General features: G+C 45.1%; 8 protein-coding genes across 11 annotated transcripts; 6 read left to right on the top strand and 2 right to left on the bottom strand.

Moving 5' to 3' along the window:
- The first annotated feature begins 114,520 nt into the window (after positions 1–114,520).
- Positions 114,521–122,910, top strand: SPMIP3 (sperm microtubule inner protein 3). Its single transcript, XM_074988631.1, has 4 exons — positions 114,521–114,582; positions 117,031–117,123; positions 117,571–117,755; positions 120,576–122,910. Exons 1-4 carry the CDS (start codon positions 114,521–114,523, stop codon positions 120,701–120,703), a joined length of 468 nt encoding a protein of 155 aa, XP_074844732.1. The 3' UTR covers positions 120,704–122,910.
- Positions 122,911–123,057: 147 nt separating this feature from the next.
- Positions 123,058–207,436, bottom strand: ADSS2 (adenylosuccinate synthase 2). Of its 2 annotated transcripts, XM_074990072.1 has the most exons (13): positions 207,133–207,436; positions 168,451–168,553; positions 166,482–166,550; positions 164,337–164,387; positions 161,997–162,063; positions 155,682–155,789; positions 155,345–155,426; positions 152,833–152,959; positions 149,639–149,793; positions 142,827–142,951; positions 138,679–138,776; positions 130,541–130,690; positions 123,058–124,614 (listed from the first exon to the last, which is right to left on the bottom strand). In XM_074990072.1, the coding sequence occupies exons 1-13, from the start codon at positions 207,298–207,300 to the stop codon at positions 124,562–124,564; spliced, it is 1,356 nt and encodes a 451-aa protein (XP_074846173.1). In that variant the 5' UTR covers positions 207,301–207,436; the 3' UTR covers positions 123,058–124,561. The 2 variants fall into 2 exon arrangements, with proteins under 2 accessions (XP_074846173.1, XP_074846174.1); XM_074990073.1 differs by lacking the exon at positions 123,058–124,614 and having other exon boundaries at positions 130,553–130,690; positions 138,679–138,735.
- Positions 207,437–241,591: 34,155 nt separating this feature from the next.
- On the top strand, positions 241,592–305,198 carry CATSPERE (catsper channel auxiliary subunit epsilon). The gene is made up of 13 exons (XM_074988413.1): positions 241,592–241,632; positions 246,427–246,457; positions 247,763–247,840; positions 255,146–255,253; positions 257,489–257,745; positions 262,022–262,146; positions 268,838–269,277; positions 280,712–280,764; positions 287,279–287,378; positions 288,990–289,076; positions 301,071–301,228; positions 303,932–303,985; positions 305,012–305,198. The coding sequence occupies exons 1-13, from the start codon at positions 241,592–241,594 to the stop codon at positions 305,196–305,198; spliced, it is 1,719 nt and encodes a 572-aa protein (XP_074844514.1).
- A 12,608-nt stretch (positions 305,199–317,806) lies between these two features.
- Positions 317,807–350,453, top strand: DESI2 (desumoylating isopeptidase 2). 2 transcript variants are annotated; one of them, XM_074990070.1, is made up of 5 exons: positions 317,807–318,110; positions 336,389–336,461; positions 337,562–337,655; positions 344,802–344,943; positions 346,619–350,453. In XM_074990070.1, the coding sequence occupies exons 1-5, from the start codon at positions 318,072–318,074 to the stop codon at positions 346,847–346,849; spliced, it is 579 nt and encodes a 192-aa protein (XP_074846171.1). In that variant the 5' UTR covers positions 317,807–318,071; the 3' UTR covers positions 346,850–350,453. The 2 variants fall into 2 exon arrangements, with proteins under 2 accessions (XP_074846171.1, XP_074846172.1); XM_074990071.1 differs by lacking the exon at positions 317,807–318,110 and adding an exon at positions 334,472–335,069.
- A 40,219-nt stretch (positions 350,454–390,672) lies between these two features.
- Positions 390,673–400,488, top strand: COX20 (cytochrome c oxidase assembly factor COX20). Its single transcript, XM_074990069.1, has 4 exons — positions 390,673–390,819; positions 398,892–399,006; positions 399,141–399,204; positions 399,903–400,488. Exons 1-4 carry the CDS (start codon positions 390,781–390,783, stop codon positions 400,021–400,023), a joined length of 339 nt encoding a protein of 112 aa, XP_074846170.1. The 5' UTR covers positions 390,673–390,780; the 3' UTR covers positions 400,024–400,488.
- A 13,285-nt stretch (positions 400,489–413,773) lies between these two features.
- Positions 413,774–428,896, bottom strand: HNRNPU (heterogeneous nuclear ribonucleoprotein U). Its single transcript, XM_074990068.1, has 14 exons — positions 428,012–428,896; positions 427,009–427,120; positions 426,819–426,892; positions 423,755–423,894; positions 421,724–421,823; positions 420,509–420,621; positions 419,782–420,045; positions 419,330–419,449; positions 418,610–418,738; positions 418,063–418,231; positions 417,285–417,530; positions 416,816–417,018; positions 414,949–415,020; positions 413,774–414,616 (listed from the first exon to the last, which is right to left on the bottom strand). Exons 1-14 carry the CDS (start codon positions 428,724–428,726, stop codon positions 414,563–414,565), a joined length of 2,511 nt encoding a protein of 836 aa, XP_074846169.1. The 5' UTR covers positions 428,727–428,896; the 3' UTR covers positions 413,774–414,562.
- A 67,846-nt stretch (positions 428,897–496,742) lies between these two features.
- On the top strand, positions 496,743–573,343 carry DRC8 (dynein regulatory complex subunit 8). The gene is made up of 7 exons (XM_074988630.1): positions 496,743–497,020; positions 531,480–531,564; positions 544,351–544,423; positions 566,735–566,814; positions 569,764–569,806; positions 569,912–569,978; positions 573,103–573,343. The coding sequence occupies exons 1-7, from the start codon at positions 496,972–496,974 to the stop codon at positions 573,216–573,218; spliced, it is 513 nt and encodes a 170-aa protein (XP_074844731.1). The 5' UTR covers positions 496,743–496,971; the 3' UTR covers positions 573,219–573,343.
- Positions 573,344–597,492: 24,149 nt separating this feature from the next.
- KIF26B (kinesin family member 26B) lies at positions 597,493–1,102,668 on the top strand. Of its 2 annotated transcripts, XM_074990066.1 has the most exons (15): positions 597,493–598,501; positions 598,829–599,230; positions 740,380–740,913; positions 814,768–814,934; positions 925,546–925,729; positions 994,758–994,964; positions 997,608–997,701; positions 1,005,665–1,005,927; positions 1,011,231–1,011,414; positions 1,019,085–1,019,244; positions 1,069,548–1,069,710; positions 1,071,483–1,074,909; positions 1,091,492–1,091,694; positions 1,092,827–1,092,977; positions 1,094,818–1,102,668. In XM_074990066.1, the coding sequence occupies exons 1-15, from the start codon at positions 598,439–598,441 to the stop codon at positions 1,094,964–1,094,966; spliced, it is 6,351 nt and encodes a 2,116-aa protein (XP_074846167.1). In that variant the 5' UTR covers positions 597,493–598,438; the 3' UTR covers positions 1,094,967–1,102,668. The 2 variants fall into 2 exon arrangements, with proteins under 2 accessions (XP_074846167.1, XP_074846168.1); XM_074990067.1 differs by lacking the exons at positions 597,493–598,501; positions 598,829–599,230; positions 814,768–814,934 and having other exon boundaries at positions 740,770–740,913.
- The last annotated feature ends 4,912 nt before the right edge of the window (positions 1,102,669–1,107,580 follow it).

Genomic DNA, 1,107,580 nt, shown 5'->3' with positions numbered 1-1,107,580 from the left:
TTGCAGACCCTGTGCATGCAGCATGGATCCCCAGCTGCAGCAGCAGCAGCCAGAAGCCCTGGGCTAAGGGCTGCTGCACACGATGACCATAGAGCCCCGCAGGGGCTGGAGAGAGAGCGTCTCTCAACCCCTCAGCTGATGGCCGCCATGGCGGACCCCGCTATTTCAATGTTGCGGGACACGCAACGACTACACGGTCCCTACTTTGACGTTGAACATCGAAGTAGGGCGCTATTCCCATCCCCTCATGGGGTTAGCGGCTTCGATGTCTCGCCACCTAAAGTCGATGTTAACATTGAAATAGCGCCCAACACGTGTAGCCGTGATGGGCACTATTTCGAAGTTAGTGCTGCTACTTCGAAGTAGCGTGCACATGTAGACACGGCTTATATTGGTACCAAGTAAATAAATAGTCACAAAAAGGGGAACAGCAAAAAGGGTCCTACAGACTTTTTGAAAAAAACCCTCTGTTTTATGAAGCTCACAACAGGTCTGTTGAAGGGTGCATGGATAATGTGTGAACAGAAAAAAAGTCATACTCTTGTTTAGGTCATCCACACAAGTATTATTATTAGGCGGCCAGTGCAAATAATGAATAGCCAGAACTCCCAGCAAGTGGTTTGCAAACAATCCCTAGGGAACCATGCTGTTTGTTTGTTTTGGTGCGGTTTTTGTTTGTTGGGTGGCTTTTTATTTTGTTTTGTTTTGTTTTTACACAAATTGTTTGTCATATTACTGTGAATAAGGAATCTATCTGTAAACAGTGTAAACTTTGTGTGCGTAGTTCAGTCATAAAAAGAGGATTAAATTTGTCAGATAAGTTATGTGTAATGAATCATCTGACCAGCTCAAATCCAGACTGCACCTTTTTTTCCTTTTTTCCTTTTCTGTTGAAACCTAGAGTGAAATCATCCCTGCAAACATTTTACTGAAGTAGTAAAATCACGTGATAATTTGCTCTTTTAAAATAAACTTCAACAAGTGAGTTCAGTAGGCACATGCAACTCTAGTCTAAGGGCCACCTATTGCCTACATATTGTCCCCAGAAATCAATGCAACAAGGCAGCTACTACAAGTATAAATAAATCTTGGGGTTAGGCTCTTTCTCTACCAGCATGAGTTTGTTTGTGTTCATTAGAGAGAGCTAGATTTAAAAGCCTTCAAAAATATGAAAGTTGCACAAAATGCCCTTGCACATCAACAAGGGGACATTTTTGTATATATCCTTATAAATGCAGGATGCTGCCCGCATACAGGAAGGGGTGTGAACAACTAGTTTGCATTACATATCACTAAAATGTGGACTTTAGAGCTTTGGTCCACAAAGTGTATAGTGTGACTGTATGTAGTAAGGGTATTCTATCATCAAGGGTTTCCAGTGAGAATTTGCAAATGAGCAGAGTGCAGTTTACATGTAACATCAATAGATCTATGTAGCTACAGTACTTAGACAGCACCGACCCTCAGCACTATGCTATCTAGGAGAAGAAACACTAGTGCTACGTCTACACGTGCACGCTACATCGAAATAGTCTATTTCGATGAATAACGTCTACACGTCCTCCAAGGCTGGCAACGTCCACGTTCAACTTCGACGTTGTGCAGCACCACATCGAAATAGGCACTGCGAGGGAACGTCTACACGCCAAAGTAGCACACATCAAAATAAGGGTGCCAGGAACAGCTGCAGACAGGGTCACAGGGCGGACTCAACAGCAAGCAGCTCCCTTAAAGGGCCCCTCCCAGACACAGTTGTACTAAACAACACAAGATCCACAGAGCCGACGAGTGGTTGCAGACCCTGTGCATGCAGCATGGATCCCCAGCTGCAGCAGCAGCAGCCAGAAGCCCTGGGCTAAGGGCTGCTGCACACGGTGACCATAGAGCCCCACAGGGGCTGGAGAGAGAGCGTCTCTCAACCCCTCAGCTGATGGCCGCCATGGCGGACCCCGCTATTTCAATGTTGCGGGACGCGGATCATCTACACGTGCCCTACTTTGACGTTCAATTTCGAAGTAGGGCGCTATTCCCATCTCCTAATGGGGTTAGCGACTTCGACGTCTCGCCGCCTAACGTCGATTTCAACTTTGAAATAGCGCCCAACACGTGTAGCCGTGACGGGTGCTATTTCGAAGTTGGCGCCGCTACTTCGAAGTAGCGTGCACGTGTACACGCGGCCTAGGAGGAACAAAAGTGGGCTTTACTAACATATAGTCCAGGGCACATTATTGAATAAAGTTCAAAATATTAAAAGGTTTGTTTTCACTCTCTTTGTCCTCTTCTTGTGGCTCCTTAAGAGCCTGCATTTCTTGACCTATTCTCCTTTCCCATCTGTCCTTTGTCTTTCTCTCATGTCTGTGTCTTTGCCCTCTCCCCTTTGCCCTTATTTAACCCCTCCCTGCCTTGTTCCTTCTCCTTCCTCCAAGGAGTTTGTAATGTCTTCTGATAGCTTTTGGAAAACAAATATAACTGAAGTACATATGAAGTTATTTTTCTTCTGCTTGACCAATATGTCTAGACAGTAGATGTGAAAGAAAGACTAGCTGATACTATGTGATGCTTTTCCAGTCAGCGCTGCTGTCTGACCAAAGAGTCCCTTCTAGGCCTCTGGGACTTACGGTTAGCACCTTTTGCTCCAATCCTCTTCCCTTTTTCACCAGGAGAGTAAAACAAAATGTTGAAAGTTAAATATATTGAAGATTTACTTCCCTTAATGCCTTGCATATCTTTTATCTCTCACTGCACTCTCTGTCTTTTAGGCTGCCTTTCCTTCTAGCCTGACCTCTCAGCTACCCTGGTCTCTTATTCTCTCACCTTTCCCTGATCTTCTCTCTGTTTACCCTTACCTCTTGTGTCTTTTTCCTCCCTCACATGATTCTGTCTCTACCAGTGTCTCTCATTTTTCAGTATGACCAACCCTCACAATTTTATTGAAATCTCATTGTGATAGTTGATCTTTTTCTCAAAGCCCTAGTTGCTGGAATGAAAAGATTCAAAAATTGCAGCCTACAGCAAACATACCAATGGTTAAAAATGGGCAAACTTCTAAGCAAGTGAAACCAGGATTTCATAATGGAGCCTGCAACTCCAACTATATTAAACTCGGTCCCTGAAGCATGTATATACAGCAACAGTTCTATTCACATTAATAACAGCTTTCTAAACACTGCAGTGCACTGACAAACACTTCATGAGGATATAATTCCTTTTGTTTTTAACCACCTGAAATTTAAAATGCCCCATGGAGCATTAAAAAGGCCAGGAAAATAACCACACAAACATTCCAGCTTGAATAGTGTGTGATTCTCCTTACAACTGCTCCAAAGCCCATTAAAATCAGTGGGAGTCTTTCTGTGTAGTTCAGTTGATTGTGGATCAGGCCACTTCAATGTGCCTTTTAAAATTACAGAGGAAAAATACCTAACAAAAATGTTCTTTGCCAAGTTGCACTTTGCTCCTGTGACTGACAAAGCTGAGATGCTGTCAAATGATCTTTTGTGCTAAGTATTTTAATTTATCATTAAATACTAGTAAAAGAAAACCCAAACTTCAAAAATTTTGCTCCTGTTCACATCCACATAGTACCTGTCACCTGATGGCCTCATATGTTAACAGTATAGTAGTCACAGGGTTGTTAGAGTTGTCAGTTATGCCAACATCCATGTTTATCGCTGTACCATAATAAATAATAATAGCTGTTTTCACTTGAAATATGAAATCCAGATGGCTCTTAGGTTTATCTCTGCATTTACTCTTATATGGTTGCATCTCCTCTATAACTGGGATGTCACGTGTGTAACTGAAGGCAGAACTGGTCATTTTAATTTGAACTGCTGCCTATTCTTAATGAAAAAATGATTTAGTTTATGTTTAAACATGGTTATATTGCATCAGCTAAAGCACTTTAATATAAACTTTTATTACATCCAGAATATGGACAAAGTTTTACCTTCTGTAACACTCCCTTGAGATTACAAGGATGTAGCCAAGAACAGAATGCTGCCCTGTGAGTCTGTTAAAATAAGTTGGAAAATGACAACAAAGCTCAGGTTTCACAGAGAACGACATTGGTACATGAGCAGAGATTTGCCATTGCATGTGAAAAATGTATCTGAATTTAATGGTATCTTCTAGTGAGATGTAAGCAGCTTCGTGTAAAGCATTCTTTTTTTTTTAAACACTGTGAAAATCATCAATAAACATTGCAACAAAACAACTTCAAGAGAATGACAAAAATGGATAGAAAGAAGGAGAAGTACAGTTAAATGTCTTCAAATACTGTTGCACAATGGGGAGCCACCTTATCTGCTTCTATAATGTGCCTTATAATACCTAAGTAATTAGTAGTAGAAGGCAAACAATGTGTTTCCTCCTAAATTGTACATTCCCTTGCAGTGCAAATGAATATGAAAATCCGGTGTGACATGTCTTTATGCTATTTTGTTTTTCTGAAATTTGTATGATTCTTGCTATCCTGAAAACCACTATGATGAGAAGGAAATGGGGTATAAGCAATGGATACTTTTTATGGGTACTTGGAAATATCAAAGATTTGACTGTCAGTCATCCCAGCATTTCTGTGATCCTTTCACCTCTGTCTGAGCTGGCAAAATCTGTGCATATTGCAATGTTGCATTGCAATCTGATGTCTGGACAAAATATGATTCTGTTCTGGCCCTGTGTACTATACAAGTAATGGTGGTGGTTATATTCCATTGTGACTACAGCTGGTAGAACTCTTAGTTGTGAACAATTTAGTCATTGATTTTGGCCCTTTCTTCTGTACATGTGTTATCTGCCAACATATTGTCAGTCTTACAGATTTGTTCATTATTTAGAATGCTTTGATGAACAGTATTTATGCACATAATTGGGCCTATGAATTTTCATAGCAAGTACTCCTTAGGCTATGATTTTCAGTTATGGGTGCCTAAAGTTAGGATCTTGCATCCATGTTTATTTACCTAAGTAAGTGTTCTGATTTTTCCAATGTGCTGCGCTACACACCAGCTCCCTTTATCAGGACCAAACCTGCTCTACTCTTCATCCAATAACTCCAAGTAATAAAACACCTATACAACTCATGACCTGCTTGTGTACCATTCCCCTGGTGTAATGCAAAGGCCATATAGCAGTAAAGGATCAGATGTAGTAGAGCTCTATTCCTATGGCCCCTCCTTCCCTTTTCACTGAGCATTGGTGGTATCCAGCCAACTAGCAGTTAGTCTTACTCAGCAGGACATTTTCCCATAAAGGGGAAATTACCTGCACAAATTAAGTTCACTCTGTGGTGCTTATGGAGTGCAGAGTGATCCTAACAGATCAGATAATTTGGCCATGACTACATACTTGTCTCTAGTTAGCCTCTGAACCCAAAATCTGAGTCTTCAGATTAGTCACAATTTTGGGGAACATGGATCTAAAAATTCACCCCCAGGATTAACTGCACTGAGTTCACTGCCATTGCCTCTGGAATGAGCCAGACCAAATGTGTAAGAGAACATAACTGACCATCAATGACCTAGTTAGGATCTGAGAAGTGTTGCAGCACTTTTGACCTGTGGCCTACGGGGCAGTGAAATGAAAAATAAGTCATATGCCTGCCATATAGATTGTGCACTGGCCTTTTTTAGTTTTGTATAGATAGCCTAGCATCTAGGCTCCCCTTCGTTCAGATGTACCAAACGGAGACGTGAAGCAGTTTGTGTTTCTGCAGTTCTAAACACCTGTCCTCTCTAGCTCCAATGCATGAAGCTAATTTGATGATCTGATTTATTCTTATGTACTATTATTTGCTAATTGCTGACATGGAGTTCAGCACTATACCAAGCACTGAGGTTACTATGACATTGGCCCATTGCTTCACCATCTAAGTGAACACGCAAAGCAATGCAGAAGTAAATGCCTCTGCTTTATGAACACACTTGCCTGTCTTGTGAAAGCCAGGGTCCCAACAGATATCCTGAAATTCTATGTGGGATTTTGTGGACAACTATCTTGTGCCAAAAGTCCTGTAACTTCTGTGTGGACTCTGTTGAGTCTTGTTTACCATCACTGGGAGGTTCCAAGAGAAAGCTGGTAAGTTCTCAGCCATTTGTTGCATGTGACACAACTACAGCTGCACAGCTGGTGTTATCACCTCACTTCTTGACTCACCAGTAGAGGACCAGCCATTCTTTGTTTAAATCCATCTTTACAAGAAATATCCTTTATCAAGCCAGGAGAACCAGAGTTAACACACCTGAGTCAGAAGCGCTATTACTGCTACGTTATGCAAGTCATGGGCAGTTTTTTTTTTCCATTCACCTCCCCCCACTGCCATATTTTGTCCCCTGAAATATAGAGAACAGCTGGGCCTCTCCTGTGAGTACACAAGGGTAGCTTTTTAAATGTTCATTTCCACTTAAGATTCAGTAAGAGTAGAATTCTGCAGAATATCCCACGTAGTACAGATGGTTCTGCTCTCTCTGAATCATCATGGGCAATGATTAGGCAAGAAAGAGAATATTCCTTTTTATCAATTTCCTTGAATTGACTTGTTTCTCCCCTAGGAAGTATTAATACCATCCCATGGTGCTCAGCCTCACAGTTCTAGATATATAACACAAGAGTGATTTCAGTATTGGCATCTGGAACAAACCTCCATGAATTAATATAACAGGCTTAACTCTAGCCCCTGATAAGACGAATGCTGACCACACACTTCTGGAAATCAGCTCTGTGATCCCCTCCCACAATCAGACCCACACAAACTAATTCTGGATTTGTAATAGGAATTTGTGAGTGTGTGAGGCAATGTTAATTGCACAAAGGGATCTAATAAAGCCTGAGAATTAAGTGTGAGAATTTTGCCCAAAATATACTTACTCATCTATATTTCTGTAAGTTAGCTGCATATCTTACCAGAGTCTCCTTCCCAACCACCTGGTTCATACAGATCCCACACTTTACCCCATCCTGGAGAATACTAATTTCCCAGACATGATCTTCAATTCCTCGGCACTGTCATTCTTCATTACAGCACAAGAGGCAACAGAATAAAAGGCCAGAATCAGAGGAGTGGAGCATTCTGCTACAAAAGAAAGTAGCTCTGTTTAGACACAACAGTAGCTCTGTTTAGACACAACATGGGAGGTAGCCGTGTTAGTCTGTTTCAGCAAAAACAACAAGGAGTCCTGTAGCACCTTGAAGACTCACAAATTTAAGCTTATACCCACAGGAGTCCTTATTTTTGAGCAAACGTATGCATTCTGGCAGGGTCAGTCTTGTTCCTGGGCCCCAGGCCCGCTGTTCAGTCCACTGGCCCCACCATAGAAACCCCGTTAGCCTTGCTGGGGCAGAGGAGTGATCTGTGGGGAAGCTGGACCCCACCCACTTGTTCCAGGTTCCAGCCCAGGAACCCTGGATGTCTGCTCCTGGCAAGGGCTGACTCCCTTCGTCCTTGCCCCAGCAGTTCTTCTCCCCGGGCCACTTCCCCAAATGATCCCCCGCACCCCCCACTGGCACCTCCTTCAGCCACTGGCAGCCATAGCAGCAAGTCCCCTTCCTTGATTGGTTCCACCGGCTGACCAGTTCTCCACAGTCTCTGGTTGAGCCTCAGGGTGCCCTGGTCTGGGGGCAGCCCAGCCCCCAGTTACTGAGGCTCTTCTCCTCCTCTACTGCCTCTGTTGTTCCTCTGAGTCTCCCTCCCTCTCCGCACTCACCTCCTAAACCTTCTTCAGTCACCTCTCACACTCCCCGTCCACCCCTCTGCTTGGAGTCTACAGGGACTTCCTGTAGAAAAGAAACAGATGGGGCTCACGCTGCATGTACACTCCACTGCATGGCAGGCGCACCAGGCTCTGAGTATGCAGGCATGGCCCAAGGGACACTGCTCTGCAAGACTTTCTGATCTCCGGCACCAGGATGCACTGAGACTTGACTGGGATTACCTGCTGGGACACACATCTTGGAGAACTGTCATTACTGCACCTGGTGAGTCACTTCTTCTTATTTGGTATTGCCCAACATTTTGATTTAAAAAAATAGAAGTATGTAAAATTAACATGATGTACATTAAATGGATTAAAGGTGGCTAACTGAGTCTAGACAAATTCAAAATGGAAATAAGGTGTACATTTTGTAAGACTGAGGGTAATTAACCATAGCAACAATTAACAAGGCATTGCGGTAGACTACCACTGGAAATCTTTAAATTGTAATGCAGTTGTAAACAAAGAATAATCATCCCGCAGGTATTTCTTGTGGGATACCACAGGAATCAGTTTTTGACCCTACACTCTTTAACCTTTTCAATCTGTGACCTGGAAGAAAACAAAATCATGACTGAAAGTTTGCGGAAGATACAAAAACTAGGGGAGAGGTAAATAATGAAGAGGACAGATCACTGAACTACCTGGATTATTTAGTGATTCCAACGCAAGCAAACCTTATGTATTTTAATATGGCTCACTGTGTACATCTGGGAATGATGAACATACTTACAGGAGAGGGAACTCTATCTTAGGAATCAGTGCCTCTGACAAAGATTTGTCAGGAGTGGTAGGTAATCATCTGAACATGAGCTCTCAATGTGATGCTGTGGCCACTGAGGCTAATGTGATACCTGGGGGCATAAACAGAGGACTCGACTAAAAAGAGAGAGGCTATTTTATCTCTGTATATGGCATGGTGAGATCACTACTGGAATACTCTGTCCAATTCTACTGCCCACAATGCAAGAAGGATGTTGATAAATAGGAGATGGTTCTGAGAAGAGCACAAAAATGATTAAAGGATCAGTGCAGCAGATCTCAAACTTCACTGCTGCATGACCCCATTCTAACAACAAAAATTATCTCATGACCCCAAGGTAGGGAATCCAAGTCTGAGCCTCCTTGGGCCAAAGGAATTCAGCCCGTAGATTATGGGGCTTGGGCAAGTCTAACGCCAGTCTGGGCGACCCCATTAAAACACACCCACTGTTTGAGAACCACTGGATTAGAAAATATGACACAGACTCAAGGAGCCTAATCTATTTAAGAGAATGTTAGGGAATGACTTGATCACAGTCCAAAAGTACCTACGTTGGGAACTAATACTTGATAATGGTCTCTTCAATGAGGCAGAGAAAGGCATAACATGATCTAATGGGTGTAAATTTGAAGCTAGACAAATTCAGATTGGAACAAAGGTGTACATTTAGTGAAGATAATACAGCATTTATGAGATGTGATGGAATCTATCACTGGACAGCTTTAAATGAAGACTGCCTGTTTTCCTAACAGATATACTCTAGGAATTATTTTGGGGACGTGCAAGAGTTTTTGTAATGTAGGAGATCAGATTAAGTGCTCACCAGGGTCCCTTCTAACTTTTGAATCTATGAATCTGTGTATTATATGTTTGTCCATGGTAGTAGCCCGGGAATTCCACCTTAGACTATGACTCAAACTTTTAGTGGCAGACCCAAGTGTAGGAGCTCTGGCCTACAGAATCTCAACAATGGTTAGGCAGCTGGTGTGCTGTGACCACTGCCTTTCACAATGGCTAATATTGCTTCAGTCTTACCTTGTGCTTCCCGCACCTGTTTATCATGTGCACCTGTTGTACTGTCTTATACTTAAACTGTAAACTCTTTGAGGCAAATACTGTAGGCTGTGGCTACACTGGTCTTCACTTTTAGAAGGTGCATGAAAATGCTAACGAGGCATGGATTTAAATATCTCATGCCTTATTAGCATATTCCAACAGAATCTCGCTTTTGAAAGAGGCTCCTTTCGAAATGCAAACAGCTATGTAGCTGGGGTTCCCACAAAAAGAAACCCCAATTTTGAATGGATCCTTCTTCCCAACTTTTGGGGAAGAAGAGTGCTCTCAAAATTGGGGTTTCTTTCCGAGGAACCCCAGCTACACAGTTTTTGCATTTCAAAAGCAGCCCTTTTTGAAAGTGAGATCCCGCTGGAGTATGCTAACAAGGCACAAGTTATTTAAATCTGTGCCTAGTTAACATTTTCAAATGGCTGCTTTTCCATGCCCCTTCCAAAAGGAAAGGGCAGTGTAGACACAGCCATCTCCTCGTTCTATGTTTGTGCACTATTGTCCTATAAATATAGTTCCTTAAATCTAACCCACCTAGAATTTAGCCTTAGGAATGGTTTTCTTTTGAGACAGCTCCCTTACCCCCAACATAAAAAACATTCTGCTGCCAATACTAATAAAAATGTTAAGCCTCCACTATACACATAGCAGAGATTATGCCTGCTTAGTTTTCCAAGCCATTCTGCAGTTTCCTTAGCTACAGAAGTAAAATGGTTAAAAATAGAGGTAAAAAATCCTAAGCAACTGCTGAAGGAAGCACCTGTGGATGAATATGGGATTTTATGGCTTTGGATGTGGCATATTCTAACACTATCCAGTAAGAAAACTTCTGAAGCGATGACTTGGAATGATGGGGAACTAAGGTCGCAAACTTTCTCAGAAGTGAATCTCACAATTGAAAAGGTTGAACCAAGTCACTTTGCCTTGACAGGAGCTCAGAACAGAAACTGGGGATTAAGAAAACCCCAGCAATCAACTTCCTTTTAGTTCATTTGCTTAAAACATTGAGGTGGAGGGCAGTTGAGCAGATAGATGTTTATGAAACAGATAGGAAGACTAAGAGTGGCATAAGGTGTGGACAGTTACTTTTTGTAAAGGGATATGAAGTGGACTAGAAGCAGGTATAAATAAATACTTAATAATAATAAATAAATAAATAAATACTTCAAAGAGCATGTGCTTATCTGACTCTTGGTTTAACTTCCTTCCACAAGCAGAACTTTTGTGGCAAAAAAAAAAAAATCCTCTTGCTCTAAGTGTGCCCAGGTGCAAGTTGTCTGCAACCTTCTCTCTGCTAGAGAATTGGAGGGTGCAATGTAGAAACTGAGCTGGGATAATTAGAGAGAGGCAGAATCAAGAGACCTGGAAGTGTTCTGATTCAGAACATAGGTTCCTTGGGGGAGTGAGCCAGTGTTCCTGGAGGGCTTCCTGTTTCTGTCTGGCCCTCCGCCTGTTCACCCCCAAAAAAACAAGTGTTGTGTCTTAAAGGCACAATCACATCCTAAATAAATGCATTGCAGCTCAGTATTTTGACAGCCAAGATCTGAATGTCATAAAGAAGAATTTGTATAGGAAGATAAGTATAAAGGAGCTAGAGAAGCTTAGAGCTGGGGAAACAGGCCTTATACCAGAGAAGTTCAGACTGGAGAACTCTCTAATATGTTAGTGGAGTAAAGCATTCCTCTGCCTTGGAAAATTAAGTGTATGCAGGGATTAACAGAAGGCTACTATAGAAACTCCTGCATGAACAAAGAAGCCATTCTCTCTTACCTACAGCTATGGCCAATGGCACAAGAATGGGGTGGGAGTTATTGCTACTTTATCATGTAGTAAAAATGACAAAGCCATCCAATTTAAATGGCCCCATTGAGGACCTTCGTTCCACATCACAGCAATAAAACTTCGGGTGGGTGGTCTTCATCACCAGTCATCCTCATTATTGTTTCATTGTATTTATATGGCCTACTGCTCTATGACACTCCCTAGTACTTTTAATCATTTCATTGACTTGGGTGGTTTGACATTCATATTTACATGTCCTTTTTGTATCGTCCTATTCTTGGGATTGAAGCCTTTTGTGAAATGGTGTGAGGAAGATGTGTGTTCCAATCTTGACCCAACGAATTGGTTATTGTAATGAAACAATGGAGAACACTAAGAATTTAAACATTATGGGTCCAATCTTGTTCCCACTGACATGGTAAGTATCATCAGTGTCTTCAAACAGAGCAGGATCAAGGCTCGTATGGTAGATGTTTTTTTATTTTTGCTTTATTTTTTGTTTTTCTTATTTTGCTTTAAGAGATTTTTGTGACTTCCCTGCATAATAAATGTATTTGTTATGGTTTTATTGATGGAAATCATTTTTAAAGAATTAGATCTCAATTATACATTTAGGCTGCATCTACACTATAAAAAGAACTTCAAAGTTGCTTACTTCGAAGTACAACTTGTAAGCAACTTCAAAGTTGAGAGTCTACGCACACTCTACTTTGAAGTTTAACTTCAAAGTAGGGCACTACTGCGTTCCCAGGAATGGTGTAAGGACTATGAAGTTGGGCTCCATTACTTTGAAGTTAACTTCAAAATAAGGGAAAACTCTCTGCTGGCTACTTCAAAGTACTGCTTAACTTCGAAGTTAACTTCAAATTTAGTTCCTAGTGTAAATGCACCCTTATAGAAGTATATGGCAAAGCTCCTATTGATTTCAACAGAAGAGGGATCAAGTCCAAAATATAATTTTCATTAAAGCTGAAAATGCATCACCTTAATATACAATTTTCAAGCAAAATAATATTCTCATGCAACTCAATGACTGTGAAAAAATGAACTTGGAAAATAACAGTACATTCCACTAACCCACAATCTCGGTTGGTAACAAATATAATGGAGATATAACACTTGGTAGAACTATGAAGATGATTGCTATTTGAAATATTATTTTACATTTCTTTATGGTTTTTTTTATGGTCAATGTACCATCTTCCTGGGGCAGAAGGGAAGCTGTTGTTTGTATAGTGCTGCTGTCCTTCAATGGAAGATGAGAAAAACAGACTAATTTAATGCAAATTGAGAAAAGCAAGATTTTGGTCCCTTTGCTTATGTTGAAGAGTGCCTCACTCCACACATCGTTCCATTGACTTCTGTCACTATGCAGATCTCACTGAGATCAGACTACAGAAAATTTCAGTTGCATTTGGCTGAACCAAGCACTGAATAAATTTATAATATTGTGTTTATTTTTAAAATATTAAAAGATAATTAGCTAAAGCTCATTAATGCCAAAGCAATATTAATAATACAGTAAAATCCTATCAGCATTAAATAATCCCGTCAACAAAAACTCAGCCAAGCAACCACAAACAGAAACACTTTTCCCTCACTTTATCATTGTGTGAAGTGTCCTCTCCAAATAACCAGTTAAACAGCCAGGCTTTGCAGCATCCTAGCAGATCACAAAACAAGGAATATTTTGGCTGAAAGGGTAGATCAAGGTCCAGTGTCCTAGTGTCCTCACAGAGAATACTCTGCCATTTTCTTCAATGGCAAAGACTAGGTGACTTCAGAATTTGGTTAAATTAAATTAGAGAATCTCAGAATTTGTATTTTGTATTTGTATTTCTCAGAATTATGACAATTTATTTCAAATTTCAAAAAGGCTGTTTTTTTAAAAAAACACATTTGAAATTTTGCATTCTCACTAAAAATAGGACCCTTTCTGAGTGAAAATGGATTAATTTTCCCTAAAAGGGATCCTACACTGAAGGAAACATTTTCATATTTTAGAAATTACTAAATTCCATTTTGACAAAGATCAATTCCACATCAAAGCAGTTGAGATTTTGAAATTTTGCGTGTTTCACTGCAGTTCTGGCTTTGTCATGGAAATGCTGTGAAATCTGAGGTTACGAAATAGCCAAACTACAAAATGAATTTGAAATTACAAACATATTTTCATGCGTGTTTTCCTCAATTTCATGGATTAGCTTGGTTAACATTTTATAAGCAGAAATAGAAAAACGTTTATTTTATTCAGGGATTCCCACTTTATGTGCTTCTTTTAGGACAGGTTCTCAGAAATTTGAGAAACCAGAAGAACCAACTGCTTCAAGAGAGAAGCTAAAATTCTGAGTTGGTAGCAGCAGAGTTTTTAGAGCCCACAGACTCAGTGGGAATGAGGAAGGTACACCACACCCACCTGCCTACAGATGTGAGCTGCTGGTGGAGCAATGGATACCATCACAAAGTAAGCCTTCTCCTTGGGCTCTAATAACATTTCAGACCAAGTCCTGGCTCTTCCTATGTCCCTTGTACTATGCTTGTTGCCCAGAGGGGCCATAAAGCCCTTAAATACCTTCCTGAGGATTTCCTAGTCTATTTCTTATCTGCAGCCACCCTGTTCTGAGCACATGGTTTAGGAAGGATTCCAAGATGCTGCTGTGCTCTCTGTCTCTCTCATCCCTGGCTGCCAGAATTGCCCTTTAAGGGCTGTTGCACCTACACTTACATTAGAGAGGTTGGACTGGCCCTCAGTCATCCTAGGCACCTGCAAAGATGACAGAAAGCTAGCTTTTTTCCCCATCCTCCCACCCACATCAGATCCTAACCCTAGTGGAACTCAGCCAGACTGGAGAATCTGTCTCCACCGTCTGCTGTACTGACAGGAGGAACAGGGAAAGATATAGTCCTGACACATTCTGTACTGCGTTATACTAGATTGTTCATCACAAGTGTATAGGGGTGCTACCATTTTGTGGGGCCAATACTGTATATACAGAGGTGGCTTGTTCTGAGGCTCTATCCCTGTTCTGGGAACTCTGGGCTGCACTGCTTATTTTTTCCCCAGTTCTCTTCATTCCAGGCACATAAAGGAGCAGCTGCATCTCATGTGCGCATGTGTTCATGTGCCCAGTGAGGAGTTCAGAATCTGTGCTGGCAAAGGGTAAGGGCTTAAAATATACAGGTACAACTCCATGGAAAATAAATGGCAAAAATAAATGAATGAAGTTTTAAAATACATTTGTTTAAACTTTTCTCCCAATCATTGGAGCTGGGAGGGGAAAACACCATTTATGTTAGCACGATTTAGAAAGAGTAATGTAGGATTTTTCCAAATGTTTCTTTGCAAATAAAAAAAATACACTTGGACTAAGAATCAGCATGGTAGAGGTCAGGTTTGCAGAAATTACAAGAATGTGGAATACAAAGACTCCTAAAACAGATTTAGTTTTACGAAGTTTTCACATGAATATAAAACTGGGGAAGAGTGTTAATCTGTCAGGCCACTGGAGAATAATCTCTTTTTATACAGAGAACATGTATAGGACACGTAATGAGACTGTATGCTCCCTACTCTGCTTTAGTGGTATGCCAATACTGACTTTCAGAATCTACCTCTGGTAGTCCAGAGTAGAGCTCAGCCACCGCGCTCATTCAGTCCTGGGCCTCTTTGCTGTGATTGACAACAAAAATGTCCATTAGTGTCAAATGAAATGGTGGGTTTTGGTGGTATGGGCTGTTGCCCACTGACAACTGGACAAAGATACAATTGTAGAGTCGTCATTTTAGCCATAAAAATAATGTCCCCAAAGCATCATTATTGTTTGATAAATGAATACATTGTGTGTATCTTTATGACGCCTCATAGGATTGAAATCATATGCAGGAATGGACCTGATAAAACTTCCATCCAGAGTGACAAACTCTCAAGTCACTTGTATACCGTGCCACCTCAGAAGCTAGTCCAGTGTGCCAGATGGGATCCTGTGTCACAGAAACAGAGTCAGTTAAGCTCTTCTTTTCTGTTTGTGAATAATTGAAGAGCCAACCTAAATTTCTTCTGATACAGTCATTATTATTAGCTCTTTTCTGGATCCAAATAGTTTAGACAGATCATTTTAACCCTATGGTTTATTTGTGAGCTTTTCAGTTTGTCCATTCACTGTTATTCAATATTCATGGTCTGTGACTGGTTAGCTAAGTCACATGGTGTTGGTTCTGCTCCTCAGTTGGACATCTGAAAATTTTGAAACAGGAAAATAACAAATAGAGAACACTTTTTAATGCACAAATGCCCATGTATACACGTGAACATGGGCATTCTTACACTGAATAATCAAATGTTCCCCCATCATAGTCAGGCAAACAAAAACTACTGTCATCTAGCAACTGGCAAGGAGGCACAAGCATGGATGAGCTGAACAGCATTTTGGAATTTAATCAAGTACAGTATTCATCAATCCTGTTTTTGCAGTAGTGGGTTAGCTCAGCTCTGGATCATTGTCCCTACTTTATGGATATTTCCAGTATGAGCATCTTTTGGGGACTATGCCAGCATACATTTTTAATGATATAGAGTAATTTGCTGGTGGAGCTCATAGCATTTAAATTTGGACTTCTAGTGAAGGATGCCTAAAGAGAGAAAAAGTGAATCAGTAATTTGTTTACTATTATTATGAGCAAGATGTGCCATTATCACAGCAGTGAAACAGGTGAATGTTAGGCTGGTATATGCCACAATATGGGACTTGATCCAGCACATCACTTAAGCGCAGAAATAACTTTAAACATTTCCCATTGAGTGCAATTGGATAACTCAATTTTAAAACTGCACATGTGCTCAACTTCTTTGCCAGATTGGGACTAGGGGCACTCCACAATAATAATAGTAATAATAATAATAATAATAATAACAACATGGAAAACAGAATTCCAACCATTTCTCTGTGATCTGACAACTATTTCAGGACTTTCTAGCCATTATATCTGAGTAATTAACATCCTGCCTTGAGTGATACAATACTGCAGGAATATGAGATTGCAAGAAAGATTGTTATAAAGACTCCAAGAAAGAATGATTCTGAAAGGATGAGTGAACAAGAAAGATTGTTACAAATCATGTACAGAGACTACCTATATACTGCAGGGACATGTGAGGGGAAAATCAAATAAACCTTTTCCTTATTACAAGAAAAAAAAAAGAAAGAGAGTTCTGAGCACCAGTATGGCATCACTTTGTTTTGTTTTGGTTCCCTTAGAGAGAGGTTTTTACAGAGTTTGTTATTTCAGCGCATCTCTGAGCTCAATACTGTGTTATGCATAAGGAATAGATACTGACTTTGCACAAAAGGCTCTGGGGAAAACTCCAAGAAGTGTATGAAGAAATGAAAATAAATATTTTAAATACATTATTTCTTTTTATTAATAGCGATGGAACTTTCACTTAAGGATCCCACTTGTGTTAGGAAGTCTTTTACTAGGGTCAATGAGTAAGTGCCTGGCCTGGCTATCAAACAGATCCTGCTCTGTGTTGCACAGACACACTCATTAGGGAAATAAGTTTATGGTGTGCCTTTGCATAGCTATAGGTCAGGATTTCCATGTCACACCCAGGAGTACCGGGGCCTAGTGAATCCAGTAGGACTAGTGAATGTTGTCCTATGCTCTACATCCCCAAGAGGGCTTGGGCTGCCCAACAGCAAGCATGTAGGCAGTCTTTATAACGACCTTTCTTGCAATCTCATACTCTTGCATGACTCAAGACAGAGGCTACGTCTACACGTGCACCCAACTTCGAAATAGCTTATTTCGATGTTGCGACATCGAAATAGGCTATTTCGATGAATAACGTCTACACGTCCTCCAGGGCTGGCAACGTCGATGTTCAACTTCGACGTTGCTCAGCCCAACATCGAAATAGGCACAGCGAGGGAACGTCTACACGGCAAAGTAGCACACATCGAAATAAGGGAGCCAGGCACAGCTGCAGACAGGGTCACGGGGCGGACTCAACAGCAAGTCGCTCCCTTAAAGGGCCCCTCCCAGACACACTTTCATTAAACAGTGCAAGATACACAGAGCCAACAACTAGTTGCAGACCCTGTATATGCAGCACGGACCCCCAGCTGCAGCAGCAGCAGCCAGAAGCCCTGGGCTAAGGGCTGCTGCCCACGGTGACCACAGAGCCCCGCAAGGGCTGGAGAGAGAGTATCTCTCAACCCCCCAGCTGATGGCCACCATGGAGGACCCCGCTATTTCGATGTTGTGGGATGCGGATCGTCTACACGTCCCTACTTCGATGTTGAACGTCGAAGTAGGGCGCTATTCCCATCCCCTCATGGGGTTAGCGACTTCGACGTCTCGCCGCCTAACGTCGATTTCAACTTCGAAATAGCGCCCAACACGTGTAGACGTGACGGGCGCTATTTCGAAGTTACTGCCGCTACTTCGAAGTAGCGTGCACGTGTAGACGCAGCCAGAATGTTAATTAGTCAGGTGTAGTCTCTGGAGAGCCCAGTCTTCCTGGAATAGTTGTCAAATCACAAAGAAATGGTTAGAATTCTGTTTTTCATGTTATTATTATTATTATTATTATTATTGTGAAGTGCCTCTAGTCCGACCCTGACAAAGCAGTCCAGGCCCTCATGCACTTTTTAAATGTGTCACTGTGACCTATGACAAGTTCTCTCCAACATGCACCTGCCTTGGGCTGCCCTAGCCTGTGCCAGCTGCAGACAGTACCATGCAGCCATCACCACATCACTCTCTTTGAGCCAGATCTGCTCCATCAGGTGCAGGAAGACTGCATAGGCAGGGCACTTTACTTATATCAAAAGTAGGCAATAAAGAATAAACCACCTACTACATTCAAAGCATATTTATAATTGTGCCAAGAACTATTAGACTATGGTTAAGCAAACTCCCACATCTTGTAACACAGCAAGCACATTACATCCTAATCCTTAAAATCACCAGAAAGGTTCTAAATCTAAGAACCTGGTGAACAGCCCATCTTTATCTGACAGGGATGTGAGGATGGATGCACTGGTATATCGCATACATAAAGTTTAATTATTAGATGTTAGAAGTTACATTTTGTTTCAAAGGCTTAATTTTATAATTGAAAGGGACACACCAGGCCATCTGTGTGTATCAGCACTTCTTGGAAGGACAGGGGCACTTGGCTTCACCCTGTGCTTCACTAACCACTAACAATAGCCTGAAAATGTATTACTGAAATGTATCCTTACACAGTTGTGCTTTCAGCACATCTAGTCCTACTGGATCAAATTCAACATTAGGTGTATGTGGGTGTATTTCCACTGGCTTCACTTAGACTGATGCCGATGGTGAATTTGTCTGTCTTTTGATACATACCCCAACACCAAGAAATATTTTATTGTCTGCAACAATTATTTCAATTTCTACATAATTCTCACATTTTGAAGATCTTCTCCTAGGCCAAGACAAAGGTTATGGAAGACACTCCAGGGCTTCCAGAAATATTAACAAGAAGCACCTTTGGAGCTTAAATGCTATTGGACTTAAACTCAGCAGTAGAAATTCATTTCTCAGTATTGTTGCCATTAAAAGTACGTAAGCTGAGTATTATAATAGTTAGGTTGGTTTGAAAAATTATTGTTATTTTTGTAACATATTTTAGCCATGATATTACATTTCATCTTGGGAAGAACATTCATGGCTAAATTTTAACCTCCTGATTTATAATGGAAACACTGCTCCAGATCCATTTGCAGATGCTATTTCAGCACTGGGGAAAACAGCCTCTTCATTTTTTATTTTAAATACCAGTACAATTTGGTATTGATTTCATGAGGCATTTGGATAGGCCTTTATTCACAAATGAATAAAAATGAGTGAAGTCCTCGGAATCAAAGGTAAGCCAAAACTGGCACCCAGAAGCACACGGCAACCCAGAGAGCCCATCTGCAGCCAAACCGTGCAGCAGACCCAGACACAGCTTAAAGGCTGGCAACAAGACCGCCTGCAGAATCTGCCAAGGAGCCAGATGCTGTTGCTTCCAAAGCTTGGCATGGGGGTCTCTGACTGCCATCCAACAAAGAGGAAAAAGAGGAATGATATAATGTGGTGGGATAAAGCACATCCCACCTCAACCTTTTTCATTTCTCATTGAAAATTTTGTGGAAGATAGTACTGAAAATGTATCATTGTTTTTGGAAATATATACATTAGCCGTAACAATATCCTTGCCAAATGGGAAAAGGCAGTAGTTATTTAAATACATTTACTATTTATAAATTAAGTCTTCATACTTGATAGTTCTGGTATGTATGTCTTTGTATCTTATGTTAACTGTTACATTGGCAACTACTGACATGGACACAGAATGGCAGAGAGTTCGAGGATTTTTTTCCTAAGTAATTTTTCAAGATTCCCTCCCTCTGTGCAGCTGTCTGGCTCAGCTATATATTACTACTGACTTCTGACTATGACAAGGCAAGGTGCTCAGTAAATTGTATGGAAATAAATGAGAGAATTGTAAATAAATATGTATGCACAATAAAGATGGGTGTGTATAAAGACATTGTAGAGATAAGGTGTGGGGTCTGCTTCTCTAATGTGTTGCACAGTTTTAAGCTCATGTAATCCATTGATGTCATTGGCATTATATCTGAGGAAAACTGGTGTAATACAGTGGAGAATCTGGTAACACATATCCGTGGATGACTGAAGGTATGGTAAAATATTTTAGAGCAAGTGTGGAAGTAAAAGTGCTATGTAGCATAATGTATAGAAAGAAAAGTGTAGCCTGCACACAAAGAAGTAGGAGTATTGTAAAGCGTAGTGTACATAACAGTTGTAAGACACAGTTGATTACGTGAAAAAGTACATGTATAGTAAAACAGAGTGTATGTAATGAAGGCTGTAGTAAAGGAAGATGTACAGCATGTAAAGAGTAAGATTATTGGAAAGTAACGTATATATACTGTAGTAAGAATGTTGCTGATGCACCTCTCATATTGGGTTTTATGGGGATGTTCACAGGATTTTCAGATATATTTGTATTTAGCTGTGGAATCAAAAGTAAACAATTCTATTGGGTGAAATTAGCTATAAGTTGTGAGTCTGTTGCCATTGTGAAATCCTCACCATTTGGAACTGAATATCAGAGTTGTGTGCGAGAAACTGGAATGGTGAAATAGATTCAGAGGTCATATTGGATGCTGTTATTTTCACCTGTTATTTTCACCTATTTTCACCACTAGTTTTGAAACTATTTCTCTTCCACTCTGAACACAGGCATCTAGGTGTAATACTTAGGAAGGGTTATTTTTGAATCACTGCTGTTTATTTTTGGAGTTGCCAATTTTTAGGTAGATATTTGTGATGAGAACATTATTTATTCTAACATATTTGGTTCCTTTTCCTTTCTATATGTCCGTTCTTAGGGCACAGATGAATTTTATAAACAGTATAATTATGATAGCAAGCTGGTAGCAATGCCTGCCATTAAGGTTGCCTAACATTAGGAGAACTTGTTTTATTTTGCGTAAGACTTAGCCAAATTCAGGCTGAAATTTTCGCTGTCAAGTGTCAGCCCCTTACACCAATTTTCTTAAATGTTAAAACACCTCACCCATTCTGAGAATTAAGTTAGGAGAAGTATTATTTTATTCATGTTCAAAAATTCTTAAAATCGTTTCACTGAGATGGTCTGGGGCTTTCCTTCTTTGAAGCCGGTGCTTGATATATGGCAGAAGTGGTGTGCAGGCTTTAGGAATGTGTCTTTTTGCTATTCCTGTGAAAAATTAGCCAAATTAGGTCAAGTTAAAAACAAAGCAAGGGGGCTGAAAAATGGCTGGATGCCCCAGCTGAAAATTTCCTGGGCATGAGGGATTCTAGTTGGTGTGGAACCACATAGCTTGCTCCCACTACAGTCCCCCACCTGGTTCTGGTATCTATAGCAGGTGTATTAGAACTGCAGCATTCTGGCTAGTTTCAGCTGCTGAATGTAGACTGAAGCAGGTTCCATGCTGCTGGTGACTATTGTAAAACTACAGCTGGAGTCAAGGCCCAAGCGAGGGTTGACAAAGAATCAGGGAGCTAGGACCATCTCTTTGTAACCCATTTCTTCCACCAAACCCAGTGGTAAATGAATGCAATAAAGAATCTGTTCTAAGGCCACACCAGATCACTGTGATCACCCAGTCAGGCCTCTGTTATAATGCAGACCACAGAACTTCAGTGAGTTAATGCCTGTTTGAGCTAGAGCATATCACTTAGAAAAACAGCCAGTCTTGATTTTAAAATTCCCAGTGATGAAGAATCCACCATGCCCCTCAGCAGACTGTTCCAGTGATTAATTCATAGCTGTAAATATTTTCACCTTATTTATAGTCCGAATTTGTCTACATATGGGGCTGTTGCCTCTTACTGAAACTTACTTGGCTTTTGTTTATTTGTTTTTTTTAGCCTTTTCCAAATGCCAAGAGAAAGGGGACAGGCCAAAGAGGAGCCAGAATCCTTGGACTGACAGGTCCCCATGGACAAAGGAGAAGGGCCAGAACTCTATGTCAACCAGGCTGATAGGGTTACTAGGCTAATGAAGGACAGGAGAGCCCAGAGCCTGTCCTTCCCCATCAACTGGGGCTGCAAGAGCAGAGTAAGGCAGAGCCAGGGAGCAAGCCACAGCTCAGATCCAGGAGGGCCAGAGCATCTGCCCAGAGCAAGAGCTGGAGCAGTACAGCCCAACCATGCTGCTAGCAAGCCAGGGATGAGCTGTGGCGTGGAGCCTTGCCACAAGTAATACTAAAGTTATGCGTGCTGAGTGGCTGGAGAGCAAGGGCATACCCTGGGCATAGAGGTCCCAGGGTAGGAAGATGTTATCAAACAGTAATGATTTTATGTTTTCTTGGAGATCATTGATAAAAATGTTAGACAGCATAAGGCTATTAACCCATCACTGCTAGACCCCATTAGGAACACAGGCACTGAATTGATTCCCCGTCACTGAGACCCATCAGTTAGCCAGTTTTTCATTCATTTAAAGGAATGCAATGTTAATTTTATAGTTTTCTAGCTTTTTAATCAAAATGTAATGGGGGACCAAGTCAAATACCTTACAGAAGTATAGGTATATTGCATCACCATTATTATCTTAATGAACTAAGCTTATAATCTCATTTAAAAAGACAGCAAGTTCCCTAGATCTGTTTCCTAGAAACGCATGCTGATTGACATTAATTATACTATCCTGCAATGTTCCCTGTAAGTTGAGTGCTTATGCTACCCAGGAGAGATTCAGGTGGTGCCCAGATGATTAGTAGAGCACCCACAGCTGCCCACAGCTGGCAGCATTTGTTTTTACTAGAGGAGCACATCCACATATGCTTTGGCACCCATAACAAAATTTATTCTGCACATGGATGGAAAAAATTAGAGGGAACATTGTTACCCTCTTAATTCTTTATTAATCAAGTCCCTTATCAGACATTCCATTGTTTTGTCCAGAATCCATGTCAAACAGACAAGCCTATAATTAACCTGGGCTGCCCCGTTAGCCCCTTTAAAACAGGGGTACAACATTTACTTCTATATTCGGGCTGTTGGACACACAAAGATGGTAAATCTTCAGGGTTCTGTAGTGCCTCAACTGAAGAACACAACCTATGCTGTCTAAAAACACCACACAGGAACCTCTTACACTACTGTCTTGCACCTTCCTTACCTATTTATGTCATTGCAAAGTGGATATAAAAATATACCAAATGGGACTGGAGCTAGTTTATACCCAGGTCCAACTTCTCCTGACCCTGATTAGGAGTTACACCATAACTTCTTAAAACCGACTCCTTTATTGGAGCCAATGCTACAAGAGGCTGAGCATCTTCACCTTTCAATGATAACAATGGGAATTTGGACCAAGTAAACACAGAGTAAAACATGAGTGAAGACCTCATGGTTCATCCCGATGCGAGATGATGATTCTCAGCATAGAATCATAGAATCATAGAATCATAGGGCTGGAAGGGGCCTCAGGAGGTCATCAAGTCCAGCCCCCTGCTCAAAGCAAGACCAACCCCAACTACATCATCCCAGTCAGGACTATGTCAAGCTGGGACTTAAAAACCTCTAGGGATGGAGATTCTACAACCTCTCTCAGTAACGCATTCCAGTGCTTCACCACTCTCCTGGTGAAATATTTCTTCCTAATGTCCAATCTATACCTCTCCCTCTGTAACTTCAGACCACTGCTCCTTGTTCTGCTATTTGTCACCATTGAGAACAGTTTCTCTCTATCCTCTTTAAAGCCCCCTTTAGGAAGTTGAAGGCTCTTATCAAATCACCTCTTAGTCTTCTCTTCTGCAAGCTAAATAAGCCCAAATCTCTCAGCCTTTCCTCATTGATTATGTGCTCCAAACCTCTAATAAGTTTCATTGCCCTCCACTAAACCCACTACAATACGTCCACATCCTTTCTATACTGGAGGGGCCCAGAACTGGATGCAATACTCCAGATGTGGCCTCACCAGTGCCAAATAGAGGGAAATAATACCTTCTCTAGTTCTCCTGGAAATGCCTCTCCGAAGGCACACCAATATGACATTAGCCTTTTTGGCTACAAAGGCACACTGCTGACTCATATCCAGCCTCTTGTCCACTAGACTCCACAGGTCCTTTTCTGCTGCACTGCTGCTTAGACAGTGGGTCCCCAGCCTGTAACAATGCTTGGGATTCTTCTGTCCCAAGTGCAGGACACTGAACTCCTTGTTGAAGCTCATCAAATTTCTTTTGGCCTAATCCCCCAATTTCTCTAGGTCACTCTAAACCCTATCCCTACCCTCCAGTGTATCTACCTGACCCTCTTGCTTAGTGAAATCTGCAGATGTGCTGAGGGTGCAATCCATCTCCTCATCCAGGTAATTAATAAAGATGTTGAAAAGTCCTGTTCCTAGAACCAGTCCTTGGGACACTCCACTTTAAAGTGACCACCAACCAGACATTGAGCCATTGATCACTACCCGTTGGGCCCACCCATCAAGGCAACTTTCTATCCACCTTACAGTCCATGTGTTCAATCCATACTTCCTTAACTTATGTGCAATATTGTGGGAGACTGTACCAAAAGCTTTGCTAAAATCAAGGTATGTAACATCCATTGACTTCCCTGTGTCCACAGAGTCAGATACCTCCTTAGAGAAGCATCTCTCAGGCTTGATCCAAGTTAAGCTTACAAGGCGCTGAACCATGTAGGTCCTCAGTGACATCCAGGCAACTACTCTGATGGTGTTTTCAGATAGCAAAATTTGGCCACATGTATTTCTTCTAATTTCACAATAATGTCCCTTTCTTTGATCCAAAAACCAGGAAATCTGCCCACTAACAATAATTTGTGTGATTTCTATGAGACATAGGCTTTGTTTTGTATTCATATTGGATCCTTAACCTTTACACTGTTCTGTCTTACTGGAGACTATTAATGACAGAAGGAAAAACAAATAAAAATTGGAGCTTCCACTTTATCGGTGCAGAGCTGATATGGCAATAGCTCACTGGATTAGATCAGATCAGACTTGACAAGCTTATTCCTCTGTTGGGATCACAGCTTGAGTGTGGGCTTGTTGTGTCGGAATGGGCCTACTGTACCCAAACAGCTGATCTTACTCCAGCTCTCAGAGGAACATTTTATACTCATTATACATGCAGCAGAATTTCAAAATATGTCCCTAGCACTAGAAGGCAGGAGGAGGACATTGAAAGTTAGAAAGTGGTGAAGAAGACACAATGGAAATGAGTCATTCAGAGCACCCAAGCCTACCCAGTGTTGACCATTACAAGTTATCACGGAGAGGAGGGCTGATTGATCACAAAGAGAGGGGTTTATGAGTTAAGGTATATTTTAAAAGTGGGTAGAAGCAAACGGGAAGCTTACACAGCCCAGGTCTGAAAATGTTATGATCTAAGCACAGAATTAATCACTGCCACAACTAAGAGATCGTATATTCTGGAATGTCATGAGCCATCCATGATTTGTGTCATTGCAGAGGATGATAAATCACTGCTGAAGACATAACGACCAACATCATCACTGCTATATAATAGATCATGATGCATCAAGATCTTTTCTAAAATATTATTTACAGTTAGCAGGGGTTTGGAATAGCAAAGCAGAAACTGATATTAATCTTCTCTGTAGTATGCCTTTGTGTACACTCAGGGCCTGGTCCTGAGAAAAGCAAGGCATCTATGGTTATATACAGTATATCATTAAGGGCTTAAGTATATGTATTTCCAAGTGGAAAAAGGAGGGGAGAGAGGTTATTAAAACCCCATTAATGAGACAACTGTGAACTCTTTTATTATGATATTCAGAGCCTTTTTGTAATTATAACTATGTGTGATTTGTGTTCCCTATTGCAACTGCAGAGACAGAATTTAATCATACAGAGGGGGGTGGTGGGTGGGAGGGAAACCCAATGCTTTTCAGAGATTTTCTAATGGTTGGGAATATAACTCAGAACTTCTTCAGGTTCTTCCATAGCCACAGGGTATTTCTTTTCACAAACATTGTATCTGTGTTTTGTCACCTTACCTCTCCCCTGAAGATCTACTTATAATCGCTGCAGAAACCTCATCATTTTATCAGAGAGGTAGCCATGTTAGTCTGAAAGCAATGAAAACAACGAGAATTCCTGTGGCACCTTATAGACTAACAGATTTATTGGAGCATAAGCTTTCGTGAGCAAAGACCCGCTTTGTCAGAAGCATGTGATCATTTTATGATTTTTGTCTGACAAAATTAGAATTTTAGGTGAAAACTTTTGTTGAAAACTGAAATTTCTGAAAACTTCTACCAGCTCTATGTGTGAGTCTCTCAAAAAACTTCCCCTTTCTTCATCAGTCTAGAAAAAGGTTTATGAAGCTTAAGAAACACTAAATTATTCCTCGTCTTTTTCTGCAGGTTGTGTCTGATTTGGTTCACATAATTCAACAAGTAGGACTAATAGTTCCATTTGAACAAACCAAAATGGATATAGAAGGCCTCTGAGTAGGAAGAAAAGCTTCCCGCTTTACAGAAATCTCTGTCTCCAGGCACCATTGACCTGGGACAACAAGAAAAGATTAAAAATTTACAACATCCTCAGTCTAAATTATCATTCTACCTTGTCTCTGTGGGAATACTGTCCAGCTACAGGCCATCCAAAATATTTAAGTAAAGTGCCTTTTCAGTTTTATAGTGGTTACTCATCCTCTACATGTCTCATGATGTGGAGTTGGACCCTCCCGTGAATTTTAATTGAGTTAATTCATTGTCAGGCCCCTTCAAGCTTTTGTTAAGTGCCTTCCAATGCATACATTTTTCTGGCTAGGAGAGTGTGTGAGGAAACACTTTCACAGTCACTTACATTTTTCATGAATGTTTTTGCTGCTTAATAATCAGCCAAAAAATTTACTGGCTGCTGATTGGAATCCATACAAGGATTCTCCAGATTTTCTGTCCTCCTCCTTAATTGGATAGTATCCCTCATTAATGATGCTGTCAAGCCTGTAGATTACTAATTGTCTGTAGTTCCTCACTGTTTCCCCCCAAATGACCCGTCTTTTGTTCAAGTTCACACAGTTTAATTTCTGTTCGACTCACAGAAGTGTGGAGAGCATCCAACTTTTTGCTCCATTCTGAGAAGGGCTGAGCACACAGAGTTTAGACTCATCTCGATGATCTGCTTTTTATGGTAAGCTGAAATTCCAAATAATCCTCTCTACTTATTTACCAATCTGCGGCTGCTGGAATCCATTACAACTGTACAAGTTTCTAGAAAGCCTGCAGCACCCACAGACTTTTGAACAGAGTTTCACATCTGACAATAGGTAGCGGTAATCCATAAGAGTTGGTTCAGGGGTTTTTGAATCTTTTGATGAACTGATAAAAGGTTTACATTAGCCATATTTCAGCTCTACTTACCTTTGGGAAGCTTAAATTCTTCTAAAGAAAACCAGTTACAGTAGAACAAAATCCTCAGGAAACAATATCTTAAATTCCTGCTAAATGAGATTGTACCACATAAGTGTTATGCCATTCTACTTATCAACCTGTAGTTTCCATCTCGCCCCACCACTTCAGGTGACATGATTATTTTGCATTCTTGATGGCCTTTGAAAATCCTGGATTTTGGGAGTGGAGGCATTTTCTAATTCATTGCCTTGCCATGATATTTTGGGTCAGTTTTTTTTTTTTTTAATTTAAACTTCAAGGACTCAATTACTAGAGAATTTGGCGATATTCTTATTTTGGGTGTAGTAACTTATTTTGAATGAGGCCTACTTAGTTTCCATTTTAGTATGTTGTTACTACTGTCCCGCTTAGTACCATGATGATGTGAGTTAACTAGGTGGTGCTAAAGGATAACTGCAGTTCATGTAGCTACCATATATGGCTAGAACAGGTTGTATTGCAATCCTTGTTTGTCAGAAGTTCCTATAATAAGGAAACTGTGTACTTTGTGTTACTCTTGCTGTAGCCCAATTATATTACATAACAATTTAGGAACAAGATTGATTGTTTTCGTATCTAGATCTCTTTCTGTATTTCTTTCTTGCTGTGTGCACTAGTAATGCTTTTTAGAAATTGGTCTTGTCATTTGAAAACTGTGGGTGAAATACTGGCTCCATTGAAGTCAATGTTAATTTTGCCATTGATTTTAGTGGAGCCAGCATTTCGTTCTTTATTTTTGCTATCAAAGGAATGACTCCCAGATGCCTGGAATCAGACTTTGCTATTGACACAATTTCTCTTCCTGAAAACTCAGCTGCAGTTACAACTTTAAAGAATTTTTGACGTATACATTAAACGTAATGGCAAAAAGATACAAATTTGTCTAATTTGCAGAGACCAGCATGTTGCTACTTTAGAGAAACTGTCCTATTTTCAGCACTGGCCACAAGATGCCTGGAGACTAGTTTTTGGAGAAAACATAAATACCAGACATAAATTAGTGCTTAATGCTTTTCACCAGAACTAACTGTATAGAAAATGATATTTTATTGTTAGCCAAAATGAATCTGCAATGACAGAAGCTAAAATACTTGCTCAAGGAACTCAGATGAGTAGGTGTGTTGCAGTGCTTCAAAAAGGGCCATATTGTTGGAGTTTAATGTACCCACCTATGCACACTCACATGCTATATCATTTGAAAGCTTATATTGTGTACGTTTAGATGAGGTATGATGTGTAGCTACCAAGTGGTGCTGTAAATCTGTAGGCGAGGTGAAACAATGGTCCCCGAATAAGAAAGTGTCATTTTTTGCAGTTCTAGAAACACTGCAATATGACAATGACTACAGTTTTTACTCTTTCAAGAAATTTCAACACCTCAATGTGGTGTTTATGGATCAAAGCTACTCAACAAAAATGTATTAAAAGATTCATTATGGTTTTGGATGAGCAAGTTTTTTTTTTCCTAATGAATGATGGAGCTGTTTAGCTTGTGGCAAAATTGTGAATATCAAAATTTCACTATATCTGACGATGAAACATTTTCATATCTCATATTCTTAATTGTCAAATTATCTCACAATGATTATAATAGTTTCTATCTTTTACACTTAATGTTTGCTGATGAGATAAGCAGGCCTGGCCTTAAGGCAAAGTAAGCAAGGTGGTTGCCTTGGGCCATGCATCTTCAGGGTCCCACATTCCAATTGACTATAGCAGCCACCGTCCACCAGCTGGGACCGGCTGTTCGTGTGCTGACCTGGGCCCCGCCCACTGGCCAGGCCCTGCCCACTGTCTGGGCCCCATTGTCAGCATGTTGCCTTTGGCTCCACAAATTTTGTGGCTGGACCTGCAAATAGGTCTCATGCTGACGGTTGTGCATCGGTAGCAGTAGTTTGTGTGTCCATAGTTTGTACTAAATATGAGGCTAATTTGGTGGCAGACCTGCAAGAAAACAGACCTGCAAACAGTGACTCCAGCAGTGCAGAGCAGAGGGAAGGCCAAAATCTCTAAAATAACTGCCCCTTAATGTCCATCCATGAGGGAAGGGAGGACCTGTCCAGAAACAGTCAGAGAGGGATGCATTCCTTTCTTCCCCACTTATGGGCCTTGGACTTTTGGTAGTCCCTTTATATTTTCTTGGTTTGGACTATCCTAGCAGGTCTGAGTTGGCCCAGGTTGTGTGGGGGAGTGATAGGAAGTAATCCAGAGCAAACAACATTCATTGCCAGATCGCTGGTAGCCCCATACGGCCTGGGGTTGGAGCCTAGTGGGATGAGAGGGCCTAGAGGAGTGGGAGGGCCCAGGATCCCAGTAGGCCATACTTCCTGACCAACCACTGAGTGAGGACCTTCATGGTCATAAAACACAGCATCTATACTGTCCAGAGTACTACCTTTGAACTAGTCTAGAACCTAGCTTTTTAATTCAGTGATATTTATGCATAGGTCAATATTCCTGTTAGAGATGACACCACACAGCTTCACGCTGAGCTTCAGTCAAAGTGCTCATGAAACAAAAGCGTCAATTTCCATACTGAAATATAGATCTAATTTATATTTAATGTAGCACAAGTTTGTATGCTTATGCAGAATGAAAAGTGGTGATAGTGCTTACAGTATATTTTAGGAATTTTACCTCTACAGAGAAGTTACAGCTTAAGAAGACAGGGAAGACGCAAGCCCTAACAATTACATCAAAGAGCAAATGAGTCTCTATGAACTTTGAAAGACGTGTTATTTGTCAAGAAAATCAAAAGAATGTGAAACTCTCAAAAGCCACTAGTGCTGGACAGAATTCTGTGATGCTGGCAACAGAAGCCAGGAGAGATGAATTGCATTGACGGCTACTGGATGAGATTTCTAGTTCAGATGATGTGCCACCAACAGTCTATCCCAGGGGCTGCTTTCAGAAATACACAAACAAGTCACATTTGGCACATAGCAGAATTGTATTGAAACCAGGAAAGAAAACAGACTGATTCCGATCAGAGACCATCGCATTCACCTGCTTGTAGAGCCAGTGGAGCAAACACATCCTCCAGCAAATTGTCCTGTTGCATTGGTGCATAAGGAAAACTACAGGAAAAAAGAAAAGAAAAGAAAGTGATAAAATAGAAACCAATCTAAGAGAGGCAGCACTTCCATGTGGAGATGACGATGCACAGAATGTCTGTGAAAGACTTGATTGCTAAGAATGTAGTTTGTCAGTCAATGTGCCTTTCTTCCTATTCGAGTAAAATGAATCCAAAAGCAAACCCATCAAATTACACACTAACAATACTGAAGAGGAAGGAGACACAAGGGAGCCTCTGCATGCTGTATGTGTCAGTATGGATTCTGGGTCTCTTGATGCCACAGGAATCAAAGTAATTAGGTCTTCTCATACCAATGTCTTGTTGTTTACTACTTTTCAAAAATGGAACACATGGATTGAAACAGGAACCATGACTACCACAACTGACAAATGTCACCTCATACTAGTGCACATAATTAGTGATACACTCCTGACTTCTGCCCCATACTTCTTGCTGTACAGGCATTAACAGCAGAACAATGCCAAATTGTGTCATACCTACTGGTTTTGAGGAAAAAAAATCTGTGTTTACTGTTGTCCAAACAGAAGAAGCATCCCACTTCAGAGACCTTGCCACATTTGAAGAGAGTGTTGGACAAGCCACAATTTCTGAAGCAAGAAAGTTGGTAGCAGTTCTATATATCCAGAAAAAAGGAGACCCAGAGAGGCCTGAATTACTTGTGCCTTAGTCTAACTATAAAATGGGACAAGTCACCAGCCAAATTCCCACGATGTGCAGACAGTTTTGAAGGACACGTCAAAAAAGCATCTTAACAAAGATTTGAATGTTTTCTCATGTAAGTAAACCAGATATTAGATCAGTTACAATGTGGATGGAAAAATGTGGATGGTGCTTTTGTATCCTGTATTCTTCAAGGGCACAAACCATATCTGAACTTTTATAAGACCTTATTTGTGCCTGTACCAGTAAATGTTGCTTCTCTGTGCTGAGCCACATACATGCAGGGCAATGAAGACAGTAATACCTTGTACATTGTTAACAGAGTCCTTAATGGTGAAAATCATGTTGCCAAGAAATGTCCCCACTGTAATTACATTACTGTAATTACATTTCATGGATACGTGTACAAATTTAGATTTTATTTTGTTGTTAAACTTTGTGACCTCCTTTGAGGTCACAAGAAATCCAATGTTCTGTGGTGAAAGAATACATTATTAAACTAACAAAAATTAATGCAAATATTTCAAAATGGTCATTATGTATTGACTATGTTATTTATCCCTGTTTCTATGATAATAACACCATCTGACAACTCCATGTCCTACCTCTTCTTAAATTACACATAGGCTGTGTCTACACTACAAAAATAACTTTAAAGTTGCTAACTTTGAAGTAAGCAACTACAAAGTGGCGCATGCACACACACCCGACTTCTAAGTTAAACTTTGAAGTAGGGCACTACCCCATTCCTGGGAGTGCAGTAAGGACTTCAAAGTTGAAGCAAGGGAAAATGTGTGTAGACTCTTTGCTGGCTAATTGGAAGTAGTGCCTAACTTTGAAGTTAGTTCATAGTGTAAACACAGCCATAGTAAGTTATTACATGATGTGTGCTGTGCAGGTTTGTGCATGTGGACAGAGGGTACCACATTGGCATTGTCTGCCACTCACTTGTAAATCTAAGCTATTAATTCATTAATAGTTAATTTTTCAGACCAGCACAATGCAAGGTAAACAATGAGCCATACATGCATCCAGTAGGCACCATGTACCCTACTGTCCTCTATTATTTAAAAGTCAAACTTCCTCTATGGTTATCCTGTGTTTAGACACCTTTTGATAACAGTGCCTCTGAACTTAATTGGAAGTGTTCCAGTCAGGAAAGTCCTGTGGGCTGCAGTTCAAGGCTACAACTCTCATGGTGCCTTGGGGAAACAGTGGGAGACTTCAATTTTTTAGTGGGTGAAGGGAAAGCAGGTGACCCACTCCAATTGAGAAGAGTGAGATTGCTGGTGCGGAGCATTGTGCAAACCAGGGCTGCTGCTAGGAAGCTAGAAGATGCTTCTGAGGGCCTCCTGGGGCTTTACTGAGCAAGGAGCTTTAGAAACGGTTGGTGGCCTCTCTGGAGCTAGGGCACAGACTATTGCCCTCGTCATGACAGCAGTTCTTGGAGCTGACTGATGGGCCTGAAGTGAAGATTTTGTGAGTTACTCCCACTCTTGTTTAGAAAGGTATTTCCAAAGGAACGGGCCAAGGCCATCCCTCAGGGTGGAGCCCTGAGGCCCAGGACAACCCCTCCTCCACCCAGTCCCAGTCCCCTGCCCCTGCTCCACCCCCACCCCTCTCCATCCCTTCCCCTAAACTCCCTACCCCTAATGATGCAGCCCAGGTATTAGTAGGGGGAGTGGGGTCAGCCTCCCCACCCCCGGCAATCACCAGCTGGGGTGGTGGGAAATGGCATGACCTGGCCTCAGCCTGTTCCACTCCTTCATCTCACAGCTGTATCACTCCATTTCCCACTGTCAGTGAGGTGGGGGGGGCAGTTCCACCCCCTACTGGGAGCCCCTTCTCCGGGCAATGTGGCTGGGAGCGGACAAAGAGGCGTGGAATGGAGCTGGATCACTGCTACAGCTGGTGAGTACAAGCTCAACCCCTACTGCTGGTACCAAGCCCCCTACTAGTCCTCAGGCTACCCTGGGACCTGTGGAGATGCCCAAAGCATGGAACCTGTGACTATTACCCAAAACCAGCATGGGAACAGCTCTGGCAGGGGCACAGCACAGAGATAGTCTAAATCTGAGGAAAACCACAGTGTTTTCCAGCTGAACCAGGACCCAGAACTGTGGATGTTTGATGGAGCCAACTCCATTCTTCAGAGGAATCGTGCAAATTGTTGCCTTGGCTGGATTGATAACATAACCAACAGAATCCTGTCTATGACTGCAGATCTTCACATGTCCATGCCAGCATCTAGGACTCTGAAACCCAGAGGAGTGCACGTTCCAGGGTGTGGTAAACAGTGTCAGTGTAAATGCCACTTAGATGTTTCATCTACTACTTTGTCCTATATTTGTTAATTGATGCTATTCAACTGTCCCCGTGGATTTAAATTAGTAGTGACATGTCATATTAGTCTCTTATACCATTATTTCTTTAAGTTGTTAAGTAAAGAACTCTGATTCTAATTTAAGTGCATGGAATGTATATTATTTATCAATGGTATTTTTGAGTTATCCCCATGTCATAGATGATGGTGATCTTTATTACTGCTGTTATTATTTATTAGTATTACACTTTAGGGTAGGTTTATCCCTGGAGGTTCCCCAGGCACAGCATGGGATTGCCCAGAAGGAAGCACTGCCAAATTTAATTTCCTTTCAGAGTAAAAGGACTGCAGCAGAGGGGTATATAAAGAATCCAACATCATAACTGGGATTCCCAGAACATCTTTGCATGTCAACAACATCAGACACCCAGGCACACAGGTGTGTATTGCCTGAAGGAAACAGGGTGGGTTACACCTGCTGTGGCAGGGCCAGGGTGGAGGGCCCCCTGAGAGGGAGCCCGAGCAAGCAGAAAGGCCTGCAAAGGACCAGCAGGGCAATCACAGCCTAACTGGGGCCAGCTGACTCCATGACTGGGCTAATAAAGAGGCCTTTAAAAACCCTTCACAGGGGGAAGAGCAGAGAGATGCAAGGAGATGAGAGTAGTGGGAGAGAGCAGGTTTGAGAGGAGCAGATGAGAGCATCAGGAATAGCAGAAACCACAGGGGAGAGTGAGGTGCTTCAGTGGATCAAGAGTGTGGGTGTGTGACTGCTGCAGCCTGGAGAAGGTACTGAGGGAAACATCTGGAGAAATGGCCCAGGGAGAAGAGCTTCTGTGACAAGGGCTAAGGGAGTCTACTCTTTCCACTGGGAGCTGCATAGGGTTCCTGGGCTGGAACCCAGCATGAATGGGCAGGGGCTGGGTTCCCCCCAGACCACCCCTTGCCCCAGTGAGAGCAATGGGGCCCTTAAGTGGCACCAGTGGCCTGAATAGAGGCCGGAGGCCCAGGAATAAGACTGACTTTGTCACACTGCATATAGTCTGCTACCAAAGATTACTTGTAAAAGATGCTAAGTGTCATTGGGATGGAAAAGCATCATACTGTATTTTGCTGAAGTGTGGTGTAGTTATCAATTCAGAGGATGTCACTGTTCTAAACACAGCTCACTTCATCTACTCATTAGATGCTTTGTTATGTTTGCTTTTGCACTTTTTGTAGAGAGTCACACTTGTTTCTTGCACTCTGAGGAATTAAAATTGTGACTCCAGTCCTCAAGAAACTTTCTCTGAACCAAGGTTATTGAACCAGCATCCTAACTTCAATTTTGAGGTATGTTGGATTTACAAATGTTTGTATATAGTTACCATTTTTTGTCAAGTTTCAGGCTGGGACATGGGACTAAGGCAGCCTTTCCAAAAGTCTCATTTTTTAATCATAAGCAATTTGAGAGCAGCATGTGACACTGTATGAAGGTCTTTTTGACATGATCATATGCTTGAAGGGACCATCTAGAGTTGTTTGTTTAGTCCTAAACAGTTTCAGTTTGGATCAACTGGATGACACAAAGTCACTAGGCTATGGCCCCTTACGAAGTCCCCAGGGTTCCATTCTGAACTCATTGTTATTATCTAATATTGTAGCATAAACTAGATCAGAGCTACATGAGTTCTATTGGTTGCTCTATTAGTTGTGAATAAGTAGCAGGCTGTGATAAGTTATTTTTGTGGGATGGTCAATAAGGGAAGACATAATCAATATGCTAAACCAGTGAATTATATCTGGATCTATTCTCTTTCACCATTCCATTGCTCCATTTGTCTCACAATATCTTACTTCCCTTAGGCCTGAACTGTGATTCTGCCACTGAACAGTGTTCCTTGGAATTTGTGCCTCCCCAGTGTATTGCTACTGAACATTTAAGTTAGTAAACCTTTTCAAATAGTGTTTACTCACCCATTCCCACTTTATTGGAGTCCCACATTTGCTACTTCTAAAGGTCTGTTTGCCCAGCTAGCTGATCACCCAAATGGTCACTGTTAGGCTGAACCTACACTTGAACCTCTTTAATCTGGCCGGATTTACAAATGTTTTTGATATGGTTATGTATACCAGATTAAGGAATTTTTCAAGTCATGAAGGACAGGAGTGTGCCTGAGGGGGCTGGGGTGGGACACTTACCTAGTGCCCTGCTCCTGGGGGTACACATGTCTCTGTGCCCCCATCTGCTATGGGAGCAACAGGGAGTAGCCTCCAGAGAAGCACATCGCTGTGCCCCGGATGGAGAGATGGCCCACAGATACACTTCCTTCCCACCCACCCCGGCAGGGTCTATACCATGAATGTTCCCAGATAAGGGACACCCGGAGTACAGAGATTCAAGTGTACTTTGATGGTTTTGGCAATTTGTGATTCAGAATTGAACATTACAAAACTTTCCAAAATGAAATACTTTAAACGCCCCATTCACCTCTGTCACATAATTCATGTGCCAGCAAAGCCCATTGGCCATGTACATTGGACAAACTGGACTGCCTCTATGCAGCAGGATAAATGGACACAAACCACATACAAAAACCAGTTGGAGGACATTTTAACCTCCTGGGATACACCCTTACAAACGTGAAAGTTGCCATCCTCAAGCAACAAAACAGACTGCAACATGAAATGGCTGATCTGGCATTCATAGGTAAATTTGACCCCATCAGGTGCAGTGTGAATAGGAACTGGGAATGGCTTTCTCATTATAGTAAACCACTTTCCACTTTAGGAATTCTGACCTTCTTATCCATATCCAGCCTGATTGAATTAGCTGAGGTAACACTCCCATCCTTGTTTTCCCTATTTTCTGTTTCTTTTTCTTTCATGTCATACATCTAGTGAATTGAGTTGTAACTCACGAAAGCTTATGCCTTAAAGTTAACGAGCAGTCCAGTGGCATGTTAGAAAATAACAACTTCATCAGATGGGATTTTCCAGAAAAGCTTGTGACCTAATGAATCAGTTGGTCGCTAGTGTGCCATAGGGCTGCTTGCTGTTTGTGAAGTTACAGACTAACACAGCTACACCTCTGAGACTTTCTGCCATAATAAAATTGCTAGCCCTTAAGGTGCCTCTGGACTCCTTGTTTCAGCCCTTTCAATGGGATTTCAGAAAGTAAAGTTAACCCAGAGGTTTTTGCTAATTGGAGCACCAGAGTTCATGTATTCTGAGATGCTCAGCTCAATGGAGACCAAATGGCTTTTAGAAACTCTAGCATAATATTTGACCCATTTTTGTCCTCCAAATATAATATCTGTTTTCAGTAATTTTGGTTACTGCTTTATAAATATCACTAGAAAATCACTGCTCTGGTAATTCATGTTCTGCCTACTTTGAAAGTATTATTGCATAATTATTAATCTGTGAGATCAATTATTCAATCTTTACACAAATTAAAACTTCTGCAGAAGGCTATCTTTGGAGGGTACTGTTTAATGGGATTTCCGTGCTGGATCTCACTTGTGCTGAGCTTCCAAAACCTGCTCTGAGAGGAGTGGGTATAAAAATCAAACCACTTTCTCAGGGTAAGGTATTGCCGGAAAAAGTAGAAGCCAGAGGGTAAGAAAATGACTCCAGGTTCAGATAGTTCCTGTACTAAGTTACCAGCTGAAGGGAAACTGGGAAAGGCATCTGTAGCCATCAGGAATGGAGGACTGAAAGGCAGCTGAGCCAGACAAGCTTGATTTGGGAACAGGCCTGGCAAGGGCAGAGTGGAATAGAGTATTCCAACTGAAATTTCTGTGCTGCATAGAGCCTGAAGTTTGTGTTTCACCTTAGCCTTGGCATCTGGAGGTAAGAAGTGGAAATCCCTGCAGTCAAGGGGTAAAGGGGCCATTTGAAATCCTCTGTGGCCAAAGGCTGATGGGAATTTTGTTCGGACTCTTCTTTTTGCCTTGGAAGAAGATGATGACTTTTGGTATAACGTGAGAACTGTCACTCTCCCACCAGATGGATAATGCAAACCAGCTCTGCAAATTTGAGGCAGCACTTCCACCTGATTACAGATAAATAAGCTCTGCCCTCCGTGACCCGTGCCAAACCAGCCACTTTCAGTGCTGTTCTCCAGTTCTTAATTGCTGTATTGGCTACTGTTGGATTCCTAGATCAGTAACTATCACTTGGTTTGTTAAAACGCCATTTTAATGTAATTTAATTTGACCAGACGGCAATTCCAGTGCCAGTGGAACTGGTCTGTTGAAGTCTCCCCTCTATTGGTATAAAACTTCCAGGCTGACTGTGCATCTCATATGAGGAATTTCCTACATATTTAATTTTTTGCGATTGATTCAAAACCGCTAGTACATCCACAGCATATCTGAACAACGTGGATCAAGTGGTATTTTTCACATCCCATCACCCAAGAATACAGCAGCCTTATTGCAGCAAATCCAGGCAGCATCCAGAAAAATGGATAAATATTTGCTCTGAAGGTAGGTAGGCTGCCTTAGTACAGGGACAGGTGTCCTAGATGTACCAGAAACTAGACAGATTGAGGTTGGAGTGGGTGGGCATTGAGGACTGTTGACTCTAGTAAGAACTAAAGGGCTAGGGGTAGCCAGGTCAAACAAAATTATCCATTGTCTGCCATCCACTGTGTACTGAGAGCCTATTTTCAGTGGGTTTTTTTTTTTGGCTTAGTGGTAATGTTAAAGGCAGAGGAAACCTATATAGTGAGATGGTGTCAAACTGTCTCACCTGTTTGAAATCTGGATTTGAAAACCATTGCAGTTTGTGCCTCTGAGCCTCTTAATCCTTCAGAGGGTAAGTATGGCCCAGGAGCAAGGTGCAGTGCAGGATGTTCCCTTTTCTGGGAAATAATGGAGAGGGAAGTAACACTTCATGCAAAAACAAAAACCAGTCTGGTTGCTGGCTGGTCAGCAAGCAGATTTAAAGGAAAAAATACCTGTGTGCCACCACACTGGCTCAGCTACCAATATGAGGCAGCCATTCCATCTGCAAACCACATCTTGCCAGGAGCTTGACTCAGGGTGGACTAGGGAAAAAAGTGTGTGTGTGTGTGTTAGAGAGAGAGAGAAAAAGCATGCAGGCACTGACATCCACAGCATGGAGAGGGGGCATCTCTCCCCTATCACACTAGCTCTCCTCAGGTTTCTGGGTTTGTTTTTTTTCTCCCTCTCTCTCCTCTTGTGTCCATATTGTTGAGTGCTGATGAGACAATAGCTGGTCCCGCTCTAGGCTGTCATTTTTAGGCAGCTTTCTTGGATACTGAACAACACTTGACCTTGTCTTTTTTTGGTGGGGTGCCAAGAAGCTATGCTTCCCAGCATGTATTTTGATGCCACTACCTCTGTTTCTCAGGCAGGTCAGGCTCTTCAATCTTGTATCAGATTTGTCGTTTTATATTAGAAACTTACATACAAGAGAACCTCAAGGTGGAAGGGAGGGAGGGCTGTATTCTACCAGAATTCTGATTCTTCACTGTCAGCCAAGCTGAGGATCCAAAATCCAACAATCAGCTTCCTGCTCCAGCAGAAAAAACATTTATAACCTCTCTGAGCAGAACTCTGGCAGAGTGATATAAACTGCAAGCACCACGAGCTAATGACCTTGAAAGTATCCATTTATCTCAGCCTTTCCCCCAGCATGAGATGCCACCAGAAATGTAAAGGTTGTTTTTGTTTGTTTGTTTTTTGTGGTTTTTTTGCATTTTGTTCTAAGCTGAAAGAATGAATAGTCAGAGGCAGACAACATGGATGCTGTTAACTTTCACCTCACAGACTACTGTCCTGCGCTGGAATCCCAGCGGAAACCAACGGCCAAGAGTAATAGTTCCTCATGCATCAAATCCAGCTACTCTGGGTCTGCTGTCCTGTGGAGAGAGGACATTACAGCTCTGCTTTTATTACCTTACTGTGCTTCACGCTGGCTGCTCCTCCATTAATCTTCATAAATACACAATATGTATACCTAACAAACCTATTCCTTTGAGCCGGTGGTTGACATCATCCACCAAAGGCAGCTCAGAGCTCTGCATGATGTGACAACCCTGAACTAAATTAAAATCCAAGGAAACCAATCAGGGCTGCCCCTTGAACACACAACTCGTACACAGCATACAGTATTTCCTCAGGGACAAGGGTGGCTCTCTGCAGGATTGCATTTTGCTAAATCAGTGTCTGCTATCTATTACCTTTGCCTCTGTTCTATCAACCTTGTGTTTGCACCTGCATAGAAGCCAGTAGTTGTCACAGCAGGATGCTCCCTTTGTTACAGAGTATTCAGTGTGGAGCTATATAGTTCCTTTCTGTTCTCCTCAGCCCTCAATACATTCTGTTTGAAGTGAAAAGCAAATTCATAATCTGTGTAAACAAGATTATTTAGAGGCAGGTGAAAATGCCATTAAAACAGTCATGGCACTGCCAGAATGTTAGGTTGAGCTCTGAACGTTTTAGTCCTCGGTACAGACAGGCTAGAACCAAACCACTACACCTCAGTTCCTCCATATTTTGGGGTCTGACATTTGGAATCTGAATCTCTGTATTGTTGCTGCTGCGCTGCCACTCCACAAATTAGTCCTAACCCCTGGCCTTCATGCACAGCCCTGATTCTTAGGTTATGTGCTGGGACTAGGATTTGGGCCAAATAGAGAATTTACTCAAGGGCGCTGGAACCTTTAGAGGAGGGGGGTGGGAGGAGGACAAGGCCAAAATGTCCTCTCCCTCTCCATGACTGTCTGCTCCAGCAGCGAGCCAGCTGTCCTATCTTCTGGCACTACAGCAGCCTTGCTTCAGTGTGCAAAAGGTGTAAGTGCAGCACCTCCCCTGAAGAATGTCTTATTCTGCTTGGGAGAAGAAAAATAATCTGCACTGGACATGACTGCTGCACTTAATTTCTTTTGTTAAAAGGAAAGGCCTGGCCTTCTGAATGGCCTGCTTCCAGCGCAGGTGCTGTCACCTTCACAGCAGCAGAAATCAGCATCGGCTTGTGTTTCAATTTTCAGAGGATGGGTAATGTGCATCCTTGCTAACTGAACCACAGGACAAAATCCAGCCTAAGGAATTATTGGCTGCATTCCTGGTTTTGATGCATTTGTAAGAGACATGTTTGCACTGAAGTGGTCCATGGTAGTCATCCTTTGATTCATTACCAGCAAGACTGAGAGTCAGACTAGTGACATGAAGACAAAGTTAAAAGAAAGAGAACCTCTACCATCACCACTGCATTCTTTCCACAGCCAAAACATCCCATTGACTTCTAGCTCATGCCATCAGTGCTGGCCTCATTGGATGTTCTGAGTGTGCAAGGACTACAGAGTTGGGATACTATCTATACAAGACCAACATGAATAGGAATTTAGAGTTTTCTCTGACAGTGCCAAGCACCAGAACTTTATTATTTTTGAAGGGGATGTACAAGCCTAATCACCAGTGCAGCATACAGAATGTAATTTTAATAAGTTCCCTAATTATGGAGAAATATACAGCTAAATCGTTAAGGCTGTGTCTACACAACAGGCTAAGCTTAAAATAAGCTACGCTATCTGTAGTTTTGGAACATGATGCTGTCTAAATGGTGCCACATGCCAAAACAAAGCACTATTTTGAGGCATCCTTATACTCCTCCTGCAATGAGTTGTACAAGGATACCTGAATTGCATGCCTGGTATCTTGAAAACTGTTTTGAGACAAGGGATGCATTGCTCAGATGCAGGAGCTATTTTGGAATAGTATCCTGAAATAGTGCCCACCACGCTTAAAAGCCCTGGCATTTCTCCTTATTTGGTAAATCCAGCCCTATATTCTTAGACGTTGCCTGAATTCAATGCTTTGTTTGAATTAGGGAATTCAATCCATTTGAATCCTACAGACCATTGACAATTTTTAGTTAGTGTCACTAGATTTCTGTTGGACTAAACTACAAAGAAGGCTACCCTACAGGAGTAAGAAGAAAAGACCAAATTGTTTGCTGGCATACACTGACATATGTCCATTCCATGAACTTAGGGCTACACTGATTTGCACCAGATGAGGATCTGATTAGGTTCTTCTAAATGCCTTTCAGTGTTTACTAGAGTCTGCTGAGTAGTGAATAAGGCCCTAGTTCAGCAAAGCACTTAGGCATGAATGGTCAAAAGGTGTAAAGTTCCTAAAATTCTTAATTTAGGCACCTACATACCAGTTTCAGCTCCTCTGTGATGCACAAAGGTCCTTCCTAAAACCTATAAGTTCCAAATAGCACTTGGTGCCTAAATCCCCCAAATAGGAATAAGGGGATTGTGAAGTGTGTGGGGCCTTTTCAAAAAGGACCCCATGTGGACGACTCATGCATGATTGAAAGCAGCACTTACAAAGTGCTGTGGCTGCCATTATGCTCATGAGGTGCTGCATATTCATTGTAGCACCTCATTAGCATACCCTGAAGTGTCTCATTAGCATCCCCCTTTCAAAAGGGAGAGGGCTAGTGTAAACATAGCCCCTATTTGCCTATGCTTCTGTCTCTGAGCATGCATAATGCTGTTTTGTTCTAGGGCTGTATCTAGATTGCCGAGAACCATGCACCATTGGGGCTACTCAGCGCTCTTCCAGAGGGTACATTAACTCGGCGTTTCTCAACCTTTTTATGAATAAAATATTGAACTTATTTTACATTCATCTAATTTTCAATTTAACCTTTTTGCACACTCGTAAGTACAATGGCAAGTTTAGTGTGTAGACAATTTCTTCGAACTAATCACATACGATTAAGTTGTTTAAACAAATGTGTTGCAATGGCAGAAAAAATTGTGTGTCTGAATACTGTGGGTCCTGGGGGTACTTATAATTTTTTGTTTGTTTTAAAAGGGGTAGTATATATAAGGTTGAGAAACAGTGCCCTATTCAAATCCTTTCTCCTCCTCCAGCAGAGAGGGAGGAATTCAACCCAGGCTTTAATCACTGGACTGAAAGATATGAGGAGGGAATCACTATCATCAGCTTGTTACAAAAAGACAGAGGTGCCTAACTCCAGAGAGAGGTTTCTGGGAGTGAATAACAAGCAGAAATGGGTGCCTTCTGGGAGCCCAGACTTAGGTGTCTATCTCCAAGAGAAAGACAGGGCTTAGCACATGCTGCACTCATTAGCATCTCTGATGAGCTAACTTAGTTCTGCTACTAGGCTGGCTTTTATGAACCCCTTTCTAAGGTGCCTGTCATTCCCTATTCGTTATATGAAAATACAAGGCACCACACTCAGGATTTATGACTCACTGTGCTGTGCCTCTAATCTTCCAGGCACATGAAAGTCAGGCCTTGTGTCTTAGCACCTAACTTCTGTTGAGTAGTCAGGCCTTAAGCACTTCCTTAAGTATCTGTCCCTATAAAGGTATCAGAAACTGTTCTGATAAAATTACATGAATGATATGTATATATGAGTCTTTCTTTCAAATGAAAAAGCCTTCTCTTTTTTTTAAAAAAAAAAAAAAAAAAAAAGCAAATGTCAGAGTCTTTAAAGTGTTGTCTCACAGTGAGTAATACACCGGAACTGATTTTTATATATACATAGAAATGTATGTTTGTAGGAAAAGCACTTGCAGCATGTTCTAAAAATAAAAGATATTTCAGAGGTTTTTGTGCAAAGAAACCATTGCATATTTTTCTGTTTAATTTCCCTTAAAATTAATAGAACTAAAATCCAAGTCTTTTCTGATGTTCACTCTATGAGGCTATGAATCATAGGATCCCTCATGCACATACCTTTGGTCTAGTTCCTAGACTTCCAAGCTTTGGATTCAGAATGTCATAGTGGACAAGGTAGAGCTGTGTGGAAGTAGTGAACATTTTATTTGTGCAATTCTGTGCTGAAGTTGTCCCTTGTCACCCTTTTGTTTCTGTGATGTCATTTTTGGAGCCATGTCAGGATAACCATTCTTTATCTCATTGACACAGTGTGACAATGTGGAAAGTTGTGTTTCAGATAAGATTTCTTGCTTGCAATATTTCAAGCAAATCTGGAGAAGGGTTAGCAACAAGCTTTGTCATTTACTATTGTGTATTATATGGCCTCTATTCAGCAAAGGCCACCCCCCACCCCTGCCGCTGGAGACCTGACCCTGTCCTACATCCCAACCCCCTGCCACAGCCTGGTGAAAATGAGCAAGTTGATGATGGTAGGGAGAACAAGGGAGGGATAGAACGAGTGGAGGCATAGCCTCAAAGGAGGTGTGGGGCCTAGGTTAGGGCAAATGTGTTTTGTTTTGTGTGAGTAGGAAACTGGCAATCCATGGTGCAAGGGAAAGAGGGGGAAAAAAAGAGACAGAGAAATATGTTCTGCTGTTGGATGCTTCTGCTTCTGATGCATCTTCCTTCCCCAAAGTTAACTCGATTGGCTTCACATAGCAGGTAATCAGTAGCTTAACAATTATTCCTTTTCAAATAGTTCTGTCTCCAAAATCTGACAAGCCTCTATGCTTACCTCATTCAGGTCCATCTGACAAGCCACCTCTGCAGAACAGCTTACAAAAATTAATGTTGTTTTCTCTAGTAAGAATATCACCATCTCTAATAACCCTGCCTCCTGCAATCATTTAAACCAGTAACGCATTGGTATGCCTGAACTGAGTGACCACATACTATTATTTCTGTTAATCACATCCTTCATCATCTCTTTGGGGCTGCATCTATGTGATCAATTCAATCATTTGTAAGTTCCTCATTTACATTTTGGCATCTGCCTTACTTCATGCATTCCAGTAATCTAATTGATTTCATTGCCCTCAATGAACAATGCTTACACATATGCTTAAAGTTAAGTGCATGCTTATGTGCTTTGCTGAATAGGGATCAGTTTAAACATGTGCCTAAGTACTTTATTAACTAAGGGCCTACGAGCTTGCAAGATTAGAACTTTAGACGCTATTTTTTTTCTTCAGTGCACAGATGTATCTTCTGTGATGGTCTCTATTAAATGCCTATTATGCTTGTGAAGCCCCTAAAATAAATAGTAATTATGCTGAGCCTGATTGCCTTCTGAAGCAGAATCATAGAATCACAGAGCTGGAAGAAACCTCAAGAGGTCATTGAGTCCAGCCCCCTGCCCCAAGCAGGATTGACCCCAGCTAAGTCATCCTAGCCATGACTATGTCAAGCTGGTACTTAAACCTCTAGGGATGGTGATTCCACCACCTCCCTAGGTAAAGCATTCCAGTGTTTCACCACCCTCCTGGTAAAGTAGTTTTTTTCCTGATATCCAAGCTACTCCTCTCCTTCTGTAACTTCAGACAATTGCTCCTCGTTCTGCCGTCTGTCACCACTGAACGGTTTCTCTCCATCCCTTTTAGAGCACCTCTTCAGGAAGTTGAAGGCTGCTATTAAATCACCACTCAGTCTTTTTTTCTGCAAACTAAATAAGCGGAAATCCCTCAGCCTCTCCTCATAGGTCATGCACTCCAGCCCCTTACTCATTTTCGTTGCCCTCCGCTGAACCTGCTTCAGCACATCCACATCCTTTCTATACTGGGGGGGGCCCAAAACTGGGCACAATACTGCAGATGTGGCCTCACCAGTGCCAAATAGAGGGGAACAACCTCTCTAGATCTGCTCAGAAAGCTCCTTCTAATGCACCTCAATAGGCCATTGGCCGCCTTGACTAGAAGGCACACTGTTTACTCATATCCAGCCTTTCATCCACTGTACTGCTTAGATCACTTTCCACTGTACTGCTGCTTAGCCAGTCAGTCCCCAGCCTACAACAATGCTTGGATTCTTCCATCCCAGGTGCCGGACTCTACACTTCTCCTTGTTGAACCACATCAGATTTCTTTTGGCCCAATCCTCCAATTTCTCAAGGTCACTCTGGATTCTATCTCTACCCTCCGAGATATCTACCTGTCCCCCTAGCTTGGTGTCATCCAAAAACTTGCTGAGGGTGCAGTCTAGTCTCTCATCCAGGTCATTAATAAAGATGTCTCCAATTCCAGCGAAGTTAAGTAACTGCTTTCAGCCTCTCTCCACAGGTGATACGACGGAGATAATTGGGGCTGATACCTCCCAGGGATTGTATCTGAAAGAGTCCCCATGGTTTAGAAGGCATGGGACGCGCAGTCCTAGGGATGGGAGTTCTCTGACCACCACCCCTAAGAGAAAAAGATGAATGGTGGTGGTCCGGGACTCCCTCCTAAGAGAGACAGAGTCATCCATCTGCTGCCCAGACCTAGAATCCCAGCAAGTTTGCTGCTTGCCTGGAGCTAGAATTCGGGATATTACAGAGTCGCTGCCAAAAATTCTTAAACCTGTAGACTATTACCCCTTCCTACTTCTTCATGTAGGAACCAATGATACAGCCAAGAACAACTTTGACAAGATCATGGCACATTATGTAACCCTCGGGAGAAAGATCAAGGAATATGGAGCACAGGTGGTCTTCTCGTCTATCCTCCCTGTGGAAGGAAGGGGTCTGTGTAGGGATCGTTGAATCACAGAGGTAAATGTGTGGTTGCGTAGGTGGTGTATCAGGGAAGGATTTGGTTTCTTTGACCATGGGATTCTGTTTTGTGCACAGGGATTGCTGAGAAGAGACGGGATCCACCTCACTAAAAGGGGAAAGAGCATCTTTGCAGGCAGGCTTGCAAACCTAGTGAGGAGGCTTTAAACTAGGTTTGTCGGGGGAAGGTGACACAAGCCCGGAGGTAGGTGGGGAAGGAGGAGGGAACAATCAAGTGGGTTTCCTGGGTGAAGAGGAGAAAGTGGGCCAATCGGCCCCTTCTCTAAGATGCTTGTACGCTAATGCCAGAAGCCTAAGGGAACAAACAGGAAGAGTTAGAGGCCCTGGCACAGTCACACAAGTATGAGGTGGTTGGAATAACGGAGACTTGGTGGGACGATTCGCATAACTGGAGCACAGTCATGGAAGGTTATAAATTGTTTAGGAAGGACAGACGGGAGAAAAGGAGGAGGAGTTGTGCTCTGTGTGAGGGAGCCGTATGATTGCTCAGAGCTCCAGTATGAGGAAGGAGAAAATCCAGTCTTTGGGTTAAGCTTAAAGGTGGAAGTAACAGAGGTGGTGATGTAGTTGGTGTCTGTTATAGACCACCAGATCAGGGAGATGAGATAGATGAGGATTTCTTCAGGCAGCTAAGTGAAGCTTCCAAATCACAGGCCCTGGTTCTCATGGGAGACTTTAATCATCTGGACGTTTGTTGGGAGGCCAATACATCAGCACACAGACAATCCAGGAAGTTTTTGGAGAATGCTGGAGATAACTTCTTGGTACAAGTGCTGAAGGAACCGACCAGGGGCCCTGCGCAACTTGACCTGCTGCTCACAAACAGGGAAGAACTAGTAGAAGAAATAGAAGTGGGAGGGAACCTGGGCTGCAGTGACCATGAGATCGTAGATTTCAGGATCCAGACAAAAGTAAGAAAGGTGAGCAGTAACATACAGACCCTTGATTTCAGAGGAGCAGACTTTGACTCCCTGAGAGACCAGATGAGCAGGATCCCTTGGGAAATGAAGATGAAGGGGAAAAGAGTTGAAGAGAACTGGAAGTATTTTAAAGAAGTCTTACTGAAGGCACAGGAACAAACAATCCTGCTGTGTAGTAAGAAATGCAAACATGGTAGGCAACCAGCTTGGCTTAACAGGGAAATCCTTAGTCAGCTTAAATTCAAAAAGGATGCATACAAGAAATGGAAACGTGGACAGTTGACTAAGGAGGAGTATAAACAGACAGCTGGAGAATGCCGGGCAGTAATCAGGAAAGTGAAAGCACAGTTGGAACTGCAGCTGGCAAGGGATGTGAAGAATAACCAGAAGAGTTTCTGCAGGGCATGTGAACAATAAATGGGTTATCAGAGAAGGTGTGGGGCCACTACTGGATGAGGGAGGTAACCTAGTGACAGATAACGCAGGAAAAGCTGAAGTACTCAATGCTTTGTTTTACCTCAGTCTTCACGGACAAAGTCAACTTCCCCATGACGGTCCTAGACGATGCAGTATGGGAAGCCGGAGGGCAGCCATCTGTGGGGAAGGAACAAGTTCTGAGCTATCTAGGAAAAGTAGATGTGCACAAGTCCATAGGTCTGGATTTAATGTACCGCAGGGTACTGAGGGAATTGGCAGAGGTCATTGCTGAACATTTGGCCATTCTCCTTGAAGACTCTTGGAGATCAGGGGAGATACCGGATGACTGGAAGAAGGCAAAAGTAGTGCCCATTGTTAAAAAAGGAAAGAAGGACAATCCAGGGAACTATAGACCCGTCAGCCTTACCTCAATCCCTGGGAAAATAATGGAGGGGATCCTCAAGGAATCCATTTTGGAGCACTTGGAAGAGGGGAAAGTGATCAAAAGTAGCCAACGTGGATTCACCAGGGGCAAGTCCTGCCTGACTAATCTGATTAGCTTCTATGATGAGGTAACAAGCTCTGTGGACATGGGGAAGTCAGTGGATGTGATGTACCTTGACTTCAGCAAGGCTTTTGATTCGGTCTCCCACAACATTCTTGTCCATAAGTTAAGGAAATATGGATTGGATCCTTGGACTATAAGATGGACAGAAAACTGGCTCGATGGTCGGGCCCAGCGGGTAGTGGTCAATGGTTCAATATCTGGATGGCAATCTGTTTCAAGCACAGTGCCACAAGGCTTGGTTCTGGGGCTGGTGTTATTCAACATCTTTATTAATGACCTGGATAAGGTACTGGATTGCACCCTCAGCAAGTTTGCGGATGACACAAAACTAGGGGGAGAGAGAGGTTTGTTGGAGGGTAGAGAGAGAATCCAGAGGGACCTGGATAAATTGGAGGACTGGGCCAAAAGAAGTCTGATATGATTCAACAAGGAGAAGTGTAGAGTCCTGCACCTGGGGCGGAAGAATCCCAAACATTGTTACAGGCTGGGGACCGACTGGCTCAGCAGCAGTACGATGGAAAGGGACTTAGGGGTTATGGTGGATGAAAGGCTGGATATGAGGAAACAGTGTGCTCTTGTAGCCAAGAAGGCTAATGGCATACTAGGGTGCATTAGGAGGAGCATTTTGAGCAGATCTAGAGAAGTAATTATTCCTCTTTATTTGGCACTGGTGAGGCCACATCTGGAATATTGTGTCCAGTTTTGGGCCCTCCAGTATAAAAAGGATGTGGATTTGCTGGAGCAGGTTCAGCAAAGGGCAACAAAAATGATTAAGGGTCTGGAGCACAAGACCTATGAGGGTAGGCTGAGGGATTTGGGCTTGTTTAGTTTACAGAAGAGAAGACTTAGAGGTGATTTAATAGCAGCCTTCAACTTCCTGAAGGGGAGCTCTAAAAAGGAGGGTGAGAAACTGTTCTCAGTGGTGTCAGATGGCAGAACAAGGAGTAATGGTCTGAAGTTGAAGAGGGAGAGGTGTAGGTTAGATATTAGGAAAAACTGCTTCACCAGGCGGGTGGTGAAGCATTGGAATGCGTTGCCTAGAGAGGTGGTAGATTCTCTATCCCTTGAGGTTTTTAAGTCCCGGCTGGACAAGGTCCTGGCTGGGATGACTTAGTGGGGGCTGATCCTGCTTGAAGCAGGGGGCTGGACTAGATGACCTCCTGAGGTCCCTTCCAGCCCTGTGATTCTATGTTGAACAACACTGGCCCAAGATCTGAGCCTTGGGACACTCCACTTGAAACTGACCATCTAGATATAGAGCCATTGACCACCATCCATTGGGCCTAACCCTCAAGCCAGCTGTCTATCCATCTTATAGTCCATGGATCCAATCCATATTTCCTCAACTTATGGGCAAGAATGTTGTGGGAGACTGTATCAGAAGCTTTACTGAAGTCAAAGTATATCACATCCACTGGCTTCCCCATGTCCACAGAGCCAGTTACCTCATCATAGAAGCTAATCAGATTGGTCAGGCAGGACTTGTCCTTGGTGAATCCATGTTAACCACTTTTGATCTCTTTAAATCAGAAGTAAACTTAAAGAAATTAATAGAATTACCTGGTGTAATAAGAGGGTAAATTAGAAAGGAATCAGAAACAGTCTTGACCTTTTCCTAGTTCTAGGAAGAAAATAATATGAACGTGAAACTTGCAGCAATAAAGCAGAAAATAATGACCAGCCATCCACACAGTACAGTGACTACACACAAGCAAATCTATGTCACATCATGCTGGATGTCAGTCTCATGCAGCAAAACTAAAGGTTTTGTATGGATAAGGGAAGCTCAAAGGCTTAGAGTTTGTTCTAAATAAGCACCCAAGAATTCATATATCTAAATAAATGTCAGATACATGATGCCTCCCTTCTTTTATTTGTAGCAACTATAGTTTACTCCAGTCATCTAGATATTTTTCATTAAACTATACTTTCACCTGCAGATCAGTAAAATGTGTATAAACATAGGATGTGCGTATGAATTGTAAGGGTAAAAAAGGGTGGGCTTTACTGAGCAAACATAGATGCTTAGCACCTCTGAGGATCTGGCCCTTGTCACTGTCCTCACAAGATTCTGAATTAAGTCAGTAATGGCTATCACTTTTTTATCCTTAAAACATTTAATTTTCTGGTAGGGATTTGTTCTTTTTTGCAGTTAGATGTAGTGATTGTGATATTTTAACATTGCCTTGGTTTTGTCCTTTGGAAACTTCATTAGAGGAACTGGTTGCACAGCATGTTGATCACTAAATCAAAATGTTCTGGCTAAAAATATACATATTCAGGTTATGGAGTTCTGTGCATATCTTTAAGCACCCGAATTTGAAAAATTCAGCCTTAGACTTGCATCTCCATAGTACTGGGTGTAAAAGGTACTTCCCAAATCCTCCACATAAACTGTGTCGAAAGGTCTTTCCCCACCCTGGCTGACAAATGCCTATGGTCACAGAGCCATGCTGTTTGGTTTAGTTGCTTGTATTTGCCAAGGAATAGTCCAAGACTTATAGAGCATTTTAGCACTGAGGCTCATTCCTCTAGCTGTGTGAGGGAGCTTGCACATTGCCTGACCACATTATATCTGCCTCTAGGCAGTGTTATCACTCCTTCTTTTCCATATGTTTAAACAGAATTTTTACAAAAATAAATGAAATACATATGTACATTATGCAAAGAGTGTTCTTGAGCCTTGCTATATTTGGTTTTGTAGGATATGTATCAAGTATATAGACCAGTGACATGCCGTCTTTAACGATTAGAGTTAAGTGGAGTCAAACTGTGCCACAAAAAATGAAAATATTCAAGGCTTGATTCTCAGTTACAGTAAGGATCCCTTACACCACCTCTGGCACTAAATAGGAGCCATAAAGCAAGAGAGTGTAACTTAAGCCCACCTTAAGGCCCCTTTACATTGCCAGAGGACTGTAAAATGTAGTTAGTCAGTATCCACAAAAGCAATTAGAAGTCCTGTGGTACCTTTATAGACTAACAGATTTTTGGGAGCATAAGCTTTCGTGGGCAAAGACCCACTTCCTCAGATGCATGCATCTGACAAAGCAGGTCTTTGCCCACGAAAGCTTATGCTCCCAAAAATCTGTTAGCCTATAAGGTGCCAATGGACTTGCTTTTGTAAAATAGCCTTAGTGCAAATGAGAATCGGGCTTTTGAACACAAACAGTCATGTGATGATAGGTAAAACATTAGTTAATATCACAGAATACTTCCTACACTAGTTAACAAGACTGTCATATTCCTGCTAATACTACCACGATAATGAGAGCAGCAGAAAGATGGACAGCAGTTCTCCAAAAACTATACAAAGAATATCCCCCACCTTTAAAAATGGGAAATCTATAAAGAGTTAAGGAACATGATCTCCTTGGATTGATATAATTTTTAAACTATAAATATGGCATAGAAGGGTGCCACATTAGGGGCAGGCACATTATAAATTAACATGATACAGAATAGAATCATAGAATTCCAGGGCTGGAAGGGAACCCAGGACGTCATCTAGTCCATTCTCCTGCCCAAAGCAGGACCAACCCCAACTAAACCACCCCAGCCAGGACTATGTCAAGCCAGGACTTAAAAATCTCTAGGGATGGAGATTCCACCACCTCTCTCAGTAACACATTCCAGTTATTCACCACCTCCTGGTGAAATAGCTTTTCCTAATATCCAACCTACACCTCTCCCTCTGTAACTTCAGACCACTGCTCCTTATTCTGCCATCTGTCACCATTGAGAACAGTCTCTCTCCATCCTCTTTAAAGCCCCCTTTCAGGAAGTTGAGGGCTGCTATCAAATCTCCCCTCAGCCTTCTCTTCTGAAGATTAAATAAGCTCACATCTCTCAGCCTCTCCTCATGGGTCATGTGTTCTAGATCCTTAATCATCTTCATTGAAGAGGGCAATGTGTCCACATCCTTTCTATACTGGGGGGGCCCAGACCTGGATGCAGTACTCCAGATGAGGCCTCACCAGTGCCAAGTAGAGCTGAATAACAACTTCTCTAGATTTGCTGCAAATGCTTCTCCGAATGCACCCAAATATGTCGTTAGCCTTCTTGGCTACAAGGCACAGTTAACTCACATCCAGACTCTCATCCACTGTAATCCCCAGGTCCTTTTCTTCTGCACTGCTACTTAGCCAGTCGGTCTCCAGCATGTAACAATGCAGGACTCTGCACTTCTCCTTGCTGAACCTCCTCAGATTTCTTTTACCCCAATCCTCCAATTTGTCTAGGTCATTCTGGACCCTATACCTACCCTCCAACATATCTACCTCTACCCCTAGCTTAGTTTGGACAAGGTTACCTCCCTCATCCAGTAAAATAGGTAAAGTTTCAAAAGGCTGCAATGGATGAGCAGCAGTTTTTACTTACCTGCATTTTCTCCCAGTGAAAACTCATATTTAAACCCTACGTATCCGTGTGCCAGTCTGTCTCTTGGTAGTTTTATTTGCCATATTTTCTTAGGATAACTGATATATCATAGTCAGGACTGTTATAATTTCCCATACAAAAGAGCAATCTGATGCTTTTAGTTTGAATTATATTTGTTACTCCACAAGTAAGAAAGAACAACAGTGAAGAGTTGGGGAAAGAACACAGTGGACCCAGAAAGGAGGGAGAAAACAGTGGTGTCATATTCCCTTGCATGTCATTCTATTCTGGAGCTTTAAAGTGGCTGCTGTGACCTTGGCCCAGGTTAGACTCTCATAGCCACTGGATTTTCTTCCTGTGATCTCAGAGGGCCGGGGGACAAGCTTGTGCTAAGTGACATTCCAAGGGCACAGATGAAGTCATTTTCAGAGCCAGGATGAAATTCTTGGCTTGCAGCCCTTAATACAGACCACTAGTTCATGCCTCACTTACTTTTGTTTAAAAAAATGTATTCTGTGTGTGGTGCAGTGTTCCCTTTAATTTTTCTCATCTATGTGCAGAATAAATTTTGTTATATGCACCAAGGCATGTGGAGATGTGCACCACCAGCAGAAATACCATGTGACAGTGGTCAGCTGTGGACACTCTGCTAATCAGCTGGGCAGCATTTGAATCTCTCACATGCTGCCCACAAACTCAGCTTAGAGGGAGTACTGGTATGGGACATCATTCATCTTGGAGTCTTCAATATTATTTGGTCAGACTATTTTAAACACTGGTGGCTATTGCCCTTATGACAGTCTATATTATGGGGGGAACATCTAGTAACCTTCATATTCTCCATTTACATATAATATTGCTATTGCATGCCATGTGAGGTATCAAAGGAAAGGTTATGATCTGGTACACCCCATTGTTCTGTTTAAATAAGTGTATCATGAATGTATGTAAAATTATAAGAATTGTGTTGTGTATTTTTTCATTAAAATATGCTGTGCATTTGGGAAGCACCCAGACACTAGCTTTCCGGAGACGATGACAAGGTAACTCACCAATGTCCTGGTGGATGCTGAACAGACATCACCAACCATTGTCCAGCAGAGGAGTTGTAATTCAGCATATAGTCACACCAGGGGAAATGCTCAACTTTGCATGGGTACTCAGCAATGACTCCAGACACGCCTGGACTTGTGTTCTCCAAGCACATGGAACAAGGGTCTAAAACAGAAACGCAAGGGCCGTGTCTACACTCCAAAAATAACTTCAAAGTTGCTTACTTCAAAGAAACAGACTTTGAAGTTGAGCATCTACACACACATCCTACTTCGAAGTTAAACGTCAAAGTAGGGCACTATTCCTTTCCCAGGAATGGAATAAGGACTTCAAACTTGGGCTCCCTTACTTCAAAGTAAGGAAAAATGTGTGTAGACTCTCTGCTGGCTACTTTGAAGTAGCTCCTAATGTGTAGATGCACCCAAAGGTGTAAAACACAGACCCAGCATAGGGGCACTTTCTCCTCCCCACCACCCCACCTATGCTGCAAGCAACAAGGACACTGAGAAAACTGAAGAAGCCCTCTCTGTTGACAAAAGGACCCCCGGATATATGCACACCTTTTTTGTTCACAGAAAACTGTTGATAAAGGCATTCTACCTGAATGTGGAGAGGCACAACGCTGCTGGTGGGTGTGCCGGCTTGTTGCCAGTCTGTCAACAAAGCATGTTTTGCGTGTAGACGTTCCTCTGGTTTTTACAACAAAAGGCTGATTTTGCTGGGAAACCCCTCTCATGTAGGTGGAGCCTCTGAGACAGAGTGCCGGAATTTGACCTTTTGTCCTCTATGTATGGTCCAAGTGCCAGTGATCCTTTTTAAAGTCATTAATAGTCCTACTTACAACAGCTGCATTAATAAATGAAGATGGAGAGCTTTACCATTTAGGTGGTGGCTGGTAGCATTAGCTGCTCTTTTGTTAATCCACAGGCAGCATAGCTTTGAGCAAGCTCCAGGCTCCATGGGGGAAGAGGGGCAGGGGTGAGCTCCCACCTCACATGCCAGTCAAAATTGCATGCCCCTCTGTCACCTGTGACAGAGGTTGCTGACCTCTGGATTAGCCTCTGCTTATATCTTATTTTGTTAACTACCCTGACTTTTTTTCCATCAGTTAGAGCCATTTAAAATCTACCTTTTTATAGTCAATATACTTGTTTTATTGTCCATCTTTACCAGTGAGTTTGCCTAAAGTGTTTAGTAAATCTGCTTAGGTTTGCAAAGGCTCGTGTAGATCCATTTTCCATTGATGACCTTGTAAACCAATTAATATATTTGCAGTGCCAGAAGGTAGAGGTAGAAGGCAAAGTGCTGGGAGAGATTGGCTGCACCCTTTCTCTGTGTCATCCATGAGTGGCTATGGGAGCATTCTAGCTGGATGTGGGGATCCCACATGTGGTGTGTTGAGTGATAACCACACCTGCAGGGGTTTGCTGCTTGTCACTACCAAAGCATTGTGAGAGACAACCCAGGCTGGCGACTTCAGGGAGCACAGCAGTCTCACAGTCCCAGACTGCACCTCTGGGATCCTGGCATATCACCAATTCTATTGGACAGCACTTGAGCAGTCTGGAAGCTTGGGTTGAAGAGTAGATTTTTCATGTTGAATATTTCTCTTGAAGAAGCAAAATTCACTGGGAACAAGAAAGAACGAGAGAGACTGATGATACAAGTGGGTGCCAAAAGTCTGAACTCCAGTTGCCAAGCTAACTCCCTTCCAAAATGGAGGGCCCTACATGCTTTGCATGTAACTAGAGATGAATCTTGTTTTGCCTCCTGCACTGAGCTTTGGCAGCCTGCAGCTCTCCATTATTGTGAAGTCTCATTCAGACAGGGTGCCAAGAATCAGACTGCAGTCCTCAAACGCCACACACTAGCTCTTTGGGGTGTATCTTCATTGCAACTGAAACCTGTGGCAGGCCCGTGTCTGTTGACTTGGGTGCACAAGGCTTGGGCTGTGAGGCTTTCTAGCTGAAATGTAGACTTCTGGCGGGGGAAGGCTGCAGCCCAAGCTCTGGGACAGTCTCATTCTGCAGGGTCCTTGAGCCCAGGTCCCAGTTTGTGCCCAGAATCCTACACTGCAATGACACAGCCCTGCAGCCCAAGTCAGTGTAAGTCCAAGTCAACTAGCATGGACAAGAGGCAGGTTTCTAATTGCAGTGGACACATAAGCTAAATGTCTGACTCATCCAGATTTCCTAGGTCACTATTTTTAGCTGGGGCAGGAGGTTCCATGCTTTTGTCAAAAAGTGGCACTGGGGCCAGGCGCGCTCTGTGCTGCTGGACAAGGCCAGTTCTTCCAATGATGCAAATTAGGGCAGCTCCATTGACATCAGTGGATACCTGGTCACTTTTTTCTTCCAGTGTTCAAGCCACAAAGGATATTTGCACCATTGCTGTCGCTACTGCACCATAGCACAACTCTGGAAATTAATCAATGTATTTTAATCCCATTTTGTGTCTCTCTTAAAATTGGATCTAAGAAAATACTTGTCAAACGCCTTTTCTCTACCACCAAACACACACACACACACACACACACGTGCACCTCAAAGAGAAATCAAAATTACGCTGGGATTGAATCCAATCTAATCCCCCCACCACCGAAGAAACATCTGTGAGCCTCCAAAATTCTGCACATGCCAACTGAGTCATAAAGCTCACTCTTCTCATAGATCACATTGCAATATGACTCGAGGAGTTGCAGAGAGCTACCAGTAGATCCATGAGGCACTGCCTCCTTCCTGAGTGCTAGCTGGCAGCAATCGGCTGTGTTCTGCAGTTCCAGTCTGCTCACTGACTCACTGCTGTGTCTGGGAGACGCCGTTACCAGTGTGGTGTCCGGGCATCTGTTCTGTTCCCTGCTGTGCTGATAACCTTTGGCTGCGTGTGTGTGCTCTTTCTGGAATGCAGTGCAGGCTCTGTACAGTCAGCCTACACCACAGACTTCGGAGAGCCCCCAAGAACCACAAATCAGGCAAGGTAGAAAGGAATTTGAACCAGGTTTATTGTCAATAGCCCCACCCTAGAGGCCTCAGTTATACCTCAGCAGTTTACGCTGTGACAATGGATTTGACTTGGTTGATGGAATGGAGGTTCTGTCATCCCCTAGGTCGCTCAGTGCGGCCCGCCTCTGTGTGACAACTTGTTTACACCTGGGCATAAAAGTATATGTCTATGATGTATCCCAGAGGCAACCCCTAATTGTAATAAGTTGATGCCCCTTGACGTAACCAGATACCATCCATTATCTTGTAGATGGTGGGTCAATCAAAACAACACTATCCATCAAGCTGTCATCCTGAACCTGTGCTGAACCTGGGTCAAAATGTCTCCATTATCTCTGGTACCAGCAAGATGTTCTGTTCCCCCTTCCTGGAATGTTCATAAACTTGGTCTGGGCTAGTTGCTAAGCATGTGTTATTCTGCAGTATCAGCAGCCCTTGCCAAATACCTGTGATCAGGAGTCACAGCTTTGCTTTTTGCTTTAGGGTTCCTCTATGTTAGCATGCTCTTCAGGCTTGAGCAATTGCTGTGTTTGGATCCCTCCTAGCTGCAAGTCCAAGGATCCCAGCTTTCTGCTGAAACCCTTCTTTGCCCACTGCACTAATAGGCCTGGTATTTGAAGAAATTGCATTCTGCACCATTGGTAATTAATAACAATTCATGGATTTTTTTTAATCAAAACATTTCTATACTAAAGATGTTTACAGAATTAGAAGGGCAAGTGGAATAAAGTCAGTGTTTTTTTTTTTAGTTACAAAAAAGAGGAGGTGGTACTCAGCCAGCTCCCTGCCCTTCACCCCCAGCCAAGTCCAGCAAGTACTGGCACAAGAAAGGCACTGAGTATAGTACGTGACCTAAAACTTCTGACTCATTTCTGTTTCCTGCTCAGCACCATACCTATATTAGAACCTAGTGGCCTATAAACCCTTTTGGGACTAAGCACATGGGAGGAGCCTCTACCATAGTGTAGACAAGCCCTTCCTACAAGAGGAGGTCTGAAACCTTCTGATTAGAGCTGGTTGGGAATTTTCCATTATTTTTTCCAATTTTTTTTAATTTCTCAATTGACAAAATAGAATTCAAATTTATTTTGTTGAAATGATCCAAAACCATTAGTTTTGCATCAGTTCAACATTAAACTTAATTTCTCTAGAGGAGCACAGTTGTTGTTCCTTTCTTCCATCCACTCCTATAGACTGGGCTTCCAGTAAGACTACACCTCCCATAATGCAACTTGCATTCACATAGAACTAAACTGCATGGTATGTCATGGGAATCACATTACTCTGGATGCATGTGGTAGTCCAGCTAGGAAGCCCAGCCCAGCTCTTCCCTGGCACTGTGCCACAATGGGAAGATGATAATTCTTGGGTCACTCTAACGGATCAAACCAACACATTTTAATTTGGGGAATGTTTCATCTGGATTTCGAACAACAATATGTGATGTTTTACCATTTCCAAATTTAAAATTTTGGCATGCTTTGTTCTGCAAAAAATGTCCGTGTTCCCACTCTTTGTCCTTCTTGTCCTGATTTGGAACCAAATAAAAAAAGTTGACATTTCAGCATTTTCCTCAGGATGGAAATTCTGAAGTTTGCTAAGCTGTAATATCAGTAGCTGCCAGAGGAGAAGCAGGGAGAAAACAGGAGGGGAGAACCAGCTGCACGGGTATGGGCGTCCTGTCCTGTGATATCATTATGGTCCTCCCATTTCTGTTGGCTGCAGGGCCTGGCTCCTGACAGGTATGTTCAGGTAAGGTAGAGGTTTATTGTCTCATTGAATGTTGGGTGGGAGTGCTTTGACATAATAAGGAATTTGGGGGGGGGGTTGTTTTAAAGTGAGGGACCATAGTAATGCATAAGGGTCAGCAGCTAGACAAGTAGTAGCTAGAGTTAGAAGGTGCTGTTAAAAAAAAATGGGAAAATGAACAAAGCATGTACCTAAGGTATTTTTATTACCCATCTAGCACTGTGTGTCTATTTTCTCTTCTGAGACAATAAGCTCTTTGGTGGAAGGACTTCTTTCCTATGGCTATGGTTAAACTAGAGCAGGAATTCCTCACCTATGGGCTGGGACCTGAACATGTGTCATGATTAGATTTGTTAAGGCTCGCCAGCACCTTGGAGCTGCATGTGGCTCTTAAAGAAGCCATTTGCAGCTCCTTAAAGCTGCCACATCCAGCAGTTATTCCTATCAATAGAGAAGCAGTTTCGCATTACAAAGACAGCTTCTCCACATTTGATATTTATAGTCATCCTAGGCAAGCCACTTGGTTGACTCTTTTCCTGCTTTTGCCCCCACTTTCCATTCTATGTAGCTGATTTGTCAGTTTTCATTTTTTGTTTGTATCTTCCCCAAGCCCCTGAATCTGACTCACCCAACCCCTGAGTGTGACCCTCCCAGCTCCCCCAGCACAAGTGTTGGAAGATTTTTTTCTGATGTCTGTAGACAGAGTGAGTCCACACACACAAGCAGAACAAAAGTGTGATCCACTCTATTGAAAGAAAGTGATCAGACACCCTGGCTGCTTTCTCAACAGAACAGGGCCCCAGAAACCAGTCAAACAGGGTCTCATGACTGGCAAGCCCTTCTGGGAGCCACCTTAAAGACTGACCCCCCCGCACAGCCAGTGCCTGCCTATGTTGAGCCTTGTGGACTCCTGCGAGTCACAGACAGGTTGGTGCAGGACTTACATGCTGTCCTCAAGGGACCGAACAGCTCAGAGGAGACATGGACCACAAATAGCCCTTGGCTGGTCTCTCACTGCCCGGCAGTTGCTTCAGGTGCTGTTCACCATAGTGCTGGCCCTCATCCCCCATGTCTAAGGGGACGTGCTGGACACCAAGGATGATGATGCCCCTACTGTTCCAGTGCCCCACCTGCCATCACTGACTGGGTGCCAAGGTGGGTGAGGAGCTACAACACCAGTGTGGACTGGTGGGACCAGCTACTAATGGGAGACTGGGATGACCACCAGTGGGTCCAGAACTTCAGGCTGGGAAGGGAAACCTTCAGGGAGGATCCAGGGAGGCAGGGGGGAGGAGGGAGTGAGGGAAACTCTGTCCTCAGGGGAGCCATGGCATCCCACCCTCAAAGAGACCTTCTGCTGGAGGGAGGGGGTAGCTGCATGGGGGAGCCTTCAGAGAGCCCAGAGTGGATGGGGGATGGGACGGGGCAGCAGAGCCCACAGGCTGCCTCCCAAAGCCCCTCACATGTGCATTCGGTCTCCTCTCCTTCTAGGTAGTGAGGGCTATTAACAGGATCCTGCTCAGAAGGTTCATCCAAGTCACTGGCCTGGAAGCAGATGTGGTTTGCTTCAACATCCTGGGATTCCTGAATTGTTTCGGGGTGATAGATGGGGCCCACATACTGTTCCATGTCGCAGTCCACAGTGTGGCACAGTACATCAATCCCATTCCGTCATCCTGCAGGTCTTGGTGATCCACCATCATTCACTGATGTCTACATTGGGTGGTTGGACCAGGCATATGATGCCAGGGTCTTCCAGAACTCCAGCATGTGCTGGAGAATGGAGGCAGGCATGTACTTCTCCCACCACAACGTAGCCATTGGGGACATCCACATGCCCTTGTGCCTGGTGAGGGATGCAGTGTACCTGCTCATGCTGTGCACTAATATGCCCATACACAGGCCACCTCGACCAGAAAAAGGAGCTCTTCAACACCCATCTCAATGGGCCACATTACCAGGTCAAGTGCATCTTCGGGTGTCTGAAGTTGAGGTTCTGTTGTCTCCTTACCTACCTGGACACAGGAGACCCGCATCCCTGAAGTGGTGGCTGCATGCTGCACTCTCCACAATGTTGTGGGACAGGTGGAGGTCTTCCTTCTGGAAAGGATGGCAGATGCTGACCATGGGTTTGAGCAGCTAGCCATGGCACTGGCCCACCAGGTGGACATGGATGGGGTCTTCATCATGGAGGCCTTATGGGTGAATTTTGCCCCTGGCCCCAAGTAACATTCCCCAGGGCACCCACAGTGTGGTCTTTGGGTCTCCAGCCCCACCCAGTCCCCATGATGACCCCAAGAATGAAGGACATGGGTGTGGTGAAGGATAAAACCTTTAGCTGTGAAAATAGAAAACCTTTGCCAAACAACTTTTGTAAACAAAAACTATTTACAAACTGCAAACTGTAAAGTATGTATGTTTGAGAGGTGGTTGGGACAGAGAGTGGGGAGTCCTCATTCTAGGGAGAGGGTGGAGGGCTGATGGGGCTGGGAGCAAGGGGAGGTACAGAGCTTGTGGACCTGGGGTGGGGACCAGGTTGGCAGGGGGGGCAGGGGGTGCCAGTGGAGCAGTGAGGCAGCCATAGTGAGAGGTTAGAGTGTGGGAGAGCAGTGGAGCAGGGGTGCCAGCCATGGCCATTGCCCTCTGAAGGGCCTGCAGCATGGCCTCGAGCATGGGGACTGTAGGGGTGGGGCAGGGGTGGAGGGGGAACAGGCATGGGGGGCCAGGAAGTGGGACTGGGAGGGAGGAGGCAGGGATTTGAGGGGGAGGCAGGTGTGGGAGGGAAAGCAGGGGCAGTAGGCATATATTCCTGGGCCGGTGTGGCCTTCCAGATGTGCCAGACCTCAGCCATCATCTCTTCCCATGCCTGCTCATGCCGCTTCAGAGCCCTTGCCCAACGCTCCTTGTCCAGCCACATGCACTGCCCCGTTCTGTCTTCTCAGAGCAGCTGCATACAGCCAGAGTTCCTCCTCCTCCATGGCGCCGGCACATCTATCACACATGGGGCCACACCCAGGGTGGTGGGGTGCCAGCTGCAGCAGGTGCCAATCCAGGGCTGGCTGGCTCCAGGTGATGGACAGAGCCCAGCATTTTCTGCACAATGGTGGGTCCATGGACCTATTGGCCTGCTACCCTCAAGGGTCCTGGGAGGTCTCGGGGTGCCTGCCTTTCAGTCTTGGGGCCTTGTTCCTGGCTGTGAGGTGTGCTGGGCAGACAGTGAGCACACTGCTGCTCACATGTTCTCAGCTTCCTGCCATGGGGTTTCTGGGGCTCCCTGCACCTTTAAGAGAGGCCATGGTCACAGCATCCCCACTGGCCAGGACCATTCTGTCTACAAAAGCCCTCTCTCCCCCCATGGTGGAGAGGAAGAATGCTGTCGGCAAAAGTGCTGAGTTTTGTCAACTCACTGGTGACAAAACACGTGTGGACACTCCAAGAGTTTTGTTGACAAAGCTCTGTATTGTAACCGTAGCCATAGCCTATATGTTTGGCTAATGCCTAGTACATTGTGGGCACTAATTCAATGTGAAGAGTAATGAAATAATGTTTCCCATTTCCTTTTTTAACTTTTTCTCTTTCTCTTTCTTTTATGTACCTTTGATGTGTTCTTCTTTTTCACATTATCTGCTTCATGTGTTCCTACTATTTGTCTCCTCTCTCTCTCTCTTCCCCCACGCTCCATTTGCGGGCGGGAGGGGAGTGGAGGGAAAGTGTCATCCTTTCTGGTTTCACTTCCTTCTTCACTGTCTTCTGTCAATCTCTGTACTTTCTCCATGCCTTTCCCTTTCCCTCCCTTTTCTCTGCTTCTCTCCTATGGCTCATCGAATCACAGATGCAGAGCATGCTGTGCCAGCCTGCATCCATAAGGGTTTGCAATGATGAGGCTGAACTGCTGCTCCTTTAAAAGGGGGAGCTTAGGTCAATTTCAGGCTACTTGAAGCCAGATCTGGATTCTCTTTCAGCTACAGCACAGGCTGGTCTATGGAACCAACCAGCCTGTCATGTTCAGAATGCTCCCAGCTCACTTTCTCCACCCTAGCAGGTGCCAAACATGGCTGTCCACTCCAGTTTAAACCACTGCCTTTGTGTAATGAAATGGCCAGATTTAAAATGATAGAATCAAGATTCCCACACATTGTCATTTCTGTGCTTTTCATTTGTCCTCACAGTCATATTTTGAACTGGGAAGGTGATGCCAGGATTACTGGGTTCTAGTCCCACTTGCGACTTGCTATACAGTCCCCATATTTTCTGCTTTTTAGTTTATTATCTGTAAAATGGGGATACATTTCCTGCCAGGTATGGTGTGAAGCTTAAAATATTTGTAAAATGCTTTAGAATCCTAAGCATGGAAAGTGTAGTGATCTTGATTATTAATTGCAACTATAGGCACTGGAGACAGTGAAAAATGTTGCCTTGTCATGTGATGTGGGCATGAGCTTGTTGTCATCCTGACTCATTTTGCCTGCACTCTTGTGATTCCATTAATAAGGTTAATTTAGTTATCAAAATGACTGGTGTTCAGGGACTTCCTTGGGAAGACATCAGTCAGGCTTCAAGAAGCTTCCCTTTTAACATGTGCAATTTTGCACATTTTGTTTTGCAGTCAGAATTATTTGTGGGTGTGATTTTGGCCATTTGGAAGGCTGATTTGTGAGAACAGCCAGGTACTTAAACAGTTTTGTGAGCTAAATTCAGACTTGCAGCAAAAAAAAAAAAGTCATGAAAATCTGGCACTTCTGGTAAGAATAGAGCTGTGTCCTCCTGATGAGGTGTTCTCCCTGCACCAGGCCTGAAAGGATTGAAGTGGCCAGGTGGTCTAATTAACTGCCTAGGCTATACCTGGAGGAGGAGCCAGAGAGCAAGGACTAATGACATATAAAGCTGAGCTGGCCAGGAAGCGGGGGGGCTTGTACAAAGCCCAGGAGCTAGGAGCAGCAGAGAGAGAAACATGCAGCTGGTGGAGAAAAGGAGGTTGGAAGTACGGCATAGACAAAGCAAAGATTTGGCACTGTACAAGACCTCGATTGTTTGCTTAGGATCTACGGGTTGGAATCCGGTGTAAATTCCTGTACCAGCCCTTGGGGAAGTGGCCTTGTTAGGGGGCAGTGAATGGAAAGACTACCAGAGACGGTTCTGAGAAACTTCAATACCCTAGCAGGGGGAGGACTACCATGATCTGGCCAGAGGATGAATCCCTGAAATAGGAGCCATTGAGTCCTGACAGTGATCGAGTGGAACTGCAGGAAGGGACCTGGACCTGGAAGAGCTAATCGCTTGATGCGGCCAGAAGGGGTTACTCCAGTGGTGAATGGAGCGCCTCAGAACTCCAGTTACTCCAGTGGTGAATGGAGTAACTCAGAACTGCTGCTTATCAATATTTCCCTTCTTCACACTGATAAGTAGTGTTGCTGTGCTGTAACCATAGCAGTGTAGGTTGCTCCTGTCCACACACAAAGATGGCTGCGTTTCCTTGGGATTGCAAAGTTCAAAGGCTCATAACTGTTCATACCTTGTTCATTTTACTATAAATCTGTTTCCAATTTCTACAGCACACGCTTTAACCTTCTCTTTCATGTGCTTCTTACATATGCAGCTTCCAATGCAAACAGAGCTTCACTTAGAAAATCTATTGTCTGAGGAAATCTGAACATGGTCAAGACATAACCAAAGTCCTCCATAAACAAATGCAACAAAGGCAGGTCCGAAACAGGAAAATATTTAACCATCCACTAACATCCATCCCTTTTCAGGACCACAGTTAAGCCCATGCATAATTAAAGTATGTGCTTTGGTGGTATCTGAACAAGGTGCTTTCCTAAATCTGGGACTAAGGGATAGATTTAAAGGGGTATTTAGGTGCCTAAACTTTCAGATAAGCGCTGAGTGGGGTTTGAACAACTGAGAGAGAGGCTTCTAAACAGATTTAAGAAGGTGGCCCTAAGCTATCAGAACTGGTCATTAGTCTGAATCTTCTGGGAAAATCTGTACATAGCTTGGTATTTATAACCTTCTACTCCTACACCACACTGCTGTTGCATTGGCTATTCCAGTTTCAGCTCTTCACCACATTGAATCAGAGATCAGCCGTTAATGGCCTTAGTGCAGTGTCATGCAGGGTTTTCCAGGTGCCTCTTCTCTTACTCTTCATACAATCTGTCTCCACCTTCCTTCCCCCCTGCTCCCACAATTAATGCACAGCTAAGGCTCCCTCAGCAGTAGAACTGGACCTGAACGCTGAACAATGTTGAGGACTGAGCTGGTCAGAGTGTAGACCATTGCTGGAAGCACTGTGCTCCCTTCCCACCTGATGGGGAGAAGCATTGTTCAATCACAAACATTCCTTCAGGTCTCCCTAGGGAGATGCACCTCATAGTTTGGGGCCACTGCTTTAGTTTTATTTTCAGAAATTCTTATCCTAGAACTTTGTTAAACTGTTGGTAAAGTGTTTCCTTTCACTTGGCCCTTAGCAAAGGAACATGCCATTTCCTCACAAAGACAGCAAGAACATACAGAGTGCATCACTTTGTTCTGGCCAGTGTGGATGTCATAGAATCATAGAATTCTAGGGCTGGAAGGGACCTCAGGAGATCATCTAGTCCAGGCCCTGCCTAAAGCAGGATCAGCGATATCTAAATCATCCCAGCCTTGACTATGTCAAGCCAGGACTTAAAAATCTCTAGGGATGGAGATTCCACCACCTCTCTCAGTAATGCATTCCGGTGCTTCACCACCCTCCTGGTGAAATAGCTTTTCCTAATATACAACTTACTTGTCTCCCTCTGTAACTTCAGAACGTTGCTCCTTGTTCTGTCATCTATCACCATCAAGAACAGTCTCTCTCCATCCTCTTTAGAGTTGCCTTTCAGAAAGTTGAAGGCTGCTATCAAATTGCCCCTCAGTCTTCTTTTCTGCAAACTAAATAAACCCAAATCTCTCAGCTTCTCCTCATACGTCATGTGCTCCAGCACCCGAATCATTTTTGTTGCCCTCCGCTGAACACTCTCCAATGTCTCCACGTCCTTTCTATACTGGGGGGCCCAGAACTGGATGCAATACTCCAGATGAGACCTTACCAGAGCTGAAAAGAGGGGAATAATAACTTCTCTAGATATGCTGGAAATGCTTCTCCGAAAGTACCCCAATATGCCATTAGCCTTCTTGGCTACAAGGGCACACTGTTGACTCACATCCAGCCTCACCCACTGTAATCCCCAGGTCTTTTCTCCTGCACTGCTACTTAGCCAGTCGGTCCCCAGCCTGTAACAGTGCTTGGAATTCTTCCATCCCAAGTGCAGGACTCTGAACTTCTCCTTGTTGAAGCTCATCAGATTTCTTTTGGCCCAATCCTCCAATTTGTCTAGGTCACTCTGGACCCTGTCCCTACCCTCCAGTGTATCTACCTGACTGCCAGCAAACTTGCTGAGGGTGCAATTCATCCCCTCATCCAGGTCATTAATAAACATGTTGAAAAGTACTGGCCCTAGAACTGATCCTTGGGGCACCCCACTTGAAACCAACGACCAAAATAGTGAAATGATCAATGGCTCAGTGTCTGAAACCGAAATCAGACACTGAGCCATTGATCACTACCCACTGGGCCCATCTGTCTAGCCAATTTTCTATCCATCTTACAGTCCATGTATTCAACCCATACGTCCTTCACTTATGGGCAAGAATGTTGTGGGAGACTGTACCAAAAGGTTTGCTATAGTCAAGGTATATCACATCCACTGACTGCCCCATGTCTACAGAGCCAATTACCACATCATAGAAGCTAATCAGATCGGCCAGGCACGACTTGCCCTTGGTGAATCCATGCTGACTGCTCTTGATCACTTTTCCCTTTTCCAAGTGCTCCAAAATGGATTCCTTGAGGATTCCAGCCATGAGTTTTCCAGGGACTGAGGTGAGGCTGGCCAGTCTATAGTTTCCTGGATTGTCCATCTTTCCTTTTTTAGAGATGAGCACTACATTTACATTTTCCCCATCATCTGGGACCTCACCCGATCTTTACGAGTTTTCAAAGATAATAGTCAAAGGCTCTGCAATGACATCTGCCAATTCCCTCAGTACCCTAGGATGCATTAAATCTGGACGCATGGATTGGTGTCCATCTAGCTTTTCTAAATAACTCTTAACTCATTCTTCCCCTACTGAGGACTGCCCACCTCCTTCCCACACTGCATTGCCTAGTGCTGTAGTTGGGGAGCTGACCTTGTCCATGAAGACTGAGGCATAAAAAGTATTGAGTACTTCAGTCTTTCCCACATCATCTGTCACCAGGTTACCTCCCTCATCCAGTAACAGCCTCTCACACTCCCTCTTATTGTTAACATGCCTGTAGAAGCCCTTTTGTTGCCCTTCACATTCCTTGCTAGCTGCAGTTCCAGTTGTGCTTTGGCTTTTCTGATTACCCCCCAGCATTCTCCAGCCATATATTTATACTCTTCCTTACTCATCTGTCCAAATTTCCACTTCTTATACACATCCTTTTTGAGTTTAAACTCACCATGGATTTCCCTTGTAAGCCAAGCTGGTTTCTACCATATTTGCTTTTCTTACTGTGCATTGGGATGGTTTGTTCTTGTGGCTTGCATAAGACCCCTTTAAAATACTGCCAGCTCTCCTGAACACCTTTCCCCTTAATATTAGCTTCCCAGGGGATCCTGCCCATCCATTCTCTCAGGGAGTCTAAGTCTGCTCTTCTGAAATCAAGGGTCTGTATTTTACCACTCACCTTTCTTCCTTTTGTCAGAATCCTGAAATCTACCATCTTTTGATCACTGCAGTCCAGATTGCCACCCACTTCCATTTCTCCTACAATTTTTTCCCTGTTTGTGAGCAGCAGGTCAAGCTGCACATGGCCCCTGGTTGGTTCCTTCAGCACTTGTACCAGAAAGTTATCCCCAACATTCTCCACAAACTTCCTGGATTGTTTGTGTGCTTCTGTATTGGTCTTCCAACAAATGTCTGGGTGATTAAAGTCTCCAATGAGAAACTGCACCTGTGATTTGGAAGCTTCTCTTAGTTGTCTGAAGAAATTCTCATCTACCTGATCTGGTGGCCTATAGCAGACACCAAAGACTATATTGCCTCTGTTGCTTCTGCTTCTAAGCTTAACCCAGACACTCAACTGTCTCCCTCCATGAACTGGAGCTCTGAACAATCATATTGCTCTCTCACATGAATTGCAACTCCTCTTCCTCTTCTCCCCCGACTATCCTTCCTCCAGGACAGATTATACCCTTCCATGACAGTGCTCCAGTTATGTGTCTCATCCTAGCAAGTCTCCGTTATTCCAATCACTTCATACTTCCTTGACTGTGCCAGGGCCTCTAATTCCTTCTGTTTGTTTCCCAGACTTCTTGCATTCATGTACAAACACCTTAGATAATAAGCTGATAGGCCTACTTTCTTCTTTTGAATAAGTGGTCCTCCTTTGTTATACCTTCTTCCTTCCCCACTTACTTCAGGGCTTGGGTCATTGTTCCCCAATGAACCTAATTTAAAATCTCTTCATTAGGTTTCCAAGCCTGCCCACAAAGATGCTCTCTCATCTCTTCGTTAGGTGGATCCCCTCACTTTCTAGTAATCCTTGCTCTTGAAACAGAATGCCATGGTCAAAAAAAGCAAATCTCTCTCTCTCCGACACCACCTGTGCAACCATGCATTTACTTCCATGATTCATTGATCTCTACCTGTACCCCTTCCTTCAATAGGGAGGATGGATGAGAATACCACTTGTGCTCCATATTCCTTGATCTTCCTTCCCAGAGTTACATAATCTGCAGTGATCTGCTCAAGATCATTCTTTGCTATGTCGTTGGTTCCTACATGGAGAAGTAAGAAGGGGGTAATAATCCACAGGTTTGATGATTTCTGGAAGTTTTTTTTGTCACATCCTGGATTCTAGCTCTTGGTAAGCAGCAAATTTCCCAAGATTCCAGATCTCAATGGCAGATGGATGACTCATTTCCTCTTAAGAGGGAGTCCCTGACCACCACCACCCATTTCCCCCAAAACTACTGTAAGTTAAACTGAATTAAAAATAAACAGAATGTAGCAATTGCTAGGGTCTTACACCACTCCAGGAAGTACCATTGTGGAAAGGCCATAGTCAGGACATAGTTTGAGAACATATGCAATTGCATTAGAAAGTTAACTATGTAAAGATAAGGGAGGTATCATTTCATTTGTAAAAATCTGCTAAATAATACATTTCAATTTATTTATGCAGTGTGGCAGGGACAACTCACTGCCCCCTTTCCCACCCAAACTCCAGCTCCTCTGGTTGGTGGAAATTTTGAAATACATTATTAGAAATTAGCCAAGTTGGATATCACTCAAAACCCCTTTCTCTCTCAAACTCAATGGTATCAGACATGACAACCCCAGAACAATAGTGTAGCTATATATTCAAGAAAATGTTTAAAAATTGATGTTTTTAATTATACTTTAACAAAGACATGCAGCCCTAACAAGTTTAAGTTGTAGCTCTTCACTGACAGTGCTATGTTATCAGCTAATTCTCAGAACATTGTACCCGCTTAATTTTTTAAAATGTTAGATTACTATAACTTGAAAGAGTACTACAAGTTGATTTGCCATCATTGGCAAAAAGGAGTCAGTTCAGTGGTATTGATCATCACCTTTATTGATTATGCCAAGTGTTGTAATGAGGCACTGGTTAAGACATTAGCATGCTCCAGAAATTACAGGAATCCATTTGCAAATGGTATCGCCATAATAATAGAATATTACATGACTTAACATAATTACAATCCCAAAGTTCTTTACTACCTAGTCTTGATCATTTTTAGTAATCAACAGGGAGATGACATGTACCAGCTGGTAACTGAATTGTTGGTGAGCACCACTGTGGAGGACTTTGTTAAACACAACGCTAAGGGGCAGCTGACATGCTGTAAGATGTGCATCAAACTGAATTCGGTCTGACTGGAGAAGACACACCAAGCAGCAAGAAAACGTTGAAGATGCTAGGACAAGTGCCAGCTGTGGGAGAGACAAGCCTCGTACCAGGTCCCCTAACATGTATTTCTAAAAAAATGCTCTTTCTGTGGTAAGCTGGAAACCTTAAGGCATCCCGAAAGCAAGCACAGCTTCAACAAGACAGGTGAGAAACTATATGAAGCCATTAGTCTTAGGCTATGTCCACACTATGAGATAAATTCGAATTTGTGGCAGTTAGCTCGATATCACAATGTGACTGTCTTTACGGTAAATACCATTAGCTCAATTTAGGGAGCACTAATATTAATAATATAACATCATCAAAACCAGCTGGGTGTAGTGTCAAGTTTGAATTTAAAAGCCCGGACAAAGGCCAGTGTGGAAGCACCATGTCTTAAAATCGAATGTATTAGCCTCCAGAAGTGTCCTGTATGTATCACAGTTACCCACTGTGCATGGCCACGTCCATCTCTGCTGCTCTCCAAGTGCTCAGGAAGTAGGTCACCGGAAGCCCACAAATTTGAATATGAAATTGAGTTCATCACCAGCAAGCCTGAAAACCATAAAGGGCATCCAGAATCAAAAATGTTGTTTTCCCCATCGCATTACACTGCGTTGGTAGCCATTGTATCTGCATCAAGAGTCATTGCATGGATAGCCATCTCTTGCAATCGTGCGCACTCAGGGCAAGTAGTGTGCTTAGTTCTCAGGGTCACAAGAAAACTTCAGCATGGAGTCCTCAGGAGATTCTGGATCTCCTTGCTATCTGGGGAGTATAATCAGGAGCGAGCAGGCTTTGAGTGGCCAAGAGAAATGCAGACCTGTTTGAGAAGATGTCATGTGGGATGATCATCAGACATTACTCCCGGGACTCTATGCAATGTTGGGTGAAGGTGAAAGAACTCCAGCAGGCCTATCACAAAGTCCAGGAAGCAAACCAATGGTCTGGGTCATCTCCTAAGACCTGTTGTTATTATGAACAGCTTCACGTGTTTCTTGGTGGGGGGGACCTGACCACGTTGCCCCATCTGAATTTTGACACTTCTGGAGACCCTATTCCAGAGTCCAGGGTGAGGTGAGAGTTGCTGGGTGGCCAGGATGAAGAAGTCAATGGAGAGGAGAATGGGGTCCACTAGCAGAGGCCTACAGATGCTCCTCCTGACAGCCTGGAGCTCTTCACAATACACCTGGAGACAATCCCCACTACACTGGTCCCCTCTATGCTGGTCCCCCATACACAGGCCCCCTCCATGCCAGTTCCCAAGCCCCTGGGGCCCAGCTGTTCTGGTGAGTATATTTTTCTGAACGCTAGAAGTGGGTTGAGGGGGGGTATAGGTATAGGTTTAGGTTTTTTGTGGGTCTGTGACCTGCAGAACAGCATGTTAATATTTCTGGGGATGGAGCACTTATCCTTTTTGGAGATCTCCACAAAGGCCTCATTTAGGCACTCTTGGATTTTTTGCACAAGGTTTTTGGGCAGGCCTAACTTAATGCCACTTCCATGGTAGCACACCTTGCCATGCCAGGCAACCAGATAGTGATCTGCTGTCATGGTGCCACACAGCAATTGGGCAAATTTTCCAGGCTTGTGCTCACACATGATGAGCAGCTCTTCTTTTTTGCTATCTGTTACTCTTAGGAGGGTGATGTCTTCTTTGGAGACCTAAAGAAGCACAGGAATTTGGGTTGGATTTCTTTCCAATGCTCCCTGCCCTTTTACAATTCCCTGGAGTGCATTGCCACACCATGTGGCTGGTGATCACTCTGTTTTCCCCCCATGCATGGCTGGTAGGGTCTCCAGGCTTTCTTCGCTCCAATTTTCCTTCTCCTGTGCCCCCCCCACATTTCTTTTTACTTTACAGGAATTCCCTCCACACCCAGCCATCCACGTGGCTGGAATCAAACCCTTCCCCCAGCCACATGGCTGCCGTGCTGTGCGGACCCTGTTCTCATGCACTGGCAGCCACAGCACAGGTGGGTTTTCCTTGATTTACATGGCCTTTCCTCTTATGAAGGTTGCTCTGAGAACCACTGAGAAACCTTTTTTTGCCAGCATATGGCCGGAAAACTTTTCCCCACATTTCTTTTCACTTTGCAGGGATCTGTCCCCACCCAGCTGTCCATGCAGCTGGACTCAAACCCTTCCGCTTCACTATGCGGCTGCTGGGCTCTGCAGCCTCTGGTCCTGCACACCTGGCATGTCCAGCACAAGAGGGTTTTCCTTGTGGAGGGTTATTCAGGGAATGGCCAAAAAACCTTTTCTTCCTGCTCCAGGACACTGGCCTGCTTTCCCTGCTTTGCACTCCCTCGCTCCGCTTGTAAAGCAGACAATAGCTTACCATGTCCACAATTAAAAGATGTGGTTAAGCAATGGCTTCTGGAATGCACCGTCTGAATCATTGTCATCCTTAAGACACCTTAAGTGGCTTTGCAAAAAGAAAGTTGCACTGAGTGTAAAGACGGAGACCCATTCATTCCATAGGTAAGCCCTTTGCATGAACTGTATCTCAGTTTCAGCTTTCACTTTTCAGCAGGCATCCCCGGTGTGGGAGAAAGGGCAAGGAAGCACAAAAGGTCCAAGCCAGCCCTTATCCTTCAACACGTGGAGTGTTCTCATGCAGGAAACGCAGAGCGCAAAAGGGACACAGCACAGGAGCAGCAGACTGAGCTGGAGCTCCAGACAGAGTAAATGGCACAGCTGAGGAAGGACATGCCGAAGCTCATTGCAGCAATGGGTGACCAAACCAAGGTCCTACACTCTATGCTGGAGCTGCAAAGGGACTCCCTATGAAGCACTGAGGGCTCCACTCTCTACTGCCTGGACTCCCCTGAATACAGGTCACCCAATCCCCGTTGTCATGGTCCCCAAATGCAGGAAGGGAGGGCAAGGCCAGTCTGCCACTCTACCCACAAGAGCCACTGCAAAAGTCTTTTCCATTACCCTTGACACCCCTTCTTTTACCTTCTGCTTGACCCTCTTCCCCACAAATAAACTTATTTTGATGACAACCGTGGTGTCATGTTTGGTACCCATGTGTGGTGGGGTGCACAAATCATTGTGGGAACTCACAGGGGACAGCTGCCTGCTGCTATCGCAGAGTTGATCCTGCTTTGGGCAGGGGCCTAGACCAAATGACCTCCTGAGGTCCCTTCCAGCCCTGGAATTCTGTGATTCTATGATTCTCACAGCAGAGGCACCCAGGTGGGGATGGAGACGGTTGATAGCACAGCTGCCTGCTGCAATGCCAAGGTCTGAGGAGGACTCATGGCAGAGGCTCCCAGGCAGGGGTGGAGAGGGCTGATAGCACAGCTGCCCACCGCAAAACTAAGGTCCACAGAGGACTCACAGCAGAGGGACCCAGGCGGGGGTGAAGAGGGCCGATAGCACAGCTGCCATGGTTTTGTGAAAGTAGCCCTCCCCTTCATATCTATTCATTTGTCTGCAACTTAACCCCCTCCCCCAAAGTAATTCTTTCTGTGCAGCATTGGTCTGATTTATTGGTTCACATTTGGTGGGGAGCTGAAATAATTTTGGGGAGTGGGGGATATTACAACAGTGAAATACAGCACAATCATGGGTCTGGCAGATCATTCATGAAGCTTTGCTTTAAAGCCTCCCGGATTGCTGCTGCATTTGCATGGTTATTGGAGAACGGCTGTGCAGGCAGCTTCAAATAAGCCCTGCTCATGGCATCAGCCTCTGCACTCCAGGAGCTCCTGAAATTCTCATGCCTGGATTCACAAATGTTATGCAAAATCCAGCATGCTATAATCACAATAGGACATTAGTTTCACAAAGGTCCAAACAGGTCAATAGGCATCTGAACCTTGATTTTAAATAGCCAAAGGTTCATTCCGCTCCCATGCTGCATTTGCTGAATCTGTGATTGAAGTTATGGTTGCAGAAGTCCAGGGCACCTGTGTATGGCTTTATGAGGCAAGGAAGCAGAGGGCAAGCACAATCACTCGGTATTACTATAGGCATCTCCACATTGCCAATCTTGAATTTGTAGTCTGGGAAAAAAGTCCCATCCAGGAGCTTTTTGTACAGACCAGAATTTCTGAAGATGCACATATCGTGAACCTTCCCTGGCCATCCCACACTGATGTCGGCTGAAACGACCTTTGTGATCTACCATTGCCTGCAACACCACTGAGAAATATCCCTTTCTGTTTATGTACTCAGAGGCTAGGTAGTCCAGGGCCATGGTGGAGATGTGCCTGGCATCTATTGCTCCACCACAGTTAGGAGCCCCCATGGCAGCAAAGCCATCCACTGTGGCCTGTACATCTCCCAGAGTCACAGTCTTCCTCAGAAGACACCGACAAATTGCACTGGCCACCTGCTTCACCACAGTCCCCACTGTAGAGTTGCCCACGCCGAATTGATTTGCCACTGACCAGTAACTGTTTGGCCTTGCAAACTTCCACAAAGCAATTGCCACGCACTTCTGAACTGTTAAAGCCGTCCTCATACTCATGTTGCGCTTCAGGGCGGGGGCCAGCAAATCACAAAGTTCCATAAAAGTGGACTTCTACATGCAAAAGTTCTGCACCCACTGCTGATCATCCCAGGACTCCACAACAATGTTTTCCCACCAGCGTATGCTGATTTCATGAGTTCAAACCTGCCGCTCCACTCTCAACAATATATCCAGGGCAGCCAGTATGTCTGAGTTCTTGGACCACAGTTGAGCAATTTCCTCTTCAAATACTTCATCATCATCATCATCCTCAACCATCATCTCCCTTTCTAGTCAAAAGGAAAAAGTGCACAACATTCTGTGAAGTTGCTATACCTGAAGCATTTGGGGATCCATGCTGGCCCTAGCATTGTGCTAGAGAAAATGGTGCAGTCTCCCATTTGTTTTTACACACTTAGTGAGTGCCCTGAATTCTGAGACAGTACTTTGCATTCTGGGATAATGACATCAAACACCCACAAGCAACTATGGCCATTTTTCTCCCTACCACTCAGTGGTACAAAACCCTCAGAATGCAACAGGGCTAAGGCACTGTGGGAGAGGTATCCAGAATGCATTGCTCACCCAGATGAACTTGGATGAGGCAATGGAGATGCAGTAAGTTGACATGGAGAAACAGTGAGTCAAATTTCTGGAACGTTTGAGGATGCAAATTTGAATATATAAGAATGAGGTTAAAAAATCGAATTTATTAAGAGTTGATTTTATTTCATAATGTAGACGTAGCCTTAGTGAAAATGTTGCAGGTGTAACCGTTCTGCCAATGGCCTTTACAGCAACAAAGGCCAAGTCCTCTTTTTTTTTTTTAAAAGGACTATCTACAGCTTGCTTAGTTTTGGCTCCAGCCCCACCTGGAAATCTGGGAACTGATAGCCGCTTGGAGCACTTTTGATAGGCACCCACTTGCAAGCACGTTGAACGAGGCTTTTTTAAAACAAGAACTTTACTAAGGAAAAGACGGGTGAATTGGGACATACTGTGCAATGTAAATCTTTCTACTACCTGCAACCTCCTTTACAAACAAGTCAGAGTCCCAAACAATTGGTCCCTGAAGTTGATGCAGTGTTGCCCATTCCTAGTCCCTGTTCCCCATTCGTAGGTCCCAACTTCCCCCTCAGCTGATGGTTCTTGGAAAATCAGGGTCCCTGTTTTTCTGGGGCTTTGTCCCATTATAATGATTGCAGCAGCAATGACTTGAAGGCCTCAACAAAGTCTTTAGGCCAGTGTAGACTAAAAGGCACGTGCTCCCCCCATAATGTGCACAAACGCTATTTTCATGTTGGCGGCTAAGGGTATACCAACTGCTGCTTTGTTCTGCCCACTACTGTATTGTAGGTGTTGCAGGTGAACCCTATTCCACCTTCAATCTACCTGCAGACCTGGTAACCAGAACTACTCTTAGGCCCTGTTTTCTGTTTGCCACAGAACAAGTGACTGGAACTGTAGCTGAGCCAACTGCAGCTTACACTTCAGTTCTTTTAAGTACAAGGGACCTAAGAAATCTGTGAGTATCCCTACCCCAGCAGACAATCAAGGATGTGCAGTGTTCCTCCTCTCACATTCTGATTCTGGGTGGGGCCTCTTTCCCAACCTCAGCAAATGTTAGTTTTCATTAGGGTGACCTCCCAAAATCCAGCCATCGTCCAGACCTTGCCCAGGCAGTTCCCTGCAAGGTAATCACCAAAATATCAGTCCCAAGTACAAAACAAGTACAATACCCAAAACTATCTATAGTTAGTATGTAAATGAAGTGCTGCTTTACTCAGTTGACTCCTCTTCATCTCCAGCAGATGACAGCAAAGAATACAGCTGCTATGTAAATGAGATACTGCGTCACTCAGTCAGCTCCCTTTGCTCTCCAACAGATGCTAAGAGAGAGCTTACTTGGTTGCCTCATTTCTCTGGTAGGCTTCAGGTTGGAGAGCTTACACTTGGCAGTAAAGTCAAGCAAGTGCATTAACCTAAAATATTTGTAAGCATACAACATTGCATATCACATCGAGCGCTATCCCAAGGAATGGAAGCGAGGTATTACATCAAAAAGTAAAAGCAACAGAAACAAATACTGATTTTACTAATGCAAACTGTGTGATCCAGATGGAGTGCATAAATTGCCTTGTAGAGGAACGGGCGGGGAAAGCAGCAGCAATGGCCAAGGCAGAGTCTAAGCACCGAGAAATATGTGCTCTGAACATGGCTGAAGAGGAACAAATGCTTGACAGAAGGGCCCTTACAGCATTTACTGAAGATTAACTGTAGGATATGGATGTAGTTTTAGCAATCCTATCCACAAAAATTAATCATAGCACATATCCTTAAAGGCTGCATAAGATATGGTGCCACCGAAAGCAGAAGAAATTGGTGATATCTCCAGTAATATGAAGACTGTGTGCAGCTGCTACATTTTTATGGAAAAACCATTTGTTTTGAAGTACAAGGGTGCTTCAGGGTTGCACAGGCAATGTCAAGCCTGAAAAATAATATAATGGGACTTGTACTATTACTTTAAGTGGTGCCACTAGTCCAGATGCGATACTGTGTATCATAAGATAAAATCACTGGTTAGTATTTCTGTAGCACCAGGACTACTTCTTATGTAGAGATAATTTACTTACACTAATCTTATTAAAAATAAAAGACTATGATTTTCATATGTTTTATGATGCCTTGGTCTGGAGGACACATATCGAAATAAGCCTGCTAGGGTAACTTACTTTTCTCCTTTCCCCTCAGGGGTGAGAAATAGGGACTTTCCAACTGCAAATATTAAAACACCACCCCTTTCCAAAGAGGCCCAACAAAACACATCTTAATGGGAAAGAGTATGTAATATTCAAAAGGAACAGGTGTTGTCAATAAAACCATCTTTTTCTTGAGCTACTAGTTTTGTTGAAATTACACCATTGAACTGCCTTTGGCATTCAGCATCTAGATTCTCTGGGGAATGGTGGTATAAAAACCTCTAAGAGTAGGTAGATAGACTGAAGGAAATACAGTATTTCTCAGTATACTATTCCTCCCAGACACTGAACAGATGTAGAGGCTATACACAAAACCAAGAGTATTCAGGACTTCAGTACAGTGTGGCTTTGCTAAAGGAAACTCAAAGAGTTCAGCTCTTAGACAAAAATGTTTCACAGGGCTAACTAATTCCTTTTAACAGTTAGAAAACATTTGACCAACATTTTGATTTGCTTAGTAGTTTCTATTTACACCTTATGAAGAACTGAAAAACTTCAGTCACTTCAAACAGGAAAGGAGCAACCAGTAACATTACAATTGAAGGCACGTCTCACAATAAAATATTTGTGGATTTTTTGGTTGTCAGTTGGTCACATGCTAATGAACAAGAGTGACAGAAATGGAATTCCCAAATTTTCAAATTTTCATACAGAAAATGGAACCACTTTTAAAGGGTGGCCTTCATTCAAATAAAGTATTCACACAGCATGATATTCTAGTTTGACTAAGTTCTATCTTATCCAGAGACATCAGCCTTAGAGAAAGATCTCTTCTAAGTTTGTGGAAAGAGTGGATATTGTCCCAGTGAAAAAGATCATGTATATTATTAATATTTGTACTGGGTTAACACCAAGGAGGCTTAGTCAGGGATGAGGATCCCAGTGTAGTAGGCAGTGCAGAAACACAGAACAAAAAATTTCTTCCCCAGGGAGTTTACAATTCCAATAGAAGAGACCACAGTTGGGCGGAGACAGACAAAGGAGAGTAAAAAGAAACAATAAAACAGTATTGGTCAACATAGAAAACAGTGGCCTGAGCACATCAGGGGTTGTTTTAATATGTTTGAAGAGGAGAGTTTTAGAGGGGGACGTTTATGAAATTTGGGAAATATTCAGTGAAAACATGGAAATGGGCAAATTAACTGGGATTCCTCAAGAATAGCAAATGAAGCAGAAGTCCATAGAGGGAGAAGATGGAAAGCCTTAGACTGTCTCACCCATGTCTCAGTCTTTAACAGTCTGATGTTTGGATACTCTGGAACATTTCAAGGTCAAATGTTGCTGCAAACCTGATACTTGGAGAAACTGGACTGCCTGGAACAAGAAGAAATAAGTTCTAAGGTAAGATAAAACTAATAACAGATTGACTCTTTCTTTGAGAAAATCCATGGTTGCAGGCCCGAAGGGTGGGTACAGTCAGGGAGGAAGGTTCTCCATGCAGATTGTCCCTCAAATAATTCTGATGGTTTTGCCCCTTCCTTGGTGAACTGACGAACTGATTTCACAGCAGCACCTGCAGATTCCCCACAATTTGCAGACGTTCCCGGGGATCCACAGGAGGCGTAAAGCTGCATTTATATTTTCAATTATACCATACAGGGCTTGGGGAAGTTACACCTCTTCCTTTGATCCTTTCCCACTGCTTATTTCTGGAACTTCTTCATGTGTATGTCCCTCAGTTCCATCTGCAGAGTCCAGGACCAGGGTTACGGTGCAGTAAAGGACAACCTGCCCCTGCCCCTTCCAGCTCAACTGGGGCAGATCGATGCACTGAGGGTCCCCTTGACACAACAATCTAGGGAGCAGGATTTTCAGTGTGGACATTCCTGATTTTGACTGAGTTTGGGCAGGGCCTGAAGGGAAAAGCTGCCCCTGCCTGTAAATGCAGAGAAAGTTTATTGCCTCCATGCCCTCTCCCTTCACCGCAACTCTGTCTCACATTCTCTCTCTCTCTCTTTCCAAACAAGTGCAAAGATTTTGCTCCCCTCTTGTCCCTTGGCCACAAAATATCTGGCTGCGGCTGGACAGCTGGCAGACACGAAATCGAGCACCTGTGGGCAAGATATGTGCAGCTGCATGGGTGACACATGATCCATCTGCAATGCATATATCACATGCCACTGCCAGTTGCTTTACTCAGGGTGGCTTGGAAAGGGATCCATTAGAAGCAAATAAGGCCACAGCTGAATTTTGAAAGCAGTGCTTTCCTTCTCATTAATATTCTCCTACACCCTTTTCACTTCATGTTTCTTTTCTTCCCACAGCGACAGTGATGATGTTAAAAGCTGATTCGAAGCTTGGGCCAAGTCACACCAGCTTCTGGCAGCATAATCCAAGTATTGACTATCTGACTGACATATTTGTATGCCACTGATTAGGTGAGTTACCTATGTGGAGCTCTCATTTTGGGGAGACCAGTGGCTACCCAGAGGCTCATTACTAGTTGGCAAGGAAACTCTTTCCATATAGCACAATATAGGTCCCTTTTGCTATATCCTTCACTGTATTTCCCCAAAACACTCGAGGAGTTTGCTGCACTCTTGATTTGCCATCCTTTTTTATGTCTGTCAGAATAACTTTGGTGACAAGTGTTTGGTGCTAACACGCAGCACACAAGTTGTCAAGGAAGAACAGCATATTTTACACACATTGGGCCCAATCCTTTTCCCATTGAAAAGAATGGCAAAACTCCCATAGATTTCCAAGGGAGCAGAATGGGGCCCTTTTAAAATTTAAACGGGTTGAGGAGGGGTGGGCGGGGGAGAAACAAAATATAGCTCTTCTGAATTAATTCCTGGAGCCTCTCACCAGCTGGAAATCCAGACCTGCAAGATTTGCAGCATTTTCATGCTTTCCATCCTGACAATATTTCAGCAGTAAGTGCAACAGTATTTGAACACAGTTCTGTTTCCAGAAAGTCAACAGCAAAATGTCTATTTATTTCAATGAGAGTGGGTTCGAGTTATCTAATCTAATCTGTTTTATCTATTAATCGGTCATCTAAACTAGCTATGGAAATATTTATATAGTGTTTATAATCATATTCACTCCATTCCATTTGCACTGCATATTTAAAAATGCTAAAAAGATTTTAGAAGAAAGAGGAAAAAATAAGTTAAAGTTCTGAAAAACATACATTATTGAAAAGCAGATTTTTTAAAAAGCCCACACAAGCATGCAGCAAGGAGTTATTTCTCCCAGGTTGGCTTGGACCCATGCAATCCCAGGGCTTGATCCTGTCAAAGTCATCGAAACTTTCTGCAATGGAACAGAGAAACCTCATTCCAGCAGAAAAAGGGTTACAGAAAGTCTATGGGCCCAAATAGCTCCCCCAGGCACACACCTGCAATCAATGTCAAGCCTTGAGTGGGGAGTGAAGGAGGACACCTGGCTTCATTGGGGGCTGGCCGGTGAAGGAGCAAGAGATGATTTTGCCCCTCTGCATGAGAGGAGCATTGTTGTTAGCCTGATACACAAACAGCTGAAGGAGCAAGAGCACAGAGTCCAGCAGCGAATGACCTTTATTATTTGACTTGAAGGGTGCTTGGGGCCTAGGCCCCTCCAGTCTTTTAAATGAGGCAACAGCAGGGTGCTGCACAAGATCCCCAAGGAGGTGCTATTCCAGGTGAGTGGTTACAGCCTGTCTGTATTATACAGCCCTTGGGGGGATTCTGCAATTTTTATCATCGCTCCAAATGCACTCATTGCAGAATTTCCTCAGGACTGAGTAGGGGCTGGCCTCAGACTGACCAGCCAGGTGTAGGAAGTAGCCAAGGGCGGTGGGTTGAGTTGTCTGCCAATGGGGTGGAGAAAGGGGGCAATTGCTCAGGGGTCTAGCTGATTTAAAAGGGTCTGGGGAAACCTGGGCACTCCAGCAACAACTGGGAATGCTGCTGGGCTCTTTTAAATTGTGCAGCCTAACCACAGGTATGGGAGGTGAGTGGAGCATCTGTGGGCGACTCCCTGGCTCCCCTTCTTTCACACACACACACCCTAGCCATAGCTGTAACACATCCCCTTCTTCAGCTGGGGAATAGCCCTACCTCCCTTTGCCCTCACCACAGCCTAGAGGAGTCCTGGGGTGGCTGCCTCATGACACCTTTGGTCTAGTCTAAAGGAGCTCTGGGCACATCTACTCCCTGGTCTCAGCTGTGCCTCTTCTCCCTTCCCCAGGCCCAGCCTGCTCTGGGGAAAAAGTGTCTCTTCTTCTGATGTGCCCAATGCAGATTTGGAGGTGGCTGAGCAGGCTCTGGGGAAGGAACAGGAGGCATGGCTGGGCTGCAGTTGGCATGGAGCTTCTCTAGGCAGGTTGGGGGTGGAGCTGTGGCCACCCAAGTGTCCTATGGGCAAGTGTGTGGTGAACAGCCTCTTCCAGGTAGGCAGGGGATGGAGCTGCAGTCAGCCTGAGGGTAGGTGGGGGCACAAGGGTATGGCTAGCCAAGGAGTCCTCTAGTCACGATGTGATGGTCTGGGTTTCTCTGGGCAGGGGGCTTGAGGGTGGGAGTCCATTGACTGTGCATCCTGAGGCCCAGAATTCCAATTGGGAGACTTCCTGCTAGGAGGACTCTTGTGGTGTTGCTTCCCATGGGAACCTGGGCTGGGACTGGCTGGAGGGGGGGTGTCTTGGTCTTCCTCCCAGCATACCGCCTTAAGTGCTGAGGCCCACACGTGGATGGGGGCCAGGTGATTCTGGTTTAAGGTGCCTGGTCCCCTAAGGAGGCTATTGTGCTTTCATTAACTTCAATGGGTTAAGATCAGAAGCACTCTGAAGAGCTAAAAGTCTGAAGTCTGTTTATATGGCTTTAACTGAAGACTGAATCTGTCATACTAGACTTGATAGTTGTCTAACATGGGTTTCCAATGAGGGGGTATGTGTACCCCTGAGGGTATGCAGAGGTTTTCCAGGAGGTACATCAATTCATCTAGGTATTTGCTTAGCTTTACAACAGACTAGGCTAAAAAAACACTGAGGAAGTCAATACAACTTGAGATTTCACACCCGCAATGATTTGTTCCTACTGCTTTATATTCTAGACACTGAAATGTGAATACAATATTTCTATTCCAATTGGCTATTTTATAATTTTATGGTAAAAAAGTAAGCCATCTGTCAGTAATAGTTTTGTATCTTTCTGTCTGGTTTTGTAAGCAAGTCATTTTGATATGAGGTCAAACTTGGGGGTACATCAGACTCCTGAAAGAGGTACTCATTGGACTGGTCGAGAGCCAGTGAATTAACTCCGCTGTGGAGTGTGACCTAAGAATTGTGACACCCTGTCACTTGCTATTATTTGATAGGATCTTCTCTGTAGCAGAGGTTTAAAAGCAAACACTCCAGGACCTCCTATTGTTAAGCTCTGAGCTCCAATATTGATGTACATTCATGAACACTCATGCACATCTAGCAACTAGAGGAGGAAACTTTGCAGGAGCTGGTGGGGGGGAGGGGGGAAGAAAAGGGGTGCATGTGTTTACACCTAGGTGCAAATCTTAGTGAGCTACAGAGCACTGCTATCTCAATTACAGTGTTTAACCCTGCTTGGAGCATGTCTAAATAGTAGTTTAAAGATAGTTTACTGCCATAAGTCTGACCCTGCTGCAGCTGCGCTAGTGATAGTACAATGGAAGGGGTTTTTATTAAGAAAAATATTAGCATAGGCACAGCCATTTAGCTACAGCAGAGGAAAATGCAAACCTCCGTCAATGCATGCTCTGGAGCACACACCAAATGCCAGTCTTGAAGAAGAAGTTCATCCTCACTAAGTGTTGCAGAATTGTTCCCTCACACAGCCAGAGTAGTAGATGCAAGTTGCCTCCTTCCATGTATCGCCTCATTGTAGAGTTGCCAATTTTAGTTGGATGTATGCCTGGAGATTTAATCACATGACATAACTTTAATTAAAGATTAATCTTTAATTCCTGGAGATTCCAGGAATTTAACTCTGAAGATTTGGCAACCGTAGAGTCTCTTGTATTTTGTATTTCTAATACAGGAACTTTATTTCTACCCTCTAATCTAAGATTGAACAACTGGTAACATTTTCCTCCTGAAAGTCTTCTATCAGCTGATAGCTTCTTCTCCTGGCTGCTTCTGCTGTAGCTGGATTTATTCATTTTTTTTTTTTTAATCTGTAGCTGAGTCCCAAAAATATTTTCTTCTTTTTAAAATATTTTCCCCATTGTCCCACATTACTTGAACGTCATCTCTGCAGCTCCGACGTTAGTGCTCTGAGTTTGAAGTATTGTTTTCTTTGCTCTCATGCAGAGTGTAATTTTCACCTGCTCTAGAAAATTCAATATGGGAGGGTTTAATTCCATAGATTCTGATTTCCCAATTAAAAAAAAAAAAAAAGTGAAAGAAATGCTGCAGGATTGCTGCAGAAGTGTTGCAGATGAGCCAGTTGCATGAAGGAGGATGGAAGAGGAAGGTTAGATAAAAGGGGAGAAACACAGACCACCCTTAAAGAAAAGTTCTTTAGAAGTCAACAGAGAATTATAGCCTTTCTGTGAGTGTTTTCAACCATCACATAGGATTTAACAGAAAATCTCCTTGGTGTCACTGATTTCTATAGGAAGGCTAAACAGAAGAGGGGTCACTCCCTGATAGTCTACTGGCCAAATCCTTCACTCATGTAAATCAGCATAGCGCCATTTACTTCAGAGCAGTTATGCCAATTTACACAAACTGTGGATCTGGACTCAGAGCCCCAGCAAGGTCACCCTCCACATGCAAAAGTTCTGGAGCTGCTGCTGGTCATCCCACTGCTCCATGACCAGCTGGTCTCGCCAGTCCAAACTGGTGCTGTGCCTCCAGAGCTGCCTTTGCAATGGAGCGGGGGGGGGGCAGGGGGCAGAAGTGCAAGTCCTGCAGCCAGGCTGCCATCCCAGAAGGTGCTCTTGGTGTCGCCCTCTGTGAGGAAGAGGAGGACACCTGTCAATGTTCAGCAGCAGCTCTAGCTGCAAGGTGTCTCTGAGGGGCCATCACCAGTCCAGGGGCAGCTTTGCCAACATAGCACCCAGGGACTGTCTGTGTCGCCCCCCCCCAAAGGCAGGGCAAGCACAGTGGGTGCTTGAAGAGCTCTGCTGTCCCTTGCAGAGGTAAGCAAACCCGCAGCAGGGTGAGAAACTGGCTATCTGGAGGTGTCCCTTTAAGTGCCCGTTTCTGTAGGGCTCTGGCACCCGCTCCCAAAAGGAAGGGGTGACTTTGTTTCAGCTGGTGGTTTTGTTGAGAGAGTGGCTGAGCTGTCTGGCCACTCTGTCGACGGAGCAGATGGCTCATCAAAAGAGCATTGCTGTCCGGATGCAGTCTGTCGACAGAAGTTTTGTCACGAGATATTTTCTGACACAAACTTCTGCCGACAGATCCCTGCAATCTCGATGTAGCCCTATAGAATCCTAGGGCTGGCAGGGACCTTATGCGGTTTCTACCCACCCTTATTAGTTTTATCCCTGCTGAATTCTAGAGGGCTTTTCCATAAGGGTTAACTGAGTTGGTTTAAGAAATGAAGAAAATGGTGTTTTTAAAAAGTCAGCTGATGACTGAAAGTTAAACAGAGGTCTGTTTTCCCTATTATGTCTCAGAAAGTAGTCTACGTTAAACATTGATAGGCTGTTTGCTAGACTCATACTTATCTGGGAAGCTTTGCAGTAAGAGGGCCATTCTTCTAGACCTTATTGGTTGTATTCTGACTCGAATTGCAGGCTGCCCAGACCTTGGCTAGCTTGTCATCTCAACAGAACTGGGAGGAATTTGCAACTTGTAATTACAAGTACATTTTTGGAAATTCATTCATTAATCAAATATGTAAATGAAGGTGACTTCTCCCTATTCTGTCTCTTGTCTTTACCCCCACCTTATATTTCAGGTGTCCACTTCTGTATCTTTTGACGGCAATGTCCCTTCCCTTTCAAGGCCCACCTCAACAGTGGTCTCCAACCACTGTTTAGTAGTTCATAATCATTTATAGTCCAAGTAGTAATGTGCCAATATTTCTATCACTTCTCTTTGCCAGTTATGTTAGAAAACTCTCTCTATAAAAACATGGAAGACTGTAATATTGCCTTTCAGTGGTTTTTGGTCTCATTTGTAACCATTAGTAGGAAGTAGCTTAAATGTTTCTGGTGAGAGCAAACAAACAAGATAGGATTACGCTGAAGTGAACAAAATTTTGCCAGGCTGTATGCTCCTTTGTGTTCCTATTGGTGACAAAATGGTTGCAGGGGACTCTGGTTCAGCAAACACATAAGCCCGAATCCATCACTATGCTGCAAAAGCACTTGCTGAATAAAGTCTCATGTTGAAATACTACTCAAGACAATTAGACTCAAGCAGGTGCCTAAAATTCTTTGTGTTTTTTTCCTAAATAGATACAGACATTATTGTGGATTTAATGCTTACAGTTCCTGTCCTGCTGCTATGTATGTGATGCATGTCTCTTCCTCCTTTCAGTGCTGCTTCTCTCTCTCCCCTTTCCCTTTACCCATTGGAGCTGCTCAGAATGATTTTGCTGGACCCAGCATTTCTCTCCTTTTAATTAGCAGCTCTCAATTCGTATTTTCTGTTAGGAAGGTGACCAGAAACTGAGAATTTAAACATATTTGGCTCTAGATTCTTTATTAAAGAAGTTGATAGAGGCTTAAGGATCAGAAGAACAACATTGTTTAACATCTAAACATGTCTTCCAAAATTCACTTAGAATGCCCATGTCAGATGCCTGGAGTAAGCAGTACCAAAGTGTTTGTTATCTAATACTTTAACCACTCAGTGTGGCTCCCAGCTTAATTAACACTTTCAAAGCGAATCAATAAATTGTTTGGTGGTAATTCATCTTTTGCCCCAGCAGAGAGAGAATACTGGACTAGCAATGAGTCAGCAACCTCAGCTCATAGTCCAGATTCCTTAAGGCCTGTTGAGCATATGTATCCTTCAAAAACAAATTGCAATATCCTATAGCAGAACACTAGGTTTTGACATTTTATCACCAATACAATACCCTTGAATTCAAAGAATAGTATTTCACAAATAAATAGCATCAACTTTCCTGAATTTTCAGGATCTCCAAACTTATTATTCCAGTAGGGTTACTTGCCTTAAAACTAGATCATGGCTTTGACTATAGACCCCAGACTACTGTATTGACATAATGCATTCCACTTTACACATACATTCTGACTTGGCCATTCAAAACAACTTTTATGTAAAAGTTTATTTTACACAAACCAAAATGCCTAGCTTTCAGCTGGTTGAAACCCTAAACAATAAAAATTAAATTTGAAATAAAAAATTCTAGAGCTGCAAGAGACCTCTGGAGGTCTTCAAGTTCAGCCTCCTGCCCAAAACAGGACCAACCCTAACTAAATTATCCCAGCCAGGACTTAACCTCTAGGGATGGAGATTCCACCCCCTCTCTAGGTAACCCACTCCAGCACTTCACCACCCTCCTAGGCTATGTCCACAAAACCAAGGTATTTTGAGATAATAGCTGTTGTTTTGAAATAACTTTGCTGCCACCTACACTAAGCACATGCTATTTCAAAATAAATCTAACACCACAGACCTCTGTCAGGAGATATTTTCCCAACAAAACCCCTGTCGGCAGATCATGGCCGTACATCAAAATAACTCAACAGAACAATCTGCTCTGTTGGCAGAAAGCAGCTAGGGGCTCCAGCCAAGCTTGCCATTAAAGGGCTCCCCTGCCCCTCCCTCCACACATAGCCAGTACCTGCCCATACTGAGCCTCTGAGTGGCCTGCAAGGCACAGGCAGGCTAAGTTGGCATGCTACCCCGAGGGACTAAATGCAGGCCACAGCCAGCGTGGACCATGAGCAGCCCCCAGGCTGGCCCCTTGCTGCCCAGCAGCTGCTGCAGGTCCTGCTCCCTATCCTCCTGGACTACTTTCACCTTGTAGGGGAGGAACTGACACAGACTCCATGGCTGGAGAGGATGCTGGGGCTCCATCTGCCCTTGCCCCCACAGATGCCATGGCAAGTGTGGTGACACAACACCAGTGCTGACTGGTGAGAGCACCCAGTGATGGGGGAATGAGATGACAACCAGTGGCTCCAAAACTTCTCCATGAGAAGGGACACCTTACAGGAGCTGTGCACCTGGCTTGCCCCCACACTATGGCACCAGAACACCTGAATGTGGGTAAGTATCGGAGGGGTAGCCATGTTAGTCTGGATCTGGAACAGCAACAAAGGGTCCTGTGGTACCTTATAGACTAACAGAAAAGTTTTGAGCATGAGCTGTTGTGAGCACAGGGCAGACATCCCAGCAGAGCAGTGAGTGGCCCTCGCTTTGTGAAAACTCGCCACCTTGGACGATTACTGCTCTGTGGTTAGCCAGCTTGGAGTGGGGACATGCACTGTTGGGATCATCCTGATACAGGTAAGTTGCTCCCAGGCTGTGGTCTTGGTATGGTGAGGAAGGATGAGGCCCCATCTGGGTGGAGTCCAGCAGTTGGGGGAGTGGGGGAGATTGGGGAAGCCCCATCCGGGGGGCCAGGCTGTCCCACCCTCATACAGACCTACAGCTGGGGCAAGGGGCTGCCACACAGGCTTGGGAGGGGATTGGTGGGGGCCACTGGGGCCCAGGGGCTCTCTCTCACATGCTCTCATGAGTGTGTTCACTCTCTTCTGCTTCCAGGTGGTGAGAGCTACCAAGAGCACCCTGGTGGGGAGGTTTGTCCAGGGTGGTGGTCTGGATGCAACCATGGCTGGATTCAATGGCCTGGGCTTCCCAAACTGTTCTAGGGCAATTTGATGGAACATGCATACCAATCCATGCCCTGGACTGCAGTGTGACACGCTACATAACCAGGAGGGGTGCCACTCCATCGCCCTGGTGGACCACCACTGTGGGTTTTCTGACATCTACGTAGGGTGGGTGGGCCAGGCACATGATGCCAGGGTCTTCAGGAACTCCAGCTTGCACCATAGGATGACAGCAGCACGTATGACCCCAGTGTGGGGTGGCTGTCAGATGTCCGTGTGCCCTTGTGCATGGTGGGGGGTGCCACATATCCCTCATGTCATGGCTAATGTGGCCATACACCAGCAACCTGGACCAAACAAAGGAGCTCTTCAATGCCCACCTGTACCAGGCACATCTCCCAGTCAAATGCATGGTCAGGCATCTGAAGGCGAGGTTTCGCCGTCTCCTCACCCACCTGGGGATGTGGGAGGACCACATACCCATAGTGGTGGCTACCTCTGCTGTGTCCTCCAGGGTCCAGTGGTAGGGAAAAGGCAGGTCTTCCTCCAGGGTTGGGGGCGGACATGGACCATGCCTACAAGTAGCCAGCCATGGCCCCAACCCTCCAGGTGGACCTGGATAGGGCTCACATCAGGAAGGCCTTATTGGTAACCTTCTCCCAGTGATGCCCTCCAGGCTTTCCCCCGCCCCCCAGTGGGGGCCATGGGCCTGCAACCCCTCCCTTTGATCCCTCACCCCCCCCAACCCACTACAGTAAAGGAGGATACAGGGTTGGTGACAAGAACCTTATATTAACAACAAGACATTTTGTATAAAAAAAAAAAAAAAAGGTCAATAAGACAAACTATTTACAAAGGGCAATCACAGGTAACTATGAATGGGGGAGGAGGGATCTGAAGATGGTTCAGGGGCTTGGTATGGAGATGTGGAGGTGTTTAAAATAAACATCATTAACCCAAACTATGTCCCATGTGAAATTATTAGAAATGATGTGCAAGGAGGGGAGGTGTTGGGATGGGGGATGTTGGGGGCTTCAGTTTGGGAGAGGGTGGAGGGCCATGACCCCAAGGAGGAGCAGGACCTGAGCGGCTTCAGCTATGGGCTCCCCTCCTGCCATGGGGGTTGGGTCCCTGTTGTGGCAGGGAGATGGGGTAGGGTTGGCTGGGAAGTGGGGGCAGGGGCCTGGGGGCAGGGGTACCAGTCATAGCCATTGCCCACTGCTGCAGGTCCTACACCATGGCCTGCGGCAGGGGGACCAGAAGGCCAGGGGCTGGGGAGTGGGGGCAGGGTTGGAGAGAACATAGGGTGGGTGAAGGCTGGGGTTCAAGTGGGGTGTGTGGGTGCATGGGGGGGGGTGGGGACAACACTTGGGTAGGCCCAGGCCAGTGTGTCCTCCCACAGAGTCTGGCTTTTGCAGACCCCTTCCAGCATCTGACCCCATGCCACCACCTGCCACTCAAGGTTGAGTCCAGGTTGGAGTCATCCCCTGGCTGGGGCTCCTCTGGGGCATGTGGCTGGTTCAGATTTGGCTCTGGCTCTGGGTGGCATGGGGTGGCCTTCTGGGCTGTGTCATAGTGCTCGACCATTGGAGTGGCATCATCCCCTCCCCTGCCCTGAGCAACTGGTGGAGCTTGTTGTAACAGGGGCAGGTGGGTGTCCCTGCTGCCACCCCAACTGTCACCTGGAATCCCAGGCCCTCATGTAGCACTGGTGGAGCTCTTGCCTTGGCCCACACCTGCTCCATGGTGTAGGCCAGGTGGCCACACCCTGCCAGGGCTTCAGCCAGGTGAATGTACCCAGGTGTGTTCCTGCACTTGGTGCTGAGGTCCAGGATGAGGGTCTTGTCTCCCCAGAGGGTGAGGAGGTCCTGCAGCTCAGGGCCTGTCCAGGAGGGAGCCCACTTTTTTGACCCCTGGGTTGGTTCCTGGGTCCCTCTGGGCATGTCCTGTGAGGGGCTGGGGGTCTTGGGAGGCCTGGCTCATCTTTCTGGGGCTCAGGAAGTAGCCACCAACATGTGCAGCTGGCAGAGTGTGGGTCTGCTGCTTGCATGGGCAAGCTTCCTGCCATGGGGTATATGGGGCTGTCTCTTTAAAAGCAGCTCGAGGCACTTACCATAGACACCAGAGTGCTGTGGAGAGGGCACACCAGAGGGCTGGTGCCATGGAAGACTGTACTGTCAACAGAACTCTTCCCTCCCCAAGCCCTTTACCCATTTGTTTGATCAACAAGAGCGGTCAAAGAAAGCATTGTGCCTTGTGATGTTGAGACACGATACTGTCAGTGAACATGCTGGGTTTTGTCGACATGCTGTCCTGTTTTGCATGTAAGTGCTCTGTGGGTTTTGTCGACGCAATTGGAGTTTTTGTCAGTAAAACCCACTAGTGTAACTGTGGCTGAAGGTAATATGAATTAATAAAACATTAGCAATGTAAATATATGTACGTGCCTTGCTCCTGCTCTCACTAAAGTATCCAATTAGGCTTTACCGCTGTTCTAATTCTTGGTTTTTATTGAAACTCAACTACTGGCAAATGTTAAAGATGAAAAGACAAAGGGCAACAGACTCTAGATAAGAATTCTTAAGAGGACTAGACGTTTCCCTGAAGATTCTGATTATTCGGTCATTTTTATGTGGCACAGTTCAAGACCAAAATAGTTATTCTAAAATATACCCCGATGAGGGAATTTTCAATTCAGAATTTAAAATGGGGATTACTGGAGGGAAAAATTCTATTCATTACTCCTTAGGAGATTCCTGTGCATGTTTTATGTATTATGTTTTACTTCATTAAGGGAAGCACATTAGCATGATTAGAGGTGCTTTCTTGAGATTTGCACTTTGGAGATAATCATAAAAGTTTAATAGCTTAACTGGCACTCTGCCCAAAGCTCAGGAAAGAATGTCACTGAGGTGTATAACACATTCAGTGGCCTCTGTGGTGTTTGCTGTCAGCATGAGATCTAATCTTCCCCGAATGGATGGCTGTATATACACATGTCCCTTCTGTCGGAAGGGGCATGGTAATGAGCAGCTTGGAAGATGCTAATGAGGCATGGATGTAAATTTCCCATGTTTCATTAGCATGTGGCCATGTGAATTGGAGTCTGGAAGAAGCTCTTCCAGACTCCAAAACAGAAATGTAGCCGCGTGGCCCGTGGGTATCTCCCAGAAAAAAAACCTCCTTCCAGAAGCCCCCTCTTTCTCAAATTTTGGGGTGGGGGTTCCTTCAAGGAGATCCCTGCCAGCCACGCAACTACACATCTATTTTGGAGTCTAGAAGAGCTTTTTCCAGACTATGATTCACGTGGCCATATGCTAATAAGGCATCAGAAATGTACATCTGTGCCTCATTAGCATCTTCTGGGCTGCTTAGTACCACGCCCCTTCAGAAGGGGCATGTGTAGATGCAGCTGATGACTCTCTCGGTAAACTAGTCTAAAGACTAATTGGAACTTGGATGACCCCCAATTCCTGTCCACACACCTGAAATAAGACATTTTTCTTTTGTTGCCCCCAAGCAATGCTGCATCTGCTTTGTGGTGGTGTGGAGCTGCTCTGCCAAATGCTTTGAACAGGTCAGGCGGTGCATACCTGGTGATCTGTTGTTCCTAAACCTAGTTCCATTCAGCTCTAAGCCTTTGGTACTTGCCTACTTCCTGCTCCTTTGCTACAGAGTGCCTGATAACTGTGAGTTTTCTGGGACAATACAGACAAGGGGTATTTCTTTCTCTTCTTCTCCATAGATCCAGTTCTGCCAGGTATTGTACCCCAACTCCCAGTATTGTCAACAGACAAGACATTATTCGGAGTTACACCAGCTGTGGATCTGCTCTGACAGCAGCTGAGAAAATGGGCTACTATAAGCTTTCTGGAGCAGAAAGTAACTTTTTGTTCTGTTTTGTCTAGTGCCCAACGTAATGGGTGTGTGTCATGCAGAGCCTAGCAGAGCAAGATTGGAGGTCGGTGTCATGCACTGGAAAGGGATGCTCCAGATCCCCTCACTAATTGGACATGTTTTTATAACATGCTGAGGCCACATTCTTAGTGCTCTTAATTCTGAATCAAAGTTTTTCATCCATAGGACTGGACACTAACAGAGATTTCTCAGTTGTTGTGTATTTCCATCTTGGGAGAATACCAACATATCCCTGCTTATGTGATCTCTGCAGCAAGGTGCGTATGAATGGTTATGTGCCCTGTTTGCTTTCCTTCTAGGCTAGGGCGAGCTTTCTTTATATGTGGAGCCCAGAAAAATGGCCACCCATAAAGGAGAAGGAGATTGTTATTGTAAGGTGCTTTTGTTGAACTGAAGTCTGGGTGTTGTCCTCCTTTCTTTTTCTCTGCCCTGAGTTCATTGTGCAAATATTTATTTAAAGCCCATCTCTCGATCTCCTCCTCCTTGCAACAGATACCATGCAATGAAGCTTAGACTTGTCATTAAATATTGTTCATATTGAACATTTTAATCCAGATCTTTTCGGTATATTTACCAAATGGATTTGTTTGGAAGCATAAACTGATCTTTTGTACTAGAGTACTCTCTTGACTGCATGGTTTCTAAAATGGAATTATGTTAACATTTTAGACTCCTGGAGTGTCTGTGACCCAACTGTTCAGCAATTTCTGCTCCCAGTCTTTGGCTCGTGATCTAATTCTCTGATTCAGACTTTGCCATTTGGGCCCATCTCTAATGCAGGCAACTTGGTTCAGTCTCATATTTTTCTTTGCTTAGAGCATCCATTACTATTTTGCCCTTGACATACACTATAAATTCTAAGGTGAAATATGTATTGTGTGTGTCAGAGAATAATAAAATGAAGCATAACCTAGTGCAAACCTATTAAACTATTAGGATCAAATTTTTAGCAGATCTCCTATTTATGCACATGCAAAACTTGTCTTCAGAAGTTTGAAGATGGCTGAAAATTTTTTTCCTATATGGTGTGCCATAGAAATAAATGTGTGGGTTTTTTTTCTAACTTATTAATTTGCCAGACTGATCAGAATTTGTGCTGAGCTTATAGGTCGTGATTTTCATTGACTCTTTGCTGGTGACAGTTAATGTGACTGATTCTAAACAGATCAAAGTTGCAGTTCATTCTTCCTTTTAGGTCAATGAGAACTGAATGAAGCCTTTTCCCTGCCTGCCTAAGTTCAAATGCCAGCATGGTTTAGATCTGGAAATGCACCAGATAAAACAAGGAACAAAAGTTCTCTGTGACAGGACTACTCCATGTTCCAAAGTGTGTTGTTATGCTTGTTGGCAAATTGAACTAACACCAGCAACAATACCAACCCTGTTTTCTAGCTACTATAGCTACTTCATCCCATTTGTTCCCGGACTGCACTGGACAGATGAATAATGTAGGCAAGGCGTCTAGACCAAATTCTGACCTTGTGTTCAGAGTGCATATAAGGATTTTACAAGGGTGGTTTGTTTGTCTGAACTTTCAACTTACTTTTTTGTAATTCAGCACAATCTCACTAGCAGAAAGAGAACTTTTCTCATGTATGACTAGAGCCCTCTAGTGATAAAAGAAACAAGGCTGCTCTTTCCATCACTGAGGCTGCTATGCCATCTGGTGATCAAACAGGGCTTACACTTCAGTTTTTCCAAGTTTATCAAGCCAGTGCAAGTTAAACAAGTATTATGTTTTTGAGTTCTAACTTTCTTTATATATTATGTTCTGGCCTGAAGACAGATTTCCTCCTGGTCTCCAATTAACTGTTTGTGCCCAGATTTGCATGACTGTAGCTTTCAGTGTGCTTCACTGGAAAGATGATAGTGTTGCTTATTGAAGAACTATATGTGAATGCAAGTGATTTTTATTTAAAATACAGACTTACAACCCAATCCTGTGAGACACTGAACACTGTTCACTCCTTTTGATATAAGATTGTGAGCTGTTCAATGCAGTCCCTGTGTTTAAGTTTGGATCTGGTACAGCACTAGTACATTGTTGGCAGTGATGACAATTTAAGACATTAAATCATGAAATATCCTGTGGGAAAGGGATCCTCTCTTCTTTAGCCTTGTACAGAGCAATGGGGCCCTGACTTTGACTGGGGGTAGTTAGACCTTCAGTAGAAATAATAATGGTGGTTAAGAGGTGCCAGCACCCGCATGAGGCATTTTGCAAGATCAGACCATTAGCATTCAAGATAATTGACAAGGAAGGCAGACTCTGTTGGTGTACAGTGGCCACTCCAACACAAAGCACACCAATGGACATCAGCTGAGAAGCTGGGCCTCTGTTTTAATAGCTTGCTAGAGGATATGTGTAATTAATATCCAGTTCTGAAAATTCTGATGGCTTTGGTATTTTTCTGCAGCTTCCAAAATACTCCTGTTGAATATATACTTGCACAGCTGTCTGCACTTCAAAAGTTTCAAATCTAATGACTCAGCCAACAGCAGAGAAAAAAATTCATTGTATTACATCCACTCTGTGCAGCTGTCTTGCGGAAATTCTAGAACTTTTTTGGTTAGATTGAGGTTTGTGTGACAAAGGAGGCTCTTAACACTGCTCTCCATTCATTAAATGCCTCAACATCTCTCTCACTGTTATCGTTTGAATGCACCCCCATCTCTGGGTGCAGCTGCTGCCATGGGCTGCTCTACAAAGTAGCAGCAGAGCCAAAGGGAAGAGGTTTCAAGCACACCTGTGGATAGAATATTTACCCTACTCAGACTGTTGTGGACCTTCGACCACGCTCTGCTGCCGCTATAGCTGTTGGTGGGTTTAGAACACACGAAGTATTGCAAAGATGGAAGAAAACACACACGACAGGCAGCTTTTACAGTTTTTTCCCACCTGAAATAGCAGTATAGCATGTATGTTATTGCACAGCCTTTTCTTTTTGAACGGGAATAAATGGTTCTAGCTACCCATCTCTCTAGTGTACCTCTATAAGCCTGAGATACAGCTACCTTAGCACTCTCAAAAGAACAGCAGGAATGTTTTCCCCTTGCTGCTTGCAATCTATCTGTCCTCCCGTCCTGCTCCTCTCGTTCTTTGGGCTTAAAAATTCAGACTGCAATATATGCATGTGGCTTCCACTTAATGTTCTTTTTCAAGCTTTCTTTACTTTATATAAAGGACTATAATAAATTGTGTTTGAGGTTATTTTGGTTGGGCACTTGCTTTTTTACATTAAGAATTAATCTTGTCTGCCTATTTTTTCCTGGAAGACTAGAAGAGTAAGTAGCGAATATGTGGGGCTATTACATCCTAGGAACTAAGCAAGTGAAGTCTAACTGAGAAGTGATTTTCTTTTTTTCAGTTTTGGTTCTTTTTCATGAATTTTGTTTATACCTGTGTAACTCAAACAGTAGATTGACAGAGAGAGAAAAACATTGTTCACAGATTCCAAGGCCAGAAGGGACAATTGTCATCATGTAATCTGACCACCTTTGTAACACAGGACATAAAATTTCCACATTTCCTCCTCCCACCTCCAAAAAAACCCCAAAACAAAACAAAACAAACACACCCACCACCACCACCAACAACAAAAAAAAACCCACTTCCAAAACTTACCTTTTAATAGTCATTGATGGTGAATCTACCACAACCCTTAGTAAACTGTTCCAATGCTTAATTACTCTCAAAGTTGAAAAATGTATGCCTTACTTCCAGTCTGAATTAGCCTAGCTTCATATTCCAACCACTGGATCATGATACACCTTGTTCTGCTAAACTGAAGAGCCCATTAAGTATCTACATGGGAACACACATTTAAAATAAACTGCAATCAAGTCACCCCTTAGCCTTTTCTTTGAACACCTTGAGTCAATTTAGCTTACCACTCTCTGTAAGGAGGCTTTCTAATCCTTTAATCATTCCTACGGTGGCTCTGAACCTTCTGCAATTTATCCACATTCTTCTTGAACTGTGGACACCAGAACTGGACAAACTGTTTCAGCATTCGTCACTAGTACTGAATGCAAAGCTAAAGTAACTGCTCTACTGCTACTTTAGAGTCCTCTGTTTATGCATCCTAAAATTGCATTAGCTCTTTTTAGTCAGTGTCAACTGAAAACACATGGTCAGCTGACTCTGTGCCATGACCCCCAAATCAAGGAAGCAGTGACTGAAATAAAAAAGCTTTTCTCCTTTGTGTATGATGTACATTCTTTGTTCCTAGATGTGCATGTTTACATTTACTTATATTAAAATGCATATTGTCAGCTTGCACTGAATTTACCAAATAATACGGGTAGATCTATATCAGGGACCTGTCCTTTTTATTGTTTAGCACTCCTCAAATTTTTGTGTTATCTGTGAACTTTATCAGCAGTGATCTTATGTTTTCTTCCCGCTCATTGATGAAAATATTAAATAGTACAGGGGACTAACAACGCACCCCTGCTGGACCCAACTGGAAACGTACCTACTCAGTGATCATTCCCTGTTTACAATTTGAGACCCATCGGTTAGCCAGTTCTTAATCCCTTTAATGTGTGCCATGTTAATTTTCAGTTATTATAGATTTTAATTAAAAGGCTTGGCACCATGTCAAACATCTGACAGAAATCGAAGCATATTATGTCAACACTGGTATCTTTGTCAAGCAAATTTGCAATCGCAAAAATCAAAGTTAGTTTAAAGAGGATCTAATTTCCATAAACCAATGATTTTTATGAATTACTCTTTAATTTTGTATTTGTCAAGTCCTGTATCAGCAACTCTCTTATCTTGCCCAGGATGAGAGGTCTATGATTACTTAGATCACTTAACCCCTTTTATTTTTTTTAAATTGGCACAACATTAGCTTTTCTCTGGAACTTCTCCAGCGCTCTGACACTTACTGAAAATCAAATTACCAGTCAAGTAAGCTCCTCATCCAGTTCGTTTAAACAACCTGGATGCAAGTTATCAGGACCTGCTGTTTTTCTGTCTTGAGTAGTTTCTGTTCAACATCCTCGAACAACGCTACTAGAATCAAAAGTGTTATCTCCATATGATGAGACTACCTGTCTTTTCCCTAAATATAGAACACAACTATCCTTTACCCTTCAATCAAGTGCTGTGCAGGCCCACAATCCATGTGTCAGAGACCCCACCAAGTTCTCCAAGACATGACTAAATATTTTGATATTTATAAAGTGAAAAACAAAACAAATGTGGAGGGGGAAACTTTGAAAAATATGTTGAGGAAAAATAAAAAAAAAACTACCCAACCTTCTTTATATCATAAAGAAGCAACCAAGAGCATTGATTTTAGCCATTGTTGATCAAAGCACCCAAAACTGGGATTGCAGAGCAAGCAAGGAGGAGATAAAATGAATCCCCAGCTGCAGTCATCTCTCACTCCCAGGACTCTTGAATCAAAACAGTGCTGGGGAGGGGACCATGCCCTGTAGATTGAAGGATGTAGATGGTGCCTCCCTTCTGCCCTTCCACATAGTTTTTGGAAAAAGATCTAGTGAGGACCTACAGATGTCTTCAAGCTGTGGGGGGGTAAAAGCAGTCAAGTAAGAATCTTTTTGGTCCCTTTGGAATGTTCTACAGTTTTGATTGGACTTTTTCTGCCCTCCACTGATTGGCTGTTTATGCCAGCCCTCCTTTGATCCCTACCCTGGTCTCTTCACCCCAATTTCACTCCAAGCCTGTACCCTTCTGCCTTGCCTTTTCCTCTTGGAAAGAACACAGGACCAAAAACCACAATACACAAAATTGACTGCCTTAAGCTCACACAGAAACAAGAAGTCAATATGCTAAAATTTACCTTTTTCCACCATGCCATTTATTGTCTTTCCAATTGTGTAACACTTCACCCCCTTTCTCTTCAATGTTTCTTTCTATGTAGGTGATCCCTGTAAATAAAACCACCTTACAAAAATCCTCGAGCTAACATATGTGCTGTCATCACACTCTTCATAGGAGCACAGAATCAAAGGACTGGAATTTACTTTGAGAGGTTGTCCAGTCCAGTCCCCTGCACTCAAGGCAGTATAACTAAGTGTTATACAGTTTTGACAGGTGATTGTCCAACCTGCTCTTAAAATCCTCCAGTGACAGAGATTGCACAACCTCTGTAGGCAAGTTATTCCTGTACTGAACAACCCTGATAAGAAGTTTTTCCCTAATGTTCACTCTAAACCTCTCTTACTGCAATCTAAGCCCACTGCTTTTTATCCTATCCTCAGACGTTGAGAACAATTTATTCTCCCTCCTCCTTGTAACAACGTGAATCTAATTGAAAATTATGATGGCCCCTCTCTCTTCTGTTCTTCAGACTAAACCAACCCAGGGTTTTTCCCTCCAATCTTTCCTCTGAGATCATATTTTCTAGACCTTTAATCATTTATGTTGCTCTTCTCTGGACTTTCTCCAGTTTGTTCACATCTTTCCAGAAATGTGGCACAATACTTCATTTGAGGCTGTATCAGCCCAAAGTAAAGCAGCATTGCTTTTCATGTGTTGCTTCCAACAGTCTTGGCAATACATACCAGAAAGATTTTTGGGGCAGTGCAACAATTGATACATGGTTGACTCACATTTAACTTGTGATCCACTTTGACCCTCAAATCCCCTTCTATAGTACTCTTTCATTTCCCTTTTTGTATGTGTGCAACTGATTGTTCCTTCCTATGTAGAATAATTTGCATTTCTCACTATTTACTTCAGCCCATTTCTCCAGCTTGTGCAGATTACTTTGAATTTTAATTGCCTGACCCAAAATACCTGCAACCCCTCCCTGCTCGGTATCACCTAAATTTTATAAATGTACTCTCTGTGCCATTATCTAAATTATTGATGAAGATGTTGAACAGAACAAGGTCCCAGTGTAACTGGACCCAAGCCAAAACACTCTGCTAGTGAGTTCTACCTCTTTCCCCACCCTGCATCACTCTGGCCTACTTCATCCCTGGCCTGGAGAGTTTAGCCTCCTAAGCTACATCTACACTAGAGAGTTTTGTCAACAAAATGCCAGTTTTCTTGACAAAACTTATGGAGCGTCCACACTAAAAATGCATGCTGTCGACAGTAAATCAACAGAACTCAGCACTTTTGTTGACAGCCTTCTGCCTCCCCACCTGCTCCCCGCCTGAGGCAGCATGCCTTTCTCAACACAATCTGTCCACGAAAAACGCCGTGTGGGTGCTCCGGGGGCCCCTCTGTTGACAGCCAAGGCTTCAGGTCCCTGGGCAGGCCTGTCTGCTGTGCTTCCTGTCGGCCGTTCTGTTGAGAGCAGCTGGGCGGTCCAGCCACTCTGTCAACAGAGCAGATCGCTGTTTTGATCCGCTTTGCAGTCTGGCTGCAATCTGCCGACAAAAGCTTTGTCAAAAGGTATCTTCCAACAGAAACTTCTGTGGGCAGATGGCTGTAGTGTAGACATAGTCCTAAACTGCTTGCACAGCACCTAACACAATGAGGGCCTCTTCTTGCTTGGTCCTTAGGCACTACTGTAGTGAACATGGCTAATAAAAAACAATACCATTTTTCCTATTTGAGTGTCCCTTTTAATGTGAAAAAGAAGAGTTGGGATAGGTGAATGAAAAGTAGACTCAGTGCATGTGGGCATTTCAGCTTTCCAGGGAGTGCTCCCGCACGGTAAAATTAATGTCTACAACACCTAAGTGTTGCAGGGAAGAGAATACTTTCGACTATACCTAAACTAGGGAGAAGCACTGGATTCAGTGTTCCTGCACAGCAGTCGGTCATGGGCTGCCTGAAAATAAATTTTCCATGTGAGAAAGCAGGAGTTTTCCTAAGACTGAAAATGGCTGGTATGGTAGCAAGAATGATGTTCTTGCCTGGTCTCGCCTGAAGAAATCACGAATAAAACAGCTCAGGAGGATTATGATGACCTGTGTAGGACTGGCACATGGCAGGCTGATGGCAGGGTATCCCGTACAGGGCAAAGCAGGTAAACTGTACAGAGACCTGTGCCTTTGTGAATTAGCAGTAAAGCTAGCAGGCTCGTCGGACTGAGCCTTGCCCCTTCTGGAGGCCACTGCTCTCAATGTAGACAAGCAGAGGAAACTAGTGCTCCAGAACATGTGGTGGCACTAGGTGTAGCAGCCGTCGGTGGGAGAGATGATGAGGAAACTGTGGCAGCCAAATGTTGGGGAGCGGGGTGAGTAGAGAAGCTGTGGGCTGGGCAGTATGTGCGGGAAAGTGGGGAGTCAGGCAGCGGCAATGGGGAGGATCTAGCAGGGCTGTTTCAGGCGGATGACAGCAGCGGCCGCCTTGGGTGTTGGATCCCTGTGCATCTGCCCCAGCTACCTAGAAGGCTGTCACAGGTGGTTTGTTGTGGCCGCTAGCGTCTCCGCAGGTGTGGATGGGAAGCCTGTGCCTGGCACCCTCACAGCTCTACCTGCTGCAGCTTAGCTGGCTCGGAGCACAGACAGACCAGCTGCACGCAGAAGGCCCAGGGGACACAATGGAAGTGAGCTGGGGAGCTGGCTGGTGGGCAGGGCTCTAAACAGAAAGGGCTGAGAGTGGGCAACTCAGAGAAGAGAAAGGATTGGAGAGGGAACTGGCTTGTTCCCCCAGCCTCTTCTCCCCAAGCTTCATGACCCGTTTTCCAGCTGCAGTAACCCCTCCCCTGGCTCCACTTCAGGAGCAGAAAGAAGCTTGTTCACCCTGAGACGAGTCCAGCTCAGGGCTTTCCCAGCATCTTGGGGGTCATTAGGCCGCTGGTGCTCTGAGTAGCCAGCACACTTGGCTGTTGTCTCCTGTGTTTATGAACATGGGGCCCAAGCTCATTTGGTCTGATTTAAGTGGGGCCACATGGTAGAAAGCTGGTAAACCACTGGTCTAGACGCTGAGATGCATGTGTGAGGGCCAGGCAGCTCAGCCAAGGCAGAAGATGTGAGGTTTAAAAAGATGCTACAACACACACACACACACACACCCCACACACCCACCCCCAATTTGTTTTCTGGGTCCCTTTTTATTTGTAACATTCCTGCAGCAACCAAGCAATCTCTTCATTCAGCGCAAGAATCCCCTCTTAAGCACCTGGAAAACCTCTTGGCTGTATGACATGCAGTAGCCATCTGCAGAGTGTAAATACTCAGGCGATTTCTTTGGGTTACAGTCCTGTAGGCCATTTTAGATTTTTGTATTACAGTCACACTTGGAAACTGCATTGATGGGGGCTCCACTCTGCTATGCACAGTCCCAGCACATAATAAGAAACTGCTCCTGTGCCAAAGAGCTTACAGTTGGGAGAGAAATGAGACGGGGAGAGGGGAAATAGTTTTATCCCCATTTTTATAGCTAAGGAGCTGAGAGAGAGACAGATTAAATGTCTTCCCCAATGTCACATAGACGGTCTGTGGCCCATTCAGCTCTCCCAAGTTCCAGGCTTGTGCTTTAACCATGTGATTAATTGGATAGAAATGAGCAAAAGAAAATCAGGTCTTGGGAACCAACTCCTAGTAGATGAAGTCTTGTTGAGCTCTCGAGAAGTGAGAGTCTCACTATATAAACTCCTATAAAACTGGAATTTACAATCTCTAAGTTCTGCTGTTCAGTCCATGATGCTGAGACAACACGCACAGTGTCTGCTCAACTGGTGATTTCATTGCAGCATTATCCGTGTCTTGTAAGCATTACTAGAGTTTTCCGCTAACATTAATTTTCAAAAATGAGCTTCACCCCAATCCATCATCTGAGTTAGATTGTACAGAGTTATGTGAGCCAAAGCCAGGTTGATATTTTTGGTCTTATTACTTTATACACAATTGCCCACTTGGGGGTGTGGGGGCAGGAGGTATGTCAACAGTGCCTGGAATATGCTTCACCCTGGTGTCCTACCTCCTGCAGCCCTCAGAGCTGCATGGAGTGCACCACACAGTGCTTGGGTGGCAATTTAAAGGGCCCAGGGTTCCAGGTGCTCCTGTTCCCATGGCAACAGCAGCTGTCCGCTCCAGACCCTTTTGACTTGCTGCTGCCCCCTGTAGCCCATTCTCCCCTCTATCAGCACACCTGGTTTTGATATTCACAAAGTCTTCAACGAGTACTCAGGACTTGCTGGGCACGGAAGACTGGTGGTGGTAGCAGTTGGGACAAACACGGAGCATAAAGGAGTTTTGAACAACAAAAATTAAGCTCTTCCCACGTGATCTTCTTTTCGGTAGAGGAAGTGACTAGTACTCATTCCATTTGCTCAGACCTTCCAGTACTACTCACTAAAGAGCTATCTGGGTGAGCTGAAGTGCCACTCTGTGAGTGCTGACAATCTCAGTGAGAGCTCTTATAGTCTAATTTTGAGTGTTTGGGGGTTTTTCTTCTGCTGCTCAATGAAACTGCAGAGCCCCAGTACAATTCATATTTCCAATAGTTCCCCCGTTGGTATCTGTAGCAATTCTTTCTCCTAACAGTCCACCTGCCAAGTGGCCCTTTGAATTTTTCATGGGAATTCAGTGATTGTTTCAAAGTGTATTTGTTTTATTTTGCTAATGCTCCATTTACAGCCAAATTCCTACACATTTTGCAATCTAATGAAAAACACTTCAAGAGGGAGAAGTTCTTGAAAAGATAACTCCCAGCCCCAAACCCTTTATCAAATAAAACTACATATGGATCTCTGAATTGCCTCCAGCTGTAGGATAAAACATGGTAGCATTTTAAGTGTTTACTGTAACACCACATGAGAGCCCAAGACAAGAGGAAGAATAATGCCTTTTGCATTTTAATTACTAGACGAATTTCAGAAGGCAGAATGTAATTACTCAAGTTGAAATTTGGCCAGGACACTGGGGTTAACGTCCTCCTGCAAGAAGTGCCATAGGGTTTTTAAAGGACGCAGGTGGTCATGACCTTGACTGTACACCTCATTTGAAACAGTCCAGTAAAATAAAGGTCTCTGTGTTGTCTCCATTTGGAAATTTTCCTAACCCCAAGGCTCACAATGTAAATCACAGACCATCTGTGCTCTAGGATTGCCCTTTTTGTATTCCTGGATTACAGAGACAAGAGACAATACTTGGTTCTCCAAGCTAAAAGGGCACAGGGTCACATCAGCACTAGTTCTTTAACACAATCATGGGAGAACACAAGAAAAGATTTTATGGACCCTTTTTAAACTGTCAGATAATCACTACTGAGGAAGAATAGCAATTGTGGGGCTCACAGTTAAACAGATGAGGTGTCAAGTCACATTTGACCTATTTCAGATCATGTGTCATTTCTGCTCCAGTTATTTTTGCAAAAGATTTTTCTGGATGCTGGAGAACAAGAGGTAAAAATCACATTCTGCTGATGAGATGTTGAACTGACTGTCCAAAGTTAATGCAATTTTACTGTCCTTTTAATGTTCCTCTCATAAAGAAAAAAATTAGTAACTCACAAAAAACATGGTTGGGAATGTGTTTAAATCGCATGAGTTCTGCACCACTGTCCTGGGTTTGATGCACTTATGGATATGTCAGTGCGTGTCACAGTCACAAGCCAAGACCAAATGTGAATATACCTTCCTTTTTAATCTGGATTCATATTGTGAGTAGGATGAGTGCTGAACCTGATAAGATTCTTATATGTTGAGATACCTACCTTCTGAGTATTGTCCATTTCAGTATGCCAGCTGTTTGTTTATGCAGGTAAAGCGGAGAGCTGAAATACCATATGTGTAGTAACACGTTCTCCTTACCTGTTAAAATATTTCCTTGTTATTGGAGAACAGATGGCAGAAACAGAGGTGGTGAGAAGGGACAGCAGCTTCTTGGCGTTTTAGTATCTTAAAAGTTGTTGTGATGGCACTCCAGTATCCACCACTGTCATGTAATTAAGATACGTGTTGTACAAAGTCTGGCTTGTAAGGTACCTTTCCAAAAGCCTTGATCTGCTAGACAGTAATTTCTCATTGGATTGTATGTGTTACATGAGAAGTTAAGAAGTTCGGCTATGTGTGTGTTACTGAAACGTGTTGTGAGGTTGAAAATACCCACAAACAGTCTTTCAGGTACAATAGTAAAAAGCTCAAACAATGCTAATGGCTTGCTGAGGAAATGCACAAAAGCACAAGGGTTATCCTAGGAACTGTGTACAATAGAACCTCTTAGAGCTAGCACTAAACAGTGGGAACTGTTTGACTTTGTTCATAGGAAACAAGCTTTCCCGAAAGCAGGAAGAACTTATAAACGGAGGACAATGACATTGGGGTGGGGGAGGCTTCATTTTCTTGCAACAACGCATCTGGAAACACCTGAGGGGCAGTGACAGTCCCAGGCGGAAGGATTATTAGTCTGTATTAGTATGAGAACCTGAGACAGCCAAGACAATGTGTATCTCACTCAACCAGCCTGTTTATCAGTCAGGATATACCTTAGCCAATTCTCAAACTCTGGGGAGCAACTTAACGTATGATCTAGACTGCAAGAGGGAAATAGTGACTAGAACAGTGAAAGCAAGAGAGAGTTTGAAGGTGATGGATAAGATCTGGAAAAGCAAAGTAATTAGCTTAGGACTGAAGATGAGCATCTTGAAAACGTGTATGTAACCCACAATGCCCCTTAGTGTTCTGCTCTGGCCAGTGCTCTCCAGATGCACAGGGATTAGGTAACAGGAAGACCTTCATGAATTTCAAATCGGGACCAGGAAGCCTGTGGCTGTGGGGACATGTTTGTATGACAGGCTGAGAAATGTCTTTCTTTCTTCGTTCTTAGCGCTGTGAGCCCGTCTATCCATTACAAATAACCCCTGCACGGAGTTCATGGTTCTGTCTCTACACCGGATGTTTTTTGCTGCACTGCCTGGCATTAGCCGCTGTGCCACCACACCACGTGGCAGCAAGGCTGTTATGGGGGTCATGCTTGCATAACAGGCTGAGAAACTTCTCAGTGGTTTACATTTGTGTATGCCCCAGCCGATGTCCAGTCAAGAAGACACACTTGCTGGTTTTTTATGAAACTCTTGAGAATTCAGTTACAGAAGAAAGAGATTTCTGTTAAATTTGCCATCTCTGTGGATGCCCTACTTTTCCTTCCTTCTGCTGGGAAAAATGAACATCGGCTTACCATGGGAGGGGAATGAGGAAAATGCAATGTCTGAAGATGATGTCAAAGACCAGCGAGCATACCCAGAATGCTATGGGGATGAGGGAACTGTGGGATAGCTTCCCACAGTGCACTACAACAGTCGATGTTTGCCAATTGAGTGTGGCAGCAATAAGTGGACTTTGTGAGGAGCAAGTGAGTAGGTGAGGATAGTCAAAATGGAATTTATAAATTACAGAATTACAAAATTGATATTAATAAATTTGATTTTAACTCATAGTGTAGATGCAGCCTCACTTTCCCCTCAGAAGACCTAGGCTCAAATTCTGAATAGGTCAAATTAATTTGGTGATCTCATTCTAGTTCCTAATGGCCCTTTGGTCACAATTTGACACAATCGTCAGGCTGCTCAGAGTCAGGAGAGATCCAGAATTGGGATAGTATAAATGTTGCATGTCAGAACTGAGGTACATTTACAAAATCATATAGAGAAACTTGAACAGCACCTGCAGTCCTCTAATCCAGTGACTTTTAGCCCCTTATTTTCATTAAATCAAAGAATATTAACACAGAATCCCAAAGGACAAATTTATGGACAAAGGACAAAAGAGACAATTTTATGGAATGGGAATATTAGCACACAGAGTGAAAACTGCTAATGAACTCTGACAAATATTACCTGTTCTCAAGCTCTAATGTCAAAAGAAAATTTTAAGTTGCCTACCAGATATTTGGAATATTAGTTGAACAGAATAATTTAAACAGTAAGATTCTGTTTATCTATGCAGTGACTTAAAGCAGTTTTATAACCAGGAAAGTAAACAATTATTTCTAGGTTGCGCAGAGGAAAAAAGTACCCATAAAGGTGCTGAAAGATCTCACTATATTGTTTTGCTCATGGCACACAATTAAATCTATAGTATAATATAGCCATTTTTAATAAGAAGCCAAAATTATATATACTGGAAATTTTGTAGCAAAACTTTTTTTTAACAATAATTTTCTGAAATTCTCTTATTTTAATTAAGGACATTTACATAACAATAGAGTCTTTGGCCAATATTTTCAAATCTGGACACCTAGCAGCAGGTCTTAAATTCATAGTTACTCTGTAAACGATATCAATGAGAGCTGAAAACGGTCAATACCATTGCAAATTAGGCTGCCTCTTAAGCACTCATTTAGTTTTAATTGCCTGTTACATAAGTTCATCTAATTTCTGCTGAGAAATTTCTCAGAGGGTGGAATTACCAACAAACATTTTTTCATCTGTTTAGTAGTAAATAGCACTGATTCCATTCTAAAGATGGAGAAACTGAACCAGAGCAATTGAAAGCCAGATTCAAAAGGTACATTTCTGCCTCCATGAATTTTCAAAAGCAACTATTTCCCATTATTGCTGGTAGTAAGCCTCACCCTTGCTGACTGAGCTAACCCCTGTTATCCCCACCCTTGCTCTGGCTTATTTATCCCTGGCCCTGAAGATTTCCAAGACCAGCATCTAATGAAGTGAGTCTGTGCTCACGAAAGCTCATGCTCAAAACTTTTCTGTTAGTCTCTAAGGTGCCACAGGACCCTTCGTTGCTGTTACAGATCCAGACTCATGCACAACGCAATGCCATCCACAGCCTCAGAAACAACCCTGACATTATAATCAAAGAGGCAGATAAAGGAGGAGCTACTGTCATCATGAACAGGTCTGACTACCAGAAGGAGGCTTCCAGACAACTCTCCAATACCAAATTTTACAGGCTACTTTCCTCAGATCCCACCGAGGAATACACTAAGAAACTACACCATCTGCTCAGGACACTCCCTACACAAGCACAAGAACAGATTTATACCAACACACCTCTAGAGCCCCGTCCGGGGCTATTCTACCTACTACCCAAGATCCACAAACCTGGAAATCCTGGATGCCCCATCATCTCGGGCATTGGCACTCTCACTGAAGGACTGTCTGGTTATGTGGACTCTTTCCTCAGACCCTATGCCACCAGCACTCCCAGCTATCTCTGAGGCACCACTGACTTCCTGAGAAAACTGCAATACATTGATGACCTACCAGAAAACACTAACCTAGCCACCATGGATGTAGAGGCTCTCTATACCAACATCCCACACAAAGATGGAAATTTATTCCATCTGTCTGGAACAGCATCCCTGGTGATGCTACAGCACATCTGATGGCTGAGCTCTGTAACTTTATCCTCACACACAACTATTTCAGATTTGGCGATGATATATACCTTCAAATCAGCGGCACAGCTATGGGTACCCACATGGCCCCTCAATATACCAATATTTTCATGGCTGACGTGGAACAGCGCTTCCTTAGCTCTCATCCACTAACACCCCCTCTCTACTTATGCTACATTGATGACATCTTCATCATCTGGACCCATGGGAAGGAGACTCTGGAGGAATTCCACCGGGACTTCAACAACTTTCACCCCAACATCAACCTCAGCCTGGAACAGTCCACACAGGAGATCCACTTCCTGGATGCCACGGTGCTAATACATGATGGCCACATCAATACCACCCTGTACCGTAAACCCATTGACCGCTACGCCTACCTTCATGCCTCCAGCTTCCATCCCAGACACACCACACGATCCATTGTCTACAGCCAAGCACTAAGATATAACCGCATTTGCTCCATCCCCTCCAACAGAGACAAACACCTACAGGATCTCTACCAAGCATTCTTGAAACTGCAATACCCACCTGAGGAAGTGAAAAAACAGATCCACAGAGCCAGACGTGTGCCACGAAGCCTCTTACTACAGGACAAGCCCAAGAGAGAAACCAACAGAACACCACTAGCCATCACCTACATTCCTCAGCTAAAACCTCTACAGCGCATCATCACGGATTTACAACTCATCCTGGACAATGATCCCCCACTTTCACAGGCCTTGGGAGGCAGACCAGTCCTTGCCCACCGACAACCTGCCAACCTGAAGCAAATCCTAACCAGCAACTATACACCACACCACAGTCACTCTAACTCAGGGACCCATCCATGCAACAAACCTCGTTGCCAGCTCTGCCCACATATCTACACCAGCAACACCATTGCAGGACCTAACCAGATCAGCCACACCATCGTGGGTTCATTCAGCTGCACATCTACCAATATAATTTATGCCATCATGTGCCAGCAATGCCCCTCTGCTATATACATCAGACAAACTGGACAGTCTTTACGTAAAAGAATAAACGCACACAAATCAGATATCAGAAATGGCAGTATACAAAAACCCATAGGAGAGCACTTCAATCTCCCAGGCCACACAGTAGCAGACTTAAAAGTACCTATCCTACAGCAAAGAAATTTCAGGACCAGACTCCAGAGAGAAATTTTTGAGCTACAATTCATCTGCAAATTTGACGCCCTCAGCTCAGGCTTAAACAAAGACTGTGAATGGCTGGCTAAATACAAAAGCAGCTTCCCCTCCCTTGGTGTTCACACCTCCAGATCAACTGCTGGTAGTAAGCCTCACCCTTGCTGACTGAGCTAACCCTGTTATCCCCACCCTTGCTCTGGCTTATTTATACCTGGCCTTGCAGATTTCCAAGACCAGCATCTGATGAAGTGAGTCTGTGCTCATGAAAGCTCATGCTCAAAACTTTTCTGTTAGTCTATAAGGTGCCACAGGACCCTTCGTTGCTATTTCCCATGTGTGTCATTACACAAGAAATTGAGAATAGAACCCAAGCTTCCTGATTCAGGCCTGTACCTTAGCCATAAGCCCGTTCTTCCTTCCCCAATGTTATTGCAGTTTTTTATTACGGAGGTATCTTTCTGTACAACAGGAGTAATTTATTTAATATTGTATTTGTGATTTTTTTACTGTTTATACCCATTAAAATATCTCACCCATTGTCTTTGCAAACTACTGCATTCAGATGAAGTAGCAGCTGCTATAATTAAGACATAATTAATTACATATCCCCTTAATTGCACTGATACGATTTTGTCAATATAGTAAATAAGAATTGTTAGGTTTCCACAGGCAACTTCAGCCTCAGGACAGTCAGATCCTTATCATGGTCTCCCTTAGCAATGCTCAGTCATACAGATGCTATGGCATAGCCCTAGTAAACTGGAAATTTCAGGAATTATCCTATTCAATTACAGTCAAGCTTGACACCAAGCATCAACAAACAGTTTATGCTCCTCACCAAATAAGCCAACAGGTCACTATGTACAGACGTATGCATCTTCCCGACCTTCCCCCCATACCCGCCACTACCCAAAGAATAATCGACTTGCAAGTTTTCTCCAATGAATCTAGCAAAGTAATTACTGTTTTCTATCTCAGTTCCTGAAAAGACCTGACCTTGTGAGAAATTTAGTAAATAATGCCACACTTCATACTAAATAGGTGGTGTGGTAGAGTGAGCACAGTGCTGTGCTGGGTTAGGAATCAGGAAATACTGCATTTTAATTCCAGCTCGGTTGCTGCCACATTTCCCTCACCCACCGAAACCTTTGCTATATCACTTCTCGTCTGTGAAGTCCTGCATGCATACAACTTTTATATTTGCAAAAATAAGCCGTGGATCACCCCATCCACACCCGCAGATGCGGATATCTGCAGATTTTCAGGGCTTTATCTGTCTGCCTCTTTCTCTAGCTCCCAAAGTGCTATCGAGCTGCAGGTGAGAGCAGCATGCAGAGCCACTTCCATGCTTCTGCCTGGGAGCTGGATGAGCTGCTGGCTGCTTCCAGGGCACAGTGTGGTCTGCAGTGCCAGGACAAGCAGGCAATCTGTCTTAGCTCTTCTGCTGCACTGTTGATTGGGAGCTGCCAGAGGTAAGCCTGTGTCCAAACCCAAAACACCAACCTCCTGACTCCCTCCCCTCCAAATCAGGAGCCCCTCCTGCATTCCAAACACCTCATCCCAGGACCCATCCCCAGAACCTGCACCCCATTCCTCTGCCCCAGCCCAGAAGCCTCTCCAGTCTGGAACTCCCCCGCCCCATACTCCTAGATGGAACCCAAACCCCTCGTTCCTGGCCCTATCCCAGAGCCATAGCTCAGTGGTTTGAGCATTGGCCTGCTAAACCCAGGGTTGTAAGTTTAATCATTGAGAAGGCCAGGTAGGTATCCAAGGCAAATAAATTAATTAAAAAAAAAAAAAGCTGGGGCAAGGGTGCTTGGTCCTGTTTGGAGGCCAGAGGACTGGACACAATGACCTCTGGAGGTCCCTTCAGCTCTATGAGATGTGCCTCCACAGGTGCGTCAAGATAGCGTTATGGTGGGTCATGGAAGTCAACAATTCTCTTTCTAATACCACTGGACTAATTCATGAATTTCTCGAGCAAGGAAGTAAACTACCATTTTTATTTCTTTCACAATTGCATAACTAAGAGGCTAACTCATCGGCTATATGTGATTCATGGGCAAAGGAAGATATTTTCTGCATTTCCTTTCCCCTGCCCCTGTGACCATCTGGCAAATCTGTGCAACTTCTGGCTGAGCTTCTAAAGGTTCTATGTACCTTTACCAAGCTGCTAAGTCATTTTTGAATGTGCAGCCCTGTGCATTTTGTAATCCTTTTGCCTCCATGTTGGACTGCAATTCCAAAGGGTAGTGGCACAGGGATGACACCTCAGGGCACTCCTTTTATTCAAATACAAGCATTCTAGACAGGCTAGCTCCTGGACTGAAAAACCAGGAGAACTGGTTTGTCAAGAGGCCATAAAATCACCTGGCAAATGTCTCTGATCACCAGCAGTAGCTGACAAGGGAGTTATCTGAAAGAGGAGAGGGGCAAGATTATGAAAAAAAAAAGGTCTTCTGTTCAAGCAGCTCAGGCTGGAAAGAGTTGATGCAGGATTCTGATTCTACCAGAAGTCCACTGTATTCCAACATTTCTCAAGAGAAGGAGACCTAGAGTGACTGTCAGTGTGTTCAGAAGGTGTTTTTTCTGTACTACTTGTGCTTAATCATTACGTAAAGAGCTGTGGTGTTTGAGACTCCTGTGTAAAAGGGGGTGTGGTGTGCTGTAGAATTTGTGTGCCCTAAAGAACAAACCCACAAATCCAGACACCACACCAAGATGGCATTCTGGGAAGGGGTGTGCGTAAGGTATAAGGGTATCTGAGCAGTGGAACAGTGGGCTCCCAGCAGTCAACAAGGGATGGTAGACAGACTCTGCACCACATGTGCCTAAGGACCCAGGCAGGAGCAGTGCAAGAACTTTGCTCAGACTTCAAGCACACACGGTTTAGAGTTTGGATCCCCTGATGATAACCTGGTGTGTGTCCAGGAGGGGAAACTTGGACTGTATCTGATGACAGGAACAAATGTTAGAAATTCCAGGCTCAGGTCGGCTTTCAGTTTGCAGTTACAGAAAAACCAGCTCTTTACTATCATTCAGATATGAGCCCTCATCACTCAACTTCAGGAACCATAAATATTCAAACTTCTCTCCCAAAAAAGACTGTTGTATTCATCCTTGAACCCCGTGCTCTTATTGCAGATCTTGTGCTCTATGCAGAATTTTCTTCCTTTTAATTAAGAACAAGAAGTCTTGTGGCGCCTTATAGACTAACATATTTTGGAGCATAAGCTTTCATGGGCAAAGACCCATGTCATCAACTGCATGAGCTGAGGGCATGGGAGGGGGTGGTTCAGAGGAGGATTTAAAGCAGGAGTCTCAGTAAAGGGGACAGCCAGAGCTGACAAGGTTTATTCAGTCAGGATGGATATGGCCCATTATCAGCAGTCAATGTGGAGTTGTGAACATCAAGAGAGGAGAAATCAAGTTAGTACAGTCGGGCAGGGGGAACTTGGCCCATTGTCAGTTGCTGGTCACTCCTTTAAGTTCTCTCCCTTATGAGAAGCTGGGGGCGGGGGGTCAGCTTCAACAATCACATAATTTACACAACTTGGGGTTCAGGAGCAGCTTTTACACAGATGGTGGGGAGAACCTCAAGGTTAGAAAATTAACCTAACACCACCCAAAGTTCAGTGGTGTTCAGCTCCTTGGTTTTAGTTTGGGTCCATTTCCAGTTTCCAATAGAGCTCTTGCTGATAAATTAGATTCTTCTCCACCCAAGCATCCCCAAAGGCTTTTCTTAATGGTAAATATTTCAGCAGTAGTAAACAGTATCATGTGTACATACTGATTGTCTTTGTAAGAATAAAATTGCTGGGATTGTATCAAACCACCCAGGACTGGGTTGTTTATGACACACCACGGGAGTGGAAACATCACAAAACACCCTACAGTGATGTAAACAGCTTGGGCTTGTGAGAAGAAGGAAAAGTCTGCAGTTTTTCTGTGTCTTTCATCACAGGAACTTTACTCAGCTGTTCCTTGTTTTAACTCCCAGCCTCACATTGGCTAAATTTTTTCAGTAATCCCTCTGAAGTGATAGACTGCACTTGTGAGTAAACTTGTATAAGGGTGGTGGTGAAGGTAAGAGCTTATTAGACTGCGGTTATACATAACATTTGTGAACCAGAACTTGCTTTGGTAAAGAGAAATAACTCCTTCAGTGTTAGTTTAATTTAGTTTCAATAACAAGATGTGTAGGAATATTTATGGAGTAATCTGACAAATATTTGCTAATTTAGATTGAGGGTCTAGATTACAGTTTGGATGATAATATCATTAGCCCAAGCCTCAGGAGAGGGGGATTCATTTTATAAGTTTGCTACACAGTTTGAGACCGTTGGGCACCTCACTTTGTATGTGTCTTATTTCCTGATCTGTAGGGAGGCAATGATGCTTCCTTTCTTGTTATGTTTCAGTGTCTCCTCCTCTAATACCATCAATGATGTGTCAGTGCTTGTCTTTCTTTGTGCAGCAACTAGCACAATGAGACCCAGATGGTCCTCCTCAAGTAAAAAAATTTCACCGTGTGGGGCCAATTCTGAATTCCTAGCTCAGAACAAGGAGGGATGCTTTATGGCCAATTTGTAGAGATGAAAACAGCCCCTATAAAACACATCACATATGCATGTAAATGACCAGGCTTACAAAACGTGCTTGCAAGCACCTGTACACACTCATGGAAGATGCCTTTTGAAATGAGGGCTCTTAAAATTATTGCTATATGCACATATTAACAACTTGAAGGCAGGAATGAAGATTTCTAGGTAAAACTATTACTGCCCCTACTGTAGACTCAGTTTATCTAAAATGTTCCCCGTCATTAAGAGGAAATAAACTTCCCTTTTCTCAAAAACACATAAGTCCCTAGCAGCACTACAATTTGTGAGCTAGCAGCATTAGGAGAAAACTCTAGGAAGGCTAAAACTAACAATTGCAAATGGAGAGTTGGGGGGGGGCGGGAGAGGAGATGAAAGCAACATTGGTACTGCTGACAATGAAGACAACAGTTATGTAGAACTGGCTGACAGGGATATGGAAATGTTGGTAAATATAACAGTGAATCTCAACAGCTCATATTGTGTGTGCGTGTTGGAGTTGTCACATTTATATGTTGTACAGCTACATTTTCCAAGATTGACTAAAATTAACTAAGGCTTGAAAACTCCTTTATAGACTAAGCTTGATGGCAGAAACTAGAAGTCCCCATGCTAACTATAGCAGTGGGGATGTAATAACAGCAAAGTAAATGTTAAGAGTGAGGTCATAAGAGTAGCTAGAGTAAGAATCTGGGACTAAGCAGGCTTCTGGGGTATGATTTTTTTTAAAACATCTAATAAACTGCAGGGTTAGTACATCTAGGGAAGTAGGTGCCAGGGCAAGACCAAAATATAATTCCCTGGTGCTGTGGCAAGGAGGGGAAAAAAAAAAAAAAAAAAAAAAAAGTCACAAATCATATACCATCTATTCCTAATACTGGATCTAGGTTACAGGGTTCCCCAGACTTGTATTTCTATATTAGCTCACCAGAGGGGGCAAGTAAGGTAACATGAAGCAGCAGTATTTTACCTCTGTACATCAGTAAGCATGGGTTTTTCCTAGTCAAGTGAATAGAAGAGTTTCCCCACCCTACTACTGTTGTTCTTACCCCATCACACTCCTCATGCCTCTCCCAGTCTAAGCCTTGCCTAGCAGGTAGTAATCCATGAATGCCTGCCTTCCAGTTCCTCTGACATGTGTTAAGAGCTGGGCACTCCAGCCAAACCACACTTACAGAAGGTGTAAAGTTTGCCGCACCCCTCCCTTCAAATACAGCACTGAATTGGTTCCTAGCAAAAATAAACCTTTATTAATAAAAGATAATGCATTAAATCAGAGGTTCTCAAATGGGGAGGCATGCACGATGGTATTCTCTGGCTGCAGGAGATGCTTTAGGAGGAAAAATATTACTACACCCATGCAGATCTGGGCAGATGGAGAGCAGCAGCTAGCAGCTGGGCACCTGAAGGGGTATGGGAGTTAACCACCGGAGACACAAAGATTTAATTTAATCTAGAAAAATATTCTTCAAAGTGATTTTTCTTTACCCCCCAGTCTCTTTTCTAGGTTTTTACAGGCTAACACCCCATTACAGTGATTGTACAATTGTAGAAATGTAGGCCTGGAAAAGACCTCAGTAGGTAGTCCAATTCAGTCCCCTGCAGTAAAGCAGGACAAAGTAACAGACACAATTCCCGACAGGTGTTTGTCTAACCTATTCTTGAACTTCCAGTGGCAAATTCCACCTCTTTAAACAATTTGTTCCATTGCTTAACTACTCTTGACAGGTAAGCATTTCCTAAAATCCAACCTCAATGCACTTGCTGCAATTTGAGCTCATTGCTTCTCTTGTCCTGAAAGGTTAAGGAAAACATTTTTTCCCATCCTTTATTTACAACCCTTTATGTATTTTTAAACTTATCATACTTGCCACCCTCCCACACTTGGTCTCTTTTCAGATTAAACTACCCCTTTTTTCCTGGGTAGATCATGTTTTCTGGACTTTTAATTTGTTTTGCTGCTCTTTGAACTTTCTCCAATTTGTCCACCTATTTCCTGGAATGTGGCACCCAGGACTGAACACAATATTCCAACTGAAACCTTACCAGTGTAGAGTAGACAAGTGATTGTTCTCGCCTAAGCAAAGTACCTTATATTTGTCCTCAGCAGATTTCATCCTGTGTACTTCAGCCCCATTTCTATAGTTTGTCCAGATCATTTTAAATTTTAATCTTTCTTCTAAAGCACTTGCAACACCCTCCATGCTTAGGGCTGTCCACAGCTGTACACTATTTTCATACATGATGTAGATACTGAACCGAACCAGACCCAAGACGGATCCCTATGGGGCCTCACTTGCTATGCCCTTTCAGCTTGACTGTGAACTCCTGATGATTACACTCTAGTTCTGTGGAAATAAGAGAATGTCAAAGTGGGGCACTTATTTCAAAGCTGCTCCCATCTGCACTGTCAATCTGCAGTTTGAAGTCTGCACTTTGAAATTTGCATGGCTGCCATTACGCCAATGAGGCACTGAATATAAACATTAGCACCTCACTACCCTGCTTTGAATTGCCTCATTACCATGCCACCTCCAGCAGGAGGGCGCAAGTGTAGAAGCTGCCAAAGTCTACATTTTACTTTTTCTTCCAATGTAACATTTTCAGTTCTCTCCTAACAAAGAGTGAATTGACCTTAAAAGCAAGTTGTTTTAAAATAGTTCAGAAACTCCTTAACAGTGTAATATTTTATGATTTTCTTCAGGATTTTTCCATGTCGTGCACAGCTATCAGACTACGTCAATTTGTAGATCCAACACCCTACCTCCCTCCAGGGTAAAGTATCTGGATGCAGAAACGTCTCATGTGCAAAACGGCATTAGAATGTTAGTGGTCAACTCTGGGACAAATATTCTGTTTAAGATTACTTGTAGTTTAGGAAAGGGTTTTTATCCAAATGGAAAACCTGCTGAACACACGTAAAAGCCTTGTGTGGGTCTGCAAATTAAAATATTTTATCTGCAGATTTCTAGTTTCAAGCCATTAATTTTAGTATAAGATTCATCTAAGACTTCACAATTAAATTCTATTATATTTTTGCAGGTATGTTTCTAAATAGTCAGTATGGGGAGTACATGATCAAAACCATCCTTATTTACAATTATTCAGTCTTAGATTCATTTGCAATGCAAACTACTGCCACCTCCTTTATATTCTGTTTGGAATTAAACATGAAAGGAATCAACACCAGCTAACAGGGTAGGGCTGAGGAATCAAATCACTGTTATATTTTTTTAAACTACCATGCACTGATTTGGTTTTTTAAATACAAAATGTTGTATGACCCTCCCCCTCCACCCCACATTTATACTTACTTCCCCTCTTAACCATTTTAAGGCTGGGTCTACACTTGCCCCTAACTTCCAAGGTGGGCATGGTAAGCAGGGTGATGGGAGATTATGAATGAAGTGCTGCGGTGAATTTGCAGAACTTCATTAGGCTAATTCTCCCCCACAGCAACTTCCAAGTGTCAAACTTTGAAGTGCCAGCATGCGTGTAGTTACAGGCACTTCAAAATACCTGCATTACTTCGAAGTCCCTTTATTCCTCAAAATTTTGGGGAGTAAACAGACTTTGAAGTAGCACAGACACTTCAAAGTGCCCACGGCTACACACATGCTGGCATTTCGAAGTTTGACGCTTTGAAGTTACTGCAGGGGAGAATTAACCTAATGAAGTGCTGCAAATTCACTGCAGCACTTCATTAGTAATCTCCCATCACCCTGATTAACATGCTCCCTTTGAAGTTGGGGTCAAGTACAGACAAGCCCTAAGTATAACATTTTCAAAAAGCACCCATTGGGTTCACCTTGCCCAGCTATATTAAGGTGAGTACTATATACTCTCTCCACTAGAACTTTATAGTGATAGGTAACTGGTTTAATTATCCTGCTTGGACAGATTAGAGAGAACCATTTACGTTTTTAGGCAGCAAAGATATTTGCAATGTTAGTGCACTCGTGTTAGTCCCAGGTTATTAGAGGCAATACCTTTTATTGGACTAACTTCTGTTGCTGTAAGAGACCACCTTTTGAGTCCCATGGAGCTCTTCTATGGGTCTCAGAAAGATGCTCAATGTATCAGCGACATACAAGGCAAAACAGATTAAGTGAAACATGCCTTTCAAGACTCATGGATCTTACGCTTGCCAATCACAACATGGATGTAGGTGAAACGATACAATTGCTACAGTCTCAAATGAACATGCACATAAGAATTTGTCTAGTAGGGGTGCTGAGCACCTTGTATATGATGGAAACCACTTCAAGCCAAAGGGTGCTGCTGCACTCCAATACCTATGTGCAAACTGAAAAATGGCAAGACAAAAACCATCTGTGGGCGAACATTTTTTTTTGGCCCACACACACTGAGCACTATGTATCTGACCTCTTGGCTACTCATTCTCAAAGGAAATCTCCATAAAAAAAATTACAGAAGATGAGCCCACAGGCTTAAATTGAGAGCTTTGAAAACATTAAAAATTATGGACTCAGAGATACTGGATTTAGGGCTTATTACAACAATCTTCAATCCATTATCCCTCCTTGGTCTTACAACATAATTTGGAACTGTCTCTCACAACTTGCATTAACTCCTTATGCTTAAGAATCTGTTCAACCTTCTGTTTAGCTGTGACACAGCAAACTTGAAGAACTTTCACCAAAAAGTGATTAACAACTGTTGAGGCAAGCGTGCATAATTACTTAGGCACCTTTGAAATGTTACTCTGTCCACACTGCAGCTCACACCCAACTCTGCGCTGATTCTGCTTCCATGTTTCCAGTTGCTCACATAGTGTAAGTCCTGCAATTATTCTACATGCTAGCTTTGTGCTACAAGTGGGATAAACAACAAGAAGTCCTGTGGCACTTTATAGGCTAACATATTTCAGAGCATAAGGTTTCATGGGCAAAGACCTGCTTCGTCAGATGCATCTGGGGAAGTGGGTCTTTGCCTACGAAAAGCTTATGCTCCAAAATATCTGTTAGTCTATAAGGTGCCACAGGACTTCTTTGTGTTTTTGAAAATACAGACTAACTCAACCTCCTCTCCAATTAGTGAGATAAAGCAGTTTGTAAACTAACTGACTGCTCATTTCCTAATACATGGGGCAGAACGTCAGGAATGGGTGCTGGTATCTCAAGTCAAGAAATGGTCTTTATATATTTATCTCTACTTTCTTGTCTGCAACATAACTTATTTTACATGTGTTTCACTTACTAGCACTGTTATTCGTCAAGGAAAGGACATTCAAGGGTTCTACCCTGGGCAGCTAGGACGGGTGCATAAGGCATACCTGCCAGAAACAGCTCCAGGGTAAGAGAATGGCTCATGCAACTTTTCTTAAGAGAACCACATTCTGAAATTCTTATCCTTACAGTACACAGTGGGGAGTGATAGTTACTACTCCAGCACCTTTAATCCTTAGCGTGTCAACTGAGATTACTAAGCATGATACTAAAAGAAAAAATAAGTTGCTTTGTTTACAGAATTAATACAACCAGTTTACACTGGTTAACTGCAGTATTCACAGACCCACTCCCTACTTTCAAAGTGTGGTGAAGCCAATTGAACTATGAAGGTTTTACTGTTTGTTGTCATGCAGTTAATACCTATAAGACTAACAGCATTATACTGAGTTCTTCATTTCAACAAGAGATTAGAAAGAACATTTATTATGTTGGCTAACCTTCTGTTAGCCAGTACTATTTACATACCATGTGTCAGCATGAGATTACAAAACTATGTGTGCCTTTCATCTAGGCCTTTCATAAAACTGTACCCAACTCCAGTGAAGCATGAAGTTGAAATTCAGTGCCAACATGACTTTGACAATTTAACTCTTAAGAACTATGTCCATTTTCAAAGGACAAAGAAGATGACAACTAATGAGTGGCCCAAGCAAAGCACATACAAAGAAGAATTTGCACTGCCGTTTTACCATGTGGGTAAGTAGGCTTTACTAACAATATAAATCTTTGGTTTTTGCTAGGAAGATTCACCTTGTCTGTTTTACATATTCAAATGAATTAACAAAACCCTTACAGCATCCCTGTGAGAAAGTACAGTTAAGCATTAACATTATTTTACCACCACCCCCGCCCTTCAGTTCATGCAGTTTGTCAGTTTTTATTGTAATTTTTTTGGACCTCTGTATTATATATCTGGGTCTGGACTAGATATTTTATAGATCTGAAGAAGTGGGTCTGTCCCACGAAAGCTCATCAGCTAATAAATCATTGTTAGTCTATAAAATGCTACATGACTGTTGTTTTGTTTTGGTCACACATTGTAGCATCATGGCACCTCGGAGCCCTAGTCCTGAATGATGCCCCTGCTATATTAGATGTTGTACAAACCTGGAGCAAAAGGACAGGCCCTGGTCCAAAGAACTTACAATTGAAGTATGAAAGACAAATGCTGGAAACTCATCAGAGCCCTAGGGAGTACAAAGAAACAAGGCAATAGTGATCTGCATGACAGGAGTGGTCTCAGTAGCCTCTCTCTTGGCAAGTTGCTGACAGGTTGTTAGTTTTGTGGCTATTCATAGGAAGCCTTCCGCTATGAAGGGCAACATGGGAAAAAGGTTTCCAGTTCAAGTTGCTTTTTGCCACCCACCTTTATCCATCAAGTGTATTTAATTGGCATAGAACCATGAATAAATAACTAAGCACCAAAGTCAGTACTAGGGGAAATACATTGTCTTCAAGCCAGAAGGATGCTCACTGTTCTCAGAAAGGAGCTATGAGACTAATGGCCTCCTCTTTCAGTCCAGAACAACTTCCATGGGTGATCTTATTAAAGGTCAGCTTCCATGGCCCCTTATTAAAAGGGAAGGAAGATTTTCCAGAAAGAACTTCTAAGACAGTGGTGGGCAACATGTGGCCTGTGGAAACCCTGTCTGTGCCCATCCCCACATGCCTCCCATGCACTTGGGCGCTGGACCCCACTTTTCCTACTTCCTCCTCCTTCCCAACTCTTTCAGAGCACCATGAATACACTGATTGACAGAGCTTGAACAGCAGCATTCCAGCTCTGAGAGAGGAGTAGGGAAGGGAGGGCAAACCAGCAGATTTGTGGTGCTCTGCAAGTGCTGGGAGTGGGAAGTGCAGGGCTCTAGTGTGTGAGAGGCACAAGGGAGTGCAGGCCACACATAGATCCCCTGTGGGCCATGACGACAGGCTGCTCACCACCGATCATGTGGCCTGCCGAGATGAAGCAGGGGCACTTGCATGGCCCACTCAGTATTCTTGGTTGATAGGCATGGGCCAGCAGCTTTGAATTTGACATACCTTTTGTGAAAGCATGTACTGTTTTGCCTTGACAGCCGGTGTCATGGCCTAGTTCTGATTTAGATCATTGTTGTTTTCAACTTGAATTTCATCTGCAGTCATGGGCATAGGAATCATGTAGGACAGAAGATTAAACTACTATCAAAATGAAACCATAAGAGCAGCCAGACAGCGTAGTGCAGCATGAAGCAAGGAGCAGTGTCAATATGGCTGAAACAGGCTGCTGACAAGTGGAAGCAATAATAGCTCAGAATGAGGGCAGACAACAGCTGTTAGCATCCTCACTATGCTATACAAACATCGGAGACATAGGCTCTTCTCTCAAGGCCTTATATTGCACTGGAGTGAAAACAAGTCTGAACATGCTCAACCCTCCCTTCTCTAGTTCAAGGCTCCTCTTTTTCTGAAGAGGAAAATATGGCAGAAGTTGCTGACTTTCTAATCAAGCAGTAGTTTTCATAGTTACGTAATTTAGCTTTATTATAAAATCCCCTACAGTTCCAAGGAACTTTTCTTCAAAATTAAAAACAGCCCAAAAGCTCAATTTGTCTTTTGCACACAACTAGTGGAATTATGCATTTTTTTCTGCACATAATTGGTAAAACTTCCCAGATCAGATTGTCAGGACAGACAATTGCCTCATCTATTCTGGTGCTGTACCTCCCGTAAAGTACCTACTTTCTTTGGCAGAAAGTAAACCCTTTTATACACTACAGTAATATGTTGTCTATTTCCAATGCTTTTGGCAAAGTGTGTTGAGCCAGAATGAGGTGGATGGTGGCGGTTCCCCCCTCCCTTTTTCTTTTTCCTTTGAAAACCATCTTCAAGACTTCTTCTTGTTGCAACTTGCTTACTGTGGACTAACAGATGGTTCAGAAGGACTTCCTAAGTAGCATAGAGCAGTTGAGGGGAGATCTGCATAAACATACCTTTAAAAAAAACACATGGAAGTTGCACGATCCTCCCTGTCCTTAAAAGCATATTACTGCAAATATGCTGCTGTGAGCAATGCAAAAGGAGCAGTTCCTGAAAATTCATTTCCCATATGGGCCCTCATGGTATTCATTAATACAATTAGTCCCAAGAATAGTTTGTACCTACAGAGCTACAAGCACAGAAAGTAACTTGCCAACCAAGCTGTGCAATTCTGCTTTCCAGACATTCAGCTCAGTAGAAAGAAAAAATTCTACATTTGCAAAGTTGACAAAAACACCTGTATCCTAAGCACTATGCACAAAGAGTGGTTAGGAGATTAAATAGAGGTTAAAACATGGAGAACACAGGAGAGGTGGTGGGGGTGGTGGTGGTAACAAACTACTCCAAAAGCTCATATTTGGGGGACAACTCAGGAAAAGAGATTGCAAATCATGAAAGAACAACAAGACAGATTTAAAAGACAGTATATTCCTGGAATCACCAGGACTGAGGAAGGAGATTTTTTTTTTTTTTTTTTTTTTTTTTTTTTTAAAATTCCAGACTGTGATGAGCATAAGTACACACCAAGAACTGATCCTGGACCACTGACAATCTGGAGGAATATTGCTGATCCAAAAAACAAACTGCCCTTGACAGCGGGAGAGGGAAGTATTTCAACTGAGCTTTAATAAAAGCAACCTGTTGAAGTCAATCTCATTTACACACAACCTTCAGAAGTTGTCTTCTGTTATGCTATACTGTATTATTTTACAGCATAGTTTCTGTTGCTGCTGCTTGGAAACTTTAAAATACAGTAAACTCTTTCGTATCAGTCAGCCCCAAGATCGGAAGGTTGCCAGGTATTCAAATATTCTGGATAAGAGAGAGGTATATCCAGAAATGTATAACACTAAAGAAAAACAAGACTAGATATTAAGAAACAAACATATGCAGAGTACTTTATTTACCAACAACAATCACACTGTACATTGTAAATTTATACTGAATTTGCTGTATTTATTTTCATGATACTGTATCTATGGGAAAACAACTAAAATTTACTTATGTTTAAAAAGCAGGTTATTTGAGAGTTCTGGATAATAGAATACTGGATCTGAAAGAGTTTCCTGTATATGGAGATATCCCTGTTAGTGCACTGTAGGAACATAGTTTATCTTATTTAATTACATTTAATGGGAGAATAGGCCATCTATTGCAGAGATAACAGACCACTTCCCGTCACCTCCACTGGTAATAGTGGGAAGCATCCCTACCAGCCCTTTAGCCTAGTGGCTATTACACGCACCTGGGATGTGGGAGACATCCCCCATTCCACACAACCACACCCTGTTCAAAGTCCCACCTCTTTCTGAGAGTGGAAATGTAACTGCCTGACACCTGCTAGCTCTCATGTAACTGCACTAATCATTGGCTATGGACTATACTGATGGGGGAACTCCCTCAAGTAGGAGCGTAGATAAAGTCATTAGAGCTGGGGGCCCAGATCTCCCACAGCCAAAGTGAGTACACCTTGACCACAAGGCTAAAAATTGAGGGAAGTTCTCAAGTCTCTTGCTAAAATGGAGTAAGACACTTATTTCCAAGTAGGGCTCCCACCTGTGAATTGCAAAAATGGGCTCAATCCTGCAGCCTAGACATAAGCTTCTAACAGAGAGGAGCATATCTTACCATAGTTCTTGACTCAGCATCTCCCATTGCGCAGGCAGTATGTGTGGGTGTCTGCTCTTCAGCCTTTACCACTGATTTTCCCAAGGTGCCTCACTCCTTTTGTGCATTCCTTAAAAGTTTTTTAAAAAGTAAAATGGCCCATGTTGCTCATATTGTGAAGTCAACTGCCCTCTCTTGTGAAGTCAGTTATAGTTATTGTCTTCAGAAGGGAGACTGCTGTTTTTTAAGTCTGAGAATGCCTTCTTCAAAATGAAATTCATTTAGATTAAACATCAAAATAAGCATTTCAGTTATGACTATTAACTATTCCAGGATGGTTTAAGTCTACTTGCAGGGCTAAAGTTTGGGAAAAGACTGCATTCGTCTGCATTGCAAAAGTATTTATATTGCCATGAAGTTTATAGAAGTTTGAGGAAAGACTTTTTACTTGCCAAGCGAAATGAGAAGACAAGAGGCCCTTTTACTTCCGGGTACTTGACTCTGGGAAAATAGACAGAATGAGAGAACCTCAATTATGAGACTCAGTCATAAAAACCTGTCTTCTCTCATGCTGTAACTTCTTCCCAAACCCCATATGCACTAATTTTAAATTATTCTATGCTAAACAGCTTAGCAGGAAAAGCTTCATGAATAGCAATGAGACAAGGGCTGGGTCTACTCTACAGGAGATTTGTTGACAGAAGGGGCCCTCTGTCGACATAACTCAGGGAACGTCCATACACTTAAAACAGTCTCTTGACAGAACTCTGCTTTTTCCTCGACAGTATTATCCCTCAGAAATTTGAGGCATAAATCTCTGGACAGAATGCTGTCGACAAAAGTGCAATGTAGACACTTATGTCGACAGAGAGGGCTTCCGGTTGCCGGCAGTGCAGCCTGGCAGTTTTCTGTTGACAGAGCAAGTTGTGTGTAGATGCAATCCATCGACAGAATACTGTCAAGGTTTCCCTGTCGACAGTAACTTCTGTTGACAGATGCTTCTAGTGTAGACATAGCCAAGGACTTTATCTTTCAATCATACCATAATTTCCTCTCAAGTTACTTTGCCCTTGACACACAACCAATCCTTTCTTCTTTAGTATTATTCTTGTAATAGAGATAATCACAAGATTAAATAGTAACAGAGAGGAAGCTGTGCTAGTCTATACACTATCAAAACCAAAAGCAGTCAAGCAGCACTTTAAAGACTAGCAAAATAGCTTATTAGGTGAGCTTTTGTGGGACAGACCCACTTCCTCAGACCACAGCCAGACCAGAACATAAAATCCTTACTACTTACAGCTGTTCTGGTCTGGCTATGGTCTGAGGAAGTGGGTCTGTCCCACGAAAGCTCACCTAATAAGCTATTTTGCTAGTCTTTAAAGTGCTACTTGACTGCTTTTGGTTTTCACAAGATTAAATGTATGCTAACATTTTCATGACCAATTTTGAATATATTTGGCATATTAGGCGAGTTTTTAGGTATTTACAAGTATAATGAATATATTCAATCTTTCAGAAAATTTAACTATCTGGACTATGAAGGCTGTTTTTTGTTATTCTATTTTCAGTTATAAGTTTCCTATATTCACCATGGCAACTTGACCCAACTAATTCATTTACAGCAAAGTCAGTATCTAAATTTGATCAGTTTCTCATATGAAAAACTTTCCACCCCATGAAGGACTACACAAACATCGCAATTAAATTTGTATATATGCCTATAAAAACAGAACATTGTGTTTTATAGGCCAGTTTTTTAAAAAAGGTGGAAGCTTTAAGACTGATATTAGATCAGATAAGTGTTACATAACACTTCACTTGTTTAACTCTTCAAGATAATCCAAGGTCATCTATCCAGGATGTAGTCCAATGCCATTAAACTAGAACATTGCCTTCAATAGGTGTCAAAAGATGAATTCTGATTATTTCCCCATTTTGATTCATATTTACAGGAAACATAAAATCCTTACTATACCTTTGATTTATACAGTTCTTTTCAAAACATGTCTATAGTGCCTTAGCCCAGTAGGGTGAAGTCAAAATAGCTGCAGTTACTGACAAGACATTTAAAATTGGACGTAACTGACCAAAACTTTTAACATATGAATAAACCTGCTTCTTTCTAAGTAAGAAGAGATTTGCTTTACTGTAATATGCACTCAATGCAGAAGTGCAGAAAATTGTGTTTAAATATTTAAAAATTGAAATAAATCAGAACAGTTCAAAACAAAATGAGTTTTATACAGTATAAAATTTAGATTTTTGCACCTTTCTATGAACTTTTGTTTTAAGAGGAATCTGCACACTCCCAACAACTCAAATCACATGTTCTGAATAAAAAAAATCACAGTTTAGACAATGATTAAAGCATTATAAAAATCAGAATCCCTCTTTAATTTACTCACTACAACAGCAGCCATAATGAATACAACAAGTTTAAGAGTACAAATAATGAGAATGTAAAACCATTTGTGCAAAACTGCATTATTTTTACTGTTTAAGATGCCAGGGAAGTAACACCACCAGAAGCACAAATACGACAACCAAGACAAAGTCATGAAAATGCTACCTGCCATTTTCAAACATCAAGGATTATGTTACAGAGTAAATACTAGATGATAAAGAAAAGTCTGGTGGCACCATATATAAACAGTAATGGCAAGTGTCCTGGAGATATTGCCAGTTGGCTAGAGAGCTGATATAGGCAGAGGTCAGAGACTTTCAAGAGTAGTAAACATTTTGAGATACCAACTCTAGTATTTCTTTCCATGCAAGATCTACACTTCCAACATCTTTGCTTTGTAGAGTACTACTAATGCATGTAAAACTAAACAGTCTTTTTTGAGAGTGTGCTTTCTTCCACGCATCAGAAATCTTTAAAACATCTGGATCATTGATTCTCTGGATTTTCCTACTCCAATCCATTTAACTGCAAAAAAGGAAAGGATAACAATAGTTCACACTGTTTTACCATAAATTAATTAAAACTCACAGCATGATATTCTAAAAAGAAAATGTTAACCGATATAGAAGACTATCCTGCACTGATAATATTGATAAGTTGCTATTCGATAATGACACTTAGCATTTCTGTAGCACCACCACATTAACAGATCTTCAGGCACTATGAAGTTCCTGGTCTTATGCCACTGACATCAAAGGGAACAGACCTAAAATAATTATTCTGAACCCCCTTCTGAAATATAAGATTATCAGATTTACAGATTGGGAAACTAAGCATACAGAAATTAAGTGATCTGCTGAAAGGTAACATTCTGTAATAGAAAGAAGAATAAAACTCACATCTCCCAACCATCTTTCCTCAGATTAAATACATTACTAGTATAGGACAATATTCTGCGATCCTTAGGTTTAGTGTCTCTCGTTAGTAAATGCCAATGAAGTCAAGTAAACTCAGACTAAAACAAAGGTAACTAAACAAAAAGTGGCAGAAAAGCCGAATGCAAACTTTTACAAACAGCATTTCTCCTACTGCACAAGAGTTGTTTTTTAAAAAACAAAACAAAAACAAAAACAGGACAGTATGAACTGCCAGTATTTAAAGTCAGTTGGTAAATTATGATAATCCAGCACTGCAAATTTAAACTACACAAAAACACTGAAGAACATTTTAGAGATTGATCCTCCGATTTTTCCACTAGGCTCAAAAGGCAGGAAAAAATATCAAATACAAGTCACTTCAAAACTCAGAATTCTAGCAATCTTGGTGCTCATTAAGGCTGTGACTATACTACGAGATAAATGAAAACATGACTGTCTTCAAACGTAATACTGTTAACTCAATTTATTGAACCATAATGCCAATTACAGAATATTGATATTACAAGATGGCTATTGCATCTATCTCGGATTTAAAATCTCAAATCAAGGCTAGTGTGGAAGCACCACGTCCTTAGTTCATATTTGTTAGCATCCAGAAGTGTCCCAGATGTATCCCACAAAGCTACGTGGTGACGCTCCAAGTATGGCCATTTCATTGTGCACTGCTATCAGGTGTGCAGGAAGAAGGTCAAAGTAAGCCTGCGAAGTCTGGATTGAATCTGAATTTGAATGAAAATTTGAATTGGAATTTAGCAGCCCAGCCCAGCAAATGAAAAGGGCATCCATTATGGAAAAAAAACACCTTTGTCTATCACATTGCACAGGATCGTTAGCCACTGCACTGCATCGGTAGCAATGACCGGTAGCACTGTATTGCAATCATGAGCACTCAGGATAATTATTTCACTAGCACTTCTCAGGCTTGCAAGAAAGCCCCAGTTTGGACCCATAAGTAGGTTCTGGATCTCATTGCCATTTGGGGAAATCAATCGGTGGCAAAGACACTTTGGGTGGCTAAAAGAAACACATGGCCATCTATGATCAGATGGTGCGCGAGATGGCAGCCCAAGGTTATTCCCAGGATGCTATGCAGTGCTGGGCGAAGGTGAAAGAACTCCGGCAGGCCTACCAAAAAGTCTAGGAAGCCAACCAGCAGTCCGAGACAACTCCATGGACCTGCTATTATCAACAGCTGCACATGCTTATGGGGAGCAACCCCACCATGGAGCCTGGACTGAATTACGACACTTGTGGAGGCTCTGGTATGGATTCCGGGTTGAGGACAGAGAAGCAGCATGGCCCGAGGAAGAGGGCAATGGAGAGGAGGAAGGGAGTAACAAGCAGGGGACAGAAGAAGTTGTTCAGACAGCCCTGAGCTCTTCACCATAGGCCTGGAACTGGTACCCTCTACAGCAGTCACCTCCACGCCAGTCCCCAAGCCCTCTGGAGCAAGCGGTTCTGGTGAGACTTTATTCTGCATGCTAGAAGCAGGTTGGGAGTGGGTATAGCTGTAGGGTTTTCAATAGGTACTAGTTTACTAGCTGTGCTTGTGTGCCCCTCAGAACAGCATGTTAATGTTTCTTCAGATGGAGTGCTTCTCCTTTTTGGAGATCTCCTCAGAAGGCCTTATCCAGGCACTCTTGTATTTTTTTCCCACAAGATTCCTGGGGAGGCCTGACTTGTCGCAGCTTCCATGGCAGCACACCTTGCTACACCAGGCAACCAGACAGCAATCTGGTGCCATGGTGCCACACAGCATTTTAGCAAATTTTCCAGGCTTTTGGTCACACAGCAGGAATAGCTGCTCTTTCTCCATATCTGTTAGTTTTAGGAGGGTGATGTCTTCTCTAGCAACCTCGGAAGTATGAGAATTCGCATTTTTTCTTAAAAAAAAACAAAAAAAAAACAAAAAAAAAAAACACAAAAAACATGCTTCCTGCTCCTTTACATTGGTCTGCAGCAGCTGGCAGGCACTCCGTTCCCCACCCCACAACACAGTTTGCAGGCTGGGGGGGGGGGGTGTTCCCTCCCCTACGTCCCTTTCCATCCAGCGTCTCTTCATTTTTCATGTGCCCCCACCTGGTGCCATGCTGCTGCCAGGCTCTCCTGGGCGTTTACCCTCACATGTCACTTACCAAGCACTTGCTCTCAGCAATCCCCCTGTGCTGTGCGGGGATTCCACTGCTGTGCTCTTCCTCTTCTATGTCCCTTTACATCCAGCCTCTCTTTGGGGTTTTGTTTTTTTTTTTTTGTATTTTTACTGTGCATAGAAGCCCCACATACAGCAGTCCATTTGTCACTGCCACAGCACAACTGGCCAGGACACCTGGCAGCTGCCCCGGCTTTGCAGACCCTTCCCATACCCAACAAAAGGCAACAATTGCTTGTATCTTACCCTGTCCACAAAGCAATGTGCTGGAGAAGTGATGGCAAGTGAGGTATTGTGAAATGCACACTTATTGTCCCATCCTTAACCACCATGTATCCTTCTAAAGCATACTTTCACTGAGAGTACACAGAAAGACCCATTCATTACACTTCAAAGCACATTGTGAATTGTATCTCAAATTTGAGCTTCGTTTTCCAGAACCAGTGCCCAGTGTTGCAGAAAAAAAAACCAGGAGATGCAGGAAAGGAAAACAAGATATGATCATGCAGTACATGCAAGCCACTCATGCAGAGTGTAAGAACTAGACAAAAGGACACTGCTCAGTGGTGTCACCGTACAGCTGAATGGCGTCAGAGTCAAGTAAAATTCAATGAAAGAATGCTTGATCTGCAACAGAAGCAACTGTCAAAAATGAATGAGGCCATGGCAAAAGCATACTGAGGTCACAGCAAAGCAGACCAAGGTCGCTGTGAAGCTCGTAACAGCCACTGCTCAGCAGACAAAGATCCTGCGCTTCTTGAGTTGCAGAGGCACTCCCAAGCCAGCAGGGAGTCAGCTGACAGCTGCTGGCCAGAGTCCCCTGAGAAGAGGGTGCCCACACCCTTTTATCATGGGTCCACATGACGAGTCCCCTGAGGGGAAGTCACTCACCCATCATCATCTGGGGAGGGTGGGCAAGGGCCATTGCAAAAAGCTATTCAAGCACCCTTGAGACGACTTCTTTGCCCAGCCACTTAAACATCTTCCAACCCCAAAATAAAATCATTCCTTTGAGTTTGGTGTTTTCTTGTCCTGCAGGAGTGCGGGCAGGGAGGAACAGGGGGAGGGGAGGAACACAAATCAAAATGGACAGGTGTGGGGAGGGTGAGTGCCACTGAAGGCACAGATGGGCAGTGAAACTCTGTGGTCTGCAGCAGAAGGAACCGGGCGGTGGGGAAAAAGGGTAGTAAAACTCCTTTGTCACACCAAAAAAAGAGCATTCATTCATTACGGCACAGTTGATTTACTGGCATTATGGTAGAGACATCCATAGGTACCACGTGCATTACAGATCAGTCAAAGCTATTTTTTAAAAAAAAGCGTCACTTATTGCTGCAGCCTGAGCATGGCTACTGTTGGATGGCATTATAGACAGTTGGAAGTAAGCCCTGCCTATTGCCTCTGCTTCAGAATGCCATACAGACAGGAAACTGTCCCACCTTGATTCGCATATGTTGTGCAAAATAGCGCAGACTGTAACAACGGTGGGGACCTTAGCTTCAGAAACAACCAAATGGGTCAAACACACACCTGAACATCGCTTTCAAACGTCCAAATGTGCATTCCACGATCATTCTGCACTTGCTCAATCTGTAAATAAAGTTTTCCTTGCTGGGGTCCAGGGTTCCTGTGTAGGGTTTCATCAGGCAGGGAAGCAGAGGGTAAGCACAATTGCCCAGTATAACAATGGGCATCTCCCCATTGCCAATCTTGATTTTCCAATCAGGGAAAAAAAGTTCCACCCAGGAGCTTTCAGTAAGTACAGTTTCGAATTTCAGAATGTGTGTTTGTTGTGACCTCCCTGACTAGCCAGCACTGATGTCGGTAAAATGACCTTTGTGATCTACCAACCCCTGCATGATCATGGTGAAGTACCCCTTTTGATTAATATACTACAAATGCCAGGTATGCTGGGAACGTGTGGGCCATCTATTGCCCCACTGCAGTTAGGAAAGCCCTAGGCAGCAAAGCCATCCACTATGGCCTGTACGTCTCTCAGGGTCATGGTCTTTCTGAGAAGATGCCAACAGATTGCATGGGCCATCTCCATCATTGTGGGCCTCACTGTAGATTTGCCCACCCCAAACTGATTTGCCACTGACCAGTAACTGTTGAGGGTTGCAAACTTCCACAGTGCAACTGCCACTTGCTTCTGTACCATTAAAGCTGGCCTCATTTTGGTGTTGCTGTGCTTCAAGGCAGGCGCCAGTGCATCACAAAATTCCATAAAAGGTGGACTTGTGCATGCAGAAATTCTGCACCCACTGCTGGTTGTCCAAGGGCACCTGAACAATGTGATCCCACCAGTGTGTGCTGGTCTCTCGAGTCCAAAAATGCCACTCTACTGTCATCAGTGCAGTCATGGCAGCCACCAGTTGTGTGTTTAGTCCCCAGTTGGCACAACTGCTGTTCCAAAACACCATTCTTATCATCATCAACAGCACGATAGACAAGCACCACTGAGCTTTGGCACTGAAGGACAAACTGCGTGACAGCTGCTGTGGTTGCCAAAACAATCTGTACTATGAGTTGGAGCATTCGTGGATCCATGCTTGCAACAGAATGCTGCAGCAGGAAATGGTATGATCTGCAGTACTTGTTTTTGCGCAGTTACTGATGCAGTGGATTTTGGGTAGTGATTGGAATTCTGGGATTCCAACACCCATAAGCAACCAGGGCTAAGGTACTGTGGGATAGGTACCCACAATGCAACTCATGCTGTCGAACTTGCACAGGGCAATGGGGATGCAGAGATTCGACACGGAGAAAAGGTGGGTCTAATTTCAAGATTTGTGGACACTATTAAAATTCATGAAATCAAGATTAAGTATCCTATTTTATCATATATCGAATTTATCTCGTAGTATAGACACAGACTAAGTCCTTTTCAGCAGCAGAAAGTCAAAGGACTTAAATTTAAGTTATTTGTAACAGAGAGTAAGCCGTGCTAGTCTATACACTATCAAAACAAAAAGCAGTCAAGTAGCTCTTTAAAGACTAGCAAAATAGTTTATTAGGTGAGCTTTCGTGGGACAGACCCACTTCTTCAGACCATAGCCAGACCAGAACAGACTCAATATTTAAGACACAGAGAACCAAAAACAGTAAGCAAGGAGGACAAATCAGAAAAAGATAAATAATTATCTTTTTCTGATTTGTCCTCCTTGCTTACTGTTTTTGGTTCTCTGTGTCTTAAATTTTGAGTCTGTTCTGGTCTGGCTATGGTCTGAAGAAGTGGGTCTGTCCCACGAAAGCTCACCTAATAAACTATTTTGCTAGTCTTTAAAGAGCTACTTGACTGCTTTTTGTTAAGTTATTTGTATTTCAGATGGGTTGCTCAAAGGAGGAAAGTTTACTTACTTACCAGGAACACCAAGTTCCATTTCTATAAAGCGAATATAGTTCTGTGCATTTACAGGCAGTTCATCAAATGTTCTTGCATTTGATATGTCTGTCTTCCATCCTGGAAGCGTCTCGTACTGAACTTCCACTTTATTTAAGACTTCCTGGTTTGCTGAGGAAACAAAATACTTAAATGGTGAATATTAAATTATTCAGAAGATCTGTATATTTTTACAGAACCAGTCATACAACTAAAAATCATTTCATGAAGCATCTTGTTCTATTGATAGTGACCTCACAAAACGGAGCTTGCTAAATATTTCCCAGCTTGTGAAATGAGCTCTCTCCGACATGGAATCAGACACTGGCTTGTTATTTTAAACCACGGGTGTCTATTGTTCAAGAATTCCGAAGAGCTTATTACATAGCAAAGTTCTGTTATGATGGAATCTAACCCATTCTAACAAAATGCAGATTTAATGTGACCGTCTTGTATAAACAAAGTATTTCACAATGGCACAGGTACTAAAGCAGACTTGTAATATTGTTGCAAAATAACGGGACTTATCTTTATTGGTGTGAGGGTCTGCCCAAAGAGCCTCCCTCACTATTCGAGACACACACTAGCACTGAGATCAGCTGAGGTACTCGAACTAATTAAATTAAAAGTGGGTAGGGATAGCTCAGTGGTTTCAACATTGGCCTTCAGATCTAGTGGAGTGGTTGTTCCCCTCTATTCAGCACTGGTGAGGCCACATCTGGAATACGGTGTCCCGTTTTGGGCCCCCCAGTATAAAAATGATGTGAATGTGCTGAAACAGGTTCAGTGGAGCGCAATAAAAATGATTAAGGGGTTGGAGCATTAGACCTACGGAGGACAGGCTGAGGGATTTGGGCTTGTTTAGTTTATGGAAGAGAAGACTTAGGGGTGATTTAATAGCAGCCTTCAACTTCCTGAAGGGGAGCTCTAAAGAGGTGAGTGAGAAACTGTTCGCAGTGGTGTCAGATGGCAGAACAAGGAGTAATGGTCTGAAGTTGAAGAGGGAGAGGTGTAGTTTGGATATTAGGAAAAACTACCTCACCAGGAGGTGTGGTGAAGCATTGGAATGTGTTGCCTAGAGGGGTGGTGGATTCTCCATCCCTAGAGGTTTTTACATCCCGGCTTGACAAGGTCCTGGCTGCGATGACTTAGTGGGGATTGATCCTGCTTGAAGCAGGGGACTGGACTAGATGACCTCTTGAGGTCCCGTCCAGCCCTATGATTCTATGATTCTAATAGCCCTGTGGTTTAAATAGGAAAAGACTGTAGGCAAGACAGACAGTCTCAGTGAAGAGCCCTGATTTCAGAGACTCACTTCCCCTCTGGTGTTCAGAGTACAAATCTGTTAACATTTAGAACAAACTGCAATACTTCTATTTTCTGTAACTGAACCTGGCTTCCCAGGTGCACAAATGTGCAGAGAATTAATGCATGTTGTGGATTCTATGTATTTTTTTTTTATTTTGAAATTTTATAGGGAAGTTCTGGATGTCAGAAAGACTAACTTGAAAGAATTACAGACATGCCTTTTGGAGAAATAAAAGAGATTTTAATGAACTGCTTGTGTATTCCCAGGTTTTAAGAAGAGTTCAATAAGGCCAAGGCTGAGCACTTTTGAAAGCCCTTCAGTGTCTATCTAGCCAGATCTTGACTAGATGGACCAACTGCATTTGTCCTGTCCAATACCAGCTAAACTACTTGTCAATCAATAAGAATGTGCTATGGCAACAGCATTAAAAAAACCCCAAAACCACCCTCTAAATGCCCTCAATATCTCAGTTCTGAATAGGTACATTTTACTAGTAATTCACTAGAAAAGGAACAAAAAACCAATAAATTCCTTCCCACTAGCAATATCTCCCACAATTCTTGTTGGCTGGGCTGCTCTCCTCTCTCTGCAGTTTATGGAGACAGATCAGAAATTTGGACCTGCATGTTGTGGCCATGCTCTCTTAGCTCCCACATGCCTCCAGATGCATTATTCTCAAGCAGCAAAGCTTTCATAACATTATTAAAAGCATTATAGAGATAACAAAAGTACATTACACCAAGGAAGATAGCCTTATGGTAACTATTCTCCTTGATATCAGACTCTTGACTTATGAGTCATCCATGGTAACTAGAATTGTGGTAGAGGCTGCTAGCAGAAAAGAAATTGTTAGTAAGAAATTTATTCTTCTGCCCCCAAGCATCTCCCACAATTCCTGGTGTCCGAGAAGTAGCAAGCAGTGAACAGATATAGGGAGGGTAATAGAAAAAGGTCAGGAAAGGGAAAACGGTATCCCTACCCATCCATAAATATTTGCTCAAAAGGCCAAAATCGTATCTGGGTAGGTACCTGCAGCACTTTCCTGCCACAGAATGTCTGTGCAGAAGATAAGACATGCAGTGCTTGATAATTGTGGCACCACTTGAATGGTGGCAGCCTTACAAATTTCCACTGGGGATTCATTACCTCTTTCTGCCCACCAGCTCATCTGGGTCACATCAGTTGCACCCAGATTCTTTCTAGACCAGAATGTCCAATGACTTGTATGTTTCCACAATGTATAGTCTAACCCACCAAGCAATTGAGGACTTGGAATTTTGGCAAAGCATACAAAACAGGATAGCTGATCTCCTTTTGGATTCCATACATTTGTGGTAAATTTTCAGAGCCTTTTGGACATCTAAAGTGTGTCATATCTCCTCAGTGAGATGCTGTGCCCTTGGACAGAATGGCTACATCTACACTAGCCCCAAACTTCGAAATGGCCACGCAAATGGCCATTTCGAAGTTTACTAATGAAGCGCTGAAATGCATATTCAGCGCTTCATTAGCATGCAGGCAGCCGCGGCACTTCGAAATTGACACGCCTCACCACCGCGTGGCTCGTCCCGACAGGGCTCCTTTTTGAAAGGACCCCGCCTACTTCGAAGTCCCCTTATTCCCATCTGCTCACGGGAATAAGGGGACTTCGAAGTAGGCGGGGTCCTTTCGAAAAGGAGCCCCGTCGGGACGAGCCACGTCAATTTCCAAGTGCCGCAGTAGCCCGCATGCTAACGAAACGCTGAATATGCATTTCAGCGCTTCATTAGTAAACTTCGAAATGGCCATTTGCGTGGCCATTTCGAAGTTTGGGGCTAGTGTAGACATGGCCAATGAGGGCAAAAATCAACCCTTGTGAAGTGTGGAAAAGCCACCTCACCTTCAGGGAAAAATTATTTTGGAGTTCTGCACACCATCTTGTTCTCATGAAATATACAGTAAACATTCCAAGAGGGTGTGCTGACAGTTCCAACATTTGTATGATAGACACAATGTGCACCAGAAAGCACGTTGTGAAAGACAAAATGCTGAGACTAATGTCAGGGGTACCAAGGGAACTGTTTTTGTCAGGGCTCTCAGTATATTTGGCCCACTTGGGGCAGGGGGGTGGAAAGAGATTTAATTGGATAATGGGACCGCCCTACTCAATCTGCCAGAGATATGGGGAATTATGACTGTCGCACAATTAAAGGAAGAAATCTCACATGCAGTGGTGCTATGTTGAAGGACTTCGCCAGAGCCTTGGAGAAAAACCAAGGATTCTGGTTCTCTTATATTTCTTGGGTTTGCTTCATGTGTCTGGCACAGGCTAGAAAAATCAGGTCCCAACAGAGGAGCACGCTTTCAAGTCAATACTCTTCTAGAATAAAAAAGCACTCTCATGTCTTTAGAGGACAGATGATGCCACTATTTCACTTTCAATAACTAGGCTGTTAGATGCTAGCAGTTTGGATACAGATGAAGAGGAGGACATTGTGAGAGGAGGTCTTGTCCCTTTAGCAGCTGTAGTGGTGGTCCCAGTTTGAGCTCCCTCAGGCCCCAAAACCACAAGTCTCCCTAACCACTGGGAGGTTACTAATATTACTACTGCCTGTTCTCATTTTATTTTCTAGATCATCTTCCCTAATAACAAGAAGGGTGAAAATGCATACAGGAGGCTCTGTTGCCATTTTTTTGATTGGGTATCTGTGCCCAGGGATGCAGGGGTCCAAATTCCTAGGGAAGTACTTTAGTCTCTTTACAGTCATGTGGTCTGAATGGGCTGGTTGAGAACAGGCTGCTCAACTGGACAATAAACTTGAAGACTTCCTGATTCATGTAACACTTGGAGTTGTTCACCCTGAGCCAGTCTACTTTCTGATTCAGATCTCCATCTATGTGAAGTGCCTGGAGGGAGAGAAAAGAATGCTCTACCCCCTGCATAATTTTTGTGCTGCCACAGGTAGCACTACCATTCTTATTTCCGTGCTGGTCATACACATGTGTAAGTGTGATGGTGTTGTCTGATCTTATCAGGACAGGTTCTCCTCTAGGTTAGGCTGGTAGAGTTGCAGCACTGGGCCTGACAGGTCTCAGTTCTAGACGGTTGTTGGTCCCTTCCTCCAAGTTCCAGGTGTCTTGAGATGGTTGGGACTCCAGATGTGCTTCTACAGCCCTTCAGTCTGGTATTGGTTTTGAGGATCAGGCAAATTTGGAAGGCATATGAGCAACACTGCAGGCACTGACCAAGGCTGACTACCATCTTGAGGAGTTAATCTCCAGCGCTGGAACCCTCACACTTGACCTTTCATGAATTCTGAGAAGTAATTCCATGTATTTAAAGCTGAAACCTTGAAGGCTCCTGACGTGATTGTACAGAAGGAGCCTCAGTGCAATGGCAGACCTCTTGCAGTTCGTTCTAAAGCAATGTGAGGAAGTCTTCAATCTTTTAGAACCTCTGTAGAGGGTGATGTATCCTTGCAATTAGTCTGTCTACTCCCAAGTATCAAAACAAAAAAGCAGTCAAGTAGCACTTTAAAGACTAACAAAATAATTGATTAGGTGATGAGCTTTCATGGGACAGACAGACTTCTCTGTCACTACTGCCAAGTATGTTGCTTGTATGAACAGATTCAAGAAACTTTCCTTGATGTTGTCAATACAGCCAACAGACTGCAGACTCAAAGTCAGAGATGTAGGTCTGTGTGCAGATGCTGGGGATGGTGCTGCGGTTAAAACCTCATCCAAGAAGTTGGGGGTTGGTGTGGGGTGTTAGCCCATGGATCCCCTGTGACCTGGGTTTGTTTAGATTACTGCAAACATTTTTGTAAAGACCCAGTGCAGGCGAGAACAAGCCAAATCAGCTATATTAATACCTCGTCATAAACAAACCTTACAAAGCTGCAATGGCACTGCCTGACAAGGATGTGGAAGTATGCCTCCACCAAATTCCCTGAAGTCAGAAAGGTCCTCAGGCCTGATAGAGGGTTAGGGTCTCCACCTGGAACTCTGTATTCTTTATGCATGTACTGAGCTTTTAGATATCTAGAATATATTCCGCCATAAACTTCCGCATGAGAGAGAATGTGGAGTAGAACTTTAAGAATCTTTCTTCTGAGGAAATGCTCTCTATTATTCCCACGTCCAGGAGGCAAAAAATCTTATTCTGGATTAAAGTGCATTTTACGGGGTCATTCAAGCTAGGAGAACTTGATCAAAAATGGATGGGGTCGAGCTCATAATTCAGGAGTATTCCTGACTCACTATCTTCCTGACCCATTGATCCATGGTCAAAGCAACCCATTTCTCCAGGGAATGGGAAATTCTGCCCCCAAACTTCAGCTCCAGGCAGAGACCTATGTGCTCTCAGTTAGAGAGAGTCTTCAGGAAAAGTAGGCTCTGTCAGGGTTTGTCTCAAACCATGGTTCCATGCTTTCCCTTTGCGGAAATAACAGCAAAGAGGAAGGCTGAAAGGAATGCCTTTGCCTGATGGCCAGTCTCTCTTTCAAAAGCACGCTGTGGCATCTAAAAGGAGCATTTAGATTTGCAACCTTGTCTGCCATTACTATGTCTAGCTTCTCTCCAAAAAAACAGGGTTCCCATGAATTTGGCAGACCAAAGAACCTGCTTCAAGTGGCTATCCATCTTCCAGGGAGGGAACCATAGGTGGCCCTGGTCCCTGAGCATGTGGACCATTGCTTTGTTCAAGAAAGCGTTGTTCCCAGAAAAGCTCTCCTTAAAATAGAGCCAAAGTCAGGGCCATATCAATACTTTATGGCTCTAAGACCTTCCAGCCAGGAGAAAGATGCCCTCATAACACAAGCAGTTGCCATGAATGCACTCAGATCTCTGAGTCCTTGCCTTCTAGGTCCCATTCCCTCAGGGAACAGGGAGGGAAACCTCTTACACAGAATCCTCCTTGCTAACCTGGGAAGGGCAATGGGCTTCTGTGCTCCATTTCTCTTCCCAGGACACATTAGACCAGTTTTAAAAATGTAGTGAGGCAGGGTGGTGGCAGTGAAGGTGCAAATCTGCTCTCTTCCCTAGGAATCCAGGGGAATACCCTAAGGTGATTTAAAGTTTTTCTCATCCCCTGCTCCGCCTATTGATGCCTGGTCCATTTTTCCCATGTTGGAGCTGCACTGGTCAGGTAGGTAGAGGATAACACATAGCCCTGGGTCCTAACAGAGCTAGAGAAGGAAGGCTAAGAACAATTCACCATCTTAGAAGATTGAAATCCCTCAAATACAGCATCAGTTGGATTTCATGTGTTGCTTTTAGACTGCTCTACCATATCTGAAACGCTACAGAGGAGCCAGTATGGACCACTGCAGCTGATGTTCCAGGATTGTTTTAGTATTTTGCTAAAAAAAGGGGTTGGGAGGAATAGGGGCAGGGAGGAAAACCATTGCTCACTGTTGCCCAAATTTTGACCAAAAAAAAGTGCACATACACCTTTAGGCAGATATGAAGCTGTAAAAATAGCCACCCTTATGTTGCTATAGAGAAACAAAAACTACAAGCAAGCAGGAACAGAGAGAGGGTGGCCTGACCATGACACAAACTCTGATCTGCCTCCATGAACTGCAGAGAGGAGAGAGTATTCCAGATGTCAAGGATTGTTGGGCTGAGAAAACAAAAATCTGAAAACTATACTGGAATAAGACAAAACAATAACTATCCTAAGAAAGTATTTGATACTCATGAGACAAAGCCATCAAGTATAGGTTTTAAGGCTTTTCTTTAAAACATTTTGTACTATCTCTATAAGCCATCACATAGTAGTGATATCCTTATATATGCTTGACGAAACTACATTAGCTCATCTCACCTGCTACCAGATAGTATCTCCCAGTATTACATTAAAATCCTGCAAACAGCTTCAAATATTTTTCAGGTACTATCTTGTGACCCTTTAGTATAGGTTCCACCTCCCTTGTCCAGCCTGGGAGGGACCTGACTGGTCCCAAACAAGAGAATTTGTTTGAAAAGGGAAGGTTCCCTGCCATGGCTCCCAAGGGCCACCCCTCCCTCCCACCACTGGGCTGCTCCCCCACCTTCTGCCCTAGGACTGCCAGGAGAAGCTGGCCTGTCCCCTGCTAGGGATGCAGCTCCAGCAGGACTGTAGGGAAAAGATGGCTCAGGCTCCATGGGTGAAAGCCTGGCTCCAACTCCATGGTGCAACCAGCAGATGCCAGCCCCATCCCTGCACACCTGTGCTCCCACAAGGGTTACGGGGGGGGGGGCACACAAAGACTCTGCTGCAGGACCCCCCAGCCTCTGCCAGGGCTGCTCAAAGGACGTGGATACACACTCCTGCCTAGTGACATCCCATGTCCTGCCAGATGAGGGATGTTTCTGGACCAGAGAATGATGGATTTAGAAGTTTCAATCTGTATTAGAATTATAAACCCACTAGAAAGTGAAGTACAAATGCATCTACCAATATCTGGAGATATTTCATGCAATATTAGTATGCATGGAAAAATACTATTCTGAATAATTTATATTTAAATTTATCAGTTCTAATTTTTCCCTCAGAGACTTGCACAGTTAGATTTATGTAATAAGTCAGGCTGAATTAAAATGTAGCAAAATGACAGTAGCAAGAATAAAAAATAGGCATTTAAGAATAGTGTAAAATTATTTGTCAGATAAGAGCCACAAGATGCACTATAAATGCCTTTTTGGCATTCATTGTGATGGACATGTATGGCTCTGGCACTTGAGCAATCACTGAGGCACAGAAGTTTTATTCACAGGTACAGCCTTTTAAAAGCACTCTGAAACACTTTATGACTCCTCAACACAGTAATTATAAAAACAGACTCACCAGGAAAATAAGGTATGGTTTCACCATCTAGTACGTAAGCAACTCCAACTTTGATTTCTGGAAATACATCCAAGATATCCAATTTGGTAACAGCCAATCTATTTTTCAAAGAAAAAACAAAAAACAAAAAACAAAAACAAAAAATATCCTTTCCTCTGTTAATTCAGAGTTTATGAAATGCTTATCTGCCTAAAACTTAGCTACATTTCTTTCCACTTATTGCACGCGAAATTAAACTCCAAAGAATTACTCAAATCAAGAGTAACTTGTGTGTTTTATAACCAAAGTTGGAATTTCTATTATTTTTTCATATTTTTAAAACAGGGTCCAAACCAATAAAATAAGATACAAAAAAGACAGCTGTTGGACTGATATAAAATCTATTACATCAATGGAGGCTTCTGCAACAGATCCTTAATTAGGCTCTTTTCATAGTTGTGTGAACGAGATCATAAATCAAGAGACAGATTTTCCCCACTCCTGAATGGGGATCCAAATGAATGATCTACAGCTTTAATGGAACAATTACTTAAAATCAAGAAGTCTAAACTGAATAACCTAAGAGTTGCATTAACACCTCTAATTGAAAAGCAGTCTGCGGAACTGTCTTATTGCTCACAGAGCTTCTTTTCACCTTATTCAAAGGAAGCAAAGGCATGTAAAACAATATACCTTATGATATTTCCATATTTTATTTTAAATGTTGGCTGATAAACTGGCAATTAATCTTGTGCGCTAATTTAAACCACAACCACCAAAACCTCTTACCTATTCATCAGACATTTGAACTAAACAAATATTGACAGCATTAACTAGTTTTGCATAAATTCAATTCAAATGAAATAAAACAATCCTGAGGCATGTGTAATGACTGACTTCTAATGTATTTGTTCAGCAAGATGTTATATGAACAGAGCTGAAATTAAGCATTAAGAGCACTGTTCCAACATTAACCAGATGAGCAGGTTACCAAATCTGGGAAACCTTTTAAATGTTACTTGTCCAAAAGTAGGCAAAGAAAAGGAAAAGGAAAAGGAAAAATTTAAATAAAGGTTTACATCTACACTGGTCCATGTGTTAAGCTGGATAGTTTCAGAGCTTTATGTTAAAGTTCCTTAATTTTTTTATTTTAAAACTTCTCAGTGGTAATTTGCAAAGTTTTAAATTGAAAATTTTTGTAATCATTTAAACCTACTCCTTGTCATCCAGTGCCACTAGCTGTCATACACTAAGGCTCTCCAGCTCTGGAATTATGAACTGCCCTTAGATGCTTTTTCATTTGTTTTAAAGAGGAGTGGGGGAGAGAAACGCTAAGTAATGTGAAACAAATGTATGCAGTTCTTGGAATTGTGTGTACAGTGATCACAGTGTACTTTTATTAGCAAAAAGGGTAGGGGAAATGTTATAAAAGTTGTCGATCACTGAAATATTGACAGCTAATAGAGATTCAAAAAAAATTGTGTGGGGGGTCGGGTGCGCATTTTAACCTTACAGTTTTTCCGTGCACGTATTTTATCTGAGCCATTTCTGCTGCTAATTGTGTGTTAAAAGTTCAGTATCATGGACTGTGTCTGCACTAACACAAGCCTTCGAAATGGCCATGCTAATGGCCAAATCAAAGAATACTAATAAGAACATAAGAACGGCCATACTGGGTCAGACCAAAGGTCCATCCAGCCCAGCATCCCATCTGCCGACGGTGGACAATGCCAGGTGCCCCAGAGAAGGAGAACAGAAGACAATGATCAAGTGATTTATCTCCTGCCATCCATCTCCTGCCCTTGTTCTGAAGGCTAGGGCACCATACTTTATCCCTGGCTAATAGCCATTTATGGACCTAACCTGCAAAAATTTATCAAGCTCTTTTTTAAACCCTAATAGAGTCCTGGCCTTCACAGCCTCCTCGGGCAAGGAGTTCCACAGGTTGAGTGCGCTGCGTGAAGAAAAATTTCCTTTTATTAGTTTTGAACCTACTACCCATCAATTTCATTTGGTGTCCCCTAGTTCTTGTATTATGGGAAAAGGTAAATAATTTTTCTATATTCACTTTCTCCACACCATTCATGATTTTATATACCTCTATCATATCGCCCCTCAATCACCTCTTTTCCAAACTGAAAAGTCCCAGTCTCTCTAGCCTCTCCCCATATGGGACCCGTTCCAAGCCCCTAATCATCTTAGTCGCCCTTTTCTGAACCTTTTCTAATGCCAATATATCTTTTTTGAGGTGAGGAGACCACATCTGCACGCAGTACTCAAGATGTGGGCGTACCATAGTTTTATATAGGGGAAGTATGATATCTTGTGTCTTATTATCGATCCCTTTTTTAATAATTCCTAACATCCTATTTGCCTTACTAACTGCCGCTGCACACTGCGTGGATATCTTCAGAGAACTATCCACTATAACTCCAAGATCCCTTTCCTGATCTGTCGTAGCTAAATTTGACCCCATCATGTAGTACGTGTAATTTGGGTTATTTTTTCCTACATGCATTACCTTACACTTACCCACATTAAATTTCATTTGCCATTTTGCTGCCCAATCACTCAGTTTGCTGAGATCTTTTTGTAGTTCTTCACAATCCCTTTTGGTTTTGACTGTCCTGAAGAACTTGGTGTCCTCTGCAAACTTTGCCACCTCACTGCTTACCTCATTTTCTAGATCATTGATGAACAAGTTGAACAGGATCGGTCCCAAGACTGACCCCTGGGGAACACCACTAGTTACCCTCCTCCATTGTGAAAATTTACCATTTATTCCCACCCTTTGTTTTCTGTCTTTTAACCAATTCCCGATCCATGAAAGGATCTTTCCTCCTATCCCATGACCACCTAATTTACATAAAAGCCTTTGGTGTGGGACCGTGTCAAAGGCTTTCTGGAAATCTAGGTATATTATGTCCACTGGGTGCCCCTTGTCCGCATGTTTATTAATATTAATGTTTATTGAATATTCAGCACCTCATTAGCATCAGTGCCGCTTTTGAACGCGCGTGGTTCAGCACGGCTACACGAGGGTCCCTTTCAAAAGGACCCTGCACATTTCAGAATCCCCTTATTCCTCTCAGCTGACAGCCTTAGTGTGAGAGAGCCATAATAAGTTCTTATCTTAAAGAGAGACACATCTGGAAGATGGGGTATAGTACATATAGCTCACAATTCATTATCACTTTACAAGAAATTACAATATGAATAATTGCTAAGCTAACTTTTTAGTGGTTGTTCCCAACCTTTTCAGTAACACAGCACACTTCAATGAGACAAACAATTCTGCGGCACACCCACTTTTTTCAGCTGAATCAATTGCTCATAAACATCACATTTACTTACATTTACTATGGTTACAGTATTCCTAGAGAGGATTGCAACATAATAATAGCGTAAACAACAAGCTAAGTGAGGATCAAATGCATTAAATGTTTCAAATCCACCACAGAATACACCATCTGTGACAGCGAGCACAGATTACGTTTTCAAAATCTGCTCAACTCAACTATTTTTAACTACTCATAGCCCTAAATCTGTTCCACACACACAATTCAGTTCAAGGGTCTCAGTTTTACCTTTTTGTATGTGTAACAATATTTTAAAAAGTATAATGTATTAAATAATTGAACTGGTAAATAACTGAAATTCAATGGATCAGTGCATAACGCAAAGTAAACAGTAATTTACCAGGTTACAGGCAAAACTGGGCCTGCCGGGGTGCAAAAAGGTAGACAAGTGAATACGCACACTGCTAGGGATGTTGAATAATTGAGTAACCACTGACAATTTCAGCGATTACTTGTTTTCTCGTGGAACGGGAGGAGGCTCCAGAGAGCAGGCTACTCTCCCTCCCTCATCACAGCAGTGGGGGCAGAGATGCAGGGAGGAGAATTGACAAATCTTGCACCAGCTGCCATGGACTTGTCAATTTTCCCCCAACAGTACCTCTACAAAGAGCCGTCCTGAGGGAAAACTGACAAAATTTCATGGCACACCAGTTGAAAACCACGTCTTTATAGTGTTCATTTGAATAGTACTATTTTCAACCAATTCTGGTAACAATTTCATGAGTTAATTACTAGGACTGTAATTTGCATGTTCAAGAAAAACATGTTACAGACATGCAAGCTAGCTTGTCAGCACTACAGAATACTCACGCAGTAAATCCATTAATCATATAGGCATATCTGAGTAACACAAGATCCAGCCAGCCACATCTTCTTTTTCTACCTGTGGTCACGCCAACTTCCTTACCTCGTGTCTGCAGCAATTCTCCAATTGCCTGATGGAACATATTTTTGTGTATTAGTACAGTTAACAAAATAGTGCAACAACCGTGAAGTCCGCCATGATGCACAAAAATATCCACCAAGATAGAACTACAAACAAGTACCCTTACTATGGCTAGTGGTTTTTTTTCCCCATACATGTTAAGAATGCTAGTTCTGAAAGCCATTTGCTCAACATTACATTTTCATTTAGCTACGTAATGCATAATCTATTACCTCACAACGATGTTGTAAAGCTTCATGAAGTTTGAAATACCTGGCAATCAGACTACCAGGGTTGCAAATACAGCTGAGGATCAAAAAGACAAGCTATTTTTGGTGCAAAATCTTGAGTCCTGTTGGCCTGACTTTTTGCAACTTGACCTCAGTTACAATTCTGCTGCTAGTGCATGTGAAAAGATGAAATGCATCTTCCTCCCTCACAGCATTAATGGTTCTATGAAATTAAAGGATAAGCAACAACTTTATAAAATAAGCACAAATGAATCACTGTGTCCAGGCAGATTTGTTAACTGAGAAAGAGAAGTTACTCACCTGTAGTAACGATGGTTCTTCGAGATGTGTCCCCATGGGTGCTCCACAATAGGTGTCGGCTCGCCTGGCGCCGCAGATAGGAAATCTTCCAGCAGTTTCTCCTGGATCGCACATGCGCTGGCGCGCGCCGCCCCCTGCACACCCCTGGCCACGTGCATGATCCGCTCCCCGCCAGTTCCTTGACCAACCACCTTGGATGCTCCTGAAAAACACTAGACAGAGATCCGAAGCAGGGAGGATGGGCGGGTGGTGGAGCACCCACGGGGACACATCTCGAAGAACCATTGTTACTACAGGTGAACAACTTCTTTCTTCTTCGAGTTGGTCCCCGTGGGTGCTCCACAATAGGTGACTACCCAGCAGTAACCCAAGTAAGGGAGGTGGGTAATCAGTTTATGTGCAGCTTGCCCCCGAGAGGACTGCTGTCGACAGACGGGTATCCTCTCAGAATACCCAAGGCAGGGCATAATGCTTGGCGAAGGTGTCATAGGACGACCTGGTCGCCGCTCTACAGCTGTCTGTTAACGCGATGCCCTTGAAGAAGGCTGTTGACGCCGACGCCGCCCTGGTGGAGTGAGCCCTGGGCGGGGCCAGCAAAAGAGTCTTTCGAAGTTCGAAGCACATTTTTATACAGGACACAATGTGCTTTGAGATTCTCCGGGAAGAGAGACCTTCTCCTTTTGACCCAGGAGCGAGAGAGACTAGAAGCCTGTCCGTTTTCCAGAAGAACTTAGTTCTGTCTGTGTAGAAGGCCAACACCCTCCTCACATCTAGGAGATGCAGGCGTGCCTCCCTGCCGGAGCTGTGAGGCTTCGGGTAAAAACAAGGGTAAAACTATTGGCTCGTTAAGATTGGACTCCGGAGAGACTTTTGGAACAAAGGCTGGGTGCAGCCTTAAGGTTACCGCCTCCTTTGAGAATACCGTGCAGTGCAGCGTTGCCATCACTGCCGTGAGCTCACCTCACCCTGCGGGCTGACGTAGTTGCAAGGAGGAAGGTTGTTTTTATTGTAAGGAGACGTATGGGAACTGTGGCTAATGGTTGAAAGGGTGGACCCAATAGCGTGCTGAGCACCAAGTCCAAATTCCACGATGGTGGAAGTGGTTTCCGAGGGGGAGGTACAGGTTTACCAACCCCTTCAAAACCTGGTAATGATAGGATGGGCGAATACCGTGGGCCCTTCCTCTGTATGCCGAAAAGGCTGATACAGCAGCAAGGTGGACCTTTAGCGAGGATACAGAAAACCCGCCTCTCTTGAGGTCCAATAAGTATTCTAGTATTACAGGTATAGGAACGTCAAGGGGAGCTGACTGCTTGGCAGAACACCAGGCTGTGAAACGAGTCCATTTGTGCTTGTAAGTCCTCCTGGTGGAGGTCCTTGGGCTACATTCCAGGACTTGTTGTGCTCCCTCCATACATGTGCTCTTTAAGGAGCTGAGCCATGGATTAGCCATGCTTGTGGGTGTAGACCTTAAGGGTGCGGGTGCACTATGGACCCTTGAGCCTGTGGGAGTAAGTCCGGCGCCACCGGTAGAGGGAGCGGTGGGCGGTCCGACATGCACAGAAGCAAGGGAAACCATTGCTGATACTCTATGAGTATCATGCGAGCTCTCCCCCTTCTGGCTTTGTGCAAGACCTTGCGGATAAGCACTGCAGGGGAAACGCGTAAAGTAGGGAGCCCTTCCATGAAAAACATGAATGCGTCCCCCAGGGACCCCCGCCCCACTCCTGCCCGGAGCAGTGCTGGGGACACTTTTTTTTTTTGTTGTACTGGGTGGCAAACAGATCGATCTGGGGGAACCCCCATGTACGAAAAATGCGCTGTAGCACACTGGAGCGGATCTGCCATTCGTGCGTGATTGCGAAGCGCCTGCTCAGCTGCTCTGCATTCATGTTGTGAGCGCCCGGCAAGTACGAGGCTTTCAACGTTATGTTGTTGGTGATGCACCGATTCCACAATCGGAGTGCTTCCGCACATAGGGCACGGGATTGTGCTCCTCCTTATCGATTGATGTAGAACATAGTGGAGGTATTGTCGGTATTGAATCCCGACTACTTTGCCATGTAGGTAATCTCGAAAATGTTTGCAGGCGTTGAACACTGCTCTGAGCTCCAGTATGGATATGTGCAGTGTCTGTTCTGCAGGGGACCATAGCCCTTGCGTTACTTTGTCACCGATGTGCGCTCCCCATCCCATGTGGGAGGCGTCAGTAGTAAGAAAAATAGAAATTTGTAGTTGGTGAAAAGGCACCCCCCAGTAGCAGATTCTCAGGGTTTTCCCACCACGCCAGGGATCTGCGCACCTCTGTTGTGGGCGACACCACCCTGTGGACAGTGCGGGATGATGGTTTGTAAAATGCTCGCCAGCCAATGCTACAGGCTTGACATGCGCAACCTGGCATTCTGTACCACAAACGTCGCTGCCGCCATATGGCCCAGCAGCTGTAGGCACGGTAAGATCGGCACCGTGGGGCTGTATGTAATGACTTGCACCAGCGAACTGATTGTGCGGAAGTGGGCGTCGGGTAGGTACACCCTTGCTGTGATAGAGTTTGTGTGCCCCTATGAACTCTATATGTTGTGTGGGTTCAGACTTTGACTTTGCGAGGTTGATGACTAGGCCCAGCGAAGAAACGTGTCCGCTGTGACACGTATCATGAGTGAGACCTCTGCCTTCGAGGTCCCTTTTAGCAGGCAGTCGCCCAGATATGGGAGAAATAAACACGCCCTGTCTGTGCAGGTGGGCTGACACCATTGCCAGGGTTTTGGTAAAGACTCTGGGGGCCAAGGAGAGGCCAAACGGAAGAACACTGTGCTGGAAGCGCTCCTGGCCGACCGTGAAGCGGAGGAAGCGTCTGTGTGCCGGGTGGATTGTTGTATGAAAGTAAGCATCTCGTAAGTCGAGTGCTGCAACCCAGTCTCCATCGTCCAGTGCCATGAGTATCAAGACAACTGTGATCATCCGAAACCGTTGCTTGCGCAAGTAACGGTTGAGGCCCCGAAGATCTAAGATGGGCCTCCAGTGTGCTGTTTTCTTCTCCAATAGGGAGCAGCATGAATAAAAACCTTCCCCTGGAATTATTCCGGCACTCTTTCCACCGCCCTTGTGAACATAAGGTGAGTCACCTTCAGCTTGAGCCTCGCCTCGTGGCAGCGCCCCGAGGTGACGCCTGGTGGGAGACTTCGTCGGTGGAAGCGACTGGGAGGGGATCGCATAACCCGTGGCTATGATCTCCAGCACCCATGTGTCTGTGGTGATCTTTTGCCATTAGGAGTGGAACGGTCTGAGGCGATGATGGAACATGAGATGAGAGTGGCATTGAGCGAGGGTATAGATAGTGCAGCCCCCGACATACCCATCAAACTTGTTGCCTTTGAGGCCTGACCCGAGGGCATACAGCTTTGTTGAGAACGTCGCCTAGGGTTCTGTACTGTTGCCGCTATTGATAGCGCCCATGGCCGTAGCCCCGTTGATATTGAGCACGCTGTGGTTGTAAACGTAGCATCTTTGCTGAGGATAAAATTTTTCCCTCCTGTATGGGGGAGTATAAATGCCCGAGGTTCTAAGTGTAGCTCTCGAGTCCTTACTGAAGTGAGGGACCGAGTCGGTTCAGTCTGCAAAACAGCTTGTGTGTATCAAAGGGAAGGTCCACGATCTTCGCCTGTAGGTCCCTCAATATACCCAACATCTAGGGCCAGGATTCTCTATGCATGACCACTGCTGTAGCCGTTGAACGTGCCGCCGTGTCCAGGGCAATCTGGACTCCCGTCTGCGATGCTGCGTAGCCCTCTTGAACAATCGCCTTTAACACCGGCTTTTTGTCTTCCGGGAGTGAATCCATGAGGGGAGTAAGCCCAGAGTAATTATCAAAATTATGGTTTGCTAGGTGTGCCCATAATTTGCCACTCTCAATAGAGAGGCCCATAGGAGAGGAACATACCTTCCTGCCAAATAGCTCTAGCTTCTTAGCATCTGTGTCCGATCCCCCGATTTGTACTGAGAAGCCTTTGACCTCTGATGGGACAACCCGACCACCAAAGAATTTGGTTGTGGGTGACTGAAGAGGAACTCCATGCCCTTATCCGGGACGAAGTATTTGTTATCCACTCTTGTTCGTAGACGGAACAGAGGCCGGAGTCTGCCATATAGTAGTGGCTGACTCCAGAATGGCCTCATCCAGCGGAATAGCAATTTTGGATGAAGCCAGGGGTCTCAAATTTTTCAGGAGTTTGTGATGTTTCTCCTGCCCCTCTACCATTTGAATGTCTTGCATGAAAGCCACCCTTCTAAACGGCTCCTGAAAGTGTTTAAGGTCATCGGGGGGAGAGACATCCCCGGGGGCCATGGCCTCATCTGGGGAAGATGAGGAGGAACCACTAAGGTAAACCTCCCTCGAACCCTCGGGTTCCTGCGGTCGATGATACACTTGCTCGCTGGAGGATTGTGAAGGAAAGTCTCGGGGTTCTAAAATTAACTCCCCTTGAGACAACTGTGTTTCCGTCCCCGATCGGGAGTGCCCGCAGGGGTACTGAGCGGCCGGGTGGTGACCTGCCCCTGGGTGTAGGCCTGTGCTTTGTCTGCGTCCAGCATGATAAGGACGACCATGGCAGCATGGGCAAAGGTCCGGGGATGGAGACCTGGACCACTCACGGGGTGTGTACGCCCCCACCCAATGTCTGGGAGAGCGAGACCTCCGCGACGACAGAGATACAGGTGAAACTGGCTTGTGATAGTACGCCAGGGGATCCAATCCCAGAAATGGTGACGGTGGCCCAAGCCATGGTGACATCGGTTGGAGGAACGGAGAAGGAGTTTTTTTTTTTTTTCCCCCGGATGGGCCGGTGGAGAGACAGGCCTTCGGTGCGGCGTGTGAATCTCAGGGGGAGGGCTTGGTGCTAACAGCAGCACAGCCCTGTCCAGAGATGGACTATGGTGCCAGGTTTTTGACATTGCCTTGCCGCTCTGCGGCGGGGCCGGCACCGCCCCCTCCCGTGCCAGGGATCTCAGCCCCGCTGTCAGCGCCGCACTCGGCACCGTTAGCTGCAGTGCTGCGTGGGCATCCCCCTCCGGTGGCTGCAGGCTCCGTGCCTGGCAGCCCTGCACCGCTGGTGCCGCGGGGGTCTGTGCCACCAGTTCCGGCGCTTGCCTGGCTCACGCTCTAGTCGCAGCGTGTGCCGGCTGTTGTATAACCGGAGGCTCAGCCTCTGCCACGTGCGCTGCCGCTTGCCCAAGTATGTGGCTGGTGGCTGTGTGCTCCGCTCGTCCTGCTCGCTGCAAACGCACGGCAAGGATCGAGCCAGGGAGAGTTTCCTCCGTTTCGGCACTGAGGGGGTCAGAGAGCATTTTACGCCTCATCGCTCTGTCCTTCCTGGCCCTGGCTGAGAGCCTAGCACAGTGAGAACGCGTCTGGGTAAGCTGTAATTCCCTCAGGCGTCGGATGCTTTCGCTATGCCCCACGGAGGCCAGTATAGCTTCACGGCTTGACTCCCGCTTTTTAAAACCTGAAGAGGCCATTGCGGTGAGTCCTTTACTGTTAATAGGGTACTTAGCACTTAATCCGTGCCTTTCCACCCCAAATAGCGATCACCGGCATGCAGCAGCGGGCGGCCTAAATGGCCTTCACGTCCCCTCTTCTCTTCTCCGCTCCTCTCTTTTTCCTTTTTTTTGCTGATATTCTCTTTGTCTTTGCCTTCTCTCTCTCTTTTTTTTTTTTAAATAACCAAAAACAACAAATTGCACGTGGAACAAAACCACTAAGTAATCTGACTCTGGCCTTAGCCTGAGTGGATTCTGTCTGCAGCCAATGGCGGTTGAGAAGGAACTGGCGGGGACTGGATCGTGCACGCGGCCGGGGGCGTGCAGGGGGGCGGCACTCGCCGGCGCATGCGCGATCCAGGAGAAACTGCTGGAAGATTTCAGATCTGCGGCGCTGGGCGAGCCCGACACCTATTGTGGAGCACCCACGGGGACCACTCGAAGAAGAAAGTTACTTTTCTGAGCATAGCAGTATTTTAGGGCTAGCAATGCTACTAAATTTGATGATAGGGATAGTTTTAAGGGCCTCAATACGTTCCCTTTAAGGAGTACTATTGTCTAAATATATGAAAGATATTTTCCCACTTGCTGATTGTATGAGTAATGCTTACATTATCTTGCTCTGTAGGAAAGGCACCAATTCCAACTCTAGTTGTATATGCTTTTACAACTCCATATACTTCTCCAACATTCTGAGGTGGCATACCCAAACCTGTACACACACCTCCAACTGTACAATTTGAAGAGGTCACAAAAGGGTACGTTCCTAATCAAAACAAAACACAAACACACACAAGAGAAGAGAAGAGAAACGTGCCAGCACACTTTTAAAGAGGAATACACTGTACCTTAAATTATTTCTAAAGTTAGTTCACCATATAGAGTGATCTTTTGCAAAGAGCTCATAGATGGATAACTACAGTTTGCAATTAAGTTCTTTTACATATTTCATGAATTCCTAATTTTCTTCTGTGCAATGTGCATTCCTGCCCCACTGAAACCGTAACTGGAGATTTACCACAGACATCAACTGGCACAGGATCAAGCCCAGACAGTAAAAGCTACTTTCAAGGGACATGGCAAGCCAAATGTTGTCATGAGTCACAGAAAATATTGTCTGTGTCTCATAGCAAAGCATTTACTCATAGCAAAACTATGAGGATCTTGAAAGGAGACTGAAGGCATGTATATGTTGCACACCACTGGCATCAACATACATGTAACTACAAACTGCAGCGTAAAGTAGGCTGTGTGGTCATGGTAGGTTCTGGTGTGGGGTAGATGGTGAGGAAAGGCTTTAGCACAGAGCTGGGGAGGTAGAAGGGAGGGCACTGCTGCTACCACCCTGCACCTGGTCCTGCCCTGGAAATCCCAGAGGCTGGGTCCCTGGAGGATGGGATGCTATGTGGGGGTGAGGGCAGGGTGGTTGCAGAAAAGGGCAGGGTTTGGGAGATGGTAACTCTCAGCCTCCCTGTGGCCCACTGGTACTCCCCGGCCAGACTGTGCAACTGCTTCAGATGGAGAATACCCATGCAGAGGGAGTTTCAGACCCTTGCTCTAGCAGTTCCCATTGCTGAAAACATTCCTCACCATAGGGAGCTGCTGGAGCCTTCTCAGCCAGAGAGTTTCCCTATGGTGGTGAAGCAGAGACACACTACACTATTATGGGAAGGCACTGCCAGGGTGCATATAGAGCTGAGTAGAACAGTGGTGTCCAATAGGAACTCAAAGAACATCACACTTGTGGTTGTCATCCTTCCATATTTGCCACATGCCATCCCCCAGCAACCCCTGGGCTCTAAATAAATGTCCTCCCTTCCCCTGAGCCAGGCTTCCTCAGCCCTCCCAATCTAGTTTAATTCCAGCAACTCACAGTTGCAGCCACCACCGCTGCCGCCATGCACTTCTCTCACCAAGCAGTGGGGCGCATGCGCAGAATGGGCAGATGGCACTAACCACATGTGGCTCTAGGAGGAGCCATGTTTAAAGGCTCCAAGAGCCACATGCAGCTCCAGAGTCAGATTCGCCACATGAAGCAAGTGGCAAACGTATTTGATGCCACAGGTATAGCATATGTATCCAAAGGGTTCAGGAGCATCTTCAAATCTTCTTGTATAAGAAATGCCTCACTGTCTCCATTACTCTTTATCATGTTTCATTAGAATTTGCAGCGTACGCAACTCTACATTTCGCTCTAAAGAGATACAGCACGGATGTACAATCGGGAAAAAAATACCTAATTTCCAAGAAAATACAGGATTTACAGTCTCAAACGTAGCAGCATTGTACGGAGAAAGTAATTCTCTTATGTAGATAGTTCACAAGACATATAGGCAAAAACCATTATATTTAGCTTTACAACCTCAAAATAGCCTAATATATTGCATATTTTGAAGTATTTTATTAATTTACACTACAAATATCTTGTTATAAGCTGCTTCTATACAGCCCTTCCCTTTCAGAAGGACCATGCAAATGAGACACTGATTTAAATGTCAGCCTCATTTGCATATTCACATGTGATCTGGCTTCTGGAAGAGCCATTTCTGGAAGCCAAAGCAGCTGTGTGGATGGCATTCCTTTGAAAGGAAGCCCTCCTTTCGAAAGCACCCTTCTTCCTATTTTGTTTCAGGAGGGAGGGTACTTTCAAAAGCGGGGGAGGTTTCCTTTTGAAGGAGCCCCATCCACACAGCTGCTCTGGCTTCTGGAAAAGGTTCTTCCAGAAGCCAGATCATGTGGGAATATGCAAACAAGATGCAAGGTATTTAAATCCACTTCTCACTTGCATTTCTGATCTTGCTCATTTGAATGCCCCTTCCGAAAGGGATGGGCTGTGTGTAGACAGCCAAACTGCAAAATCAATGTATACAGAAGGATTACTGCTGCTAGCTAGCTCAGTTCTTTTCATAAAGCATTTTCACAACTCTGCTCCACAACGGAGTTGTGAAATAGGACTTTATAAATGCTAATAAAAGCCCAAAGTAATTTACAAGTTCTCTTTTTCAAAAAGGAATGCAATTTTTTTTTTCTAAATTTCAGTAAAATCTTTTCTCTCCTGAGACCCAAAACTCAGAGTGGTTTAACTGGGTCTCTTCAAAATAGTGTCTTCTAGTAAAGGAACACCTGGAAAATTCAGCAAGGATTTGGCGAGACTCCTAACACAGAGTTAAAATCTGTCTTAAAATAGCAAGTCCAGTGCTTCCTCATAGTACAAAGCACATTTCCCACAAAAGCACTTGGAATCACAGGGTTTGAAGAGACCTCAGGAGTCCATCCAGTCTAACCCTCTGTTAAAAGCAGGGCCAATCCCAACTAAATCATCCAAGCAAGGGCTTTGCCAAGCTAGGACTTATAAAGCTCTACAACCTCCCTAGGTAAGCCATTCCAGTGCTTCACCAGCCTCCTAGTGAACGCACACAGCACAGCCACCAGACATTTCACCTTCATGGCACATTAGGGCGACCATATCTCCCTGTCCCAAATATAGGACAGGGAGACATGGGGGGAGGGGTGGCTCCTACTGGCTCTCTCAAGCCCTGGGGAGCTGGGTAGGAAGCAGCAGCCACCAGCAATCCCCCAGAGCCCTGGAGAAGCAGCAGCTGCTGGCGATCCCCTGAGGCTCAGGAGGAAAAGGTGTGGAATGATGACAAACCATCCCAAATACAAGAAAATTTGTCCCTTTTAAAAAGTAGGTCAGGACACCTTTTTGTCATCCCAAATATGGGACTGTCCCTCAATAGGGGATGGATAGTCACTCTATGGCACATACATGCTTTCATGTTGCTCAGAAAAGAGTTATACCTACCAAAATCGATATCCAGTAATGCTGCATTTGCACCCTCTACTAGTATTTTCTTTGGTGGTCCATGTAGAGCCTCATGTATGAAATAAACACCATCCCTCACCATAGGTTTAATCCTTTCCATGTAGCCCTAAGTAAAACAAAAAGCTTTCTTAAAGATTGGGCTTAATTAGTAAAATTATAAATCTAGAATGATTAGGTATATAATATAATCTAGCTATATGTTTTTCTAGGGTCAAGCCTGCTAGAAACTTCTGGAGTACTACTGTGCTGTAATAGCGACCAGGTTTGATTTTCAGTCCAAGTGGTACAGACAACACACAAACATTCCTTTAGCACAGAGGAAATAAAGAAGTGGGGATACATTCAGAAAAAAACCTTCCCAGACAGTTTTAGAAAGATTCTGGGCTTCCCAGTGTCATGATCAGCACTACAGTTGCATGTGATCAGGATGATGTGAGGAGCACAGTGTGTTAAGCAGGTAGGGACACAGAAACACCTTAGGGTTTACAATACAGTTAGGAACATTTCAGCCCAAAAGGACAAGCAGCAAGGAAAAATGAAAAGTTAATCCAAAAGTTCTTAACAGAACTTTCTGAATACTTTACAAACATTCATATACAAAAAATGTAGTTTAAGAGCACAACAGTCAGCACCTTCTTTGCAGGAATTAAGACCTCCCACAAAAGCTAGTACTCTGGAATCCCATTAATGACACTCTGGAGCCTATAGGTTAATGTCTCTTTATATTTATGCTAACAGGGAGAGGGGATGTCTTAATCTCACCTGCCAGGGATTAAGCACTTTGTAACATGCAGATTAGTACTGAATGCACATCCTGTCCCCCATGAGTATGAACAGATGTTGTCCCATAGTAATGATTTGATTTACTCTTTCAACATCTTTATACACCATTATAAAAAAAGGACAAATATAAATCATTCCCCCACCTCCAGCACCAAAATGTTTTTGTCTCCAGTCCACACAATAAACTGTTGATCTATTGGCTCCTCTCCCTCTGATTAAACTGCACATATAAATACAATAAAAGGATTGCGAAACCTTCAATATATAATGGATTATCCATCAAAAGGGCTCACAAGATTCCAGAGATAAAAAATAAAACAAATTTCACAGTTAACTAGAATGGAAGAATACCAAGTGCTCCACTCTTAACTCATCTGTGTCTGCAAACTGGGTCCAATGATAGTCAATAAACTGCTTAAAGGTTAACTTTTTAGCAAATATTTGGTAATAGAATCTTTGCTGAAGTCTCTTCAGAATTCTAATAATTAAGTGTCAAGTTCAGGCTTATGTAGCTTTCAGTTCTCTCCTTATTCTTCATGATAAAGCTGCTTTCAAAACACCCAACTTTTAATGCTTGGATGGGGTTTTTGGGGAGTGGGAGGGGCTCATATATGAGAAGAAATATGAGGTCATACCTCTGGTCTAGTCAGACAATTTATAATAGTCCTCCTGAACTGAAATGTTCCAAAAGAGTACAAAGACAGACCGACACCCTTCTTAAAGAGCTAGAAATTAGGGTTGTCCAGAGGTTTAAAAAAATTAATCACAATGAATCATGCTGTAAAACAATACTAGAAAACTGTTTAAATATTTTTGATATTTTCTTCATTTTCAAATATTGATTTCAGTTACAACACAATGCAAAGCGTATAATGCTCACTTTATGTTACTATTTTATTACGAATACTTGCACTGTAAAAATTTTGCAGTTCACCTCATACAAATACTATGATGAAATCTCTCATTGTGAAAGCTGAACTTACAAATGTAGAATTATGTACAAAAATAAACTGCATTAAAAATGCAACACTTTAGAGCCTAAAGTCCACATAGTCCTATATTTTCTTCAGCCAGTCACTCAAACAAGTTTGGTTCCAATTTGCTAGAGATAATACTGCCTTTGTCTTGTTTATAATGTCCCCTGAAAGTGAAGCAGGGTTGTAGCCAGTGTTACAAGATATTTGCATGCCAGGTGCTCTAAGAATTCATCTGCCTCTTCATGCTTCAACCACCATTCCAGAGGATGTGTCCATGCTGATGATGGGTTCTGCTCAATAACAAAGTCACAAAAGAGCAAACTGACCCGTTCATTTTCGACATCAGTTTCAGATGTCACCAGAAGGTTGATTTTCTTTTTGGTAATTCAGGTTTTCCGGTTCCAGTGCAAATATTTGTAATGAAAAATAGTAATATGAAGTGAGAATGGTACATTTTGTATTCTGTGTTGTAACAGAAACGAACATTTGAAATAATATAAAAACAAAATATTTAATAAATTGCAATTGGTATTCTACTAACAGTGTAATTAATCACAATTAAATTTTAACCAAGATTAAATAGGAGTTAATTGTGAAAATTAACAGATTAATTTACAGCCCTACTAGAAGTATATTTAAGTGATATGTTACCACCAGATGTATGCATTCTAGGGATTCACAATAATAGTACATGCAATTAAATATTTTGTTGAATACAGAAACAATTTTACCTTGAGTTTTTTCAATTCCCCTTCAAGGTCTATCTCTAAGGTTGGATATATAGTTTTGTACTGGTTAGCTAACACTCTGAACCTGAAATGAGAGGAAAAATATTTTTATTCAACAACATTTTAAGATTAGCTGCCACCCACTTCTGACTTCGTGGTATAAAGTTACCTTGTGATCAAACTCTTCAAGAAAATTGAGAGATACACCTAATTAAAATGTTTGGAATATAAATTAGATCTTTATCTGGAACACAGCAAAATATATTATCATTATAATTAGCATACCGTCCATCTAAAGCTATAATTGAAAGGTTACATTTCAAATATAAACTAGAATTACCTCTCCGAAAATTCATCAAAATTGGAAACAAGATCACACATTCTGAGCCCACTTCGAGCCGCTTTTGAAGAATAGACTGGACCAATCCCTTTTTTGGTAGTTCCCAAACTTAAAAAAAAAAAAAAAAGTCATACAAATTACTCTCAAAATAAGACAAAAAACCCTTATTTTAAAAGCAAACCAATTTTCAACTTTCAACATTTGACTCTGCTGACTATTTCTTCATGCTTATATTTTTGCTATTTTTTTTTTTTTTTTTAAAGAATAAGGAACTCACAGGAGTTTCACAAATTAAATGCTATTCATGAATTTCTTCTAATCTTAAGAAATGAAGCCCTTTTTTATTATTTCAGAGGGGTAGCCGAGCTAGACTGTATTTTCAAAAAACAACAAGAAGTCCTGTGGCACCTTATAGACTAATAGATATTTTGGAGCATAAGCTTTCGTGGACAAAGACATGCTTTGTGCATACACATCTGATGCATCTGACGAAGTGAGTCTTTGGCCACAAAAGCTTATGCTCCAAATTATCTGTTGTCTGTAAGGCGCCACAGGACTTCTTGTTTTCTTATTATCATAATGTGTTCTGAGAGGGGATCCTGGTAGAGAGATGCACGATGGAGAACTTTGAAATGAATAGCACAACCAAAAAATTATGGCTTGCAAAACCCATTTGTCCTGTGTTTTCTACTCTTAATCATCCTGAAAGTGGATGCAATGGCATCAAAGGAGGGAAGAGAAATAGGACGTTGCCACTCATTGATTTTACATTTGAGACACTCAACCAAGCCATCTGAACTGTTACTTGGAGGACCTAGATGGCTGGGAAAATTGCAATTGTAGCAGATGAGGATTTCTTTTTTGAGCAAACTAGTTTCTTGGACAATATTTCAGAGGGTCTGACCACATAGCTGGGCATGATCTTTTAGTAGATCTCAGGGGGCACAATCCCCTCTTAGGCTATGTCTAGACGAGTCACAGAAGTTGACTGCAAGTACATAATTTACATGAGGAGTACAGGGGTCAACGGTGACTCCTGCAAGCGTTGTTTCTTCCATGCACAAAATGAAACCTCAGAAGATCAACAATGAGCAGGTTGATCTTCCGCTGTCATGTGGCTCTAGCCTTATTTACAAGGAATATAGTTTCCAAGGGATCTCAATGTAGTTCTCTTTAAAATGTGTAATGGATACAAAGATCTTATCACTGTCAATGGGGTGGTCTTTAACATTATTTAACCATCTTTTGGAAACCTTGAAGCCTGTCAGCTCTCAGATGGTCTTCTAATGACCATCGCAGTGGACATGGACAATGCTGCAATATTTAAACATCTGCTGTATTTAAGGAGGCCTGGAAAGATGTCTTTGCTAGAAGCTGATCCTCTTGAATAAGATCATTGAGTTGACTGGGATATTCATCTGGCAAACGTTCAAGAACTACGCCTATTGTATTTTAAGTCTGTTGTATTTTAAGCTGCTGTATTTTAGTGGTAAAGAGTGTGGAGGAACATGGATACTCCTCTCTTCCCATGGTGATGTAAAAATGTTGTACATTACAGAAGGCCCATAGATCCCAGCAAGGCCCCTAAGGAGGGAGGGGGGTGGGCCACAAGGCAAACTAAGGTTGCCTCCATCTATTTTTATTCCTTTGTGTTGATGTCTATCTTTCTGTAAAATATCAGTGTAAGAGTAGAAATCAGGGCTCTGTGTGTGTGTGCAGAGGGAAAGGGCCCTGGGGCTGGGTTCTGGAACAATGTAAGCCATTTGGTATAAAAAGAAAATTAAACCTACTAGGCCAATATTACACGCCCCGCCCCCCCTGCCTCCAGTCCATTTACAATTTCACTGAAGTCATTGGATTTACAACAGATAAATTATGGTGCCTGTTTGATTTTGTTAGTCTTTAAAGTGCAACTGGACTGCTTTTTTGTTTTGATAGTATATAGACTAGCACAGCTCTCTCTCTGTTACTATTCAATATTTTTGTGCTCACCCCAGATCCTAGGGTGCCCCACAAAACCTAACAGCCCTGGATACCAGAAGAGTTAACCCAGCCCTACCAGTCTTCCTCTATGTCTCACGTTCCTTGTCCCCTTTTTCCTCTCTCTGCTCCCTCCTGAGCCCTATCACACATTCTTCATGGGACTGCTCCAAACCCATGATTCCCCATCTAACCCCTGGCCTGGGTCAAGCTGCTCTTTACTCCAGAGAATTGCCTGTTTGCTGCCACCTGTGGTCTACCAAGCTAAGTGCAACCCTCCAGCAGCTGTCCCCACTTTTCCCCCAAGTGTCTGCCCTCCACCTTGGTCCTCGGTGGAATCACCAGGGTCAGAGACCTCCTGGACTACGACCGGGGAGACTGGATGGAGACCCCGGCGCATGGGGCTCTCCACCCTACGCTCTCCCCAGAGCGTACCCGAGGGGGTGAAGGCTGCCTTGCCACCCACTGCTCACGTCCACCTATGTCGGGTCCTGCAAGAGGGTGCACCCCACCCCCCTCTCACTCCTGGCCCTCCGTAGGCCCCTGGCTCCATGTGCCTCCCCGCCCCCTCCCCCACATCATCCCAGCGAGCTGCACGCCTTACAGCCGGTCCCCTTTCGAATCTCACCCAGACATCATCTGTACACGCTCGTGCTTCACACGCGCCATTTCCCCACCCTCATGTCCCACCCAAACCACAAGTGGTGAGAACTTCTACCATCTTCGGATGGTGGGGAGCCCCGGTGAGCCAGCCTTTATTCTACCCTGGTCCCGCGGCCGCCGGGGACATTGGCTGGAGAATCCTCCATGGGGCGGTGAGCACGGGCGTGTACCTGGTGAGGTTCACCCCCCCCCTCAGGACATCTGCTTCTTTTGCGGCACAAGGGAGTCCCTGGCGCACATTTACATTGAGTGCACCAGGTCACAGCCCCTTTTCCGGCTCCTCCAGAACCTTCTACTGAAATTCTGGCTGCACTTTTCCCCGCACCTTCTTATCCTGGCACGCCCCATCCATGGCCCCACTAAGTCGCGAGACCTCCTCGTCAGCCTCCTCCTGGCTACGGCCAAGGTGGCCATTTACAACACACGGGAGAGGACGCTGGCCGGGCGGCGCGGCGCGGCCTGCGACTATGGGGCCTCCTTCCGCTCCACTCTCCGCTCACGAATCCAGGCAGAGTTCCTTTGGGCGGCATCCACTGGCTCTCTTGATACCTTCAAGGGGCAGTGGGTGCTGTCCGGGGTTCTCTGCTCTGTCCCCGCTTCTGGTTGCCTCGTTTTAAACCTTTGACCCCCACTCACATCCCTGTTTTCTCTTTAGTTGTCCCCCGCACTTTGTCGGGGCCATGGTCTTTTTAATGGGTTCCCTCTCCCAGTAAGAGGGGCCTTTTAGTTGTGGGCGGGCTGTGCCAGCCCACTCCCTGGTCTTCAAATAGGACCTTTCCCTACCACAGAGATCTGTCTTCACTATCCTCATGCTACTACCTTCAAGCAGTGCTTTTGGGGGGAAATATCTGAGAGACAGCCTACTCTGTCCTTCGCACGCAATGTGAGCCACGCAGCCTGATTCCCTGCTGTTTAAAAGAGCTGCTTCTTTAAAATTCAGCCTGTTTTGCAACATAGGGGACAATTACCCTTTTTTAAAAAAAAGTTGGGATGCTCTTCAGGGAGCTAAAAAAAGGGACAGTCCCAGCTAAAACAGGACAGATGGGCACCAAAGACAAAAAACCAACGATCACTGATCAGGAGGGCCTCTCCTGCCATGAGGTTACTCTTGAATACTGCATTTGTACGACAAAACCAAAAGTGAAAACCCCAAGAAAGGAAAATTCTAACTAAATATATCAAAGATTAAAAGGGTTTTAAAGACAAAAAAAGGAAACATTAAAAAAGTAACTACAAATCATCTAAATGCTGAACACTGCAGACTCTCTCAGGCTAAAGGTATTTGAGAAGAAACTGAGGGAGGTTCACCAATGCAGCCCCAGATAACCTCAGTGTCAAGCACAAGGATGTTTGTGGAGCATGCACAGTCCAGGCACCATCACCAAAAATCTCTGATCAAACATGTAGGCATACCGAGGTGAAGCAGGTGAATACGCAGATAAATGGGAGAGCACACAGAGAGTGAGATAATACTGATCAATATGATAGGCAGGAATCTCAGTAAGCCAGCTACTGCAGAGTTAAAGGTTTTTATAGGTTCGATAACAGAAATGAGCTTTAAAATGGATTTGAGAAAGGACAACTAAGTGGCTTTGCAAATGCTTACATAAAGCTCCTCCCATTTGCCAGGGGCAAAATAGGAGAAAATGCAAACATACTAATTAGAAATTGTAACAAATGAGGGGAAAAAAAGGCTGGCATTATTGGCAGCATGGAGGCAAAAGTCAGTATCATGACAATACAGAAGAGATGATACCATTAGATGGGAACATCTAGCCACAATCACTGAGAGCAGAGAGTGGCCATGCCTACAGATGCTCAGGTAAACAGAGCATCTGGCGGCCATCAGAGTATACAGAGAGAGAAATGAAAAGGTCAGTGTGATGAGTGATTTTTGAAGCCATGTTCTGAATGACTGTAAGGGGAGCAAGACTTAATTTGGAAAGGCCAAGCACAGTCAATTTTAGAGGAAGTCAAGAATTTTCTGATGGAACCAATTTCTGTTTGAAAAGCATTTGTTTGATGCAATCAAAGCATTCCACGGAATGCAGCTAATTCTATCAATACATTTGACGGAAAACAGCTAGGCCAGCTAGCCAGACTGTCAATTTATTTTTCTACCCACCCGGGGGTATCTTGTTGGTTATTACAAATGTAGACACAAAATGTTATTTCCCTATTAGCTTTGAGACTGGATCCCTCAGGGGCAAGTAATATCGTCTTCAGACTCAGGACACAGAAAATCTAAATCCTAAATATATTCTATTTATATTATAGTCTATTTTCTCATTCTTATAACTAAAAGAGTTAGAATTTGACAAAGTTAGTGGTGAATCAAAGCTTAATAGCTTGACACATTGTATAATGGGAATGGAATTTCCACAGCATAATCACCAGAGTGATACAAAATAGGAGTTAAAGACCTTAACACTGAGATTTCTAGATTTTCAATTAAAAAGGAAAATTAAATTAATATGCAGTTTGTATTCTTCACTTATTTGAGTACAGCATAACATGGAAATAATTATATATTGGTTAGGGAACCAGGATCCTCACCACCACTGCTAACCACTGTCTCTTGAGCTGAAAAGGGGCCTTATCAAGGTTAGGGACCATAAGCCACTTTACTGAAATGTTTTGGGTTTGCTATACAGATGGTGTCTCACAGCTAGCTTGGCTCAACAGTGCTTCTTTTTACAAAATGTCATCTTGCAGTGGTTTATAAGTGAGCCATAAAGCAATTTTTCTTACCTAAAAGCTAGCATACAGACATCTGGTCATGAAAAAAAGGATTAATTTCTTCATTTGCTTTTTAATTCTTAATGAACTGAAAATGAGAACTACCTAGCACCACAGAAAAACAAGCATGGAATTTTCAGCCTCCCCAAAAGGTAAAAGTGAATTCTTTTACCATCCAATAATGGCTTATGTGCCAAGAGATTACCTTGGTGCATTTCAAGAAATACTGGTGTCTATTTCATGAAGAAAGTCATGAATAATACCTTTTACTGGCAGACTCAGTAGCAGAAGCAGAGTTAATTACTCATTTGTACATACAGACAAACCTTCCACATATGGGCTGAAATACACTGCCACTTTAGAAAGCCACATGTTTATCTGTACTTTCAGATATACATGTTACATTGTTCATTCAGCCAGCTATTTTCATCTCAGAGATGGCAAGTTACTGAAATATACAAAAGTGCTTTGTGATTAGGTTGTAAGTTTTAAAATTCATATAAAACAGGTATCAGGTGGCATATAACGCACACCATGAACATCTGTGTTTTACGTTTGATTTTGGAAAAAAAACAATATTAGTCAATTGTCACTTCAGCTCTGCCAGTCTTCATAATTTCTCAGAAATTTCAGCCCAGGACACAACAGTAATTGAAGATATGCCTTTCTGTAAAGACCCTTCTGAAGAGCATCAGCTGAGCTGTCCTTTTCTGGACAAAAAAATACTGCTTTAAGAGTGCAAGTCTATTATTTATCATTGATAGAATATTTATGTTAAAATACATCTAAAAAAACCAAGCCCTAGCATAAATACCTCATGCTACTTTGTCATTATTTTATTGTCTTTTGAGTTTGTCAAGCTTTGTACACTGGATTTTTTTTTGTTTTAAGTTTCATACTCCCGTTTTAAAATGCAAAAGAAAAATTACGTACTTCTTTCCTGCTTGCTCTTGTCTTTGTTGCTCTTGAATGCCATCAGCAGCCTGATGAAAATCAAATACTAAAGAAAAGAAAAACCCTTAAAATGCATATTTGCACAAAACTACAGTAGGGTCCCAACATTAGCAACGGTATGATGTTGAGAACCCTCATGAATGTTAAAATTTTCATGAATACTGAATACCTGCTGGGGGTCAGAACGAAACTCGCTGGGCCCACTGCAGGCCCCTACCCTGGGGGTCCCTGGCTCCCAGAGCTGGTCCCAACGCTGCCCAGCATTTCTTTCTCCCCACAGGCACAGGCAGCTGGGGGACTGGAACTTGGTGGGCTTCAGCACCGCAGGTGCTTCTGAGCAGCAGTGGGAGAGCCAGAACCTGGCAGCAGGGCCAGAAGGAGCCAATCAGTGGCCAGGCTGGGGGCTGCCCTGAGTAAAATGGCTGCCATTACAGTGCGGGGTGTGTTGCCACCGTTGGAGCTGCTGTGACTGCCGGAGTGGGACCACCACCTAGCCCCCTTCACACCCGACTTCCAGCATGGGTACCGCAGCCGCATGTGCCAGCCTTGCCCCCACCCTGCTCTGCTCCGCCCACAGCCCTGGGAGGTGCAGGGTCCCTGGCCCAGTAAGTGCATGTGCCCCCACCAAGTCAGTGACCCCACATGGGTTCCTGAATTGGTTACCATGGCTGGCAGGCTGGGAAAAGAGCTGTTCAGAAGCTCACTCTACCCATCCACCGAGCCCAGCATGGGAAAGTGAAACTGACTCCCCCAGCTACTCAGCAGTAATTGAATTCACAATTGTTACGTTCGAAAATGTTGTGACACTCCTGTACATGTGCAGTTTGAAACTCAAATTATAGATCTATATGACTTTTGAGAGAGTGTTGTTCCTTTTTTCCAGATGGAAAATAAAATGGTGAACTCCAAATCAGAGGCATGCCATAAAGTTTAGAGACTTCTTCCTTTCTGTAAGTTACATGCTCTATTTTTTTCCACTATTGGGGAAGAAGACCTCAAGCATCCAATACGAGTTCGAATTGTCCAATACTACACCACAGAGCTGCACATGCTTTAAATAAGACCTTCAGCGTGGAATTAGAATTCATTACAATTTTGTACTGACCTAAAGGGGGAGGTAAAAAACACCGTACAACCCAACAAACCCAGCAAGAGAGACTTAGTGACAAGTCATCTGCGCAAAGAGCAAACGAGTCATTTTAAGCTTCTTGTAACTCATGATGGGGAAAGCTTAAACCCCACAACCTATTTATCAAGAAAACAGATCTTGCTGTTGTGAAATAACTTATTCTGCTCTACTGATAATAGGCAGATTCCCTGTGTAGACAATACTTAGGTGTCAACAACATTTTCTTTTGTATTAGCAAAACTTTTCAGTTATTCTCCAGAGACCCATTGTTCCTGAGTACCAACACAATCAAATTTGCAGAGCAGACACATGGCAGTCTCTACATACATTCACTAACACCATTGTATACACTTAACCTCTAACCATGTGAAGATCATCCATATGCCATAGAAGGAACAAACTGTTGGAGAATCAATAGTTAATCGTCCTTCAGCATGAAAAACCATTTTGGATGGTTAGGAGGGCCATTTACTTTAAATCTGATTTCATTACAGGGACACTATGATTTTAGTATAAGGTCTGTTTCTGAAGACTCTTTGGAACATAACCTGTAATCACTATTTAATTGGTATTCTCCAAAACCCAGTGTGATCCCTCAGAGAAGCAAAATGTAAACCAAGACTTCCTAATGAGGACAGCACAAATGTCATCTATAAATGGGAAATCAAGTCTTCAAACATTCATGTAATTTTTGTAGTGTTTCTAAGAAAACGTGAAACGCATTTGGAATTAGCTTAATGAGCAAAACTAAAATTTGAGTTTACAGTGGCTTCAAATTTTTAAAAATGAAAAAGCTTAGTACAGTAGAGTTACAAATTATTCACGAGCAGCCACTTCTCTGGGTCATGGAGTGCCGGCAGCCACTGCTTTCCCTGGGCAGGAGCACTGGCAGCAGCCACTTCCCCCAGGCAAGAATGCTGGCAGCCAGGGACTGCCATATTCACAAAATTCAACATTCATGAGGGTTCCCAACATGGAACCCTCGCGAATGTTGAGACCCTACTGTATTAAAGAAGCTAAAATGCTTAACATAATTGAGCCCTGATCTCTGACTGGAACCTTTGGCCACTACAAGTGTAATAATATTGATAAAATATTGATAAAATGAAACTGTTGGCTACACAGTGTCTGTGAAAAGTCCAAGGAAATTCTTATGGAAATAAATGAACACACACAGTATGCCATCTTACCTATATGAGCTCTGTCGGAGATTATTAATCTTTTTTCCCAGCCTTCTAGTCCTTAAAAACAAGTAAAAAGGTTTGAACTATGATTTTGTGTACTGGTTCTCTTTTCACGATAGAAAAAGCCAACCTTCTGAAGACTATGCTAGATGTGGAAATGGAAACCATTTAGAGAAGCACCAAGCATCATCCCATGTCACTAAACGACAACACAGTTTTCAATTACAAAGGGATGATTTGAATCTGCAAAGCCAGGAAAGGAGCACTGCTTATTAGAAGTTGAGACTTTAAGGCATTCTTTACACTAGGCAAATTTTTCAGGTTTTTCTATAGTTGCTAAAAACAAGCTCAGCTGTTCTACCACCAATGTGAGATTTCCTTTTGCGTATCTTTCAAGACCATTTTCTTTGAAATGGATACAGGTGTTGGATAAATACATTTTCCATTGGGTTACAATCTAGCATGGCCAGTAATAGTAATAAGTCCATTTCTTGGTATTAACTTAAAATTATTTTAAACTTTAATTTAAAAACTGTATTTTTGAGCTACTGCATTACCAACGATTGCATGGCAGCTCTTTGTATTTAGTATATTTTTCAAATTGCAACATAGGCACAATAAACTGTTTTATCGAGCTTTTGATCAACTGGAACTCTCAAATTACTGGCATAATTCTCAAACCCCAACACATGATGCTGTTTCCCCCTTCTTACTCTGCCAAAGGGCAGAACTGAGCGAGAGCAACTCTCAGGGGTTGACCCACTCATTGTCTACCCTGCACTCCTCTGTGCTGCATGCATGTGCAACCAGCTGGCTCCTCCAATTTCCTGCCCAGTGCCACCGTCCACATGCGGCCATTTGCGAGCCCCCCATACCATCTTCAAGTAGCCCCACACCATCCTCACCAAGGCTGCGTCTACACGTGCACGCTACTTCGAAGTAGCGGCACCAACTTCGAAATAGCGCCCGTCACATCTACACGCGTCGGGCGCTATTTCGAAGTTAACTTCGACGTTAGGCGGCGAGACGTCGAAGCCGCTAACCTCATGAGGAGATAGGAATAGCGCCCTACTTCGACGTTCAACATCGAAGTAGGGACAGTGTAGACGATCCGCGTCCCGCAACGTCGAAATTGCTGGGTCCTCCATGGCGGCCATCAGCTGGGGGGTTGAGAGATGCTCTCTCTCCAGCCCCTGCGGGGCTCTATGGTCACCGTGGGCAGCAGCCCTTAGCCCAGGGCTTCTGGCTGCTTCTGCGGCAGCTGGGGATCTATGCTGCAGGCACAGGGTCTGCAACCAGTTGTCAGCTCTGTGGATCTTGTGTTGTTTAGTGCAACTGTGTCTGGGAGGGGCCCTTTAAGGGAGCGGCTTGCTGTTGAGTCCGCCCTGTGACCCTGTCTGCAGCTGTGCCTGGCATCCCTATTTCGATGTGTGCTACTTTGACGTGTAGACGTTCCCTCGCTGTGCCTATTTCGATGTTGGGCTGAGCAACGTCGAAGTTGAACATCGACGTTGCCGGCCCTGGAGGACGTGTAGACGTTATTCATCGAAATAGCCTATTTCGATGTTGGCTGCACGTGTAGACGTAGCCCAACAGGGCAGAGGCAGTGCTTGAGAGGGAGCCAGTGCTGAGGTGTGGAGGAGCTGAACTTTGTTATTGGGGGTGAGGAGCACAGACCTTCCCCTGGCCTGTCCTCCCCAGCTGCTTTCTATTAACCAGAATAAATGAACATCCAGCAACCTCCCAGTCCTGGGGTTGCCTTGTATGAAAGTTTCCTGTAATTGAATTCTAGTATATATTTTTCAAGTTATAACATATGTATTTGTACTGTAATAGTTATAGGTAGAGTGATTATTACAACTGCATATAAATAGCTTCTTATTTTCAATATATTAAGTCTGTTTTAAAACTGACAAAGAACTTCAGAATGCATCTTTCTAGGAGACTCTGAGGAGACTCCTGATGGGCACGGCAAGGACTGACAGAACTCTGAAAATCCCCACAGGATTGATGCCAGAAATGAGCAGAGAGGCATGCTGATAGAACACAGCCATCTTCTTTTGCATGATCTCTAAACTCACAGTAGCCTTTGCTGGCTTTATGCCTGGGATAAAGACTCCTTTTAAGGTTACGCCTTATAGTTGTTCTCACCTTTTCCTTTTTTCACATTTTTCTCAGCTTCTTCAAACAATCCCGGCAAGTGAATCACCACACCATTTCCTGAGGGAAAAAAATCAGGCACACAGTTTAATGTATGATACCAGACATGAAAAATTAGTATCTTACAAACCCATGATTCATTTTCTGGACAAAGAACACTTGAAGGCATTATTTCAGAAACTGCTCCTTATACTACTGCTTTCATCGTGAGGAATTTAAGGTATAAGAGACTTCCCGACCTGCAGCTACTGAATTTAAGTCACTAGTGGCATGCAGTGAAGCCTTCTAAATGGGAAATTTTACATTCTTATTATATTGGGATAAAAAAATATAACTCAATTCTTGTCTGTCACATTGTAATATTTCTCCTTCATTACCTCCAAAAACTAAATTAGTATCACAGACTTACTTTTCCTAGAGCAGAACAAGCTACTTCAAAAATATTCTTATGGTTTAACAACCCTTGAAAAATTTATTTCTATTTTCCACTAGAGATACTGATATTTTAATGCGTTACTCTCATTTTGTCATGAAAAAGCAAAGCAAGTCAATGATGTCATACTAATAAAAAGAGAAATTCTATCAAGCCTTGAGTTGCTCAGTCAATCTTTCCCATTAACAATTTGGATTACTGCACTTCCTGTTGCCTTAAAAGGCAAATAGCATACAAATGCAACAGTTACTAGGTAGTGCTGGGCTATACTGTTGCGGAACAGCTTTTTCCTGCACAAAAGTGAACAATTTTAGTGTCATGCTAAGCTCAGTAGATCTGACGTTGTTCTTAGACATAGAATGCCTTCAGCACAGTATTATTCTCTGGCAAAACCAAGTTGTAATTAATTTATTTGAATCTCTAAATCTACCAACAAACTGACAATCTATTTACGCTAGTTTAACTAATTCTCTTTCAGTAAGTTTTGATTAAAATAGTTCAACTGTGGCTATGCCTATACTACATATAGAAGTTTACCACCAATATGCAATTTTAGCTACAAGAATTGCGTAGCTTGTATCGACCTATCAGCGGTACATTTTAATTTCTGTCTATATGAAAGATCGACAGAAGCATTTCTCCCATTGACCTTCCTTGATCCTTGCCACTTGTGAGGAGTTCCAGGGTTGACTTTGACCCTGTAAAGCACTATTTCACACATGTGAAGATCGACTGTGAGTGGGTCAATCTTCTGCAATAGTATAGACTTAGCCTAAGTATTTAGACCAGTTAGGGATGCAATGGGAACATTTTAATTACCAAGACATTGATACATTACTTTTATTGTTCCTTCAATTAGTTTTAGATATGTAATGTTCTTTTGAGGGGTACAGAACTAGCGTGACAGCAGGAAAATAGGAATGTTACGAAAGAATGGGGGGAGACGTCTGAAGGAAAAAAATGTAGGTAGGAGTGAGGATAAAGATCAGCAGCGAGGAGGGTGACAGGCCTACTGAGATGGAGCAGACAGGAGAGACCAGGCAAAGTCACTGTCTGTAAGCAAGCCTAGAGTCTGGTAAGCTAACTGACACAGATCCTGACATAACTGAGAAGGAAAATTAGAATTTGAAGATGCTTTGAGTGCTGCAAACCCACTAGTGGCCCTGAGGCTGAAGGACACCACATGACAGTAGGTGTTTCTTTTGGCATCTAGTAGTCCTGAACTCGCTGCCCCTCAATCCAGGAGAAACTGCAGAGCAGGAGGGGAAGGGGGAATCTATTCATTACCATTAAGGGGATTTTTTTTCCCAAAACTGACTCAGGACAATACAGAAAGGCTGCAGGAACTCTCATGGCCCAGTACCCAAGACCTTCTAAACCAGGGAAGAAACAGGGTAAGGAAAAGCCCAAAGTTCCTGACTTACCATGCCCTGAGCTGTAATGGGTGTTGACAACTTCAGTAATAGAACTCAAGAATCTAGACATGCATTGGTGTTAAAACTGAATCTTTTGAAATACCATACTTACCAATGAATGCAATGACTTTTGGATTGATGATCCCACTGGGTAAGAGATGAAAATCATATTCCACAGAATCCACAACAACAGTATGCCCAGCATTGTTGCCTCCCTACCCATCCCAAAAAAGGAAAAAAAAAAAAATTAATAAAAATAAATCAGGCACTGAATGCACTTTTTTTTTTTTTTAAAGTGTTCATAGTGTGCGTCTCTCTCCACCCAATCCCCACATTATCCAAAAAGCTTTTGCATCAGATTTATAAAGGTAGTCTAAACAGTCCACCATGTGCAGGATAGAAGCATAGAAACTCTAGAATTAGTGAGACTACACAACTGACCTCTGCACCTTTGAAATCACATACCAAAAGCTCCATTGAATCCCAAATTTCAACTATAAATACAGCAAAAAGAAAAACATCGAGAGAGCTCTCAGATCTGGAGACCCTCATAAATCATCAATCTTCCACACAAACCACCATATGGCTGGACTTTACTAAAACAAGACAGGAGATTTACAATGCACATTTCTCTTCTCTACAGACGAAAAAGGACTGTAATAAAAAATATGAGCAAGGCTGGGTGGACCTGATAACCTTCTTCAGATATGTGAAGGTTGTTATAAAAAAGGATGGCGAATGGGTGATCAATTGTTCTTTATGTTCACTGAAGGGAGGACAAGTAGTAAAGTCTTAATCTGCAGTCTATTAACATTTCAAATGTTGACAGTGGTAATGAGCACCTAAGAAAAGCCAAGTTATTGTACACAAATTTTAAACTGTCATGTAATTTAATATACTGTGTCACACAGTGACAACTGGTGAGGTGGATCTAGTGGGGACACCAGCCACATGCCCCTCTCCCCCTTCCTCCAGAAGTAGCCCTGACAGTGAGTGTGTGTGGGGGGTGCATGTGACCTCCTGTACAACCCCACATCACCTTGACCCATATATTCTGGTTGGGAAAAAAAAAAAAAAAAGTGATTAGCATGGCTGGCCCTTAACTGAGCTAAGTAATCCATGTGGACATGAACAAAAAACATTCCTGATATCCCATTTTATTACAGATTTGACTTACCTGAAAAATTGTGATTTTGTTTCTTTGCAGTTATTCAGATTACTGAGTAATCTATTTGTGGATGCTGCTAAAGTCCCTCAGTAAGCAACATTTTAAAATATTATTTACCTTTTGATATGGAGGCTGTAATCATTGCAGAAGAGGATTTGGATAGGGTAAAGTAAACTAAGGTATTCTACTTTTTACTCTTTTAAAAGAAAGAAGTGGCATCTCTTTCTGATATTAGCACAAGACCTTTAACCCCAAATTTAGGATGTGGCTGAACCTCTGTAATTTACCTCTCCTTCTGCTTTCTGGCTGTTGCAAGCAAGGGCATTTTTGCAATTCTGTCCCACTGCTGTCCTTCCAGCATTCGTTCAACAACCTCCCTCCCCGCCAGATTCTGATGTCAGAAGTAACCATTCTGACAATCTAGTCTGCCCTCTTGTAGAGCATGAGTCTTCCCCCCAAAATAATTGCTAGAGAATATCCTTTAAAAAAATCCACTCCTATTTATTAACATTCTTCTTGAATTGTGGACACCAGAACATATTTAATACCACTCTCACAAATTCCAAATAAATAACTTCTCTACTGTTATTTGATTATGAACCCAAGGATCATATTAGTCTTTTTAGCTACAGATGAATATGAGCGTAGAGTCCAATGCCGATTATGCTCAATTGCCCCCCAAATCTTTTTTAGTCAGATTCCAAGAAGCGAGTTCCCCATCTCATAAATATGGCCCACATTGTTTTTTCCTAGATGTATGCGTTTAGTCATATTAAAAACGCACTGTTTGCTTGCTCCAATCTTATCAAGGGATCCAGATGGTTCTAAAAATCGATGGCTTGTCCTCTTCATTATTTAGCACTCTACAATTTTTTGATCATCTGCAGATTTCAAGGGTGATTTCATGTTTTCTTCCAAGTCAATAGATTCCTATGCAACTCCACCAGAACATATCCATTCAACTACGTTCTCCACTTACAGTTACATTAGCCACCTGTTAATTCATTTAATGTGTCATGTTAATTCTACATTTTACTAGTTTTTCAAAATCAAAATGTCATGTCACCAAGTCAAATGCCTTACAGAAATCTTAGTGCATTACATCACTATTACCTTTATCAACCAAACTTATAAGTACATAACATTAAGTTTGATAAGATATGTTTTCCATACGTCTGTGCTGACTTGTGTTGCATTAATATCCTTTAATTATTTAGTCCCATATCAAGCATTCTTTTCTGCTGCCTGAGATAGAGGCCAGATTCACAGGACTACAGTTATCTAAGTCACCCTATACAAATACTAATGTAACATCAGCTTTTTTCCACAGCCTTTTGGAACCTCCCTTGTTCCAACTTCTATTGAACATTCACATAACCAGTCCAGTGAGCTCCTCAGACAGTTACTTTAAAACTCTTGGATTCAAGTTATCTGGATCTACTTATTTAAAAATCCCTAACTTTAGTAGCTGCTGTTTAAGAGCTTCCTGCAATGGTACTGGAATGGAAAGAGTTTTATCACCTGACACAGCTACATCATATTCTCCCCCCATCCCCAATATAGAATATTCAGTGAATGTTTCTGCTCTATTACTAATAAGGCTATAATTTCCATCTTATAATGGGCCAATATCAATGTTAAGATTCTTTTCTGCTCCCAATAAAAATAAGCCCTCCTTACTGTCCTTAAATCAGCTGACCATTGATTTCTCCTTGTATCCCTCTGCATTCCTTAACAATGTTGACACTTCTGAGTTCCTGATTTATATTCATTACTAACAATTTCCTTTCTTCCATTCACTCCACTCTAAAACCAGAGTCAGTTTGTTTTTTAAACAAACAGGGCCTTGACTGTGGCTTTTTAAGCACCCAGTGAAGCACTCCTGAACAATACATAATCATCCATATTTTCCTAACTAAACACTTCCTTCCAGCCTTCAATCCTCTCTTCTTAGTTAACAGCTTCAATGCCTATTCCACTGTTGCTCACAGCTTCCAAAAGCCATACCACAATGAAACTGACCAGAATCAGTATCAGTTTTCATAGCCATGTTTCCAGTAGGAGAAACTAACAAAAATCCTGGTTATTTGCACTCTGCTGCATTTTGTGGAACCTGTCTGCACCAATGCAGGCAGTGGAGTTCTGTTTCAAATTTGGAAGAACATTTGTCACCTTAACCACTGTTGATAAATAGCTTCGCAATCATAAGGGCCAGAATGGTTATTAAAAGCTTAGATGCGCAAAAAAAAAGGCAGCCATCCAAGGAAGTTTTCTAATCATCCTGCCAAGTAGACTTTTCAAGCCTTAGCTAGTGGGGGGAGTTGTTTTTGATTCAGAGCGTGCGGACTGCTGCATTACGGGATATCATTTATAGCAGCTCGCAATATCATTTATATGTGGATTTAATTTTTTAGCATGTTCTGAAGAATTTAATGAACAATATTTATGGAGTGTATTTTCTTTAACCCTAAAGTAGGTAACTGAAGCTAGAAAATCAGAGTATTCTTTTCAAGCATTCTGAAAAATATCATTGTAATGTTGACAATGTCATCTATATGCCCTACTTATTCTTTATATAAAATATTTAAGGAGGCTCACAAAATTTAAACATATAAAAAATTAAAAATACAAAACCCCAAACTGACATAAAATCCACTAAAACTGCTCAAGAGGAAGGGGAGACACACAAGCTCTAACACCAATAAAGCAAGAGTAAAAAGGGTGGCTTTAGCTTGACACTGAAACAATGCTAACAGTGGAGCCATGCAAATATCCCAGAGAATAGAATTCCACAACCTGGGAATGAAAGCTGAGAAGGCCTTGCTCTGCTTAGACGTTAATCTTATCTCCCTAAGTGGGGGAACACTGAGCAGAGCCTCCCTAGGGTTCAGACAGGAGAAGACAGTTCTTCAGATACCCTGGACCCAACCCATTTAGGGCTTTACAGGTCATAACTAAGACTTTAAATTGTGCCTGGAAACATACTGGAAGCCAGTGCAGCTGCCAGAGAACTAGCATAACATGCACCGCATAACAAGTATTAGTTAAAATCTGAGCAGCCGCAATCTGAGCCAGTTGAAGTTTCTGAAGGCTCTTTAGAGGCAGTCACACATGAAGCGCATTATAGTAATCCAGTCAGGATGTAACAAGAGCATGGATCGTTATGGCCAAGTCATGCTTATTCAGGAAGGGTTGCAGCTCACAGATCAGACGAAGCTGCGCAAAAGGACTCCTAGCTACAAAAGAAATTTGATTCTGAAATGTTAAAAAAGGATCCAGAAGACTCCCAAGCTGCGTACCTATTATTTCACGGGAAGAACCCCATCTAGAACAGGTACCATGCCACATTCTTGAACACATGGCCTCCTGATCCACAGTACCTCAGTCTTATCTGGATTCAACTTCAGCTTATTTGATTTCACCCAGTCCATCATGGCCTCTAGACATGGGTTTAAATCAGTCACTGCTATACCTGGTTCTGATGTCACAGGGAAATAGAGTTGGGTGTCACCTGCATATTGCTTAGTTGCATCCTCCAAAATTCCTTATGACCCCTTTCAGCAGCTTCATGTAGATGTTAAACAGCATAGGAGACAGGATGGAACCTTGTGGGACCCCATAGCACAATTACCACAGGGTCAAACAGCCCCCTTAGCTCTACCTTCTGAAAACATCCTGTTAGGTAAGACTGGAGCCAGTGCAAAACAGTGACTCCAATACCAAACTCTGCCTGGCATTCCAAAGAGATACCATGGTTGATGGTATCAAACACTGCTGAGAAGTCCAGGAGAATCGAGCAGCATGCGCTCCCTGTCTCTCCCCCAGTGTGGGTCATCCATCAGGGTAAACAAGGTGGTTTCAGTTCCAAAACCCAGCCTAAAGCTAGACTGAAATGGATCTAAATAGTTTGTTTCTTCCAAGAATACCTAGAGTTGCAATGCCACAGACTGCTCAAGGATCTTACCCAAGAATGGAATATTAGCAACTGGGCAATACGTATTCAAATACTGTGGGTGCAGAGAAGGCCTCTTAAATAATCATTTTAACACTGCCTCATTCAAGGTAACAGGAGCCATATCATATCTAAAAGATTCATAAATAATCCTCTGAACCAAACCAACAATCCCTTCCTAGCTAGATTTAACAAGCCATGAAAGATAGGGGTCATGCAAGCATGCGGTCAGTTGCACTCCTCCAAGCACCTTGTCCACTGTCTGCATTATTATTATTAGTTACTCCACCTGAAATACTTTAATCAGAGATAGTAGCTGGAGGTGGTCAGTACTGAAGATAAAAAGGTTATTTCAACTCAATAACTGCACTGGCTTAGCTAGCTACATGAAACACAGTATGATTCAATGTCTAGTTGATAGTCCTGAAATATCCAAATTATTCAACAAGCAAAGCAGTTAAGTACACGAATGCTTGATTAAAAAAATTATAAAGAGGCATACTGGTATTTAGACAAATTAACAGAAAAGTACTACCAGAAAATACAGCAGGGTGGTTAAAAATTGTTAGGTTTTTTTTTTTTTTTTTTTTTTTTTTTTTTAAATTCTCCCCCAGCCCCTCCAATGGGGATGGCCAGTGTGGGACCTGCCCCAGCCCCTCCCCAGGCCAGTGCAGGGCCTGTCCCAGGGACTGCCCAACGGAGCCCTCCCAACACTGTGCCAGCCCCAGCCAGCACAGATCCAGCTCAGATTCCCCTCCCCCCACTACGTCAGCTCCTTCCCCGGCCAGCACGGGGCACAGCCCAGCCCTCCCCAGTGAAGACACCCTGCTTCGCCCTGTAAGCCCCAGACCCTCCCCTGGCCAGTGCAGGGCCTGGCCCATATGCTTTGGATGTCTATTACAACAATTTTCTACCCAAAACTTTCTTCCAGACCAAATTCCGACTGCAAGGGGAGCTGCAACAGGGTCTATATTGCAGTGGTTCCCAAACTTTTCCCAGCCATGGAACACTTGGATATCATGGCACTTGATGCAGAACACTTCATCTTTTTATATCATACTATGAGGAAAATTACTAATGGATAATATTTCATTATATTAATTATAATTATTGTATAGTAAACGCAACTCAATAATAATGAAACCAGACATTAACAAAACAAATAGAGCAGGGATGACAGATAAAGCAAATAAAAATCAGTACACTTAATAAATTTAATGTGATGGATGAACTGGACAGGATGAACAAAGACACCTGATATCAGGTGTGATATCCAACAACTGAATCCACAGTTCATTTTCTGTATCCAGTTTATTTCTGTATTTTGTTTTTGTGGCAATGTACCTTGAAAATCCGGTTTCACAAAGATTGGTGGTAGTGACAGGCAGGATTTTCAGGAACGTTTGCTTAAAGACATCTGGGACTTAATGCTGCACTTTTACCCAGAATTTGAGAAGACTGTCACTAGAAAATTCAGACTTTAAATCCCCATTACACATGAGACCAATATACTGCTCCATGTCTTTACTACTGAAGTCAGTTGTTACGCTGTTAAGTGTGACTGGATTCACAATCCATTTATCAGTTTCAGGAGGAAAATACTCATTAAAAGTGATTAGGAGTCCTTGGATGCTGAACATTATATCTTCCAGTTTTGAGATTCCACTCTGAGAGGAAGCTTTACAGGGTGGGAAAGCAATTAAGATCACCCTTTTCTAAACTTGAACACCAAAATTCAAGCTGAGATTTTGTCTCAAGCAGAGAAAACAGTAGCACCTCTGCCTTGGAGACTCAGGTTTAGTTCATTTGTTTTAATAAACATATCTGCCAAATATGCAAGCTGTTGAAGCCAGATAGTGTCATGCAGTCAATACAATAGTCACAAATGTTAGAAAAAAGGTCTAGCATTCAGAGATCTAGCTTTTATAAAAGTGACTAACACTTAAGCCAATCGTTGAGGCATTTTTTTCAGTCACAAGTTGCTGGTGGCAAATAATACAGTGGGAGCTAGTACACTGTGTTTTTTGTGTGTTTTCCCCACACTATGACTCCCTTAACCAAACCAGTCATGCTTTTGGCTCCATCCATAGACACATCCGAATATTTCTGCCAAGCGATCTCATTTTCATTCAAATATTTATCCAAAACATTAAACATTTCTTCGCCAGTTGTTATGGAGGAGAGGGGCTTACACAAAAGCAAATCCTTCTTAGCTTCACCATCATGTAAATAAGAGAACAAGTGCTAAGAGAACTGCGAGCCCTGCTATGTCTGTTGATTCACAGTGCTGAAGAAAAAAGAAAATCACAACTTCTTCATTGAGAACACAACACTGATTGTGCATCATTTACTGTATCTTCAAGATGGCACTCCACCAGGTTGTTCAACAAAGGAACACTTGATTTTGTTTGCAGCTGCTTCACTCCACTCTACACACACAACATCTGAAATACAGGGCTTTATAAGACTTTCTGCAATGGTGTGAGTTTTGCCTGCCATCATTATTCTTCTGATCACTAGATATGATACTTCCAGTAACTTACTTAATGTAGCTTTCATGTGCATAAATCCTTGCATTTTTTACAGCTTGTTGCACTTAGCAAAGGAGGAAACATCTTTGCCAACCAAATCTGCATGTTTACTCCAAATGTCTCTTTATTTTGGCTGGTACAAGCAAGCTGTTGTGCAAGATTCTCTTGCACATAATGCAAAGGGCATCAGGACAATCCTCAGACCCTGTCCATGTAAAGCCAAAAGAGCAATAGCTTTTGCCATACTTTAACAGATCACCTTCCACCATCTAGCTCTGGCATTTCTGGTGACTTGTTTGGCACTGGCATTTCACTTTCAACACTTATGCTCAGATTATTGCTCACACTGATACTTAAAGATAGGTAATTGTCAGCTCTATACCCTGTTCCCATACTTACAATGGGAATGTCACCATGTGCATTTTCTTGTTGCAAATTGAGGACTCAGAAGTAGGAACACCACGATCTCTTGTAAGCAGTCTGGTTTTCAGCCAACAATCCACTGAATTTGAATAATATTTAATGTAGCTATTCTAACTTTAACAGACAATTTGGTGAAAATTGTTAAATTATTCAAAACAAACAGGTCACACACATCAGCAACAACAACTTTGCGTAAAACCTGCCAAACCCTGCCTCATCTTACATTTAGTGGCTTTATTTACAGGAAATTATATCAGGAATCTGTTACTAGGTAGAGACTGGTATGGATGAAATCAGGTGCTTCTGAGATTTTAATTTAATGTAGGGCCTATTTGATTAAGTACAGTAGTTCCGTGAGTTAAGAGAATTTCGTGTAAATCCGGAGGGACAGACTTTTTCCAGCAGAATGCCATGGAACTGCGTTCTGCCACCTTTTTTTTTTTTTGGAGATGCTGTGATGGTTCTGCGGCCAAAGCAGCAGCAGGAGCACACGGAACTTCTTTTGAAACGCAAGTCCTGGGGTTTCAGGGGAGGGGGCAGTTGGGGAAGGTTAAACCTGGCAGTGGGTTCGGGCATGGGAGAGGGGCAGGGAGGTTGAAACTGGGGTGGGTTAGGGCTGCAGGGGGTGGAGTTGAGCCAGGGCCACAGGACTGAGCTGCGGGCGTGAGGGGCTGGAGGTTGGAGCTGTGGCCACACAGAGCAGGATGTTGAACCACAGTTTACTGTAAGTCTAAACCAGCAGTGACCAAAACTGTAAAACTGAGCATATTGCATCCCAACATTTATTTTTGTCCCCCAAGGATGGGAAGAGACCACCATAAGTCAATTTCACTGGCGGAACACTTTGCAATAGCTCACAAAACAATACTGTTCCACAGGAACATAATTTGGGAACCACTGCTCTAGTATTAGATAACACATGTTCCCTTGTTCCCTGTGAGCTGGCAACCACTCAGCAAAGATTCAGGGGCCTTTGAGCTGATTAGCTATGTGTCCATAATACCAACATCTGGAGGCATGTGTTTCTACTGGTGATATGCATAACAAAATTTATTCTACCCATGGATGGGGAAAAAAACAGCAGGAACCCTGCAGACCATAACACTAATGTCATAAATCTATTCCCTATTTTATTTCAGCATAACTCAGCTTTTCCAAGGGAATCCCATTCCATACTTATTTTCTCAAAAAAAAATAATAATGAGTGCTGAAAAGTCCAATAGACTGCACTTAATTCTAGAGTAAGCCCTAAGAACAGTCAGTCTCAACTTTTTTGGTAACCTGATTTTTAAAAAAATTTTTTGGTAATTTAAATAGTGATTTAAATCACCTTGATTTAAAATTAGTGCACTTTGCAAAACAGTATATTATCAGCTTAGTTAGTGCTATTCTGTTTCTAGAAACTTACCCTTTTAAATGGTTCTCTATGCACCATCAGTATTGGAGTTCTAACAGAAAATTCCTCAAAAGCAGATCCAAAGAACTAGTCTTTTCCCTATTTCATTGTCTGCTTGCTACAAATAGCAGTATAGCCATGAAGATTTTAGTCTAGCTCCCCACTTTGGGCACAAGCAGCACGAACTCTTAAGATTTCCACAACTGAGAAATAACGGACTTTATCTATTACAAACAGTCCCAGAACCTCTTCTGAAAGATACAGTACCCAGCAAAACTGTACAAATAATTCACAGAATGCGCAGAAGATATGAGATAACAGTGCAGGCTAGAGATGTTGAACGTCTGCGGGTATTTTGATAAACATGCTACAGGAACACCCCGTGAACAGAAACCGCCGAAAGGTTCACGCCCTCCAGAATTAAAATTTGCAGTGTGACCATTCTATCAGCAAATTTATTTTTTATTCCAAATAAAGCCCAAGTTTCAACAATTTAGACTAGAAACTCCTTCTGGCAAACAACTCACTCCTCAGTACTGAAAGGTGATTTTTTAAACAAACACAGGAATGGTGTAATTGAAAGATTAAGATACAGGTTGAATCTCTCTTGCCCGGCACCCTCAGGACCTGACCAGTGCCAGACGAGAGAATTTGCTGAACCTTGGAAGGTCAATATTTTCTAGCATATTAACACTTCCACTACTTACTAGGCTCTTAGAAGACATTTGGGGTAAATTACAGCTAAAACAACAGCACAGAACACTGAGAGCCAGGACTAGTGGCTGTAAACAAACTTTATTGGACTGCTGGAATCTTGGCCACACCCATGATTAAGTGGTCATGAGGCCAGCTAAACTGATGAATTACAGATCTTGCCAGATGAGAGAGTTCCAGATTAGAGAGATTCAAGCTGTACCAGCTTTGGAGAGTGTTATGTAAAGACTGGACAAAGTTGGAAAGGATTATTTAATTTTTCAATTTATTTGTATTGACAGGAACTTGTTCCTAGTATGACATGAGCAGTAAAATTATTTATGTTTAATCAAATAAAGCCATGTTACTGGCCTTCAGCCTCATTATTCACTGACTTGAGATACCTTCATTGACTGTCTTGCCTGAAATAGAGTTTTCAAATTAATAATTCTACAACTATTAATATAAACAAATTGAGTATGTAACTGCAACTTTTCTGTTTTTCTGAAATGCTGAATAAATTTGTGTAACAAAAATGTTAAGGAAAATTACTCTTTACAGCACCATTTGACAAGGAGAGGTTATTCTCCCTGTTCAGTACCTGGAGTTCGAGATGATGTCCCCATGGGTGCTCCAGCTTTAGTTGCACCAGCTCTTCTGCACCTACTGGCCGTAGATTTGTAGGTAGCAGTGTCCCTCCCTTGGCTGCCCACGCATATAACACAGCCATAAGATGTCTGTGACACCTACTGAGCATGCCCAGGCAGCCAGCTCCTCAGTTCTTCTGATTTGGAAGCCACGTTGGGATCCAAAGCAGAGAGGAGGAGAGATGGGTGGTAGAGCACCCACGGGGACATCTCAGAAAATTCCAGTTACTGCATAGGGTGAGTAACCTCTCTTTCGAGTGTCCTCGTGGGTGCTCCACCTTTATGTGACTACAAAGCAGTATCACTGTTTAGAGGTGCGTCCTTCAGATGTCGTACAATCAGCTGATAATTCAGATTGGATGAATGCAGTCTGAGAGTCAGCGTAGATGTGTATGGCATAACGCTGAGTGAAAAGTGTGAGCGGACATCATTGCTCTGCAACGGTCATCAGTGGACGCACTACTGAAGAAGGCTATAAGGGCAGCCACTGCATGGGTGGAGTGGGTATGAATGCCCACCAGAAGTTCTTGTTGAACTTATTGTAGTCGAGTCTCGTACAGCCCAAGATTAATTTGGACAGCCTCTGTCTGGAGACAGGCAAGCCACAGGACTGTTCAGCAGGGAGACTTCCAAAATGGCTGTGTTCTCTAGAGGTAGAAGGCCAAGGCCCAATGGATGTTGAGGGTATGCAAGGCTCTGTCCCTATTGTCAATATGTGGTTTAGGGAAGAAAACAGGTAAGTACGCTGGCTTGTTACAGTGGAAAGGAGATAAGTACTTTTGGGTGAGTGTGGAGGACCACTTTGTTCTTGTAAAAGGTTGAACACAGTAGTTTGGACATTCATGCACGGAAGTCTCCCACCCTTCATGCCAAGGCGATTGCCAAAACAAAAGCTACTTTCATGGGCAAGTGCAACAAAGAGCAGGGGGCTATCAGCTCAAAGCATTCACCGGTTAGGGCCCGGAAGACCAAACTGAGGCCCCATTCAGGCATCAATTCTTTGATTGGCGGGAAGGTGTTGTTATGAGAGGCAGACACCGCATTGTGAAAGTGCTGCCATTTTTTTTTTTTGATTAAGTGTTCTTTGTTGCAGGTTGCCTGCTGTTTACAAGAGTCATTCGGACTCGAGGTGGGCAGTACAACTCTGAAACCGCCAGCCGACAAGGAATGACGCACGGTGCTGAAGGCAGTAGACAGCTTGGTGGCAGATGGACCTGTTCTGGTGGGTTCAGAGTGAGAAGACAGGAGGAAGATGATTTGGGGGACACCTGGACAGCTGTAAAGGTTCAGAGGACCAGGTCTGTCTGGGCTATCTGGGTACTAGTAGTATAACCCAGTCCGTCCCGCTATATCTTGACCACGAGCCTTTGAATCAGTGGAGTTGGTGTGGAAGCATACGCTCAAGGTGCATTCCATGTAACGCAGAATGCATCCCCGCCGAACTGCAGCCAAATCCGTGTCTGGCGCAACAGTGGAGGCAGCATGTATTGGCGCTTTTAGCAAATGGAGCCAGGCTGGAAACACCCATCTGCAGAAGGCATGGCCGCTGGTGGATTTGTATATTTCCCACTCGTGATTGGGAAGTAAACTGTGGCTGAGGTTGTCCGCAAGTATGTTGTTTTTGCCTGGTATGTAGGCCACCAACATGTGGATTTGTCCAGAGATACACCACCCCCACAGTTGCACTGCTTCTTGGCAGAGTTGTCTTGAGCATACTCTGCCCTACTGGTTAATGCATTCTTGCTGTATTGTCCATTATTATGAAGACTGTTGGTGGTGATCTGCGAGATAACTGGAAAGGGTCTCTGGAGGGAAACCCCTGTGCATACGCTCTGAGACTGAGGGAGCCCCTGACTGTAGCTGGGACATTCACTGTTTCATTCAGCAGATGGACATAGGCCTGAACCCTACTCAGAACGAGGCCTGCATTGGTCTCATCGGGCGGCGTGCATGGGGTGTGACTGAGGTTGCTGCTGCCATGTGGCCAAGGAGACACAAACATTGTGTGGGAGATACATGGTGACTGACCTGCAGCATAATGAGGTGGTGTTGAATCACCTGTAGTCTGTGTAGAGGCAGCAAGCTTGTGGCTGTCTGGTGAATCAAAAGTGCCCCTATAAACATGTGTGTCAAAGATGGTGTCAGGGTACAATTTGACATGTTTGTGCATAGACCCAGATGGAAGAATGGCATTCTGGTCACAGCTGTTATCTGTTAACTCTGAGCTAAGTGGTGGCCCCTTATTGAGCAGCCATCTCAGTATGAAAAGATGGTTACTCTCTTTGTTCTTAGACATGTGGTGCCCAGCACCAGGACCTTTGAGAAAACCATTAGCACAGCTCGAAAGGCAGCACCCTATATTGGAAGTGTCGTTTTGCTACCACAAATTTGTGCGTTGGGTGGATAGTGACATGGAAATAAGCATCCTGTAGGTCAAAAGTAGACAGCCAATGCCCTTTTCTGCAATGCAGTGATGATCATGGCTAATATTACAGACTTGAATCTTTGACAAAACACACCAGTTTAAATTTCTGAGATATAGTATGGTCTCCAACCCTCTGTTTTCTTCTGTTTGAGGAAGTATCGTGAATAGAAGCCTCTTCTCCAGTGCTCAGAGGGTACCTCATATGGCTCGCAGCTGTTGAAGAAGCTGCATGTCTTGCAGGAGGACAGACTCACAAGAAGGGTCCCTGATAGATAGATATATATCTATCACCAAGACCCACTTGTTGGTGGCTCACCATGGAGAGCAGAATGTTACTAGCCATGAGCCAAAAGGTGCTATGTGGCTCATCCTGGAGCCAGTCAGCTATGGGCCTGTCTGACTATGGACCCAATGTTCAAAACATTTGATGAGGCAGCCTACCCGACCAAATCATCTGTTTTACTTACGTTTTAGAGCAACCATCTGGCTGCTCACAGTATGCAAGGTGACCCGTGAATCTTTGAGGGTGTAAAGCATCAAGTTAGTCTTTTCTGCGAAAGACCAAGGCATTCCAAGGGAATGTCTTCAATGGTGGTTTGGACCACTTTGGGAAAACATGGATGGTTGTCAGCAGGGCACACACTGCATTACCACTGGAGACTCTAGGAGCCCAGTGATAGAGTCTGCTGTATGCAGAGCTGATTGTAAAACTGCTTGTAAGATGAAGGAGCCCTCTTTTGTGTGGGCTTTGTGTTGATTTTTTTTTAATTGTTTCAAAAAAGGTGTGAAGTTGATCAAAGGCATGGTGTGTGTCTTCTGCAAGCAATGCCATGTAATTGGGGATGCAAAACTGTAGGCTGGCTGATGAGTACGACTTTTCCACCCATGGCATCTAGCGTTTTCCTCTCCTTATCTCCTGGGGTAGATCTGGTGTTCTGCTGCCTAGCCCTCTGATTCACAGTCTCTATCAGTAAGTTATAGGGTAGGTGGGAGAAGAGGAATTCAGCACACTTTGAGGCCCCACAGTACTGATCCAGCCTCTTTGACGTGGGTGGAATGGAGGTTGGGGTGTTCCCTAGAAGCCTGGCTGGATCCAGGAGGGCTTCATTAATTGGTATTGCCACTTTGTTCTGGGCAGACAAGTGTAAGGTATTAGCTTGTGGTGCCTCTCTCTTGGGATCGAGAGGGCTATCTTGAGCCTGTCTGAGACCCTCCTGAAGAAGTCCTGAAAAGTCTTAGGGTCATCACCAAAGGGGGTGCATGGTAGTATTGTTGAACCGGTGGAGGACAATGGAGGGAGAGAATTGTGATGGGAGTGGAGAACTGAAGTGATCGTCTCCTCTAATGTAACACCATAGACCTCAACCTCTGAAACTCCAACCTGTCCAGTACCTGAATGAGGTGGTCATGGTCTGTATCTGTAGAAGTTGAGGTAACAACCTGAAGGGGGTGGTGACAAGAAGCCACCCACGGATCCCAGTATGGTCAGCTAAGTGGCGTGGGTGGTGGCACCCATGGCTGTTGGCACTGTTGCAACTGCTCTGGCTCCGATGACAATTTTCTCCCATTTCTTTGAGGGGATTTGTCATCACCTGAGTCAGAGAACTTTGCATGATCAAAGGCTCAAGTACGTGAATGCGAAATCCTTGAGCTGTGTAAAGAGCCTTCGCTAATTAGAGGGGTGCCTGGTGCTGAAGTGGCAGAAAGCTCCCATGCGGTGGTGTATTGCGGTATAAATGGCAGAGGCCCCTGTGCTGTTGGTGCCAGCTGACGGCACCAGTGTACTCTGAGCAGAAACCGGTGCACGTTTTGCCTGTGTTGGCTTGTCAGTACTCACAGCTGAAGTGGGTGCACACTTTGTCATTTCCTTGTCTGAGTCAAAAGCAAGTGAACACAAAAGTCTGGAGCCATATAAAAAGAGCCTTCACTAAGCTGTGCGGGGGGAGGGGGTTGGTACTGAGGTGGCACAGAGACCTCCCTGCTGTGATATAGCACAGCATAAATGGCAGAGGAGGCATCAGTTCTGGGACCCCCTGCACTGCCAATACCAAGAGGCCAGGAGCTATAGGTGCACTCAGCATTTTCCCATGCTTCCTCAGTGCTGGCTGGGCAGTTTCAGTAGTTGCCAGCACTGGTGTACTGCACGCAGAAGCAGTTTGTAGCTTCTTTTTCTGCTTGCTCTGTTGTACCAGGATGGTGGCTGTATCAAAAAGCCATGCTGTCTTGTGAGAGAAGGGGCAAGCCCTCTCCTCTTGCCACCTTTTCGGTGATGTACCAGAAACTGCCCTCTGAACCTGAATGAGGGCAAAAGCGCAGTGTTTCATCATCATCAACTGTGGGCTCAGTGCCCGTTGGTGTCTGATGCCTCTCTATTTCCTTCCATCTTTCCCTATCCAGTGCAGAGCGGCTTAGTTTCTGTAAACTAGCTCCGCACCAATGTACTACATCATCTATCCATTCTCTGTGGGGTCTGCCTCTCCTATTCAAACCATCCATTATGCTGAATACTAGGGTCTTGATTTTTCATTCATCGTTCATTCTGCAAATATGTCCAAATAGTTGTAGCTTCCATTTTATAACCTTTTGCAGAGGTTCTCTTTCGGCTGTATCTTCCTATATAATTCCTCATTGGTGACCTTCTGTATCCATCCTATTCTCAGAATCTTTCTATAACAACTCCTTTCGAATATCAATATTCTTCTTTTCAAATCTTTTGTTATCACCCATGTTTCACATCTGTACAACATGCTGCTGAACACACACATTTTCAAGACGCCCAACTTCATTCTTAAGCTAATTGCTTTGCTTTTCCAGATCTTATCCATCGCCTTCAAACTTGCTCTTGCTTTAGCTATTCTAGTCACTATTTCCTTCTTACAGTCTAGATCATATGATACGTTGCTCCCCAGATAGGTGAACTCGTCTACATTTTCTAGTTCAATACCATCCACACTGATCTTCCTTCCTATTTCCTTAGCTCCAAATACCATTGTTTTTGTTTTAATCGGTGTTCATAAATTGGTCCATACCGCTTCCCTTCTTCTTGGGGCTTGTCAGTTTCACTACTGGGGAACAGACCAGAGGTGAGAGGTGTTTGTTAGCTCCAGGGGCTTTCCCCTTATCTCTAGGGCTTGGCACCATCAAAGTCCTGTCAGGGATCTCAACCTCTTGTGGGCTACGCCTGAGTGGGGAGTCGTTGGGTCCATTGGTGTGACAGCCTGCTCCCTCTGTCAGATGCAGAGCTGTTACCTTCTCCCTCTCCTGGACCTTTTAGTCAGTTTCCTATAGTGAGGGCAGCTGTCTGTTGTGATGCTGACTCAGACACTGTATGTAGGCACAGTGGCCATCAGAGATTGAAACTGAAAGGCCACAAGCAGAGCACTTTTCAAAAACCCCGCAAGCCACGCTTGAGTGAACCTGACTAACCTGGCTTCTCTGTGGAACAGAGATGCTGAGTGTGGCTGGAAGCTAAGTCCTTTACTTCACTATCTTTAGAGAATGGTATAGCTTTGAGTTTGTTTGCCTTGATTTTTCCAGTGTTATTTTCATCATATCAATTGCATCTGGCAAAATCAGTCTTCAGTTCGGTGAGGTTTCTTGGCCTGTGCAGTACAGTAACTCAGATCCAATAAGGCCTTTTGAATAGTCTTTTTCTAGCACTAGAAAAGGGCCATCTCACCTTATTTTTATTCTGTTGCTTGAGAAATGTCATGAGTTTTAGCCTTCAGACTTTCGCTAGATGACAGCATGTGCCATAGCAGGTACTTCTTTCATTTTTGACAAAAACACCAGTGAAGCTATACGCAAAGAGCCTCATATAAGTGGATGTATTTTACTCTTCTTTTTCATCCAAAACAGCATTGTAGACCTCACTGCTGGAGGTCAAAGCTGATTCATGGCATAAAAATTAATCCATTGTGTTTCTCATTTCAAATTTACTGTTAAGTAAATAAGGCTGAGACTCTGGTTATAATAGGGCAGCACAGAGGTAGTGACTCAATGGATTTTTGTATTGAATGCCTCCACCCTCCAAAACAAAACAAAACCACACAGGCCCTGCCTTAAGAAGCTTACAAGGCACTACAGATTCTCATCTCAGAAAAGGCTAGTACAAGCTCCTACAAGCTCAGCTAGAAAGGATGTTCTGATAAGACTGCTGCCCACAGAAAGATTCTTGTACATTCAAGTCACTTAACTAACTGTAGGCTTGCACAAAGAGATGGTACAAATGGTAAAAATGGTGTCTGCACTGCCACCTCTGCACAATGTGTCCAGACTTGCTCCACAAAGGCTGCACCAGGAAACTGCCATTTTGGTCTACCAAATGGTGGCTTCCGCAAAGCACAACCTCAAATGTGCCACATGAGAGATGAAAATGGCAGCCTCTGCACAGTATGTTCACCAAAATGGAGAGAGATCCAGACCTCTCCAGAGGCAGATTGTGTCACCTCACAGACCAAATCAAGCCTGTTGAACCCACAGTATATCCCAAATATAAAAATATCTGTTCAAGATTTGAGAGAACAGTCATTTGGCTACAGGTTATACTTGATATATTTAACTTGTGTAAAGTGCTAGTATTTAAAATTGACTTTATTATGCAGAAACATACATGCTAAAATCTCTGGCTTTGTAAGATGCTGCCCAGAGCATTTTTGCAAGTCTGCAAAAAGTTTCTCATTTGATTTAGACCAGTGTTTGGTAGAGGTGTACATTTTCTAAAGTGTTCTGTATCTAGAACATGGCTAGATTTAAGATAGAGCCATAAAGTGAAGTCATCACCAAATTTACCTTTATTTAAAAAATATTACTTCAGCAATGGTTAATTTCAGATTTGAGAGATTTTGCCATACTTGAAGTTATAAAGAAGTTTTTTGTACATCTGTGTGGCTTCACTTCCCTGGTAAAGTCTGAGAAATCATCTAAATCCTGTGCTGTTGGCTTATGTCCCAGGTATTTTATTATTTCTACATTCAAAGGACGATAGAATGGCCCATGAAGGGAAGGGAAAAAATAACAGCTTCAACAGTACAAATGTAGTGACTTCTACATAAAAGAGAGACATATATGACTGCCATAGCCAGGTTGTGTAATGCAGCTGGAGGAAAAAAAAAAAAACGGTTATCAGAGTGGTTTGGATTCTTGACCAAACCCATCAAAACTGGAGTTTAGACAGTGTTCATGATGATGCAGTCAAGGTAGTAGCATGGTTCTTTTTACAAAAATCTCAGTCTTTAGCCCATGGTTCTGGTGTAATATGGAAAAACGAGGACAGGAGCACACATTAAGATGTGCTAAATTTTCTTGTTTGCAGGTGTGTATGTCTGTGTGTTGTCTTATAGTCCTTTTAGGATATTAATTCAGTCTTCTGTGTAGCCTATGAAGAGTTTGTCACTCTCAAAAGGCACATCTTCCACAGTCGCTTGCACTTAACACAGAAAGCCAAAACAATTCAAGCAAGGAAGCTCATCTCTTTACTAGTAGTAGTAGGCATCCTTCAGTCTGCATAGACTATGGATCGCACCCTTTATAGTTTCAATTGAGGACTTCATTTACAGCGTCTACTGTGACTATGAAGACCCACACGAGTGACAGTCCTTGCTGCATCTCTTGCAGATGTGGTGGGTGTCTGGGAAGCCCTTAGTGTGCTTTCTGCGCGCTCGCTTCTCCTCTGCTAGATGTCTGATCCTCATCTCGCCCTTCTGAAGGCCCTTGTGTAACCCCTGCCTCCATCTGCTGCGGTCGTCTTCTAGTTCTTCCCAGTTGTCCAACTCGATGTCTACCTCTCTGAGGTCTCTCTTGCAGATATCTTTGTAGCGCAACTGGGGGCGTCCGGGAGGTCTTTTGCCAGAGGCTAGCTCACCATACAGGATGTCTTTTGGAATCCTTCCATCATTCATCCTGTGGACGTGGCCAAGCCAGTGGAGCCGACGCTGCCTGAGGAGGGTGTGTGTGTTTGGGATTCCAGCTTGCTCGAGGACAGCAGTGTTGGTCCTTCCATGATATTCCAAGGATGTGCCTGAGGCAGCGCAAGTGGAAGACGTTCAGCCTCTTTTCCTGGCAGGCATACAGGGTCCAAGTCGCGCGGCCATAAAGGAGGGTGCTGAGGATGCAGGTTCTGTAGACTTGCATTTGGTGTGAGCGTAGAGCTTGTTGTTATTCCACACTCTCTTGCTGAGTCTGGACAGAGTTGTGGCCGCTTTTCCGATCCTCCTATTTAGCTCAATCTCGTTACTAATGTGGAGGAAACAGTCCCGGTTGCAACGTCCTCTGCTTTAAGTGGCATCTTAAAGGATATCTTTGCCAAGAGCTGACTTTATATCATGATGCTAACCTGTCTGTGGCTAATGGGCAATAAATGTAACAGTTTTCTTATTGTCTTATTTTGACATCAGTGTCTGGAGGTTAGCTGTCCTAAACTGTAATGTTCCTCAAGAGACTTTTTTTTGCAATCAGAAGGGTTCAGGTTTTCTTGCCCTCAGTATACATGCTATCTTTTTCTGGTATGTTCCCTGACCCTCCCACTGACCGTGGTCCTGAAGAGAGAATCTGATGCTGGATGAGAAGAAAATCTAGAATCCCTAGCATGAATGTACAGTAAACTCTCTCATATCTAGCAGCCACGAGACAGGAAGGTTGCTGGATATTCAAGTTTTCTGGATAATAGACAGGTGTACCTACTAATGCATAACACTAAAGAAAAACAAGATTACATATTAAGAAACAAAAACGTATGCAGAGTACTTTGTTCACCAACAGTAGCATTATACACTATTTGCTGTATTTGTATTTACTTCCACTATACTTCAGTTATGGAAAACATAACTAAAATTTATTTATGGTTAAAATCCTGGTTATTTGAGAGTTTTGGATAATAGAATACAGGCTATGAAACAGTAAGCATCTGAAAAAAGGTGGCTTTGCTTTGTAAGTTGATGTAACCATGGAGAATTTGTTTTTGTGAAATACAGAGAGATGAAGACAGTTCTTGATGTGTTTTGTTTTGTCTCCCTCTTCCTGGGCATAAGGCATCACAAGGAATGTTTGATGTGCTAGATGCACAAAACAAATATCCCATACAATCACACGGTGGGTTTTTGCACAGATTGAATCCCATCAATGGTAGGCCACAAAGCAGGTCCCTGCACCTTGGTAAAGAAACGTTGCAATGTCTGCTACATGACTGCACTGCAAGAGGCAGACAGCAGTTGTTACATAAAGTGCCTAGTCCAGAGCTAGATGGAGGCTTTCAACGAATCTCTTCTATTGTGAACTACATCAAGATTCAGGCTGTGTCTACACTTGCATTTCTCTTTCGAAAGAGGTATGCAAATGATGGAAATTGAAAATGCAAATAAGGTGAGAATTTACATATCTAGTGCCTCATCTGCATATTCTTTTGAAAGAAGAAAAACAGTGTAGACACAGCTCTTTAGAAAGTAAAGCCCATCTTTGAAAGAACCCTTCTTCCCATAAAAAAAGGAAGAATATGCATATGAGGTGCCAGGTGCATAAATCTGTGCCTCATCTGCATTTTCAATTTTCTTCATTTGCATGCCTCTTTCAAAAGAGAAATGCAAGTGCAGACACAGCCTCAGCATTTTCAGGCATATCTACTTGTAAAACTGAAGATGGGATGGAGGTGGTGGGGGTTGGTTCATAGCATCTTGCTCTATACTAAAGCTTGTGGGCTCAAGAGGAAAAGGACTGTGATCATTTATTGAACAGAGAAAAGCTAAGTGCCTATACAATGGACTGCAAAGAAAGTAAATTGTGTTCGTTTTTTGTAAGACCAAGGAGGAGGTGCTTTCTTGTCTACATCAGACATGTTTTAGAAACTGCATGCATGCAGGTCTGCAAGGAAAGGTCATGCGCATATTTCAGTTGAGCGATCAAATCAATTTTCGTCATGAATTCTGTGTTCAATAGATTTTTTTTTTTTTCCCCCCCCCCCCCCAAAAAACACAGAATGATGAATCCTTCCTGAAACTTTGTCAGCCAGGAACTTGTAAAGAAATTATTCAACCTACCACAGTGGGCTGACTCTCTCAGCTACCAAGAATAGTTTGCACCCATTTTCTCCGTGACTGTCATGTTAAAGCAGTGGTGTCCAAACAAAATTTCAAAAGCACCACAGTCCTCCCCTACCCCAAGCCAGGCACTGCCTGCCCCCAAGCCAGGTGTGCATCCCCCCCCAGATTACTCACGAGAGCTGCATCCTACAAGCCACAGGTGGAGCTGCTACCATGCACGCAACACAGCTGCTGGGGCTGGTGGGTCAAAGCCACAGGAGCAGCTGCTGCCACCACACACTTGCCCTATCTAGTGGTAGGGTGAATGCGCGGAATGAGCCGAGGGTGTTCCATTTCACCACACTGCAGTTTCCTGTTCGCCACATGTGACAAACAGGAAGTGTATTGGACACCACGTGTTAAAATATACCGGAGTATAAAACCCCTTTCAGAGCAAGCCTGATTTCATGGATTTGCCAGCATTTGAAATCAAACAACTTACTGTAATTTCCTGAGATGAGTTCCTGAAAGGTACATATGACCAAAATTCTCTCTCAGAATTCTGGTTCACTGTCAAGAATGAATATTCAGCACTCTCATCATGTACCTTGAAAATGATGGTTCATTTCCAAGCACACATTTCTGTGAAGCTGAATTCAGCAAAACTGTGTCTGTTAAGTCAAAATATGGATCCTATTGTTGATGTCACATCAGAGATTAGACGTGCAATTTTTAACATGATGCTGGAATTTCAGAAATAATGTTGCAACACAAGCCCATGTACCATACCACAGAGCATTAAAGATATACTTAAGTCTTAAACTCCTTGGATTCCTTAGTTGCTGTGGTACCTTCTGGGGTCACAGGGAACAGGAAGTCTCAAAATGGAGTTAAGTAGGCAAAACTTTTGGGAACTCCAATTTTAGAGAAACAGTGGATATTTAACATAATTAAATATTCAAGGAAAGCATCTGTTAGCTACCTGAGAACATGTAAACTTGCTGCAGACTGTCAGCATGACATCTTTTTGTGGTGAAGATTTCCTGCAATTCCAGTTGCCCACTTTATATCTTCCCAAATCTCACAAGCAGTCCCATACTGCAGTAGGCTGTCAGAGTGTTGCTATTCTGGGTCTATTTTCCCCCCAAAAAATTATGATTTAGGGAAATTTAATGAGTTACAGCACAATTACCATAAAGTTAATACTAGTTCTGCAAATATCTGTGGTCCCAAAATTCAACTGGTAAAATCTGTCTGACCTATCTGTTTACACCATAGACTATTCTCAGGGAAAAAAGAATCATTAACATGAGTTAAGGGTAAAAGAATTTCATTTCAATAAAACAAACCTGAAGACCACCATTTACCAGGCATTTTAGAAATTAAAGAAAAAGCTCAACTTTTCAAATTTCATCCAAAACATCTGCATACTCCTAAACCCAATCAACATCACCCAATCAAGTTGAAATAACTCTTGCATATCAAATGCAAAGATATATGCCAATGACAGCTGAGGACATAATTTCATACTAAAAACAAAATCTTTACCCAAGAACGTTTCCATCCCATAAATATAGTTTAGCTAGATAGTGATTTGTGTATTAATACATTAAAAACCAACATATTAAGCTAAACAGGGATAAAGTTATGACTTCTGGTATGGTTTAGAACAATAATTCCCAACCTTTTCAGTAACATGACACACTTCAGTGAGACAAAGTTTCACAGAACACCCACTTTTTTCAGCTGAATCAATTGCTCACAAATGTTACATTTACTATGGCTACTGTGTTACTAGAGAGGCTTGCAAAATAGTAGGGCACAACCTAAAACAAGGTCAAATGCATTAAATGTTTTAAATCTATCCAAGAACACACCATCTTCGACAGCAAGCACAGACATTTACAAAATCTGCTCAACTGGAGGGGCTCCAAGCAAACTTCCCTCCATGCCTTCCCAATGGAGGTCAGATGCAGCACTGAAACCCTATACCAGCTCCAAAAGGCTCATCCTCCTGCCTCCTGCATTGCCACAGCAGGGAAGGCAGAGGACTCCCCCTCAGCCCACGAACAAACATATCAGCTGCCTCTCATGGCAAAACAAACTCTTGCAGGGTTGGCTTTTCCCCTTGCAGCAGCTCTGCAAAAAGCCACTGCAAGGGGAAATTGACCAACCCCACACCAGCTGGCATGTGGTCATCAATTCCAGCGCTGCGCCCCCCCCCCCCCCCGCCCTGCCCCACACACAGAGTAGCTCTTCACATGGCCACTGCAAGGGGAAATTAATGAATCCCATGCTAGCTTTGCTGCTTGAGACCCAGCCGACACAGGGTCATCAATTTCTCCTCCATGGTAGCTCTGCAAACAACAACAGTGAGGGCAGATTGCCAAAATTTCATGGCACACCAGTGTTGCAGCACACCAATTGAAAACCACTGGTTTAGCCAGCAAATATATTTATTACCAGCCTTACACACTGAAGTCACATGAGCTATTTGTAATCCATGAACCCTTACTCAAGTTCTACAGCTGTCTGGCACAAACAGATAGCATACAACTTGCACTTAACAGAAAACAAGAGTGCTCTGGGGGCATACCTTAATATGGACTGTAATCCACTACTACAATACATAGCATTTTAACAGTCAATACAGCAAGATTAAAGGAAAATTTTTAAAAACAAAAATTGTAATGAAGTGTAAACCTTAAGTAAGATAGGCAGGAAATTCACGATATGGAAAAATAAATCTGTCCAGTCATTTATACTTATTTGAAGTCTCCAAAGTGTAAGCAATTTTGCATTGTGTTGTGTAAGTTGCACAAAGATTAGATGTCGACAGTAACACTGAAATTCCTCACTTATAAATATTTTTATTGTAGAGGCCCCAATCAGAGATTAAGATCCCAACATGCTAAGCACTGTACGAACAATACAGTAGCTCCTGCAGAGAGTTAATTAGTTTAATGTGGACAAATTAGTAGACTTTAAATCGTTAATGCTTATTTAACAGGAAATACTGCTAGATCAGTGTTCCCTCTTATTTTTTTCCATATAAGGACAGAATAAATTGTGTTATGTGCAAAGGCATGTGTGGATCTGCGCCATCATTACAAATGCATGCTGATTGCTATGGGGGCTCTGCCAATTATGGGCAGCACCTAAATCTCTCCTGAGCAGCCACCCAAGCACTCAGCTTACAGAAAACACTGTTCTAGATCCCGAGAGTCAAAATACCATAATGAAGTCCAATACTCAATCTCAGTTTTAAGTATAAGTTAATATTTTATTTCACAAAGTAAATAATGTAGGTGTTTTGAGGCCTCCATAGACATTGGCCTACAATTTACTGAGCACCTTCACTGTCCAAAGTTAATGAAAAGCTAACATTTGGCACCCATTGATAAGTGCAGAACCTCATGCAGGACTGGCCCCAAATGAGATACAGCTCTACTTGAGATTCATACCAAAAGGAAATGTACTATACAAATTAGGATACTGCAACAAACTAGTGTAAGTAATAGTGAGCTGTTTCTGTACAGTCTCTTTGAATTGTGTTGGACAATTCAGAAGTACCACTAAAAGTCACAAGACATAAAAGATACAAAGAAACCTGGAATGTCTCCAAATACTGATGTGATGGATTTCAGCTCAATATTTGTAACAGACTATCAAACTTGAAACTAAAACTTCAGGCCTATTTCCACAAAAAAGTAAAAACATTAAAATGTGTTTGCATCATCATGCTTAATAGGAAGCAAATCATGACGAAACATATCCATACCTGTATTGCTTGACTCAGGAAAATATTTTAATTTCTATAGTTTGCATGACTTCTTTGTTAGGGATTACTTCATTCCCAATTACACTGTAACAGTATGTTGACCACTGTAGTAAGGTGAGGGCCTGAAATAAATCTATATATCATAGGCCTGCTATGAGGCCTAAACCACAATGAGCGAGACTGTGCTAATGCTAAGCTATGAGAAAGAGGCAGGCTTTGCTGACGGAATCTGGGGCAAACGGTATAAAGCATTAAGTACTAAGTACAGATCATAAACATAGCCCAGCGGGATCGTAAAAGAACACTTTGTTAAGAAACATCTTGGTACCAGCACACTTCCCACAAACAACAGACATACTGAACCAGATTCAAGATAGGGTCTAAAATTACAGCAATAATAGATAGCAAAGTTTTAATTAAACCACCATGTATAAGGTAATGGGTAGATCTAGGTATGTCGGAGGATTGCAACCTGATACATTAGAACAGATGTGTAACTTGTTTATACCTGTATATAAAAGTGTGCTCTAAAAAGTTGTCTTTGTCCACCCTAGGGAGCAGTGTTGCATTTCCCTGACAGTGACTAAGCTGAGTCCATATGGAGTACATATGCGTAATCGTTTAGTAGTGTCTGCTGACAACTACTACTGTTCCTCATTTAACAATAAACCTGGTTCGGGTGCCCTCAATCCTTATCTGCTTCTGTGGTTCCCGAAGGCTCCTTTGGAGTGTACCACATTAGCCATCTGCACGGGGCTGATGTGATATACAGAAGACCCTTGACTTATGCATAGGTTGCATTCCTGGGCAACCACATGTAAGCCAAATTTCACGTAAGTCGGGGCTGGGATGAGGAGGGGCCCTGCCACCTTGAGGTCCCCCAGTCCTGGCTGCACCCAGCTCCCTGCTCCTGTGAGTGGCACTTTTTAAGTGCTGGTTGTTGTGTTGGCAGGCCTACACCCCTCCACCAAGGCCCTTCCGCCAGCCTAGCAAGAGGTCCTACTGCACCCTGACCCAACTAAATACATGGGACAAAGGGACAAATTAGAAAAAAAAATAGGGATGGGTGGTGAGGGTCACAGGTTCAAAACAAGGGAACCAGAAGGGGACACCAAGCAGAGAACCCCGGATGGTGCCCACCGCTCTTCGAAGCTAGCTAAGAAACCAGCAGACGCTGCCTAGGAGAACTCCGCCCAGGAGTATTAGGTAAAGGAGGAACAGAAATACACCCCACAGTTGCAGAGCTCCCCTGTGCCCCCCGACCATGACTGTCAGAGAGCCCAGAGCCAGGTGCAGCAGTGCTGGTCAGTTTCATGGCTCCTGGGAGTGGCAGGGAGCTGGGAACCAGGCAGCCGCCTGGCTCTCCTCCACTTGCAGGAGCCAGGAAACTGACCCAGGCTGCTGCATGGGTCAGGTTCCTGCCTCCCAGGAGTGGTGGGCAGCTGGGAGCCAGACGCAGCAGCGCTGGTCAGTTTCCCAGCTCCCTGCCACTTGCAAGACCTGGAAACTGACCAGCGCTGCTGCGCCTGGCTTTGGGCTGCCCGCCGCTCAGGTGAGCCAAGAAACTGACCCACACAGAAGTGCTGGTCAGTGCAAGTGAAACAGAGCTGTGAGCCAGGCTGTCCCTGGTACCTGGCACCCCACCCCCCAATTTCAACTTCCATTATTGCAAGAAACGTGTAAGTCAAAATTGTGTGAGTTGGGGGTCTACTGTACATCGGTGTGTATCCATATGGCCATATGATTATCATCAGTGATGGAACTGAAGACCTGTCAGGTCACCACACCGGAGTCTTCCAACTACAACCATCTAAAGACATTCTTAGAACGACTACATCTAAGGCATTCTTATTGTAACTTATTTTTTGTCTAAACCTTTTGTTACTCTTTCCTTTGCATTCTTGGATGGCTTTTTCAGGGATTTGGACACATCTAAAAGGAAACAAAAACTATATTAAATTGGAATTTACTTCCTCTTGTATTTGCTTATGGCCATTACTGAGTCATTTCTCATGTACCACCAGTCATCTAACATTACTGTCAGTATTAATTCTTTTACCTCTTTGTTCATTTTTTTCATTTACAAACATGTTAAAGTGGCTGTTCTAACCGAAATCTGGCCAAAGGATGAAAACTAGAACAAAGGAGTGAAGTGTTTTTTTTAAAATGGTTTTATATATCTTATTGCCCTTCTATAAAACCACAGTATGCCCACATCTTGATTACAGTGTACAGTTGTGTTCACCTCAGCTCAAAAAAAGATATATTGACATTAGAAAAGGTTCTGAAAAGGGCAGCTAAAATGATTGGGAGTTTGGAATGGGTTCCATATGAAAAGAGATTAAAGGAGACAAGGACTTTTCAGCTTAGAAAAGAGGAGGCTAAGTCGGGGGGGGGGGGGGGGGGGATCTGATAGAGGTATATAAAATTATGAGTGGTCTGGAGAAAGTGAACAAGGAAAAGTTATTTATTTGTTCCCATATAAGAAGTAGGGGACACCAAATGAAATTAATGGGCAGCAGGTTTAAAACAAATACAAGGAAATTCTTCTTCACACAGCGCACAGTCAACCAGTGGAACTGTTTGCCAGAGGAGGCTGCGAAGGCTAGAACTATAACAGGGTTTAGAAAGAGCTAGATAAACTCATGGAGGTTAGGTTTTTTAATGGCTATTAGCCAGGATGGGTAAGGAATCGTGTCCCCAGCCTCTGTTTGTCGGAAGCTGAAGATGGATGGCAGGAGAAAGATCATTACCTGTTCGGTTCACTCCCTCTGGGGCTCCTGGCATTGGCCACTGTTGGCAGACAGGATACAGGGCTAGATGGACCTTTGGTCTGACCCAATACGGCCATTCTTATGTAATTTTTTTAATCTCATGATACACTGAAGGCAATATTGCCCAAGCTTACTACAAAAGATGGCACAAAAACTTAAGCACAACCTTATGGCCGCCAAATAGATTCTATTTTATTAAGATTTAAAGTCCCCTGTATTGATTTATATTTTAAGTTCAGCTTCCTTTCTATGTATTCCCAAGTTCTAGAAATGTATTTATAAGTGACTTCTTGTTTTTAAATAAAAAAAAAATGGTGGTTTTTATCCCTTCCTTTTCATCTTTCCAATTTTTCACTCACAGACTGAAATTAGATCTTAAATATTCTGGTATGCAAAACTCTTATGTTCAAATAACCGACTCACTTAAGGAGGAAACAATAAATGCACAAATAGAAAAATGGAAATAACTGACTAGGCAGCAGAACTATAGAAGAGGATCTAGGCGTTATGGTGGCTCATAAAGTGAATCCAAGTCAGTGTAACGCTATGGAGAAAAAAGCAAATATTCTGTTTTAAACAGGACTGTCATATGAAATCATGGGAGGTGGTCGGTAATTGTTCTAATTTACTCAACTCAGGTAAGGTCTCATATCGAGTACTCTGGGCATCACTCTTTAAGAAAGATAGGAACAAATCAGAGATCCCTGAACAAAACTGATAAAAGGAGTTAGAAAACTTAACCGGTAAGAAAAGGGTGAAAATATTTAACATGTTTAGTTTAGAGAAGAGAGGCCTAAGGAGGGACTTTATAAAAAGTCTTCTAATATGCAGAAGGTTGTTATAAAGAGGAATGATCGATTATTAACCACATCCACAGAGATAGGTGAAGCAGTAACTGGTTTAGTTTGCAGCAAGGGAGATTAAGGCTGAATTTTATGGAAGTCTTTCTAAGGGTAGTTAAGTGCTCAAACAGGTTCCTGGAGAGATCATCATGGGGAGTCCAGGTTTTTTAGTAAGTTACGCAAAAATCTATCAGATAATTTAGGAAGTATACTTAAACTTTAGGAGGAAGGGAGCAAGATAACCTTTAGATCTCTTCCAGTGTTAACGGAAGTTCAGAGAGTGAAAAATAACTGATTCAGCTCCCCTGAGGTCTTGTTTGTCTGGAAGTTTGTTTCATCACTATTCAACTTCACATTCACCAAACACAGTATTGCAGAACGTCATAAGCAGTGGAATTTGTTTTTAAAAAATGTATTTCCACTGGAAAAAAATTATAAACAAGTTTACACAATGAATCTAGGAGTATCCTTCAAAAAGAATAATTATGGGTTGTGGGGGAGGATCCTTTTAAGGACTCTTATTTACTTTGCCCCAACCTAGAAAAACAATGAAACATTCAAATTAAATAGACAACCAACTTAAAGGAAGCAATAAAAGTAAATGCCTCTTTAAATTTGCAATTTAACTTAAGTTATTCACTGCATAAACTTGCCAATGAAGGTTGAAATACAGTTCTAGTATACTGCATAAAATTATTATTTGTGGATAAATGTTGCATGCATTTTCAGTTAAGCAATCTTTGAGAATTGAACCCACAAAGGCAATAGCTAGATTCAGTACAAAGGAACAGAAGGTCTATGTAGGTAATACACTTCACTATGGTTACGGAATATAAACTGAACTTGTATTTGTTACCACGTTAGCGGATAGCAAGCTGTAACCAAGTTTCTTGATGTGGTTGTATCTATAATGTGGAAATGACGTTTAGCTGATCACCTGATCTCTCAGGCTGTGTCTACACTTGCATTCCTCTTTCGAAAGAGGCATGCAAATGAGGTAAATCAAAACTGCAAACGATGTGCAGATTTGCCTATTAGTTCTTTTTCCCATAAAAAAGGGAAGAAGGATTCTTTCAAAGATGGGGTTTACTTTCAAAAGAGCAGTGTCTACGCTGGTTTTCTTCTTTCAAAAGAAACTATTTTGAAATAATATGCAAATGAGGTGCCACATATGCAAATCTGCACCTCATTTGCATTTTGATTTACCTCATTGCATTCCTCTTTCGAAAGAGGTATGCAAGTGTAGATACAGCCTCAGTGATCAGAGCTTGAAATACTCCTACAAGACAAGAGATTAGCTGCACAAGTTAAAGAAATGCATTGCTACCTAATATGACACCACTGCTTTTAACTTCTAAGAGCTTGATTAGGAAAAGTAGTATTGTGGGAATCTTTGTCCTTTTAAAAATATATTTATATGCCTTCAAGACCTAACTGTTCCTCAACTTCTTTGCTCAAGTCCGCCAACTCACGTGGCAACACATTTAGACAATACCAACAGCACAGTCAGAGGCAGATCTTCAGCTTGTGTAAACCAGTGTTTCTCAACTTTTTTTTTTGTTAAATAAAGTATCCCTTTTTTAAAAATAATATATGTACCTCTAGTACCTACACTTTTCAGACAATTTTTTTTCCTACCATTGAACACATTTGTTTAAACAACTTAACATAACTGGTTGGTTGGAAAAAATTCCCTATAGGCAATAAACCTGCCATTATACTTATGATTGTGCAAAAATGTTAAATAAAAAAGATGAACATAGAAAGTCTAATTTTTTTTACAAATAAAAAAATACAATGTACCCTCTGGAAGAGTGAGGAGTACCCTCAGAGGTACACATACCCGTGGTTGAGAACTAGCTCAACATGTCATAGTTCCATTGACTTCAGTGGTCATGACAATATACATCTAAGAATCTATGCTTTCCCTGCTTTCTATGCTTTTCACAGCCATTGAATATGTAATAGTTGCATTAACTTGTCCCTTCAATTGTAAAATAGTGCTCCAGTGCTCACTGTTTGGATCATTTCTAAACAGACATGGTCTTGTGGACAGGGTATTAGAGAAGTGGTTCTCAACCTTTAGGTCTCAAGACCCATTTATAAATGTTTATGGTCTATTGTAACCCACGGAATAGCACAGGAGTTGAACACCTAGGGTAGTTCTGGTCAGATCATGCCCATGGGGGTGGAAGGGAGACAGACAGTCCCTGTGTCTACATGTGCCCCCTTCCTTTAGAAAGAGGCATGTTAATGAGTGGGTTCGAAAGATGCTAATGAGGCACTGCAATGAATATGCAGTGCCTCATTAGCATAATGGTGGCCGCAGCGATTTGAAAGTGCAGCTTTTTTAATCACGCGCCGCCCGTGGAGATGGGACCTTCCGAAAGGACACCCCCCCCCCCCCCCCAGTTTTCAAAAGCCCTCCTTCTGATCACCAGATAGGAAGAAGGGCTTTTGAAAATTGGGAGGGTCCTTTCAGAAGGTCCCATCTCCATGGGCGGTGAGTGATTCGAAAAGCCGCACTTTTGAATCACCGCGGCCGCCATTATGCTAATGAGGTGCTGCATATTCATTGCAGCACCTCATTAGCATCTTTCAAACCCACTCATTAACATGCCCCTTTCGAAAGGAAAGGGCACATGTAGACCCAGACAGCGAGGCCAGATTTCAATCGCATTAAATTCACTTTAGAACTAGCTCAAAAGGAGCTCAGCCTTTTTAACTGAAACAAAGTTTCAAATGAAGCAGGAAGGAGTACTGGAAGAGCATGTGTTATGGTATTTGAGCACGACAGAAGGTGACATTGCTCTACCTTTCATGGGTCCTACCTATCATTCAGTGCTTCCCTGAGACCCTCTCCCTATGCTGAGGTCAGTAAGCCAGGAGTTAGGCCTGTCACCCTGCCCAGCTAGGCTCTGAACCCCAAGGTGGGGCATGCTCCCTTGCATTTTCCTGCACAGAGCTGAGGCTTTTGCAGCATGGGTCTGGAGGAAATAAGCAGATGCTTTGAGCAAGCTCCTGGCTGTGTGGAGGAGGGGTGGGGCTGAGCTCCCTTGTGTGCCAATGAAAATCAGCTTGCATGCCACTCTGGGCATACGTGGTGGTGGTTGCTGACCCCGATCTAGGCTGACTGACTCCCTACACATTGAAAGGAACAGAACCTCAGCCCACCATGCATGGACTGGAATCTCATTGTACAAACAGAATAAAAAGGTCCCAAAGAGTCCATAATCTAATATAAACAAGTATAAAAGCCATATTTCTTAATATAAATTAATCCTTACAGAAGACAAGTTGATAAGATGTTACAAAAAACTGTAGGTCTAAACTTAATGAGCTTTTGATGCTTTATGTTATACGTCCACGTTGTCTCCCAGGAGCTCTGCAATGATATACCACTTGGTTATGACAGTCTTCCAAACTGGTTCAGCACTTTGTGCACTCTCCCTTAAATTTTCGCACACAGAGCTGAGGCTCATTCAGCAGCCCCCACAACTGGCTTCAAGTTCTCTTCAGCTGCTGCAGCCAGAGATGTGGAGTGAGATTTTTCTGCTGTCTAAAGAGCAGTCTGAGAATGCAGTTCCCTGCTGTGCTTTCATAGGTTACCACTGGCTGTTATCAGGCAGATACAGAAATTTCCTCCCCTTCTCCCATCACCCCTTGGGCAAAAACACTGAAAGGAAAGCTGCCCCCAGAAGTAATAGCTACCCTTGGGAGAGGGGGGTTTCTGGTAAATTTACCTGCTGTAAAGTCTTGGATTGATCAAATGGGGTGGGGAGTCTATCAGGTGCACATGACTAAAGAAAGGGTTTAGTTATCTCAAACCCTGGAGTGTTTAGCATTAAGAGACGATTGCTTCTCTGAGTGCTGCTATGTAAGGTGAATATTTCCGTTTATTTCAATGGAATTAATCTTCTGAGTTAGGACTGTGCTTGTGCAAGGGTTGGCAGGATGAGGCTTGAAACCTGTAATGACTTTTCGTTCTGAGTTTCAGATTATGGGATTTTGTTGGCAATCTAAGACATTTTCTCTCGTGATCACTACCCAGTATTTAAGTTTCACAGCCAACAAGCCAGGTAGCGATGTTCAAAATGCCAGGCCTGCCCTGGATCTAGAACACATATGGCACCGCATTCAGAATGACATGTTTATTAGATGCCATGCTTCCAAATGGCAGACAAAAAGCTTGAACTCTTTTTGCTTGTGGTTCTAATAGCATAACCCAGCACACACAACTGAGCAGTAACCATGATAATGGTCTATCATTTATTCTGCAGCACAAGAGGTTTTCACTTTTTTCATGTGTGTTATTTACAAAGCATAGCCCCGAACAATCTACTGAAGAGACTGAAATAATCAAATTATTTCAGAAAAATAGCAGGCTACTGAGGCACATACACAGTTATTTTCTTACACATGCAGAAACTTTTTTCATATTACCATAACTGACATTTCCATAGGTTTGGATTACATTAGACTGGCTGGGGGCCCTGCTAATCACAGGGATGAAAAGTAGAGCCCAACATAAAAAGTTTGCTCACCACCTGCCACAGGCACTGGAACTAGGGCTGTGGAGAAGGGACACCTGCAGTTTGGTTCAAGGGCTGTCAGCACTCACCACTATAAAAATTGGCTCAAGAGGTACCACCCCTTCACAAACCCTATTCAAGGGTGGCTCCTCCCTTCCCTTTGCTCTCCAACCTTCAGCTGCCCTACCACAGGCTTCCGCCACATGCTCAATGCAGAAATTTTCTTCCAGTCTCATTGTGCCTGGGGAGGACAAGGCTGGCCAGCCAGCTGACTTTGCAGAGATACAGGCACACAGCATTCTCCTGGCCCTGCTTGAGAACATGGGCTGTAGGAACAGGAGGTCCCACAGTGATGATGTGTTTGTAAATCCCTGGGACAGACAGGAAGGATGGTATCCCTTGGGTTCAAAAGACAAATCTCAGCTTACTTTGTAAGAAATGAAAGACCCAAGTCTCCTTCTCAGCCATAGTTCAATCCTGTTAACTGTTCTGCTCTGCCTTCCAAGTTATAATGATGTATTTCCACAGTTTAGCCTTTAAACAGTAAAAGCTCTGCATCTTAATTTATTAATGAAGTTGTTGTAAGTAGGACTATTAGGTGACTGCAAAAAGTATCACCAGCACTAAGACCGTACCTAGAGATCAAAAGGTCAAATTTCAGAACTCTGCCTTGGAAAAGTTGCTGACCCCTGGACTAGATCACAACAGTCCCTTCTGACCTTAAAGTCAATAACAGAAGCTCCTAGGCACTAGAGTGATACAAAATATTAATACACAGTTTGCTTGGCTCCTTACTTCTGCAACAAGGTATGTAAATAAACCTTGGAGTCATTGTCTAAAGGATTTGTAAACAAATTTAATATTTTATGCAGCATACCATGTATATGTAGCAAATAGGTGAGTCTTCCCTGTAAGTGGGATGAGCCAAGAAAGCCACACCTAACATGCAGAAAGCAGATCACAGAATCAGCTAACGCTAGGACTGGAAGGGACCTTGAGAGGTCATTGAATCCAGCCCCTTGCCCTCATAGCAGGACCAAGTACTGTCCAAATCATTCCTGATAGACAGTTATCTAACCTGTTCTTAAACATCTCCAGAGATGGAGATTCCACACCCTCCCTAGGCAATCCATTCCAGTGTTTGACCATCCTGACAGTTAGGAACTTCTTCCTAATGTCCAACCTAAACCTCCCTTCCTGCAGTTTAAGCCCACTGCTTCTTGTTCTATCCTCAAAGGCCAAGAACAAGTTTTCTCCCTCCTCCTCCTGACACCCTTTTAGATACCTGAAAACCACAATCGTGCCCCCCCTCAATCTTCTTTTTTCATAACTAAATAAGCCCACTTCTTTCAGCCTTTCTTCATAGGTCACGTTCTCTAGACTTCTGATCATTCTTGTTGCTCATTTCTGGACTCTTTCCAAATTCTCCACATCTTTCTTGAAACATGGTGCCCAAAACTGGACACAATACCCCAACTGAGGCCTAACCAGCACAGACAGCGAAAGAATGGTTTCTCATGTCTTGTTCACAACACACCTGTTAATGCATCCCAGAATCATGTTTGCTTTTTTTTTTTTTTTTTTTTTTTTTTTTTGCAACAGCATCACACTGTTGACTCATATTTAGCTTGTGGTCCACTATAACCTGTAGACCCCTTTCTACCATACTCCTTCCTAGACAGTCGCTTCCCACTCCATGTGTGTGCGACTGATTGCTCCTTTCTAAGTGGAGCACTTTGCATTTGTCTTTATTAAACTTCATTCTGTTTACCTCAGAGCGGTTCTCTAATTTGTCCAGATTGTTTTGAATTTTGACCCTCTCCTTCACAGCAGCTGCAACCCTTACCAGCTTGCTACCGTGTGCAAACTTAATAAGTGTACTTTCTATGCCAATATCTAAATTGTTGATGATGATATTGAACAGAACCAGCCCCAAAACAGACCCCTGAATAACCCCACATCATACCTTTCCAGCAGGATTGAGATGCATATTAACAACTACTCTATCAGTACAGTTATCCAGCCAGTTTTGCACCCACCTTATAGTAGCCCCATCTAAGCTGTATTTGCCTAGTTTATTGATAAGAATATCATGTGAGACTGTACCAAATGCCCTACTAAAGTCTAGGTACACCATATCCACCACTTCTCTCTTATCCACAAGGCTCGTTAACCTATCAGATTGGTTTGACATGACTTGTTCCTTTACAAATCCATCCTGGCTGTTCCCTATCACTTTACCGCCTTCCAAGCATTTGCAGATGATTTCCTTAATTACTTGTTCCATTATCTTTCCTGGTACAAAAATTAAACTGACAAGTCTGTAGCTTCCTGTGCTGTTCTTATTCCCCTTTTTATAGATGGGCACTATATTTGCCTTTTTCCAGTCTTCTGGAACCTCTCCTGTCTCCCATGATTTTCCAAAGATGATGGCTAACGGCTCAGATACCTCCTCTATCAGCTCCTTGAGTATTCTAGGATGCATTTCATCAGGCCCTGGTGACTTGCAGACAACTTTTCTAAGTGATTTTTAACTTGTTTTCTTTTTATTTTATCTTCTAAACCTACCCCTTTCCCACTAGCATTCACTACATTAGGCATTCCTTTTTTAGGCTTCTCAGCGAAGACTGAAACAAAGAAGTCATTAAACATCTCTGCCATTTCCAAGTTGCCTGTTACTGCTTCTCCCTCCTCACTGAGAAATGGGCCTACCCTATCCTTGGTCTTCCTCTTGCTTCTAATGTATTTATAAGTCTTCTTGTTTCCCTTTATGCCTATTGCTAGTTTGAGCTCATTTTGTGCCTTTGCCTTTCTAATCTTGCCCCTGCATTCTTGTGTTGTTTGCCTATATTCACCCTTTGTAATTTGTCCCAGTTTCCATTTTTCATAGGATTCCTTTTTTATTTTGAGATCATGTAAGATCTCCTGGTCAAGCCAAGATGGTCTTTTGCTGTATTTTCTATCTTTCCTATGCAGTGGAATAGCTTGCTTTTGGGCCCTTAATAATGTCCCTTTGAAAAATGGGCAGATGGGCAGGCCAGGAACAGGAAGTATAAAAAGTGGGCCTTGTGGCTCACTTAGAGGGCAACAACTGCAAGAGGCAGATGCTTCCACTCTGCTACTGGAGTCAGAGCTTTCTGAGGACTTCTGCTGTTCTAAGGGTTGGTTCAAATTGGCTGAGCTACCACACATGCCCAAAGTTGAGGAGTGGTTGGGAATACTCCTTACAGTGCACATTGGGGAGATTGAGAACAACCCAGAGGTTCAACTACTTGCAGAGGAAAAGGGAAGAATTTGACCTCGGACAGCTGGCTACGATCCAACAAGGTCGCTGCTTGAGTGTTGTTCAGTACATTGCAGCTGGATCCTTGCAGATCCAGTGAAAAACCACACCGCCACTCTCAGGGGCTTGGGCTGGGATGTGGTGGAGTTGGTTGGCCAATGTCCCCCCACCATTCCACTGCTGGGGTACCAGCCTCCCCATCTTCAGCCACAAAGATTGTGAGAGTCTACCATCTGCTGAACTAATAGCCTGTACTTGGTGCTTGTCCCAGCCTGAGCCCTATATAGTTGGATGCTTGCCCTAGCCTGAGGGCCGATGCTCTACACCACTGGTACGCTGCCCTGCCCGAGGGCTGGGGTCCTTAGATTATGTGCTGCTCTGCCCTCTGAGGGTTGAAATTATAATATGTTTAGTGCCTTGATTCCCTGTATCACGCGCTATTCTACTAACCAAAGGGATTGCATCCTGAGACTGCTAACTTCCCCTTCATCTTAGGCTGTTGGTCTAGCAGTGTGCCAGCAAAGAGAAAGTTTCTCAGAATGACAGCAAGGGAGCACCATATATGCCTACAGCATGGCTTATACCATCCTCTAGGGTTAGATCTGGCAAAACATTTTCTAAGGTAGAGGTGTTTAACAGTTGTGCTAAGCTTGCAGTCCGGCGTAGACTAAGCCTAACAGAAATACAGCTAATGTGGCTCCACTAAAAAGACAAAACAAAGATTAAACAGTTGATGTCAGCCGGAGAGGGATCATTAAAAACATTAACAGCTTGTTGTAGGATAAAGTATCTTTTAAAGCTAATTCTGTTATAGTACACTAGTTACATCTCTGCCTTCCTGTGGGCTGCCATGCCATTTTTTTACATTCCTACTGATTTGGCTAACAGACTGAAGAATAACTTTCTTCTATTTCCATTCCCAACTCACTGGAAGGAGTACAGAATCTTCTGAATAACTGAAGCATTTCAGAAACTAAGACAGTCACACAAATTTTGAATATCAAGGATAACTAGTACACAATTAAACTAGTAGTAACAGAGAGGAAGCCGTGCTAATCAAAACAAAAAGCAGTCAAGTAGCACTTTAAAGACTAGCAAAATAGTTTATTAGGTGAGCTTTCGTGGGACAGACCCACTTCTTCAGACCATAGCCAGACCAGAACAGACTCAATATTTAAGACACAGAGAACCAAAAACAGTATGCAAGGAGGACAAATCAGAAAAAGATAAATAATTTGCTCACCTTGATTATCTTTTTCTGATTTGTCCTCCTTGCTTACTGTTTTTGGTTCTCTGTGTCTTAAATATTGAGTCTGTTCTGGTCTGGCTATGGTCTGAAGAAGTGGGTCTGTCCCACGAAAGCTCACCAATTAAACTAGTAGCATGACTCAGATCGACATTGCTTAGTTCCACTTACCTCTGAGCCCACATTTGGAGGTCGAGGGGCTCAACAGAAAAAACCCACCCATTCACTCCCCTTACTCATCTCCTAACACTTCAATCAAGTTATTCAACATAACAAGCAGTCCTGTAGCACTTTAAAAACTAAAACATTTATTGGATAATGGGCATTTTTGGTGGATCAAAACCCCCTTCTTCAGATTAAAAGAACAACACACGAGATTAAAAGAACAAATGGAGTGGAACCTGTTTAAACTCAGTTCAGGTCTGATCATTCTAGATTTCACTGCATTACAATTAACCAATGTCAGTTCCACTGAATGAAGTTGCGCTGGGAGATACTGGTCTTCGAACACCTTACAGACAAAAAAGGCAAGGCTGTGAAAACAGATTCCAACCGTGTTTCTGTTCCCTTGATACTGCCCCCGTCATCTTCGCGCCACTAGGAAGACACCTTCTTCCTCCCCGCTCTGAACAGAAAACGCACAAAGGAAGAACTGGCCCCCGCCATTTGTAAAGCGCTGGCTCTGCCTCGGGCGCCCGCCCAGCAAATGAGGAAGCGGCAGAGATAGATACAGCGAGCGCTGCGGAGTCCTCGCGCAGCACCCGGCGGCCGCCAGCCCCGCAGCTCCCTGCTCTGCCGCCGCACAGACTAGCATGTGCGCCGCTTCCGGCGCATGAGGCGGCCTGCTGCCCGCGCTAACAATAGGGCGGACGAGAGGCTGGCGGGAGGCACGAGGCAGGGAGCGGGCTGGGACTGGGGATGGCGGGCCCGGGCAGACAGGGAAAGCGACTCCCGGGACAGGACCGCGTGCGGAGGAGCCGCGCGCCCGCCCGGCCCGGCTGGGCGGCAAGAGGGAGAGGAACTCAAGGTGACATCTTGGGCTGCGAGAGAAAGGGACAGTCGCCCCCCCACCCCCGAGCCCAGCCTCACCTGGCACCTGCAGACGATGTCGGCGTCCTGCGCCAGCAGATCCACCAGCTTGCCCTTGCCCTCGTCTCCCCACTGGGCCCCCAGCACCACAGTCACCTTGTTGCCTGGCGGCCGCGCGACACACCCACCGTTAGGCACGGGGCGGGGGGAGGCGCCATTCTCAGACATGGTTGCCGCCGAAGGCTCCTTTCCTGCTCCCCGGGCAGGGCACACATGAGGCGGCAAGAACGCGCTCAACGCCTCTTCCCCAGACCCCGCCTCCTCCTCCGCCCAGCCGGGAAATGCCGCGGTTGCATCCAGGTGGCGGCCCGACTCCCCCCTCCCTCGCCGGCCTGCGGCCCCGCCCCTCTTAGCGGCAGCTCTCAAATTCACCTCACGGCCGGAACTACATTTCCCGGCATGCAGCACGGACCTACCCCGCCGCGCGCTGCACGGAGCGTGCGCAAAGCGTGATAGGGCGAGTAGTCCCTGGGGGCAGCACCTGTGGGAGCGGTAGAACAAGCGTTACTGCGTGGGGCTGACCTCAGGGAGGGAGTGTGTGTGCTGGAGGGAGCACTGCAGCTGCTGCTGCCTCGCCTCGCCCTTCCCGCGCAGCGGGTGGGAGCGCCAAACAGTTGCCTTTGAACGTCCCATCCTGCCAGATACCCGGTCCGTTGTCACGTGACAGTGTGGGTGGCGGTTTGGGGCTGTTATAAGGCGGGACTATGGCGGGAGCGGCGGAGCTGCGATGGGGCGCTCGAGGGGGGGCGCTGTTGTTGCTGTGGCTGGGTGGATGCTGCAGCTTGTGGAGGTGGGAGCTGGGGGGTGATGGTGAGAAAACGGATGGGGACAGAATGAAAGGGGAGGTGGGCTGCCAGTGCACAGCTCATCATCCCTTCCTCACCCCCGCCCCCAGCGCGCGTGCGCATGCACACGCACACACTTGGGATGGTGCCAGAGAGATAGCCCTGTTAGTCTGTATTCTATCAAAACCAAAAAGCAGTGGTGTAGCACTTCAAAGACTAAGAAAATGACTAATTAGGTGATGAGCTTTCGTGGGACAGACCCACTTCTTCACATCGCAGCCATACCAGAACAGACTCAATATTTAAGGCACAGAGAACCAAAAATTATTGTTAAGGTTGGCAAGTCAAAAGAGCAGAGGGACGGTGGGGAGAAGAGTTAAGAGTTAGATAAAACATCAAAGTTTGTAAAAGAGTCCTTGTAATGGGTCAGGTAATTGCTGTCCCTGTTCAAACCACCTGTTAATGTATTGAATTTGAGTATGAATGTTAATGAGCATTCCCTCTGTAGATGGTTATTAAAGGCCCTTTTCAGTAGAACACAAACTTTCGGGTCTTTCACAGAATGGCCCACTCCATTAAAGTGCTGGCTGACAGGTTTGTGTATTGGAGTTTTTTCTTGTCTGTTCTATGTCCATTCATTCTTTGTCAAAGTGTTTGCAGTCTGTTCTATATACATAGTGTGTGGGCATTGTTGGCACATGATGGCATATATGATGTTAGTTGAACAGAAGAATGTGTCCATGGTCCTGTAATTAACGTGGTTAGATCCAGTGATGGTATCTCCAGAGTAGATGTGTGGACAAAGTTGTTGCAAGGAGCAGTTCCAGTTTTAGTATTATTGTGTTATAGCCTGTGGTTGCTAGTGAGACTCCTCATGAGGTTGGGAGGTTGTCTATAGGAAAGAACTGGCCTGTCACCTAGGGCCTTCTGGAGTGTGGCATAATGATTTACGGTAGGTTGTGGATCTTTAATGATGTTTTGCAGTGGTTTGAGTTGGGGGCTGTAGGTAATGACAAGTGGTATTCTGTTATTGGCTTTTTTAGGCCTATCTTGGAGTAGTTGGTTCCTGGGTATGTGTCTGGCCCTGTCAATTTGTGTTTGTTTTTTTTTAATTTTCTCAGTATGTAATTCAGGTTTATGAATGTTTGGTAGAGTTCTTGTAGTTCTCGGTCTCTGTTAGTAGGATCAGAGCAGGTGGATGGAAGCTAGAAGCATGGAAGTAAGTGTAGGTATGTACAGCCACAAGACATTTTGTTTAATGTTGCCCACGCATGGGGTTGTCAGAGCCTGCTGGTTTCCATTCATATAGATTATTTTTCTCTATGGCTACATCTACACTAGAAGCATCTGTCAATAGAGCTTACTGTCAACAGAGAAACTGCAGCAGAAACTGTTGACAGATAGTAACAGAGAGGAAGCCATGCTAGTCTATACGCTATCAAAACAGAAAGCAGTCAAGTAGCACTTTAAAGACTAGCAAAACAGTTTGTTGACAGATAGCTGTTACACAACTTGCTCTGTCGACAGAGAACTGCCAGATTGCACTGCCCTCTGGTGACAGAAAGCAGAATAAAGCAGCAGTAATGAAGCACTTTTACAGAATCATAGGGCTGGAAGGGACGTCAGGAGGTCATCTAGTCCAGCCCCCTGCTTCAAGCAGGATCAACCCCTCCTAAGTCATCCCAGCTGGGACTTAAAAACCTCAAGGGATGGAGAATCCACCACCTCTCTAGGCAACACATTCCAATGCTTCACCACCTGCCTGGTGAAGTAGTTTTTCCTAATATCTAACCCACACCTTTCCCTCTTCAACTTTTGACCATTACTCCTTGTTCTGCCATCTGACACCACTGAGAACAGTTTCTCACCCTCCTTTTTAGAGCTCCCCTTCAGGAAGTTGAAGGCTGCTATTAAATCACCTCTAAGTCTTCTCTTCTGTAAACTAAACAAGCCCAAATCCTTCAGCCTATCCTCATAGGTCTTGTGCTCCAGACCCTTAATCATTTTTGTTGCCCTTCACTGAACCTGCTCTAGCAAATCCACATCCTTTTTATACTGGGGGGCCCAAAACTGGACACAATTCCAGATGTGGCCTCACCAGTGCCGAATAAAGAGGAATAACTACTTCCCTAGATCTGCTCAAAATGTTCCTCCTAATGCACCCCAGTATGCCGTTAGCTTTCTTGGCTACAAGGGCACACTGTTTACTCATACCCAGCCTTTCATCCACCATAACCCCTAGGTCCCTTTCCATCGTACTGCTGCTGAGCCAGTCGGTCCCCAGCCTGTAACAATGTTTGGGATTCTTCCGCCCCAGGTGCAGGACTCTACACTTCTCCTTGTTGAACCACATCAGATTTCTTTTGGCCCAGTCCTCCGATTTATCCAGGTCCCTCTGGATTCTCTCTCCAACCTCCAACGTATCTACCTCTCCCCCCCAGTTTTGTGTCATCTGCAAACTTGCTGAGGGTGCAACCCAGTCCATCATCCAGGTCATTAATAAAGATGTTGAATAACACCGGCCCCAGAACTGAGCCTTGCGGCACTCCGCTTGAAACAGACCACCATCCAGATATTGAGCCATTGACCACTACCTGTTGGGCCCGACTATCAAGCTAGCTTTCTATCCATCTTATAGTCCAAGGATCCAATCCATATTTCCTTAACTTATGGACAAGAATGTTGTGGGAGACTGTATCAAAAGCCTTGCTGAAGTCAAGGTATATCACATCCACTGACTTCCCCATGTCCACAGAGCTTGTTACCTTGTCATAGAAGCTAATCAGATTGGTCAGGCAGGACTTGCCAACGTGGATTCACCCGGGGCTACTTTTGATCATTTTCCCCTCTTCCAAGTGCTTCAAAATGGATTCCTTGAGGATTCCCTCCATTATTTTCCCAGGGATTGAGGTAAGGCTGATGGGTCTATAGTTCCCTGGATTGTCCTTCTTTCCTTTTTTTAAAGATGGGCACTATGTTTACCTTCTTCTAGTCATCTGGTATCTCCCCCGATCTCCAAGAGTCTTCAAGGATAATGGCCAAATGTTCAGCAAAGACCTCTGCCAATTCCCTCAGTACCCTGGGGTGCATTAAATCCAGACCCATGGATTTGTGCACATCTAGTTTTTCTAGATAGCTCAGAACTTGTTCCTTCGCCACAGATGGCTGCCCTCCACCTTCCCATACTGCATCATCTAGGACCCTCATGGGGAAGTTGACTTTGTCCGTGAAGACTGAGGCAAAAAAAGCCTTGAGTACTTCAGCTTTTCCTGCATCATCTGTCAGTAGGTTACCTCCCTCATCCAGTAATGGCCCCACACCTTCTCTGATAACCCGTTTATTGTTCACATGGCTGTAGAAGCCCTTCTTGTTACTCTTCACATCCCTTGCCAGCTGCAGTTCCAATTGTGCTTTTGCTTTCCTGATTACTGCCCGGCATTCTCCAGCCATATGTTTATACTCCTCCTTAGTCAACTGTCCACGTTTCCATTTCTTGTATGCATCCTTTTTGAATTTAAGCTGACTAAGGTTTTCCCTGTTAAGCCAAGCTGGTTGCCTACCATGTTTGCATTTCTTACTACGCACCGGGATTGTTTTACTACGCACGGGATTGTTTAAAGACTAACAAAGACTTTTGTGAGCTTTTGTGGGACAGACCCAATCTTCAGATCATCACCAAATAAATCATTTTGTTAGTCTTTAAAGTGGTACACTTCTGCTGCTTTGTTTTGTTGGAGTACAGACTAACACTGCTACATCTCTGTTACTAGAAAGCAGAATGTCAGCTCTGCAAACAGGGCTGCCTGGCAACCGGAAACCCTCTCTGTCGACAGAGTGTTAGACCTCAGTTTTTTGAGGGATGACATTGTCGAGGCAAACACAGAGCTCTTTTGAGAGTCTGACAGAACGCTTTATGCGTGTAGAAGCTCCCTGAGTTATGTTGACAGACATCAGACTGTTGACTCCCCACTCTGCCCCTCTCAGATCTGCAGAGGTGCTCCTGTTGAGGATACACACCACTTTAGTAATGACAGTGGTGGCTGTAAGTTGACGTAAGTTTTTAGTGTAGACAACAATACCCTAAGTAAGCCATGATTGCTCTGCCTCCTGGAGGGGCTAAGTATTGGCATGCTTGTTATTAGGTAGAAAGCCCAGGAACCTACAAAGCCACAGGAAGTTTCCAGATGGTTCGGTCATGAGTGTTTTCCTCAGACTCTACTAAACCTACATTTTATTAGGTTGCACTGTTCTGCTATAGGTGATAACTTTCCATCTAACTGCAAAGCTGACATTCTAATGGTCATTACCTATTTAATGGCACTTCCAACAAAGTAGGACTGTCATCCCTGATAAGATATCTTAGCCTAAATCTAATTTGAGTACTTATTGTTCTTACATTTTTTGCTGCAGTTTCAGTTAAATACTATATTCTTCACTTCCTGTCCTAAACAGTTGCATAGTGTTGCTATGTGCTGACATAGGACTCCTGAGAAGTGGTTACATATCATTAATGTGCAAGTAATTCTAGTTTGTTATATACAAATATAATGCAAAATTCAGCCGCCATTTACGTCAGTGTAAATTCAGACTAAGTCTACTGACTTTGAATTTGGTTCATGATTTATGGATTGTAATTTTGTGCTTTCACACAGCCATTTCCTGGGTTCCTGAATAGCTTTGTGATCTCCAGAATATTGTGATAACATTATACTGTTTTACGATGTAATTCTAATGCTGCTCTCTAAAATGTATCATAGAGTCTCTCTGCTTTACATTTTTTTTATTTGAAGAAGAAATTAATTTGACATTTATACCATAGTGCATTTCCTTTGCAGGTATAAAACTAATGTAGAAAACTATGTTCTCTTCACTACCAGAACCACTGTAAGTGTTATTTAATAATGATCAAACCAAATCAATCTTGATTTGTAATACAAGACACTCAGCTTCTATTTGAGTATATTAAGGATGGATATTTGTGTATATTAAGGATCTCAAAGACCCTTTATTTTGTAAAGTCTTACTATTGCAAAGTACAATAGATTTTGCTGTATATAAGATGATTTTTCTGTAAGAATATGTCAGAACCAATTCAGGAAGGCACACGTTACTTCACAGTAGAAAGTTGTCACACCCTCTGCTTAAGGAGAAAAACTACTGCTTACACCAAGTTCTTAGATCCAAGAACCAAGTTTCATTTGCATAGGTACAGAGTCCTACACCCAGTGACCAAATGAGTTGTAGTAGGCAAGTGAACTGGCTATGTCGCAAGAGGAAAGGCAGAGATTCTGGGTTCCAATATGCTCTTTTATACATGTATTTATATATACTTATATTATACTTTAGCAAAACCCCCTTTTCTTAATTTCTTACCCCAAGTCTTTCCTTCCCTACTGGTTAATATTTATTGCTGTACGTTGTGTTCTAAATTGTACAACACATTATTTCTCTTTTTAGCGGTAATATCACTATCATACTACTTGACAGACACTTTTGCTGTTCTAAATTGCACAACACATTATTTCTCTTTTTAGCAGTAATATCACTATCATACTACTTGACAGACACTGTTTGCTGCAAGTCTTATTTTGGTATCAAAGAGAAACAGCCGAGCTGGCTTTTATATTCAAATTCGGCACATTAACACATGGTTTAAACCAGGATGGGTACTTTCTGAGTCACTATAGGGGCTCGTCTGCATACTTAGCTTAATCTAATTCTTGACCTTCTCCCCTCCCCCACTCTCTGATTTGCTCACCTTGATCATTTTTTTCTGATTTGTCCTCCTTGCTTACTGTTTTTGGTTCCCTGTGCCTTAAATATTGAGTCTGTTCTGGTCTGGCTATGGTCTGAAGAAGTGGGTCTGTCCTACGAAAGCTCACCTAATAAACTATTTTGCTAGTCTTTAAAGTGCTACTTGACTGCTTTTTGTTTTGATAGTGTATAGACTAGCACGGCTCCCTCTCTGTTACTATTCATCTCTTAAAAAGTCATACAGAGCTTATAAAAACTAAACTTGAGCATGCAGGCTTAAAAAAAACCTACCCATACATTGTTTATACATCTACTTATAGATTCCTAATAAATTATTCACAAAATAAACATTGGTTCTTTAGCAGGTTATATAGAGTACATTCATGTAAGCCTTAATCTCTTAAATTTTATCACATGGGTTTATTAAATATACCGTTCAATAACATGGCTATGAAACATGTTAAATCTTGACAAAATTTCAAACAATACAGTTGCAGAAACCCATTTTCAAAAGAAAACACATTTTTTAATTTAGAATCTAGACCATGGGTGAGCAAAATCAGGACTGGGGGACAGATCCTGCCCTCCAAGCACTTCTCTGCAGCCCACCCAGCTGACTCGCAGAGTGTGCATACTTTCAGCCAGCAGCATGTGTTCAGCTGACTCTCCCCTGTACCTTGTTCTATCTGACATTGGTGAAATGACCATTATGATCCACCAATGCCTACAGCACTATGGAGAAATACCCCTCACCATTTATTTACTCTGTGGCAAGGTGGTCTGGTTCCAAGATAGGGATGTGCATTCCATCTGTCTCCCAGGTGTAGTTAGGCAGCCACATGGTGTCAAAACCATCCACTACGTTCTGCACGTCTCCCAGAGTCACTCTTTCGTAGCAGAAGTGTACTGATTGCCTTGGCTCTCTGGATCACAGCAGCCCCCACTGTAGATTTGCCCACTCCAAATTGATTGCCCAGTGACTGGTAGTTGTCTGGTATGCAAGCATCCACGCAGCAATTCCCACATGTTTCTGAATTGTCAAATCAGGTCTTATTTTGGTATCACAGCGCTTTAGGGTGGGGGAAAGCAATTTGCAAAGTTCCCTATAGAGGGTCTAATGAATGCAAAAGTTTTGTAGCCACTGTTGATCACTCCATACCTACAGCACAGTGCAGTCCCACCAGTCCGAGCTTGTTTCACAGTGCCAGAATTGGCACTCTACTGTATGCAAAGCATCAAGAACAGCCAGCATCTCCCCATTTCCCTTCCAGTGTTTCACATTGGTATATATGTCCATTTTCTTCCTGATGTCTTTATTGCTGTCATGGCTGCTTAGTCTTTGAGCATATCACAGCAAAATGTGTGAGGTGCTCATAACATTTTCCACATCTTTAAGCTGCACAGGCTCCATGCTAGCCTTGCAATGGCACCTGCACGGACATGTAAAAAGAACACACAAACACTTTTTTCTGCCATTGCTTTCCAACGGGAGAGGGGGGGTGAAGAGCACTATGGGATGCTGATGTCACACAACCACAATCACCCATGGCACACTTTTTCCTATCACACACTGGGACAGAAACCCACAATGCAATGGGGCAGTAGGAACTATGGGATAGGTACCCACAGTGCATTGCTGAAAAAGTCAAACTCTGGCAACTTAATGGGGACACGCTCTGTTGACTTTGTAAGTGTGGACATGCACCCTTGACTTTACAAAATCAGATGCTAGAAAATTGACCTTAACAAATTCAAACTAAATTATTAGTGTAGACATACCCCCAGAAGCTTAGCCAGCAGCAGCCAACAAACAAATATTGTGTGACTGTTGCACATACCGGCTGTGTCTACACTACAGAGATCTTTCGAAAGAAGCCCTTCCAGAAGATTTCTTCCAAAAGAACTTTTGAAAGAGTGCGTGCACACCCAAAAAAGTGGATCGAAAGAGGGATCTGCTCTTTCAAAGGACAGGATCCACACAGCCCCTGCTCTTTCGAGCCAGGGATTGAAAAATCAGGCCCCATGAGGACTGCTATTTCGAATAAAAGGTCCTGCAGAGCATCAACACATGTTTTCTTTCAAAAAGAAGCTTTCAAAAGGAGGGGTTCTTTCTGAAATGGGAAAGGAAGAGTGATTTCTAAAGGAGCTCTGCATTCTTTCGATTTATGTTAGAACACTTTTTGTGCATAGACTCTCCGTGGGATCTTTTGAAAGAGCCCTTCTTTCAAAAAATCTTTCAAAACAACTTGCTAGTGTAGACTCAGCCACTCAATCTGTGTCACACACACACACAGAGTCACTGCAGCACACAATCTGTCGCAAAGTCTGTCTCGCACACAGGCTGCTTCTACACTAGCCCCCTTCTTTCAAAAGGGGCATGGTAATGAGGCAGTTTGGAAGATGCTAATGAGTCCCTGATATGAATATGCAGTGCCTCATTAGCATAATGGCAGCCACACACAATTTGAAAGTGCTGCTTTCGAAAGACACACTGCCCTCATAGCCAGGGGCCTTCCGAAAGGACGCCCTGATTTCAAAAGCCCCTTCTTCATATTTGGTTTTAGGAAATGCAAGGTGGCACTTCAAAGTTTAATACTTCAAAGTTGCCATGGGGGAGAATTAGCTTAATGAAATGCTGCATATGCACCACAGCCCTTCATTTATAATCTCTTGACGTCCTACTTAACATGCCCTTATGTTGCATGTTAATAGCTTTCAATAGTAGCGAACTGTGTTCCCGTGGAGGAAATAGGAATCCTTATGGATGTAATGGACCTATAGGAGAAGAGAAAGATAAAGACTAGTTTATGCTCACTGGCATAGCTTCCTGTGGGTGTCACAAAGATTGTACTTTTCAACAAGATTTAATAATTAAAAACTTGGTAAAAGTTTTTAAAATCTCTATACAGTTAGATATAATGCAAGAGGTTATATATTTGCATATGCTACAAAAGTTCTCTACTTTTTGTTTAGATATATTTAGAGTATGAAGGAACTTCATTTGTGGAATGGGAAATTTCTTCATTATGTATTGTTTCAAATAGAAGGTAAGAATTGAAAAATTGAGTGATAGCACAGTGGTAACTCACATTAGAATAGAATAGAACTGGAAGGAACCTCAAGAGGTTGAATCCAGTTCCCTGCACTCACAGCAGGATCCAGCACCATCTGCATCATCCCTGACAGATGTTTGTTTAACCTACCACTAGGTGCTTGAAAACTGTTGACTTCGTGATAAGCAAAGCTAGATCAATTTTAAGTACTTAAGGAAATTCAATCCAAAGTTTAAGGTGGTCATGTTTGTATACATATCAAATAAGATGGGCTTCTGTTAAATCTGGCAAGGGTTAATTTGGAGATCTTTTGGAAAACAAAGTGATTTTATTTCTCTTAAGAACTGTGAAGAACAGATCCCTTGCTTCATGATGACAGTTGTGGGTTGAGATTTACAGAGGAGAATTTATATGGGCAATGCTCTGTAAAATACATATTCTTTCTATCTCAGAGATGTAAGGGAGCTGTAGTAAGTGCTGAACAGTATTCTCTGTTTTGTTTTTAAATGGGAGCTGTCTGATTCCTCACATTTGGAGCATCTACTGTTTTCAGGAGGAAGACTCTAATTTAGGCATTAAACTGGTCAAAGGTTCCAAGGTGAATAATGTTAAATACAAATCAGCTGTGACTGAGGCTGATGGCATGAAATCTTTTTGCCTTGGTATTCGTATTTGATCATTTAATGGCCAAGGTACCGAATGCATTTGTGAGTTCCAGATTAGACTGCATTAGGAACAAGAAACCCCAAATGCTGTTGTTTTCAAAGTATCTGTGCCACAAATGAATGATTACTTAAGATGTGGTACAACCTTTAAAAGGATTTCAGATTCACAGGTATTACAGCTCTTATGTTCATAGCACTGAGATCCAAAACTGCCTACAGTGGTTTCCACTGCAGCTTTAATTTGCCTCTCTTCTTGTGTGTTTATGTATAATATGTTCTTCAAATTATGGTGTTAATAAGATTATTTGAATGTACAACCAGATATCACATATTTAAATACATTTGAATGATTGCACATTCAGGTATATATACCCATGTGTTAAAGTGAATGTACTATCATTAGATTGCAAAGTAAAATCCAGATGCAAAGTGCAGTTGTTACCTCCAAAATCCAGACTCAAGGCACCCCAGCAATAATTTGCCTCTTTCAATAACTCATTTGTTTGTATTGGTAGGTGAAAGGAGATGGCCTATCTGAGAGGAATTACCAGGGTTTTATTAGGGGCTCTCCAATGACCTTCAGGAAAGTCCCCAGAACAGACTAACTCTGTTTGCTCTTAGGTGGGTATGGATATAGCTTTCATAGAATTATAGGGCTGGAAGAGACTTCAGGAGGTCGTCAAGTCCAACCACCTGCCGAAAGCAGGGCCAACCCCAACTAAATTATCCTAGCCAGGGCCTTCTCAAGCTGGGACAAAAAGCCCTCTAGGGAAGGAAATTCTAACCCCTCCCTAGGTAACACATTCCAGAGTTTCACCACTCTCATAGTGAAACGGTTTTTCCTGGTATCCAACCTAGACCTTTCCCATCGCAATTTGAGACCATTGCTCCTTGTTATGTCATTTGTCACCACTGAGAACAGCCACTCTACATTATTTTGACCCCCGCCCCCACTCTTCAGAAAGTTGAAGGGTGCTATCAAATCGCCCCTCGCTCTTCTCTTTTGTAGATTACATAAACCCAAATAAGCCTGAAGCCTTTCCTCATAACTCTTGTGCACCAACCTCCTAATCATTTTTGTCACCATCCACTGGACTTTCCAGTGCATCCACATCCTTTCTGTAATGGGGGACCCAGAACTGGAAGCAAACTCCAGATGCAGCCTCACCTAAAGATGCCCAATAAAGGGGAATAATCACCTCCCGGGATCTATTGGCAATGCTCCTGCTAATGCAAACCAGTATGCCGTTAGCCTTCTTGGCTACAAGAGCACACTTTTGGCTCATATCCAGCTTCTCATCCACTGTAATCTCCAGGTCCTTTTCTGCAGAACTGCTGCTTAACCAGTCAGTTCCCAGTCTGTAGCAGTGCTTTAGATTATTCTATCCCAAGTGCAGGACTCTGCACTTGTCCTTGTTGAACCTTCCCGAGTCATCTGTCCAAGCTTCCACTTCTTGTAAGTTTCCTTTTTTGCACTTAAGCTCATCGAAGATTTCTCTGTTAAGCCAGGCTGGTTGCTTACCATATTTGCTTTTTACTGCATATTAGGATGGTGCATTCCTGTGCCTTTTATAAAGTTTCTTTTAAATACAGCCAATTTTGCTGGACTCCTTTCCATCTCAAGTTAGCATCCTAGGGGACCCTATCCATCAGTTCTCTGATGTAGTCAAAAGTCTGTTTTTCTGACATCCAAGGTCTGTATTTTGATATTCTCCTTTCTTCCTTTGGTCAGGAGCCTGAAGTCAGCCATCTCATGATTACTACTGCCCAGATTGCCACCCACATCTACTTTCCCTACCAGTTCCTCCCTGTTTGTGAGCAGCAGGTCGAGATGAGAATAGCCCCTGGTTGGTTCCTTCAGCATTTACACTAGGAAGTTGTCCCCAACATTCTCCAAAACTTCCTGGATGGAAGAGTGATTGACATCTTAGCTGCTGGGGGAGACATCCCCATGGCAGCTGCAAAGTCCCCACTATCTTAACCACTGGGGGAGACTTCCGCATGGCAGCAGCAAAGCCCCCCAGTATCTTAACTGCTAGGGGACAATTCCCCACAGCAGCAGCAAAGCTCAGAATATCTTTCCCCCCCTTGGAGCCCTAAATGTGTGACTGGCAGCATGGTCAGCACTGAATGGCAGTCACATCCTTTTATTGGGTTGGGGGCTACCACAAGATGTGGCTGAGGGCAGGAAAGACCCAGACTGTGTGGTGTCTGTGGAGGACGGAAAGGGTTTGCACACAAATGTCAACCGCTGAGAAGAATTTCTCGGTGTGTTATGCAACCACAACCCCAGCACAGCTTTGTTGACATGTGGTACAGTGGGGCAGGGCTGGCACCAGGCAGCGCAGAAAATAATAGCAAGTGTACAGACAGAGCTGCAAACTCCCTACAGGGGCTATTTGAATGGGTAGATGCACTCACAGCACTAATAGCATAGAAATAAAGAAGACATTTCTCAGGCTGTCATACCAACATGAGCCTACAGCTAAAGGCTTGTTGCTCCCGCTTGTACATTGACATGCTTCCTTTTACTGGAGAGCAGCCGCCAGAGAGTAGCAGCGAGAGGGGCTTTGTGGGTTACATACGGGACACCTCTGGAGGCTAATAAATTCGATTTTGAGACATTGTGCTTCCACACTTGCCTTTAATCGAACTTCTGAATTCAAGCTTGACTCTATACCCACCAGGTAACTGTGATTTTGTAATCTCAAGATTAGTGCACCCAGAATTGAAGACATTCATGTGATAAAACTGAGCTAACTGAAAATTCGAGTTTATCTTTTAGTGGAGATACAGTCTATACCTACACATCTACACTATAAGATAACTTTGAATTTAAGGCAGTTAGCTCAATATTACGACGTTACTGTCTTCATTGTAAATACCATTAGCTCAATTTAGGGTGCGGTAATATTGATATGATAACATTGTCGAAGCCAGCTGGGTGTAGCTATCAGTGCCCCAAGATGGAGTTCCTGGTTCTGTCTCTACCTCTGCAAGCTGAGCACTTGGTTTTTTTATGCGCTGGCCAGCCCCTGCCCTGCCACACTATGTGACAGCTAGGTTGTGGAGGGGGTTGTTTTTGTATGAGAGGCTGAGAAACTTCTTTTCTTTACTTTACATTTTTGCAGGGCCCCCCTCCCTTTCCCACAGGCAGCATGGAGTTGGGGTCTTTCCTGCACCCAACCACATCAGGTGGCTAGCCCCTCTTCTGTGGCCAGAAGCAGCCCAGATCCACCCTGCCTCCATTACTGCCCTGCCAGAGCTGCCAACAGCAACAAACAGGCCAGGACAGTGGGAGAGTATGGAGGTGGGGAGAGGAGATGGGAGGGAGGCCCTGGGAAGTTCATGATTGGATGTTCATTTCTCAGATATCCTGAAAAGGCTCCCCAGTTGTTTTGTTCCCTGGCCCCCCAGGCATTGGTGAGCATAGCAAGCAGGCAGGGCAGCCCCCTAGTATCAGTTTAAAACTAGGAGAGTAGAAGCATTACGACCCCATAATGTGGATGGAGTTATACTGGCCTGAAGGTGCTTTATATTGTGAAGTACAGTTTATGGTGTGTCTACACTCTGAGCACTACAGTGACACAGCTACTACAGTAGCATGAACATTTAATACAGTGACAGAGGGGATTTTTGCCTTTACTATAGCAAATCCACCTCTCCAAGAAGCAGTAGTAATGGTGATGGAAGAATTCTTCCATCAGCCTATAGGTATCTACATGGGGCTTAGTTTGACTTAATTATGTTGCAGTTTTACACAGCCCTGAGCAAGGTGGCTAGGGTAACCTAAAGTTTTAGATGTAGACCAGGCTGTTGTCTGTCTCATAAGTGTAAAAACATAGGCTATATTGGTGTAAGGTACTCATACACTAGCTTAACTGGGTTCACACTAGGGATTGTGCTCATTTAACTATTATGGTATGAAAACACCAGTCCTACCTGAAATAGTTACCTGGGTACAAAAACTGTGTAGACTGAGTCTAAGCTGCAAACCTTCTGAGCACATTGATTTTCAACTGAATGTTTTGAGCTGAATCTAATGATAGTACATTCAAAAATGTGGGAGAATAAGAAAGATGAAGGGTTCACTCAGGATGAAAGATGGAGAGGAATTGTGTCCTAGGTCAAAGTTAAGACTGAGTGAACCAGTCAGAAGTGCATATGTCTGGCATTAAGTTGTATTAGATAGCTGCCTGTTTATTTTTAATTACCATAGTTCACCTACAACAACACTGACCTGTCCCGTCCCTGGTATTCACAGGATTAAAGCACAAGTTATAAATGAGGTAAGCTGTCAATAGTAACTAAGAAATTCATGGTGCACTGTGATCACATTTCTATGTTTTTAATGATTATGCAGTATTTGCCAGAGAGTCCTTCCTCTTCAGTGGTTCACAAACTAGATATGAGTAAACAGTATATTTTTTTTTTGTTGGAAAAAAAAGTTTGGGTTGTAAGCAAGATTCTAGCAATAATTCTTCCACTCAGAAGTGATCAGGCCTCAACTGGAGCATTGTGTCCAGTACTGGCTGCCACACTTCAGAAGAGATATAGACAAACTGGAGAAAGTCCAGAAGAGATCAACAAAAATGATTAAAGGTCTAGAAAACATGATTTGTTGGGAAAGATAGATCAAAATGGGTTTGTTTAGTCTAGATAAGAAAACACTGTGGCTGGGTTTACACAGAGCTGCTCTCCCAGCAGCTCCATGCTAATGAGCAGCCTCACAGTTGCAAATGACTGCTCATTAGCATGGTCCCACAGCTCATTAGCATAGCTGCGCGAGCTCTTGCTCTCAGTGGGGGGTGCTGGCGGTAAAGAGGCCATATGGACATGCCCCTGCCAGCAAAAAGACCCTCTGTCACCAGCCCCTTATGCCTGGAAAAGACCTCATGCAGCTATGCTCATAAGCCATGGGACCATGCTAATGAGCAGCGATTTGCAATTGTGAGGCTGCTCATTAGCATGGAGCTGCCAGGAGAGCAGCTCCATATAGACCCAGCCTGCAGGTGGAAACGATAACAGACTTAAAGTATGTAAAAGATTGTTATAAAGAGGAGGGTGATAAATTGTTCTCTTTATCCACTTAGGACAGGACAGGAGGTGATAGGCTGAAATTGCAGCAAAGAAGATTTAGGTTAGACATTAGGAGAAACTTCCTAACAGTACGAATAGTTAAGCCCTGGAACAAATCACCAAGGAAGTTGTAGAATCTCCATTATTGGAGGTTTTTATTAAGAGATTAGGCCAGAGGTGGGCAATAAGTGGCCCATGGGCTGGATATGGTTCTTCAGTGTTAGCCCCTGGAAGGCCACTTGTGCTGTATTTATTTGCATGTCCGCATGTCTGCTTGCAGCTCCCATTGACTGCAGATCGCTGTTCCTGGCAAATGGTAGCTGCAAGAAGTGGCACAGACTAAGAAACCACTTCCCGCAGCTCCTGTTGGCCACGAATGGTGATCCATGGCCAACAGGAATTGCAAGTGGCCATTCCTGTGGATGAGCTGGTAAATATAACACTGATGGCTAAGTCTGGTACTAAGTCTGGCAAACCACTTCCAGCCCACAGACCTCTTAAGCATCCACCCCTGGGTTAGACAAACATCTTAGTCCTGACTCAGTGCAGGGGACTGGACCAGATGATTTATCAAGGTCCCTTCCAATCCCACGTTTTTATGACTAGCTTCATAATAGTGTTCCCGAATCTAATCTCTGTACTCCAAAGGTCCTGAAAGAAGTCTTCCAAATCTCAACTGAGCTGACCAAAGCAGTGACATATTCCTGAGGCTACATCTACACTATGAGATAAATTTGAATTTAAAGCAGTTAGCTCGATATTAAAACGTCACTGCCTTCACTGTAAATACCATTAGCTCAATTTAGGGAGCACTAATATTGATATCATAATATTGTCGGAATTGGCTGGGTGTAGCATCAAGTTCGAATTTAAAAGTTCAAATAACGGCTTGTGTGGAAGCGCCATGTCTGAATAGGATTCATTAGCCTTCAGAGGTGTCCCGTAAATATCCCACAATGCTCCGTTCTGTCCACGTCCATCTCCACTGCTCTCCAGGTGTGCAGGAATTAGGTAACAGGAAGCCCGCGAATTTGAATTTGGCACCAAGAAGCCCATTGCTGTGGTGTTATGCTTGTGTGAGAGGCTGAGAAACATCTTTCTTTCTTTGCTATTAGTTCAGCTCTGGTTTTGTCTTTCTTCCTTTGATATCGGTGCAGTTGTGGAATCATAGAATGCTAGGACTGGAAGGGACCTTGAGAGGTCATCGTGTACAGCCCCCTGCCCTCATGGCAGGACCAAGTACTGTCTAGACCATCCCTGATAGACACTTATCTAACCTGTTCTTAAGTATCTCCAGAGATGGAGATTCCACAACTTCCCTAGGCAATTTATTCCAGTGTTGTATGCTTGTATGAGAGGCTGAGAAACTTTTCCTCCTTTCTTTTTTTCTTTCTTTGCCATTAGTTCAGCTATGGTTCTGTCTCTACCTCTGCAAGCTGAGCACTTGGGGTTTTTTCTGCACTGGCACCAGTCCCTGCTCCACTGCACCACATGGCAGCTAGGCTGTTGAGGGGGTTGTGCTTGTATAAGAGGCCAAGAAATTTCTTTTCTGCAGTGTACATTTTTGCAGCCCTCCCTCTCCACCCAGCTCCCACAGGCAGCACACAGTTGGGGTCTTTCCCACGCCCAGCCACATCATATGGATAGCCCCCAACCCTATAAAAGGACGTGCCTGTTGCTCAATGCTGACCATGCTGCCTGGCAGCACCATATCCTGGCTTGCATGTGGTGAAGACACCAAGGGTGGGAAAGATTTTTGGGGGCTTGCTGCCACCTGGGGGACCTCTTCAACTGGCTCTGCACTCATCCACCCCTCACCCCTCTGCACCCAAAATACATGTTTGGGAGTTTGCTGCCACTGAGGAGAAGTCTCCCCTGCTGCTAAGACTTGTAGGGCCTTACAGGCACCACCAGGACTTCTTCAACTGCCTCTGCACTCAACCACCCACCACATCCAAAATATATATTTGGATGCTTGCTGTTGCTGGGGGGAAATGTCCCCTGATGGCTAAGATTTTTGGGGTGCATGCTGCCTCCTGGAGCTATTCTCTCCTGCTGGCTAAGATTTGCAGGGCCTTGCAGACTGCAGGGACTTCTTCAACTTGCTCTGCAGCCACAGACACCCGCCCCCCCCAAATATATTTTCAGGAGGATACTGCCGCTGGGGAGGAAGTCTCCTCAGCAGCAAAGATTTTTGGGGTGGGGGAACATTTCAACTGGCTCTGCAGCCACAGGTTCCAGTCCCCACCCCCGCCACAAAAAATATTTTGGGGGACTTGGTGCCCATTGCAGACACCTGCTGCTTTTTGCAAAATACTTGATATATGAATTATAAAAACTTTTTTCTAACCTTTTCTGTCATCTTTCTTCATGTTTTGCCCCCCACAAAACACAAGGAAGAGTGGGTGGAGGGCCAGTTGAGATTCCTTTTTCTGTTATAAGCTCAGTGTATGAGATTTCAGTGCCATTATGTTTTGGAAAGACTTAATGTAGTGGAAAGCTAAAAATCTTTTTCCTAACCTTTCCTGTCTTCTTTCTTCATGCTTTGGTCCCCCCAGAAAACACAGGGAACATTGGGTGGAGGGCCAGTTGAGAAGACTACAGAAACCTTGCTGCCCATTGCAGACACATTCTGCTTTTTGTAAAACCTTCGATAATTCAATTTTACATGGAGATATAGCTATGTCATAGAACTGGAAAGGACCTTGAGAGGTCATTGAGTCTAATCCTGAGAAGTCACTGAGTCACACAGAATCACAGGGCTGGAAGGGACCTCAGGAGATCATCTAGTCCAGCCCCCTGCCTCAAGCAGGATCAACCCCCTCTAAGAAATCCCAGCCAGGATGTTGTCGAGCCGGGACTTAAAAACCTCAATGGATGGAGAATCCACCATCTCTCTAGGCAACTCACTCCAATGCTTCACCACCCTCTAACCTACACCTCTCTCTCTTCAACTTCAGACCATTACTCCTTCTTCTGCCATCTGACTCCACTGAGAACAGTTTCTCACCCTCCTCTTTAGAGCTCCCCTTCAGGAAGTTGAAGGCTGCTATTAAATCACCTCTAAATCTTCTGTTCTGTAAACTAAACAAACCCAAATCCCTCAGCCTATCCTCATAGGTCTTGTGCCCCAGCCCCTTAATCATTTTTGTTGCCCTTCGCTGAACCTGCTCCAGCAACCCACATCCTTTTTATACTGGGGCCCCCAAAACTGGACACAATATTCCAGATGTGGCCTCACCAGTGCCAAATAGAAGGGAATAACTACTTCTCTAGATCTGCTCAAAATGCTCCCCCTAATGCACTCTAGCATGCCGTTAGCCTTTTTGGCTACAAGGGCACACTGTTTACTCCATATCCAGCCTTTTATCCGCCATAATCCCTAGGTCCTTTTCCATCGTACTGTTGCTGAGCCAGTCGGTCCCCAGCCTGCAACAATGCTTGGGATTCTTCCGCCCCAGGTGCAGAACTCTACACTTCTCCTTATTGAACCGTATCAGATTTCTTTTGGCCCAATCCATCCAGGTCACTCTGTATTCTCTCTCTACCCTACAACATATCTACCTCCCCCGCTAGTTTTGTGTCATCCGCAAACTTGCTGAGGGTGCATTCCAGTCCCTCATCCAGGTCATCCAGTCCTGTCCCCTGCACTCACAGCAGCACCTTTCACCATCCTGGGTAGATTTTTTTTTTTTTTAAATCTATTCACCCCTGATCCATACACAGCTTTCTCAAGGACTGAGGTCACAGCCCAGGGTTTAGTAGGCCAGTACACAAACCACTGAACTATCTCTCCCCATTGGGTATAAAAAGCAGTTCACTTATAGAATCAAGATATTTCAGTTAATTTGGCGATCTTTGTTGATGCCATACCCTACTTTTCCTTCCTCCTAGAAAAACGAGCTAGACAGACCACTGGTTTGACCAAAAATGGCAATTCTTACATTCCTGTCACAGATTGTGCTGATCTTCCCACAGAATTTTGGTTAAGCTTGCCTTGAAGTTCCTGGGATTTTACTATGATTAGTATTTATTTTATCAAGAACATATACAGGATTGTTGGAGGAGGGAACTCAATGGGATGTGATTATTTTAAAATTTTCTACTAATAATTGAACATTTTATGCAATAAAGAACACTTAAATATGCTCATTCAATCACCGCACCAAGGAGCAGAAATAATTGCTTATCAGTAATTTTGTTTTGGTTCTTCATGGATCCCCACTCTGTTTTATGTCTATACCCTCAGCATGCAAGCTAGAAACTCTCTACTTGGCTGTGTCCAGTGAGGCTGTTCACATATGCTGGCTATCTCCTTTTATGGGATGTTATCACAGAAACCCTAGAGATTAGGCTTCTTTAAGCATGGCATGCACTTGGTTGCCGATCAAAGCCTTAACATCAACCATCATGGGAGTTCTGAGAAGAGCATTGTAATAGGTGGAGGGGTGGGGGAGGGAATGGGAGGAGGCTTGGAGGGCCAATCAGCCTGGTGGTTTGACTACTCACCTTTCTGTCCCTGTTTCTCTAATCAGGGATCTTCAGCCTCAGATGGGGGATTTAGGACCTCCCATTTCACCAAGACTCTGTGTAAATCATTCTTGAGGTAGAGAACGTCCTGACTTCCTACCATTGCCCTTTTAATTTGGGGCATGTAGCCCTATGGTCCATGTTCCCATAGTGTCCCCTCATGGACCCCGGATAGCACCTTCCTGCCCTCTCCTTTGCTAGGATGGCACTGCTTGGTCTCTGGTGACTGTCTCAGCTGACAAGCTAGTGTCTCTTCCCTAAGGAGGAGACTGATGTAATTCCCACCTTTTCACTGGTCAGCCCCAAACTGAGCCAGTCTCCTTTTTCTCTCCCACCAGGGCTGGCGCTGGCTGTGGGAATTATAGGATGAGACTAGTTGGGCCCATAGGCTTTCCTTAACCCCTTCTGTGCTGACAGGTGGTGTCTCTGCTTCACCACAAGTATCTTGGAAACTATCTTCACCCGATTGCATTTGGGGCAGTTTTCTCAAGCTGCAAGCATATAGAACATTCATGACTATGCTTCTCCCTGAGGCTGAACAAGCACCATGTGTCCTCAATGTAAGGAGATGATTTGAAGTCAGTAAATTTGCCCTATAGCATCTCATAGATGACAACAGAAGAGATCCCAAATGCTTGGAGAAAGAGGCTGCTAGTGAAACTCCCTAAATTCAGAGATCTGTCGCTGTGTGCAAAGTAGAGGGGGATCACTCTCCTGTTCATTCCAAGCAAAGTACTAACCAGTCATCCTGGAATGAATGAATGAAAGATACCATAGACAACAAACAATGAGGACAGGCATTTTTTAGGAGAGAGCAATCTTGCACATATCAGATATCAACACTTTGGATCATCATAGAACAAAGCATCAAATGACAAGCACCACTCTACATCAATTTCATAGACTTCATGAAAGCCTTCAACAGTGTGGACAGGCAGTCCGTCTGGACTGTCATGCAGCGTTACGGAGTCCCAGGTAAGCTGATTACCATCATCAAGAAACTTTATGAAGAATAATCATGTCAACTTATCCGTGATGGAAAATTGTAAGAAACATTCCAGATCACAACAGGCGTACCCCAAACCTGCCTTCTTTCTCCATTACTCTTCCTGATTGTCCTAGATTGGATCACAGAAACAGCATATGCTGACTCAGGAAGGGGACTCCAATGAACCCAAAACAGGAAACCTGAGCTACGTCTACACGTGTATGCGACATCGAAATAGCTCATTTCGATGAATAGCGTCTACACGTCCTCCAGGGCTGGTGCCGTCGACATTCAACGTTGACGTTGGGCAGCACCACATCGAAGTAGGTGCTTCAGGGGAGCGTCTACATGCCAAAGCGGCACACATCGAAATAAGGGTGACAGGAGCAGCTGCAGACAGGGTCACAGGGTGGACTAGCACTTCCGGGCAACAGCTAGCCGCTCCCTTAAAGGGCCCCTCCCAGACACACGCAGCCTGCACAGCACGCGGTCTGCAGAGCCACAGGCACACACACCCGTCGAAGCAGTATGGACCCCCAGCACAAGCAGCAGCAGCAGCAGCAGCAGCCAGAGGTCCACCCACCCGCCCCTGCAGGAGCAGTGCTTGCCCTGCTCAATGCTATGCAGGAGGCAGCTGACCACCTTTTATTCACAGAAGAGGAGCTGCCTCCAGGGGAGGAGGAAGCAGCCCCAGACCTTGCTGCCCTCCACCCCCTTCTCCCTGCCATACACGCCGCCGGCTGTGGAGCTACCCCACGAGCACCGACTGGTGGGAGTGGCTGGTGCTCAGTGAGTGGGACAACAAGCGCTGGCTCCAGAACTGTCGCATGAGCCGGCAGACGTTCCTGGAGCTCTGCCAGTGGCTCACCCCCGCACTGAGGCACCAGGACACCTCCATGCGGTGTGTCCTCACGGTCGAGAAACAGGTTGGCATTGCTGTTTGGAAGCTGGCCACTCCACACAGCTACCAATCCGGGGGGCAGCAGTTTGGCGTGGGCAAGGCCACCGTCGGGGCTGTCCTCATGGAGGTAAGAGGACCCGGGAGAGGGCAGCCCTGGGGTGGAGGGAGCCCTGGGGGGAAGGGCAGCCCTGGGGGGGAAGGAACCCTGGGGGGGAGGGCCAGACACCCCCTGCACACCCCTCACTGGTGCTTTCCCATGTCCTTCCCCTGCAGGTTGTCCGTGCCATCAGTGCCCTGCTCCTCCACAGGCTCGTGCGGCTTGGGGACCCGGATGCTGCCATCGCGGGGTTTGCCAGCCTGGGCTTCCCAAATTGCTTTGGGGCTCTGGATGGGACCCATATCCCCATCCGTGCCCCGGAGCACAGTGGAGGATGCTTCCTGAACAGGAAGGGCTACCATTCTGTGGTCCTCCAGGCCTTGGTGGACAGCCGGGACCACTTCCTGGACGTTTATGTTGGCTGGCCTGGCAGCACCCACGATGCCCGGGTGTTCCGGAACTCGGGCCTGTGCCGCCAGCTGGAGGCGGGGACCTACATCCCCCAGTGGGAGATCCCTGTGGGGGACACCACCATGCTCCTCTGCATCGTCGCAGATGCGGCGTACCCCCTCCAGCCCTGGCTCATGCACCTTTACACGGGCCATCTCTCAGCCAGCCAGGAGCGCTTCAACACGCGCTCGAACCATGCACACCAGGTGGATGAGCGCACTTTTGGCTGCCTCAAAGGGCGCTGGAGGCATCTCCTCACCCGATTGGATGCAGGCCCCACCAACATCCCCCAGGTTGTGGGCACGTGCAGCGCACTCCACAACCTGGTCGAGAGCAAGGGGGAGGCATTCTTCCAGGGCTGGGCTGTGGAGGCTGGCAGGGCTGACGTGCAGCCACCCGCTGCCCCCAGTCGCCAGGTGGACCCCGAGGGGATCCAGGTCTGGGAGGCCCTGCGGGCCCATTTCGATCAGACCGCGGGGTGAATGCTGGCAGGCCCCCCACTGCACCCCCCCATCCTCCACAACACTCCCTGCCCCCATGCCCACACCACAGAGCACCCAAGAGCACCCCTCCCCACTTTTCTTGCAAATAAAAATGGACCTGTTTTTTTTAAACCAAAAAACAGTGAATTTATTATTATTAAAACTACAAATATATATATATATATAGTAAGAACAAAAGGGGGGAACTATTTACATAGGGGGGCAGGTACCATATAACAGAACATGGGTGTAACACAAACTATATACAAATATATATGATGGTGGATATGTACACGGGGGGGGGCACATCCTGGGCCCCGCACCCCTCTACTGTCCGCCGCCCAGGGTTGGCGGGCGCGACCCTCGCCTCGGCCTGAGCCCTGGCCGAGGCTGGCTGGGGGCTCAGCGAACCAGCAGGTATGGCCGGCGGGTGTCAGCAGGCCCCAGGTCCCCCTCAGCAGAAGGCCCCAGGGTGGCGGACGGCGGTTGGAGCAGCGGGTGGAGCGGTGGGCGGAGCAGCGGGCGGCGCGGCATGGGGGGGCCAGGTATTCTGCTATGCGCTCGAATGTGCACATAAAGGCCCCCCATGCCTCCTGGTGCCAGGCCAGCTCTCGCTCCTGGAGCTCCAGCCGCCGTTCCAACACCCGCAGGCGCCCCTCCGACACCTCCAGCTGATGCCAGAGGGTCGCAAGCAGCTGGGGGTCCATGGTGGTTTTGCCGTCGGCCCCGTCCAGGGGCTGGTCAGTGCTCCACCGAGGGGCTGGCCTGCAGCGATGGCCCTGGTGGGCTCTCCGGGACCACAGAGACCTCGCCGGAGCTCTCCAGGCCCTCCGATGGTGCAGCTGCGGAACACGCGGGGGAAGAAGAGTGGAGACAGCCGTTAGTGTGGGCCCTGAGCCTTGGCCCTTGTGCCCCCACCCCTCTGCTGCTGGTTCCTCGTCCCCGTCCCCGTCCCCGGGAGATGCTGCTGCTGCTGCTGCTGATGGATGTCACACCTCCTCCCCCCCGGGGGACCCTAGGTTCCGCTCCCCCCATCCCCAGGGATGGGGCATGGCGCTGTCGTGTTGGGGGGGCAGGGGCTGATGCACTCTTCTGAGGGACATGCCACTGCTGTCCTTGGGGCCATGGTCATCTGGGCATGTGGAGGGCCCTGGTCATGTCTGTTGTCCCCACCCCTTAACCCCAGGGGTGTGCACCTGACGGTCCGCTCCCACGGTCGGGGAACACCCTCTGGGCGGATGCCCTGCTGGAGCTCCGGGACGACAGGGCGATGTGCAGCCCCCCGTCACTGGAGGAGGATTCCCCCTCCTCCTTCTCCTCTGGCATCCCAGGGGTGGGCTCCTGTGGGGGGGGCGCTGGGGTGCAGGGCTTGCCTCCGGGGCGGACTCCACCTCCAGGGCCTGCTGGGGCTCGTCGGCCGAGGTGTCAAGAGTGGCCGGTGAGGAGGAGGTGCACCAGGGGCCCAAGATGGACCTGAGCTCCCTGCAAAAGGGGCAAATGGTGGGGGTGGCCCCAGATCGGCTGGCCACATCCCAGGCCCAGGCGTAACCCTGCCGCAGCTCCTTCACCTTACTCCTGACGTGGTCAGGAGTGCGGGCAGGGTGACCCCGGGCAGCCAGGCTCTCAGCCAGCCAAGCGAATGCATCCGCGTTCCGCCGCTTGCTCCCCATTACCTGGAGCACCTCCTCCTCGCTCCAGAGCCCCAGCAGGTCCCGGATCTTGGCCTCCGTCCAGGAGGGGCCCCGCTGCCTTTCCCCAGGCTGGCTGCCAGGCTGGGAGCCCTGGCTCCCCTTGAGGGGGGGTGCCCTGGGGGTGCTTCGGGGTCTGGCGGGTGGCCATCGCAGCGGGGGTGGTGGATTGGGGCTGCAGGGAGGCGTGCAGGCAGGCCGCGTCAGTGCTGCTGCCTGCATGCACTCTCAGCTTCCTGCACAGGAACACAGGGGGCGGGGAGCTTTAAGGGGCTGCTGCACGCGGCGACCATAGAGCTCAGGGGCTGGAGAGAGCATCTCTCAACCCCTCAGCTGATGGCCGCCATGGTGGACCCCGCTCTTTCGATGTTGCAGGACATGGATCGGCTACACATGCCCTACGTCGACATTCAACGTCTAAGTAGGGCGCTATTCCCATCCCCTGATGAGGATAGCGACTTCGACATCTCGCCGCCTTACATCAATTTCAACTTTGAAATAGCGCTCGCCACGTGTAGACATGGCGGGCGCTATTTCGAAGTTGGCGTGGCTACTTCGAAGTAGCTGGCACGTGTAGACGCGGCTCTGAAGATCTAGGGTTGCAGAAGACTTAGCCCTGCTTGCAGACAAACTAGAGCAAGAGAAGATGGATGCCCTATAGGAAAAAGCTGAGTGAGTGGGCCTCAAGATCAGTCAAGAGAAGACCAAGTTGATGTGCATTAACAACAGACAGGAAAGTGAAATTACAATTGAAGGAAAAGCTGTGCAAGAGGTTGACCAATTTGTATACTGGGGAGTGTTATCAGCAAGAGTGGGGGCACTGAAGAGGACATCAGTGTAAGAATACAAAAGTCTCAACAAGCCTTTGCCATATTACAACCAGTCTCGTGTACAAGAGCCATTTCAGTGACAACCAAACTAGGTGTTTTCACTTCCAATGTGAAATCAGTGCTGCTTTATGGTTCAGAGACGTGGTGCATTGTCCAGAGCAACACTAAGAAAATTCAGACTTTGTCAATAAATGCATTAGACGCATTCTCCAGCTAAAGTGGTACAATAGAATGCCAAATGAAACCTTGTGGACCAGAACAAACCAGAAGCCAATGGAGGTCCAGATCAAGAAGAGAAAATGGCAATGGGCCGGCCATATCCTGCCTAACAACTATGAGGAATGTATCAAGACATAAGCATTAGAATGGAATTCAGAGGGAAAGGGGAAATCCCAAACAAACATGGTTATGAAACTTCCTGGATGAAGTAAAAGCAGCTGGCTTAGCATGGGATCAAATCAAGACTATCACCAAGGATCGCAAGAGATGGAGAATGACTGTGGAGGCCCTCCACTAGGACCTCAAAGGATTCATCATCATCATCATCATCATCATCATCCTCTGAGAGATGACTTGTAACTAAGGGGGATGTGTGCAGTGGAACACTGGAGATAAAAATGGTCGAAAGGGGCATAAATCTTGGTAAAACGGATCTAAGAGCAGTTCTACACTAGGGGAGAAAGTTGACCTAAGATATACAACTCCAGCTATGAAAATAGTGTGGCTGGAGTTGACATACTTTAGGTCGGCATTCTCTGCTGTCCCCACAGCAGGAGGTCAATGGGAGATACTCTCTGATTGACTTCCCTTATTTGTCACAGTCACAAGGAGTACTGGCTTCAGTGGGGGCACCTTCAGCATTAGATTTAGCATGTCCCTATTAGATGTGTTAAAGCAAAGCAAAGGAAGATCAATCTTTGCAGTGTCAGCACTGTTAGTGTAGATGTACCCTAATTCTAATTAAAATAAAATGGATAAATTCATGTAAGGAGATCCAGGAAGCTTGCAACATATATTGCTGAGTTCCTGCTTGCAGCCTGTTTCCCCCAGAAGGCAGCAATTGGGGCTGCCATCTTTATATACTGTCAGCACACAGAGCACAAATGCAGAATGCACAAGTAACCCCAACAGACTGGATGTAAGCAAACTGTATATAAAATGCATATTAATATGGCTAACGGTAAAAAGCTACATCGAGGAACAAAGAATACAGGCCACATTTACAGGATATGGGACTGCCTTGGGAAGCAGCAGCTTTGAAAAATATTTGAGAGGTATGGTGAATAAACAGATGAAAATGAAGTCCCAGCAAAACCCTGTGCTGAAAGGGCTAATATGTTTCTTTGATGCAAAAACAGTAGAGTTATTTTACTTCTATATTTGGGAATTACTGTGACAGCAGCTGGAATATTATGTCCAGTTCTGAAGTCCACAGTTCAAGGAGGATGTTGATAAACTGGAAAGAGTTCAGATCAGAGTCATGAGAATGATTATAGTGACAGACTCAAAGAGTTCGAGTTATTTATCTTACAAAGAGAAGGTTAAAGGATAGATGGATTACTGTCTATATGTCCATTTGTCTCTACATGAGGGACAAATATTTGATCGTAGGCTCTTCAGTGTAACAGAGGCTGTGTCTACACGTGCCCCAAACTTCGAAATGGCCATGCAAATGGCCATTTCGAAGTTTACTAATGAAGCGCTGAAATGCATATTCAGCGCTTCATTAGCATGCGGGCGGCAGCCGCGCTTCGAAATTGATGCTTCTTGCCGCCGCGCGGCGCGTCCAGACGGGGCTCCTTTTCGAAAGGATGCTGCCTACTTCGAAGTCCCCTTATTCCCATGAGCTCATGGGAATAAGGGGACTTCGAAGAAGGCGGCGTCCTTTCGAAAAGGAGCCCCGTCTGGACGCGCCGCACGGCGGCAAGGCTCGTCAATTTCGAAGCGCCGCTGCCGCCCGCATGCTAATGAAGCGCTGAATATGCATTTCAGCGCTTCATTAGTAAACTTCGAAATGGCCATTTGCATGGCCATTTCGAAGTTTGGGGCATGTGTAGACACAGCCAGAGAAAAGTATAACATGATCCAATGTCTGGAAGTTTAAGCTAGAAAAATAAGGCATACATTTTTAACAGTAAGAGCAAATATACAAATAGTTTATCACGGGTGGTGGTAGATTATTCAAGTCAATTTTTAAATCTTGATTTACATGATACGTTCTAGTAATTATCTCAGGGAAGTTGAATGGCCTATGTCATACAGGAAGTTAAAGTAGATAATCACTGTGGTCCCTTCTGACCTTGGAATGTATGACACTGCCATTTTAAAAGGGCCAAGATCATGCACCTAGTATAAATCCATGCAAGCAATTGTTTTGAAAAAGCAGAATTTACAGACAGTCCAGCAAATAATTGGAATGTCTTCCAGGAAATATAAGATCCAAGAGAGGAATATGATCAATGATTACTATGTCTTCACAAAACAAACTAGTAGAGCTTAAAACTCCCAAATCTAGCATTCTTTTCTCTGGCAACATCTGTCATATGGCAAGACCACCGATCTTGTAGGAACAGAGTGCCGGTGTGGGGAGGAGGAGGGGCCAGCCAGACCAGTGTTAAAAGCTCAGGGCAAGGCAGCCATAACTGGTCTGGTGCCTAGGGTGGGACAGCAGCAGCCAGGGAGTCCAGGCCAGGAGCAGCAGCAGGAGGAGTAGCCTGCGCTGGTAAGTCGGCAGCCCAGCTGAGGGAGCCATGGTCATAAAGGCTCATCGCAGGAAGCCATGGCCTGGGGAAGCCGCAGCCGGGGCTGCACGCAAAGGTCCTCCTGGAGGCTGGACAGGAAGCCGCAGCCCCCCAGGAAGCTGCAGCCTGGGCCGTACCTACAACTGTGGCCCTCGGAAACTGCGGCTGTGGCTAGTAGAAAGCTCTGGCTTGGGGAAAATGCGGCTAGGGAGGTGTGACTGGGGCTGAAAACAGGCGGCTGGGGAGCGTGCGGAGGGGCAGAAGGAGTTGGGAAGCCATGTGCGGGAAGCCCAGAAGCAGGGGCTGAGGCCAGCAGGGAGGCAGAATTGACCATGCCTGGTCCTGCAAAATCCCTGGTCTGGAACATCTCGGGTGTGTCTACACTAGCCAGCTACTCCAAAGTAGCCAGCACGTTGAAATAGCACATGTCAAAGCATTCCGAAGCATTCTGAAGATGGGAATAGTGCCCTACTTTGATGTGCAACATCGAAGTAGGGCATGTGTAGACGATCCGTGTCCCACTACGTCGAAATAGCAGGGTCCTCCATGGCGGCCATCAGCTGAGGGGTTGAGAGACGCTCTGTCCAGCCCCTGCGGGGCTCTATGGTCACCGCGAGCAGCAGCCCTTAGCCCAGGGCTTCTGGCTGCTGCTGCTGCAGCTGAGGGTCCATGCTGCGTGCACAGGGTCAGCAACTGGTTGTCGGCTCTGTGGATCTCGTGCTGTGCAGGGCAAGTGTGTCTGGGAGGGGCCCTTTAAGGAAGTGGCTTGGGGCTTTGCTGGACCCTTATTTCGATGGGGAGCGCTTGTGTGTGTGTGGACGCTCCACATTTCCTTCTGGGGCAGCTCCTTTTGATGTTCCCCGTCGCTACTTCAATGTGGAACGTCGACGGCACCAGCCCTGGAGGACGTGTAGACGATACATGTCGAAGCAGCCAATTTTGATGTCCTTACTTCGAAATAGGCTACTTCGATGTATTGTGCTAGTGTAGACGTAGCCCTCAGGTCCCAAGGGTGCCAGATCAGGGAGATTGAACCTCTATTCTTAGGTCACTCCTGTGAAGGATCCCCCACCCCAATCAAGTCCATGTATACTGTTCAGTGAACACGTGGACTTTTGAGAGTTATCAAGATTAACTGCAAAATATCTCTTCCAATTGAATGTTGTTTAGAGGGTGTCCAGAATTTGGGCAACCACCTATCACAGTGCTGTGAGGGGAAATACATACAGAAAAGATAAGAAAGATATGTAGTGATTGGACTGTTTCTACATTTCTTTCTTTCCGCAACTTTGCATTAAATTGTAATAATACATTAACAAACATAAAAATATGGTCTAAAAATGTCTATGTATTTACTTGGACTCTGAAAATACTTGGAGTGCAATCCTAGCTCAATGGAAGTAAAAAGCAAAACTGCCATTGACTTTAGCCAGGTCAGGATTTGCACTTTGGCCTCTAGGGCCCTACTCCTGAGAATACATACAGACATGACTAGTTTCACTGAATTCATAGAATCCTAGGGCTGGAAGAGACCTCAGGAGGTCCATGCCCCTGCCCAAAGCAGGACGAACTATAACTAAATCATCCCAGTCAGGACTTTGTCAAGCCGAGACTTAAAAACCTCTAGAGACAGAGATTCTACCACCCCACTAGGTAATACATTCCAGTGCTTCACCTCCCTCCTAGTGAAATAGGTTTTTCTACTATCCAATCTACACCTCTCCCTCTGTAACCTGAGGCTGTTGCTCCTTGTTCTGCCATCTGTCACTACTGAGAACAGCCTGTATCCATCCTCTTTAGAGCCCCCCTTCAGGAAGCTGAATCAAATCACCCTTCACCCTTCTCTACTGCAAACTAAGTAAGTCCAAATCCCTCAGCCTCTCCTCATAGGTCATGTGCTCCAGCCCCCTAATTATTTTCATTGCCCTCCACTGGACCTGCTCCAGTGCATCCACATGCTTTCTATACTGGGGTGCCCAGAACTGGATCCAATACTCTAGATGTGGTTTCACCAGTGCCAAATAGAGGGGAATAATACCTTCTCTAGATCTGCTGGAAATGCTCCTCCTAATGCACCCCAATATGTCATTAGCATCCTTGACTACAAGTGCACACTGTTGACTCATATCCAGCATCTCCTCCACTGTAGTTCCCAGGTTCTTTTCTGCTGCACTGCTACTTAGCCAGCCGGTCCCCCACCTATAACAATGCTTGGGGTTCTTCCATCCCAAGTGCAGGTCTCTGCACTCCTCCTAGCTGGACCTCATCAGATTTCTTTTGGCCCAATTTTGCAATTTATCTAGATCACTCTGGACCCTATCCCTATCCTCCAGTGAATGTACCTGTCCTCCTATCTTAGTGTCATCTGCAGTTTTGCTGAGGGTGCAATCCATTCCCTCATCCAGGTCACTAATAAAGATGTTGAACAAAACCAGCCCTAAAACTGATCCTTGGGGCACTCCACTTGAAACTGACAGCCAACCAGACACCAAGCCATTGATCACTATTGGTTGGACCCAACCATCTAGTATCTCAACCATCTAGAATTCAGTAGGACTGCTTGTATACAAAAAGATGCATACATATATAAAAGTTAACATGATCAGAGCCTAAGGCTGGTATCAAGTAGATCATATACAAAGGTGAAATATTTTTTCTCCTCTTTTAGACAAAGGAGGATGAGGAACGCCTTTTGTCTATCTATGAACATTTGAACTGTTTTTTGTGGTATGTGTTGAAAAGTCGTCCAGCGCATAGGTAGGTAATTTCATATGAGAACTTCTCTCTATGTCTGTGTCTACAGAGGCACAAATCTTCGAAATAGCCGTGCTAATGGCTATTTCGAAGATATCTAATGAGGCACTGAATTGAATATTCAACACCTCATTAGCATTAGGATGCTTCCAGCTACAGCGCTTCGAAAGTGCTGCTTTCGAACGCACATGGATCAGCGCGGCTACAAGGGGTCCTTTCCGAAAGGACCCCACACGTTTTGAAATCCCCTTATTCTGCTCAGCTGAACAGTTGTGCTGCTCAGTTAAGTTAAAATGTATGGGCCCAGTATAAGGATTTTCTATTTTAAAGAAGTGGTAATTAGTTCAGGCTTGCAGCTGCTTTTTATTACGTGACAATCCTGGGCCAAATTGACTGGAATACTCAAGAGCTCAGAACTGGTAACAGGGATGGAACTTTGATGACCACCTGTTCTGTTCATTCTCTCTGGGGCACCTGGCATTTGCTACTGTCAGAAGACAGGATACTGAGATAGATGGACCTTTGGTCTAATTCAGTATGGTAATTCTTACGTATGTGCCAGCTATATGTCAGGTAATGTTTTTGTAGCTTCTCAGATTTCAGGACAGTGCAAATGTAATTACTGTAGTTGGCATTTTTATTTTTATTATATTTTATTATATTAATTATTATATTTTTATTAATTTGTATTATATTTTTGTTACTAGCACTGGAAGAACTGCAAAAAAGGCTTATTCTTAAATTGGGTTTGCTAACCCATGTTAGCCAACTCAGGTTAAAGTTGTAGTAAAGAATAGCAACTTAGCTTTTTAACTTGAGTTAGCCGGTCAAATTCAACACCAGGCTCTTCTATAGCCTTTAACTCAAGGTGCTAACCAGAATTAAAAGTCAAGTTGCTGTGTCTTCACTGCTATTTTACCCTAGTTTAGCTAATTCAAGTTAAGTAACCCAGATTAAGAACATACTTTTTTCCCCAGCATATTGTTAAGATGTCATCCCACGCTATGGAGAAGTCTGTTTAAGTAATGGGAAATTACCAGCCATTCGTCTTCCACTTGCCTTGAAAATTGCCTGACGCACCCTAAGGGGAGAAAGAACTTTACAGAAAACTAGGGTTCTGGGGCTAGGATGTGGCTATCCCTGTCCACAGTGCTGTTGGATCTTGTGTTAGGCTGTAGCCAGTCTTTGGCCACTAGATCTAAGCCTTACCCACGTCTAAGGGCTAATCTGTACTTACCAGATGATCAACTGCGGAAAGATCAATCTTCCGGAATTCAACATGGCAAAATCAACCTCTCTGGTCTTGGCCATTCACCCCTGTACTCCATGCTATAGCATGGAGTAAGGGATGTAGGTGTGAGCCTGAAGAGCCCTGGAGTACACTGTGTAAGAAAGTCAATTGTGATATGTTGATTTTAGCTTGCTAATGGCATAGCTAGAATTGTGTAACAGAAATCAACTTTCTAACGTAGTGTAAATCTAGCCTAAGTTCAGCTCACACTCAGAGCTGTGTATAGTGCTGCTGGTCTCCCAGTCAGTTTATAGAACCACCTGGGTCAAGCTCCTGTGCGGGACTGCCAGGCCCTAGCCCAGCAGCTTCTTTTACACCAGCTGCTGTGTCCTGATTGGCTGCTGCAGAGTCAACCAGTCCATCCTGCCTGGAGGATGTCTTTTTTCTGTTCCTCTTGCTGGGATGGGGTGTGGCAATTCCTTTGGCCTTCTGTAGGGGGCATCAGAGCTTAGAGCACACCATCACACCTGTACACTAAGGCTATGTCTACATTTGCCCCCTTCTTTGAAGGGAGCATGGTAATCAGGGTGATGGGAAATTACTAATGAAGTGTTGTGATGTATATGCAGCACTTCATTAGGCAAATTCTCCCCTGCAGCAACTTCGAAGTGCTACACGGCATGCCAGCATTTTGAAGTATGACACTTCAAAGTTGCCATGGGTCTTGGTTGGGGCCCAAAATGAGGGGTTAGTGTGTGGGAGGAGGCTGTCAGGGAGTGGGCTGGAGATAGGAGGTCTGGGCAGGAGGGAGGGTGCAAGAGTGGGCTAGGGGTGGGGACAGAAGATCTAGGCCAGAGAGAGTAGGGGATGGGGGTTCTACTTGGCACCGTTCCTATTGGGGGGCGTGCACAGGCAGGCACCATGCCCCACTGCTCCCATTGGCTGGGAGTCCCAGCCAATGGGAGCAATGCAGATGGAGCCCACAAGCTACATCCACAGGGCTTAATTTAGAACAGCCCATTAGCTCAATGTAAGTGCCTTTAACAGCAATATCTGCTTATCACCAACCCATCCAAAATTACTGTATTTTCACACACTGTTGCTGATTATTATGTATTTTCCCATGTGATATGAAAAGTTTTCATACTTGAGATTGGAATTTAGTAGTTACTTTGTTGAGGGATTGGCCTTTTGAACTCCTGTCATCGTGCTCACTTAATCACCTAATTATAACTATGCTGTTTCCAATGGCAATCAATTATGCAGAGAAATTGCGTGAAATAAAGCTCTACGGGCTGGTCCTTTATACACATTCTTCTATACAGAGAGAGTAATTATGAGTATAACTACACTACAAAAAAAAAAAAAACAAAAAAAAACACAAAAAACCCCCACAAAAACAAAGCCCACATCAGAATGCCCCAGAGCCTATGATGCCTAACTCTGGCTCACTGCTAAAAATAGCCATGTAGCTGTTCCAACTTTGGCTGAAGTGTGGGTTCTGCGACCCTTAGCCCTGTAGTGGAAGTCCCATGAACCTGAGAAGTAAACCTGGGCTCTGAGACGTATTGTGGGTTTGTTTGTTTCTTCCGTGTAGACATGCCCTAAGACCCTTCCATTCAAAGATTAAATTTAAATTTATATCTAGACTAGAGTGATCTGTCAACAGAAGTTTCTGACAGAAGAGCTCTTCAGACAAAACTTCTGTTGACAGATCACATCCACATGCACAAGCAGACTGAGAAAGCGATTGGCTCTGTCGACAGAAAGTGGTCAGACTCGCTGGCTGCTTTCGACAGAACGGTCCTTGGAACCCCGTCAGACAGGGTTGCATGGCCGACAAGCCTTTCTGGGAGCCCTGGCCAGGCATGCCCTTAAAGAGGCCCCGACCCATGTTCTCTGCCCGTGCCAAGGCTTGCCTACCTCATTGAGGGACAGCATAGCTATTGCATGGCTCACACGCTTTCTGTGACAGAATTTCTTCTTTCCAGTTGGCCGTGGTGCCAGAGCAGCCCCCCAGGCTTGCGCTGGACCACTCCCAGTTGCTTAAGCTGCTGATCACCTTGATCGTGGACATCCTCCACCTCCTCCAGTGGGACAGACCTGCCACCGGGATCAAGGAGCATGCCCTTGGTGCCCCAGGGCCCCCCCTGTGCCCACCCCCCAGGTGACCAACCGGGTCTGGAAGTACACCATTAGTGCTGACTGGTGGGACTGCCTTGTCATGGGGCAGTGTCATGACCAGCAGTGGTTCCAGAACTTCTGCACGAGGAAGGACATCTTCTTGGAACTCTGCACCCGGCTCACCCCTCCCCTCCACAGACAGGACATCCAGATGCAGTCCACCACCCCCCTGGCGAAGCGTGTTGCCATTGCCTTCTGAGAGCTCACAACCCCAGATAGCTATCGCTCTGTCAGGCACCAATTCGGCATGGGGAGGTCAACAGTCGGGTCCACCCTCATTCCCGTAAGGTATGCAAAGACAGCAGATCCTACATGGGGTGGGGTGGGGTGGGCCTCACGCCGGGTGTACAAGGAGTGGGCGTTGTGGGGGGGGAAGGTTTGTCCCTAGGAGACTGTTCAATCCCACCCTCACACAGACCTGCTGCTGTGGGGACGGCCCTGTGGGGATGGCCCAGAGAGGGAAAGGGGGATAGAAGGGATCAGAGAAGCCTGTCAGGGACCAAGGACACCCTCTCTACTCCTACATGTGTGTTTGGTCTCCACCCCATGCAGGTAGTGACCGCCATCAACACCTTCCTGCTCTGGAAGGTTATTCGCCTTGCAGACTTGGACACAGTGGTGACCAGCTTCACTGCCCTGGGGTTCCCCAACTGCTTCAGTGCCATCAGTGGAACCCATTTGCCCATCCATGTCCCGGACCGCATTGCAACCCAATACATAAACCAGGCCCTGATTGACCACTAGGGACAGTTCTTGGGTGTTTATGTTGGGTGGTTGGGCTGGGCATATGGTGCCCATGTGTTCCACAACTCCAGCCTGTGCCGGAGGATGTAGGTGGGCACCTATGTCCCCTCCTGGGAGCTGGCTGTCAGGGGTGTGCAAATGTCACTCTGCATCATGGGGGATGCCACTTACCCCCTCATGCCCTGGCTCATGAACCCCTACACTGGCCACCTGGACCTCATTCAGGACCTCTTCAACATGCACATCAACCAGGCACGGAAGCAGGTCAGGTGTGCCTTTGGCCATTTGAAGGCACGGTTCAGGTGCCTCCTGACCTGGCTAGACATGGGGAGAGCACAGTGTCTCCCAAGTTGTGCCTGCATGTTGTGCCCTCCACAACCTTGTGGCCATCCTCCTGGGGTGGGGGTGCCAATGCTGGCCATGGCTACAAACAGCTGAGGGCTGTTCCCATCTGCCAGACCTACTGGGAGGGGCTGTGGATCTGGAAGATCCTAAGGGACAGCTTCTCCCACAGCTCCTAATGACCATCCCCAGGGCATCCCTGGCGGGGGGCCTCAGGTCAACAGCCCTATCCCATCTCCATCACGACCCCTCCCTTCACCCATTCACCCCTCCTTGGCTCCTCCTCAATAACAAGTGACATGGAGTTGGTGAAAAAATAAAACATTTTCTTTTGAAAATAGAAAAATGTGGGCAAAAATCTGTTGTTAATGAAAACTATTTACAGAGTGCAACTGGTAACATATATATATGGGGGGGCTTGGGACAGGGAGTGGGAGGCATCTGAACTTGGAGGGGGGCTTGGGATGGGGTGGTGGGGCCTCAGTCTAGGGAAAGGGTGGAGAGCCATGACCCCATAGGGGAGTGGTACCCCAAGCGGCACCAGCCATGGGATGCCCTCCCGGGGCTGGAGGGGTTGGTGGGGTTGGGCTTGGCAGGGGGAGCAGAGGGATCCTGGGGGGCAGGGAGGGCTGCCAAGTCAGGGATGTCTGGGTGGGGCGGGCAGGGGAAGCAGCCACAGCCAGCAATCACTGCACCAGGTCCAGGACTGCTAGGGGAATGTCCAGTGGGGGTCGTGCAGCAGGGATTGGGGGTCAGGTACAGGGGAGTAGTGATGGTGGGGGGAGTGGAGGCAACAGGTGTGGGTGGCTGGGCCAACTGGTCTGGCCAGACACTGATGATGGCATCTAGGTGGGACATCAGTTGGTCCCAGGCCTGTGTGTGCCTCACCCAGTCCTCCCACAGCTACCACTCTAGGAGGTCCTGCTGCTGCTGGACTGTGGATGTGTATGCACATAGGGCATTGTCCTTGGCCCATTGACAACCCCTCCAGCCACAGGCCTACCCTGGTAGTGGTGGGGTGCCGGCCCTCTCATGCACCACTCCTGGGTTGTCTGGCTTCAGACCTGGAATGGGGTGGCTGGCCCTGGCAGCATGGTGGGACTGGCCCAGCCATTTGATGGTGCACCTATAAGAAGAGAGGGAGAGACGCAACCCCCAAGCCCCCGCAACACAGCCCCCAAGCCCCCATCCTCACTTACTGCAAGCAGCAGCCCTCACCCCCAAGCCATGGAATGGGGATGTCCTGGCAGCAAGTCTGTGCTTCCTGCATGGTGGACCCTGCCACATAGCGATCCCTCAGTGCCTTGAGGACCGGGCTGACTGTGTGGCCTACCCTCTCATCCCCCCGCCTGATGGGCTAGGAGCCCAGGAGGGGTGTCTGGCCACAGAGGGGTCCTTGCATGGGTGGTAGGAGAGCTGGGTACAGCCTGGCCCTCCCTGGGGCCCCCCCACAACCATGCAGACTGTGGCACTGTCCATGGCGGTGAGTGCTGACAGTTGCCTATGCATGTGCCCATGTGTTGGGGATGCAGTCCTTGGTGATGTGTCTGGGGTCAGGCCATCACCCATGTGGCTGGCCTGCTCCCAGCTAGGGCAGGGGCAGGTGCCCCCTGCACGGCCCTGGGGCTTCTGTGGCCTCCTGTGGGGCTGGCAGTGGGCCAGCGCCTGTGCCCTGGGGCTACCTGCTGGGTCTGGGTGGGACATGCTGCCTTGCACATGGTTGCACATGCAAGGACTGCAGCATTGGCTCCCACCTGAACTGGCCTGGTGAGGCTTGCAGCACGTCCCGCCTGCCCCTTCACGCTCCCCAGGCTGTGAGACCCATGGGGTACTCACCGGACAGTCCCCCAATGAGGTCTGGAGGTGCTCTGGACATCACCTTGCTGGAGGAGCTCAAGTCCAGGGTGATGACCAGGGTCCCCCAGCTGGATTCAGGGTCTGATTCTGGTTCCGCCTGGGGCTCCAATTGGTTTCCCAGCTGCTCCTGCTCCAGCTGTGGGAGGAGGTCACCTCTGCCATGTTAATGGCCTCTCGGCTGGGGGTGCTGTCACCCCCCAGGAGCTGGTGCAGCTCTGCACAGAATGGGCAGGTGGCCATCCCTGCCCCCAAGCTGCGCCCTGCTCCTGGAAATACCCCTGGTGGAGCCCTTTCATTTTCATCTCCACCTGCTCCAGGGTGTTGGTGGGTGTCTGCACTCCACCAGGGCTGTGGCCAGGTGTGCGTAGCCTGGGGCATTCCTCCTCTTAGCCGAGGGTTGAGTAGAATGGCCTCCTCGGCCCAGAGGCCCAGTAGTTCTTGGAGCTCAGGGACAGACTAGGAGGGGGCCTGTTTCTTCAATCCCTGTGGTGGGTCCTGGGACCCCTCAGGCAGGTCCCATGAGGGCCTAGGGATGTCTCTGCTGGTCTCAGCCATGTGGTCTTTCTCTGGAAGTGGCTGGAAGGGCATGTGTGCAGATGGTGAGGTGCCTCTGCTGCTTGCACACTCTCAGCTTCCTGCCATGGGATTTCTGTGTCTCCCTGCAGCTTTAAGGGTGACCGGAGGCAGAGAGCATAGAGCTGTGATTGTTGTGGACAGGACTTCCCCCCAGCCAGTGCCTTGAAGGACTGTTCTGTCAACAAATGCTGCCCCCCCACCCCACTTCCATGCACATCCACACTTGTGTTTTGTCAACAGAATCTGTTGACAAAAGCATTCTGCCTCACGGTAGAGAGGCAGAAGGCTGTTGATGAAAGTGTTGAGTTCTGTTGACATATTGTCAACAAAACTCTCTAGCGTAGACGTAGCCAAAGTGATCTCCAGTTTTCATATCAATCACCAGATTGTCCATCTGCCAAGGGGTTTTCTTGCATAAGAAAGGCTGTACGGAGTCAGACCAATGGTTCATCTAGCCCAGGACCCGGTCTTCTGACAATGGCCAAGGCCAGATGCTTCTGAGGGAATGAACAGAACAGGGCACTTATCTAGTGATATTCCATCTCTTGTCATCCAGTCCCAGCACCTGGCTGTCAAAGGCTTAGGGACATCCAGATCATAGAGTTATGTCACTGACCTTGTTGATTAATAACCATTGATGTGACCATCTTCCATGAACTCTTAATTCTTTGTGGAACTGAGTAATACTTTCCTTTAGACCTTTTTACTCTCTTGAAGTGACAAGACTTCACAGCCTGGACACAGAAAGCAGCACTATCCTCTTATCTCCACAGGACAAAACAATTTTGTAAATCCTTAAGACTCATTGACACATTTGGGAGAGGGTCCAAAGCTTAGGTGGTTTTGAAATGAAGACATTCAATCTGGATTTCAAGTGCTGTTAAGGTGTTCTATTATACTAAATTGGTTGTTCCCTTTCACAGTAAGACATGTTCTTCCAGAGCTCAAGCAGCCTCAACAGCATGCCTTACCAAAGCCCCTAGAGAGGAAATTTAGAGAGCAGCTACGTGGACTTCTGTCTACATTTTCACCAACCTTTACGTCTTGGTGTCAGCTTCCAGATTAGATGCTCAGTTAGGTCCAGCAGTGCTGCAAAATTTGTACTGATAAGCTCCAAATTCCCACCTCCTAAGGATTACCTCCTAGCTAATTACCAAAAGTGGGACTCAAAGTACAAAGAAAGAAAGGTATTTGACTTAATGTAGCTGTAGTTCTTCAAGATGTTGTGTGCCTGTAGACTCCTTGATCCACCCTTTCATCTCTGCAGCTCTGCTAAACTGGGATTCTGTGCAGTGAAGGAACTGAAGGGCAGCTGGAGATAACTCTGCCCTTTATATGCTTGGGGAAGGGAGCACACAAGTATTTCCAGGGCACGTGTGCAGTGCCAAACAGGCACTGCTGTTTAAAACATTCCAAACTCCTGCATGTGGGGTGCATGTGCACTAAGAGTTGGGTTAACATGTACAGAACGTTTCAAAGAACTGCAGTTACCTTTCTTTAATTTTGCAAAGCCGTGGTTATTTCTTATACTTAGAAGTAACTGCTTTGTTTTATTTTTTGTAGTTCTATTCCATCCTCACAAAATGATAGCCAGGTAAATTTTATTTTTCAGTGTGATTTTTTGCCTAATGTTTTAACTTGGAAGTTATTTCTCACTTCTCCACAAGAGTGATTTGATACAAATTTGGTCTAGTCAGAAGGAAAGATCAGTTGCTTATTCTTTATTCTGCTATGTATTTGTGTTTTGTGACACTTTGTGAAATGTGTGTTTCATGTCTAAAATAGGTTTTTAGTGACTTTGGGTAAGAATTTCAATACATCATAAAATGTTATATCATGTCATTTAGTCTGTAAAATATATTGTCGTTTCACAAAATTTGCCAGTTAGTATAAACAAATTACATATTTAATCATTTATCTTTCTTTTGTTCTAAGAGAGAGATTGTGTTTGCCTGGATAAATATCGATACTAAAAGAACATTCATCACTATTTATTATGGACCAAATTCAGGGCATTGTTGAATCCATACATGGAGACTGCTAAACATACACAGCCTGGTTGGACTCCACAGCAATGGAAGCTTACTTATATCCTTGGAGTGAGGGATAATATGTTTAGCCACCTTTGAAAGAGTTGCTACACAGTTTCCCAAACATGCCCCTGTACTCAGGGGCAGATGCTAAGATCCTAAGGGTATGCCTTCACTGCAGTTAAATGCCATCAATAGGACCATGTCAGCTGACTCAGGCTCATGGGACTCCAACTACTGGGCTTTTAATTGCAGTATGAATGTTCAGATGTGCACTGTGACCTCATGAAGGGTTACGTTCCTCTCTGACTGATATGGGCCATATAGTTGATCAGAAATGGTTGCATCTTTAAAGGGTAAAGTCCAATGACAGTCAGATTGATGGTCCATGGCAATCATGCAAGAAGAAGAAAAGATTCTAATATCTTCCTGCTCAGAGACTAATTTATTGGTTCTTTTCAGAGTTAAGTGACCAGCTCTAATTCTTCTTTCTCCATAGTACAGCAGGATTGTAAAGTAGCATGGCCCCACTAGAATAAGAATGACACTGGTATGTGAAGTATTGTTGCGGAAGGGATAGAAAAACTGAAAGAAAGGAACATCTTTCCATACGGAGTGGATGTGGATCCCCTCAGTTTCCATTCCCTACTGAAGTCAATGGGAGTTATGCTCTTGTCTGAGTAGGATCAACTCAAGACTTAATTTTTATATTGTCCAAATTGATGTTCCTGATCAGTGTAGTATTGTTACTACACTGTACTTTACTCTAGATGCAGTGTGCATCTAGTCACCTAAAGAAATTGGACCATCTAACAGCCTATTAATGTGTTTATTAACAAAAATTATATTTTACCTTTTTTATTTGCTAGGAATTAATCTTATGGGTATATGATCCAGAAAATGCAGAACCCTCTGAACTGAATCACACTGCAGTTTCTCCTCCACCAGTATGTTAAAATAGCTTTGTATTTGCTCTTAAAAATATGGTATTGAAAGCACAGGTCTAGTCTGAAAAGTTGCTAATTAAAATGGCATTGTCTTCTTAATAAGATATGCTGTCCATGTACACCCATAGTTATTTCAGCTTAAGTAGGGACAAAAAATAAGTTTTGGGTACTTTTTGTTCCAGTTGATACTGAAGAGCCTTGGTGTCCAGTATGTTTGCCACTTGCCACATGTGGCGAATAGGACACTGCCTTGTGGTAAACAGCTCTTGAGCTGCATACTGCTGTTGGAGGCTTTAAATGGGTATCCTTCTGAGAGCTGCACATGGGGAGTGCTGTCTGACCACTCCTCACATGCGCCCCCACCGCGTGGTAGGAGAAGTGCATGGTGGCTCTGGCAGTGGCTCCGGCAGCTCTGGTGAGATGCCAACATTGAATTAGAATGGGGGGTCTGAGGTGCCTGGCTGTGGGGGAAGGGGAGGGCATTTATTTAGAGGAAGGGCAAATGTGGTGAATATGGGAATATGACAACCAGAAGTGTGGCAACCTTTGAATTCCTATTGAACATCTCTGCTGTAGAGGTAATGCACTACTGCTGGGAGAGTGAGGTGGTTTTATTTCCATCTCAACATTTAACACAGATTTGTTAGCTAAATTCCAGTGGCAGAGCTTAATTCTTCACTACAGGCACTTGTGTTTGGGTCTGCATTTAGTCTGTCGCTTTTTTGTTACTGGTGGAAATGGGTGAGAAGTAAAGATCCAAGCTTGACTTTTTGATTCTGGAGTGGATTTGCATTGTTGATACTCAGAAAAAAAATCTCTTTACTTTTTGTCTAAGCAATAATTATATGGGAGTACCAAAACATAATGAACAGTAAACCCATTATGTCATTTTTATAGAGCTGCATTTAACAGTAAAATGGGACTTTAAATTGTACAGAGATACATTATAGCCCTGATTCCACAAGCTGAAATATGCAGATGGATTCTTGTACCCAGCTGGGATACATGCGAGCACAAGGTTCTTCCTACAAAGATCAGCTTGCAGGGTTGATTGCAATAAACCTTGTCAGAGGATTCATTCTTGATGCCTTTGTGGAGTGGTTGAAGATATGAGGATTCCTTTGGCATCATACCTTACCAAATGTGTGCATTCATGATCCAGGGCATTATTATTTTATTATAAATATCCATGTTTTATTGCTTTTCTTTGGCATATTTTAATATTTCTTTAATAAATGTGTTGATTTGCCCCTGAGTTACTAGAATTAAAATTACCTTATTAAGTGAAGTACTGAAACTTAGCAAAAAAACATCATTTTCATTATTTTCCATAAATTATTATTATTAGATTTCTGTGGGGTTTTAAAAAAGTCATGCTATATATACATTAGGAAATATTGCAAAGAAAGTTATTGTATGAAGTATGTTTAATAATGCAGCCTTTTCTAGAAGTTTAGAATGTTATTTCAGGGATATTTTAGCCTTGAGATTTCTCATGTACAGCCTTAGATGATATTGACATCAAAGTGTACAGCAAGTAACAACCTTTGTTTTACTTAAACAGAAATCTAAGACACTTAGCAAGCAGTTTTGGAATTTGGGACTGGAGCCTGTTGTTCAGACCTATTTTAGAAATACCAAATACTTTGCTTCTGCATTTCCAGAGTTGGGGTATTGTATTTCATTTAATTTTTTGTGAACAGAATTCTATTTAAAATTATTTTTCGCACACCCGTATGAGTCCACAGATTATGGCTATGTAGGTATTAGAATGTAAGCATTTTGCAAAACACTGCTTAGTTGAATGTACAAATAAGCCATTTTGACCTATTTTTATGAAGGTGTACTGCAGGAAAACATACTGAAAGTTTATTATAATGGCACCATCTAGTACAGAAATAACTAACAGCCGTATTATACACACAGGCAGAAAAAAAAAACATGGCAAAAATAGCAGAACATCCAGGGAACCTAATGGAGTGTCCTTCTTCTAGTTCTAGTCTCTGGCTGCTTCTGCACATGCCAACTCCAATCTAGTTTTGTGGGAGTAAGGGAATGTCAAAGTGGGATGCTTATTTCGAAGCTGCCCCCATCTACATTGTCAATCTGCAATTCAAAGTCTGCACTTCGAAATTCGTGCAGTTGCCATTATGCTAATGAGGTGCTGAATATGCACATTACCACCTTACTAGCCTGTTTCGAATTGCCTCATTGGAAGCAGCCTCAGTATGAAAGGGGTTGGAAAATTGCAAAGGGCAGTAGAATTCTGGAAGTCTGTTGGGAATTTTCCTTTCCTTTTTAGACTCTCGGGGACAGCCTGCCCTTCTGCAGTGAATTATGTATTGACCTTACTGACCTTCTCCCTATGTGAAAAAGTATTTTGGCAGCTTGGTGCCAAAGAACTCAACTGGAGAAAGATTAAAATTCCCTTTATCCAAATTTATAATAATCACTGATGTACCTTACCTAAGCTGACAAACGCCTACACAATATGGCACCTATTTCAGTTGCTATGTAATATGAGATTATAGTGCTTCAATTCCCCAAAATGTGAAAGATGACTTAATTCTATTGTGATACATCATTGCTAAAGTGTGTGGCTCTACCTAACCTTCTTTTCTTGTGGCAGGTAGCTTTACTGTGTGAGTAGTAATACAACCTGTAGACCCTTTCTTCTTTGAGGGAAGAGCTTGCCATCTCCCAGCATGGTCAAGCAGTCCTTGCTCCCCTTAACATTAGCAGTTAAATCTAAACTATTATTCAGTTTAAATAAGAAACTATTATATTAGAAAAAGAGAAGAAATATTAAAAACAAAACACATATTTGTTCTCCTGGATTCTTTGGCCTCAATCCTGTACTTCCCTACCCAAGTATACCACTGAATATTTCTGAACAACATTGGCCAGTGTATTGCAGGACTGGGACTTAAGACTGCATAAAACATCACTATAATGTGCTGAGAACCTTAATTATCAAGCCGATGGGTAGTTAGTGTTTCCCTGGTCAATTTTGCCTTCTTCAACTCATGTCAGTTCCTTGGAGCTTTACAGTCTGTCTGTGGCACTCTGTTGAACCCACCAGCTTCTTAAAAAATAAGTGTCCCAGTCAGCTATTCCTTCCTTTTCTCTTTCCTTCACGTTATATTTTTTCCTTATTGTCTGCTCTTTGAATCTTGTTTGAAAAAAAGCATATTGGATCCTTCTCGTCAGGACAAACCTATGTAGGGAGTAGGTCACTATCTTTTCTCATTCCCGAGTCTCCCTATAAAAGTAATTAAAGTTTCTCCCAAAGACTTACCTGGCATTATAGAAAATTTCTACTGGAAGGGAACATCCAGATAATGGTAATTCATGTGCCCAGATATAGTTGAACGTTAGGGACATTCCTTGGTTATCCCCTAGTTCTTTCTATTCCCTGCAGTATAATGGCAGTTTGCTGAATCCACAATGAAGTCCTTCTGCAGTTTTTCTTCTGGTATTGGATTTTTTTCTCAGTTGCAATGTTAATCTTAGCACTACGACTCTCTGATTGTCTGTTTCTCTACTATCTTCACTGTTTGCACCATTTTCTGGCAAAATATTCATTTTAATATTTAATGCTATGATATTTACAAAACTATGTAAAAAATAACAGAAACACTAAAGGCCATATTCAGCAGGGATGTAAATGATACTATACTTTATACCTAGATATGATCTGATCAGAAAATAGACATACACGTTGAAGGAGAATAACTTGTACTGATTTTTTTATTTAATGGATGTGCAAATCAGGTATGTTTTCCATCAGTGAGGTACCCTGTGGTAACAATATTCTGCCCTGCACACCTGCTCATTGAAGTTAACTGGAATTACATAGATCTACCCCATGTCTAGATTTGGCCCCAGGAATGTTGAGGATTATTCTTTCTTAAATTAAAGTGTAGTAAAATTTGTTATCTGCATTTCCTGAAACATCTCAGAGTTAAACTCCTGTCCCTTTGATATTTAATTTGTAGTTGTTCTTACACTCTCTAGATACCATGAAAACAAGTTACACTAATTTTCATCTTACTGCCTTTTTTTAACCAGTTTACATTCTACAAATAACTTGCAACCCTGTTTACTTTACATCACTGCTACATTTGGATTAGAGACTGAATTTGGCCCATCATGTCTCCTCTGTCTGACATCTTTTGCAATTGGATCTCATTCATTTCATTCACTAGGTGGCAATATAACAATGCTTCATTATAGCAAGGAAATTTGCCATCAGAAAAAGCCTTTCCCTAATATTAATCCGGGGGGATTCTGCAGTTGTTGCATTTGGAGCCATAGTAAAATAGCAGCCTGCCCCAAGGACTGTAATATTTGTACTTACTTAACCAAAGGAATGGAAGTATTTTTGGCAAATTGGGGAAAACCTTTATATAAATTAAGGCAGTTTTAGTAAATTGCTGTTATGGTGAAGTGAGTTGTAATATGTATTTTCTGTGTTATTTTTAACCTATTCTTTCTCTATATGATAGTAGTATCAAGAACAAAGTGAAAGAGTGAAAAACAAAAAATGTTTATCATATAGAGTGCAATAAAAGCCACATTATCCACTTGGATAACTAGCAAGTTCTGTTGTCCAGCACTGCAGCCCATGGTGTCACTTGGCTGGTGGCTGCAGGGTGGCAGGGCTTCCCTGAAAGGGCCGGCTTCCCAGCTGGAGCTGCTTGCCCTGATGGCAGCAGTAGGGTCAATGTCCGGGCTGGAGATGGCTTCCCTGCAGGGGCCGGCATCCTGACTAAGGCCTGCTGCCCTCTTGGCAGCTGTGGGGCCAGCACACAAGTAACCAGAAAATTTGACTATTTGGCTAGCCCATTTCCCAGAGATGCTAGATAATCAAGCTTTTATTGTAATAGCTACTGTTTCTCCAATAAGGCTGTTGCATGCCTACATAGAAAGTTTCACTACTTCATTCTTCTGCTATTTGGACCACGTTTTGCCTTTGAATATGTGCACACAATTTGAATTGAAATCAGGGCTTCTAACTTCTGATGAAGATTTTTATGAACAGTATAGAAGAAAATTTTGGACAACAAACATTTCGGGGGGCATGTTCGTACATCAGGAACATAACGATGGCTCAACAGGACAAAAATGAATAATATTCCACATCAGTGTTCCCTATAAGCTGAGCACTTGGGTGACCACCCAGAAAAGATTCACGTGCTGCCCAGTTGATTAAAAGAGCATGCATAGTGGGAAGTGCGTGTTTCTACTTGTGGTGGACATCTACCCATGCCTCAGTGCACATAACATTTATTCCACACAAGGATGGAAAAAATTAGAGAGACCACTGCGCGACATGCATGCAGACACAATCCTGTTCCTATTACTGCCTTCCATCCCCCAAGTCCAAACCTTCCCCCCACCCTGGCAGGGGACACTCAGAAGCTGTTCATCAGGTTGAGCCCAGGGGCTGTCACAAGCAACACCCTAGTGTGACTTACAGGTGGCGAGCCTTTAGGAGGATACTATGATGAGCCTGCTCTCCCCTGTTCCCTGCCTCCATCTTACCATGGGAAACCTGGCGGGCATTGTGTTGCACACATGTGCTCACCAGAGTTGCTGCTGTGCTGATGCTAGTGACATGGAGGAAGAGTACAAAGCTGGAGTCAGAGAAGAGTAGTCCCTGTCAGCCAGCAGCAAGTTGGAGGAAGCCCCCACCAGGAGAATTACCCAGTGTTCCCTTGCACCTGCTCTGAGAATTGTAGACTCCCTGGAGCTGCCCCACAGGAGTCCATGCTGAGGGTCCCCTCACTGCTACCCCTCCCCCTTTTTTTAAACTGATATCTAAACTTCTTTATAGATTTTAGGAGCGGGTCCAATTTTAGCTCTTTTTGACAGAATGTCTGTGAATTTACTGATGGTTAGCAACCCTGACTGAAATCAATGGCAGTTCCATGTGTACCTCTAAAGACAGAATTTGGCTGTTTTTTCTCATTCCCAACTATTTCATTTGTTGTTAAAACAAACCTATGTTTACAGAATTCTGGAAGTTTAGCTACTTTTACCACTAGCTAAACACTGAACTCAGTGAGCTTGTGACAAAGTATTTCATATTCTGATGTTAATAATAACCTTTTTCATCTCTTAGATTAGTGTCACTGTGGCTTAAAGTTAGAACCTCATTTTAGAGTGTAATGCAGTTTTTACTGTTCATGGTAAAAGTGACTGTAATAACAGCTATATCTTCTCTTGCCACAGTAACCCATGATGTCATATCATAACCAGTTTTTGTGATCCTAGCTCCAGAGCATGCATAATTCTTGCCTGTTTATGTGAGATCATTCAGAGATGTATGGTTCCCAGCTTTCACTGAAACACTGAACATTAGAGGGTTGGCAGCTGTTGCAGATTCAAGTCCCACACATTTCCCCCTTACCCCCCAATTATACTTTAATTTTAGATTTGGTGGTAATTGGGAATAGGTGGAAACAATTTGGAGGAGGGGTATATCCCTGCAAATAGAAATGGTCACAATCAGGAGAGCACAGTTTGTCTGTAGTAACAGCAGTGCCTTTTTGGTGCCAGTACTTGCTGGTACTGAGCACAGGTACCTTGGTGGTCCCAGCCATTGGACTGGCTGAGTGGGGAAGGGGAACTACCTGAGTACCAGCACTTCTTTTTTTTTACAAAAAGGCACTGAGCAACAGTATCACCATTCTAATAGCTGCAGGCTTATGTGCTGAACTCTGTGACTTTAGGGTGTGCCTGAGAATATTGATGACTTGAAAAATATAAAAGGTTTAGAGAAATTGTTAAAAGGAAGCACAAAATAAATAGTTTGAGTTGCTACAAACACTGAAATTTGTCATGGAATAAATTTTTTAATTCATGATTTAAAGTTTAATTCTTGCCAATTTATCTGTCTTTTCTTCCATTTTCAGACTCTGGAAAATTAATGTACCTGCAATGTCAGATGACATCATAACTAATGTCCATGGAAAGGCAATAGCTTTTCAGGACTGCTTTGTTTCAGATACTCCCTTTATCATTTCCAGGCCTGAAGAGCTATTTCCTAACAACATAAATGATTATTCCCTTTGTTCCCCAGCTGGTACTGAGCCCTACATTGTGTGGTCTGCATGTATTCCAACAACTGCACTTTTGTTGTCAGAATTTGGAACTTTCCATACAAATGATGGATTCATAACTTATAAAGAAATCAAAGCTCCACCACACAGTTTGGACTTTGCCTTAAGTCACAAAGTAACTGATATTGTTTTAACCGATGATGGAATTTTATTTTTAATAACGGGGACAGTTTACAAAAGAGAGTCCAATCATTTTTTTAAACTTGGATCTGAACACAATCTACCAGAAACAGGAATAATTGGAATACAATCAAGACTTTGGTGTTCATCTGAATACCCAGTTCAGGTATGTCACACACAATTCTTGTTTAACATTTTGAAATGTGAAAGCTCTGCACTAGGCACGGGGAAGAACCCATCATTCTCCCCTGCCCCACTGAGTGCAACAAATTAATTTTCAGGTCATTTAAAAATAAATACCTCATGCTACAATTGGCTGTACGTGGGCCTAGTGGAATACTCACATGGAGCTAGTTCCAGGGTGAGCACTTCCAGGATGTGACTCTGATGTCCCAGGTCTGTGAACCTAGGCCTAGGAGTCCTGCTGGTCCCCACTCAATGTCTGCTGAAATCTAATGAGTTAATACAACTATATCCTCACTCAAAGCACTAATTTTAGTGGATTGCCCAGCTCCACCAATTTGTCCAACCATGCAGTTTAAACCAGAAGCAGGCACAGGAATTTTTCTGAGAAATAACATTATATCCTGTTAAAACAAAAAGGCAGTCCAGTAGCACTTTAAAGACCAACAAAATAATTTATTAGGTGGTGAGCTTTTGTGGGACAGACCCACTTCTTCAGACCATAGCCATACAAGAACAGACTCGATATATAAGGCACAGAGAACCAAAAATTGTTATCAAGGCTGACAAATCAGAAAAATTGTAATCAAGGTGGGCAAATCAGAAGAGCAGAGGGGCAGTAGGAGGAGGGGAAGTCAAGAGTCAGATAAAGCAAAGCATGTAAAAGGGTCTTTATAACGGGCCAGGTAATTGCCATCCTGGTTCAAACCACATGTTAATGTGTCGCACTCTCTAGGCGATTGTTAAAGTTCCTTTTCAGTAAAACACAGATGTTGTATTTCTTTTTAGTGACAGGTCCCAGAGGTGCGATACCGCGAAGGATGAAAGACAAAGACGAACATAGACAGCAGGGGGCCAACAGTTCTATAGTCTGAAGGCCCTGAGTTTATTATTCTCACAGCTTTTATAACCAAGTGAGAGCACATTATTATGAGAAAAGCAGTCAGCTACAATATAACTGGCTCAGCACTTCTATCTCTAAAAAAGCCACATCAATCCTCCCAGTCCTTGAACATGGACTCTCAAAAACACCTAATCAAAACAACACAGCTCCCGGCGGCTTGCCTACACGAGAGCAGGTGTTTCGTCTAGATGCCAAGAGCCCAGCCAGGCCTGGGAAACATGTAGGAGGGAGAAGGCAAAACTCCTTCACACAGACTTTCAGGTCATTAACAGAATGGCCCACTCCATTAAAGTGCTGGCTGACGGGTTTGTGAATTAGGAGTTTTTTGGTGTCTGTTTTGTGTCCATTTATTCTTTGTCGAAGAGTGTTTACCATTTGCCCTATGTACAGAGTATGTGAGCATTGTTGGCACATGATGGCATATATGATGTTAGCTGAGGAACATGAGAATGTGCCCGTGATGTTCCTCATGTGCCCATGATGTTTCTCATGTTCCTCAACTAACATCATATATGCCATTGTATGCCAACAATGCTCACATACTATTTTTGGTTCTCTGTGCCTTACATATTGAGTCTGTTCTGGTATGGCTATGTTCTGAAGAAGCGGGTCCGTCCCATGAAAGCTCACCACCTAATAAATTATTTTGTTAGTCTTCAAAGTACTACTGGACTGCCTTTTTGCTTTGATAGAATATAGACTAACATGGCTATCTCTCTGTTATTATTTCCTGTTGTGGGTGCATTGGGCCTTGCTTCTGCTTGCCTCCTGCATCCATTCTTTTTCTTGCTTTGCTCCTGGCTGTTCCTTAGCACTGCTTTTGCTTCTGTTGACACCAGACTCCTGCCCAGTCCTTGATCCTTGTCTCTCCTCCAGTTCTTTCCCTTACATCTCACTTCCAGTCATCACTGTTACCAGTTTTGGCTCTGATTCCAGCCTCTGACTTCAGACCCTGTGACCTGTGGCTCTGGCACTGGACTCTGATGCTCAGCTTCAATTCCTGATTGTGACTTAGGTTTGACTGCTGACTGGTACTACCAATTGACACTGTTTCTGACCCTTGGCTTCATTCCCCAAGCTGAATGCTTGCTCTGCACCCTAGACATGACTCCTGCTCTGACTACTAGGCCAGGCCATTTACATACTAGTCCATAACGGTGGAGTTTAGTTAGTTACATCAGCTGAAGGGTTTTTTTTTAAACTTTTTAATTGAGATACTGGTATAATTTATGTAAAGCTTGAGAGGTGAATAGTTAAATAGTACATTTAAGATACTGTACAAACTAATAGATTTGTTCAATTTTTTTTGCACAGAGTGGAAGAAAATTAAGTACAGTTGCAATATGGACATCAAGTGAACAATATCTAGGATATGGTGGCAATGTGTTTATTAAAATTACAGATACAACAGAACTAAAAAAGGTCCTAGATTTGCCAGTGGCTGCTTCTTTGTCTATAGGCACTGTTTGCTATGACTCACGCCCATCTGAAGTTGCTTTGCTGATGGCCTGCATTGGATGCAGCTCCTCCAGGGCATTTTATCTGTCATCTTACAATGAAGACCGGGATTTGTGGGTCTTAAGACACTTTTCCTTAAACGCTCCTCCCCAAGGTTTTATGTTGATGGAATTTGTATATTCAGCATCACCATCTGTGCTGATGTGGGACAATGAGACTGTCTATTATAGCTATAAAAACAACACAATTAATGGATTTATAGGAGTATCTGAGTCACATGAGAAATTATCGGAACTATCTCAAGGAAGCAGTATTCATCAACTGGTTATTGGTTAAGTATATTACATTTTAAATACATAATCTGGGTGGAAGACAGCAACATCAGAAAAAAGGCGATCCCTGAACAGCTCTCTTTTTAAGTGATTGTAGCAGTTATGCATTTAATTACATTGATGGGGTCATAAGCAATGAAATGTATCATGTTTAGATAGCTAGGCACAGTTAAAATATAGTTAACAGAATTTTATCCTTCTCATGGATTCCTGTTATTGAGAATTGCATGCCAGAAACAGAAAAGCTTGAAACTGTCTAGCCAACAATATTTACTGGGGCAACACATGCATTTTTTCTGCAGACCAAGATTTGTAAAGGACTGCAACCACCCCTCACTTCCTCTGATCCCTACAAACAAGAGCTTAGAAATAACTTTGACACATTTTTCCCCATCATTTTCTCACCTTAGTGTTTTTAGTATCCTTAAGGACAAAAACTTCAGGGATAAGGGACTGGCTACAGAGGGGGTTTACCCAGCACAGGCACATCCACACAGCATGTTTACTGCTGGCACCACCCTCTGCTGAGAGCAAATTTGTGCGTGGCTATGCTAATTAGACACAGGAATATGCTAATGAGCGGCCATTTGCAATTGCAAGACTGCTCATTAGCATGGAGCTGCTGGGAGAGCAGCTCTGTGTAGACCCAGTCACAGTGAGCCTGAAGAAGACAGAAGCTATACCTCAGCTTGCTTGGAAAGATCCCAGCACTCCAATGATCACTGCTGCTGGTACAGTCCTTCAAGCTGTTGACAAGTTCTGCTATCTTGGATGTGCAATGTCCTCTAGCATAAATGTGTATCATGATGTATCTGTTTGATTAGCCAAAGCCAGTGCTGCCTTTGAAAAATTAATCAAATACCTATGGAATGACCATGGTATTAAACTCCAGACCAAGGTCTCAGTTTATCAGACAGTTGTTCTTAGTATCCTGCTGTATGTCTCGGAGTTGTGGACAGTATATCACTGGCATGTTTTGAAACTCAGTCAGTTCCATATGAACTGTCTGAGGAAGATTGCCCACATGAATTGGTGGGACAAATTTCCTAACACAGAGGTTCTTAAACTATGTGGTGCCATGGGCATGGAAGAAATGTTTATGAACAAACAGTTTTGCTGGATTGGTCATGTTATTAGGATGGATGATACACGGATACAAAAGATGGTCTTCTATGGCCAGCTTGCTCATGGAAAGTGCTCTATCAGTGGTCAGTAAAAGCACTGTAAAGACATCTTAAAGGCCAACCTGAAGTCATGTGTCATATCTCCCAATGACCTGGAAACTCTAGTTCAGGGCAGATTGTCCTGGCGGCAAACACTGTACAGCCTTTTAATTTCTTTGAGAGTCAGTGTATCCAAGCACTACAGGAAAAGCATAGGCTCCAAAAAGAATGTACAACACCTGCAGTTGGTGGGTTTTTATGTGACATCTGGAATCAGTTCTGTTGATTAAGGGATTGATTTAGTCAGTCACCAATGGTGCCATAGAAGATGAGATCCATTGATCGACAGCTCAGTCCAAGATTTAAGCCCTTATAAGTCTTGTGCTGAGCAGGAATCTTTGATATTTGGTTCTAAGAAGCGTCATTGTATCTTGTCTCCATTTGCCATTGCAGGTAGCCTTCTATGTCAGGACATTTACTGAGAGCAAGTTAGACTTCACCATTTTCCTTGCTGTAATCCACTGTAGAGCATGAGCTCTGTGATAAGATTCCTTGGTCTCTGGGAGGCCCTCTGGGATCCCCGGCTCTGTTCATCCTTTTTTCCTGGATTCAGGCTTATTCCTTGTATGACTCTTTTCTGGGTTCTGCTTGGCTCTTGGCTCTTGGCTCTTCTTCTACCTTTGTAGAAACTGGTCTTCTGGCCTTGTTCATCTGTTCAGCCTTCATGCAAAAACTTGATCTCCCATGAAATTCTGAAGGGACCTTGTCAGAGAGATCCATTCCTCTTGGCTGAAAAGATTATTCAAAAAAATTACATTATTATTATTACTATTATTATTATTATTATTATTATTATTCCTATGTGTTTGACACCTGGCAGAGGTTATAGTAATTCACAGACTCCTAATATTCTACTCGATTCAACTATACATCTCTGTAATACGTGCATAACTGACATACATAGCACTGCTTTTAGGAGTCCCACACTTGCCTTCAACATGTAGATATGACGCCTCTTTTGAGAGAACGGTCATTGAAGTATTAATTGAATAGTTGTGGGATGTGGTATGAGAAGGACATCACACCGATCCCAAGTGCAGATGATGACATAATCTATGAGATGCCAGTGCTTCGATCAAGAATGTTGCCATGATGTCTTCAGTTTGCTTTTCTGGCGGAACAGGGTGTTTGTGGTGATGCGCTCATGTTCTGCACATTTCGTAAGGAGGAGCATTCCATTGCAATTGCTGTTGCCAACTCCTTCTTTCCCAATGTTAGTCTGTCAGAGATCTGCATCTCTTCTGCCCTGGCATTGAAATCCCCTCAGAGAATAATCTTATCTTCTTTGGCTATGTCTTTCAGGACTGTATCCAGTCAGATGTAGAACTTCTCCTTCATGTCATCTTTGGCATCTAGAGTTGATGCATAAGGACTGAGGACACTTACCTCTTGCTTTTTGGTAAGCTTCAAATGGAAAGTCATGAAACTAGTCATGACTAGTGCTGATGACTGCTGGACCGATCACTGTCTTATTAGATCTACAATGGCAATTAGGATTGTCACCAAATGGAGAAGTCAGAGGAAACAGAGCTGATGAAAGATCAGTATGCAAGGCTTGAAAGACCCCTCAGACAAAATGACTTCCAGATAGCACTCCAGAGGAAGCTGTCAACAGCACACCCTGAAGATGTAGAAGAATACTGGTGTCAATTGCAAAATGCCATCATTGGAGATTGTGGAGAAACCATTGGCTACCAGACCAGGAAGCACCAGGACTGGTTTGATGAGAACACTGTAGAAATAGAACACTTGATTGAGGCAAAAAGGAAAGCCTTCAGGGCCTGGCAAAGCGACATCAATTGCATGATGAAGAGATAAGCACATGCCAAGGTCAAGGCAGAAGTCTAACATAAAACAAGGTCTCTGAAAAACCAGTGGCGAAATGAGAAGGCATGAAAACTTCAGCATTTCACAGACATCCATAATACGAGAGATTTCTTCAATGCTACCAAAACTGTTTATGGACCCAAAACCCATGGAATCAATCCCCCAAGATCAAAGGATGGTACCCAGTTCTTGAAAGACAATGAAGCCATTGCTTCTCGCTGGAGGGGACGCTCTAGTGTGCTCTTGAACTGCCCCTCCACCACAGTCCTAGAATCCCTTGACCAAATCCATCAGCAACCACTTAAAGATGATCTTGCAACACTTCCTACCCTGAGTGAGGTCCAAGCTGCCATCAAAGCGATCAAGTGCAACAAGGCAACTGGATTGGATGAAATCCCCACTCAAGTCTTCAAAGAAGACAGACGAGAGCTCAGCAAACAGCTCCATCTCCTGATTCTCAAGATCTGGGGTAGGGAGCAAGTGCCATGAGATTTCAGAGACACACTGATTGTCAGTCTTTTCAAGAAGGGTGACAAGTTGGACTGTGGAAAGTATTGTGGCATATATCTTCTGTCAACAACAGGGAATATTTTAGCTTGAGCCCTTGCAAACTGACTCCTGCCACTCTCAGAAGAAATTCTCCCAGAATCCCATTGTGGGTTCTGGCCATTTCAAGGAACAATGAACATGATCTTCGCCACCTGTCAGTTGCAAGAAAAATATTGTGAATGAAGCCAAGCCTTATACCTGAGTTTCATTGACATGAACAAAGCATTCAACTCAGTCAATCACAGTGCCTTGTGGGCCATCCTCTCAAAGGTCAGCTGCCCCAAAAAATTCATTAGCATTTTAAAGCTGCTTCATGACAACATGACTGCCACAGTGTTGAACAACAATGCATCCCAAAGCGACCCCTTTGAGGTCAAAACGGGAGTCAAGCAAGGCTGCATCATTGCCCCATCGCTGTTCTGCATTTTTATCACCATGACCCTTCATCTTATTGACAGCAAGCTTCCAGATGGTGTGAAGATTGTTTATAGAATGAACAGAAAGCTTTTCAACCCCAGGAGACTGAAAGCTAAAAGCAAGACCTCTGCAAACTTGATAATGGAGCTCCAGTACGTGGATGACAGTATGGTTGCTGCTCCTTCTCCCACAGCCCTTCAAAACATCTTAAGTGCCTTCACTGAAGCATGCAAGAATCTTGGCCTCACACTGAACTTTAGAAAGGCCAAGGTGCTCCACCAACCTTCACCAATGGGACAATCTGATGCATCTTCTATTGAAGTCAGTGGAGAACTGCTGGAAAATGTGGAGCACTTCCCATACCTTGGAAGTCATCTTTCCAGTAAAATCGATATTGATGCTGAAATCCAGCATTATCTGAGCTGTGCAAGCTCTGTTTTCACCTGCCTGAGACAAAGGGTCTTCGAGAACTGGGACATCTATCCCAAGACAAAGCTCCTTGCATACTATGCAGTGATTGTTCCAGTGCTACTGTATGCATGTGAAACCTGGACAACATACAAGCATCATTTGAAGGCACTTGTGAAGAATATCATCAACACTGCCTCAGGAAAATCCTAAATATCTCTTGGGAGGATAATTGTATGCCCACTAGCATCCTGCAAGAGTCAAACATGACCAGCATTGAAGCCATTATCATTCATTAACAACTTCATTGGACTGGTTACGCAGGTGGTGTCAGAGAGAGGGCTTTGGATTCTTTGGATGGGACACTGTTCCGGGCACAAGGATTATTGGGAAGAGATGGGGTCCACCTAACCAAGAGAGAAAGGAGCATTTTCTTGCATTTTCTAAGCTTACAAACTTAGCGAGGAGAGCTTTAAACTACGTTCACTGGGGGACGATGACCAAAACCCTGAGGGGAGAAAGGAACTTGGAGGCCAGGAAGAAATGCAAAGAGGAATGTACAACAAAAGTGGACTCCTGGTTCGAGTAGAGAGGGCGGGGAGATCGTCTAGTTATTTAAGATGTTTGTGCACCAATGCCAGAAGCCTGGGTAACAAGCAGGAGGAATTAGAAGCCCTGGCCCAGTCCAAGAGCTATGACTTGATTGGGATAACAGAGATTTGATGGGATGACTCGCATGACTGGAGTGCTGTCATGAAAGGGTATAAACTGTTCAGGAAGAACAGGCAAGGGAGAGAAGGAGGAGTAGTTGCACTGTATGTAAGAGAGCACTATGATTGCTTGGGACTCCAGTACATAGAGGGAGAAAAGCCTGTTGGGAATCTATGGGTAAAGCTTAGTGGTGTAGGCAGCACTGGAGATGGAGTGGTTGGTGTCTGTTACAGGCCACCAAATCAGGATGATGAGGTAGATGAGGCTTTTTTTGGACAACTGAGAGAAGTTTCCAGATCGCGGGCTCTCGTTATCATGGGGGACTTTAATTACCCTGACATCTGTTGGGAGACCAATACAGCGGTACACAAGTAGTCCAGGAAGTTTCTGGAGAATGTTGGGGATCACTTCTCGGTACAAGTGCTGAAGGACCTGACCAGAGGTTGTGCACAGCTCGACCTGCTGCTTACAAATGGAGGAACTACTAGGGAAGGTAGAGGTGGGTGACAACCTGGGAAGCAGTGATCATGAGATGGTAGACTTCAGGATCCTGACCAAAGGAAGGAAAGAGAGCAGCAAATTACACACCTTGGACTTCAGAAAAGCAGACTTTGACTCCTTCAGGAACCTGATGGGTAGAATCCCCTGGGATGCTACCATGAAGGGAAAAGGAGTCCAGGAAAACTGGCAGTATTTTAAGGAAGCCCTATTGAAGGCACAGAAAGAAACCGTCCTGATGCTCAGCAAGAGAAGTAAATATGGTAGGAGACCAGACTGGCTTACTGGGGAAATCCTTGGAAAATTTAGGTGCAAAAAGGGAGCTTACAAAAAGTGGAAACTTGGACAGATGTCTAGGGAGGGATATAAAGGTATAGCTCAAGAATGTAAGGCAGTTATCAGGAAAGCAAAAGCGCAACTGGAATTGCGATTTGCGAGGAATGTGAAGGATAACAAGAAAAGTTTCTACAGGCATGTTAGCAAGAAGAAGGTGATCAGAGAGGGTGTGCGACCCCTACTGGATGAGGGAGGTAACCCAGTGACAGATGATGTAGGGAAAGCTGAAGTACTTAATGCTTTCTTTGTCTCTGTCTTCACAGACAAGGACAGCTCCCAGACTAATATGATAAGTGATGCACTGTAGGATGAAGGTGGACAGCCTTTGGTGGGGAAAGAACAGGTTAGGAGCTATCTGAAAAAGCTAAACTTACATAAATCCATGGGCCTGGACCTAATTCATCTGAGGGTTCTGAGGCAGTTGGCCTATGTCATTGACAAGCCCTTGGCCATTATCTTGGAAAAGTTGTGGAGATTGGGAGAGATCCCAGATGATTGGAAAGAGGCAAATGTAGTGCCCATCTTTAAAAAAGGGAAGAAGGATGATCCAGGGAAGTATAGGCCGGTCAGTCTTACATCAGTCCCTGGAAAAATCATGGAGGGACTCCTCAAGGTAGTCATTTTGAGGCACTTGGAAGAGGTGAGAGTGATCAGGAACAGTCAGCATGGATTCATGAAGGGCAAGTCATGCCTGACCAATCTGATTAGTTTCTACGATGAGATAATTGACACTGTAGGTAGGGAAAAATCAATGGATGTGATTTATCTTGACTTTAGCAAAGCTTTTGATATAGTCTCCCACAATATTCTTGTCAGCAAGTTAAAGGAATGTGGATTGGATAAATGAACCATAAGATGGATAGAAAGCTGGCTAGAAGGTCAGGCCCAGCGGGTAATGATCAACGGCTCAATGTCAGGATGGCGGTTGGTTTCTAGTGGAGTGCCCCAAGGTTCGGTTCTGGGTCCTGTTCTGTTCAACATATTTATCAGTGACCTGGATGAGGGGTTGGATTGCATCCTCAGCAAGTTTGCGGATGACACTAAGCTAGGGGGAGAGGTAGATATGCTGGAGGGTAGGGACAGGGTCCACAGTGACTTAGACAAATTGGAAGATTGGGCTGCAAGAAATCTGATGAGGTTCAATAAGGACAAGTGCAGAGTCCTGCACGTGGGCCGGAAGAATCCCAAGCATTGTTACAGGCTGGGGTCCGACTGGCTCAGTAGTACTTCTGCAGAAAAGGACCTGGGAGTTGTAGTGGACGAGAAGCTGGACATGAGTCAACAGTGTGCCATTGTAGCTAAGCAGGCTAATGGCATATTAGGTTGCATCAAGAGGAGCGTTGCCAGTAGATCCAGAGAAGTGATTATTCTTCTTTATTTGGCTTTGCTGAGGCTGCATCTGGAGTACTGTGTCCAGTTCTGGGCCCCCAGTTATAGGAAGGATGTGGACATACTGGAGAGGGTCCAGTGGAGGGCTACCAAAATAATTAGGGGCTGGAGCATATGACCTATGAAGAAAGGTTGAGGGAATTGGGACTGTTTAGTCTGCAGAAGAGAAGACTGAGGGGGGACTTGATAACAGCCTTCAACAGACTGAAGGGAAGTTGCAGGGAGGCTGTTCGCAGTGGTCACAGATGGCAGAACACAGAAAATGGTCTCAAGTTGCAGTTGAGAAGGTCCAGGTTGAACATTAGGAAAAACTTTTTCACTAGGAGGGTGGTGAAGCATTGGAATGGTCTACCCAGGGAAGTAGTGGAATCTCCATCCCTGGAAGTGTTTAAGCCTCACCTCAACAAAGCCCTGGCTGAACTGATCTGATGGGTTTGGTCCTGCCAAGGGCAGGGGGCTAGACTTGATAGCTTTTTTAGGTCTCTTCCAGCTCTATTGTTCTATGATTCTATGACTGGTCATGTTGTTCAGATGTCTGATCAGTGCCTCCCAAAACAGATTCTGTTTTCTGAATTGAAGGATGGACAGAGGAGCATTGGGGCCCAGCGGAAGTGATATAAGGTCATGCTGAAGGCACATATGAAAAAGTGCAACATTGGTGTTGATTTGAGAGAACTTTGCCCAAGATCGTCGCCACTGGAAAATGGTAATTTGTGACAGGGTGGCACAATTAGAGAGGTCCCTCTGCAGTGCAGACAAAGAGTGGCAGAGAAGAAGAAAAGTGCATCAAAAACTGTCCCAGGCCCCTTAAACAGCACCAAGACCTGCCTCTTTTGCAATAAGATCTGTGGCTCCAGAACTGGGCTGATCAGCCGTCAATGATCTCACAAATAGGAGGTTGACATGAAAACATCTTACACGTTTTCGAGTGACCACCAAGAAAAAGAACGGAATGTGGATTTACTGCTTGCTTATTTCATAGGAGTGTTGATCTGCGTAGGCAGCACTTGAGGAGAAGGGAATATATTAACTGCAGTTCTTTGCAGTAATTCAGAAAATTTTGCTTCAGAGGAGGAACATCTCATTTAGAATGATTTATAAAGCTGAGTGGCAACAGATTTTCTATTAGGAAACCCATAAGGATTTATTTAGCAGCAATATCTGCAAATCACCTTCCCATCAAGGGCCACTCTGTATTTTCTCAATCTATAGATGACCAGGACCTTAGGCAAGGTGGGCAAATACCGGCCTGTTGGCTGGATCCAGTCCGCTACATGGATTCCACAACCTACCCTCCTCTCCTGCCAGTATAAAGTCCTACTGCTCTGAGATAGTGTATTGGCAAAGGAACTGAGAGATGTTTAAGTCTACTGTGCCATCGGGGTTGGGGGAGATATGAGGACATCTAGAGCACAGGCCTGGCCTGAATAGCTGCAGCTGGCCAAGAGAATTCAGTCTCACACACATAAGGTATGTGCACTCTGAGAGCAGTCTTTGTGAATTACTTGTTTCAGAGAACCACTATTATTGTAAAATAAGTAACCACTCTGCAATGGAGAAAAATATTCCATCTGTAGTATGATGGAGTTTCTGGGCACAGCTGAGAAAATCAATCCAGGGTAGAATTGCTTAAATCCAGGCCACTTGCAGCCCCAGGATCTGATTTCCTTTTCACTTAAGGGCAAATAAAACCAGCCACAAAAGTATCTCTGACAGCGCATGTGGCCAGCTAGAAGCCACATAATCAAACCTGCAGATGCTTCAGCTGCTGCACAAGCCCAGACCAACAACCCCCTACTCAGGAGAGAGGTATTTAAAACCTATTTCACCAAATCCACACAGATTCTTCCAGGCCCCAAAAGGTCCAGCCACAGTCCCCAGTCAATACACACTTGGATTTTACCCAAAACAATATGTAGTGCCAATCTTTTAGAAACTAAAATCTAGAGGTTTATTAACAAAGATAGAAAGAACAAGGTAAGAGAAAAATTGTTTAAGTGATATTTTACATACATCAATCAACTGATGCAGGCAAGCGATGTTATATGCTGATTCTTGAAAGTTTCTGAAAGTACACCCCATAAGGGGTATGATTCCAGGTTACATAGTCTTAGTTACTGGAACACTGAAGAACTGGAACACTGGATTACTGAATCCAGAACTGGAACACTGAATTCTGGAACTCTAACTGGTCACTGTCAGGGCCCTCTTATAGTTTTCAAGTAGAGGGAAAAAGTCCTTTCTTCTTCCCATAGGCTCTTGTGAGTCAGGGTCATCTGACCCAGGTGGACCACTGTGTCAAACTGCCATTGGTTGCTGGTTTTGCTAGCATGTCCCAGTCCATTTGCATAATATGTGGCATGGATGTCTGGGCATCTGATTTCAATTCCATTGCTCAGCCCATGTCACCTGACCAGTGGGCTGCTTTCCATTGACAGGTCCCAAATTCCTGAGATGTGTATTCAATGTCTGAGCCTTTGTTTTCAGTCCATCATCATGGTTAGTGTGGTGATCTCACCTCCTCTTGTGAAACTTGTTACTAAAACATTTCTAATACTAATAGCTATAGAGCCAATATCTATAACTTCACATACAAACATGGCACAGACATACAAGTCACATAAATACATTTAGGGCATTAGGAGCTTTCATTAGACACCTCACTTGGCCCACCTAGCACAAGAATTGGTACCACTATGTACAATGGTGACAGAAATGGCTTCCATATCCAGTTTTAAAAAATCCAGTAACATAACACCATCATCAAATCTTACTCCTGAGGGTGACCCAGGGCTGGAAACTGGAGGAAGGGAAGGGACAGAAAAATAGGAAACGGGTTGTTGTAGGAGTTTCTTTAACTTTCTATTCCTGGGAAAACTTTTCTATTGTCTGTACTGTTACAGACAGTTGCTGACATGTATTTTGAAATAAATTACCAAAATAATTTAAATTAGCATGATTAAGTATTGCTATTTTGATAAATATACAGAATTTTAACATTTTGTGCACAGAATTTTTAATTTTTATTTTTTTTTGGCTAAGAATTCCCCAGGAATAATAAAATATATTTGATAACAAATTGATGCATATTATGTAAGCTTTCATTGATTAAAAATACAGAAATGCGTATCTTCAGGTTTGGGGGAAAAAAACATTGAAAATTGTGAACCAGGTGTTGCTCATCTCTGCACCATCATCGTCAACATAAATCTGGTTGTTCGCTCCTATTCTACCACATCCATGCAGCCTCACTTACTCCCTGAAAGATCCTAAAACACTTCATTATTTAGATACAGCGTCATGTGTGATGGAGGACAGCACCCAGAAAGGCACAGATCACATGGTATGACAGTATAATGAAGAAATTTTGGCTAGAATTGAATGCATATATTTGTGGAAAGTACAACAGAAATAAAAAAACAAATCTATGTTTTTTAAATAATTGGTATTTTCATAATCACTATGGACATTTGAAATAGAAAGATAAAGATAACTTTTCTTTTTCCTTCCTGCAGACTATTTCGGGAACAGTGTGATAAAGATGAAAAACAATATCATGTATTTTTTAAAAGTTGAAATGAAAGATGCTGTGGAACTCCCTAGATGGGAGAAGGAAGACAAAAGCACAGTGCTTTACCTGAATCCATCTGGTAACCTATATATACTGTTTGTCAATGGTTCAAATATACAGCGTGAGGACTATCCCTTAAAAACTGAAGTAATTAGTAGCACACTAGGTTTTGAAGGTGTTTGCCCATATATAGTATTTAAGCACAGCATGAATTTAAATGTCTATTATCTGGATATGGGTGATGAAGTGACATTTTGGGCTCAAATAGTCTATATGGAGAATCTGGGTTTATCAACAGATGTGGAAATCTACAGGCCAGAATTGTTGATGCAGACAACAAATGTTGATTATGAGCAAGCTCATGGAATCTGTACTAAAAACCAGGTAAGTTTTATGAAAATGGTTCCTGTGTAAAATAAAATTTGATTTCTAAGTAGAGTATATTCAGCATATTTTGGAGTACACATCTGCGTATAGACTTCCATTCTTTATGGGCAGCTGTAATAGTTCCTGTGTGTATGTTCAAGAGAAAGGGAGGGACTGCTTCTCTTCTCCACAAATTCCTCCTGGTAGACTAGCTGCTCCTGCACCCGTAGAACAGAGCATCTGCCAGCATCTATCCAAGCTGAATCAGCCCTTAATTTTCTGATACATTAAATAAAATTAAACTTTGCAGTTTAAATATGATTATTATCTTTGTAGTTTAAAAGGATAAGGAACTAGTTTTAGAAGCATAATTTTGGGATTCACCTCAACTTGATGGAACACAAATACCCTGTGGCTTTGCAGAAGTACAATTACAAATTAAGGGATACAGATTTAAAAAAGTTTGTTCCCCAAGAGTGGAAAGCACCTGATTTAGTAAAGGGTTTTATTTGAATAAGGGCTTTTCTTTACCGGGGGTATGTTGTGAATTCTAAAGTGTATTAATATGTTGTACATTAATATGGCCACATAGACCCTGCCGGTGTGCACTGTTTGTCATGCACTTTAATGACGCACCATGTTAAAACACTCTAAGAACCCTTTAGTACTGTATAGCCATGTCTACACTAGCTGGCTATTTCGAAGTAGCCGGGCCAACTTCGAAATAGCGCCCGCCGTCTCTATACGTGCCAAGCGCTATTTCAAAGTTGAAATCAACGTAAGGCGGCGAGACGTCGAAGTCGCTATCCTCATCAGGAGATGGCAATAGCACCCTACTTCGATGCTGAACGTCAAAGTAGGGCATGTGTAGACGATCCGCGTCCCGCAACATCGAAATAGCGGGGTCCTCCATGGCGGCCATCAGCTGAGGGGTTGAGAGACGCTCTGTCCAGCCCCTGAGCTCTATGGTCGCCACGTGCAGCAGCCCCTTAAAGCTCCCTGCCCCCTTATTTCCTGTGCAGGAAGCTGAGAGCGCGTGCAGGCAGCAGCACACAAACAAGCCCAGCCTGCACGTTCTCATGAGCCCCAACCCATCACCCACCACCCATGGCATCCAGCCAGCCCCCCAAGTGCCCACAGGGCATCCCCCAAGGTGTAGCCAGACAAAGTCTCCCCCTTACAAGCCAGCTTGCGCGCTGCCCTCCCCCTCCACTGAGGAGCACACAGGGCACGGAAACGGCTGCTGACAGCACAGTCTTTGATGCCTCTGACTGAGGCCCAGATGTGCTAGCTTATCGTGACCCTGAGAAACAGAAAGTACAGATAGAAGGCTAACAGGCCAAACTGTCAACAAGGGTTGCGGGGGAACCTCAGGAAATCACCCCAGCTGGCATTGATGAATTTGATGCACACACACACACATACCATCCCAGAAGAGGAAGTCCCCGCCCACACAAAAAGAATGTCCTGTACTCCTAAATTGCTTATCTCCTGTCTTACAAGTGCAAATTAAGTAAGAAATGCCCTTGTAACAAACTGGCATCACAAAAGACAGACCAGTATGATCTGGCACCTTAGATAAGAAAGAGAATACGTAACCCAAAAGTGGTATAAAAGGTGGGTCCAGCAGAACTCTAACTTTGAGTGCATTCCACCAACTACCTGCTGGTCGGGTCAGGTGATTGCCTCCCGAGGTCCACAACTGGGGACGCCCAACCTCGTATTCGTCTTTCCGCGGAATTGAGTGACCAATCCGGCTTGGCTACGCTGGTATCGAGAGACGCAGAGAGGGTAAGATATACCCATGCTAGGTCTCTGTTAGATGCTCCCCTGCAGCACCTATTTTGATGTAGTGCTGTCCTACGTTGACATTGAATGTCGATGGCACCAGCCCTGGAGGATGTGTAGACGCTACTCGTCGAAATAGCTTATTTCAATTTCACTACATCGAAATAAGCTATTTCGATGTACCATCCCAGTGTAGACATAGCATATATGAGCAGGGCCTACAAAGACCATTTAAGGTGCAACATATAAGTATGCTTTAGAAATCACACCTGTGGGGTACACAGACAATTTCTGAGGAAATTAGGAGTTCTTCTTCGAGTGGTCCCCATGAGTGCTCCACAGTAGGTGTTGGGCTCGCCCGGCGCTGCAGATCGGAATTCTTCTAGCAGTTTCCACTGGATCGCGCATACGCCGATGCGCACCGCTCCCTTGCGCACCCCTGGCCATGTGCGCGATCCAGTCCCCGCCAGTTCCTTCTCAACCGCCAACAGCTGCAGACGGAATCCACTGCGGCTCTAAAGCCTGAGACAGATAAGATAGTTGTTTTTACTTGTTAGCTCGTTGTTTTTACTATTATACAAAAAAAAAACCAAAAAAACAAAAGAAGAAGCAAAAAAAAAAAAACTTACAAAATAGTAGACAGAAGAGGAACGGAGGGAGAGGAGCGGACAAAGAAGGCTGTTTAAGCTGTCCGTTACCCTGAAGGCCGTGAATGTTATTTGGTTTGCAGAATGCACTGATTAGCGGCTAAGTACCCTATTAACAGTAAAGACTCACCGCGATGTCTTCCTCGGGGTTTAAGAAGTGTGAGTCATGCCGCGAGGCTATGCCGGCCTCTGATGGGCATAGTAAGTGCATTTGTTGCCTGGGGGAGTCCCATGTTACGCAGAAGTGTTCACACTGCGCTAAGCTTACAGCCAGGGCTAGGAAGGACAGAGAGATGAGGCTCAAAATTATCTTGTTTGATAAGACCCTTCAGCCTGAGCCGCTGGAGAAGCCTCACACAGAAGGGCCCTCTGGGTCGTATAAAAGGAAGGCGGTGTCATTGACCCCCTCTGCGCAAAAGAAGAAGAAACTCTCCCTGGCTCGATCCTTGCCGGCGGTTTCAGCGAGCAGGACGAGCGGAACGCAGAGCCCTCAGCTGCGGGCTGATGAAAGCGGCAGCGGGGTCGCGCAAGTGGCCGAGGCCAGGCCTCCAACTATGCAGCAGTTGGCACTCAGGGCGCCGCGGGCGCCAGCGCGGCAAGCACTGGAATCGGCGGCACCGCCTCACACGGCACCAGCTATCACGGCACCGATGGCACAGGGGCACCCAGCACGGGGCCCAGCGGCGCCAGAGGAAGCTACCCGCGCGGCACCACTCACGACGGTACCGAGCGCGGCACCAACAGTGGGGCAGATATCCCCGGCACGGGAGGGGGCGGCGCCCATCCTGCAGGGGCAGGGGAAAGGTAGAGCCAAAACCCGACACCTCAGTCCATCTCCAGACAGGGCTGCAATGCAAGTATCACCCAGCCCCCCCTCCCCCCGCCGAGACACACACCGCGTCACCGGGCAGCAACTCCACCAGCCTATTCCGGACCTCCCTCTCCGTTCCTCCAACCACCTTCACCTTGGCTCGGGCCACCTTCACCCTTTTTGGGCATGGATCCCTATGAGTACTATCACAAACCAGCTTCACCATTATCAATATCCTCACGGAGATCCCACTCTCCCAGACATCATGGGTCCACACTCCGATCAAGGTCCAGGTCTCCATCACCGGGCCCTTGTCCATGTTGTTATGGCCGTCCTCATCATACTGAACACCAACATCGGAGGTCTAGATCCAGGGGCAGATCCCCTCCCACTCCTCGCCAATACCCCCGTGTACACTCTCGCTCTGGGAGAGGAATGCAGCTGTCCCAGGGGGAATTAGGTCCAGAGTCCCGAGACTTTCCTTCACAGCCACGAAGGAGCCAACATACCAGCAAACTCGGGAGCCAGAGGACTTGGGGGAGGCTTATCCTAGTGGCTCCTCCTCATCCTCCCCAGATAAGGCACTTGTCCCCGGGGATGTCTCCCCTCCGGATGACCTTAAGCAATTCCAAGAGCTGTTCAAAAGAGTAGCATACACGCAGGACATTCAAATGGACCTGCGGGGCCTCAACCGATACTTGCGCAAGCAGCGCTTCCGGATGATTACAGTTGCCTCCATACTTACAGCACTGGATGATGGAGACTGGTTTGCAGCCCTCGACTTACAAGATGCTTACTTTCATATAACAATCCACCCGGCACACAGGAGAAGCATCATAAACTCCTGAAAAATTTGAGACCCCCGGCTTCATCTAAAATCGCTATTCCACTGGACGAAGCCATTATGGAGTCAGCCACTAACATATGGCAGACTCCAGCCTCTATTCCGCCTATGAATAAAAGGGCAGATAAGAAATACTTCGTCCCAGCCAAGGGCATAGAATTCCTGTTTAGCCACCCACAGCCCAATTCTTTGGTGGTCGAATCATCCCAGCAGAGGTCGAAAACGCCTCAGTACAAATCGGGGGGCGGGGGGGGTCAGATAAAGATGCTAAGAAATTAGAGCTGTTCGGCAGGAAGGTCTACTCCTCCTCTACCTTATTATTGAGAATGGCAAACTACACGGCACATTTATCAAACCATAACTTTGACAATTACACTAGACTCACCTATCTCATGGATTCCCTCCCGGAGGACAAGAAGCCAGTGTTAAAGGTGATTGTCCAGGAGGGCTATGCGGCCTCACCAACGGGAGTTCAAATTGCCCTGGACGTGGCGGACACAGTGGCACGTTCAACAGCCGCAGCAGTGGTAATGCGTAGGGAATCCTGGCTCCAGACGTCTGGTATCCCCAGAGATCTACAGGTGAAGATTGTGGATCTTCCCTTCAACAAGCAAAAGCTGTTTGCAGAATCAACCGACTTGGTCCTCCATTCTAGCAAAGATTTGAGGGCCACACTTAAGACCTTGGGTATCTACACTCCTCCATACAAGAAAAAGAAATTCTATCCTCAGCAAAGGCGCTATGCTTACCAACCACAACGTGCACAATATCAGTGAGGCTATCACCAAGGGCACCATCAACAGCAACAACAGTACAGGGCCCCCAGGCGACGTTCTCAACAAAGTCACACAACCTCGGGGCAAGCCCAGAGGCAGCAAGTTTGACGGGTACGTCGAGGACTGCACTATCAACACCATCGCTCAATGCCACTCTCACCTCATGTTCCATCATCGTCTCAAACTGTTCTACTCCCAATGGCAAAATATCACAACAGACAAATGGGAGCTGGAGATTATAGCCACGCGTTACACAATTCCCTTCCAGTCACTACCACCGACGAAACCCCCCACCCAGCCTCTTCTCAGGGACCCTTCTCACGAGGCGAGGCTGAAGCAGGAGGTAGATCACCTCATGTTCATAGGGGCAGTGGAAAGAGTACCAGAACAATTCCAAGGGAAAGGTTTTTACTCACGCTACTTCCTAACAGAGAAGAAAACAGGAGGCTGGAGGCCGATTTTGGACCTACGGGGCCTCAACCGATACTTGCGCAAGCAGCGCTTCCGGATGATTACAGTTGCCTCCATACTTACAGCACTGGACGATGGAGACTGGTTTGCAGCCCTCGACTTACAAGACGCTTACTTTCATATAACAATCCACCCGGCACACAGATACTTCCTCCGCTTCACGGTCAGTGGGGAGCATTTCCAATACAGGGTTCTTCCGTTCGGCCTATCCTCGGCACCCAGAGTCTTTACCAAAGCCCTGGCAGTGGTATCAGCCTACCTGCACAGGCAGGGCATGTTTATTTTTCCATATCTGGATGACTGCCTCCTGAAAGGGGCCTCAAAGACAGAGGTCCTACACATGATACGCGTCACCGGGAACACGTTTACTTCACTGGGCCTAGTTATCAACCTTGCAAAGTCAAAGACCGAACCCACGCAAGATATAGAGTTCATAGGGGCGTGCATAAACTCTATCACATCAAGAGTATACCTGCCCGACACCCGCTTCCGCACCATCAAATCCTTGGTGCAAGTCATGATGTACAGCCCTGCGGTGCCGATCCTAACATGCCTGCAACTGTTGGGGCACATGGTGGCCGCCAGGTTTGTGGTACAGAATGCCAGGTACACATGCGAAGCCTGCAGCATTGGCTGGAGAGCGTTTGCAGACCAGCAGCCCATACCATCCACAGGGTAGTATCGCCCATGACGGAGGTACGGAAGTCGCTAGCATGGTGGGCAGATCCCAAAAACCTGCTAGTGGGAGTGCCCTTCCACCAACCACAAATTTCCATTTTTCTTACAACCAACGCCTCCCACATAGGATGGGGAGTGCACATTGGCAGCAAGGTGACGCAAGGGCTATGGTCCCCCGCAGAACAGACACTGCACATAAACATACTGGAGCTCAGAGCAGTGTTCAATGCGTGCAGACATTTTCAGAAATACCTGCACAGCAAAGTAGTCGGGATCAATACCGACAATACCTCCACCATGTTCTACATCAATCGACAAGGAGGGGCATGGTCCTGTGCACTATGCGCAGAAGCAGTCTGATTGTGGAATTGGTGCATTGCCAACAACATAACGTTGAAAGCCTCGTACTTGCTGGGCACCCACAACATGAAGGCAGATCAACTGAGCAGGCGCTTTGCACTCACTCACGAATGGCAGATCCGCTCCGACCTTCTACGATGCATATTTCGCACCTGGGGGTTTCCCCAAGTCGATTTGTTTGCCACCCAGTGCAACAAGAAATGCCCTCAGTACTGCTCCAGGGCAGGAATAGGGCGGGGGTCCCTGGGGGATGCCTTCATGATCTCATGGAAGGGCCCTCTGCTCTACGCGTTCCCCCCCACAACGTTTATCCACAAGGTTCTGTAGAAAGCCAGAAGGGAGAGAGCTCGCATGATACTCATAGTTCCAACTTGGGACCAACAACAATGGTTTCCCCTGCTTCTGCGCATGTCGGATCGTCCACCACTCCCCCTACCAGTAGTGCCGGACTTACTCACGCAGGCTCAGGGGTCCATAGTACACCCGCACCCTCAGGGACTCTGCCTACAAGCATGGTTAATCCATGGCTCAGCGCCTTAGAAGGCACGTGTACGGAGGGAGTAAGACAAGTCTTAGAGTGTAGCCAAAGGACCTCCACCAGGAGGACTTACGAACAGAAATGGACACGTTTTACCGCCTGGTGCTCTGCCAAACAGTTAGCTCCTCTTGACGCCCCTATAACTGTAATTCTAGAATACCTGCTGGACCTCAAACGAGACGGGCTTTCTCTATCCTCGCTAAAGGTCCACCTCACAGCTATATCAGCTTTTCGGCACAAAGAGGAAGGGCCCACCGTATTCGCCCATCCTATCATCACAAGGTTCTTGAAGGGGCTGGTAAATTTGTACCCTCCTTGAAAACCGCTTCCACCGTCGTGGAGTTTGGACTTGGTACTCCACACGCTATCAGGACCACCCTTCAAACCATTAGCCACGGTACCCCTCCAACTATTTACCATGAAAACGACCTTCCTTCTTGCAATTACGTCAGCCCGCAGGGTGAGCGAGCTCTCAGCAGTGATGGCAACGCCACCCTGCACAGTATTCTCAAAGGAGGCGGTGATCTTGCGGTTATACCCAGCCTTCGTTCCGAAAGTTTCCTCGGAGTTCCACATTAACGAACCAATAGTATTACCCTCATTTTACCCAAAGCCTCAGAGCTCCGGCAAGGAGGCACGCCTGCATCTCCTAGATGTGAGGAGGGCATTGGCCTTTTACATAGACAGAACTAAGCCCTTCTGGAAAACGGACAGGCTTCTGGTGTCTCTCGCTCCCAGGTCGAAAGGGGAAGGCCTCTCTTCCCAGAGAATTTCAAATCACATTGTGTCCTGTATGAAACTGTGCTACAAGCTTCGAAAGACTCCTTTGCTAGCCCCGCCCAGGGCTCACTCCACCAGAGTGGTGGCAGCATCAACGGCCTTCTTCAAGGGAATCGCGTTGAAAGACATTTGTAGAGTGGCGACTTGGTCATCCTACGACACGTTCGCCAAGCATTATGCCCTGCATCAGGTATTTGATGAGGATACCCGTCTGTCGACAGCAGTCCTCTCGGGGGCAAGCTGCACATGAATCGAGTACCCACCTCCTTACCTTGGGTTACTGCTGGGTTGTCACCTACTGTGGAGCACCCACGGGGACCACTCGAAGAAGAAAGAGAAGTTACTCACTTGTAGTAACGATGGTTCTTCGAGAAGTGTCCCTGTGGGTGCTCCACTACCCACCCATCCTTCCCGCTTCGGATCTCTGTTCGGTGTTTTTCAGGAGCATCTGGGACGATTGGTCAAGGAACTGGCGGGGACCGGATCGCTTACATGGCCGGGGGCGCGCAAGGGAGTGGTGTGCATCGGCACGTGCGCGATCCAGTGGAAACTGCTAGAAGAATTCCGATCTGCGGCGCCAGGTGAGCCCAACACCTACTGTGGAGCACCCACGGGGACACATCTCAAAGAACCATCATTACTACAAGTGAGTAACTTCTCTTTTCCTCATTTTTCAATATTGTAAAACAAACGGATTGTTTCACAAATAACACCAAATGAAAATGTTTTTAATATTTGTTACATATTTACTCAAGTAAGAAACCAATAATTGTTTCATTGTATTTCATCAGATGCCTATCAGTGTAGTGTGATAGTGGAAGACAAGCTGGTATTCCTTTCATCTTTCAGAAGAGACAAGCTAGTGAGCTCTTAATAGTTCATAATTTTTATCAGGAACATAAATAGAGTCCTGCGAATCTGCAGATATCTGCTTTATATTCACAGGCTTTGAGTGCGACTATCCACAGCTCATTTTTGCAGATACAGATGAGTATGGAGATACAAATTTTGCACCTAGAATCCTACAAATTTGTGGATATCTGCTTTATATTTGTGGGCATCTATACCCATGGATATCAGTGAAAATATCTGTGGCTCATATTTGCAGATACAGACGTGTATACAAAACATAAAGAGACAACTGAAATTGCGTCTTTAGTGCTAGATGTTTTCAATATGCCATATATACTGTTGTAATAGGTGCTTTACTAGCCAGAGCCCATGGATGCATTTTTCATCCCTGCTCATGTTTTCTAAGGTGTGATCTGTTTTTCATGGAAATGCCCTCAATCTAAACAATGACTTTTTAAAGGACTTTTCCTAATTATAATTCCTCTTCATTCTCTCTTAGACAATGAAATTTTATCATAAAATGGATTATAGCCATGTATCTAATTACACAGAAGCACTGTAAGTACTGAGTAATTTTAAAGATACTTAGGATGATATAGGTGGTCTCCCCACTGCAGTGCCTCTTGCTGAACATTCTGGGAATTAGTTCATTCCAGCAATGCATCTTCCTCTACTGGTGCCTTGCTCACCATCCCTTATGGGACTCAAGTTGCTCCCCTGTCTTCAGCATATCTTCAAAGCACAGTCTCCAGGCATGCCCCACTTGGTTCCTTCCCCTTGCATGGAATCTCAGCCCTTTCATGGTCTCAGAACCCAGGATCCAGCTCAACCCTAGATAGGGTGTCCACCCATCCCGTTTTGGCTGGGACAGTCCCATATTTCAGGTGTCAGGAAGGTGTCCTGACTTACTTTAACAAAAAGGCTAATGGTCCCATGTTCATGCCGCCTGCTGAGCTGCCTTTCCCTCAAGTCAGTGCAGCTGCAGATATCAAGTGCTGGCTGGAGAGCACATGCAGCATGATTGACAGTCCAGGTTTGCAGGCAGCAGCAAGAGAGGGTAAGGCAGGATATGTTGGGCATTGGGGGTGGGATTAGTGTGTGTCCCTGACTCATTCCTTGTTTAAGATTTAAGATGACCTGGGCCCCTCTTTGGGGCAGCTGCCCCTCCAGCCAGGGGGACCCCTGCAAAAAGGTAGCCCCATCCCTGCTGCACTGCAAGACAGCTGCCTTATGCAGCCAGGGAGCACCCAATCTGTGCCGGGCAGTATGGCAGCCCTGTTCCCTGTGGCATAGGGCAGCCAGGAGCTGCATCCACAAGGCTTTCAGCCCTGTTCCTGGCACCACGTGGCTTGGGGCAGCTGGGAGCCACATCTGCAGGGCTGTAGCCCCGTTCCTGGTGCCACGCAGCTTGAGGCAGCCGGGAACCCCACCTGCAGGGCTGCAGCCCCGTTCCTGTCTCCCCGTGGCATGTACAAGATTACAGTTGGTAAATGTTGACCTTGTAATGTCACATACATCTCACTGCAAGACAAGAAAAAAGTTTTCGTATTAGAAACCACGAGCATGCAGCATTCTCCATTATAAACTTCTGGCTAACTTCAGTTAAAATATATATTTTTAATTTTTTACCTGTTAGTTATAAAAATGTTGTATGTCTCTGTGATGGGTGATCAGTAAACAATGTTATTTTGAACTTTTGTACTGCATAGACCTGATTGATTTCCATTTAAATGGCTGAAGTATGAGCAATTTTACCAGGTTTCCTGTATGTGGCATAGGGAGATATAGTCACCCTAGCCCTGGATGTCTACATTGAAATTTTGGATACCCACAAGCCTGAGTCAGCTGACATGAGCCAGCTTTTATTACAATTTACAGTGCAGATATATCCTTAGTTTAGTTAAAGTGTTGTTACTATTTTATATTTAAATTTATGTAAACCTTAATATTAATTCTTGCTGTGGGCGCGGGGTGGCGGGGGGAATATCTCATACAGAAGTGCATCCAGAGGTGTTATGACAGTTGAACTACAACCTAGTGTATCTGGAAAAATGTGTGCATCAAACAACAAGGTAAGTGTTGTAGCTTTAGAAACTTGTTTGGCTAAGATATAGTGGCAATTTATGGAGAAATTCTGACCCCAATGATATTGATGTGACTGTTACCAATGAGATTGAGGGGTGGTGGTGGTTGGATTTCTTCATGAGGCTATAAAATATAATTAGCATAGCTCAAATTAACTGAAGTAAGACTATATCTTCCAAGGGCTTCTGTATGCTGCTTAAGTAGAGCTGCAGCGCAGGAAGGGCTCACAACAGGGCGCTGGTGAGAAAGTATTTAGGGGAGGAAAAAAGGGATGATGTGACCTAAATAAGGAGGAAGTGCGGAGTTGGACCTATATCTAAACAAAGCTGCAGTCCCATTAGCATCAATGCCTCCATTAAGACTCCTCAAGTCCTGAAGACAAAGGCCCTTGTCTGAGAAGCTAAGATGTTCCTCATGGCTTTGAACTAAGCTCCTGAGATACTTTTAAGCTTTTGTAGTGGAGCTCCTCATAATCAAACTACTGATTAGCCAAATATTTCAAATGTCCTCTTGGACAGTTGCAACCACCTTATATAACTTAACTATTTTAACAATAAAGGGATATTAAACATTTTAGGTTTAAAACTTCTCTTTTAAAGATAAAAAGTATAAACATTTTTTATACATTGCAGCTTACGTTGACTTGTATCAAATTCATTTACCTTAAGTTTGTATGTATGCATGTGTGTTATTCTGTGCTAAAATCCATCATATCTCAGCTTGATCTTTCATTGTTTAATTTTATGTAGATTAATTATGTATTTAGTAATCTATATAAAAATATAGATACAGCACTATGTAATACAATCTATTTCTTTTCAGCTAACACATTTATTTGTTGGCTGCCCTCCATCAAGGCATATTGTCATTGATAGGCAAGTTTTGATTATGTTTTATTATTTATAGTTCATTTCATTTTACAATAGGAGAGAAATATTAACAGAGAGTTAGCCGTGTTAGTCTGTATTCTAACCATACAAAACAGCAGTCATGTAGCACTTTAAAGACTAACAAAATAAGTTATTATGTGATGTGCTTTCATTGGACAGAACCACTTCATTAGATCTATATTATTTCCAGTACAGACTCAGATATATAGCACAGAGGTCCAAGAAAATTGCAATAAAAACTGACAAATACATGGAACTGAAGGAGGAGAGTCGGGGGTGGAGGATGTTAAGTGTCTTGCCTGAGATAATTATGAACATCAAAGGAAGGGAGACAGTCCTTGTAATGCATGAGATCATTGCTGTCTCTGTTCATACCAAATGTATTTGAGTATAAACCCCAGTTCCCTAATCTCCCTATGTAATCTGCTTTTAAAGTCTCTTTGTTGCAGGATGCATATTCTCAGGTCTTTCACAGAATGTCTCTCTCCATTGAAATGCTCATTGACAGGTTCATGTGTATAGAGATTCATAATGTCTTTGCTGTGTCCATTCATTCTTTGATCAAGTGTTTGCCCAGTTTGTCCAATGTACATAGTAGAGGGGCATTGCTGGCACATGATGGCATATCTAACATTGGCTGAGGTACAACACAATGAGCCCCCTGATCTTGTAATTAACATGGTTAGGTCCAGTGATGGTATCCCCAGAATAAATACGTGGACAAAGTTGACAAAAGGTTTGTTGCAAGGAAAAGTTCCAGGATTAGTATTATTGTGGTGTAGCCTGTGATTGCTAGTAAGAAGTTTGGGTACTGGTACCCTTACTACCGGACTATCCAGCTGTGTAGACTACCTCCTCAAACCCTATGCCATCAGCACTCCTAACTATGTCCGAGATATTCCCTGGCCACCTTGGGCTGCTGGCTGGTTCCAGCCCCGGCCAGACTGTTGGACATGGCCCCAGCCCCAGCCATGGCTGCAGCTCCAGCCCCAGCCTTGTGGGTGCCAGCTCCATCCTGACTGGGCTGCCAGCACGGCCTGGCCAGCGTGATGGATGCTGCTCTGGCCTCACAGGCACTGGCTCCACTGTTGAGCTGCCAACATCGCCAAGGCCCCTGGCAGCAGCTCTGGCGCTGGCTGGGCTGCCAGCAAAGCCCCAGCCTGGAAGCCGGCTCTGGACTGACCAGGCTTCCAGCATGGCCCCCACCTCACAGAGGTCAGCTCTGGCTCCAGCTGGTCTGCTGGCATGTTCCCAGCCCCACAGGGGCCTAGTGCAGCCCCAGCCAGGCTGCCAGCACAATCCTGGACCCACAGGCAGCCCCAGCCCCATGGAGGATAGCACCCACCTCTGACCAGGGATGCAAGCCACACTGAGCTCCCGTGCCCCAGGTGACCAGGATCACCCTACTAACCTCTCAACATGGGGTCTCTGGTCCAGTAACATCTGTGGTCTTGCTGGATCACAGGTGTTGCTGGATGAGAGAATGCCAGTTTTGGGAGGTTCAACCTTTAATATGCTCCTTCAAGGGATCCCCCAACACACTGGTCCTCAATTGGGCTCCTCTTATAGCTTGGTGTTCATCATGCACAGCACAGTACTGAATAGCACTGCATCATCCATGCTTTCTGACAAAGACACATAGGCTGCATGTCACCAGGGCAGTTGAAAAGCAGCTGGCAATCTAGTAGTGAGCCCATGGAGTGATGGGATTGAGAAACATTCATCATGTGACACTGCCTGCCACATGTAGCATTGCAAACCCTTCCCAAAGCATCCTGCACCAAGGTGCACAGTGGGATAGTTGCCCACAATGCACTACTCTCTGTATTGATACAAGAGCTATTATTGTGGATGTGCTCTGTCGACACAAGGAGCATAGCATGGACATGCCACAGCAGTTTAATTATAGCAGTGGCTGTGTGTTGGTCTAACTTGCACCAACAGAACTCTGTGTGGCAGACAAGGCCTAAGTATCTTTTTGTCTTTCATCAAAGACATAAATGACAGAGCGGTTCCAGCCATCCTTCTGTTCCTTACCACTGCCTCTCAGCGCTATGTTTGGCCTTTCCTATTTATGTATAAATACTTGTAAGTATTTAGTGGGTTGTTAATGATTAGGTTAGTGTTAACTTTTAAATAGCATCTTTTCTGAGGAAACGATTTGACTTTGCCTGGAAGGCATTCCCAGTACTGAGGCCTGGCCTATGCAAGGAAATTCGGTTGGTAAAACTATATCATTGACTCAGTGGTATAAAAAATCAACAGACCAGAGCAATGTAGGTTACCTCATCTTATCTTCAGTGCAGTCAGTCAATGGGAGAATTCTCCCATCCACCTAACTACTATCCCTCAGGGAAGTGGATTGCCTATACTGAAAGGAGAACCCCTCCTGTCAGCATAGGTAAGAGTCTTAAGTGCTGCAGTGACACTGAAGCAGCATTTTAAGTGTACTTTCTTCCATACTAATAAAAATGAACTACGACAGTCCTGAGGCTACTACAATGGGGAAGCCTACGGAACTCAGCCCTTGCAGATTAGAAACAAATTATTTGAGGGGAAATCCCTACTAATTTAGGAAGGCAGATTGATTGGGAAAGTAACAAGTTCTTTTAAAAAGAAACTTCAAAGGGCCCTTCAAAATTTGTGGTTTGAGGAAAATCTGTTAGAATGGATGGATCTGTAATAACGGCCGTGTCTACACGTGCCCCAAACTTAGAAATGGCCATGCAAATGGCCATTTCGAAGTTTACTAATGAAGCGCTGAAATGCATATTCAGCACTTCATTAGCATGCGGGCGGCCGCGGCACTTCGAAATTGACGCATCTCGCCGCCGCGCGTCTCGTCCAGACGGGGCTCCTTTTCGAAAGGACGCCACCTACTTTGAAGTCCCCTTATTCCCATGGGGGACTTCGAAGTAGGCGGTGTCCTTGCGAAAAGGAGCCCCGTCTGGATGAGACGCGCGGCAGCGAGGCGCGTCAATTTCGAAGTGCCGCGGCCGCCCGCATGCTAATGAAGCACTGAATATGCATTTCAGTGCTTCATTAGTAAACTTCGAAATGGCCATTTGCGTGGCCATTTCTAAGTTTGGGGCACATGTAGATGTAGCCAACTTGTCTTTCCTGAAAGTGAGTTAAACAATTTTCTTAAATAACTTAAGAGGGCTGTAAGAAAAACCCAACCCAGCTGCTTAAATGAAAAGGATTTTTTAATTAATTTTCAGTGGAAGAAAATCAGGCAAGTTTTTCTTCAAATCATTGCACATGTAGGCTACATCTACACTTCAGCGATCCTTTGAAAGAAGTTATTCCAGAAGATCTCTTCTGAAAAAACTTCTTTTGAAAGAGCACATCCACACATAAAAAGGAGATCAGAAAATCAATCTGCTCTTTTGATAGAGAGCATCCACACAGCCTCTGCTCTTCTGAAAGAACAGGCCAGGGATTGAAAAATCCAGTGCCATGAGGAGTGCTCTTTCAAAAAAAGAGCCCCTGGGGCATCTACACGTTTTTTTCTGAAAGAATCTTTTGGAAAAAAGCGCTCTTCCTCATCTGGGAGAGGAACAGGGCTGCTGGAGAAAGTGCTGCGTTCTTCCGATTTATTATTGAAAGAACACATTTTGTGTGTAGACACTTTGTGGGATTTTTCGAAATAGCCCTGGCTTTTTAAAAAAAAATCGCTAGTGTGGATGTAGCCATACATTCTACTTTAGGTGTGTGTGTCGCCCAAGCACGGTAACTGGAAATTTTCCCCCTAGTGGTACCCATTGGGGTGGTTCGAACCTTCTCCTGCTGGCATATGCTGACAGTACCAGCATAAGGACTGCTTCCTTCCTTTGATGCTCGTATTTACCTCAGACAGGACAATTAACATCCCCCCACCTCTCACCCCCTTCCTTCTATCTTATTTGATTTGTCAGTTTTTATTGCAATTTTTTTTGGTCCTCTGTACTTATAAATGCCAGTCTGTACTGGAAATGAGATTGATCTGATGAAGTGGGTCTGTCCCATGAAAGCTCATCTATGAATAAATCATTGTGTTAGTCTTTAAAGTGCTACGTATCTATCTGCTGCTTTGTTTTGTTAGAGTACAGACTAACATGGCTGCCTCTCAGTTAGTATCAGTATAAAGCATCCAGCTGATTCTGTGACCCAACAGTTCCTTCTTACTGGCTTTATGTCAGCTGAAAGCTTCTCTCTGCTGAGGGAATTAGCAACTGGATAGATGTGGCCACTGTATGGTCCACTTGCACTGTGTAGTGAAAAGGCACTAGATTGAGAGAGAGAATCTGGCCCATATTTCATGTGTCAAACTATTGAGAGAGTTTTGGTGGATAGAGCCCAAAATCTAGAACAAATAGTGCACAACTAATGGTAATTCTCAGATAATACTGTCAGGATGATTTTAGTCATTTACAATTTCATTAACTACTTTAGTAACAGATGAAACCCTTAAATTATACTGATCATCTGTTTTATTTCCACAGACCTACAGATATAACCTGTATCAAACATAATTTTACCACTTATAAAATACCTGGGTAAGAATTTGATTTATTAAATTATAGTAAAAAGAAACATAGGGTCTTTGAGGGATATTTTCTGTATGAAAGAAAATACAGGAATATTTAAATATTTATGTATTTAATCTCAATTTTATTTTCTTTCTCAGCATAGCAATGCAATACTAATTATTTTAATCGAATCAATATTTAAATATTTTAAAGAAACATTCTCAACTTGAAACCTAATCAGCCAAAAACAAATTAAGTTAATAGTAGTTTCTTATTGCACCTGTCCTTTAGTCCCCCTCACAGGTTTTGTGTTTGATCCAATCACATCATCCTATGTTTTAAAAACATTCTTTTCTCCAGTGCTGCTGTCTGAAATAGCCATATAAACAATAGAGAAAACAGTTAAGGACCTACTTTTTCCTCCATAGAAGTTAATGGGAGTTCTGTCATTGTATTTCAGTGGTATGTGACCAAACATCAAATGACTATACAGTGAAAGTGTCGGTACACAAGGAGTAAAGCTCTCTCACTGAAGTCAATAGCAAAACTCTCATTGAATTCAGTGGGGCCAGAAGAGTACCCAGATGCTAAAAGGGAAGAAATCTGGTGGAGAGGAGAAGAAAAAAAGAGCAATTTTAGTTATTTTAATTACTAGTTATGAGTGATTCTTATAATAGTAATTTACAAATTGTCAGATGCAAGTATTCTATGTTTAAGTTGATGTCTCTTTAAGGTATGTAATCAATGATACAGGAAAGTTTACAGTTTTATGGCAGGAAGATTTCGAAAAGATTGTTTTACGTTTTTAAGCTTTGATGAAAAATTGCATGCTCTGTTTTAAAACATTCCCCTTAATCCAATCCATTTTATACCAGAGGGGAATATGTTTTTTAAAAGGTGTAAAACCAACAATAAGTTTTTCCTTATACTAGGGAATATCTGTGGGAGCCAACAACTGAAGACCTGGTAAGAGAATTACAGGGTTTTATTTTAGATAGTGTGTGTGTGTTCAAAGAAAAATATAGAGAAATATGCAGCATATTATCATAACTTTCCTTTTTTAGGTGGTAACTTACGATTGGGATAAGTATGGTTGCTTAATGGATCTTCATTACGCAATACCTTTTTACCCAGATATTTCCTTGTAAGTATAATGTTTCCTTCATATAGTGCTATGTAGTTCTCTGAAGCTATAGGGGCTACTACAGCCAAATGGCAAGAGAACAGTGGCAAGCCTAGCAGTGGTGGGTAGTGGGGAAAGACACAAAGGGAGCACCTGCTGAAAGGGGAAGGAATGTAACACCCCCCAAGCACAAGAAACCCCATGTGACTCAATCCAGCCCCACCCGCAGCCTGGGGCTCCAAGGCTGTCCCTGTCCCCTCCCCATCCCACGTTCCCTGGTGGGTGGAGGGCACTCTATACTCATGCTGAGCCAGCTCCAGTCTCCTTGGCATATGGATCCACTACTGCACTCTCGCAGGTAGCCTCTGGCCCACTGCCTCTCTGTTGCTGCCCAGTGCAGCTCAGCAGCAGCCTGGGAGAGTGCAGCAACTGTACTGCCCCAGGCAGGGCTGCCCAGGCAGGGAGAGCGCAGCCACTGCCGTGAGCCCTGGCCCTGCCTTTTCCCTTCTGGTTTGGGCTGCTAGCCCCATCCCCACCCACCCCCAGATGTTTGGGGAGGGGCATATGACCTTTCCTGCCCCTTCCCACTGTTGTCTAGCTCACTGCTAGAGGAAAGCATATCCTCACCACAACAAGATTTGTTGGTCCCACCCATGATGCTACATCTTATTTGCTTATAGTGAGCTCTTGTGCAGGGAGTCCTCAGAGCAAAGTCTTTGTGCTGTACATTCCCTGTTTGTCCTTTCCTCCTTTTGCACAGCAGCACCACACTGCCCATGTTTCCCTTCAGGACCATGAAGTAAGAGGTGCTTGCCCATTTATATGCTTTTATTGAAACACTGTATTATACCTATATTGTTTATAGATATGATGGCAGCACATTTGTGAAAACAGTTGAGACAAATTTTATATTGTGGGAGGTTCACGGCAGAAGTGACTACAGCTACAAATCAACTATGAAGCAGGTTAGACTTCTTTTTATTTAGATTGCATTTCTTGATACAGATTGTATGTAGGTGGGTAAGTGCAATGTTTGTTTTTATATATGCTCATTACTCTTCAGTCCTAATCACCTTTTCTGAAGGGAAGCATTGCAGAGTTGTTACAGATTTTGTTACTTGTAACTTTCAGCCTTTAATTTACTTATTAACAGCATATACTGTTGAAAACCAAACACATGAAGAATCAAAATCAATAAGTAATCCAAGAAAAGAAAAAAGAAATATGTGTATGTTAATATGGTTCAGGAACTGAATTTCAAAAACATTTTGAAGTTTTAGTCTGCCCTCTGTTTGTGGGGAAATGGGAATATATGACTATCCATACAGAATCATAGAAACGTAGGGCAGAGAAGGCCCCAAAAGATGATCTAGTCTTCTTCCTACTCCTTTCTAGTACTGACTCCTGACTGCATTGCTCAGACATTGTAGATAGTGTAAGGACTACAAGTCCACTTGTTCCTTTTCCTTCGTAGAATATATTTTTGCTCTGGCTACAATTTGTATGAGTGCAGTTTATATCTTACATCCAATTCATGAAGCATTTATTTAATTCTGATCAGTGCTGCCTACTTCAAGCACTACTTGGGTACGTCTACACGTGCACGCTACATTGAAATAGCTTATTTCAATGTAGCGACATCAAAATAGTCTATTTCGATGAATAACGTCTACACGTCCTCCAGGGCTGGCAACATCGACGTTCAACTTCGACGTTGGGCAGCACCACATCGAAATAGGCGCTGCGAAGGAACGTCTACACGCCAAAGTAGCACACATCGAAATAAGGGTGCCAGGAGCAGCTGCAGACAGGGTCACAGGGCGGACTCAACAGCAAGCCGCTCCCTTAAAGGGCCCCTCCCAGACACAGTTGCACTGAACAACACAAGATCCACAGAGCCGACAACTGGTTGCAGACCCTGTGCATGCAGCATGGAGCCCCAGCTGCAGCAGCAGCAGCCAGAAGCCCTGGGCTAAGGGCTGCTGCACACAGTGACCATAGAGCCCCGCAGGGGCTGGAGAGAGAGCGTCTCTCAACCCCTCAGCTGATGGCCGCCATGGCGGACCCCGCTATTTCGATGTTGCAGGACGTGGATGGTCTACACGTGCCCTACTTCGACATTCAACTTCGAAGTAGGGCGCTATTCCCATCTCCTCATGGGGTTAGCGACTTCGACGTCTCGCCGCCTAACGTCGATTTCAACTTCGAAATAGCACCCAACACGTGTAGCCGTGACGGGCGCTATTTCGAAGTTGGCGCCGTTACTTCAAAGTAGCGTGCACGTGTAGACGCGGCCCTTGAAACTAAAAGCCACACTTGATGTTAACGTTATTATTTTTGCTAATATCATTACCACGGTATTTTTAAACAAAGGCAGACTCTATCCCCTAGTATGTTCCATTGTTTTAGATTTGTACCGTGGTGCTTTCTCTAAAAGAGATCTATAAGATAAATAAATAAAATATACAGAACTGCAGTTGCCAATACCCTTGTAAATAGTGTATCACTCTTTAGAAAATAACAAAGGGATAGCTAACTATTTTTTTTATTTTGTATTTTTGTATTCTTTTGAATAGGTGGGTTGTTTGCGTGAAGCACAGACTTGGATTTCAATGATGAAGAAACATAAAAACAGTTCATTCGATGAAATATGGGGGGCACAGGTAGGATGTTATTTACAAATAGTTTATGGAAAATATGAATGAAATGTATAGCTGTCTTACTTGGCATTCTCACACTATTCGTATCTTGGGGAAGGGCAAGTCTAACGAAAGCATAATGGAGCAAGTGGAATGTAAGTCAGATATCAGTACAGTGAAGATCTGACAATGGTACGAAAGGATATTATTATTCTGAAATTCACTAACTCCCTGTTGTCATGTCACTGGCTGAAAGAAAAGTCATAAACATTTAAGTAAAGTAATAGTTCTAAACCATTTTCTTTCTGAGAACCCCCTCCCCCTCCTCATCTCCAACATGAATAAAAACTCCACAACCCACCTGTCCCACAACAACTGCTTTCTGAACATAAAAGCCAGGACAAGCATTTAGTGGGTAGCAAGCAGGGCAATAGCCGAGGGCTCCATTCCACAGGGGGCCCCATAAAGCTGAGTTGTTTAGGCCGTTCAGCCTTGCGGGGGTAGAGCTTCAGACGCTTGGCTTCAACTCCATGTGACAGGGCTTTGGCTTTTCTTCAGCTCCCAGAAAGTCTAATGCTAGCCACTGTAATCGACTCACAGTTCCCCAGGAAGCCATGAACCTCTAGCAGAGAACCCCTGTACTAAAGCATTGTGAACCTTTTAGTAGCAACTGAAATTATCTTGTAGGGCAAAACAAATGGACACAAGGGAGGGACTAACCCTAAAGACCAGAAGGAGAGTATGGAACACATGGAGTCTCCCCAAACACAAATGCAGGGGCCCTGGGCTGTAAGAAAGCTGGGTGTTTAAGCCGTTAGAGTGAGTAAGCAGCAGTAATTCTTTCTCAGGCACAGGGTTGGAGCACCTAGCTTCAGATTTCTACAAAAGCCTTTGTCAGTAATTCAGAAAAATAGAACTTTGAATGAAATCCTGGCCTCGTTAAAGTCAGTTAGAGTTTCACTATTGACTTCAATAGAATTAGGACTTCACCAGTTTAGTTCTATGCATAAAATAATGACCCCAACGATTACCTCAACTTTGTGTCACTGATTTCGCATCCAAACAGAACCATCTCACAAAGCCCTGAGACTGGCTTTCTACTTGGCCAAAAGGGCAAACATATAATTCCAATATGGAGGATCAATTGCCTAGAGGGGAAAAAGCTGGAGGATTTCTAGACAGCTGGGAGGAACTTGAGGGTGGGCACTGCAGGAAAATGACGGTGTGAAACATACGCCCATGTCTTATAGGACTAAGCCACAATGGTTAAAACTTCACTAACATAAAGCAAAGTTAAGCTGTAAACGAAAAGCAGTCTTTGCTAACAGAATTTGATATGAACTGGGTTAAAGGTATAAAACAATACAAGGTGCTAGGCACAAACTGGAAGCACAGTCAGAGGGGTTGTAAGAAAACACCTTGTGAAGAAACATTGTGGTACCAATATGCTCCGCACAAATAACAGACACACCAGACCAGATTTAGGACAGGCTTTAAACTGGCAGCATGATAAATACTGATTAAACCTCTATGTACAAGGTAATGGGTGGTAACTAGGTAACATCATAGTGTGGCAACTTAATACATCAAAAACGATGTGTAGCTTTTTTGTACCTGTGTGTAAAAATGCATCCCATTCCCAAGGGAGTTGTCTTTCTCAAGCTGAGGTGGCAGTGTCACATTTTTGGCACTGAGTCCACTGTCATAGACACACATGCTTAGCCTACCCATAAACCTCTGATTTGAGGAAGCTATTACTGTGATTTGTTGATAATAACAAACCTGGCTGGGTGCCTTTAATTCTTACATAATTTAGTGGGTTTGAGGAGACTCTTTTGAAGTCTGCTGTGTTGACTACTCACACAAGCCAACACAACATGCAGCGGGGACAAACACACAGCCAAACATCTATCATTATTGACATTATCTTGGTGGGAGTGCATGGTTGGGACAGTGAGGACTGCAGGGAGTGCTCTTTGAAAGAAGAAAGGACTGTGTTGCCCTACGTGGGAAAATGCATGAGCCTGGGAAAAGTTAATGGTGACCCAGCTGAACTGGCAAGGATAGTGAAGGATAGCATGTGTTTCAAGGGAAGGTGAAGCCAAGTGGCAAAGGAGCAATATATTCTAGAGTGACCAGCTATCAAGGATAAAGCGTTGGGACATGTAGTGCAGAGCATGGGCTGCAAGTGGATCCTTCCTTCAGGGAGACTACCCTGACAGCCACATCCCCAGTGCACATAATAAAACTTATTCCACCCATGAATGGAAAAAATTAGAGGAAACGTTGATCCTGAGCCCCCCCACCACACTCCTTGTGACTGGAACCCCAACCCTCCCCATCCCTTCTACTAGTAGAACCCCAGGGTGGCTTCAGTTGGTTGACTTGACCCTATGGCTGACTGACTTCAGTCAGAATGAGCTTCAGGCAAGCCAGCCAAAGTAGCCTCAGCCACAGCCATGGGTCAGGAGTGCACTGCCCCAGCTCCAGCCTCCTCTGCAAGGAGGAACTCAGGTCTGAGGCAAGAGGTTAAGGTGTGCGAGGGATTCAGGGTGCTGGCTCTGAAAGGGAGTTTGGTTACATGAAGAGGCTAGGGCTGGGGTAGGGATGTGAAAGGAGTTTGGGGTTTGGATTCCAGCTAGTGTTTACTTTGTGTGGCTCCCCAGAAGGGGTGACATGTCCCTCTGAGTCCTAGATAGAGGCATGGCCAGCCAACTTTGTGCACTGCTGCTGGCTCCACCTGCAGGCACTGCCCCGGCAGTTCCCATTGGTCACAATTCCCTTCCCTGGGCTGTCCCTGTACCGAGGCGCCAAAAGGACATGCCTGGCAAGCTTACAATGTTGGAACAAATGACATCCCAAGCAGTGCTTTTTTGTGCCAGTACTTGCCAGTACTGACTACTGGCACTTCAGCCATGGAATTGTCTGGTGGGAGGGGGCAAGGAGCCATCTGAGTACAAAAAAAGGCACTGATCCCAAGTATACATTGATTGGAACATGGGACAAAGGGTTAAATATTGGGACAATCTCAGTTTTATCAGGATGTCTGATCACCCTAATTTTACCCAGTCAAAGGTCCAGACTGAGCAGCCACCTCATCAAGCTGTGCATCTCATCTTAATGTGCACTGCCAATGCGATTAGAGTTCTCACATTGGGGGTAAGGGTTTTGGTATCTCCAGAGGTAGGGGAGGTTAACTCTATTGTTTGTTAATTTGTAATATTGTTTCAGTGTTGATGTTGAATGCCCAAAAGTCCCCATCACTTTTAAGCTCATTGGTCTGTCTGTACCATTCCTTTATGTCATGTTCTGGGGCCTGTTGTTTTACCATTTCCCTGTAACTCTGGGCGCCTTCAGTGCTCTGCTGCTGTGGCTTGTAGTGTGGACACTGACAGAGACATGTATGCATTATTGTTTGTTGAGCAGCTCAGGCTCAGTACTCTGATTCCAGTAGCTTGCTTGTTACACCCCAGCCACATTCTGGCATCCACCAGTTCTTTGAGTCGTCCCCATGGGTGCTCTACATCAGGTGTTGGGTCTGTCCCGGTGCCACAGCACAGAGAATTTTATAGAGCAGTAGTCAGCTGGACCGCACATGTGTGGCTGCTGTCTCTCACTGTTTGCGCTCCTCTGGTAATGCAGGCAGTCTGGCTCCTGCTAGTTTCTTCTCAACCGCCCCAGGCTACAGACAGAACATTCTCCTCTTTTCTTCTCACAGAGATCCCTCAGAGTGAGAGTGCCTTATTACAGCCTTGAATATAGTTATTTTCTCTTCAGCTATTAAGAGTTCTTATCCTGTTCCTGTTTTAAAAAAATTGTTAGTAGAGATTTAACCAATGTACATAGTACTTACAAGTTCTTAAATGTTCGTTAACAATCGTTCTTAAGTTTCTGTTCATTAAACAAAAATAGACTGTGTTCTCGTCAGACAACCATTATGCCTGGATCACCTGCCTACAAAAAAATGCAAAACTTGAGGTCAGGTGATGCTGGCATTGGACGGGCATGCTGCTTGTATCCAGTGATTAGACAAAATGCACGTACCTCAGGAGCGCGGTTGCTGTTCCAAGCTTACTGCAAGAGCCTGCCACGATTGGGAGATGATGATTCGCATGCTGTTATTTGACAAAGCCCTCCAGCCTTCGTCTTCCAAGGCTGAGGATTCTCATAAGGCTTCTCCTCACAAGAGAAGAGCCTCTTCAGTTTTAGCAACTTCACCCAAGAAGATCGGGGTGTCACCTATGAGACCCTCTCCTGCCATGATGCAGAGTGGATCTAAGACTTTCGATAAGCCCCACAAGAAGGGCTCCAAGACTTCTGCACCAAAGTCTGCACTGGAGAAAGCCTGGGAAGAGATCTAACTCAGCACAGTCCCTGGAGATGCTGGCACCGAGATCAGCATCAGCGCTGACTACCCAAGATCCCAGGCACTGTTGGCTCCGAAGACTGCTAAGGCACTAACCGAAGCATCAACACTGAGGGACCAAGCACTGAGTGATCTGGCACTAAGAGACCCAGCACAGAGGGACACAGCACCAAGAGATCCAGCGCCAAGGGCTCCTGCACTGAAGCATTCAGAACCACAGAAGGCAACCTCCAAAACTAAGCACTATAGCCCCGCCCCATTCACTGTCTTTAACACTCTTGCTGGCACCATCCGCATCACCACTGCCACGGCGCCCAGTCACACCGCCTCACCGTACCTAGCAGACTGCCCTCACTGTTTCTTAACCCAGCCAGAACTGAAATGGAGCAATACCTACATCACTTTTCTGCTTCCCCATCCCCCAGACTACTTTACAGGTGTTCCGTCACCTCACTCACCTCAGATATCTCGTCAGGACCACTACAGAAGGGCATATCACTGAAGATACGCTTCTCCTCTCAGGACCATTAGCACCACAACCACTACCATGCATATTTGCCATTCTACTACTTGTACCATCACAGGTCACTTTCAAAAGGTGGAGCCTGGTGTGGCTCAGTTTCATCCAGACAGTCACCTGCCCCACCTCCATCATCACCAACTCAGCATCCTAACTCCCCTTAGTGACATTCTGAGCCAGAAAAGGGGCAGGTCTTGGATAATGATGATCATTCAGCAGTTGCTTCTCCAACAGATCAGTCCTCCTCCTCTCTGGATGAGGCTGTCATACTGGGAGCTGTTTCCCCTCCTGATGATGATAAAAAATTTCGGGAGCTATTCAAATGGGTCGCCCTCAGTCAGGAGGTTAAAATCACTGAGGTGCAGCAAAAATGTCACCACCTCCTCAAAAACTCCAGCCAGTGCAAAACCAGGATTGCTATCACCCGGATGAACCCATACTGGAGGCTGCAGAAAGAATTTAGCAGACCCCAGCATCCATTCCTCCTTCCAATAAAAGAATGGACAAAAAGTACTTTGTTCCTCCCAAAGGGATGGAATTTTTATTTACCCATCCCCAACTGAACTCTCTAGTAGTGGACACTGCGCAATACAGGTCCAAAGCACCGCACTTTAAAACACCACTAACAGATAAAGATACCAAGAGGCTGGACCTTTTTGGAAGAAAAGTTTATTAATCAGCGATGCTTCTATTAAGAATAACCAACTGTGCTGCTCACCTATCAAATCATGTTTTTGACAACTGTTCTAAATTAGCACCACTAATGAATTATTTGCCTTATTCCAGAAGACCTATTTCAAAAGCCATAGTGCAAGAAGGGTATGCCTTGATTAGAGCAGGCATACAAATATCTGTAACTGCGGCAGACACAGCTGTCTGTTCTACCATCACAGCAATAGTAATGAGAAGGGCCTCCTACTTACAATTGGCAGGAGTTCCTAGGGTACTACAAGCCAAAGCTGAGGACCTTCCTTTTGACAGATCAAAGTTGTTTGCTGAAAAGACTGACTCAGTACTACATTCCGCGAAAGACTCACGCACAACCCTTCATACCTTGGGTATGTATACCCCACCTTACAGGTGGCAGTGCTACATGCTGTATCAAAGATGATATGACTATTCATAACACAAACAGCCTTTTCAACATCAACAGTGGGTATTTGACCAGCCCCATTCTTGCCAAAGATTACAAAAGTGATGAAATACCAACAATCGCATGCTGCCTCAACAATCTACCAGACAGCAGGTTTGACAGTGTAGTCAAGGACAGCAAACCAACACGTCACCCACCTGGACCATCATATTACCCATACATATCACCATTGACTGAGTCTCTTTCTCCACCAATGGGCCTCCATCTCCACCAACAAGTGGGTTCTAGAGATCATACAATCAGGTTATCCTACTCCCTTCCCCTCCATCCCACCAACCAATCCACCTACCCCGTCCCTCTTCAGGGACCACTTTCATGAGACCCTGCTCCACAAGGAAGTCAACCACCTCCTCATTGGCACTGTAGAGAGAGTACCAGAAGAACTAAAAAAAAAAAGGGGTTTTATTCCTACTACATTTCATGCAGAAGAGAACAGGTGGATGGAGACCAATATTAGACCTTCGGGACCTGAACTGATACTGTCAGGAACAATGGTTCAAAATGGTGATGCTCGCCTCCATAATACCAGCACTGTAACACAATGACTGGTTTGCTGCCCTTGAATTTCTGGATGCATTCTTTCACGTGGCAATTCATCTGGCACACAGACTGTTCTTCTGGTTCATAGTAGGCATGGAACACTTCCAGTATCGGGTATTACCCTTTGGCCTATCCACTGCACCCAGGGTATTTTCCAAAACCCTAGCAGTAGTTGCAGCCCATTTACATCAAGAAGGAGTCATAATATTTCCTTATCTCAATGACTGCCTCATCAAGGGCTGATCGCTATCAGAGACTTTCAGGATGGTTGCAGTCACCAGGTGAACGTTCAGTCGCCTTTGACTATTCATCATAGCCCAACAATCTATGTTCCATCCCATACAGGACTTGGAATTCATAGGGGCCTGGCTCAACGTGATTTCCACTAAAGCCTACCTGCATCTGCAAAGATATCACATCATTCAGGACTTAATAGAGATGATCACCACCAGCCCCACAATACACATAATCTTGTGTTTGAGTCTGATGGGCCAAATGGCTGCTACAACATATGTAGTACAATATGCCAGCCTTCGTTTTTGCAGCCCGCAGCACTGGATAGATTCCATCTACAGCCATACAGAGCATAATTTGCATTGATCAGTAACGCTTCCTCTTCAAGTATGTCATTCTCTCATATGGTAGACAAAACGAGAAAACCCATTGGCCAGTATACCCTTCCACCAGCAATAACCTATAATACACATCACCCCAGATGCATCCCTTCTCAGTTGGAGAGCTCGCAGGGGCACCCAGTCAGTCCAAGGCTGCTGGTCAGCCCAAGAGATCCTACTGCATATAAACCTTCTGGAGCTCAGAGTGGTCTTCAATGCCTGTCAACACTTCTGCAACCACATATGCTGCACCATAATCAAGATACTTTCCACCAGTGTCACAACGATGTACTATATCAATCGTCAGGGTGGAGAATGATTTTGATCCCTATGTGTGGAATCCATTCAACTGTGGAATTGGTGCATTTGGAACAACATCACACTTGTGGCATCTTACTTACCTGGCATAGTATCAGAGGGGTAGCCGTGTTAGTCTGGATCTGTAGCAGCAACGAAGGGTCCTGTGGCACCTTATAGACTAACAGAAAAGTTTAGAGCATGAGCTTTCATGAGTTAACTCACTTCTTCAGATGCTGGTGCTGGAAATCTGCAAGGCCAGGTATAAATAGGCCAGAGCAAGGCTGGGGATAACGAGGTTAGTTCAGTCAGGCAGGCTGCGTTGTATTGTCATCAGTAGATCTGGAGGTGTGAACTCCAAGAGAGGGGAAGCTGCTTTTGTATTTAGCCAGCCATTCACAGTCTTTGTTTAATCCTGAGCTGAGGGTATTGAATTTGCAGATGAATTGTAGCTCAGCAATTTCTCTTTGGAGTCTGTTCTTGAAATTTCTTTGCTGCAGGATAGCTACTTTTAAATCTGCTACTGTGTGTCCTGGGAGATTGAAGTGCTCTCCTATGGGTTTTTGTATATTGCCATTTCTGATGTCTGATTTGTGTGCATTTATTCTTTTACGTAGAGACTGTCCAGTTTGTCCGATGTATATGGCAGAGGGGCATTGCTGGCACATGATGGCATAAATTACATTGGTAGATGTGCAGCTGAATGAGCCCACGATGGTGTGGCTGATCCAGTTAGGTCCTATAATGATGTTGCTGGTGTGTATATGTGGGCAGAGCTGGCAACGAGGTTTGTTGCATGGATGGGTCCCTGAGATAGTGACTGTGGTGCGGTGTATAGTTGCTTGTTAGGATTTGTTTTAGGTTGGCAGGTTGTCTGTGAGCAATGATAGGTCTGCCTCCCAAGGCCTGTGAAAGTGTGGGATCATTGTCCAGGATGGGTTGTAGATCCCATCCCAGGGATCTACAACCCATCCTGGACAATGATCCCAAGGCCTGTGAAATGATCTCAAGGCCTCCCAAGGCCTGTGAAAGTGTGGGATCATTGTCCGCACCACAGTCACTCTATCTCAGGGACCCATCCATGCAACAAACCTCGTTGCCAGCTCTGCCCACATATACACACCAGCAACATCATTATAGGACCTAACCGGATCAGCCACACCATCGTGGGCTCATTCAGCTGCACATCTACCAATGTAATTTATGCCATCATGTGCCAGCAATGCCCCTCTGCCATATACATCGGACAAACTGGACAGTATCTACGTAAAAGAATAAATGCACACAAATCAGACATCAGAAATGGCAATATACAAAAACCCATAGGAGAGCACTTCAATCTCCCAGGACACACAGTAGCAGATTTAAAAGTAGCTATCCTGCAGCAAAGAAATTTCAAGAACAGACTCCAAAGAGAAATTGCTGAGCTACAATTCATCTGCAAATTCAATACCCTCAGCTCAGGATTAAACAAAGACTGTGAATGGCTGGCTAAATACAAAAGCAGCTTCCCCTCTCTTGGAGTTCACACCTCCAGATCTACTGATGACAATACAACTCAGCCTGCCTGACTGAGCTAACCTCGTTATCCCCAGCCTTGCTCTGGCCTATTTATACCTGGCCTTGCAGATTTCCAGGACCAGCATCTAAAGAAGTGAGTTAACTCACGAAAGCTCATGCTCTAAACTTTTCTGTTAGTCTATAAGGTGCCACAGGACCCTTCGTTGCTGCTTACCTGGCATAGACAACATCACGGCAGATTCTCTGACTAGGCACTTCACCCTGGAACTTCACAACGGAGTTCTCCATCTCCTCTTTCAATGCTGGGGAACTCCCCTTGTGGACCTCTTCACCACCTGTTGCTGTTACTGTTGCTTGGGTGGGGAGGTAGGAAGCAAATTGCTGGGTGACACATTTCTTTGCAAATGGAAGGGAGTTCTTTTTTATGCCTTTCCTGCCACGGTGCTCATACCCAAAGTTTTGCACAAGGTCCAGACAGACAGAGCCACAGTCATACTAGTGGCACCCGCTTGGGCTTGTCAGCACTCATTTCTCTTCCTTCAGTAAATGTCACCATACCTTCCCTACCCACTCCTGGCACTTCCCGACCTCCTGTCTCAGAACCGGGGATCCCTGCTTCATCCTCGGATACACAACCTCCACCTTACGGCATGGCTTCTAGTAGGCTAAATGTGTCCAAACACCTCTTCAGCACAAGTCAAACAGGTCTTACTACACAGCTGTCGACAGAATACTTGAGTCACTTACCTATCAAAATGGTGCAGGTTTGCAGCATGGTGCTTGTTGGAACAAAGTCTGGACACCGTGTATAAAGTAAGCAGGAGGGTTTATTACACACAGCGCAGGTGGAGTGCCACTTTGCCCATCAGGACTCAGTGAAGCACTGCCAAACAATAGATTACAATTGATTATATAGATTATTGATGGGTGGAGGGAAACTATGACATGGGTGTCACCCACGCCTGGGGATAAGTTCTAGCAGCAAGACGAAATGAGCACAATAAGCCAATAATCTAAAAAGGTTACAAAGTATCTCCAGCCATAGCTTATAGAACATCTTATCTCTAGTACAGGTGGTTTCCTCTACATGTTAAACAAACATACACAATGACCGGTTCATGTCAAGATAGGATAGAGCAGGTGGTGATGCCTCCACATGGGTGCATCCGGTGGGTTTATCTGGAAGATTTAAAGCACAAGTCATTAACAGCACACAGCACTGACAGTTGGTTTCCACATGCAGGGCCTCTTCTTGCAATGTAGTTACTGAGGCAGCTATTCCTCCCGTCAGACTTCAAGCCCTTCCTGCCTGAGCTGGGATGTCCCCCTCTGGGTCTTGTGAGAGAGAGACAAGGGAGAAGGGGACCAGTGAGGTATCTTTCCACTCATGCTAGCTAGGTTTCTATATTATAGGCCTACTCAAGACTTTAAGAATTGAATAAGGGGTCTTCAGCATAAACCATGGCCTACCTGAGGAATTTTCACCCTACAGTGCTCATTACATCACTTAGAACCACAGACAGCTCCTTTACATGCAATCCTCGACTTCATCTGACATGTAAAAGACTTGTGCCTGGCGCTGGCATCTCTATGAGTACATCTTGCCGCAATTACCACTTTTGTTCAACCCATGAAGAGGTTCTCTGTGTTTGCACATCCCACCACTAAGAGATTTATTAGGGGCCTTATGAATTTACACCCTCCTCACCGACCCATCCCTCCCCCATGAGATCTGGACATAGTTCTTAGTGCTCTCAGGGTACCACCTTTTGAACAATGATCAACTACACCCTTACCAATCATGACCCTGAAAGTTGTCTTTCTTCTTGCCATTACCTCAGCCCACAGAGTCAGGGAAATCTTGGCTGTTATGGCAATACCCCCTTACAGAATTGTCAATAAGGAAGGGGTAGTTCTGAGACATCACCCTACTTTTATTCCCAAAGTATGTTTGGACTTTCACTTAAATGAGCTGATTGCTTTGTCTTCATATTGCTTTAAATCACACGCCTCACTTCGGGAAGTGTCACTTCATATCCTTGACGTACGATAGTCACTGGCCTCTTTTATAAACAGAAATAGATCATTTCAGAAAGCTGATTTTTTGCTGGTGTCTCTCACTGAGAGGTCTAAGGGTTAGCCATTCTTGCCAACAAGTAGCAAAACTAATATCTTCACATACAGCTCAGTGCTACTCCTCCAGTGGCATACCACTCCCAGTGTAACTGAGAGCTCACTTGACCAGGGCAATGGCAACATCAATGGCCTTCCTTAAAGGGATTCTCTTCAAAGACACTTGCAGAGCAGCTACCTGGTCATCTCATGATATGTTTGTGAAACATTATGCAACGCAACACCGATGGACCAGGAATGCTTCTCTTGCATCAACAGTACTGTCATCATCTGACAAATGGCGAGTCTTTTCCTCTTTCCAGCTTTTGAAGGTACTGCTATCCAATCACCTGATGTGGAGAGCCCATGGGGACCATTCAAAGAAGAAAGTGAAGTTACTCATCTTGGTGCAGTAACTATTGTTCTTTGAGATGTGACTCCAACACCTCCCCCTGTCTTCTGCAAGTCCTGTATTTTTCTCAAACTGTCTACTCTGAAATGTCCAGCTGTTTCCTGGAACATTCAAAGGGATAATAAGGTTTATTTGCTCCTTTAAAAAGTAAATGCCCAGCAGCTTGCCACCTTAACTTGAATGAATGAATCTCACTCACTTCAGTTCAGATACAACACTGGACTGGTTTAGATTAAAATGAAACATGCTTATTTTTAGGGTGCAGACTGTTTGAAAAAACACAGTGAAAGTGTGGAAAGCTGGCTTCTCCCCACCTTGCTAGGCAGCATAGCTGGTTATGTGTAGAGCCTGGGAATGTACTATACAATCTCCAAGGAGTTACTGCTCTGGAACACATACACACACAAGTCCAGAAAAACGGGCAAGTAGGTCTAATTTTTTCTGAAGTTAGTTTAAAAGATCTCATTTATTGTTTCTGTTCAGAATTACAGATCCTGCTTTGAATCTGAACGTGGACCTCTAGGAGATCTAAATCAGCTGTATCAAATGCTGAACTACTCTGGTTACAATTATCTCATTTGGCCCACTGAATACAGTGGCATTTATGTGTTCAGAGTGAAGATAGTGGACCCAAACTTCAGGTTAACTATTTATTTTGACATGTGAAAAAACTTTTAAATGACTAATTTAGGATTAAGATTAATAAAATAATGATTGTCATAATTTCAAGCATTTATTTTGCTTGAGGTATCACTTGGCCATAGATGTTGCAGGTATTTTCCACTATGGCCGTGTCTACACTATCCCAAAACTTCGAAATGGCCATGCAAATGGCCATTTCGAAGTTTATTAATGAAGCACTGAAATACATATTCAGCGCCTCATTAGAATGCTGGCAGCCGCGGCACTTTGAAATTGCCGCGACTCACCGCTGCGCAGCTCATCCAGACAGCGGTCCTTTTTGAAAGGATCCCAGGAACTTTGAAATCCCCTTATTCCTATCTGCTTCCTATCCCCTGATTCTTATCTGCAAGATTTCAAAGTTGCCAGGGTCCTTTCGAAAAGGACCCCCATCTGGATGAGCCGTGCCGCAGTGAGCCACAGCAATTTCAAAGTGGTGCAGCCACCGGCATTCTAATGAGGCGCTGAATATGTACTTCAGTGCTTCATTAGTAAACTGCGAAATGGCCATTTGCACGGCCATTTCGAAGTTTTGGGATAGTGTAGATGTAGCCTATGAGTTCTAACTGATGGATGGTTTAGCAATGGCTCTTAGGGTTCCCAACCCTTTCATTGTGCAGCTATTAGTTTTTAACTTTTAGGGTGCATCTACACTTGCATTCCTCTTTCGAAAGAGGCATACAAATGAGGTAAATTGAAAATACAAATGAGGTATAAATTTGTATATGTAGCACCTCATTTGCATATTCTAATTTTGAAAGAGGTTCTTTCAAAAGAGGAAAGCCAGTGTAGATGCTGCTCTTTCGAAAGTGAACCCCATCCTCAAAAGAATCCTTCTTCCCATTAAAATAATTAGAATATGCAAATGAGGTACCACATATGCAAATTTATACCTCACTTGCATTTTCGATTTACCTCATTTGCATACCTCTTTCAAAAGAGGAATGCAAGTGTAGACACACCCTTAGATTCCTAGTCTGCTGTAAACATAGTGTTCACCCTACCTCCATGAAAAAGAAGGCAAGAGCCTTCAACATATGGGCTATGTCTACACTAGCCCAAAACTTCGAAATGGCCATGCAAATGGCCATTTTGAAGTTTACTAAGTAAGTGCTGAAATACATATTCAGCACCTCATTAGAATGCCAGCAGCTGCGGCACTTCGAAATTGACGCAGCTTGTCCAGACAGGGCTACTTTTCTAAAGGACCTCGGCAACTTCGAAATCCCCTTATTCCTAACAACAGATAGGAATAAGGGGATTTCGAAGTTGCTGGGGTCCTTTTGAAAAGGAGCCCTGTCTGGACAAGCCGCACGGCTGCAAGCTGCATCAATTTCGAAGTGCCGTGGCTGCCGGCATGCTAATGAGGCGCTGAATATGTATTTCAGCACTTCATTAGTAAACTTCGAAATGGCCATTTGCATGGCCATTTTGAAGTTTTGGGCTAGTGCAAACATAGCCAAGGAAAGTTATTCCTGGCAGTACTGCAGAACTAACGGACATAAGAGTTGCAACTGGTTCCATGGATGACAAATCAGATGCATAACATTTCATTGTTTGTATAATCTGAAGACCATGGAGTTGTAAAGGTGCACCAGAGGATCTAATTTGGATGATACATGAGCAAAAAATGTTCCACTTGTGTTTTCAGAGCTCAGTTTGTGTTTGCAAGGCTGGTATATGGAGAAAAAAATGTGTAGAGTGAACGCATATGATGTTGGAAATCATTGAAAGACAACAAATATTGAACAGCATAATGACATTTTTGCGGTTATTTATCAAAGTTTAGCTACTCTTTAAGGATACTTTCCTTGCCCTTAATACAGCATTTCAAAATTTCTCTTCTTATCTTCCCAAAATGTAAAGGAAATTTTTAATGGACACCACAAGATATTCCATTTATGAACATGTAACACTCATCCAGTGCATTTTCTGAAACATGGTGAGAAAGGCCAATAAATACCAAATACACTCAAAGGTATTTTTGATAAAAAGTCAAAGGAAGGAATTAATCTTTGCCTTATGGTCCTTTTGTGCATGCTGCAACCTCCCAGAAAGGAGACCCTGACAGAAGATGGATGTCCACCAGGATACAGTTGCATGGGGGATGTGTCCCACACTGCAGGAGCCACCAATGCAGTGGCAAATTGAGGGCAGGATGGGAACTACCCAGGATGCAGGCATGCTGTCAGCAATTGCAGTCAATGGGCCTGCACACATGCACAAGACATGGATACAGTCCATTTGACATTTGTAAGCTGATTGAATGTTAGGGTAGCAGAAAATGCTGTTGACATTTGGGTTGTGCTTGAATATTCTAGGATGTATTTCATCAGGCCCTGGTGACCTGAAGACATCTAACTGGTCTGTCAACTTGTTTTTTCCCTATTTTAGCCACTGATCCTACCTCATTTTCAATGTTCACCATAATAGACATCCAATTATTACTAACTTTTTTGGTAAAAGGTGAAACACAGTTAACATAAAAGTACACAGTTTTTAAAAATAATCTGAATATGTTTGTTGAAGTATGAATAAAAGTTTTTAGTTAGTACAAGAGGTGGGGTGAATGTGGGTACCAGATGGTTTCATTGTGATTCTGTATTTTCATTCTGAATATTTTTATAGTTGAAAAATACATAACAGTCTTTTTTATATTCCAGTTTTTGTGACTTAAGTACAATCTTTGCAGTCCGTACATATGGCATAATAGAAAGGTAATGGCTAGTAGCCACAACTAAATGTAATTTGTCATAATTTAATATTTATATAGTAATAAAATATTGTTATACTTAAGCAACATTCCCAACCTTACAGTCAGATCATGAGATCTGAGAGAGAATATCCAAATCCAAGCCGTTAGCCTTGTGATAGGATACAATTTCATTGCAGTTCTAATGGTATTCTCTATTTTAAGTATAGGAAATATTTCTGGAACAAGTAATGTTTTCAAACAAGAATGAACTTTTGTAGTGTTCCCCTTGTACTCAACTCTTTATAAAAAGAATAAAGTGTATGGTCCTGGTCCCACTAAAATCATAGAGTACTGTGTTGCTGTTGACTTCTACAGAAAATCATTTGGATTTTGCCCTTAACTTCTATACCATTATGATCATAAAGAGCAAAAGCATAACTTAATAATTAATCACCCATATTTTCATGACAATGTATATCATTTTTAAGACTTTCCAGCAGACATGATTCCAAATAGAGTTGTCTTGTCTGTCAATGGCTATGTCTACACAAGCCCCAAACTTCGAAATGGCCACGCAAATGGCCATTTCGAAGTTTACTAATGAAGCGCTGAAATGCATACTCAGTGCTTCATTAGCATGCGGGCGCCCGCGGCACTTCGAAATTGACGCGCCTCACCGCCGCGCATCTCGTCCCGACGGGGCTCCTTTTCGAAAGGACCCCGCCTACTTCGAAGTCCCCTTGAAATGGGAATAAGGGGACTTCGAAGTAGGCAGGGTCCTTTCAAAAAGGAGCAACATCGGGACGAGACGCGCGGCGGCGAGGCGTGTCAATTTCGAAGTGCCGCAGGCGCCCGCATGCTAATGAAGTGCTGAATATGCATTTCAGCGCTTCATTAGTAAACTTTGAAATGGCCATTTGCGTGGCCATTTCGAAGTTTGGGGCTCGTGTAGACACGGCCAATATGGAGTAAGAGAGATTCTTGGCTAGCTAAGGGAAGAATTTGAAAATTTACATCAATTCTTAATCAAATTTCATTTATATTTCAGTCCAAACATTGGCAAGGTTGCTGGCTTTTCATTCCTCATCCTGTCTATTTTTGGAGGCATCCTTGTTATAAGCTACCTCAGATATGTAAAGATTTTTCGAGCACTCAGTTATGTTGATCCACTGTTATTGCATGAGCAGCAAGATCAAATAACAAAGTCATCACGTGAGTTGAAGAAAGACCAATAATTTACCAGTCATACTGGTGGTATTTTGTGTAAAGAAATTATAGGAGTACATTGGCTTTTAAAATAATTTCAACATTGTTGGATAGGCTAAGAGTTGTTTTCACGAACATCTTTAGACCTTTCATTTAAAGCTAATGAGACTGGTGTATTTAGCTTTTAGTTCCAGTTTTGTTTTCAGCTCTACCATTGAGTTTAACTCCCATTGGTATCCTTTGCATGCATAGATGGAGGACAGTTTAATAGCCACCTCTCAACCCAAATTAAATTGAAATATACCTATGATATTTAGTCTTGATTCGGCCCCAAGATACAGTGACTTTCACCAGTATAGCGAGCATGGAGGGCATTTGGCAATTTGAAATCTGGGGGATGGCTGTATCACTACAAAGCTCACAAAATTCCCACTTTTCCAAGCATCTGTATGCAGCCACTGCAGTCCCCAAAATGACCAGTGCTGGCCAGAATGGGAGAGTGCCCAGGTCAGCTGGGAGATATGCTAATAAAACATACTCTTTTGGATGACTATGCTCCTATGACTTTAAAAGCTGTTGGCTTTTTTTCCTATGAGTGGATAACAGTGCCTCTCCCTTCAAGTTTGAGTCAATGTATCCTCTTGCCCAAAGGAGGGTCCAGACCAGATTTCAACTTGTGAATGTTGGAGAAACTCCACTGACTTCGGTGTATCTGCGGTAACTTACACTAACTGATGATCTGGCCTTCCAGTTCTAATAATCACTTATACTTTAAGTGGATCAGAGCCTTGTATAAAAAATATGTTTCAGACACTTGTCAGATAATGCTACTTCTAAAATATTCTGACAGCTATAATTCTTAATATTTATTAAACATTTTAGGGCAAATATCAGTACTTGGGGATTTGAAGATTTGTGTGTTCACACCTTCAATTCAAATATATTATTGGTTGTAATTTATTGAATGTGAATCTCATTAATGCCCTTGCATGTAGAATGTATTAGATTTCTGTTTAGAAACTTGAAACAAGTTTTGTAACCTTTTAGTAAGCTCAGATGGTTAACAGACTCCTTGAAGTAAGTAGTATATTTTGTAAAGCTTCAAAGAAAACCAAATCACATCAGCTACTATAACTTAGTAAATTCAGACACAGCAAATTGAATCTTGTTATTACTAACCTAACAGGTAATGTTTGAGCATAATAAATAGAATTTACATTGTTTAAAGTTGCAGTTGATATTATATTCCTGACAGAATTTTACTTGTATTATTTTTATTGGCACTTAATAAAAAACTATTAATTTATACAATAAAAATGGACTGTGGCCAAGTTTATAATAAAAATGTATCATCTACTTTACTAGTTAATTTTATAAAATAATTGAAAGACATGACATGACAATTAAAATTTATTAAAAACATTTTAATCAGTTTCCACAGATCCATTTAAGGACATATTTCCATTGCTAGCCAACATTTTCTAGTTGTCAAAGTTAATTTGGGAAGCTCATATTCATAACGCATTGGTTTTTTTAGTGGGTGTAAGATGATTGATTTAATTACAAATCCACACTTAATTTCATAAAGATATCATATCAATTGACAAGATGGACAGGGTTACAATCGCTTGCTGTCATAAAAGATAGCAAGAGCTACACTCTGGGTGCATCTACATTCGCATTCCTCTTTCGAAAGAGGTATGCAAATGAGGTAAATTGAAAATACAAACAAGGTATGAATTTGCCTATTTATCACATCGTTTGCATATTCTAATTTCGAAGGAGCTTCTTTCAAAAGAAGAAAGCCAGTGTAGACGCTGCTCTTTCGTAAGTAAACCCCATCTTCGAAAGAATACTTCTTCCCATTAAAGAAAGGGAAGAAGGATTCTTTCGAAGATGGGGTTTACTTACGAAAGAGCAGCGTCTACACTGGCTTTCTTCTTTTGAAAGAAGGTCTTTTGAAATTAGAGTATGCAAACGAGGCAATAAATATGCAAATTTATACCTCATTTGCATTTTTGTTTACCTCATTTGCATGCCTCTTTCGAAAGAGGAATGCAAGTGTAGACACACCCTGGGTGTGTCTACACGGGCACAGTATTTTGAAAAGACCGGCCCTCTTTCGAAAGAGTAAAGTGAGTGTCTACATGTACCATGCACTCTTTTGATGTGAAATCGAAGGAATGCATGGGAAAAGCGCCACCCATCAAAAAACAACATCGAAAGAAGGCACGTGTAGACGCGCCACAGCCCGCTCTTTTGTCCTCCATGATGGTGCCCAGTCTGAGCGCGGAGACGCCCTGCTCCACAAAGCGAAGCTCTATGACCCACACTTCTGGCCCCTCTTAAAGCCACACGGACCCAGAAACCCCGTGGCAGAAAGCTGAAAGCGGGCAAGCTGCGAAAGCACGAGCTCCAGGCAGCACACCCTCTCAGCCACACCTGACGACAGCGACAGGCATATGGCCAGCATCCAGCAGTCCCCTGAGCCCTAGGATCCCCCCTTAGAGCCACCACAGGGCTCCCAGGGGTCTCTCCCCAAAAAGAAGAAAAGGGCCCCCTCCTGGATGGACCATAAACTGAGAGACCTCCTGGGCCTCTGGAGGGAAGAGGAGGTCCTCCGGGAGAGGGGGGTAAAGCGGAGGAATGCTGCTGCCTTCTCCCGCCTTGCCCGGGGACTGACCAGCCAAGGCCACCCAGAGCGGACCCCGGAGCAAGTCCAGAGCAAAGTTAAAGAGCTCCAGCAGGGCTATGCCCGGGTCCGCGACGAGGCCGGGCGCTCAGGAGCAGGCCCCTCCATCTGCCCCTACTATAGGGAGCTCCATAGCATCCTGGGGCCCCAGGACAGCTCCCCACCAAAAGCGGTCCTGGACAGCTCGGCAGACCAGCCCGAACCGGAAGAGCTGCAGGAGCCAGAACCATCCAGCCCGAGCCGGGGGCAGACACCACCCGGGACTGGTCCAGCGAGGAGGGCGACCTCGTCATTGACATCCCCTCGTGGTCATCCAGCCAAGCCACAGGGAGCCGGGCATCCCTGGAGGTTCCCCCCAGTAAGCGCACAGCGGGGCCAGCACACCTGCAGGCAGGGCAGGGGTGGCACCCCTGACAGTGGCCTGGGCACAGGCCCAGAAGCCCAGGGCCACACACCCCGGCCAGCCACAGCCCAGAACACACCCTCTGCACCTGCCAGCACCACCCAGCACCCGGACCCGTGGACAGTTCCAGGCACCCAGTTGCCCAGTGGGATGCCTGCAGGCCAGCCCACACCCAGGGATGGTTCCACCCAGGGGGGAAGCCTGTGTGCACTTGACGCCACAGGGGTGCCATGTCAACTATGGCTAGGCCCTGGGAGGGTCAGGGGAGGCGGGACACCAGCGGGACAGGGTCCTGCGGGGAATGGGGACGAGGTCCTGCTTGGAGACTGACATGCTATCCATCACCCCTTGCAGGTGCAGCAAGTGAGGGCCCACACAGTCCATTGGCGTCAGTGGTCCCCCGAGAGCCCCCCCGAGGCACTGGACAGAGGCTGGGCACCCTCAGCAGCAGCGTTACGCTGGGTGCGCAGCTGGAGTTCACAGTGTCGCCTGGTGGATGACCCCGCCAACCTCCACCAGGCAGACCTTATGGAGCACTGGCTCCAACTGGAGGAGTCCGACCTGGTGTGGCAGAGTAGGCCTGGGACAGGCTCATGTCCTGCCTGGACACCATTCATGGGACTTTACAGGATCACGTGGGCAATGTGGCCCAGCTCCTGGCCCTCTGCACCACCCCTCCCCAGCTGCCCAATCCCCTGAGCCCCCCACAGGGTTCCCCTCAGAGAGGTCCCACCCAGGGTCCATTGCCCACCCCACAACCCCACCAGAGTCCTCCACCCCACCTCACACAGATGCCCCCCCGCCGTCCCACCGCGCCCATACCTTCCAGTGCTCCCAGCCCCGCCATGGCACCCGCTTCCGGAGGGGAAGGGGATCTTGGGGCCAGCGTGGCTCTTGGCCCACAACCCCCTTGCCGAAGTGACCCTCCCAGTTCTAGCCCCCTCCCCACCCCCTTCCGAGTTCAGGCCGCCTCTCCCAGTTCTCGCCCCCGCCCTATACCCCCCCACACATTGTACACAGTTGTTGAACTTTCACAGTAGTTTTTTTACAGTTTATTATTGATAAAGGTTTATGTTGTGTACCACTACCCATGTCCCATGGGGAGGAGGCATGGCATTGTGGTGATGGAGGTGCATGTGGTAGATGGTGGAGGTATGCGGGGGAGGGGGAGGTGTGGGCATCGACGTGCTCAGTGCGGCCCCAGGGCGAGACTTGCATGGAGGGCCTCCCAGATCTGGACACCATCGTGGTTTGCCTGGCAGCTGGCGACAGCAGCCGGCTGCTCGAACCCCATGGTGGCCTCAGCTGCCCACTCCTGGATGTAGGCATCCCCCTTGGCCTCCACAACGTTGTGGGGGATGCAGCAGGCGCCCACCACTTGTGGGACATTGCGTATCCCCACCTCAAGGCGAGCTAGAATGCACCGCTGCTGCCCCTTGAGGCGCCCAAAGGCCCGCTCGACCACATACTGGGCCTGGTTGAGGTGGGCGTTGAAGGCCTCCCTGCTGAGGTCGAGGTGGCCAGTATAGGGCCGCATCAGCCACGGCAGTAGGGGGTCTGCCGCATCCGCAACTATGCCTAGCGGCATGGTGGTGTCCCCAACTGGCATTTCCTGCTGGGGGATGAAGGTGCTGGCCTCCATACACCGGCACAGGCCAGAATTGCGGAAGACCCTGGCATCGTGGGTTCACCCCGACCAGCCCACATAGATGTCCATGAACCGGGCTTTGTGGTCCACCAGGGCCTGGAGGACCACCAAGTGGTAGCCCTTCCAGTTGATATAGTGGCCGGCACTGTGTGGTGGGGCGCGGATGGGGATGTGCGTCCCATCCAGGGCACCAAAGCAGTTCGGGAACCCCAACAAAGAGAAACCCTCAATGATGGAGTCCAGATCCCCGACGCAGATGACCCGGTGCAGAAGCATGGTGTTCAGGGCACGGACAACCTGCAGGAAGGGAGGCCGTGCACTCTTGTGAGGGTGTGGCAGGGTGTTCCCAGCTGGCGACCCTCTCCTGCCCCGCCAGCCAGCAACCCCCCTCCCAGCCCTCCCCGGCTGGCGACCCCCGAAGGGTCCCTGTGTCCATGGGCCCCCTTCCCCCATCCTGTGGTGGGAATGTGCCCCAGGCCCGGCTTACCTCCATGAGCACTGCTCCGACAGTGGCCTTGTCCACCCCAAACTGGTGACCCACTGAGCGGTAGGAGTCCGGGGTGGCCAGTTTCCACACCGCAATGGTGACTCGCTTCTCAAGGGGAAGTGCAGGCCACATGGTGGTGTCCTGGTGCCTCAATGCAGGTGCCAGCCAGTGACACAGCTCCTGGAAGGCGTCCCAGCTCATGCAAAAGTTCCGGAGCCAGGTGACATCATCCCATTGCCCCAGAACCAGTCGCTCCCACCAGTCCATACTGCTGGGGTGGCTCCACAGGCGCTGGGGTGCAAGGGAGTGGGGTGCAGGCTGGGCGTGCTCCATGTCCTCAGGGGGACTGTTCTGTCTCTCAAGGAGGAGGGGAGTGGCTGCGGCGACCGTGCGGACAACATGGGCAACAGTGCCCACGATGTCTGCACCCAGTGCAAGGAGCAGGGTGTCATTGGCCGTGGTGCTGCTGTACTGGGGTCCTGCGTTGCTCCTGGCAGCTCGGCGGGCCTCGGCTAGTGCAGGGCTGGGGAGGTGAAGGGGGGCCCTTTAAGGTGGCAGCTGGCTGCGGGCCCCAGAAGGGCTTGGCGGCCATGCAACCCCGTCTGCAGCATCTCCGCCTCCCTTCTTTCGAAAGAGCGCTCGTACACGTGTGCACGCTCTCTTTCGAAAAAATGGGACAGGGTCTTCAAAAGAGTGGGTCGGAACTGCGATCTGCCTTTGCCGTGGGTCATGTTCTTTCAAAAGATGGTATCGATTTCTGAATTAGGATTTTGCTCTTTCGGTGGTGGGTTCCCATGTAGACACACCCCGTGTGTATGAAAATCAGAAAAACTAATGCAGCTGTGCAGAACTGGCTCAAATAATTCAGGAGTATTTGGCATGATTAACACCCCGACATTTCGCTAGATTAGAAGTTTTGCACCGAAGCTTGTGAAAAGTTATAAAGCCAATTTTGCTTGAAAATTTGCAGCTGTGAATTTTTGACCTGAAGTGAAAGCAGTCCATTCCTACTGAAAACATAAAAGCTATTATGTGTTTCTTTAAGATAGTTGGTGACAGGTGTAATTAGTGCACTGAATGTACAAAGGTAGTCAGGAACTCCCAGGTTCTCCTTCTATTTCTACCACTGACTAGCTTTAATAGCACTTTACACTTACATAGCACTTTATATTTGTTATTTAGGGAGACAACACCCTATGTGGAAGATAAATATCATTTATTTTCATTTTAGAGATGGGAAAAACTGATGCTTAGCAACCTGCTTAAAGACCCATAGCTACTTCCTACCAGAGCCAATTTTAGAACTGAGGTTTTCTGACTTTCAGACTTGCGTAATTCAGAAGCTTCACAATTCTCCTATCTTCGTCACTTAACTTTTCTGTCTGTTTACTTACTACTATGACAAAAATAATAAACCTAGTACGTGAGGCTTGAAGGAACCAATTTTTTCAACATTCTACAGTTTGCTATTTACATCTTATTCATAATTTGCGTACAGACAACACATGATTCAAGCAGTGCCACACCATTCCAGCTATAGACTTCAGATCTTTAACAGATTAAATTGCAGATCTCGTTATGGTTGCAGACCTGGCCAATTTGGTCTTGATTGCCCTGGGAGGTACTTCTAGTAGAACATATTTCTTGGCTCCAATATCTTAGTATTATGGAACTGCTAAGAAAGTTCTCTCCTGTAACTGCTGCTCAGAGACGTGGTGATTTATCTTCTGGGATTTTTAGTATTGCTTGAGTTAATAAAGGAGTCGCAGAACCTGTGAGTTCTCTTACTGATTATTCCGCAGTCTTGCTGAATCCAATCCAGTCTCTCTCATGATTAAAATAAGGTAAATGAGCTGAGGTAAGCAGAGCTCATCACCATTTCTTCAATCTCTAGAACATACACAGCTTTCCACATAACATGGCTGCCTTTTGGATAATTCATTTTGGTTTCCTCTGCAGAAAACTGATTCTTCTCCCCAGCCTTTCTTTCTGCCCTAGCTAGCTGTACTTCTTTCGGCATCCTTTTTGGTGGCTAGTCCAATTTTCCTTGATTTTAGCTAAACTATCATCAAATCAAACCTTTGGTTTGTCTGGGTCCGCAGTTCAGTGCGGCTGACTACTATCTAACATCAGTACTGGGCAAATTAGTAGAAACAATAGTAAAAAATAAAATTGTCAGACATGTAGAGGTACATGATTTGTTGAGCAAAAGTCAACATGGCTTCTGTAAAGGGAAGTCGTGTCTTACTAATCTATTAGAGTTCTTTGAAGGGGTTAACAAGCATGCAGACGGGGGGATCCAGTAGACATAGTATACTTAGATTTCCAGAAAGCCTTTGACACGGTCCCTCACCAAAGGCTCTTATGTAAATTAGGTGGTCATGGAATAGGAGGAAAGATCCTTTCATGGATTGGGAACTGGTTAAAAGACAGGAAACAAAGGGTAGGAATAAATGGTAAATTTTCACAATGGAAGGGGGTAACTAGTGGCATTCCCCAAGGGTCAGTCCTGGGACCAATCTTGTTCAACTTATTCATCAATGATCTAGAGAAAGGGGTAAGCAGTGACATGACAAAGTTTGCAGATGACACGAAACTGTTCAGGACAGTCAAAACCAAAGCAGATTGTGAAGAACTTCAAAAAGATCTCAGCAAACTGAGTGATTGGGCAGCAAAATGGCAAATGAAATTTAATGTAGGTAAGTGTAAGGTAATGCACATTGGGAAAAATAACCCCAGTTATACATACAATATGATGGGGGCAAATTTAGCTACACCAGATCAGGAAAGGGATCTTGGAATTATAGTGGATAGTTCTCTGAAAACATCCATGCAGTGTGCAGCAGCAGTCAGTAAGGCAAATAGGATGTCAGGAATAATTAAAAAAGGAATAGAAAATAAGATGAAGAATATCTTACTTCCCCTATATAAAACTATGGTACGCCCGCATCTTGAGTACTGCGTGCAGATGTGGGCTCCTCACCTCAAAAAAGATATATTGGCATTAGAAAAGGTTCAGAAAAGGGCAACTAAAATGATTAAGGGTTTGGAACAGGTCTCGTATAAGGAGAGGCTAGAGAGACTGGGACTTTTCAGTCTAGAAAAGAGGAAACTGAGGGGCAGTATGATAGAGGTACATAAAATCACGAATGGCGTGGAGAAAGTGAATACAGAACAGTTATTTACTTATTCCCATAATATAAAGAACTAGAGGACACCAAATGAAATTAATGGGTAGCAGGTTCAAAACTAATAAAAGGAAGTTTTTCTTCACACAGCGCACAGTCAACCTGTGGAACTCCTCACCAGAGGACACTGTGAAGGCCAGGACTCTGACAGAGTTTAACAAAGAGCTCGATAAATATTTGGAGGTTAGGTCCATAGATGGCTGTTAGCAAGGGGTAAGGTATGGTCCCAAGCCTTTTGTCAAAGGCGGGAGATGGACGGCAGGAGACAAATTGCCTGATCATTGTCTTCGGTTCACCTCCTGTAGGGCACCTGGCATTGGGTACTGTCGGCAGACAGGATACTGGGCTAGATGGACCTTTGGTCTGACCCGGTATGGCTGTTCTTATCTGCTCAATTCCATACATTCCTGGAGTTTCAAATTTTTGTTGTTATGAAACTCTAAATCTCACAATTCCAATGTATGTTTAGTAGCTGGCCACATAGTTACAATACAGGCACTACTTCTGGCAGAAATGTTACTGCCATGGCCCAGTCTCTGATTTTAGTTAATCCCCAGGAGTGGAGATTGATTACAACTTGACTTTTTGAAGAAACTGGATTGATTTAAGTCAGATTTTTCTTTTTAAACAATACTTTGTAATAGATTTATATTCCCTATCTGCCTTCCAAAGCTGGAGTTGTTCTTAGCATTAGTTAATGACCTCAGTCTTCTTCCCAAAAGGCTAAAATCTAATAGAGTTTCTAGAGCACATATTACCAAATCATCTACTGGGAATTAGGCACTGAGACCCAGGTAGTAGTGCAGCCCACAAACATTCTGCTCAGATGCTTAGTGTATACTCAGCAGAGAGGAAATGTACGATTTACTGTCGTTGAAAACTACTGTTCTCAAAACTCCTTACTCTGAAATGTTTTTGCTGAGTCCTGACAGATGACACAGACCTAATGTGATCTGTTAGAATGGGTGGGGTATTTCTCTGTTACAGTGCTTTTATACGGGGGGAATTCCACTGAAGTCAGTGGAGTCACACTGATATAAAGCCAATACACTGGAGTGGAAAATCTGGCCTGATATCTTTAAAGAATAATTATTACAGGTAAGTATTTTTCTTCTCTCATTAATATGTTACCATCCGCTCTTTCATTTTTCCAGGAAGCACAGTGTGCATTAAACCTGTATAATTGTTGTTCTATACAAGAAAAATAATAGTAATATGTTTTAAAAATATGATAGGATCAATGAGTCCAGCGCAAGAAAGAAATCACCTGCACATTTAAAAAAAGTTTACTTTTCATTTTTTTACTTAATTGCTTTATATATTGAATCTAGAGCTACTTTTTGGTGCAAGAATGCTATTCCAAAATATCCTAATCAGTGTAATATATACACTGTGAGAGTTAAGGGCACGAGCAGTGTTCAGAAAATTGTGTAACAGCTAACAACATTCATGCCATGCATTGCTTTAGATATCCAGCATGACACTCATTCTATCCTACTGCTCAGATAAAGATTTTTCTTGTATTCCTTTTAATAACAGATGCATACAGATGAACAAGGTGTGGTCTTAATATCTTAATGCAGTAATAATACTTGCTATGAACTACTGAAATGCAATTTTTAAATAACATAAATGATACTTTTTGCTTTCAATTTCAGCTTTCTGGCAAGCAACAGTAGCCTGGAAGCTTTCCTTTCACTGTATCTCACTTCCCTTTTTTTCTGCCGGTGGCTTTGAAGTACAACCAACAAGGAGTGAGGAAGTGAATCATAGAGTCAGGGTAGTGCTTGCTATTTCTCCCTTGCAGGTATTATGCACTATTAATAAGAGAGGGCCAATATAATACAATGGAGATTGGAAATGAAGTCCCCTGAGTTTTCAGATCTTGGCATAGGCCCTGGTAGTTTATTTTTAAGGCCTGCTGGCATGAACCTCAACATCCCCCAAAATAGAATCACTCTTCCCCTCCAAACTTTGAAAAGTGTTTGATAGTTGCCACTCCAGTCCATTAACTCCAGCAAAAAACAACCTGCAACCTGTGAGCCAAAGGAGTTACAGTGTCCAACTGCCTTCATCCCAAACTTGTAGACAATACTATTACCTTTCTTTCCTGAAATATAACTGCCCACAGTCCTGATCTAGTGGTCGGCAGTTTCTATGTGCAAGAGAGATTGGAGCTGGAAGGGAGCACTAAGCAGCCACTGTGTGTTGATGGAGTAGAAAAGCATGGAAGGGAAATCAACTGTGGAGAGACAAAGGAAATGCCCTGTAAGTTTCCAGGCTGAAGGGGAGAACATGAGGCCTGTTTTCTGTCACGAAAAGTGCCAGAGGGAATGCAAGTAGCCTTTTCATTCTCCCTCTAGGCATACCAGATATGGTAGTGGGTCAAAAAATGGAAGTGGTGGAGTGGTAGGGATTCCCATCTAAGAGAAAGCCTAGTATCATTTCACCAGGGTTCTATCCCTGGACTTTGTTGAGGGTTGAATCTTTCATAAGCTGTGGAAGAGGAAGTAGGTGTCTTCCAGCCCTGTGACTCTGTCTGATTACATTTGAACTGATGCCACAGGTTAGTTACAAAAAAAGGGTCTTTATCTGGTCTCCCCTGTGAAAACTTGTGCTGATGTGACTTTATATTCTCTTCTCTTCCCTTCCATCTTCCCTGTGAAGGGAAGAGCTCCCCTATCCTAACTATTCCACAACCTTTCTTTTAACGTGTGGAGAAGAAGAGGTTTTTGCCACTCTATTCTTGACCCAGTATCTATTTTGTAGAGCCTCCTCTCTTGTTGAATCATTTCAATATTTAACCTCTGATTTTTGGTTTTTGCTTCTGGAAGCAGCAATAATATTGTTAAGAATCATGAGTTTTACAGCTGCTCATTGAAATAATTCAATTAGCTATTTTTGATTGCATTCTGTTACCATTTGGCAAAGCTAAGAGCTGCAACAGAGGCCTTGAAGCTATTTGAACCCTTAAAAAATAGTACTACATACATTTATACTCATTTTGCTCTTAGGTTAACAATAGAACCCTATGGATTAAAACTTAAATTTTATTTTTATATTCTGAAAATTAGGCATAAATTTATGGGTTAGGTTTAGGCTTCTTGCCCTCTGTTCCTTCTAGGGCAGTGTTTCTTCAAGTTTTTTGAGACCATAGAACACCAAACAATAATATTGTTATTTGGAACATATATGAAAGTTTTCTTCAAAAAAATCAGCAAAACCAAAATAAAGTAATTTTATCAGGTATCACATCAAAGAAGTAACATTGTATTTGGTTTTAAGAAAATATATATGACCAGTGTATTTTTCCAAACACTTGCAGCACACCTGCAAGTTGCTCATGGAACACCAGTATTCCTCAGAATGTAGTTTAAGAAACACTGCTCCAGGGAAGGCAACTGGATTCTTCCTGCTTTTGTACACTGATGAGTTGAAATCAGCTCTCTCTACTTTAAAAACAGAAAAGGTTGGAGTTTCCAGGGGCAGGGCATGGGGAAGGCAGTTTATGCACCACATTTCATCTCTCCCAAGCTGTGCTTAGTTGCAAAACACTGGACAATTCTTGCAGTGGAGTTAGAAGAACAAATATTATTCAAAACATTGGCATATTTGTATGCTTGTAGGTCACGTGGGCAAGCCCCCAGTATTTCTTTGTGGTTGCAGGGATATGTCTATGCAAAAGCTCTGAAGATTGGCCTCCGTGTTTAGTTTACAGGTTGTATTGATTTAGCATAGTTTCCACGTATTTGAAAACATAAGCCAGTAGTTATACCATCAAGTTGCACACTGGGAGCACTTGGGAATTAGGAGTCCAGAAAACTTGATCTTGTAGGAGGAAAGAGAAACGTTTATCTGTGTACTGGGCCCTGCTCCACTTCAGCGAGCAATCCCCATTAGCTCAGGTTCTGCACCGGCCTTCACAGCCTAAGGGAGACCCAGGCATCCCCTTGGCCCCACTCCTCAGCCTTCACAGACCCTTTCGGGCACGGACACCCGCCCGTTCGCGTACCTGGCCACAAGGCGGGGCGAGGTTCGAACACTGAAGGCCCCACCTGCGCTCGCCGCGTTGCCTGCTAGGAGATGTAGTCTTATGCCGCACTGCATGCCGGGAGTTGGGCTCGGATGAGGACGAGCTCCAATGGCTCCGTTTTATGCCCATTGGCGGAGACGCCCCGGCTGCGCGCGGGCGCATCCCAGCGCTGCCCTGGCTCCGCCTGCTTAAGGGGCCGGGTGGGCGCCACAGGAGGCGGCACTAGAGCTGAGCCCCGCCCCGGCGCTGCGAGTCCCGGCTTTTCCCCCTCTACCTGCCGCGGGGTCAGTGTCTCCCGGGGGCAAGGCCCCGGCTCCCCGCGGCAGCGGCTCCATGGTGCCTGCAGCAACAGGCAGGACGCGGAGGAGGCGCCCCCCGGGGGTCCCGCCCGCCCTAGGTCCGAGCGCCCCGCGGCCGCCGGCCTGACAGGCCCTAGCGCGGCGGCGGGAGGATGGCGAACCAGCTGGTGATTCTCAACGTGTATGACATGGTGAGTGGGACCGGCGGCGCCGTCACCCGGCCGGGCCGGACATCCCGCTGCTCGGGGCCCGGACACCGGCCTTCAGTGAGCGCCGCTCGGCGGCCCTGGCCCCACCTCAGCCCGTCCGGCTGGGGGCGCCTCCCGCTGGCAGGGCTGTGACACGGCGCCGCTGTGTGCCGTGCGAGGAGGCGGCTGGCCGGGGTAGCAACAGGTGGGAGAGTGGCTGGCTGCTGGCCGGGGAGGACTAGGCTTCGCTGCTAGCTGGATGCAGGAGCCAGGACGCTGTTTGTGACCCTGTCTGCCCTAAAACTTGGCCCTTCTCGCGGTGTACTGAGGGGCATAGTGTTGCCTAGAGCTCTAGACTCCTCTTGGCTTGACAAAAGAACAAAGGAGAGAAGACGATTACAATGAAAAAGGAGCAGGGAAGGGAGGACACTGAGAAGTAGGGCTGACTTCAGAACAAAGCAAACAAATCTGTGCATGTCTGATTGTGTGACTTTGAAACCCGATGGGATGAGACTGATGAGTCTACTTCTGGATGTGATGAGCCAGAACTTTTTAACAAAAAAGAAAAATGTTTTTTTTTCATATGATGAGGGCCTCTGGAAACTTTCTTAGAGTGCCCTCAATTCTGGGGGATGCTTAGTGCATTGGACATCCTTGTTTGGTTTGACTCGGGAGAGTCCTGGTAAAGATCCAGTTGCTATATCTTCTGAGCTATGTGTTTGGGATCATTGGACCAGATGAGGCTCAGTGTTCTAACTCCTGGGGTGACATAAACCTCTGAAGTGCTCTTTTGATAGTTTATTTAGACAGACAGGATTTTTATTCTGTGTGGTTCTTTTTCTCTTAAAAGATGGTGACTAAATTGGTGAGCAGAATTAGTTCTGGTTCTTATAGCCTTACCAGATCTGAATTTCATGTAGTATTTGCCAAAATTTACCGTTAGTTTTAATTTTATTGTGTATTTTCTTCCACTGTGCATGATGATGGAAGCTACTTTACTTCGCTAAGTTGCTTTTCCTTAAAAGTTTGAGTACTAAAAGAGAATAAATATTAAGCTCTAAAGTTAGTCTAATCTTTCAGTTGAATGATGCAACTTTAATCATTCATGGGTGGTTAACCATCTCCCTGAACAACAACAAACTTTGTGTGGTAAATCCTGCTTTGTTGGTAGGAACCTTCTCCTGCCCACAAAATGAAGGCTGCTTATGGAGGCTAGAAGTCAATCGTCAGCAAATGTGCCGACAAACAGCATTTATGTGGGTTGACTTTTTGCTACAGGTCTATGTCAAAATAGCCTCATTGCTAAAAGCTGCATAGCGTAGACATAGCCTAATTTAGGGTAGTAAGTTGTTACTTTTATTCTAATGTTTTTGAAAGCAAAATCTGGCATTCCCTTTGTCTGTCATAACAATACACAGGATATGCCTTCCATTTCTGTAGGGTTAGAATTGTATAACACTCTTTCAGAATCATACCCACTTATTTCTTTAGACCCAGAGATCTACAACAATAGAGATTGATTTCTGAACCATTTCCTTCCCCTTTGGAATCCCACAGAGCCAACACCCCCTTGTTCTTGGAATTATTTCCACGTGACATCCACAACAATTGCTTAATGCTTTATGGGAAGGTACTCAGCTCTTATGGAGGCCAGTGGTATAAGAATTTGGGTCAAGTAGGAGACATGACTAAATAAATATAGAAAAACCACTACATTTTATGTGGATTTAGGCTAGTGGCTAATTAGAAATGAGAACCAGCTTGCCATAGGCTGGGGGTCGGCAACCTGTGGCTCTGGAGCCACATGTGGCTCTTTAAGGAACCACTTGTGGCTCTGAGCGCTGCCGCTGCTTAAACAGAATTTAGTGTTTTGTTTAAGTGGCAGCAGCCTCTGGAGCCACTGAGCAGGCTGCTGTGGCAGAGGGGAAGCTGCAACAGGACAGGGAGCCCCAGCAGAGGGAGCCACTCCATGTGTGGGAAGTCAGCCTGCAGGAGAGCTGGAGAAGGGGGTGGCTGAACCTGCCCTGCCCAAGCTGTGTAGCCACATCCAGGGGGAGCAGCAAAGGGAATGTGGGACTGTGGAGAAGCAGCAGCAGAGTGTGGAGCTTATTAACTGAGGCAGGTAAATCTTGGTGCTGAAGGGGTTAGTTAAACCTTCGGTTGGGAAGGGTGGGGTTGGGGATGCAGGAGTTAAACCTGGGGGCAGGGGGCAGTTTGTGGGATGGCGGGTTAAAGCTTTGCGATAAGGGAGCAGACTTGGGGGTTGAGGCAGGTAAAGCCTGGAGATGGGGTAACAACTTTCTAACTGATACTAACAATTGTGTGTGCGCTGCCCTCAAAATAGGGGTGACAAATTACAGTTTGACTTTATTAAGGACTGTCTTGTATTTATGTGCATTGCAGCTCTTGAAGCGTTGATTTTATAACTGAATTTGAAAAAAATGGCTCTTCTCACTATTTCAGTTGCAGAGCCCTGCCATAGATGATAGCTTGAAAATGAATATCCACGTTACCCTGTAATTTTTTCTATTGTTAATGTCAGACATACAATCACATACTTTCTGGATAGGCTTTTTCTTAATGCTAACTGCTATATTGGCTTAAAGTGCACTTGTAGATTGTTGGATATTAGAAGGATGAAGGATTCTGATTGGGTTTTTATTATTGTCAGTCTAGTCTAGAAATTGGCAGCATGCAGCTCTGTAAGGAGCCGCATGCAGCTGAATCCTCTTGTGACTCCCTGCCCTGCCCTGCCCTACCCCCCCCACTGAAATAATGGAACTCAGTGGAATTGGCTTAGTGGCTGACAGGGCAGCGGGAGGGATCTAGCCAATTCAGTGCCTCATTAGTAATCTTTGAAATAGGGCTCTTTCGAAGATTTGTGCCTGTGTAGACACAGCCGTAGGGATCTGAGGCAAATAGAAGGGGAGGAAAGGGATGGTGCTTGGTCCTACCAAGAGGACAGGGGACTGGACTCAATGACTCGACCTCCTGAGGTCCCTTCCAGTTCTATGAGATGTGTATCTCCATATATAATCATATTAAGACCTCTAGATACCTATGTCGTGAATCCTCCTATGATCCAATGTAGACTAATTTGAGTAAAATGTACCCAGGCCTTTGACTTCTCTAGAGGGGTTTTAAGTATAATTAAAGATGCTTCATTTTCTTCCATTGATTAGTCATTGTGTTAGAGGTAAAGTTTGGTTGGGTGACCATAAACATTTTGTGGCATGTGCTCTCTCTCTTAACAAAAGAGAACCACAAAGATAGTTTGTTTGGATTCCATGCTATTGGTTGGGGAAAGGCTATTTTGTCATATACTAGCAAGCTTTGTAATTGCAGCTGAACTTTTGTGGGGAGGTTTGGCTTTAATTTAGCCAGTTTAGCATGTGTTAAGGGCAGTGTGCCTTGTCTGCACCTGACGTGTTGATTAGAGTATGTGAATGTCCCTGTCTTAAATCCTAACATAGACAAAACCATAGGGAGGAATGCTCAGTAGCACTGAACAGGTGTCAGAGGGGTAGCCGTGTTAGTCTGGATCTGTAGCAGCAACGAAGGGTCCTGTGGCACCTTATAGACTAACAGAAAAGTTTAGAGCATGAGCTTTCGTGAGTTAACTCACTTCTTTAGATGCTGGTCCTGGAAATCTGCAAGGCCAGGTATAAATAGGCCAGAGCAAGGCTGGGGATAACGAGGTTAGCTCAGGCAGGCAGGCTGAGTTGTATTGTCATCAGTAGATCTGGAGGTGTGAACTCCAAGAGGGAGGAAGCTGCTTTTGTATTTAGCCAGCCATTCACAGTCTTTGTTTAATCCTGAGCTGAGGGTATTGAATTTGCAGATGAATTGTAGCTCAGCAATTTCTCTTTGGAGTCTGTTCTTGAAATTTTTTTGCTGCAGGATAGCTACTTTTAAGTCTGCTACTGTGTGTCCTGGGAGATTGAAGTGCTCTCCTATGGGTTTTTGTATATTGCCATTTCTGATGTCTGATTTGTGTGCGTTTATTCTTTTACGTAGGGACTGTCCAGTTTGTCCGATGTATATGGCAGAGGGGCATTGCTGGCACATGATGGCATAAATTACATTGGTAGATGTGCAGCTGAATGAGCCCACGATGGTGTGGCTGATCCAGTTAGGTCCTGTAATGATGTTGCTGGTGTGTATATGTGGGCAGAGCTGGCAACGAGGCTTGTTGCATGGATGGGTCCCTGAGATAGTGACTGTGGTGCGGTGTATAGTTACTTGTTAGGATTTGTTTTAGGTTGGCAGGTTGTCTGTGAGCAATGATAGGTCTGCCTCCCAAGGCCTGTGAAAGTGTGGGATCATTGTCCAGGATGGGTTGTAGATCCCTGATGATTTGCTGTAGAGGTTTTAGCTGAGGACTGTAGGTGATGGCTAGTGGTGTTCTGTTGGTTTCTCTCTTGGGCTTGTCCTGTAGTAGGAGGCTTCGTGGCACACATCTGGCTCTGTTGATTTGTTTTCTCACTTCCTCAGGTGGGGTATTGCAGTCTCAAGAATGCTTGGTGCAAATCCTGTAAGTGTTTGTCTCTGTCAGAGGGGTTGGAACAACTGAACAGGTGGTTTTCTTTCTCTCCCTCTCCCCGCCACTCCCCAGTGTTAAGAGCTGTTAAGAGGCAAAGGATATTAGCACCCAATTTTCAAGCATCTGGCAATCTTAAAAAAGACACAAAATAATTTAATGCCTGATTATAAGGTGGAAGCACTGCATGGCTGTTCAGTAACTACCTCTTTTTTTAAGCTCATGTTTTTTGAAGAACCTGAAGTTTCATGTGCTTGTAACTTTCTGCTTTGTAACAGAATATCTAGTTTTACTGCATATCTTTGTGGCAAACTCAAATGTTCAGAGTAGCCCTTGAATACTCCATACCCCTTTTTTAAAGGGTTCTGCAGACTGGCTACAACCAGAATAGATTACTTCTATACAAAGGTTTTCAGGTATTAGAAGACAAACAGATGAACATTAAAGAATAGTGAGTCTCCTTTGTAGGAGTGTATTTTGAGATTGCCAGGAAATTGCACATGTGCTTCCAACAGTCCCTTCACCCTGATTTATGGTAGCCATGTTGGTTGAACTTTTGCATCCCGAATACCCAGCCCTGCACCAATTGAGGAAGAGGGGTGTGTATCCCCTGGGAATGGCTCATTAAATCTCTCTTTATCTGATGGTCAATAAGGGAAATTTGCTCAGTTCCTTTTAGATGCCAGATTGCCTACATCTGGCCATAAATTATCCATTGTCTCTATACCTCTGGTGTTAACCAGTTCGGGACTATAGTGACTACATCTGTAGCATACTAGCCACATTATTCTGGAAATATATGTATTGTTCAAGCCCACTAGCCACTCTCGACCACCAAATAACCACATGTGGCTAGTGATTAGCATGTTGTACATCATGGCTCTATAGTGTGAACTAAGGATGTGATTCGCCTGCTTGTGTGCACATACTTCTGTTGGCTCTCATGAAAGTAAATGCCAGCACATCTATAATAGAATGGGTAGTAGCAGCACAGGCATGACTGAGCCATGCCTAGTACATGCCTTATGGTTTAAGTGTCTTCTTTTTTAGGGGAGTTGACTTCAGTTTAGTTAAGGTCTCTTCCTAGCTTCTTGACCTGAAGTAACTTTGTACTGAAAATATTCTTTGAACGGACATAGATTATTCCCAGTATACTCTCTTAAGCCTAGTTCACAAAGGACCATCTGGCTCCTCCTTAAACCTACTTGGGAATGTAAAACAATAGCTTTTTATTAGTCTCCATATTTGGTACACTAATGATTGTGTCTAGGATGATTAAGGCTAAGTATATTCGTTCAGCCTAACAGGTGAAAGAAGAGTCTTCCCTTGAGCTGTGTAAAGTAGGTATCTTGTGGTTTCGTTGTTGATCCAGGAAATGCTGCTGGTTGATTGTTGTGATAGCAGAAAATGCTGTTAGGTCCTATAGTTTCTGGACATCCCTAGAAGGTTTATAGGACCTTACATCAACTGAGCCTGAGTCTCCCCTTCTTGCACATGGGTCAGTGACTGCTCTTGTTCTTTACAAGACTTACTTTATCCCCAGCTTCAGCCATCCATAAGCAGTGGCTGTCTCCTCCTGTACAATAGATGGAGGAACATTCTGACTCTAAACTTTTCATTTGTCTCTCCAGTTTACTTCAGATGATGTTTCCCAGTGCTCATGCAAGGAAGATAAGGGTATGGTATTCTATCTGTCAGCACTTGGGATGACCAGCGTTGGGTATCCTGCACCATGCTTCATGGTGGTCCTCGTTTTCCGATGATCCCAGTAAAGTCAATGTACCACGGCTAATTTTTAGGGACTCTGTTCACTCATATAAGGAACGCAGAGAACCTTATTTCCTGGTGCTATCCATTCCTCTCCTTTACTCCTGAGTCAAACAGGGTAGACTCTTGAGAGGCAAGAGGTGGCAAGAAATTTACCCTCTTATACATAAACTTTGTCCTCACCTGACAAGGCAGTAGTGGCACCACCATCGGTAGCTGATTATTCAGCACTTTCAGGACTTGTATCATTGATCTGCTTCTTCTCTGCAAATCCTACTACAGGAAGTCCAGGAATCCCACTGCAAGCTCCTGAACAATATTACCTGTTCCTTTTTCAGCATGTGCTGTTGATTAACGAAGCCCTTCTTGAGCCATCCAACGCCATCTGGCAAAGTCTAAGTGTAGGTTCCACACACACACCTTGCCTCCCCACACACACATGCATGTGAGCAAATAAACAATACTATCTCCCAGGCAGGGATTCTAAATGTTTTTTTCTCATCCAGCACCTAATTTATTTCATGTAGTTACAATCAATGAAAGGGGCAAGGAACATCCTTAATATGTGGGGTGGTTTTTTGGATACCAGAAACATCTGGACCTTTCTGCTTGTAAAAAAAGGTCAATTTTCGCCCACATTGCAGTTCAGGGCAGCTAATCACCATGTGCTACTGTCAAAATAGGACTACCTAAATCATGGGAAGCTTGGTTGTTTTTATTGTCCTTTGGCCGCAAGATCACTGAGCACAGTTTAACTCCACGATAAATGTATGTCAATTGTTGGTTAATAATGAGTTGATTTTCCTGGCTTCAGTTGTCAAGTTTCCACAGCGAGTATAACTGGTCAGGGAAGATTTACCTTTTGAGGGCCAAAAGATTTTTCTCAGACTCTACAAATGGCTTGCTTCATGCCTTAAAGCAGTGTTTCCCAAAGTGTGGTCCGTGGCCCAGTGCCGATCCTGTGGGGCGGGGGGGGGGGGGGGATGGTACTGGTCCTCAGAAAAGATACAAATTATCACTATGTACTGTTATTGTGAATAAACAATAAACCATTAACTTATTCATTTTTCTTTTGTGTGTGTGTGTGTGTGTAATATATAAAATATTTTTGGGCCACGGAAGAGGTACTGAAAAAAACTGGGTCCCAACTATGTGAAGTTTGGGAAGGATGCCAGTGTAATGCTTAGATCTGTAGAAATATACAAAACTGCAAATGAGAGAACTTAGGCCTCAAATCAGGGCAAAGATTACAACCTGTTCAGTTTCTGCCTTCTGTAGGCCCCAGGAGCAACCAGTTAAGAGGTAGAAGGGTGGAGTGTGTATGTGGTATTTTTTTTTAAAGGGGAACTGTCTTAACCATGTCACACCAGCCATTAGCATCATCCAAATGCCTATTCTGATACTCAGTGAAAAAGTCCACCCAATATCAAGTTTTTTTCAGCTGCATGACACTGTCTCTTAATGCACAGTTTGGACGAATGAGGAATTGAAGCTATTACTATCAAGTTATATTTTTCAGTTTATCACTCTCCTGCCCACCCAACCCATTGTTCTATCCCTCTTCAGGACCACTCCAACTCTATTGCTTTTACAGATCCTCATAACAATCAAGCAGAACCAAGCCAATGTGATTTTTTTGATTGTACCAACTTGCTCATGACAAGTTGGGGTTCCTTGTATCAGACTCACCTGTCATGCTTGGTCATGGCTCATGACCGTATCTTGGGATGCAGGTCAGATGTTCGGTCCCAATCTGAATGTTCTGCAACTATGTGCATGATTCTTCAATAGCTCTCAAAGACAGAGGAGGCCTGCTCATCAGGAGGACAAAATGTGCTTTCACATAGCAGAGAGGAATATACAAGACTCTTATTTTTAGAAATGAAGCTCTCTCTGCACATGGTGAAATCTTTCATCTTGTCATTCTCAATTTTCAATTTGGAATCCCTGCCTGGGAGGTAGTATTGTTTGTTGGTCCAATTCTTTGCATTTAAAATCTTCCATCTTTTCAATTCCACAATTTTGTATCACCTCTTGAAATGGAAGATGTCAGGCCTTTCTGTGAGTTCCAGCAAGATTCATTTAGTGGCAAGGTTGTCTGTGCTCATGCTAGTAAAAAGTTTCTCAGTATTTGCTTCTGACCACAGTGGGATTTTAGAAAGACTATTATCAGAGAGGTAGCCATGTTAGTCTGTATCTTTGAGAACAATAAGTCCTGTGGCACCTTATAGACTAATATATTTTGGAGCATAAGCTTTCGTGGGCAAAGACCTGCCTCATCAGATGCATGAGTGGGGGGTGTGGTTTTGAAGGGGTATTTAAAGAGTGCGGTCCCAGTAAAAGGGAGAGCCAGAGTTGACAAGGTCTGTTTCAGTCAGGGTGGAAGAGGCCTGTATGTATCAGTAGTATGTATGAAGAGAGGAAAAAAGTGGGTCAGATAAGACGGGGGGCGGGAGGGAGAATATGGCCCATTCTCAATCTAATGTGGAGATGTTAACACTGAGGGCAGAGAAGCTCCTTTTGTAAGGTGCGAGCCACTCCCAGTCCTTGTTTAATCCTTGGTTAATGGAGTCAAATTGGCAAATAAGTTGTAGCTCAGAGATTTCTCTCTCCATTTGATTTTTTTTTTTTTTTTTTGAAATTTCTTTGTTTCAGGACTGCCACCCTTAAATCTCCTACTGAGTGTCGAGAGAGAGAAGTGCTCTCCCACAAGCTTCTGTACATTACCGTTCCTGATGTCTGACTTATGTCTGTTTATTCTTTTACATAGACTGTCCAGTTTGGCCAGTGTAAATTGCAGTGGGGGATTGCTGGCACATGATGCCAGGTATTATATTAGTAGATGTGCAGGTAAAGGAGCCCCTGATGGTATGGTTGGTGTTAGGTCCTGTGATGATATCATTGGTGTAGATATGTGAGCAGAGTAGGCAGCAGGGTTTGTTGCAGGGATTGGTTCCAGGCTCAGAAGTACTGTGTTGTGACCTGGTGAGGATTTGTTTAAGGTTGGCAGGCTGTATGTAGGCAAGGACAGGAGTGTCTCCCGAGGTCTGTGAGAGTGAAAGATCACTGTTCAGGATGGGTTGCAGATCACTGATGATGCATTGGAGAGGCCTTACGTGGGGGTTGTATGTGATGGTCAGTGGTGGTTTCTTGTTTTCCTTGGAGGCATGTCTTGTAGCAGGTGGCTTCTGGGTACCCATCTGGCTCTGTCATTGTGTTTCCTCACTTCCTTAGGTGGGTATTGTACTTTGTGGAAAGCTTTGGTAAAGGTCTTGTAGATGTTTGTCTGTCTGATGGATCAGAGCAAATACAGTTGTACCTTAGTGTCTGGCTGTATACAATAGATTGTGTAGTATGCCCTGGATGGAAGCTGGAGGTATATAGATAAGCATAGTGGTCTGTGGGTTTTCGGTATAGGGTGGTATTTATGTGACCGTTGTTTATCTGCACAGTAGTGTTCAGGAAGTAGATCTCGTGTGGACTAGTCCAGCCCAAGGTTGATGGTGGTGGAAACTGTTGAAATCACGGTGGAACTCTTCAAGAGCCTCCTTTCCATGGGTCCAGATGATAAAGATGTCATCAATGTAGTGCAGGTGGAGGGGGGGCGCTCCCTGGACACTCAGTAGCAGATTTAAGGGTGGCGGTCCTGAAACAAAGAATTTTCAGAAATCAAATGGAGAGAGAAATCTGAGTTGCAATTTGTTTGCAAATTTGACTCCATTAACCAAGGCTTAAACAGACTGGGAGTGGCTCACAACTTACAAAAGGTGCTTCTCTGCCCTAGGTGTTAATATCTCCACGTTCCTGACAGTGGGCTATAACCCCCGCTTCCCATCTTATCTGACCTGTGTTTAACTCTCTTCATACATGCTACTGATAAAGGGCCTTTTCAACTCTGGCCCTCCCTTTTACTGGGACCGCACTCTTTAAATACCCCTCTGAAACCTCCCTGGCAGTCATGTATCTGATGAAGTGGGTCTTTGCCCATGAAAGCTTATGTTCCAAAAATATCTGTTAGTCTATAAGGTGCCACAGGACTTCTTGTTAGAAAGACTATGAATCTTTCTGCACATTAGAGCCTCAACTCCACATTGGAATCTCAACCTTCTTAACAATCTCTTGGAACAGACTTTTGAGCTATGTACTCAGTGCTAGATCGGTCTAGGAAATAGATCTTTTTTGGTGGCCACCACTTCTGCTCAAAGGGTTGGGGAGATGAGGGCTCTAATGGCAGACCCTCCATGTACTGCCTTCTGTAGAAGGTATCGTTACTTCATCCAAAATTCTTACCTAATGTTTCTTCTCAGTTTCATGTAAATCAGTTTTCTTTTCTGGGCCAAACTAGTTCTTCGAATGATTGTCTGCAGTCCATGTTACGTGTATGCACATATGCATGGCTTCTGGAAGATTTTTCCCCTAGCAGGTAGCCATCAGGTCAGTGTGGCATCCCCTGCAGTGGCATCTTCATGGCTCTCAACATAGGCACCACCAACTTGCGCCCCCACCTCCCCCTCTTCCTTCTTGCCACCAGTGACAGCTGAAACTCCCCATGTTTGTCCTAGTGAGTGCTTAGCAATGTTAGCTTTTGGTATTTGTTTTGTAAATAGTTTGTCATTTGTAATTAGTGTGTTAATTAGCTCTTATTTATGTGGCACTCAGAATGTCATAGCAGACCACCTCAGCTGGTCCTTCAGAGATCACGAGTCATCTCTTCACCTGGATGTGATTAAAAATCAATTTTCCGGGCCTGGGGGGCATCCCCCCTAAAAGATCTGTTTGCCACCTGCTTCAGCAGGAAGTGTGGGAGGGTTTGCTCATGTGAGAACCAGGGTCACTAATGAATGTGCCCAGCATATTTTGGGGAAGACCTCTGCTTATGTGTTTCCACCCTAATCCTGTGTTTCCTCCCATTCCACTGATTCACATGGTCCTCCTCAAAATAAGATCAGACTCAGAGTAATCCTCATAGCTCCAGCAGTGACGGACAACATTTGTATGCCTGACTGCTGGACTTGCCCACACAGAACCCAGTCATACTCCCTCTGCATCCAGACCTGCTTACGCAGGAGGACAGTCAGCTTCGATACCCCAACCTTCAGTCCCTCCACTTAACAGCATGGAAGCATTCAGCATTTGTGGCTGAATGCCTCAGAGTTCTCATATTTGGATCCTGTGAGGGAAGTCCTTATAAATAGTAAGAAACCTTCCACAAGGGTGACTTACATGGCAATTGGAAATGGTTCCCCGTGTGGGCAAATCAGAGATATGTCTATGCAGAAGCCTCAGTGGCAACTGTTAGACTATCTGTGGCACCTCAGCCAACAAGGTTTGTTGTTCACATCTATTAGGGTCCACTTAGCAGCTATTTCAGCTTTTCTCCCAGAATGATGGGCTGTCTAGCGTTTGCTAATCCCATGGCCTACAGATTTCTCAAGGGCTTAGAAAGGCTACCCTCTCGTGTCAGACAACCACTACCTGCATGATGGGACTTTAACTTAGTACTTTTCAAGCTTCTGGGTTCCCCTTTTGAGCATTTAGCCTCCTGTTCCCTCCTATGCCTTTCATACAAGGTGATAGTCTTAGTGATGATCACTTCAGCTAGGAGGGTGTCTGATCTGCCCTATAAAGCCTTTCATAAGGACATAGTTAGACTGAGACCTCACCTGGCTTTTCTGCCAAAGGTGATCTCCTCTTTCCACATCAATCAGAACATATCTCTTCCAGTCTTTACTCTGCTAGGGAACAGAGATTGCATGCATTGGACGTGTGCAGGGCATTAGCTTTTTATGTAGATAGAACTTGACCAGGGTGGCCAACATGTGGCCTGCAGGCCAAAATCTGGCTCACAGAGCCTTTTCATCCAGCCTGTGGAGCCAGCAGCGGTGCCGTTCTGCAAGAAGCTGGGAGTCTGAGCCACATGTGTCTCTAAGGAGCCATTGTGGCTCCAGATGCTGCTGCCACTCCCTCCTCCTCTGGGTCCCTACTCTGCTGCATTGTAAGAGTAGATCTCAGTTTAATTGGTTTAACAGCTGGCTACTAAACCAATTAAATTGAGTCCCATTATTTAAGTGCGACAGGGCAGACAGCTGCTTGCACTGTATGTCAGGGAAGGGAGTAGCAGGCTGGGGGGGATCTGCACAATTGCAGTGAGGAGACGACAGTGGCCCAGCAAAGGTACATGGGGCGAGGGGTGGCAGCAGCACACTAAGCTCTAGTGTAAGGTAAATTAATCCTGGGTTTCAGGCTGTGAGTGGTTAAGCCTGGGGGTGGACAGGGTGGTTTGGGGCTGAGATTAAGCCTGGGGATGGGCAGGATGAGTGTGGGGCTATTTTGTGTTCCACCCTCAGAACGTGTGTTTTAAAAAAAAAAAAAAACTGCCATGGGGTCCCCAGTGAAAAAAGATTGGCCACCCCTGACTGGGCCCTTCAGGAATTCACAACAACTGTTTTTGGCCATTGCTGACAGAATGAAGGGACAAACTAGCTCCTCTCAGAGAGTGTCTTTCTGGATTGTGTCATGTATTCAGAAATAAGCTGGAAGGATTTCCCCCACCACCTATTAGGGCTCACTCCACAAGGGCCCAAGCATCCTTGACAGCCTTCTTAGCTCAAGTTCCCATACAGGAGATTTGTAAGGCAGCTAATTGGTCTTCCAGTCATATGTTTACAGCCCACTATGCAATCACTCAGTAGGCAAGAAATGATGCAGCTGTTGATAAAGCAGTGCTTCAGTCTGTCCAGAACTCCAACTCCGTCTCCTAACGTCAGCTTGGAATTCACCTCGTGGAATGAAGAATCACTTGAAGAACGAATGGTTGATTACCTCTCATAGCTTTTGTCCTTCGAGATGTGGTGTTTGTCCATTCCAATACCATGCCTCCTTCCCATCTGTCAGAGTAGCCAGCTAAAGGGAACTGGGAATGGCAGGAGGATCAGTGGTGCCAGTGTTGAGTGCCTTGAAGGTGCCACTCGGTAGGTGCTACACCAAGCCCATGGTTACCACATTGGGGGCGGGGAGGGGGGAATCTTCCAGCAACCGTGCACATGCCTAGGCTGAATGTGCTGTTAACCAAAAATCTCCAATCATAGGTGCAAGATATGAGTGCTCCTGAAATGGAGGACCCACAGGTGAACACATTTTAAAGAACTCTAGTTTACTGCATATACATCAGATGCCTACGTACCCAGACCTTCCTGCTAAGCGTCAACCCCTTTATATACCCACAAACCTCCCTGTTGAGCCACACTCCCTCTGTATCTGGATTATCCCAATGAGCCACCCCCTCCACACACAGTCCCCCTCACCCAGACCTCCATGTTAAGCTATATCCTCCCACACCCAGGTTCTCTCCCCCCACCCTGCTGAGCCCCCTGCAGAGTCTCATTCAGTGCATCGAGATCCCCCACTTGACTACCTGTACCCATGCCCCACACTAGGCACCTACACATGTGGTGCCTGCTTTGCTCAGGGTGCCTGCTCCATATCTCATGTGCCTCCACGTTTATTTAACAGTTGCAGAATTTTTAATTTTTTGGCACAGAATGTTCTCGGGAGTAATCTTAACCTTATCTGCAAATCGTAATGAAAACTTGAACTTTCTGGAGTATTTTGGTTATTCTTTTTATCCACAGTAAGTGTGCCCATTTTTCTGACTATTGACTTAAATCTACAGTTTTAGTAGTGAGGGGAGCTATGAAGAAAGTGTAAGTATAATATTGCTTTTGTGATGTATTGTCTTTAATTTTTTTCCTGTTCCCACTGGCTATTCTAAGTAATATGCACTTAGAAGAATTATTTAATAAAGCTTTAGAACAAAAATAGTGAATGTAAACACCTACTAAGTTGATGTAAATCAGCATAGTGTTTTTAGAGAACATTATTCCTTTTTTTTACAGTAATCTTTACTGTGAAAAATCTCGTTTCTTGGCAGTCACTCAATAACAAGTAGAACATCTTTGTCACCCTTCTATTTATGACTCCATTGATGGCTGATCAGCCCAACTCTGGAGCCTCAGGCCTTATCACAAAAGGTGCAGGTGTTGGTTGCTGTTGGAAGGATGCGGGGCAGTTTTGCCTGGTCTTTTCTCCACCTCTCCTGGTGTGCACTGCAGCAGGACCTCTGAAATTGCACCACTGCCTCTCAGATTACGGTTCTCCTCTGGTGACAGTCTCAGGTACAGGTGTCCAAACTGACGACATTGGTACTGCACTTTTTTGTGTGTGCCTTAAACGTGTCATTCCATTGCTTCCACTAGCCCCCAACATTCCTGTCTATCTTTCAAATCGGAAAACAAAATGTGTTTTGCAAGGTGCTGATCAGACCAACAAAGTTGTTGATGGATGATAATGGCTTCAATGCTGTCATGTATGACTCTTCCAAGATGATAGTGTTAGTGCCCTACCCTCCCAACAGATATTTAGGATTCTCCTGAGGCAGTGTTGAGGTTCAGCTACCTTCAGATGGAGTTTGTATGTTGTTCAGGTCTCGCATGCATACAGTAGCATTGGAACAACCACTGCATGGTATACAAGCAATTTTGTCTTGGGATAGATGTCCCGGTTCTTGATGACATTTTGTCTCAAGTGGGCAAAAGCAGAGCTTGCACGGCTCAGACAATGCTAGATTTCCACATCAATGTCGACTTTTAGCAGAAAGATGACTTCCAAGGTAAAGGAAATGCTCCACATTTTCCAGCAGGTCTCCATTGACTTCAGTAGAAGGTACATGAGATTGTCCTGTCAGCGAGTGTTGATGGAGCACCTTGGTCTTTTTGATGTTCCGTATAAGGCTGAGATTCTTGTATGCTTCAGCTAAGACACTTAAGATGATCTGAAGGGCTGCAGGAGAGAGAGCAGCAACCAAGTTGTCATCCACATACTGGAGCTCTGTGATCAAGGTCATGGAGGTCTTGCTGTTAGCCTTCAGTCCCCTGAGATTGCAAATCTTTCCGTTCATTCTACGGACAGTCTTCATGCCATCTGGAAGCTTGCTGTCAAAGAGGTGAAGGGTCATGGCAGTGAAGATGCAGAACAGTGATGGAGCAATGACACAGTCTTGGTTGACTCCTGTTTTGACCTCGAAGCGTTTGCTTCAGGATCTGTTGTTGTCATGAAGCAGCCTCGAGATGCTAATCAATTTTTTGTGGTAGTAGATCTTTAAGAGGATAATCCACAGGGCACTACGATTGACTGCATCGAATGCTTTGGTCAGGTCGATGAAACTCGGGTGTAAGGCTTGGTTTTATTCAGGATGTTTTTCTTGCAGTTGCTGGATGGTGAAGATCATTTCTGCTGTTCCTCAGGATGGTTAGAAGCCACACGGAAATTCTGGGAGTATTTCTTCAGAGTGGCCAGAGTTAGTTTGCAAGGATTTGAGCTAAGATTTTTCCTGCCATTACCAGGAAGAGGATTCCATGATGGTTCCCACAGTCCAACTTGTCACCCTTCTTGAAGAGACTGACCATCAGCATCTCTCTGAAATCTCATTTCATCTAATCCCTATCCCAGATCATGAGAATCAGGAGATGGAGTTATTTGTGGCACTCTGGTCTGTCATCTTCGAAGACTTGAGCAGGAATTCCATCTAGTCTGGTTGCCTTGTTGCACCTCATCACTGTGCTGGCAGCTTGGACCTCACTCAAGCTGAGAAATGTTTCAAGATTATCTCTAGGTAGTTGCTGAGGGATTTGGTCAAGGGATTCTAGGATCATGGTGGAGGGACAGGTCGAGAGCTCATTGTAGTGCTCCCTCCAGCAAGAGGCAAAGTGAGTGTGAAAAATACACTTTATTGAATGTGAAAACTAATCAGGCTCATATGATGGAGGTAAGTTGTTTTGATTGGGTTCTTTTGGGTTTCTAGAATTTACCAGGACATTCTGACCAGTCTTTTGTCCATTTTTCACCCCATGATTTAGGTGCTATGAAAGGACTGTACACAAGTTACTTACTACTGTCTGCCAACCTTTTCACAGTATTTTGCAATCCCTCACATCTCATTTGCTTTTCTTCGTGGGAGTTGAAAGGAATTTTGTTCAGGCAGAAAATGTGACCAAGCTTTCAATGGCAGATACAGATAAGTAGTAATTATGTATAATTACTATTTCTGAGGAAAACTAATTCTCTCTTACTGGAAGTATTTAATTGAGGTGTAGGAATTGCAGTCACTCTGCAGGTAGAATAATTCAATTACCGACTTGCTTTGTGCAGCTTTTGTAAAACTGCTCACAGTTGTGCAATTAATCATGGTTGCTCGAGAATTGTTGTTAAAGCTTGAGGCACTAAAGCTGTGGTAAGTGAGGCCTATAGAGTTGAATAGGATGCATTGTCAAGCTTCCACAATATAATGTGGTAGGGTTAACCTCATTCCTGGTCTCCAGGCCTCTGTTCAATCCACTGGCCCCACGGCAAGGATGCCGTTGCCCTTCTTGGGATGGGGAAGTGGGGTGTGGATAGTAGTCTGGGGGGAACCTAGGTTCTGGCCCAGGGACTCTGGGTGGCTGCTAATGGAGGGGAAGGGGTCTGCTCAGTCTGGACATTGTATCTCTTCTCCGTGGGGCACTTCCCCAGAATGTTGTTCTCCCCACCCCCAGTTTCTCTTCTAGGTGGTGGCGGCAGCAGCAGCAGCACGTCCCCACTCCTGGATCGGCTCTCCCTAGGTGATCAGTTCTTTTCAGCCTCCTGTCGAATCTCAGGGGCCCCAGCCCCTCGCTGCTGAAAACACCTTCCCTACTTTGCTATTGCTAGAAAAACTGCCCTTGCTTCTCTCCATTCGCATCCTGTGCTCTCCTCAATCCCCACTCATGCTACCCCCTTGCCCTGTGTGGGAAGGGTTTATAAAGGTAGCCCTGAGTGGGATCAGCTGGCCCTAATTAACTTAGGGCAGCCTACTCCTCAGCTGCTCCCACTCTGATTGTCAGCTCCCAATCCATCCTGCCTTTACTCTTGTCTTTCCTCCATGGCCTCACCCTGCCACTGTGGCCATAATGAGGTCATACAGTCGACATGTTTTGCTGGAGGTAGTTTGAAGCATTACAATTTGATTTCTGTTTTTTTTTGTCTGTCTTTGCTTTGTAGCATACTATGGATGAAAGCTATTCTTTGTAATGGTTTTCGTTATGCTTGCACAGCTTAAATTTGCACCTCAACAATTTAGCTATGTAAAAAGTCACTGTTCTGAAAACTAGAGTTACGTGTTTGCTCATACCTGTTTTATGTTGCTACTTTTTTATTAGTTTTCACTCCTGGTAGCCATGTAGAGTAGAGCAATGAGCAAATGAGGTGAGTTCTGTTTTGGCCTGGATGCTACTAGAAATATTAACAGAACTGTGTTTGCCATAACTTTTGCTGGGGGGGTATAAATACCCCAGGTTGATTCAAATCTCATAACAAGTTTTACGGGGTTGACCACTTTTTAAAAAAAGTATGTAGACAAAGAGAGTTGCTTACCGCTGTGGCTTTTGATGAGTGCAACATTTCAGCGTATTTGTGACCAGAAGTGTCTTTCATATTAACTTTGTCCTATCCTGAATAAAAGTGTGCATGCACAATTGCAGGTATCGCTATAAATGACAATTGAGAACAATTTGTCCTGACTGTGGAAACCAGTACATTTATTAATGCTTTTCCTTAACAAAAAAATATGAAATCGTGACCCTGCTAATACATACCAGCTTGTATAAAACAGTTTTACCACCTTCTGTCTGATGTAAGTTTTGATCTTTCTGCAGTACAGTGGGAAGAGGGAAAAACTTAGATCTTGAAATTTTGATTACTCTCAAATGTCTTGTGAGAGTAGAACTTAATTAGTGAAATCCGTGACTGAATTTTAATAATTTAGTTCTGTAGTTTACTTTTCAAGGAATGATTATGCAGTTTCACTAAATATCCACTTTAAATAATCAGGACAGATCATCCAATTTTGTACCAAGCATAAATTATTTTTTCTAGAAGCTCATTTGAACTTTCTTTTTTTCAGTATTGGATGAATGAATACACCTCCTCCCTTGGAATTGGCGTATTTCATTCAGGAATAGAGGTATATGGCAGAGGTATGCACATTTAGGAACTTTTAAACTTCATTGTAGATAAACATTTTATCAGTACCAAACACCATCTTTCATGGATGCCGTCAATTGTCTAGTTCCCATATTTTGTTAGTGATGTTTGTTCTTTCCCTACAACAAACCTTGCACACCAGTCGTTTTGACTATCCACTGTCACACTTCTGCTGCAGCACTTCTGAGTAAACTAGTTATAGTGGTATTAATTTGGGTTTAGAACATTTAATAGTGAATAATATAAATAGTCAATCACGTATTTCCTTCCTGAATAAGATAACTGTTCTCAGGTATGTTAGGTCATGACTAGACTAAGACAGTAGATAGTATTTTTAAGTGTTAAGTCAACTCCTTTCCTCCCCATGCTTGTTGCCTACTGTGGAACAGTTGTTCAGCTGTGTGGAGGAGTTGCAGGGAGGGGGCATGCTTGTGGGAAGGGGCAGAAAGAGGCAGGGAAGAGGAGCAGCAGGAGTGGAGAGGGGGTAGAGTTGGACGTAAGGAGGTCCACAGAAATATGGGTCTTTGGACTAAAAGTTTGAGAAGTGCTGGTAAATGCTTTTTTTATCCTGTAGAGATGGAAGGAAAAAAAAGTACAGTTACACTTAGTGTGCTGTGTGATATTTTCCTTTAATATCTTTTTATGGCAGCAGTTTTGATGCACAAACTTTAGATATGGGTAATTCATCTCATTCTCTTCTTAAAGAAAAAGAAAAATGAATATAATCAATAAACTAAATCCATAAAGAAATTCAAACACTGAGCTTGGCACAATAATGCTGCCTGCTAAATTACATATGCTCTGTATCTCAGTAATTTGAGGTGCTAGTCCTTCAGATATTTATGAACATGCTTCAAGTTAAAGGGGTTTACAGGTATTGGTGAGGTGTAAAACTATTACAGATGCTTGTGTCCTAGAATAAGCTGTGCTAATTTCATATGAATTTTGATTTTTTTTTTTTTCTTGGTTGAAATTGATAACCTTAAATAGTCATTAATAGACCTCCTGCATTTATTTCTCTTGCAAGAAAGATGTTTGGTTTTTGGTTTTGTTCAGGCTGCATTAAATCTTGGTTTGTTTTTTTTTCTTTCAGAATTTGCTTATGGTGGTCACCCTTATCCTTTTTCTGGAATATTTGAAATTTCTCCAGGAAATGCTGCTGAACTAGGAGAAACATTTAAATTTAAGTACGGAAGATATTTTGCTTTAGTCAAAAGTGTGTGAAGACTAAAACTTTGCCTTGTTGCATTAATTCGTGATCTTTTGTCACATGTCTAATCGGATCATCCAAGGCAAATAATATTCTTCTTCGAGTGTCCCCGTGGGTGCTCCACATTAGGTGTCGGGCTCGCCCGGCGCCGCAGATCGGATCTTCCAAGCAGTTTCTGCCGGACCACGCATGTGCCGGTGCGCGCCGCTCCCTTGCGTGCTCCTGGCCACGTGCGCGATCCGGTCCCCGCCAGTTCCTCTTAACCGCCGTCGGCTGCAGACGGAATCCAACTAGGCTATGGCCAAGTTAGCGTATTCAATGGTTTTAACTGTTTTTTTTTCTTTAAGGTTTTCAAGTTCTTAGGCTACTGTTAAGTTAGCCAGTTGTTGTTTTCCAAAAAAAAACAAACAAACAAACAAACAAGTGGAATGGCATTCAGTCCAGTCCCAGTAACAAGCGGAGCACCAGAGGCCAGGAGCCGAGGGCCATTAGCCCTCCTGCCGCAGCAGGCTATCGGAGAGGGGGAAAAACAGCACAGAGAAGGTGCTAAGTACCCATTAACAACTGAAAGACTCACCAACAATGTCCTCTTCAGGATTCAAGAAATGTGAGTCCTGTTGAGAGGCAATGCCAGCGTCTGATGGGCACAGTCTCTGCATAAGGTGCCTGGCGGAGTCCCATGTCACACAGAAATGCTCCTTCTGTGCAAAATTAACAGCCAGAGCAAGGAAGGACAGGGAGATGCGGCTTAAAATGCTGCTCTTCGACAAGGCCCTCCAGCCAGACGTGCCGGAGCAGCTGCAGCAGGAGGGACCCTCCGGGGCCCATAAAAGGAAAGCCGCCTCCCTCACGCCATCAGTGCAAAAACAGAGGAAAGCCTCCCCAGCCCGATCCCTGCCGGCAGCAACAGCGAGCGGGACGGGAGGAGCACACAGCCCCCAGCCGCAGCAACAGCTGATCGGCGGTGGCATGGAGAGCCACGTGGAGGCGGCTCAGCCTCCGATAATCAAACAGCCGCCCCGCACCGCAGGCAGGGCGGCGGCTAAACAAGCGCCGGTACTGGCGGCACCGCAAGCAGCGGCACCGACCCCCGGGGAACCGGCGGTGCAGAGCGCGCAGGCACGCAGCCTGCAGGCACCGAAGGACACCGCCCGTGTGGCACCGCCCATGAGCGTGCCGAGCATGGTGCGGACGGGGCCAAGATCCCCTACACGTCAGGGGGCGGAGCTACCCCCTCAAGGGAGGGGGAAGGCTGCACACAAAACAAGGCACCGCAGCCCCTCTCCAGACAGGGCTGCAGAGTTGCTTTCTCTCAGCCCTCCGCTTACGCTGCAGACTCCAACCAGAAGGCAGGGGTCCCCCCTAGCCTACCCGGAGCCCCCGTCTCCATTTTTACAACCAGCCTCGCCCTGGCTGGGACCACCTTCACCCTTCCTGGGGTTTGAGCCGCTGGAATACTATCACAAATCGCGCTCTCTCCAGTGTCCCAGGTCTCTCGACGATCTCGCTCCCCCAGATGCAGAGGGTATGCACCAAGGGAGTGGTCTAGGTCACCTTCCCAAGAACAGTGCCCATGCTGCCATGGTCGCTCCTATCACGCGGGGCATAGACACCACTGGCAATCTACCAGGGAAAGATCCCCACAGACGGTCCCGTATCCCCAAGGGCAATCGCGAACGGGGACAGAGACTCAAGTATCTCAGGGGGAACTGGTTATGGAACCAAGATTTTCCCTTGCAAGCTTCCAGCGAGAGGATGTACCATCACCAACAGGAACCGGAAGGGTCCAGAGAAGTGTACCCTAGTGGTTCCTTGCTCTCTTCCCCGGACGAGGCTACGGCCCCCGGGGACGTCCATCCTCCGGACAATCTCAAACAGTTTCAAGAGCTGTTTAAGAGGGTGGCCTTCACGCAAGGCATCCAGACAGCGGAGGTGCAAGAGAAACACCATAAGCTCCTCAAAAATCTGAGACCTCTGGCCTCCTCTAAAATAGCAATACTGCTTCATGAAGCAATCTTGGAGTCCGCCACTATGATATGGCAGACCCCTGCGACTATTCCGCCTGTCCACAAGAGAGCGGATAAGAAATACTTCGTGCCGGCGAAGGGCATGGAGTTCCTGTTCAGCCACCCACAACCAAATTCCTTGGTGGTGGAGTCGTCGCAACAAAGATCAGAGACAGGTCAATTCAAGACGGGGGGGAACAGACAAAGATGCCAAGAAGCTAGAGCTGTCCGGCAGAAAGGTCTACTCCTCCTCCACTCTACTGTTGCGAATGGCAAATTACGCAGCGCATTTAGCGAACCATAATTTCGACAACTACACTAGGTTAACCTCCCTCATGGACTCGCTTCCAGAGGACAAAAAACCGGTGCTCAAGGCCATTGTGCAAGAAGGCTACGCGGCCGCGAGGACGGGAGTTCAGATCGCCCTGGATGCTGCAGACACAGCAGCACGCTCCACAGCTACGGCAGTGGTGATGCGAAGGGAGTCCTGGCTCCAGACTTCGGGTATACCGAGGGATCTGCAGGCAAAGATAGTCGATCTTCCCTTCGACTCGCAGAAGCTGTTTGCTGAATCAACTGACTCGGTCCTTCATTCCAGTAAAGATTCAAGAGCCACACTTAGGACCCTGGGGATTTACACCCCTCCATACAGAAAGAAAAAGTACTACCCTCAACAAAGACGGTACCATCAACAGCGTCCCCAGTACCACAGGGGTTACGAGCAAGGGCGACATCAACAGCACCAGCAGTACAGAACTCCCAGGCGATGTTCCCAACAGAGCCGTGCGTCCTCAGGGCAGGGCCAAAGGCCACAAGTTTGACACACAGATCCAGGGCTGTGCCATCACTACCATCGCACAAAGTCATCCGAAGCGGCTATTCCACCATCGCCTCTGACCATTTTACGACCAGTGGCAAAGGATCACCACAGACAAATAGGTGCTGGAGATCATAGCCACGGGGTATGCCATCCCCTTCCAGTCGCTCCCACCGCCACGACCTCCACCCAGGCCCCACCTCCAGGAGGCCTCCCACGTAGCGAGGCTCAAGCAGGAGGTAGACCATCTCATGCTCATAGGGGCAGTGGAAAGAGTGCCGGAGCAACTGCAAGGAAGAGGGTTCTACTCGAGGTACTTCCTCACGGAGAAAGACAGGAGGCTGGAGGCCCATCTTAGATCTTCAAGGCCTCAACCGGTACCTGCGCAAGCAACGCTTTCGGATGATCACAATCGCCTCCATCCTTACAGCCCTGGACGATGGAGATTGGTTCGCAGCCCTCGACTTACAAGACGCGTATTTTCACACAACTATCCATCCGGCTCACCGGCGATTCCTCCGGTTCATGGTAGGCAAAGAACATTTTCAATACAAGGTCCTACCATTTGGCCTCTCCTCAGCCCCCAGAGTCTTCACCAAGACCTTGGCAGTGGTGTCAGCCTACCTGCACAGACAGGGGATATTTATATTCCCGTATCTGGATGACTGCCTACTCCAAAGGGGCCTCGAAGGAGGAGATACTACGCATGATACGCGTCACAGCAGGCACGTTCTCTTCGCTCGGCCTGTTTATCAATCTGGCAAAATCAAAGATAGACCCCACACAGGACATAGAGTTCATAGGGGCACGCATAAATTCTATTACAGCGAGGGTGTATCTACCAGAGACTCGCTTTCGGGCCATCGGCTCCCTCGTGCAGGTCATCACCTTCAGCCCTACGGTGCCGGTCCTGACATGCTTACAGCTGCTGGGCCACATGGCAGCGGCGACGTTCGTAGTGCAGAACTCCAGGTTACACATGCGCAGCATGCAGCACTGGCTGGCGAGCGTATACAAACCGGCAGCACACTCGGTTCACAGGGTGGTGTCGCCCACAGCAGAGGTGCGCAAATCCCTGCAATGGTGGGTAAACCCCAAGAACTTGCTCACAGGGGTACCCTTCCACCAACCACAAATCGGTTTTTCTTACTACCGATGCCTCCCTCATAGGGTGGGGAGCACACATGGGCGAAGAGTTGACTCAAGGGCTGTGGTCCTCCACGGAGCAGTCACTGCACATAAATATACTGGAGCTCAGAGCAGTGTTCAACGCCTGCAGACACTTTCGAGACCATATACAAGGCAAAGTTGTCGGGATCAGTACAGACAATACCTCCACCATGTTTTATATAAATCGGCAAGGAGGAGCTCGGTCCCATGCCTTATGTGCAGAAGCAGTCCGGTTATGGAACTGGTGCATTGCCAACAATATAATCTTGAAAGCCTCGTACTTACCAGGCGCTCACAATGTGAAGGCAGACCAGCTGAGCAGGCGTTTTGCACTCACGCATGAGTGGCAGATCCGTCCTGATATGCTACAACCGATTTTTCACACCTGGGGGTTTTCCCCAGATAGACCTGTTTGCCACTCAACACAACAAGAAGTGCCCACGATTCTGCTCCAGAGCAGGACTGGGACGGGGGTCTCTGGGGGATGCATTCGCGATCTCGTGGACGGGCCCCCTGCTTTATGCTTTTCCTCCCACAGTGCTGATCCACAAAGTCTTGCAGAAAGCCAGGAGGGAAGGAGCCCGAATGATCCTAGTAGTCCCAACGTGGGATTGACAGCAATGGTTCCCCCTACTCCTGCGCATGTCGGACCGTCCACCGATGCCCCTTCCGGTGGCGCCGGATCTGCTCATGCAAGCCCAGGGGTCCATAGTGCATCCGCACCCCCAAGGCCTGCGACTACAAGCGTGGTTAATCCATGGCTCAGCTCCCTAGAGAGCACATGTACGGAGGAAGTGCAGCAAGTCCTAGAAAGTAGCAGGAGGACTTCCACCAGGAAGACCTACAAGCAGAAATGGACTCGCTCACAGCATGGTGTTCTACCAAACAGCTAGCCCCCCCTTTCGGTGCCTATTCCTGTGATATTAGAGTATTTACTGGACCTCAAGAGAGGAGGACTCTCACTATCCTCATTAAAGGTCCACCTTGCCACCATTTCAGCATTCAGACATGAAGAGGAAGGGCACACGGTGTTCACCCATCCCATGGTTACCAGGTTCCTCCAAAGGGTTGGTAAACCTATACCCCCCTCGGAAACCACTTCCACCTTCGTGGAACTTGGACCTGGTGCTTAGTGTGCTAACGGGACCACCGTTCGAGCCCTTGGCCATGGTTTCCTTCCACCTCCTTACGATAAAGACGACCTTTCTTCTCGCAATCACGTCAGCTCGCAGGGTGAGCGAGCTTGCGGCAGTTATGGCAACGCCACCCTGCACTGTTTTTTCCAAGGAGGCAGTAACCATACGGCTGCATCCAGCTTTTGTTCCCAAAGTTTCTTCTGAGTTTCACATTAACGAACCTATTGTCTTACCCTCGTTTTATCCAAAGCCTCATAACTCTAACAAAGAGGCGCGCCTACACCTCCTGGACGTGAGGAGGGCGCTAGCCTTCTATTTAGACAGGACCAAGTCCTTCCGGAAAACGGATAGACTCCTAGTCTCTCTCGCTCCCAAATCGAAAGGAGAAGGTCTCTCTTCACAGAGAATCTCAAAGCACATCGTATCCTGCATAAAAATGTGCTACGAACTCAAAGACTCCTTTACTGGCCACGCCCAGGGCTCATTCCACTAGGGCGGTGGTGGCATCAACAGCCTTTTTCAAGGGCGTTGCGCTAAAAGACATTTGCAGAGCGGCGACCTGGTCATCCTATGACACCTTCGCCAAACATTACGCCCTTCACAGGGTATTCCAAGAGGATACCCGTCTCTCGACAGCGGCCCTCTCGGGGACAAGCTGCACATAATCCGATTACCCACCTCCTGTCTTGGGTTACTGCTGGGTAGCCACCTAATGTGGAGCACCCACGGGGACACTCGAAGAAGAAAGAAAGGTTACTCACCATAGTAACGGTGGTTCTTTGAGATGTGTCCCCGTGGGTGCTCCACTACCCGCCCATCCTCCCCGCTTCGGATCTCTGTTTAGTGTTTTGCAGGAGCATCCGAGGCGGTTGGTCAAGGAACTGGCAGGGACCGGATTGTGCACGTGGCCAAGAGCGCGCAAGGGAGCGGCGCGCACCGGCGCATGCGTGGTCCGGCAGAAACTGCTTGGAAGATCCGATCTGTGGCGCCGGGCGAGCCCAACACCTAATGTGGAGCACCCACAGGGACACATCTCGAAGAACCACCATTACTACGGTGAGTAACCTTTCTTTTCTCCCCAATGAGGGGGAGGTATCATGCAAAGACAGGAAAGCTAGAGACATTCAGCTTTTTTTTAATCTTAAAGAATCTCCTACTTCTTCACTACCCATATACCCCTGTTGTTCAAGATCAAGTATTCTTTGAGCATCTCAAAATACACATTATGTAAACTTATTGTTAAATATCATATTTTATAATAAATACAAGTTGTAACAAATCCGTTTTCCTTTTGAATAAGTAATCAGTTGTTCGTGGAGTCTTCATCACTTGGTTTTAAATCAAGATTGAATGCTCTTCTAAATGATATATGCTGTAGGAATTATTTAGGAGAAGTTGTGTGTGGTCTATTATAAGGGAGTTCAATGTAGGTAAGTTGTCCTTTATGGTCTTGGAATTTGAAATGTTGAGAGGTTTCCCACCTATTGTGTCTCTTCTCACTGTACATCCAACGGACGGTTCTCCTTCTGCTCACTTATTTCAAAATAACAGCCATTTTTTCAAAATAACTTTGCACACGCTATTTCAAAATAAATTCAAAATAGTGTGTTATTTCAAAATCAATAAACTTCATTGCAGGAGGAAAAAATGCCTATTTCAAAATACCTCCGTAATGTAGATGTAGCCTCTCTGTGTGCTATCTGCCTCTTAAAATATCTGGGAAGTTGAAATAGTATCCACTCCAAAGAACAGCAGTGCCTCAGATACAAGTTCTGCTTATATGTGTAAGAAGACTATTTGGAGAAGGGGCCATCTTCTGTTTGTAGGACATCAAGCATGGGGCCTGGGAGAAGAAAAGTAAAGGGGAATAGTAGGATAGCCATACAAACCTGTATGTGATGTGGAATACATGCACCAAAGAGCAGTGGGAGAACAAGTTTATCCCATGTCTTAAGTTTGGAAGCGTTGTCACACTATCTCTCTTTGTTTTTTAGAGAAGCTGTAGTTCTAGGCAGTACTGACTTCATGGAAGATGACATAGTAAAAATCGTAGAAGATCTTGGAAAAGAATTTAAAGGAAATGCCTATCACTTAATGCACAAAAACTGTAATCATTTTTCTTCAGCTTTATCAGAGGTGAGTAAACTTTTCTGCAAAACTGCTTTCTGAATGGTTGGACAGCAGCAGTATTTTCTTCCCGTCATGTAAATTGTGTATATCTTTTATTTGTTTTTCATATTTTTCTAACGTTTTAGGTAAACACCTCCCTTGTTTCAGGCAGAGTAATTATGCTCAAGTCCAAATACCAAGATTTTAGTGTCCATAGAGTTAAGGAAATTAGCTTTATTTGAATGCTACCAATGCAGTTTTCATGTGATCAGAAAACCCAGTCAGTACCCGAAGAGACTGTCCCCAAATCAGATACGTGGGCATTGGTATAAGTTTGAAATGGCTTAAGAGTCTTGAAGTCATTGCTGAAAATAGGGTGGATTATTTTAATGTAAGGGCGGGGAACATTTATCTTCCTATCAGGAGCCAGTGACACACAGAAGAAGTTGGTCAGGGGCACACACACACCTGTGGGCAAGGAGGGGGGGCCTGGAGGCTCAGGGCTTCCATTAGGCTCCAAGGTGAGGCCAGAAATGAAGGGTTGAGGTATTGGAGGGGCTCTGGACAGGGGTGGAGAGTTGGAGTGCTTGGAGTGTAGGCTCTGCAGTGGGCTTGGGATAAAGGATTTGGGGTGTAGGAGGATCTGGACAGTAACCAAGGGATTAGGAGTACAGAAGCAGGCTCAGGGTTGGAGGAGGGAGTTGAGGTGTAGGCGTTAGCTGGGGTTATGGGCTGTGGTGTGTGGCAGAGTTGGGGTGCAGCAGGAGGCTTGGCATGCAGACTCCAGCAAGGGAATTTGGGTGAGGGAGGGGGCTCAGGGTTGGGTTGCTGCCTCTGGAAGGCAATTAGGATGTAGGAAGAGGGTCTCAGCTGGAACAGGGTTGGGATGCAGGAGGGGCTTCAGGGTGTAGACTCCAACTGACCAGTGCTTACCTCAAAGGGCTCTCAGTCAGTGGTGCAGCAGGGCTAAGGCTGTTTCTGTGCCTGCCCTGGTCGTTCATTGCTCCCAAAGCAGTCGCCCTCTGGTCCCTAGGCAGAGAGGCCAGGTGACTGTGCAGTGAGTGCCCACACAGACAGCTGCTACCCCTGGAGCTCTCAGTGGGAGCTGTGACACCAGGGGCAGGAGGCTACATGCAGAGTTTCGGATTGTCCCTTTGCCTACATGCTGTGGAGGCGAGCTGACGAGCTGTTATTTATGGCTTTGGTTCTATGGCAGGACCCTGAGGCTCAGGGCTTCTGGCCTGCCCTATGCAAACTTGCTATGGGGCAGATGAAATGAAGCAGTGGGCCAGAGGTGGCCTGAGGGCTTCATGTTCCCCATCCATGCTTTAACTGAACTGCAGCAGCAAATTCTCAAATGTGCAACTGTTAGGTTTGAAAATACATTGTGCGTATCCTAAAAGATACAAAACATTATCATGGAGCTTATGATTCCAGCGCCTTTAGTGTGAGATCCCTGAAAACAGGGTGGATTATGTTGCCAGAGTAGACAGATTCAGCTCTTAAATGATAGTAATGACATGAAAGTCTACAGGATCCACACACACATCCTCATTGATCTACCTACTAAGACAAATTCCGTGTGTGTGTGTGATAGATGGGTTTTGATTAAGTCTTTAGGGTGCTGTAGTTTTCTGTCACCTTTAGTCTGTTAGTGACCCAACTACAGGGCAAATGCTAATCCTCTCTTTTTTTTTAAAAGATTCTGTGCGGAAAAGAGATTCCGCGTTGGGTGAATCGCCTTGCCTATTTCAGCTCTTGTATACCATTTCTCCAAAGCTGCCTACCGAAGGAATGGCTTACTCCTGCAGCTCTTCAGTCTAGTGTCAGCCAGGAACTACAGGATGAACTGGAGGAAACTGAGGAGGCTGCAGCAGCTTCTCTGTCAAACTCAGCATCTGGGTCTAGGACTGGGTGCCACACCAAACTATAAATTTCCTCCAAAGTAATATATAGTTCTATACGCTTCAGTTTAAAATCTCCAGCAATTGACTTCATTACTCAATGTTAGAGAGCTGACTCTTGAACATTCCTTTTATATGAAAAATGGCTCTCTCCACCCCAAAGACCCAGTTATTTCAGCTCAGGATTATATATGTAGTGAAAAGAATCACTGGGAGTTAGGGGAAGACACTTGTGTAAAGCCACTCTTCGTTTTCACCTGTTTTATGAACTTGGATTTTCATAACTTCAGTTCTGTTACATACAAGAGCTACTTGTTTACAGTATTGTGTACTGCTGTTTACAAGTCCTGTTTGGACTCCTGCCACCATGAAAGAAACTCCAAGTACGTTTTATTCCTGGTGCGACTCCCATCTTTTGAGTTACACCAGGAATAAATTTTGCCCATTGTCTTCATGAATTAGGCAGGTAAACTTTCTCTACTTCTGACAGTTGCCAGAGAATAGCAGAAATGCCTGAGTGTACGGGCTGTGTGAAAGGGGATTGGATGCTTAAGCTACATCTACACTTTCCCCCTTCTTTGAAGGGGGCATGGTAATCAGGCTGATGGGAGATTAGTAATGAAGTGCTGCATATTCAGCACAGCACTTCATTAATAATTTCCCATCACCCTGAAGGGGGCAAGTGTAGACATAGCCTTAGTGTTCGATGTAAAAGGGTAGATTGGTTTAATGTGTAACAAATGGTTACTGGACGTATGACTTCCACAGAATTTAATTGTGGAGTTTTGCACATATGAAGGAAGAGTTTGTGTAATTGCAATCCATGTTGTGTTGACGTATCTCTTCCATAGCAGCATATTTCAATCATTACATTTCTTTCTTTTCTATTTTTTTCTATTTTCCTCCTCATTTTAAATATTGAATAGAGAGGTAGAATCATTTTGAGTCTGATCAGTTCAAACTGTCTCACATCTGGTCATGCTGTCTTCTTTAATTTGAAATGTGGAATAATAGCATTAAGAATTAGTGCTTTGAATTGGTTTATATGCTTCATGTTACATTGGACACTGTCATGTATAACACACCCAGTTGAGTAGGGAATGGCCATACTTCCTCTACTCATGAGTGCTTCATTTTGAGTTTTGTAACCATCCTAAGTCATGAAAGCAAAATACAAATTATTACCTGCTAGAGTCTCAAGCATCCATACAGAAGATTATAGGGTGAAATTAATTTTATTCATTATCTCCTTCTGTGGCATTAACTTTCTTGTTATAGGCAAAGACGACAAACTTAATTACATACACCTCCATATTCGCACGGCAGAAGATCACTGATCTGTATGTGTTACATGTCAAGCTAGCAGATGTAAGATTTAATCATTTTAGGAAATGACATTCTTGCAGGTAGGTCATGGATTGTAATTTAGCTTTAATTATGATGAGTGGTCAGAATAAGTTATGGAATTTTTATTGTTCGCTTCCTGCATTTTGAAACTTAATTAGAAACTTGCAGAGGTTCCCCCAGTCATGACTATATATCGGTGAGGTTCTCTGCTTTATGTGGAGGTACAGTAGCAAAAGATTTGCTGCCTTATGGAACTTCCAGTGAACTACAGAAGAAGAAAACCTTGAACACCATTTCTATATACTGATCAGTTCACACAGAGATCTGCTTTATTAAATTACTTTTTGGAAGTTTTTTTTTTTTTTTTTTTTAAATTTTAGGGCGTCACTATATTTGCTAAATGCCACAGTTATTTTAGAGTAAGCCTGCTTCAGTAAGCTAAATGAGAGTGCCGACTTTGTTCTTGTGTAATAGCTGAATCCACAGGTGGTGGGACGAAACCATGCATTAGCTTACAAATATAAACCTTGGTTGACTAGTTCCACTTAACCTTTCAGAAGTGCAGATTAGGCTATACCATTCTATTCATAATTTCAGGGGGGTCCTGTCCAATTCCCACTGAAGGAAGTGCAGTTTCTGCCACTGGCTTCAGTAGGCATTGTATTGGATTTTTGTTTTAGATAATTGAGTATTAAAACCATCAAAAGAAAAGCCAGATAAAATCTTTTTAATTAAAAAAAAAAAAAAAAAAAAGTCTGTAGAAATTGAACTTTTTTCAGAACTCAATGCAATCTGTAAAAATCACGTCTATTTCTAGAGAGAACATGAGGTACCATAATCTCATTTTAAGACATTTTTTGTTACATATTTTACTAAATCTTTCAATAAGTAAAAAGTGGTTATTTGAGGCAGCTGACAAATCTACTGTGACAGCAGTTTCCTTTGGTGACTAATAAGGGAGTGTTTGTTTAGATGCCAGAAGACCTACAAGTTGACTTTCCATGTTGCTTTATTTTCATGTATAATTCTGAATTGAGGTCAGCCTGATTTTTCTTTTTAGTGAAAGTGAATAGGGTGGTCTGCAGTCAATTAAGGATCATTGAAGTAAATAAAGTGCTGCATACAGCTAGCACAGTAGGAAATGGGTGGCGGTTTCGGTCTCAGATCTACAACTGAGGTGGTAATGTGGCTGTCTCTTGGCAAGGCAGGTTCTTGTTTTCAGCTCAGGTGTTGAGGCCTCCCCACCATGGATCTAGAATGTACTGTAGTTTTTCTTAGGTTTTGAAAGAAACATAACTGGTTCATTGCTACCTAACTTATGTACCAACATCAGATTTTTTTTAGGCCTCTAATACATCCAGAGCACTGCCACAAATCTTTACGCTTTTGTAAAGTGACAACTGCAGCATGTACAATGCAAGAAGCAAAATACAAACACACAGCACAGTTTTTATTAAAGTAAAACTGAGAATATTTTTTATAAAGCAGACTAGTTGGAAAGTTTTGTTACAAAAATACACTCATGTTAATTGTACAGCTGAAAATACTATCACATGTTCCACTTTATTTCAAGCCATCCATTCACTTGTTAAGTACTGTGGAAAAATAATTGATATCTGAACCCTGAAGTCTATACCGTATTGCATCTTAAAGTGTATCTTTTACAGTGTGCTCTAAACTCAGTCTCCACTCGATGCCTAAAATAACCACCCTGCCAATGGTTGCTCTCGTTTGTTAGCAATAGTGCAAGTTACCTTTCACCAGCATTACCGCCAAGCAGGGAATTACACTTGGAGTCTGCTAATGATCACACTGTGTAGTAGGAATAAAACATTCCAAAAGGCTGTGAGAATGCTGGACACCTGTGGAGTCTTTTTATCATAAAAACGGGTAGAAAAATAATTCATTGCGTCAGGGTTCAATCTACTTGCTGGTTTTTGTTTAATTTTCTGTAACAATACTTTTGATACATGCTGTATCTAATTTTAATAAAATTACACTTTAAGATGCCATTTTTGTTCAGTGAGCCAAAAATATCCAATGTACTGTCAGTGCACAATGACTTTGATAAAAAATGCAGTTTGTTTCCTTTTTAAAACTTGTAATGCAATTCTAATCATTGTTCATACATGAATTTTTTTTCCACTTGGAAGGTGGTTACAAGTTGTTGAATCTTCAGATTTAATTCATAGTATCTGTATAAAATATTGGTATATTTGACTTTTGTTACCTTGACATGTCAAGATGTTGTCTGTTAAACTTAGTCTTCAGTTTATTAAAACATACTTTTATAAAAATTGCTGTTTTATGGACTTCTCACCATTTTCCCAAATATTTTGGTTGAGATTTTGTCTCAGCAGGACTGCGCTACTATCTGATCACATTGACAACATACAGAAGAATATTTACTCAATAGATTTAAAAACACCCAGTTAACTCCTGAATTCATTTGAGTTAATTATGATTAAAATTAATTGCAATGAAATGCATTGTTAAACAACAAAACATCAAATGATGTTCATCCAGTATTTTGGATGTTTCCTATGCTTTCAAATACATTGATTTGTAATACAACCTGGAATATAGAGTATAGTGCTCACTTAATATTTAAGTACAAATACAGTAATCACACTGTAAAAATGATTTTAAAATCTTTCAGTTCACCTCACACAGACACTTTTGGAGGAAATTCTTAAAAGTGCAACTTATAAATGTAGAATTTGTTTGGTTACATAACTATACTCAAAAACAAAACAATGTAAACTGTTAGAGCTTGTAACTCCACACAGTCCTACTTGTTCAGCCAATTGCAAAGACAAACAGTAATGTTGCCACCTGGAAGGGAGAACAGGTGTTTGCATGCCACTTTTGTTCCAGATATTGAAAGGTATTTACATGCCACATATGGTAAAAAATTTCATGTGTCCCTTCATGCTTCTGCTACCGTCCTAGAGGACCTGCTTCTATGCTGACGATCCTGGCCTTTAAAAAGGGTTAATTAAAATTGTGACTGAACTGAAGTCAACCACAGAATATACCATCTTAGACAGTGAGCACATAGGTGGTTTCAAAATCTGCTCAGTGCCATGCTAGGGATGTTGAGTAAATGAGTAACTGCTGAAAGCAGGCTCCCCTCCCTGCCTGCCCATTGGAGTCAGAGCATGTCCTTCAAACTGCATCCCTGCTCCAACAGCCTCCTGTTCCCCTTCCCTCTTGACACAGCAGGGAGTGGGGGTGGCCTCCCCACCAGCTTGTTTGGGCCATGAAGCAGTAATTCAGCTGCTGCCCAGCATAAACAGGGTCCTCTGGGATTGGCAGCTGCCTTACATAACATAAGAATGGCTTTACTGGGTCAGACCAAAGATCCATCCAGCCTACTATCCTGTCTGCTGACAGTGGCCAAGGCCAGGTGCCCCAGAGGGAGTGAACAGAACAGGTAAACAAGTGATCCCTCTCCTGTCAGCCCTTATATGCTAACGTACATAGACTTAGTACAATGGGTGCATTTAAAGTTCATCCCAGTTTGAGCAATTAGTTCAGGCAGTATTCCTCACTGCACAGAAGTTGTTTTCCAAAGCTGTAATATAGCAAACTGAAATGAACTTCTGTGTGCTCACTGTGTGAATGTCACTTCTGTGCAAGCACAAGTGGGTTTTTTAAGCTGTAGTACTATGACTGCAATAGTTGTTGGATTTCCTTTAAGTGTAGAATATACCACAAATGCAATAATGACAATTCACTGAGATTTATGGTTCTGTGACCAAGGGGGAATTTTCTATAATATTTGAGTCGTGTGCAGTGTTACTTATTGAGGTGATAAGAGTTGGCTGCTAGATGGAGTTGGTTCCCACCTGGAGTATGACCAAGGAGATTAGACCAAGAGAAGGCAGCTTGAGCAGTGGAACTCACTACAGATTGTCTAAGCAGAAGGGTCTGTGCTTTAACCTTCAGTTATCTATGCCAATGGTCCCCAAACTTCTAATGGTCATGTCTGCTCTTACTCCAGTTTATGTCCCCTCCAGGGCCAGGAGTGAGGGCATGGATCTGAAGGAAGAGCATGTACCAGGAGTCAGAGGCTGAGACTATAACCTCAGCTGAAGGCAGGCTTCAGGTCAAGAGTGGGGTTGGGCTCTCAGCTACAGCCAGATGCTGGTGGGAGCCAGCAGCTGGGAGCCTAGACTGAGGTTTGGAGGCAGACCTGGAGGCAGAACAGGGCTGAGTGATGTTCCCTCTCTGTGCTCCTGTAGCAGGAATGCCCTACGGTTTGGGGATCACTGGTCAGTACCTATCAAAGGACTTGTGTTCCAATTGACTTATAAATGCAACTATTTTGACAATGCTGAGTGTTTCTGCCTGTTTTGTGTGGTGCACTAATCCCTGGAAAATGTGCAAGTCATCTGGTGTTTGTCTCAGCTGGACTATGAACAGAGCTCCCAGCATGAAGTAAGAGTGCTGACAGCTCAGAGGTCCAGCCTCAGGAGGCAGTGAACCTGCATGGCTTACAGGGGAGAAGAGGTGAGATCCCTAGGGAGTCTGGCACACCAAAGCCATTTCTCCCAAAAGACTTTCAAAACTGGAACTGTGGTATTGGGCCTGCAAGTATGTGGCAGTTTCCCAATTTAAATGTACTGTACAGCAGTCATGATTTCTTCAGTACTAAAAGTATAAGACACGTGAAGATACCCCACAAGCTATAACTGGTGGATCTTTAGAGGTCATGGTGGTTACATGTGTGAAATCTCTTCAAAAGCTTTCCAGGAGTATGTGTTGCCTGAGAGAAGGATGCTGTCAAATTGCCAAAGAACAGAAGTTTGGTATGTAGCGCCACATATTCTGTATAGTAGTGTTGGGGTGGAGCACTGTCTTGGTATGTGGCGTTTTGTGAAGATCCCCTTTAGAAAAGGGTTGTAACAGATGCAAATGTAAGATTTGGTTGGGTCAGTGGTCCATCTCTACCAATATCCTGTCTTCCACCAGTGGTAAGTGCCAGATGCTCCAGCAGGTATGAACATGGCAGTTATGGTGTGATCTGTCCTGTCATTCAGTTGTAACTTCTGGCAGTCAGCGGTATCGAGCCATCCAGAGCATGGGGCTGCATCCCTGACCACCTTAGTTAATAGGCATTGACATATCTGTCCTCCGTAAACTTACCAATTCTGTTTTCAACCCAGCTTTTTTTTGGTTAAAGCTTTCACTACCATCCTTGGGAACAAGATCCACAGGTTGACTATGTATTGTGTGAAGTACATCCTTATATTTGTTTCCAAACTACTCACTAATTTCATTCAGTGACCCCTGGTTATTGTTAATGCCATTTGCTTCTTCACATTTCTTCACTCTGCTCGTGATTTTATACACTCTTAGCCCCCTCCCTCTCCTGCCATAGGTGCCTCTTTTCTGACCTGAATAGTCTGGGGTTTTTAAACCTCTCATATGGAAGCTGTTTCATTTCCCCTACTCATTTTTGTTGGCCTTCTCTGTATCTTTTCCAATTCAGATAGTGGGTTTTTTGTTTGTTTGTTTGTTTGTTTGTTTGAGATGGTGTTACCAGAACTCCAGGCAGTATTCAAGCATGGATTCATATAATGGCATTATGATACCTCCTTTTTAAGGTTATGTTCTTCTGGGCGCTCTGATTTAGGTGTGCCAGCATCCGTGCATCTCAGACTGGAGATCTTCAATAAGAGAGCCTGGTGGACATGAGCTCCTTCCCATGTCATGCGGCAAGTAGTTGCCTAGAGCGGTAAGACCGCAAGGCACAAAGTTTCTTCTGAACAACTCTTGATCTAAACATGCACAAATAAAGATGGACACTGATACAAATGCTGGAATCTAGTAGAGCACAGCTGGACACAATAGACACCAAAGCCACCTTATAAGCCCAAAGATTTGCCCTGTTTAGCCAGATTTCCAACATGAAAACCAGCTCTGAGAGCCCCAGAACTTGCAATTGCTGTAATTGCTCTGTCATATGACATCTACCACACTTGCTGTAAAACACACCAAGTGGCATATGTGCTGACTCCAGAGATGGTTAGCCTGCCACATAGCCTGAATATATCTGTCTGTACCACTCAAAATCAGGAACTCATTACACAGGGGGACAAAACCCTGAATGTCTACAGGCAAGTTCCCTTCCTTCACTCCTCCCCTCATTCTTGAGACTGATGACCAACACCTCCTGCCTCGATTGGGGAGCACATCTACAGACTCATGCATACAGAGCACGTAGTCCGTCTCGGAGTCCATGGGGTACATCAGTCTTCTAGAATTATATCAAAACTTAAAAGCAGTCATGTAGCACTTTAGAGACTGATAAATTATTTTATTAGATAATGAGCTTTTGTGGGACAGGCCCACTTCTTCAGATCAGAGCCTTACCAGAGCAGACTCAATATATAAAGCACAGAGGTTGAAAAATTGTTATGAAGGTTGACAAATCAGAAAAATCAAGGGTGACAAATCAGATAGAAGAGCAGAAAGTGTGGCGGGCAGTGGGGAGTTAAGTGTTAGGTTAAACATCAAAGTATGTGAAACAGGGTTTGTAATGGGTTGAGTAATTGCTGTCCCTGTTCAAACCACATGTTAATGTGTCAAATTTGAATATCAATGTTAGCTCTGAACATTCTCTCTATAGACGGTTGTTAAAGTCTCTTTTCTCCAGAAAATGGAACTAACATTCAAATTCAAATGTTCAGAACTACCATTCATATTCAAATTCAACACATTAACACATGGTTTGAACAGGGACAGCAATTACATGGCTCATTATAAGGACTTTTTCCCATACTTTGATGTTTGACCTAAAACTTAACTCCACCCCCCACCGTCCACCACATTTTCTGCTCTTCTATCTGATTTGTCACCCTTGATTTGTCAACCTTGATAACAATTTTTCAGCCTCTGTGAGTTATGTATTGAGTCTGTTCTGGTATGGCTATAATCTGAAGAAGTGGGTCTGTCCCATGAAAGCTCATCACCTAATAAATTTTTTTGTTAGTCTTTAAAGTGCTACATGACCTCTTTTTTGTTTTGATATAATGCAGACTAACATGGCTACCTCTCTGTTACTTCTAGACTTCTGTGCAGTTTATAAGACATCTCAGCTTTCTGCCAATCAGGGACAACTACATGAGCAGTGACAGACAACTCTGCCTATTTGTTTTACATCAACAGAAAAGAGGAAGCAAGTTCTCAGTTTCTGTGCACCAGAGCACAAAAATTCTGGAACTAATGCACCCCATATCTGCCTAGTCACCAGAACTCCACAGCAGACTCACTGAGCAGAAGTTTCTCACAAGAGCTCAAGTAGGAGATAGATACGGCAATCCTTCAGCTAACATTCAGTCACTGGGGATTCCCAGCCATGAATCTATACAATACACCAAGTGTCTGTGATTTTGCTCAACAGTGGCTCTGGGTCACCCCATATGACATCTTTTTTACCACATGGAATACACATCTCCACTTCTTCTTTCCACCTTTCCTCCTTCTATTCAGGGTCCTTCACAGGATACAAGTAGAATGAGCCAGAGTCATTTCAATAATGCCAACATGGCCATAACATAGCCTATCCTTACCTCATGCGCTTGGCAGTGTGTTCTCCAATAACCCTATAGCCAAATCCACAGCCCTTCTCTCAGGATGTAGGGTGCATTCTCCATCCAAATCTGGAGCTTTTCCACCTGAAGGTACGGTTCCGTCAAAGTTCCAGCCTCCTGAAGTGGCCTGTTCAGATGAGGTAAAATAAATCCTTTTAAATATTAGACATTCAAGAACACACCATAATAATCTGAACAAATGGAAATGATTCTAGACTGGTGTAATACCAAACAGATTTAGTCACTGACTACTCTTTTACCCCCTCCAGCTGCACCACTTTAGGTGATTGTCCAGCAGTGCCTCTAATTGGAAGCCTCAGGCTTTGGAGTTATATTGATTGATGAGGACAGGATGGTGTGTCCTAGTATGGTATCTGATGCTGAGTCACAGGTAACAGTGTCTACTGAAGCCTAGGTAGCCACTCTGCAGATGTCTGTAATATACCTGTCATTTAGAAATGCTGCCAGAGTGGGGAGCCATCAAATGGAATGGAATGGGTTTTAGTTCCTGGTGGAGATCATAGGCTATATCTACACTACGAGATAAAATCAAATTTCAAGGTGTTAGCTTTATATTAAAGCATAACTGTCTTCACACTTAATACTAACAACTTGATTTATTGAGCTGTAATACCGATTACAAAATATCAATATTAGGGGAAAAGTAGAGTGTCATATTCAAATTTAAAATCTTGAATCAAGACTAGTGTGGAAGTGCCATGTCCTTAATTCAAAATTATTATTAGCCTCCAGAAGTGTTTTTGTATATATCCCACAAAGCTACATGGTGACCCTCCAAGTATGGCCGCTTCGTCATGCCCTGCTGTCAGGTGTGCAGGAAAAAGGTCAAAGTAAAGCCCATGAACTTTTGATTGAATTTGAATTAGAACTGGAATTGGAATTGGAATTTAGCTGCCAAGCCCTGCATATATAAAGGGCACCTATTATGAAAAAAAAATCCCTTTGCCCATTGCCATTTGGGGAGAACAATCGGTGGCAAAGAGACTTTGGGTGGCCAAGAGAAATGCGGCAATATGAGATGACCACCTGAGGTTACCCCCAGGACTCTATGCAGTGCCAGGTGAAGGTGAAAGAACTCCAGCAGGTCTATCAAAAAGTTTGGGAAGCCAACCAGCACTCGGGGCTGCTCCACAGACCTGCCACTATTCTCAACAACTGCGCATGCTTGTGGGGAGCAACCCCACCATGAAGCTTGGACTGAATTACAACACTTGTGGAGGCCCTGGTATGGATTCCGAGGTCAGCCTGGAGGAGCAGGGTGGCCCAGAGGAAGACTGCAACAGAGAGGATGAAAGGGGCAATGAGCAGGGAGAGAGGAAGTTGTTCCAGACAGCCCAGAGTGCTTCACCCTAGACCTGGAACTGGTCCCCTCCATGGTGGTCACCTCCATGCCAGTCCCAGAGCCCCCTGGAGCAAGCAGTTTGGGTAAGTAGTTATTCTGCAAGCTGGAGGTGGGTTGGGGGTTGGGTATACTATAGGATTTTGCTTAGGTACAGGTTTGCTAGCTATGGTTCTGTGCCCCTCAGAATAGTGTGTTAATATTTCTTGGGATGGAGCACGTCTCCTTTTTGGAGATCTCCTTGAAGACCTTATCCAGGCACTCTTGTATTGTTTTCACGAGGTTCTTCAGCAGGCCTGATTTGTTGTGGCTTCCACAGTAGCACACCTTGTCATGCCAAGCAACCAGATAGCAATCAGGTGTCATGGCACCACACAGTATTTTAGCAAATTTTCCAGGCTTTTGGTCACACAGCAGGAGTAGCTGTTCTTTCTCCATACCTGTTAGTTTTAGGAGGGTGATGTCGTCTTTGGCAACCTGCAGAAGCATGGGAATTTGCATCTGTTTATTTTTTTTAACATGCTTCCTGACCCGCGGCTGCTGGGCTCTGCTGGGCGTTTCCCTTCCCATGTCCCTTTCCAGGCACCATTTGCTTTCAGTTTTCAGGAATCTCCTGCACTCTGTGGGGGATTCCTCCGCTGTTCTTTTCCCCTCCCATGTCCCTTTACATCCAGCCTTTCTTTGGATTATTTATATTTTTTTCTTTACATTATTTTTAGTATACATTGAATCCTCCCACACAGCTGTCCATTTTCCACTGCTGCAGGACACCTGGCAGCTTCCCCTGCTATGCAGACCTCCCCGTCCCCCAAAAACTGGACAATTGCTCATAGCTTACCATGTCCACAAAGTAATGTGCTGGATAAGTGATGGCAAGTGATATATTGTGAAATGGATACTTACTGTCCTGTCTTTAATAACCCATGAGCGTCCTTCAAAAGTACATTTTCACTGATAGTACATACAGATACCCATTCATTGTACTACAAAGCACATTATGTGAATTGTAGGTTAATTTTGACCTTCATTTTCCAGCCCCAGTGCCTTTCATTCTAGAGAAAAACAGAAGCAGGAAGAAATGCAAACAAGATCTGATCCTGCAGCGTATGGAAAAGACTGAGGCAGAGCATGCCAAGTTGACAAAGGATGCTGCTCAGTGGTGTCACAGTACAGCTGAGTGGTGTCAAAATCAGGCCATGGCAAAGCTCGTAATAGCCGTTACTGAGCAAACGGAGATCCTGCGCTCCCAGCTGCAGCTGCAGAGGGACTCCCAACCCAACAGTGCAGCAGCTGATACCCGCTGGACAGAGTTCCCTGAGGAGAAGTTGCCCACGCCTGTCATGGTCCCTACACACAAGGAGGGAGGGCAAGGCTACCATGCCACTCCAGCCTCAAGGGCCACTGCAAAAGGCTATTCAAGCACCCTTGAGAAGGCTTCTTTTCCCAGCCACTTAAACCTCTCCTCCCCACAAAATAAAATAATTCCTTTGAGTTCAGTGTGATTTCTTTTTGTACAGGAGTAGGGAGGAAACACAAATCAAACCGGGTGGGTTGCAGGGGTGGGGGGACCGCTGAAGCCACAGCTGCCCAGTGATACTCCCTGGTCCGCAGCAAACACTTGGCTGAGGGACACAGTTGAGGGAACTGGGCAGGTTGAGATGGGGTGACTGAAGGCACAGCTGCCTGCCACATGCATTCAACATACTGCAACTTAACCCCCTCCCATCAAGTAAAAGCATTCATTCATTGCGACACGGTCTGATTTATTGGCATTATGGCAGAGAACTACATAGGCACAATGTGTGTTACGGATCAGTCAGGAAGCTGTTTATTTTTTTTTAAAGTGTCCTATATTGCTGCAGCCTGAGGGTGACTACTGGTGGATGGTTGTGTAGGTGGCTGCGAGTGAGCCCTGCCTATGGCCTTGGCTTCAGAATTGCAGATTGACAAGGATTCTCCCACATTGATTCATATATGTTGTGCAAAATAGCACACGCTGTAATAACGGTGGGGACATTACCTTCCGAAATGGCCAAACTTGTCAGTAAACAACTGAACCTCGCTTTCAAACATCCAAGGGCACATTCCACCACCATTCCACACCTGCTGAGTCTGTGAGTAAAGATTTCCTTGCTGGGGTCCAGGGTTCCTGTGTAGGGTTCCTCAGGCAGGGAAGCAGAGGGTAAGCAGGTTTGCCCAATATAACAGTGGGCATCTCCACCTTGCCAATTTTGATTTTCTGATCAGGGAAAAAAGTCTCACCCAGGAGCTTTTGGTACAATCCCCAATTTTGGAATATGTGTGTGTGTCGTGACTTCCCTGACATTGACGTTGGTAAAATGACCTTTGTGAGCTACCAACCCCTGCATGACCATGGAGAAGTACTCCTTTCGATTAATATACTCCGAGGCCAGGTGAACTGGGGCCATGATGGGGATGCGCGGGACATCTATTGTCCCACCGCAGTTAGGGAAGCTCTCGGCAGCAAAGTCATCTACTGTGGCCTGTATATCTCCCAGGGTCGCAGTCTGCCTAAGGAGACGCTGACAGATTGCATGAGTCACCTCCATCACCATGGACCCCACCATAGATTTGCCCACCACAAACTGATTTGCCACTGACCAGTAACTGTCAGGCACTGCAAACTTCCACAGTGCAATTGCTACTCGCTTCTGAACCATTAAAGCTGGTCTCATTTGTGTGTTGCTGCGCTTCAGGGCAGGGGCCAGCACATCACTAAGTTCCATAAAAGTGGACTTGCACATGCGTAAATTCTGCACCCGCTGCTGTTCGTCCCAGGGCTCCAAAAAGCTGTGGTTCCACCAGGGTTTGCTGGTCTCATGCGTCCAAAAGTGCTGCTCCGCTGTCAGCAATGCATTCATAGCAGGTCTGAGTTCTTGGACTGCAGTTGGGAGATTTGCTCTTCCAAACCATCCTCGTCAGCAGCAGTACTATTTATACAGCCAAGCATCACTGAGCTTTGGAACCGAAGGACAAATTGCACAACAGCCCCTGTGGTTGCCAGAACAATTTGTGCTATGAGTTGGTGTGTTTGTGGATCCATGCTTGTGCTGGAATGTTGCAGCAGGAAATGGCGCAATCTCCAGTTCTTTTTTCATGCGGTTACTGATGCAGTGAATTGCGGGATGGTGATTGGAATTCTGGGATTCCAACATGAGCCACCCACAAGCAACCGGGGCTAAGCACTGTAGGATAGGTACCCACAATGCAGTGCTCATGCTGGCAAACTTGCAAGGGGCAATGGGGACACAGCGATTCAACACAGAAAAAAGGTGGGTCAAAATTCAAGAAGCTTTGTAGATACTTTATTGGAATTCATAATATTGATGTTAAATATTCAAATTTATTAAGTATCAAATTTATCTTGTAGTGTAGACACAGCCTTAGTGAGGTTGCCAGTAGCAAAGGGGAATCCATTTAGAAGGCCTTTGTTTTGTTTTGGCAGATCCTGTGGGCAGTCAAAGAGAGAACACCACTTGAAGAAGGGAAGGGTTATTCACCCTGCGCAGTAACAGGTTCTTTCAGATATATGCCCCTGAGGGGTTCCACTGCCCATCCTTCCCTCATCTGCTTCAGAATCCAAACCTTGACTTAACGCAGGGAAGGAACTGAGGGTGATTGGACCAGAGCGCTGTACAGATGCAGCTCATGGCATGAGATGGGGAGGACCACGTGCAACCAAGGTTCAGGGACACTGGCACACCTAAAGTGGAGCTCTCACAGGGACCCCACCTAGAAGAACAAGGGCTCATAATATTCTGTATACAGCAGTGGAAATCTAGCATTGAAACTAGGCCATCCCTGTCCCATTTTAACTAAGAACAAAGGGGAAAGTAGGCCAGTGTGCCCTGATATGTCATACTGGTAAGAAAGTGGTCAGCTGGGGGTGCTGCAGCTGGAGTTTGGAGTGTGTGCTACCCGCCAGGCTCCTGCCAGCAGTGGCCACCATTTTTAGTGTTAGATCCTTTTCTTTCACTGAAGTGAGGCAGCTTGTCCAATTTTACTTTTTGTCAGTTTGCTGCCTTTCAGTGGTGAAGTTCCATTTTTTGCCAATAGGAAGACCAGTAGGCCCTTTCTTCACCAGCTGATTTACCTTACAGTAAGTTTTTGTGGTAAATATCAACATTAATATCAGGCTACTGAAAAGGAGCTATACAGTACCTATCCGGTCAATTCAATTACTTCTGTTTTCTGAATGCTCACTTTCTGGTGTCTCCACTATTTCTCTGCCATATAGGCCACTGCTCCTAGTATCGTTCTTAAAACACTCTTTCCTTGCTTTCTTCATTCCCTTTCTAGCTTTGATTTAATAGCATTTGGTCGAGGTATAAATATGTGGCTGGTTTTTGGTATGAGTTTCCTACTCTACTCTTTCATTTAGTTCTTCTGCCAAACCTGTTCTAAACAAATCTCACATAATTTCTAACTGATTAAGAAACTGCTGCTGTTCTTTGTTTAGCTGCCTGGCGAGCAGTACTAGCTGATATAGCCTTTGCCAGCCAATACACCAATGTTTTACATAGTTTTCTGGAATGCCAATGTCATCCTAATCCATTTCTTGCTAAGTGACAAGCAAGCAAACTTTCTATTTACTTACTTGGAGGCCAAACTGAAATTCTCCAGATAAGCTCAGCAAATACAATATGCCATACCTCTCAGTCTTGGCAGAAGCCTGTCATAGGTGCCACTTCTACGAGCAATATGTATTGCCTGCAACAGCTTGTTGTTTGCTCATTTTCTGTGAAGTCAATGGGTTGTCATCACTTAATCTTAGTAGCCACCTTCCATGGCTGACGTGGAGTATCTTGCGGCATGTTTCAGGGTCTGCAACTGAGTTCTCATTAACTGCACTATGCAGAAGGTCAGCCTAAATGATCATGATGGTCCCTTCTGACCTGGCTGAAGCTGAGATTTGAGATTTCTCATTCATTTTCTTGTTCTAAATTGGGCCATGAAAAATAACTGCTAACCAAGCTTCAGTTCAACTGCCTTGATGTTGAGCTACTGGCGGCTTCTAATGTGACCTTCACATGTTACTACCTTCAGACCTCATGGAAACAATTGTACTCTTTCCGTTGTTTTGGTGGATTAAGGAAGAAACCCCTTACTGTGTGGTCTGATTAAGCAGAATTGGCACACTACATAATTTGCTCCAAAACAGTGTAGGGGAAAATTTGCTGGGCTTTTTTTTTTGTTTGTTTTGTTTTGTTTCAAACTTCATCTTGGATCCCCTGTAACCACGGTTTGGAATCAAGGTTTGATGTCCTTCCCTGTCACTTTCGTTTCTGGCACTTTTTTCCATACAAAGGTGAGAAACTGGCAGGTCACCTGACTGGTACTCTGCCTAGCAACTGGACAGTATAAAAGGTGAGTTTGCCAGTCAGGTGGGGCTGCCTGTCCTGGAGGTAGCATATGCTGCTGTTCCTTAGGGATCGAGTCAGGGCTGCAACTTAACTGATAGGGAAGCCTAGTACCACACTAGCATTGCTGGCAAGGTGCTTATCTTGCATATGAGGATTGTCTGTCATTCACTGGCCTGATCCTTCAGCTTATGTCTACCCACAACAACACAGGGAAGATCTGTAAAAAAAACAATGGAGCGGTCATCTACCTGTCCTAAAAGGTCCTATCTTTGGTACCTGCTGGTGTCATCTGGATCTGGAATCTAGTTCTGATATGCCAGCTTACCAAGACAAAAGGGCTACGTCTACACGTGCAGCCAACATCGAAATAGCTTATTTCGATGTTGCGACATCGAAATAGGCTATTTCGATGAATAACGTCTACACGTCCTCCAGGGCCGGCAACGTCGATGTTCAACTTCGACGTTGCTCAGCCCAACATCGAAATAGGCGCAGCGAGGGAACGTCTACACGTCAAAGTAGCACACATCGAAATAGGGATGCCAGGCACAGCTGCAGACAGGGTCACAGGGCGGACTCAACAGCAAGACGCTCCCTTAAAGGGCCCCTCCCAGACACAGTTGCACTAAACAACACAAGATCCACAGAGCTGACAACTGGTTGCAGACCCTGTCCCTGCAGCATAGATCCCCAGCTGCCGCAGAAGCAGCCAGAAGCCCTGGGCTAAGGGCTGCTGCCCAGGGTGACCATAGAGCCCCGCAGGGACTGGAGAGAGAGCATCTCTCAACCCCCCAGCTGATGGCCGCCATGGAGGACCCAGCAATTTCAACGTTGCGGGACGCGGATCGTCTACACGGTCCCTACTTCGACGTTGAACGTCGAAGTAGGGCGCTATTCCTATCTCCTCATGAGGTTAGCGACTTCGACGTCTCGCCGCCTAACGTCGAAGTTAACTTCGAAATAGCGCCAGACGCGTGTAGACGCGACGGGCACTATTTCGAAGTTGGTGCCGCTACTTCGAAGTAGCGTGCACGTGTAGACGCAGCTAAGATGTAGTAAAGCAGCAAGGAGCAGTGTCTTTCCTTTGATTAAGCCTCATTTAGAAGTGGTCTTGGGCCAAGGTTTTAAGCCCCTTTCTCTGACAGCCAAAGCTTGTTTGGTATTTTGTTCCCCTTGTAGTTACAATTGGGCGTCTTTAATGTGTTTGCTTGTTACTTACCTTGCTACCTTGTTTTTATAAAAATGGTTCTTGTTTGCACCTTATTCCTTTGTATGTAACAGAGCAAAAGAGGTGCTAGTCTATATACTATCAAAACAAAAAAGAAGTAAAGTAGCACTTTAAAGACTAACAAAATACTTTATTAGGTGAGCTTTTGTGGGACAGACCCACTTCTTCAGACCATAGCCAGACCAGAACAGACTCAATATTTAAGGCACAGAGAACCAAAATACTTGATTATCAGTGTGAAGCTCTAGCTAGAATGCATTGTGACTAATCAGTTTATAAAGCAGGGGTACGGGTGATTTTTTGGAGGGTCGGGGGACTCGGGTTAGTGATTCAATGGATATTTCATTATTTGTATATAGTTATGAACCTTTTTATTAAAATGAAATAAGTGATCTGCAGTTCCTGACTCTCCCTCTCGTATTGTTTGTGTGTTGTACAAATACAGAAAAAAAAAGATGGTCTCTGGTGCTGCAATGGTTAACTGTGACTTGCAGGCTGAGGACGCCACACCCCTTCACCTCTACTGGGCAACCTCAACCTGGAGGTAAGATATAAAAGGAAGCAGCCCAGCTCAGTCTGGGTAGGCAGCTGGCAGGGGAGGATGCAGACCGCTGGCCCTGACTCCATAGCAAAGGCATACAGAGCCCTGGATGCATTCCAGGCTGCCTGATGACTTCAGAAAAGAGCCCACACTATCAGGTGCTACATCACCTGTAGGAACCATGGACCACCAGTGGCAAAGACAGGATAGGAAGCAGCCCAAGGGCCTTAAACTTTGCTTTGCTGGGTGAACTGGGGAAGCTGTTGGTATGTTTTCCTGCTGACTCAATGGCAAGCAACCCAGGCTTGGAGGAGCACGGAGAGCCCAAGTCCCCCTACCCTGGGTGCCACATATGCCCCATAGACCACACAGTCCCACAGAGGGGTGAAACTCTTATTGACTCTGACCATGAGGCATACTGCCCTGACTGTAGGGGTTGCTTTATTGACTCTAGCTATTGGGCCACTGTGTCCCACGTGGAAGGATGACTTTACTGACTTTGGCCACTGGTCTATAGTACCACAGTTTATAGTAAGAGTCATCAACATAGGCCCTGTTTGTGGTACAGCCTCTTTCCTTTCTTTTGACCACATATGGCCTGACACCCTGTGACAAGATGTTTCTACCCAGCTACAGTGCCACAAAGGTCTTATTTGTACAATCCATAAACAACAAATTGAGAGTGGTGGAGGTGGTTAACGCCCCATTGCTCAAGTTCCCATTTGTGCATGCCCATAGGAATTTGGTTGGGAAGGAGTCCAAAATGTATCACTGACATGAGATTGTCCAGGCCCCCACACCCTCCAGCTATACTACCTGCAATTACTGGTGATGTCTAGCCCAGGGTTCTCCAACGTCATTGCACCGTGACCCCTTCTGACAACAAAAATTACAATCTGACCCCAGCAGGGGGATTGAAACTACCCCAAGATGGGCAGGGGAAGCCCAAGCCCCACTGCCATCGGTGGAGGGGGGCACAGCCCAAGCCTGAGGGCTTTATCTCCAGGCTAAAGATTTGAACCCAAGCCCTGCTGCCGATGGCTGAAGCCCTCGTCCTTCTAGCTTGGGTGCTGGAGTTGGGTTTGGCTCTGGACTCCAGCAAGTCAAACACCAGCCTTAGCAACTCCATTAAAACGGGCTTGTGAACCACTCTGAAGCCCTGACCCACAGCTTGAGACCTGCTTTTTTTCACACAGAGGCCTTGGGTTCAGTACAGGGATGTTTATGGCCTTGTAGCAGCAGATTCACCCAGCAGGACCTGTGAGAGTCAGGGTAGCCATTATCTGTTTGTCAGATTAGATGATCCCATCTGACCTCACAGAGTATGGCTTTGCAAAAAAGAGGTAGTATCCACCTCAGTCTAGTTAAGCCCTGTCAACCTTGATGTCCTGGGGTGTATAAACTATCTGTATCATGTCTCCACTAGGATTTTGCAGTGATAGCTAACGTGAGTTATTTCACTCAAACAGCACCTTTTTAGGGGCAACAAAAACCCTCAGTGTCAAAAGTCAACGGAGAACCATTGGAGCAAAGATGGCTGATGTCTGCATGGCTGAAGCTGATATGAGCTGCTATTATAGCTTCAACACTGCCACATGTTCCTTTCCTAATAGCAATATCTGTGGCTGTAACACCCCCCCAGTCAGTCAACCAGATTACCCACGTTTAAAATGTAGTGCTCAGAGTCTATTGGTGGTAAAGGGAAGCTTCTATTTATTTTTCTGAATGCAAGGTCCCTGCCAGATGGATCCCATTAGAAAAGACAGAGGTAAGAGGAGCTGACCTACCTGCCTTTGAACATTTAGAGCAGTGATGTTTTTCCATTCACTCACTGCTGTTAGCCCTGCAAAACTGATGACCGCCAAACGCTACAAACTGCCCTCCCTGATTTCAAAGGCATTCTTGCACAGTAAATTGTTCATGGTCCCCTCCCGGAAAATGCAATCTGAGTGTAAAATGCCTTCAAGATTGGCGGATAATCTAGCCAGCTGCTCTGGGACTGTAATTGCCAATTAAGTTTGTGGAAAGTCAAATATGTGACTTGAATAGCAGATGGTCAACAAGCATTCAATGTCTTTAGGAGTATTCCGAGCATTTTTCTGTGAAGCAGCATGCCGATTGTAGCCTTTGTGCTGTTCCCATTTGAATTAAAAATGTACCTTTGTGCCATTGCAGAATATGGTGTATCTATTCAATTTCTACAGTAAAACATGACCCTAACCTTGGCTGAAATGCAGTCTGAACACTTCTTTACAGAAACATTAAGGTACAGTAAACCCTCGAGATATGCGCAATCAAGTTGCACCTGTCTCAGGTTAACATGACTGCTGCCACCAGCAGGAGTGGGAAACAGCTCCTGTCAGGGGCAGCAGCCTGACTCTTGCCACCCCTGACAGGAGCAGTTTCCTGCTTCTCTTGGGGCAGCAGGAGGTGATGAAGCACTGGAATGCGTGACCAAGCAAGGCGGTAGGATCTCTATCCCTAGAGGTTTTTAAGTCCCAGCTTGATATAGTCCTGGCTGGGATGATTTACCTGGGGTTGATCCTGCTTTGGGCAGGGGACTGGACGAGATGATCTCCTGAGGTCCCTTCCAGCCCTAGGATTCTATGATTCTGTGATTCAAAAATAACTCGGACATAATCAAACTGGCTGACAAAGGGGATTCTGCAGTCATCATCAATAAGTCAGATTATGTACAGGAGGTGATTAGCCAACTCTCCAACACCACATTTTACAGGCCTATTTCCTCTGATTCCACTGAGGCATACCAAAAGAAACTACACTGTCTACTAAAGAAACTCCTTGCCTCTACTCAGGAGCAAATTCACACAGACATGCCTTCAGAGCCCTGGCCAGGATTATTATATCTGTTACCCAAAATCCGTAAACCTGGAAACCCCAGATGCCCTATCATTTCAGGTATTGGCACCCTTACTACAAGACTATCCTGCTAGGTTGACTCCCTCTTCAAACCCTATGCTACCAGCACTCCTAGCTATCTCCAAGATACCACTGACTTCCTGAGGAAATTTCAGAACATTCAAAACCTTTCTGATGATACTGGTCTTGCCACCATGGATGTAGGAGCTCTTTACACCAATATTCCACATGAAGATGGATGCCAAGTCGTCAGGAACACCATCCCATATGTTGCCATGGCACATCAGGCAGCTGAGCTATGCAGCTTTGTTCTCACCCACAACTATTTCCAATCTAGGGATAATATATACCTCCAGATGAGTGGTACTGCTATGGGCCCCTGCATGGCACCACAGTATGCTCACATTTTTACGGCTCACTTAGAACAATGCTTCCTCAGCTCCTGTCCCCTCTTACCCCTCCTTTACTTATTTTCATAATTTGGACCCATGGTAAAGAGACCCTTGAAGAGATTTCAACAACTTGCACCCCCACCATCAATTTCAGTCTTGACTATTCCACATGAGGGATCCATTTTCTGGACACCACAGTACAAATCACTGTTGGTCAAATCATTATCACTCTGTACTGGAAACCCCCACTGACCACTACTCTTACTTACATTTACTTGCTTACTTACTTACATTCCTCCAGCTTCCATCCAGGACACATCACATGATCCATTGTTTATAGCCAAGCCCTAAGATATAACTGCATCTGCTCTGATCCTATTGACAGAGACAAAAAACTTCAAGATTTCTACCATGCATTCATAAAATTCTGCTCATCAGGAGAAGTAAAGAAACAGATTGACATGGCCAGATGAAGACCCAGAAACCAGCTACTTCTAGAAAGGCCCCAGAGGGTAAATAACAGATCACAACTTGTCATCACGTATAGCCCTCAAATCAACCCCCTCCAGCACATTATTGACAATAAACAACCTATATAATGGACGAACTAGACCACGAACCAACTGTGGATGAACTGAAGAAAGCCATCGACAACATTGCAGTAGGATAGGCCCCGGGCCAGGATGTTATACCACCAGAGGTAATCAAGTGTGCCACAGACATTCTCCTGGAACCCCTACATGAGCTACTGTGCCTGTGCTGGAGAGAGGGAGAGGTTCCACAGGACATGCGCGATGCTAACTTCATAACCTTGTATAAGAACAAAGGAGACAGAAGCGACTGCAACAATTACCGTGGAATCTCCCTCCTAAGCATCACTGGTAAACTGTTAGCTCGTGTCATTCTCGGCAGACTCCAGAAGATTGCTGAGACGGTGTATCCTGAATCACAGTGCAGATTCCGCACAGAGAGATCTACTGTTGACATGGTCTTCTCTCTGAGGCAGCTGCAGGAGAAATGCAGGGAGCAGAGGAAGCCACTCTATATTGCCTTCATCGACCTAACCAAGGCCTTTGACTTGGTCAGCAGGGATGGACTGTTCAAACTGCTCCACAAGATAGGATGTCCGCCACCGTTACTCAAGATGATCCAGTCTTTCCACGAAGACATGAGAGGAAAATACGATGGCACAGTATCGGATGCTTTCAGCATCAGGAGCAGCGTCAAACAAGGATGCGTCCTTGCTCCAACATTGTTCGGGATCTTCTTCACACTCCTCCTTAAACACGCCTTTGGATCTTCAACAGAGGGCATCTCTTTGAACACAAGATCTGACGGGAAACTGTTTAATCTTGCAAGGCTGAAAGCTAAATCTAAGGTGCGGGAAGTCCTCATCAGAGATATGCTGTTCGCAGATGACGCTGCTGTCGTGTCACACACAGAAGACCAGCTTCAGAAGCTGCTGGATCGGTTCTCCAAAGTATGCAACGACTTTGGGCTCTCCATCAGCCTAAAGAAGACAAAGGTACTTGCTCAGGACGTTGCTGTTTCTCCATCAATCAGCACTGACGACTATACATTAGAGGTCGTCCACGAGTTCGTTTACCTTGGGTCCACCATCACTGACACCCTGTCCTTGGAGACTGAGCTAAATAGGAGGATCGGTAAAGCAGCCACAACTCTGTCCAGACTCAGCGAGAGAGTGTGGAATAACAACAAGCTGTACACTCACACCAAAATGCAAGTCTACAGAGCCTGCATCCTCAGCACCCTCCTTTACAGCAGTGAGACTCGGACCCTGTACGCCTGCCACGAAAAGAGGCTGAACGTCTTCCACTTGCGCTGCCTCAGGTGCATCCTTGGAATATTGTGGAAGGACAGAGTGTCCAACACTACCGTCCTTGAGCAAGCTGGAATCCCATCTATGCACACCCTCCTCAGGCAGTGGTGGCTCTGCTGGCTTGGCCACGTCCACGTCCACAGGATGAATGATGGAAGGATCCCAAAAGACATCCTGTATGGCGAGCTAGCCTCTGGCAAAAGACCTCCCGGATGCCCCCAGCTGCACTACAAAGATGTTTGCAAGAGAGACCTCAGGGAAGTGGACATCAAGCCAGACAGCTGGGAGGAGCTGGCAGACGATCGCAGCAGATGGAGGCAGGAACTATACAAGGGCCTTCAGAAGGGTGAGTTGAGGATCAGACAGCTAGCAAAGGAGAAGCGAGCGCACAGAAAGCACAGCAAGGACCTGCCAGACACCCATTACATATGCAACAGATGCAGCAAGGACTGTCACTCTCGTGTGGGTCTTCACAGTCACAGCTGACGCTGCAAATGAGGATGCCAAACGGAACTACGAAGGGCGCGTTCCATAGTCTATGTAGACTGAAGGATGCTACAACTACAACCTATACTGGAACATGTACGTTCACTCTCACAGGCCCTAGGTGACAGGCCTGTTCTTTCCTACAGTCACCCAACCTCAAGAAACTAGCAACCACACATCATACCACAGAACTACAAACCCTGGAACCTTTCCTTGAAACAAACCCCATTGCCAGCTCTGTCCACATATTTATACTAGAGACACCATCACTGACCTAACCATGTCAGGGCTCATATTCCTGCACTTCCACTAATGAGATATATGCCATCATGAGCCAGCAATGCCCCTCTGTATCTTGTACATTGGACAATCCATTTGCCAAAGAATGAATGGACACAAATCAGACATTAGGAATCTGAATACGCATAAAAAGGTAAGTGAGCACTTTAACTCAGCAGGACACGCTATTGATGACATAATGGTCTGCATTTTACAACACTGAGATTTTAACACCAGATTACAACGGGAGACATCTGAATTGAAATTAATTTTCAAGTTTAATACCTGTCACCGTGGACTCAACAAAGATCTCAAGTATCTTACACATTACAAGGACAATTTCCCCACCTTTGACAGTCACAGTGATGGCAGACGACCCACTTAATAGACACTTCACTGAGATTTTTTTCTGTCCTCCCTCCACACTTTCCTTCCTTTCTATTTAGCTGATTCCTCAGGCTGTGGGGTTTTCTCTCAGTAATTCTCCAGATATAAGAAATGGGTCTTTCCCATGAAAGCTCATCACCTAACAAATAATATTGTTAGTCTTTAGGGTGCTACAGGACAGCTTTCTTTGTTTTGTAAAGGTACAGACTAACACCGTTACCTGAGAGTCTTCTTTCACATTCATGTATTTCCTGGTTTCAGCAGGAACTAAAACTGATGTGTATCTATGGAAATATTGTGACAGCATCTAATCTTGCACTGTTTCTAGACTGGATGGACTTGAGAAATGTCAGAAATCTTCCAAGAAAGATTGACTTTTGTGACATTTCTATGTCACCTTCTTGGCCCAAACAGGTCCAGCTAAATGCAGCTGATCTTCAGGTGAGCAAGTGAATTCTAAAAGTTCTCCAGAGCCAGTTGACAGAGATCCATCAACTACATGAAAAGACTGCCTTTTCGTTTTGATAGAATATAGACTAACACGGCTATCTCTCTGTTACTGCCTTTTTGTTTTGACCAGACCCAAACTACTTGAGGTTCATCATGTAGTCTGTCTGCACAATAAAAGGCCAGATCACCATTTGGTTCACACCTGATTCACAACTGTTGCCTGTTAAATACTTAAATGAAGATTCATTGGTACTTACTACAGTAGAATACAGATAGGGAATTTCCCAGAACTGCTCTGTGTAGACTAAGACAGACAAACTTGCAAAAATATTTCCTCACATGTGGAAGCACACACACTATTATTTATGTAAGATTTTTTTTATCCTTAAAGCCTGTAACACTTGCAATGTTAAGCAGTAAAAACTGCCTTGATAGCAAATGTAAAAATGTTTTCAACACTAAGTAAAATAATGACCTCATTACACCAAGTTTAAAAAGTTAATCTGTTAGCACTCAATTGGTTTACATTTTCTCTTACTAAGAAATAAACGAATTACTGCAGTTTTTATTTATGCAGCAGAAAACATAGAGAAAATATACCTATGATATGATCAATATCAGATACTACACATCTCCAGTTCTACTCCCTGTCACAGCATATTCCTAATAAATCCAAAGCAATCAGTTCCTTTGCTTCATCTTTTTCTCCCTCATATTGTTTTTTCCAAATGCTCAACCTCTTAAACAGCCCCATAAAAGAGACATTTTTTTCACTTTTTCTCATTTCCTTGACCTGTTCACCTGCCACTCTGTATTTCACAGTCTTCTGCCATTTGGTCTGTTGGGTTTTCTTCCTGAAAAGTTTCTTGAAATACCAGCAACTGTCAAAACTACTGTCTCTCTTTGTCTTCACCTTTGCTGTTCTTTGCATTGTAAGTCTGATATTAAGGAAACCCTTGAATCTGTTGTTCAGTTTCATGCAGTTTTCTCTTAACTGCAATAGTTTTTTTTTTCTGACACTTCTTTCCTATTTAGATGACGTCTCCTATTAACGTAGTCTACTGTCGTGCAAGCCGGTCTTGATCATCAAAGACCCACCTGTTGTTTTTCAAGTTGTCTGAGAAGAAAAAGATAGTAAGATTAGTTAACTTACGTCAACTTGTGTCATAAACGTTAACAATTTAACTTTGTACAAAAAAACTGTGTGTATTCTTACTTTGTCACCCTATTTTTGTTTTTGTTTTGTTTTTTTTGCTTCTAAGCTTAGAGCAGTTACATTGATGAAGATACACATTTGCTTGTAGAGCTCAAACTGCTTGGCCAACAACTATTCTGTTTTGTTACTATGGAGCATGTTCTGATTCCTTCATTATTGCCACGATGACTTCACAATAATAAATAAAAATTTTGACCTCCTTTCAGCCAAGTAACTAGTGGCCTAAAAAAGGCCATCAGTGGTGATATCCTAAGAGTAACTTATTTCCTAGAGCTATTATTGTGAAGATTAATTGTTTGAAATTTTAAGTTGCTGATATTTTCCTAAAGCCCCATAGGTGTGCTGTAGGGAAACAATGTACTCATGTCTACAAACAGATAAATACCAATGCCTGTGAGCAGCAGGGCATACCGTTTGGGACCCATAGGTGGCCCTCACAGCTGTGATACAACCCCACCTGTGCCAGTTTCTTAACAAGGAAAGGGGATATCAGTTAAATACCCTTATTCAGACTAAGTAGTATATTTGATTTAAATGTGGATAGCTATAATGTATCACAATCTAGGCCAAAAAATTTAAGACAATATATTCTTCATAGTTCAAAGACAAAATTTTTAAAAAAACTCCCATTCTTTAAGTTGCTGAACTAGAGGCATGTCTCACTGGCCTATGGAAATTTCAAAAATGAAATAAGAAGTCTAAAGCAGGCCATTAGTCAGCAGTATTTTCTTTCAATGGCCAGTCTAATGATGTATCTCTTCAGTCATATAAATTAACTGATTTTTTAAAATGTGAACCAACATTAAGAGAACACACATTTTGTGAAAATATTAATGGCCGCTATAGATAGAATGAAGATTTGAAAAAAATTAGGTTTTTTCCTCTCTACTCAAAGGTCCTCTGCCTGAGTGGAGTAGCTGCTAACCATTGCCATTCTTGAGATCATCTGAGAAGTCATAATGTGGGAAAGGGAATTGTAACTAAACAGTGGCCTAAGTACTGCTACCAAACTATGTTTCAGACTGGAAATTAAGGCTGTGGCTACTCTAGAGTGATCTGTCGACTGAAGTTAATGTCAACACATCTGTCCCGACAGGGCCTCTGTCGACAGAACACATCCACACCTAATGGAGGCTTCCACACACCCCAACCCCTCTGTCAACAGAGTGGGCTCCAAAGACCTGGAAGTCAAGGTTGCATGGATGCTGAGCCCATCCTGGAGCAACAGCCCAGCCCGCCCTTAAAGGGCCTCACTCGGGCCACATTCCCTGCCCAGGCAGAGGCTTGTATACCTCTTGGAGGGATAGAAAAGCTAGTGCGGGGCTCCCAGGCTTACTGAGAGATATCGACCTTTCTAGTGACCAATGCCACCAGAGCAGCCCCCAGGCTTGCACACAATGCTGCTGCAGCTTCTGCTGCCGTCATCCCATGTGTCCTTCTTCTCCTCCTGTGGAGGGACCAGCCTTCCAGCTCCCATGAGGAGGACACCCACCTCGCTGCTACACTGAGTCATCAGTGCCCGTGCCCACAGCTCGTCAGACGTGGCTGGTGGTGCACCACTAGCTCAGACTGGTGGGACCATCTGGTCATGGGGCAGTGGGACGGCCAGCAGTGGCTCCAGAATTTCCACATGCGGAAGGACACCTTTCTGGATCTATGACCCTGGCTTGCCTGTGCCCTCTGCAGGGAGGACACCCATTTACAGCCCACCATCCCCCTGGAGAAGAGGGTTGCCCTCAGCCTCTGGAAGCTGGCTACCCCTGACAGCTACTGCTCCATTGGGAACCAATTTGGCACGGGAAACTCCACCGTGGACACAGCAAGTAAGTAAGGTGCTCCCAGACTGTAGGCCCTGTCTTGGGGACGAAGGGAACCTGGCCAAGGGGGACTCCTGGGGAGCAAGGGCAGAGGTGTGTGGGGGAGGGAAATGGGAAAGGGAGGGGGCGCCATCCCTAGAGGACTGTGCTGTCCTACCTGCACACATCCCTACTGCACGGTGGATGGCTGAAGGACTCAGGAGAGGCCGGGGTGTGGGAAACAGCTCAGGGCCAAGAGCCCAACCACCCTGGTCTCTCACCTGTGTGTGTCCTGCCTCCTCACCACCCTCCGCCACCCCCACAGGTCATGAGGGCCATCAATTCCCACTGCTGCAGAGGCTCATTTGCCTGGATGATGTTGATGCTGCTGTGGCTGGATTTCTTGGGGTTCTCCAACTGTTTCAGGCCCATCAATGGGACCCACATCCCCTGGACCACAGTGCAGCATAGTTTGTCAACAGGAAGGGATACCATTTCATCATGATGCAGGCTCTGTTCGATCACTGCAGACACTTTGTAGATGTCTGTGTTGGGTGCGCCAGCCAGGCACATAACACAAGAGTGTTCCACAACTCCAGCCTGTTATGGAGGATGACGGTGGGAATCTTTGCCCCCCACCCACCAAGAGCTGGTCATCGGAGATGTGGTCATGCCTCTGTGCATGGTGGGGTGGGGGGATGCCACCTACCCCCTCATGCCCTGGTTCATGTGGCCCTATACAGGACACCTGCACCCCACCCAGGAACTCTTTAATGTGTGCCTCAACGGGGCGCCCATGCATGGGGAGCATGCCTTCAGCTGTCTGAAGTCCCGTTTTCAGTATTTATTGATGTGTCTGGATGTGAGAGAGGGCAACGTACACTGAGTCATAGGGGTATGCTGCACCCTCCACAACCTTCTGGAGGGAAAGTGGGGGGGCTTTCTCCCACCAGAGGGCCCACCCATTGGCCGTGCCTATGAAGAGCTAAGTGTAGCCCCCCCCCCCGCCCCATCCACCAGGCCCACCGAGACAGGCTACTGATCCAGAAGGCCCTGAAGGAGTGATTTTCCCAGGGACCACAATAGCCCTGGCCCTCTCTAGGGCACCTCTGTGGGGGTGTCAGGCCCGCTGCCCCACCCCATCCTCACCTGGGCCCCTACCTTTGCCCACCCATCCTGCCACAGTCCTTCCCCACTAACAAGGGACATGAGGGGTGTGAACAAATAAACAACTTTTTAACTGATAAACGTGTGCAGAAAACTGTGAACAAGAGCTATTTACAAAGGGCAGTAGGGCCGAATTATGTATATTGTGGTTAGACCTTGGGACAGGGCATGGCAGACCTCAGTCTAGGTAGGGGATGGTGGGCTTGAACCCTGCAGGGGAGCAGAACCCCAAGTGGCCCCAGCTGTGGGATCCCCTCCCTCCACAGGTTCAGGGTCCCCATCAGAGCTAGGTTGGGGCTGGTGGCATGGAGAGGTATGGGAGGACAGCGGCCATGGCAGGATCAGGCTCCACTGTGGGGACATGGGGGGCAAGCGAAGCAGGATTGGGGGAGGGAGTTGGGGGGTCTGGTGGGGATGGGGTTGGATGAGGACAGGATCCATGGGGCAAGGTCCAGAATGGCTGGGGGGGAGCTGGTAGGGGAAGGACAGCGGGAACAGGGGGAGTGGGGGGGGCAGTGGGAGGAGCAAGGGTGGCAGGAGGAGGGGTCAGTGGGGGGAGCAGGGGCAGCAGGCACAGGCAGCTGAGTCTGCTGGTCTTGCCAGACAGCAGTAGCGGTGTTTAGGTGGGACATCAGCTGGTCCCATACCTGCACCTGCCACTCCCAGTCCCTTGTGCACTGCAACTCATCAGCCCTCAGCCACTACACCATTATGTCAGCAACCCACCCGAGGCCCCCCAGTCCTCCTCATCCCAGTGACGGGCCCTATGTGCAGAGGGCCACCTGCACTACTGTGGAGCTGTGCTGCATCCCGGCAGCAGTAGTCCTGCAGGCGTGCCCAGCTCTGGCTCCAGATCCTCCCAGGGGCTGGCTGGCTGGCCCTGGAAGAGAGGTGGGGCTGGCCCAGCCCTCCAATGATCCAGCTGGAAGGACGACAAGGAGGAGAGCTAGTGAGTCCTTCCCTTCACGTAGCTCTCCCTCCCCCCAGGTTCCTCCCACCCCCTCTCCGCACATATGCAGCTTGAGGCACTGTCCATGGGTGTGGGTGCTGCCTGTGTTCTGCAGGCATGCCTGTGAGTGGAGGGTCACAGTCCCTGATGGTGTGTCTGGGGTCGGGCCCTTGCCCATGTGGCTGACCCACCCCCAGCTGTGTCAGAGGCAGGCAGGACCCCCTCCCAGGGCCCTAGGGCCCTGTAGGCCTCCAGTGGGGCTGGCAGCAGCATGGTACCTGGGCTCTGCAGCTGCATGGTTGGACCAGATGGAACATGGTACCTTGAGCACATGTGCAGGTACTTGGTTTGCAGGGTGGCACCCCAGCCAAGCAGGCCTGGTGGGGATCGCAGCATGCCCCACCCCCCGGTGTCTCAGAGTATGCACCCCATGGGGTACTCACCAGCAGATACCTCAGAAAGGTCTGGTGAGGCCCTGGAGGTGTCCTGATTGGAGGGGCCTGACTCAAGGTGGATGACATGTGCTGATGATATGCATTCCCTTGCTAGTGAGGGATGTGGTGTCATTCTTGTCATCGGGCTGCTGCGCCCCCTGGTAGGACTCCGGCTCCAGTGGGGTGAGGCCTCCTCAGATGAGTTCGGGTGGCTCGTAGTGGGAAGGTGTCCTCTGCCTGGAGGCGCTGTCATGTGGCTGGACTTTTATATTGGGTCTGGAAACCATTCATATGCCCATGAAAACAAAAAAGCAGTCCAGTAGCACTTTAAAGAGTAACAAAATAATTTATTAGGTGATGAGCTTTAGTGGGACAGACCCACTTCTTCAGATCATAGCCACACCAATCTCTCTGTTACTATTCATATGCCCAGTGTGGCTATTGGCCCACAAATATTGTGCTGGGGTGCCATGTGAGGTGTTAAATGGAAGCTGATGATGCCCTGAATCTATCTATGCTACTTGTGTGCCTGTATCATGTATGTATGTAAAGTTATAGATTTTAGCTCTGCAGCTGTGTGAGGAATGTTTCAGTGCTGAGGTTCACAATGGGAGGTGGGGCTCCACCCCAGCCAGGACAACAGCCTGAGCAAAGGCCCAGATGGTCAACATCCATTTTGTGCTGGTGGGGACTGCAACGAATGGGAACTCAGAACAGTGTCCCACCTGGTCAGGTGGTTTGCCAAGACCTATGGAGGGGAATGGAATTTTCCCTCCACATATGAAAAGCTTAAGACGGGCCCTGGCAGCTATTTTCTTTGTTCTTCAGTCCTCACGAGTTAAGCCTGTCTGAACTGGGGGGGGGCATCCCTCAGAGGGATAATGTGTATTCAGCAGTGTCCATCTTGGATCTTTTGTCTCGTGGTCTCTGAGGGTCAGTGTCCCAGCATGTGGACCCTACCAGGCTAGAGCTACAATGCTGCAAAAACTCAATATATGTAACCTGAAATGAACTTTCAGAGATTCTCGAGATTCAGCGAATGACATCGCTGGCCTGCGTCAGAAGTTATGACTCATGCATGTAAAGTATTACTTTAACAATTCTCTCAATCCCCGTTCTTTCTTTTGTATTAATAAACCCTTAGATATTAGATCTAAGGATCTGGCTTTTTCATGAATTTGGGGGTTGTTGGTTTGGGCTGGAAAAACTTCCTAACTGTCAGGGTGGTTAAACACTGGAATAAATTGCCTAGGGAGGCTGTGGAATCCCCATCCCTGGAGATGTTTAAGAGCAGATTAGATAGACATCTATTGGGGATGGTCTAGACAGTGCTTGGTCCTGCCGTGAGGGCAGGGGACTTGACTCAACGACCTCTCAAGGTCTCTCCCACTTCTAGTGTTCTACGATTCTATCATTGATAAGAAAAGAAAAAATTGTGTAATATCCTGCAAAAGAAAAGAAACAAAAGAGGGGAGAGATGTCTTTACGATGATGAGACACTGGGGAACAGAGTCACCATATCTGAATCAAGGCTCCTGTCATTTGAAAATGTCATGCGCATTCCTGGGCTCTACATTCACAGTGTGTATTCCATACTAGATCTCAACACTGACCAACTGCAGCTGTCTAATGGGTAGCTTAACCTTGAGGACAACCTCAAGGATCACTCAAATTGATTGTAATTAGTGACCTATCGTCACAGCATACTGTCATGAACGATGAGGTTTGCTTTTTTATAAAGGGGACAAAGGTGAGGATAACAGTGGCGTTGACAGGAGGATAGACTGAGATGTGGTACAGTTAATCAGTGTAGAGAACCATGCTTGGACAACTAAATAAATACTAGCTCAGGAAGCCTCTCCATATTGTCCTCCTCTTGTCAGCTACAGATGTAGCCTCACGTCTCCTGACAGCAGAGAGCTGCACCTGCGGGTAGAATATTTATGGATGTATTTGCACAGCATTTTCTCAAGTAAATGAAGTACTCTCATTTACTACAAATGGGGTGGTTGTGAATTGCTAATTGAGAATGAGAAGACTGCTTATACAATGGGATAGAGATGGTGGTTTGTGTGAAAAAATGGTGAGTGTCATTTAGGAGTGATCTGAATAATTGTATTGAGCTAGAGTTTGGAAACAACTTCCTAGTTGTGCATATCAGGTCCTACTTTTCAAAATACACATTATATGATGTGATGCAGTGATAGTAATAAACTTTTTTAATAAGATAAAGGTCATTATTTGTGAACAGGACTATTTTACAAACAACAATTGAAGCAATGATATTGCCATTACAACACCAAAACACTACTAACGAACCAGTAAGAAAATGAGTACTCAAATTTGTAGCAAAAATACTGAGCAGTGCAAATCAGTGAAGCCAATGCAGACAAACAAATTCCTTACTTTTATGTGTCCCCTATTCTCTTTTCTCTTGCGCCATAAACCAGAACTCTGCTTCCTGCAACTCTCATTGGCTGGGAATGGTTATCTGCCAGCAATGGGAGCTGCCAGCGGCACTACCTGCAAACGTGCAGGTAAATAAAGGGCTGGAGGCCTTCCAAGGGCTAAAGCTAGTGAACCATGTCCAGCCCGCAGGCCACTTATTCCTCATCCCTATACTAAGGCAATGCATTAGATTGCACAAAACATACAGCAAATACAATTCTGCACAATATGGTACACACAGACCCTTATATACATATGTATAACATTTTAATATAATGTTACTTGTCTAGCACCAAACATACTGTAATGTGAAATATTGAATCCTTATACATATATGTAAGACAGCATTACAATATTGCACACTACTAAGTAACATTCTGAGTGGTGGTCAGGCATCATAGAATGGATGGGGTAGAAGCTCATGCAGATACAACATCCAGCTTTATTGACAATCATACCTATACATTCCTTACAATTAAGATGGAATTATATTTACTCTCCTTCTTCTAGGAACTCCGCCATTGCCGGTCCTAAGCCCGGATGAAAAAGGAGGAAGGTTGCGCATTGGGCCAGCAACCTGATCCTGTAAAATCTATCAATCGCTACAGAAACAACAAGTGCAACCAAACAAAATAAACAAAACCTAATTTGGCACGAAGGTATCAGCTCTTTCTCTGTGATGGAGCTAAATGAAAGCCAAAAGGAAATTCAGTGCCTGATGCAGAGCTCGATCCTAAGTGCCAAAACCACGACAAAAGTTGGAACCTGGAATGTACAAACATTATACCAGTGTGGAAAGCTAGCGCAGCTACTTCATGAATTTGACAGCTACCGAATGGACATTCTAGACGTTAGCAAGATGAGGTGGTTAGGAAATGACAGGATACTCAGTGATGGAAAGACCATTCTACACTCTGGAAATGATGACCAACATGTGCACGGTGTAGGTCTGGTACTCAGCAAGGATGCAATGCAGGCATTAATTGGATGGAAGCCCGTGAGCGAGCACAATATCACAGCAAGGTTCCAGTCGAGGCATGCAAAGACTATCATGATTCAAGTATATGCACCAACTGAGGATGCCGATGAAACCAAAAAAGACGCATTTTATGACCTGCTGCAAGACACTATCGATGGTGTCCCCAATCACAATATGAGGCTACTTATGGGCAATATGAATGCACGAATAGATAGCAAAAGACAAGGATGGGAACATGTGATTGGCCCATACGGATCAGCGACACAAACGAGCGATAATGGAGATAATGCTGTTCTGTAATACGAATAACTTGTGTATTGGAAACACCTATTTCGCACACAAAAATATCCATAAGAAAACATGGCGGTCTCCTGATGGCATCACTAACAACGAAATAGACTATCTCTGTATCAGCAAACGCTGGCGATCAGCGCTGTTAGATGCAAGAGTGTATCGTGGAGTCAATATTGGATCGGACCATCATCTTCTGGTGGCATCGCTTCGCCTTCGCTTAAAAAGAAAAAGAGAAAGGCAACCACTCCAGTCCTTCGCAGTTGAAAAGCTGAGAGATCAGGCCCTGGCTGAACAGTACAAGCTCGAACTCAAGAATCAGTTCCAACAAATGCATCGTGAAAATGAACTCGAAGACCAGTGGACGTGGTTCAAACAAGCAGTGACTAAGAGCGTGGAAGAGACAATTGGATGGAGAAGAGGCACGCAAAGAGAACGCTGGATACAAGACAGAACCCGGAAACTGACAGATGAGCGTAAAATCATGAGCCAACATAGAGACGAGGCAAAACTGCCAAATGAGATAGTATCAACTGCTGGATCGTCAAGTTAAGAAAAGCTGCCAGGCTGACCAAAAAGAATGGTTGGAACGTAAGGGTGCTGAAGCAGAAGAAGCAGCTAAGAAATATGACACCAAGACACTTTATCGTATTGTCCAAGAATTAATGGGTGCAAGATGCAATTCCAATGCTCCTATCAAGGATAAGAACGGGAAGATCTTACTTAGTAAAGAAGAGCAAGATGCACGCTGGATAGAGCACTTCAAAGAGATATTAAACCAGCCAGCTCCAGCCACAACCTACGATTTTAGTAATTCCAGTCCTTCTGACGAACTAGAAGTAGATCTAGGCATGATCAAATTTGAAGAAACTGATAAAGCCATTGGATCACTGAAGAATAACAAATCACGGCCGAATTACTAAGGTATGGGGGCAACAGTGTTGTGCAAGAGCTAACGGGGTTGTTGAACACATGCTGGTGAGCAGAGTGTGTCCCAAGTGATTGGAGGAAGGGAGTGATTGTTAAGTTACCAAAAAAGGGGAACATCACCGATTGTAATTACTGGATAGGCATTCACCTATCTTGGCAGCACTCTGTCCAATGATGGGGATGTTGAGGCGGATGTCAACTGCAGAATTGGGAAAGCCTTGGCAGTGTTCCAAAGACTATGCCCAATTTGGTCTGTGTCAACAATTGGCCTTGCTACTAAGCTTCGACTCTGTAGCACTATTGTCATGTCCACTGCAAACATGAAACATGGAAAAACACTGCAAGAATATCACATAAGCTGAATGTGTTCCACCAATGATGTCTGCGTAAGATCCTTGGTGTTACCTACATCGATTGCATTACTAACAAAGAGATTCTATGAAGATGTGGTCTGCGGAGACTGCAGGATGTTGTGGCAGAGCGTAGATTGCGTCTTACTGGACACATCTTGCGTCTTTCAGATAATCTTCATTCAAAGGTAGCAATGCGATGGACACCAGCTAAAGGAAAGAGAAAGAGGGGAAGACCACCAAAAACGTGGTGAAGCACGGTTAAAGAAGACTTTAAGAACATTGGCATAACGTGGGAAGAAGCGGAAACAGTGGCATCAGACCGAAATCTCTGGAGAGCACTTGTTGCCCAATATGCCCAGACACACAGGCAGCCCGAAGTCTAAGTCCTTCTAGAAGATCTCTGTACTGTACTGTCCTGCTCTTTCTCTCTCTGGATCTGCTGCTTTTCTGTGCATCTCCTAGTCCACTCACACACCTGCACTGAAACCTTCCAGCTCTTTACCTTAGACATGATTTTCAACCAGCTCTGATTGGCTGCTTTCTCAACTTCAGCTATTAACATATTTCTTCCCTACGTGGTGGTATTTATTTGAGCTACACCTAATTGAGGTCATCCTCCTCACCTAACTAACTCTCCTTTCAGGTATTTTAAAGTGAATTCAGCCTCACCATGGTGACTTTTGTTTCATTCCAATCTCCTCTGTCTGATTTTGGTCAAATCGCTTTGAGTCCTCCATTTTTATTTTTTTCATGCAAAATCATCCTGGTTGCCATTTTAGATTTCTACTTATACTTGCTTTAAACTGTGACAGAGCGATAGCCGTGTTACTCTGCATTCTATCAAAACAAAAAAAGCAGTCATGTAGCACTTTAAAGACTAACTAAATAATTATAATTATAATCATAATTATTTTGTTAGTCTTTAAAGTGCTACATGACTGCTTTTTTGTTTTGCTTTAAACTATTACCTATGAAAAACCTTAGATCTTTAACTACATTTTATGCATCCTTATGCACTATGATACTGACACCATTTTTGTTATGCTAATTGAAGTCGTTTACAACATCTTTTGCCTGTCTTTGCATGCTCTCAGATGCATGGCTGGGTACTGTTCTTGGTGTTGCTGATTTTCTTACACCGTATAAAACAGTTAAAGGCCTCTTGAATCACTGAAGCTCCCCAGCACATGCCTTTATGTCCCTGGCAAACAGTGCAGCCCTCAAAGGACGGGACAGAAAAGCATGAATGGTGGGCAGAGGGATCCCTGAGGAAGAAATGAAGAGGAGATGAGAAGAGGCTGTGCTCGGATGGAGCCTTAGGGAAAGCCAGGGTAGGAAGAGGAGCAGCACAGGCAGTGCCACAGGGAAGAGGACAAACACCACAGTGCAGGTGAGGCCACAGTTCAGGCACACCAAAGGAGGCAGCCAACGTGCTTCCAAAAGGAGGTACATCACGTCCCGTACATAAGAACATAAGAATGGCCATACTGGGTCAGACAAAAGGTCCATCCAGCCCAGTATGCTGTCTGCCGACAGTGGCCAATGCCAGGTGCCCCAGAGAAGGAGAACAGAAGACAATGATCAAGTGATTTATCTCCTGCCATTCATCTCCTGCCCTTGTTCTGAAGGCTAGGGGCACCATACTTTATCCCTGGCTAATAGCCATTTATGGACCTAACCTGCAAAAATCTATCGAGCTCTTTTTTAAACCCTAATAGAGTCCTGGCCTTCATAGCCTCCTCCGGCAAGGAGTTCCACAGGTTGACTGTGCGCTGTGTGAAGAAAAATTTCCTTTTATTAGTTTTGAACCTACTACCCATCAATTTCATTTGGTGTCCCCTAGTTCTTTTATTATGGGAAAAGGTAAATAATTTTTCTATATTCACTTTCTCCACACCATTCATGATTTTATATACCTCTATCATATCGCCCCTCAATCACCTCTTTTCCAGACTGAAAAGTCCCAGTCTCTCTAGCCTCTCCCCATATGGGACCCGTTCCAAACCCCTAATCATCTTAGTCGCCCTTTTCTGAACCTTTTCTAATGCCAATAAATCTTTTTTGAGGTGAGGAGACCACATCTGCACACAGTAGTCAAGATGTGGGCGTACCATAGTTTTATATAGGGGAAGTATGATCTCTTTTGTCTTATTATCTATCCCTTTTTTAATAATTCCTAACATCCTATTTGCTTTACTAACTGCCGCTGCACACTGCGTGGATGTCTTCAGAGAACTATCCACTGTAACTCCAAGATCCCTTTCCTGATCTGTCGTAGCTAAATTTGACCCCATCATGTTGTACGTGTAATTTGGGTTATTTTTTCCAATGTGCATTACCTTACACTTACCCACATTAAATTTCATTTGCCATTTTGCTGCCCAATCACTCAGTTTGCTGAGATCTTTTTGTAGTTCTTCACAATCCCTTTTGGTTTTGACTGTCCTGAACAACTTGGTGTCATCTGCAAACTTTGCCACCTCATTGCTTACCTCATTTTCTAGATCATTGATGAACAAGTTGAACAGGATCGGTCCCAGGACTGAGCCCTGGGGAACACCACTAGTTACCCCCTCCATTGTGAAAATTTACCATTTAGTCCAACCCTTTGTTTTCTGTCTTTTAACCAATTCCCGATCCATGAAAGGATCTTTCCTCCTATCCCATGACCGCCTAATTTACATAAAAGCCTTTGGTGTGGGACCGTGTCAAAGGCTTTCTGGAAATCTAGGTATATTATGTCCACTGGGTGCCCCTTGTCCGCATGTTTATTAACCCCTTCACAGAATTCTAATAGATTACTTAGACACGACTTCCCTCTGCAGAAACCATGCTGACTTTTGCCCAACAATTCGTGCTCTTCTACGTGCCTTGCAATTTTATTCTTTACTATTGTTTCTACTAATTTGCCTGGTACTGATGTTAGACTTATCGGTCTATAATTGCCAGGGTCTCCTCTAGAGCCTTTTTTAAATATTGGCGTTATATTGGCCGTCTTCCAGTCATTGGGTACCGAAGCGGATTTAAAGGATAGGTTACAAACCACTGTTAATAACTCCGCAATTTCACATTTGAGTTCTTTCAGAACCCTTGGGTGAATACCGTCTGGTCCTGGAGACTTGTTACTATTCAGCTTATCAATTAACTCCAAAACCTCCTCTAATGTCACTTCAATCTGGGAGAGTTCCTCAGATTTGTCACCTAAAAAGGCTGGCTCAGATTTAGGAACCTCTGTAACATCCTCAGCCGTGAAGACTGAAGCAAAGAAATCATTTAATCGCTCCGCAATGGCACTGTCTTCCTTGATCGCTCCTTTTATATCTTTATCGTCCGAGGGCCCCACTGCTTTTTTAGCGGGCTTCCTGCTTCTAATGTGTTTAAAAAACATTTTACTATCATTTTTTGAATTTTTGGCTGGCTGTTCCTCAAAATCTTTTTTGGCTTTTCTTACTGCATTGTGACACTTAATTTGGGAGAGTTTGTGTTCCTTTCTATTTTCCTCACTAGGATTTGACTTCCACTTTTTAAAAGCTGCCCTTTTCTCTCTCACTGCCTTTTTAACATGGCTGTTAAGCCATGGTGGTTCTTTGTTAGGTCTCTTACAGTGTTTTTTTATTTGGGGTATACATTTAAGTTGGGCCTCTAGTATGGTGTCTTTAAACAGTTTCCATGCAGCTTCTAGGGATTTTAGTTTAGTTACTCTACCTTTTAGTTTCTGTTTAACTAGCTTCCTCATTTTAGTGTAATTCCCCTTTTTGAAATTAAATGCCGGAGTGTTTGACCGCTGCGGTGTTCTTCCCAACACAGGAATATTAAAAGTTATTATATTGTGGTCACTATTTCCAAGCGGTCCAGTAACAGTTACCTCTTGGACCAGATCCTGCGTTCCAGTCAGGACTAGATCGAGAATTGACTCTCCCCTTGTGGGTTCCTGTACTAGCTGCTCCAAGAAGCAGTCATTTAAGGCATCAAGAAATTTAATCTCTGAATCCCGTCCTGAGGTGACATGTACCCAATCAATATGGGGATAATTGAAATCACCTATTATTACTGTGTTTTTTATTTTGATAGCCTCTCTAATCTCCCTTAACATTTCAGCATCACTATCACTGTTCTGGTTAGGTAGTCGGTAATATATTCCTAAAGCCATATTCATATTAGAGGAATGAATTGTTATCCATAGTGATTCTATGGAACATTCTGATTCCTTCAGGATTTTTGCTTCGATTCTATATTATCCTTCACATATAGTACCACTCCGCTACCCACACGACCTGTTCTGTCTTTCCGATATAATTTATATCCCGGTATGATAGTGTCCCACTGATTGTCCTCATTCCACCACATTTCTGTGATGCCTATTATGTCAACTTCCTCCTTTGATATGAGGTACTCCAGTTCACCCATCTTATTAGACAGACTCCTAGCATTTGTGTAAAAGCACTTTAAAAAACTACCACTATTTATATGTCCGCCTCTCACAGATGCGTTGGATTTTTTTATATGCGATTGTTTCACATCTGATCTTGCCCATATATTATTTCCCACGTTCCCTATTTCCCTGTAGGGGAGACTTAGCCTCCCCTGCCTTCTTATATCCATTGCACATGCTGGTAGTCAGCCTGGATCAAGTCATCCAGTGCTCCTCTGGTTTCTGCACAAGGCTGGCAGGGCATACAGGTCTGTCAGTTCTGATTCTTCTTCCAAGCACTTCCTTTCTCTTCTTTTTCTTTTCCTTTCTGTCCCAGCTGGTAGCTTTCTGGGCCCCCTTTATAAAGTTAAACTTGAGTCCTGCTTAGCTATACCTTAACCAATCATTTTACTAAAGTATTACAAAATTATTTGCCAACCCATCCTAGCACATTGTGAACAATTCTTTAACCAATCATATCTTACCACCTTAAAGGACTTACATCTTGCAAAATTGCAACAGAAACGAACAACAGAGATGTATGGACCTTAAAGGTAAAACAATATAACAATTTAGATTTCATAATCACAACTGTTGATAAGTGATAACTTGCCAGACAAAATGCTATCAAAGTTCTCTTTAAACTTTTTAAGATGTGTTTCTTTATCAGGTGATGGTTGATACACCTAGGACAACCTAACATTTCATGGTTTTAATGGAGATGGGGTGTGAAAGTGTGACTTTGGTATTTTTAGCTTATGGCTGCTGTTGTCCTAATGTAGCTGCAGAAAAATGCCCCAGACTTACCATAACTTCTCTCTCTCTCTCTCTTGCTATTTAATACTGTCATTTAGTAAAAACAATTTGTTTAATGGAGCACCCATGGAAAGATTTAGGAGATGCTCATCACCCACTGGCAGCAAGATCCCTTCCCTCCTGCAGAGTGCCTTCCACCTGTTGGAACCTCTATTACCTGACTGCTCCCTTTCCCTCACAGTAGCTGCGTCTACACGTGCACGCTACTTCGAAGTAGCGGCACCAACTTCGAAATAGCGCCCGTCGCGTCTACACGCGTCGGGTGCTATTTCGAAGTTAACTTCGATGTTAGGCGGCGAGACGTCGAAGTCGCTAACCTCATGAGGAGATAGGAATAGCGCCCTACTTCGACGTTCAACGTCGAAGTAGGGACCGTGTAGACGATCCGCGTCCCGCAACGTCGAAATTGCTGGGTCCTCCATGGCGGCCATCAGCTGGGGGGTTGAGAGATGCTCTCTCTCCAGCCCCTGCGGGGCTCTATGGTCACCGTGGGCAGCAGCCCTTAGCCCAGGGCTTCTGGCTGCTTCTGCGGCAGCTGGGGATCTATGCTGCAGGCACAGGGTCTGCAACCAGTTGTCAGCTCTGTGGATCTTGTGTTGTTTAGTGCAACTGTGTCTGGGAGGGGCCCTTTAAGGGAGCGGCTTGCTGTTGAGTCCGCCCTGTGACCCTGTCTGCAGCTGTGCCTGGCATCCCTATTTCGATGTGTGCTACTTTGACGTGTAGACGTTCCCTCGCTGCGCCTATTTCGATGTTGGGCTGAGCAACGTCGAAGTTGAACATCGACGTTGCCGGCCCTGGAGGACGTGTAGACGTTATTCATCGAAATAGACTATTTCGATGTCGCAACATCGAAATAAGCTATTTCGATGTTGGCTGCACGTGTAGACGTAGCCAGTATCTCCTATCCATCACAATCACCTGTTTTACTGCATGCGCTCCAGGGGGAGGAGTGGGGATTGGTGAGAGGGTGGGAAGAGATGGGAAAGAGATGGGGTGATTTGGGAAAAGAGGTTGCACAGGGGTGGGGTCTGGGGTGGAGTAGGGGTTGAACACCCTGAGCCCAGAAAAAGCCAGCATTTATGCCATCAAGCCCTGCTAAATACAGATGCACACATAGGCTATCTCTACATGGGCACAAATCTTGAAAATGGCCATGCTAACGGCCATTTTGAAGATTACCAACGAGGTTCTGAATTGAAAGTGCCACTTTCGAACGCCCGTGCCTCAGCTCAGCTACACAAAGGTCCTTTTCAAAAGGACCCTGCACGTTTCTAAATCCCCTCGTTCCGCTCAGCTGAACGGAATAAGGGAATTTCGAAACGTGCAGGGTCCTTTCGAAAAGCAGTGTAGCCGGAAGCATCCTAATGCTAATAAGTCGCTGAATATTCAATTCAGCGCCTCGTTGGTAATCTTCAAAATGGCCGTTAGCTAATTTATTCATTGTGACATTGGAGATGTTCATGGAGTCAGTGCAATACCATGAAGACCCTTCTTTTGTGTAATATTCTTAATTGATTCCCCTGTATACATATCAAACACAAGGTAAAACACCGAGCATCACAGGGTCCTGGCCCATGAGCAGGGTGCCTAGCATCTACAATAATACAAATAAATGACTGTAAGAAGTTTATTGTACAGTAAATATTACAATATTTTAAAGGAAAACAACAACTATTTTTCCATTTTGCTATTTCAGAATACTCACATACTTTATTCAGTGCACCTAATCAGGAAAAGTTATACATTTCTCCTCATAACGGCCTAAATAATATCTCAGAAATATTAGTATTCTGTATCATGCCTTCCTTCAGTCCTTAGTGTTTGAAAAGTCTTTATAAAAATGTAATTTATTTTTAGAACCAAATAAATTTTAAAATAAAAGTATATATTGGAAACTTCTCAGGACAGGGACTTTGCTACTAGTTTTCTGTTCAATATCTTTTACCTTTAATACAGTGCCATACATTTACATCACTATATAAATCATAATCATCATCACTTGAAATGGGCTTAAATTGCAGCAACGGAGGTTTATGTTGGACAGCAGGAAAAATTCTAGTCAGGGTGGTTAAGTACTGGAACAAACTGCCTAGGGTGGTTGAAGAATCTCCATCATTGGAAATATTTAAGAACAGGTTGGATAAATATTTTATCAGGGTTAAAGATGGTGCTTGGTCCTGCCATGAGGGCAGGGGACTGGACTTGATGACCTTTTCAAGTCCATTCCAGTTCCAGTATTCTATAATTTAAAACTTATACCATCTGGAATTCAAACCATCCTTGTTTGTCTTGAATTGATTTTTAACAAACTGGTAAATAGTGCATTTTAGTGATATACATTCCATGAATTCTTTCTGAGTGTGCCCTGTAGACAACCAATTCGTGAATAGAGAGAAGAAACAGTAGAATGCATTTTTAGTCCAGCATGGACTCCGCTCTCAAACGTGAAAATTTAAATCATTGGCATTTCCTCAATGAGGGTATATTTTAAATTGATGTACAATATTACGAATGTCTTGTTAAAGTAACACAGTTTATCACTACCAATAGGGACGATTCTATTTTCAAATGAATCTTCTCAATAGTTTAGTTTAAAAGAGAGAACCTCTGTTCTTCTTAGAGCAAAACAGCTTTTAATGTTTCCATTCTGCCCCACTGAAAACCTGTTCTGTCATTCAACAGCATAAAATATTTCACTGTTTATCTTCCCAAATACTATTGTTACTGTTTTTATATGTATATAACATATGAAATAATATATGATAATAGTGATGGAAAACAACCAAGTAGAGCATAAACCATCTCTCAGCCATTTCCTATTGTACATTTGTTTGGGTGTTGCTTAGCTTAGTCTGGAGACATCGCAACTAACAATACCTCAATATTTCCTTCTGAAATAAAAATCAATTTAGTGTAGTAAATCTGGTCAGGATGTTTTTTTCAATTTTCAGTGTAAATCTCTGCATCATATCCCATTACTCCCGGTTGTTTCCTGTTGTAACCCTAAATAACCCCTCTCCCTCCATTGCCTTTTCATCATTCAGTGATTTCCACAGAGGTGCTGAGAGCCATCATACCAAACTCCAAAGCCTGTGCATACTGGGAACCACCTCAGCTCAGGGGATGCTGCTGCTCCTGCAGCACCCCCGCTAATTCCAGCACCTCTGTATCTGTAAGCTGTTAGGCATCGTTTTCTCCCTTCCTCCACTTCGTCTTTGCGGGCCCCGCATGTCCAGCACGTGTCCGCGTCCGGCTTGCAGTGCCCGCGGGGTCTGCACGCTTTCAGGGTGCTTTGCTGGCCGGCTGCTGGCGCGAGGCCCAACAGGAGACGTGTGACGTATCGCACAGCCCGCCAAGCCTCTGACGGGGCCCTCATTACCTGCTCGGGCAATGAGGGAGCGTGATGGCAAAGCTCCGCGCGCGGGGCCAGGGGATCAGGCGCCCCCGGCTGAGGCGGCAGGGGCAGCGCCAGTTTGCCCTCGCGCCCCCCAGCGGGGCTGCTCTCTACAGGGGAGGAGGCGGTGTGACGTGACATGCCCACACCCCACTTCCCGTGCCGCCGCCTCCCAGTCGCGGGCTGACTCTAAGCACCGGCCAAATTTGGCCCCTAGCGCTCTGCCCCCGGCCTGAGGGAAGGGCAGACGACTCCCTACCACCCCGCTTTTTTTTTTTCCGGCTCGCTCACGAGCCCGCCCCCGTGACGCGCGCTGTGCGTGTACATGTGTGAGACATGGCGGAAACGCGCGGGGGCGCGCGGGCTTTGGGCCGGGAGCGCGCGCGCGCGCGCGCGCCCCCACGCTGGCCCCGCGACCCATTTCAGTGAACAAAGGATTTTGCTGGAACCTCTCAGCGCTGTACCTAAAATGGCGGCTAGTCTCGGGCACCATAGAGACGGGAGGGGTGGCTAGAGCGGCTCCCTGGCGCTCTTCTCTAGTCTTTGACACTGCGCGGTGCGGCCTCGCTGGTAGCGGGCGGAGGGCGCTGTGAGTGGCGCTATGGCAGGGGAGGGCGAGCGTGAGCCAGGCTCGGAGAAGGTAACGCGGGGCAGCTCACAGCGGAGCCTTCTCCTCGCGGGCCCGCTCGGAGGGGGCGGGCGGCGGGGGAGGGACCTTGGCTACCTGGCTGCTCTGTCGCCCCCCGACTCCTGTCCACCCCTCGCCCCCTCCCTTCAGCGCAGCTCTGGGACTCAGGCCGGGGTCCCCGCGGGGTCTCTCCCGGGCCGACGCGAAGGTGCCTCCCTCAGTCTTCTCGCAGCGGGGCTGCCGAGGCTATTTCGGGCCTCCTCAAGGTTACAAGTCAGTGCCCAGAGCCTCGGGGCTGCAGCGATCGCCCACTAGGGCTCCCCGAGCCCGTGGCTTGGCTCTCGGGGGGGAGTTCATAACTGTGACTGAGCACATGGCCCGCGGGCTGCCAGCCTTTTAAAAGCTGCCTGTGTTTAATTGCCGGCGGTGGCAGCAAATTATGGCAGGGCCAGGTGCGAAGTATGTCAGGGGGAGAGTGAAAAATGAGAGCCGTGCAAATGTTAACGCTCAAATGGGGAGTGTGCAGTGCCCCAGTGTAGACAGTAAATATCCTCCAATCTGTAACCCACAAGCAGCATGTCTCAGACTTCAGTTATTTTTGATAAATAATTTCCATCAACTTGTACGTGCAGTGGAGTCAATTTTGACGGGTATATTGACAAAATCGAGTTCTCCAGATCCTCTCTATTGTGCAGACAGCTTATATGTGAATATTTAAAAAATAAAAAAGTACATGCTGGTACATGGCTTATGTTCTCTTAGCTTTGATTAGCTGCCCCCGAGAGCTGGGCATGGATGTCTGGGTGACTGAGCCCCTTTATATATTTAATATATCTTGCATTCTCCGTTGTATTTTTTTTTCCTGCAAAATATGCCCTGGGGGCATCTTTTACAAGGTAAATAGTTTTAGGTGCCAAGGTCCAATGGATCTTCAAGATGCTGGTATTGCACAAGGTGTCCCTAGGAGCCCCTGGAAGCTGCTCCATTTGTGGCAAGACTCCTCATGTCCTTTTGGGGGCTTGCCTAAGCTGTTGGGAGGTCAGTGGGGGAAAGAAAGCAAAGAAAGAGATGTCCAGATCCCTTCACCACAGGTTTGTTCTATGGGATGTGATTTAGGATTCTTCTAGATCTAAAAGCAAATACAAAAAAACTCATAGGAATGTAAAGCAGCTTGAAAGTTTCCTGTGATATTTTTTTTTGGTCTCCTTTTTAATGGAGGACATCATTGTGTGCACATATGCAGCATATTGTTTTCCAAAAATATTTGTAGTAAAATACATTACAATTTAATTGAATCCTCTTACATACTCTTAAATTTTAACTGCTGTTAAAATTAACTGAATGAAGCCCTCCGTCCTAGAGTAGTTGCAGTCTCTGGTCTGTTAAGTACTTCCTGCTGGTCTAAAGAGGTTGCTAGGTCATATGGGGCTGGCTTTTATCCTTGTATCCAGTTTGTGAAGTGTACTAAAGATAGCTAAAAATACAGTAAATGCTTTCCTAATATATCTTTTCCACATAATCAGGTGATTTAAATGTCACAGGAATGTTATGCAATCACGCTTGGGAAGGGAGGCAGTCAGTACAGTTGAGAGTGAAAGGGGGAGCTGGTCCATGAAACTTAATGCATGGATCACAACTACAGGGAAAAAATGAGAATCTCTGTTCTCTGCTTTAGGACTGCTTTCAGACAATAGTTACTTTAACCTGAGCCACAGACTGTGTTTTAAGCATGTGATTTATAAATGCAGTGGAGTCTGAAAATTGCTGGTCTTGTCAACCAAGGCTAGCTGCCCTGAGTCAGTAGGACTTTAAGGCTGTGGCCACACTACCCATCCCTTTTGGAAGGGACATGTTAATGAGGGATTTTGAAAGATGCTTTTGAAGTGCTGCATCATAATGGCAGCCGTGTGCAATTCAAAAGTGCTGCTTTCAAAATGCATGCCACCTGTGTAGCTGGAGTCCTTTTGAAAGGACTCCCTGATTTTGGAAGCCCCTTTTTCCTAAAACCAAATAGGAAGAAGGGGCTTTTGAAGTCAGGGGGCTCCTTTTGAAAGGCCCTTGGCTAGACAGGGAGCATGCATTTTGAAAGCAGCACTTTCGAATTGCATGTGGCTGCCATTATGCTAATGAGGTGCTGCATATTCATGTCAGTGCCTCATTAGCGTCTTCTGAAATACCTGATTAACATGCCCCTTCTAAAAGCGGGGAGTAGTGTGGCTGCAGCCCAGTAAGTCACAGGCTGCAACTGGTGCAGAGCAGCTTGCAAAATTAGGGCCTAAGTGAGCATTCATTCAGAGGTGTCTACACTTGGAATTATTGTTTAGGGGACCATTTAGGTATAAGTCTTTCCAAAGTCTTTTCACTTCAAAGTCAGGTATTAGGTCTCTAGAAACACATTTATAACAAGATAAAGTCGCCTTTTTCTGTTCTTTCTTTTATTATTTTAACTAACCAAAGAAATGGTCTCATCTTTTCTTCCACAGTTGTGAAGGCCAATATTTTTCTTGCTGATATTTTTAGAACGCTGTAGATTTTTAATTCTTTTAAGGGTTTACAGTCATGTACAGTGACAGGACAAATAACATGTTAAAATGTTACTTATTTCTTCTCTTACTCTTCTTACTCTTTCCTCCCCTTTCATCTCTCTTGTAATCTGTGCCTAGTACTATTAGATTAACTTTCTGTTGTACACATTTTGAACAATCTGAAATAACTATTAATGTGCTTTCTCTATACCAAGAAAAATATTTGTTAAAACAAAGCCTTGTAGACTAATTCTTTACTTCTCTTACATACAGACCTGTGTAATAATCAATAACAAAAGTATAAGAAGTTTGTATGTTTGAAAGATTTTTACTTTTTCTGTAGCATGTCCCCATGAAAGTCTTGATCATGTGATATGTTCTTTTGAAGTTCTGACTGCCTCCAGCTCCCTTTGACATCAGTGGTAACTGAGATGGTAGCTTAGAGGGGTAGCTGTGTTAGTCTGTAGCCATTTCACACCTGAAGTGTGTTTTGCCCATAGAACCTCATGACCTAATAAATTTTAGTTTTTAAAGTGCCGCAGTACTGTTACTTTATATAATGATACCCTATGAAGACGGTTCTGCTGACCTTACCGACACATAGCTGAGTACCCCGAAATCACGTACTTCATGGTAGGTCCAACAAGGAAAATAACAGAACACCATTTGTAATCACTTATAGCTCCCAGCTTAAACCCGTCCAGTTCATCATTGACTGGAACATGATCCTTCACAGGCCTTGGGTGAGAGGCCAGTCATCTCCTACAGACAACTGCCCAACCTCAATACTTACCAGCTGTCATACACAGTACTACAGAAATAGTGTCCCTGCAACAAACCCCATTAACAGCTTTGTCCACATATCTGTATAAGTGACACTATCACAGGACCTAGTGACATCAGCCAGGCCATTAGGGGCTCAAACACCTGCCCAGCCACTAATATGATACATGCCATCATGTGCCAGTGTTGCCCCTCTGCCTTGTACATTGGACAAACCTGGCAGTATCTGCACCAAAGGATGAATGGACATAAATCCAACAGCAGGAACTGGAATACACACAAACCTATAGGGGAACATTTGGGTTCACTGGACATTCAATAATGGATTTAAAAGTACCCACTTATCTACAAAATAACTTTACCACAAGGTTACAGATTTGACGCATGTAATCCAGGCCTAAACAGTGATCTTTAACTATTTTATGCATTACAAGGGCAATTTCCTCACCTTTGATATTTCCAGTAATGGGACACATTCTCCTTAATTTGCTTCATTCACTGGTCCCATTAGTACCAGGTAATCCTTTTATTTTTTCCACCTATGCCCCATATAAACCTTGGATTCTATTTTTCTACTCATTCATCTGAGGAAGTGGGTTTTTCACAGGAATGCTCATGACCTAATGAATTTGTTATTCTTTAGGTTGCTACAGGACTGCTTGTTACTTACCGGTACTGTTCTCTTCGTAGTCCTACTGATTTAAGTGGAACTGCTTGTGTAATAAGATACTAAACATAATTAAGAATGACAATAAATAATTAAGATTTTTCCATATTGCATTTTATCATGTAAATATGTGTGGCCTTGTCTCTTCATAAGCATCAATTCACAATAGGCTTTTTTGTCTTGTGTTTGATAATATTACTTCTAATTAGTCTCAAACAGTAATGTAATAGAAAAGTGAATAGCTATACATTTTTGGTAAAATTACATATATGGACCAGCATGTGAGGCTGACCAATATTGAGTAATGTTTGAGTTTTCAAAGGGATCAAAGAGTAGTAGATGCCTAGGTCCCTTAGAAACCCCAGACTACATAACACCTTTTTCCTCCAAAAAGGATTGTGTTAATGATTCCTGACAAAAGGATTGTATTTATTTTTGGTCGAAATAAAGGTATGGTTCTGCTTTGAAATATGCATTTCTTTAAGAACATATGTTTTTAAAATTAATTCTCTTTTTGGATTTTGTAGAAGACATACTATTGTTCTTTTATCAGAGCGGTAGCTGTGTTACTCTACATCCTCAAAAACAATGAGAAGTCCTGTGGCACCGTATAGACTGATTTTTTTTGGAGCATAAGCTTTTGTGGGCAAAGACCTACTTCGGCAGATGCATCTGACAAAGTGGGTCTTTGCGCACAAAAGCTTGTGCTCCAAAAAATCTGTTAGTCTGTAAGGTGCCACAGGACTTCTCATTGGTCTTTTATGAGTATAAATTAAGGTGTATAGCTTTTGGTAATTTACGAGGGGATGAGCAGGTCCTTAGATTATTCCGTTAAAGTAGTGCTGCCCCAACACTCTCCTGTGGTGCCTGTCTGACAAAGATACGCATATTCACTGCCATGTCTTCATGTAAAGCACACATCTCATAGAGCTGGAAGGGACCTTAGGAGGTCATCAAGTGCCCTGCCCTCTTGGCAGGGCCAAGCACCATCCCTGCTGAATTTTTATTTCTTTTAGTCTGTTTGCACCAGATCCCTAAATGGTCCCCTCAAGGATTGAGCTCACAAGCCTGGGTTTAGCAAGCCAATAGACAAACCACTGAGCTATCTGCTGAATAGTGATAAAAGGTGTATATAAAATCAGGGTGGATTGATTTAAATCACAATTTAAGTAACAAAAACAAAATCATTGATTTAAATCAATTTACAAAAATAAGCTAAGACTCACTGGCTGTTTCTACACACGCCACTTTCTTCAAAAGTGGCCTGGTAATACATGGCCCAAAATATGCTAATAAGGTGTGGATGCAAATTCCCCATGCCTCATTAGCATACAGTCATGTGATTTGGAGTCTGGAAGACCGTTCTTCCGGACTCCAACAGGCCATTTAGAAGCGCAGCCCCCGGGGGGTCTTCCAGAAGGAAGTCCTTCTTCCGGAGGCCCCTTCTGCCCAAAAATTTTTGGGAAGAAGGGGTCTCTGGAAGAAGGACTTCCTTCTGGAAGCTCCCCTGAGGCCACGCTTCTACACAGCATTTTGGAGTCCGGAAGAACAGTCCTCTGGACTCCAAATCACGTGACTGTATGCTAATGAGGCATGGGGAATTTGCATCCACACCTCATTAGCGTATTTTGGGTCATGTATTAACATGCCACTTTTGAAGAAAGTGGCCTGTGTAGAAATGGCCACTGTTTAGAGGGCATTTAATTTTGGAGTAAGCCCCATTGAACTTACTGGCATTTCTGGTTTTTGAGAACACAAGTATAGAATGGGTTTCCCTTGGAAAAGCTAAGTTACGCTGAAGTAAAATATGGAATAGAGTTATGGTCTGTGGCCATACTGTTCCAAAATGAGGAGGTTGTATTGCATTTAATAAGAAAATGACATTGGTAACTCGCAATCCTAGGTTTCTCTTACTGCAGAGCTTTCTGTATTGTTTACTTGAGTGAAAAATTCTAAACCTGGTTAACTAATTAAACAAGCTGTAAGGATTATCTAAACTTTTTTTTCTAGCAATATCCAGTACAGCAAACAGCTAGAGAATGTACTTTTCAGATAACATTTATACTAAAAGGCATAGAGAAACTCTTGAAGAATGATGCATTTAAATTACTAACCAACTGATCCGGTCCACAATATCCACATATGTATTCACATCATATTCTCCCAATCAGCCATTTCCCAAATGATGTTTCATTCTTGATATTAAGCCCTGCATCATCTTGCACCGCTTACACTTGACACATTTTCCTTTTTAACTCAGGGAACAAATTTCTTCAAAATATTCCCTGATAAGATATCTTGTGCACAGAAGCCATGACAGTTTTCCTGTGGCAAAAGTGGGGTGAAAATATGATGCTGTGTGCATGCGGAATAATGCCCTTCCGTTTTCTTTCTAGTTCACTCCACTATTCCTTTCTATGCTGCCTCTATCCTTCCCTAGATATTGGTCTTTCTATCTTAAGACAATGTCTTAACTAACTCCTCTGCTGTGCTTGGCCAAAGTCCACCATGACCACATAAGCGCAGAATGAAAACTGTCCTATCCAGCTTGTGTCTTTCTTTGCACATGCTGTTGGTTTTTTTTTTTTTTGTTTCTGCTGAGAAACAAAGTCCAGAATTTTTAAGAAGCAAGAGCTAGTAATTAGGCTGGACAGACTTAGGCCCTTCATTTTTATGAGACTGTAAGCATACATGTAGCATGTTTGACAAGATTTAATTGTAACTTATTTTTCAATGAAAACTTTAGTATCTTACTGATTTTTTTTTTAATCAAAATCTGATTTAAATAAAACCATTTTTTTTAAAAATCAGTTTTTATCCACTCTGCTTAAAACATTTAAATAAATTGTCTAACTCAGGTTTAGGACCCTGGTCTGTTGACTACACTTATTATGCATAATCTATAAGGCCTCGAAGCTCACTAAGTCATCCAGAATTTCAGTGCTTTAAGATAATGTCTCAAAAAAACAGATCTTTTTAATTTGTACATGTCAATCACTTCATAAAGTAGCTAAATATTATTCTTTTTGCAGTTGGCCAAGTAAAGATCTGTAAAGCAGCGTGTGTGAGCCTGTATAGTCTGGTGGGTAGACCTGGGTCATTTAATGTAGAAACTTAATTGGGATTTTGTTTCCAGTGGTGCCACAAACATTTTTAACAATTTACTTAGGGGCATATTTTTAAAGGTATTTAAGCACCTAAAGATGTAAATTAGCGTTGGTGAGTTTGGAGCCTGACAAAAATATTTTTCACTACGTGGTGTTTCCCCCCACCTCCTCCCTCACGTTCTTTTATTGAAATGATCCTGTCTGGCTTTCAAATAATAGTTTTTAAAAAACGTTTCACTGAATAGAAATTCCCTGAGTACATCCTCTTGAATTAGGCCATGTCCAAAGTCTACCTGTGTCTCAAATTTTGTGGGGTAATGTGATTTTGTTGGGAAGGTAGGACACATTTTGAGCCATTTTAAATCAATCTCAACAAATACTTCGAGTCAGAATGTATTTTAGTTGTCATGGAGACAGCTCTCCATGAATAGATAGATAGGAAGATACCATGAATTTGTTTGTGTGTATGTGCACAAAAATACTAAAGGGGGATCAAGTCTTCCTTGTGATAAGGCTGAGATGGGTAACTTGATGGAAATTTATCCTTTTTCCCTAGATTTTAAATTAAATTGATGGCACTAGTTAGCAAGTATATCACCACTAAATTAGCCACAATCTGGTTTTAGAAGGTATTAATGAGTGCTTATGAATGAATATTTCTGGTAACATGTTTAGCATTTACTTCATATAATTTAATTATGCAGTGGCCCAAATTTATCCCTGACATTCAGTTATAGTCTGGAATATCAGGATAAATTTGGCTCAGTCTTCTTTCACAACCTCATGTTTGACAGTGTAGTTTTTACACAAAAACAATTTCACCTGAAAATAACAAAAATGTTATGAGCTTTTTAAAATAAAACCAACAAATTAACTGTTTTATACCAATGACTGAATCTATGGGGAACCCCTTTATTTTTTGGCTTTGTAATTTTATAAAAAATATATACATTATGATATTATTAAACTTTTCTTTCTTTTTTTTTTTTTTTTTAATTCTAGTCCTTTAAGCTGCTAGGAATCCTTGATGTCCAAAATGTTCCCTGTGCACGAGAGTCAATACTCTATGGTTCAGTGGGTTCTCTGGTTGTGGGCCTTGGACATTTTTTAGCAACCAGTAAGTATTTTTATTGGTTTCCTGTATTTCTTCAGCAAGAAATTAATTTTAATGCTTGATTTGTTCTTCTAGTTGAGAGAAAATAAAAGTAGTTTGGATGATTGTTTTCATTATCTTTTTTCCCTCTCTTTCAGGTAGAGTTAAACGGTCTTTTGACTTTGGAATGGGAGGTTTTATTTTGACAACTTTAGGATGCTGGTACATAAAATGTTCTTTAAATTATGACATCTCAGTGCTGTAAGGGTTGTGTTGTCCTCTGTGACCTTTCATACTGATCTTAGAAGTCTGCTTTCTCTTTTTTAAATCCATTCCCAAAACTTATTTTTGCAAAGGTGTTTATTAACCTTAAACTATTATACTCAGTTTTAATTAAAATGTTTTAAAAAAGCACTGTGCTACATGTGGCTTAGTCTCCCAAGAGACAAAGCAGTGTTCTTGTCATCTTTCTTCTTACTATCTCATTTTGCTCCTAACTTTTGAGTCTTTCAATTAAAATCGTTACTTTGTTGTTGTTCTTGTGAACACTTAAAGATGTATTTATCTTTAGGTACAAAAGTAGCATTCCTTGAAATCACTGAGGACTGCTCACATGTTTAAAACTTTAAACGTGTATGTATTTATGCAGGACCAGGACCAAATTCAGATCTGTACTAGTAAAAATGAATTATATGTTTAGAAACTAATTTTGTAGCTGCTTGCACATGGGAATTCCTTGTGTAAAGTGGATATAGAACCATGCCTTAGACAATTAGCAGCTGTGCTAATGTTTACATAAACACTTGTAAAATGTCCAGTTACGATGTGTAGAATTTACAATTCAAACATTAACTAGTTGAACAGTTGTAACTCGATATTCTCAAATGTTGCTTTTTGTTTTTTTTCCTTTCCCCTTTAAGGATATATTGCAGATACAATCATGCCAAACTAAGGATTCAGCAAAGAATGATTCAAGAAGGGATGAAAAACAAGATTTTATATGAAAGTACTGATTTTGATCCAGCAAGGAAACAAAAATAGCAGTCAAGGAAGCAATGCTTAACTTATTACAGAGCAACCCAATGGTCAAATGGAAACTATAGCATCTGAAAATGGAATTGAAAGTCCAAAGGCACCCTCTTCGTATCAACACAGAATGAGAACCAAACTAATAACCCACATGTTATTTTTGCTAATGGATTCAAACTACTCAGTCAGTTAAAGAAAGAATTGGGGCTGCATATGGAGCTAAAAATTGCATACATTTATATACTTCCAGTCTCTGGCTCATTGTCTTTTTTGGGAAAAAAAGATAAATTTCATTACTGAGGATTAATGACAATGTTTCAGAATTATTTAGGACAATGATGTGTAGCTCTTCTACAGTGAGTAGAGGTTTTGCCATTATTTTACGGTAAAAGAAAAATAATCCAGGCTATAATTGTTTCCCCATGTCTAAACAAGATCTTTGTAAATAATCATTAACATAAAGGTTTTTTATACCTCTGTGCAGTTTCATGTTCTTGAATGAGAAAATTATACCTAATTTTAACAAAAGGAATATTAATGCGGTTAACTGAAACAAAATGAATATGGTAAAGATCCCTCTTATCTTTGAGAAGCATGCACAGAATAATGGGCAGTTTCTTTTAGCAGATACTGGCTACTGAAATGTTTTTAACAAGCCTCTTAAATAGAGGCTAGATAAAGGTGGGGTGTTCTTTATTTCAAATTAAGTTTACTAATAAGTCTGGAAGAGGGCTATGTGCTACTGTTCAATAGTAATGTCTGGGATACCTTTGCTAAGTCTACACTACCTTTTTACTGCTCTGCAATCCCCCTGAGTGCAGGAAGTTATACTGCTGTAAAGTGTAAACTGGGTTACAGCACTGGGAGCCACACTCCTAGTGAAGAGTCCCGTCTTGGATGTGGTTTACCTAGAGAGCTCTCTCCTAGCATGTTAGTTGTGACTTTGATGCCTTAGCTGCACTTTAAACTAAGTGTAGACCAAGCCTTTACCTTAAAAGTCCTGATCTTCCCATTAGAGCACTTGTAGCCACTATTAATTAGAATTTAATAATTGGCAGAGAGGTTTCTGCTAGCCTTGATGAGTCACAGTAATGAATTGCATTGGTGGGTCAATATATTAGCTTGACATGTGCACCATATAGTATAAAATTGGTGTTTTGACTTGAGTTTTTCTACTTTTGTTAAAATTTACTATTCTCTTAGAGAGCCCTGTAGATAGTATTGTATGGCAGAAGTATATTATTGAAACTTTGCTTTAATTCAGAGTTTCCCTTTTGTAGATGGTGCTTATCTATATCGGGCCAGTAAGGAGCGTACTTGATACCTCCTGGAATCAAGGCCTGTGTTCTTAAAGCGCTCAACTACTCAAACTTTTCTAGTGAGTAAAAAACACATTTTTTTAAAAATAAACCTGTAGACTGAAAGGGGTTTAGATTCACTTCCCCCTAAACAACAACATGGGGGTGTCCATGGAGCGGGAGGGAGGGACGGACAACATGGTAGAACCTTGCCTGGACAGACTGACACAACAACAATATATGATAGCTTGAGCCTGAGGCAAGTTTTACACACAGACCTGGTAATATTAACCACAGAGAGGTATGTATTTGATGGATTTCTATTCCAAATGGCTAAATGCAGTGCCTTGCATGGTGAATTTTACTTTTTTACTTAAATGTTAACCAGTGCATCATGGCTTTTAATGCATTTATATACATGGACTGATTTCCCAACAGACTAAAAATCCTATTTTTCTTCTTCATCCTCCTGTTCATTTCCTCCTGGTGGGGTTGAATTCTCCTTTCCTGATCTTGTTTGGGAAATCTAACAGTAAAATGGATTTTGTTTGGGAAGAGAGCTTTTCAGTTTAAAGGCTTTTGTGTAAAGTACAAAATAATTGTTGCAGGACTCAATCCTATCAAGTGCTTTCCTTCCTTTCTGAAATAGTCTATGGACTAGAATATCTGTACAAACTGTGCAGCCACACAGAACCAATCCCTGGTCAGAAATAAAAGTATTTCCCCTCTGGTTTTATAATTTTTCTCCTACATTTTTGTCCAACCCAATTACCACCTATGGAAATCTAGAGTGACACTGGAGAATAGGCAGCAGTCAACAATGTCTAGGAAACTCCTATTTTAATACATGGCTGAATTATTCCCTCTCTGACTAAATAAGAATTGGGATGGAGTTACAGCCTAAGGAAGGGTTGAGCATGCTTGCTAGCTGAAAGGTAAATGAGTTAGGAAAAGACAAAATTCACACAGCTTATATAGTTTGCACCTTTCTTTGAAGAAAGGTGTCATAGCTCCCCTGTCCTCCCTCTCCAAACTGGCAGGGAAAGGTTTGAAATGCACATTAGGACAATCGGATACACAGATTATCCAACAAAAATTATTGGGTAGTGGAAACTAGCAAAAAATAGTGAAGTTTCAAATCAAGGAAACTTCACATTTACATTGACATGCAGTCCTGTCTCAGTTAGGAGTATTTTATCCCACACTACAGTACAGGGGCAAACAATATTACACAAAACTGGAGCATTGGGTGGAGGGGGAGACAGACTTGCACTGAGTAATTGGTAAACATTCATACTAAGGTAACTCATTGCTACTGTTTGTATAATTATTAATTTCTTTTGCTATTTGTTTTAAAATAACTCATTGACTTTTGAGGCTTGGTTTTGTAACATTTTCTACTAAACTTTTTTTTTTTCCCCCCAGTAAATGGAAAATAGTAGGGAAGAGGTTGAAAACAGCAATAGTTCCACTGTTTTTTGCATTACGTATTATAGGCAAATTTGGGGAGAAAGGTGGCAATATGCCCTACTGCTCCTTCAGCAGTGGTGTCAGTTTCAAACTACACATTTCCCCCTGCTGAACTGCCAAGTGCTTTTGAGCAGCTGTCCATGGCTGGGAGCCATGATATTATTACTAGCTGTGGTAAATACAAAACTGCAACCTGTTTAATGATGTAAATTTACTTGTCTGACTCAGCCCATTGAACTCAGTGTGGCAACTCAACTGCATAAGTCTTTGTAGAGCTGATGCTTTAGTTCTTATGATGGAATATTTATTTGAATTATAGTAGTTTACAACCAAGATGAGCCAAAGCGGGGGTAGGGGTGGCTATAACATACAGCCACATTGAACAACAGCAATCTAAGGGCCATTTTTTTGCTGGGAGGGAGTTAGCAACATCATCACAAAAGGAAGAGGGGGTATGTCGAAGAGGAAATGAGCAGGAAGGAAAGAAGCACAGAAGCATCAAGAGTTAAGTGTCAGTGAAAAGGGGCTAGTTTGGAACAGTTGAAGAAGGAAATGAATACTCTGAAAACTAGCCAGCACGCTGATGTCATCCCTGTCTTAAAGGGCCTGCTGCAGCTGTTTGTCTCAACAAGAGAAAGTAAACTGAAACTGACTGGTCACAAAGTGGTGCTGCTGCTGAAAGGGCTCCTGGGCTGAGGGACAGAAAGAGGCCAGGGGCCCTTAAAGTAAGTATTCTCAAATACTTACAGTTCTTCAAATTCTCTGTTATAACTTAGGAATTATTTTTGCCATGGCAATTAACTTTTTTCCAAAAATACATGTAAAATTGAACTGTGCTCTTAGCACCTTGTTGTAGTAGGTGACCTCAGAGTACACATGTGAATCAGCCACTTACTAACCCACACCCTATTGTAACCACCCTATTTAAGACTGTTGGCACATACATGGAATCCTCCCTCCCACCCCGATCTACAATGAGAGAGCGCTGAGGAATTGAACTCACTGTAGCTAGCTATAGGCACGATGCTGTACTTGAGCTCTCTTTGAAATGTCAGTTGACTGTTAAAGCTATGTGAGTTGTCAAAGAAATTATAGGCTTCACTGACATTTTGTACTTGGGCTAATCACATTTATATCAAATGTTAGGCTAAAGTCTGGAATACCTATGTCAAACATGAGGGCTTACTCCTTTCAACTATGGTTTTGAATCAATTATGCAACTAGTTTGTAGCATAGTTGAGGTTTTAAACATGGTTTAATCTCTGTATGCAATCTATTTAATACTTTATTTGGTTCACTATGAATTTTTTTTTTTAATTACAGGGGCCTTTGATTGTCTTCCTGTAACAATTCTGTTGTTGAAGGAGTGGCACTAGCTAACTCTGCCACTCATTAGGTAAATCCTTTCCCCTGCAGCTTTCTGGCACCTCCTACTGTTTGAAGAGCATTGTCCCATGTTACCATATGTATGTGCTTTGGGCACTCTAACTCTCACTGAGGAAATACAGATTAGCTGCTTGGGGGCTTCCACAACACAGATGCAGACATGATAGGCAGTGATACACAAGGTCAGATAAAGTGTGATTACGTTGTGAAAATGCTGTTTCATGGATGTCAAATCTGTTCATTGTAACCTTGTCATGAGTGATAAACTGGTTACAAAAATACAACTGTGAGCACGAGCCTTAGGTAGCTTTTATCTAATGCCTTCCTGGTAATATCCACAAATAGCTTCAACATGACTCTCTATAGTTTCCAGATATGATCTTCCACAATGTAATGGTGATCTGTCCTTCTATATAAGCCTGAATTGGTTGAGCTTTAGTCTGTAAACTCTTCAGGACAGGAAACCTCTTCTACTACGTAGTGACACCACATGTACTCTATTGCTTTATCACCAGAAAACACAAATATCCCTCCCCCTCCTGGATGATCAGAATCTGTCAGCTACTATTGGTCTGTTTTGATAACCAGACAGGATGTGGTAATCAAGCCCAAATAGCACGTTTCCCTTACAATGCCAAGTGTATTGTTCTAAGCAAGTTTTCAGTGCAAAATGGTCCCTATATTTAACTTCTACTTCATTCTGTGATTCTTCACTAAAACAACATGCCTCTGAAATCATTTGTTTTTATGTTCTCCAATTAACTGGTTTTAAAATTAACATTAGGCAGTTGGAATGTGTGACACCTAACTTTAAAATCCAAGAGAAAAAAAATTAAGTAGGATTCCACTGCCTACTATCAGTCAGTAGTGATTGTCCATTTTTATATTTATCAATTCTTGTAATGAGAACCTCCCCTCATTAAAAGTCTGAAACACCTCCAAGATGGTGATGAATTGGTATATTTTACCACTAAATTCTATCACAGTAGGAGTCTTCAGCAGAATTGCTCTCTCCTAACTACTTGTAAGTAGCAGGATTCTTTTGGAGGAGGTTGCTTGCAGGTCAATCCGTCTTTAATTAGAGTATATTTATGGCTCCCTAGAGCAAGATGGATATAAAAAATGATCATCTTGCTGTAGATCAGTATAGGTATTAGAGCTCTAGCATGCTAGGCAGAGTTTAATTCTTGGCTCTGTCACCATATTCTTGTACGACTGTAGGCTTGTGTGTGTGTAAAATGGGAGTACTTCCTTACCAGATTGCATGGATCAGCAATTATCAGATGCATGAAGAAGAATGTTACTGTGATGCAGGGGAAGATCACCATACCACCAGCTGTACAATTATCAACACCAGTTGAGACAGTGGATGCCCTCTTACCATCCAAATATCATGTTGGGTAAAGACCTGAGGTACATCGAGTACCCCAGCCTCTCTCCACCACCACAACACACACAACTCCTATAACATCAGCAAATCTGTGAGAGGTTGGGATGCATATTAGATCTTGTCTAAACAGTATGACTTTTGGATGCCAGTTTGTACTATTCTAATCAGGTGTAGTCTGCCATGACCTCAGGCAAATGAGTGCTGGAGCTCACTACCTGTATTTACTTCGCATCCAATTTCAGTTTTTAGCCCCTATCCACCTCCATTTCCCTCTTCAGGACTATCGCATAACAGTCTATTACAAACAGAAGTGATCTTATTGCTTTGTTTAGGAGCTTGAGGGGATTATATCAGAGTTCCAGGGAAGAGGTTTCTGCTGCCAGTGTTACATGACTAAAGAGATGAAAAAGCTCTTCATCCTATCCTAGATTTAGACCTGAAGAAATTCAACAGATGTACATACAAAGGTTCAGATAGTTGTCTCCATTATTTTCTCTCCCCCAGCTCACAACTGGGTTATGGCTCTCAATTTACCAGCTAGCTATTTTCCTGTGGGTTTGGTTACTAGTCACAAAATGACTGGACAACTGGCTGGGCCAAGGCAGATTACAACAGGACACAGCAGCAGCCTTGGATTATGTCCTTTCCCTGCTCTTTTAATTTGGATCTTTGTGAACTGCAAGAAATTGTCCCCTGTACTATCACCTACAGTAGAGTGCATAGGAGCAGTAATCAATCTTGTCAATAATTTACATCCAGGAGGACAGGTTCTGGTTGCACTATTGATGGTGAGCAATCACAACTCAAATGCAACAATGGTATGCAAATGAGTTTGGGATTCTTAAGACGCACATCAGTGTATATGTACATGGTAGACTTCAAATGCAGCCTTTACAATTCTGGCAGAGATCTATGAATTCCACATCCAGACCATGTGATTAAGATGGTCACAGACCCATCTCAAGTTCTGCAGGAGCTCACATTAGTGCCCAGATCCAGTGAACATACAGAAGAGCTACTATTCTTCCTTCCTGACAATGGCATTTCTCAGACACTTTAGGAAGAGCCACGAATATCCACCTAAATCATGGTGCATGGAACAAGATCTCAGGGCAGTCTAAATTACATATGAACATCCTACAGCTGAGAGCCACAACAGTGACCTGCATAGCCTTCCTGCCAGATCTGTGGAACACCACAGTGCAAAGTCCCATAACCCTAGTGCATTGTACAAACAAGTGCTCACTCTTCCCCTCTCTGTCAAGCTATCAGGCTCTAAATGGGGTGTCATCAATATAAAATAATCCTCTTGGCGCTACATCTGAGGCATCAACAATGACATAGCTGTTTTTAAATAGAACAGGCAGTTCTTGTAAAGTCCATCATACAGCCAATCTTCTTCAGAGGACTCCCATAACAGACTTATTTAGCGGAGAACACCAGCAAATGTCCAGTTTTTGCCCCAGGCAGATATGACCCTGGCTTCATTATCAGATGGCTTTCTCCTGTGATCTCAAACTCCTACATATCTTTCTGCCACTTTCCCTTACCCCCAGGATAATATCCAAAGTCAGATGAGACAAGGTTACTGTCATCCTGAGATCCACCCCCCACCCCCCACAAATACTTAGCTGACCAAGGCAGTTCTATCAGGCCTATAATGACCAGGTGGTCTCCTATTTACCTCACAAGTGGTTCAATACATAGTATCTGTGAACCAAAGTCAAATATTGCACCCAGATTGCAGTCATTCCACCTGACAGCTTGGCTAACAGCTGATTAAATGCTATTAGTACAGACTGGTTCCTACAAATTCAGGGAGTTCTCATATAAAGCAGGAAACCTTCCAACAAGAAGGCTCAACTCCTTGAAATGGAAAAGATTCTCCAAATGGCCAACCCAAAACTATCTAATCCAAGTAGTAGACCCAACATTTACAACCCTCAACTAGCATTTCACTTTCAAAATTAAACTTGCAGTAACATCTGTGTCTATTTAAATTAAGTATCGGTTGCCTTCATTTTTACCCACTGGCTAGAGATCCAACTCCTACCTTGGACTTCAATATTACTCTCCTAAAATTAATGGACTTGCTTTTTGATCCCTTACAGACTTATTTGACCATCAAGATGATTTTTCTGGTGGCCACTCTCACAGCTCACAAGGTAACTTCACATTCACTCCTTCATGGTCTCATTGAGGACACCGCAAACAAGTCTGAGGCCTCTAGCTGTCACCTTTCTCTGGATGGGAACGCATATTCCTCTTGCATCAGACTTGGGATTTAGACTGCAGTTTGTCTTGTTCTCCAATACAATCACTGTAGCAAATTTGAGTTTAGATTAATATATGCTGTCCTGTTCTCTGCTCATAAAACAAGATTTAGTTAGAACAAAAACATTACAGAGAATACCAACCTTGAAAACAATGAATAGCTTATACACATGCCTATCTTAATCAGGTACCAGTCATCTTGCATGCAGAAACCATTGTTGGTTTCAAACTCTTTCACAACCTTCCTACAGGTCTGTCCCTGTGGGTCACAGCATCAGGTTATTAATTCTTGGATTGCGTGTGTGTCCTCTCCACTAGGAGACCCACCTTTTACCATGCTAAGTTATTTGTTTGCTGAGCCAACTTGAACCTCATCAAAACCAGTATTTGCAACTCCTTGCAGGGTATAGTACTGTTAGACTTGCTTAGCAATCATGGGATTTGCATCAAGTACCCCCCTCCAATGATTTTAGTTCCTGATCTTCATTCATACTAGATGACTTCAAAGTATTGGCTTGTCTTACGTCAAGAAAAGAAAGTTGTTGAAACCACAAGTGCCATCTCCAAAGTTGTCTCTGCAGTCTACCTGTTACTTTGCCAGTCGTCTTCTTAAGAGTCACATCTAACACTCGTACAAGAGGAACTTGATTATAGTGGAAACATATTAGAGATTTGCTCTTGATCTCCCCCTCTCTTTATGGCTATCTCCCAGCCCAGAAAAAAGGCCAATCCCTCTGCGTGGTCTGACAGTGCATTTCCAGCTGCTGGCTAGCTAGCCTTTCCCTCTGGTTATTACCAGGACCCAGTCAGCATCTTCTGCCTGCTTCAGGAACATCCAATTTCTGAGCTCTGCAAGGCTTGCAACATAAAGCAGCCCACTGACTTTAAATCTTTTGCACTTGACATGATAGCCAGGGAGAGCAGTACTTCTATCCCTCTTGGATTGATACAGTTGAAATGCCTCACCTTCCCAGGAGGTTACCGCTTGCCCATCGGGTACAAAGCCCTCCACGTTAACATGTACTTGAATCAGTCACTGAAGTGTAAACAACATTCTTGGGAACTTTTTCTTTTACACCTAAATCTTAGATCCAGGTAGGTATATTAGTTAGATATGGAAAAAATTCACACCTTAAGAACCATAGATAAGTTGACCTAATCAAGGTCTGGAGGCAGCTAGGTCAAAAGGAGGGTTCTTTAGTTGACCTAGCTACTGTTTCTGAGATGGATTAACTGTGACAGAAAAACCCCTTCCACAGATGTAGAAAATGTCTAAAGCACGATGCTACAGGAGGACCGCTGCAGTGCAGTAGCTATGCCCCTGTTGAAGCACTACTGTAGACGGTGAGAAACTACAGCACTGTCCTGGTTTGTAGCAGGTAAAAGTAAAACCCTCCAGCTAGAAAAGTGGATTTTCTATGTCCCAAGATTTTTGCTGAGATGTGAACGGTTGATAGACAGTGCAACCTAAATATTTCTAAAAATCAGGTTTTTATATAAACATGCACAAGCACACTCAAGGCTTGGTGCTGCAAGTGATACCAACAACACTAATCATGGAAACATAATTCCATTTCTAAATGGTTACAGGCTCAGGGTCTATGTTCTGTAAATAACTATTTGCCAATTAAAAGAGCTTCTACTCATCTTAGAAAAACTAAAAAAATTAGGTGTTGACTATATCCATGAGTTTTTCCCCCCCACAGCAAAACTATTTCTGACAACTAAAAGCACTTCTCCCCGCTTCTTGTCCTTACAAGATGCTTATTTTTAAGCGTGAGTAGCATCTCTAGGGCATTTTTGTTTTGTTAAGCTATTCTCATTTCATAATATTTCAGCTACTCATTTCATAATATTTAGAACAGCAAGCCTTGGCCTCAGACTTGTCCCTTGCAAGTGGGTATCCATAGGACTCAGACAGTTTTAGTGTGAAAGGACTCAGGGCAAATAGGTATTACTACATTGTATGTAGCAGAGTAATACATGCTCTTGTTATGACCAAACCCTGATCTGCTTTGAGGTTATGCCACTAGAAAACATCACTGGGAAAGAGCGCTAAAGGACTTTGCTTTTTTAGAAGAGGTGTGATTTTAGGCCTGTCTATTGTGGTAGGGGACTCATACCCCTTTGGGGCAGAGAGATTGTTATAGTAAGTACAGATTTAAGATGCAGAAGTAAACTGAACCCAACCTGCTGCTCCCTCAAAGCAAGCAGGAAACTGACTTGCTTGCTCAAAGGCCACATTTGATATTTCAGAAACCAAGTGCTTCATACAAAAAATAAAAGCTGTACTACACCAATTCCCAAAACAGACAACTAAAAATAAAAGATATTATTTGCTGCCATTAAGCATGCTAGAAATATTAATCCTCATCTAAACAAGATAATTATTCTATTTCAGTGTTTCGCAAACTTACAGCATTCACATATGCCTTTCGGGACTTTGGCCCTTATTGGCATAGCCCTTCTCCCAGTGCCATCCCCCTGATTATCTCCTGTTTTTATTAATTTATTTTCTGCCATGTACTCCTTGAAATCCTTTTGAGTACCACTAGAGGTACACCTAACAGACTTTGGGAAACACTATTCTATTTCATAACATATACAGGGCCCCAGCCTGGCAGAGGAGGCCATCTACTCTGGGTTAGCAGGAAGACAGCAGTCCCAAAATCTAATTTTTCAGAGCTAAGTTTAAAAAAAAAACACAACCCCCATACACACGCACAGAGACCATATTTCCACATCAGGATATTAAACAGAATTCCAATAAGGTTTTTTCTGCACATCTAATAAAACTGTGTGTACTAGTAACAGAACCTAGCATTTTCCCAGCATATTAGAGGATGTAGTTTCTTAGACCCCACCTCATTCTAAAATCCTCAGGGCACAGGGTGCAGATGCAAAGTATTTGTGGGTGTGTCTTACAGTTGCTTTACTGCTATGGCCACATCAGACAACTCTGAAGGCTGTCCAAGTCCTCTCTGTATTAGCAATCTGCATTTTTAATCACAACTGGAACTCCATTAATTGTACAAAGACCACCTTGAGGCATATTAAACCCAAAAAAACAAATGCCCATACTACTGCAGCTGCTAGCTACAGTTGGGAGTTCTAAACAAAAGACTCAAGCAATTTTACCAGACAAGTCATTAAAGCCTGAACACTATGTATGTTAGCAGAACTGCTAGTAGGTGTAAAATGAAGCCATGTCTACATTGAACTATTAAGAAATCTACCAGAAGGGTAGCTGGGCTAAGTCTCTAACTTCACAAAAACAAGCAGTCCTGTAGCACCTTAAAGGCTAACAAATTTAAGTAACTAAAATTACTAAATTAGTTACTTAAATTTGTTAAGTCTAAGGTGCTACAAGGCTGCTTGTTTTTTGTGAAGAAAATCTTCCTGTTATACTATCACTGCAGCTCCTGGACTTTTCATGACATGGAGGTAAAACAGGAACCCATTTTATTATGAACACTCACAGCACAGCCAGCAGCAATTCAACTGCAGTAAAATGTTTTTTTTCTTGTGTAAACAAGGCCTTAACATACAAATGGTTATTTAAGCCAGATGGCACACCCTCTTTGGTGACAGTCTACAGCTGTGACTTACACACTGAAGCAGCATTAGTTTTACTTATCAACTCAACCCCAAGCAAATTGTCTAGGCCTTCTCTTTAGCAATGGACAGGCTGCAACTGCAGCTTTTTGGCAAGTCATTTTTTAAACAAGCATGGGGGGGGCAGTTTTTGTAACCCAGGAGATCACTAACATGGGGGTGGGGTGTGTAATTATTATGTTTCTCAGGAATGTGTTACCCCTGTCTTTACTCAGCCTCAAAGTTTAAATGCCAAATACATGCATTTGGTCAGATGAGAAATGACTTCTGTGATCTGGCTAGATTTTAAGCACCCCTTAATTTCTATTCTCCCTCTCCTGTTAACTTTCCTACTTTCATATACTACTATAGCCAGCCCAATGAATTTATAAGTTTAGTTTTCTGACCTTCAGAGCCACTGTAATTATAGAAAAAAACTGACCTTTGCTAAGGCTGACCAATTTTTTTTTTTTAAATAAACACACCTACTTCACACTTGAACTCTCAACAAAGATTTCTCTAAGCTTTAACCATAGCTTTCTGAACAACTTCTAACAATCTAGATTTTAACAATGCAAATGACTCAGTTATACGAATCACAAGAGATGTTCAAATGTCAGCTTCTCTTGTATCCTCACCAGCTCTTAAGCTGATTAAAGATGTTTGTTCAAAGTTTTCTAAGGGAATTTTTAAAGAAAGCATTTTTACTGCATTTGGAAGGTCTGTGCTATTCAAATTGCAGCATCCTCAGGAGATACCTTTCAGAACCACACACTGGTGTTCTAAACGAGAACAATCCACGCATCATCCTAGAATACGTGCTGTTATGTTTGCTGTCTAAAGTCTAAAGGAAAATGTCTCTATAAAACCAGGACTTAACAGCATGCAGAAAAATGGTGGTTACTTATGACAAAGAGTACTCAAACTGCTTGAGTCCCAGTCATGGACAGGCAGTGGTTAAGAGTTCCTCTTATCTTCAATATCGTGTCTGTATGGAAAAAAAATGGTTTAGTCATTCACATCACCACATGAATTTGTTTTCCCTCAAAGAAATCACCTCCTTCCCAAAAAGTTTTTGGGGGTGGAGGGTACAAGTTGTATCTAATCTGCTGCTATGGGTACAAATTCTTAATGTTAGACAACTGAAGTATTTCCAAACTTCACCACCACACGACTCCTTTTACTAAAAAAGTGGTATTTTAAAGAAAAAAACTGTTTTAAGTGTAGCACACTACCTACCTATCAGGACAGTGTCAGTTTTTAACAATGTTTTTTAGCTTTTAAAGCTGGAACACAGTGATCCAAGTCCTTTTGTTTTTGTACTAGTAATAAGGTGAATTTACTAGTGATCTAAAACTAGAATTATGGTGGATATATCATCTTGCCAACATACTGTGACTTGTTGAAGGCAGCTAATTCTTAGCCTGCACATTAGGAAAATTTGTTTACAGTTAAACAGTGCTTCTACAATCGAAGTGGACCATACAACGTTAAAGAATAGGCCTGTTTTTTCCCCTTCCCTATTTTCTATTTCACACCAAGTGCTGTATGTCTTTAAACTGATTTATACAGTCACCAGCATATTCCATATAAGAGACTGCATCTTTACATATGATTAATGCAGTAGACTGATTTATAGACAGGATGTATATTTCTCTCATGATCTCAGTTTGAGAAGGTTCAAATATTTGTTAAACCTCTTCACTTCAGGTGTTTTAAAAAAAAAAAAAAAAAAAAGACTTCCTTCAAGAGCGGTGAAAGGTTTAAGATCACACGGAGTGGTAACGTTAACTTCCATGACAGTACAGTGTTGCAAGCTTCATTAAAGCTTTTTTGTCAAATAGGTTAACAGTTTTAAGAGTGAAATATCATTCCTTTGCAAGCAAGTTTTCCACAGCAACAAAATCCCACTCCAGTGTTTCTGCTATAGCAGCCACCAGTTTTCACTTCAATGTTCCAGAGTGCATTGAGTAAATAAATGGCGCTGTCCCCCATAGTTCGTACCTTCCTCTTCTTCTGAAGAGAATTATAAAGGGATTTTAGACCTTGATGGCGAGAATCCCAGAACAAGAGTAAAATGAATTTATTTTATTGCAAACAAACGTCTAAAGTTAAATTTCTCCACCTACTTTTTTTAAAAGAGAAAAAGGAATCAGCAGGCTAAGGAGATACACCCATTTGAGAATTGACATGATTAAAAATTAGATATAAAATGGGTGACTCACAGTTTCATTAGCTTACAAAAATGGTGGAGTAACTACTACAAGCACACTAGGTATACAGTATTTTTAGGGAAAAGGGTTATACAGACACACAGCTAACTTCATATAGATCCCATTAGACAACTGGATTTACAACAAGTTTTGTTTAATAAGAAATGGGCAAAGCCAGCTTCTTTTCAGAATCAAAATGCAGAACAAATGGAAAAGAATTCATGGTGCTGAACCTTCACAAGTTTGAGCCTTCACAATTAATGCAACCAAATTTTACACTTTAAGAGCTCTCTGAATGCACTCCACCTTCACTATTTAGGTCCAGGTTTCCTTTGTGCTCCCAATTTTGCTCAACTTCAATGTTATAAAACCCTTCCAGTTATTGCCAGAATCTTACTTTTCCCACTCCCTCCACCCAGAAACTGCATAGAGAGGATGGAGTGTAATATGAGCATTACATAGTCTCATCATATTCATGAGGGCCACTACGAGCCTCTACATGAAACTGGTTGCAAACATTTCTATTCAATTGTGACAATGACTCACGACTGTTTCCTAGAAATTGGGGGAGGAAAAAGGAGAAAATTCTTTAATAAAAAGACACCAGGTACAAAGCAACGTTTTACTTTTGTTGTGGTAAAAAAAAAAAAAAGTCACATTTTACAGATAAAATGTAGAACCCTGAAATACTGACACATTCTCTTATCGTGCACAATGCTGAGGTTCTCTTACGAATCACTTTAAAACTGCAATTAAAAATGTACAAAAAAAAAGAAAAGAAAAACTCAACCCACAAAGCTTCTAAAAAAGGAACCCGCAGGCACTTCCTCTTGTGGAATGTTTAAAAAGTTAGCCTACTAAAGAAAAACAGTCGACTTCTTGTGAAGGTTTTGGAGAAATATGTATCAGTTCGTTTATTTGGGTATTCAATAATATCCTTGGTGATAATGCTGACTCCATGGCTTCTGACCCCAGAATTGCTGTAATAGATGGATACATAATTAATTTTAAACCACAACCAGATACTCAGCTCGCTTTCCTATAGTGCAAATACATTTACATGAAAATTAGATGGCTAACTAATCAGGGAAGATTTCTAACTTGTCAGTTGGCAGTAGTACGTGAAGTGTGAGATGAGAATCTTCATTTTGTTTAATGTAATGCCATATTGACACCAAATACATTGACAACCATTATAACCAATGAACAGCTGGAACACAAAGTATCTTAAACAAGGATAGCTTTCAGACAACTCTGCACAGCATTTTCACACGTGAGCCAATTCCAAAAAAAGTCTCAAAAAGTTACTTACACCCTGCTGCCATTGGTTGTAGCCCTGAGATTGGTTTTTGTAGCCACGATTATTTCCCCTTCCTCTGAAATTCTGTAACAAGGAAGTGTGTTAGAGCACTACCATTTCTGTTTTAGGCCACATTACAAAGGGCTATACATTAAAATCCAAAACTCAATGGTGCAACTGTCATGGTACAAACTTCGCAGAGATACTGAAAACTTCTCTTCATTGTCTCATTTATACTGGGCTTTGGGGTTTCATAAGCCAGTCATTCTCAACTGCTGCTGGTTAAAAATCTGGCAAAACCAGTTTAGACTCTTGTTTACAGCAGGCTAAATATCACCAGGACAGCTACAAATGCACCAAGTTCCACTATCCTTCCATGTATAGAAATCTTACAGTTGCGATAAGGCTGTTGTATCATCCAAGAGAGGGTTCATTTAACAGTGAATAAAAGGTGCAGAGTTTGCCATGAGACACCCTATGGAAGTGTACTTTAGAATTTTCAAAATACTAAAAAAAAAAAAATAGGAAATTGTGGCTTAACATCAGTGTTTGGGGAGTTTGTCAATAAGTCTACTAGCTCCATCTGCTGGCTCTTCAAAAGTTACATTGAATTACCTTGGACTGTTAAACACATCTACAGAAGTCTCTCCATTAGAAAAGGTAGCAATTTAAGTTCCTGGTGCTGTTCAGATCCTAAACTGTTATTAAGAGATCCTCACAATAGTTTTAGAACATGATTATGTCTACAAGAGGAAGTTTTAGCTTGAGCACTTATTTTGCCCTTTGCTTAGCATTCCATGAATACATTACAATACATGGACCACCTACTATAGTCAGACAATGGGTATTGCTATTTGCCATTTGGAATAGCAAGAAATCAATGCTTTCAGTATTTATTGCCTCACTATCCTGTTTAAGAGTGCTTTAAGCACTGTGCTTAATTGAGGTATTCTGCCATTAGATCATTCCCCCAATGGCTAGTCATAAGGTTCTATGGCCCCCTCCTAATAAATAAATGAGAGCAATGCACACTTTGGGTTGAACTAGTTGAAATTCCCATTACCCTATTGCACCCATTTTGTTTAAAACCTATTTCTTCAGGCACATTTCACCTTACTTGCAACACAGTGTCTGGAGAGCCCTGAATATCTGTAAAACTTGCAGTGCACACATTGAGTTCCACATACACAGTCCCTAGTGCTTATTTCAAGGCTCAGTAGTCTGGATAGGGCAGCTCCCATAGTTCTGAGCCCACACACCTCCACATTTCATAAACACATTCGTTTCAATGTATTACTATTATGTGAGAATGGTTCTGAAAAAGCATGCAAAACATTTTACATGAGTATTGTCTCTGACGTAATTCTATCAGATCAGTTAAATTAATGTAGGAAGTCAGCTTCCTACATTCCTCCTCAGATGTGGTTGAGGCAGCAATGAATTGCCCTCACTAATGTTAGGCCTCAACGAACTACTGATGGATGGGCTAACAGTGGAGTGCTTAGACCACAGCTTGCAGCTTTCATAAAACAGGAAAAAATATTGTGGAAGCATGAGAAATTGAGGCACTGTGCTCAGTGAAACAAGAGCTCTACAATTCTACTGATTTAATAGGAACAAGTAAAGGCATAAAATACACCAGCTCTAACCATACTGAAAGATTTGGTACCATGTCTTAGCAAGTGTTCTAGATACTTCCACCAGTATTACCTAAATTAGACTGGACTTTTTAAACACATTCACCATGCCATTATCACAGATGATTTGTTAAATAAGCAACTTGCTTGTACATTTGAAAATCATTAAGGCAGTTTATTAGAATGGTTGCATGGTATACAACTGGTAGGTTACCTTTAGTGCAATAGAGTGTGTTACCTACCTGGTTGTAGTTCCCCCTGTTAGGCATTCCACCTCTGTTATAGTTTCCTCTGTTTGAGTAACCACCCCTGCTTGGAAAGACAGGACCTCGAGGGTATGGATAGCCAATTGCACCACTGCTGCCACCACCACCACCACCACCACCTCCTCCTCTCTGAGGCATATTGCCACCTCTCCTGTTGTATCCACCGCGATTCCCAGGAACTGTGGGAAGAAAAACAAAAACAATTTTCTTATATAGCAGCCATGTCTCAAACCCTATGTTTTACACCTACTGCATTTTCAGGAAGGGTCTTTTTGCCTAATTGATTTGAATGCCAAGTTCACAGGCTTCAAATGAAACAGAGCCCAAATAGGAAACTCCTGATCCCTACCTAATTGATTAAAATGAAACAGCCAGTCAGTCAGTCAAAGGTTAACTTTATAGGCATATCTGGCTTTGGTGTGAACAGGTCTGGTTTTAGGCCTACCTCCTCCTCTGAAGTTGCCACGCATGTTGAATCCTCCACGTCCTCTCTGGCCACCTCTGTTAAACTGATTTTTACCACTTTTTTTGTTACTCTTCTTTGAGCCAGTGTTCTGCTTCTTTTCAGGAGGCAGAGCTTTTTTACTTTCTTCTTTATATTGTTCCAAGAGCTTCTGAGCCTCCTCCTTCTGTAATTCTACGTAGGTTATTTCATCAAAACATTCTGCTACCTCTGGCAGCGTGAAGTTTCCTATCAAGGAGGAAATACTGGATGTTCAGAATACCTACTCAGGTAAAATAAAACCCATTCCTCTCTCCTACAAGAGTAGGGACAAAATTCCAGAAACCAAAATCACTCAATATGAAGACAGAAGCAGTAAGTGAAAAACAGTTCGCCAAGAAGTTGCTAATACTATCCATAGCTAGCAAATATTCTGCCTACTGATTTTTGAAACCTGCACCCAGAACAAAAACATCAATGTCTGCCAAGCATGTTTAATTTTTTTTTTTTTTTTTTTTTTTTTTTTTAAAATAGGGCACTTTATGCCACGACAGCTTTGTGCATCTGCATGAAGCATATCAGCATGACTGAGTAGTGTTAAAGACTGCAGCAGAGGGAATACACAATATAGTGTTGTCTTACAAAGCTACAATAGTCTTCCAGTTTCTAGGTTTTAGTGTAACTGTTTTAAGGTAAGCAAATTTGAAGTCTAAAAATTTACATGATTCCTTTAAACAGATACTCAACATCCTAAAACACAGTACAGGATTATGGTCCATGCCTTTCATTTTGAGAACTGCATGCTCTGGAAGATCTTTTCCCTCCACCTCTGCCTTCTTTTGTGTTCTTTGCTTGTAGTCTTCATCATTTGGGCATACAACAACTGCTTTGCGCTGGAAGCCTGCAAACAGGCACATTTTTCTCCTCTGCGCAGCTGCAGACACATTTGTCTGAAAAAAATGCAGTAACTTACTACACGTAGCTGTCATTGTCAGAACTAAAGGAAGTTAAACTTATGGTGTATAAGTTTCATCTCTACAAGAGCTTGCAATGACTTTTACATGTACGTGGAAAGATGTAGTATGGTGCAACTTTACAAAGTCTCAACTCTAAACACTATTTCCCTCAAACAACCCATAATTTGGAAAAACAGTTTAAAATGTGACAAGATTAAAAACCACTTGCTGTACAGTCCAACTTTCTGCCTCCTTATGGAGGTAAAACAGGAAAGTGGAAGAGCGCAACAAATAGCTGCTACATTCTAACTCTGAAACCCCCTTACTTCTTCTATTCTAATTTTGAAATTAATTTCATACACTAGCTTATACCTGATCCAAAATGAAGTTCCGCTTCTTACGAGCGGCAATCTCAATGAACTTGCCAAGACACTGGGGAGCTCTCTGCAATAGTGTGTTCAGTTTTCCAGTGTCAGCCATCTGTCGCTTAAAACCTGCAACCTAGAGAAACATTTTCCGAAGTTATAATAGCACGGATTTGTTGCTGACCTAACTCCTTTGTTAAATGCTTTTACTTGGCAATGAAGGCATCAAAAAACACCCTTAAGCCAAATGAGGCAATGCAAACTCATTCTAATTGGAATTCTTAACAAATGCCTCATAAAAAGAACAGTAATTCCTTTTTTTCTTTTTTTAAAAGTCTATGGCAAACAAGTTATATTTCTCTTTATAATTACAGAAGAGATGCAAAAGCAGTAACTACTACATTACAATCCATGTCAGAAGTTAGAGATATAACTCCTCCTCAAAAATGGGACTAGAATAAAAACCAAACATTTTATTTAACAACAGGTCAGCCCAAAAAAATCTGGATTTCTCCTAAGGACAAGGTGCAGAAGCCTGCTCCAATTCATGCTATATATATTTTTAGTTAAAATTCCTTAAGTCTCCCAAAATGCAAGCAACTATTTCTAGTTTGTGATTTTAAGTATCAAAAGAGCATGGGAGGAAAAAAAAAAAAAAAAAAAAAAATGAAGTATTCAACCTTGGTAAATTTACCAACAGACCTCAGTCCCACCACTATCAATTTACCATCATTTTGTCCATAATTGTATTGGTTCCAAGGATATTGTATTTTCCAGGGTTTTCTGCTGCATGTTTGGAAACCCATGTTGTTTTCCCAGCTCCAGGCAAGCCAATCATCATCACCACCTATTATGACATGGTTAAAATATTACACTTTAAGTGCAATGCCAAATATAGAAGCTGTACTAATTAGAAGAGTCTGAAAAAAGTTGCCACAATTATGCCAATTATTCCTTTGATTTATTTAGTTAAAAATGGAGAAACACTAGAATCAGCCCAAATATAAGCTGTTAAAGTTTACAAAATGGTTAAGCTTTTTGGGATTGGCCATTTTAATGTCATAAGATACCTGTTTGGAGAATTATCATCCACACAGATGGCCAAAACGTAGTATGGTTTTCAACAATTAGTCCAATTAGCTTAACATGCTTAAAAATTAGTTTTAAGATCACACCTACCTCACAGTCTTTCTTGTGCTCAGGTCCCTTCGGCCCTCTGACCCGATCTTCTACGGGAACCTTCTGGATGAAGGTATACTCTTCAGGTACAGGAAAATAGGGTTCATCCTTTTGACCAAAGTTGAATTCAATTGCGCAGTTATGGCACAGAACATGTGGGAAAAGTGGTCGCCCATCAAGCACTTCTTTACTGATTTTGAAGGCAACACCAAGATCCTGCCCATTCTTGGAATAGGAGAGTTCCACTTCATCACCTTCAAAATTCTGTTAATACATGACACCAAAAAGTTTCGCTCAAACTAGTATAAAGATCAAAGTTAGTAAAACTAAGTGCATTGTATAGAATTAATTCGTTTTCTTTCATAAAGACATGATGAAATCTCAGAAGGTCTTTTTTTGGGCGGGGAGGGCAAATACAAGTAACCAATCATAGGTAAAGTTTTGCTAGACTTAAGAAAATCGCAGCTCGTAAGATAAAACAGATTGATCATCATCTTTTACACATATACAGAAAGCATCTAGCTCAGCATCAAATATTGTAGCAACATTAAGAAAATCTGCCAGAATGTTTAAGATAAAGCATCTTACTCCAGTATTTTGGAAATACTAGGTCAGCCCATCCCATGTAACTAAGCTAGGAAGTTCAAGTTTAAAAAAATACGGAAATAGTGCCGGGGTTGGGGGGGGGGGGGGGGGGGAGGGGAAAAAAAAAAAACCAAACACTTACAGCAAAACACCCAATCACATCATTTTCATCAAACTTCTCACCGAAGTCTTCAGTCTCACAATTGCAAGTCTTTATTCCTTTTAAAGAATATCCATAAGAAAATTCTTCTTCACCTGGTGAAAGGAGAAACCACTTAGAGAAAAGCTACAGTAACTAGCTGCAGTCTTGTTCTAGATGCACAAGAGTTATTTCATTCAAATAAACCATGCTATGTCTCATTTGACAAGTATTTCACCCTAGACCATTACTAGGAACAAGAGAAAAATGCAGCTAGACACTGAAAACAAAGAAATCAGATATTCTAAAGTTACTCTAAGGCAGCCTGGTTTTCAGCAGTTTCTAAAGAGTGAGTGTGTGTGTGTGTAATAGAAATAAATAAAAATTACACCACAGGCTTTGTTACAACCTGAATGTCTTGAGCATCTTTTTGCACTCCAGTAACATGCTACAATCCTAAAGTCTACCTTGTAAACTGTCAAAAATGGACTATGGCTTTAGATTTTTAAAAACGTTTGATATTTCCTGAAATAAATTAGATGGTAGCTAAAAATCTAGCTTTAAGAAGGAACCTATACCAGATGCTGCTCCAGATTACTCGTTGTTCAATAGTGAACTTTTCAAAAGTGCAGCAGATGTGTATTAAAACTGCATCTTAAATTCTGAAGAAGTGATTGTGCACCAGAAACAAAAGGGAACTCTGAACACTAGGTACAGAGGAGGTGTCTCGCCAACAATGGCTGTTACTCTGCAATCTGAATATTTGAATACGAGGAGAAAAAGTTTCCTTTCATCCAGCAGAGTATTCTTTTCTTGTCTAATTTCTGAAGTGACTAAACACACCATTATTTTCTGCTGATAATTTGTGAGGAATACACATTTCTCTCTCTATACTTGTGCCAACATACGTGTTTTAGCAATCTACTCTTCATAGCCAGTGTGCCATCAGCACAAGACTGGTATGTGGAGAGCAAGGATTATACAGAATTTATACAGGCCCCCCTTTTAAATCATTAAAAGGGAAGCACAGTTCTTGCAAACTCAGACAGATGAAACTTCTGATATTCAAAAAACAACTTGTTTTGGCCCAAGAGACATATCTTTTTTTCAAAGCCACCGTCTGCACAGAATCCCCTGACCCAATGACTACCATCACCAATAGGCTGAACAAATTTTAGCTAGATTTAAGAAACACAGACTGACATTCTGTAGTCTTACCAAGCAACATTCCACTTGTACTCAGTGACCAGCCCACCCGTACTTCATGTATGTCAATATCTTTTGTATAGAGATGTTTAACAGGAATCTTCTCTGTAACCTGTTTTTGAACAAAAATTGATTAAAAAGTGACATAAAATATGAGGTTCAGGTAAAAGAGATTCCTGAAGGTAACACTTTGAAGCTTGGAATAAGAGACAATAATACAAAATAATAAGTATAAATAGGAGCATACCACATTCGCAGGCTTTTATTTTGGGGTGAGGGTGAAGGGAGACCGGAGTAGGGAAAGAGTAAGTTTTCTGGGACTACGAGCCAGTTACCAAAATATTTATATCCTCTGGCTAGGGTCATAAAGGGTGAGAGACTTCAAGAGCTTTGTTTATGGGGGGCTGGGAAGTTTACACAAGGAGCCCCTACAACTTTAAAAATTAGTAGTATTGCTGGAGGGGAAAAATGTCACTCCTCTTTGCATAGTAACGTCAGTATTCTGTGTACATAAGAGTGCGAACAATAATCTGTACCTTATTGACTAGAATAAACTGCATTATTACATGAAGTAAGCAAGCCAGTGTTTCAGCTGTGGCGACACAAAGACAATACATATTTGAGAGAAAGGAACTGAGACTTGTAGCGAACAGGTCTTTAGACAAATGCTATCTTTCACAGAACCTATGCTTTGTTTAAAAAAGTATTACTCTTATGATTAAAAAAAGCCAAACACACTCTTCTCTTACATCTCCGTGAACATGTAGCCAAGTTTTCTGCTGCTCAGAGCTTTGGCAAGTTGTTCAAAGTGAACACTAAAAAGAATCTTCTGCTCTTCAAAGTCATATAAACAGAATGAAACTGACTTGAAGACAGACAAGACAACCGGAGCACTCACACTGGGGCTGCTTGAGTTATGAGCTAGCATTAATGGCCATGGCAACAGGCACCCAAGAATAATTTACTAAGGAAACCTGGTAAATGGAGATACCCAACCACCAACCCTTGCAGCAGCTGGGAGGCTTCAGAGCACTGAATAGAAGGACAACAAAAACCAATTCTAGGCATGTGCATGGGGTTCATGTAAGGAAAAGACTAAGCATACAAGACATGGCCTAAAGGTAGATTATACAATACCCTCGTATTCCTCTAGACTAGGGGTGAGCCAGCTTTTTACACTGGGCCTCACTTTTAATCCCTGCAAACTAGCAGCTTCCCACTCCAACCCCTCCCCATGGAAATGAGTGGCGACCTCCTGGAAATGATGCACTGCACCCCCTTGGTGCTGGCTGAGAAAGCCACAGGAGCAGGGGATATGTGGAAAAGATTAATGATCCCCCTAATCTGGGGTGACATTTTAAAAAAAAATCTGGGTGAAACAAGTCCGGTGCTGGGGAACTAGGTTAAAGGGCTTCTTCCTGCCCCATTGTACACACTGTCCTCTTGCAGGGCAGGAGTGGGATCAGATGCTGGGCTGTGGGGAGAGTGGCAACGGCACACATGCCCCTGTCTTAAAGGGGCAGTGGCCCAGTAATAGTGAGAGTGGTGGGGGCACATGCCTCGCTGGGACTCCTTCCATCAAGGCCAGCTTTGTCCCTTGCTGATAACATTACAGCTGCCAGGAGCTGGACTTTGCTGCACCCCACCATTCTTATGAAATTTTGCAGCCCCCAAAGAAGCACCTCTCCCCACACTCTGCACACTTCTGCTTTGCAACACAGGTGGCATGTTGTCTTGGCTAGTTGGCGTTATGTAATTTTTTTCAAGCCTTGTTTGAGGCGTGTAGCTTTAAACATCAATCCCTGCACTTTGCACTAACCATGAAAAAGGAAACAATTTTGCCAACTAAATTAATTGTTTTCATGTTTTAAAATAAAATTTAATCTTATCAGAGAAAATTATTAAAAATTCCATCCAAGCTAGCTATAACTAACTGGAATTATATTGTGTAAAATTCCAGGCATACCAAGATGAGCAATAGCTTAAAGAAAGTTTTAATGCATCCAAGGTTATTTGCCACTAACCAGTAAGAATCTGATTTACCTTCATTTCAAAGCAGACTTTGCCTTTAGCAACTCCATAGGAGGCTCTACCTCCAGCCCAGAGAAAGGCAAAACTTTCCATGGTCAGAGAGGAAGCACTGAAACGGTCTCTTGAGATTTTGAAATGTAGGTCGCAGTTATCTGTCCAAAAAAATAATCACATTGTTCACTGCTTTAAATGGACTAGCTTATAACAACCTGTAGTGTCTAATTTCAGGTGCTTACATGGGTGATTTGACTTTCTAAACTGACAACTTTTGAAGTCAACAAATGTTGCATGTGGGCGCAACACTCATAAGAATAAGCCAATTATTTAGATGCCCAGATGCAGTTTTAAATACAAACGCTAGACACTCACACTAGAAATTTTTTGCATACACCTTTAAGTCACATTTCCCCCCCGCCCCCCCTTATTCCACCTGAGAGACTGGAACACAGTTCTCCTGCTCCTGGATACACACACTAAAATTCCAATAAGCCTGTTGATTTGCTAAATTATTGGTACTTTCCCAGCACCGTGTTTCAGATATCTGGTCAACGAGAAAGCCCCAAGGAAGCCTAACAAGCGTCATCTTAAATCAGTTTTACACATTTACTAAAGTTTCCATTTCCAATGAAAACTTGTTGCTAGTGGCTCTCCATGTTAATGCTTAAAGTTTATTTCTAACTTCTATTTACAATGTGGTGTAACAGGTAACTTGAGGGGCAAAAATAGCACTTTATTAGTGCTTGAGGTGAATAGTTTATACAAAGAAGAGCGTTAACATTTGCCGCTTGCATGTGACAGTCTACATTATAACAAGTAGCCATGTTAAATTCAAGTCAGTTAAAACACTCCAGATTAGATACAGGTAGCTTATACCAGGCACAGCAGGAGATAATCCTTCAAAAAAGGGGGAAAAATGGCACATACTGTAATTTCCTGTCAAAGCACAGGCACAAATTTGACATGAAGCACATGTCAAAACTGAAGCTAGTAATACCATGGAAGCAACAGAGAGCAAAAAAAAAAAAAATAGGTCTAAAACCTCAACAATACAACATCACTTGGGCACATGATGAGTGGGAAAGTAGCCATTGTAGGGCCCGAGAACATACTACAAGCCCCAACCTCGCTGAAATTCAGCAATCAATACATATCTTGTTCATGCGCTAGTCTTGCTTTCCCACTTATGTTTTACATTTACAAGAGCAGGTAAGATTTAAAAAGTTAACAGAACCAGCCAAGACACAAGGAACTGTAATTTTCCGCAGTGCATCTTGGGATATCCTTAACTGACAAAGTCTGAACAGAACAAAGGTACTTGAGATCTAGGATTTAAGGATCTTTGTATTACCAGAATTGTTGGTTTGTATGGAGTCACTCTCATCTACCACAATGTTTGCAAGTGAATTTAAATGTTGTACTAGTACTTTTCATCCATAGTTCTCAGAGCACTTGATACACTATCTACGACTGCATGCAAACCAGAAACTTAAGCTGAAGAGAAACTGTATAAAGTGTGTTGCTGATCTGTTTTTTTATAGAAGTAAAGGTTTTGAATTTAAAACAAAGACTTTCATACAAAAAAGCGTCAGGGATATATAATCTGGATCAAAGTTGCTCAGAAGCTGACATCAGTAGAAACAGAATGCAATCTAAAAACTCATGAACTCTGTAGAAAGTACTGTCCACCAGTGCACGTCACTATTTTTACTAGCACCCTGAAAGTCCTATCATTACAAAAAACTGCTTATAATTAAGTTTTAAATTAAGAATGAAAACTAGCTTATCAAGACACGATCAGACTGACTTAACTGCTAGGCAGTTTCCAGAAAAGCTCAACCAACCCTTTACATTTCATAATTTACAGCTAAAGCTACATTGTCTGTTGATGTGACTGTGAATCCAAATTTTCTAAAGATTTTCCATGAAGAGTAGGAATAGGTGACAAACTGGAATATAAAGTATTTCTTTTTGTTCGGTTGAGGTAATCTAGCAACACTGATGCCATGCATGAAACTATTAGTCAAGTACAATCTAACCCGTTGTCCCTTTAATAGGAGCGAAGGATGTGTCTAACAGAATGGATAAAGCTCTCCCCTCCCCTTTTTTTAAGTTGACAAAGTAACTATCATTTTGTGTCAAAGCACTATAGAAAATACAGTATTGTTTATACAGAGACCATTAGATACTAATGCCACATCAACTCAAAAAAAGCAGTCTCTCCCCTACTTAGCCCTTAAAGGCAACAACAAGGGCTCAAGAGTTGGTCATTCTGCCCCCCATTTATAAATGTGTCACGTGCTTGACTTCTGTAGAGTAGTACGTGATTTGAACTGCACATACTAGTGCTGAACTAATTCTTACACTAACATTCAGTTCACATTACAAATGTACAGATGGGAAGTTTTGGCTGTTCAAGGTTTGTACACAAGTGGTAAGAATTCACACACTAACATTCATGCTTTGAACTAATGACTGCACCAATCAGAAGTTGATTCTAATTTATTAGCATCAGCAGGGTTACTTCATAATACATACTCTCAGCAATCTGTTTAATCTATGAAATGGAGGTAAACTGCTTCTTCCCACTCCAGTTACAAAGGCTGAACTGTAAAACAGACTGTACATACCATTTCATAATTAAGTTCTCCATCTAAATCAGCACACAGTTTACTTCTACTGTGGTTTATGCCCTGTCTGCATTCTCTCCTCCCAACTTTGAATCTCACGTTAACACCTGCTTCTGTAACAAGTGATTTATTAAATAGATTTCACATACTCATTTACCAAAGGCACTCTGAAACCCCTTCCCCACATAATTTCAACAGCAAAATAAGGGTTGATATTTGGAAAATTAAGAAAAATCATACAGGGAATAAAACAAATAAAGCCTTTCACAGTCTCTCTTTACCTAACACAAATGCAGAAAAGCGGCACAAACCCATTCTGAAGTCCTTCAGAAGTCACTTTTAGTGGTGAAAGTCAACCAGCATATTCCTACTATAATTCAGCAAGCTAATTATAAAGGAAAAAAAAATGGGAAACTTTACAAGATGAGTTGAAAAGCAGATTTACTTACAAGTATCAAGACAAACCATTGTGTCATCAAACTGTTCATCTTCTTCTTCAACAGGTGGTTGAGGAGATTTGGCCCTACAAAAATAATAAAACTCAAGATGTTTTCCGTAACTATTTTACATTGTAATCAATACTCAGCTTTCAGTGCTTTTCATAAACATCTAATATTTAGTGTTTTAAAGTTTCTCTACCTGCTGTACTTGTTTTCCTCAATGTATTCAAAGTATCCTCGACCATGGTCTTCACGTGGTCTCTTCACACCTCTCTTTTTATCACCAGGCTTTTGTTCTGTTTTAGTATCGCCTACAGGAAGTAATTTAAGTGAAAAATGCTTTTAAAGTCCCCTTGAAAGCTGCAATCTTCCCATTTTTAGGAATTAGTATTTCCCTAAATGTTAGGTTTCGAATTCAGATTTTAATAACGTGCCACTTTGGTGCCTGAAAATTATATACATATACTATGTAGAAATATCTTAAAATTAGAGAAAAAAAATCTATAAAAATATTGCAGAGCTGTCCTATTTGCACATCTGACAATGTTGTGGTCTGAAATGAATTGTTAGATTTGTGACAAATGGGGAAGATAACATTAAGTCCTGTATACTGGCCCCACGCAGAAAAGACACCTGTTTTGTTCGGGACACTGGAAGGTAAAGCAAAAGGGAAACCAATAACTCGTTCAACTGAATAGACCACTTACATCCTCCTTCCCCTCCCCTTCGGGCAGAGCGAACCTGCGCACAAAAGCACTACAGGGCCTCCCACTCCGCGTGGCCAGGCGCAGCTCGCGGACGCGGCAGCTCCGCCTGGGGCCTGGCCGCAGAGGGGATTCCGCCTCCATTGTATGGAACGTTCCAAAAACGCGATCCCGAGGAACGGCCAAACCGGAAGTAGCGTCACGCGGCCCAGCCTTCGTTTGCACAATACAGCGCGCCCCAGCGGCCCCTCCGGAACCGCCCCTCCCCCCACGGCGCAGCAGCCCATTCCCCTCGCCCGCCCGCCCGCCCCCGCGCTCGGCGCAACGGTCCCGCCCTCCCTCACAGCCTCGCGCAGCGACCCCTCCCCCACGCCTGGGGTCCGGCGCGGCCGCCGCAGGCAGAAGGGGCGCGAAGCCCTTGGCGGGCCGAGATCTCGTACTAAACCGCGAGCCTCCCCTCCCCCGCCCAGCACGGGGAGGCCGCGGCCGCGCACTCACCGCCGACAGCCTGGGGCCCGGGGCGGCCGCCTCCGCCGCCGCCTTCCGCTTTCTTCTTCTCTTGCTGCGGCTGGTACTTGGCGGGGCCGGCCGAGGCGGCTGGAGCCGCTACCGGGGGTTCCGAGGCGCCGCTTTTGCCGGGGGCCTCCTTGGTAGGGGCCCGCGGCGAGGGCTGCAGGAGCGGCGGCAGCTGTTGCTGCTGCTGTTGCTGCTGCGGGGGCTGCTGCTCCCCGTGCCCGTTAGTGTCACCCGCCTCAGCCTCCTCCTCGTCGGCGAGCTCGTCCTCCCCCTCCTGAAAGCCCTGGTCGTCGCCGTTCTCATCCTCCTCTTCCTCCTCCTCCGAGCCGCCCGCCTCCTCCTCCATCGGGCCGCCCTCGGCCCCCGCCCGCTCGCCGTTCTCCTCGCCCAGCTCCATGGCGTCGCCATAGGCCGCCTCCATCCCTTCCTCGTCGTCGTCCTCGGCGGTGGAGGCCGCGGCCTGGTCGGGGCCTCCCCCGTGGCCGATCTCGGCCGCCTCCCCTTCCATGCTGCCGTTGCCGGGCTCCCCCGCGCTGCTGGCGGGGCCTCCCCCGCCGGCCTCCTCCTGGTCTAGCGCGGCCTGGAGCCGCTCCATGAGCTCGGCCTTGAGGCCCTTGTCGGAGAGACGCCGCTTTTTCAGCTCCTCCTTCAGCTCCGACACCTTCAGCTTCTTCACGTTGACGGGCGAGCAGCTCATGGTGGCGGCGCGGTGCCTGGCGGCGCTGGGCTCGGTCGGGCGGCGGCGCTGGGTCGAGGCCCCGGTGGAAGGCGGGTGGGTGGGTGGCGCGGCTGGTTCGTGCGGCTGCGGCAGCTGCAGAGCGGACCCGCCTGGCGCCAAATCCTTTCACCGAGCTCGCGAGGGAGAGACGCGCCTCGCGGGGGCGCGCACGTAGCTCTGTGCCCACCCCGCCCGCGCACGCAATATACTCCCCTCCCTTCCCCGCTTACCGTAAGTACTTCCGAGCGCCTCATAACCCCACTACCGTAAATACATGGTCCCGCGCACGCAACCTTGCCATGCCCCGGCTTTTCCCGCGCCAGGAAGGGGCCGATACGGACCTTTCACGGCGCAGGGGGAGCGCGACTAGTGCTCGAGTCTTACCCAAGAGCTACAGTGTTACTTCTTGCCTGTGCCACTGTGTATCGTCATCCCTAAAGCAACCCAGCTCCCTGCCCCGGATTCGCTTTATAAATAGCAGCTCTCAGCACCCATTGGCCAGGGTTGCGACTAGGAGCAGGAGCTGACTCGCTTGTGAACTGCAGCCTACAGTCCGGCACCGTGGCCATGTAACCCTGACACGTTGCTTAGTGGGGAAGGGAGGCTGGAGTCTCCCCTTCCAAAGAAGGTTGAAATGGAGTATTGTCTCTTCAGTTGCAGAAAGCTGTGTGGTCTCCATCTACGTCATCCATTGGAAAAAAATTAATTATACAGTAGGCCCCTGAGTTACGTGAGGGTTGCATTCCTAGGCAGCCTCACCTAACCAAATTCTGTGCAAATTGGGAGGAACCAGGAACCAGGCTGCAGCGGAGGGGAGCACATCACTGGTTAGTTTCCCAGCTCCCACCAGCGGGGAGGAGCTGGGAGCTAGCCTGCCACCTGGTTCCCAGCTCCCAACCACTCCAGGGGACAGGGAAACTGACCAGTGCAGCAGCACTGGTCAATTTCCTATCTCCTGTGAGTGGCAGGCAATGGGGAGTCTGGCCCTGGGCTGCCCCCTATTCACAGAAGAGGGGAAATTGACCAGTGGAGCAGTTATTCATTTTCCCCACCCTTCAAAGTTGCCTTAATCCAAGATATGTGCAAGTCAAGTTTCTGTATCTGGGGGTTCTGCTGTATAGTCAGCCTATGGGACTGAAGGCTCCAATCACATGTGCCAGCTGATCCATATGCATAAATCTCTGCACCTCTCTGGATGTTACTGAGGTTCCCTACAGAATCTTCCTTCAGATTGCCAAAGAGAATTGGAATCCAAGTGTAAACTCCACAGCTCACACTTATTCACTCTGCAGAATCACAAGCATACTAGGAGTCAGGCTCCTGGATCTAACACCTTGTCCACTTATAAAAATTGTATCCCCTTAATCATGCAGTAAGATTTTTTAGTGTGGGCAGTTACGCCAATACAAAAGTGCTTAGACCAATATAATTCAAGACTCCATCTACACAAAAAACAATGGTCCAACTAAGTTAAGGATATGATTGTTAACTGATATAGTTATGAGAGACTGACCCCTAAAATAAACACAGTTATACTAACAGAGAAGTGTCTTATACTAGTATAGCTGATTCTCCTTCCTGAACTAGAATAAAGATGTATTGATACAGTATAAACAATTCCATACCAGTGTCAGTGCATCCACGCTAAGGGTGTTCTATAATATTAACTCTATCAGTATAATTAAAACAGTACAACTTTTCTATGTCCACAAAAGCCATCCGATCAATACTCAGTGCTCAGAAAAGTTTAAATCCATCCTGGAGAAAGGATGACCCTGTCAAAAGGCTCTTAACATCTTCCCTCAGCTATGTTGAGGTTGCAGCAGCAAGGACTGGCTCCTTCATGCAGTGTCAATGAAGGTAATAGATTTCTACATCAAGTTAGAGCTGTTAAGTCAATCCCAAAATGGGGAGGCTCATGTCAAGATGGACCAGTTAAAGAGGGGTCAAAGGTGTTAATCTGCATCTGCACTAGGGGAAAGGTCATTGTTTGGTCAGGGCGAGCTACGAAAGGTAACCAAACCTTAATATTTTAATCTAGGACTACAGTGGGCAACTTGTAGGCCATCAGCCAAACATGGCTTGTCAGCAGGTAAGCCACTGGCACGCCACCAGAGAGATTGTTTATCTGGCAGCTGTTGGAATGGCCACCCCCAGCTCCCATTAGCAGCTGTGGAAAACAGCTCAGGCCATTGTATAGACAGAGCCAGAACCATTGCTTCAAGATGCCTTCCTAGAGTTTGTGGACAACCCTGCCTCAGTTTACATTTTCGAGGTTCTCTTTGCAAGCAAAAAGGGTAGAAGGTTAACCCTAGCAAGCCATGAATTCAGTTCTGATGTTACAGAATTCCATGAGCCTAACATCATATTCATGTAGTAATCTGGCTGCCCATTGAAACACACACATCGTAGATTTCACCAGGACTTTTACTCCCTAGCTTCAGATCAAAGCTATACAGGTTGATAGGTTCATTTTAGTCTAAGTCCTAGAGCAGGGGTCAGCAATTCCCATCCCATCACATATGCCAAGAATGGCATGGGAGCCAATTTCTACCAGCACACGAAACAGCTCAGCTGTACCTCTCCTCCCCCATGCGGCCAGGAGCTTGCTCAAAGCCATGCCACCTGTGGATTAACAAAAGACCAGCTAATGTTACTAACCACCACCTAAACAAAGATGCAGAACCTTATCGTTTATTTATGAAGCGGTTGTAAGTAGAACTATTAGTGACTTTAAAAAGCATCACCGGCACTCAGACTGTACAGCGGTCAGAAAGTCAACTTTCAGAACTCTACCCCTAGAGCCTGCCTTAATCCACCTATCAGCACATTTATCTATGTTGATGGTACCCTCATTCTGATTTAGGGCTATCCTCCTACAGTGAAGAAAATTGTAAAGAAACATCTTACTCAAGAGATCAATGTTTTGCATGCATCCAATCATGTCTGCCAACTTAACACATTCATATTGCTCTAAATACCACTATAACCCTGGAAGATCAAAACAGCTAAGAACTTTCGTGCACAACAAAGATTTACTTAACCCAAACCATTCACACTGCATTAATCAGATTTGTGAAAAATTCTATCCTAATCTACAATATAGGCACCACTCGCTACTGCCTGTTGGAATGCTGGCTTAACTATAGGGGAGGAAAAACCTATTCCGATGCGATAACTATAGCAATGTCACTGCAGCACTGTCACCGTGCCCTTGTAGTCTAGGCAAGCCTGAAGTTTTGGACCACAGTAATAAATGCAGGGTCATACTATGCCTTCGGTTACACCTGTGCACAACATCATCCAGTCACTATTCGCAGGTATACCTGATGGCAGGTTTTGGTCTACAGCATCTCTGCTTTTGGTGATTATGTCTGAAAAGAGCCCAGTTTAAAATTTTCAAAACCAAGGTGACTGAGTGATTAGCAATTTGAAAAGATTTTCCTATAAAAAATGGAAAATGACAGACACAGAACCTTGTGTAGCTTTTCTTTTTGTACGGAGTCACTTTTCAGAAGCATACTGATGCTAGATACATTCACGTCATACACTCACTTTGTTAAAGAAAATTTTTTCCAAATGAAGAGATTCACTAGTCCTAAGTCTTGTAAATGTTTCAGAAGTTTAACTTTGTGTTAACCTTATTTAGGGCTTTTTTTTTTTTTTTTAAAAAAAAATACAATAAAAGAGCCAGTACTCAGCCATATGCCCCTCTCCCCCTTCTCCCGGCCAATACTACGGCTAAGGCTGCCGAGGTGCCAGTACTCAGTAGCAGCAAGTACCAGCACAAGAAATGCACGGGCCCCATTAAAAAAGTATAATTAAGGGAATATGCTTTCCTCACCCCTCTTCTCTTCTGTAGCTCACGCACATGAAAGGACTTTACTCAACTTTTCACCACCCTTTGTTTCTGACAATCCACACAGAGGTTTTCCTTATCTGAAGCATTCACATTTGGAAAATTATGAACCTCTGAAGGTCAGAGAGTTCTAGCAGAAGCTGCTTTGCCACAATAAAAGTTACTTGGATAGTACGATCGATATAAAAACCCAGCACCAATGTTAATCACACGTCTATATTCTAGATCTTCTGATGCATGCTCTTCTGTCACAGAATACGACATCCTCATGTATTTACACTGAAAGGTGACAAGAAGGTTCTATTCCTTTTGGTGTCTACGTTCCCCTTTACTTATTCTGCACTCATTTTTAAAGTTAGTTTATTTTTTTCTCTCTGGAAATCACTCCAAAAGGTACTTTTAGAGTGTCTTTCTAATGTTTATGTCACACCTTCCTACAGTTTAACGGCTGTTGCCTCCCATTTGCTATTGTGTTGAGCCTGGTTTTCTTCCTTATTTTGTTAGTCAAAACTTCACTTCTTATTGCCTTTCCACTAAACTCCATTATTTAAATTCCTGTCCTCCATTGACCATTGTCTTTAGTTTCCACTGCTTTCTGTCCTCCATGTTCATGGAAGGACTCTGCCCTCCCTTCCTTCTCCCTCCCCCCAATAAACATGGGAATAGGAGGAGTGGCAGGACATACCCAGTAGCTCCCACACTCTCATGTGCTGCTTGTTAAGGTATTCTTATTCAAGGAAGTTCAATCATTCAATAGACTTTCACAAGTTTTAGACCAGGCCCTACGACTAAGCCATCTGCTTAGCACCCCAGCCCACACACAGCCTGGATTAGACAGATTCACATTTATTTACATCACGCTGCCCATCACATGGCAGGAATCTTGTGTGTCTGGTAGCAATTCAGACCCTTCTTACATCTTTCATACCAACAGATAACAGGGGCACTTAACCATTTGAATGGCTACAGTTTTAGTTTTGTTCTCTCCAGTTTCCCGCTCCTTGATACTGATCTCAGCCTTTACCCAGCTTCCCCTGAAGCATTCTGTGATCATTGAAGCATTGAGTCTGACATGAGTCCACTACCTTCAGTATCTGTGTTCTAACTGATTGACATGGTTATAACATGTGCCTCTGCAGAATTTACCAGACAGAGCTTTTTAAAGGTGAAGTTCCCAACACCTATCACCTTAGTTTCCTATTCTAGTGTTCTGCACTTCAGGCTTGTGTACACTTGCCCCCAACTTCAAAGGGGGTGTGTTAATCAGGGCAACAGGAGATTACTAATGAAGTGCTGTGGCAAATATGCAGCACTTTGTTAGGGTAATGCTCCCGGCAGCAACTTTGAAACTTCACATTTCGAAGTGCTGGCATGCGACTTTAATGGCCAGATCCTGTGAATATACAAATTTTGAGGATTAAAAGGAACTTGGAAGTAGTACAGGCACTTCAGAGTACCTGCAGTTACACATGCCGGCACTTCAAAGTTTGAAGCTTCAAAGTTGCTGCAGGGAGAATTAGCCTAACAAAGTGCTGTGTATTCACTGAAGCACTTCATTAGCAATCTCCCATTGCCCTGATTAATGTGCTCCCTTCAAATTTGGGGGCAAGTGTAGACCCAGCCTTCAGGTCTCATCTCTGTTCCTTCCCGCCTCCTTCCACATCCCAGATCATCTAATTCTGACAGCAACATTCCCTTTAAAAGGAGAAATATTGCCCCCAAAACATACTGCTTGCTTTTAGAATAACAGGAGGAATCCCACGTTGAGACTCTCCTTCCTCCTCCGTCACATTTCTCCTATAATAGTGTGGTCTCTCTTACAAGTGCAACCTTCTTTCCCTGACATTTTTCCAGTCACTCAGACCCTTTGACAGGAAACTGCTCAAACTATGACTTAAAAAAAAAAAAAGTTTGCCAGTTTTCCATTGTGTAATCTGATCCAGGTTTTTTCTGCAGAATGAAGTCCAAATCCATCAGGCAGGGTGACCTAAGTTCCCCCTTTATGCAGGGGAGCTCTGCACCTGCCAGACATGTAGCTTTTCAAACATTGTGTCTCTCCTTTCAAAGCCCTCCACTGTCCATGCGCCTGCTAGTCACCGCATTGTGTCTTTGGTGTTTGCTGTGCAGGCAGGTTTAGCCAGCATTATGTAGCTCTCTACCTCCAGGAGGCCACAAGAGCTGCAGTAACACTGTAAGGAAAGCATTTTATTGCTTAGAAAAGGAACAGTCCTTCAGGGTTGCTCCTAACAGTGACAGGGGGCAGGATGCTAACTAACAGCTGTTGGGCTACAGAACAGAAGACAGTCCTGTTAGCAGCCAGGAAAATGCAGAAGCCCCATGTAGTATTAGGGCCATTATATTTGTTCAGAGGAACTGTGACCAGATTTTCACTTGCGCTGAGTAATAGCAATTCCCACTGATTTCAAGGGGAAGGCATGGGGGCACAGTAAAGTAAAAACCAGGCCCCAGACTTTAATTTGGCACTAGTCTTCCATTGCCATTGTTTCCTTCTTTGCATTTGTCCACAGCTGTTTTCAGTAGAACTCAAGGTGCCCTCAGCTCTTCTCGGGGCCCAATGCCATTTTGCGTTTGCTAGAGCAGACTAAAATGAAACTCTGGATCAAACTTTTCAGCACTTCTATCAAATCCATTTTTAATAGATTTGTGTGTAAGATGGCTCAATGCTTTTTGTTGGGACAGCCAGGCCCTCTTTATACAAGTCAGAGTGACCATCACTTGTGGCATCTCGTCAGAAGGCCAGTATCAGCTGCTCCTTTGCCACTACAAAGACAAAAATGTTTCCACTATGAAATAATCCATTCAGCTCAACAATCCTCATGCTCTGGAAATGGGAAGAAAATTGGAAGACACTGTTTTGGGATTCAGAGAATTCTGCAATGTTCAAGAACTTAAACAGCTTACAAGACTGGCCTTAGACAAAACACATGCCCTTTCCAACTATTTAGCCAGAACGGGCTTCTTGTGACTGCAGTCCAAGCCATAGTACAGCTGATTTAGTTGACAACTTCTAATTATCTTAAGTATTGTCACATAATTAACATGATGCCACATAACTCAGTGGAAACAGACAACAAGTTTCTTTAGGTCTTTCTGTAGCGATATATCTATATGCTCACTGGGGTAGGGAGTCAGACTCGGAAGAATTAAATAGAATAAGCTTGCTGCTTCTGAACTGCAGAATGCACTGGTAGAAAACCCTTGGATGCAACGTCAGTTGGGTGAAGTAAGGTAGAGGCAGAAGTATACACAAGGGGTCAACTTTGCAGAACTGCCTTCCTGAGACCAAAACCAGCATGAAGTAGTGGGAGAAGTACTGTTTCAGCTGCGACAAAGGGTGCCTAAATATCTTTGAGGAGCTGACCCTCTGAAACTGGAAAAAAAAACAGTGGACATTATAGAGTTATAAGTAGGCCTTAGAGTCATGTGTCAGTTATGTTGATTGTCACTTTTCATGCCTCTAGAAGACAACTGGTTGCTATGCTTGGCTTCCACAGAAGTAAAATTTTTTATTACATATGTATTAGGTCATCTAATTTAGCTCCCCTTCTAATAGAGGGCCAGAATTGTTCCCTAACATGTATTATGCACTGCTTTCCCCCCTTCCTTAAAAAAACAAAACAAAACTGTAAAGCACTTAGAAAACTGTTAGCATTACAACTAACTAATACTACTACCCAAACCTCAGTAGTGGGATTGTCTAGACTGAGACCTTAAGAGGTATTTTTAAAATGTGTGCATTAATTCTTTACTCCATCTGGTTTAAAACTCAGTCTTCCCAGCTTGTGTGCGCTCAGGAACGCAAACAATAGGATTCCCACAACTTCTTTTTTTAAATAAATACTTTTTTAAAGCCAAGTTTCTTTTTCTTAATTTCCCCAAGCTCTGGAGACATGTAGGGTTGCTATAGGCAGCTTTACACTGCTCTCCTATACAGTCCCCATTGTAGGGCAAAATGTTCAGAGTGGGAAGGAAAGTAGCTGGAAATCAGGGCTGGGTTAAGAAAGGGGCTGTAGGGGCTCAGAGTAAAAGGATCCCTGAAAAAAGATCTCCAGGCTGCCAGGAGAGCAGCTTTGTTTGCAGGGCCTCCAGTGGTAGCCATGAATGCCACTTCATTCTGGCTCTTCCTGGCAGGTTCTGCCTTCACAGCTCCCAGCTGGCCAGAAATCATAGCCTATAGGAGCACAAGGAGGCAGAGCCTGCAGGTGGGCACAGGCCAACGTGCAGAGTCACTTGCCATTTTCCCCTTCCCTCTCCAGAGCCTGTGCAACCAACAGGGAGCTGCCCAGGTAATTGCCCTGCACTCCAAACCCAGCCCTGAGTTTCCTCCCACATCCTAACTCCCACTAGGGCTCCACAGCCCACCCCCTGCAGCAGCCCTAAGTTCCTTCCCAGACCCCAACACTTGCCCAGACTATGGGCCCCATCCTCACCCCCTGCCTTGAGTCCCCTCACACATCCAAACCCTTGCCTCAATCCCACCCCAGACCAAGGGATACCACAAAACGTAACAGCCCCAGATCTCCTGAAAAGTTAACCAGCCCTGGCTAGAACACAGAAGTATTCAGATTATTCTGGGCTGTGCAACTCACATGCACAAAGCTGCTATAAATTAGAGTAGCTCTCAAGGGACAGCACAATCCATAGCAGCTCAGAATTAGGGAGGAACAAAGTCACCTTATTCCTTGTGTTCCTTTCCTGAATTTTCTCTGCTGCACTTTTTGATAACTGCACCTCAGAATCTAGTCCATTAATTCTAGTTACCTTCCAGAACAGGGGCTGGGAGAAACAAAGGCCAGAAAAAAAGATGGCTCTATCCCCATCTCACACACACTTCTCTAGTCACGAAAAAACTACAGATGTGTCAATAGGTAACACTATAGAAATCTATTCAATACCATCATCTTTACATCAAGAAGTCATCTGGGATAGCATATCTGAACAAAACACTCTAAAAAAAAAATCAGAATTTAGGCAGATTTTAGGCATAGTGAAATCTGTCTGTACACGTTATTACTATATAGGGCAATAAATATTTTGCACCATAACATTCCTTGATATATTAACCCACAAGCCCCAGAATACTTAATATAGCTTTTATAGCCCCCATTTGTTTTCCAGGTGGAGAGAGGAGAAAAAATAAATGCACATTATAGATTTATCAACAGAAATACTTCTATCAGCCCATGATAGCTACAAGGAGGAAGTACAGAGGATTCATTAGAAAAAAATATCAAAAATCTATCAAAACAATCAAGAGAAAACCCTTTCTCATTTTATTCTTTGTCAAAACAAAGAATGCTTTTACACACCGCAGCAAATATCAGAACAAATGAGCTTTCACCTAACCTTGCTGTTCCAACACCATAGTCCAAGAATACTCTTAGGAAAACAATCTTAACAGAGGGAGGGTAGCTTGCTGGAGCAGGATTTTTAAACCTGAGTGAGGTATCCCATGAGGTCTTAGTTCGTTAAAGAAACAGTACAAGCAAATCTAATAAACAAATCACACGACATCTCATTTTCTTTTTCCTGCTGGACTTCTCCGGAAAGTAATACTGACATTACTAAATCTATTTATTAACAATTGCCCATGCTAACTAAAATATTTTTAGTCCCAAATTGATAGGACATTCCCTTTTCAAATAACGTGTAGCCAAAAGGCTTTCTCCACAACCATCAGCTCCCTTTATTTATTCTTTAAATCCCTATTATGTACTGCCTCTGATCCCTGTGCTTGTGCTGAGCTCATTCATTGCCGGGTCAGGGGCTCAGAAGTGAAATTTAAAAAAAAATAGTTAAGGTTGCTAAGTGACAATAATGCACATATATATCTCAACAAACACAAGCACTTACTTAAAAGCAAGGAAGATAAGAGTTAAGGGAAAGAAAGTTTTACTCCCACAAAAAGAAAAGGCAGAGATGTCATTTGATCTTGCTATTGCCAATATATTTTATGTGGAAAGTAATCAGATATTCTGAGGATGGGAAGCACTATAAAGCCGTCAAATAGGCAGATAATCCAGGACACAGCTAACCTCAAAATATAAATGAGACACAGAAGGCTGCTGCAATAGAAATATAATGTAATATAATGTAAATGGTCAGCACAAGCACTCAGAGAGCAGTTCTTTGATATTCAGGACAATAAACACTTCTCCTTAACCCTGAGTTAGTTTTATGTAGCTCTGGGGCAAGAATAGACCCTTCACAATGTCCAATGCTTTTTTTAATTCCGTAGGAGTTAGGTAGCTCGATCACTTTGAAGATCTGAGAGGTTAAGTTTGACAAAAGCACAGTATAATCAGAAATCAGTAAGTGAAGCTGGTCCATTGTTTATCCTGACTGTGATTTAGCCAGGGGGTTGGGGCAGTTTCTCACTCACTGTTTTTTTCCCCCCTCTTTTAGTGTCTCCCTGTACTTCTTTCGTGTGTTTATAATTGCCCCAATATTCCTTCCTCTTTGTTACATCCTTAATTAGTTTCAGTGGTTTGTTACCCTTCTCGTCAGTCCAATTATATCATAATTATATATAATTACCCCTTTTCTTGCTCATTTAGGAACCAGGTTTGACACAGGATCAGAGTGGCAGTGATCCTAAATAATTACCATTGAATGGTTGCATAGAGGCCTATATGAAATATGTTGGAATAGTCCATTCATAGCGAGCAAGTATTCATAACAAAACACTAACACATATAACACCCAGGTTGTGAATCTTACCCAGACAGTTTAATAGACATTGGGGCCTGATCCTGCTCTTACTTACACTGGTGTAAATCAGGAGTAATTCCACTGAAGTCATTTGAGATGCACAATAGTAAAACTGGTATAAACTGAGAAAAGAATCAGCCCCTAAAACACAATTCTGTAATGTGCCCCACAAGGACAGTCCCTTGTGCCTGCAAAGAGTTGCTTGTGCAATCAGGGCCTTAATTACCTCTCTCCCCTCCAGGTCAGTGTTGAAACACAATGATGTGAGGGAGACAGGATGAGGATGATTACATTTCAGGTGTAGTGGATATACTGCACTTCAGTTTTCAGAGTCATCAATCAAAATCTTTCTAAAGCCCTAAAATCACTTAAAATATGTTAAAGAAATAAATGACCCTCCATCACTTTCCCACACATGACTTGTCAGCATTACTGAATGTCAATCAGATATCTTGAGCTCATTTTACATTCCATCAATCTGCTTTTTTAAACTGATGCTGTAATGTTTCTGCCCTTTCTTCAGAGCCTTCTCGTTACAGCTGCTTGTTTGTCAAAACTGAAAAGGGAAAAGTCTTAATTTTAGTTGCAAAAAAAGGAGACGTCATGGCAACACGATATGTCAATTCATACTGAGCTGCTTGTCATGGGAAAGAACAAGAAAAGTCACATAAATGTCCTGTATGTATTGTGATCAGCAGACCTGGAGTGAGAAAGCCCACGTTCCCTGTAGGGACTGGTATTGAAGGGACAGAGCAGAAATGGGGAACATGGGTAAGCTGCAAGCAACTTAGTCACGTAGAACAGTTCACACGGCTCAGTAAACTTGTACTTGTTCAATGTAATCTGCATTCAGCATCACTTTTGATCACGGAACACATGGCTGTGACTAATGTGGAGCCTTCTCCACTTTGGGGATGTGTCACTGAGTTCAGCCACCTTTTGAAGCCCCCCATTGTAGCTGTGCCACTACAGACCACTGAGGTAGCCAGGGAAAGCTGTGGTTTGCACTGGTGAAGAACTCAAAGGCGCTATTCACATGCATAAAGTTAAGCCAACTGTTTGCAGGATTGATTGGGTCTTACTCCTCGGTCTTACCCATCAGCATTTTAGATCTGATACTATGATTTTTTAGATCCTCCACTTTCATACTTACTGCTTTTTTCAAGGCTCAAAACCAATTTGTCACATTATGCTGCTGATGGAATGAAAGTTGATCTCTTCTGTCTTCTACCCATAGTCAGCTTTTTTCTCTTTATCCATGTTATTTTCTCCAGTTTTTGTGATTACATGTGATGACATAGGCTAGGTCTACACTTGCTTCAGAAGATCGAATCTAAGTTCGATCTTCCAAGATGCCGTTTCTTATCTTTTGTTTTCTCTTGTGTTTTCTCTAATTTTTCCAGCTCTGTTTTGGTTTCATTTTGTTATATTCTCTCCTAGAGTTTTGCTCCCCTACCAGTGGGCTATTGTCTTGCTAGATGTTGAACCTGCTCTGTTCTACCTAGTGCCCAATCTCCTTTTGTACATTTGCTCAGGATTTCTGAAAAATCTAGATCATAGATAACAACAAAAAGTCTTGTGGCACCTTATAGACTAACAGATATTTTGGACCATAAGCTTTCATGGGCAAAGACCCACTTCATCAGATGCATGAAACGGGTCTTTGCCCACGAAAGCTCATGCTCCAAAATACCCGTTAGTCTATAAGGTGCCACAAGACTTGTTGTTCTCGAAGCTACAGACTAACATGGCTACCTCTCTGATACTAGATCATAGATATATCTGGGTATGTAGATGTCTTTATTATTTATTACATATGTAACTGTGGTCAGAACCAGATTTTGTATGTTAGGCCTGTGAAATACTGCTCACCATCACTGGATAATCAACTCTAATCAGTTATGATTAGGGTAGCTGGTTGGTCACACTGATAAAAAAAAAAGTTTACCTCTCCCGTGATTTTTCTATTGGCAGACTGGCAACAGACTTTACTGGGTCCTGGTCAATATGTGTGTGGGGGGGGGTGTGGGGAAGTGGGCGGCTCTGGGTTCCCCAGAGGGCCTGGGCCTTGGAGAGAATGGCTACGTCTACACGTGCACGCTACATCGAAATAGCTAATTTCGAAGTAGCAACAGGCTATTTCGATGAATAACGTCTACACGTCCTCCAGGGCCGGCAACGTCGATGTTCAACTTCGACGTTGCTCAGCCCAACATCGAAATAGGCGCAGCGAGGGAATGTCTACACGCCAAAGTAGCACACATCGAAATAAGGGAGCCAGGCACAGCTGCAGACAGGGTCACGGGGCGGACTCAACAGCAAGTCGCTCCCTTAAAGGGCCCCTCCCAGACACACTTTCATTAAACAGTGCAAGATACACAGAGCCAACAACTAGTTGCAGACCCTGTATATGCAGCACGGACCCCCAGCTGCAGCAGCAGCAGCCAGAAGCCCTGGGCTAAGGGCTGCTGCACACGGTGACCACAGAGCCCTGCAAGGGCTGGAGAGAGAGTATCTCTCAACCCCCCAGCTGATGGCCGCCATGGAGGACTCCGCTATTTCGATGTTGCGGGACGCGGATCGTCTACACGTCCCTACTTCGATGTTGAACGTCAAAGTAGGGTGCTATTCCCATCCCCTCATGGGGTTAGCGACTTCGACGTCTCGCCGCCTAACGTCGATTTCAACTTCGAAATAGCGCCTGACGCGTGTAGACATGACGGGCGCTATTTCGAAGTTGGTGCCGCTACTTCGAAGTAGCGTGCACGTGTAGACGCAGCCAATGGGTGGTGTTAGGGACAGCCAACCCTCAGCAATGCCTGGACTGCGCCCTGCCTACCCCAACCAGCCCTCAGCGCCCCACCAGTTGCACCACACCGGGCTCCGGTGGGTGGAGATCTAAAGGGCCTGGGCCCCAGGCCACCTGCCACTCCCCCCACACCGCCACTCACCTCCCTTCAGCAGCCCAGTCTGTTGGTCCAGGACTCTTCTTAACTCACCCCACAGCAGCAGCAGCAGCAGCAGCAGCTCCTGTTGCCTGGGTCTCTCCACTCTGGCCATTGCAACATGACACCGGAGGTTACAGCACCACTCAGGTTTGGCCCAGCTGTTCTGAATGGCAGGGCTAAATTTGATGGAGAGGTATTGTTGCTTTGACCAAGGGTCTTCTGCCCCCTTTCCCCTGCCCCGAGAGTAGCCCCAGATAAATGCATTCCCACAACTTTACACACTATTTCCCCTCAAACATGTAACTTTTAATATATTTACTGTAGCTGCTCCATGATTTTTGACTGAATAATGTGACAAATCTGTAGCCCTAACAAGATCACCCCCTAGTCAAAGGCTGGATGGATTTAGGGAGGGTTGTGTGACTGTGACAGAAGGTGTAACTAGACAAAAAACAGAAGCCATTAGTTAACTGGCCCATTTTATATGGCCAGCGCATCTAAATGTGATGACATAGGCTGGGGCTACACTTGCTGTGGAAGATCAAACACTTAGTTTTGATCTTCCAGGGTATCGTTTTGCACGTGCTCGAAAGAGCGCGTTCTGCGTTCAGTGGTGTCCCTGGAAGTCCTTGCGAGCCGTAAGGATTAAGGAATGCTGACAGGAGGCGCGCTCCCATTGACATTCTGCAGTGGGGACAGGGACAAATATCAACAGCTGCAAAATCGATTTTTGGTATTCAATTGGCATACCTAAAATTGCGTCGCAGCCGTCGATATTCAAGATAAGTGTAGATGCAGCCTAAGTCTACCCCAGCTCCTGCAGTGAAGTATAGCCCAGAAGCAAGCACTAATGTCTGTCAGAGTTTGCAACATTTGAAAAAGTTTTGTAAGGGATGATTATCTAGTGGCTCCTACCACTGGAGCACTTGGGGTATACTCGTAAGAATTTAGGAGTGTACGTAGTGCTTTATAAATAATTATTTAGTTATGCTTTTCCCATGAGTCAGGTAAATACTACCATCCCCATTGCACAGAGGGGAGCCTAAAGAAAAAGGGTTAATTGACTTGACCAAGGTCATGGAAGGGAGAAGGTGGCAGAACACAGCTTAGAACACACAAGCCTCTTCTCATTAGTCTCACATCTAGTCCACTATACAACTGCTGTCTGTTGTGAGGCTGAGCTGCCCTTTGTTATGGCCATAAGTTTCAGTGGCTGCTAAGCAGAGGAACTGGCTCAGCTATGGCTAAGAGTGAATTTATGAGAACCCTTGTGTCATCAGTAGCAAACACAGTACAACAGGATGTTGCAGCAGATCACAGAGCATATGGCAAGAGCCTGATGGAGGATGAACATTTTGGGTGTTGAATTAATGCCTTTTTCTTCCCCTACTAGGCTCACTGAGGGTGTAGCCCTGCAGACTGGATAAGCAGCTGGGGCCTGCTGGGAGGCAGCCTGCAACAGAACCTAATCAAGCACCTGGGACCAGTTAAGGCCTCCAGGCTCCCTATTACAGGTCTCTCCACCCAGCCCCCAGACAGAAGGTGGGAAGCAGTATAGCAAGGGGGAAGACGCTAGAGGGAAGTGATGGGTGAAGTGGCCTAGTGAAAGGTTGCTGCAGTAGGGCAGGATGAAAAGCCCCACCAACTCTCTCTTCCCTATGGTCCATGTGCTGGAGACCAGAGTAGTAGTAGTAGTGGTAGTGGGGGGGGGGGTCCTGAACTCTCACCACCACTGTCCCGGAGGGCTGCCTGGCTGGGGGAACTAGAGCAGCCCAAGACCTGTGGAGAAGTCCTACTCCATACCCACTATGGACTGGTGTGAGATGAGGGTGGCTTGGTAAGTGGAAACCCTGGCTTTTGGGAAGACCCAAGCCAGCAAAGGGGCCTCCATGGGTCTCTGAGGCACATAAGAAACTGCTAGGAAGTGCAGAACCCCTAAGGGACTGAGGAGGAATTTGTCACAATGTATAGGTCTGGACAAGAGGCTATTCTGGCTTGCTTACGTCCCTTTCTGCCGTGGGGAGTTCCAGTACCGAAGCGCCTCAAATCAGGGCTGCAGCGGACATTGCTCCAGCTGGGGAAGTGGCTGAGGCACCCCTGAGGCAGAGAGTGCCTGGTGAAATGCAGCTGGGTTGGGACCTCACAGTGATTTTTATCCCTTAGCTGTTTGCTGTGTGTGCACCCACTGGCTCAACACCACTTTTAATGTTCTCATGGGGCTGAAGCCAAGGTTGCTCTGGTTATTTGTTTCTCTAGGTTTCCCACATCTAAACACAGGTGTTAAGGCTGATATGGCTCTCTCATGTTTATGTTTATGGGGTTCAAGGCTGTAACACAGGGATGGGAACCTGTTTGTGCCACAGCAATGGAAGTTTCCATTCTTTGTTCTCTGCTCTTAAAGGCCTTTAGGCCTGCAGACGGGTCTGTTGGAGTGTTACTTGACAGCTGGAAGCACTGGGGTGGTCACAAAGAAGATCACAATTTTCACACATTCAAAGGCCAATCTTGCAGGGCATTTGATAATCTGTGAACGTTAGAAGTCAACAATGGATTTTTTTTGAACGATAGTGCTCTACTTTTCAAGACTTTTCTTTATAAAGGAAAGGGATGGAAATTAACACTTTAAATCTAAGATTCTTCTTCGCATCTCTAGATCCCTCCCATGCCACTGGAGAGGCCCACAACTGCAGGCTGATAAACGTTTTCAGATACTATGGTAGCAAACATCATCTCGATAAACAGATAAAGATAGTTATTTTAAATGTCAGCTTTATTTCCTCTCTAGACAGCTGCTCCTTACCCTAAAGGAGACACCACTGAAATCATGTCCGGGACTGAGTCTTTTGGGCTTAAAGATCCATCTTTGCTGGGGAGGGTTCCAAATGCTTTGGTACCTGGACCACTGAAATTATTACAGGGATTGTGAATACCAGAATCATTAAGACTATTGCTTCTGATGGCAAGAAAATGGGAGGTAGTTCTCAGAATCACAAAAGATCAGAAAAAGTCACATGTATTATCTCCATAGCTACCAGATCACTTCATTAGAAACTTGGCATATCTCTGTCAGCCATTTTTAACTTTTTCCAGACACACTGCTTGGTGTAAAGATTATTAATAATCATACAGACTTGTTCTCTGATCTCTTGAAACAGAAGGTGTATGCATTTCAACTCTGTTCAAAAGGAAGGACATTTTATAGCAGTACTCCCCTGTGTTAGCGTGTTGCAATATATTGAAAAAGTTTTGAATAAGTGAGTGTCAGGACTAGGATGTGGGTGGACTGACTTATTCATCAGAGCCAGAATCAGGAACTAAGTGAGGGGGCAGAGACAGAATCTGGATCAGGATCAGAGAACCAGGGATTAAACAAGAGCGTCTTGCTTGTGCAAACAGTTTCCAGTGACTCCTGACTTAAATGCTATGGTTGGCCAGTCAGTGGGTCTGGTCATCATCCCCGATCAGGATGCTTGTAGGTGGTGCCTCTGGGAATGTCCAAGTTTTGATGGCCCCTCATTGCCAGTAGCTCTGGGTGAGCTTCTTTGTGGTGGTCAGGTTAGTCTATTGGTCTTTTTCACTTAGTAGTATAAGGGGTCTACCATCAATCAGCCCTGAGCACTTCCCATTGACCCCCTTCTCCCCCCAACTGTCCCTGGAAGCCCCACCTCTGGGGGTAGTACTTCCATGGTCCAGCTGGACACTTGACTGGAAGCAAAGGGTATCATGTGACACCCCTGAGAACTCCTCCCACCACCCTGTACCAATTGGGATGGGTAGAGAGTGGATTTGACCAATGAGGGGGCAAATGTTGAACTGCCCTGAAGTGAGTAATGTGACCCCTCTAAGAACTCCTCTGACTACACTGTACCATTCAGAGTGTAGCACTTCCCCCTGAAGTTCCAGTGCTGCACAAAAAGAGGCCATCTATTTCCAAGAACACATGTTTCAGAAATAGTGGAAGAGGTGAGAGGAGCCACTACCCCGACAGAAGTTTGGACTTTGTTTATGCACAGAGGGCCTTTGGCTGCCCACAGTAAAAGCACTACATCAGCGACAGTTTGGAGGAGGAGGGGCCAGTAGCCAAGGGAAGCCCTTTGGGCCACATGGATGAGTACACCAGATATGTTGGAACCCAACCCCTAAACCCAAGGACTCTTGAGGCAGCCCAAAGAGTTAGACAGCCTCTTGTTGTCCACCCCTGTGGAGGAAGGCGAGTGTGGCTCACAGGAATCACCAGAGATCGAGGTGGCCAGAAAAGAAGTCAGTCAAATCATTAGCAAGGGGTGCGATGGGGAGGAGAGGGCTAGGAACTGACCTGGATTCATGTGCGGGGGAGATTTACTCTCTTTCTGTTTTATAAATCTCTCAGCAGCTTGACAATGCCTTTCTAGAGGACCCTAAACCCCAAGAGAGCATTGCATCAGACAATGAAGATGAACTGCGCCCACCTTATTTTTGCTCAACACCAATACAAATCATAGAAGAGAATGCCAAGAATGAGGGCTCTGAGGAATTTAGGAGGGGGCTTACTGTGGAATTGGCTGAGCCAGTGCCGTGGTCAGCATAAAATGGTTGTGCATTCTATTGTAAGCTTTGTGGTTTATGCTGTCCTTAAGCACTACCTTAGGGAAAAGCTTTTTGAAGATTGTGAGGGCTGAATCATGGATGCACCATGACTGCATGACTTGGACTTCAGAAGATATAAACTGCAAGCTTTAAGACCTACCTGCTGAACTGTGTTTGGAAAGCTAGTTAAATACCGTTATTACCATAGGTTATGCTATGTAATGTCTGTACTTAACACAAGACAATTTAGCGCAAGGGGTGACCTTGGTAATCACAGTGCATTCAGTGGAGAACCACACAGAATTTTAAAGAAAATGACCAAATCAGAAGATGCTTGCTTAGAGCTTTATTGACAGCCTGGTGCATACAAAAAGTTACAGAACCCTGCTTAGGGGGAAAAAAACCTATTTGTAAAATATGTAAAAGGATTAAGGTAGAAAATAGAGAAGGGTCATATATGAGATATAAAACTTGGCAGTTGTAAATATAAACATCTGTTGAAAAGAGTTTTTTTTGTGACAATCTCTTTCTCTGCTAGAAGGTTCGCATGGCCTTTGAATGAGTTAAAGTTTGGGTGGAACACCATGGTCTGTCTTTTAAATAAATAAAAGTTTGAGAACCCAGCAACTCTTGTATTTTTGTGTAAAGGAAAAACCCTGAAAGGGGATGTAGTAGAACCTTGGGGGTTTTGGGAAGAGGGGAAACCCCCATAAGTGTGTTTAAAAGAAACCAAAACAAGCCAGGGTTCTATCAGTCAATTGTATTTGTGCATAATAGAGCTGACTCATCCTGTTGAACTCAATGATTTAACTACACCTCACTGAATGGTCAGGGTACCCTAGTAAATGGTTAGGTCTAGATGAGACCAACTACCCTACTCTCTGGATTGTCACCTTGTTGTGGTGAGCGGGCTTGTGTGTGCCAGAGAACCCCAGAGCAATGTAGCTGGGAGTCTCATACTCCCAGCAAAGTTACCCTGGTGGCAAGATCAAGGGGGAGGGTCCAGACGAAGAACAATCTTTAAAGTCCTCAACAGCAGAACAGGTGGAGTATTGCAAAGGTAATGCCACAACGGCTGTGAAGGCAGATGAAGGCTGCAGCAGACAGGAGACTCCCAGCTGTCATGGATTCCATGTAATTGGACCTGAGTTTTCTATCCATCAAAAACCATGTGGTGGCTGCAGTGCAACAGTCCCTTCACATTAAAAGAAGTCATGGACAATCATCTCCCTCGGTGTACTACTCTCCTAAACTTAAGCCCTACAATGATGGGCAAATGGCAAAGGGCAGCAGGATTGTGCAATCTGGAAGCTTTTAATCATGAACCAGCAGGGAGTTGGTGGATGTCTGTATGAGTTGTTCTGTTTTGAGGACTGAGGTGATAGAATGGTCCAGCTGCTGCATCAAAGACTGAGCAGCCCGATTTAGGCTACGTCTACACGTGCAGCCAACATCGAAATAGCTTATTTCGATGTTGCGACATCAAAATAGTCTATTTCGATGAATAACGTCTACACGTCCTCCAGGGCCGGCAACGTCGATGTTCAACTTCGACGTTGCTCAGCCCAACATCGAAATAGGCGCAGCGAGGGAACGTCTACACGTCAAAGTAGCACACATCGAAATAGGGATGCCAGGCACAGCTGCAGACAGGGTCACAGGGCGGACTCAACAGCAAGCCGCTCCCTTAAAGGGCCCCTCCCAGACACAGTTGCACTAAACAACACAAGATACACAGAGCCGACAACTGGTTGCAGACCCTGTGCCTGCAGCATAGATCCCCAGCTGCCGCAGAAGCAGCCAGAAGCCCTGGGCTAAGGGCTGCTGCCCACGGTGACCATAGAGCCCCGCAGGGGCTGGAGAGAGAGCATCTCTCAACCCCCCAGCTGATGGCCGCCATGGAGGACCCGGCAATTTCGACGTTGCGGGACGCGGATCGTCTACACGGTCCCTACTTCGACGTTGAACGTCGAAGTAGGGCGCTATTCCTATCTCCTCATGAGGTTAGCGACTTCGACGTCTCGCCGCCTAACGTCGAAGTTAACTTCGAAATAGCGCCCGACGCGTGTAGATGCGACGGGCGCTATTTCGAAGTTGGTGCGGCTACTTCGAAGTAGCGTGCACGTGTAGACGCAGCTTTAGTGTCCATGCTGCTCAGCCCACATTGGGAGGGGCCTCAAAAAGGTGCCCTAAACATAGTACACCTCAATCCCCCTGACTGGATAACTACATCCAGTGGGTCACCTCCATGTGGTCAAAATTGAACTGTAAACTTTGGAATATGGAATATTCAGACTCTAATGAACAACCCAGACAGTGAGTGACCTGAAAGATGCATGGTGATTATTGCCTGTGAGCTGCTATGATTCAACATTGATATGACTGTCCTGGTAGAAACACGTAGACCAGAAGGACAGCTAAGAGAAGAAGGCAGAGCGTATACATTTTTCTGGAAAGGAACCCAAAAGGAATTAAAACGAATTCATGGAGTAGGATTTGCCATCAAGAATGAACTGACAAAGATCCTATCTGAAGTCCTTGTCAGCATCAATGAGCATCTCATGACTCTCTGCTTGAAGCTTCCCAAAAACCATCAGGCAGTTGTCATTAGTGCTTATGCACCAACTCTAGATACCAAAGATGATATGAAGGAGAAGTTTTACACCCGACTGGACGTAGTCCTGAAAGACATCTCCAAAGAAGACAAGATGATTCTCTTGGGGGATTGCAATGCCAGCATTGGAAGAGATGCGGATCTCTGGCATTGGGAAAGAAGGAGTTGGCAAGAGCAGAGCCAATGGAGCTCTCCTCCTTACAAAATGTGCGGAACACGAGCTAATCTTCACAAACACCCTCTTCTGCCAGAAAAAGAAATTTTAAGACCTCATGGCAACATACTCGAACAAAGCACTGGCACCTCACAGACTGTGCCATCGTCCATGTTTGGGATTGGTACGATGTTCTTCTCACACCTTTAGTGGCTAGTGCTGATGATTGCTGGACAAATCATTGCCTTATTCGATCCATGATGGCAATTAGGATTATCACCAATGAAGAAGTCAGAGGAAACAGATCTGATAAAAGATCAATGTGCAAGGCTTCATCAGACAAAGTGATTTCAGATTCATGGCAGATTCCTTTGGATCACTGACAGTAGACTCTGAAGATGTGGAAGAACACTGGTGTCAATTTGAAAAATGCTATCATTGGAGCTTCTGGAGCAATCATTGGCTACCAGACCAGGAAGCACCAGGACTGGTTTGCTGAGAATAATGTGGAAATTGAACACTTGATTGAGGCAAAAGGAAAGAAGATGCCTATGCCAAGGCAGAAGTGCAACGTAAAACAATGACTCTGAAAAAACAGTGGAGCACTGAGAAGGCACAAGAACTCCAGCATCTCACAGACATCAAAGATACAAGAGGTTTCTTCAATGCTATCAAAGATGTTTACGGACTGAGAAACCTTGGAATCAATCCCGAGACCAAAGGATTGTACCTAACTCATGAAAGACAATGAAGCCATTGCTTCTCGCTGGAGGGAGCACAACAATGAGCTCTTGAACTGCCCTTCCACTGTGGTCCTATAAAACCCTAGACCAAATCCCTCAGCAACAGCCTAGAGATGATCTTGCAAAATTTCCCACCCTGAATGAGGTCCAAGCTGCTATCATAGCAATGAAGTGCAACTAGGCAACTGGACTAGCTGGTATAGCCACCGAAGTCTTCAAAGAAAAAGTGTCAGAGCTCCACAGACAGCTGCACCACCTGATTCTCAAAATCTGGGATAGGGAGCGGATGCCACAAGATTTCAGACACACACTGTTTGTCTTGTCAAGAAGGGCAACAAGTCACACTGTGGAAACTAACATGGCATCTCCCTCCTGGCAACAGCAGGGAAATCTTAGCTTGAATCTGTGAGGACTCCTGCCACTCTCAGAAGAAATTCTCCCTGAATCCCTGTGTGGCTTCCAACTGTTCTGAGGAACAGCGAACATGGTCTTCACTGCCCAGCAACCTCAAGAAAAATGTCATGAACACAACCAAGCCTTATATATGAGTTTCATCAACTTGACCAAAGCATTCAATTCAGTCAATTGTAGCACCTGGTGGACTATCCTCTCAAAGATCAACTGCCCCAAAAAATTCATTAGCATTTTAAGGCTGCTTCATGAGAACATGACTGTCACAGTATTGAGCAGCAACAGATCTCAAAGCAACCCCTTTGAGGCCAAAATGGGAGTCAAGCACGGCTGCATCATTGCCCCACCACTATTCTATGTCTTCATTGCCATGACCCTTCACCTCTCAGACAGCAAGCTTCCAGATGGTGTGAAGATTGTCTATAGAATGAATGGGAAGCTTTTCAGTCTCGGGACAATGAAGGCTAAAAGCAAGACCTTCACAGACTCAATCATGGAGCTCCAGTATGCAGAAGACAGTGGTTATTGCTGTTTCTCCCACAGCCTTTCAGACCATCTTAAGTCCCTTCACTGAAGAATTCAAGAATCTTGGCTTCACACTGAACTGCAAAAAGACCAAGCTGCTCCACCAACCTTCACTGATGGGACAATCTCATGCAACTTCTATTGAAGTCAATGGTAAAGTGCTGGAAAATGTGGAGTACTTCCCATACCTTGGAAGTCATCTTTCCACTAAAGTCAGCATCGATGTGTAAATCCAGCATTGTCTGAGCCACACAAGCTCTGCTTTTGCCCTCCTGAGACAAAGGGTCTTCAAGAACCAGGACATCTATCCCAAGACAAAGCTCTTTGTATACTGTGCAGTGGTGATTCCAACACTTCTGTATGCATATGAAACCTGGACAACATACAAGCGTCATTTGAAGGCACTTGAATGATTTCAACACTGCCTCAGGAGAATCCTAAATATCTCTTGGGAGGATAGATGCACCTGTGTCCTGGAAGAGTCAAACATGACCAGCGTTGATGTCATTATCGTTCATCAACAACTTTGTTGGACTGGACACGTGTTTGGATGTCTGATCAGCATCTCCGAAAGCAGATTGTCCTTCCTTCCAATTTGGAAAACAGAGGAGTGCTGGGGGCCCAGTGGAAGTGATATAAGGACATGCTGAAGGTACGTGTGTTTTTTAAAAAAAAAAACAAAAAACCCAGCAACGGTGGTGACACCTGGGAGAACCTTGCCCAAGACCATCCCCAGTGGAGAACTGTAATCCATGAGGGGGTGGTGCAATTTGAGAGGTCCCACAGCAGTGAAGACAAGGAGAGGCAGAGAAGAAGAAAAGTATCAAATTTCTCCATGGCCCTCCCTCAACAGCTACTAACACCTGCGCCTTCTTTGATAAGATCTGCAGCTCCAGAAATGGGCTGATCAGCCATCAACAGACTCACAAATGAGAAGGTGACATGAATACATTTTACTCATTATCAAGTGACTGCCACCAAGTTGAGGTTAGAGATAATTGTACTAGTGTTCAGTAATTAAACTAAATTGGCTTACAAGAGGAGAAGTGGTTGGATGGGTGAACTCTGAATATGAAATTGAATGAAACCTCAGGTGTTCATAGATCCTACTGGACAGTTTAAATAGCACCTAGGAGTTTGTAAAACTCTGGGCAGCTTAAATAAAGCCTCAGGAGTTGACTAAGGGCTATGAGTCACTCTTTCTAGCAATTCAGGGATATTTTGGGGGAAAAAAACCCCAAGTCTAACCCAAGCTGAAATGTTTCAAGGGCCCCCAAACTTTTCCACCATACTGTGGAATAAGGAACTGTTGTTAAAATTGACAAATATTAAAAACCTATAGGTGTTTGTAGAGTGCTTCCTATGGTTGCAACACATTTATTTCAAAATATGAAAAACGTGTTTAAAAACTCCCCAATTCTTTGATATTTGCAAAGGACCCTCATTCAGGAGAAGGTTGCAGTGACATTGTTGCATGATGACTTACAGCTCAATGCTGTAAGAAGGCCCTACAGAGCTCTGATTTTCACTGAAACAGAAAAACAAAATGTATATTAAACTAAAAGGGAGGTGGGGAGCCAAAGCAGCCCAGTTATGCAGACAGCTTATTAAGGATTGTTTGTGTGTGGTGATTTACCGTATAATATTATAAGAAGGTTTAAAAAAAGGGTTAAAATGGTATAAAAAGCTCAGGGTTTTGGAGCCTCTCCTCTTTTCAACAGAAGCTATCTTGAGCTCAGGTGCTGTTGGACCTCAAGACCAGGTGGGTGGCTTGTTTTTAAATATGAAAATTTATATTCTATGTTATCACTCTCTCTATGCTGTCCTTGCTAAATAAGGGTGCCTGTCTTTCTTGCCATGTGTTCTGTACAGCACGGAATCAGCAGCTTCAAGCTGTATTTCAACAAACCAAGGTTAAAAGTATTTTTTAACTATGGTGGTCCTTAGTGTTGTTTGTTTGTTTGTTTGTTTTTTAAAAAAAAAGGTAGCACAAAGCTGCCATGTGTTTTGTGGAATAATACTTTGTTTTGCTTTTCCTTTATTTCATCAGCCCAAGTACACATGGAGAAAAACAGAACATCCCTGTGCCACCATGCCTTTAACCCATGGTAGAAGGTAACTATCTGTAATGGTTTTTTATGTGTTTTTTTCTTTTAATTAGTTGTGATGTTCATTTTGAGTTGAGTGCGGTGAAATATACTAATGTTTTTATGGGAGTTGTGGGTTTGGTTTTTTTTAAAGTACATGGTTACAAACTGCTGATTTAGAGTGTTTGCTGGGTTTCTTATTCTGTGCAAAACAAATGTTCAGTTTTGAGTTGGGGACCTATACTACAAAGCAGTTGAGTTTGTATTATTAAAAATGGGTGACTTGTCTGTTTTAAAAAGAGACAGAAATAAACCCATATCTTTGTTTGTTGTGCAGCTGGAAATGGATTATTTTGTCTAAAGCTATTTCTACTTAAACAGAGAAAACACATCCTCATGAGTATTTTCCTGTTAACTTTTCAAGACTGTTTCATGTGTCTTACAATAATGTATCCTCTGCAGTGAGGTCATAAAATGAGTGTCCCCTGGACCAGAGGATAAAGAAACTTAAAAGAAAAAGGAAAGACACTGGAAAGGAAAATTCACCAACTTTGAGACTTATAGACGGCTGAAGCCCAGTAAACCTATTATTGGTTAATTTAGAGGGTTTGTTTTTAAGTAAATACATACATGTGGGTAAGAGACATGATAAAGTGAAGTTTTATAACATCTCTTTTTTCCTTCCACCTCATTAGGCATGTGCAGCTCTCTTGGCAAAACTTCATTTGGAGTGACAGGGACACCTTCACCAGACCCACTGAAGCACCGGAATCTACTCAGAGACCATCAGTAATGACAAGGGCCACACAAACCAGCACAAAAGCACAAATGCAGCTTCAGGATAGTCCAAAACTCATACCAAAAGACTCTGGTAAAAAGCAACCACACTCCAGTTCCTCAGCAGTTAACACCACACCGACCCCTGAGGAAACTGTAAGCGAAAATGTCCACAGTCACAAACCTGGATCATACGCGCTGGAGGTTGTGAATAAAAAAAAAAAAAAAAGAACTGACAGTGCTTAGCATGAGGGGGTTACTCTTCATGAAGAAACTGATCTTTATTATGTATTAGCGTCTGGGTGCCATAAACTTAGCACAGCTATTTGTAATCATGAAAATACTTTGAAAAAATATAATGCTTCATACACAGAGCTATGGGGGGCTTTGTAAGATCAGGGGTGTAGAAGAAAGGGTGGCTACAAAACATCAAAAGGGCAAAAATGCTCTTATTAATTTGGAAAAATGCTTAATTCTCTAGAGGGTGGTTTTAAGCAGGCACAACAAGTCTTGGAAAGGGGTAACCTCAAAGGTCCCCACCAGCTAAGATGTAAATAAAAGGGAGGACAGCTTTTGGCAGATAAATGGATGGCTCCCAAAAAGTTTCAGGCCAGAACTGCTGCAAATTTTTTTTAAAAAAAAGACTAAAGAGGTAATGAGGAAAAAAAGCCCAAAAAGAAATGCCCCCTAATGGAGGCTCTCAGACTGAAAATGCTGAGGCAGAATCTGACCTGCGGAATGGTGAGTCTCACACAGAGGCTGATTTAAAAGACGCTGTAGATGAGTCCCCAGCTACTCCTGATGATCCCTCTGAGACTGACTCTCCAATAGCATCTGAAGTAGAAGATACCACTAGTGGGCCTGTAGAGGAACCCTCAAGTAACCCCGAAAATGCAGAGGTGTACATGGAGGAAGTGGGAAGTTGGCAGCATGAATTACCCAGATTTGGAGGGGCGATATATAGTGAGGAATTTCTTTTTGTTATCTTGAGTGAATAAATTCAGCTCAGCAGGCAGTTGAAGCCATACGCAGGGGGATACAGCTAGGTCTTGATGACATTAACAGAAGGGTAGGCCGTGATGATTTTATTCAGTTATGTTTAACAGCCCCAAATTTAACTAACCTTTGTTTTCAGTCAGAAGGACTAGGGAAGAACTATCTGCAGAGGATTTCTTAAATCAGGCCTCAAAGCTTTTACAGAGCAATAGAAAGGTGCACCTCAATGAGATGTTGTGCCTCACTGTGATAGCTGTATATAAAAAAAAAAACCAGGGGTTGGGGTGATTGTGGAGTTTTAAATTCTATCCTCAGCAGTCAAATCATCCATAAAAAGAGACAGTGTTTAAAAGACCTGACTTACACTGGTACCAATCTCTGTTTCACAGGTGGGCTCTTCGCAGTCATGCCCAACAGTAAATCTATGGATGTGGAATTGTTAGAGCGAGCGAGACAGTCACATGAGAAACTGGGGTGTTCAGATCAAAAAAAGGTTATGCTCAGTGACACAGCAGCATTTGAACAGCATTTAGGAGTCAGCATACAGGTGGTGCTTTATACTGCAAAAGGCAGATGAGGCTTTTTTTTTAAATGGGGGGCCCTGTGTACCCCAAAACTTTTTTTCATGCTGCTGCATGATGAACATTATTACAGGGTCTTGGATGCGAAAAAGTTGTTTGTTGTGAAAAATTATTGCTAGTTTTGCCACATTATGTGCAGTCACAAGCCCTCCTGCATCAACTACCTCATACATTACAAGGACTGCTTCCTTTTGTTTGTTCATAATTATTTCAGAAAGGACAATGAACATCCCCCCCACCTCTCACCCCCTTCTTTCTGTCCTATTTGATTAGTCAGTTTTTATTGCAATTTTTTTTTTCTTTTTGGTTCTCTGTACTTAGATGTCAGTCTGTACTGGAAATTAAATTGATCTGAAGAAGTGGGTCTGTCCCATGAAAGCTCAACACCAAAAAATCATGTTGTTAGTCTTTAAAGTGTTACATTTCTGCTGCTTTGGTTTGTTGGAGTACAGCCTAATATGGCTACCTCTCTGTTACTACGCCCTCTTGCAGGTATCATTGCCACGTCTGCTTGAGCGTAACTTGCTCCCACAGTGTGGCCGTGCAGCTAAGGTGTCCTAACTGTAGACTGTATTGTTACTCCAAAGAGTGCTTAGAGAGAGACAATAGACTGTGCATAGAAAAGACAAGTCAAATGCGATGTGTCAGTCTTATGCGGACAAGCAACACAGGTGCAAAGGGAGGCATTGTAAGCAGTGTCAGGGTTGGATCACCAGAGATGTAAATAGCCACCCGTGTTTTATGGATAGAGTAAAAAAATACTGACAATACTTTTTGGGTGAGTCAGGCTATCTTTTTATGATTTTGAATGCACTCAGGAGACTGGGTTGCACATTCCAATTACATTTTTGCTATGTCCTTAAACCCAAATAAGTCATGGTGAATTTAAGGGCGACCAGTGTCTTTCTAACTTTAAGACCTTTATTGGCGAAGAGTTCCGGGACTACGTTTTCCTAGCACACAGCTTCAAAGGTTATGACGTGTGCTTTGTTGTGAGACAGTTACTGAAGGAAAAGATGCAGGTAGAACTGATTACTCATGGTGGTAAACTAATGGGCATGAAAATGAAGGCCTTGACAATTTGTTTTATAGATTCTTTAAACTTCCTGCCCATGAAGTTTAGCAAGCTGCCACAGGCGATGGGGTTTGAAGAGTACAAAGGGTATCTCCTACATTTTTTTTTAACTCCTTAGAAAATCAAAATTATGTTGTACCTTTCCCTGGGGTGGAGCACTATGGGGTAGACAGCATGATACCCAGGGAAAAAGCAGAATTTCTCAACTGGTATCAGGACCATAGACATGAGACTTTTGACTTGCAGAAAGAGCTCACATATTACTGTCAGTGGGATGTTAAATTTTTGAGATGGGGCTGCATGGTGTACAGAGACATGATTATGAAAATGACAGAGATGGGAGATATAGTAGAGAGAGGCCCTGGTAAATTCACTGAGATAAAGCTGTGTATGGATCCTTTTGGCTACATAACCCTGGCATCTGTCTGCATGGTGATTGTACAAGTTCATGTTTTTTGGAGCCAAGCATGATAGCCTTCTCCCTCCAGACAACTCCCACAGGCAGAAAGAGATATTCAACTCCATCTATTCAGTGGCTTTTGTATATCTCTTACAAAGAAAATATACAAATACGACACACTTTATGGGTTGAGGATCTACAGGTAGTCCTCTACTTTTTAGATGGTTATGCTGCTGTTGGTAGGGTACATTCAGCCTTTGAATTAACCATGTGTTTTTTCCATGTCTGTGTCACCTGCTGTGGATAAAAAAGCACGGAACTCTATGACAGGGATGACTTTTGGGTTTCTTAATTACAAGACGCAGCTGACGACGGACTACCTGAAAAGGCTTGGTTTTGTAGTGAGGGCTCTCTGGGAACCCAAAGGGGGGAGGGTAATGAAAGAAACAGACAGGGAGCTTGAGGGTTTTTTAAACCGTACTCAATTGTCTCAGCCTCTCATGCCTATGGATGTTCTTTTTGTGGGGAGGACAAACATTATCTGCCTTATTTCAAACCCAACCCTGGGGAAGAAATCTGCTATTTATTTTACCAGCCTGTACTCTTTTGCAAACAAAACCAAAGAATACCAGATCGGACACCCCAATATAGTGTGACAACTTTGGACCCCTCACAAATTATTTTGGAATTGTGAAAGTTAGTGTGCCCCCTGTGAGGCCTTTTTTCCCTCCATTGTTACCAGTCAGAGTGGGTGGCAAGCTTGTGTTCCTGCTATGCCGAACCTGTGTGGAAACTAAGGAGTGGGATACTTGCATCCATACTGATGAGGAGAGTGCCATCCTCGGAGCTTGGTGCACAATGAAATTGAACATGGCTATAGCGAAGGGGTCCATGGTGGCTAAAATCTAGGAAATCTGGCATTTTAATGAAAAGTCCGACAAACTCCTTTCAGGGTACGTAAAATTACACCTTTATCAGAAACAAAAAGGCTTCAGGGTATCCCACCTGGTACACAGATGAAGACAAACAGAACAAGTACATTAACAATTTCTATCAAAAAGAATGCATGCATTTATGTCACCATGAGATCAGGTTGAACCCCACTAAGCACCAAATTGCTAAACTGCTTTTAAATTCTCTGTGGGGTAAATTTGGCCAAAGGACCAACCTACTCAATACCAGCATTGTGAGAGATCCTGATGAACTCTTTCAGTATCTGTTTTCTCCCAACTACAGGGTTTCACCCTGCGAGTTTATCAATGACGAATTTGTGTGCATGTCTTGGAAGCATGCAAAAGACCATTATTCAGTCTTGGGCAACACCAACATAGACTGTTTCACCACCGCTTACGCCCATTGAGAGCTCTAACCTCCTAGACAGGCTGCAGGTGGTACCACGACACCAACTTGGTGATATTTGTGAAAAGGGAGGGTGAGTAGAACCCCCACTCTGGGGAATTATTTAGGGGAGCTCACAAGCGAGATCCCATCAGATCAACTCATCATTGAGTTTGTGTCGGCAGGCTCAAAAACTTACAGGTACAAGTTGTTGGGAGGAGAGGGGTGTATGAAAGACAAAGGGATTACCCTGAACGTAGCAAACTGTGAAAAGATCAGCTTTGACAGCTTGAAAAGTTTTGTCTTGGCCTATAGCACAGGCCCAGAGAAGAACACCCTAAATAAGATAGAGGTGCAGCAGCCTTCAATCATCAGGAAAAAAAATCAGTGGCAGATAGAGACAAAGTCCCTTAAAAAAACACAGAAAGTCATTTACAACAAGAGGGTCCATGGAGAAGGGTTTAAAACCCTGCCCTATGGCTTTTGAAAAAAAATGGATACAAGGTGGAAGCACCATTTCTCTGTAATTCTCACAGGGCCTAGCAACTGCAGGACAACTTACTTTATAAAAATGTATTGGATAATGCTGAACAAACGCTGTCTGATCTGCCTGAGAACATTGTGTGGTGTTACAGATTCTGGCAACCATTGTATAAAGAACTGCTTTGTAAATGTCCCTTTATCAATTTTGTTCAAGGGCTGCCTGGTGCTCTGGATGATGACTGTTTCCTACCACTAAAGTAAATATGGTTATCACAGATGATCTGATGAACTGTCCTGGTAAAAGTGGTGAAATTGAAAAAGCCTTTACCAAGTAAGTGCATCACAGAAACCTGAGCATTACGAATCTTGTTCAGAATGTATTTTGTCCAGGTTGGGGGGCGGGGGAAGAGTCACACAATTAACTGAAACTCTAAGTAGATGGTTCTGTTCAAAAACCCCAGAGATAAATTACAAACTGCTATGCTTGCTCAGCAAACGTACCCCGGCAAAGCTCAATTCTTTCTAGAAGTTTTTGAGGATGCTACCAAAAGACCTTATGGCTACTTGGTGGTGGCCTCCATGTCAGAAGCTTATAGGCTAAGAACCAGTCTTTTCTCTTCAGACTGGCTGGTGGTTTATACTTTGAAAAGAACATCAGCTGGGTATAAAAAGAAATGATTTATCAACCCACCCCATGAACGGTAGGGTTGCCGACCAAAAACACATCTAGCTGCGTGAAGAGAAACCTGGCCCTTTTAAAATTACTTAGCCAATTGTCCCTGAAGCAAAGAAAGGCTATACTGTGTTTGGCCTCTGATGATTTAGTAGCAGCTATCTCAGAAATAGCACTCAGTATCTTAAAAAGAAATGTGCCTTTGATGCAGACGCAAGTGCGTGTGCTGAAAAAGAAACGCATGCTTATAAAAACTTTGCCTAATACAAGGGTCTCAAAGAAAGAAGCGCTCTGGGCGATTTATCGGCCCTCCGTTAAGTTTTGCTATCCTTCTAATAATGGGGCTTTCGACTAACTGATGATGGTGTATGCAGAAAAAATGTACCTGGTGCCCAGCCACCAGTTGAAGCAATTAAGGGCTCCTCCTCCACTGGAGGAAATGATTGCAACTCAGTTACTGAAATGTAGTCTGTTCTTCAAAGGACTGATTTAGCTAAATACAACAATGCTAAACTCTACAGCACCGAGCTTGAGGTACCTAATGTTCATAAGGCAAAGCGATGTGGATAAAGGCAAAATAAGTCTGTTTCTACTGGGACAGGTATAGAGTGTGACTGAGGTGTTTGCTGTTTCTGGAAGTTTGGCAGACAGTGTTGTTCAGGAGGTATTGGGTAACATAAATAAGCGTAATAAGAAAAATGCCTTGGTGCTGCTAAATAAACTGGGTTAGAATAAAAATCTCTCTGCCTGGAACAATAAAGGGGCGTTAGTGTACAAAAGCTTGGTGATTAATGGTTCTAACACACTTGACTTAGTCAGGGCCATCACCCAGATGCATTCTGTTCCTAGCAAACATGTTCCTAAAGGATGGGATGTGTTTCTGAAGGCCATGACGGAACTGAACGTACCATCTTCCATCATGGGCAGAGCAACCAACAGGCTACGTCTACACGTGCAGCCAACATCGAAATAGCTTATTTAGATGTTGCGACATCGAAATAGTCTATTTCGATGAATAACGTCTACACGTCCTCCAGGGCCGGCAACGTCGATGTTCAACTTCGACGTTGCTCAGCCCAACATCGAAATAGGCGCAGCGAGGGAACGTCTACACGTCAAAGTAGCACACATCGAAATAGGGATGCCAGGCACAGCTGCAGACAGGGTCACAGGGCGGACTCAACAGCCAGCCGCTCCCTTAAAGGGCCCCTCCCAGACACAGTTGCACTAAACAACACAAGGTACACAGAGCTGACAACTGGTTTCAGACCCTGTGCCTGCAGCATAGATCCCCAGCTGCCGCAGAAGCAGCCAGAAGCCCTGGGCTAAGGGCTGCTGCCCACGGTGACCATAGAGCCCCGCAGGGGCTGGAGAGAGAGCATCTCTCAACCCCCCAGCTGATGGCCGCCATGGAGGACCCAGCAATTTCGACGTTGCGGGACGCGGATCGTCTACACGGTCCCTACTTCGACGTTGAACGTCGAAGTAGGGCGCTATTCCTATCTCCTCATGAGGTTAGCGACTTCGACGTCTCGCCGCCTAACATCGAAGTTGGTGCTGCTACTTCGAAGTAGCGTGCACGTGTAGACGCAGCTACAGTGATCTTTTGGAATACCTGAAGGCCTTGATCACTGCTACGGGGGGAGACCAAGAAACAGTGATCCATTTTTTGCTTCCTAAATATGAAAATTAGCTAAAATATCTGAATGGCTCAGTGTGTGATATTTTTCACACTCTAAAATGGTGATGTTTTGCTTTAAATAGAACACTTCTATGCTTTTTAAAAAAAAATCCGCATTTTTTTTCTGAATTGGCCGTAGTTTTTAACTACAAATATTAAAAAAAAAAAAAATCCAGTCATCAATTGCCTTTAACCCCCCTTCTGGGGTGCTTTATTGAGCCACATGGCTATGAAAGTCATTGCAAGAGACATGTCTGAGCTTGCTGAAACATGTTTTGAGCAAGACTAGGCATGCCTAAGAATTTAAATTTAGTTTTTACAAAATTCATCACCATCTGGTCACCATCAAGTCATTAGAATACAATTTTAAAATCTGGTCTAAAGATAAACCCTTGGTACAGTGATGCAAGTAAACCACACAGCGCTAGCCACAGGCCATGCAGCTGGGGTCTTGCAGTTGTCAAGTACGAAACATGACACCGGTGATATTTTTGTTTAAAAATTCCCTAATGCTTTCAGGAAACAACACACTGTTGGGGGGATACCCATGTGAGTCAAAAAACTCTCCACGGTTATGCTGCACCAGAAACGAGGCGAGCCAGTGTTCACCTGGTTGGTCATGTGGGTGCATGTTGACCACCAAACTTAGGGAGCTCTGAGACGGCCGGCCTCCAGGGAGCCAGTTGCAAGGGAACACGTCTAAGAAATTCTCTTTTGTGTAAAGGTCCATTGATAAGACACATGAGGTGCACGGTGTCCATAGTCACACGTAATCGAACAGAACATTCACCTGGCTGCAGGGTGAACAGCCAGCTTGCTTTTGAAAGCTAGCGGGGGCTGCGCGAGGTCACAGGTTAGGAGTCTGTGACTGCGTGGACCAGGCCCTGCAGCCCCCTACTGGAGGCTTGTGGCCTTGCCACATCCGAAGCCAGAGAAGCCATAGAGAAGTATTCTGAGCAGGCTAGTGTAGCTGCAGAAGAAGCAACCAGTCAGGAGCCAGAAAGGCCTATAAAAGGAGCTGAAGGACCAGACAGCAGTCAGGTCCTCTGGAGACTTCAGCTGGAGCAGGCTGGCTGGGAGAGCAGCAGCACCGTGGATAGCTCCATGTTGTGAGTTTAGTGAGACTGATGTACTATGATGGGACTCTTAAATAACCCTCTGAGGAGAGAACGAGGTAGCAGTCTCCAGGAGGTGAATCCCTGGGGAAACCACTCTTTCCCAGAGTGGGAAGCAGACTAAGGCAATAGACTCAGAGACACTATACAGAGGGCACCAAGATGGGCCCCTGTTAAATATGTACCCAGCAGAGGCTGCTGTGATCGCACACAGGATGTGTGACTCGGCCAGAGGGCTGACTTGCTGATGAGGTTTACGGCTTTGAACAGGAGAAAGTGCAGGGACACACACTCCGATGGTGGGGGCACTTGCTGGGGGTGAGTGCTGCCCCATTACAGGGCCCAGTGAAAAAGTCTTGAGGGCCTGGGTGAGGAGTGGGAGGGGCGTACCCCCTTGCAGGACCCACTCGAGATAAGAACCCACTGAGAAAAGGAAAGCTGGAGAACAGGTGTGGGGGGGGGGCGGTCAGTCGGGAGAGCCTTATGCACTGACTGACTGCTCAGGGATCCATCCAGCGCCCCTAGCTGTAGTGCAGAAAGTCTCAAATTCTGGTGGTTTGTGTTAGAACTGTTGTCCAGTGAACTAAATGGGCTCCACCCTCTGCACACAAAGGTGTGAGTTGTGTAGCAGGGGCTCTGCAAGGAGGTCTGTTGCCTTGCCAGCTAGCACGGATCTGGTCACTGATAACAGCTTCCAGGTCTGGAGGAGGCCCTTGTGGATGACTGAAAGTTCAGAGAGGTCTTGTGGAAGAATTCTTAAATGGAGATAACACTATGAATCAATGAACTCAACCAGCCTGGGATGGCTAAATCTATATCTGCATATGATTTCACAAGCGAATGCTGCAAATACCCCTGGACCCAGATTCCAGAGGAAGACATCCGTGGCCAGGCATTTGGGGCTTTTTCAATTTATAGCTATGTCCTTTGGATTGTGCATGGCCCCAGTCACATACCATTCATTTATGGATTGTGTCCTAAGCTACCGCAGCCAGTTTGCATGATTGGGATGATTTTTTTTGTTTGGATTTTTTATTTGGATGATATTTTTGCACAGTTTGGCAGTTGTTTCTGCTACACCTGGCCTCAGTGTTGCAATCACTGAAGGAGGCAGGACTCACTGCTAATCCACAAAAGGGCGTGTTTGGGGTGTAGGAAATCCACTGTCTGACAGGGAATGGCTGGGTTCAATTGCTGCAAAGTTATACAGTAAGGAAGACCTCGTAGTTCCCACTGCCAAGAAACAGGTTCAGGCTTTCCTGGATCTAGCTAGTTCTTACTAAAGTATTGTGCCCCACTTCATGACACTTGCAGAATCATTGACAAACCTCATGCCGGCCTGCCTACAGCCATTCTAGACTCCATCGCACACCAAGCAGTGGGCCCACATGTAAAGCCTGACACTTGGGCAGTGCTATGCATGTGCTGGCTGGTGACCAGCAAGCTGACGGCTGTGCTGTCGGATGTGCTCTTCCATCACAGCCAGGGCTTTCATATGCTCACCTGGTGGGGTTGCAAACTGTCTAATCAGGCAAAACCAAAGATGATCCCCACTTCTGCCCTCACTGAGCATGGACAGAGGGCTGGGGTGCAGGAGATGGCGTAGGGTCTGGGCGGGAGTCTGGGTGCTGGCTCAGGTCTGGGCTGGGAGGAGGCAGCATGGGAGGGGATGATGTGGGTGGCACTTACCTCAAGCAGCTCCCCAAAGTGACCATCATGCCCCTCTGGCAGTGGCTTCTAGGTGCATGGGTGGCAGGGGCTGGAGCTGGGAGGCTCCAAGTGATGCCACCTGCAGGCACTGCCCCTTGGCAACAGTTGTCGGCAATGGGTGCTGTGGAGTTGGAACCTGGGGCAGAGGCAGTGTATGAAGACACTGACCCAGGGGCCACGGGGATGGTGCTGGCCACTCCCAGAAGTGGTGAAGAGTGAGGCAGGCAGGAAGCCTACCTTAGCTCTACTGCAAGGCTGGCAGTGCCAACCAGCAGATCCCTTACTGTAAATTATCTAGGTCCCTTGGACATTGCCCTCTTTGCCCTCGACCCAGTCATCAGGCCTGACCTCATGAACACAGGCTGGTAGACAATTGGCTATAACAAGGCCTTTATCTAATAAAGGTTATCCCCAGCCGACAACCTGTGCTATGGTATTGGGACTTTTCACTCCTGTTTTATATTCCAAATGAATGCTGCCACAGTTGGACTGGCAGCAACACCAGTACCAATGCCCTAACTCTAAACCAAACTCTAACCCTGGAAGCTGAGGCCATGAGAGACATGATATTTTATCATTGAGAAAGGTCACTAGCCATCTAATGAGCTGTGAGGGCACGAGGCTACTACCGGTTAAGGATGCTTTTGATCTAGTAGCAAAGTATCCAGCCCCTAAATGGTTTTAGATGATGAAGGATATTAAACCTCACATTACACAGTGGCATGTGGCTGCTACCCTTCCCTCTTATTTTCTCTGTACATGATTGGATCAACTCAACTAGAAAACAGTGTGGTTTGGCTACATGACCCTCTAAACAATGCTTTCAATTTCTCTGGTTGCAAACTACAGATAATTGTAAATGCATCTTTAGAGAAGGAGGTGAAATAAACACCAATGCGAGCTGATACTTGGTACTCGGTTACCACCAGATCACTTATAAAGCAGATAAAATAAAGCATTTATTTCATTACATAATTTAATAATTTGCCACGCACAGTTAAAGAAATTGCAAACCCTGAAAGCTGAGAAACAGTAGGTTTCATCTACTGTAAATAATACAATTTTAGGCATACAGGTTGAAACTCTCTCAGCTGGCAGTTTCTCATCCAGCCTTCTGCGTGTATAATACACATCACAATATTCCTATGTGCACCTAGTTCTGTAAATATTTGTGTACAGGAGTAATTTTACTCATTCAGATAGCCTCACTGGTGTCACCAGAAGTACTCATTTGTTTTCAGGATTGAGCAAATTTGATCACCACAGAGAGCAGAAATCTGCGACAGCATCCCTGACCCACTCCAATTTTGTGGAATTTCTGTACAAATTCTCCAGCGATTTTGTTTTTATTTCTTAGCCAAATATTTTAGAAGACACAGTTATGACACCCAAAAGATGATTAGCTCATATGGGACATTAAAATGAGCTATTTCTGCAAAGCCAACTTTTATAGTATATTTACGGCATCCTTTAGCAGCAGTCTGGTTATGCTCTGGCTGATACAGTGACACAACTGTGGTGCAGTAGCTATGCCACTATAGAGCCATGGTGAAGATGCTTCCTATGGGATGGGAACTGCTTCTTCTTCACAGTAGGAACTGCCCCTTGCTGAGTGATGGTAGGTAGGTTGATGCAAGGAGTCTTCCATTGGCCTGCCTGCATCTGCCCTGGAGGAGGAGCTAACCCTGAGCACTGTTGCTATGTTGACCTAACTTTTAAATATAAACCAGGTATAAGGCCTACTCCGCATTATAATAGCTGTGCTGGAAAACCTTTTCTCTAAAGTGATGGATTTTTGCTCCAGAATAGCATGCCGCCATAGGGTGCTATCTGGAATAGGTATTGAAGAACAGTTTATTTTGCAAGAGCTGTTCTGGTCAATTTCCTCATGTAGACAAGACTTACAATTGTTTGACTATGCAAAAGTATATCAGAATTATTTACACTTTGCAAACTCAGGTCTGCCAATGGGGTGTGGGGGGCACAGAGGGGCAGTTGCCCCTGTCTTTCATAAGCTACATTTTGGTTCCAAAGGTTGTCATAGCCGGGGTGGTAGTGGGGATAAGCTCCCACTATCTATAAAATGCTCCCATGCGTGCGCCTCCAATAGCCTCTGACAGCCGAAGTCCAGCTCCTGGCCTTCACGTGTGGCTTAGTTTCTAAGCCCGGCGAAATTGTTTGCACTGAGAGGAGAAGAGGCGAAGGCGGGTGGCTGGTGCCTTCAAACCAGTTGCTTCAGGCAGATGGGGCTCGTCAGCCTGGGAAGGCCACCCACCTAGGAGAAGGAAACTCTGATTTAAAACCTCCGCTGCCTTGCGGCGATACCTAGTCATGGGAAAGGCTTCGGGAGTAAACCCTGAGGAAAAATCCAGAGATGGAGCCCCTAAGGCAGTTTGAGGTTGTGCTCAATCTCACTCTGGCAGCTCCTGCGACGACATTGGTGCCAAGCTGTACTGGCTTTTGCCTTTCCCTTGGATTACATCAGTGGCGTGGAGAGGGGGAACCTGCTGCTGGGCGTCAGCTGGTTCTTCAAACTTACTTGCCCAGGCCTGCGCCCTGGAGAGGACACTCCGGCATCGATTTCTGAGCGGTGACACAACATGGGAAGCAGCAGTTACCGGTATTAAGCCACTGCGCTCGACTGGCGTAGAGTGAGGTGCCAGGGGTTGCTTCCAACGGTGGGAGAGGTCTTGGGATCTCATTGGGCAGCTACCGCCCGCCTCAAGCTGGGCAGCTCCCAGCCAAGTAGGTGCTGCCTCGCCATGGTCCACTTGCTCCACTGGGTGTGTGGGGCTTAGGGAATCACCGACAGGTGGCTCGTTAACCTTACACCAGGCAAAACAAATGAACAACAAAATAATCCAGACCTACAGAGCATTAGTAACCCCCCAGAAGACAGCAATCATTAACAACGAGCTGAGAAGACTGCGGATGGACATTGTGGCCCTCCAGGAAACAAGGCTATCATCCTCTGGATGTCTCAGGGAGAAGGACTTTTCCTTTTTCTGGCACGGGAAGCCTCCAGAAGAGACCAGGGAACACGGTGTTGTCTTCGCAATCAGAAACAGCCTAGTTGGCTCAGTCATACCACCAAATGTGGGAACTGAGAGAATGCTGAAAATCTGTCTTCAAACACCAGTGGGCATGGTCAACATCTTCAGCGTCTATGCGCCCACTTTAACTTCTGCCCAGGAAGCTAAGGACAAGTTCTATGATGAACTTAGCATTGCTGTCAGTGAGGTACCTTCCCATGAGCCGCTATTCATCCTTGGCGACTTCAACGCCAGTGTTGGCAGCGACCACCACAGCTGGCCATCCTGTCTGGGACAGTTTGGAACAGGGAAGATGAATGAAAATGGACAGCGCCTCCTTGAACTCTGCTCCCAACATGACCTCTGAGTAACCAATACCTTCTTCAATGTCAAACCCTAGCACAAAATTTCATGGCAACACCCAAGATCGAAACATTGGCACCAGCTTGACCTCGTCCTCACCAAACGCAGCCGTTTAGGTAATGTCAGGGTGACACGTAGCTACCACAGCACAGACTGCGACATTGACCACTTGCTCGTGTGTAGTTAGGTGCACATCCAGCCGCGAAGATTCTTTTGCTCCAAAAAGGAAGGGAGGCCGCGCATTGACACTGGCAAGACTTGTGACCCTTCAAAAGTATGCGAGTTTGTCCAAGCACTTGAAGAGGCCTTGCCCCACCCAGATGACACTGATATCAGCAAGAGATAGGAACAACGACGGGACGCTATCTATAATACTGTGATATCTACCTTTGGGAAGAAGACAGTCAAGTCTGCTGATTGGTTTGAAGCCCACCCTGAAGTGCTGACACCCCTGATTGAGAAAAAGAGACAGGCACTGGCTGCATACAGGTCCTCTCCCAGTGAGGTGAACCTGCAGGCGCTCCGGTCTGCTCGGAGTCAAGTGCAGCAGGTTGCTCGGTGGTGTGCCAACGATTACTGGCTCCAACTCTGCTCCAAGATTCAGCAGGCCGCGGACACTGGTAACGTGTGAGGAATGTATGATGGGATCAAGCAGGCCATTGGTCCATCACAAAGAAAGACTGCCCCACTTAAGTCGGCCACAGGCGAGGTCTTGAAGGACAGAACCAAGCAGATGGAATGCTGGGTGGAACACTACTCACAGTTGTACGCCAGAGAGACCGTAGTTACAGAGAGAGCCCTGAATGCCATCGAGCCTCTGCCCACCATGACTGAACTCGATGCTGAGCCCACCTTGGAGGAACTCAGCGATGCGCTAAAAGCACTCTCTTCTGGAAAAGCCCAAGGGAAAGACAGTATTCCCTCAGAAATCCTCAAATGCGCCAACGGTACCCTAGTTTCAGAGCTGCATGGAATACTTTGCCAATGCTGGAGAGAAGGCAGTGTACCGCAAGATATGAGGGATGCTAACATCGTTACTGTCTACAAGAACAAGGGTGACAAAAGTGATTGTAACAACTATCACGGCATCTCCCTTCTCAGTACCGTGGGGAAGCTATTTGCACGTGTTGTTCTGAAGAGGCTCAATGTTCTTGCGGAGAGAGTCTACCCTGAGTCTCAGTGTGGGTTCAGAGCTGAACGGTCCACCATAGACATGGTTTTCTCTGTTTGGCAACTACAAGAAAAGTGCAGGGAGCAGAACAAACCTCTGTATATTGCCTTCATCGACCTGACCAAGGCATTTGACCTCGTCAGAAGAAAAGGTTTGTTCACGATTCTGGCTAAGATTGGCTGTCCCCCAACTCTGACCAGCATTATTAGGGCCTTCCATGAAGGCATGAAGGGGACCATCGTATACGACGGATCCACATCCGAACCCTTTGAGATTCTCAGTGGAGTGAAGCAGGGGAGTGTGCTGGCTCCAACACTGTTCGGCATCTTCTTTGCAGTTTTGCTCAAATATGCCTTCGGAACTGCTGCAGAGGGCATCTCTCTCCGCACGAGAACGGACGGTAACCTCTTCAAACTGTCAAGGCTTAGAGCAAAGACCAGGGTGCTTACGAAGTGTCTAAGGGAGTTCCTTTTTGCTGATGATGCAGCTATTGCTGCTCACACTCAGCAAGAACTGCAGTCACTCATAACTCGCTTTGCGGATGCATGCATGGATTTTGGCCTCACAATCAACTTAAAGAAGACCCAGGTGATGGGCCAAAAAGTGGGTAATGAGCCATCTATCAGCATGCCAGACTACGAACTGGAAGTCGTCCATGAGTTCGTGTACCTAGGCTCGACGATCTCGGACAACTTGTCACTTGATAGTGAGATCAACAAGCGCATTGGAAAAGCTGCCACAATGTTCTCCAGGCTGACGAAGAGAGTATGAGCTAACAATAAGCTCACTGTACACACCAAGGTGCAGGTCTACATAGCCTGTGTTTTGAGCACACTGCTGTACGCCAGTGAAACATGGACTTTGCACTCAAAACAAGAGCAGCGGCTCAACACATGCCACACGCGCTGCCTTAGGCGCATACTCGGTATCTCATGGCAGGACAAGGTCCCCAATAGCGCAGTGCTTGAGAGGGCAGGCACCGCCTCCATGTTCACCCTTCTCAAACAGAGGCGTATGCGCTGGCTGGGCCATGTCTCACGCATGACGGATGGCCGAATACCGAAGGACCTCCTCTTCGGCGAATTGGCGTCTGGAAAGAGGCCGAAAGGGTGACCTAAATTGCACTATAAGGACACGTGCAAGCACGACCTCAGCGCTCTCTCTATCAGTGTGAACACCTGGCATTCGCTCGCCTCAGACAGGCATGCCTGGAAACAGGGAGTGAAGGAAGCTCTTGCTATTTATGAAACTACCTTGGTGAAGGAAGCGGAAGACAGGAGAGCCCTCAGGAAGATCCGTGCCCGTGATACCAGAGCGACATCTGCCTACTGCTGCTCACAGTGCGGAAAGGACTGCCGCTCCCGGATTGGATTGCACAGCCACAAAAGATGCTGCTCGAATCAGTCCAACGGGGGCACAAACCCATGATCCCTCGGGATCGAAGGATGCCTACTCCTACTTTTTGGCACTGATGGTGGCTGGTGCTCTGGGCCCCTTTAAAGTACTGCAGCTGTGCTGCCTTGCCCTTTGCACAGCTCTCAGGCAGGTTGGGAGGGGGCAGTGCCACAGTCCAGGTGGTATTAAGGGCTTGGCCCCACCCCTTCTGCCCTTGGCTTCACCTGTTCCAGAGGTGCAAAGCTGAGCCCCAGTCCCAACTTGCCCTGGGACCCAGGATGGCTGTTGGCCCCACTGTGCATACTTAAAGGTTGTTCTTGCACAGTGCTCTGCCAAATGAAAAGACTGTGAGGACGTTAGAAAAGTGAGTTAATTTGTATGTTTTTAACAGTAAGATTTATCCTGAAATGGTTTATAAATTAAACTTTAAATCGAAGTGGTAAAAATTAGCTTCTAAAAACCCAGCTGCGATGAATGAGGAAGTTTATGCTTCACTTAGGACTTAATTCTGCATCATCATGTCAGTGGGCGTTTTCCCATAGATTTTAATGGAAACAAGATTGAACTCTTGGAGCCTGTTCTAAATCTAATTGAAATTCTTTCATTGATTTCAACAGGCATTGGATCAAACCCTCAAACCCAAAACCTGTTCCATTAACATCAATGGCTCTTGCAGGTTGACTTCAGTGGAACCAGGAATTATTGTTTCGTACTATAGTTTCAGTCTGTTTGCAGAATCACAAGAACATTGCTGCATAAAATGATATTCTGGAAAAATATCTTGCAAAAACAGATGGTCTAGCATTCTTAACAAATAAATGAAAACTTAACTTCTGGGGAAAACAGTTAAATCCATGGTAAGAGCTTAAATCTATTTATGGGTTTTCTCATGCCTAGATTTGTTGTTTTCCTGATGATCACTAACATAGTGATTGCAGCAATGTATTGATGTCCAAGAACAAGTTAATAAAAGTCCTCATAAAGAAAAAAAACCCTGCCATATGCCATGAGAATAGAATGATTCTCAAAAATGGTGCGAGTTATATTAAAAGCAAGTCTGACTTTTTTTGCAAATGACCCTAAATTTGCTACCATCTAAAGCGAGATAATGTTCACTGTCAGTCCAGAGTTAGGGCTACCTCTGACTCCTTCAGTTGTCTTTTTTCAACTGCACGTCCTTTCAGTCTTTAACCTTTTTCTCCTTAGCGTGAAAACTTGCAGTTCTCCCATTTGCAGACTGTGTGCTGGGATGCAGTCCCCTGTGCACCAACTGCAATTGCTCAGCAGACCTGGCTGGGTTCAGGTCTTGCAAACCTTTCCTTTGGGAACTTTGAATGGCGTGTGAATACAATGACTTTTCTGAGCACAATATTATTTAATCTTAACAGTAGGAAGAACACCTAAGAAAAATGAGGGGTTTAACACACCAGACAGTTTACACATGTATCTGACTTCCTAAAGCTGTCCTGAATAACCCTCCATCTGAGACTGAGGGTCAGTCTGCCCTCCTGCAGTCTCTGCCTCTCTCTCCCTCACTCTTTAACAGTTGGCTTTTCTTTCTCTATCTCAAAGTTCTTTGTCTTTTCCTATGTCTCTTAAAGTTGGTAGCACCAATTTATGTTTCCCATTCGGGGAGTGGGGCAGGGAGGTGGTTGTGGTGGTGGTGGATGATAAGTTTAAAAGCAGTTGGCTCTTTGCTTTATCCTTTCTTATCAGTAAATGGAGTGGCTATCAGAAGTATTGTTCATTCTCCTTTCCATGTGCAGCCTATCCCTATGCCTGATCTAATCCCTTGTGTTTATGTAGCAAACTATCTAACAGATGATCATGTAATATTCATAAAATATTACAGACATTTTCCAAGTCCTTCACAGTCCCATCCCATTATGACTGCTTAATTGACAGCCTGAAGTCAATTACTTTAGCTGTCTTTCTGTAGCTATTTGTACTTTCATATGGCCCCCTTCACTGTAGTATCTGAGTACTTCCCCAAGGATGAAAAAGCCCCATGTTCAGTGACAGTATATGTTTATCAGGCTATCTTCCTTCCTTCCTTCTTTCCTTCCTTATCTGTAGGAGTAATAATTAGATTAGTTTATAGGATTTGTTTTCTTTTGTTTATTTGCTTGTCTAAGTTGGATTATGTTGTGTGTCTGGGATGAGTGTGAAGAAGTTATTGAAGAAAAACTAAACTGCAGGAATGAGTTCTGAGTTCAATTACGAATCCTTTGTAAAGGTAAATTCCATTGTCTAAGCCCAGCTCCTGTGGAAATTCTGTCTACTTTAGTCATGAGTGTCCTTCTGTTGGCTGACAATTTCCTTGTTCTGGTAGAACAGATGCTGTAGGAGGTAATAATCATAGAAGGCAAGGCGATCAGTCAGCTAGTTAGGCTTTGATTATTGGAAAACTTGAACCTGACTCTGTATTCAGTGGAGCACCAGTGCAGAGAGTGAAGAACTGGAGAAGTGTTCTTAACAGTGCATGTTGCTAAGCAGATGGGCTATTGCAGTTTGTTCCAGTTGGAGTGTTCTCAAGGGCTCTGGCTTAGTTTCTAGATATAATGAATTACAATAATCAAGCCTGGAGGTTACAATACATGGATCACTGTGTATCAAAGGATGGGACACAGCTACTTGGGTCATTGCAGTAGTGGCTCTCAACAGTGAGGATGCTAGAATGTTGGTAAGTACCTAGAAACGTGTCACTCTCCCAGTTAGTATCATCCCTGTTTTGTCTAGGTCCAGCTTTTGACAGCCGGGCTGCTTTTACCCAGGTGCTAATTTTGATAGGCAAGGAGAAATCTGCAGGTGGTGGTGGCCTGGGGTTCAAGTTTAATGTGAAAGAGAGGGAATGGTGCTCTCTGCATATTGCTGATATTTCAGTCCAAGTTGTCTCACCACCTGTCCCAAAGTCTTCATGGAGATATCAAATAATATTGCAGAAAGGATGGAGTCTGGTGGGATTCAAAGTTGAGAGATCTGAAGGTAGAAGAACTCTTAGCCATAAGAGCTCTCTGGGTTCAGTTTGAGATGAAGGATCTGAGCTACTTCTTTTGGAAAGGGGGAGAGAAGTATTTGAAAATCAGTAGACTCAAGTGCAGCTGAAATGTCCAACATTATTAGTATGGATATGTATTTAGTCCTGAGTTGGAAGGAAGTTACCCATACAGGCTCTTTCTGTACCACACCCTCACCAGAGGCCTGACTGAGAGGGAACGGGAATTCTGACACCTTACTGGTGGCATTGTAGATTTTTGTGTGTGGTTTTTTTCCCTCCAACCTGCTTAGAAAAAGGAGATTCAGTATTGCTCAGTAGTTTTGGAAGTTCTCTTTTGTAAAATAAAAGTTTTGTTTAATACTGCTTGTATAAAGCATGAGGGAGACACCCCTGTCTTTATGGATACCATATGTGCCATAGTTCATCTGCTTGATATTAGTCTGTGAGGCTTTTGGTGAAAACAAAGAGGAAACAATTGGGGGAGGGATAGCTCAGTGGTTTGCTCATTGGCCTGCTAAACCTAGAGCTGTGAGTTCAATCCTCAAGGAGGCTATTTAGGGAGCAGGGCAAATAGATGTCAGGGATGGCGCTAGCTCCTGGCAAGAGGGCAGAGGACTGGGCTAGATGACCTCCCGAGGCCCATTCTAGGAAGTGTGTGAGAGTAAGAATATCAAATATCATTAAGGACATGACAAGGGATCTAAAAACTGGGATAATCCCACCTACTTGGTTTCTGTCAGGCTAATGGGTTTATTTTTTCCAGATCTTTATCTGCAGTCAAATGGACACTAAAACACTAAGACCCTTCATCAAGAGGAACAAAGAGTGAGTGGGCAGCAGTACCTGGAGGTGAATCTTTGACAGAGATAGTCTGATAGAATAATCCATATGCTGAAAGTCTCTCTCAAGCCAAGCATAGGCACGTTTGGTCCAAGCGGAATTTACCAACGCTTGTAGGGAGAAGAACCAAATGTAGGTAAGATCCATGTATATAGGCCTTTTATTTTTTACTGCTTTCCCCTGCTTGCAATGTATCTGCAGGTGAATAAATAACATATTGTTTTGACGAAGCTGTTTATAAGTCAATTTAACCAGTTTGCCAGTCATGGGGTCCTGGAGGAAAAGGGTTTACAGGTACGCCCACTGACAGGGGTGGAACAAAGAGGGCAACTGCACAGGGACCCAGCATTTCAAAGGGGCCTGGAGCTCCCAGCCACCACCACTGCTGCAGTAGTAGTGGCAGCAGCTGGCAGCCCCGGCCCCCATTAAAACACCAGAGGAGCATCACTCTGTCACTCTGCATGGCTTCTAAGGACTGGGAGGGGGCCAGCACTGTGCTCTAGGCAGCACTATGGGCCGACCTCCCTTGGGCCCACCCTTCTGCCTGAGGCCCTGCCCATCCAGGACATGTAGCCAGCTGCCCACACACACTTTGCCCACAGGCCCATGGTGGCTGTCGGCCTGCTGTTTACAGGTGCCAAACACCATCGGGCCTTTCATATTATTAAAACTAGTAGTGAGGGGAGGTGCAGCTCAAAGATCTAGTCTGAATGTGGTAGGACTGTGTGGCTCCACTCAGAGATGGGTGGAGACAACAGCACCTGTCATAAGAGGGGGGCATAAAAGAGGAACTAAAAAAAAGGTCTTGCACTCAGCTCACGCTGCTCCTGTGACAACTTGTTTGGGGATGAATGACTATACCTCTGTTGATAGGGAATTTACCAATCTGCTAGTACAGGTTTCAGGTGTTCATTCTTTTACCATGTAGGAACTGCAGGGGTCAGTCACAAGTGGTGAGCCTGATTACTGTTGCTGCTTCCCTAACTAGTTGTGTGAATGAAATAAACCCTTGAAAAAGGGTATTCTTATTCATGGCGAATCATCAAGATGGACCCAGAGTAGGTAAAGGCCATCTGCTAAGCTTCTATGTTCATTTCTGCACTATTCTAGAGTTTGCATGTTGATATGAAGGCAAGTGTCTATGCTCAGTGCAGTATTCCTTGTGGGGATTCACCATGACCTTCTACGAGTCTATAATTTCCTTTGTCTTCTTTACATTAATGATTTTGATGAAGACACTGTACCATAGTACTATGGGCTTTTGTGCAACTGAACAATGTGCAGCTGCCTCACTGCTAACCAGAAGCCATAAACCCATTTCATAGCTAGTAGTTTCCAATATTTCATCCAGCAATACATAGGTTGCCTTATTATTTTTAGATGTAAGATAAATATATTTGTTAAAATAAATCTCCATTTCACTGACTATCCTAAAGCTCTATCTCAATTTAAAATAACGTAAATTATTTCCAATTTTTATGCCATTGACAACTTTCTTCTTACTGTGGACACAACATAATTAGTAGAGAGGAGGAACAGAAGGACAATGGAAAGAGCAGAGAAAAGGGTGCCAGAAATTCAGTGACTGAACTATTGTGTGTGTGGATTGTGAAATTCAGTGACTGAAAGCTTTTATTTGTTCCTGCTGCTAAGCTGTGAATGCTGGTTATTCTGAAAGGTCACAGTGAATCTCTCATCATAGCTTGAAGCAACATATCTCATTTTACTATCCAATTTTATGTACTTCCTTCTCACGAGGCCAGCCCTTCCCAATGGAGCTGGATTCCCAAGATATCCTCCTTTCCTTTCAGATACTTGAGACTCAGGCTGTTTCCCTTCCAAATCTGTGGCTACGCTGACGCTAGAGAGTTTTGTTGGCAAAACCCCAGTTTTGTTGGCAAAACTCACAGAGCGTCTACACACAAAATGCATTTTGTCAAATCTGTCGACAAAACTTGGCACTTCCACAGACAGCATTCTGCCTCTCTGTGATGAGGAATAACACCTTTTTCAATAGTTTCTGTTGACAAAACAGCCATTTAGACATTCCAGAGGGCCCTCTGTCGACAGACAGAGCTTACAGTTCACCAGGCAGCCCTACCTGCTGTGCTTCTGATTGGCTGTTCTGTCGAGAGAGTGGCTGGGCAGCCTGGCCACTCTGTCAACAGAGCAGATTGCTCTTTCAATCCACTTTTGTGTGCGGACATGATCTGTCAACAGAACTTTTGCTGGAAGATCTCTTCTGACAGTACCTTCTGTTGATAGAACGCTGGAGTGTAGATGTAGCCTGTGCGATTACTGACTTGTCTTCAGAAATGGAGAACATAGTAGGAACGCCATGAGTTCCAGCTTGTGGAATTTAGTTGCTTATATTTCCTCTCCCATTGGCTGTTTTGGTTATGAGAGAGTAGATTATAGGGGTAAACTAGGACATTTAAAAACAAAAATGCACAATTAAAATGATGTATTAGCTTGCAGACTTTGCTTGTATGTCTGGCATAACTAGGGATGTAAATAGGTGAGCCAGCTCCGCACAGAATATAGGTATTTAATTTTACTAGTGTCTCTTGCATTGTTCACTAATTCACTTTCTCCGGGAAAGTAGAACAAAGAGATTTTTCCTGCCTTTAATGTGCGGCTTTTTTTTAATTATTCCAACAGAGAGAGGCTTCATATTCAAGGTTTATTTGACTTTATTCAGAACGAAGATTTTGTACTTAAATATGGCAGCCATTCTGTTTCAGAGAGGTTTTATATTAAGCTTGTCACTATTGCATCTGAGTACCTCCCAGGAGGACATAAGGCTATGTCTACACAGCAGCGTTATTGCTGAATAAGCTATTCCAAAAGAGCTATTTCAGAATAGCTATTTCTGAAATGGTGCAGCTACACACAAAATGCATTTTGAAATAGCGCTCAGCTATTTGGAAATAGAGTGTCTACACACAATATAGCCTACTTCGAAATAGAGCCATTAGCCATATTATGCTTATTTCGAAAGGCTCTGTTCCCTGTCTATACCTATTTTTAAATAGGCACTATTCCTCTGTCATTATTTCTCATGGAATGAGGTTTACCTATGTTGAAATAAGCCAACTGCTATTTCAAAACTATTTCAAAATAGCAGTTGCGTTGTGTAGATACTTGCATGGTTATTTTGATATAGTGGCTGCCATACCCAAAAAATGAGAATAACATCTGTCACATGTTTTTTGCTGTCTCATCCTCTTCCTAGGGCAGGGGTCTGCAACCTGTTGCTCTGGTGCGCTGCATGTAGCTCTTTGTGGCTCCAGATGCAATAATTTCAAAGTAAAAAAAAAACCAAAAAAACCCCAAAACTCCTGATTATTTTTGATAAATGAGGAACATCTAAAATGGGCTACAAAATTACAGTGTAGATGTTTGGGCTAGGACTGGAGCCCAGCCTCAAAGACCCTCCCCCTCACAGAGTTTCACAGATCCACTCAGCCCCTAACACAAACATCTGCACCCCAGTTGTATACCTTCACAGCCGGAGCCCCATAAGCTCAAATCAGATGATCTGAGCCAGAGACAGACTTACATTGCAGCGCAGACATACCAAGATAACAGATACTACATGAACAGAACAATACTACAGGCCCTTGGGAACAGATTTACTTAATATTTTATTCAGCATTCAAAATACAGTGCCAGAGTCTGCAATGAAAGTACCACCCAGGTTATGTGTAACAGGGTCATAGTATGTGGGAGTCTCTCACAGTGGATGGTTTGTGATGCAATCTCTCAGACACAAGGAGATAGAGTTAAGGGTGAAACTCCAATAAACTTGAGTGGTTTCAATTCTTATATTAACAATGTCAACTTCTTCCACTGTTTTCCTTTCCATTATTTCCCTAAATTATGACACTATTTTTCCCCTTAAAAACAAAAAAGCTTAAAAGGGTACATTCTTTTCACAACTTTTAAAAATCTTGTGTGTATAGCAGCTGACATTCCCAGCTGTTCAATTAGTTGCTCTGGGTTTCCTTTCACATTTGTCTGTGCCAAAACATGATTAGTAGTTTCAACCCACTCATACAGTTGGTTGAGATGTTTGTGCATTAAGTTAAAAGGGACATAGGCATATAGGTCGTGTCCCAGTACTTGGTCATCACCATAATCATTAATTTTTTTCTGCAAATTATTTGTCAGGGCATCTTGCCAGGAAACTAAAAAAATGGGAAAAAATCACTGTTTTAATAGACATCGAGCATTGTGTTCTGCTCTTGTATTTAGTCAAGAGATTGAAGCTTTGAATGCTTGGGAGAAAAAACGGGCTGACACTGAGCCAGAAGTTACTCATAAGCAGAAGGAAACTCTAGGCTGGAATAGGAAACATGGCAAAAGAAATTTCAGTTTTACCATACCTTTCATCCAAGCAGTTGAGATTCCATTCATAGTATGGGACTCAAAGCTATTGGTGAGAAAACTAGAGCTGTAAGCAACAAAAGAATCCTCAGCCACGTCAAAGAAAGCAGAACCAATGGTAGGGGAAACAAAGGATCTGTTAGATCTTCAGTGTAATGCTCTCTTCTATGAGCTATTCTGGCCATTAGTGAAGGCTTCTCTTGGGAACTGTGCATTAGACTGTTGACATAATTGGAACATCAAGACGATTCAGGATTTTCCCTTGCTTGTTTTATTTGATTTTATATATTATTCTTGCAGCCCTTATGTTTGGGCAAAATGAAAACAGGCCTGCAAGAAAGAGCTAACCGCACAGTTAGTCTGCGGTAGAGGCCAAGGCACAAGCCTCTGGGAAATTACTGACTTGCTGGGTTGATCTCAAAACACAGATAACAGCAATGAAGGGTCCTGTGGCACCTTATAGACTAACAGAAAAGTTTTGAGCATGAGATTTTGTGAGCACAGACTCACTTCATCAGATGCTGGTCTTGGAAATCCTTGGAAATCTGATTTCCAAGACCAGCATCTGATGAAGTGAGTCTGTGCTCACGAAAGCTCATGCTCAAAACTTTTCTGTTAGTCTATAAGGTGCCACAGGACCCTTCATTGCTGTTACAGATCCAGACTAACACGGCTACCCCTCCGATTCAAAGCACAGATAGTAATGGAAAATCAGTTGTCCTGCCGAATTCATTAAATATTATGAAATACACGAGGGAGCCCTTCCCTGCTTTACATTTGCTTCATCAGTATTTGTAAGCTGATTTTATATTTTAAATACACTCTTAGCTTTCCTAAAGTAAGCACTCCAAATTACCACATATATAAACTCACTGAAACAAAGACATCATTTTAAATTAATCAATCAGGACTTCTTAGTGTGTTCATAACAAAGTTCATTGCTTTTAGAAAAAGGGATCACTGATTTATTTTGTGATTTTCATAACACAAGAGGTTTATGAAATTTTACCGTAGTTTTATGTTAAAATATGTTTCCAAAGATTTTAGACATATAAAAGGATTTTATACCTTAATCTTATATCTACATCTTAATCTTGTATCTTGATTTTGGTAGAGGGCGCTCTTAAAAGTAGTTCATCAAATAGTTAGAAGTAAATGGGGAAACTTATTTGTTTGGCTATCTGTAAGGAAAGGAACGTTGTCTACTTAAGGGATTTATTCAACAATGTGCTGAAAGCACTGAGAGCCAGGTAACCATTGCCTCTCTCTTTGTCTCTCATACCTACCACTCATGATGCGGACAACTGCATTTTCTGTCTTTAGCCCTTTTTTGGTTTAAATCCTTAATTATTCCCATAGCCTAATGGTGGTCTCAGCACTGGGATCAGGCCATACTCCAGGGCTTTCAGCCTTACTCTTTCTAACTGTCTCAGGCCCCAGCTCTCCTGCTGGCCATTCATTGTGTCATTTTATCTAAGCCTCACCCTTCCCTAATTCCCTGGGACACTTCCTCCCTCACACTGCTGCAGCTCCTGGCAGCAATGCCCTGTCCAAGGTCCTGCAGTTCCCTCAGCCAGCCATGCACCATCCACACTTCTCCAGCTCCAACAAGGAACCGGAGCTCCTCAGAGCTCCCGCATTATATTGGTCCCACAGCTCTTCTTATGCTAGCCCCCTGCTACATTGTTTGCCTGCTCCTCAGTTTCTCTGATTGGCTGCTTCCCACACAGTCTCTCTAGGCAGTTTGGAGTACCTCTCTACTAGCCTTTTCTGGGGCAGCACTGCGAGGTCTCCAGCAAAGGGCCTCTGAACCTCACCTATCCCATCACACAGCTCCATTGCAGAAACCCACTGTGTCATTTCCCCAGTGTGGACTAAGACTTCTATTTTGGTGGGGAGGTGGGACCACTAATAGTTAAGAAGGAGGCAAGCTTTGATGTAAGACTGCAGTGTTTGTTTGGGATTCTTTCTCCTCTTGTCCCCAAATTTGCTTTTTTCCTCTATCCTGCCACCCTCCCCAAATTACATCCTCCAAGACTTTAATCACATTCCTAATTAAGTCAAGCATTTTTTAATAATATTTAATATTTCTGTACAGAAGTAGCACAGATCAGATAGTCCACAACCCCTTATAGAGGCTGTGGATGAACTCCCAGGAAAACGGATCCTACACATAAAACCTTGGATCTCAATATGACATTAGCAGAGCTGGTGCTCATGGCAAGGTCCCAGGCCTCACTGAACACTAACAGATGCATAGCTGACAGTCTGATTTACCTCTGTTTTTAGTAAAGCTAATATATGTGTTAGACTTAAAGCAATATGCATAGTTTAAACTTTATGAAATGTTTGCAAGTTGCTGCAAGCATAAAACTCACTTGCAGTATCTGAAACCCATGAAATAAGGCAGGGGAGAGCAAACTCTTTTTGTTGGGCCCCACTTTTGGCCCTGCAATTAGCCAGGTCCCCCCCAACCTGTGGGAGGACCACAGGAAGGGATGTGGGGGGTGACGCTCAGGCAGTGCGTGGTTTGCTCAGGAATGGGGTGCCTGGAGGGCTCCAGGGGATGCCCCGAAGTGGGAGGGGTGCTCGGGGGGAGGACTCCAGGAGGATGTGAGGGACTCACAGCTGTACCGTGTTGACGAGTGGTGGTGGCAGCAGGCTGAAGGCAGCTTGCACCTCTACAGGCAGCACTCACTCCACACTGGCATCTTGGGGGGGACTCCCATGGGCCAGTGTGACACGGGCTGTGGGGACCAATGAGGCTGCCTTACCGAGTTGGGAGCTTGCTGTCTTGGCCCTGCCACTTGACTCAGGGCCTCTGAACATTCCAGTTGGCCCAGCAGCAGCGGGGGGTGAGGGGGGATGTTCCCTTGGTGACGCAGCAGCGGAGGCCATGAGGGAGAAAGCAGAGGGCTGGGGAGGCAGCAGAAGCTGTGGGGAGGGGGAGCCAATTGCGCTGCTCCCCCCCATACCAAATGTCATACCTCCCACTTTGCACACCCTAGTTTTAGTGCTCCAGCCCTGCAGGGGGTGCCAAGTCAGGGAGACTTGTAAGGTGGCAGGAGCGCTAGCACCAGCTGGCACCACTCTGGGGTGGGGAAGGAAAGCCCTGAGCCTCCCTGCGGGCCAGGTCAAAGGAAGGTGGGGGCCAGATTCAGTCTGTAGGCATTAGTTTCCCCACCCGTAGTGGAGCGCAGCCATCTATCACAGAACTAAGCTTGCTTGTGTGGCAAAACAGATTGGAATGTCCAAGGGGGACTGTCTGTGACTCCATGTTAAGGCTGTTCTGGTGCTGTGTGAGAAAAGGAGATGACTGTTGTAGTCAGGCACCTTTACCGGTGTGGTGTTCGGAAGTCTGTTCTGCTCTCTGCTGTGTTGATAACCTTTCGCCACGTTGCACATTTGCCCTCTCTGAATGCCAGTGCTGGCTCTGATCAGTTAGGCTGCACCGCAGACTTCTGAGGGCCCCCAATAACCACAAATCAAGTGAGGTATGAAGGAACTGGAACCAGGTTTATCGTCGTTGACACATGGGCTTTAGTACCCTGGGTGTCCCCACTTGGATACCAGCAGTTTTACACTAATATATGCATGTGCTTTGACAACGGATGCAACTCAGTTGATGGCAAGGAGGCTCCATCATCCCCTAGGTCACTCAAAACAGCCCCTCTTACACAAAAACACAAAAACAGTCCAACAGAACTTTAAAGACTAACAAAACGAACTTTAAAGTGCTACTGGACTGCTTTTTTGTTTTGATAGAATATTGACTAACATGGCTATCTCTCTGTTACCCCTCTTACACACACTTTTATACACAGGTATAAACAAGTTACATATCTGTGATGTGTCCCAGATACAACCCCTGATTATAATGTGTTATAATATGTCGACACCCCTTAATGTAACTAGATCCTACTCATTTTCCTGCAGCTAGGGGTACCATCAAAACAACACTATTCATCATGCTGTCATAACAACTCTGTACTGAACCTGGGTCAAAATGTACCTGGTGCTGGGCTGTTATCTGTGGGGTATGTATGGTACCAAGCACACGATGTTCTGTTACCTTACTTGAATGTGTTTACGTGTATCACTGAGCGCTTAGCGCTTTGGGGTAACGTTCTGATCAGCTCTGTCTCTGCTACATTCCTGTGAGCCTGTCTCTCACAGTTTGGCTTTTTGCTTTGAGCTTTGGTCTATGTTAACATAGTTAACCCTGTGTTATTCAGGCTTGAGGTACTTTAGCTAGGCACTGACCATTGTTTAGGCCTTTAGCTTTCCACCACGGCTGATTGTCAGGCCCTGTCATTACTACAAGTGTTTGCACTAATATGGTCACCGCTGTTACAAAACTGCAATAAATTATGTACTAAATGTACCTTGTAAGGTATAACTGGAAAAGTTGTGATTTGTTAACAATGCTGTCTCATTGAAACACATGTATTATCATTGGGTGTAAAGAAATGAAACTTTGCTATGTATTTGTGTCTCAAATATGCTTTGTTCCTGGGTAACACCCACAAGACAGATTTACATTGAGACTAGCCAGCTGTGTATTGATGGGGCATTGAGAAGAATCAACTCTTCAAGTAGGCCCCTCCTGAAGACACGTCAGAGAGCTCAGAAACAATTGATGCCTCCTGACTCAGCAAGGCACTAGAACATGTGATTTATGACACCATGGTTAATCAGTATTTTTCCAGGCACATGGACTGGAAGTAAAAATTGGAGACTTTGACATCACCTCTTTGCCTCATTCCTGCATTTCTTCTCTGGGCTGTGATTTCCAACAAAGGCACCTTGCCTTTGTATTGTGACGGAGGAATTTACACTTATTGTGTGGTTGGTGAAATCTCCATACAGATCACACAAGAGGTTTGGGGTTTGTACCTTACTTCTTAGTAGTCTGCCCTATAGTTGGTACTCTTGGTTGTGAGCTGCTCCAAACAGACAGACACATGGAGAATATTATCAAGTTGCTAAGTCAATGAAGGAAGTTAAGGCAGAACAAAAGAAGATGGATGAAACTGCAACAGAACAATATTTCTATATGACTTGAGAAACAGATGCACTGATTAAAGAGGTAAAAGAAAACTGGCTTAAACAACTGCGGATTTATATATAGAATCATTGTAAGGAAATGCCATTAGAAAAGCTTTAGAAAGTTTTCCATCACAGGAAAAGTAACATTTCACTCAACGCTTTGGTGTCACTTATAACTCTATCATATGAGCAAAACAAACTCTAAGTTGTAAGTGAAAGAGACAGAGAGGATTTATTTGAGAAGCATGATTTTTTTTCCTGAAGAACCTCCCCCTACTGTCTTCAAAAGTTGAAGATGAGATGTGGACACTGAAAAACAATAAGGTCCCTAGACTGGATAACATACAAGCAGAACCTATTCAAAGTGGGCATATCATAAAATCATCAATGGAATTGGGAAGTCTGGAAGATGGTCCAGAATTTGGACATAGTCCTTGATGGTTCCTATTACTAAAAAGGCATCCCAGCTATCTTTTCATTGATACATCTGAGCAAAACATTATTGCATGTCATCCTGAAGAAAACTGCATCCAATACTTTTCTCACTAAAGAACAAGCTGAGATTGGGCTCATAATCATATAGTAGAGAAAATATTCAATCATATGTGCTGTATGGGAAAGTGGTGGAGAATGATGGAAAGGTGGTTCACCCTCTGTGGATTTTGCTAAGGCTTTTGACAGCACATAGCACAAAACTCTTTGGGAAATCCTGTGGTTCATTGGAGTTGGTGAAAACATAATAAGGCTGATACAATATTTCTGCGGAAACACAGCAGTTTCAGTATTTATGCAATATGAGCAAAGCAGTTGATTTGATTTGAGGATGTGTCTGAAAGGGTTGCATGATATCATGAACATCTTTACGAAGTGTTAAGAAGAATCCATGATGGAAACCTACCTGTTGAAAACCTACCTGTTAGTGGAGTTAAAAATAGTCATCATTTGTGCTTCACTGATGACATTCACTTGATGGAAACATTGAATAAAGGTGCAAAAATTACTAAAAAGAACAGTGGGGGAAGGAGAGAAGTTAGATCAAAAGATATCACACAAGCTGTGTCTACACTAGCATGGACTTCTGAAAGATAAATCACAAACTGAGGGCTCTTTCAAAAGAGCATGCAGAGCATTTACACACAAAGCGTGCTCTTTCAAAAGTAAGTCAAAAGAATGCAATGCTTGGATCAGGAAGAATGGCCCCTTTCAAAAGGCTTTTTTGAAAGAACGCATGTGTAGATACTCCATGGGCCACCTTTTCAAAAGAGGAGTCCTCCATGGCATCGGTCAGTTGGCGCGTGGAGACGCCCCAGCCAGCAGCAGTGGGGTTCTGTGATCTCTGCATCCGTCCACCTTTAAACCCGCATTGACCCAGAAACCCTGTGGCAGGAAACTGACAGTGTGCTGGTAGCAGGCACAGCACAAGCCTCTCACAGCACATCTTCTCAGCCATCCCTGCAGGCCAGACGCCAGATGGCCAGCAGCCATCCCTTTCCCCTGGGAGCCCCAGGGCGCCCCTCAGAGCCCTCACAGGGCTCACAGGAGTCCAGCCAGCCCCCACAGAAACAGGTGCCATCCTGGACGGACCCAGCGCTGTGGGAACTCCTTGGACTGTGGCAGGAAGACGAGGAGGTCCTACGGGAGATGGGCAGCAAGCACCGTAACACAGCCACCTTTGCCTGGCTCACAACTGGGCTGGCCACCTAGGGACATCCTGCCTGCACCCCTGACCAAGTGCAGAGCAAGGTAAAGGAGCTGCAGCAGGGCTATGCCCATGTCCAGGACTCCACCGGCCACTCAGGGCAGGGCCCACATCCTGCCCCTTCTATCAGGAGCTCTGCAGCCTCCTGGGTGCCAGGGAGAGCTCCATCTCTGCCCACCATCCTGGACACTGTGGAGGACGAACCACACCCTGGGAATGAGGAAGTGCCGAGAACTGAGGCCCACCCAAGCACCCAGAGCTGGAATCGGCCACCGAGGTTTCCAACTATGAGGGGGATCTTGTGGTAGACCTGCCATCCTGGTCATCGAGCCAGGTGACATCCAACCAGGCATTGCCAGACCTCAGTAAGGGACCCTCTGGTAAGTATTCGGTGGGGTGCACACCCCGGCTCGTGAGGCAGGGGCACCGCAGGCGCCAGCAGGCCACCCACGCACCCAGCAGACCTGGGCTAGACACAGCCCAGTTGGTGTGGCTCCCAGCACCCTGTAACAGCCGCTAGTGACACTCAGCACCCACTACCATGAACAGCACGGTGAGCTGCTCGCATGGGGAGTGGGTGGGTGGGGCTGGACCTCGCAAGGGGCTGGTCCCATGGGGGTAGAGACCCCGTCAGCACCTGTGATCCTCCATGGCCGCCCTGCCATTGGCCAGGGGGCGGGGGGCTGCTGCCCAGGTGGGGGTGGGAGGTGTGACCCCCGGGGCAGTGGTGCAGGACTGATGTGCTGTTCATCTCTTCCTTTCCATCCATACAGTTGAGCCATCAGAGGGCCGGGACAGCCTACCGGAGGCAGAGCCAGTTGAAATGTTGAAGTAGTTGAAGTAGTCCCCCCGACTACCTTAGCTGCTGGGGAAGACTTCCCCCTGCTGGCAGCAAGCCCCAGGAGTCCCTTGCTAAGGGCTTGGGGGGGGCTTCAGTTGGGGGGCCAGTTGAATTATTCCTCCGGAATATCTTAGCCACTGGGGGAGACTTCTCCCAGTGGCTGCAAGCCCCCAAAAATCTTTCCCGCTCTCGGGGCCCTAACCATGTGCAAGCCAAGACATGGTATTGCCTGGCAGCATGGTCAGCACCAAACAGCAGACACGTCCTATTACTGGCTCAGGGACTACCCATATGAAGTGGCTGAGTGTGGGAAAGACCCGCGACTGCCTGGTGCCTGTGGAAGGGAGGGGGTTGCACATAAATGTAAACCACTGAGAAGTTTCTCAGCCTCTTAGGCAAGCACGGCCCCCACAACAGCCTTGTTGCCACGCGATCTGGTGAGCAGCAGCTGGCACGAGGCAGTGCAGGAAAAGATAACCAGTGTAGAGACAGAACCAAAAACTCCAAGCGGGGGCTATCTGTAATGGGTAGACAGGCTCACAGCGCTAATGACAAAGAAACAAGGACCTTTCTCAGGCTGTCATACGAACATGAGCCCACAGCCACAGGCTTCCTGGTCCTGATTTGAAATTCGTGAAGGTCTTCCTGTTACCTAATTCCTGTGCACTTGGAGAGCAGCAGCCAGAGCGCAGCACTGAGGGGCATTGTGGGTTATATAGGGGACACCTCTGGAGGCTGATAAATTCAATTTTAAGATGTGGCGCTTCCACACTGGCCTTTAATTGAACTTTTGAATTTGAGCTTCATGCTACACCCATCAGGTATGGACAATATTGTGATATCGATATTAATGCTCCCTAAATCGAGCTAATGGTATTTACAGTGAAGACAGTCACGTGGTAATATTGAGCTAACTGCCTTAAATTCGAATTTATCGCATAGTGTAGACACAGTCCCTGCCTTAACAGCGCCTACTTCAAAATAGACACTACTTCTAAATAAGCACTATGGCTCCGTCTACATGGGAAGTAAAACAGTAAAACATATCTCGACAGCATGCGGCAAAACGGGAAAGCGGAACACTCTGTTGACAGAGAGCGTCCACACACAAGGGTCGCTCCATCGACAGAACGGGCCTTGTAACCCTGGAAGTCTGGCACACATATCGGGCAAGCCCTTCCTGCACCATTGGCCCCACGCGCCCTTAAAGGTCCCCACCCCACCTCCCAACCCATGCTCCCTGCCCTGGCCAAGGCTTGCATACTTCCTGGAGGGACAGCAAAGCTAATGCAGGGCTCCATAGCTGTTTGAGTGGGAAGTTGTTCCTGTCAGACTGCTACTATGCCAGAGCAGCCCCTGAGCTCACCCTGGACCAAATGCCAGCTGCTGCTGGCTCTGCCTCTCCTGCTGATAGATCTGTTCCACCACCTGTGGGGGGATGACCCCAAGAGGCAGACCATGAAGTACACCTGTGGTGCTCCCGTGCCCTGCCTACCGTCACCCCTCGGGGGCTCAGGTGGGTCTGGCGGTACCCCACCAGCTCCGATTGGTGCGACTGGCTGGTGATGGGGCAGCGGGGTGACCAGCAGTGGACACAGAACTTCCGGATGAGGAAGGCTACCTTCTTGAGCTGTGTGTGCACCTGGCTCACCCCTGCCCTTCAAAGACAGGACACCAACATGCCGACTGCTCTCCCCCTCGAGAAGCGGGTTGCTATTGCTCTGTGGAAGCTGGACACTCCCAACAGTTACTGATCTGTGGGACACCAATTTGGTGTCAGGAAGTCAAGCATTTGGGCTGTACTTATGCAGGTAAGGCACCCTTGGGCTGCATGCCCCGCATTGGTGGAGAGGAGGAGGGAGAGAGGAATAGGGGGAGGGAGGAGTGTGGAGGGGGAAAAGGGGAACTGGGGGAGGGGAAAGAGTGGGGAGGAAGGGGGGAAGGTGCTGTGGAGCCCCCATCCTACCATTTACTCACAGGCTTCTCCGTTCTCCTCCCCTCCCAGGTGGTGCATGCAATCAACACTATCCTGCTCTGGAGGTTCATTTGCATCTCTGATGTGGATGCTCTCATAGCCAGCTTTGACCACCTTGGGTTCCCCAATTGTTTTGGGGTGCTGGACAGTACCCACATGCCCATCCAGGCCTTGCAACACAGCACCGCGCACGTCATAAACAGAAAGGGCTCCCAGTCTGTGGTTATGCAGGCCCTGGTGGACCACTGAGGGCAACTCCTGAATGTCTACGTTAGGTGGTTGGGCTGCTCACATGATGCCAGGGTCTTCCAGAACTCCTGTCTTTTCTGGTGGATGAAGGTGGGAATTTGCATCCCCCACCAGGAGCTGGCAGTAGGGGACATGGAGATGCCTCTGTGCATTGTGCGGGATCCAGTTTACCCACTCCTTCCATGGCTGATGAGGCCCTACACCAGGTACCTGGACCCCACACAGAACCGTTTCAATGCTCGCCTCACCCAGCGTAGAACCCCATGGAGCTTGCCTTTGGGTGCTTGAAGAGGAGGTTCTGCTGCCTCCTAACATGGCTAGATATGGGGGAGCAGAATGTCCCCGATGTCATTGCTACCTGTTGTGCCCTCCACAATCTGCTGACGTGAAAGGAAGAGGACTTCCTCCAGGGCTGGGCGGCGCAGGGCAGGGTGACCCCCAACCAGCAAGCGCATGTGGATGGGATGTGCTTCCAGGAGGCCCTGTGGGTGAGTGTTGCCCGTGGCCTCCAATGACCTTCCCCAGAGCGCCCATCAGCCCCACTGCCCTATCCCCCAAAATCCCTCCCTTTCACCACCCACCTCCAGAACCTGCCCAGCAAGGAGGGACATAGGGGTGGTGCATCCAAATAATATTTATTAAAAAAAAATAGAACTTGTGTAAAAATAAACTATGGTCAACCATTTACAAGTGCTAACATGTCTGACTATGTACAGCAGGGAGGCGGTGGGGAGGCACTGAACGGGGAGAGGGATCTTAACTAAGGGCAACGGTGGAGGGCCATGAGCCATGTCAGCCGAGGATCCTCTCCCGCCCTGTGTGTGGACTACACCTTGGAGCTGGGTTGGGGCTGGGAGCACAGGGAGGTATGGAGGTGAGGAGGTTGCCATGGGATCCAGCCTGGTGAGAGGGCAGGGAAGGCTGGGAGAGCAGGGGTGGCGGGGTGGCAGAAGGATCAAGAGAACCAGTGGGGCTCTGTGAGGGCAGGGGCACCAGGCATGTCCATTGCCCACCATAGGAGGAGGACATGGAGCATGCGATCAGGGGGACCGGGGGGCAGGGGATGGGGGCAGGAGAGGGAGCACCACCTGTGGCAGGAAGGGGAGCAGCAGGGTCTGCAGGAAGGGCAGCCTGGGCCAGCTAGGCCTGCACCAGGTCCAGCAGTCAGTCAACCCAAGCCAGACACTGCTCAGAGGCTCACGCCCTGTCCCAGAACCACTCCTCCTCCCGCCTCAGCTGCTGCTCGGCGATGTCATTTTGCTGCCAGAGGTTGGCCATGTAAACCCACAGGGCCGTGTACACCCTTTGGGTATTGGGGTGCCATCTCCCAGGAGCACCACTGTGGGTTCCACCAGCTCTGGTTCCTCCATGGGGCTTCCTGGGTGCTTGTGGGGGTCTGGCCCAGCCCTCTGATGGTGGTGCAGTGTGGGGAGAAGGGGAGTCCTTCATGCAGCATGCCCCCCAGATCCCGGAGCTGTCCCAGGTGCACATGTCCATGCGTCCTGCATGGTGAGCCCTGCTGAACAGGCAGTGTGGGGCCATGGGGGCCAGCCTGACCACTGCCTCCCCAGCCCAACAGGCTGGCCATGGAGGGGTCCCAGCAAGAGTGGTGGGTGGCCCAGGTGTAGACATGCCCTTCCCAGGGCCCCCTGCGCTCATGTGGCTTGCACCACTGTCCCTGGCGGGAGGGTGCTGCATCACAATATTTGCGGTCTGGCCATTGGCCGTGTTGCTGTCCTACTCCCAGCCTTGGTGGGGGTCGGATGGCCTCCCCCACTGGGACCTCGGGGTAGTCAGGCTCCCTGTGTGGCTGACAGCGGGCTGGCAGCCATGCCCAGATGCTGCCTGCTAGGTGTGGGTGGGACACACTGCCATGTACAAGGGCACATTGTGCTGAGACTCCGGCACAGGTGCCTGCCCGAGCTGTCCTGGCAAGCCCATGGCACACCCCACACGCCCCTGCCCCCGACCAGGCATGTGCCACCCATGGGGTACTCACCAGATGGTTCCACAAAGGGATTCGGAGCTGCCTGTGCCGAGATGGTGGCACTGGAAGGGCCCTGACTCCAGGGCTCTGGTGAGGGGGCCGTGGCTGGACTCAGGATTATAGGGCAGGTCATGGGCTGGCTCCAGCAGGATTCCAGGGACACTGTCACTGTCAGGGGAGCCCCCTCCCTGGTGCCTACTGTGGTGCTTCTGGGGGCCCATCGTTGCCCCTGAGGAGATGGTCCAGCTCCCAGTAGTAGGGGCAGTTGGCCATGCCTGCCCGTGCCCTCTGCTGCACATCCAGAGCACACACGTAGAGCTGGTGGAGCTCTTTCACCGTTGCCTGCACCTGCTCTGCCAGGGCTCCAGCGATAAGGGCATCGTATGTGGCATTGCCGCGCTTGGCACTTGGGTCCAACAGGACCAGCTTGTTGTCCCAGAGCGCCAGCAGGTCCCGGATCTTGGGACCCAGCCAGCATGGGGTTCACTCCCTGGGGCCCTGTGGGGCTTTGGGGGATCCCTCTCCTGCAACCTGGAGAGGGCCAGGAGGGTCACAGCTGGCCTGAGCCATTTTTAATGGCAGCGGGGTGTGACTGCCAGGGTGTGCTGCTGGTCATGTGCAGCAGGGCCGGAGCCATGCCTTCAGCTTCCGGCCCTGGGCTTCTGGGGCTGCTTGTCCCTTTAAATGCGGCCAGAGACTGAGGCCATAGAGCTGTGCCTGTGGTGGGGAGGGTGTCTCCCGGTTCCAGGAGGCGCGTCCCCTGGAGGACCCCTCTGTTGACAGAGGGGCCCTAGGAGCATCTACATGGCACTTTTTTTAACAGTGTACTGTCAACAGAGGTGTTGTACCTTGATGGGGAGAGGTAGAACACTGTCAGTGGATGTGCTGGGTTTTGTTGACAAACTGTCAACAAATCACATTTTGTGTGTAGCCGCTCTGTGGGTTTTCTGGACAAAAACCCAGTTTTGCTGGGAAAAGCCTCTTGTGTAGGCATAGCCTTTGTGTGCAGGCTATGTGTTTCAAAATAGCTAAGTGCTATTTCATAATACAGTTTTGTGTGTGGCAGTCCTATTTTGAAATATTTATTTTGCAATCACTAATTTTGAAATAGGGCTGTTGTGTAGATGTAGCCTTTAGAAAGCTGACTGACAAGCCTGGAATTACAATCGTGGCTCTAGCAAGACTCAGCTACGTTTGGAGAAGCAAAGGAATTACCACGAAGTTTACAATTAAGTTGCTGCAGTCTCTTCTCTTCAGCATCTTGCCTGTGAGCTATGGATGCTTAGGCTATGTCCACATCACCCTTTTGTTGGTAACACGTTGCTCAGGGTTGTGAAAAACACCACACATCTGAGCAATGTAAGTTACACAGCAAAAGTGGAGATGTGGACAGTGCTATGTTGGTAGGAGAGTACTTGCTGGCAATTATGTCAATGGAAGAGCTCTGTGCCATCGGACTGGATTGGCCACACAAGAGATCTTACAGTAGCACAGCTGCAGTGGCACACCTGTGCCACTGTAAGCTCTGGTGTGGACTTTGCCTTAGGAAACAGGCCACTGCAGGCAGAAAGCCTTTTAAATTGAAAAGGTACAGGCAGTTGCTGCACACTAGCTATACCTTGCATCTTATTAATTAGAAGATACTTGCCCAAATTTACAGCCGAACTGGAGTGATACCGGATGATATCAAGATGATCAAAGAAAATCTGAATTTGTAAGACATGTGGGTGGGAGGAGCAGAGAAAGATCTGCTGCAGGAATTTGGCAAGGATTGGTGCCAGTGCCAAGGGCAGGAGGTTGCTCATGGCGAACATGATTTGACAATGTTGCTCACTGGGTGGGATGCAGTCTGACAATAAGAACATAAGAACATAGGCATTTAATTTCAAAAAGGGGAATTACACTAAAATGAGGAAGCTAGTTAAACAGAAACTAAAAGGTAGAGTAATTAAACTAAAATCCCTGGAAGCTGCATGGAAACTGTTTAAAGACACCATACTAGAGGCCCAACTTAAATGTATACCCCAAATAAAAAAACACAGTAAGAGACCTAACAAAGAACCACCATGGCTAAACAGCCATGTTAAAAAGGCAGTGAGAGAGAAAAGGGCAGCTTTTAAAAAGTGGAAGTCAAATCCTAGTGAGGAAAATAGAAAGGAACATAAACACTCCCAAATTAACTGTCATAATGTAGTAAGAAAAGCCAAAAAAGAGTTTGAGGAACAGCTAGCCAAAAATTCAAAAAACAATAGTAAAATGTTTTTTAAATACATTAGAAGCAGGAAGCCTGCTAAAAAAGCAGTGGGGCCCTTGGATGATAAAGATATAAAAGGAGCGATCAAGGAAGACAGTGCCATTGCGGAGCGATTAAATGATTTCTTTGCTTCAGTCTTCACGGCTGAAGATGTTACAGAGGTTCCTAAATCTGAGCCAGCCTTTTTAGGCGACAAATCTGAGGAACTCACTCAGATTGAAGTGACATTAGAGGAGGTTTTGGAATTAATTGATAAGCTGAATAGTAACAAGTCTCCAGGACCAGATGGCATTCACCCAAGGGTTCTGAAAGAACTCAAATGTGAAATTGCGGAGTTATTAACAGTGGTTTGTAACCTATCCTTTAAATCCACTTTGGTACCAAATGACTGGAAGACGGCCAATATAACACCAATATTTAAAAAAGGCTCTAGAGGAGATCCTGGCAATTATAGACCGATAAGTTTAACATCAGTACCAGGTAAATTAGTAGAAACACTAGTAAAGAGTAAAATTGCAAGGCACATAGAAGAGCACGAATTGTTGGGCAAAAGTCAGCATGGTTTCTGCAGAGGGAAGTCGTGTCTGTCTAATCTATTAGAATTCTTTGAAGGGGTTAATAAACATGCGGACAAGGGGCACCCAGTGGACATAATATACCTAGATTTCCAGAAAGCCTTTGACACGGTCCCACACCAAAGGCTTTTATGTAAATTAGGTGGTCATGGGATAGGAGGAAAGGTCCTTTCATGGATCGGAAATTGGTTAAAAGACAGAAAACAAAGGGTTGGAATAAATGGTAAATTTTCACAATGGAGGGGGGTAACTAGTGGTGTTCCCCAGGGCTCAGTCCTGGGACCGATCCTGTTCAACTTGTTCATCAATGATCTAGAAAATGAGGTAAGCAGTGAGGTGGCAAAGTTTGCAGATGACACCAAGTTGTTCAGGACAGTCAAAAGCAAAAGGGATTGTGAAGAACTACAAGGAGATCTCAGCAAACTGAGTGATTGGGCAGCAAAATGGCAAATGAAATTTAATGTGGGTAAGTGTAAGGTAATGCATGTTGGAAAAAATAACCCAAATTACACGTACTACATGATGGGGTCAAATTTAGCTACGACAGATCAGGAAAGGGATCTTGGAGTTATAGTGGATAGTTCTCTGAAGACATCCACGCAGTGTGCAGCGGCAGTTAGTAAGGCAAATAGGATGTTAGGAATTATTAAAAAAGGGATCGATAATAAGACAAAAGATATCATACTTCCCCTATATAAAACTATGGTACGCCCACATCTCGAGTACTGCGTGCAGATGTGGTCTCCTCACCTCAAAAAAGATATATTGGCATTAGAAAAGGTTCAGAAAAGGGCGACTAAGATGATTAGGGGCTTGGAAAGGGTCCCATATGGGGAGAGGCTAGAGAGACTGGGACTTTTCAGTTTGGAAAAGAGGCGATTGAGGGGCGATATGATAGAGGTATATAAAATCATGAATGGTGTGGAGAAAGTGAATATAGAAAAATTATTTACCTTTTCCCATAATACAAGAACTAGGGGACACCAAATGAAATTGATGGGTAGTAGGTTCAAAACTAATAAAAGGAAATTTTTCTTCACACAGCGCACAGTCAACCTGTGGAACTCCTTGCCCGAGGAGGCTGTGAAGGCCAGGACTCTATTAGGGTTTAAAAAAGAGCTTGATAAATTTTTGCAGGTCAGGTCCATAAATGGCTATTAGCCAGGGATAAAGTATGGTGCCCTAGCCTTCATAACAAGGGCAGGAGATGGATGGCAGGAGATAAATCACTTGTCTTCTGTTCTCCTTCTCTGGGGCACCTGGCATTGGCCACCGTCGGCAGATGGGATGCTGGGCTTGATGGACCTTTGGTCTGACCCAGTATGGCCATTCTTATGTTCTTATGTTCTTATGTTCTAAATGTTTCCAGTCCACTCGCAGCCACTCAAGAGCATTTACTTTGCATAGAGAGCAAAGTAAGCTAACTGTATCATCTTGGGGCTCTTATTATTCCCATTTAAAAAAATTCTACATTGTGTTTGAGTATAAGAAAAATACATTAATAGCTGGTTGCAAGGAGTACCATGCTGTGGTCATTTCAGCAAAAAACTTCTATTATCTCTCTCTCCATGAAAAAATTATTCTTCCTGGGCAACAGAATGACCTCATCACACAAATGCATCTGTCTGCCAGCTGGGGGAGTGGAGGCTGGTGGAGGTGCAAGGGGTGGGTGGAGGCGAGGAGAGGGGTCAGGGTGGGGCAGGAGAGGCCCCAGAAAGGCTGCATGGCTCCCCTACCTTGAGGGAGGTCTGGGGCTGGCTACCCACTCCCTGCCCTGGTCCATCTTCTTGCCTCCCCCCTCCCAGCCCCTCTCCCAGCCTCCACCCCGAGGGCAGCAGACAGACACTTTTGCATGATGATGTTATTCTGTCACCCAGGAGGATTTTTTTTTTATTCAGTGAGAAAATGTCTTAATTATTTACACAGAAGAAGATTCCTTTCACTGCTACTATAGCCCATTTAAAAAAACAAACAAACCTGATAAAGTGAAGGGCAGGACCATACAATTTGCAAAATAACATTATTATTTGGGGAAGATTACCCCAAAAGCAAACATTTTAAGGGGAGAAGGGCCTCTTGATAGAAAATGAAAATATTAGGAATGTATGCTGAAGATGGCATGAAGGGGGACTGATTACTGCTGAAACCAATGGGACTCTGTGGCAATAAGAACTATTGCTTGCAAGACCAAGTCCATGGAGTTTTCTTCTTCAGTGGTGCTGATTCTGCTCTTAAACCAGGACAATTTCTAAAGAGTGAATAATAGTTAACATAAATTTATCAGGCTCTGGGTTGCTGCCCCCTGACAGAAGCCGGGAAACTGACCAGCTGGTCAGTTTCCCCCAAGGGGCAGGGAGCCAGGTGCCAGCTCCCCCCTACTCCAAGTTGCATTAACCCAAGATATGCTCAAGTTGAGTGTATGTATCTTGGGCTTCAACTGTATATGTGGACTTTTAACTGCAGTGATGTGGCCCCAGGACAAGGTGGGAGGGGGAACCCAACTCTGTGCCCCAAAAGGGGTAGGACCAGCGGTTTGGGCCTAGGACATTAACTCCCCAGCACCACCCAGACTGGGGCGCTGGGCCCTCTTCCTTCACAGCCTTGTGCAGCGGCACAACAGCACTGCTGTGGGAATTCAAATGGGTCCGGAGCTCTAGCCATTGTTGCCAGGGTAGCTGCAGTGGCCAAGATCCAGGACCCTTTGAAATGCCAGGCCTGGTGGCAACTGCCCCTTTTGCCTCCCCTACCTTTGTTGGTAGGCTGTTTAACTGCACCTCAACTCTGTGCTTTTAAAAGTTTACATGAGAGGTTCAGGCAATATCTCTCAATTTTTCCAGACTACTGTATACCTTTTAGGAACCCGATCTGTCTTGAGTACTTGTTTCACCTCCCTTGAAAAACACTTGCCTATAAGATCACACGTAGAAATACAGAATGTTGTAGCATACTACCATGGAAACATTGCTTACCTCCTCAAAGCAGTTTCAACAACTCATTGTCAGAATGAAATTTTAGTTTGTACTGTCTTTGCTAGGGCTTTTTAATATAACTGTTGTAGAACTAGGAAAATACCTGGATGAGTTGATGTATCTCCTCCACATAACCCTGATTAACAGTGACAGAGAGGTAGCTGTGTTAGTCTGTATTCTATTAAAACAAAAAAGCAGTCATGTAGCACTTTAAAGACTAACAAAATAATTTATTAGGTGATCAGCTTTTCTGATTTGAAGAAGTGGGTCTGTCCCACGAAAGCTCATCACCTAATAAGTTATTTTCTTAGTCTTTAAAGTGCTACATGACTGCTTTTTTGTTCTGATTGAGCACAACTGTGTTAAGGCACAGAGGACAATCAGGTGCCTAGGGGTCCCTGCCACTCAGCTGCTGTGTGACCTTGAACAGAGTTGGGTTCCCCCTCCCACCTTGTCTTGGGGCCACACCACTGTACATAAAAGTCCACATACACAAGCCTCCTCCCTCTGGGCCTGTTCCCTCCAGCTGCAATGTGGGACTGACCTTTATCTTGCGGGGGAGAGTGGTGCAATTTACACACCCGCTGGGGATACTGAGACCTAGGCCACCCAACTGCAAACTAGGATATGATGGAAAACTCTTCCAGCCTCTCTGCCGTGTTGTGTGAAGTCCCCATGGGGTTAGGGAACCCCGTGGCGGGGGGCTGCGCCCAGAGGGAGGAAGAGGGGGCGCCACGCCGCATGGCCGGCCCCAGCCCCGGCAAAGAGTCGGCGCCTGCAAGCTCTGGGTGTGGGGGAACCTGTGAGCACGGATCCCTGGAGTCTCCGCGTCCACCCGCCGGGCTCAGCCCGGGGCGGGTGCGAAGGAGGCGCTGCCCGCCGGGCCGGAGCAGGGAGCTCGCGGGCAGGGCCCCGCAGGCAGAAGCAGGCGCGCGCCGCGTTGCTATGGTGATGGCGGCCCGGGGCCGCCATGGCGGAGGAGAAGGAGAAGGAGAAGGAGAAGGAGGGAACGGCCGCGGGTAAGAAGCCCCCGGAGACCGAGCCCGGCAACGCCCCGTCCCGCCCGCCAGGAAGCGCCCGGGCCAGACCTGGCGAGGAGGTCGGGGCCTAACGATGCCGCGCGGGGTGGCGCAGGGCGGGGGAGTGCCGCACACAGGATGCTGGGAGCCGGTGAGGGGCTGGGCGGGCGCCGACGGGGACGCGCGGATGGCGCAGGGCAGCCGGAGCAAACCGGCGCGTTCGGGGCGGGGTTGTTTCTCCACCTGGGCCCCGTCCCCCTTGTACCTGCCTTGTGCCTTGTTTCCCTTCGTGATGCCTCGCTGCAGCGAAGGGTGTCACACCCCGCCCCCCCGGCTCCACGGCCGCAGCAGGGGGGTTGTACCCGGCGGTGTGCCGGTTGAGGCTCTCCGTTTGGATCCGTTTATATGGAGATACACATCTGATAGAGCTGGAAGGGACCTTGAGAAGTCATGGGGGTCCAGTCCCCTGCACCCTTGGCAGGACCAAGCCCCGGATCCCTAAATGGCCTCCTCAAGGACTGAGCTGGCAACCCAGGGCTCGAGCTGGTGAAACGCCTGATTTGCGAAATAAAATTCATCTCGCCCTTGGTCGGGTTTGTTACTGTGATAAGCGTTCTGTGAATCACGTTAACTAAGAAAGCAACTTAACATGCTCTGCACAGCACCATGCGTGATGAAAACATCAAGGTGCATTTATCTGAGGGGAAGGGATCGCTGCTAGCCAGCTACTCTAGGGAACCCTTACAAAGTGTCAGGGGATTTGTTAATGACCGTGGAGAGCAGACAGGGCTTGCTGTTACCACAACAGAAAGGCTTTCACAGTGAGTTGTATGCCTTTTGACTTACCTACATTGGACAACAAACAAACGCATTGATCCTCTGGGGATCTGACTTTGTTTCCAGGGGATCAGTAGTTGGAATCAGACATTTCAGCCAATTGGCTGTTCCAATTGTTATACTTCGTTTTCAAATATAGCCAGTTACCCCGCCAAGCAAATGGAATCCCTGTGATAATCTTTCCATTACGTGATAATGCTCAGGGCATGTCAGTTCAGGGGGCATTAAAACACTGTTTAATGGAGCACAAGTATGATTCATAACAGTAACAGAGAGGAAGCCGTGCTAGTCTATACACTATCAAAACAAAAAGCAGTCAAGTAGCACTTTGAAGACTAGCAAAATAGTTTATTAGGTGAGCTTTCGTGGGACAGACCCACTTCTTCAGACCATAGCCAGACCAGACCAGACCAGACTCAATATTTAAGACACAGAGAGCCAAAAACAGTAAGGAAGGAGGACAAATCAGAAAAAGATAATCAAGGTGAGCAAATCAGAGAGTGGAGGGGTGGGGGGGAAGGTCAAGAATTAGACTGAGCCAAGTATGCAGATGAGCCCCTATAGTGACTCAGAAAGTTCCCATCACGATTTAAACCATGTGTTAATGTGCCGAATTTGAATATAAAAGCCAGCTTGGCTGCTTCTTGTTCCAGAACGGTGCGATAATTCTTCTTCAGTAACACACATACCTTTAGGTCATTGACAGAATGCCCCATTTCATTAAAATGTTGGCTAACTGGTTTGTGGATCTGGAGTGTTTTGATGTCTGTTTTGTGCCCGTTGACCCTTTGTCTAAGGGAGTTAGAAGTCTGTCCAATATACAAAGCATCTGAGCATTGTTGGCACAGGATGGCATATATGATGTTAGTAGAGGAGCATGAGAAAGTGCCTATGATTCTGTGAGTAACCTGGTTAGGTCCAGTGATGGTATTTCCAGAGAAGATATGTGGACAAAGCTGGCAGCGGGCTTTGTTGCAGGGAAAGGTTCCAGGACTGGTATTCCTGGGGTATAGACTGTGGCCGTTTGTGAGGATCCTCATGAGGTTGGGAGGTCGTCTGTAGGAGAGAACAGGCATGTCACCCAGGGCCTTCTGGAGTGTGGCATCCTGATTAAGGATAGGTTGTAGGTCTTTAATAATTCGTTGCAGTGCTCTGAGTTGGGGGCTGTAGGTGATGACCAGTGGTGTTCTGTTCTTGGCTTTTTTGGGCCGATCTTGGAGTAGCTGGTCTCTGGGTATTCGTCTGGCCCTGTCGATTTATTTTTTTACTTCTCCTGGTGGGTAATTCAGGTTTATGAATATTTGGCAAAGTTCTTGTAGTTTTTGGTCTCTGTCAGTTGGATTAGAGCAAATGCGATTGTACCTAAGAGCTTGACTGTAAACAATGGATCTAGTCGTGTGCAGGATGGAAACTAGAAGGGTGTAGATAAGTATAGCGATCAGTAGGTTTTCGGTACAGTGTGGTACTGATCAGGCCATCCTTGATTAGTACTGTAGTGTCCAGGAAATGTATCTCTTGCATATTGTAATTGAGGCATAAATTGATGGTGGGGTGTAGATTGTTAAAGTCTCTGTGGAATTCTTCTAGAGCCTCTGTACCATGGGTCCAAATCATAAAGATGTCATCAATGTATCTTAAGTAGAAGAGTGGTGATAGGGGACGAGAGCTGAGGAATCGTTGTTCCAGGTCAGCCATAAATATATTAGCATATTGTGGGGCCACGCGGGTGCCCATAGCAGTTCCAGTAATCTGGAGGTATAAATTGTCCCCAAAATGGAACTGATTGTGTGTGAGAACAAAGTTACAGAGGTCAGACACCAGATTGGCTGTGGTGGCATCAGGGATGGTATTCCTCATTGCTTGTAATCCGTCTTGATGTGGAATATTAGTGTACAGAGCCTCTACATCCATTGTGGCAAGGATGGCGTTATCAGGAACTTTTCCGATGTTTTGTAATTTCCTCAGGAAGTCGGTGGTATCTGGGATATAGCCGGGAGCGTTGGTGGCATAGGGTTTGAGGAGGGAGTCCACGTAACTGGATAGTCCGGTGGTAAGGGCGCCAATACCTGAAATGATAGAGCATCCAGGGTTTCCACGTTTGTGGATTTTGGGAAGTAAATAGAATAATCCAGGCTGCGGCTCAGATGGTGTGTCTGAGTGAATGAGGTCCCGAGTAGCAGCAGGGAGTTCCTTCAGTAGTTGTTGTAATTTGCTTTGGAATTCCAAAGTGGGATCAGCGGAGAGAGGTCTGTAAAATGTGGTGTTGGAGAGTTGTCTGGCTGCCTCCTGTTCGTAGTCTGACTCATTCAGGATGACAACAGCACCCCCTTTGTTAGCTGGTTTGATTATGATGTCTGGGTTATTTTTGAGACTCTGGACAGCATGGTGTTCAGCATAGTTGAGATTGTGTCTCATTTGGCATTGTTTGTGTATAATGTCAGCCTGAGCACGGTTGCGGAAGCACTGTACATAGAAGTCCGGACTTTCACTATGACCCTCAGGGGGAGTCCACATAGAGATCTTCTTCTTTTGTTGTTGGTAGGGGGGGTCGAGAGAATCAGACTGTTGTTCATAGGTGTGCTGGAAAAATTCCTTTAGATGGAGGCGGCGAAAGAATGCTTCAAGGTCACCACAGAATTGTGTTAAGTTCGTGGAGGAGGTAGGGCAGAAGGAAAGACCCCGGGATAAGAGAGACTCCTCTGTTTTTGGTTCTCTGTGTCTTAAATATTGAGTCTGTTCTGGTCTGGCTATGGTCTGAAGAAGTGGGTCTGTCCCACGAAAGCTCACCTAATAAACTATTTTGCTAGTCTTTAAAGTGCTACTTGACTGCTTTTTGTTTTGATTCATAACAGGTGTGCAAAGTGGGGGTGTGACATTTTGTAAGGGGGCACAGCGCAATAGCCTCTCCCCCCAGCGTCCACTGCATCGCAAAGGGAATGCTCCCTCCCGCCCCACTGGACCAATCATGGAGAAGGGCTGGGCACATCTGTGGCACCTGCCTCGCTGTCAGGTTGAGGCAGCTGGTTCCCAGCAGTGGGGGCCAGGCTGGCGGGGGGGGAGTGTCTGGAGCTGGGGTTTCCGCTGTGGCACCGCAGCTGGCCTGGCCCCACAGTGCTTTGCCCCTCCCCCAGAAGGAGCCACTGGTCACCCAGAGCCTGAGCCCCTGGTCCAGCAGGCGCCCCGTCTGCCCAGCCGAGTAGCCTGCCTGCCCGGCCTGCACCGGGTGGAGGTAAAGGGAACATAGAGGCCTTGAGACAAGCAGCGGGGCCAGCCGTAGACTTCCCGGCTTAATGAGGTACCCTCCTGTGGTCCGTCCTGGGGTCCTCCCCACGAGCACCCCTCCCCCTATGGGCACCCCCCTGGAGCCTCCCAGCATCCCTTCCCAAGCATCCCACCCCTTTCAGAGCTCTCCTCCCTGCATCCCTTCCTGTGGTCCTCCCATAGGTTGAGTGGGGGCAGCTAACTGCAGGGCCAAAAAGGCGGGGCACGACCTAAAAATTTTGCTCACCCGATTTATGACAAAAATATTCAAATATCTTGAATGGTAACCTCATTATATCCCAGGATAAATCAGCAATAAAATTTATTTGTTGCATCAGTTTAAGCTTTATTTATTTCACCCCTTACTAATATTAGTTGTTATTCAGAATATGTAAATTCTAAATATTGCATTTGAAATAATCAAATTTCAGAAGCAAACATTTTCATGCTTGTTGTTAATTATAAAAAGAGTATGAGCAATAGAGCACTTCTACAGAAATATTTGTTACTAGCTGTAATGAGAAATTGGAAATTATTTATATGTATGTCTAAGACACCAATTACTGTGAGATGTAGGCACCATATATAAATTAAGAAATAACATCAAACTTCCTTCAGAATAAAGAACTGATTTTTTTCTTTCTCTCCATTCAGTTTTAGAAGGATAATAAATGAATAGTTAAATCTATATTGTTCACCTGATCCTGTAGTCAGAGCCACGTCATGTATATATCTTAGGGGAATGCCCACCAAAGGGAGAAATCTTGTATCATGACCTGAAACTGTAACACTTGTTCTCATCCAGATTTCTGCTGGTAATAGATCCCACAGCTGAGAGCTTTCTGGTTATTGAACATTCACTGGCAAATGAGAATCTGGGCTGTATCAGCCAGTAAGCCTATAGAAAGCTAGTATTATGCAACTTGAAAAGGGCCTTTGAAGTAGGTTGATCCTCACTTAGACACATAGGACATTAAAGATAATGCCCTTCAATAATAACCAGAATTTCCCAGAGTAGAGCACACAGTAGCAAGGGTCAGCAACCTTTCTGTGGCGGAGTGCTGAAATTTATCCTTTTGACCTCTGTAGCTACGTCTACACGTGAAGCCGACATCGAAGTAGCTTATTTTGATGTAGCGACATCGAAATAGGCTATTTCGATGAATAACGTCTACACGTCCTCCAGGGCTGGCAACATCGATGTTCAGCATCGACGTTGCGCAGCACCACATCGAAATAGGCGCAGCGAGGGAATGTCTACATGCCAAAGTAGCACACATTGAAATAAGGGTGCCAGGCACAGCTGCAGACAGGGTCACAGGGCGGACTAGCGCTTCCGGGGCAACAGCTAGCCGCTCCTTTAAAGGGCCCCTCCCAGACACACTCAGCCTGCACAGCACGCGGTTAGCAGAGCCATAGGCACGCACACCTCGGGTGACGCAGTCGTGATGGACCCCCAGCAGGAGCAACAGCAGCAGCAGCAGCAGCAGCAGCAGCCAGAGGTCCACCCAGCTGCCCCTGCAGGAGCAGTGCTTGCCCTGCTCCACGCCATGCAGGAGGCAGCTGAGCACCTCCTTCCCACAGAGGAGGAGATGCCCGCAGGGGAGGAGGACGCAACCCCCAACCCTGCAGCACCCCGACCCCCCGCCGCCTCATGCGCCACCGGCTGTGGAGCTACCCCACCAGCACCGACTGGTGGGAGCGGCTGGTGCTTGGGGAGTGGGATGACGACCGCTGGCTCAGGAACTTTCGCATGAGCTGGCAGACATTTATGGAGCTATGCCAGTGGCTCACCCCCACACTCAGGCACCAGCACACCGCCATGCGGCGTGCCCTACCTGTGGAGAAACGGGTCGGCATCGCTGTCTGGAAGCTGGCCACTCCAGACAGCTACCGATCCTTGGGACAGCAGTTTGGCGTCGGCAAGGCCACTGTCGGGGCTGTCCTCATGGAGGTAAGAGGACCCACGGGGGGAGAGGGGGAGGCAGCCCTGGCAGGGCAGGGGGGCCCTGGCAGGGGAGGGCAGGGGAGGGGAGGGGAGGGGGGCCCTGGCAGGGCAGGGCAGGGCAGGGGAGGAGAGGGGAGGGGAGGGGAGTGGGGCCCGGTCAGGGCAGGGCCACACACACCCTGCTCACCCCTTATTGGTGCTCTCCCATGTGCTTCCCCTGCAGGTCGTCCGCGCCATCAACGCCATACTCCTCCACAGGCTCGTGAGGCTGGGGTGACCCAGATGCCACCATCGCGGGCTTTGCCACCCTGGGCTTCCCCAGTTGCTTCGGGGCTCTGGATGGGACTCACATCCCCATCCGCGCCCCGGAGCACAGTGGAGGATGCTACATCAACTGGAAGGGCTACCACTCAGTGGTCCTCCAGGCCTTGGTGGACAGCCAGGGCCATTTCCAGGACATTTATGTGGGCTGGCCTGGCAGCACCCACGACACCCAGGTTTTCCGGAACTTGGGCCTGTGCCGCCGGCTGGAGGTGGGGACCTACATCCCCCAGCGGGAGATCCCTGTGGGGGACACCACCGTGTCCCTCTGCGTCATCACAGATGCGGCATACCCCCTCCGGCCGTGGCTCATGCACCTGTACACGGGCCATCTCTCTGCCAGCCAGGAGCGCTTCAACCAGTGCCTGAACCACGCGCGCCAGGTGGTGGAGCGCTCATTTGGCCGCCTCAAAGGGTGCTGGAGGTGTCTCCTCACCCGCCTGGATGCGGGCCCCACCAACATCCCCCAGATTGTGGGTGCGTGCAGCGCCCTACACAATCTGGTGGAGAGCAAGGGGGAGGGCTTTTTTCAGGGCTGGGCTGTGGAGGCCGGCAGGGCCGATGTGCAGCCACCCGCTGCCCCCAGTCGCCATGTGGACCCCAAAGGGACCCGGGTCTGGGAGGCCCTGCGGGCCCACTTCGATGAGGCCACGGGGTGAACGCTGCCAGGCCCCCCACTGCACCGCCCCATCCTCCACAACACTCCCTGCCCCTACGCCCACACCACGGAGCACCCAACAGCACACCCCTCCCCACTTTTCTTGGACAAATAAAAGCAGACACTTGTTTGTGAAATCAAACTTCTTTACTGCAACTCTTTTCTTACTAATAATAACTAAAGGAACTTCTAAGTAACTTAATATTATGTATGTGTGTATATATTAACAAAAAAAAACAGGGATAACAAGGAAGGGGAGAACTATTTACATGGGGGGGAAGGATCAGACTGTGAAAACGGGGGTCACAAATAAATAAATATAAACTATATACAAGGCCGAACAACAAAACAGTGGGGGGAATATATACAAGGGGGGGGGCACGTCCTGGGCCCCATGCCCCTATAGTCCAGCACTGGGGGTGGGGGGCCGGGCGGACCAGAAGATACGGCCGGCGAGTGTCAGCTGGCCCCAGGTCTCCCTCGGCGGAATGGCCCTCGGTGGCGGGTGGCAGGGCGACGGCGGACGGCGCGGCGACAGGAGCAGTGGGTGGTGCAGCGGGTGGAGCAGGCAGGGCAGGTGCAGCGGCGGATGGCGCGGCATGGGGGGCCAGGTAATCCGCTGTGCGTTTGAATATCTCCATGTAGGCCCCCCATGCCTCTTGGCGCCAGGCCAGCGCCCGCTCCTGCAGGTGGAGGCGGCCTTGCTCCACCCGCAGCCGCTGCTCCGCGACCTCCACCTGCTGGCGGTGGAGGGCCAGCAGCTGGGGGTCCGTCGCCGGCGGCTGCTGCTGCTGGGTCCGCCGTCTTGCCCGCCGTTGGGCCGGTCGGTCCTCCGCCTAGGGGCTGGCCTGGAGCGATGGCCCCGGAGGGGATTCCGGGACCACTGAAGCCTCGCTGGCGCTCTCCGGTCCTTCCGATGGTGCAGCTGTGGAACACAGGAGGTGGGGAAGAAGAGTGGAGACAGCTGTTAGTGTGGGCCCCGAGCCGTGGCCCTTGTCCCCCCACCCCTGTGCTGCAGGTTCCCCATCCCCGTCCCCAGGAGATGCTGCTGTGATGGGGTTCAAGGGTCCCCCTGCACTGCACCCCGTCCCCTGGCGGGAGTGACTCTCACTTCACTCAGCAGGTCTGACAGGAGAGGTTTCTTAGGCAACAGATGCCCAGTTTCTCCCAGAAGTGACAGTACAGCAGTCAGAGACAGTCCTTCCAACCCGTCCTGGGGAGAAGACCCCGAGGGGTGCCCCTCTGGGGGTGTAGCTTTCCCCCTTCTCAGGCAGGCAGCCTTCTAGCTCTCCCTTCCCCTAGCCTCTACCTGCAGCCCCCGATTCAAACCTAGCTCGGCTCCTCCCTCCTCTTTGTTCAGGGCAGAGGTGTAACCTGCCAGTTGTAGCCCCAGGATCATCCTTAGCCACTGGGAGCTATTCAGCTTGTTGCTCACATCTAGCCTGAGTCTCGTATTTGCCCTCCCCCCACTCCATCACATGCTGCTGGGTGTCCCACCCCCTCCTCCCGGGGGACCTTAGAGGTTCCGCTCCCCCCTGCCCTGGGGATGGGGCATGGCACTGTTGTGCTGTGGGGGGCAGGGGCTGATGAACTCCTGTGAGGGACATGCCACTGCTGTCCTTGGGGCCATGGTCATCTGGGCATGTGGAGGGCCCTGGCCACATATCTATTACCCCCGCCCCTCAACCCTGGGGGTGTACACCGGGGGGGTACATACCTGTAGGTCCACTCCCACGGTCGGGGGACACCCGGGAGGCGGACGTCCGGCTGCTGCTCCGGGATGGCAGGAGGATCTGGAGCCCGGTGTTGGTGGAGGAGGAGTCCCCCTCCTCCTCCTGCTCCGGTGCCCCGGGGGTGGGCTCCAGGTGGGGCCCCCGGGGTGCGGGACTTGCCTCCGGGGCAGACTCCGGCTCCGGGGCCTGGTGGGGCTCCTCAGCCGAGGTGTCAAGAGTGGCCGGAGGCGAGGAGGTGTGCCGAGGGCCCAGGATGTTCCTGAGCTCCCTGTAAAAGGGGCAAGTGACGGGGGCGGCCCCAGATCGGCCGGCCACATCCCGGGCCCGGGTGTAACCCTGCCTCAGCTCCTTGACTTTACTCCAGACATGGTCTGCAGTGTGGGCAGGGTGACCCTGGGCGGCCAGGCCCTCGGCCAGCCGAGCGAACGCATCCGCGTTCCGCCTCTTGCTCCCCATTACCTGGAGCACCTCCTCCTCGCTCCAGAGCCCCAGCAGGTCCCAAAGCTCGGCCTCCGTCCAGGAGGGGCCCCGCTGCCGCTTCCCGGCCTGGCTCCTGCCCTGGCTCCCCTTCGGGGGGGTTCCCTGAGGGCACTGGGGGGGCTGCTGGGCGGCCATGAGGTCCTTTGGGGGTCTGGGTGGCTGAAGAAGAGTGTGCAGGCGAGCCGCGTGTTATTGCTGCTGCCTGCACGCTCTCTCAGCTTCCTGCACAGAAAGGGAGGGGGTGGGGACCTTTAAGGGGCCGCTTCACGCGGACACCATTGAGCTGAGGAGCTGGAGAGAGCGTTTCTCAACCCCTCAGCTGATGGCCGCCATGGAGGACCCCGCAATTTTGAAGTTGCGGGACGCGCAACGACTACACGTTCCCTACTTCAACGTTGAACGTCGAAGTAGGGCACTATTCCCATCCCCTCATGGGGTTAGTGGCTTCGACGTCTCGCCGCCTAACGTCGATGTTAACATCGAAATAGCACCCAACATGTGTAGCCGTGACGGGCGCTATTTCGAAGTTAGTGCCACTACTTCGAAGTAGCATGCACGTGTAGACATGGCTTGTGTGTGTCAGAGTGCTGGTGATACTTTTTAAAGTCACTAATAGTCCTACTTACAACAGCTTCATTAATAAATAAGATGCAGAACCTTAGGTGGTCGTTGGTAGCATTCACTGCTCTTTTGTTAATTCACAGGCAGGATGGCTTTGAGCAAGCTCTGGCTGCATGGGGGAGTAGGGCTGGGGCTGAGCTCCCACCATGCATGCCAATGCCAGGGGTTGCTGACCCCTGCAGTAGAGTATTATGTGTATTTCCATGGTTTTTGTCAGCGGACTAGCTGCTGCATGTTGTAGTATTTGTAGTTTGTGGGTGGACCCTCTAGCTTAGGTTATTTGGTAGAGTGAGTTGCAGTAATCCAGTCTCTTGCTAATTATTGTGGATAAGTTCCACATCTCCTAATATAACAATACTTAGCTCTGATGTAGAGATTTGCACCTCTGCTTTGTCTTTATTGCAAAAACACTGAGTTGTATTATTTTTTTTCCTATTTTGCAGAAAAAGGAACCGAGGCACAGACAGGTTAAACAAATTTGCCCAAAGTGACACAACAAGTCATGAGCAGAGCTGAGAACAGAACTCAGGAAGCCTAGCTACTGATGGACTATTATTACCACTTAGAGAAGATAGAGAGGAAAGGGTCTTGTGATTGTCCCGCCCAGCTAATAGAAACAGGACATTTCTGGATCCATGTCTCTCTTGCCACGTTTGCACAGTATATTGGGTGTTTGTGTCATTTTGTCAATCTCAGAACAGACACCCTTGACAAATAAGGTCATAGCTCTGAGGGGGCAAAATCCCATTTTACTGGATAACTGATTAAACAGGTTTTGGGGGACAGCTGGGGAGGCCGTGGACAGGGGCTGCTCCAGCTGGGCTGGAGCACCCCTCTTGCAGTGCACTGGGGACTGGGCTTGCTCTGGCCTGGCTTGAGTGTCTCTGCCCATAGCGCCACGATGGGTAGGGGGCACTCCAACATGACTGGAGCAGCCCTGATCTGCAGCAGCTTGACCCAAGAATGCTACAGGCCTGAGAGTGCTGTCCACAGCAGCCCTGGGCACGTTACAGGTCAGGGGTGCTCCAGCTGGGCTGAAGCAGCCCAGGTCCCGGCATGCCATGGGCAGGGATACTGCAGCCTGGCCAGAAACAGCCTTATCTGCAGCCTCCCAAGCCATCCTTCCTCTGTTCTCATCTGCCCCTTCCCCCCACTGTCCTGGGGCCACCGTGGATGGAGCTACTCAGGGACTGCTCCAGCCCATATTGATTAATCGTAAATGGTAAGCCTCAGCTGTTTAGGATGAGGCTTACCAGTTAACTGGTTAAACTTTAACATCCCTAGTAGCTTCTGGTGGCTTTTACGGGTGATATTTTTAATGCTCTGGCATTTTTTGAAGTTTTCACAATGAACTTTTTTTTTGAAAATGAATCAGTGTGATATGGAATAAATCCTATACATTAATTCAACTGTGTATTCTCAAGTTTTGAACATTCTCCAGAACATTATTTCTAGTAGGATTAGGTAGGAATAATAGTATCTCCTTTGAGAGGAAGGATAGTCTAATAGTAAAGGCTACTAACTCTGGACTTGGAAGACATAGGTGCAGTTTACTGCATTTTTAAACGTCCTTTCTGAACTTGGGCAAGCAATTTATTCACTCTGTGCCTCAGTTTCCCACATGTAAAATTAAGATATATACTTTCCTTCCTTGTGAGATTGTGAGAATAAATATACTGAAGATTTTGCGGTGCCCAGATAATATAGTGTTAGGGCCCATGTAACTGGAGAGATTTACAGCCATTCAGTGGGATTTTCTAATGTGTCTAAGTGAGTTAGGTATATAATTGTGATTGAAAATAAACTTTTGCTTTTTAGCATTTGTGAAAATCCTCCAGTGATGGGGCTTAATCCCCCATCACCTGCAATGTGAGGAAAAGAGCTTGGCAGGTCTGCAGCTGGGATGTGATTAACTACTTGCCTCCTGCCCAAGGCAGGCAGAGTGAGGCCTCATAAGAAATGCTATTATATAGAAGAGCACAGTCTCTAGTAGAAGAAATTGTGAAGTAGGGTATAATGGACAGGAATGAAAGCATACTGTAAGAGTGAGTTAGCTCTTGGCTTGAAGCTTTGAGGTACAGCTAATAAGGAAGCTACCATGAAGCCTAAGAAGAGTGGAAGGGTTGTTATTTAGAAGATGTGTTTAGACTTATTTATGCTCCCTGGAAGTGGTTTAGACTTTTCCATTACTTGGTTGGAGAGGCAAGTCACAGAACATGTACAGGGAAACGGAGACAAGGTACAGGGCTGAAAGTCTAGTACAGGTCCAAGAGAGAGCCTCCGAATGGAGTGTTAGAGCTGAGAATCCCGTGCAATACTGTGATGTCACATGGGGGTGGCTCATCAAGTGAAGATGGGCTACTGTGAATGTACATTTGCTATGCCTATCCATGGATTATCACCTTGCAGTGGTGTTGAGGCTTGCATGTTTCAGTGACTCTGGGAGTGATGCTGCCTGAAGTCATGTACTTTCTTAGAGTCACCAAAGGCAGAACGGTGAAGGGTGAGGTTCTGGACAAGGTGTGATCCAAGAAATCCTCAAGAGCAAAGCTCAATGGACGTGAAACTGTTGTGCAATTTTATAGTGGCTGTGAAGGTGGATGAAGCGTGACCACTTCCAAGCAGTGTTAGAAGAAAAACTTACGTCAGAGTTTGCAGAAGAAATCCAGGCACACTGGAGCCAGCTGACAACATTAATTATCAGTGCCTGTGAGGAAACCATAGGCTACCAAGCCACAAAACATCAAGACTGGTTTCACAAAAATTACGTTGAAATTGAGCAACTCATCAATGTGAAAAGAATGGCATTTTGAGGTTGGGGCCAAAATGGCATAAACTGTAATACAAAGCGAGAAGCCTATGCTAAGGTGAAAGTAGAAGTCCAAAGTAAAATCAGAGAAGTCAAGTACAAATGGTGGACTGAGAAAGAACTCCAACATCTCGCATACATCTACAACACATGTGGTTTCTTCAGTGACATTAAGACTGTCTATGGGCAAGCTTGTTATGGTATGAATCCTTTTCATTCTAAGGATGGAGCCACACTTCTGAAGGACAGTGAAGCTATCAATTTTCTCTGGAAAGAACATTTTGAAGATCTTCCTAACCATAACTCTGTGGTTTCAGATGAAGTCTTTGAGCAAATCCCCCAACAATCTCCTAGGGATGAGCTTGGAGACTGTCTCAACTTGCCTGAGGTACACAGTGCCATTGAGCAGACGACAACTAACAAAGAATCAGGTCCACATCCCAGCTGAAATCTTTAAAGATGATGGACTCGAGCTAATTCTGCAGCTTTACCTGCTTATTCTTAAAATCTGGAGAGAGGAGGAGAGACCCAGTGAAATGAGAGATGCCATGATTTTCACCCTCTTCAAGAAAGAGGATAAAGCAGACTGTGGAAGGTTTTGTGATATCTCTTTCCTTGCCACTCAGGCAAAGTTGTGGCATAGATCCTTGCAACTCGTCTTCTGCCTTTGTCAAAAAAAATTCCACCAGAGTCAGACAGCATTTACTGACCATATTGTGGAACTGTGCATATGATCTTTACAGCAAGGCAGCTGCAAGAAAAGTATAGGGAGCAAAGATGACCACTGTATATGACTTTCAGGGTGTGTCTACACGGGCACAAATCTTTGAAACAGCCATGCTAATGGCCATTTTGAAGATTACCAATGGAGCACTGAATCGAATATTCAGTGCCTCATTAGCATTCGCACACTTCCAGCTGGGGCGCTTAGAAAGTGCTGCTTTCGAAAGTGCATGGCTCGGCACGGCTACACAGGGGTCCTTTTTGAAAGGACTCACCCCTTTCGAAATCCCCTTATACCGCTCACTGATCGGAATAAGGGGATTTTGAAAGGTGTGGGGTCCTTTCAAAAAGGAGCCCCGTGTAGCCGCACCGAGCCACGCGCTTTCGAAAGCAGCACTTTCTAAGCGCCCCGGCTGGAAGTGTCCGAATGCTAATGAGGCACTGAATATTCAATTCAATACCTCATTAATAATCTTCGAAATATGGCTATTTCAAAGATTTGTGCCCGTGCAAACACAGCCTCATTGGTGTAGCCTTTGATTCAGTGAATCATTGTGCTCTCTGGATTATACTTTTGAAGATTGTCCTAAAGTTGCTTCATGACAACATGAAAGTGACTGTTCTGAGTAGTATTGGCTCCCAGAGTGAATCCTTCAAAGAGCAAACAGGAGTCAAGCAGGGGCTGCATCATTGCCACAATCATGTTTGTGGTTTTTATTGCTGTCATTGTTTACCTAATTACTGGGAAACTCCTACCTGGCATTGAAATCATATATAGAATGGATGGAAAGCTGTTCAGGCTTTGCAGGCTGAAAGCTAAAAGTAAGATTTCCACCACGTCTATATGCAACTGCAGCATGCTGATGACAACACAGTTTTTGCCCACTCTGAGAAAGATCAGCAAACTATCCTGAACAGGTTTGCTGATGCTTAAACATGTCTTGGTTTCATGTTCAAGATCAAGAAGACCAAAATGCTCCATCAGCCCTCTCCAAATGAGGTACCACGTGCTTTATCTACTAAAATCAATGGAGAAGTTCTGGGGAATGTTGACCATTTCTTTTTCCTTGGACGATATGTCTCATACAAGGCAGATATTGATGCAGAAATCCAACACAATCTGAGCTGTGCCAATGCAGCTTTTGCTTGTTTGCTTTGTTTGTTTGCTTGCACAGGGTTTTTGAAGATCACAACATTTGATGAGACACCAAGCTTCTTGTTTATGAACATTGTTCTCTCAACATAGTATTATATATCAGAAACCTGGACAATGTATGTGCATCACTTGAAAGTCCTTGAGAGGCATCACTAATGCTGTCTCCGCAAGATCTCAAAGATCACATGGGAAGACAGACACACCAACATTAATATCTGGAAGAGGCAAAGACCACCATATTGAGGCAATGATCATCCATCAGCAACACCACTGGTCTTGTCACATTATTCACATGCCAGATCATCGCCTCCAAAAACAGGTCCTGTTCTCTCAGCTGAAAGAAGTGGACTGTAATGCAGGACAATAGAAGCATTGTAAGGACTTGCTGAAGGATAATTTAAAGAAGTGTAATATTGATATTGACACCTGGGAGACACTCACCCAGGATCACTCAAAATGGAGAGAAGTAATACACAGTGGTCCCCTGCATTTTGAACTTGCCTGCCTGCAAACGGAGGAGGAAAAGAGACACAGGAGGAAGGAGAGACTGGCTTCCAGTCATGGTCAACAGCCTCTTGCTGTACCTGGAAATATCCATTCTCACTGTAATATAACTTATAGTTCAAGGATAGGCCTTATCAGCCCCTAAAGGATCCACAACTCCCATGGGAGATGATCATACTTGGCAACGAGTGATCACCATCACATTTGCTATTGCTCGTAGTACTCTTGTGAGGCCAAATTATTATTTCATTTTTACCAGTGACTAGCTGAAATAGTGTGGTGAAGTGACTAGCCTCATTTGGCTTCAGCATTAATCCCACATTGTTCACTCCCCTTTTAAATAAAGCATTTTATTGTTTCTGCAGATTCTCGTTAGGAATCAATTAAGGCTCTCAGAACTGAGACATCTAAAATCATTAATTAGTAGAGCAAGATGGAAATCTTACAATGAAACTAATTTTGTCAGAAAATTATGACTTGCTGAAGTGAAAGTTTGCCAAATCTATTACAGATTTGACAAAAGTTTTGCTGAAACACTGGGAAGCCCACATGACAGGGCTGTCACAGATCTTAGATCAGTGATAGGGACCCATATCAATGCTGAAAGCCCTGACCCCTTGCCAAGAAACAGCTTAATTGAAATTGACATTCGTGTTACTTTTATGGTGGCTGGTCATTCAATAATGGCAATAAAACTGACAGAATATTAACACTATATACTTAATTTAAGGAATGCCATAACTTCGTGTGTTCAGAATAACACTTCCAAATTGTTAGAAAAGCAAATTCGTCATTAAGGAAACTACTTGTGAAACAAAATTGAATTTTGGCCAGCTAGACTAGGCACATTTGAAAATCTTAGCACTAGTTTTTAACCAGTTAACCAGCGTTCTGCAGTATAATATAGAAATTGCAGTCTGTATGTTGTGGTTCAGGCAGCACAGTAACATTAATTGTATGCCAAATTAGCCTGTAGGGTATTCCCAGAAATTCTTTGTTGTAAGCTTCTTCTAGCTTTACTGGTTAGGGCTTCCCTTGGGTCTTATTATTTTAATTTCTTTCCCTTCATCTGAGTTTAAGTTCTTGGTTTTGTGATTTACAGATGTACACAGCAAGAGACAATATAGGACCAAATTCTGCCAACTCTTGCACACATTCTAAGCTTAACTTGCACAAGTAATCCCATTGACTGAAATGCATTCACAAGAATAATTTCACTAAAGTTGACAGGACAACTTTTGTGGGTAGTTATGTATGTGCATAAATGTTTGCAGGATCAGGACCATAGTTTCCATGCCTCCTCTCATTATCTTTTTTTTTTTTTTTACTCTACTGCTACTTTTTTTCCTAATGATATTTTGAAAATGTGTTTTATACTCAGTGGATTCTATTGTTGCTCTGGTTTGTTCTCTTCTGTTTCTCTGTATATATATTTGCTCTTCCAGTATTCTGTTGTTTCCTTTTTCATGGTGCTTAATACAATCTATTTTCTTTTTTCTTCTGCTGAATGCATCCTTACACTTTGACATAACTTGTCAGTACTCTCAAGATTTAACATCTCATTGCTTAATGCTGCTATTGCAGGAACCTGAAAGCCAGATGGTACCCTAGTAGAGTCTTATGTAGAAATAGCGGAGAAGAAAGACCCATTTTCCTCTAGTCTGGATTTTAGTGATTACATGAAAGGCAACTGTTGAATATCCTTATAGCTTTATGTGAATGCCATGTATTTGATCAGTCTTCCTGATATAATAAAGGTGGTCTTGGGGGCGGGGAAGGAGAAAAGTGCAGTTAAGATTCATAAATATTGAGGCCAGAACGAACCATTAGAGTATCTAATCCGGGGATGGGCAATAAGTTTGGATGGGGGGAGGCACTCCAAGATTTTAGAAAGTGTTCAAGGGTTGCACTTTTCTATGGAGAGCATGCTCAGTCGGGACAGAATTTGGGCACAGAAGGGAGTTCAGGGTAGGGGACTGGGGTGCAGGAGAGGGTGTGGAGTTTGACATGGAGTTTGGGTGAAGGAGGGGATTGTTGCCTGGGTCAGGTTTGGATTGCAGGGTCTGGGAGGGGGAACGGGTACAGGAGAGATTCTCTCCTGCGCAGGGGCATAGGAGTGAGTGCAGGGTCTGGGAGTTGTGACCTGGGGGTGGGGGGAGTCAGGGAGTGGGATTCAGAGGGTTGAATGGTAACCTGTAGCAGAGGATTATGGTGCAGGAGAAGTGCGGGTTCAGGGAGGAGGTATGGGTGCAATAGAGGATTCTTGCCTGGGGAGAGGTGTGGGAGGTTTGCAGAGTCTGGAAAGGAGTTGTGACTTGGGGGTGACGGGTTGCAAAGGTTTTGGGTAGTGACCTAGGGCAGGGAGTTGTGGTGTGGGATGGGGATGGGGTGCCACACGCAGGCTCTTGCAAGGAGGTGCATAGCGAGATGGCTCCCAGCCAGCAGCCCAGTGGGACCCTCTGGGAAGCTTACTGTCTGCCGCAGCCCCACACCACCCAGGCTGGCTGCTCTGTATGCCTCTCTGCACTGTGCCCTGGCCAATGAGAGCTGAGAGTTTGGGGTGGGAGCAGTGCACGAAGCCTCCCCGCATCCTCCCTCCACATGCATAGCACAGAGACATGGAACAGCCAACCTCTTTGAGCATCATGGGGCTGCTCCCTGCCTGAGGGGCTGGATCTTTCCCACTCCTGATCTAGTCTGACCTTTTGCATAACAAAAGCCATAGGTTTTCATCTTGCAACACCTTGTATTGAGCCCAATAGCTTGGATTTGACTAAAGCATGTCTTCCAGAAAGGCATTAGTCTTGATTTGAATAGATCAGGAGGTGGAGACTCTAGCACTAATATTAGTAGCTTGTTCCAATGTTAATCAGTTACCTTTTTTTGGTACTTTAACTACTGTTTGAAATACATAACCACCTTTGTTCCCCTACCTGCATTTTGCAATTTAACATTTCATATATAGGATTATATTACATTAACATCAGGTACAGAATGTTGCCAATACAAGTATTCAGAAACCAGGAGTGAAACCCACTCCCAAAATCATGAAATGAAAAAAAAAATCACAATTTTTAAGCCAAAAATATTCCGGGATGGTTGTTTTTCATGTTCTGTATTTTGATTCTGTAAGTTACTCTTACATACGCTTTCCAGCTTTTCTTTGTAACAAAAAGGCCTAAAAGCAAAAAGTCCTACTGCCTTTTTCAATCATACATACAACGTAAGTGAGGTCATATTAGTATTTTGACTAACTTCTACTGGTGGAGGTGACACTCTTTCAAGCTTCACAGAGCTATTCAGGTAGGAGGAAGGTTACTGGCGTGTCTAGGATAAATACAAGTTGGAACAGATTGGGAGACATAAGGGGTTCAGATATGCTGTAGGAAACCCTTTAAATGAAGTAGGAAATTAAGCGTTATCAAGTGACTGTGATGTAGTGGGTGTGCTGTCCACTCTTGTGGCTCTGAATCCACTCTAGTTTTGCATTCACTGGTTGCTGTGTTGTGCTGTGTGAGATCCCTACTGCCCTATGCTGGTCTGCAGCAACTTGGTGTGTATCTGTGTGTGCAGCACCCAGCAGAGGATGGTCCCTGAGGGGAGGCACGTAGGAAATGTCTCAGCTACCTGACACCTTGGCTAAGTGGAGGCTATCTGAGCAAAGCAAGGGCTGTGGCCGCCTGGGGGCCAAGGGAGCAGTTGTGGGAGGTGTGGGTTAGTCTTGGATGGGTAGGATAAGACAGCAGACTGGGAGCAGGAAAGGGGTTTGAGTCCCGTGATCCCTAACCCCCCTAAGAGGAATAAGGCTGCCTTCCCCAGCTCCTGTGCTAACACCATTCCTATGCTATGCTGCTTCTCTGAGAAGCAATAAAACCTTCTACTCTAATGGCCAGTTGAGAGTCACATCTGGCTGCAGCTGCAGGTGCGGGGTTAGGGGCTCCCCGATGTGCTGTCACAGTGCTGTAGGGGACCCTTTAAATGAAGGAGGAGATTGAACATTATCAAGTTCACAGTGCAAACTACCCCTTATGCTGATGAAACATATTACTTGGGGCATGTTTTTTCCCCACAAATCTCTGACTGACAAAGTTATAGCAAAATAAGCTTTTTAGGTTGGTCATAGCTCAATTAGCAATTTTGGGAGCCCATGCGTGGACAGGTTTCTGGTGGCTGTTGACATTTTTTCAGAGGGGTAGCCGTGTTCATCTGCACCCACAAAAACAAGAAGTCCTGTGGCACCTTATAGACTAACAGATTTTTTGGAGCATAAGCTTTTGTGGGCAGAGACCCGCTTCATCAGATGCAATGTAGTGGAGATTCCCAAGGCAGGTGTAATTCATGAGCTGTATAATTAGACATCTGGAATCTCCAGGCCTCTGGGACCTCCACTACATGCATCTGATGAAGTGGGTCTTTGGCCACGAACGCTTATGCTCCAAAATATCTGTTAGTCTATAAAGTGTCACAGGACTTCTCATTGCTGTTGCATTTTAAGCACTATGGCTCAACTCCTCAAAGGTATTTTGGTGCCTGACTGCTACTGAAATCAATGGGAATTAAGTCCCTGTATATCTGAGGATCTACGGCTGTATCTTTTAGGTCTGCTCAAAGCCTGTAGCATCAATGCAAGTGTTAAGACTGATGCAGTAAACCACTTAGCACATGTGTAATTTAAAATAATATCACTGAATGGGACTACTAATGTGCTTTAAGATACACATGTGCTAAACCATTGTCCTGCTTTATGGCTTTAAAATGGATTATGCACTTTTCTGTGTGTTTTCTAATTTTGATCATTTTTGTACATTACAATCACTTGTTATGGGCTGCATACTCAAACTTTCACGCTTTAAGGTTGAGTGTATATTGAAGGCTGAAGTACACAATAAAAAGAGAAAAAGAGATTTTCTCTTTCCACGGGGCATACAAATGCATAAGATTTTCAGATTAACTCTACATCCAGTTTACTTATTGAACAAGAAATTAGCTGGTTTGTAGAGAGCTGTCAAAAATATTTTGTCTTCTGAACAATGCCAGCTAGTAGATTCACAATGCTGAAAGGGATTTGCAGCACTCAAGCAAATTATCTTTTCTCCAACTGTAGTTAATATGCTGTTCAGAAAAATTTGGGTTTTCATTCCAGATCTGTATGCTCTTTTTTCACATTTTATATTTTCTCCAGTTTAGAAGTACTTTTATGGTGTGGAAAAAATACATATTCAATGACATTTGCAGTAAAATGTGGCAAAGTGGAACCCACATAAGGAGCTTGATTTACAGGTTAACATAGTTCTGCAATGGACCTGTTGTGTGAAAAATCTCATAGGATCAAATTTTTAAAAGTGGCCTTTAGTTCTGGCTGCTCAGCTTTAGAAATCTAGATCTGGCTTTTTTTTTCTGAAAAAGTGAACACCCACAATTCAAAAATGAGTTAAATGGTAATGTTGGGTGCTCAGAACCTCTAAAAATAAAATCCCGTATTTAGGGGTTTAGGTATGGATTTGGATGCATAACTTTAGGCACCTATGTATGAAATTTTGACTTAGGTAGCTAATGTGCAGCACCCAAAATTAGATTCTGCTTTTTAAATTGTTCCTCTTAGTGGCTGTGTCTCTGTGCTTCCTCAGCTGTAAAACAGGGATAAAAAACCAGATTTGTTGGGCTTTTATGAGGATTAATTAACTGATAACTGGACTACATTGGATTTGTCGGATCAGGGATGTTGTACAAGTGCAGAATATTGTTCTATTATAGGCAACTAGAAAGCTCAGGCCTCATGTAGCACGTGGGCTTCTAGTATCCAGTGTTAATAAATAATGGTACACAAGCAGTAACACATGATGAGCTTTGCGTGCTAGTCAGTAAATGAACATTCTGTCTGTGATGTTAATTCCCACATACTGTAGCGATGTAGAACATAGGAGGCTCAAGATAAAAGCTCAGTGTAATAAAAGTTGACATTCATTGACTGAGAAAGGCACACGCAGAAGATGTGCTGTGTTGTCTCTATAAATAATTATTTTAAGACCATCTCTTCTTCGAGTGATTGCTTATGTATATTCCAAGTTGGGTGTGTACTGGCACGTGCTCAGTTGCTGGAAGCTCTTTGCTCTAGCCAGTAGCCATAGGGTCGGTGCAGCGCCCCCTGGAGTGATGCTGATATGGCAACCAGTATGTGTACCGCCCGATCCCCCTGCCACTCAGTTCCTTCTTGATGCACTGCTGTTTGTCAGAACTCTTGCTTTCTCTTTTCAAATCATTAACTAGTAGCCTATTGTAGTATAAATAGTTCTCAAAGAAATGTAGTTTTAGTGTTTGATTGTTAGTCTTTAGTGTCTTAACTAATAGCTGAGACGGTTTTCCATCCCCCTCAGCACCTCGGTGCTGGGGAATGCCTGGCTCCCCAGGCTTTAAGGCTTGTTCCAAGTGTGGTAAACATATGCCCAAGAGCGATGCCCATTCAGCTACTGGAGGCAGCTCTTAAGCCTCAGGAGTCCCCAGCAGGAGCAGAGAGTGGAGCCTCCTCAGTACAAAGTGCACCAGCACCATCTACCATGGTGCCATCCAAGGACTTTCGGCTCCAGGAGTAGGCACAGGCACCGTCGCTTTCTTGGCACCATAGGAGTCAATCTCTGGTGCCAAAGAAGAAGAGGAGGCATGACAGACTTCAGTTGCCAACATCCAAAGGACAGGAGGTGCGTATGTTGAAGCTGTGGTGGAACGGGAGCTTGCAGGCGTTGGACTTGCCCTCAATGCCGGAGCTGTTTTGAGCAGCACAAGGCCTTCTTCAAATGACGGTGCCGGGTCCTTCTCCACCTATGGAGGAGTGGTGCCGTATCATTGAGACTGAGTGGTCAGGACCATTGGACATGACATCAGCCCCAACCCCCACGCTCATGTTGACGCCACTCCGACGCTGTACTCAGTGCCTAGCACTCCAGTGCTGACCCACTGGGGAGCAACTTTGGGCCAGTTTCAGGTGCTCAATGCTCCAGCACTGGCACCGTCATCAGTATGCTTTACATTGGTGCTGGCTCCAGTGGCCCTACCATGGTCATCTGCTTTGGAATGGGCATCAGAGTCAGACTCATTCTACTCAATCTCTGGATGAAGCGGGAGCTTAGGAAAGTCGTGCCATAGCCATCACAGGCACTGTAATCATTGTTCAGATGACACGGGTTGGCCACCAGCTTCTCAGACAATGCAACAGTGGCCCTTCTGGACACCGTGGGTGTTTCATGAGGGGCAGGGCCAGACCGTGGGAATAACATCAATAGTGTCGGGAGCTCTACTGATCCTGAGCTCGGAATCATTGACATCGCTGGGTGCCCTGCCGCCAGAGCAACAGCAGGAAGTGGCGAACATTGTAGAGCCACCTGCGTCTATCTCATTGGCGTCAACCTTTGCACCATTAGCATTGTCAAAGTTTGACTCAGACTCACAATTTATCAGACCACTCTGTTTTATTAGCAAAGCCGCTCTGCTAATACATTTAGAAGTGAGCCCCCCGAGTGGGGCTTGTGTCTCTTAATTTATACAGTTTTTTGGAGAACAAGTTACAGAGAAGTTACAGACAAAAGAAGAAAAAGATTTTAGTCACCACCCTTCGAGATCCCTGAGACCAGTCACGTATCTTCAATTACCTGCCACCCTTAACAATCTCCTTTAACAGCTTCCAGTTAACTTAACTAATTGCCCTTCACACCTTCCATTCTGATGCCTGCTTCTTAGACGTGCTGGCTCCATCTTAATTGCTTCTCCATTCAAAAGCTAACTGTCCCTACGTGTGCTCCCTCAGATACTTTGTAACATGTTTTGGCATGCCCTCTCATATACAATGTATCCAGCATGTCCCCTTATACAACGTTATACTTATACAATGTTATACTTCCACAGCATCATCTTCGCAGCAGGACTGGACCTCCTGGGTGCCGGCCCCATTGGTTATCATCCCTCTGGTGCTGATAGCGCAGGCACCACCCCTGGCACCAGTACTGGCTGAAGTACAGGGCATGGTACTGGTGCCATTTATACCACCTGCTTGGATTTTTTTTGGCTAGCAGGTACCCATAGTGCCTCCTGGTTACCCCGTAATTTCCATAGGGGGCCAGTTGACTGAACAGGTCCCTACTGCCCCTTCCCTCCAAATGGAGGCACAAAGGTTATCATCCTCTTCCTCCCTGGATGATGCAGTGGTGGGCTCATCGGCCTCACCGGTATTGGAGGGTGGTAGGGTGTTTCAGCAGCTCCTCAGGAGAGTGGCTTGAAACTGGGTTTGCAGGTGGAGGAGGTCCAGGATGAGAAGGACTCTGTCACAGACATTTTGTCCTCTGCAGGTCCCACCAGGGTGGCTCTGCCCATAATCAAGACAATTGCCACTACAGCTAAAATGGTTTGGCAGACCCCTGCTTTCGCCCTTCCTACAGCTCATAGGAAAGAGAGACAGTACTTTGTCCCATCCCAGGGCAAAGAACTTTTGTTTACCCACCTCCCACCCAACTCCCTGGTAGTGGACACTGCAAACGACAGAGAACGCCAGCAGTTCCAGGGTCCCCCCGCCAAAAATAGAGATGCTAAGCTCTTGGACCTCTATGGGAGAAAGGTTTATTCAATGGGAGGGTTACAACTAAGGATTGCTAACCAGTAGGCTCTGGTTAGCAGGTACACTTATAATACAGTCAGTGCCCTGTCTAGGTTCTCTGAACTGGTACCACCTGAAGCCAAGCAGGACTACACAGCAATGGTGGGGGAGAACAAACTGGTTTCAAGGGCAGCCCTGCAGGCAGCACTGGATGCTGCGGACACTGCCACAAGGGTTATGGTTTCTGGAGTGGCGATGTGCAGGGGGGCATGGTTGCAGGTTTCAGGCCTGTCACATGAGGTTCAGCAAACAATCCAGGACAGCCCTAACCTGTTCTCAGACAAGACAGATAAAAGACTGCATAGTCTGAAAGATTGTAGGGCCACCCTGCACTCGTTGGGCCCACGTACACCTGCCAGCCAATGCAGGGATTTTAACCCCCACAGCAAAGACAGTTTCTGCAGCTGAAAAGGGATGATAGTAGAAGGTGGAATAGGATGGGCAGACACTGTTCAGGCCAACAGCCTCAGGGCCATCAAAAAGGCCCACAGGGGCCCAAGTCTCAGTTTTGATGGCATGGTCAGGAGCATCAAACCAGTCTCACCTACTCAAGCATCCTCATTTTTTTGTTCTATCTATTCCCCTTCTACCATGTCCAGCATCACCACAGAGTGGTGGGTCCAGCATATGGTAGAGTGGGGATACGCCATTCAGTTTTTCTCATACCCCTCTTTCCAAACCATTTCAGGGACCCCTCTCATGAGATCCTGTTATGGCAGGATTTGCAATCCTTCCTGAGTTCTAGGGCTATAGAAGAAGTTCCTCTCAGGTTCAGGGGACAGGGCTTTTATTCCCAGTATTTCCTAATTCCGAAACCAAAGAGGGGGCTTGAGACCTATTCTACACCTAAGAGGTCTCAGGGAAATTGTAAAAAAGATAAAGTTTCGTATGATGTCCCTGGGCCTCATACTCCCAGTGCTGGAGTGGGGGGATTGGTTTGCGTCTCTCAACTTACTGGATGCACATTTCAATCTACCCCTCCTCAAAAGAGGTTTCTCAAGTTCATGGCAGACGGAAACCATTGTCAGTTCATAGTGCTGCTTTTCAGTCTGTCTACAGCCCCAAGGGTCTTTACCAAATGCATGGCAGTAGTAGCAGAGCACCTGTGCAGGCAAGGGGTACAGCTATTCTCATACCTGGACGACTGGTTGATCAAGAGTCGTTCCAGGGAGCAGGTGTTTCAGCATGTACAGTTGGTCTGCCAAACTTTTGTAAGCCTCGGTCTCTTGATCAATGAGGCAAAGTCGGTGTTGCTCTATCTCAGCAAACAGAGTTCGTAGGAGGCTGACTGGACACGAGGTGTGCCATGGTGATCCTGCCAGACGACAGGTTCAGAATCATCCCAGGCATCCTGGCAGTTCCCACCACAACAGCCAGGTGCTGCCTTGCGTCTGCTGGGTCACATGGCAGCATGCACCTTCGTGGTACAGCACGCCAGGTTCAGAATGCGCCCTCTGCAGCTTTGGCTGGCATCGGTGTATCGCCAGGTAAGAGACAGTTTAGATTTGGTGATTACGGTGCCACCATGGACTCTGTTGACCCCTCACTGGTGGTTGTATCAGCAGGTCATCCTCATAGGAGTCCTCTTTGCTCCTCAACAGTTCTCCCTTCCCCTAGTAATGGACACTTTGGACTGGGGGTGTGGCGCGCACCTGGGGCAGGTATGAACCCAGGCTCTTTGGAGCATCTCAGACCTTCAGCGTCACATAAATGTGAGGGAGCTCAGGGCCATCAGACTAGCATGTGTGACCTTCAAGGCCAGTCTGGCGGGGCGTTGCGTGTCAGCCAGTACAGACAACACGACAGCAATGTACTATATCTACAAACAGGGGGTGCACACTCCTCTTCCCTGTGCCACAAGGCCATAATGTTCTGGGATTTCTGCATACAGCACAGCATCATGTTGCAGGCCCATTACCTGCCAGGTGTGCACACTTCACTAGCGCACCAGCTCAGCCGGTCCTTTATGGATCACGAGTGGTCACTCCCCCCAGAGGTCACTCATTCTATTTTCTGGAAGTGGGGTTATCCCCAGGTGAACCTGTTCACCTCCCACCTCAATGCGAAATGCGGGATGTTCTGCTCCTTCCGCAATCAGAGCCCAGGGTCCTGGGCAGACACCTTCAGTGTCCCCTGGTTGGGCAGACTGATGTATGTGTTACCTCCAATCCCGCTAGTCCACAGAGTCCTCCTCAAGACTCGCTCAGAGGGCACGTTAATCATCTTGGTGGCACCGACATGGGCCTGTCAGCACCGGTACTTGACTTGCTTGCACCTGTCAATCCACAAGCCAATGACATTGCCGATCCAACCGGACCTATTAATGCAGCAGGAGGGGAGGCTGCAGCACCCCATTCCCCAGTTGCTGCACCTTATGGCCTGGATGCTCCGTGGCTGAGAGACCTGAAGCTGGCCTGTTCGGATCCCATAAAGGAAGTATTATTAAATAGTAGAAAACCCTCCACAAGGGTCACTTATCTGGCTAAGTGGAAAAGGTTTTTGGTGTGGGTGTCTCACAGAAGGCTATCTCGCTCGCAAGCCCCCATCCCGATGATTTTAGATTACCTTTGGGATCTGGTACAGGAGGGCTTGTCCGTCTCCTCAGTTAGAGTGCACTTAGCAACTATCTCAGCCTCCCACCCTGGTCATGGAACATCTTCTGTGTTCTTCGACCCTGTGGTTAAAAGGTTTCTGAAAGGGTTGGAGAGAGTCAGGCCCCAGCTTCAGGCTCTCCTGCCCCTGTGGGATCTCAGTATGGTGTCGGCCAAGCTTATGGAGGCCCCCTTTGAACCCCTGGCTACCTGTTCCCTGCTGTTGTTGAGTTACAAAACAGCATTTTTGGTGGCGATCACCTCAGCCAGGAGGGTATGTGAGTTGTGGGCACCATCAGTGGATCCCTTGCGCACAGTGTTTCACAAGGATAAGGTTGGGCTGAGACCTCACCCTGCGTTCTTACCAAAGGTGGTCTCTGCATTTCATGTTAAACACGACATTTCCCTACTGGTGTTTTACCCAAAGCCACATGCCTCCCTGAGGGAGCAATGTTTACATATCTGGATGTACAAAGGGCGCTGGCCTTCTATATGGATACGACTAGGCCCTTTAAAAGGATGCAGCAACTGTTCATGGCGGTAGCGGGTAGGATGAGGGGCCTTCCAGTCTCCTCCCTGTGGATTTCCTCCTGGATAGTAACATGCATCAGGGAGTGTTACAAGCTCGTGGGGGTTTCCCCCCACCAGTTAGGGCTCACCCACTAGCGTGCAGGCATCCTCTGTGGCATATTTGGTGCAGGTGCCTATCCAGGACATCTGTAGAGTGGCCACCTGGTACTCAGTTCAGACGTTTACAGCACATTGTGCTTTGATGCTGCACTCATGGGAAGATGCTGCAGTGGGCAGGGCTGTCCTGCATTCCTTTCAGGGCTCTGACTCCCACCTCCTAGGCATTGGCTTGTATTCACCCACCTTGGAATGCATGAGAGCAATCACTTGAAGAAGAAAAGACAGTTACCTGTCCTGTAGCTGGTGTTGTTCCAGATGTGTTGCTCATGTCCATTCCAAAACCCTCCTGCCTTCCCCTCTGTCAGAGTAGCTGGCAAGAAGGAACTGAGCTGCAGGGAGGAGGGTGGTGTCGAGCAGGGCATATGTTGGTCACCATATTGGGCCACTCCAGGGGGCACTGCACTGACCCTATGGCTGCTGGCTAAGGCAAAAAGCTTCCAGCAGCTGGGCATACACCAGCACACACTCAGCTTGGAATGGACATGAGCAACACATCTCGAACAACACCAGTTACAGAACAGGTAACTGTCTTTTTTTTTCAAGTTCTTAATCCTTTTTCCGTTTTTTCCACTTTGCATAGGTTTCTTCTGAAATCTAAAGCTACCATGTCAGAGAAGTCCACCTGAGATTGTATACTAGGTGGAACATGATGTGTTTTACCCGTAGACCAAGTATTGTAAGCAGTAGTCTACAAAAGTGCGTAAGACCTGCAAGCACTCAGTATTTCTAAAAATTGGACCATAATTTGTATGTGGGGCAAGAATACTTTGGAATGCAACACCAAGCTGTTTGAGGTTAGACCTTTTCCTTTGGGCTTTTACTGCTCCCTAACATTTTGGGGGACTGTTTCATCTTGGCCCTACTTGCCCGTCTGTCTGCCTGATGCCATTTTTGCAAGCTGTGACTTGTCAGTTCTGTGAAAGGGAGGCAGGCTTTGAAACTGATATGGCTGCATTGCATAGACTGTGAGAGCAACTGGCCTTGGAAGAAAAGAAAGGAAGAAAAAGCATATAGGTTTAATGATAAAATCTGGTGACTTTTTAAGAGCCAATTTTTAAAGTTCTCATTATTCTGATGGTGGCAGAGCCACATCTGTTTAATTGCTTCTATTTCGTGCCCTGACTATAGCAATGAGTCTTTGAAGAAACAATGACTCTGACAAGTACACTGTTGAGGGATCGCCTTGTCATTGTAGAGTGTCAGGAGTTTTGTTTAACACTGTAGGAATGAGTTTAAAAATCCTAAAATATTGGGAAATCTTCCAAATATAATAAATGAGGGGAAATTGGGCTGCAAATAGTCTTTATATTTAGCATATGATGAGTGAAATATAAGGCATCTTCTTTCTCAATTGATCAAGTACCGGTTGCACCCCTCTAGTCCAGCGCTTTCTGGTCTGGCAACATGCATAGTCTGGCATAACTTGAGTTAGCCAGATGTCCAGTTATCATGGGCATGGCCAAGTTTCCCACAGACCCATTGTTAGCCAGTGGCCAGGTAATGTGGGGTGAGGTACCAACTATGCCCTTGTTACCATCCGAGTCTTTAACTGCGAGAGTGCAGGGCTCCTTCACAGCGGGCAGCCTGGGCCAGGCTGACAGATGCCCCAGGGTCCTAAACACCCGAGTTTTTTACTGCTAGAGCAGGCAGCTCCGTCGCAGCGGGCACCCAAAATTGGCTGATGGGTGCCCCAATGGTAGCACTAAGAGCTTCTCCACACCCGAGACTTCAACTGCTAGGACACACTGTCCCGTCGCAGGGGGCAGCCAGGATTGGCTGATGGGCATCCCAGGAGTGTGCCCCATGGAGGCGGCACGACTCTATGCTAGGCTCTTAGCACTCTCACCTATGGCCAGGCTGTGGTAACCAAATGGTTAAAGTTCTTTTTATTGTGCCAGCTGTGTTGGAGTGACACAGAGAAACAGCAGTCAGGCTTAGATCTTAACTAGTTACAGGTTTATTAAGCTACAGTTATAAGCGTGCGGTTACAAAAGGCTATTGTCTGCTTCTTATATGCTAGCAGAGTACAGGTGTTAACAGGTTACATTACAATCCAATGCAACGACATCTTAATACAACGACATCTATCTATAGAGCTCTAATTCTTTAACTGTGTACACCAAAAGGAGACCTTAATGTAGGTACATCTTACCCTCCTTGCGTCTCTCGATACCAGCGTAGCCAAGCCAGGATCGGTCACTCAATTCCGCGGAAAGACGAATACAAGGTTGGGCATCCCCAGTTGCGGACCTCGGGAGGCAATCACCTGAACCGACCAGCAGGTAGTTGGTGAAGATGCACTCCGAGTCAGTGTGCTGCTGGGCCCATCTTTATACCCCTTGGGTTACATATTCTCTTTTTTATCTCTGGTGCCGGATTGTACTGGTCTGTCTTTTGTGACGCCAGTTTTTACAAGGACAATTCTTACTTAATTTGCACTTGTAAGACAGGAGATAAAGAATTTGGGAGTACAGGACATTCTTTTACAAGGGCGGAGATTTCTCTTCTGGGATAACTGTGTGGGTGCATCACTCCATTAATGCCAGCCAAGGGCAGTTCTCTGAGGCCCTTCATTAATGGTTAGCCTGCTAGCCCTCTATCTGTGTTTTCAGTTCCTCAGGGTCACGATGAGCCAGCACATCTGGGCCCCTTTAGGAAGGCATCAAAGACTGTGCTGTTTAACTGCTGTTCAGTGCCCTGTGTGCTCTGAGACACCTTAGAGGGGAGCCAAAAGCTGGTCTGTAGTGGGGAGATTTTGTCTGGCTACACCCATAAAGTTTGTTTACAACCACCAGTCCTGGCTTTCAGTGTTCTGTGTGGTTTTTTAGTTTTATTTACCCCTATATGTCTTCTAAGAGTGGAAGTGTTGGTAATGCTGCTATACAGTAATGACCTCCCATGGTTTGGCAAATGCTCTGATTTGGCATCTTAGAGATGATCAACCTGTAGTTTAAAAACTAATCAAACCTGACTAAATTAAAAATTTACAACTATATGCAATGTTTCTGTGATATACCAAGCAATAAATAGTTGCAGTCAAAGGGAATCTTCACAAGACCTATAGATCCTAGTTTTCATTCACGCCATTAAAAAATCAGATATTTTATGCCCTTACTACCCAGTGCTTTGATACGTTGTCCCTTTTCCAGTTTGCATAGTCCCATTATAAATCTCAATACATAGTGCACAAAACAAAGTCCTGTGAGTTCTACCTGGGCACCTGTTACGTATACCTATCATTTCAAAAGTATTTCAATATAGAGGACCAGATCAAAGTTCTCTGTGGCACATAGTAAGGCTCCTTCCTATACACATATATCAGAACATTAGAGGAGTAGTATAGAGATTAAAGTCCTGACCTTGAAAAGAGCTGAACACCTACTGGGGCTATTTCTATGCTTAAGCCACTATAGTGGCACAGTGGCAGCACTTTAGTGTGGGGATGGAGTGTGAGGATTGATGGAATGGAGTCTCCTGTTGCTGTAGTCAAGCCACATCCTTGATAGTCAGTAACTAGGCCAACAGAAGAGTTCTTTCATTGACTAGGTGCTGTCTACACCCAGTGTTAGGCAGGCTTAATGATGTTGCTCTGGGGCATATGCACTGATTCCATGGGTGCTCTGAGGCTGGAGCATCCACAGGAAAAAATAGCTTCTTCCCTCACCCCTCAGCAGCTCAGTGGCATGCAGGAGGTACTGGTGGGAAGTGGGATGAAGCAAGAGCAGGTCATGCTCAGGGCAGAGGGCAGAATATGCGTGAAGATGTGAGATGGGGTGGAGCAGGGATGGGAAGAGTCAGAGTGGGGGAGGAGTGGGGGTGGCAAGCCAACCCAGGAACATTATCCCCTACCCACCTCTGTCATCAGGGTTTGTTTAGCCCTTAGAAAAATGAACTGATTAAAAGATGGGTACTTACAAACAGGGCTTTTATTTAACAGGTTTAAAACAGAATGGCCATGTCTGCACTAGCCCAAAACTTCGAAATGGCCATACAAATGGCCATTTCAAAGTTTACTAATGAAGCGCTGAAATACATATTCAGCGCTTCATTAGCATGCGGGCGGCTGCGGCACTTCGAAATTGATGTGGCTCGCCACTGCATGGCTCGTCTCAACAGGGCTCCTTTTCGAAAGGGCCCCACCTACTTCAAAGTCCCCTTTTTCCTATGAGCAGATGGGAATAAGGGGACTTCAAAGTTGCCGGGGTCCTTTTGAAAAGGAGCCCCATCTGGACGAGCCACACGGCGGCGAGCCACATCAATTTCAAAGTGCTGCGGCCGCCAGCGTGCTAATGAGGCGCTGAATATGTATTTCAGCGCTTCATTAGTAAACTCCGAAATGGCCATTTGCATGGCCATTTCGAAGTTTTGGGCTAGTGTAGACACAGCCAATGAGGTAAGTAACTAGAACTAATTAGAAATAACTAGAACTAGAACTAGAACTATATAACTAAATAACTAGAACTAGAACCCCATTACAAAAAGGTAAGTGGCATAAGATGATAGGTGACTGCAACTGTAATGGACCTACCACCCCAGGGTAGACTCAGGTATGGAAGATGAGAATTAGAAATCTGACACCGCCTCTGATCCTCACAGCAGTGGGGCAATTTTGGCTCCAGGTCAGGCTGTCAGCTCCCCTGTGGCGATGGCTGGCCCCTTCCCTCCCCGCGTTGTCCTGTGAGCATGTATGTCCACCCTCCTTTACCCAGAACCTAACGCATGGCACTGGCCTGCCCCAAGCAGCTCTCCACTCTGCCACTCAGATGGGCAGCAAAACAGACTGCCAGCGAGAGCCCTTAAATAGGCTGCTGTCACCAGGCAGACTTTAGGTCACATCTGCCCAGTTTTCCCTCCAAAACCAAACAAAGCAGGAAATGTCTGAGGGGAGGAGGAAGAAGTGTGTCCAAGATGGCATACATGTGCTGTTGTTTACTAAAGTTTTCCTCCCTACAGAGGGACCTGGGGCAGAGGAAGGGAGTCAAGCACCACTGTGGAAATTAGAAGGTTGGCATCACTGCTCAGGAGCAGGGATTTTTCACATCCGTCAGTTACACAGCTGGGTGGATTGTTAGTGTAGACCTTGTCTTAGTTCAGTGAGAATTACAGGTATTCGGTAGGAGCCTAATCCAAAGCCCCCTGAAGTCAGTGGAAGGGCTTTCATTACCTTCAGTAGGCTGAGGATCAGACTATATATGCTCAGCACCTCTTAGGTTCAGGCCCGTGTAGGTTTTTACCACACCTGAAAGCAGCAATGTAAAGTTTCACTTTAAGTGGTTACAAGTATAAACCACTTTCAGACATTTAGCTGTTTTGAAAAGGGGGCTAAATGGTGTGGTTTTGTGATGTGGACAAGGTGTAAGATACCAAAGGCAAAGTTATGCATTTGGAACCTGATCCAAACCTACTTTTGTGAATGGGAGTCTTTCCACTCCATTTAGTGTATTTTTGATTAGCCCTGTAGGTTCTAACTGTAGATCAGCTTATACCCTAATAAAGAATTATAACAGTGACAATGGAAGTAGCCAAGCTAGTAGTAAGTTACAGAAAGACAAATATGAACTTAGTGCTTGATTCTCTCTTGCCTTGCACCTTTTATAGCTTTCAGACAGCTATACCCTTTTCAATGGTCTGATTTACCTTACATGGCCTGAAACTTAGTTTCACTTAACCAGTTGCTTAGAAAATCAGACATAAATCAAGTTTCTTTACACACTATTGCTGAAAAATTGCTTAGTTTTTCATACTTATATGGTATAAATAAAAGGAATATAAATATACTTATACTTGTGTGAATAGTATATAGAGAGGTATAAACCAGTTGTATGAAATTTTTGTTTATACTGGCTTCACAAGTGCTTTTTGTAATCCTGCTATAAAACTTGACAAATATGTACATGAGCTGCTATATTGCCTGGAAGATCTCTCTGCACCCCAGTTGAGAACCACTATGTAATTGCTACCAAATCAGAATTCTTTGCTTTCTGACACTTTTGGTAGCATTTTGCACCTATTTTCACACATATAAATTACTAGCCAATTTACCTGATGTTCCTTCACGGCTGAGGACTGTGGGGGTTGCAGGGGTCAGGGCAAGGGCTTGGGGATATGAGGGGAGAGGCTCAGGTGAGGAATCTGGAGGCATGGGAGTGTAAAAGTCAAGGTTGTTGTGAGGAGGGCCTGAAGGCGGAGGGTTGGGGTTCAGGAGGTAGAGAAGGGGGTTCAGGGTTCAGGGCAGGGAGTGGGAGCAGCTGCCATCTTCTTCCCAGAGCTGGTCTGGGGCGGCAGGGACTGCACAGGTCCCCCATTGGCTGCTCCCTGGCGCTGGCCTCTGCTGTTGGGGGCCGCATGGCTTGGCTGTGGCTGCTTCCTGGGACAGCAGGAATTGCATTGGCCAGCCAGTGGCTTCTCCCCCAGGCTGAGGTACTTCCTGCCCCCTGTGGTCATTCGTGAGTATAACTACTCCTGCTTTCACACCCCTCCCTTTCCATTTGATAAGGAACAATAGCATTCCATGTACATCTCATTGTCCTGGCACAACCAAATCCTGACCTTGCTTTGAGTTATGATAAGAGGAAGCAGCATACCAAATTTGTTAGTCCTAGCTCTTACCATTCAGGAGGAGTTTGTGAGCAAATGGACTCACAGACGGACAGACACACATACAGACACACAAACTCTCTGAAATATGTTGTAGATTACATAAGTAGCAAGACGGATATAAGTTAGGTCAGAAGATTGTATCAAAACATTATACACAAAGAAATACTGTATTTACCCATGTACAAAAGCATACTGAGGATCCAGTAGAGTTACTGAATCAGTTTTGGGGAACTGCACATCTGTTTGAACAGAGATGTTCTGGAGAGGGTCCAGAGAAGAATTACCAAATTGATCAGAGTGTGGGAGAGAGGAAAAAAAAACAAAGCCAAAAAGTTCTTATAAGTAGATGTTGGAAGAGAAAAACTAGATGAATGAGAAAGACAAAAATTAGAAGAGAAGGAGACAGAGATGTGTTAGCAAAATAGAGTGGTGTGGGAAAGAAAAAAAGATGGGCAAAAGGAGGAACAGCTACAGCATGAAAAGGACACCAGAGGGTGACGCATCTATCCCTTAACTGATGAACGGATTGTTGCTGTGATGTGGGACAATCAGATCCTTTGAACAGAGGAAGAAAGTAGAAGGGGAAACAGGAGTCCCTTCTTCTCTCCTTTCTCCTAAAAGAAAGGGATTCTCAGACAAAGAGTTGTAAGGTTAAAGAGGTAAAGAAATAAAGCAGTGGAAAGAAAGGCTGACATAAGACCTGATGGCAAAATGGAAATGTGTGAAACCTAAAATTTTACATTAAATAGATGGAAATTCAGAGAAAAGTGAATTGTTGCATTGTGGGGCAGACAGTGTATTTTAGTCTTTCTTTCAGATAACACTTAAATTTAAAATAAGTTGGAATAGCTGGTGAAGCTTCTAATTTTGTTTTTGTGTTTTGCAGAAACCGTAATAGCAGATATTCAGAAAAAGATTACAGATGCTTTTGAAGTGTTTGACCATGAATGCAATAAAACTGTGGATGTCAGGTTTGAAAATCTTTTCACACACAAATATTATAGAATTTTTTGCAGAGCAAAACCCCAAACCACTTTAACAAGAAACAACATTGAAATAATGTTCTGTGATTTTGATTCTGTAAACATTTATGCACATGCTTAATGCTAAAGCCCTGCTGGCAAGCGACCAGGGAGCATGTGACCGGGTGCATGCGAACAGGGTGGTTGCTAACAGGAGGGAGTTTTGAGAGGGGAGTTTAGAGGGGGAGCTTAGAGGGAGCTAGTTACTACTTCAGGTGTAAGAGGCAGCATCATCCCCAACTGCTGGCTGGAGCTGAGGGACCTGCTGCAGCATGAGGAGCAGCGGGGGCGAGATCGAGGGATGTCAGTGGTGGCCAGGTGGTTTGGGGGCGTCTGGTATGGCTGTGAGGATGGCAGCACCCACGGAGGCTGCTTGCGGCATGCTGGCCCAGATTGCATGGTTTCCAGGCCCAGTCCTGCGCTCCCTGCATTCACGCGCCGCACCAGGTCTGTGGAGCTCTAGGGACAGCCATAGCCAGATGAAGAGTTGGTAGCTTTGGCTGGGATTCAGGGTGCGGCTGGGCTGCGAGATCGGCGCCTTCCTGGACAACGTGGGGCTGCAGCAGCGTGTGGCCAGGTGCGGAGAGGCCAGGGGAGGGGGGACCTGGGGGCAACGAGAACTGATAGGGGGCAGTGTGGTGCAGTCGGGAGACATGGGAGTGGATGGGGGAAAAGGGGACAGGGAGGGAGGATCTGAGGGATAATGGTAGCCGATGAGAGGCAGAGGGGTGGGGAGGAGGGTCCTGGGGAGGCGAGGTGGTCGTCATGGGGAGCTTTGGGGACATGTGGCGCCAGGGAGGTGCAAGAGGTAGTGGGACCGTACCCACATTCTCCATGCCCCACTGCCTTGTGGGTTATCCTGGAAAGGAGCAAGGCTAAGGGAGTAAACCCTGATGGAAAATCTGGAGGGGAGTCCTAAGGCAGTTCTGTGCCAGCTTCTGGCATTGACCTGGCAACTCCTGCAGCTGAGATGGTACCAGATGTAGAGGTTATCCTCTCCTTTGGACTATATCAGTAAAGCTGAGAGGGGAACACTGGCATCTGGGCAGCCCAGGGTCCCAATAATCGCCCAAGCTCGCGCCTGGAGAGGTACTCCAGCATTGCTAACAGCGTTGAACCAACACGGGAGGTAACAGATACCGGTTATAAGCTCTTGCTTGATTGGCGTAGAGAACAAGCGCCAGGGGTTGCCTCCAACGGTGGGAGAGATCGTCGCATCTCACTGGACAGTCACCGCCCGCCTCAAGCTGGGCAGCCCCCAGCCAATAGGGTACTGTCCCGCCACAGTTCACCTGCCTCACTGGGTGCGTGAGGCTTAAGGTTCCTGAACCTGACAAGTGACCTGAAAGCTGAGCACGAGGCAAACCAATAAGAAAATCAACAAGAAAAGGAAACCATCAAAGTTTTAAGCTTGCTTGCTGGAATGTGCAGACCATGCTGACAGGTCTGACTGAAGATCTTCAGGACATCAGCGACACCCAAAAGACCGCTGTCATCAATGAGGAACTGAAGAGGCTCCAAGTTGACATTGCTGCTCTGCAAGAGACACATCTTGCAGATTCGGGATCTCTAAAAGGAAAGGACTACACCTTTTTCTGGCAGGGTAAAGCCCGAGAAGAACCCAGGGAGCATGGTGTTGGCTTCGCCATCGAAACACCCTTCTACAAATGGTGGAATTAGTCATGGGTGGATCAGAAAGACTCCTTCAGGTCATGCTTCAAACTCGCGCCGGTCCTGTCCACTTGATCAGCGCTTATGCCCCAACCCTGTATGCCGCTCTGGAAGTAAAAGACAAGTTTTATGATGTGCTTAGTGCTGCCATAGCGCAAATATCTGCTCACAAACAACTGTACATTCTGGGTGACTTCAATGCGAGAGTTGGAGCCGATTGTGACTCGTGGCCTTCCTGCTTAGGCCACTTTGGTGTGGGAAAAATGAATGAAAATGGTCAGTGTCTTCTCGAACTTTGCACTTACCACAATCTGTGCATCACAAACACATTTTTCCAAACCAAGCCACAGCACAGAGTGTCATGGAGACACCCACGCTCAAAACACTGGCATCAACTAGATGTGGTCATCACCAGACGTGATAACCTCAAAAATGTCCTTCTGACACGCAGCTGTCATAGTGCTGACTGTGATACAGATCACTCGTTAGTTTGCTCCAAACTCAAGGTGATTCCCAAGAAGCTGCACTGCTCTAAACCAACTGGAAGGCCCCGCATCAATGCCAGAAAGACGGATAACTCAGAGAGAGCTGAAAAGTTCAGAGCGACCCTCGAGGAGAATCTGCGCAGCAACCCTGGGGGTGCCAATGTGACATCCAGATGGCAGCATCTGAGGGATACAATGTACAACACGGCCTTGTCGGTGTTTGGAAGAAGAGCTAGAAACACAAATGACTGGTTCGAAGCTAACTCTGATGAGATGATTCCGGCCATCGAAAAAAAGCGTGCTGCACTCCTGGAGTACAAACGTTCACCAAGCCAGAATACCCTGCAAGCGCTCAGAGCAGCCAGAAAAACAGTACAGCAGATGGCCAGGCACTGTGCCAACAACTACTGGCTCGAGCTATGCAGCAGCATCCAGACCAGTGCTGACTTTGGTAACCTCAGGGGAATGTACGAGAGTATCAAGAAGGCATTAGGACCCACCCGGAACAAGTTGGCACCTCTGAAATCCAAATCTGGTGAAGTCATCACTGACAAAGCCAAACAGATGGAGCGCTGGGTCGAGTACTACTCCGAGCTGTACTCACGCGAGAACATTGTGGTCGACTCAGCCCTCGATGCCATCGAACTCCTACCAGTAATGGATGAACTGGACCAGGAACCAACTGTGGATGAACTGAAGAAAGCCATTGACAACACTGCAGTAGGAAAGGCCCCGGGCCAGGATGTTATACCACCAGAGGTAATCAAGTGTGCCACAGACACTCTCCTGGAACCCCTACATGAGCTACTGTGCCTGTGCTGGAGAGAGGGTGAGGTTCCACAGGACATGTGGGACGCTAACATCATAACCTTGCATAAGAACAAAGGAGACAGAAGCGACTGCAACAATTACTGTAGAATCTCCCTCCTAAGCATCACTGGTAAACTGTTCGCTTATGTCATCCTCGGCAGACTCCAGAAGATAGCTAAGAGGGTGTATCCTGAATCACAGTGCAGATTCCGCGCAGAGAGATCTACCGTCGACATGGTCTTCTCTCTGAGGCAGCTGCAGGAGAAATGCAGGGAGCAGAGGAAGCCACTCTATATTGCCTTCATCGACCTAACCAAGGCCTTCGACTTGGTCAGCAGGGATGGACTGTTCAAACTGCTCCACAAGATAGGATGTTCACCACGGTTACTCAAGATGATCCAGTCTTTCCACGAAGACGTGAGAGGAACCGTCCAATACGATGGCACATTATTGGATGCTTTCAGCACCAGGAGTGGCGTCAAACAAGGATGTGTCCTTGCTCTGACATTGTTTGGGATCTTCTTCGCACTCCTCCTTAAACACGCCTTTGGATCTTCAACAGAGGGCATCTTTTTGCACACAAGATCTGATGGGAAGCTGTGTAATCTTGCAAGGCTGAAAGCTAAATCTAAGGTGCGGGAAGTCCTCATCAGAGATATGCTGTTCACAGATGATGCTGCTGTCGTGTCACACACAGAAGACCAGCTTCAGAAGCTGCTGGATTGGTTCTCCAAAGCATGCAAAGACTTTGGGCTCTCCATCAGCCTAAAGAAGACAAATGTACTTGCTCAGGACGTTGCTGTTTCTCCATCAATCAGCATTGACAACTATACGTTAGAGGTCGTCCACGAGTTCGTTTACCTCAGGTCCACCATCACTGACACCCTGTCCTTGGAGAGTGAGCTAAATAGGAGGATCGGTAAAGCAGCCACAACTCTGTCCAGACTCAGCGAGAGAGTGTGGAATAACAACAACCTGTACACTCACACCAAAATGCAAGTCTACAGAGCCTGCATCCTCAGCACCCTCCTTTACGGCAGCGAGACTTGGACCCTGCACGCCTGCCAGGCAAAGAGGCTGAACGTCTTCCACTTGCGCTGCCTCAGGCGCTCCCTTGGAATATCGTGGAAGGACAGAGTGTCCAACACTACCGTCCTTGAACAAGCTGGAATCCCAACTATGCACACCCTCCTCAGGCAGCGGCGGCTCCTCTGGCTTGGCCACGTCCACAGGATGAATGACGGAAGGATCCCAAAAGACATCCTGTATGGCGAGATAGCCTCTGGCAAAAGACCTCCCGGATGCCCCCAGCTGCACTACAAAGATGTTTGCAAGAGAGACCTCAGGGAAGTGGACATCAAGCCAGACAGCTGGGAGGAGCTGGCAGACGATCGCAGCAGGTGGAGGCAGGAACTATACAAGGGCCTTCAGAAGGGTGAGTTGAGGATCAGACAGCTAGCAAAGGAGAAGCGATCCCACAGAAAGCACAGCAAGGACCTGCCAGACATCCATTACATATGCAACAGATGCAGCAAGGACTGTCACTCTCGTGTGGGTCTTCACAGTCACAGCTGACGCTGCAAATGAGGATGCCAAATGGAACTACAAAGGACGCATTCCATAGTCTACGTAGACTGAAGGATGCTACTACTACCACATGCTTAATTTGACTAGTGTGAGTATTCCCGCTGATTGAAGATTGATGCTGGATTAAGAATGAGAGCAGTGGACTGTATGGGCAAATAGACTGGCACAAGGATCTGAGGGTGGGGGGAAACTGAGGTTGTTTAGGCAAAGAGATTAGAATTAAGAGGCCAGGGAGGGTAAGACTGAGATTAAGTGACAAGATGGGTGAGAAAAGGGAGGGCCATGACTGGAACGAAGTCAGGCCTGGGTGGAAAAGCTCAAAAGGATTTATGGCCACTAAAGCACATCCCACCCCAAAACCTCAAATGGAACTCAAGAATGATATTCTAGGGTGTGGTCCATACTACTGAGATGTTATGACACCCTTTCCCTGCAATGCGGGTGCCTCACAATGTTTAGCTACTGTAGCTCCTATAGCCTGTAGTTCACCAACACCCTCCAAAAAAGCAACTCTGTGGCTAAACACCACAGTAAATATAGCAGTGCTATTTCAAGCAAGGTGTTCCGCTTCCAGTACCCCAATCGTGATAAGGCATATAATAGACTAGATTTCGTGAGGGGGAGGCCAGATTTTATGGTTCCTGAAATGTTTTTCATGGCTGTGAATTTGGTAAGGCCCCTAGGTGGCCAGTGACTTGGCTGTTGTGGGAGGAAAGCACCTTCACCGGTGCTCCTGACCCAAATGCTGGGTGTCTAGGGAGTGAGTTCCCAGCCCCAGTGCCCTGGGTAGCACAGCCAGCCCCAGTGCTCCATGTAACTAAACTTCCTATTTTTGTGTAGTTTATTCCTTTTGTTTATTTTACACCTGCTGCTTACTAATTCCATTTGATGACATGTGCCACGCCCCCCCCCGCTTCCTTATTTTACTTTCTTTACACCAGTCATAATTTTATAGTGATCAATCATATTCCCCCTAGTCATGTCTTTTCCAAGCTGGAAAGTCCCAAGCTTATTTGCTCCTCATATGGAAGTCATTCCATGCTGCTAATAATTTTTTTGCTCTCTTTTGAACCTTTTCCAATTCCAGTAGATCATTTTTGAGATGTGATGATCATCGCTATATGCAGTATTCAAGATGTGGGCATACCACAGATTTGTATAGAGACAATTTTTCTGTCTTATTAGTTATCTCTTTCTTAATGAATCCCAATACTCTCTTTGCGTATTTGATTGCCACAACAAACTGAGTGCATGTTTTCAGAGAACTATCTGCAGTGACTCCAGTATCTTTTCCTGAGTGGTAACTGCTAATTTAGACCCCATTATATTTTATGTATAGTTGGGATTATGTTTTCCATTATGCATTACTTTGAATTTGTCCAAGATCGGCCCAAAAAAGCCAAGAACAGAACACCACTGGTCATCACCTACAGCCCCCAACTCAGACCACTGCAATGAATTGTTGAAGACCCACAACCTATCCTTAATCAGGACGCCACACTCCAGAAGGCCCTGGGTGACATGCCTGTTCTCTCCTACAGACAACCGCCCAACCTCATGAGGATCCTCACTAACAGCTGCAGTCTATACCCCAGGAATACCAGTCCTGGAACCTTTCCCTGCAACAAAGCCCGCTGCCAGCTTTGTCCACATATCTTCTCTGGACATACCATCACTGGACCTAACCAGGTTACTCACAGAATCACGGGCACTTTCTCATACTCCTCTACTAACATCATATATGCCATCATGTGCCAACAATGCCCAGATGCTTTGTATATTGGACAGACTTCTAACTCCCTTAGACAAAGGGTCAATGGGCACAAAACAGACATCAAAACACTCCAGATCCACAAACCAGTTAGCCAACATTTTAATGGAATGGGGCATTCTGTCAATGACCTAAAGGTATGTGTGTTACTGAAGAAGAATTATCGCACCGTTCTGGAAAGGGAAACAGCCGAGCTGGCTTTTATATTCAAATTCGGCGCATTAACACATGGTTTAAATTGTGATGGGAACTTTCTGAGTCACTACAGGGGCTCATCTGCATACTTGGCTCAATCTAATTCTTGACCTTCCCCCCCACCCCTCCACTGTCTGATTTGCTCACCTTGATTATCTTTTTCTGATTTGTCCTCCTTGCTTACTGTTTTTGGTTCTCTGTGCCTTAAATATTGAGTCTGTTCTGGTCTGGCTATGGTCTGAAGAAGTGGGTCTGTCCCACGAAAGCTCACCTAATAAACTATTTTGCTAGTGCTGTGCTAGTGCTAGTAGCTACTTGACTGCTTTTTATTTTATTGTGTGCTAGGTTGGGGTGTTTTTGTACTGTCCTGGTGGAATGTATTACATGTTCTACATGTTCCATCAGTACTATTGCTGAGTTCATGTCCTGGACACTGACTTACAAGCCAACATCTGCTTTTGGTAGGGCCTGCCTGTGACTCATAGTATAATTCTTGCTCACTTAGATTCAGGCCTCAGGCCTTGCACCAGGACCATGCTTCAAGATCTTTCCTTCTCCTATAACCCTTTCAAAGAATTTTAAGAGATTTGTGAGGCATGATTTCCATTTACAAAAAACACATTGACTGTTCCCCAATAAATTATATTCATCTAGATGTCTGACAATATTGTTCTTTACTGCAATTTGAACCAGTTTGTCCAGTACTGCAGACAGACTTGCAGGCCTGTAATTGCTAGGACCTCCCTCTGGAGCACTTTGTAAAAATTGGTGTCACGTTTTCTATCTTCCTGTCATTCGGTGGATAAGATGATTTAAATGGTAGGTTACAGACGGCAGTTAGTAGTTCTGCAATTTCACATTTGAGTTCCTTCAGTACTCTTGGGTGAATACCATCTGGTTCTGGTGACTTATTACTATTTAATTTATCAATTTGTTCCAAAGTGTAGTCTAATTACACCTCAATCTGGGACAGTTCTTCAGATTTATCACCTAAAAAGAATGTCTCAGGTTGTGAATCTCCATCAGATTCTAGCCATGAAGACTGATGCAAAGATGCATTTAGTTTCTCCAAAATTGCTTATTGTCCTTGAGTGCTCCTTCAGTGTCTCAATCATCCAGTGGCCCTACTGGTTGTTAAGCAAGCTCACTGTTTCTGATGTACTTAATTTTTTTTTCTGTTATTACTTTCTGAGCCTTTAGCTAGCTGTTCTTCAAATTCTTTTCGGGGGCTTTCCTAATTATATTTTTACACTTCATTTGCCAGAGTTTATGCTTCTTTATATTTTCCTCAGGAGGATATAATTTCCACTATCTAAATGGTGCCTTTTTTGCTTCTCGCTGCCTCTTTTACTTTGTTATTTAGCCATGTTGACACTTTTTTGTTTTTGTTTTTAATTTAGGATATATGGTCAAGTTGAATCTCTATTATGTTGTTGTAACCAGGCACAACTCACTGCCATGGCACCTCCTGCTGGTCACCTGGGAATTAGCTGTTTCAGCCCCCAGATCACCTTCTTCTGGCCAGTGTCTTGCCCCTGTTACTTGTCTGTTCTCCACCAACTTACGTTAGCACCCACATCCCTCCCAGACCACAATGCCCTTCCCTCAGGCTACTGCACTTCTGCACTGCTGTACTCTCACTTTGCCTCACTGGCCCACTGCTGGTCATCACCTAGCCATCTTCAGAGCAGAGTTTGGGTAGTGTGGAGTAAGGCAAATAATTATTCAATAGCTTCTCATTCAGTGCAAATGAGTCTGTGAAACCAAGAGGATTTTAAGAAGATTTTAAAGATTCAGAATCCTTACCACTCCAGTTAGAGGCTGAGGGTACACATGACACATTTCCAAAGAATCACCCCTCAAGAAGACTTACAGCGAAATTAGGAAGGAGAAGACTTGACATTCCTGATATTTATAAAGTAAAGCCAAATAGAGAAAAATCCTCTAAAATGTTCCCACCTTCTTTTGAAGAACATGAATCCATTTAAAAAAAAAACAACTCTATGCAAATTACTTGAAAATAGTATTTCCTGAGTGCAAGGGTGCCTATTTTAGTACTTTTCTTAAAGAAACATGCCCTGATGGTGAAACACTTCCATACATGCTTATCTTTAAATGCATATTTTTCCTTACTTTCACATGCCTTGACCCTTAACATTTGCTCACATGATCAGCACAATAATAAGAGTGATTGTGGGTGGTTCTGGCCAGGCATTTACCCAGTATTTATTGAATATAGCCATTTAAATGTCTTTTAATTAATACTACTCCTGGATCTAGAACCATGGAATGAGTTACACAATTAACTCGTCTATTTATATTGTCTGCAGTGTCTTCCTTACTGAATTTTAATAGTCTGATGATCCACATCAGCACCCATGGATGGGGTGACACATGGAGAGTGTGCAGGGGGTCACATGTACCCCCCCAGTGACTTCCCTTCTTCCCCTCCGCAGTCACTGTCAGCGACACAACACTTCCGGTGAATGCAGGGGCAGTCCCCTGGAGCAGCAAGCCCTGAAAGCAGAACATGCTAGCCAGTCTGGGGGAGGTGGGGTGCCTCTGCACTCACTGTAAGCAGAGTGGCACTTCCACAGGAAGAAGTGGGTGGGAGTGGAGCAGGGCAGGAGGCAGAGCAGGGGCAGGAAGGGGGTGAAATGGGTAAGAAGAAGGAGAGGCCTGAGCAGGGACGGGTAGGACATGGGCAGGAGCTGGAACCTGTACACCAGTTGCCACTGTGAATGGAGATTTCAGCTTATATCTTGCTCTCTTACTAGGGAAGAGCTCTTGCATTACTTTCTTAGTAGTAGTAGGCATCCTTCTGTCTGCATAGACTATGGATCGTGCCCTTTATAGTTTCAATTGAGGGCTTCATTTACAGCGTCTACTGTGACTATGAAGACCCACATGAGAGTGACAGTCCTTGCTGCATCTCTTGCAGATGTGGTGGGTGTCTGGCAAGTCCTTAGTGTGCTTTCTGTGCGCTCGCTTCTCCTCTGCTAGCTGTCTGATCCTCATCTCGCCCTTCTGAAGGCCCTTGTGTAACCCCTGCCTCCATCTGTCACGGTCGTCTGCTAGTTCTTCCCAGTTGTCCAGCTTGATGTCTACCTCTCTGAGGTCTCTCTTGCAGACATCTTTGTAGCGCAACTGGGGGCGTCCGGGAGTTCTTTTGCCAGAGGCTAGCTCACCATACAGGATGTCTTTTGGAATCCTTCCATCATTCATCCTGTGGACGTGGCCAAGCCAGCGGAGCCAACGCTGCCTGAGGAGGGTGTGCATGGTTGGGATTCCAGCTTGCTCGAGGACAGCAGTGTTGGTCACTTTCCACACCCCACTGCCTTGTGGGTTATCCTGGGAAGGAGCAAGGCTAAGGGAGTAAACCCTGACAGAAAATCCGGAGTGGAGTCCGAAGGTGGTTCGGTGTCAACTTCTGGCACTGTCCCAGCAACTCCTGCAGCTGAGCTAGTACCAGACGTGGAGGTTATCCTCTCCTTTGGACTATATCAGTAAAGCCGAGAGGGGGACACTGGTGTCTGGGCAGCCCAGAGTCTCCATAATAAGTGCCCAGGCTCGTGCCCAGAGAGGTACTCCGGCATCGCTGATTATTTTTTTAAATTAGTAATTACATTAACAATTTCTTTTGATTACCTATTCAGTGTTCATTTTAACTGTTATTTGCTTCTGTGTGCCATTTTTGCATTACCCTAGTTACAGAGCAGGAGCCCACTGTGACTGACAGTGCGCACCCGAGTGAACACACAAAATATACCAGTCCCTCTCCCAAGTTGCTTACAAGCTAAGTATAAGACAGCACAACAGATGGATATGGACAGGTGGGGGAAGTACAAGGAAACAATGAGATAGTGTTGTTAGTTTGACCCAAGGAGAGTGGTCAAAATGTACTTCCTGTCATGAAGTTTGCTAAAAATCTTCATTTTGCTGTACATTGAATATATGTTTTGAGGGAAATGGTGGTACAATGAAGTGGTGTAAATAAACTTTGACATTTTCTTTCTTCAGTTGATAAACCAAAAGATGTGAAAGGGGAGGTTAGAAAGTCTGTTAAATATAATAAACTCCCTACTTCATGTCAAAATCATTAACCTATTAAAACCATTAATAGTATTTCCTCCCTCATCCTGCCCTGATTCGTAAATGCTATTTCTTTTATCTCTGAGTTTTACTACATTAAAAAAATAGGTGATTATGTTCTGTCAGGGGGTGGCAGTACAGCACAATTCTTCACCATAATCATAAAACGATTATGGCTATTATCTCTTGGAATATCAGATGCCCTTGTAGAGAAGGAGTGATTTTAACCAGTTTTCAGAAAGCCAACACCAGTATATTGCCTGACCTTTAATCATGCATGTACAAAGCTAGTAAGAACTAGCTCCACACGGGGAGATGTTTTACTTTTCTTCTACCTACAAGATACATTACAAAGAAGGATTTTTGGTTATTTACACAATATTTGTCCTATAAAATATTATACTTTATTTGATAAATATGATAGGATTATATTTCACCTGTAATATAAACTCAGATTAACTAGATCAGCATTAAACTAAATTCATGAACTCAGATTCACCAAGTACATGAGCATTATGACTAGATTCAATATCACTTCTTTGTGCTAGAGACTATATTGACAAAAGCCAAAGATGATGCAATAACTGGGAGTAGTGGCTGTCTGGGGAAGATAGTGATTCTGCTGGGATCTTTAAAGATTCTTTACCCTAAGCCACATGAATGCAAGATATTCAGGTCAGGGACTATATCTTCCTCTACATCTATATGGTGCTTACCACATTGTGGATGTTACTGTAATAATGTGATTGTTTCGTAAGTGTGTTTGATTTCTATCTCTACTGCTTCTAACAGAAAATTCTATTTGTCTGTTAGTTGCACTGGCAGTGTTGGGTGAACCTCAAAATTAGGTTCAGATAAGCATACTGTAGCATAGCTGTTTATGCAACGTTATCTGAACTTCTTTGCTGTGGAATTGGATTGGAAAAAATCAAGAAATACACAAGAATTCCTGTGTTTCTTGGTTTATATCACACCAGAAATACCATGGGAAGTTTTTTTTGTGGTATTCATTTTTGCTTCTGATCTTAGGCCCGGCCTACACTATAAAGTTAGTTTGCCAGTCGAAGTGTGAAAAACCTACACTCCCTAGCTGACATAGGTTGCTCAGTCGAACACTCAGTATAGCTAAAGTTATACCAACAAAGGCACTCTTTTGTTGGTATAGCTAATGTTCAGGGAGGAAGTGTGAATGTGCTGACGGAAAACACCCTGTGTTAGCACTTATATGGGTGGAATCTGTCAGTATAGCGATATCAGTGACCCTATACTGGCAAGGCATTTTTATTACAGACAAGGCCAAAGATGCAAGTGGGAAGTACAAAGATGGAGGGTGTGTTTTTTAAACGCACAGTTTTTTCAAAATTGGAAAAAAAATTAAGTTTGAAGTGGCTTGGGTCTTTTCCTTAATTAGTGCAGACCAGTTTGTCCATCTTTCACCTGTAAAAACCTCAGGTGAATTCATATACAAACTGTGACACCCTTCTAACTTTGACGTTTAACTTTCATATTTAATTTATGTCTCTTTCTGAAGCATCACCAGCTTGGTCATAAATTTTATTTGGAACTTCATAACAAGTGCACTAGGTTCTTCCACTCATGAATCACTAAAGTGTGCTTGCAACATCGAGCCAGCCTGGTAATTTTGACCATCCAGTGGTATGTTCAACTTTGATAAAACTCATGCAGCAATGCTGTACCCACTTGCAGCCTCCAGTATCATTTGTATTTTATGGATAACTTTAATAGCATTTTATGTGTGTATATGAGTTTTCATCTCATGTGATCCCAAAGGGCTTTATTAACTATGGCATACAGTATAAATATAGACCCTGCCAAAATCCAGCCAAATTGAGAAGGAGCACCGTGTTCAGGAAGCAAACTGCATACAACACACTGCACTGCAAGAAGGGAAGAGGAGATTTTGGGAAAGGACACAGGGTAAGCCTATGTTCTTTCAAAAAGTGAAGAGACTTTTAACATCCACAGAAAACAAATAAGATTTTTGTTTTTATGGCCTCATGTTAAACCACTCCCCATCCACACCCTGCACTAGCTCTCTCTGGATTGGTAGCTGGTTGTTTTCTTGTGTGTTAGCTTTACTGACAAAAACATTTTCTTTTTCAGAGAGATTGGTACAATCATCAGGTCATTAGGGTGCTGCCCAACTGAGCGCGAATTACATGATATGCTTGCAGAAGTAAGTGGGGTTTTTTTGTATTTTTTTTTTTAAATCTCTGCATGACTATGTAGGTGACCTGAGCTAGTTTCCCAGAAGCTGGAAATATTATGGAGGCAGATCACTCAGCAAGGGAGTCCTTCAGATTGCCCTGAAGCAAACCCCTGAGGCTAATATGGTAGCAACATTGATAGAATATGAAGAGAAGTCTTTCCAGGTATGTGCAAGCATGGTCTGACAGACTTGGGCTAGTGGGCTCTCACTAGCACTCTAAGGCTACGTCTACATGGGCAGCCTCTATCGACAAAACTGGGTTTTTGTCGTCAAAACTCACTAAGCGTCTACACAGTTAGGCTACGTCTACACGTGAAGCCAACATCGAAATAGCTTATTTCGATGTAGCAACATCGAAATAGCCTATTTCGATGAATAACGTCTACACGTCCTCCAGGGCCGGCAACGTCGATGTTCAACTTCGACGTTGCGCGGCACCACATCGAAATAGGCGCTGCGAGGGTACGTCTACACGCCAAAGTAGCACACATCGAAATAAGGGTGCCAGGCACAGCTGCAGACAGGGTCACAGGGTGGACTCAACAGCAAGCCGCTCCCTTAAAGGGCCCCTCCCAGACACAGTTGCACTAAACAACACAAGATACACAGAGCCGACAACTGGTTGCAGACCCTGTGCCTGCAGCATGGATCCCCAGCTGCCGCAGCAGCAGCCAGAAGCCCTGGGCTAAGGGCTGCTGCCCACGGTGACCATAGAGCCCCGCAGGGGCTGGAGAGAGAGCATCTCTCAACCCCCCAGCTGATGGCCGCCATGGAGGACCCGGCAATTTCGACGTTGCGGGACGCGGATCGTCTACACGGTCCCTACTTCGACGTTGAACGTTGAAGTAGGGCGCTATTCCGATCCCCTCATGAGGTTAGCGACTTCGACGTCTCGCCGCCTAACATCGAAGTTAACTTCGAAATAGCGCCCGACACGTGTAGCCACGATGGGCGCTATTTCGAAGTTAGTGCCACTACTTCGAAGTAGCGTGCACGTGTAGACACAGCTTTAAAGTGCTCTGTCGAGAGTTTGTCAACAAAACTCAGTTGTTCAGCCGGGAGTGTTATACCTCTCCCTGATCAGGTATAATGCCTCTGCTGACAGTATTTTGTCAACAGAGTGCCCATGCAGACGCTTCTGTTCGACAGACAGAGCTTCTAGTTCCTGGGGCAGCCCTGTTTGCAGAGCTTCCAGTCTGCTGCTCTGTCAAGAGAGGGCCGGGCAGTCTGGCTGCTCTCTGTTGACAGAGTGGCTTACTCTTCTGAGCCACTTTCATGTGTAGATGCAATCTGTTGACAGTGGTACTGCTGAGGTTTCTCTGTCAACAGTGACCTCTGTTGACAGCAGTTGCCTGCGTAGGCGTAGCCTAAAAGAGTTGGAAGAGTTGGAAACCCTAGGTGCAATCCCAGCCTGGGATGGGGAGGGGTGCAAACAGATGTGTGTGTGGGAAGGGGCACAGCTCAGCATACCCTCCCTAATAATAGTTCCAGCACCACTGGAACCAAGGAAAAATATCCTTTTGCTCATGAAAAATTTGAAAACTAGTTCCAAACTGATTAAATTACACAAACTTCAACTATAATAACTTCTTGACACAATCAGTCCAAAGAGACTGAAAAAGTAATACCAATTAACTCATGAAATAGCTTTGAACTTGTGACTTTCTTAAAGTTTCTGAGAAAAGACCTGTCACATATTCTTCATTTGTCCCTGGTGATTCCTACATTTTGCGACACACCTGATGGATTATTTATTCTATCACTTTGGGGCCTTTGTTGTTTCAGCAGTTCAACATAATGGGGGAACTAAAGATATGTCTGTGCCCTTCATGGTGATTCCTCCCTTTTTGTGGGATTGTAATAATTTTAATGTTTATTTTAATTGGCTTTTAAACATTATATTACCTTTTCTGTAATGCTAGGTCATAATTAGTTGAACAGTATCAAAGTTGGATACAATAAGATTATTAAACAAGTTTATTTGATTATGGTGATGCTAAGAATGTATCAGCATATTGAACTTCTGTGCTTTTATCAGTATTGTATGGTTCAATTCCATCTACTTTATCCTTTTTTTCCTGATTCTCTATAGTTGTGTCTACACTACAAAGTTGTGTTGACAGTTGACAGAACTAGGGAGTGTCCACACTACAAATGTGTTCTGTCCAGAATCTGTCCAGAACACAGCAGTTTTGCCAACAGAGTTCTGTCTTGAAAGTTTGAGACATAGCACCTCTGTAGACAGATTCAGTCAACTGAATAGTAGTATAGACACACTTTTGTCAACAGAGGGGTCCTCCATGGCATTGGCTACCTGGGATGGAGACTGGGTGTGGCAGTGGGCCTGAAAGACCCACAGGGAGTACCCTGGTGTGGGGGAGAGGTTATTGGGTCCCTGGGAGAATTGCTCCAGCAGGGCCTCCCAGATGTGCAGCCCATCTAGGTGGGCCTGGCAAATGGGGGCTGTGCCAGGCTTCTCCTAGGCATAGCTGGCAGGTGGGCCTCCCAGCGGGAGCAAGGCCTCCCCCTTTCCCTCCAACAGGTTGTGAGGGCACAGCAGGCCCCCACAACTTGGGGTACATTGCCCTCCCCCATGTCCAGGCAGGTGAGCAAGCACCGGAACCAGGCCTTCAGATGGCTGAAGGCATGCCCTATGAGCAAATGGGCCCTGTTCGGGCATGAGTTAGAGTTCCTGGGTGGGGTCCAGGTGTTCGGTATAGGGTCGCATGAGTCATGTCATTAGGAAGTATGCAGCATTCCCCACCATACACAGAAGCACGTCCACGTCCCCGAGGGCCAGCTCCCAGGGGTGGACAAAGGTGCCCTCCTCCATCTTCTGAAAGAGGCTGGAGTTCTAGAATACCCTTGCATCATGTGCCGGCCGGCACACCCGACGTACATGTCAATGAAGTGCCCGAGCTGGTCCACTAGGGCCTGCAGCACAATTGAGTGTTACCCCTTCCTGTTGATGAACCATGCTGCACCGTGGTCCAGGGCATGGCTGGGAATGTGGGTCCTGTCAATGGCCCTGAAGCAGTTAGGGAAACCCAGAGCCTCAAATCCCGCCACTGCAGCGTCTATATCATCCAACCAGATGAGTCTCTCCAGCAGCAGGGAGCTGTTGGCTCTCATGACCTGCAGAGGGAGGAGGTGGAGGCAGATGGGTGAGGGACTAGTGTGGTCAGGCCCTTAGTCCCAGGGTGTTCCCCATCGCCTTTGGCCCACCTCACCCCTTCAGGCCCCTTCCTGGGAGATCACCCCTCATGCAGCAGGGCTGTGAGTGAGTGGGATGGCATGGTGCCCTTGGGACAGGGCTTCCCCCTGTCCGGTCCCCCCGTCACACCTCCACCCCTTTTCCCTGAGGGTACCCCAGGACGGGACCCCTTCCCCGCAGGCAGTGCCTGCAGCTTGGGAGCGCCTTACCTGCATGAGGATGGTGTCGATGGTGGACCTCCCCATGCCGAATTAGTTCCCAACAGATTGGTAGCTGTTGGGGTTAGCCAGCTTCCAGAGGGTGATGGCTACCCTCTTTTTCAGGGGAATGGTGAGCCGAAGGTGGGTGTCCTCCCTGCGGCGGAGAGGGGCGACCCAGGTGCAAAGGTCCAGAAAGGTGTCCTTCTTCATGCAGAAATTCTGGAGCTAACACTGGTCGTCCCACTCACCCAGCACCAGCCGGTCCCACCAGTCTGAGCTGGTGGTGTAGCGCCAACATGCCTGATGACTCAGGGGCGCGGGCACTGTCACAGCAAGGCAGCAGCAATGATGGCTTCCTCCGCATGGGAGGGGTCAGGCTCATCCCTTCAGAGGAAGAGGAGGAGGTTGGCAGGGATGACATGCTGCAGAAGCTGCAGCAGCCATGTGTGTGGCCAGCTCATGCCTGGGGTTGCTCTGGAGGCATAGCTAACTGGAAAGGCCAAAGTCTCTCTCAGTAAGCCTGGGAGCCCCGCACTAGCTTTGCTATCCCTCCAAGAGGTATGCAAGCCTCGGCCTGGGCAGGGAATGTGGCCCGAGCGAGGCCCTTTAAGGGCAGGCTGGGCTGTCGCTCTAGGAAGGGCTCGGCATCCATGCAACCCTGACCTCCAGGTCATTGGAGCCCACTCTGTTGACAGAGCAGTCAGGGTGTGTGGACACTCTCTGGTAACAGGAATCAACAGAGGGAGCCTGTATTAGGTGCGTACGTGTTCTGTAGACAGAGGTTCTGTGAGGAAAGATCTGTCGACAGTGACTTCTGTCAATGGGACTGGGTGGTGTAGACACACCTTATGAGTCTTCATTCGTTCACCTGCAATTGTTTTCTCCTAAAGTTCCCGTGGAATCCTTATTTTTAAAAAAAAATTAAAGTGTTTGGGTTTTTCCCCCTAAATTAATGGAGTTACGCTAGTGTAATTAAGCAGAATGTGGTGCAAGTGCATTTTTTAGTTTTGAAATGTATCCCACAAGTCTAAAGTCAGGTTCAAAGGGAGTAATACCTGCAGTCTAGCTATTTACGAAAGAAGAGGCTTTGAGTAGTCATGCAATGGTCCAAACAAACAACTTTGTTCCCCTTTTCTCTGCTGCAGATGACCAAAAACAGTTAGTTGGAAGCTACAGCTTTGTATATAACCTGGGTGCTGAATGTTCAGTTCCATGAAGTATTGCTTTTGCAGCCCAAAGAGACATGGCTTTCTAGAAGGTTCCAGAAATGCCAGTCCTAAGAGTGTGAACGATCAAAGATTTCTCTTGAGGATGCACAGTAACTAGTCAGCAGTCTTTCCTTGCTCATTTACTTCACCCTATAATTCAAGTTCCCACTCCCCTAATTGTGCATAGGGAACAGAGAACTTCTACTGGTATACACCAGTCCAGTGCCTTTTATTGTTGTTATGTGAGTGCTTTGACTTTAGATTGCAATTTGTTTGTAATTTGCCTTTTCTACCTCCCCTTCCTAGTAGGAGGCTGGAGTACACCCCAGTGATGATGTATAGGGAGTAGTCAGAGCATGGGACACACCACTGCCTCTTCCTATTCTCTGAAGAATATGTATCACCCACCCACATCATAATGTTGCAGTTTGGCTCCCACCCAGAAAGTTTTGCTATCTCTGCCTTTTATTCATATGCAAACTCCATTCCTTCTGAATTCTCAGTTAGCAGTGGTTCCACTCCTTGGATCAGCTGACTTAACTCTATACGTGAGGTGAAGGTACAAAGAACATGTAGAATAGAAAGGTGGCTTGCCTGCTGTGGTTTTGCTACCTTTATTCACAGAGTTCCCTAACTACTATCTTCAACTAAGCAGCAGAAGTTCTGGGGAAAGATAAATTATGCTTCAAAATACACATAATGCAAAACAAAAACAAAAAAACCCCACCTGAATTGTTCTTTAACAATAAAAGAAAATCTTCCCACCCAGGGCCAAGATTTACAAAATAGAAGTGGAAGGGAGTGAAGGAAAGATGGTCCAGTGTTACAGCACTGACCTGAGATTCAGGAGACCTTCAGTCCAAATTTTTTCCACCTCCTGTGTGACTTTGAGCAAATTACTTAGTTTTCCCTGTGTAGAATGGGGGGAATAATACTGCCTATTTCACACTTGTGGTTGGTGTAATTATACTCATAAGACTGCACAGTATTCAGATTATGTGGTAACGGAGGTCATAGAAATACCTAAAAGAGACAGATGGATATAAAGATGCTTCAAATATCTCACCCTGCGGTAGCCATTATTGTCAGAGGCCCCTAAAGAGAGCAAAAAATATAGGCAAGAAGATGAAATTTTAATCTGAAAGAAATTGTAAGATAGGACTGAATATAAAGGAGAATAAGGCGAAGAGAAACGTCTGCAAAACTTGAAGGATCTAAAAATGCATTTATTTTGCCTCTCATTACCAATTATGCAGTGGTAGAGAAAAAAATATTTTTAGTCTTTCTGTATTGTAGAATAAAGAAAAACCCAAGACACATCTGGGCCTACAGCGCAAACAAATTGGTGGGTGCTTCTCTCACTTGGAGGCAAAGGGGAGTTGAGATTGTTCATCACCTCACAGTAACAGATCTATTATTAGTGATGAGCCATTTCTTTTATGAAGAAATGCTTTATTAGGATAAAATGCAAAAAAATGCAAAATTCGTAAATCATTTTTGTTATGTTGTGGGTTCTGGAAAGGCTATTTCCTGCTAATGCTCTTTTCTACCCAGTCTGAAAATTAGAACCACATTTAGCTTTGTGATGAGCAGCTGCAAATCTCATTGACGTAAATGGGAATTGAGAGCAGTCAACAACTGATAGGATCAGATCTAATGTTTGGAATCTTAAATGTGATTTATATGTGTGTAGTGAGCCGCTGTGGCCTCCCGCTGACTCAGAGGCAGAGGAGGCTGCGCAGAGGCCCTGGTGGGTGGGCCCAGAGCCAGAACACCAGTGGCCTGCCCCTCAGAGGGCAGGGCCTAGAGCCAGAAGGGCCAAGGGCAGAGCTCAGGACCCATTAAAGCCTGGGCCTCCAGGTGGGGAGGGAGCACCTTCGCGGGCTCCCAGACGCCAGGGGCAGAGAGCCCGCCGCCGCCCGGCCGGCTGGGAGGAGCAAGCCCTCAGTGGCCCAGACCAGCCAGGACAGCTACGGATCCAGATGCCCCAGGGGACCTACCTGGACTTCCCACACCTGCCAGAACCCTCACGCCAGTGGAGGACCCCCTCCTGGGAGGAAACCCCAGGCCCAGCCAGACAGGTGGGGGCTAGCAACCACAAGGCCCCAGAAGCAGCCTTCTCTGGAGTTCCAGCGGACCCCTGCAGCCCCCAGGCCCAGGATCGCCTTGGACCCACCGTGCTACCGCTGCCGAACTACCCCAACGATGTGGAGATGACCGACTAGCCGGAGCCCCCAAAGGTAGACGATTTGGAGGGGGCCGACCCCTGGGGACCCCCGGACCAGGTGGACTGGGATCTTCCCCCGATGGAGGTGGAGGTAGGAAGTGGCCCAGGGAATGCTGCACCAGAACCCATGGTGGTGTGTTGTGGCCTGGATCCCCACCGCCGTGGTTGTGTGTAAGCAACCTGCAGGGCGCTAGGCCAGGTCGCAGTAGTGTGGGAGGGTCTGCGACCCCCTACCCCCTCCTTGATAGGGTAAGCCCTTGCTGGGCTTGTTCCCCAAACCTTGTGCTGCTGCCCCGCCCCAAACTGAGGGCTGGGCTTGTTCCCCAAACCTTGTGCTGCTGCCCTGCCCTGAACTGAGGGCTGGGCTTGTTCCTCAACTCTTGTGCTGTTGCCCCGCTCTGAACTAAGGGCTCGGCTTGTTCCCCAACCCTTGTGCTGTTGCCCCGCCCTGAACAAAGGGCTGGGCTTTCCAGGACCGCGGCTGTGACTGCGGTCCCACCTGGAGCTAAGGGCCGACCCCGGACTGTTTGACTGGCCGCGGCCCCGCCCCAGCCTTTAAGGCGGGCCCTCCAGCTGTAGGCTGGCCCATTGCCTACTCTTAAAGGGGACAAAGCCCTGGGACAGCTAGACCCAGGGCAAGCGGTAGGGGCCTGCACTGCCCAGAGGGGCGTGGCCATAGCACCCAAGCGCCTACAGTGTGGTACAATCTTTATGTGCCCTTTGGAACCTTACTTAATATATAATATAAGATATCTCTGTATAGCTCCTATAAATAGTTACCACATTACTTCTGTCTGTTTGGTTTCCTGACCTACAGCCCATTGGAACATAGGTGCTTCATAAAACACGCATCCTACTGACGTCTCAGCATTTGTGAAGCACAAAATAGTTCAGTTTATTGGCTTATGTCATGTGAAGGAAATTAATTTTTGCCATCCATTTTATTGCATCTTTGCAGTGGATTCACCATTAAAATAAACAACCCTGTAATAATAAAAGATAGATTTATTCATGTATGGAACAGCTTCATTTTCTAGCAAAAGGTTCTCTGCTACAAGGCTGGTAGGCCCTATAGACTCAAGATACTGTCTGAACTGAAGATCATCATCATCATCAATAACCATGGACTCAGTGCCTGTTGGTGTCTGATGCCTCTCTTGTTATTTCCTTCCATCTTTCCCTATCCAGTGCAGAGTGGCTTAGTTTCTGTAGACTAGCTCCGCACCAACCTCCTGAACTGAAGAGCTGGGGGATAAAGACAGACTATTCATTGGTGCCTGCTGCTGGAGGCACTGCCACTGAGGCAACCAAAATGCCTCTCAGAGTACAGAAAGAATGCACACAGCAGCTGCTTAACTGGGTGATATCCCTTCCTCTGGCCCTGTGTCACTGACCATGCAGCAAAGAACAGCAGGAGACCTCTGATCCCAATCTTTCTGGCGGCATCACTGCCTGTGCTAGGCTTCTTCTATTCTTGCCTGCTGAAAGTACAAGGAATGGGAAGGTGTCACGCCATCATATGGGGTAGCTTTAGAGGCCACTGCTCTTTGTATGGACACAGGGCATATTGTATACTAGAGTGTTCCTTTTGGAACTGAAACTTGAAGCCTTTAACATAAGCATGTTGCTGAACAATTTGGATCTCTTTCTGTTCATGCTGTTTGATCCCTATGGAAAATCCTTCATTAATATACTTGGTAAGATACGCCTTTTCTTGTATAGTGCTATTTTGTCATTGTCCCCACTCTTTTTCTTTTCTTTTCTTTCTTTTTTTTTTTTTCTGTTTTAGACTGGCTTGAACTGAGAGTGTTTGCTGTTTTGTTCTCCCCTTTGACAGCACTATCTGGCTATAAAATGTCTGGAAACAATTCAGTCTTTGGGGCAGAATATAATGTACCTTTAAAAAAGCTTAGTATGATAATTTCAGAGGCTCTATGCACTACAGGACAATATTTAGTAATTCAAAGCTCCCACTGTAGCTGTCTTGTAGGTTGTCTGGAGATATAGTCTTTTCCTTTTAATTTTTATTTCAACACAAGTATTTCACTTCGATGCCCTGGTGATGAGTGAATTATGAAAAAAAATTACATGAATTGCGTAGAAAAATTAAATTAAAAAGTGAAAATCTAGTATTGCAGACTCTTTGGAACACGCTGTTGGGTTACATCTACATCATGAGATTGGGGATACAATTCCTGTGCTCACTTAAAAATACCCATGCTAGCTCTCATCAAGCTAGCATGATTATAAACCATAGTGTAGCTGAAGTAGCATGGGGTAACTGCCATGAGGGTGTAGCTTAGCCTTGCTGAGTACAAAAGTGCCTGAAATCAGTGAATACCCATTTGGCATAGCTAAGCCATACCTCCACTGCCTACACTGGTATTTCTACTCACATTAGCTCCATCAGAGCTAGCAATAGTATGTATGCACAAGCAGCGGAATCATATTGCCCAGTTCATGGTGTATACATAGCTTTAGTTATACGCAAGATTTTCTGCTTTAAATTCTTGAGAATAAAACCCAGTTCTTCTCTGCAATGTTCAGTGATTCTTTCTCAATAAAAACTAAAAAGCAGTCAAGTAGCACTTTAAAGACTAACAAAATAATTTATTATTAGGTGAGCTTTCATGGGACAGACCCACTTTTTCAGACCATAGCCATACCAGAACAGACTCAATACTTAAGGCACAGAGAGGGCTTCCGGTTCCCCAGGCAGCCCTGTTTGCAGAGCTTGCAGTCAGCCATTCTGTTGAGAGAGGGCCAGGCAGTCTGGCTGCTCTCTGTCAACAGAGCGGCTTGCTCTTTCGATCTCCTTTTCTGTGTAAAAACAGTCTGTCAACAGAGGTACTGCCGAGGTTTCTGTGTTGACAGTGACCTCTGTTGACAGAGGCTGCCCCTGTAGACATGGCCTATTGCCTGTTTTTTAATGTGGACTGTGCTTGTAAGTTAAATGGGAGCTAAAACAGTTCATGGTATATCAGAAATTCAGAACACACATTTATTATTCCTAACTGTAAGATAGATGTGTATATAAATTTTCTGGATGAGTAACATTTAGAGGTCTGAAATTCCACTATGGTAAGCACAGAATAAACACTTAATAGCCGTCATTTAAATAAAAACGTACACTGGTTTCCATTTCTAAAAAGTTTCACATATGTCTTAGCATTAAACGTAAGTTATCCTATTAAAATTAATCAGACTATTCATGTGCTTGATGTTAAACACCTGCATTATTTTTGAGGGCTGAATCTATGTTTTTGGTATGTTGTTCAAACAGATCATGTTATAGACTTTTTCTTTTCTAATAGCAAACTTTGAATCCCAAACTATAAGTTTTTCCCCATGATTTCAAAGAAGGGGCTTAGAAACTGTAAATTCCTGGTAAATAGCCTGGCACACAGAAAAGCTTACACTGTGTTGGATTCTAAAACAGTTCAGGTTTTTGTGGTTGTTGACTGGCATCAGGTTCCATGGCACGTATTCCTACAAAATTCAAAAAGCTTTTAGCATGAGCAGTAAATTATTCTGATTTATGGAAAGTGTAAAATAAAGCTGTGGTTTTGAGTCCAGGACAGAGAACCTGAGTTCTTAACCTAGCTCAGACACTAACTCATTCTGGCGAAGGCTACAATTAGATGCATCTGTCAACAGACATTTCTGTTGGAAGAGATTTTCCAACAAAGCATCTGTTGACAGAGTACGACCATACACTAGAGTGGATCAAAAGAGCGATCCATTCTATCAACAAAACAGCTACCTGGAACCAGAATAGACAGAGCTGCCTAGAGTCCTGGAAGCCCTGCCTATCGACAGAAGGTCCCCCAGAGCATCCATACAGTTTTTTTGTCGAAAGGCACCCTTTCTCATCTAGGAGAGGCAGAAGGTTTTCGACATAAGTGCCTAGTTTTGTCAACAGACTGTCGACAAAACACATTTTGTCTGTGGATGTGAGGTAAGTTTTGTCGACAATACTCTGGTTTTGTTGAAAAAACTTGCTATTGTATCCGTAGCCTCTGTGATTTGCAGCAAATCATGCGATGGGCTTACCTCCATTGGGAACTCACTGGCTATGTCTACACATGCATGCTACTTCGAAGTAGCCTATTTCGATGTGGCGACATCAAAATAGGCTATTTCAATGAATAGCGTCTACACGTCCTCCAGGGCCGGCAACGTCGATGTTCAACTTCGACGTTGCGCAGCCCAACATCGAAATAGGCGCAGCGAGGGAACGTCTACACGCCCAAGTAGCACACATCGAAATAGGGATGCCAGGCACAGCTGCAGACAGGGTCACAGGGCGGACTAGCGCTTCCGGGGCAACAGCTAGCCGCTCCCTTAAAGGGCCCCTCCCAGACACACTCAGCCTGCACAGCACACGGTCTGAGGAGCCATAGGCACACAGACCCCAGGCGCCGCAGTCATGGACCCCCAGCAGCAGCAGCAGCAGCAGCAGCAGCAGCAGCAGCAGCAGCAGCTAGAGGTCCACGCAGCCCTCCCGGCAGGAGCAGGGCTTGCCCTGCTCCGTGCCATGCGGGAGGCAGCTGAGCACCTCCTTGCCCCAGGGGAGGAGATGCCCCCAGGGCAGCAGGGCTCAACCCCTACCCCTGCAGCACCCCGCCCCACCCCCCGCCTCACACGCCGGCGGCTGTGGAGCTACCCCACCAGCACCGACTGGTGGGAGTGGCTGGTGCTTGGGGAGTGGGACGACGACCACTGGCTCAGGAACTTCAGGATGACCCGGCAGACATTCCTGGAGCTGTGCCAGTGGCTCACCCCCGCACTCAGGCACCAGGACACTGCCATGCAGCGTGCCCTCACAGTGCAGAAACGGGTCGGCATCGCTGTCTGGAAGCTGGCCACTCCAGACAGCTACCGATCCGTGGGGCAGCAGTTTGGTGTCGGCAAGGCCACCGTCGGGGCTGTCTTCATGGAGGTAAGCGAACCCACGGGGGGAGGGCAGGGCAGGGGAGGGGAGGCCAGGGCAGGGGGGCCAGAGCAGGGCAGGGCAGGGCAGGACAGGGGGGCCAGAGCAGGGGGGCCAGAGCAGGGCAGGGCAGGGCAGGGCAGGGCCACGCACACCCTGCTCACCCCTCATTGGTGCTGTCCCATGTGCTTTCTCTGCAGGTTGTGCGTGCCATCAACGCCATGCTCCTGCACAGGCTCGTGAGGCTGGGGGACCCAGATGCCACCATCGCCGCCTTTGCCACCCTGGGCTTCCCCAACTGCTTCGGGGCTCTGGATGGGACTCACATCCCCATCCGCGCCCCGCATCACAGTGGAGGACGATACCTCAATCAAAAGGGCTACCATTCTGTGGTCCTCCAGGCCTTGGTGGACAGCCGGGGACGTTTCCAGGACATTTACGTGGGCTGGCCTGGCAGCACCCACGACGCCCAGGTTTTCCAGAACTTGGGCCTGTGCCGCCGGCTGGAGGCGGGGACCTACATCCCCCAGCGGGAGATCCCTCTGGGGGACACCACCATGCCCTTCTGCATCATCGCAGATGCGGCCTACCCCCTCTGGCCGTGGCTCATGCACCCCTACACGGGCCATCTCTCCGCTAGCCAGGAGCGCTTCAACGAGCGCCTGAACCACGCGTGCCAGGTGGTGGAGCGCTCATTTGGCCGCCTGAAGGGACACTGGAGATGTCTCCTGACCCGCCTGGATGCGGGCCCCAACAACATCCTCCAGATTGTGGGTGCCTGCTGCGCCCTGCACAATTTGATCGAGAGCAAGGGGGAGACCTTTTTCCAGGGCTGGGCTGCGGAGGCCGCCAGGGCACATGTCCAGCCACCTGCTGCCCCCAGTTGGCAGGTGGACCCCGAGGGGACCCGGGTCCGGGAGGCCCTGCGGGCCCACTTCGATGAACAGGCCGCGGGGTGAACTCTGCCCAGGCCCCCTACTGCCCGCCCCTTCCTCCCCCACACTCCTGCCCCAACGCCCACACCATGGAGCTCCCCACCGCCCCCCACTCCCACTTGTCCTGGACAAATGACAGCACACACTTGTGGCTGAACGTAAACTTTTTTTTTTCTTTCCGAAGCTTTTTTTTTTATGACTGTAAATAAATACGTGAACCACAAACCAAAAACTAGGCACAAACGTTGAACAAAAGCAATATGTACAAAAATAAAACAATCCAAAGAAATAACTGTCTGCAATAATAAAAAGAAAACCAGGGAGGATAAAGAGGAGAACTATTTACATGGGGGGGACGGGGCAAACTGGGGGCCGAAAAAACCAGGGTCCAACTATATACAAGGCGGGGGGCCACGTCCCGGGCCCCTCGCCCCTATAGCCCGGCACTGGGCGTTGGCGGCCGGGAGCCCCGCCGTGCTCGCAGCCTGGTCCGTGGCTGGGTGGGAGCGGGCTGGACCGGAAGGTACGGTGGCCGGCGAGTGTCAGGTGGCTCCAGGGGTCCCTCGGCACTCTGGCCCTCGCCGGTGGGTGGCGGGGCGACGGCGGACGGGACGGTGATGGGCGGAGCAGCTGGTGGTGGGGCTGCAGGAGCAGGCAGGGCGGGCGAGGTTGCGGCCGGTGCGGCATGGGGGGCCAGGTAGTCCACCAGGCGGTTAAATGTGTCCATGTAGGCCCCCCATGCCTCCTGGCGCCAGGCCAGCGCCCGCTCCTGCAGCTGGAGGTGCTGCTCCGCGACCTCCAGCTGCCGACGGTGAATGGCCAGCAGCTGGGGGTCCGTTGCCATCAGCGGTTGGAGGCGTGGGGTCCGCCGTCTAGCCTGCCGTGGGGCCGGTCGGTCCTCGGCCGAGGGGCTGCCCTGGAGCGATGGTCCCGGAGGGCTCTCAGGGACGACTGACGCCTCGCCGGCGCTCTCTTCCGGTCCTTCTGATGGTGCAGGTGCAGGACACAGGAGAGGAGGGGGGGAAGAAGAATGGAGACAGGCGTTAGTGTGGGCCCCGAGCCGTGGCCTTTGTGCCCCCAGCCCTGTGCTGCAGGTTCCCCATCCCCGTCCCCGGGAGATGCTGCTGTGATGGATGGGGTTCAGGGGTCCCCCTGCCCTGCACCCCGTCCCCTGGTGGGAGCGACTCTCACTTCACCCCGCAGGGTCTGAGAGCAGGAGAGGTTTCTTAGGCCACAGATGGCCAGTTTCTGGCAGGAGTGACAGCACCAGCTGTCGGAAGAGACAGTCCTTCCAACCCGTCGTGGGGAGAAGACCCCAAGGGGTGCCCCTCGGGGATGCAGCTTTCCCCCTCCTCTGGCTGGCTGCCTTCCAGCTCTCCCTTCCCCTAGCCTCTACCTGTGGCCCCCGCCCTCGCCCCCCAAGTCCAAGCCAGCTCAGCTCCTCCCTCCTGTTTGTTCAGGGCAGAGGTGTCACCTGCCAGCTGTAGCCCCAGGATCCTCCTTTGCCCCTGGGAGCTATTTGGCTCTTGTTGCTCATATGTAGCCTGAGTCTCCCTTTGGCACTCCCCCCACTCCATCACATGCTGCTGCTGCGGGGTGTCCCACCCCCTCCTCCCGGGGGCCCCTCGAGGTTCCGCTCTCCCCTGGCCCGGGGATGGGGCATGGCACTGTCATGCGGGGTAGGGGGGGGCAGGGGCTGATGGCTGCAGTGCTGTGAGGGCCATGGCCCTGGTGTCCTTGGGGCCATGGCCGTGTGAGCATGTGGGGGGCCCTGGACACATATCTCTTACCCCTGCCCCTCAAGCCCAGGGGTGTCCACCAGAGGGGGGTACCTACCTGTCGGTCCGCTCCCACGGTCCGGAGATCCCCAGGGGGCGGAGGCCCTGCTGCTGCTCCGGGATGGCAGGAGGAGGATCTGCAGGCTGGATTCTGCGGAGGAGGAGCCCCCCCCCCCCTCCTCCTCCTCCTGCCGCGATGTCCCAGGGGTGGCCTCCGGGGGGGGCCCCCAGGGTGCGGGGCTTGCCTCCGGGGCGGACTCCGTCTGCAGGGCCTGCTGGGGCTCGTCAGCCGAGGTGTCAAGGGTGGCCAGAGGGGAGGAGGTGTGCCGGGAGCCCAGGATGTCCCTGAGCTCCCTGTAAAAGGGGCAAGTGATGGTGGCGGCCCCTGATCAGCTGGCCGCATCCCGGGCCCGGGAGTAACCCTGCCGCAGCTCCTTGACCTTACTCCTGACGTGGTCAGGAGTGCGGGCAGGGTGACCCCGGGCAGCCAGGCCGTCGGCCAGCCGAGCGAATGCATCCGCGTTCCCTCTCTTGCTCCCCATTACCTGGAGCACCTCCTCCTCGCTCCAGAGCCCCAGCAGGTCCCGCAGCTCGGCCTCCGTCCAGGAGGGGCCCCGCTGCCGCTTCCCAGCCTGGCTGCCCTTCTGGCTGGGCTGGCTGCCCTGGCTCCCCTTGGGGGGGGTCCCCTGGGGGCGCTGGGGGGGCTGACGGGCAGCCATCGCAGCTCTGTGGGGCTGAGGGTGGTGCAGGCTGGCCGCGTGTGCAGGCTGCAGCCTGCACGTTCCCTCAGCTTCCTGCAGAGGAAGGGAGGGGGAGGGGACCTTTAAGGGGCCGCTCCATGCGGCCACCAGTGAGCTGAGGGGCTGGAGAGAGCGTCTCTCAACCCCCCAGCTGATGGCCACCATGGAGGACCCGGCAATTTCGACGTTGCAGGCCGTGGATCGTCTACACGGTCCCTACTTCGACGTTGAACGTCGAAGTAGGGCGCTATTCCGATCCCCTCATGAGGTTAGTGACTTCGACGTCTCGCCGCCTAACGTCGAAGTTAACTTCAAAATAGCGCCCGACACGTGTAGCCACGACGGGCGCTATTTCGAAGTTAGTGCCGCTACTTCGAAGTAGCGTGCACATGTAGACACAGAAACTGTGATTTATATAATCAATGGCCAGCCCCGACCCCAGTGCAAATTTCTAGAATAGATAAAATAAGCTGTGATTTGTATTTACCCTGGAACTTACCTTGTTTGCAAGGAGGAGTAAGTTTCACCAGTGCAAACGATAGCTTTCCCTACCTACAGTAGGGTCCTGACCAGGTGTATGGAGCCATATTAGTGGCTAGCCCACAATAGTCCAAATTGGAGCAAATTGTCAGTTAGGCAAGACCTTAATCTCTCTGCCTCCAGCAGGGGCACTCAAGAAAGATAAGACAAATTAATGTAGGTCCCGAGTGAGAGCATCCATGTAGGGGGTTTGCACGCTTAGGCTACGTCTACACGTGCACCCTACATCGAAGTAGCTTATTTCGATGTTGCGACATCGAAATAGGCTATTTCGATGAATAACGTCTACATGTCCTCCAGGGCCGGCAACGTCGATGTTCAACTTCGACGTTGCGCAGCCCGACATCGAAATAGGCGCAGCGAGGGAACGTCTACACGTCAAAGTAGCACACATCGAAATAGGGATGCCAGGCACAGCTGCAGACAGGGTCAACGGGCGGACTAGCGCTTCTGGGGCAACAGCTAGCCGCTCCCTTAAAGGGCCCCTCCCACATACACTCAGCCTGCACAGCACGCGGTCTGACGAGCCATATAGGCACACAGACCCCGAGCGCCGCAGTCATGGACCCCCAGCAGCAGCAGCAGCAGCAGCAGCAGCAGCAGCTAGAGGTCCACCCAGCCCTCCCGGCAGGAACAGGGCTTGCCCTGGCTCTTGTCATGTTGGGGGCAGCTGAGCACCTTCTTGCCCCAGGGGAGGACATGCCCCCAGGGCAGCAGGGCTCAGCCCCTCCCCCTGCAGCACCCCGCTCCACCCCCCGCCTCACACGCCGGCGGCTGTGGAGCTACCCCACCAGCACCGACTGGTGGGAGCGGCTGGTGCTTGGGGAGTGGGACGACGACCACTGGGTCCGCCACTTCAGGATGACCCGACAGACATTCCTGGAGCTGTGCCAGTGGCTCAGCCCCGCACTCAGGCACCGGGACACTGCCATGCGGCGTGCCCTCCCTGTGGAGAAACGGGTCGGCATCGCTGTCTGGAAGCTGGCCACTCCGGACAGCTACCGATCCGTGGGGCAGCAGTTTGGCGTCAGAAAGGCCACCGTCGGGGCTGTCTTCATGGAGGTAAGAGAACCCACAGGGGGAGGCCAGGGCAGGCCAGGGGGGCCAGGGCAGAGCAGAGGGGCCAGGGCAGGGCAGGGCAGGGCAGGGCAGGGCAGGGCAGGGGGGGCCAGGGCAGGGGAGGGCAGGGTAGGGGGGCCAGGGCAGGGCAGAGCAGGGCAGGGGGGCCAGGGCAGGGCAGGGCAGGGCAGGGTAGGGGAGCCAGGGCAGGGCAGGGCAGGGCAGAGCAGGGCAGGGGGGCCAGGGCAGGGCAGGGCAGGGTAGGGGAGCCAGGGCAGGGCAGGGCAGGGCAGGGCAGGGCAGGGCAGAGCAGGGCAGGGGGGCCAGGGCAGGGGAGCCAGGGCAAGGGGGCCAGGGCAGGGCAGGTTAGGGCAGGGCAGAGCAGGGCAGGGGGGCCAGGGCAGGGCAGGGCAGGGCAGGGGAGGCAGGGCAGGGCAGGGGGGCCAGGGCAGGGCAGGGCAGGGTAGGGGAGCCAGGGCAGGGCAGGGCAGGGCAGAGCAGGGCAGGGCAGGGGGGCCAGGGCAGGGCAGGCCAGGGGGGCCAGGGCAGAGCAGGGCAGGCCAGGGGAGCCAGGGCAGGGCAGGCCAGGGGGGCCAGGGCAGAGCAGGGCAGGGGGGCCAGGGCAGGGCAGGGCCATGCACACCCTGCTCACCCCTCATTGGGGCTGTCCCATGTGCTTTCTCTGCAGGTCGTGCGTGCCATCAACTCCATGCTCCTGCACAGGCTCGTGAGGCTGGGGGACCCACGTGCCACTGTCGCCGCCTTTGCCACCCTGGGCTTCCCCAACTGCTTCGGGGCTCTGGATGGGACTCACATCCCCATCCGCGCCCCGGACCACAGTGGAGGCCGATACCTCAACCGGAAGGGCTACCATTCAGTCGTCCTGCAGGCCTTGGTGGACAGCCGGGGACGGTTCCAGGACATTTACGTGGGCTGGCCTGGCAGCACCCACGACACCCGGGTGTTCCGGAACTCGGGCCTGTGCCGCCGGCTGGAGGCGGGGACCTACATCCCCCAGCGGGAGATCCCTCTGGGGGACACCACCATGCCCTTCTGCATCATCGCGGATGCGGCCTACCCCCTCCGGCCGTGGCTCATGCGCCCCTACACGGGCCACCTCTCCGCCAGCCAGGAGCGCTTCAACGAGCGCCTAAACCATGCGCGCCAGGTGGTGGAGCGCTCATTTGGCCGCCTCAAGGGACGATGGCGATGTCTCCTCACCCGCCTGGATGCCAGCCCCAACAACATCCCCCAGATTGTGGGTGCCTGCTGCGCCCTGCACAACCTCATGGAGAGCAAGAGGGAGAGCTTTCTTCAGGGCTGGGCCGCCGAGGCCGGCAGGGCACACCTCCAGCCACCTGCTGCCCCCAGTCGGCAGGTGGACCCAGAGGGGACCCGGGTCCGGGAGGCCCTGAGGGCCCACTTCGACGACCAGGCCGCGGGGTGAACTCTGCCCAGGCCCCCTACTGCCCGCCCTTCCTCCCCCACACTCCTGCCCCAACGCCCACACCATGGAGCACCCCACCGCCCCCCCCCACGTGTCCAGGAGAAATGACAGCACGAACTTGTGGGTGAATGTAAATGTTTTTTTTGTCCTCACGATTTTTTTTTTTTTTAAATAAAAAAATATATATATGTGAAACAGAAACCAAAAAGGAGGGACAAACATTCAACAAAACCAAGATGGGCACAAATAAAACTATGTACAACAATAAAAATGAAAGCACTGTGCGCCATCAAAAGAAAAACAAAAAGCAGGGAGGAGAACGGGGAGAACTATGTACGGGGGGGACGGGGCAAACAGGGGAAACACCCACACCACCCACCCAGTCCCCAAAGTCTGTCCAACAAGGGGGGGGGCCACGTCCCGGGCCCCTCACCCCTACAGCCCAGCAGTGGGCGTGCCCGGCCGGGAGCTCCGCTGGGCCTGCAGTCTGGTGCGCGGCTGGGTGGGAGCGGGCTCCACCGGAAGGTAGCGGCGCCGGCGAGTTACGGGTGGCTCCAGGGGTCCCTCGGCGCGGTGGCCCTCGCGGGGAGGTGGTGGGACGACGGCGGACGGCCCGGCGATGGCTGGAGCAGCCGGTGGTGGGGCTGCAGGAGCGGGCATGGCGGGCGGTGGCGCGGCCGGCGCGGCATGGGGGGCCAGGGAATCAATCAGCCGATTGATGATATCCAGAAAGGCCCCCCATGCCTCTCTGCGCCAGGCCAGCGCCTGCTCCTGCAGCCGGAGGTGCTGCTCCGAGACCTCCAGCTGCCGGCGGAGGATGGCCAGCAGCTGGGGGACTGTGGCCGCTGCCGGTAGCAGGGGCGGGGTCCGCCGTCTGGCCCTCCGCGGGGCCGGTCGTTCCTCGGCCGAGGGGCTGCCCTGGAGCGAGGGTCCCGGAGGGGTCTCCGGGACGACCGATGCCTCGCCGGCGCTCTCTTCCGGTCCTTCGGATGGTGCAGGTGCAGGTGCAGAACACAGGAGAGGAGGGGGGAAAGAAGAATGGAGACAGGCGTTAGTGTGGGCCCCGAGCCGTGGCCTTTGTCCCCCCCGCCCTGTGCTGCAGGTTCTCCATCTCCGTCCCCGGGAGATGCTGCTGTGATGGATGGGGTTCAGGGGTCCCCCTGCCCTGCACCCCGTCCCCTGGTGGGAGCGACTCTCACTTCACCCCGCAGGGTCTGAGAGCAGGAGAGGTTTCTTAGGCCACAGATGGCCAGTTTCTGGCAGGAGTGACAGCACCAGCTGTCGGAAGAGACAGTCCTTCCAACCCGTCGTGGGGAGAAGACCCCAAGGGGGGCCCCTCTGGGATGCAGCTTTCCCCCTCCTCTGGCTGGCTGCCTACCAGCTCTCCCTTCCCCTAGCCTCTACCTGTGGCCCCCGCCCTCGCCCCCCAATTCCAAGCCAGCTCGGCTCCTCCCTCCTGTTTGTTCAGGGCAGAGGTGTCACCTGCCAGCTGTAGCGCCAGGATCCTCCTTTGGCCCTGGGAGCTCCTCGGCTCGGGTGGCTCATATGTAGGCTGAGTCTCCCTTTGGCACTCCCCCTACTCCATTGCATGCTGCTGCTGCGGGGTGTCCCACCCCCTCCGCCCGGGGGCCCCTCGAGGTTCCGCTCCCCCCTGGCCCGGGGATGGGGCATGGCACTGTCATGCAGGGTGGCGGGGGGCAGGGGCTGATGGCTGCAGTGCTGTGAGGGCCATGGCCCTGGTGTCCTTGGGGCCATGGCCATGTGAGCGTGTGGGGGGCCCTGGACACATCTCTGTTCCCCCCGCCCCTCAAGCCCCGGGGTGTCCACCAGAGAGGGGTACCTACCTGTGGGTCCGCTCCCACGGTCTGGAGATCCCCGGGGGTCGGAGGCCCTGCTGCTGCTCCGGGATGGCAGGAGGAGGATCTGCAGGCTGGAATCAGTGGAGGAGGAGCCCCACTCCTCCTCCTCCTCCTCCTCCTCCTGCCACGATGTCCCGGGGATGGCCTCCGGGGGGGGCCCCCGGGGTGCGGGGCTTACCTCCGGGGCGGAGCCCGGCTGCAGGGCCTGCTGGGGCTCGTCAGCTGAGGTGTCAAGGGTGGCTGGAGGGGAGGAGGTGTGCCGGGAGCCCAGGATGTCCCTGAGCTCCCTGTAAAAGGGGCAAGTGACGGGGGCGGCCCCAGATCGGCTGGCCACATCCCGGGCCCGGGCGTAACCCTGCCGCAGCTCCTTCACCTTACTCCGTACATGGTCCGGAGTGCGGGCAGGGTGACCCCGGGCAGCCAGGCCGTCGGCCAGCCGAGCGAATGCATCCGCGTTCCGCCTCTTGCTCCCCATTACCTGGAGCACCTCCTCCTCGCTCCAGAGCCCCAGCAGGTCCCGCATCTCGGCCTCCGTCCAAGAGGGGCCCCGCTGCCGCTTCCCAGACTGCGTGGCCCTCTGGCTGCCCTGGCTGCTGTGGCTCCTCTTGGGGGCGGTCCTCTGGGGGGGCTGCTGGGCAGCCATGGCTGCTGTCAGGGGCTGAGGGCTGTGCAGGCTCGCTGCCGCGTGTGCAGGCAGGAGCCTGCACGTTGCCTCAGCCTCCTGCAGTCAGGGCGGGGGAGGGGACCTTTAAGGGGCCGCTCCACGCGGCCACCAGTGAGCTGCGGGGCTGGAGAGAGCGTCTCTCAACCCCCCAGCTGATGGCCGCCATGGAGGACCCGTCAATTTCGACGTTGCGGGACGCGGATTGTCTACACTGTCCCTACTTCGACGTTGAACGTCGAAGTAGGGCGCTATTCCTATCTCCTCATGAGGTTAGCGACTTCGACGTCTCGCCGCCTAACGTCGAAGTTAACTTCGAAATAGCGCCCGACGCGTGTAGACGTGATGGGTGCTATTTCGAAGTTAGTGCTGCTACTTCGAAGTAGCGTGCACGTGTAGACGCAGCTTTATAGTTACACGTAATAGCTTCACACTTTCGGCTTATCTGTTTTAATTTTTCTGTGGCTACGCCTACACTAGCCAAAAACTTGGAAATGGCCATGCGAATGGCCATTTGGAAGTTTACTAATGAAACGCTGAAATACATATTCAGTGCTTCATTAGCATGCGGGCGGCCGCAGCACTTCGAAATTGACGCGTCTCGCTGCCGCGCGTCTCGTCCAGACGGGGCTCCTTTTCAAAAGGACCCTGCCTACTTTGAATTCCACTTATTCCCTTCTGCTCATGGGAATAAGGGGACTTCAAAGTAGCTGGAGTCCTTTCAAAAAGGAGCTCCATCTGGATGAGCCGTGTGGCGGCAAGCTGCATCAATTTCGAAGTGCCGGGGCTGCCCGCATGCTAATGAGGCACTAAATATGTATTTCAGCACTTCATTAGTAAACTTCGAAATGGCCATTTGCTTGGCCATTTCCAAGTTTTGGCTAGTGTGGACACGGCTTGTGTGTCCCTGTATAGCCAAACCCTCAGTTTCTTTGTCTATGAAATGGGTATAATAATTCAAAGAGATGGTGTGAGATTAGTTAATGTTTGTAAAGCATTTTGAAGATGAAAACTATTACATGTAATATATCATTAGTATTTGTTTGTTATGAGCTAGATTGAGTCTTTATGCTTAGCCCTGTGTATAGGGTAGGGTGTGGCTGTGCCACCTGACAAGGAGCCATGAGAGAGAATAGTGGCTCAGCATATCTTGTTCCATTTTTGCTCTACAATATGGGGTAGCAGAAAGTACAGCTTAGTTCCATTCTGGCTCTCCTCTTGCTAAATGGGAGTGAAGTGAAATTAACATCTCCCCTATGTCTGGCTTATTTTCCCTTCCTCATCCACTTGCTTATAGGCATTTGGCAATAAATGGGGTCTCATAGATCCAACCACTTTTCTCTCCTCTGGCAACATTAAGAATATTCAAAATATAGCATATTTTGATGCTGGAGCCAACTTGTTCTCTGTCTCTCTTTTTAGTATTCTAATGTGTCATTAGCAATTTAAATTTACTATCTTTTTGTTTTAATATCAGGTAGAAGAAGAGGAACCTACAGGGTATATTCGTTTGGAAAAATTTCTCCCAATGATGACAAAAGTATTAATGGAAAGAAGGTGATGGAAAATAGATGTTTTCTTTGTTGTTGGTTTAGATCTGTGAGTGGTTGGTTTTGAACAAAGATATCAAGTATGCCTTTCTTTAATTATAAAAAGTGAGGATTTTGATTTTTTGCTAATTCTAAGTTTGATAGTGACAATCATTTTAGTTCAAGCTGATTTAATCTAAAAATATTGTTTTACAGTTACTAAAATCACACAAAGACTATCACATAGTTTATAGGCACTGTGAATTATGATAGTGTATCAATTCTTGTCTTGTCTTCTCTTGCATAGCGTGAATCAAAATAAAATTCCCACTCATCTGATTTGGTGTGTGTCTAAAGAGATTTTATCAAGATAAAGATCTTTAGTCATCAGGTTTAAGGAGGTTTCATTTATGAGTAGGCTTAGCATGTTTCTACTAGCTGCCATACACAGTAAGGCTGTGTCTACACTGGCATGTTTTTTCAAAATATTTCTCAAAAGTAGGGGTTCTTTCCAAAGATCCCACGGAGCGTCTACACGCGAAACGTGTTCTTTCAAAAGTACTTTCGAAAGAACGCAGCGCTGCTCTTGAAATCGCTCTTCCCCTCCCGTTTCAGGAAGAGCACACCCTTTCGAAAGATTCTTTCGAAAGACAACGTGTGTAGATGCTTCTCAGGCTGCTCTTTCAAAAGAGCAGTCCTCCTTGCCGCCAGCTAGCTGGCATGTGGAGATGCCCCTGCCAGCACCTGTGGGGCTCTATGATCTCTGAGGCTGGCCACATCTAAAAACACATGGAGCCAGGAATGCTGTGACAGGAAGCTGAGAGCCTGCTAGCAGCAGCAAACACACAACGCTGTGGCAGCCCACCTACAAGCCACCGAATGCACCCAGACGCGCCTAGGAACCTGCGCCCCACAGGATTCCTCTCTGAGCTGGTGGAGGGCTCCCAGGAGTCCAGCCATTGCCAAAAAAGGGCCCCATCGTGGACAGAGGCCGAGGTCAAAGACCTCTGGGGAATGTGGGGGGATGAGGAAGTCGGCTGGCACTGGAACACCGTGGCTTTTGACTGGCTGTCCATCAGCCTGAGCACCAAGAGGTTCCCCAGCCGCACTCCACACCCAGTGCAGTGAAAGCTGTGGCAGGCCCACTGGGGGCTGCACCCACTGGCTGCCCCCACTACAAGGAGCTGGACCGCCTCCTCAGGCCGAAGGAGGCAGCCCCCCCCCACTACAGAAGCTGGACACCGCCAGTCCAGAGCCAGGGCCCAAGACCAAGCCAGAGGCTGAGGACCAGCCAGGACCTTGACCCCCGCTTCTGCCGAGGAGCCAGAGCCCACGTCAGAGGAAGAGGAGGGGTTCTGATCATCACCCTCCCAACTGGGTCCTCCAGCCAGGTTCCCTCCTCCTGGGCCCCCCCCAAATTCTTTGAGGGACCCTTCGGTAGGTACCTGGCACTTCGGAATCCCCAGGGTGTGTGTGAGGGTGCTTCCCCATCCATGCTGGCAGTGGGCCAGCCACATAGCTGCCGGCCCCCATCCGGATGAGCCCAGATAGCCACATCCCCCGACTCTTGGAAAGGGCCATGCGCAGACACTCAGTACCCCATGGACAGCACCACAAGCCACACGCCCGGGGAGAGGGGTCACCTGGCATGTGCCCCACCCATGCAAGGATCCCCTGGTGCCCAGGATCCCCCAGAACTGCCGAGACAGCAGACAGCAGGGCAGGGAGAGGGGCTGGCCAGGGGATTTGGGGGGCAGATGCCTTGAGGCCAGGTCATGGGACTGATGGGTCATCTTTCTATCTCCTTCTGTCTCCACAGCTCTGCCACCCAAGGTCTGGGTAAGCCCCATCCAAGGCCAGGGGAGCCCCATACCAACTGCCGAGAGGGCTGGGGCACCCCCACCTCTGCCACCTGCCCACACGGCTGCCTCATAGGTGTTAAATGCCCCCATGTGGGAATGGCTGGTGATTGAGCAGGAGGTCTGGGGTGAGGTGGTGGACGCCCTTCACGCCCTTGCGTGGGCCATGACTCGTCTCCTGCCCTGGGCCCCTCCCCCCTCTCAACCCACTCCCAGATCCCCCTTCAGCCTCCTCTGCAGCACCCCCTGCAGCCCTCCCCATATCCCCTGTCTTCACTACCCAGATCCCACCCAACCTCCTACCAGCAACCCAGCTGGAACTCATCCAGTGGTTCCTGGCCAGCACAGACCCTGGTGAGTCTGTCCCCCTGCCCTCCTACCTGCTTCCTGCCATGCCTCCCCCACAGGCTGAGGCCGCTGCACCCCCCTGCACCCTTACCTCCCCATAGTCCCAGTGCTGATGGGGACCCTGGACCCAGGGTAGTAGGGGCTCACATGGCCGGCATGGCTCATGGCCTTCCACTCCCACTGAGGACTAAGGCCCCCCAGTCCCACACCTGGCCCACCTCCAAGTTCCGGTGTCTTCAGCACCACCATAGTATAGACATAGCCTAAGTGTATATGATTAGCAGTCTAAAAGGGTAACTGGTCTGAAACTAGAAGGCTATACATTGTTCAGAGGCGTGCGTTGGTCTTTATATTTGCAGATGGCCTTGGTATATTTACATTTGTCCTTCATTGCAACGGTATTACCTGTAATAAATTTATTGTTAATATTTAAAAAAGGAGGCAGTCTCTTTACTTATAAGTTTTGTGACCACCATAGATTTATACCCAACTCAGCAAAGTTCTTTTGCATACGAAAGTCCAACTGACTTCAGTGGGAATTAGTTCTGCACTATTGTGTTGAATTGTTTCCTTGCATAGGTATTCTTGCAGCAGATATAATTTGCAAGCTGCAGTGTTTATAAATAACTTTTTATTTCAGCATTTTCCTTTTTCTTTAATATTTATGATTTATTACGTATTGTTTTGTGACTGTTGTGGGATCCTGCTTCCAAAACAGCAGAGTAGCCTTCCAAATCATGGCACTAATTGTTCTAGTTAATTTTTTTCAGATATCGACCTATTCCAGAAGATGTACTTTTACGTGCATTTGAGGTCTGTAACCACAACTTTAAGGTGCCTAGTTAAGGGGAAAATAGTTATCGAATCTTGACTCAATAAGAGCATAAACCAAAAGGTTTTATTATTCCTTTTCTTTAGGTTTTAGATGTGAAAAAGTGCGGACATCTTACCAAAGAAGAGTTAGTCAAATATATGACTGAAGAAGGTAAAGATTTTTAATTAACATAAAACTGGTATTTAAGAAAATAATACTCACTCAAATAAACTGCAGAACAAAACCTTTCAGTTGTAACTTCTCCAGGGAAATTAGGTTATTATCTCTTTAACTGTTTGTACCATGTCATGTACACTTCTGACACTTTAAAATATTAGAAATTAATAATTATGTTAATAATCAAGAACAGCTGTTTGAGATGGCACTTACATATTTCTACATGTGACAAGAGCCCCGGTGCCACTGAGCTTCCAGAACTTTCTAGAAAATCAGTGCCCAGATGAGCACTTTCTTGTGGCATCAAATAGTCATATTTACAAGAGGTCGTACAGTTTTCAACCTCTTCATTTATTTCCCTTCTTTTCCTTTCCATGGCTACCTACAAATATAGGGACCAATTCTCTGTGTTTGGGGAGCTACTTTTTCACCAAAAATCTCCTGTTAATGTCTTATTTAGAACTGTAGACTGTTCAGATAGTTTCAGTGCCAATGCACATCTTTCTTCCAAGACCATCTCTTTTCTGGTTCAAAGGCATTATGTCCAACCCAAAAGACCCAGCAAAAAAGACCATGTTTGAGAAGTGTATTTTATGCCCTTCAATCTTTCTAGAATCGGGTGCAAATATGTACTGCCTGAGTGTTTTTCTTTATTGTATGGATTGTTTGGCATACCAGCTCTTTATGACTTAAGGTCAAAAAGACAAATATAATTCGTTCCCAACTTTCCAAGAGCTTTCTTTGTTTCAGGCCCTATTCTGATACATGGACTCAATGGGCTTTTGTCAGTTCTTAAGCCCTTGGTACAAGGAAAGCAGACTTTGGTGCTGGGGTTTGCCCTTTTTCTGGCTCCCAGTCAGTGGAACGCCATGCTCCATCATCTAGGAGCTTATGCTCCAAAAAATCTGTTAGTCTATAAGGTGCCACAGAACTGCTGGTTGTTTTTGAAGATACAGACTAACTTGGCTACCCTTCTGATACATATCCATCATCTAAGCCTCCCAATGTCAAGCCATCCTTCCTATTGTGGACGTGTATGGTGCTTTCTCCCAGCCACGAAGCAGTTCAGCCAGGGCAATTTACTCAGTCCTGGAGCCTCTGCTGGCATCGAAGGAACCTCGAATGTACTGACCTGTCCTTGGATCAGGGCTTGACATTTGAGGAGATCTAAATTCCACTTTTCTTTGCTTTCAAATGGGGGCTCAGAGAGGGTCTCCAAACAGAAAAACTAAGCACCGACTCAGAAGGAAGAAGAAACAGCATGATAGGTTTAGGCATTAGCCGGTGGATTTGCAATGCTGGTTCCTCGTTCAGGCTCTCCTGAGAGACAGACTCATAGGTGCTGGAACTAGGGCTGTGGAGGGTGCTGCAGCACTTGAAGTGGTTTTCATTATACGCAGGGCTTACAGTCTGGCTCAGTGGCACTCAGCACCGGCACTATACAAATTGTTCCAGCATCCCAGTAGACAGTGATGGTCCCTCTGTGCCAATGTGCCTCCACTTTTAAGAAGGTGTCCCTTCTTCATGGAAAGGAGCCAATAGGCTGAGACTAAATTCAGATCTGGAGAATGTAACTGAGGCTATGTCTGGACTGCAGGCTTCTGTCGACAGACGGTTTCTCGACAGAGCATGTGTCCAGTCTGCAGATCTCTTGGAGGAGATCTGCCGGTCGGGAACATTCTTTTGAAATCCCTGTAAACCTCATTCCACGAGGAAGAAGGGATGTCTCAATGGAGGGGTTTTTCCAACATTTGGCCCAGGCCCAAATGCCAGAAAAGCTTCTCCTAACAGAACTGTCAGCAAAAGACATGGAAACGGCAGTAAGCAATTTGCGTATCCTTTGCTGACAGTTCCCTGCAGTCTAGACACAGCGTGAGTCTTCTTCAGCATCTCATTTCTGGGTCTTCCTGAGTTAGCCTGATTGCCATCCATGACGGATCTGAGGCACACCTGAGCATTTCAACGCCTTAGGATGAGGGATCATTGTCTTCTGAAAATTCACTTTGCCCTTCGGGCTCCACTAGGAGTTTCTCTCCCATTAAGTGTGAATATGCAGACAACACTGTTGAAGAATTACAGTTACGGACAGCACTTTCTGGTAACATGGGGAGTGACTACAAGTTCAAGTTCTTGCAGGATGTCTGAAAACAGAAGTGAGACTTCCTAACCAGACAGCAATAGAGAAAACGCCCCTCTACCTATAAGCTAATTTGACTCTGGTTTTAAGAATGATCTGTGACTGAATATTTGGGGAAAACAAACTGATAGCTTTTAATGGAATAGTTTTAAACATCTCTAGCATAGCAGCTGGTGGAAAAGGGGGTTTATCACATGTGGTACGTTGCCCACCACAGGATACTAGTCTTGGGCCAGGGAGAAGGAATAAAATCATTTCTCCAAAGTACTTGTAACTAGTTGGAAGATATGTTGTGCTAATATAGGAAAGGTCTGTGGTTCTCGGAGAATCAGAAGCTAATATTTTTCAGGACACTACTCGCCATTTCACTAATTTCAACGCTGCTCTTTCACCAGTGGTAGCAATAGCAGGAGAACAAGTGTAGACATGGTACAGCTGTGGTGAAAATGTCTGTGCCTTGTCAGCATTAACGACCCCACTTTTACTATCCCACTTTAGTTGCATTGGGGCAGCTAAAGAAATTGCAGATACAGACTATAAAAGAATTCATCCTGATTGATTAGAGCTTTGTTTTTAAATCACTCCACATTACAGGGAGGTTCTATAAACATTCTAAGGTAAAAGGAGGTGGTTTTATCTTTTACAATTATTTTTATTACTCATGAGTGTTATCATTTTTCAAAAATTTACTTTTTCTGGGTTTCAAGGAGAGCATTGTGAAAATTGAAAGCTTCCATATGACACTGGCCCAATAAAAGATATTGTCTCACCCACCTTGTCTTTCAAATCTTGGGACCAACATGGCTATGACAATATTGCAAATAATTGGTATAAGTAAAAGAATTGGGTCCTGGGTCTCCCTGTCTTTTGTGTGAGTACCAAAAGGATTGCAAGGGAGACTCCAAACACCAAGCCTGTTGGGTAAGTTTGAGTAATATATAGTATCAAGAAAAACTTGTTGACACTTTTGTCCTCTTACAGGTGAACCTTTTACACAGGAAGAAATGGAGGAGATGCTGTCTGCTGCTGTTGATCCTGAAACAAATACTGTTCGTTACAAAGATTATATTACAATGATGGTAGTAGATGAAAATTAGGGTCGTCCTGTAGAATTACTGGGTCACTTAAGTATAGCAGTGTACATGTGAAGTTTTCTGGATATGCAGTGGTGTTGTAGAAATCAGAATCTGAGACAGTCTTTTTAATTCCAATAAAAACTTTGTGAAAGCATTTCCTTGGATTTCGTGTCATTGAACACAACATTTAAGATGTCTGAAAAAGGGTAGTTGAAAGAAATAATTGTATAGGAGATGGAAAGCATGGAATTCAGATGTATAATACGTGAGAGACAAACAGGACAAATGGACAAGAAATTATTTTAGTCCATCGTGGGGAACACGCTAAATCGAACCATAAAGATTCTACTGTCAACCCTGGTATTCCTCGCTATCCTGAGGAGTAAGGGAGGTTACAGGACAGTTTCTCCCATTCACCTACCACTCTGGGGATGGCCAGAAAAATCAATCTACAATACGTCAATTCCAGCTATGCAATTGTTGTAGCCGGAATTGTTTATCTTAAGTCACTTTTCAACACAGGGTGGACCTGGCCTGACTTGTGTAACTGGGCCCTCTGACAAACACAGATATAACATAGATAAACTCTTGTAGCACAAACTCTTCCAGCCAATAACCTCCAGCCCCCACTACCTTACTCCTATTGGCAAGTTATTGGTTCTAACCGCCTGCCAGCTGCCAAAAATGCTCCCACAGCTTATTCTCCAATGATGGCTGCTCCTGGCCTTACTCTCACTTTTCACTGCTGCCGACAAGCAAGTGTTCATGTCTTCCTACCAGTCATCTGCAGAAGATTAGCCTCCACTCTCCCTCCCTCCCAAAGACAGGCATTCTTATTTTCCCTTCCTTTCCTATAACTTTCATCTTAAGACAAATGTTCTTCCAAGACCTCCCGCAATCCTCAACAAACATAATACTAATTTCGACCTGTGAAACCTGCCCCAGCATCCCAAGCATGGGGATCTTACTCTGTAGTCTAGAAAGCTACCTTCCCCCCAGTGAACAGTTATATGCTGGCTACAGGCTCCAGAGTGCCACCTATACCCTTGGAAGAGAGTGACTCCTATTGACTTCCAGGGGAGTTTGAGCTTCACATGAACTTTAGGAATTGGACCTACATGATGCACTGGATAACAAGGCACCGTAAAAGCCTTTCAGCCTCTTTAGATGTATTATTGCTTGATAGAAAACCGAAGTGAGATGTACATTCAACATTAAAATTGTGACAGTGCAGGATTCAAAAACTTAAAGGCTTGGTACCAGTTGTTAAGTGCTGTCATTACTAATTAACATGGTGGAGAGTTAGGAGGCTACACCCAAAAGCTAGGCTTTATTCATTTACTCAGGATGAAAATCGAGGATCTAGGATGCCACTATATGGAGGACTCAGTTTAGCCAGTTAGCCTTGAAATGCTTCATCTTTAGAAACGCAGGATGATTTAATGGCTCAGCATGCAGTTTACCCAATTTATATACTAGACACTAACCGTGCCTTTTTAGAATGGATTTCCTGACCAAAATACCTGCCTGAAGTGCTACCATAAAAAGAAGCAATTTTGTAATGTGAAACTTTAATGTGGGAAACTATTAAAGTGGTTCTTGTGGAGCTTTTAACTGCCCTTCCTGCAAGAGGTAGCAGAAACCACCTGTGCAGAATGGAGTCCTTGTGTATATGTATGTACGCTATGTATAGCATATGGTCATTTCTCCCTCCAGGAGCTTGTCTAAAATACTGTACCAGCCTATTGCTCTCCTGGAGGGATGTTCTCCCTCAGCTCAAGTTGCAAGGGGCTGTATTTTTGGATCTGACACTCAAATGTTTAATCCCTGAACATGCCTGACAGATCTGTACATATGCTACCATGGTTTGTTACTGTCCTGTAGAAATAAACAGCTGTTATTTTCAGTAATAAAAATATAGGATGGGGCTTAGGGCTAATTTGTAATTGTCACCCATGCAGATTACTTTGTCTATATCAAAATCTTGAGAGATAAACCAGTTCAGTGCGTCTTTAACAAATGTATTAAAAGATTAAGCAAGTAGTTATAGAACAAATGTGAGTATAAGTGAAATATATCACAGCTAATTTACAATGGTACAAGTAAAATTAGGGTTATAATTAAAATACAATCAATAAATCCATAGTTCAGTTTATCTGCCTGTTCAATTACTTCAAGTAATAATTAAATTATAATGAGCATGTTAAGCAAATCAATTTTCTTAAGGTTTTAAAGCAAGATTGAGCAGAGATGCCATTCCAACTATTTTAAGACAGTCTTAAAGGCAGAGACTACTTGCCTTGGTTTTAAGGAACCTGAACATTTATAGTGGGTTATGAACTAATACAATCAAGGTAAAAATTACAGGAAAAGCTGAAATTTAGTTTCAAAATAACTTTCAGTAACAGAGCTGTGAAAAACTTCACTGATTCAGTTCCTGTCCCTGCAGTCCTGCCCTCAGAGGCAGGGCAAAGGGGACAATCGCCTAGGGCAGGTGTGAGCAAACCTCTTATGTTGGGCCCCTGCTTTTCGTCCCTGCAATTATCAGGGCCCCCCCCACCCCACAGCCTGTCTAATGTAACTCAAACCAACAGAAATGTGGGTTGTGTTCATATGAAAAAAAGACCCTTTCAGCACACTTAGAAAATGTCTGTACAATGTGAAAACTTTCTTAACTGGTATATAAATGTGAATACACAGACATAAAAACATTAACGTAGTTCAACATTTTAATGAGATGGATGAGCCTGAGACATAGCTGCCAATCATGCTGCACCCCCTCTTTCAAAATTTCATGCCCCTCAAGGGGGCCCGCCCCCTACTTTGCTCACCCCTGGCATAGGGGCCCAGTGGACTTAAGGGGGCCCAGGGCTGCCACTGCTGCTACCCTGTACAGATCGCAGGGCCTGTTAAATAGCACTACTGTAGTAGCCTGGTAGGCCTGCAAAGAGCCCTGGAGCTGGGATTTGCAGGGCTGCAGGGCAGGAGAGGTGCTCAGAAGTTGTAACCTTGTGAGGTGAGCGGGGAGCAGGAAGCCGGGCTGGGAAAAGTAGGGGCGAGGGTGGGGGCAGGCTGGGAAGAGAAGGAGGGAGCCAGGCACAGGACTGCAGGGAGCAAGGGCCAAGGCGGGGTGGAGGAACCAGGCTGGGAAGGGAAAAGAGCAGAAGAGTGGTGCAGAGGTAGGCAGGGATGGCTGGGAGAAAGGAGCTGAGCAGGAAGGGAGGCACAGGATTGCTAGGGGGCAAAGGTGGGTAGGGGGTGGGGCAGACATGGGAAGGGGCCAAGCTGGGCACAGGACCGCTGGGGGCAGAGCTGGGTGGGGTTGACGGAGATGGCAAGGAAGGAGGGAGGGGAACATCCAGGAAGGTGGGGGATGAGGCTGTGACTGACTAGGAAGTCCTCTGATTGCAGCGTGGCGCTAGTGGTTTCCTTGGGCAGGAGGAAGGGCCTGTGGCTCTGTCCATGGGATGGGGATGGGTGACCCATTGGTTGTGCTGACCTGGGGCCAGGTATTCCTGTCAGCAGGCCTGAGTTCAAGGGAACCTCTTTTAACATTTCAGTTTACATGGGGGAGTTTCACTGTGAGGTTTTGCACCAAAAAGTACAAGAGAATTCTCAGCAGAAGTGGACAATTTTCACCTGGTTTCAGACTGGTTGCCTTGAAAAACTGTCCAGTTCTTTCTAGTTTCTTCACAGACCTAGGTTCATGGGAGAACTCAGCCGAGATCTGCCAAATGATTTGTGAACCTGTGTCAAGTTTTGGAATGGTAACAAAACCTAAAGTGATGAGTTTCTTTAGGCTTCCTTATGAATGTTTTGTGAAGTTCAGTTCTGTAGTGAATAATAAACTGTTCATGTTTCTTAACAATGGAGATCAGCCAGGGGTGGGGGGAACTTGCTGAATCAATTAGTACACCTATGACCAGGAAGCAGAGTATTCTAAGTGGAGAAGGCCCTTGGCTCTGTGTCTCTTTACCCCTGCATTGGTCTAACAGAGCCAGAGTTTGTTGATCTCCTGGACATGTTGCCAGGCCTGGCTATTTACTCAGGCTGTCTGTTTACTCACCCTAGGGGAGCCAGCTTATCTCAGAGTTTTCTGCTGTGAATGAAGTGTGTTTTCACTGGCAGTTTGTTCTGCAATTGCATAATTTATTGTTGTTATTCTTTAGCCAAGTATGATCAGGGTCTTATCAGAATAAGTGTTCTACAAACATGTGAAGACAGTTCCTGATCCAACACACATACAATCTAAGAAGAAAAGAGAAACATGAGGCCTGTGTGAAACAACCAAACACATTTTTATAGCAAGAAATATAGTTTTTATTTTGTAATTTCTATAAACAAGGATTGATTTCTCCCTCTTTCTTCTCTGCTAAGATTGATTTCTTGCAGATGTCATCTCATCAGAAAGATATTTCAACATGCGTGGCTTTAAACATTGTGTTTAAACATGCTTTGGGAGGGTGATTGATACACAAAGACCTGTTGGCTACAGAATATGGGTCCACCTCTTTTGCGCTAACAAACAAAATGAAGAAAATGTTCTGCCTCTTCACCGCAGACTTGTGCCATGCTGCCACTAATTCATGAAGAAGTACGCATGAAAGTTTCCCTTCTAGCCTCTGATAAACCCTTGGACTCAGGAGCCCACGCACATGATGAGAGGGGGCTGGAGATATTGGGGAAGCATGTGTTTGTTTCTATGATCATATAAAAATGCTTTTTCAGAGCCATAACTAAGAAGGAAGACAGCCCATCTGTGCAAGCCCATTTATATGGAATGGGCTTGCTGGAAATCTCGAAAAAAAGCCGACAGATTCTCTAGCGTAGCATTGTGGGTGGTGAGTGGCTGTAGAAACTGCAGGGAGTATATGGGGGATAATCTTCTTTTGGAATTATTAAAAAATGGGAGTGCAAAGCCAGTGCTCAGAGTGGGTGCAGTATACTCCAGAAACAAAATCCTTGTTCTTTGTAAGGATTTTTCTGTACCCCAGGGGTATGTTCTCTCTAGCAGGGGTTATTTGGCTGCGTTCAGGCAATGTGAAATTCACCAGCTGTAGGGAAATCCCCATAAATCCTTATTTAGATCAATAGCAAAAATTTAAGCAGGAGTTCCCACAAACTCCCTCTGCGCATCACTGGTTTAGTGCTTGACCATTTAGAAAAGCAACGGCCACGTAAATACATGTGGCCAATGCTCACTCGTAATGAGAAAACATGGGGGCTCTGTGCACCAGGCCACTGAGCCCCTGGAAGCAAGAAACTATTAGCCCAGAGGAGGCAAAGTCAGCAGGAAGAAAAACAGCCATAAATTACAGTGAGAATGGATATGTGTTTTCTCCAGATACCTCAGCAGTTGAGTGACATCATTCACTCTGTGCTCATGCACTGGCGAGACAAGCCGGCTTTACAGCGTTATAACCACAAAAGAAAATGACGAATGATAAAGTCTTGACACTTGCGACAAACTCAGAACTCATATGAGCCGTCCGACCAATTAAGCTTTTCATCCCGCATCCTTGCTCACTCAAAACTCCCACCGAAGTTAGGGAGAGCCTTTGGGGCACAGGGAAGGTAGGACCAATCCCAAACCTATTAGGATGAAGAATGAATTCAGGAAAAGTGCTTTGGCTCTGAGCAGTAAATATATAAAAGGGGTGATCAGAGACACTGTACGCAAACACAGTCAGTGTGGTGGACAGCTTTATAAATCTCCAAGCAAACGCAAGCCGTGTCTACGCTGACAAGTACTTGGCTATAGCCCATGGATATGCTCAGGCATGCTCCCCATACATGCACCTTGTCCACATACGTACAGGTTGCCAGGCGTCTGGTTTACACCTGGAATGCCTGCTCAAAAATGGACCCTGGTGGCCCCGGTCAGCACCACTGACCAGGCCATTAAAAGTCTGATTGGTGGTAATGCGGGGCTAAGGCAGGCCAGTCACTACCTTTCCTGGCTCCACGCTGCACCCCCGAAGTGGCCAGCAGGTTCAGCTTCTAGGCAGGGGGGCTGGGACACTCCACATGCTGCTCCCACCCTGAGTACTGGCTCCACGCTCCCATTGGTTGGGAACTGCAGGCAATGGGAGCTGCGGGGGCAGTGTCTGTGGGCGAGATTAGTGTTCAGAGCCTCCTGCCCCCACGACTGGAGCCAGATCTGCCGGTCACTTCTGGGGTGCAGCTTGGGCCCAGGACAGGCAGGGAACCTGCCTTAGCCACACCACATGACTGACCAGGAATCATCCAATGGGGGGCCTTCACATCAACTCTGAGTCCCAACCCAGAGCCCACCCCACCCCAGACTCACCTGCAGCTCCCCCAAACCCCTCAGCCCCGGCCCTATCCCAGAGTCTGCACCCCGAGCCAGGGCCTCACCCCCTGCACCCCACTTCCTGTCCCAGCTTGGAGCCTCTGCCAGCACTTCAAACCCCTCAGCCCTGGCTCCACCCCTGAGTCTGCACCCAAAGCCAGAGCCCACATCCCCTCCATACCACAACCCCCTGCTCCAGCCCAGTGCAAGTGAGTGGTAGTGGGGGACAGCAAGTGACTGCAGGAAGAGGAAAGTAGTGGGTGTGGGGGCAGCGCTAGGATGTTCCGTTCTGGGTGATTAGAAAGCTGGTAATGCCGTCGAACTGTGTCCACTCTGCTGCTATTATGTGACATTGGTGCTACCATTTCAGGAGCAGTATCCCACTCCAAGAACCACTTTGGTGTGTGTTGTTAGTGCTGTTCCCTGCCTTCACACCTTAGCCTATGGCAGGTCATGGTCATGCTGCCATTTTAGCAGGAAGAGCTGGAGCAAGGGGATGATTTGATGATTCTGCTCCAGCTCCTTATTGCAGGGCACTAGGTTATGTGGGTGAGTAGGTGATCAGCGAGATGCTGGATGGAATTTAGACAGTTTTCTTAAGTGTTGAAGATGGCCACCGCTACGGGTCAGTGACAATCCATTCAGCTCCCACGGTATGGATGTGGTGAAAGCTGGCATTACCCTGTGTGGCAGACCACTGCCTGTAGGCTGCAGGAGCCTGCTAGAAGGCAGGTATCCCAGCTGGTGGGCTAATGCCTTCCTGTTCCCTGAGTGAGCCTAATTAGGGCAGGCAGCTGTGGCCTTGTTACGAATCAGCCACAGCTGAGGCCCTGCACTCCCTATAAAAGGCTCCCCACCTGGTCGCAGGGAGGAAGGTCTTGGAAGGTGCACCAGAGAGCAGGAAGGGAGTGAGAAAGTACCATGGGGAAGTGGTGGGCAAAGTGGCCCAGGGTGAGCTTGCTACATTGGGGCAGGGGTGAAGGCCCTGCCAGCTGCCTCTTGACCTCTTAGGGGCCCTGGGCCAGAGTCCAGGATAGAGGGTGGGTCTGGACTCCCCCCACTGTTCCCCAGTGGGTTACTCCATGGGAGCAGGTGTGGGACTGGCTGTGTCCTCCCCATTCTGGACTTGCCTATGATGAAAAGGGCTTGCTAAGTGGAGACACCTGCCTCTGGAAAGGCCTGGGCAGATAAGGGGTCTCTGAGGCACAACAGAGAACCTCCCGGAAGTGCTGGGCCCCACAGGGACTGACAGGGGAAATTGTCACACCTGTTATGCCTTTGAGCAGACTGTCCCTTCTAGTACAGGAGAGAACAAACCAGCAGTCATATAGCACATTAAAGACAAACAAAATAACTTATTAGGAGAGGAGATTTCCTGCGACAGACCCAGTTCTTCGGATCTGGAGAGAGTCCTGTGCTGAACTGGACCATCATCCTATTGTGCCAGGTCTTCCTTCCAATATGACAGCGTGGAGGCATGACCACTACCTGCCGTAGGGAAATGGACCATTTCCCGCACAGCACTATCCCCAGATCTGCAGAAGGGGGTCTGTCCCATGAAAGCTCATCACCTAATAAATTATTTTGTTAGTCTTTAAAGTGCTACAGGACTCCTGGTTTGTTTTGTTATGATACAGAATAACATGGCCATGCCTCTTACTAGTACAGGAGAACTAGTGTGATGCACAGCAGTCTCATGTTGTTTTGGAAACAGGATGTCCATCCTTCATGAATTAACAGTCCTTCAATGAGCTGTGCCAGTGCTTGCACCAAACCTCCAGCTCCAGAGCATACAATTCAGGGAAACCATGCCAGTGCAGAAGTGAGTGGCTATTGCCCCAAAGAAGCTGGCAACACCAGACAGCTACTGAGCATTTGCAAACCAGTTTGAGATAGGGAAGACTACTGTCAGTCTCTTGATTCTGAGGATTTGCTAAGCAATGATTATCCAAACCATGTCAGAGCCATTGATGATACCTGTATCCCAATACTTTGCCCACCACAAGGGGTGAGTATGTGACCTGAAAACACTGCTATTCACTCCTTCTGGAAAGTTTAGAGATTCACAGGGGAAAATTAGTGAATACAAATGTGGGAAGCCCTAGAGAGGTTTGCGATGAGGGCAGGGAGCTGAGGAGTTCAGGACTGTACTTAAAGGTGGAAGAAACAGCTTTATTTCCCAGAAATGATATTGCTCTGGGCCAAGTCTTATTTTGGGGGATCCTGCCCACCTGCTCCCTGTGTGGCTTGTGAGACTGTATCCTGGCATCGAGAGTGTGGGGGCGGGGGGGGGGAAGCATTCAATTACAAGCTCAGTAGCTGCAGAACAGTCGTGGCGTCTGCATTTGGTAGGCGGAAATCTCATCATTCCTTAGCACACCCCTCTTGATGCCTTCACCGTTCGCTCTTGTTTACAAGCAGCTGTTACTGAGAGCACTTAACGGACATCTCCACATTTGCTCTGTGTGTGTGCATCCATTTTTTTTAACCGTTTCTTTTGTCAGTGGTGGTAACTGCAGTTGGCAACTGCTACAGTGCACCAGTCCCTTCCAAGGCTGAAACCTGCCAAAGCTTCATGGGCAACCAGGCCCAGGCAGGGCGTGGGAGGCAGCTGCTTCTCCTGTGAAGCTGGCTGCACTGGATCACTGATGCTGTACAGTGCGGTGGCTGCCAGAGAGAGATCCCTAACAGAGGTGGCTGCAGCCAGCCCCCTCTGCTCCTTCTCCCTTATGGCTGCTGGGGAGAGGGGACAAGTGAGCTGGAATCATGTCATAGGTCAGGGGACTCTGGCTTGCTCAGCTCCTGTTCGCAGCAGCCAGGCCCGGGAGGGACGCCGAGCAGGTGGGCTGCCTCCACCTCTTCAGTCAGGTTCTTGCAGGCAGCCACCGTATGACACAGAGCAGCAGCCTCGGAGTAGCCACCCTCAGCAGGCATGAGAATCGGCTAGTCCCGTCCCTTCCGCCCCTTGCCTGGGCTGACTGCCGGGGTCAGCACAGTGGGGAAAAGACAGAGCAGGCAGAGCAGAAATCTGGGAGAAGGGGCACATCTCCGGCATGGCATTGCTACTTTTTCTTCTGTGCCACCAGTGGTAGCAGCACTGCTTTGGGTGGCCGTGGCCGGGGGCCCAGTTCAGATGGGAGCACCACTGCCGGCAGCAGTGCAGAAGGAATGGCTTGTTATGCTTCCTCCTGTATCACAGCCGGCAGGGGCACTGCCTTCCAAGCGAGGTGTCCCACCCCCCGCTTCCTTTTGCTCCACTGCAGCTGGCACCACTGCTTTCCAAGATGGATGACGGGAGAATAGTGGCTTCTGGCAAGTGGTAAATTAGTCCTCGCCAATTGGGGGCAGGGGGGAGGTCCTGGAAAAATGGGCACTCTCACCCCCTCCTCCACTCACCCAGTGCTCCTGCCAGGTAGCTGGGTTGGGGTGTAGCAGCTTGCCCTGATTTAACTTACCATCTTGCTAGCGCTTCCAGTTCACAGAAGGGTGGTGTTCTTTGCATATTTCTTGTCTCTCCTTAATGCACTCTGGTGTCTTCAAGCAGCCAAGAAGCATCTCGGACTAGTTGCAGGGATGAGTCCCAAAATTCAGGCTAGCTCTTTATGAAAGGAGGACACCATCTGCACTGAGCAGGACTTCTCCTGCCCCCCGCCCCCACTACAAAGCGCCTTCAGACCCAGAACTCCTTGCCACTCCTGGCGATGCACATTTTACCCAGCTCTCAGTACGAATGGTCAAATGCAGCACTGACTTCCTCTGCTCTTGAGAGAGATACTACAGCCCAGCAGTTGGCCTTATATACTGGCCTGCAGCTGACATGATAAGGTGACCACACTGAGGAGCAGAAGTTGTTTGCTTTTGAAATATCATGCAGCTGAAATGTCCAGCATATTTTAGGCAAGTGGATAGCTTCTAGCCAACTTAACCCCTGTGCAATAGAGTAGACAAGAAGACCACCTACCTAAAAGTGACCTTTAGTCCATGGGAAGGCAGTGGGAGGACTATTTATGCCAGTTGTGATTGTTTTATCAGCGGGCTCTGTCCACGCTGATGCTGCACAGTGGAGAACCATGGAGAACAATGGTTTTCTTGTAGCAAGTTGACTTGAGGGTTCCAAGCATAGGGAAGGTGAGTTTTGATGTTCCCTGTGATAGGGGAGGGCGAAGAGGACTGCAAGCAGTTTTCCGTGTCAGCAGTGTGCTTGGGCAGCCACTGGAGAGATTCAAATGCCACCCAGCTGATTAGCAGAGCACCCACAGGTGACAGCAGTTGGCTGCATGCGTTTCTCATGGGTGCACAGCCACACTTGCCCCAGTGCCCACAATAAAATCTATGCTGCACATGGAAACATTTAGAGGGAGCATTGACTCCAAGGCCCAGATCTCATGTGAGGTTTCACAGGATTTGAAGTCATAAGATATTACAGGATTTGGCATGACTTTTGGAGCTATGACAGGAGCCATCTGTTTAGGAGCACTTCCCATTTGCTGATTGTTGGCAGAGGACCAAAGCACTCAGAGCACATGGATCACGGGCACCCGTCTGGCCATGACCAAAACCCACTTTTCAATGCAGGACACATGTCTGGCTGGTTGCAGGACTAGAGTCAAGACCAGTGGAGCTGCAGGACAGGTTATTAGACCTATGGCACCTGCTTGATGACGGGGTCATGTATTGCCCACAGCAGACAGACGTAATTAGAATTGTCAGGAAGGAGAAAGAAAAGAGTAAGAGGTCTGGAAGGGAACCATCCCCTAAGTGGTTAAGGGTTAGGGCAACTTGTGAAGATGAGGCAGTCCACTTCAGATTGTTTTCTAGGGCTCTAACCCAACAGAGAAATGCAGCATAAGGCTCCATGGTCCCTGCAGCAAGATGAGTTCACAGTCAGGGCCCAATGGAAGAGTATCAATTTGCTGTACATAATGCTCAAAAGTTGATTTAAAAGATAGCTTTAATTTTCAAAGAGCAAAAGACAGAAAATCATCTGAATGAACAACTAATGTCTTTTTGATAGGACAGTTAGCAACATATAATTAAGTATAAAAATTAAAAATTAAGAATAACCCCTGCAAAAAAGCCATCACTCTAAGAGCCAAAAGAAGGATGGTTAGTGTCATTTTTTGTACAAAAATAGAAAGGACAATACAGCTCAAAATAGGACTGTCTTTCCTGGAAGCTTAAAAAGCATTGAGAAAGAAATGCAAACCAAATTAGGTATGGAAAATATTTTTAAATTTTGTGTTTTTATAAATTTGTTATTTTTACAGAAAATTACTTGAAAATAAAAATAACATTTGACAGTTTTTAATGGGAAGAGTGTTTTTGCATCTTTTGATCATGAATGTGCTTCATATCAGGAATGAGGCTAGAGAGTTGGTTCCTCATATCACATGAGTTCTCTAAACACAACTCGTGTTGAAACAATCTGAATCAACTCTGTTTTTGCATGAACTGTATAATAACTATACTATCATGAATGTGTTATAAATATTAATATACCAACAATCTAAATACTGTTCCAATACCTTAGTATTTTTGATACACACAATTTCATATTTAAATTTTAGAAGGAAATATACCGCTAGCATCAGATTTTTTTCATGGAACACCTAGTCACCTCACGCAGAACTCCAGTGTTCCATGGAACACAGTTTGGGGAATGTTGGAGTAGGGGACTCCCAGTACACAGGAGCCCAGCAGCTACTGGCCCTCCCATCACAAGCACCTCAGACAGAGGTCAATAGCGATTTTGGTGCCACAGCTGCTAGCCAACAGCCTCTTCCCTCCCCTGCTTGACCCCCAGCCTTTGTTGCAGCAACCCAGCAGGTCTGCTCTGTGGTTGGAATGTATAAACAGCTGCTTCTGCTCAGCTGGGGCCCACCTTCTCCAGTTAACATATGAGAAGATGTAATGGGTGGACTATATGGGCATAGCCTGCCTGCTGTTCAGGAGACCTGTACTGGAGGAAGAGGCTTAGGTTGAGAGGAGACGAAAGATAGGACAAGGTCCTTCAGGACAGAGAGGATTTGGGATAACTGGCTTTTGGCCTGCATCGCCTACGTGAGGGTGGTGGGACACAGCTATACTTAGCAACGTATGGGCCCAGGCAGAGGTATTTAGCTGTTATGTGTAGGGCTTATAATGCCTTTTCACAACTCCTGGCTCTTGTATGACAAGCACTTTAGAAGGCGAGCAGCCTTTTACTCCTACCTGTGGTGGTTCAAAATTGATAAAGAACTGTGCCTGAGGTTCATGGTGTGGGGGAGGGTGTGCTCTATAATTGGCCTACATATTTCCTACAGCAGTCATATGCTGGTAAAGTTGGGGTGTGACTGTGAAAGCGGGCATTATACTCAACCCACCCATAATGGAGCAGCTGAGGCTTTTGGGAGTACAGTGAGACAGGGAGGCATTTTCATACATCCCATAGGTTTGCAGACATCTGTGGAGGTAGGCATGTGTCTTTGAGCTGATTGCCTTTTAAGCACACCTTCCACTGGGGGCCTGGGACACGGCCCAAGAGCAAGTCAAATGGGGATGGGACCAACATGGCTGAAAAAGACAATGTCTCCAATTACTGAGCACCGCCCTGCCATTTTAAGTTATTACCACACAAAGGAGGCTCTGTTATCAGACCTGGTGACACAGCCCAGGGGGCAGCTGAGAGTTTGTGAGAAGATGGAGTGCAACTTTCAGATACAGCTGCCAGATTGTTCCTGAATAATTTTGGTATTGAGTTGGCCAAGCTCTTAGATAGCCCATGTGGGATGCAAGCAGCCAAGCTGATGCTAGCGCTTCCTTGGGGCAGGTGCCCACTGTAGGAACTTGCTGATTTAGAATACAGATAAAAAGGCAAAACAGTGGGCATCCCAAAGGCATGTCCTTGTGAGATGGGGGCATTGTATCTAATACCCAGCGGCAAGTGAGAACCAGGGGTGGGATATTAACTGAAGTGGGTGGGACATTCCGTCAGGGGGACCATTCCAACAATATGTTTGATGGTGGTGCTGGTGGGGGAACAAGATCCCCTTTCACCTTAACCCCTGAAAGGGGAAGAGATGCTAGTGGGTGAGTGGTGGCATGTAACAATTGGCTCCATCTAAGTGAGAGCCCCCAGGAAGTAGCAAAGAAGAGTGGGTGTGAGTGCCTGCAGTGGGCTGTCTGCCAATGGGAACTTTGAATGTAATTTGACTTATAAAGTTGTGGCCTGACAGAAACACTAACCACATGTCCTTGCCTTCTTCTGTGCCATGAGCACACCAATAAATGATGGCTGGAAAGCCTATGCACTGTTAGAACTCTGTGGACATGAGTCATATTACCGGTGAGCTGAGGAACAATGACTAGCAGGCCAATTTAATTTTGTAGGTTAGATGAGTCCTTAATCATGCCTCTAGATTAGGCTAAAGAATTGATGGTGGCAGTACAGCTTCAGTAAGGTGTGCATTTGAATTCTCTGTGTTGCATAAGAAAAATTACATTTTCTGTTACATGTAATTTACTCTAGCTTGTTTGGGACCTGGCTGCAAGGCACATGAATTTTATAGCCCTTTAACCTATATTCCATGAGGCAATGCTTCAAAAGGAAACCTTAATACATCGGTTGTTGCTTGTAGTTAAACTCTAATTTCATTTGTATGATCCATAAAACTATCACACAGTACATTTGTGCCAAAGAACACAAATTGGCTGTTACTCAAGACTGATTTACAAACTTACTGTTAGCACTTCTAATTAGGAAATGTACAATAATTTGCCTTTTTGCCTGTGGTAAATATGTGTCATGATTTCTTATTCAATTAAAATTTCACTTTTTATAGTTTTCATACCTCCATAAGCAAGTGCAAATACAAGATTACCAGTTAATTCACCTGATTTTTTATTAGATTGCACTAAACAAAAAATGCCTTACTTTATTAATATTTTTAATGAGAATGGTAAAGATTAGGAAAGCAGTATTGATTGGCAAACTAAGTGTGGCTTGCAAATAAAGGCAAAGGACCTGAAATCTATTGTAAAAAACACTCTGATCATACTTGAGTTTACACAGGCTCTGCCTTTTAAAACAAAGACATTACTGAGTGCTGATGCATCTGGGCATGTGTTGGTGTTGTGAGGATGCTTTTATAGCTGAAGAGTGCACCATGAACTTTTCAATGTTGTTGTTCCAGACCAACAAGCAAGCAAAAAGATCAGTTATCTCATTTGCTAAGCTTGAGATCCAGAAGAGTGGAAGATAGACAAGTTCACTTGGGTTTCAAGAGGATACTTCCTACTGGAAGAGGACCTATGTGATTTTTGATCTAATAAAAACTAAAGAAATGCCTGCATCCCACACAGTGACTCCATCAATGTTGGGAAGTGGACACCATTTCATTCCTTGGGATTGGCCTACAAGCATGCCTAGTCTTCATGTTTTTCGGCTACTTATAATAGCCATTTTGCCTCAGCACTTAAAAGACAGGTGTTGATTCTTCCTTATTTGTTTAAATTGTCTTCAGCAAGGCCCCTTTACCAACTTGGACCTCCACTGACTGCCTAGAACATAAGCAGTTGCCTCTTCTAAACAAAAGTTTGCCCCCAAGTGCTTGTAGACTTCATTTTAGTCTGAGAAGCCTTTGTTCCAGACACACACATTTAGAGCATGTGAATAACTTGATTAGTCTGCTGATCCAAAAGTTAAATCCTGTGTTCACTTGCTAAGGATGCTCTAGAGTGTCTGTGGAACAGTTTCCATGAAGGTCTGGGCACCAAGGCCAAATGCGCAATAGCCTTTACACACCCAACACCCTCTGAAATTCTGAGACCTGCTCCAGACTTCAACTCTGAAAGGCATACAGCTTCTCCTGTATCCAAGCCAATCCCATTGCCCTTCCCTCTTCGGCCATGTCGACGCTAGCAAGCTCTTTCTATTTTTTGAAAGAAGGGGCTCTTTCAAAATATCCAGTGGAGGGTCTACACCCAAAAACCGTTCTTTCAAAATTAATTTTGAAAGAACGCAGCGCTCCTTTAGAAAGCGTTCTTCCATTCCCGTTTCAGGAAGAGCGCCTTCTTTTGAAAGCTTTTTTTGAAAGAAAACACGTGTAGATGTTCCACAGGCCCTTTTTTCGAAAGAGCAGTCCTCATAGCACATGATTTTTCGATCCCTGGCCTGTTCTTTAGAAAGAGTGGGGACTGGGTGGACACTCTCTTTCGAAAGAGTAGATCGCTCTTTTGATTCACTTTTTGCATGGGGACATGCTCTTTTGAAAAGTATCAGAGAGGTAGCCGAGTTAGTCTGTATCTTCAGAAACAACAAAAACAAGAAGTCCTGGGGCACCTTAAGAGATATTTTGGATCATAAGTTTTTGTGGGCAAAGTCCTGCTTCATCAACCTGCTGATGAAGCTGGGCTTTGCCCATGAAAGCTTATGCTTCAAAATATCTGTTCATCTATAAGGTGCCACAGGACTTCTTGTTGCTCTTTCGAAAGAAGTTCTTTAAGAAGAGATCTTCCAGAAGGACTTCTTTCAAAAGCTCTCTGTAATGCAGATGTAGCCTTTATATCTTAACCCTGCACACATTAGAGAAATGTTCATCTTGGTTGGGTCCCTCCATCCACTAGTATTCGTCTGTTCACTTTATTTATTTGGAGGCAATGCTTTTGCACGTTGTATCCAGAAGTCTTGTTAGTTCTTTAGGTTCTGGATGTCTATCTGCAACATTTCTGCTAACAAATATGTAATTTTCATTCAAAACTTCTAGATTGGAACACCATGACGTGACTTAAATACCTGTTTGAGAACAGGCATTTGCCAGACTAGTGGCCTGTTTACATTAGGAAAATTTGCACATGTGAAACAATTCTAATTCACTGTCATTACACAATTGGAGACTCCTAATGTAAATACATTGCAATGATTACACTTACTCTGGAAATTAATTACACTGGTGAAAATTTCTTTAATGCAGAAAGGACCAGACAACCAAATAAATCTTAGGAGGCTATAAATATCCCGTAGGCTTATCTACATACAAAGACATACCAGTTTTCCTAAAAGTATGATGCTCAACTGGATAACTTAAACCAGTACCACTTGATGTGTAGACATTCATACTGAATTAAATTTGGCTTTCATGAAGGCATATCTACACGCTAGAACTACTGTAGCATAACTACAGTGCTGCAGCTGTGCCAGCTAACCCCCTAGTGTAAATGCAGCTTACAGCAAGAGGACAAGTTTTTTTCTCACATTACTGTAGGAACACCACATCCGCAAGCATTCTTCCGCTGTCTCAGCTGTGCCTAGTCTGCAAGTTACGACACCACAGCTTTGTTGCTCAGAAATCTGGGTTTTTCACACCCTTAGTGCCCTAGCACTGGGCTTTTAAGGGAAGCCCAGGCCTCTGTTTAGCTTGCACCAGATCAGTTTAAGTTACTGGTGCAAACTGAAACAATATAAACCAGCTTTAAACTGATATAACCACCTATGCAGAGATTTGCACGGATTCTGTTTTCAGACCAACTTAAGCCGATGCAACTTCTGTGTGCCAACAAACCCTCTCTAAAGAGTTAAAAGAACTATGTTCTGCCAAAGTGGGTAACATTGGGTGACTCATTCTGCCCTGCGTTGTGCAAAAGCCTTCCAGTGTAGAAATAATAGCCTATTACGTGCTGATTGAAATTGTTAGCCCTGGTCACCGCCAATGTCTTTGATTTCCCTCTTTTGCAGAGCGTTTGAAGGCAAGGTTATGTTCTAGAAAAGGTCTATACCAAAATGTGGATGGGCTTATGTTGTGGATGGCAGCTGCCCCACGGCTTCACTCTTTCCATGGGAGGCACTAAATTTGATGGCACATGCCCAAATTTTCAGAATGCTGCAAAAGAGAGGCTGCTCTGGGCATGCTGCAGGCTCCTCTGAAGAAGGAGACCTGCCACAGAAATTAACTGTCCTCAACTTCCCACTTCCATGCCACGATGACCTGCTTTCAAGTTCTCATCTCTCAACAGGCCAGAGCAAAAGCAAAACTATGCATAGTAATTTGGGGCTCAAATGTGAATCCTACTGTAGCATACTTACATCACCAGTGGTTGTGCAGAGGTGGAGGTGGGTGGACAGGGAAGAATGGAGAGAGGAGTTCCCAGGCTTCTACTTCTCCTATGCTGGTAGGCGGGGTGTGACCAGGCAGTGCTCTGTCACCAGCCTGCCCACCAGCTCATCCACGCTGACGTCGAGGAAGAAGCAAGGATAATACTGTGGCTCTCAGAGCAATAAGAAATGAAAAGCAAGTAATATAAAAATCTGAGGGACATGTAAGATAGATAAGCCTGCCACTAATCCACTGAATTTTCTCCGTAAATACTATAACTGGCATGCAAGAGATTTATGTCAAAAAGAGAAATCGGGCATTAACAGTTTCAGTAATCTGGTCATTGTAAGAGTCAAGTTCTGCCTTAACTTCAGTGACAAAACTTATATTTGAATCAAAGTTGGACAAATGCTTTTAGGCCTGCTGCACTCAGGTCTCTCAGGCCTGCTACACTCAGATCTCTTAGGTCTGCTGCACTCACAGAACACATCCTGCCTCTTTTTTAAAATCTTAGCGATATAGTGGGAAGAGATCCCTCAGTCCTGTGCACTGCATTTCTTTGTCAGATATTCAAGCACTGAGTAGAATTAGTATGCTCTAGATGTGTTGCTGTGCAGAGCAGTAAATTCTTTGATATTTCCCATTGTGTTTCATCTGGTGCATTTTCAGAATTACTAAGATATGCCTGTTCTGACATCAAGTCCATACCAACCTTAGTTACTCCATCTGCAAGAACGAATGCAGCACTAACAAGTACAACTTAAATGTTTCTTTATTTGGGTTTTCAGAGGGCTTGCTTAAACTGCTCTGGCTTCTGGGTAAGTACCCTTCCACATGTCCTCGGGGCTTATTTATGGGCATCTAACTCCTACAATTACATATACATAGGAAGAAGCTTTAATCTAGTCCACAGCATGGAAGTCATTCACCTCCTAGCATTTACCAGTTTTCCATCTTTTATAACTCCTGGCCTATATTCCTCTATCAGTGCCATCCGTGTGATTAGAAATCCCTCTCTTGGCGGTTCCTGGATAATGAGTCATGTCACCTTTCTATTTGTGAGTCCTGATCAGCCCAATTCTGGAGCCACAGGTCTTATCACAGACGGGAGAGGTGCTGGTAGCTGTTGGAGGGGTGTGGGGCAGTTTGCACTGCATCAGCACCTCTCAGATTGCATCACCCCCAGGGACAGTCCTGGGCAAGGTTCTTCCAAGTGTTGACACTGATGCGGCTCTTTGTCATGTGTGCCTTCAGCATGTCCTTATGTCACTTCCGCTGGCCCCCAGCGCTCCTCTGTCCTTCCTCCAGCTCTCAAAACAGATCTGAAATATGCTGGATCTCTTCTGCTCTCAACCCCCTCCTTTTTTCAAGAGTACTGAGAGTAATTCTACAGGAAGAGGCCAGTCCTAAGAACCAAGATTCACTTCTTTGTAGCTAATGTAGATGACTTTTTAAAAAAAAGGTAAATCTTTAAGAATGTGCTTTGTCCTCAATGGACATCAACATGCCCCAGTGATGCCACAAGAGAAGAACTGTGCTATGACCTGGTAGTTTAAGAAGAACTCTCAGTATTTGTTATAATGGCACTTCAGGTTAAATGCTAATGGTCTTCTTTAAGTCCATCAGCTCCATGGCGATACCTGAAATGTGCTGCATTGGGATCTGTGACGGCATGTATGTACCCTGCACTAGGCCGCAAGGGGTTAATACCCTGGGGGCAGAAGAAGTCCTGCCTTCCAGACATACTGGGCATGGTGCAAGAGCTGGGCTAGTATAATAAGGAACATCTTAGTCTGGGCTGTACGCTGGGAAGGACGGACCTGCTCAGGTACTTCAGAGCTGGACCTGGGCCAGCCCCCTGACAGCAGGAACCAGAGACCCAGAAGACTGGCAAGAGTCTCCAGGGCTGAAAGAGCCCTGAGGAGTGGCTTATGCTGCAGAGCACAAGGATCCTGAGGCTCTTCAAATTGCCTGCTGCCAGAGACAGAAGGAAGTGACCCAGGGATCGTGCGCAAGTGGCATCTCCCACCCAAGGGAGCTCAGTGTATTTTGGTGGAATTCTCCATTTAAGCTAGCGGTGGATACTTCCACCACTGACCGGGACCTGCGTTGAGTCCCGGTGTAGCTGGGTGGACTGCAGCTCCCGTGGCAGGGCTGTTGCCCCACCCCCACAATCTAGCGACAACTCCATGGACTCTGGTTATTAGGCGGCACAGCCCTGCATCCATGAGCTGCTCTATATAGACTGCAGCCGTTAGGATGGGCAGCCCAGCGGTGATGGACTGACACACGTCCCCGACAGACTGACAGCAGTAATAGTTGTGCCCAGACCCGTGAGAACCTCCCTCTTGGGACAGGGTGTACCTACACCAGCACAGGCTCCATTAGAATTTCACAACATTCAGAACAACAGAAGACAGTTTCTCTAGACACCTAGAAAAGAAACTGGGATTTTTAGGATGATAAAAAAAGTCTCATTCATTTTCAGAATGACACCATTGACTCGCACAAAATGTGGAGTTCACACTGGCTACCCTGATATATTGTTGGTCTTTAGTTACTACATGCACATCTGATAATATGAGATCTACTTTGCGTTTCTTGGTATATCAACAGTCAGAGGTATTCATTTGTTTTTTTTATTCATTCTTTTCATTCATTTTTAGTTCTAGAGTTACAATGAATTATTATTACATCTGGGGTAGGGGAAAACAGGATTCTGTCAATTTTTAGTGTTTAAATTTATGAACTAAACAAATAGGGTGTAGAATTGTCATTACGATGTATCCCCTGGTGTAAAATGACTGTAAACTACTCCATGCTGCCACGGTCTCTGTGTTTATATCTATGCACAACACTTGAGTCCTTTATTGCTCATGAAACACATATCAACATAATATTAATGGCTAGGCATTGATTTTTACTGAGGAGAACAAGAGATTTATGAAAGTAGGTTGTGTTATCTGGCAAAACTGAGAGATTTCTCTAAAAATCTAGGAAATAGTTTCTATTTGAGTTGCAGGGAAATCTTTCACCCCAAACAAAATTAAACCAAAGATCACTTGGAAAAACGAATTGACTTAGGTATGTGGAAAACTCAACATTTAACATGCCAGTGTCTCTGGAAAGGACAGATAGTTTGCAATATGAGAAGTACTGACCAGACTTTAAGACAAATGATTTCCTTTGATAAGACTCTCAGGGATTGTCTATGCTTACCAGAGCATTGACGCTCTGAAGGTTGATCTTCCAGGGTTCCATTTAGGGAGTCCCGTAAGGACCTGGCTAAACTGAACGTGGAAGATGCCCCTTTCGACTGCAGTACTCCCCACAGTCACAAGGAGTAAGGGAAATCACCAGGAGAGTTTCTCCTGTCAATCTCCCGCTGTGGGGATGGTGTAGAAAATCGATGTAAGGTACGCCAGCTCCAGCTACACAATTCACATAACTGTCATTGCGACTCTTACATCAATTTTCTCCCTTCATGTAGACACGGCCTCAGACAAAAAAGAGCTAAGTGCAGCAGGGAAAGAGGGGGCCAAAACACCTTCATAATTCACCACAGGCAAAGCGACTGAGCTAAAAAGTCAGGGAGCCCTTTCCTCCTTTAGGGTAAAGAGACAGTTCTTTGCCCTTTACACCAGGAAAATGTTCAAGCATTTAACTGTGCCAGTACAGATCCACTTCTTCTATCAAAGGTGGAAGATGTAGTACAGTCAGTTTAGGGAGCCCATAGGTTAAAAACACCTGTGTACTGTGTGCGCTACAAGTTCTGGGACTGGTAGGACCAATCCAGTGGTACTGGTGCATAGCTGCATTTAGAATTTTCCTAAGTGCAGGGGCATCCAGTTTGTGGAGAGAATGATCTGTGGAAGAGAGAAATATTGGGACCCTAGGCCTGTCCTCTCCTCTGGGTACCAGCCTAGTGCCCCTGATTTAGGCAAAGGCTATTTCTTTCATTCCTCTGCTGTTTCCTAGGCCAGCTCCTACTTTCAATCCACTTATCAATGTCTTTCACCAGGTCTCCAAATGGCTACTTTGGTCCTAGAACTGTGATTTCTCAGAGCTTCTCCCTCCCCTGCTGGCAGGGTGATTCTCTTCTGCAGCAGCAGGGGTGCACCGTAAGCAGCCTTTATATTGAGCCCCTTTCTCTCAGTTCATCTGCCAGTTGGCTGGGGAAGAGAGGAGCCTGGCCCCATGCACTCTGCCAGGCTCCTCATCCTAGACCTTTCAAGAAACAGTGCCTTTCTTTCTCCCTACAACGCCTTATTCTGAGTACTGCTTCTCCTTTAACGCTGTCCCTCCTTAGGTCCTCATACACCTTTATTGAGCCTCTCTAAATCATTAAAGGGCCGTGACAGGTGGTGGTGGGGAACTGATCATCAGACATGACTGTCTTTAAGGGTAGGCCACCCCGTGAGTTTCCTTTTAGGGAGTATTACAGCAAGCGATATGGTAAAGATTCCAATACCACACTTGACACGTTATACACTACAAACAGCAGAGGGCACTCTCATCCCACCAAAAGATACTCTCGACTACACAGCTTTGGAATACAAATCAGGTCTACTCAATATGAAAAATTAGCAAAGGGGTTTTGGCTTGGCTTGCTTGTTTTGAGGGGTTTTGCACTACCCCTTTGCCCATGTCGTCTCAGGGGTGCAGCTGCACTGCATTTAACCTGATCAGCAAAGTGTTGCTAATGGCATTGGAATCTTACTTGAAGCTGTTTTGGTGAATAAAAATGCAGCAGAGGACCATGCGACTCTCAGGATGTCCTCCTTGGCCCACTGCAAGGAAACAACTTCCTGGTAAATTGAAGACCATGATCCTCTTAGCATATGGCACATGACCAGGATTTATCACTGAAACAGTCCTATTGGAGCTTCTTACTCATCTGAATTTGAGAAAATTAGACTGCAAAGTGGTGAGAACACCTGAAACTTAGCAGCTTGCTGGACTCCACACCTCTTCTATAACACAAGCCATAGAAATTCCCTACAATAGATTCTCCTCGACAGAGCATCTTTTTTTAAAACAATCCTATTTTGATTTAAAAATTCCTAATGACGGAAAATCCATCACAATCTTTGGTAAACCACTACAGCGGTTAAGTGCCTTCCTCTGTTAAAAATATTCATTATTTCCATCTTCCACTTTTGTTCGCACTGGTAGAGCTGCAAAGGTGGCCAGCTATGAGTCTTAATGTCCCTCGTGTAGACAAGGCTAACATCACCATGCTACACAGCTCGACGTGATACACTACAATCATTAGTGTGGGTTCTTTCTCTCTGCTACTTCTTGCCTGCAGCATTTGGCATCTCTAAATGATGTAAATCACAGAGCGTTTAAATGCACTGTCGTGTTGGTGACTTCACCAATTAGCTGTACAATATTGCCTATTCATTCTTGAACTATTGTGTCTGTGCACAGCCTCTAATACCTACTGTTTCCTCCCTGTGAACTTTTTAAGGAGATGGACACCAAGATGGCATAGATTCGCTGCTTCTCAACCCCTTTGCGGGCAGTAGCCTGCAATTTGGTATGTGTAATGTATTAGCCAATCTGCTGTTTCATGGCCACACCATATCCATAATCTCCCAAGGACTACATGCTGTGACACACGCTTTGATCAGTAATACAGCAAATGTGGGTGGGCGGGCATGTTCAGTAGTGTGGTGATGAAAGGTCTGCTGAAGAACAAAGCAAATTTGTCAGTTCACCCTCAGAAATGCTGAGCCCAAGAAATTAAGTTATACATTGTGGTGTACATGGTGCATACTTGCCTCTATTCATGGTCTTTGTTCCGTGGGACTGAGAATAGAGCACAATCATTCTGTAATACCAGGAAGCTAGGATTTGCATTATTTTTTCTTCATTACTTTGTGGCCCAGTTTACGCCTATCAGTGGAATGAATAACTTTGTACCTCTATATCGAAAGTGTTCTGAAACGTGTTTGCATCTGGAGGGACCCAAGGAGCACCTTTTTGTTTGCCCTTTTGATCCTAACGTACTGGGTCTGTAAATAGCCAGGGCCAGATCCACCAGCTGCGTGGTTGTTTTCTGCTGCTCTGCACATGTAAGATGGCTCTAAAGCTGGTTGAACTAGCACAGGAAGAATCATCCCAGAATAAAGCTAATAGTCAGGTGGTGTCAAATCAATGGAGAGGCTCTTATGCTACACACCCTTCCTGCTAGCAGCATAGGTAAAAAAAAAAGGGTGCATCACCAGGCTATCCCTACAGCTCAGGAACACAGGATTTCACTTTTGGCCCCTTTTGGCTACTACGTTTCAGTATATATGACAGCAGACCAAAGGCCAGTGTAATGGGAATGCCATTCACAAAGCAGCATCAGTACCAGAACAGTGCAAAAGGTTGGGCTTGCAGTGGGGAAATTAAGTTCAAATTCCCTATGGGTTGTGTCCTATTGCAAACCCAGGACCCTGCCAGCTCTGTAAATAGCTCCCACCTGGTATTTGCTGCAGTTCAGCCAGCTATTGCTAGAGCTGCTCACCAGGGCACACCCGCTGACTTTCACCACTATGCCACCTTAGTATCATGCTCCTAGCTTGCAATCGCATTTTGATCACATCTGGGGATTGGGTACCTAGCTCCATAGCCTCAACAGCATGTAGGCACATCATTGCCTTCAACTTCAATGGGAATGAGGCACTATAAGAGTCTGGGCCTTAGTTTCTTGATTTAGTTAGTTTCTGTGAGAACCAACAAGTGAATTTTTGAAGTGATTTATTACAAATATTTGTGCTGCCTTCAGAATTTGAAATAAATATGGGCTGGGGCAAGATAACCTTTCTCCATGAAAGGGAAAGTGTGGGGTGGGGGGTGAGACACAGTAAGACTTTGAGAATTGATGGTGAACCAGTCACCGTACCATACCCTTTATTGCACACTCAAAATGATAATACAGACAAAGAGATTGCAGCGATTGTCACAGATGTGGCAAACATCCCAGCCTGCTTTCCTTTCCTGATAACTTATACAATATTTGAACAAATCCTGTTCATTAAAGGCCTGGATGCTGGTAGCTAACGAATAAGGGGAGGGAAGCAACAAGGTGAGGGACTTTTGTTTGGTTTTCAGAAGACAAAAAAAAAATCACAAATGTCAATCAAGAAACGCTGCAAAATAAAATGGAACCTCCTCAGCAACTAGCTAACCTATTGCACAGAGAGGCAGCCAGGCTTTGGCAGTATTTTCAAAGCCTTCAGGGGCGTCAGTTACAGGCTTTCTGCAGCTCCTCTGCTGACCAAGGAGGGTTATTTAGCCGGAGTCTTCCTCTTCCTTGCACAACTGTCAGGCACAAATGGGCAGAAGGATATTGGCTGCAAGGGACTCGGAAGCTCCTCCCCGAACCTGGATCCTGATATTTTTGGAGGATTTCTTTTAACTCAGTTACAAACCTTAGTGAAGGAAACTAGTTCCCACAGCACCACTCGCAGAGCGATCTGCTGTAGGCAGCGCACAGCTCGCTTCTCCGCTGCCTTCCCGCAGCTCCCTGCGGTGTGATCGCTCCTTTCACTGGTGGCGGAAAGCGGCGCTGCCTCGCCGGAGGGGAGGCCGAGGCTCTCTCTGGATGTTGGTGCGCCTGTGGGAGCCAGGGGCGTCAGGGAAAGCAAGACAAGATCATGATGGGAAGAAACGTTCTGGAGGCAAAATTATTCAGAGCCTTTGCCTGAGAGCTGCCGGGCTCCGGGCTTTGCCCGGGGGAAAAGGCTGATTGGGCTGCGAGCTTCCCGTCCATCTCCGCAGCCGGTGACCAACCAGCACTGGAGCGAAGTCCCCTAGTGGATGTGCGGGGGGATTTGGAGGCCGGTCTCCTGTTCTACCAAATCACCATGAACTCCGTGGCGGGGACTAAGGAGCGAATCGCAGTCCCCGGCCGAGGCAGGAAATACGGGGTAAGTCACCCCGGGGTGCAGCGCGGGCCCCTTTGAACCCAGCCCCGCCAAAGGGTTAACCCCCCCCGCGCCCCCTGGGCCAAACGCCGCCGACCCGGGACCCCGCAGGCAGCGCTTCGCCGCTCCCGGCGCTACTGGGTCTCCTCAACTGCATCGCACCGCCCGGGGGGCTCCCCGCGGCCGGCGGCCCCGATCCGCCCCGTGCACGTCCCCTGCGGGCGGGCCCCCACGTGCGCCGCGTCCCGCACCCGCGCGGGAGGCTCAGGCTCCGGCCCCGGCCCCGGCCCCGGCCCCGCTGCTGAGCGTCTCTCCTCGTCTCCTCCGCAGGTGACCGAGCCCTGCTCCCCGCCCAAGCCGGCCGCTCCCTGCTCCCCCGAGAGCTGGTACCGGAAGGCGTACGAGGAATCCCGGGCGGGGAGCCGCCCAGCCCCCGAGGGAGCCGGCTCCGCCCTCGGCTCGTCCGGCACCCCGTCGCCCGGATCGGGCACCTCCTCGCCGGGCTCCTTCGCGGGCTCCCCGGGCCCCGCCTCCCCGGGCATCGGCACCAGCTCCCCGGGCTCACTGGGAGGTTCCCCGGGCTTCGGCACCGGCTCGCCGGGCTCCGGCAGCGGGGGTGGCTCCTCGCCGGGCTCGGACCGCGGCGTCTGGTGCGAGGCCTGCAACGCCCGCCTGGTGGAGCTGAAGAGGCAGGCGCTCAAGCTGCTCCTGCCGGGGCCCTTCGGCAGCAAGGTGAGCGCGGGCGGGGGCACGAGCACAGGCGCCCCCTGGGGCGGCAGCTGCTCCCCACGGCTCCGGCTCCAGCGGGGCTGCGCCGCCGCTGGCTGGAACCCGGTGGGGGGGGGGCGGGGTCAGCCCTGTGTTGGCGGGGGGTTAACGCCATGTCCAGTGCTTCTTCCCCTCCCTCACCCGAGGATCTCTGGGCCCGGGCAGCTCTGAAGCACCCCCCGGCCTCTCTGTGCCTCCCTCGGCGTGCGGGCGCGGGCGGGTTTGTGCATTGATCCCCCTGGTCCCCACTGCATTGTTTGGTAGCCGCATAAGCGTGAGGGTGTGGCGTCCCTCTGCCCTTCACACCTCCCCAGAGGCGCCAGCCCTTCACAGCACTGCCGGCATGTCTCTGCGGACTTACTTGCTCCTCACCGATGTAGCATCTTGAGTGCTTGTGGGTATAGGGCAGTCTCAGCATCCCTGGGAGTTGGGAACTACACTTAGCCCCATTTTACAGATGGTGTAACTGAGGAGGATAAAGTGGAAGTACCTAATCTCCCACCGGGAGTCGGTGGCAGAGCAAGCAATTGCACCCAGGTCTCCAGAGTCATCAGCTACATTCTCAAGGACAGGGGCATGAGCCCTCTTGAAGAGATGATGGATCTGGCACTGGGACACTTTTTTAAAAAATTGGGTTCTTATTTAAGTGCCTAAAGGGGAGCTGGTTTTGGCTGTGATTGGGAGTGGCCCTCACTGGGAAATATGGCAGTACTAAAGTCATCCTCTGTAGTCGGTAGTTCTTTCCCCATCTATTGCATTTGAGGATTAAGGGGAGCAGCCCTGAAAGAGTGGTCAGCAGCAGCGGCCCTTCTGCTGATTGAGTGCCAACAGAATTGTAAGCACTGGACTCCTCCATAGCAACTCTGCAAGTGCTGTATTGTGAATCGGTCTAGTGCACCCAGAATGTAACACAATGCAATTATATTTGCACTGTTGAGCCCAAGTACTATCAAATGATAATATTTACTCTTCCACTTCAAGGAGTTTTCGTTAGTGGTTAGCATAAAGAAGTACCACTGATTGCCGTGGACCATCTTTAGTACAGTTGTTATACTTGCCATGTATTTATTTATGTACCTTGTGAAAGGGAGTCAGTGTGATTCTAAACAACAGAATAAGGTAAAGGGTAAGTTGGTAACCTCATCTCATTAGCTGGTTTGTTTAAGGTGAATTATTCACAAGCAGGGGAAAAAAAGTATGCTGAAAGGGTTAAATAGACTTAAATACTCTTAATGGTGACAGATCCCTGAAGAAACTGTATTTAGAATTAATTTGTTTAAAAATTTCAGATTACATGGCATGCAGCAGCTATGGCTTGCTAGCTTTGGAATTACTGCCATTATGATTGTCACAATGTGAGTTTTGAGATTAAAATGTGATTCCCCATCTTCAGTAATGGGTAGATAAGTTGTAAACTGTAGGGTTTTCTGCCCATCATAAAATGTCAGGTATCAAATGATAGATCTTAGTCTATGAGGTAGAAACTTCTGTACTCTTGTTGTATGATTCTGTAGTGTAACAGTCTGAAGGCTGTAGTTATTATCTTAATTCCCAACCACATTAAAGCTCTTGGAATCACTTACTTTAATACTGTGCATTGTCCACTCAGAAAAATCCAGCTGCCAATAATGGCGTTATAGAGGACTGATCCTGCAAGCCTTATGCACTTAAGTAATCCTTGCTCCTTCTGCTCCTTAATGTCCATTCTCCCTTCCATTTAGCATGTCCCCAATCAGGGTTCCCTCTATTGCCCGCCCCCCAAGGGCAGAATAAATTTTATGTGCACCAAGGCATATGCAGATATGCTCCAAGACTAGAAACATATGCTGCGGGCACTCTGCTAATCAGCTGGGCAGCACTTGAATCTCTTGGGTGGCTGCCCAAGCATTCAGTTTACAGGGAACACTGCCTCCCCATCCATGAATTAACATACCATTTACAAACCATCAGTCTGCTTGTACGTGTGTATGGTTATCCCTTACTCCTACCCTTTGTCTACCTTATCTATGGAAGCAAGACTTTCGGTTTGGACAGGGGCTGTCTACTCTGTAGCTGCCTAGTGCAGTGGTACCAGTGTTGGTTAATCTCTAGGCCCTACCATAATAAACATAACGTGAGTAATTCCATTAGGATTATTTATGGAAAGATTCTTCATGTGAGATTTACACTAGATCCTCTTTATGGGTGTGATCCTGAATCCCTGTTTGTTTTAGATGGCAGAACACTGTTAGCTCCCGCTGAAACTGTTCTCCTTCCACTGATTTCAATGGGTGTTCAACATTTGAATTCATTGGGGACAGGAGCAGGCCAAATGGATGGTTGTGTGTTCTCCTCAGGAGCACTTCACAGAATCCAGAGTGTCCATATGGTCTGGTTAATTAGTAACATCCATTTGCAAATAAGAAATATTGGGAGGCTCATCAAATAGGGTATCTAAAAAGTAAGGATCTTCCTGATTTACAAGGCTTTTTTTGCTGTGGCTACGAAAGTAGCTTGGAAATTTCGTTAGCATTGTAACTATAATCCACAGAGAAATTTTTTTCATTTTGCATTGATATTGTATTTAAAAAGCATAAACTTTTGGTATTTCAGTAGTAAATGTAATAATCCATTACAACTGTATTTTGACATTGGCACAACAGAGATTAATAGAATCTGCACTGATTTATCTGAACCCGTACCTACATAAATTCTTTCATACTGAGTAATCATATAATTTAAAATGTTTGCATATATCTATCTAGCATAATACCACACTTAATTGCTGTGTAAGCAGACTGGGTATGAAGCTATGCAGTGAAGCATTACATTGGTATAGAAAAAGCAATACTTAATGTGGAACAAGGCTGCCTCTGACTAGCTCATTGTTAGCACTGAGGTGTGGAGCTTTAACTTTAACTAGAAACATTCATTCTACCCGATGTCAACAGGATGGAAATTTAGGGTTTTAGTTTTTGTTGTTTGGCAGAGAGATTAGCTCTCATTACAGGAGTTCTTCCTTAGTTTAACCATGTAAATGCTGCATTTCTGGCATCTGGAACAGACACAAAGCTCAAATCCTTTTCTCCTGAGTGGTACAGATAGAAAGGGTGTACAAAAGGTATTTACCTGCATTCCAGGGGTTAAATATGCTGGGAATAAGATGAGTTACTGTAACTGTATCCTGAAATAAATGTGTTTGAATCTGATTAACACAAGTGACCTTAGAAGGTTGTAATTAATAATACATTATACTGAAATCCGTCTAATTTACAGCCCATTTTAGGGCCAGTTTTAATGAAGTATGTCATGTGAGCACCAATAGGGACTGTCTCACAAATGAATAAGAATATTGGGAGTTTTAATTCCTTAATTCTTTTCTCCTTTAAGAGAATTCCATAAGCCTTTTCAGTATCTGGTTCATTTGGAATATGTCTTCAGAACCGCGTTGGGCTAAGTTGTCTATAGGTGTATACAATGTGACATTTTATGTTTGCTGTTCACTTGAGGAGAAATCCTGGCTCCTTGACTTAAATCCTACTAAACATGGACATTACATTCTAAAACTCACTAAGTTAAAACATGAATATTCAGATCAAGAAGACGCTTTCAAGCTTTCTAATGACATTTTGTTAATTCTGGTGTTCAACAAAAGCCAAAATGTGGCATTTACCGGAAGTGGTGATTTAAATGTATCCTATTTTGACATAATTTCTGTGCTTACTCTTATTTGGCAAAAACATATCCATTTAAAGATTAGAGATGGTCAAAACAGAGGTTGCTATTCTTGATCATCTGTCACGTTGTTTGTCTCCTGGTCCATTTAGCTGAGTAGCTACAGTTTTAGCATGGTGGAATAAAAATCTGGTTTAGACTCTTCACTTTGAAAAGTCCTGGGCGTTATGCTGCAGAGGGTTGGAGGGAGAAAGGGCAGATGCCATCTGAGATTTTTCTGGAACTTTTGCTCACTTCTGCTCACATATTGTTGATTTAGCCTTTTCAATTTCAAAAGTGTTCAGTAGTCAAAGGCTTGGCTAATAATGAAAAAAAAACCTGCAGTTGATAAAATGAAAAATTAGGTTCCTGTTAACTTGTAGTTACTTTAGAAACCTTCCCAGTAGAGACAGAACAGTAATGAACCCTTTCTCGAAACTTCGTAAGTGGCAGGATAATAGAATTTCATTGCTGTCTAGAGCTTTAATTTGTGAACAAGCACGACCTGCCAGTATGGTTACTTAATTCACTGTGCAAAAATCTCAGGCACCTAATCATTTCATCCCAACTCATTGTAATGCAGATAGGATTATTGCATTAGAAATGTGATTTTTTTTTTTTAAATGGGCCTCGGGCAATATTTTGTCGGCTTTTGGAAGGATTAACTCCATTAAAGTTTAGACAGCAACAGCCATTCTTTTGTATTGCATCACAGGTCGCAAAACCAAACACTGAGTATAAATCATCTGCAATGTATTTTGCAATTGGATATCTCTTGGCAAATAGGGATGTCCCCACATTCCTCCTGTTCCTGTGTCCTGGAATTACAGCTGCTTAGGATGTTCAGATTAGATATGTGTAGAAAACAGACTCAAGAATACATCTTCACCAGTGAAAAATGCATGTGAACTTTCCATTGAAATCAGCTGGATGTCAGATGGGCTACTGTTCACTCTGTGGCTCTGGCATGTGAGATAATGCTGATGTGCTTATTTTGCCCAAACTTGCATCTGACCACCTTGCTTTGGGGAATGATGAAAATACTGTATGTTAAAAAGATCCCTTCTTAGGAAGCTCTTAACGTTCTAAGCTATGCAGCCATCTCTATGGGATCACAGAGCTTTTGTGTTATTGAATTAAATGGCAATTAGGGCCAAGCCTATATCTGTTTTCAGTTGGTTTGGAGATTGTTGTTTCCCTTGCTTAACACGAAATGCTCTTTTTGTTGGAGGGTGTATGTGTGGAAATGACAAGATTAAAATTTCAGTCAATTTCTGTGTGTGAGGAAGCACAGTAAATCGTTGACCAAACTCTGTTTTTTCACAAACTGTGAAATGGATCCATTATTCAGAAATGCATTGTCAGGGCCTAGTGTCTCACTAGCCCCTTATCTAGGACTGCTTTGGAGTCTTTTTTGTCAATATAAGGTGTCTTCTGCAGGCTACAGAAAACACACTAGGCTCCTGAGTGACTTTGTCAGAGGATTATCTTCCTAAAAGGGAATGTAATCACTTGTAGCAATTCTTTGTGTGCCACGAGAAGGAAACAGAGTCCCAGGTGCAACTTTGGAAAAAGTTCTATAATAGATTCCCCTCTCAGTACTAGCAAAAATGTCACATGCTACAAATATGGGCCAGCAGTATGTAATGGGATGCTTGCTTATGTCAGCAGAGCATTAGAAAGATCACGGTATTTGTGTATTTAGGGCTGGTGGAGGCTTGCACAGCTTTAGCCACATCAGCAGTGAGTCCTTTTAAGATCAGAAATTGAGATGCTTTTGGGCAATGAATCGGTCAGCCCATGGCTGCAATATACTTGACTGGTCATGCTTTGCATTGTTATATAATGGGAGCTGCAGCTTTTTCTGACTGATGATATGCATCTCAGGAGTGTGAGGTGCATCACGTGATTTTTGGCTGTGGCATGTGATGCTACTGGTTTATAACATGCCACAGGGTAGGTGTCATACCATGGCATAAAAAGCATGTGAATGGCATTCCTCACAATTCCATAATGCGTCATAGGGTGAATGCTATAACCATCTCCAAGTATGATTCACGTTTTGGGTAAGCAATTTTCTGTCCATATTTGTTGAGGCCTCCATTCAGGAAAGCAATTGAGTGCTTAAAGTTAAGCACATGCTTAAGTCCTTTACACTACATTATGGCCCCAACTTAGGAAAGCAACAATCCAAGAAACGAATACGGTACCATTTTGCTGTTCCAGAAAGTGTGACGTTCTATAGGATGCTGGTAGATATCTCTGTTGTTTGATGCACAGAATTGCTTGCTTTTCTATGAAAGCTTAGTGTGCTCATCTGAAAGAAACAGATGCACTTTTGCATGAATAAAAAGCAGTCAAGGAGCACTTTAAAGATGAGCAAAATAATTTATTATGTGAGCTTTCGTGGGACAGACCCACTTCTTCAGACCATAGACATACCAGAACAGACTCAATATTTAAGGCACAGAGAACCAAAAACAGAAATCAAGGAGGACAAATCAGAAAAAAATGATCAAGGTGAGCAAATCAGAGAGTGGAGGGGTGGGGGGGAAGGTCATTCTGAGTCACTATAGGGGCTTGTCTGCGTACTTGGTTTTATCTAATTCTTGACCTCTACCCCCCTTCCCCACTCTCTGATTTGCTCACCTTGATCATTTTTTTCTGATTTGTCCTCCTTGATTACTGTTTTTGGTTCTCTGTGCCTTAAATATTGAGTCTGTTCTGGTATGTCTATGGTCTGAAGAAGTGGGTCTGTGCCACAAAAGCTCACCTAATAAATTATTTTGCTAGTCTTTAAAGTGCTACTTGACTGCTTTTTGTTTCGATAGTATATAGACTAGCACGGCTCCCTCTCTGTTACTGTTTTGCATGATTAGTATTGGAGCAAGATTGAGTCACAGATGAATACATTAATAGTTGTCTTTATTCACTAGTTTATGGGACCAAATTCTCCAAGTAAGCTCTTTTGATTTTAAGTGGTATTGCAACAATGTAACCAAGTATAATTTGGCTCAATATTGTGATTGTTATTAGGATCTTTAACTGTCATGTGAAAGAAAGACCTGTAAGTGGACAACTTCATGGCAATTGTGCTGTTCAGTGTCTGTAGATGGACAAATATTTCCAACTAAAACTGGCATTTATGCTCCATGTTCTCCTTTAGCTCTATCTCTTTATGTTTGTCGTTCTCAGTTCCCCTTGGACCATGCTCCTCCATGACTTCTTAAATATAATTGCAAACAGTTCCAAGAGCCTGAGTCATATAGATGTAGCCCATTATTAGTTCTTTTTCCCCATCATTAGTGGGCATGTTTTCCTTTGTCTTTCTCTTTCTCCTAATGTATTATTAGAACCTCTTCTTTATGTCCCCTTGCCTAACAGGTATAACTCACTTTGTGCCTTACCAATATTGACTTCCACCACCACCACCCCCTATATACCTCTGCTGTTCTTTTGTACTCTTCCTTAGTAGTTTGTCCATTTCAGATTTTTGATTTTTTAGGTCTTTTAAAAAGGTCCTTATGGAGCCAAAATGGTTTCTTTGTATAGAACAGGATACTCTTGCGATAGTATTATACTTCCTGGGGCATGGAGGGGACCAGATTTCAATCTTAAAAATGCCCTGAATGATTTTGTCCCTGCTGAGTGATGTAGAATGCAATAGTAATTTTACTAACTAAAATGTTAGCTGTGACCCAAAGATTGAAATCTACTCTGGATTCTTGTGCAAACTTTTCATTGTTTATCAGTGGGAGTTCTGCGGAGGAGTTACAAGGATGTTCCTATCTCTGTGTGCTTAGCCTAAGATCCATGATTGAAAATGAAATTATCCCTCTCCGCAGAACAAGCCCGACTCCTCTGGAATCATCTAAATCATGATGATGTTTTCAATAAGCATTTGTATGGCCTTGTTGAAGCTGTGTTGGGTTCCCTTACAATGAAATGCAGAGCTGACTCCCACTGAAGTCAGAAGAAATTGGCTACCTGTAAAGCCTCCGCTGTGTCTAGCTGGTACAAAGACTGTTTTAAGTTCTGTAACTCCCAGAGGTTTGTCCTTCAAACAGCTTCCGCCAAACTCTGTTCATTCAGCTATAAGTAAAAATTACTGCAAGTATGAAAGCATGGCAGTGGGTCGTGTCATGGTGGTAGTCACAAGTATTAAGGTTGGTGGTACGTGGGAGTCCATGTAGGGGGCTATAAAAAATAAGATTTATTTTTTCTTTGCTCTAGAGCTCTCAGCGTGCTTGGCAGTGAACAATTTCTCCAACTAATTTATTTATTGGCTTACCAATTATCTTCTAATGGAATTTGCTTTTTCATATTCAGAAGTACATGATGATTTTTATAAATGTATTTTGGCTTGTGGATAGCATTTGAATTATTCATAAAGGCTGCATCTACTCTAGCAAGTTTTTTTGAAAGAAGGGGGCTCTTTCGAAAGAATCCATGGAGTGTCTACATACAGAAAGTATCGGAGGGGTAGCCGTGTTAGTCTGGATCTGTAACAGCAACGAAGGGTCCTGTGGCACCTTAGAGCTCATGAAAGCTCATGCTCAAAACTTTTCTGTTAGTCTATAAGGTGCCACAGGACCCTTCGTTGCTGTTACGTACAGAAAGTGTTCTTTCGAAAGTAGATCAAAAGAATGAGGCTCTCCTTCCAAAATCGCTCTTCCTTTCCCGTTTCAGGAAGAGTGCCCCTTTTTGAAAGGTTATTTCGAAAGAAAACACGTCTAGATGCTCTGCAGGCTCTTTTTTTCAAAAGAGCAGTTCTCATGGGGCCTGATTTTTTTTGATCCCTGGCGTCGTCTTTTGAAAGAGCAGGGTGTGTGTGGACGATCTCTTTCAAAAGAGCAGCTCATTCTTTTGATCCACTTTTTTGTGCATGGATACACTCTTCCGAAATAAGTTCTTTTGGAAGAGACCTGCCGGAACGGCTTCTTTCGGAAGACCTCTGTAATGTAGACATAGCCTGTAAGTGAGTATTTGCTTTTTATATTTCACCCTTCATAGTATGAGATCTGTCACTTAAATCATGAGCATTCATGCATGGATATATGTGCACGTGGACTTTCATAACACAAAACTCTATCTGCATGAATGTTAGAGCAAAGCAAATAAAAAAAGGGGCTGTGACTTCCATCATAGCAAATTTGTACTTGTATCAACAAATGTCTGTGATTGTTTTTGGGTAGGGTTGGGGAGTTGCCCAGCTCTCTTCAAGGCCATTCATAGCTGATGACCTAAATCCAGAAAGATAGTTAGGCGTCTAAATTTCAGGTGTGAGTTCCACTTAGAGCCACAAAATCCCAGTCTGGCTGCTACGTATCTCCTGGAGATGACTAAGCTTCTCAACACCTCAGTTCCTGCAGTAAAAGTTCCCTGTGTGTCCATGAATGTGCTTCTGTGCTTGTGTGCTAGTGCCTTACTTAAAGAATCTGTATTGCTACCTCCCATCTAAACCCTACTGAGATCAATGAACTGGGGAAGACAGGTAAAAGAGCATCTACCTCTCCTGTGGGGCTTGTATTGGCAAGCGTACTCAAAGGCTGCCCACTGTGTTCCATATAAAAGCTGGTTGGAGGAGAAGGTGGTGCTGCTGCTGTGTGGGTCTCCTCCCTGTGCATTTTAGCCCAATGTTTAGGGTGCTCAGCGGAGATATGGGAGACCTGGATTCAACTCAGCCTTCTGCTTGAAAGGGAGAAAGAGGTGGGAGAACCTTGTTCAAATCCTGATTCTCTAACCACTGAGCTATGAGATGTTTGGATGTAGAGCTCACAGTCTCTTCTGTTTGGAGCCATTCCACTGTGTATAATAAATAAGTCATGGGGTCAGACCAAGCGTGAGAGTGACTCTGTAGCCTGTGGTAAGGGCACCCAGCTGGGTGCAGGAGGGTCTTAAGTCTAGGCCCCCTGTTAAAATTACCTTTTCTTTATCCAAAGTGGAACAGCTTAAGTAGGAGAGAGTGTGGGGGTAGGGGGCCTCAAATCCCCCAGAATATCCCCTAATTCAGTGGTTAGCACACTCCCCTGAGAGGTAGGAGACCACTGTTCTTCTCTCGGGCTGACAGAATGTGGAGCAGAACCTGGGTTGTCCACATCCTGGATGAGGCCTCTAAATTATAAGGGGGCCAAGTCTGGTGGTGGTGGTAGGTTTGTGTGTAGGGAGGCAGGCACCTAACTGTGTCTCCCAAGAAATAACTGAGGTGCCTAGGCCTCCTGACTGCAGGAGAAGGGTTTCTGTTTGCGGATTGCTAGCAGAGATGGTGCCTGCCTCTGAGAGAGATGCAGGACTTTGTCACACCCATTGGCATCTCCCAATGGTTTGTGGGGGTAGGACAAAGGAGGCAGTTGCCCTGGGACCACCACCACTGCTGCTTTGAAGTGCAGTGGCAGCATTGCCTGGGCTGTGCGTGGCTATGAGGAAATAAGGGGTGGTGGTGCTGAGAGCTGACTGCCCTTGGCCCTGCCTTTTCTGGGACATGGACCCTGGCCCCCCACCCACGTTGACCTGGGGCCCACAGTGGCTTTCGACCCTGCTGGCATCTCCCATTGTTTAGCTTTGGCAGCTCCCTGCTTAGCATGCTGGCTTTTGTGGATTGCATTTTTAGGAGCCTTTCTCCCACTCTCCAGTGTATAGGGAGTCTAGGTGCCTCACTTGGGTTTTATGGATCACATTATTGCACCTGGGCATCTAAGACCCTTTGTGAAAGTAGGCCCATTTGCCTATGCTGAGAAATATGGACCTTGTTTACTTTGGAGTAGTAACAAACACATGTAATTAAGGTAAATATATGACAAAATCCTCCAATGTGTGTGATTTATTGTGGCTTTTTGCTTGAAAATTCTCATTCATCTTATTTTGATAAGGGTTTAGTTTAATGTTCTCTGGGAAGTGCAAGGAGGAGTGAAATGGGGACAGTGGTTGTTCTGGTACAGTATGAGTGGGAAGGCGTAGATGGGCAGAATTCACTTATATTCCCTAGAACTCTACATCAGAACCAAATAAACTTCGGTGGCAGAATTTGGCCCTGGGTTGTTTGTCTGGTTAGACTAATGGAAGTTGTACCAAAAAGTACTTTGTTCTTCTATCCACCAATTTCCCAGTCTAGGTCTCAACATATGCTGAAATGGTTTCAGGATACTTGTTTCAAATGGATATTTTCAGTTTTTATGTCTCTTCATTCAATGGACCTCTGACTTGCTAAATGCTGAAAGAATTACTCATTTGCTTCATCCACTGGATAAACTTCTGCAGCTATCTTCATAGACATCTGGTGATGGCACCAGAGCTAGCTTAACTCTAAACAGGCACCAGATCATTAGGATGGAAGCCATTAGCCATTTCTCTGTTTCTCTGCTCATTTAACCTTGCCAGCAGAATGTAACTTTCTAACTATTCGGCAGTCAAATGCACCAAATTGAAAGTTGACTCATATGTTTTCCTTTTCCTATGGGTATCATTAAAAGTTAACAAATCATGTAAATCATGTTAGTATTCCCATGGTCAATATTGCTGGAATTACTGGCAGCATTCCTGCGGGAAGAGTTAGCACACTCTGAGATTGTGCGGCTGGTGTTTGTGTCTTTTGGGGGGTGGAGGGGGAGATTGTGCTGGAGCTGCCTAAACATTGTCATTATATAGCCCTATAAAAGCAAAACGCAAAGCTATTTCAGGGGGGTTTCTCTAATGTATAGCTTGTGCTCCTTCCTTTTCTCTTCCTCACTATTGTTCTGATAGCTCTAGTGTAAATATTTCTAATGGAAATTCTTTACTATAGACATGTATCTTACTGCATGGAAACCCTGTAGGGGAAATGTGAATAACATGTTAGTTGATATGAATTTCAAATTTAATGGATTGTTAGACCAAGGACAGTTTTTATTGGGGTCAAGGTGGCTAATAAACTGGAAGATGCAATGAGAAAGGGCGTTCTGCAGAAGAAGATAGGTAGCTGTCTCAGCAGACTGAAAGTCACGGAATTACTGGCCACCTGCAAGGCTGTTAGCGATGGTTTTGGAAGTTTGTTGTTGGGCTGTGTTGTTGTTTTTTTTTTTTTCTCTCCAGTGATGGTGGTAAATGAAATACAAAGGTAAACTTTACCTTGCCTTACATCTCCACTTCCTTTGCTAAAAAAGTCCATTAATGAGGAAAAGTCATACAGACTTTTGACGTGGGGTGGGAAAAGTTGTCAATGTGGGTTATGTAAGAAAATGAAGGTGCTAAAGTTCAGGAGTTGGGTTAATGAAGATTGTGCTGTTCCTTTCCCTAAGAAGCAAATATGAAAAATAGGGTGCTTGGATGCTTGAAGAGTTGGTTTTTGTAAACTTTTTTTCATGAAATGTTGCTGCAACGAGGTTGCTTGGCTTCTTATGGTTCCATGAGGTTATCTGATTTACATAGCTTTCTCCATCTGCTATTTTCCCTTTATAGTTTAAAAATAGGGACTGCGCTTTTTGGGGAAAGCTGGTCTAATAAAGGGGTGCACTTATGCAACTTTTTGTTTTTATGTTCATTCGAAGTGAAAGCAAGGAAGAGAGTCAAGGGGGAGATTTTGAAAGGCACAAATGAAGAATAGGCACCCAGCTCCAAGACGATATGTCTAAGGGTTTGTCTATATTTACGGTGGCTTTTATGCACAATGGTTGATCTGCCATAGTTGGATTTTGCCATATCAGTGGAGACTCAGCAAAATCAGTATCTTTGGGCTTGGCCGTCAACACTGGTACTCCACTCTGCTGTGTGGAGTAAGAAACATCATTGTGAACCTGAAGAGTCCTGATCTACACCAGGGAACAAAGTCAATCCTGACAGGTTGATTCTCACTACGCTAATGGCATGGCTAGAATTCTGTATCTGGGATCGATATTGATCCCTAGTGGAGACGAGGCCTAAACTGCAGGCTTCGTTGGGAGACCGACTGGCTAAGTAGCAGTGCTGCAGAAAAGGACTTGGGGATTACAGTGGATGAGAGGCTGGATATGAGACAACAGTGCGCCCTTATAGCCAAGAAGGCTAACGGCATAATGGGGTGCATTAGAAGAAGCATTTCCAGCAGATCTGAAGATGTTATTATTCCCCTCTATTCAGCACTGGTGAGGCAACATCTGGAGTATTGTGTCCAGTTTGGGCCCCCCCTGTATAGAAAGGATGTGGATGCATTGGAGGAGGTCCAGGAGAGGGCAACAAAAATGATTAGGGGGTTGGAGCACAAGACCTGTGAGTAGAAACTGAGGGATTAGGAGTTATTTAGTTTGCAGAAGAGACGAGTGAAGGGCAATTTGATAGCAGCCTTCAGCTTCCTGAAGTGGGGCTCCAAAGTGGATGGAGAGAGGCTGTTCTCAGTGGTGACAGATGGCAGAACAAGGAGCAATGGTCACAAGTTACAGAGGGGGAAGTGCAGGTTATATATTAGTAAAAACTATCAAAACAAAAAAGCAGTAAAGTAGCATTTTAAAGACTAACAAAATAATTTATTAGGTGAGCTTTCATGGGACCTAATAAATTATTTTATTAGTCTTTAAAGTGCTACTTTGCTGCTTTTTTGTTTTGATAGTATTTAGAGTAGCACAGGTTTCTCTGTTATTAGTAAAAACTGTTTCACAAGGAGGGTGGAGAAGCATTGGAATGAGTTACCTAGAGAGGTGGTGGAATCTCCATCCCTAGAGGTTTTTAAGTCCTGGCTTGATAAAGTCCCGGTTGGAATGATTTAGTTAGGGATGATCATGCTGTAGGCAGCGGACTGGTCTTGATGGCCTCCTAAGGTCCCTTCCAGCCCTAGGATTCTATGACCCAGAAGTCTCTCAGCAGAAATCTGCCACGTCAGGAGCATTCTCATGACATCCCTGTCTTCTTCGTTCCACAAGGAAGAAGGTATGTGTTGGCTGGGGGCGTTTTCCGGGACATTTGCATATCTTTTGCCGACAGCACTCAGCGCTCTAGACATATCCCTACTGAGTTTCAGTGAAAGAGTTAAGTACTTGGTTCCCCTCTGCCTTTGAAAATCTCCTGGTTAAAAGGCCGATAACATTCTATTTTGAGTATGTTAAGGTCGTCCCCCCAACACACACACTTTCCCCCATGTTCACATTTATTTCCAGTGATTTTCCAGAGTCTTGCCAAGAGAGCTGTGTGAGAAGCAGCCAGAGGAAATGGCTGGTCTGCGAACAAAATACTAAGTGCTTCTGTGGCTGAATGCAAAATACATTATTGTTCCTGGGACTGGTGGTGTTATAAAAGCAGCTACTATTCCTGAGTAAACACACTAGGCTACTTAATAAATCTGAGTGTAACCTATTCAGTGGTCTCATGCATAACACAGTTGTTCAGACATTACTGTGATTATACAACTACCGCTAAGAGAAGCTGCAAAAATTTTATTAGCACTTGAATATGACAGTTCAGTGCTGAATAAGTCTTCAATTTTTTTGTATCGTGTTCAATATTAATGCCATGCAATTGAAATGTACACACCGTTAAATTTAGCTTCCCTTTAGCTCATGATTTTCAAAGGGGAACAAAGTAGTAAAAATCCTCACTGCAAGGAAAAAATTTGATTTTTTTTGTTTGTTTTATTTTACACTGGAGATGGCTGGTCCCAAGTCCCCCCTCTTGGATCTCAAACACAACAAAACCAGCAAACTGAATAATGATACAACAAGTTTTCAATTGAGCTGTAGCTTTCCTTCCCTCTCCACTGAGAAGTGGGGATACAGAAGCTTACATAGTCTGGATTCAAATTCAACATTCTCTCTTAAATATTATGTTTAGGCATTTATTAATCAGCTGAAGGGATCTGCAAATGTATGCACATGTTATAGTCATGCTCACTTAAGACACTGGTACCAAGACCAAAACTTTCAAAAGATCGCCTAGTCCATTACATTTTGGCTTAAGTGTTTCCTTTCATATGTTGTGCTCTCTACACATCTCAGTAATTGAGGGTGTTCGGCACCTTGTGGGATTAACCCTTTGATTCTATTTGATGGGAATATCGCACTGTGACCAGTATTTGGAATGAGCACGCGCCTGCCTTGGAAAACCCATTGAACCTAGGTTGGATTCATTGGAGGTGGAAGAAGTGCAAAGGAAGTCTTCTAACGTGGAGAAATATGGCACAAAGAAGTGGTGTTCGAAGGAGATGTGCATATAAAATATTGTAAACAGACTTGAGCCTAGAAGCAAAATGCTCTCTCGTATTTCACCACTTCCTCTGTCCTGATTTAAAAAGCACTGTCCATTGCTTAGAGAAGCTCTCCTGGAGCCTTGAAGGACTTGTAGAAATACACTTTGTATAAAAGCCAGAAAATTTACCCCCCAGATCCTCTTCTCCCTCTGCTAGATTGCTAAGGGAAGAGACTTGCACATATTTCATAAAAAAGATGAAATGTCCTCAGAAAGGGTACTTTGGAGAGAATTTGATTCATTTAAATGATTTACATTTCCTGAGACTGAGGCAGGGACTTTTCTCTGTTGACCTGGGAGTGTTTGCTGCAGATTTTCCTCCTCACGTCTAGCAAATTTTTCCTCCTCTTCCAGCCCCTGAGATGTGTGCCTTCCACCGCAGCACCTTGGAGGTGGGGCAAGCAGCCTCTAGTTTGTTGCTTTTTACCATCTTGCCCCACAAGAACAGCATTAAGACCCATGCCTTAGTATCTGTAAATTAACTCTACCTACTCCTTCTCATTAGGATCTAGCAGGGACAGGATTGGCTTTCTGGTTAATTTATTATCGGTAATAATTTTTAAAGGACCTTAGAGACCCTGGCTGAGAGCAGAACTTCATTTCGTCAGGCCACGTAGAAACATACGACGGAGGGAGAGTCCCAGTGCCAAAGAGTTTGCAGTCTGAAGAGACAGGAAAGGCAGGTAGTGAGGGAGGAAACCAACATGAAATGCGAATGCCCAGGAAAGCTAGGAGGATGCACTCAGGCTGTGAAGCTATGTGCACAAAGCGTAGCACCAGTGTGGATGCACTCATTCAGAAGTAAAATGCCTTTAGCTGGCTGTAATCTAACTGATTAGCGAGCTCTGCTACTGCTCTAGCTTTAAGGCATGGTTGGTGGCTGCTTCAATTCCTGCTTGTAGCTCTGTTCCTGTCGTGCTTGTTTAACATTCCACTTCAGTTTAACCGAAGTTGAAGCATCCAAATGTCTGTGTCTTCTAGGAATCAGTTTTACCAAGGAGAATAATTGTGATGGCTCTTTATAAGCAATGAGCTGTATGTTCATACAAGAAACCAGAGAACTGCTGACTCCTGTTTTGTTTGTTGCATCAGCAAAGGAACTAAACTCTTCCCTCCCCACATCCAAAAGCACACAGGGTAACAGGAATCCTTTCACTGTGTGCATCCTGGGAAAGCTCAGATAAGGGTTAGTTTGTGGCTGAAATATCAGGGACTAGAGTGTGTTACCTGGGAAGCTTGTGCAGAGGCACTGCTGTTTAGGAAGTAGTGTATTGTAATATGCACAGATGAGACTGATAAATTGTCCTCTAAATGAGTATTTGCAGCAAATTGTCAGGATGAGATGATTTCCCAGCATACTCTACCCAGCTCATCTGTGTGAGTGAATCTCAGAGCCATTATTTACTTACTTACATATGAAATGAGGGGATAAGATTCATTGCTTCAGGGTTTTTTTTTGCTTTTATATATACATAATTTCTCTTTCCGCGTTGCCTTCTGCCATGATGGATAATGACAGCGGCGGCAGCATTTGGCTGTTGCTGATGAGCCTACTGGTCTCATTTCTAAGAGCTAGGTAGCTTTCTGGGAAAATACTAACATTTGAATTCTGGAATCTTGTTTTCACCAAATGGAATTAATAGCCTCAGCTTTGTAGTCCTGTAGTTAGGAGAATGAACAGTTCGGTTACAAGCATGCTCCCAAGAGGGGTCTTAACGTTTTCTGTCTGGAAGATCCATGTTTAACCCTGGCTAAGGAAAGTGAGGCTGTTTGACAAATATGTATAAAGATTCATTCTGAGAGAAGCTTCCAGTCTTATTCTTCTTTTGCTTACACTATTGTAGGTCAGGAGGAAAATGATTAATGTCAGCAAAGTTCCACTGGCATAAAACTAGTGTGAGAGCAGAATCCTGCCTTAGGGTATAGTAGGAAGAGTCTGAGAAGGGTCAGCAAAGGAGTTGCGGGTGGGGGCCACTGAGGGAAGAGCAGCATGTGGAGCATCTGGCTGATGGTAACTTCTCAGAACCAATTCAAGAATAGCAACCAACTAAGCGTGCTAGTATCCCCAGTGTAAATCCAGCTAGAAACATTCAAATGCTCAGAGACTGTGGAACTCCATTCTTGTGGGGGCATAAACCATCTGTTCTATTTATATAGCTCCTGCCCCCCAAAGTATCTGAGCACATCATAAGATTTAATGAATTTACGGAAGTACACTTGAACCCCTTTAATCCAGCAACCCTGGGAAACAGAGTATGCCAGACTAAGGAATTTTCTGGGCCATGGAGGGTCAGAGGGCATGTGAGGGGGATGGAGGGAACTTACCTGATGCCGCGCTGCTGGAGACACATGTGGCTCTGAGCTCCTAGCTGCTCCCAGACACTGCCCGCCTACTGCTATGGGAACCAGGGGGAAAAACCTCCAAAGCAGCACATCACCGTCCTGCCATTGCCACAGCTGGCAGCCTATACCAGTCCATACCAGGGGTGCCCCTGTTCCGGGACACAGAGTACGGCGATTCAAGTTCCATTTTGCACCTGGGGGACTGAAAGGTTCACCTGCCCTCAAATCTACAGTGGAGCAGTGGTTTGAACACAAGTCTCCTGGGTCCCAATGCACAAGGCAATCATTTATCTCTAGTGCTGGCCCACAGGAGGTTGATATCATCCAGCACCATTACCAAAACTTCCTCTGCTTCCTGTGCTCTTAGAAGACATTAAGGGGTAAATTACAGCTAAATAACAGCACAGAACACTGAGAGCCAGGATTATGGCTGTTGCTGGATGAGGCGTTCTGGACTAGAAATGTTCAGCCTGCACAAAAAGAAGTGAGGAGCTGCAGTTTGCAGCTCTGTTCTTCAAGTAGTGGAGTATGGCCTTAGAATGCGGACCTCTTTAGAGTGACAAAGGGAAGGGTCTGGTGTTGCATGACTGGCATTGAATGATCTTTACTAGAAGTGAACTGGTAAATGAAACTGCTCGGGCAGTTAGTGAGATTTGGTTCTTCAGGTTTTAAAGAAAATGTGTTCTTCTTCGAGTGTCCCCATGGGTGCTCCACAATAGGTGTCGGGCTCGCCCGGCGCCGCAGATCGGATCTTCCAAGCAGTTTCTGCCGGACCGTGCATGCGCCGGCGCGCGCTGCTCCCTTGCACGCTCCTGGCCACGTGCGCGATCCGGTCCCCGCCAGTTCCTCTTAACCGCCGTCAGCTGCAGACGGAATCTGAACTAGGCTAAGGCCAAGTTAGCGTATTCAATGGTTTTAACTGTTTTTTCTTTAAAGTTTTCAAGTTCTTAGGCTACTGCAAGTTAGCCAGTTGTTATTTTTCAAAAAAAAAAAACAACAAGCGGGACGGCATTCAGTCCAGTCCCAGTAACAAGCGGAACACCGGAGGCCAGGAGCCTAGGGCCATCAGCGCTCCTGCCGTGGCAGGCCATCGGAGAAGGGGAAAAACAGCACAGAGAAGGTGCTAAGTACCCGTTAACAACTGAAAGACTCACCAACAATGTCCTCTTCAGGATTTAAGAAATGTGAGTCCTGCCGAGAGGCAATGCCAGCGTCTGATGGGCACAGTCACTGCATAAGGTGCCTGGGGGAGTCCCATGTCACGCAGAAATGCTCCTTCTGTGCAAAACTAACAGCCAGAGCAAGGAAGGACAGGGAGATGTGGCTTAAAATGCTGCTCTTCGACAAGGCCCTCTAGCCAGACGTGCCGGAGCGGCCGCAGCAGGAGGGACCCTCCGGGGCCCATAAAAGGAAAGCCGCCTCCCTCACCCCATCAGCGCAAAAACGGAGGAAAGCCTCCCCAGCCCGATCCCTGCCAGCAGCAACAGCGAGCGGGACGGGAGGAGCGCGCAGCCCCCAGCCGCAGCAACAGCTGATCGGCGGCGGCATAGAGAGCCATGTGGAAGCGGCTCAGCCTCCGATAATCAAACAGCCGCCCCGCACCGCAGGCAGGGCGGCGGCTAAACAAGCGCCGGTACTGGCGGCACCGCAAGCAGCGGCACCGACCCCGGGGAACCGGCAGTGCAGAGCGCGCAGGCACGCAGCCTGCAGGCACCGGAGGACACCGCCCGTGCGGCACCGCCCATGAGCATGCCGAGCACGGCGCGGACGGGGCAAAGATCCCCTACACGCCAGGGGGCGGAGTTACCTCCTCAAGGGAGGGGGAAGGCTGCACACAAAACGAGGCACCGCAGCCCCTCTCCAGACAGGGCTGCGGAGTTGCTTTCTTTCAGCCCTCCGCTTATGCTGCAGACGCCAACCAGAAGGCAGGGGTCCCCCCTAGCCTACCCGGAGCCCCCGTCTCCATTTTTACAACCAGCCTCGCCCTGGCTGGGACCACCTTCACCCTTCCTGGGGTTTGAGCCGCTGGAATACTATCCAAAATCGCTCTCTCCAGTGTCCCAGATCTCTCGACGATCTCGCTCCCCCAGACGCAGAGGGTATGCACCAAGGGAGTGGTCTAGGTCACCTTCCCAAGAACAGTGCCTGTACTGCCATGGTCGTCCCATCACGCGGGGCATAGACACCACCGGCAATCTACCAGGGAAAGATCCCCACAGACGATCTCGTATCCCCGAGGGCAATCGCGAACGGGGACAGAGACTCAAGTATCTCAGGGGGGACTGGTTATGGAACACCGAGATTTTCCCTCGCAAGCCTCTAGCGAGAGGGTGTACCATCACCAACAGGAACCGGAAGCGTCCAGAGAGGCGTACCCCAGTGGTTCCTCGCTCTACTCCCCGAACGAGGCTACGGCCCCGGGGGACGTCCATCCTCCGGACGATCTCAAACAGTTTCAAGAGCTGTTTAAGAGGGTGGCCTTCACGCAAGGCATCCAGACAGCAGAGGTGCAAGAGAAACACCATAAGCTCCTCAAAAATCTGAGACCTCCGGCCTCCTCCAAAATAGCAATACCGCTTGATGAAGCAATCTTGGAGTCCGCCACTATGATATGGCAGACCCCTGCGACTATTCCGCCTGTCCACAAGAGAGCGGATAAGAAATACTTCGTGCCAGCGAAGGGCATGGAGTTCCTGTTCAGCCACCCACAACCAAATTCCTTGGTGGTGGAGTCGTCGCAACAAAGATCAAAGACATCTCAATTCAGGACAGGGGGAACAGACAAAGATGCCAAGAAGCTAGAGCTGTTCGGCAGAAAGGTCTACTCCTCCTCCACTCTACTGTTGCGAATGGCAAATTACGCAGCGCATTTAGCGAACCATCATTTCGACAACTACACTAGGTTAATCTCCCTCATGGACTCGCTTCCAGAGGACAAGAAACCGGTGCTCAAGGCCATCGTGCAAGAAGGCTACGCGGCCTCGAGGACGGGAGTTCAGATCGCCCTGGATGTTGCAGACACAGCAGCACGTTCCACAGCTACGGCAGTGGTGATGCGAAGGGAGTCCTGGCTCCAGACTTCGGGTATACCGAGGGATCTGCAGGCAAAGATAGTCGATCTTCCCTTCGACTCGCAGAAGCTGTTTGCTGAATCAACTGACTCGGTCCTTCATTCCAGTAAAGATTCAAGAGCCACACTTAGGACCCTGGGGATTTACACCCCTCCATACAGAAAGAAAAAGTACTACCCTCAACAAAGACTGTACCAGTACCAGCAACAGCGTCCCCAGTACCACAGGGGTTACGAGCAAGGGCGACATCAACAGCACCAGCAGTACAGAACTCCCAGGCGACGTTCACAACAGAGCCGTGTGTCCTCGGGGCAGGGCCAAAGGCCACAAGTTTGACACACAGATCCAGGGCTGCGCCATCACTACCATCGCACAAGGTCATCCGAAGCGGCTATTCCACCATCGCCTCCGACCATTCTACGACCAGGGGCAAAGGATCACCACAGACAAATGGGTGCTGGAGATCATAGCCACGGGGTACGCCATCCCCTTCCAGTTGCTCCCACCGCCACGACCTCCACCCAGGCCCCACCTCCAGGAGGCCTCCCATGTAGCGAGGCTCAAGCAGGAGGTAGACCATCTCATGCTCATAGGGGCAGTGGAAAGAGTGCCGGAGCAACTGCAAGGAAAAGGGTTCTATTCGAGGTACTTCCTCACGGAGAAAAAGACAGGAGGCTGGAGGCCCATCTTAGATCTTCGAGGCCTCAACCGGTACCTGCGCAAGCAACGCTTTCGGATGATCACAGTTGCCTCCATCCTTACGGCACTGGACGATGGAGATTGGTTCGCAGCCCTCGATTTACAAGACGCGTATTTTCACATAACTATCCACCCGGCTCACCGGCGATTCCTCCGGTTCATGGTAGGCAAAGAACATTTTCAATACAAGGTCCTACCGTTTGGCCTCTCCTCGGCCCCCAGAGTCTTCACCAAGACCTTGGCAGTGGTGTCAGCCTACCTGCACAGATGGAGTATTTATATTCCAGTATCTGGACGACTGCCTACTCAAAGGGGCCTCGAAGGAGGAGGTACTATGCATGATACGCGTCACAGCAGGCACGTTCTCTTCGCTTGGCCTGGTTATCAATCTGGCAAGATCAAAGATAGACCCCACACAGGACATAGAGTTCATAGGGGCACGCATAAATTCTATTACAGTGAGAGTATATCTACCAGAGACTCGCTTTCGGGCCATCGGCTCCCTCGTGCAGGTCATCACCTTCAGCCCTACGGTGCCAGTCCTGACATGCTTACAGCTGCTGGGCCACATGGCAGCGGCGACGTTCGTAGTACAGAACACCAGGTTACACATGCGCAGCATGCAGCACTGGCTGGCGAGCGTATACAAAGCGGCAGCACACACCGTTCCCAGGGTGGTGTTGCCCACAGCAGAGGTGCGCAAATCCCTGCAATGGTGGGTAAACCCCAAGAACTTGCTAACAGGCGTACCCTTCCACCAACCACAAATATCATTTTTTCTTACTACAGATGCCTCCCTCATAGGGTGGGGAGCACACATGGGCGAAGAGGTGACTCAAGGTCTGTGGTCCTCCATGGAGCAGTCACTGCACATAAATATACTGGAGCTCAGAGCAGCGTTCAACGCCTGCAGACACTTTCGAGACCATATACAAGGCAAAGTCGTCGGGATCAGTACAGACAATACCTCCACCATGTTTTATATAAACCGGCAAGGAGGAGCTTGGTCCCGTGCCTTATGTGCGGAAGCAGTCCGGTTATGGAACTGGTGCATCGCCAACAATATAATCTTGAAAGCCTTGTACTTACCAGGCGCTCACAAGGTGAAGGCAGACCAGCTGAGCAGGCGTTTTGCACTCACGCACGAGTGGCAGATCCGTCCCGATCTGCTACGACCGATTTTCCATGCATGGGGTTTTCCCCAGATAGACCTGTTTGCCACTCAACACAAGAAGAAGTGCCCACGATTCTGCTCCAGGGCAGAACTGGGATGGGGGTCCCTGGGGGACGCGTTCGCGATCTCGTGGAGGGGCCCCCTGCTTTACGCTTTTCCTCCCACAGTGCTTATCCACAAAGTCTTGCAGAAAGCCAGGAGGGAAGGAGCCTGAATGATCCTGATAGTCCCAACGTGGGATCGACAGCAATGGTTCCCCCTACTCCTGCGCATGTCGGACCGTCCACCAATGCCTCTTCCGGTGGCGCCGGATCTGCTCATGCAAGCCCAGGGGTCCATAGTTCATCCGCACCCCCAAGGCCTGCGACTACAAGCGTGGTTAATCCATGGCTCAGCTCCCTAGAGAGCGCATGCACAGAGGAAGTGCAGCAAGTCCTAGAAAGTAGCAGGAGAACTTCCACCAGGAAGACCTACAAGCAGAAATGGACTCGCTTCACGGCTTGGTGTGCTACCAAACAGCTGGCCCCCCTTTCGGTGCCTATTCCTGTGATATTAGAGTATTTACTGGACCTCAAGAGAGGAGGACTCTCACTATCCTCGTTAAAGGTCCACCTTGCCGCCATTTCGGCGTTCAGACACAAGGAGGAAGGGCACACGGTGTTCGCCCATCCCATGGTTACCAGGGATGGGCGAACCTATACCCCCCTCGGAAACCGCTTCCACCTTCGTGGAACTTGGACCTGGTGCTTAACGTGCTAACGGAACCACTGTTCGAGCCCTTGGCCACGGTTTCCCTCCGCCCCCTTACGATAAAGACGACCTTTCTTCTCACAATTACGTCAGCTCGCAGGGTGAGCGAGCTTGCGGCAGTTATGGCAACGCCACCCTGCACTGTTTTTTCCAAGGAGGCGGTAACCATACGGCTGCATCCAGCCTTTGTTCCCAAGGTTTCTTCTGAGTTTCACATTAACGAACCTATTATTTTACCCTCGTTTTATCCAAAGCTTCATAACTCTAACAAAGAGGCGCGCTACACCTCCTGGACGTGAGGAGGGCGCTAGCCTTCTATATAGACAGGACCAAGTCCTTCTGGAAAACGGATAGACTCCTAGTCTCTCTCGCTCCCAAATCGAAAGGAGAAGGTCTCTCTTCGCAGAGAATCTCGAAGCACATCGTATCCTGCATAAAAATGTGCTACGAACTCAAAAAGACTCCTTTATTGGCCACTCCCAGGGCTCATTCCACTAGGGCCGTGGTGGCATCAACAGCCTTTTTCAAGGGCGTTGCGCTAAAAGACATTTGCAGAGCGGCAACCTGGTCATCCTATGACAGCTTCACCAAACATTACGCCCTTCACAGGGTATTCCAAGAGGATACCCGTCTCTCGACAGCGGCCCTCTCGGGGACAAGCTGCACATAATCCGATTACCCACCTCCTATCTTGGGTTACTGCTGGGTAGTCACCTAATGTGGAGCACCCACAGGGACACTCGAAGAAGAAAGAAAGGTTACTCACCATAGTAACGGTGGTTCTTCGAGATGTGTCCCCGTGGGTGCTCCATTACCCGCCCATCCTCCCCGCTTCGGATCTCTGTTAGTGTTTTGCAGGAGCATCCGAGGTGGTTGGTCAAGGAACTGGCGGGGACCGGATCGCGCACGTGGCCAGGAGCGCTCAAGGGAGCAGCGCGCGCCGGCGCATGCGCGGTCCGGCAGAAACTGCTTGGAAGATCCGATCTGCGGCGCCGGGCGAGCCCAACACCTATTGTGGAGCACCCACGGGGACACATCTCGAAGAACCACCGTTACTACAGTGAGTAACCTGTCTTTTTGTTCCCTTTCCTTCCTCACCTCTCTCTGAGCCCCCTGAAAATGGCCAGGGCAAACTTGGACAGCTCATAGACATGAATAATTTAATCGTCCTCTGTCTTCACTGCTGTGCATGACATGTATTAGGCATTCTATAGTTGTTAATTTAATTTCATATTCAATGTGCCTCTCAATGTCAATCCAAAGAACAAGTGGATAATGTCTGGCTTTACAGCATATATATGCTAATGACTTGTGTCAGAGAGCACGGGAAGGAGAGGCGGCTGGCTTTGTCTTTTTCCAATTAGGTTCCAAACTTGGTGGATAGATTTGTTTGTTTGTTTGTTTGTTTGTTTTTTTTTAGATTTTTATTCATTTTTCCACTCAGTTGACATAGAGCACAGAGTCTGTAAATACATTTGTCCTGTTGCTCAGATTTATAGATACATTATATTTTTTGGGGTTGGGAGGAAAAATTGGTAATTGCTGAATAATTCTTTTCAATAGTCAATCAGATTTTGTTTCAACTGTGTTTCTTTCCTGGGTTTGCAGTGCTCTGATTTATATGATTAAGTGCTTTATCTATAAGGCTTGGGTTGAAAAAAATATCCTTTGTTTGAATATAAAACCCTCCATCCTCACCACTGAATACTGTGTTGGTGGCAGATGGGTCTTCTCGACACTCAGGACTCCAGCTTCTGTCCTTCTCTTGGTTCATCTCTCCTTTATCCTGGTGTCACTGGTTCATTTCTGATTTTTACATTCCATCCAGTTTCACCAAACCTAAACTTTAAAAATGACTATCCCAAGCATTTATTTGGTTCCTATCTGCATACTATGTGGAATTTGTACAAAGTTTTAAGTTGAGACACTGAAGATATAAGGAAGGAAAACCAAACATCCTGCTGTCCTGCATCCTGTAGCTTTACCAGTTGGGAAACCAGGATTTTGTCAGGTAGGAAAGCCTAGGTACAGAGCTATATGTTGCAGGTGCATTAAGAAGTGGGAGGTTAGTGCTTTTAATTATCTCTCTACATGCAGTGAGTCCCAGCTGTGTACATCATCTTCTGCAAAACCTCTTCCTTAGCCTCTGTGGTGAACTTCATCCTTGAGGTACCAAATTCTTCCATTTACCCAATTGGATAATGCATATAAGGTCACCGTGTCCTATCTATTTGTGCCGCAACTTACCTTTTTGGAGCAGTCCTTTTTTTAAAAGCTCTCCATTATCCATGGTGAGCAGAAGACTGGGTGAATGCAGCAGGTTTAATCTGTTTTATTTGTTTAGATATTATTTTACTCCTCTCCACTCCCACCCTCCCCTCTCGGAGCTGCCTTTCAGCAGCCTAATTTGGACTGAGAGAAGGAGAGCAGACAACCTGCTCTTTTTTTTTTTTTCTTCTAACACGAACACCATTCCAGTTAAATCACTGGGCAGCAATTATGATCTTGCTTTGTATGGCCAGTGGTCCAGTCTTACAACCCTTACAAGCTTACTTTTGGCATCAGTCATGTGACTTAGGTCGCCTGGGCAATGGTGAATTTATTTTCAGGCAGGTCTAGCCGGAGCCACTGATCTCCCTATGAGCAGTGCTGGATGTGCTGCCACTCTGCCTGTGGAACAGCTTATTAAGATCCTTTAATCTGAACCTTTTGGTGCCATAAGGTGCACACTCCTATGTTTATCATACTCCTTTTTATCTCTGTCTCCCAGAATCAGATGGTGATCGCCATGGGAATTTAAGTGGAAAATCCACAGGCAACACAAAATAAGCAGTCCCTAGATTTACAGCATGTATAACATTAGTTGCCTGAATTCTGAATGGTGCACATCCCAAGTCAAACTGTCCTCACACTCTTGCAACTACAGTGACTTCAGAGAAATCATGAGAAGTACATATAAATGCCCTTTGTGTGCAGCCCTTTCTGAGGAACTTCCTGTCTTCTGGCTGGAGCAGGTGAGGTAGCCTGTGCTCCCCTTTATCATAGTTTGTTGATGGATCCCGTCAGGCAGTCTGAGGTTTGTTAGATGGGCCAGAACATAGGAGCCTTTAATTTGCTACAGCCTGTTCTTGCTTTATATATTGCGCCTTCTTTTCCCATCTAATGTGCACATACAAACTTTAAAACTCTTTCCTCTGGCTCTTTTATGCTGTTTAATTTCTCTACGCTGGTTCTTATCCCCCTTCTCCTGCACTTTAGTAATTTTTTTCTAAGTAATGACTCATCTGGATTGCCTCTGGCTCTGTGAATGTAGCAATTAACTCTAACCCTAGAACAGGAACTTGCTGGGTTGCCAGGTAGGCAGGGTCTGCAGGAGCTGATAAATCAGAATGGATCTTAGTTTATTGTCATTCCATTCTAAGATGGTTTTTGGTTTAGGATGGATGGCTGTTCACTGTGTAAAGTTTTACAGGTTCTCAATATGACTAAAATATTCCAGCACTGATGAGTTTTTTTTTATTTGTTTTTCAGAGTTGCTGGGAATATCACACAACTCAGTGGGAGATGTGTGCTCAGCAATTCGTTATATGTAGCGGGGGGTGGGGAACCTATAGTCTGTGGGCCAGATGTGGCTTGCTTTGATCTGTGATGCTCAGGGCTTCCCCGTTCCCTGGGAATCCATGGCCAACAGGAGCATTGGTGCGCGGTACCCGAAAGGAATTCTTCATTGCAGCAGGCAGAGCCACCAGCAGCCCCTTAGGAACTGTGCCAGGTAGATGCCCCCTCCCTTGCAGACCCACCCAGCCTTCTCCTGCAGCCCCATCCCTCCTGCTCAGACCCTGCAATTCCTAGAAGAGTTAATCTTGCTCTGGGAAATCCTGAGCCATGGGGCTGGAGCTTGGGGAGGTGGTGAGACTGAATGTCTTCTTGTTTTGTTTCTCAGCTGGGGACCACATCTGTGAGGGTTTTTTTCCTCCTCACTTGGGGACCAGGTCAGTGAGGGTTTTCGATTTTGGAGTTCTTTTTGCTTCTCATTTGGGTGCAGTGCCCAGTAGATTTTGTTTGTGGGTCAGTGGCCCCCGATCCAAAAAAGGTTCTCCGTCCCTAAAATATGGTCTTATGGTTTTAGCTAAAAAATGTTTAGGGTAGAATTAGAACAACTGCTATTATGCTGATGGTTTTTCTTTATGTTTATAATTAATTACACTGGCATTCAGCCAGACTTAATGTTCTTTTATGTCACCGAGAAACATTACATTCCAGCTTAACCGTAGAAAGGACCTTGGGAATCTTATTAGCGTTACATTATAGTCACAAACAAGCTAGCCTGCGTGCTAGTAACGAAAAAATAAAACTGCCATTGTAAGCCAGAGTTTGAAAGCTTGCAAAGAGCGTTGAGGTTTGGGATTGATGTCATGCATGGGAACATTCAAAGCAGGACTTACTCCAGAAACCAGGTGCTGACAAAAAACACCCTTTAATTTATCAACTAGCATCAGAGACGATAATGCAAAGAAAGTCTCAGAAGCAGGGCGATGCAGCTCCATTCAATCTCTGTAGCCAGGGCCCTACCAAATTCATGGCCACGAGAAGCACACCATGGATGTTTTGTGTGTGCTTTTACCCTGTATACTAGAGATGTCACAGGGGAGACCCTCATTTCTCAGTTGGGGTTCTTCACCCAAAAGGGAGTTGGGGGTGGTGGTGGAAGAGAGGGTGCCACAAGGTTATTTTAGGGGATTATGTTATTGGCACCCTTAATACTTTGTGGCTTTCGGAGCCAGGTGGCCGAAGAGCACCAGCTGGGGGTCAGGCACCCAGCTCTGAAGGTGTCGCACTACCAATAGCAGCATAGAAGTAGGGGTAGCAATAATGCAACCCTCTGTACAACTGTCTTGCTAACCCTTCCCCCCACCCCCAATCTTTCTTGTGTCAGGACCCCCTACAATTACAACACTGTGAGATTTTAGGTTTAGAAAGCTGAAATCGTGAAATGGATGATTTTTAAAACCCTAGGGCCATGAAATCGGTGGGTCCCTATTTATAACATTGAAGGCACCCTGCTGAAGGAACTGTTGAAAATGCATAAACAAAATGAAAAATCTTCCTACAGATGATCAGGGGCAATGATGATTTGACAGAACATTTTGTGTTTTCCTAAGTGATTTTCACAAAATGCTGATGGAGCGAGTGCGACAGGAGTAAAAACAAAACCAGACTCCAAAGACCCATCCTCTCCACCCCCACCAGTAAATTAATGATATTGATGTACTTGGTGCTTTTTAATCTATACGGCTTTACTGCAGTGAAACTGTCACGCGACTGAGCTAATCAGGTGTGGTCTGTGTTCTCCTTATTGCCTGTGGAGAAATTTATTCTAACCACGTTCAGAAAGGAGACCCCCTGCTGCGCTCTCTCATGCCAGTGTAACTGTGTTAACTTGAATAGAATTATTTAGGGGGTTATGCTAGTGTGACTCAGATCAGAGGTTAGCCCTTAAAGGGTTGTATGAGGTTTAGGCCAGTGTGTAACATGCAGCATGTCAATCCTCATTTCACCTTTGTTCCCCCTCTTTCTGGCAGTAGGGCCTGTGTCTAGTGAACCAGTGTGATTAGTAGGTAGTCCATCATGTCCAACAATGATGTCTTGAGCTTGCACAGGCTCATCAGTTGTGCACTTGCATGTGGCTGAGGAGCCCAAGCTTTGAACAGCATGGGCATTCACAGTGGGGGCAAGGGAATTGTCCTGGCTCTGTTGGTGCGGCTGCTGCTGTTGCTTTCTTCCTCTCACGAGCATCAATGAGGCATACGCGTCGCTGCTCTTCAAAGTTGTCATACACATGTCGTACCAGTGTGATTACTCCAGAGGCTAAATACCCATTTGGCTTGATTGAGTTAAGGCCTCAGTTACAAAGCTGAGCTCCTCATTATGCCCAAAGTTCTGTGGCTTGATGTAGTCCTGGTACATGTGCTCTTTTCGATCACACAGCTCTTCCAATTCTACAGGTTGAAACTCTCACACCCACAACACCTGTAATCCAGCATGATTTTGGTTAGCTATTTGATCAGTTATCCTGGGTGTGTCCAAGTTTCCCACACTTCCATAAAGTTTGTTTACAGCCACCAGTCCTGGCTCTCAGTGATCTGTGCTGTTATTTAGCTCGAATTCACCCCAACTGTCTTCTAAGAGCCCAGGAAGCAGTGGCAGTGTTGGTAATGCTGCCAGACAATACCAGCCTCCTGTGGTTGGCAGTTCTCTCATCTGGCACCTGTCAGGTCTTGAGGGTGCCAGATTAGAGAGGTTCAACCCATACCACACCAAAACTCACTCAGAACTCAAGACCTTTCTATATCATGGAGTCTGGTTACCTCAATTAAGTCTTTTTTACCAGCATTTTCCTGTATATAAATTATAGTCTGTATGATTTAAGTAGGTAGAAAGGCTGGGAATTTTGTGATTTTGATTTGCCAAACAGAGGCAGTGAAAGAAAAGGTAGATCGATACTGTAGTGGCCTGGCTGGAGTGCTTCATTGCATAGTGAAAGGAGTACTGCTGTAACAAGTGACAAATGAGCATTACAAACCATGGATTAAATGTTGCCTTATTGGCAGAAAGCTCATGAGAGGGGAAAAGTGACTACGCAGAGCAATTCACCTTCCGGAGTTATTGCCACCTCTTGCTCCTTCAGGAGAGAGCCGACCTAGAACTCTGCCAAACTGGAGGAAATGGGATCTCAACCTTTTGAAATTCCTGATGTTCCATCCTGATCACTCCCTCCCTGGCCCCCCACCAGTATCACTCACTTAGGGGCCAGGCTGCCGAAAGCCCCCTCTCCTGGGGACGTGTACTCTTGGAGGGAGGGAGTTGAACAACAAGTCAGGATTGCATGTTACAAAACCCCCAAAGGGTGACGGGAGCATCTCATGGAGAGTGGCCATCCCTGGAGCTGACATGGCTCTTACTCCAAACAGCCCCTTTCTCTCCCAGAACTGTCAAAACCATTCCATGCAGGGAAGCATGCTGCTGAGTTTGAGAGTGCTGGTGGTCCCAATGCCGCCAATATCCTGCTCTTTTGCAAAGAGGAGCACCTGACTGATGAACCAGACCTGGCTAAGAGATCTGCATTGCAACACAGAGCATTTAGAGTCTGTCTGGTCTCTTTCCATGACTCAGAAGTTCAGCATCACTAATTAATCTATAAAACAAAGCAGCAGAAATGTAGCACTTTAAAGACTAACAAAATGATTTATTTGGTGATGAGCTTTCGTGGGACAGAACCACTTCTTCAGATCAATTTCTGTCCCACGAAAGCTCATCACTGAATAAATCATTTTGTTAGTCTTTAGGGTGCTACCTTTCTGCTGCTTTGTTTTGTTGGAGTACAGACTAACACGGCTACCTCTCTGTTACTATTGTTAATCTATAGTCGTTGAAAGTTTCCCCCTCCCATCCCTTCTTTCTTAATGTGCAACAGGACTCAAATGTGTGGCTCTGGGATGGCTAAATATGAATTGTCAACTGCTCAGTTTTGCCTTCCAGTATGGATGGATAAATGTCATGGACATTACATTCTGTTGTGAAAGCCTGTGAAATGTAACTTCTGTGTCTTTTAATGGAGCTTCCACATTCTAAGTACAGAAGTTTTACAGAAAAAACTCAACTGCCTATTACTCACAAAGTGAGGCAGGTCTCAGTAGTACCAGCTACTCCCTGGGTGAGTTGTGGGAATCCTCTGCACTACTCCAAATTGTGCCCTGGCCACTTTACAGGGCAATAAAACTTCATTCTGCTTACAGTTCTCCAGCCTTCCCAGGCATGACTCTGATCTCCAGGTGGTGTGAGCCAGTAATAGCTCTGAAGCCAATAGAGTCACACCCGTGTGAAAACTTGGTAAGTGAGAGGAGACTTAGGTGTTACTTTTCTTTTCTCTTCCTAATTCCTCACTGCTTCTCGACAGCCTCCTTTTTTTCTTTTAGTCATCTGCTTTATTACAGTGAAAGTGAAACTGTTTCTGAACCACCTGGGCCTCATTCACATCAGTGGAGTTACAGTGGCACAGAATGAATTCCAGGGCAAAGTGGCAGTTAGTCGATAGATCTAATATAAAAGCAACATGTCTGTAGGGTTAGGGGGATACAGTGAGTGGAATATGTTATCCATGTAGATACCATTTTGACCTCTCCACTCCAAAGGCTGCTGCCTATATGTTGCCAGCGATTAGTTCTTAGTGTCTTCAGTGATCAAGTAGTCCTTTTTTATCAGGACTTCAATAGAGGGAGTGCTTACCTAGGGTTTAAAACTAGGGAGTGTGTGGAGTTTTAAGAAGTCAGTGGGACAGGTCTTGGGGTTTAGCAGAACTGTATCAAGCTCATCCCAAGCCTGCTCTCAGATAGCCCGATTCAGACAGAAGTTAGAGCAGCTTTCTGATCTGCTGTGATTTGCTGCAACAGTCCCAGGGAGGCAAAGTGGCAAATATGATCTGGTGAAAACAGGAGATGCGCACCCATGGCTCTTACCTTGATGTGCCCTATGGTAGCAATAGGAACATGGGATGGTGTGAGAGTCTTCATGCCATATTGATCCCATCGTAGAGTTCCCCTTCTCTGAAGTGATCATCCTGGGGTGACACCCACACGCCCAGTGGTCTTTGAGATGTCTCTAAGTGCCATGGGGGGACAAGCTCATAGATCACGAACTGACCTGTGAATAAATAATGTTCACAGTTACTCAGAATACTAAAATGTGGGTCCATTTGAATGTAATGGCTGATTTGGTTTATGTAACACATTTTCTGGGCTGATCATGAATAGTGCCAAAAATTAATCTCTCAGTGCTCCCTTGATGCTAGATGCAGTGAAGAGAGTTGTCCAAGGTCACATGAGTAGGCTGCAGCAGAGTTGGAGAGAGAGCCCAGGACCTGTGCTTCGTACCAGGTTCTCTTCTGTGATTAGTGGATAGATTATTGGACTGGGATACAGAACACCTGAGTTCGTTCTTACCGTGTGGCCTTGTTCAAGTCACATCTGCTGTTTGTCCTCCCATCATTCACCTGTCTGAGCTATTGGGATATAAATGCTTGGGAGTTGATTTTTCTTACTGTTTATGTAGTGCCATCACAATAGGACCCTAATCTTGGCTAGTGCCTCTAGGTGCTGCTGTAATACAAATAAGTAGAGTGATCATATTTCCCTAGGCCAAATATTGGGTACCCTGGGGGCGGGGAGGGGGGCGGGGCAGCTCTCTGGCTGTGCCTGCCAAGCAAGGGCAGCGCCCGGGCTGCCCCACGCCACAGGGTGTCGGAACAGGAATGTCGCCCCATGGGGGAGCTTGGAGGTTGCAGGGGCAGTTGCCCTGCAGAAGCTGGTGGGGGGTGGGGCGCCAGCTGCTGCACACCGCTGGGCTCCAGGAATACTACAGGGACAATCCCTGTTGGGGGGAGCTGGACTTCCAGCTGCCCCATGACTGGGGGTTCTGGCAGCTGTGCTGCTGCCACATGGGATAGTTCCCCAGCTGCGGGGGCTCCCCAGCTGCAAAGGCGGCTGCCCCGCAGAGGGTGTTGGGGAGAGGGAGCAGCTACATGGGTGGGTGTCCTGTGGTGGGGATTGGGCTACCTTCCCGCACTGGTCTCCTTGGCTGCAGGAGCAACTGCCCCGTGGAAGAGCTGCCCAGCACTGCTGGGGCACCAGGTCCCCCTTAAAATCTTAGGGGGAGACAAAACACACTACCTTACCCCCCACCTTACCCTCCTCCTCCTCATCAACAACCATCGGCTCAGCGTCCATTGGCGTCCGATGCCTCCCTGACTATTTCCTTCCACCTTTCCCTGTCCAGTGCGGAGTGGCTTAGTTCCAGCAGACTAACTGTGCACCGATCTACTACTTCATCTACCCATTCTCTGTGGGGTCTGCCTCTCCTATTCGAACCGTCCATTATGCTGAATACCAGGGTCTCAATTTTTCGTTCATCGTTCATTCTGCAAATATGCCTGAATAGAACATACCCTGCCTTGCCTCATGGCAGGGCCCCCAGCTCCATCTCCTGCTGCTGCCTGTTCTGGCCAGTCAGTACATGCTGCACGTGCCAGCTGGTTAATGTAGCTGCGCTGACTTGGGGAAAGGGTGTCTCAGCAAGGGAGTGAATATGTGGGACAATTAGCTTTTTTTTTTTTTTTTTTTTTTTTTTAAAAAGGTGGGACACCTGCCTAAAATATGGAACTGTCTGGGTGAAAACAGGGCGGATGGTCACCCTGTAAGTAAGCAATGCTAGAGCAAGACCATTCTTAGTTGTTTTGTTTCTTTTAAAATGCTTATGCCCAACTTCTCCTGCTCTAGAAAATTTGCACAGAGCTCTGTGGATTTCGCTTCCATTTACCACTGTACAGATGGATCCAGCCCTCGTGTCTTGTCGGTTACAACATAGCAGGACTCTCTCACCACTTCCCACTTAGTTTTAAATCATCAAAGATGGGGTTTGGGGAAGATTAGGTAGGCTCCTTATCTCTCTAATGCAGCACACAAACACTGTCTAGAAAGGATATTGGTCCAAATTTGCTTCTGCTGTAGCTCAATGGCACTATTCCAGGGCTGACTTTAGCCTGCTGTTGTCTTAAAGCATGTGCCCATTAATGTCATGTACACAGCTTCTCTTCAAAGCATTGTAATTTAAAGTTAAATAGTCTGGCTGCCTGGGTAATGCGTGTTGACACTCAGAAGTCTGTCTTCCAAATGTAGTAAGTGAAAATATAACCCATGCCAGAGTCACTGGAGGGTCAATAGAGAATAAAGGCAGTAATCAATCCAAAGCCTAATTAAAGGCAGGGGTGTCAGGAAATGGTAAGCAATTCAACTGCCTGACACTCACTTCTCTAATTGGACTAGGGCTCTTTATAATTGCCCCACTCCTATCTCCATACTCCCCAAGTCATGATAGCCAGAGCCCATTGTGGTTTTCAGTATACCCCCTTTGTGTAGTACAGCTGTGTCTCCTCCTCACTGTGCCAAATTCTTCCAACTGCAAGGAGGATCTAGTCAGAGAGGATCCATTAGGAGTGGTATGGATACCTGTGTATCTTTCCCTGTTCATACCATTTCTTTAGGCTTCTCTCTTCTGTGAAACTCACAAGAATTCAGATTTTTTTAAAACTTATAAATAGACCTCCTAAGATGTGCACAGGCATAAACTGCGTAACTGCATGATCCTATTGCTGAATTCCTTCTGTTTATTACCCTCACTTGTTGTACCATCTAAACGTTAGATTCAGGGCAGGGACCAGACATCTTCCTGTTGGCTCAGTAAAATGCCTTGGATGCTTTTGGTAACTGTATAACAACATTAAACAGACCAAACTAAGGAAGCTATAATGTTGCTCAATGAAAGGGGCGGCTTTGGTTCTTCAGAAGTTCTCTCAGACTTGCCTTGTTGTTTCCCTCTTTGTGAGGAGGAAGGAGGGGTCAGAAAGAATCCAGTTTAACTAAATGCAGGACACTTTTTTTTGGATTTATAGAAGAGGAACTTAGATGGCCAGTGTGAGGCGTGTGAAAAGAACAACTCAAGGATGATCATAACAAAAAAGCAGTCAAGTAGCACTTTAAAGACTAACAAAATAACTTAATTTATTAGGTGAGCTTTTGTGGGACAGACCCACTTCTCCAGACCATAGCCATACCAGAACAGACTCAATATTTAAGGCATAGAGAACCCAAAACAGTAGTCAAAGTTGACAAATCAGAAAAAAATTATCAAGGTGAGCAAATCAGAGAGCAGAGGGGCGGGGGGGCGGGGGAGGTAGTCAAGAGTTAGATTAAGCCAAGTATGCCAAAGACCCCCTATAATGTCCCAGAAAATTTGCACCCCAGTTCAAACCACGTGTTAGTGTGTCAAATTTGAATATGAGAGAGAGTTCAGCAGTTTCTCTTTCCACAGCAGACTGAAAATTCTTCTTCAATGAGATGCAAACTCTTAAGTCATTAACTGAATGGCTCACTCCATTGAATGTAGACTAACTGGTTTGTGGATCAGGAACATTTTGATGTCTGTTTTGTGCCCATTATTTCTTTGTCTGAGAGAGTTTGAAGTCTGTCCAATATACAAAGCATCTGGGCATTGTTGGCACATGATGGCATATATGATGTTAGTTGAGGAACATGAGAATGTGCCCCTGATTCTGTGAATAACCTGGTTAGGTCCAGTGATGGTATTGCCAGACTAGATATGTGATAAATAGATAAAAGTTCATAAACTTGAATTACCCACCAGGAGAAATAAAAAAAAAAAATCAACAGGGCCAGATGACTACCCAGAGACCAGCTACTCCAAGATAGGCCCAAAAAAGCCAAGAACAGAACACCACTGGTCATCAGCTACAGCCCCCAACTCAAACCACTGCAACGAATTATCAAAGACCTACAACCTATCCTTAATCAGGATGCCACACTCCAGAAGGCCCTAGGTGACAGGCCTGTTCTCTCCTACAGACGACCTCCCAACCTTATGAGGATTCTAACCAATAGCCACAATCTATACCACAGGAATACCAGTCCTGGGACTTTTCCTTGCAACAAAGCCTGCTGCCAGCTTTGTCCATATATCTATTCTGGTGATACCATCGCTGGACCTAACCAGCTTATTCACAGAATCACGGGCACATTCTCATGTTCCTCAACTAACATCATATATGCCATCATATGCCAACAATGCCCAGATGCTTTGTATGTTGGACAGACTTCAAACTCTCTCAGACAAAGAGTTAATGGGCACAAAACAAACATCAAAACATTCCTGATCCACAAACCAGTTAGTCTACATTTTTAATGGAGTGGGCCATTCTGTTAATGACTTACGAGTTTGCGTCTTGGTGAAGAAGAATTTTCAGTCTGCTGTGGAAAGAGAAACTGCTGAACTCTCTCTCATATTCAAATTTGACACATTTACACGTGGTTTGAACTGGGATGCAAATTTTCTGGGACATTCTGGGGGTCTTTGGCATACTTGGCTTAATCTAATTCTTCACTACCTCCCCCGCTCCTCTGCTCTCTGATTTGCTCACTTTGATAATTTTTTTTGATTTGTCAACTTTGATTACTGTTTTGGGTTCTCTATGCCTAAAATATTGAGTCTGTTCTGGTCTGGCTATTGTCTGAAGAAGTGGGTCTGTGCCACAAAAGCTCACCTAATAAATTATTTTGATAGTCTTTAAAGTGCTACTTGACTGCTTTTTTGTTTTCATAGTATATAAACTAGCATGGCTCCCTCTCTGTTACTGTTCAAGGATGATGTGCCACAAACAGATGAATAAAGGAAGTGCCCTTTAACATATGGCAACTTGTGGTAACCTTTATTGAAATCCAAAAACAATCTTCCCATGTTGAGATCATACCTGTCCTAAATTTCATATGCATTGACTAATACTTGTGTTACTTTCAGTGTGGCTGTGCTGTATATTCCAATTAAATGTTGTGACACAGCAAGCCAGCAAACTCAGTCCTGTCTACAATGCAAAGAAGGATTCCCCAGGGCATTTCAATAGCTCAGAAAGAGGTCTTTGGGGGAGGTTTTCAAAAGACAGGGAAACGCATCACTCAACAAAAATCAGTGGCCATTGGATCTCTAACACTCAGTTGCGTATTTGGAGACTTTCTCTTTATAGTTACTGTCCAGTCCTGTATGACAGAGAAAAGTAAGTGTGCAAATTCGTCCTGAATTCTGAATCTCTGATCCTTGAAGGAAGACGAGAAATTAGCTAAGATGGGATGTAGTGCTGTCTAGTCGCAAGCACTGCAAGTTCAGCTATTGCTCTCCATGGCCTTGTCTGCATGGCAGTGCTGTTTGGAAAGATATTTCAAAATACAATAGTCCCTTGAGTTATGTGAGGGTTGTGTTCCCACGCAGCCTCGCATAACTTGAATTTCACGTAAGTTGGGGGGCGGTGAGCCATGTATGGGGGTGGTGAGCCGGAGCCGCCAGTGAGGGTGGTGAGCCAGAGCTGTGCTCTGGTAGTGAGCCAGGCCAAGGAGGCTTGAACCAGATTTTTTTTAGCAGACTTGCTCTCCTGTACCTATTCATTAAAGGGAGAACATTGAAACCACTCACAAAATCTCCAGCAAACAGCACTACTAAGAGTGTTTTCTGTATGCCCACAGCCGTGTTTGAAACAGTGTTTCTTTGTGAGTTAAAACACTTAGGATTGTCTCCACTGGTTTAGACATGAGGTTTGGAAAACTCCACAGATCTGTCTGTCTCTCACCTTCTCTGGCTTCCTGCAAATTGCAAGCCTCACCGTAAAGCATTATTTATCGTTAACTGGTCTGTGGCATACAATCTTCCAGCATGTTGGCATTCCCAGCATCCATCAGCAAGAACGATCAGAAGTAAGGGGAAGCGATTGGACCCCCATTTCACTATGATAAGTACTGTGAAGAGAACATACGTTGTTGCTCCTTTATCTGGGAGTCTCTGCTGCTTATTAACTCAACATAATCACCTATGTCTTTTCATTATTAAAAATGATGAGCTAATAAATACCTCCATCCCAGGGGTCAGGCCTGAGGAGGTGAGGAAGCAGGTTTAGGTGAAATCTAGAGCTCTAGACCCATTGTCCTCGACTTTTGCAGACTACTCTAGGTCTTCGGGGAATCTGATTTGTCTTGTGTACCCCAGGTTACACCTCACTTTCTTGCTTACAGAACCCGAATAAAAATACAAACATGTCACAGCACTGTTATAGAAAATTGCATTAATACAATACAGTAGTCCCTTGCATTATGTGAGGGTTATGTTCCCATGCACAACTTGAATTTTGGGTACGTCGGGGGGTGGCTTTTTTCCCTGGTGGAAAACATGTTCTGCAGCCTGGGAAGCAGCAGAAGCACCTGGAGGTCCTTTTGGAAGGTAAGTCCTGAGGTTAGGGGGGCAGTTGGGGAGGGTTAAGCCTAGCAGTGGGTTGGGGCTAAGTCAGGGCCATGCAGCCCTGTGGGGGGGTTGAGCTGGAGCTGCATGGGGGGCAAACTGGGGCTGTGTGGGGTGGGAGTGAAGGTAGGGCAGGTGGGTGTTTGAACCCAGGCTGCACGGGGTCAGGATTTTGAGTTGTGCTTAACTTGCATTAAGCACAACTTGAAATTGTGCATTTTGAGGGATTCCTGTCTCTGGAGATATACCTGTCTGATAGAGCTGGAAGGAACTGTCAGAGCTCATGGAGTCCAGCCCCCTGCACTTACAGCAGGGCCTCTCACCCTCCCTGACATATCTTTTTTAATCTATGTGCCCCAGATCCCTAAATGGCCCCCTCAAGGGCTGAACTCACAACCCTGGGTTTACAAGGCTAATGCTCTAACCATGCAACTATCCCTCCCCCCTTCTGTCTCCTTTCTACCGTAAAACTATATAATCAATTCACTGGAATATAATTATTGTAAATGAGCCTATTTTTCACTTGTGAGCCTTGTCTGAAGCTTAAGCCCCAGGCATCAGGGTTGAAGCACATATCGTAACTTTGCAGGGCCTCCTGTTATGGGGAGCCCTAGACAGTTGTCCTGCCCTTCCTGAATGCTGGCCCTGCACTTGTGACTTCTTAACCCTTGTTCCCTCTATTTGTCCATGCATGGGTGGAATAATTTTTATGTGCACTCAGGCATGTGCAGATGTGCACCTCCAATAGAAACACAGGCTGTCTGCTGTGGGTGCGGCACCTGAATCTCTCCTGGGTAGCTGCCCAAGCACTCAGCTTGTAGGGAACTCTGCTCTAAACACATCCTGTGATGCCCGCCCCCCAGGGGACTGCAGCCCCCAGACAGAGGAACGCTGATCTAGGTGAATTGAGCATCTTTTGGAAGATCTCTGGGCCGTACCCCTGGTTGAGAACCACTGCTCTAGATTGTCTGTCTTCTGGCAGATCTCCTGCTAACCTCAGTGGATGAAGGCAGTGTATGGCAGCTACTTAAATCTCAGCAGGGGAATACACACAGCTTCTGTGGGGTTAATATGTGTGTTCTGGGCTCTTATTGCAACTGACTGGGGTGTATTAGGTATTAATACAGTAAACCCTCAATTTAAAGGACTAATGGGGAGGGAGGCGTGTCCGTTATTCCCAAAAGTCCATTATATGCAAGGGTTTATCACCCACCCACTCCTGCCAGGTTCCCCCAGCCCACCCCCCAAAAAACCAAAAACTCCCCCCTGCCACTCACCAGAGCTGCCATCGCTGGAGGAGCTGCAGGACCCCACTGTGCATGGCTGAAGCTGCCCCCCTGCCCCGCTGCATGGCTGGAGTGGCCACTGTGTGGTCTGGAGGAGCCACCATGTGCTCCTCCCACCAGGGAGTGCACGAGTGCCAGTCTGCTTGCGTACGCCCCCGCACCCCCACTGGAAGGAGCACATGGAGGCTCCAGCAGAGGAGGTGGTGACTCCTCCAGGCTGCAGCAGTGGTAAGTCTCTTAACTTTTTGCGGAGGGGTGAGGGGCATGGGATAAGATGCTATGGACCCAAGTGGACCTCGGGAGCAATGGGGGAAGACGTCCGTTGTTCCTGAAGTCCGTTAATTCTGGGTTCCGTAGAGTTGAGGGTTTACTTTAATATACCTAACAAGATACTGAGGTAGACACCATCCTGAAAATTACCAGCTTTCTTTCAGCATTAGGCTAAGTGAAACCAAACACTCTTTCCCACTGTCAGATCACTAATATTACCCTGATATCTGAAATGGTTAACAGTTATGTGGGGGTGGTTTGGTTTTTTTTTAATCTCTATCTGTTTCTTCCATTAGACAGTCATGAATGCCAAATACATAGCACGTGTTTTAGTAATGTACACTAGAATGCTGAATGGCATTGTAAGTATCAGTTTATTTCCCCATTAAACCATTACTGAGAATACGTTCTTTTCTTCAAGTCAGTGTAGATGCTTTTCAGGTGGACTTCAGCTCTTCTTAATCACGGAAAATTTTCTAACAGTAATTCACTCTCCATGGTTGGTTGATCAGAGGCTTCTCTGACAAGATGGTCAACAAGGATTATGTTGGTTGGTTCCCAGTGCAGATTGCAGATAAAGATAATTACTTCTTCCCCTGTCAGGGGACATGAAGGACAGTTGATGTCCCTCCCCTGTAACAGCCCTTACCATAGTCTGAAGACTTTTCAGGACTCCTGGGTTATCCTTTATCAAGAAGTGTACAACGAATAACTACTCGTTCTCTCTAGTGTCAGAAGTATTCACTGAGGTTTCTCTTGCTTCATTTGTAGCTTTAAAAACTTCACAAACCAGCCTTCTATAATGTTGTCTTTTGTATTTTGAGAGCAGTGTTTTTTGAACCTTTTGAGGTCGTGGGACACCAAACAATAATAATATTTTATGCAGAACACCTATGAAAATTTTCTTCAATTTTTTTGTTTTGTTTTGGTCTGTCAAACAGCAACATATACAGCAAAAACAAAATGAAGTAATTTAATTAGGTATCCTAACAGTGAAGAAGTAACATTGTATCTGGTTTTAATTACAGAAAATACATACCATCAATGTATTTTTCCAAATGCTCATGGTAAACCTGTGAGTTGTTCACAGAATATAGTTTAAGAAAAACTGCTCTTGAAGGCCAATAAAATCAGGAATTTATTGTTTGGAGCACAGTACACACATATACAACACCAGTCCCAGCTCCAAAGAGCTTAATTTTCGCTAAAATACAGTGTTGAAGAAGTAATCCTGAATATTTAAACTCTTTTTAGCAGTGCTGTAGAATACTTGCTGGTTAGGATTAGCATCCTAGTTTGGGATCTACGCACATTTTCAGGTACTGAGGTCAACCCATATAGCTTCTTACATAGGGATAAAGAAGTGTTTCAAAACACCTTCTGGTTCCATATGTAGTGGTTCGAGGGTGGGAAGGGGTGTCAAGTGATGAGCATTTGAGATGTTCTGTGTGACTTTGGGCATCTTTCACAATGTGCCTACCGATGCCTCAGTTTAGAAAGCATACCTCTAACAGTGAAGCTTGTTCGTTACTTTATTATCTGCATCAAGCTCCTAGGAAGCAAGAAGCTTTAACATGTTTATTAATAATTTTATAGTAATTACCAATTGTGACTGGTTAAATTATGGCATGAGATACAATACAAAATATCCATTCTTTATAAGAATACAAGCACAGTTGCCTGGCTTATTTTTAATCTAGGAGGGAATGGAAGGGAAAGTTTCTTATCAATTTAACATTCTCAAAGACACTGACATTTCAGGAGCTAAGATAAGGCTCTTCCCAAACACACACACTTTGTCTCCTTCCCCTCCTCCCACACCACCCTCAAAAGCTATTTTCCTGGTTATTAGGAAACTTTACCCTGCACAGTTTATTTGCCACCTGGATAATTATAACTTTATAACTCCTTAGGATATTTCCACCCAAAGGCAAAGAGAGATAACTATGGTAAATGACCTATAATTCTAGGTCTTCGATCTTTCACCTTGGTATATAGTCAGTATTGTCCTCCACAAAGGAGCAGGGAAAGCCTTTACTCTGAGTAGTAAAATCTGCTAAACACTTCTACAGGTGGTTATCCAGCTTTTAGATTGGGTTAAAGTGGAAAAATACACACAAACACAATTCGTCTTTGTCTGCAGTCTGATTTATGTCAGTAGGTTTCCTCAGGTAAGGCCTCCTCATGAATAAATATCATCAGGAACGTGGCTGTGGGACCGGTGGCTGCTGATCAGTGGACAATTCCCATTACCCTCGGAAGGAACAGGAGTGGATCCCTAATTTGTGTGCCAGAGTAAATAAGGCAGATTGGGCCCGATTTTTTTGTGCAGCCATTTGCACCAGAGCAAAAGGAGTGGTGAGAGAGTGTAAAAGTGTTTCTGTTCTGACAGCATTTGACAAATATTTTTGCCATTTGAACTGGTGTAAATGACAGCACAAAGTGCAAGGCAAAAGACAACTGGGTGCTTGAAGCTGAAGTGGCAAGGGAAGGGATTTTGTCATTGTTTCCTTTTAATTTTCTGAATACTGGAAAACCCCAAATCACCCTACTGTCTGTAATGCCTCTTTCTTGCTGCACTATGTCCGAGTATTATGGAACAGGTCCCCATTGTGGAGCTCCTACTCATGAATGTTCCCATTGTACTCTCCTGGGAGTAATCAAGTGGATAAGGGTAGGCCTATAATTGGGGACTCACAGCCAAGGTGGGAGGGGGGGGCCAAGGGCCAAAGAGGCAGGGTTTAGGACAGTCCACTCACTTCAGATTGCGATGCTGAGCTCCCCCTTACTTCAGAGCCATGCGGAGTGGTGCAAGTCCTGTCTGTTATGAGGAAGAGGGCAAGGGTGAGATGCTGACATCTGCATAATTTTTTTTAAAGGCTAGAGACTCGGAGCAAAAACTGAGCTGAAGACAGTGAATTCTGGCTCCAGCCACCACTGCTGCCAAAGTAGCAGCGGCAGTGGCTGGAGCTCCAGGACCCTTTGAAATACAAACATGGGTGCAGCGGCAACATGCTTAGTGAAGATGCTCTTGTCTAAGCTGATAGGAGAGCTTTCCTGTTGGCTTAATAACTTCACCTCTGCCAGTGGCTTCTCTTGCCAACATAGTGCTGTCTATGGAGTTGTTAAGGTTGTTACACTGATATTGCCTGTGGGCACGTAGTACACATCTTGGAGTAACACAGTTATACTGAGATAAGTTATGTTGTATGTGGATCGAGCCTAACACTGAAGAAGGTGGTAAGTACGTGAGATCTAAGGATCCAGCCTTGACGACTGTAGTCAGTGTAGAGGTGAACTCAACACCAGGCCAAAGTCTACAGTCTTTGCTTGAGCAAAAGTTTGTCTTCAAAGGGAATTTTGCTTGGGTAAAGGACTCAGAATTTGGTCCAGTGCTGGAGGCCAGTCCTGCTTGTAGAGAGGTCACTGAGTGCTATTTAGTTCTTTTAAAGGTTTTGAGGAAGAGGGCAAGGGTGAATAGCTGATGTCTGCGCATTTTTTTTTCCGGAAGGCTAAAGACTCGGAGGAAAACTGAGCAGAAGACAGTGACTGGAGGTGGAATGGGCTGCTGTGGGAAAGAGTGCACAGCACAGCAGAAATCTGTGTGTTCACCATTCCCGTACATCCTGGGCTTGACTTGCTCTGAATTGCCAATTAGGTTTTCTGTTAGGGCCGACTATTAATAGTTCCAGTAGACCGGTGATTGCATTTATGGCTGGAATGCAGTGTGGGCAGCTGGACCGGCCTGAGAGAAGGTGATCTGCTACGAGTATGGCTCTGGGCTTGGAAATGTGTTATGGTGCCTTCTACAGCTAAGCTTCTAGTTCAAAGCCTACGGTTATATTTCTAGCATTTTAAATGTTGCTACTGTGATAGATGTTCAGTTTGTATTATGATTAAATGAGTATTGAACGTGCAGCAATGTGTGTGGTGTAGTGTTCAGGTTTTATGACATACTTATAAGTGGCTACGTATATGAATCTCACTTACAATCTCTTTATCGCACACCAGCAGGTAATATTTGTTTGTGCTTTATAACCGTACAGAATGTTTGCCCTGAAACTAGGAAAGTGGCCAGAAGAAATAGTCTCTTGCTCATCAAGCAGCACTATCAAAGCTAAATGGGCCATTGTGGGACATCACAATACAAGTTGCAACTTGGGAGTGTGAAGGTGCTACATGCAAATGGGCTCATTCCATCAGGACAGATTCTGAAAGAAGGAAACAAAAATAGCTATTTTTCCCCCATCTCTCTTGCTATTGGGATTCTCGCAGGGATGGAGCTACAAAATAAAAGAAGAGATCTCTGGAGATCTGACTTATTACTACCATTACTCTGTGTGTGTGTGTGTGTGTGTGTGTGTGTTGTAATAATTCTCTCATTTCTAGTTAATAAATCTTTAGTTAGTGAGTTACAGCATTGGCTATGAGCATTTTCTTTGGAGAGAGATTTAAGGTACAAACTGACCGTGGTTTCTTGAGACTGGAAGCAATTTTGATTTTTTTGTGTGTGTGTGATCTTTGTTGTATTGCAAACCATCACTAAGTCCAGCTTCCCTACCTGACAAGAGAGACTGGCATACCAGTGAGGACTGTCTGTAACCTATATCACCTGTTTGGGGTGTCTGCCATAGGGCTTATAGACCAGTGAGCTAGGTTACCTCTGTTACATACTCTGCTTGGCATTATATTCTTCTTTTATTATATTCTGCAGTAACAGCAGGGCTACGTGTACACTAGCCAAAAACTTCGAAATGGCCATGCAAATGCAAATGGCCATTTCGAAGTTTACTAATGAAGCGCTGAAATACATATTCAGCGCCTGATTAGCATGTGGGCGGCCGTGGCTCTTCGAAATTGACGCAGCTCATCCAGACGGGGCTCCTTTTCGAAAGGACCCCACCTACTTCAAAGTCCCCTTATTCCCATCTGCTCATAGGAATAAGGGGACTTGGAAGTTGCCGGGGTCCTTTCGAAAAGGAGCCTTGTCTGGACGAGCCATGCAGCGGCGAGCCGCATCAATTTCAAAGTGCCGCGGCCGCCCGCATGCTAATGAGGTGCTGAGTATGTATGTCAGCGCTTCATTAATAAACTTCGAAATGGCCATTTGCATGGCCATTTTGAAGTTTTTGGCTAGTGTAGACATGGCCCAGGAGTCCACAGACTTGTATCCTGTAAGATATTGCCTTCAGCAGTTAGCCTGCAGCTTTGCGCCCATGAACTTTGGCATAGATAAACTTGGGAAACTCATAACTTTTGGGGAACTGGAAATAGACTTTAAGGGAGGGGCAATTTTGTCTAGAACAACATCAACCAACCATACAAACATCAACCACTATCAGCTTCTGGAAGGTGTTGGATGGGACATCCAACTGCAAGCATGCCATGGCAACTAATTGATGTATGAGATAATTACCAGATTCATGGCCATGAAAAATTGTCATGGACCATGAAATCTGGTTCTCTTCCCTGCCCTGCACCTGGTGTAATCTGGTCTTTTATGTGTATTTATTCTCTGTTATACAGATGTCATGAGGGGAAAAGTGTTTCTTAACGTGGGGACCCTCACCCAAAAGGGTGTTGCAGGGAATCACAGGGTTATCTTAGGGAGGTCGTGATGTCACCCGTACTTCTGTGCTGCTGGTAGGGCACAACTTTCACCGCTGGGTGGCCAGAAAGCGTCCGCTGTTGGTCAGGTGCCCAGTTCTGAAGGAAGTACCAGTGCAGAAGGAAGGGAGGTAATACCAGACCATGACACTCTTTGCTTCTGTGCTGCTGCCTTCAGAGCTGGGTATTTGGAGAGTGGTGGTACTGACTGATGTCCCAGCTTTGCAGACAGCAGTGCAAAAGGAAGGATGGCAGTACCCTGGCATGCCATTCTTACTTCTGCACAGCTGTTGGTAGCAGCTGTGCCTTCAGAGCTGGGCTCCCAGCCAGTGTGTGCCACTCTCTAGCTGCCCAGCTCTGAAGTCAGTGCTGCTACTAGGAGCAGCGCAGAAGTAAGGGTAGCAATACCGCAATCTCCGCCACCCCCAATAACTTTTTTGGATCAAAACCCTACAATTACAACACTGTGAAATTTCAGAATTTTTTTTTTTGTTGATATGCCAAGACTGTGAAATTGACTTAAATGAACCATGAATTTGGCAGCCCCTAATGGTAATAGAGGAAATCATTAATATATTAAACTGTAGAAAAAGGACACCTTAACCTTGGTAAGGGGAGGAAATACAAATAATACTAACTATGCATTAGCCATGGTAACTTCTGTATAATAGTCATAGAAGTGGCATCCCAGGCCAGTAGGGGAGAGAGATGTAGCCCTTGAGAGAGGCCAGAATCAGGGCCACTGGTGAAGATGAGGAAAGTGACAGTGATAAGAAAGATTGTTCTGCAAGGGCTGGTGTGAGTGTGAATGTTTGAGATACTTTTGTATGTGAATATCTACCTCTAGTGAGTAAATGTGTGTGATGTGCTTAAAGTGTTAATAAATTATTTATTTGTAAATATAGAAGAGTTCCTAAAGTGTGTTGCACCTGTACATATCAGGGGCTTCTAACTGTATAATAGTGGGCCTGATCTTGGGTCAAGAACTTGTCCATCTTTGAAGTGATAACAGGGAATCTTTAAAGGTTGGCACTCATGTTTGTGAGCCACTCTGTACAGCACTGACAATGTTATTTGTGTGGAGCTTTGTACGTACAACAGGAAAACAGGTCACTAGGGTGGTATAACTCACTTGAGGTGAAACTTTCCTTGGGAGAAAGAAAGGAGAGTTCAGTGATTAGAGTGCCCAGCTGAGATGTGGGTGCAAGTTCTTTCTCTGCAACAGACTTTTAGTGCGATTTTGGTCAAGTCACTTAGCTTCTCTACAGGTTCACCTTCCTTTGTAAAATATGGATAATAGCACTTTCCTATTTCACAGGGTACTGTGAGGCTAAACACATTAAAAGCTGGGAGGCGCTCAAATAAAATAATTGTACTTTAGACTAGGCAGGCTACTTGTCCTCTATTAAACCAGACAGTCCTGTTTTTCTAGGGTTTGTCCCCATCCAGTACTCAGAAAGCTGTGTGTGGTTTTGTCAGGTTTTGGGTGGTGGACAATGCATTTTTTATGAGAGCGCCATTCTGTGACTACAAACTCTCATTCTCAGTCATGTTGGTGGGGGAGGGGTGGGAGAGAGTGGCGCTCTCTTGAAAATGATGCCCCTTGTTTGTGGTGTGCTCTCACCCACTGGGTATCCAAGGTCATGCTGGCAGGGCTGGGACAGTGTGCTCTTAACATGGTGTCCCCCATGTAACCTGACCTCCCACAGGAGCATGCAAGGTCATTCTGGGGGTGGTGGGTGGGGAGTAGGGCTACAGCAAGGGAAGGTGCTTGATATTCCCTGAAGTAGCGAAGTGTTCAGTATTCCTGATGTGTGTAAATGGCCACCCTATCTTAAACAGAGAATATCAACTGGATTTTCCTCTTACCTGCACTGGTAATTCCAGTGAGTTCAGGGCGATTTATTCCCTGAATGATGTGGATGAGAGAGGAGAATCTTGCCCTAGATTTCATTGCAGTCCTTAAGGTGGTTGTTACAAAGTTGCTATACTTTTATGCCCTTTTTAAAATAGATACTGTCCCTTAAAACAGAATGTGCAAATTTTATCATGTTGATTGACCTTTAAGGGCAGGTTTGCACTAGGTTAACTCTATCATTATGACTGTTGCTCAGGGGATGAAGAATCTACAGCCCTGTGCAATGTAGTTATACCAGCCTAGTGCCCCATATACGTGGTGTTACCTTGGGAGGAGCACTTGTCCTGTGAACACGGTGCCTGCCTCCTGAAGGGCTGGACTAACTGCGCCAACAGAAGGCATGGATGGATGCAGCTGCAGAGCTGTGTGTGAAGATATCCTCTTAGTAAGTACAACTGAACAGATCTTTTTGCATTTGATCTGAGGCCCTTCAAGGCAAGGTTCCATTTTGCAGATTTAAAGGCCCAGACTTGATCTGTGGAAATCAGCAAGTGAGGGTTTACAAGAAAAAATGTGTTTGTTCACCTGTCAGATTTCGGGTGAGATGGGAGCCTCTGATGCCAAAGGTTTACTGCTAATGTAAAGTAAAGCTGAAAGAATGGACACTTAGATTGTATTTATGGTCTGTTTCAAGACCCCTGTTACAAAGGTGGGCTTCTTAGTTGCCAGCATGTAATAGCACATATATGTAGTCATTAAGAGATGGCAAAAGGGCATTGTGGCTAAAAAGATAAATGTCTGGGTGACTCTCCAGGAGGTGAGCCACATGCGGCTGCTTGATTCATAGCAGTTTGAACTTAAGTCCTGGACTACAAGGGTAACAAATGATTGTGTCTTTTGCTCTTTGCATCTCAAAATAAAATCCTACAAAGAAACCTCAGGCATAGCTGGATCGCAACCAGCATAATTATGAAATATACCCAAACCTGACCTGATGTAAGATAATTGGAGATACACGTCTCCTGGAGCTGGAAGGGACCAGAGGAGGTCATCTAGTCCAGTCCCCTGCCCTCTTGGCAGGGCTAAGCACCATCCCTGACATCTAAATGGCCTCCTCAAGGATTAAACTCATGACCCTGGGTTTATCAGGCCAACGTGCAAACCACTGAGCTATTCCTCCCCCTCTACTGTGTATGTAGTATGTAGCTACATACATACTGGCTGCTGCTCTAACTACTTTCAGACAGCTTCTACAACCGAGAACACAGTGACTGCAAGTAGAGGGCTCACACACTGTTTATCAGAATATTTCTAGGTACGCAATAACACCTCCCTAGGGATCTAGGTAAGGATATTTTAGGAGTGATTGCAGGAGGGCTGGCATAGCACCACTCACTCAGTTGCCGGTAGAGGCTTCAAGGAATGTTCTTGATGCTACGGCAATACTATTGACTAGCAAATAGATAAAAACCCATGGTGTGACAAAGACTTGAATTAATAAAGAAGTGGGGAGGGGGCAGGAGGGAGGACATCTTGAATATGGCTGAGGATTTAAAAATTAGATGGTAATAAACCATGGCTTAATAATAATAATAAATATGGCTGTGTTTTGTGTCTGGGAGTTGTGCTGACCAAGTGTGTTGGTTTGTGCAGGTTGCAAATGACTGTGTGGTGACATGAGGGACTGTGTATATTTGGGGTTATTGTATATGCTGGTTGTGTTGTGCTGGGAGATTTGTTTGGGTGGCAGTTGGGCAATCGTCTTCATACTGCCAATGAAACTGTTGCGTGCAAATCAGTGGTAGAAAAAGGGAGCTGGCTGACTGCGTTACTTCTGATAGCGCGAAGATCTAGGACTCATATAATCCCCAGGTCCTGTAGCTGTGCTCCATGTGGTTGTAACCTGTAAGGTCAAAATGGCTAAGGATTTTTAAAAAGTGGTTGGTAACATCCCACCAAATACAGTGATGATTCAACCTGGTGATTATTCTAAAGAAAATCAGCTTTTACCCATACCAGCAGCTGCTTCCATCACTTCACACTGACTCAAAAGACATTTTAGGCTTCAGAATGATATATTCCTGGAGCCTGCTATGGACGATTAGTAGCAAGTGTTTCCATTCCACTATTGTAATCTCCATTTTACAGAGCGGTAGAGTACTGCCCTACTGCACAGGGCTTTGGCAAGGGTAAATTTCTTTATGTTTATGAAGAGTGCAGTACTATGGTGCAGAGCACCACGAGAATACTGGCCTTTTTTCTGCAAGGAGTTGTTGTGATTCAACCAAACTTCGGGAAATCCTACTGCCTGACACCCAGGGAGCCAGGGAATGCTTAGATGCTCAACTGCTCCACTTTTAAATTCATTACAAAACAGAATGCGAAATTCAGATGGGGGTGGGGTGTATGCATGTGATGCTGTAAACTGTCTTCATTTAGTTTGTTCTCTCTCCAGAAGAGAAATGCAAGGAGTGGATCTGGCAATTTGTAGGTGCATTGAAATGGTTCGTAGAAAACACAAAGTACTCAAGCACACACTTTTTTAATAAGGTGATGTCTTTGAATTCTGACCCATCCTTTACTAGGTTATTTTCCACAGTAAATTCCTTCCCAAAATAAACATTTTCTTTGTAGTTAGTGTGTGTTGCTTCTTCCTCAGTGTGATAAAAACGAAGTCTCTTCTGCAGACAGGATGATTTTCTCAGCAATCTGTGCTATAATTACATGTTGAAGCATGCAGTGAGGGACTCTTTTTTTGGACAGTTATAAAATGACAATGATTGTACATAATTGCTGAAAACAATTTTCAATTTTTATTAATGAGCTGCTCCAAACATCTTGTAAACTATTGTCTCAGTTAACAGCCAATTCGCAGGAGTTAAGTGTTTCATAATTTACATGTATTTTCTCCTGTTTATGCTGAAATGGTGTTTGTTGCCCATAATTGCCCATGCTTCAGACACCAGTAGCTGCTTTATAATGGGGCTTTCTCTGTAAGAGGAATTTAAAAATAAACATAATTGATTTCAGAGCTGCATTGATTAGCCCCATCTAGAGGATGACTGGCTGCTTAAGCAAAAAAACAAGCAGTCTTGTAGCACCTTAATGATTAACAAAATAATTTATTAGGTAATGAGCTTTCTTGGATAAGACCCCCTTCTTCTGTTTTGTGATGCTACAGACTAACACTTCTACCCCTCTGAGACTATTAACTAAGCAGGAGTTTCACTGAGTTTTTCTGACCTGGCGAAGCAGGAGACATCAAGATGGCGATAGATTAAGACTGAACAGATTCTAAGAGACGAAGCATGTCTTTGCCCATGAAAGCTCTTGCCCCAATATATCAGTTAGTCTATAAGGTGCCACAGGACTTCTTTTTTTGGTGGATACAGACTAAGATGGCTACCTCTCTGATACCTGAACAGATGCTGAAATTGATCAAAGGGAAGTGATTTTAAATACTGCCTTTTTTTTTTCGGCAAGAGATTTTTATGCCTCTTTTTGGCCTTGATCCTGCAGAGTCTTGCGTACTTACCATATGCATTGCTGCTTTAGTGAAACTACTCAACGATAAGTTGAGCACATGAGCACACCTTAGGCCCCTGCAAAGACACTATGAATTAGGCATCTGATTCCTCTACTTTTGTGTGCTGTAGTATCCTTTGAGGTAGTGTGAGTGTAAATTGCAGTGTAGATGTGGCAGCTCTGGTAAGGACACATGGCTAAATTGAGCGAAGTACAAACCCGTGTGAAACCCAGGGGTGTGTGTGTGTACTCTGCACAGCTAAGCCATGCCAACACTGCTGTAACCTACCGTACTGCAGATATGTCACTATTCATATGTGCACTACACAAGCAGTGGAATCACACCCCTAATTCTTAGCGGCTGCCCATGAAAGCTTATGTTCCAAAATATCTGTTAGTCTATTAGGTGCCACAGGACTTCTTGTGTTTAAAAGATACAGACTAACTTGGCTACTCTTCTGATACTAGTTCATAGTGTAACTATTACCACTGGCAATTACTTATCCCTGCCAAATGAGAAACCACCAGATGGGATTTGACTCAGTCTTCAAAAAACTGGAAATAGTTCACAGGTAGTTTCTTTATCTCAAGCCTATTTGATTGTAGGATTGTTTTTGTGGGTCTAAATGTAGATATGCATATTTAAAGTCATGAAAACTTTAAAATTAACAAACCTGTCAAGGTGCAAAGTCTATTTACTTATCCTTTGCATAATTAATACAAATAATGCAAAAATGTAAAGTTTACTTGCCCCAGCTGAGGAGGAACATAGCATATTGCTGGCTTTGTGTGTCTTTTTTTGGCAGGTACATATCGTTAGTTTCAGGCCAAATTCGCACACTTCATTTCCTGAACATTCACAGGCACACTGAAATAAAACTGTGGACTCTTTTCTCTCCGTTCTGGTATTACACAGAGGGATACTCTGTACTTGGTGGTCTCGTTATTGTGATGTGTGCCGCCTAACCACCTTATAAGCCAGACACCACGGAGCTCTTTCGCATTCACTCCTCCGGAGCTTGCTTGCTTTGTAACGCCAGTTAAACATCCTCAGATGTCAGTTGCTTATGAAAATATTCTTAACGTTCTTCCTAAATGCATAGTATCCCTGATTGCCTCTCAGCAAGGGTGGGAAAGGGTTAACTACTGCTCCTTCTTTCCTTTCCTTGAAAACCAGGAGGCCTGTGTTCTATCTTCTTTTCAATGGGTCCAGTAAATAAACTTGAAGGCTATCTAGCCTTGTTAACTTCCGTTCTCTTATTCTCTTCTCCTTCTTGCTCTGATCATTGGGATGGAGCATACGCTCTGGATTGAAGTGCCTCTTGCTTTGAGACAAATCAGTACAGCAAGAGCTTGCTGTGAGAGAACTTAATAGAGCCCTGGGCATTTCACAGGAAGGTGGGAGAAAATTAGCACGGAGTGGGGGCTTGGCATGGACAGTAGTGGGGTATGAGGGCCCTGTCCCAGGCTGCCCCACCACGCTGACTCCCAGTGTCACTTGGGAGGTGGTGGAAGCTGTAAATGGGTAGGGGAGGGGGCTGGTGGAAGAGCAGAATGGGACAGAGCAGGTTGGGGTCTGGGATGGAGGTGGGGTTTTTCTGGCTCCCGCACCGCTTTAGAGATGACCCTGATCTTAGGTGTAGGTCTTACTGATGTGCTCGAGAGATGCTGAAACCAAATCTGAGAAGAAGACGACGGGCTGGGCAGATGATGGGCTGGGCTGTGTGCAAGTCCCACATTTCTGAATCATTTTTTAAAAAAGTTTATTTGGTTTGAAGGTAATCCTGGTGGCTGTCAGGAGTCAGAATGCTGTGGACTGCAACTCCACGCTGACAGATCTCCAGACAAGTGTACTTTATAGGATATCATCGTGACCTAATGCTAAGCGGAAGATTCCAAAGTAGATGATGACACATAGCCTCTCAGAGAAAGATGGGAGGAAAATACACAACAAAGCCTTAAGTTTCATGGAGTTCATTCTTCTGTAGTTTTCATGGTTTTTAGCACAGTGAAAAATCTCAGGAAAATCTAGTGGAAACGTGCAAGTGGGGGAGAAGATTTTCTCTTGTATTTATTGGGTTTATGCTTGGGCAGATGTTACTTCAAGCTTCCTGTAGGTGGAGTAACACTATATAAAATGATCATTTATCTGAATGCCAAATTTGGATTGGCAAAGGGCAACTCTGAGGAAAATAATACCAGAAATAAGAGGGAAAAGATACTGCTTTCCTATAATGACATCTTAATGTTAACAGATTCTCCAAGCATAAGCTAAACCAGCCATGTCCAATAGGAATTCAAAGACTGCCTCACTTGTAGTTGTTGTCCTTCCATATTTGCCACATTTGCCCCCCACTCTAAATTAAATGCCTTCCCCTCCCTCAGTCAGGCACCCCCAGTCTCCCTCCCCACTCTAAATAAATGCCCTCCCTCTCCCGCAGAGTTAGGCACCCCCAATTTCCCTTCCTGCTCTGAGTGCCCTCCCCTAGAAGGCATCCCCATCCCCCCATTAGAATTCACTGCTGGCAACTTGCTGGGGCTGCTGCTGCTGCCATCATGTGCTTCTCCCACTGAGAGTGGGGCAAGTGCATAGACTGGGCAGACAGCACTCCCTGGCTACGTCTACACGTGCAGCCAACATCGAAATAGTCTATTTCGATGAATAACGTCTACACGTCCTCCAGGGCCAGCAACGTTGATGTTCAACTTCGACGTTGCTCAGCCCAACTTCGAAATAGGCGCAGCGAGGGAACGTCTACACGTCAAAGTAGCACACATCGAAATAGGGATGCCAGGCACAGCTGCAGACAGGGTCACAGGGCGGACTCAACAGCAAGCCGCTCCCTTAAAGGGCCCCTCCCAGACACAGTTGCACTAAACAACACAAGATACACAGAGCTGACAACTGGTTGCAGACCCTGTGCCTGCAGCATAGATCCCCAGCTGCCGCAGAAGCAGCCAGAAGCCCTGGGCTAAGGGCTGCTGCCCACGGTGACCATAGAGCCCCGCAGGGGCTGGAGAGAGAGCATCTCTCAACCCCGCAGCTGATGGCCGCCATGGAGGACCCAGCAATTTCGACGTTGCGGGACGCGGATCGTCTACACGGTCCCTACTTCGACGTTGAATGTCGAAGTAGGGCGCTATTCCTATCTCCTCATGAGGTTAGCGACTTCGACGTCTCGCCGCCTAACGTCGAAGTTAACTTCGAAATAGCGCCCGACGTGTGTAGACACGACGGGCGCTATTTCGAAGTTGGTGCCGCTACTTCGAAGTAGCGTGCACGTGTATACGCAGCTCCTGTGTGCAGCTCTCAGGAGGAGCCACATTTTAAGTCTCCAAGAGTCACATGTGGCTCAAGAGCCATGGGTTGGTCACCCCCATGTTCACCACAACGCAGTGTTCTATTCACCACATGGCAAGCAGCAAACGTATTGGACATCGCGGGGTTGAACTTGCCAGTGAATAGTGGAGAAGGGCTCCAACCAAAAGGTAATTTTTTAATTTTTCAGATGTGCCGTGTGCTCAGATCAGGGTCTTGGTTTGACCCAGTATAGGGAAAGGAGCAAACTGCAAAGTTTGTACCCAAACCTACATTCAAGCTCTCTGAAACTCTGGAGGATATTCAGACCCATGTCTACTACTTAATTCCCACTAAAACCATAAATACTATTTGCAGTTTTTAAAGTAGGGAGCAGACTATTGAGTAATCAGATCAATGTCCTGATCAAGCAAATACAACCTTCTGGAATCTTGCTGTTAGAAGGGTAAAGGCTGTAACTTTCACATGCATAAACTTGCCAGTAAGGGAAAAGATGTTGAAACTTTATTGGCTCTGAAATTCCTAGGACAAGCTGTGTGGGTGATGAAAATGAAAAGTAGAGTTTCCCTGTGTGTCAGTTTTTTCAAGGAAGTGCAAATAGGAAGTGGCTCTAGTGCATAGCCTTGCAGATAGGTAAGCAAGAGATTGATCTGATGAATTACAGGAATGTTTCCACAGATGCTACCTGCTCTAATTGACTGTGGGTGGTATCTCTTTCCCTGCTCCCTCCCACACATTTTCACCCTCCATTTGCTGCTGCAAGCGTTGCCTTTGGGCTGGCTTGCTCCTGATGTGTAAGCATTAGGAATTCAAGAAACTCCTGTCCCCGAATGAAAGAGCTCAGTGTTAGCAGTTCCACCTTTGAAGATGGTTATAAAAGGATTTGTGGTGATTTTTTTTAACCTGTAAATGAATACATTTACTCATGAATTTCTTGCCTGTGATTTCTTCCACAATGAATTTAAAGGAGAGGGAAAGGGCTCAAGAGCAATTAACACAGGACTGGAAGAGCAAGAAGGTCTTTAATGAGCAAAAATATAACCATTGAAGGCTTTTGTATTCTTCCCACTGGTTCCAGATCCTGCAAATGGAACAGCAACAGTTTGTAGGACTGAAAGGAGGTTCTCAGCTGTCTTCAGCATTTTACCAGTCTTTGAATTTATCAATCTGTGGTCCTCCTGGTTCCTTTCAGCTCTTCTAGGCAACAGTAATCCCACCACTGCAGGACTACTTTTAGTCTTTCATTCATAATGGCCATCCCACCCCCTTTATAATAGCAGTAACAGTTTAGTTGCTGCAATCTGCTTTGAAGAGAAAATGTAATTAAGCAGGTCTGTAATCAAGCAGACCTATAAATAGCAAACACAGAGTAAGAATCTCCAGAATACAGTCTGTTTTGGGCAGCCTGGAATCTCAAATGTAGTCCTGAAACTATGGGTGGGCTTGAACACACCTGCCCTTCTGACTGGAAGATGAGGTGCCTTTGTGCTACATGGGAGGGAGGGGGACTTATTCTTTTAAAAAAGAAGAAAAATGCTCCCATATAACTTATCCATTTTCCTCAGCTCTGAGGCAGGAGGCTCATTCATCCCCCTCTTCTTTTTGGTACAGATGACTTTTATCTCTCACAAGGGAGCATTTTTTTTGTAACTTGTTAAAATTTTTTTAACAAAAATGGCTTTTTTCACAAAAGTCTAATTTTATTAAGAAAACAAACTATTTTCCATTGATGGGAGGGAATATTTTGAAGGAACATTTGGTTAACTTGAATTGAAATGCTTTAGCAAACTTCATATACAGGTGGTCCTTGATATAAGTCAGGGATAGGGACCAGAAAGTTATGACTTAAAGCAAAACAATGTATAATAAGGAATTTTCCCCCCATAAAAATAACATACATAGAGGGGGATAGCGACTACAAGAGTGTAAATTTTGCCTGTGTGACCATTTAAACCCTAATGTACCACTAACTTACTGTACCATACATTTAAAGCATTTTAAGCAACATGTAAAGAATTAATCCTAACCCAATGTACATTTTTAAGCCATTATTATTCTATGTGCAGTATGAGGCAGAGGAGCATTGTGGAGGATGCTGAGAGGGTGTGCTAATTTTCTGTGTTCTGAAGCAAGTAATAATTAAAGTGCAAGGAATTTTTACATTATGGTCCTCCAAAGTTTCAATGATGTAAGTGCAAAAGAACTTATAGCAGAGCTACTTATATTGAGGACTGACTGACTGATAAGTCCCTGATCTATTTTTATCTTCAGCATACCCATAATCGTACACAGGTTGAACCTCTCTAATCCAGCGCACTCTTGTCCAGCAACATCTGTAATTTGGCATGATTTTAGTTAGCTGGACAGCCACTTATCGTTAGGGTGACCATCCGTCCCATTTTGGGATGCCAAAAAGGCATCCCGACTTATTTTTTAAAAGGGACTTGTTGTCCTGTATTTGGGCCATCTTCCCTGGGCCCCACTTCACTTCCCTGAGCCTCCGGGGAGCAGGGGTACCTCTGGAGGCTGCTGCTTCCCCAGGGCTCCAGGGGATCAGCGGTGGCTGCTGCTTCCCTGTGGGTCTGGGGTATTGCCAGCAGCTGCCGCCTCCTTTCCCCTCCCCGGGGCTTGGAGGAGTTGTCCTTCCCCCCTGTATCTCCCTGTTCTGTATTTGGGATAGGGAGATATGGTGACCCTACTTATCATGGGTGTGGCCAAGTTTCCTGTGGTCCCATAATGTTTGTTTAGAGTCACCGGGCCTGGCTGTCAGGGTTCTGTACTGTTATTTAACTGTAATTTACTCCCAAATGTCTTCTAAGAGCCCAAAACAAACCAGCAGGCATGTAACATTTTAAAGACTAACAAAATAATTTATTAGGTGATGAGCTTTTGTGGACGGACCTACTTCTTTGGATCAATAGCATTTCCAGTTCAGACTGACAGTTTTATATAACACAGAGGTCAAAAAAAAACAAACCATGAAATACAAACTGATAAATCAGATATCTATTTGATTTGTCAGTTTTTATTTCTTTCCTTTCTATCTTTTTTTTTTTTTTTTTTGGACCTCTCTACTATATAACATTCAGTCTGTACTGGAAATGTTATTGATCTGAAGAAGTGGATTGGTCACAGGAAAGCTCTTCACCTAATACATTATTTTGTTAATCTGTAAAGTTCTGCATGACTGCTGGTTTGTTTTGTTAGAATACAAACTAACACAGGTACCTCTCTGTTACTATTCTAAGAGTCCAGGAAGCAGTGGAACTGTTGATAATGCTGATCTCCAGCAAATTTTCTCATATGGTACCAGTAAGGTCTCAATGGTGCTGGACTAAAGACCTTCAATCTGTCTTTAGTGTATCGACATTGTTGACACTGAAGGGAAGAAGGGAATAGCTCAAAAAAGTCCTCTTCCAATTGTGTTCTTCATTTGGAATTTGGGTTAAATTTTGTTCAGTCTGTGTCTGACCATTAGTTAAGTCATAAAATAATATTTTGTAAAGAAACCGCACCATGAAAAAACCTTTGCTGTTTTGTCAGGCCATCAGGAAAATGGAGACAATTGAAATAGTTATCTGTAAATTATGAGTTTAAGCAATCCTATTTATTACATTACTCAGTGTCTAAGGATACTGAGAGAAGATACAATTTGAAGAAAGTATGCTCTTCCATTGAAAATTACAGTAGAGTCTTTCTAGGTTTGGTCTTCTTTTAGTAGTGACATTTTCAAGGGCAGGTAATGCCCACCGTTGCTGGAGAATGGGCACATCTCTGTGTGTGCATCTATTTATATTTTTTTAACTATACCCACATGCCTGGGTACACATAACAAAATTACTTCTGTCAATGGATGGATGAAATTAGAGGGAACATTGCTGTTTTCCTTTCTTCACATCAGTACTGGTGCTGAAGCTAATGGGAAAATTATTCAGGTGAAAAAGGTGAGCACAATATGGGTCCAGATGCCAATTTTTCTCTCTCACACACACACAGAGTGCATTATGTCTGGTGTTCATGGGGGTATTTACATCATCACATCACGCTGAAAGTTATCATCTTATTTGTGCCATTTTCCCCACAGTGTACTAGAATTCACTGTTTACTAGTTCCACAATCCCTGATTCTTTGTATTTTATATCGACATTGCCAATCATATGTTGTGTAGTGTGCAGCAAGCCTTGTAAAATAAGAATTCCCTTCTGGTAGGAGAAGAGCTGCCCTTTTCTATCTTATTTCCTTAACAGATGAACAAAATGGCTTCCTATGAAGAGTATTTAAAAAAAAATTACTCTTCTTTTTGGCAAGGACATTAGATTTATCAAATGTGGAAGATTTAATTGTAGGGGAGGCAGCCCCTGATGTTCCAGAGAACAAAAGGCAACGTGTCTTTGGAGAATATGCACTCTGTCCATCCTCACTCAACGCCTGGACAAAACTATGAAATGTAAAATTGTCCCCCAAGGCAAAGCATTTAATTTCATTTATTTCAGATGAGTAATTTGTTGAGATGAACTAAGTGGTTAAATGTAGCTCTAACCGTAGGCAAGACAAATTTGGATTTATTTCAGTCCTTTGGTATTTGTGTTTTGTAGTCAGTGGATTTATCCTTTTGTTTTTTTAAATGTAGAAGAATTCCTTTTTATTTAGATGGGATCTGTCTCCATTGGTGGCAACTGTAATCTTGCTTTGGAATGTGCAGTGCAATAATTTAACCTTTAGCACTCATTGAATTGTGGGCAATATAACGTGCAAGTAGGTTTGTGTCCAGTTTTGACATCTGATACTTGCCTGATAAAGGTGACTGCTGGGGGAGCCCACCTAGCTATCCTAACTGCAACTCTTGTGAATGGAGTGAGAATATAGTAGTGCTAACAAACTGTCACTGGGATGTTTTCTTGAGATTGTTGTGAGCTTTTTGGGATGCGGACCATGTCTTTCTCTGTGTTTTTGAACGTATGCTTGCACAATGTGACCTCAGCTCTGATCAGCACTAAGGCAGCTGCTGCAGTAGAAATAGGGTGCAAAGTAGAGAGTTTTAAAATATTTCTGTAAATCAAGATGCTTGGGGGCATTGGAGTATGTTGTATGCACATTCCTATGTGTATAATGTTGTCCATTCTGTTGGACTGGGACGTGCCTATCTATCGGCAGGGAGGTGATTCTGATTTCTTCTGGCTATGTGCTATAAACGGAAGACATGCCTGATTTCTCTTTTTCCCAGATGCTTGACTCACAGGACAGGAAGAACACAGGGCAAATGGAATAAAGCAATGAAGAAACTTGCACAGAGAGCAGAAACACTTGCAAAATGATGTGCTTGTGTGCGTGTGGGGTTGGGGTTGTTGTGGGGGGGAGGCCATCCTGTCTTGTCAGTGATATGTCTGAGATCTTGATCTGTAAAATGATGAGAATGGAGCCATGGGAGACAATAGGTCCACAAGAATTAGCAGTAGCAATAAAAATCAAAAGAAACAAATTGCAGGACATATGGTCTAACCTTGTGCAGTGTGTATCAGTGGGGGTTTTTTTGAGGGTGGAGGGGAATACATGGCACTGATTAAACTTAAAATGGCAAAATTAAATTGGTTGGTGGAAAAGCTTTATTATGTTCTAAGCTTTGCAAGTTTCTGTTATATTGTCCTTTTAAAAGCAATCTGAGTAGGAATCTCTTGTTAAATGATTTGGGAATGGGGCTTAAAGAAGAAGCAGCAAGTGTTAGTGAAATTTTAAAAGTCTTTCTCCTCTGTTGTATGTATTTTATTCTGATGTAACTTTTGTTTACTAATTGGAACTACACGGGTTTTTTTCCCTTTGCCTTTGGTGTTTTTAGGATTTGGTATAATATAAAAGCAGTATAAATGAAATCCGAATAGTACAGTTTGGAGAGGAAGGGGTGATTGTGTGGTGAAGACTTAAATCTCCTTCCTCAGACTTCCCATGTGACCTTGGGCAGGTCATTTAGTGTCCCTGCTTGGGATCCACAAAATAGCATAGATGTTGCAACGCTGAGCATCACAGGGCCTGATCTTTAGGTGCCTAGAAAACTCCCAGGAACAACACAGTGATCTACTAAGCTGGCAGGTGCCAAGGGTCCTTAGGCAAAGAATGTGGGGGCGATAGGGTGCTGGCTATTCTGGATCACATTCTTAGGCACCTATGTGATTCCCCACCTATGCTAAGCAATAGGAGATGCCAACAAGAGGAGTGTGTGTATATCTCTCTCTGGACCAGTGTATGTAAATACTTATCGCCATTGGGAATGTCTGAAGTTAGGGCACTCGCCTGAGAGGTTGGAGACCCCAGATTCTGTCCCCTTGCTCCAATTACTAGAGTGCAGCAGGTCCAACAGGAGAGAGTAAAGGTTTTCTCTCCCCATTGGAATATCCCCTAGTTCAGTGGCTAGAGATTCTCTTCTGGGAGAGATTGTCTTCTCCCCTTCTGGCAAAGTTGTGGGACTTTCACCTAGTCTGAGACCCACTTTTGTGCTCTGACCAGGGGGGTGTGAAGTGAAGTTGGGCAGCACCACTTGCACCTCCTGCATCTGGATTTTGAATGGGACCTAGTTTGGTATGTGCCTCTAAGCCCATCTGCTTGATTAGGCCCAGTACCTGTCCTCCCTTGGTTTGTGAATCACTGTGGGGGCTTTCGTGGGAGACAGGTACCCAAAAGTCTTCAGGGAGACAGCAGTTTGTGCACCCACAGGCAGAAACAGACACATCTACGAAACTTTTACTCTAAAAAAGTAGACATCTGCTGGGTTCAGCAAGAGGTTTGTGGATTGCTGTGGAGTGAAAACTGGGACTGAAGTGCCTAAACCTGAGACTTAGGTGCCTAAATTCCTTTGTGGCTGCCACCCTCTGTGGCTGAGTTTTTCTTCTATAAAATGGTGGTGATCATGATGACGAATTTCTCTCCTCCTTTGTCTCATTTGTCCCCTGGAGTGAAAAGCTCTTCAGGCAGGGTCATAGAATCATAGGGCTGGAAGGGACCTCAGGAGGTCATCTAGTCCAGCCCCCTGCTTCAAGCAGGATCAACCCCAATGAAGTCATCCCAGCTAAGTCATCCCACCAGGACCTTGTCAAGCTAGGACTTAAAAACCTCTAGGGATTGAGATACCACTTCCTCTCTAGGCAACACATTCCAGTGCTTCACCACCCTCCTGGTGAAGTAGTTTTCCCTAATATACAACCTACTCCTCTCCTGTAACTTCAGACCATTACTCTTTGTTCTGCTATCTGACACCACTGACCAGTTTCTCACCATCCTCTTTAGAGCTCCCCTTCAGGAAGTTGAAGGCTGCTATTAAATCACCCCTAAGTCTTCTCTTCCGTAAACTAAACAAGCCCAAATCCCTCAGTCTCTCCTCGTAGGTCCTGTATTCCAGCCCCTTAATCATTTTTGTTGCCCTCCGCTGAACCTGCTCCAGCGCATCCACATCCTCTTTATACTGGGGGGCCCAAAACTGGACACAATATTCCAGATGTGGCCTCACCAGTGCCGAATAGAGGGGAACAACAACCTCTCTAGACTTCCTTTCTTCGCCTCTGTGTCTGTACAGCATGTAGCACTATGTGTGGCCCTAGTTTCATTTCCTGCCATTGGACATGGGAATAAAAGTTTGCAGTTCATGTTCATTTTCCTCTCTTGCTTCTAGTTCAGAAATAAGCTTTGCCCAAAGGTTTTGTAATGAAATTCCCTCTCTCTTGGAGACAGATACTCTAATGGAGTCACTCCTTTATTTTTTAAGAGCTGACTTATTATTTCAGTCATTGGCAGTACTGCTTGGCTTCCAGGGTCTTTGGGTCAGGCCCATATTACAGAGTTACAGCTGGATCAGGATGTATGTATGGTTACTTTTGTGTTTCTGTGATTTATTATTGTTTTGAATGCTTTACCTCAAGACACATTTCTTGAGCAACTTCATTTTAAAAGAACTACGTGAATTTCCTTCCTGATAGGCAGCATGTTGAGCAAAAGGATGCTGCCTACTGGAACCTGGCTGAAGCCAGAATATTGAACCTGATCCCCTTCAAACAAGGAACACTTGGGATTTGATTCCAGGTAGACCTGAGCTTGTCTCTACAGTTTTGGTCTCAGACCACATCCAGAAGGAACCTGTCTTCTGGATTTGGCCGAAATTGCATCAAAATAAAGTAAACCCTCAGTTTAATGGCTAATGGTGGAAGGGGTGTCCATTAATGCAGGAAGTCCGTTATATCTGAATGGTTCTACTGTATGGTGATGCACTGACCTTTCCAGCCCATCCCTCACCACTGTCATCTTCCCTCCCTCTTCTCTTCCCCCCTCCTGCCCCATTCTTCCCCTCACACCTCCCTCTCCCTCTCCCAATTACCAACAGAGGAGCTGAATCCCGGCCTGGCTCCTTCCACCTTCCTCAGCTCTCAGCGCTGCGGCTCCTCCAGCCCCTGGCTCTGAGCCACCCACATGAAGGTAGAGCATGGCTGCCCCCAGTCTGTCATTGAGCAGCAGCCTCTGACACCATGGCTGCTGCTCAGTGCCATTACAAGCAGTGGCCGCCAGGAGCTGACGTGCTTCACGCACACAGGCCTGTGGGAGGAGAGACCTTGTACCCTGCCACAGCCTATCTCTGGCTCTGGCGGCCCCAGCCACTGCGGTGGCCCCTCTAGCCTCGGCATCCCCAGCCACTTCTCCAGCCCCAGTGGCAGATCTGGTGAGTCTCCAGCATTTATTTAGAAGGGACGGGGTGGCTAGCAGACAGCGTCCATTATTTCCAAAGTCCATTATATCAGGGTCTGTTAAATCGATAATAATAATAACATTGTATGTATTCCAAAATGTTTTTTGCCTTCATTGACAGAAATCTTATTAAAACAGCTATTTTCGTGCAATTTCTCCCATTTGAGGTGGAAATAATGCTAGGATATCCTGGAAGGTTTTCCAACCCTTGAACCCAAACATAGATCCTAGTCTGTATTTGGTCTTTAATGTGAACCCCAGGCTAAATCTATCCCAGAGAGCTAAATAGCTCTTGTTTCAGCCACCTCCCCGGACAAGTGGAGAGATTAAAGTGAGAAGGAATCGATCAGAAGTCTATAAAAGGCAATGGCGCTGTATAGAATTGGCTATTAAATTGGGGAACAAGCTGCTGGAATATATCGTTGAAGCAAATATCTTAAGTTTCAAAAGTACATTCAAAATTTGAATGAACTCAAATTGCCACTGCAGTTGCATTAGTCAGGACTGAATCATGATTTAGGACACAAGCTAATCAGCGGCTGAGATCAGGTGGGAAAAAAAATCCCCTCATAGACTATTGTACAATGTACTCCTTCATGGGCATTTTACACCTTCCTTAGAAGCATTAGCCACTGTCAAAAATGAATACAAGACTAGTTGAACCATTGCTATGTTCTGGTGTATCATTTCATTGCTTTTTAAAGCATTATTGAGTTATCTAAAACTGTTATTTATTTTAATTATGAAATACACATTCAGTAGTAAATACAGCTATTGGAACAGTCATTTCAGAGAACATTCTGCCCGAGAACAAGTTATAAAAGGGTGGTTGTCAGGAAAGGGGTCGATGAGATGCATAAATAATGGGCTGTACCCTGAGGAATATCATCGCTGTGTATGAATCTAGCATCTCAATCTGTATTCAAAGGGAGTTACTTCACACCTGGGTCTCCTCACTTCTGTCTGGTTGTCTAGTGCACTATTTCACAGAGGGCCCTTGCAGATGACTTTCTGTGGTCTGGGCTTGGTGCATAAGAAAGGGCAAGTATATTCCTTTTCTAGACCCCACAGAGAGCCGCTTGCTTCCTGAAAGGGTGGTCTTGGTAGCAGCCACTGGCCTAGAGCCACACTGTCATAGAATCAGAGGGGGGAGCTGTGTTAGTTTGAATCCACAAAAACAATGAGAAATCCTGTGGCACCTTATAGACTAACAGATTTTTTGGAGCATAAGCTTTTGTGGGCAAAGACCCACTTGCTCTTTGCCCACGAAATCTTATGCTCCCAAAAAATCTGGAAAGAGTGCAAGATACCAGAGGACTTCTCATTGTTACTACTGTCATAGGACTGGTGCTAAAACTTGTTGGGTTTGGGGACATTGCAAATTATCCCTCCCCTGTCCCCATCAGAAGAAAATATATGGGAAACTGGCTGTTTTCTTTCCCCTGAAAATTCTCCAACAGGTTTTACCATAAGAGAGCATGATGAGCCCCTTATTTTCTCTTTTGGGAAAATAGCCATGAAGTAAAAGGAAGAAGGGCACAAGAAAAAGCCAGGTAAAGGCTTCAGATATTAGCCCATCTCTAGCCATCTTTGGCTCTCATCCTGGCAAGGCTTGAGCATGTGCTTAAATTTATGCACCATGATTAGTACCAATGAGGTCAATGCAATGAATGATTCACTCACAGTGAGCCTGGGCCTTGCTAACGTTGTAGAACTGTACCAGAAAGTTGTGTTAGTTGTAGAACTGGAAACTGTAGCACAATCCCATGCTGTAGCACTTTACTTTACAGAAGGTTTCACCACATTCTCCCATCACTCAGAATTCAGCTCCACCTCTACATGAACTGAAATTCAAGAGTGGCAGGGATTTTTTGCCAGGAGGAGGTTCAGGGTAGCAGTTTGTACCCACTTCTGGCTTTCACAGCATGCTCATGCTTCTATTTTTTTTTCGATGCACAGGGTTCATTTTTTTTCTGAACTGCGGAAGCGAAGAGCTGTTTGTCAGTTAACTCCTTTTCTTTTACCACCTATCCCAGGAAAAGAACTTGTTTAAAAGTCAGAAGTGGGTGGGGAGGGGGCAGAGTTGTTGGGCCCATGGGCTTAGAAGTTCTAGCGTGGATTACTGCCAGCCACTGGGGGGTAGGATGCTGTGGGAGAAAAGAAGATGTAGTTACTTAGCAGTTGAATTAACGGATTTGTTGTGAGGTTTTGAAGTGGAAGCAGTCAGCAGGGGGGCTTCTCCATTGAGTCCTGCGATGTGCGCCTGCTATTAAGCCTTTATAAGGGAACAAAAGCATATTGTGTTAACACACTGTGTATTTAACAAGCAGCATGCCTCTTTGCCATTTTAATAGCCATCCTGTGCTTCGATGGAGACACTGAGAGAGATCAGTATAGCCTTTCTTACCTTTTCAGTAATGCAGGGACTGTTAATCTAATTGGTTTCTGCAAGTGTTGTGAAATAACTGACAAGCTAGACATATGCATTTGGTAGTTTTTCCTTAAAATTTAGAGAAGTGGTGCATTGGGAGAGTTGTGAAAGCTCTCCCCATACTTGTCCTCAGTACAACCAGCTTGAATTGGTTTTATTTGTCTGTCACTTACACAAGACAACAAATATACACCTCCAATAAAAGCTATATTTTAAAAGTGGCCTGCCAGGTTTTGTTGTTTTTTTTTTTAAAATAGGAGTCTGACCATTCTTTGTTGCTGTATGATATACAAACTTTTCTTTAAAAATCTGCTTAATGGTATTTTGTTCCCTGCCTGGTTGATGTGTTTATTTTTGAAAGATCAGGAATGTCAAATCTGGTTTTATTGGGAAATCTTTGTGGGTATGTCTTAATGGCACTGTTCACTCGGTGATTAGCACCTGGGTCTGAGAATCTGAATCATCCTACTCCATGTGTAAGAAGTCCCACAGCAGAGCTCTGTCTGAATTTGCTTTTGTACTTGGCTGTGTGTGTCTGGGACCACATCCCCTTGTGTATAGACACTCTAGGCTATTTTCCTGGTGAATTGTTAGAGTGCTCTGGAAAGGGTACGGGAGGACTACAAGCTCTTGAGTGATTTGGACCCACTGCAAAGTGGGTAGTTCTAGACGGAGCAAAGGTGGAGATGAGGCTTTAAAACACTTCTGCTCCCTGTCAGGCCAGCAAGGTTGATCTTGCAGACCTCCAGGCCAGGGTCAGAGGCTTTTTCTGAGCGGAGAGTGGGCTAGAACCTGGGAAGAATCTGAGGTAGCTGGGCAGTGAAGAGATTTCCTGAGAGGACTTGTACTGAGAACTCTAACATCTTAAATGAAGGGTCTAGGGCAATAGGCCCCAACCTTTTTAAACACAAGATCACATTTGGAATTTGTCAATCCAGAATATTCCTCAAACCCAAGTGCCCTTGCCCTGCCTTCTTCCCTGCCCCTTCAAAGCCCCACCCTGCTCACTCTTTGGAGATGGGGTAGAGGGACAGGATAGGAGGGGGACCCTCCTCTGTTTCCCCAACTCTGCACAGCAAGCAGGAGGCTCTTGGGAGGGGAGGTGGGGGGCTTAGCTCCAAGGCAGAGGGCACGAGCAGAATCACTTGGAGGGAAGCAGGCAGGGCACCTGAAGTACCTGCACATGATAGCCTCCTGACCCAACCAGTCAGAATCACTTGACAGAAGACCCAGGATCTACGAGTAGAGCCTAATCCACTGCTTGATGACAACTCGTTTAGGGTCTGAATCTTTAAAAAGATTTATCCAAAGTAATAGTTGATCATTTTGGCTAAAGAGATGTTCGCGCAAGCAAACAAAACACAAGTATTTGAAACAGTATGACATTAAAAAGTCATCCCTTCTCAGAAACTCAATTTTCACTCTTCTGCCATTTGTGATTCTGCCCGTCCATTGCTCATGCCGTTTTTGCTCATCCTTCAGTCTTCCCTCTTGCCCTCTTTCCTTTTCCCCTTTGGATGGATTTGGAGACAGTGGACTTTAAGACTGAGTTTGCCATTTGCAGTCTGGTACCACCTCTGTTCAGTGATGCAGGACTTGGTCACATTTTATGTATTTAAATAAAACCTACACTAAGAAGATACCTGATTCCACATCACTGATTTCTGCTCCAATGGGAAATTAACTTGCAAGGCTCTGGATGTCGGCTCCTGCTTGGGAAAGGGACTGATTATTTTATGAAGCACTGCTTCTGGAGTGGTCCTGGAGGTTTATGTAGTCATCTAACTGTCAGGGTGGTCAAACAGTGGAATAAATTGTCAAGGGAGGTTGTGGAATCTCCATCCCTGGAGATATTTAAGGACAGGTTAGATAGATGTCTGTCAGGGATTGTCTAGACAGTACTGGACCCTGCCATGAGGGCAGGGGGCTGGACTCGATGGCCTCTCGAGGTCCCTTCCAGTCCTAGTATTCTATGAGTCTGTGATCTAGTCAGCTGCACGTATTTCTAGAGAATGACAGACTGACTCTCAAAATATTCTGTTTTGGTTCTATCTTAGTTCTTTATATGACTCTCCTCAGCATTGTATCTGAGAACCTTCCTAAAGTGCATTAAATGATGTTACAGGCTTCATTCTTTCTCCACCTGGCCAATCTACACAGGGAGAACTGTGTGTGCTATGTGATGTTTTTGTAAGGTTTCGTGGATTTTCTTTTCTGTTAGAATAGGCAGTCTGAAGAAGTTCCGTTTGCACTTGGAGTTGAGGTGGTGGTGAGTCCTTAGTTCCTCAAGGAATTTATTCCACCATTTCAGACTGCTGTCTGCCAAAGCTCTGTCTCTCACTCTAGATACACTTTGCTCTTCTGGTAGGAAGTTACATTTTGGAAGAAGAGTATAGTGGCTGACCAAGGGTATTTTGTCCCAGTGCTCTATGCAGCCACAGGTGCCATGGATCCAAACCATTTATTGCTGTGAAGATATCAATAAAGACCTTTAACTTGATAGTCTATGGGAAATACTGGAGAGTACAGTACAGGTATATTTTGGTTTAATTAGGATTTTAAAAAAATATTCCCTTTAATCACATTTAACACTTGATTGTCTACATAATTCATGGCACAATCCCCAGTGCATTACATTGTCAGTAATGCGTGCTGGGAAGCATGGAGAGATATTGTAGCCCGACAGACAATAAAGAAGTTCCCTTTTCTTCTCTGTTATACGCAGATTAGCTACTCAGTCTGTGTCCACACATTTTAAATCTTTTAACATACCCACTCCCCCATTCTCTTTGTCTTGTGGTGCAGCATTTCAGGTCAGCTTTTTGTCATCATATTCCCTAACTCTCAAATCTTTCTTAATGAAAAAAATCTTTAACTAATTAAGAATCTGTTACTAATCATGGTTGGTACTGTTTCCCATGGTAGATTAGGGCTTGATTCTTCTCTAACATCAGTTTTTCGTAAGTTTAGTGTCATTCTCTTCAGTCTCAGAGGGTATCTGTATTAATCTGTAGCTTCACAAATAACGAGCAGTCCCGTGTCACCTTAGGCGATGTCTACACAGCAGCATCATTTCAAAATAACTATGCTGGAAGAGGTATTCCAGAATAGCCTATTTCGAAACAGTGCATGTGCACACACTATGCATCTTGAAACAGTGCTCAGCTGTTTCAGAATAGAGCGTCCAGACACTATAGAGCCTGTTTCGGATTAGAGCCGTTGGACACAGTGTGGCTTATTTCAAAATAGCCACTGTTCCCTGTCTACACAGCCCATATTTCTATATATATATTTCAGAATAGGTGCTATTCGTCATAGAATGAGGTTTACCAAATTCGAAATAAGCCATCCATTATTTTGAAATTAGTTCAAAATAGCGGTCGCAATGTGTAGAGGCTCCCAAAGTTATTTCAGAGTAGCAGCTGTTATGCCAGCATAACTTTGCTGGGTGGACGTACCCTTAGAGACTAACAAATTTATTAGTTCATGAAGTTTCATGGGTAAAACCCACTTCTGGGCTTTGTCCATGAAAGTTCATGACCTAATACATTTGTTAATCTCTAAGTGCCATAGAACTGCTTGTTACTGATTTCTGAGAAGTTTCTCCTGAATTATATTGGTGTGAGAGGAGAATCTGCTTCTAAACCTTTGAAAAGTCATTTTTTTTACTGCTTAGGGCAGTGAGGAACACATTCCATTAGACTGAAATAAGAAACCTGGAGAGCGTTGCATTTTCTCCTCTAAAACTTTTCCCCCTCTCCCTATTTGAAGACCCATCTTCTACCACATCAATACATTTTCTACCAAGGCCACTTATTTCACGTCATCCTATTTGATTACAAATTGACATGATGGTCTCAAACAAATGCACAGCACCAAACTAACTCCACTAGGCTCTTTGCCTACATACCTTCGAGTTCTGTAAAAGCTAAGTGAAGATTTCATATAATCAAGAAAAATGCAGCTTCAATACAGTATACAAACAGCAAGCAACGAGCCTGCTTTTCTCTTTGGCTGTGGCTGTGCTACATTCCGCTTTCAAAAGGGGAATGTAAATACAGCCAATAGGAAATGCAAATGAGCTGCTGATTCACATATTGCATGCCTCATTTGCATAATGGTGGCCACTGGTTGTTCCAGAAGTGCTGTTTTCGGGGGGAAAAAACCCAAGCAGTGGGGATGGAGTTCGTTAAAAAGGAAACCCTGCTTTCAGAAGCACCATTCTTCCTAATATTTTTCAGGAAGAAGGGTTCTTTCAAAAACGGGGTTTGTTTTCAAATGAACCCTATCCACACTGGCTTTTTTCTGAAAACAGCACTTCTGGAACAATGAATGGCAGCTATTATGCAAATAAGGCACACAATATGTAAATGAACACCTCATTTGCATTTTGATCAGCCGTATTTGCATTCCCCTTCTGAAAGAGGAATGTAGTGTAGCTGCACCCTTTAACTGTAGCATTGGAAATAGCTTTACAAGTCACTATTGCCATAGAATCATAGAATCCTAGGGCTGGAATGGACCTCAGAAGGTCATCTGGTCCAGCCCCCTGCTTAAAGCAGGATCAGCCACATCTAAATCGTCCCAGCCAGGACTTTGTCAATCTGGGACTTAGAAACCTCAAAGCATGGCGATTCCACCACCTCTCTAGGTAATACATTCCAGTGCTTCACCACCCTCCTGGTGAGAGAGTTTTTCCTAATATCCAACTTATACCTCTCCCTCTGTAACTTCAGACCATTGCTCCTTGCTCGACCATCAGTCACCACTGAGAACAGCCTTTCTCCATCCTCTTTAGTCATCTCCCTGTGCGGCTTAACCTCTGAAGAGGCTATTACCAAAATGTCTGAAAAGAAAGGGAACAATGTTTACCTGCAAGGAAAAGAAAATTGTGACTTTGAGCCAGAAAAGACTTGGGTATAAACTGTAAGAACAAGGAAGTATGAAGCTAATGTCTGAAATATTTCCAGATGAAAGTTTAACACCATGAACAGAGCTGTACTGTATGTAAACAATAGTATTTGTGTTGGAGCCTGATCAAAGCTCTTTCTCTTTAAATGACTAAAGAAAGAACAGGTCTGCTCTTGGAGATTATAAAATGAAATTTGCAGCTAATCAGCTCTGACACGGGCCCCTGTTCAAACTCTACCTGTTCAACTCAGAGCTGCCTCTTTCCAGTACCTGTAGAATGTGGCACAGTCTATGTTTGTTTGGCCACTCATTGACCACTCATTCGTCTTCTGTTTCTTAGCCCACATTTAACCCTTGACAGTTTTTTACTGCTTCTATCACGGTGACTTTATTTTCTTTATATCCTCTTGAAGGTTTTGGTCTTGAAGACTTTGGTCTTTCAAAAAGCCACTGACCTAATGACCACCATTTTTCATTTACTCACTGTCTAAGCTAAAGAATTCTAATTGATTACACAGGCATGAATTTCCTTTACATGCTGATTTGCCCTTGACGTGTTACATTAGCAGGTTACAATGTGCCCCATGTACTTTAGAATAGATTTCTTGCTGTACTGTGGGACTCCCTTGCTGCATCAGCTGAGAGTTCTAGGTTTGCTTTTGCTAATGAGGGTACTGCTGCCTTTGATTAGGGGGATTCAGGGTGCGATGGGTTCCTTCATGGTGACCCTTTTGTGACTGTCACTTGATGTGCTGAAATAGAACTGAGCCTATTTTCCTGCTCTGCTGGACACCCTTCAACCCTGTCCTGCTTCTTCCAGCACTGACACAGATATAGGATGGTCTGTATAACACAGACATTGAGATCAGATCAGCTCTGGGAAAGGTCAGCCAAAGGGACTTGTGTCAGCACCCAAATGCACAGCCTCAGTGGGACCTAAGCCATAGATGAATCCCTCTTACTCTGTATAAAATGTTATATGACGTAAGCTTGTGCTGTTCGCCTTCTGTTTCAGGGTAGAGAAAGATGCACAGACTCCTTCCTCCTCCCCCACCCCAGCACACTGGGGTTGTTAAAAAAAAAGTTATTTTATTCAGTATGAAAGGTAGGATTTAAGTGGTCATAAGAGATAGCAGACAGAGCAATGTGGGTTATTAAACAAAATACAGTAAACTCTCTCTTAACTCACATTCTATCATCCAGAACTCTCAAATAACGGCATTTAACCATAAGTAAGTTTTAGTTATGTTTTGCATAAGTACAGTGCAGTGAAAGTAAATACAAATAAATACAGCAGATACAGTATAACTTTACAGTGTGTGATAGTACTGTTGTTGGTAAATAAAGTACTCTGCATAGAATTTTGTTTGTTTCTAAACATCTAATCTTGTTTTTCTTTAGTGTTATGCATTGTTAGGTATACGTCAGTATTATCCAGAATATTTAAATATCCCACAACCTCCGAGGCCTATTCAGCTTCTGTGTCCAGTCTGTGTTCTCAACTGGCCATCCGCTGAGTGTCCCCCCCGACACTTCCTGCCGTCCTTGATTGCATCTGATCCCTGAAAATACCACAGGAACAGACTGTGTGCTCAAAAGGCCTTCCACCTTCTCTTCCCTGTGTGAAGGGGTGCATAGTTAGAAGAAAGAGGATATAAAAGGCTAGGAAAAAAGATTTTTGTCTTCACTGCACAGACATTGCCAACATGGGGGCCCCCAGATCTCTTACAGACACAGGAATCTCAATTAGGCGGGGGGTGGTCAAAGCATGAAGAAAGATAGGAAATGTTAGGGAAAAGATTTTTATAATTGAAATATCAAAGATTTTTGCAAAAAGCAGCAGGAGTCTGCAAAGGGCAGCAAACCCCCAAAAGTATTCTTGGCGGCAGGGGCACTGTGGTCTGCGGCTGCAGAGCCATTTGAAATGTTCCACCGCCTCTGGAAATTTTACCTGCTGGGGGTGATGACCCCCTGGTGTCATCTAGCCCCACATGTCCATTGCCGGGGCATGGGGCGCGGGGGTTTTTCGTGGTGGAGCAGTTTAAGTAGTCTCCTTGAATATGCTAGCTTCCGGGGGAGACTTACCCCTGTGGTAGAAAAAGCCCAAAATATTTTTGGTGGGGGCCAGCTGAAGTAGTCCCCCTGTGCTGCAGAAAGGCCCCAAATGTTTATTTAAGGCAAGGGGCCAGTTGAAGTAGTCCTGCTGAATATCTTCACCACTGGGAGAGACTTCCCCCTGGTGGCTACAGTCACCTGAAATTCTTTCCCACCCTTGAAGCCCTAACTGTGCGCAAGCTGCCTGGCAGCATGGTCAGCACTAAATGGGAAGAAAGTCCCATTATTTAGTTGGGGGCTACCCACGTGATGTGGCTAAGCATGGGAAAGCCCATGACTGTGTGGTGTGTTTTGCGGGGTGGGGCACACAAATGTAAACCACTGAGAAGAAGTTTCTCAGCCTCTTCTGCAAGCACAACCCCCACAACAGCCTTTCCACAATGTAATGGGGTGGGACAGCGGCTGGCGCCAGGCAGCACAGAAAAAAATACCAAGTGTAGAGACAGAACCACGAACTTCCTGCCGGGGCTCTTGATAATGGGTAGATGTACTCACAGCTCTAATAACAAAGAAAGAAAGACATTTCTCAGGCTCTCGTACAAACATGACCCCACAGCCACAGGCTTCCTGGTCCCAATTTGAAATTCATGAGGGTCTTCCTGTTACCGAATTCCTGCACACCTGGAGAGCAGTGGCTAGAGCGGAGCACTGAGGGGCATTGTGGGTAACATACAGGACACCTCTGGAGGCTAATAAATTCGATTTTAAGATGTGGCGCTGCCACACTGGCCTTTCATCAAACTTTTGAATTTGAGCTTGACGCTACACCCATCAGGTAATGACGATATTGTAACATCGTTATTAGTGCTCCCTAAATCAAGCTAATGGTATTTACAGTGAAGACAGTCACGTGGTATTATCAAGCTAACTGCCTTAAATTTGAATTTATCTTGTAGTGTAGATGCAGCCTTAGAGGTTTCCAGCTGTCATCTTCAGCATTAAGCACGCATTTCCTGATGACTGACATCTGTCCCTATTGTTTGGCTTCTCACCTTTATACGTATTTTGCCAAAGGCAGGAATCCTTAGTTTAAACTGAACACAATCTACTTTTTCAGTGGAAAAGTATGGCATCCAAGATGTATTTCAGCATCAGGTGACATGGCCACATGTCTTGGTTGGACAAGCCATGCCCCTTCTGCCAGGGTTACAGAAAACAAGTCCATTTATAGTTCATTGTTTTCTTGCCAACGGGACATCGAGATTCTGAAGTACCAGCACTACATTAATAACACACATTTAGATTCCATGGCTGGGTCTACACGTGCCACTTCCTTTCGAAAGGGGCATGTTAATGAGCTGGTTTGAAAGATGCTAATGAGGCGCTGCAATGAATATGCAGCACCTCATTAGCATAATGACGGCCGTGGCGATTTGAAAGTGCGGCTTTTCGAATAGCTCACTGCCCGTGGAGATGGGACCTTTCAAAAGGACCTCCCCAGTTTTCGAAAGCCCTTCTTCTGATCACCAGATAGGAAGAAGGGCTTTTGAAAACTGGCAGGGTCCTTTCAGAAGGTCCCATCTCCATGGGCAGTGTGCAATTCGAAAAGCCGCACTTTCGAATCACTGCAGCCACCATTATGCTAATGAGGTGCTGCATATTCATTGCAGCGCCTCATTAGCATCTTTCTAACAGGGTCATTAACATGCCCCTTTTGAAAGGAAGGGGCATGTGTAGACCCAGCCCATATGCCTAACTTCAAAGGCAGGCATGATGCATGCTTACAAAGGGAATATTCGTACTGAGTAGTTTACAGGCTCTCCAGTGATGCCTTACATGAGGTTTTTGCATAAAGCATGTTCCAGTTATGTAATATTCATAAGTATATTTTCAAAAAGCCTATGGAATTCCCCATGGCAGTGGTGTCATGCCAAAAACTTCAACATTACAGTCTTGATTCAGGTCCTGAGCTTCACCCAGGATAGACCACTGGAATAGCAAAGGCTGTATATGTTGCTCAAAACCAGTGGATGGTTACACAGAAAGTCAGTGCCAGGACTAGGAGTGGAGACAGAAGATACTAAACTACAGTGCGTCCCCCAGACACATCATCTAAATTCTTTTCCCTGTCTGTTTTCCCACCTGTAAAATGGAAGTGATGGTAATATCACCAGCTGTGGTAGATCTAACCACACAAATGGCTTCCTTCAGAGTCCTTTCCAAAAACCAAAAATGCCTTCTTTACTCCAGGGCTTTTCTCTTCCCTAGACATTCAGGAGGCAGCATGCCCTGCTTTGGAGTCTTGTTTCAGACTACCTCAGCTTGAAATCCAAAGTTACCCGGGGGTCTGTGTCAGTAATTTTTTTTTTTTTTTTAAGAAGCAGTACGTGAACTGCAAAATGAGTTATTTTCCCTTCTTCCAGGAAAGACACTCTCCACACCTTTGCACCAGCTGTCTCATTAACCTAAGAGAGGGTGACATTTGTAGGTCTCGTTTTCCCATCAAGTGTAATTTCAGTTTAGTGGCAGAAATTGCCTGCCTGGGAACTGTACTGCCTAGCTCTGTTCAATGGTTTGGAGAAGTGGGGAGTTCTAGCCTCCCTATACTTGGTGTTGGCATTAATTGGTTAGTGGTATGTATTTCTGTCCCAACCAAAACTAACACCCCAAACCACGTTTGTTCCGTTCAGTGACTCCTTCCCCTGTCAGACGATGGACTCTGGGACATAACAGTGCTGTCTTATTATACCCCAGATGATTGCCCCACCAGTCCTACAGGGACATTACATGCCATTACAATAATAGAGGTTGAACTTCTCTATTTGGCATTCTCTGGTCCAGCAACATCCATGTTTCAGCATGGCCTTAGTTAGGCAGAGATCCACTTACCAGGGGGGTGACCAAGTTTTCCACAATCCCATAAAGTTTGTTTACAGCCAGCAAATCTGTCTCTGTGTTCTGTGCTGTTATTTAGCTCTAGCTTACCCCTACAATGTCTTCTAAGAGCCCATGAAACAGTGGAAGTCTTAATAATACTGCTAGACAACATTGACTTCCTGTGTTTTGGGAATATATTTGGCTAGGCCCTGGTCAGGACCAAGGATGCCATAGTAAAGTGTTTCAACCTATACTTTCCTTTCATATAGTGAACTTTTTTGTGTGGATCTCAAAGCATTTTGCTACTAATGTCCATCCATCTCAGTAGATATATGGAGAGAATATATTAGAACTGTCCAAGAGGTGCAGCTTTCCTTTTGCACTGTTGGATTTTTGTTGCAGTTCCTTAAGTTAGCCAGCTTTTGCTTGCTTGCTTAGTATTTTTGTCTTTTAATTCATGTAAGGGAGTGCTTTTAAAAGATGGCTGTAGCTGGTGCTTCTGCTGGCTCGTGATGTGATCCAGTAGGAAATGCCAACAATAATGCTATTTTCTGAGTAGGGCTCTTAGAGCTTGGAACAAATCTTGAAGATAAACACTTCCCAAAGGGAAGTGTAAGAATTTGAGGGCCAATTGATAGGTCGAGCCATGAAGTACCTGGACATATTTTGTTTAGTTCATTTATTCATAGCCATGCACAGATATCGGCCAGACATTTTCATGTAAGGTTGGCCAAGAAGTTTGCCAAGAAATCTGTGAATTAGAAATGTAACTAGTGCTAACCTCTGAATATTCATACCTGTATAAGAGAACTAAAGTGTGCATTCTTAGGTGGAGGTCATGGGGGGTGACAATGACATTAATCTGGAGGAGGTCTGACCTTCCATCCAGCAGAGTAGTGTGAATGAATCCATCAGGAAGATGGGCACACAAATGGTGTGTGTGTGCCAGATAGTTTGCGCGGAGGATGATTAGACCTTTTGTGATCTAAGTCAGTATGAAAACAACACAGTGTCAGAGTGGAGGAGGGTGCATGTTGACCTGAAAATCCAAAGGTCTTGGACAAAGTATTTTTAATACACTTCAAGATATTTTTCCTCATTGCAGTGAGAAACGGATAGGGGTGTAGTTGCAGAGAGCGAGAGAAAGTGGTCTTAGGGTGGCAGTTCACATTGGAAAGCAACTCAGTGGTTATGGTCTGAGACCAGTGTCCCAAGCACAAAGAAGACAAAACATTACTTGTATGGAATGAGGAAATAGTTTTTGAGAGGTCAACGCTTCAGCCTGTTGACTGCTCGCAGACAAACCACAAGGTGTTCCAAGTATGCAAATGAAAATAACTCACCTCGGTGCCTTATACAATAAAAGATGGGAGAGAGAGTGAGTCACCTAAGAATGTGATCCACAAAAGCCAGCATGCCAGGCAGAGAGATGCTTAAGTGAACCAATGGAAGGGCCCAACGAGATGGGTCTGGGCTAAACTCTGCCCCTTTTATGGAGATAGGCACTTAAGTATGGACTGCCAGGAGTTGCCGATCTGCTTGTGATTCATGAACAGGAACTCCTACCTGTTGGAGTCAGTTGGGCTACATACCGAGATGGTGTCTTGTGAGAAGGGGTTAGGTGCAAAATGGGTGTCCGAGAGGTGTGCCTCATTATTTTTAGACCATCAGTTGGAGGACTCCTTTGGGATTTGGAGACCTGGGTTCCGTTACACCCTCTGCTTGATGGTATGTGTGTTTATGGGGAGGGGTCACGTTTGAGGCCTGCCTGCAGATCTCTGGCTAGGTCTTTTACCTGAATATCCTGACAGATCACCTTTATGCCCATGACTAGAAGTTGTGTTATGTCACTGAAGCTTTTGGCAATCATCAGTTTGCAAGGTGAATAGCAGCCTGCCTTGGAATACATGCCCTAGAATTCATTGGTGTTCCAGACCAATCTGTCTGTACCAAGAATGCTGGCAAAACTAAACCAGTGCTGATGAAAGCATTTGAGTTCAGCTTCAAATACCCTCATTTATGAACTTGTCTTGCTACTTGATGTGCAACTGCTGGCAAAAGCAAGAATCAAAACAGCTTTTACTGGCATCCACATTTTGCTTCCATACAGTAGAGTTGGTGGAACTGTGGTTCTATAGATTTACAGCTTTCTAGCAGGCTTAATGTCATCACATCCCCCGGATGCTGCTGAAAGGCCCAAAACATGATTGCAAGCAGTCACATCTTTCCAGCTTTGATATTGCCCAATATTTAGGTGTTAACACTTCTTCAGTGTCATAGAATCATAGAATTGTAGGGCTGTAAGGGACCTCAGGAGCTCATCTAGTCCAGTTTCCTGCCTAAAGCAGGATCAAACCCGACTAAATCATCCCAGCCATGACTTAGTCAAGCCAAGACTTAAAAACTTCTAGGGTGGAGATTCCACCACCTCTCCAGGTAATGCATTCCAGTGCTTCACCACCCTCCTGGTGAAATAGTTCTTCCTAATATCCAACCTGCACCTCTCCCTCTGTAACTTCAGACCATTGCTCTTTGTTCTGCTACCCATCACTACTGAGAACAGTCTCTCTCCATCCTGTTTAGAGCCCCCTTTCAGGAAGTTGAAGGCTGCTGTCAAATCCGCCCTCACTCTTCTCTTCTGCAAGCTAAATAAGCCCAAAACTCTCAGCCTCTCCTCATAGATTATGTGCTTCAGCCCCTTGATCATTTCTTTTGCCCCCTGCTGAACCCACTACAATGCGTCCACATCCTTTCTATTCTGGGGGGGCCCAGAACTGTACACAGTACTCCAGATGTGGCCTCACCAGTGATGATTAGAGGTGAATAATAATTTCTCTTGACCTGCTGGAAACCTCTTAATGCACCCCAATATGCTGTTAGCCTTCTTGGCTATGAAGCGCATGATTAAATCATATCTAGCCTTTCATCCACTGTAATGCCCAGCTTCTTTTCTGCTGCATGGCTACTTAGCCAGTCAGTCCCCAGCCTGTAACCGTGTTTGGGATTCTTCCATCCCAAGTGCAGGACTCTGCACTTTTCGTTGTTCAACCTCATTAGGTTTCTTTTGGCCCAATCTTCCAATTTATCTAGGTCACTCTGGACCCTATCTTTATCCACCAAGATATCTACCTGTCCTCTTATTTTAGTGTCATCTGCAAATTTGCTGACAGTGCAATCCATCCCCTTATCTAGGTCATTAATACAAATGTTGAACAATACTGGTCCTAGACCTCGATTCTTGGAGCACACCACTTGAAACTGACCGCCAACCAGACATAGAGTCATTGACCACTACACACTGGGCCCATCCATCAAGCGAGCTTTCTATCCATCTTATAGTTCATGTATCCAATCCATACTTAACTTATGGGCAAGAATGTTGAGGGAGACTGTATCAAAACCTTTGCTAAAGTCAATGTATATCACATCCATTGACTTCTCCATGTCCACAGAACCAGTTACCTCATCACAGAAGCTAATCAGATTGGTCAGACATGACCTGCCCTTGGTGAATCCATATTGACTACTGTTGATCACTTTCCACTCTTGCTCCAAAATGGATTTCTTGAGGATCCCCTCCATGATTTTTCTGGGGACTGAGGTAAGGCTGATTGGTCTATAGTTCTGTGGATTGCCCTTTTTTCCTTTTTTAAAGATGGGCCCTAAATTTGCCTTTTTCCCATCATCTGGGATCTCTTCTGATCTCCACGAGTTTTCAAAGATAAGGCCAAAGGCTCTCCAATGATATCTGCTGATTCCCTCAATACCCTTGAATGCATTAACTCTGGGCCCATGGATGTGTGTACCTCTAGCTTTTCTAAGTACTTCTTAACCAGTTCTTTCCCCAGCGAGAGCTGACCACCTCCTTCCCATACTGCATTGCCTAGTGTCATAGTTTAGGAACTGATCTTGTCCTTGAAGACTGAGGCAAAAAAGCATTAAGTTCTTCAACTTTTCCTACATCCTCTGTCACTAAGTTACCTCCCGCATCCAGTAATGGCCCTGTCCTGTTGGGGTAGGCTAAAACTGAACTGCTTATAATCTGCAGCTGGAGGCTGCTTAATGGTAATAGCCAAGAGTTTTGTTTTCTTGTGTTAATAACCAGATCAGTTCACACTGCTGCTTGCCTGAGTAGATCAACTGCCAGCTGCAGAGATTCAGAACTTAGCCAACAAGACATTGTCATTGGTGTGAGTACAATACCACCAACAGTTGCCATCTCAGGTGTATTCATCAGCTGATCAATAGTGATATTGAACAATGATGGTGATAGCCTGCGTCCTTGGCAGACTTCCATGGAGATAGGAGACTGTGCTCTGTGTCTGCCATTGACTCAAACACAGCTTTGTGTGATCAAAAAGGTACTAAAAGTATCTATGGTGGTTGAGCTAATGGAGATCTTCTCCTAGCTCAGTAAGCAGAGTCTATGGGTTTGAATCCAATGCTTACGGCTGGTTCTCTCTACTCTTTATATTTCATGTGTCAGTGCAGCAGCAGCAAGCTTCCAAGCCTGGATTGATAGTCTTGGGGGTCTTTCTATTATGCTAAAAAATAGCTGTGTAGAGACTGTCGCTGTGGCTCTGAAGCTCTGGGAGAAGGGTGGGCTTCAGGGCTTGAGCTCCACCCTGAGCTGTAACTTACAAGCACTTTCTACACTGCTGGACTTCAATGTGGGATAGGGCACTGTCTCTACTCCCTGTCACATCTACTAAATTTAGGGAGCAATTTTAAATAATATTGAAGTGGCTGAGAAATACAACTCCTTTCCTTACTTAAATACTTTTTAGAATTTCCACTCTCAGTAACTGGGCTGGGTGGGGAGGTGATCTGAAAAAAAGAAACACCAGCAAACAAATCAGTTATCAAATTCTGCATATTTACTGTGTACGTAACACCAACCAGTCCTTCTTGGTGGCAGATGGTGTTGGACCAGGAGACTCTGGAGCAAAATTCACACACCACTCCTGCATGAGTGAAGAGCCACTGGGCCCCTAGTGAAGGTTGTAGCGCAGACTCATTAATCTTTCTCTAAGTCATTAGATGGAAGAGAATACTTCTGCCAGGGCATGTGTAGGTCACATACTTCCCCTTAGCAGGAGGAGTGCACCCCTCGATAAGCCCCCACTTGTAACACTGACAGACCCCAGTATTTGCTGGGCCGGATCAAATCTGGGACCTCTGGAGCTGACTGCATGAGCATGGCTTTTGGTGAGTTTGCCTTACAGCCTCAGCTAATCCCTCTCCTCCTCCACCTCCCTCCCACTAGCTGGGACAGAACACCATGTCCATGGGGTGTATGGGTTATACTTGCAGCTGATAAATAAAGATGGCTGCTGTTTTTACTAAAAAGGGGTGCAGAGTTTTCTGTAAAGGCTTCAATAGACTTAACCTTGAAATATGCACTGGAGAGTGTAAGGCTTATTTGTAGGCTTGAAGGGAGACTTTAATGACTGGCATCTTAACTTGGCTGTCAAAAAGACAAATTTACTCCTTTCCAAAATCTCTCCTATCATTTATCACTTCTGGTTATTTTGAGAGCTCAACAACTCACTCTCTGTTACCTGCAAACACCAGTATGTATGATAAGGGGGCATTTGCTAAATTATTATGGGAAATGAAAAGAAGAGAGATTCATGTTGACAGCTTTCTGTTACCTTTAAAAGAAAATATTGTTTTCTCCCAGAAGCTAAAAGAAAAAGCAGTCAAGTAGCACTTTAAAGACCAGCAAAATAATTCATTAGGTGAGCTTTCGTGGGACAGACCCACTTCTTCAGACAATAGCCAGACCAGAACAGACTCCTGAAGGAGTGGGTCTGTCCCACGAAAGCTCACCTAATAAATTATTTTGCTGGTCTTTAAAGTGCTACTTGACTGCTTTTTGTTTTGATAGTATATAGACTAGCACAGCTCCCTCTCTGTTACTATTCAAGCTAAAAGAAGCCAATTATGCCTTGGCCATACAAACTTAAAATTTCCAGGAGTTCTTAACCCGAAAGGAACATCTTAAAAAGAAATACCTCTTCTAATTTAGCCCTCTGGATGCTGCCAACACCTATGTAAGATAATTCTTCAAACATTCACCAGATCAGAGAGTTTGTGGATGGAAGAGTCTTGTTAGAAGATGTAGTTCACTCCTTGTCAGTCAAGGACTGTTCCATACAGAAGAGTCTCCTGCGTTCTCCAGTCTAGTTTTGAATATTGAAAGGGAATAACTTCAATTTCTTCCTTTGGGAAAACGACTCCACTGTATAATATCTTGTTGACAGATTGTTCAGCCAAATAATCTGCCTAACTTTTCCTTTTCTTGCTTTCATTCTATGACTCAAGGTGGCACAAGAAGCTATCAGTTCCTCTCCCACTTTTAGGTAGACACTGTGACCAAACTCACATCATGGGGAGGAGAGGCCTACAGCCTAGTTTAGGGTGTGCCTACGCAGCACAATAAATGAGTTATGAAGACCTGTGGTAGCTTTAATTTGCTAGCATGGGTACCAGTTATCAGGAAGATGCAGCTGCATGAACGTAAGCGCAGGTGAGGTGTCCCAGTGTAAGCCTGTGAGGGATCCTAGCTATGTACTTGCACTGCTGACCTACATTGAGGTCTGTGCCCTCACACCTCCACTTCTGGACTCCTGTGACAGTGCAGACATATCCTTATACATTTCTGCAGGCCTGTTTCAGTTATAACAGCCTCTTTAGGCTACTTTATGGACCCCAGCACTTGAATCTTCCCAGTACTGTGGCTTCATCACCTGCACTGCTCTCTCACCCACAGTCCGTGGGGGCCAACAGTCTTGCTGCACCCCTGGGCAAAGCGGGGTGGAATGGGGTGGGGTGGGGGCTGCTCTGTGCTCCTGGAAGGAAGGGGCAGCTCAGGGGCAGCCAGCCGTAAGTGCTGCCTGCACCACATGTTCCCCGTCCTCCAGCGCTCAGTGCTGCCTGGGCCCGCGCAGCTCTCCAGCAGCGATTGAAAGAGCCTGAGGCTCTGGCTGCCATCACTGCTGCAACAGCAATGTCAGCTGTGAGCTCCGGGCCCTTTCATATCCCTGGGTCCCAGCCCTGTCGGCTGGCCAGAACAGTCATTCCCCCACATATCCTTTGTGGCAGAGCTTGTGAGGGAGTCCTCAGAAAGCAGCCTTCTGCATGTGCCTCCCCCAGGGGAATGCTCATTGAGTGGGGACAGGTCCTTAGGACTTCTTTACGTCATCAGGTAAGAACACCGGGACATGAAATAGGCAAAGTGCCAGTGAGGGTCTCCCCTTGGGGGTTTACAGCCTTCACAAACTCTTCGTTAATCTTAGTGGTAAGCCTGGAAAATAACTGTTTTTTAAGGGTTAAAGTCTATAAATAAGTCTTCCATTAAGAAGCCTGGTAACATAACCTCCCCTTCTCTTCCCTTTGTGGCAAGAAGTGTTTTGATTGCAGAATGCTGTTCCATGACCCCTCGCTGTTTGGGTTAACTTTTTGGTGGATAGTTAAAAAGCAAATACCAGTGATACATTGGTAGCAAAGTTTGCTTTAAGAGTCCAAAGGCTTTCCCAGATTTACACCCATTTAGAGACCAGTTCCCATTGCATCTGCACAGCACAAACTCCCATCTAGAGCAGCAGATTTACCCAAATAAGGATTGCAGAATGAGAAACCTAGTTCTCATAGATAGCAGTGTTTGGTTGTTTTCTTTTAATATGAAGCATTATTTGATTATTAGCTTCAAACTGGAGAGTCATTTTAAATGAACTATTGGATACTGCTGCTTAATATGGACTTTGGTGTTTATAGAGGCTCTCGCCTCCACCCTTGTTCCATCGCAGCAGCATATGCCAAAACTGTTGCCTCTTTCTTGCCCCAGTTGCCTAGTTAAGGAGATGAACTTGTGTTGCTTTTTACTTGTTACGTTTCTTGACCAGTACTCTGTGGTTAAACTGGTGTAAATAAGGAGAACTCTTCTTACACTGGTGCAGCTTGGTTTCAGAGAAGAAAATCAAATACATGTGTACTATAAACACATGAGAATATAAGAACTTTATTAGAAACTGTATAATCTTGGCATGCTGCCTAATCTTTTGATACATTAGAACAGAAGCTCAGAAAAGTCAGCTAGGAAAAAAAGTGGTGAGATGAATAAATGTGGAAAAGGCAAGCAGCAAGAAAAATAATTTTTTAAAAAAAGTTGCAAGAAGAGGGAAGGAAAAGCAAAAGAAGAATCATCTCAGAATTAAACTGATGTAATTTTCCAAACTATTGCCATACTGATTGTATTTCAGTCTCTGCCATGCATAAATCTGAGTGGAACAATTTACCTGCATTGTTCACTTCTTGTCATCAGTCTATTTTTCTGTCTTGCACATCACTCAGCCAAGCTCACTTCATTAACTACTATTTGATATTATTCTGTATTCCTGTCCCTGCATTCCGGTTTGCTACCAAGCATTCCCTTTTTAAATGCCAGTGCATCAAGCTCGGTGTTGTTGTCCACATAGAAAACTAGATTGTGCAATCCTTTCTCATGCTGGAGAGGCTGAGTGAAAGCTCAGCGATACAAGAGCTGTGCTACTGAGTCCAAAGAATTCAGAATTCCAGATGCAGGTTACTAGCTGTCAGGCCTTGATCCTGCTGACCTTTTTCAGGCAAAACTCCTGCTGTAGTTCTGAAGTCAAAGGAGTTTTTGCTGAATAGAAGCCTGCTGGTGTGGGTGCATAACCCAGCCCACTTTCAGACTTGAATTGGGTAGCTTCTTTCTGAAATAGGTTGGTCTGTACTGGCGTGTGTGGTCCAGTAGGACAACTGGTAGCAAAGAGGTATAGTAGAATAGGAAAGCTCGGAGAATAGATGCTAGTTTTAAAACAAGTTTAGATTGTTCGTAGGCAAGCCTGCTGAGCTTGCATGACACATTTTTTTTCTCTGCTATTATCTGATTACACTGCTTGCTTTGAAACACTCAGCTCAAAACAACACCTTGTTGTCTCAAGTCATTGCACGCTGCAGTGTTAATATGGATGTTGGAACAGGTATGAACTTTGTTATTCCTACTTCCATTGCTGTTGTTTTTGTCTTTGCTGAGGTGGAGGTCATGGGGAGTGACAATGGCAACATCTTGGAGGAGGTCTGACCTTCCATACAGCAGAGTAGCATAAATGAACCCAGCAGGAAGACAGGGAAGCAAACGGTTCCCTCTTTGCTTGACTGTGGCATCTTCCACTTCTGCTGCAGGGATTTAGGTTATCTCTGTCACAGTAATGTTTAGGTGACCTGATTGAGCACTTACGTTAAAAGGTAATGAGGAATGAAAAAATGAAAAAAGTATCTTTGTCACAGGCTGAGCTTTCAAAGCCAGATGATCCTTATCAAAGTCTTACTGTAAGTTGCCCCATTGGAAGGTTTTCAAGTGAGATGAACTCCTCCACCTATTTGCTATCCTGAGCTCAGTATTGCCAATCCCCAAAGTCAAAACTATCACAAAAATATCCGGAAATCAAGAGGTTGGTGCAAAGAACAGTCTTTTAAAATGGAAACAAAATTATTGTGCCTGTTGGTCAGACTTTTAAAAAATACTTATTTTTAAGACCTGCCCTGTCCTGCCCCCCATCCTCACCCTGGTGGCTGGGGACTGGTGTTTCCAGCTCCCTCCAGAGAATAGAATAAGGAGATTCTGGTCCCTGCTGCAGAAGCTCTTGATGACTAACTTCCCCCAAACCCCATAGCTGAAGGAATGAATTCTGTCCCCTATCCCAGTTCCATGTCTGCTCCTCTTGGAGCTCCATGGGTTCCTCACCTCCTCGCAGAGCCAGGCGGGCAGAGGGAACAACTGCTACAGAGTCTTCTTCTCTTCACTCTCGTCCCAGCTGGGAGGCAGCTTCAGCTGTTCTTCCCCTCTTCTCCCTTCCTGGGCTTGGTGTTGCCAGGATGGAAGAAGGGGAAGCAGAACATTCCTGGGCTGCTGGGTTCTGTGTGCTCCCTCCTTCCCGTTCTGTGGGAGAGACGTCTGCTCCATGCTCCCTCCCCTGACCCAAAAAGTCCTCAAGGCTCCTGAAGGGAGGGGGAGTGCTCTGCCAATGGGGATTAAAAGATCACCACACCTGTGGTCTTTGTCTTTCTACATTTGCCACAGCACCCTGCAGTCAGGCTCCCACAGTCCCTCTCTAAATAAATGCCCCCCCCGCAAGCCAGCATCTCCCTCTAAGTAAATACCCCTCCCCTGAGCCAGGCACCCCCAGCCCTACATTCTAAATTAATAATGGCAATTCACCAGACTGCCACTGCTGGGGCCGCCAGGGCTGCTGCTGGGGCTGGAGGAACATCTGAGGCTGCCAGGGCCACCACCGGGCCTGGAGCCACTGCCAGAGGAGTGGCTGTGTTGCAAGGGCTGAAGGAGTGGCTGGGGCCGCTGGGGCTACCACTGGAGTCACCACATTTTTCTCCCACCAGGGTTGGGAGGCACGCGCGGTCAGGTGGCACTCACATACAGCTCTAAGAAGAGCCACATTTAAAGGCCACAGCGCGGCCTCTTGTTTGCCGCACGTGGTGAGTGGTGACCATATAGAACACTGTGGTTTTACGTCATTGCATTATGGCCTATCCTGGGCCTTACGGCACAGATCCTCCATGTGGGGAAGCACAGAAACAGGGTACCCTGGGAGCTGCTGCTGGAAGCATTGTGTGGTGCTCTCATCCTGTCCCTTACCAAGCTCTGGAGTGCACAGGGAGAATGCTGCTCCTGCACTGGTCTTCCAGGCGGTGCTGTGTCCACTCCCTTCTGTGTCCTGCCAGCTTTGTTATGTTCTCCTTCTTCCTCTTAGTCTCAGCAGCGAGGGTCCAGTGCTAGTCTTTCTCAGGTTCCACCTACTTTTTCAGCTCACAGGCTGGGGCGACCAAAAGACTCAATTTTATAGTGAGCCCCAAATACCGGGGGACTTTCTCTTATATAGACACCTGTTAACTGCTACCCCCATCCCAATTTTTCATGCTTGCTTTGTGGTCTTCCTATCAAGGGCTAACCACGTCCCAAAGGCTTTTCCTGCCATTCTGCCACCTCAGTGCATCCATACAGGTGACAGGCATAGTCTTGCCATAAATTGTAATACAAATTTGGTGATGTCGCGTGTCCTAGAACTGACTTATCTCTGTAAGAAAATCACAATGCTGCCATGAATGCTAGCACAGCTGGCCACCCTCAAGAGAGCAAAACTCTGGTCACTATCAGAGGGGTAGCCATTTTAGCGTGTCTCCTTAGAAATGAGGAGTCTTATGGCACCTGGGAGGCTGACAGATTTATTTAGGCATAAGCTTTCCTTGGCAAAAAGCCACACATCACATGAATTAGGTGTTTGCCTCGAAAAGCTTATGCCCAAATACATCAGCTAATTTCTAAGGTGCCATTGGACTCGGATCACTAATGCCTCAGGCCCTGTCTAACTGTTTTTTTCTCTTTTTAAATGCAGCTACTGAGTTCATCCAGAGTACAGAGGTGAATATATTAGCCCGGAAGCTTGACCTGCTCAGGGTCGATCTTCCATGTTCGATTTTGTGTGTCTAGAGGGATAGATGAAATCAACCTCTAAGGGGTTGAAGTTGACCTCTGTACTTGTGAGACGGGATGAGTAAGGAAGGTGAATGGGAGAAGCTTTCCCATTGATCTTCTTCAGTGAGGATGGCCAAGTAAGCCGAGCGCAGGTACGTTGAGTCTAGCTACATATTTTTCATAACTAGAATTGCATATCTGCAGTCTACTTACTTTACCTAGTGTAGACAGAGCCTTAGTGTAAGGCAGGCCTGTCCCTAATGTGATTTAGCTTTTTAAAATTACTGGGATAAGTTATATCTGTACACTGTGTCTACTGTGTGGAGCTACACTACATGGATATATTTACACCAATGTAAATTTCCCAACTCTAGACAAACTCATTTTTTCAATGCATTAATGTTTCTCCGCGGAAAATCTGCTTCCACTGTCAAAGATTCCACTGCATAGGATAAGAGAGATCTGTAAAATATAATTTTATCCCTGGAAACATCACACCACTAAAATCTGACAACAGCCAGATATACTGACAGTATTTTGCTTTAGAGTTGTAGAGGTTGTTGCAGGCTCTTTCTTCTCAATGGTTTGCACTGGCCTTATGAAGGGAAGGTTACTAGCAATATTTTATAGAGTCCATTGTGGGTTATTCTCTGTCTGGTCAAACTTGTATTTAAAGAGAAAATGTTTTTCTTCCTGGTAGAACTCAGTTGTCTGCTCTCTAATGAACCATTTCTTCATTTAAATGTTTCTCTTTTAGGAGGTTTTACTACCTTTTTTATTTCCCTAGTTTAAAAGCAGCATAATGAGTGCAATCAAGGCCCCTTAAATACATAGGCTTGCTGTGGGACAACATGATTCATTAACAGGTAGTTGCAATGTGGAGTCATCTGGTTCCCAGAACTTACAGCCTAAGAATTAAAAGGGATTGGCAGGGCATACAATACCAATTCCAAATTTATTACCAACAAGAAAGAGATAAATCAGGCGGAATTCCCTTAGTAGGTTCTAGACTTCTTACTTTATTACCCCCAGGCTCTTTCCAAGGGTCTATCCCTGAGGTAAGTGGGGAAGGAGGAAGGAACAATAAAGGAGGACCCCTGGTTTGAAAGGCGAAAGTAGGCCAATCAGCTTATTATCTAAGGGGTTTATAAACAAATGCAAGAAGCCTGGGAAACAAACAGGAAGAATTAAAGGCCCTCACACAGTCAAAAAAGTATGAGGTGATGGGAGTAACAGAGACTTGGCGGGATGAATCACATAACTGGGGCACAGTCACGGAAGGGTATAAACTGCTCAGGAAGGAAAGGCAGGGAAGAAGAGGAGGAAGAGTTGTTCTGTATGTGAGAGAGCAGTATGATTGCCCAGAGCTCCAGTATATGGAGGGAGAAAAGCCAGTTGAGAGTCTTTGGGTTAAGCTTAGAGGCAGAGGCAACAGAGTTGATGCTGTGGTTGGTGTTTCCTATAGACCACCAGGTCAGGTAGATGAGGTAAATGAGCATTTCTTCAGACAACTAAGAGAAGCTTCCAAATCACAGACCCAGGTTCTCATGGTAGACTTTAACCACCCAGACATTTGTGGGGAGACCAATGCAGCAGCAGCAGCAGTAGCACACAATTCAGGAAGTTTTTGGAGAATGTTGGGGATAACTTCCTGGTACAAGTGCTGAAGGAACTGACCAGAGGCTGTGCACAGCTTGACCTGCTGCTCACAAACAGGGAAGAACTAGTAGGAGAAATAAAAATGGGTGGTAACCTGGGCTGCAGTGATGAAGAGAGGGTAGAATTCAGGATCCTAGCAAAAGGAAGAAAGGTGAGCAGTAAAATACAGACCTTGATTTCAGAAGAGGAGACTTTGACTCCCTCCAAGAACTGATGGGCAGGATCCCCTGGGAACCTAATATAATGGGGAATGGTGTTCAGGAGAACTGACAGTATTTTAAAGAAGGCACAGGAACAAGCCATCCCAATGTGCAGTAAGAAAAGTAAATATGGTAGGCAGCCAGCTTGGCTTAATAGGGAAATCCTTGGTGAGTTTAAACTCAAAAAGGATGCGTATGAGAAATGGAAACTTGGATCGATGATTAAGGAAGAGTATAAATATATTGCTGGAGAATGCTGGGGAGGAATCAGGAAGGCAAAAGCACAATTAGAGCTGCAGCTAGCAAAGAATGTGAAGTGCAACAAGAAGGGATTTTACAGACATGTTAGCAATGAGAGGGTGATCAGGGAGGGTGTGGGGTCATTACTGGATGAGGGAGGTAACCTGATGACAGATCATGGGGGAAAAGCTGAAGCACTAATGGACAAGGTCAGCTCCCAGACTCCTGCACTAGGCAATGCAGTTTGTGACAGAGGTGGGCAGCCCTCGATTGAGTCTGTGCTCATGAAAGCTCATGCTCAAAACTTTTCTGTTAGTCTATAAGGTGCCACAGGACACTTCGTTGCTGTTACAGATCCAGACTAACACAGCTACCCCTCCAATACTTAGAAAAGCTAGACATACACAAATCCATGGGTCCAGATTTAATACATCCAAGGATACTGAGGGAATTGGCAAATGTCATTGCACAGCCTTTGGCCATTATCTTTGAAAACTCCTGGAGATCGGGAGAGGTCCTGTATGACTGGAAAAAGGCAAACATAGTGCCCATCTTTAAAAAAGAAAAGAAGGACAATCCAAATTACTATACACCAGTCAGCCTTACGTCAGTCCTTAGAAAAATCATAGAGGGGATCCTCAAGGGATCCTTTTTGAAGCACTTGACAGAGGAGGGAGTGCTCAAGAGTAGTCAACAGTAGATTCACCAAGGGCAAGTCATGCCTGACCAATCTCATTAGATTCTATGATGAGGTAACTAGCTCTGTGACATGAGGAAGTTGATGGATGTGATATATCTTGACTTTAGCAAAGCTTTTGATATAGTGCCCCACAATATTCTTGCCCATAGTTAAAGTAGTATGGATTGGATACCTGGACTGTAAAGTGTATAGAAAGCTGGCTAGACAGTTGGGCCCAAAGGCTAGTGATCAATGCCTCTATGTCGGGTTGGCAGTCGGTTTTAAGTGGAGTGTCCCAAGGATCAGTTCTAGGGCTGGTATTGTTCAACATCTTTATTAATGACCTGGATGAAGGGATGGATTGCACCCTCAGCAAATTTGCAGATGACATTAAGCTAGGGGGTCAGGTAAATATACTGGAGGGTAGGGAAAGGGTCCAGAATGACCTACATAAATTGGAGGATTGAACCAAAAGAAATCTGATGAAGTTCAACAAGGGCAAGTGCAGAGCCTGCACTTGGACGGAAGAATCCCAAACATTGTTACAGACTGGGGACGGACTGGCTAAGTAGCCATGCAGCAGAAAAGGACCTGGGGATTACAGTGGATGAGAGGCTGGATATGAGTCAACAATGTGCCCTTGTAGCCAAAAGGCTAATGGCATATTGAGTTCATTAGGAGGAGCATTTCCAGCAGATCCAGAGAAGTTGTTGTTTGCCTTTATTTGGCACTAGTGAGGCGAAATCTGGAGTACTGCATCCAGTTTTGACACCCCCACCCCTCCACACACACATGGAAAGAAAGGATGTGGCTGCATTGGAGCAGGTTCAGCAGAGGGCAATGAAAATGATAAGGGTGCTGGAGCACATGACCTATGAGGAGAGGCTGAATGATCTGGGCTTACCTAGTTTGCAGAAGAGAAAAGTGAGTGGTGATTTGATAGCAGCCTTCAACTAGAAGGGACATTCTAAAGAGGATGGAGAGAGACCGTTCTCAGTAGTGATGGATGGCAGAACAAGGAGTAATGGTTTCAAGTTAGAGGGAGAGGTGTAAATTGGATATTAGGAAAAATTATTTCCCCAGGAGGGTGGTGAAGCACTGGAATGCATTAACAAGAGAGGTGGTGGAATCTCCATCCTTAGAGGTTTTTAATCCCGGTTTGACAGGGTCCTGTCTGGGATGATTTAGTTGAGGTTGATTCTGCTGTAGGCAGGGGGCTGGACTTGTGATTCTATGATCCTAGAAAAGCTTTCTTATGATAACTCTCACCTTTTCTTGGAGAGGAAACTCAAATTGTCATTCTTTTATGTAGACAGCATCCATCACGTGTAGCAAACAACTGCTTCCTGCAGAAAGAACCTTCAAAATATTAATGTTAATTTCATCTTTATGACATTGTCTTTTAGTCTCAGGTGAATATGCAGTGACCACAGAACCTACACTGCCTAGGACAGCTATTTGGTTTCCATCAAGTAGAGTTTGTGAGGGATTTAAGAGTAAAGTGTTTTCAAGTAAGTTTCTTCCGCTCATGTTTTCTGCTACTTCCAACTTCTTTTGAACATGCATGCAGAAGATATTTAGCTAGCTATATATGTGTACACTAGGGTTGCCAGCCCTGCAGAAATGGCCTGGAGTCTCCTGGAATCAGGATCAATCTCCCAGTGACTATTGGAAGCAAACCTGGTGATTTTAATAGGATATTTTTAAGTAAATGGCATTATATCATGGAAGGGGGGTGGGGAAATCTCCTGGACTATCTTCAGTCATAACTCACGATCCTAAGAGCTAGTAAGTCAGGAATTCTCTATTATTTGGATGAAAAGTGAATTTTTCACAAAACTGACAAATTTTCGCACAGGAAACTTTTTCAAGTTGTTGATTTTTTTTTTTCACTTTTTGCATTCTTTATCACAGCATATCTCAAAAGCACATTGCTTCCTTGAAGATCAAGTGCTACCCAGATCAGTTTCTAGTACTGTCCTTAAAATCCTTGGTGATTTTATCAGACCATTGAAACTTTTGGTACTCACTTGATGACTGGCCCCATAGTGGAATACCTTAGTAAACGTGCATCCTAAATTATTGGTCTTCCAACCAAATAATGTATCCATACCAAGGAAGCTGAAGAAACCAAATCTGTGAGAACTTCCAGATGAAATTTTTCATTTTCGTTCACATCGTCATAGAGTTGAAACATGTTGGTTTGTTGAATTTCACTGAAACACTTGCTCTGGGTCAGGCTGATGCAGTGGCGACTTGTGCTGGGCGGGGAGATGCCCACTGGCCACATGACCTCCTAAGCCTCGGGTAGGGCCAGAACAGTGCCCCTCTACCACAGACCCTGGCTTCTCCCCTCACCCACTTGGGCCTGTCCCACCTCCTCCTCTGGAAGTGCTGCACAATGTCTGGTGAGTGCCAGAGAGGTTCTGCCCTCTCCTGGAGTGGTGTGGCCCTAGAACAGCGAGTGTCTAGCTCGTGCTGCTCTTGAGCTATGCCCCTCTGGGGGCAGGGTGGGACTGCCCTCACATTTACTGGAAGCTGCGTGTTGCTGAAGGTGGGTGTGGGATGGGGTGGACATTTTGAGACGTATGTGAGCCCTCGTGCATGCTTCACATATCTACCTTTGGGCTGATGTTAATCCCTGCCCACCTAAGATTCCACGGTGACTCTGAGCATTGTAGTTTGGTGATGCAGGCCCACCGATGGTGGGGCTAAGAGCGCCAGTAATCCCTGGGCCCAGCATTTCAAAGTGGCCAAAGCTCCAGCCCCCACTGCTGCAGAAGTAGCAGCAGTGGCAGTTGGAGCTCCAGGCCTCTTTGAAATGCCATGAAGTCCTGTTTTGCTGCTCCACATGCAACTCTGAGGGAGCAGTGGGTGGAGGGGCATGCCTGAGTGCCCTAAGCCCTGCCCCTTCCATTCTTGGCCCCACTTCTTCGGGGGCAGGGAGTAGGGCCCCTATCCTGCCTTGCCACTGGGTCCACAGTGGGTGGCTGGCTGTGCTGCTGTGGTAACCTCATGTTGCCCACTTGCTTGTATGGATTGGGTTTCCTGGAAGAACGACATCTCTCATGTTGCACTGTGGTATCCCCTCTGGCTAAGCTGCCCTGGTGCGTCTTGCGAGAATCTGGTGAGAGAAACCAGTTAGAACAGGAAAGCAGGAGCAAGACTGAGTTATACATGTAATCGTTTATAAAAAGGAGGAAGAAGCATACAGAAAATAATGGTTTATGTGCAACATGACCAGAATTAGCTATAAAGAAAGGATCTGGGATTTGTCCATGAGCTATCAGTAAGCTCATAGAACTTGAAGAGACATTGTACCTTCTGGTGAAACCCATGAAGTCAGTGTATTGCATGCATGAAAATAATCTGCTGAGGTTCCCCTCCTCCAATTCTCCACTCTCTTCCGTATTTATGAAATTCTAAGTGTTCTCTGAAGCACAGATGGGGGCTATCAATCATGTTCAATATTAGGTTACTTGCAGAGGAGAGTCATTATCTTTAATGTGTAATAACTGTGCCATGAAGATAATACAATAAAATCCAAGAAATGTAATTTAGAAGGGCTTCCTGCTCAATCCTTGTGTTTTTTTTAAAAAAAAATCTTTCATAATCCTATCCCCAGAGTCATGGAAAACCTCATTTGCTGTATTTCCATCTCTTTTGTCCCTTTTGAGGAATCTTGCAGTGCAATGTATCATTGGTCTTGCATGGCCTGTCACTGTGCGTCTTCTAGATGCAGACAGGTTGTATGAGAAAAACACATAAAGTGGTTTCTATTATAGTGTAGCTTCTGAGAAGAAGTCTATTGTTATACCATGGCTGACTGTATTATATTAGAACCTGATTGTAATAGCTCCTTAAACTCATGTGATTTAGTGAAGTGCACAAAATATGACCTTCCTGAGCTCCTTGACTTGGACATGTACCTAAACTGCTTGTATGTCATGCGACTGTATCCAAATGGAAATGGTGAAAACTTGAGAAGCAGCTTGAGAAAACTTGAGAAGTGCGCTCTGCTGTTCCCACTGAGGTTAAGGAGAGTTCTGTTGCGGACTGCAGTGGGAGCAAGATTGGGCCGTAGGACTTTGCTGTTTTGCTTTGCTCTCCTGGCGTACATGTGACACAAGTAGCTTTGCTTCAGGTAGTGAAAAGACATGTTGGTTTTAGACATCAGAAGAGAAGCGTTTGGGTCAGGGGGAGAGTTGGGATAAAGATATTGTCCTTGGGAAGGGCAGAACTCTCACACTCCCTCCATTTCCCCTGTGAAGAGATCTAGTCTGAAGAGAAGGACTCTCAAGGTGCTTTCCAAACCACTCTGTTCAGGCAAGTGTGCCTGGCTCCTCCAACAAGCTTAGAATTGTGCGTGTGGTTTCTGAGCTTTCTTGCCCCTGCTGTACTGAAAGCGTGGCAACTGCATCAAAAATCTTCTGAAGCACCAGGACAGTAGCAATACGGGAGAATCCTGCTTCCTGTTAGAAATGGGGGAGGAATAATCGCTCACATTTCTGTAGTAGCATCTCATGTTTTTGCCCCGCATTCTGACAGTCCTGTAAGAAACCATGGGAGTCCATCACGAAACAACTAAAGGCAATAGAAATGCTGCACCGACATGAACTAGGAAGCATAAAAGGTAATTTTGGAGTAAGGATAGTGCTGGGCTTCAGAAGCCCTCTCCCCTTAGTGCACATAGGACTTTTTCCTGACTTCTCTGCAAAACTGCAACTCAAGGGTAAATGAAATACAATACTAGAGCAGTCTGGGTGCTCATCCTTCCAATGGCTCACAAGCATTGTCCTCAAAGCAATGCAAAGGTTACTGAAAGCCTGTCTTTGTTTCACCTAAATCAGAAAGCCAGTTTGCATTGAATGTGATTTGTCACAAACGGTGATTTTTGGAATGCGTAGTATAGTCATAGTGTAACCCAGCTGGCTGCCTTGGAACCTTACCTTTGCTGTGGTAGTGGGTTTGTATTTAAATATGAGCTATTTGTATTTGTTTTTATGAGCATTTTATACTGAAGTAATAATAGATTGACATAGCTGCTTGCAGTTTTCCTGTGTGCTTTCTTTTAACAGATCTGTAGACAAACAATGTAAAATACTCGGTTAAAGCTATTAATTTTAATTTGTCTCCCCCCCCCAGGCAATTTTTTTACTTTCTTCAAAATCCAAGCAGCATCTAAGACTCTTATGTTCTGTCCCTCAGCTATTCGCTTAATTTCCCAGTGTATTGCTGGAATATATTTTCAATATATTGCTGCTATTTTCCTTAGCTATTTTGTAGCTAAGTCCCTAATTCCCCAGCTCACATTGCTTTGGGTTATTATAGTGATCTCTCTTCGTGCTGGGCTCTAGCAGGGATCATTCTGTTTCCTGTTAGAATCTGTTTTCGGTCCAACTTTCATTTCCTATTGCATGTTCCTTGGGGGACAAAGCAGCTTTGTTAGACTAACAGGGCTCTCTTTTGAGTGAGTTATTCATTCTCATCAGCTGTGTGCATAGCAATGAGCAGGAGAGCAAAGCAATAAAATAATTCAGCTTGGGTAAGCCCCTTTGGGTCTAAAATTGTAACAAAACCACAGTTTTGCCACAGCGGCTATCTATGGTGCCAGCACAAGCTGTTTGTGATAGAGACATGAAGAAAGCAAAATAAGAACAAAGGTATTTGGAATAAGCCTTCTGTTGTTTTTTGAGTCACTAGTGGTAAAACTCTACTGGGCGGGTTGGGGGTGGTGACTTACCTGACCCTGTTGTATGTTTTAATTGGAACTGAAGGCTAGCTAAGCCTCTGTGACCCTTTCAGCCCTCATATATGCACGTGATTAAAAATGAAGGCTTTTGCTTGGGTTTTGGCCCCAGGGCTTTCCTGGATAGCATCACACAATAGCCCCAGATGGAGGTGGTGTAAACCAAAAGAGGCTGCACAACAAAGTAGGCTTGACGCTTCAGCAGGTTATGTCTTTGTTAGAAATTTCACAATTTGGACTAGCTAAAGACAGCCCCAGGAGTTTGTAGTCTCAGAGCAGAGTTCTTTTAATAAATTAATTGAAGAAAGTAGAAAGATTTTTGAATCTCCTCTGTTGCAAAAGACACATTGCCATGTCTTTGGGAAAACATATTTTAAAACATGGCTGGGCAAATACTGCAAAAAAAAAATCTTTCACAAATAAGCACTCAGCATGCAGTGAACGTGCCCTATTTTTGTGTGTGTGTTTTTTATGAGCATTGAAATGATCCACCACACAAGATGTAAATGGTAGCAGGAAGCAAATGTAAAAGTCACATGCATGAAAATTCACAGAATCCCAATTCGAAATACTCTGGCATGAGTGGATAGTAACAGAGAGGTAGCTGTCTTAGTCTGTATCTTCACAAAACAAGAAGCAGTCCTGTAGTACTTTAAAGACTAACAAAATAATTTATTAGGTGATGAGCACGCATGGGGCAGACTCACTTCTGCAGATCTAGAGATAGTGCCATACTGGAAATGAGTGTTCATGCTGGAAGGGCTTGGGAATCTGTCCTGTCAGATAGTAGCAACTATGTAAGTGACTTTTCTAATCAATGCAGCTCAGATTTTGAAAAGTGAATATCAATTATGCACTGGCAATCTGTGACTATTTCACAGAGTATAAAACTGGATGATAACATTTTATGGCATAACATTCATAATAGTTGAGTGCTATTTCAAAATGCATTTTGTGTGTAGCTGCGTTATTTTGCAATAAGCTATTCTGGAATAGCTCTAAGGCTGCAGTGTAGACACACCCTAACATGCACAAAATATCTCTGCTAGGACACTAAAATCACACACTTTTGTCTTACATGTGTCTCTTCAGAAAGAGAAGGCTTGTGGGATATCAGTGAGTTTAGGAAGTCTTTAATGGAGTTAGCTTTAATAGAACTCACCCAGTTTTACTGCTGGTTGGCCTGGAACCCATACCTTATCACTACTTATAGTTTCAGGTTTGGTTTTGAAACCATCACACAGCACTTGTTAGCATCGGCTTTGGGGAATGTTCAGATGGAGGCACCATTGGCCTCCAAAGATGGCTGTGGTCTGGAGCAGAGGGTGTAAAATGAGGAGAGAACAGATCAGAAATATGTCTCCCAAACTGACAAAACCAAGGGAGCATACAGCTGAGTTGACCGCCCTGGTCCCCTATGCTGTTAGAAGTAGGTTAGATTTTTCTATAAGGTATGCAGGCATGCTGGGCTACAATCGTCTCTGTCACATCTGAGCGCTGAGATAACAGCTGAATTTAGCAGTGTTATGATGATGCAGGCCTCTGTGGTGAGCTGTCTCACTCGGTTTTTTGGGGCCATGCCAGAGCCTAGTGCAGGGGATCACACTAAGTTTGGCAGGGCAGCTTTAACAGTTTGAATTTTTCTTGCTTTTGTTAGGCATAAGTTACTCATGCATCTGATGAAGCGGGTCTTTGCCCACAAAAGCTTATGCTCCAAAATATCTGTTAGTCTATAAGGTGCCACAAGACTTCTTGTTGCCTCTTAGGTTGTGATTCACACTATGAAAATGTTTGGGAAGTCCTGAGTTTCTACCTTTATGGGACTTTAAAATATTATGCAGCTTTTTACATGTATTTTTGTTGGCTGGCTCTGAAGATTTATTCGTGCTGTTAGCTGCTGTGATGACTTTGTCAGGGTTGTATATTGGCTCTCTTACAAGGAGATGATGTATGATTTCAACGTGTCATGCCTGTCTTGGATTTTTGTTCTCCTTTAGTAGAAATTCTGTCATGCGTTCCTTTACCTGACCATGGAACAAGGGGAAATACACTAGAAACCAGTTTAATGCATAAACCAATGCACAATTCATGTATACAGTGGACATTTAAATGTATATAATTTATAACTGTGTAGGCTTTCATATACAATATCCTTGGTGGGCATTCACAGAGGGGTTATTGATGAGAAGGGTTTTTTCATACGTCTTACAAGAATTTTAATAGAGCTCTGCGGTGCTGTCTCTATGGGTTGATTGCCCTGTTTTGCCCAGTGGCTAGGAAATAGTATGGAACCAAAGCTGTTTGCATTGGCCGCTGCTGATGGAAAACACAGAGATGGATGTTCTTGTACCCCTTGTCAGAGGAAGCTGAGAAGAGAGAGCTGGGCTTTGTTTAGTTTCATTTAGGCATTTTAGAAACTCTAAGAAAGGAAACAAAATATTTTAGGCCGTGTTAGCCTGTAAAGGGCATTTGTAAATAACATTTTGGGTTTGGAGTGTGATTTTTTTTTTTTTTTTTTAAAACTTAAGATACTCTGGCAGAAGGAAATAATAATGTTGACTTTAATGGACACTGTATCAAGCCTTTAGGCCTGATGGTTCCTGTGATAGAATCTACGGGACAGGAACATTCCAGGAGAGATTTCTCCCCTGCGAGGATTCTCATGTAGAGATGCCTTCTGGCATCTCAAACCAGGCAGATCTCTTGATGCCCATAGACTTTGGACCCTTCTGTGCTTCCACCAGTTCTCTAGCAGCATGGCTAGGTAGGGTACCCCCTGGTTTTTCAGCAGTGTCACGCTGTTGATTCGTATTTAGCTTGTGCTCCATATGACCCTTCGATCCCTTTCCACAGTAGAGTCTGCAGTACATTCGTGAGTACCACATCTGTGAATTCAATTATTCGTGAGTAGCCTTGCTTCCCTGGGTCTCCAGGTGGGGCACTCTGGGCAGGGAGCACCGGCGGCTGCTGCAGCTTCCCTGGGGCCCCCTGGCAGGAGCACGGGCAGCTGCCATTTCCTGGGGCCCTGAGCACCCTGCCCGATTCGTGAAAATCAACATTCGCGTGGGGTCTGAACGCAGAACTCTCATGAATGTTGAGATCCTACTGTATTCTCTCCTATGCAGTCATCTCTCCTTTTGTATACGTGCAACTGATTTTTCCTTCCTAAGTGAAGTACTTGGCATTCTTCCTTATTGAATTTCATCCTGTTTACTTCAGACCATTTGTCTGGTTTGTCCCAGTCATTGTGAATTTTAATCCTATCCTCCAAAGCAGCTTGGTATTGTCTGCAAAATTTACAAGAGTACTCTCTATGCCTTCAGAGCCAACCCCTCCATAGAACGAGGTGGGGCAGCTGGCGAAAGGAGCGGGGATTTGGGGGGCAGGCGACAGCAGCAGCAACTGCAGGGGATCCCCTCCCCTCAGCCTCCCTCCTGAGCACTCACCACATGGGGTTCCGTCTCCAGCTGCCCACAGAAAAGTGGGGTTAGTGAACTGAGAGTATGCAGCAGTGCACTGCATAGTGACTGTGGAGAGGGAGAGGCAACCTCCTGTGGCTGCCACTGCCCCAGATGAGATGTTGTCTGCCCTCTGCCCCAGATGGGATGGAATAGGATGAGGGAATTGCAACGATTAAGGAATTCTTGCCCATTTCAGCTCTCCAGTTCTGTTGTTGGACGGAACAGAAGCTCCAAAAGAGCAGGGTGTTTGGGTTGGATTAGAATACTGAACCCTGCATTCTGTCTGTCCTGTATTGGACTCTCTAAACTCTCCCCTTGCAGTGTGAATAGCAGCCTATTTAACTGCGGAAGATAATGCATTATTTTGCCATGCAACTCTTGCTTAATTTTTTTTCATGAAATCTCCTGCCTCCGGCTATGGGCTAGACTTGACAACTAGCCATGAAAGCAATTTGGCAAAAATAATGAGTTCCTTCCCCTTATGTGAGGTTTCTTTACTATAGTGTCTTTTTTGCTTGGCAGGATAATTAGTATGCTAACTTTATTTCTGGGGGAAAAGAAAGAAAGTTGTCACAGTGTCTCCCAAAACAGGATTAGAAAGAACAAAAGCATCTTACAACATTTTTCTTTCTTTCTTTCTTTCCTTCTTTCTTTCATTTGTGTTGGTAAGCTTTTCAGACTGCCTCTCTGCCCCTGGAAAACAAATGAAAAACATCTTGCAGACTCTGTGCCTCCTCCTTACAGTTTCATCTCTTGTTTTTCTTAGCCCTTTCTCTTGAATAAGGTGTGTGAGAAGGGAGTCCAGCTCATGGAGGACTTGATTGCTTTATAAAAACAGCACCTTGACATCAACACTGAAATACAACCTTTATAAGTTCTGCTGTAGAGGAAAGAGAGAGCAAGTATGTGTAAATGAGTTAGTTTATAAAGTCAAATGGTATAGACCAGAATAATGTTTCTTTTCCAGTTCATTAGAAAATTAGAATGACAGTTGGTAGTTGGTGATTTTAGCCAATGATTCCTGAGCATGCCAGTAGCTGTAGGGGTAATTTGGCCTGTACAGGCAGACCTGCGTTTTCTTGTGTAAACTTTCTCTCGTGGTCCCTGATTCTAGTTTTTTGCATTTCCCAGCATGGTCAGGGAGTTAGATCAGTGTGTGGTGCCTGTGCTCCATCAATATTCACAAACATCAACCCAGCTCCGCCAGTGTTTGGGCTTATAGTTTCAGAGTCCATAGGACAGACCACAGCAACCAACCAGAGCTGGGCATGCCAGGAGTGTTAGCAGGGCCTGACACTGGCAGCTATGAGTGACATGGCCCCATTCACTGGCTCCTGCTATTCCCTCAGAGGAGAGGGTGGAAGCTGGAGAGAGGTGGGTGGGACCAGAGGCTTGTGGAAAAGAGTGGGGCAGGGCAGGAAGTTGTGAAGGGAAAGAGGTGGAGTCTGGGCAGAATAGGATGGGCGGGAGTCAGGTCACTTAGTGCTATCAGCACCAGGCTGCCCTGGATCCCATGACCCTCCAAAGTGCAGGGCCTGGGGCAGTTGCCCCAGTCTGTTGTATGTCTCAGCTTGGACCTGTTCTAGGCACCACCAGCAATTATACAAACCTGGCGCACGTTTCCCTGTATAGTAACGCTTGTCACTTACCAGGCTGATGATTATTAAGTGGTAACTGTTCAGTATGTTCCACCTCTGATTCGTAACAAACTTCTAATGGCCTCCACTTCAGGCGGAGAGGGGTCTGGATTGAGAGATTCTAAATTCACGTGTCCTTCGGTTCCTACCAGTAGCAGCTCTCTCTTCCCTTGGCCTCCACCCTGTGCTTCTGGGACAGCTGAGCTAATCAGTTAGAGGATGGCACTCTCACTCAAGTGCTGCTGCTTTGGAACCCTCTGGTGGAATCAGGACCTGTCTTATAGGTTTGCTTCTCTTGTGCCCTTCAAGGCGGCACTAGAAACTCTCTGAAGAAAGGGGAATAATGGATGTTGACATGGCTACTGAGAAGTCTGCTGTCGTGACCTGCATGGCATGTGCTATGTTTGTCTTTCTCCCGGATGACAGAAAGAATTTTGTATATTCAAAGTGCAAGTTGGTTGCCATTTTGGAAGCGAAGGTTAGAGAATTTGAGGTGCAAATATCAATCCTTAGGTCCATCAGGGAAGGTGAAGACTTTCTGGATAGAACTCACCATTTAGCACTGCAGGAACAGCAGGCTGTTCAAAATAAGGAAGAGAACTGGAAGCATGTTACCTCCAGGAGAAGAAAACCAATTCAGGTCTCTCCAGTGGAGATAAGCAACTGCTTTCAGCCTCTCTGCACAGGTGATACTGTGGAGATAACTGGGGCAGATACCTTACAGGGAATGGATAAGAAGATGACCCCACGGATTGTAAGGCATGGGATGCGCAGTCCTAGGGACAGGGAATCTATGACCACCACCCCGAAGAGAAGAAGATGGGTGGTGGTGGTTGGGGACTCACTCCTAAGGGAGATGGAGTCATCCATCTGCTGTCCAGACCTAGAATCCTGGCAAGTTTGCTGCTTGCTGGGAGCTAGAATCCAGGATGTTACAGAATCTCTTCCAAAAACCATCAAACCCGCAAACTATTACTCCTTCCTACTTCTCCTTGTAGGAGCTAATGATACAGCCAAGAGTGACCTTGATGAAATCACTGTGGATTATGTAACTTTAGGAAGAAAGACCAAAGAATATGGAGCACAAGTGGTATTCTCATTCATCCTTCCCGTGGAAGGAAGGGGCCGGGTAGGGACTGTTGAATCACCAAGGTAAATGTGCAGTTGCATAGGTGGTGTAGCAGAGAAGGACTTGGTTACTTTGGCCATAGGATTCTGTTTCAGGAACAAGGATTGCTAGGAAGAGAGGAGACCCACCTAACAAAGAGAGGAAAGAGCATCTTTGCGGGCAGGCTAGCAAACCTACAGAGGACGGCTTTAAATTAAGTTTTTCGTGGGAAGGTGACACAAGCCCTGAGGTAAGTGGGGAAGAAGTGGGGTACACCAAAGTAGGATTCCTAAGTGAAGAGGAGAAAGTGGGCCAATCAGCCACTTCTCTAAGGTGCTTGTACACAAATGCAAGAAGCCTGGGAAACAAACAGGAGGAACTAGAGGCCTTGGCACAATCTAAGAAGTATGAAGTGATTGGAATAATGGAGATTTGGTAGGATGATTCGCATAACTGGAGCACAGTCATGGAAGGGTACAAACTCTTTAGGAAGGACGGGCAAAGGAGAAAAGGAGAAGGAGTTGTGCTCTATGTGAGAGAACATTATGATTGCTGAGAGCTCCAGTATAAGGAAGGAGAAAAGCCAGTTGAGAATCTTTGTGTTAAGTTTAGCAGTGGACGCAATAGAAGTGGTGATGTAGTTGGTGTCTGCTGTAGACCGCCAGATCGGGGGATGAGGTAGATGATTTCTTCAGATGGCTAAGAGAAGCTTCCAAATCAAAGGCCCTGGTTCTCAAGGGAGACTTTAATCACCCAGACATTTGTTGGGAGACCAATACAGTAGCACACAGACAATCCATGAAGTTTTTGGAGAATGTTGGGGATAACTTCCTGGTACAAGTGTTGATTGAACTGACCGGGGCCATGCACAACTTGACTTGCTGCTCACAAACAGGGAAGAACTAATAGGAGAAATAGAAGAGGGTGGCAACCTGGGCTGCAGTGATCATGAGATCTCCCTGAAGGTACTGATGGGCAGAATCCCCTGGGAAATGGTGGTGATAAACAGGAGAACAAGAGGTAATGGTCTGAAGTTACAGAAGTAGAGGAGTAGGTTGGATATTAAGAAAAACAACTTCATCGAGAAGGTGGTGAAGCACTGGAATGCTTTGCCTATGGAGGTGGTGGAATCTCCATCTCTGGAGTTTTTTAAATCTTGGCTTGACATAGTCATGGCTGGGATGACTTAGTTGAGGTCAGTCCTGCTTTGGGCAGGGGGCTGTACTTGATGACCTCCTGAGGTCCCTTCCAGCTCTGTGATTCTATGACCTAATGCAGTATGCTCTCACCTGCCCCCTTTTGATCTCTTCCGTGATCACAGCAAACCTTCTCCCTCACGTCATCATCTTCTGCTCTTATGCCTGACCTGATTCTCCAAAAATGAACCAGGGGTGCAGGGGGAGAGAATAATTGGAATATACTTCCACATATCATGGCCTTATTTCCCTATGTCAAATACGGGAAACCTGGTAAAATTGCTTGAACTTCAAAGAGCAGAGGGACAGAAGAGGGGTTCACAAACCTATTAGTCAACACTTTAATGGAGTGGGACATTCTGTTAAAATTACCTGAAAGTTTGTGTCTTACTGAAGAGAAATTTTTACAACAGTTTGGAAAGAGAGGCTGCTGAACTCCATTTTATATTCAAATTCGATATATTAACATGTGGTTTGAACTGGGATGGGAATTTTCTAGGTCATTATAGGAGCTCATATGCATACTTGGCTTTACCTAATTCTTGACACCCTCCCCCCCGCTTCTACCCTTCAACTCTCTGATTTGTTCACCTTGATGATAATTTTCTGATTTGTCAACCTTGATTACTATTTTGGTTCTCTATGCCTTAAATATTGAGTCTGTTCTGGTATGGCTATGGTCTGAAGAAGTGGGTCTGTCCCATGAAAGCTCATCACCTAATAAATTATTTTGTTAGGCTTTAAAGTGCTACTTGACTTCATTTTTGTATTGATTTTTTTATTCTGGTTGAGTTACATTAATCAATTAACTTTAAATTTAGCACAACCCTTGAATCACTCTCCCCACTTTCTTCCTGCTGCCCCTCACATCATTGAATGTCTCCTCTTAGTGTCTCATGCCTTATCTCAATTGTGAGCTCGGTGGGGCAGACTCATCTACTGTATTTTGTAACACAACAGCTATTTGTAGTGTGAGAGGTAGCCGTGTTCCTCGGTATCTTCTCAAAACAAATCAGCAGTCCTGTAGTACTTTAAAGACTAATAAAATAATTTCTTAGATGATGAGCTTTTGTGGGACAGACCCACTTCTTCAGATCTGGAAAACCCTGATGAATGATAACTAGGACGAAGAGAATTTATCAGAGAGATGCGGGGGGCGGGGGAAAAGGAATAAAAGCTGATGAATCGGCTAAATAGGAAGGGAGGAGAGGGAGAAGAAAAATAGCCCTCCAGGACTGCTTTTTTGTTTTGTGACGATATTTATAGTGCTGTATAAATAACAATGCAATATCGGTAATAATCAGGGCAATTAAGCATCTGTTCCTACATGGATCTTTTATCTGTGCCTCATTCTCCAATGCCTCGTGCCCTGTTTAGCCAGTTACACCTGTGCAAAGTGAGTCAAATATTACCTCAGCAAACGTACATAGGCGTGGGCAAGTACACCCAGTGAAGGACAGTGGGAATCCAGTCCAGGTTTTTTTTTTTTGATAGTGAATAAAATCCTCTGGTCCAGATGCTGAGCCTGCACAGCTCCACTGAAGTCAGGCTGGAGATCTGGCCCATGAAACATGCAGTAGCAGACCTAATGCTGGTTGTTCAAACCCTCTTTTCCCTCTCCTCAAAGCAATTAGGAAAACTCTTCTTTTCAGTCTTCTTCCAGACAAAGAATTAAAAAAAAAAAAAAGTAGGATTCTTAACACTAGCACTTAAAACTTTCTGATTTAATTTGTATGACTAGAGCACCCTGGTGAATCAGAGCCTTATTGTGGCACCACCAGCATTCCAAGTGCCTGTCCCTAACTGGAAAAAATAAGGTATGTTCCTTCTGTAGCAGCATAATATCTTGCCATTAAATGTGCTGCTTTGCTATTGCACATTTTCTGCCTGTAAATAGGGGCCTTTCTGAAAACTGGGACCACCCACTTGCTCATACACGAGGAACTTTTCAGACCTTATGCATAACTTAAATGCAGACAGATTCTAAATGGAAGGGCAGGCTGTAGCTGACTGTTTCATAAAGCAGTATATACCCAGGGGTATATTTGGTCTTGAGTGCTATTTTTTTACAGTAATGAGAACTACAGCACGCTGCAACCTGAAGAAATTCTGCCACATACATGAGTCTCTAAGGGGTGGTCTATGCTAGAAAATAAATCAACCTAACTTATCCTGGTGAATGGTGTGAAAAAACTACATCCCTGAGTGATACAGTTAAACTAAAGCCTGGTCTACACTAGACCTTAAAAGTCAATTCTATATAGGCAATTCCAGCTTCACAGTTGAGCAGCTGGAATCAACTTATCTACAGTCGACTTACCTGGCCACCCTCCCAGAGGGAGGTCAATGGGAGAAACTGTGCCATCAACCTCCCTTACTTCTCATGTGGCTGAGGAATTCAGGGGTTGACTGTTGACCTCTGATAGTTCAATTTTGCACATGCCCACAGAGCATGCAGTACCAAACCCTGGAAGATCGACCCTGACTGGGTTGGTCTTTCGGGCAGTGGAGACATTCCCTTGTAGAAAGTGCTAGGTCAACCTCGCTACTGCCTGTTGGGGAGGTGGGTTTACTACAGAGATAGGAGAGCTCATCCTGCCATTGTAGTCGGACCTTCATATATGTTGTAGCAAGTCTGGAGGTGGTGGGTCTATGAGCTACTGAGTCTAGAAGATTCAAGGGCTAAGTCCTCGCAGAAAGAAATCACGGTGCAGATCTGCAGTGCAGGAATTGCTTCTATGTAAGTGTGGCTACGTTATATTTCCCCTCTGCCCTCTTTACCAAGCTACAATTTGGTTAAGGAGGACTGACAGTGCCCAAGCCCTGCCAATCTAAGTGCTGGTGTAGATGGCACAGTGTTGATGGGAGAGCTTCTGCCCTTAATGTCTACATCCAGTCATTCTCAAACTTTTTTGCTGTCATATAGCTTTTCTCATTTCCCCTTGCCACTCCCCAGAATGGAATCTGTGTCCATGCCTTCCCTCTATCACAGCACAATCGCTCAACGCCCCACTCCCGAGGGGCTGACCCAGACCCTGTTGTGTATTCGCTGCCCTGAAATGTGCTCCCATGCCCCACTAAAGAGTGCACCCTAAGTGTGAGGACCAGAGATCTGCACTGAAGTGCTGTAGTGTTTTAAGGTAGACATAGTCTAAATAGGATATCAGAAATGTTGCTTTTCAAATATACGTTGGCTGCCACTTAGAGGCTTCAAAACGCCACCATGAATTAGGTACACTGTCTGATCTGTTGATAGTAGATAGCTAAGTACCATCCAAAATAATGGAAGAAGCAAGAGTGCAGACCTACCATGCTTTCTCTTTCTGATCCCCAAAAGTTAGGTTTGTACTCAGTTTGATGTCTTCCATCAAGCAGTCCTGCCATACAACTGATCTAACTGCCTGGTAGTCTGAACTTGTCTGTGTCCTCTACCTCACCTCTGTGGTTCTCAGCTGTCTTGGTGGATCTCTATGCTGTCCCAAGCATCCCACATTGATTTTGTTGTATTTGTGGAACTTGGACTGTTCACAAAAATTTTAGATGCAGTTTTTGAAATAAAAGAATCCCCACTCTTCTGTACTTTGGACATCTGTAACTGAGCAGGATCACCTGGACAAATCCCTTGTTAGGGAGGCGTGATGTTAATGGGATCTTTAGCTTCCTCTGGTCTCCCTTTCATGATGGTAGGATTTATACCTGCTGTCTAATCTGGGATAGTGGATTTAGATAAATGAAACTACCAGGTAAAAAATTACCATTCCTTTCATGTTGTGGCAGATAGCAAATTGCCTACTCCCCTATTCTACTTCCCAACAGCTATAAAACTCTTTACTATGTTTACATTTGCTTGAGCACCTTGACCCTAGGTGGTCTGTTATCTTGGCAGTGTTCCTTTGAGTGAGCAAAGCGGTCTTTGAATATTGCAGCCAGATCCTCTTACTGCTGTAAATTGGCAAAGTCCATTTACTTTAATGAAGCTAAGCTGATTTATACCTGGTGAGGATATGACTTATGAAAATGAGTCTCTTCCTCTGACGAAGAGATCCATTTTCATATATTTGTAATGTCTATGGCCAGAAAGTGCCATATTGATCATCATGCCTTCTGCATAACACAGGCCATAGGAGTTAATTCAGTGAAGTTCTTTGCCAAACCAAGGCTCTGTTAGCTCTACGTCCAGTCTGGATTTAAAAAAAATGTTCAGGGATGCAGAATCTGCCTTGGTAAATTCTTCCAATGGTTAAGTAACTTCACTGTTTAAAAATGCAGAAGAAAGAGATTAGCTTTGACAAGCTCAAATCTCTATAAAACCTTGCCGATTGACATTAATTATATTGTCCTCCATTAGTTATTAATATTAATATGCTGTTCTCGTGAACTAGTCTACAGCTCAGCTGTTTGATGTCCTACACCATTCTTTCTCAAAATGTGTTTCCTATTGCATTAATCAGTCACATTTAAAAATTCCTCAAGCATAGGGAGGGGCTTCTGCTTACTTTTCATGGTACTTTTAAAAAACAAAAACAAAGAAACGTACCTATCTAATCAAATGAATCTCTTTTTGTATTCTCTTGGTTAAGTTTCCTGGAAAGCACATTCTTGCCTTATGTGGTCTGTCAAACTTTCTGGAGTGGCTCATGACTGCAAGTGCCTACATCTGATCAGACTGTGAGAAAATCAGGGCAGGTACTGGTGGCATGTTCTTAGTAAGATTTTACCAAGCTGGGAACAAAGGTGAACTCTGGGATCGCTATGTCACTCTTACCGCGAGTCACTGATGGTCTCCTTTGACTCTCCAGCTATCTCACTTCCTGGACATGGCTTATGAGAGACTTCACCAGGCTCGGGGGGGGAGAGAGGGAGGAGCAGGCTCTATGCCTCCTTGAAGGGGCATGGAATTGGGCAGAAGTCTGGGGATGGGGGCTAGCCACCCCCTGCCCACCACAAGCAGCCCTACACCAACTCACAATGGACTTTACTAATGGTTAAGGAAACCAAGAATACTATCACATTAGGTTTCTCCCATTTCAAGAGATGTGTCACTTATCCCAGATCATTTGTACTCCAGATCTCACACCAAAGACAGTTCTGGCAGCCAGTTCTACAGCAAGCTAACTCTAGGTTTATCATCTAAAACAGTAGTGTCCAATAGAAATTCAAGGATTGTCACAATACCCCCCCGCGATCAAAATAAAAGCCCTCCCCTTCCCCCACAGCCAGCCAGCCCCCACCCCACCCCGCAAACTGCTGGTGACTCACGAGAGCTGCAGCTGCTGGGGCTGTGCCAGGGCTCAGGGGCCACATAGTGGCAGGCCAGAGCCAAAGGAGGAGCTGCCACCGCTACCGCCATGTGCTTGTCCCACTAAGTGGTGGGCTGCGTGCACTGAGTGGGTGGCGGGCGCTCCAGGTGTTGGTTCTAAGGAGCCACACTTCACCATGCCACGGTGTCCAGGTCGCCAGATGTGGCGAACGGCGAGTGTATTGGACACTGAGGGTCTAAAAGGAAATCAGTCATTGAGACGTTAAAGGAATATTATCAGGCGAGTCACAGTTTGTAAGTCCAAATGGTAGTGGGGATGTAATAAACTGCCAGTCTTCCCAAAGCCTTTTTGGGGTTCCCGGATTATCTCGGGGGATCTCTGCTTTGCATCTGGCATGCTTCCCTGTAAGAGAGCACACAGTTCAGAGATGAAGGATCTTTCTTTAAATCAACTTTTATACCTTCGGATAGTACACATAGTTGACGGTATCTGTCCCTCTCTCCCCATATGGGCTTTTCCTATAATAATGAGTTGAGGGCTCAGACTTTTGGCCTTTGGTCTTCATCACAATGGATTTAGCACCTTTTCTGATAGTCCTTTGTTAGCATATCACAGTATTTGTTTGGTGTGTTATTTGGTTACATGAGTGTACACAATAGACTTATTTGCTATTACATTATAGCAGGAATGAAGAAGTGAGGACAATACAAATAATATTCCAGTAGCTTTCATGAAGTTTTAACATCTGAATACACACTTACATATCATTCACTTTGATCTATACTCAGAGAGGTAGCCGTGTTAGTCTGTATCTTCAAAAACAACATCCTGTGGCACCTTATAAGGTGCCACAGGACTTCTTGTTGTTTTTGATCTATACTAATACACAAAGCAAATTGGCCTGTGGCCCTGAGCTGACCAGTTTGCCGTGATCACAAGGTCTTCAGGACAGAACTGATTCTGTTTCTATGTAATGATCCACCTCTTGGAGCAATATCAGGACAGACTTCTGCACCATATCTTCCCTCACTGCCAAGATGAAACCAGGAATCCAGAATGATAAAGGTAGGGATTTCATCATAGGAAGGTGAGCAAACCAACTAGAAGAAAATATTTATTTCCTGTACTTCTTTGGACAAAAATGACAAGGGAACCATAATGCTCTGTATAGCTTCTGATATCAATGTGGTGATCATTGCATTGTTTGGATGGTGAAACCATCATTTTTTATCCCTTTATGCCACTTTATGGTATCGTGTACAAACTATTAAAATAAGGATCCAAAGGAAGGCTTTGGTTGACTGGAAGTCACCTGTGAATATCATTACTGAACTCTAACTGGAGGTGGCGACTGGATCCTGTAAGGGAATCCTTTTCAACACCTCTTAGCTCTTGAATGTCATTCCGCCACCTCCTCTCTTTGCCCCATTCCAGTAGCATGTTATTTATGAATGCCAAAGAGTAAACCTGTACAAAGTGTCATTATTTAACTTCTTTGGCTATAACTTCAGGCTTTCAATTCTGTAGAGACTAGTGTTCATCTGGCATTGGCCACTGTTGGAAGATATGACACTGGGCTGGATGGATCTTTAGTCTAACTCATTATGGCCATTCTTATGTTCTATACACTTTCTGCACCAAATCACCGATAGCTTTTACTAAGAAGACTATTTCACTGAACTTCCAAGGCCTTACACTGTTTATTAAAATTAGATGTTGAGTATCTGCTATGCTCTGATTTTAGGACAAAAGGTTCTTTTTCCTTTTATGTTTTTGTATGTACTATAGTTAGTCCCTTCAATAAAAAAAGTTCTGCTTTTTCTCCTGTTATAAAACATTTTTTCTGATAGTCTTCAGAGCTCATAGCATTTGCAAGAGAAGCTTCAGAAACAGATGCCTGTGATAAGTGAACTTTAACTTAGTACGTATCAATTTTCCTTGGTGAAATTGTGGTTTTACTGTTCATGGGAATTACAGATTCTGATTCTGCTAGATTGAACTTAGTTGCCTTCTGTGACATTATTCCTGAGTTGTACCAGTGTAAATAATGTCTGAATTATGTCCCTTAACTGCTGTGACATGTTGCTAGGGAGCCATGAGTGCTGCTTGCTGTTTGAATGTAGCAATGATGGTGGGCACAATTGAAAATTCTGGCAAAGAATGCTGAAAGTCACTAAGTCATTAGACCCCTATCTTAAATTTTAACCTACGCAGCTTATGTATCCTATAGCCTAATAAACAGACCTAGTGGGTCTAATGCTCGATACACGAGTTAGTTTTAGTGCAGTCAATGCTGATCCTGCATATGTCGTGGCAAAAATCACACTGGCTTCAACAGCAACAGAAGCTGTTTGTTGCTGGCAAAACCTTCTTCAAACTACTGTTGTTGACAGGTTTTGTCAATCTCCCTGCCATAGTCTTGGGGAGACCCTATTGAATTGCATTGTAAGTATCTTTGGGATCCATTTAATTAAATGAACGGGCCAGGATTGTATGTAACCTCTCTAGAGTGAAGATGTGATAGATGGAAGACCCTAAAGGTTGGAGTGATGACGTTGCGCAGAAGGCCAGGCAAGAGTTAGCAAAAAGTGCTAAGTAGTTTTCCTATGAAATAGCTCAGTGGGAGGTGAGTGCAAATTCCCCACCTCTGATTATACAAAAACCTAGCTTGTTGCAGTTAAGCTTTGAAGAGAGGGCCATTGTTTGTTGATCATCTGTTACCTGAGGACAAGATCAAAGGCCCAAGCTGTACAAAGGAAACTGAACTATACATAGTTCTTTGGCTTCTGAGTCTTGAGACATTTACAAACTTGTTGCCATGGGGAAATCCAGCTGTAGGTTTTGAAGGACTGATGCCTAACCACAGACTGAGGCTGGAGTTGGCGTGACTTCTGTTAAGCTGTTTTGCATGTGGGCAGAGTGGTTTGTTTTTAGTGTTTTCTCTGGAATGCTTGGTTATAAAGAGCTGCATGGTAACTTGTGAGTGCAGGCCAGTACAGCTGTTCATAGCCTTTGGAGAGAGAATAAAGCTTAGATGCTGGCTTGGGTAGCAATGTTCCCGCTCATTTTTCCATCTATGTGTGGAATACATTTTATGTGCACTGAGGCACGTGCAGGTGTACACCACCAGTAGAAACAAACGCTGTGGGCAGTGTGTGCTCTGATAACGAGCTCGGTGGCATTTGAAACTCTCCTGGGCGGCTGCCTAAGAGCACAGCTTACAGAGAAAGCTGCTGGGTAGGCCCTCTGGCTTGCTGGGGATGTCACAGTGTGGGCAGGGAACTATGCCACAAGACCTGCATCTGCAGTAGCATGCATGGTCTTTCAAAAGGAAAATGGAGATCCGGTGTCACTTTTGAAAGAACCTGTGAAGCATCTACACACAGAATGTGCCTTTTGAAAGGAAATCAAAAGAACACGGTGCTGCTTGCAAAAAAGTTCCTTCGATCCCAGGGCAGGAAGAGTGGCCCCTTTCAAAAGAACACATGTAGATGTTCCACAGGCTGTTCTTTCAAAAGACCTGTTCTCCATGGCACTGACCAACTGGTGCATGGAGATGCTCTGGCTGGCAGTAGTGGGGCTCTGTGCTCCACACCGCTGGCTGTGTTTAAAGGTGCGGGGACCCAGAAACCACACAGCAGGAAGCTGAGAGCATGCTAGCAGCAAAGGCACGAGCTGCAGCCAGCACGCCCTCATGGCCATTCCCAGAGCGCCATAGCCAGCAGCCAGCCACCCCAGAGGCCCCACTCAGAGCTCTCGCAGGGGACCGCCCAGTCTCCAAAAAAAATGGGCCCCCTCCTTGACGGAACCAGAGCTCAGGGACCTCCTGGTCCTCTGGGTGGAGGAGAAGGTCCTGTGGGAGATGGTCGGCAAGTGCTGCAATGCGGCCACCTTTTCCTGGCTCACCGTTGGGCTGGTTGCATCAGGACACCCTGCACCCCGGGGACGTGGAGGAGGCTGGACCCCCAGGCAGCACCACCCAACCTGACACTGAGCCTCCCACAGAGTTGTCCAGTGAGGAGAAGGACCTGGTTATTGACCTCCCCTCACAGTCGTGCAGCCCAGTGTCACCGGACCTTGGTGAGGGACCCTCTAGTAAGTACCCAGTGAGGCACACACCGCAGCTCGCAGGGTGGAGGTGCTACAGCTGCCAGCAGCACACCTGAACCTCCAGCAGACCAGGGCCAAATACAGCCCAACTGGCCCTGGCCTCCAGCATGCTGTAATGGCTGCCACCGACACTCAGCACCTGCTCCCATGGACAGTACCATGAGCCGCTCATGCAGGGAGGGGGTGGGCAGGTCTGGACCTCCTGTGGGGCAGGGACCCCATCAGTACCCACGATCCCCCATGGCTGCCCTGCCATTGGGTCCCCCCTGCCGCCCTGCTGCCAAGCCTGACCCCTGCTGAGGCCCTCCCATGGTCATACCTCCCTGTCCTCCCTGCCCCCATCCCAGCCCTGCCAGGGATGCTGAACGGAGGCTGGAGGGAATTCTGGGGCTGATGGAGCTCCAGGCCCTCCATCCCTGCCCTAGACTAATGCCTCCCCCCAGTTGAGGTGCCCCATCTTCTGCCCCCAACGTACATAATAAGACCGTGCCCCCACTCTACATAGTTGTTGTTTACATTTTGTACAAATCCACATGTTCTTTCCTCAAGTAAAAGTGTATTTGTTCCCCATCTCCGTGTGCTGTGTGCATGGAGGTGGGGATAGTGAAGGGGTGGCTACGCAGGGGAGTGACGGTGGGGATGAGTGTGAGCGGGGCTACCAAGAGGGTGGCTGTGGGGTGATTCGTGGGGCTCATGAGCAAAGTGCTCACAGGGAGCTTCCTGGATATGGACCCATCCTAGGGCCTGGCAGCTAGCAGTGGTGGCTGACTGTTCGTATCCTGGGCCAGGCTCGGCCGCCCACCCCTTGTGGAATGCCTCACCCTTACGATATTGTGGAGTGTGCAGCAGGCACCCACCACTTGGGGGACATTCTGCGGTCCCACCTTGAGACACGCCAGGAGGCAGCGGAACCAGCCCTTCATTTCGGGCATAGTTCAGCTGGGCATTGAAGACCTCCTATGTGGGGTCAGAATGGGATTGCATAGGGGCACATAAGCCAGGGCTGGAGGGTGTAGGTGGCATCCGCTACCATGCACAAAGACAGGGTGGTGTTCCCGAGCGGGAGCTCCTGCTGGGCCATGAAGATCCCTGTCTCCATGTGCCGGCAGAGGCTGGAGTTTCTGAACACTCGGGCGCTGTGCATGTGACCTGCCCAACCCAAGTCCACATCCATAAACTGGACCCTTCTATCCACTAGGGCCTGGAGCACCATGGAGCAGTAGCACTTTCTGTTAACATAGCGGCCTGCACTGTGCTCTGGGGTCCAGATTGGGATATGGGTCCCGTCCAGAGTGCCAAAGCAGTTCGGGAACCCGAGCGCTGTGAAACTGGTGACAGCTGCATCCAGGTTACCCATGCAGACGAGCCTCTGCAGGAGCATGGTGTTAATGGCCCAGACAACCTGCATGGGATGGAGGGCGTGTGCAGTAGTGAGGGTGTGATGGGGTGTGCCCAGCCCCTGCCCCCATGCCCCCTCCTGGCCGCCAGACCCCAATGGTCCCCTTTTCCTGGGAGCTCCCTGTCCCCTCCCCCGGTGGGTGTGTGGCCCAAGCATGCCTTACCTCCATGAGGATGGCCCCGATGGTGGCCTCGCCCACCCTGAACTGGTGCCTGACAGAATGATAGCTGTCCAGGGTGGCCAGCTTCCAGATGGCTGTGGCGACTCTCTTTTTGAGGGGGAGGGCAGGCCGCATCCTGATGCTCTGATGTCTGAGGGTGGGGACGAGCCACTGGAAAAGCTCCAAGAAGGTCTACTTGCTCGTGCAAAAGTTCTGCAGCCAGCTGGCATCATCCCACTCCCTGATCCCCAGCAGCTCCCACCAGCTGGAGCTACTGGGGTGGCTTCAGAGTTGGCGGGCAGCCGGGGGGTGGGGCGCTGATGGGGTCCCAGGTGGAGGAGTTTCATGCCCCTTGGCAGGGGTTCTGATGCCCAGGAGGAGGTTGAGGGAGGCCATGATTGCCATGGCCAGCAGGGTGACTGTGCCATTCATGATGGTCCCCATCAGTTGCTGTTGTGGCTGTACTGTGTGAAAGCCGTCCAGTCCGTGCTCTGGCTCTGCAGGGCTTATGACAGATCTGCAGGCCTCAATGTGTGCAGGGCAAGGGTGTTGGGGAGGGGCCCTTTAATGGGGTGGCTGGCTGTGGCCCTGGAAGGGCTTTTCAGCCATGTGACCCCATCAGCTGTGTTTCCCAGTTTGTTCTTTGGAAAGGGCACCTGGGGCTGCGTGGATGCTCTCTTTCAAAAGAACGGGCTGGTCTTTCAAAAGGGCAGGTCAAAGGGACGATCCGCTTTTTGCGTGTAAACGCATTCTTTCAAAAGATGATCTTCTGGAGGATCCCTTCCAGATAGTCGTCTTTCAAGTGTGTACTGCGGTGTAGACACAGATAAGGAGATCAAGACTGAGAAACGTGGGTATCCAGGCAAGAAACATGAGGAGCAGGGAGCAGGTGTCCTCGGTAAATCACGAGAAAAGACAGGTGCAGTTGCCCTGAATGGGGATTGGTAGTATTTGGTTTTTTTTTAAATACTCCCTAAATTAAATAGCATTCCAGACCCAGAGTTTATAGGTAGATAATGCTTAATTGCATTTAACTTCTGTGTATTGAGTGAACCTTCATTTCAATAACTGCTTCACATCTGTGACTGTTCTGACCTTCCCATCCATCTCTTTCAGACATGTCAGGTCTCGTTCATTGCATGTGAGACTCGCTTATTACCATGCTACCTCATTCTCACACATTCCTATGCTTATCTCACTCATTTTCAGTACATCTATAAAGTTTTAAAATACTTTTACTTGCGTGCTACAAGTAAAAAACTATACATCCGGGGCCCTTGGGCATGAGGCCTAGAGCTTGGAAAAGCTATGGTAACCATGGAGACTACAGGCTTCTGTGCACAAGAGAACAGAGGAGGTTATGCTGACTTTTCTGTGTGACTTTGATAGTCAAAAAACATGATTTTGCCCAAAAAATGAGCAGGACTTTATTGAAAATTTGCAGGGTCTCGAAAATTTAAACCATGCCAGACAAATCCAAGTTTTCAGGAATCTCCAACTAGGTTTTTTTGTTCCAGCCATCAAATAATTTTAATTAAAATCTACTATGTGCATTGCATGTAGAATTCTCCCTTGCTCTAGACTTAGTATGAATTAAATCATTGTGTTTCTTACGCAATGTTAAGCAGTGGCCATTTCAAAGTTTACTAATGAAGCACTGAAATACATACTCAGCACCTCATTAGCATGCTGGCAGCTGCGGCACTTTGAAATTGCTGCGGCTTACCACCGCATGGCTCATCCAGATGGGGCTCCTTTTTGACAAGACCCCAGCAACTTCGAAATCCCCTTATTCCTAACAGCAAATAGGAATAAGGGGATTTTGAAGTTGCTGGGGTTCTTTCAAAAAGGACCCCCGTCTGGACAAGGTGTGCGTCGGCGAGCCACGGCAATTTCAAAGTGCTGTGGCTGCTGGCATGCTGATGAGGTGCTGAATATGTATTTCAGCGCTTCATTAGTAAACTTCGAAATGGCCATTTCGAAGTTTTGGGCTAGTGTAGACATAGACAATATGTTTTTAAAATGAACATATTAAGTTTTGGTTGGGTTAAAAACCAGGACCAAAGATGAGCCCTTGTCTTAAGCAATGATGACCTAACATACCACCTGGAAAGTCTTATTCTTCAGCCTTGACTCTCAGTCTTTGGGTCTGTGAATCTCACTCTCATAAGGGCACCCAACCCTTGGCATTCATGCTATTTCAACTACCTGCATCAATTTCATTCACACTCACCAAATGCCCTAGGCCCTGCCCCTTCCACCCTTGTCACCCTGCCTCATGGTCGTGCCCAGCAGCACTGTCACGGTATTTCAAAAGGTCTTGGAGCTTTGCTGCCACTGCTGCCAATTTTGGACCTTGGGGTTACTGCCTCCTTTGTGCCCCTCTCCCTATTGTCAGCCCTGCAGGTATCATAGAATCATAGAACACTAGACTGTAAGGGATCTCGAGAGCTCATAGAGTCCACTCACCTGCCCTCACAGCAGGACCAAGTATCATCTAGACCATCCCCGATAGATGTCTGTCTAACTTGCTCTTAAATATCTCTAGTGATGGGGATTCTACAGCCTCCCTAGGCAATTTATTCCTGTGTTTTACCACCCTGACAGTTAGGAAGTTTTTCCTAATGTCCAACTTAAACCTCCCCTGCTGCAGTTTAAGCCCATTGTTCCATGTCCAGTCCTCAGAGGCCAAGGAGAACAATTTTTCTTCCTCCTCCTTGTAACCCTCTTTGAGGTACTTGAAAACTGCTGCCATGTTCCCTCTCAGTCTTCTCTTTTCTAAACTAAACGAGCCCAATTCTTTCAGTCTTCCCACTAAGCTTGTTGTCTTTAGACCTTTAATCATTCTTGTTGCTCTTCTGTGGACCTTCTCCAATATCTGCACGTCTTTCTTGAAATGTAATGCCCCAAACCGAACACAGTATTCCAGCTGAGGCCAAATGAGTGCTGAGTAGAGGGGAAGGATGACTTCTTACATCTTGCTCGCAACACTCCTGTCAGTGCATCCCAGATTCATGTTTGCTTTTTTTGCAACAGTATCATCATGTTGACTCATACTTAGCTTGTGGTCTGCTATGACCCCTAAATCCCTTTCCTCAGTACTCCTTCCTAGACAGTTGCTTCCCATTTTGTATGTATGAAACTGACTGTGCTTTCCCAAATGGAGTACTTTGCATTTGTACTTATTAGACTTCATCCTGTTTATCTCAGACCATTTCTCCAGTTTGTCCAGATCATTTTGAATTCTGATCCTATTCTGCAAAGCAGTTGCAACCTCTCCCAGCTTGGTATCATCTGTAAGCTTAATAAGCATTCTGTCTGTCAATATCTAAATCATTGATGAAGATAATGAATAGAAATTGTCCCAAAACAAATCCCCGTGGAACCCCACTTTTTATGACCTTCCAGCATGACTGCAAACCATTAATAACTATTCTCTGAGAACAGTTATCCAGCCAGTTATTCACTCACCTTATAGTATCCCCCTATAAGTTGTATTTGCCTAGTTTATTGATAAAAACATCATGCACGATTGTATCAAATGCCTTACTAAAGTCTAGGTATACTACATCCACCGCTTTTCCCTTATGCACAAGACTTGTTATCCTGTCAAAGAAAGTTATCAGGTAGGTCTGCCATGATTTGTCCTTCACAAATCCATGCTGGCTGTTACCTACTACCTTATTTTCTTCCAGATCTTTGCAGATAAATTCCTTAATTACTTGCTCCATTATCTTTCCTGGCACAGAAATTAAACTGACTGATCTGTAGTTTCCTGGTTTGTTCTTTTTCCCCTTTTTATAGATGGGCGCTATATTTGCCCTTTTCCAGTCTTTGGACTCTCACCTGTCTTCCAGGACTTTTCAAAGATGATAGCTAGAGATTCTGATACCTCCTCTATCAGCTCTTTGAGTATTCTAGGATGAATCTCATCAGGCCCTGGTGACTTGCAGACATCTAATTTTTCAAATTAGTTTTTAACTTTTTCTTTTTTTATTTTATCCTCTAAGCCCACCCCTTTTCCGCTAGCATTCAGCATGATAGGTATTCCTCCATCAGACTTCTTGATGAAGACCGAAACGAAGAAGTCATTAAGAACCTTTGCCATTTCCAAGTTTCCTGTTATTGTTTCTCCCTCTTCACTGAGCAGTGGACCTACCCTGTCCTTGGTCTTCCTCTTGCTTCTAATACATTTATAGAATGTCTTCTTGTTACTCTTTATGTCTCTAGCTAGTTTGAGCTAGTTTTGTGCCTTGGCCTTTCTTATCTCGCCCCTGCATACATGTATTGTTTGCTTATATTCATCCTTTATTGTTTCTCCTGATTTCCACTTTTTATATGGCTCCTTTTTGATTTTGAGATCATGCAAGATCTCCTGGATAACCCAGGGTGGTATTTTACCGTACTTTCCATCCTTCCTATGCATCGGTATAGTTTGCCTTTGGGTCCTTAATAACGTCCCTTTGAAAAACTGACAACTGTCTTCAGTTGTTTTTCCTCTTAGTCTTGCTTCCTCTGGGACCTTACTTACCAGCTCTCTGAGTTTACCAAAATTTGCCTTCCTGAAATCCACTGTCTCAGTTTTGCTGTTCTCCCTTTCACCATCTCTTAGAATCATGAACTCTCTGATTTCATGGTCACTTTCTCCTCAGCTGCTTTCCACTTTCAAATTCTCAACCAGTTCCTCCCTATTTGTTAAAATCAAATCCAGAACTGTGTCCCCCCAGTAGCTTTTTTCACCTCCTGAAAAAAAAATTGTCGCTAATGCAGTCCAAGAACTTTCTGGATAGTTTGTGCCTCGCTGTGTTAGTTTCCCACCATATCGCTGGGTAGTTGAAGTCCCCCATCACCACCAAATCCTGCGCTTTGGACAATTTTGTTAGTTGCTTAGAGAAAGCCTCATCCACCTCTTCCACCTGGGAGGTGGTCTGGAGTGGACCCTGAGCATGACATCATCCTTGTTTTTACCCCTTATAACCTAACCCTGTCTGTCTACTGCATCCATCTCCACCTCAGTCCAGGTGCGCACATTTTTAATATATAAGGCAACACCTCCTCCCTGTTGACCCTGCCTATCCTTCCTGAGTAAGCTGTACCCTTCTATACCAATATTCCAATTGTGTGTACTATCCCACCAAGTCTATGTGATACCAATTATGTCATGTTCTTCCTGCTTATTATCCATACTTCTTGTATTTGTGTATACGCATGTAAGATACTGATTTGTTTTTGCCTCCCACTTCTGCCTAGTTCCTCTTTTTTCTCTGCCATTATAGCCCATGATCGCTCCCAGGTCTCTAGGTTTTTTACTTACCTGTGGGCTTTGGTAACCTGTCCCCTTTGAACCTAGTTTAAAGCCCTACTCACTAGGTTAGCCAGTCTTGGTCCAGATACATCCTTCCCATTCCTTGAAAGGTGAATTGCATCCCTGCTTAGCAGTCCTTCTTGGAATAGCATCCCGTGATGGACAAAGCCAAAGTGCTCCTGGTGACGCCATCCTCACAGCCAGGCATTCACCTCCAGGGTGCACCTGTCTCTGCCTAGGCCCCTACCTTTGACATGAAGGATTAAGGAGAACACCACCTGTGCTCCCAGTTCCTTCACCCATACTCCCAGAACCCTGTAGCCACTCTTGCTCTGCTCAAGGTTACACCTCGCAGTATCATTTGTGCCCACATGGATGAGTAGCATGGGGCAGCGGTCAGAAGGCTGAATAGTCCTTGAGAGTGCCTCCATAACATCTCGGATACAGGCTCCTGGGAGGCAGCGTACCTCCCGGGATGACATGCCAGGGTGACAGGTGGGTGCCTCTGTCCCCCTTTGAAGAGAGTCTCTGACCACCCCTACCCTACTTTTCCTCCTCGTGGTGGTGGCAGCAGACCTCCCAGCCTTGGGGGTACAACGTTCCTCTGCTGTTGTAGGGGGGTGATTCTTTAGCTCCTGTACCCAAAACAACATAACGGTTTCCCAGTACCATGGTGGGAGGGTTGGGAGCAGGAGTGGAGCACTGCCTTCTGCTAGAAGTGACCAGCTGCCACCGTATCCCCTGAGCCATCTCTTTTGTAGTGGGACAGCTACATTAACCTCAGCTGTCTCCACATGAATACTGTCCAGGAATTGCTCATGGATACAGATACCCCTTAGCCTAGCCGCCTTCTCCTGTAGCTCTCCCACCTGCTTCCTGAGAGATTCCACCAGAAGACACCATCCAGAAGGGATATTCCCCCCCTAGCCTGGACTTCAGAATTGCAAGTCACAGTCCCTGCAAAACCATTCCAGGGTCTGGACAGGGGCATCCCTGGTCAGGAGGTCTGTCTGGCTACAGGCTCAGGTGGAGGAGATAGGAGCAGTGCTGGCACAGGTGTTGCAGGTCTTCCTAACCATAGTGGAACCCCTCTGTCACGCTCCCTCTAGCAAACTCCCTCTTAAAACTCTCCCATCTGCATCCCTTTGTCTGCTTTGCTCCTCTGGTCGCTCTGCCTCTGGCTTTTTAAAGACTGCAAACATATGTCAGGCCTTCCCCTTCCTTAGACACACAGGGGAAGCTGATCCTGAGGCTGATCAGGGGCAGTCAAGAGAACAAAGGATCTGTCTCTCCCAGACACACAATCCCAACTGCCACAGTAACTGAAACTGAAATCACCTGCAATCAGAATTCAAAATTTAAACGGTCAAGCAAACACACTCTCACCAAACTCTAGTATGCTCACAGTACAGTGTCCTCAGTGGTGGAATCTCTTTTTCTCCCTCTTAAAGCTCACCTGTCTGCAGCCCCCGTCTGCTTTAAATTTAAATTTAAATTCAAATTTCTCTTCCCCCACTAAGGAGAAAATCTCATCTCCAGCATGAAGTGCTGTTACCAGGTCCTGCAATAGTGGTGGATACGTTTTAATGCAATGTGAAGTGATGTTTATATGTCACCAGTCGTTAAGTATGGTAGGTCTGCATACAAAGTGTTGTTTGTATGGGTTTGTTGTTTGTATGGGTCAGTGTAAATTATTTTTGTGTGCTTTTGAATCTTGCACTAAGGTGGAAATCACTAATTTTGTTGTATCTTCACATAGTCCATATGTGGAAGAGAAGGAAAATCTAAAGGAGATTTTAGTAGAAATATTAGAGGGAAGTAGGGATGGGGTCTGCTCTTGTCCCCATTTGAGACAGTATAAGTGGGATCATTTTAAAGGCTTATAGACCTTACTCCAGTTGTCTAACTTTGGCTACGTCTACACTACGAGATAAATTCAGATTTATGAAATTCAAATTTGTAATGCTAGGTTTTATAAATTAGAATTTGAGTATCCTCACCTCCACACAAATTCCCCACAAATTCGAGTTAGTGCTGCCACACTTAATTGCCAAGATCAACTGTTGTAGCAGTGCATTGTGGGAACCTATCCCACATGTCCCTCAGCTCCGTAGCATTCTGTTTTTTCCTTCCTCTGCTGCAGTATGGGGAAAAAATGCCCTGCAAGTGGTTATGAGTATGTGATGTCCTCTTTTCACATAGCAGCCCCCAAAATCTTTGCCATGCGGCAGACAGGGAGGGGAGAAATAGGAAGAAAATGAATTTGCATGCCTGATACCACTCAAATTCAAATTGGCAAGCTTCTTGTTACCTGTGCACCTAGAGAGCATTGGAGATGCAACTGTCCAGAATGGACAACTGTGGGGCATTGTGGGATACATGTGGGACTCCTCTGGAGGCCAATAAAACTGGTTTAAATGGAAGCTGTTTCCACACAACCATTAATCCGAATGCTTGCATTCAAACTTCCCGTTAATCCCACTTGGGTTGTTGTAGTAAGAGTATTGTCCATAGTGTCCCCTGAATTCGAAATTATGGTATTTGACGTGTGAACAGTCATAATTTAAAACTGAGCTGAGTGCCTTAGATTCGCATTTTTGCTATAGTGTAGACATAACCTTTGGCAATTTGTTTCTAGGGGGAGGTGAAAAATGTGATCCTTTTCATGCTCCTGGAAGATTAGTTACCTTGGAGCTACTAGTCTATAGACGATGCCAAAATCTAAAACATGGGGGGCTAACTTTTGCCTTTGGGTTGGTGTTTGCTAATAAATGTAACAAGCAAAAGCTGTTACTTTACAGTAAGTTCCTTAAGCTCTGGATTTCGTTTGTGACTCCTCCCACCCTCAGCCTCCCCCACCCCTGACCAGTCAATATGTGAAACATCTTCTGTGAGCTATTTCTATTGTCTGTAGTCTGATTAGAGCCCTGGGAGAGTGGGAGAAAATAGGCTCATCAGAGCAATGGATTCTGGAGGTACTACAGGTCAGATTTTCAAAAGCACTCAGGGCTGACCTGAATTTGCTCTCTCTGAAAACAATGGTTTTTTCTCCACTGACTTGAGGGAGCAGAGTTAGCCTGCTGCTGTGGGAGTGCCATCTTACATCTGCTCAGGGATTTGGTCTGAACGTCAGCTGGTGTGCTCACAATGGCTTCACTGACTTCTGGACTTCTGCTGAGCACTTCCTCCTTGGCTGAATCAGAATCCAACATGTTGTAGGGGGAGAATGTGAAAAATAATTCCTTTTCTCAGTTATTTTATTGTAAATTTTGTGTCCCTAAGAGAAAACAATAATAAAAGTATTTTTTTTAGAAAGGAATAGCATCCAGTTTGCTTTCCGTTTTTTGCAGAAAGTCTTCAAGGTTTATTTTTGTCTTAGTATCTTCTTAATATTGATCTTCTGTAATATGAGGAGATACCAGACTTATTTGTATGTGTCCATGCACTGTGTGTGTGGGGTGGGGTGGGGGGAAGTATCTTTTTCCTTCCCCAGCCACTGAAGCTCCAGATCATTGCTGGAATTTGGGTTAGGGTTGCGCCCTGTGGCCCTGTGAATACTAATAAGAAACCAAATCATGGTTTCCATTGTTTGCATTATCAGACTCTCCATTATGAAAACCGTTCTCGTGCCCTGCTCTTGAGTTGAGTACCACACGTTGTTACAGCACTAATGCCAAAAATAGCCTCTGCCAGAGTTTTGTTAACATGCCAGGATGCTCTAGGTGTGTGGTAATAAATACAAATGGCATAATTTATATTAGTATCAAAGTATGGTTAACTGAAGGAGTAAAAACATTTGAATGGTACATTATCCTTCCCGTCCCTCTGGTAAGCTTAGTGCTGACTCTTTAAACATGAATTGAAGAAAAAAGTTACTGGGCTCACTCTAGTCAAAGCCTTGAAGACTTTGAAAGTAGCTGGGCAAAGTGAGTAAAATATATGTGGACTGAATTGAGATTCTAATAAAAATGTCCCTGTGAATGTGTGGCACAGTTGTATAATTAAAGTTGCCACTATCATGTAGGGAGGAGAAAAGAAATTCTTGCACTTAATAAATGTAGTAAGAGATCCAGCCACACTTCCAATTTTAAAGTCTAAATATGCATCATATTGGAACTCCACTTGTTCAAATCTACATGGCTGGAATGTTAAAGCCGGGGAAACATTCGAGCTAAAAAGTGGTCTATTGTTGTATGGAAATGGGATCATTTTATATCTAGTACTTGCATACATTTTTCAATCTGCATGTGCTAAATGTCCATTACTGTGGCTACTACTTAGTGTTTTCTCAAGTGCAATTGTTTGGCCAGCAAAACTTATTTACCCTTACATTTTCCTAGGGTTCTGGTGGCAATTTAAAGAGCCTGGACTCTGACCATCACTGCTGTCACAATAGCAGTAACTGAGAGCCTCAGGTCCTTGTTAACTTTCCAGGCCCTGGGGCAGTTGTCCCCTTTGCCCCTCCTCACCAGCAGGCCTGCTCTGTTCCAAATTCATTGCTTCAGTGAGTTGGATCAAGTCCCTATTTCATTTAGTTCTTTCTGAGCTACGTGGGATCCTTCACTTCCATTGATCATTACGTGAGCTCTTGTCTGCAGGTTCATCAGCAGAAGTAAATTGAAATTAGGCTAATAATTCTGAGATTTCTCATTCCCCTACCCCCATGAGGCCTTTATGCTCTAGGGGTCCAATTTTAAGTGTGCTGCATGGATTAGCCTATGCTTGTTTATTTTCAGTGGAGAACAAAGCAGTTTCCAGGAAAGGAAATTGTATGTGGGGCAACAGCCCTGTGTATTTGAGCCAGTGATCTGAGATGTGCTGGGAAGCATAAATAGAGAAGAATCTTTAACACAAACATGTGTGACCCAGGCTCTGGGAGTGGACCTGTAGGCAAGAGGAGATGATGCAGTAGCGGCTTTGTGTCTGTTACAAAATAATCTGGATTTCTTTCCTGTATTTCTGGACTCCTATATATTTCTCTGTAGACATTCAACTAAACAAATTAGGGAAATACAAGTAACACACATGCACGTTCACTCCTTCCCTTATGCTGTTCCTTATATGTGGTGATAAAGTTTAAAAGACTCTTCCACATATAGGCTGAATTTAAATGGTAGCAGCTTTGATACTTCCAAACAAACACGAGTGTCAGTCCACCGAAACACGAAGAGGTATTTCAGGTTAGATGAGTTCTGCACTAGGGGCGCCTGTATTGTATATGACCAGTATCCAACAGATTACTGGAAATTGTATAAAATGTTTCAGGAAACCACTGGTTAGTTTTGTTGATCACAAAACCCACCCTTCATTCCAGGAGGGATGATTTTGCTTTTTCTTAAAAGATGCAAGTCTGATTTCAGGATCTGTACAACTGAATCAGTGGAGGGGAACCTGGAGCCACTTCACTTTAAAGAGGGTTGCGGTTTCAAAATGCTTGATTAATTGCAAGAGATGCCCTTGCAGAAATGAACCGTGGATAGTGCCAACGAATGGGGATCATGAGTGTTGCAGCAGAGCCTAAGGCTAATTTGAGATTGAAGAACTCCTTTCTTTCAGATGAAATTCCCTTTTCCCCCACTGATTTGCTGCGTACAACAGCCACAGAGTAACACAGTCTTAGTCTGAAGTCCCCGTCAGTGACTGTAGTGTTTTCAAAGGTTTGGAAGCCCTTTCTCCTCCCTGTTGATTAGACGGCTTTTCAGCTGACACTGTAACCCAAGTATGAGTGTATTTTGATTCGAGAGTTAGGTAATGTTACCCGGCTAGACTGGATGTTCTTTTCTTTTCTTTCTTTTCTTCCTTTTTTTGTTGGGGTGGGGAGGGTGGTTCACTAGGGGAATACTTGGGAAAGGATTTGTAATCTTATCCCTTATCAGACCACACAAGTCAAGAGGGTTGATCCCCTCTTGGGCTTGTCAACAGTTGGTTTATTCAGGACAGAATGTCACTGCGGTGGGGCTAGTGGAAGGTAATGTTTTCAGCCCTCGCTTGTAGATCAGTGACATAGGGCCAGGAACACCATGCTGATTGGCAGTGAGAGCTCATTACATGGCTCTTCCTTATGCTCAGACAATAGCCAAGCCTTGCTTGCAAGGAGCAGGGGGAGTCCATGCGCATGTGAAGGGGGGTTGTGGGGAGAAGAGAGAGAACCGGGAGTTGGGAGGTGTGTAGCCTTGCTCAACTCTGAATGCTGTCTCATTGGGGTCCCGAAGAGAAGATTTTTTTAAAATGAGACCATTCGTATCTTGTATATAATCACAGGCCGGAGTCCTTGGGATTTTATAAGGATGCAGACCATTTTGTTGCCAGATTCTGCTGGTTTCCATCTTCGTAGTTTTTCTTCCTGCCACTATTACAAAAGTGACACACACACACAAAGCAAGGACACGCGAAGTGAGTGAGTGCTGATTACGTCTAGTATTGGCTGTGAAAGCCACGTGCTCCCTTTGCATGCAGTCAAAATGCTGTTATGGTTCAATTGATGAACCCTGCACATTCTAGGTACACAAGCAAAATTAGCAAAATTACCCTACCCTGGGCGAGCACCTTGGTTATGGCAGCCTTGCAGCCCAGTGAGAAGGAGGCCTACTCACGTGGCCCACTCACTAGCCTGGGTTGCCCATTGCTGGTCCAGGAGAACAGGCTGTAGTTGCAACTGGTAATTAAGTTTAATGAACATAGGAGAAGTGTGTAGTGAATTGAATAGGAAGCATTGCTCTGTTGCAGAAGCCTCAAAGTTCTCAGTGGCAAGGAGCAGGAAGTGCGGGGACGGTGTCCAGATGGCCATAGCAAAATCTGCAGAGGGGTACCATGCTGGCATTAGGTGCCCTACAGGAAGACTTCCCCTCACCCAATATCTTCCAGGCATAGTCTCCGAGCCAGATCCCCTCCACCCAGTCCATACCTTCCCACCAAGCTATATCCAGCACTCCAAACAGCTCTCGGCAATTCCTGACTCCCTTCTGTACCTACCTGTAGGCCATGGGCCAGAAGGGAGCCCAAGATGACCTCCCCACTGACCCAAGCACATTCCAATACCCATGTCTACAGATATCTTCCAGGACTTGCCTGCCCACCCACCCTAGCAGCTATTGTCCCCTGAATCACAGCCATAGTTCCCAGGTTCTGTACAACCGATAAACTGCCTCAACTGCTGCTCAGGGTGAGATCTGTTGACCGTAAGAGGAAGTTTATGAGCATATGCAAATAATGTGCAGGTACATCATTTAGTTCATTGTATATCTTTCAAAATGTCAGTCTTTGAAATGAAGCTTAACAAAACTTGGTAGGTATGTTCACTGACTTCACTGAGAGCAGAAACATTCCCTATGAGCTCATCTACATACACAATCTATACCACTTATAACTATGCCAGAATGGTACATTTCCATGCTGGCATGGTTGCATTTATGCTGATATAAAGGTGCTTATCCACCAATATAGCTTCTTCGGGTAAGAGGAATGGGCTATACCATTATAACTGGGTCTACACTAGGGGTTGCTACCAGTTTGACTATATCAGTAAGTATAATCTCTTCTAATACATCCATAATCAAAATAGTTAAACAGATAATAAAACTAGGCAGAAAGGGTCAAAGCCCTGATCTTATAAAGAAGCATGTGTGGAGAACTGTGTTCCAGGCAGTATTTTCATTGGAACAAGTGGGGCTACTGATAATCTACTACAGTGCCCTATCCTGCCAGGTGCTGAGTATCTTTAATTTCGAAAGACTTTGGTGGAAATGGAGAGCATTCCACCTGGGGTCCAAATTTCTATATTATGTCCCAAAATTTTTTCTTCAATTTTCATTTATATTAATCTCTCATGTTTGTTTGTATTAATGAGGTTATTTTAGAGGATGAAGAGAGGTTTGTGAGAGGTAGAGGGCATTTCTCTGATCTCATTTGATCAGCAGGTAGATAGCTGTTTAAGGAGAGAGGCAGAGCAGCCTGTTTCCAAGTTAAAACTTCACATTTTCAGAAAGTCCCTTTGATATGCCACACCTCATTTTGGGGGAGTTCCAGGGATCACAGTCAAATTATTACGTGTTATTCATATGCACACAGTAAATTAAGAAGATAACTCATTAGGAAATTTAATAAACAAACCCTTGGTAACAGGATTTGAGTAGCAGAAGGCCAGCAACACATGCAAAATGCTAGGATTTAACAACATGAGTTTGGGATGTGTTTGTTGCTTGGGTGTGGCAAAGAGAGGTGAGAGCTAAGTAGCACATTTCAAACAAGTGTCATAAATAGCTGTGTTTTACTTTGCCATTAGTGTTTCCACTAATCTTTCCCATCCATGTGCAGAATAAATTTAATGTGCACTGAGACATATGCCAATGTGCACCAGCAATTTAAACAAAAAAGCTCTGGGTGCTCTGCTACTCAGCTGTGTGGCACTTGAATCTCTCCTGAGTGGGTGCACAGCATACAGGGAACGCTGTCTATCACGTATTTTACTTATGCAATGTTTTAGGCTATTAGGTCTTTGGGAGAAGAGGCTATGTAGTACCTAGTACAATGAACCCTTAATTTGGTTGTTTTTAGACACTACTGCAGTATGTGAATTAGTGATATGACTGTATTTTACTGTACTGAAGTGCATCACATCTGGTTTAGTAACAGTAGCTGCATTACAACCCTTATCCTTGTGTGAAAATACCTCTAGTTAGCTATATCGATGTATCTGGGTTACTTAAAGGACAGCAGCAATTGTTCCCTAATGTCTCATTCCCAATTTCACATCTTGTTTCTGCAGCTATGTAATTATGTGGAAGAGACCAGCCATGCTCCCTTCATGTCTGCAGCTGTGTGAAGTTCGATATATTTTAAACTAGGGTTTATTTACATAGAAACAGTAATGTTAGTACAGTGGTAAGGAGACTACATGGAAATGAAATGGTTTTAACGAGGTGGATAGTGCTGCTGTTTACATCATACCCTTTTTAATGATTTCCTGCCCTGGGCTGTAATGGGTTGATATGGGTAGTATAATATCGTCTCTCATTGCCTGGAGCTCCAACTGCTCCAATCTCTACAGATTGCTGTATGCTTTTGGTTTCGTCCTCCTCTGTTCACAACCCCCCTCCCTCCCAAGTTTGGAATTGTCCACTAATTTGATCCGGGATGAGCTGACATCAAAGACATACCTGACTGAGAAGGCATGAAGCAGCTGCACAGGATGCTGAGAAGCACTTGTGGTTTTTTTGAGTTTGGTTGGGCTAAAAAGCTGTTGGGAATCTTAACACAGGCCTGGGGTGGGCTACCTTTGCTTGCAGACTGACAGCTGTTTCTCCAGTGATGAAAGCAGTCCCTTAAGCTACCTGGAATGCTCCACAGACCACAGTTTGAGAACCGCTGTGGTATTCAGAGGCATTCCTACTTTCATACTAAATAAGGGTGACACCACAGTGCCTTATGGTAAATATGGGACACTGGCCTCCTGGAATGGGGGCTGCTGTTCCTTGTCAGGGCTCCTCAGCAATGGGGACAGCTGCCCCACAGTGAGGCACCAGGGATGGGGGCTCTGCAGCCTCCTAATGGCGGGGAGTGGAGGATGGGGGCTCCACAACCTCCCAGCATGGGAGCACCAGGCAATGAAAAGGCTACCCCATGTCAGAGTTCCCCGGCAGTGGGGGCTGCCTTAGTGGGGTTCCAGAGAATGGGGTAGCCACCCAGCAGAGAAGCTCCCTGGCCGTGGGGGCTGCCATCTCAAGACATTGGGTGCCAGGGAACAGGAGCCCCACAAAACACAGGACAATTTGCCAATTTTCTTAAAGAAGTCAGGATGCCTGTGAGACAGCTTAAATAAGGGACTGTCACGGGAAAAATGGGATGGATGATCTTCCTATACTACTTTTTTTTAACAGTGCCATCTCTGTACTCAGAGAACAACAAGAAGTCTTGTGGCACCTTATAGACTAACAGATATTTTGGAGCATAAGCTTTTATGGGCAAAGACCCGCTTCATCAGATGCATGAGTGCGGGGGTGGTTTCAGAGGGGTATTTAAAGAGTGCGGTCCCAGTAAGAGGGAGGGCCAGAGCTGACAAGGTCTATTCAGCAAGGTGGAAATAGCCCAGTGTCAACAGTACTTATCAAAAGAGTAAAAAACAAGTCAGATCAGACAGGGGGATGTGAGCCTTTGTCAGAGTCTAATGGGGAGACATTAGCACCCCGGGCAGAGAAGCTGCCTTTGTAAGATGCTGGCCACTCCCAGTCTCTGTTTAATCCATGGTTAATGGAGTCAAATTTGCAAATAACTTGCAGCTCAGGGATTTCTCTCTCCATTTGATTTTTGAAATTTTTTTGTTTCAGAACTGTAACCTTAAATCTGCCACTGAGGCTACGTCTACACGTGCACCCAACTTCGAAATAGCTTATTTCGATGAATAACGTCTACACGTCCTCCAGGGCTGGCAACGTTGATGTTCAACTTTGACGTTGCTCAGCCCAACATCGAAATAGGCACAGCGAGGGAACGTCTACACGCCAAAGTAGCACACATCGAAATAAGGGAGCCAGGCACAGCTGCAGACAGGGTCACGGGGCGGACTCAACAGCAAGTCGCTCCCTTAAAGGGCCCCTCCCAGACACATTTTCATTAAACAGTGCAAGATACACAGAGCCAACAACTAGTTGCAGACCCTGTATATGCAGCACGGACCCCCAGCTGCAGCAGCAGCAGCCAGAAGCCCTGGGCTAAGGGCTGCTGCCCACGGTGACCACAGAGCCCCGCAAGGGCTGGAGAGAGAGTATCTCTCAACCCCCCAGCTGATGGCCGCCATGGAGGACCCCGCTATTTCGATGTTGCGGGACGCGGATCGTCTACACGTCCCTACTTCGATGTTGAACGTCGAAGTAGGGCGCTATTCCCATCCGCTCATGGGGTTAGCGACTTCGACGTCTCGCCGCCTAACGTCGATTTCAACTTCGAAATAGCGCCCAACACGTGTAGACGTGACGGGCGCTATTTCGAAGTTACTGCCGCTACTTCGAAGTAGCGTGCACGTGTAGACGCAGCCCGAGTGTCCAGGGAGATATCTCTGTACTTATTTTCACTCACACCAAAAAGGAGACAAAGAAGGAGACATGAGAAGCACTGTGTGAGGGAGCAACGAAGGGTCCTGTGGTACCTTATAGACTAACAGAAAAGTTTTGAGCATGAGCTTTCGTGAGCACAGACTCACTTCATTCCTGTGAAGTATTTACCTTCTCTCCACTCCACAGCTTGGGGTCAAGAGCAAAGTTTATTCTCAGTGTCCTGGGTGAAGAGTATAGAACAGGGGTCTGCAACTTGTGGCTCTGAAGCCACATGCAGCTCTTTAAGGACTTCTTTGTGGCTCCCAAGGCTATAATTGGAAAGTTTAAATAAAAGCCTCCTGATTTTTTCCAATAAACAGTGAACATGTAAAAGCCCCTAAATTAATGACTTATATCTAAATAATGAATGATGTGCTCTTGAAACGTTGGATAACTCCTCCTAGCAACCTCCAGAAAAAAAGAGAGAAGGTTTGGGAGTGAAAGTCAGGAAGATGGTGGTACAAACATTTGTGAACATCCTGCCTCAAACGTGTATCTCATTACAAATCATTGTGTGCGCACTGTTCTTAAAACAGGGGCTACAAAAAGTATGATTTAACGTTATTTGTTAAGGACTGTCTCATATTCACATGCATTGTGGGTCTTGAGTTATTGAGTTTTTCGCCTAATTGGAAAAAAATGGCTCATTTGGTATTTTGGACACCGAACCCTGGTATAGAATATCAATTCAATCTGGGCCAGAAGGGCTGTTTGCTATGGCCACCTGTGCAGTCACTCATGAAGTCTGATGAAGTCTCCAATTGAGTATCACTCTCTGAAGGACAGAACAGTGCACATTAGGTTCTGCATCCTGCAAATAGTTACGTGGGCAGGAGACATTCCCTTCTGATACCAGAGCAGAGGCCTGTGAGATTTCAGAGCGCAGTCTCTTTCTTTGGTTGAGATTCAGCTCCAGCTTCTCCCTACATGGGACTGTTCCTAGGCTCCCTCTTTCATGACTTCTCTGTGTCAGGTTTTGTCTACATGGGGACACTGAAGAAAGTTAATCTTTATTAAGCAAGGCCAAATCTCCATTAAAATGTAGGTCAACCAGCTCCATCACTCAAAGAATCGAAACATTTCATAACCTTTGTGATTTAAATTGACCTAACTATATGGACAGCTGTAGACTGGCAGCTAGGTTAGTAGAAGAATTTGTCCAACTCATAGGATGATTGATTAACTACAGTGATGGCAGAACCCCTTCTGCCACTGCAGTGAGTACAGATAAGGAACAGTGCAGCTGGTGAAGATGTGGTCTGCCAGTGTGAATTTGAAGTGGATTCGTTAAACTGCGTTAAACTCTCTATGGACTCTCTCAGATCTCACCGTCTTTTTCACTCCAAGTGCAAAGTACATTTCTTTTTCCTGTCTTCTCTAAGGGCTGGTCTGTACAGTGACTCAGTGGGTGGCAAGCTGGGGTGTAAATGTACAGCAGACCAACTTGCTGCACCCTAGGTGGCTGCATGGACCCTGCTGCTGTGCAATGTAAGTTCCCAAGTGCACTTTTTGATCTATTGTTGTACCATGGCCAGCCAGCAGATCCATAGTTTATGTACGCCACAGCTTCCGGGGCACTAAGTCTCCATGTAGACCTGTCCAAAAGTAAATACATTAGGGTGTTAATATCTCCCTATTAGACTCTGACAATGGCTCATATCCCCATCTGATCTGACTTGTTTTTTCCTCTTTTGATACGTACTATTGATACTGGGCCATTTCCACCTTGCTGAATAGACCTTATCAGCTCTGGCCCTCCCTCTTACTGGGACCTCATTCTTTAAATACCCCTCTGAAACCACCCCCCCGCACTCATGCATCTGACAAAGCAGGTCTTTGCCCACAAAAGCTTATGCTCCAAAATATCTGTTAGTCTATAAGGTGCCACACAACTTCTCCTTGTTCTCGTAATGTAAATACAGAGCATGTATATTTAAACAATACCAAAAAATCCTACAAAACAAGACCTTCCACTGTACACACTACTCATCTTGGGGAGAGGATGAGAGAACAAATGTGACGGATATTATCAACGTTGCTAAAGCATTACTAGAAGATGCATAGATACTGCAGACATGAGTCCAGACTAAGTCATTCTCCTCTCTGATATGCTGTGCCTTTACCCAGTTCATCCCCGTGGCAATGCTTAAAATACCCTTGCCTTTCATTGCACTGGAGAGAGGTGGGTATTTAGCCTGCTCCTGGCAGTTTGGCCAGGAAAGTACAGATTTAGTTTTATATGTGGGAATTGAAAGATTCTCAATCAGCACATCTTCAGACCGCACTGGCCCCTTCCCCAGGTTGCGTCAGCTTCTTTAGTACTAAGCAGCCTGCACCATGGTGCCCTCTCTTCTGCTACCTAGATAGCACTGATCTAGTGTGGATGCAGCCCTTGGAATGACTCGGGTCCATATGTTTACTGCATAGTGAGCATATGCGCAGGAGCATATTCAATAAAGTTCTTTAGCACTGAATGTAAAAGAGAGTATAGCCTTATGTATTGTATGACTGCACATATCCCACTAATTCTGCCCAAGCCACCCACCAACTTTCCCCTCTAGTTACCTACTGAGTCATGAAGAAAGTAAAAATGTGATAGTGACTTGGTGTCACAAGAGAAAAATGACAGAAAGGGCTAAGTCTGAGAGTGGATAGAGGAAAGAGTAGCAGACTTACAAAAGGGAGGGAGGATATGGTCGTAGAATCATAGAATTCTAGGGCTGGAAGGGACCTCAGGAGGTCATCTAGTCCAGCCCACTGCCTAAAAGCAAGATCAACATCATCTAAATCATCCCAGCAGTAACTATGTCAAGCCGGGACTTAAAACCTCTTGGGATGGAGATTCCACCATCTCTTTTGGTAATGCATGCCAGTGCTTCACCACACTCCTGGTGAAATAGTTTTCCCTAATATCCAACCTAGACCTCTCCCTCTGTAACTTTAGACCATTGTTCCTTGTTCTGTCATCTGTCACCATTGAGAACAGTCTCTCTCCATCATCTTTAGAGCCCCCTTTCAGGAAGTTGAAGGCTGCTATCAAATCGCCCCTCAGTCTTCTCTTCCACAAATTAAATAAGCCCAAATGAATCAGCCTTTCCTCGGAGGTCATGTGATCCAGACCCCTAATAATTTTCATTGCCCTCTGCTGAACCCTTCCAATGCGTCCACATCCTTTCTATACTGGGGAAGGGGGGCCCAGAACTGGACACAATACTCCAGATGAGGCCTCACCAGAGCCGAGTAGAGGGGAATAATAACATCTCTAGACCTGCTGGAAATGCTTTTCCTAATGCACCCCAATATGCCATTAGCCTTCTTGGCTACAAGGGTGCACTGTTGACTCATATCCAGCCTTTCGTCCACTGTAATCCCCAGGTCTTTTTCTGCTGCATTGCTGGTTAGCCAGTCAGTCCCCAGCTTGTAACAGTGCTTGTGGCTCGTCAGCATACTTGGCTCAATCTAATTCTTGATCTTCTCCCCCACCCCTCCACTCTCTGATTTGCTCACCTTGATTGTCTTTTTCTGATTTGTCCTCCTTGCTTACTGTTTTTGGTTCTCTGTGTCTTAAATATTGAGTCTGTTCTGGTCTGGCTCTGGTCTGAAGAAGTGGGTCTGTCCCACGAAAGCTCACCTAATAAACCATTTTGCTAGCGTTTAAAGTGCTACTTGACTGATTTTTGTTTTAACAAATGTCTGGGTGATTCAAGTCCCCCTAACCATGACCTGTGATTAGGAAGCTTCTCTTAGTTGTCTGAAGAAATTCTTGTCTACCTCATCTACCTGATGTGGTGACCTATCACAGACACCAAACACAACATCGCCTCTGTTTCTTCCTCTTCTAAGCTTAACCCAAACACATTCAACTGTCTCTTCTCCCTCCATAAACAGGAGCTCTGAACAATCATATTGCTCTCTCGTATAAGTCGCAGCTCCTCTCCCTTTTTTCCCCTGCCTGTCCTTCCTGAATAGTTTATACCCTTCCATGACAGTGCTCCGGTTATGTGAGTCATCCCACCAAGTCTTCCAATCACCTCATATTACTTTGACCGTGCCAGGGACTCTAATTCTTCTTGTTTGTTTCCTAGGCTTCTTGCATTCATGCACAGACACCTTAGGTAATAAGCTGACTGGCCTACTTTCGCCTTTCGAATGAGTGGTCTTCCTTTGTTGTACCTTCTTCCTTCCCCTCTTACCTCAGGGCTTGGGTCACCATCCCCCGCCAAACCTAGTTTAAAGCCCTCCTCACTAGGTTAGCAAGCCTACCCACAAAGATGCTCTTTCCTCTCTTCCTTAGGTGGATCAAGGCACTTCCTAGCAATCCTTGCTCTCAAAATGGAATTCCATGGTTGAAGAAACCAAATTCCTCTCTCTGACACCACTTGCACAACCACGCATTTACTTCCATGATTCGACACTCTCTTTCTGGACCCCTTCCTTGAACAGGGAGGATGGATGAGACCACCACTTGCACTTCATATACTTTGATCTTCCTTCCCAGAGTTACATAATCCTCATTGATCCACTCAAAGTTGTTCTTTGCTGTGTCGTTGGTTCCTACGTGGAGAGGTAGGAAGGGGGTAATAATCCTCAGGTTTGATTTCTGGAAGTGTTTCTGTTTCTGGATTCCAGCTCCTGGTAAGCAGCAAACTTCGCAAGATTGCAGGTCTGGATGGCAGATGGATGACTCAGTCCCTTTTAATATCTTCATCTATGGTATGAACTAAAAATCATGATTAGTAAAGCTTTCACTTGATGATGGAGTGATAAGGACAGGAGATCTGGGTTGCATGATGAACTAGGTTACCCTCAGCAACGTGCATTTTGGTACAGCTAAATGCAAGGTCATACCCTCTAGGAACCGCGAATGTAGGGTCATGCTTGTATGATGAGAGTTCGTATTTTGAAAAGGGCTTAAGGGCCAGAGTGGGTAATTACCTGAGCTGCAGTGTGCTGTGATGGCTTAAGGACAAATACAGTCCTTCCAATGTGTGCGCAGGGAAACATGGAACAGAAGTTAGGAGGTGATAGTACTACTGCTGGAAGACTGTGTGGTTCTGCTGTCCATGCTGCAAAAAGGCTGTTGACAAATTCCAGCCTCTCAGCAAGGTTCTGGGTTTGTCTACCAAGTAGCCATGAAATACCTGCTGTCAAGATACTGCACATGCTCTGTAGCCAGAGACAGGCAGGGCTCCAGAGCTTCAGTCAACTGCAGGGCCTGGATGAATGGGGAGGATTTGGACTTTTCCTTTTGATTGTACATTTAGATTCCCCTGCTGCTGTTGCCATCTTTTCTTCTCACCCCAATTAAAAACCTGGCTGCTGTTTAGCTATCAAATAATAACCAAACACCTGCGTGCCAGATGTACAGCTGTGAGCCTGTTACTGCTGATCCATCCTATAAGCCTCAAGCCACAAGCCAACCCACAATACAATTACCCTTCCCCCCCTTTCCTTTTTCTTCCTCCCTGTTCTCCTTTTATAGCTTTTCGGTTGTTTTTTTCCTCCATCCTGCATTTATGCTGGTGCTGAAAGCTGCTGAGTGGGACTTGGTTAGTAATATTCAGATCTGAGAACCCAAACCAGAGCCTTCTTTGGGATGCACAGGGGCTTATTTGGTCACAAACCTTTGAAGGATACCAATGAGTAAGCCACACCTTAAACTATCTTCATGAGAATGTCTGTAGGGTGTACATCTTTCTAGTATATGTCACCTTAGGAAAAAAGCCCTGGGAACTATTAGGATGTGCAGTGTCTCTTAATGTAAATTTAAACATTGCAGTGATTCTGGAATTTTAGCTTTTCCTCTGAGAAGAATGAGTCTGAGGCCCCCATATAAATCCAATTTCCAGTTCGTACTTCTGGGGCCTAATTCTCCCCAGTGTACAAGTAACTGCCATTGAGTTCCTTCAGCAGGAGGATGGAGCCTCCAATGCAGGGCAGAGGTTGTAGTTCAGACCACAGGAAGGCGGAGAGACAGGAGTAGAGTTGGTGGAGAGTGACTGAAGGAACATAGCAACAGCCATACCAGGTCAGACCAAAGGTCCACCTAGCCCACTATCCTGTCTCCCAACATCAGCATGTAGAGAGACTGAAGGGGCAGAGAATAAGGGGTGCTACAGGGTGGGATTGCTGAGATACCAGCCCTTTAAGCGGGTGGTGTGGAGTCTCACTGCCAGCAGAGTATTCTAAAAGCCCCTTTCTTTACTCCCCAAGTCCCCTACCTCAGGGTTCCCTACCAGGAAGCTCTTACTTTGCTCCTTCCATTTCACTGATGTCTCGTTCTCCTCTGGAGAGAAGGCCTTGGGAAGGGAAAAATGTTAATGGGAAAAAGGAGAGTTCCTCAGCTGGGGGGAAAGGATTAAGGGAATTCCTAAAGGAGTAGGCAGTTCCTTGGCTGGCCCTGAGAGAAGTGGGGAAAGAGGGGTGTTTCCTCTGTGCAGAAAAGAGGAGAAGGAAGTGGGCTGGTTGGTTGTGTGGGGGGAAGGAGGAACCGTGGGGGGGTGGCACCAGGACTGCCATACTGCCCTCCTCTCTTTATAACTTTGTTTTGATTTGCCCATCTCCTTCATGGCTGGAAAGAGTGTGAACAGATCCTTCTCCTTTGGTGTTTAAATAAACCAGCCCCTTGCTTAGCAGAAGCGGTTAACTGACGTATGCAAAAGCACCTTGCTCAGTGTGTCAGTGGAATGCTACTAATTTCTAGTCGTTGGGTTAAAGTCTGCAGTCCTTATTCCCGCAAGCCTCCCATTGACTTCAGTTTATTTTTGAACCCCCTGTTGTTTCAACAGAAGCACAGCTGTTCTAGCAGTCAGGAGCGGCTGTTTTTTCAGGAGCCAGGCAGTGGACTGCTGAAAGCAGCAAGTGTTGGACCAGTCAGGTTTAGCAGACAGCACATGTGCAGGTGAGGGTGCAGTGTCATTTGGAACGTACCCCAGATGTGTCGGGAAAGCGACTTTTTAGGTACTTTATAGCTGAAGGAAAAGCACATTACATTTACCTTCACACAAGGAAAACGAACAGTGGAGTTTACTTCTTAAACTGAAACCAGTCCCTTGGCTAGTGAGGTACTGCTGGAAGTGTATTTATACAGTGGTGAAAACCATGTGTTTTTCATCAGGGAAAAGGCTTCCCTTCCCACCAGTGTTTCTTAATTAGTTCTCTTACCCCCTGCTGGGTGCAGACAGTCTGGAAACCACAGTTCTTTCAGGGCAGAGTTGTGAACCCCTTGATCTTTGTACTCCTCCTCCTTGTCCATCACTGTGTATGATTGATGATGTACCCGCAAGCTGTAGTGTTTCCCGCCTTTACCTTTTTAGAAATAGAAGCTCTGTGTGGGACTTTGTGAGTGACTCCAAGCAGGAGATGGCCTCCACTAGGAGCTCTCAAGCTGCCCCGCTGTCTCCCATTGCTCTTTGTGACAAGCTAATAGCATCTTCTGTACAAGTGTCAAAACCCACAACTCCATAAAAGACACCCTATGCCCATTGGAGATGGGGTCTTCTTCAGTAGGGGCTGAGACAAAATTAAAACCCGAAACTTTCTGTCCATAACTGGCTAACCTCAGGAATAATTATGGAAGTATTACAATTAAGGACAGCATTTCAAATTTAGATGTGCACAGAGGCATGCATACTTTTTCTGTGTGCCCAATGTGTGTGTGTAAAAATCTGGTATGCATATCAGGTATTTCCAGATAAATGTGGTCTGATAAATACCTAATTGTACATGTGCAAATGCTTGATTTGTGCAGTTCTTTCTCTGCTTATTTGCATGATGCCCATCACAGTGGTGTCAGAGCTCCAAGAAAATATACCTGAAATCTAGCCCTTATGCTCCCTTTTATAAGATAGGGAGATGTGCAACAACCCAACTGAGAGGAAGCAGGGACATTTTTCTTGCTATGAGCTGACATGTTAGCACTGAGATTGAAGTTTCAGCTGGAGTGTGTAGCTGTATGAGTATTGTAGTTTGTCCCAATCAGCATTTTACTGGGTGCTTTTCAGAAGTAGGCAGTAAAATTTGCTACTGGGGAATGATCACAGCTGTGTCTTTCCTAGTGTAGGGAGATAGCTTATAGTGCTGGAAAACAGGAATTGATCTCGTGGATTTAGTCCAGGAGTCAGAGCTTCAGGTATGGCTCAACTGCCCACAGTTGGGAGGTTGGAAGCGGTGTGCGGGGGAAGATCCCTTAGGTGAGAATCTGGAACATAAAAGTACCTTCCCTGTCTTCAAAACTCAAAGCTAGCAAAGTCTTCCTGCAACCAGGGCAGATGTACACTCACGTTGTACTGTGAGTGATGATAACACCAGTGCAGCAGGCATGCCGGAACAATTTGAAGCAAGCTGTAAACCCTGGATAAGATGGAAACCACATTAAGTCAGGGGGTACTACTGCACCCCCAACATACCTATTTCCAGCCCATGTGCAGTGCCTTCAGTAGAGCCACAACAAGCGTGTGCCTAAGTATTCAAAGGGAGGCAGGTGCGTGCAAATAAGGAGCCTGAGCATGTGAATGGAAGAGTTAGCACAGTGTACACACAAATATTGGCATCACATCTGTGCCTAGTGGCGTTGGTCAGGGACCAGGTCCTTGTTGTGGAGATGTTGTACAAATGTGCTAAAAAACTTACCATTCACTGACCATGGGTGTGTGGGTTCAACTCCTGGCTCTGCCATCTCTTTGGACAAACTTCTTAATTTCCCCATGACTGTTCCCATGTATAAATGGGGGGTATGATAATCTTTACTTTACCTCACTGTGTTTTGTCTTCTCAGTTTGGACAATGGGTTCTGGGCTCAGTTGGAGCCTCAAGACATCAGTATAATGTCAATAGTAGGACTCATTTAACACAAATAGGATGGGACAGAGAGGGGAAGGTCACAGTAGTTTTAGAGCACGTTTTCGGTAATATTATCAGTTTGCTCATTTGAGTTGCAGTTTGCATTGTGACTCCTCTCCTGAAAACTTCAGGCTCCTGAAGCTGCTTCACGCAGGTCTGCCAACTGTATGTGGTGGTGGTGGTGGTGTGGGGGAGACCTGCAGGGCAACTGCCTTGGAGCCCAGCTACTCAAAAGGGCCCAGAGTTCCCAGCCAGTGACACTGCTACCGCGAAAGCTGCCAGAGCCTGGGCCCTTTAAATTGGTGCCAGAGCCGTGGGTGATACGCTCTGAGTGGCACTGATTCCAGGATCATGGAGTGGCCCCCTCCCACCTGTCCCGAGGGTCTGGCAGTTCTGTCACCCCTTCTGTCTTCACCTCTTCAGTATCAACCTGTCACCCTGCTCCACTGCTATTTATGCTGGGTACGGGTAAACCAAGTCTGCTGCAGTAAAAGCCATCCTGGAGCTTTGCTGTGAATTCAGGCTGAGTCCTTTTTGTGATTCGAAAAAGGAACAGTGAATTCCGTTTTGGACATCTGCGAGCCTCTTCGTCACCCAGGACTGGAAACAGATGCCAGAAGATTCTGGTATTTCCAGCCAAACCTGAAAGCTCTCAAGCCAGCCTGCTCCCTTGTAAGATTTCGTGCTGAGTTTTCAGTCCCTAGAAGTTCTAATATTATGGAGAGCTTTTCAGTCGGCTGCTGTTCCTTGCAGTGAACATACACTTTTGAGGTTTGCCCATCCCTAGCTAATACACACTGATGGGACCAGTTACTAGCTGCTTATTAAACTAATTAGCATTTCCCCCCCACCCCGCACCCTCAGAACTCCCACAGATAGCTTGCTGATGGAATGCTGAAGCCCCCGTTGTCATGCAGCTGTTCCCCTGCTGTCCTCACAGTGTTTGTGTGGGTATCTCACTACACAGACTGAATGTCCATCAGCCCAGTTAGACTCTCCTTTCCTGGCAGAACATTGGAACAGGCCTGCCAATGCAGGAGGATAAAAATTTAAGCTGGTATCCTCATCAGTCACGTTACAAGAACAGACTTTAGTCCACCCAAATCTGACGCATGTGTGGAGTATTAGTTTCCCTACTGGCAGGTTTTCTGGGCACCTGTATTTCCTTGGATAATGTTAGTTATGTTTTTATACTGCATCTCTTGGAACCAAAGCCGAGCTATCCAGACCAAGAGAGTCTGGATACAGACCATACATAAGGATGAAAAACCCAAAGCTGAGCCCACCTACCTAGTTCCTCCTCTGAAAGAGGAGAGATCTTCCCTTCTCACTTTATCAGAATGATCTGAGGTTTGTTTTAACACTGAGATGAAGTTGAAGTCATCAGTGCTCAGTGTCTCTTAAAGCGGCTGTGCTACTTGAATATTTATATTTTTCTGGCACTTGCTTATTTTAGAGAGGACTTGATTTCGTTGCAATACTTATTACTGTGTCCAGGAATTTGTGTGTTGTATTGCTGTTGGAGCTGACTGTGATTAGTCTGGGTTCCAGCCAAATTGCTCAAGGGGTTGTTAACTTTCAAAGGACAATAACTAGCTCTGTGACACTCACTAGAGTAAAGTAGAACTGTCTGGGTGTTTCCCTGATAAGCAGAAGGCAAATTAGAAATAAGACAGATCATACTCTTGGTACATAGATAGCTTTTCTCAGGTGCTGTGGTGAAAATACATTCCCTTTCTGCATTACCTAAATGTAAGTGAATGGTAGGAAAACCTCCCATGTTGCTGTTGAAATGTATACACTAGGTTTTTTTGATCAGCAGACCTAGCCCTGGTATTCCTGAGGACATTTGATGGGATGGAAAATAAAATTTGACCACTGTTTCCTCCTTTTTTTTCCTAATTCTTCACGGCAGTATGACAAGTGGAAAGCTGCTGTACAACACGGCCCCTTGTCTTCTGACACACTTTGATGCTCTGACCTCCTTGTGCACCTAATAGAAGTGACCAGCCTGAGGCTTGATCAGATCTCAGCCCCCTGCTGTTTCTCCATCAGTTTATATGACTCTCTTGGGCTTCTGCTCCTAGAACTGCTCTTTCTGCTGATGTGCATAAAAAGGCACCATGATTTATGAATCAATTAATCACTGCGTGCTGAGGCGCTCTTCACGGTAGTTAAACAGAGAAAATAAAATGCTTGAGTATATAATAAAGACAGATTGTAATTAATATGACCCTCTGACTTATGAACCCCTCCCTCCATGCCTATATCCTCCATACCTCCTATCCCAGTAAGTGCATAGTAAACTGACTTGGTTTGCATCCCTTGAATTTTGTTGGGCTTTTTTCTTTTTTTCAGTTGGGAAACTCTTGTCCTGATTTTTTTTTAACTCAACTCTTTTATCTATCAGAGGTTAAATACTGACCTCTGGATAGATTGTGACCCTTATCAGCCATTTGACTTCAGTGGAGTTACGCTGTCACCTGTGTAACTGAGAGCAGATTTCATTCATTCTCTCTGCCATGCACTGAGGCTTGCAGTGTGATTAGAATATTTGAATACATTTCCCATTTCATTGTATTTAAAGTAAAAGGGCAGATTTCTCCTGAAAGCACCTGAGTTTCTAATTTTTCCTGAGCTCTGTTGCTGGTGTGTGTATGCTCACTGTGTCAAATGGCCTTTGTTTGCTTTCTAAGCTTATCTCCTAAATTGCCTTTTTGAAATGCAACAACCCTCAGCAGAAACATTTCACTGCCTTGCTCCAGGTTAACCAATGTTCTCCCCTTCTCCTCCCCTCCCTCCCTTCTTCTCTGCTCGGCTTTCAGGACCCGGCTTTCTCTTCAGCAATTCATGACAAACTCCAGGTTCCCAACACCATTCGGAAGGCATGGAACGAGAGGGACAACAGATGTGATGTTTGTGCCACCCACCTGAACCAGCTGAAGCAAGAGGCCATTCAGATGGTGCTGACGCTTGAGCAGGCTGCCAGCACCGAACAGTATGATGCCTCACCCGGCTCTCCTCCTCCCCTCTCCAATATTCCCACCTTAGTGGGCTCCCGACACATGGGCAGCCTGCAGCCCAGAGACTGGGCATACGTGCCCACTTCCTACACTACTGCTAATTACTCAGGCTTTGTGGCCAACAAGCACAGTGGGAAGCCCAACAGCCTTGGGATCATCAGTGGGGTGGAGAAGAAAAATGGTTCCCCTGGACAGCAGGCCAAGGTCAGCCTACAAATGGCAACCAGCCCCAGCAATGGCAACATCCTGAACTCTGTAGCTATCCAGGCTCATCAGTACCTTGACGGCACCTGGTCCTTATCGAGAACGAATGGCGTCACCCTGTATCCATACCAGGTAAGTGGCTAAAAATGCTTATTTAAATACTTTAATAATCCTCATCATATGAGTGTCTCCTTACCAGCCTCTCACTGTGGGACAAATCCTGTAATTCTGCTTTAAAAGTGTGGGTATTCCCAATGCGTGTGTGAGGTATTAAGCAGTACCAACCAGATTTTCCACAGCGACTGAAGATAGAGCTAGAGACCTAACATGCTTGGGTGCTTTTGAAAATCCCATGAGATGCCTAATTGCCCACTTTTGAAAGTCAGCTAGGAGCCTAGGTCTATATTCAGGCACCTAAGCGTGTCTGAAAATCTGGCCTTGTGCTCAATAATAAGCATTTGCAGGTTAAACCCCTCTGTTACTATTTGAAGATCTTATCATCTGTGTAAGGGCGTAGGAGGAAGGCCAGGCAGGGCAGGGGTTAAACAGAGCCTGTTTACCCAATCAGCCCCACCCTGGTTCACCTACAGCCAGTGTCAGGCCTGGAGGAGCATAAAAGGAGGGAAGCCAGCTCAGTTCATGGCTAATAGTCAAGAGGCAGGAACTGGCTCTGAGGCAAGCAGGGCCTGAGCCAGAGCTGCTACTGGGTTGGCTGCCAGAGGGCAGAGCTTCAGAATCCTCCCCCAGCGAACCCCTCTCCTGCTGGAGGGGAAACTAGGTTCTCGGGGCCATGCCCCAAACTTATCCTTCAGCCTGTAGGGTGGGGGCTGAAAAACCCACACCCTGGTCCCTTAGGCCCTGGCAAGGGGGCCTAGTCATTAGGCCGCCCTGCTGTCGGTGGGAACCGCTCACAATCTGTGAGAGTACTTACTGTTAGAGTGAGAAAAAAATAAGTGCATGAGGAGCATTGAGACATCAGTGTTACCACATGTGGACAAGGGCTGCGTCAAAAAAGAAGAGCATGTTTAAAATGATTTTAACTGGAAAATATATGTGATTTCACAGTTTCCTGAGTCACACCTGGGCTACGTCTACACGTGAAGTCTACATCGAAATAGCTTATTTCGATGTAGCAACATCGAAATAGGCTATTTCGATGAATAACGTCTACACGTCCTCCAGGGCTGGCAATGTCGATGTTCAACTTCGACGTTGCGCGGCACCACATCGAAATAGGCGCTGCGAGGGAACGTCTACACGCCAAAGTAGCACACATCGAAATAAGGGTGCCAGGCACAGCTGCAGACAGGGTCACAGGGCGGACTCAACAGCAAGCCGCTCCCTTAAAGGGCCCCTCCCAGACACAGTTGCACTATACAACACAAGATACACAGAGCCTACAACTGGTTGCAGACCCTGTGCCTGCAGCATGGATCCCCAACTGCCGCAGCAGCAGCCAGAAGCCCTGGGCTAAGGGCTGCTGCACACAGTGACCATAGAGCCCCGCAGGGGCTGGAGAGAGAGCATCTCTCAACCCCCCAGCTGATGGCCGCCATGGAGGACCCGGCAATTTCGACGTTGCGGGACGCGGATCGTCTACACAGTCCCTACTTCGACGTTGAACGTCGAAGTAGGGCGCTATTCCGATCCCCTCATGAGGTTAGCGACTTCGACATCTCGCCGCCTAACGTCGAAGTTAACTTCGAAATAGCGCCCGACGCGTGTAGCCGCGACGGGCGCTATTTCAAAGTTAGTGCCGCTACTTCGAAGTAGCGTGCACGTGTAGACACAGCTCTGGTGATGTCAGTATAGGACGTAGACTGTGCAGTCTGACTGAAGGAAAAAATTAGACCTGAGCAGAGGGTAAAAAATTGTTAATTATGGTTTGAATTTGGAAAGTAACTTCAATTTGACTGTTTACAACATTCTGCCTTTGGATGGTTGAGTTTTAGAACCATGAACAACAACAAATGTAGTGAACTTACGAACCTCTGCCCATGACCACACTGTACAACTTTATTCCAGGCATCCAAGAGCTCCACAGAATTATTACTGATCTGATGCAGCCAGGTGAATCACAGGCTGCCCCATGGCTGAGGCCAGACCGTAACATTGGACACTCAAATATTTGACTTTATTTCTTCAAGCATCTAAAGTTGATGGCGGAGCTAATAGGGTATGTGAGGCACCTTTGCAAGCACTTTGCATAATCAGTAAAAGGAGATGTGTGCCATGAATTTTCACACAGGGCTAGGGTGAGCCTGTCATGCTCTCACACGGCTTTGGTGGCTCCTGTCTTGTGGGGCTGGGTCCAGCTCCCTCCTCTGGGTGTTGCAGCATGGTGTGCTGTACTCCTGGAAATTTGGCCTGGCCTCCATCTGCCCAGTGGGGTGCTGGGCCAAACCTGAAAGGAACAGTAACCCCATGTGCCTGTTTGCAGTGCTGATCACTCAGTTATGGTCACAATGGAGGAGTGGCAGGGGCAAACCTGAATGGAACTGTGACCCTGTGTGTCAGTTTGCAGTGCCAGGCCTAGCCCCACAAGAAAGAAGCCCCCTCTGCCTGGCATGTGGGGGTGGGCTCACTTTCCAGTCCATCACCAATGTCCCATCACCTATTGGTTACAAAACTTGGCTTCGCCATTGTCAAAAATGTGACTGTTGATGCTGATCTTGTGATCTAAATAAGTATCCAATAAGTTCAGTCACAACACAGTCCGGAAGGACTACATGATGGTCTATCCAACTGACCCCTGCCCCTTGTCAACAGGCACGCAAAGAGAGTAAAGGACCCAGGAGACCATGAAGTCTAGGCTTTGGTGGACTAGTCGTTGGCGGTCATGAATTTTAACTTCTGTATTCAGTTGATGTATTGAAAAACTATAACATTTCACGTAACTAGCCAATACTGCCCAATCAGGGAAGGGAAACACCAGTGTGTGTCATTTACTTTATCAAAGAGCACGGATTTCAAAAGTTTGAATATTTGCCTCTGACTGTTTTGAGTTGTTTGCATCACCAGAATAATTTATTCATGAGTAATTCTGATTGGTGAATAAATATGAGAGTGAGTTGTGACTATGTACTTTCAATACACAGAAAACAGATTCAATCTGTTGAATACATTGTGTTACACATTATCTCAGATTTTCAGCATAGCTTTCCACGTCTCTCCGGTCTTAAGCTACTGTCTATTTTAGAGAGTCCGTCTGTCTGTGCCGTGGTTGTTCAAGAACTCCTCTTAAACCGTAAGAGCTACAACCATGAAATTTGGTACATTGTTTTCTCTTGCCTTAACTTAAACCAAGGTTAGGGTTGTGCCTGGATAGTGGGTGGCACCAAGAGGAGGGATGACATACGTCAGACTCACCACTGGGGGTACTGAGTACAGGGAACAGCCATATGGCAGAGTAATCTCTGGGGGAAGCTACAGCAAGAAAACAGTGGCCACATCAAGACAGGGTTCTCTGCCCTGCTGGGAGTGATAAGTGCCCCTCTACCACAGTGCTCCCAGGCACTCAGCCACAGCACGGTGCAGGGGGAGCCCTGCTCCCCCTTGCAACTCCCCCATCCAATTACCTCCCCCAGGTACTGCAGGGGCAAACCCCAACCCTGCCCACCCAAGCTCATGCTGGGGCTGAGAAAACCACCTTGACCTCAGAACCCCTGACCCTGCCATTTCCCTCTCCAGGGCCAGGGAAAATAGCCCTGGACCTCACTCGCCTGCTGGGCTGGGGAAAAAAGCCATGACCCTGGCCCCAAATGTGGCTCCCCGACTTCTGCTGGGCCAGGCCAGGAAAAAAAGCCACAGCTGTGGTCCTGGCTCTGGTCCTAGCCCCCCACTGCTGCTGGGTCAGGGAAAAAAAAAAGCTCTGGCTTGGTTCCAGGCTCCCCCACACCTGGTTCATGTGGGGGCAAGTGAAGGGGCACCCCCATCAAGGAGCCCAGCCCCAACCCCCAGGAACTACAGCTGGGGCTGCAGAAGCCAGCCTGGCCCAGCCTAGCCACTCCCCTGGATATGCTGGGGCCAGGAGCCACGACCCAGACCCCCGTTAGGAGATGCCAGAGCTGGGCAGCAGCCCCCCCAGCTCCCCATGGACCAGCTCCACTTCCGCTACTGTGGTGACCCCCCGTGGGCCCCCGAGACCTCCCAACCTCCTGCCCTAAGCTGTCTGCTCTGCCACCAGCCACCTCCTGCACTGACCGTGCCCCTACCTCTCTGCTTTCAACCCCCCCCACGCACTGCCCTCACTCTACCACCTTCCACCCCGACCCTGAAGTCCCCCAGAAAAACCCCTACTTGATGTCTGCATCCCACCCTGTGCCCTGACTCTTCCCCACACCCCGAATCCTCTACCCTCACCCCACTCCTACCCTCAGTACACGAGCCCCACCCCTTCCAATAAGCCCCTCTTCTTCCAGCCCCTGCATTCCCCCACCCCAGCCCTTGGGCTCTGACTGTCCCCATAGACCAACCCCACATCTAAGCCTACCCTCTGACCTCAGTTCCCTGGCCCCCATCCTCTCTCACCATGCTCCACCCCATCCTAAGCTGCCCCCTGCCAAAACCCCTGCTGTCACATCTACACCCCATCACCCCCTCCCTCTCACCAAATGATGTGCTACCACTCTGCCCTCACTCCTGTGCCTCCAACACCCAAACCCCCACCTTCACTTCTAAGCCCGCAGCCCCACCACACAACCATCCCTCTGCACTTTACCCTCCACCCCTCCTCTGATCCCAGTTCTCCCAGTCGCTTGCTCTCACTCCTATGCCACCCACCCGCTACCATAAGCCCCGCCGCACACAGCACTCCTGCCTGCCTTTACCGCCTCTGTTTATTCTAGCAAACGACAGAGGCTGCGAATGTTGTCCGCTAACAAGCTCTGTGTAATCTTTGAATGACTCTCAGACTTTTAATACAAACTTCCTTTTTCCTTCATTTTCCAAAAATAGAAGCATTTGCATAAGCCAGATACATTTTCCTTTTATTTTCCAAACAGGAAAAAAAATCCGTCACTGAAATACCTGAGCAAGGCCAAGGCAATTTGCTGGTATAATATAAAACAGGTATGTCAGTAGAGTGCACTTTCCCCAGCAGAGTGGTCTAGTTAGGAGATCATATCAGTTTTCCTGGCTCAGTTAGAACCCCAAGAATGAACCTAATTTTTTGGCTTGAAGGTAAAGTGAAAAAAAAATTGCTTTAGCCACTTCCCTAAAAATATTTTCTTGTATCAAATATTCTCCTGCACCTAATAATGAAACCCCCTGACTATGCAATAACTAACAGATGCAGACAAAAGTCTACTTGGGATAAAGGGCATTATGTTTTCAGTAGCGGTTCAGTGCCTTCCTATGTCATAATTTTGTCAAACTGATGCCCAGGGACAAGAGCCGTGGGACTGGCTAGACTTAATGGCTCCTGGCGTGGGCATCTCTGCATTGTAAATTAGCTTCCATCCAATAGTCTAGACAACCTGCCAGAAACAGTTGAGTGCTTTGAAAATTGACCTTATTTTTCCTATTACTATACCACCTCTCCCAAAAGGAGACATTCTGGCTTGTAAGCCATGCCATTCTGTGCCCTCAAGACAATTTCACACACTAAGAAATACCTTAGTTACAGCACTGCCAAGAGCATTATTCAACCTCCCTGGTGGGAAATAATTTCCAGTTTCTGCCTAAACCCGGAGTCCTGTGTAGGAGACAGTGAATGAACGACAGCACTGCTTTGCTCTTATTGAGAACAATTGGAATAAAATGACCTGTGGTTTTTTCCCAGGACTGTGCTTCTGAAACTGTGCGGGGTGGGTCTGAAGCAGAGAGAGAGCAAGTTACCACTATTTTAACAGAATGAGCCAAGTGCGTAAAATAAATGTGAACTCAATAATGCTCTACCTTAATAACGTACTGTGTGCTCAGAGGCTAAAAATCTGCAGCCGTGAATAGAAATGGGTCAAAACCAAAAACCTAGGTTGAAAAAACCTTGGGACTTTTCTAGCTCTGGAACTAGACTCGCTTTAGCAGCTAATCCATGATTCTGTAGTGGGCTGAATTGAAAACCCAGGTCAAAACTTGGTGACGCCATACAATTTCCAGTCTTCTGACTTTTTTTTTTTTTGTGGTAAATGAAAGGAAATGGAGAGGGGGGAAAAGGATCAATTGTTGACCTTTGAAAGGTATTTTTCCCCTCTGGGTGACTTCTAAGTAATCACACGATACTGTGATTTGTTTTCTTCCCCATCTTCTGCACCCCTCGCTCCCCCTCCTGTCCTGTGTAGCTAATTTGTCAGTTTTTATTTCATTTTTTCTATCTTTCTACATTATATTGTTAGTCTTTAAAATGCTACATGACTGCTTTTTTGTTTTTGTGAACGTAGAGTAACACATGACTTACACAGAAGATTACTCACTGATGTCAGTGGGAATTGGAGTGAGGTTCTCAGAATTTGGCTAGTTGATGATCATGCACCTTACAGGATACCACCATAATCAGTAAACTTCTACTGTTCATTGATTACCAAGTTATCATTTATGAGGAGTGGGAAAATTTTGCTGCTGTGAGGTTATGAGAGTTCAGTTTAAGAATCCCAAAGTCCCAGTGTTTTTATAAAAATGAGGCAAAGCAACAATTTTCACAAGGAACTGTCACAATTAAATTGTCAGTGACTGTATGTAAATTTCATTATTCATTATCTGTGTAAATCTGTTAAAGTACCTGTAAAATGAAACTATTGGGCCACATCACCGAAGACACTAACATTTGATTATTTAAGAATTAGCACTTTTGTGTTTAATTTAAGCCTGAGAGCTTGTGCCGTTATTCTCAAGGGTTTTGGCTGGGGTCATTTTTTAGTTCTCTAAGACTACATGGGTTTAATCCTTTTAAAACTTGAATAAAAGGTATTGGGTAGGTAGATAAGCTCTGTACATGCTTGTAACTTTGACAGTGCTCGTGGGCTTTGACCTGTGACCTCCCTTGCTGTTCCAAGGCTGAGTCTCTTGAGCCTAATGTACTCCATTGTGTGCTGCACAGATTAAATCAAACATCCAGAAAAGAAACATAACAGAGAGGGAGCCATGCTAGTCTATATACTATCAAAACAAAAAAGCAGTCAAGTAGCACTTTGAAGACTAACAAAACAATTTATTAGGTGAGCTTTCGTGGGACAGACTCACTTCTTCAAATCATAGCCATACCAGAACAGACTCAATATTTAAGGCACAGAGAACCAAAAACAGTAATGAAGGTGGACAAATCAGAAAAAAATGATCAAGGTGAGCAAATCGGGGGGGTGGGGAGATGTCAGGAATTAGATTAAGCCAAGTATGCAAATGAGCCCCTATAGTGACTCAGAAAATTCCCATACTGGTTCAAACCACATGTTAATGTGCCGAATTTGAATATAAATGACAGTTCAACAGTCTCCCTTTCAAGAGTGGTGTGAAAATTTTTCTTCAGTAACACGCAAACTCTTAAGTCATTAACAGAATGGCCTGCTCCATTAAAATGTTGACTAACCAGTTTGTGGATCTGGAGTGTTTTTATGTCTGTTTTGTGCCCATTAACTCTTTGTCTAGGGGAGTTTGAAGACTGTCCAATATACAAAGCATCTGGGCATTGTTGGCACATGATGGCATATACGATGTTAATTGAGGAACATGAGAATGTGTCCATGATTTTGTGAATAACCTGGTTAGGTCCAGTGATGGTATTTCCAGAAAAGATATGTGGACAAAGCTGGCAGCGGGCTTTTTTGCAAGGAAGGGTTCCAGGACTGGTATTCCTGTGGTATAGACTGTGGCTGTTGGTGAGAATCCTCATAAGTTTGGGAGGTTGTCTGTAGGAGAGAACAGGCCTGTCACCTAGGGCCTTCTGGAGTGTGGCATCATGATTTAGGATAGGTTGTAGGTCTTTAATAATTCGTTGTAGTAGTTTGAGTTGGTGACTGTAGGTGATGACCAGTAATGAATGATGGAAAGGCACTTAAGCAAGTCTGAACTTCCCCCTTGGCTCTGAGTAGGGGACAAAAGAACCCATTCATTGGGTTTCCCATCAGGTAAATTTCAAGAACAGCAAAAAATATGAGTGGCCTTCCAGAACCTACTCTTTTGACCTCTGGTGCTGCCTTATGCTTTGGAGAATGTTTTCAGTGTGTTTATATTCTGAATTGGCTCTAGTTGGACCCCCTCCCTCATCTGACTGCCAGCTTGTGGTGGCAGAAGAACTCCACCTTTATGCAGGAGCCTAGAATCAGATGACATCAGTGGCACTCAGCCTTTTCATTAGTGTGGACCCCCAGTCATTCCCCAAACCATTTGCAGACCTCCACTAAGGCCAATTCTAGCTGCTATGTACACTTCATTAAATGAAAAAGGAAACCACAACATATATTTTTGGACAGCAATTAATAACATTATTGGAAGATATTTAATTTAAAAGTAACAACAAGAAGTCTTGTGGCACCTTATAGACTAACAGATATTTTTGAGCATAATCTTTCGTGGGCAAAGACCCACTTCATCAGATGCATAAGTGTGGGGGGGGAGTGGTTTCAGAGGGGTATTTAAAGAGGGGAGGGCCAGATCTGACAAGGTCTATTCAGCAAGGTGAAAATGGCCCAGTATCACCAGCTCTTATCAAAAGAGTAAAAAACAAGTCAGATCAGACAGGGGGATGTGAGCCTTTGTCAGTCTCTCCATTAGACTCTGACAAAGGCTTACATCCCCCGTCTGATCTCACTGTTTTTTTTCCTCTTTTGATAAGAGCTGTTGATACTGGGCCATTTCCACCTTGCTGAATAGACCTCGTCAGCTCTGGCCCTCCCTCTTACTGGGACCCCACTTTTTAAATACCCCTCTGAAACCACCGCCCCACCACTCATGCATCTGATGAAGTGGGTCTTTGCCCACGAAAGCTTATGCTCCAAAATATCTGTTAGTCTATAAGGTGCCACAAGACTTCTTGTTGTTCTCGAAGCTACCTCTCTGATACTTTAAAAGTAGTAATTTATTGTAACTTTGCAATTTATTTAAAAAACTTATTTTCTATGATCATTTTTATTTATCTTTTTTTCCCACTGGATTACATTATTTAGATTGGGACATGTATTGTTCCAGATTTAAAAAAAGAACTTTGTTACTTGAGTGAGCAGGGTGTGACAGAGAAAAGAGGGTTAGCAAGACAGGCGATCCAGAAAACTCTGTGAAGTTTAAAGGACTGTGAAGTGATGTGTTGTACTGGACCAGCAAAGGTATTCTAGGCATGGTGTGGGAATTGAGCAAAAAGGCACAAACAGGGGTATAATAGGGTTATAGTAAGAGATGAGGACTGGTATAGGCAGGATGAGCATCATGTGTTGAGTTCCTTGAGGTTGAGAACAGGGAGTTTGGACTTGATGTGGAAAGGCACAGAAAGCCAGTGGAGAGATTTGTATTGTGGTAACACGATCGTAGTAATAGACGTGTGTGTTTGTGTGTTTTAATCCCTTTCTCTTAGTCTGCTAAAAGGGATCCCTTTAGAAACCAAGAGCCTAGACTACAGAGAGAATGATAGCCCTGAGCATAATGATACAGTGTGTATTGAGAGACCTATCAAAGGCTTTGTTTATGAACGATTCATGAAAGCTTACAGTACATACTTTGTGTTTCCTCTTTATCTATGATGTGTGTTTTATAACCGCACTGTTCTCAATGCAAGTACATGTTAGTTCTGGAGCTTTGCAGTGATGAATGATTTGTTTGGGGTTGGTTTTGGTCATGGCTGTTTTGTAAAACACTAACTCTTTCAAGCACAGACTTCTTGCAAGAAATTGGTGTTTGGCATAAGATATAAAGTTCCAAACTGGATCAAAACACAGTGTGGGGGGTATTCAGATCTGTGGTTTTGATTCCAGGTCTTTTAAGTCTCTGTTCTCTAATTTCTTTCCCAATAACTTGCTGTTGGTAATAAGCACATACTGCTGGAAAAGGCTGAAGTGTTAATGATCATTATGACAGAGCTAAACTAGTTTAATTGCTTTTAAAGCCTGCAACAGAAGCTACCAAAAACACAGCTTTGATTCAATTTACAGATTAACAGGTGTTTAGTGTAAATTGCATAGGTTTATAGAAGAGTAGTGCTGCTTTGTCAAAGTATGAACATAGCAAGCAAAGGAGGAAAGAGAGGTGCATACCATACTTGTGACATAGCATTTCTCAAGATATCTCTGTTCTTAGTGAAGGATTAACAAAGTACTGTGCTGGAGATAGGTTAGGAGTATCCTGGGAGTAACCTTTGCACCCGTAGCAGGGAAGGCGATAGTCTAGAAGCCTCTTACCCCTGCTTGGTGTCCTTCAGTGGAGGACTCCAGTGCACTGGCTTTGTGACCAAAATCAACCCATGGCACAGCACTCGATGAGGTAGTGCTTTTTTATTATTTATATTACAGTAACAACTGTAGGTTTTGTCATATTAGGTGCTTGTCTCCACTGCAGCTGGGATGGATGCTGTGGGGATTGATCAACCAGGGATCGATTTAGCTGGTCTAGTAAAGACCCACTAAATCAACCACTAATCACTCTCCAATTGACTCCAGTTCTCCACCAAAACAAGATGAGTAAGGGGAGTCAATGGGAGAGCTTCTCCTGTCAATCCAGCACACTGTGAAACCTGTGGTAAGTAGATCTAAACTATGTCAACTTCAATTATGCTACTAACATAACTCAAATTGTGTAACTTGGATGGACTTTTCCTTGTAGTATAGACCTGCCCTCAGTCGAAGCGACACTTCCCGCCCCAAGGAGCTTACTGTCTAAGTAGATGAGAGGCAAAATGTGAGAGGAGAAGCAGATGGATGAAGTGACTTGTCCTTATCAAACAGCATGACTCGGAATAGAAATCCAGGTCTCCTGAGTCCAGGGGCTTGCATGAAGGAGCAGTGATTGCACAGAGGAATAGTAGCTTTTGTCCCCCATGAGATAGGACTCAACTGTCTCAGGTGGGGACCCTTGCTTGGATGCATAAGGCAGCAGACAATCATTCCCTTACCCAGTCAGGTTTTGGTCTAGATATTTGATACAACACCATGTTTCAGCCAACACAGTTCCCATGTTATTTGAAAAGCCTCACTTCCGCGTACGGGTGGTACGGCTCTTTTGGGAGAACTGGAAACATTTGTTAGCCACTGCTCCCAAATGTCTGGTGGTGAATATGCTGGACAAATGTCCTGTGTATTGTTTCTGTTTGTGGTTGGATGCTAACAAATGACTATAAATCTATACTGGAGTGATTGTCTAGAGAACACACAAAGGAGGAATTTGATTTCATAAAGTGGCCAACTGTTCTTTGGTCTGCTCAGAAGAACAAGCTGATTAGCACTGAAACAAAATTTCCTAATGTAATCCTACCTCCTACCATCCCCATCTTCTGGATTTATGTATATGTTTGAAACATCTTTCCTTTGAATTAGCAAATGGCCTTTTTACATCAAATCATTGATAATTAGATACACAGGATGTTAGTGGGGTCTTAAGTCGTCAGCTGACTTTCTTTCATGAAGTGATCAGTCAAGCTTGTGTATTACAGTAACTGGCTAATTATATATGATTTGATTTTTTTCCAACAAAGTAATGCTCTCATTATATCCTGACTCATCCCATCATGATGGGAAAGTCAAAATTCCATGCTAATTGTAATTTTTTTTAAAAAAAAATTACTCCGGCGTGATTTGATGTCACATGGCATTTTTCTGCATGGCTTAATGACCCTGGAATCTTTACTCTTTCCTTCATGATGCTACACTGACCAAGGGAAGTGAGAAGTAAAGGGTGTCCCATGGATTGGAAAGAGCTAAGGAGGCTTATCCTCTGAGTATGAGAGCCCCATGACTCAGTTGTGATGCGAGAAAGAAATCCAGGGACTCTGTGAGAAGTGAGGGGGATAATCCTGTAATTTAGTGAAAGCCATAAAACCACAATTAGTGAGGATTTGTGCTCTTGATTTCCTCCCCTGGTCCATAGCTTAGGAAGCTTGTCTGGCTGTGTCATCTTCCTTTAGAATAATTGAGACAATGTCCCTGCACTGATTACTTGCTATAGCGGGACAAAAGTGTGGGTTGCAAGGAGCAAAATGGGAGTATCAGGAAGGAAAATTAGCCAGAGTTTGTGGTACAGTGTGTGATCCAATATGACTGACTTTTCTGTACATACCTTTTTAATAACCAACCTACTGTATGTCCTACTGGCATCAGAACCTAATGTCCCTGAAAACATCACTTACTAGCCATTGTTTTCTGAGGCTTCATCATATAGTATACAATTTGGCTCCAATTCTGCAAAGCATTTAAGCACACACTTAACTTTTAAGCATTTGCTTAATCCATGCCTATGCAGCACATTAGACTTAAATGCTTTGCTGAATTGGGGCCTTATAGTTTAAAGCAGTGGTTCCCAAACTTTTTGGCATCACACCCCCCTTTTTGATTTTTGAGAAACTCTTATGCCCCTGCTCTCCTTACCATCATCCAACCCCCCCTTTTAACAAAAAATTCAATTTGTAATTTAAAATAAACACAAATACTTGATATAAAACATTATTTAAAATTGAAAATAAGTACAAATAGTTTTTCTTGGCCCCTTGTGAGTGCCTGCTGCATTAGCAACTGGCCAGCTCCCTGAGCCCTGTGCAAGCCGCCAGAGCTGCCCACACCAGCTGCCTGCCCACCTGAGCCCTGAGCTACCAAAGTGCCAGCCGCCCTCCTGCCCACCAGCTGCTGGGGCTCGACAGTGCTGGGGCCAGCCACCCGCCCAAGCCCCAGGCTGCCAGGACCAGATGCCTGCCTGCCAGCCAGCCTGAGCTTCCGGAGCCCCATGCTACCAGAGGCAGCCACCCACCCACCAGCCACCCAAACCCCGTGCTGCTGGGAACAGCCATCCGCTCGTCAGCTGCCCAAGCTCCACACAGCTGGGGCCAGCCGCCTGCCTGCCAGCCTGAGCCTCCTGAGCTCCACGATGCTGGGGTGAGCCACCCAAGCCCATGAGCCTTGCAAGCTGGCCATGTGAGCCCTTCCTCCCCACCAAAGCCAGGCACCACCAGCCCCCCACGCTCACCCCATCCCCTTTCCCTATACCAGGCACCCCCAGCCCCCATCTAACCCTATCCTCCTCCTTCTGCCCCACGCCTTCCCTCCTCAACCCACACTCATTCACCTTTGCAAGAGGCAGCTAGCTCCATGTGGGTTTTCACCAGCTGCTTGCTTTTAATAGGAGCTGCACCAAGCTATCCATGTAGAATGGCAGGGGCTGAGAGCTGGAAGCAAAGGCCAGCTTTTACTTTGGGTGGTGGAAATCATGGGAGGGGTTGCCTCCTGCCCCGCCCCCCAGGGATTTCTTCATGCCCCTAGGGGGGCACGCCTGCCAGTTTTGGAAACCATGGTTTAAAGGTTATGTTGGAGAGCCAAATAATGGAGATGAGCCACAACCAAAGCCCTGGAATTTAACACTTGTAAACTTTGGAGGTGTTTGGAATCTGAATTTTGGAGCTTATACCCATTCTTCCCCCCACGCTTCCAAGGATCTACCCATAGAAAAAACTTCATTTCTTCTTGTGGGTGCTCCACTTCAGGCGTGTGTGATTTTCATTAGAAATGTCCATTCTTGCTCCAATGATATTTGGGTGCCCCCACACTGAGGTTCTGTCAGGCTGCATAAGTGAACCACTCTCTTCTCATTCTCCACCTCCTCAGCCTGAGACAGAGGTAAGCATGTTCACTTTGTGTGCACTTTGGCTACTGTTGAGCTTGTTTTTTCTTTCTTTAATTAGCTTAGTTAGTTCATAGTAGCTAGTAGTTCCGATTTGAAAATAAGTCAACTACTGGGGATGAAGTGATCCCATTGCTCTGCTTTGGAGTCAGGTTAAGAGACAATCCCCTCCTACCCCGCCCAAGGGTCTCTAGTGCCCTTTCAACCTCTTTACAACATAGCTCCAGAAGTGGGAAATCTACAGAGACTTTCTCAAAATATTCCAAGAGGATGAGTTTTAATTCCCAAGATTCCTCCTCAGAAAGATCTGGTTGTCTAATTGGATCAACAGTCTGAGATAACTGTCTCAGGGCTCAGTACCCAAGAGACAAAGAGCTCTTCTTTAGTGACTTAGTGAAGTCTAATCATGGCTCTGAGCAGGCTCCATTACGATCTCCTGGAGATGGTCAGAGCGAGCAGAGATGGGTACTCTTGGGTTTAACTCCTCTCCCAGTACCCTTATCAGGTTCTTTGGTATTGTGTAAATAGCTAGCCATACCAGTGCCACCTGTGCAGCATTCTAAACCACCAGTACTGCCTCGAAAGGACTTTTCAATGACTGCTGTACCTGAGTCTTCATTGCTAGTGGGTATCAAGTGTTTCTCGGTACGAAGAACAGCTCAGTCTCTGGAACAGTATATGTCATCATCATCAACAACAGCGATGGGCTCAGTGCCCTTTGGTGTCTAATGCCTCTCTCACTATTTCCTTCCATTTCTCCCTGCCATGTGGAGAGTGGTTTACTTTCTATAGACTAGCTCTGCACCAATCTACTATATCATCTATCCATTCTCTGTGGGGTCTGGCTGTCCTATTCAAACCATCCATTATGCCGAATACCAGGGTCTTGTTTTTTCATTCGTCATTCATTCTGTAAATATGCCCAAATAGCTGTAACTTCCATTGTATAACTCTGTAGTAGGTCTCTTTCAACTGTATCTTCTGATATAGTTCCTCACTGGTGACCTTCTGCACCCATTCCATTGTCAGCATCTTTCTATAACATCTCCTCTTTCATTATCCCCCATGTCTCACATTGATACAACATGCTGCTGAATACACACATTTTCAAGACACCTACCTTTGTTCTTAAGCTAATCACTTTGCTTTTCCAGATCTTATCCATTGCCTTCAAACTCACTCTTGCTTTCGCTATTCTAGTTGTTGTTTCCTTCTTACAGTCTAGATCATACATTATGTTGCTCCCCAGACATGTGAACTCCTCTACATTGTCTAGTTCAATCCCATCTACACTGATCTTCCTTCCTATTTCCTAATCTCAAAATACCATTGTTTTTGTTTTATTGATGTTCATAATCAGTCCGTACTGCTTCCCCTTCCTTTTTTAGCACCTGCACCGTTTTTGCTAGCTTCTCCTCATCTTCCTCAATGATAACTATATCATTTGTGAACCTCAAGTTGTTAAGTCTTTTCCCATGCACAGATATCCCTTCTACCTCTTTCTTGATCTTGTTCATCGCACTCTCTAGATGCATGATGAAGATAGTTGGCGATATTGGATCTCCTTGTGTCTTACCTTTACTCGTTCCCTACTCCCCGCATGTTCTCACTGATGCCTCTGCATTAACAATGATAGTGTTCAACAACCGTATCAGTCTGCTATCCGCTCAATATGACTCCAACACCGCCCAAGTCACTTTCTGATCTATACTGTCAAGTGCCTTCTGAAAATCAATGAAGCAAGTGTATGTGTTCTTGTTCTTTTGTCAAGCTTTCTGCACTATCATTCTTAGTGCCAATACCTGCTGTATGATACTTCTTTCTTTCCTGAACCCCACTTGCTTGCCCACTAGATGTTCTTCTATCTGTGATCTTAGTCTCTGCATCAGTATCATCAGCACCTTGCTTAGATGATTCATTAGGGTAATCATTCTGTACTTTTACTCAAATGTACTTCCTTTTTGTGTACTGTCACTAGCACGGATCTTGTCCATTCCTTAGGTGCCTTCACTTCTTTCCATGCTATATTACATAGTCAGTGTATTTCCTGAATCATACTTTCTCCACCATCATCTCTTAATCATCTCTCCTGTGATCTTATTTCTAGGGCTCTTGTTGTTCTTTAGTTGTTTCACTATTCTTTCTACTTCCTCCTCTGAAATATCAGTCTCACTCTCGATGCTCTGTGGAGATATCTCTTTCAGTTCTTCAGTCAGTCTCTCTGAGACACTCAGTCCCACCTGTGCTTTGTACAGATGTTCAATATCTCGTCCATTGCTGCAGAATCTCCTCCTTGTTCACGAGCACCTCTTTGTTCTCATCTTTGATCACCATCTGCTTCGGCTGCCACTTCCTATTAATATTCCCAATCATCTTGTACACCTCCCTGGTGTTAACTTTTACTGTAATATGTCTCTATATCTTCACACTGCTTCTCTAACCATTTTGCCTTATCCTTTCAGGATGCTTTCCTTACCTCATTGCATTTCACCCCATATTGCCATTCCACCCTCTTGGAAACATTCATTCTGATCTTTAGTGCTTGTACCAACTTCAGTATGTCCTGTGTAATCCACTTGTTCTTCTTCGAGTGGTCCCCGTGGGTGCTCCACAATAGGTGTCAGGCTCGCCCGGGGCCGCAGATCGGAAATCTTCCAGCAGTTTCTCCTGGATCGCGCATGTGCTGGCGCGTGCCGCCCCCCTGCACACCCCCGGCCGTGTGCGCGATCCGGTCCCCGCCAGTTCCTTCTCAACCGCCATCGGCTGCAGACGGAATCCACTCAGGCTAAGGCCAGAGTCAGATTACTTAGTTTTTTTTTTTTTCCACGTATAATTTGTTGTTTCGGTTATTAAACAAAAAAAAAAAAAAGAGAGAAAGCAAAGACAAAGAATATCAGCAAAAAAAAAAAAAAGAAAAAATAGAGGAGCGGAGAAGAGAAGAGCGGACGTGAAGGCCATTTAGGCCGCCCGCTGCCCTGCAGGCCGGTGATCACTATTTGGGGTGGAAAGGCACAAATTAAGTGCTAAGTACTCTATTATCAATAAAGGACTCACCGCATGGCCTCTTCAGGTTTTAAAAAGCGGGAGTCATGCCGTGAAGCTATGCCGGCCTCCGTGGGGCATAACGAAGTATCCGACACCTGGGGGAATTACAGCTTACCCAGACGCGTTCTCACTGTGCTAAGCTCACAGCCAGGGCCAGGAAGGACAGGGCGATGAGGTATAAAATGCTCTTGTTGATAAGGCTCTCCAGCTGGACTTGCTGGAGAAGCCTCACCCAGAAGGGCCCTCTGGGTTGCATAAGAGGAGGGCAGCTTTTCTCTCTCACCCCCTCAGCGCAGAAACAAAGGAAACTCTCCCTGGCTTGATCCTTGCCGTGCGTTTGCAGCGAGCAGGACGAGCGGAGCGCACAGCCACCAGCCGCATACTCAGGCAAGCGGCAGCGCACGTGGCAGAGGCTGAGCCTCTGATTATTCAACAGCCGGCATGCGCGGCGCCTAGAGCGTGAGCCAGGCAAGCGCCGGAACCGGCATCACTGCCACAGGCGGCACAGACCCCTGCGGCACCAGCGGTGCAGGGCTGCCAGGCACGGAGCCTGCAGGCACCGGAGGGGGATACCTGCGCGGCACCGCAGCTGATGGTGCCAAGTGCGGCGCTGACAGCGGGGCCGAGATCCCCAGCACGGAAGGGGGCGGTGCCGGCCCCGCAGCGGAGGGGCAAGGCAACATCAAAAACCCGGCACCGCAGTCCATCTCTGGACAGGGCTGCGCTGCTGTTAGCACCAAGCCCTCCCCCTGTGATACACACGCCGCACCGAAGGCCTGTGTCTCCACCGGCCCATCCGGAAAAAAAAAACAAAAAAACTCCTTCTCCATTCCTCCAATCAATGTCACCTCTATCTGTGTCGTCGCAGAGGTCTCGCTTTCCCAGACATCGGGGGTACACACCCCGCAAGTGGTCTAGGTCTCCATCCCCGGACCCTTGTCTGTGCTGCCATGGTCGTCCTTATCAGGCTGGACAAAGACAAACCACAGGCCTACACCCAGGGGCAGGTCCCCCCCCTCAGCCGCTCAATACCCCTGCGGGCACTCCCGATCCAGGACGGAAACACAGTTGTCTAAAGGGGAGTTAATTGTAGAACCCCGAGACTTTTCTTCACAATCCTCCAGCGAGCAAGTGTATCATCGACCGCAGGAACCCAAGGGTTCGAGGGAGGTTTACCTTAGTGGTTCCTGCTCATCCTCCCCAGATGAGGCCATGGCCCCCGGGGATGTCTCTCCCCTGGATGACTTTAAACAGTTTCAGGAGCCGTTTAGAAGGGTGGCTTTCACGCAAGACATTCAAATGGCAGAGGTGCAGGAGAAACATCACAAACTCCTGAAAAATTTGAGACCCCCGGCTTCATCCAAAATTGCTATTCCGCTGGACGAAGCCATTCTGGAGTCAGCCACTACTACATGGCAGACTCCGGCCTCTGTTCCGCCTACGAACAAGAGAGCGGATAAGAAATGCTTCGTCCTGGCAAAGGGCATGGAGTTCCTCTTCAGTCACCCACAACCACATTCTTTGGTGGTCGGGTCGTCCCAGCAGAGGTCAAAGGCTTCTCAGTACAAATCGGGGGATCGGACAAAGATGCTAAGAAGCTAGAGCTGTTTGGCAGGAAGGTATATTCCTCTCCTATCCTGCTATTGAGAATGGCAAATTATGGGCACACCTAGCAAACCATAATTTTGATAATTACTCAGGGCTTACTCCCCTCATGGATTCACTTCCGGAACATAAAAAGCCGGTCTTAAAGGCGATGGTTCAAGAGGGCTATGCAGCATCGCGGACAGGAGTCCAGATTGTCCTGGACGTGGCAGACACGGCGGCACGTTCAACGGCTACAGCAGTGGTCATGCGTAGAGAATCCTGGCCCCAGACGTCGGGTATCTCGAGGGACCTACAGGAGAAGATCATGGACCTTCCCTTTGATACACAAAAGCTGTTTGCGGACTCAACCGACCCGGTCCGTCACCCCAGTAAGGATTTGAGAGCTACACTTAGAACCTCGGGCATTTATACTCCCCCATACAGGAGGGAAAACTTTCACCCTCAGCAAAGACGCTACGCTTACAGCCACAGCGTGCTCAATATCAATAGGGCTACGACCAAGGGCGCTATCAATAGCAGCAACAGTACAGAACTCCTAGGCAATGTTCTTAACAAAGCCGTATGCCCTTGGGTCAGGCCTAAAGGCAACAAGTTTGATGGGTAGGTCGGGGGCTGCATTATCAATACCCTCGCTCAATGCAACTCTCATTTCATGTTCCATCATCGCCTCAGACCGTTCCACTCCCAATGGCAAAAGATCACCACAGACATATGGGTGCTGGAGATCATAGCCACGGGTTACGCGATCCCTTCCCAGTCACTTCCACCGACAAAGCCTCCCACCAGGCCTCACCTCAGGGACGCTGCCACAAGGTGAGGCTCAAGCAGAAGGTGACTCACCTTATGTTCACAAAGGCGGTGGAAAGAGTACCGGAATAATTCCAGGGGAAGGTTTTTATTCACACTACTTCCTACCAGAGAACAAAACAGGACACTGGAGGCCATCTTAGATCTTCGGGGCCTCAACAGTTACTTGCGTAAGCAGTGGTTTCGGATGATCACAGTTGCCTTGATACTCACGGCACTGGACGATGGAGACTGGGTTGCAGCACTCGATTTACGAGATGCTTACTTTCATATAACAATCCACCTGGCACACAGACGCTTCTTCCGCTTCACGGTCGGCCAGGAGTGCTTCCAGCACAGGGTTCTTCCATTTGGCCTCTCCTCGGCCCCCAGAGTCTTTACCAAAACCCTGGCAGTGGTGTCAGCCTACCTGCACAGACAGGGGGTGTTTATTTTTCCCATATGTGGGCGACTGCCTGCTAAAAGGGACCTCGAAGGCAGAGGTCTCACGCATGATACGCGTCACAGCGGACACGTTTCTTCGCTGGGCCTAGTCATCAACCTCGCAAAGTCAAAGTCCGAACCCACACAACATATGGAGTTCATAGGGGCACACAAACTCTATCACAGCAAGGGTGTACCTACCCGACGCCCGCTTCCGCGCAATCAGTTCACTGGTGCAAGTCATTACATACAGCCCCACGGTGCCGGTCTTAATGTGCCTACAGCTGCTGGGCCATACGGCAGCAGCGACGTTTGTGGTACAGAATGCCAGGTTGTACATGTCAAGCCTGTAGTATTGGCTGGTGAGCGTTTACAAACCGGCATCCCACACTGTCCACAGGGTGGTGTCACCCACAACAGAGGTGCGCAGATCCCTGTCGTGGTGGGAAAACCCCGAGAATCTGCTAGTGGGGGTGCCTTTTCACCAACCACAAATTTCTATTTTTTTCTTACTATCAACGCCTCCCACATAGGATGGGGAGCGCACATCGGCGACAAGGTAATGCAAGGGCTATGGTCCCCTGCGGAAGAGACACTGCACATAACCATGCTGGAGCTCAGATCAGTGTTCAATGCCTGCAGACATTTTCCAGATTACCTATGTGGCAAAGTAGTCGGGATTCAATACCGACAATACCTCCACTATGTTTTACATCAGTCGACAAGGAGGACCACGATCCCGTGCCCTATGTGTGGAAGCAGTCCAATTGTAGAATTGGTGCATCGCCAACAACATAACGTTGAAAGCCTCGTACTTGCTGGGCGCTCACACCGTGAAAGCAGATCAGCTGAGCAGGCGCTTTGCAATCACGCACGAATGGCAGATCTGCTCCGATCTGCTACGGCGCATTTTTCGTACATGGGGGTTTCCCCAGATCGATCTGTTTGCCACAAGGTCTTGCACAAAGCCAGAAAGGAGAGAGCTCGCATGATACTCATAGTCCCTCTTGGGATCGGCAGCAATGGCTTCCCTTGCTTTTGCTCATGTCGGACTGCCCACCGCTCCCTCTACCGGTGGCACCAGACTTACTCACGCAGGCTCAGGGGTCCTTAGTGCACCCGCACCCTCAGGGTCTGCACCTACAAGCATGGCTAATCCATGGCTCAGCTCTTTAAAGAGCATGTGTACGGAGGGAGTACAACAAGTCCTGGAATGTAGCCGAAGGACCTCCACCAGGAGGACTTACAAGCAGAAATGGACTCGATTCACAGCCTGGTGTTCCGCCAAGCAGTTAGCTCCCCTTGATGTTCCTATACCTGTAATATTTGAATAGTTATTGGACCTCAAGAGAGGCGGGTTTTCTTTATCCTCGCTAAAGGTCCACCTCGCCGCTATATCAGCCTTTCGGCATACAGAGGAAGGGCCCATGGTATTCGCCCATGCTATTGTTACCAGGTTCTAGAAGGGGCTGGTAAACCTGTACCCCCCTCAGAAACCGCTTCCACCATCGTGGAATTTGGACTTGGTGCTCAGCACGCTATCGGGTCCACCTTTTGAACCATTAGCCACAGTTCCCATACGTCTCCTTATGATAAAAAAAAACAAAAACAACCTTCCTCCTTGCTACTACATCAGCCCGCAGGGTGAGTGAGCTCGCGGCAGTGATGGCAATGTCACACTGCACAGTATTCTCAAAGGAGGCGGTAACCTTAAGGCTGCACCCAGCCTTTGTTCCAAAAGTCTCTTCAGAGTCCAATCTTAACGAGCCAATAGTTTTACCCTCGTTTTACCCGAAGCCTCACAGCTCCAGCATGGAGGCACGCCTGCATCTCCTGGATGTGAGGAGGGCGTTGGCCTTCTACACAGACAGAACTAAGTCCTTCCGGAAAGCTGACAGGCTCCTAGTCTCTCTCTCTCCCAGGTCAAAAGGAGAAGGTCTCTCTTCACACAGAATCTCTAAGCACATTGTGTCCTGTATAAAAATGTGTTACAAGCTTCAAACTGCTCCTTTGCTGGCCCTGCCCAGGGCTCACTCCACCAGGGCGGTGGTGGCGTCAACAGCCTTCTTCAAGGGCATAGCGTTAAAAGACATCTGTAGAGCGGCGACCTGATCTTCCTACGACACCTTCACCGAGCATTATGCCCTGCCTCGGGTATTCGAAGAGGATACCCATCTGTTGACAGCAGCCCTCTCGGGGGCAAGCTGCACATCAACCGATTACCCACCTCCTTACTTGGGTTACTGCTGGGTAGTCACCTATTGTGGAGCACCCACGGGGACCACTCGAAGAAGAAAGAGAAGTTACTCACCTGTAGTGACGATGGTTCTTCGAGATGTGTCCCCGTGGGTGCTCCACCACCCGCCCATCCTCCCCACTTCGGATCTCTGTCTAGTGTTTTTCAGGAGCATCCGAGGCGGTTGGTCAAGGAACTGGCGGGGACTGGATCGCGCACACGGCCGGGGGCGCGCAGGGGGTGGCGCGCGCCGGCGCATGCGCGATCCAGGAGAAACTGCTGGACGATTTCCAATCTGCGGCGCTGGGCGAGCCCGACACCTATTGTGGAGCACCCATGGGGACACATCTTGAAGAACCATCATCACTACAGGTGAGTAACTTCTCTTTATTGATCTTCTCTTCTTCTGGAACAGTCTGCTCAGTTGCCTCTTCTATTGCCACGGCTATCCTTCCGACTCTCTTTTCTAGGTCTTTCTCTGTGGCTGCATTCCTAATCTTCTCTTGGAGTGCTGCTTTGTGTGCATTCCCTATTTCTGCCTTGCCTGGGCTCGCCATGTCTCTTCTCTTCTTAAACTGTGTCTTACACTTTCTCTTGAGTTTTATGTTGATGTTTGCAATCACTAGACTGTGGTCTGAGTCTGTATCTGCTCCTTAGAAAGTTCAGCACTGCTGTACTGATGTTAACCATCTTCTTCTTATCAAAATCATATCCATCATGTTCTTGGACTTCCCATTATTCAATCACCATGTCCACTTCCTACAGTCCTTTTGCTGGAATCTCATGTTGCAGATCACCATCTCATGCTTCGTAGCAGATTCTAATAGTTTGTCGTCTCATTCATTTCCTTCTCTGTATCCAAACTTTCCCATGACTCTTTCCCAGCCTTCGTTATCTGTTCCAACCTTTGTGTTCCAATCTCCTCCAATGATCAGCACATCTGTCTTTGGTATCTCCTCCAGCATCTTTCTCAAGTTTTTATAGAACAGCTCAATCTCTTCCTCCTCACTGTCCGATGTGCGTACATACACCTGAATGACAGAGATGTTGAACGGTTTTGCTTCAAATCTCGCTACCATCATTCTTGCACTCACTGGTTTGTATCCTAATAATGCTCTCCTAGCTCTTTTGCTAAGAAGGAATCTGACGACTGCCTCATGCTTCGTTTCGTTCCCTGACCAAACCACTTCACATCTGCACATCTCTCCTGATGCCGTCCAACACATCTCTGCCATTCCAAGTATGTCACATCAATATCTCTCCATCTCCTTCTGAAGCAGCTTGAACTTTCCAGCCACCCACGGTGTTCAGATGTTCCATGTTCCAATTGATAACAGATGCATTAGTTGTAATTTTCTTTCAGTAGCCAACTTATCAACCCATCCCCTATCACTTGATTGGTATCGCGGACCTCGTTTGTCCGGGCAACGTCTGAGCCAGTATCTTTTATCATTTAGTCGTACTGGCATCAGATTTCATTTGTATTGCTGTTTCATGGTCAGCGCATCATCACTCATGTGACCAATGCTCCTCCTTTTTCCAGGCTTAGGACTGGAATGGAAGCCCTAGAGGCTTCATGACAGAGTTAACAGTATATATCCCCTGGTGCCATCACCTCTCTTTTCAGATGGAGCTCTGCCATTAGAGGAGAAAGAGGATGATGATCTCTTGTCAATATCATCAGTCTCTGTTCAAGGTTCCCCCAATACCCATAATATGTCACTTTTCTTGGTGAGACAGGGAAAATGTCTGGGCATCTTAACATTTGTGCTGGGAGCAACCCTGGATGTAGCCCTCAGTGCTGCCGCTGGTGCTTCTGGGCAACTTATTGCTGGCAGTTCTCCAGGACCCCAACTCTCACCCATTGCAATGATAGGAAAACTCATTTTTTTCCTCCCCTGCACTAGGGTGAAACATTTGAAAACCAAGTGACTAGGGTGGACAAAGAAGCCACCCCGCATACTATCTTATTCTCTTCTCCAGGTGAAGCAGTAATATGCCATCTCCTTCTTTGTCTATGACTGATGATTTTTGACAACTCCAGTCCTCATTAAGCAGGTATCAGAGTTTCCACAGATACTTGTCAGGAGGTCAGAGAATCCCAACACAAGTTACTGGATAGCCATCATTGCAATATTATCCAGATTGGTTCACCTTATTAGTGAAATTCTGTTGGAACCTGCAAAAATAGTTTGGTAAACCCAGCTACAGTAATGCCCATATGTATGAGGGCCAATTAAAATGTGAAGTTCCCACTAAGGACTCAAAATTCCTATATTCTCATGCTCCATCTGATTCTTTGTTTGTGCTTGGTACAGTAAATTAATGTGGCAGACAAGATCAGTAGAAGTCCATCCTTTATGACAGAGGTTAAAAACTACTTGGACTTTTGGGGGGAAAAATCCATTTGTTGGCAACCGTACAGTTCTGGTTTACAGATTACCAGATACGGATGGCCAAATAGAACTTCAGAAACTATACAAAGTTCAGATAGTTCACTGCACACCTTCTTCCATATCACTGGAACAACTTCAGGTCACTATTACTGAGTGACAAGTACTGGCCATGATCTCTCTTCATGCAACTTGATGCTGCATATACCATGGCATCGCTGCAGCACTGGTGATGCGCAGAGCTGGTTACAGTTGACTGGTTTCCCCCCACACAAAGTCCAGACTATGGTAGAGTACATCCTGTTTGGACCAAATCTGTTCACAAAGAATACTAATCAGTAGTTCTGTACCTTGAGGACTCTAGGGCCACATTAGGTCTACAAGGCATCTATGTTCCTAACCCTTCTTTTGTTTGCAGTAGATCAGACTCAAAGAACCTGCCTGATGCAACCCTCTGGATTTCAGGGAGTGATGGAACCTTCTAAAAATAGAGACTACTTCCAGAGGAAGAGACCCTCTAACCCAGCCAATGTGACTTCACATCAGGCTTCATAGTCCAACTGTCAGCTCTGATATGATGGTTGAGGGGTCCAAGTCCCACCTCCCCCACTTGCAGTAACCTGTCAGCTTCAATGTTTTGCATACCTCCCCCACATTTGGAGACTTCATTTTCCCATTTCCAGCATGTGGTGGTGGTGGGGAATCATATCCGACAAAAGGAAGTAACATCAGGCTACTCCATCCAAATTATTTCCTTCTCTTTTCCTCATTCCCCTCCCCTATAACTCTCTGGTGACCCCTCTCAGGAGTTCCTGCTGAAAAAGGAAATAAGCTTTCTCCTTTATTCAGGGAAGAGCTTGTCCCTTGTTAGCACAGGGTGAAGGAGCTTCTCTTTGTATTTCCTTGTACCAAAGAACAATAGAGGATGGAGAACAACCTCAGTTGAGGATGGTGCGTCTGGAAGCTATAATTCCTCCTCTAGATTCACAGGATTGGTTTTTGCTTTGACTTTCAAGTCTTGTATTTCTGTATAGCAATATGTTTGTCTCACAGAAGGTTCCTGCATTTCATTGTAGGCCAGGGTTAGCAGGATGAGATGCTCCTGTTCAGTCTCTCTTTGGCTCTGAGGGTTTTTCCCAAAGGTTCAATGTGTGCTGACTGCCCATTGGTGTCCTCAGGTAATTGTGTTCCTGCACCTTGATGATTGTGTAGTTAAGAGATGGTCATCCCAAGTGTCATCCGCTCAAGGATAATGATTTCTCTGTTGTTGGACTGAGCTGAATGTGGAAAAATCCACACTGATGGCCATGCAGTGCACACAACTTATAGGAGCAAGCCTGGATTCCTTGACATCCAGGGCCTTCTTTCTCATGCACACATCCAGGTCACTGGGAAACCTGATAAAAACTATTCCACAGAGCCCCCAGACATGTCAGAAACTGCCTTCAGCATCTCAGTCATGTGGCAGCTTGCGTGTTTTTGACCATGTGTGTTTCCAGGGATGGCTTAGAATTGTCTACTTGCCAGACACTCTAGACAAGAAGGTGTCTGTTCCCTGGCTGGGTAAGCACTCCCCAGAGTGGTAGAAGGGTCATCACAATGTAAGAGTGAGGAGTTCCCATCTTCCAATTGATGCCAATGGTAACTGTAACAATAGATGCATCTCTGTTGGTTGGGGGGACACCTTGATGATCTCACAGTGGGGGCAGATGATCACTTCAAGAAGCCACCCTCCATATCAACCGGTTGTCACTCAGAGCCACCAGAAATGTCGGCTTTTGGTTTTTGCCTTTCATCAGGCAGAGGTCTATGAGAATCATGACAGACAACGTGGCATGCATGTTGAAGATGGGTCCCCTGGCCTCTGCACCAAAGTAGTAAGGTTGTGGAACTGATGGTGTAAAGCATTGCACCGGAATCTCATAAATGTATCTTCTAGCAGACAAAATGCCTTGGCCAGCACTTTCAGTAGGTGTTTTCTCTTAGACTACAGATGAAAGAGTCAAAGGGGAATTCATTGCTCGTGCTTGAAAAGACAAAAGAGTGGTCAAAGAATAAGAGATGGAAAATTTTAGCAACATCCCTTGAGAGGTACCTTTGGGACTTTCCATTAAGATACAAATTAATGCATTGTTTTTGTGATTGACCTAGTTGTTATCCACACCTATGTAAAAAAAAGAACCCTGAATTTAGGATATGGGGGACAGGAGACCCTAATACATCTATTGCAATTTTATTAGAAGGGACCCCATCTGAGCTGTGGTTTTTAAGACCAGATTATCTTGTTCTGGGGTGCAACCCAGGCCAGGGAGGTTCTGTGACACCTTCTTCCCTGTAACTTGGGGTGTCTTAATATTTTGCTGGTCTAGATCCCAATCTGGGCAGTTTACAGCCTTCCGGCTGTGACCCCATCAGCTAGCCAACCACAGACGAGCTCATGCTGTGACTTCCATCAGCTTTGCTTGATACTTGCACGGATGTCCAGCCCTCTTCTAGAATTCAGTGTCCCTGTAAAGCATCAATATTCAACATTGCTACTTTAACTGGAGTTGCTAAAGAGTTAACCTTGCATCCTGGATTTGGTTTAGATTAAAAGCAAATGAGTTCATTAACAAACGCAAATAGGATTTCAAATGAGAATTCAGGTATGAGAAAGTTAAAAATGGTTACAAGCAAATAAAAGTGAAACAAACTTTAAAGCTCTTAATCTAACAATTTTTGGTTCCAAGGTTTTGTTTACACAAAGGCTTTTTGCACCAGAGTCTTCCAGCAAGATGGTGAATGACTGGAAGGTCAGAAACTCATCCAGAGGCACCCCAAGGGGCTGATGCCTTTGTCATCTCAGGTGAAAGAGAATTTGGGCCATTGTTCCTTTGGACAGTAAACTGTTTGATATCCGGCATCCGTGGGACCAGGAGGTTACCGGGTAATCAAATATTCTCTATCATAGAGAGTACTCGTGCCGGGTGGGAGAGCAGAAGAGCCTGCTGGCTGCACTCAGATGCAGCATGGAGGGACGCAAGGCAGCACTGAGTGGGCTGCCCCCCAATGGGGCGGGGGTGTTGCTTTCATGTTCTATACAAACCCCAGCTCTGACACTGCTTCTCAGTGCGCCTGCGCTCCACTGACCAGATCTGCCCGGCTGTGAGTCATGCCAGTTATTTGAGTGTACCAGTTAATCAAATAACAGTTAACCGAGAGTTTACTATAGTAGGCAGCTTTATATTTCCTATTAAAAGTGAAAGAGTGGTGGACTCTGACTGTAGGCAGAGAAACACTTTGTTTAGCAGAGAAAATATATGTAGTGCCAGATTCTTCTCTCACTTTCACCTGTGTAATTCTAGAGTAAATTGTACAGCAGTCAGTGGGGTTTACACCAATATAAATCAGATGGAAATGAAGTAAACATCAGGTCCTTAGCATCCTCTCAGCCCAAATGTGAGACCAAACATGGTAATAAGAAATGGACCTGGTGTGCTACGAACATATTTCCTTCTCTACATGCCTACTCTGACCCTTACCCTGAATAGGTCTAGTTCAGTAGGTCTGTCAGAGCTGCCTCTCCATAAGAAAGGCATGAATGAGGAATGCCAATTGTCCAGCTGTGTCTGAACTTTGGACCTGCCCCGGGTGTATTTCCAGAAGAGCAAGGAGGGGTTACGTGTGGTCAGGGGTGAAGAAGCACCACTCCCAACCAATGGAGCCATTTTAAATGCAGCAATCTTTTCTGATGGGGATTGAGTCTATGCTTCACCTTTCACAGCCACCTCATGTAATTGGTTGTACTCAAGAGAGTTCCAAGGATTCAAGAAGAATAAAGGGCAGTGACCTGTAACCTTTGAGGGTTATGCTTTATGTGTAAGGTCACTAGGAAATCTCAGCATGAACATCTGTAACTGCCTCGTGAAGGGAGGGGATTCCAATTTCATCATTCAAGTCCTTTAATGTAACCGAGACTTCATTTTCCTCGGCACAAAAAAGGGTGTCAGTCCAATTTGTAGTCTTAAAAATATCCCTTGAAGGCTCTGCAGGTACTAGAGCAGGAAATCATGTGACTTGTTGTAGCTGGCCTTGTAAATCAAAGGTTAAATAATGTTTAAATCAAAGGATTCTTCAAAATTAGAAAGACTCTGATTTAGAATGTGTGAGATTGAAAAAGGGAAGTTTATTTATATATATATACACACATATATATATAGGTATAAAAGAAACCAAACAATTGGCTAAATTTGCCCCAGATTTTGCGGCTAGTTAGAGAGACCATAAAAAATGGAATTTGGCCTGAAATGTGCTGTTATAGGTACTGACAAATTGAAACAAAGTAAAAAAGGCAAAGTTCTGCACCACTGTATGCGCCCTTTGCTGTTCCACTGATTTCTATGAATTCTGTAGGGTGTGGGTCAGTGTGAAGTCTGGCCCAAGCTTTGCAAATGCAGTCCTAATTTAACGGGTTAGGGTGATATTCTGATCTCATACTCTTTCCATGGGACTAAACTGGTTTGACGGAGGAAAGCCCTTAGTCATAAAGTTAAATATTAATCAGTTGTAGGTATCAATGTTTTCTCACACTGCGTAAGTTGTTGTGGACAAAGAAATGAATGACTTCCAGGAATAGCCCATCTTGTTGTTGACCTGTCGATTCTGTGTTTCTTTTCGTTTCAGGTGCCCTGCCCCCACCCGAATGTGTTTCAGGTCACCACTGTGAAGTCCCTGGTTGGTTCAAGGGTTGTTTGGAAGTGAACTGCCCAAACAGACACTCCGCTTAGCACTGCGCCTTAATTAGAATATGTTTGGAATTGTAAGGGGAGTGTGTCAGCTGCTCCACTAACCAACTGAAAGAGGAGCTGACTCAGGACCCCACTAGTGCACATCTTTTCCCCTTGCTCACTTCTGGGATTATATCACTGGCAGTGTTTCCTGAGTGAGGAAGTCTTTGCACTCCTCCATCTAGTCATGCACACAGGCAAGGCAAGATACAATCTGACCCTACATATTTTATTCTTATTCATTTCCTTAGTCATGGCCATGCAGGCTGGCAGAGGGACAAAGACATGAATTTAACACAGGGCTTGCAAGAAAGAGTTCATGGCACACACTGGAAGAAACAATATAGTAGAGAATACCATCAGTCGCTCATCCCAGTATAACTATATTGGCATTAATGGAGGTAGACCAGCTTTAGCTTAGTAGAATGAGGTGGAAATTCAATGTGTGTTGAAGAGAAGTGCAGTATGGTCACAAAATAAAACTAATATAGGAGAAATAGGACTAAGCAAGCATCTGTTTTCGTAACAATGCAGGCTCCTCTATATTCTGATCTCCCTTATTAGATGAGACTTGGATTTGATTGTATGCCTGAAATCAATTTTCTTAACTCTGTGAACTTCACATGATCTGTCTCTGAATTTGTCAGAATGGGAGGAAGGAGGAAACGTATTCTCATTTACAAAAGGGTAAGAGTTTTTCTCAGGCAGGTACATCAGTGCAGAGAATCAATAAGCAAATAGATAAAGAGTGTATACTCCTCAGTAGTGATTGTTTAAGATCCTGATCAAGCGTTCATTAAGTCCACAAGAAGATTCTTGTTAGCTTCAGTGGAGCTGAATCTTGTCCTAGGACTTGAGGGCTTCTAGCTCTGAAAGAATTCAAATGAACCCCTCTTTTTGTCCTGTTGGCCAAATAATGCAGTCATCTGAAATCAATCATATTTATAGAGAACTTTTAGCATGAGGACTCTTTTCCTTCCAAAAGTCACTGAAGCATTTTGAAAGCATCATACACAGGATGTGCTAAATCTGGTAATTATTTTTTATAGCTTTAGGTGCTAAATCAGCAGATTAGATTGTTTTCAAGATAAGCAAGGGTCCTGGAAAAAATGGTAGACAGGAAGAATGCTTTAAACGACTTGTTTTGTTACACATTTCATTACCATGTGACCCAGTCAGTCACTGTTGGTGCCGTCACCCTCATAATCCTAAACGCCTTGAAGCAACATTAGTAGTCACTGATATTTTCTGAGTGCTAGAGCCTGTGGAAGGAGTGCTTTCGATAAATTCATCAGTTTCAGTTCATGCTGAAATAAAAGGAGAGACAGACAGACAGACATCTGGCCTGATGACTGAGATTGAGACAGTGTATCACAAGACCAAAGTTTGTAGACAGATGGTCTGAGATGGATGCCTGGGATGAATCACAAGTTCTGATGTGTGCATCTTTTGTGACCTTGGGAAGTCACTTCAAGACTATTTGTCTGTTTTTCTACCTATTCTTATTCTGCCTTGACTAGTTAGATATAAATTCTTTGGGAGCTGGAACTGCCTGTGTGTGTATAGTTCTGAGCATAATAAAACTCTTATCTCTAGGTCCTCTGGGCATTACTTTGCTATAAATAATAATGTGTTGTCCTGCTATCGGTACATCTTACATTGGTAAAAGGGGATAAAAATATACGGTGCCTTAGTTTAACTTTCTGCTTTCCCTGCCATGCTTCGTACTCAATCCAAGTGGATTGTCTACTCCTCCCAAGACTTGTGTAGTTGTTGGTTTCTTTGTAGATGTTTCTGTAACTTTTGGGTTTTTTATGGATAGGGTTATTAACCCTAAGCCAACCACTTTTATCTCAGGGAGAGGTGATCCAAATTTATCTGGTCCCTTTGGGTGACTCTTCCAGGAACTTTAGGTCCAAGTGTCATAGCTCTCCACATCCTTGAGACACACAAGCCACCTCACCATGACAAGGAATGAACCATCACAAGCTACATACATTCATAAACAGATGCCTGAGGTAAATCCTTCATACCGAATGGCAAGACTTGATCACAAATGAAGAGCTTTGGAACAGAGCAGGACAAGAACCAATTGACATTGAAATCAAGAGAAGAAACTGGGGATGGCTAGGCCACGCTCTCAGAAAACCATCATCCCGCATAGTCCATCAAGCTCTCACATGGAACCCACAAGGAAAATGCAAAACAGGAAGACCTCAAACAATGTGGAGAAGGTCTACTGAGACTGAAAGACAACAACTGGGGTAATCCTGGAGCCAGTTAGAAGTTTTGGATGAAGTGAAGGAGACTTGTAAATGACTTAGGCTTCATGCAGAGTACAAAGGTTACGTAGTAGTATTAGTGGTTAGTTTATCTACGGGAAAGGGCAAATATTGAGATATTAATTCATTTCAGGACAATTTTTGTTATTACTCCCCATATTTTTCTTCTTGGTTCTTTTATATGACTTGCAAGGAAAAAGATTGTGTGTGGTTTATCTGTGCAAATACCTGCTATCATTTTGTCTTGATATGAATTCAGTTACATGCAGTGCAACTTTGTATGCAATAAAGTCTTCTATTCCACTGAGCACTCTTTAGATGTTACCGTAAAAATCCAAAGGCCTATTTTGCTGCTAGTGGAAAGAAATACAAGTTGAACGGTACAGCATTAAGGAGGAAAAAAACCACAAACACCACTGGAAAGTGCAGGACATAATATAATTTATCAGTTAGCCAGATGACCACATATCATAGGTGTGGCCAAGTTTCTTGTGGTCCCATAAAGTTTGTTTACAGCCACCAGTCCTGGATCTCAGTGTTCTGTGCTATTATTTAGCTGTAATTTGCCCGTAAAAGTCTTCTAAGAGCCCAGTATGCAGTGAAAGTGTTGGCAGTGCTGCCAAACAATATTGACCTCCTGGGGTCTGGCAAATTCTTTCATTTGATACTGGTTAGGTCCTGAGGGTGCTGGACTAGAGAGTGGTAAAATGGTGCTCTCACTTTCATAGCACCTTTTTGCCAAAGAATTTCAAGCATGTTGCTTTACACCCTTGAAGTCGGTGATTATTATTATCTCGATTTTAAACTTGTGAGAAACATGCCTGGGAGAAGGGAACTGATTTGTCCAGTCTCATATGCACAGTTTGTAGAAGAGCTTGGAAAATAACTTTGTTTCTTTAGAAACGCAAAAGCAGTACAGTAGCACTTTAAAGACTAGCCAAATAATGTATTAGATGATGAGCTTTTGTGGGACAGACCCACTTCTTCAAATCACAGCCGTACCAGAACAGACTCAATATTTAAGCCACAGAGAACCAAACATAGTAATATTGAGTCTGTTCTGGTATGGCTGTGATCTGAAGAAGTGGGTCTGTCCCACGAAAGCTCATCACCTAATAAATTATTTTGTTAGTCTTTAAAGTGATACATGACTGCTTTTTTGTTTTGATAGTATATAGACTAGCACGGCTATCTCTCTGTTATTATTGTTACTTTAGCTGCAGGCAATCAGAAGAGTTTGCCATCATTTGTTAGGTGACATTGCCTAGATTTTCTGTGACCGGTGAGTAAGAATCATTATTACATTGGACTGCATAATGGAAAGAAATAACGATCCACAATACTTCAAGACTGTCCAACAAATAATACACTTGACGTCAGATGAATCAGTCAGTTGCCCTTTTTATGTTTTCTCTTGCCAGTTTCCTGAAAAAGTACCTGATTTACAGTTTAATTGAAAAAACCCCCTGAGTTTATAGAGAATAGCACTTATTGCATAGTACCATTTTACTTTCTGAGAAGAAGAAGATCATAAACAGGGGCTTTGTTTCAGGGGAGAACACTTGGAAATGTGCCCCCATGAAAAGACAAACCTGGGAGCTTTAAGGTTGTGAGCTATGCAGTCTGTGAATTTAGCATCCTTGATTTTGCTCTTTTTAACATGCTTCCTGGTCCATGGTACGTTTCGCATTGCTATTTGCCCTGCTTTAACTTGTAACATGAAAATAGTTCCTGCAGATGCTAAATTCCTTTCATCCAGTGTAAATTGCTTTGTCTGTGCTTAGGGAAGATCCTGTGATTTAGTGCTGAAAAATCATCCTTCTCCATTACAAGCTCTTTCTCTCTCCCTTTCATCTGTTTTTGTGAGGGTAGGGGGAAGGACATAGCATCCATGTACAGATCCTACTGCTCTCCAATGGGTTACCTTTCAGTCTGCTCTCTGCTGTATGCTGGCCTGTCTTCGAGCAAATCTAGAGTGGGGATAGTCAATTATTTTTTTCAAGGTCCAAGTTTCTTGGTCAAGATACAGGCAATGTTCAGACACCAGAGACACATTTTTCCCCACACCACCACAAAAGCTATACACAAATAAAAAGATTTTGCGGTCTGTTTAAAGTCATTTAGCAGTCCAGATTTGGTCTGCAGTCTGCCAACCTCTGGTCTAGAGTTTCCCTTGTGTGATGCATATAGCTGTACTCCCCAGGGCCTCAGTGGTGTGAAGGGCTTGAAGCATCCTTCAGCTCTCAAATTATTTTGGTCCTGAGTCCAAGCTCATGTACACCAGTGTAAATTCACTGGCATCAGTGAAGTTACTCCGGATTCACACTACTGGGACTGAGACCAGAATCTGATCGATTGACTCACCAGAAGTACACTTTTAATTATCTACATATATTGACTGCACATGTCTATCTCTTTTGAGAATGCTTCCTCCAGAAGAGGGGGGATTTGATAGCAGCCTTCAGCTACTTGAAGGGTGGTTCCAAAGAGCATGGAGGGAGGCTGTTCTCTGTGGTATGGGAGGGGAGATGTAGGTTGGAAATTAAGAAAAGCTTTTTCACTAGGAGGGTGGTGAAGCACTGGAATGCATTGCCTAGGGAGGTGGTAGAATCTCCATCCCTAGAGGTTTTCAAGTCCCATCTTGACAAAACTCTGTTGGCCATGATTTAATTGGGGTTGGTTTCAGAAGGGGTTTGCATTAGATGACCTCCCGACATCTCTTCCAACCTTATGATTTTAAGAAATTTCTGCTCATGTGAATCCAGAGTAATTCCACTGAAATCAATGGAGCTACTCTGGATTCACACGGGAGTAACTGAGATAAGCATTATGTCCTTTGTCTTTATTCCCTGAACTGCCATGCTTTTATCAATAAGAAACATAGAAACAGATTCAGTGAGTGTGATAGATAGTACAGGAGGAGGTGAGTGGCATGGCAACTTTAACCTCTGTTAGGAGCAATTGTTTCCTATTAGTGTTTCTAGGACCATGTCTTAATCTGATTCTGCTTTAGGGCATCAGATGCTCCAATGCTGATCTTAAAGTGTTTTACACCTGCTTTGCATTCAGCTTGCACTGGTGTAAGTAACTACACAGGTTACAGGGAAAAAGCCAACCAGACTCCTTACAAAAGACATATGGGAGGTGAGGGGAAGTCAAGAGAAATATCTGAGTGTCTACTGAGTCCACAGAAATGTGCCTCCCAGCCTGGCTCAACAGAATCGAATCAGCAGGACTTGAACTAATGCTGATGTGGCTTGGGCTATTTATGGAGGACTTGCATGAGCTCTGCTAGCCCATATCTGGGAAGCTCATGGCATGCACTGCGTAGCCAGGCCTTATGAGACCTGGTTTTAGTTTCACTTGTGCTGGCTTTACCCCATTACAACTCTACTGACCTCAACCTAGTGATTCCCGATTTACAGCATTTTGAGAGAACTTGATGCATGGTGTTTCATTATTCAAAAACTAAAGCAGAAACCTAAAATTTGTTCTTGAATCACTCTGAAATATCTTGCTTTATAAAACTTTGCTAATCAGTTGAAAAACAAGTAGTCCATGGACATTTAGAATTCTTTAGAGTGCTCTAAGAGGTAATGAAAATTGAGGATAATGACCATTCAGCTCTTACTATGATTTAGATGGATTACTAGAGTTAAGGCACCATCTCAGTTGATGAGCCTGTTTGTTGATGGATTTGGATTTCATTAAGGCACTTGTAATTAAATCCATTGTATATCTACTCATTATTCCCAGTTGGCCAATTAATTTAATCTTTCTGTTTGCTTATATAAATATCAGCTGAAATCTCTTGAATGGCTTTTAATAGCTGTTTGATTTTTACAGCTTCATGGAGTTTATTCTGTTGAATTGTTCTAAAGTGTAAGCTCCGTGGGGCAGGAACCATCCTTATCTGTGTGTCCTACAGAGCACAGATAGTCATGCCAGATGCATCTGGCAAATATTAAATCAGTAAAGATATGTTCCCCAGAAGAATGTACAAGTGAGGCAAGCAGGGACATGGTCTCCTCCATCAGTGGGGGTGCACAATTCCTCTTGAGATGGGGAGGAGAGAGGGAGCACCTGCAGCCCTGGTCTGGGCCAGGGAATTGGTTCTTCAGCCCTCATGCCGGAAGGAAAAATTTAGTTGCTGGAGAAAAGTGAGCTCCACCTGTGGTGGAAGAGAACCAGCTCCTTTGGCCTCTGGTGGCCCAGAAGGCGCCCCTTCAAAAGCAGCCACATTGTTATTCCTGTGTATGCCATTGTAGTCCAGGGAATTGTTGGTTACTTCACTTTCTTATGAAAGAAATACATTTCATCCAATTACTGAATTTTTATAACCTTCATCATCATCATCAATAACCGTGAGCTCAGCGCCCATTGGTGTCTGATGCCTCTCTCACTATTTCCTTCCATCTATCCCTATTCAGTGCAGAGTGGCTTAGTTTCTGTAGACTAGCTCCACACCAATCTACTCCATCATCTATCCACTCTCTGTGGGGTCTGGCTGTCCTATTCAAACCATCCATTATGCCAAATACCAGGGTCTTGATTTTTCATTCATCATTCATTCTGTAAATATGCCCAAATAGCTGTAACTTCCATTGTATAACTCTGCAGTAGGTTCTCTTTCAACTGTATCTTCTGATATAATTCCTCACTGGTGACCTTCTGCATCCACCCATTGTCAGCATCGTTCTATAACATCTCCTCTTTCATTATCCCCCATGTCTCACATCCATACAACATGCTGCTGAATACACCCGTTTTCAAGACTCCCAGCTTCATTCTTAAGCTAACTGCTTTGCTTTTCCAGATCTTATCCATCACCTTCAAACTTCCTCTTGCTTTCACTGTTCTAGTTGTTGTTTTCTTCTTACAGTCTAGATCATACGTTATGTTGCTCCCCAGATATGTGAACTTCTCTACATTTTCTAGTTCAATACCATCCACACTGATCTTCCTTTCTATTTCCTTATCTCCAAATACCATTGTTTTTGTTTTATCGATGTTCATAATCAGTCCGTACCGCTTCCCTTCTTTGTTTAACACCCACACTGTTTTCGCTAGATTCTGCTCATCTTCCTCAATGATAACTATATCATCCGTGAACCTCAAGTTGTTAATTCTTTTCCCGTGCACAGATATTCCTTCTACCTCTTCCTTGATCTTGTCCATCACTCTCTCCAGATGTGCGATGAAGATACTTGGAGATATTGGATCTCCTTATCTCATACCTCTACTTGTTTTAAAACAACTTCCCAACTCCCTGCATGTTCTCACTGCTGCCTCTGCATTAGCAATGATAGTGCTCAACAACCGTATCAGTCTGCTATCCACTCCGTATGACTCCAACACTGCCCAAGTCACTTTCTGATCTACACTGTCAAATGCCTTTTGAAAATCGACGAAGCAAGTGTGCACGTTTTTGTTCTTTCGTCGAGCTTTCTCTGCTATCAGTCTTAGTGCCAATATCTGCTGTATGGTACTTCTTCTATCTTTTCTGAACCCTGCTTGCTCGTTTGCTATATGTTCTTCTATCTGCGATCTTAATCTCTCAGTCAGTATCATCATTAGCACCTTACCTAGATGACTCGTTAGGGCAATTGTTCTGTAGTTCTTGCACTCCAATGTACTTCCTTTCTTGGGTATTGTCACTAGCAGAGATCTTGTCCATTCCTTAGGTGCCTTCCCTTCTTTCCATGCTATATTACATAGTCGGTGTATTTCCTGAATCATGATTTCTCCACCATATTTGATCATCTCTCCCGTGATCTTATCATTTCCAGGGCTCTTGTTGTTCTTTAGTCATTTTGCTGCTTTTTCTACTTCCTCCTTTGAAATATCAGTCTCACTCTCGATGCTCTGTGGAGATATCACTTTTAGTTCTTCAATCAGTCTGTCTGAGACACTCGGGTCCAACTGTGCTTTGTATAGATCAGTGCAATATCTCGTCCATTGCTGCACAATCTTCTCCCTGTTCATGAGCACTTCTTCATTCTCATCTTTGATCACCATCTGCTTCAGTTGCCACTTCCTATTAATATTCCTAATTGCTTTATACACCTCCCTGGTCTTTTTATGACCTTGGAAGACATTAATTAAATATCCTGGTATTCTAAATGTTGAGAGAATAACAAGAATTTCTAAAACTTTGTTAAAGTTTCCTTTGTTTGTTTTTGCTCTCACACCCTGGCCATATCTTCTTTAATTTGTATAGATAAAATGCTCAACAGAAGGGAATGAGAGAAATTAAAAAATGATACTGGGAAAGTCTATTCTGAATCACAAGTGTGTGAAATAATAATTCTACGTGGGGCATGAAGGAACAAACCCGATAGATTTGGCATGGTTCATAAGATAGACAGGTCTATGTGGGAACGTTTTATAGCAGAGACCAAAAATCAGAATTTCTAGGAAGCAATGAAGTACGTGTCTGGGTGTGTGTGAGAATTTTGAAATCAATTCAGTGCCATGCGGCATAGGAATGAAAAAGCACATGATTTTGCAGTATTTAATGACAATACTGTAATTCCAAAGTTAAGCATAGCTGCTAGGAATATCGTGCACAGACTGCAAAAGATCTTGCATGTGCTTATATTACTTTTATCTCCATTCTGGCCAGCAAGGTGTTGAATTTTGAGGTTTGAACTTAGGAATAGTAGATTCTTCTTTTTTTGGAACAAGTGTTATTGGGTTAAGTGATCTTCACTTGTCAGCTCAAAATTTCCAGAATTGTCGTTTTTTGTGCTCAGTATATCTTTTCAACTTGAGTAAAGGAGTTTTTAAAAATATTTCCTTGCAGGAGCATTTACAGTTTGCCAGCACTGTAGCTTGTGAGTGACCAGGTAATCCTTTGGGTGTCGTCGTCCCCCCACCGCGCCCCAGAGGCAGCTATAGGACCAGGCTAGTCTTGTATCTTTGGAAAGATGCTTCGCTCTCATTCTTTTATTTAGCTTACAAAGTCAAACAGATTGAGTGGGAGGCAGGGGAAGAGTACCAGCACTATTCATGGTCAAAACTTTCCCAAGTGGCCACTGATTTTGGACGCCCAACTAGAGACATGTTTCCAAAAACCATCACCCAATAGCAATGGTAACTTCAGAAAAATTTCATTTATAGCTCCTCTGCATTGACCTCTCAGGAGAGGTGGGTTGTTGCCAATCATTCTGGCAGGCTATTTAATGAACATCCAATACATTCCAGCCCAATACATGCCAGGATCAAAGGCCTAAAGGAAAGAGTGGAAATGTGATTTGCTCAGTGTACAAATATCTTAGTGAAAATGAGTGATGGTCTTACTTGCAGACAAAATCATAGATTATATGTAGTGGGAAAGGCCATGACCTGCATCTGAATTAAATGCTAAGTCAGTTTCAGCTAATTTAGTGTTCATCTAGCTCATTTTATTATGTTTTTCTGGGCAGTTCAAAAAAATGCTAGAGTTAAAAGAGCCTGATTCTCATTTACATTAAAGACCCTTCACACTGCTTACATGTATTAAAGGGAGCTTTGAGCAATTGAGCATCAGACTCCAAAGACTTCAGTTTACAGGGGTGACCAAGGCTGCCTCTACACCACGAGATAATTTTGAATGTATTAATACTGATTTTGTAACTCTGGAATTTATAAATTCGAATCTGACTATCCTCACATCCCGTCATGCTCCTCACAAAGTCAATTTATTGCTGCCACACTCAATTGGCAAACACCGACTGTTGCGGTAGTGCATTGTGGGAACCTATTCCCCAGTTCCCTCATCCCTGTAGTATTCTGGGTCTGCTCACAGGTCTTTCACATCATCTTCCCACATTGCATTTTCCTTGTTCCCCTCCCGTGGTGAGCACATGTCCATTTTTCCTGTTGGAAGGAAGGAAAAGTAGGGTGTCTGCAGAATCTCTTCTGTAGCTGAATTTTAATTATAGTTGGAGATACACATCTCCTAGAGCTGGAAGAGACCTTGGGAGGTCATCTAGTCCAGTCCCCCTGCCCTCTTAGCAGGATCAGGCACCATCCCTGACATCTATTTGCCCCAATCCCTAAGTGGCCTCCTCAAGGATTGAATTTGCAACCCTGAGTTTAGTGGGCCCATGCTCATATCCCTGAGCTATCCCTCCCACCTATTTAAATGGAGATACACATCTATTAGAACTAGAACAGACCTCATCTAGTCCAGTCCCCTGCCCTCTTAGCAGGACCAGGCACCATCCCTGTTATTTATGTGCCCTAATCCCTAAATGGCTTCCTCAGGGATTGAGCTCACAACACCAGGTTTAGCAAGCCAATGCTCAAACCACTGAGCTAGCTCTCCCCCAATACTTAGTGTCCCCCCCCCCCCACCGCCTCCTGTGATTGCATCTGATCCCTGAAAAAAATACAGTGACCCTGAAAAGCTTGAAGAAAGTGAAGATAGGAAAGTTTTTGCTAGAGATCCTGTGGCACCTTATAGGCTAACAGATATTTTGGAGCATAAGGTTTCGTGGGCAAAGACTGGCTTCGTTAGATGCACGAGTCTTTGCCCATGAAAGCTTACGCTCCAAAATATCTGTTAGTCTATAAGGTGCCAGAGAGCTTCTTGTTGTTTTTGAAAATACAGACTAACAAGGCTACTTTTGATACTTTTTGCAGGAGAGTAGCTGAAGGGAGAAGCTTCGGCTTTCTGGTGCGCTATAAAGCTTCTGCACACAGGCTATTCTGTTCTCAGTTGGCTGTCCACTGAGTGTCCCTGCTCCCATCATTTCATCTGATCCCTGAAAATAATACAGGGGCCTGGACTGTACTCTCAAATATAGAAGAAAGAGGGTAGAAAAGTTAAGGAAAAAAATTATTGACTTTCCTCTTCACTACACAGACATTGCCAACATGGGTGAAATATCATGCACTGAATTTATAACAGAAACAGGAATCTCAGCTAGCTCCCCCCACCATGCTTCTGAGGGGGTCAGAGCATGAAGACAGATAGGAGATATTAGCAAAAAGACCTCCTAACAGAAATACCAAATGAGCAGGTGTCTGCAATGGACAGCAAGGCCCTGAAAATATTTTGTCTGGGTCTGGGAGGGGTACTGTGGTTTGCGGCTGAAGAGCTGCTTGGAATGTTCCCCCCCACCGGTGGCTGCAAGCCCCAGTGGTCCCTTGCTAGGGGTGTAGGGAGGGTTAGTGGGGGGGCAGTTGAAGTGATCCCCCGACTACCTTAGCTGCTGGGGCAGCAAGCCTCCGAGTATTTCAGTGGTTGAGGGACATTTTCCCCCAGTGGCTGCAAGCCCCCCGAATATCTTAGTCAATGGGGGGAGACTCTCCCCCCTCCAGTGGCTGCAAGCCCCCGAAATTCTTTTCTGCACTTGCAGCCCTGAAGACACACAAGTCAGGACGTGATGCTGCCTGGCAGCATGGTCAGCACCAAATAGCAGGCACATCCTTTTATTGGGTTGGGGGCTACCCACGTGATGTGTCTGAGTGTAGGATAGACCCAGACTGTGTGGCGCTTGTGGGAGAGTGAAGGGAGTTCGCACACAAACTACTGAGAAGAAGTTTCTTGGCGTCTTATGCAAGCACAACCCCCACTACAGTCTTGTTGACACATGGTGCAGCAGGGCAGTGGCTGGCGCCAGGCAGCGCAGAAAAAAATAGCAAGTGTACGGACAGAACCACGACTCCCTACAGGGGCTATTTGTAATGGGTAGATGCACTCACAGTGCTAATTGCAAAGAAAGACAGACATTTTTCAGGCTCTAATACAAACATGAGCCCACAGCTGCTGGCTTGCTGCTCCCACTTTGAAATTCATGGTTTTCCTGTTACCTAATTCTTGTGCACCTGGAGAGCAGCAGCTAGAGTGGAGCACTGTTGGGCATTGTGGGTTACATACAGGACATCTCTGGAGGCTGATGAATTTGATTTTAAGATGTGGCGCTTCTACACTGGCCTTTAATCGAACTTTTGAATTTGAGCTTAATGCTATACCCATCAGCTACCAACAATACTGTAATCTCGATATTAGAGTTCCCAAAATCGAGCTATTGGTATTTAAAGTGAAGACAGTCATGTGGTAATCTCGAGTTAACTGCCTTAAATTCAAATTTATCTCATAGTATAGATGCAGCCTCAGTCTCCAGTAGGAGACTTTTGTTAACAGGACGATTCTTGTTTTTATGGAGCAGGTCTGGGATTGTGGGTGTTGTTCTTACAGCAGGTTTTAAATATTGTAGCTATGAAGTTGATGTACTGAGAAAATGTGGTAACATTTATCCTGTTCCATATGAAAATATAGTGTACACTGAGTAAACACCAAGTATGTTTTTAGGCACGTTATGACTTCTCACAGAAGGAATTAGAGTGTGGATAACTCAGGATGTTGGTACTAGATTCCAGTGTATCATAGAATCCTAGAATCCTAGAATCCTAGGGTTGGAATGGACCTCAAGGAGGTCATCTCATCCAGCACCCTCCCTAAAGCATGATCAACCCTAACTAAATCATCCCAGCCATGGTTATTTCAAGCTGGGACTTAAAAACGTATAGGGATGAAGATTCTATCACCTTTCTTGGTAACGCATTCCAGTGCTTCACCACCCTCCTGGTGAAATAATTTTTCCTAATATCCAACCTACACCTCTACCTCTGTGATTTCAAACCATTGCTCCTTCTGCCATCTGTCACCACTGACAATAGTTTCTCTCCATCCTCTTTAGAGCCCCCTTTCAGGAAGTTGAAGGCTGCTATCAAATTGCCCCTCGGTCTTCTCTTCCACAAACTAAATAAGCCCAAATCTCTCACCCTTTCTTCATAGATCATGTACTCCAGCCCCTTACTCATTTTCGTTGTCATCTGCTGAATCCACTTCAATGTGTCCACATACTTTCCATACTGGGGAGCCCAGGACTGGATGCAATACTCCAGATGTAGCTTCACCAGTGCCAAGCAGAGGGAAATAATTATCTCTAGATTTGCTGGAATTGCTTCTCCTAATGCACCCCAATATGCTATTAGCCTTCTTGGCTACAAGGGCACACTGTTGACTCATATCCAGTCTCTCATCCAGGTCCTTTACTGCTGCACTGCTACTTAGCCCATTGATACCCAGCCTGTAACAGTGCTTGGGATTTTTCTGTCCCAGTTGTAGGACTCTGCACTTCCCCTTGTTGAACTTCATCAAATTATTTTTGGACCAATCCTCCAATTTGTCTAAGTCACTCTGGACCCTGTCCCTATCCTCCAGTGTATAGTGTCCTCTAGCTTAGTGTCCTCTGCAAATCAGCTGAGGGTGCAATCCATCCCCTCATCCAGGTCATTAATAAAGTTATTAAACAGTACTCACTCTAGAACAGTTCCTAGGGGCCCTCCATTTGAAACTGACCATCAACTAGACATTGAGCTATTGAGCACTTGCTACCCATTGGAACCGTCCATCAAGCCAACTTTCTATCTGTCTTACAGTCTGTGTATCCAGTCCATACTTCCTTAACTCATGGGCAAGAATGCTGTGGGAGACTGTATTAAAAGCTTTGCTAAAGTCAAGGTATATCATACCCCTCGACTTCCCCATGTCCAGAGAGGCAGTTACCTCATCATAGAACCTAATCAGAGTGGTCAGGCGTGACTTGCCCTTGGTGAATCCATGTTGACTATTCTTGGTCACTTTCCCCTTTTCCAAGTGCCCCAAAGTAGATTCCTTGAGGATACCCTCCATGATTTTTTCCAGGGACTGAGATAAGGCTCTGCAATGACATCTGCCAATTCCCTCAGTATGCTGGGATTCATTAAATCCGGAGACATGGATTTGCATGTGTCTAGTTTTTCTAAATAGCTCTTAACACATTCTTTCCCCACTGAGTGCTGCCCACCTCCTTTCCATAATGCATTGCCTATTGCTGTAGTCAGGGACTTGACCTTGTTCATGAAGACTGAGGCAAAAAAGCATTGAGTATTTCAGCCTTTCCCACATCATCTGTCACCAGGTTACCTCCCTCATCCAGTAACGGCCCCACACCCTCCCTGATAACTCTGTTATTGTTCACATGCCTGAGAAACTGTGCTTGTTGCCCTTCGGATTCCTTGCTAGCTACAATTCCAATTTTGCTTTCACTTTCCTGATAACCCCCTGGCATTCTCCAAGCATATATTTATACTTCTCCTTAGTCATCTGTCCAAATTTCTACTACTTATACACATCCTTTTTGAGTTTAAGTTCGCCATGGGTTTCCCTTGTAAGCCAAGCTGGTTGCCTATCATATTTGCTTTTCTTACTGCACATTGTGATGATTTATTCCTGTGCCTTCAGTAAGACTTCTTTAAAATACTGCCAGTTCTCCTGAACTCCTTTCCCCTCCGTATTAGCTTCCCAGGGGATCCTGCCCGTCAATTCTCTTAGGGAGTCGAAGTTGGCTCTTCTGAAATCTAGGGTCTGTATTTTACTGTTTACCTTTCTTCCTTTTGTCAGAATCCTGAAATCTACCACCTCATGATCACTGCAGCCCAGGTTGCCACCCACTTCTATTTCTCCTACTAGTTCTTCCCTGTTTGTGAGCAGCAGGTGAAGTTGTGAACAGCCTCTGGTCAGTTCCTTCATCACTTGCACCAGGAAGTTATCCCCAACATTCTCCAAAAACTTTGTGGATTGTCTGTGTGCTGCTGTGTTGGTCTCCCAGCAAACGTCTGGGTGATTCAAGTCTCCCATGAGAACCATGGCCTGTGATTTGGAAGCTGCTCTTAGATATCTGAAGAAATCTTGTCTACCTCATCTACCTGATCTGGTGGCCTATAGCAGACACCAAACACAACGTTGTCTCTGTTTCTTCCTCTTCTAAGCTTATCCCAAAGATGCTCAACTGGCTTTTCTGCCTCCATATACTGGAGATGGGAGCAATCATATTCTTCTCTCATGTAAATCGCAACTCCTCTTTTTTCCCCTGCCTGTCTTCCTGAACAGTTTATACCCTTCCACGACAGTGCTCCAGTTACGCGAGTCATCCCACCAAGTCTCTGTTATTCCACTCACCTCATACTTCCTTGACTGTATTAGGGCCTCTAATTCTTCCTGTTTGTTTCCCAGGCTTCTTGCATTTGTGTACAAGCATCTTAGATAATGAGAAGATTGGTCTACTTTCACCTTTCAAATGAGTGGACTTCCTTTGTTGTACCTTCTTTCTTCCCCTCTTGCCTCAGGGCTTGCATCACCATACCATGCTAAACCTAGTTTAAAGCCCTCCTTGCTAGGTTAGCAAGCCTGCCCGCAAAAATGCTCTTTTCTCTCTTCCTTAGGTGGATCACGGCACTTCTTAGCAATCCTTGTTCTCAAAACAGTATGCCATGGTCAAAGAAACCAAATCCCTGTCTACAACACCACCTGCACAACCAGGCATTTACTTCTGTTATTTGACGATCCCTATCTGGACCCTTTCCTTCAACAGGGAGGGTGGATGAGAACACCACTTGCACTCTATATTCCTTGATCTTCCTTCCCAGAGTTACATAATCCGCAGTGATGTGCTCAAGGTCATTCTTTGCTGTGGTGTTGGCTCCTACAGGGAGAACTAGAAGGGGTAATAATCCACAGGTTTAATCATTTTTAAGAGACTCTATCACATCCTGGATTTTAGCACCTGGTAAACAGCAAACTTCCCAAGATTGCAGGTCTGGATGGCAGATGGATGATTCCATCTCTCTTAGGAGGGAGTCCCCAACCACCACCACCCACCTTCTTCTCGTGGTGGTGGTGGTGGTTGTAGAACTGCCACTCCTAGGACTACATATCCCATGCCTTTTCCATTTGGTGTCTTCTGATCCCTTCCCTGAGAGGTCTCTGCCAGAGCATTCTCCACCATATCACCCATGCAGAGAGCTTGAAAGTGGTTGCTTACCTCTACAGGAATTAGAGATACCTGTGGTCTCTTTCTTTTCCAGAAGGTTACATGCTTCCAGTTTTCTTCCTCAGTTTGTACTGCTCCCATTGGATGCTCAGCCTCCTGTGCCTGCAGTCTTAAATGATGCCTTCTATGAGGAAGTTAATTGTAGTTCAGTCACTGAAATTGATTACAAGTTGTCAGGTTCCAAAACTTGCTGTGAGTATCTGTGGGAAAAGATTTTGGAATCAGATGGGACAGTTCAGTGAAGATGTCTGTCTTCCCCATGGCAGCAGTTTTCAAGTGAATATACTGCTGCATGGCAATGCAGGGAGGTCTCCAGCCTCATTTGGAATAAAGTGCTCAATTTTGATGACTAGGAAAGTTATAGCTGAGAATTATATATCAAGCATATGATTTATCCTGGGAAGAAAACAAGATTATAGTTATTTAAAGGCTAAAAACATGCATGGGCACTGTGTGAAAGGCAAACAGCCCCATTTAGCAAGCCACTTGAGCAGGTGCCTTATTTTAAGCACACAAATAATCCCATTGGCTTCAGACCAGTTTGCTGAGTTGGGGCCAGCATGGGGAAGATACTTAGTCCAAGCTTAACTGAGTTGTTCAAAACAGTGAAGGACCATTTTTACATTGCCCATAGTGTAAATACAAGGGAATGCTAAAGGGCAATAAACTTCATACAAATAGAGGGGAATATATCTTTACACAGCCTATTTAGTCAGCCTGTGGAATTCACTGCTAGAAGAGGTCATCAAGTCAAATACTGTATCTCAATGATTTTATGACCACTAATAATGTCTACAGCTATACAAACTAAGATAATGATAAGGGCAATCAAATCTTATGCCTCAGGGCATTCACCTTCAGGACCAGGAAGGAGTTGTTTCTGTTCTGATAGTAGTGTTAGTTGAAAGCTCTTCCTGGCACCTTATGAATTTTTCTCACACATTACTTGTTAAAACTGATGGTTGCTGCTGTCATAAAAATAATTTAAAAAAACCAGCAGGATACTTTTTATCATTAACATCAAAGGAAGACAGGTGCACATGCATTAGGACAGAGGTTAATATTAGGCGAACCAGCCTTGTTAAATTTACGCACAGGTCACTGCAAATTGATTACATAGCTGCTGCAGAACAGAGACTTTTGTGTAACAACTTCATAGTGACTCCACTGGAAATGAGTCAATTACATGGTAATGCCCATTAGCCACGATAACTGTGAAATTAACTGTTGTTACAAGTGTGTATTGGTGACCTGGAGGAAGGAATGTGCCCTGAGGTTGTATTTAAAAAAGGGGTGGGAAGGGGGGCCAGGTAGCATAAAGCCAATATAATTCAGCAGGACTGTTGCAGGACGGATTTGTAGGTCTACTTATGGTTTGTACTGTACAGAGTAGTGTATAGAAATGAAGTTAAGAATGAAAATAACATTAGAACTATACTTTGTTGTTCAATTTTATATTGTTTGGAATACTGTTCAGGAAAGGGGTCCAGTAAAAATAGCGTTACCCCCTTTTGACATGAATGGTTAACCAGTATTCAGTGTTCTGTCAGTGGTTGCATTTTTGGGAAAAATTGATGATGGACTAGTGTATTGCTCTGATGCACTCCTATTTATTTACAAAGAATAAACATAATTTTGTATTTTTCTAAATACAGTAGGAATCAAATATGAGTCAGTTTATTTGTTTTTAGTTCCTTCCTGGCAAGAGATGCTTTTCTGATCAGGGCAGAAAAGAATTTCCTTAGAGGGTCTTCATATTGATATGTCTTTGAAATATTAACTACTTGTTGAGAGCGAGAGAGAGAGAGAGAGAACTATTGATGACAGGGGTTAACTCTGTCCCTGCCCCTCTTTTGCCCTTCCACTCCTTACATCCATAAGGACAAATGACAGGTGAAGGGGCCAGTGTGGAGGTGAGGTCTTGGGGGAAGGGCCAATGTGAAGGATTGAGGAGTGTGCAAAGGGGTGGCAAGAGGGAGGGATGTGGTGCACTAGTAGAAAGCTTCAGTTGCCCCTGAAAAAGAAAAACACAATAAGAGACGCGAAAAGAGCCACCGTGGCTTAACAATCAAGTAAAAGAAGCAGTGAGAGATAAAAAGCAGAAGTCAAATCCTAGTGAGGAAAATAGAAAGGAGCATAAACACTGCCAAATTAAGTGTAAAAATGTGATAAGAAAAGCCAAAAGGGAGTTTGAAGAAGGTAGCCAAACACTCAAAAAGCAGTAACAAAATGATTTTAAGTACATCAGAAGCAGGAAGCCTGCTAAACAATCAGTGAGCCCCCAAGATGATCGAGATACAAAAGGAACACTCAAAGAGGATAAAGTCATTGAAGAGAAGCTAATGCATTCATTGCTTCAGTCTTCATGGCTGAGGATGTTAGGGAGATTCCCAAACCTGAGTCATCCTTTTTTAGTGACAAATCTGAGGAATTATCCAAGATTGAGGTGTCATTTTGTAAGTAATTGATAAATCTAACAGTAACAAGTCACTGGGACCAGATGGCGTTCACCCAAGAGTTCTGAAAGAACTCAGATGTGACATTGCAGAACCGTTAAGTGTGGTTTGTAACCTATCCTTCAAATCAGGTTCTGTACCCAAAATGATTAGAAGATAGCTAACGTAATGCCAATATTTAAAAAGTGCTCTAAGGCAATCCTGGCAATTACAGATGAGTAAGTCTAATGTCAGTACCAGGAAAATTAGTAGAAACCATAGTAAAGAATAAAATTGTCAGACACATAGAAGAACATAATTTGTTAGGCAGAAGTCTACATTGTTTCTGTAAAGGAGAATCATGTCTTACTATTCTATTAGAATTCTTTGAAGGGGTCAACAAACATGGACAAGGGGGATCCAGTAGATATAGAGTACTTATATTTCCAGAAATCCTTTGACAAGCTCCCTCACCATAGACTCTTATGTAAATTAAATTGTCATGGAATAAGAGGGAAGATCTTTTCATGGTGTGAGAATTTGTTAAAAGACAGGAAACAAAGGATAGGAATTAATGGTAAATGTTTAGAATGGAAAGGAGTAACTAGTGGCATTCCCCAAGGGTCAGTCCTGGGACCAATCTATTCAATGTATTCATAAATGATCTGGAGAAAGGGGTAAGCTGTAATATGGCAAAGTTTGCAGACAATACTAAGCTGTTCAAGATAGTCCAAGACCAAAGCAGACTGCGAGAGCTTCAAAAAGACCTCATGAAACTGAGTGTTTGGGCAACAAAATGGCAAATGAAACTTAATGTGGATAAGGTAAGGAAATGTACATTGGATATAATGGGGGCTAATTTAGCTACAGCTAATTAAGAAAGAGATCTTGGAGTCAGAGTGGATAGGTCTCTGAAAACATTCATGCAGTGTGCAATGGCAGTCAAAAAAGCAAACATGATGTTAGGAATCATTAAAAAAGGGATAAAGAATAAGTCTCCATCTTGTTGCCTGTATATGAAACCATGCTATGCCCACATCTTGAATACTGTATACAGATGTGGTTCCCTCATCTCAACAAAGATATATTCACACTACAAAAGGTTCAGAAAAGGGCAACTAAAATGTTTAGGAGTTTGGAACGGGTCCTATATGAAGAGAGATTAAAGAGGTTATGACATTTCATTTTAGGAAAGAGGATACTAAGTGGGGAATATGATAGAGGTATATAAAATTATGAGTGGTGTTGAGAAAGTGAACATGAAAAATTATTTACTTGTTCCCATAATATGAGAACTAGGGGACACCAAATGAAATTAATGGGCATCAGGTTTAAGACAAATAAAAGGAAATTCTTCTTCACACAGCACACAGTCAACCTGTGGAACTCCTTGCTAGAGGAGGCTGTGAAGTCTAGGATTATAATGGGGTTTAAAAAAAGAGCTAGATAAATTCATGGAGGTTAGGTCCATTAATGGCTATTAGCCAGGATGGATAAGAAATGGTGTCCCTAGGCTCTGTTTTTCAGAGGCTGGACATGGACGGCAGGAGAGAGATTGTCACCTGTTTAGTTCACTCTCTCTGGGGCACATGGCATTGGCTATTGTCAGCAGGCAGGATATGGGGCTGAATGGACCTTTGGTCTGAGCAAGTGTGTCCATTGTTATGTTCTTAAATTAGCAGCAAGAACAGCCATCCACTTCAGTGCGACAAAATAGATTATTCAAAAAACAGTTGCCTCAGATGCAGGATCCATTTGTTAGCCTATTCCTTACTTTATAAAGCATTGTACTGATAGTCATAGGAGGAAATACGTATTTGGGAAGAGAACAATTTGAGGCATCTGCCAACACTATTATAGTTAAACTTGTGGCAGCAAGAAATACTGTATTCACAAAAGGTTTTAGAAGAAAAATCTTGGCTGTCACTCCTTTATGGGGAAGGGGAAACAGGTGAAATGACATTAAAGTCTAAAAAGGTTCAAGATGTTTGGTGGAGCCCTTGGGAATGGAAAATGCTAGTAGAGATCAGTCTGAGTTGCAGAGAAAAGCTGGATAAAATATAGTGGTGAGGCATGTACTGGTCATAGCTAAAAAGAGAACCGATCTCTTGAAGTGGCTTGTTGGGTGGTTCGAATTTGCATATGCAGCTTTCTTGTGTGTTAAAGATGACAAGAATCCCATCTGGGAAACACTGGTCAAATTCCTTTTCTGTTCTTTAGTGTAAAGTGACAAAGTACAGTTCTTCCCTTGTCTGTCTGGCTAGCTACAATACATACAATCTCTTTTTATGCAATATTGAAAAAGCAGAAGAACACTTTTCTCTCTCTGACCCCCTGCTTCCTGTTAGAACTTGGGCATCTTTCTTTGAACTAAAGATGGGTAGTTGAGATATCTCTGTATTCAGAAATACTTTACATTGCTTACATATAGATAGAAAGACATTGCTTTCTGAGTCAATAATGTCACTGAAGTTAATCCCACACATGGACACACTCTGGTACCTTCTAGTGCTGTTCCTGTCAGAAGAGAAGTGAAAGGTCAGTTTGCAGATGGTGATGTGGTAGAAGCTGTAGTGAGATTTGAACTTCTTATGATGTGTTGGCATTACTGGTAGGATAGTAGGTGATCAGCAAAATGCAAGTTTGCCTAAGTTATAAAAAATATTTTGTCCCCATTCACCATTCACATAAAATACTACGCTGCAGCTGCAGGACAGACCTCCCTGGCTTTTAGCTAGCCGTTGTGTGCATACGGACACACAGACATGGATGGGCATGTTCCTTCACTCTCTCACATGCATGTCTTAGGTTGCTACAACAGTTGTTAACACAGAGTTTTTTGCCTGGCTACTGTTACTGTAGCTTTTGATGTCTAGTAACTGGTACACCAAAGGGGTTAACTAGTAGAAGTAACTGGCACACCAAAGGGGTTAACTGTAAGCCTTGAATCTGGAAGAGGGAAATGCATGTTCAAACTGAACCACACCAAAGAATGTCCTGTTGCAAATCTGGCAGCAAATAAAAGTTGGATTTTTTTTCCTTAAAGTCCAATTTACATCAGTATGATTTATGGTGTAGTGGCAGGAAATACAAGTAATTAAAAGAATTAACATCTTTCATAAATTAAGAGGTATTTTAGGAAGTCTGGAAGCAAACGTCAGGGATTGTTAGCTGTTTTGTTAACATCACCATGTTGTTGGCAGGTGGTGCTAGTATTAATGCTCTTTCCCTTCCCCTTGGAATAATTTGGAAGAAACTCCTTGTGGGGAACCTCATGTACTCTTCCTCAAACCTTCTCAGTTGGCATTTTCTGAGGGAGGGGATCAGTTGGCCCAAGGCTTCTTAAACAGCATCAGCTGCCGTACTCACAAATGGCTTGATCTTTGCCCAGCTCCAGGGCTCCATACTGACTGTAAGATGAAGTAAGATTACCTGCCCCTCCTAACCCCCGCTCCCCTGCCATGTCTTTTCTGCAGCCTTTTTGCCAGTAGTGCTGCAGGCATGAAGGTGAGTTGACAGTGAATCAGCTAGTTCTGTACCCTCTCTCACTCAGCTCAAGGATAGTCAGAGCCTTAACTTCACCCCATAATGTGCTAGGCAACACAAAAGCAGGTTATTCTCCTCAGGGAGACAATGGGGAGTAATGAAGCAGTTGTGCTTCACAGAATACAGATTCTTCTACGAGTGTCCCCGTGGGTGCTCCACAAGAGGTGTCGGGCTCGCCCCGGCGCCGCAGATCAGAAACTTTCCAGCAGTTTCTCTCGGACCGCGCATGCGCCGGCGCGCGCCGCTCACTTGCGCATCCCCGGCCACGTGCGCGATCCGGTCCCTGCCAGTTCCTTCTTAACCGCCATCGGCTGCAGACGGAATCCGCTTAGGCTGCGGCCAGAGTCAGCGTAGTTAGAGTTTTTAGTTTCGACTGTTGATTTCTTTTCTTGCAAAATATATATATATATATATAAAGTTTTAGTAAAAGAGAGAGAGGAGCGGAGACAACGCGGGGCCATGAAGGCCAGTAGGCCTCCTGCCGCGGCAGGCTGGGGTCCATGAAAGGGCAACAGACACAGAGACAGTGCTAAGTACCCTATTAACAGCTCAAAAGACTCACCGCAATGTCCTCTTCAGGATTCAAAAAGTGTGAGTCCTGCTGCGAAGCTATGCCGGCCTCCGATGGGTATAGTCAATGCATTAGGTGCCTGGGGGAATCACACTTTCCCCAGAAGTGTTCCTTTTGTGCAAAGCTCACAGCCAGAGCAAGAAAGGATAGAGAAATGCGGCTGAAAATGCTGCTGTTTGATAAGGCCCTCCAGCCAGACATGCCGGAGAGGCCTCAATCGGAGGGACCCACAGGGCTCCATAAAAGGAAGGCGGCTTCCCTCACCCCCTCGGTGCAGAAACGGAGGAAGCTCTCTCCAGCCCGATCCCTGCCGGCGGTCACAGCGAGCAGGACGGGCGTAGCACACAGCCCCCAGCCGCAGTCCCAAACAAGCGGCAGCGCAGCAGCGCACATGGCAGAGGCTGAGCCTCCGATTACTAAACAGCTGGCACGCACAGCCTTCAGAGCGGTGGCCAGGCAAACGCTGGAACCGGCAGCACCGCCGCAAGCGGCACAGATCCCCACGGTGCCAATGGTGCAGGGCCAACAGGCACGCAGCCTGCAGGCACCAGAGGAGGCTATCCATGCAGCACCGCAGCTGAGCGTGCCGAGCGTGGCGCCGACAGCGGGGCCAAGATCCCCGGCATGGGAGGGGGCGGTGCCAGCCCTGCAGGGGAGGGGAAAGGCAGCAGCAAAAACCCGGCACCGCAGCCCTTCTCCGGACAGGGCTGCAGTGCTCCTTTCAACAAGCCCTCCCCTTATGCTGCGCACGCCAACCAGAAGGCATGGGTCTCCTCCAGCCTACCCAGAGCGTCCTTCTCCGTTCCTCCAACCAGCGTCACCGTGGCTCGGGCCACCTTCGCCTTTTCTGGGATTGGATCCCCTGGAGTACTATCACAAACCAGTTTCACAACTGTCTCAGTCATCAAGAAGATCTCGCTCTCCCAGACATTGGAAGTATGCACCTTGAGAGTGGTCCAGGTCTCCATCCCAGGAACCGTGCCCGTGCTGCCATGGTCGCCCTTACCATGCTGGGCATAGACACCACAGGCATACACTCAGGGGAGGTCCCCCTCGACCGTCCAATACCCCCGCGGGCACTCACGGATGGGGACAGAAACACAGCGGTCTCAGGGGGAATTGACATTGGAACCCTGAGAGTTCGCAAGCCTCTAGCGAGAGGGTGTACCACCGAGAGCAGGACCCTGAGAGTTCGAGGGAGGCTTACCCTAGTGGTTCCTCCTTGTCCTCTCCTGATGAGGCTACGGCCCCCGGGGATGTTGCTCCCCTGGACGACCTCAAACAGTTTCAGGAGCTGTTTAAAAGGGTGGCTTTCACGCAAGGCATCCAAACAGCAGAGGTGCAGGAGAAGCACCACAAGCTCCTCAAAAATCTGAGACCTCTGGCCTCATCCAAAATCGCTATTCCGCTCGACGAAGCAATCATGGAGTCAGCCATCACCATATGGCAGACACCGGCTTCCGCTCCACCTATAAACAAGAGATCGGATAAGAAATACTTCGTCCTGGCGAAGGGCATGGGGTTTCTGTTTAGTCACCCACAACCAAATTCACTGGTGGTAGAATCGTCTCAGCAGAGATCAAAGACTTCCCAGTGCAAAGCGGGGGGCACAGACAGAGATGCCAAGAAGCTAGAGCTATTCATCAGGAAGGTATACTCCTCCTCTACCCTGCTGTTGAGAATGGCAAATTATGCAGCACATCCAGCAAACCATAATTTCGATAATTACTCCAGGCTTACTTCTCTCATGGATTCGCTTCTGGAAGATAAGAAGCCGGAGCTGAAGGCCATCGTGCAAGAGGGCTATGCAGCTTCGAGGACAGGAGTCCAGATCACCCTGGACGTGGCGGACACGGCGGCATGCTCAACGGCTACGGCAGTGGTCATGCGCAGGGAATCCTGGCTTCAGACATTGGGTATCCCGAGGGATCTGCAGGCGAAAATTGTTGATCTCCCCTTCGACATGCAGAAGCTGTTTGCAGAGTCAACCGATTCGGTCCTTCATTCCAGTAAGGACTCAAGAGCTACACTCAGAACCCTGGGCATTCATACCCCTGCATACAGAAAGAAAAAGTATTACCCTCAACAAAGGCGATACCCGTACCAACCTCAGCGTGCTCAGTACCAATGGGGCTACGACCAAGGGCGACATCAACAGCAGCAACAGTATAGAACTCCTAGGCGACGTTCCCAACAGAGCCGTGCATCCTCGGGGCAGGCCCAAAGGCAACAAGTTTGACGGACAGGTCGAGGGCTGCACTATTACCACCATTGCGCAATGCCATCCGCAGCTAAAGTTCCATCATTGCCTCTGACCGTTCCACTCACAATGGCAAAAGATCACCACAGACAAATGGGTACTGGAGATCATAGCCACGGGTTACGCGATCCCCTTCCAGTCGCTCCCACCGCTGAAACCTCCGCCCAGGCCTCATCTCAGGGATGCTTCCCATGAGGTGAAACTCAAGCAGGAGGTGGACCATCTTATGTTCATAGGGGCGGTGGAAAGAGTGCCGGAGGAACTCCAGGGGAAAGGGTTTTATTCACGATACTTCCTCACAGAGAAGAAAACAGGAGGCTGGAGGCCCATCTTAGATCTTCGAGGCCTCAACCGGTACTTGCACAAACAACGTTTTCGGATGATCACAGTCGCCTCTATACTCACGGCACTGGACGATGGAGATTGGTTTGCAGCCCTCAACTTACAAGATGCATATTTTCATATAACGATCCACCCGGCGCACAGACGCTTTCTCCGTTTTATGGTCGGCAGAGAACACTTCCAATACAAGGTCCTTCCGTTCGGCCTCTCCTCAGCCCCCAGAGTCTTTACCAAAACCCTGGCAGTGGTGTCAGCCTACCTGCACAGACAGGGGGTATTTATATTCCTATATCTGGACGACTGCCTACTGAAAGGGGCCTCGAAGGCAGAGGTACTACACATGATACGCGTCACAGCGAACACGTTTTCTTCGCTGGGCCTGGTCATCAACCTCGCGAAGTCAAAGACCGACCCCACACAAAACATAGAGTTCATAGGGGCTCGTATAAACTCTATTACAGCAAGGGTCTATCTACCCAACGCTCGCATTCGCGCCATCAGTTCCCTGGTGCAAGTCATTACATACAGCCCCACGGTGCCGGTCTTAACGTGCTTGCAGCTGCTAGGCCACATGGCAGCGGCAACGTTCGTGGTGCAGAACGCCAGATTGCGTATGCGCAGCCTGCAACATTGGCTGGCGAGCGTCTACAAGCCGGCGTCCCACACTGTCCCCAGGGTGGTGTCACCCACGACAGAGGTGCGCAGATCCCTGCAATGGTGGGTAAACCCCAAGAACATGCTAACAGGGGTACCCTTTCACCAACCACAAATCTCTATTTTTCTTACTACCAACGCTTCCCACATAGGGTGGGGAACACACATCGACGACAAGGTGACACAAGGACTGTGGTCCCCTATGGAACAGTCACTGCATATAAATATACTGGAGCTCAGAGCAGTGTTCAACGCCTGCAAACACTTTTGAGACCACATATGTGGCAAAGTAGTCGGGATCAATGCAGACAATACCTCCACCATGTTTTATATAAATCGACAAGGAGGAGCTCAATCCCATGCCCTATGTGCGGAAGCAGTCCGGCAGTGGAACTGGTGCATCGCCAACAATATAACGTTGAAGGCCTCGTACTTACCGGGCGCTCACAACGTGAAAGCAGACCAGCTGAGCAGGCACTTTGCACTCACACACGAATGGCAGATCTGCTCCGATCTGCTACGACCGATCTTTCATACATGGGGGTTTCCCCAGATCGACCTGTTTGCCACTCAGCACAACAAGAAGTGCCCCCAGTACTGCTCCAGGGCAGGATTGGGGCGGGGGTCCCTGGGGGACGCATTCGCGATTTCGTGGAAGGGCCCCCTGCTTTACGCGTTTCCCTCCACAGTGCTCATCCACAAGGTCTTGCAGAAAGCCAGGAGGGAGAGAGCCCGCATGATCCTAGTAGTCCCAACGTGGGATCGACAGCAATGGTTCCCCTTGCTTCTGCGCATGTTGGACCGCCCACCGCTTCCCCTTCCAGTGGCGCTGGACCTGCTCACGCAGGCCCAGGGGTCCATAGTGCACCCACACCCTCAAGGCCTGCGCCTACAAGCATGGTTAATCCATGGCTCAGCTCCCTAGAGAGTACATGCATGGGGGGAGTACAACAAGTACTGGAGAGTAGCCGAAGGACCTCCACCAGGAAGACTTATAAGCAGAAATGGACTTGATTCACTGCATGGTGTTCTGCCAAGCAGTTAGCTCCCCCTGATGTTCCTATACCTGTAATACTAGAATACTTACTGGACCTCAAAAGAGGCGGGCTCTCCCTATCCTCGCTAAAGGTCCATCTCGCCGCTATATCGGCTTTTCGGCATGAAGAGGAAGGGCCCACGGTGTTTGCCCATCCTATTGTTACCAGGTTCCTGAAGGGGCTGGTAAACCTGTACCCCCCTCGGAAACCGCTTCCACCATCGTGGAAGTTGGACCTGGTGCTCAGCGCGCTAACGGGCCCACCTTTTGAACCCTTAGCCACAATTCCCCTACGTCTACTTACGATAAAAATGACCTTCCTTCTTGCAATCATGTCAGCTCGCAGGGTGAGCGAGCTCGCAGTGGTTATGGCAACGCCGCCCTGCACAGTATTCTCAAAGGAGGCGGTAACCTTACGGCTGCACGCAGCCTTTGTTCCGAAAGTTTCTTCAGAGTTCCACCTTAACGAACCTATAGTTTTACCCTCGTTTTACCCGAAGCCTCACAGCTCCGGCAAGGAGGCACGCCTACATCTCCTGGATGTGAGGAGGGCGTTGGCCTTTTACATAGACAGAACTAAGTCCTTCCAGAAAACGGACAGGCTTCTAGTTTCTCTCGCTCCCAGGTCGAAAGAGGAGGGTCTCTCTTCACAGAGAATCTCGAAGCACATTGTGTCCTGTATAAAAATGTGCTACGAACTTCAAAAGACTCCTTTGCTGGCCCCGCCCAGGGCCCACTCCACCAGGGCGGTGGCAGCGTCAACAGCCTTTTTCAAGGGCATCGCGCTAAAAGACATCTGTAGAGCGGCGACCTGGTCATCCTATGACACCTTCGCCAAAGATTATGCTCTGCACCGGGTATTCGAAGAGGATACCTGTCTGTCGACAGCAGTCCTTTCAAGGGCAAGCTGCACATAAACTTATTACCCACCTCCTTACTTGGGTTACTGCTGGGTAGTCACCTATTGTGGAGCACCCATGGGGACACTCGTAGAAGAAAGAGAAGTTACTCACCGTAGTAACAATGGTTCTTCGAGATGTGTCCCCGTGGGTGCTCCACCACCTGCCCATCTTCCCCGCTTTGGATCTCTGTTTAGTGTTTTTCAGGAGCATCCGAGGTAGTTGGTCAAGGAACTGGCGGGGACCAGATCGCGCACGTGGCTGGGGACGCACAAGGGAGCGGCGCACGCTGGCGCATGCGCGGTCCAAGAGAAACTGCTGGAAAGTTTCCGATCTGCGGCGCCGGGGCGAGCCCGACACCTATTGTGGAGCACCCACGGGGACACATCTCGAAGAACCATCGTTACTACGGTGAGTAACTTCTCTTTCCTTCCCCGAGTTACGCCTCTGGGGGATAGCTGTGCATCTCCTCTGATGCTGCACTCAAGAGCAAACTTAACCCCTAATTTTCTTTTTCTTGGCTCCCCACAACTTAAACCCATCAGCTCTACAGTAAGATGGCCTTGCTTTTATAGTCTGCTGGTAGAGCCCCACATCTCAGTTATGAGGCTTTTAGGATTCATTCTGACCCCAGAGGAATTTGCCTGGTTGAAGAGTGAGCTGGCTTTCAAAAAGGGTAAGCTGTTAAATCCCTGGTAGACAGCAGAAGAAATGCAAGAATGTTAAGAGAGGTTAAATGTAGAGGCCTCCAGTATTCCTTGTAACACTATATTATCCTTGCTTTTTGGAAAAGTGGCTTAGTCATAAGACAAGGGCAGCCAGCCACACTTTAAGGTTATATCAGCAATTCTAGTAGAAGCCTCATTTTAATTGACCCCTCTGATTTAAAATGGATCATTGCATGCTCGGACCTACAGTTTCGACATGAGCACAGGTGCAGCCACCAAGGGGGACATGTTTCCTTTCCTTGAATTATGGTTATCCTGTGAGTGTTCCCATTAGAAATCCTGCAGGGCTTGTGGTTTCCCCACATCCTGCACCTTTTAAAGTATAATTGCTCCTCTCCTCAAGAGGCACCTTTATCAGAAACAGGAGTCTGCTATGGACCATGTAATAGGACCTTGTGAGACAGATTTGATCTGTACTTTGCCTGCCCTAATATACTGCTTTTCTGTGTAGAGTAGACCCCGAGAAATGTGAACTCAAGTTGTGCGCATGTCAGGTTAACACGACTCTGAGTGGTGGGGAGCTGGCACCTGGCACCCGCTCCCTACCACTCTGAGGAGCAGGGAAACTGACCAGCATTGCTGCGCTGGCCAGTTTCCTGGCTCCCCCGAATTGCGTGAATTTTGACTTACATGGGGTTGCACTAGAACGCAACCCCACGTAAGTCGGGGGTCCACTGTAGTTAGAATACTGTTTTCCCTGGCCGTCTGGAAGAATAAAAAGCATCCCAAAGCTGAAACAGAACATGTGTATTTCCCAAAAGTTAAAGTGATTGAAGACGCTTGGGGATAAACCTGCCTATGTTTATTAAATTGTTTTCTGGGTGTGATTTTTACTCCTCAACTGAGGGAGACTTTGTCAGTGGCTTGATAAGGCAGATTTCCCATTTTTTGTAATAAACTTTCATTGTGGTCAATAAAAAAGCCCTTCAAGTCTTATTATGTCTTTTGAAGAAAGGAAAGTTTAAAAGTAGCCTACAAATGTCCAGGCACAGGCACTTCCATTGCTCTGCAAGTGAAGTTCAAAAGGTAGAGAAAGAATGAGTGCTATTGAACAAATGGGTGAAAGTAGGTGGGAGGGAGGCCAGCTGGCCAAGTAAGAGGTGCAGTTATTTGCCTTTCACAAGGAAACCATGGAAAGATTAAAAATCTCTTCAAAATACTGAACTCTAATTTATGAGATACCATTGTTTAAAGCAAAGAGTAAAAGGAAAATTGGTTCTGGAGTTGAAGTGAATTACAGGTTTTTGCAGTGTTGAACTAGGTGGATCTCTGAGCTTCCCCATGGCTGTACCACGTGTACCTCCCTACACTTCAGGATGAATATCCCCCTCGGGACAGATGCCTATAATGGGAGAGGGTGGCTTTCATTTGCAGTTGTGGCTCCACAAAGGCTGAGTGGTGCCCACTGAATCTGCAGCTCCCATTGTTGTTGTATAAGGAAGGAGCAAATGACTGTACAGACCAAAGGCTATTCTTCATCTTGGGAGGTGGGGTTCTGGTTGCACAGAGTGGCAGGCTTCAGGCAACACCCAGATACTGGGTGCTGTTGTGTTAGGAATGCGATGTCTGAAGAAAAACACTTTGTTCTATATGCACGTGCTCTGTCTTGAAAGAATGCCCCGCTTTGGCCAGAACTGCCCACACTCAGAGCTACACTGGCTCCCTTTGGTGACGTGACAATGAGTAGGTTGTACTATTTCCCCCACTCCAGGGCATCTTCCACTCCCCTGACCCCAGTGTTTCAGATGGTGCTAGCTGAAGTTGGAGTAAACCGGGGATAAAGCGTAACCCAGTGACCATGACGAACATGTCTATTTGCTTAGGGCAGTGGTCCCCAAACTCCTTACTTCAGGTCCCCTCTTATCCTGTCTGCACCCTCCCTTGCTAGGGGGCTGAGGTGAGGAGGCAGATGGAGTAGGGGGCCAAAGTTAGCACTACAGTTAGGGCTCAGGGCTCTGACTGCAGGGCTGGGATCAAGAGCTAGAGCTAACAGAATCAGGAGCGGACCTAGGTGTCTCTCCTTCCTGCTCTCCATTGGGGCTGGCTTGGGCCCCTGTTGTGCCAGCAAATGTTCTTCCATGCTTCCACCTGGGGAGTTGTGCCCCACAGTTTGGGGATCTTTACCTTAGGATGCAATAAGGAAATCACGATTTTCTTCCCCACACAGTGCCTAGTATGTCTGCATGAAACATGCAAGGAAAGGAGCAGATACAGCTGAACTGGGGTCGGGGTTGATGTGGCTTCTCAGACCTGCCTATCAATGGAATATATTCTGAGGGGAACTCTTGTCTAGCAGCTACTCGCTTTACGCTTGGTTTCTGCATCAAGAGTGGATTATTGTAGCCAAGGACCACAAGTTGTCACTGATTAATATGCCATTGAGTGAAGAAAAAATTCTTGCCTAGTGACCCTGTGTAAAGCCATTGTACCATAGGCTCTGGCAGTCCCCTCGGTGGTGGCTGCTTGTTAGTCCCAGATTCTTTCCTCTGTGAGTTGTTATTGCCTAAGTCCAAATAAAAGCGTAGGCTGTCATCTGTCAGTGTTAAGTGGTTTGAGACAAATGTATGATGCAGTTTGTGTTCTTGGTGCTCTGTAGTATATTTGTGGGAGTGACTCATCACTTGTCCTTCCCCTCCCCCAGCAACAGCTTCACGTTCCAATCTCCATTTTGCTTTGGTAAATGATTGACTTCCCAGGAAAAGTGGTTGCTGCTTCTTTTCACTCTGTGATTGACATGCCCACTTTATTTTGATACTTGTGTGAATATCAGAATATGTCCTCACGCCAGGCTGTCCTGAACCAGTGACTCATGGAGCAAGTTCATCTGATTTTTACAACAGTAAATTAATACTTAAATCAAAATGGCCACCTGGGTTTAAAATTGCAGAACCCATCTGGGCTGAACAGTAGGTACTGTCACAGGAAACATGAACAGGGTCAGACTTCTTGGGTTACAGCAGGGGACAGTCTTCCTCTCTGTCCCAATTTCACCCTGAGCGAGTCACTAGAAGAAGCCTGCTGGGTTCTGGTTGGCTTCTTCCTGCTCCCAGCCCTCTTAGCTGCTGTAGGACAAATCCTTGTAGGTTCTGCCTGCTGCTGATTTTGAGTGGCCTTTCTTGGTCTTTCCTGGAGGACTGGACTTGGTGCTTTTCTTCCCAAAATGAGCCCACCTTTATGTTGGGTATGCCAGGTTACCAGGGCTTTTACCTGCTATCTCCAAAGGCTCAGGAATAGGTTGGGACCGGGGGGGAAGATGGCTTAGATCAAGCCTACGAGGTTACCCAGTAGTTTGTACATCCCTTACAAGAGATTTTTTCTCTCTCTTCCCTTTCCCAGTTTTCCCTCTTATCTCTTTATTTTGGAGTGTCAACATTTCCTATGTAGAGCTGAAAAACAGAGATTCTGTTAACTACAGGTTGAGTAACTGGGGTAAGTGAAAGAGTATTACAGTAAGGTCTCAGAGTGTGCAACCCCAGAGTATGCGACCCTGCTCTTACACGTCTGACCTCAGTTCCTACAATAAACCCTGGAAATGAACAATTTCCCATTGTTCTTAACTCGTTCCCCCACCCAGCTGCACACAGCTCAGGCTCAGCCCCGCCCTCCCCCAGCTTCTCTCACCACCCGTGCATAGCTTCTGCTCACCCCCAATCCCCGCCTCTGGCTCTAGCTTACAACCCCTCAGGCGTGGCTCCAGCTCAACCTCCCTGGCCCTGGTTCAACCCCTCTCCAGCTCACCCCGCCACACGCAGCTCCAGCTCACCTCTCACCGCCCCCACAACCAGCTCTGGATCTGGCTCAACCCCTGCCATGCTCTGGTTCAAACCCCCTATGGCCTGGCTCACCACCCAAGCAGAGCTCTGCCTCAACTCCACCCCTCATCCCCCTGCAGCCCTAACCCACTCCAGGCTTAACCCCCGCCCCTCCCACTTCCCATGGCCCCAACTCACCACCAGGCTTATCACTCCGCAACTGCTCCCCAACCCCAGGACTTACCTTTCTGCTGCTTCCCCAGCTGCAAAATGTGTCTTCTGCCAGGGAAAAAGCTGGGCCCCCACTTACGTGAAATCCGGGTTATGTGAGGGTGTGCCGAACGGAACCCTTGTGTACTCTGAGACCTTATTGCATGAGTCATGGGCTTGCTATGGTAGAAGTTACTTGCGTTACATACTTGCTTTGTGTAAGACTCCTATTAAGTTATTGTTGTGCTAGCTAAATCATTAATCAGTATTTTTAAAGTGTTATTTTAGTCAAATGAAAAAAATAAAATAAGGCAACGGGAATTTTTAAATGAAGACTAAAATGTTTCAGATCAAATCAATTATTAAAGACTGGAATTGATTTTTGCATAAGTTGCATATTCAGTAACTGTTCCATTATGTTGTTTCACTCATGGGTGATAGAGATAGGAGAAGAACAAGTATTCCATATTTATACTGTTTGTTGGAGCAGCTAGGAGGAAAAATGGCTTCATTTCAGAGGGGTTGAAGGTCATCTTATAATGATCCGTAAAAATTTGATCAGAAACCAAGTTTCACCCCCAGAAGATTTGAGGGAAAGCCAAAGTTTGATTTTATTTGTGTTTCACCTAAAAATACTGCCCGGTGCTATTCTGGTAGGTAGCATCTACTGTTATGTTAGGCTTTTCATTAGTTTTATGAAACACGAGGGAATTAGCAAACAGAAAGTAAGGCTACTAATCTTCCTTCAAAAGTATTTATGATGCCCATGGTGTATAAGGAGTTTGGGTAAGGTAGCTTTTAAATATAATTGGGTTACGTAGTCATCTTTTAGACAGGGACCTCTTTCAGAAGAATGTCTTTCTGAAATGCTGCTAATCCAAACAGGCATTTCCGTAAGGTTTAGTATTGGATGCCGATGGATCTTCTATGCTGTTCTGAAAGCAAGAGTAGTTTGCCCAGGAAAAAGAGAGAGAGATTTCTATTATCATCACCCTGTAGCTAGCCATCATATCTCTTCCCTGAATACTGCAGATTGTGTCAAACAATCTTCAGTAACAGCTTAAATTCAGTACCTGAAACACAGATAATGTTCCTTATAGCCACTGTATCTAATTTAATTACAGGAGTTACTGAATTTAACTAGATTTAGGGAAGGTCTCCAAGTTTTCTGCTCCCTCCAAAACAAGGCAAACTTCAGCGGTGTCATAATAGCATTTTGCATTTCTACAGCAGCTTCTAGTTGAAGATGTCAGCCAAATGCTTTACAAACCTTTATGAATCACAGCAACCTACGATGTAGATAAACCCCATTCTATAAATGGAGAAACGCAGTGCCCTGAGGTTTAGTTAATAGTGGTAAGGAGAGAACCCAGGCTGGCTAACATCAAATTCTGTGGTAAAATTACAAGGCCGTGGTTTTTGTTAACTCCTAAAGTAGAGAATTTAAATCCTGATCTATCAGCAGCCATTGCTGTATACCCTGAGGATGCAGGAAAAGAGGACATCTCATTTTTATAACAGGACAACAAATGGGGCCTGAGGACCAACATATGTCTTGTCCCACGTTCACTCAATAGCTTTTGTTGTCTCATGAAAGCCTATATTGTTCCATGCTTTGTCTTTTGCTGCTGATCAAGGCAGTGATGTGCTGCCAATATTTTAACAAAGGACTTTCTCAAAATGTGTCCCATTGACTAGTGTTAAAACCTTGGGTTCAAGGAATCCATGCATTCACAAAGGAGACAGATGAGAGAATGGGTAAATCTATTAAGGTCTTTCAATTCAGAATGCACTTTCATTACCAGTGTATAACTGGGGGTGGGATGGTAACATGACTGAATAGCCTAATGTGTGGTAGGTACATATGCTGAGCCTACTGCATGCTTTGTGCCTGGAAGATAAACTGTGTTGATGCTAGATCACAGGATTGGACTTGGCAGGGCAGGGAACGGAATAGCTGGAAGGTTGCTGCAGGTGTCGGCCGTGTGGATTTTTGTTTTTTAAATATCTGACACCTCATGTATTCTAAAGGCAAACTCTTTACTTCTCAAATATACGTTTTAAGTTCCACGTATGAATGTCAGTCTTGGTGGGGACAAATTACCTCCATCTTAAGAGGAGGGTGGAGTGCACCAGCAGGCAGAAAAGCTGCAGCTTGTGCTCTCATACAATAATTTTGATAAAAACAAGAAGTCCTGTGGCACCTTATAGACTGATGAAAGCATCGTGTGGGATTGCTCCTGCTCTACAGTAGCCAGGTCCAATAAAGAGGCAAATACAGTAACATTCGCTTTAAATCAGTTGTTAGTAGAGTCCCGGGTTGGAATTACCCATGCTCTTCCTCTCACAAACAGTCACCTTGGCATCAGTGGGAGAGAGTAAGGGTTGCAAGCAGGACTGATCTCCTAATCCAGACAGCTGTGCTCAAGCCACTTTTCACCACTCCTGTGGGGCCCAGTTCCCACAGCTAGCAGCTTGCTGGTGCAAAGCAATCCTGGGAATGGTGTATAGGCAGCCATACACCTGAGTGTCAGAAGCAGCGTGCTGACTATGGAATGGCCCTTTTGGCAGCTGTGGGGTAGCACTGTAAACATCAAGCACCCCTAGAAGTGCTTAGACTGACACTGGAGGCCATGTACATCCACAGCCTGATCCCATGAAGCCACCTTTGTCCTTCCCCTCCTTCTGCTGCGTATTCTGACAGGCACACCTCAGAGTTTGTTCTGGTGATCTGGAGTTTGCTCCCCAGTTTCTGATGAGTAGAGCCGTGTCTACATGTGCACGCTACTTAGAAGTAGCGGCACTAACTTCGAAATAGCGCCCGTCACGGCTACACGCGCCGGGCGCTATTTCAAAGTTAACTTCAACGTTAGGCGGCGAGACGTCGAAGTCACTAACCCCATGAGGGGATCGGAATAGCGCCCTACTTCGACGTTCAACGTCGAAGTAGGGACCGTGTAGTCGTTGCGCGTCCCGCAACTTCGAAATAGCGGGGTCCGCCATGGCGGCCATCAGCTGAGGGGTTGAGAGATGCTCTCTCTCCAGCCCCTGCGGGGCTCTATGGTCACCGTGGGCAGCAGCCCTTAGCCCAGGGCTTCTGGCTGCTGCTGCGGCAGCTGGGGATCCGTGCTGCATGCACAGGGTCTGCAACCAGTTGTCGGCTCTGTGTATCTTGTGTTGTTTAGTGCAACTGTGTCTGGGAGGGGCCCTTTAAGGGAGCGGCTTGCTGTTGAGTCCGCCCTGTGACCCTGTCTGCAGCTGTGCCTGGCACCCTTATTTCGATGTGTGCTACTTTGGCGTGTAGACGTTCCCTCGCAGCGCCTATTTCGATGTGGTGCCGCGCAACGTCGAAGTTGAACATCGACGTTGCCAGCCCTGGAGGACGTGTAGACGTTACTCATCGAAATAGGTTGCTACATCGAAATAAGCTATTTCGATGTTGGCTTCACATGTAGACGTAGCCTAGATGAGTGTGGCTGGAATTCACAAACGTACACACTTGGCAGAAGAATACATATTACAGAACTCTTAAAGATTTGTGCAAGAACTGATGAAAGCGGCATGTGTCAGTAAAGAGAGGAGTGCTATTTAAATTCTGCCTGTCCTGCAGAATATGGATGTAATCATTGTACAGACGTTTCACTGCTGCAGATCTTAACAGCAATACCAACTTCTTCTTCGAGTGTCCCCGTGGGTGCTCCACATTAGGTGTCGGGCTCGCCCGGCGCCGCAGATCGGATCTTCCAAGCAGTTTCTGCCGGACCGCGCATGCGCCGGTGCGCGCCGCTCCCCCGCGCGCTCCCGGCCATGTGCGCGATCCGGTCCCCGCCAGTTCCTCTTAACCGCCGTCAGCTGCAGACGGAATCCAACTAGGCTAAGGCCAAGTAGTGTATTCAACGACTTTATCTGTTTTTTCTTAAAGTTTTTTTCAAGCATTTAGGCTACTATAAGCTAGCCGGTTGTTATTTTGTAAAAAAAAAAAAAAAAAAAAAAACAACAACGAACAAGCTAGGAGAGGGACAGCTCAGCCAGTCCCAGTAACAAGCGCCGGAGGCCAGGAGCTAGGGCTATCAGCCCTCCTGCTAAGGCAGGCCATCGGACGGGGAAAACGGCACAAAGAAGGTGCTAAGTACCCACTTAAAAACTCAAAGACTCACCAACAATGTCCTCTTCAGGCTTTAAAAAAAAAAAAAAAAAAATGCTGCTTCTTGATAAGGCCCTCCAGCTAGAAGCGCCGGAGCGGCCGCAGCAGGAGGGACCCTCCGGGGCCCTTAAAAGGAAAACCGGCGGTGCAGAGCGCGCAGGCACGCAGCCTGCCGGCACCGAAGGACACCGCACATGCGGCACCGACTTCGAGTGTGCCGAGCTCGGTGCGGACGGGGCCGGGATCCCCTGTATGTCAGGGGCGGAGTTACCTCCTCAAGGGAGGGGGAAGACTGCACACAAGAGGAGGCATTGCAGCCCCTCTCCGCACAGGGCTGTGTAGTTGCTTTCTCACAGCCCTCCGCTATGTTGCAGACTCCAACTAGAAGGCAGGGGTCCCCCCCCTCCTTGGCCTACCCGGAGCCCCCTTCTCCATTTCTGCAACCAGCCTCACCCTGGCTGGGACCACCTCCACCCTTCCTGGGATTTGAACCGCTGGACTATTAGGCAAAGTCGCTCTCTCCAGGGTCTCGACGGTCTCCCTCCCCCAGACGCAAAGGGTATGCACCAAGGGAGTGGTCTAGGTCACCTTCCCAAGACCAGTGCTTATACTGCCGTGGTCGCCCCTACCACGCAGGGCATAGACACCATCGGCAATCTACTAGGGAAAGATCCCTATGAACGATCTCGTACCCCCGAGGGCAATTGTGACCGGGGACAGAGACTTAAGCATCTCAGGGGGGACTGGTTATGGAACCCCGAGATTTTTCCTCGCACACCTCTAGTGAGAGGGTGTACCATCATCAGCAGGAACCGGAAGGGTCCAGAAAGACGTACCCCAGCGGTTCCTCGCTTTCCTCCCCGGATGAGGCTACGGCCCCGGGGGGCGTCCATCCTCCGGACGATCTCAAACAGTTCCAAGAGCTGTTTTACGAGGGTGGCCTTCACGCAAGGCTTCCAGACAGCAAAGGTGCAAGAGCAACACCATAAGCTCCTCAAAAATCTGAGACCTCCGGCCTCCTCCAAAATAGCAATACCGCTGATGACGCAATCTTGGAGTCTGCCACTATGATATGGCAGACTCCTGCGACTATTCCGCCTGTCCACAAAAGAGCGAAAAAAAAAAAAAAAATACTTCGTGCCCACGAAGGGCAGGGAGTTCCTGTTCAGCCACCCACAACCAAATTCTTTGGTGGTGGAGTCGTCGCAACGTGGGGGAATAAACAAACATGCCAAAAAGCTAGAGCTGTTGGGCAGAAAGGTCTACTCCTCCTCCACGCTACTGTTGCCAATGGCAAATTACGCAGCGCATCTAGCGAACCATAATTTCAACAACCACATTAGGTTGACCTCCCTCATGGACTCGCTTCCAGAGGGCACGAAACCAGTGCTCAAGGCCATCATCCGACCATTTTATAACCAGTGGCAAAGGATCACCACAGACACATGGGTGCTGGAGATCATAGCCACGGGGTACGCCATCCCCTCCCAGTTGCTCCCACCGCCATGACCTCCACCCGGGGCCCCACCTCCAGGAGACCTCCCATGTAGCGAGGCTCAAGCAGGAGGTAGACCATCTCATGCTCGTAGGGGCAGTGGAAAGAGTGCCGGAGCAACTGCAAGGGAGAGGGTTCTACTCGAGGTACTTCCTCACGGGGAGGTCCATCTTAGATTTTCGAGGCCTCACCGGTACCTGCGCAAGCAACGTTTTCGGATGATCACAAACGCCTCCATCCTTACGGCACTAGACGATGGAGATTGGTTCGCAGCCCTCGACTTACAAGGTCCTACCGTTTGGGCTCTCCTCAGCCCCCAGAGTCTTCACCAAGACCTTGGCAGTGGTGTCAGCCTACCTGCACAGACAGGGGGTATTTATATTCCAGTATCTGAATGACTGCCTACTCAAAGGGGCCTCAAAGGAGGAGGTACTACGCATAATATGTGTCACAGCAGGCACGTTCTCTTCGCTCGGCCTGCTTATCAATCTGACAAAATCAAAGACAGACCCCACACAGGACATAGAGTTCGTAGGGGCACGCATAAATTCTATTACAGCGAGGGCGTATCTCCCAGAGACTCGCTTTCGGGCCATCGGCTCCCTCGCGCAAGGCTTCACCTTCAGCCCTATGGTGCCGGTTCTGACGTGCTTACAGCCGCTGGGCCACATGGCAGCAGCAACGTTTCGTAGAACAGAACGCCAGGTTACACATGCGCAGCATGCAGCATTGGCTGGCGAGCGTATACAAACCGGCAGCACACACTGTTCACAGGATGGCGTCGCCCACAACGGAGGTGCGCAAATCCCTGCAATGGTGGGTAAACCCCGAGAACCTGCTAACAAGGGTACCCTTCCACCAACCACACGTATTGGTTTTTCTTACTACAGATGCCCCCCTCATAGGGTGGGGAGCACACATGGGCGAAGAGGTGACGCAAGGGCTGTGGTCCTCTATGGAGCAGTCACTGCACACAAATATACTGGAGCTCAAAGCAGTGTTCAACGCCTGCAGACACTTTCGAGACCAACTGAAAGGCAAAGTAGTCGGGATCAGTACAGACGATACCTCCACCATGTTTTATATAAATCGGCAAGGAGGAGCTCGGTCCCGTGCCTTATGTGTAGAAGCAGTCCGGTTGTGGAACTGCTGCATCGCCAACAATGTAACCTTGAAAGCCTCGTACTTACCAGGCGCTCGCAATGTGAAGGCAGACCAGCTGAGCAGGCGTTTCGCACTCACGCACGAGTGGCAGATCCGTCCCGATCTGCTGCAACCGATTTTTCCACGCATGGGGTTTTTCCCCAGATAGACCCTGTTTGCTACTCAGCACAACAAGAAGTGCCCACGATTCTGCTCCAGGGCAGGACTGGGACGGGGGTCCCTGAGGGATGCCTTCGCGATCTCATGGAGGGGCCCCCTGCTTTACGCTTTCCCTCCCACAGTGCTCATCCACAAAGTGTTGCAGAAAGCCAGGAGGGAAGGAACCTGAATGATCCCGATAGTCCCAACGTGGGATCGACAGCAATGGTTCCCCCTATTCCTGCGCATGTCGGACCGGCCACCGATGTCCCCTCCGGTGGCGCGGGATCTGCTCACGCAAGCCCAGGGGTCCATAGTGCATCCGCACCCCCAAAGCCTGCGACTACAAACGTGGTTAATCCATGGCTCAGCTCCCTAGAGAGCACATGTACGGAGGAAGTGCAGCAAGTCCTAGAAAGTAGCAGGAGGACTTCCACCAGGAAGACCTTCAAGCAGAAATGGACTCGCTTTACGGCAGGGTGTTCTACCAAACAGCTAGCCCCCTTTCGGTGCCTATGGCTGTGATATTAGAGTATTTACTGGACCTCAAGAGAGGAGGACTTTCGCTATCCTCGTTTCAGGTCCACCTGGCCGCCATTTTGGTGTTCAGACACGAAGAGGAAGGGCACACAGTGTTCGCCCATCCCATGGTTACCAGGTTCTTCAAAGGGCTGGTAAGCCTATACCCCCCTCAGAAACCGCTTCCACCTCTGTGGAACTCGGACCTGGTGCTTAATGCGAAAAGGGGACCACCGTTTGAGCCTTTGGCCACGGTTTCCCTCCGCCTCCTTATGATGAAGACGACCTTTCTTCTCGCAATCACGTCAGCTCGCAGGGTGAGCGAGCTTGAGGCAGTTATGGCAACGCCGCCCTGCGCTGTTTTTCCAAGGAGGCGGTAACCATACGGCTGCATCCAGCCTTTGTTCCTAAAGTTTCTTTCTGAGTTTCATACTAACGAACCTATTGTTTACCCTTGTTTATCCAAAGCCTCATAACTCTAACAAAGAGGTGCGCCTACACCTCCTGGACGTGAGCAGGCGCTAGCTTTCTATATGGACAGGACCAAGTCCTTCCGGAGAACGGATAGGCTCCTAGTCTCTATCGCTCCCAAATCAAAAGGAGAATGTCTCTCTTCGCAGAGAATCTCTAAGCACATCGTATCTTGCATAAAAATGTGCTACAAACTCAAAAAGACTCCTTTACTGGCCACGCCCAGGGCTCATTCCACTAGGGCGGTGGCAGCATCAACAGCCTTTTTTCAAGGGCGTTGCGCTAAAAGACATTTGCAGAGTGGCGACCTGGTCATCCTGTGACACCTTCGCCAAACATTACGCCCTTCACAGGGTATTCCAAGAGGATACCCGTCTCTTGGCAGCGGTCCTCTCGGGGACAAGCTGCACATAATCCGATTACCCACCTCCTATCTTGGGTTACTGCTGGGTAGTCACCTAATGTGGAGCACCCACGGGGACACTCGAAGAAGAAAGAAAGGTTACTCACCGTAGTAACGGTGGTTCTTCGAGATGTGTCCCCGTGGGTGCTCCACTACCCGCCCATCCTCCCTGCTCCGGATCTCTGTTTAGTGTTTTGCAGGAGCATCCGAGGCGGTTGGTCAAGGAACTGGCGGGGACCGGATCGCGCACATGGCCGGGAGCGCGCGGGGGAGCGGCGCGCACCGGCGCATGCGCGGTCCGGCAGAAACTGCTTGGAAGATCCGATCTGCGGCGCCGGGCGAGCCCGACACCTAATGTAGAGCACCCACGGGGACACATCTCGAAGAACCACCGTTACTACGGTGAGTAACCTTTCTTTTTTGGCATGGATAGAGTACTGTACTGGGGCTCAGGAGACCTGTGTTTTGTTCCTGCCTCTGCAAGTGGCCTCCTGGGTGAACTAAGAACATAAGAACGGCCATACTGGGTCAGGCCAAAGGTCCATCTAGCCCAGTATCCTGTCTGCTGACAGTAGCCAATGCCAGGTGCCCCAGAGGAGGTGAACCGAAGACAATGATCAAGTGATTTGTCTCCTGCCGTCCATCTCCCGCCTTTGACAAAAGGCTAGGGACCATACCTTACCCCTTGCTAATAGCCATCTATGGACCTAACTTCCAAACATTTATCAAGCTCTTTTTTAAACTCTGTCAGAGTCCTGGCCTTCACAGCGTCCTCTGCAAGGAGTTCCACAGGTTGACTGTGCGATGTGTGAAGAAAAACTTTCTTTTATTAGTTTTGAACCTGCTACCCATTAATTTCATTTGGTGTCCTCTAGTTCTTATATTATGGGAACACGTAAATAACTTTTCTGTATTCACTCAGGCAAATCATTTCCCTTCCTGTGCATCAGATTCCCCATCTGTAAGCTGAGCGTAACTGTACTGCTTTGTATCCTCTGAGATCTACTAGTGAACAATTCTATATGAGAACTAGGTGGCAGTAGTAGTAGCAATATACTGATACCGTGTTACAAAGAACTTTACTGAAAATCCTTAAAAATGACATCACTGCATATCTATGCATGAAGAAAACACATAATAATATAACAAAAAGTGGTTTGATAAGCAGGGGCTGATTTAAGACCTTTGCTTGTATGTGTTTAAAGGCACTACCGTGCCACTTGTTCATTCAGTATCTGTGTAGGTAGGGTGGTATTCTTTTTTTATGTCTTTTGTCCCATGTATCCCCCATGAATGCTTGAGCATTTTTGAGTCCTGGTCTGAAGAACCTGGGCACGCTGCCATGTTTTTAAAAATAATATAATGATGCCAGTATGCAAAATGTCCAGTCAGATCTTGAAGAGGAATAAGGGCACACATCCTCCAGTAACCCTCCAAAATCAGATACGCTTTCTGGTATTTTCTCTGTGGATGTTAATGCTCACAGCTCTGCATTCAGGTGCACTTGTGACCTTCCTATGTGGAGGCGACTTAGCTTCAGTGTATCTACAGAAGAGGTGAAGAATATTTCCTGGCTGTCCCAATTTTTGAGACAATAGAATCAGGGGCACATCTGGCTGCATGTGTCTCTTGTTGACCATACCATCCTGCTCTTTTGGAGACTGGTTGATGCTAAAACAAATAGGTTGGACAGGCTGTGGAAATCCGTATCTGGCTCATGGAAGTAAGTGGAGAAACTGCCATTTCAAATTGAAACTGAGATAAGTCAGCTTGTGTCTGTCTTATCTTTCATCAACTCCATAGTTCCCCATAGGAGCTCCTGATATGGCATTAGCCTTGACTGTTCATTAGTGACAGTCTCACTGAGTTTTACGTCCTGGGGTGGAGGATGCAAGAGAAGGTTAGGTTGGATGTGTGCTCCCATTCTCAGCTGATGATCGCTCCTGTAAACGACAGCTCTGTTCTGCTGACTAATTGGGTGAGACAGGGCACGTTGTGTGGAACAGTATTACAAGTCACAAGGAAGGCAGACACGTTGTAGAGTTCAGGAGAGTAGTGTTCAGCTGTAGTGCATGGTAAAAACGCAGGAGACATCCTGGAAGCCAAATTAAAACTATTAATTAACTTTAGTAGTATAGTTAGTATAGTAATAGTAGTGTAAAAACATAAATCTAAGGCCCCAGCAATAGCCTTTTTGGAGCACTGCTCATTCCATGCCCTAGGTCAGCGAGACAGAGGTCCAGTATGCGGATAAGAAGATTGCGCAGCACATCCTCTGATGCCTACATTGGCTCCCTGTAGAATAGAAACTCAAGATTCTTATATTCAAGGCATATAATTGGCTGGGCCAAGAATGTCTTTAAAAAGGAAAAAAAGGGCCTCAAGTGGAAGGATGGGGTCCATCCCTTTGGACAGAGTGGAATCATCCACTCCAAGGATAACACTTGTTTACGCAGTAAATGGTTTTGTGATGGGTCAGTCCAAGCTTGTGGAATGAGCTTCTGTAGAAAATCTAATAACTGCCACAAATCTCAGATTTTTCATTCCAAGTGGCCGGCATATGTCAGCCTCACCTTTAGACTTGAAATACATAGCACCATGAACACAAAATATATATTTAAAAATTCCTCACGTGGTTCTCCCCCCTCCCTTCTCCACCCAAGGAGAAAGATAGAACTGTACTGGGTAACTTCTAATCACATTGCTCAATTCACTTCTAGAAGGCACTGAAATACTGTGGCAATGAGACTGGCATAAGAACCAGAACAGAACAGAATTGAATAGATGGGCTTTGGACACTAGAAACCTTTTTGTGGAAGGAAAAAGTTCTACCATAGAGGAAGCCAGTCACTAGCAGTAGTTTGGGAAATTATTTAGAGTACAATTTTTGGAGGACTCTGGCAGTGCAGGCGTGTGCTGACATAGGTATATGAAAACTGCTTTTGTGTGCCATAAGAAAACAAAACAAAGGAATTTGTTAGGCAGTTTCTGTGGTGCAATAGAGAACTGAGGTACAGACATAGGTCCAAGCAAAACTAGAATTTCAGGCTAGAAATTTAATGAAAAATAGTCAAGTTTGTACTGGGCTGCTCTGTAAGGGCGTAGCTAAGCTTCTGCTAAAATCCGAGGGAATCTTTCAGTTGACTTTAGTGGGAGCTGGATCAGGTCCTACTCAAACAGCATCTGCTCTTCCTGGCATCTACAAAAAAATCCTTGATGCCTTCAGCTGTGCAGAGGACAACACTCAGCCAGAGAGGCTTGAAAGGGAAAAAGATTTTACTCGACAACATTTCTTCATTTGCCTCGATAGGCTTTTCATTTACATGGTACAAAATATAATGCTAGCAGGAGAAAACAGATAGTGGGACAGCAGGAGGGAGCAATGCAATGTTATGAAACTTTCTGGGGAAAACAGTGAGAATTAGACTAAGTGGCTATAATGTTGTATTCCGAGAGAACTAATAAATAGTCTGCTTGGACCCTGAATGACACTTTCCTTCATTTCTCAGATCGCTTGGACTGTTATAAAAAGAAATGTCACTGGAAATACTTGATGCATGTGTCCTGGCTTCTTTAACAATGCAGATGTGTATTTTTCATAAATAATGAATATTTTATTACATTTCTGATATTAGCAGTCATCCAATTCACATTGGTCCTGAATATACTTTGGTATCTCAGTCCCATTACAGTACTCACTGATCTTCGTGGTTGTTTTTCTCTAACAAATAACCGTTGGCTAATGTCCTTGTGTCCCGCTGTGCTGAAAGTGAGCCAGGATAATGGCTTATGCTTTCTCCTCCAAATGGAAGGAAGATGACAGACATGAATGAAATGTGCAATATCGGGGGTAATCTTATCCCATTACTTTTTAACAAAAATGAGGTGAGGGCTCCAGGAAAGCAATAAGCTCGTTCACTGAGCTGCAAAAGTGTGGCAAATGTACCACTCCTCTTCCACCCCCTGCCCCTGCCCCAATATTAGATCACCTGGCAGAGGAATGAGGCAGCAGGCTATATCTAATTAGCCTTATCTCTCCTTCTGTCCTTAGATCTCCCAGTTGATGACAGAGACTGGCCGGGAGGGGCTGACTGAAGCAGTACTGAACCGCTACAATGCAGATAAACCCTCCGTGTACAGCTTCCCTGCTTCCCAGAGCACCTATGTTGCCAGTGATGCATCAACGGGCACTTCAGTGGCAGCCTCTTTTTTTGCTAGGTAAGTGTGACTGTTCACCTGTTCTCTTCTGCAGCAAAATGGATCTGGATTGGGTTTGTTGAAAGGAGTGGGGTAAATGCAACAGGAAAGGGATGAGTTGGGCACTCCTCCGCACTGGGGTTCTGAACTGGATAATTGGGATTCAGGATATACAGGAGGTTTTTGCACATTCATGTACTAATGGTGTAAGGACATTTATTTGTTAAAAGATGAGATATGATTAATACATTCCTCCCTGTGTGTACTGGGCCTTAGAATCTGAGTGTCCAAAAGGGCCTGTGTGAATGTGGGTGGTGTGAAGGAATAGAAGGATCTCAGAGTACCATAAGATGGGTGGTAGTAGCAAATATTGATGTATGTTGCCAATGGGAGGTAAATATAGTTATTTCCATTTTACCAAAGGAATATATGCTGAATTAAACATTTAAAAACATTTAGAGCTACATCTTCAACTGATGGAAATCAGGGTAGTTCCTTTGACTCTGAAAGGAGCTGGCCCTCCATTTAATAACTGTTGTGCAAAAGTTAAACTTAGGTAAATTTTAAACATATATCTGTAGTTAGCCACAGCGGAATTTGAGTTGCCAATGCTAAGAAGCATCCATCGTATTCAGCAGAGAATTGTCTTAAGAGGCAATACGGTCTGCTGCCCAGAGCATATCTTTGGGGTCCAGTGACCTAGGTCTAGGCCTTTGTCTGCCACATACTTGCTGTGTAACTTTGAACATGTCTTCTTTTAACCTGTCTATGGTTAAGTTTCTTCTTTTGTAAAATGGGGATAATAATGCTTGCTCACTTTTTGTCAAGTGCTTTTGGATGTTAGGGGTTTTTAATGCTATCTAACTCTGAAATACTATTATTACTTTTGACATTTGAAAAAAAAGGCAATAGGTTCTTGACTAGGAAAAACACAATATCCAAACAATTGACTGAAATGAATTGTAGACTGGGCTGGAGAACAGTAATTCTGTTTCATGGCAACTCTTTAGTTGAATCGTATCAAGATGTTCATTTTCGGATCAGAAAGGTCCAATTCAAATACAGGTTGAACCTCTCTCGTCCAGCACTCTGGAGACCTGACTGGTGCTGAATGAGGGAACTTGCTGGGCCTCGGGACATCAGTGTTGTCTAGCACATTACCAACACTTCCACTGCTTACTGGGCCCTTAGAAGACATTTGGGGTAAATAACAGCTAAATAACAGCCTAGAACATGGAGAGCCAGGACTGGTAACTGTACACAAACTTTAAGGAACCATAGGAAACTTGGCCACACCCATGATAAGTGGTTGTCTGGCTAACTAAAATCATGCCGGATTACAGATGTTGCCGGATGAGAGAGTTCCGAATTAGAGAGACTTAACCTGTAATTTTTTTCTGTCTTTCTCACTAAAGTTCACCAGCAAGTCCATGTCAGACCTCAGAAATCTTCCTGTCTGGAAAGTTAGTTCAAATTGATATATTTCCATTAAACATTTTGACGCCAACAAAGAAAAAATCTTCCATCTCTAGTGAGTTAACAAGAATTGGTTATTAAATAGGTAAGCAAGCTCTTAAATTAAAAGGATCAGGGCCCATCCCTGGGAGTGGCAAGATTTTTGAAAACGTGAAACTCTTATTGCTAGAACAGTAGATTTCGGGGCCAAATAAGTTCCAGGTGGTGTTATATTGAAGTCTTAAGAGTTGTATCGTGGATGATTTTCAAACACATTTCATAACTAAGGGACATTCAGGGATGGTTGAATAAGTTTGTATAAAATAAAAGCTCACTTGAACCTTCACTTTTAATGCAAGCCAACAACAACAAGAGAATGCTGCTTTGGGGAGCTTTGATTTTTTTTTTCTTCTATTTTAATGCAGTTCTGAACTTGTGGATTTATTTGGGAACAGATCACAAGTATTGAAACTTGATGGGGTAATCTGTTCTCACAGTACTCCCAACACAGCTATTTCACTTGTTGAGACATCTGAATCTCAAAACTTCAGAGTGGTATCTGAACTGAACTTCTCAACTCTTTGAACCCTTGGAGGTCCAGCTGCTCTTAATGCTATATGATTCTCTTTCTTTTTAAGGAGGAAAAATATTCCAGGTTTCTGAACTTTGAAAGCACTAGAGGTGGAGAAAGATATTTTTACTTGATTTATACCTTCCCTGGTGGGAGCTGTGTGTATTGAACCAATGTCACTCAATATATTTCTTTTATGACAAATTTGGATTAAAAACAACATTTAATAAGAATCGTTGCAGACTGCTTTTACCTCCGAACTGAAAAGATCTTCCATTTTCCCATTATAAATATGGTGTGGCCGAGTTGAGGATGGCAGGGTGAAAGTGGTCCAGTTTTGTTGTCATCTTCTACTTAGTCACAGGCAATTTCAGTGAGATATGCTGAGATTTCTTGCCTGGTAACGTCTAGCTAAAGTGCAGATTTGGATCAGCTCTTATTTTAGTACAACTGACTTAAGTAGATTTATGAAGATGATTTGCCCAATTCAGTAAGCATTCACGGGCTGCTCATGTACAGAGGATCTAATTCTCCAAGCAAATTTCACTGAAATGAAGGAAACTAATGAAACTGATTCAAATCCATCATGCAAAGCAAAACATTTAAAGTGGAGATACTGGAAAGGTCTCGTATGTCTCCAGTGTGACGTGAATTTTGGATAGAATCTACTTGTAAGCCAGAAATCACAAACAGCCCACATTTTTATGTTTGTTTTCTCGTTTAAAATGGACTTAGCATAGTACAAGTAGCTCTGGATCCATGTATGGAGGCTGTATAAGGACATAATATTTTATATTTTCATACAATAAAGCAGTCCTTTTCTGGGCTTCCAGTTGTACCATATAGAATGATGTGGGATGAACTGATTTAAATCACCACAAAAAAAAAAGTCATTGATTTAAATCACGTTTTTGTCACTGATACGGCACATATTTCTTCAAACAATGGCGCAAACCTGGTCACTGAAACATATTAATTTACAGATCAGTACAGTATTTTACAACTCCTAAGAGGGCATAATTTGTGTAATTTTTTTAGATAACTTTATTTTATTCATCTAGGAAATAGTACATAATACTCATTCATTACCAGTGTCAAGCTGCAGATGCAGCAGCAGTACATTAGGAATAATAAGAAATAAATCATACACACAAACACAATGGCCCTGGTATTTTATCAAACTAAATCTTAAATGTTACATAAATGTTTCACGTTTGCAATTGCAGCAGTCTCCTGAGTTGCCAGCTGCTGGCACAGGTTGAACCTCTCTCATCTGGCACCTAGGGACCTGACCAGTGCCGAACGAGAGAATTTGCCAGACGACGGGAGGTCAATATTGTGTAGCACATTACTAACATTCCCACTGCATACTGGGCCCTTAGAAGACATTTAGGGGTAAGTTACAGCTAAATAACCACAGAACACTGAGAGCCATGACTGGTGGCTGTACACAAACTTTATGGGACCACAGGAAACCTGGTCATGCCCATAATAAGTGGTCGCCTGGCTAACTAAAATCATGTCAGATTACGGATGTCCACAGAGCTTTAGAGAGGTTAAATCTATAGTCCTTACACTTAAAAACAAATAAACAAACAAATGTTATTAACTCTAACAAAAAAAACCCAAAAACAAATGTTATTGACTCTTAACAAGTCTTCAGAACGTTAAGGCCATGTCTACACCAACCCCCACTTTCGGAACAGGTATGTAAGTGCAGCAGTTCAAAAATGCTAATGAGGCACTGATATGAATATTCAATGTTTCATTTGCATAACAGCACCCCCCCACCCCAGCAACAGTGAAAGTGCTGCTTTCGAATTGCAATCTAGTCATGTAGACAGGTTTCCTTCAAAAGGAAGCCGCATTTTTGAGACCACCCTTCTTCCCGAGTTGCTTGCAACTCAACACCAGCACTTTTGACGCTCCAGGAGGCCACTTGCAGAGGCAGCTCACAGCTTACTAACTGCCACTGTGACCTAGATGCGGGTCTGATTCCAAGTTACCAAAAAAGCTAAGAGTGACTGTTGTTAGAGTGCACTTAATTTTGGAGTAAGCTTTATTAAAAACAAGTATAGGATGGGGTTCCTTTGGGAAAGCAGGGTTATGCCAAAGAAAAATAGGAAATAGACTTGCAGCATCACCATTGTGGTCTGTGGCCATGATGTTCCAAAATAAGGGGCACGTATTATGTAATATAAAGTAAGAAAATGACATCCAGAGGCAAATGGCAACTCTAGATTTCTCTTACTGCAGTTTTCTGTGTTACAAGCTTAGGTGATAGATTTTAAACCTAGTTAACTAAAGAAGCAAACCATAAGGACTACTCTTAAGCTTTACTTATAGAGAAGAGAATTCACAGCTCATAAGTGTTAGGGGTCTGAGTCTCCCCTGCTTTGCAAATGGTGTGATCCTTTACACCTGGGGCAAATGGGTCTGTGAAGTTTCATTAGAATAGGGTGTTTTGAGTCGTCTCTGTACTTTGCACAGATGTAAATTATTACCAGGGACAAGGCAGTGAAAAATCAGACCCACTCGTGTCCTGCAGCTTGATGACATGAAGTAGCCAGACGGTCAAGCCTTCTGTTTCCTGTTTAAACGTGGTGCCTGGACAGACCAATAATTATCCACTCTGTTCAGTTGATTTGACATATGTTACTGTACAGGCATCAGTAAATTCAAGATCTGCCTTGGCAATTTTCTTATTAGAGTCTGGAGAGTAAAGGAGCATTGTAGAAGCTGTTTTTTATGATCTAAGTAGTGATATCTAGTACTTACTCCAAATACGCAAAACACATCTGTGACTGAATGCACCCATTTGTTCTCTACAACGGCTGCAATAATCTTTGTGCTAAGAGTGCCTTGTGAGTATCATTTGAAGACTAACAGCTCACTGGTCAGCAATATCATGGTGAAATGTGCATAGCAACATTATATGCAATGTTATGAATGCATGCTGAAGTCTGTTTTTCCAGACAAGTCAGGAGAGGCATTAACCTAGAAAGCAACATGGAACCTCTTTCACCATGGGACTCCTTATCTTTGTCCTCACAGTGGGAAAGAACTTTTTCTAGGGCAGGGGTGGACAATGAGCAGCCCACAGGCTGGGTGAGGTTCACAAGGCCTATCTCCTGTCAGATCGCCAGATGCTTTATTTACCTGCCTGTCCACAGGCACAGTGCAGCTGGAGGTGTTGCTAACAAGTCATTGTTTCTGGAGCAGCACTGCCGCTGCATGCAGGTGCTCAGGATGTGACCCATGGGTGGTTTGTAAGCAGCCCTTTTTGGACACTGCAACAGCAAAGCATTGTGAGGTGCCCAAAGTAACAGGTCAGATGTATAACACAACCCCTGATTAGTCTGGATTGCACTCTAGAATGTGACAACATCTCAAGGGTTACTTGGATGTGAAAGCTCATCCCGTGGCAGGTGGAAGAAATGACTGAAATGCTTTAGGATAATTGTGTTGATTGTGAAGTTTCTTGAAACTCAGGTAGAAACAAACTGTAGCTGCACTGGAGCAGTCTGGCAGAATGGCTGAGCTCTTATGTTTTTCGACCTTCCAACACAGCACCATTGTGACAGTGATGGTCTATCCTTAGCCCAGGGCTGACTGCTAACCTTGGGACTCTTCTGAAGGCTGCAGTGACTCTGGGCCTTCTGAAAAGCCAGGAGATCTGTCAGTCATAGAATCATAGAATCCTAGGGCTGGAAGAGACCTCAGAAGGTCATTGAGTCCAGCCCCCTGCCTAAAGCAGGAGTCATCTCATTACGTCTGTCATATTTAATGTAGATAGAATTGACAGGTCTCAAGGCCAGAACTCACATCAGCCACAAATTGTCACTTGCCAAGGTACTGCAGCAGCAGCCATTCCAGTGCTCAGGGGGAATCCAAAATTGTCTGAGGAAAGTTTGTCAACACTTCACAGGAACTAAAAGTAAAAATTGCCAAAATTATTGTGCTGGCAAAGATAAAGAAATACCAGATGATGCAGGTATAAATAAAAACAACCAGAAATCCTGGGGCACCTTATAGACTAACAGATGTATTTGAGCATTGGCCTGCTAAACCTAGGGTTGTGAGCTCAATCCTTGAGGGGGCCATTTAGGGATCTGGGGCAAATAGATTTTTTTTTTTTTTAAAAAGGAGGGTGCTTGGTCTTGCCGAGAGGGCAGGGGACTGGACATGATGAATTTCTAAGGTCCCTTTCAGCTCTATGAGAGGTGGGTATCTCCAAGCTTTCATGAGCAAAACCCCACTTCATCAGATGCATCTGTAAGGAATGTTCCAGCAAGAGCTCAATGCTGCAGCAAGATTGGAGGAATGTGTCCTTTAAAGATCATGTGCATGAAAATGCAAAGGTGTGCATATTTAATACCTTGCAAACAAAGCCTGATGGCGAGCAAGGAAGCAATGGGTTTTTGTCTATTGTAGACAGCAAGACGTTGTAAAGTCAAAATTTATGTTATCACTCAGTACAAAAATTGTGAAGTCTCACCAATTCTTGAAGTTATTGTGGGGGTACAGGGCAGTCATCAACACTGCATAAGATATGTATTGCACAGGGCTCCCCTCATCTAAGCATTGTGAGGTAGCAAGGGGAAGGGTTACTGATTGAACCAGCTGGCTGAAAGCCTTAGACATGCCTGAGCCTTGGCCATATAGCCATAAGCCTGGTTTGGCTAGTTCTTTGCCCACAATGTTCAAAGATAGAACTGGATACTAGAGTTTGTATTTTTTAATGAGACTCCCCTTTGGTGAACACTGAGATTGAGTGCTCAAATCACAGGGTGGCAGCTGAAGCCACTGAGAGCTGAAATCACAGATTTTGCTTCAAGCCAAACCCACATCACGGCGGAGAACAGGAGACAGGCAGCTGTCAGGGGATGGCTGTCAGGGCGCAGTGGACAGGTGGCTGGCAGAAGTAAGCAGGCGGGGCACAGCGGCCAGCAGGAGGCAGCCAGCAGGAGGCAGCCAGCGAGAAGCTCTGGACAAGTGGCCAGCAGGAGGCAGTCGATGGGAACCTGCAGACAAGCGAACAACTAGCACCTCAATGGTGATATACCTGTGGACTCTGGGTTTGGGCTGCACTTGAGAGGTATACCCTGTAAGTGTGTGAGGGGGGTGAAGACAAAGAGTTTTCAGCAAGAGACTTGATCTTACACCCTCTCGGGACAGTGCCTTGTTTAATAGGGTTTACCTCTCTTTTGTTTAGGTGTATTGCAAGTGCCACTGTGTAAATTTAGGTTAGGCTACTGTTATTAAACAAGCTGTGTCCATCTCAGACTGCGCTTGCAAGAGGGGAAGAACGTCCTTACAGGCACCCGGAAGGTGGGGTGAGATTGTCTCAGGTTAGTGGGTGGGGGCTTGAACTGGCTGGTTGCATCATTGACAGAAAACCCCTTTCTGGCAGGCACCTGACATTTAATAGAAGGGTTACACATCTAACAAACTAACAGAAAAGCTTTGAGCATGAGCTTTCATGAGCACAGACTCACTTCATCAGGTGCTGGTCTTGGAAATCTGCAGGGCCAGGTATAAATAAGCCAGAGCAAGGGTGGGGATAACAAGGTTAGCTCAGTCAGCAACGGTGAGGCTTACTACCAGCAGTTGATCTGGAGGTGTGAACGCCAAGGGAGGGGAAGCTGCTTCTGTATTTAGCCAGCCATTCGCAGTCTTTGTTTAAGCCAAAGCTGAGGTCGTCGAATTTGCAGATGAATTGTAGCTCAGAAATTTCTCTTTGGAGTCTGGTCCTGAAATTTCTTTGCTGTAGGATAGGTACTTTTAAGTCTGCTACTGTGTGGCCTGGGAGATTGAAGTGCTCTGCTACGGGTTTTTGTATATTGCCATTTCTGATATCTGATTTGTGTGCGTTTATTCTTTTACGTAGAGACTGTCCAGTTTGTCCGATGTACATAGCAGAGGGGCATTGCTGGCAAAGGATGGCATAAATTAATTATATTGGTAGATGTGCAGCTGAATGAACCTACGATTGTGTGGCTGATCTGGTTAGGTCCTGTAATGGTGTTGCTGGTGTAGATATGTGGGCAGAGCTGGCAACGAGGTTTGTTGCATGGATGGATCCCTGAGTTAGAGTGACTGTGGTCTGGTGTATAGTTGCTGGTTAGGATTTGCTTCAGGTTGGCAGGTTGTCTGTGGGCAAGGACTGGTCTGCCTCCCAAGGCCTGTGAAAGTGGGGGATCATTGTCCAGGATGGGTTGTAAATCCCTGATGATGCACTGTAGCGGTTTTAGCTGAGGACTGTAGGTGATGACTAGTGGTGTTCTGTTGGTTTCTCTCTTGGGCTTGTCCTGTAGTAAGAGGCTTCGTGACACACATCTCAGATCCCACCGAGGAATACACTAATAAACTACACCATCTGCTCAGGACACTCCCTACATAAGCACAAGAACAGATTTATACCAACACACCTCTAGAGCCCCATCCGGGGCTATTCTACCTACTACCCAAGATTCACAAACCTGGAAATCCTGGACGCCCCATCATGTCAGCCATCGGCACTCTCACTGAAGGACTGTCTGGTTCTGTGGACTCTGTCCTCAGACCCTATTCCACCAGCACTCCCAGCTATCTCTGAGACACCACTGACTTCCTGAGAAAACTGCAAGACATTGATGACCTACCAGAAAACACTATCCTAGCCACCATGGATGTAGAGGCTCTCTATACCAACATCCCACACAAAGATGGAATAAATGCTGTCCGGAACAGTATCCCTGATGATGCTACAGAACGTCTGATGGCTGAGCTCTGTAACTTTATCCTCACACACAACTATTTCAGATTTGGCGACGACATATACCTTCAAATCAGCGGCACAGCTATGGGTACCCGCATGGCCCCTCAATATGCCAATATTTTCATGGCTGACCTGGAACAGCGCTTCCTTAGCTCTCGTCCACAAACACTCCATCTCTACTTACGCTACATTGATGACATCTTCATCATCTGGACCCATGGGAAGGAGACTCTGGAGGAATTCCACCGGGACTTCAACAACTTTCACCCCAACATCAACCTCATCCTGGAACAGTCCACACAGGAGATCCACTTCCTGGACATCACGGTGCTAATACATGATGGCCACATCAATACCACCCTGTACCGTAAACTCACTGACCGCTACGCCTACCTTCATGCCTCCAGCTTCCATCCCAGACACACCACACGATCCATTGTCTACAGCCAAGCACTAAGATATAATTGCATTTACTCCAACCCCTCCGACAGAGACAAACACCTACAGGATCTCTACCAAGCATTCTTGAAACTGCAGTACCCACCTGAGGAAGTGAAAAAACAGATCAACAGAGCCAGACGTGTGCCACGAAGCCTCTTACTACAGGACAAGCCCAAGAGAGAAACCAACAGAACACCACTAGCCATCACCTACAGTCCTCAGCTAAAACAGCTACAGCGCATCATCAGGGATTTACAACCCATCCTGGACAATGATCTCCCACTTTCACAGGCCTTGGGAGGCAGACCAGTCCTTGCCCACAGACAACCTGCCAACCTGAAGCAAATCCTAACCAGCAACTATACACCGGACCACAGTCACTCTAACTCAGGGACCCATCCATGCAACAAACCTCGTTGCCAGCTCTGCCCACAAATCTACACCAGCAACACCATTACAGGACCTAACCAGATCAGCCACACCATCGTAGGTTCATTCAGCTGCACATCTACCAATATAATTAATTTATGCCATCCTTTGCCAGCAATGCCCCTCTGCTATGTACATCGGACAAACTGGACAGTCTCTACGTAAAAGAATAAACGCACACAAATCAGATATCAGAAATGGCAATATACAAAAACCCATAGGAGAGCACTTCAATCTCCCAGGCCACACAGTAGCAGACTTAAAAGTACCTATCCTACAGCAAAGAAATTTCAGGACCAGACTCCAAAGAGAAATTTCTGAGCTACAATTCATCTGCAAATTTGACGCCCTCAGCTCTGGCTTAAACAAAGACTGCGAATGGCTGGCTAAATACAGAAGCAGCTTCCCCTCCCTTGGCGTTCACACCTCCAGATCAACTGCTGGTAGTAAGCCTCACCGTTGCTGACTGAGCTAACCTTGTTATCCCCACCCTTGCTCTGGCTTATTTATACCTGGCCCTGCAGATTTCCAAGACCAGCATCTGAAGAAGTGAGTCTGTGCTCACGAAAGCTCATGCTCAAAGCTTTTCTGTTAGTCTATAAGGTGCCACAGGACCCTTCGTTGCTGTTACAGATCCAGACTAACACGGCTACCCCTCCGATACTTGACATCTAACAAAGTGGGTCTTTGCCTAGGAAAGCTTATGCTCCAATAAATCTGTTAGCCTATAAGGTGCCACAGGACTTCTCATTGGTTTTGCAGATACAGGCTAATACGGCGATCCCTCTGATAGAGGTATAGATAATGCACCAAGCAATGGTCTTGAATTCACTTAGAATTCAATTCAGCTGCTAGCCACAAACCTACCAAACATTCTTCATTTCAAGGGACATCAGACAATCTCAGTTACCTGCATTCTAGGCAAATTAGATCTCACCTTGCTACTTACATTTACTTCATTTGTGATGCAAAAGCTTTTCCTAGAACCTCAGTTTCATTAAAAAAAAAGTTCTTTACACTAAAGCTATGTCTACACGTGAACCCTACATCGAAGTAGCCTATTTCGATGTGGCGACACCGAAATAGGCTATTTCGATGAATAATGTCTACACGTCCTCCAGGGCTGGCAACGTCGATGTTCAACATCGACGTTGCGCAGCACCACATCGAAATAGGCGCTGTGAGGGAACGTCTACACGCCAAAGTAGCACACATCGAAATAAGGATGCCAGGCACAGCTGCAGACAGGGTCACAGGGCGGACTAGCGCTTCCGGGGCAACAGCTAGCCGCTCCCTTAAAGGGCCCCTCCGAGACACACTCAGTCTGCACAGCACATGGTCTGAAGAGCCATGGGCACGCAGACCTCGGGCAACGCAGTCATGGACCCCCAGCAGCAGCAGCAGCCAGAGGTCCACCCAGCCGCCCCTGCGAGCCCTGCTCCATGCCATGCGGGAGGCAGCTGAGCACCTCCTTGCTACACCGGAGGAGGAGCGGCCCGCAGGGGAGCAGGACTCACCCCCCAACCCTGCAGCACCCCGACCCCCCCCCGCCTCACACGCCGGCAGCTGTGGAGCTACCCCACCAGCACCGACTGGTGGGAGCAGCTGGTGCTTGAGGAGTGGGACAACGACCGCTGCCTCAGGAACTTTAGGATGAGCCGGCAGACATTTATGGAGCTGTGCCAGTGGCTCATCCCCGCACTCAGGCACCAGGACACCGCCATGCGGCGTGCCCTCCCAGTGGAGAAACGGGTCGGCATCGCTGTGTGGAAGCTGGCCACTCCAGACAGCTACCTATCCGTGGGCCAGCAGTTTGGCATCAGCAAGGCCACTGTCGGGGCTGTCCTCATGGAGGTAAGAGGACCCATGGGGGGAGGCAGCCCTGGCAGGGCAGGGGGGCCCGGGCAGGGCAGAGCCACGCACACCCTGCTCACCCCTCATTGGTGCTCTCCCATGTGCTTCCCCTGTAGGTCGTGCGTGCCATCAATGCCATGCTCCTCCACAGGCTCGTGAGGCTGGGGGACCCAGATGCCACCATCGCGGGCTTTGCCACCCTGGACTTCCCCATTTGCTTCGGGGCTCCGGATGGGACTCACATCCCCATCCGCACCCCACAACACAGTGGAGGACGCTACATAAACCGCAAGGGCTACCACTCAGTGGTCCTCCAGGCCTTGGTGGAAAGCCGGGGCCGTTTCCAGGACGTTTATGTGGGCTGGCCTGGCAGCACCCACGACACCCAGGTTTTCCGGAACTCGGGCCTGTGCCGCCGGCTGGAGGTGGGGACCTACATCCCCCAGTGGGAGATCCCTGTGGGGGACACCACCATGCCCCTCTGCGTCATCACAGATGTGGCATACCCCCTCCGGCCCTGGCTCATGCACCCGTACACGGGCCATCTGTCTGCCAGCCAGGAGCGCTTCAACCAGCGCCTGAACCACGCGCGCCAGGTGGTGGAGCGCTCATTTGGCCGCCTCAAAGGACGCTGGAGATGTCTCCTGACCCGCCTGGATGCGGGCCCCAACAACATCCCCCTGATTGTGGGTGCGTGCAGCGCCCTACACAATCTGGTGGAGAGCAAGGGGGAGGCCTTTTTTCAGGGCTGGGCTCTGGAGGCCGGCAGGGCCGACGTGCAGCCACCCACTGCCCCCAGTCAGCAGGTGGATCCCGAAGGGACCCGGGTCCGGGAGGCCCTGCAGGCCCACTTTGATGAGGCCGTGGGGTGAACTCTGCCAGGCCCCCCACTGCGCCCTCCCCCCCTTCCTCCACAATACTCCCTGCCCCTACGCCCACACCACGGAGCACCCAACAGCACACACCCCCACACTTTTCCTGGACAAATAAAAGCAGACACTTGTTTGTAAAATCAAACTGGTTTTCTTTGAACTGTTGTTTTAACTAATACCAAACTATATCCAAGAACTTCTAACTATTATAAGTGAAAAATAAAAAAGTATGCATATATTTACAAAAAAAAAACAGGGATTGCAAGGAAGGGGAGAACTATTTACATGGGGGGGGGAACGGGGCAAATGGGGGGCACAAATAAATAAGTCCAAACTATATAGAAGGGGGGGGCCACGTCCTGGGCCCCACGCCCCTATAGTCCGGCACTGGGGGTGGGCGGCCAGGAGCCCCACCTCGGCCGCAGCCCTGTCTGGGGCTGGCTGGGGGCCAGGCGGACTGGAAGATACGTCCGGCGAGTCTCAGCTGGCCCCAGATCTCCCTCGGTGGTCCAGCCCTCGGTGGCGGGTGGCGGGGCGATGGTGGACGGCGCGGCGACAAGCGGAGCAGGGGGTGGCGCAGTGGGTGGAGCACTCAGGGCGGGCGCAGCAGCGGCCGGCGTGGCATGGGGGGCCAGGTAGTCCACTAAGCGGTTGAATGTGTCCACGGAGGCCCCCCATGCCTCTTGGCGCCAGGCCAGCGCCCGCTCCTGGAGGTGGAGGCGGCATTGCTCCACCCGCAGGCGCTGCTCCGTGACCTCCAGCTGCCGACGATGGATGGCCAGCAGCTGGGGGTCCGTCGCCGTCGGGTGGTGGTGCTGGGTCCGCCGTCTTGCCCACTGTGGGGCCAGTCGGTCCTCCGCCGAGGGGCTGGCCTGGAGCGATGGCCCCGGAGGGTATTCCGGGACCACTGACGCCTCGCCGGCGCTCTCCAGTCCTTCCGATGGTGCAGCTGCGGAACACAGGAGGCGGGGAAGAAGAGTGGAGACAGGCGTTAGTGTGGGCCCCGAGCCGTGGCCCTTGTCCCCCCACCCCTGTGCTGCAGGTTCCCCATCCCCGTCCCCAGGAGATGCTGCTGTGATGGGGTTCACGGGTCCCCCTGCACTGCACCCCATCCCCCGGAGGGAGTGACTCTCACTTCACTCAGCAGGGTCTGACAGGAGAGGTTTCTGAGGCCACAGATGCCCAGTTTCTCCTAGAAGTGACAGTACAGCAGTCAGAGACAGTCCTTCCAACCCGTCCTGGGGAGAAGACCCCGAGGGGTGCCCCTCTGGGGTGTAGTTTTCCCCCTCCTCTGGCAGGCAGCCTTCTAGCTCTCCCTTCCCCTAGCCTCTACCTGCGGCCCCCGATTCAAACCCAGCTCAGCTCCTCCCTCCTCTTTGTTCAGGGCAGAGGTGTAACCTGCCAGTTGTAGCCCCAGGATCATCCTTTGCCCCTGGGAGCTATTCAGCTTGTTGCTCATATCTAGCCTGAGTCTCGCATTTGCCCTCCCCCCACTCCATCACATGCTGCTGCGGCTGCTGCTGCTGCTGCTGCGGGGTGTCCAACCCCCTCCTCCCGGGGGACCCTAGAGGTTCCGCTCCCCCCTGCCCTGGTGATGGGCATGGCACTGTCGTGCTGGGGGCGGGGAGGGGCTGATGCACTCCTGTGAGGGACATGGCACTGCTGTCCTTGGGGCCATGGCCATCTGGGCATGTGGAGGGCCCTGGCCACATATCTATTACCCCCGCCCCTCAACCCCGGGGGTGTACACCGGGGGGGTACAGACCTGTAGGTCCACTTCCACGGTCGGGGGACACCCGGGGGGCGGATGCCCGGCTGCTGCTCCGGGATGGGAGGAGGATCTGCAGCCCCGTCTCAGTGGAGGAGGGGTCCCCCTCCTCCTCCTCCTCCTCCTCCTCCTGCTCCGGTGCCCCGGGGGTGGGCTCCAGGGGCAGCCCCCGGGGTGCGGAGCTTACCTCCGGGGTGGACTCCAGCTCCGGGGCCTGCTGGGGCTCCTCAGCTGAGGTGTCAAGAGTGGCCAGAGGGGAGGAGGTGTGCCGAGGGCCCAGGATGTCCCTGAGCTCCCTGTAAAAGGGGCAAGTGACGGGGGCGGCCCCAGATCGGCCAGCCGCATCCCGGGCCTGGGCGTAACCCTGCCGCAGCTCTTTGACTTTACTGCGGACGTGATCCGGAGTGCGGGCAGGGTGACCCCGGGCGGCCAGGCCCTCAGCCAGCCGAGTGAACGCTTCCACGTTCCGCCTCTTGCTCCCCATTACCTGGAGCACTTCCTCCTCGCTCCAGAGCCCCAGCAGGTCCCGCAGCTCAGCCTCCGTCCAGGAGGGGCCCCGCTGCCGCTTCCCGGCCTGGCTGCCAGCCTGGGAGCCCTGGCTGCCCTGGCTCCCCTTGTGGGGGGGTTCTGGGGGGGCTGCCGGGCGGCCATCACAGCTGGGGTGGCTGTCTGTGCTGGCTGTGAGGTGTGCAGGCTGGCCGCGTGTCTGGGCTGCCGCCTGCGCATTCTCTCAGCTTCCTGCACAGGAAAGGAAGGGGGAGGGGACCTTTAAGGGGCCACTCCACGCGGCCACCATTGAGCTGAGGGGCTGGAGAGAGAGTCTCTCAACCCCTCAGCTGATGGCCGCCATGGAGGACCCCGCAATTTCGATGTTGCGGGACGCGCAATGACTACACGGTCCTTACTTCGACATTGAACGTCTAAGTAGGGCGCTATTCCTATCCCCTCATGGGGTTAGCGGCTTCGACGTCTCGCCACCCAATGTCGATGTTAACATCAAAGTAGCGCCCAACACGTGTAGTCATGACGGGCGCTATTTCGAAGTTAGTGCCGCTACTTCGAAGTAGCGTGCACGTGTAGACACGGCTTATAAGAAACAATCCTCAGCATTTTATAGTGGTGGGGAAATTTTGCAAGTGATGGATTTGTAGCCATAGTAAAATTGCAGAGTTCTCACAGGACTGATTTTAGATTTCCTGCATGAATCATGTCTTGGTTCTTTTTTTTTGTTTTTCGGTCATGCTGCATCTTGTATATGCACCATGCATGAAGGGCTTAGCAACAGCTCATACTGTCTATCTCCTACTGGGCCCAGGATGAAGGAGGATGTCAGCACCAGCTGTGCAGGAGGACGTGCCAGTGCTACCGCCTTAAAGAGAATCAGAGAATAGCCTCCTCCTAGTATTTGTCTCCCTGGTCTCTTTTTGGGGAGCTCCCAGCAGGCCAGAGAAACATGACACTACACAAAGCATTAATAAGAACCGAGCAAGACCAATTTGTCAGGACCAGCCTGCTAGCCCTTCAGTCACCCATTGTCTTCTGAGGGAACTGAACTGGGCCTGAAACAGGTGAGGTGGAAGTTCTGGGACTGATCTTTTTTCCTTCAGACAGAAAGCTTGTATGTGCGTCATTGTTCTGGATTATATAGGTAAAGCTGTGGACGACTTTGCCTGTCATTCAAAATATTAGGAGAAGAGCAAGTCAGGGATGATGCCAAAATCTTCCAGTGATCCAGCATCAGTTTGTCACTGGGGTCCAGCCAGCTCCTCATTTGCCCTATTGCACTTGGTGGGTTACTCTTGCACATCTGCCTTTTCAGGAGGAGAGTAAACACGTGAATGCCCATCTCCCTTGAGACGTGAAAAACCATATACCAGCTTACCAATTTTGTTGTTCTGAAGTTGTTTTCCATCACTAGCCAGGGAATATAATAGTGTTTTGAGCAATCACAAGGTCATTCTGAAACCTAATACTACTGTAGTCTGGTTATTTGAGACTGTTGGGAGTGCCGGGACTGTTCCAAGTGGCCAGAAAACAGGGTTTGGGGATTGTTTTCTACGTCTTTCCAGGGTCTGAGGAACAGGCAGAGGCCATGCACTGCTGTGCTCACAGATGCATCAGGAAATGTTTTTCAGTTAAGATATAGTAGTGTCCAGATTTTTCAAATGTTTATTTTGGGAGGAAGCTGTAATAAAACCCCAAGCTTCACATGTAACAGACATTCAGCTACTCAGCATGGGATGTGCTCCAGTTACAGCTGCTGCCTGTCTTGGAAAAACTGTTAGTAACCCTTTCTCTTGCATGCACTCCACATGGCTGTCTGGCTTGGCAGGTTGAGGAGGAACTGACGCAATGTTGTGCTGAACAGGGCTGCTGAGGAATGCTGCCTTACAATCCTGACAGCTCATAAAAGGGAAAGCTGGAACAATTTCTTTTCTGTGGAGTGCATTCCCTTTCTGTACTGCTATATTTTACATAGGGTATGGTACTTAAGGCGGTACCAGAGCCTCACCCCTTCTTAAAACATCCATGGAGCTGGTATTCATGAAGCAGGACACCTGAGCTAGTTACAGCTGGGAAGGTCATCCTCATTCAGGCCACTAGTACTTAGTGTATTTATTATACACACAAACTATAGTGATTCTCATGCTCTGTTTTAAATATTGTTAACTTTCATCATTTTATGACAAGTTTTGTGATATCTGATGGTTGTTGGCTTTTTTAAAGCTGCAGTGTGATTACTATAAACTCTGTTTGATTTCTGGTATTCTATCATCCAGAACTCTCAAATGACCAGCATTCTCACCAAAAGCAAATTTTAGTGAAGTTTTCCATAAGTACACTAGAGTGAAAGTAAATACAAATAAATACAGCAAATGCAGTATAAGTTTACAGTGTACAATACTACTGTTGTTGGTAAATAACATACTCAGCATACATTTCTATTTATTTCTTCATATCTAATCTTGTTTTTCTTTAGTGTTGTGCATTGCTAGGTATACCTCTCTAGTATCCAGAATATTTGATTATTCGGCAACCTCCCAGTTCCAGGGACTGCCAGATATGAAAGAGTTGACTGTATATGAGAATTGCAGCTTTCATTGAAGGGGGAAGGGAGTAAGTTTCTAGCCCTTCTGCTTGTGAAGAAAAGCTTGAAAATATAAGCCCTAAACCTCAGAAACCAGAAGAGAAATAAAAAGAAGCCAGTATTTATTTAATCAAAAATGTTATGCTTTGTAAGTCAACCACACGATTTTTGGGGGTTTTGTGATTTTTGGCCTGTTTGGTAATAGCATGATCTGGAGACCTCACCTGGGCACTCTTCCCAGTATCCTGCAAGAGGGTGTCTGTCACTAGCAAAGGGGAAACTAAAAGTCAAGAGAAAGTTGCTTTGGCAGCAGACATCTGCATGTGTGTGTGGAGAGCAAGGGAATAAAAATGGGCTAGGCCAGTGTTCCTCAACATTTTATGCTTTTTTACGAAAAGGGTGCTTAATTAAAAAAAAAAGTACCCCTAGTACCCACAGTTTTCAGACAGTCAAAATTGTTTTCTACCGCTGCAACACATTTGTTTAAACAACTTAATTGTAACTGGCTGGTTGGAAGAAATTGCATATAGGAAGTAAAATCGCCATCATACTTCAGATTGTTCAGAGAGGATAAATAACAAAAAATTAGATGAACATAAATTAAGTCCGATTGTTTATTCATACATACGTATACATATACATACATCAGTGACCAATGATTAATGAAGTTACAAGAAAAAATATAATGCGAAATTTGAGTTTGTTTTGATAAAATCAGATGTTCAAACCTAGGTTTGAACCTGCTGATGGCCACAATGAAATCAATGTTTTTGATATGGTTTCCTATGTACTATCTTCTTCTAAATCTGCAGTTTTATTCTCTGTTTTCACCAGGAATTGGTCCATTTTAAACCCTTTCAGTTGCAATTATAATTATTCAATTAAAATTGTACAAATAGCAATTTTATCACTTATTTCAGATAAGAAGCGTAATATTCCAGAGCCAGGCACCCCCAACTCCCCAATTTAACACAATCCCCCCTCCTCCAGAGCCAGGCACCCCCAGCTCCCTGCTTTAAACCAAACCCCCTCCTTGCTCCAGAGCCAGGCACCTCCTCCCCACCCCTGGCCTTAATCCAGTGTTGGTGACGCACCAGAGCCGACGCTGTCGACACCACCATCACCGCTGCCATGTGCTTGTCCCTCGAAGCGCTGGGGAGGGATGCGTGCACAGAACGGTACACAGTGCTCTTGCAGCCCTGAGTATTTGATTGCTCAAAGAGCCACATACGGCTCCAGCATGCGTCCCTTCCGGACCTCCTGCGTACCCCTAAGGGTACGCATATCACATGTTGAGAAACACAGGGCTGGAGTATGTTTGTCATGTTGCTTTTGGGTCAGCGGCACAACTCCATTGAAGGGAAAAGACAGAGCATGCATGCCGCAAGGCCAGCAGAAACTCCTCATCTAGTTGTGTACATGTTGTTTGAAGGATATACAGTGGGAGACTTGCATTTCTTGAAACTGGCTAATTGCAGATCCTCCTGGCCCATACCTCTTTAAACTGTTTGGAGGCTTGCTTAGTTGCACCCATTGCTGAGAGCTATTTCAAGCAATGTTTCTGTTTCCTGGTGTAGACAAGGCTTTAAAAGTGTCAGATGCCAGAAGAAAGTGCCAACCTCAACAGCTTTGAGGGGAAATATTTTTTGAGGCTTAGATGAATGCATGTTGAGGTTTCTTGCTCCCCAAGTGATGCAGTTCCTAACAGCATTCTCTTTCATTTATTGACCAGATATACCTAATGGTTACATTGTGGGTTTTGGTTTTGGGCATCTGAAGAAATAAGTGTTAACAAATGCTGCCAGTGTTTGCCCTGTCCTCTCCTTAACACATTGCAGAAGAAATGTGAAAGATAGGGACTTCTAGGATGAAAAACCCACAAATGGTCTGTCAGTGGGCATGTTGGCAGCAAGTGATAAAGTCTGTAAATCATTTCCACAGGTATTTCTACTTAAAGCCCAAGCAGGGAGATCTGCAATCACAGTGATCTCAGTCAGACTGAAAAAGTTATGGGCTACATTTCTAAAAGTGACCTCTGAGTTTGAGTGCCTCAAGCTTTTGGATTTAGGGACTGATTTTTCAGAGATGATGCACTCCAGTTCCCTTTGACTTAGCAGGGAGTTTGAGATGCAGAGAACGCACATCTTGGGCAGTGGGTGAACTAAGACATGGAGCATTAGGGGCCAGTTTTGAAAATGAGTGGTGATAAGCCAGACTCTCACCCGTGCTGATGAGAAGGGTATTAGTAGCCATCAGAGAGACAGCTATAGTTTCTTGACTGTTGGTACCCTACCATGAATTTAAGCAGCCTAGAGGTTGCTGTAACTTGAAAAAGGAGGCAATGGACTTATAGTTGACCGTACACACCAGCTGTAAACTGGTCATCTGGAGTTGTACCCCCCCTCCCCCTTTCCCATCATGCCCTCAGCTTCCCTCTCAATGTCCTGTATTCTGGAGCGACTGGTGCAGGAGCTGGTACCAATGGCTGTGTACCATTGTAGATTCTCCTTAACTCCTCCACTGGGAGAATTCTCAAGACTAGATTCCAGCCTCTGTGCATGTTAATTAAAGAGGAAAGAATAATAAGAGTGAAAATGATGGCAGAACTTCCTGAAAAATGTGCAGAATGACTTCTTTAGGAAGGTGGGAGTACGCTATGAAAACAAAACATGCATCTGACAAAGTGGGTCTTTGCCCACAAAAGCTTATGCTCCAAAAATTCTGTTAGTCTATAAGGTGCCACAGGACTTTTTTTCTTTTTCTTTTTATGTTGGTGGATACAAACTAATACAGCTACCTCTCTGATACTAGTGAAAAGTTTGGGAACTACTGGTCTAAAGACATTTTACTTCTGACAGCATGAATTCTCCTGGAAATTTCTCCCAAATGACATCACCATAGCCTCACTTTTCTTTGCAAACATTATAGACAGATGCTGAAGCAGTTCCTCAGAGGGCAACCATGTTAGTTTGTAGCTTCACAAATAGCAAACAGTTCTGTAGCACCTTAGAGACTGACAGATTTATTAGATTATGAGCTTTTGTGGGCAAGTGGGTTTTACCTACAAAAGCTCATGACCTAATAAATTTGTGAGTCTCTAAGTTGCTGCCGAAGTGCTTGTTGTGTAAGGAGTTGCTGTTCTCCTTCTGTTCTCTAGTTGGATTTGGTTGTCTCTGACATACAACCCACTGTCCCTGCCCACATGCCATCCCCTTCTGGGCATATTGTTAGCACACTGATCCATGTGCACTCAAGATCCTGCAGTTCTCAGTGTTCTCCCCCCTGGCCCTGTTTTGTTCTTCTAAACAGGATATAGCCCATGATTTTAATACTCCAATTATGGATTTTTGTTTTCTCAGTGAGGAGTGGACTGTATAGTTTTGTGAGATACCCCACCTGGTGAGTTCTTAGCTGCCCAGCTCCCCAGTCTACATGCCTGGCAGCTCCTTGGGTTACCCATTTCTCCAGGTGGCCTGTCTACTCTGCCACCCACAGTCAGTTGGATAACCTGGGAGCTAGCCACAAGCCAACCAGAAATTTTCCCAAAGCATCCACTTCAGGTTTCTTCAAAATGTAATGCTTCTAAAATTTCCATTCCATGAAGAATTTTACCTTTCCAACTTCCCGTTATAATTTAGAACAAATTATCTAACCTGTAAATATATTTAAAAATTGAGGTACCCTGGTTTTTCTACAGGATGGAAATTTTGGTTTCGGCATGGTCCTGTAAAAACTCTGTTTCTAGATCAGGTTTGCAGATTCAGCAGGAGGCATTTTTGAAATCCATTTAGGCCTTGGAGTAGTTCTGGTGGCATTAAAGTTAATGGGAGTTTTATTGCTGACTTCATTGGCAGCGGAGCCAGGCAGCTATTTAAAAAGCTTAGTACAAAGTTCTGATCAGCAGCCAACTTTTTAGGTGTTGGTCTGAATGAAAGCATCAAAATCTTTTGAAGTTTATCCACATTACTAACTGTTTACTGAAAATAACTCAAAAAAGGAATACAAATTTAAGTGCTAGTCAGAAAATCCAGTTGTGATACTTAACCTGGCTTTCTGCTAGAAAGATAAAGAAATGACTTATCCTCCATGCCAAATGTGGACATTGTATATTGGCAGCAGATGACTAGAATTTGTTTTCAAATTCAAATAATAGCTTATAACAGTAATAATATCTTGCCTTCCAGACAGAATTTCCAAAGTGGGCCTGGACAAGGCACAAAATGAAATCATCTACTCCTCTGTTTGTTTCTCTTATCCTACTACATGTTGAATCTCTGTAGTCCGGAATCCCTGGGACCTAACCGGTGCTGAATGAGTGCATTTGCCTGACCATGGGAGGTCAATATTGTCTAATGACATTAACAACACTTTCACTGCTTAGTGCACTCTTAGTTGTAGTTTACCTCTAAATGCCTTCTAAATAACAGCACAGAACACTTAGAGGCAGGACTGGTGGGTGTAAATACAATTTATGGGGCCACACCCAGGTTAAGTGGTCGTACAGCTAACTAAAATCATGCTGGATTATAGAGGTTGCCGGATTAGAGAGTGCTGGACTAGAGAGGTTCAACCTGTGGGATAATAATGCTGTACTCAAAGGGACGTGCAGTGTGTTTAATCCTCAACTAATATATTCTTTAAAGGACGCAAACTCCTGGATGTTTCGAGGATCAAATAATCCCACAGGGTGCATGAAATTTACCTTAGTGTAAGGAATTTGTATTTTTGGGCCTGAACAGAGTCACAGTGCCCCTTTAGCAGTAATTTATTTAGAAAATGATTCATTATACAGTGTAACAGACATTTACCCAAGAATCATTTATCGACCATTGAGCAGTAAAATTAAAGTTCCAATCCATGACATGTATGTTAGTCAGGTAGAAGGGGGATTGAAATATGTGGTGCCTGTTCTTTAGGAAATGCCTGAAGGGACACTGATTCTTGATTTTTGCACCTGCCACGGTATCAGACTCACGTTTATTAACAATAAAAGGAATAACAAGTCTAATGCCTGAGTGAAATAATGTGAAGGCAAGCTTGTCTGAGGTCAGGTTTTCCTGTGCAACTATATCCATAATCCTGCTGAGTGCTAATACTGATGTTACCTTTAGAAAGAGTGATTTCCCCCCATATTCTTTTGACAACCATGAGACTGTCTATTGCTGCCCGATGGCATAATCCTCAAATTTCTTGTACAACCCTCTGATGGGATGGTCTTAATAATGCGGGGGGGGAAAACCAAACCCTACCAATGGAAAAAAAAAAACCCAAACAAACACTTTAATTGGGTTCCTGGGCATCTTTATCATATTTAGTGCCTCGAATGTTTATGCCTCCAAGCCAGAGAGGTTACTTTCTTCTCACCCCTGGTGAGAATTTATTTAGTTACAGCCTTCGTTTTTGCGTGTGTTGATAGTTATTGTTCACAATTTAGTTGTGTTTTCTAATTTGTGTATTCTAAATTCACATATAAAGTTGGTGGAGTTGCCTCTGGCATGCATTTGTCCCACCAATTTTAATATGCTGTTTTGTTTTGGTTTTTCATTGGACAAAATGCACTTGAGGAAGAAATGATTTCTTATATGCTTTTTTTACTTTATGTACATATCCATGAAAAGATTTTGTTCTTAGTGTCGGGGGACTCTGCCAGATAGCAAGCAAATATTGGCTGTCTCCCCATGACCTCTGTCAATAACTTAAATGTTTTCCTACCTGATTATACAACAATGCTGAAAGTAACTCAAACATCTGGTTAACCTATTTAAAGCCTTTATGCACAGCATGGTAGAAGCACAGTCTGGCTTCTGTGTGTAGCAATGGGCTTTGCACCATGTTTCTGAACTGTAAGGTCCATACTTAAAATTTCATTCTGTATATTAGTCCCTTGTTGGTTGCTTTTATTACAGTTGAAAAACCCATAGGCGTAGATGACCAAATTCGTCCGTGCTGCAATTCTTGTGCCAGAGTTAACATAAGCATAGTTTGTGTAGAAAAGCAACATCCAATTGCAAAAAAGGCCTTCAGAGATGATTAATCTTTCAACAAAACTGCAGTCTTTGTGATTTGCTAACCAGGATTTTTCAGGGATGTATGTTCCTAAATCCCTTGGCTATTTTTGCATGTTGCACCTTAGAGCATCTGATGAGTGTCGTCTTTTTTTTCCCATTCCAGTTGTCCTCAGTCGCCATGTTAAGGCACTAGTAGGTCCAACTGGACCCTCACATGTACATCGTACAACCCTACTGATTTCAATGGGTTTGCATAGGGGGAAATTGTGACTGGTCTGTCCTTCTGATTTCTAGTGGTGCTTTTTTCTTGATGCTGCCGTACTTACTGCATCAAGACTCTAAATGTGCTAATTTGAGGAAAAAGGGAAAAGCAAAGCTATGCCCTCCTTCCCCAACTCCACACCCTGCAATCCAACTGTCCCTTGAAATGGATACATGCATTGAGAAAAATGGCTAGCAACAGATTTAATAATCCCTCTGCACCTGTTACATAAGGCTCCAAGTGTTTAGTCTTAGATTTTACTCTAAGGGCAGAGAAAATAAAAGTGGACAGCATTAATCTTCTGACTTCCAGTACAGTCAGGACTGCCAAGCACAAGGCAGATGACCTCAGGATGATTTACTGTTTTGCATCTTTCTTACTTCCCCTAAAGCTTGACGCAAGAGAAGATCTGATTTATGGAGTCTATATCTTGGATCACTGAGGAAGGGAGGGAGGGAGCAAGCTGATGTGGCTGCCCTATCTGCAGCAGTAAATTCGAACAACTCTAGACGGGGTTTTTGTTTTTGTTTTGGGTTGTTTTTTTTTTTTCCTCTCACCTCCCTCTTTAAACACGCACACACGCACGCATGCACACACACACACACACACAACACCGGATTGTTTTCGGTTTAGTAGCTTATAAAGCTACAGTAAAAAGACCATTTCCATATACCTAGAAATCCAGAGTTCTGGTCAGTATTCCCTGTAAGCTCTGTGCTTGTGTGGACATTCAGGAAAGATTCAGAGGCTGTCCAGCTGATTAGCAGAGCACATAAAGATAGGCTTTTTGTTTATATTAATGGTGCACATTTGCACATCTCAGTGCACATAAATTTATTCTGCACATGGATTGAAAAATCCATACTTATTGGAAGAGATTAGAGGGCACAAAGGTTCTGATCCTCTAACTCTGATCACTGCCTTCCTAGTTTGAGATGTACTAAAGGTAATGACCATTATAACGCTGTCCTAGTAGCTGTGTAGTTACAGCTGTGATTTGCCACATCTGAAGAGTTATCTTAAGTTTTCAATGTAGAACAGCCCTATATTAGTACAGCTACATCTTTCAGAAGCATGAAAAAGCCACACTGAGGGATGCCCACCTAACCCCAGTGTAGATGGCTGCCTCAGGGAGAGTGGATTAACTACAGCAATGGAAGGATTCCTTCATTTGTGTCAGTGGTGGAGCTGTGCCTTTGCAGCATTTTAAGCATAAGCAGGCCAGTATCATTAATGTTTTCTGAGGAGAACAACCCATTTAACAGCCAGATGGCTTTCCACTGAAACGGCTAGTGGAGAACTGGTGACCCCTTGAAATGGTAAAGTTCTCGTATATATTTAAAAAAGCATGTATTAGCCAGTCTACTGCCAGCTTAGCTTGTATCTGTCTCTCCAACATGGTTTTAAAATGTAAAAGGGTAACTCAGAAGGCAGGCCTTCAGCTGACCAAGCCATGGGCAGAGCCCAGTGTGATAAGGAGCCTCTAAACTGGTCCATTCCAAAATCTGGCAGGAGGAAGTAGAGGTGATGGTGGTCGTGGTGGGGCCCATTTTGTGACTGTTAGCCCAGTGGTAAGAATACACAATGACTGTTCCATTGTAGGTAAATACTTCATTAGTCTTTTGACCAGTGTAATGGAGGGGTGGCCAACCCTTTTTCACTGGGGGCCACATGGTAATTGTTTATATGTTCTGGGGACCGAATACAAAATAGCTCCAAACCTGCCCCCCCTTTCCCCAGGTTTATCCCTCTCAGCCCCAAATACGCCCTGCCATCTGCAATTTACTGAATCGATGAACAGAAAAAAAATAGTTTGGGTCCAGCAGAATGTTTTATTAATTTTGATACTTGTTGCTTGAATTTCAACCGTGTTTATTTTTTAAAAAAATATGGGCATTTCACTCAAATTCGCAAAGTCCTTTTGACCTGGGAAACCAGATTTTTTTTCTGCAAAATGGAATGTTTCAATAATATCAAAACTTTTTTAACATTAATTTCTTGACTAAAGAAAAATCAAAGCTGATCCTTTTCCACAGTTCTGCTGAATCAACATGTTTTGCTGGGAGAACAGCTGCTGAAAAATTTTCATCTAGTTTTACCCATGCTTGCAGCTTTGAAACTGTGGGGAGGAAACCAAGGCAAAAACTGTACAGCTGTTTCACATGACGGTTCATAAAATCTGAATGGAGTCCATCAAGAGCCCTTTTTATAGTAAAAGACCATTTTTGTTCAGTTACTATGTCATCTGGTTCCTGTCTCTGGGAAATCCAGAGAATCCACGGGAACCAACCAGCCTGCCATCTGGTACAGTCAGAGCAACCCCACCACATGGATGAATTCCATGGACAAGCACTGGGTACTTCATTTAGATGGCTGCAATGCATATAAAGTGCCTGTGTGTGGGTGTGGGTGTGTGTGTGCGTGCGCGCGCCTGTGCTAGGATTGGGAAGGGGTCAAATCAGAATCAGCGAAGTTTAGGTAACACAAGTGATGGGAATTTTGGTGAAAAGCTCTGGATTAAGATTCCTTTTGTTCACCTGTGTGAAGAGTGAGCTGATAAGATAGCAACACCTGAGTCAATAGGATTAATCAGTGCCTCACAAAGTGTAATAGAATATACACCAGCCACGGCTAAGGTGAGAGGAGTTTGCACGTTCCATGAAAGCTAAAAACATGGTGGTATCTTTCCCAGGTGAGTTCAAAGCATGGGGTTGATAAATTAACTTAAAGCAAAATGTATTTTGAGGCACAAAGGCCAATGTTACACAGTTTGCTTTAATGACTCAGGAGGCAGGTTTTGCCTCTGCCACTTCCAGTTTGACCACATTTGTCATTGGAATGCTACAATTTATCTTTTCCTCTTTGGCAAGAGTTTAGCTAAACCATTATGTGAACTTGTTTCATACTCTAAGATGAGGTTACCTAGGTCTGGGTTTGCTACTCCTAGCAGTCACACCCAAAACAATGCAAGGCAAAATCTTTTTGAGAATAAGCTTTTTGGTGTGGGAGCCATCTTAATTTTGTGTCTTCTTTGATGAAAAACATGTTGTCACTTAACTTTGATAGAAAAGGAGAGGATTCTGAGAGCCTGATCTTTTTCTATAACCAGAAATGGGCTTAAGTCACCCAGTTCCAGTGTGGGTCTTGACCCCAACTTTTCTTCACATTTGGATGTATGCAAATTAAAGGTTGCAATCTAGAACCCTTGCAAATGACAGGCTCATAAAGTTTGAGGGTAAAATAATCAGAAGTGCCCAAGGCCAAGGTTTCCAAAGGTACTTAGTTGTTCACCACCTTTGAAAATCTGGCCCTGAGTGATTTAGTAATGAGTTTCATTTTTCAAAAGTGGCTTTGGCCCAGATTTCCAATGGTATTTAGGCATTGCTGTGCATAGCACTGAAACAGCTAATTCATTTAGGAGGCAAACTGGAATTTTTGAAAATGACAGGCTCTTAGAAGCCTGAGGCTGTGTCTACACTACAAAAATAACTGTGAAGTTGCTTGTTTTGAAGTACAACTTCAAAGCAAGCAACTTCGAACTAGAGCATCCACACACCACCCTACTTTGAAGTTAAACTTCGAAGTAGGGCACTACTCCATTTCTGGGAATGGAATAAGGACTTAAAAGTTGGGCTCCCATCTGGCCATTTGTGTATTATATTTTACCTCCTGCCTCTCAGCAACATCTCTGAGATATGTCATCTCCTTGTCACTTGCCTTAACTACTAAGACCTTAAGACTCCAACTTTCAGTAGAAATACATAACTCCTTTAACGTTAGCCATACATATATTTCACAATATTTATGGTGACCAGCAGGCTACTGGCTCTCAGTGGAGAACTCACATGCCACCCTTTGGTGAACAGTTATGTGTATATCTGACCTGGGGATCTCTGTGTAATCCTGGGCACCCCCAGAGTTCTGCAACAATTGGTATCAAGGGGGTCCCTTGGTCAGAGACATCTCTCTGCAGGCTGGGTGCAGGTATTTCCAATAGGGTAGTTTAAGCTAGCTCAGTAGGCTAGCTTTTTGTGGATCCCCATCTCTCTTCACACTTTGTACGTGTAGCCTGTGTATACATGTAGCCTAGCTTAGAGCTGTGAATTCCATTTGGCAGAAGAATACCTGCGGTGTCTCCTTTAGTGAATCTAGCCGTTTTGAGTTTGTCGTATTGACCCACATTGAAACTTTGCCTTCTATGTGACTAGGTCACTTCTGAAAATTTTACATGTGGTCTGGATGCGAATTTCCTATAATTCAGGGAGGCAGATTTCATATCTGGGGCTGTGTTTATACTGGAGGGTTCTGTTGACAAAACAGCTGCTTTATCAACAAAGCCTGGAGGAGCACCCAGATTACCAAGTGTGTTCTGTTGACAGTAAATCGACAGAGCAGAATGCAGCACTTCTATCAACAGCTGCACCCCGCTCCACACAAAGAATGCCTCTGTCGACAGACAGCTGCAACAAAAGGCGGGTCTGGACGTTTTGAGGGGGCCTTCTGTCAATAGAGAAGGCCTCCAGGGTGCCATGCAGGTGCCCCGGGGGACACTTGTTCACAGCAATCAGCGCTCTATTGTTCCTGCCTCTGGCCCTTCCTAAAGCCTCAGGGAGCCCAGGAAACCCTGTAGCAGGAAGGTAAGAGCATGGAAGCAGCAGAGCTACAGGCTGCAGTCCCCCACACCGTCACAGCAATTCCTTTCCTGAGAGCATTGCCGGATGGCAGAAAGCCAGGCACGCCGAGACCCCCTTGGGCCCTCGAGGAAACAGACCGAGGTGTCCTATGATCCACTCCAGGGGACCAAGAGGCAGACCCCCTCCTGGACCAGGGCTGAGGTCCAGGCCCTGTTGGACCTGTAGGGGGAGGAGGAGATGCTACAGGCATCAAGCCAAGTGGCAGAACATACCCATATACAGCCAGATAGCACAGCCTTGGCCAAAAGGGGCCACCCCTACCCCCGATCCATGGAGCAGGTGCAGGCCAAAGTCAAGGAGCTCAGGCAGGGCTACATCAGGGCCTAGGACACTGCCTGATGCTCCAGGGCAGGACTTGCCACCTTCCCCTATTACATGGAGCTCCATGACATCCTGGGGAAGGAACACATCACACAGGTTGGAGACATGTACCATTGACATGGCACTGGAGGCCCCACAACAGCAGCGGGAGCACCATCACCAGGAGGAGGGGGCCTCTGAGCCTCAACCCCTGCAAGAGCCAGAGGCAGGCAGAGCCTCAGAGGTCAGCACCAGCATCCTGGTCATCACCTTGGAGCTGCTCCCCACCAACCAGGCCACCTCCTGTGAGTGCTGGTGAGTATTCCATGCATCACACACCTCAGAGCATGGGAGGCGGGTGCAGGCAGGGGGTGCTGTGAGCATCTCATGGCCAGCTTGGGCAGGACATTGCACTGTGGTCCCAGCATGTGGAAGCATGTGCAAGGTAGCATGTGCCACTCAGACCCAGCAGACAGCCCCCCAGGCACAAGCGCCAGCCTGATGCCAGCCTCCTGGGAAGCCAGGTGAGCCCCAGGCCCTGGGGGTCCCTGCCAGCACCTGCCATGGCAGAAAGCAGGCTAGCCACAATGTTGATGGCCTGACCTCAGACACACCAAAGAGTGCAGCATGCAGGCATGCCCGCAATTGAGAGGCAGCAGCCATTGCCGTGGACAGCTCTGCAAGCTGCAGGTGTTGGGAGGGGGCTCCAGGGAGGGCCAGGCTGCTACCAGCTCACCTGCCACGCATTTGTGGACCCCTTTGGCTGCTACCCAAGACCCAGCCACAGCCCCAATGCCTCCAGACCTCCCCCTGCTCTAGGCCCCAACTCAGCCCCTATGGGTGCCCCAAACTCATGGCAGGAGGGGATCCCGAGGCCAATGCCGCTCAGGTCCCACTTCCCCTCAGGTTCGCACCCCCCAATCCATGTTTTGAGGTCCCCTCAGTCCTTGTCCTAAGTCTTCTCCACTGTGAATAGTTCACTGCACTGTACTGCTTGTAAATAGTTTTTTATTGCACCATTTGTTTTTGCACTGTTTTTTCTTTGGTTCGGTAAATAGTTATTTGAGCACCACATCTGCGTCCCTCTTCATTGGGCAGGGGTGGCGAAGAGGTGAGGGGGCAAAGGGAGAGGTTGTGATGGGGACAGGGTAGGCCTGTGGGCCTGATGCCCCTGCTGGGGGTGCCCGGGGAAGACTACTGGGGCCCATGGTAGAAGTTCTTCAGGGCCTCACAGATCTACACCCTGCCCTAATGGGCCTGGCCAATTGGAGCTGTGCCTGGCTGCTCATACTCACGGCAGGTGTCCGGCCCCCACCCCATGAGGAATTTCTCCCTCTTCCCTTCCACTATGTGGCCGCAGCTTGGGGAAGTTGTGCTCACCCACATCCAAGCAGATGAGCAGGTACCTAAGTGTGCCTTGAGGTGGCTGAAGACACACTCAGGCTGCATCCTGGCCTGTCTGAGATGGGCACTGAAGAGTTCCAGGCTAGGGTTCAGCTGACAGGTGTAGGGCTTCGTGAACCAGGCCATGAGGGGAGTAGGCTGTATTCCCCATGATGCACAGTGGCATCTGCACATCCCCAACTGCCAGATTATGGTGGGGGATGAATATGCCCACCTTCATCCTCCAGCACAGGCTGGAGATGTGAAACATACGGGCGTCATGTGCCCAGGCCGGCCACCCAATGCAAATATTTGTAAACTGGTCATGGTGGTTGACCAGGGCATTCAGCACCATTGAGAAGTATCTCTTTTGGTTTATATATTTGGGTGTGCTACGCTCTGGGTCATGGATTGGGATGTGGTCCCCTTGATACCCCAGATGCAGTTTGGGAACCGCAGGGCAGTGAATCCAGCTATGACTGTATTCATGTCTCCTATACGGATGACCCTCACAGCAGGATGGTGTTTGATGACTGTCAGGACCTGCAGAGGCAGGGGACTGAACACACACATCAGAGAATGAGGGAGGGAGTCCTTCCCTCCCACACACCCCAACCCCACCGCTTGCACCCCAACCCCACCCCCTTCGGCGCCCCGGTGCTGGGACTGCATCCTGAGAGTGCCTTACCTCCATGAGGAGGGCCCCGATGCTTGACTTCCCCACACCAAACTGGTTTCCCCCTGAGCCGTAGCTGTCGGGGTGGTGAGCTTCAAGAGGGCAACTGTGACCCTCTTCTCCATGGAGATGGCTGACCTCAGCCAGGTGTCCTATCTGTGGAGGGCAGGGGTGAGCCAGGCACTGAGCTCCAGGAAGGTGTCCTGCCCCATGTGGAAGTTTTGGAGCCACTGCTGATTGTCCCACTGCCTTATGTCCCACCAGTCGGAACTGATGCAGTGCCTCTACATCCACCTGTGTACCTGGCGGGTGGGCACAGGTGTGACCATCCAGCAGCAACAGTGTACGCCTCAAAGGTGGTGTCAGGCTCGCCCCCCATAAGGAAGATGAGGACGGTCATCAGGAGGTGCGGCAGGTGCTGAAGAACCTCTGTGTGGGGCCAGCACAAGCCCAGGGGCTGTTCTGGCACCATGGCTCACTGGAAGGAGCTGTGTCTCCCAGGGAGAGCTGAAGCCCTGCTGTAGCAGTTGTGCTGTCCCTCATGGAGGTAGGCACGCCTCAGCATGGATAGGGAGCTGGTGTCTGGAGAGGTCAAATGCTGACCTACGACCTTGTCTGCTGTGGTTCCAGGTGGCTGTTTTGTTGGGAGAGTGGCCAGGCAGTCTGTCTGCTCCTGTCGACAGGGCAGACAGAAAGAGTGATCCGTTCTGCAGCCTGGATCCCATCTGTCGACAGAAGTTTTGTCAGAAGAGATCTGCCAACAAAAACGTCTGTTGACAGATCACTCTAATGTAGACATAGCCAGGGTTCTGATTCAGGCTCCTCTCTTCTACTAACCTAAAGTGCAATTCTCAAATCCCCAAAAACTATGCGTATTTTTTTCCTCCTAACAAATAGCTACTCTTAAACCCCAAACACATTATACAGTGTTAGCTCCAAGGGACAATATTCTAAATAAAAACAGATCTTTCCTTTTTTCTTTGTGCCAGCTCTTTGTTTAAAAGTACAGTGGTTACTCACATTTATACCAGATGTTCACGGAAACAAAAGTCCTTTTCAATTTACAGCAAAATCTGGTTTTATCCCTTGCTGGCTTTGTATCTGTCAAGCACATAAACACTGAAAGGGCTGTAAACAAATGTGCCACAGCAGTGAATATACCTCCTTGAAAGTGCGTGTTTGGCTGTCCAGTCACAGCTGAAGCCTACCGAGTGCTCCCCCACTACGTTACAGCTTTTGAAATTTTATATAATGTGCTATAAAGCAAACCCCATTATACTAGAATTTGATAGTCTCATGCTGGGTCTAGAGTCTTACGGCACATGTCCAGATACAGAGGCTGAAATTCAAGTGAAAACTCTGTCTTTTGAAGCATGTGTATATACTTCACTTTGACCATGCATGTGCTTCTGAGGACTGAATTAACTGTCTGAATATGTCGGCTAAGATGATGCGGGAATTCAAGTTTTGTTTTTTAATTTTTAAAATTAACGTTTTCCCTGGTTGGCTCCTAGCAAATCTGAATGCTACACCCTCGCTGGGTCTACACTTGCCCCCAACTTCAAAGGGGACATGGTCTTCAGGGTGATGGGAGATTACTAATGAAGTGCTGCGATGCATGTGCAGCACTTCATTAGGCTAATTATCCCCCACGGCAACTTCGGAGTGCCTTTACTCCCCAAAAATTCTACTTTGAAGTGCCTTTACTCCCCAAAATCTTGGGGAGTAAAGGCACTTCAAAGTAGCGCCAGTGGCTACACACATGCTGGCACCTAGAAGTTTGACACTTTAATGTTGCCATGGGAGAATTTGCTTAATGAAGTCCTGTGTATTCACTGCAGCACTTCATTAGTAATCTCCCATCGCCCTGATTAACATGCTCCCTTCGAAGCTGGGGGCAAGTGTAGACAAGCCCCCTGTGAAGCATTCCTCTCAAGCTAAAAAGCAACAAGAAAGTCTCATGTGCCAGACTCTGCACCTGAAAAGTCTTTGACTGAGTTGCAGCCAGTGTGGACCAGTCAGGCTTTTCTTTTAGCTATTCACGAACCAATTAAAGGATCCTTATTTCAAGGAAGCTGCTTCATCCATAGGGTTCTTACTTCACTGATTTGGAAATTCAGAGAACCTCTACAAGGCAGAACCAAATAAGAGAGTAGAAGCCTTAATTATAGTGGGTTTTATGGCAGACATGAGACAACTGGTATCTTTAATATCTTCACTTGAAGGACTGATCCCACTCATAGAACCCTGTGATAATCTTCAGGCTGCCTCTTTTATCTCTGTAGTCTTTGAATTGCAACAGCATGGCATCATGTTGGTCCCTAACCTCAGTGGATGTAACAATAAAACTGACAGTCTGCCAAAACAATATCAATAAGCTGTCCATGGAGACTTAACAGTTGGCAGTGACAGCTAGGTCATTGTTGGAGCTGAATCCCATTTTAAAAGAGCAACAGCCGTGTACGCTGTGAAATAATAGTCCTATAGAACAAATTTGTGAAGTCCAAAAATGGTGGGATCAGAACATTCAGGCTTGTTTAACGAGAGAATATAAATGAGGCATATTGGCAACTCTACAGCCAAAAAGAAATAATCCTAATGGCAAGTTGAAATGGATCTGGACTAAAACTCTAGACTTCTCCCTCCCTAATCTTTAGCATCTTAGGGTCCTGATCTAATTTATACTTCTCAGCCCTTCCCTAGAGTAAATGTAGAGTAGTTAATTGTGTAGGGTGGACATGTCAAGCCAAAGGGCATGTGCTGATCCCTGCCCTTCTCATAGGCTATGTCTACACGTGCCCCAAACTTCGAAATGGCCACGCAAATGGCCATTTCGAAGTTTACTAATGAAGCGCTGAAATGCATATTCAGTGCTTCATTAGCATGCGGGCTGCAGCGGTGCTTCGAAGTTGACGCTCCTTGCCGCTGCGTGGCGCATCCAGATGGGGCTCCTTTTCGAAAGAACGCCTCCTACTTCGAAGTCCCCTTATTCCCATCAGCTCATGGGAATAAGGGGACTTCGAAGTAGGCGGAGTCCTTTCAAAAAGAAGCCCTGTCTGGATGCACTGCGCGGCAGCAAGGAGCGTCAATTTCGAAGCGCCGCTGCCGCCCGCATGCTAATGAAGCGCTGAATATGCATTTCCGCACTTCATTAGTAAACTTCGAAATGGCCATTTGCGTGGCCATTTCAAAGTTTGGGGCACGTGTAGACACGGCCATAGAGAGGCAACTGAATGGCGGCTGCAGGGAGGTGGCATCTCCTTTTGTTAAGAAGTCTCACCTGCAAACTCTCCCTTGGTTTGAGCAAGAGGAGGAGGAGAATCTCATATCCTCTAGCCCACTGATTAGGGCAGGGCAGAGCAAACTTTTTACATGAGGCCTCCCTCTTCACAATTAGCAGGGCTCCTCAAGCTGTCTAATGCAATCCAGACCAATGGGAATTTTGGTTGTGTTCGTATGGAAAAACCCTTTTTCGGCAAGTGGAACAAAATAAGTCTGTAGAATGTAAAAATTTTATTAATCAGTATATAAATGTGAATACACAGACATAAAAACAGTAACATATTTCAACATTATGAATGTGATGGATGAGCTTGAGACCCAGCTGCCCATCATGCTGCTCCCCTCCTATGAAGCTTCATGCCCTGTGCTGTGCTTGCCCCTGGGTTAGAGTACTATCCTGGTTCCAGTCCTGCCTCTTCCTGCAGGAGTGAAGGGATTCAAGCCAGACTCTCAGGAAAACACGCCAGCCGCACGGCTATGCACTAGTCAGAGGTTTGGCTCCCTCGTTCTCTGCTGTGGAGAAAATAATTTTTAAAAGTGATTGGGTCCCTGCATCCTCTGTTTCCCACCTCCCAGGTAGGCCTCCAGCTTCCACGATTCAGAGTCATGTCCAAGTTTCTCTCACTCTCCTCAGTGGTCTTTTATTATTTATCCATAGCAGTACAGCTTCTCCCAGAGAGCCTGAGGGAGCTCTACATCAAAACGTGCTATTTCCCAAAGGTTAGAGCACTCACCAGAGAGGCGGGAGATCCCTATTCAAACCCTCTCAAGGCCTCAGGCAGAGCTGAGGCTTGAACCCAGTTGTCTTTCCCAGCCCAGGTGAGTACCATGCATCCCTCTTCCCCTGCCCTTCAGGCTATTTTGTGAGCTCATCTGTAGGGACCCAATTTGGTAGGCAAGCTCAGAGCATGTTTGCTGGAATGCATCCCACAGGCAAATTAGGCAGAGGAGCACTTGTCCGTGCCTTTCTCTGGGGCTAAGGTGTCTGGACACCTGGCATGGAGCTGCAGTGTGCATGTCCAGAGGTGAAACACAGGCACTTTGTATATTTTTATTACACAAGTTTAGGAATTTGGCAAGTTTAGGTCCCTGCATGGCTAAGGAACAGTTCAGCAGGGGCTTTGTGAATTGGTGTGGTCTGATGCCAGGATATGAGCCCCTGTAGGGGGAGGGACAGCTCAGTAGCTTGAGCATTGGCTTGCTAAACCCAGGGTTGTGAGCTCAGTCCTTGAGGAGGCCATTTAGGGGTCTGGGGCAAATAAAAAAAGAAGGTGGGGGATGGAGTTTGGTCCAGCCAAGAGGGCAGGTGACTGGACTCAATGACCTCCCACAGTCCCTTCCAGCTCTCTGAGACATGTATCTCCTCTTGTGTACTGAGCCTATTGTTCCTGACTTGTGAAAATAGTTCTTATTTTGCAGTGTAACTCATGTAACATACCAGAATCATGTACAGGGCCACCCATGGGGGATGAAGGGAGGGAGCCGCAGCAGCCCCAGAGCCTGGCAAGTTACAAGGCCCCGGGGCTCCTAGCCACTGCTGCTTGTACTGCAGCTGCAGCATCAGTTGGTGCTGTGGGCCCTTTAAAATTGCTGCAGGAGCCCCTGGGCAGGAGGTCTGGGCAGAGCAGGAGGGCTGGCTTTGGGAGAGCAGTTGTCAGCCTGCACCTTCAGCCTGAAGCCCCACCCCTGCCCTTTGTTCCCCCAACATTTCCCAGGGGCCCTGGTCACGTATATTGTAATAACTCTGATGGGCTCTTCATACTGGAATGTTTCTAGTACTGAAATATACCTTATGATATATAGGCTCAAATCAGATTCAAATCACAGGGACCAGAAGGATCAACCAATCTGACCCGCATGTATATGTTCATCTTCAGCCCTTTCTGCCTGGACATGCATTGAAAGGTGACCACAAGGCAGATTCAGCAATACAAAATATTCATGTGTTGGTTTGGGTCCAATTTCTAACTGTTATTACCTATAATCTTTTCCTTTGGGCACTTGCTATAAAACCTTTATGGAATCAAAGAATCATAGAATCCTAGGGCTGGAAAGGACTTCAGGAGGTCATCAAGTCCAGCCCCCTGCTTCAAGCAGGATCAACCCCAACTAAATCATCCCAGACAGGACTTTGTCAAGCCGGGACTTAAAAACCTCCAGGGACGGAGATTCCACCACCTCTCTTGGTAGGGCATTCCAGTGCTTCACCACTCTCCTGGTGAAGTAGTTTTTCCGAATATCCAACTTACACCTCTCCCTCTGTAACTTCAGACCATTGCTCCTTGTTCTGCCGCCTGTCATCACTGAGAACAGCTTCTCTCCATTCTCTTTAGAGCCACGCCCTTTAAGGAAATTGAAGTCTCGTATCAAATTGCCCCTCAGCCTTCTCTTCTGAAAACTAAATAAACCCAAATCCCTCAGCCTCTCCTCATAGGTCATGTGCTCCAGCTCCCTAATCATTTTCTTTGCCCTCTGCTGAACCTGCTCCAATGCATCCACATCCTTTCTATACTGGGGGGCCCAGAACTGGACACAATACTCCAGATGAGGCCTCACCAGTTCCAAGTGGAGGGGCATACTAGCTTCTCTAGATCTGCTGAAAAGGCTTCTCCTAATGCATCCCAATATGCGGTTAGCCTTCTTGGCTGCAAGGTCACCCTGTTGATTCATAGCTAGCTTCTCATCCACTGTAATCTCCAGATCCCTTTCAGCTGCACTGCTACTTAGCCAATCAGTTCCCAGCCTGTGACAATACTTGGGATTCTTCTGTCCCAAGTGCAGGACTCTGCACTTTTCCTTGTTGAACTTCATTAGGTTTCTTTTGGCCCAGTCGTCCAATTTATCTAGGTCTCTCTGAACCCTATCTCTTCCCTCCAATGTATCTACCTGTCCCCCAGCTTAGTTTCATCTGCAAATTTGCTGAGGGTGCAATCCATCCCCTCATCCAGGTCATTAATAAAGATGTTGAACAAGCACAGGTTTTCTCGGGTACCTTCTATTGAAGTGAAGGGAGAACTGCTAGAAAATATAGAGCATTTCCCAGACCTTGGAAGTCATCTTTCTGCTAAAGTCCACATTGATGTGGAACTCCAGCACTGCTTTTGCCCGCCTAAGACAAAGGGTCTTCAAGAATTGGTACATCTAGGCCAAGACAAAGCTCCTTGTATACCATGCAGTGGTTGTTCCAGTGCTACCGTACGCCTGTGAAACCTAGGTAACCTACAAGCATCATTTGAAGGCACTTGAACAATATAATCAACGCTGCCTCAGGAGAATCCTAATACCTCTTGGGAGGATAGGCGCACAAACACTAGCATCCTGAAATAATTGAACATGACCAGCACTGAAGCCACTATCATTCACAAACAACTTCCTTGGACTGGGCACATGGTTCCGATGTCTGATCAGCTCTTCTCAAAACAGATTCTGTTTTCAGAGTTGGAGGAGAGACAGAGGAGCTCTGGGGGCCGGAGAAAGTGATTTAAGGACATGCTGAAAGCACACATGAAAAAGTGCAGCATCAGTGTTGACACTGGCCCAAAATCCCAGTGGAGTCCGGTAATCTGTGAGAGGGTGGCACAGTTTGAGTGATCCTGCCACAGCTCAGACAAGGAGAGGTGGAGAAGGAGAAAAGAGCAGCAGAAACTTCCCTCCACCCTTCCAAAAGCTACCAACACCTGCCCCTTCTGTGATCAGACCTGCGGCTCTGCAATCAGGCTAGTCAGCCATCAATGGACCTACAAATAGAAGGGTGACATGTAGATTCCTACTCGTTATCGAGTGCCCAAGAAGAGAAGAGAAGAGAGACTCCTGAACTGGCTGGGGTGGTTTTTCGAATTTTCCCTTCAGGTCTGCTTCCTCCTTCCCTCTTGCTTTGTTTCCTCGGAGAGATTTTTTTTTTTACCCTTGCTAGAGAGTCATTTGTGCAAGCTGTCAGAGTGAGTCACTAGAGCAGCTTTTCCCCAACACACTTAAAGCCTGGTATCCTGTCACACATTTGTTCCCCAGAGCAACATGCAGGATGCGCTCTGATTTTTGTTTTTGTTTTTTTTTTAATGTGAGTTTCAGCTTCAGAACTCCCTCCTCACTGCTAGAAGACCAAGACATCCTTCTGCCCCTGATATCTTCCTTTACAGAAAAGTCTTGTAAGATAATAGAGATGAAATCACAAGGGGGTCTATAAAAATTAGTCTAAAAATCCTACGGAAGGTAATTTTTGCACTCCACTGTAACAGGGCAGCAGGTCTCTTTCGGGAAACCAGATCCAATGCTGAATAGTAACATATTCAGGCTTCAGTGCTGGTCATGTTCAATTATTTCAGGATGCTAGTGTTTGTGCGCCTATTCTCCCAAGAGGTATTTAGGATTCTCCTGAGGCAGCGTTGATTATATTGTTCAAGTGCCTTCAAATTATGCTTGTAGGTTACCTAGGTTTCACAGGCGTACGGTAGCACTGGAACAACCACTGCATGGTATACAAGGAGCTTTGTCTTGGCCTAGATATACCAATTCTTGAAGACCCTTTGTCTTAGGCGGGCAAAAGCAGAGCTGGAGGTCCACATCAATGTGGACTTTAGCAGAAAGATGACTTCCAAGGTCTGGGAAATGCTCTAACAATATTATTATGAATATTTTCATATTCAAATTTGACACATTAACACATGATTTGAACCGGGATGCAAATTTTCTGGGACATTATAGGGGTTCTTTGGCATACTTGGCTTAATCTAATTCTTAAACCTTCCCCTCCCCCAGCCCCTCTGCTCTCTGATTTGCTCACCTTGATAATTTTTTTTTTGTGATTTGTCAAATTTGATTACTGTTTTGGTTCTCTGTGCCTTAAATATTGAGTCTGTTCTGGTATGGCTATGATCTGAAGAAGTGGGTCTGTCCCACGAAAGCTCACCTAATAAATTATTTTGTTAGTCTTTAAAGCGCTACTTGACTGCTTTTTTGTTTAGATCCAATGCTGTTATTCTAATCCAGCGTTGCCCTAGTTGGGTGCAATGAGGCTGATGGAGTGGCCCCTGGGAATTGTAAATGGGAGACAGCCAAAGGGCACAAGAGAGCTTAGAACCTAGAGGGCTCAGGGTGTGAGTATGTGTTGGAACATAGAGTTTTTCAGAGTGGCTGGGGGAGCTCAGGAGCAGAGCTGGGCTGAGAACTTCAGAAAGGGGGTTGCCCCATCCAGAGAGTGTTGTGAGAATTTCCCGGAGAGCACTGGATCCAGATCCAAGTGTTGAAATCACAAGGCAGGAAGGCAGTTGGGGTAGTGGGAGGAATGTCACCTACAAACTTTCCCAGGTGTGACAGCCATGGCCAAAGGGGAGTGAAAGCTCAGAGCAGTGAGGGGAAGCAGGGTACTTTGCTGGCTCTCTCAGTCCAAGAGCTGTAGACTGGAGAATGATGGAGGGATGAGCCTGCAGTCTCTGGGCGAGAGCTGGAGCCATACGTAGGAAAGAAACAAGATGGAGAAGCAGCCTAGCTAGAGGGGCTGGAGTGAGATATGGTATGAAACCCTTGAGCTGGGGGTGTTGATTGAATGCTCTGCTTGGGTTGGGCTGGTGAAATCTGGCTTGTGACTGTGAGACTTAGTAGGTGATGAACTCCATACAGGGCTAGTAATGTGGAGTTACTATGGACTCTGGAAGAAAAGGGGAACTGAGGCAGGTGCATTGGTTGTGCTGTGGCCTGCCACAAGAAGACATCTCATGAATGGCTGCCAGAATACCCATGGGTGGGAAACTGTGAGTAGGTGATCCACCCTTAGGAAAAGGTTGAACTGTGATGGCCTGGGAAAAGGAAACGGGGGCAGCGACTACTTGCAAGGCCACAAAGGTGTGTAGGGAGGAAATTATGCTATACACGCACATATCACAGACATGCTCTGCGTCAGGCCAACCTTGGACACAGGTCAGACAGCCTGAAATTCATGGGACTCAAGAAGAGGAGAATAATGGAATCCATTTTTGTGATGGCGATTATAGAACTGTTCTCCTACTGCTCCTGCATGAATTTGAGATCCTGAGCATTCCACTATGTCTACAAATGAACAACATGAAGGAAGAAGCCAGCAACTCCTCAGCAGAGCCTGCTGTAAGCAGATGCATTGCACTTCCCTCAGAACTACATGGAACTACATTTTCAAGATTCAACCTCCGGCTCCTGCTGACTTTGTGGGAGAGGGTGCAAGAATTCAGGAGTCTTGGGGAGCATGACTAGGAGTAGAGGTGACATGATTCACGTGTTCTGGCCTGGGAGAAAGGAGATGATGGAGCTTCTAAAAGGGTTCCCTGCCTCATTCTGTAGTCTCAGAGGGGTAGCCATGATGTGCGGCAAAACTCCCTGTTTCTTGCCCTCACTCCCGCTCCCAGTCCCAGTCCCCAATGGTATATTTTCATTCTTTGCCTGCAAAGTCATATCCCAAACAGCCAAGAAGAAGATAGAGAAGAAGTCGTCCTATGGCACCTCATAGGCAAACAGTTATTTTGGAGCATAAGCTTTTGTGGGCAAAGACCCGCTTCATCAGGTCTTTGCCCCCAAGAGCTTATGCTCCAAAATATCTGTTTGTCTAAAAGGTGCCACACGACTTCTTCCTCTTCTTCTTCTTTTTCTTCTTCTTGGCTGTTTGGGACACTGTGCCACTGTTTGTCACAAAGGCATTGTAAACAACTGCATGTGAGATGATGATGATAATCATCATCATCATCATTCATCCCTCCCCTCTTCAGAAAAGAGCTTCCTTAAAGAGGGGTGAGGATGATTATCATGAATCTCAACTGGGAATGTCCAGATATTCAAATGTTTGAATTTCTTTTAAATTTAATTTAACTGAATTTCAATGACTGCAGAGCTCTTGTAAACATTTTTTATGTTTCTTACTGATATATGTTAACAACCTTGACAAAATGTTTGGGCTAGATTCAAGTCCTGTCATTTTACACTAGCTAAAGAGCTGTCTCTTTGTACTACAATCAAAAGGGAAGGAATGGAAAACTGGTTTCTTAGATAGATTTCCTGCAGCATAACAAATCTCCAACAGCTAGTCGTGTTAATCTGTACTTTCACAAAACAAAAACAGCAGTCTCATAGCACCTGTTTTGTTTTGTTGTTTTGTGGAATACCAAGTGTTTTCTGTAGCACATTTTAAGGCATAAGGACTAGCAGTACCGCATGCCAAAACATCCTATATTGCTTGTTTTGTAAATGTAAAGTCAACAATTGGGCAGACGTCCATATGTCTTGAAATTTAAATGCTACTTGTTTAAGTGCTAAAATGTTGTAAAAATCACACAGCTCCTTAAAGCGTTGACACAGGTTTTATCAACAGAGAATGTCACCAGTTTAGGATTTTGATTTGTCTAGATCGTAAACCAGCTCTGAGATTTGCATCTACAGTGCCAAATAAATTGTACTTTGGAGAAAAAGATTTTTGCCACTGTTTGTTAAAATGGCATTGTAAACAACTGCAAGTGATTAAAGTTGGAACACTGGTACTTTGAATCAGGTGAATTTTCTTAGGCTTGTTAAAATTCATAGTGTCTACATGAGGGTAACTAAATATTCGTAAACTGAGCTATTAATTTTGAGTGGTGAGGTAGAAGAAAATGCAGGTATCTTCATAGACCTTAATGAAGCTGACTGAATTAATTGCAAATAACATTAATTGCAGTTCTAGTCTTTTTATTTTGTAATTCACAAGTCTCTTTTGAGAGCCCATTTTGGTTGCTATAAATTCAGGAGAGCCTCTTACAAAGCTGCTGTGTTGTGTGAGTCTGAGCTGTTCTGACTGCCTCTGGGCTGGAATGTGGACTCTTTTCTTATGTGTCCAGAATGAGCTTCCCTGAAGTAGCTCTGCATATTGCTATAAACACCAGCACTTTGAAACCGAAAACACGTTGTTGCTTATGTAGGCTGAACTGCCCATACAAGGAGAGAAAGCAGCATATTAACGTTAATAAAGGATTATAATCAACAGGGGTTTGGGAAAATTGATCTGTTGAAGAGATTATAAATTTGGTTGATAAAGGTGTGTGGATGTCAGATTGGATAGTGTAAGGTGCTTTAACTTAGGTGACAAAAGATGTATAAGATTCAGTTGCTGAAACCTGCTGCTAGACAGATTTATACTGGTAAGGGTAATATTTAATTATCCTCACTACTAAAAAGGCACATCTTGAGTTTTCCTAATTACCTATTGCAGCAGCCTACTGAGAGTTGTGGTGGATTCTCCATCACTAGTAATTTCTAAATCAAGATGGGTTTTTTCTTTTAAAGATAATTCCTGTTCAAAGAGGAACATGAGCCAGTCAAATCCCATGGCCTGCATTGTACAGGAAATCACACCGGGCAATCACACTGGTGCCTTCTGGTCTTAAACTATGTATCAATAAGCTGAGACCTGTAGGCAGCAGCAGGAGGTACCAGAGATTGTTCTGGCTGCATCATGAGATGGATGTGCTGCGCAGCATGACAGGAAAAGCCTGATTTCCACTATTCACGTAAATCAGTATGCGCCTAGGACTTCCCTTGAAATTTCCAAATTGGTGAGCAGGAATGATCAAAACTGATTACATTAGCCGACTAAAGAAATGCCATGAAGATAATTGTAGGGACTGTCTTTACTTGGCCTCTCCGATAGCCAGTACAAATTTTTGAATGACTAATCATGGCCGTTGACAGTCAGCAAGGCATTCTGCTTGCATGAGACTTTTGCACTAATAGCCAATGGATGTTCAAATACTCCACACTTTAAAGTAATGGCCCCACTTAACACCACTTTTCCTTCTGAGTGGGACTTGTTGTAGATGAAGGTTCTGTTCAACAGGAGTAAGGTGTTCCCAGTTAGACCCAAAATGATACCAAAAACCATCAGGCTTTATTCTGCTACCCCTTTATTCATATTATTTCACAAACAGTTCCAATGAAATCTGTGGGATGCATTGTGTGGTTAGACACAGCCTCTGCAAAAAGTAGCCTGCTAGCTGCATCATTCCAGGTGGGTCACCCTTCTAAAGGGACTGTCTGCCCTTGAGCGGTGGGTGTAAGTTCCAGCCAGGACAGGTGGACCTGTGATTTGATTGAACTAATGCGCTGAAAACAAAAATGCGACTGACAGTGGGAGCAGCAATACAGGCTAGATGCCCAGAGTACAGTCCCACTCAGGATCAAGGGCACTTACTTGGGTCGATATCCTCTTCTGCTGCTCGTTCTGCCCAGGGACATACTGAGGATCCCAAATAACTTAGTGTTCAGGACGCTGGCTGCCTAAGTCACTGCAGCTGCATTTGATATGAGTTTGGGTGGGTAGGTCCACATGAGCTGGAAATCACACTTCCAGCCTGAAGTGTAGCTCTATCTTCAGACATGCATCCCACCCTGCTTCGCCCTTGTTCTGGACAAGGCGAGGGAGCTAATCATCTTCTGCTGTCAAATTTCCAGCATCAAACTGTGACACGCAACCCAAGCCAGTTCAGCTGCACTGGTTGGCACTTTGGGCTGTGCCCATTCACTGCCCCTCCTCACCTACTTTAATTCATCCATCCACTTCTGTGGAACAAAGACAACTTTGATGAAAATCAGGAAGGTTTTGCCAACAGGAGAATTTCCTGCTTCTGTTAGGTTGTGTCTACACTAGCTCCCAACTTTGAAAGGCGCATGCCAAGTAGGGTGTCAGGAGATTATTAATGAAGTGCTGCGGTGCATATGCAGCACTTTGTTCAGCTAATTCTCCCCCATGGCGACTTCAAAGTGCTGGCCTGCGTGTAGCCACGGCTAACCTGCGAGTAATTTGAAGTGCCCTGGCTTCAGGGGCACTTCGAAGTACCTGCGAGTTATCCACGGCTACACGCAGGCTGGCACTTTGAAATTGCTGTGGGGGAGAATTAGCTTAATGAAGTGCTGCATATGCACCGCAGCACTTCATTAATAATCTTCTGACTCCCTACTTAGCATGGTCCCTTTGAAGTTGAAAGCTAGTGTAGACACAGCCATAGGTGGGTATGAAGTCAATGAGATTACGTAAGTGAGCGAGGGCTAGTTTTCACTATGCCGTCTTTGATAAGACTGCTCTTTCCCAGTGTAGCTAGATGAACACAGCCTGGTAGTGGAGATGCAGTTTAGACTGGCAAAAGGAGTTCTTTTAGCTGATGTAGTTAAACTATCTCCTGGAACAACATGCTATTCCAGCAAAGTACTCTTAACCCGTATGAATTGAGTTTGCACAGGGGCATCTGCCAGTATAACTATGTTGGAATGGTGTGTGGGGGTAATATCCCCCCCTCATACTCCTAACCCACAGAGGTATACTAGCAAAACTTTATACTGTAGTTCTTGGCCAAAGGCAACTTTCTCTGTGGATCTATAAAATACGGTCTTAGTGTAACAAGAACTTGGAAGGTAAACTGAAATATATAACATGAAAATATATAGACTTGCTTTTCTTTATTCAGTGAGATTTCCTCTCATTAAAAAGTTAGATACTTCCCAAAAGGAGGCTATGCCCAGGTCTAAACAGTCAGCCATCAGACAGTCATCATTGCAGCGAGTACAGCAGTTCAGGACTGTGTAGTATTTTGCAGTGGCAATGTTTTTTCCTCATCAACAACCTCATTAAAAGGAATGGAGGCAGAAAACTGACCACGCTGAGTGTGGGCATATGAAACCACTTCTGTCACATTGTGCTTGGCGCTGTGTTTTTCTCCAATCTCTGACTGACACTTAATCCTTCTCTACAACTTGAAATAAGTCTTCTAGAATGATGCTCTTAAGCACACTTCTCCAAGCCCTTAACGCCCCCATTGTGCCACACGCCTGTTAACTCACACCTTTGTTGTACTACACTTGACATGCGGCATTATTAGCCAGTGGGCTAAACTGTGCTTTCTTGCACAAGGAGCACAATAGAAATCAGTGGGACCACACATGGAATAGAGTGCGTCTCACCACGAATACGGGTATCTGATCTGAACCGGTCCTTTTATTGTGGGTTTGTTCAGTGCCTAACGCAATGAAATCCAACCTCTTTATGGCTTGAATAGTAACAGAGAGTAAGCCGTGCTAGTCTATACACTATCAAAACAAAAAGCAGTCAAGTAGCACTTTAAAGACTAGCAAAATAGTTTATTAGGTGAGCTTTCGTGGGAGAGACCCACTTCTTCAGACCATAGCCAGACCAGAACAGACTCAATATTTAAGACACAGAGAACCAAAAACAGTAAGCAAGGAGGACAAATCAGAAAAAGATAATCAAGGTGAGCAAATCAGAGAGTGGAGGGGTGGGGGGGAAGATCAAGAATTAGACTGAGTCAAGTATGCAGACGAGCCCCTATAGTGACTCAGAAAGTTTCCATCACGATTCAAGCCATGTGTTAAAGTTCCAAATTTGAACATAAATGTCAGTCGTCCACTTCTCTTTCTAAAACAGAGCGATAATGTCTCTTCATTAACACACATACCTTGAGGTCATTGACAGAATGCCCCATTCCATTAAAATGTTGACTAACTGGTTTGTGGATCTGGAGTGTTTTGATGTGTGTTTTGTGCCCGTTGACCCTTTGTCTGAGGGAGTTAGAAGTCTGTCCAATATACAAAGCATCTGGGCATTGTTGGCACATGATGGCATATATGATGTTAGTAGAGGAGCATGAGAAAGTGCCCGTGATTCTGTGAGTAACCTGGTTAGGTCACATGATGGTATTTCCAGAGAAGATATGTGGACAAAGCTGGCAGCGGGCTTTGTTACAGGGAAAGGTTCCAGGACTGGTGTTCCTGGGGTATAGACTGTGGCTGTTAGTAAGGATCCTCATGAGGTTGGGAGGTTGTCTGTAGGAGAGAACAGGCATGTCACCCAGGGCCTTCTGGAGTGTAGCATCCTGATTAAGGATAGGTTGTAGGTCTTTAGTAATTCGTTGCAGTGGTCTGAGTTGGGGGCTGTAGGTGATGACCAGTGGTGTTCTGTTCTTGGCTTTTTTGGGCTGATCTTGGAGTCATCATGGGGACAAATTGGGTGGAACCAAATCTAGTTATGCCTGGCTTTCTCAGGTTTCTCTAATGTGGCACAGAGGACTAAACCCATATATATGATGAACTCAGGATTAGGGTGGTACACAGAGAAGCTTTATCTTATCTTTGCAACCCTCCCTCCAGCTTGCTCACTGTGGATGTTATGGTTGAGAATCTGATGCTTTGCCTTCTGTAGATAACCTTTCAGTTCAGTTGTCTCACCTACTGTCTTTATGTTTTTATTCTGCTGGGCCTACAGGTATTATTATTTATTTCTTTTATTTATTTAAAATATTTTTACCCCACCTCTCCATTTCAAATATTCAAGGCATCTAACAAATTTTTTTTTAAAAACATAAACATATATAAAACAATTTAAAAATATAGAACTCCGAAAGGACATAAAACCTACTAAAACATCTCAAAAGAAGGGTCACACACGCAAACTCAAACACCAATTGAAACCCGAGTAAAAAGGGTGGCTTTAACCTGGTGCCGAAACAGTGTTAATGTTGGTGCCATGCAGATATCCTGGGGAAGAGAATTCCACAGCCTGGCTGACAAGGCTCTGCTCCATGTTGATGTTAATCTTATCTCCCGAAGTGGGGGAACAGTGAGCAGAGCCTCCCCAGTTGACCTCAATCCCCAGGCAGGTTCATATGGGAAAAGATGGTCCTTTAAATACCATGGACCCAGTCCATTTAGGGCTTTATAACTCATGACCAGTACCTTAAAATGTGTCTGAAACATACTGGAAGCCTGTGCGGCTGCTGGATCACTGGTATAATGTGCTTTGTTTAACGAGTGTTAGTTACAACTCAGGCAGCTGCATTCTGGACCAGCTGAAGTCTCCGAGGACTCTTTAAAGACAGGCCCATATAGAGTGCGTTACAGTAATCCAGTCGAGATGGGGCAAGAGCATTGATCACTGTGGCCACATCATGAGTGTTCAGGAGGGATTGCAGCTTGCAGATTAGATGAAGCTGCCCAAAAGCACTCCTCGCCGCCCAAGAAATTTGACTTTTGAATGTTAAAAAAAGGTCCAGGAAGACTCCCGAGCTGTGTACCTGTTCTTTCAGGGGAAGAGTAACTCCGTCTAAAATAGGTACCGTGACACATTCCTGAATACGTGGTTTCCTGATCCACATGACTTCAGTCTTATCTGGGTACAACTTCATCTTGTTAGACCATCCTGTCCATCACCGCTTCCAGACACAGGTTTTAATCACTTACCACCATACCTAGTTCTGGTGTCACAGGGAAAGAAATTTGGGTGTCGTCTTCATATTGGTGGCACTGCCCTCTAAAACTCCTTATGACTTCTCCCAGTGGCTTCATGTATATGTTAAAGAGCATAGGGGACAATATGGAACCTTGTGGGACCCCATAGCACAATTGCCATGGGATTGAATAACAGCCCCCTAGTTCCACCTTCTGAAAACATCCCAACAGGAAAGATCAGAACCCCATATTAAGGAGTTTTCATCTGAAACTAAAAAGGGGTTAAATTTACAGAAATTTTCAATAAGAAGTCTCTATTTAAGTTACAAATAGTTGATAACTGAATCCAAGACTTAGTGGTTTAGATAACTGTATTAGAAGAACTCATGTGCAGTAATTGTATATTCCCACTAAAATCAGTTTTGTGGGATTTTTCATTATTTGGATTATCAAGTGTACACAGTGTCATGGGGCATTCAATAATTATTTGAGAAAGTTTGTCCTGAATAAATAATGCTGAATCATATTAGGCTAACCCAGTTCCTTTGTGGAGATAATTTAAATTGTCAGTTGATCGAGCATAAAAGGAAGAAAACTAATTAAAATTATTAAGAAGTATTTCAGCTGAAGTGGACTGACAGAAGGGTAGAGAGAGAGTCAGTCAGCCACACATTTTTTGACCAACAAAAAGCAGTCAAGTAGCACTTTAAAGACTAGCAAAATGGTTTATTAGGTGAGCTTTTGTGGGACAGACCCACTTCTTCAGACCATAGCCAGACTAGAACAGACTCAATATTTAAGGCACAGAGAACCAAAAACAGTAAGCAAGGAGGACAAATCAGAAAAAGATAATCAAGGTGAGCAAATCAGAGAGTGGAGGGATGGGGGGGAAGGTCAAGAATTAGATTGAGCCAAGTATGCAGACAAGCCCCTATAGTGACTCAGAAAGTTCCCATCACGATTTAAACCATGTGTTAATGTGCCGAATTTGGTGTCCAGGTTTGTCTATCCAGCCTTTGGAGTGCGATCTTTATATGCAGTGGGCAAAAGTGGAAAGGAAGGAGTTACCTTGGATGCATTTCTCTATTAATGTGACCTCAGTAATGTGATTCTCTGTTGTATGGATCTTTTTTACTATCTCTTTGCTACGTCCATTTCCCTGAACTAATGGCCATGGTAACCCTCCCTTGGAGTAAGCTACATTGCATTTGATGTCATCTTGCTGGTGCTGGCTGCTAAATGAACATCATTTGCTGATTCACTCGCACAAGGTCATTCTTAACTTCCTCCTGGTCTGAAGATCAGTTCAGCTTTCAAATTCTCTAGGTTTTCTCCTCTGTGGTGTGGCTGTCTTATTTTTTTAAATAATTACCATTGTTGGGATATGGCATTAATCAGTTCTGTCATTATTTTTTCATATTTTATTGATGAAATAGTAAATTATATCAATGTGTTCCTGCACATTATGCACCTAGGGCCTCCCAGCATAGTTTCTGGGTATGCAGAGAAGATCGGAGAGCTGTGATGGATTATCATAGAATCATAGAGCTGGAAGGGACCTCAGGAGGTCATCTAGTGCAGCCCCCTGCTTCAAGCAGGATCAGCCCCCACTAAGTCATCCCAGCCAGGACCTTGTCCAGCTGGGAATTAAAAACCTGGAGGGATGGAGAATCCTCCACCTCTCTAAGCAACACGTGCCAATGTTTTACCACCCACCTGGTGAAGTAGTTTTTCCTAATATCCAACCTACACCTCTCCCTCTTCAACTTCAGACCATTACTCCTTGTTCTGCCATCTGACACCACTGAGAGCAGTTTCTCACCCTCCTCTTTAGAGCTCCCCTTCAGGAAGTTGAAGGCTGCTATTAAATCACCCCTAAGTCTTCTCTTCTGTAAACTAAACAAGCCCAAATCCCTCAGCCTATCCTCATAGGTTTTGTGCCCCAGCCCCTTAATCATTTTTTTAATAATTTTTTAATCAAATTGCCTTCTGTCTATATATGAGCCAGTGTGCTGTATATGGAGTGATGTTGCATATTATTACATAGTTCTATCCAGGCCATTAGTACGTTTAATGTTACATCCCTGCTCTCCTAACTGGCCTGTCCCCCACTTGACACCAAGGCTGGCAATGGACTTCACTGGTCCCTGGGCAATAGTGGGGAGGAATGGTCTCAGTTCTGGGCTCCCAGAAGTGTTAGGACCTTGGGTGGAAGGAGCAGGGCCAGGACCAGATGGCATTCAGCACCACCCAGACCATGGCACACGGGGCTTTGGTGGCTATTTAAGGGGCATGGGTCTTTGGCCACTGTGGCTTCCATAGCAGTGGTGGCACCCTGCAGCCCTGGGCCCTTTTTAAATGCCAGCCTCTGGGGCAACTGTCCTCATTCCCCTGGCCATCCTCTCCCCATTGGTAGTCCTGCGTGACAGACATGGTGCTTTCTGTTGGCTGCAGCATACAGTGCATATATGTGGTTAGTGTGCGTTTCATGCCTGCTTTATTGGTTGGGACATTAAGAATGAATTAGGAATTAAGAATGAAATAGGCCAGTCCCAAATCGGGGCTTAATTTGTAATGAAAGAGGCGGTGGGGTTCAAGCAATTAGGTGCTACAAGCAACTTTTTTAACTTTCATAACGGAAGTGCCAAGCCTACAGATGCCGGGGTGCAGCCCCAGCAAGCACTGGCACAAAGTGAGCACTGGTGCTAATAGCCTATTAGCAGCCTTTTGTTAAGCTGGAAATGCAAGTTCAGTCTCGTGGTCTGGTCTCTCCCTTCCCTGGCCAACGGGTGTGGAATTAAGCACAAAGCAAAGTCAGACAGATTTCTTTACGTTTTAAAGGCCACTTTCACACTCAGAATTGATGGGTAAGGAAAGGAGTAAATGTGGGATCACTATAGTAAGAGCTGTTTGAGATGGTGTTAATGTGTGGTAGTCCTCCGTACTCACATGGATTGCACTGAACAACATTCTGAAATGATCATGGCTCATGTCAGACAGCAAAGATCACCTTTGCATGGCAGCCGGGACAGAAGAATTGGAGAGAGCGCTAAGATCCCATATTATTTGTTGTCGTTACTGTTAGGCAAGGTAATTCTCATGAGTGGTGGTTTCCCTCATATTGTTACCATTCCTTAAATCTTGACATTCATTTTTCTCATCAGATAAGAGAGAGGTTCTTCCATTAAAAAGAAAAAAAAAAGTGCTTGTTCAGACTTTCCTTCCATTCCCATTTCTTGCTTACTGTTTCCTGTGTTTGTCAGATTTACATTATAAGCTCTTTGGGAATGTGTGATTTCTGTAAACTCTCTTGAAAACTTAGGACTTATGGGAAGCTGCAACCCTGAAAAAAGATTGGGGGCTTGTGGTGAGTAATCAGATTAACAGGAATCTCCCTATCAAGGGGAAAAAAAGCTTGTGGAACACTTTGCTCCACCAGTTCAGCCCCAGGAAGCCGCCACTGGAGGGGGCAGGGGATCCCCCATTGAAAGGCTTGTGAGCTGGTGGAGCGAAGTGATCCACCAGCTCAACCCCACCAGCCACAGTGGGGGCAGGGGATCCTGCTGTTGCATTCGGTGGGGAAGAGAGCTGGTGAAGTGCTTTGCTCCACCAGCTCAGCTCCAGGATGCTGCTGATCGAGGAGCAAGGGGATCTCTGCCAGCTCTTTTCCCCCTTGACAGGGGGATTGCCCACCCCCACACCCCCACGGAAGCAGCAGCATCTGGGGCTGAGCTGGTGGCCTGCCCTCGCACAACTGGCATGAATTTCGAATTACGCCTACTTTCCCAGGAATGTAATTCCCACGCAACTTGAGGGTCTACTGTAACATGAGTTCTTCGTCGAGTGTCCCCATGGGTGCTCCACAATAGGTGTCGGGCTCGCCCGGCGAACGCAGATTGGAATTCTTCCAGCAGTTTCTCCTGGATCGCGCATGCACCGGTGCGCGTCGCTCCCTTGCGTGTCCCCGGCCATGTGTGCGATCCGGTCCCCGCCAGTTCCTTCTCAACCGCCATCGGCTGCAGACGGAATCCGCTCAGGCTACGGCCAGAGTCAGATTAGACAGTGTTTCTACGTGTACATTGTTGTTTCTTTTTTTCAAAAAAAAAAAAAAAAAAGGAGAGAGAGGAGCGGAGGAGAAGAGTGGACGTGAAGGCCAGTAGGCCGCCCGCTGCCCTGTAGGTCGGGGTCCGCGATTCGGGGAAACAGGCACGGATAAGGTGCTAAGTACCCTATTAACAGTAAAAGACTCACCGAGATGGCTTCTTCAGGCTTTAAAAAGTGTGAGTCCTGCCGTGAAGCTATGCCGGCCTCCGATGGACATAGTAAATGCATCCGATGCCTGGGGGAATCACACGTTACCCAGAAGTGTTCCCACTGTGCTAAGCTCACAGCCAGGGCAAGGAAAGACAGAGAAATGCGTCTTAAAATGCTCTTGTTTGGTAAGGCCCTCCAGCCAGACGTGCCAGAGAGGCAATCAGAAGGGCCCTCTGGGTTCCACAAAAGGAAGGCAGTTTCTCTGACCCCCTCGGTGCAAAAACAGAGGAAGCTCTCCCCAGCTCGATCCCTGCCGGCGGTCTCAGCGAGCAGGACGGACAGAGCACACAGCCCCCAGCCGCATACTCAGGCAAGCGGCACCGCGGCAGCGCACGTGGCAGAGGCTGAGCCTCCGATTACAAAACAGCTGGCACGCACAGCGCCTAGAGTGGCGGCCAGGCCAGCACAGGAACCTGCGGCACCGCCACAAGCGGCACCAACGGTGCAGGGCCAGCAGGCACGGAGCCGGCAGGCACCGGAGGACGTTATCCACGCGGCACCGCAGCTGAGCAGGCAGAGCGCGGCACCGACAGCAGGGCCAAGATCCCTGGCGCGGAAGCGGGTGGTGCCAGCCCCGCAGGGGAGGGGAAAGGCAAGAGCAAAAACCTGGCACCGCAGCCCTTCTCCGGACAGGGCTGCGCTGCTGCTAACAACAAGCTCTCCCCCTGTGCTACACATGCCGCCCAGAAGGCCTGGGTCTCCACCAGCCTATCCAGAACCTCCTTCTCCGTTCCTCCAGCCAATGTCACTATGGCTTGGGCCACCTTCACCCTTTCTGGGATTGGATCCGCTGGAGTACTATCACAAACCAGTGTCACCGCTATCTGTGTCATCGCGGAGGTCTCGCTCTCCCAGACATCGGGGGTACACACCCCGAGAGTGGTCCAGGTCTCCGTCCCCGGACCTGTGCCTGTGCTGCCATGGTTGTTCCTATCATGCTGGACACAGACACCCCAGGCCTATGCCCAGGGGCAGGTCCCCCCCGGCCAGCCAGTACCCTTGTGGACACTCCCGGGCGGGGATGGAAACTCAGTTATCTCAAGGGGAGTTAATTTTAGAACCCTGAGACTTTCCTTCGCAATCCTCCAGCGAACAGGTATACCATCGGCCGCAGGAACCTGAGAGTTCGAGGGAGGTTTACCCTAGTGGTTCCTCCTCATCCTCTCCAGATGAGGCCATGGCCCCCGGGGATGTCGCTCCCCCGGATGACCTTAAACAGTTTCAGGAGCTGTTTAAAAGGGTGGCTTTCACGCAAGGCATTCAAATGGCAGAAGTGCAGGAGAAACATCACAAACTCCTGAAAAATTTGAGACCCCCAGCTTCATCCAAAATTGCTATTCCGCTGGACAAAGCCATTATGGAGTCAGCCACTATCATATGGCACACTCCGGCCTCTGTTCCGCCTATGAACAAAAGAGCGGATAAGAAGTACTTCGTCCCGGCAAAGGGCATGGAGTTCCTCTTCAGTCACCCACAACTGAACTCACTGGTGGTCGAATCATCCCAGCAGAGGTCAAAGACTTCTCAGTACCAATCGGGGGGATCAGATAAAGATGCCAAGAAGCTAGAGCTGTTTGGCAGGAAGGTATATTCCTCTTCTACCCTGCTATTGAGAATGGCAAATTATGCGGCACACCTAGCGAACCATAACTTCGATAATTACTCCAGGCTTACTTCTCTCATGGATTCACTTCCGAAAGATAAGAAGCCGGTGTTAAAGGCAATTGTGCAAGAGGGCTACGCAGCTTTGAGGACAGGAGTCCAGATCACCCTGGATGTGGCAGATACGGCGGCACGCTCAACGGCTACAGCAGTGGTCATGCATAGAGAATCCTGGCTCCAGACATCGGGCATCCCGAGGGATCTACAGGCGAAGATCGTGGATCTTCCCTTTGACACGCAAAAGTTGTTTGCAGACTCAACTGACTCGGTCCTCCACTCCAGTAAGGACTCGAGAGCTACACTTAGAACCCTGGGTATTTATACCCCTCCATATAGGAAGAAAAAATATTACCCTCAGCAAAGATGCTACCCGTACCAACCACAGCGTGCGCAGTATCAATGGGGCTACAACCAAGGGTGACATCAACAGTACAGAACTCCCAGGCGACATTCCCAACAAAGCCGTACACCCTCGGGACAGGCCCAAAGGCAACAAGTTTGACGGGCATGTCAAGGGCTGCACTATCACTACCGTCACGCAATGCCACTCTCATCTCATGTTCCATCATCGCATCAGACCGTTTCACTCCCAATGGCAAAAGATCACCGCAGACAAATGGGTGCTGGCGATCATAGCCATGGGTTACGCGATCCCCTTCCAGTCGCTCCCACCGACGAAGCCTCCTTCCAGGCCCCACCTCCGGGACGCTGCCCACAAGGTGAGGCTCAAACAGGAGGTGGACCACCTTATGTTCATAGGGGCGGTGGAAAGAGTGCCGGAACAATTCCAGGGGAAAGGTTTTTATTCACGCTACTTCCTCACAGAGAAGAAAACAGGAGGCTGGAGGCCCATCTTAGATCTTCGGGGCCTCAACCGCTACTTGCACAAGCAATGGTTTCGGATGATTACAGTCGCCTCCATACTCACAGCACTGGACGATGGAGATTGGTTTGCAGCCCTCGACTTACAAGATGCTTACTTTCATATAACAATCCACCTGGCACACAGGTGCTTCCTCCGCTTCATGGTCGGCAAGGAACACTTCCAGTACAGGGTTCTTCCGTTCGGCCTCTCCTCGGCCCCCAGAGTCTTTACCAAAACCTTGGCAGTGGTGTCAGCCTACCTGCACAGACGGGGGGTATTCACATTTCCATACCTGGACGACTGCCTACTGAAAGGGGCCTCGAAGGCAGAGGTCCTACGCATGATACGCGTCACAGCAGACACGTTTTCTTCGCTGGGCCTAGTCATCAACCTCGCGAAGTCAAAGACCGACCCCACACAGGACATAGAGTTCATAGGGGCACGCATAAACTCTATCACAGCAAGGGTGTACCTACCCGACGCCCGCTTTTGCACCATCAGTTCGCTGGTGCAAGTCCTTACATACAGCCCCACAGTGCCGGTCTTAACGTGCTTTCAGGTGCTGGGCCATATGGCGGCAGCAACATTTGTGGTACAGAATGCCAGATTGCACATGCGAAGCCTGCAGCATTGGCTGGAGAGCGTCTACAAACCGGCATCCCACACTGTTCACAGGGTAGTGTCTCCCATGACAGAGGTGCGCAGATCCCTGGTGTGGTGGGTAAACCCCAAGAACTTGTTAGCAGGGGTGCCCTTTCACTAACCACAAATTTCCATTTTTCTTACTACCGACGCCTCCCACATAGGATGGGGAGCGCACATCGGCGACAAGGTGACGCAAGGGCTATGGTTCCCTGCGGAACAGTCACTGCACATAAACATACTGGAGCTCAGAGCAGTGTTCAATGCCTGCAAGCATTTCCGAGACCACATATGTGGCAAAGTAGTCGGGATCAATACAGACAATACCTCCACTATGTTTTACATAAATCGGCAAGGAGGAACCCGATCCCGTGCCCTATGTGCGGAAGCAGTCCGACTGTGGAACTGGTGCATCACCAACAACATTACATTGAAAGCCTCGTACTTGCCGGGCGCTCACAACGTGAAAGCAGATCAGCTGAGCAGGTGCTTCGCACTCATGCACGAATGGCAGATCCGCGCCGATCTCCTATGACCGATCTTTCATACATGGGGGTTTCCCCGGAATGATCTGTTTGCCACACAGCACAACAAGAAGTGTCCCCAGTACTGCTCCAGGGCAGGAGTGGGGCAGGGGTCCCTGGGGGACGCATTCATGATTCCATGGAAGGGCCCCCTACTTTACGCGTTTCCCTCCACAGTGCTTATCCACAAGGTCTTGCAGAAAGCCAGAAGGGAGAGAGCTCGCATGATACTAGTAGTCCCAACGTGGGATCGGCAGCAATGGTTTCCCTTGCTTCTGCACATGTCGGACCGCCCACCGCTCCCCCTACCGGTGGCGCCGGACCTACTCACGCAGGCCCAGGGGTCCATAGTGCACCCAAACCCTCAGAGCCTGCGCCTACAAGCATGGCTAATCCATGGCTCAGCTCCTTAGAAAGTACATGCACGGAGGGAGTACAACAAGTCCTGGAGAGTAGCTGAAGGACCTCCACCAGGAAGACTTATAAGCAGAAATGGACTCGATTCACAGCCTGGTGTTCCGCCAAGCAGTTAGCTCCCCTTGATGTTCCTATACCGGTAATACTTGAATACTTATTGGACCTCAAGAGGGGCGGACTTTCCTTATCCTCGCTAAAAGCCCACCTCGCCGCTATATCAGCCTTTCGGCATATAGAGGAGAGGCCCACGGTATTTGCCCATCCTATCGTTACCAGGTTCTTGAAGGGGTTGGTAAACCTGTACCCCCCTCGGAAACCGCTTCCGCCATCGTGGAACCTGGATCTGGTGCTCAGCACGCTCATGGGTCCACCTTTTGAACCATTAGCCACGGTTCCCCTACGTCTCCTTACGATAAAAACAACCTTCCTCCTTGCAATTACGTCAGCTCGCAGGGTGAGTGAGCTTGCAGCGGTTATGGCAACACCGCCCTGCACAGTATTCTCAAAGGAGGCAGTAACCTTACGGCTGCACCCAGCCTTTGTTCCAAAAGTTTCTTCAGAATTCCATCTTAACGAACCAGTAGTTTTACCCTCGTTTTACCCGAAGCCTCACAGCTCCGGCAGGGAGGCACGCCTGCATCTCCTGGATGTGAGGAGGGCGTTGGCCTTCTACATAGACAGAACTAAGTCCTTCCGGAAAACGGACAGGCTTCTAGTCTCTCTCGCTCCCAGGTCAAAAGAAGAAGGTCTCTCTTCACAGAGAATCTCAAAGCACATTGTGTCCTGTATAAAAATGTGCTACGAGCTTCGAAAGACTCCTTTGCTGGCCCCGCCTAGGGCTCACTCCACCAGGGCGGTGGCAGCGTCAACAGCCTTCTTTAAGGGCATTGTGTTGAAGGACATCTGTAGAGCGGCGACCTGGTTGTCCTATGACACCTTCGCCAAGCATTATGCCCTACATCGGGTATTCCAAGAGGATACCTGCCTCTAGACAGCAGTCCTTTCGGGGGCAAGCTGCACATAAACCGATTACCCACCTCCTTCCTTGGGTTACTGCTGGGTAGTCACCTATTGTGGAACACCCACGGGGACACTCGATGAAGAAAGAGAAGTTACTCACCGTAGTAACGATGGTTCTTCGAGATGTGTCCCTGTGGGTGTTCCACCACCCGCCCATCCTCCCCGCTTCGGATCTCTGTCTAGTGTCTTTCAGGAGCATCCGAGGCGGTTGGTCAAGGAACTGGCGGGGACCGGATCGCGCATGTGGCCGGGGGCGCGCAAGGCAGTGGCGCGCGCCGGCGCATGCGCGATCCAGGAGAAACTGCTGGAAGAATTCCGATCTGCGGTGCCGGGTGAGCCCGACACCTATTGTGGAGCACCCATGGGGACACATCTCGAAGAACCATCATTACTACGGTGAGTAACTTCTCTTTATAGTGGGAGGCAGAACCTCGTGTCCCTTTATTTGTAGTTAATTTAATTTATTCTGTATCACCTAATTGAAATTATTTGCCTTTGGATCATCTGGAGACATGATTAAAAATGCAAGTATGGTCCTAAAAATCACTGTGGAAAAATAAAACCTTCCTACTTATTCCATGAGTCTGCTGTTTTTATGTATTCCAAGTCAGAGCTGTTAGCTGAAATGAGATAAATACATTTAAATACTTTTAACTTCTCTTACCATTAAAGAGTCCATGAAGTTATGAGGGAAAAAAGCTGGATTCCTCTTTGTCTGAAACATAATTAAGAGAATTGCTAATTAAATTCCAGCTACAGGGTCTCTTCCTCAAGGGTTGCAAAGGTTTCTGTCTCAGTTGCATAATAAGAGCAGATATACTTCATCTCAGATTGATCAAAGTTATTTTGGATTGTGAGTGCGAGATCCAAGGAGAGGACAGGTTTATTTGTGTGTGTGTGTGTGTACACACCTCTTTAATTGAACAAGCAGACTTACTTTGCTCTTGGGTAATGTTGAGACATTGCAAAAGAATCCCAGACTAACTTTTTTTAGATCCTTTGAGGGCAGAAGCACTGAAGGTTTTGGCTTTATAAATTGGAGAGAGAGGCAAAGGAGATAAAACAATGTGGATGGTGTTGCCCTTTTGCTCCTTAGTCTATTGATCTGTGGATAGATAGAGGACTCCTTTCTCCAAGCACTAAACAAATCACTTAAACATTTTAAGTAAAAGGAATAAACAAAACCTTTCTTGGAGATTAAATAACACTTCAACAGGGTTGCAAAATATTGGGTGAGATTTAAAGTCAAAATAAGAGGATTCATTGTCATGAATCTGCTGCTTACAAACTCCAGTTCAGCGGGAGAAGAGTACAAAGGGAACTTGGTTATGTAATGGTTTCTTATCCCTAGACATCAGGATAAACCTGCAGTAATGTGAATTTTAGCAGGTCTAAAAGCCTTGTCAGGTGCTTTGTGGGAAACTCTAAAATGCTGTTTCTGGAAACGGGAAAAAAATGCCAAGGACAGTAGTGTTTAGACCTGTCTTTATTGCAGCTGAAGAGAAGGCTGCAATTATTCATTTTAAAAGTTGGTAATTTCGGTTTAATTCAGAGAGAAGTCTGCTTGATATTCCTGTGCAAGTCATATGTTGTGGGGACTTTTGGTGCCACATGTAGTCTTCATAGCTGGTACCCAGTAGCCATCTTTGATCTTTAATACTGGGAAGGCTTACTCCAAAAGATGCTCCCTGAGGCTGTTTAGGTTTGGTGAGGTCATTCTAAAACACAGCACCAAAGGTAATTCTCGTGGTAAAGAAGAGCCATGCAGTAATGCATGAAATTTCACTACTGAAAAAATGAGAGTTTGTGAAAACGTCTTATTTACTTTATATATATTGACAAGCAATCAAATTAAGAAGTTGGCCCATCATCAGCAGATGGCTTGGAACGGATTCAGAGGTTTCCCCAAGGCTGGAAGGGATGATTGTGATCATTTAATCTGACCTCCTAAGCAAGGCTGCAGAACTATCTCTGAGTAGTCATATCACACGCCCACCCACACCGTTTTTTTTTTTTTAAAGAAAAACATCCAGTCATGTTTTAAAAACACTCTGGTACAGAGAATCCACTGTGACTCATAAATTACACTCTATCAAAAATGTGTCCTATTTCTAATATGAATTTATTTAGCTTTTCCTTCCAGTGACTGGCATATTTCTACCTTTCCCTGCTAGACTGAAGAGCCCATTTGGAAATATTTGTTCCCCATGTAAATACTTAAAAGCTTTAATCAAGTCACCCCTTAGCCTTCTCTGGGTTATGGTAAATAGATGGAGCTCTTTGAGTCTATCTTTTTAAGCCTGTTTTCTAATCCTTTTAATCATTCTCATGACTCTCCTCTGAATCCTCCCAGTTCTTCAACATACTTCTTGAATTGCCACCATAATGGGGAACAATGTCACACCAGTGTCAAATACAGAGGTAAAAATAATCTTGTACACGTGCTTGAGATTCCCTTGTTTATGCATCTTGGGATTGCCTTTTGGTCAGAGACGCATGCTGGGAGTTCCTGTTAAGATAATTATCCACAACACCTCCCCCAGTCTTGCGCAGAGTCACTGCTTCCCAGGGCAGTCCCCTTCCTGTAAGCATGGCCTACATGTTTTTGTATGTTTACATTAGCAATATTAAAATTCCTGTTCCCAAAAACTTTAAGTACAGGTTGAACCTCTCTCATCCAGTGGTCTCGGGACCTGACCAGTGCCAGATGAGAGAATTGGATGGAAGATCAGTATTTTCTAGCACATTACCAACACTTTTTGCTGCTTACTGGCCTCTTAGAAGACATTATGGCACCTTCAGATCTGCATTGTAATGCTGGAATTATATCTTAACAACAGAGCTTGTATTCTCTTTAGTGTGAGCACATCATAATTAGTTTCTGTTTATCAAACCATGGCTGTCTAAATACTCTATGTGCAATTGTTTGATGGTGTGATGTGTTAATAGTTTTATACAATGATAGTACTTTTTATCAGGCAGTGTTGATAGCAGTGGTATACTCATTCTGTATTTAGCATAGTCCAACATGGAAGTGTAACCCAGGCACCTAATAGGGAACTATCTCTTTAAGAAAGCCCTGTGGGGCAGGTAAGAGTGAGTTGAGAGTTACTGTTGATAGCCAGATTTACAACTCCTCCCAGAAGTTTCAGGAGTTGGGTCTGGTACCGGGTAAGACTTCATGAGCAAGCAGGCAGGGCAGATGGTTCTCTAATGCCGGTGTGAGCTGGGCCAGGAGCAGAGAGCAAACTGTAGTTCCTCACTCTGCAGCACTTTGCAGCAGGTGTTGATGGAGTTAGCCCTCTACCAGGGATCATGGGCAATACTACTTAGAGCAAGGAGAACCTGGGAGGGAAAATACCTTCTTCTGTGTTAATTGTCTGCTTTAAATGCTGTTTTGATTTTAGTCAAACGGTTTTAGTTACTTTTCTTCATATGATTCTTCAGCTTCTCTGTAAATGTAGTAATGGGGAAAGAACCCTTTCTACTTCGTTATTCTCAGGATGGTTTTGTTGTCATTTCTTGTAATAGGGTTTGTTTAAGCCTGTTCACTTGTGAGTTAAGTGACTAGTTTAATCAGTGAGCTTGCTGCCTAGCAGTGATTCCCACCAGAGGAAGAGACAGCTTGGATTTCAGACTAAAGCAAGTGGAGAGAGGGTTCAGACTTAGCATATGGTGAAGATTTGGTGATCAGAAGCACAAGCTGAGGCTTCGGTGAACTAAATCTAAGCTTTTGGGACCTCTCAGTCTCTTCTTACTGTGTTTCTGCAGACTGAACTGTTCATATGTTACTTTTTGTTTTCTTTGTACTTATGTTTACTGTAACTATGGGCATTATCTCTGGGTTATAAAATAGCTGTGTTCTATTGTAAGAATTAGATTATTTGTTTCCTCATAATATTTTATAAATTTACTTAATTAAATTCATTTCTTTAGTATCTTTTGGAACTTAAGGTAGGGAGGCTTATGCTGGGCAGTCCTTGCTGAAATTCCTTGCAGACTGAACTCTGTGTCTCCAGTACTGTACGACTGTGGGAGTGTTTTTGTTTTTTTGGCATGGGAGAAGGGCAGTGAAGTCTAGCCCACCCGAGGTTACAGAAGGAAGACAAATGAAGAGACTTTTTGTAATAAGTTTGTATATTATTCATACTAAAACTATGAGAACTCCTGTGGCACCTTATAGACTAACAGATTTTTTTAGAACAAAAAAGCAGTAAAGTAGCACTTTAAAGACTAACAAAATAATGTATTAGCTTATGAGCTTTCATGGGACAGACCCACTTCTTCAGACCATAACCGTAGCAGAACAGACTCAATATTTAAGGCATAGAGAACCAAAAATGGTAATCAAGGTTGACAAATTAAAAAAAAAAAAAATTATCAAGGTGAGCAAATCAGAGAGTAGGGGGTGGTGGGGTGAGAAGTCAAGAATTAGATTTAGCTAAGTTTGCAAAAGAGCCCCTATAATGACCCAGAAAATTCGCATCCCAATTCAAACCACATGTTAATGTGTCGAATTTGAATATAAAAGAGAGTTCAGCAGCCTCTCTTTCCGAAGTAGTGTGAAAATTCCTCTTCAGTAACACACAGACTCTTAAGTCATGAACAGAATGGCCCACTCCATTTAAATGTCGTCTGACCAGTTTGTGGATCAGGAGTGGTTTTGTGTCTGTTTTGTGACCATTAACTCTTTGTCTCAGGGAGTTTGAAGTCTGTCCAATATACAAAGCATCTGGGCATTGTTGGCACATGATGGCATATATGTTAGCTGAGGAACATGAGAATGTGCCCGTGATTCTGACACTAACCTGGTTAGGTCCATTGATGGTATAGACCATAAGCTTTTGTGGGCCAAGACTTGCTTCGTCTGATGTATTTCTTTGAAGTGGGTCTTTGCCCATGAAAGCTTATGCTCCAAAAAAATTTGTTGGCCTACAAGGTGCCACAGGACTTCTCGTTGCTTTTGCGGATGCAGACTAACTCAGCTACCCCTCCGATATTATGCATACTGAAACCCTCCCCAAATGCGCCACCCCAACCCTGTGACTCACCTTTCAAAAGGAGCTCCAGGTGCTTCTGCTGCTTCCCTGACTGCAGAGCATGTATTCTGCTGGGGAAAAAGCCACTCCCAACTTATCCAAAATTCGAGTTACACCAGGATGCATGGGAGCTCAACCCTTACATGAATCAAGGCACTACCCTATTTATAAAATGTAGTGACTTGCAAATGTAGTGATAGAGCAATTGGTAATTTAGTGTGAATAGCAAAACTTACATTGTTAGCAGCACATTGTTATTGGGTGGTGGTTACATTGATTTCTTTGTAGTACCTGGTTCATTGGGTTTTGGTAAATGCAATGATTGCTTTGCAATGGCTAACAAAACCTTCATTGTGGACACAAGAAATACTGGCATATTCTAGCCAGGCTTACACTCAAAGGGATAAAGGCATTCAGATGCATTCAAATCTATTTTGAAGAACTTTATAGAGAAAGGAACGTTATAGAGAGCATCACTTCTGGGATTGACGCTGCTGTCAGATCCCATTCTATAAGACACTTCTCTACTTTTGGGAGATCACAGTGAATGGTTGGCTCAATAAAGTCATTGATGTTCCATTGTCCAAACTGATGTAGGTTTGTACTCCAGAGTCTGTATTACCAGTTAGAATTTATTTTATCAGGTGAAACTCAATATATGACCTCATAGAAGCACCCAGTCCTAAATCGCAGAACATGATTTATCAGGGGATTTTTTTTCTATTTTTGTGTGTGTGTGTATTTTATATCTATATATATATATTGCAGCAGAACATGATAGTAATTTTATTCTGAGTTTATTTAAAACATTTAAAGAATGTGAATGCAGCATGATCTTTAAACCCTTAGAGCAAAATGAGACTGCTTGATCATTTTGTCAAAGTGGGGCAGTATGTCAATTATTAATAATCATAGAATAGTGAAATAGATGTAGAAAAATATTTGTGTATACACAATGAAGTATTCCCTTCTGAGATCCTTTCTGGTAAGTACATCATACATAATGAAGAATGACTGGGTGAAATGGCATTGAGGGAGGCTGAAAGTATTGTTTCAATATATCGTGTTCAAAAGCAGGGCCTTACATTTAAAATGCAGTGAAGGAGTCTTCAGAAGAGTTTGTCTGACAAGCTCCTCTATCACATTTGCTGTTTTTTTCAGTATCTGGTCTTTTTAAAAAAAATTATGCTTGTTGAGCTGGCCCAACAGTGTTTCCTTCATGCAGCCATTATGCCATCAAAACCCACATTGGCACAAGTAAGTGTTTTCCTGATTAAGGTCTGGAAAAATTGTGGCCAGGGTGGAGATTTGCCTGTGCTTTGTCATCAACGGCATGTTTATTTATGCTAATTTATTGTATGGCTCATGCGTTCCTCCTCCCCACTAATTATGTCCTGTCTTGTGAGCTGTGTTTTATTTTTGGCATTCTTTTGAAGCAGCAGCCCCTATTGTTACATACCAAGAGATGATTAAGGGGACATTTTCAGAATTTACCCTTTTTCCCCATGCTGATGTTTATAATAAACCATAGAAAATGTGAAAATAAAATCAGTTCCTTTGTTAAAACTACCTCCTCCTTTTGCAGGCAGACTGCTTTGTTACTGCTGTTGTGGAAAGCTGGGATACTCACATTGTCTGATTTCTTTGTTAATCTGATGGAAAAACCTTACAGAATTTGGTAGCAAATTATATCCTTTCTAAGGAATTTTAAATCAACCTGTAGAATTTAACAGAGAATCATACCCCAGCAGTTCACAGACAATCCAGGAAGTTTTTGGAGAAAGTTGGAGATAACTTCCTGGTACAAGTGCTGAAGGAACCAAGCAGGGACCATATACAACTTGACCTGCTGTTCACAAACAGGGAAGAAATAGTAGGAGAAATAGAAATGGGTGGCAACCTGGGCTGCAGCAATCGTGAGATGGTAGATTTTAGGATTTTTACAAACAGTAGAAAGCTGAGCTGTGAAATACAGAACCTTAATTTCAGACGAGCAGACTTTGATTCCCTGAGAGAATTGATGGACAGAATCCCCCAGAAAACTAACGTGAAGGGGAAAGGAGTTCAGGAGAACTGGCAGTATTTTAAAGAAGTCTTATTGAAGGCACAGGAATAAATCATCTTGATGTGCAGTAAGAAAAGCAAATATAGTAGGCAACCATCTTGGCTTACCAGGGAAGTCTTTGGCAACTTTAAGCTGAAAAAGGATGTGTATGAGAAGTGGAAACGTGGACACATGACTAAGGAGGAGTATAAATATATGTCTGGAGAATGCAGGGGAGTAATCAGGAAAGCAAAAGTTCAATTGGAACAGCAGCTAGCAAGGAATGTGAAGAGCAACAAGAAGGGCTTCTATAGGCATGTTACCAACTTAAGAGGGCTATCAGGGAGGGAGTGGGGCCGTTACTGAATGAGGGAGGCAACATGGTGACGGATGATGAGGGAAGGCTGAAGTACTCAATGCTTTTTTTTGCCTCAGTCTCCATGGACAAGGTCAGCTCCCAGACAACGGCACCAGGCAATGCAGTATGAGAAGGAAGTGGGCGGTCCTTGATGGGGAAAGAACAGGTTAAGAGCTGTTTAGAAAAGCTACACACACATACATCAATGGGTCCAGATTTAATGCATACAAGGGTACTGAGGGAATTGGCAGATTTCATTGCAGAGCCCTTTGGCTATTATGTTTGAAAACTCATGGAGATGGGAGAGGTGCTGGATGATTGGAAAAAGGCAAATGTAGTGCCCATCTTTAAAAACAACGAAAGAGGGATAATCCAGGGAACTATAGATTGGTCAGCCTTACCTCAGTCCCTGGAAAAATCATGGGCATGATCCTCAAGGCATCACTTGGAAGAGGGAAAAATGATCAAGAGTAGTCAATATGGATTCACCAAGGGCAAGTCATGCCTGACAAATCTGATTAGCTTCTATGATGAGGTAACTTGCTCTGTGGAGGTAGGGATGTCAATGGATGTGATATACCTTGACTTTAGCAAAGCTTTTGACACAGTCTCCCACAATATTGTTGCCTATAAATTAAGGACGCACAATTGGATACGTGGACTGTAAGATGGATAGAAGGCTGGCTAGATGGTCATGTCCAGTGGGTAGTGATCAATGGCTCAGTGTCTGGATGGTGTTCGGTTTCAACTGCATTTCCCCAAGGATTGGGTCCAGGGCCAGTATTGTTCAACATCTTTATTAATAACCTGGGTGTGGGGATGGATTTCAGCCTCAGCAAATTTACAGATGACACCAAACAAGGGAGAGTGGTAGATATTGTGGAAGGTAGGGAAAGGATTGAGAGTGACCTAGATAAATTGGAGGATTGGGCCAAAAGAAATCTGATGAGGTTCAAGGGTGGCTCTAAAGAGAATGGAGAGAGGCTGTTCTCAGTAGTAATGAATGGCGGAACAAGGAGCAATGGTCTGAAGTTACAGAGGGAGAGGGGTAGGCTGGATATTAGGAAAAACTATTTCACCAGGTGGGTGGTGAAGCACTGGAATGTGTAACCTGAAGAGATGGTGGAATTTTTATCCCTAGAGGTTATTAAGTCCTGGTTTGATAAAGTCCTGCCTGGGATGATTTAGTTAGGGGTTGATCCTCCTTTTAGGTAGGGGGCTGGACTAGATGACCTCCTAAGGTCCCTTCCAGCCTGAGGATTGTATGATTCTATGATTATACAAGCCTATTAGTTTAAAAATTTGGTAGAAAGATTCTGATTTGTGTTAAGTCTCACTGAGTAAGTTCTTTAAAACAATTGGATTAACACTTACATTTTATAGGTTTCTCACAAGGCTAGAAAAAATTATGAATAGTAAAAATATGGCATTGGGTTATATGACTTTTATTACATTCTTTGGAGAAGAACTAAGTCCTTAATAGATACATTTGATGTATCCTTCTATCATCCGTATCTATTTTGTCGTATTTGAAAAAGCACGCAAATAAAAGCAAGGAAAAAACTGCAAAAACCTTACTGAAGATTCAGGGCATTATCTTTAAAATAAATTTTTCCCATGCAGAAGCACTGATTCTGCTTGGGTTAAGTAGAAGGTGGATCAAATTTTGACCTATTATCAACAGGCATTGTCTCATTGTCAGTATTACCAGATTTACATCTTGTATTTTCAATTTAACAGGAAAAATGTGTTGTTTCTTCTAGAAAAGCAGTGAACTTTTTGTCTGTTGGTCTTCCCTCTACCAGTGTGAGAAGCATCACATTTTCTTGTCTTCATGTTCTTTGTTTGATATATCTATATATATTTTTAAATGTAGCATGAGCTTCAGATGACATGTGGTAGCATAAAGGGAGAGAATTTTATCTTTATTCACCCTTCAGTCCCCTAATGCTGATTTGTGTACATCTAACTCAAGATGAAAGAGCTGACCTCTGAACCCCAGGGATTGTCTTGAACTTGTGGCAATTTAGGATGGATTCATCCTGCATTGTATGATGAGCCTAAATGAAATCTTCAGAGCTACAAGTATAATGTTTATCATTAAAATTATCCATGTTTATGTGCATGTGTCATACCTTAGTGTCTGAAATCATGGAGATGTAGCTATAATGCTATGGCTCAACCAACATAACTTTGTAATGTTGACTTAGCCTACAGAAACAGGAGATCATTTAATTGTAGACCAAACTGAGAAATGACAGTTATTTCTTGTTATGAGTGTATAAAAAGAGGACACATATATCTCATAGAGCTGGAAGGGACCTTGAGAGGGCATCAAGTCCAGTCCCCTGCCTTCTCAGCAGGACTAAGCATCATCCCTGACAGATTTTTTTTAATCTATTTGCCCCAGGCCCCTAAATGGCCTCTTGAAGGATTGAGCTCACAACTCTGGATATAAAAGGCTAATGCTCAAACCACTGAGCTATCTTAAATATCGTTGGGAGACTTGTGCAAATGCTTTTTTTTTTTAAATGTAGACCTTTCTACAGTGAATTGATATTTCTGTCCACTTAAGTGTGTGGAAAACTAACAGAGGTGGACTATGCATGTTTATGAATATATACTGTGACAGGGTGAGGCCAGGAGAGCAATTTCCAAGAGGAAGAGCAGTTTGGACAGCCCTAGCAATCCGGCAGAGTGAGAGCAACCAGGAAAGAGGCTGCCCTAACTCAGTTAAGGCCAGTTGGTCCTAGTTGAGGTTGCCTTTTAAAAAAACCTTCCCCCAGCAGGGCCCAGGTAGAGAGTGCAGGAGGAGGTTGAAGAGGAGTGTGAAGATTCAAACAAACAAGGAGGGAGTTAGAAAGAAGTGCAAACAATTAATAGTAACACCAAGAGACAGCAGAGACGGCAGGTAACCTCAGGGCTCAGCCAAAGGCTGAGAGTACTTGGTGCTAAGCCAGACCAAACTGAGGGGAGAGGGGGGCTTTTACCTGCTGCCCTTTGTGTCCAGGGACCAAAGCCTGAAACCCGGCAAGGGCAAGCAGGCCCCACTCTGTAGGACCATGGACTGAGCAGAGAACTGGGGCCCAGGAGGTACCCGGCCCCCTGCCACAATACACAGACTTTGGTCTAAACTGTAGATTGAATGGTTTTGTGACTGAAGAAACTTAGTAAATCTGACCAGAAGATCCAGTGATCTCAAGACCTCTTGGGAGTGGGCATGATGTTCCATCAGTGCATTTATGATGCTTCCTCAGGATGTCTGTGAGGGAGGAGATTACACTGATGTGTGTTTATAACAAAATGAACTACAGTAATCCCTTTCATATCCAGCAGCCACGGGACCGGGAGGTTGCTGGATATTCAAATATTCTGGATAATAGAGAAGTACACCTAGCAATGCATACTACTAAAGAAAAACAAGATTGGATATTAAGAAACAAAACAAAAATGTATGCTGAGTATTTTTTTTTACCAACAGTAGTGTTGTACACTGTAAACTTACAATGTATTTGCTGTATTTATTTGTATTTACTTTCACTCTACCGTACTTACGGAAAATGTAACTAAAATTACTTGTGGTTAAAATGCCGGTTATTTGAGAGTTCCTGATGACAGAAAGCTGCATACAAAAGAGTTTACTGTATAGAGGGGCTGAAATGCTTAAGCATGTGGAAGTGATTTTGATTCTTTGAATGACTTGACCAATAGGAACACCTAAAATGTAGGTGTCCGAAGTAAGCTTGGACACTGCCTTTATAGCTAAATGGTGTTTGGATTCTGTGAACATGTTCTGTAGATGTAGAATCTGATGTGTTTCTTCACAAATCAGGCAGATGTGTTGAATGATGTAGAATTGTTATTTTACACTATTGGCATTCGAAAATTATAAATATAAATGTAATTGCCAATGTTATTCAAACGCCTGTACACCAGGAAGAAGGAAAGAAATGTCATCTTAGCCAGCATGATTTCAATGCTGGCGTATAAGGTGCAGGAAAGTGAAAATGCAAGGCCAAATGCAATGCTTTTCTGCAACTTTTACAATGATTGAAGTATGAGACTAAAATGAAAATTTTAAAACACTAGTATTTAAAGCTTTTGGTTGGTTGGTTGGTTGGTTTGTCCCCCACACTTCCTCCTTTGGCAGAATTTTATTTTTGCTACCTATGGATGGTATTCGGTACTGCAACATAGAGAAAGTGTGCTATACTGTGATACTTAAGTTGACAATCTGATTGCTCTTGCATGATCAGAGGAGATGGAAATTGAATTGGAAACCTCAGGGGTTCAAAAGTGATATGTCAGCCAGGGATGCTAAGGCTATCACTATCTGCTCCGTATGCTTCCTTAGAAGTTGAGTAGCCAATTACTATTTACTCTCTCGGAGTGTCAAAAACCTTCATTGGAAATGAAACTGTGAGCAAAATGAGCATGTGGCAAACAGAGCTTTATGACCCACAGCTAAAACTTGTTTTTCTGGGGCAACCCAATGAAAAAGCATGAGGAGGGGGCATCGCACCTGGAAATCTAACAGATCTCAGTGTGCACAATGAAATAATTAGTAGTAAGCTGTCAACTTGTGTGGAGCCTGCCTGTGGGCTTTATTACAGGAGAAAGGGCTTTAGGGCTATTTTGCTTTTTTTAATTGTTGCTATTTGCCTGGTCCTTAAAACAGTGGACAGAGCATTAGCCAACAACATCTGTGCTCACTGGGGAGCTTGTGCTAAAGGAATTTGAACAGTGGGGTCTAATATCTGATGTTGTATGGATAGAAATAAAGCCATGTGTCTGTGCATTACTCTTAGTTTGAAGAGATTTTCTCCACTGTGCTGTGCATTAGCCAACAAGGTTTTTAAGGCCTTCAGAGGTCTTGTTTAAAAATAAGTTTTAGAATTCCACAGTACTTATGAATTGTATATTAGCTACAAATAACTGCTGAGACAAAGTCCAGGTTTGTCTTGTATAAACAGAATATCACCTAGAGAAATTTCCTGAGATTTAACTGTACCTATCAGCATGGTGAGAGTAAGGGGTTCTCAAGAATACAGTTCTGTAAGTCTGCTGGCTTTTTTTTTTTTTTTTTTGGAGGAAGGAAACTGGAAAGGTTTATCTATTAAGCTGTTAAAAGCACAGCATCGTATGAAGATCATATTATGTATCAGGGTATCGTGTGATTCTAGTAGTGATTTCTTTCTGTTCTTATGCTTTTTCAAATGATAGCACTGAGGGACTAGAACAGGTGTGAGCAAACTTTTTATGTTGCGCCCCAGTGTTTGTTCCTACACTTAGCAGCACCCTCCCCGCCAGACTCCCGCCAATCTCCCTGTTGTAATCCAAACTGATGGAAATTTCAGTTATGTTCATAGGAAAAATTAAAAAAAAAACTTTCATCATGTTTAAGAAAATAAGTCTACAGAATGTCAAAACTATTAATTGGTATATAAACATGAATGCACGTACATAAAAACACTAACCTTTTTAATAAGATGGATGAGCCTGAGACCCAGCAGCCAATTAATTGTGCTGCACTCCACCTTATGAAATTTCATGCCCCTCAGAGGGGGCCTCCCCTCCCCACTTTGCACACCCTTAGACTAGAGGAATAGTTTTTAAAGCTGTATAATAATGCTGTATAGAATATTCAACAGCATGAAAACTAAGTTTTAACCAAGTAACGTGAATGGCATCTGGTATAATACCTGTTAACATATTGAGTGCCTTGAGCATGTTGGCAGTGGTTTCCGTTATTTTTGCCAACAACTTGTCACAACTGACTCTGTTTTCCTTTAGAATTCTCCGAACAGTCTCCAAGACTGTACTGTGGGTTATGTTGTCCTAAAACTCCAGCATTGTAAAAATTGGCTACTGTCCAACTGTGGAATAAAGTCGAATTAGTAATGCTAAGACGTTATACTCCCAGCTATATATGAATTCATAAAAGAGCATAAGGGCATGCTGGCCCTGAATGACAGAGTAATTGGTTTGCACTGTAAGATTTGCTCCATTGGGTGTTGTGAACTTAAGTGATGTTGGCGTGATCTGTTCTTTTTGTTACTGCATACAGCACAGTATGTACAGAGCTGAAACTTTCAGACTTTTTTTTTCTCAGAGGCTTAACTGTGAAAGAGAATTTTCTTAATGAGGCTTTGAATTAATTTTCCCCCCTTTCCATAGGTGATTGTATGAAGAGGAGAGAAAAATTCCCCCATAAATTCATTGTATTTTATTTGCAAAGTATATGGTGTACATGTTTTGATTTTGACAGCTCAGTTTTTAAAATACTAAATTGAACAGTTTTTCACGATGTCTATGCAAATGATTAAATTTTTAATGGACATACGAGGCATTTTATGGGTCATACATAAACACATAAAAATTAAAGCAGCAGAAATGTAGCACTTTAAAGTCTAACAAAATTATTCCAATGCAGACTGATATCTATAAGTACAGAGGTCCAAAAAATTGCAATAAAAACTGACAAATCACGTACACAGGACTGAAGGAGGGGGATGAGGGGTGGGGAATGCTAACTGTCCCCCAGCCCTCACCCCTCTCCTTCATTCCTATGTACTTGATTGATCAGTTTTTATTGCAATACTTTTGGACCTCTGTACTTATAGATGTCAGTCTGCATTGGAAATGCGATTGATCTGAAGAAGTGGGTCTGTCCTGCAAAAGCTCATCACCGACGAAATCATTTTGTTAGTCTTTAAAGTGCTACATTACTGCTGTTGCGTTTTGTTAGAATACAGACTAACACAGCTACCTCTCTGTTACTATTCAGCATAACAATTAGGTTACTTTGAGACATCAAGTGGGTAAAATGGGATGGTACAGTCATCTTTTTTCTATCCCTTTTGTTTATTTCCTAGTGAGTTGGATTCCATACATATTAATTAGTAAAACAGAAGGAAAGACACCCAATAAATGTTCAGACAAGCCATGGAAAAAACATGGAGGCTGAGTTTATGAGCATTACTGGACAGGAACAGAGCCACAGCTGGTGTCGTTTCTGTTTTCTTCCTTGGTTTAAAAGAGATGCTGTAGATGAACCAGAAGTTATAGGCTTGATGAAAAAATTACTAGGCTAGATTCTGTGGCCTGTGCTCTGTTTAGATGATCATAATCGGCTTGACTGGCCTAAAAATCTATGCCAGACTAGGAGTTCGTTAAAGACTTCCCCTGCTCTTCTGTTCTTCTTCAAGAAATTAAGAACAAGGAATGTAAACCATACTTAGGGAATGAGGAACTCTCTCCTGGGAAGCAGTGACTGAAAAAGATTTGGAGATAATTGAGGTGGTTAATCAGATGAACATCAGCTTCCTGTATGATGCCGTGGCCAAAAGAGATCATGCAATCCTGAGATGCATGAGCAGGGGAATTTTGAGTCAGAGCACAGAAATGATTTCTGCCTGTATGTTGGCACTGGTGTAATCACTGTTGGAATACTGTGTCCAGTTCCAGTGTCTGCAATTTAAGAAGGATGTGGGTAAGTCATAGAGGGTTCAGAGAATATCCAGGAGCAGGTTGAGATGTCTGTTAGTGGTAGACTTAGGCCTTCTCCACAGTACTGGGGGCTGTTGCCTTATGTTACACATCTTCAGCGATGTAAATAACATTGCTGAACTCAGCCTATGTAGGTGATTAGGTGAAAGTAATTAACCATTGGAGCAATTTAACAAGGGGAACCTGGATTCTCCATCACTGACCATTTTAAAGTAAAGACTGGAAGCTTTTCTAAAAGCTCTGCAGTAAGGATTGTGTGCGGGGGAAGTTCGAGAGCACGTGCCATGCAGGAGTTCAGACTAGATGATCACAACGGTCACTACCGGCTTTGGAATCTGTGAATCTGATGTGCTTAAGATAGTACAGTGAACCCTCAAGATATGCACAAACAAGTTGCACATATCTCGGGTTAACGCAACTGCCACCCCTGACAGGAGCAATTTCCTGGGTTCTCCCCTCCCCATTAGTCCGTTATAGCGAGGGTTTACTGTACACCAAAAAATTTAGATTTTGGCTTGTTCCCTTCAGGGTATGCTGTGAGAGAGAGGGCCAAGGGAGCCTCTTCCTTTTTCCTAGGACACCTAGCTCTTCTGAAGTATGAAATCTATGGGAATTTAGCTTTTGTTTAAATTTTCAGTGGAAAATTTTGCATTTTCACCAGCAATTCAAAAGTGAAAGATTCCGAATGAAAGTGGGAATTGGGGTACTTCATGGAACTTGGAGTTTGTTCCTCAGTTTTCTCTCTTGGCTCGACCTCAGTTCCTGTAAAGCGCCCCAGTTTTTCTTACTAGTGTGGGGAAGCCGGGCAACATGGAGTCCCTGGCTGCAAATGTTTGCTTGCTTGTCAGAAAACAAAAAAAGAACAATTTTAATGGCAAAATTTCAAGCACTTCTGCTTATGATGAAGTGTATTGCATCCAACAGTGCCCTCAAATCCCCCCCCACCCCCCGCATAAAGATTATGGACAAATTAGAGAGATTCCAGCTAAAGATAATGAAAATTATTAGAGGGCTGGGGCACTTGTTTTATGATGAGATGCTGAAGGAACTGGGCCTGTTTAGTCTTCAGAAGAGATTTGATAGCAGACTTCAAGAACCTAAAGGGGGATTCCAAAGAGGTTGTAGCTAGGCTGTTCCCAGTGTTGACAGATGACAGAATGAGGAGCAATGGTCTCAAGTTGCAGCAGGTGAGGTCTAGGTTGGATGTTAGGAAAAACCTATTGCACTCTGAGGGTGGTGAAGCACTGGAATGGATTACCTAGGGAAATGGTGGAATCTCCATCCCTTAGAGGTTTTTCCAAGGCCAGGCTTGATAAAATCCTGTCTGGGATGATTTAGTTGTGATTGACCCTGAGCAGGGGGTTGAACCAGATGACCTCCTGATGTCTCTTCCAACTCTAACCTTCTATGATTCTACAGAAGACCTATAAAGACAGGAATCTGAAAACAGAAGAAACTATCTTTTGAACAAGCTGGAACAATGAATATTATATAGTGAGCTCCTTGCAACAGTTGGCCATGCACAAACAAAATCTCTCAAAGTACCTTCACTCACCTGCACCTGATCTACATCCCATTAGCACTCATCACAGGACCAGAACAACAATGTGTCCTGAAATGAAGAAAATTCACGTCTCTGTGTATTTTATGGATTGTCCCTCTGTGCAGGTTAATTATGTCCCTAGTGATGTAACTGGCTTTCAGGAAATATTAGTGTCATTCCCCATCTTCCTCCCCAAGCCTCTGGTGAAATTTAATATTTTATTGCTTATTCCATTTAAGTCATAATGTAATTTCACATACTGGCAGGAGCATAGTGCAGAGAACTGATATGATAGAAGGAATAAGTGGGTAAAATGGCTGCTGCATGATGATTTAATTTTGATGAAGCCTTGTTCTGGTGTAGAGCTTTCTGTAGTTCTGTAATGCCCTTACCACATTTTAGTCTGGGGAAGTACAGAGTTCTTATTCCTGTCATAGACTTCCCCCAAAAGGCTGAAACACGCTCCAAGTAACTTGAGGTTTTCAAGAGATTTCTTTAAATAAACTTTGGAAATTTAAAAAGGAAAAAGAAATAGTTCAAACAAAGTATTTATTATTATTATTATTATTATTATTATTATTATTATTATTTTATTACTATTATTGCATGGCATTTCTATTCTAATGACTCTCAGTACCAAGTGAGATGCAACAAACAAAGATGCAGTGCCTTCCCCAAAGAGCCTGGAATTTTACAAGATAACACAAACAAAAAGGAGGAGGAAGGTTAAAAGGAAAAAAAATACAAGCAAGCAGAGTGATCAAGGTAATAATATGCCTCCTTCCAGTTTGTAAACTCTGGTTTGCTTCTTTATTTAATCAGTTCATTTCTATCACAGCACAAGTGTGTGAGATGGGAGGAAAGCAGAAGGGGAATAAATGGGAACAAAACAGGGAGGAAAAAAGAATGGAGGAGGGGATGGTTGGTAGTGGAAAAGTGTAGCAGGTGTTATCTAATATTGTCTTGGAGTGCATTTTATAACAACTGGAGCTCTGCTTTAGGTCACTGCTTGATTCATATTCCATGATCCTGCTCACTCTTCTCTTAAATTGATTTCTACAGTTACAAATCCAAGAGGAAAACTAAAGATATTAATTGAATTTAAAGGCTCTCTGACTTGGCTCAGAGCTCAAGCAAGAGCTGCAGAGTGCGCATTTACAGGCTGCAAGGAGGAGATAGCTTTTGCTGTTTCCATATGCAAGTGGCTGGCTTTTGTAGCCTGTTTCTTCCAAAAAGAATGAAATGAACCCCTGGTTCAGAATGTTAAATGAGTTGAGCTTAGTGAATAACTCACTTTTTGGTTTGCCAGATGTCCTGAAAAATTTGTTTCAGGTTGAACCAATACCAACATTTTTCAGTCTTCTCTTCTAATTGAAAAAATGTCAGTTTGCTTTGGGGCTTTTTAATTGATTTGGAAACAAAAGCAAAGGAAATTATGGGTTAGGTTCAAAAAGTGGAGGTGGTGGTTGCAGTGCCTCCCCTGTATTTAGTAAACCAGTAAACGCATGGTCAGGGTACACACTTGAAAGGCGGAAGATATTGGTTCAGATTCCTGTCTCCCACCCTCTCATAAGTACTTTGACCACTGCTTATTCTAGGATAGGCTGCTTCCAAGAGCTTCCCTTGGACCTGTTCTAACTGTAAAATAATAATTGAGTCAGAGGGAAAAAAAGTCTTAATAGCTTCCTGGTTAGGGCACTTTCTGGTAGTGGGACCATGAGCTTCAGTTCCTGTTCCAGTGGCTAGAACCATTTCAACTCTTCTGACTTTTTTCTATCTAAATTTTGACTGAAGCATCTCACTGAAATGAACACAAATTCACAAAACATTCCAATTCACCCAAATCTGATCTTTTTGGAGAAAAGTTTTGGCTCCTCCCTCCCCCCCACCTCCAGCTGAACTCTGATCAGTGAAGGGAAACTTTAGTCTTTGTGTGCCACAGTCAGACACACAGCAATTGTAACTCCTACAAAATTTCTTCCACAGATAATGATGTTAAGGAGCATAATCTTTGACGCCATTTTGTCACACGTGACTGAAAAAGATGCAGAATTGTTTTTATTCTTAATAGCAGCTGACAGGCATTTAATTCCTTGATGCAAAGTTTAAAGCTGTAAACAATGCGGGTAACATTTCTAGCACTAGAACTGATGGTTTGAATGAATAAGGTAACATTGTAGTAGAAGAAATAATTGACCCATCAAGTTATTTTCACTAAGGAACAAGCTTAAAATATTTAGCTATAATTTGTTACTTGCCCAGTTCCACCATCCCTGAAGTGGAATGTTTTAATACATACTATACAAAAATAGAAGGGTATATGACTAACTCAAATAATTTAAATTGTTCGTTACAGAAAATTCTCATGCACAGCACCTGCTTGTAATCATAGATTCTGTTTCTGTTTCTCCCCTTTTCTATACATAAAGTGCCACTATCTGTTAGGCCCACTATTGATATTCAGAACTACATGGACCTATTATTTATGATTACCTGGCTAAGGGTTTAACATTCTTCACTGTATGGCCTACCTTGGACCCCTTTCTAAAAACTGGGTCACTTTGATTTGGAACATATCAGGTGCGGTTTTCAAAACTGCTTAGCAATAACCTAATTTTCTTCTTCTGTTGAATTCAGTGATAGAACTTCCTTGGACATCAGCAAAGCAGAATTAGGTAGAGGATGACAGCTTTTGTAAAACCCAAGTGGCATATTTACTTTCAGGTTAGAGGATTTATTTTTTAAGTGTGAATGAAATCTCGTCAAGATGTTCTTGTGTCTGTAGTGAAGGGGAATAATAGGTGTTTCTCTCTGTTTGAGAGCATTATTTCTCCAAAAATTGTGACTGTCCTGTTTAAGGCAGGTTTTGCACAGAATGAATTTCTTGGGAGTGGACTCATTGTGAATTCAATCTCCTTCAGAATTTCTGCAGATAAATAATTTTATAACAGGAACGTGATTGCAACTGCAGCATACAAAAGAGTGGGCAGCTATTAATTAGCACTCTTTCCTGGTTTCTCCTTGATCGAGCTGCCCACACTTCCTTCCACCTTGATTTATGACTCAGGTCCTCTGTTGCCCTGGTTCACCTCATGTACTAGTTGTTATTCCTGCTCACTGTTACCAACCCTTCTGAAATCTGTCCCTTCTACAAGGCCTCTCAGGGTGTCAGGTCCTTTCATCTCTGGGTTTCTCAGCTATCTTAATGCTCCTACTAGCCACAGTCCTTGTGCTGGAGCTCTACGGCCTATTCTTCAGGGAAGGATCTGGTGGCAGGAGGATTCTGGGAAGAGCTGCATTGGCTGGAAACATACTAACCCATGCATTTTGAATTTAAAATTACTGAAAGTTAATCACCAATGGCACAGAGACTGGAATACTTCATACCAGCTAATTTAATGATTAAATATGTTTCTGTAGGGTGTACTGATGAATAAATGTTTAGTTGCCTAACCATGAAAACTAAATATTTTACTACTGGAGATACAGACATGCACACACAAACTGATTAATGAGGCAATAGTGAGGAAAAATGAAGGGCGAGGCAGCAGAGGGAAATGAACCTCCTGGCCAGATGGGCTTCTTGAATAATTTACAAGGCTGCAGACGCCTACAGGTGGTGCTTAACTGGAAGTCCCTGGGAAAGCTTGCCTCAGTTACTAAAGACATAGCAGTAGTGTAGTGTAGTGTGTTCCTCCAAGGAAGGCTTCTGCCTTTCACACGTGTGCTATTATACAATAACGTGATGAACATATTTCCCTATGCAGTTAGTCTCATTGCTGATGAACTAAGAGGCCTGGGAAGATGGGAACAAGGTCAAAACTTCCCAGGCTCAGGAAAGAAAAGAGAAGTTACTGTGTTCAGCATTTTGCTGTTAAAAACTAATTAGAGTTTAGCATTAACACTTTTCTTTTCTGAGGGCCAAATATATGGAGTGTAGTTAGTACACTCCACCTGGAAGGACGGTGCAGCTTCTGCTGCTTCTCCACTGGCAGATAAATGCAGAAAGGGAAAAGAGTGTAGAAGAGCATGCGGGCTGCAGCTTTGTCCAACTTTTGTGCACAGGGTACAGAGAGAGAGAGAGAGAGAGGTTATTTGTGCTCTATGATCTACCTAGTTATAAAGACTTCGTTGCTATCATGTCTTTCATCTTAAACACTCAGATAGGTGTGTATGAGTGTGTGTCATAAAAGTATCTAGAATAATAGGCAGACGGGGATGTGCCAGGCACAATCTATTCTTTAGTTTTTGTTAATTTAAAGCTAGAAAATTCTCCAACCAAAGCCTTATCTATCCTAAATGAAGAATCTGATAAAACCAACTCTAAAACAATATTCTCCAAAGGTACTGATTATAATGAGTGCCACTAAACATCAGCTCCATTGAGAGCTGCAACTAGTAGTCATAATTTTACTGTTTTTCAGCTGATTGCTTTTCTTTTGTTTTCCCAAATTCCTTTCACGATCTAAATTAATTTAGAGTAATGTAACCATCTGCTTCAGATTCCGTCAAAGAAAATAAAAACAAAACCAGAAAGGGGGAACAGTAACCACATTTCTGTGTGAAATAACTGTATGCATCGCTCAGGCTTAATTTGCTTCTCTGTTTGCTTTTCTAATTTCCTTTGAATGTGGTTTCACATTTCCTGTCTCTATTTCCCTTCCCCCTCCTTTTATCTTCCAGGAGGATTTTCAGCAGGAAATTCTGATTGTCGGTATATCAGGTTCTCTCTGTGCAACTTGCATCTGCCCAGAAAGCCCTTTCATAGGTTCCCTGTGGTGTTTCTGGCTGACGTCTTCCTGGGCCTGGAGCTTTCTGACCCAGATCCTGGTCAATTTATAGCTCAGGATGTATATGTCACACCCTGCGCCTTAGCTAGAAGAACAAGATCCCTGAGATTTTAGCCTCAATGTGACTTGACAACCTGTGTATTGAATGTTGTCTATTACCTAGGCAGTGTACCACAGAAACATGGAAAAATGATCAGTAACTTAGCGCATAGGCTGTAGTAATCTCCTTGAGTCATTGCAAAAGGAGTTATCATTTTGGTTAACTACCACCTGATCCGTGGTGCATTAGTGCAGCAGGTTGGCTGCACTGCATCCATACACCAAGTCCAAAATGAGTCAGTTTAACGAAGCTGGAACTGCCTGAGGTCATTTAGTAAAGGCTGCATCAGTGCAATTAGCAGAGCCAACAAAAAGTTAGCAGTTGCCCTGTTATAGGAAACGTTGGCACATTACTAACCAGAAAAGAGTTGGCACATTGGGTAGTATCTACAATACAGGAACTGAAGTAGTGCATCCTAGAAACACAAGAGTTGCTACTTTGGAATAAGCATACAGCAGCCAGGCTACGTCTACACGTGAAGCCAACATTGAAATAGCTTATTTCGATGTAGCAACATCGAAATAGGCTATTTCGATGAATAACGTCTACACGTCCTCCAGGGCTGGCAACGTCGATGTTCAACTTTGACGTTGCGCAGCACCACATCGAAATAAGCGCTGCGAGGGTACGTCTACACGCCAAAGTAGCACACATCGAAATAAGGGTGCCAGGCACAGCTGCAGACAGGGTCACAGGGTGGACTCAACAGCAAGCTGCTCCCTTAAAGGGCCCCTCCCAGACACAGTTGCACTAAACAACACAAGATACACAGAGCCGACAACTGGTTGCAGACCCTGTGCCTGCAGCATGGATCCCCAGCTGCCGCAGCAGCAGCCAGAAGCCCTGGGCTAAGGGCTGCTGCCCACGGTGACCATAGAGCCCCGCAGGGGCTGGAGAGAGAGCATCTCTCAACCCCGCAGCTGATGGCCGCCATGGAGGACCCGGCAATTTCGACGTTGCAGGATGCGGATCGTCTACACGGTCCCTACTTCGATGTTGAACGTTGAAGTAGGGCGCTATTCCGATCCCCTCATGAGGTTAGCGACTTCGACGTCTCGACGCCTAACATCGAAGTTAGTGCCACTACTTCGAAGTAGCGTGCACGTGTAGACACAGCTCCAGTGTTAAGTATTAGAAACTTACATCTTCTTAAGGAGGTGCAAGAAACTTTCCTGTAGAAAAATAAGGCAAAATCTTCGCTGCAGGGATGTCTGCTCCTAACCTTCGAAAGATTTACAGAAAGCTTGAAGTTTGAACTCTTATATCTCTTCCAAATGACTTTTTAAAGCACTATTAGATATTCTTGTTCCCATGGGCTACGTCTACACTCACCAAAAACTTCGAAATGACCATGCAAATGGCCATTTCAAAGTTTACTAATGAAGCGCTGAAATACATATTCAGCGCCTCATTAGCATGCGGGCAGCTGCGGCACTTCGAAATTGATGCGGCTTGCAGCCACACGGCTCGTCTAGACGGGGCTCCTTTTCGAAAGGACCCCGGCTACTTCGAAGTCCCCTTATTCCTATCTGTTCATGGGAATAAGGGGACTTCAAAGTAGCCGGGGTCCTTTCGAAAAGGAGCCCCCTCTGGACAAGCCGCGCGGCTGCGAGCTGCATCAATTTCAAAGCGCCGCAGCTGCCTGCATGCTAATGAGGCACTGAATATGTATTTCATCGCTTCATTAGTAAACTTCGAAATGGCCATTTGCATGGCCATTTCGAAGTTTTTGGCTAGTGTAGACGCGGCCATACTGTGATTTCAGTAAGCAAAAAACTTGGTAACATTGATGAACACGTTCGAACGTTGGACATACTTTTGAGAGAAGTTATTGAAAAAATCATTTTTTTGTTTTGGCAAAGGTTGATTTTTGGACAATACCCCTTTCTGTGTGAAAAACTTGCTACCAGAGGAACCGGTTTCAAAGGAACAATGTTATAGGCACGAACACTTGGGTATATACTAAGTGCCATGTTCTGTCCCTGGGAGTATGTGGGCAGCTCCTGTTGACTTAGGAAAGAGTTTTATAGAGGTGCAGGAAAGGTTTTAACAAAATTGTACAGAAGTTTTTACAGAAACTAGAGAATGGAGGCTGGACCACCCATGAAAGGAGATAAAATGTGGAATGTAGCACAAGATAAACACTGGTTTCTGTTAGCTAGAACAGAGATAGAATATACGGCTAACATTGGACTTAGTGACCGAGTAACCAGAGCAAATGGATTTCTGCCAGAAAGGACTGGAAACTGTTATTCCAGTGGAATAAAAAAAAGTTGACAAGTTTTTCAACCCACTATTTAGCACTGATTAAGACGTTAAGACTGTCAATTTCCATTGCCCTATAGTATACATGGATAGGACACTCACTGTGATTTGCTCATCAAGACTCAACAGCGACGTACTCTGTCTCTTGAATATTCTAAAACAGTAGATTATGAAAAAGGATCTTTTGTGCTGGTAGTTAAATTTGGCTCTGAATAAATGCTGTATTTATCCTTAGGCATTGCTTCATCGTCTTGCCCTTTGTGGCACGTTATTATTTTAGTAGCGGCTGCCACCTGTGAGTGAGCTGTATCATGTGTATTTATAAACAGCACGTGGAGGGTGAGGGAGCTGGTCTTCTGATGTACTGTTTCTGTCCAACACTAGAACCATGTGGTTGCTAAATAGTTTTGGCAACTCTTTAAAATTGAGCATCTTGAACGTATCTTGCTTCTAGCTCAGGGCAACGTTCTGTTTAACCTCTGTGTGTGTGTGTGTGTGTGTGTGTGTGTGTGTGTGTGTGTGCGCGTGCTATGGCGGTGAGTGAGGCAGAGGAAAAAGGAACATTCTCTTCCTCCCCCGCACCATGTGCTCTGTGGAAAAGGTTGGCCCAAAAGCAGTCTGCGCTGAGTGGAGAGCAAAGATCCCCTCTTCCTGCCCGCTCTGCTCCTCCCAAAGGATGCTGGGAGAGGGTAGAGAAACATCCCTGATTGGCCCTCAGCCTCATACACATCAGCCCAAATGGTAGGAAGAGCACACTGGGGAAGGGGAGTAATCACTACCTTCAGATATGTGGAGCTGCACATGGGCTCCTCCCAACAATTCAGGGTAACCACATTGTCATCTCCCGAACATTTTAAGAACGTGATCCCAAGCTGGTTATGGTCAGAGGTACGTTCTTATTGCCTTCAGTGGGTTGTGGGTCAGGTGCTTACAAACAGAGTCTTACCCTGTATTTATATTACAGGGTGATAAACAGTTGTTGTTCTATTAGACACTGACATTTGCTCTTTTTAAAAAATGCATTAGTTTGTGTTCGACGTTTTTCCCAGGTAGGACAAGCTGCTCTACTCAGTCAGTAAGAAAGGGGGCAGTGGTAAACATCTCCTGTATTACAGTTGTCTTAGAAGCTGACATACATGATATATACTGCAAATACAATACATGGGAACAATATGAAGCTTTCACATATAGGACTATGGATTACTGTAGACACATTTACTCTGAATAGCCAGGGAGAAATCTGAGGCTATGGCTGAGCTTACAGTGGTACAGAGAGTTTCCCTGTGGACTTAACTACTCCACCTCCTGTGAGTGATGGCAGCTACATTAGAGCAAGAAACTTTTATGTCAATGTAATTTGTGTTGCTTGCAGATGATTTATTCACTCCCCTGAGTGCTACAAGTTATGTGGACATAAGCTGCAGTGCAGACATAGGTTTGACTAATAAATGTTTAGATATTATAGTGATGGTCATTATTTATAACCTTCCAGAGGTATCGGTAGTAAACACAGGGGAAAATTATCTGACACATACAATTTCAATGGAAGGGGGAAAAATCCAGTACTGAATCCTGCTTGTGTGGCCTTATTTCAGGGTCACTATCTATGTGAGAGAGGGAAGCAGGTTTTGGCACCTGGTAGGCAATAATGCCAAATGAGACATAGTGAAGCGTTAGGTATGATATATGTAATCTGCTATATTCACTTGTGTGTGGTCATATTTTGGGTTAATTTTAGTTTTTTGGGTTGGTTTGTGTGTGGTGGTGGAGGTGTTGGCCTGTGATGTGCGGGCGGTAAGACTGTATGAACTGTGGTCCTTCTACTTTGCAAGATGGGGGTCTGGAGAACTGCATGTAAACACAGGTGCAGTGCAGAGGGTGTATAAATGGGCCTACATGTGCCATTTATTTCCATCATGCTTTGAGCTGGCCCTCCCCTCTGCATACAGTTTATATTCCTCCTTCACTTGTGCAGCAGCAAAGTCACTGAATTGTGTGCCCATGCACACTGTCATATATTGTATGGTGCAGTGCACGTCTTAAGTGTCTGCCTGTGGAAGCTCTCTCACTGCACAAGGCACATTTGACTTTACCATATGGGAAGTGTATGAAACACGCGTGTCAGCAGTAGCCACCTCATGTATTAGCACCGTAGGCCACAGGAACTTGCTAACGCTAGAGCTTGCTGCACTGTACAGTACTTCACAAACTTCTTTGCAGTCGGCCAAAGAGGTCTGACATGTTTGAACATGTACAGGTGTGAAGGAAACATTTTTAAAAAATACTGAATAATAATAATAATTAATAATTAAAATAAATAGAAACAAATAAAATAAATATGAATAACATAAAGAAAATAAAAATGATACGGAAGAAAACTGCTATCTGAATGGAAAGGCTTTTAATACTGTTGCTCAGTGAAACAGCACCTGAGCGTCAGCTACCTCTTCAGAGCTTTAGTTACATTTTAAATGGAATAGGGCCAGGTTGCTGCCCTGGGCCGCAGCTTGTTTTCTTGGGTAGGGGAGGCTCTGTGGCATCTGGCATTCCTTGAAATATTTCTGCCTGACACAGCCAGTTACCCTGTGTCTCCAGGAGAGCATAGGTCAGCGTAACTATTCTGTAGCTCTTTGGAAGCGTGCACCTTCCGCCAGCATCGGAAGAGAAGGGTCTGGCCCCAGCTTCACTGCCCAGTTTGGAGAGGCTAGTGTTGGTGACAGCTCTAGGCTGGCAGAGTGCCTCTGTTCCAGCTGACCCATACCCAGACTTTGTTTGGCGTGCACAGGTCCCCTGCATTGTTCACTCCACAGCTGATGATTGTGTTAGCGTGTAATGTTTCCCTAAATAAAAGATAACTGTGGTAATGGTTATCTGTTTCTCTAGTCATCTGACAAGGATTTCTAAACCCATTAAAACATCCTAAATGAATTACTTCTAAGGCCATGTCTACACTACCACATAAGCTGGCAAATCTTGCGTGGTCTGAAACCCCGCCTCCCCTCTGAGTGACACAGTATAAGAGGTAGTGTGAAGAGTGCCGTGTTGGCAGGAGAGCTATTGCTGCAACCGTCACTCATTGAAGTAGTTTTAGTATATTGACGGGAGAGCTCTTTCCTGTCAGCATAGGGCAGCTAAATTAGCAATCTTACAATGGTGCAGCTACATGAGTGGACACAGCCTTAATTAGAATTTTGCACTCACTTTGCCCACGTATAAATAATTGCAAAGGGTATGAGGAGGTGAAGGTGTCTTCACCTCTGTATGGTACAGTGCCTGCACACAGCTGATGTAATAACTCTTCTTGAGAAGAGAACAGAGTTATTGAGTAAATTCCCAGATCTCAGTATAATGATTGTACATTCTGTTTCATTCCATCTCTCAAGCTGCCCTTTGACATGAAGATGTCCTTTGGTAATAAATAGGAAAAGAGTATGGAGTGGGGGTAGGGTGAAGGGAATTAAAAGAAGGAACCAATGTGGCCAAGCAAAAGGTAAGAGAAAGGAGGGGAACTGCAGCCTCAAAGTAGTTCAGTGTCTGCACACATTAGTGTGTGTGCCTGTACAAAATGAACGTTATATACACGAATGTACTTATACCTGTTTTTTATGCATGTGTAGTATGTAAATAATACATGGCACATACGTTTACAGATTCATTATAGTGATATATATTATGTGATGTATATCATCATCACTATATATTATGTGATGTATATCATTGTAAGATTTCAGGGCTTAAAACCACATCAGTTTGATGGTTTGTTCCCCTGCAGCTGCTCTATAGGGGAATTTCCTGAGCTCTAATAGATTAATGAGAGTTCCAGCAAGTGTCTCCCTGTCTGTTTCTCTCTGTCACATACAGGCATTCTCTCTGTCTCACACATGCTCCCAAATTGCACAGAAGAAAGAGTCTGATCCGGTATCTTCCAGAAAGCTGCACTGGCAAAGTTGCAATAAGCTACTTAAAAACTGCTATAAGTGGGGAAAGTGTTGTTGAAGCAGATGCTGAATTGGATCTGAAGTTACAGTGGAGTTCAACAGAGCCAATATCTGGAGGCAAAGTGAGCTTGGGAATACTAAAATATCTCAAAAGGTTGATTCCTGGGTTCATTCTGGGAATGAACAGCTCCTGTGGATTTCAGGATTTTCATGTCCTTCTTTCTTCACCTTCACATTATTGTATTTCCTTTTGAGATAGCCACAGAATTGCGTGAAATACCCTGTGAATGGACTCAAGGAAGTTACCTTGCATTTGATTATGTAGCCATAATGTAGCAATGATGGAGTGGAAAGCAGTGTAAGTAATATGATTGATAATTCAGGCAGTAAATCAGGGGCCTTTTGTTTCCTTCTTTGCTTCTTTTATAGCTTTCAATGTGCACACTTTAAAAATATAAGCAAAAGAATATGCTTTCCTGGTTTGTACATCAGTTACAATGAGACATTTCTAGTGCTGCAATTATGCAGACTTTTTCATAAATGGATGGCTGAATAATACATGTGGATAACAGGCTTGCATCTGGATGGGTCCTTATCTTTCTGATGCAGAATTGATTGAGAGCCCACATGAATCAAAACCTTATAAAACAGTATATTACAGTTGAATAATTAATAATAGTTAATGCTATTTGTACGTGCCAGGATTGTATTTGTGACTGGGCCTATTTTGCAGTTTGGGAGACGCTCCTAGTCTGAGATCTGAACAGGCAACTTCATTTAAGTGCAAGCTAAAAGATGCAGGCAAACATCCGGTTTCCGGGTACAATGGACCAGATCCTAAGCTGGTGTAAGCTGAAGTCAGTGGAGCAAGCCTGATTTACACTTCAAGAGAATTTGTCCCAGTATTTCCATAGTGGCTATGCTTTATTCAGTGCACTCAATTATATCCTAGTACTCAAAATACATTTTTCATCCTGCTGTTTGCCAAGTTTCTAGTGCCATGACATCTTTCTGCATAAGAGGATGCACTGTGTCTAAAGCAGTACAGCATTTTTCTGTGATGGAAGCTCACTTAGCTGCTGCTGGTAAATGTCCACAGAAGTTTCCTTCTGTTCTTCTGTGTATCCTAACCAGTCTCACAAGAGCCTGGCCTGCAGGAGTTTGTACTCCCAAGTTATTGGCTGATCATTAAAAATGGATCAATAAGGCAAGTGGCAGCAGAAGAAAGTCTAGAAACATAAGAAATGTAGGGACAAATCCTGTCTTCTGATGTGTGTTTGGTGGTGAAAGAAGGTCTAGGGAGCCTATTAGCCCCACACAGCATTAGGGGGTCGTCTTAGCCTATTGTTCAAGAGAGTGCTAGATCGGAGTGCTGGCTAATGAACTCGCTGGCATGCCATGACCTCAAGAAGGACGTGGCTAGGCCTCTGGCCATGATGCACATGAACTGTTGTTTGCAGAACTTTTCAAGCTGGTGTAAGAAAAGTCCTCCCTTTCCCAGGACCAGTTCATAATTTGCAGCTGCCTGCCCAGCGTAGGGTGACCAGACGTCTCCATATTACCAGGACTGTCCTGACATTACTGGCTTTGTCTTATGTAAGCAACTGTCTCTCCCCCACCCCAGTCCCAATCTTTTATACTTGTTATCTGGTCACCTCAGCCAAAGGTGATGATGGCTCTTGTAAGTGCTGTATACCTATTACCTTCCTCACCTCCCCCCACCCCCATAGTGTCTATAAGTAAGGGTGCATTTTAGCCCTTAGCTTGGGAATGATTCACACTTGCTGCAGTTTTAATCTCCTTGGCTCCTTTTCTCCTGCTAATTCAATCTATGAAAGCCTTCTGTAACTAATATTTATTGCAGCCTAATTAAAAACAGTAATCACCAAATGGCCACACACTTATTTAAACTCCCTGTTCTCCTGGCAATGTGACAGAACATATGCAAGTATTCAGAATAACTCTGCTTGCTGCCTGTGGTAAGAGATGACTTCTTAAAATAGGCTATGGAGCTTTTTCTGCACATTTCAAAATATTTCCGAGTTAACATCAACTGCTACAGTCTGACTGGCTTGCATCTGGTGCTGTGATTTTAAGATTAGTGGCACAACAACAGGAAAACAAGCTTTGCTCTTCTAATTCTGCCTTTTCTCACAACATCAGGGACATAGGAGACTGCACATGCTACATCTAGTGCTCCTTTCATTATAAGATTCTGAACTTCAAGTTAAATCATTATAAAGATCCCCCTTATAGCACACACAGCTGCTGTGTGAGAAACACAGGCTTTTATGGACCGAAGTCTTGAGTATCTTCTGGAGAGTGCTGGGCACTCTTGGATTTGACTTAATCTCAGTAGTAGTTGAGTTGTCAGCACTGTGCAGGATCAGGCTCACAGAGGGGAACTGCTGAAGCAAGGCACAAAGGTAGAGCCGCATCCTGCAAGATGCTCAGCACTTTTAACTTCAGTTATCTTTATTTAGGAGCTGAAGTGCTCATTACCTTGCAGGAGTGGGTTCGTGTGCAAACTCAGAAATGAAAGCTGGGGTCGGTCTTGGTCAGCCTATGAGTGAGATCCCGCCTTACTGTTTTGCACTTAGCATGATCAGAATGTCAAAGGTGTGAAATATAATCATAGAGAGAGACCAAGCTGATGTACTGCTCTGTGTGATATGTAATGCTGTCTACTCCTACACAACATGGACCAGGACTATTTTTAGACAACTTTACGTTGGGAGGTAGATAGTTGGAAGAGAAAACAATTCTGTAAAGCCACACCAGTCCTCTTTAGTATAAGCGTTTGACCTACCAAATGTTACTCACAGAAGTAGTCTTATTTAGTACCGTGAGGAAGAATTAATAAAGGGAGTAATGATTGTATTGTCACAGCTTACTGGTATAACATAACCACAAGCTGAATAGTTATACTGTAAGTGGAAGCAGGTATACTATTCCAATTATATTGAAAAAGCAGTACAAATGTTATGTGTAGAAAAAGCTAAAGAAATATGTGGTTGTACTGCATAATATAAAGCTGTCTAATCTATTGGTATCCTTTTATGGCAGCTGGATAACATTTATTTATTGTAGTATCATAAGTGCTATACAAAATTTAAAGAACGTTGTTAGGCATGCTTTTATTTTAAGAAGCAAAGAAGGGGAAAGCTTCTACGCACAAAGTTTGGGAAGAACGTGCTGCATTGTAAACTGCTCCAGGTTAAATTATTGTCTTCCTAAAACTCATAGCTTGCCAAGTTGATATTCATTCTTGAAGTGATTGTCTGTGCAGAAATCTCATTGAAAGTATGGCCATGGCTTGGGTGGTGGTATGAGTGGGCAAAGCAGAAGACAGATTGACCAAAAATAAATGCAATTCCTGAAGCATGGGTGGATAGCTACATGGTTCTTCGTAAGACTGTCTGCGAAAGTCCCTAAATGCTGCCTGCTAAATCCCCAATGAAACCTAATATGCATCATATTAAAGTAACATGATCATCTGCCAAGAGCAATATTCTGAGAGAGTGGACAGGGTGTTTTTTAGTACTGAACAAGGAAAGGTCTAGATATGCTGATATCTGCAAGCAGTGACTTAGAAAGGAGCTGACTGGAATCTGTAAAACTGCTGAGCAATACAATGCAGGAGTCAAGGTGAGAGGATGAAGAGAAAGAGGCTGCAGTAGTCTCTGAGGAGTTTCAGATATAGTTCTGCTCAGAGCCCAGAAGGCCTAAACTGATAAGGCCAGAGAGCTAAGATAAGTCACAAATTGATCAATACCGTACAGATGGAATGAAGCTTTCATTCTGATCCAGTGTTCAACAAGAGAGTGTTTTGTTGTAGATAATTGGAGAGTTATTTATTCCACTAGTATCAGAGAGGTAGCCATGTTAGTCTGTAGCTTTGAGAACAAGAAGAAGTCTTGTGGCACCTTATAGACTAACAGATATTTTGGAATATAAGCTTTTGCGGGCAAAGACCTGCTTCGTCAGATGCATGAGTGGGGGTGGTTTCAGAGGGGTATTTAAAGAATACCCCTTTACCTCTTTAAATACCCCTCTGAAACCACCCCCCATGCATCTGATGAAGCGGGTCTTCGCTCACAAAAGCTTATGCTCCAAAATATCTGTTAGTTTATAGGGTGCCACAAGACTTCTTCTTATTTCACTAGGCAACCCCCAATGTGCAAGATCACAGGTGTTTCGTTGTCCTTAACTATTTCTTATCCTCTCAACAGGGTTTCAGTTCATTTCCATCTTACTTAAACCAAATATAAAATGGTGAGTGTGTCTGCACACATCAGAGTCTAGTAATTTGGGAAACTAAAGTCCATTGTTTATTTGCTAGCCAGATATTAGAGCTTACCATCTTTATCTCAGGTGCCCAGGTTTTCAGGGTGAGAAACCCAAGGATTCCTCCTGCAGACAAGTTGGGGAGATGGCAGAGGTTGGCTTTTTTGCAGGGACTGCTTCATTCAGGTCCCCCAACTGCACATCACTTCAGTGAGGGTGAGGAGTAGAAGAAACAAGATAGGATGGGGATACAGCTCCATCTTTTACACTAATTGGCAAAGCTAGCTGGTGGTCTCCCTAGGGAAACTGGGCTTGACCATCTGAGGGACTGTCGACCACCCACCTTATTCAGCAGAGAGTGTGGGGTTGTACCACTTTGAGGCTTAGTCTGTTTCTCAGACTTCCCCCTGGAGCTGCCCAGTTACTCAGTGTCAGCTTTCATGGTTGGGCTTAATAAGTCCTTAATATTGTGTACTCCCTAAAGCTTCCCAAAAACTTGAGGAGTATCAGAGAAAACAGATGTGGTTCCTGCTTCGGCACTGATAGGGATTCATGGGAAAATTACAAGTCCCATATGTGCAAAAATGAGGCAGTCCGGAGACTCAGAGAATGTGTAGGCTCCATTTGGAAGAAAACTGCAACCCTTCAATTTCTATAAATGCAAGACAGGGTATGTCTTCTTGCTAAAGGTCAACAGTAGCATACACTGCACAAAATCAGCTTGCTTTATAGAGGTAACCTTATAAAGCATCAGGAGATACTTGACTTATAACAGCCTAGTTGTAAATAACATCCATCTTCTGATTCCATGTCAAGCCATGCCGTGGAGTGAGAGTCCTTGTTCACTCCTTTCTCAACTGTAGAATATGTTGGATGAAATAAAACTTAACAACCCCTTTAACCTGTGTAAGCACAATGAATGAAGAGATGATCTTCCATAGGACGCCACCCAAGTGTCATGCCATCAGGTACAACAACAAACATGAACAACTGGAGCTGTGAATAGGGAATTTGATAACATTCCAGTGGATTTCCTGGGGCTAAGGTGTTCCATGCTGCTTGTGCCTCTGTTTATGATTTAACCGTTTTGGTTACGATTATTTTTAATTTGTATTGCAGCAACGCACAGAGGCCCCGTGGTCTTTTAGCTGTTTTTACTTGCTGATGTTTGACCTCAGCATTTAACAGTAATTCAGACTTTTGGTCAGAGACCTTCATGGGGTGCCTGTCCTTTACTGAGTTTGATTGACAGCTTGCAAGGAGCCCACAGCTTACCTTCAGTTTGCAACAGCTTAGCTGGGGTGTTTCTATTAAATTATAAGACATGTCATTCTCTTTCCTGTGTTCAGCACCTTTAAATGCAGAGTGCCAGTGTTGTCAGGCAAATGCTGTTTTGTTTTTCCTTTCTGGGGCAGAACCATTAGGTGAATCACTTTGTTCTCTTGCATAAGAAAGGTCTGATTTACCACCGTTTTACTCCAGTTTTCTGCCATCGTAATTCTGTAGAAATTAGTGGAGTCTAACTAACACAAAAAGAGAGTAATACAGTGGTGAATTAGTCCTAGAGAGTTTTTCTTTGTTTCCTTTAACCTGATATAGATGTCATTTGTTTTGCGGAACACATATTGTGCTCTCTGTGGAAAAGCAGAACGGGAGCTGATTGTTGCCACCCTGTTCTTTTAAAGAGAGAAGGGCAAAAAATGAGAACAAAAACAGAGCCCGGTATGCAATCTTACATCTTAATTCAAGTGCCTGGAAAGCTTACCCTCTAACAGGGAGAACACATCTGCAAGGTGCATTGCACAGCTTCATGGGGTCAGAAGCCACGCTTTGGCCATGCTGACAAGCTCCCCCTCTCTACGAATGGCTAAAACAAGGCGCCCAGTACAAGAACTGGTAATAACATCATTTCGGTTCCTATGAAATGCTGTCCATAAGCCCCACACTCTGTGTGTTCCTTTTTTTGGCTGTGGGACATTGATTAGGGAGATGTCCCCAGGCTACTTAGCAGCCTTCCTTATTAGGGGAAGGCCTGGAGAAACATGTGTTTATGCACTAGTTGTGGCAGGAAAACAAGGTGACCCTGACCTCTGCCGTAAGGCAGCTTCACAACCGAGGGCCTTCCAGCAGGAGCACCCTGCCCTTGGCAGAGCCAACAGCCACTGCAGATTTGTGTGTGGAGCGTCCCAGCTCCACAGCGCTGGAAGGGGCAGGGCCTCAGGCTGAAGGGGTGTGACCTTACGCAGTCAGACCTTAGTGCCGCCCAGACCACAGCACCACCCCTGAGCCCTCAGAGACGCACAGAGGGCACACTCTCGTAGCAACTGAAGGGGGACTGGCACTTTGGCTGCTACTGCAGTAGCAGTGGTGGTGCTCAGGAGGTCTGGGCCCCTTTGGCCTTACCACAGTTGATCCCCTTGCCCCTCTCCCAGCTGTCCCGGTCAGTAGGCCTGCTTGCCTTCAGCTCTTAACAGCTTTGCCCAAGCTGCTGTCATTTGCATCGCTCATATTGCACATGGTGTTCTTAGTAGATACATAGTAGAGACCAGAGATTAGATGTTCAGGTGGTCCCCAGCCTAGCTGGCTCCAAGCCTATTTAGAGGTTTGAAGACGAGACCAGGATTTTTGAGCAGGTACCGAATTATATGGGGAGTCAGTGTAGAGCACGGAAGGAACGTATGACATGCTTTTGCTGATTTGGAAGTGAGCTGTGACAAGTTTTATTTTATTTATTAAGTATTTATTTGTGATCATTCTGTATATGGCATTCTTGGGTAGCCTTAGTGAGAGCTGTGGCACTGTCAGGCCGGAAGGCTCCAGCAGAGGGGGAGAATGGCAGCTCAAAAAAAGGAAAAAATACCTGCTAGATACAAGCAGAGGAATTGCCATGAACATAATTGGAGTGTTAGAGAAGTCCACATGGGGCCATCGGAACATACTAGTTGCTGTGGACTATGCCACTCAGTACCCAGAGGCTATGCCCTTATGCAATACGCTGTCCAAAACAAGAGCATGATAAGGAAAGTGGTAAGCTGGGATGTGAAAGACTGGGATACTCTGCTGCCCTACCTCATGTTTGCCATGAGGGAAGTCCCCGAGGCTTCTAGTGGGTTCTTCCCATTTGAGCTTTTGTATGAGCATAACCACCCCTCCGCCTCGCCCCGGGTATTCTGGACCTTGCCAAAGAGGCATTTGGAGGAACATCCTAACCCAGGGAGGAATATCATTTATCATGTGCTGCAGATGATGAACAGGATAGCCAGAGTCACCTCCATTGTGCGAGAACATTTGGAGAAGGTGCAGGAGGCCCAACAGGCCTATTAGAAACATCAAGTAACAGCCCGGAAGTTCCAGGTGGGAGACTGTGTGAAGGTATTGGTGCCAACAGCCGAGAGTAAACTCCCAGCGAGGTGCCCAGGGCCATACAAGGTGATAGAAGCCATTGGTGAGGTGGACTACAAGATTCTCCAGCCTGACCAGGTGAAACCTAAGCAAATATATCAACTTATCAACCTTGGTGAGACAGAGAAGTGCAACTGATATCTCTGGGAGCACACCCCAAGAGGGAAACCCACAAGAACAGGTGGGGATCTCCCAATAGTTGACTCTGGACCAACAGACAGAAGCAGCTGGCAAGACTGAGAGAAATCACAATGTGTTTTCCTCAGAGACATCATCTCTGATCCAGGAATGAAGGTGAACGTTAAGCCCTACCAGATATCCAAGGCAAAGTGAAGAGAGATCCAAACCAAGGTTAAGAAGATGCTGAAACTCAGAGTCATGGAGGAGTCACATAGTCAATGGTCCAGTCCCACTCTGTTGGTGCCAAAGCCCAGTGAAGGCCTACAGTTTTGTAATAACTTTTGAAGGTTGAATGAGGTGTCCAAATTTGAGGCCTATCCCATGCCATGAGTAAATGAGCTAATGGACAAACTGGGAGAGGCCAGTTTTCTGTCCACCTTTGACTTGACCAAGAGCTACTCCCTCTCTACGATCACTCTGGCCCCAGGAGCCAGAGGAAAGATGGCCTTCTCAACTCCAGAGGGTCTCTTCCAGTATATGGTCCTCCCCTTTTGTCTGGATGGGCCCCCACAACATTCCAAAGGCTTATGGATAAGCTATTACATCCACATGCCAAGTATGCATTCAACCATTTAGACGATGGTGTTGTTCACAGCCCATATTGGAATGCACGCCTCGAGAAGATGGAGACTGTGTTGGAGATAAGGAGAGCTGGCCTTATGGCAAACCCCACTAAGTGTGTGATTGGGCTGGCCAAAGCTAAATACCTCAGGTATATTGTAGGAAGGGGCGTAGTGAGGCCCCAACTCAGCAAAGTGGAAGTGATACAACATGGTGCCTTATCAACCAGGAAGAAGCAGGTCAGGGCATTTCTAGGGCTGGTGGGGTGTTACCACCAATTCATTCCGCACTTCGCTTCCATGACGTACTCCTTGACTGACCTGACCAGAGCTCGCAGCCTCAACATTGTAAAATGGACAACTGTGGCGTAAAAAGCTTTTACAGCTCTGAAGGCTTCCTTCTGCAATGACCCAGTCCTCATAGGCCCTGATTTTAGAAAGGAGTTTATCCTGCAGACTGATGCCTTGGAAGAGGGGTTAGGGGCTGTGTTGCCGCAAGCGGTTGAGGAGGAAGAACGCCCGGTTCTATACCTCAGCAAGAAACTCCTGCCAGGGGAACAAAGATACACCATTGAAGAAAGGGAATGCCTTGCAGTGAAATGGGCCATGGAAAGCCTCCACTATTACTTCCTCAGGCAGAAGTTTACTCTTGTCACTGATCATGCACCCCTCCAATGGATGCAAGACAAGAATGTGAGGGTAACCAGGTGGTTCTTTTCCCTGCAGCCTTTCCACTTTTGGGTGCAACATAGATTTGGAGTCCAGTATGGAAACACGGATGGCTTTTCCAGGGTGCATTATTTCTTAGCCCAAGTAGCCAAACCCCGTGATGCTGAGCAGGGTGGAGGGATGCATGGCAGGGTGAGGCCAGAGGGCTTCAGCAGAGTGAGAGAATGGCAGCCCAAATTGGAAAGGACCTGCTAAATACAAGTAGCAGGGCAATTAGAAGCAGCTGGGAGGGAGCTGGCTTGGGCAGACTGGGGCCAGCTGACTTCACTGCTGGCTTGATGGAGGCCCTTAACCCCCCTCCCGCCCCACAGCTGGAAGGTGGGGCAGAGAGTGGGTGGATGGGAGGAGAGGCATGGGAGAGACAGAGTGAGCGGAAGCCTTAGTGGGAGTCAGACCAACTCCAGCTCAGAAGCAGCCGGAGAGGGATCCCAGGAGCAGCAGCTGGGCTCCCTGCCACGGAGACATTTTGCAAAACACCAGCCCTTGGGGGAAAGGAGCTAGATACTGATCCAATCAGTGGCCGGGGTAAGAGGGGCCCTTGTCACAGAGCATATTGCAGTAGCCCAGCCTAGATTAGCCGTAGATTACCATTGATAAATTTGCATTTGAAAAGATGATAGATCTCAGGCTCACTTTACTTAGGGAAAATGGTTTTCTGGAGGCTGTTTGGTTGTGTAGTAGCTGGGAATAGTCCAGAAGTACTTCTGAGACTGTACTCACCTTGATGCTCTGAGAGGAGAGTGGGTGCAGTCAAGGTTTCTACCAGTACCTCAAAAAGTTTTCTTTTCCTTCAAGGATTGTCTTTGTTTTAGCAGAGTTGAACAAGAGCCAACTGTTCTGTGTGCAGGAATCAGGAACACATTTCCTTTGGGCATTGGTACATAGATTAACAGGGAGTTAGCAATGTTTTTTTTTTTTTCCCTGATGGACAAGAGATGTAGAGGAGATGCCATCTATTGGGAAGAGTAGTTGGGTGAGTGTTCTGGCAGGCTGCATGTGAATATTATTGTGGGGGTGGGTCACAGGGCAATCGCTCTTCTGGAATGTAAGAGCAAAGCCATCTTAGTGAGTATGTTACAGGGTTTGCCTCTGTCCTTCTTAAAGAAGGGATGTGCTGTATTCAGAGGAGCCATTGCAGTTTTTAGTCTGTGGCCTATTGCAAATATTGTCTTTTAAAAGAAAGAAAAGTGTTCTTTAATTGCTTTTCTTGGAAAGCAGAACAAAATGTCATATTTCTACAGTTAATCAGCAGGCCCAAATCCATGAGAAACATCCTCAGAATTGATCATTAATTGGATTTTCAGTGAAAGACCCATAGGTAATGAGCGAAAAGCTGCAGATTAAAGGCTTTGCATCCTTTACGAATTCTGCCTTTTGGTATCTAATTGCACCTCTATACAGTTTACTGCTTTCAGGCAATGAATTACTGCTTCGCGTGATGTGTTTAATTTCATGTCGTTTTTCATTTCACTTGATTGAAAATAGAAAAGTAAGAACAAAAGGTTTATTTAATGACAACACTACATGGTAACAATGCTAATTCTTTCCAGCTGCATCTTCTCTCAATAACTTAGTTTGCAGCACAATAAAAGAATGGCAAAGACAACTGCTCAAGGAGCTGGGTCCTGAGCCTGCAAAATGCTGAGTGCCTGTAGTGCCAGCTGAGATCAGTGGGTAATCTGGGTGTTAAGCAATTTGTCAAATAGCTTCCCAAGGCGTCCCTAGGGAAGGAGAATGGTTTAAAGCACTGGACTGGTGCTCAGGCCTGCTCGGTTGGGCCGTGGATTTAAGATTGTTCATACTGGGTGAGACCATCTAGCCCACCGTCCTGTCTTTTGACAGTGGCCAGTGCCAGATGTTTCAGAGGGAATAAATTGAACATGGCAGTTTATCAAGTTTCCTGTTTGCCACAGCCCAGCTGTTGGCGGTGAAAGGTTTAGGGTCAGTGGTCGCCACCCCTTTTACACACAAGATCACTTTGTAAATTTAAGATCAGCTCAAAATCTGTCTGCCTTTTTCAGAGGCCCAGCCCTGTACATTCCATTCCCACCCCTCCACCCACCTTTCCACAGGCTGGGGTTGGGTGTGGGAGTGGGTGCAAGGTCTGGGCTGGGGGCAAGGGATTTGAAATTGTAGAAGGGGACTCAGGGCTGAGCCTGCAGCAGAAGGATGGGATGGGATGGATGAGGGGTGAAGGCCCCAGCCCAGAAGTGCTTGCCAAAGACAATGCTGCAGGGTTGGCTGCCAGTTGCCTGCCTGCACTGGTCCTACATGGCTCCCGGAAGTGACTGGCTGCTGGCATGTCTCTGCAGCCCCTGGTGAGAGGGGACAGCAGGTACCCATGCACTGTCCATACCTGCAAGCTGCCTCTGAATCTCCTGTTGGCTGGGATGTTGCTGAGAGTGGGGGCAGAATACTCCACTGCACCGCCAGACTTTTAGCAGTCAGAGATGATGATCGACTGGCAGAGGCTTAAGGATTGACTAGTCAGTCATGATCAACAGGTTAACTTTTCTGCCTGCATATTGAACAGTTGTTTTTAGAGGAGCATCCATGGTGACTCCCTGATTTCTTGAGCGGTAACAGCTAATTGAGACCATATCATTTAGTATGTGTGTCTGGGATTATTTTTTAACACTTAATGGCTACGTGTACACTAGCCAAAAACTTCGAAACGGCCATGCAAATGGCCATTTCGAAGTTTACTAATGAAGCGCTGAAATACATATTCAGCGCCTCATTAGCATGCGGGCGGCCGCGGCACTTCAAAATTGACGTGGCTCGTCCAGATGGGACTCTTTTTCGAAAGGACCCCGGCTACTTCGGAGTCCCCTTATTCCCATCTGCTCATAGGAATCTTGTTAGACTTTTATTTTTGTCTGCAAGTTTTGCCATCTCACTGTTTACCCTTTTTTCTACACTATTTGTGAATATTTTAATAGCACAGTTCTTAAGACAGACTATGCCATTTACTTTTCTTAATTTTCAAAAGTGACCATTTATTTCTATCTTTTCCTATTTTGTAACCACTTACTGATCCATGAGAGGATCATCCTTCTAATTCCACAGCAGCCTATTTTGCTTAAGAGCCTTTGTTGTGTAGGACCTTGTCAAGTGCTTTCAAGAAAGTCCAAGTACATTAAATCCCTTGGATCGCCCATACCCATATGCTTATTGGTATTATCAAGAATTCTAACAGAAGCATGATTTCCCTTTACAAATGCCATGTTAACTCTTCCCCAACCAACAGTGCTTTTCTAGGGCCAGGTCTACACTAGACCTGAAAGTCACTCCTAGATATGCTGTTCCAGCTATGGCAGTTGAGTAGCTGGAATCCACCTATCTATGATTTACTTATCTGGGTGTCCTCACTGAGGGAGGTCAACAGGATAAACTTTCTCATCGATGCCCCTTACTCTTCACGATAATGAGGAGTACAGGGGTTGACTGTTGAGCCCTGATCGTTCAATTTTGTGCATCCCCAGCAGGCGTGTAAAGTCAAACCCTGGAAGATTGACCTTGACTGGGTCAATCTCCCATTAAGTGTAGATGTACCCTGAGTCTGATAATTCTCTTCTTTACTAATATTTGAACCAATCTGCTTGGTACTTCCAGTGTTACTTTACTGAAGTCACTAAATATCTCTCTCTCTCCCCGGCTCAGTTCTCCACCTGTAAACTTGGGATGATAATGTGTCTTTTGTCTTTCTTGTCCATTTAGCATGTAAGCTTTAGACATGTTTGTACTGCATTTGCCATAATGGACCCCCAGCTGAGTCAGTTCTGTCGTCACATAAATAAACGTTGCAAGCAGATTTAATAACTAAATTGTTCCATGAAAAAAATGGAACTGCAATTGGTTTGTTCTATGAGAAACTAGAACTTATTTGTAATATGAGCCACCAGTAAAAACAAAACATTTCAGAAACTGCAGTATACTTTTGAGCCCTGGGGTGAATTTTGTCTTGGACACCCCAGTGACACACATTCCTTTTTCATTGTAATTCCATTGTGATCGTGAGAAGCAGCCAACCAAATTCATCATCTTTGGAAATATGCTCTAGGACTAGAAGGAATTAGAGTATTGAGAGTAAATGCGGGTCTATGGAGGCTTGGCTCCGTGTCAGAAAAATTACCCAGCAGAAGTGAAGTGAGGCTTTTCATATCTTCTAATATCACAAATATTTAAATGCAGTTGAGCTTGTTTAAATAAACCAGCCCCCCCACCATCTGATTCTCTCCCCACGCCCCCAAAAGCCATGTCAGAAAGTCTTGGAGCTACTTTAAAGCTGTAATTTAAAATAGGGGATTGTCTATTAGCTGTGGTCCTCACTGTGTTGCATTTCTGTGTTTCAGTGACCTATCCAATTATTTGTTTTGTTTGCTGGGTTTCAAAATATTGATAAGACAATGAAAAATACGAAGCTTAGTGTCTATTTTAGTTCTTCTGTCAGCCAGATTGTTAAGTAGCAATAAAATGTATTGTAGTTGTGTGAGCTGGTTACTCTTGCTCTTGATGTTATCCATGTGTTACATTGGGGCATGATGCAGCAAACTTAGTTTGTTGTGCAGTGTGGTCAGACTTTAACATCTGTGGAAGCGAAAGACTCCAAATACCATAAAGTCCATGAAGCCTCCAATAAATTTGTTTTGTGATTCTAAGGACTATTTTTAAATAGGTAGTAATTTGTGGGTGCTTGTGTTACAAGGCTTATAGTAATAGCTTTCTTGAACTTTCAAGGAATAATTGTAATTTCTCAAAATAATTGTAAGTTCTGACACTCTACTGAGGTTAGCGATGGACTAGCTGACCAGGAGCACGGTCACTCCTCTCTTATTGATCTTATTATCACATTAATTTGTAAAGTTTGGCAAAAGCCCTGCGTGTCAACTTTTGAAAAAAATCTATTTGGAGATAGTAGGGCAGGCTACATCATAAATGTGACCTCCTATTCACTGTAGGCCTTACTGCTTTCTAGCTAAAATGTCACACATGGCTTGGCTTTATTGTTTTATGTAATAACAGCCTAAATGTCAAACGGTACATGGTGCCATTCTGGTACTGTATGGGCAGCTCTTGAAAGATCTAATGCTAGGTAGAAGCAGGAGGGTTTTCTCTTGACAGTCAGTTTTAACATCCAACTCTTTGGCATGATGTAATTAAGTATATTGCCCTGCACTGCAGTTTGCTCAGTATCCTCTGCTTCAGTTCACTTCAGCAGAAATTGAAGGTACTCAGCTGCTTCAGTGTCAGGCCCTTGGCTGAGATATTTGCCACAGGGATATGAAGGTACATTGCTAAGAAACCAAGTCAGTAACTGTTAAATGCTTGTATTGTACCTAAGTTTCTTACAGAAATATGGCACTGTTTTCCTTCCATATTAAACAAATGATTATCATCTGATTTCATTGTATCCAAACATAGGGCTTAATATGATTCATGCATCAAGTGCAGTGTGACATATGCCTGACTCCCAAGACCTTGGATGTTACAAGAACTGTCAAGAGCTCTGTGATCAATGAGACTGTTCTTATTTTTTTAAAGGATTTTTTAGAGATTAGAGGGTTGAAGCAGTGGCTGTAGGCAGTTGCAAACAAATACAAGGCCACTCAACAAATACAGGAGGGTAAAGATGACTGGACTAATTATTCAAATTAACTAGTCATTTTGGATGCCTCCATCTTTGGTCATCCTACTTGAGACATTTAAAAGGAGTCTGTTTTTTAGATAGTATGTGGTCATCACTTTCTTACAGATAGGCTCATGTAAGGTTTCTGTTGGGCACAGTGGTGGGGGTGTACAAATCTCACACTGGCCTGGAATGGGTTAACAAGCTGTTACGGGTTCAGTCAGTATTGCCCTACTACACTTGCAATAGGCTCAGATGTGGAAGGAGTGGTTAAAAGGGAAAAGCCCCCAAAGCTCTGGTGGAGGCTGAATAGGATAGAACAGACCTCCAGCTCCTGCTGTCAGAGAGACCCACTTGCCAGAGCCTCCTTGGCAAAAGGTAGGGCAAACGAGGGACTGTTGTCTACTAACAGGAGTTAAACTGTGACAAGTTGTGTCCCACCTGTCGGGAGCAGCAGCCAAATAAATCTCTAGGTCTTTCAGCTACTCAGGGTCTTGGGAGTGGCTTGTCCTGAGGCCCTGAGCATCTTCAGGCACATGCAGTGGATAACATGGACAGGAGTCTCATCTCTAATCTCACAAGTTGTTCCAGGATGCTATTTCTGGTGCTCCCATTCAGACAGTGGCAGCTGCTTCACTTTGGCCCACTGAGCCAGCAGGGCAGTCTTGGCTCTGATGATGAGGGACATGCCAACCTGTCCAGAAGAGCTGGAGAGAATGAGTCATCCCGCGAGACTAACATTCTGTGAAGACTGATGGAGCCAGGAAGGAATTATGTAGCCTATTTAAGATAGTTTTCATCTGGAGCTCCTACTGTTTGCTGTGTGGGAGATTCCCCAAACATGGGTTCCTCATCCCTGGAATTTCTGCCTGGGAGAAGAGAGTGGTCTCATTAATGGATGACAGTATTCACTGGTGTAACTAAGGATCCCATAGTTTGGCCCTTAAACAGGGAGAATCCAGGAAGTTTTTAATGACATTTGGCTCTTTTAAGAAGGGACGACCTCTTTTTCCAAGGCAGAGTAGAGCAGGAACTAACGGTCACAATTTGGCAGCTGGGGCGAATGGCAAATTCAGGCTCAGATTCAGTAAGGCACATAAGTATGCGCAGAACTGTAGGCACACTGTGGGACTATTCACACCCTTAAACTGATGCTCATGTTTCAGCTCTTGCTGAATCTGGGTAATAGTGCATGAGAAGTAAAGTTCCTAAGTACATTGCCCAAGTGGGTCAGCTTTGACGCAGGTCCGGGTGCCTGTAAGAGGGAAGCTGGGCATGGCTGATGGCCCCAGCCCTTTGCAGAGTCTCTTAGTTTGACTCAAACAAGTTTTACTGAGGTGCAGCAGTTCTCTCATTAATATGCTCTTCTGCAGTAAGCAGAGGGCATGTGCTGTATTCATCATTTTGCCAAAACCCCACCTAGCACCGGGAGCTCTCTCATGACATCTCTCATGTGAGTGGCCTCATTTGGACAGATTCCTATCTTGCTTATTGTGGCGTAACTCCAGATTAACTCCACTGTAACCGATGGATTTTCTGGTGTGAACTTGGACGCAAACCTCAGTCAGTTTTGGCTGTGCAAAGAAGGGCTCTGAATTTCTGGGCTCAGGCCCTGATCAAGGATTGAAGGATTGGGACCTATTGTACTGTCTGTTATAATTTAGCACAGTCACAACAGTGAATTTCTGGGTGATTATAGCCCAGCTGTACTGGAGTCTGGTCGTTCAGGCACTCTATGGGGTCTGTGTGCACATTTAACCACCCACAAAGAAAAAAAATGTTCTGAAGTGTACAGCCTGGATAGCTTTATTGTTGCTATGAAACTGGCTGCATACGTAAATATAAAACAAACAATAAGGTTCAAGTGTTTACTGAGAAGTAGACACATGTTTATGGCATCTTTTAGAGCACAAGCAGAAAGCCCAGATTGTGTCCAGATTCTAAAGATGTTGCAAAATCATTAAACACAAACACTCAGAATCTGACAGTAACCTGCAAATTCAGGAAACGTCTCCATTTTGGGTTTGTATCAGAGGGCTAGATTGTCACAGTACTGTCTTGACTGCAGAGGGAAGTAAGGCATAGTAAAACTCCCCTACTTCTCTGGCAGCACTTGGACTGAAATTCCAGGTGGGCTGCTCAGAGCAGAAGTTAATCCCACCCAGTGCTCCTGCTGCCGGGAAAGATGTGGGAAGGCTAAAGAATGGAAGAAGCCCGGATTCAGTTCCTCTTCCCCTCATTCCTCCACCCACCAAGTTCATGGAGCAATTAAGTTACTCAGTGGAAAGAAGCAAATTAAGTTACTTCTCCACCTGAAAGAGGTTCTGTGGTTATAATTCACGCTTTTATCTGCCATTGGAGTGACACATCTGTGTGAGTCCCTTTACTCAGGACAGGTTGTAAAGTGGCAGTTTAGCCCCTCGTGTAAAGATATTATGTATTGTGTGGTGTGGTGCCCCTTTGTCTGGCTTGGGACCCATGCCTCTCCCTCCAGCCTGAGGGCTTGGACTGCACCTACCTCTCTTGTTCTGGCCAGCTGGCCAGTCTTTCCCTCCCCTAGCCATGGCCAGGGCTGTCAGCCTCCCTGCAGGAAGGGAGGCGAGGTACACTTCCCTCCCTGGCTGTCTTTGCAAACACTCTGCACGCTTCTTATGTGTCTTGTCTTCTCCTTATCTCCTTCTCAACTGCTTTCCCATCTTGTGTGCCTCCTTTCTCACTCTCCTCCTCCTTGCGTGACTCCTCACTTAATTGCAGTTGCTTTCACCTATGTGCTGAAATAGCTGTTTCCCTTCCTCTCCTAGCTCAGCTCACCAGCCTGAGGTGCCTTGCCCCCCTTCCTAGTAGGGTCTGCTGGCCTGACCCTACTACAATTGCCTGTGGAGATTGTGGAATGTGTCATGGGAGATTTGCAAGGACAGATTAGACAAACCTCTGTCAGGGTAGATCTTGATCAGCATTTCTCCAGTATGGCCATACAGAACCACCAGGAGCTTTTCTTGCAGCCACAGCCTTCTTGGCAGTCTGTGCTGGTAGGAAGAAGGCCATCAGGAGTGGTTGGGCCTTGTCCCCTTCTGGAGCCACAAGGACCGGAGGAGTAGACAGCCAGTGTGTCTTCTCCGTCTTCCCAGGTTATGGGACTCAAGCTTCTGGTTTCAGCTCTAGGGCAGTGGGTGGCAGGCTCCAGCTGTCCCCATTGCCTCCCTATCCACTGCCCCATCCAAGACTTAATTTGTCCCTTGCCTTGCCAGGGCTGAGTCAGTCTGCCACACAGAGTGACACTGGTATGTTTGAGAACAACAAGAAGTCCTGTGGCACCTTCTAGGCTAACAGATATTTTGGAGCATAAGCTTTCGTGGGCAAAGACCCGCTTCATCAGATGCATCTGATGAAGCGGGTCTTTGCCCACGAAAGCTTATGCTCCAAAATATCTGTTAGCCTAGAAGGTGCCACAGGACTTCTTGTTCTCGAAGACACAGACTAACACAGCTACCTCTCTGATATTGGTATGTTTGTTAATACCATTTCTCACAGACTCCCAGCTACCTAACAAGTCTACTGCTGGGAAAAGTGATATAAACAAACATACAAATATCACTTTGCACAGAAGCAGACTTACTAGCTATAAAGCCTTAAATTTTTTTTAAAAAAGGCAAAAGAAGCAGCAACAATGAAAGATGAAAATATACAAGGCAACTTATTTGTGTTTGTACTCTGTTTAGATCCAGTAAAGTGTAGAAGCAACTGTATGTTGTTTTTATTATTGAGTGTGGGGGAAAATCATGCATAAATAAATTACAAATAAATATTAATATTTATTTATAAATATTTACAAATAAATATTAATATAAATTACAAATAAATATTAACAATGGCAAAAAAGTGATCCCACGTGAAGGCAGAGCTTTGGAAATAATGGGAAGCGTAATGTTTGCATGATCGTCATCTTACTATACATTATGTTGGCTCTTACCTTTATTAATTTCATTCAAGCTACTTCTTTTTCTGGACCTGCATGCTGGAAAATCATGCATAAATAAATTACAATGATTCTGGCATGTTTATCTGCATGTTTTCTCCTTATGGTAAGTATTTGGGGCAGCATGGGGGGCAACTATCATAGCAGCCACCAGCAAGAGCTGGTGGCCACTCTCTGAGGCCATCAAAATGCTGTTACAAGAAATCCTAGTCTAGATAATTGTTAGCCCCGCTTTCAGTGCAGGGAACTGGACTAGAAGGCCACTCAAGAGCCTGTGAAGTCCTTTGATTCTATGATTGATTTTGGTTAAGCTCTGGGGACAGTAAATAATTAAGGACACACAAAGGAAAACCTGGCCTATGCGCTGAGACACTTACAATCAAAATAGGAAGACTAAGGGCAAACACAAAAACATACTAGGAACATCTAGAGAATGATGTTAACTTAGTATCTTTCTCTTAGTAAAATGTGAAGCCAGCATATTATTGGTACAAATTAGTGCATGAGACCTAACAGGAGAAAACCAGTTCTAAGTACTGACTTTGTGCTCTTGAAAACCAGGAAGATCTGGCTTTCGTGACTTATCCCAGTGTTCCTGCTGGATTTACAAAAAAACAAGATTTCATTCTAACTATTATAAACTGCTAAAAATTGGTCACTGGAAGGAGCCACAAGTCTTGCAGAGCTATTGAAACTGGCAGCAGACTGGCTGAGGCACAGGCATCTCAAGAACCACCGCCCACAGTGCCTGCCACAATGGGAGCCCAGTCTTGATTGAAGTTTCTGAGTTGTGACAGTAATAATAAATATTAACAATGGCAGAAAAATGATCCCACTTGAAGGCAGAGCTTTGGAAATAATGGGAAGCATAATGTTTGCATGACCGTCATCTTACTGTACACTATGTTGGCTCTTACCTTTATTAATTTCATTCAAGCTACTTCTTTTTCTGGACCTGCATGCTGCAATGACTCATTTCAGGATGACTGCATGTGTCCCAAACAAAGCACACAGCATGCAGATCATATTTGCCAACACTTCATTTGGAAATAATCAAAACAAACTGCAGGCTTCCAGTATACCTTTATCTGGCACGACACCAATTAGCAAGATTCTTGCAGATTACATCTCTGCCAATAGGTGGCAATAACGGTTTCTGCTTTTGCTGCAGCAAAAGAAGTATTGCCTACATTTTCAAAAATGTGGCTGCTGATTTTGGGTGTCTCGCTTGACATAACAGAACTACCAAAGCCATCTCAAGCTGATGTCCAGAAATGAATACGATTGTTAGTGGACACCTGTGAAAATGGACACAAACCTGGAGAGCAATAGAGAGGGCTAGCAATTTCCTTATTTGTTGCAATATTAATTATCAAAACTTCACTGAGTAAATATTTAGGGTGTTTGTGAAAGTTCCTGCTTTCTAAATGTGATTTTTATCCATTTGCTAATAAAGGTGTGAGAAACAGCCATTTCATTTCTGGATAAATAAAACATAACATTTGACCTCCTAGAAAAGTGTACAAACCTCCACGAGCCTGAATATGGACTTCGCCCATCCCTGAAGAGCAAGGACTCACCCTGTTGAGCAGCTGCTTGCGCACCTAAGAGTACAATATTACCATGCTGAAATAGAATTTGTACCTAAAGCTAAGGAAAATAATTAGACCTGAACTTTCAATGAGCATAGTGAACATTAGAAACTTTAGAAATCTCCATCACCGGAGATTTTTGGAACAGGTTAGACAAGCATCTGTCAGAGTTGATGTAAGTGTATTGTTCATCTTGCCTTGAGGCTGGACTAGATCAGGGTGAGCAAACTTTTTAGGCTGCACCCCCTTTTCAGCCCTGCAATTAGTTGGGGCCCTACCAACCTGTGGGAGGACCATAGGAAGGGAAGCATGGTGGGGAGTTCAGAAACAGGGTGGGATGCTCTGGAAGAGGGTCCTGGGAGGTTCCAGGGTGTGTCCAAAGGGGCAGGGGGTGCTTGGGGGGACCCCAGGAGGATATCTTATCTCACCAAGCTCAGAAGTCACCAGTTGCCCCCTGATGCTTGTCTCAGGGCCTCTATGCACTCTGATTGGCCCAGTGGCGGTGGGTGGGGTATTGTCCTTTGGTGACACAGTGGCACAGGCTACGCAAAAGAAACCAGATGCAGCGGAAGCTGCAGGGGGTGGGGGGGTGGCGATCATGCTGCACCTCCCTTACAAAATGTCAGGGGATGTGCACTCCCCCCACTTTTCGCACCCCTGGACTAGATAGCCGCTTGCAGCCAGCCCACCATTTCTGTGATTCTGTGCCTACCATATGTATATGATGGCATCTTCTGTATTATTCTCTATCCCTGTCACTGTGTAGCATAACATGTAAGTTGCTTGTTCAAATGTTGCAATGCAGCAAGCAGTTGGTTTTTATTGAGCTGTCCACAATGATATGAAAGTCTCTTTGGTAAGCAGTTGCAGTTAATTTAGAAGCTATCAATGTGTATAAGTAATTCAGACTGATCCTTCCACTGAGCCTTAAGTTGCACTGGTCAATGTTAAATTTTTCCTGTTGCCCAATTACCTATCTTTGCTAGATTCTTCTGAAGTTTTCCCCAAATCTCTTTAGGCTTGATTCACATAAATAACACCGTCATTTGCAAATGTTGCCACCTTGAGTTCTCCTACATTCTAATTATTACGAGACATGAAGGATGAGTTTCTTAGTACTATTTAATTCCTTCCTTGTTAAAAACTGAGCTTTTGATTGTCTTTTCATTTCTGCCCCTTAACAAGTTTCTGAGCAATGTATTTTGCTCTTGTAACCTCTGAGAAATAACCTCTAACTAAGCAACTCCTTGGTGATTATTTTTAATAAACCCTAATGAGACTGTTTGGATTTTTAAAAGTCCTTATCAATTATGAATTGACCTCACTGGGAGCAGCTAGCTGACCCCTGATTCCTTCTGAAAACCTGCATGCATACATATAGGTAGTTATAACAAGGGAAGAAGAGCTATTACAGTGTTTGAGTATTTGAGAGATGAAAAGTCACTCCTGACTGCCATGGCAAACATGGTCTTTTCTGTTAAATTTACTGCTAAGCTTGATCCCTAAAATAGTGAACGCTGTCAGCCCATCTAGAGATGCACCTCTTCAGCGCAGAGCAAAGTCACCAGATAAATCAGGTCTTCAAAGCATTTCCCCTTTCCTACCACTGGTCCTACTATCTTATTTGGATGAGATGTTGCATAGCTTTTGAACACACTTTCTGCAATATTGGACTCTAGTCCTTTAGTGAGATCCTTGGCCGTGGAGCTCCAGGCTGTCCCAAAGTCCTTAATACCACACACAGGTATTGGTTCACACTGTACTGTATCTCAGGAACGGAACTGCTTAAAGTTGGAATTGCTAGGATCAGATGAGATGGTAATATAGATCTGGCTGAATGTTGTTGGCTTACTAGTGATGTATCAGGCCATGCTACCATTATTTTGCCATTTTTCTTATAGCAATACTTAGGCTCCAAGTGAGATCCAATAAATACTGAGAACACAGCAAGGCTACAGTTACACTAGTGAGTTTTGCTGACAAAACCCTGGTTTTGTTGATAAAACTGGTGGAACATCCACACGCAATGCATTTGGTCGACAGTTTGACAAAACTCAGCACTTTTGCTGGCAGTCTTCTGCCTCTCAGCCATGAAGCATAACGCTGTTGTTGACAGATTCTGTTGACAAAAAAGTTGTGCGGATTCCCCAGGGGGTCCTTCTCTTGACAGACAGTGCATCTGGGACAATGGGCAGCCCTGTTTGCTGTGCTTCCAAGTGCCTGTTTTGTTGAGAGAGCGGTTGAGCAGTCCGGCCGCTTTTTCAACAGAGCGGTGTGCTCTTCCAGTTGGCTTCTGTGTGGGGCCTCACTCTGTCGACAGAAGTTTTATCGGGCAATCGCTTCCAACGGTGACTTCTGTCTACAGATTGCTGTAGTGTAACCGTAGGCTAAGAGAAGAGCTGAAGACAAGATAATCGGTGGGAGTGAAAAGCAGAGTGCAGAATGGGAGAGTAGCTTGTCCCAGTCACACAGCAGGTCAGCAGCAGAGTTGGAAAAGAATCCAAGTCTTATAGTATGGGGTTCCAGTGACTATGCGTCAACATGGATAAACATCATGAATCTTTGGGGATTCCAGATCTGAGAGTTCTCAAAACTGACAGAGCAATGCCATGAATTATAATTTCCTGGAAAAAAAAATGAGTGGCACCACCCACGTAACCAAGTCAGCATTGCTTTGGGACTAGCTGTTTCCAAAGCTACAGGTCCATTCCTACTGACCACTTTAGGTCCATCATACAAAAGCCATTCAAATGAATGAACCTGTTGTGTGTACTAGAATCATCATGCCGCCTGAAGCCACTTCAAGTATGTTTAAAATAACTTATATTTTTTTCAGAAGCCTTGGGGCTTATCCCATTATCGCTGCCTTTATCACCTTTCAAAACCTAGGGAGGGGAAAAGAAGAACATGTAGCAGTCCGATGGAAGCACTTTGCTCTTAAATCCATTTTGCCAGTTAAAGTCCAAAAATCCAGGACTTCTCTTGAATGTCGTCCCAAAGGTTATGCCTATCAGACCAGGATATAGTTCTGAAGTTTTGAAAAGGCCAGTTCTTCTACAAATGTTTTTTTTCCTTTAAAGAAAAGTGTCACCTATGGACTACATTGGCTCTAAAAGTGGCTTAGGAAGATTATACTATTGCTACAAAAATCTGGAACAAGATAGCGTTGTGAAAGAATAAAGAGGCGTCGGAGAAGGAAAGACTAAGAACAGATTTCTGAGGAAATGTGCTGCCAGTTTGACTTTTACCCTAGGCATGAGTTAATGCAATTACATGGGTGCAATTTGGCCTGCGGTTTACAGAGCAGTTGTCTGTCTTTACACATAGGGCTACGTCTACACTAGAAGCCTCTGTTGACAGAAGTCACTGTCAGAAGGGATTTTCTGGCAAAACTCCTGTTGACAGATTCTGTCTACACATAAAAGCAGATCAAAAGTGCAATCCGCTCTGTTGAGGGAGAGCAGCCAGACTGCCTGGCCCTCTCTCGACAGCACGGCTCCCTGGAAGCTCTGCAAATAGGGCTACCTGGTGAACCAGAAGCCCTGTCTGTAGACAAAAGGGCTCCAGGGTATCTACACAGCTGTTTTGTCAAGGGAACACTGTCAAGAGAGGCATTAGACCTGAATGGGGAGAGGTGTAACATTGCCCTGGGATATGCTGTGTTTTGTCAACAAACTGTCAACAAAGCTCATTTTGCCTGTAGACATACCACATTTTTTCCAGACAAAAGCCTAATTTTGCTAGGAGAAGCCTCTCTTGTAGACATAGCCAGATTGCTGAGTCGGAAGACATAGACACAGCAGTAGATTTTTAAGGGAGAGTAGCTGAGATTTCTTTCCAGGCCCGCAGTTATGTGCAGTGCAGAATTTTTCCTTGAAATCAAGGTGTTCATGTAAGTAGGCCAGGACTCACTGAAAACTGATTCAGAATGAACAGACCCTCTCATGAACACATCTGAAATCCAAGCCAAGGCTATGGTGTAGAAAAAGAAGTAAATGTGGCATGTTTCTTTTGGCAGCCTTGTATTGTTTGTTTTGTCTGCCTGCTCTTTCAGGAAGGAGATGATCATAAAAGGGAAGGTTAGGTGATAAATCAGAATCAGATATGGGAGGAAGGACAAGTTGCTGGAAGAAGATAAGATTCTTGTGACTGTCACAGAGCTAGAAAGTCAGGTGACCCTTCCTCCAACTCTCCCACAGTTTTAAGTATATTTGTCTCTCATCTAGGCCAGACTTTTCAAAAGTGGCTTGGAATCACAGAATCATAGAATCCTAGGACTGGAAGGGACCTCAGGAGGTTACTGAGTTTAGTCCCTTGCTGAAGCAGGATCAACCTTAACTAAATCATCCCAGCCAGGACTTTGTCAAGCTGCATCTAAAACCTCTACAGATGGAGATTCCGCAACTTATCTAGATTCCAGTGCTTCACCACCCTCCTGGGAAATAGTTTTTCCTAATATCCAACATACACCTCCCACTCTGTACCTCAAGACCATTGCTCCTTGTTCTGCTATCAGTCACTACGGAGAACAGCTTCTCTTCATCTTCTTTAGCACCCCCTTCAGGAAGTTGAAGGCTGCTATCAAATCACCCCTCACTCTTCTCTTCTGCAAACTAAATAAGCCCAGATACCTCAGCTTCTCCTCATAGGTCATGTGCTCCAGCCCCTAATAATTTTCATTGCCCTCCTCTGGCTTCTGATTTTGCAATCTAGGAAGAGACACCAAAATCAGTGACAACACTGGCCTTACACTCTCTCTCTCTCTGCCTCAATTCTCCCATTTGTAAAATGGGATAATAATTTCCTCATGCAGATGCATATGGTCAAAGCTGAGATGTATACATAAACATCTTTTACTGTATGTATTCTTTGGAATAAATTGATTTAATCAGTTTCTGAAGTTTAGATTTGGCTGATATATATCAATCTCATAATCCTGAAATTTTTGCTCAGAAAAAAGCCAGACAGGATTTAGATTTCATTCTGATTCTCATTAACTCTGGCGTGGTAAAGGGGAGTTAAATGGGCATCAATTAAATTATGTTCAGACCTACATTGATGCCCTTTTATGTTGCTAGAACATATAGCATGAAGTGACCTTGATGTAACTGAGAATCAAACCCCTAGAGTTCAGAAAGAAACATACATCTCAGCTTGGAGTATTTTGGAACAGATCATGTGCAGCTGTGTGAATTTACACCAACTGAGGTTTTCCCCATTATTCCCATTTTACAGGAAGGGAAACTGAGACACAGAACCAAATAATATCAATATCATTATAATATACCCATTATTTTGTTTGGTTGTGTGTGTGTGTGTGTGTGTGAGAGAGAGAGAGAGAGAAAATGCATACAAAATAACAACTAAGTTTAATTTCTGAATCTTTTTTCAGAATTAGAAATCTGTGCAAATAAGAGAATGTGACAATTTTTTTTTAATTGCCACGGAATAAGAACCTATCATTTTCAGAAAGCATAGTTTTTTGATTCAAGGGATGGACAAACATGCATCATTCTTGTTCAAATTTATGTTGCTAAAACAAAGTCAAATTTATTTAAACTACTAAATTTTTAGTGCAATTGTAGCTTGTGTGTTTCTCTCCGTCTCCTTTGAAATAGCATAACTTTGTTCCCCACATGTTCAGATGTTAGCCTGATTATTTTTTATGAGGTGGCAGACTTTTAAAATAGCTTATGCAAGACTTCTTACATGTCAGTTAATTCACCTGAGCGTTTAAGAATAACTAGAATAATAGAGTGACTGCTTACATCCAACCGTTCCACAACTAACCAAAAGCTTATGGGTGACAAACAAGTCTTTGTGAGCAGACGTACCACGACTTTCCACTGATTGAACTTGAATTTATAACATAAATTGCTGTAACACTCATTAGGTTAATTATAGATTCAATAGATCCTCTGCAGACTAAATTGGAGAACAGTTTAGAGAAAGGAGCCTGGTTTTGATCCTGCTTACTGTGTGTTGTAAATCCAGACCAATTTAACTGAAACCGGTGAAGTTATGCTATTGAAAAATTGGTGTAAAAGAGAGCTGAATCCCTTTTGAAGTCAGTGAGATAAAAACTGGGGATTCCTTGTAAACAAGAAGCTGCAAATACATTAGTTCTAACATTGTTCTCTGTAGAGATTTTATTTTATTCTTGATATTTTTTCCCCACAGAGCTGCACAAAAGTTGAACCTATCTTCCAAAAAGAAGAAGCATAGGCCATCTACATCATCTGCATCTGAATCTCCACTCTTCTCTACCAACTTCAGCAGTATCCTCCAGACTTCTCCACCCCCTGCACCACCATGTTTGCTGAGGGCAGTCAACAAAGTGAAAGACACCCCAGGGTTGGGCAAGGTAGGCCTCAGACGCTCTCTGAAATCACTTTTTTTTTTTTTTTGCTAGAAGAAAAATACACAAGGCCAGCTAGGAGATATATCGATATCTTTTCTCTCCTGACCATCTTCCATTGATGGGTCACAATAGAATGCCATCATGGATGATACTCTGGGGCAAGTAGGTGCTTGAGTTACTTGAGGGATAATCCCTCCTTTTGACCCCATACAGATATTCATGTTCATGCAGAGTACCGTTCTGCAATCATAGTCCATTATCTTTGGGAAAATTTTGGAAAGTGGCTCAAAACAGAAGCTTCCTTATAAAAGTTGTCTCATGCAGGATTTTAGAGTATTGTGCTATTCTGTGTTCATAGAATCATAAGCAAACACACTGCATTTGTTGAAATTCTCATTCATTTTTATTAGACAAATGGTAACGTTCATACTGCTCACAGAGGCTGCATGTACAAAACAGTGATCTTTCGAAAGATGGTCTTCCAGAAGATCTGTTCCCGAAGATCTTCTTTTCAAAGAGCACGTCCACACGCAGAAAAGCGGATTGAAAGATTGGTCTGCTCTTTCGATAGAGAGCATCCACACAGGCCCCACTCTTTTGCAAGAACGGGCCAGGGACTGAAAAATCCAGTGCCACGAGGGTTGCTCTTTTGAAAAAAGGGCCTGCAGAGTGTCTGCATGTGCCTTTTTCAAAAGGAGTCACTTTTCCTGATCCACGAGCAGAGGAGGGCATCTGAAAGAAGAGTCACGTTCTTTTGATTTCAGATTGAAAGAGCGCATTTTGTGTGTGGACGCTCTGCATGTTCTTTTGGAAAAGGGCCTGATTTTCCAAAAGAACTTGCTGGTGTAGAAGCAGCGAGAATGCTTCACTGTTTCCATTGCTACCATTGGGCACAAAAGGAAAGATCCAAAAAATAACATTATTGCAGCTTTTTGCACACAACAACATCTGTTGTTTCCATGAGTGGTTTGTGTGCCTCATAGAGAGCTCACAGGATTTCCCCCCAATCCCAATTGGATGAGAAATACTGTGGGGGCCTGATCCTGGTACCATTACTTCAGTGAGAGCAGAAGGATTGTGCCCTATTAGCTGTTCCATGCATTTAATATAACAACCAGGTACAAGATTGGAACAGTCCTGTTTTGGGTAATGTAATCTTCAAATGATTTCTGTTGCTACGCTTTTTCTCCTGTCCCAGGGGCCTTATGTTTCCAAAATTGAGAGGAATTATGTCTGCAGAAGAGGGAAGTTTGCGTTTATGAATAATGAGGGATGTGATCAGGGACGCAAGGGACCAAAAGCAGCCGTGGCCTAACCTGAAGTCTTTATTCAAACAAATCTCTTGTTGACTTAAATGGGGATTTTTTTTCCTGAGTAAGGACTTCGCATTTCTGCCCATAATAGAGAAAGTGGCTGTGCAAGTGTACACCCATATTTCTGCCAACATGCTTAATTTCTGACCTGCAGCACTCCCGTGATTCTGTCTCCGGGCCTCCGTTAAGCATGAAGTTCCAGCTGTATGGTAGTTTTTTTTGAGCCAAGATTAGCCTGTCACCAAAGCCATTTGCATTTGGAATCACAGTAAGGTACTGAATCTGTGGGAGCAGCAGAGCATTGCATTAACTCACTCCGCTATCCAACCTAACTCACATATAAAGCCAAATTCTCTCCTGATGTAACGCCAGACTCCATTGTCATAGATGGAATAACACCCAGAATCATTTGGATTCTGATCTTCATTTTATGATGCTGTGATAGACTGGGTCATTTTAGAGTCTTTTTCCTTTCCAAAATCTTGTCCATTCTGGGAACACGGGATTCACAGCTATGGGGACATGGGGAATGTTCAGTCCCTGAGTTTTCCTTTTAGAGAGTCCAGAGAGGTCTGGCTTACCTACGTTGGTTAGCTATGGCTAAACCTTCACCTAAGATTTAGCTAGACTTTCTATTCCTGCCTTCGGTGATGGGATTGTACCTGGCTTGGTACGTCCTTATGGGAGGGAGAGCTTTATATGCTGTCTTCCTCCCAGCAACCGTGTTGTAAGAATCCACTAAGTTGGAGGCACAGCAGCTTTCCTCCTGGTTCCCACTCATTTCAGTGACAAGTTCTCCCTTTTAAGCTTGCTTCCTCTGAGCGGATCAGGCTCTGCAGTTGTACATGTTCAGAAGTGGTTCAGTCCAGAGGAGCTTGTTACCCTTCTCCTAATTAGGCTGAGTGTGCCACCTTGAAGGTACACAAGAGAGCATTTCTGTCTAAATGAATTTTTTTCACTGAATAGTAGCTGATATAGTTTAGAAATAATCTAAACAGAGTCATAAATGAAGGCTTTTAAAGTGATGTAATTTGTGCTTTTTCAAAGAAAGTCATTGTCACAAATTAGATGTAATTTATATCATCAAAACAAGTGAAAACAGTTAATTCTAAATCATTTCCATACCAAAAAATGTCTAGCTTGCATTTTGACGTAGTACTCCATTTCTGTTCGCTTCTTTTTCTCCTGTAAGTCACCTTATAATTAGGACCTAAAGCTCATAGACATTTATCAAATTGTTCCCATCAATTTTCCTCTGTAGCATAATTTGCATTTTAATATATGAAGGAATCGGTGTGAGGCATCATACATGGATAATTGCAGATGGAGGATGTAGTTTGCCAGTCAGATTGTGAAGACCTCAGATCTAATGATAGACATTTTCTACCTATTGGATCACTGAGACATTAATTATTATTTACATACTTATTGTTTTGGCAGTGCCCTGCTTCAAAGGCAGACATTTCCTATATGGGTGTTCAAGCAGCTCTCTTAATTTTCTCCACATTTCCCTTTCAGACATTTGCATTTATATAGAAGTTTTAAAATATGTGAAGGATGCAGAGTTAGATTTGGAGAAATCAAGAATTTACTTTGTTGGTTAGAATTGTAGCTGGTGTGTTCTGGAATAATACCAAGCTATCATGACCTAATAAATGTATTAGTGTTTAAGGTGCTACAGGACTGCTTGTTGTTTGTGAAGCTACGGACAGCTACCCCTATGAGAAAATGACTGGGATAGCAAAACTGTGATTAAGAGTGACTGAGGACGGTAATATCTGGATATTTGATTTTTAGATGTGAAAAAGCCAGGTTTTAGCCATCAGCAAAATATTCAGAGGTATTCAGATAACTTACCAGCTCAGATACGCAGATGATAGGTATAGTATAAGAATATAGACTGACTGATGTATGAGACTTAGAAAGTGAAGCTGGGATCAGATGCTGTTCCCCCGCCTAAGCCGATTCCATAAAATGTATTGTAACTGACGGGAATTGGGAACAAGCATTGTCTTCTCATTAACTGGCAACCCTGGAGGAAGAAGATAAAATACAGGACCTGTTTCAGCACAGATTTACTCCAGCATTGATCAGGTGTACTTGATTGATTTCAACAGAATCTCACCAGTGTCAAACTGGAGCAAAGCAGTGAGCAATCAGAGCCATGCTTAAGAAGGTCTGAGAGAGAAATAGGTGTCTTGATTGTTCTGTGGCCCTCCTCTGTTCAATTCATTTCCACCAAATTCTCACTAAAGTAAGAGATATGTGACCTGTACTACAAATAAATTAACAGTGGAACACACACATTCATCCATATCTGGCCCACAGGTGCTTCATCTTGCATGCACTAGTGGCAGTAGCTGGCTAGTAACCAGATGTTTGTGTGAGATCCCTTCAGCTTTACAAAAATAGATTGAGTTTTCTTTTTGGATAAGAATGATAATCCTCTTCCATAGCAGGCAACACAAGGAGCCATGACACTGGCTTCTCCTCTGCCCCCATCTCTGAGTCATTGTCATACATTGTAGTCTTCTTCACAGCTGGGTGGCAGATTTGGTTTGTTTGGATGTAAACATACACATGGAATGTAGTTTTACTCGCTGTTGGCATGTGACATCTCTACATTTTGTACTTCTCTCCACAATCTATCCTGTATGCTAGTCTTTTTTAGTCAGAGAACTGAACAGAGGCACAGAAAGGGGTTCCTTGTTTGACTCAAAACAATTCCAGGGTTTCACTCACCATCAGAACATTGCAGTAAATGTCAGATCAGGTTGGAAAAAAGTATTTCCTCCTCTCCAAAGAAAACAACAACTTTTTGTTTGAAAACTGAAGGCGGAATATTTCTGGGTTTTGTCTAAAACCTGAAAACTTTCAGCTTCCAGATTTTTGAATGCAAGCTTGAAATCTTCTGCAGAGCAGACACTTTTAGTGAGAAATTTCATTTTGTGAAAAATCCTATTGAAAAACAGGTTCAGTGGAAAATTTTCAACCTGCTTGCAAGTGACACTTGTTTTTTTTTTCCTAATGGCCTGATGTGGTTTCTGTTGTTTTTCTGCTAGTGGCCTTATAATTGATCTGTGTGTCAAGGGCATAAACCAAATGGCTGTTTGCTTATATTCTGTAATGTGATAAAAGACTATTTTAAAGCTGAAAATAAAATAGTAATGGCCTGGGAGTGAAATTCACCCATAGGAATTAAGAGAGAATTAAATGATACATGACTGTAATGTGGGTGCCCTGCCTGGGGCAAATTTGAGCACCCTGGGAGAAGGAGAATATATTTTTCAGTACATAAGCCTAAATGCATTCTGACTGGCAGAACGCTGGTAGGCAGATAACTAAGTGAAGTGGCGATTGCTCTTGATTCTGCTCATTCTCTATTTTTCAATGTCTAGGGATGTATTTATTAATTGGTTTTGATTTCTTCAGTGCCTCTGCCAGTTTCTAAGTACTTCACACTATTTAAAATACAATTACAGTAACAGTCCTTCACTTCAGCATGTCCGGGACTGGTCAGGTGCCAGATTACCAAATTTTCCGGACTATTGGTCGTCACCATAACCCCATGCGCAAGTTCAACCCCCGCCCATCGTGGCTCACCACCCCCGTGCCCAGCTGCAGCTCACCATTCTTGCGTGTCTCCACCTTCTTCTGTACCCCATGCTCCTAGAGCTTCTTCACCACCTCCACATGTCTCCAGCTTCACCATCCCCATGCTTCTCAGCCTCTGCACGCCTGCACTCCTGAAGCTTCACCTCCCCCACACGCCCTGTCTCCAGCCCCTGCACATCCTGGCTCAACTCCCTGCAGACCTAGCCCACCCCAGGCTTAACTCCCCTGCCCCCTCCCACAGCCCCAACCCACCATCCAAGCCCCTCGACTTTGGCGAATTTCAAGGTAGGTGTATCTCGGGGGATGCCAGACCATCAGGATTTCCAGACCATCGGAGGCCAAATTAAAGGAATTTTGCTGTATTTGGTTAAAAATCCAAAATTCATGTAGTTCCTGGACTATCCCACAACAACAGATACTAGCCTGCCAAACACACCAAAGCCCCATATCAAGAATTCATTAGCCCATAAGGCACCTCCCTTCCAACACCCATGAAAAGTTGTAGGCTAGATTTGTATAAAACCTGAAGACTTGGGCATCTGACTTCTATTTGAAGGTCATTTCCCAGACACAGAAAACAATATAACTGGTATATATTACACAATACATGTTACAAATACTTGCTTACTATTGCATTAGCTAAAGGTTGTACAGATCATAGATTAATTGAATAATCCTTGTTAGTAAGTGTCTCCTACAGCTGTTTCACTATCTCTTAATTCCTCTTTAGCATTTCACTTGAAATCAAAGACATATCACTGGACTGAAGGGGAGAAAATCAATAAATGTCTTGATTAAAACCACAAAAGATGGGCAAAAAAATCTGACCATAATTTTGACTAGCAGATTTCAGGAATTTGTTAATGATATCCCTGTATTTACGAAAATTGTGTGTTAAGGTGAGCAGAAAACCAGATGCAACATCCAAAATATGTACAGTAGTTCTCTTTGCTGACCACTGTTTTGCAGTTTTTTAAAGTGAGGTCAGGGAAGGAAGGGTTTGTCTGCCCTTTGGAAACCTTCATCCATGCTGGTACAGAGAGAAGAACATTAACTGTTACAGGACAAACACAATCTAACTGCATTACCGCTTGAACACAATTTATGAGGGGAAGAGTGAAAACTCTTTCTTTTCAAAGTTGCCATGGTTACTGAAACAGCAAAAATAAGAAAATACCCCATGAGGCGTTTAAAGGACACGTGTGTTCATCATTGTTGTCACCATGATTGTTCTATAAATTAAATAGTTCCACTTGGAATGAAATCTGGGTGGCCTTTTGCCCTCCAATTAGTTGATCATAACTGAAATTGTCTTCTGCAAGCATGTTGGATGGATCTGGCTGGAGCTGTTGTACGATTTGGCCAGATTCCTTCCAAATGTGTGCTACCAGGAGGATTTTAAATATTTTCTTCACTTCAAGCAGCTTTAAAAAACAAAAGATGAAATTAAGAGAAGTTGGAAGAATTTCTGTAAATTGTTGTTCTCTGTCCTTCCCAATCATATTGTCCAGGCACAGTTAATTTGCGCTATCTTAAAGCCCTACCTGATGGAGTCAGAGCCACTCTTCTACTCTTCCACATGCTGGAGCACTGTGCCAGAATGTGTCTGGTTCATTCCTGGGTGTATGTGTGCGCATGTAAGAAACCTCCACTCACTTATGCACACCCCACTCCCCCCCACACCTCCGTTGAAAGAGTCAACATTGTTACGGTTCCTGCTCTCTCCTAAGTGCCGGAACCACTCCCTGCAGCGTAAGGCATCTCCTAAAAGATGTGAGGAGGAGGTTATTTTTCCTAACATGTGCCAACCAGCCAGCATTGCTGTCTGACTGGGTCAGTGTTGTTAAGCCGCTGGAAATGGTGTAGCAGTTTGTGTATGAATCTAAGGTCTGTGGAGAAAATCTGCTACAGTGGAATTCCTGGTCTCAACTTGAATGAGATTTTAAAGGTGAAGTTTTACTCTCAAATCTGCAAGGCAGATCTCAGTTCCCACTGCTGGCCTGAGAGCAGAATTTTGTCCCGTGTGGAAGGTATCGTTTTACAAACTGTTATGGCAGGAATTTCACTTTCCACTTAGTCTAAACAACACAGAGTCTGAGTAGAGCAAGTAAAAAGGCCTTTGAGCTCTTGCCTCTTGTCACAATCATGTAAGCCACACATCTACTGGGTTCAGGGTTCTGTTGAGAATCTGCTCTACAGTCTTGTCTAAGGGCTGTGTGAGTTTTTAGCTCATGTGGTTGAGGCTCCTACATGAGTTCGAGAGGCCCAGGTTCAACCCTGCCCAATGACCGAGAGTAAACCATGTTGTAGATTAATCTCAGCAAAATCAAATGGCAACTGATTCCAGCAAAAAAAGAAAAAGTTTGGGCAGTAGATATCTTGGGCCCAACTCTGATGTTAGTCCATTAGTCACACCAGTTTTGGAACAGAGTAACCCTATAGATGACTCACTGCTTATTGACATTGCTTTAAGCTCCCTGAGTGGCATTTCTTTATTCCTGTGTCTGTCTTGTATTTATTAGTGGCTGAATCGAAAGCCTACAAGTGTTGAGCAAAACCAGTGGCTTTTTTTTGTGCCGGTACTGAGTACTGGCACCTGGGCAGAGCCCGTCAGGGGATTGGCTGGGGGTGGGTGGTGGGGAGCTGGCTGAGTACCAACACCTCTTCTTTAACAGACAAGGCGCTGAGCAGAACTATCTCATCTGAATGGTAACTCTTCTAAGGTAAAAGGTCAAGAAGGGGTTACTCGTTACTAAACTGTGAGCTTTCCTTTGGTCCATCATAATCTGCAGGAAATGGTTATTTCTTTTCCCATTGAAATAGTTTAATGCACTCAGATACCATGGTGATAGGTGACCTTATAAAAACATAGATGGACTGAGGGAGGTGGACTCTCTGCAATAAAACAGAGAGAGGGAATGGGGTTAGCTTGAAAAATAAAGCTGTTTATCTTACTCTGCCAAAGGTCCTTGTTTGGTAGTAAAAGAAAGCAGTTTCTTTCATGAATCTTCAACATGGTTAAATAGCATATTTCCACCGTGAAACTTGATTGTTTCCTGTAGCTTGACTGTATGTATTTAGACAAATTTCACTTTAAGCTTTGGACTACAATTTAAAAAAGAAAGGTTTATACAAAATGCTGCGAACTGATGGAACTGAATTTTGTACATTTCTAATTAGCTTGTCCACACAATGTCCCAGATCTTATTCTAGACATACGTTTTTACACTTAATAGTACAGGGTACTCCTTTGTTGTAGTATAATTGTGTGAGGTCACTTAGGGGCACAGGTAACTATAATGGCTTTGTAGACCTCTAGCCAGCCGTTTGGCATGCTCCATGGGATTCAGTAAACACAGTTCAGATGATATGGTTGCTAAAGTCTAGTGAATCCAATAGAAGAATAAGAAGCTCCAGAAATCCTTAAAAATGTATGTTGTGTTTTTTTTTCTGTAGGATTGTAGAATTCAAGACATTTAGGGTACGTCTACATTGGCCCCTCCCTTTCAAAAGTGACATGCAAATGCCGTGGATTGAAAATGCAAACGAGGCGCTAATTTGCATATTCAGCACCTCATTTGCATGCCAATGCCCACTTGCTATTCTGGAAGAGCTGCTTTTGAAATGCAAAACAGCCATGTAGACAGGGTTCCTTCGAAGGGAAGCCCTGCTTTCGAAAGCACCCTTCTTCCTAATTTTTTAATGTGCATACTGTTCTTAAATCCCAAAAGCCCTTCCTCCCAACCCTTTCCTTGTGTGTTTGACTTCTCTCTGCATATGTCCATGTGCAGTGCTCAGTGGAACTGACAGGATGGGAGAGCTGTAAGAAGCTTCAGTTCTGCACTGTTCTAACAATACTGACTAATGATACAACTGAGCGTATTGATTCAGCCCTGAAGGTCACCCTGCTTTTCTTTTTCCTTAAAGGCTCGGGCTTTACCTTGTGCCTCTAACACAGCGCAGATTAAATGGCCAGCTCAGCTGGGGAAGATCTTAGCATTTAATCCTGTGAGTGTCTTGTGGCACCATCCCTTCCATTTACTCTCTGTGAACCCATTTCCCCTCCCATTTGTGATTTCAGCAGAGCACAGCTTGATAACTTCTGACTTCAGGCATTCACTCTTTCTTTCAGAATTCCTCTGAGATCCCCTTTCCCTTCATGCTTCACAACTTCATTGCTTCCTGCCTTCCCCACTCCTTGGTGCCTCAGGAACTGCCACCACAATTACAGTTACTCTGTGGGTAGGAGAATAGACTTGCTTCCAGTCTGGAGCTGTAACATTACTCCAGGACCATTTATCAGGAGGTATGAAGGCAAGATCCTTGCAGAACTCTTCCATCCAAATTCAGAACTTGTCAGACCCAGAGCTTGCTTGGCTAGCAAACACCATGATGTCACCCCCCCAACCCTTGGTCCAGATTGGAACGAATCTGTAAACTAGTGGGGCTGCCTCCATGTAGTGAAGAGACAGCCACACCTGCAAGTATCAAATCTGTGGGACTTGGTAAAAATGACCTTGCTGGTTCTGCATTGTCTGGCTGCATGTTTGGCCCAATGTGAAACAGAGGATGGAATTTCCTAACTGTGAGGGTGGTTAAGCACTGGAATAAATTGAATAGGGTGGCTGTAGAATCTCCATCGTTAAACATATTTAGGAACAGATCAGATAAATATCTAACAGGGATGATATAGATGGTACTTGGTCCTTCTATGAGGGCAGGGAGCTGGACTTGATGACCTCTTGAGGCCCCTTCCTGTTTTAGTATTCTATGATTCTCCAGACCTGAAGAAGAGCACTATGTAAGTTCAGAAACTGCTCTCACCCACCACAGATGTTGGTCTAATAAAACACCCGACATCACCCACCTTGTATCTCAAAAATCCTGAGACAAACATATCTAAAACAACACTATATATATGTTGTACGGTTGTTGTTTGGGCAGAACTCTGAATTGATTTCAATAAGGACTTTGGCTTAGAAGCTGATGTCGAGAAAAATGCAGGAATTGGGATAATAAAATGAAAGAGGATTTGGATCACTGTTTAATCAGTCCTACATGATTCATTTTGTGTATTCACATAGATCTTTCTGTGCTGTTGTTAACCACACTTTCAGCTGAAATAAAGTCTTATTAGACACTAAAATACAAAATGTAAGCTACAATAAGCATCCTTTCAAAGTTCACATTTCTGCTACCTAAAACATAATTTAGGAGAGTGTATTTTCCCCTTTTTGTGTGTGATAAAGGTGAAAACAAAGTTTGCAATCATCAGAATGACCAGTCATGCCATTAATTCTTTAGATAAAAGTAGATGGGAAGATAATCCATTTTAAAAAAATCTGTGACCCACAAACCTCCTCTGGGGAATGGACTTTGATAGTCACATAGTTTGGAGTTGGCCAGTGGCATGCTAGATGAATATGTTGGTGGGTAAGTGCTATTGCTTAAAATTTTATCTTGTTTCATAGTTTACATATACTATATATAGAGCCTATTATACAATAGTTATGGGTGCATAACTAGTACGTACACCATGTATTTTGTAACAGGAAGACATCATCTGACAATATGCTAATAGATAACTGAAATGTAATTTGATCCAGAGTTATGTCCTTTCTATAGTTTGGTTTAACTCTCTTATATGTAACTGGAAATTCTATTCCCTCCATAAGATGGTTGAAAATATTGACACACACATTATGGAAAATGCTGTTAAATGCCATAGGTTGTTAGCTTGTTTTATAGAAACGCAGTAAGATTCTATATAACTCATGGCTTCATCTGTTAAATTCTGCATTACCTTTCTGTGAATTTCTTCAATTTATGCAAGACTCTTTCATTTTAGTTAGAAAAACCTATTGTCTGAAAGTGCTGTGTGTCAGAATGCTAGCAAGAAATGGATTGCATGCATGCTTATGCTAAAACTTATCCTTCATTACTGCAGATACTTCAGTGATAGATAATGAGAGGTGGGATACTTATCTGTCAGTCTTTTCCTTCCCGTATCTCCCCCAGGAAATACAACAGGTGTACTTTAAATTGTTGTAAACAGCATAAGATTAACTATCTTTCTTTGAAGTCTTTTTCCTTCTTCCCATCCTTCTGTATAGTTGGAGTTTTATCCAAGCGCAGTCGATTAGCAATAGAAATATGCTTTTGACTAGATTGCCCCACCAAATCCAGATTCCAGCAGCTGCCTGAGTTAAAAAGCTTTCCCCATCCAGGAAAAGAACTTAAACCACTGGATTTTGCCTTATAAATTGCTGTTAGTTATCAGAAGCATTGCTAAGGTATGTGCTGGCAAAGGATCTGACAGAGGTGCTGGAGATGTGTGTGTTGTCTGGCCACACAGAAGGTGAAGGCACGCACATTGATTGATAACAGCATGTGCAGATGTGATAAACATAAGGAGGCCCATGAACTGAACTGAACAGCAACACAAACGAGGAAACGGAACTCCCCAGGAGACTCGTATTCTGCGTACAGTGCGAATCCATGAATCTTTTCAGGCTGGAGGAGAGCTATTTATCACGAAGACTATTACGCTGTGCAAAGCATTGCTGCAATGGAATACCACCAAGCTATTTCCTGCCTTATCAGTTTATATTAATAATGCAGTAGTTAATAAAAGAAGTACAAATTAAAAATAACTGGATGGGCTGATAAGCAGAATTCTTGAGACAGAGGCCGCTAGAAATTGCTTTAAACGATTCACTGCCATGCAGAAAATGTAGGGGGATATAAGCTCAGGCTTCTTCGCTTTTATTTTATTTTTTATTATTCAGCTTATCTCTGTGAGCATGGGCTTGGGCTTTATATACTGCTTAATAGTTAGATTTGTTTATGATTTGGGGCCAATTTTTTGCTTCTGTAGAAATAAAGTATTTGCCATGCTGATTTAGATGGCTGGTCTCTCTCATTCCATGGGAGCCAATAATATATTGAATACGAATAACATTCTGAACATTATCCCTCCCCTATGCCACTCCACTGCAAACTTTATGTTCTCCTCCATCTCCCAGCCTGCAGTAAAAAGCTACAGAGGTTATACTGTAAATCGTGCATGTCTAGACTCCAAGCTAAATTTAAATACAAATAGTGTTCCAGCGGAGTGGGTAGGCACCACCCTCAAGAAAGTGTGTCTCACTCTGAATGTCTATTGATCTCCGGTAATACAATGTCTGCACCTTAGAAATGGGACCCTTTGTGCAGCCTCCCTCTCCTACATACGTGGTTACCATTCTTTTCCCTTGATTCTTACCTGCAGCCATCCATATTTCCCTGTCCATGAACTGACCTGTGGAGACCTGGGAGGGAGTTAAGTCATTCCTGGGCACCCAGAGGGGAGATTTGAACATCAGTGAAAGAATGAATAATAACTTCTGCTGAGAGTCCCTCTTTTTGCTACTGTTGCAAGATTCCAAGAGCATATTTGCTTTATCGCGTGGGCTGAGGTCTCACTGATCAGGCTGCTTATTTGTTAAGTGATTTTGGGGCCACTCTAAAGTTCAGCTCTCAGTGAAACCGATAACAGAGTTAGTGAGCTGGGCCGCCGTTTTGCAGTTCCTTCCGTGCACTGCTGGCCCGTTAAGCGTGACGTTTGTTTGATTGAATGCCTGATTCACAGAAGCAGCTAACACTATTTAAAAAAAAAAAGTGGTTGGTGCTTCCATTACTCCCTCCATCTTGCTGAAGAGTGACGGCATATACAAAGCTGGTGAGATGGGTGCACCGTGTCACAGTTTGTGAGTCATTCATTGTCCTGCATTTAATGTGGTTTAGCAGTCCAGAGCCTCTGTGTGTTATATTGTTACGAAAGGACTTTATTTTCAGTACAAAATAGCCCACTGCTTCAGGTATACCCAAGCATGCTATAAAAAGGAGGTCTGTATCAATGATTCAGCAGGTTAAATGGCTGGAGAAAACTGTTATTTAAATAGCAATATTTTCAGTAAGAGGTGGATTGCAGGGAAGGACAATGCGTACACTAGCCTGACCAGTTAAGGCTGAAATTTGCTGTGGCTGAGGGCTTGGCACCTTTCCATACCAGGCCGCAGAGCAGCTGCAGAGCCACATCATCTCCTGATATGCCAGCCTTAAAGCTAAGTCAGCCCTAGGCCTGGAAAAGCCTCCATGCTATATGTTTTCTCTGGTGCAGGGTCGGCGTGGGGAGGGCAGGAGTATAGTCGGTGGACACACCAGCCTTCCCTCTGCTTCTTGCCTATTTTCCAGAGGCACATCTCTTCCTACCCCTTTGCCTACCTGGCAGCTGGCACGCAGCTGTATCTTCTCCTCTCAGCCAACTGTCACAGCTGAAGCTGCTGAACACGTGCCAGGTAGAGCCAGTCAAACTCTTCATTGGCAATTAATAATCATTACCCTTTACACTCTTCTTTTTGGTTGGCAAATCCTTTGCCAGCTGATTCTGATTTTTCTTCATGTGTATTTGTGGTTTGTAAATATTCACCAAATGTTCAGACTGAGTGGTTGAAAAAGTGACCACTCAGGCTTTCACTATTCACCATTCTTCCATGCCTGTAGTTCCCCCCACTTATGTAACATTGTTTCAGCTCCCTGCTTGGCTGAGTGAAACATTCTGATCAGGGAGTGGATGCAAATCTGTGAAACTTTGAGGATTCACAGGCGTTTTCACATGTCCCTGTTAGCTGTGTGAATAGTGATGGAAACCAGATACAACCCCACACATCTTATCAAATTGAACGGGTTGCCTTTATTCCCAAAAAAATTCATTTCTTTTTCACTTATCCACTTATCCACTGGTTTTTGCATTTTCTGCCCTGTTTTGTCTCAGTAGCCCTCATCTGCCTGGTTCACCTGCTGTGCCTCTACTTGTTTGCCTACAATTAATCTACAAATGCTATGCTCTGGGCCCTGGTTTTGCAAACATGATAATTAATATGGCCTTGCTTGTTCCCAGAGTGTTGTTTCTTTAGGGGTGGAACTATGACTTTAAAGGCCCCCCCCTTTTTTTTTGTTGCCAATATGATTCACTTGGATGTCTGTGACTGGCTTTCTTTTCCCTTGCATTGGAGTGGAGGAGAGGGAAGAGATGCAGCTGTTACAATTTCATTCATTCTAATTTTATGTGTTAATCTGCCCTTTAAAAAGGGAGGCTCCCTTACATATACACAGAATATCAGAGAGGTAGCCATGCTAGTCTGTGTCCACAAAAACAATGAGAAGCCTTGTGGCACCTTATAGACTAACAGATTTATTGGAGCATAAGCTTTTGTGGGCAAAGACCCACTGTGCCACATGCATGTAGTGGAAAGTCCAGAGCCAGGTATAAATATACACAGAGTAATTATAGCAAACTAATGGTTAATCAGAGAGTCTGTTTTAAGTTGCAGTCAGCAGCCATTGTCTCACAGGGAAAGACTCTGGGGAGGAAGTCAGGGAAACATGCACGTCTGTAAAAAGCATTCCAAAGGCGGGTAACATTTTCTCAGTGCTTTCCAGATAATGTCTGGGCAGACTACCTTGCTGAAAAGAATAAGGAGAAGTCCCTCCCCCCACCATGTGATTATTTCTTGCCTTTTTGAAGAAACAATCTGAGATATGACTCCATCTGAATCCATTGCAAGCCTTTCTGTTGATGTTCCATAATCATTTGTATTGAACTAGTTGACTCCTAGGTTAATCATATTGCATATAGAAGTATGAATGGCTGAGACTTGGTTTTGCTAGTGAATGGGCCCTAGCTATCTGACCCTAGATAAAGACCAGTTTTCCTTATGTTTCAGATTGCATCTTGGGCTTTTTTAAAATTCAGCCTATCATGAGCAAGCTTTTTAAAAGCATTATGGTTTGCCTGAAGAGCACCCATCTAGAGGTCATTGACTGCCTTGTCAGTCTTCAAAACATTTAATAAGGGAACAGTCTATCAGCTACTCTGAGATCAGATAACACAATAACAAGATAAACATAGCAAAATGCCAGCAGGTCAGTTACCAATCCAAATCCAAATTTGTAACGGTTGTTAAAAGTCCCTCTTATTAGAAAATCAAACTGGGGATAGTTAAATATCCACAATGGCTCTTTACTGGTCCTTGAGAATATAGTAGGGTCTCAATATTGGCAGACTTAAGGTTCACAAATTCAATCGAGCGTCTGCCTCTCCGGGGAACAGAGCGCTAGCAGTGTCCGCTTCCCCCAGGGCTTCGGGCAGGAGCTCCGACGGCTGCCACTTCTCATGGGGCTTCATGCAGGAGCTCCGGCAGCCGCCACTTTCCCTGGGGCCCTGGGCAGGTGTGCCAGCAGCCACCGCTTCCCCGGGGGCTTCAGGCAGGAGCGTTGGCAGCTGCTGCCTTGCCAGGGCTACAGGCAGGAGCCCCAGCAGCTGGACTCCAGGTGGGAAGCGGCTACAATATTCGCGAAATTCAACATTTGTGAGAGTTCTCAACACGGAACCCTCACAAATGTTGAGATCCCACTGTAGTCCTTCACACCTGATAATAAGCATTGTTTCAATAGGCTAGGAAATGTACTGAACTATGTATGTCTGCCTGAGGTTGAGTAGGAAATTTGTTCACTATTCTTTAAGGCTAGATTTCAAAGCAGACATTTGAAAGGTGTAAGTGTCTATAAAGTGATTAAGTGAACGTCTTGAGTTCTGCTGGTAGGAAAAAAATGTCTCTCCGGAACAGAAGAAAACTTAATGTTTCACCAACAAAATCTTCTTTTACTAATGGAAATTTAAAAATAGAGGATAAAATTATGCCCGGCTCTTGTATGCCTTGTCAAAGGCGGGAGGGGTGTGATTAGGGAGCCTCACCCATTTAATGTTCCTTTATGTGGAGGCACCAGGCACAACTGCAATGTTTACATTAACTGGAGGGGAAGGATTATATGAGGTTAGCATTGAAAGTCACCCCAAAATAGGCAGGAAGAGATGATGCTTTGGCCCATCTTCTGATCTGTATCAACCAGTGGAAAGAGCCTTGATTAGAGGAGCTCACATTCCGTCCTCAGAAGGGATGGTGCAGCTCTTGTGTTCCTTGAGAGCTCGAGGAGGCTGAGAAGTTGTGCCACAGAGTTACAGCTTTTCTCCAGGGGCTTTGGAGCACATTTTGTTTTTAAATAGGCTATGCCCAGATGGATAGTGAAAGCCTGAAACAAAATGGAAAGGCATTTTCCTGGGAAACCAAGGGGAGAGCTGTAAGAGCTACAGGATGTCTTTAAGCGAAATACAATCTCAAATAACCAGAGACTTGTGGTAGCCAATGAGGAAAGCTGTTGGTGGTCTCCTGGTGAATATGTGTCTACATCAGAGAAAACAAAGCTTCAACTGGCTGATCCAACAGACAGTCCAAGATTTAAACAGTCAAGGGCACAGAATAACCCTTTGGGGCCTTACAAATGGTTCTAATCAGCAGTGTTGAGATAGAAGCTAACATGGGTATTGCTTATGTTGTACCTTGTCTGTTTATAAAGGCAGATTTTGGCCTTCAAGATGTCAACATGGCATCTCTCCTAAGTATTAAATTCACTTCATAACAGAAACAAAGAAACGTCCTCATTCCTATACATATGGATGTGCTGTCCTGCGGCATTCATGCCTGCAACCAAAATACCAGCCTTCACATGAAAAAGTAAAACAAAACCATCTCTGTCATGCAGCACTGCCTTTGCGCTTACATTAACCACACAGCTGCCAGAAATCACAGCGGCTTGGGCTACACTCCAGCAATCCTTGAAAAGAAGTCCTTCCAGAAGATCTCTTCTGAAAAGGCTTCTTTTGAAAGATTGCAGCCACACACAATTAGCAGATCGAAAAAGCGATCCACCCTTTTGATAGAGAGCGGCCACGCAGCCCTGGCCACTCTTCAAAAGAACGGGCCAGGAAATGCCATGGATAGGGTTGCATGGCTGGCAAGCCCTTCCAGGAGCTGCCGCCAGGCACTCCCTTAAAGGGCCCCTCTCAAACACCCCCTCCCTGCATATGCTGAGGCCTGCTGTGCTTGCACACCGTAGAGCAGAGCCAGTGCAGGGACCAGAAGCTGGTGGCTCACAGTTATGGACCCACCGCAGCTCCTGAGCCAGCACTGCATCCACACTCTGGTCGGGCTGCTGGCCACTGTGACTGTGGCCGTCCTCCAGAGGCAGAGACTTCCCACAGGGGCTGAGAAGCCCAACCCCCTCAGGCCCCTGGCCGCGCCTCTCCCCAGGCAAGCAGGCACATCTGGAGCTACCCTACCAGCTCTGACTGGTGGTACCAGCTGGTGATAGGTGAGTGGGATGACATGCAGTGGCTCCAAAACTTCTGCATGAGGAAGGAGACCTCCCTGGAGTTCTGCAGCTGGCTCACCCCCACATTCCAATGAAAGGACACCTACCTGCAGCCCACCATCCCCCTCGAGAAATGCTTCACCATTGCCATGTGGAAGCTAGCCACCCTGGACATCTACCACTCTGTGGGACAGCAGCTCGGGACGAGCAAGTCGGCTGTTGAGGCTGTCCTCATGGAGGTAAGGCAAGCTCAACTTGCAGGTCCGGCATGGGGAGGAAGGTGGGGTCTACCAGGCAAGGGGGACTGTTGGGGACCAGGGTCAGGAGTATGAGCGGTTGGGTGAGGAGGCTATCCCTGGGGTATTGTGTTGCCCCACCCACAAACAGGCCCACTACCAGAGGGGTGGCTTGGCAGGGCAGGGGGCCCAGAGGACTTGCGTGGTGGAGAAGGGGGCTGGCAGGGGGCAGGAGAGCCCACCGTGACTAAAGGCACCCCTTCATGCACTCACGAGTGTGCCCACTCTCCGTCCTGTGCAGGTTGTGAAGTCAGTCAGTGCCATCCTGCACTGGAGGGTCATCCACGTTGGGGACCTGGACATTGTAGTTGCTGGATTCGCCATCCTCAGCTTTCCGCACTGCTTCAGCGCCACTGATGGCACACACATTGCCATCCACGCCTAGGACCACAGCACATGCGCTACATCAACTGCAAGGGCTACCACTCAGTCATGCTGCAGGCCCTGGTGAACCATAAGGGATGCTTTATGGACGTCTGCATTGGCTGGTCAGGTCAGGCCCAGGATGTGCAGGACTTCTGCAACTCCAGCCTCTGCCAGTGGATGGAGGTGGGGAGCTACATCCTCCAGTGGGAGCTCGCAGTTGGGGACATCAACATGTCCTTGTGCTTAGTGGAGGATGCAGCCTGCCCCCTGCCGCCCTTGCTCATGCGGCTATACACGGGCCACCCAGGCTTCTCCTGTGGAGTGTGCCTTCAGCCACCTGAAGGCTTGGTACAGGTGTCTCCTCACAGGCCTGGATGACTGCTCCCTCAAGATCCCGGTGATTGTCCTGAGGTGGTCCATGAGCTTGGCCCAAGCTTTCCAGCACCATGCCAGGTTTGTCTTCTCCACCCACAGCCACCGTTCTACCAGGTCATTCTGGTGGCTGAGGGTGGACCTGCAGGCAGAGGCGTTGTCTGTGGCATGCTGACATGCTCTGTGGATGCAGGCCCACCTGGGCTCCAGTGGAGGGGGTGCCCTGTCCCTCTCTACTGCCGCTCCCAGACTTCCCAGCCCAATGACATGGATGGGGCTGGCTGACCCTGGTGCTAAACTGGGACTTGCCGAGCCCTTGGATGGTGCAGTTATAAGGATGGAAGGGGAGAGAAAGACAGTACATCAGTCCCGTACCACAGCCCCAAGGGCCATGCCCGCCAACCCCTGTGGGCAGCACCCCTTTCCCACCGTATGATGGTCCAGCAGTCCTGGGGGATTGTGAGCCCTGAGGGGTCCACACATGGGTGGGACACATGATGGGCGCAGTCTGGGCCTCCTGCCCACAATCACCTTCTTGTGCACATGGGTCATGGAGCTATCCATGGAAGTGGGTGCTGACTGTCACCTTCTGGCATGTCCATGAGCCAGGAGCTATGGCCTTCCAGGTTGTCTCTGGACTGGGGCTGGCAGCTGTGTATCTGGCCCACTTCTGGCCAGGGCTGTCTCTCCCCTAAACCCCAGGGTACAAGACATATGGGGCACTTACTAAGGGGACCCTCGAACAGATCCAGCGATGCCCAGCTTGATGTGGCCTGGCTGGAGGTTGCCAAGGCCATGGCGATGCAAGGGTCCCATCGCAAAAGTCCTACTCTGACGGTGGCTTTGGCTGGATGATCCGGCTCAACAGTCCCAGCTATCCCTCCTCTGCCACTGTGTCAAAGAGGTGCAGGTGGGGCAAGGGGAACTGTCCTTGCCCCCAAGGAGGCTGTGCAGCACCTTGTAGAAGGGGCAGTTGGAATGTCTTGCCCGTGACTGCCTGGCTGTGTCCCTGGCCCTGGCATACTCCTGCCACAGCTCCTTGATCTTGGAGCACACCTGCTCTAGTGTCTGGGCAGAGTGTTCCCAGGCCACTAATCCAGTGGCAAGCCAGACATAGGCAGGGGTGTTTCATCTCTTGCCAATGGTTTCCCGGAGGACATTCTAATCATGTCAGAGACCCAGAAGGTCCATGAGGAGGCCTGATGTTTGGTGGCCCATATGGGTCCTGGGACCCCTTGGCTGGCTCCCTGGGGATCGAGGGGCAGCTGGCTGTTGGCCAGTTTTCAGCTGTTTGCTCCAGAGGGTAGCTGTGAGGGTGTGGTGGTGAGTAGCTTGTCTCCTTGCTGCCTCCTGCCACTGGGTTTTTGGGGCTCCCAGGGCCTTTAAAGTGTCCTGACACAGAGCTGGCCAGTGCCCATGGAGGACTCCTCTTTCGAAAAAAGGGTCCCCGGAGCATCTGCACACACTTTTTTCTGAAAGAATCTTTTGGAACGAAACACACTTCCCCATCCAGGAGCAGAAGAGGGCCACCGGAAAAAGTGCCACATTCTTTTGCTTTAGTATCGAACGAATGCATTTTGTGTGTAGACGCTCCATGGGCTTTTACAAAAAAGGCTCAGCTTTTTCGAAAAAAGCCCTCTCGTATAGACATAGCCAGCAAGGCCGCGAATATAGAGAAGATGAAGAAGGAAGAGGATTGCAATAGGGCAAAGTTCATGTTAGCTGAGATTTTAGTTTTTTAACATAGACATGAACTTTCAGTTAAAGTATCAATATGAAAGTATAGGCTGCTATAGCTGCATAATAGAAAAATGTTCTGGAGCCTAGTTTTTTGTACAAAGTTACCTAAATTATTCACACACATTTTAGAGAGAGATGGCAAATGTGTGGGAGGGTGGAGTTGGACAAGGGCTTAATCTGTTCCATTGGATATTTCAAAAGATAAACCTTGATACTAGCTCTTTATGGGCAAGGTCTTGAACTCACAATCCATATTTCATCCCGTTTTAATGTTTAGAACTGAGTTTGAAGAAATCTAAAAAAGTTGTTGATAAAAGTATCTTTTCTGGATGAATGAAAGGAGGCGAGACATAATAAACTGTAAATTCTAAAACTTTGCTTGATTGAAGGACCTGCCTTGAGACACACTGTCTGAGATGGTACGAAACTGTGCTGTAATTCTCAGATGCCTGAGTAAATTGCTTGGTCTCCATGTTATTGTGCATCACAATATATTTATATTGTGAGTATATAATATTAATATTATATACACAATATTAATATTGTGAATATATAATACAATATACACAGTATATTTATACTTTGTAAATATAAGCACATGATCTATAAGCCAGTAACAGAAAAGCCTTTTTTCCTTTGCTTAAGGCATTTTTTAGAAGAAATCAAAAGATGTACATTCAGAAAGTTTTTTGATAATAGTATAATTCAGAGGAACTGAGAAAGGGAGACTGAAATTTGCTCTACAGCCTTACCTGAGAGCTAGTTGGCTTTTTAGCTCAAGCAGTAAAGGTTTATGCCTTAACCCCCAAGATCTCACGTTCAATCCCACCCACCAACAACCCAGTCTGTCAGCTTTACAGTACTGCAACTTGAGTATAAAATGGATAATTGAAGGCCAAAAAATATGTCCTGGCCATTAGGGGTTCCTCACAAAGAATGATTAATTTTGCTTTGGCCCTGTGCTTTTTGTCTTTTTAAAAATAATTTGAACTGGTTGAGCTTATGAGCTGCAGAGGGCAAACTGGGTAAACAAAGGAGACCGATGACAGTAACGTAAAAGATATTAGTGCAGATTCACTAATAAATTGTGGTTTTTCTTTGTTGTTGGCTGTTTCTTGAAATATGGGTCAATTGACCAAATTAAAAAAAAAAAAAGGGACAGACCCAACAACATGTTTATATTGATTCTGTTGTCACCCACTATATACTACTCTTGTAGGACATTCATCCCCATATCCCTTGGTAGAGAAAGAAAATTATTTCCAATTGAGAGATTAGGTGCTTCTAGAAACCAGCTTTTCAGAACCGTTTGCAGTCAAAATGGCTAATTGGCCAAATGACAGTAACAGAGAGGTAGCCGTGTTAGTCTGTGCGCCAACAAAACAAAGCAGCAGAATTGTAGCACTTTAAAGACTAACAAAATGATTTATTCGGTGATGAGCTTTCGTGGAACAAATGATAGTTGTGCATGGTTGGCTTTCCCCTCTTTGTTGCCTTAATTGAGACAAGATGAGCATACTGCTGGCCTTTGCAGTGAATAATTTTGTTAGGACAGTATCTGCAGGGAAATGCTTTCATACACCAAGACTGACAAGTGTTGCAAATTCCTTACAAAGCCCAGACCCAAAGGCTGCTCTTTCTAAAGCTGCCAGCCCATAGAGCAAGAGCGGTGCAAAGCTGAATGCAATAGCTGTGCCATGGCTGTAAACAATAGCACTTGTTTCTGCAGTCAGCTTGTTGTCTTATACGGTTTGTTCACATGTGACTTCCAGATCTCGAATGCCAAGATTACATTTAAAGTAAGCTGAACCCTAAATTTACAAGGAGGATTGTTTCAATAATAATCTGAGGAATCAGCTGCATAATGTGGTGTGTAGGGGCTTGTCCCAAACCCCTCTTTTCCTTTCCATTCCCACTGCACAAATTTGCCTTTGCATCTCTACTGCAGTTTCTTTAGCACATCTTCCTGCTTTTCTAGCATGCCCCTTCCCAGTCTGTACAAAATTACCTTTGCTTATTCCTCTGAAGTCCTTACTGTTGTGAGTAGCTCCAAACATCTCCAGTCTGGAATGGGACATCCGTGTGGTTGGTGCTGGACAGATGCGCACACTGGCAGATCTGCTCCCACCCCAGAGAGCTCGCAGTCTAATTTGCAGCAGGATTCATCAAACAACTCTGACATTTCCCTCCATCCTTCAGACCCTTCCATTGGCTTCCCCTGACTTTCTGGATCAAGTTAACGCTTCTCATTCTTACTTGCAAGCTTCTGCAGAACTCTTCCCCTATCAGTATTACCTGTCTCATACCCTTCTCCTCCCTCAGGAGTATGGTCCAGCTCTGCCACCCTACTCTGAGCCACTTTCAGTTCCTCGCATTCCCATTTTCCAGTTCTTCTCCCTGGCTCCCTCTTTGTCTTTGAATTCCTTTTCTTGTATACCAGATTATTGTCTTCATTTACTATTAACTTCCCCTATGAAATCTATCAACCTCACTGCACTCTAAAGCTGTGTCTACACTACAGAAGTTACCGTTGATAGATATGTCCCATCAGAACCTCTGTCTACAGAACATGTCAGCTCCTAATACAGGCTCCCCCGTCAATGCCCTCTGTCAGCAGAAAGCGGCCAGACTGCCCAGCCCACTGGTGACAGAAGAGCCAACCAGAAGTTCAGCAAACAGGGCAGCCTGGTGCACTAGAAGTGGCTCCCCCAGAGCATCTACACTATTTTTTTGCTGACAGAATCTGTCAACAGAGGCGCTGTGCCTCATACGGTCAGGACAGAACTCTGCCGGGAAAACTGCTGCATTCTGTCGACAGGCCTCTTCTGTTGACAGAACTCTGTAGTAGAGACCCAGCTTGAAGGAAGGAGGTGGTGGTGGGAGATGGGGGAAGATTTGGGTCAGTAGTGTTCTATATATATATATTAGTAAACTGTAACAAAAGGGGATAATTAAAGGGACGAGACCAAATTCTCATCTGGTACAAATCAGCGCATCTCCAGTGCAGTGAAGAGATCTGTGCTGATTTACCCAAGCTGAATATCAGGTCATCTTTGAAACCTGACATTTTCAAACAATTCACCAAGCATATTCTATGCAGATGCAGGGAGGAGAGGGAGAAAAGATAAAAGCATTTATATTCAGAGATACCATGTAGAAACAGGCACAACAGATGAGCTCTAATTGTCTGGACCCCTTTTATCCAAGTGTCAACATTATCTGATAGCTTCCTGTCAACGGTATGTTTATAGCCTTGCTTGTTTGAGGCAGCTGCTTCAGGCTAGCTATACCCTAATCTACACACCCTGGAATCATCCTCTCAGTTGCCCAGTCTTCTCTGTTGCTCAGAGACACAGTGATCTGTTGTCATTTCCCCACTGATGTCTTCTCTCCTGCTCTGAGATGCCAGGATCTCCAATGATGTGCTGCTTTTTTGCCTGCCAGTCCAACAACCCTTAATGCATTCGTATGGTGTAACCCGATGCTATTAATTATTTTTTTACAATAGCGGCAATATCTCTTTTCATAAATGAGGCTTACAGATCTCACTGCTGGCGGTTATGTGTCAACACATCGTGAACCTTGTATTTTTTCACAGCATATAGAAGTTCAGTGATGGATTGCATTAATAAAAAAGCAGGGTATTGCTTTATGTAAACTGGCTCCTTATGGTATTCTGTGCCTGTCTCAGCCTTATATCAACAAATTGTTCAACAAGGCATTCATTAAGGAAAGGAGAAAATATCACCTGGCCTGAAAGTTCAGGCTTTGACTTACTAAAACATACAAGCTCTTCTTTGTCCAAACCATGTGCCAAACAGAAAAAGGCCAGGAGTGGTACAACTGTAATACAGGGATGGTAGGACATAAAACAAAAAGCCCCATTTCATGATAAAGAGAAGTGAAGAGGTATGGATGTATACTGCACACACAGAGAAAACCACAAACCAATTAGATTGTGCAGAGTTATAAACACAGTTGGGGCAGACCCTCCGCAGATATAAAATGGTATAGTCCCACCGCTGGCCTTCTTGAATATGATACTGGATCTTATGAAAATGGCTTATGACAGAAACATACAATCATCCTATGCAGGTGTAGTCCACTGTCCTCTCACCATTCAATCAAGATCACAGCTTTCACACAGGTGTAAGTACCCCTGAAATAACTTAATGGTTCTATCAAGTTGCGTTCATGTTTGCAAGCCACAGCAGATTATCTTTACAATTAATTCACATGCCATGGATTTTGTTGACGTTAACAGAACAAGCTGTAGTATATTTATAATGTGAGGGTAGGAGCCAGGTATTCGGAAAATGTGGTGCAAAAATAATAGTTCAGCCAACAAATAACGTTGGATATACTGTCGCCGAACTGACAGGATGTTATAGCTGTCATAAATAAAACTGATTGCTAAAATCTTTGGCCTCCCAGATGTACAAATGAATCAAGCATGGATTAACTAGCTTCCTCTGATGTGGTTTTTGCTAATCCAAAATCCCCTGATAGAAGAAATTAATTAATTAGAACATCTTGGTCTTTATTCTTTGTACTCTGTGGGACTTTGTAGAAATCACTTTTTAGAGCCAAAGTATCCCAAGCTAAGCGAAGTGTTACATCTTTATACCTAAATGCTGCCCTTAAACATACAAGTAACGTGCTCCCTGGCATACATTTCAGCTAGACCATTCCTCCAAGGACCAAATTTGGGTGTAAGTCATTTAAAAGACCCTAAATTGAGGCTGTCATAATAGCCCCTTCAATTTCCTATGCTTAGAGATAAGGGTACTGGGCCAGAGTCTCATTCTGTAGGAATAAAGTGGGGATTAAAGGTGGCTTTACATCACATTTGTACCTCTATATATTTTTGGATCATTCTTTGTTCAGATCCTGATGTGGCTTAATATAACACTGTTGTACATTTTCACTTACCCCCGTAAAACTTTTCCAACTATGCATCATCCAAGGTGCGCACTCACAACAGAGATACTCCCTGGGGAGTGTCTCTCCACTAGCTCTGTGATCTTGCACTGCTGGAAGGGCATAAAACAGCTGCTCTGGAACACAGAATCCGGCTGACTCTGAGATAAAGACAGGTGGGCAATCAGAAGAAAACCTGCATCAAATCATCTCATTTTCATGCTTTAACAAAAGCCAAGCAGAGGAAAAGTCATGCAGAAGTGAGACTAATGGAGAGCAGGCTTTCTGTCAATCTCTGAATGTACTCACAGAATATTTTATTAAATGCTTCAGCAGGTAACTGCTGGCCTTTCTGCTGATTTAACCTTTCTTTTTGAATCCTTGGTCTTCAGCTGTGCCCCTCTTCCAGGGGAGTAGGCTTGGGTTTTGATTTTGGCCCCCAACCCAGAGCAGTCAGGGTAAGGCTTCATTCCTCCCACCTCCGGGTCATTTGTCATAGACCTGGAAGGAAATCAAGACGTCATCAAGTCCAGTCTCTTACACTCATGGTGGAATCAGGCACCATCTATACACCATTTGTGACAGGAGTTGTCTAACCTGCTCTTCAAAATTTCCAATTATTTAGATTCCACAACTTCCCTAGTCAATTTATTCCAGTGCTTAATTACCCTGACAGTTGAAGTTTTTCCTAATGTCCAGCCTAAACCTCCCTTTCTGCAATATATGCCATTGTTTCTTGTCCTCTCATCAGAGTTTAAACAGAATAATTTTTCTCTCACTTCCTTGCAACGGCCTTTTAGATACACGTTGAGCTTTCCTGGTCCAGCATTCTGAGGACATGAGCTGTCCCAACTGCGAGAGTTTGCTGCACCAAGGATGGTAATTCTGGCACCTCTGCTGCTGGTCTCTGGGCTCTCCCCGGACACAGACAGCCTGCCAGCTGTGCTCCTCTCATGGCCTCTGACCCCACTGCAAGCCCCAACTACTGGGCTCCCTGCCCCTGGCCGCACTATGGCTCCTCTCCTGGGCTGCGTCTACACGTGCACGCTACTTCGAAGTAGCGGCACCAACTTCGAAATAGCGCCCGTCACGTCTACACGTGTTGGGCGCTATTTCGAAGTTGAAATCGACGTTAGGCGGCGAGACGTCGAAGTCGCTAACCCCATGAGCGGATGGGAATAGCGCCCTACTTCGACGTTCAACATCGAAGTAGGGACGTGTAGACGATCCGCGTCCCGCAACATCGAAATAGCGGGGTCCTCCATGGCGGCCATCAGCTGGGGGGTTGAGAGATACTCTCTCTCCAGCCCTTGCGGGGCTCTGTGGTCACCGTGGGCAGCAGCCCTTAGCCCAGGGCTTCTGGCTGCTGCTGCTGCAGCTGGGGGTCCGTGCTGCATATACAGGGTCTGCAACTAGTTGTTGGCTCTGTGTATCTTGCACTGTTTAATGAAAGTGTGTCTGGGAGGGGCCCTTTAAGGGAGCGACTTGCTGTTGAGTCCGCCCCGTGACCCTGTCTGCAGCTGTGCCTGGCTCCCTTATTTCGATGTGTGCTACTTTGGCGTGTAGACGTTCCCTCGCTGTGCCTATTTCGATGTTGGGCTGAGCAACGTCGAAGTTGAACATCGACGTTGCCAGCCCTGGAGGACGTGTAGACGTTATTCATCGAAATAGCCTATTTCGATGTCGCAACATCGAAATAAGCTATTTCGAAGTTGGGTGCACGTGTAGACGTAGCCCTGGTGTTGCATCCATCCAACCAGCTCTGTTGAAGGCCATGGCTGGGCTCACTGCTCACCAGCTGCTCACTGGTACTGCTCCCAGCCCCGTGGCCAGGCTCTGGCACACCAGCCCCGCAACTGTGGCGCTGGCTCTGCTGTGGTTCTTCCAGGCCATTGATGTTGCTGGACGGGAGAGTTACAGACCAGAGACGTTCAACCTGTACTTGAAAGCTGTTATCATACCCCCTGGTCTTCTCTCTTCCGAACTAAACAAACCCATTTATTTCAGTCTTCCCTCATAAGCCATGTTTTCTAGACCTTCAGTAATTTTTGTTGCTCTTCTCTAGACTTTATCCAGTTTCTCCATATCTTTCCTGAAATTTGACACCTAGAACTGAGCACAATACTCTGCATGAGGCCTAGTCAGTGTGGAGTAAACCAGAATAATTTCTTCTCTTCTCTTGCTTAGAACACTCCCGCTAACATATCCCAGAATGATATTTTCTTTTTGTGCAAGCGTTACACTTTTCACTCATACTTAGTTTGTGATCCACTGTGACCCCTAGTTCTCTTTCCACAGGAATCCTTCTTAGGCAGTCATATCCCATTTTATGTGCGTGCAACGGATTGTTTCTTCATAAGTGGAGTTCCTTGCATTTGGGCCTGTTGAATTGCATCTGACTCATGTAGTAATATTTACAGTCAGAAGGTCGCAATGCAGTGAAGTTTGAAAACCGCTGGTTTATTTGGTTAAGCAGAGTTTGAGACCTGCTCCCATCGCATTCCTCCCTCTTTTCCCCCTCTTGTCCACACAACCCATCACTGCTTTGCTCCCCACTAGCCACCCAGGGATTTCCTCCACATTAGAAGAGTTTATAACAATCCAGATATGCCACTGTAAGGGTGGTTTGCATTGTTAGTGTAGTGCAATGCAGTCTTAATAGGGCCCAGGGCCTGGTCATGTGAGTTTGTCTGCTCAGAATCTAAACTGGTATATTTATAACTTTCTTTTGGCTCTTTCCATGTGTGTGTTACATTGGCGTAGACCATGGCTGTCCAACCTTTTGGCTTGCCTGGGCTGCATTGAGTGAAGAGGAATTGTCTTGGGCAGCATATAAAATATATAATATAGTTAATGTATATAAATCACATAATAATGTTAAAAGTTTACGATCTTGTGGGGCCACATTACTAGCTGTCCAGGGCCGCATGCGGCCCGTGGGCCGCGGGTTGGACACGCCTGGCTTAGACTCTCTCCAGATTCCCCTAGACACGCCTAGATTGTCATTCCTGGGTACATCACTTCTGCTGGGGTGTGTCAGATCTATAAGAGTGATCTGAATGGTAGAGTGTCAGAAATAATAACAATAAAAAAAAAGGCAAGGAAGAAAGAGCAGGGAAAAGAAAGAGCTGCACTTTAAGGGAGGATTATCAGGGAGGATGTGGGGCCATTATTGGACTAGGGATGCAGAAAGGCTGAAGAACTCAATGCTCTTTTTGCCTCAGGCTTCATGGACAAGGTCAGCTCCCAGACTACAGCACTAGGTAATGCAGTATGGGAACAAGGTGGGCAGCCCTCGGTGGGGAAAGAACAGGTTAAGAGCTATTTAGAAAAGCTAGATGCACACAAATCCATGGCTCTGGATTTAATGCCTCCAAGGTACTGAGGGAATTGGGAGAAGTCATTGCAGAGCCTTTGACTGTTATCTTTGAAAATGTATGGAGATCAGGGAGGTCCTGGATGATTGGAAAAAAGGCAAAGGTAGTGCCCATCTTCAAAAAAGGAAAGAAGAATAGTGCAGGGAACTATAGGCCAGTCAGCCTTACCTCAGTCCCCAGAAAAATCATAGAGGGGATCCTCAAGGAATCCCTTTTGGAGCACTTGGAAGAGGGGAAGGTTATCAAAAGTAGCCAACATGGATTCACCAGGGGAAGTCCTGCCTCACCAATCTGGTTAGCTTCTATGACGAGGTAACAAGCTCTGTGGACATGGGGAAGTCAGTGGATGTGATATACCTTGACTTCAGCAAGGCTTTTGATATGGTCTCCCATAACATTCTTGTCCATAAGTTAAGGAAATATGGATTGGATCCTTGGACAATAAGATGGATAGAAAGCTGGCTTGATGGTCGGGCTCAAAGGGTAGTGGTCAATGGCTCAATATCTGGATGGCGGTCTGTTTCAAACGGAGTGCTGCAAGGCTCGATTCTGGGGCCGGTGTTATTCAACGTCTTTATTAATGACCTGGATGAGGGAGTGGACTGCACCCTCAGAAAGTTTGTGGATGACACAAAACTAGGGGGAGAGGTAGATTCGTTAGAGGGTAGAGAGAGAATCCAGAGGGACCTGGATAAATTGGAGGACTGGGCCAAAAGAAATCTGATACGGTTCAATAAAGAGAAGTGTAGAGTCCTGCCCCTGGGGCGGAAGAATCCCAAGCATTGTTACAGGCTGGGGACTGACTGGCTCAGCAGCAGTACGATGGAAAAGGACCTAGGGTTTATGGTGGATGAAAGGCTGGATATGAGTAAACAGTGTACCCTTGTAGTCAAGAAGGCTAACGGCATACTAGGGTGCATTAGGAGGTGCATTTTGAGCAGATCCTGGAAAAGTAGGTATTCCTCTTTATTTGGCACTGGTGAGGCCACATCTGGAGTAATGTGTCCAGTGTTGGGCCCCCCAGTATAAAAAAGATGTGGATTTGCTGAAGCAGGTTCAGCGAAGGGCAACAAAAATGATGAAGAGTCTGGAGCACAAGACCTACGAGGATAGGCTGAGGGATTTGGGCTTGTTTAGTTTACAGAAGAGAAGACTTAGAGGTGATTGAATAGCAGCCTTCAACTTCCTGAAGGGGAGCTCTAAAGAGGAGGGTGAGAAACTGTTCTCAGTGGTGTCAGATGGCAGAACAAGGAGTAATGGTCTGAAGTTGAAGAGGGGGAGGTGTAGGTTAGATATTAGGAAAAACTACTTCACCAGGCAGGTGGTCAAACATTCAAATGCGTTGCCTAGAGAGGCAGTGGATTCTCCATCCCTTGAGGTTTTTAAGTCCCGACTGGACAAGGTCCTGGCTGGGATTACTTAGTGGGGGTTGATCCTGCTTGAAGCAGGGGGCTGGACTAGATGACCTCCTGAGGTCCCTTCGAGCCCTGTGATTCTGTGAACATATAGCAGACGAGCAAGTGAGGTTCAGAAAAGACAGAAGTACAATACAGCAGATATTGGCACTAAGACTGACAGCAGAGAAAGCTCAACGAAAGAACAAGAACGTACATACTTGCTTCATTGATTTGCAAAAGGCTTTTGACAGTATAGATCAGAAAGTGACTTGGGCAGTGTTGGAGTCACATGGAGTGGATAGCAGACTGATACGGTTGTTGAAGGATATCAGTGATAATGCAGAGGCAGCGGTGAGAACATGCCAGGAGTTGGGAAGTTGGTTTAAAACAAGTAGAGGTACGAGACAAGGAGATCCAATATCGCCAAATATCTTTATCACATATCTGGAGAGAGCAAAGGACAAGATCAAGGAAGAGGTAGAAGGGATATCTGTGCACAGGAAAAGAATCAACTTGAGATTCGCAGATCATTGAGGAACATGAGGAGAAGCTAGCGAAAACAGTGCAGGTGTTAAATGAAGAAGGGAAGCAGTACGGACTGATTATGAACATTGATAAAACAAAAACAATGGTATTTGGAGATAAGGAAATGGGAAGGAAGATCAGTGTTGATGGTATTGAACTAGACAATGTAGAGAAGTTCACATGTCTGGGGAGCAACATAACATATGATCTAGACTGTAAGAAGGAAATGGTGACTAGAATAGCAAAAGCAAGAGCGAGTTTGAAGTCAATGGATAAGATCTGGAAAAGCAAAGCGATTAGCTTAGAAACGAAGCTGAGCATCTTGAAAACATGTATTCAGCAGCATGTTGTACAGATGTGAGACATGGGTGATAACAAAAGATTCGAAAATAAGAATATTGGTATTCGAAAGGAGTTATAGAATGATTCTGAGAATAGGATGGATGCAAAAGGTCACCAATGAGGAATTATATAGAAAGATACAGACGAAAGAGATCCTGATGAAGAAGGTTATGAAATGGAAGCTACAACTACGAACGATGAATGAAAAATCGAGACTCTGGTATTCGGCATAATGGACGGTTTGAATAGGAGAGGCAGACCCCACAGAGAATGGATAGATGATATAGTAGATTGGTGAGGAGCTAGTGTACAGAAACTAAGCCACTCCGCATTGGACAGGGAAAGATGGAAGGAAATAGAGAGAGGCATTAGACGCCAACGGGCGCTGAGCCCACGGGTATTGATGATGATGAATAAGAAATTCTTTTGTCTATGTGATCACCTTCATGAAAATGTCATTCAGAAACACACCAGCAAAGGAGGAATGGGTGCAACTATAATTTTCACTTTGTTAAGGATGACAACTTTATAGTTTCAAAAGAGGGACAAAATACGACATGATTTTATGGTACATTCATTCATCTACCACAGGCCCAACTTGGTTAGGTGCTGAGAAAACGTCAGAATCTCTGACAATGCTTCTCACTCCTGACCTTCAGCAGCCCACTGCTCTCTCAGTCCTATACCTGTTTTGAGCAGAGATGGAGACATGCCAAACGAGGCAGCAATTCTGTGAATGAGGCATGCTTAAAAAAAGAAAAAAAAGTTTATGGGGACTACAAACTCATTTTTACACAAGGCCCGAGTCAGGGTGTGATCCAAGTGGTCTTACAGGTGAAACAGTGCATTCGACCTCTGTGCCATTTATCCATATTAATAGCAAACATAAAAATGTTTGTGGACAAGGCAGCACACCTGTTCACCAGAAGCAGAAATGTGGGAATTACTGCAATTTATCTAGATCTAATTAAGAAATGATTCAGATGATGTTGCATTACATATTTCTCTTTCAAATTTATCTGTGACATACAGTTCAAGCCAGGGGTCAGCAGCCTTTCCGAGGCAGCTGAACTTTGATCTTTTGACTTCTACATACAGTACGAGTGCTGGTGATACTTTTTAAAGTCACTAATCATCCAACTTACAGCAGCTTCATTAATAAATAAATTAAGATGCAGAGCTTTGCTGTTTAGGTGGTGGTTGGTAGCAATAGCTAAGTTTTTGTTAATCCATAGGCAGCGTGACTTTCAGCAAGCTCCTGGCTGTATGGGGGAGGAGGGGTGGGACTGAGCCGATGAAAATCGGCTTGCGTGCCACTCTTGGAATCTGTGTGGGGGTTGCTGACCTCTGGTTTATGCCATTGGTGCTAACTTGTGCAGAGTACTGCAGTAAATATATATAAACACCTGGAATTTTAAAAAACACTATACATGCTCTCTTACTGATCTGAATATAAGCAATATCCATTGACCCACATGGGAACAGATGTATGCTGACACTGGGCACTTTTGAAAATTAACACCTACAAGCTCCTGTATGTTACATGTAACAACTGAGATTACACCATCCTCTGGTAACTTGGTGCATTATACATGCACTCTGTATGCCCGTGTGGATTTAGAAGGGAAGATCATCAAAACAACACCAAGAAATTTGATGGCAGTTACAAACAATAAAATATGAATAATACTGGTCAGTAAGTATCAACTCTTCCATGTTTGGAAGAAGAGGACTCTCTCCAGTCTGAGAATCAGAGAGAGATTTTTAATACACCATTTTAAAGAAATACAAAGACATTGTTTATTCAAGATTTTTGGTGCAACATCAGAGAAGCCACAACTAAATGCATCCAGTGAACTTCATTGCTATGACCTTGAAAAATAACAGACACTTTTACTTTCAAATTCATTACATGCTAAATTCCTCTGGATTTTATTAGCTCTTTTTCATTTTATTAACAGAACTTTATGAAGTCTTCACCAGGCAAAAGGCTAATCTAATTATGCTGACTTTTATGGATCAGATTCATTTGCTATAGTGTAATGGAATGAGTTGGCCTCTGCATGTAAGCACGTGTGTGTGTGTGTTTGTGGGCATCTGAGATGAAGATAAGTAGAGAATGACAATGTACAAATACACTCCTGATAAACAGATGCTCATTCTCACCTGCTGTGTCTTGTCAACAATTTTTTTCATAAGTAGACACACGCATGCATCATTTTTTTAACTTTTATTCTGAAATTGAGCAGGTAAAGCTTTTGCAGCGCCAGAGAGAGAGGAGATTTAAAGCGGAGATTACTTTTTTCAGTATCAGTTCACTTGAGATGGTTTGTACTAATGACTATTTTATCTTATGTATACATGTTTCCCATTAAAGCATTAAAAACTTGACAATATCAGAGGAAGCATGAATACCTATTCTTATTGGGACATTTCTCATAGAATCCTAGGGCTGGAAGGGACCTCAGGAGGTCATCTAGTCCAGCCCCCTGCCTAAAGCAGGATCAATCCTAACTAAATCATTCCGGCCAGGACTTTGTCAAACTAGGACTTCAAAACCTCTAGGGATGGAGATTCCACCTCCTCTCTAGGTAACGCATTCCAGTGCTTCAACAGCCTCCTGGTGAAATAGTTTTTTCTAATATCCAACCTACACCTCTCTCTCTGTAACATTAGACCATTGTTCCTAGTTCTGGCATCCATCACTACTGAGAACAGCCTCTCTCAATTCTCTTTAGAGCTGCCCTTCAGGCTGCTATCAAATCTCCCCTCACTCTTTTCTACTGCAAACTAACTCAGCCCAAGTCCCTCAGCCTCTCCTCACAGGTCATGTGTTCCAGCCCTCTTATCATTTCAGTAGCTCTCTGCTAAACCCGCTCCAATGCATATACATCCTTTTTATAGTGGGGGCCCAGAACTGGACGCAATAATCCATAGGAAGCCTCAACAGTGTCGATTAGAGGGGAATAATAACTTCTCTAGATCTCCTGGAAAGGCTTCTCCTAATGACCCCAATATGCCGTTAGCCTTCTTGGCAGCTAGAGACCACTGTTGACTCATATGCAGCCTTTCATCCACTGTAAGCTCCAGGTCCTCTTCTGATGCACTGCTACTTAGCCAGTTGGTCCCCAGACCGTAACTATGCTTGAGATTCTTCTGTCCCAAGTGCAGGACTCTGCACTTGCCCTTGTTGAACCTAATCAGATTTCTTTTGGCCCAATCCTCCAATTTATCTAGGTCACTCTGGACCCTATCTCTACCCTCCAATGTATCTACCTCTTTACCTAGCATAGTGTCATCCACAAATTTGCTGAGGGTGCAATCCGTCCCCTCATCCAGGTCATTAATAAAGATGTTGAACAATACTGGGCCTAGAACCAATCCTTGGGGCACCCCACTTGAAAATGACCACCAACTAGACAATGAGCCATTGATCACTTCCCTTTCGTACTGACTATCTAGCCAGCTTTCTATCTACCATACAGTCCATATATCCAATCCATGCTTCCTTAACTTATGGGCAAGAATAAATTATGGGAGATTGTATCAAAAGTTTTGCTAAATTCAAGGTATACCACATTCATTGATTTTCCCATGTCCACAGAGCCAGTTACCCCATCACAGAATCTAATCAGATTGGTCAGGTACAACCTGCCCTTGGTGAATCCATGTTGACTCCTTTTGATCACATCCCCTCTTCCAAGTGCTTCAAAATGATTCCTTGAGGATCCCCTCTATGATTTTTCTGGGGACTGAGGTAAGGCTGACTGGCCTATAGTTCCCTGCATTATTCTTCTTTCCTTTACTAATGGAAATGGCAGTTTACTAATGAAGCACTGAAATACATATACAGCGTCTCATTAGCATGCGGGTGGCGGCAGCACTTCAAAATTGACGCGGCTCACCACCACGCGGCTCGTTCAGACGGGGCTCCTTTTCAAAAGGACCCTGCCTACTTCAAAGTCCCCTTATTCGCATCTGCTCATAGGAATAAGGGGACTTCGAAGTAGGTGGGGTCCTTTCGAAAAGGAGCCCCATCTGGACAAGCCGCGCGGTGGTGAGCCGCGTCAATTTCAAAGTGCCATGGCCACCTGCATGCTAATGAGGCGCTGAATATGTATTTCAGCGCTTCATTAGTAAACTTCAAAATGGCCATTTCGAAGTTTTGGGCTAGTGTAGACATGGCCATGGTCTGTTATCCTGTCTCTGCCATCAGTGGTTGCTTCCTGGCTACTCAGAGAAAGGTAAAAATTAAAACATAAACTGTGCGACAGAGGTCCTGGGGAAAAAGAATTGCTTCCTGATGGCCATGGGCAATCAGCTGCCACAGTGAAGAAGAAGGTTTGATCGCCCATATCATTTCCTTAGTACTATGACTACAGAATGCATGTTATTCATAGTCAAACCATTGTCCAGATTGTCACCTGGTAGATGTTCCCTGAAATTAGACCAGGCCCAGGCCACCTGGGTCAGAGCAGGGAGGTTCAAGTGAGTCGGTTAAATGGGAAAGGGCTACACTTGGGGCTAATAAAGTCTCTGAGCATAGAAGGGGAGTGATTGGGGCAGGTTGTGTTCAGGGAGAGGCATCACTGAGAAGTGGAGCTCATCTGGTGCATAGAATCCTGGGGCTGGAAGGGACCTCAGGAGGTCATCAGGTCCAGCCCCCTGCTAAAAGCAGGATCAACTCTAACTAAATCATCCCAACCAGAATTTGTCAAGCCAGGACTTAATACTTCTAGGGAGGGCGATTCCATCACCTCTCCAGGTAACAAAGTCCCATGCTTCACCACCCTCCTGGTGAGATAGTTTTTCCTAATATCCAACCTACACCTCCCCCGACTGTAACTTCAGAACATTGCTCCTTGTTCTGCCATCCGCCACTACTGAGAACAGCCTCTCTCCATCCTCTTTAGAGCCCCACTTCAAGAAGTTGAAGGCTGCTATCAAATCACCCCTCACTCTTCTCTTCTGCAAACTAAATAAGCCCAGATGCCTCAGCCTCTCCTCATAGGTCAAGTGCCCCAGGTCTCTAATCATTTTCATTGCCCTCCATTAAACCTGCTCCAATGCATCCACATCCTCTCTATAGTTGGGGTGGGAGTGGGGAGCGGGGTCAGAACTGGATGCAATACTCTAGATGTGGCCTGTGCATCCCAGGTAGTTCTTCTTCGAGTGTCCCCGTGGGTGCTCCACATTAGGTGTTGGGCTCTCCCGGCGCCGCAGATCGGATCTTCCAAGCAGTTTCTGCCGGACCGCGCATGCGCCGATGTGCGCTGCTCCCTTGCGCGCTCCTGGCCACGTGCGCAATCCGGTCCCCGCCAGTTCCTCTTAACCGCTGTCGCCTGCAGACAGAATCCGACTAGGCTACGGCCAAGTTAGCGTATTCAGTGGTTTTAACTGTTTTTCTTTAAAGTTTTCAAGTTCTTAGGCTACTGTTAAGTTAGCCAGTTGTTATTTTCAAAAAAAAAAAAAAAAGAAATAACAAGCGGGACGGCATTCAGTCCAGTCCTAGTAACAAGCGGAGCACTGGAGGCAAGGAGCCTAGGGCCATTAGCCCTCCTGCCGCGGCAGGCTATCGGAGAGGGGGAAAACAGCACAGAGAAGGTGCTAAGTACCCCATTAACAACTGAAAGACTCACCAACAATGTCCTATTCAGGATTCAAGGAATGTGAGTCTTGCCGAGAGGCAATGCCAGCGTCTGATGGGCACAGTCACTGCATAAGGTGCCTGGGGGAGTCCCATGTCATGCAGAAATGCTCCTTCTGTGCAGAATTAACATCCAGAGAAAGGAAAGACAGGGAGATGCGGCTTAAAATGCTGCTCTTCGACAAGGCCCTCCAGCCAGACGTGCCGGAGCGGCCGCAGCAGGAGGGACCCTCCGGGGCCCATAAAAGGAATGTCGCCTCCCTTACCCCATCAGCGCAAAAACGGAGGAAAGTCTCCCCAGCCCGATCCCTGCCGGCAGCAACAGCGAGCGGGATGGGAGGAGCGCGCAGCCCCCAGCCGCAGCAACAGCTGATTGGCGGCGGCACGGAGAGCCACGTGGAGGCGGCTCAGCCTCCGATAATCAAACAGCCACCCCGCACCGCAGGCAGGGCGGCGGCTAAACAAGCGCCGGTACTGGTGGCACTGCAAGCAGCGGCACCGACCCCGGGGAACCAGCGGTGCAGAGCGCGCAGGCACGCAGCCTGCAGGCACCGGAGGACACCGCCCGTGCGGCACCGCCCATTAGCGTGCCGAGCACGGCGCGGACGGGGCCGAGATCCCCTACACGTCAGGAGGCGGAGCTACCCCCTCAAGGGAGGGGGAAGGCTGCACACAAAACAAGGCACCGCAGCCCCTCTCCAGACAGGGCTGCAGAGTGCTTTCTCTCAGCCCTCCGCTCATGCTGCAGACTCCAACTAGGAGGCAGGGGTCCCCCCTAGCCTACCCGGAGCCCCCGTCTCCATTTTTACAACTAGCCTCGCCCTGGCTGGGACCACATTTATCCTTCCTGGGGTTTGAGCCGCTGGAATACTATCACAAATTGCTCTCTCCAGTGTCCCAGGTCTCTCGACGATCTCGCTCCCCCAGACGCAGAGGGTATGCACCAAGGGAGTGGTCTAGGTCACCTTCCCAAGAACAGTGCCCATGCTGCCATGGTCGCCCCTATCATGCAGGGCATAGACACCACTGGCAATCTACCACGGAAAGATCCCCACAAACGGTCCCGTATCCCCGAGGGCAATCGCGAACGGGGACAGAGACTCAAGTATCTCAGGGGGAACTGGTTATGGAACCCCGAGATTTTTCCCTTGCAAGCTTCCAGAGAGCGGATGTACCATCACCAACAGGAACCGGAAGGGTCCAGAGAAGTGTACCCTAGTGGTTCCTCGCTCTCTTCCCCAGATGAGGCTACGGCCCCGGGGGACGTCCATCCTCCGGACGATCTCAAACAGTTCCAAGAGCTGTTTAAGAGGGTGGCCTTCACGCAAGGCATCCAGACAGCAAAGGTGCAAGAGAAACACCATAAGCTCCTCAAAAATCTGAGACCTCCGGCCTCCTCCAAAATAGCAATACCGCTTGATAACGCAATTTTGGAGTCTGCCACTAAGATATGGCAGACCCCTGCGACTATTCCGCCTGTCCACAAGAGAGAGGATAAAAAAAAACAAACAAAACTTCGTGCCGGCGAAGGGCATGGAGTTCCTGTTCAGCCACCCACAACCAAATTCCTTGGTGGTGGAGTCGTCGCAACAAAGATCAAAGACATCTCAATTCAAGACAGGGGGAACAGACAAATATGCCAAGAAGCTAGAGCTGTTCGGCAGAAAGGTCTACTCCTCCTCCACTCTGCTGTTGCGAATGGCAAATTACGCAGCGCATTTAGCGAACCATCATTTCGACAACTACACTAGGTTAACCTCCCTCATGGATTCGCTTCCAGAGGGCAAGAAACCGGTGCTCAAGGCCATCGTGCAAGAAGGCTACGCGGCCTCGAGGACGGGAGTTGAGATCGCCCTGGATGTTGCGGACACAGCAGTACGTTCCACAGCTACGGCAGTGGTGATGCGAAGGGAGTCCTGGCTCCAGACTTCGGGTATACCGAGGGATCTGCAGGCAAAGATAGTCGATCTTCCCTTCGACTTGCAGAAGCTGTTTGCTGAATCAACTGACTCGGTCCTTCATTCCAGTAAAGATTCAAGAGCCACACTTAGGACCCTGGGAATTTACACCCCTCCGTACAGAAAGAAAAAGTACTACCCTCAACAAAGACGGTACCAGTACCAGCAACAGCGTCCCCAGTACCACAGGGGTTACGAGCAAGGGCGACATCAACAGCACCAGCAGTACAGAACTCCCAGGCGATGTTCCCAACAGAGCCGTGCGTCTTCAGGGCAGGGCCAAAGGCCACAAGTTTGACACACAGATCCAGGGCTGCGCCATCACTACCATCGCACAAGGTCATCCGAAGCGGTTATTCCACCATCGCCTCCGACCATTCTATGACCAGTGGCAAAGGATCACCACAGACAAATGGGTGTTGGAGATCATAGCCACGGGGTACGCCATCCCCTTCCAGTCGCTCCCACCGCCATGACCTCCACCCAGGCCCCACCTCCAGGAGGCCCCCCACGTAGCGAGGCTCAAGCAGGAGGTAGACCATCTCATGCTCATAGGGGCAGTGGAAAGAGTGCCAGAGCAACTGCAAGGGAGAGGGTCCTACTTGAGGTACTTCCTCATGGAGAAAAAGACAGGAGGCTGGAGGCCCATCTTAGATCTTCGAGGCCTCAACCGGTACCTGCGCAAGCAACGCTTTCGGATGATCACAATTGCCTCCATCCTTACGGCACTAGACGATGGAGATTGGTTTGCAGCCCTCGACTTACAAGATGCGTATTTTCACATAACTGTCCATCCGGCTCACCGATGATTCCTCCGGTTCATGGTCGGCAAAGAACATTTTCAATACAAGGTCCTACCATTTGGCCTCTCCTTGGCCCCCAGAGTCTTCACCAAGACCTTGGCAGTGGTGTCAGCCTACCTGCACAGACAGCGGGTATTTATATTCCAGTATCTGGACGACTGCCTACTCAAAGGGGCCTTGAAGGAGGAGGTACTACGCATGATACGTGTCACAGCAGGCACATTCTCTTCGCTCGGCCTGGTTATCAATCTGGCAAAATCAAAGGTAGACCCCACACAGGACATAGAGTTCATAGGGGCACGCATAAATTCTATTACAGCGAGGGTGTATCTACCAGAGACTCGCTTTCAGGCCATCGGCTCCCTCGTGCAAGTCATCACCATCAGCCCTACGGTGCCGGTTCTGACGTGCTTACAGCTGCTGGGCCACATGGCAGCAGCGACGTTCGTAGTACAGAATGCCAGGTTACACATGCGCAGCATGCAGCACTGGCTGGCGAGCGTATACAAACTGGCAGCACACACCGTTCACAGGGTGGTGTCACCCACAACAGAGGTGCGCAAATCCCTGCAATGGTGGATAAACCCCAAGAACCTGCTAGCAGGGGTACCCTTCCACCAACCACAAATATCGGTTTTTCTTACTACAGATGCCTCCCTCATAGGGTGGGGAGCACACATGGGCAAAGAGGTGACGTAAGGGCTGTGGTCTTCCACGGAGCGATCACTGCACATAAATATACTGGAGCTCAGAGCAGTGTTCAACGCCTGCAGACACTTTAGAGACCATATACAAGGCAAAGTAGTCGGGATCAGTACAGACAATACCTCCACCATGTTTTATATAAATCGGCAAGGAGGAGCTCGGTCCCATGCCTTATGTGCGGAAGCAGTCCGGTTGTGGAACTGGTGCATCGCCAACAATATAACCTTGAAAGCCTCGTACTTACCAGGCACTAACAATGTGAAGGCAGACCAGCTGAGCAGGCATTTCGCACTCACGCACGAGTGGCAGATCCGTCCCGATCTGCTACGACCGATTTTTCACGCATGGGGTTTTCCCCAGATAGACCTGTTTGCTACTCAACACAACAAGAAGTGCCCACGATTCTGCTCCAGGGCAGGACTGGGATGGGGGTCCCTGGGGGACGCATTCACGATCTCCTGGAGGGGCCCCCTGCTTTACTCTTTCCCTCCCACAGTACTCATCCACAAAGTCTTGAAGAAAGCCAGGAGGGAAGGAGCCCGAATGATCCTAGTAGTCCCAACGTGGGATCGACAGCAATGGTTCCCCCTACTCCTGCGCATGTCGGACCGGCCACCGATGCCCCTTCTGGTGGCGCCGGATCTGTTTACACAAGCCCAGGGGTCCACAGTGCATCTGCACCCCCAAGGCCTGTGACTACAAGCGTGGTTAATCCACGGCTCAGCTCCCTAGAGAGCACATGTACGGAGGAAGTGCAGCAAGTCCTAGAAAGTAGCAGGAGGACTTCCACCAGGAAGACCTACAAGCAGAAATGGACTCGCTTCATGGCATGGTGTTCTACCAAACAGCTAGCCCCCCTTTCGGTGCCTATGCCTGTGATATTAGAGTATTTACTGGACCTCAAGAGAGGAGGACTCTCACTATCCTCGTTAAAGGTCCACCTTGCCTCCTTTTTGGCGTTCAGACACGAAGAGGAAGGGCACACGGTGTTCGCCCATCCCATGGTTACCAGGTTCCTCAAAGGGTTGGTAAACCTATACCCCCCTCAGACACTGCTTCCACCTTCGTGGAACTTGGACCTGGTGCTTAATGCGATAACGGGACCACCATTCGAGCCTTTGGCCACGGTTTCCCTCCGCTTCCTTACGATAAAGATGACCTTTCTTCTCGCAATCACGTCAGCTCTCAGGGTGAGCGAGCTTGCGGCAGTTATGGCAACGCCACCCTGCACTGTTTTTTCCAAGGAGGCGGTAACCATATGGCTGCGTCCAGCCTTTGTTCCTAAAGTTTCTTCTGAGTTCATATGAACGAACCTATCGTTTTACCCTCGTTTTATCCAAAGCCTCATAACTCTAACAAAGAGGCGCGCCTACACCTCCTGAACGTGAAGAGGGCGCTAGCCTTCTATATAGACAGGACCAAGTCCTTCCGGAAAACGGATAGACTCCTCGTCTCTATCGCTCCCAAATCGAAAGGAGAAGGTCTCTCTTCGCAGAGAATCTCGAAACACATTGTATCCTGCATAAAAATGTGCTATGAACTCAAAAAGACTCCTTTACTGGCCACGCCCAGGGCTTATTCCACTAGGGCGGCGGCGGCTTCAACAGCCTTTTTCAAGGGCATTACGCTAAAAGACATTTGCAGAGCGGCGACCTGGTCATCCTATGACACCTTCACCAAACATTACACCCTTCACAGGGTATTCCAAGAGGATACCCGTCTCTCGACAGCGGCCCTCTCGGGGACAAGCTGCACATAATCCGATTACCCACCTCCTATCTTGGGTTACTGCTGGGTAGTCACCTAATGTGGAGCACCCACGGGGACACTCGAAGAAGAAAGAAAGGTTACTCACCGTAGTAACGGTGGTTCTTCGAGATGTGTCCCCGTGGGTGCTCCACTTCCCGCCCATCCTCCCCGCTTCGGATCTCTGTTTAGTGTTTTGCAGGAGCATCCGAGGCGGTTGGTCAAGGAACTGGCGGGGACCGGTTCGCACATGTGGGCAGGAGCGCGCAAGGGAGCAGCGCGCACCGGTGCATGCGCGGTCCGGCAGAAACTGCTTGGAAGATCCGATCTGCGGCGCCGGGCATGCCCGACACCCAATGTGGAGCACCCACGGGGACACATCTCGAAGAACCACCGTTACTACGGTGAGTAACCTTTCTTTCTGGGGCCAGTGGTCCAGAAGGAGAACAGAACTGGCTGGGATTGGGCAGCTGCGAGAAGGAGGATTATCACAGGACAGTGTTTCTCAACCTGAGGTACATGTCCCCGTGGAGGTACACCAAGGTATTCCAGGGGGTACATCAGCTTATCTAGATATTTGCCTAGTTTTACAAGAGACTACATAAAAACACTAATAAGGTCAATACAATCTAAAGGTTCATTCAGACAATGACTTGTTTCTATTGTTTCATATGCCATATGCTGAAATGTGAGTACGATATTTATATTCCAATTCATTTATTTGATAATGAGATGATAGAAGGTCAGCAACTTTTCAGTAGTAGCATTCAGTGATATTTTTACATGGTTTTTGTAAGTAAGTAGTTTTTAAGTGAGGTGTAACTTGCTGGTATGCAAAACAAATCTGACTCCTGAAAAGGGTACAGCCATCTGGAAAAGCTGAATGGCACTAGATTCAAGACCTCAGATTACCTTGGGACCATGTTTCTCAGCAGTGGTACACATACCCTTAAGGGTATGTGAGAGAAATCGGGGGGTACTCATAATTCTTTAAAAAGGAGTACTTAATAAAAAAGGTTGAAAAACACTGTCACAGGCCACTGGGAGAGGAGAGAGTGTGAAAACCTATGACAAAGAAAGAGCTGAGGAATGGTTTTGTCTGGTGCACACTGACATTTAGCCAGATAAACCTACTGGAAGGAGATTGGATATGGGTGTATGGCAGTGAGTGCTTGTTCAGCTGGGGAGAAGCCCTGCCACATCACAGACAGGGAAGAATGTGGGCACTTAATTGGAGCTGACTTGTAGTTTTCCTTAGGGTGCTCCACCCTCACTCCATCCCCTCTCCTGAGGTCCCACCCTTGCTAAATAAGCTGTGGGTAAAAATGGGGAAATTTGCCTTTGACTTCAAAGCGGCTGTGGTTTCACATTGTGTATTGTGACCTGATTGACCACAGATTGTGCCAAATAAGCACAATATCTATTGCAAAAGCATCTTCAGTTTTTACCCATATTCTGCCTGAAGACAACCAACCCCCTTGAGCACTTAAGGGCTAGAATTATTTGAACAGACATTAAGATCCAGGGGTCTGCTGGCACACATGTGCATGTGTTTGTAACCTCCACCCACTTTCCTATGACACTTAGGTGAGTTTCTGTAAGAGGAAGTATCAGGATGCCATGTGTTCATCACCTGCCCAGGGTTTCCTATCTGTATTCATGTGAAGTATCCTCTTGAGTGTGTGTGTGTGTGTGTAGTTTTTTTTTTTTTAATTCAGACTGTTTTGTCTTGGGACATTAAGATTTTTTTTTGTTAATGGGGAAGCATGTTGCTTTGAATCAGCGTTACTAGAGAGTGCAGTTGGAGAGGAGATGAGGTCTGCAAAGTAGACAACTACAACTATAAAATACAATTATATGGTTTGAACTCACTTTTATAGATAGCAGTTTGCTAAATCTTACTTTCTTCTATCTTAAAATGTCATAATAAAAAGAATTTTAAGATAGTAATGTTCGCCCCTGCAATTTTCTTAATCCCTTCACTACCTATCAAGACTGCATACTATATACTCGTGCTCCTGATGAAGCAATGTCAAAGTCATGGTATGTCTTGGCTCTCCTTTCAAATTAGCAGCCTTATTTCAAAATACACATTCCAAAATATGCCTAAATGTTATGTCACTACAATTTGCCAAACCTTTCTATTTAAAAATGTGGCAAACTTCACTGGCTGACAGTTAAATTAAAAGCTATGAGAGCTGCTTGACCGCTTTCCAACTGAACATTTTTCTTGTTGGGAAATGCGGTATAGTCAAAATCTAAAGCTTCCTTGTAAATGTGTCAATTCTGATGAAATTTCACAATTTTTTTAAAAAAAATCAGTCTGAAAGTTTTATCAGAATGTAATATTTTGATTTTTTTTGTTTGTTTTCAAATGTTTTTTTAAAATCTATTAATTTAACTTTTTATGTTATAATAAATCGTATTAGCCTTTTTAAAGTCCAAAATGAAAGCAAACATATGGGTTTTATGAAGAAAGAATGTTTTAAATGACCAGATAAGAAATTTTTTGAGAAACTTGCATTTATTTTGTTTTCATTCCAATCTGAGACTAAAACAAATTTTCAAATGTCAGAATTTCCCAGAGACCAGACCCTCTGCATTTTGATGAGTTTTTAAGAATGACCTTTTAAAAAATGCAGTTGCTATTGTTGTTATGTAAATGGCTCTGTTTTCTTCCATATTTGTTATCTGGGAAGGGTCTTCAACTACACATTTTGAAACAGAGCCCAGATTTTAAATACCCTGAAATTTAGAGGTACATGGGTTTGGGGTTTGAGGTTTGGCTCAACCCACTATTAAGAGAGAGGGACTCTGCAAAATTCATTTCCAGGTCTGAGGTTCAAATTTGAACACTCAGACACACTATTCAGGGATGTTCAAGTTTGTTTTGTTTTTGTCCAGGCAAGTCTCCTAATTGCCAGCATAGCTCCTGTTCACTTTGGAGGTACTTAGAGCTTTATGCTGCAAGGCATTGAGCATCTCCAGGAGCCGCTCAGTGCTTTGTAGGACTGAGCCCATAGATACTACGCTGGAAAAGGTGCAGTAGACAACTTGAGACTGGTCGTTCTTATGAATTAACCTGAATAATAATAAGGCCACAATGCTGCAAGAAAAACTGCCTCAGCAGATTCCGGTTATGTACCAACTCCCACAGAATTCCACAGGGCTCTGCATGAGGACAAGTCCACTTCTCCAGACTCACCCATAGATTCAGAATCTAAAGATATTCAAAAGATAGTTGTAAGAGGTTGCACAAAATAAAAGTTTGAATTTAGTAGGAAAACTTGTGAAATAGAACAATACTATAGATTCCACTCTGCAAAATGCAAAGTGCTCAAAAGAAGCTTGGAATTGTGGCTCAAAGTATCTCTGATTCTGGGAACAGGAAAATACTTACCACTTCGAAGTATTTCTGATATGTAACTGTGGGTAAATGCTGCCATTTCGATAGCAACCCCAGTTCATCATTAAAAAGAAAACCTAACTCCCAGATGGGCTAAGTTGAGTTATTCCCAGCTGGATGTCACTGTTACATAAATCTCACGTTCCTCCCTTTGGCTAAGTCCATCTGGTCACTTGCAATATTTTAACACACGTTTCAGGAGAAGTTGTAGCCTGTGGATGTTCATCATCAGAGAGGGCTAGTAAATTAGTGTTACTGTGCATGTCAGTGAGCTGTGCAGAAAGGATTTGAACCACAGACCAGAACAGTTCTGAAGAAGTTATTACAGTCTGTCAAATCAATAATTCACATTTTAGAAAAACCCTAAGTGGAAATTTACAACTTTGATTCATTTTCCAGCCTATCAGACCATAAATCAGAGCTTTTAAAAGTCCCTTAATGCAATTTTACATAATCCGTGTTTCTATGTTTTGATATGAGAGCTCAATTAAAATAATATTAGGAGGCCTGCTGAGGCCACGTCTGTGCAGTCTCTCATTGCAGACTAGGCGGTTTGGATAGCACTGAATACCACAGTGCTGCACTGTAATTCCCTTGTGTGGAGACAGGTAAAGATTCCTAGGTTAAAGATTATGAGGCGTTCCACAGCAGCACTTCTAGTGCGTGCTGCTGTTTGCAGCCCTGTAGTCCAACCAGCAAGGCAGAGACAAATGCCCCAAGCCTCACACTGGCAAGGACATTCAGAGCTGTCACTACCATTCCATTCCAATGGTAGGCTGTTGGATCTCGCTCTTCCAGTGTGTCAGGCATGCATGTGATTATTTTGTGTTCTGAAGTAACTGATCAGAGCCCACACACCTTGCATTTTCTGGCGCATTGGAGAGAATTAGGTGGAGAGCATTCCCTTGACTTTGGGAAGCTGAACTGCAACATTAGTTGTATTTCAGCTTGTTTAGAATGTTAATAAATGAGTATGTGCACATGGGAGAAAGTGCCATCAAGATTTGACCCAAATACCATGCACAGAAAGAGTCACAGCATAGTGTTCTCTCTCAATTGTCACTGGCTTTCACTTTATGAATACCCATACCCAACTATGCCAGAAATTTGGAGAGGCTCACAGTCCAAATACAAATCTGGATCTTAATTTGGCACATTGTAGTAAAGGTCCCTGGTAAGAATTGCCTATGTCAACTTCACGCATATTTGTTGGCTTCTAAAAAAAAATCAGTTGCCCAGCCTACCTAAAAAAATGGATGCAGCTGTGATGACTTTCTTAAATAAAGTAGGGAAATAAAATGCCTGGAGTAATCTCAAGGTTAAATGCCTATTATTGAATTGTGAGAAAAATTATGATGCCACTTATTAAAGTACACTAATAGACTGTGTTCTTGATTTTTGCACCTTAAGATTGGTCTTGAGTCTTTGTGAGCTATATCTGTGGCTTCTTCCATCTGGAAAAAATACATTATTGGTATTAGAAAAATTCAGTGGCACGGATTCCTAGCTCTGCTTCAAAAGTTTGATACAGGAACTGAGGTGAGAAAAAACAAATTGATCCAAATTTAGGTCTTAGTTACACCAGAGAAAACAGGGAATAGCTCTATAGATGTCATTGGAGTTACTCCAGCTCAGATCCCATGACCCAATTCTCTTCTCTTATACACACAGTTTACATGTTCCTTTTATTCTTACACACCTGAGTCATCCTTACTCAAGGAAATATTCCATTTGCTTCAAGGCTCTGTAGTGGCACATCTGGTATGAACACATCAGTCAATAGACAGACAGACTGGCTAAGCCATTTCTTTTTTATAACACTGCTGTTCAATGGATTTACTGATATCAATAGATCAGTTTGAAGATTTAATTAAACTCCATTCTGTACTACACAGGCACTATATAAGTGCTAAGTATTATTTAATATTCTCTCCTCCCCCAAGTAGTATATCTACATAACTTTTCCTTTGCTTGATTACTTCTACCCCCCGCCCGCCCCCCCGCACCTTCTGCTATGGGAAAACTCTGTTCCACTTCTGAAAAAAAAATCTTTTTTTCCTTTAATCTCATTCACTTTTTGTGGTGAGTGACAATGTTACCAGATATCAGAAACCCCCCACCCCACAGCTAATCTGTGGTGGTGGCAGGCATGGAGGTTGAATGACCATAAAGGGAAGATCTTTTTGCTGCATCAGAGAGCCAGTTGCATCTGCCATTTTTTGGACCTGTTCATTGACTGCCATAGTCCTGTGTGCTGTCTGGTTTGCTGGGCCACCGTTGACTAACAGTCAACAATAATACTATGGGAGTTCTCTCGGCACATGTAAAGATCCTTTTAAAAGGATGGAGGGGACAGGTTCACCAAAGGCTAAGATAGCGTAACTCCAGTTACATTGGTGCAGTTGCTCCCAGGGCTGTAATAAGTAAAATGCACTGGAAGCCTTTCCAGAGATCAGAGTGCTAGACAAACACTTGTTTAATTGATGTGCACGCTGACATCACAGTGACTTCAATCTGCTCCAACTGGAAATGGAGGGACAATCTGCATCATGAGGAAGAGGAGGTCTGTCCTAGAGAGGAGATGAAGCAGCCATGCCTTGTAACCTACACCCTGGGGAAAAGAGAATGTTACAGAACTACTGTCTCCACCCTGTTGCAGAGATCTGCTTCAGCTGTTCACCAGGACCTCAGATCCCTTGCCTTTGTGAGGGCCAAAGAAAGGACTTAACTTTTCAGCTTCCTCAAGAAGGAGAGGGGAAATTGGCTGCAGGATCTATACCCAGTAGAGATGCAGTGAGAAATTAGGGTTCTCTATTCCTGCTGTAGTGATAGAAGGAACACATCTTGGGTGTCAGAGCCCAGGCTGACATGGCTGGACATTTAAAAGAAATATCTTGGCTTGAAAACGTGAGTATAGTGGATTTGGAAATCAATGATACAGAATCTTTCTTGAACACAACAATGCAGTTTTTACAAAGTCACTTTTCAATCTAGAACCACACTTCAGTATTGTCCAGTTTATACCATTGTATTTGTTTATAATAGCAGTGAAAAAAATTGGCTATTACAAGTTCTCTCTCCACTTTCTGTTGCAAGGGAATTAAAAGAAGAGGATGCAGTCAGAGTGCTTTTTCCATAGAACCGGTGCTTGACAAGAGTTTTGCCTCGGACAATGAAACCTACTTAATCCTCCTAAACTTAGTTTCTAAAATGACAGGCACAAGTAAAGTGGGTTACAAGTCACTTGGCATGTACTGTTTGTCCAATTGATTTGTTAATCTGAAATTTTTAAGACCAAATATAAATGCATTTTTCAAACTGATTTAGATGAAATTGCTCAGATTGTATGGAGTTACACAAGATTGATTTAGAGTAAAAAATAACCTGATGTAAGAAGCAGCTTGAGAACAAAGACAAAGCTTTGCTCTGATAAAACTCTGGTAATGACCATTACCTGCGCACTTAATGAGATCTTATTTTGTGTTTTGGTCATAGAAGAAATCTAATTACGTCTGATATGAAAGCAGATTTGCAGAACTCAGCAAAGTTAGATTTTATAGACCTCGTGGATAGCAGCTGCAGGCTATCAATCTGGCTTCATGATAAATGGTTCTGACATTTTCCACAGACACAACTTGCAAAGAAGGCCTTTTATTTATTCTCAAATGTTGAATTCTGCATTATTGATCAAGTGCCATTTGTTAAAGGTTGCTACTTGCTAGAAAGAATTACGCAGCCCCTGAGCTACACATAACATAATGAATTATTCCATTAAAAAATAGCTGCATTAAGAGAACATTAAGGTTGCAAGGTTGAGCACTCAAGTCAGAAAATAGCAGCTGCAGTTGAAATCGATAGGAATATGCCCAAGTAAGGATTGCAGAATACTGCGAACCATATATACAATAATGCTAACAAGCAGCGTATGTTAATTCTGTAACAATTTTTTAGGTACCTGTTTTTATTCACAGATACCATTGCAACTTATATTTTACAAGGCAACAAGCAATTGGCTGAGATTATTAGTGTTAAAACTGACTAGGCCAATTGTTTGGCTGTTTCAAATTGCTGTACTGTTGCATTTAGCAGGCTAAAGGGTCAGTAGTGGTGTTATGCTGTAAACCTCAGCTGAGAATACAGAAGCAGTTCACAGCTCCACGCGATGTTGGATAAATTCAGTTTTTCAAGTTAGCAGCTCATTTTAGTTCCCCTCCAGGCAGTCATGTTTAGTATTCTGTCTTATTCTTTTATCCTCTTGCTTCAGTTAGTCACAGGGTCAAATTGTGTGTTCAGTTTCACTAGTGTATATCTAGTGACTAGTTCTGGCTGTACTCTACATACCCTTTAAAGGTTGTTCTACCCCTTTCAGAGGTAGGGTTCCCACACTGTGTCCACACTAATATGCAAACTAATATGCAAACTGTTACCTACCTGGTAATGCCACCTCCACACCCCAGTATAGAAAGGAAGTGGATGCATTCAGCGAAGGGCAACAAAAATGAATAAGGGGCTGGAGCACATGACCTATGAAGAGAGGCTGAGGGATTTGGGCTTATTTAGTTTGCAGAAGAGAAGAGTGAGGGGCGATTTGATAGCAGCCTTCAACTTCCTTAAAGGGGGCTGTAAAGAGGCTGTTCTCAGTAGTGACAGATGGCAGAACAAGGAGCAATGGTCTGAAGTTACAGAGGGGGAAGTGTAGGTTGGATGTTAGGAAAAACTATTTCACCAGGAGCATGGTGGAATGTGTTACCAGAAGAGGTGGTAAAATCTCCATCCCTCGACGTTTTTAAGTGCTGGGTTGACACAGTCCTGGCTGGGATGATTTAGTTAAGGTTGATCCTGCTTTCGGCAGGGGGCTGGGCTAGATGATCTCCTGAAATCCCTTCCAGCCCTAGAATTCTATGATTCTATGATATTGACTCCATCCAGAAATACCATTCTCCTGCTTGTTCTCTTCATAACAAATCCATACTGATCTAGCCCTTGGGAAGGTTTTTCTTCTTTTCTACCATTGAACTCCCAAATCTTTTTCCCCACTTAATACCTTGAATCACGCCCTTTACTTAGTGGGTATTATCATCAGTTTTCATTCCCTGGTGTGATGTGTTCTTTTTTCACTTACCTACATTAAACTGCAATTTGTCAGTTTTTGCCACGCAGATTTAAATAATGTAAATCCTCCTTATCCCATTGCACTGCTGCTCATTATTTATGGTGCCACACCACACAATGTCATGTGCAGACTTGGAAATCTTCCTTCATGCCTAATCACAGAGATCATTTGTATAAATAATAAAAAGGACTAGCTTCTTTGTTTTTAGTGCAATACCTATGCATTCTTTGTCTGGCTAACACTTACAGTAGAAGTTATCTCACAGGCATGCTTAACAGTGACTGGAGAATTGTTTTTCTTTTTTCTCATTCTTTCCGTTAAAATTTTTATTTGATTAAACAAGAAACAGCATCTTGTTAAATAGGAGCCCCTGGTCGCTGCCCTTGTATTTGAGCCGTTGCATAATGAGAAACCCTGAATGCCCCTCTATCTAGTTAGAGGGTTAGGGTAAACTAGCCGCTAATGTACCCAGGCCAGTTATAATGCACCTATGTAATCTTCATTTGCTTCGTAAATTGGATTCTGGAGGGTTGTTATTTTTTAAAAGCAGTATTATTGAGTATGGAGCAAAGTACCCACCTAAACACTCAGCAAGGCAAGTGTGAGATTTCGATGCTGTGAGAAGTCTACCTGCCTCCTGGTGCCCTCCCAATATGGACACATTCACTCTAAGGATAGAGAGCCCTTATGCTTGTGAAATCCTCCAGTTTTGCAGGAAGAGCAGATTTCCAGGTCAGAATCCTGCGTGCAGTAGAACAGAGCTCACTTATGACTTTGTGCCCTGCAGCAGATTTGGTGGTTACCCATGGACTAAACAAAATGGACACTGCATGAATCCATCATTACCCTCCTCATGATGGGAACACACCATGCTCCAGGGGCTTCTGCAGCTCCACTGCTATTCTGTTTTTGAGAACACACACCTCCCTGGTCTCTGCAAATTTCCTTGGTGCGCTGCTTGGGGGGATGCATGTAGGCAGTGTTTGGTCTATTGTATACGTGGGAGGCTGGTAGTCCTTCTGAGCTTTGTGTGTTTGGCATAAAATAGGAATACTTTCTGTCAGCCTCCCACCCCCCATGTCTAAAGACCCTTTAACAATTTGTTCTAAAGGGCTGAGCAGTCACCAGAATGAGAGTTTCTCTGCATGGTATTGGGGAGAGGATTAAGAGGAGCCACTTTAGAGCTATGACTGTGCTTAGGTGTAGAGAAAATGCCAGTCTAAAAGGATATTAGAAGTGAAATTTTGCATACAAGCCAGTCCCTTTAGAAAGGGGAGGAAATTCACCACAGGGAAAGTGGGGCCCTCATTAGCATTCTTGAAATTCATGGTAGCCATACTATATTTTGTTACCCCTTTCATCAGACTGGAGTATATATTCTGTAGTGAAGGGGAGGTATGGAGGAGAAATTTTCTTTGTTCTATTGGTTTTGATAAGCCTGGAAAACTTTGTACACAAAGCTTCCATTTACTTCCTTGGTAGATGTCCTCTAAAAGATCTACACCTATCCCTTCATTTACAGACTTTTAATTTATGAATTTTCAATATAACAAATTGTGTAAATTTATGCCTATTTTTCAATTTATAAATATATTTTCTCTACAAAGAAGAACCAACCTTCATCCGGTCATCTACTTTGTAAGTAACAAAAGCGGAGGAATACAGCAGTATACAATGTGAGGCTGACTCATTTCCCTCGCCGCCCAGCTCTTCCCAGCTGGTTTGCACACTTCACTGTATTTGTATCATTTTGACTGTGAGTGATATTAATCTTCAAATATCTTTGTGCAGAAAGAAAAGATAACAGAAATGTATGTTGGTGGAGCTACAAGTTACGTCAAATAACAAAGGCCAGGGATACAATAATGGCTAAACTTGAAAGACTTTTAATACATTGGATTGACAGCCATAATGAATGCAACATGCTCTTCATCATAAGGGAGAAAGCCCTGTCTTTGTTTGAGGACCTGAAGAAGAAAGCCGAGGAAGGGAGGCAAGTTGGGGCTGCCAGAGTAATGTTCAAGCAAGTCACAGGTTGGTTTGAGAGCTTTAAAGTGCATTGACATTTTCAGTCTGCATTTTACAGGAGAAGCAGCAGCATCTGTTGTTATTCAGGCAGCTAACATTTTCCCAGCCACATTTCAATGAATTGATGAAGGTGGATATTCTCCAAAACATATCTTTGAAATTGACAAAATGGGGCTCTTCTGGAAAAGAATGTCTTCTTAAACCTTTATTTCAAGGGAGAAAACAAAAGCAACAGATTTCAAGGCCTCGAAGGACTGACTGACACTACTTCTTGGTGGAAATTTGGAAGGAGACCTGAAATAGAAGCTCTCTTTGTCTACCATTTAGAAAATCTGAGGGCACTTAAAGGCTTACACAAGAGTTTACACTAGACCTGTGGTCTAGTGTTCTGATTGACAGGCATGGGTGACAAAGCAGGTTTTTGCTGATTACATAACGAGCTGTTTTTCATCATTTGTCTCTAAGTATTGTGCTGAAAATGTGTGCTGATCCTTGATAATGCTTCCGGTTACCCTATGAACATTGTAGGAGATGGCGATAATGTTCAAGTGGTTTTCTTGCCCCTCAGTTACCACTTCCATCCATCAACCAATGGATCAAGATGTCATTGCTACATTTAAAGCTTACTATCTGCAACTGATGACGAGGTATCTCATATCTGAATCAGACGGAGAAGACAAACCAGCAGTCAAGCAGTTGTGGAAGAACTACATCAAGATGGCCGTAGAAAATATTGCAACTTCATGGAATAAAATTACTCAAAATATTCTAAATGGTGTTTGGAAAAAGCTACTGCCGAAATATGTTTATGATTTCTGTGGTTTTGAGGGTGAAGTGAAAGACATTAAAATTCGATTGTGCAACTAGCAACTCAGGCAGGATTCAGTCAGATAGACACAGATGATGTTCAAGACCCGTTAGTGTCACATGGTGAAAAATTGACTAAGAATTAATTCAGCTGGATAAAGAAACATTATCAGAAAAGGAGGAGGAAAAATTGGATGAACCACAAAAAATGCTGGACACTAAAACACTCATTATTCTTCAGTGCATTGGAGTCAGCTACCCAAATGCTCGATGACAGTGACCCAAACTTAGAACAGAGTTCAGCATGCAAGCGGCAAATTCATGAAGCTGTTTGGTGCTATTAGGAGTTGTACCACAGGAAAAAGAGGGCTGCAGTACAAACTTCAATTCTATCAGTTTTTCAGCCCTCAACCTCCTTACCTCCCACTAAACCCTCATCACCACCAGCTGGTCCTCAACCTCAAAAGCTGAAGATAATACCCACATTAAGGAGGTTGAAGTCACTATGGAGCTGTTTCCAGTGACGACACAGATGATCCCATGGAACTTGTGTCAACACCGTCTTCTTCACTGCTATCTAAGAACTGACTAGTGGTAATAAATGTCGTAAAAAAGCAATAAAAAGTAGTGCTGTTCTTTTTATGATTTTATAGTGTTGTAATATATGCAGGAAAAATTTGGGGGGGATTGGGAACTAGTAAGAATTTTTTACATTGAAATTAATGGGGATTTCATTTTCAATTTATGAATTTTCACAATACAAAGAGTTTTCATGGAACAAATTATGTTTGTAAATCAAAGGATAGGTGTATGTAGTAGTTTTAGAGGAGGCAAGTTTGTCAACTTGTTCAGGAACATTTAGATTGGGATGTTCTGGTTTGAGTCCATTTCTTAGGGAAATGCTCTGAGAGGTTTGATTTAAAAAAATTGCCAGGAGAGGACAGGATTCCAGCTTCAACATTCAGCAATGGATTAACATGTTGCTGAGTCTTTTGCAGGTATACTAGTGTTGAGGAGGGTGAGAGGGGAAAAGGACGCAAGATCAGTTTCCATCCCTTCGCTCAGGGAATCATAGAGATGATTTCCTCTGTGTTTCTTTGCAGGTGAGCATCAAGCTTGCTCCGTAATAGTCAGGGAAGAACCAAAAGAATAGTGCAGAGTACATGGTCCCCTGGGTGTTGGGGACCTCAAGGATGAATTACGCCTCCTGGTGATGTATCCAAATTCCTCTGTCCGTTCGAAAAGAACCATAAGGCTGCACTGTTCATCATTTGGTTATCGAAGAATGAGATGCCAATGCAACATCTCAAGTGTCTTGGATGACGAAGAATATGGGCCTTAGCATTGTCTCTGTACCATACCAAATGATAACACAATTTAAGGCTTCTCCTTATATAAACAAGATCCAATTGGCTTAGTCTTGGTCTTGTGACCTAGAAGAGTTTACACCCTTGATCTGTTATATTCCCTGTCATATTTTTCTTTTCTTCTTTCAGTTATATTAGTTACTTACAGAAACAATAATGTGTATATGCCTAGATACCTACAGGAAGTAAAAATCTTGCTGTACAACCCAAGTTAGGTTACAATGCATGAAATCTGCAGTGAGGACCTTCAATTGAGTAACAGGAAAAAATTGGTAGCAAATTTGAATGGGGCAGACAAATTTGGAAGAAGTTATTATGATAGATTTAATGGGCCTAAGGAAAGTTAGTAGAGAGAGCAGCAAAATTAATACAATAGGCTTTGAAAACAGATTTGTACAGTCTTAGAGAACTGGTAGGTAAGGTCCCAGGGGAAGAGGTTCTCAGTGGGGAGAAAGATCAGGAGAGATGGTGCTTTCTCAGAGACAATATTAAAGGCACAAGACCTAACTATCCCAATGGAAAGAAAGACAGAAAGAATAGTAATAGGTCAGTAGGGCTCCATCAGGAACTCTTTAGTGATCTGAAAATCTACAAAGAAATCCTACAAAGACTAGAAAAATGTACACGTTGTTAAGGATGGGTACAAAAGAACGTAAGCGTGTAGGGATGAAACCAGAAAAGCTAACAAACAAAATTAGTTACATCTAGCACAGGATAAAAAGGCAATAAAAAGAGGATTTATAAATATATTGGAAACAATAGAAAGGCAAAATGTCTTCTACTGAGTGGGGAAGTAGAACTAAAAATGGATGTTATCAACAAGGCTGTGGTGTTTCATGTTAATTTTATCTCTGTCTTCATTAGAAAGGTAAATTGTGACCAGATTCTTAACACAATTAATGTATTCAAAAATTGGGAAGGAATACCAGCCAAACACGAGAAGGTTAAAGAGACGATTTAGATAAGTTGGGTGTATTCATATGAGAAGCACAAGCTGCAGTTGATCATATGGTGCATAAGGAACCTGCTGAAAAAATCTGGGAACTATTAGCAATTATCTTTAGGAACTCATGGAGGATGGGTGAGGGACTGGTCTTTAGAAAGCTTGAACAAAGAGGACCTGGGGAGTGTTAGATCAATCAGCCTCGTTAAGAAAACTAGAAAGATTCTGTAACAAATTATTAAACAATCCATGTGTAAGAACCTGGAGGCTAGTAAGATAATAACTAATGGTCAACATGATCTGTCAAGAACAAACCATGCCAGAACAACTAAATTTGTTCTTGTCAGGGTTCTTGACCTAGAGGCTAGTGAGGATATAGCTAGATTTTTAGTAAGGCTTTTTTGATACAGTCCCATGTGATATTCTGATAAGAAAACTAGGAGAATGTGGCATAGATGAAGTAACTATAAATTGTGTGCAGTACTGATTGAAAAATTCTATTCAAAGAGTAGTTATCAAGGATTCACTTTCAGAATGGGGGCACCTATCTAAAGGAGTCCTTCAGGGATCTGTTCTGGTTCTGGTACTAGTCAATATTTTCATTAATCATAGAATCATAGGGCTGGAATGGACCTCAGGAGGTCACTGAGACCAGCCCACTACTGAAAGCAGGATCAATCCTACCTAAATCATCCTGGCCAGGACTTTGTCAAGCTGGGACTTAAAAACCTCTGGGGATGAAGATTCCACCACCTGTCTAGGTAATGCATTCCAGTGCTTCATCTCTCTTCTGGTGAAATAGTTTTTCCTAATATCCAACCTATATCTCCCCCTCTGTAACTTCAGATCACTGCTCCTTGTTCTGCCATCCATCACTACTGAGACCATCCTCTCTCCATCCTCTTTAGAGTTCCCGTTTAGGAAGTTGAAGGCTGCTATCAAATCACCCATCAGTCTTCTCTTCTGCAAACTAACTAAGACCAAATCCCTCAGCCTCTCCTCATAGGTCATGTGCTCCAGCCCCCTAATCATTTTCATTGCCTCCACTGAACCCACTCCAATGCATCCACATCCTTTCTATACTGGGGGGCCCAAACTGGATGCAATACTTCAGATGTCCTGTGGCACCTTACAGACTAACAGGTATTTTGGATCATAAGTTTTGTGGGAAAAGACCTGGTGGACATGGTTATGCTCCAATATATCTCTTTGTTTATAAGGTGCCACAGGACTTCTTGTTTTTGAAGATACAGACTAACACGGCTACCTCTCTGAGACCATACTCCAGATGTAGCCTCATCAGTGCTGAAAAGAGTGGAATAATAACTTCTCTAGATCTGTTGGAAGTGCTTTTCCTAATGCACCCCAATATGCCTTTAGACTTCTTGATTATAAGGGCACACTGTTGACTCATATGCAACCTCTCATCCACTCTACTCCCCAGCTCCTTTTCTTCTGCACTGCTAATTAGCCAGTCAGTCCCCAGCCTGTAACAATGCTTGGGATTCTTCTGTCCCAAGTGCAGGACTCTGCACTTGTCTTGTTGAACCTCATCAGATTACTTTCCTAATCCTCCACTTTATGTAGGTCACTCTGGACCCTGTCACTACCCTCCAGTGTATCTTTCCATCCCTCTAGCTTAGTGTCATCTGCAAATTTCCTGGGGGTGAAATCCATCCCATCATCTAGGTAATTGATAAAGATTTTGAACAATACCAGCCCCAAAATTGATCCTTGGGGGCACTCCATTTGAAACCTACCACCAACCAGACATTGAGCCTGTGGGGCCTGACCGTCTAGCCAGATTTCTGTCCCTCTTATGGTCCATTTATCCAATCCATACTTCTTCAACTTATGGTCAAGTGTATTGTGGGAGACTGTATCAAAAGTGTCGCTAAAGTCAAGGTGTATCACAGCCATTGACTTCTCTATGTCCACAGAGCCAGTTACCTCGTCATAGAAGCTAAACAGATTGGTAAGGCATGACTTCTCCTTGGTGAATGAGGTTCAGGGGTCCCCAAGCTCTGCACCCTGTCCACAGGCGGGAGTGACTCTCAGTCAGCAGGAGAAAAGCGGATGTATTAGCTGACAGGACACAGCGTCTTAAAGAAGAGTCAGTACAGCAATCAGGGACAGCCAGTCCAATCCATATTGGGAGAGGAGTCCCCGAGGGGCCCCCAGAGCCAGGGCCTTGCCCCCTCCTTTGTCTCTCTCTCTCCCAGCCCAAACTAACTGCTTTCCAACTCCCAGTTCCAATTCAAACCCCTCATGCTCCACCTCCTCCTTTGTCTGCAGTCCAAAGGTGTCACCTGGTTGCCCAGGTTACTCTCAGCAGGTGCCCCACACCCTCTGTGAGCCACACCCATGCTCACGTCCATGTTGACTACTCTTGATCACTTTCCCCTCTTCCAAGTGCTTCAAAATGGATTCCTTGAGGATCCCTTCCATGATTTCTCCAGGGAATGAGATAAGGCTGACTGGTCTATAGCTCTTAACCTTTTCTTTCCCCATCAAGGGCTGCCCACCTCCTTCCCATACTGCATTGCCCAGTGCAGTAGGGTAGGAGCTGACCTTGTCCGTGAAGACAGAGGCAAAAAAAAAAAAAAAAGAGTACTTCAGTGTTTCCCACATCCTCTGTCACCAGGTTACTTCCTGCATCCACTGCATCCAGTAACATCCCCCCACTCCCCCGATCACCCTTTTATTGTTAACATGCCTGTAGAAACCCTTCTTGTTATCCTTCATATCCCTTTCTAGCTGCAGTGCCAATTGTGCTTTTGCCTTCCTGATTATATTCCTGCATTCCCCAGCAATGTATTTATACTTCTCCTTAATCATCAGTCCAAGTTTCCACTTCTTTTTTGCATCCTTTTTGAGTTTAAGCTCACCAAGAATTTCCCTGGTAAGCCAAGCTGGCTGCCTACCATATTTACTTTTCTTACTACTCATTAGGAATGTTTGTTCCTGTGCCTTCAATCAGGCTTCTTTAAAATATTGCCAGTTCCCCTAAAGTCCTTTCCCATTCATATTAGCTTCCCAGGAGATCCTGCCCATCAGTTCTCTGAGGGAGTCAAAGTCTGCTCTTCTGAAATCAAGGGTGTGTATTTTACTGCTCACCTTCCTTCCTTTTGTCAGGATCCTGAAATCCACCATCTCATGGTCACTGCAGCACAGGTTGCCGCCCACTTCTATTTCTCCTACTAGTTCTTCCCTGTTTGTGAGCAGTCTTAGACAATAGAGTAGAGAATACGATAATAAGGTACTGGAAGGGTTTGTTAGATTTTGGAGGACAGGATTAGAGTTCAAAAGGATCTTGATAAATTGGAGAACTGGTCTGATACTAGGGTGCAGATCAGTGAAGTGCAAATTATAACATTTAGAAAGGAAGAAAAACAAATGCAAAATGGAGAGTAACTGGCTAGGATAGGTGGTGGTACTAGTGGAAAAGGTCTGGGGGTTATAATGAATAACAATTGAGTATGAATCAACAATGTGATGCAGTTGTGAAGAAAAGACTACTAACATTCCAGGAATGTCTTGTGTAAAACATGGGTGGTATTTTCTCACTCTACTTAGCACTGGTGAGGCCTCAGATAGAGCACTCTCTCCGGATCTGGGCCCCACACTCTGAGAAAGAGGTGGACAAATAGAAGAAAGTCTGGAGAAGAGCAATGAAAATGATAGAAAGGTTAGAAAGAAATGAGAAGCAATTAAAAACTGGCTCAATTTAATCTTGAGAAACAAAGACTGAGGGACAACCTGATACATCTTCAAATATGTTAAGGCTCATTATAAAGGGGACATGGGATCAATTGTGTCCCATATCCACTGGACGTAAAACAAGAAGTAATCAACTTAATCTGCTGCAGGAGGGATTTAGGTTAGAAGTTTTTAATTACAGATTGAACCTCTCTAGCCCAGCACCCTTGGAATCTGACCAATGCCAAACCAGAAAATTTGCCAAACCATGGGAGGTCAGTATTGTCCAACAGCATTGAGAACACTTCCACTGCTTACTGAGCTCTTAGAAGACATCTATGGGCAACTTAGAGGTAAATAACAGCACAGAACAGTGAAAGTCAGGACTGGTGGCTGCAAACAAAATTGATGGGACTTCGGGAAATTGGCCATACCCATGATGAGTGGACATCCAACTAACTAAAATCATGTCAGATCACAGATGTTGCTGGACCACAGTTTGCCAGACTAGAGAGGTTCAACCTGTGTATGAATAGAAAGAGCTGGAACAGACTTCTAAGGGAGGTTGTGAAATCGCAGTCATTGGAGGTTTTGAACAACAGGTTAGACAAATACCTGTCAGGGATGGTTTAGGGGTGTGTGTGTGTGTGTTGTGTGTGTGTGTGTGTGTGTGTGTGTGTGTGTGTGTGTGTGTGTGTGTGTGTGTGTGTGTGTGTGAGAGAGAGAGAGAGAGAGAGAGAGAGAGTCTGTATCCCTATGGTCATCCTTTTTACAAAAGTAGGATAAATGTACAAAGTATGTTTTATAAGGTGTCATTTGAAAACTCGTAATTTGTTGATTATTATTTTTCTTGTAAAATGTGTATCAATATTGTATGTAACATTATAACATTCTGCTGTATGACGTTACTAAGAGGCTCCTTTAAAAGGCAAAATTTAACCAAAATTCTTCCAGGTCACCTTGACAGTGTGGGAATGCTTTTCTAGCTTTTCATCCATCATGTGAAAAACTACATGTGCATAAGCAATGAGAAGTATAGATTTTATTCTGTATTAATGTTCTCTGGCTGGCTACAACCAAATATGTCCGCTGCCATTATTTACAGCTGTAACAGTGAGAAATCACAAAGCACACTCTTCATTAACCACCAATAAGGCAGTTTCTGCAGCCAGTGATTGCCATTACATTGATGGAGTGCTAATATCGCTCAATAGCCCTGTTCTGCCTGTTTCCCCACTGAATGCATCACAATCCCTGCCTCCCCTCACTCTACAGGGTACGTCCAACCGAAGGTGGTGAAATGATTGATGAGTAAAGCAGCTCATAAAGACAAGCACACTGCCCAAAGCAACAGCTGTCTAGCCCTATCCACTGAATAATTAGATAAATGAGCCTCAAACTAAATCTTACCGTCAAGGGTAGGAGGAAGCGATAATATCCCCAGTGTCGAAGCAGGTCTCTGAAGACTGGTGTTCATTTATTCCAGCCTCCATTTCTGCTTATTAGTGTTGTAGGTAGTTTACCTACCCCGTGTTCCATACTTCACTGCCAGGAACCCACAAATCCCCTGCAGGCATTTGCGAGAGGGACATATCACTGGCTCAGATTAGCTTTTTTTTCTTCCCCTATGTACCTGACTGATCTTGTTTTCAGCACCCACGGAAGCTTTGTCTTTTTGTGCAGACTGAGAACATGACAAAATTCCTATTCAATTTACTTATAAATGATCTGGAGAACGTGAGGTGGCAAAATTTGTAAATGATACTAAACTGCTCCAGGCAGCTAAGAACAAAGCATACTGTGAAGAGCTTCAAAATGATCTTACAAAACTAAGTGGGCAACAAAATGGCAAATGAAATTTAATATTGATAAATGTAAAGTAATGCACATTGGAAAAAATAATCCCAACTATACATACAAAATGATGAAGACTAATTTAGCTGTAACTACTCAAGAGAGAGATCTTGGAGTTGTTGTAGATAATTCTCTGAAAACATCCCCACAGTGTGCAACACCAGTCAAAAAAGCAAACAAAATGTTTGGAATCATTTAAAAAGGGACAGAGAATAAGACAGAGACTATCTTATTGTCTCTATATAAATACTGAACACTGCAATACTGCATACAGATGTGGTCACCTCATCCCACAAAAGATATATTGGTATTGGAAAAAGTTCAGAAAAGGGCAAAAAAATTATTAGGGGTTTGGATCAGAGAGATTGAAAAAGACTGGGACTTTCCATCTTAGAAAAGAGGAGACTAAGGGGGGATATGTCAGAGGTCTATCAAATCATGACAGTTATGGAAAAAATGAACAAGGAAAAGTTACTTACTTGGTCCCATAATGTAAGACCTAGGGGACACCAAATGAAATTAATGGGTAGCAGGTTTAAAACAAACAAAAGGAAGTTTTTGTCATGCAGTGCACAGTGGGCCTGTGGAACTCCTTGCCCAGAGGATGTTGTGAAGACCAGGACTTTAACAGGGTTCAAAAAAGAACTAGATAAATTTGTGAAGGTTAGGTCCAGCAATGGCTATTAGCCGGGATGGGTAGGAATGGTGTCAATCGCCTCTGTTTGTCAGAGGTTGGAAGTGGATGACAGGAGAGGGATCACTTGATGATGACTTGTTCTGTGCATGCCCTCTGGGGCATCTCACATTGGCCACTGTGAGAAGACAGGATGCTGGGCTAGATGGACCGGCATCCTATATGACCTTTCTTATGTTCTTAAAAGGGCAGTGGTGGGTCACCAAATGGGCTTATTGGTAGGATGACCATATTTCCTCCATCAGGAAAGACGTCGTCCCAGCCAAAATGGGGTGACTGGTCACCCTTAGATTGGAGTCAGGTGGTGGCTGCCCTGTGGGGGCTGCCACCCTGCTGGGTTTGTGTGTGCTTCCTGGCTGCAGGGTGGTGGTGGGGCAGCTCTGGCTCTTGGCTACCCCATGACTTAGGGTGCTGGGAATGGGGTTGCTACCCTGCCAGCAAAGCTCCCGGATTCCCCAGCTGGGAGAAGCTGGGAGATAGCCATGCCTCCGTGTCAATCAGTCTCCCCCAGCCAGGGGAAGCTGAGTGATAGCCGTGCCACTGTGCCGGTCTGGCTCCCAGCTCCCCCAGCCAGAAGAAGCTGAGTGGCAGCTGTGCCGCTGCTCAGGTCTAGCTCCCCACAGCTGGGGGAAGCCAGGCAGCAGCTGCACTGGTCTGATGCCCAGCTTCCCCAGTTGGTGGAAGCTGGGAGGCAGCTGCGCCACCCCACCGATCTGGCTGCTAGCTCCTCCAGCCAGGGCAGGCTGGGAGGTGGTCAGGCTGGTCCAGCTTCTGGCTCCACCAGCTTCTGGGAGCCAGAACCAGATACAGCAGCTGCCTGCTCAAGGGGAAAAGGTGGAATATGGGGCAATTAGTTCCTTTAGCAAAAATAAATCGGGACACCTTTCTGGCACCTGAAATAGGGGACTGTCCCACCCAAAATGGGACAGATGGTTACCCTACTTATTTGAGGGAAAAAAAAGCTGCAGTAAACCAATTCTTTCCCCTTGGATCAAGACCTACATGTTTTTGGGAATACAGTGTGAAAACTGGGAAGGGAGCCAGCATGGTGCCGTCAGCCTAAATTACAGTAGGAGCTGTTAGCAAATCTGCATTTACTTACAGCTACTGTATATTGGCATAGAAATACCATTTTTCCCTATTCATAAAATAACAACAGTATGACTGGTACTACTGAGTAAGAACTGTGAGTGAATGGTGGCTTTCTCATGCTCGTGACACTGTATATAAATACCTTCATAAAAGTATTGCTATAACTTACAACAAAATAAACCAGCAATTGTAGCACTTTAAAGACTAACAACCTAATTTATTAGGTGATGAGCTTTTCTGGGACAGACCCACTTTTTCAGATCAATTGCATTTCCAGTCCAGACTGACAATTTTATAGTACAGAGGTACAAAAAAAATGAAATAAAAACTGACAAATCAGATACATAGAACTGAAGGAGAGGAGTGAGGGGGTAAGATAATAATTGCCTTGCCAAAGAGCACGATGAATACCAAAGGAGGGGAAACAGTCCTTGTAATGCATGAGATAATCCCTTTCTCTACTGAGATCAAGTGGTAATGTATTGAATTTGACCATGAACTCCAGTTCACTCATCTCCCTTTGTTAAAGTCTCTTTGGGCTTGTCTGCACTACCACCTTCCTTCGAAGGCAGGATGGTAACTAGGGTGTTGGGAGTTTACTAATGAAGTGCTGCCATGCAAATTCCGCCCCACAGCAACTCCAAAGTTTTAAATTTCGAAGTACTGGCACACATCTAGCTGCAGCGCACTGCGCCGGGGCAACTCCTCAAATTTTTCAGGACTAAGGGGACTTCGAAGTTGCCCCGACACTTTGAAGTACCAGCGGGTGCGCTGCAGCTCGCTGCATGCTGGTACTTTGAAGTTTAAAACTTCAGAGTTGCCGCGGGGCAGAATCTGCTTAATGAAGTGCTGCCTATGCACGGCAGCACTTCATTAGTAAACTCCCAACATCCAAATTGCCATTTTTTCTTCGAAGGAAGGTGGTAGTGTAGACAAGCCCTTTGTTGTAGGACGTATATTCTTAGGTCTTTAACAGAATGGCCCACTCCATTGAAATGCTCGCCGATGTGTGTTAAGATTCCTAATGTCTGCTTTTGTGCCCATTCATTCTTTGGCAAAGTGTTTGCCTGGTTTGTCCAATGTACATAGTAGAGGGGCATTGCTGGCACATGATGACATGTATAGCATTAGTTCAGGTACAGGAGAATGAGCCCCTGATCTTGTAATTAATGACAAGTGGAATCTCTCGTATATACATTTCCTGGACACCACAGTACAAATCACTGATGGCCAGATCAATACCATGCTCTACTGGAAACTTGACATTGCCGAGGACCTGAACAATTATTGGGACTCAAATAAGAACTTCAGCAGCTAGTCTGAGTGATCCTGTAAATCACAAGGGCTATATCCTAAACCCTTTAATCACAGGAGATTAGCAGGGAAGTGTAGCAGTGGGCTAAGGGAATAATGATAGACAGGAAGAAAAGCATAAAACCTCAATTTCCTGCCTTTTAAGGAGGAAAATCTCAATTTATAGTTTATTTGGCTCTCAAGGTGAAGCACAAAATATTGAAGTTCTTAAACCCCACTATTCAGTTGGCTTCAAATTAACTGCACTGTGTTCTCTCTTACCCAGAGCAGCAGCTATGATCTTCAACTTGAAATTGAACTGAAAGTCTTTTAAGACCTTTACCTTCTTAGAGCTATCCCCACAGCTGAATGAATTACTGTTCTAACTTTTTTCATACTCCTTCCCCGGCATAGTATATTGCATGCTCCCTCACTGGCTTTAAACGTATCAGACCTACCTGTTCATAAATTGCATTTGAAATTATGAAATGGGAGTTCAATGGGCCATCTGGCTCAATCAGTTCTGCCTGATGTAGGTCCATTTGATTTACTATTGTCATAACCAGAGTTGGGGAATTTTCTCATGTGACATCTTCACTATTAAGTTACATAGATAATAATTAGAATATGCAATAATAATTTGCATTTCAATAGCACCTTCTGTCTAAAAATCCTTAATGTACTTGACCAATGGGATTGAATATAGTCATACAACATGCATATGAGGTAGATAATAATTTTGCCCTTCTACAGTTGGGAAATGAGGCTGAGTTCAAGGGCATGAAAATGCGACAAAACTGGTGTAACTGAGAGGAAAGTCAGGCTCGTACAAAACACTAAATCAGCAGTAGCCCTTTGGCTACATCTACACTACAGAAATCTTTCCAAAGAAGTTCTTCGGGAAGATCTCTTCCAAAAAAACTTCTTTCAAAAGAGCGTGTCCACACGCCAAAAAGCAGATTGAAAAACTGATCTGCTCTTTCAATAGAGAGCATCCACATGGCCTCCGCTCTTTTGAAAGAACAGTCTGGGGGTCCAAAAATACGATGCCATGAGGACTACTCCTTTGAAAAAAGGGCCCCTAGGGAATCTACACAAGTTTTCTGGTTCCAAAAGAATTTTTAGAAAAAGGTGCTCTTCTCATCTGGGAGAGAAAGAGGGCCACCAGAAAACGTGCTGCATTCTTTCCATTTCAGATTGAAAGAGCACATTGTGTGTGTAGACTCTCCATGGGTTCTTTTGGAAAAGGCCTGTTTCTTTCAAAAGAACTTGCTAGTGTAGACTCAGCCATTGTTACTACTAACACTCACTTTTCACCTCAGTTATACACCAAGGATACCTCTACACTAGCACACTATGTCGAAGTAGCCTATTTCAACGTAAGAACATCGAAATAGGCTACTTCGACGCGTATCGTCTACATGTCCTCCAGGGCTGGTGCCAATGACGTTCAACGTCGAAGTAGTGACAGAGAACGTCGAAAGGAGATGCCCCAGAAGGAAATGCGGAGTGTCCACACACACAAGCGCTCCCTGTCAAAATAAGGGGCCAGCAAAGCCCCAAGCTGCTCCCTTAAAGGGCCCCTCCCAGACACACACAGCCTGCACAGCACAAGATCCACAGAGCCGACAACTGGTTGCAGAACCTGTGCATGCAGCATGGACCCCCAGCTGCAGCAGCAGCAGCATCCAGAAGCCTTGGGCTAAGGGCTGCTGCACACGGTGACCATAGAATCCCGCAGGGGCTGGACAGAGTGTCTCTCAACCCCTCAGCTGATGGCCGCCATGGAGGACCCCGCTATTTCGAAGTAGTGGGATGCAGATCATCTAAACACACCCTACTTCGATGTTGAATGTCGAAGTAGGGCGCTATTCCCATCTTCGGATGGGAATAGCGATTTTGATGTCTCGCTGCCTAACTTCGATTTCAATGTCGAAATAGCACATGGTGCATGTAGATGCGACGCGTGCTATTTCGACGTTGTGCCAGCGACTTCAAAGTAGCCGGCTAGTGTAGAGGCACCCCCACTGTATAATTTACAGCACTGTTTTTGTTCGCATTCAGTTTGCCCCAGAGATTTTCATGACAGTTGCAACTCTTTTTCCAAGTCTAGATCTGCATACATACCTAGTAAAAGCCTACCTGTGTTCTATTAGTCTTATTTCAGAAAAGAAACCCCTTTAAAAGAGGCTGGTAAATCTTCAATCTCTAAAAGACTCATTCCAACTTGATGGCTCAGACTGTGGTGTCCCCTTAAAGTATCTGCTAATAAAAGCCACACTTTCTAAATGACGTTCTGTATTAATGATTGAAGGGACAACTCACATGTTTACTAATGAAAGGATATTTTGTTCTTGAAACGAATAGAAATATTACCTATCTGTACTGTGCATAATATTTGGAAGAGAACTGTTTAAAATCATATGGAAAATGACTTGAAGTTGATCCACTTTTTCATAATCTTAAACAATTTTTAATACCTCTTCTTTGCTATTGCATCATACAAGAAAGATCAGCTAAGACATTTTGGGTCTGATTGCCTCAGGTCATTAAGCTGCCATGAGTGTTTCTCTTATCTGATGTTACAGCCCTGAATGATCTAGTCAACATAATAATTCTTCACTCTGACCAATAGGAAATTCTCAATCTCTTCTTCAGAACAAATGAAAGATCAGAGCTCTGGAAATACCAATATACGTTCCAACATAGCGTTATCATTTCACCTCACAAGTACAGAGAAAATCTAACATATACCATTGACCAGGGACTAGTCGGTTCATAAGGTATGCTGTTAGACACCTATTCTCTGTGGACCTCTCTGGTAAACTCATGATGATGGTTTATTCAGCATATTTGCCACAATGATAGTAACTTGTATAACTTCAGCTATACTGGCATTCTCTTCTGTGACAGTCAAACCTGGTTTCTGAAACCTCTGCCATCCTTCATGAAGAAACATCTGCTAGAGAATACAAGTCAGTTATGTTAAGTCAGCATTGAGCAGAAATAGAACTAATTCTGACTTCATTTTTATAGGTGTAAACCAGGAGTAACTGCCACAGCTAAGCAAGTTATATTGACGTCAAACCAATATGACTGAGATAAGACTTGGTTCTGGGGTGTATTAATTCAGTCAGTTTTGCCCCATGCATGAAGTGATCAGGACTTTGCAAGACATGGTTTCATAACACACACACTGCATGTACAGACAGAAAAAAATAGATTTTAAAAGCCTATCAGGTACTTTATTTAAAGTGTTATATTAGTTTAATTTCCAGTGAATCAGTAGAAAATTCTAAATCTTGGTGTCTGTTCAAAAATATAGGTTTTTTTTGAGAAAGCAAACAGGGAGTAAGATGCAGGCAAGGAAACAGGTAAAGGTTTTATATATGCACTTTTTGTTTCCTTGCCCTGTTAGGAGCTTATTGCTACAAACCCTCCCTTCCCCTTTGACTTGACTAGTGATCTCTCCCTGAACTGCCTGGAGAATTACATCTACAGTAAATTATATTGAACCAAGTTCAGCCCTGGCTCTAGTGGGTGTGACTCTCACTTTCTTCAGTGGTGCTGAACAGAATGCCTTGAAAAGAAAGTGGAAAGTGGAGAGGCATAACAAAAAAGGCTTTTTAAATTAGGGATGGGGAGAAAGGTTAAACAAATAGTGTGGTTGAATAAATGAGAACAAAACCTTCCACACTTCCAGCCATGTTTCACTGATTTGCCTTAATTGGTAGTGCAACACACAACAGAAGGCCTGTGTACAGAGTCTTAACCAGACTCCTTGTCTAGCAGTCAAATTGTTTTCTTACGATAACAGGGTTAGGGCCAAATCACCCCTTTTAGGCATGGGTGCACACAGAAGGGAATACAAAAATATTGACTGGACTACATTGATGTCCTGTGTAATGCCTTTGCCAATGGAGTTACAGCAATCATGAATTTGTCCCAGTGAGTTTGAACTCACCAAACTTTTGATTTAATCTCATCTCAGTTTGGAGGGCTACTGCCACTGTGAAGGGGGATCCTCACCCATGAGGAGCACCATCCCAAAAAAGGGAGAGGAGCATTTAGCTGGATCCATTCCTCTCTTGTGCACACAAACCATATTCAGAAGGTAATTAGAACAAAGTTGCTCGGTTTGCATTACAGAGTGAAAGACACTGTATTTGCTTCAAAATTTGAAAAAAAAAAAACTTCTCTTAATACACGCATGCCTCTTCCATGGAGTTAATGGTGGTTGCACTCTCACACTGCCACTTGCCCAAACTTGTGTGTTTGATACAACTGACATATTTCAAAAACTTTTAACAATCAGTTCCGTCTGATGGTTGTCTTGAAGTCAGTCTGCGAATGTATCTGAAATTTCAAAAAGTCATGTGTCAAATAGTAGTAAAGTTATTGAAGGGACCAAAGCTGTTTTGAATTATCAGTGGTTTGCTTATATCTAAATTGCTCACATTTGGTTAAGGATACTGTATAACAGCAATGGGCATTTATTCAAGTCAGTGGGGCCATTAAGGTCAATGGACATCCAAGTGTTTGTAAAGGAAGCAGGATTTGGCATCAAGTGCACAGGTAATAAGGTCTAGAGCCCACTGTTTCTTGCCAGAATGGCCAGCTTGTGCATTTAATAATTACCAGGCACATCAATGTATTTTAGTGTCTCTATTATGCTAGTATAATGGTATTACATCACCTTTTTTGTCTCGAGATTCAGATACATAGAAAATTAGCTGCACCCTGGTAGGCCAATTAAGCAAACCAAAAGGTAATCTAGGCTGCTAAATTATCACGGTCGATCAATAAAGCAAGCACATAAAAAGCTGGATCTGTAATTTACACCTTTTAATTTCTTATCCCAATGTAGAGATGAAATGTCCAGTTCATAGTGTCATCAAAGAGTTGTGAAAGAGCCTGGTTTTAATGGTCAGCTTTCAAAATTACCTCTCAGGGTCTGGAATGTAATAAGCATTAAAGGACATATTAAAATACGTTAGCTTACAAGCCATTAGATGAGTACATAATAATGTGCTATTTTAAATGACTAAGGTGCATCTCAGTGGGATGTAATGAGGTTAAATGTCAGTGGTTGGCAATCTGTAGCCCTTTGGGGTTCAGTGTGTGGATCAAGAGACGTTTTGCTAACAGTTGCCTACACACAGGCTGGTCAGATTCCGGTAGTTTCCATCCCCGTCATTTTCCCCCTCCCACTGGTATTACTAAAGTGACATGTGTAAAGCAAGGGTCCATGCAATGACTTGGCTCATTGTAATTTAAAAGTCCGTTATAAGCGTCCCCCACCCCAACTCTGATATGTTCAATACTCTAATTAAATCTGGATTTCTGTCTGTTTGCTGACAGGTGAAAGTCATGGTGCGCATTTGTTCCACTCTTGCCAGGGATACATCCGAGTCCAGCTCTTTCTTAAAGGTTGATCCCCGCAAGAAGCAAATCACCCTGTATGACCCATTATCCTGCGGAGGCCAGAACACCTTCCAGAAAAGGGGCAATCAGGTGCCCCCCAAGATGTTTGCTTTTGATGCCGTTTTCCCCCAGGATGCATCTCAGGTAGGCAACATATGACTTGGGCTAACAAGGACCTACGATACTTTCCAGGTGGCATTAATGTGCCCAAGAGGCAAATTCAGCACTGTTGTAATTTCAGAGATTTTGCTCAAGTTAGACTGAGGCTTAATTCAGTTCATAGATGCCAGCGATACTGTGACAAATACATTGAATCACATTTCTATAATATGATGATCATCTTTGCTTTAATTTTTTACTTTATGGGCAATAAATCATATTAGTGATATAAAATGTTGCCTAGCATGTGAAAAAATACCAGGTAGCAGTATATGATGGATCCCTTTCAACTGTTTTTGGTCAGTGCTTATGTTGATCCTACCAATGTTGCAAGTTAATAATGTGAAAATGGCTAATCCTACATTCTATCCTCAACCCATTAAGAAGCTAAGAAATATGTATGTGAAGTTTTGCTACCTGTTTCACTCTAAGAAGACACAGGCTTTACTCCAGATATATAAATAATTCGTGGCTGTTTTAATTACTGATGGAAAACAACAGAGTAAGGAATGTCGATAAACTGGGCCAATGGAGAGGCAACCGTTAGGGTTTTATCTACAGTAGTAAATTTTCCCTACGATCCCTAAATATTGCTTTTACTGGCTAAGCTCTAGTGGGTGGGCATAGTGTAAGAGGTGGAACAGGCTAGGTTATACGGGGATCTGGGTGTTTGCCCATGTGTTTTATATCTGTTCAGATTGAATCTGTTTGATAAGGTGCTTAAAACACTGCTAGCTACTAGCAACTTGTCTTCTGTAGGGCTCCTCCTATTGCTAGCAGCTGGGGAGATCTGAACAAAGGTAAGAAAATACTTCCTAGTGAAGACAAAAGGGTGTGTACCTCATTCTTAGGTTCCCATCCATTCCCCCCTCCCCCGCAATAAACTCACCAGCCCACCTGACAGCAGAATTGTAGCAGCCAAAATTCTGTCTAATGGGACTAGTTGACAAAATTCCACTTTTAACAGAAAAAGATAAATAGAATGAAAGGCAAAATGAATCCTATTTTGCAACCACCTTTATCAGATACTGAGTCTCTTCTCTTACCACCTTGGCTTAGTGCAAAGTCTGTTTAGCATAAAAAGGGCAATCTGTCATTTCTCAACCTACAGAACGTTTACAAAGGATCATAGAATCCTAGGGCTGGACTGCACCTCAGGTCATCGAGTCCAGACGCCTACCGGAAGTAGTATCAGCCCCAACTATATCATCCCAGCCAGGAACTTGTCCAGATGGGAATTAAAAACCTCGAGGGATGGAGAATCCACCACCTCTCTTGGCAACGTATTCCAATGCTTCACCACCCGCCTGGTGAAATAGTTTTTCCTAATATCCAACCTACACCTCCAGCTCTATCACTTGAGACCATTGTTGCTTGTTCTGCCATCCGCCACTACGGTGGAACAGCCTCTCTCCATCTTTTTGAAAGCCCCCCATTCAGGAAGTTGAAGGTTGTTATCAAATCACCCCTCACTCTTTTCTTCTGCAATCTAACTAAGCTGAAATCCCTCAGCCTTTCCTAATAGGTCATGTGCTCCAGCCCCTTAATCATTTTTGTTGCTCGTCGCTGGACCTGCTCCTATGCATCCACATCCTTCCTATACTGGGGCTGGGGTGCGGGGAGCGAGAACTAGATGCAGTATTCCAGATGTGGCCTCACCAGTGCTGATTAGAGGGGAATAATAACTTCTCTAGATCTGCTGGAAGTGCTCTTCTTAATGCATCCCAATACACCATTAGCCTTCTTGGATACAAGGGCGCACTGTCGACACATATGCAACCTCTCATCCACTGTAATCCCCAGGTCCTTTTCTGCTGTACTGCTACTTAACCAGCTGGTCCCCAGCCTGTAACTGTGCTTGGGATTCTTCTGTCCCAAATACAGGAGTCTGCACTTGTCCTTATTGAACCTCATCAGGTTACTTTTGGTCCAATTGTCCAATTTATCTAGGTCACTCTGGACCCTGTCGCTACCCTCCAGTGTATCTACCTGTCCCCACAGCTTAGTGTCATCTGCAAATTTGCTGAGGGTTTAATCCATCTCCTCATCCAGATCACTAATAAAGATGTTGAACAGCACTGGTTCTAGAACTGATCCTTGAGGCACTCCACTTGACACCAACTGCCAACCAGATCACAATCCTTTGGGCCCAACTGTCCAGCCAGATTTCTATCTACCTTACAGTCCCTGTATCCAGCCTATACTTCCTTAACTTATGGACAAGCATAGCTTTGCTAAAGTCCAAGTATATCACATCCATTGACTTCCCTATGTCCACAGAGTTAGTTATCTCCTCATAGCAGCTAATCAGATTGGTCAGGCATGAGTTGCCCTTGAATGAAGTCTCTGCCCCTCATGCTGAAATGAATGGAGAAGGGCTTACACAAAGGGAATTCAACTGTCTCACATCCAAATCCTGATCACCTTACTCGTGTGAGTAGTCTCATTAACTTAAGTGGGGCAACTCATATAAGTAAGGCATGCAGGATTGGGCCTGTAAAGATGATGCCACATTGCTAGAGATCAGTAATGATATTTTGGAACTGTCTCAGCCATTAATATATGTGTTGCTGTATTGTTTTTTATTATTAAATACCTTTGTTAATCCCACCTTTCTAACTGTGGCAGGCTGAAGTGTGCGCTGGAACTGTGGCTGAGGTAATCCAGTCAGTGGTGAATGGAGCAGATGGCTGTGTGTTCTGCTTTGGCCATGCCAAACTGGGTTGGTATTGTTACATTTCTTTACACACACAGCAAATTTTCTACTTTAAGTCTTAAGTGATTTTTTATTTTAGGTTAAGGAAAAGAAGAGCTTCTAAACTGCCAGTGTTCTGTGCCATATTATATATATGAAATTGGAACACCTAGTCCGGCATATGTCTTTCTCTGTCAAGTCGTCCCTGCGAGTGCTCCACTTAGGTGTCAGCACATCCTGGTGCCAGAGATTGGAACACTTTTAGAGCAGTGCCCCCCTGCTCACCCCGTGCATGCGTGGGCACTGGATGTCTCGAACCGCCACCAGTCTGAGGAGTGCGCACATGGCAGAGCCCTCCAGTTCCTTTTCTACCATCCTTGGTTGAAGACGGATGCAGAGCAGCTCCTCTCCTTACCTGAAAGAAACATCGGAACTCCTTAGTTAGTCTCCCCCTTTACCTCATAGTTTTTATAGTTACATCTTTATACCTCATTTTTTTCCTCAAAAAAAAAAAAATAAAGGCTCCAGAAGCACACCTCCACATCAGCTGCTGGTAGTTGGCCACATCCTCCCTGACTGAATTGACCTTGTCATCTCTGCCCTTCCTCTTGATTGGGACTCCCCCCTTTTCATGATCCTGCATAGTTAGACCCTCCTCTGGAATCTCCACTACATTGCATCTGACAAAGCAGGTCTTTGCCCACGAAAGCTTATGCTCCAAAATATCTGTTAGTCTATAAGGTGCCACAGGGCTTCTCGATTTTTTTCTCTTCACAATGCCAGGCTCTACAGTGATGAAGAACTGCAATTCATGTAGGGGCTCTGTGCCCATATCCGATGGGCACACCTCCTGCGTAGAATGCCTTGGGGAAACCCATAATGCCAACAAGTGCCCCTGTAGCCTGGGTGTGCCAACAGAGTCACGAAAAGAAAGGGAAGTGCAACAAAAGGTGCTACTCTGGCAAAAGTCCCTATCATTCAGTGACAAGCAAGATGACATATAGGTGCAGAAAAAGCCCCCATATAGGGTAGGTATATCACCCCGCAAAGGCACCCAAGCTACGAGAACTTCAGCAGCATGGTCTCTGTCTGTGATGCCCAAAGCCTCGCGTTCCCTGGAGCCTCCTGTATTGGGTGCCGTGGAGAGACGCAGGTCCTCCTCAGCTAGAAGATCTGAGGGAGAGACCAGACGAGACATGTCAGTGGGTGCCATTGAGGCATCAGCTTCTGAAAAGCTACATCTGCCTCCACTGGCAACACCTACTATGTCTGCCACTGTGCTAGAACAACCTGCACAACAACATAGGGAAGTGCTGTGAAAAACGTGGCATCTCCAAAAATCCCCACAACCATACACAACATCATTAACGTCTTCACCACACTCCGTGGGACAAGGGTATTCTAGCTCCTCACAGAATGCCCCACCCTCTTCTTCACCACCTTCACCTATATCTGACTGTGGTAGCAGACGTAAGAGCCGGCATTCATCAGCCTGTTCATCTCCTTCCTGGCATTCGTATATAGACCATCTTTTTCAACCTCACCCTATCTGGGCCAACCAGCTGTGGCTCTACCCCCATACCAGCTTCCACCACAATGGGGCCCATTGGGTGTATGGCACACATACTGTCCACACGCATCCCATGCTCATCACTTCAGATGCACCACTCCTCAACATCAGTACACACCCAAGCATTCTCCCACAATTTTGGTGCATTCCTCACCTAACAACCCAACCTCTATAATCTCCCAGGCAGCTTCAAATGCGATTGAGGAGTTACCTCACTCAGACGCCAGAGGTTCATCCTGAGGACCCACATCTTGACAGGATGAGGTGATGTTTCAGATCTCCCCCTCTCCTCCTACTGACAATCTGAAGCAATTTCAAGAGCCGTTCATACAGGTAGCCGAATCCCACGATATTACCCTGCAAGAGGTGCAGGATAAACCCTATAGACTACTTATTATATTACAGCCATCTCTGCTTTCTAAAATAGCACTGTCTATTTATGAGGCTCTCCTGGAGCCCTCTGAGGCTCTTTGTTAAAAATCCAGCTTCTAGCCTGCCCACAAATCATAGGGCAGATAGGAAATACTTTGTTCCATCGAGGAACATGGATTTTCTTTTCTCACATCCACAACCAAGCTCACTTTTTGCAGATTCTGTTAATCATAAATCCCAAACCCCACAGTTTAAATCTACCCCGACAGATAAAAAACATAAGTGGTTAGCTTCTTTCAGCTGTAGAGTTTACTCCTCAGCTACACTGCAGTTTCTCATAGCAAACTATACTGCTGTTTTAGCAAATTATGATCACATGAATTATAACAAACTACAAGACTTAGTTCAGGACCTACCAGTTAATGAACGCCCTATCTTGTAGTCTGTTCTTAAAGAGGGTCTCAATTGCAAGGGCTGCGCTCCAGGCAGCTGTGGATGTGGCTGACACGACTGCTAAGGCCGCAGCCACTGCAATAATTATGTGCAGAGTGTCATGGCTACAATCATCTGGCATCCCACGTGAAATCGAAGCAAAGGTGGAAGATCTCCCCTTTGATGGGAAACAGTCATTCTCTAATATTACTGATGATTTTTTACATTCCATGTAAGGTTCCAGAGTGACACTGCACATGTTGGGAATGTATTCTCCACCAGGCAAGAGGCGCAAGTGTACTGCCTACCATGGATCCGGGAAATATAACTGTACCTATTATAGACAACAACACAGGCTGTATGATAACAAGGCCACGCATTGATCCAGCAGGAGGAGGGCACAGCAGGGCCAGTCCTCAACAGTCCATCCTACCTCCCAAAAACAGCAAATTCGAGGGTTTGGTCGAGGGTCTGCTCAACCACCCTACAAGTCTGGTGCATCCTGTGGCTACCTTCCATCATTGTTTGAGGCCCCTTTTACCACCAGTGGACCCAGATCACATTAGACAAATGGGTCTGAGAGATGCTCAGAAAAAGCTGTACAATTCCTTTCACAACCATCCCTCCTACCCATCCCCCAACACTGCAGCAAGGAGTTCTATTCCAAACTATTTCCTTACAACCAAGAAATCAGGGAGATGGAGGCCTAATCGTAGACCTCAGGGAATTGTACAGATTCATCCTCAACTCAAAGTTCAAGAAGGTAACGTTGCAAATTATAATTCCAGCACTAGACAAGGGGGATCAGTTCTCAGTCCTCAGCCTCAGGATGCATACTTCCACCTGACTATCCATCCATCCCACAGGAGGTTCCTCAGATTTGTTGTGTGCTGAGATGATTACCAATAAAGAGTTCTCCCTTTTAGACTCTATTTGGCCCCTCAGGTGTTCTCAAAGACACTCGTGGTAGTCACAACATTCCTCAGAAGGCAAAAATCATAATTTTTTCCTTCCCGACGTGACTGCCTGATCCAGGGTCCCACTTGTCACCAAACTACCCTTATGATAAATACTATCAGGGAATGTTTTTCCTGACTTGGCCTCCTTATAAGCCTGCAAAAGTCCATTTTAAGACCCACACAGAGCATGGAGTTCATTGGAGCCGTGCTATATTCAGTCACCATGAGAGGCTATCTACCGTTACTCCAATTCCAAGCACTCTGCGATCTTGCCCATATAGTCAAACAGGCCCCTCTCACCATGTTTCAGACCTGCCTCTAATTATTGGGGTGCATGGCCGCTACAACATTCGTAGTCCTATTTGCAAGACTGCATATTTGCTGCCTGCAACATTGGCTCACTCGCAATTACACTCCAACCCGTCACAGCTTGACAAAGGGCCTCGCTCTTCCTCCATTGGTACTGCAGTCTCTAGAGTGGTGGGCATCCCCAGTAAACCTCCTCACTAATATACCCTTCCACTGCCCAGATTCTTCCGTGACTATAACAACAGATGCATCACTTGTGGGGTGGGGGGCCCACTGTGGCGTGTCAATACAGGGAACATGGGCCACCATATGAGACACAATATCTTAGAACTTAGGGCCATTTGAAAAGCTTGTGCCCATTTTCTTCTTCTGATAAGAGGCAAAACTATCCATGTCCTCCCGGACAACACACCCGCTAGGTTTTATACCATCCTGCCAGGGGGGTGCCTGATCACACTCTCTATGTGCTGAAACACTCAGATTTTGGAACGGATGCATCAAGAACTGGATAACCCTGACAGCTATGTACATGCCACGAAAACAGAAGATCAGGGCTGACCTGCTGAGCAGGGCCTTCTCGGACTAGCACGAGTGCGAGATCAGTACTGACATACTCCTCTCCATTTTCCACAAATGGGGCTTCTCGACAATAGAGCGCTTTGCAACCCCTCCCAATCACAAGTGTCACAGGGTTTGCTCCAGGGCAGCCCTAGGCAAGAGATCGCAAGGGAATGCCTTCAGAATTCGTTGGACCACCCCTCTTCTCTGTGCCTTTCCTCTGAGCCTGCTGATCGACAGAGTGATCAACAAGATCAGGTCAAATTGGGCCACTGTAATATAAGTAGTCCCAGCCTGGCCCCAACAACTTGGGTTTCCTTACCTGCATTACCTATTGATAAATCAGCCGATCCCTCTTCCGAAGGTGCTGGATCTCCTACCACAGCACCACGGGAGCACATGTCACCTGAATATCAAGGCCCTGACGCTCACAGCATGGCTTCTCCATGGTTCCAAAATGAAAAACTTGCCTGTTCAAACAGGGTCAAACATATCCTCTTAAATAGTCATTCCCTCCACTAGAAGCACTTATAAAGAGAAATGGACGTGCTTTCAACAATGGTGCACAATGCGCAGTTTGCATCCCGATATGGCCCCCATACTTACCTTGCTCAATTACCTCCTGGACCTCAGTGATGCAGAATTCATGTGTTTGTGATTACGGCCTTCCAGGAGTCAGGAGATGGTTCTTCTCTCTTTGCACACCCCATGGTGAAGCATTTCCTAGCAGGGTTACTAAAAGTGCACCCAAACCTGTGCCTCCCCGGTACCACTGTGGGACCTAAATTTAGTGTTAGATACATTTACAAGACTACCACTAGAACCTCTTGCCATGACATCCCTCCTGTATGTTTCTGTGAAGGTGGTTTTCCCAGTGGCCATAACATCCACCGGAAGAATCGGGGAAATTGCAGCCCTCATGGCTTACTCACCTTTCACCATCTTCACCAAGGATGAGGTGATACTTAGGTTGCACCCAAAGTTTCTCCTGCAGGTCATATCTGATTTTCATGTAAACGAGCCTATCTGCATACCTTCTTACTTTCCCAAACCTCATACCTCCTCTAAGGAGGCCATATCACACACTCAATGCAAGGCGTGAGATTGCATTCTACCTTGACACAACTAAATCAGTTAGAAGGTCAGACAGGCTCTTTGTAGGACCTTGTGCAGGAATAGCTGTTTTGGCGCGATGCTTATCCAAGTGGGTTGCAGATTTCACATGCACTGCATACCAGTTCAGAGACAAACAGCCGCCAGATTATTAGGGCCCACTGCACACAGGTGGTGGTCGCAACAACAGCCTTCCTTAGCAATGTCCCTGTAGCTGACATCTGTAGAGCAGCCACTTGGTCTTCACGCCATATGTTTGCATGACATTATGCTTTACAGAAAGGGCCAATAACTCTCACTGCTTTGGCAGATGCCGTTTTGCATCAATCCAGATAAAGACTCCAATAGCCACCTCCTTCAAACAAGTACTGCTACAGATTCACCTAAGTGGAGCACCCGCTGGGACTATTCGACAGAGAAGGAGAAGTTACTCACTTTCATGCAGTAATGATGGTTCTCCAAGATGTGTCTCTGCAGGTGCTCTACGACCCTCCCATCCTCCCCTCTGCTTGGAGTCTGTAGGAACTTCAGCTAGGAAAGGAACAGAGGAGGGCTGTGCCATGCACGCACTCACTCCTCAGAGCAGCAGCGGCTCTAGACGGCCAGTGTGCACGCACGGCATGGGAGGGGTGGGGAGGCACTGCTCTAAAATCGTTCTGATCTCTGGCACCAGGATGCGCCGACACCTGAGTGGAGCATCTGCAGCGACACATCTTGGAGAACCATCATTACTACATGAAAGTGAGTAACTTCTCCTTTCCTTACCTTGTCCTTCTGTCTCATTTGTCCATTATTCTGTTGTTGCACGTTGTCTAAGTCCTGAAATGTGAGGTCTCCAAATCCGCCTCAGCAGCAAGTGTTGCCTTTGTATTGGTTTGTTGATTGCTTTGTACAATGGAAATCTGAACTCTGCCTGCTCCTCTTAGTCACTAGTAAGAAGTTATAATAATGATGATGATTTGTTGATTAATTACCTCATAGTAATCTACAACGTTGTAAAAATATGTTCGCCATTAGAAATCTAACCAAACATTTCACCCGTCTGGGCTGCTTAAAACTGTCTATATTCCATCAAGTAATCAATATTTATGATTTAAAATTTATGCATTGGAAATGGGTGCCTAACTTACATTATACTTTTTGCTGTTCCTTAATGGATGACCCACCTGTTTTGAAGCACTGTCATACGCCTTCAAGGAAACTTCCATTCTTCTGCCAATGGAGAAGTACAGTACGCTGGTTGTCTCCAGTTACCTCCAAAATGGAGGCACCCAGAAATGAGGAACACTTGAAGTATCAGGCTTTCATGACTTGCTTGAAGCCAGAGAGCAATTGAAGGGCAATGTCAGATATAAAATCCTAGTAATAGGTTGACTCTGCCTCACAATTTCCATGTTTTATAGCGAGCTTATCTAGACTGAGACAAAACTATAAAACACATTAGTTGACAATTATCAGAGAGGTAGCCGTGTTAGTCTGTAGCTTCAAGAGCAGCAAGAAGTCTTGTGGCACCTTATAGACTAACAGGTATTTCGTAGCATAAGCTTTCGTGGGCAAAGACCTGCTTCACCCCTCCCTCCAACTCATGCATCTGATGTAGTGGGTCTTTGCCCACGAAAGTTTATGCTCCAAAATATCTGTTAGTTTATAAGGTGCCACAAGACTTCTTGTCGTTCTATTAATTGTCAAGGTGTAGTTGCTTCATTAATTGCCTTCCCCATCATCCCCACATCTACAGACACGCAAAGACAGTTTCACAAAGAGTTGTAAAGTCTACAGATCTCTTGCTGCACTAATCTTTATACCATTTGATTCCACTTATGTCCATAATTCATTAAATGAAATAAGGTTTTAAAAAAGTCACAATAAATTGCCTAGAATGTATGCATATTGATAGAATCATGTGACAGCGATATAAAAAACCAAAAATGAGGAAGAATATGAAACTTGCCTATGTGCATGTCTGCTTTCAATTAACAGATGTTTTTAAAGAGACTGGCCTGCACCAAAATCCGAGTTCCAAAAAATACCAAACGTAGGGAATGTTTTGATCCAGATGAAAACTCCACATCATGGGCCCACCCCTGGACCAGATTGCTTTATATACCTAGTTTCTGCTCAGTGTAGCTAGAAAGAGAATACAGAAAAGAAGCCAGATGCAGCTCCCTCATCCAACAGCCAGTTCTATATCAGTTCCAGCCCAGCATCTTAGAGAACCACCTACAGGCTGCTCTAATGTATGTTGGCTACTAACACCCCCATCTCCTCCCAGAAGATCATTTCCAAATTACGGATTGTTGGAGCGCATGACACTCAGCCACCCTACCGAACATGCCCTCTACGCTATTGGCTGCAGAGTGGGGTGTCTGGGCCAGATATATGCCAGCTAAGGATTCCTTGAATGTTAAGGGGAATCTCCATGTAGGAAGATGTGGCTGCTTTTCAGCCCCATTATTGTAGGCGAATGCTGCAGTGAACTGGATCACAGATCTGAATGTAGCCTAGCATTTTTAAATGCTGCCATTTGCCCTTTGTTTCTGTGTTTCTCCTTTCGTCTGTGTTTTTCCTTTAGTGAAGGACATTGTTTTTCTGAGCCTGTGCAGAATAATGCCACTTGACAGAAAGCACTGAATGCACCGAGTGTAATTTAATTTTCTTTCTCCCTCCTACTTGACAGGAAAATCATATACCATGATTGGTAAGGATGATTCCATGCAGAACCTTGGCATAATCCCCTGTGCCATCTCCTGGCTCTTCAAGCTGATCAACGAACGGAAAGAGAAGACAGGGGCCCGTTTCTCAGTCCGGATTTCTGCAGTAGAAGTGTGGGGAAAAGAAGAAAATCTGAGGGACTTACTGTCGGAAGTAGCTACAGGCAGCCTTCAGGATGGGCAGTCGCCGGGTGTCTACCTTTGTGAGGACCCAATTTGTGGCATGCAGGTGAATGTAACATTTATTTTAAATGGAAACTGATTTCGAGCAATGTGATATTTTGGTTTGAAACAGTTCAATTCTCCTCAGTAAATGCTGGCAAGCAACAATTGTCCCATACACACACATACAATATTTTTATCCTTGATCAGGCCCGCCAACAGGGAGCACAAAGTGGGCAGTTGTCCCCAGGCCATTTGGAAATGCCTCGGAGAGCTGTGCCACTGGTCTCTGCGTGGTGGGAAGAGGACAGGGCTGACTGCCCTAAGCTCCACCCCTTCTGCTCTTGGTCCCACCCCTTCTTGGGGCTGAGACCTCCCCCCCCGCACCCCACCTTGTCCCCAGGCCTGCAGCTGCTGTCAGCATGCTGTCCAGAGTAACTGAAGTTTCCAGATAAGTAAAGAAAGAAAAATGCTTCTTGAGAACCTATTCAAGTTTGATTGAAGGGTATACGCTTATATATTTTGATGTGTGACAGCTGTGCTGGCAGTTTTTGTTTTAAGAACTATAAAGCCTGAACTTTTTGATTCTCATAGTCTGTTATTAAATAACTATTGTCTGATCGCTCCCTAATTTCCTGCAGCTGTGAAAATCTAAATTTGTGAAAATTAAAAAATGCTTAAAAAGAAACCTTGATATTATTCATCACACTTATAACAAAAAGTTATATGAGATTCTTCCAAGCCTAGTGATGTTTTTCTGAACTATGAGACGATAGAACTCGAATTTAAGAACGCCTCAAAGCATAAACTTTGTAGACTTGTATGTGTTTACTTTGAAATGTGCAAGAGCTTTATGACCTACAGCTGTGGGGCCATATGCTTTCCTGGCCTCATATTTGTACCTCCAATGTTACTGATGGTGACCAGGGGTTCATGTTTGCAATAAAATTTGAAAACATTCAGAGCAAACAAAATTCACCTCTTGCCGCGCTTAAAGAGAGAGAGAGAGAGAGAAAGGAGCTGTGACCACTCGTTTGTGAAATAACAAGCTAAAATATTTATACTGTTGCACAAATAACTGTAGGCCATGTATATGGCTGTATACCTCTCTGTAAACTGTATTATTTATAGCACTGGCATTTACAGTGTTGTAGGAAATATTAATAGCTACCTATTAATTGTTGCCAAGAAATAATACTAGAGCTGGGCAAGCCAAGAATAACTCTTAACTCTCTGTAGCCTTGGCGAGTCAGCAAGAACACCTAAGTGGTCTGAAAAAAGAAACTTGTCCACCTCACAGACAGTGTTCCCTGTAAGCTGAGCACTTGGCAGCTGCCCAGGAGAGATTCAGGTGCTGCCTGGCTGATTAGCAAAATGTCAACAGCCACCCATAGTGAGCAGCATGTGTTTCTATTGATGCTGCACATCCTCACATGCATTGGTGCACATAATAAAATTTATTCTGCCCATGGATTGAAAAAGACAGAAGGAACACTGCTGTCAGAAAAACAGACCTCCCCTGTAGCATAGGGATCAGCTCTCTGAATTACCAACACCCGTGCCACATCGTTTATGTATGTATAGTTATGGATTAACAATTTGCTGTCTTCTAGGTCTAAAAAATCATAATTGTAAATGGGAAATAATCATTTAGTGGGTATGTTTCCAGTGGAGTCATGCAGGGCTGGTTCTTGGCCCAAAGCTATGCAATATTTCTAACACTGACATGGAAGAAAACAGTCATCACAGCTCAAGACACTAACTTTGGGGAAATGGTAAATGATGAAGTGAGGCCACTGACATTGCTCCGGATCATTCTGTAGGCTGGTTCCAATCAAATGCTGGGCTTTTTACTATGGCTAAATGCAAACATGTACATGGGAACATGGGGGACTCTTAGGCTAGGTCTAGACTGAGGGGTTTTGTCAGCAAAATGGCTGTTTTGTCTAAAAAATCTGTGGAGTGTCCGGATTCCCAAGGGTGTTCTGTCGACGGGAAGTCAACAGCACGCAGCACTTTTGTAGACAGCTGCACCCTGCTTGCCACGTGGGAGAACTCCTGAGTTGGCAGAAATCTGACGACAAAAAGCTGGTCTGGATATTCCGGGGGGGCGGGTGGGGCGTGGGGCAGCGCTTCTGTTGGCAAATAGGGGTTCTGGAACACTGGACAGCTCAGTCTGCTGTGCTTCTGGTTGGCTGTTTTGCCAGTAGAGTGGCCAGGCAGTCCAGCCTCTCTCTGTCAACAGAATAGTTCGCTCTTTCAGTCCACCGTGCAGTCTGTCTGCGATCTGTCGACAGAAGTTTTGTCAGAAGAGATCTTACAATAAAAACTTCTGTCAACAAATTGCTGTAATCTAGACATAACCTGAGAGAAGCTGAACATGAATTCCCAATGTGATGCTATGGGCGAAAGGGAGAATATGTATAGGAGAATCACAAGTATGAGTAGAGAAACTATTCTAACTCTGTATTGGACACTGGTGTGATGGCTGTTGGATCCTGCATCCAGTTCTGGTGCTCACCATTCAACAATGGTATTGATTAAGTGCAGAAAACAGCTATGAAAATGATTCAAAAATGAGAAAATGTGCCTGATAGTGAGTCTCAAAGAGCTTAATCTATTTAACCAAGAGAAGGTTAAGCGGTGGTTTGATTACAGTCTATAAGTGTCTGCTTGAATTACAGGTATTTAATTCTGGCCTCTTCAGTCTAGCAGAGAACGATATAATAAAAAGCAATGGTGAGAAATTCAGATTTGGAAATAAAGTGCACATTTTTGACAGTGAGAGTATTTAACCACTGGACAAATAAACCATGGCTGTTGTGGATTCTCCATGTCTGACCATTTTTAATTCAAGATTGGATGTTTCTCTAAAAGCTGTGCACAAGGGGTTACTGCGAGAAGTTCTGCAGCCCATGTACACAAGGTCAGACTAGCTCAGTGATTCTCACAATGTAGGTCAGGAACACAAAGTGGATTGCAACCCTGTCTGGCATCAGGGGTACCTTAGACTTGCAGGGACCTGGGGTCAAAGCCCAAGACCTGGAGACAAAGCAGAAGTCCAAAGGCTTCAGCCCTGGGCATCAGGTCGCAGATTGGAGTCCACCTCTCTGGAATTGAAATTCTTGGACTTTGGCTTTGGCCCCCTTACCCCGGGTGGGGCTCAGGTGGGCTCAGGCTTCGGTCCCCTCCTCCTGGTGTCAAGTAGTAATTTTTGTAGTCAGAAGGGGACACCTCTGGAGTATCGTGTCAAGTTCTGGTCCCCACAGTGCAGAAAGGATGTGGCTGCATTGGAACGGGTCCAGCAGAGGGTCAGTGAAAATGATTAGGGGGCTGCAGCACATGACCTACGAGGAGCCACTGAGGGTTTGGGTTTATTTAGTTTGCAGAAGAGAAGAGTGAGGGTCAATTAGATATCAGGCTTCAGCTTCCTGAAAGGGGGGGCTCTTACGAGGCTGGAGAGAGGCTGTTCTCAGTTGTGGCGGATGGCAGAACAAGGAGCAGTGCTCTGAAGTTACAGAGTGGGAGGTGTAGGTTGTATATTAGGAAAACTATTTCACCAGGAGGGTGGTGAAGCACTGGAAAGAGGTGGCAGAATCTCCACCCCTGGAGGTTTTTAAGTCCCAGCTTGACAAAGTCCTGACTGGGATGATTTAGTTAGGGTTGATCCTGCTTTAGGCAGGGGGCTGGACTAGATGACCTGCTAAGGTCCCTTCCAGCCCTAGGATTCTGTGATTATAAGGGGGTCATGGTGCAGTGAAGTTTGAGAGCCCCTGCATTAGATGACCACAATAGTCCTTTTGGCCTTGGAATCTGTGGATCTATGAATGTCATATTTCATCATCCCATGACACTCCTCCAGACTTAATGTTAGGTGACATAAAGCACACACACATACCTCACATGATCAGGGTTAATAATATCACACTTCATGCTGGCTGTCAGTTTTGTGGAGATAAGTGCCGTTTATGGTCCCAAAACTGGAGGCCGTGGCTGAGGTGCAGCAAGCGTGTTTGTACGTGCATGATGTGTGCTGTTTCAGCTAATGGATTGCCTCTGCCCAGCTTGTGGGGGGAAGACCTATGTGTGCTTCCTGTCCTTCATGCTCTTCCTCCACCTCTCACAAGGGCTAAGTATCATCTACTGCTCCCTCCTCAGTCCCTGTCACATCAGCAATAGCTTGCCCCACCCATCTGCCCCTGTCAGCAGTGCTGGCCGGGTCCAGAGAAGGGGGTACTCAGGTGAGCTCTAGATGATGACACTGTGCCTCTCTGAAGGGCAGTCCAGCTCAGAAGTCTCCCTGGTGTGTTGAGAGGTGTTCCCTGCTGTTGCAAGGCCTTTAAGCACCATTGTGGTGGGAAGCAGAAGTCAGGGCAACCCCGACAGCCCCTGAATAATGGACGCTCAACTCTGCTTTGTGTGGTCCCTTCAGCAGCCATAGCACAGGTCGCAGGGATGAATCTACTCAATGGCTCTCAATGGTTCTAGCTTCTCCCCAGTGTGAGTTTATCATTTATCACAGCCCTCTCAGATGTCTCACTGATGGGGATGCAAAAACAGCACTTCCACGTGGCTGACATCTGGGATTTCTTTTTGAAAAAACAAACTGAATACATAGAAGAGCCTTTGCCCATTAGTGATCCCTGCTTCCGGCTGTGTGACTGAAAAGCATTGTGTTTTTCTATATTAATTTTTGCATAAATATGGGCTGCTGCCGAAGCACTGCTTTCTCTTGTGTACTTTGGGGCCTAAGTGCAGAGAGAGAGGAAAACAAGATGAGGAACTTGGCATGTACAATATGTTTAAAAAAAAAAGACACATGAATTTATATCCCTGCTACAGTGGTTCATTTCTGTGTTAAATCTCAAAAGTGGATAATGCTGTAATCCACTTTAGCAAAGCAAACATCTTGGTAATGCCTGTTAGCTGACATCTCTGAAACTGAATGGCAATAAACTGCAAACATTGGTGGTTAAAAACCAACTGCGAGTCTAAGGTAACGTGATATGTAACATGGATTAAGATTCAGGAAAGTAGTGCAACAGGGACATTTACACACATCCTTCTATCCCCTGAGGAGTGTGTCTAGTTCTTATATTTTCATATAACTGCAGCCAAAGGTACAGCAGTTAGGTACAGCCATATATCCTCAGGCAAAAGTCTTGACGTGGCAATCTGTCTTCTGAAGTGTCCAGTAGTAGCCATGCTCAGTGACAGGACGGCAGAACCACAGGTCTGTCCTAGGATCGCAATCCCTTGTGCCTTGTCAGTTTGATTTAGCTGTACTTAGGCTTCCGGGGGATTGAGAATGTTGTATGCTAGTGGTGAAATCCATCAGGGCTGATTTATCTGCTTTCCCCTGGCTTGCAGCTTCAGAACCAGAGTGAGCTCCGCGCCCCCACTGCGGAGAAAGCTGCTTTCTTCCTCGATGCCGCGATTGCCGCCCGCCGAAGCAGCCAGCGAGACTGTGATGAAGAGGATCACAGGAACTCTCACATGCTCTTCACTCTGCACATCTACCAGTACCGGATGGAGAAGAGCGGCAAAGGTGGAAGTACGTTGTCCTGTTTCCTTCTAGTTCCCCACCATGTGCAATTATATACACCAGGTTCCTCAAAAACACTAAGGGCCACATTGTTTCCGGGCGTACATTAGCTGATTAGCTTCCACCCAATGAAAACAGAGCTGTGCCAGTTTATGCCTGCAGAGCCTTCGGCCTCATACACGGAGCACACGTCATTGTTTTGAGATGTTATATTATCTGTTGGCCCAGCCCACTGATGGGGAATCAAAGAGGGCAGTTGCCCTTCAGTCTGGCATTTCAAAGGGGTTCAGAGCACTGGCCACCTCCACTTCTGAAGTAGCAGCACAGCTCTGACAGAGTGTGGGTGGGAGGCCCCAGTGCTGACTGCCCTAAACCTCACCTCTCCTGCCCATGGTGGGGTGGGAAGCCTGGACCCCCCCTCCCAACTTGCCTCCAGGCCCATGATGGCCATTGACCTTGCTGCTTTTGGCTAATCAGTTAGCTTTGTGGTGTGAAATAGCAGAGGGTTTTTTACATCTAAATGAAAAACACTATCAGCTTTGTCTTTAATTGTTGCGTTTATTAGGAGCCTCCAGTCAGAGCCTAAGGATCAAAAGACCATGGAAAGTGAAGGTTCTTCTCATCAGTAGGAGGCAGCCTTCCTGGCCAGAAGTCCTGGAACTAGAGGAGTGGGGAGGGTGCAGGCACACCCCTTGACTTGAAGGGGTCTCCATTATATACAGTGTGGTTCCGCAGTTCTCAGCACTCCCACTATACAAATTGTTCCAGCCCCAGTCCACAGTCGATGGAGTAAGAAGTGAGTGTGTGAAAGGTAGAATTGGCAGTGTCTTCTCTGTAGCAGATGAACAATATAATCCAGTCTGTAGAGCTGGTGACTCACACAGCCTCTGTCTGATTTCACTGCCTTGGGGCACTGAGTGACGGGGTTTCATTCCTGCCTTTGCTGTGACCTTGGGACCTTAGCTTACATCCAGCTCCTCAAAGATCTTGAGGCACCTGGAGTCCTGATTGCAGAGGGAGTGAGGCATCTGTGGGGATCTGAGCCTAAGATTCCTTTTGCATCAGTTTTCTATCTGTAAATAGAAGATAAGAATATTTCTTTCTCCAACATGGCCCTGTACACTGATAAACTTTGTAGGGCAGGGACTGTTTCTTCTGATGTATTTCCATAGTGCCTAGCACAATAAGGTCAAAATCTCAGGCCCTCTAGATGTTCCTGTAAAACAAGTAATGTTTAGATTGTGAATTTCTTTGATTCAGGGACTGCTTCTTGATATGTGTTGGTACAGTGCTTGGCCCCCTGAGGGCACGCTCTTGGTTGGGAGCATTGCTCTAACACAAATGGTAAATAAACCATTCTTGCTCAGGAAAAATTCCCGTTGATTTTGATGGACTGTGGACTTCTGGCTCGGGCCCGGTTTTCTTATTTTGTAAATAAATTGCAGATCCATTTGTTTTTGTAGTTTACAGATCTAGCACGTCGAAGAGCTTTCGAGGGCTCCTGTAGAGGCATTCCTGTCTATTGAAAGCCTAGGGAAAGCCAAATAAGCAAGTAGCCTTAAAAAGACAAAAGAACGCAAAAGTGCTTTGAAACTTGTTGCAGGAGAGGCTGGCTGCTGCCCATACTGTAACAGCCCCCGGAGCTCGAAAGCGGCTCACGGTGAATGCTGTGACACGCTGGCATGGCAACATGCCAGATGTAGCACATGCTGAGAAGCAAGCACTAGACTCTGTCCCAGCACTGGGCCCTTTGGGTTCTCATAAACACCCCCTATACAGTGAACACAGGTTTGTTTGACTCAGGCTGCTAGAAACAAACATTGCAGTTACTTGTTGTGCAGCGGCCTAAACAAAAGATGTAAACACAACACCCACCAGCTTCCAATCTAGCTCCTGCAGGCTGTACAGGGAACAAAGGTGGGACAACTTGGGCATAGGGCCAGGGCTGCTTATGCCAGAGTCAACAGCGTGCTGGCCAGACTCCAGTCCTTTTTCATCTGACCACTCTTGTGTTGGTCTGACCAGCCACGCAGCCCTCCCTCGCTTTTGCGACCTGTTGCTTGGCATCCAGCACCAATGCTATCCCGCTTGCCAGCAGCGGGCTTGCCCCCATTCTGGCTTTCTGTCCAACAGTCCCAGCTCCCACTTGCCCATGTTCCCCTCTCAGCGTACTGCTCTTGTTCATACCCAACCTCCAGCTCCCTCCTGAGCCCAGACCCTCTTTAACCTCTGCCAGTGTTCCTCTGTTGGTTGGATGATGCACTGGATACTAACACAGCATCCAATAAGGAGCCAGAAGGTTCATTACAATGCGATTAGCGGAGCAGAGTGGGTAATTCTTACCAGTGCTGGAAATAAAAAAAAGCCAAGATATCAAAAAACATTCCCATCCCTAATTAGAGTAAAAAGTCAACTTATCACCAGCCAAAAATTGGAGAAAAAAATTTAACTTCAGCTCAATTGCAATGCTTTGTTTCAATAACTTTGAAACATTTTGTTTCAATTTTGACCTTGTTTATTAGACTTATGTTTTTTTTACTATAATTATCTTAAATTTTGAAATGAGAAGTCACTTCAAACTAGCAAAATAACTTTTCATTTAGAAACATTGGAACAAAATGTTTGGACTATTTTTAAAAGTTTCACAATATTGTCATGTTGAAAAATAATCAGAATTGACCCTTTTCTATGAAAATGTTTGGTTTGTTAAATTGGCATTTTTGGATGACAACATTTCATCAAAAATGTCTGGTCATGTCTAATGTATAGTTCTTCTGGACCTAAACAGCACTGCGGAGACTATGACTATTTTAGCTTGTGTATCTCTACCAACTGTTTGTGATGGGAAGCGACCCAAAATGTAAGATGTCCAAAGAGTGGATGACATTGTCCTGTTCAGTAGCCTAAAGTTTGAATGAAGTGTGTTCAAATATACTGAACTGTATTTAAATGTAAGGCCTACAGTCAGGGAGTTGCTTAAAATAGATGTGGAGGTTGCACAAGTTTAAGTAATTAACCCTGTGAAATTGGCAAGGAAAACTCAATTAACTAAAAGTTTATTAATTAACCACTCTACAGTGGAAAGGAAGACTGAACATTTTTTGGTTGTTAGGAAGGAAGTAGTCTGGTCTTGAGGGCATCACCGTTAGGATCATTTAATACTCCATGCTTTTTAAATATTCACTGAGCCTCTTTTCAAATACAATTTTTGAAAAAGCTGTGGGGTGAAAGGTACTGTTTTCTGATGGCTGCAATGGCTAATTGTAGAAGATTACATGATTACATGATTTATAAAGTGCAAGATAGCATTCCCTAGCTATGGGCAGGTTTTGCTCTAAGGCCATGCAACGCTCAGTGGCTGTGTCTACACTACCACCTTCCTTCGAAGGAAGGATGGTAATTAGGGTGTTGGGAGTTTACTAATGAAGTGCTGCCATGCACAGGCAGCATTTCATTAGTAAACTCCCAACACCTAATTACCAGCCTTCCTTCGAAGGAAGGTGGTAGCATAGACAAGCCCAGTGAGTGTTTCTGTATCTGGGTGACCTAATAAGCCAGGGAGGTCAGCTTGATGATCGGAGAAGTGTGGACGTATGGGGGTTCGGGAGATGGCTATGCTGAGGAAAGGTTGCCCTAGTGTTGATCAAAGCCTCATTTGCTGTAGTGAAGCAATTTTTTGAAAAACAGTAGCAAGATACTAGTGTCAATGGATAAAGGCATCCAGTGAGTCAAAGATCAAAGAGTTTGTCTAGTGTTCAGAAAAGTCATTGTAAAAATGCCCCTTTATCAACAATCTAGATTCACAACAGACCAAAATTATTAATGTCAGAAGCAGGCATACTGCCCCATAGTCTTAGCACCAAAAGTGTTTGTCATATGTGCCCATTTTGGCCACTTGGAATAATCAGCACCATGAACAAAACACTTGTACTTTATGCATTGATGTGCAGAGAAAAATTATCTTCGCCAAGGCTCAGTAGCCGACTTCCACAGATGAGCTGGAACAGTATGTGGCATCTGACTGCTACAGTGTTCAGTTAGACCGGTTTCAGTACCTGGGTCCAAATCTGGCCACCAAAATTATCTTTTAATCATCAGCTTTACATTTTCGTGTGAAGTTTCCAATCAATGGATAATAATACAGTAAACTCTTTCATATCTGGCAGCCCCAGGACCGGGAGGTTGCAGGATATTCAGATATTCCAGATAATAGAGAGGTATGCCTAGCAATGTATGACACTAAAAAAAAAAAAAGATTGGATATTAAGAAACAAACAAATGTATGCAGAGTACTTTATTTACTAACAACAGTAGTTTTGTACACTGTAAACTTATACCATATTTGCTGTATTCATTTCTATTTATTTTCACTATACTGTAGTTATGGAAGATGTTGGTTGAGAGTTCTGAATGATAGAATGCCACATATGAAAGATGTCAAGTATCGGAGGGGTAGCCGTGTTAGTCTGGATCTATAACAGCAACAAGGGTCCTGTGGCACCTTATAGACTCACAGAAAAGTTTTGAGCATGAGCTTTCGTGAGCACAGACTCACTTCATCAGATGCACATCTGATGTGCATCTGATGAAGTGAGTCTGTGCTCACGAAAGCTCATGCTCAAAATTTTCTGTGAGTCTGTAAGGTGCCACAGGACCCTCGTTGCTGTTACAGATATGAAAGAGTTTACCGTACTGGGTGTAATTGGGGAAATCACGTCAGGGTCACCAGTGTAGTTCAGCGGATTTACTAACGTTGTGTCCTTATGAGTCTTTGGCTCCATTGATGATAACCAGAAAGCTGCTTGCGTTCGTGTTCAATGATATGGGACTAATAATCTCAGCAGGTTCCCCAAACACCACAGACCAGATAAGGATCAAAGGTGCCCAGTCAGGGTTTATTGTCAAGCAAGGTACAAATAACAGTTGTTAGGTACAGTATACGCTGCTGATACCCTGTGTATAAGCACCTGCTGCAATGGACTGATACAAACGGTGGAAATTCCGCTGCCCCCCTAGGTCAGACAAAGACAGTCCCCAAGACATCAGGTTATATAAAGGTACAAACAAAGTGCACCTTCTGACACTACTTAGATACCACCCATCTCCCAGTACCTCGTTGTGTGGTTAGATCATCTCTATCCATCATACTGAATAGTGACAGAGAGAGAGCTGTGTTAGTCTGTATACTATCAAAACAAAAAAGCAAAAAAGTGCTACAACACTGCTCTTTTTGGCTTTTATCCATCATGCTGTCATTTTAGACCCTTTCGTGAACCTCAGTCTGTATCTGTAAGGAGTAGGTACCAAGGTCATTTTTAATGAGCTGGTGAGACCTTGTGATTTCAACTTGTACCAATTATTGCTCTGTCCTGGGCCAATTACCAATTAGTGTTACTCTCAGCCCTGTACTCTCAGCCCTGTCTGTGTCAAGTTCTGTTAGCAGAGGCCTGCCTCTTGTTCACAGCCTAGCTTTGCTTTGAGCCATGCTTTGTCCATTGTTGCCAGGCTTCAGGCCAAAAACCAGGCCTGTGCTGTATGGACTTAGGCCTTCCATCTTACTGCACATGGATCCCTCCACCTTTTGATGTCCTACTGGTTCAGTGACTCCTGCACCTGTGGATGAAGATTTTCTTCCTTTATTTGCATAGATAAAGTGGCTCTCTCAAATGGCTGGGCATGTCTTTTGGTGGACTCAAAGCAGCAGTAGATATGTTTGAGTTTAAGGTTAAAGTCTTTGTCAATGACACAATTTTTAGTTCTGGATTTCTGGTTCTACCTACATAACTTTCTCTCCTGGCCAATGACTTCCAGACAGACAGGCTGTGAACAACATTTTAGGACAAGCCAAAAATCAGATGTGTTTTGTCTTCTGTGGTTTCTAAAGTGAAGTGTACATCGTGCAGCTAAAATGCCTGCTTGGGGTATAAAGTGGTTCATAAGCACTTCAGTCCAGACCACATAATTCATCTCACCAAGTATTCAATGGAAACACAACTTTCAGGAAAGAAAATGGCCTGTTTATCAGCCATTAGAACAGTTGATCTTTTTGCAAGCATGCTCAAGGCGATTGGCACAAAAATACTGCTGCAGCCTTTCCAGGTGCACTTCAAAACACTCTCCTTTTCTCACTAAAATAAAACCTATCCATTTGTGACTATTTTTACTTTTTTTTTAACCACAGACCTCTCCCAGATGCTGTGTCTTTGATAGCTTTGTTCCTTCTAACCAGGTTCCATCACAATTTCACCTGTAGCTTCCCCTGCCCATATCTTCCATAAATCTGATGAGCCAGCCATTCCTTTTTCATCAACTGTCATGCCTTTTTAATTGATCAAAACAACAAGTGCAATAGTGGTTAGAGCTCAACTGACAAACTACAGCTAACAAGTCAGTCTTCAGTTCAGTCTGTTTGACCCAAAATAAATTTGGGTGCCGTTGGTCTCATTTAAGGGTGTTTTAGTCTTGTTTGTTTTCTTTTGTTCTAAATAAATGCAGCTAAGTTTCAAAACAAAAATATTTTGAAACAAAATAGTAAAAGCATTTTTGTTTTGAAGATGGTTTGATTTTTTTTTTAATTTGTTTTCATTTTTGGCCTAAACTATTTATTGAATTTCACCTGAATTTACAAACAATTTCAGTAAGCCTGAAAAAACATTTGACATTGAATAAAATATTGATATGGAAATTTTTGCCCAGCTCTATAGTAACCACACACAATCAGCACAGGTCTTAAAGCTGTAGACAAAACAACTTCCCTGTGTACTATATTTGCTTATAAAACCTGCTGCAGATCCTTGTGTCTGAAATGGCATGATTACTGTTTCAGTGTTTGCTGAACTATAATAGGGACATTTTTTATGAAGATTATCTTAATAAGATTGCTTTTATTTCCTTTAAAGCCTATTAACAGTGCCACCAACCACAAGCATGTGCTCATAATGGCTGGGAAAAATATAAAGGAAAGAACAGAATTACATCTGAGATTTCCAGGGTGATTTTGATAGTAGTAGCAATTTTACAGCTATGAAAAATTAGTTGTTGAAAATATTTTGAGTATGTAGTAGAGCCAGGTGGAGCAATATATTGTAATTTAGGTATGTCCTGAAATAATCTGAGCTTTCTTCAAAAAGACATGGTCAGAACCATTGGAAGCTTGAATCTTCTACAAAGTTCTGTGGATTTGTATTGATTTTGCACTGCACAGGGGATGGTGAAATAAGGGAAACCACATCAGAACCTTTTTCCACAACTCAGTCCCTCAGGTCTAGTGCTGTGCCCACATCTCCCTTTGTGACAAGGGAGCTCAAATGGCAGAAAGCAGAGAGGAATAGACTAGTGGACTCACACTAAAAAAAATAAAAATAAAAGTGGCACAAAAGTGATTCCTACAGAGTGAAGCCTGGAGGAGTTGTGAACTATTAATGCTGGCTGTTTTTAAACAGGTCAGCAATGGTCAGGACTATACAGCTGTGAGTGCTAGAAATGAGTTAACAGGATTCCTACCATTTGTTACCGCTCACATAATTGAGGTGGGGTTTCCCGATTGTTTCCCCTTAATAGTGTAAGATGAGCAGTGCCGTTTGCTTTCAGGGAAGCTCCCTTTCCAGGAGCTACGTTTAGAGCAACTCATCAGCACTGCAGTGCTAACTGCTCTCCTTTCCAATCTTCATTTATGGCAGTGTCCGGAGGTCGCAGCCGCTTACATCTCATTGATCTGGGAAGCTGTGTGAAAGTGCTTAGCAAAAATCGAGAGGGAGGCGCTGGACTCTGTCTTTCGCTGTCAGCACTCGGCAATGTCATCCTTGCCCTCGTCAACGGCAGCAAACACATCCCATACAAGTAAGTGATACTTCATGTTAGGCATAGCGGGTGGGAGTGAGTGCCTTTCCATGTTAGCTGTTTGTTTTTGTGGTGGGGCTGAATAGTTCTTCTTCAAGTAGTGTCCCCAAGGGTGCTCCACTCTGGATGTCAGTGCGTCCTCATGCCGGTGCTTGGGCATTCTTCTGTAGCCACAGTTTCCTGTGCAATTCATGCGCAGTGGTGCCTTTTCATGCTATCTGGCATGCATGTGGAGCAGGCCCCTCAGTTCCTTCTGTACTGTCCTCAGCAGCTGATGGAGCATCTCTCTCGCTGAAAGGCAAAGAAGAGTTAGTTAGTTATTGTTCTACCTTTATGACAGTTCTTATCCAAGTTATTTTTCCCTGTTAAAGCTTAACAAAAAACAAGCTAAAGTTAGTTTAGTGTTAGGTTAGTTTAGTTGCTATGTGGTCACCATGCTGGGCTCCCCGGGCTGTAAGCATTGTGGAACCTGCAGAGGAGCCATGCCTGCCTCCAAAGGCAACACTCATGTATCAAGTGCTTGGGTGAGGGTCTTCAGATTCAAACCTGCACCCATTGCTCCAACCTTAAGGCAAGGGCAAGGAAGGATCACGCCAGTTGACTCAAAATGGATTTTTATGAAAAATCCCTCAGTCCACCGACCTCGGAGCACTCCTCTGCTGCTACACTGGCACTGGAGATCAAACGTGCGACCTCGGAGCACTCCTCTGCTGCTACACTGGCACTGGAGATCAAACGTGCGACCTCGGAGCACTGCTCTGCTGCTACACTGGCACTGGAGATCAAACGTGCGGACTCAGCATGCCCCTCTACCTCCGTCAGCGTGCCAACTGCTAAATCAGGTATATCTCCAGCACATTCCTGGCCTCTGGTGCTATCTTTGTGGGCTGTGCCAGTCAAAAAGGCCACCGTGATGCCCCCAGTACTGTCCAATCTGGCACTGTTGAACAGGGTCTTCCGGAGCTGAGCCACCAGCATTCGGCACTTCCAGCACTGTCGGCACCACTAGCCTCATCCTCCTCTACTCCTGGGCACAAGAGGTCATCTAAAATCAAGACCCCACCCTTGGGGCCAGAGACAGAGTGCAAGCAGCACTGTTGCAGGTCCCCATGCAGCTTGCATGAAGCTCTGGCCTCAGCACTGCGCACGTCAAGGGCTGAGGCACTATGCCACTTTTGCATGGCACCAAAAAAGGCACTGAAGCTGCACCAGGACACTGCTTCCTCCTGGTCTGTGGCACCAGAGTGCAGTGTGGCTCTGAAAAAGTACCATGTGCAGACTCGCTGCCTAAAACGTATCCAGCACTGGCCTTGGCACTGCTGCATTTGCTGCACCACAGATCCCCAGCATCACCTCCATCCCCATGTTCATCCAGATGCTCAGGGTTCTTGCATGTCTCAGGTGCCAGGCTGCGTACCCCGGGAGGGGGCAGTTCTGATTTGACAGAGTGTCTTTTCGTCGCAGCACTCCAGTCCCACACGCTGTAGCTGGGAAGATGCACCACCAGCGATGGCCTACCCACCGTGGTTTGCACACTGTTACCCACACCCTCAAGGGCCTGCTCCACAGCGGTAACCCTAGGAGTCAAGGTCGTATCGTTCCCACTTCTGCCAACCACATCAATTGTGTCCACGGACCATTCTGTTTCACAGCAGCCTGCAGCATCGGTGACATATCCCCCACTTCAGCAGTCAGAGGAAGAAGATTCCCTGTCTGGGGTGTGAGGAAAGGTCTCCCATATACCAGTCCTCTTCATCTCCTGAAGATGCGGTAATCTCTGCATCACCTCCCCCCGCGGATGTTTCCCGGACTTTCCAAGAGTGCTTTAAGCGTGTGGCCTTGGCTCAGGAGAAGGACCTGCAGGAGGTGCAGATCAAACAGTACAGTCTCCTCCTCCGCACCTTGCAGCCACCCACCTCCTTCAGAATTCTGCTGCCCAGGGGTGAGGCCGTACCGGACCCCACAAACATTATCTGGTAGACCCCAGCGTACATTTCTCCCACCATCAGAAGGGAAGGCAAGATGTACTTTGTGGACTTTTTGTTCACCCATCGGCAGCCAAAGTTGCGGTTGACACCATCCGCACCAAGTCCAGTTTGTTTTTTTTCACCCCTCAGGACAAATCCAGTAAAAATGAGACATTTGGGAGCAAAAATGTACTCATCGGGAGCATTGCTCCTTTGGGCGGCTAACTACATGGCCAGGCTGTCTGACTATGACCATTCAAATTACTCAAAGCTTCAAGAGCTGGCCCCACCCTTGCCAGAACAGCAGCGTCTGGCTCTCCTAATGTCATTCAGGAGAGACACACTGTCCCCTGTATAGACTCTGCAATGGACACGAGGGCTAGAGTCACGTCCTCTGCTGTGGTCATGAGGTGCACTTTGTGGGACCAGTCGTCGGGGCTTTCCCAAGTACCTTCAGCAAAAAGTAGAGGACCTTCCATTTGACAAGCAGCATCTGTTCATGGAAAAGACCAATGAAGTCCTACACTCTGTGAAGGACTGCTATCACACTGTGTACATTGGGGATGCACACCCCTCTGTTTAAGTGGGCTTGGCCACTGTCTGTCAAAGACCGTGGGAGCAGCTCCAACAACAGCCACAACACTATGAACCCCACCAACGACAAAGATCTCAGCAGTGCAAACCTCACTGACAGTCACACCAACAGTCCAAAGCCGTGTCTACACGTGCACGCTATTTCGAAGTAGCAGCACTAACTTCGAAATAGCGCCCGTCACGGCTACACGTGTTGGGCGCTATTTCGATGTTAACATCGACGTTAGGCGGCGAGATGTCGAAGCCGCTAACCCCATGAGGGGATGGGAATAGCTCCCTACTTCGAAGTTGAACATCGAAGTAGGGCACGTGTAGCCGATCCGCATCCCGCAACATCGAAATAGTGGGGTCCGCCATGGTGGCCATCAGCTGAGGGGTTGAGAGACGCTCTCTCTCCAGCCTCTGCGGGGCTCTATCGTCACCGTGTGCAGCAGCCCTTAGCCCAGGGCTTCTGGCTGCTGCTGCTGCAGCTGGGGATCCATGCTGCATGCACAGGGTCTGCAACCAGTTGTCGGCTCTGTGGATCTTGTGTTGTTTAGTGCAACTGTTTCTTGGAGGGGCCCTTTAAGGGAGCGGCTTGCTGTTGAGTCCGCCCTGTGACCCTGTCTGCAGCTGTGCCTGGCACCCTTATTTCGATGTGTGCTACTTTGGCGTGTAGACGTTCCCTCGCAGCGCCTATTTCGATGTGGTGCTGCGCAATGTCGATGTTGAACGTCGACTTTGCCAGCCCTGGAGGACATGTAGATGTTATTCATCGAAATAGCCTATTTCGATGTCACTACATCAAAATAAGCTACTTCGATGTAGGCTTCACGTGTAGACGTAGCCCAACAGTGCCAGATACAGGGTGCAAGCAGCACTGTTGCAGGTCCCTGTGCAGTTCGTGTGAGGCATGAGACTCAGCACTGCGCAAGTCTAGGGCCGAGGCACCATGCCACTTCTATGTGGCACCAAAAAAGGCAACCCAAGCAGCAGTTTTGAGGGTTTGGTCTGGAGCCTGAGAGATCTTCCTGCTCCAGCCATCTCACAGGCTGGTTGTCACCCATTCCACACGGCTTCCATTCCTTTTTCCATCACTGGGCTGCCATTATTTTGGACAAGTGGGTCCTATAACGAGTGGCCCAAGGGTATTCTATCTCATTTACCTCTACCTCACCTATCCTGTCCCTCTTCAGGGACCCTTCTCATGAGAATCTGCTTGATCAAGAGGTACAGCTCCTCCTACACTTGGGCACCATTGAGCTGGGTCCAGCAGAGTTTCAAGGCAGAGGGTTCTACTCCATGTACTTCCTAACTAAGAAGAATGAGGGGTAGATGCCCATCCTTGGCCTCTGGAGGCTCAACAAATATGTCCTCTATTGGCATTTCAAAATGGTGGCTTTCACAACCATTATGCTGGCACTGGACAAAGAAGACTAGCTCTCGGCTCTTGACCTACAGGATGCCTGTTTCTATATCCTCATTAATCTGGCACACAGGCACTTCCTATGTTTCATGGCGGGGGGGTCCCACCATTACCAATACCGGATCCTTCTGTTTGGACTCGCAACCATGTCTGGGGTGTTCTCCAAGACTGGTGGCTGTGGCTGCCCACCTATGATGTCTTGGGATCATTATCTTCCCTATCTGAATGAATGTCTGATAAAGAGGTGCTTGTTTCTGGAGGAGCTTCGCATGGTCTAGGTCACCACAGACTTCCTGCTTGGCCTCAGGTTCCAGATAAACTACAAGAAGTCCGTGCTTTGGCTGACTCAGTGTCTGCAATTTATCAGAGCCCATATAAACACTACCATCACCAGGGCCACTCTCCCTATTCACAGGTTCCAGGACCTTCACAACCCCATCCTGATAGTGCAACTGTCCCCTACCATCCTGGTGTGCATGTCCCTAAAGTTTCCGGATGACATGGCTGCCACCATGTATGTGGTCAAACCGGCCAGACTACACATGTGGTGCCTCCAGTCCTGGCTGGCCATGTGCTACACCCCAGCGAGGGACCCGCTATCCAAGTCAGTAGCCATTCTGCCATGCCTTCTCACCTGCCTGCAGTGGTGGATGTATCTAGACAATGTTCTGAACAAGATACTGTTCCACCAAACACCCCTTTCCACTACCCTTACCACAGATGCCCCTTTATCGGGTGGGGGACCCAACTGGTTTCTCTTATGGTCCAAGGCAAGTGGTCCTTCACCGAGCAAGCACTCCACATAAATCTGCTAGAGCTACGAGCAATCTGCTATGCTTGCCAGCATTTCCGTCAACACCTCACATGCAGAACTGTCAAATATTCTGAAAGACACCGCCTCCAGCATGAGTTACCTCAACCGACAGGGCAGGGTTCGGCCTTTATCTCTGTGTGCGGAAGCCATAAAACCGTGAACCTTCAACACCATATCACTTTGGTGAGCTACATACCTTCCTGGGGTACTGAACGTGACCACGGATGCTCTGTTTGCTCATTCAGCAATCATCACGTGTAGGAGATACGCGCAGTGGCCCTCAATCCTGTGTTCCAGATTTGGGGTTAGCCTTACATAGATTTGTTTGTGAACCAAGTCAGCAGAAAGTGTCTCCAGTACTGCTCCAGAGCGGGTTAGGGGAAGCACACCCTCAGAGACATTTTCTCCATCAAATGGGATGCGCCCCTCTTCTACAGGTTTCCTCCCGTTCCCTTGATTTACAAGCTTCTGGTCAAGATCAGAATGGATCGGGCTTGCCTCATCCTGATAGTGCCAGCATGGCTGAGGCAAATTGATAGCCTTCCCGCTACAGGCCATTAGTAACAACGCCATATCCCTTTCCTCCCTGCTGTAACCTCCTGTCTCAGGACTTCGACTGCACCCTTCACCCTGATCCACTCAGGCAACATCTCCACATATGGCTCTTTCATGGCTCCAGGATGCAGAAATCGCATGCTCTAAGTGAAATGGGTTCTCATTAACAGCTGAAGGGAGTCCACCTACATATCCTACCTCTACAATGGATATGGTTCTCCCTATGGTTGGGCACAGATCACCCTATGCCTCCTCACACTGTGCCCCTTTCTTTCCTCCTTGACTACCTGCTGCACCTGCATGAGTAAGACATATCCCTCAGTAGTGTCTGGATGCATGCTGCAGCATCGGCAGCTTCCACCAAGCAGAGCATGGGATCTCCTTCCTCACCCATCCCATTACCAAACATTTTTGACAGGTTTGCAAAATACCTTTCCAGCAGTATGACCTCCAGTCCCTATTTGGGACCTTAATCATGTACTCCACTGCCTCATGAAACCACCCTTTGAACTTCTGGTGATGTGTTCCTGGCTCCACCTACCTATGAAGGTCTCATTTTTAGTCACCGTCACATTGGCCGGGAGGGTTGGGGAGCTTGCTGCCGTTATGGCTGAACCTCCTCATATGGTCACTGTTCACCAGCATCCTAAGTTTCTCCATAAGGTTCCCTCTCCATTTCATATCAACAAACCTATCCTCTTACCTGTGTTCTTCCCAAAGCTGCATTTCGATCCTGTGCATGCGGTATGTCACACTTTGGACGTAATCGGGCATTAGCCTTTTGCATTCATCACACGAAGCCTTGGCACAGGTCTCCTCTGCTCTTCCTCTCCTTTGCAGAACATCCAGGGGCCAACCCATTTAATCTCAACAGCTGTCCAAATGGCTCTCCGCCTGTATATACATATTACACTCTTCACCAGAAAGGCCTTCCATGTGGTGTTACCACCCATTCTACCAGGGCTGGGTCTTCCACCACTGCCTTTCTCAAAAATGTACCCCTTACAGACATCTGCAAGGCAGCAACCTGGTCTTTGTGCAACACATCCGCACAGTATTATGCTCTTTTGTCTTCAATTGCTTCCTCCACTCAGGTGGATCAAGCAGTTCTGTTGACTGTTATCATTACTGGCCTCTAAGCCCACCTCCAAAATGTGCTGCCTTATAGTCACCCAGAGTGACGCACTGTTGGGGACAAAGCTCAAAGAAGAAGAAAAAGTTACTCACCTTATCTAGTAATGATGGTTCTTTGAGATGTGTGTCCCTGTTGGTGCTCCACTTCCCTCCCTCCTTCCTGTGCTTTGGAGTGTTCTGCTCTATTTGCTACAGTAGAGAAGGAACGGAGGGATCCATGCCATGCGTGCAGCAGATATGAGGAGGTGCCACTGCACATGCATGGTACAGGAAACTATGTCTCTAGAAGAATCTCTGAGCACTGGTGTGAGGACGCACCAATACCCAGAGTCAATGATAGAAACTATGGGCCAGATCCAGCACCCTCTGAAGTAAATGGCAAAATGCCTATGGGTAGTGGCTGTGTCATATCTGTCAGCTAGGCTGAGCAGAGAGATGTCAGTTCTGACCCTTGTGCCTCCAGTGATTCAGGAAGAATTTTACCATCTCCTTTGCACATAGAGCTTGCACAGGTTTGAGTTCCATACACATAGGACAGTTCTGATTTTGTCAACATTATATTTTTCCCAAAGTGGATTCCTCTGATTGAATCCTCCCTTTCTCCTTCCCTCTAAAGAAAGGTGGTCGGGGTGTCAAAGTAGGGACCTGCAGATCCAGGGAACTGAAAATGAGGTCTGTGGTCCTGGGAGTATCCATGGGTATTCAAAGATTTGTGGCCATCTCAAGGCATCTTAAACATTAGAATGCCAAACTCCCTTTTTCCCCCCCATTTTGGAACAATTTGAAGGGTAGCACAAGCTGAAAGTCAGATATTTTCTTATTTTCAAAGTGTACTTTAGCTTTTCTTAGGAGGTAAAACATGCATAACAATGAAAATCCAGCACTGCTACAAGATTTAGTTACTGTATTTCAAACGTTTCTTGACTTTATTTTTTCTAGTCTTGTGAATCTGGCTGCCACCTTATCAGCTTGCAAAAAAGATGCATTCCATTTGTCATGTCAGACAACTAGCCTGTGTATCTGCAACTAGCTTCTGGGAAATCGGAGGGAAATGTACACATCAAGGATATGTTTTATCCTCAATTTCTCTTCATCATTGTCTGAGACCATTTGTCACGCGTGCGAGTCTGAGAGCAAGTTTGGAGTCATTAGTTTGCGGTCACACAGGCTCTTCCAATCTATATCCTAAATGATTCTAAGTTTGTGTAGAAGATAGTTAAGTCCAAAGCAGACTGTGAAGAATTTCAAAAGGAACTCACAGAACTAGATGACTGAGCAAAAAAATGGCAGAGGAAATTTAATGTTGATAAATGCAAGGTAATGCATATTGGAAACCTATATGTATCAAATGATGGGGGCTAAATTAGCTGTTACCTCTCATAAAAAGATCTTGGAGTCATTTTGGACAGTTCTTTGCAAACATTCACTCAATGTGCAGTAGCAGTCAAAAAAGCAAAGAAAATGTTGGGAGTCATTAAGAAAAGGATAGAGAATAAAACAGAGACTATCGTATTGCCTTTGTATAAGCCAATGGCATGCCCACATCTTGAATACTATGTACAGGTGTGAGCACCTCATTTCAAAAAAAAAAATCTTAGCATTGGATAAAGTTCAGGAAAGGACAATGAAAATGATTAGTGTTATGGAGCAGCTGCCACATGAGGAGGGATTAATAAGACTGTGACTTTTCAGCTGGGAGAGGAGATAACTAAGGGATGGGGATATGATAGAGATCTATAAAATCACGATTGATGTGGAATGGTGAACAAAGAAGAGTTATTTACTCCTTCACATAACACAAGAACTCGGGGTCACCAAATGAAATTAATAGGCAGCAGGTTTAGAACAAACAAAATAAATACTTCACACAAAAATACTTCAGTGTGACCCACCATGACTGTTCTTATGTTATGTTCTTAGGAATCATATGGCTTTCCTAGTAAAGAGCAGAAAGTATAGGTATCACTAACCATAACTTTCATGAGGAAGGACTAATCATCTAGTCAACATCCTATCCTATGGAGTCTGGATGAATATTATCGTTCACAGAGGAAATATTAAAGGGGATCAGGGTAAGATGCATCAGGGAAAGTTGTGTGAGCTAGTCACAGCAAATATTTTATTCCATGAATTTCATCTTCCTTATTGTCCAGAGCCTACAACAGATAATCCTTTTTTACAAATTTTTTCATGATTTGAAGTTATTTTCAAATTTTATATATTTATTTTGTCTTGATATTGGAAATTCAAAATTCAAACTTAATTGTGACTGGTCACATACATCCGATGGCTTTCTCTTCCCAGCTGGGATGATTATAACTCTAGTAATCAAGTTCCTGGTTGGGAAATTGGTTTGGAATACTAATATAATATTTGTTTTCCATGATTATTTTGCTGTGTGAACTTAAAATCGGATTTTCACAAACATGCATGTTACCAGAATTCAAACTCAAAAGGGCTGAGTGGTCTCTCATAAAAATATCAATGAATATTCATGGAACATCTTGTGCAGCATTTGTCTAGTCTTGGTGTGAAAATGGCTTGTATGTCATACTTGACAGAGTGGCTCACAATATGTTTATGAAAACTCTATCACCTTTCTTGTTGATATTGGAGGGTTGAAAGGAAGACAGGCTGGAGGACGGGAAGAAAATGTTTGTGAGTCTGTATGCTCAGACTATACATACATAGAATACTTAACCAAGTACAGCAGCTGCCTTTCTTGGCAAGGCATGCCTAGGAGAAAGGCAATAGCAAAAGTGCCGTCTACTTGCTCTGGCAAGCTCTTGTAGCAGTGATTCCCACCTGTTATACTGCACTTCTTCAGGGTAGACTCAGAGGTGCCTGCACACTTGCTCATGTTTGTGTTTGTCTAGTGAAAAGCCGCTAAAGCTCCTTCTTGTTCAGCGTCTCCCCCACAATCTGTTGCAAAAGCGTACACGGCTTTGCCAGCTGTCAGTGAGACCCAGCCCTCTTAAAATACTCTCCAAGGAGTCTTTTCGTTTCAGATTAGAATTCATGCTAATTTATTTTGGGCCAAATTGCCTGTAGCTCTGCCAGGAAAAGTGGGAGAGTGGAAAGATACACCCCCCCGCCACTGCCCCTGCCCTGGTCACACCGCATGGAACAGCTGGGGAAATTGCAGTCCCTGTGCTGGGGAGAGTGCAGACACTGCTGATTCCATGAACTAGCAAGAGTGCAATTGCCCATAGTGGAAAGGGGAGGTGAGGCGGGGTGTCCCCTGTGCGCCATAGGGGACGGATTGCACTCTTCTAAATGGCATCATAACCTGTGCACTCACTCCCCTATTCAAATGGTGTCTCCCTACAATGCCCCTAAACTGGAGCTGTGTCTGACTCTGCATGCTCCACTCGAGCCTGTTTAACTTACAGTTTTACTTTTCTGGAGGATGACACCTCAAGGGGAAGATGTGAGCCTAAATATGTGTGAACTAACTACTTGCCAATGGTGCGGTATAATTAACACACAGTTGCTTATCTGACAGTATGATGCTGTATGGGGAATCAGCAAATGTTCATAAAACATCAGACGAAGTGCCCTGATTAGGATTTGTGTTGTTGAGTAACAACAGGTATTTGTATGACAATCCATCAATATACCCCATATTGGGAGCCCCAACATACTGTAACATCTCAGACATGCTTATGCCCCGTCTTACTACACAACTGAGAGCAGATAACATTCATTTCTCTGAGTGAAGCAAGTCAGTTCTCTACGCTGAAAAATGTTGAGAGCCCTCAACTTCCATACACTGCTGCATCAAGCCCCAGATCTGCAAGATGAAGTGTGAAAAACAATGATCCAGATTTACAGGTGTGGTGAGCAAATGGTCCATTGACTTCAGTGGAGTGTGCATACTTCTGCGAAGGACACACATGGCCTTGGGTGAGCAAGTCTTAGTGAAAAAAATATTGCCAATGACTAAATACACTATGGCTGTTTCTTCCCATCCATGAGGCTGAGGAATTTTGGAAACCAGGGAGTCAGAAGCGGATTCCCTTGCCGAAGAAAAACAGGTTGGAAACAATAACACAGACTTAGGAACTGCAGCAATAACTCAGCAAGCGGAGGTTAACATAGCAATGCAGACATTCTCAAATCAGACCAGATCCCACTTGTGCTCCTGGTCAGTTCTGGACTCTACAGGGGAAGGTGTGATAAGCCTCATCGCAGGCCAACATATGTTGCAAAAGATCCATTTGTGTGCTGAAGTATGAAATTATATCCCATATTATCAAATGTAATGTAACTCTGGGTTTTCTCATTGTCCATAGAAGTATTAAGTCCTTTTAAAAGTGTTACAGCGCTTTTGGCCTCAAGATATCTGCAGTGATGAGTTCCAGCTAATTATGCATTGGTGAAAGATAAGACGTCCCTCTATCAATTTTAATGGTGTTCCCTTTCAGTTTCCTCAGCGTCCTTCAGAAAAGTAGGGGACAATTGGCTATTTTTTCTACTTGATCGTAAAATAGTTGCATATAAAGTACGAAGATTCACGCACGCACACACACACACACACACACACACACACACACACACACACACACACACACACACACTCTTCAGAAAATGGAAGGAACAAAACTCCAACTCTGATCATGTTTTACATGACTTAAGTGTGCTATGGGAAGATGGTTTTCCAAAGAGGCATGAAGTAATTGTTGCTGTTTTAAAGTGTTCAGGTTTACAAGTATGGTACGTTATCTGCCTCTGATTTCAAAGATGAATGTGTTTAAACCTTCATTTGAATACCCATTTGCACAGACTCCAGATACCAGTTCATAGAGCTCACTGTTCAGAAATGACTCTGGTTGCTAGGCAACAGTAGTTGTGATAATTCATGGTAATGCCTGGTTGGAAATAATCATTTTTATACATTTTAATGACATTGAGAATGCAAGAAAATAGTGTTTAGAAAAGCAGGGACATATGAATTCCTTTCTCAGAAATCTCGTATGATTTTATTTTATGTAATAGACCTTGACCTTGTCTTATAAATATACTCATTGTGTTACTGGAAGCATCCTATATTTTGAGCTGTTGATGCTTATCCAGTAAAGCAGCATGGTCCGGTGGGTAGCTGGATGAAAGTCAAGAATCTGAGGATTCCTTTCACTGCCACAGACTTCTCCATATATCAGTCTGGGCAAGTGGCTCATATCACTGCAGTATGTGAGTGCCTCTCAAATGCTGAATGAGAAGTGTTATTATAGGTAGGAAACTGAGGTACAAAGACATTAAGTAGCCTGCCCAAGAATACACAGACAATTTGTGGCAAAACCAAGAATGGAACCTACATTTCTTGAGTCACAATCTATTGCTTGAACTATCACACCATTTTTTCTCTCTTACTGCGTGTCTTGGGCAAGTCACTTAACTCTGTTCATTCCTCAGTTTTCCATCAAAGAAGGATACTGATACTCCACTCTGCTTTGTAAAGGGCATTGAGAACTGCAGTTGAAATGCACTGCATAAAAACCAAGTAGTACAAGTATTGGCTGGATTGGATCTTTGTGATGTCATTTTTATAGTGGGACGCCTACAACAGAATAAAGGAGTCACACTAGTTTTATGCTACAGTGGGGTGAGGAAGAAGGCCAGTGTAGCTAAAAAGAGTCTATTGCTGTAGTAAGGAAAGGGAATATTGTTTTGAGATAATTTGCAATAGTATAAGAATTCCGACCCTCCCGCCACAGTGTGGCTACGTCTACACTATCACAAAACTTCAAAATGGCCGTGCAAATGGCCATTCGAAGTTTACTAATGAAGCACTGAAATACATATTCAGCGCTTCATTAGAATGCCGGCAGCTGCGGGACTTGGAAATTGCTGCGGCTTGCAGCCGTGCGGCTCGTCCAGATGGGGCTCCTTTTCGAAAGGACCCTGGCGACTTCGGCTCCTATCAGCAGATAGGAATAAGGGGATTTCGAAGTTGCTGGGGTCCTTTTGAAAAGGAGCCCTGTCTGGACGAGCTGCGTGTCAGCGAGCCTCAGCAATTTCGAAGTGCTGCGGCCGCCTGCATTCTAATGAGGCACTGAATATGTATTTCAGCGCTTCATTAGTAAACTTCAAAATGGCCATTTGCATGGCCATTTCAAAGTTTTGGGATAGTGTAGATGTGGCCTATGTGTTATATTAAATTTAATCACTTGAAATGGTTCTTTTCTAGACCTTCAGAAGGCAGTTATTTGAATAAATGCAAAGGTTCCACTTATGCTGTCAGCTACATGGTTACACATCCTGAGTAGCTCTTTTGAAGCCAGCAGAGATGTAGGTCTGTAAAAACTGGCATGGGGGGAGTCTGTTGCATTGCATGCATTGTCATGCCATTCACTGCATGAGTTAGATTTATTCCTTTCTGTGCACTACAGAAATATATTAGTGGAATCTGTTTGCTAGGGACAGCAGGACAGCTACAAAACAGCTACCCAGGAGCTAAACACAAACACTATACAGCGTAGTCTGATGAGTAGCACAGAGGCCTTGCTGAGGTCATGTCTGTGTTGTGAGCTGGATGTGTAAATTCCAGCTCAAAGAGTCATACCCTCTCTGGCTGTGAGGTTCTCAGCACCCTAAAAATAAACTGTAGTTGTGGCAGCAGGAGGAACTAGCCACCCGTTAGGTAGCAGGAACCCGCAAAGTTGAATTCAGCACAAGGAAGCCCATGACAGTTAGCATGTGGGACCATGCTTGTAAGAGAGGCTGAGAAACTTCTTTCTTTCTATGCTATCAGCACGGTGAGTGCACCTACCCATTAAAGATAGCCCCAACATGGAGTTCATGGCTCTGTAAGCTGAGGACTTGATTTTTTTTTTAAGCACTGACGCAAGCCCCTACCCCACCCCACCACATGGGCTGTGGGGATCGTGCTTGTATGAGAGGCCAAGAAACTACTTGTCTGTGGTGTACATTTGTACAAGGGCAGCCCTCTCCTCCCTCACAGATGCCAGGCAGTTGGGGTCTTTCCCATGCCCAGCCACATCACGTGGTTAGCCCCTGACCCAACAAAAAGATGTGCCTGTTGTTCAGTGTGGACCGTGCTGCCAGGCAGCACCGTGTCCTGCCTTGCGCATGGTGAGGGCTCCAAGGCAGGAAAGATTTTCAGAAGCTTGCTGTCACCAGGGGGATGTCTACCCCTGGCAGCAAGGTTTTGGGGGGTGTGCTGCTGCTGGGGGGATGCCTAATCCCAGCAGCAAATGTTTTGGGGACTTGTCACCCCCACCTGAGCAACACTGAAGGAATCATTCCAACTGGCCACTCAACCAATGACCCCACGCCCCACAACAAAACCCTAATACGGTGAGGGGGGCTGGGCCCTGCACAGTCAGTTGGGGCTGGCCTCCCTGCCTGAGCAACACTGAAGAGAACATGTCAAATGGTCCTTCAGCCTCAGCCCCCACGGCCCCCTAATGCGATGAGGGAGCTCCATCCCCCATGTTGGGCACCTCTGTGTAGTGAAGTGGAAAGCCAAATGTCCTGCATCAAAATGTCCTTTTTCCTAACCTTTCCTATCCTTCTCTTTCTTCAAGCTTTGCATTGTTCCTGTAATATTTTCAGGGATGATATTTCTGGAATCAAGGGATGGGGGACAGTGGCTGGAGGGCCAGTTGAGAAGACTCAGATACATGCTGCTTTTTGTAAAATCTTTGAGAATTCAGTTATAAAAGCAAGAGATTTCAGTTAATTTGGCAATCTTTGTTGACATTTTCTTTCCAATCTTATGAAATGGCTTCCTGAAGACCAGGAAAAGTGGCTGAAGGTCTATTTAAGAAGACACAGACACCTGGGTGATCCCAAGGCACAAAGTCATTCATGCATGTGTAAATTTGGGAAGCACCATCCACCGTGTTGGCCAAGTTTGTGTAATGAACTGGGAAGTCAAAAACCCTAATTCATAAAATGTCTTTTTTTTTCCCCAAACCTTTACTATCCTAGTCTTTTTTCAAGCTTTGCATTGTTCCTGTAATATTTTCAGGGATTATGTCTCTGCAATCAAGGGAGGGAGGACAGTGGCTGGAGGGCCAGTTGAGAAGACTCAGACACCCACTGCTTTTGTAAAATCTTTTGATAATTCAGTTATAAAAGCAGGAGATATCAGTTAATTTGCTGAGCGTTGTTGAAGCTTTCTTCCCAATCATCATTTCTTTCCTGGCATACTGTGGTTTCAAGAGGGAGAAAAGTAGTTGAGGGACCAGTTGTCATGGCATAGTCATCTGGTTGATCCCAGAGCACATACACATTGTGATTCCCTACTTTTCCTTCTTTCCTTCTGGAAAAATGGCTGTTTGCTTTCAACAGGAAGGGAATGAGGGCAGTGCAATGCAATGTGGGAAAATGACATCACATACCCACAACCACTTGTGAAGCGTTTTTTTTTTTCGTATTGCACTAGCAAAAATACCCAGAATGCTATGGGGCCGAGGTAACTGTGAGCTAGGTTCTCACAATGCACTGCTGCAACAACGTTTGGGGATGGAGAGTGGCAGCAATAAGTCGACTCTGTAGGGAATTTGTGGGGAAGTAAGGATAGTAAAATTCAAATTTATGAAACCTAGCCTTAGAAAATCAATTTTAATAAATCTGAATTTGCCTTGTAGTGTAGACAGCTTCAGTGGGCTAGCACAGATATAGCTCTTCATGCTGGAAGTTACTCTGAGTTCTGCTTCACTACTCAAATTATAGGTATGCCTCTTGAAATGTTCCTCATGGATTATGCTCTGGAACATAGAGGTGAGGAACATACATGCAGCTTCTCACATGGGTGTAAATCTGGAATAATTCAGTTGAAGTCAGTACAGTTATATTGGTGTAACACTAGTATGAGAGAGAGACAAGTGAGGCCATTACATAAGGCCAGTTCAGCCACTGTTGATGGGTTTAATGGGTCACATCATCTCTTCCCTTTCACAGGGTAAAGCAGAAGTAACTCCACTGATCCCACTGTAAAAGTGGTGTTGATGTAGAATCAGACAAAATACATTTTGTCCAACACTGGAAGCCTTTGGAAGAGGCTCCAACCAAATGCCAGCTCTATGCACAATGATGTTATTTGCCTGTATCATGGATTGTCTTCATCATTAGTCTCTCTCCTGATTCTGTCAGTAATCAGGTGCCAGTGACAGGCTCCCTCAGTACCATCCAGCAAGGAGGCTTTCTACAGCATATTTGGAGCAGCTGCTGAGGGAAAAGTTGACAATAATAGTTAATAAATAGCAGATCATTCCAATTAGGAGGAATAATATTTTAGTGGCAGAGATTGCTACTTAATGGAGCTTCTGTCACCATTAAGATCCTCATTAACTAGAATTGGCACATACAAGCTCTGTCTTTAGCTGTGACATTCCAGCAAATCTTACCTTAATAAAACTCTTAGTCCTCCTTCTGCATTCTGGGCCCACTCCTGCTGCCACTGAAGCTAATGAGAAAGCTCCCATTCACTTCACTGCGGGCAGAATCAGGCTTTCTGGAATCTGATTTATTGCTGGAGTCTATAGGGTGCAGTTCAATAGTATTTATATTGGATTTATGCTAGTGTACTTCTATGTACTTCAGTTTTTCTTTATTTACACTGTTGTAATTGAGATACAAATGTGTCTGCAGCACCTCTTTTATCTTCCCCTTGATAAGGTCCACAGATCACTGAAGTAACTGGAAAATCTCACTTTGGCTTCTGTGGGTTTTGGATTAGCACCCTAGTCCCATGTAGTTAGATGAATTTAAATAATTTAGTCAATTACAAATAGGTAAATTAATTTACTAGTCCAAGTTATATTCCTGGAAATTGGAGTACAGAAAAAACAGGAATAAGAGAGAGAGGAGACCACATAGGCGTGAGGGTTGGCAGAGAATCAGGAGACTAGGAAAGGAGTTCCTAAAGGGAGAAAAGGTGAAAGAGAGAGAGCTCTTTTATTGAAACTGGTACATGGGGCCTGGTGGATGCAGCAATGCACAAGTGGACATTAGGAAGAGAAAAAAAAAGAGGAACTAGGCTGGAAAACATCACTCAGGCATCTATCTTGGGATGATCCATCAATAAAGATTTAGTTAGGAGAAAGCTACGAAACTTGGTATTCTCCAGTCCCTAATAAAGGATTTCCACTGTTAGTCATTCAGAACAAAAGACTTTGCAGGATGCTGGTAGGGAGACTCTAATACTCAGTATCCCAATTGGTCTAAACTAAAGTCAACAGAATTGTCATTTTACATCACCTGAGGTCTGGTCCTAGGTTCCTGCTCACTGAAGTGCTTCTCACTGGCACCAACACTAATTTTGCAAAGAAGAAGCAGAGCAAATGAAATAGTGAACTAGTTGCAAAAACCACAAAACTGTCAAGGTGGGAATAATGAGTTTCTTAGACTCCTGGCTATTAAAGATACATAGAGATTTTTCACTGTTGGCAGCTATGATGGAGGAGTCTATCAGCTCAAATTTCTGACAGATTTTCTTCTTTAAGCCAAGGATCTTCATGAAGTAGATTTTGGGATTTGCGATTTGTGAATGCAAGAAGACTCTTACCTGCAGTGCATTAGAAGAAATTGAACTGTACATCAAGGGCAGGAGGACAACAAAATACTGATTTTACCAGCTACCAATATTAAATGTTGGTGGGCAATGGATGCTTGATCTAGATCAAATTGTATAATTGAGTTTATTTGGCCCACATGTCCGTGAGATCAGCCTGCTTCCTCATTGAGAAGCATAGCTCCACTGAATGTAGCATTACTAGTCACAGCAGTTGGGCCACATGACTTTCTCTACTTTGGGGTTCACAATGGGGATACCAGACATCATAAAGCCAACACGAGGGATATAAGCTGTCATAGTCACTGGGCCTGATTCCTCAGTCCACTCATTTCACAGTATAACTCAATTGGTTTTAATGTTGTTATTTCTAGTATACACCAAAGCACGTCTGAGAGAAAAAACAGACCCATAGCTTAGCTCTTTCAAATTCTTTTTAGAATTACTCAATAAATTTCTTTATGCAAATGCTAGAATATGTAACTAATGATACACTGCTCAGGAAAATTAAAAGCTAAGTGTTCATGGTTTACAGTCATTCTTAAGGAGAATTAATAATTACATTTAAATACTCATTCGCAGCAGAAATATGCAGCTATCTCAGGGAAAGATTCTAGGTTGATCCAGGTCCAGCATGCACATAGCCACCATTGCACAAGCAAGCCAACAATGTGCAATTATTGCGCAAATATACCTTGATTGAGGTTCAATTAGGCATTAACAATGATTTTGCATACAAATGAATTTGTGCTTAATTCATTAAAATGCTATCTTGAACATTAATAGGACTTCAATCGGGGTATCCACCCATACGTTCTCACCTGTTTCACAACTGGTTCAGACTCAATTGAGCATTAATAGATTTTCTCCCATGCAAATGAGGTAACAATTAATTTCATGTACAAGTGAACAGATTTTTAAATAGTCATGTTCATGAAATGGCTAGATGCCATTAGTTGCATCAAACTATTTAAAATGTGCAGTTGATTTTATGAGGCTTAATTCAGTTTGTTTTTTAGCAGCAATACTTTAAGGGTGTGTCTACACTTGCATTCCTCTTTCGAAAGAAGTATGCAAATGAGGCAAATCGAAAATGCAAATGAATTATAAATTTGCATATTTGACACATCACTTGCATATTCTAATTTCGATAGAGCTTCTTTCGAAAGAAGAAAGCCTGTGTAGACACTGCTCTTTCGAAAGCAAACCCCATCTTCGAAAGACTCCTTCTTCCCATTAAATAAAGGGAAGAAGGATTCTTTTGAAGATGGGTTTACTTTCGAAAGAGCAGCATCTACACTGGCTTTCTTCTTTCAAAAGAAGCTCTTTCAAAATTAGAATGTGCAAATGAGGTGATGAGCATGCAAATTTATACCTCATTTGTATTTTTGATTTGCCTCATTTGCATACCTCTTTTGAAAGAGGAGTGCAAGTGTAGCCACACCCTAAGTGTTTGGATTCATTTAAAAAAGGATCAGATGTTATTACTGAAATTAATTCCCCTTGCCTCCCATAAATAAAAAAAGTCAATGTGTTTTGAGGAGACAATTTGGAGGCACCATATTTCAGCCAAAAGATATAAGAATTCCTCTCTCCGTAGCATAACTGTGTACTCTCTAAACCTCAGTACCAGAAAGAAGCTGGCAAACCAGAGTGAATTCAGAAGAGAGCAACAAGTATTAAACATCTGGAGGGAATGACTTATTTATTAGGGTTGAGTAAAAGAAATGAAGCTTTGTTGTAAATACATAGGGAAGAGAGGAATTTATTTATGGTGACACAAGGGAATGTACTTAAGTTGGAGTAATGGAATGAAAATAAAGAGAAAATTACACTGAAAAATTTGCTGAAGGAGAAGTCTTTTGGTGGAATAATTTCCCAAGGGATGTGCTGAAAACCTGATCAGCAGAATAATTTATAAGTAAGCTGGACGTACCACTGGTAAGTATACTGTATGACACACTGGTGAATTGGTGGGGGATAGACTTAATTATAAAGCTTTCTGCCAGATTCTGCTTTGTGTTATGCCAGTGTAAATCTCTATAAATCAACCTTCATTGCACTTGGTGAAATTACTCTGGGCTTACATTTCTGTCTTTTATGGTGGGAATTTTCCCTTTTGTCTTTAAGTCACCTGCTTTTCCTCCCACTGGTATAAACTGGGAATAAAACCGATGAAGTCAAAAGAACTGCACAGGGACATATGAGAGAAGACCTGGGCCTACTGTGTTTTAAGAGCATTTGAACTACAGTGCTAATGCAAGCTGTTGTGGGAAAAGCACATCAACAAAACAGAATCAGTTGGCTGCTAAAGAATATTAGAAGAGTGGGCCTGTGACAATTTGGATCCCAGAATTCCCCTTGGGGTTGTCCCTTATGTGCTGATCAAGCCACTGTTGCCTGCCTTTCTGCCTTTTGGGGTCCCCACCACTCTGTGCTGTTGGGTCAGAAGTTCTGGTCTCTCCCAGCCAAGGCACAGAGTTGGGGTTACTGCCCCCCAGTGGATCAGCACAGACACTGAAACAGCTCAGTACTGGAAGGGCTCAGCTGTAAAAGTTCAGCATCCAGGAACACAGACCCCCAAAGAGGATGAAAACACCAAATAAATCCATCTTACTCTGTGTAAACATTCACACAGAGAAAGCTCAAAAAATAAACCCCCTTGATCAATAAAAAGGGGCATGCGCTGTGGATGACCCCCACCCCTGTAACAGTTATTTACACTGGACTTGATAATAACCAAAAGTGTTTTTATTAAGTATAAATAGTAGGATTTAAGTGATTGCAGGAAAAAACAGACAGATCAAAGTAAGTTACTAACTTAAAGTAAACAAAAGATGCCAGCTAGTTTTAAGCCACTAAGAAACATGTTACATGCAAATTCTTATCCAAAATAATGGACCATAATGCTGTTTGGAAGCTCCACATTCATGCAAACCCAATCCCCTAGCTCGGGAGGTTGCCTATGGCAGGCCTTGTGAAGGAGTCAGTGGGAATCAGCCTTACACCTGTCTCTTCAGTGTCAGCCTAAGAAGAATCCTCCCCCAGCCTGAGCTGAAACTTAAAAGCCCTATTTATGCTACTCCACCCCCTGCATAAGGTATAAATGTGCTGTAGGGGCAGTGGCGTCTTCTCAGCTTATGTTTTCTTCTGTGTCTGCCAGGCTACTAAGTATAAAATTAAAACAGAGCTCTTTTTCTTTCATGTAGCAATTTTAACCATGAGGTGATAGGGATGGAAACTCCTGTTTAAATATTTTGCTGGTTAACCAATTAAATGTGGGGATGGGTGCTGCTGGAGAGTCCACTCCAGCATCGAGTAGTAGTGGGTTTGGTGCTATCCATTTATAGTCTGATTGTCCTATTTCTAGGTTTGATAGCTACCTTTAGTTCCTGAAGTCACGTTTACAACACAAATAGTAGAACTGAAATGAAGATCTTCCTTATTTATCACTAAGAAAGGGTTAATTAAAAGAGCTTGGTTTAAATTCTCCTCTAAGGCTATGTCTATACTAGTCATAGCAGTAGGCTGCTGATAAGCAATTTTAGTTACACCAATTGCATAGCTAAAATTGACTTATCAGTGGTCATCAACAATAGCTGTTTTCACAGAAGAATCATAGAATCATAGAATACTAGGACTGGAAGGGACCTCGAGAGGTCATCGAGTCCAGCCCCCTGCCCTCATGGCAGGACCAAGTACTGTCTAGACCATCCCTGATAGACATCTATCTAACCTGTTCTTAAATATCTCCAGAGGTGGAGATTCCACAACCTCCCTAGGCAATTTATTCCAGTGTTTAACCACCCTGACAGTTAGGAACTTTTTCCTAATGTCCAACCTAAACCTCCCTTACTGCAGTTTAAGCCCATTGCTTTTTGTTCTATCCTCAGAGGCCAAGAAGAACAAATTTTCTCCTTCTTCCTTATGACACCTTTTAGATACCTGAAAACCACTATCATGTTCCCCCTCAATCTTCTCTTTTCCAAACTAAACAAGCCCCATTCTTTCAGCCTTTCGTCATAGGTCATGTTCTCTAGATGTTTGATCATTCTTGTTGCTCTTTTCTGGACCCTCTCCAATTTCTCCACATCTTTTTTGAAGTGCGGTGACCAGAACTGAATACAATATGCCAACTGAGGCCTAACCAGCACAGAGTAGAGCGGCAGAATGACTTCTCCTCTCTTGCTCACAACACACCAGTTAATGCATACCAGAATCAAGTTTGCTTTTTTTTTTTTTTTTGCAACAGCATCACACTGTTGACTTATGTTTAGCTTGTGGTCCACTCTTAGATCCCTTTCTGCCATATTCCTTCCTAGACAGTTGCTTCCCATTCTGTATGTGTGAAAGTGATTGTTCCTTTCTAAGTGGGGCACTTTGCATTTGTCTCTATTAAACCTCATCCTGTTTACTTCAGTCTGTTTCTCCAATTTATCCAGATCATTTTGAATTATGACCCTGTCTTCCAAAGTAGTTGCAACCCCGCCTAGCTTGGTATCATCTGCAAACTTAATAAGCATACTCTCTAAGCCAATATTTAACTCATTGATGAAGATATTGAACAGAATCAGTCCCAAAACAGACACCTGCAGAACCCCACTTGTTATACCTTTCCAGCAGGATTGAGAACGATTAATAAATGCTCTCTGAGTATAGTTATCCAGTTGGTTTTGCACCTACCTTATAGTAGCCCCATCTAAGTTGCATTTGCCTCATTTATTGTTAAGAATATCATGCGAGACCATATCAAATGCCTTACTAAAGTCTAGGTATACCACATCCACCGCTTCTCCCTTATCCACAAGGCTTGTTATCTGATCAAAGAAAGCTATCAGATTTGTTTGACATGATTTGTTCTTTACAAACCCATCCTGGCTGTTCCCTATCACCTTACCACCTTCCAAATGTTTGCAGATGATTTCCTTAATTACTTGCTCCATTATCTTTCTTGGCAGAGAAGTTAAACTAACTGGTCTGTAGTTTTCTGCATTGTTCTTATTCCCCTTTTTATAGATGGGCATTATATTTGCCTTTTTCCAGTCTTCTGGAACCTCTCCTGTCTCCCATGATTTTCCAAAGATGATGGCTAACGGCTCAGATACCTCCTCTATCAGCTCCTTGAGTATTCTAGGATGCATTTCATCAGGCCCTGGTGACTTGCAGACATGTCACTTTTCTAAGTGATCTTTATCTTGTTCTTTTTTTCATTTTATCTTCTAAACCTACTCTTTCCCAGTACCATTCACTGTGTTAGGCATTCCTTTTTCAGACTTCTCAGTGAAGACCAAAATAAAGAAGTCATTAAGCATCTCTGCCATTTCCAAGTTTCCCATTACTGTTACTGCGTCCTCACTGAGCAATGGGCCTACCCTATCCTTGGTCTTCCTCTTGCTTCTAATGTATTTATAAAAGGTCTTCTTGTTTCCCTTTATGCCTATTGCTAGTTTGAGCTCATTTTGTGCCTTTGCCTTTCTAATCTTGTTCCTGCATTCCTGTTGTTTGCCTATATTCATCCTTTGTAATTTGTCCTACTTTCCATTTTTTATAGGATTCCTTTTTTATTTTGAGATCATGCAAGATTTCCTGGTTAAGCCAAGGCAGTCTTTTGCAACATTTTTCGTCTTTCCTACGCAATTTAGCAGCAATAATGTTTCTCCCATCCACCTTCGCATCTTCCAGCAATAGTATTTCTTCCATCGACCTTCCTTATTCCTCACTGCTTGTGAGGAGTTCTGGGGTCAACTGTGACCCAGGAAAGCGCTATTTCGGGCGTGTGCAAAACTATGGTAGATCGACCCTGAGCCGGTCAATCTTCCACGATAGTGTGGTTTTAGGCTCCGTTGCACAACATGCTCCTCCATACTTTCAAAGCCAAGGTATGTGTTGTAAATCAAGACAGGAGTTGAGTACTTGTTACTCTGTTACTTCATTATTGCTGCTAAACTGAAGGCTTTCAAAAGCAAACTGGGATTTTAAACCAGTTACTGTACATTGTAATAAAATTCCTACGCCACATGGAACAACTAGCTAAACATGAACTACTGGAAATGAGTAACAGTGCTATAATGACTTGAACACTCATACAAGCCCATTAGCTATCGATGTATTTAATTTACTCCCTGCCAGTTTGAGAGCTTGAAATCCCACAGAATTAACTGGACAGAAAACTCAAGCGTGTATGTGAAACAACTTTTTTTAAAATAGTGGCCTATGCAATGGGACAGGAAAAGACTTGTCAAAACTGTGTAACTTGACCTCTGTGCGCTAAGCTTTGTGGTTGCAGAGATGTAATTACCTGTCTATAATCGCTGCCAAGATCCCTTAATGCTCGTATAGGATGTGTCTCTGAATAAGTTCCATCCGATGTCTCTTTTTCAGTAGTCACTGATGGAAATGGCTGGTGTACTCAGTGCTATGCCGCAACAGGATGTCAGACAAGATGTAGTACTGTAATACATGCTTCAAATGATTTTTAATTTCTTCAAATCATTCTTTGTCTGTAATCCAATTAGACTGCTGTATTTTTCTGCAGAGTAAAATCTGCCCAGTCAGCAGATGAGCTGCCTTCTAAAAGATACGCTCATCAGTGTTTGCGTGCTTTAGTTTTTGTTTTAATACATGCATTGCTAAATAGCTTGAGTTAAGTTGTCCATTTAGCTCACTTAGTGCTATTGTATAATGGAAGCAATTACGTAAGTTGACAGCTACATGTGTAGAAAGTCAGGCTGGAGCTAGGAACTCGGGCCTCATATGCAGAAGGTGTTGGGACAAATCCTGAAAGCTTTACTTAGTTAAAAGAACCATTGGGGCAAATCCAGATGCGAATGTGGATGCTTGTGGAGGGGAACCCTGAGTGTTCAGACTCTGTGTGGTCAGCGTGCCGGGAAGGGCGTTTGAAATGACAGCTCATGCACACGAGCGACCCACCTCTCATGTAAAACTCTTTGAATCTAAATCCTTTCTCTTCTGTACACAGGCTGGAATGTATTACGTTCTACTCTGGGGTCGAGGGGATCAGTGCAAATCACCCTAATCTTCAAGGAAAACTGCTCTTGGGGCTGAGAGAATGTGGGGAGTTCTGCCTCCTCCCCTTTTCTCCTGTCTTGGTATCTGAGGGTGAGGAATTTGTTCATTTTAATAAGTTCTCAGTAGTATAGGCCGATCCAGTAGTAGAGGGGTGTGCAAAGCGGGAAGCAGGCCCCCTGAGGGGGGCATGAAATTTCATAAGAAGGGTGTACCATGATCAGCTGCTGGGTCTCAGGCTCATCCATCTTATTAAAAATATTGAAGTATTTTACTGTGTTTATGTATGTGTGTTTGCATTTATATACCCATTAATGAAGGTTTTGCATTCTGCAGACTTACATGTGCCAAAAGGATTTTTTTATATATATATATAAACATAACCAAAATTTCCATTGGTTTGGATTATATTAGAAAGGTTGTGGGGCCCTGTCAATTGCAGGGATGAAAAGGGGGGCCCAATGTAAAAACATTGTTCACTCCTGCAGTAGTATATCTTGGCTCTAGTAAGGCTTTTGATGCTATCTTGCATGATCTTCTCAAAGGCTACATCTACACAGTACCCTAAACTTGAAATAAAATATACAGTTGGCACTACACAAATTGTGTATCTCATTTCAATTTTATTTTGAAATAGGCTTTTTTGGCATTTGGCACTGTTAAACAGCCTAGAGAAGTTCATCAAAATCACCATCCTTTACAGGTACACAAGGGGTTACCACCAGACCTGCAGGACTAGGTTGGGCAGAATGACTCCTTGATGTTCAGTGATTTAGTGGCCCTTGCTCAGAGGTAGTTGACTGCCAAGGAATTTTCCCAACTCCCGAGGAAGGTCATGCATCATAACTAGAGGCCTGCCGTCCCTACAAGGGGCAATGCTTCCAAAGCCCCGGATCAAGTGTGGACAGAGAGAAAGGAGGCAGAGGAACAACTGGAGGTTGTGAAGGGATTTGGGGGCTGGGGTAGAGAGGGCCAAGGGACAAGGCCCAACAGCCCAAAGAAAAGCAGGGGTACCCCATACAGGGTATAGGTTTTAAGCCTGTGGAGAAATAGGACACATAGCAGCACAGTGCCCTAGTAGAGAAGAACCAGTGCAGTGTGACCTGGAGAACATGTGAGATCCCTGTGCCCTGATCAACCTTGCTGGCATTGCAACAGCTCCCCACAGTACACACACCCAGTGAAAATGAATGGGGCAGAAACTACCTCATTAGTAGACTTAGGGACTGCAGTTATGACTGGTTTTGGATCAGCTAGTGGGACAGGACCAGTTGACCCTAGCCAAACGCACAGGGATTTCTCGCATGCATGGGGATGTTCATTGTTACCCTACTATCCCTGTAAAGATAGAGGTTCAGGGAAGTGTCATAAATGTAACTTTGAGGGTGGTCCTCTGGCTTCCATATCCAAGACTGCCTCAGGTTTAACAGTCTACCACCTCAGGACTGGGCAGAAGAAGATAGCCCTCTCCCGCTCTTCAATGATTTTTTCCAGGACCTTTTCTCTGTGCCAGGGAAGCCCTGGAAGATGAGGTGGGAGAGAAGGGCACCTAAGAGGTTGGCAACAAAAACATTGGCCCAAAACCTGAATGCAGGAACTTGCAGGGGGGTGGGAAACCTACCCAGCTACTAGGAGAGAAACCCTGGAAGTAGAGGAGCCAGACGCAGGTCCCAGCTCACCAGGGGAGGGAGCTGAGGTTGTCTCCCTTGAGCTTGGACATGTTGAACCCTTCCAGGAAACATCTGGGCAGGATCAAGCCGATAACCCAGATTATCAAAAATATCCGTAAGGATGTGGTTGAGGTTAATGGGGTCCCTGTGGAAGGAAGGAGCAAAGGTACTGGGTCTCGCTGCATAATTAAGGAGAATCTGCTTGCATACAGGACCAAGAGGTAGAACAGCTTTTGGTGCCTCAAAAGCACTGGAGGCCAGTACTGGAGTTAGCCCACAGTCTCTCTAATTAATGGTATTGTAGTGGGCAAAAGAGATACAAAATTCTGTTATGGGGAAGTGAAACTTCAGATAATTTGAAAACTGAATATGCAATATTAATATGCTAAATTGTTGTGAAGATGAAGATAAATGTAATTAATACAGCCTAATCTAATGCTCCCTCTGGTTAAAATGACATGTTTACATCCATTACAAATCAACATTACACACGTAGGGCCTGCTTCTGCCGCTCTTACTCACAGTGAGTTGCACCTTACTCTTGAAGCAATCCCTTTGATTTCAGTGAGCCTTCTCTAGGAGTAAGGTACTACCCAGTATGAGTTAAAAAGCAGAATTGGTCATTTACACATCCTACCTTGATTGTCAGCAATGGCAAAAGTTCCCTTCACATCAGTGACTGCAGAGCTGGGCCCAATTGCACCATTAAAAACTGGCATCACCTTCCCTGCCTCCACTGTTCCACATTTACTTCATCTTCACTTAAAATTACAGGGCACCTATTTATTCTCAAAAGACTTTTATTGATTCATCGTGTCATAGATCCTGATAAGTTTGCAGGTGTCAGAGGAAGCCAGGCCCAGCCTTAGGGTAAGGTAAGCAAGGCTGTTGCCTTGGGCCCCGTGCCTTCAGGTCAGGACCCTGCGCCAGGCCCCTTTGTCAGCGTGCCACCTTGGGCCCCCCCTACCATGCCAGGACCTGCCACCAGTGTGCCGCCTCGGGCCCTCAAATTCTTTGGCCAGGCGTTGAGGAAGTCTTTACATAAATGTTTTAGTGGGAGCCGGATAGGGATCATGGTGCCTTAGATACCAGTGCAGGAAACGTAAGCAATTTGGAAGTCAGTTTCAACATTACTTAAATTGTTTGCAATTGTTGTCAATTTTAATGTTAGAAAACCTCACTCATCTTCCAGTAGTGTCCCCCGGGTGCTCTGCTCTGGGTGTCAGTGTGTCCTTGCACCAGCACTCAGAGATTCTTCTACAGCCGTGGTTTCCCGTGCTGCACGTGCTCAGTACACCTCCTTGTGCTATGTGGTGTGCACACAACATGGGCCACTCAGTTCCTGCTCTACCGTTCTCAGCTGCAGACGGAGCTTCACTCTCTCTCTCTCTCACTGAAAGGCAACAGAAGAGTTCATTAGTGTTCGTTCTACCCTGATCCAAGTTATCTTTCCTGTTAAAGTTAAAAATAAAATTTTTTTTTAGTTAGGCTTAGTGTTAGAATTAGACACTGCATCATCACCATGCCAAGCTCCCTGGACTTCAAGGGATGCACCATGTGCAGGGAAGGCATGCTGGCCTCTGATGGCCACACATCCTGCATAAAGTGCCTGGGTGTGGGTCACCAAACCCTATCCTGCACCTATTGCTCAAGCCTCCTGATGAGGGCCAGGAGGGACATTTCTATACTATTTTGACTGTTCAATTCAGAAAGACACTTTGTTTGAGAATTTCTTTGTATTATTTCATTTTTGAAAGATTTAAACCCCTCAAAATTAAAAGAAACATTTGGATCAACCCAAAATACGCTTTTAATTTTTTTTTTTCATTTTGCCAGAAAAATAAAAATAAAATTCATTTTGGGTCAACCCCTTTTAGTTGCTTGGGTCAGCCACCAAACTGCCAGCTGGGTTATTCTCACAGCTGTGATTCATTTAGGAGGCAGGTAAATGCTGACCTTGCCTTGCCTTGCCTGAGTACTGATTGTGACCTGAAGGGCCTTTACAGGCCCCAGAGTTTATGATCAGGTGGGTGGGCAAGCGTCTTCTGCTTGCCAATTTGCTGAGTGGAAATGAGGCTGGGCGCAGAGGTGGTCACTGTCCTGAATTGCCTTCTGAAGCAGTGATTTGCCACCAGGGGCCTGGGGCCCCCCTCTGGGACCATGAGCAGGTTTCAGGGGAATCTGCCAAGCAGGGCCACCATTAGATTCACTGGGGTCCAGGCCAGAAAGCTGAAACCCACCTCATGGGGTTGAAGCCCACAGTCTTGATCTCTGTCACCCAGAGCAGAAGCTGGAGCCTGAGCAATGTAGCATTGTGGGGGCATTCCTGTGGTGTGGGGCTGCAGGCTGCAGCCCTACTTGGTACCCCTAATGCCAGCCCTGGTTTTTTATGCAGAAAACTTGGTGGTGCAACACCAGTGGGCTGTGGAATTTTTATGTCATGAGGTGGGGAGGATTATCAGAAAGAGGAAGGTGGAGAACCCATGCTTCAAACAATGTTCACAAGGTGGCAGCACTTCAGGATGTAGTGACTCTATGAGAGGTGCTGGAGCTCAATGATGGCTGTTGGCTGGTGATGCTGGGCTGTGCAGAGTCTCAGAAAAGTAGGTCACTTATTGATGTTCTTAAGTGTGGGATTAATTGTTTTCACGTTAGTCCCCAACGTTTGAAGATGTGGTCAGCCTGCATTGATTGTAAGCGCACAATCCTGTAAACAGCTGAGCAAGCTCTGTGAAGTCAGTGGGAGCTGAGGGAGCTCAGCACCCTTGCGGAATCCAGCTCCTCAGAGTGGGTCAGAAATCCCCTTTCAGAGCTGGCTGCCATCTCCTGGACTTTCTTCAATCTGCTTCCAACCCCTGCACTCCTCTGAAAGTCAAGGGACAATCCCCCCAACCCCACCCAATTTCTCTATTGTCATCCTTTTGCAGTTGTTCAACCACAGCTCTCATGTGTTAGTCACTGGAAGGACTGGCACCAGTGCTTGAAAGATGATGATAAGAAGAAGCTTTTTTAAATGTCTCCAGAGTTGATTGTCAGAGAAGGTTTCTTCCTGCTGTTTTCTGACTAGTTGGATTTTCTTCAATGCCAGTTACTTTATAGGTCCTGTGTGTGCTGCACAGCCCTTCTCCAGCCACTTTGTAATCTGCATTCCTGCTTTGCTTTTCCTTAGCAGCCCAAAGGAGCAGAGTTGCTTCAAGGGGGTGGAACACAAACTCTTAAACTACTTCCACTGCCTTCTAGCAGACAGTGCAACTGGATTGCTAATCATGTGAGCCAGCCAAATGGCTTGGAAAACACAGCAGAGGTCTGGGCCTCTCCTCTGTCACCATAATGCTTCCAAGTGGGAGCGGGGAATTATCAAAGGGGGAGGAGAACAGCTGGTGGGTGGGGCGGGGGGCATTTTGCCATTTGAGAATGAGATTTAGTATTTTGATAGTGCAAAGTTAGAAATCTTGGTCTTTATGACCTATTTGATATCAAATCTGGAAGTGGGTTACTGATGTATACTGTATATACTTTAAAACACCACCTTATAGGAAAGCAGTTCCTAGTTGCATTTTTTATCAGCCATCAGCATTTTTGTTGCCTATCGAGCTTTCTCCAACATAGGGTTGGGTAGCCTAATTAGCTCACTGGATTAACTGAACTTCGTTTATTCAATAAAGATTTTATTGGCAAGTGACATCTTGTAAAGAGGCACAATCTCATTTGGTATTAGCGTTCTGCTTCTCTGTTTATCCTGAAGGGATTCAGGGTTTTGATTTTTAATAGCTTTTTTTTAAAGGGATATTTCAACTGTGAATGGCAGGAATTAGCATATGGCGGGGGGAAGAGATCCTTTTATATACTGTACTCAGGCTTCAGTACCTGGTTTCCCCCTCTTTGACTACCACCTGGTCTTTTTTAGCATCACCCCTCAGCCCTGTTCCCCGACACTATCACTCAGCCTTTCCATGACTTCCAATCCATGACTTCTTGTCAGCCCTGCTCCCCGCCCTCTCTTCCCTCCTTTTCTTTCTTTGCTGTGGGGCTTGACTTTGTACCTGCTAGACTCTCCTTCACCATTCACTCTTTTGCCCCCTCCATTCTGTCATCAGGTCTACCCTGCCCATCCCCAGTATCTGCTTTGGCAGAAACCTTGATATGCAAGGTTGACTTCCTCCATTACAGATTCCTTCTCTCCTTTAGTTCTGCCGTCTTCCTAGCTAAACAGCTCCATTTTTCCAGTTCAGTTGAATCCTACAGCCTCAATTCCATCTGCCTTTTCACCACCTTTGACTCACTCTTCACGTTCACCTCGTCCTCCTCCTGACCCCACTCTCTGCTTGGTTACAGACACACATTTCTCATCTGCTCTCCTCCCGTAACTCCTCCACTGATCCCATCCCAAATCCTGTTCTCACCCACGCCCACTTTCACTCCCTACGTTCTTCTCCTTCACCTCTTGCTCTCTGCTGGCGCTTTTGACTCACAATGCAAGCATGCTTAGTCTCTCACACCGTAACCCCCTCCCCCCACACACATTCACTCTGTTTGTGTCTCCAGCTACTGCCCCATCTCCTTTTCGTCTCATTGAACTTGCTGCTAACATCTGCTGCCTGGCGTTCCTCCCATTCAGTTCTATCCTAGCCTTTTTCCAAACTATCTGCAACCCCTTGCACTCTACAGAGATTACTCACCAAAGTCTGTAATGACATCCTAGCTAAATACCCAAATCATCTTCATCTTCCTCCTCCTTATTCTGTCAGCCACATTCAACCATGTTAACCACGCTCTCCTTTTGAAATCTTGTCCTCCCATGGCTTCTGTGATGCAGCACTCTCCTGATTCTCTTCCTAAACACTTGTCAACCTATCCTTTGGTGGAGCCTCTTAATCTGCTCTCCAACATATGAGGAGATTCCATGCACTCTTGCAAGTGGTGCCTTCTCTTTTCCCTCCACACCTTATCTCCATGTAGTCTCACGTCTATATAGAAATTCAAACATCATCTCTGTCCTGAGGATTCTGATCTAGCTCTCTAGTCCAGACCCGTCTCCTGTCCAAATTAAACCCTTGGCCTGTCCCTGTGACATCTCCTCACATATGTCTCGCCATCAGCTCACACTCTGTGCGGCTAAGACGGAAATTCAGTCTCATACCTCCCACCAAGCAGTATGTATGAACTCCTTCCACATGAAGATGGACTACAAGCTATGAGGAATACCATCCCTGGAATTACTACAGCAGTTCTGGTGGCTGACCTATGTAACTTTGTTCTCACCCACAATTATTTTCTGTCTGGGGACAACTTATACCTCCAGATTGGTAGCACTGCTATGGGCACTCACATGGCCCCACAGTATGCTAACATGTTTATGGCCAGCTTAGAACAGTGACTCCTTAGCTCTCATCTCCTATTTCCCCTCCTTTACTTATGCTACATTGATGACATCTTTATCATTTGGACCCATGATAAAGAGATTCTGGAAGAACTCCACCGAGATTTTAACAACCTGCATCCTACCGTCAATCTCAACCTTGACTATTCCACACAAGAAATACACTTGCTGGATACCACAGTACAAATCACAGATGGCCACATCGACACCACTGAATGCTACATTTATCTACATGCCTCTAGCTCCCATCCACCATGCACCACACGATCCATCGTTTATAGTCAAGCCCTTAGATACAATTACATCTTCTCTTATCTTACTGACAGAGACCAGAAATGTCAAGATCTCTATCAAGCATTCATAAAACTTTATTACCCACCGGGAGAAGTAAAAAGAAACCAAATTGACAGGGCCAGACAAATACCCTTGAAATACTACTTCAAGCTATGCCGAAGAAGATCAATAACAGAACATCACTTGTCATTACCTATAGCCCCCATCTCAAACCCTTGCAACGCATCATTAAAAACCTACAGCCTATTCTAGATCATGATGCTACACCCCGGAAGGCCCTAGGTGACATGCCTGTCCTCTCCCACAGACAACCTCCCAACCGAAGAAGGATTCTCACTCACAATCACAGGCTACACCACAGTAATATTAATCCTGGAACTTTTCCTTGCAACAAACCCTGTTGCTAACTTTGTCGACATATTTATTCTGGGGATACCATCAGTGGACCTAACCACATTAGTTACAAGATCAAGGGCTCATTCTCGTGTATCTCAACCAATATTATATATGTCATTATGTGCCAACCATGCCCCACCACTATATATATAGGACAAACCAGGCAAACTCTTTGCCAAAGAATGAATGGACATAGAGCAGACATCAGGAATCTCAATACACATAAGCCAGTCAGTGAACACTTCAGTGGAGTGGGCCATTCTTCTAAAGACCCAAAAATTTGTGTTCTAGAACAAAGAGAATTTAAAAATAGATTGCATTGAGCAATTTGTGAATTGGAATTCATATTCAAATTTGACACGTTAACATGTGGTATGAATAGAGACAACAATTACTTCACGCATTACAAGGAGTGCTTCCTTTCTTTTGATGCTCATGATTATCTCAGGCAGGATACTTAACATCCACTATCCGTCTGCCACCTACTTCAGTCCTGTGTACTTGATTTGTCAGTTTTTATTGCAATTTTTTTTGGACCTCCATACATACAGATGTCAGTCTGTATTGTAAATGCTATTGATCTGAAGAACTGGGTCTGTCCCATGAAAGCTCATCACCGAATAAATCATTTTGTTAGACTTTAAAGTGCTACATTTCTGCTGTTTTGTTTCCTTTCAGTGGGGAAAACAACACCACCCTGCTTCTCATGCAGGCCCATAACTTGGGTATTGTTTTTGACTCAGACTATTCTATGTGTCCCCACATCCAAGCTAGGACAATACAAAAAATTAATAATAACAATAATGGTAGCTAGGGACCCATAATCTTCTTATCCAAATGAAAAAGGAGGCAATTATCCCTCACTAGTCTAGGGTTTTTTCCTCCTGTGATACGATCTTGCCAATACATTATTATTTCAGCCTAGATATGTTCCTGCCCAAACAGCACCTGCAACAAAGTAAACATACTTCCACTTCTTTAAGTCAAAGAAGTTAGGCTTAATGCATAGGTGGGTAGAAGGGTGCTGTGGTTATGTGTGAACTGTGCCCTAACAACAGCAGTACAATATTTGTTAACTGTGTTTATAGGCCCAGAGGGTGGGGAAGAACCACATTATTCAGTGTAAATGGGGCAGAGAATGCAAGGAATCTTCTCAGTTCCTTCCCCACCACACAAGCAGTTTTTCCAGTTCAGATTATATTGATCACTGCTCCCACCCCTGTGGATGTTAGCCACTGCAGAGGCCCTGTTCCTCACAGGTCTTCTACACTGAACAACAGGGGTAGGCCAGCCACCATGTAGCGGGCTAAAAAATAGTAAGCCTACCCAAGCTAGCTTTCCCTCCTTATCTTTAAGGCCAGGGAGGAAGGGAGGGATAGAGAGCTGCTGCTTTGCAGTTCATGCCTCCTTCTTCCGGGGTTTATATGGGTCATAAAGAACATACCTAAGAATTTAAGTAATTGTGCTCCTGATTGTAGGCCCAGCCCTGAATCCTCACGCAGTAGGAGTTTTGTCCCAGTTTAAAAGGAGCCTTGGGGGTTTAGCTTTATGTTTCAGGCGGCGGGGAGGGGAGAGAGTGCTTGGGTTGGCATGTGGCCAAGTGCCTACCATATTGGAAGGACAGCTCCAGCTGACAGGAGGTGGAATTGTACCACGTCAGACTGAGCTGAGGGTTTACTGTTAGAAGGGGCTGGGGCAAGGTGACACCCTTGATTTACAGCTGAATATTTCAATCTATGATGTTAGACCCAGCAGGAGTGGTAACATCTTAGCTATATCATCATCTATAATATCAGTCTGCCTCTATTTTAAAAGTATGATGAAAATCTTAAAGTAAATTTCATTTTAAAAGATATTTGGGTGGCAAGATGCATTGGCCCCCACGTATATTCAGCCTTTCTTCCATTATCACTTGCTGAGCCCGCAAAAGCTGCCTGGATCCTGGCTAGCTTCTGTAACTGCATTGGCCCTTGTTGCCTGTCAGAGGGGATAATTTTCTCCAAATTCAAAATGGCCATTGCAGTAGGTCCATCATGTTTCATTGGCCCACAAAAAACAGGGAATAGTTGCACAGATAAGCAGGAAATTTTATCTGTGGCAACCCCTCGGCGTTTATGCAAGGAAGAGGCTGCAAGAAGCCGTCAGCTCTTCTTCTTTGCACCACTTGTGCAGGAACTAGTTCCAAGGATAGTTTTAGCTGCAAGTGCTTTCTGGGAGCACAAAGCATCTAGAAAGAGGAGGGGCCATCCGTCCAGGAGGTTCTCTAAGGCTGGTGCAGCAGTGTGCTGCTCGATATTGGGCTGTCAATATCAGGGAGAATTATGCTTTTAAAGGTAACTTAAAGAAGAACTGTTCTATGATAATAATGGCTTCATTGTGAGAGGGTTTCCACTAGATGTAGGTTTAAATTAATTTGATTATACAACTGAAATCCAGAAGAGCCTAAAGCTCGTAACAGCATGTATGTTACTGTCAGTTTACAATCCAGCCCTTCCGGCTTTTCCCATAGCCTTTTGAAGTCCTTTCAGCTTGGGAAAAGTTAGCCCATTATGCAGAAGTTATAGCTCTTGAATAAGCACTTTTATGATCAGAGGTTAGTTAAGTTTAATAAGGAAAGAAGAAGCTTTTTTTTGTACTTTAGGGGCTCTGTCCTTCTGTCATTAATTATTTTCTATTTAATGGTGAAAAAGAAATGATATATATCATTGTATACACACACACAATGTGCACACAACCACAGAGATGTTAGGTAAACTCTTAAAAAGCCAGGAAATATAAAAAGATGACCATAACTCCATAATTCGTGAGCTTGCCCAGCTGTGGGGGAGCCTCCTTCTTCTCTTTTGCCTGAGGATCTGCCTTTGGTCAAGCCATATGCCAGAGCAAGTGGGAGCTGCAGCCCCTCCACCTGCTCAGGGTGAGGAGGAAAAGAGCTGCTCCTGGCCCACGTCCTTGCCCAAGGCAAGTGGAAGGGTCACAGCACAGCTCCCCACATCTGCTCATCCAGTTCTTTCCAGGCCAGGCTGTGGTCCCACCCCACACCCACACAGTCAGAGGTGGGTTTTGGTATGAGCTGTGTGCAGCATATGGCAGTTTTGGGAAGTTGCTAACCCTCCTTGAGAGGGAGATGAGGCAGGGACGTGGTTGGGGGTTGTTGCCAGCTCTGACTCTGGCAGGTGGAAGATCCATGAAGCAGCACCCCACAGCCTCCTGGGCTCTCCAGGAGGGCTCCAGCTCCCAGCTTGCCTGGGGTGTGGGGCTGGGCCTTGGAGGTGGGGAGGTAACAGAGGGGAAGAAGAGGGGCAGATTGCCAGTCTCTCGCACAAGCTTCTTATCTTCACAACTGAGCTGCACTCCACCTAGATGATAGCGAGAAACATCATGAGGTAAATGGCTGCTTTCACTTTCCCAGAGTTCCCCTTCAAAGGCCCACCAGTCTGTTCCTTCTTGAAACTCATCCCCAGTTTCTCCTAGGTTGTCCTTAATTGTAGGAAGATGTCCCTGATATAAACAATACAGCTACTGCCTTATCTTACATCAAATCCCTCCTTATTTCAGCTTTGATGCCTAAAAAGCCCTTCATACTGATCACAGCTTAAAAAAGCACTTTCACGTCTCTTCCCATGAACTTGCTTTTCCTAGGTTTGCTAACTTACCCATTCTCCCCACCACAACCACTTTGCCTCTTCCCCAGTTTAATAAAAATGAACAGAAAACCAAACGTGGAACTAACAAAGCTGTTACATGCCAATCCTGTGCCTTCATCTGGTTAGTGTCTTTTAGATAGTACAACTTGCAAAAAAGGGGCTCTTTTGTACCTATGTAATGACCCCCAAACCAACTGGGGTCTCTGGCCTCTGCCATAATATAAATACTTATTATTATTAATAATGCCATGCATCCGTGCAAGGGAACAGAGTTAATGCTTGATGTACAAACATAGCTGTGATATTTGCTGACTTTTTTAATGTTTCAAATGCTATATAAATAATTACATTACAAATTACCTGAGGGCATATATTAGGTTATCATGTAACAGTAACACACGTAGATGGTTGACAGTGTTCTCCATTTGGCCTAGTGCCTAGCAAGACATGAAGGTGTGTGATTAACTGAGTATTTCCACACGCTCTGACATGTCTTGTTGCTTAATTATAATGTAATGTTCTCTGTGGAGCCTTACTTTTTCTACGTTCTTGTCGCTGGCCAGAGTTCTCAAAGAAATGGAGTGGTATGGGCAAGAGAAGGAAAAAGAAAATGTTTGTTTTAATGAGGTTCAACCCGGGGAACAAGACTATAATAGGGTTGCCTAAATAGTCCCTGAGAAAAAGCAGTCACTTGAACTGGATCTGTGTGCTATAGTATTACTCTTACATCTTTTTACCCGTAAGTTGTTTTCTTTCTCCATCAAGTAAATGAAATATGGTCATGAAAATTCCTGTGAAATTTCCCTTTATTTTGTATGTAATACCCAGCCGTGACCACTTCACATTCTGCTGATGGATTCAATGTTACTTCCCTGAACAAAAACAATCCCCACTCTCTTTCTTTGTTGTATCAAATGTTGAGTACTTTGGCTAATATTGGTTCATATAAAATGGAAGTGCTTACATTACTGGCTAGAGCAAGGCAGGTGCAGACATTATGCAACCTATGCCCACTGCAGTCTGCCAGTGTGTCTGATGCGTGGCCTATCATAGCTTTTCAAGCTTATATGTGGCAGTCTCTGTACTGAAGCTGAGTCATGCCAAACTTTGTGCGGGGGAGGGTTCCATTGGGAGATGAAAGCCTGTTTCCATCATGGTAGCAGTTGATGGGATGTTGATAAAGTTATAACCTACTGGAATTTTTGATATTTTCACCAGCATTACACTTCAAAAGTACAGCAAAGGGCCAGATCCAAGGCCCAGTGAAGACACTGGAAGGCTGTGGGACAGGATGCCTGACATTTAGAACAGGGAAACTATTTTGTGCTCTCAATTTTGTGCTGGTGGGCCAGATTGTGAGGAAAAGGAAGCTGCCAAATGCCGAGGAGTCAAGAGCTGGACCCAGGAGTGGGGAGACGTGGAGGGACTAGACTAGAAAAAGGGTCTTGATGAAGGACACTGGGACTAGAATTGGGTGAGAAAAAATGACTGCCTGGGCCAGGAGACTAGGAACATGGAGAGGAGAGGAAGACTGAGGTAAGATGAGGAACCAAGCTGGGAGAGAGACACAAACACTGGGCTAGAAGACTGGGCCTGTGAGTGGTGGAAGAGGGAAACTGGGATTGACCAGGTAAGGAGACTGGAACAAGTAGTCTGGAAGGGAATGTGGGATGAGAATCTCGGAATGGAAGACTGTAACTGGAAACCATGATGGAGAAGAGGGTTAGGACTCAGAAGTGGAACCCCAAAGAGGGAGACTGACTGGCTAAGAGCAGACACTGTGAGTGTGAGAAGGGAAAGAGTCTGTTCCCACTCAAGAGCACTCCACTGCAGAGCCTGGAATGGAACTCAAGACTCCTGAGTCCCTCTGTTCCTCTGTGAAACCCACTGACAACAAGTGAGTCTCATCCCCATCTATTGCTGGTCCACAGAGAGGATGAAAACTTACTACTGCCATCAGTTACTCCATTAGCTCAAGTGACTGAGGCTTTTTGGTGCATGTTCAAATTCTAACCGTGCTGAGACTCCCAAGGATTGTGTATGTGATGCCGTGAGGTGGAATTTTCAGTTGGCTCTTTTCAAACCACAAGCAGTGTACACCCAAAAATACACCAAATGAATGTTTGGGTTGCAAAGTGAAGCACAAAATAGTTCAGAAGTGACAGACTAAAAGTTCCCTCAACAGCTTTCGTTTGGCTTCCCTTATCCAGAAGCACTGGGAGGCCATCTTTCATCACATGATTGCTGCAGAGGCAGACGGGGAGCGCTCATCTCTTGGGAGCCTCCTGCTGCTGTGTGCAGTACTGCAGTCCTTTCCCCCGTGGGTCATCAACCCTGTTTGGTGGGTTTTCCGTGCCAAAGCCCTCCAGTCAGGTCACACAATATAGATGAGCCCCTTCCTGGGTAACAAAAGTCCAATAAAACCATCTATTTGCCCTCCTGAGTGTCTTCAGCACCAATTCTGGCTCTTTAACATCATTCCTTAGCTTTGGCTTTACACCACTTTGCTGGGCCCACTCATTACTCTAGGTTCAATCCAGGAACCCTTACAAAGAGTAGCCAAGTATTGCTTCCTTCAATTGCTTGCCACTGTTTCCCTGAGGCTCTTCACACCTGTCCTGTTCACTTCAGCGTTACAGTTCTCAGGTCTTTTTGCTCCCAAACTTAAGTAAATACAGTCAAAACCGAAGGCTTGGTTGTCCCTGAAGCTCCTGTGGTTGGGCAGGAGCATTTGTCCGTGGGCCTCTGGTTCCAACCAAGGACTGTCCTGCTCAGGCCCTGCAGCTCCTTTTATCTGAATCTGCTGGGCTCTGTTTTACTGGTCCCATGAGGCCTCGTTAAGAAGAACCCACCTTTGCTGCTCCTTTTCTGGGGCAGGGAGTAGTTAGGATGATGTGGCTTCCTGGAAAGGGGCTAGTATACTCCATCACAATCCCATAGTGTTTTTGCCACAAGACCCCTGCCTAATTCAGTGCAAAGGCTAGACCTGTTCTGGTGGTGAGGCTGGGATGAGTAGTGAAAGAGGTTGTTGCATAATTTGTAAGAGGTATTGTGAATGAGGCAAGAGATTGCCGGAAAGGGAAGGATGGTGTTATGGTTAAGGCAGTTGATTTCCCCCTAGGGAGAATTCCATTCTATCTCTGTCTCTGCTTCAGAGTTCCTAAGCGTAATGCTGGACAAGTTACTTAAATCAAACTTTTCATGAGCTCTCACCAGTTGTGTGTTCCTCATTTTCTGGGTGCCAAACTTATCAGCCCGGTGCCTGATTATAAGAAGTGCTGAGCAAGTACAGCTGCAACGGAAATCAATAGAAGCTGAGCTTTTAATTTATACCATACTAGTAAATATACCCAGTGTCGGCTGGATCCTTGACCCAGCATTACCTCATCTCCTGCTGTTGTTGCTGGTGCCTGGGGGTTGTGACAGCTCTTCAGCTCCTAGCCCCTTTTAACTATTCACGCGGTTAAGAGCTTCCTGAGGCTGACAGAGCCCCCAGGGATTAGCAACTGCATTGGGGAGCCCTCCTGGCAGCTCTGCAACCCCCATCATTTTTTCTCTTCTGGAGAGGTTGAAAAGGAATGTTGTTACCATCTTTTGAAACAAAAATGCTGGAGCCTCCCATTCTACTGGAAATTTTGAAATTGAAACTTTTTACTCCAATGTGGAGGAAATACAGAAAGTGGGTCCAGGTTCCAATCCGCTGTCATCTAGGGGATCTAAGGGTTATAGTGGACCACAAGCTAAATATGTGTCAATAGTGTGATGCTGTTGCAGAAAAACAAACAAACATGATTTTGGGATTCATTAACAGGTGTGTTGTGAGCAAGACAGGAGAAGTCATTCTGCCGCTCTACTCTGTGCTGGTTGGGCCTCAGTTGGAGTATTGTGTCCAGTTCTGGGCACCGCATTTCAAGAAAGATGTGGAGAAATTGGAGAAGGTCCAGAAAAGGGCAACAAGAATGATCAAACGTCTGGAGAACATGACCTATGACGAAAGGCTGAAAGAATTGGGCTTGTTTAGTTTGGAAAAAAGAAGATAGAGGTGGGACATGATAGTGGTTTTCAGGTATCTAAAAGGGTGTGAGAAGGAGGAGGGAGAAAACTTGTTCTTCTTGGCCTCTGAGGATAGAAGCAATGGGCTTAAACTGCAGCAAGGGAGGTTTAGGTTGGACATTAGGAAAAAGTTCCTAACTGTCAGGATGGTTAAACACAGGAATAAATTGCCTAGGGAGGTTGTGGACTCTCCATCTCTGGAGATATTTAAGAACAGGTTAGATAAATGTACTCAGGGATGGTCTGGAGAGTACTTGGTCCTGCCATGAGGGCAGGGGGCTGGACTCGATGACCTCTCGAGGTCCCTTCCAGTCCTAGTAGTCTATGATTCTGTGATCTATATCCTGATTCTCTGTTGAGCCAAGAGTACAGCAATATAGGCCTATTCCATTTTCTATTGGTCTCATGCATCGAGTACCTGAAAAGAGAATGGTTTGCTCTCTGCCGCATGGCCTCTGCTGTAGTCCCACATTGTTGTGCAGCGATCTGCAGTTGAATTCATGCAGTTTAGAGTTGCGTTGATTCCCTCTGGACTTCTGCAGCAGCTGCTACTGTAATCCACGTGGAAGCCAGAACATGGCAGCCTGGCTCCTCAAAAACTGTACTGCTAGTTTCACAGGGGTAGCTGTGTTAGGCGACGTCTACACATGAAGCCTACATTGAAATAGCTTATTTCGATGAATAACGTCTACACGTCCTCCAGGGCTGGCAACGTCGATGTTCAACTTCGACGTTGCACAGCACAACATCGAAATAGGCGCTGCGAGGGAACGTCTACACGCCAAAGTAGCACACATTGAAATAGGGATGCCAGGCACAGCTGCAGACAGGGTCACAGGGCGGACTAGCACTTCCGGGGCAACAGCTAGCCGCTCCCTTAAAGGGCCCCTCCCAGACACACTCAGCCTGCACAGCACGCGGTCTGAGGAGCCATAGGCACATGGACCCCCAGCAGCAGCAGGAGCAGCAGAAGCAGCCAGAGGTCCACCCAGCCCTCCTGGCAGGAGCAGGGCTTGCCCTGATCCATGCCATGCGGGAGACAGCTGAGCACCTCCTTGCTACACCTTAGGAGAAGCTGCCCCCAGGGCAGCAGGGCTCAACCCCCAACCCTGCAGCACCCAGCCCCCACCCCTGCGTCACATGCCGGCGGCTGTGGAGCTACCCCACTAGCACCGACTGGTGGGAGCGGCTGGTGCTTGAGGAGTGGGACGATGACCGCTGGCTCAGGAACTTCAGGATGAGCTGGCAGACATTTATGGAGCTGTGCCAGTGGCTCACCCCCGCACTCAGGCACCAGGACACCGCCATGCGGCGTGCCCTCCCTGTGGAGAAACGGGTCGGCATCGCTGTCTGGAAGCTGGCCACTCCAGACAGCTACCGATCCGTGGGGCAGCAGTTTGGTGTCGGCAAGGCCACTGTCGGGGCTGTCCTCATGGAGGTAAGAGAACCCACGGGGGGAGGGCAGGGGAGGGGGGCCCGGGCAGAAGAGGGCAGGGGAGGGGAGGGGAGGGCAGGGCAGGGGAGGCGAGAGCAGGGCAGGGCCACGCACACCCTGCTCACCCCTCATTGGTGCTGTCCCATGTGCTTTCCCTGCAGGTTGTGCGTGCCATCAATGCCATGCTCCTCCACAGGCTCGTGAGGCTAGGGGACCCAGATGCCACCATCGTGGCCTTTGCCACCCTGGGCTTCCCCAATTGCTTCGGGGCTCTGGATGGGACTCACATCCCCATCCGCACCCTGCATCACAGTGGAGGACGCTACATGAATCGCAAGGGCTACCATTCTGTGGTCTTCCAGGCCTTGGTGGACAGCCGGGGCCGTTTCCAGGACATTTATGTGGGCTGGCCTGGCAGCACACACGACGCCCGGGTTTTCCGGAGCTCGGGCCTGTGCCGCCGGCTGGAGGCGGGGACCTACATCCCCCAGCGGGAGATCCCTGTGGGGGACACCACCATGCCCCTCTGCGTCATCGCAGATGCAGCATACGCCCTCCGGCCCTGGCTCATGCACCCGTACATGGGCCATCTCTCCGCTAGCCAGGAGCGCTTCAACCAGCGCCTGAACCACGCGCGCCAGGTGGTGGAGCGCTCATTTGGCCGCCTGAAAGGACGCTGGAGGTGTCTCATGACCTGCCTGGATGCGGGCCCCAACAACATCCCCCTGATTGTGGGTGCCTGCTGCGCCCTGCACAATTTGGTGGAGAGCAAGGGGGAGGCCTTTTTCCAGGGCTGGGCTGTGGAGGCCGGCAGGGCCGACGTGCAGCCACCCACTGCCCCCAGTCGGCAGGTGGACCCCAAAGGGACCCGGGTCCGGGAGGCCCTGCGGGCCCACTTCGATGATGAGGCCACGGGGTGAACTCTGCCAGGCCCCCCACTGCCCACCCCTTCCTCCACAACACTCCCTGTCCCAACGCCCACACCATGGAGCACCCAACCGCACCCCCCTCCCACTTTTCCTGGACAAATGACAGCACGCACTGGTGGCTGAACTTAAACTGCTTTTTCTTTTAGAACTTTTTTTTTTAACTATAAATAAAACAAGAACAAACTATATACAACATGTGTGGAACAAAAGTAATGTGTACAAATAAAATAATAGTAATAAAAAAGTTTGTTCAGTAATAAAAAGAAAACCAGGGATGATAAAGGGGAGAACTATTTACATGGGGGGGATGGGGCAAACGGGGGGCACAAATTAATAAGTCCCAACTATATACAAGGGGGGGGCCACGTCCTGGGCCCCTCGCCCCTAAAGTCCGGCACTGGGCATGGGCAGCCGGGAGCCCCGCCGCGGACGCAGCCCTGTCCGGGGCTGGCTGGGGGCGGGGCGGACCGGAAAATATGCCCGGCGAGTCTCAGCTGGCTCCAGGGGTCCCTTGGCACTCCGGCCCTGAGTGGTGGGTGGCGGGGTGACAGCGGACAGGACGGCGACGTGCGGAGCAGCTGGTGGTGCGGCGGGTGGAGCAGGCAGGGCGGGTGCTGCTGCGGCCGGCGCGGCATAGGGGGCCAGGTAGTCCACCAGGCGGTTGAAAGTCTCCATGTAGGCCCCCCCATGCCTCTTGGCGCCAGGCCAGCGCCCGCTCCTGCAGATGCAGGTGCCGTTGCTCCACCCGCAGGTGCTGCTCCGCGACCTCCAGCTGCCGACGGTGGATGGCCAGCAGCTGGGGGTCCGTCGCCGTCGGCTGGTGGTGGCGCGGGGTCCGCCGTCTAGCCCGCCATGGGGCCGGTCGGTCCTCGGCCGAGGGGCTTGCCTGGAGCGATGGCCCCGGAGGGGTCTCTGGGACCACTGATGCCTCGCCGGCACTCTCTTCCGGTCCTTCCGATGGTGCAGGTGCGGGACACAGGAGAGGAGGGTGGGAAGAAGAATGGAGACAGGCGTTAGTGTGGGCCCCGAGCCGTGGCCTTTGTCCCCCCAGCCCTGTGCTGCAGGTTCCCCATCCCCGTCCCCGGGAGATGCTGCTGTGATGGATAGGGTTCAGGGGTCCCCCTGCACTGCACCCCGTCCCCTGGTGGGAGCGACTCTCACTTCACTCCGCAGGGTCTGACAGGAGAGGTTTCTTAGGCCACAGATGCCCAGTTTCTCCCAGGAGTGACAGCACCAGCTGTCAGAAGAGACAGTCCTTCCAACCCGTCCTGGGGAGAAGACCCCAAGGGGTGCCCCTCTGGGATGCAGCTTTCCCCCTCCTCAGGCTGGCTGCCTTCCAGCTCTCCCTTCCCCTAGCCTCTACCTGTGGCCCCCGCCCTCCCCCCCAATTCCAAGCCAGCTCGGCTCCTCCCTCCTCTTTGTTCAGGGCAGAGGTGTCACCTGCCAGCTGTAGCCCCACGATCATCCTTTGGCCCTGGGAGCTATTCGGCTCTTGTTGCTCATATCTAGCCTGAGTCTCCCTTTTGCACTCCCCCCACTCCATCACATGCTGCTGCTGCTGCTGCTGCTGCTGCGGCTGTCCCACCCCATCCTCCCGGGGGCCCCTCGAGGTTCCGCTCCCCCCTGCCCCGGGGATGGGGCATGGCACTGTCGTGCGGGGTCGGGGGGGGCAGGGGCTGATGCACTGCTGTGAGGGACATGGCCCTGCTGTCCTTGGGGCCATGGCCATGTGAGCATGTGGGGGGCCCTGGACACATATCTATTACCTCCCGCCCCTCAAGCCCAGGGGTGTACACCAGAGGGGGGTACATACCTGTCGGTCTACTCCCACGGTCTGGAGATCCCCAGGGGGCGGAGGCCCGGCTGCTGCTCCGGGATGGCAGGAGGAGGATCTGCAGCCCGGATTCTGCAGAGGAGGAGCCCCCCTCCTCCTCCTCCTCCTCCTCTTCCTGCCGCGATGGCCCGGGAGTGGGCTCCGGGGGGGGCCCCGGGGTGCGGGGCTTACCTCCGGGGCGGACTCCAGCTGAAGGGCCTGCTGGGGCTCGTCGGCCGAAGTATCAAGGGTGGCCGGAGGGGAGGAGGTGTGCCGGGGGCCCAGGATGTCCCTGAGCTCCCTGTAAAAGGGGCAAGTGACGAGGGCGGCCCCAGATTGGCTGGCCGCATCCTGGGCCCGGGCGTAACCCTGCCGCAGCTCCTTCACCTTACTCCTGACGTGATCAGGAGTGCGGGCAGGGTGACCGTGGGCAGCCAGGCCGTCGGCCAGCCGAGCGAACGCATCCGCATTCCACCTCTTGCTCCCCATTACCTGGAGCACCTCCTCCTCGCTCCAGAGCCCCAGCAGGTCCCGCAGCTCAGCCTCCGTCCAGGAGGGGCCCCGCTGCCGCTTGCCAGCCTGGCTGCCCACCTGGCTGGGCTGGCTGCCCTGGCTCCCCTTGGGGGGGTCCCCTGGGGGCACTGGGGGGGCTTCTGGGCGGCCATTGATGGTCCTGTGGCTGCTGAAGGACGTGCAGGCTGTCCGCGTGTCTGGGCTGCTGCCTGCACGTTCCCTCAGCTTCCTGCACAGGAAGGGAGGGGGAGGGGACCTTTAAGGGGCCGCTCCACGCGGCCACCATTGAGCTGAGGGGCTGCAGAGAGCATCTCTCAACCCCTCAGCTGATGGCCGCCATGGAGGACCCCGCAATTTCGACGTTGCGGGACGCGCAACGACTACACGGTCCCTACTTCGATGTTGAACGTCGAAGTAGGGCGCTATTCCTATCCCCTCATGGGGTTCGCAATGTCGACGGCTCGCTGCCTAACGTCGAAGTTAACTTCGAAATAGCGCCCGACGCGTGTAGCCGTGACGGGCGCTATTTCAAAGTTAGTGCCACTACTTCGAAGTAGCGTGCACGTGTAGACACGGCTTTAGTGTTCCAGCAAAAACAATGAGGCTGATGGCACCTTAAAGACTAATAGATTTATTTGGATATATGCTTTCATGGGCTGGAACCCACTGCACCAGATGCATGCAGGCCCGGCAACGGGAGAGAGGGAAGGGGCAGTTGCCCTGAGTTCCAGGCCCCTTTGAGGTGTGTGTAGCACTTTTCCATCACTCCACACACCTGTGGAGGGGGGACCAACACTGCAGTCCTAAGGACAACTGCCCTTGGCTCTGCACCGTCCACCCTTGGCACCACCCCTTCTGGGGTGCCAGAGCCAGGCCTCCCTCCCACTTTGCCTCAGGGCCCATGGTGATTGTCCGCCCTGCTGGATGCATGTGACCAATGTATCTAACAAAGTGGGATCCAGCATAAGAAAGCTTATGCCCAAATAAATATTTTAGTCTTTAAGGTACCACTGGACTCCTCATTGTTTGTGCTACACGTGGGGACATGAAGTGGAATGTTGGAGCAGTATGCACGTAGGAGCCATCTGCATGGGAGCCTCTGACCTCCCAAAATGTTGGGGGTGCTTCTAGACAGATCCTGGATAGGCACAGCATTCTAGAGTCTCTCCTCTTCTCCTCTTCGTTCCCCCATGTCCTGAAGGAATGGTGTATTAGAAATTTCAAGAGAAGAACTTCACCGTGTTTTTCTGCGCCTGTTTTCCCTTCCCTGGCTTTCTGCACAGTAGGGCCGTGTCTACACTAGCCCCAAACTTCGAAATGGCCATGTAAATGGCCATTTCAAAGTGTACTAATGAAGCGCTGAAATGCATATTCAGCACCTCATTAGCTTGCGGGCGGCCATGGCACTTCGAAATTGACGCGGCGCGGCTCATCCCGACGGGGCTCCTTTTCGAAAGGAACCCACCTACTTCGAAGTCCCCTTATTCCCATCTGCTCATAGGAATAAGGGGACTTCGAAGTAGGCGGGGTCCTTTCGAAAAGGAGCCCCGTCGGGACGAGCCGCGTGGTGGCGAGCCGTGTCAATTTCGAAGTGCCGCGGCCGCCCGCATGCTAATGAGGCGCTAAATATGCATTTCAGCGCTTCATTAGTAAACTTCAAAATGGCCATTTACATGGCCATTTCGAAGTTTGGGGCTAGTGTAGATGTAGCCTAGGAGTGATCTGTTTTTGTGCTTAGCAGTGCAGAGTGTATCAGTGCTATTTGTGATGGTATTACTGCTCTGAGGTCTGAAAGAGGGAAGTCTGTTTCTTGTCCTTTGTTCTCTGCAACAGAGTGTGCATTGTGATGCAATATGTGCTGCAAATTAGTTTACCTAAATTTCCTAAACCATAAAAATGTTAATGGATATGACAGAAATAAATTTTAAAAATGAAGACAGCAGTAAAAAGAAAAAAAAAGCAGTTGGGAGGGAATGGAGGAAATCACGTTCATTATCCATGCCATTTTGCTCCTCTGGGAAGAGAATAAAAAGGAACCATTTGCATTCCTTGAAATATTCCAAGGAAGGCTGAACTTGTACCCTGTCTAATAAGCAGAGCTGTGAACGTTGTTGAAAGGGAATGTTCTTACCATCCTTAGGAGCATCAGCCCTTAGGTTTGCTTCTCTTAATATTTCCCACATGTTACTTTGCACAGTCTTTATTTAGTCTGACATAAATGCCATGTCAGCATTCAGAAGAACAAACCATTTACTCTGCCTTGGACAATCTGTCGGGGCTATTTGAGCACATACTGAGACCCATGTAAATAGATTTTAACATTAATGTTATTGTCCGAAGAAAAGAAGAGTAAAAAATATGCACATAACCTGCTAGTGAATGACTCTGATACGCTGGCATCTTCCCCTTGATCTTTTTCTTTTCTTCCCATCTGAGCGCAGACCATTGTAGATTAGCGAGCCATGAATGAGGGAATGTGTCTCATGACAACATGCAGAATGTTTCCAAAACTATGACTAGCAAATATTTTCATTGTCCTGTCGGGAGCCCTTTTGCAACATACTGTACAGGCAGGAGGCTGCTTATTGTATCTCAGAGCAAAGTGGACCTGATAGCCGAGATAAAGCCAGTTAATACTGAATGATTGAGCTTTATACTAAGAAATCGTGCCATGGCTGGGTTTTTGCTGCTGTTGCTATTTTGGAGTAAACAAAATTCCCCTTTTAGTTTCTGTTTGATCTTTCTTAAGAGACCGGCTGAAATCCATCACAGGTATTTGCTCTGCTCCTCCACTCTTACTGCTGCAAGCAGGTGTTTTGGTGTAATGCAAGCAGTGCAGGTTACACTGTTTTCACAACATATACATCTCCAGGAGGGCCAAGTTTGCTGCTGATGGGTCTGTGGATTATTTATTTTCCAGAGACCAAAATGGTTAGAATGTATTCTGTTGCTCTTCCCCCTGTCATTGCATGGTTTGCTTTTATGGAAGCATGAATAAATGAAAGGCTTGTTATTGATTTCTGTGCTGATGTTAATAATTTCCATGTAACTCTGCTTTGGCCCGGCAGTTATTGATGTACGGAATTTGACATTTTAATTATTCCTCTATGGGAAGGGGGTGCACTAAACTGATAAACCAGCTTTTTATCTGTGGATTTCTGGGTTCAAAGCTACCTTAGGCTGAAGTGAAATGGGAGGAGATGTCTGTGCTAATCCTTATGGACAACTGCTTACATCTCAAAGCCATCATGTAGTTTTGACTGTGCCAGGAAGCAGACATACCGAGAGAGATTGTTCCTTCAGTATCTGTGACCCAGCTGAAACCAAAAAGTAATGGAAATGTCACGAGGCGTAATTTTATGATCTTTCCACCCTTATTTACGGTCTATATAAATATTCAGATGTTCATCCAGACTGGAAGTGGTAGAAGCAAACTAAGATTTATTCAAAACTTGAGCAAGAGTAGGGTGACCGTACTTCCCTCGGCCAAATACAGGATACCCCGGGAGATGGGGGCGGGGGTGTGACGCCCTCATGGTGCCTGAAATTCTGAACTGTCCCGACAAAACGGGCCAGATGTTGACCCTACTCAGGTGTGGCTGCCCTGTGGCGCCTGCCACCCTGCTGGGCAGGGGGTGCTCCCTGGCTATGGGGGGTAGCTGCAGTTCCAGGCTGTCCCATGCCTCAGGGCGCCGGGAATAGGTCTGCAGCCCAGCCAGCAAAGCTCCTGGTTTCCGCAAGCTGTGGAGAGCTGGGAAGAGGGAAGCAGCCACGCCTGTGCTCCTCCCAGCCTCCCTGAGCTGTGGGGAGCTGGGAGCGGGGTAGCAGCTGCACCGGTGCTCCTCCTGGCACCCCAAGCCACAGGGAGCTGGAAAAAGTGCATCAGCCTTGCCAGTGCTCATCCCAGCTCCCCCGAGCCGCAGAGAGCTGGGAAAGGGGCGGCAGCCCACGCTGGTGCTCCTCCCAGCTCCCCTGAGCCACAGGGAGCTGGGAGTCAGGCGGCAGCCATGCCCCGATCTGCTGAGCTCTAATCTGGGGCAATTAGCCCTTTTGCTATAATAAATCGGGACGCCTTCCTGGTGCCTGAAATATGGGGCTGTCCTGGCCAAAATGGGACAGACAGTCACCCTAACCAAGAGGCATTCAGAGGGAGATGGTCTTCTTGATCTTAGTGTTGGTGCAGCCTCACAGAGTATAATCGCTGCTAAGATGGGGTCTCTCTTCAGGTCTCGTGTGAGCCTCTTCTGAGCTGAGATAGCTGCTGAGTTCCAGGAAGGAGAAGAAAAAGGGGCTTTCTTTCTCAAAACAAGAATTGTAAGAGTCATGTGAAGACAGCTTTCGGTTTGCACCAGTTTACATATTCCTGGTTAAGTGTTAAGGTTTGGACCTAGTTCTCCATCGTGTGGGTTTGGTTTGTATCTCAAAGAATCACCTCACCAACCCTCCCCAAAATCCTTAGGCTCACCTCGTGCATTGGATCATGTTACATTTGGCTAGTTCTAAGCAGAAGGGGAGCAACAAGGAATCTCTCTCAGCTTTCTAAAAAATGCTGAGACTGGCGCTGCGTGACATCAGTTTTTGAGCCCTGGTACGTGCCCATTCTTTTGTGATCATAACAGCTTGCTTTCCCAACAGCGCCTAACTAGCACAAATGAGGGACATACCACAAGGTCCCGGTAGCCCCCCAACACCCACACACTCTGTCAGCTGCCCCAGCTGTGCACAAGGAAGAGAACAAGAGACAGGGTCATGCTGCTGCCACACCACATTCTGCTCCATCCACCAGCCATTGGAGACTTGCTGGCCCATCTAACTCCTCATCTCCAGCTTAGGAAACTGGCTCCCACACACCAGCTCGGGGAGACTCCCCACAATTGGGAGACACCTGCCCACTTCAGGGCCCAAAGGAGATCAATTTCCCAACTGATCCCCCAGCTCACTTCTGTAGGTTACCTGCTTCACACAGCCACAGGCAGCAGGGTGACTCACCTGCCACCAGCAGAGCCTGACGGGTCATCTTCCTGCCATCATGGCTGCTGCTGTAAGGTACAGATAGGACAGTCACAGAGAGGCACTTAATTGAGGTACTGGGGAAGGGAAAGCCTGGCAAGTTGAAAGGTATTGGTCTGAAAAGTGGGCATATGGAAGGAGGAAAGGTTTTAAGAGGAGGAGGAGGAGGAAGAGGTGAGGTGTAATTGTTATGAAGCATACAGGGATTATTTTTTTCCAAGGAGCGTCACCTTAACTGAGGCAGAAGAGAGTTGAGGCATTTTATGCTGGTAACCTTACCATAATATTACCAGCAACATGTAGAGGGTTATGTTTGCGACTTTGTCTTGTTAAAGTAGCTGTATATAATTTCCGATCCTCATTACAGTCACAGGGATCAATTGTCCGGGTTTCAGGCCTGGCCTACTCAGAGAGAAAGGGAGTGAATGACTAGAATAGAAGATGGTACAACCTGATTCCAACCTTGGTCAAGGCAAAAATCTAACACCAAATGAACAATGGTTCAAGCTCAGATGGCCTGATTTTTCTCTGATTTTTCACCACTTTTACTCCACTGTGATTTCTGGAGCACACTGGTGATACTTCTAAATCAAATTGGATGTTCTTCTAACAGAGATGCTGCAGGAATTGTTTGGGGGAAGTTCTATGGCTTGTGTATATGTGAGAGCTGAGTGGATGATCACAATGGTTCTTTCTGGTCTTGGAATCTGACTTATCCTCATGGGTGAGAAAAGAATTGGAGCCTGTCATGCTTCGACCACAGAGTTGTTTTTTATACTGTATATGTTGCCTTTTACTACAGTGCCTTCTGAGAGCTGCTCTTGAAGAAGTGTTATGGACGTAGGTCCTTCATTTTCTACTCTGTTTTAGCTGTGGCAGAACTGCTGAGGTGACCAGACAGCAAAGAAGAAGGAGGAGGAATCTAAAAAAGAGAAAAAAAGTTCTATTGTAACTGCTGGGTTTTTGCCGCTTGCTGAGACGCAGACGTAGAACTGGGAGAACAATACTAATTAGTGTTCCATTAAAAAGAGAAAAAAAAATCTTGTTGAGATCTGAAGTCAAATGACAACAATCGGAAGTGAAACAGAGCTCACTAATGTAGCCTTAATTCACTTTATTTTGCAGAGACAGCAAGCTCACCATGTTGCTCCGAGAGTCCTTGGGGAATATGAACTGCCGTACCACTATGATAGCTCACATTTCAGCAGTGGCAGGCAATTACACTGAAACACTGTCCACCATCCAGATTGCATCCCGGGTCCTGAGGATGAAAAAAAAGAAAACTAAGGTAAGGAGATACATAACTGCTTGTCTTCTTGAAGTGAAAAATAAGGTATTTGTGGGCCCCCTAGAGAACTGATGAGTCCTGAAAGAGCAGCATGTAATACAATCAGTATTCATAATTCCCAAGTGCAGGCATTGTATGTGTTTTATGTTAGCTGTGTGACTTAGACTTTAAACCAGAGAGCAAAGGAGTGAAAACTTACATCTGAGGTGCAGGGGAGAGCTTCAAGCTCATCTTTATAGTACATATTTTCTAAGCCTAACTCTAAATCTGTTGTTTAGTAGTACAAATATAGTTTTCTCAATTAAAATTACAAGTGTGAATAAAGACAAGAGATGTGGCCTTGTTAGTCTGTATTCTATCAAACCTAAAAGCAGTCGTGTAACACTTTAAAGACTAACACAGTGATTTATTAGGTGATGCGCATTTATGGGACAGACCCACTTCTTCAGATCATAGCCATACCAGAATGGACTCAATATGTAAAGCACCGCAGTGGAGTAAAAGTAGTGCTTTATATGTTGAGTTTGCTCTGGTAAGGCTGTGATCTGAAGAAGTGGGTCTGTCCCACGAAAGCTCATCACCTAATAAATTATTTTGTTAGTCTTTGAAGTGCTACATGACTGCTTTTTTGTTTTGAAGTGTAAATAAAATAATAATTAATGTTGCTTTTTTAGCATTAAAGGAAATTAAAATTAATGAAGAAATAGGTTTCCTATTTTTCCTAAGATAACAAGAACAATATTGTGCAAGACAAAATCTCTATCTTCTCACAGAGACAATAATTTGGTAGTGTTTCCGAGCACTGGAGTAATGGGGAGTGGGGTATTCGCATTTTCAGGACTCATCACTCAGAGCTAGCGGGCTAGCTCTTTTTATAGCCTAGACCGTTAACTCATTATAGCAGATGAGTTTTGTGACCATGATCTAAAATGAGGGTGTGGAATAATGCTAAATTTGAGGTAAGACTGTTCTCCATCTTGTAACAAACTAGTCCCAGGAGATGCACATGACACAGTGTATATCCAAGTCTGTATTGTGATTACAGTTGGATTTGCTTTGTCTTTTGTGTAGGGAGGTTGGCTCCTTTTACAGCATAACTTACCAGTTAAGTCTTTTGACAGCTATGTAGTTTCTTTGGTCAAGACCAGTGTTCCCAATAAATTGAGCACTTGGACAGTTGCCCAGAAAAGATTCAGGTGCCGTCCAGTTGATTAGCAGAGCATCCACAGCCAACAGTACGTATTTCTACTGTGGTGCACATCTGCTCATGCCTTGGTGCACATAACAAAATTTATTTTGCCCCAGGGATGGGAAAAATAAGAGGGAAGACTGATGAAGACTGGATCCCATGAAGGGTATTAATGCATTCGTTCAGTGCATGCATTGGAAACCAGTATGATCTGGTGGTTAACGTTGGAGCAAGTTCCATTTGTTCACTATCATACGGTGGTTAAGACCCTCAAGCATTGTGTGCTTTGGTTTACAGAATTTCTAAAATGGAGCTAATACTATCGACCCAGCTTTCAATATTTTGAGATAATTAAATGAAAGGTACAATATGAGTTCCTCTTCAGTTTGTTAGACTTGCCTCCCTTCTTCCCCAGCATTCACAGCAATGCTTTTCCAAGCACATTGTCATGCATTTATGCAACACCGTCCATAGTTCAGTCATTTTAGGATTCAACTGCATCTGCGGGTGGGATTCTGCTGCGTGTGTTCTTTTTCTGGATACTGTTGGTGGTTCTGACATTCCTTTTGCTCTCCTATCACAGTACACATCAAGTTCTTCTGGTGGTGAGAGCTCCTGTGAAGAAGGGAGAATGAGGAGGCCAACCCAGTTGAGACCCTTCCATGCTAGAAATGTAGTTGACCCAGACTTCCCTATTCTGCACTTATCAAGTGATCCTGATTATTCCTCCAGCAGCGAACAGTCCTGTGACACAGTGATATATGTTGGTCCCAATGGCACAGCCCTCTCTGATAAGGAGCTGACAGATAATGAAGGCCCCCCTGATTTTGTCCCTATAGTTCCTTCGCTACAGAAAACCAAAACTGAGGGCAAACTGGAGGAAGTGAATGAGACAGACTCCAGCACATCCGAGAGAGACTGCCTGAAGTGCAACACCTTTGCTGAGCTTCAGGAGAGGCTGGACTGTATTGACGGCAGTGAGGAGAGTAACAAATTTCCATTTGAAGAGCTGCCTGTTCAAGTTAGCACGGAGCAAATGTGTAAATGCCCCATGCCAAGCCAAGTGGCAGGTCTTGGTCACTTATCAGCATCAGAGAAGGAAGATGCCGCAGCTGACTGTCAGCCACCTGAGAAGGAAGTCAGAGAAAATACAAATGCAGCAACCAGCAAAATTCAGAGAAATCACTCTCCTGCCCCTTCTGGAGCACTCACTAACATTTCAACTCCTCCTTCTCCTAGGAGTGTGCCTGGCAGCTCTAGCAGCCAGGTGATGAGCTCTTCCCAGTTGTCCCACAGCACAAGCCTGCAGAGCAGCAGAGAGAGTCTCAACACCTGTGGCTTTGTAGAAGGCAAACCTAGGCCAATGGGTTCACCCCGGCTCGGCATAGCAAGTCTCTCCAAGACATCCGAGTACAAACCACCAACTTCTCCCTCCCAGAGGTGCAAGGTTTACACTCAGAAAGGGGTATTGCCCAGCTCTGCACCATCACCTCTGAGCAAGGACTCTGGAATGGTGTCCAGCGAATCTTTGCCACAGCCAGATATCCGGACCCCTCCAGTGGGAATGAGTCCTCAGATCTTGAAAAAGTCATTATCCTCCAGCAGTGGGGATTTTGGAGAGACCATTCTTGATGAAGAGCAGGAACCAAATATTTTACCAGAGTCAAAGAAGGAGATTCTGAGTGCCACCATGGTCACTGTGCAGCAACCACTAGAGCTAAATGGAGAGGATGAGCTGGTGTTCACTCTAGTAGAAGAACTAACCATTAGTGGAGTCCTCGAGAATGGACGCCCAACCAGCATCATCAGCTTTAACAGCGACTGTTCTGTTCAGGCTTTGGCCTCTGGGTCTAGGCCTGTTAGCATTATCAGTAGCATTAGCGAAGACCTCGAGTGTTACTCCACTGCAGCTCCTGTTTCTGAAGTCAGCATAACACAGTTCGTGTCTCTTCCAAAATTGGGACAGGATGACAAAACCCAGGATGTCAGCAGCAAGCGCTCATCCATTAGCTCATGGCTGAGTGAAATGAGCACAGGGAGTGATGGGGACCAGTCCTGCCACAGTTTCATAGCCCAGGCATGCTATGGCCATGGTGAGGCAATGGCAGAGCCCCCTGTCTCTGATTTTGCTGGTGCCCTACAGAATACGAGCATGATTTCTACAAATGACAAGCAAAATCCAGCGACTGACAATGTGCTCGTGCTGTCAGACATAGGGGAGGAAACTTTCAGTAAAGTCCCACCCCTCAAGGGTTGCAAAATATCAGCTGTGGGGAAAACAACTGTCACAATCTCAAACTCAGCAAGTCTAAGCAGCTGTGAAGGCTACCTCCCAATGAAGACCAACATTACTGTTTATCCGTGTATTGCTGTTAGTCCCTTTAAGGTGCAAGAGAATGACAAGGCCACATCAGCAGTGATTTCAGCTGCTAAAGTTGCTCAGCCTCATGATGAGAAAGAGTCTGGTGTTAGGAAGGATATCACATTTGAAGACCCGTGGCTAAAGAGGGAAGATGATGTGAAAAAAGACAGCTCTGGTGCCGGCGATGGGCCAGGGCTGGATACTGCAGTTGGTCCAGCCAAGCCTGAGCAGAACAAGAAACAGAACTCAGCTGATAGATTTAGTAGCAGCAGCGGGGAGACCTCTAGCTCCCCTGGAGCCGATCCTCTGAAGAGGATTGTGGATGGTTGTGAGATGGCACTTCCAAGTTCTGCCACCCAGAGCCCTGTTCATTCAGGTGAGGCTTTGAAGAATAGCAGTCTCCCTAAGGCATTCCACAAGGTCAGCATGCAGGAGGAAGTTGATGGTGTCCTCTGTTACTGTGCTACTGAAAACAATGGAATGAGTTCTCCTACTCTTTCCCCATCTTGTAAGGCAGCCCTGGAGAGGAGAATCGCTTCTCCCAAGCACAGTGTTCTCACTCGCCCCAAAGGAACTCCTCCGTTGCCTCCTGTGCGAAAGTCAAGCTTGGATCAGAAAAACAGGGCCAGCCCTCAGCATGGTGCTTGTAGCAGCAGCTCTAGCAGTCCACCCAACCAACCAGTGTCTTTTCCAGCTTGCTTTCCTGATGAGCTGAATGGGAAGCAGAAAGGCTCCAGCACTGATACCAGTAGCAATAGCAGCAGCAAGTTATTTAGTGCCAAACTTGAACAGCTGGCCAGCAGGACCAATTCCCTGGGCAGGTCCACCGGCAGCCACTATGAATGTTTGTCGTTGGAAAGGGCAGAAAGCCTGTCTTCAGTAAGCTCCAAAATGAGTCCTGGAAAAGATACCACCATGCCCAGGGCTGGGAGGAGCCTCAGCCGCAGTGCAGTGTCCTCGCCAACAAACTCCAGCATATCCCAGTCGGCAGGTGCCTCCCCGAAGGCCAGCCAATCTAAGATATCTGCAGTGAGCAAGCTCCTTTTGGCAAGTCCCAAGGCCCGAAGCTTATCTGCTTCCACCACCAAAACATTAAGCTTTTCTACCAAGTCTCTGCCTCAGTCTGTGGGACAGAGTTCAAGCGTACCTCCCAATGGGAAGAACATGTCCTGGTCAACTCAGTCCCTCAGCAGGAACAGAGGGTCTGGTCTTGCTTCAAAACTGCCCCTCAGAGCTGTCAATGGACGGATTTCAGAACTACTCCAAGGGAGCACAAGTGCCAGAGGTTTACCGTTGCGTGGAAACTCTGACACAGATGAGCGAGGGGGCCTTCATGGAGATGAGAAACCAAATGTTCATATGCTGCCTTCACCTTACAGCAAAATCACCCCTCCGCGGAAGCCTCACCGCTGCAGCAGTGGGCATGGAAGTGACAACAGTAGCGTTCTGAGTGGGGAGCTGCCACCAGCCATGGGGAAAACCGCCCTATTCTACCACAGTGGGGGAAGCAGTGGTTATGAGAGTATGATGAGAGACAGCGAAGCAACAGGGAGTGCTTCCTCAGCACAAGACTCTATGAGTGAGAACAGCAGCTCCGTCAACGGGAGGTGCCGAAGTCTCAAAAATCAAAAGAAACGCTCAAACACAGGTATGTTTGCCGTTTTGTGTGGGTGAAAGGTTGACCACTAGGCTAGAGGGGTGTCTAGGTCAATGGCAGAGCATGTGTTTAATGTGGGTGTTTGGAATAGAGTAATTCTAATGACAGGCCCTTGAGCTGTGAATTTCTTAGGTTTAGTCACTTACGAAGCCTACTCAAGTCCACGTGAAATTTATGAAGACATTTTCCTTGCAATAGCTTTGGTATAAAGGATTTCTTTCGAGCTTCTGTTATTGCATCCTTTTCCTTAAAATGGGGCAACTTTTTTAAAGGCAACTATTTTCAAATATTTAGGGATGCAGGCGTTTTATGCCATTAAAGTCACAAAAAGACCCCATGCAAGGTTATTATATGTAATATATATTGCAATGGATCCCCAGCAGCGCTGAAACAATCATTCAGGAAGAACTCTGCTAGAAAAAGCTCTTTTCCAACATGTCGTCAAGCTGGGAAACAAACTCTCCACTCTTTCTGTGAACCCTATCCAATAACTACACTCCAGTCATAATGGTGAGTAGCCAGGTGAGGAAAATTGATATATGTCGTGAGGGCAAGAACTAAGGCTGGTTGTGAGCTTGGAGTGTTGGAGGTGTGTGAGTGAAGCTGCATCAGTGTCACTAAGAAGAGCCAGCAGCTGTGTAAGTTACAGGACGGCAAAGAGGAGAAAGAAACTGTAGGACTGATGTAGTGGAGAAAGGTGCAATAAATAAAATATGTAGTGTATATGCTGGGAGGCTGTCTGGATGATATGAGATATTTTCTTGAGATCTGGCTGAAGAAACCCAGAACCCTCTCACACTGGAAGTGTAGGATAGGGGATAGTGCTGGAAGTTAGGTGGCAAAAGAATGACTGTGAGGAGTAGGGCCTGCCTCATTTTTTGTCATTTTTATTTCGTTTCCTCTTTCATCAGTATGATCATGGGGCAGGGCGAATAGGGGCTGCAACTTGCCAATAACAGTCCTGGGAGATGTGTGTGCGGGGAGGGCCTTCCGTTCACATTGTGACTGTGGAAGCAGGTCAGGGCACTACTGCACAGTTTTGTTTCTTGACAGCAGGGTGGAGGGTGAGAGCCTTGTTGCTCACTTCATAATTAGCCATTACTTGGGTCCTCAACTGCACCAGCTCTGCCGCTGAAGTGTTTGCTACAAGGTGGCTGAAAGTGATGCCAGTGATGATAAACATGGAGAACGGAGGGAAGGATGGTTTGTGGGGCTTAGGTTGTTCGATTGCTCCAGCACTAGGTACGGCAGACGCAGTGGGAGGAAGGCCGTGTTTGCTAACAGAGGCAGGTTTGCAGCCCTTGTTATTTGCTCTGTAGACTTTATTTGGGACTTCTCTCAGGGAACATAAAGCATTATCTGACAGCTTCCAACTGCTTAGGTCATATGCAAAGGTTAGTGGCTAATGAAATTGACAGCAGGACTAGTACGGAGCTTCCCTCAGCAAGGCCATGCACTTCTGCAGAACCTAAGCTTTGTGGTCTTGCTATGTGTGTAGCGAGACCATGGTGCCTCAGCTGCTGCTGCTGAGAGCTATCCAGTCCTCAGGCAGAGTGAAAACTGATCTGATTCTTTCATCTTTTATGCCAGACTTGAAGTCCGTCAGGGCTTTTGACTGCCTTCCGAACGACTGATCTTGCCCTTTACTTCACTGTGTGGGTTAGGGTCTTTTTGCCCTGGCACCGTTGTCACCTTTTGCTCAGATGAGTCACTGTCACTAATGGTCCCCTATCTGGGGCACGCAGTTTCCAGTGGAGCATCCTCATCTCTGGAAGCTGTCTTCCTCTAGTAATCCAAGAGAGTTTGAGCATGTTGACACCTTCAGAGTTCTTTCAAAGCTCCTTCGTTTACTCAGGCATTTGACTGGTGGCCGTGTGGAAAGGGTATGTGTGCTATTTTTAATGACTTAATTTTGAGTTTGACTGTATAGTCGGTGCACCACTTTTCATATTGTTCTGAGTGAGATGGGTCTAGTAATTTTGACCCATTTTAAAATTGAAAAATAAATTCAGTGTCTCTGTACATTTCTCCTCATTGAACATTTACTTGGCAACTAACAAATCTATAGCTTCCTTACAAACCAAGGCCTCTTTGCACTTGGCCCTGCAGCAGTGAAGCCATAATTCTATGATTGGTGGTAGCACAATCTTTCACGTCAACAGATTTATGATGTCATAAAATAGGATTATGACTTCAGTGCAGTATCAAGATGAAAGAAAGGCCAGGATTAAAGGCGAACAATGTTATGATGAACATACATATATACATTTTTATAATAGGACAGAAACCAGACTGGCTTGGCATATTTTTTCTTACATAAATATCCTCTTCTTCTAGCTTTGTACTAGTCTGAAACAGCTCTGTCAAGGAATATTTTTACAGGAAAAAACATCATACAAAGCATGCAGCTCTTCATGCGTGGATATTATTTTAAAGCATGGTGTCATGAGCACTGGACCCTTTTAGATTTGCTGTCAAAGATCCCCTGTGCTATAATGGATGCAGTGGTATAGATATGCTCATTTCAGGTCAGGGGACCTTGTCCACTTTATTTATGATTATTATTAACAGAAAGGCTGGTTGTCAGACATAATCAACATGAATCTACAGAAAGCCCCTTTAAGAGAAGCCATAAAGAGCCATTGAGGGAATCACCAGCAGTCTTGTCAGATTCCAAAATTACTTATGAAGCTCTGACATACTGGAGAGATGGAATTTGTTTTGGATTTTGTTTTTTTTTTAAACATTCTAAAGTGCATTACTTCTACATAGTTAGGCATTGGTTGTTACGGCCTAGGTATCCAAGATACAGCTTTTGAAGATAAAACCAGTTCACAAGCTGTAGTATTAGCCTTGGTTTGAATCTAAGTATGTGTGTGTTCTGTAGGAAACCTAGCATTGTATCTGCTTTATAAACGCTCACAAACCTTCTTCCTTTATGTTCTCCCAGTCTCTCTTCAAACTGAAATATGGCATGATTACATCATCAAGCCAATAAATCTTCTTCCCTGAATAGTAACAGAGAGGTAGTGGTGTTAGTCTGTATCCCAACAGAACAAAAAAGCAGTTACATGGCACTTTAAAGACTAACACAATAATTTATTAGGTTTGCCCCACTAAAGTTCGTCACCTAATAAATTATTTTGTTAGTCATTAAAGTGCTACATGACTGCTTTTTTTGTTTTCTTCCCTGAAGTTAATAGATTGGTTTAATAACTTGTCCAGTTTTTCTATCATTTAACACTGGCCAGTATCTTATTACTCTGAAATGATTGCTTATGGCAGAGCAGTATTTTTATTATACCTACATTTAGCACAGATCGGGGCAGTACATTTTCAAAGAACTGCACCGATGTTGTTTAATCCACCAGTGATATAAGCATTACATTAAGGTCTCAGAGTACACGAACTCAGACTGCGCGACCCCGCTCTTACGCGTCTGACCCTGACCCCACCCCCCAGCGCAATTTAAACCACCTGCAAGCGGCTCTGGTTCAAGCCTCCCCTGCTGCCCCACATGGCTCCAGCACAAGCCCCCTGCCAGCTCACAAGCTTCCTGCTTGCCTGCCCACCTGCCCCGTGCAGCTCCGATGCGACCCCCCTGCTGGCTCACAAGCTGCCCACCCACCCCATGTGGCTCTGGCGTGACCTCCCCCCCGCCAGCTCGCAAGCTACGCACCCCGCGCCGCTGCAGTGCCACCCCCCCACTGGCTCACAAGCTGCATGCCCGCCCACTTGCCCTCCCCCCACCCCGCGCAGCTCTGGTGCGACCCGCCCCACCAGCTCACAAGCTGCTCCCACACCCACCTGCCCCCCTGCCCTGCACGGCTCCGGTGTGACCTCCCCACTGGCTCCCCACCCAGGCACAGCTCTGGTTCCTGCTCAACTCCTACCCCCACAGCCCAGCTCACCACCTGAGCTTAACTCCACCCCTCACCCCCCTGCATCCCTAACCCACCCCAGGCTTAGCTCCCCGCTGCCTGCCTCCCACAGCCCCATCCCACCGCCAGGCTTAACCCTCCCTAACTGCCTCCCTCAGCCTTGTACTTACCTTTCAGCTGCTTCCCTGGCTGCAGAACATGTGTTCTGCCGGGGAAATAGCCAGACCCCCAACTTGTGCGAAATCCGGGTTTACACGAGAGTGCGCGGAACGGAACCCTCGCGTACTCTGAGATCTTCCTGTACTAGAATCCCCTTTTCACTAATGGGGAAAAGAAGGCTGGAAGAGGTTCAAGGAAAATAAGGCTAACTGGTTCAAGGCCTCAAGACCACCACCCCCTCCAAGATGCTAGCTAACCAGACCCAGATTACATCTCAGGCAGCCTTGGTTCTTAGCTTCAAGCTCAGTTGACCACATCTCCTCTAATTAAGGCCACTGCCCTTTAGAGCAGCATAGCAGAAGGTTTGATTTGCAACTGTCTGTCACCTACCCGCTCCACCCCGTAGCATCCACGCAGTTCTTTGTTCTCCGGAGTCTTCCTTCCTTTAACCTCTCCTGGCTAAGAGTGAATGGGCCCCTCAGTCACTTTCCTCCAACTGGGAGGATGTCATTAGGCAGCACTGAAAGCTGGTGATGCCTGAAAGTCTGGAGGCAAACCCAACCCACACACCCACCCACACACCGAGGATTAGGGAAAGACTTCTCCAGGCCCTGGGAAATGTGTGTATGGGGGTCTTGGCTCCAGGCCCCTTGCAAGGAATAGGGTCCTCAGGAGGAAGGGGTGGGGCTAAGAGAAGCCAGCCCTCAGCACCATCCAGACTGCCATGGCAATTTAAAGGGCCTGGGGCTCTACCAACCCTTGCTGCCATAGTAGCAGCCTGGAGCCCCAGGGCCCTTTAAAAGCGCCAGGGCAACTGCCCCCTTCACCCCTTCCTGTTTGTGGTCCTGGACACACACACACACAGGCCGAGAGGCAGTTTAGGCACATGAAAAACTCTATTGCCTGACCCCACTCTGCTGACTGGGGTCCCTCCCCTTGGACAGCACTTAGCACAGTGAGGTACTGGTGGATAACGAGGCTCCTGAACACTCCAGTAATACAAATAAATAATAGTACGTTAGTCCTGATTCTCACACACACAGTAGGCTATAAAACAGCTGCTTCCAGACTCTTTCAGCCCAAAGTGCTAAGGCTGCGTCTGAACGCCAGCCTCGTGTATGTCTATGGTGCAGTGCTTCTCCTGTTCAGCAGTGTGCCCGTGTCACAAAGAAAGGCAAACCGTCAGCTAACAGTGAACATTTAAAATAACAGAAGGGGGATTTCAAAAGATCACAGCATTGGTCTAACCCTATACCCTTAAAGTCACTGTTAAAAGCCGGCTGCTTTTGTGGCTCTTTTGTGTTACCAAGAAGCAAACACCCTTTGGCAATATCTCGACAGTATTTCCGGAGCGCTCACGTTATGGGGCTGCCCTGGTGGGGAAGTGAACCGGGCGCCAGAGAGGGAATTTTTTTTTTTTTTTGTTCTTCCAGTGACTCACGGTGTCTCTCTGAACGACTCCTTTAACGTCGCTGTTCCTCAGTTTCCCCATGATAAAAGTGGATGATTCTTGGTCAACTTTGGACAAAGCACTGGGATTCATGAAAGAATGTCACATACACATTAATCTCTGTTGTGTTTTTGCATTACATAGCAGTATGTTAGCATCTGAAGACCAGGGGACCAAATTCAGTCTGTGCGTAAGCAGGCACGGCTCCCACTGACATCACTCTCACAGCTGTATGTAGCCCACTCACCTTAGAAATCCACCTTTTTAGGCATCTGAAAAACATTACTTCTAACCCCAGGCAGCACTGAGGTAAAGAAGGAATACCATCCAGGCCTGTAATTAGATTTATACTGTATAGCACGTCTTTACTTGACCTCTCATACAAGGTACATGAATGCCTTGGGTTTTTTCCTGTGTTTTGTTTATTGGTTCCTGGTACCTGCCTCCTACGGTGTTTCTACACTGGCAGAGTCTATAATGAGCTCTTTCATAGGGCTAATAGCACAGGGGAACGTTTGGTTCAATTTGTAACCAGGCAAAAGTTTTCTTATAGACAAGTATCAGCGAGGTAGCCGTGTTAGTCTGTAGCTTCGAGAACAACAAGAAGTCCTGTGGCCCCTTATAGACTAACAGATATTTTGGAGCATAAGCTTTCATGGGCAAAGACCTGCTTCATCAGATCTGACAAAGCGGGTCTTTGCCCACGAAAGCTTATGCTCCAAAATATCTGTTGGTCGATAAGGTGCCACAGGACTTCTTGGTGTTTTTTCTTATAGAAACCACCAAGCTCTTCTTCTGGAGTTCCTCTCCTCCTTTCTGGACCTAGGTTGGGTGCATAACAGAATTTCATGTCCATGTTTTATATGGCTAGATCAAAGGCCTTTGGCGTGTCTGTGACTAATTACCACTGGCAGTGCTAGTTCAGGGTTTCCTGTTTTGAGGAGTATGTGTGTGTTTATGTTTCTGTTTCTCTCTAGTTCCATTGTTTTAAAAGGGGACCTAGTTGCTTTACAGAAAAACACTGAAAAGTAACTGGAATCTGAGCTTGCCAATTTGCACAAGCATGTGAATTGGGGCTTGTTTCATCAGGGGAACATACTTGGGTCTTTAGGATCTGGGCTTTAAGGTCAAGGAGGACGCAGAGCAGTGAGTTAGAGGCAAGCAATGCCTGCCACTAACTGCCTTCTGCTGGCATGGGACAGGCTGTCTTGTCGGTGGGAAAGATCATGTCTCAGGCATGAGAAGAGGAGAAGTGTCCAGCCAGGGAGGAGGGAGATTGTCTCCAGGTGGTCTGGCTGGGAAGAAGCTACTCTTTTTTGGGCCTTCAAGTCTGGTCAGGCTGGGTCTGTTTAGCCTTAATCTGTATTGTGTGTCAGTGGTCATTAAAAGCAAGCAGCTAAGAAATCTCGATTAAGAGCACACCTCCCCCTCTTCTGAATGAAGCACGCACACATTGGGGAAGGACCCAAGCTGCAAAATCCAGACTTTCCTAAAGTGTAAAGCAGTGTTGGAGCCTTTACAACACAAGGCCCCAGTAACAATTGGAATTACAGCTGAACTGTCTCAGCATCGAAAGCAGATTGGTTGGATGCAGGGAACTGCTTTAGGCCTCTGTTTCCAGTCACAGCTTGCCTGACAAATCCAGAACATAATTTCATTTTAATTTTTGTTTTATATCAGGAACCTTTCTGGAGTGTAGGTAATTAAAGCTTTTCACAGGTATGTTTTATGGATGGCGCAGTAAAATTTTCATGACTTCTGGCAGCTCTTCCTTTGTGCACCCCCAAGAATAGAGGAAATTACTACATGGCTATAAACATTGTCATAAAAAGACGTGACAATAATTATGCATTATTATAATCTCTTTGCATCACGTCCTACCGAAATAACTCTATGTTTTTCTGCGGTCAGAGATCTTTGGAAGGATGGGGCTTCAGAGGTTCCATAAACTCCAGATCTGAACACCCCTAAACTCTTACTAACTGTCCAATCTATTTGTCAATGAAAATAGTAGAAAATACCAGGTCTGATTGGATCTGGGGCCAGCAAATAAGTTGGATCCAGCTCAGAGCTGCTCCTGATATCAGACAGCACTGTAACAGGCTCTTAGCAATGATGGTGAAACACAAAGTCTGAGCTTTTCTTGTTGCATTCAAGTGAAAAGGAATTCCATTCACATTGTTTGGAAGTACAAAAGATCCCTGGCACCAAAAAGCCAAAGGGCATTTCTGACCCTTGCAGCTTAACTCCTCCACATCCACAACTAACGATAAGGATAACGACGATAATTCACATGCTGGGTTATCCCCTACCATGGCTGGTACCAGTAAGAGTTATAAAGGGGAATGAATCACTGTGTGTTGTTGACCCCCCTGCTTTTGAATGCTGACTGGATTGCAGACGGGGGTGAGGGGTCCCAGCCACAATTATATTTTGTTGTTGTTGTTCATTAAAACAAGAGCATTGATTTTTCCTAGGCCAAATGCAGCCGTTTCATACCGCAGATCCCTGTGTTGAAAGGTTTCACCGTAATCATTTTTAACACGCTTGACTACCACGTGCTTTGGCTGTACTGACGTAGGAATGATTTAGTAGGGGGAATGGCGGCACGCTGTTGTGAACTGGGAAGTCTCCTCGTAGCGCACACGATTGAGTCAGGCACTGTTCGGCAAGCGTCCATAACTACCTGCTGCCTGTGTTGGCACAGTGGAATGGCTCTGCTGCTGTCCTGTCTGGATCTGCTGCTGCCATAGCTGCGTCCCCAGTCCTTGGCTGGATGAGCAAATGACTGGTGAATCTATTTGCAGGGAAAGCACAAAGCTAGGGCAATAAAGATGGGGTCATCTCCATATAAACAGTGTAGTGAAACTGACAAGTGCACACGGAGCCAAAGGCAAGCCACCAGATAAAGATTTAAAATGGCACGGTCACTGTTCTGCTACCAGTATGTGGATGCTGAACACTGCATCTGAGAGACCTACAACTTCCTGGGACTTCTCCCGCGACCCACAGTACATGTCAACCTGCCAGGCTAAACAAAGTGCTCCATCCCGATTTTGTTCACCGGCTCTGCGCTTTTTGCCCGAGATGGGCTTACGAAAGGAAGTGGTGGCTTGAGGGGTGTGCTCAGGAAAGAGTGAGGAGCAGTGGGAAATTGACAGACCCAAATTGTTAAGAGTTCCTTGAATCAATGCTAATTTCACGTGCATGCAGTGTCTCTGTGCAGGGGTACATGTATGTGAGGATAACTGCATTTCTACCTATCAGTCAAGGGTAAATTCCAGACTCATTCATACCTTGTTCATTCCTACTGGCTTTTATAGATTGTAAGTCAGGGTAGACTGTGGCTCTAAATATTTTGCACGGTTAGGTATTGGGGCCAAAGGGGAGAAATACACTTAAGATCATCATTTCAAATTTATCTTTGTTTCAGAATCAAATATTAATTTGTTACATTTCATTCTGAATTATTCCAGCTCAGTTTCTTTACCTTTATTTAACCCAGGGTAATGGGTTGGGAAAGTGCAAGATGGGATGGGAAGCAGTGTGGTGACTTGGTCATTAATGCAGCCTCTTTTGTGCTTTACAATGTCTCTTTCTGAAATTTGTCCCCAAAACATTTGGGGAGAATTCTCCACACTGCATTCTCACATGCACGCCACCCGACTAAGGTGCACTGGTATCATTGAGAGGAGGGCCAAGAGCTGTGTAGGTTGCAGGACGAAAGCTAAAGCTCCGCAAAGGGGAGAAACAGACCGTAGAACTCCCACGAGGAAAGGATGCAATAAAATAAATGATGGGGAAGGTCAAAGAAAAAAGGAGAAGGCAATCCAGTCATGGGCAACTGCCTGCAAGGGCATGTCCCACAGGAAGCAGGCGTGAGAGGAGAAATCAGTTTTTTGTTTTTTGTTTTTTTTTTCCTCAGACAATGAAAGCTGAAGCCCAGTTGCTAGAATGTGGGGAACAGCAGGGAGAATGGTGCACTGTCTTCACAAATAAAAACCTGAAGTGACACTAAAAGCCAGTGCTCTTTCAACTGGGAGGAAAGTACTCCCTGAAAACAATGCAGGAGAACAAATTGTGGGTGTTGGGATTTGCTGTCCTACTTAGCGTGAGGATGCTAAATCTCTTCCAGGTCAGTTATGTGGTTTGTTCTCCAGAAGAATGCTGAGCCAGAAGGCCTGTAGATGAAGGCAATTGTTCTTCTAGCAGCTCACGTAGTAATGAATGGCTCCTGCTCTGCATCCTTCCAGTTTCCACATCTGTGAGGTCATGGTACATAGAGTTAGGATTTTGTGTTCTATGCATTGCTCCTGGTTACTGTGCGTGTGAGTTCAGCAGCAGGCTGCCGCAAAGGGAACATGCTTTCTGCTCCTCATGGAGATTTTACTTGTTTTACCTTTATCTGAGAGAATTTTTTAGTTTGGACTGTCATTTGCCCATAGAAAGCAATCTAAGGGGAGCCACATTGAGACCCCCATCATGTAAGGAAATCCCATTATCTTTTAGAATTTCAGGCACACGAGGAACATTTCACTAGCTCCACTGACTTCAGTTCAATGTTTCAGATGGTTCAAGTTATGCTCAGATACCTATTTGAATGGGGATCCTTTGTCTGTGATAACAAAAAGACAATGCTTCTTTGGGCCGGTACTTGTCAGTACTGAGTACCGGCAACTTGGCAGCCCTGACCGTGGGATTTTTTGGGGTGAGGGAAGAGGGTTGCAGAGCTGGCTCAGAACCAGCTTTTTTTTTTTTTTTTTTTTTTTTTTTTTTTTTTTTTTTAAAAAAAAGCCTGCTTAAAGGTGACATCTTCTCCCCACTGAGCTTCACTGAAGAGTTCATTTGACTTATCACTTGAGTGTTATGTCTAAATGAGTCCCAGACACATGCAAAATGTCTTAACTCCATTGTGGGGGGCTTTTAAATCAACTGGTCCTCTAAGGGAAACTGATCAGCTGCCACTCCAATCACTCTGTGCAGCTCAGATTGTTGTTTTGCACCATGGCTGCTCTCACTCCAGCTAGAGGAACTTGAAAAGAGTTTCAAATAACAAGCAGTCTTGTAGCACCTTAGAGACTAACCAGTGAATTAGGTCATGAGCTTTCGTGGCCTTGTCGTGGCACTAAAAGCAGTACATACTGCAGTAACTAACACACACGAGCTATCCTGAGCTAAAGCAGCTGAGGGCAGCACTATTTCCTGTGTTTGTGTGTGATAAAAGTGACGTGCCTGGCCTTCACTGTGTGCTTTGCCATGGGACAGTTCACATACATTACCCTGAGGTAAAAAAGGCATCTCTTTTAGGTGTGAAGACAAGGTCCTAGGGCATGGCTTCCGGTACGGCGCTATATTGGCACAGCCGCATCATCACAGTGCTTTAGTGAAGATATTCCGGTGCCAATGGGAAAGCTTCTCCTGTTGGTGTAGTTACTCTGCCTCCCTGAGAGGCGGTAGGAAGAGCCCCCTCCATTGACATAGTGTGTGCACAGGGATTAGGTCAGCGTAACTGTTGTTCAGGGGTGTGGATTTTTCACACCTCTGTGTGATGTAGTTGTAGTGATCTAGCACTGTAATGCAGATGTGGTCTTTAATTCTGATGCAGAAGAAAACATTCCAGAAACAACAGGCTGTACTGGACCTTAACGCTGCAACTGAAACCACTGTTACTGGTTTGGCAGAGGATTCAGCACTCTGGATTTCTTTTGCACTAAGATGAGGCATTTACTTCTGTCTGTTTGGTAACAGAAAACAAACGATTCCCTTTTACATCAGTAGAGGGTCAGCTGGGCTGAACAGATTGCTGGTGCATGGTGTGTGTTAGTGAGTACCCACAACCCCGTGGTGGAGGGGATGAGAATGGATAGAGGTTTGCGAGTCCTGCCAAGCTTTCAGGCTGAACCCTTTGTACGCAACGTGCCAGAGAGCAGAGGCGTGGTGGATTGTACGCTGCTACAAAGCACTTCATTAATTGTATAGTAAAGATTTATGAGCTCCCAGGCCCATAGCATGCACCTTCAAACCAGGTATTTTTAAGAAAAAAAATCTATTTGTTTGAATGATTCAGTCCTTGTCTTTGTGTATTATTGTGGATGGGCAAGCTGTCACCTGCTCTGCAGCATTCATCCAAAACTGCTGCTTTGCATGGATCTCCTTACCCAGCCCATTGAATGCAAAATCTGATAAACCCCAGAGATGTAAGTGGAGGCACTAGAGACAGCAAGAATTCCTGTCACGATGCAGACTGTACCCAGGCTAATAAGCAGCTTTATTCATCAATGCATATTTAAAATTGATTTGGTTCCATTCAGCTGCACTACAAACATGCAGGAATTGTTTCGTTTGATTTTTCCCCGCTGCACGCCAAAAAGCAAAGCTGCGTCGCCCCAAGTCAATAAAAAGAGTGAAGAGCATTGACCCTTCCCTCCATACCTCCATCTTGCAGCCAGATCAGCTCAGGTGATCTCAAATCTATGCTGAGCCACATTTCCTTCTGAAGGCCTCCATGCAGATATCAGGGGCCAGCCACTTAGATCCATTGTGTCTACCAGTGCTTGCTTAATGTCTCGACAGAACAAGGACTGGACAGCCAGATTATTGCAATAATCCTCTGGCAGCCAAGGCAGGAACCCTGACTAGAAAAACATAATGAGCTCATATTTACTTGCTCTGCTTCTGCCGCTGTCATCCATCCTGCCTGTCCACCCTGTGATGGTCACCAAGAGCCAAGGCCTAATGTATGAACCCATGGAAACCTTTGAACCATATGATTCCTTTTTCACACCGGATCTTCCCCGCACTGCCAGATGAGCCCCTGGTCCTGTCCTCAAAGCAGTGTGACTCACGAGTAACTCCATAGAATTCAGAGTGTTTACACAACTATAAGTGACATTAAAATCAGGAACTGAATCTTCAAAGGGAAGCATGTCCCACCACCCATGAGATGAACCCAAATCTGCACCAGTTACATAAAATAAAGGTATTGTTAAACAAAGGTGCTCTGGACAAAATAAAAAAAAATCAAAATATTTTGTACAGAGTCAACACTTTTGGTTGTGTTTGAATCCTTGTGGCACTGAAAAGATCTTATAAGCACAATTAACACATTTTCCTCTCTGACAAAAAACTATGCATGCATTAACACACAGGTTCCATGCAAAACTCACTGGGTGAAATTCTTTGGGTTGTACTATGCAGGAAATCAGCCCAGATGAGCATAATTGTCTCCCAGGAAGTGCTACGTGCCTTGCATGATCAGTCTCCATTAGTTTTAAAACCAATTTAATCAATGTGGACCGGGTTGAGTCAGGAGAAAAATTAGCACCACTTGTGCTCCAATGAGGGTGATATTCCTTTAAGCTGAAAGGCCAGTCTTTTGTTATTTTACAACTGATTTCTTATAACCTTAAAGTGGCAGGAGCTTGATGGAGTAGCTGCCATGGTACGTTTCTAAATGCATAGATAAAGACCTCAGTGTTTTAATTCCACCACACTTTGGCAAGCTGCTGGTACTTGCTCGGCTGGTCTCTCACTTGGACTGTCTCTGTTTGGGGCCATTGGACCAAAGCTACCCTGAGCTTCACAACTTAGTCTTGTCATTTCATGACGACTGTGCTGCATTTTCCCTTGTCAGACCATTGCCACATTTACCTGTGCCATCTGGTCAGTTCTTGAGGGATCTTGCGTCGTCATCTGTCACCTGTCGATTTTATTTTTGATGCAGCTTCGTCTAGGGCCTGAGCCAAAGCCTGTTGAAGTTAATGGAAAGATGCCCACTGAGTTCTTTTGAGTTTGGATCAGAACAAGGGTCACTGTTGCTTCCTGATCTCCTTTCGGCTTCACTGGTTCCTGTACGCTAGATTGCCGGGCGAGGGCTCAGCTGCTGGTCCAGCGTTTAGGAGTCAGAGAAGTGCCAGTCTGAAATCTGAAACCACTTGGCAAAAAGTTAACCTAGCATGGTTGTGGAACCTCCATTGCTGGGGATATTTAAGAGCAGGTTAGCTAGGCACCTGTCAGAGATGGTCTTGATGATGCTTGGTTCTGCCATGGGGCAGAGGACTGGACTCAATGGCCTCTTGAGGTCCCTTCCAGTTCAACTGTTCTATGATTCTGCATGGGACTCAGCCGAAGGGTCTGATTCTTCTGGACTTTGCTCCGCTCTCTTTTCTGGGTCAGTAACTTTATTGCTATGGTAAGGGCTTTGTCTTTGTGTTACATTGCTGTCAGGTTGAATATGGTGGTTCAGGCTGTTGTACACTTTCAAAACAGGAGCTCCCCTCCTCTACACTTCTCCTGTCTCCAAGGGGCTCCTCTCCCACTCCCCAAGGGGTTCCCCTTACCTTGGCAAGCGGCTACCAGGCTCCCTGCTGGAGCCACCCAGGTGGAGAAGGGCTCCTGCCTTTCCCCACTGCCACCCGGGTTACGAGAGTTCAAGCCGCTGCTGCCTGGCTGCCCAGCAGGGAGGATAGAAGTGGCACCAGCACTTGTGGTGCTGTCTCCCACTCTCTCTGGCCACCTCAGCTGCATGCGGGCGTCTCACCTGCCCACATGCAGGATGAGGAGACAAAAGTGTCTGTGCTGCAAGTTAGAGAGTGAGTGGGGAGGAGTCAGCAACCTCCTCATGCAGGCTGGATTCACTGGAACCCCTCGGTCTCAGTAGGCCGGATCAGAGCGTCCAGGAGGCTGGATCCAGGTTGTGGGGCGGGGTTCCTCACCCCTGCTCTACGGCTTATACCAGTTCATCAGACACAAACGGGACTCTTTTGCTCATCTACCTGCTTCTACACTGGGGCTTGCTAGGTCCCCAGGGTCAGTTGCTTGTGTGCATGTAAGAGACCTAGAATCTCCTAGCAACATAGCTATGCCAGCAAAAATGTTAAGTGAAGACCAGGCCTGAGTGTGTGGATTGAATGGTGAAGGAGGGAAGGTTGTGTCCTTACTGAGGCAGGCAGCCAGAGGAGATTGATTAGCGTGCAATGACTGAGATCAGGGAAGCAGTGTAAATTGAGCAATGAGGGGGAAAACCCACAACACATCTGGAACAAAGGAACTGCCATACTGAATCAGATTCACGGTCTGTCTTGGCCACTGTCCTGCCTCTGACATGGGCCAGCTACTACAAAGAGAGATATGAGACGTCCTGAAGCGGGCAGTTGTCCAGAGAGAGTTTCTTTCTACCCCCTTGCTTAGAAGTTTGCTTGTGCCCAGAATCCTGATGGTTCATTTTTAGAGTAGCTACCTCATTCTCCCAGGATCCTGAAGACAAGAGCATTACAGCATTAGTGATCAGGTAATTAAAAAATGGCTCTGCAGTGGGGTGGGGAAGCAGAAATACGGTTGCACCGGCAACTTTACTTTTGACAAGTCTAGTAATCTGTGTGCTTCATTTTAAAATTTCCTTGCTATAGTAGTTGTATGGAGAAATATTCTCAATTGGGATGATCTGGGGTGCCAGGTGGTTGTTTCAGATTTAGAAGTTCTGTAGACAAACCACAGGTTTGTCACAGGGAAGATGAAGAAAGGGAGAAATTATGTCATTGGTGTTTTTATAAGTATTAGTTTCAGACCTTCAGCCCCTAACTCAGTGGGGCAGCGCATGTTTGTTTGCCTATTTTTCTGCCTGGCGTGGAAACGTTAGTGGAAAAATCAGACAGAATTCTGTTGTTTGCACATGCAAATCCTGGAAAGTTAATAGATTTTAGCTTTTACACAAGCACCACCTTGGCAGTAGTTTGGTAGATATTTACACTGAACTTAAAACGAATTCTGTTCTTGAGGTTCATCTAAATGATTTGATCTTGGTTTAAAATAAAACTTGTGCGTGATTATGCTGTATCGCTCCCCTGCTGGCACCAGGCTGTGTCCTGGCAGCCAACAATGCCAGGATATGGTTTCATTCAGGCTGGCTGGCTGGCTGCTACTCTCCCCTCCCCCCAGCCTCTCCTGGAAGAATACTGCAGTAGCTGTCACATAGAAAATAAACCAACCATGGTCTCTTCCTCCCCTCCCCTCCCCCCACAACTGCATCTGTCACTTTTAATGTATTAAGCCAAGAAGAAAAATATAACTGATTTTTTTCTCTGCTGGTATAAATCTATTTCCCATCACCCTATGCACCCATTTCTTCTGCCATTAGGTTAGCACCTTGGCTACAGTAATTAGTAATACAGTAGCGGCTTTCCACACTGCATCAGCTTTAGTTACTGGCCCTTTTTCTAAAACTCATCAACCATTGCACAGACCTCACCAGCAGCAGTGCTACTACTAGAGAGCGTGTGCAGGGAATGTCTGGTGTTTTAACCACTATGCCCTCCAGCCATGCACTATTGATTACTGCTGTGCCATTCCTACCAATGCTGCAGCTGCAGTATGCGAGTGCCTCCGTGAACGAGTTTTTGGAAACATTCTAGCTTAGACGCTAGGGTGGTGCTAACCAAGTTAGACCACACCTGCTGCAGCCATAGTTCTGTGCTTGTGTCCTTAACCACTGCTTACAGAAGTGCTTTATCCCCTAACCAGCATCTAGTGGTGTACTAATGCAGGGGGAGAGTTTTCAAAGGCACAGGTGGTGATTGGGCACCTATCTCCCATTGACGTTTAATGGCTGTTGACACAAAGGACAGCATCAGCAGCCATTTGAATTTGTCCCCCAAAGTGATTTAGATTTTCAGTAGTAAGGGCAGGCTATGGCACAGGGTGGCTCGTGTGGGTCCCAGAAAAGAAAAATCAATCCACACTACTCAAGGGAACCCCCTGGTAAAAACCACACTAGAACACGTTAGGCCAGTTTTACCAACACACCCTGCCTCTGCTGCAAGCCCACCAGCACGGGGGTAACTGTATGCATTAATAAAGCACAGAAGTGTTTGCAAACTGGGGCCTTCCTGTGCTCAGGGTCTTTGTAACTTGGTGCTCTATGGCCAGAGGTAAGTGAACCCAAGCTGGCATGGCTTGGGGGGTTCCCTCCTTGGCTGCTCGTTATTTAAGAGAGTTGACCATATCACGTGGGTGTAGGAGTCTCTTTTGGGGGAGTAGACTTGAAAGGCATTAACTAGGATAACTTGACCATTCATGCCCTCTTTAGGTTCGCAACGACGACGACTCATCCCAGCCTTGTCACTTGATACAGCCTCCCCGGTAAGGAAACCTGTCAACAGCCCAGGGGTCCGTTGGGTAGATGGCCCACTGTGCAGTGCTCAGAGGGCGATGGGTGAACCCTTTGAGATCAAAGTCTATGAGATAGATGATGTGGAGAGACTCCAAAGGCGCCGAGGAGGGGACAGCAAGGTGAGTGCACCTAAAAAAGACTGATTCCCATTTCCAGCTGAAAGGCCTCATTCTGAAAGCAACTTCTGAGGTACGCTCTGCATGTCACAAGATCAGGTCCCAAATCAACCAAATTTGAAGTTTATGGATAAGTATAGCTGCACACCAAGCTGGAGTTTGGCATCAGAAACTTCCATGTATGCATGTCACATGCTCAATGAGCCTTGTCCTCTTGATTGACCGCTGTGCATTGCCACCATCTCTGCTTGAGAGAATGGGTGACTGTGGCTTTGCTCATTCAGCTTTTGTGGATCAGAGAGGGTTGAATTTGCTCTCACCTGACAGCGTCCCAAGCTCATCCCTTCCACCTATTAAAAAGCATCTGGAAATTCCAAGTGCCACATCCTCAGCAGGTGCACACAGATGACGGGGCTACTACATGTCAACCATGCTCTCTCTCTCGACCTTTGTTTATCACCCTCCCCACCATTTTTTATTGATGTCACATCAGTTGGCTTTTTTATTGTTGTTTCATAATGGTTTAAATTGTACATTATTTTAAATTGCTCTTCAGCACCCTACATACCGGCACACTTCAAAAATACAAGTATTAATTAACCTTATTGGCATTGGTCAAAAATGCAGGTGTGTTCACAAAACTGTTTCCATTTTTGTTAAACATATTTGAGATTTTATTTTCTCCAACTTTCTTATTTACAATAGACTTGCAACATTGTATCTATTACTTATGTAGCATGTGGAGATGTGTGGTGCTTTAATACAGCTGGAGATGGATTTCCTATTCTGAGGAAATCCGGGTGTACACACCCGCCCCCGCCTCAAAAAAGCCTTCTAGTGAAGTGATATGTAGCAACATTTTTATCTGCATTAATTTGGATTTCAAGACGTTGCCAATTATTAATAAATGCTTGTCACTATTATTAGCTTTTGCTGCTCTGTCTGTATATTCTAACCTGCCTTGTGATGAATAAAAACCAAACCAATGAAACAAAAAGTGAATCCATCTGTTATTCTGGGCATGTTAAGTGTCATTGTTATTGATTAGCTTGACTTGAGCACTTTTCTTTCGCTTTTTACCTAGTTTTTCCCATTGTCTGTTTTTCTTCTCCCCCACCCTCTTCCTGGTTGGCAGGAGCTGATCTGTTTCAATGCCAAACTGAAAATTCTAGAGCATCGTCAGCAGAGGATTGCTGAGGTCAGAGCCAAGTACGAGTGGTTAATGAGGGAACTGGAGGTGACCAAACAGTACCTGATGCTGGATCCAAATAAATGGCTTAGTGAATGTAAGGACTTTGTTTTATCACTGTATTCATAAGCGCTCTTGGTTTATTTAATTGAGGGAAGCAGAAAGGTGAGCCAGTGTGTTTGTAAACTAAAGTGAACTGACATGACCTAGGGGCCAGGGTTAGACTGACTGTATTTCTAGAACTATTCCTGCATAATTCCTATTAAGTGTTGACACTAGAGCTGAACAACCCTATTCACCCAGGAGCTGAATACTGGAATGGTACAGCATTGTAGTGGTGAATATTGCGACTGCCAGTTTCACGCTCATGAGTTTCAGTCCACAGCTCCAGAAAATGAGATTTTTTTTTTTCAAAATTCTTTTTTTTTTTTGGATTCAGATGTATGGCTGATTGTATGTATAATAATTTGTCTCTTGACTCTAATGGAATTGCACCCAGAATTAACGAGATCTATTACAGCTAGAAAGAGCTAAAGTTCACAGAGAATTCACTAACCTAGCCTCAGACTAGGACATAAATAAATAAAAAACAAAAGCCCAGAAAGAGAAAAGAATTTCAGTGAATTTGAAAAACTGCACATTGCCAGACTGAAGAGTGATGCTCAGGTTTTCTCTACACTGACAACTTGCATCAGCACAACTCTAGGTCAGTCAGGTGTGAGAAAAGTCAGACCCTCTTGCGAACTGGCAAAGCTGACAAGATTCACCAGTGGAGACATAGCTGTGCTGACAGGAGGGCTCCTGTCAAAGTCTCTTAGGTTCCTTGTGTTGGCATATGCCTAGGGACCTAGGCCGACAAAGATACACCGACATAGTCTTTGTAGTATAGATGTAGCTTCAGACACGCAAGGGGAGCTGTGCCTGTTTGTGTCTATAGATGTGCGTATTTTAAACAACTGAATCCAGTTTTATTTGGGATAACTGCTGATTGTGAATGCTGCAAGCCAGTGGGACCTCAGTTGTAGTAGTTGCTTTTAACAGTTCTATTTTACCCTTTGTCAAGCACGGCAGGTAACTTTACTACAGAAGTTGCAGTGTCCGGACAAAGGGAGGCTTGTGAGAGTTGCAGAAATTACCTAGGACAGTTTGACAGGTGCCCACTGGACTTTTGTCCAGATCAACATTCATGTCTTCATTTGCACCATTCCTTCTGTTTTTCAATGTGAGAACAAGGCAACATTGCAGACTCCTCAACGCTGCAGACTCCAGGCCTTAGGAGTGCTGTTTAAGGTGATGTAGATTACCCAGATTCCCTTGGATCTACTTATGTCACACCACCGCTGTGTAAGGGAATTCAAGTTCTCTTAATTTTTGTGCTCAGGAGCCATAATATTTTGTGAGTTAAGTTAGCCTTCCTTTAATACATGCTTTCCAACATGTTAGACTTGCTTCCCAATGGGGAAAAGTGGTGTAAGTAGATCTAAGGGATTCAAAGCATAAGGGAGTGGAAGATCCCCAAATCCAGCACTTAGTTGATGTGGAAAGTGAAAAGCACCCTTTCACGTCACCCGCCAGTCCATGGAACATACTAACAGCAAACGCTGTGGTTGTGAGGGTATTTATTTGGTGATGGGGGCGGGGCGCGGGGAGAGCATGTGGCCCTCTGAAGATGAAGTATAATAACCGTAGTCAGTGAGTCTGGAGTGGCTGGGCGAGCATGACCTTGGATGAAGGAACTGCTGTTAATATTTAATATGCCACTCTGCTATCTTAGTGCTCACTGAATGTGAAATACAACTTTCAATGACATAAAAAATCTAGTGTTGCTAATGTACACAATAGAGGTGCGCTCAAAGGCTTGCGTCAGGCCCAGCGCTCCCAGTAATCTATGCTGGTTTTGAACACTGGCCCCCATTAGTTTATTTCCTTTCTCACAGTTGACCTGGAGCAGGCATTTGAGTTGGATTCCCTGGAGTATTTGGAGGCCCTGGAGGGCGTGACTGAGCGTCTGGAAAACCGTGTCAACTTCTGCAAGGCCCACCTCATGATGATCACCTGCTTTGACATCACTTCCAGGCGTCGATAGAGGAATGGCCTCAAACTACTACCCTTCCCCCTCTTCTTGCTCCTTTTGAACAGCACCCCAAAGACAACAGAATGAAGATGAAGGTTGGTGTCAAGTTTTGACTGTGTGAGAGAAGAGATTTTCTTTAAAAACACCGAAGACTAGTAGGAGAAAAAAAAGTATGTGGCAAATGCAACAGCGCTGAGCTGTAAGGGTGTCAATTTCCCTAGCCTGAAAGAGCACTTTTAAGGACATGTTTGTAAATAAGGACTGCTGGCTGAAGTGACATCTTCCCCGTGTTAGCTAAGGGAGGGGAAGGGGTGGTTGTAAGATGGACTGTGTTTCAGACCTTCATGAAAAAAATTACACAAAAAGAACTATTTAAGTGCCTTGCAAATCTTTATTATCCAAACGTTTATGTTCATACTTTCTTGTGTACATATGGTGCTAGTCGAAAAAGTAAAAGGAAACAAAATCAAACATTTTTGAAATGTATTTGCAGCTTGGTTTTTTTTTCCCTCTTGGTGTTTTCTCCTATTTCAGACTTGCTGTTTCTAAGTAACTTGTGTTTGTAGAGATATTTCCTAATCAGTACAGCATATGAATAAATGTTAGCCGTCTTTTCTCGTTACTGGGGTAAGGCCACTCAAAGAGAACATTACCTCTCCCACATGGTTCTTAAACGGTTTCTGGAAGTGAGTGAAGTTAGTTTGCACACTCTTGCTCTTAGTATTTTACCTGGTAAAGAGCACTGTGACTCTTACTGTTGGTGGAGTCTTACATGGTACTACGGAAGAGGAGAAAGAACACTACTGCAAAGCAATTATTGCAATATGTATTTCAACGCCATGGGCTCTCCTTTTTGATATATTCTTAGCCTTGTACTGGTGATGTCAGCATCATGGTTGAAGAGACACTTTCTTCTCCTCTCCCAATTTCTAAATACTTTCTGGAAATTACATTGAAAGGTTCTCATGCTTACAGTCCAAAAAACTGATTTTTTTCAGGTTAGTGTTCGGGGTCATATCTGGTGACCTTTAACTTGAGCACATCTGGAGTTACCATGATTTTAACACCTTTTTTTTTTCCCAGCATGGTTCACATCTATGGCTATACCTGAGGGGAACATGCACAACTCATTTGTAATTGCGCAAGAAACAAACACACATTATAAATGACTGGGCATAGCAGTTCAGGCAGGAGGCGTGTGTCACTTTCTATGCCACATTAAGGGCCAAAGCCTAATGCCCATGGGACTATGATTTTGCGCTAAGTGCACAGCAGATGTGGTTATCCAGCTATGCGTGCGAGCACACATATATCACTAACTGTAAGTGGGAAGAAATGCTGTTGTGTTTGTTTCAGTACATAGAATGAGTATTTGCATTTACTAAGGATTTCCATGGGGAGGAATATTTATTTTGTAACCTAGTGAATTACTTGGCACACAGTCATTTTTGTTTATTGAAATAAGTGTGTACACATAAATTCTGCTCTTAGTTACACCTGAAAAACCCTGTAGTTGTCCTTCAAGTTATCTCGGAGAAAATGACAGAATATTCCAATAAGCCTGTTTAGAAACACAGTCACAGTCTATCTCTAAATAGGTATAATGCCGCCTATAAAGCATTATTAGTGTATTACCTGTGGGCACTCTGCTGGTCGCAGAGCTGGGGCACACAGCCGACTGTTCCTCCCCACATTGATGGGTGGGGTGAAGTTCCCATTGACTTCAGCGATGCAGGTTTAGATGCTGATTCTGCAGAGAATTCCATACAAAGAGATCTTTGTGCAGAGCCCCACTGAAGGAGCTTCACATAGGCCTCAAGGTACATCTGCAGAGAGGTCTTTGGGCCTCAGGATGTCTCCTACGTGGTGGGCTTGGTGCTGCGTACCAAAGCTCTCCATTTGCAATGCATCAGGCAGGCAAACTGATGGCAATTGGCCAGGGTCAGCAACCCATGGCATGGGTGCCAAGAGGGGTACCTAGGCCAATTTTCATCGGCACACGAGGCAGGAGCACAGCCCCATCCCCACCTTCCCCATCCAGCCAGGCGCTTGCTGAAAGCCATGCTGCCTGTGGATTAACAAAAAAACAGCTAATGCTACCAACCACCACCTAAATGGTAAAGCTCTGCATCTTCATTTATTTATTAATGAAGCTGTTGTAAGGAGGAGGAGTAGTGACTTTCGAAAGTATCACCGGGACTTGGATGTACACAGAGGTCAAAAGGGCAAAGGGCTGCCTCTGATAGGTTGCTGACCCCTGCGCTAGGCCAAGGCTTAATAAAACACAAAGAACCAATTAACCTGGATTTTAATGTGTGCACCTATGAAAGCTCAGCTAGCCTGTTTGTCGTATCACTGTAGCTTTATGCATTTGTTTGAACTTTGCTCATCAGACACAAAGCAGGGCCTCACGGGGAAGCAGAATTATGCCTCAGTTGAAATTAAGCTGGGTGATGTATTTGCACACAATAATGTTAACAAACTACAGGCAGCTAATCAAGAGAAAGCAGTATGTTAAAAGCAAGCAAATACTGGCTGCAAACAAAGTGGTAGGTTGGTGAATAGTAAACACTGCGAACATGTTAATACCTGACTTGGTGACTACTGTACTTCTGGTCCCCAAACAGCTCATTTTTGCAACCCATGTGCTTCTGTAAATCATTTTTCAGCCTTTGCTTGTGAAAAATAGCCATACTGGTCACCTGCAACAAGTAGCAGTGATCATGAAAGTTAATGGTCTTGAACACTATGGCTGTAAGTTTAGTAGTGTTACAGCTGCAGAGTCTGCCATTACAACGGTCTCCCATTTAGTTAACATGTTTGCAGTACTGCAGCAATGTAGGATATGAGGGAGCCAAGGGTGCAAGCCCAAGTTCTGTTAGTAAACAAAGTGAGCTTCATTAGTAACAATGGGCTAAATTCATCCTTTGTGGCACTCCAGTGAAGTCCATGCAGTTACAGCAAGGATGAAGTTGGCCTATTTGCTGAGTGTAATCACAGTGGTTATACATATTCTACTTACGATAAGCAGATTTAGCTAATGAGGATTAACAATGCCACCACATATCAGCATTACGTACTACAGTATAGTCATTTTTTTAGCATATATGGGGGTCTGCTTCAGATCTACAACTGTACTTTTGAGAAATGCAATAGGGGTGTGGAAGTGAAAATCGGCCACAATTTTACTTCTAAGTGCCAGCATTTCTGCCTGGGTGAAAATAGGTTGTTGTTTGGGAATTTACTTGCCTTTATTTTTATAGTTCATCTCTCATTGTGTGACACAAAATGGATCTTTCAGACATATTTATTACCTTGTTACTGAAAGACCACAATTCATAAAAGAGCCAACATTTCCACAAGCCATACCTTGGAAATCCTACACTTTTTACCAGGTGACAACATAAATTCAACTCTTACCTTGCTTTTAAAAGACAAGAGGAAGTACCTTACTTATCCAAGTGTAACTTAATAGAATGCCAGGATGTGCATGCAGGAACATAATGTCAAATGAATAGAACGAAAAGCTGCAAGAAGCATATCTTGGATCTCACGATGTTTCACTGTAGCAGTGGTTGCTGTAAAGTGAACGTTCTGTAAGCACGAATGGGAGGTGGTCAGATGTCTCAGTGAAGCATGAAAGAGACATCAGGGTATGGGTTTGCATTGCACTGGCTGTCCCTGGGACTGGAGGAAGAGGATTTGAGACACCTATTCCTTGACTACCTCCTTATTTATGTGATAGTGGACCAGGGCTTTTCTTTGTTAAATAAAAACATGAACTGAAAATATCAGACTTTGTGGAAGCCTGGAACTGATCTGACGTGAACATGGACACCTCAGCTGCTGCCCCGCCCCGCCCCCACCACGGGCCATAATAGACCTAGTATAAATGGAAATCTAACTAGGAGACAATTTTATAGAAGGTTGGAGCGAGCACTTTAGCTACTAGGGTGCACAGCAAAGATTATGGAAAAGGCTGTATTTTTAAATACTGCATTCAGCTGTGTGCACCCTAAAGGATTACTTGAAGGACAGGTAAGCAAAAACCAGCACTAGCTCTGTCCTTTTTAAAAGCAACATTGTAATTATAATGGGCCTGAATCACTTCTTGCCTGCTCAGGTCTGAGGGAAAGGCAATGCCATTTAAAAAAAATATATCACCAGAATTACAGCTGTGCAACAATTGGTTAAGGAGACTTTTCGACCCTGTGTAGTTGCCTCACGTGCCACTGACTTACTGCACTGTCAGGTATGGCCAGCGAAGGGCGTTGGCTTTTTTCCCCCTCAAGACACAGCCTGATCTTGCAAAGAGACTATGGCAGAAAACAACGCTGTAAATCTTGCCTGTAATCACTCAACCCTCTGTACAGCATTCCGCTAACTTCCAACTATAAAAATGGTCTAGGATTAAGACCTGCAACAGTGGTGATATTTTCCTATGGCCATACTGCAAAAGAGGTGTATTAAAGGCTCATAAAAGTCTTTATTTCCCGCCGCCCCCCCCCCCCAAGTCGCTGCATGGGCTTATAGCTGCGCCACTAAGGCGGTGTGCAGGTAGAATGCTCATGGCACAAGAGACTATCCAGCATCTTTCATTAATATTTAGTCCATAACACGGTTTATTCAAAAACTAACACCTGAAACCTGCAACTTGCATGCCATGAAGACCACAGATCACTTTACAAATGGGTCTGACTGAGCATGTTTCTTTATTATATTATTGCTTTTAGCTTATTTTAAAAAAAAAAAAAGCACAACCAGGAGGCCTGAGAGAGACAGTCTGGAGCATGGGAGAATAAAGATTTTCTTGCCTATGTGTTCACAAATGGCAAAGACGTCCAGTATGCACTTCACCATAAGGAATACACCACTCATGAACAAGGCTGCCCGGCCCTCTGGTGACAGAATGGAAGTTTTGGAAACAGGGCTGCCCAGAGAACTGGAAGCCCTCTCTGCCAACACACCTGTCTACATGGGCATGCTTGTCAACAAACCACTGTTGACAGAGGCAGTATACCTAAGCAGGGAGTGGTATCACACTGCTGACTGAACAGTTGAGGGTTGTCAACAAACTCTCAACAGGGCTCTTTAACCATGTAGATGCTCAGCAAGTGTCCTTAACAAAAGCCCAGTTTTGTTGACAAAGACTGCCTGTGTAGCCATAGCCTGGCTGTCTAGTCCCAATGGCTTGCCAAATAGTAAGCCTTAAGCCTCTAACTTGAAGCAGTGACTATAGTAAACAGGAGTCTTTTCAATCAGTGGTGTAGTGCTCAACCTTTCCACACTACTATACCTCCTTCAGGCAGCTGATTTGCTTTCCACCCCACCAAGTTACACCTCACTTAAAAAGTGTGTGCTCACACCCCAACATAAACCTACCGCTGTGTCACAGCACACTCACTGCACAATGGCTTACTTGTTCATGTTTACTATGACAAAAAAAAAATTGAGACCCTTGGTTTACCAGAGTTGTGGTGAGAAGGCTGGCTGGCCTTTGAAGCTGCTGACTGGATTGGGCTGCTGGACGTCATTGTCACACTGATGGAGCGGTGGGCAGCGTTCAGGTGACGAGGTAAAAATTTATCAGGGTTTGCACACGTGCCCAACCCAAATAAGATGATACCATAGCTATCATAAGCATTGTGTAATGGGGAGGGAGTAAAATGTTTATGCAGGGTGATATTTCATATAGCTGACTTTATTCTTATTAACCTCAAGCTATTTCTTAAATAAAGGGAAATAAATTTAGGGCAAAGATGCCTCGTCTGTTGAACTCAGCAGGAGTTTTGCCATCGACAGCAATATGAACAGGCCTGTAACTAAAGTAAGTTTCCAAGCAGCCACAACAAACAATGCCATGAATGATTTGGCAACCTGTGGTTAATAAGCTGTAGGCATCCTTCAGTCTGCATAGACTATGGATCGCGCCTTTTATAGTTTCAATTGAGGACTTCATTTACAGCGTCTACTGTGACACGAGAGTGACAGTCCTTGCTGCATCTCTTGCAGATGTGGTGGGTGTCTGGCAAGTCCTTAGTGTGCTTTCTGTGTGCTCGCTTCTCCTCTGCTAGCTGTCTGATCCTCATCTCGCCCTTCTGAAGGCCCTTGTGTAACCCCTGCCTCCATCTGCTGCGGTCGTCTGCTAGTTCTTCCCAGTTGTCCAGCTCCATGTCTACCTCTCTGAGGTCTCTCTTGCAGACATCTTTGTAGCGCAACTGGAGGCGTCCGGTAGGTCTTTTGCCAGAGGCTAGCTCACCATACAGGATGTCTTTTGGAATCCTTCCATCATTCATCCTGTGGACGTGGCCAAGCCAGCGGAGCCAACGCTGCCTGAGGAGGGTGTGCATGGTTGGGATTCCAGCTTGCTCATGGACAGCGGTGTTGGTCACTGTCCTCCCATGATATTCCAAGGATGCGCCTGAGGCAGCGCAAGTGGAAGAAGTTCAGCCTCTTTTCCTGGCGGGCATACAGGGGCCAAGTCTCGCTGCCATAAAGGAGGGTGCTGAGGATACAGGCTCTGTAGACTTGCATTTTGGTGTGAGTGTACAGCTTGTTGTTATTCCACACTCTCTTGCTGAGTCTGGACTGTGTATATTCCATTTATACCACAGTCCCTATGGGGAGTTATCTGCACTCCTCAAAATGCACATGCACCTAGAAAATAATAAATGAGTTTATTGACACTGTCTGGTGTTCTTTCCCCCTTCTCCAGGAAAAAAATAAAAATCACTTTTGATTTTTTAAATATATCATAGCAAAGAAACCTTTTCCAATCTAGCTCCCACTGAGATGTGGACTTCAAGCTGCTCATTCAAAGTGATAGGTGATTTTTTTTTTGAAGCAGCAGGAGTATTTGGGTGCTCTATTTTAACCTTGAAAAGGAAGTAGCCAAAGCAAAGCTAACTTCAAAACACTCCCAGAACAAACATTCTTTGCGTGGTCCTACCCAGATATTGAGCATACTTTATAATAATGGTAATAAAATGGTGCTTGAGGCAGTTTCAGCTATACCTATATTACATATATGCTGTAGATGGATGCATTCACCCAGTAGAGCATATGTGTGGGTAGGAGGGTATTACATATAACACATAAACATGCACACACATACACATACAATATGTATACATAGCTACTAACGTTTCTAAATTTTTATTCCTTCCCTTCTGGTAGCTGAAACTGCTGGTAACTAACACACACATCATATTCTATGTATGAAGGATATAATTTATTTGTAAACTCAGGATGTTCTTGTTTTATAGAGTTGCTTGTATTTTATAATTTATTTACACATCATGGTTGAAAATGCTTATCTAAGTGCTATGCATTGAAGTGTCCATTTGCTGAATCCATTTCGTTCTGTCTTTGGCTATGTTCTTTCTCATAGTGACAGTGTTATCAAAGTGGGTTGTGGAGTGGACAAGCTGATTGAAGTTATGCTGGGCCTAAAAATGGAAATCTATACAAGAGGAGGTAGCAGATGCATACTTTATTAGCTAAATTTTCTTAGAATGGAAAGGTGAAAAAGACAGCATGAGGACAAGTTAAGAATCCAGAAAGTCATAGCCATTTACAAGTTGATCGTATATGAATACATTGAGCCTTTTGCCATTAAACATGTAAAGTTTACTGGTTTGCTGGCTAAAAAATCTCTTGCCTTTTTGTGGTATATGAGGTGTGAAACATTGTCAAAATATGGTTGGAAATAATCAAAAATATAGTGGCATTAAATGTTTACTTTTAGCTTCTTGGTGCTTGTGCTTCCCAGGCCAGGAAATTGTGCTTGGAATGAAAGGCTTCTTTATGGTGCAGTGAGAGAGAGAGAGAGAGGGAGTGTGTGTGTGTGTGTGTGTGTTTTAACTCATGGGATGCTGTGATGTTATGGTCAGAGAGGAAGCAAGGAAATAAAACACCTTTCTCAACTGGTTCTACCTGCTAGGCATGCTAAGAAACAGATCCCTCACATCTAGCTTTGGAGGAACTGAAAAAAATATATATATATAACTGCTAAAAGAGGCTGAACAGTGAATAGCAGCAGAAACATGAGGCCTAGCCCCACAACCAGTACGTACCTGAGTCATTCCCTCCAGGTCAGTGTGACTTTTCAGGTAAGTAGGTAGCTAGGGGATCAGGATCCACAGGGAGCAAAGGAGAATCCAGAAGACAACCAACCAACCTCCTAACTATGTTCTTTCTGTATTGGTCATGCCAGTGTCCCTTAGGCCAAAGAGCAGCTACATGCTGTACTGTATAAGAACAAGTGTGGGTTTATTGTGCAAGCCCCCTACTCTGAGTGATGCCGGTGGCAGGTACAGCTAAATGTGTAGTGCAGATAATTAAGCACTCTCCAAAATTACCTTTAATAATAGTTACCTTTCCCTCAATGGCCTTCTGGGAAAGGGAAATGTGAGTTAGTTTTCTGGGGCAGGTTTTGAAGTACAGCCACTGGGTATTCGCTAATCCATGATGTGTGGTCCTGCACTTAGAAAAAGGTTGTTTTTTTTTAACTCTCTCTCTCTCTCTCTCTCTTTAGGGAACAGCAGCAGTCTGAGATTTGCTTAGAAACATATAAATGGTACTTTTATGAGCTGTTTAACTAGTCTGCCTTTTATAAGGCATGATATTTTTTCATTTACACTTAAATTATTTTACTAGTAAAAATCCTTTTCTGTCCCCTAGGCCTGACCTGCTTTGCGGGTGATCCCATTGCATACAGGTTGGAAACGGGAGTGTGGGGGCTAGTTTACAGAATAGTGGTGAGGGGTTGCAGCCACACATATACAAACTGTTAAGCCAGGGTGGCCATTTAGAAGCTAGATTTCAACAGTACATGAGCTGATTTGACAGAGAGGAGAAAATATTTTTATGCCCACCTGTACTTTTTGGGGGGACCCAGCCCTGACTCACCAGTACAACCACTGTCTTTGCCCTGATCCAGTGGATTTGAATGTTAATGCTTCCCCCACCATTATGGGAACTGACGCCAAAGACCCACAGTAGCGCTGAGCTGCTCTAGCAACCTAAAATGGTTACTGTATTTTTGAAAGGCCCAGCAAGTCGTCGATCTTCATTGTTGCTACCATCCAACAGTATAACTGGCAAAGAGCAAGGCGCCTAAAACAGAATCAGATGTTGTAGCATTGGTATCTCAGGCGCTATCGGTGCTTAAAAGTTCAAAGCGGCGGCGCTTTATGCCGAAAGCACGGCCACGGCAGGTGCGCTGGGAGTAAGCGCTCCCAACGCTCCACGTAAACTGCCTCCAGGAGGGGAGTAGCTCACTCTGCTGGGAGCACAGCTCCCTGTGCTGGACCCTCCCTCACGTTACAGCCCTGTAACGTGCTATGCTTGGAGGGGTGGGGGTATTTTTCACGTTCACAGACACACCCCCAAGCCAGACAGTTACAGCCCAATGAAGCACTAGAGGAGACTTAGCTCTACGCTCTATTGTGGAACAGCCATCCGGGGAGAGGGGAGAGGAAGGGAGACGTGGGAATAAAACAGGCTCCACATTGAAGAGAATTAGTTCACCATTTGCCTGTTCTAAAGCATCGACCACCTTAAGGTGAGGCTGAGTGGGAGGGGGTGAGAAAAGAAGAGTATTAGCTCTAGCTGGGTGAATGATCTCACCACTGAGCTAGAGAGCAGTGGGAGGGGGGGTGTTACGCCACCAACCCCTTGTATGTTTGCGAGCGAGGGCTGACCTCGTGTGGGTGCCCACCCCTAGGGGAATTGTCATGGCCATGGAGTCCAAGTGGTGGGCAATGTCACCCATTAGAGGAGTACAGATTAGCTGGCATGGCCCACTGCCTAGCTCAGGTGGTGCCCATGCACACAGAGAGGGTGCTAGACTGAATTTTAGCCAATGGTGTTCCAATACCTTTCAAATTTGGCCCAACCGCCCCTTTGGCCAGCTGAAGGGGTGATTGGGCTACACGGGTGCATCTGTCTGTTCCTGCAGGCCAGCGAATGGGAATCCAGCGAGCATTCAGCTGCTGGTAGCACCTGTTCATGCACTGCCTGGGTTAGGGTGACAGGCGGGAGATGTGGGGACCCTGGAGGAGGAGAAGTGATCAACCAGAATAGGATTCTACCAGCAGGGAGCAGAATTTGCCCACTCCTTGTCAAGAAATAGCTGATGTGGTGCCACTGTGAGACAGGGAGCCTAGTGGGAGCATGCCACAAAGAGGCCTAAGGGCAGCTCTGCTCACACAAGGCGGGAAGTAAAGCAGGAGGGAGGCCACTGGCAGTGAGGAATGAGCTAGCGCCTATATAGAACCAATGAGGAACAACAGCAAAGTTACCTCAACTCTCACAGCTCACCAGAAAAGCTGACGGCTGAGCATGTATCACTGTAGAGCTTTACTATGTAAAAGTGCCCCCTCCATCCCCAAAGATGGCAGTATCAGAACACTTGGAGCCAGAGGAAGAGAAGCCATCAGCTCTACATGTTCCTTGTCTGACCACAGAACTGAAATTTAATTCCTTCAGAACTAGCTGGACCAGTGTTTCATGGCTGTTGGTTCACCTGGTGAATTGAATTTCATCTCCCCTGGGCTATTTCATATGTGTGCCCATGAAAGGTGTCAGTCTGACAGCTCTGGAAGATCGCATCTGCCATCTAGCCAAGGAGAACAACAGTTTTGGTTGAAGCGGAGCATGTTTCTGTCTCACTGAAGGGCCTTGTTCATCCCCTCTAAGAGAACTTTAAGAATTCCTGTGCATTCAGCTGTTCCAGTAATGAGTCCTTAGCTGGGAACTGCTGGGCCTCAGCACATCAAGCCAGATCCACCAGAAGGGATTGGAGAGGAAGGTTCATGTTATCACTTGCTCACTCTCCCTCTCTTCCCCACACTGGAAGGTAATTTTTTGGGGCTGAAAACTTCAAATCCAGTCATGCAGCAGATTTCATGCCAGCCAACTGGCAAGCGATCATGGGCAGCTGTTTGTGTCTGGCATATGCCAGCATTTTCATTTTGGATTGCTTGGCTACCCTAGAGTAGCCAGACATGGGTATGTCTGCGTTTGTGTCTGTGTCTAATTCCCAAATGTGCTGCAGAAAGACAGCAATAAGGTGGCCTCATGCCTATGCCAAAGGAAGGTAACAAAACTTATTAATTTAAATGGGGGCAGCTTCCTGCCTCACTTTGTTCATCTCCCTTCAAATGTAGGGCAGAGGGAGCATGGAGAGAATGGGAGATTTCCTCTTTGTTTGGTTGTAAGAAAACGAGCTGCTCAGCAGTAGTTGTACTAATCAGGGCCAGAGCAGGCCCGGCAGCCCCAGGTACATTCTGTTCACTGGGACAGACAGCGCCTGTGCTGAGCTCCTAGATGCTCCTCAGTTGGACAGATGTGTGTCCATCCTAGAAGCATGACTGTGGAGAGTCTCCTGGCCACTGTTGTCTGTGGCACCCCCTTGAGAGGTTGTTGGGGAGAGCCATTTTGTGACTTGAGCCCCGTCCAAGAGGGCTCCTTCCTGGATCCATGGTAGTAAAGGACAGAGTGTGGAAGAAGCATATTATCCCCAGTCTTCAGTTCTAGATGAAGGACAATTGTGGCACTCTACAGCCCTGTTTTATTACAGATCCAGCTTGACAGACGACCCATTGTATCCTACAAGTGGCATCACAGTAGCCCAGTCGTGTTGCTGCAAACACTGTCAACACCATTTTTGCCTAATTTTTATGGATGAGCAATGAAAAGCTAACAGCTCCTATACTGGCCTGATGGTTAGTGACTCACATGATCTCAGGAGGTAGGTAGGCAGGCATGGGAAGAAATGCTTGGCTTATGAGCTCAGCCTGGTTTCCATGGGCTGGGAACAGGGATGCTGGAGTTCTAAAGGTTCTCTGTGTTGCCAGTTAAGATACTGGACCATACAGTGAAATCCCTGACAAATCTGCTGGATGTCTCTAATCCTTGCTCTTTGCATGCCTTCTAAGTTCATTGATCTCTATTGTTTCTGTTTAAAAGCCAAAAAACAATGGAGACAATTGGCAGCAGCAATCTTATTTTGGTGTCCTTCCAAAATAGCTATAATTAATGTGAAAATGGCCCAAAGTGATAGATTGTCAGAGAGGCAAATGACACTTAAAATAAAAACCTAACCCAGCAAGAACACACCCTGCTCAAGACCCAGTTATTGTTAAAAACTGGAAATACTAAAACATTTATTTCCACAGTTAAAAAGAAAAAAAAGGTCCTAAGTACCTCTTACTCTTTACAATGAAACCTCCAATGAATTGTTGAATGAATGCAGAGACTTTGGCCTTGGTTCACACCTCAGCCTTCCCATTTTTGCCTGTGGTCCATCATGGGAAATGTCTCCCGGGAAAGTAGTACTGGAGAAAGGAAGCTGGGGGTCATAGTGAATCACATGCTAAATATGAGCAAATAGTGTAACAGTGTTGGGGGAAAAAAAATCATTCTGGGACATAAAGTAGCAGGCTGTAAGGAAGATATGAGAAGTAATTCTTCTGCTCCGTACCCCTAGGTGTATGCAGAGTTCTTCCAGAGGGTACATTAATTCAGTGCCTCTCTGCCTTTTAATGAATAAAAAAATTGGACTTATTTTATGTTTTTAGTTTATCCATTTTGCACACTCATAAGTGTGATGGCAAGTTTAT

Source organism: Carettochelys insculpta, chromosome 3 (genome assembly GCF_033958435.1).
Source record: "Carettochelys insculpta isolate YL-2023 chromosome 3, ASM3395843v1, whole genome shotgun sequence".
Classification (NCBI taxonomy): Eukaryota; Metazoa; Chordata; order Testudines; family Carettochelyidae; genus Carettochelys; species Carettochelys insculpta.
This window is presented reverse-complemented; position numbering and strand designations above follow the sequence as displayed.

Bases quoted from the DNA above. Each gene is read 5' to 3' on its own strand.
- DRC8 (XM_074988630.1), top strand. From the start codon at position 496,972: ATGGCGGAGGAGAAGGAGAAGGAGAAGGAGAAGGAGGGAACGGCCGCG. The intron at 569,807-569,911 runs GTCTGTAACCAC...CCTTTTCTTTAG, and splicing joins TACTTTTACGTGCATTTGAG to GTTTTAGATGTGAAAAAGTG. The intron at 569,979-573,102 runs GTAAAGATTTTT...GTCCTCTTACAG, and splicing joins CAAATATATGACTGAAGAAG to GTGAACCTTTTACACAGGAA.
- CATSPERE (XM_074988413.1), top strand. From the start codon at position 241,592: ATGGGGAGGTCAACAGTCGGGTCCACCCTCATTCCCGTAAG. The intron at 269,278-280,711 runs GTAAGTTTTATG...ATTTCTTTTCAG, and splicing joins GAATCTGTACTAAAAACCAG to CTAACACATTTATTTGTTGG. The intron at 287,379-288,989 runs GTTAGACTTCTT...TCTTTTGAATAG, and splicing joins ACAAATCAACTATGAAGCAG to GTGGGTTGTTTGCGTGAAGC.
- COX20 (XM_074990069.1), top strand. From the start codon at position 390,781: ATGGCAGGGGAGGGCGAGCGTGAGCCAGGCTCGGAGAAG. The intron at 390,820-398,891 runs GTAACGCGGGGC...TTTTAATTCTAG, and splicing joins GTGAGCCAGGCTCGGAGAAG to TCCTTTAAGCTGCTAGGAAT. The intron at 399,007-399,140 runs GTAAGTATTTTT...CCTCTCTTTCAG, and splicing joins TGGACATTTTTTAGCAACCA to GTAGAGTTAAACGGTCTTTT.
- ADSS2 (XM_074990072.1), bottom strand. From the start codon at position 207,300: ATGTCTGAGAATGGCGCCTCCCCCCGCCCCGTGCCTAACGGTGGGTGT. The intron at 164,388-166,481 runs GTGAGAACAACT...CTTGTTTTTAAG, and splicing joins AAATGTGAAAAAAGGAAAAG to GACTAGAAGGCTGGGAAAAA. The intron at 142,952-149,638 runs GTAAGCATTACT...ATGTTCCATCAG, and splicing joins TTCCTACAGAGCAAGATAAT to GCAATTGGAGAATTGCTGCA.
- DESI2 (XM_074990070.1), top strand. From the start codon at position 318,072: ATGGCGAACCAGCTGGTGATTCTCAACGTGTATGACATG. The intron at 337,656-344,801 runs GTACGGAAGATA...TTTGTTTTTTAG, and splicing joins GGAGAAACATTTAAATTTAA to AGAAGCTGTAGTTCTAGGCA. The intron at 344,944-346,618 runs GTGAGTAAACTT...TTTTTTTAAAAG, and splicing joins TTTCTTCAGCTTTATCAGAG to ATTCTGTGCGGAAAAGAGAT.
- SPMIP3 (XM_074988631.1), top strand. From the start codon at position 114,521: ATGTCGTGCACAGCTATCAGACTACGTCAATTTGTAGATCCAACACCC. The intron at 114,583-117,030 runs GTAAAGTATCTG...TTCACTTACTAG, and splicing joins ACACCCTACCTCCCTCCAGG to CACTGTTATTCGTCAAGGAA. The intron at 117,124-117,570 runs GTAAGAGAATGG...CCTTTCATCTAG, and splicing joins CTGCCAGAAACAGCTCCAGG to GCCTTTCATAAAACTGTACC.
- KIF26B (XM_074990066.1), top strand. From the start codon at position 598,439: ATGAACTCCGTGGCGGGGACTAAGGAGCGAATCGCAGTCCCCGGCCGA. The intron at 599,231-740,379 runs GTGAGCGCGGGC...CTCGGCTTTCAG, and splicing joins CGGGGCCCTTCGGCAGCAAG to GACCCGGCTTTCTCTTCAGC. The intron at 1,019,245-1,069,547 runs GTAAGTGATACT...TTTATTTTGCAG, and splicing joins AGCAAACACATCCCATACAA to AGACAGCAAGCTCACCATGT.
- HNRNPU (XM_074990068.1), bottom strand. From the start codon at position 428,726: ATGAGCTGCTCGCCCGTCAACGTGAAGAAGCTGAAGGTGTCGGAGCTG. The intron at 427,121-428,011 runs GTGAGTGCGCGG...TACTTCCTGTAG, and splicing joins CGGGCCCCAGGCTGTCGGCG to GCGATACTAAAACAGAACAA. The intron at 417,531-418,062 runs GCATGGACCATA...CCTCCTTGATAG, and splicing joins TGCAGTTCTCAAAATGAAAG to GAAACTTCACGCTGCCAGAG.